At 38.5% G+C, this 1,153,433-nt stretch overlaps 17 protein-coding genes and 1 long non-coding RNA gene across 63 annotated transcripts; 9 read left to right on the top strand and 9 right to left on the bottom strand.

Annotated features, from left to right (window-relative positions):
- The first annotated feature begins 42,219 nt into the window (after positions 1-42,219).
- LOC147874797 (uncharacterized) lies at positions 42,220-58,370 on the top strand. 5 transcript variants are annotated; one of them, XM_087343384.1, is made up of 8 exons: positions 42,220-42,589; positions 43,334-45,530; positions 46,210-46,349; positions 48,426-48,610; positions 50,017-50,419; positions 51,535-51,808; positions 53,198-53,474; positions 55,159-58,370. In XM_087343384.1, exons 3-8 carry the CDS (start codon positions 46,326-46,328, stop codon positions 57,317-57,319), a joined length of 3,324 nt encoding a protein of 1,107 aa, XP_087199510.1. In that variant the 5' UTR covers positions 42,220-42,589; positions 43,334-45,530; positions 46,210-46,325; the 3' UTR covers positions 57,320-58,370. The 5 variants fall into 5 exon arrangements, with proteins under 5 accessions (XP_087199510.1, XP_087199509.1, XP_087199512.1 ...); XM_087343383.1 differs by having other exon boundaries at positions 46,162-46,349; XM_087343386.1 differs by lacking the exon at positions 43,334-45,530.
- Positions 58,371-59,101: 731 nt separating this feature from the next.
- Positions 59,102-393,774, top strand: LOC110841260 (band 4.1-like protein 4). 10 transcript variants are annotated; one of them, XM_022086634.2, is made up of 23 exons: positions 59,102-59,378; positions 59,890-60,069; positions 62,604-62,814; positions 111,121-111,305; positions 260,891-260,995; positions 267,382-267,424; positions 270,455-270,533; positions 294,341-294,438; positions 328,638-328,758; positions 335,194-335,281; positions 357,949-358,037; positions 359,398-359,461; positions 370,033-370,187; positions 372,882-373,000; positions 373,212-373,296; positions 374,507-374,752; positions 375,045-375,221; positions 375,947-376,138; positions 378,177-378,389; positions 379,049-379,333; positions 386,888-387,148; positions 389,785-390,262; positions 392,363-393,774. In XM_022086634.2, the coding sequence occupies exons 4-23, from the start codon at positions 111,222-111,224 to the stop codon at positions 392,570-392,572; spliced, it is 3,192 nt and encodes a 1,063-aa protein (XP_021942326.1). In that variant the 5' UTR covers positions 59,102-59,378; positions 59,890-60,069; positions 62,604-62,814; positions 111,121-111,221; the 3' UTR covers positions 392,573-393,774. The 10 variants fall into 10 exon arrangements, with proteins under 10 accessions (XP_021942326.1, XP_021942327.1, XP_087199517.1 ...); XM_022086635.2 differs by lacking the exon at positions 59,102-59,378 and adding an exon at positions 59,535-59,632; XM_087343391.1 differs by lacking the exon at positions 59,102-59,378 and adding an exon at positions 59,645-59,748.
- LOC110841261 (cilia- and flagella-associated protein 161-like) lies at positions 386,231-423,924 on the bottom strand. 8 transcript variants are annotated; one of them, XM_022086647.2, is made up of 8 exons: positions 423,691-423,919; positions 423,389-423,478; positions 422,872-423,101; positions 408,486-408,570; positions 398,723-398,917; positions 396,582-396,671; positions 396,328-396,459; positions 386,231-393,771 (listed from the first exon to the last, which is right to left on the bottom strand). In XM_022086647.2, exons 1-7 carry the CDS (start codon positions 423,763-423,765, stop codon positions 396,343-396,345), a joined length of 882 nt encoding a protein of 293 aa, XP_021942339.2. In that variant the 5' UTR covers positions 423,766-423,919; the 3' UTR covers positions 386,231-393,771; positions 396,328-396,342. The 8 variants fall into 8 exon arrangements, 7 of the variants coding, with proteins under 7 accessions (XP_021942339.2, XP_087199527.1, XP_021942341.1 ...); XM_087343401.1 differs by having other exon boundaries at positions 386,231-388,586; XM_022086649.2 differs by having other exon boundaries at positions 386,231-393,093; positions 423,691-423,918.
- A 60-nt stretch (positions 423,925-423,984) lies between these two features.
- sau (Golgi phosphoprotein 3 homolog sauron) lies at positions 423,985-431,979 on the top strand. The gene is made up of 4 exons (XM_022086651.2): positions 423,985-424,350; positions 424,503-424,749; positions 427,184-427,359; positions 429,432-431,979. Exons 1-4 carry the CDS (start codon positions 424,156-424,158, stop codon positions 429,678-429,680), a joined length of 867 nt encoding a protein of 288 aa, XP_021942343.1. The 5' UTR covers positions 423,985-424,155; the 3' UTR covers positions 429,681-431,979.
- A 2,335-nt stretch (positions 431,980-434,314) lies between these two features.
- On the top strand, positions 434,315-486,867 carry bgm (acyl-CoA synthetase bubblegum family member 1). Of its 5 annotated transcripts, none has more exons than XM_087343397.1 (16): positions 434,315-434,491; positions 474,103-474,407; positions 475,492-475,696; positions 476,027-476,161; positions 477,340-477,535; positions 477,689-477,790; positions 479,686-479,838; positions 479,935-480,003; positions 480,110-480,291; positions 481,059-481,224; positions 482,576-482,710; positions 483,103-483,252; positions 483,379-483,519; positions 483,913-484,038; positions 485,138-485,258; positions 485,903-486,867. In XM_087343397.1, exons 2-16 carry the CDS (start codon positions 474,143-474,145, stop codon positions 485,980-485,982), a joined length of 2,226 nt encoding a protein of 741 aa, XP_087199523.1. In that variant the 5' UTR covers positions 434,315-434,491; positions 474,103-474,142; the 3' UTR covers positions 485,983-486,867. The 5 variants fall into 5 exon arrangements, with proteins under 5 accessions (XP_087199523.1, XP_087199522.1, XP_087199525.1 ...); XM_087343396.1 differs by lacking the exon at positions 434,315-434,491 and adding an exon at positions 462,249-462,356; XM_087343399.1 differs by lacking the exon at positions 434,315-434,491 and adding an exon at positions 462,455-462,606.
- A 47,238-nt stretch (positions 486,868-534,105) lies between these two features.
- LOC110837274 (uncharacterized) lies at positions 534,106-544,687 on the bottom strand. Its single transcript, XM_087343381.1, is given in 14 exon segments — positions 534,106-534,392; positions 534,624-534,729; positions 534,846-534,953; positions 535,040-535,162; positions 535,414-535,550; positions 536,116-536,320; positions 537,175-537,747; positions 538,458-538,581; positions 538,583-538,668; positions 540,486-540,925; positions 541,952-542,088; positions 542,799-542,875; positions 542,994-543,094; positions 544,599-544,687. Coding segments are annotated over 12 exon segments (2,175 nt in total). The 5' UTR covers positions 543,073-543,094; positions 544,599-544,687; the 3' UTR covers positions 534,106-534,392; positions 534,624-534,643.
- Positions 544,688-545,681: 994 nt separating this feature from the next.
- On the bottom strand, positions 545,682-579,263 carry Nedd4 (E3 ubiquitin-protein ligase Nedd4). Of its 3 annotated transcripts, none has more exons than XM_022079199.2 (18): positions 578,957-579,263; positions 573,694-573,770; positions 572,899-572,980; positions 572,344-572,382; positions 570,003-570,163; positions 568,374-568,551; positions 567,366-567,499; positions 562,618-562,753; positions 559,210-559,260; positions 557,537-557,816; positions 557,361-557,419; positions 556,354-556,419; positions 554,399-554,628; positions 554,085-554,206; positions 552,997-553,237; positions 552,136-552,364; positions 550,937-551,106; positions 545,682-549,121 (listed from the first exon to the last, which is right to left on the bottom strand). In XM_022079199.2, exons 1-18 carry the CDS (start codon positions 579,095-579,097, stop codon positions 549,019-549,021), a joined length of 2,499 nt encoding a protein of 832 aa, XP_021934891.1. In that variant the 5' UTR covers positions 579,098-579,263; the 3' UTR covers positions 545,682-549,018. The 3 variants fall into 3 exon arrangements, with proteins under 3 accessions (XP_021934891.1, XP_021934892.1, XP_021934893.1); XM_022079200.2 differs by having other exon boundaries at positions 567,366-567,484; XM_022079201.2 differs by lacking the exon at positions 578,957-579,263 and adding an exon at positions 578,269-578,644.
- Positions 579,264-580,706: 1,443 nt separating this feature from the next.
- On the bottom strand, positions 580,707-593,102 carry Edc3 (Enhancer of mRNA-decapping protein 3). The gene is made up of 8 exons (XM_022079205.2): positions 592,767-593,102; positions 592,252-592,460; positions 591,410-591,558; positions 589,888-590,053; positions 587,147-587,300; positions 585,662-585,879; positions 583,063-584,453; positions 580,707-582,066 (listed from the first exon to the last, which is right to left on the bottom strand). The coding sequence occupies exons 1-7, from the start codon at positions 592,928-592,930 to the stop codon at positions 584,119-584,121; spliced, it is 1,395 nt and encodes a 464-aa protein (XP_021934897.2). The 5' UTR covers positions 592,931-593,102; the 3' UTR covers positions 580,707-582,066; positions 583,063-584,118.
- A 670-nt stretch (positions 593,103-593,772) lies between these two features.
- On the bottom strand, positions 593,773-610,801 carry LOC110837267 (odorant receptor 13a). 2 transcript variants are annotated; one of them, XM_022079183.2, is made up of 6 exons: positions 604,415-610,801; positions 602,295-602,412; positions 601,280-601,397; positions 599,036-599,146; positions 598,230-598,385; positions 593,773-596,879 (listed from the first exon to the last, which is right to left on the bottom strand). In XM_022079183.2, exons 1-6 carry the CDS (start codon positions 605,316-605,318, stop codon positions 596,814-596,816), a joined length of 1,473 nt encoding a protein of 490 aa, XP_021934875.2. In that variant the 5' UTR covers positions 605,319-610,801; the 3' UTR covers positions 593,773-596,813. The 2 variants fall into 2 exon arrangements, with proteins under 2 accessions (XP_021934875.2, XP_021934876.2); XM_022079184.2 differs by having other exon boundaries at positions 601,280-601,379.
- A 149-nt stretch (positions 610,802-610,950) lies between these two features.
- Positions 610,951-624,329, top strand: LOC110837270 (N6-Methyl-AMP deaminase). Of its 6 annotated transcripts, none has more exons than XM_022079192.2 (8): positions 610,951-611,203; positions 612,791-612,908; positions 613,551-613,699; positions 613,845-614,036; positions 615,236-615,473; positions 617,974-618,109; positions 620,011-620,111; positions 624,015-624,329. In XM_022079192.2, exons 1-8 carry the CDS (start codon positions 611,163-611,165, stop codon positions 624,207-624,209), a joined length of 1,170 nt encoding a protein of 389 aa, XP_021934884.2. In that variant the 5' UTR covers positions 610,951-611,162; the 3' UTR covers positions 624,210-624,329. The 6 variants fall into 6 exon arrangements, with proteins under 6 accessions (XP_021934884.2, XP_021934885.2, XP_087199506.1 ...); XM_022079195.2 differs by having other exon boundaries at positions 611,143-611,680; positions 622,357-624,226; XM_022079191.2 differs by having other exon boundaries at positions 611,160-611,680.
- Positions 621,261-632,315, bottom strand: LOC110837272 (GTP-binding protein Rit2). Of its 2 annotated transcripts, XR_002545636.2 has the most exons (6): positions 631,835-632,315; positions 631,656-631,712; positions 630,488-630,561; positions 627,361-627,552; positions 626,417-626,706; positions 621,261-623,043 (listed from the first exon to the last, which is right to left on the bottom strand). XR_002545636.2 is itself a non-coding variant. In XM_022079198.2 (5 exons), exons 1-5 carry the CDS (start codon positions 631,977-631,979, stop codon positions 626,470-626,472), a joined length of 705 nt encoding a protein of 234 aa, XP_021934890.1. In that variant the 5' UTR covers positions 631,980-632,315; the 3' UTR covers positions 624,309-626,469. The 2 variants fall into 2 exon arrangements, 1 of the variants encoding a protein (XP_021934890.1); XM_022079198.2 differs by lacking the exon at positions 621,261-623,043 and having other exon boundaries at positions 624,309-626,706.
- LOC110837268 (proline-rich protein PRCC) lies at positions 628,320-638,181 on the top strand. Of its 6 annotated transcripts, none has more exons than XM_087343379.1 (6): positions 628,320-628,458; positions 632,843-633,146; positions 634,201-634,251; positions 634,476-635,063; positions 635,932-636,144; positions 637,685-638,181. In XM_087343379.1, the coding sequence occupies exons 2-6, from the start codon at positions 632,856-632,858 to the stop codon at positions 637,769-637,771; spliced, it is 1,230 nt and encodes a 409-aa protein (XP_087199505.1). In that variant the 5' UTR covers positions 628,320-628,458; positions 632,843-632,855; the 3' UTR covers positions 637,772-638,181. The 6 variants fall into 6 exon arrangements, with proteins under 6 accessions (XP_087199505.1, XP_021934881.2, XP_021934880.2 ...); XM_022079189.2 differs by lacking the exon at positions 628,320-628,458 and adding an exon at positions 632,365-632,495; XM_022079188.2 differs by lacking the exon at positions 628,320-628,458 and adding an exon at positions 632,540-632,660.
- Positions 636,412-643,735, bottom strand: LOC110837271 (uncharacterized). 2 transcript variants are annotated; one of them, XM_022079197.2, is made up of 6 exons: positions 643,597-643,735; positions 641,334-641,451; positions 640,990-641,087; positions 639,169-639,323; positions 638,177-638,300; positions 636,412-638,094 (listed from the first exon to the last, which is right to left on the bottom strand). In XM_022079197.2, the coding sequence occupies exons 3-6, from the start codon at positions 641,077-641,079 to the stop codon at positions 637,768-637,770; spliced, it is 696 nt and encodes a 231-aa protein (XP_021934889.1). In that variant the 5' UTR covers positions 641,080-641,087; positions 641,334-641,451; positions 643,597-643,735; the 3' UTR covers positions 636,412-637,767. The 2 variants fall into 2 exon arrangements, with proteins under 2 accessions (XP_021934889.1, XP_021934888.1); XM_022079196.2 differs by lacking the exon at positions 643,597-643,735 and adding an exon at positions 643,392-643,547.
- A 25-nt stretch (positions 643,736-643,760) lies between these two features.
- LOC147874796 (uncharacterized) lies at positions 643,761-648,449 on the top strand. 2 transcript variants are annotated; one of them, XR_015533758.1, is made up of 3 exons: positions 643,761-643,903; positions 644,018-644,163; positions 646,872-648,449. It is a non-coding gene; the product is annotated as an uncharacterized LOC147874796 (long non-coding RNA). The 2 variants fall into 2 exon arrangements; XR_015533759.1 differs by having other exon boundaries at positions 643,766-643,903; positions 644,021-644,163.
- Positions 644,511-652,631, bottom strand: LOC110829602 (uncharacterized). Of its 2 annotated transcripts, none has more exons than XM_022063481.2 (7): positions 652,487-652,631; positions 652,180-652,405; positions 650,532-650,647; positions 650,224-650,337; positions 647,809-647,927; positions 646,694-647,270; positions 644,511-645,841 (listed from the first exon to the last, which is right to left on the bottom strand). In XM_022063481.2, exons 1-7 carry the CDS (start codon positions 652,629-652,631, stop codon positions 645,153-645,155), a joined length of 1,986 nt encoding a protein of 661 aa, XP_021919173.2. In that variant the 3' UTR covers positions 644,511-645,152. The 2 variants fall into 2 exon arrangements, with proteins under 2 accessions (XP_021919173.2, XP_021919174.2); XM_022063482.2 differs by having other exon boundaries at positions 652,225-652,405.
- A 2,178-nt stretch (positions 652,632-654,809) lies between these two features.
- Positions 654,810-660,719, bottom strand: endos (endosulfine alpha). The gene is made up of 4 exons (XM_022063485.2): positions 660,534-660,719; positions 660,275-660,384; positions 658,038-658,154; positions 654,810-655,707 (listed from the first exon to the last, which is right to left on the bottom strand). The coding sequence occupies exons 2-4, from the start codon at positions 660,359-660,361 to the stop codon at positions 655,525-655,527; spliced, it is 387 nt and encodes a 128-aa protein (XP_021919177.1). The 5' UTR covers positions 660,362-660,384; positions 660,534-660,719; the 3' UTR covers positions 654,810-655,524.
- An 890-nt stretch (positions 660,720-661,609) lies between these two features.
- Positions 661,610-976,329, top strand: ssp3 (SCAPER domain-containing protein short spindle 3). Of its 3 annotated transcripts, none has more exons than XM_087343366.1 (27): positions 661,610-661,963; positions 662,058-662,210; positions 663,272-663,375; positions 663,804-663,950; positions 665,232-666,509; positions 668,479-668,713; positions 669,272-669,896; positions 670,891-671,047; positions 672,156-672,315; positions 674,423-674,649; positions 675,493-675,705; positions 677,060-677,176; positions 678,070-678,179; positions 679,084-679,318; positions 679,926-680,155; positions 680,757-680,946; positions 681,347-681,459; positions 681,664-681,787; positions 694,955-695,036; positions 696,352-696,451; positions 732,067-732,201; positions 736,153-736,396; positions 744,266-744,415; positions 755,927-756,097; positions 880,344-880,418; positions 945,824-945,936; positions 976,203-976,329. In XM_087343366.1, exons 1-26 carry the CDS (start codon positions 661,855-661,857, stop codon positions 945,878-945,880), a joined length of 5,541 nt encoding a protein of 1,846 aa, XP_087199492.1. In that variant the 5' UTR covers positions 661,610-661,854; the 3' UTR covers positions 945,881-945,936; positions 976,203-976,329. The 3 variants fall into 3 exon arrangements, with proteins under 3 accessions (XP_087199492.1, XP_087199491.1, XP_087199493.1); XM_087343365.1 differs by having other exon boundaries at positions 976,122-976,284; XM_087343367.1 differs by lacking the exons at positions 880,344-880,418; positions 945,824-945,936; positions 976,203-976,329 and adding an exon at positions 759,369-762,204 and having other exon boundaries at positions 661,611-661,963.
- Positions 976,330-980,874: 4,545 nt separating this feature from the next.
- On the top strand, positions 980,875-1,153,012 carry tup (LIM1_Isl and LIM2_Isl domain-containing protein tup). Of its 3 annotated transcripts, none has more exons than XM_087343370.1 (8): positions 980,875-981,229; positions 1,073,599-1,073,788; positions 1,082,161-1,082,453; positions 1,107,897-1,108,189; positions 1,121,580-1,121,636; positions 1,124,743-1,124,940; positions 1,147,851-1,148,032; positions 1,149,284-1,153,012. In XM_087343370.1, the coding sequence occupies exons 1-7, from the start codon at positions 981,211-981,213 to the stop codon at positions 1,147,998-1,148,000; spliced, it is 1,200 nt and encodes a 399-aa protein (XP_087199496.1). In that variant the 5' UTR covers positions 980,875-981,210; the 3' UTR covers positions 1,148,001-1,148,032; positions 1,149,284-1,153,012. The 3 variants fall into 3 exon arrangements, with proteins under 3 accessions (XP_087199496.1, XP_087199495.1, XP_087199497.1); XM_087343369.1 differs by having other exon boundaries at positions 1,124,743-1,124,949; XM_087343371.1 differs by lacking the exon at positions 1,121,580-1,121,636 and having other exon boundaries at positions 1,124,743-1,124,949.
- Positions 1,153,013-1,153,433: the final 421 nt, after the last annotated feature.

The following is a 1,153,433-nucleotide window of genomic DNA, read 5'->3' as shown; positions in this document are numbered from 1 at the left end:
GAGGCGACATGAACAAAGCGGTGTTAGAGGGAGGTGTTTTCACTGCCTCCTTCCTGATTTATTCCTCATCCTAGTGGCATTTTATTTTATCAAAAATTATATAGCAGTTACATTATTCTCTGCAGCGATGATGATTTGAAGTATCAAAATTTATTAGTATTTATTATATAAATACAGGAGATTCCGGTTAATTGGGACACATCGGGAGTAGAACACTTTGGTCCAATTATGCAGCTGTCCCAATTAAGAGAAGTTCCACGTAAAGAGTCAGAAAAGATTTGTTCTTTAAGATTTGTCCAAAATAAACGTCTGCCCCGATTAACTGATGGCCTAATTAACCCTCGCGTCAAGACCAGATTTAAAATACAGTCAAACTTTCTTCCTACAGTGTTAGTAAGTTAATATCCTCATGATATTCCCCTTATGGACATAAACACTTAAGAATATGGTATGCCCTATCTCAGCAATGTTAATTCTGTAATATTAACGTAAATTTTTTCAAAGCAACCACAAACCTTAGTCATGTCATTGGCTCTCCCGAAACGTCAAGAGACTTGAATATATATTTAATTATGATACTTTATGGTCAGGTGTCGTGTATAGCGCAGTTCAGGGCGGAATAAAGTCACTTTTATTATGTAGAGGTCTCATGGTAACGTTAACTAGTCCCATCAATATTCATTATGCAGTCATCTATGATAACTACACACAACTTTGCTCAAGTTCAACAGCCACGTGGTCACCATGGTGAGTAATCATGGCTTCCCTTTGTCACATTTTATTAAGGGGAATGTTTAAAATTCAAAATTACCATATTCCATTACATGCATTATCCGTTACTAGGTTTGCCTGGCTCAGTGACCAGTGACGCGTGAAATTTAAACTCGTCAATGGCGAATCCTCGTTCTGAACTTACGTTACAAACTTATTCTCACTTTAGATACGCTAATTTCGTAAATTAGCTCTTCATTCTCATTGAAGCCCAAAGCTTAACCTAATATAAATGTTCTAGAAGAATAATGGATATGTATAATTAACTGCTAATATATAAATAGGATGGTGCAATCTATCCTGATAAATGTCTACAGTCGAAAGGACATGAATCAAGATGGATGTTGTGTTTTGAACACGACTGAGTTAAATATTCTGTCCAAGGGATTGTGTTTCTGATTATTAATTTGTGTGAGAACTCTCGTAATTAATACAACTCTGCGTGTTCAACATTACGTAAAGTAAAATCTTAGAGAATCTATTAATCATAATTATCTATATGGCAGTTCCAAGCGAGTTAATATCGCAGTAATAAGTATGGGCAATGTACATTTTATGGTATGTAAACTTATAGGTTGATACAGTGTTGTAAAATAACTGGAGATATGGAACAGAAAAACTGGTTTAGGTCTGAATATAAAACGAACTAGCCGGAAATCAGTCGACTAAGTTAATAACAATTTTATAAAGCTTCGTTCCTGTGGGTTTTGCGTTTAAAAATTTAAGTCTGATGTCGAATGGGACACGTGAACACTGCAATATTTTGTTGTTCTTACATCGTACAGAAAGACGACATAAAAACGTATAAAAACCTGATTTTGATCAGAACAGATTCATAAAAATTAAGGGACGCTGTGTTATTTCAGCTAATTGTAGCCTCTTTTATCCTTGGTGTTATAAATTTAAAATTAATAAAATAGGGTAGCTAATCTACAGGTTTTAGACCAGAAGTTCTCAACCCGGGGGATATATGTAGTATTTCCCCCGATGTCAGAAAATATATGTTTTGTTAATGACGTCAGTATCTGACAGTAACTATTACTGCAAGCAACTGTTAAACGTGCAAATACGAGTAGTTTACATGTTATTGGCAATATCTTGAAGAAATTATTGACTGCAAAAGAAATTTGAAGTAAAATGAGTGTGAAATATCAACTTAATAACTGGTTTTGATCAAGAAAATTATTGCATGTTATGTGAGCCTGTTTAAAAAAAAAGTTGGTAATATTTTTAATGAATTTCCTTAAAGTTTCGATAAATTATCCTCACTTATAATTTTCCGACCCGCGAGTGTATAAGCAAATGTGAAAATGGTGATGTTTCTGGAGAAAATTTTACGATCCCTGCTTTACGTCTTACAATAACAGTAATTTGAAGAGACGTAGAATGAAACTTAAAAATTATTCAGTTCTACGAACAATCACCCAAATATTTTAAGTGGCTTATTTATTTAGTGTTCTGTCTGACGACAGGTCCATATGAACAGGATCCTTCCATCCTTTTCTCGGACTGGGACCTGTTCATATACGTTCTTGGCAGATGATCCAGAAGTGGTTTGCCATTGCCTTCTTCTGTGTGTGAATGGAGTAATTGTTGGGATGCCACGGAGGAAAACTCCATGTTGCCTAGACCACGGCCTTGCCCAACACAAGTTATAAATTCGGGCACCGCCGGGAATCGAACCCGAGACCCCAGGATTACAAGGCCAGCGTTCTTGATGCCAGCGACGCTTGAAAATCGCTAAATACTTTACAGATTAAGTCTAAACAACATAAACTGGACATATTTTGTAATCTAAAATAATAACCTATAACCAGATTCATTCGCCGGACATAGTCCCTTCCTATATTAGACCTTTAACGCTCACGAAACGCGTAGCTGTAAACGGTGGCTTGTAAACTATTAACTGGGGACAAGCTAATGAGCTGTTTTGCCATGGCGCAAGGTCTCGGCCCGTTCAAACTACGGGCTGTAACTGCTGGTGGTAGATGATCCCATCAGGCAGCTTCTCCGTTATGAAAATAAACTTTGGTTGGATGTATGTCTGGGAGTTGAACCCAGAAGTATTGAAATCGTTTTGGCTGATAGCCTCTGCGACTTTGGTAGGGGTGGGGGGAGGTCTACGTCATCATCATCATCAAGTGCACTATAACCCATGAGGGTCATGGCTTCCGCTATAAATCTCCTTCATCTCATTCTATCCTGAGCTACCTTCTTTTAGCTGTTGATTCCATGTTTTTTGACATCATGGACCACTCCAGTTGCCTGCCTTAGTTTAGGCCTACTAACTTCCCGGGTTCATAAATTTGTGATTCTAGTACTTGTTTAGGTGGGTCTGATTCCTCCGACCTGGTCACATGTCCCGCCCACCGAATTCGTCCTACTTTAACATTCGAGACCAGATCCTGGTCTCCATGTAGTGTGTATAAGTCATTATCATACCTTCTTCTCCAATTATGTCATTCCTTGATGGCTCCAAAAATTTTTCTAGTAGTCAGTGTGCATCCGGAAGGTCCTGGGACCGGCCACCTCGACACAGGTTTTCCTTGGTTTTCCTCTGTCTTCAAGCAAATGCTGAGATGGTTCCCAATTTTCAAGTTGCCACTGCAAGCTTCTCACGCAGCCCCCCCGATTTAAATTCATCAAAATTTACCCCCCAACCTCCAGCCGAAGCCGCTAAATTATTCACTAAACTTCCAAATTAATAACTTCAGCATTTTCTAACATACAACTCAAAATTTCCATCGTTTCTGCCAATTATAGTCCTAACGTCTTCACCCTTATTTTATCATTACCTTAAGGACGAGTGGGCAATGCCTGGGGACCTTCTAACTATAAGATGCGTCTCTCACTTCTCCCCTCCCTGAAATCGAAGTGTCTCTCACTTCTCCCTCAACCAATTTCCTCTTTGCAAATTCTACTCTTCTGCTATCCTTCTTGTCTCCCTCTCTCTCTCTCTCTCTCTCTCTCTCTCTCTCTCGCTCTCCGGCTTCAACGGGATAAATTTAGTAGTTCAAAATGATAATATGACTGTGATAAAATCTAATAAAATGGTATGAGCTTCAGAAATGCGTAAACGTGCTTTTTTCAAAGGTACAGAATCAGATATTGCCAATCTAACTTTAATGTGGTAAATTTTTGGAAGAACTTCTGTTGCAGTTATCTTTAACACCGCTGTAGTGGTAAGCCTTGAGGTGGGAAACAGAGGTCAAAGTTAGTGGCAACTTCAGCTGATAATATCTCTGCTCAGTTGAGTTTCCCCCCTAATCTTGTCTAATGATACAAGAAGGTAAAATTCAGAAACATGAGGAAAGTATTACCCGAGCAAACTCATTGTAACTGCCTTTCATATCAGAGTAAATTTGTGCGACTTTGAAAACTCTGTACTTCTAGTATTAAAAGATTCAAAACGCGTTAAAACTTTGTACGTTTGTACGGAACTGCTTAGCTTTAGGGAATAAGTGTGTCCCCTATGCTCCTTACAGTGAGAGCTTACATCCCTGGCAACTAACACATTTCTAACGCAAATATTGAAATTATTTTTCATTAATAATATTTTCTTCCTTATAAAATATATTTCAGAATAATATTAATGTAACCCCATTACTTGTCTCATTAGAGGCATATTTCATTTATATAACGCCCAGTATGAACACAGCAGTAATTAAGATTCCATATTTTTTACGTCGCTGAGGATGATAAATCTATTTCTGGATTTTGGGCTCCCGGTAGATAACAGCGTTTCGGAGAAACATACTGGCTGGATTTGGTACGACATAGCATTTTACATTCCACTGTCATAATCTTAAAAATATATTCAAGTTACAACTACGTTTTGGACAATTTAAAATTAACACATTACATTAGAGACGTAGTTACTTTGGTGTGTTATTTACAAGGTGAGCTTAAAACAACTTTACGCTTGATTTTCGCTGTTGGTATCATATTTCTAAAAAAATAACTTAAGAGCATTCATAATACATTAGACTCCAGATTATACAGGATGCATTATCCGTTATCTGTTTGGTTTATAGGAAAATTAAAAATTGATTTGGAAAATCTGTCGTGAAAGAATTTTTTGAAAATAGACTAAAAAGTACAGCAATGATATTATTTAACGGATTAACATAAATTAAGTAATCCTAAAACTTGAAGTTTACAAGAATAGAATGTTATTACTATCCTTTGGAATCCTTTTTGAAAAAGTAGTTTGTGCGTATCGTATTAAATTTTTATGTAAAATCTTTTCTGTTGTTATCAAACCTTTAAAAATTTAAGTAGTTAATATCTGTAAATAAACGTACGTATCTGCTACATTTGGGTTTGTGTTTTTTTATAATTTTTGCGGACTATCTGGGTTTTCGAATATGCAGGTAATTATATTTCTCATCAAACCCGGATAATCGACAGACTATTGCGTTTTATACACTTCGTTTAAAGATGTCCTACTGTTAGATGTTAATGAGACTTGTAAAAGGTCTAATGTTAACTAGTTTTTAAACCAACTTCTTAATATAAACATTTATTACGTACTGTGTACTAGAACCATTTACTGTGTACTTCATGTATGAGTTGTCTTATTTTTATCTTTGTATTTAATTTTCTTGTGCTGAATCTGTAATTGGCCTTTGTAGGTGTTGAGTTAGCTCGCTAAGATCGGGAAATTAACTGAATTATTAATGGTAACAACAATCTTAATGCGTCAGACTGGACTGTACACGGTCTGTAACTATCATTTGTTTAAAATATTTTAATTAAATTGTAGCTTAATATTTGAATGACACAGATAGATTACTACTTTCTTCAGTAACGAAATATACGTAATATTTATGTCAACATTACTTCGTAAAACAGTAAGAATTGAAAATATTGCTGCAAAAAGAAATACCTCCAAAATATCCGAGTAATCTTTTGGTTATTGAAAATATTAAATTAGCAAAAATAATTGTCCTGTGTTATGTAGTAATATACGAATAAATTCGTGTCCCTATTAAAGTAATAAAAGTTATTAACAATAAGACAGGTGCGGTTTATTAAATGTTTAAAACCGATTCTGTCCCACTGGAGAGAAAAATACTTATCATATTTTTTACCTAAGTCTTAAAACTGTAAAGTGATAAGGTAAAATTTAAATTTAATAGACTGAATTCTGATATTTGATTTATAAGGTGTAGGCTTTAAAAATCGTGGGGTTATATTTTTAGGTAAAGTGTACGTATGGATCCACGGCTGTAGTGCAGATTCTAGATAGAACATACTGGCTTCTAGGCTTGGCACCATCATTGGGCACACACTGGGGTGTGGAAACGCATAAATTAACCTTCCTGGTAGAAGCACGCTGGTGTAACGTTAAAGTTGTTATCGAGTAAATTCACCGTACTGGAAATTTTAAGTCTTTTGTGACTTGTAGCCACTCGGCTCTACACTTTAAGACACGAATGTACAGAAAGTTTTTTAGCCTAATGGTTAGAGATTCTTAATTATCGGGAGGTCCTTGTAGATTCTTCTGTTTTGACAGAGATTTTTTACCTGGCTATTCTTATGATAAATGGTAAAAACTGTGTTTGCCACATAATTAACTGTTTTGTAGATAAATAGCGGAAATTTGTTGCGAAATTTAGAGTTTCAAGAAATTTTATTTTAAAAATTTTTTTGAAGTAATGTAAATCTGAACATTAGAAATTTACGAAAGTCTGAGAATATGGTTGGGTTATTTCAGGCTCGGTTTTATGTGGTCAGATTAGGTTAGTTGAGGTTAGGACTCGATAGGTGAGGTTATTGTAAGTTGAGTTAAGTTCGATTAAATTTACTTTCGGTAAGGAATGTTAGGTTAGGTTAGGTTAGGTTAGGTGAGGTTAGGTTATGTTATGTTAGGTTAGGTGAGACATTGTTAGGTAATTTTTAAGTACGTAGTGTTAGAGTACGTTCAATTTTTCGTGTGATATGTTCATTTAAGTGAGACAAAACGACTGAAGTAAATTTGATGTTTGCTATAGTTAGAAAATACTGGGTGAGGCTGACGATTATCTCAGCGGTATTTTATCAGACGTCCCTACATTCAATAGCCTCGACTAACTCAGGATAACTTCGGAGGACGTGGATTCCTATTCGAAAGTTGTTCTCTCTGAGTCCCTTCAGTTTGGCCCTAACTTTTGAATCATACTGTATATTGTTCAGGGGGGAGTGAGGGATAAAGGTTAAGAAAGTATGTATTTTCCATACCAAAAACATTGTTCACCAACGACAGTACTTTGTAGCTCGATAATTTATTTGGTTTACACAATATACGCTTTTGTTGGTGATGTTCTTTTGGGTTCTGCCGCCGTCTGGATTGATCAGCAGTTGTCAGCTTTTTGTTCTCCTGAAGATGGAGGTAATATTCTTCTCCGAAACATTGACATCTACAGACCGATCCAGACAACGCCAGAATCGAAAATAACATTATCAATCTCGTCACCGTTTGTTGTGCTACCAGAAAGGTATTGACGTACGCGAAACGCACAGTTTGGCTCCGGGAACATTAAGTAGACAGATTCACGTCGTACGCGTTTTATGTAGGATAATGAACCACTGGCCCCATGGATTTTTTTAACTGAGTGGGTGTTGTGGCTAAGAATGATCCTCGTACCTGCCAGGAATCAAACTCCAGTCGTCAAACCTGAAGGCATTAACCATTAATGATTGAATTTCTTCAGAGGCGAGGTTTTAATCTTGTATTCGGAGGTATCCATTTCGAATCTAGGCCGGGGTTGGTGGTTATTCTGATTGAAATGATCGTAACTTTCATCAGTATATCGAGTTAACACTTTCAAACATTTTGACTTTAACCTGTTTCCACATCTTTTGTTTACGATTTTCATAAACCGATGGACGCTATAAAATCTCGGTGGGTCACTGGAAGCAGCAGCTGATATTGTGTCGTAAAAGAAGCAACCAAGCGACTCGCTTCTTCTGACCAAAGGACTGCGGGTCAGTGCGAACCGGTGGTTAGGTTAGCTCAGCGGCAGAAAAGGGAATTTCACTTTACTGCAGAAACTGATTGTCAATTCGCGTCGCATCTCCAGGCCGGCGTGACGAACACGCAGAGCCCCGAAAGCCCTCATGCGTGAGGCTGGGGAGAAAACGCGATGGATAACGAGAGATGGGAGATTGGTAAGATGAAACTCAATAATCAGAGCCATGGAGAGACACGCAGCAAGATAATAAACGAGACCAAAATGAAGACTTCAGCAAAGTCGGAAACGATCTGTCCATCTTCCGGAGAAGTGAGCAGGACGTCTCCACTGAATTGCAAATCTCATTTCGCCTGTTACCAGCGCCACGATGTTTGTTTGTCTGCTCTCTCTCTCTCTCTCTCTCTCTCATCCGTCCACAGAACGGGCAGTTGGACCTGCATATTTTAACATGACATACCATTTGGCGTTCTCATTATTCGACCTGCTACTCATCCCAGTCTGGAAATATTTGTATTTCACTGTCCACCGTCTCTCGTTTGCTTAAAGAGACAAGCCATCCGCATTTTAGACCGGAATGACAATTCTAAAACCAGCTTAGAAAGGTTTAGAACACAAAGTGAAACCAAAGAAATAATACACTTTTATTCCAACTGATTTTCAGGTACAGTCAGTTCATTTAGATATTGTTCTTGTATTATTTTATATTTGACAGCAAGAATACCAATTTTTGGTTATAATTCCTTCAATAGTCTATAGCAATTTTTTTTTTCAAAATGTCTTCAACACACCGCTGTGAGCCTCATTTAAGTGATATTCGAAAAGAAAACATAAACTAAGAAAAAGTAATACAGAATGGTATAGAATATATTTGTAAAAATATTTGGTACGAGCTTATTTAACCATCTATAGCACAGCGTTTTATAATTGTTAAGTAACAGGCGAAATAATTGTTAAATAATTAGCCTAGACACTCAATAATTTGTATGTGATCCATAAAAGAAGGTTTTGGAACCCATGGTCTGTAGGAATTTTTTTTAAATCGGGGTCGAAATTATATGTAATGTACAGGTAGAAATATAAGACCTTAAGGTACAAAGGAACTAAGACACTTTCATAAAATATAATAAAAAACAGAAAAAAGGAAAATAATATGTAAATTGGAGCATTAGTGGCATAACAGAGAAATACAAAAATTACAATTGATGATCGAATTAAAAAAAAAATTAAAAAATTTTTTTCGTAAGGGTTATTTCATGATCGAGAAAAATATTTTAATTGAAAACTTAGACTAGAAGATATTACATCGGACACTCCCTGAAGACATGCAAGATGAAAGGTTTAATAAGGCTCCAAGCCATGAAGATGTATGGGGGCGACGGAGGTCTACCTCCACGCGTTTTAACGTCGTAATACCATTCATTATGGAGTGACAAAGTTGATCAAAAAAAGAGGTGATTAAAAAGTATTAGTGACCTCTTGGTTAGAAAAATAAGTTACAAAGAAGTTTTAAGTACCACGTCGTTAAGGAGAGAGGTGATGTTGAGTTTCAGTAAGTTCGTGGTTCGGAAAAGAACTTGTGAAAAAGTGTATCGACGATGTGGTTAGGAGAAAATGCGATTAGAATCTTTTAGGCGCCAGTTTATAAGGCGAAAACTGCTTTTTGTGACCCTCAACGTTTCCCGAAATATGTCCCATTGGATGACCTCACTTTTCACAGTCAGTCATAATGAAGATGGTAATGAAATCATTCATGAAGCATTTGTAATCGTTTCGTCACTCAGCGATAATTATTTGACCTATGAATTTGCAAATACAAAACAAGAATTTTGCCTGTTCTTTTGTATGGGTGCGAAACATGGTCTCGCACTCTGAGGGAGGAACACAGATTGCAGGTGTTTGAGGAGGATATTTGGGCCTAGGAGAGAAGACGATGGGGCGTAGAGAAAACTGCATTAAAAATCTGTACTCCTCCCCCAGTATTGTCAGGGTGATTAAGTCGAGAAGAATGAGATGGGCTGAACATCTAGCGCGCGTGGATGGGACAAGCGGTGTGCACCGGGTGTTGGTTGGGAAGCCTGAGGGGAAGAGACCTCTGGGGAGACCTAGACGTAGATGGGAGGATAATCTCAGGCGGGATCTATGGGAGATAGGAGTTGAAGGAGACTGGATTTTGTTGGCCCAGGACAGGGTCCGGTGGAGGGCTTTGGTTGGTTCGGTGATGAACCTTCGGGTTCCCTAAGCCATCTGGTTGGTTGGGTCCACTATTTGGGAAGCCTGAGGGGAAGAGGCCTCTGGGGAGACCTAGACGTAGATGGGAAGATAATCTCAGGCGGGATCTATGGGAGATAGGAGTTGAAGGAGACTGGATTTTGTTGGCCCAGGACAGGGTCTGGTGGAGGGCTTTGGTTAATTCGGTGATGAACCTTCGGGTTCCCTAAGACATCTAGTTAGTTAGTTAATTAGTTATGAATTTTCAAAACGTTCGTCAAAATACGATACCGTCCCAACTATGAAATGAAAATGTCAAATACATTTACAGCAATAAAATTTTATCAATTCCAAACACGTATACTAAACATTTGACTGTTTGATTTATAATACGAATTAATTTATAGAGTGAGCGGTGAAAAAGACTTCGGCCTATGTATAAAGTACTGTGTGGCCTTTCTTCATTCGTTTGACATCTAAAACGTGACCTTATTGACATCAGGTGAGGGTTAATTGAGGTGTGTGCCGTATTCACATACAGCGACCGGGAGTAACAGGGTCATAACGACTTGAGTGCCGGTGAAGTCCACGAATCGGTGGTCCGGAAAGGACACGTCATGGCTCCACATCGAACATACCACTCTCTATCTGGAGGAGGAAAGAGACGGAACTTCTATTTGAGTTCGTCACTGCCTCGTCGAGTTGTGTGTACCTTGCCTTGCACAAGGACGCCGTGGGAATAAAGAAAAAGCTCTTCTGAAAAACCCTTTAAGTGAGAAACTAGAATCATCTTTCAGTGAACGTGGACTGACTTCGACTTAACCAGCTCTCCACGTCCGAAAACACAGTGAACCAAAGGGATTAATATCCGAAGGGAGTCGCGGTGCATACGGCTGGAATACGCCAACGCGGCTCATGAAAACTGATCGATGGTTTGTATCTCTCCCCTGTCCCTACAATCTACGTGTACCAAAGAATATGTAGGTATACTTTAATTAAACTTAATTAAATTCTAATAACATCAAAAAAGTCTATGAAGCTAAGAGTATCTCCGATAATAAATAAATTTCCAGTTTACATATATTTACAAGAGCCTGGCACAAAAATTTTAATATTATCCTCCCATCTACGCCTATGTTTTTCAAGTTATTTCTTCCCCTTAGTAATATCTACTGAAAAGTTTATATGAATTTATTTCGCCATGCGTGGCACATGTTCTGCGTATGAAATCGTCCTTGATGGCATTTGCGTTATGTAGCTTCATAGAAATTTTAAAAACGTTTCAAAGGTCCTTAAGGACTCCTTCATCAAGGCGATTATGTTGGTGAGATTAAGCAGCTCTGACAGGTCGCCGCGATGTTTGTGTAATCAAATATCATTCTACATGTTTTGGAATTCCATAAAATAAGCTGAGAACGTAAACTACTTTGAAATAAATTCCATCAAGTTTAAATAAATATTTAAATAAATGATCGATTAAAACAAAATTAACCTGCTTCATAATAGTCGCATATGTATATTTTTTTACTACCTTCAACTATCATCTAGAACGCCAAAACCATTACATAGTCGCCCTGAAGATGGAAACAGCAATATTCTCCGAAATGTTATTTAATTCTCATCCCCAAAAACCGAAATTGTACTTAGAACTGCAGCAGCGTAAACCTGAGAAAAGTAATTCATTTCAGCCTTACCACTCTTCTTGTCAAAGAATGATGTGAAACATTTGTGATTGTGTGTTCTAAAACCCAATATTCACACACGATAACCCTCCTGCTTGTAATCCTGTAATTAAATGCCATTCCCTTAAACAAAGACATTGTTCAGTTGGAACGTAAGATTGCTTTCGATATAGAAGCTGAAACTAGATCACAGACTACAGCCACGAAAGACTCGATGTGAGATAAATCACGGTGCGAAAGTTGCAGCTTTATACAGCCATTACATCTTGCAACCACGAAATGGTGTACCACACGCAATATGTTACTAATTAAAATCATAAGTTTTCACTCCAAAACTGTAGAGTCGGGTTTATAGACGCCGAGTGTACTACAAGAACGGATTAAAGTCGTCCTATACCTTGAATTTCTGAGTATGTTAACGTCAACTCATCACAACGCACGTAATTGTCGTTCAAAGGCTAGTACAGTGATAAAAAATGGCCTTCATGTCAGTAACATGAACTCACGATTTTATAAAAAAAAAATACAGGGTGTTCTCGCTTATTTATATATGTGTGATATGTCCGAAATATGTTAAAAAATAAGTTCGCTCCTAAGCAAACCTTAGAAACTGAGGCTCGTACCGCGAAGTAAACACAACACTTCACCATTACGAAGATCAACTGGTTAACCTTTTTAAGTCAAAGCTCGTCTAAATATTACGTATTTATAAATTCAGCCCGTACCGCGAAGTAAACACAACTCTTCACCATTACAAAGATCAACTGGTTAACGCTGTTTAAGGAAATAATCGCTGTTTACATTGAGAATCATACGAAAAACATAAATACACTATTAAAATTGTTGATTGTGTGAAGTAGATGGTATACAGTTACTATTGGACTTAAAAAGATTAATTAATTTATATTTAGGAAGTATCTTAGCAGCCAACCAATTGAATGGAGGTTATCTAGTCTAATCAGCCGTGTTTACCGTACCCGAAGATTCATTACCGTCTACATAAAAGCTTGCCGCCAACAAGTCCATATCCTGAGTTGGATGAATCAAATCCACGCCCTTGAAACCATATTTCTCTGTGATCCATTTTAATATTATTCTCCCATTTACGTCTAGATATTCCGAATATCTTCCCTTTAGAATTTTATATCGAAAATACTATACGTATCAGCTGCCCCCATACGATCTACATGCCCCACCAATCTTATCTCACTTGATTTATCTTAATAATATTTGTTGAAAAATACAAATTATGGGTGTGGTTATCAGTTTTCTTCTGGCTCCGTCTTGGGTCCAAATATTCTTCCAGTTACCCCATTGTCAAACATCCTCAATCGGTGTTGTCTTTAGAATAAGAAACCAAGTTTCAGTCCCATACAAAACAGTAGGTAAAATTACTAAATTTGGTAAGAAAAGCATACCACTGTATCTTAATCCTGGAGTCTCGGGTTCGATTCCCGGCGGCGCCCGAATTTATAACTTGTGTTGGGCAAGGCCGTGGTCTAGGCAACACGGAGTTTTCCTCCGTGGCATCCCAACAATTACTCCATTCACACACAGAAGAAGGCAATGGCAAACCACTTCTGGATCATCTGCCAAGAACGTATATGAACAGGTCCCAGTCCGAGAAAAGGATGGAAGGATCCTGTTCATATGGACCTGTCGTCAGACAGAACACTAATAATAATAATAATAATGATAATAATAATAAATCCTTAATACGAACACGGGAGACTTTAAAGATACTGAGTTGGCAGCAACGTTAGAACCAGGTTAGGTTAGGTTAGGTTAGGTTAGCTACTGCCCTGAAGTTTAATGTGGTAACAAGTCTTTAAAATATCATAACATGTTTGTTAATCACTTCTGTAGAATTTAAATTGCAATCTGTTGTCCGCACGAAATCTATACGTGACAATAATTAAATTTTGGTTATTTGGTTGTTTCGTTAGTGATCATTTGTTGTTGAGGGATTTTGGGCCTTGTGAGTAAAATTTATTTTGTACTAATCCATTGCCTACTATTTACTTATACTTCTACATCGAAGCAGATATTATAACCTCAAAATTATTGTAAAGTCAATATAAGACCATATTTGGGGATGCACCAGTTTAAATCGCGTTATATTATTTTACTATGCAAAGATAAATATTTTTTTTTTGTTATAAATCATTATTTAATTAAATTTTATATTCTATATAGCTGTTAACCCTTGCATAGCCTACTATGTCCAAAGCAACAAATTCTATAATGCATGTATAATTTTCCGTTCGATCGTAATAATTGGACAAACGGATTACTGATGTTGGTAGTGTGAATCCTGCGAAGTGGACGCAGTCATACATAACAATTCTAATTTCTATTATAAAACACGGTTATTTCAAGAATAATGCGCACCTTCGCCATGTTAATGATTATCAACATGGCGAGAGTGCGAAACTTTTAATTTATTCCAAACATTTAGACATATAGAATTTGTACCAATTTATATAATACGCGCCGAAATATATTAGTAAATTGTTTAATTATTTCCTTAGACCTACACTTCTGTCTCCAACCCCCTCTGTATTTGAGGATAAATATATGTCATTCGTAATTAAGTCATTTTTCAAGGCTGTTAATGTAAGGATTGAGGTCTTATTTATTTATTTATTTTATTTAGTGTTCTGTCTGACGACAGGTCCATATGAACAGGATCCTTCCATCCTTTTCTCGGACTGGGACCTGTTCATATACGTTCTTGGCAGATGATCCAGAAGTGGTTTGCCATTGCCTTCTTCTGTGTGTGAATCGAGTAATTGTTGGGATGCCCCCCGGAGGAAAACTCCGTGATGCCTAGACCACGGCCTTGCCCAACACAAGTTATAAATTCGGGCACCGCCGGGAATCGAACCCGAGACCCCAGGATTACAAGGCCAGTGTTCTAACCGCTAGACCACCGTATAGATAGATAGATTTTTTTCCGATCATTTACAAATCAGCTACAGTTCATTTGTTGGTACGTAATCTCTACAGTTGATGCAGATAATTTAAATGATTAGTAATTTAGAATGTAGGCCCCTTAGTCGGTCAGTTGTTTAAGGGTCAAATGATCCACAGAGATTATACTTAATTGTCAGCAGATTAAACGAAAAATCAAGTTGAGAACTTAAAATTAATATTTGAATCTAATTTATCCCTGCTTCTAGAATTGTAATTATTATCCATTATTTATAGTAGTTTTGTTACTTAAATTTTACCTGAAGATTTCACCAGGATGGTTGTTGTATCATTTTCTCACAAACGCAAGAAGATTAATTATTTCCGACTGCGTAGTAAATCATGCGAATACTAATATACAGCACAGACTTCCCTACTTCCACTTTCTGACACACTCATTGTTACAAGAGCGCTAGTGTTGACGTCACAAGATAGATTGAGCTTCTATATGACTTTGGCGGTACGTGATTTAGATGTGTTCATGTTTATTGTTAATTAAAACAAAAGTACGAGCAGATGACTTCCCAATCCAATGTTTCGTCCTTTTTTGACTTTGGTTTAATAATTAACAATCGACTGCAATTTATAGAAAAATATAACACATTTGTTGTTGTTGTTTAAGTAATAGTTAAATATTAAAAATATTAAAATTTGATTTTGTCTGTTCTGTATGGGTTTGAAACTTTGTATTTTATTAATAATAAATATTAGGCTGAGGCATTTATAACAGGCTGTTGGGAGGTCAAATGTGAGAAGGTACAGATAGAAGGATAATATTAAAATTGATTTTAAGAAAACTAGGTTCAGAGGTTATGTACTGTACTTGTCTGGCTTAGGATAGTGAGTGGTTGTTAATGTAAACACGGTAATTAGTCTTTGACTCTGATATCAAATATTTGTATGAATGTAATTAGAAACTGCTCTAATCAGATACTTTCGTATCTAAGAACACAATTAGATCAGTGATACTGGATACATCCAATAAAACCCATACTTTGAAAGCAATAAAAAAACATCGCATCCTGTCTCATTTTCTTAAAATTCTCTATAATTTGCTGTTTTCCTTTCCAAACTCAGCAAATGTTAAACATTGTGTGAATTATTCGTGGGGAATATGGTAGCGATAAGATGTGCCTCAACTTGCCTCCCTTAACTTTTATCAGGGGCTGTACCTACTTATCAATGTGAGTGGAAAACGAACGCGTAGATAAGGCAGGGTTTTAGTTGGTATGAAGGAGGTTAAGCCATTTAGGGTTCTAAAACGTTCTGTAGCTCAGATTAAAAAAAGGTGACAAAAACTCAGCAATGAAATTAAAAACAAACTGAGTAACTCGCAGAGGAGAACGTAAAGAAGTTCGAGGGTTGTAACAATTTACGGTAATGCGTGATACTGAATAATCATCCCTTCATTAGCTACTCATATGTATGTCCATTATATATTTTTCACGTAGCTAAATACGATTCTTTACATCGTCTAAAACAGTGGTATTCAACCTTTTTTGTTCGCGTACCCCCAGATATAATTTCTTTTCAAATTTGTACCCTCAAAGTTGTTGGTGTATAATTCAAGTTATACACATTATATAATCTACATCTAAAATAATTTAAATAAATTACATTACTGATTATTCAGTGTTTATCATCAAATAATATTTTTTTTTAAATTTCACGTACCCCCTAAGATGTCTTCGCGTACCCCCAGATATAATTTCTCTTCAACTTTGTACCCCCAAAGTTGTTGATGTATAATTCAAATTATACGTAGTATATAATCTACATCTAAAATAAATTAAATAAATTACATTACTGATTATTCAGTGTTTATCATAAAATAATTATATTTTTTTAAATTTCACGTACCCCCTAAGATGTCTTCGCGTACCCCAGGTTGAATACCAGTGGTCTAAAACATTATTTATACATCTAACGTCACGGTCTTATTAAAATGACTTTTGAATTCAAATCTTGTCCCGTAGACCTGAGGATTTTAGTGGTTTTTTTCAGTCCCTCGGGTAAATTCCGATATAGTTCCTTAAATTAGGCCACGACCGCTTCCTTCCATATCGTTTCCAATTCCTTTTTCGATATCATCCTCTGACTAGACCCTACTTTGTCTGAGATACTAAAATGACGTCTCCGTTCAGTTCTTTAGACTTAAATATTTTACGTGTTTCAAATAGTATAACCATCTATTTAATCGTAATATAATAGCCGATATCCGCCACGCTTTACTGGGTGACAGAAAAATTTAAGTTCTGACGTTGGCGTCTTTGGTAGCAAGAAATACAGACGAAGCTGTGTTGGTAATGGACCTTCGTTTTCCAAAAAGAGCGGTGAATTTGTTCGTTCAAATATAATTTTTCTTGTTTCTGTGAAGTCTGACACATAAAGGTTTTCATTGGCGTATGTAATTAATTAATTAATTTTTTATATTGTTTTGTGTTCCTTTACGACTTAAGTACTGTAAAACCTTTAAATTGCTGGTGCCTTATGAAATATGAAACCTCACGTAAAAGCCAGTAAGAAGAGTTGGCCTTCTTAGAGCGAACAAAGCGGAAAATATCGCAAAGATGATTTGTCAATACGTTGAGAGAAATAGGGCTTCATCCAGCGAAGAAAGTGAATTAGTGTACTGTTAGAACAATGGCTAATTGTGATGTGTGAGCTTCTCACAGCAATAAAGATGTCTACGTTGGTGTTCTGGTTTGAAAAACCGTGTGGACTTGTAAGGAGATACCAATAATTTTGATAAATATTATCTGAATTTTCAGCCATGAAGATAGAAACAATATATCTCTCCGAAACTTTGGTGTCTACCTACAATTTCACATCTCCTCGTATTCGTTTCAATTCTTTGTCTTCATTTTCGCTGGCAGTATTTTAAACAATATTTCCCTGAAATCCGTACGACATTGGTGACATTTGGTACTGTCGAAACGTCTTTTTGGGTTGCGCCTTACTTGATGGTATTTCGTAATATACATCCAGACCTCGCGATGGTGACAGTTTTGTGGGTTTCTGCAACGTGTAGTTTGGTAGGCGTTTACAAACGTTTCAGATGTAGTTGCTGCTTCCATCATCAGGGTGATGAGAAACTCTGAAACGTCGGTGAACGTCTACTTATTCTCCGCTGTTAGGACCTAAAACCTCATCCAGATGTCACTACCGTAAAAAAAGTTGCCTTGACTGTTGTATTATTTGGTCTCTTACAACATTTGTCTGCCGAAATGTATCTTCATAATAATGTTTATTTTGTTTTGATACATTGTAAATTTATTTCCATAATTATTTTTGTGCTCCTGAGATATGGTGTCCTAGAACTTTAATAAAAGTTTCATGATGATATTTTTTGAAAATGTAATTATGTGACGTAAACATTTTGAGCTGTTAATCCTACACTTATTTTTAGATCTAATATTGTTGGTACACGACATAATTCCATGTTTATTTGGAGTTATGTTTATCATAACTTTTAATTACTTAATTTAATTCAGCTAGTAAGCGTCTTAGTAATTTTTTCTGCAGTTGTCAGCTGGATTTAGTTTGTAAACAATGACATGCATTAGTCAATTGTGAGATATAGTTTATGATTTACTTAACTATTAAAAAAAGTATGTATTTTATCAGTAAGTTTGGTCTCCAAAATAATTATAACAACGGACTGAAATGAATTTTTTTTACAATATACGTCATATCTAAAAACATGTGTCGAGACCTAGAACGTTGTTATTCGTACAATTATGTTGACAAACTGTTTCATTCAAGAACTTTTTACATTTATGTTTTTATATTTTTTATATACGAAATAAATGCAAATTTAAGACCCTAAGAGACAGACTGACTTTCTTTAGATTTGCAACCTGAATTACATTGTTTTGCCTTCCTTAGTAGAAAGAAAATCGTGATATTAGTTCTCTGAGGCTTTTGTATTCATATCAAAGAATGAAAACAAATTTTAAGACCTTATCTTAGGAATACAAGTCCTCTATTTCAGTTTGTAACTCATGATTTTCAAATTGACTCTCAAATGTCCGTATTTTTACTTTATTTTCAAATGTTTTTTTATATAGGTCTATTACATCTGACACGAAATAAAAATTGGACTATCTCTTATATTATTACCAATTGTCATGCATTCATGAAGTATTTGTTTCGAGTATCGGTCATTAAATTTATTACGTTGATCCAAATTCGAATTAAAATTTATTCAAATTGTGTGATCTAAAAGAACTATTTTCAAGAACTACTTTTCGTATGGAATGTGATGTCTAGCAAAGATGCTTTCGACTGTCTCTCCTTTAGCATTTTGACTCGGTGTTCCTTGGGAAGGTCTAAAATATATTCATTCTGCTTTATAAACGAACGTCTTTACCCTAAACGCTCAGTAATTTGAATTAAAAATTATACCTATGTCTTCTTTAAAAGCCTATTATATATCAACATGTTTCAAACACATAAAAGCAAGTGATCGAAGATGGTGAGATGGAATTTGCATGTAACATCTGCACCAACCATTTATTTTATCATTAGCCCAGATTTATCAATTAATTATCATTATTATTACATGATTAAATATAAATTTATAAATTATATTTGTAAAATAGTCCGACTGGACACTTAAAAATTTGCCTTTCAAGACCACTTTTTAAAAATCACGTAAAAATTCGACATAAAAATTATTCTTTGTCCTTCAAAGTTTGATGAAATTCTGTGAGGGAGTAATTGAATTTTTATAAGAGAACTTTTCTTTTTAAAAAGTTAAATAAAACCTACTCGAATACCAGCTACTTTGCATGATGTCCGGACGTAGTCTCATGCTAGCTTTTTCTCAACTTATTTTATACCTTTCATATAACCTAGGTTTGTTCTGACGAATGGAATAATGTCTGTATTGTCATAAAATTTGGTGAACAGGAATTTAAAATGACGGGGGGCGGGGGGGGGGGGGGGACAGAAATGAAAATCCGAACTTATAACTTCGTTAAGAAGCTTGTGAAGAAATTACGTAAGAGGAGACCGTTTGAATTAGATCACACCCTCCCCTCAACCTTGTATTTCTTTGATATAAAAAATAACATAGCTGAGAGGTACAGGAAATTATTCTCACATGGTTTCTTGGCACCTTTTTGACCAAAATAAATTGCTTACAATGCAAGATTTGTGCCCCCTTTCACACAGAATAGTACATTATTTAGTTATTCCAACACAGCGTTACGTAATCCAATTTTCAGTTCAATTATTACGTGACACAGTGTGAATCAGAAGACAGTTACGTATTATTCTAATTGGACAGTTTCGTAATACGGACATCCTAAATGGGTGCTGCAATCTGTTGGTAATCATGTGAACTGCTTCGTTCTGACGTTGAAGATTCAGAATAAACTTGGAATTATATTAGACTATTTTTAAATGTTATATGGTTCCGTGTACAGAAATTATTTCGTCGTGAGATAAGAGTACATATAAATATCTAAGAGTTGACTTCTTTCCGATAGAAGATTTTAACATTGCGTTATCGTTGTTGAATGAAGTTAGTTTAGATCGTAATGTAAGATAAAATTCCACATTTGACCTTGGTCTTTATCAGAAAAATAATATTGGAAACTCGTTTAGAAGCGGGTAATAAAATATCTTTAAAAATTTAAAACGTAAAAGTGCAATAATCTTCTAGAAACCCACAGAACGACAGTGACCTTGAAACTTACAAGTCAACTTAAGACCGAGGTCAATGCAATGTCTGCAGAGGTCTGTTATCGCGAAAGAAATATGCCAAATACGCTTGAAGGCTAGGAGACTTAGGATGACGAATGTGTGTTCATCGAGTGCAGAAAAAATGTTTAAGAAACAGGTTATATTGTGATAACGTTGTATCATTTTTGGGCAAGTATTCAATTACTGATTTTGACGTATAAATAATGTGAATAAAGTGTTAGGGATTATAAATATCTTGAATTGAATTAATTCAATTGAATTGAATTGAATTTTGACATATTTTTAATAACACTGTTTCTGTTCGTCATTTGCTGTTGTTAAGGGATTTTTTACCTTGTGAGATATTTATGAACGCGTGTGATGTAACTTTCTAATGGAGATTAAACGCATTGATCCTAATGAGGGATTCTGGACCTTATGGATGATATTTTATTGTTGTTTATATGTATTTTATCCGACACAGTACATTTATTATAATATCGATGTAAGATCATGTGTGAGACTAACTACCTAACTAGATGGCTTGCCGAACCTGAAGGTTCATGACCGAATTAAGCCCTCCACCGAGCCCTGTCCTGGGCCAAAACATGTACCACTAACCAAATGCGTTCAGGGAAAACTTATTTATGTTAATATTATATTTTGATTTTCTTACTTAGTTCGTGTACCACTCAACTTTGGCTCGTGAACCACCAGTGTAACGCGTACCATAGGTTGAGAAACGCTTCCTTAATACACATAATGTGAAACCTTGTCCAATTGTCTGATTTCTTTCATCTGTTACTTAAAGGAATGGATATAGTTTTATAACACTTTCAAACTAAAGAGATTAATAGAAATTGGTAACTTAGCATAGTATTGGAGGACAGCAGAAAGTCTGGCACTATAAATTCGTGTATTGTTTCTTAAATTGTTTATTCCATTCGAAAAACAGATACCACATAGCGTCGGAAGACATGAAATTATACTTGCATGTAAGGACAATTTCTCAACTATATAGATTATCTAGGGTTATATAACAATAATTCTACATTAGGAATTGGGAAGGATGTTAAAAGAAACTATATCGATTTATTTTATCATGTTATCCCAGAATTAACCTGGAATGAGTGAGAAATAGTGAAAAGAAATTTCTCAATATCCGCGCATGAGCAGACATGCCAACCATAGCATAACAGAATTCAGTAACATAATTTAGTAATAAATCTGAAGTTAATAAATATTTTTAAGGAGGAATTAACGGCCTGCATCAAGATACTTTTCAAACATTAGCTAGGAGAAACTGAGAAAAATCACGGAAAACCTCATTAAGAATGACGCTTCATTAGGTTGATAACGTCTGGTCCAAGGCGTTACCACTGCAACAGCGCAGTCTAGCGGCTAATGAGTGAGGCGGGATATACCATATCTTTAAAAATATCCCACAGGAATTAAGTCTAATTACGTAAGCTCATTGGGCAAATAGTTACAGAGATTTAGCTCCGGGAATTTAATGTAGAAAAGCCACACTGAGGGAATTAACTCTGCCCACAGAAAATCACAATGGTTTTCTAAAGATAATCTGTCAAGGCTGATGTTGGAATTGTCTTCAACGGCAGGATTAGTCTCAGGTATTATTTATTTAGTGTTCTGTCTGACGACAGGTCCATACGAACAGGATCCTTCCATCCTTTTCTCGGACTGGGACCTGTTCATATACGTTCTTGGCAGATGATCCAGAAGTGGTTTGCCATTGCCTTCTTCTGTGTGTGAATGGAGTAATTGTTGGGATGCCACGGAGGAAAACTCCGTGATGCCTAGACCACGGCCTTGCCCAACACAAGTTATAAATTCGGGCACCGCCGGGAATCGAACCCGAGACCCCAGGATTACAAGGCCAGCGTTCTAACCGCTAGACCACCTCATATTATTATTATTTAGTGTTCTGTCTGACGACAGGTCCATACGAACAGGATCCTTCCATCCTTTTCTCGGACTGGGACCTGTTCATATACGTTCTTGGCAGATGATCCAGAAGTGGTTTGCCATTGCCTTCTTCTGTGTGTGAATGGAGTAATTGTTGGGATGCCACGGAGGAAAACTCCGTGTTGCCTAGCGAAGTAAATCAGCCCTGACTCTGCAATGCTTTGAACACTTAGCCGTTTAAACCGCAGTCAGCTACTTTCCCGACTGAACTATCTTGGTCTATATACTTTATAATAAAATAACGATTTAGTGAGACAAATCTGCAATATTTATGGTGTGTCATGTTGCCATCCATTTGCGTTGTAAAACTTAGGTAAAACTTGGCCAAACTGTTTACAAAATTCTTCTTAGAGAAGGTAATTTTTTTTAAGTTCTGTTCTGGTGTAATGTCCAAGTTTCCACGTGTCTCTTAGTTGGAAGTATGGTTAAGTATAAAAATAAAGCATTCGATGGATAACGATAATTAATGACTGGGGAAAAAAGGCTTGAGGGTGTGGAAACGAAGTAGAAGAATTACTTTTTCCTTTCTTGTTTCGTATTACAAATAACAAACTTACAGGATAAGAACTTTTAATAGGATATATATAGTAGTCCCCACAAAACGTTAGGTTTTCTTCACGGAGCTAAAGCTACTCCGGAGTTATTCTTTGTCCTCTCTTCCGGTCTTTTCTCCCACATTCCCTACCTCCTATTCCCACAAGTCGTACGATCTCAGTTGTTCACTTCTTTGAATGTCATATATATATATATATGCTTCACTTTAGAATGAAAAGCTACCTACCTGCTATAAAGACGTCCGTCCCCTCCTACAATCGTCTCCACATGCAACACGATTTTAACAGCGGGACGAAGATGTTGAACCCCGGAGCCATCGTTGTGTTTCTGAAGATGGGAGATAAATTTACCTCACCAAAGTTCAGAACAGTTCTTAAAATTTCACGATAGCGAATGATATATAACACGCCCACATCAGGAGACAGCAAGAACTCTTGAAATTATACCCATTAATTAATAACGTCGTACGTAAGTAAGTCTTTGAAATTTCTGCACTTGGAACAGAAATCTTAATAATAGCAACAAATTCGAGGAATCTTATCGATTGCAAAGCTCATCTTTATTATTCTGGACCCAGTTCGCACGACGCAGAATAATTTCGAATTAAATATAACGCTAAAGAAGTAGCCTTCTATCGATATATTTTCAAACGTAGACAAACATATACGTAAATGGGAGGATAATATTAAAATAGTTCTTAGGGTGTGGAGTGAATTGATCTGCTTCATAAAAGAGACAAATAGCTAGATTTTGTAAATATCGTAATGAATTTTCTGGTTCAATAAAATATATGAAATGTGATCAATAAAGTGACTATTAGTTTCATAACAAAGGTTCTGTTCCAAGGAGTTCGTCAGTTAAACCGGCTCTCCGATACGTGTGTGTGTCGTAATTAAACTACACTTATTATGCCACTCCATATGACAAAACATATACCTGGATAATAATTACTTTATAATTCGCTGTGACGAACAATTTATCTCGTACGTTAGAAATATCTCTTATTCTCTAATCTGCAAATATATTTTAGTGCAATTTATAGTGTAAAGTTTTTGGACGAAAGTGTATCGTTAAACAGATAAATGATTTTTGAACATTTTTCTTGGTGTGTCTTTAAAAATATACAATGTTTCGAAAGTTCTGATTCCATCATCAGGTAGAATTGTGAAACGTAATCTTTCGGGTCCATGTTATCAAAGAAATCTCATCGCTACGGACAGAACAGATTAGGGTTTAAAAATTCAGTTGATTACTGAATTATAGCGAGCTTCCAAAACGTACTTTTCTCCCAATAGACGAAGATAAACTTTTCAAAAAGAAATTTGTAAATGTCTTAATTACTGTCAGACAGTAACCTACCCAAGTAAGTAATCTACCTCACTTTCATCTGCCCATTTTTAATAAAGCAGACACAGTTATGGTTTGATATGGAAAGGCCGAAATTAGCAATAATCCAATCTCTAATGTAATAACTGTTTGTGTATATGTGAACAACTCTCAGTATGCAACTCACGAATAACTCACTACCAAATTATCTCGATTTACATGACCAGGGTCACAAAATGAACCATACTCTGTATTTCAATAAAAATAAATAATTAACGACAGTTGCACATAAAAACATGTCACGTCGTGCAGCCTGTAAAATTTGCACTGATTTCTATGCAGACTTTTCAACACAAAAACACAAACACATAAAGACAGAATACAGCCTCCCCTAATTTAACATAATATATTCTGTTTAAATTATTAACATATGTTATGAGTACAAAGTTTCCATCGCCAATTCTATGTTTTCACCTCTCAGCTTTAGCAGGACGCCATGAAAGCGTATAGGGGTCGTCGAGGTAAAACTTATTCCATAAAAATTGACACTAGATGGAGATGAATATCTATTTTCACGCTCCGGCCACTTTACGCTTGAGAAATAAGCCGTCATGTATTTACTGTATGGGACCTCTGTGGGTTTTAAAGCGCGCATGCGCACAACCGTTATGAAGAGAAAAATCCGTTTCACTTTACTGTCCGAGCAATCTCACGTCATTTTCAAAAATTTTAGGTGAATTTTTAACCTCTGTTGAGCTCATATTAAAATGTCCCTATTTCCGTCTATACTCATGTAAATACTTGAAAACGGCTGAACGGATATTCACGAAATTTGATATTGGACAATTGAACTATAATAAAATATGTAGAGATATTTCAGTTTTGGTTAAGGTCGGATCATTAAGACCTACGTGCTTTCCTACGCGCATGGTAATCGCCAGGGATAAATGCATTAGTCCAAGTCTTTACTGAGTCTGAGCAGCCTTGCATATAGTCTGTTTCTCCTAAACGACATGAGTCCTACACTCGTGTTATTTTACTCCTAGGTTTTGGTTTAGGTTATGTAAAACACTAAAACTCTAAGCGACTTAAATAGGCCAACCTAGTAATAACAAAATCACATGAATCATGCAATATTACTTAAATACTATGTGGGTACTTACTTAAACAACATGAGTCCAAAAGTAACTTCATCTAATAGCTGTATATGCAAAAGGTGTTAGTGAACTCTTAACAGTATAAATAATTAGATACTTGCCAATTTGTTGGTGAAAGATAAATTAGGCGTAAAAAAATGTATTTGCTAGAATTTAATTTAAGTTTTTTGGACTCATGTAGTTATTATTTGCAAGCTTTAAAAGTGCTTATGTAACCTGATTTGCATATTAGCACGATAAAAATTAAGAAACGTACCAGCACTTAAAATTGTTAAATGTACTCATAGAATAATAATTATTACACTGGTGTCCTGTTATTGCGTCTACCTTTTAAATTTGTGAATGCGAATTGTTGATGCTAGTTCATAAATAGCATAAAAGAGGGAATATGCTGATGCTTCCAGTATGACGTGCTTCAATATCAATCCATCGATTCTGGACTTATGAGATAACACAGCGTAAAATCTCTTTCGTTTAATTAGATTATCTCTGAAATCGTAAAATTTCAGGGAAAAATTTTATTAGGCTTAAAATGTGCTTTTCAATTTGACACAGGGTTTGTTCGCTCTGGTAATTATTTAGCGATTTACGATTCACACGTGTACATAAACGCATACAGGTATTAATGTAATAAATGTATTTTAATGGCGGTAAGATATTAGTTGTGCGTGGTCTTCCGAGCTGTGGCGCTGTCTTCGGGACGAAACGCGTGTCAACTCCGAACTCTCCATTGATTTGTCCTGTTTTTCTGTCTCTTTCTAACCAAAACTGGAATTTATCGACAAATTTAAAAATTTGTTAATTTATACAGGGTGTTTAATTTAAAACGTAACATTGTTTGCATGTTTGGGTTACAACTATATGACAAGAAGACGAAGAAGAAGAAGAAGAAGAAGAAGAAGACGGTTGTTAAATTCTTTCGAGTCCACACGGCGTTACTACACAGAACAAAAACATTTACGTAATTGGCTTTATTGTTTAACTGTAATTGTGACATTTTTGTCTGATTGATTTTTTAAAGACTCATTTTGTTTGCAACACAGAACGAAAAATAAATTAATAATAACACCATTTATAAGCAAATTAAATAGAATTGATTTTAAAAGACCCCAATCAGATAAACTTATAGTAGTATCACTAGTGACAACGCCTAAAAGATGATATTAAAATTGACCTAACAGAATTATAACGTGTTGATAAAGATTATATTTAGTTGTCTGTCATTAGATTTAAATTTTGTATTGATGGTAGTGGACATTACGGGTTTATTACGACAGGGGATGTTTTTTATTTTTCATGACTGTATTTTGCAGTAATTGCTTCAAGAATTGAATTAAAGATCTTAATACGAGGCGTTTAATTCGTACTTTACTGCAATTCCGTGGTGCTGACTGACTTTTAGATGTGAATTCTGACCTCCGTGTTATATTGTATCAAGTCTAATACCGGACTAATGATCATTACTTGTTTCAAATAGCGGTGTCTGGATTTTATTGTGTGTAGACACAAGTAGGGTTCCAACACAAACGCATCGTGATTGTGTATTTTGTTCGTTGAGGGGGAAAGGGGGAGGTGCAACTGGTTTCCATGTGGCGGGTGCTGGGCTAATGAAGATAGATTCCAATTATGTGGATCTGAAGCTTACTGTAGGAAATGACGACGAAGGATCCCGCATACTAATGAGTGGCGCTAGTATAGTCAGATTGCATAGTGACGTCATTCTAGAAACACGAAATAAACGTGTCTGTCCGCTTTATTGCTAAAAGAGTAAAGTTTTCACCACATTAAACAGCGACTCAAAAAAGTCTCTTCACACCTTTCTCCATTTCACTGCACTTCGATCTGTATTCAAATGCCCGGAAAGCGTTGTCACACATTTGAGACGTGATTCCTTCCACAAAATGGAGGATGCGGGTATTTTTTAAAAAATCTTGAAGACAAGTGACTCGTGTGCGGTACACCTGGTCATTTGTGTACTCCCAAAGGAAGAAATCCATGGGCATTAAATCCGGCGATCTTGTAGGCCATTCAACGGGGCCTACCTCTTCCAATCCATGTTGCAAGAAACTTTCTGAGTTGCTGATTCATGTGGTCAAAACTGTACACTCCTATCTCTGCTTATTTTGTTAATAAAAATGTTTAAAATTTTTGCACTCTTTCTAGAACACCCTGTATATCTGAGGAAAAAGTTATATATGACGTAAAAGGCGTCTGGAAACACAATTTTAGACTGGATTAAGACTTTCCATTCTTTCTTGAAACATGCAGTAGTACATTGAGAATACCAACTTCAGGAATCGATGACGTGGAGATAAAAGATCTACTTTGTTGTCAAAATGATGTCATAACAAGTAACATTTCTATTGTGCCGAGTGTAATGTTGGGATGCTTCTTAGCAGACAGAAAATGACCGCTGGTTGATGGATGTCTGGCAGAGAAGGGCAGACCGCAGTTAGTCACGTCAACACACGAGTAAGTCAGGGGGGGACCCCCCCCCCCCCCATTCAAAGCCATCTCATTCACAAGAATCTACCTCACTGGAGCCACCGCCTTCTAAAACCCACCACTTGCTATTAGCATGACAAAAGGGAGATCGTTTATCACATTTACTAATGGAGATGGTTTGGGGGACGGTGGAAAAGCACATTACAAGTTCTCTTCTACTTGTATGCAAGTGTAGAATGTTGCATCTGTCCCCTGCTCTTCTAATGCATTTACCTCACACCTTTACAGATTAGGTTAGGTTTCGACGTCTATTTGTTGTGCCTTCATCGGTATGAGGACATGAAGATGGAAAGGTGGCTAATGGTGCTTATTTAATCTTGGAGCTGCTGTTTTTTTCTTTTTGTAATTAAGGAACAATTTTACCGGTAGTCATTAAACCCAAACGAAAAAGTTAGAAAGACTTAACTCAGCGAGGCTCATAATTCATACTCGAGCAGACGCATATATGGAAAAAAATCAAATCTAAAACTTCTTGACGATGGTGAAGAGTCAATTGAATAAAATTTTTCTTGGATATTATCCATCGTCTAGTAAATATAAAACGTAAAACGACGTTTCGGAGATGGGACTCTATCTCCGTCTTCAGGTTCCTACTCAGTTGGGCCCACTAGATAGAGCTAATCCCTATCTCCGAAACGTCGTTTTACGTTTTATATTTACTAGACGATGGATAATATCCAAGAAAAATTTTATTCAGTGGACAAAAATATTTGGAAAACAAAGGACGAACGTTCGTAAGTATGAGCGGGATAATTTACGAACATTCTGGTAAAGTGATATTCAGAACTTCATATTTCGAAGTATCTGTTAAGAATTTTAAAGCCGACGTTCAGCTCAAAAACGGTACGCGATGAAACTGTGGGTTTGTGTGTTTGTTCGCTTACAGCTAGCGAACGGATATACCGATTTGTGCCAAACTTGGCATACTTATTTTTTTTTAGACAATTAAAGGGTTGCAAGAGGTTCAGAACTCAGTAAAAAAGTATCCTGGGTTAGATTCCCGCTGAGCGCATTATCTGTAGTTCGGAAATAAAACACAATAGAATAATGGCGCATAGACCAAAGTTATTTTATTTTTTCCGAGAGGATGTTACGAAAACAACAGCAACACTACCGAAAACTGTCCTGGGTTCGAGTCCTGACGAGGAAGTTTTATATAGCTCAGTAGGAGAACGGCTTCAAGGCAAAAATTTTTTCGTTTTTGACAGATGATCACAGGAAATGATGTTGTAAACCTGAAAAGTATCCTGGGTTCGAGTCTCGGTAAAGATGTTGGGTTTAGGGATAATAATTTTTCTATGCTGTTTGTCGGATTATATTGTATATGGAGTGATCAGATTTACGATAAACTTTCGGGATGTAAAAGGTTGATAAGAAATGTAAGAGTCTGTCGAATTTCTCTGCAGTAACACTGCGGGAATTCTTCTAGAACGGGTAAAAGGCGTCGAAATTTGTTATATTTTGAATACATTTTGTAGCCTGTGTTCAAGTTGAAACCATTCCTGATTAATTCTGTTCTAGCAGGAAAGGCCTTTGCTAAGATACGTTGCTGATTTCTCGTCAGATAACAGCACGAATAAATAAGAATTGGTAGCCTTTTCCATGAAATAGGATTTAATTTTTTTTTTAAATTTTCGGATTATGCTCACAATTTATAACACTAAGGGATATCAATGAACCTATTTAGATTTTCGTAAAATTAAATATCTGTAAAAGCCTTTATTCCCAATTGTAGGTGAATTTTTAAATTGTTTCAACATTGATGTTGATGTCCGAAGATGGTTGTCTTCTGGGTTGTAGCGCCATGTAGAAGATTACTAACGTTTCAGAGGTCTTCCCTGCCTCCATCTTCAGGAAGACAACTCATCGCCCAGACAACAACGCGCTGCAACCCAGAAGACATATCTTTGGATTCACCGCGAATACCTCAAGCCCTGTTGTTTGAATGAAAGTTTAGATGTTATTATTTTATGCTCTGATATTTATGAGAATCCAAAGCGCAAAGTTTATCCGGGTAAGTAAGAATATCGACATTTTTTCTTATTGGCAGAACTGTCAATAATCCAAGAAGGGAGAAAACACGCGAATTTCGTATAGATTTGTATTTGGCAGAATTTTTTTTAAAGAAACAAATATAAAGTAACAAAATGAACTTGGATCAATCGCCATTTGTACAACCGCAATGTGTGTACCACTTGTTAGTTTTAAATGATTATCGTCACAACATTGGCAAAACAATAACACGTCACAATGCAACAAATTCTTCAAAAACTTACACTCTTTTCCAAACAGATAACCGGATTTTCATTCTTCTCAAATTAGTTGGTATTCTGTAGTCACTCCTACATTCCCGTTTGTATCCTCAACACGAGTCAATATATTGAACTGTTCCTTAACCCTGCATAATAAGTATGAAAAATGTGTAGCATTTCAGGTTGCTTGAAAATTTCTTCAGAAATGGTAAGGTTTAGAGTGGGCTATGACACGTAAACACACGCACAACTAAAATACCTGACGTCGGAATGTAAGTTACTGCTTTGATGAACTCTAAATTTGTCATAAAAACCTTTAATTCAGTTTACCCAATGCCAATTCAAAATTGATTGAAATGTTCTTCGGTTTTTCGCTGCTGGAGTCAAACTTTATGTTTCGGGAATAAATCACGTCGAATATTGAGAATTACGTAACGTTTCGGCAAATATTTTAGTTGCCATCATCAGGCTAATGCAATGTTAATATCATCCGCCTCTCTGATAAACACGTTTCGCAGCGATAATCCTATTTTATTCTGGAGGTACCAGCTTCAAACCTCAGTCTGTCTGATTGTTATTTTCTCTAGGACTTTTCAGAGTGTCTCGGTCTCATCAGTGAATTCCGGGGTAGTTCCTTAAATTGGCCAAGAACGCTTCATCCCAAATTGAAACTTTTCACTGTCTCCTGGTGAGATCTGATTCCAGAAACTCACGATTACGAAAAGGGAGCGAAAACCAACATGGCTACATTCCGTATCTCTGACCCTTTCACTAACGACCATCAGCACTACACAAATGAATTTGGTTAATTGGATTACCTTCAAGGGAAGATGAGTTAAGTGATTAACTACTTCCTTATCTAGTACGTAAACTGTTTGGTTTGCCAGTTAGTTACCTAGTTAATTAGTTAACTGTTTACCTATTGACACAATCAGTTTATAGTTTAATTAATTACTTACTCGGTTATTTAACCTTTTAGGTCACAGTGGTAATTGTACGTACCACCTGCTTCGACAATCAATAACTCTTCATTTTGTATTTATGTGTTTCGTACGATTCTCACTGTAAAAAGCGATTATTTCTTTTAAACAACGTTAACCAGTCGATCTTCGTAATGGTGAATAGTTGTGTTTTCTTCGCGGTACGGACTGAATTCTTAAATACGTAATATTTAGACGAACTTTGACTTCAAAAGGTTATATATTAAATCTTGTCCGATATTCTATATCGAAATTTCGATAAAGAATATCATTTAATATTTTAAATATTTTAAATGTTAATTATTGTAATATTTTAATATTTAATAAGAATTTATTGTGATTAGACGGACAAGATTTAATATATACTTATTATATCACAATATGACGCAACTTTACCATCTTCAAAAGGTTAACCAGTTGATGTTTTTAACGGTGTAGTGTTGTGTTTACTTCGCGGTACGGACTGAATTCTTAAATATTATTCAGACAAGCTTTGCCTCAAAGTGTTAATCATTCAGTCGATTAGTGAATTATTCAGTTTAGTTAGTTACACAGTGACTCTGTGGTTTTCCACACACAGCTGTTCTGGTTGATATTTATTTCGCTTTTCCCAGAGTCCACTCCTTGGAATGCAAGTTGGCCTGCCCGCTGTTGTGCAGTTATAATGAGACACTTGAGATCCCGTCTGCTTGGCGGACGCTGTGTTCGGCCTCCCGCACCAAATGGCTCAGTCTGTAGTGGATGGATTCAAGCAAAAGATTGTACTGGCGCTTACAAATTGTCTGTGTTTGAGATTCAGACTAACGACATACATCCCCCATGGTTATTTGAGAGGATAAGACTGACAGGCAGACTCCTTAAAGCAAGAAACCACTAAAAGAAGGAAAACATCCACAATAAATCCAAGTACTTCTTGTGGTGACTTATATAACAACACTTTATCAAATGCATATGTTTTTTCAGTACTTGGAACAACAAAATTCATGGAACCTATCACGAGAGTAATTATAATGCAAATCATGGCAGATTGTACCGAGAAAAACGTTCGAAAACCGAGGGACGGCTGTACGAGGTGCGATCGGAAAGTTTCAAGACTGCGCCTATAAAAACCCGTACACTTATCTCAGGTATTAAATTCATCCAGCACCCTCGAAGTAGTTCCCCTGGAAGTGAACACAACGATCCCAGCGCCGCTGCCAAGCCTGGAAGCATCCCTGGAAATCTTTCTTTGTCAGCCTGTCAAGCACCATCTGCGATTCTGCCTGAATCTCTTCTATCGTCTCAAATCTCCTTCCCTTTAGCTGAATTTTCATCTTTGGGAAGAGGAAGAAGTCACACGGAGCTTAGAAAGGAAGTTGGGGTCGGTTCTTGCAAGATCTTTGAGCTCCTGACAAACGAGAAGTCGATTCTGCTTCTGGTCCTCAGACAGGATGCGTCGCATGTGGAGTTCTTCCTTTAGAATCAGCTGACAGGTCCCATAGCCTATCCCAACAATGTCGCACAAGTCGTTGATGGTACGACGTCGATCTTCGTGAATGGCCTGCCGAATCTTCGTAACATTTTCGGGCGTTGTGCTCGAAGATGGTCGTCCAGAACGCTCGTCATCATCGACAGAGGTTCGGCCATTTTTAAAACGTGAATGCCACACAAAAGTTTGTGCACGACCCATTGCGGACTCCCCAAATGCTTGCTTTAGCATTTCATAGGTTTCCGTAGCCGTTTTGGCGAGTCTTTGGCAAGAGATTCAGGCAGAATCGCAGATGGTGCTTGACAGGCTGACAAAGAAAGATTTCCAGGGATGCTTCCAGGCTTGACAGCGGCGCTGGGATCGTTGTGTTCACTCCCAGGGGAACTACTTCGAGGGTGATGGATGAATTTAATACCTGAGATAAGTGTACGGGTTTTTATACGCGCAGTCTAGAAACTTTCCGATCGCACCTCGTACTAATAAATAATTAGTACATGACGTAAAGTAAATATTTTAATCAGTGTTGCGCAATTGTAAAGAGTTGCCCTCGTCTCTTCTGGACGTATAAATTAAAAGATATCAGCTTTTGTGTAAAACTCATATAAGTTCAAAGGATTAATAACATAATGGCCTCAGCTATACGTGATTCTGTCGGCCAACACTTGGGTTTGATTACAACTACGTACGTTGTAAAACCACGTAGATCTTAACGTGTACCGTGTTCCAGCCATAACACCTGTGACTAATATAAAAAAACTTTTTGTGGCTTTTGTTAGAGGAACTAAATTTATGATTAAATTAAAATGAAATATGCAGAAAGTTGTTTCGTTCTAGAGCAATTTGAAGTTTACGAGAGCTATTATTGTTTTTTTTTTGTTTTTATTGCTGTCGATAGAAATCCTTCGAGTTCGTATCTCTTAAGCCTTTTGCGTGATATTTATTTGAATAAATTTCGTTTTATAAGCAACGGAACTGAGGCATTGTAAATCGTGCTGACTATTGATTATAAACAAATATAACTGAATCATTAAAGTGACTGGCTACGGGTTGGACTGCAGGGAGTTTGATTCTTGGCTAGGGAAGGAATTTTGAATTTTGATCTCTCCTGCAAATTGGCTCTGTGCTCATGTACCAACTAATGGAATGGACACTGGGATAAAGCAAATATCCAGACAGTTTAATAATTTCAAGTCTACCATACGTCATCATGGCATTGTACGACTTATATTTAAGTTTTGTGTTAATAAGTTGTCCTAAGAGAGAAGACGATGGGGCGTGGAGAAAACTGCATAATGACGCGCTTAAAAATCTTTACTCCTCCCCCAATATTGTCAGGGTGATTAAGTCGAGAAGAATGAGATGGGCTGGGCATGTAGCACGCATGGATGGGACAAGAGGTGTGCACCGGGTATTGGTTGGGAAGTCTGAGGGGAAGAAACCTCTGGGGAGACCTAGACGTAGATGGGAGGATAATCTCAGGCGGGATCTATGGGAGATAGGAGTTGACGGAGACTGGATTTTGTTGGCCCAGGACAGGGCTTTAGTTAATTCGGTGATGAACCTTCGGGTTCCGTAAGCCATCTAGTTGGTTGGGTCCACTAATTGGGAAGCCTGAGGGGAAGAGACCGCTGGGGAGACCTAGACGTAGGTGGGAGGATAATGTCAGGCGGGATCTGTGGTAGATAGGAGTTGAAGGAGACTGGAGTTTGTTGGTCCGATGGAGGGCTTTGGTTAATTCGGTGATGAACCTTCGGGTTCGGTAAGCCATCTAGTTGGGTGGGTCCACTATTTGGGAAGCCTGAGGGGAAGAGACCGCTGGGGAGACCTAGACGTAGGTGGGAGGATAATGTCAGGCGGGATCTGTGGGAGATAGGAGTTGAAGGAGACTGGAGTTTGTTGGTCCGATGGAGGGCTTTGGTTAATTCGTTGATGAACCTTCGGGTTCCGTAAGCCATCTGGTTGGTTGGGTTCACTATTTGGGAAGCCTGAGGGGAAGAGACCTCTGGGGAGACCTAGACGTAGATGGGAGGATAATCTCAGGCAGGATCTATGGGAGATAGGAGTTGAAGGAGACTGGATTTTGTTGGTCCGGTGGAGGGCTTTGGTTAGTTCGGTGATGAACCTTCGGGTTCAGTAAGCCATCTAGTTAGTTAGTTAATAAGTTATATGATTCGATGTGTAACAAAGAGAAAGGCACTGCTCTTAACGTAAATCAAACCCTAGTCATCCAGCCATTAGTCAATCACTTGCCGAGTTATCTTCTTTCATAAAAAAATACATAAATTCGGGGATTCGTGACAGGACTCCATAAGTTTGCCATAGACGCAGTAGCTAATACAGTATCGACATTTTTAGCCACTCGTCGTAACAGTGGGGGAAGTCATCTTCCTAGAAAACGATCACGATGGATGATGCCCTCCTCATTTCTACCCGCGTATCTGGGGCTCTTTAAATTTGCAATTCAAATTCTATTCCCTCACTCATACCTTGCCTACCTTACAAGTGTAACAGCAGCCCGTAACTCGGGTCTGTTCCTTGCATAATATGAAGTTAGTTACACGAGCCAGATACCAGGGGGCAGCATAAGGCTGGCCTGTATAACAAATTAGCTTGCAAATAAGGGGACCTGCCGGTGGTACGTACGGGGGGTGGGGGGTGGGGGGTGGAGAGAAGAAGCTTACGTAAACAAACAAATGGTAGAGTGATGTGGAAAATCTCCTGTTGAAAGCTAAGGCGAAAAGTGTTAATGATACTGAAAGTGCGTCATAGGGTTATTATTTTTTATTATTATTATTCAGTGTTCTGTCTGACGACAGGTCCATATGAACAGGATCCTTCCATCCTTTTCTCTTCTCGGACTGGGACCTGTTCATATACGATCTTGGCAGATGATCCAGAAGTGGTTTGCCATTGCCTTCTTCTGTGTGTGAATGGAGTAATTGTTGGGATGCCACGGAGGAAAACTCCGTGTTGCCTAGACCACGGCCTTGCCCAACACAAGTTATAAATTCGGGCACCGCCGGGAATCGAAACCGAGACCCCAGGATTACAAGGCCAGCGTTCTAACCGCTAGACCACCTCATCTTATTATTATTTAGTGTTCTGTCTGACGACAGGTCCATATGAACAGGATCCTTCCATCGTTTTCTCTTCTCGGACTGGGACCTGTTCATATACGTTCTTGGCAGATGATCCAGAAGTGGTTTGCCATTGCCTTCTTCTGTGTGTGAATGGAGTAATTGTTGGGATGCCACGGAGGAAAACTCCGTGTTGCCTAGACCACGGCCTTGCCCAACACAAGTTATAAATTCGGCATAGGGTATATTATAAAAATATAATTTGTCGCTTTTTGTAGTTTATAAAAGAAGAACAGAAACTAACTAACTAACTCTACGAAACAGAATCCTCCGTAAGAATATCAGCTATTCAAAAAGTCCCTAGCATTTCAGAGAACCCAGAGGTTTATTACTGCAAACACAAAGAGTCCAATCAACGCCCTTCCATACATTTCCATGAAATTCATCTCAACATTACAATCCCATCTACGCCTAGATCTTCCGAATAAAATTTTACCCTCAGTCTCCCCAACAAATATTTTCTCATCTTCATGTATGCTACATGCCCCGCCCATCCCGTATTCTTAATTGTATAATCCTAATAATAGTTATCGAACAGTACAGATTTTTAAGCTGCTCGTTTCGCAGTTTTATCCAGTCCCTCTCGCTTCATCCTCTCCCCCCCCCCCTTATATCGAAATATTACCCTTATCAGACACCCTAAGTCTCCTCCCTTAAGCCTAACGTAAGAGATTAAGTTTCTCACTGATACAAAACGGCTGATAAAATTATAGTTCTGTATACTTTAATTTTGTTATACGGGATACCTTAGTATAGTGACTGACTATGGATAAGACAACCGTGGTTCGATCCGCGACGGGGGCAGAGGCTTTTTCCTCTAGCCTCTGCGTCCAGACCGGTTCTGGGGCCCACCTAGTCTCATTTCCAGTGGGTACCGGGGGTCCTTTCCCCTGGGTTAAAGTAAAGCTGTCCCACTATGCGCCATATAGGCGCTTGGGGGGAGAGAAGTATAGCTCCTACTCATTCTTAACCTCGACACTAGATGGGGTGAGTGGTCAGCTCCACGCCCCGGCCGGCTTTACCCCCGGGAAAGGACCCCGGTACCCATTGTAGAGGAGGCTGGGTGGACCCCAGAACCGATCTGGACGCAGAGGCTAGAGGAAAAAAAAATCCTCTGCCCCCGTCGGGGATCGAACCCCGGTCGTCCAGCCCGTAACCTTTAGTATTAATTTATATTCGTTTCTTCTCCGTTCCTTCGTCTTCTTGTAGGTTATGTTGATTCTTATATCAATAGACGTAATGATTCTCAGACGATGTACTTCACGTACAGACACAAAGTTTCTGCTTGGAAGTTACAACGCGACGAGAACTGAATATGTCGTTGACATCCAGAATCAGAAAGGTCCAGAACCACATTTTGGAAACCGGATGTTGCGTGTAGCGAGTCAAGAGTCGCGAAATTCCAGATTCGAATCTCGGGACTGCAAATCGGATATTCTCCCAAGGTTTCTTCGTATATTTATATAATATTTTTTTCCGGTTTCATCAGTAAAATTAACCTATGGTTTACAGCGTATTTCAAGTAAAGTTACCTTAAGTCTGTTACGGTACCTTCAACATGAACACGAGAAATGATTCAGAGAAGATAAAAACATTTTCCGTTTGTTAAAGTAAACACGTTCATTCTACGAAAAAACTAAAGTCGTTCTCAACCATTACAGAAAACATCTGATAAAACGCCATAAATTACATAAGAAACAAACAAACCTCCACTAAATTTCAAGATTCTTTGATATTTTTTCCATCTACTCGCTGTTTTTTTTTTTTTTTTTTGTTTTCTCCCTCAAAGTTAGAGTCTACTCTGTTCCTACAACCACCCCCAAAGCCCCCCACAGTCCAATCCCTAGTATCGACAAGGAATCCATATTTTTTTTTAAAATGTGCACGATGTATGCGTTTGCATTTTAGAGGCCACGCCGTCAGATAAAGCTGACAGGAACAAAAACGGATCGCTGATAGAGCTAATGAGCAATGCAGACGCTGCACGGGACAAACCACATCCTCGTAGTTCGCGGGGTTAGGTTCTTCAGCGATGAACGAAGTTAAGGTTTTATGGGGGAAAAACCTGGGTTTTTGCGGAACAAAAGACACGCGTAAACGTAATGTTTAATAAACACGAAAGCATCAGGTTTTGCTTTTACTGGAATTACGTGCTTTGCCTTCGTATACGTGGTCTTCCTTATACATTTCCTTGTATGGCGTCATGACAGCTTGCTTGTCGCGTTTTAATAGATGTTTAAACTCAAAGAAATTATCGTCTAAGTAAGTGATCCGCCATCTGGAAACCTTTCTTAGAGCACCACGAAAGATGACGATCTGCTATATTCTTAAACTAGTGGGGGGGAAAACTCAATGATATACAAGATTAATTATTTGCCAACTTCATTTCGTTAACTGTGTTTATTTTCCGTCCCTTTCAACTCAGAACTACAATAAAATATGTCGCCTGCAATGTTTCGTCACTTGTTAAAGTTTGCCTAATGGTTACAGCACTTTGCCTTCTAGCGTCGATACTGAATACTTTTTATTCCTCTGTGAGTGCAACCAAAGACAACCATCGAACTGAGCATTATTCAATTTATATTTTTAAAGAATTTGTCCATACTAAGTGTCTTAATTTAACCTTTTAAGGCCCAGTGGTAATTATATGTACCACCTGCTTCAAGAATCAATAATTTATTTTGTATTTATGTGTTTCGTATGATTCTCAACGTAAACAGCGATTATTTCCTTAACCCTTTGAAGCCGAAGATCGTCTAAATATTATTTATGAATTCAGTCCGTACCGCGAAGAAAACACTACACCTCACCATTACGAAAATCAGCTGGTTAACCCTTTGAAGCCTAAGCTCGTCTGAATATTATTTACGAATCCAGACCGTACCGCGAAGAAAACACTTCACTTAACCATTAGAAGTCGAATCAGGCGGTACCACGTAAGATTTAACAAAAGAACATCCCGGTCAAAGCCTTAAACAGCGTTAACCAGTTGATCTTCGTAATGGTGAAGAGTTGTGTTTTCTTCGCGGTACGGACTGAATTCTTAAATATTACTTAGAGCTTCGATTTCAAAGTGTTAATGCCATAATTTTATTTACAGGAAAATTTAATTTAAATTAATTTAAATAATACATATTAATATTCAGTGTCGAACTAATTGGGATAATGATCAATTATGATAGGTGAGGACTTGGAAGGAGACGCCCATGGTGTACAGCACTGGTATTAGCTTAAATAAATTAAAAATGTATTGACCTAGATTCGAACTGTGTATCTTCAGAGAATATTCTGATCGGTGACCTGGAATCAACTCGCTCGCATTTCTAAGCAGAGCATTGTTCCTATAAATAAGAAAAAACCTTTTATTGTTACCTGTTGTTAATTTCCAGATTTTAACGTGAACATGTACGTGACTGTAACAATTATGGCTTGTCCATAGCAGGAGCCAACTGGGTTTGTTTTGCCACAGCTGGAATTGAGCGGTGGACCAAGGTAACAGCTGTTCCTATTAAACTGCCAATTATGTCATCTAATTGTTACACGTTACAGTTATTTTGAAACAAGGCTGGAAAGAACCTGGGTGGAGTATAGGAAATTTTTAAATGCTGTATTTTTGCTATTTTATATAATTCTTTGTTTTCAATTCACATTTATTTAGAATACATCTCACAGTACAAAGGCAGGGTTTTGTGCGTCGTGTAGACTAGTCCGTACATGCCATCGTTTCGGATAATCATACTGCCTCCATCTTCAGGGCTGATGATGACGCCAAAACCCAAAACATCATCATCATTGGCTCCACTCTGAAAACCTCTTATCTCTAACAGGTTTTGATATTTTGTCATCAAATATTCGCCAAATTCAGACGTTGCAAACAAAAGTTGCTGAAGAAATTTCAATATCTCACGACGCCTCGTAATCTGATACTGACCGACGTTTCAGAGGAGCGTTCACTCATAAAGAATTGTTACGCGGTATAGTGTGGGATAAATTCACCGATGTTTCGGAGGTGCCTGTTGCCTCCATTATCAGGGTGACCAGTAAACTTCTACCAGACTACACGACACGAAAACTCATAAGACGGCCATCTTGATTCGTTGTTAAAGTTTTTATTTTTATTGTTAATTTAGGGCATATATTATTCCAGCTGCTTGTTTAAATTATCTGCTTTAGGTAACTAAAATTTAAACTACGTATTCACCGGCTGGCACGTATTTCCAGTGATCGAAACTGACTGGCACTTTGCGAGAATTCTGTCGACATTGCGTCGAGAGTAATTCGATAAAATGTTATTTCGTGTTTGCTTTTAGGGGAAAAATTAGGTTTCTTAAATTCTTGTTAATAAATTGATATTACTTCGGGCAGCAGAGTTTGAACAAATCATGTATCAGCTCATTTTCTGTTGTGAAATAAAATTGTGTTATTATTCGGCTGAGTAAGGTCTGTCTGTGTGTCTGTCTAAGCCATTTGCTACACGATCAGAGTTCGATTCCCAGCAGGGGCCCACGTGGCTTCCGACATAGTTCGTACTGAAAGCTCTTTTCCCTTGGATAAAATCATCCGCCAGTACTGGCATCAATAAACATGGCACACTAATCTAACCTTAAGATCCATAAAACGCAGGAACTTTCAAAACAGGGGAGAAAGCTCTGATCCATTTTGTTTGGCGAATAATGTAATTCGTTCCAGTCTTAAAATCAATTATGTAAAAATGATCTCGTCATACATTTGAACCACAGTACATCACTACACGTAATTACATAATATCACGTGAGATGGCAGCAGCTAATGAACAGAGTGTGCTGCCATCTGCCAAGTAGACACTGAACAGAAAAGACACAAAATGGCATAGTAAGGTGTTGCTGACTAAAAAAATTATCGTAATATTACATAATGTAGCATAAAACATAAGGAAAGAAAAGAGAAGTAGTTGTAAAATACACTGCAGCTGTTACATTGACCAACGACTTTACCACTATTAATGTCTGTAGTTATTTACTTTGCCGAACGCGTTTCGGCTCTATGGAGCCATCGTAATTGGCAGCTTATTTACGTATTTGGTTAAAACATATGTGCTAAAAAGAAACATTATAATCATTGCATCTTAAAATGCCATTAACATAAATATTCAGATGAACGCTCGGACGCCCATAATCGAATTCAAATTATTGCCATTCCAGATTTTTACGTCATAGTTTTCTTTTGATTTTTTTAAGGGGGCACTCGCCACATGAAGTGTTAATCGTTATTGTACTTGGGTTTCGAGGAAAGAAACTTTTTTATCCATAACGCCCAGAGGGGACAATGAATGCCAAAGTAGAATTCCCTCAGAATTTTTAGACACCACATGGCATCAATGTTAATTACATCCAACTACAGTGCATTGTCCATCCTTTGTCTATTCCTGCATATCATCTCTCTTTCTACATATTCTTGATTTAATCTAGTGTATTTATTATTATAATTACATTAGATTTGTTGTTGATTTTATAACATTCATGTACCATGGTAGTTCCAAATCTTACAAACTAAAAACTTGTTGATTCATTGCACAGTGTTGCCATACAAGGTGGTTACCGCGCTCAGTCTCTTACAATCAACAACTACAAATAACAGTTTTAATAAGGAGCTGCTGCCACCTTGCCACGAAACTGAACACTTCAAACAACAGTATTAATAAGGAGCTGCTGCCACCTAGCCACGAAACTGAACACTTCATAAGGCTTTACCTATTTTGCGTACCTTAATCAGGTGGATGAATGGACTTTGCCCGTTTAGTTTCATCGTGAACAAAATATCTTCCTGCATTCGAGCCGTGAATGATTTTTAGGCCTTATTGACTCTTCCATTACTAATTTTAGAAAGTAATTTACTGCCTGCATAAGTTAGTGTTAACTTCTAAATTTGTTGTGAATATTTCTTCTAAAATATCTACAAATATGTTTACCTCTTTTATCATTTATTGCGATTATTCCATTGTGCTTGAAGGGGCTGCTTTCTGGTTCGTCGTACCACGTGCCTACCAGACTCCGTACTCATCGCCATGAAGACCTGAACTCTCACCAAGTACTAGTGGTTTGTTCTTTATTGTTTTGGGGTAATTCCTTTGATAACAGCCTTGTTTGGCTTTGTCTTGCTTTAAAAAAAACTGAAGTAAACAAGTCCATTTGCCCTTCAAAAAATGTACGTCCACGTAATCTCAGATGCGAAGATTTTAAATGCTATTCCATACACCATCCTTAATGTTCTGAAGCCTACTGGGTTTAATTCTGCATGAAAATTCTTTGTCCGTCTTATCAGGTCACCTTTGAAGCTGTACCTGAGGTGAAAGCATTTCTCTCTAAGACTTTTGTTGGAAACTTTTCTTTGTTCCAGTAAATATTTAGTGAATAACATTTGAGATCAACACATTCCGCAAGCTGTTATTAATTATATGATCCTGTAGAGACATTACAAAATGTAAATTTGTGCCTGTTCTTAATTAAGCGCTATTCAATGAAGCTATATAGGGGAGTGGAGGTATAGTTCCATACAGCATTAACATCAGCAGTAGATAAAGACAAGCAGTCAGCTTCATCCCCACTTAATGGTACCTGCACCTTGTCGTGGTGGTGGGGCTTGAGTACCTCAGTGACCCCAAGAGCTACTGGTAGGGCCTCCCTAGCCAGATTGGTCGAGGGGGAGAGGTCAGACTAAGACAGGTACCCTGGTCCTCCAGGTTGGGGGTTGGTCGCAAGGCTAACAACCTTGCACCGTAAAAAGGAAGATGTTTCGAAACCTCGATCAAAGCCTCGGACGGACAGACCTAACAGAGGACCGAACGGAAGAGGAGGATTGAGGAGGCCATGGACCGAACACGAACCGGAGAGCCATAGAAGAAGAAGAAATCAGCTTCATGCTTCAGCCACATTATCCACAAGGAAATAAAGTGGGAAGGGCAGTGTAAGTATTATCGCCTTGTTCTTACATTTGTCATTTGTTATCTCTACTAGTTAATCGAGCACTGCAAGGTACAAGGAAGTGAGGATATACAGTGATGACCTTGGTAATAAGAGGTGAGAGGTCAACTTCAAGCCCTGGCTCTTTTAATGGTGAGGAAAGAGTCCCAGTACCCATTTAACAGGAGATTGTGCAAGCCCCAGAGATGGAAATTAACTTAAATACAGTAGGATTTGAGGTTCTCATGGCAATGAGTCTGAAGATCGCTGTCTTCTGGGTTGTAGTGTCATTTAGTCTGGTAGAAGTTTCGTAAGTCCTTGTTGAATCCATCATCAGGGTGATGAGTGCACATGAAACATTCCTGTACATAACTGATAAACCGCTATTCCTTATTTTAAGTTCACAGATTCATCAGTCAAGTAGATTGTGTCAGTAGAGATTCATTTGTCTTCTGTCAGCTTAGGTTACGAACATAATTTTGAGGTTTAGCAAATTTATTTCTGTAATATATACACCTTTCTGACAAGCTATGAGGCTAACAAATCATCAGTGAAAATCATATTTTTATTTTGGATTGTATCTTCCACATCTGATTAAAGGCCTTGTCAAACTGCAGAGTATTTCAACATCACCACTCACGCTCGTTTCCTTCACTAAAAAGAGTAAACAACTCTAAAATTATACCTTAAACTTCTTTGAGATGTTAAATAATGACACAAGTTACGTTCACTTTCATTTAACTTATAGGTTGTCATATTTCATGCTTCTTCACCCTTCGACGCAGAGTGTACTCACAACGAGAAGCCTCCTTTATCAGCTGTACCCGTCACTTCAAATCATCGCTGCTGTATCTGTTAGATTCTTGTTGCACTATTTTGGCCACGTGACCTTGAAACATTGTACTTGCCATTTCCTATGTTTATTCGTACATATGACCTTGTTTCCTTTGTTTCTTTTAAAACAACATTGTATCAACTAGTACACAACACGGCATATCCTAGCCTTTCGCCCAGAATTTGAAAAAATCTAAGTTTCATGGGAACCTACTAAAAAAACATTAGAATTTGTGATACTGAGAGTGGAATACGCAGTAAAGAGGATGAAAATTGTCTTGTAGTTGATAAACAATCAGATGTTAAAGAAAGTGAAACATATCGCGAATTACACATTAGTCCAGTTCGTGAGCAGTCTGATATTGAAACAATGTGAACCCTTTGCTTCATTTTATGTGAAATCCTAGTAATAATTTGAATTATACTTTTATATACATGGTATTATGATTTATTCCAAAGTATATTGTCATCTAATTGTCTTACAGATCCAAGGAATGTAAGAAATATATATATGTAATTTTCTAACCTCACAAATGTAGTCACAAAGCATCCCAAGAAAGGCTGTCTGCTCCAAGGAATTGGTTAATATAATCACATAAATTAACAAAACCAGAAAACATTTGTAACATTTAATGTAGGCCTGATGAATGAATGTAACTGTAGTCTTTGATTGGAATCTGTACCAATATTAACACTAGTATGTCTCAAGTCCATTATCACATAATGTCTGATTAAAACTGCATTAATTTTAACACTTAAATGTGACTATTCAATTGAACCAGACATAATAATGTACTACATACCTCCTGTGTGGTTCCATGTATGATTTCATTTCACCCAATGGGTTATACTAGACTATATTCAGTCATATCAGTTTGTTACAATGCTAACTTTGGTTATATTTGCATTGGTTAAGTTATACCAATGAAATGATAAGCAATTTAGATAAAATACTATGTTGCATATCAAAAGTTGAGACTATCAGCATATTGCTTGCATTAGTTCTTTTATGAGCGAATAACATAAACTTTACTTGCATTTTTAAGGTTTACTTGGATTAACAAAGGCACTAAAAACTAATACTGCTGCTATTCAAAAATATACTTCTCTCAAGGGCAAGTTCAAACTGGAAACAGTTCAATCTTAGCAACAAATTAAAGAATATGGCATGACTGTGATACACTGAAGTAAATAAATTCCTAACCTATAAAGTTTAGGTTACTTGTTAATGTAAAAGCTCCTATTTATTGCAATATAAACTTTGGTCATGTGCAATTAATTACGTTTTTCCACAGACAAATAAAAAGAAATTTGATTACAGTAGCCCATATTCATGTTTCACAAGAAGTAGGCCTCTAATACAATTTCTTTTGCCTCAAGCAAAATATACATAAAACACCACATCATTTAATTTAAATTATTTTTAAAACATAATTACAAATGACAACAACGTATAAATAAATGTTAACGCCCTTATAAACATGAACTGTAAACTGACTAGTCAAATTGTCTTTGCTTTATTTGTCTTACCACATGTCTTTAATGTGTCGTGGAAAGTTATATATTTTCGAATTTTTATAAAAACACTTGTTTATATTCTTTTATCTCAATTAATAGTGTTATTTATTTACATACATTTATAGTTCAGGCCTAATGAGCACTACCGTGAGGATTAGTATAATCCCTTTTAGACGTAATATTGATAGAACCAACACGTGGGAAGACAAGATGTTTGACCAACTTGCAATACACATAGCACTTTGGCAAAATTTATTGTTATGATAAAATGAGGTTTCATTCACAACCCCCCAATCCAACCTCCTCAGAGGGCACTTTTCCTCCCACAGCGTAACAAAACACCCTAACCTGAGTTCACAATATTTTAAGAATCCGCCAACAGGTGTCTCTCAAAGCATTAGAGGTTGTGAGCACAATGCATTGTGGGAGTAGCAGGAAAATCTGCGTTGGTGCAAAACAAAAGCTATCGTAATAGCTTTGTAATTTGTATGAAAGCAGATAAAAATAAGAGTTTTATGATCAGATGTGTTTTGTTCAGGAATATCAAGGGAAAATATTGTCTAAACAAATGATTGTCATGATACTTTTCAGTGGTAAGAAAATATTGTTTATGATGGTACAAGTTTATTAAAGGACTGGTATGAAATCAGCCATATATTGTATACAGGTCAACTTAAGCTGTAGTTAGTCATCCTGTACTACTTAGTTACTAATTTAGGTACTGCACAATATGTATTATTATACCACTATTTTTTAATAATTATGCCCCAGTTCTCACACATATTTTTACCTGTAATGATCTAAAGCATCATCCTTTCTCTGGTACCTTGAACAGTACTGATTATTGCATATTTTGATGTTGCCACAGTTGTGCAAATTAGACAACAGTTTAAGTAGGAATGAGGCAAATTGTATATTTGGTCACAGAAATGTAAAAGAATAAATACCAAAGACAGTGAAAGGTAATGTTTGAAGTATGCTGAATCACTGCAGTTCAGAAATGAGCATTTAAATAAATATTGGGTTCAGTGCTTAATATTATGTAGCATCATATTTTGTACTGTATTTACAAGAATTTTAGTATTATAGTATGTATCATTTACAAGCCATAAGCTTAATTAATAAATAAGAATGTTTTCTAGCATGAGACATTTAAGCACATACTTTTATGAATTTTTTAATTATGCTGTAACAATGTGATATTTTGGGTTTTTGTGTTCTTAGGTGGTGCAGACTACAAATGTTAAAGTGTTTGTTTCCATGTTAATACAGTGTTTTAGGTGTAAATTTTATTACTGGATTAGTGAAATGTATTAGAAAGAATGCCTATTACCAAAACGCTTGATGCAGTGGGTTCAGTTCGTGACGTACTGTGAGAAACTGTGGAAATGGCAGATTCACAAGACACTGAGGTAAGTGTATTTTTTAAAGTTTTGACTAATGAAATCGACTTGGTTAAGGTGATATGTTACAAATGTTTAAAATTATGAAATACGATGGTTTTCATCTTTTGGAGCTGTAAAAGTGTAAGAAACTGCCAAAAGGCATGATGATTTTGGATATATGAGGTGTGTAAGGGATGATAGTCCATTATTTCAAAATTTCTCCTTGAAAAACACACTGCAGTATTTTTGTAAGTGATTAAGTATAGGTTAAGTCCACAAATGCAGTAATTAGGAAGGAATGGATTTATTATTGCAGCTGTTAAATGGAAAACTTCTGATGCACAATGTAAATAATCTTTATTTTTGATTCCGGTAATGTTCATATTGCACAATAATACGATAATTTCGTCTCAATGGTTGTATATTCTTGGTAGGTGATTTTCAGCATTTCGCTGCAGTAACAAGATACATCATCTCTTTCAGTGAAAAAATTATCGCCATCCCAGACTCTAATGTAAATGTTTGGGAAGTAGTGGTTAATGCTAGTAACATTTTAATTGTTTCCTTAATTTATAAGTTATTAAGAAATTGTGGTAAGGTTATGTAATATCGAATTGGATAATATGATAATTATTAATGGAATATTGGAAGAGGTTTAGAAAGAAGTAATCATGGCATGTTTTAAGGTATTCTTGCTTTGGTAAGAGGGATATGAACTAGGAACTAGCAGTTGTATTGTATTTATTGCCATAACGAACCTGAATAAAATAGTAAAAATACATAAATATAACCGTGCCATCCACGTACGTGCTGTTTGTTGTTCTATCTGCTCTCAACAGTAAAATCTTTTTAACACATTTGACGTAATTCAGTCAGAATCTACCCACAGAAATAAAATAAAATTGTTATTTTAAATTTTTACAAGTAAGAGCAGTTGATGAACATACACAGTTGTGACAAGTGATTTTTTCTTGCTCGGTGTACGCTATACACTTCTTCGCAAGGCCACAAATTCCAAGATTGAAAGAATGTTCTTTTCCAGTGTACTGAAGTATTGTAACTTTACTTATTTATTTATATATTGTTTATTTAATGACACTTTTTCAACAACTCAAGATGGGAGGATGATAGCGTGTAATGAATCGGAAAGAATGTGGAAGGAAATGATCGTGGCTACTAACCCGGCATTTGCCTGGAGGGACTGAGGGAAACCCCAGTCAGGATAGTCGGTCTGTGTACGACACACGTCATTGTTTTAATCTTAAACTGAGAGAGAACTTGTTTGCTCTGTTTTGCGTCAGAGGTGCTTTTTGTGTATGTGATGTAATTCCTTGTTTTTTTTTGTAAGCAGACCTTAGATGCCTATTTTTTCCCTCCAAAGGATTTTAACAAGCAATTAAAATATGTAGATTCTAAGTCTAATTCAGTTTTATAGTGCCTTAAGTGCTTCTTGGAAGTTAATGCTGATTTTCACTTAATGGGGCTATAAGACTTATTTTACAGTAAATGTAACTACGTCTTGTTACGTGTTTATAAAGCCACCAAACAACGCAGAGGTCTTTCTCAGTTTACAAACTTATTATGGATAAGAAGAGGGTTTTTTTTATCTGAAACTGTTTTGAAGTAAGTCTTGTAATTTTTCGTCCAACTGGGCACGAAAAATTAAATTAATAACTTATTAATTGTGATCGATTAAACCTTTTTTCTATGCTGTTTTTTCTCAAGCATTACTTGTTGTATCATAACTCCTATTTTTGAAGAATATTTACCTATTTCAAGATTGTATATGCCCATTTTTAATTTCTTAACACGTTGGCTCCCAGGCGAATTTTGATGGACATAAATTTTGTACCCTCACTCTAGTGACGTTATAGTGGCGCTCACAGACTTCATACGTCTTTCCTGTCCGAGCTGTGGCGTTGGAAATGTCGTTTCACCCCATGAAGACTGAGCCCTCCAGTAAATTATACATAGTCCTGTGTCCCATCAGTGGCTCTTGTGGTACTGAAATCAATTCTCAGGTTACCCTCATGGGAGCCAACATGTTAAAATGAAAGTGTTGTTTGACGTCAAGTAAGTTTACAAAAGGTGTATGTCTGTCAGATGGCAGTAAGTCTGGTGGAAGCTGTATACGCGCAAAGTCTGACCAAAGACGTGCATCCTGATGATCAGAACTCTCTTAAAGATCAGCTTCTGTTGCAAGCCTTGCCTCCGTACGTTCCGCCAGCTGCGCCCAGCGAACATTACGGCCCCGAGCAGCTCTTCTCCTGTAAAGACTGTGACGACAAGTAAGTGAAGTATTTTGCATATTTAAATCTTGCATTAATTTCATAATTGTCGCTTCAGTGGCAGTACAAGATTTTATTATTATGGCATCGACTTTCATTGCCGTGGCGATTTCAGTTTTATTTGAATCTGATGAATGAACGTCACTTGAACGTATAATTTGTTCATCAGTGTCTCGTAATTTGCGTACATCCCTACAAAATCTTCCGTTATCACTGTAATATATTAGTAATCGCTCATTGAATTAGCCACTTGATGTATATGATGTTCTGTTTGTTGTAGAAAATAAAATATTGGTTCATTTTGAAAATTAATAGTTTAAAAATACCAGTGTTTAAATTCTTCCGTTACAGAGACCCGGAATTTAATTTTATGTTACAGCTCATAGGATGAACACGTCCTCAATGTTTTGGAACAAATCCAGACATTTCTGTGTCCCTGTCATGTCTGTGGGTTAGTTTTTTGTTCAGATTTTAAATTCTGATTGGTATTAACTTTAACACTACCATAATAATTTAACAAAAAAATTTTTGACTTAATTCTGTATCCTTTATAACGCTTCAAACATTTCAGGAATGTAAATTTATTGGGAATTTAAAGTCCATAGCTCGCTGCCGTTCTCGGTGTATATAAAGATCCCAGAGGCTGTTAATGTGATGATGTGAAAATATGATCTGAATCATTCACGGAGACTAACATTAATAAAATCATTGACCACTTTTTTTCTGTTGTTCTCCCTTCCACATTTATTCCTAATAAGGAACAGCTGTTCTGTGTTACTATGGAGACCATAGGTAAATAATAATTATTTTACACAAATTATTTCTGATTGTTTCGAAGGTAGTTTTTAGTCAAGACATTACGGTCTGCTGCGGAAGATTTAAAGTGTAAAAAAGTAAAGCCGTCCCGCTACACGCCGGTAGGTCACTTGCGGGGAGAGGAGGTATAGCTCCTACTCATTCTTGACCTTGACACTAGACGGGGGTGAGTGGTCAGCATCACGCCCCGGCCGCGCTTTACCCCCGGGAAAGTACCCCGGTACCCATTGGATAAGAGGCTGGGTGGACCCCAGATCCGGTCTGGACGCAGAGGCTAGAGGAAAACTCATGTGTCCGCATCGGGGATCGGACCCCAGACATCAATCCCGTTGATTTAAAGTATGTAATCCGGTATCTCAGCTGATGAGATACCAATGAGTTAAGAAATCCTGATCTGAGATTTGAGGTTGTCATGGCAGCGAGTATAAAAATGGCTGTCTTGTGAGTTGTTGTGTCATGTAGTCTTGTAAATTCTTACCAACGTTTGAAACGTGCCTCCAGAACAGTTTTTGTGACCCCTGTCATGTGCACTAATGTCTGTATTCTTCTTAATCCTACAATTTCAATTTCTTATTTTGATGCTTTAACAGATTCCTTCTGGAGTCCAGCTTATTGCGTCACATACAACGCCGTAGCGTTACAATCTCATACGGTTGCTGTAAATGTGCACGCACTGTGTCGTTCTACAATCGCTGTGCTTTCTTGGCTCACTTGCGTGGACACTCCATCGAGTCAAATGATGACGCCACAACTGAAAATATTGGTATCTCACAAGAGAAGATGAATCGTGGGCTCCATGAAGATGATAATAGTGAGAAGAATGATGACGTAGAAATGGAACCAGATGCTGTATCGCTGTCACCACTCCCAAAAGATAAGATGCATCTTGGTCCATTCATCCCGATGCCGTTGGACGACTGTGGACGTCTCATTCGCGAAGGAGGCGATCAGAAACCGAAGCCACCGGAGTCGGTCAAAACCGAAAACAATAAGGTCAGAAATTCAAAAGGACTTCGCAAAAAAAATTATTTCTTGGCGACAGAAACGTACAGTAAGACTCTGTTGTTGTAGAACTTAACAGAATTTTGTAGTCGTCGTACCATCAAAACAATTTTTACGGCTAATACAACACCTGTAAGCGAGATTAACATAGTTGACTCTTTACCGAGTATTAATAAGATGACCAAATCAAGGGAAATGAGGTAGGTGAGGAATGTGGCGCACATGGACGAGATGAAAAATGCAAAGTTTTAGTTAAAAAACCATAATGGAAAAGGGAAGACCTCAGCATAGATGGAAGGAGAATACGTATATAGTAGAAATTGAGTGTTTCAGAGGTGGTCGCTGCCTTCGTCATCAGGGTGATCACTGATGATGGAAGCAGCCATCTACTACAACTTATTCATCAAATTAATTAATCATTCGCTATATGAACCTGTTATTTTTCAGATCTTATCAGCAAAATAATGCATTCTATGCTCTAGAAAATGTGGTACTTGGAATTTAGACAGGCTTTTGTGCGTAATAAACAGGAATGGAGGACTCGGAATGAAGGAAATTTTTGTATATGTTTATTTTGAGACTTTAGGGAAAAATGTATAAAAGTCGAATTTGTGGATCAACCCTTTGATGAATTTGCACATAGATTTATGTGTAAATGAGAGTGGACTAATGTAAATTCTGTAATTGTGCTTTCAGTAACTACGTCTATAATTCAGTTTACTTCAATTTAGGAAACCCATCATCTGCTGTTATCAGTGAGTCATGAGGAAAGTCTTTTGTAGATTATGTGCTCCTCGGAACATCCAGTTTCAAAACAAATCAGAAAGAGAGGGTCGTTAATACTTGCTGTAGCGTTTGAAGTGTGAACAAGGAACATTGATGTTGTTACTGAAAATTTTAAAGTAATTCTCACCAATTTGTGAAGCGCTAAAAAATGTATTATTTGCCAGGTTCAGTTTTCTGATTTTGTGTATTGAAATTTAAAAAAAAATATGAACATAACGTCACGTAGTCTGGCATCAAACCTTTCAGAGGTTTACACTTTAACGAACATAATTTCACGTCCACCAAACGGTTTTTCCGTAATCGAATTATTTTCGTTGCAGGTGGCTTCACACGAAAATGAATCAAAAGAAGTAACTTCCAGAGATGATAATCAATCATCAGAAAGCAAAGATAATGAACACCAAAGCCAGTTAGTCAATGATAAAGCTCCTCCTGTCATTTCCACATCGGGTCATTCAGGTTTAGCCACGTCCGGTGGTGAAAAGAGTTTATCGTCAAAACAAAAAGACGATAATCAGGGATGTGACGATGAACTGCAGAAGGTGCCTGATGAATCAAGATCTGATAACTCAACTCCTGACAGCGAACTATCAGGCAAGTTCACTCACTCCCCCAGTATTGTCAGGGTGATTAAGTCGAGAAGAATGAGATTGGCAGGGCATGTAGCGCGCATGGATGGGACAAGGTGTGCACCGGGTACTGGTTGGGAAACCTGAAGGGAAGGGACCGCTGGGGAGACCTAGACGTAGATGGGAGGATAATCTCAGGCGGGATCTATGGGAGATAGGAGTTGAAGGAGACTGGATTTTGTTGGCCCAGGACAGGGTCCGGTGGAGGGCTTTGGTTAATTCGGTGATGAACCTTATTGTTCCGTAAGCCATCTGGTTGGTTGGGTCCACTATTTGGGAAGCCTGAGGGGAAGAGACCTCTGGGGAGACCTAGACGTAGATGGGAGGATAATCTCAGGCGGGATCTATGGGAGATAGGAGTTGAAGGAGACTGGATTTTGTTGGCCCAGGACAGGGTCCGGTGGAGGGCTTTGGTTAATTCGGTGATGAACCTTCGAGTTCGGTAAGCCATCTAGTTAGTTAGTTAGTTAGGTCTATTCACTTATACTAACTAGCCGAATGCTGACGTTGTTAATGCGGGGAAATTTGACGTACGCTTACATTTTATATCAGTCTGTCTTTATTGCTTGAAATCTTGCCGTAGCGCTGATAATTAGTGTATCATTCAGTATCATAGAGAAATTGTTGTTATTATCTTATCATCTCTAAACTTAATATCGTCACCAAGACTCCAACCCAGGACAATTTTAATCTTTACGCTTAAAATTGTTTTTTGAGCCATTATTTCATGCTTAATTTCCAAGCTATAGAAACCATTTTTCTTGGAAATCAAACTGAGGGCAATTTTTTTGGGAATGTGGCCTTTGTTTATATAATCTCTTCGAAACAAAAAAATTTTGGTCTTTGTGCCGTTATTCTATCATAATTAGTTTCCAAGCTACAGGAATTATCCTCACTGTGACTTGAACTCAAGACACTTTTTTCCATATTTTTGACTTCCCATATTCTCTTCTTGGTCTCGAGGAATAAGCATGCCAAGTTTTCAGTTTTATATTCAAGATAAAGCAAACAAATAATTTTGTAATAGGCACATAAATGTACTATCTGCTTAAAAAACCTTATCTGCAAAGCTATATAATTATATTTTGAATAACAAGAGCAAGAATAGGTCAATTAAGATGCTGTGTAGGTCAATATTTCTTTCTGATGTTGGCAGCATATGGCTTACCAAGTTTGGCGTTGAAGGATTAGGTTCAGTAACTTCTAAATTGAAATAGAAGCAGCTTAAATTAATACACACATTAATTCTTACCAACACAAACTTTGTTTATAAATAAAAAATGTATTCTTTAGAGAACTGTGTATTTTTTTATTATTACTTTTACTGAAACATGTTTTATTTTGTATTTGTTAGGTTCCTTGGAATGTAATGAGTGTGGAAAAGTACCACAAACTAAATATATGAAGGATCATTTCCTGTGTTCAAATTTGCCATATGATCTGCAACTCAAGTGCGATAAGTGTAACCTCATCTTGCCATCTTCGTGTAGCTTCTCGGCTCATAAGCGCATTCATAGTCAGACGAAGCCGTATATCTGCCCGGAGTGCAGTCGAGAGTTTGAGCTCTGGGCTTCCTTGTCTGTGCACATGATCTACAGCTGCTTCCATATGTCCAAGTCAGTCCGCTACAGGTAAAGTACTCATATATGAGTATATACAAGTTTCTCCTCTGTTACAGAACTCTTGTGTTTTTTAATGCATTCTTAGCTGGTATCTCCTTCTTCTTCGTCTCCTTCTCCTCCGTCTCCTTCTTTTCCCCTTCTCCTCCTCCTCCTCCTTCTATGGCTCACCCTTCCGTATTCGGTCCACGGCCTCCTCAATTCTCCTCTTCCATTCGGTCCTCTGTTAGGTCCGTCCGTCCGAGGCTTCGATCGAGGTTTCGAAACATCTGCTTGATGACGAGGGATTTTTTATTTTTATTTCCATATCAGATTGGCTATTGTAGCCACGCAGTTTCCTGTGTAATGGATACGAAGCTGACCAATTGCGTCTTACCGGCGCCAAAGTCTAGAATGCGTAGCGCTTTATTTATCTGCATATCCAATATACAGGGTGGGTGGGATTTAAGTAGGCATTGAGAAATGGTTATAACCTCTATATTTCCAATGTATAGTGATTAATTAATGCCTACTTACTTCCCACCCACCCTGTAGATTACCGTGCAATTTGAGATTCTCATGGCACTGAATATGTCAATGGTAGTCATCTGGGTACTGACAGTCCCTCAAGATGGAGGCAGTATGTTCCTCCAAAACACTGTTACCAACCTGTAAGTCCATACGGTGCCACAATCCAGAATACTACCATCGTAGTTCACCGTGGTGGTGCTTAGACACAAACATGTATACTTACGCTATGTTCGTGAAATCGTTCATAACAGCAGCGCTGTATCCATCTGTCCACATGATTTTCCTCCGAGGCTACTAAGTGGATTTCATGGCTTATTGTATGTAAAGATAAAATATAGTTCTCTTTAATGTTCTTTGCATTTAATATTTAATGAAATACAAAAAAATTTGTGGTTTACTCAGTAATGTTGATTAGTTTGATCAGCGGTAGAATTTTATCATTAACATAATTACTAATTGTATTAATTACCAAATTATGGCATTTAATGGTGGTGAGACTGAGATCAAATATATTGACTGTCACCCTCTGCGTTATGTTGGCATGTAATCGTGTATCAAAGGAACATGGCACATCTATCTTTAGGATTGATTTATCATTACTAAACTTTAATCCTGAAGATGAAGATGACGCACTTTTTTTCCAAAACTTTGGTAATCACTTGCAAGACTACGTGCCATCATCACGCAGAATACCACGACTGACATCTTCACTGTCGTGACAACCTTGTATATCATGAAAATAAAATATAAGTAACTGTATCGTGGATGGTTAAATATATTGTTAAGAAATTGACAAGATAAAAATAATACAGTGGTGTGTTATTACATTATGACAGGATTTTTCTAAAAAGTCGCTACAGTCCTAATCGCATGTAATTACCTATCTACGTAGCAGACGTCACGGTATTCGGTGGCTCTAAGTCCAATAGTCTTTTCAAAGACGCAGTCATACAAAACATTTTCAGTATATGCAACATCAGTGTCCGAGACCGTCAGAAATGAAAATTTTTCACGACTCCGGTTATCGGTTCTTTACTGACGCCGATTACTCCTGCTGATTACAGAACTCAAGAGACGCCAAATACAGCAGTGTTCGCTATGTAGTTAGCTAATTTTATGTAATTAAAACTGGAGTATAATTTTAGAAAATCTCCGTATTATAACATATTTTGAACAAATGTTGCAGATGCGTGCAGTGCAAGTGCCTTTTTCCTACAGCGGTTAGCCTGGAGGTGCACCTCCTTACGCAGCACGTAAGACCTGTGTATAAGTGCAACGCGTGTCCCATTGCCTGCTTCAGTGTCGAGACATTAGAGGACCATAAAGTTAGCACGCACGGACTAGAGACAGTTGCAACGCATTCGTACCAGCTGTGCAGACTTTGCCCCGACCAGATCATACCGAAGTCTCGGCTCCTACCTCACGTAAACAAACACTCTAAAGACCGTTCCGTTCGAATCTACGTTCATCAGTGTAGTAAATGCAGTTTCTTTGCACAGAAGAAAACTGACTTTGCAGTGCATTGGGCGACTTGTTCACGGAGTCAGAAAGCGAAGGTTGGAATAGTTCCCCCAGCGTTGAATCCTGAAACGGTTCTGGCCGCGCACAAGGTTTTAATCCCTCCGGAATGTAAACAGGGCAACAACGTTGTTAAAGTAATTTATACCGTTTCTCAAAACAAGATGCAGTTAGCGGTTCTTCCGAAATCATCCGTGAAAACTGTGAAGAGAATAATGCTCCCCCAATCAAAGTTTAGGAAACTTTTACCCAAAACTGATGGAACACCCCAAGATAAGACGAAGTCTGTGACTGCGTTAAACAAAAGTACGCCCGTAGGAAGCGAAGGAACGCGGAAAGACGTGAGTGACCAAGGGCAAGGTAAATATGTGTACATGAGCGAAAGGAAGTGTGAAGCCAACGCGGAAGAGGCAGAAGCCGCACTCTGCGCCATGGCCTCAGATTCCAGAGTCGTCGAAAACGTCCCAGCGAGCTCGGATGACACGGACGGTACCAGACCGGATAACGCTTCGTTCACCGTTAATTCTATGAATATCTTGCGTCTGTGTTCGAGTTGCAGGAAGGAACTGATCGTCTCCTCGCCGGGTGCTGCCAGGTTTCCAGCGTATTGTGAAAATTGTGCTAAAGAACATGCACTTTTGAAAAAAGATGGAAAACTTCTACTTCTTCCGACGAGTAAGATAGTTAATTCTGAAAATAATATCAATGGGACACTTGAATCGACTACAAAAATTGAAGATGGAAAAAAAATTGTTTCCGCTAACAAGAATTCAGATTTGAAGAGAACTTTCAACAGTATCGCGCTGAATGGTCCGACGAATGTTAAAAAGTTAAAGACGTCACCTGGTGTTTCTTTGGAAAATAACAAATATCGCTGCCATCTGTGTAAGATGCTGATATCTATGGACTGGTTTAAGGTACAGGAACATTTCGCGTCTAATCATCCAAATTTCAAACTTTTGGTTCTGTCACCCAAGGTCAGTAAATTAAAGATGAACTCTACAAGTGTAAGGGTGCCATTTGTAATTAAAGATCATCGTATCTACCCCAAAATCATGTGCGTGAAGAAAGGCGTAACAGAGACAAATACAGCGAAAAACGAAGTAAATGAAGTTTACGTTCGTGATCTTCTTAACGAAGACTGTGAACGTAATGAAAATTTTCGTAAGAAGGAATTTGACGGTACGGATAATGAAAAAGGCAGCAGTCAAGAAAATGGAGGATTTAGTGAAAGCGCATATTTCTTGAAGAAGGAACGTGATATACCTATAGATTATGATTTGGTTCCTTCAAAAATTAAAAGAAAGAAGAAATCTTCGCAGAAAGCGTCAGATAAGGCAGGGGCTGTTACTCCCTTCAGTAGCGGTCAAATTGTTCCGGCTAATCAGCAGGTCTTTGCATCCGGCCACAAATACGAATGTTCCAAATGTCGGTACGCGGATTCTTGCGTCGAGTCTTTTCGTGAACATATCAAATCGCACCACGCTGACAAAAATGCATTTCAGTGCATGGAATGCGGCATGTGCTTCGTTGTAAGGCCGTCGTTTGAAAAACATCTGTTTATCAGTCACCGTATAAAGGATGCCGAAGCTTATTTACAGAACAACGATTGTCGTGATACTTCGGCAAAAGATGAAGAAATGGATGATATATCTGAGCATAACGTAAGTTCACATCCGCTAGAAGATTCTCCTCCTCCTGACCTTGTTGAAAACCAGTGCCGTGTCTGTCGAAAAATTTTTGAGTCTTCGGTTCAGCTCAGCAAGCACTTCCGCACACACGGAATGGCGTTCTTACTCACTAAAAAATGCAGAAATAATGTACCATGAAGCAAGAGAGAGTGAGAGTGTTTGTGAGAAGGCGCGCACGTATACACGTCTGTGCATGCGCGTGTCTGGCTTTAACGAGAGAAATGACTCCAAGATTTTATTCCGATCTCTTTGCATTGTCTTGTACATAATGTATATTGTATCATGTATATTCAATTTGAATTTAGCGAAGTTGTTATAAATAAAAGAAAAATCCCATTTTCATAAATGCGGCATTTGATAGCTGTTGTCTGTTTAAAGAAATTTGCGTGATTATGAAATTGGTAATGTGCGCTGCATTTTCAGATAGTTTGCTATGTGAGAATTTTAATTTCTATGAAGTGTTGAGGTTTTTGTAGTTTATGTGTGTGAGATATGGCGAGATTGTTATATAACAACAAGGGAACACTTTTTTGGCTTGAATATATGAAGTTCAAACTCAGACCAATTTTGAGATATAATACATGTATTGTTGTTGTTCCTAATCCATACCAAATTATATATTACCCATAAATCAGCTGAATAAATAAAAATTTCATCAACATAATGCATGGGAGACTGGTAATTCGTTTCCCTTCCCCCGGGTAATGCTGACCTCTCACCCCATCTAGTGCCAAGGTCAAGAACAAGTGGGATGAGTATTGTTGTAAATGGTGAGCTGAGTCGTGGCTTGTTCGAGTGACTGTATCAGATCAGCAAAGGGCTGACGTTTGGTTGGATTTGTATACCAGGAAATTGATTTGTGTATTCTATATTATACTTGGTTGTTGTACATTAAACTCGCTTTCAACTTAATGTTTAGCCCACCTCTGGAAAGGCATTGATTTAGTCAAACCACTCGACCAATTCCCTGGCTCTGTTCTTTTGTTTTACGATTGTAATTCGTGTTCATTTGTATCTGTTCTCTTTCATTGATGCTCCTTATTGTTGCTATATACTTTATATACTATATACTTCACTGTTTTACTTTGAGCCAGACAAAGAATTATGTTTGCAATTGTAACTCCTGGCCACACTGAAGGTTTATTGTGGCCCTGTTTGTTAATACATATCTATTGTGTCTTGTTGGAAATGTGTTGTTATTTCTGTGAGAGTGGAAGAAAAAGAAAATTTCCCATTTCTTTCACTTGTCTCGTGTTGGCGTCTTATTGTCACAGTAGGTACAAATTTATTAAAGAGAACATGTTTTATAAGTGTAAAATGTAATGAATAATATTGAATTCATATGACAACTTGAATGTTTTCAGTTTCAACCAACCAGATGGCCATGAGATGAATTTTAATGTGCAGAATCGCAGTACTGGATGGTCTGTTGGTGTGATAATATGAGAATAGTGCAGAACCAGGTACTGTAGCTCAGGCTTTTGTTCAAGTCCCACAAAAGTAAACTCAAAAGACACCATTTGAACTGGACTTCCAATGCATGCTACTTTGACTTAAGTTTAAATGTTATGTTCTTAGACTGGGTTGTCAATTACTCAAAAATCAGAGTTAAGCAGAGGACCCCAAGCAGCTACATTATGATGTGTGAAATATTTCACACACAGTAAAAATGGTACAGGAATAAAAAAGTAAAGTGGAATTAAATTTGTAGAGTCGAGAATAAGTGTTAATGTCCAATAAATCCTTTAGGGAGTTGATATAAGCAAAGAGATGTAGAGGTGGGGAATATTTCTTGCATCTATTATGGATCTGGTATAAAACACTTTGTGGGGGTTGAGTGTTTCCTTTCTTTTTTTCCCCACAAAAAAAATCGTGATTGATTTCGTTCGTGTATCTGTTATGCCTCGATTCAGAATTTTTAAAAAAAACAGTACCAAATTACACGGTAATGATAACAGCTATGATGATTCTTCACTTTCGTTCACTGCTGATGCAGAAACGCGCCAAGCAAACGTTTGTAATTTTAGGTTAGTGTTTGGTTTCGCTGTGTGACCATGTGTGCGGAGTACAGGGATTACGGGTGTTATTGCAATAATCACCCAAACACCCGATAAAATAATTTGGCGTTTTACAATTCAAACAATTTTACGAAATTTCTATCATAGTAAACAATAATGTGAATATAATCCGGAACCAAGTAAGACTGCATTACATTTTTAGTTAAAGAAGTACCACCCACAAATAATGTCTATTGCAGTGTTCAGAGTCTAAAAATATTTTGCTTTTATAATAATATAATATTATAATAGATTTTAATTTGATCTGTAATGTACAGTTGTACACTAGAAATCATCCATTTTGAGGTTAGGTTTGGTTAAGTTTTAACTCAGCTAAATGTATGAGGTCCAGACGTTATAACCTTATGTTGTGCTAGACGCAACTTGAATTATCGTAAGTGAAATGTTATAGATGTATTTGTTATATATAGAAATGTAGATTGTGTTTAGCGTAAAAGAATATATGTAAATTGCATCATAAGCGTTGGGAGTAATGAAAGTTGAAATTTGGTAATTATTTCGATAGGTTATTAACAGTTAGTGACATGTTTGAATTTCATCCAACTCTGATGTTACAAATAATGTGTAACATAGGCTTCTTATTATGGTTTTTCTGTGCATGTACTTTAATCCAATTTGCCTGTTTTTCAGTGAATATTTTTAATATTCATGAAGCTATTCCAAGTTTTGAAGCAGTGACTGTGGATCCTGTAATTGTGTTACATGGAATAGTAATTTCAACTGAGAAGGATATCTGCTTCCTCTCATCATGACAGATATACAAGAACGGCATCCAGGCCAAGAGCTACTATCTGTTGCAGCAGATAAAAGGTGCAGAATTAATTCTTCCATAGAACTTGAGAAACAGGGCAGTTGTATGTATATCATGCTGTTCAACCCCATTATGCAACCACATGGCCATTTGCAGTCACTCATGTTATTCTACTACAAACAGTGTTCATAACTTTAACATTTTCCAGCCATTAGTTGTGTTACAAACTTGTCTGAAAAAGGGGGAAAACAGTTTTTGGTGCTTCAGTAAGGTTGTGAAATTTAATGACTTCAGTAAACTGTCTGAAGAGCCAAAAGATGATGCTGTTTATAAAATCTGAGGTTATGGTTGTGTTAGTTACAAATGTCTGAGTGTTTCTAATCCCCGAATTTTCTATAGTGTGGCTTTAGATTAGTTCTAATTTGTCATGATTTTGTGGGCCGCGTTCATGTGACATCCAGGATCTGGGAGTGGTGTGGACAAAATTGTATTAAATCTGAAAATACTAATTTTATTCAAAATTGTTTTTTCTTGAATCCTCCAACAATTTATGTGTTTCCATTGTCTGTCACAAAAATATGAGTCTTGAGTACATTAAGAATAATAAGAATCTCATTTCATATATATAACAGTGGTGTCTGTTTCTAAAAATTATATATTTAATATGCTGTTTTATGGCACTAACTAAAGAACCATTGGATCCAGGCTTGTGAAATTTAGTATGGAGATAAATTATGAATATACCTAAAAAATGTCTGTAAAACTCTTTTTAATATATTAATAATTACAAACATGGCGATGGCATGGAACTTTGAAGTTATATCTTGTGCATTTAATGTCGTCAAAATCTGTGTTAGTGTAAATTATTCGCGGAACGGATTTCTAAATTGTGTAAATGTTAAGTTGTGCTTCTTGCTAGTTTCGTCACATAAGCCGAAACATATTTGAAGTTCCTCGTAGGACTGGAAATAGGTTTTTGTAATGTGAATTGAAATTAACTGGTATAGGATTGGTCCATTGGGGGTCAATACTCTGAATGTTATGCTTCCAAATTGTGTATTATCGACAAAGACGACGTAAATATTTCCAGTGAAGGAAACTTTATCTTAATGTGCATAAAATTTGTTGTAGTGGTATCTTTCCAAGGAATTGGGAGTCACATATAAAAAATTTTCAGACGGCGGAAAAAGAAGACATTGAAAGGCGTGGGGAATGGAACAAGTCACGTATGAGGCAAGTTCGTGCCTTAGAAAGTGAGGATTATGATTTGACATCATCTGGAAGTTGTAACTACTATCAAAAATTAATGATGGTTTGCTCCAAGCTCAAAAGTAAATTACCCTTAATTTATGACAAAGAAATTGGTTAAGTTCTTTAAAATGCTACAGATGTCACTGTTAGTTACATCATATTTAAGGTTAGAAAACGGTAAATTTTTGGTTAGGAAATTTTTTAAATGTTATTGAATCAGACGAATGAGAATGGAAGCTTTAAAGTCCTGAAATTCTGTATTTTTATCATTAAAAGTCTTTCGGATGTTATTAATGAAATAACATGCTGATTATATGCCTTTCAGTTTGCTGCTAGTATGTGAAGCACTATTATTGGCTAGTATAAAATCTCACACACAGATGTAGTACAAACAAATTTTTATCTCAGTTTTGACAGCATAAATTATGAATGGAAATAATTACATTTTTTAGGGAAAGTATGCTGATTGCTTTTATCAGTATCTTCCTGTTTTCATGGGCCGTTTTAATCACGAAACATGCCATTTGTAGTGGAAATGTATTTGAAATTTGTGCTGTAACCATGTATGCAGTATTGCAGTTATCCTACGTTGTTTTATACAGGATACGATAAAGCCAATATAAATTTAATATCTCTGCATAACCACTGTGCTATAAAGGCTAGATTAGTTTTAGTATCCAAGAACAGTTCAGTATAATTATTGTAATAAATACATTTTTTATAAGTTTAATTCTTTAAATCTTAGAATCATGTTCACTATTGTTTGGCATTTCGTTTTATAAGGAACTATATCTATTGGCGAATTTAAGAAATTTTTGAATGAATTGTGACGTTCGTTATAGCGAATGTTCGTAAACCGAGGAGTTTTCGATGTTTCTATCCGGGTTATAGAATACCCAAGGAGGGAAATGGGTTAGAATATGTTCGCGGGCCCATTACTTAAAATCTTCTCAACAGATGACGTGGCAATTCACTTATCTTTACAATAGTTTGTGACCTCGCCAATATATGGCGTGGCAGTTCACTTATCTTTAAATTAGTTCATACATCTGCTAATACAGGACCGAAGCTCACATAGATTCGAGTTGTCGATGTTTCTATCCGGGTTATAGAATACCCAAGGAGGTAAACGTGTCAGAAAATGTTCGCGTGCCCATTATTTAATAACTTCCCAACAGATGTCGTGGCGAGTCACATTAGTTCATGCCCTCGCCAATTTCCAGTAACGTATGATAGTCAGCAATGAAGTATTTATTTGTGTTTCATTACCCCATCAATTATTAATTATAGACCTTCATCATATCTGTATTCTATATCACTTACGTGTCGTACATATTTGTAGGATGAGTCGGTTCGGAAAATACAAGCTCCCGAAAGAAGCTGCATTGACCAATCGCCGAACGCTAAAAGCATTTACACAACAGCACAGCTGTTATCGGACGTCGTATCAAGTACTGGTTATTGTTGTGTGTGCGGATGTGGTTCGATACATTGTTGAACGAAGTATTTTAATGGTACAGGAACGTCATTTTCAGCATCTCGTAAATAAAAAGGTAAGTTACTTTTATTATTATTGTGAACAGACGTTTGTCTTATTGTAGTGCTTGGCTGTGAGTTGTGCAGTTTCTGCCGAGCTGGAAAGTGAGAGTTGGGTGTGTAACCGTGCCAGTTCATGTGTACTCTCACTTTTGGGTTCCAAAATAGAGACGAATACAATTTTTAAACTCTTTTTCGTGATGTTTAGTCCTAGTTATTATTTGTTAGTGCACGATAAACACGAAAGTTAACATTTCATTAGTTGTTTTGGAAATGAAGTAGACAGACGAAATTATATGAGCTGCTTGTTATTAATTAATTTTGTGAATTAAGTAGAGATAAGTCATGAAGAGACACTGGCATGTGTTCGATTGAAGCCGATCTGATTAAAATACAGTTGCCAAGAAAAAATTATATTGATTTCCAAGGAAAAGTCTGCCTTAGAGGGATACATTTCACTTCACGAAAAGCTTACTTTCCAAAGTTGGAGGTTGATTTTTCAACTTCGTAAGAAATGTGATTTTGAACGAATCTTACCGTATAAATTTCCCTCTAAAATGGCTCCATTGTATATGAAAAAGTAATATAATGAAAGATCATTAAGACGTTTCATAAAGCCGCCAGAGTTTTACTGAGATTCAACAGCTTACAGACAACTGAACGTGTTGGAACTTAATTCAATGAACAGCGTATGAACTATAAATTTTAGATTTAATAGCTTCCTCAATTTGGGATGAAACGTTAAAATTCTCTTAAGCTGCAAAGTTTCCTTCCCGTCGGTACATCCAATCTATAAAATATATTATATCAGTAAATGTAAACATTTATTCTTCAAAATCGTATATTTTCCGCGGATTTCCCTAAGGAATTAACCGGTAAATGGTACTCACTGTTTGTTTACGTTCCAATGAAGCGTAGGTTGGTACCACTGGGATTTTACGTCTAGGAAATGCGAGAGTACACGGGATTTCTGCGCAGAAGACCAACATCGAGACACTGCAGAAGGCAAGCTTGGAATATTTAACTTGTAGCTTGTAACTGTAACCCATAAAACATTGTGCAGCGTAATCCCAATTCAATTAACAAAATTCGTGACAAAGAAACACATGATAGTGAAATTTAGTTAGTCTAAACTCAGTACTGATGTCGTACAGAAACCCTAAGCTACTGATCTTCTGTCTAATTATATTATATTTTGTAGAATAAGGAGGGATATTTTATTAATAAAATTCTCTATTACCGTAACCATAAAACTCATATCTTCTCAGTTAATTTAATCTTGGTACTTGGATAAAAGCAATCGAATAATGCTTGTAATTTAATAAATTCATTTTTTATTACTTAATATATTAATTGCTCATTTAACAACACTGTCAGTAGCTAATATTATAGAGCGTCAACTGTTAGGATTAATTTTTGAATAACGGATTAAAAATGATGAGGTTGTTAAACCTCCCGGAATTAAATGGAGTAAACGAGGAAATATATTAAAATTTTGAGCTAGAATTTTCATTGTCAGGGCTGAGAGATACGAATTCGAGGCCTCCAGAGCATAAAGCAGGGTGCAAACCCCCTCGATTAATTTTCTCATTATTTTAAGTAACTGAACACACGTGCCTCAACTTGATGTTGGTTAGCCTTTAACCCGAAACTAAATCCTTTAATTATTTCACGTTGTTTAATTACTAAAGCTTTAAACACGTGGTGCAAATTCATATATATATAACACTGATTCCATGCAAGGAAGATTAGAGCTCTAAATATGAAAAGGGTTACTTTAACGTACCTGAAGCCCGGAGCAAATAATTATTCAGACGCCTTTACCTCGCCTGATATTCCAGTAGTTATTTCATGGAAACACCCTTCAATCAACATCAGAAGCCAAACGTGTGTATGTTATATCGATTTTCCCTAAGGGCACACCATTTTAAAATAATTTTATAATTTAAATAAATTTCATATTTATATAAAATAAATATTGCCAAGCCTGTTGCAAAACTTAAGTAGACATTTTATTAATATGACGAAAGAAAGTTTTAAGCTTCACATTTATTACATTATAAATACTGACTTATTTTTAAAATAATCCTTTTGTATATTAAACAATTTCTCGGATTTATTAGGCTAAATTCGCTAATAGTGATGTAGTTGGTTTGCGAATTATAAAGTTCAGCCAAAAAATACGTATACACTCATTTAATGACTGACATAAAGACATTTTTATTAAAGTCAATCATTACATACGGCTTAAGGATTGAATATAATAAAGATATTTGGATGAACAGAAAAGCGTTTGTTTATATTAACAGATGTTACAAATGAAGATGTAGTGTACCAAAACTAAGAGGGTTTATTTTAATAACTGAATGTTTCTCGTTAGTTTTGAAGCGATAACTTTTCCGGCGTTGAAAAAAAAATCTTGCCTGAGAAATTGTAATAAAATTTTGTAATATCAACACCACAGTAATCTTATCGCTACTTCTCAGAATTTCGTGGGTGGGTGGGGTTCAATTCTTGTCCCAAAAGGAGATCAGTAATTTTGAGTTATGAATACATGTTTGTGGGCTAAACTCGGTGGTGGTGCAAACGAGGATATCGCATGATTTTTCCTGACGATTAAAGAAAGTCACAGAAAATTCTTCTGGATAGCTTAACTCTAGGTAATCACTACGAAACCTTTTACAAATTCTGTCCGGCCTATAATTATTTTTGATATTACGTAAACATTATTAGGAAATACCATCAGAAAGCTTATATGTATTTCGGCTCCTATAATTTGTCGTCAGGTAATTATTTTAACCATCGTAAGGAATTTCAAGGTCAGTACTTTGTAATTGTAAATTACATTACATAGTTCTTTTGTGTAATACGGCTTACTATTCGAATGGCGAAAATGTATTTACTCAAGTCGCTATATTCCTATAGCGAAACACAAGCCTTGACATTTTAGACCTGAGTTTGAAATGGCCTCTAGATAAAATATTCGAGCTGAGTCCTCTGAAATCTGGTAGGAATAAATTAGCTTTAATTCATGGCTACAGTAGTATTTTATAAATGCGACACTTATTAGCGTTAATAACTTAAACAAATCATGAAAAAAACTTTCTGATGCTTTTTTTTTTTTTTTTTATTAAGAAGGATTAGTTAGGCCTTGTAGAGAATCCCAGATTTCGCTTGTCATGTTTCAATAATTCATTGCGTAGCGACGTGACATTAAAATATTTTGCTCGGTTGCGTTGATGATGTGATTTTAAATTTCTCTGAGTGTATAAAAGGCCTACAGTTGCTTATTTTTTAAATAACTTTCGCTGCGCGATGCTACATAATCGTTAAATTAAACAAAAATTAAATAAATTAATATAAATAACTAGTAAACGTAACTTATTCATTTGGAACAGGGTCTCTTCACAGAAGCTGATAACCACTCAGCTAGTCAAGAAATACCTCGCCTGTTATAAAATACGAAAGTTCATTACCGTGTTTACAAGAACCAGCGATTTTGTCACTATTTTGAGCAACATCAATCCAATCAACATTACCATACACATTTTTAAAGATTCATTTTAATATTATTCCCCCATCTGCTTCTGTATCTTCCGAGTGATCTCTTCCTTTCAGAATTCCCAACCAGAAATTTATACGGATTTATAATCTCTTTCATACGTGCTAAATGCCTCGCCTATCTTATTTATATAAAATTTTACAACCCTTAGTTCAACAGTACCAACATTCTCATCTCACAAGTTCATGGGGCCGACATGTTGGTACAAACAGCGGCATGGTTCGGTGATCACCGCCTCATTATTTGTACCGACTTTTACTAAAACTAATTATTTTCTTGTTAACCCTAAAATTAATAAGATTAGAAGCTTTGGCTCCTCAAATGTGTGTTTAATAAACATTAATCATGCCGATTTATATATATTTTAATTATCCGAAAATTAACCTAATGTCAATTTAACAGTTTATCAGTCTCCATAAACTTTTAAATCTTATGAAACGTATTGCAATGTATCTTCCGTGTTACGAACGGTTTATTTCCGTTTGAATCCGTTAACATTCAACACTTTTACAAAGCCTTCTGGAGCGTTCTGCGAAATTACTTTTAAAAGTGACTGAAAATATCAAAGAAAATAATGCATTTTAACGATGGACGTGTTCATCTGCCTGAGATCCAAACAGGCAAAAACATAATTCAGTAATACAAGACACAGTCGACATTTTAGGAAATATATTTCTTCTTAATTCTTACGTATTTCGAAACCGTCCTTAAGGAGAATGTTAAGGTCCACTGTTCGCATTTGTTGAACTCTCAAGGACGTAACGTGACGTAATTTTAATTATTGAATAAGCCTTGAATAAATTAATTTCACTTCCTCAATTTCTTTGTCGTAGGTTTTTCGCGATTTTCTGTTAGCATTTATGTTTGTTCGTCAGAGTCCATTAATTAGCAGAGCCATATACTTCCATGGTCAATTTCATTGTGTCAACTCAACTCATTAGCTACATTCACTTCACCCGTAGTTTTCTTACATCGTTTTCTGACCTGTACTGTGTCTCGTGTCGCGTCTGAATCTTTGCCACAAACAATTTTTACTAATTATGTGAATAAGAGACTTGTATTCGTATGGTTCCGAAGGACAATAATGTATAATAAATTTGTTTTCGTCAACGAGGAATAAAGTAACAAGGATGTTTACCCATTTTGAGTAGCAACTGCCAAGAAAAATTGTCTCAGCTTTCGTCCAGTTGAGCCACTGATTATAAAATGTCTGCTCTCAAGACCAACTCATGTCATGTCCCTGCAGACGGTTTAGTATAGATGTTTCCCTAACTCCCTTTTATCTATTTTATTTTATTTATTTATTTAGTGTTCTGTCTGACGACAGGTCCATATGAACAGGATCATTCCATCCTTTTCTCTTCTCGGACTGGGACCTGTTCATATACGTTCTTGGCAGATGATCCAGAAGTGGTTTGCCATTGCCTTCTTCTGTGTGTGAATGGAGTAATTGTTGGGATGCCACGGAGGAAAACTCCGTGTTGCCTAGACCACGGCCTTGCCCAACACAAGTTATAAATTCGGGCACCGCCGAGGTACAGAACCAGCCTCCGAAACGTCGTGGGTTTTTTTAAAGAATAGACGATGGAAAAAGTCCTGACAATGAATAATTTTAAGTATCATCTACCGACGTCAAAACCGTTTAGAATTGAACTTGAATTTCGTGTACGCCTTTACAGCACTTTTTATCCAAAATCTTCCCATCTGAGTCTTCGTCCCCCCCCCCCCCCAAGTGCCCGCTTTCATTAAGTTCCTTCGATCGTCGCGTTAAGAGAATTATTCCTGTGATTGCTACGTATCTCCCTCATTTCATTCTATTCCCATTTCATTATCCTGGAAATATCAGGGCGTCTCTTCACGCAATATCCTCAAACCCATTGTTCGTTTCTCCAATTTAGATCCAAATATTCTCCTTAGTGATTTGTTTCCTCGCATACTGAAATTTTATTCTACGTTTCCAGCGAGAGAACTTACGCATTTGCTCGGGACATTATTTCAAGACTGTGAATAGTTGAAAATAAACAATGTTTCCAAGCGGAGAGAAGCTTCTATAAAATATCTGGGCGAGTACTTAATTGAGAAAATAGGTTAAGAATCTATAAAGACCTACTTTTAAATCCATTATGGGTTTGTATCTTTTGTGTTTGGATTTTCAGATAAGATACAAAATTAAAAAAAAAATTATAGTAGTAATAACTTTTTATAAAATTTATTATACCGTTAATTTTATCATGACTTATATTGTTGTTGTTCGCTAATATTTGAAATTTGGCTAAAAGGTATAATGATTTTATCATATATTCTGTCGTGAGTATATAATATATTTACCAGTACTGTACGTACCATCTCTGATTTTTTTTAGAGTGTGTGAGCAAGTTTAACATAAAGCTGTAACTATTTCATAGCGTTTCCATGGTACCTGTATTGTGCGTACGTCCTTAACGTGGATTTTCAGGGTTCTAATTACGTAAGTCTGTAGACGGGTAGTTTACCAAACGGGAATTAAGTGAAACGCTGTTATGAAACACAATAAGAGTCAAAACGCCTGCATTAGAACTATTTCCAGGTTCGTCACTGCAAAACACACACACAGTGGCAATACTTAATAATTTGGTCATGAACGCAGTCAGTAAAGTGACTGGACTGGACGGCCGGGGTTCGATTCCTCGCCGCTTCATGAATGTTTTTTAACTGGGAGAGCGAGACATAAATGTTTATCTTCGACTACCAAGGTCCCCAGGCTTTACCCGCTCGTCCTTTTGGTAGAGATAAGTTTAGTAAGGGTAAGGCATTTTGAAGTGTGAAAGGTTGGATAAAAAGTTTAATTGGGGAGAATTTGAGCAGGGTCTTACTGAGTTAGTTCATAATTTTGAATTTTGATATTAGCATTGGGAGGGTGAAATTTAGTTAAAAAAGTATTGATATTGGGGGGGGGGGATACTTTAGGGCGGAATTTTGATTTCAACATTCGTCTAAGTAATATAAGGATTCAGTCCGTACCGCGAAGTAAACACAACTCTTCACCATTAAAAAGATCAACTGTTTAACCTTTTGAAGTCAAAGCTCGTCTAAATATTACGTATTTAAGAATTGAGACCGTACCGCGAAGAAAACACAACACTTCAGCATTAAAATGATCAACTGTTTAACCTTTTGAAGTCAAAGCTCGTCTAAATATTACGTATTTAAGAATTGAGACCGTACCGCGAAGAAAACACAACACTTCAGCATTAAAAAGATCAACTGGTTAACCCTTTGAAGTCGAAGCTCGTCTAAATATTACGTATTTAATAATTCAGTCCGTACCGCGAAGTAAACACAACTCTTCACCATTAAAAAGATCAACTGTTTAACCTTTTGAAGTCAAAGCTCGTCTAAATATTACGTATTTAAGAATTCAGTTCGTACCGCGAAGTAAACACAACATTTCACCATTACGACGATCTACGCATTTACCAAGTATCGTCCAATGATTTAGGATTGGTTTACTACACAGTACAATGTCGATTTTAAAACCGTTCATTTTGTACGATTATTAAAGAGGACAGCCTCAAAAGATTAAAAGTCACATGGTTTGCTTCGAGGTCAGAATCGGATGTTGAAACGTCTGAACGTATCATTCAGTTTTTACGAAACGTACCGTGAACATTCAGATCTTTGAAAACGGAAGGCGCCTGCTGAGTTTCAATTAGACTAACCGCGATACACAATGCGTAGAGAAAGATGCCTATAGAGACGGGCGATTCCTGTCCGTCAGAGCTTGAAGGAGGACAATATAATCCTCGCAACAGCGACTAGCAGGTATTTCATCATGGTATTATCTGCAAATTAATTAGACGAAACATACCATTTCTGAACAATGTGTGAAATGTCAGATGTTACATCGAAACGTCATACATCAAGAATTAATCCGAATAGAGAATTTAATAAGTGTTAACACCGACAAGAGGAGATTAATACTACAATCACACTCCTAACCATGCTATTTTCTAGTCTAGCGGATCTAATTTTCGATAGGGAAGACAATTTTTCATTTATTATTCTCAAGGACGAATTCAATAACACTGAAATTTGCAGTCGAGTAATTATCAACTTCGCTTCGAATTGTGGATGTTCCGGGTTTAAATCTCGCCCGTGAGCTCGGCTATCATTACTAAGATTCTTCGTGATTTTCCTCAGTATCTTCACCCAAATGTCGGAATAGTAGATTGCCTTAAAATAGGCCAAGGCACCTTCCTTCCATAACCTTTCCTATTATTTGAAGCTAGAGCGTCGATCAACGTCGTTAAATAAAACGAAAATAGAAATAATTTTATTGACAGGCGTTGTTTACTTCCAAAAATTGTATATAGATTTATTTATGATTTCTATTGGCGTCTCGTTTCATAAAAGTTTGAACGATTACAATAATAATCCTGCCTTGACTGTGAACAGGTAGGCCTACGATAATTTACGCGGGCGTGTATTCAATCAGAATGGAGACGTTTGGCTATTTTACTTTGGAAAGTCCTGTATTTTTATGACAACCAAAATCGGAAAGAAGATGTCGTATTTATTTATATCAGTGTAGTGATAATTGGCCGCACGCGACCCACATCCGGCCCGAGACGACCTGTAACCAGGCGACAATTTTTTTTTTTAAATTTGTTACGAGTTACTACAAACTCATTTGTTTTATTTGTTTTGAAAGATTTGAAAAAAAAGTAATGACTCTTATTTAATCTGCTATTTTACGTACAAGTGCCATACATCATATTAACTTCAAAATCCTGCCGTAAAATATTTCTCAGGTAAAAATTATGCCAGAAGCGAATTTAAAATAATATATAAATGGATAATATTTTTTTTTACATTTAAATAAATATGTATTTGAGCATTTACTGTGGCAATGTATTGTTTATGAATGACTACTGTTAAAGTAATGAAAAATAGCTATCAGTTTTCGAAAACATTTCTTGGTTTTAGGGGAAGCTGTTCTTAAACCGGAGCGTTAGTTTAGGCCTCGGGGGGGGGGGGGGGTGACCATGGGACAGGCATTAGGGTGGAGGTTCAGAACGAAATAAAGGAACTTAATTTTGATTCGTCCAACACAGTATCCACTGTACATAAACATCAAACCGATACTTGTATGACATTTCTCAACAACACTTCAATTTACATAAAATTTATTAAGAGAATGACATATATATAAAACATTAAGATCTATAAATTTTATTTTAAGCATTTTGTAAGTGAATACTTAAAGAAATACAAGAAAAATTAAACCATTACTATACGAGGTGCGATCGGAAAGTTTCAAGACTGTGTCAATAGAGGGCGAACAGGATGTAGTACGAGCTTCTGCCGCTAGGGGGTGCGGCCTACATTCATAGTGAATCAGTGTGCCAGCCGGAATCATCGAATTAGCATTTGTTTCTTAGTTACGGGCGTTTTGGTAGTGCATTACACCGACCCTCCTGCGATTTCGGAATGGCGGATTTTCATGAACAAATCAAATTTTGCCAAAGAAGTTAAGGTTTATATGTGCCTCTCTTTGATTTTATCTTTGAAACTGAATAACCGATACTAATAGGTTAACGTAGCGGTAACGCCGTATACTTGTATTTGACAGGTAACCGGTTCGAATCCCGGCCGAACTACTACCATTCCCCTTTAGGGTTTCTATGGCTTTCGTCAGTAGTTTCAGAGAAACGTCCGTGTTTCTCCTTCAGAAAGCCTTTGCCGATTTCTAAAGCCGTAGGGATACACATTTTTATGTTCAACCTTCCCGTAACGTTCTGTGGTATATAACATCGTTATTTGAGCTAGCGTCGTTAAATAATCTAAGAATGCGTTCTGCTGTACAGGACAACGAAAGGGCTTGGCGTAGTTATAAGAGACGTTTCTTGAAATTTTCCCAACTCAGAAATTCGTGGTGATAAGGGAGGCAACGACGGAAAGTTTTTACTCAGGATTTTTTTAGACGATGGTTTAGAGAAGAATTCCCAACGTTTCTACACGTAATTGAATCCACACACTGTCAGTTAATATCTCAGCTCGTCATTTAGGGAGATGTGTTTGAAACATTGTCGTTTCAAATTTTACGTTACGTAACCTGAATGTCACACGTTAATATTCGCGCTGTCGCCATATTGTTATTTTTAGTTTTCTGAAAGAAATATGTTAATAAATGTATATTATTGGTATTTATTTACAAACGTCAGGATCTTACTATGAATTTCGTTATTAACGTTTCCAACTTAAAAGTTCGCGCAGCCACCATGTTTATATTTTTTTTTGACAGTTAGTTAAAATTTCCCACATGAGGACGTCAAATGTTATAATGATCACGCTCAATTATGTGAAACTCAATTAGCTGAGGTTGTTATTTCATTAAGGTACAGTTTTCTTAGCTCCATAGAAGTTTCCTAATGAGAATTATTTTTCGAAAACGTAGGTTCGGTGTTGAGTATTTGATGTTATCGTTTCAAAGACTACTCCATTTTGTCGTCCCTCGCCCTTCTGAAGACGGAGATTACTAAAATGGATGGCATATGTCTTAACAGTTCTCAAAAAACTAATCGCAGAGCTTAAAATCTCTCTTAACTGTGGTACACGTTTGTACAGGGTGTTTCAGTTAACGCGAAACCGTATAGTATCGAAAATGTGTCTGACTTCTGTGAAACGATATGCCATTATACTCAAAAAATACAACTTTAAAGGCCATAACGGGGATTATGGCTTCCTACTCATCACCAAATATTATTATCTTTATCAAATTAAGGAGAAGACATGTATCACGCATGGAAGAGACGAGGAATGCACAAAGTGTTGACCGGAAAACCTGAAGGAAAATGATTACTCTGAAGATATCGGGCCACAGAAGAGATGATACTATTAAAATGGGGAATAGGGTTAGAGGATTAAACTAAATTAATCTGATTCAGATTAAGAATCAATGGCGGATTATTGTTAATAAGTCAATGTAATTTCGGGTTTCGTAAAAAAGTTTGAACATTTTTGACTAGGTGAACGACTGTTGGCTTTTCAAGAAGGAATCTGTCCCATGTATTTGGTTACGCAAGGCTTTCACAAATGTGTTTTTATTTTCATTTATTTCATAAGCAGAAGTAATATAATAAAAGTAATAATTAATCTGTTGACTCATGCGCGTAAGTATTCAGCGCATCCATGTTCACAGATGGCCCATTTTCGAAATCCTAAAAATACTCTCTGTGCTGGAAAACACATTTGCTGAAATACAGTATCGTATTTTGAATTAATAAAATCTATTAGTATTGATTTAAGGTAATAAAAATTGATACTATTGAGATTTGTACTTTTAGTCTTATCGGTGGAAGAATCCCAACTTTAAAATTTTTTTGGTCACTTGTAAATATTAATATTTTTGTTTATTACGATGGCCACATTGTCCAGAAAGGCCACACCGGAGTACGTGTCGTACAGCGGTTTGTTTACCAATGCAAATTGTTCGGTATTAATGTAGAATGGAACGGAATTGTGTACAAATGTTTATTTTCCCCCTTTGTTGTCCGCAGGACGTATTTCTGTTAATTATTACATTTTTTATAGCATGTGTAGTGATTTGTTTCGTTTCAGGCAAAAAAAAAACATTTGATTCACAAGTTTTTAGTGTCTTTTTCTGTCGTTTGGTGGCGTAAGTCCCCAATTATAACATGGCGCTTGAGGGAAATTGGCACTCGCTTAACGATACGTATTTCGTTTTACGACTTATATCCAGGAGCGTGGAAGGGGGGGGGAACTGCATCTGATCCAGTGGTGCCAACCCCCACTCACTCAATCATCTTCATGTCCCATTGTCGGGCGTCGGCCGAAGTTCGATTCAGAGGCCTTGAGACTTACGTGTAGCAGCGCGCTGTTAGCTACCGGCCGGCAGTGTGCCGTAACTGGGCGAGTGGACGCGTTCAGTCTAGTGGAGACAGGCGAGCTGTTCATTTGCAGACGAGAGTGGCTCCGTGTGCATGCTTTTGCAGAGTCAATGTCCGACGCGCGCGCAAACCGGTCAGACCTCGAACAGTAGAGTCTGCTACAAAACTACGTAGCTGAATGCGATTACAATTGTTTCGTGATATAGGACATTAACCATAACAGCCTGTTTTTACGTATCAGGACCTCCATTGTTGTTGTTTTTTGAAAAGTTTAGTTGTGTGTAACAGAAGACTGAAACAACCTTCTTTTAAATTGTTAACTTTGCGTGTGAATGTGTGTGTACTGCATCGTGATGTTCAGAACTCAGATGTGGTGTTGAGAACAGGTGAAATAACTGGAAAGAAGACCACATAACCAAGTAAGTTGTTCGAATACAAAGTATTGAATTTTTACAGTGGTTCCGATAGGTTAACTGTGTGCTTTGGCTTCTATGCAGTCCCGTCCAACGCGTGACTTGGCCTAACGGTCAAGAGGTCATTTCCTAACCCTACCTGCTGCTAATGACTTGATAACAGAACGCTATGAAAATAATAAAAGTCGATTAATATTTCCTCGTGCTATGTCAGTCATTGTTAGGTTTTGTATGCATTGAAGTAATTGCAAAGGCTTTCAGCGTAGGGTTTTCCGTCACGCCCACTAACTTAACCTTCTAAGGTCCATTGTTAATTATATGTACCATTTGATTTAATACTAAATAAATCTGCATTTTGCTAAAAGTGTATTCGTGGATTCCGTATCGTGAAACAGAAGGTAACTAACTTTTTCCCTTGCAAGTTTTAACCCATTAAAGTCGTTTAATAAATTGTTAAACCGATCTCATTCGTGGTCTTTCTGAATTCTTCTTCCTTCGAAGTCCGTAGTTAAAAACTCTGCTTGGAAATCTGTAGCCTGGCATGCGGTGAACGTGACTTGTGCACTTCTTATAATCCGTAACGTCATTGGTTGTTTTGTTCTAACCTCAAATTCCTTGTGCACTTGCATTTATGCCTGTGTGTTGAAGTAACTTCTTTTCAGTTCACGTATAAATGTCGTGTGCGCTGCTTCGACCCCCTGTTTAACCCTGGATTTAAGGATCCAACCTTAGCTTAGGAACTCGATATTTTAATGTTGTTTAGGTGACTGTCGGCTTCAGATGGATAACAGAAACAAAGGTATCGAAATTATATATAAAGCTGGACTGCAAAAATGTTTCGTGACATCAATACAACAATGCAAACGAGTTGTTTTGTGTGTGGGGGGGATTTATTTGTTTTAACATCTTACAGAATAGCTTTACAGCAGATGTCTCGCGCATTATTGGACTATGCAAGCTTGTACCGTTATTTTTGTTTCGCAATTCGTGATTGACGGGTTGCGTTTTGAAAGGGGTATTCTGCATTTTATGTGTCTTAATAATTATCCCCGTTCTACACACAACGTCTTGAATTAATATTTCTATTGGAAGAACTACTTCTTACGTGGCGGTTTTAAAGTTAATAAATACTTCATTGTGGCCTAATAAAATCCAAATATGTGCTGTTTTTAAGCAATGAAGCCGTTTTATACAACATACATGACTGTCTTATGACGTTTACGTACGGTGATACGTTTTTAAGCTAATTTATACCTTAGACTGTTTATTTATGTTTTCATTCGAAATATGAAGTCTAGCTCAACTCTGAGAGTTAAAGAGAGAGAGAGAGAGATGGAGGGAGAGAGTCTTGGGGGGGTAGCAATAGGTATTACTGTTTTAACAGGGAGGGGATATACATTTTTATTTGCGGTTACGAAGATCCGTCCTTCGGCTATAGATCGATTTAGTAAAGGTAAGGCATTTGGAAGTGGAAAACGTGAGATAAAAAGTGGAGTAGGAGAGAAATTTAATATTTGCCTTGAAAGGGTGGCGTTTAATAAACGTTTTTATGTTTATATGGGGGCTACTTTAGGGTGGAATTTTAATATTAGCACTGGGGGGGGGGTTGCATGAGATGCATGCAGTGCAACGTGGAATTCAGCATTTGCTATAGGACCGAGGAAAACAAAGGAAAACCTAGATTTTGATGGCCGGTGAAAGGACCTTCCGATTGGGTACTGACTTCCATCCAGCAATCCTGCATTTAAATACGCGAACTCGTCATCCCAAGCTCTTAAAGTAATTATTTAAGAATGTAGTCCGTACCGCGAAGTAAACACATCTCTTCACCGTTACAAAGATCGACTGGTTAACGCTGTTTAAGGAAATAATCGCTGTTTACAGTGAGAATCATACGAAATCCATAAATACGAAATACAAAGTTATTGATTGTTAAAGCAGGTGGAACATTTAGATACGTCTGTGCTGGTTAAATCTGGACTTGGCCCAATACGATTTTCGGATATTTGTCGATCCAGAACGATCCCTAGAAAGTGAATATCCATACAAAAATATATTTATACGAACTTCACACTGCGTATGCAAATTGACTAAAACTTTTCATCTCAACTGATCGACTTGGTACATTCTCAAAGTAAGAATTCGACAGTGTGCTTTCTCCCATAAGCGTGTTTGCCTTTCAGTTTTCTCGGAAGTGTTCTGAGTAAGACCACGCCTCACATTTGCTAGGGGGAGGATCTGAGTGTTACGAGATTGTATTTCACCCTCAGTGTGTTATCAAACTCTGTGATGGGCGAATGATCTTCTATCCTCGCGGAAGTGGGAGGTTGAGAGGTTTATTAAAATTCTGTGGAGTACGTGGCAAGTTACGAAACAGTGTTTTTTTTTTATATATTCACAGAATTTAACTGCGGAAAAAATATGTAATTGAGGGGCCAGAAACATGTTTTGGTAGATCGTGGCTCAGCGAATGCGTAATTGATTTTCCACCCCCCCCCCCCCCGTTATTCAGCACCACGTGAAATGGAGGTCCTTTAAAATATACTGACCCCTATGAATAGGTAATAATTAATTTCTCGTACCTACAGTTTTATTTTAAATTTTGAGGGGATTTTTTGTGTGGTTTTTTGAAGCGTTTTAAGTTACAGACTCCACACACACACACAAGATCCTCTTCAGCCTGAACACATTCTTACGTTTATGAAACGTAAGTCACAATTTTGCGGTCAGGTATAATAATCCTATTTTAAGCGCGATATTCGATTCCAAAACGTGGTCTGCAAACCTTTAATTACCCCGGGCCACATTCCCGATTCACTGATCGCCCTGATGATGGGAGCAGCAGTGACCTCCGAAACGTTGGTAAATGATGTAACTGGCGCGGGTCACATGCGGCTCGCAGACCGTAGGTTGCTCTACACTATTCTAACGGAACAACATATTGAGGCGATCTCTAGAGATAATGGGAGTTTCGTGTTTTTTACCAAATGGTTTTATTTTTGAGGTTGAACGAATCGAGGAGGATGAAGTGGGCGGGGCATATAGCACGCACGGCAGAGTTATACGTGTATAAAATATTTGTGGTAAAATCTTGAAGGGAGTAGACCGTTTTGGAGACGTACGCGTCCGTAGGGTGGTGATTCTTTTGCATTGGGATAGGTCCCAGTGACGAGCTCTTGATGACCGCGGTAATGAAACACGTTCTGTGTTTTGAGGAGGATTTGTTGGCCGTTGGCTCTCAAGGACTCTGTGGTATGAAGTTAGTTGTTACACGATTCCCCAACAAATTGTGCTTTTCACATGAATGCAGGCCCCTTGTTTACAAACTCTTTGTTCTGTTAAAATGTAAACACCAACCTCGAGGCCGCTCCACCTGCTGGTAAACACTGGTCCACCGGGTGGACAAACAGTGCTGCTTCCGAATGGTACCTGGCACCAAGTGATTTAGTGTCTCGAGGCGTAGAATGCGTGGAGCCTAAACTCCACGCCCATTTCCAAATTCATATAATATCCGACTCCTTCGGTTACGATTTCGTATGTAGGTCGTGTGAAATCATTCTTCAGGACTGAGATGTTTCGTGGTTTTACTCAGTCCTAGGTAAACGGCTACGTAGATTACTTGCTTAACTTTTATAACCATGGTTGTTCCTCAGGGTTTTGGCGCCGTCTTGACTTGTAGGTTGATATCGTCGTTTCGGAGAAGAATACTGTTTCCATCATCAGGACTGAAGTGGAGGGATTTGTGTAGGGTTAGAGGAAGGACCCACTCAAATATCCCTTTCTTCTAACCCTACACAAATCCTTCGAACATGGTCCTGAAGATGGAGACAGTATGTTTCTCCGAAACATACGGTCATCTACTGACGAGTCTACACGGCAACAAAATGTCCTCGCCGCTGTCAAAATCTCACATCTCCCACCTCACCTTTTATATACGGCGTGTCGAGTAAGAAGAACGCTGGTTTACCGACTCTCGCGTCCGGTTTTGACCGAGTGAGAATCTTCCACACGTCATGTGTAGATTAAGATAACCTTCATGAATGGGGGTGAAATGCCGACCAGTTTATCCATAAATAATAATTCAGACCGGCCTTCAGGCATACCTCGGAGATATTGCGGGTTCGGTTCCAGACCACCGCAATAAAGCGAGTCACACGAATTATTTTGGTTTCCCAGTGCATATAAAAGTTATTTTTATACTATACTGTAGTCTATTAAGTGTGCAATAGAATTATGTCTAAAAAACGATGCGAGAATTACCAAAATGTGACGCAGAGACACGAAGTGAGCGCGTGCTGTTGGGAAAATGGCGCCGATAGACTTTCTCGACGCAGGGTTGCCACAAAACTTCGATTTTTTTTAAAAAAAAACGCAATATTTGCGAAGCGAAATAAAACGAGGTATACCTGTAATTAAAAATTCTGTTTTCCACCAGTTTGTTCTGTTTAAAACATTCTAATTGCTTTAAAATAAATACGTATCAACGGAAATGTAAGTTAGGGATTTGCTGGTTTGATCTGCCGTACAATAATTATGCCCAATTCAACTATTTGTTTATGTAATGGTATTGTCACTAGGTTGGACTCTCTCTCTCTCTCTCTCTCTCTCTCTCTGTATATATATAGAGTCGAATGGTGTATTTTTTTATGAATGTACAGTACCTAGTAAGTTGTGAAGGGATGTGGAAGGAAATGGTCATTGGCTAATTTCAGTTGCCATATTTTTTTCGATTATATGACGCTATCGATTGTGAGGCTTACTCTTGATTTAGTAATAGGTTTACAGGAAAAAAAATATATTAAAATTTGGGATAGTCAATATTAAAACATAAAACTTCTCTGTATTAATGATTTAGGAATATTCTCTGTTGTTGTCCCATAGACATACAGTATAATTTTTCGACATCGACTGTTAGACGCCTTCAGATATAAGACGCACCCCGATTTAAGAAATTTTAAAAATATTAAAAGAAATTGCGTCTTAAAATCCAGGAAATACCGTGTTATTATCCCGGAATTTTCCTGGACGAACTAATTAAAACGAAGAAACATCTTTTAAGACAGGCAGAGCGGGGTTTGAACCCGTCACCTCTGAGGAATGCTAACCACGTTTCCCCGTAGTTAATTTTATGTTTTTCACTTTTTTAATTATCGCAATGTGTTCTGGGTAGAATAAAGTGGTAAATTCTGTAGTTTGAAGTTTAATTACTGACAAGGAAAGACAACGCAGACGGACGAAGGCAAACATGCATGCTTTGCGCGGGAGTCGAACCCACGATTCGAGCGATCAAGATCTGTGCGTGGTCACTGTGCTCAGTAGCAGCACGTCGTGATGTTTGATTGTCTTTAAATAACACAGGAAAGTGTTCCTACAACTTCGATATTAGTCATGGATTAAATAAGGAACAAAATCGTGAGGACACGATAACTGGATAGGAGGAACTTCTAGTCTTTGACAGAAATAAAGCACGCCAGTATTCTCGTTTGCTGCCATCTGTTTCTTTTTCTTTTTCTTTCAATGTTTTGTTTTCACGTACCTTAGATCAAGTTTCCCCCACCTCTTAATATTCGGATTGCTATTTTAACTTTATCGTATGCACGTGTCATATCTGAAACGTCTTGCATGTTTAATTACAGGAACTTGAAATACAAATGGAGTGGACATGTTAACAAAACGGCACACGTCTGTTTCTGCCTCATTAAAGATTCTTCGTACATGCACAGAAATTAATTTGTGAGATTTGAGGTTTTCACGGCGGTGATTTTGAAGATGGATGTCTTCTGGGTTGTTGCACCGTGCATTTTGGTTTACAATTTACCGACGTACCAGACATGATTGTTGCTTCCATCATTAGAACATCATCGCCCTGATGATGGTGGCAGCAAAGACCTCTGAAACGTCGGTAAACTTGTACCAGACTACACGGCGCTACAACCCAAAAGACAGTCAGGTAGCCATTGGACCGGAGGACGTGGACCCCGGAGGCTATCATGACTTGAAATCGAACGGGTTTTGCTGTGTTCCGGTGTATGGGCTTGGACGACGAAAGTGTTAACCCGGCTGACAAGGTTAACGGACCTCTCCGCATATGATAACGACGTCCTCCCCCAGTATTGTCAGGGTGATTAAGTCGAGAAGAATGAGATGGGCTGGGCATGTAGCGCGCATGGATGGGACAAGAGGTGTGGAAGCCTGAGGGGAAGAGACCTCTGGGGAGACCTAGACGTAGATGGGAGGATAATCTCAGGCGGGATCTATGGGAGATAGGAGTTGAAGGAGACTGGATTTTGTTGGCCCAGGACAGGGTCCGGTGGAGGGCTTTGGTTAATTCGGTGATGGACCTTCGGGTTCCGTAAGCCATCTAGTTGATTGGGTCCACTATTTGGGAAGCCTGAGGGGAAGAGACCGCTGGGGAGACCTAGACGTAGATGGGAGGATAATGTCAGGCGGGATCTATGGGAGATAGGAGTCGAAGGAGACTGGATTTTGGTGGCCCAGGACAGGGTCCGGTGGAGGGCTTTTGTTAATTCGGTGATGGACCTTCGGGTTCCGTAAGCCATCTGGTTGGTTGGGTCCACTATTTGGGAAGCCTGAGGAAAAGAGACCGCTGGGGAGACCTAGACGTAGATGGGAGGATAATGTCAGGCGGGATCTATGGGAGATAGGAGTCGAAGGAGACTGGATTTTGGTGGCCCAGGACAGGGTCCGGTGGAGGGCTTTTGTTAATTCGGTGATGGACCTTCGGGTTCCGTAAGCCATCTGGTTGGTTGGGTCCACTATTTGGGAAGCCTGAGGGGAAGACGCCTCTGGGGAGACCTAGACGTAGATGGGAGGATAATCTCAGGCGGGATCTATGGGAGATAGGAGTTGAAGGAGACTGGATTTTGTTGGCCCAGGACAGGGTCCGGTGGAGGGCTTTGGTTAATTCGGTGATGAACCTTTGGGTTCCCTAAGCCATCTAGTTGGTTGGGTCCACTATTTGGGAAGCCTGAGGGGAAGAGACCGCTGGGGAGACCTAGACGTAGATGGGAAGATAATCTCAGGCGGGATCTATGGGAGATAGGAGTTGAAAGAGACTGGATTTTGTTGGCCCAGGACAGGGTCCGGTGGAGGGCTTTGGTTAATTCGGTGATGAACCTTCGGGTTCTGTAAGCCATCTACAGGGTGGGTGGGAAGTAAGTAGACATTTCCAATGCAAAGCGATTATTTAATGCCTACTTACTTCCCACCCACCCTGTAGTTATAATGCGATATGATGATAATGACAAGAAAGAGCCCTCCTTGGGACTTCGTAGTTCCTCAGCTTGTTGAGAAATTCCACGCCTTTTATGGAATATGAAGGTTCTTTTCCGTCCTCGAAAGAACTGCTTAGTAGAATGCATTTCATACTTTCAAATCATATTTAATAAAAGTATCATAAAACATCACGGCTTAGGTCACTCTTTCTGCATCATCTGCAGGTATAAGATTCTACCGTCCATCACTTCTCGGATCTACCTGCCTTTCTTTTTCTTCTTTTGATTTGTAGTGTAAAAAAAATTTAAAAGGTTTTGAGTTTAGATTCGTCGCTATGAAATGCTCCTGCCAACTGGTTCTACGGGTGTTCGTGGTGTTAACATTTTTTTGTATTATGTTCATACGATGTTTATCTACTTTTTAAAAGTTCTCTTGTCTTCACATTTGTCTTCAGTTTGAAATCTTTGCGTCTAGTTTTCCAATTTATAATTTTTTATTCTCGCTGATTATGTACGAATTTTTTATTTATTCACTAATATATTTAAAAACGAACTTTAATGTTTCAGAGTACAATGTCCAATTATGTGACTGAGGAAAAATGAGTTGAAAATAATGTGGGTAGAAGCGACAGTGTCATAAAGTAGGATCATGTACTTACATTTTCCTTTAGGGACTGAATATAATCACGAAATCCTGACGTAGGACTTCAGGAGTCTGAAGCAGAAGTGTTAACTACGTGATAGGTTAGGTTAGGTTAGGTCTAAGTGAGTCTTTTGATTAATAATATGACAAGAACACAGGCATTTTAGTAAAATTTGAGATTCTCGCGGTTGTGATACCAAGATGGTTGTGTTCTGAGTTGTAGCCCCGTGTAGTTTGGTAGACGTCGGTAGATTTCTACCAGACTACACAGTGCTACAGCCCGGAAGACTGGAATCAAGGTTTATCTGGTAGTTTTGTTGCACGATCTGGTAAAAGTAATCCAATACCGCTGATTGGGCAAACAACTACAGGTGTTTTTCTCAAGTACGCTAGTTTAATGTCGAGAACAGTTTGTTTAGCTGTTAACTGACTGATGAGAGAACAGTGAACGTGCTGATAGTAGCCCCATGCATGCACGTAGAAACTTGCTCAGCGTATCTTAATCGATTAGCACTCCTGAGACTGGAGAGAGAGAGATTCCTAATGGTGAACGGCAAATTCTTTAATCTGTTAAAGCAGGAATTACCGGAGACCTGTCATTATATTTGGCCTTCAAAACTGACACCAGAACTGATGTATTTTTAACGATAATTTATTGGAATGTATATGGCTAATTGCAAACAGTGTTAATACACATCAACTTTTCACGTATTTTATTTGTTAATTTTATTGTTTACTAGAAATTAAACGCTCAGTTAGGCGGTAAATTTTCAGGCTCGCTCACAACTACACGTTGCAGAATTTTGCCAATTAGCTTTGCCCAGTGTCTGGCCATCCGTTTGTCCGCACGCAAATTCTATAAAATTTTTGAAAGGATTTCCATTACGTTTTAAACTGGTGATTTTTTTTTACCAAAATTTGTTCATCTCGTACAAAAAGAGGCACGTTAAATTACGATATACATGCAATTTTTCACGAGGAAGTGATTGGGCGTGTAGTCTCCAGGTACCCTGGTTACCATAGTTACCTGAAAATTCACAAACCACCCGTACAGCTCTGACGTCACTAGCTCCAATCTCGTAGGTCAGATTGTGGCGAATCCGCACAGATATTTTTACTCTGCTCACAATTCGTGGATCGTTCAGAAAACAGAAAATTTACTAAATGTACGTGGGCCACAGAGGGGACATCGGAGAACGGCTTGCGGGCCGTGGGTTAAGAACCCCTGCGTTAAACAGAGACACCAACATTTACGTACAAATAAAATTAACGTTAATAGTTGAGTAGCGGAATGCAAGTGGGTCTCGTGAATTTAACCGATCAAATATTCTGTCCGACGTCACCCTCCACGTTGGGCTGTGGAGTCAGTACTAAAACCCCTGACTCCGCCATAAAAGCTCAATATGTATTATTAAGGGTAAACCTACTAAAATGATAAATTGTACCATAAGAAATTTCATCATCACCACGTAAATCATCAACCTACTTTTTAGACTTATATCCTATATTTAAATATACGTCTAATGGTTATTGCAGAAATTGGTTGATTTGTAGAGAGTTTGTATTTTTGTAGCCAAAGTTACAAAGCATTATTCCCACACAAAGTGGATCTCCCCTAAGCGTTAGGCCGCCGGCGGCTCACACGGTATAGAAATTGTTCTTAAGATTTTATATCGAGGTCGGAGTCGGTACATTTTTACCGACTCCAACTCCGTCTCCGTCTCCACAGCCCTGTTGGCAACAGTGGATACAGAACACAAGTTATTCCGATTTGCACTCTTTCTATGAACACATTCTCTCATCTCACGGATTGTTACAATTTCCTCTGACTTTAAAAACGCATTTTACATCCTAAACGTGATTAGAATGTCCGTGTCTTATTCTGGACGTGCTTGGTTCAGTCCCTCTGTCCCGGTTTTATTATTATTATTATTATTATTAGTGTTCTGTCTGACGACAGGTCCATATGAACAGGATCCTTCCATCCTTTTCTCGGACTGGGACCTGTTCATATACGTTCTTGGCAGATGATCCAGAAGTGGTTTGCCATTGCCTTCTTCTGTGTGTGAATGGAGTAATTGTTGGGATGCCACGGAGGAAAACTCCGTGTTGCCTAGACCACGGCCTTGCCCAACACAAGTTATAAATTCGAACCCGAGACCCCAGGATTACAAGGCCAGCGTTCTAACTGCTAGACCACCGTGGCGGTAATTTGTCCCGGTTAAGAATATTTTGTGGTGTTCCTAATTTTTCGAAGGCGCATATGACAAGTTCTAAAACGCGGTACTCTGTGGGCGAATCTGTGAGTTCTACGCCCGTTACAAGTAGAAGGCAAGGATATAATTGTTCGTGGAGAGAAACAGATGAGGATGCATATAAGGCCCGTTGTAACTCGCTACCTTGTTTCCTACGTTGGTAAAGTTTTTGGTTTGCGCGGTTTGGTCCCGACTTCTGTAGTATTTGGGAGCTTAACTGACACTCCTGGCTTTGTCGGTTAATATGATTTATTATCCGTTTTTCTCAGTCACTACAAGCAAATGATGTGATAGACCTTTTCGTTAAAATAGTGTACGGAATTCTTATTTTACAAACCTTGCCATCTGTTATGGGCCTGTGGGACGTCCCGTATTTGTTACGCTCAGAGTATATTTCCTGACTTGTAAAGTTTACTGTATGGTCGACAGCGGCAGACATGGCTGACCTCTGCCATATGGTTGACCTCAAATGAAACGTGCTATAGTTTCGTTACGGATTCAGAATACGAACCAAGTACTGGCTGGTGGGAATTATATTTTGCGTCTCCAAGAACGTTTCCAGCCAGTGGCGGTTTATGTGCGTGAAACGGAGAATGTTTCATTCATACTTTCACCAGACTGCGCGACAGTCCAGAAGACAGCCATCTTAATAACAATTAAGTCTCATTTTAAAATGTTTCTCAAGTAATGAATCGGATGTCCTCGTATTGACTAAAATATAATTACTGAGTCTTATGTGAACCTGTTTGCAATAGTAGATGATGTTAGTACCATTGCTACGAGGTATAATTTAATTTCTTATCGGTTGTAACACTGTGGCCCGCGAGTCGATAATCAATAGTGAACGCGACTGTTAAGAACCTCTCATCTAAACTTATCAATTGGCTTCGAATTTGTGATAGTGATTAATTTATTATATTGATGTTATGTAGGACATTGTATGGTTCTGATTTGTATTTTATGCTCTCGACGTTTCGGGAGTTGGTCCCAATCCCGTCTACAGGTGGATGATGGTTGTCTTTATAATAGAATTCTTTTTTCGAGATCTGTGCTTCACGATTTGGGTAGAATCGTAACACTGCGAAGTCCCATTCTGATTTCCGAAGTCTGTATTTCCCCTGGGGTACACCTACACGGATAGAATTGTGATTTTCTGGAAGAAGCAGCTGGTCTTTGCTGTATTTTAGAACTGCACTTTAAAAATAACAGGTGCAGCGAACCGGGATAGGTGAGCTGTTGGACCGCAGTTCGATTCCTGGGTAGGACAGATTTGTCTCTATTTTTTTATTACGTGGCACATCCAATATCCTATTCAGTTGGTACCGCACAAAGTGTTATCATTTAAAACGGAGTGGGACTTCTATTTAATGCTGAGGTATGCCTCCATGTTTATCTCCATGACCCCCATACGCCGATGTGGTATGTCTCTGTAGCAGCTTAGCAACATCGATCGTACCCTCCTGATTAATTTTATTATCTATTATAATAATTCTGTTTTACATCCTTTGACCTCTATACAGGGTGATTCAAAGCTCTAGTACAATTCTTTGGGGGTTGTTGAGGATGAAGTAGAAAACGTAAATACACCTTTCTCAGATTGGCCACCGTTTCCGTTTTTAAGTATGTGATGCTTTTAGCAGATTCTCTGTAGCACGTTTAAGTCGTCACTTCACAGTACTTTATTTCTAGTAATTTTCTGTCCGTGTTAGTGGGGACTTGGTAGACTTGTTACCGGCGCTGCTGTCCGAGTCTGACAATTGCTTTTAAAGAATCTGTAGTTCCACAAATTCTCACCTCGGAGCCCCCCCCCCCTCCATCAATTGATCAAAGTAACGCAAAGCGACGTCAACGTATAAACGTCGTGACGCCGAAACGATGTCGAATCTGAAGCAATTTTATTAAAATTTTATCCGAAACGGTGACAGATATGCACAAGAAGGTTATTTAAATTTTATCCTTCAAGTTCTGTACCATATAACCTTAAAAACATCGTATTAGAGCTTTGAATCACCCTGTATAAAGTATGTTCAGTAATTGATACATTTCCATTTAGTAGTTTTAAGCAGGCTACAGAATATTTATTTTATAATTCTCCCAGTCCAGTTTTCTCCTAACAGAACAAATCGACCAAAAGCAGGTTTAATGTCTGAGGCAAAATTACATTTAAGATTTACCTTACCGCCTTTGCCAATAATATTACCAATTAAAGCAGACAATTATTTTAAGTTATAGTACCAGTAGTGGTCGCAGTCAGGATGTGGAGCTCCCAGCAGACTTCGCATGACGTCAAATATCGCAGTCCTGTTAAAATTAGTGTGGTAAAGTAATTCGATTGGAATTGTAACGGAATTGGACCCCCCAAATTGTGAGCCCTGGGGGGTTGCAGAAACTGACCACGCCACTGTTAAAGCAGCGAGCATAACTCATAACTGCCACGAGACCAAAGTTATTGCTCATTGTTCAAGCTATGAAGCAACAATTAATCAAAAACACTTCTCATATTCTGTTGGGGCTCGTTGGGTACTCGGTATATACGTATATGTATCACTGAAACTTACGTGAATCGTGTGCTAAAACAATTGGCTATAAATCAGAATGGAAACGGAACAAAAGGTAGGTAGGTATAATGTTTCATGAGCAGTGTAACACAGGGATCATTAAAATCTAACAAAACGCATTACGTAATTTATTAATTGGATTATAATAACTTTATCAAAAATCGATCATCACGTTTTATCTGTAAACAATACAGAAAGTTATGGGTCACGTTTAAATGCCCAAACGCTTCGCCTTCCAAATCCCTGTTCCTGCAATCATGAAACTTAGTTTACTATTACTTATATTGTCGGTGTTGATCTTCAGGGTTGTAAGCAGATTTGTGGACGTTTATGCGTTTAAACTAACATTACGTAAGAACATAATGCCTCTAACGTACATACCACACGACGTTAACACCTAGTAGACAGAGATCAAGACTGATCTTCCTGATGATGGAGGCAGAAAATACATGTGAAACGTTGGGAATGTTTACCAACGACCCCGAAGACAGCAATTTTCATATTTGTCGCCGTGAGAACCACAGATCTCATTATACGTTTTATTTAAAATATTTTGGAATGTATTTAATGATTCTTGGTTTTGGTTACCTAGTTATCGGTTTTTTCAAAAAAATTCTGTACATTAGTTATTAGAAATGAGGGTTAATATCAGTGTAGAATGCAGCATAGCACGGAACGCAGTTGGAAAATGTATGTACGTGATCATGTGTTGAGAGATTTTAAGTAAACATTAGAAAGGAAAACAAGATTTGATAATTTATAATCCTTACTGAAATACAGACTTTTAATTCGTGGTCGTAATATGAAATAGGAAACGAATAATTTCTATATGTACCATAAATAATTTCTGCATGAACGTAGCACCAGGTATTTACGTTCTTCACAGAAAAAAAAAAACTTAACCGATTTGAAAGCCCATCTGTTGTATTTTCGCTATTATCATCAGTAACATACAGTGCAATAATATATTATAAAACTGTAATCATCTGTATTGTTTCGAGCCGGGAATATCTCCGTGGAACTGCTGTAGCTAACAGGCCCATTGTCCACACCCTCGTGAGTAAATCCCGGTGGAGTAAGGACAATAACAGCTCTAGAACTGAAAGTCCGGTGGGTCGCTTAACCCCTTGTAAAAATCCTCAGAGGATTGTGTACCGCCTGCCCATGTTCTCCGACCCAGAATGTGGAAGGGTCAGGCGTGGGGAAGTCTAGGGTGAAGCCATGAATTGTGTACCTCCGGGATGAATGCTACCGTTGAGCAAACCTGGAGGACCCAGCTGAGGTTTGCAAAGTCACAGAAAGGTAAATTCTGGTTTGCTAAACCTCGTTTTGGTAATCCCCAAGGGAAATTTCTCTCGCATTGCAATCCCCGAAGATGATTTTGGAAACTGGGGACAATGCCGGGGTGTCCTAGAGCCAACCCTCCAAGAGGGTGGGGACTTCGAAATTTTCCCGTAATAATTGACGAGCACAAAGAAACTAGGTCGTTCCAAATTGGGACTTAAGTTGATTTGTTAGGATAATGTTCTACGTTTCATAAGTGCCTTTTTTTTTACGTATCATGTAGTGTAGCATATTCTATGTATTGTGGGGTTTTAAAATATGATTTAGTTTTTACACAATAACCTCGCACACCTACGAACTCTTGTCATGTGGAAGATTCGCTCGGATGAGTTTATTCTACAATTTTCTATTTCCAGACTCATACTAAAGCGCTGATTTGTAACAGTGAATGTTGTGTTTGGTGAATAGGATTTTGCACAAATATACATGACTGCATAAAATCGATTCTTTGCGGTATTCTAAACTACGTGTGGTAACTTTTATTTAATTTAAAGCTACGGTTGCATCTCTGTGCAAGGCTGGCACATGGTGAACCGTCAATAATGTTATATATATGCCATCCCCCGCCAGAATTAAAAGAAAAATTTGATTTATATTTCAAAAAAATGTTTTAACATTATTTTGGTGGAACAAATCGCTTATAAAGATAACATTGTCTCTGTACGTTTCTATGGATACAAAACTAGACGTATTTTTATAATTTAAGCACTGAATGTGAGTAGCCATCTGTTACTTCAACCCTTAAAATGGGGGTAGAGTAGTGAGAAACAATATATTAACGGGGTGAGATAAATTGTCGGATTTGAAGGTTCCCAGGCATTATCCGCTCGTCATTATGGTAAACGTTGTTTGAAGAGAATGTATAGTGATGAGAAGTGTAGCAGACGAGAGAATTTTAACTTGGTCTTTAATATTTATTTTAATCTTGGGAGTGCAGAATTTGGTGAAATTTCGAAGTTCTGATGTTAATTTTAGGAACGAGCTAATATGGGCGAAATTTTTATTTTTTTTTATTTTGGATAGGCCGCATTTGAGGCATACAGTTTTCAAAACGCGTGCCTCACATACAAATTTAAGAATTCGGTTCTTACCTCAAAGAAAACGTCAAACCTAATTATAATACGCAATTGCTAGATGGTGTTGTTCAAAGATCAAATCGCTGCTTACACTGACAATTGTATGAAACTTCATTGTCAGTGAATGTCCTAGAATGTGGTACATATTTGTACAACAGAACTTTATAGAAGGGGTTATCAACACGTTGCCCGCGGGACTCGCGCGGTCCGTTGATTTTGTTGTTGCAAAAAAAGCGTTTATTTTTTATTAATACATGACGTCATCGACATAAAACATTCAATGTGAAATGAATAATTAATTATTTATTTATATTATTTTATTTATTTAGTGTTCTGTCTGACGACAGGTCTATATGAACAGGATCCTTCCATCCTTTTCTCGGACTGGGACCTGTTCATATACGTTCTTGGCAGATGATCCAGAAGTGGTTTGCCATTGCCTTCTTCTGTGTGTGAATGGAGTAATTGTTGGGATGCCACGGAGGAAAACTCGGTGTTGCCTAGACCACGGCCTTGCCCAACACAAGTTACAAATTCGGGCACCGCCGGGAATCGAAGCCGAGACCCCAGGATTACAAGGCCAGCGTCCTAACCGCTAGACCACCGTGGCTGAATAATTAATATAACCGAATAAAATTTGTTAAAGAATATTATTGGGAAATATATGAACCTGCTTGCAGTAATAACGTCTAAGTTAGAGGCATCTTTTATTAAGTTGGCATGTTGTCCTTTAGAAATTGTGAAAGCGGATGAGACCATTATATTTTTTTTTATTTTATGGAACTTTTCTCCTGTGCCGAAGGCAGAACGTAGATTCTATTAATTTAGCTTTCGGGTGAGCGCCTCGTCTAATGTTTGGTTTCAACCAACGCAAACATTACAGTAGCCATTTTCAAGCCGAGTTTGATGAGGTCGGGCCATTTCTGAAGGTCGAAAGACGAGGTACGTTGAACTCCGGCAGCGAAAATCTACGAACAGATTGTAGACTGAAGGCAAAGATAAATTCTGAAAGTAATATTTGACGTAAGAGATGGAGAGAGAGAGAGGAGACAATTGAATGACGAAGAACTTCATAATGCTCATTTACTCTTGTTCAAATGGAATATGATAATTCCTGAAGAATGCCACGGGATGGACGTGTAGCACGCATGACTGAGATGATGAATGCGCTAAATGTCCTCATTTTGAAACACCTTGTAGTTATCAGTCTTTTTCCGACTGCCTCTGAGGAACAAAAGCGCTCCTACTTCGTTAAGGTAGGAATCCGTAAGGAGGGATCGACCTTTCATCTTCGCCGGGGAGCGTCTTGTGACCTCTTTGATGGACCGCCTTCCCTGTCAGCAGACCTACGGCCCACCCGATACTGGAACGTTCACCGTCAAAGACTGTTCTGTCATGGAATCTTTTCTGGTAGCAGTTGGTCAGAACGAGACAAATATATCGCGTACTTCTCTTTGCTTAATCAGCCAGATAGCCACGGTGGTCTTGCGGTTAGAACGCTGGCCTTGTAATCCTGGGGGTCTCGGGTTCGATTCCCGGCGGTACCCGAATTTATAACTTGTGTTGGGCAAGGCCGTGGTCTAGGCAACACGGAGTTTTCCTCCGTGGCATCCCAACAATTACTCCATTCACACACAGAAGAAGGCAATGGCAAACCACTTCTGGATCATCTGCCAAGAACGTATATGAACAGGTCCCAGTCCGAGAAAAGGATGGAAGGATCCTGTTCATATGGACCTGTCGTCAGACAGAACACTAAATAATAATAAGATGAGGTGGTCTAGCGGTTAGAACGCTGGCCTTGTAATCCTGGGGGTCTCGGGTTCGATTCCCGGCGGTGCCCGAATTTATAACTTGTGTTGGGCAAGGCCGTGGTCTAGGCAACACGGAGTTTTCCTCCGTGGCATCCCAACAATTACTCCATTCACACACAGAAGAAGGCAATGGCAAACCACTTCTGGATCATCTGCCAAGAACGTATATGAACAGGTCCCAGTCCGAGAAAAGGATGGAAGGATCCTGTTCATATGGACCTGTCGTCAGACAGAACACTAAATAATAATAAATCAGCCAGACAATCATTTATTAATATGTCTACATGGAGGACTGACTATTTTAACCAAAAAACCCGAAGATTTTGTTGGTTCGCTGCTGTGAAGCTCTGTCGTTGTTATAAAAATCAACTGAAAACCCAGTTATATCACGAAAATTCAGTGTTCCAGTACGTAACTAAATTAGTGATATAACCTTCCTTACTGTAACTTTACAAGAGTAAGTTCTGGCGACCTGTTTAATCCTACCTTTTATGTCCTCGTTCGCAAGATATCTCCGAGCTTGATTTTTCAGAACGTATTAGTGGCCAGTCAGACGATGTACGAGAAGTGACGTATCTCAGGCTCGGAGATATCTTGCGACATGAAAATTCACATATATTATTTAAATCTTGCCCGTCTAATCACTATAAATTCTTTTTAAATATTAAAATAATTAACATTTAAAATATTTAAAATATTAAATGATGTTCTTTATCGAAATATTCGATTTACATTAGACCATCATTTTTCATGTTTCACGACGTGTTTCAGTTCCTAAAAGAACCATCCTCAGGTGTATATAATTATATAAAGATTCAAATCAATAATAACTTAAATACAATTTCTTAAATACAATTTCTATATATTATTTTAGCGTACATTTTTATCAGATGTTTACCATCTCATGAAAATTCACATCCTTGTAATTCTTACGTGGAATATGTAGCGTTTTAATCCACGTAGTTTATTCTTTTATGAGAGTTTATGTGGTCAGGAACTTATTTTACTTTTTAACTAAGTTGTCAGGGACATGACCACCAGTATCAAGAGTGGTTAAGGACGTCGTAGGTGTGTTACCTTCCGCTAGGAAGATCTCAGCTCCGCTAGGTTTCAGCCGAACCGACTCCTGGTTAGGCATGGGATGAGCTTATGACCTCTTGTGCTGCTCGTAGACTTGCTAGAATTATACAGGGTGTTACAGTACCCCCACTGTTTCTGATAATGCCGTCGGTGAGGATATAGCAGTATACCTGTTTAGGAAGTGACGTTTGTAAGTTACTGTCCGCGCCCCAAGACGTGTATTTCAGCAGTCGAAGTGCAAAGTTGTTGGGTTTTTTTTCACAAGTGTAACGAAACCTAAATGGGATTGCATATAAATTGTAATACATTTGATTTAAATCGTCACCTAAAATTTAACGTTCTGTTAATATGATGCATTTTTATGTAGGAGATACATTTATTAATTATTTTCGACCATTATAAACTTATATAAAAAAGATTTAGAAGGTAATGGGACAGATTGGAAACTCAGCTAAAATATTTTTTTTAATTCACCACAAAAATCGATGTCACCAGTAGCGAAAAATGTGACTGATGTAAAATGTATGAAACTTTCCCCGTTCTTAATTTGGATTTTATTACGTTTTGAATGGTGGTAATATTGTGACATGTTCGACGTAGCTGCTGAATTGATATAACATGTCCAAAAAAAACAAACAAGAAAGCGACGTTATGCGAAGTTTATTTTAGAGGGTTTAAAAATACGCGAAATTTATTGAATATTCATAATTCAGTTTTGTATACGAGTTCTATGAACCAGGGAAAATTTTACGCATGCGTGGGTAGATTCAGACGAGGGGTTGCGAGTGTTTTGAATTCACGTATTGGAGTACCATGGACTGTAACTTGGAGGTGGCTGAGAAACGTATCGATCAGAGTACACGGGACAACCAAAGAATCATCTGTGTTGAAATTGCATCTGAAATAGGCCGAGACATCAGTTAGAGAAAAAAACAGTACGAGAATGGTTGATAGTTCAACCGTAAATATTTAATCGTGACGGATTTTGGAATTGTAATCTACCAAATGCATTGCAAATCAGATCAATTACCTAGAAATATAAGATTTAGTTCGTTTGTCATCGATTTTATTCTGTACTTAATATTTAAAAAAAAATAGGTTTATCCTCATAATTTGCAATAACTTCAATTTAGAAATAAAATTATAGAAATTAATATCCTTGCCGGTACCTGGTAATGAATGTGGTAATTTAAATATAAAAAAGCTGTAGTAGACTTTATTATGAAAATTGCATGATCACCGAAGCATCAAGTTCTCTGAGCGTAACGTCAATCTATCGTCGTATTTTAAATATTCTACTACTTAAATGAAAAGAGTAAGAAATTTTGAGCCTCGTGTAAAGTGATCCACCTCTTACGCAATTTTCCTTACGCATTTTAACTTCAATGTAGAGCCAATGTTACTCGGCATTTAATAACAGCGATATTTGGGTCGGGGGCCCATTTCTAAGTAAGCAGATTACAAATTAACTCGTCTGTTTCAGCTTGTTATATCATATGTTACTTCTCTGTTACATTATTTTCACGACGATGTATCAACTGCCGATGTTACGTAGCTCCGGGAAGCCGTGTTCCAATCTCGGTCCGCAGACAATCATTACCGTTCGTGATTTTCCTCAGGCCTTACAAGCAAATAATGGTATTGTATCTGAAGTTAAGCTATGACTGCTTTCTCCAGAGCACATTCAATCTGTTATTCATTAATAATATCATTTTTCGACTTTATGTATAAGTCTGAGTTACTCAGATACTAAAACGTAGATAAACAAATTCAGTAGTCGGGACGAATCTGTGTGTTCACGTCCGTTAGAATTAAAGTAAACGTTCTTTGATACAGTGTACGATTATGCAGTGAATTGTCGTCTGTAGTGAGTTCGCAGATTTGCAAATAATACGTTTTGATAACACTTTATAACAATCTTTCCTCTCGTTAAATTAATTTAATTTGTAGGATTTGATGTTTTCATGGCGGTGAGTACGTAGATGGGCTGTGTTTTTGGGTTGTATAGCCGTGAATTCTGGTAGAATTTTGTCGACGTTTCGGTGGAAAAGAAGCAGTTTCTCCGAAACGTTTAGCATCAACCATCATCATCATTAGTACCGTCGTGAAAACATCAAATCTCACTGGTAGAATAATAATCTCCAGTGTCGAGATTATCTGGAATTTATTTTTGTTTTGACAGAGTTTTCTGTAATTCTAATCGAGATACGCGAGACGTCGTGGCGTATTAAATTTTTTTTCTTCCTGAGGGCGACATGTCGGGTGTTAACGAACGGGATTGAACCCCGGAACATGACAAGACAGTTCTCACGTCATTTCCTGTGATGATGCACTCGGTAGCAGTCGACATGTAAACAGGTTCTGTGCGTCCCCGCGATATTTTATCAGAAGTGGTTCTTACAGGTTTCGTAGCGGTCTCTCCGGAAGCAACCAGCGTGTAACGGTGAAGCAGCCAGCCGTTCGTTTGACACAGTCTTCTTCGCATGTGGTTGGTTACCAATGTTCCCATGTTAGGTACCACGCGGCCCGCGAGCGCTGTTCCTGTACACAAATGTTTCTTTACTCACAGCACAACGCAACTTGCCAAACACACATATGACGTCACACCACAAAATTTCACCTTACGAAAATGGAATATGAAACTATACATTTCCCTTAACGTGTGTCTACATATAAATTCCTGCCCTATAAAAATGCAGGTGTATGAAAATAAAACGTAACACGTGCGAATTCTAATTACGAACGATAAAATATTGTATTTTCGTAACGTAACCTATGAATACGCAATTTCTTATAAAATTATATGTTATATACTCCACGTATTTTCTGTGATGAACGCTAATAACCATGATCGAATATCGTTTAAACCCAACTACAGGTGACTGTCGTTATACGCGGGTGATACGTCCCGGAAAAAAACACTGAATATATCGAAAACGTTTAAAACAGGAAATATAACATGTCAGAGGATTTTCTGAGATGAATTAATTTTTTTTGGTTCCTGGTTTAAAAATGGTGGGGCGAATCAGTGGACCTGCGCGGATTCTTATACCGTGGCCGTGAATAGGATACTATTGCTTGTGATGATACTAAAATAAAACCGCGGATAACGAAAGTGTTCGTAATGAGCATTACTAAGTATCTCTAAGAAGCTGAATGAGTGGGGACGATTCCACGAAACGTTGTTTTGCAGGGAACATTTATCTTTTTTCGTAATTTAACGAGTTTGCGATGTATCAGTAAAGTGATTTGAGCCGGAGTACTGGAATTCTATTCCAGGCGGGGTCAAATCTTCTTATCATTGTTTTTGTGTTTACACGGTTTCTTGCATAGTTTTCTGTTCAGTACGTTCTAAAGATCTTTTTTTTTCGAACTGAATAGGTCAGATCATGAAGTTGAGTCACATAAGTTTAGTCCCAAAGATAATGCGTGGAGATGTCTCTCCATGTCCCAATACGTCTTAATTGCATGTTACATACGCAGGGACCGTAATGTCCTTATGATTCCTAGGGTAACAATCAACGCTCTAAATGTATGAAATTTTTAGAGCGTCGTTAAATAAGCACAGACATAACTAACTAGTTCATTACAGGACCAAGTGTTTATCTCCGTTGAAGTTGATTATTAAACTGGACGAAATTTATTTTTATTACGTAGTCACTAATAAAATTCGGGAGAAATTTTACTCTTGCGTGTCCAAACATTTATTTTTAATTATACTTCGTTCGCGTAAACACGTTTTCTCTTTACAAGGGGGATGAACCCGTTTACATTGCTTAAAATAATACCCCCGAGTTATGTATAAATGATCTTCTTTTAAATATACTGTCCAATAATACGTACTTTTTCGGTAGGTGCTGAACCCTGGCGGTAATTAAACTAAACAAATTCCGATGGGAATATTTGTTGATAAGATTGCCATAATAAACAACGCTTCATTAATTCAGCAAAGTTTATATTAGGAAGATCCCTGATTGTGATATGAGGCTACGAAGGTTCCCAGACATTGCCCACTCGTCCTTCTGGTATAGATAGGTTTAGTAAAGGTAAGGAATTCGGAAGTGGGATAAAAATTGGAGTAGAGGAGAAGCTGAACACGATCTAACTGCGTTCGTGCACAATTTTGAATTTTGATATTAGCCTTGGTTCGTTGCTAATTCAGTTATAAAAATCATTGCTACAGAAATCATATTTCAGTTGTTAGTTTGATGTTTCTGCGGTGTGGTCGTTTTTGCTTGAAGCCGAAGGTCGTGTAAACATTTAAGAATTCAGTCCGTACCGCGAAGAAAACACTACACTTCACCATTACAAAGATCAACTCGTTAACGCTGTTTAAGGAAATAATCGCTGTTTAAACTTAGAATCATAGTATATCTGATTAATATTAAAGATTCAGACCGTACCGCGAAGAAAACAACGCACTTCACCATTAAAAAGATCAACTGGTTAACCTTTTGAAGTCAAAGCTCGTCTAAATATTACGTATTTAAGAATTCAGTCCGTACCGCGAAGAAAACACGACACTTCACCATTACAAAGATCAACTGTTTAACGTTGTTTAAAAGAAATAATCGCTGTTTAAACTTAGAATCATAGTATATCTGATTAATATTAAAGATTCAGACCGTACCGCGAAGAAAACAACGCACTTCACCATTAAAAAGATCAACTGGTTAACCTTTTGAAGTCAAAGCTCGTCTAAATATTACGTATTTAAGAATTCAGTTCGTACCGCGAAGAAAACACGACACTTCACCATTACAAAGATCAACTCGTTAACGCTGTTTAAGGATATAATCGCTGTTTATTGTCTGAATCAGACGAAACACATAAATACAAAATGAGTTATTGATTGTAGAAGCAGGTGGTACGTATAATTACCATTGGACTTTAAAGTGTTAACTGAAGCTCATATTTGTGGAAGTTAAGCGATTAAAATTAAGTTTTACTAAAGTTGTTAATGAAAGAAACAAGCTTTCGCTCTGTTGTACGAAGTGCGAACCGAGGACTCATCATGGAGCTGGTCGTGTCCGTCCGTCCAGTCGATTAAACTCCAGAACCACTGGACAGATTTTGATTAAATTTGATGTGGATGTTGTGCTATTCCGCACGACCTCAGAATAGTACTCTTGAATATTCTACGAGCGTTGACAATGAAATTACGGATGAGGAAAATCACGACGTGGACACTGAGGTGCTGCCATCTGGTAGCCAAAGTGGATCTTTCGAAGACGGTGTTTAATACCTTTAAATATACATTGCATGAGAATATTATGACCATATGGTGTTCTGGTAACCACATTCAATTTGTCCTAAGGCCTTTCGCAGTCTTTGCCAGTACCACCAGATTGCAGCTTTATTTTTATTATTATTAGTGTTCTGTCTGACGTCAGGTCCATATGAACAGGATCCTTCCATCCTTTTCTCGGACTGGGACCTGTTCATATACGTTCTTGGCAGATGATCCAGAAGTGGTTTGCCATTGCCTTCTTCTGTGTGTGAATGGAGTAATTGTTGGGATGCCACGGAGGAAAACTCCGTGTTGCCTAGACCACGGCCTTGCCCAACACAATTTATAAATTCGGGCACCGCCGGGAATCGAACCCGAGACCCCAGGATTACAAGGCCAGCGTTCTAACCAATAGACCACCGTGGCGGGATTGCAGCTTACAGTACCTTAATTTTCAATCGTGCATATTCATCTCGCGGTTTGACGCTGTATACGCTAACTTATGTAGTTGAGAAGGCGTCGTTGAATAAATTAAAACCAGGATTATATTTGCTAGCCCCCCAGAAGTGAAATGAACACAAGACGAGTTGATTTTACGAACAGATAAATTGTAATATTACCCGTTCACATTTAGATGTTACGTGTTTCCTATCTTTTGCGTTCAGTTTTTAACGTGTCATTAATATTGGATTTGGGCCGCGTGTTTGATTAGATCGTGACATGCAATGTTCGTATTTATTGCAGTTGAGAGCACTGAAAACATGTATGATCCCCAAATCCACTTTTCCTTTAAGTAGTCCGGTCACTGTGCGTTCCAAAAGAGGTTTATCCTGCTCTAGTTCATTTTTACTGACTAGGAGATGTGAAGATGACACAGGCTTTGCTAACCGCGGATCAATCTCTACCCCACTGGCAGAAGAATTGTGTCCATCCTAACACGTTTGTTTCTGTGTTATATTATAGAATATTATGTAGACTGTAACACATACTGGTAACGTAGTTCAAAACTTTCTAAATGCAAGGTTTCTTTGAAAATAAGGTCTCGTCCAGACCTGTCGTATTTCTTTATATTTGCCTCCGTGAGAAACTGAAATCACACCCAGCAAGAATTTAACTTTTGAAGATTTTAATAGGTCACGAGATTCAAAATGTTACTCGTTTAGTTGACACACGACGATATATTAACCCCAGACTTTGTATATTGTACGAGATATTATTTAATTAATTATTAGTGTTCTGTCTGACGACAGGTCCATATGAACAGGATCCTTCCATCCTTTTCTCGGACTGGGACCTGTTCATATACGTTCTTGGCAGATGATCCAGAAGTGGTTTGCCATTGCCTTCTTCTGTGTGTGAATGGAGTAATTGTTGGGATGCCACGGAGGAAAACTCCGTGTTGCCTAGACCACGGCCTTGCCCAACACAAGTTATAAATTCGGGCACCGCCGGCAATCGAACCCGAGACCCCAGGATTACAAGGCCAGCGTTCTAACCGCTAGATATATGTCATATGAATTAAGATGGGTTTTGAAGGAAGTGGTCGTGACGTGTTATTAAAGCAGGCCTGGTGTACCGTGTTTCGAAGCACGAAGTTTATTTAGCATTATCAAAAGTTCTTTACACTGGAACCAATTTTAAGATAGTACAAACTAATTAATATATTACCAATTTATTTCTGTAATAGAACTGTCTATTATCATTGATTGGATATATTTCTGTGGTATTCTTTAAATTTATATTTTACGATTATAAAATGTCAGCTGAAGTTTATGAGGGGGTGGCTTTGTTTTATATCTTAATCTCTCTGAGCTTCATCAGTTATCCTCGTTTCCACCTTATAATAAGAGTGAAGAATTTCGTCCGTGCTACGTACTACGTTGTTTGAATGTGTTCGTTACCGATATTTAAAGTAGCCGACTTAAAAGTAGTAGAATTTGTTAAACAAAATATTTATCTATATATCGTCATTACTAAGAACTTTTAGATATTTGTGAGCTCAACCAAACATGCATAAAAGGAAATCAAACATGTTTCAAAATTAAATTTATCAAATATATTATTTTATTTTCTATTTATAATTTTATTAATATTCATTTAGTCTTTATATTATTTATTTTACAGGATGACACAAAAAACAACAACAAAACGTTCACCCACACAAAAAATCATGTTAAGCACGACGTACATACAGAACAACTTCGAATACGATATTAAAAATTACAATAAAATCTGGAAGAAAATATCATTTGAAATCTGATAAACATCTGACTAAAAGTTGCATTTAAGAAATTATATTTAAGTTTATATAATTTTATATACCTGAAGATGGTTCTTTTGGAACTGAAACATGTCGTGTAAAAAAGTGATGTTCTAATGTAAATCGAACATTTCGATAGAGAACATCATTTTAAATATTTAAATGTTAATTTTAGTAATATTTTAATATTTGATAGGAATTTTATTGTGATTTGCCTAATAAAAATTACTATTTACGCGTATTAATTTGTTTGCTGTTAGAGTGTGCGTTTCGACATTTGAGGCGTCTTCAGTACTTATGAATGTGTGAATTGTGTTAATTAGCTTGAAATAAGTTGTTAGGAATAGCTCTTTTTAAAACGAGAGACAAATATTCTTGTGTTGTACTCTAATGAAACAACAGTTCATGATCATTTTATTATTTTACAGTGACATGTGGTTAAGATTTCTCTGTTTCTTATTATTTTCAAATCTACTAGCCAATTATTTATTTTAATCCGTCTGATCACAATATTTAAAATTTCTTATAATTAAGATAATAAAATATAAAATATCATTGATGTTCCATATCGATTGATCGATTTACATTTTGGAACATTTTACACAACATGTTTCAGTTTTTATAAAACCATCATCAGGTGTAAAATATATCTAAGAGCTTAAAACTCAATTATGATTTCTGTAGTTTTTTGGTGATGTTTCATTACATTTGAGACATTTATGCTATGCGGAAAAAGTTAAAATCAACTTCTGACGGTAGCGACTCTGGTAGCAAACTGTAAACGCTGCGACTGTCATGGAGCCTATGGTGGTGTCTGGCGGAATTTGGGGGGAGTCTGGATTCAGGTTGCCGGTTTTGTGATTGTAGCATTTGGCAGTAATTTGGCTTCACTAGCCATGATGATTTTTTTTAAAATTCATAAACAGATGTAAATTTTGTACTTTGAATGAGATTTGCAAAGGTGATAATGCAATGAACTCTATTGCTGATCCACACATAAAGTTTTATTCCTGTAATCTCTGACGCGTAATGCTACAGTGACGTACCATCACACGTATTTCCAGATCTGTCATTAGTTTAATTTAAATTCATTCTTCCAAGTTTTCGAACATCCAAGTCTAATTCATATTCTCTTCACAGAGTGCGTAATATTTAGAATTCAATAGAAGCAGTGGAAGTTTTCCGCGTAAACTGAAATTGATTTTACAAACCATTGGCTTTCTATAGTCACAGATGAGTCGCATTGTGAGTCAAGACGCTTGTCTGATTTTAATTTAAAATGTTTTTATAAATATTTAATCTCTGTCCTACCCCTAAACACGTTACGAATTCCGTATTCATATTTAACGGGGCATAAACGTAAGTCATTATCACAACAGCAGTAAGCACAAACATTATAGTTACAGTTACGTTAATTTTTAAAGTTAACAAGTAACCTCTTATTAGACTAGATTTATGTTTTATAATGGAGTCGAATATTTTCGAGCTTTGAACTGCGTAAGAATGAGCGTTATTATCCAACATTTTGAAGACTGTCTTAACCTCGATTAGCAGGTAAAGAATTCTCACAAAGCTAATTGCTCGAGAAAGTTGCATTCACTTGCAGAAAAGAAAACTTCATAAAGTGGTAACTTTTTATCATCTGCTTAATAATCATTACCTCTGTATTTTGCCTACGTAGAGTATTTATGTGTTTCGTATGATTCTCTGAATAAACAACTATTATTTCCCTAAACATCGCTAGTTTCAGCTTCTGTTTACATTATCCGCAAAGTGTATACAGTCCACGACTGTAATCTTGAGACTTGCGGGGTTAGGAAGTGGCGTCTGCCTTTAAAGCTTCGGACTTCCTGCATTCCTTGCAAGTCTCACGATTACAGTCGTGAACTGTGTAAGGACTTTATATGATTCTCAGAATAAATAGTGATTATTTCCGTAAGCAGCATTAACCAGTTGGTGTTACAATGGAAAAGTTTTGTATTTACTTCGAAGAAGAAACTGAATTTTTACTATTATTTGGATAAACAAAAACTGTGAACTATACGCGAGGAATATTATTTTCTACCTCTGTGTACTGTTAGAATGAATTTATGTCATAAACCCTCATAATTATTTATTTATTTAGTGTTCTGTCTGACGACAGGTCCATATGAACAGGATCCTTCCATCCTTTTCTCGGACTGGGACCTGTTCATATACGTTCTTGGCAGATGATCCAGAAGTGGTTTGCCATTGCCTTCTTCTGTGTGTGAATGGAGTAATTGTTGGGATGCCATGGAGGAAAACTCCGTGTTGCCTAGACCACGGCCTTGCCCGACACAAGTTATAAATTCGGGCACCGCCGGGAATCGAACCCGAGACCCCAGGATTACAAGGCCAGCGTTCTAACCGCTAGACCACCGTGGCGGTACCCTCATAATAATGACCATTAATGCACTTTCACATAATTTATTCTCTTCAGCTCAAAACAAGGAACATGTAATGACTTTAAAATGGGATCGAGACCCAATCATTAATTCTATTTCTGGGGACTTGTAATGACTGTTATTATGAAGTCCATCGATTCATTATTAAACCTTTAATGTGTCTTTAACCTCGCTACGCACACAACGTGTAATAATTACCTTTGAGTGTGTTTTAATGCGTTCATTGCACTAACCCTGCGAAATATAAATTAATTTTGGAAAGAAATGTCTCTTGTAGAACATTTTTTGAAGTAGGTTCAGTTTACGAAGACGATTGTTAAATATTTTCAGTTTCGGAAATGTTTTATAAAAATATAGACACTCGATTCAGTAGGTTAAAAATGTGAACCACTGCAGAATGCAAAGAAATAATCAGGGTCTGAAGTTATAAATTAGTATCGCTGTTGTTTTGGGTGTTTTGAATGTTGTAGAATGGAAGATTTCCCCTAAGTTTAATCTCATAGTATGTATGTAAATTATGTGTTCAAACACACATTTGTAAATAAACAGAGAAGAATGTTTTACTGAAACGCATATGTACCGTACAGCCTGAATTGTGGCCAGATCGTAAATAGTTCTAATTCATTATAGAGACAACATCGGTCTCACTAAATGTGTTTGGACATGTGATTCACGTTTTTAAGTTAGTGCACAGAGAATTTTAAACGTGCTAATGACTTACTCTTTATATTGACAGATTATAATTTTAAAAGTGAATCGCTTTGAGGTTAGTTATTCTACGAGGGTCGCTCATTAAGTAATGCCCCACATTTTTTTCCTCAGAACATATTTATTCAAGATGGCTCAAATTTAGTGACAATATAAATCAATGTTTCCTTTACACATACTATTTTTCCACATAGTCCCCATCAACTTGTACGGTTTTACGCCAGCGTGGAACAAGTGCATGCATGCCTTGCCGGTACCAGCTCTTGTCCTGTGCACGTAGCCATGTCCTCACTGCTTGAATCACGCTCTCGTCATCTTCAAATCTTGTTCCGCGGATAGCATCTTTAAGTGGCCCAAAGAGATGGAAGTCGGAGGGTGCCAGATCTGGACTGCAGGGTGGATGGGGTAGCACCGTCCAACCCAATTTGGTGATTTCTTCCCGGGTTCTCAGACTTGTGTGAGGGCGTGCATTGTCGTGCAGGAGCAAAATTTCTGCTGGATGCTTGTGAGGCCGAACTCGTCGAAAACGCTTCTTGAGGGTTTTCAGGGTCCTGATGTACGCGTCTGAATTGATGGTCGCACCTCTTGGCATCACATCCACAAGAATGACCCCATCACTGTCCCAAAAGACAGTCATCATGACTTTTCCGGCGGAGGGAGTTGTCTTGAATTTCTTCTTTCTCGGTGATTTAGGATGATGCCACTCCATTGACTGCCTTTTTGTCTCTGGCTCAAAGTGGTGTATCCAGGTTTCGTCACCTGTAATGATCCGGGACAGAAAGACCTCTCCCTCAGCATCAAAACGCTCCAACAATTCAGAAGAAATCGTTTTCCTTTGAATCCTGTGGTCTGCTGTGAGACTTCGTGGAACCCATCTTGCGCACACCTTCGAATATGCGAGAGCCTGGATAATTGCAATCACACTTCCATTGCTGACTGAAAGCTGTTGGGCCAATTGTCGAGTTGTGATGCGCCGATCCTCACGAATAATGGCATCCGCGCGGTTCAACATGTCTGGAGTGGTGGCTGTGGCAGGACGCCCAGAGCGCGGCAGATCACGGAGCTCGGTTTCTTCACTTCCTGAAGCTTTAACTCTCTTAGCCCAGCGACCAACGGTGCTCCTATCGACTGCACAGCTTCCATACACAGCACACAAACGTTTATGAATGTTCACCACCGTTTCTTTTTCAGCAACAAGGAATTCAATTACAGCTCGTTGCTTGTAACGAGAGTCGTTCACAGACGCCATTTTAACAGTTCACTACAGCTCCGCTATCGGTTGGAATCATTTGAAACTCCGTACACGAACGCGGGAAACATCAAATCTCAAGCATGTAAAAGTACACTTTTCTATCTTCATTATTGGCTGAGAAAAAAAATATGGGGCATTACTTAATGAGCGACCCTCGTAATTCCATGACAGTAATATATTACTTGGCACACATACGAATTACATTACGGCAAATATATGTTTATATTACTAGGGGTGACCAATATCAATTTGTATAATGATAACGCTGTACGCTTGGTTAAACTTGTTTCGAATCCTGGTCACTAACAGCATTCTTGATTGAAGATTTTCATGGTTTCTCTCAGTCTTTTCAAGCGAATTCCAGGATATGTTTTTTTTAAATATGCCACACCCGCGTTATTAAAAATCCGTAGCACGCAATTCGCGAATATCTACTCATCTAATTTAAGCTTATAACGAGTCATAGTAGAAGAATTAGGAGTAGTAGTAGTTTATAATTAACCTATTGAAGCTGAAACTCATCTAAATAGTATTTAAGAATTCAGTCCGTACCGCGAAGTAAACACAACTCTTCACCATTACGAAGATCGACTGGTTAACGCTGTTTAAGGAAATAATCGCTGTTTATATCGAGAATTTATATGTAACCCTTAAATAAAATAATTCGGAGTTATTGAATGTTTAAACAGGTGGTACATGTAATTACCACTGGGCGAAAGGAGTTCATGTGTGTATATTTCAGATCCAAGAAAGTTTAACGTTAATAAAACTTAAAGGAGCTTTAACACTTGTAGGCATAAATGTAGCAAATGCATGTTATTTGGCAATGGAGGAGTTCAGTTTTGAATCTAACTCATTCTCGTCTTGTGTATATAAACATAAACTTAAAAATACGTAAAACTCTAGATCTTTGGACTGATTTCATTTTATATCGACTGAGGGACAGTATCGATAATGATGATGAATCTGAGTGAGATACAGCGAGGAAAGAGTGATAAAGTATTCAGTTTAAAAAATGTTACTGAATTTTTTTTTGGAACATGAATAATTTATATTCGTAAGAGCGAAAACCTGCCGAACAGAAAATTTTCTGTTAACTTCTGACAGTGAAATAATTATCATCACCCATCGGTGTACGGTGTTTCTCTGTTTCATTCTTCCGTGTTACTCAGTGTTTTTTTTTAATTAGTACGTTGTATTTAATATTTTTATAATTTATTGCAATATTTAACTATGTAGGATTTGAGGTTATCACGGCGGGGTGTATGAAGATGGCTGTCTTATGTCTTGTTTCGCCGTGTAGGCTGATAGAAGTTTCCCGACGTTTCGGAGGTAATTGCTGCCTCCATCATCAGGGCGATGAAAGGTCAGTAAACTTCTATCAGACCACACGGCGTAATAATCCAGAAGACAGCCATCTTCAATATTAACTTGATTTATATATGTATTATATCATATTAATAACACCTATAATTATTGGTTTTAAATTAATTTTTTTGGTTAGTTAATTGTGGATTAGCTAACGACTTTCAGTGAAGGTTTTCCTTTTGTGTGACGAGGAGTTGTGTTACCGTATGGACAATGCGGGAGTAAGATTTAATAGCTCGTTCGATGATTGATGTCTCATTTATTTCTAGAAGCAAATTAATATGAAGACATTTTAAGACAGCTACTTTTTTTAAAAAAAACATACAAATGATTGTTATTAAAAAATTGTTAAAATAACAAAAGAATGGGCTGTTCTTATGAATATGTTGGAAAAATGGCGAATACATTATTTTTTTAAATGGACAAACTTTATTCCAGTGACTTTAAAAATTATTCTTCTGTACATAAAGTATGAGGTTAAAAACTCAGCTTTAAATAAGGAATTTATTTCCGATCCAGCTCTTGGAAACTAATGGTAGTCGTGAATTATTTACGACGTACGTTAAAATTTAATACCTCTGCGTTGTCTACAGATTATATACATGGTTTTCTTAAGATTTTCAGTCATTAACGACTTGATTTTAGTAACTGAAATATTTCGTTTTTTTTAGTAATAACTGAATGTTTCCATATTATTTAGATGACATCGGTCTCAAATGTTTAGCTGTATTTGACGGAAGATTTCCTTTTGTCAAGACACGGTTTAGTTAAAATTTCCTCTTATGTACCGCGGTCCACAATATTTCTTTAATTTTAATAAGACTTTACAGATTTGAAATTGGTACCCATTTTTGGGGGCAATAATTTGATACACACACAGATCTTAGTTTGACAACACGTTTTTCGTTATTTTAGAATTCTAAGGATCTTGAATCATTGCATTTCAGACCTTAATAGTTTTCTGTTGTGTTTTTTTATTTCATTGTCAAAAACTGTCTGACTTGATTTCTGAGTTTGGCCCTACAATTCTGTTTTTGCTGCCCTAAAATACGATTTTAATAATGCAAACACAGTCTCATTAGGGGCACAGCTGCTGTAATGCACTTCACGATAATACATAAGGCTCCTTAAACAATGTGACTGGGTTTACAAAGCTGTCTGATAGAGTACAAGCCTTTTACTCAGCAAACCACTTCAGAATTTGTAATTAAACATCCCACACACGTGGAATTTTTTTAACATCGGCTGCTAGGGGTGTTGATCTTGTACAATACATGGTTGACGGCCGACAGGGGGGGGGGCCATTTGTTGATATCTGTTATTCGTATCTCGTAGGAATCACAATGCGTAGCCTGGGAGTTAGAAACAATGGAACGGAGACATTGTTTCTGTACTGATAACGTCTGTAACTATCCTCCCCCCCCCCCCGGGCCTTTCTGCTCTCAGTTCACGCTAATGATAATGGGCTGACATCTGGATAATGATGGTGCAGACACAGGATTATGGGGGATCAATGATTGATCTGATTTTGTAACTCGTTTCAGGCAAGGGGCGAAACACCCTTTCGTCAAATAATCAGAATCCATCTATCCAGGCTTTTTTGAAATGTGTTCATTGGAGACAGGTGTTATGCCGTGGGGTGATTTCGTGTGATTTATGATCTCTTCTAGTACAGTACAATATTAGGTTTGTGAATGTATTTACAATCCGCATTTGTTGTACAATCATCAGTGCTGTATTTTCATTGTGAGTTGCATTGGAATTTGAAATGAAAAGTTAACATTCGGACCCGCTGATAATTCTATGTGCAACTTTGTTTAGTTACGTAAATGTACGTAACCTTATTTTGCTTTTAATATAAAAGATTCTATAAGTATATCTTCATTGTTTGCTGTTTCTTTCGTTCGGGTATGTGCTGAAATGGTCTGTACCGAAACGTTCATATACCGTATTTCCTGAATTTGAAGTTTTTTTTTTATTATTTCTGAAGTCGGGATGGGTCTTACGTTTTATGGAGTCTAGGAATCGATGTCGAAATTTTTTTTTGTGTTACTAAAACTCATGAAAAATTGTCATGTGCATAACACTAGTCAGACCTCTACCCATCAATTTTCATCCGATACACAGGGGAACACCTATGTGTCTCAACAGGTGGTCCAGGTACCACTGCCAGCCTACGGCTTAATTTATGTCGGTCCACAAATCTGTAATTTATTACCACAACTAAGAGTTTTTGTTTTTCAGCTAACAGGTTCTTTGAATCTGTTGTTGTTTTGTTTTTTAAATCTTAGCTGTTACGATATTTTGTGTTGTACTACTGGTGGATTTGGAGAGTTTAAATGTGTGCTTAGCTGAGGCCTGAGGGCAAATGAGTCTTGCAGAAACACTACTTCCTCAGAATTCAAATGACTTGACAAGTTAAATTATTTCATATTCCCTCGTGCATGCTCTGCCAACAGTATAATAAAATATAATTATGCCACCGAGATTATTGTGATAATGGAAAAATGTGAATTAATTGCCAAGACCGGTAGAAAAAGTCGATAAAACTAGTTGGACGATCGACTGTGGTACCGAGAACAAAGTCGTGAGATTACGACGAGTAGAAAATATCTGTGGAACTCAGGAAGGCGCAGAGAAGTTACCGGATATGCTGGAGGCAAAAATGTTGGACTGGCGTACGATGTGAAGTGTGTGATATTTGTAATTCTTCGTTTCTCATAATTTCTGTTGATTTCCCTTATCTCGTCTTCATTTCCCTTATCTGTTTCCTCCCTTTGTCTCCTTTGTCTCCTTTGTTCCTTTATCCCGAATTCCCTACCCTTTAAATTTTGAACATCAATGATAAATATCACTCGTGCTACGTACTACGTCATTTTAAAGTTTTCGCACTCCATTTTAGAATACATTCTAAAACCTGCCTAATGATGGAAGCATTTGTCCTTTCGTAGAACTCCTAGGCCTGTGTGATACTTGAGCGCAACAGTGCATGCATCAGAAAAGGAAAAATTTAATTATTTTTTTAAAATATTAATAATACAAATAGAAACATCAGCGTTTGACACGGCACTTAAAAATAATTAATTCATCCTGCACTTTGCATCAAGTCGTACACGCACTGAGCTCGAGTAGCGGAGGAATTCTCATCGTGTCACGAAGACTTTTTTTTGTCAATGGTTTCAGCAGATGCGTGTCCTTTGGAACTTTCTTTGACAACTTTCTTTGTTCCACTTATCTTTCGTTAAGTATTGGTTCAGATTTGTAATCACCGCAGGGCTATTTTCAATTACAGTGTCACGCTTATCAGTCGTATAGACATGAATTAATTGTAATTATGCCACTGGTTTATCTGTGTACGCTCATACAAGAACAAAACTTTGAAAGTACAAAATGCGATCCTGAAATGACTGTAAGCGAATCTCATTTTCGGTTTTACTCATACGGACAGATGTTTCAAAATACAGGAATTAACATAAAGGCACACAAAATTTTGTAAAATATTCTGAACTTGTAATGAGGAGTGTTTCATTCAACCACATGAGATGAAATTTTACTCGCAGATGAGAAACTGTTCCTGTGTTTGGGTGAGTTGATCCTATTCTGGAAATGTAGGCCGGAATCTTTTGGACAAGAAGGAGTAATTTGGCTGAACAAGTTTAAAGTCTTTCCTTACTAGTTCCTTAGGCCATGATTTTGATGTCATACGAAATGTAAGCTGCTGATGGCAAGAAAATATTTCGTTTTATCAACTACGTGATAGTCATTGAAAATGATCAGTTAGACACAAGTTTCTTCTGATTTGTAGGTTAGGTTATTAAATGACACAGCAGAGGGATTTGTCTGCTCGGAGCGGCTTAAAGCCGTACGACCCTTGTCATGTATTCTATGGTTACGTAATTGAATTCCCTGTAGGCTCACCGACTATCCTGAGTGAAATTTTTAAGAATTTCTCGTTGACTATCACCAGCTTCTGTTCTGCATGACAGTAAAAGAAAAGATACTTAAATTATTTACGTTATCATCGTCCAGAAATCTTATATAAAAGTCTTATATCACTTCCGTTGGTACATAGGTAATGTTAATTCTTCAGTGCCTGAACACACACCTCGTACACCTCTGATTCCACGTAATCTGTTGCGAATCTTAGCTCTCGTTGAGAGTTTATAAACTGAAGTTTGTTAGTTGGTACTTCAAGAAATAGGCGTCATATCGAAAAATTATAATAATATTGACACATTTTTATTGGAACAATTTTCTGAAAGAATTGATAGAATGTAAAGTAGGAATTATATTGGATCTACGTAAACAAACATTCAGTTGAAGATTTCCGTCTTCTGGGTTGTTGCGCTTTGTAGTCTGGTCGATGTTAACCAACGTTTCAGAGGTCATACTGCCTCCATCATCAGGGCGATGAGTATGAAGATTTCTGTCTTCTGGGTTGTTGCGCTGTGTAGTCTGGTCGATGTTAACTAACGTTTCAGAGGTCATACTGCCTCCGTCATCAGAGTATGAAGATTTCTGTCTTCTGGGTTGTTGCGCTTTGTAGTCTGGTCGATGTTAACCAACGTTTCAGAGGTCATACTGCCTCCATCATCAGAGCGATGAGTATGAAGATTTCTGTCTTCTGGGTTGTTGCGCTGTGTAGTCTGGTCGATGTTGACCAACGTTTCAGAGGTCATACTGCCTCCGTCATCAGGGCGATGAGTATGAAGATTTCTGTCTTCTGGGTTGTTGCGCTGTGTTGTCTGGTCGATGTTTACCAACGTTTCAGAGGTCATACTGCCTCCGTCATCAGAGTATGAAGATTTCTGTCTTCTGGGTTGTTGCGCTGTGTAGTCTGGTCGATGTTAACCAACGTTTCAGAGGTCATACTGCCTCGCGCATTCCTTGGTGGAGGAACTGTGAGTGAATACAATCCAGTCTATACTTATCATCCGATTCAATATCCTTACAGAACCTCGCAACCGAGTGCCTGGAAACCGTGGTTCGTATTCTGCATGCCCAGTGTTAAAATCTTCGCCTGGAGACAAGTTATACTTTCTGAGGTACTTTTTTTTTGGGGGGGGGGGGTTACTCTGCCCGTACTGAAAACAGCGGAAAAATTGTCCTCTACCGTTTCCTTTCAGATTCTTTACCATTCATTTTTATCCTGTCATTCGACGTTGTTTAATCTGGAATTATTTATTAAACACTTTTTATTTTCTCTCTAGGGACATCAGTTCGCCGTGAATAATTAGAAGACAAATACAATTGACGCGTTGGTCTGAGCCGCGCTGATTGCTGGAAGTGTGACGTCATCAGCTGATCCAGTATGCGCTGCTTCTGCAAGAGAATTCGCACCCATCACGTGAAGGTGGTACTACTGGACGAGCAGGAACTCATACAGGAGATACAGGTGAGCAGTCGGATTTAACCTTTCAAAGTCCAATGGTAACTATATGTACCACCTTCTTTATCAATCAGTAGCTCTTCATTTTGTATTTACGTGTTTCGTATGATTCTCACTGTAAACAGCGATTATTTCCTTAAACAGCGTTAACCAGTTGATATTTTTAATGGTGAGGTCTTGTGTTTTCTTCGCGGTACGGACTGAATTCTTAAATACGTAATATTTAGACGAGCTTCGACTTCAAAGGGTTAAACAGTTGATATTTGTAATGGTGAAGAGTTGTGTTTTCTTCGCGGTACGGACTGATTTCTTAAATACGTAATATTTAGACGAGCTTTGACTTCAAAAGGTTAACCAGTTGATCTTTGTAATGGTGAAGAGTTGTGTTTTCTTCGCGGTACGGACTGAATTCTTAAATACGTAATATTTAGACGAGCTTTGACTTCAAAAGGTTAACCAGTTGATCTTTGTAATGGTGAAGAGTTGTGTTTTCTTCGCGGTACGGACTGAATTCTTAAATATTATTTTTACGAGCTTCGGATGTAGTGTCTCCATACCAGCATTTCAGATAAACATGGAGTTTCCATCTTTACTTCAGCCCTGATGAGGGATAGAATATGTTTATCCGAAACGTCGATATCTATCTACGTACAAGCCTACACGACGATAATACCGAGAAGACCAACATCGACGCATTTAGAACCGCGAGGAATTCAGTTTCGTAAGATTGTCAGCTGATGAGTCTGAAATTTTAATAGATATGAACTGTTTAAAACTGTGTATGGCAGTTAAATATCTCCGCAGAATGATAGCTGGTATTTTGTGATCTCACTTTCGTTTCAAGTGACCAATGGAAGTTCACACATTTACACTGCAGTTGTGTCGACTACAGTAAGACTCTACCGTAGTAAAATTTATATAAAAAGAATTCCTAAATACGTCGTGAATGTATGCAAATTATTTTATACTATCAAAACTATAGAAGTGCCACAGACAACCTGAAAATGATAATTCCCAAGGCTGTTAATGTACTTTATTTTTATTTTTTAATTGCTTCCAGCACTAAAACTGGGTACAGTCAATTTAAACACGATCTGTTATTTTGAGGAGTTTCGGTTTGTTGAGATGTAACTGAGATCTCGGTTATTTTCTTCTCGAAACAATTTTTGTTCATTTTTATTCTAGATTTATTTAACTGATAATCGTTTCGTCTTTCTTAACCAAATTCTTGCATTAGGCTTGATACTCTCGTTTTGGGGATTATGTTATTCGGCGAGCAGTATTAATCATTTGAATTGATTTCCCGTCCATATTGTCTCTCGGAGTGTTCACCCTCTGCAGAAAACAATTGAAATTTGAGTCCGTTGATAGAAAATCACTTTCATTCGTCTAATTGTAGAGATGTTTTGTATTAGATACGCCTGTTTCAGTACATCCATTTGGCACCCTTTCATTACAGTGAGTCATTTTTTGTTGTTCTGTGAATAACAGACGACACTCTAAATCGTTTACTGCATCTACACTGAGAATTGAGAGCTAAGGGTATTTTTAGTTTTCTTCATGTAGGTCGTTACATGTTCGCCAACGTCTTTAAGCGTAACAGTGATTTTGATGTACAAAGGAACACTGGAAGAATAGATCGTGATATTTACAGTCCCTTCGAAACGTCGGTAACCAAAAGCAAGAATATTGCAATCGGCGTCTGCGTTTGAGAACTTCCAAGTCTCGGATAGATAAAATTGGTACAAGTTTTTCTTTGGACGTTTCGGCTTTGACCTGCTGTACCATCCTTGCATCAAACTTCTTTATTCTCATCTCGTAAAAGTGTTAGTTCAGAGTTTTAGTCTCAAATTAGTATTAAAATTGTAGTGCCATAATATTGGGCAATGTTTGTTACACACCTCGAGGACGCTGTGGACAAAACTGACGGAATAATAATTATTATTATTGTTGTTGTTATGACAGAGTGAGAGAGAATATCTGTGAAACTGCGGCCTATAACGGACCTGCCCCATTTCCCATCCCTCAGAGTCCACTTTTCATATAAAATCATTTTTTTCGTAGCAGTGTGTACCGAAGTAAATTTTGCAATGAAATGATACTAAGTACTTGAGAAAGGACACTCATTGCGTGAAGTTCGTTTGAAGAGTGCAGAAAGTTATTTTAATTTTTATTAATGACGTTTTCGACGACCATAAGAGGAACACATAATAGTGAGGTTTTCCCTTCCGTGTAACACAGTTCTTATATCGCCGAGGTTGTTACGTCAGTTTAAGTTAAATGTACTTCGTTCGTGAAATACCTTTTAATTGGCTTCGACAGGGGAAGAAATTTCGTGGAGCTGAGGTAAAGTCTGACCCATTCTGTATTAGATGGTGGTGAGTTGGAAGCTTGACGTTTCTCTGTCGCTTTACCCGGGGGGAGGACTCCCCACCCCTCAGACACCCATTACGTGGTAGGTTGAGGGGATCCCATAACTGGTCCGTGCGTGGTAGCAAATTAAGTACCCGTATATTACGCGAATTTACATCGGAGTGTTGCAAAAGAGAAGTGGACGCTGTTTGAAAAAGTGAAAAATACATGTACAGGCCATTTAATTACTGTGATGTGATACAGCGTTCAATAAAATGATGAATTGTTAGTAAACGGATAGTAGATAAGCGTTTTTTGAAAAGGGGGGTTGTATCCTGTTGAAAATATGTTCCAAACATTTGTCTGGATAGATAGACAAAAAAACAGGATAGCCAACTGAGTTCAGAATCGCGTACCAACCGAATAAAAATATATATAAAAAGTTTGATTTTTGGGTTTGTACGCTGTGAAATTCTGGTAGAAGTTTATGGACGTACTTGTTGTCTCCGTTATGAGGGCGATTATCGTCCTGATGACGGAGGCAAAAAACACATCCGAAAAGTCAGTCATGTTCTACCAGACTGCAGCAATCTTTATACTCGACACCGTATGGACCAGAAATGTGACGAAAATAACTTTCCTCTACATTAATCTGTTTCTTGTCAGTATCATCGATTTATTTCTACGATTGAACATGTAGATCTCGTATGAAGTGAGCAGAATTACAAGAAAGAACAAACTACAGAGTAATTGTGGGTTACGACTTAATCGTGTTGTGCTGAGTATCGACAGTGCCCTTGCTTGTTAGGCAACCCGGGTTAGTGTCTGGGTAGGACCTTGACTGCTCTGACTGCGGTCATCCACCACCTGCTGAAACAATCAGCCATTCAATAGAGCGACTCTTTGTTCGATTTTCAAAATTACCCAAAGGCCATTTGCGAGACCTATGTGTATATGAGAGGATAATATTAAAGTGGATCGTAAGGAAGATGGGGTTAAGGTGTGGACTAGACTCAGTAGCGGGCTCTTGTACATCAGATAAGCTTTCGTTTTCCGTAAGAGGTGGGAATTTTTTTGAATATCTAAAGGACTCTGAGCTTCTTAATGTGGACTCTGGTTCATGGAATTAATCAACGTAAACTCCTGGATCACAACTGTCAACTTTTATAAAGGAATTTATCTGGTTGATTGGTTAGATTGTTCGTAGGTTTAGCTTACACTCTGTTCAGACACGTAGACTTTCACGTGCGTTGTTCATCCTAACTGCTACGCACTTTATGACAGTAATTAAATTTCAATTACCCATTTATTTGGTACGAACATTAAATGATACGTGTCCATAATCTGAAACATATTACTTTTGTTTTATGTAAACATTTGATTAAACACTTAAGTAGGTGTTTGCGTGTTTAAATAAATAATAATTATCGTACAAATAATTCCGTTTATATATTTATGATTATATTCTATTTCTAACGTATGTGGAGAGAAAAAATTGGGTGATTTTTCTGGGAGTTGGGAACAATTTTTTTTTTTATATTTGAAATTAACTGGAATTTCATTTTCGATTTACGGATTTCCACCTTACGAATAATGTTTCATTGAACGAATTTATTTTCGAAAATCGATGAATTTGTACATTTTATAACATTATAACAATATTAAGCCACTGTGGTCTAGCGGTTAGAACGCTGGCCTTGTAATCCTGGGGTCTCGGGTTCGATTCCCGGCGGTGCCTGAATTTATAACTTGTGTTGGGCAAGGCCGTGGTCTAGGCAACACGGAGTTTTCCTCCGTGGCATCCCAACAATTACTCCATTCACACACAGAAGAAGGCAGTGGCAAACCACTTCTGGATCATCTGCCAAGAACGTATATGAACAGGTCCCAGTCCGAGAAAAGGATGGAAGGATCCTGTTCATATGGACCTGTCGGCAGACAGAACACTAAATAAATAAATAATAATAATAATAACAATATTACGGAGACTTAGGGAACCCGTAGGACTGCTGGTACTTGGGTACGGCAGCTGGTAATTCGCCCGAAGGTCGAACCCCGTCTGGAGCACGTTATACCACTTGGATGGAATGACTTGAAGGTGCATGACGTTTTCTAAGCGGATAGTAAGTCACTTGGACATTCAGAGATGCTCCGTGTGACGACCTTTTATTTTGATGTCTCTAGTTGTAGGCGCATTCTTATGTTTCTTTATTTCACGCCCATTAGAAAACATGACGACGACGTCAGGGGCGGGGGGGAGGAAGGTGAGGATTCTGGGATGCCCGCACGTCCAGCGTCATGGAAACCGTGTTGCCGTCATAAACAATGGTGTGTCTTCCTCGGCAGTTGAATGAGCCTTACTAACATTTGAGGGGCACAAACTCTGACTGGTTGGCTTACTGCTTTTCTCTCTCTCTGTTTAACCCCCATTTATTACCCCTCTTTTCTATTTTTATTCTTTTAATTTTTGTCTTTATTGGTGTTTAACAAAAACTTCGTAATTTATAAACTTTTAATCAGATATTAATGCGATAACATTAATGAAGATGAGATCGTCTGAGCATGTAGCACGTGTAAGAGACATGAGAAATCCACAATAAACTTTGATTAGTACAACTGAAACAAAGATTCCACTTGCAAAACCAAGGCGTAGTTTGTAGGCGAATATTAAAATTATGTAGATCTTTGTATAAATTATTGGTGGGACTTTGTGAATGTGGTTAAGATTCCGTACAAGATGGGGAATTTTGTGGCTTACTGAGGATTGTGAAGGGACGTGGTCCATGGAGTTTCTTGCGTTACGACTTAATCTCTGCTTTGCTTGGTAATCTCGGTAGGATGAATTGCGAAACACCAGATGGCCAAAATCACATTCCAAGAAGATATAATTTGAAATCGTGGAGAAACAGCGAGCTCGATTAAGGGGTCACTTTTGAGACGGTGAGACCTTCGAAATCCGGACTCATCGCTTTTCATAGGTTACATTTTTGTTTCAAGTGAAACTGTTTTAATTTCAACAGCTGTGGGAGATTCTGAAAGTATATAATAATATTTGGTCGTGTGAAACTTAACAAGTTTTATGAGTCTGGATCACGCCACTAGTTCGATCAGCCTTAACACGTTGGCTCCCAAGCGATATTAATCCCGTGACCCATGGCAGAAACGGATTCCAAACTCTGGTGACTCTTACAAACTTCATAGTCTTTCCTGTCTCAGCTGTGGTGTTAGAAAAACATTGTTTTACTCTATGAAAATTGAGAATCCGGTAAACGATAAGAGTTCTTTGACCCACGTGTGGCTCTCGTAGTAGTGAAACGTCATTAGACCCAGTGGTGACGCTGATGAAAGCCAGCGTGTCAGTTTCAAGTGAAATGTTTCACCGCTCTCTTTCCGATCCCTGGCCGGATGCAGTCGACAAGTGGAATAATTCGGAATGTCATATTATTCTTATTCTTCCTACGTTTAGAAGGACCAGGTCCTCCTATCTGTTCCGCCTTCATGAGAATTGGTTCTTGTACTGGGTATCATTGTTTCCCGTGTTCATCCTGTATACAAAAAATAAATGTTTCTTCAAAAAAACTACTTTTGTCTGTTCTTAAAATGTGTTCGCATTTATATTTATTTTTTTTCCCCTTATTTAGACTGTAGTTATTTTAATGGTTCCGTGTCTCTGTATTTCTATTCAAATATTGTTGGTAACTCCATGTTTTAACCGTACGTATTTAATTTTAGTCGATTGGATCTATCGTCTGCCCTGTTTATTCTAAGATTTTCACAGTTTTAATAAGATATGAGCACTGCTTTAACTTTATAATAAATCATCGTTTCATAAATTGTATGATTTTAATAGACAGACTAATGAATTAATGTTTTCGCCACTGATGATGACCTCTTGAGGTCGAAACGCGTTCGGCACAAAGCGTTATTTAACGTGTAAACAGTTTTGTTTGTATGCATGATTTTATATATAAAATATTAGTTGTCTATATTTTGATGGTTTTTTTTGGTCCCGTGAAATGTATATATTTTTATTTTGACAGTACGATATTATACATAGATTATTTTTAGTTACTTTATCATTAATTACCATTTTAGATTTAGCATGATTCTACCCTTGAAATTACTTTACTTTCATCTGGCTGATGTTATTTTCAACTTAAATTCAACTTTACGACTCTGATCGACGCACCAGGACTGACATCGGCGCTCAGCGTCGGCGTAATCTGCAACACACACGTGATCACGTGGAAATGAGATTCTTGTATCGTACAAGGCAATCTCCTGTCTGATCCCGCTGAGAATGAAACCCAATAAACAAGTTACATTGGTTTAGGTTTTGCTTTCACCCTCAAATATATCATTTTGCTATTAAGGGGCTGATTACATGTAGCAGAACCCTTCCCGAGAAGCTTGTAGTCGCTAATCAAGCCAAATTACCCTGATTTAAATAGAACAAAAGGTTCATTACCGTGTTCCCTAGATACCGCCAAGGGATTTTATAATTTATTTTAATATTATTCATTCGTATACTCGCAGGTATTCAATTTGTCTCTCTCCTTCATATTTCTGAGCAAAACTTTGCATGCATTTATCGTCTCTCCTATGCGTGTTGCATACCCGTACACCTGATACGCCTTGATTTGATCATTATATTGACATTTAAAGATGTCTGTCTTCTGGGCTGAGGCGTCGTGTGGTCTGTTAGAATTCTACTGACGTTTCGTAGGTGTTTGATGCTTCCGTCATCAGGGAAATGATTGTCTTCATGTTGTAGGCAGCAGTAACATGTTAGGGTTTAGTGTAGATCATCCCGAGGGAAGTTCTGTGTCATCAGTTTACTGTTCCCCGAGGAAGGAATTATCATCGGATGTTTGTTGGGAACTCTTTAATAAGGCACGTATCGTTAATCCTGTCTTTTAAGAAGGTATTCAACAAACTGAAATCCTAGCCTAACGCTGAATTCCAGAAGACGTGATTGTTATTTACTTAATTCCTTATTAAACGACACTGCAAGTGGCTCAGATTAGATACCATCGAATAATGGTGTGACTGATTAATAATACGAGGTGCGATCGGAAAGTTTTAAGACTGTGTCAATTGCGGGCGAACCGGATGTAGTACGAGCTTCTGCCGCTAGGGGGTGCGGCCTACATACTTAGTGAATCAGTGTGCCAGCCGGCATCATCGAATTAGCATTTGTTTCTTAGTTACGGGCGTTTTGGTAGTGCATTACACCGACCCTCCTGCGATTTCGGAATGGCGTGTGCATCAAATTTTGCCAAAGACTCGCCAAAACGGCTACGGAAACCTATGAAATGCTAAAGCAAGCATTTGGGGAGTCCGCAAACTTTTGTGTGGCATTCACGTTTTAAAAATGGCCGAACCTCTGTCGATGATGACGAGCGTTCTAGACGACCATCTTCGAGCACAACGGCCGAAAATGTTACGAAGATTCGGCAGGCCATTCACGAAGATCGACGTCGTACCATCAACGACTTGTGCGACATTGTTGGGATAGGCTATGGGACCTGTCAGCTGATTCTAAAGGAAGAACTCCACATGCGACGCATCCTGTCTGAGGACCAGAAGCAGAATCGACTTGACTTCTCGTTTGTCAGGAGCTCAAAGATCTTGCAAGAACCGACCCCAACTTCCTTTCTAAGCTCCGTGTGACTTCTTCCTCTTCCCAAAGATGAAAATTCAGCTAAAGGGAAGAAGATTTGAGACGATAGAAGAGATTCAGGCAGAATCGCAGATGGTGCTTGACAGGCTGACAAAGAAAGATTTCCAGGGATGCTTCCAGGCTTGGCAGCGGCGCTGGGATCGTTGTGTTCACTCCCAGGGTAACTACTTCGAGGGTGATGGATGAATTTAATACCTGAGATAAGTGTACGGGTTTTTATAGGCGCAGTCTAGAAACTTTCCGATCGCACCTCGTATATTGGGTATAAAGTGGTTGGAAGTGGTCGGAGCCTATTTCAGGGACCAGCTGTTCCAGGTTTTCGTGATATTACTTGCAACCTCTGGGCGAATGTCGGAATAACCTTAAGTTAGCCAACCACTGCTTCCTTGCATGTAATTTCCTGTTCATTATTCGATTACCCTCTCGTCCGATGCTGTATATTCTGATCTACTGAGAGCGTCGTTAAACAAACAGTTTTTCACTGGATATTATAATATTCCTGTGATGTTACGTGAACGTATAAACCATAATGCGGAACTGATCACAAAGTTCGTAATCGTAGATGAAGAGAAAACTGGTTTATAACTGTTGATCAGTCCGCCATGTGATGGCATCGGGTCGATTCTAATAGTAATCTTGTCGAATAAACCAGTCCTGTTATTATAATAAAGACGCCGACGAACGTGATTGACCCACATATGACGCCCGTGGACCCTTCTGCCTTCTTGCTGCAGGCAATGACATAAAAATGCAAATAAATAACACAATTATTATACATCCTGTTTGTAAGGACCAAGAACTTAGTTTGGTCCATAACGAGCGGAACTTCAGACAGTTTCTTTGTATTTTGTAACGCATTCCATGTGAGTTCAGTTCAACTGACAAACTTTCTCTCATAAGTTGATATAATTGCGTCATATTGTGAATTAAAATTTAATTAATCGTGTTTTTTCCCGTCTAATCACAATTGTATATAAATAAAATTATACGTAAGATATTAAAATATCATTTACATATTTGGTACAACTTTTTACTACATGTTTCGGTTACATTGAACCATCTTCAGGTGTAAAGTTAAAAGTTAAAAATTATAATCTTATAAACTAAAACATCATCAGAAGTTACACAACAACAGTAATTAAGTTTTAGTTTATAAGATTATAATTTTTAACTTTTAACTTTACACCTGAAGATGGTTCAATGTAACCGAAACATGTATTAAAAAGTTGTACCAAATATGTAAATGATATTTTAATATCTTATGTATAATTTTATTTATATACAATTGTGATTATACGGGGAAAAAAAACACGAATAATTAAACTTTCTCTCGAAAAAAAACCCACCGAAGTGGTAATAATTTATTTAATTACCACAGTCATCTCTGAATTTTTCACATTTAACTTAATATTTTCTACAATAGCGCAAAAACGTGTTAAGTGAACTAATATTTATGATAACCTCCTCAAGCTTCGTATCGTAAAAGTTTATAAAATTCACGTTGTGTTATCAGTAGACTACATTATCAAGGAGAAAGAGGGGGATGCAGTGTTGTCAAATGTAACATCGTTGACGTTGGTTTTCTGTGAACGTGAATAATTATTCTGTTATTTGAGAATGATTCTGGTTAGACTGTTAAATCTCTCTTAATGTTATCATCAGTATTGTAAATTAATTCTCGAACTTTTCCGTGCAAATCCATCACGGAATACGTGTGGACCTGGCAACAACGCATTCCGTCTACTGATTTACGGTTTCTGAAAGAACTGAGCACCTTTTGATTGGTCGGTCGCTCAGAAAGCATAACTCGACTCGGGTTTCCAAAATATTACAATCGATGATGGAATGCGTGATGGGAGATTTGAGTGACTGGACCATCGACCTGTCAGTACATAAGCAGATGCTGACTGATGTCCACTCCGCGCTGTTCATAAATCTCCTTTAACCGTGACGTCACCAGAACTTTGGTGTGTCCGGCCATGCATTTGAAGTAACTGTGTTTGTTCCCACGTGGGCAGTTTATATTTTTAAGTCAACAGTGGGAGTTGCATAAAGATCAACCAACTTAGTAATTAATTAACTAGCCCGAAGTTTCATTGCCGTTAGACCACAAACCCACTACGTGGTAAACAGCATCGTCGAATTTTTTGTTTTGTGAACAGGTTCGAACTAGCTCTGAAAAGGGCTCTTCTTACCACGTGACTAAATTCTAATTTTAATATAATCAAGGAATCCTCATGATCAGCTGATACACTAACAAACCTCGACAGGAGACTGAGTTACCAAGTTAAAGTAACCCTTTGAAGAATAATGGTAACTATATGTACCACATTCTTTATCAATCAACAGCTCTTCATTTTGTATTTACGTGTTTCGTATGATTCTCACTGTAAACAGCGATTATTTCTTTAAACAGCGTTAACCAGTTGATATTTTTAATGGTGAGGTCTTGTGTTTTCTTCGCGGTACGGACTGAATTCTTAAATACGTAATATTTAGACGAGGTTTGACTTCAAAAGGTTAACCAGTTGATCTTTTTAATGGTGAAGAGTTGTGTTTACTTCGCGGTACGGACTGAATTCTTAAATACGTAATATTTAGACGAGCTTCGACTTCAAAAGGTTAACCAGTTGATCTTTTTAATGGTGAAGAGTTGTGTTTACTTCGCGGTACGGACTGAATTTTTAAATACGTAATATTTAGACGAGGTTTGACTTCAAAAGGTTAACCAGTTGATCTTTTTAATCGGGAAGGGTTGTGTTTTCTTCGCGGTACGGACTGAATTATTAAATAAGGAATATTTAGACGAGCTTCGACTTCAAAGGGTTAACCAGTTGATCTTTTTAAAGGTGAAGATTTGTGTTTACTTCGCGGTACGGACTGAATTCTTAAATACGTAATATTTAGACGAGGTTTGACTTCAAAAGGTTAACCAGTTGATCTTTTTAAAGGTGAAGATTTGTGTTTACTTCGCGGTACGGACTGAATTCTTAAATACGTAATATTTAGACGAGCTTCGACTTCAAAAGGTTAACCAGTTGATCTTTTTAAAGGTGAAGATTTGTGTTTACTTCGCGGTACGGACTGAATTTTTAAATACGTAATATTTAGACGAGGTTTGACTTCAAAAGGTTAACCAGTTGATCTTTTTAATCGTGAAGGGTTGTGTTTTCTTCGCGGTACGGACTGAATTATTAAATAAGGAATATTTAGACGAGCTTCGACTTCAAAGGGTTAACCAGTTGATCTTTTTAAAGGTGAAGAGTTGTGTTTACTTCGCGGTACGGACTGAATTATTAAATACGTAATATTTAGACGAGCTTTGACTTTAAAAGGTTAAACAGTTGATCTTTTTAATGGTGAAGAGTTGTGTTTACTTCGCGGTACGGACTGGATTCTTCAATATTATTTAGACGAGCTTTCTTCTCAGAATTCGAAGTGTCTGTCACTTCTCCCCCCACCAATTTCCTCTTTGCAAATTCTACTCTTCTTATCTTCTCTCTCTCTCTCTCTTATTTCCAAATTCCAAGTTGTCACTGCATACTGCTCCCGATTTAAATTAATCGAGAATTATCCCACCCTTACTGTGGAGATCACGACACCTTAATTTAGTATTACAATCCAGTCTACGCCCTTTGGATGTTCAACCGAAAATTCGTGTGTACATCTGTTCTCCTACATTCATGCTACATGTACTGCCTACCGCATCCTCAAACGATGAATACAAATTGTGAATCTCCTCTTATCGAATCTCTTTTCTATTTCTGTGTTACATCACACATCTTAGGCTCCAGTTTTCTCCATTATGCTTAGTTCTTAAAATACATCTCTCGTATGTCCTTTCTCTACAGTGAAGGGCATAATTTCAGACGGATAGGACCGTAAAATGTTTAGGCCTTGTATTATGATCCTCGGGACTGTACGTATTAAACAGGAAGGTACTGTATCAGAGTCTGTAGGTCGTAGATTCCACATTATTCTGTGTGAGGTCACTCAGAGACCTGCGTGCGTTAGAATGTAACAATATTTAGCGGTAAAGAAATTTTTATAGATCACTTATCATGGCCGTGATCCGTTTTAAGCCTCGGAAAGATAAGAGTTTAAGTAGCAAATGGTAAGTGTATTTGTAATCTTCCATGACACGAATTTCATATGTCAGATTATAATAATGGCTCGCGAGTTGTCTGAATCGGCCGTGATGTCGGAGGAACTTACCCTTAAGATTGAATCTACGAGAAATCTGGTTTTTGTTTTGTATAAACGACGAGAATCGCCCTCGAAAACTAATGCTCTCATTCTAGACGTTCAAATTTTTATCTCCGTATTCCTGTATTGTCAGTTTGTTGGCGTTGTTTCAACTGCTGGATTTATAGGTCTCTGTTGTGTGTGAAATAAGATGGAAAAGTTAACTCTTTGGTCCAGAGATAAGACAGTGAGATACTTGACCGGTTATATTGTGTCTTCAGCGGACAAAATCAGACTGCAGATATAATACACCTATCTTATAATTTTTACACGATTGTTTCAACAAGCCCCGTTCATAGTTCCCTTCAGTTCGACGCTATACAGTGAGCATTGGTGTTCAACCTGGGGTACGCGAAGACATCTTAGGGGGTACGTGAAATTTAAAAAAAAAATATAATATTTTATGATAATAACTGAATAATCAGTAATGTAATTTATTTAATTTATTTTATATGTAGACTATATACTACGTATTTATTTATTTATTTAGTGTTCTGTCTGACGACAGGTCCATATGAACAGGATCCTTCCATCCTTTTCTCGGACTGGGACCTGTTCATATACGTTCTTGGCAGATGATCCAGAAGTGGTTTGCCATTGCCTTCTACTGTGTGTGAATGGAGTAATTGTTGGGATGCTACGGAGAAACCGGGGAATCCCCCGGAGGAAAACTCCGTGTTGCCTAGACCACGGCCTTGCCCAACACAAGTTATAAATTCGGGCACCGCCGAGAATCGAACCCGAGACCCCAGGATTACAAGGCCAGCGTTCTAACCGCTAGACCACCGTGGCTTGGTTATACTACGTATAACTTGAATTATACACCAACAACTTTGGGGGTACAAAGTTGAAGAGAAATTATACCTGGGGGTACGCGAACAAAAAAGTTTGTATACCACTGCAGTAGAGGCTATAACGTAGCATTTTAGGAGTCGTTAAATAAGCATAATAACACGTCTGTGTGCAGCACAGTAGCTTTGTAGTTGATTGCCGCTGTTAAATATTGAATTTTATTTGCAGTAAGTGGGCATATGGCTCTGTAAAAATAACAGGGGTGGGGAAAAGAACGACGTGTTGAAGTGTGGACTGTGGGCCTTTCCACCTGACAGTGACTCGCATTGAGGATGTAAATGATGAATCTAATGTTGTGAAGAACACGCCCGCGTACGTAAGTAGAAGGTGGAGGGGACTGGTGATATTGTGATGCATGGTGTCGCCCGGTGATCTGTGTCCCTGGTCACGTCTCAACATCCGAGCCAAGCCCCGGAGTCGCCGTGTCTCAATGTATGCATGAGCTCAAGGCTTTATACCAGGAATTCTGCAGACTGTTTTCCTGCCGGACAATCGTCATTTGAGAGAAAATTTGAAAAAGCTATCCCTGAACTCATTCTGTCAAGTCGAGTAAGAATGAGTTACCAGGTGACGGTCGACACTCGTTGGCACTTGTGAAAAAGACATCCTCGCACTACGAATGTCGAAAGAAGACTGAAGGATTGGCGCGCGAGGAGATTACAACATCACGTGCTCTGAGTGAGCTCTTGTATAGTTAAAGTAATTTTAGTGTTGTGTTATTAATCCACTCGAAATTTATTAAATGCAGTCATCAATAAATATTTTATGATGACTTTGTAGTAGATATGTATATATAGCCTACTCTATTTTACAATAATACATTTTACAAACGCATTTTTTTACATTTTGTAAAATTGTTTGTTTTTTATATAGACGATGCATACACATATCTTTTGTTAAAAAGTTTATAACATTAATACGAAAAACTTCGTGATTAATAAGTATAAATTTTTCCCTTGTAGTTTGTTAAATAAGACGGACATTAATGCTCCTAGCGGTGAATGAAATAGTGGCCATCATGATCGGCTGACTTCGTGTGTTAATTTATTAATTAATTACCTTTGCGTTTTTTAAACATGCAAACGGACGGAGATGCTCACAATTCAAGTTGTAAGGTAATTTTTCAAACCTTTTTTTGCTAAATAATAATAGGTAATGTAGATGTCTTGATATTTGTTCATGACGTGACTTAGTTTTTAGGGTTGGAGTCTTATCAGAATTTGAAAGCAGAATGTCTTTGCATTTACCTAGGTCTCGTCTGGTAGACAGTAAAAAAGAACAATCAGCATTTGCATGTAAGACATCGGTTGTTTCGTACGTTGGCTGGCAGACAGAATCAGATATGTGGGTGGGTTCTTTGGCAATGATCCTGAAAAATAAGACATGCGTGATTCTGTATGACCCCCATGTGCATCGCACTTAAATCCTTTTTACGTGCACAGAAGTAAGGTACTCGCATGATCGAATACCTCCGCTCCAGACGAGAAGAAATATTTACTTCGTTGTCTAGTTAGGTGGCCTTTGTTTACTGCACAAGACTGCGTGACTTCTACACTTTTTCTTATTTCCCTTTAATTTAATTTTAATTTTTTGAGAATACGTGATGTAGAATTTTCACTCTTATTTCTTGAATTTGAGGTTAAAAATTCATGAGATATCTAATCATGTCCGCTTGTGTATATTATGTAAATCTTTAAGAAATTTTCGAGAGGACGAATTCTGTAGCTAAATTTTTGGTACACGTTGACTTAAATCCACGAAAAGTAGTTTATGTAAATGTAGATGTAAATTTACAGTTATACCTAATCATCACGCCATTGATGACTTGCAAATAGAATGGAGTTTAAACTTCGTGTAAGCATTAACGTAAAGATGAATGTTTCGCTCCATTTGTTCTGTCCATGGATAAAGTACTTTTGATAGCCACTGTACATGTGTTTCTGTTAATTCGGTGGTTCCTGGGTAAAGTCTGAGAATCAACTTTTTTAGGTGTGAATGAAAAAAACCTTTCATAGTTTGAACAAGTGAAAAATTCTTTCGTTTATAATTTCTGTTAGTATATTTAAATGTGTTGCAACTTATGAATACAGTTAGAGGTATGTATGTGGGTTAAATTTACATAAATAAACCAAGAAATTGATACAAAGTTGGTTTTATTTGAAAAATGCGTCAGTACGGTGAGAAAAACTTAAGATTTTACCACTCACTTCTAGACCAATGAGATTTTTGCTAGAATATTACCGATTATGCTTGCGGGTTTAACGTGCAAGTTGGCAACACGATTTTTGATAAATGCCACTTTTCCTCGAAACCCCTCAGTTTACTCTATTTTCATCAGTATTACACATAACATGGTACATGAGTATTCACAGAAGATTTTGAAAGTTGCCATAGCAACTGAGAATCTTTCCGGATTTGTTTTGTCCATTAGCGCCTTCATCTCAGGAACACGATCTCGGGGTAAGTCCTACTGGGAAGCTTACAGCCTGAAAACCTTCGTAGGAGGTTTTCTGGGAGTCAGTGTGGGATTTATGGCAACACACTCAACAGTGAAGACGTTCAGTTCTCGTGGGAATTGCTAATCTCGCTGTAGAGGAAGTTTCCACATAGGTGACATAGCTACAGGACGATTCAAGGTCACGCGGCCAACACACCGCGTGATGGAGTGGAGTTTTGTCACACTTTTGTGTTTTCTTTAAGAGAATGTGGAATGAAATCAGGGCTGTAGTCGAGCCAGATAGGTCCAGGAAGGCGTGTCGGAACGTTTGTGTCTGTAGGTCGACGATCTTAAAACTTTTGTAAAGACAGTTGCCAGACAGAGGCATATAGACCGATAAAATGAAGTAGTTAGCACCGCCCCACCCAAGACCTACCTCCAGCCTCACCCCCTACAGCCCCGAACATATCACCCCTCAATAAACGTTGAAAAAATTTGTTTTATATAAAAATTGAAATTGTTGGTTTGTTCGTATGATCGTCTATAGCTCGAGAACGGTAAAACCTTTTTGCACGAAACTTGGCATACTTATTTCTTGAGATCAGTAAGAGATTTTATAAAAATCGAAACCACAAAATTTTTTCCTGAGGTTCCGCGTTCATTAGCTCGAAAATGGAGCACGATAAAATAAAATTGCCTGGGAAAGGATTTGTTTCAGTGATGAAATTTAAGGAACAATGAGGTTTATCGTCTTAATTTTGTCCATTTAGACGAATACTAGCTTTCCCAATTGTTGTAGTGGTTTTCCTCAGTCCTTCTGGGCAAGAGACGGGGTAGTTCTTTAAATTTGTCTACGAAGCTTTCTGTTATTGTATTATTAATTAATTATCGTGTTATTTAAGCTACAGATAACGTAGCGAAGTAAACAAATGGTAAAATACAGTGAGTTTTCTGGACAGCGCATCCGTGAAGTGAATCCATCTTGACAGGAGATTCGTCTGACTCTATCGCTTGAATCCGAACTCGCAAGAATTTGAAATAAATTAAAAATATATTAAAATATATCACATCTCTTGAACCTGATATTCTGTTATCTTCCGTAGGGCTTTCTCGCCTCGCTGTAAAGCCGTCCGCTAGCAATGTATGATTAACCTTTTCCGTCTTACAAACGTTACATCTCGTTAAAGAAACACTTCTCCTCTTAACATGGTAGGTGTTTGATAACATCAGTGAAGATAAATTCTCTTTGTCTCGGTACTGTTCAAGGTCTGTTGCATCTTTTCAGCGATGTAAATTATGAATTAGATTGGAATTAAAAATTGACTGTGCATCCAGAGTTAACAATATATTGTAACACGGGACATTTATAATAAATAGAATCAGATGTTACAAATTTAACCTATGGAATCTTTCTTTTACAAAACTCGCTTTGAAGTCTCCCATTTTTAAATGTCTTGGAAGAAATATGTAAAAGAAGAAATGGGTTTCATATTAGACCCTTCTACGTAAGGAGTTCGAGGCATTGTACAAAAGATACTTCGCAAATAAGAGAGAAATGTTGTCTATTCTGATACCATTTACATTTTCTTTGGTTGCATTTTCTCATGTTATGAAAACACGAAAAGGAAAATTCTGTTGTTATTTATCTCCAACTGAGAAATAATATCTGAACTATAAGAATAATTTATATGATTCTGTGCATTTATGTTGTTGTTCTACGAGATAAAATACAGGGATATCGAATTTAGACTACATTATGGCTTTAAGAGTCAGAATTATGTTAATATAAAACCTAATATATTAGAAAGCCGATTATCCGTTGTAATTGCGGTTGGCAAGGGCCTGATAATCGAAATCCACGGTTTATGAAATATTTTATCATCATCCATATAAGGAAAATAGGATATTAACACATTTGTTCATAGAAGTATTCGTATCCATATTGCAGGTTTAAATCTCTTGGATATCGACTATCCTGACTGAAATTATCGCAGATTTCCTCAGTCCCTCCACGAAAATAACGTGACAGGACCTTAAATTACGTCACAGCCACATCGTCTCGTATCCTTTCCAATTAAGTATTGACCGATGAACTAGTCTCCGGGCATTCAGCAATTTTACTCTAGACGCAGTTTTGACGGCCATGTTGGAAAGTGTGGAGATGAGCCTAAAATTTTGAAGACTTTACGGCCATTGAATGAAATTAAGTTTTTTACGACCACTAGCCGAGGAACCATGGTGTTATTTTCTGTCGTTTGAGAAAATGTCTCGCCTATCTGAAATATAAGCAGCGACTGTCTCCGAAACGTCGGCAGCTGCTCGGAATTCCACGATTATACGAGCGATCGGCCTAAAAATGTTCATTTCTTATCGGAGAGAAGACTTCGTATGTTATCTGAACTTATTTTCCTGTATTGATACCTGTGAGGCGAACAAAACACATCATAATTGTTATCGACTGAAATTTCTGACCACGGAAGCTGGAAATCCAAATATAAAATACGTCTTTTACCATTGATTTGTAACACTTGTTGCCTGTAACATCCTATAAGTCGGTAGTTTAATTATCCGAGTCGTAAGATATAATTAGCTTGATCATGTATACAACACAGATGTGGGCGTGGAGTTGATTAAAATCAGTGGTTAACGTTGGTGATGTTGAAACTGACCAGTCATCAACATATGTAATTTTAGTTTGAACAATGAATGGAAGTGAGAGGAATTTTTTTTAATTTGTGGAATAGCTTAATTAACTTTATTAACATTACAAATGGCCGGCGTGTTTGAAGTGTTAAGGTCACTTTACTTACGAAGAACGGCTACTCAACATGTGAGGTACGTGTTTGTGTGAAACAGTGTTGTTATAATGCGAGCAATGTTTACGTACAACTGCAGTTAACCAGTAACCTCATTTAACTTTATCCGCGGTTATGGAAGTGTCAAGCTGATGACGTCATCGCCTATATTGTGGTGTGAATAACATGCCTCAAGTTTCAGTGTACTCCAAAGAGTACTCATTTCCAATCGTGTTTACAGTGGTTTATATAACAACGGGACAGAGGATTACCTAGGAAGTCCTCAGTTAGTATAGTGTATATATGTGTGGCCGATATTTGAACCTGAGACCTCCCAGATGAACATTGCTAGTTTTAAGCTCTGTGTGACGTTCTGAATCATTTCACTCAAAGGCCTCGCTATTAATCCCAGTTATTTTCTGTTGCACTACGATTATGATTCATCATTCCGCGTCTTGTGACGGCTGGCGTTCGTCGACTGTTCTGAAAACTCAGTTCAGTAGAAACCCGGCCGTAGCGTGCCAGTCGCTAGCATTTAAACACGTGATTTCCGCTATAATTTTAGGATAAGGCGTCACTTCGTTTCATCGTCGAAGTTAGTGAGGACTTTGAGCAAAGTTATATATTGTTTTCTCTCTATTTACATTGTCTTTATTTTATATATGCACCGAAATACGTAAAAAGTAACATTAATTATGTATCTTAGGTTAGGTTGTACGTACGTACGTGTGCTGTGGAGTTCAAAATGTGGCTTCTGCTGAGTTCTCAACATACGTTTCTTTGTTTGTTAATCTGTTCTCTTCATACTGTGTGTTGTACCGAAACACCGAGAGAGAAATTTACGTATATCGTAATTAATCAGAGACCTCTTCATAAATCTCTACTCGGCCGAGTGTCAACGTTCAGCGCATTATCGCCTGTGGACAAACTGGGACAATCCATACTATTATTTCCTGCTTTTCTATATTAGGACAATAGGCCACAGACGATTGTGTAACGTTACAATATAACGGGCGTAGTATTGTAATGTTTAACATCATAACAAATTCTTTTCTCTCAACTCTTTAGGACTAATGCGTGACGCTAACTTAGGCAGACTTGGCCCGTATACTTAAGTCGAAATCTTGTTTCATGTTATATACTTTCCATCCGGTAACTAATTACGAGTTGTCATAAGACAGGTCCACAAAAGACTTACCGTAAGAAGCTTACGTAAAACGTGGCTTATAGTATTTAAAGGTCTCCAGGTTAATTTGAGTTCCTGGGTGTTCTTAGACTTTTAAGACGTGGGTGAACAAATATGTCTACTCTGTTATGGCTTGGGGAATGTTTCTGTACGTAACAGAAATGTTGCAGACAAAAACAATAATCATTTTTTTTACAATTATAAGCAGACTTAAGTGTATGAGACAGTAATGACGATGTCGTTCTACGGGATTTGTGACGTCGTGCGAACACGTAGGCAGTTCTATTCCTACCCTGAAGATGGAGACTGTTTTTCCCCCCGAAACGTTTGTATCTACTTACATCGCCATCTTAAACCACCTTGAAAACCTCGGATATCACATAGTACACGTGTGTACCACGAAATCATAACACAGTTTCTGTCAAACATTTAATTCTTGTCGGTGTATGTACTCACGTTTTGATTACAATAATCCCTTTATATACTATATACGTGTCTGATGAGAATTATCCGAGACAAAATATGTCTCTCAGTCTGACAGTGACGAGAGCAGAGTTTGTAACACAAGGCTTGTTAAACTTTCACTACGCCCTCCCCTCACCCCGAATCAACGAGTTGATGAGAGGTATTATAAGGCCAGTTGATGGTTTATTATTACGATGCCACTCGGTCGAAATTACATTGACCTCTGGCGTGTTATTTGGATATGAGGTAGGACATTAAAAGTCGAATGTACGTTTTGATGTTCAACTGTATATGGCGCAGTAGAAAGCCCCCCCCCCCTCCCCGCCTACAGACCGTCCTCATGTCACCCGCTTGTAAGGAAGTTACGAGACACACCCAGTCCACGATTTTAAAGAGGTCTGTGTCAGTAGTTAATTTATCATAACGAAATGACGATGTGTATTGTAGCCTGTGAGTTGTTTACGTGCACTTTTATTAACACTTTAAAGTCCAATGGTAATTATACGTACCACCTGCTTCGAAAATCAATAATTCTTCATTTCGTATTTATGAGTCGCGTAATATTCTCACTGTAAACAGCGATTATTTCCTTAAACAGCGTTAACCAGTTGATCTTTGCAATGGTGAAGAGTTGTGTTTACTTCGCGGTACGGACTGGATTCTTAAATATTATTCAGACGAACAATAATTCTCATTATAAACCGCGATTATTTCTTTAATCAGCGTTAACCAGTTGATGTTTTTAATGGTGAAGAGTTGAGTTTACTTCGCGGTACGGACTGGATTCTTAATTATTATTCAGACGAACAATAATTCTCATTATAAACCGCGATTATTTCTTTAATCAGCGTTAACCAGTTGATGTTTTTAATGGTGAAGAGTTGTGTTTTCTTCGCGGTACGGACTGGATTCTTAAATATTATTCAGACGAACAATAATTCTCATTATAAACCGCGATTATTTGTTTAATCAGCGTTAACCAGTTGATGTTTTTAATGGTGAAGAGTTGTGTTTACTTCGCGGTACGGACTGGATTCTTAATTATTATTCAGACGAACAATAATTCTCATTATAAACCGCGATTATTTCTTTAATCAGCGTTAACCAGTTGATGTTTTTAATGGTGAAGAGTTGTGTTTACTTCGCGGTACGGACTGGATTCTTAATTATTATTCAGACGAACAATAATTCTCATTATAAACCGCGATTATTTCTTTAATCAGCGTTAACCAGTTGATGTTTTTAATGGTGAAGAGTTGTGTTTTCTTCGCGGTACGGACTGGATTCTTAAATATTATTCAGACGAACAATAATTCTCATTATAAACCGCGATTATTTCTTTAATCAGCGTTAACCAGTTGATGTTTTTAATGGTGAAGAGTTGTGTTTTCTTCGCGGTACGGACTGGATTCTTAATTATTATTCAGACGAACAATAATTCTCATTATAAACCGCGATTATTTCTTTAATCAGCGTTAACCAGTTGATGTTTTTAATGGTGAAGAGTTGTGTTTACTTCGCGGTACGGACTGGATTCTTAATTATTATTCAAACGAACAATAATTCTCATTATAAACCGCGATTATTTCTTTAATCAGCGTTAACCAGTTGATGTTTTTAATGGTGAAGAGTTGTGTTTTCTTCGCGGTACGGACTGGATTCTTAAATATTATTCAGACGAACAATAATTCTCATTATAAACCGCGATTATTTGTTTAATTAGCGTTAACCAGTTGATGTTTTTAATGGTGAAGAGTTGTGTTTACTTCGCGGTACGGACTGGATTCTTAAATATTATTCAGACGAACAATAATTCTCATTATAAACCGCGATTATTTCTTTAATCAGCGTTAACCAGTTGATGTTTTTAATGGTGAAGAGTTGAGTTTACTTCGCGGTACGGACTGGATTCTTAATTATTATTCAGACGAACAATAATTCTCATTATAAACCGCGATTATTTCTTTAATCAGCGTTAACCAGTTGATATTTTTAATGGTGAAGAGTTGTGTTTTCTTCGCGGTACGGACTGGATTCTTAAATATTATTCAGACGAACAATAATTCTCATTATAAACCGCGATTATTTGTTTAATCAGCGTTAACCAGTTGATGTTTTTAATGGTGAAGAGTTGTGTTTACTTCGCGGTACGGACTGGATTCTTAATTATTATTCAGACGAACAATAATTCTCATTATAAACCGCGATTATTTCTTTAATCAGCGTTAACCAGTTGATGTTTTTAATGGTGAAGAGTTGTGTTTACTTCGCGGTACGGACTGGATTCTTAATTATTATTCAGACGAACAATAATTCTCATTATAAACCGCGATTATTTCTTTAATCAGCGTTAACCAGTTGATGTTTTTAATGGTGAAGAGTTGTGTTTACTTCGCGGTACGGACTGGATTCTTAAATATTATTCAGACGAACAATAATTCTCATTATAAACCGCGATTATTTCTTTAATCAGCGTTAACCAGTTGATGTTTTTAATGGTGAAGAGTTGTGTTTACTTCGCGGTACGGACTGGATTCTTAATTATTATTCAGACGAACAATAATTCTCATTATAAACCGCGATTATTTCTTTAATCAGCGTTAACCAGTTGATGTTTTTAATGGTGAAGAGTTGTGTTTACTTCGCGGTACGGACTGGATTCTTAAATATTATTCAGACGAACAATAATTCTCATTATAAACCGCGATTATTTCTTTAATCAGCGTTAACCAGTTGATGTTTTTAATGGTGAAGAGTTGTGTTTTCTTCGCGGTACGGACTGGATTCTTAAATATTATTCAGACGAACAATAATTCTCATTATAAACCGCGATTATTTCTTTAATCAGCGTTAACCAGTTGATGTTTTTAATGGTGAAGAGTTGTGTTTTCTTCGCGGTACGGACTGGATTCTTAAATATTATTCAGACGAACAATAATTCTCATTATAAACCGCGATTATTTCTTTAATCAGCGTTAACCAGTTGATGTTTTTAATGGTGAAGAGTTGTGTTTACTTCGCGGTACGGACTGGATTCTTAATTATTATTCAAACGAACAATAATTCTCATTATAAACCGCGATTATTTCTTTAATCAGCGTTAACCAGTTGATGTTTTTAATGGTGAAGAGTTGTGTTTTCTTCGCGGTACGGACTGGATTCTTAAATATTATCCAGACGAACAATAATTCTCATTATAAACCGCGATTATTTCTTTAATCAGCGTTAACCAGTTGATGTTTTTAATGGTGAAGAGTTGTGTTTTCTTCGCGGTACGGACTGGATTCTTAAATATTATTCAGACGAACAATAATTCTCATTATAAACCGCGATTATTTCTTTAATCAGCGTTAACCAGTTGATGTTTTTAATGGTGAAGAGTTGTGTTTTCTTCGCGGTACGGACTGGATTCTTAAATATTATTCAGACGAACAATAATTCTCATTATAAACCGCGATTATTTCTTTAATCAGCGTTAACCAGTTGATGTTTTTAATGGTGAAGAGTTGTGTTTACTTCGCGGTACGGACTGGATTCTTAATTATTATTCAAACGAACAATAATTCTCATTATAAACCGCGATTATTTCTTTAATCAGCGTTAACCAGTTGATGTTTTTAATGGTGAAGAGTTGTGTTTTCTTCGCGGTACGGACTGGATTCTTAAATATTATTCAGACGAACAATAATTCTCATTATAAACCGCGATTATTTCTTTAATCAGCGTTAACCAGTTGATGTTTTTAATGGTGAAGAGTTGTGTTTTCTTCGCGGTACGGACTGGATTCTTAAATATTATTCAGACGAACAATAATTCTCATTATAAACCGCGATTATTTCTTTAATCAGCGTTAACCAGTTGATGTTTTTAATGGTGAAGAGTTGTGTTTACTTCGCGGTACGGACTGGATTCTTAATTATTATTCAGACGAACAATAATTCTCATTATAAACCGCGATTATTTCTTTAATCAGCGTTAACCAGTTGATGTTTTTAATGGTGAAGAGTTGTGTTTTCTTCGCGGTACGGACTGGATTCTTAAATATTATTCAGACGAACAATAATTCTCATTATAAACCGCGATTATTTCTTTAATCAGCGTTAACCAGTTGATGTTTTTAATGGTGAAGAGTTGTGTTTTCTTCGCGGTACGGACTGGATTCTTAAATATTATTCAGACGAACAATAATTCTCATTATAAACCGCGATTATTTCTTTAATCAGCGTTAACCAGTTGATGTTTTTAATGGTGAAGAGTTGTGTTTTCTTCGCGGTACGGACTGGATTCTTAAATATTATTCAGACGAACAATAATTCTCATTATAAACCGCGATTATTTCTTTAATCAGCGTTAACCAGTTGATGTTTTTAATGGTGAAGAGTTGTGTTTACTTCGCGGTACGGACTGGATTCTTAATTATTATTCAAACGAACAATAATTCTCATTATAAACCGCGATTATTTCTTTAATCAGCGTTAACCAGTTGATGTTTTTAATGGTGAAGAGTTGAGTTTACTTCGCGGTACGGACTGGATTCTTAAATATTATTCAGACGAACAATAATTCTCATTATAAACCGCGATTATTTCTTTAATCAGCGTTAACCAGTTGATGTTTTTAATGGTGAAGAGTTGTGTTTTCTTCGCGGTACGGACTGGATTCTTAAATATTATTCAGACGAACAATAATTCTCATTATAAACCGCGATTATTTCTTTAATCAGCGTTAACCAGTTGATGTTTTTAATGGTGAAGAGTTGTGTTTACTTCGCGGTACGGACTGGATTCTTAATTATTATTCAAACGAACAATAATTCTCATTATAAACCGCGATTATTTCTTTAATCAGCGTTAACCAGTTGATGTTTTTAATGGTGAAGAGTTGTGTTTTCTTCGCGGTACGGACTGGATTCTTAAATATTATTCAGACGAACAATAATTCTCATTATAAACCGCGATTATTTCTTTAATCAGCGTTAACCAGTTGATGTTTTTAATGGTGAAGAGTTGTGTTTTCTTCGCGGTACGGACTGGATTCTTAAATATTATTCAGACGAACAATAATTCTCATTATAAACCGCGATTATTTCTTTAATCAGCGTTAACCAGTTGATGTTTTTAATGGTGAAGAGTTGTGTTTTCTTCGCGGTACGGACTGGATTCTTAAATATTATTCAGACGAACAATAATTCTCATTATAAACCGCGATTATTTCTTTAATCAGCGTTAACCAGTTGATGTTTTTAATGGTGAAGAGTTGTGTTTACTTCGCGGTACGGACTGGATTCTTAATTATTATTCAAACGAACAATAATTCTCATTATAAACCGCGATTATTTCTTTAATCAGCGTTAACCAGTTGATGTTTTTAATGGTGAAGTGTTGTGTTTTCTTCGCGGTACGGACTGGATTCTTAAATATTATTCAGACGAACAATAATTCTCATTATAAACCGCGATTATTTCTTTAATCAGCGTTAACCAGTTGATGTTTTTAATGGTGAAGAGTTGTGTTTTCTTCGCGGTACGGACTGGATTCTTAAATATTATTCAGACGAACAATAATTCTCATTATAAACCGCGATTATTTCTTTAATCAGCGTTAACCAGTTGATGTTTTTAATGGTGAAGAGTTGTGTTTTCTTCGCGGTACGGACTGGATTCTTAAATATTATTCAGACGAACAATAATTCTCATTATAAACCGCGATTATTTCTTTAATCAGCGTTAACCAGTTGATGTTTTTAATGGTGAAGAGTTGTGTTTTCTTCGCGGTACGGACTGGATTCTTAAATATTATTCAGACGAACAATAATTCTCATTATAAACCGCGATTATTTCTTTAATCAGCGTTAACCAGTTGATGTTTTTAATGGTGAAGAGTTGTGTTTTCTTCGCGGTACGGACTGGATTCTTAAATATTATTCAGACGAACAATAATTCTCATTATAAACCGCGATTATTTCTTTAATCAGCGTTAACCAGTTGATGTTTTTAATGGTGAAGAGTTGTGTTTTCTTCGCGGTACGGACTGGATTCTTAAATATTATTCAGACGAACAATAATTCTCATTATAAACCGCGATTATTTCTTTAATCAGCGTTAACCAGTTGATCTTTTTAAAGGTGAAGAGTTGTGTTTTCTTCGCGGTACGGACTGGATTCTTAAATATTATTCAGACGAACAATAATTCTCATTATAAACCGCGATTATTTCTTTAATCAGCGTTAACCAGTTGATCTTTTTAAAGGTGAAGAGTTGTGTTTACTTCGCGGTACGGACTGAATTCTTAAATACGTAATATTTAGACGAGATTCTGGTTTAAATAGCTGGAAAAATCCTTCTTTGGGCTTCAAAGCTTTAAAATTCTACTCGCGTCTACACTACGAATTTTATTGTACGCTAATTATGTGTTAAATTTTTTGACAACGTGTTTCGGTCACTGGTACGGCCATCATCAGGAGGCTAACAATTATGATTAAAGTTAAACTGCATGACAGTATTTTAAGTGTTAAAAGAATACAACAGTGGATAGAATCGCGCAATTCTATACGTACAGGGACACTGTTAAATGCGGTTTGCGTGACTGTTGATAAAACGTCAAACTTTAAGTGATATCCTACGTTAATAATTGATAGTAAGTTCCAGTGTTCTGGTTTTGGATAATTTGTATTGAATATTGGATATTTTGAATTTTAAAGCTATAAAGTCAAGGTTTATATTAATTCTGGGAGGTGTGTGCAATACCAATCGAACGGGTGGAGGGGGTTGTTGTAGTGTTCTAGCGCGTGTTTGGTACTTAACAGTTTCGAGTGTTATTTATAAAAAGTTGATTTTGAAAAGGTCATGATAACAGGTTGTCCAGTTCGTCTGTATTAAGTGAGATTTCGCGTACTTGCCGTGGTATGCATGAAGATGGCTGTCTTCAGGGTTGTTGCGCCGTGTAGTCTGGTAGAAGTTTACCGACGTTTCGGATGTACTTGCTGCCTCCATCATCAGGGCGATTAATGAATGTTTTATTGACGGATGTGTGTGGAAATGCTAGGCTAATAATAATTAATTGTTTGTTGCAGGTAACGACAATGGATTTATCTTACCAAAGAAACTTAACGTTGTAAGTACTTGGCTTGTCCAGTAAATATATGTATTTCGTAAAATCTTAAACGTAAGTTTATAAAAATAGCTTGCACGTTTAACCTCCGAAACAACGTAATGGATTTCGTTCAAACTTGGGTACAAGGTTGCTTAGCAGCCGGCCGGTTGGCACTCCTGAAGATCCATGTCCACCATCTTCTGTCCTGGTGAAGGTTTGCGTGAGTTTCTTTGGTCACTCCGGGTAATTGCTAGCCACGATCTCTTCATGTCGTGTCCTTCACAGTCCCCTACAGTTCACTAATCTTCCTGACGTCTTCAATTCCCTGTCCCCAGGAAATGTTTGTGTTTCTTACTTTTCAGTTATTTCCTGTTTTTTCCGGGATTTTGCTCCTGTAATTCTTATCTATGAATCTGTTTTTTTTCCAGTTCTGTCTGTGCCATTCCGTCTTGAATTAATTTCATCCGTCTACTTCTTGGTCTTTGTCTCCGCCTCCTTCTTTGTAGTATCCACTTTAACCTCTGTGCCATCTGTTGTCAGCCATTCCTTGGATGTGTCACGTACCATACCGATTGTTCTGTTTTTATTCAGCCAACTGTACTTTTGTAAGACATTAAAAATATATTAAAATTGGCCGTCAATCACAATATAAGATAATTAAAAGATTAAAATATCATTTTACGTTCCGTATCGAGTACTCGATTTACATGTGGAACATTTACGACATGTTTCGGCTATATATAGCCGTCATCAGGTGTTATGTTATATTATATGAAGGACGAGAACATGATAAGAAAAATGAAAACTAAAAATCAGTAAAAATCAGTAATTCAGTTAAAAAGTTTATAACATAACACCTGATGACGGCTATATATAGCCGAAACATGTCGTAAATGTTCCACATGTAAATCGAGTACTCGATACGGAACGTAAAATGATATTTTAATCTTTTAATTATCTTATATTGTGATTGACGGCCAATTTTAATATATTTTTAATACTATTTAAATAAATCACAATATGACGCACCTACAATATCTTATTTTGTAAGACAGTTTCTCTCCAGTTACATGATTCGGGACTTCGCCTTTCGTTGATATCCCTTCCGATTTCCTCCGCGATCAGTTTCTGCAGCTTGTAATAATATTTTATTCTTTAAAATGTCATACTTATGAGCCAAATACAGAATTTGGTATTAATATTTTGGAAAAAAGAAAATCTTTAGATCTTTTTGAAACTCTCTTACCACATAAATATTCCGTTGATGGTAGAAATTTCGTGTCTTCCCAGATTCGTGCTGTCTCGAATTTGTGAAACGTCCTGTTATAGTTCGCTTTAGCTCTGTACTTGGGTATAGCACGCTGTCACGGGATCGAATCCCGATCGAGTCAATTTATGTATTTCATCCAACAGCCATGTTGATATTCTACTTTATACGAATAATTATTGTTTTACAAAAATTGTGTTTTTTCTGTAAACACATTTTATTCTGATTAAATTGTAAAAAGAGGTTGTGGATTCTTGCACCGAATGAATTGAAAATTAAACGATTAATTGGATAAATAAATCGTGTCTCACCATTGCGTGATTTCTATGTCATAACATATATAATAAAACCTCCCTTAATTTACGTACCTTTGTATTTTAAAAGAATATAAACTACTTATTAACATGAATATGGCTGTCTTGTGGGTTGCCGCACCGTGTAGTCTAGTACTTAATCAATGTTTCGGAGGCCCTTGCTACTTCCATCATCAGGGCGATGAGTCCTACTAAGTAGACTTATGTTTTCATATATAATAGTAATATTGGTAGCACTCTAGAACTCTTGTATTGTGATGTTACTTTAAGGAGTCGGAATGAATGTTTACTCCAATTATAAAGACATCTGAATCTCAGAGTAGTTCGTATTAAAATATGTAAGGTGTAATTTCTCAAAACAATAAATTTTTCCACGCCCTCTCAACAGTCATTTTGATATTCTTTCTAAAGTTCTAAGATAATAAAATCCCATTATAACAGACAACCTTCACACAGTATGTCTGCCGAAAATGTCATACCCAAAATAACAGTGTTAATTTTTTATTAATGAACCTTGGAAGTTTAAATTAATTATTATTTTAATTAACAAAAGTCTTTTCGACAAGTCACATATACGTAATGGTATATAGAATTAAATAGCTTCTTTCTCACATTTGTCTGCAGGTAATGAAGAAGCTGATTTATTTAGAAATGACGTGACCTTTTATAATATTGATTTTAATTTAACCCATAACACGTTTTTTTTAAATTAATTTTACGTGTTGAATTAAAATTATTATAAAACTAGGCACCAAATGATCAGACTAATTAGATCCTAATCAAGATTATTTGCGGCAACATTCTTGGCAAGTATAGTTGATCGGCGTATATCCTGTTTGTTAAGGCTCTGTCCATTAATGATATTTCCATTGCGAAGAAATGACCACATCAACTTGGCTTCTACGTCGTACGAGGTGAGATCGGAAAGTTTCTAGACTGCGCCTATAAAAACCCGTACACTTATCTCAGGTATTAAATTCATCCATCACCCTCGAAGTAGTTCCCCTGGGAGTGAACACAACGATCCCAGCGCCGCTGCCAAGCCTGGAAGCATCCCTGGAAATCTTTCTTTGTCAGCCTGTCAAGCACCATCTGCGATTCTGCCTGAATCTCTTCTATCGTCGCAAATCTCCTTCCCTTTAGCTGAATTTTCATCTTTGGGAAGAGGAAGAAGACACACGGAGCTTAGAAAGGAAGTTGGGGTCGGTTCTTGCAAGATCTTTGAGCTCCTTACAAACGAGAAGTCGATTCTGCTTCTGGTCCTCAGACAGGATGCGTCGCATGTGGAGTTCTTCCTTTAGAATCAGCTGACAGGTCCCATAGCCTATCCCAACAATGTCGCACAAGTCGTTGATGGTACGACGTCGATCTTCGTGAATGGCCTGCCGAATCTTCGTAACATTTTCGGGCGTTGTGCTCGAAGATGGTCGTCCAGAACGCTCGTCATCATCGACAGAGGTTCGGCCATTTTTAAAACGTGAATGCCACACAAAAGTTTGCGGACTCCCCAAATGCTTGCTTTAGCATTTCATAGGTTTCCGTAGCCGTTTTGGCGAGTCTTTGGCAAAATTTGATGCACACACCATTCCGAAATCGCAGGAGGGTCGGTGTAATGCACTACCAAAACGCCCGTAACTAAGAAACAAATGCTAATTCGATGATGCCGGCTGGCACACTGATTCACTATGAATGTAGGCCGCACCCCCTAGCGGCAGAAGCTCGTACTACATCCGATTCGCCCTCTATTGACACAGTCTTGAAACTTTCCGATCGCACCTCGTATGTCGAAGGATTCTCTGTGGGGCTGAAGCGAGGAAAATATCAGAGACATATCTAATTTATGCTGATTCCTACTTAAAATTACCTAACTTGGAATTTGTCATACGTTGGAGATATGTCTTCTGGATTCTGTGTTCGCGTAGAAGTTTACCAACTGTTCAGAGGGCAATAGCCTCTTTGGAGGCAGCACGCACCTCTGAAACTTCGGTCTGTATCAGATTACGTGGCAGACATCTTCATATTCGCCGCTGTGAGAACATGAAATTTCAATCAAATCGTAATTGTCGTCGTGTATCAGGTTAAATTATGTGGCCTCCTCCGTTTACAAAAGTGAAAGACTTGATCAATCTCTTTGTAGGCTACGTCTTTGTGACGAATTGTTAAGTCCCATTGTACGGGATGACTCGATAGAAGGCGTGTACATTTTAATGACGAATTTTATACAAAACACTGAAGTTTATGTAAACTCCTTATTTCGTATTTATGGATTTCGTATGATTCTCTCTGTAAACAGTGATAATTTCCTTAAACAGCGTTAACCAGTCGATCTTTGTAATGGTGAAGAGTTGTGTTTTCTTCGCGGTACGGACTGAATTCTTAAATATTTAGACGAACTATGATCCTCGATGTAAACAGCGATTATTTTCTTAAACAGCGTTAACCAGTTGGTCTTTGTAATTGTGAAGAGTTGTGTTTTCTTCGCGGTACGGACTGAAATCTTTAATATTATTCAGCCGAACTATGATTCTCACTGTAAACAGCGATTATTTCCTTAAACAGCGTTAACCAGTTGGTCTTTGTAATGGTGAAGAGTTGTGTTTTCTTCGCGGTACGGACTGAATTCTTAAATACGTAATATTTAGACGAGCTTCGGTTTCAAATGGCTAAGATAATCTTCCTTAATCTTTCTTTTAAAACACTGAACCGTACTTTATTAACATAAAAATAAACTCTGATCTTGAAAGCATTAAGAGCTGTACAGGGAAAGTTCTGAGCTAAAGGTAAAGATGTAGATGCTCTTTCACTAAGAACCATATCACAAAGGCGCATGTAAGTCCTGGAGATGAAGCTTTAGAAATTCGAGATAGCTGAGCGACTGTTAGCTTGTCAAGAAGGACTGCGGTCCATGTATATAATTTATAATAATGTCAGTCTGGAATCCAATGTGACTGTGAGGGTATAGATCTGCCAGTAAAATGGGAAGGGTTAAAGCGGCCTAAGCCTGACGCTGAGGAGTTCACGTCTCTGAAAGCTTCGTCGCGTGAGACAGGGACAATTTTATCTGCTACTGATAACAGAAGTAAAAACTGAAATGTATTCTCAGGTGAGATTTGAAGTACTTATGGCGGTCAATACCTTGATTTTAGTGTTCTGGGTTGTAACGCCATGTGGACTTGATAAAAACTAGTCCTGAAGAAGGAGGCCGTATGCTACTGCGAAACGTTTTTGCCTAATCCAGGAGACCGTCTGTTCATGATTTTAGGAACGTTCTTTCTTATTTAAATACCTAATTAAGAATCGTGCTTTTTTTATACACATTTACATTTTTGCGATGGTATTTAGATAAGTAGAGGCCTATAGCTTATCGAAAAATGCTTCAAATAAACGTTATATGTAATGATTGAGATGTATATTTAATGACTTGTATAAATTCTTATTTTTGTATGAATCTCTTTTGATAGAATCAGTTTACGTCTGTACTTTGAATAGTCAAATTTCCCGAAACAAACTTTTAATTAGTCCATCAACTTTTAATGTAGACAACTTCAATGTGAAGTTTAATCAAAATCAGTTGAGACACTTCAGACACGAAACATCAGACAGAGTTCAGGACGCATTCATACGTATAATACTTTGTACGTTTATTGTCGAGAATAAAATACAAACTGTATTTTGCGTTCTGTGTTCGATGTTCATGAAATAGGTGCGTATAAGGCGGGCCGACTTGTCATGCGAATCCACGTGATTAAACTCGAGAACCGATGGACAGATTTGGATTAAATTTGGTAAGTTGCGTTATGTCATTGGTGACTACTCTAAAATTGTAGTTTTTCTATTTCCTACAATCGTTAATACCAACATGGCGGACGAACAAACTCGTGAGGTGTGGTCGACACTAACGCCACATGCAGTGGTGCGTTTTAATAATGTAAGGTTATAGATTTTAGGAAAACAGAGAAGTTTGAAAAGGTAATACTTTGTATAATGTAAAACAAAAATATGGCGGAAATGAAAATTCATCCCTTGTGTACGAGTTCAGTTTTGCTACAACAGTGCTAATACACCTTGAAATATAAATATTGATTACCACTACTTAGTGAAGTTGTTAAGGCCACGTGATTTGTAACTTGGAAACTAAAGTTGTCTAAGCAAGGTAATTGACGTGATATGCTAATGGCTTGTAATTAAAGAACGAGTCGCATGTGTGTATTTGAAGTCTTGTTTAGAAATGTCGGCGTGTGACAGTGATAAAAATAGAAATAACTTTTGTTTGATTGCTGGTACCGACTGAACGTTTTCTTATTTAGAACAATATCTTCAATAAGATGGTATAAAATCTGATAAAAATATACGCTGGCATAATGCATGAAAATTGTATTTGAAATTATTTATCGTTTTGAAGCTTTATATAATTATATACACCTGAGGATGGTTCTTTTAGGAACTGAAACATGTCGTGAAACATGAAAAAATGGTGGTCTAATGTAAATCGAATATTTCGATAAAGAACATCATTTAATATTTTAAATATTTTAAATGTTAATTATTGTAATATTTTAATATTTAATAAGAATTTATTGTGATTAGACGGACAAGATTTAATATATACTTGAAGTTTTTTTATTCCGTCTACAAGGGCCCTCCACTGGTGCCTATCCTGAGATAAATAATTCCCATCAAAACCATTATCTACCTAATCTAATTATTTGAAACGTATTTTTTAATATTACCGTTCCATTTACGTCAAAACAATAAAAAGTATATAACTTTGAATGGAAGTTAGAATAATAATTGTGAAGTGTGTGTTTGTATTGAAATATTTCTAATTTCTTATAAAAATAAACTCGCTTATAAATTTACAAAATATTCAATAATGTTTTTATGTGAGCGATTTGTTTCATAAAATGCCGTATTGAAATATCTTCAATAACAAACATGTCGCTGGTCGAAGGTGCATGGCAAATAGTATTCATTTAAGACTTTCTTGTTAATTTACGATCACAGATACTGACAAATTGACGTTGGCTCCTTAGTAAAGTGCCAATGGTACAAAATTGCTCGTGAAAATTTAGTTCAAACGAATTTAATTTTCACACTTGGGATGATTCTGTTAATCGAGTCATGCGAAGTGAAATTCATCTGAAAGTCATCTTCTTCAACTTTTATTGTGACTTGTACTCTCTCTTCAACTCATTAGCTCGTGAAAGGTGAAAAAGCAATCATGAGAAGTGTGACTACTGTTATTGATTGCCTCGCAACAAACAAGGCCCACGGATGCCCCCCAACGGCACACGCCAGGGGCATTTGAAATGAATTCGAACATTCCAAGCGGCAGTTAGAATCCTGACACGTTACACTGCTTTATGCATGGCTTCGTATTAAGGCTTTGACCGGGATGTTCTTTTGTTAAATCTTATGTGGTACCGCCTGATTCGACTTCTAATGGTTAAGTGAAGTGTTTTCTTCGCGGTACGGTCTGGATTCGTAAATATTATGAAGACGAGCTTCGGCTTCAAAAGGTTAACCAGCTGATTTTCGTAATGGTGAGGTGTAGTGTTTTCTTCGCGGTACGGTCTGGATTCGTAAATATTATGAAGACGAGCTTCGGCTTCAAAAGGTTAACCAGCTGATTTTCGTAATGGTGAGGTGTAGTGTTTTCTTCGCGGTACGGTCTGGATTCGTAAATATTATGAAGACGAGCGTAGGCTTCAAAGGGTTAACCAGCTGATTTTCGTAATGGTGAGGTGTAGTGTTTTCTTCGCGGTACGGTCTGGATTCGTAAATATTATGAAGACGATCTTCGGCTCCAAAGGGTTAAATATGTCTACAGTGTAGTTGTAGTTTTGATCTTTTTCTGTCCAGTTCCGTCGTTACTAAATTCATATTTTTGACCTCTCCTCAAGAATAATTCCGTATTACCTTGCATAAAGTTTATAAGTGTTGCCTTTTATATTAAATCCTGGTTTTGTGTGGACCAGTCCCCATACACACCACGCAAATAAACACCTCAAGAACGATGGTTACCGTCTCGTAGCGAATTTCAGCCCTGAATATGGAGACAGTATGTTCCTCCAAAACGTTGGCGTGTACAGACGTGGCTACACCGCGCCTAAAATCAGAAATAATTGAGTTCCCTCATAACGGGGTTTCTCATCCATTACGCTGTGCGGAGTAAGACGGAAAGATGATGCCATCTCGACACAGGTTTTCCTTGGTTTTCCTCTGTCTTCAAGCAAATGCTGAGATGGTTCCCAAGTTCCAAGTGGCCACTGCAAGCTTCTCATGCAGCCCTCCCGATTTAAATTAATCAAAAATTACCACCCCTTAACGCCGTCAAAATTTACCCCCCCCCCCCCTCAGTAGGAACTTCTAAATTATGTATTAAGCTTCCAAATTAATAGCCTCAGCTTTCGCTAATACAAAATTTCAAAATTCCGTCTTCTCTACCAATTATCGCACTAACGTCTTCACTCTTACTTTATCCTTAACAGAAGGACGAGCGGGCATTGCCTGGGGACCTTCTAGCTATAAGATGCGCTTTCTCCCCCCCCCCCCTGAAATCGAAGTGTCTCTCACCTCCCCCCCATCAATTTCCTCCTTCTCTCTCTCTCAGAAAGATTATACAAAAACTGGAAATGAATGTAATGGAGATCTCCTTCGTTGTACCGTTCACCAAATATTATTATTAATGAAATCATGATTTATCAGATGGACGGGGCGTGTAGCTTACATGGGGGAGACAAGATATGCACTTAAAATTTTGATTGGAAACCCCGAAGGGAAGATACCACCCGAAATAGGTAGCCGTAAGTTGGGGGATAATATTAAAGTGGTCTGGATTTTTGGGATTGTTTTGGAAGGTAATTGGATTCACGTGGATTAGGATCATTGACGGTAATAGGATTTTGCGAACTATTTGATTCCGTAAAAGGAGGGATCCTTCTTGTCTAGTCCAGCGAGAGTCGAGTCCACTGCATGGAGTTGGTTACCTTGTTACTGGTAGTGTGTCTTATTGTTTTATTTCCAAGATGACAGATGAAGTCTCGCTGTCGTGGTCCACCCAAACACATGCTCGCGTGCGGTTGTTCCAGGACGTTGACATTGGTCGTCTGCATGTCTGACCCGTATCCTGTACTCCAAGCTTCGCCGTCAGTACCGTTGAGGTGCTTTGAGGGCGAATCAACTTTAAAATAGTTGATGGTGGCGTTGACTGCGTAGCTGAGGCCGTATTGGATGTTCCCCAGATTTTGAACATGGCTGTCTTCCGGGATGTAGCGCAATGCAGTCTGGTAAAAGCTCACCATGTTTCAGAGGCCCTTACTGCCTCCATCATCAGGGCTACAAGTCTGTTGATGGAGGAAGTTAGTGAAATGAAACAAACATGTAAAAGAGTTGTGTTTAAAAAAATTATTTACCGTTTCTACCACCAAAAAGGAAGTTTTGCAACCTCGTTGATTCAACTGTTTGTACTAACATCCCATCAAGTTTTACCTTCCACTAGAATTTCTGTTTTTTTTATTTTTTTATTTGTAGTGTTCTGTCTGACGACAGGTCCATATGAACAGGATCCTTCCATCCTTTTCTCGGACTGGGACCTGTTCATATACGTTCTTGGCAGATGATCCAGAAGTGGTTTGCCATTGCCTTCTTCTGTGTGTGAATGGAGTAATTGTTGGGATGCCACGGAGAAACCGGGGAAGCCCCCGGAGGAAAACTCCGTGTTGCCTAGACCACGGCCTCGCCCAACACAAGTTATAAATTCGGGCACCGTCGGGAATCGAACCCGACGGTGCCCGAATTTATAACTGTTACGAAATTGCTGTTACTTACTTCATTTGTTTTTTGAGAGCTTCGGTTTGTACATTTTCAATACTTTTTTCCCCCTTCCTTCGGCTTTTATGTTAAAGAAACTTCCCTCCTTTTATCGTACTAGCTTTTCTCATTCGGTCGAAGCAGTCCGCCATTTCTGAATATTTTTCGTACGACAAAGTTTGCATTTCCGTGCAGCTTACATCGTTTCCGGTGATAACAAAGATCACTTTATTAACAGAAGATTGTAACGAAGTTCACGACTCTCTCAACTTCATCGTAAAAGTCGTCACACCTGACTTGATATCTTGTCTTGTGTTACGGTCCTCCAGTAAAACAGATTGTGTTGTCTTTTCAAGCAAGAGTGGGTTACATACCACCATCACTACAATTCATTCATCGTTATGGCCTTGTCAGGGTTTATTAGTTAATTAAGTACAAACCAACTCTGCAATAACAATAATAATGTAATAATATGTGGTACCAGTGGTGGTGATTGGCGGTGCACTCAAAATGGAAAGTGTAGCTAGCCTTCTTGCTTTCTGAACTTCTCTAAGAATATAACTTCTCACTTCACACTAACAAAATAGTCTTCGACAGCGCTCAGTTGCGTCTACACAGTTTTTCCATCTGGATTTCAACGTACTCTTCTCCTCTACGACTCCAGAAGATCATTCAAAATGCATTTCTCGCCCTGTCTTTTCACCTGCACATTTTAACTTTACACACCCGCCCGTGTTATATTAAACGTTTCTCAACTTGTGGTCCGAGGTTTAATATATGTCTGCCCGAGAATACAGCTTCCTTGTAGATCGAATAATTAACATTACATTGTATCAGTTTTAATCATAAAATAATTATATATTAAATCTTGTCCGTCTAATCACAATAAATTCTTATTAAATATTAAAATATTACAATAATTAACATTTAAAATATAAAATGATGTTCTTTATCGAAATATTCGATTTACATTAGACCACCATGATAAAGAACATCATTTGATATTTTAAATATTTTAAATGTTAATTATTGTAATATTTTAATATTTAATAAGAATTTATTGTGATTAGACGGACAAGATTTAATATATATTTATTATATCACAATATGACGCAACTTTACCATCTCATAAAATAATATTAAATTGTAATATCACGTTGTACTTATGTTTTGGTGCACTTACAGAATTATATGATTGTGTCTAGCGTTTCCATGATGTAATAGTTTTAATTAAAATGTCTGAGGCGATTGAATTTCAAAGTTGTACGTTAAGACTGTTTAGAAGTAAACACATTTTTTTAAATTACACCGTACGCTTGTAACTTACTAATAAAACCAATTTTGTCATTGTCGTATTTACGTGAGTGACATTCTGGATCTCTAGGGGTGGGCAATATTGATCGGAGATATTCCTTTGGTCAACAACCTAGCGAGGCTTTTTAATAAAGAAATTAAATATGCAAAATTAAAAAATTAAATAATTGCTATTATTACATTATTATCCTTTATTGATGTATTTAGTAATTAAGCGTACGTCAAAGTTTTATTTTCTTTATGAAGATTTCATGTTTCATACATTAAGTGACATTGCTTGAAAATAGTTAAGTGTTATTATATTATAAATTTTAGTTGTCTGTTCTAATTCCAGTGTGTTACGAGGGTTCAAAAGTTGATTACGGCTAAACTAAAATACTTGTGTAGTGTTGAGCGCAGTTCACACTGCATACTTAAGTAATATGCTACTCAGACTTTGTGTCTGTTTATGTAAATATTTAAATTCGCGTATAGTATCTTGAATTGCGTGTTGATGACTGCCCTCTGACCCCTACGATGTTAGAGTACTTGCTTCGTACATTCTCTTAGCACGGTTTTGCATTTGAGAGACATTTCTTTTCATACAGGCTTATAGCGCCATGTGTTATACAGAATGTCTTGTCGGGATTCTTCCAATTTAAACGGATCATCGCATCGAAATCTTCACGCTACGTTATAACGTGATTTTCATACAACATGGCTTCCTTCTATTATAGGAGCATAATATGACATGTATTTCTACACCTCCCCAATTAAGCTAACAACCCTTGTGTCGCCTTATCTGTGTGTTATAGCTACCAGAGAATCAAGGAATTTTGACAACTGAAGAGCGATTTTTTTATAAGCTCGTTTCTTCTCATATTTTATTATTAGCGTAAACATTCATTTTCCAGCTTTGGACGTTTCCACATTACAGTAAATTTCGTGTCATTTGTTTTACAAAATCAGGGATTTTCCACATTATTCTGAGTCTAAAAAGTGTCGCAAATACGAAAAATTGTCTTAAAATTTACTGATTTTTGACTTAGTCAATTCCGGGGAAACAATTTTTCAGAAATGAACATTCAGTTATGAATTAAAAAGATAGATCAGACGGACTGCTTTAAAATTCTCTTGTAATGGAAACATATACGAGGTGCGATCGGAAAGTGTCCAGACTGCGCCTATAAAAAAAAAAAACCGTACACTTATCTCAGGTACTAAATTCATCCATCACCCTCGAAGTAGTTCCCCTGGGAGTGAACACAACGATCCCAGCGCCGCTGCCAAGCCTGGAAGCATTCTTGGAAGTCTTTAAACTTTCCGATCGCACCTCGTACAGCCTGAACCAATTTAATACGTTGTGATAAACATATAAATTTTTATTATATTAATGGCCCAGGTGTTATTAATACTACAACGTTTTCAGCTTAGCCTAATTTGAAATTTGAGGGTAATAAAATAAAATTTGACAACTTGGAAATGCAGGTTATATATGTCAGACACGAGACTGGGCGAATGTAATAATTGTGAGTTATTTCAGGCAAATGATATTGTCATGTTTGTGTTCAGACCTGTGACTACCTCCACAAGGAAACCTGACAGATTTACCTCTTTCATTCGTCCTACTTTAAGACGAAAGTGGAACGAACTTCCGAAACGTCGTGGTTTTAATGACACCTAGACGATGTAAAAGTCTGAAGAATAATTGAACACAATTTCTCACACAGTCCTTAGAAACCTGTAAAATTCACTTTCAATGAGAGTTTTCATTAATGGCGGTAACACATCTTATAAAATTTAAAACTGGCTAATTTACAACAAATAGCAGGGTTCAACATTGCTTGCATTTAAATAAATACAAAGTGAAATTACTTTTGTAGTGCTGACTGATTCGTACGCTAGTACCTTGTATCAACTGCAGTATTTAGATAGTAAAATACGGTAATAATTGGTGCATTTATAAAGATCTATGCCGTATCCACGTGCAGTTATCTGGAGAGACTGAGGAAGACCTCGGGTGGCGGTGATAACATCGATATTCGAACCGGTGTCTGTGAATACAATTACCAATCAACTACCCCAAGGTGTAGAGATATTCCATGTCTTTTATGGAACCAGCAAGTTCATTACCGTGTTAACACAAGCTCTTCACTGAAACCATTCTTTATCCAGTCCAACTCCTCCCACCCCAACTCTATACGTATTTTAATCTGATTTTAACCATCCACGTTTTGACTTCTGGTTTTCTGACTAATATTTGTATACGTTTCATATCTGTCCCGTGCGTGCTACATGGCGAGACCATCCGATTCTCCTCAATTTGTTGATCATAATACTATTTGAAATCATCGTATTCAACCCTTTGAAGCTGAAGCATGTCTTAATTGTATTTAAACATCCAGTCCTTACCGCAAAGAAAACACCGCATTTTACCATTACAAAAGTAAGTTAGCAATCGATTTTTTCCCCTTGTTAAAGAGCAGAGTTTATCGTTAAAGAATTTCAAGCCACGTTCGTTTCATACAGTCGACGATGGCCGAGAAATGAATCGATATCTCTGCCAGGAATCGAACCGCTGTCGTCTGTCCCAGATCACCAAACCTGATGGTGAAATTCAGCATCTGTGAAATATGGAACTTACTTAATTCACATCCAGGAGACACAGATTTTTGCAGACGAACTTCAAGCTCAAATTCTTCAGTTTCGATGTTTTGAGATACCTGTCGAGTCCTTCATTGTGAAATGGATTTGGGGTGTGCAATAGAAACTGAATTTTGCTGTATATACGTCAGTTGATTTATAACCAAGGCGTTCAGGGACGAATGTATGAGACTTTAGTTCGTCTCTACAGACACACTTGTATGGTATCGTAAATCAATGAGGCTGTACCATCTTATACTTTTTCCTTGTTCCTCTCTTGTCTTTAAGGCTTCCTATTGGTCTGACTTGTGTTATATTATACCCGGGGTTCGTTTCTTTAAAGGAGGACCAGCCGAAGTAACGCGTAACTAATTTAGTTATATTTCTCTCTTTTATATTCTGCGCTGTTATGGCGTCATTTGAAGTCCCTTCTTTTGTGACTCGACTTACAAGGTTCTACAAGCAGTTTATAACCTACGAGCACTTCAATAGGTGTCAGGAATTTAAAAGTACGTACGAGAGTTTGTTACTGTATTTTAAATCCGAAGTGCAGTACATTTGGCGCTATACACGTGTATATTCGGCCATTTTATTACTTTCTTTGGTCCTTGGGGGTCTATGTAAATCCGGAGACTGTCAGTCGCGACTTGACATTTGTGTTACAGTGGTCTTCTGGGTTGTTACGTCGTGTTAATCTTGTATGTGTGAATAGAGTTTTGGAGTAAGACCACGCCACCCTCAACACGAAGGCTATATTTTATTCTGAAAGGTTAGGGTACCACAGTCGAATGTACAAGATTGTACAATTCTGAACACCACAGTGGACATTGTTTCCTCTCTGGAGACATAAAATCTAAGAAATATTCGTGGTTTTTCTCAGTAATCGAGCAGATAATGTGATACGAGGTGCGATCGGAAAGTTTTAAGACTGCGCGTATAAATACCCGTACACTTATCTCAGGTATTAAATTCATCCATCACCCTCGAAGTAGTTCCCCTGGGAGTGAACACAACGATCCCAGCGCCGCTGCCAAGCCTGGAAGCATCCCTGGAAATCTTTCGTATTATCTTCAATTTGGTCACGACACATTTTCGACTCTTATCTTCGACGTTGAAGTTCACGATATTTCACCCCTAGACCTTCTGTAATCTCTAAAGGAACAGATAAAGTTATCCGTAAGCTAAATTAAGCGTCACTGCATGAAGACGTACGCTGGTTGTTCTGAATATATTGGCCGTGGGTTAAGTGAGCCCGTCTACCTCTGCTAGATGCTAGTAACGTCTCCAGAGGACTTTCTGTTGTTCATCGCCTCACACGGGAAGATTTACAAATGAGGCATGAACGGTCAGTTGCCTAAACCAGAAAGCAGACTGAACAGTGGGCGCAAAATAACTCCGAGCTTGGGCGACAGTTGGGGAGACCGCGAAAGGATAGAACATACGGAGAGATAACCCAGCGCTTTCTTGTACCAGAGGATTTGAAGTAATTGCATTTTGGCTGTGTAAGTGAGCATGAATTTCTTGTATTTTATAGTTACTTTGGTTAATAAAATGCAGTTTTGTGTAAAAGTCACTGGATCAAAATTCCACCGAGTATATTGAAATTAAAAGGGGGGAATTTTTTTTTAGTAACAATATACACGAATACCTCGTTTTATTTCGCTTCGCAGATATTGCGTTTTTTTTTTAAAAAAAATCGAAGTTTTGTGGCAACCCTGCGTCGAGCAAGTCTATCGGCGCCATTTTTCCAAAATCACGCGCTCACTTCGCGTCTCTGCGTCACATTTTGGTAATTCTCGCGATGTTTTTTTAGACTTAATGCTATTGCACACTTAATAGACTACAGTATAGCGTAAACATAACTTTTATATGCACTGGGAAACCAAACAAATTCATGTGACTCGTTTTATTGCGGTGGTCTGGAACCGAACCCGCAATATCTCCGAGGTATTCCTGTACATGCTGAAAGTCTTTACTGTATTGCTCCCCCATACCCTATAAAGTTTTCCTTCCTCTCTTACTGTGATGTAGCCGAAGCTCGTAGCTGTTTTGCGGCCACTGTATGTTGTATCGTGTCGTTTTGTTAAAACGCGTCAGGTGCGAAAGATCATTTGTGGAATGCAGTAAAGTCGGAAGCTTTAACTTCTGCGAGACCTTGGTTTGACGCTGATAAAATCCCCTTTCTTTTCGCAGTTGGAGATTATCGCGAACATAAAAGTGCCGGCAGTTGCGCAGAATGATTGAATAGAGGAGATACTTTTATCTATCCGCGTGTTTTATTTTTTTTTAAAAAAAAATATTAGCTGGGTTTAGATTAAATTTGGTATTTGAAGGCGTGCTCTAAAGTTTGTCGTTCGAATTTAATTTTTGTTGCTACTGGAATTTTACGTGCGGCTGATATTGGAAGCTTTTCAACTTTAAGTTTTGCAGAACTATGTCAGAATTTGATAGGAACTTTTTGATGTGTGTTTTCGTGACAACAGAATTCTGTCCGAAACTGTCGAAGATGAAGATTAATTTGTTACTGAAAACTGTAAAGACGTATTTGGTAAATATCTGTTTTGTGTTTGATTTTCTCGAATTTGTTTGTTTGAAATTTCTTATACGTTGTTTATTATTGATTTTCAAACACACAAAAATCATAACATAAAAATACTAAACTTGAATTTAAACGTCGAGTCGTCTCATATCTCGGGCTGTTAGTCACGTGCTATTAATACTTACCGCGGAGGCTAACTTCACCGCTGGTACCATATTCACTCGCGTATCATCTGGGGGGTTGGACAAAGGGCCCGTTAGCCCACAGAGACGTCTTCTAACACCATGATGGCATTGGCTCATTCTTCACCGCCATTAGTTGGTCACTGGAGCCCCGTTACAGAAAACAGGCGCATCGAGTGAGGTTAGAGTTCTTGTATGAGAGGAGAGTCTAGCGTTGACCTCTTATTCAGCTGTTTTCTGTAGGAAGTACGGAAATCACAATTATTGAGTTAATAAATATGAACATTAAATAAATTGTAACACGGACTACAAAATTTTCGAAAGGTAAATGCTGACGTCATTAATTACGCGGTGGACTGAAGTCGGTTCGGATGATTTTATGTCCTGTAAAGGCTCCCCCCCCCCCACCACCCCCTGGAAAATAAACGTTTTATATCACGACCACGAGATTTTAGGGTATAAATAAATGATCACAAAATTATTTATTCAGTTGTTTTAAAACGTTTCAAAACGTTTCAAAACTACTGATGATTAAGATGTGATTCTTGATAGAACGTTGTTTTATTTTGAGACACGAAACACCTCGTAAGTCCCTGAAAACACAGTGGACCTCCTCATAAAACTATTTGATATTGAACAGAATAAAATGAGGATACAAGAAATGTGTAATTTACGTTGGTTATAAAACCTCTTGGTCAGTGTACATTTTGAAGGTAAAGAAATATAATAATATTAAAATGAGCATTTGGGAAACGGATTGTGAAAACTGGTGATGTATCGAACTGGTTTAGAATCACAGAGTCTGTTGTCTGTGTTATACGTTTCAACAATACAGGGTGATTATAAGTGTTCTTCATACTTTTAAAAATGTATTTAAAAAATTAAACTATGCATAACAATGAACTTTTATAGAGCACAAACTATGCTTTCAACGTTTTGATTTTTTATTTACCTGATTTAATTATGGGCCCCCATTGGTGGTTCTGCACACTTTAAAACCATAATCAGTCTTGTTCCAATCGCTGGACAATCTCCTTAATCATTTCCAGGAAGACAAATTTAACGGAGTTGGGATTCGGAGAGTGTTTGTCCTCCTCGGCCATCAAATTTTAAATTCGATTACATATGCTGTCGGGTATGTTAAGGAGGCTGAGGGGAAAAAGTCTACTAGGCAGACCTGAGCACAGATGGAATATAAAATGAATTTGAAGATGTGTACTGATTTTATCTTAATCGAGGTATTATGTTGACCATTGACGGGCTGTTGTGAGCTCGGCAATGAACCTCGTTGTTCCGTGAGTGGTGGGAAATTTCTTGAGCAGCTGAGCGACCGTAATATTATCAAGAATGACTCTGTTCCATGGAGCTGGTAAGTTCAGACATGTCCGTCATTGGGCTCTGCCTTTCGACTGTTTAATGTGGCAAACAGCTTCACAGTGTTTTCTCAAAAATGCTCCATACTGTTTGTCCTTCCACCTGAACCTCGTAGTCGTGTAGTTTAATACTTTTAGCATTAAATAACGTGCGAATAAATTGAATATTTTCGTCCGCAATCCTTTTAGGTTGTCCTGTACTCTCACCCAGCAAGAAAGCTCAGTGACATTTCTTTCGTAAGTCCTTTCACTAAAATCGAGACCATTTAGGATCCATAACTACGTCGTTTGAACAGGTGCCTCTTACGAGGTATGTTTCCGTGAAGTGTGAATTCCTTATGGGCTCATGGACCCCAATTAGTTACGCCTTCCGGTGGCCCCTGCTTGTCATGCTACAATGCGAATTCATCCACTGTGTCGATTTGACGCTCCTTGCACAAATAAACTTCTATTACGAGGCGAGATTTGAGGTTCTCATGGCTATGGAAATGTCGACGTTGTTCTGGCTTGTGACTCCGTGTGGATTTGTCGATAGTTACCAACATTCCCACAATATATATTTCTCTAGAAGCCACGGTGGTCTAGCGGTTAGAACGCTGGCCTTGTAATCCTGGGGGTCTCGGGTTCGATTCCCGGCGGTGCCCGAATTTATAACTTGTGTTGGGCAAGGCCATGGTCTAGGCAACGCGGAGTTTTCCTCCGTGGCATCCCAACAATTACTCCATTCACACACAGAAGAAGGCAATGGCAAACCACTTCTGGATCATCTGCCAAGAACGTATATGAACAGGTCCCAGTCCGAGAAAAGGATGGACGGATCCTGTTCATATGGACCTGTCGTCAGACAGAACACTAAATAATAATAAGATGAGGTGGTCTAGCGGTTAGAACGCTGGCCTTGTAATCCTGGGGTCTCGGGTTCGATTCCCGGCGGTGCCCGAATTTATAACTTGTGTTGGGCAAGGCCGTGGTCTAGGCAACACGGAGTTTTCCTCCGTGGCATCCCAACAATTACTCCATTCACACACAGAAGAAGGCAATGGCAAACCACTTCTGGATCATCTGCCAAGAACGTATATGAACAGGTCCCAGTCCGAGAAAAGGATGGAAGGATCCTGTTCATATGGACCTGTCGTCACACAGAACACTAAAAAAAAGAAATATATATATATATATATATATATATATATATATATATGTATATATTTCTCTAATTTCCTCGTGAATGTGTTTTATTGCATCGTATTTGAACTTCGTCATATTTGTAAAAAATTCGTATGTAGCTTGAATATGGTTTTTTTTTCTGAACTTCATCCATTGCCCAGTATTTTGAAAATTAAGCCATTAATTAATGTCTTATTTTTATCTCTTGCAGACAGTACTTGACTTTAATCTCTTATAAGGTTCCAGCTGGTTGACTTAAGTTGTCCAGGGATTAGAAATATCCACTTGTATCGGACCAGACAGAATTTATATTTTCACCTGAAGACGGGAGCGGAGACAGCTTCCGAAACGTACTTGCTCTATCTTCAATGCTCTGTACGATGGCTCAAGCTGGTCCAGGAAGACAGTGAACCGTTGAGAGTTTTATTACAAATACCAGCCCCGGGAGACGAGACATTAATATATACTTATTTAGTAGCCAGCCATCCGGGTAGCAGTTGAAATCCGTTCAGAAATATTCATGCTGACAGACGGCCTCGAATTTCCTCGTGAGGAGAGACACGCGTTAATTCCAGTCAAAAGTTGAGAGAAAAGGCCCAAGGCGATGTTGGGTTCATCTTACAAACCAAATAAGCTCGAAGCCCACTTTAACTTACTTTGTGACAAGTTCTGAAGTCCGTGTGACGCGCGGTCTGACCCCCCGCGGATGTGGGATGGTCCCTTCAGGTCATCGGACTGACTGACAAAGCTTCATAAAACTGTTTTCTGTTCCACGTTCCTCCGAGGAGTTGTACCGTACTCACTCTGTCTTTAATGACTATCATTATTTGTAACAGGTAGAAAAAGTAGGTCCGGCCGACTTCCAATTAAAACTGACACGGATCTCCGCCGCCAACATAAACCTGCTTTCTCCAGCCGTCTTTAGTTTTTCGGGACATCTAATTTATATTAATCATTTAAAGCCAAGTGGTAACTTTATGTAGCACTAACTTTTCATTTTGTATTTATATGTTTCGTATAATTCTCACTGTAAACAGCGATTATTTCCTTAAACAGCGTTAACCAATCGATCTTTGTAATGGTGAAGAGTTGTGTTTTCTTCGCGGTACGGACTGAATTCTTAAAAATTAATCAGACGAACTATGATTCTCACTGTAAACAGCGATTATTTCCTTAAACAGCGTTAACCAATCGATCTTTGTAATGGTGAAGAGTTGTGTTTTCTTCGCGGTACGGACTGAATTCTTAAAAATTAATCAGACGAACTATGATTCTCACTGTAAACAGCGATTATTTCCTTAAACAGCGTTAACCAATCGATCTTTGTAATGGTGAAGAGTTGTGTTTTCTTCGCGGTACGGACTGAATTCTTAAAAATTAATCAGACGAACTATGATTCTCACTGTAAACAGCGATTATTTCCTTAAACAGCGTTAACCAATCGATCTTTGTAATGGTGAAGAGTTGTGTTTTCTTCGCGGTACGGACTGAATTCTTAAAAATTAATCAGACGAACTATGATTCTCACTGTAAACAGCGATTATTTCCTTAAACAGCGTTAACCAATCGATCTTTGTAATGGTGAAGAGTTGTGTTTTCTTCGCGGTACGGACTGAATTCTTAAATACGTAATATTTAGACGAGCTTCGACTTCAAAAGGTTAACCAGTCGGTCTTCGTAATGGTGAAGAGTTGTGTTTTCTTCGCGGTACGGACTGAATTCTTAAATACGTAATATTTAGACGAGCTTTGACTTCAAAAGGTTAACCAGTTGATCTTTGTAATGGTGAAGAGTTGTGTTTACTTCGCGGTACGGACTGAATTCTTAAATATAATTTGGCTTCGAAAGGTGAAAGTACATTTATTCCTAATTACCATAAAGTAGATTGCATTATGGGACTATTTGCTGCCATGCATTTCAAAATCTTTTATCTTTTCGTCTGCTGTCAAAAGATGCAAAGATTAAAATATATAAGTGTAGTTTTATATATTTTTCCAGGCCTGAAATTTTGGTGTCTTACTTTAAGTTAGGAGGCTGGAGAAAATCTACTTTAGAATTTACACAAAAAATATTATTAGGGTGATCACGTCAAGGCTTATGAGATGGACGGATCATGTAGCACGCATGGTGAGAATATAAATGCGTAGAAAATTTTGGTTGCAAGGCCTTAGGGCAAGACAGCACACGGAGTACCTTGGCGTTGATGGTATTATAATATTAAAGTAGATATCAGGGAAACAGGCATGGAGAATGTGGATTGGATTTATCTGGCTGAGGATAGGGGCTTTAGGCGGGCTGTTGTGAGTACGGTGGCAAATTTATTCTCAAGAATTGTGGAAATAGTCACCAGAAATTAGTTCCCTATCATGGTTTGAGTTCGCTCTCTGCTTTATATTAATGCCTTATATGCTCCAAACACTATTATTTCAGCTACGTGTAATGGATACTAGAAATTGCAAGTGTAAGCATTATTTTTGTGCGCAAAATTTTTGTAATTGTAAGTCACCAATTATGTGTAATAACGGGGCAATTTTGTTGAGCGGAATGATTCAGCAGATACAAGCAATTTCCAGTGTTTAAACAGGATGAAGCAATTAACCGAACTGCCCAAGAGCTTTTTGTAATAGCTTTCGTCTGTTGGACTTCCAATATGAACGCTATCGATTAGAAGGCGCGTACGAAATATTCTATCAGTATCGATGTATCTTTTAAAATCGCTGTAGTCGAGATGAATTAATATGGGTTTCTTTTTCAGATTGGTTTATAAATATGGTGTAAAATTTTCACATTAAATTCAATGTTTCAAAGTTTTTACCACTGCCTGGGGCGTGGACCTTTCTACGCTCATTGACGATGGTCGTGGGTTTGAATCCCATGCATGTTTGTCTACGTCTTTCTGTGTTGTTCTGTCCTGTGTAGGTAGAGACCTTGCGACCGGCTGATCACTCGTCCAAGGAGTTCTGTCAAATGTCCAAATAGCTTATGAAAGGCCTTTCAAGGACTGTAGAGTCTCGCAGTAAGTAATATGAATGTTTTTAAATTACGTAAAATTCCTTTTATACTGGATTCTCAAACAGTAGACGATGTACGAGGTGCGATCGGAAGGTTTACAGACTGCGCGTATAAAAACCCGTACACTTATCTCAGGTATTAAATTCATCCATCACCCTCGAAGTAGTTCCCCTGGGAGTGAACACAACGATCCCAGCGCCGCTGCCAAGCCTGGAAGCATCCCTGGAAATCTTTCTTTGTCAGCCTGTCAAGCACCATCTGCGATTCTGCCTGAATCTCTTCTATCGTCTCAAATCTCCTTCCCTTTAGCTGAATTTTCATCTTTGGGAAGAGGAAGAGTCACACGGAGCTTAGAAAGGAAGTTGGGGTCGGTTCTTGCAAGGTCTTTGAGCTCCTGACGAACGAGAAGTCGATTCTGCTTCTGGTCCTCAGACAGGATGCGTCGCATGTGGAGTTCTTCCTTTAGAATCAGCTGACAGGTCCCATAGCATATCCCAACAATGTCGCACAAGTCGTTGATGGTACGACGTCGATCTTCGTAACATTTTCGGGCGTTGTGCTCGAAGATGGTCGTCCAGAACGCTCGTCATCATCGACAGAGGTTCGGCCATTTTTAAAACGTGAATGCCACACAAAAGTTTGTGCACGACCCATTGCGGACTCCCCAAATGCTTGCTTTAGCATTTCATAGGTTTCCGTAGCCGTTTTGGCGAGTCTTTGGCAAGAGATTCAGGCAGAATCGCAGATGGTGCTTGACAGGCTGACAAAGAAAGATTTCCAGGGATGCTTCCAGGCTTGGCAGCGGCGCTGGGATCGTTGTGTTCACTCCCAGGGGAACTACTTCGAGGGTGATGGATGAATTTAATACCTGAGATAAGTGTACGGGTTTTTATACGCGCAGTCTTGAAACTTTCCGATCGCACCTCTTATGTATGGCCTATCTAGGATTAAACTGAAGGTGTCTTAATGTAATCAAAACAGGATCGAGCCAGGACGCTTTGAGATTTGTTGAGTGTTGCATGCAAACAGGAGGAAGCTCTTCACTACGGCCAGTGTTAAAATCTTGTTAATCTCTCGGTTGTAGGTGTGACTCATGTCGTTGTACATCCGCTGAACAGATCCGGTGTTGTAATCGGATAAACGCGAAGTAGTATGTGATACAGGGTGTCGCACGAAATGACACCCGTTTGGAAGTTTAAATAAAAAGCTTTAATATTCATATGATGTTGCACAATTTATGAGATTTATTCTTTATGGGTTACGTGTTCGTTATGACGGACGTTCTTTCGTGAAATTTTACCACAAATTTGATCACTCAAAGCCCCGAGTTGCATTACAGAGGCTGGTTTTTTTTTTGGAAAATGTTCTTCATTTAGAAAAACCCCAAAGTAAGAAGTCGCAGGGGTTTATGTCGAGGTGTTGGGTGGCCACATCTGTCCCAGCCATGGCATAACGAGCAGGGTGTCCAAGACAGCGTCTGCTGGGTGTGGTTTAGCCCCATCTTGCATGAACCACTGTGCACTGAACGGCAAAGCTGGGTGACGCACGAAAAAGGTACTGTATTTATTTTAACGGTACGTGTTTCGGAAATTTTACGAAAGAACGGTGGTCATACTGACCATGCAATGCACAAACGATAAATCTACACGACTTGTTCTTTGCGTTCATGGTTACGTTTGTACCATTGTATGAATGTTGAAAAGCTTTTATTTAAACTTTTGATCTAATAACATTTCGTGCACCATTCTTTATAATAGATAGACTATATACTGATTGTCTGGAACCGTGGACACTGACTCCAAATTACATACTTCAAGGTCAAATCGAAACCGTTCAACGTTTCAATGCGGACAGCAGAACTCAGGCGATTGAAGACAGCTCAGAACACGCAGCGCAGTGACGTTAGCACCTCTGTACTGGCAACTTTGAGCCTTGGGCGAGGGGTTGGAAGAAGTCTTTCCGTGGTCTTGTATCATGCAATTTGGTAACGGTTACTTCAATACAAATTTTTGACTTGGCTGCTGCATACCTCGACTGAGGTTTTCCGTTTTTGTTCCGAGTCTCTCGTGGCAAAAGCTTGATAACCTGTACAGAGTACAAGTTGTCTGTTTTCATAATCGTCTTTCCATTATCTTACGCTCTGTACAGCACAACAGTTTTGAGTAAGAATGTACCTATGTAGTAATATTTTGTTGTGATTAAAACTAGTTAATCCCGGAAACAGGACGACAGTTGTCCCAAATTTAGTGTGAAGACGTAACTGATCACTGAGGCTACGTTTTAAATTCAATTCTTGCATTCGTCATGTGCATAACTTCGTTTTATTTGTCCGCGACTGTACACTTAAGCCTGACTGACAGTTACTACACTTCATTTCGTTGGGCTGTAAATCTCTATGACATGGACCTGAAGATTTTCTCCCCTCTTTCAAATGGGTTATTTTTTTTTTTTAATATTAGTTCAGTTGTACTCAACGTGCTGACCGTTCTTAGTCAAGATTCCTTTTAAGAGAATTACCGACTTCACTCTACAGTATTTCTTGAATTGAATTTAAGATGATAATTCAGCGGGTCAACAAAATACTCTGCTCATATGTAAACGAAGTGATCATTGCCGTATTCACAAAAGCCCAATATGGTAGATATTAAACCACTTTAAAATAATCTGCGCGATTTGTCTATAACACCGTTGATTCATGGGAGAAAATTGTGTCTGTAACGCGGTCGGATGTTGAATATAACGCGATCTAAATAAATCAAGCAAAGAAATACGGAGAAATAAACAATAAACTCAGGCAAGAGTAAATTCTTTTCATTACCAGCTACGGTTCGCCACGGTGGTCTAGCGGTTAGAACGCTGGCCTTGTAATACTGGGGTCTCGGGTTCGAATTTATAACTTGTGTTGGGCAAGGCCGTGGTCTAGGCAACACGGAGTTTTCCTCCGTGGCATCCCAACAATTACTCCATTCACACACAGAAGAAGGCAATGGCAAACCACTTCTGGATCATCTGCCAAGAACGTATATGAACAGGTCCCAGTCCGAGAAAAGGATGGAAGGATCCTGTTCATATGGACCTGTCGTCAGACAGAACACTAAATAATAAAAAAATAAACCAGCTACGCTGTCACAGAACCGTCAAAATTTTGATGTGATTAGACACTGTAACTTGTTGTGGTGTATATTAATAGAACATAGAATGAATTCTGGTGTGGCTTTCAGTGGAAAAGAATGCGTACGATGATATGACATCATCAAAAAACTATCTTCCCCTAACCCTTTAATTTTAATTAATCTAACAGTTCCTATAACGCGAATTTTCCATAACGCGGTTTTTTCTATAACTCTAGAAATTATCCGCCTGTGTTTAATAATAACTCCTTACTCAGTCCTTAACATAATAGTAGCAAATATTCAGGTTCTGTCAAGTCGAATACAGATGGAGTGTCATAGTAAATTATACCCGAGCCAAATAGGGTAAATCCCATGCCATCCGCCATTCGTCTCATCCACACGCCCCAGAGATCCGTTGTAGTATTGTGACGTACGAGCCACTTGTTGGGACAGAGTTCAGCTGAAGGTGAACCAACCTCGCAAATATGATAGTTAATATAATTTTATTATGTAATATAATGTTATGTTGCTTTTAGTTATTTTATGACATCGATATTTGGAATGACGTATACGAGAACCGGATATTATAATGGAAGATATGTTTCATAATTCTCGACTTTTTCCTCTAGCCTTAAATAAGGAGATAAACAGAATAATGTTCGTAATAAATAAGAAAGCGGACACCTAGCGTTAGCGTACTATAAATCTTGAAGTAATGTGTTTTATATTTGCGCCGTCTTTGCATAAATAACATAAAATGAACGCACATGTTCAGTCTCTCAAACCAGAGACTACAACAGATCCTTAATTTTTAGCTAAAGTTGAAGATTGTCGTCTGTGTTCTGGGTTGTTGCGCTATGTAGTCTGGTAGTTTACCGACGTTTCAGAGTTCCATGCCGCCTCCATCGTCAGGGCATGATGGCTGTCATGATGGAAGCACCTCTGAAACGTCGGTAAACTTCTACCAGACTATCTGAAATCTCACTACAGTAAAATTTCGTCAAGTTTAATTTTTAACACTACACAGTTCTAGGCTTTGAAGGTTCCTAGGCAATGCCCGTTCGTCCTTAGTTCGTTTAGTAATATTCGTATAATTTTTATCGCAGAGAAGACACGTCTCCTTTGGCAAAGATCTATTGTTTAACGTCGTTTAAGGAGATAATATTTCTTTACACTAAGGGGGGGATAGGAATTTCTCATTGATAAAACAGATGGTATCACTGGGTTTTAAAGGGTTAAAGATTCAGTGTCTGATAATTAATTAACCAAAGAGGCTGCAGTGTCTTGTTCGTGAAAGAATAATATGGGCTTGATTCTCAGTAAGGGAATGAAGGTTGTAAAATTCCGGAGATAAATCTCATGTCATGATGTCTTAAAGAAATTTAAAGGAGGCGAGTAGTAACAAGGACGGAAGGAAAACCCAGACAGAGCATTTGCCACTCCTTCCAATATTGGGCTCTGTATTACACCGTTCACTTCGCCCCTGAAGTTCGTAACTCGTGTATCATTATCCGACTTGTATATTTTCACAAACAAGCTCTCGGCCTACGAAATGCTCTGATATATTTTCCCGGAAATAATTGTACTAACAGTGTCGTAATCCACGAACTTCGTGACTTGTGAACTATGGCCCAAACGTAACATTCAATCTGGAATAAGTGTGACAAACAATTCGTGAAAAATTTCAACAGATAAAATTCTAGGAATATTTCGTAATTTTTAGTTGAGAATCTTATCTTCCCGAATTTAGACTGAGGTTAATTGACATTAGGATACTTCTTCTTGTGGGTCTTCGCCGCCTCCTTTCGGAGGTTTTCCTAGTCTTTGAAGCGTGCATTTGTGAGTAGTGAGTGACCAGCTCTCTGCCTCTGCACAATTTCTACTCAATCCTGATTTGACTGCCAGAGCCATCTAGTAGTGAATCAAGAGAGACTTGTGTGAGAAATGGCCGCTGTATTTTGCTTACGAAACATTTCGTTCATGCTCTTAAATCTACGACATCGGACGGCCGGATTTATTTCTCCTGCGAAGAAAGTTGTGCTACGGATTTTTAAAACCCTTAAAAATCCATCGACCTCGGCCGGGTTTGAACTCGCGAATGTTGGGTCCAGTGGCGAGTATCCTAACCACTAGTCCACCGAAGGCGATAATATTTGGTCGAACGCACGTAAATTATAAAGAGGACTGGGAAATGTATATGGTGAGATGGTTCATCATTTGCAGTCTTTATCGGATGTTGATATACAGTGAGGATATTTGGCGGCTGTGCCGACGGCATGACATTTCCGCTATGTTTGTTGACTGCGTTGGTTGCCGCTTTTCATAGTTCTAGCGGCACAGCCGCTAAATAATGTTCTTGTAATTATTCATGGGGACTTTAGTGGCAGTAAAAGTGATCTTAAATATCATATTTCGGCATTGATGTGTAACTACAGTATGATTTAAAAACAGGTTGTCGGTGTTAGTTACAGGTATTACAGGATTATTTGTGGTGAACAAAATGCAAAGAGCTCTGTTGTCTCAGATTATGGCGATAATCCCTTGCCACTTACAATTGATAAAATAGCTCATTTCCATGTACCACTAACGGTGATTAGTGTGTTTCATACATTAATTGAGGTTAACTCTCTGAATTTTTTCACAATCACAGGAGAGTGCCTTCTAGGTCCCTGTTTCCTGTGGGATCTGGTCAACGTTGTCTTTTCCCTCCCCTCCTGTAGTTATCTGGTTGACTAATCTCTTGTCCCCTATAAAACCAACCTGTGTTTCAGTACTAATCGGTTCTACACACAAAATGAAGGCGGCAAGTTACTTCGAAACGTCGCTAACCACCTGCTTGAAGGAGTGGAGGATTTTATGGCGACGTGATTTCAGGCAGTTGCCTTCTGGGTTGTATATCGTTTCGGAGGAACATGCTGTCTCCATCTTCAAGGGTGGTGAAGAGGGAAATGAAGTTAATGATTACGTAGGACGATGGGAGATGGAGCCGATTCTGTCTGTGCCACTGACCATGTCGGAGCAGAAATCGAACTCTGTGCTGCCATCTGTCAATGGTCGTACAAAGGACGTGTTATGACGCTGGAAATTCGTCCGGACTCTTGATCCTCAGCGATGACTACCCATCATCCTTTGCGGTGACTTATGACGTCATAATCTGTGCTGCCCAGCGTACAAAAGGCCATACGAATTATTTGTGCTCTATTTGATATCGCATCGATCAGATGTGGGGTACAGAACACGTTAGGAATTAAGGACGTATTTATTGTAATCAGGGGCTAAGAAATCTTGACTCTTTCCTCCAGTCGCACGAAGGTTTAAGTCTCCAGATGCTTTATAAAGAATAGCTTTGGTCCACAGTGATGATGCGAGTTCCAACTGTGGGTTAGCAGCTCTCTGCATTTTTCGCTTGTCGAAAACAGTCGAAGTAAACAAAGCGATGGATTTTTCACGTGGTAATTAATAACGCTACAGAAGAATTCTATTTCTCTGTAATATTAACAAAAAAAAATCACACATACTTTCCGACATTTATTCGATATCTTTACAGAAAATTAAAGAGAATTCAAAGAATATTAAGGAGAGAATAAAAGGTTTTTAAGTCGTCGGCCCAGATTTTAAGTCGTCACGGACGATCAGATGCGTTTGTTGAGCCAAGATAATATTTTACACTAGGTTTTCCCGTGTAGCTACTCGTAAATTGCAGCCATATTGGAACTAAGACTTTGTTGGGGATCTTTAGTTCCAACTAATACAATACAAGGCACGTGATTCATTTCAACCCTGACGAGTTAGTGGTGCTTCGTTAAGCAATTTCCTGCTACAGAATTATCGTCTTTGTATATCATTTCCTCAGTAGTTAGTGATGTTTTAATATCGCGGCACGTGATAGGTATGTCTATCGTTTCAGTATGTGACGGTAACTTTAATTTCCCGCTGTTAATATTACTGAAACGTCAGTTCAAACACGTCACACCACACTTCATTATGAATGTCTTTCCTATTTTAATACACAATATTAGCATCCTTATGTAACACGTACTGCTATTTTTTAATCCTAAGTTGATCTCGACGTATTTTGAAATGACATTAACAAAACAAGTAAGTCCCAACAGAAGTTGAGAACAGATATCTTGCTATTATATGGTGCAAAATTTGTCATCATCCCGTTTTCCATAAAAAAATACATAAAGATTAAAATATATATAACTATAATTTTATCTGTTGGTTTATCTGGTTGTGAAACTTTGTATCTTATGCTAAAAGTAGAATACAGATTGAGAGTGTTTCAGAACACTGTTTTGAGATGGATGTTTAGTCTTCAGGAAAGAAATAACAGAATAATAAATAGTATTACTTACCACTAATTAGTTCAATAATTTATACTCTTAATTAGTTATTATTTATGTCATTCAAATATGGAGGATGGTATTTATGGTAATTGCAGCATGAATGGTCAGAGAACGTGTGAAGGAGAGAGAACACTCGACAGACCCAGATTTAGATGAGTGGATAATATTAAAATTGTTCTTAAATATATCTTCTTTATTACGCCGTCTCCTTTGCAGGAGGTTGGTGACATATTATGAACAGGATCCTTCCATCTTTTCTAGGACTGGGACCTGTTCATATACGTTCTTGGGAGATGATCCAGAAGTGGTTTGCCATTGCCTTCTTCTGTGTGTGAATGGAGTAATTGTTGGGATGCCACGGAGAAACCGGGGAAGCCCCCGGAGGAAAACTCTGTGTTGGCTAGACCACGGCCTTGCCCAACACAAGTTATAAATTCGGGCACCGCCGGGAATCGAACCCGAGACCCCAGGATCACAAGGCCAGCGTTCTAACCGCTAGACCACCTCATCTTATTATTATTCAGTGTTCTGTCTGACGACAGGTCCATATGAACAGGATCCTTCCATCCTTTTCTCGGACTGGGACCTGTTCATATACGTTCTTGGCAGAAGATCCAGAAGTGGTTTGCCATTGCCTTCTTCTGTGTGTGAATGGAGTAATTGTTGGGATGCCACGGAGAAACCGGGGAATCCCCCGGAGGAAAACCCCGTGTTGCCTAGACCACGGCCTTGCCCAACACAAGTTATAAATTCGGGCACCGCCGGGAATCGAACCCGAGACCCCAGGATTACAAGGCTAGCGTCTTGAATACATGGCTACATTAAATTACTTTGGACTCTTGTAAGGATTTTAATGAATGTTTAGGTTCAGAAAAATGGCAGAGAATTTCGTGATCCGCTGACACTGTCAGAATCTTTACAAGGACTCCGTTTCGTGTTTGTATTTGTTTAATGTCTCGTCGGCAATTATATTGGGCAGATGAAAATGGAAATTGTTACAGCTTTGTACAGAGTTGTATACACCAGAATCAACTTCATCAGTGTGCGTAATCATAATGGAATTTGATATTGTCTTACGGTTGAAAGAACGTCAAATTGACCAATAGGGTAACAATGTTTGTTCAAATTGGAGTATACATGAACTAGAAACGATGAAATCTGATTTCTGGGAAGAAAGTGAACATTTATACCTCTCCTGCACATGGTTGGCTCGATCATTGGAGAAGAAAATTGCTCTCATAGCAATTACAGATAGCCAACCGGTCTTTTGGGCTCGTTCCTGTGCCAGCCGCTGTCACTTCCAGCCATGTTTAGGTCCGCTGGCCAGCTTTGGCGGAAATCAAGAACAGAGACAATTACGACAGATGGCACTGCCTCCGTTTCTACGCGGATATAATGGAGGTAGCTCATTCAATTAATGGGAAAGGCTTTGTCGTTCCTTCTACGACTTGTCATGGTGTAAAATTGTAACAATTTACGTCTCTTGAAGTACAGCAATGTCACATATTATATATAGTGTCTGCTCCATTCATTAAACTGAAATCATTGAATTATAAATAAGGCATTCTTAATATTCAAAATTGGAATTATTTTTTCTGTCTGGTGATTCAGCCGAACTGAATATATCTTTTTTTTATTCGTACTTATGTATGTTATAAACAACTTATGGGAGTTTTATTTAAATCTGCTATCTTTTAAAATGTAAATTTTGCACATCTATTTTTAAATAGCTAATGAACATTATAGTTGCTGTAATTGTCAGAGATGTAAATTATTTTGTGTTCAGTTTCTTAAATTGTAACAATATTTTAATATTTTAAAAATAAAACTGTATTATATTGTGTCCCAATTCTCGTACAATGACTTTTTTTTAAAAAAAGACAACTGAGTTTGATGTAATATTGGGGTTATATTTGACCGATGTCGACCAAAATTAATTCTATCTGACACCTTAGTGTAGTCCTCCCAAACAGTACTAAATTTCACCGAGATCCATCTCGTAGTTTCGGCGATGAAACAATGAATTGCCGGACACACGTATCTTGTTAGCATTTCTTGTATGCATTTTGTTTAATCCTTTAAAGCCCAGTGGTAATTATATATACCACCTGCTTCAACAATCAACAATTCTTTTTTATGTATTTATATGTTTCGTATGATTCTTACTGTAAACAGCGATTATTTCCTTAAACAGCGTTAACCAGTTGATCTTCGTAATGGTGAAGTGCTGTGTTTTCTTTGCGGTACGGACTGAATTCTTAAATACGTAATATTTAGACGAGCTTTGACTTAAAAGGGTTAACCATTTGATCTTTGTAATGGTGAAGAGTTGTGTTTTCTTCGCGGTACGGACTGATTTATTAAATAATATTTAGACGAGCTTCGGTTTCAAAGATTGTACGTAAATCAGCTTGGTTTTAAAGGAAAGTTAAAATAGTTTTACATGTTATGGAACTTTGCATTGGAGATATTTTATTGTGGAAAGTGTTATATTTTCCTGCTAAAAGTAGAATAGTAGGTATACGTATTTTTACGACGAAACATTTACTGGGTTTCGAATTTTTAATACATTTTCATTTCACAGTGTGATATTTTATCATTTAATTTGTTGATTAAAACCTGTGGCTTATGTGTTCTGGTTTCTTAGGAATTAGAAACAGTCGACTCTGTGAGAAGATGTAATGCTGTTGGCTGTGATGTGCGCCTGTGTAATAATTAACTCCTTTTGTTTCGTGATAATACTTGAACAAGAAAGTCCTCATTAAATATCAGATTTCACTCTGGCAGATGCCGAGTGCCGTGCGTGGAATATACGTCACTGTCTGCACGACAATACCAGATGCTCATCACCCGTGGTATCTAAGCCTGTCACACAAAAAAATAGAAAGGAAGAATTCGCCACAATAGGGCACGCCACGCCCGTATTTTTCATAAGTTTCTCCCCCTACCTGATTTCTACGTACTCCATCCGACTCTCCTTACTTGTGTGATAATAATACTAGTGAAAAATAGAAGGCCCTTTGACAGAGATTGGTTTTATTAAAGGAGGGCTAGAGGCTCAGTACGGAATAGTTCATTAACTCCCCGCCGCGTTCCGTGATGCGCCACATTCGTAATAAATGGGGTAAAGGTGATATGTTCAGTCTACTCAGAAAGTGTATTAAGTCGAGTGCTTGTCCTGAAGGCACAATGGTAAGTAGACTAAAGATCAGGGCATACTGAGCAACATTGTGACATGAGAGAAAATAAGCTGATTGGTGTAGCAGTAACCCTGTGAACTTCTATTACACAGATGATCGGTTATAATTTCTACTGGAATATAGGCCACATATTATATACACTATACAGGGTGATTCAGAGCTTAAGTACATTACGTAAGGCGGTTGTTGGAGAGATAATTTGCAGAAAATAATTAAATTCTCTGAAGTTATTGGGTAACGACTTATTTTACGTCGTTTTCTGTTATTTTAATCGATTTGCTGGACATGTGCTCTGAGATTTCATGGACGTTGAAGCCGATTTAACAGAATTGAGAATTAGTAGCGTTAATAGTGAAAAATGCTACAAAGGGCAAAATTTGATATCTTCATTTATCTGAATGCTATAAAGATAATCGGTTGGCATGCTGATTCGAAACTAATTGTATTCGTTTTTATTATAATAGATAATTACAATAATAAAATGGAATCGACTTAAACTTAAAAATGTAAATCTGAAACGTGGCAGATCTGATAAAAAAAATTACGTTTTATGCTCTAAATAATCTTCATAGGGACGTCTGTAAGTAATTCACTAGATCTTCAGGTCACCATGAATAACCTCCACAGTTAAAATAACTTCAGTATTCACGTGTACCTATTATGTTCCTTTGGATCGTATATTTTTACATAAACATTGACTTTGTATCTTATATGCGTCATGTTTGTGTTTGATTAAATATATATTTATTTTGTACAGTCTATACACAAACGTTTGATGTTTATTGGTGTTGTAAAAATTATATAATATTAAAACATGTCGTTTTAATAAAAGCGCTAAAAAAATATAATGTAAAATCGTATTTACGATTAAGAGCGCTAATATAATATTTTACACAATAAAATGTTTTAATATTATATAATTTTTACAACACCAATAAACATCAAACGTTTGTGTATAGACTGTACAAAATAAATATATATAAACATTGACGTTTCGACCAAATCGTTGCATGGTTCCCATTCATAATTATGATGAATAAGTTCTGTGGTTTTTGCACCGTGTAGTCTAGTATAAGTTTACCGACGTTTCAGAGGCGCTTTGCTGCTTCCGATCGTAGTACATGCCCATCCCAGGTCATCTTGATTTTATTACGTACTAGTCCCAATTTTTTGGTGAGGGGCTGTACCTTTGTGATCTGTGTATTGCATGTGTGTTCTGTAATGAGGGCCATCTTGTAACACCTGTTGACTGTGACATCTGATACGCCGGAGGGATTCTGTGAAATTTTCTTCTCGCTGTCTGTTAATGCTAATGTAATTAACAGCGCGTTACCAACTGCAGTGAATATTAGCTTCTGATGAAATTGTTATTATTATTATTTAGTGTTCTGTCTGACGACAGGTCCATATGAACAGGATCCTTCCATCCTTTTCTCGGACTGGGACCTGTTCATATACGTTCTTGGCAGATGATCCAGAAGTGGTTTGCCATTGCCTTCTTCTGTGTGTGAATGGAGTAATTGTTGGGATGCCACGGAGGAAAACTCCGTGTTGCCTAGACCACGGCCTTGCCCAACACAAGTTATAAATTCGAACCCGAGACCCCAGGATTACAAGGCCAGCGTTCTAACCGCTAGACCACCTCATCTTATTATTATTTAGTGTTCTGTCTGACGACAGGTCCATATGAACAGGATCCTTCCATCCTTTTCTCGGACTGGGACCTGTTTATATACGTTCATGGCAGATGATCCAGAAGTGGTTTGCCATTGCCTTCTTCTGTGTGTGAATGGAGTAATTGTTGGGATGCCACGGAGGAAAACTCCGTGTTGCCTAGACCACGGCCTTGCCCAACACAAGTTATAAATTCGGGCACCGCCGGGAATCGAACCCGAGACCCCAGGATTACAAGGCCAGCGTTCTAACCGCTAGACCACCGTGGCACGGTTCTGATGAAGTACAGTAGAATAATTACGAATAGTCGCTGTCTTGTGAACGAGTGGACGGAAGTGGTCTTGGTTTGTTTTAGGGTACACTTTCTTCTTTGGAACATGAAGAAAACTACGAGATGTCTTAGTGACATCAGGATTTGAAACAGGTGCTTTCCGAATATACAGTGTAATAGAGCGAAGCCAGCCTCCTTGGTTATTTTTATTGACTCTTGAGTAAATTGTATGATATATTGAGCTATGAAGTTAATTGAGTTGTGAATTGTGGATAATGCAAAAGGCTGTGTCCATTTGAAGTGTCGGTAACTGATGAATTATTAGTCCTACCAACTGTATATCAAAAGAATTGAATTCTATGAAATGAGTTTTTCTACAAAACTTAATTTCACTGTGAAATACAGATTTACAAGTCTGGCTAGATTTATTCTAAGTAAATAAATTACTCTGGACTCAAATTTTATTATTACGTTTACACATATAATAAAGTATTTTCTGTTGATTATAGAATATGCGTAACTATCCAAACTTATTTTAATTTTTTAACGTGAAGTGCGTGATTTAGTTAAAGACCGGTCCAATTGGATATGTAATTAATAAATTTTCGCAAGCCAAAGCCTATTAGGTGAAAAGATAGATCCAATATCAGGAGCTGAATATCAAATCGTAACCAGTTCACATAAATTTAATAAAAATGACAATCTAAGAACCCGGTTTTAAACTTTTTATAGCCTGGTTATAACGGTGTTTCGACTGCTTTGACATTCAGCCTGCAGATTTCTCTCTCCGTTTTGTCTGATTGCGATAATATATGATAACAGTTACTTTTGAACGCCAATAGCTTAGTATCGTCATGACGTATATTGTACATTACGTTTTCTTGTGTATAGAAACGTATCATTTGGAAGTAGCTGGCTAGTTGCTAGCCTTCGTCTGTAATACTTGGCCCTTAAATATTCAGTCACACTGCCAAGGTTATTTGTGACCTTTAAAATGTTTAAAAATGCTAGGGTATTCCCTTTTCCTGGAGAAGTAGAGTTGACGCAAAATAACTCCAAGCTTGTGTGGTAGTTTACAAATTCGCAGGGAGAAGGGAAGATGGCGAAGCGATATCATATACAGAGAGATAATCCAGTCCTTTCTTGTACTATCGGATGTTAAATAATTACGTTTAGGCTGTAGAAGTAGGAGTTTTAAGGAGTGCGTATACTTTGCTAGTGTTTAAAAGTTCCTTTGGTTCACAAAATACACTTTTGTGCAAACGTCAATGTATAAAAATGTCACCGATTTGTTCGAAATTTGATCAGACTGCCGTCTTTAACACCCTTAAACCTTTCCATCTTCCCTACCGCTCTTACTGTGACGTAGCGTAAGCTCGGAGTTATTTTGCGTCAATTGTAATTAGAAATTCTGTGGTTATGTTCCGGGCTGTGATTACATGTGATCTTGTAGGTGGGTAGCGACGTTTCAGAGGAACATGCTGTCTGTATCTTTGGGGCTCAAGTGATTCTTGTCTCCTTTGTTCATGGTAAAGTTTTGAATTTGAATTATTTTCTTTTGAGTCACTGATTTGACGTTGCTCAGGTATGCCGGAACGAATGGTATCTTGTGGTTGATACGTCGACAGCGGAAGGATACATTAACCTAACCTATGAGACAGTCGAAATAATATTCAAGGTTCGTCTCAGATTACTCTAATCATATTAAAAAAAACACATACAGCTTCTGATAGAAACAGACGACCTACAATAATTACTACAAATAATTTTGGCTTGTAATTATAAATAAAACGTCTGCGATAGGAGCTTAATGGATCGCGGGAAATTTATGTTTTATGCTGGTCACACCTTCTTGTGGATTAACATATGAATATTTTTTTAAAAATCATTCTTATGTCATGAGACGTGCGTCCTTTGAGAATTGAACCGAAATCGATTTAGAATTCAAAATGAAAAAAAAAAAATGTAAGTACGCTGTATCCATGAGACTGTCTTTAGCCAGTTTTGGTAACCAGCTATGTAACGAGGGGCAGGGATCTGAAAGGCATGTGGAATATGTCAGGACTACCCTTCAGCAAATATTAATTTATAGAATAAAGAAAATGTTGTATTGAATGAATAGAGTGCTCAGGAATTTTATCAGGGGGGGGTTCCAGGAAGAGGGTAGAAACGTGGAGAAGGGTAAATAAAAAATGAAGACCGACTAGAATGTGATCATGGTAAGGAAGGGACTGGGAAGTATATTAGGATGATGTAGAAGACACAGAAATGATAACAAATCACAGAAGGATCTGGGGATGAGGGAGGTGATACGAAATAGCATTGCCTGACAAAATGAGATCTTCAGAACAGGGGGAGAATATGACATTGGGTCTGTCCTTGCTACCAAGGAGTCTTTCAGTGTAGACAGAAAATCTGCCTATTGATTAGGGCATTTCACATAGCCTACAGTTTTACTTAATAGTACTGTATCCCATATACATTTATTTTTCAAAATTCGCGAGTACAAGTCAGTATTATAGATCACTGATATTTCGGTTTAAGGCCATCGACACTCTGTGGTCACTTGTTTGAATTACGCATGGGGAACGCGTGTTTATCGGCGTCTTTGTGTGGAATTCTGTGTCAGTAAAAGTTTTCTAGGCAACACGGAGTTTTCCTCCGGGGGCTTCCTCGGTTTCTCCGTGGCATCCCAACAATTACTCCATTCACACACAGAAGAAGGCAATGGCAAACCACTTCTGGGTCATCTGCCAAGAACGTATATGAACAGGTCCCAGTCCGAGAAAAGGATGGAAGGATCCTGTCCATATGGACCTGTCGTCAGACAGAACACTAAATAATAATAAGATGAGGTGGTCTAGCGGTTAGAACGCTGGCCTTGTAATCCTGGGGTCTCGGGTTCGATTCTCGGCGGTGCCCGAATTTATAACTTGTCTTGGGCAAGGCCGTGGTCTAGGCAACACGGAGTTTTCCTCCGTGGCATCCCAACAATTACTCCATTCACACACAGAAGAAGGCAATGGCAAACCACTTCTGGATCATCTGCCAAGAACGTATATGAACAGGTCCCAGTCCGAGAAAAGGATGGAAGGATCCTGTTCGTATGGACCTGTCGTCAGACAGAACACTAAATAAAAATAATAATAAAAAAAGTTTAGGACAGATCAGCCCAAATTGGGCTGCAGAATTTGAAAGATCACGTCGAAAGGATGCCAAAATAGCACTCAAATACCAACCAGTGGAAAACGAAATACAGGTTGTCCAAAGAAAAGATGGAAAGACGACTTCTTAGAAGACTCACAGGCTTCAAAAGCCGAATTAATTACATGTTCAAGGGGATGAAATATATATATTTCTTGCTGTTATTAATCGTCCTTGTGATAGGGAGAATAATGTAGAAGCAGGCATGACAGGTTATCGGCCTTCGGATAGTAAAAGTTTCGTCAGCTCGTACCGTGTTGTGAGGGCTTTGTTTGCGTCGGTCACGTGACCAGCCTGCTGCGACTGCGCGTGGAGCCGTCCGACTGGCGCGCGCTCCCACGATCGTCACGCCATCTTGATTTTTCTCATTCACAAACCGTCACATCAGGCATTATGAACCTGCGCGTGGAAACAAATGTGGGAAAAATAACTCTGCATACGATGTTCCTAACTGTAAGCAGTGATGCGTTTCGTCTGTATAGTAAGTCAGGAAGAAACGTGATCCTACCCTTTCATTACGTCATGGTACAAAGGGAGTTTTGTCAAGGTTTGGATGCAAGCGTGAAGTTATTTGAAATGTGACCTCAAAATGATGATTTGCCCCTCAGACGACGTAGATATCAAAACTTTGGTACTGTTTTAACCCAGACTTGTTCTTATCACAATCGCTGATTCTGATTTGAGTTTAAGATTTTCTGAACGAATACAGTTGCGTAATTTTCAATTTGATATGATATAGCTTTAAAAAAAATGCTTTTTACTGTGCTCAATTTCTCTTTGCGTCTGACTTTTAATACCGTCCTTTCGTACAATATCTGATCACTTTAGAAAAGGCAAATATTTATAGTTCTCGGAGTGACGGTATTAAAAGTCAGACGCAGATAATTAGTATATATTTTATATTTTAGTATCCGTACTGAATAAGTTTATGAATATTAAAAATAATAATTAATAGCTCTTGTATTTCAAAATGAAGCGTAATTGATTTTTTATGTTTAAATGTCTTCTGAGCCCATGTTAGGCAAACAGTCACAGGTTTCTCACCGCACAAGCCCGGGTTCGCTCCTAAGGTAGCCCCATGTGGGATCTGTGGTAAACAAATTCTCCTTCTCTTTTCCCAATAGTCTAGTTCACTCATGTCATCATCTTCGGGGTAGACAATGGGGTCCTGTTATAGGTTATACTTTTACAGGGACAGTCACACCCCACAATAGTAAAAAGTATCATATTTAATTCGTAGAGTTAAACATTAATCTTTGTAAAATGCTGTCGAGTGTGGGGAGGGTTTGCTGAACTGTTGAAATAATTCATTCATGCAACGTTTGACCCAGTGAGCTTAAGCACGATTTGACCCTGTTTGGAAGACTTTGCCGTCGAACAGATTCGCACATGTGCTGAAGACATACGTTTCGCGGTAGGCCGCCAGGTGTCTGCAGTTGGCCGGAATCGTCGTCGAAACGAACAACGTTGTTTGTAGCTTCGTCCTCAGTTACAGAGAGCTACAGGGACCGTCCTCATAGGAGTTCTGACCCCCAACTGTTCTTTGTATCAAGGAATAACATTATCCATACCATGTTTGTTGAAAATCAGTTAAACCGTTCTTGTACCCACAATTTAAACTTTTTATATAAATTATGTAGCGTCTCACTTTCTTAAATTATTTATTTAATAGTTATTTTTGTCCGAATTTATAATTAATCTCCATCAGTAACAGTGGTTGTAATAGATCATCACGTGTTAATTACCAGAAACTAATTTGTTGAATAGTTATAAGAATGCAGTATCAGATACAGGGCGTACATCGGTTATAAATCTCCCTTCCTTTCGGGAACCAGACTTACATCGGCTGTATTATTAGTCCTGTTTGAAAGTTCTGTTAGATATACAGTGTGTTCATATTAAAATTATATAATTTCACTGTGATATTGCGCAGGAACCGAAAGGTGTATGAATGAAAACTAAACGAATTTAATTAAGTTATATGGTAAAGTTTATTATTTGTGGTACTTGAGTTTCCAAATGTTTCCACCTGGAGCGCTACATTCGCAGTTTTTAATATTTCGTATCGGGTAGAAAGAGGTAAATGCGTGCTGTGATTCGTCTGACATTACTCCCGCTGATTTATTATTTTCGGTGTGAATCAAGGGTGATCTGTACGTCCCACCACTAGCTCATAATTGTATAAATTACATGTTCACCCTCTGTATATGCATTTTGATTACAGTAATGTGTTTAATTTCCTAAAAATTTGTAAGAATTTAGATTCGAGATTCACATGGCTGTGGTAAAGATATCCACATTGGTCTCGACTTGTAATTAGACACCAATGTTTCGGTGGAACATACAGCTTCCATCTTCAGGGGCAATGTTTTAAGGTTGGGGATTTGTTAAATGTTTAAAATGTAGAGTTTATTTCTTTTTGGATATCAAAGTACCCAGCCTGTTTTTATTAGAATTAAACGTATATTGTATGTGGGCTTACATGTACATTATATACATGCAGGAACTTTGGAATTTTCCACATTTCCAGTCAATGTCACGGCCCATTGCCTAACTATATTTTTAACTCTACCTGGGTTCCTGAATAACAACCTAGGACTTCGTACGGTCTTCGTGGGAGGCGTCCAACCCTGGCAACTTAAGTTCTCGCCTGCAGTGGCTTTACGACTCTGTTCGTCCAGATTTGGTTTTATATCTTCAGGGAGACCCTGCTGTTTAATTGTTCAAAGTTTCAACATAACATATTAGTTTCTGTACACAGCTGTGCCTGACATGTACGGAGGTCAGTGGGAGATTAATACCACGTATTTTTATATTCTGAAGAATCTTCAAGGAAAAAGACAGTTATGTTGTGTGGTGGACAAAATTTGACTGCCAGTTTAAGTCCTAGTGTCCACGTACGTAACAAATCAGGTATAATTAAACCCTAGAGATCTTCACTGCTAAAATTCGGTTAAACGATTTTAAAGTAGCGGAATCCTTAATAAACACAGCTAATGAAGAAATCTTGTACCTTCTATGGAACGTAAGGTTCATTATTATGCTCATAATATTCTACCACTGGTTCCTATCTCCCCCCAAGCGCCTACATGGAGTTTTATTTGTAGTGTTCTGTCTGACGACAGGTCCATATATTATGAACAGGATCCTTCCAACCTCTTCAGGTTGTCAGGGACCTGCTCATATATATATATATATACATTCTTGGCAGAGATGATCAGAAGTGGTTTGCCATTGCCTTCTTCTGTGTGTGAGTGGAGTAATTGTTGGGATGCCACGGAGAAACCGGGGAAGCCCCCGGAGGAAAACTCCGTGATGCCTAGACCACGGCCTTGCCCAACACAAGTTATAAATTTGAGCACCACCGGGAATTGAACCCGGGACCCCAGGCTTACAAGGCTAGTGTTCTGACCGCTAGCTACATGGAGTACAGCTCGATATATTTTAACTTTTATTTTCTCGATTAACAATGAAGCTTTTATTTTTAACACGAAAACATTAACAAATACAAAATGCACTTATGTAACGTAGCGAAAATACAGCTGTGAAGCTATCTTAACATCTGTTTTGCATTAACCTCTTGCTGAGTTTTGTAATAGCTTTTTAAATGTACAATTATAGGCTCTGTACATTTGCTTTGCCAGTTGATACCGTGTCCTGGACATATCATGAATTAACCTTCTGTTATTATAGAACCAATGTTTTTTGTATGTGTTATAAATAAATAGTGCCCTTCAAATCGTCCGCTAATATATGGACGACGGAAGAGGGTGATAGGAGAATTAACAATATTTGATTGTAAATTTTCGGTCACAAAAGGAAACGAGAACAAACAATTTTGATTCTTTTGTAACTTTGATAAAATATATGTTTAAGATAAACATAGACTTTAAGAACCGAAACATGTCGTAAGAAAAAGATATTCTAACTTTAAATCGAATGTTTCGATAAGGAACATCACGTGATATTTTAATTATCTTAATTTTAAATTTTAGATTGTGAATAGACGGACAAGAATAATTAATTAAATATATATCTTCACAATATGACGCGACTATACCAACTTATAAACTTATTTACTATGAAGCTTTGCGACATCTGTGTTTTTATTAAACCGCATTTATGATTGGCATTGTCCATTGTCTGAAGTATATTAAACACATACGACGTTTCGGTAATAGGCTCTACACTCGTCTAAATGCGATTTTTTGTTCGCTGGATTGATAGATCTTAAACTTTATGCGTCCCGTCCCAAAAAGTATCTACGTAGATAACGCAGTGAACCCGCGGGATTCGAACCAGCGTTCCGTGTGTCTCCCTATCAAAGACTTCGCTGACATCAGACCGGAGCAGACAAGCTTACGATAATTTTTTCCAAATTTGAGAATAGTCACAATCGAACAAATAATCCTCTGGGGTATTGCTTTGTGTAGTCTGGTAGGAATTTGCCGACGTTTCAGAGGTGTTTAATGCTTCGTTCATAGGGTTGTGTGAAGTAGACTGTAAAAATATGGGATTTGTCATTACGGAATTAAAGATGTTAGAGTCTGTGGCAACTTTTGAAAAATGCTGACCGTTTAGTCACGTCATGTCACGGCATATCCTGCCGTCTAGCGGATGTGCCTTGAGGTTGTCTGTATAGTTACCATGGTGATGTGGCCGACAATCCTTATGACCCATCACTCACTTGTTATGACCCGTGGGACGCGGTTTAGAAAGAGAGGTTATGTTGCGAGGAAAAAGTCAGGAGGACAAATTGCCATAGGAAAACAGACAGAAGTGCCCATTGTCTCTGACTTAGCGCGGTATCACGAAACGTTGTGAATAATCTGACTATGCAAATTTTAATTGTTAGTGTTTTTTCGAAAGTTTTCTTCAGAAGTCATCTGATACATTTAAAGGAGTTTGTCAGTGGCATAACTCTTGACATAAAAATGATATTTGTTGCTGACAAAATGGAACTTGGAAGGCTCTATTTGTGTTTGTGTGTGCAAGAACTTTAATTGTTGTTACATCGCAAAAGAGCCACGGTGGTCTAGCGGTTAGAACGCTGGCCTTGTAATCCTGGAGGGTCTCGGGTTCGATTCCCGGCGGTGCCCGAATTTATAACTTGTGTTGGGCAAGGCCGTGGTCTAGGCAACACGGAGTTTTCCTCCGGGGGCTTCCCCGGTTTCTCCGTGGCATTCCAACAATTACTCCATTCACACACAGAAGAAGGCAATGGCAAACCACTTCTGGATCATCTGCCAAGAACGTATATGAACAGGTCCCAGTCCGAGAGAAGGATGGAAGGATCCTGTTCATATGAACCTGTCGTCAGACAGAACACTAAATAAATAAATAATAGGTTAGGTTAGGTTAGAACGCTGGCCTTGTAATCCTGGGGTCTCGGGTTCGATTCCCGGCGGTGCCCGAATTTATAACTTGTGTTGGGCAAGGCCGTGGTCTAGGCAACACGGAGTTTTCCTCCGTGGCATCCCAACAATTACTCCATTCACACACAGAAAAAGGCAATGGCAAACCACTTCTGGATCATCTGCCAAGAACGTATATGAACAGGTCCCAGTCCGAGAAAAGGATGGAAGGATCCTGTTCATATGGACCTGTCGTCAGACAGAACACTAAATAATAATAATAATACATCGCAAAAGACCGGAAATTGATGTTGCTAAAAATCGCGCGCTGCTAAAGTATTCTGCACTCTTAGGTACTGAAGAAAATTATGCAAATGGGGGCAGTACATCAGCTGCAGACCTCAAAAAAATGATTAGATAGAGAGAAATATTATACGTCCTTAAGGAATTTGATACAGACATGGAGGCTAGTCATAGAAATTAATAGAACTATGTTGAAGCAGAATGTACAGTAAAGTCTCCAAAGCTACGCAATTGTATGTGACGTATGTCTTATTCATAGTGACGTAATGCAAGGGATGCTTTATAATAGCTGCTTTTTAAAAAAAAAATTACAGTACGCTATTAAGGATGTCCAAGAATTAAGTGGGGTCTATCTGTTTCTGGTCTATGCTGCTAATAATTTGATAGGCGTAAACATTAATATCATAAAATAATAAATAAATAAGTTGGTTTGGAAGTAAGCGCGGAGAAAATTGTGTGTATGTTCATGTCTCGTTATCAGACCACAGGATAAAGTGATTACATGAATAGAACTGATAAATCTTTCGAAAATGTAGCGAAGTTAAAAGTTTGTGTTAAAGACGGTAACAAATCAGAATTTCAACAACGAAAAAATTAAGAGCATAATTCGGTTGGTACTTGTTACCATGTAGTACGTAATCTGGTGGCTTCCTGTCTGATATCGGAGATTAAAAAATATATTTACAGAACTGTAATGTTGCTCTATTGTTTTGTATCGGTGTTAAACGTTGACTCGTGGCTCAAGTGTTCAAGAATGAGATGCTGAGTCAAATATTTTGACCCATGACGAATTGTAAAGGATTCAGAAGGAAACTGTAAAATGTGTAGAGTCGTAATCTGTAAGATATTTTTAGGATACAAAATCTAAGAGGATTCATGTAGAAATTTGGTCGAAAAACGTGAAGGGAAGATACTGCTACTGAATTCAATACGTAGGTGGTAGGATAACATTAATATGAATCTTTAGAAGGTAATTTGGGAGGATGTGGATTTGATTCATCTGGTCCAAACGTACATTTAGGTTCAAAGAAATACTTCAAATTTAGACCGAACCCTAATGTTATTTCAGATAAAAAGAAAGATTTTACCTGGCGGTGTGGGACTCCTGTGAACTCACTAGTGGACGTTCATGTTTATAGACTACCTAAGCTACTACAAGCTTCCAAATAAGTGGGTTATTTAAAAATTCAAATCTTACCGCAAATGAAACAAAACTTTACGTTGTTTAGAATATTAATTGTTTGGCGGTGTCTTTGAAAATTGTCGCTGTTTGCTCTCCCGACAAAAATTTTACGTATATCATCTACCACGGATCACAAATTGGTTATGAAAGTTTTGTGGAAATCCACCGAGTAGATTGGATAGCGAAACGTTGAGGCTGGCTGGTAAACAAAATGTCCCCATTAGACGTTCATTACGCAAAATGTAAATAAATAAATTAGTAGTACTGGCAGGGGCCATCTGACAAAATGAGGCCAAAATGTTCAGTTTAAAGGAACAAGCATAGCTGAACGAGGCGGAATTTTCACTTGTGCCTCGTGTGACAATTTAATTATAAATTCAGAACCCCCCCCGCTTGACACTGGCGGTAAATTGAATCACCAGTCCACTAAATTTTTTCGTTGCATTAAATAACATGATTTTTCGTAAATGTTTACATTCGTTCATTTTATGTAAAATGAAGTCTTACTGAGTATGGGCCTTGTTTTTGAAAATTGTACATGTCGCCCACGTGTTGACAGTTAATTGTAGATACAATTCAGCGCGCGAGATGAAACACAAACAGAACTGTTTTGTGCTTGTAAACGGAAGGGTGTTTTTGACTTGTAAAAACTGTCGCGAAACTGTTTTCAGTAATTCCACCGTCTCAAGTTTGTTGACGGATTTAAAATTACGTTTCGAGAAATTTACCCTAACGATCAAAAACGTCCTGTATAATCTTTCACTTATTCAGTAGTCGGGGCGAATCTGCGCATTCGACGTCCGTTGAAAGTAAAAGTCAGGGCTTGAGAGGGGTAACAGAGAATACTTTGTTGTTTGCTTTCTCAGTTTCTCTGTCCGTAATATCTTTATTTATACGAAGATGGTCGTCTTCTGGATTGTAATGTCGAGTAGTCTGGTAGAAGCTTAGCAGCGATAACTCATCGTCCTGATGATGACGGCAGTAAGTGCCTACGAAACGCTTTTCAAACTTCTACCAGACAACAGTATAACCCAAAACACAGCCATATTCACACTCGCCGCCTTGAGAACCTGAGATTCTGTTTATATGGTACGCGTTTTACTTCCATAATAAATTGTTTAATTGTTTAATTTTAACCGTCTAATCACAATAAAATATTTTATTAAATATTAAAATATTATTATTACAATTAACATTTAATATTTAAAATATTTAAAATATGTTAAAATATATTAAAATGATGCTCTTTCTATCGAAATATTCGATTTACAATTCCATAATAAAGCTGCTGAAGTAGATGAAACGCACATTTTCCCCCCGGGTACTATACATCTGGTTTATAAGTACTCAAGAACACGAAGGACAGGGAGTTGGAATCTACCACGACCCATTAAAGGTACAGATCTCGTACCTTTTCCGGTCGATGATCAAATATGAGATGCCTGTAAGTTGTAGCCACCATATTGAATCTGCAGAAATATATTTCAAAATTGCGATTTTAAACAGATTACGAGAAAGACAGGCCCAGGTTTGTACGTCGTCCTCCAACGTAGCGTTTATCAACCTCTGGTACGCGTACCACTGGTAATAATAAGATAATATTAACATAAATAAGTTTACCCTGAACTCATTTGGTAAGTTTTCCGACGAATTCTGACAGGGGATAAGTCTGTTGCGTCGTATTTCAAAGCACGATACGCAAAATACAGGCAATTTAATCTATGAACGATGCAATGTTGAAATCGCATGAAAATATTAAATAAATTTGAACGTGACTGATACGCGTAATAATCAAGATAAATTGTTGAATTGTATGAACATGTGATTATGTTTCTGCCTTTAAACATGTGCATTTATCTTCTGTCATAATGACAGAACCGTTAATCTGCATTACGTGAAGCCCTAGGAACACACCGAAATACTGAAGTTCACTTTTTCCTTTATAGAGCTCCTTTGATCTTGAGAAATTTACCCTTTGAAGCCAGCAAAAGAAATGTGAGATTTTATGATAGAAAATTATGAGAGACACTTATTTTTGAAGGGAAAAAGAGTGTGTATCTTGTTGTTAGAAGGTTCCCAGGCAATGCACGTTCGTTCTTCCGATAAGTAAAGAATAAGAATGAAAAAGGTTTGGGTGATAAGTGGTGATAGTTTGATAAGAGAGATGTTAGAATTGTGATTTTCTTATCACTGTATTTTGAAATGATAATTTGTAAAGTTAGGTAATTTAGAGGCCTTTGCAGTCATAGATAATATTGATGAATTTAAAAATTCAGTCCGTACCGCAAAGAAAACACCACAATTCACCATTAAAAAGATCAACTGGTTAACCTTTTGAAGTCAAAGCTCGTCTAAATATTACGTATTTAAGAATTCAGTCCGTACCGCGAAGAAAACACAACACGTGACCATTAAAAAGATCAACTGGTTAACCCTTTGAAGTCGAAGCTCGTCTAAATATTACGTATTTAAGAATTCAGTCCGTACCGCGAAGAAAACACAACTCTTCGCCATTACAAAGATCAGCTGGTTAACCCTTTGAAGTCAAAGCTCGTCTAAATATTACGTATTTAATAATTCAGTCCGTACCGCGAAGAAAACACAACTCTCCACCATTAAAAAGATCAACTGTTTAACCTTTTGAAGTCAAAGCTCGTCTAAATATTACGTATTTAAGAATTTAGTCCGTACCGCGAAGAAAACACAACTCTTCACCATTAAAAAGATCAACTGGTTAACCTTTTGAAGTCAAAGCTCGTCTAAATATTACGTATTTAAGAATTCAGTCCGTACCGCGAAGAAAACACAACCCTTCACCATTAAAAAGATCAACTGTTTAACCTTTTGAAGTCAAAGCTCGTCTAAATATTACGTATTTAAGAATTCAGTCCGTACCGCGAAGTAAACACAACTCTTCACCATTAAAAAAATCAACTGTTTAACCTTTTGAAGTCAAAGCTCGTCTAAATATTACGTATTTAAGAATTCAGTCCGTACCGCGAAGTAAACACAACTCTTCACCATTAAAAAGATCAACTGTTTCACCTTTTGAAGTCAAAGCTCGTCTAAATATTACGTATTTAAGAATTCAGTCCGTACCGCGAAGTAAACACAACTCTTCACCATTAAAAAGATCGACTGGTTAACCTTTTGAAGTCAAAGCTCGTCTAAATATTACGTATTTAAGAATTCAGTCCGTACCGCGAAGTAAACACAACTCTTCACCATTAAAAAGATCGACTGGTTAAACTGTTTGAGCGGTTGCGCATGTAGAATGACATCTCGAAATCTTTCTGCACTTGTGTCTGAAAACGTTCTGCGGTTCTCAAGGCTTTACTCGCGAGAGGCGAATTGAAAGGCACATTTTAAAGCAGATATTGGGCATTTATGTTCTTAGTGGAAGGGGCGACTTCTCTCTGGAATTTAATTTTCCGTTACGAGACCAACATTGATACTTGTATAACCCGTTGTTTGTTACGGGCTGTTGTAGTTTACATATGTCGTCCTTTCTCGCATTCCATAACTATTTATCATTCTTTTCCCTTCACTGAAATTCCATTCTATGGATTCGTTGTAACCTTTGGCCTGTTGGTCTTTGCGTTTTTGTGCTTTAGGATGGTAACCAGAGTGACGGATAGGAGATAAGGAAGCATGTACTATCCATATTAAAAACATTAATTCGCATTGGCAATGATTTTTAGCTCGCTCTTATAGTAATTTGGGGAGTTGCAGAGACCGGATAATCTAAAAAGAACTTAAAATAAATTGTTTTATTATAATATATGTAAGAAAAATAGGAATTTATAATTAATTGTACATGTAGGTATTCACATTGAAAAAATATGTGGAAGGAATACAATTCTTCTTTAAAGTAATTTTAACAGGAGGTCCGGAAAATTCTGTTTTAAATTTTCTGTTGGCCTATTTCGTAAGTAGTTTAGAAAAATTTGCTTACGTATGAGAGACAATCTCAGACGACGGATAATTGGGCGTGGATAATCTGCACTGTACCATATTTGTTTTCCTTCTTCCAGAAAACTAGTTACATTTGCGAAACGCACAGTTTAGACCCGGCTACGGTAACGTTATTTTTATATAAGTCTGTGCTCTCTCTCTCTCCCTCCCCCCTCCAGATGCCCGTACACCACAATATTTTAAGAGCACAGCATTCGTTACTTTTCAGTTTTAATTCGAACATAATTTACGAGTCGGTTCTATTTCTACGGACATGGTTCATCGTTAAATATTCTAAAAGCGAATCCACGAAATTTCGGGAGCCGATTTCGCTCCCATCTTCAGGTGAAAATATATACTCTGTAGCGTCTTGTATTAGGGGCTAATTATGCTCTTAGAGTCCATCTTGTTTTGAAGTCATCAGATACAGTACAAATATTATTTAGTGTCTTTGTAATATCTTTTCCTGACATTATATGTTTTCGGAATCTTATCATTTAGTTGACTTAAGTTGTCGAGGGTTTATAATTAGCCTTTCTATGGGACCCAACAGAATAGACATGTTTACCTGAAGATGGGAGCAGATCCAGCTTCCGAAACGTGGTGTATTCACTTTTAGAATACTGAACGATGGACCAAGTTCAGAGAAATATCGATACGAAATGCAACGCACAATCGTTAAAACTTTTTAAGAGTCGTAACTTTCCCTTTGTAAAGTTTGTGAGTTGCGATGTTATGGAAGTAACTTAATCATAAAAGTTGTTCACTTCTCTTCAGTGCAGCAGTGAATTTGGGGGGCGTTCTCGTTATGAATTTCTGGGGGGGGGAGGGGGGGTTTAAAATATTGATCTCACAAAGCAACTTTAATAAAAACCCTAAGGTAAAGCATTTCTGTAATTGGAGAACATTCTGAGGCAGGTCAATTCAGTTCATATACTCACGATTTGTTTTTTTCAAAATGTATTTAAATGTTGAACTTTTCCTATATTTCACTCTTCGAATTTTACGCTTTCCCCTGTCTGTCTGTCTGTCTGTTTGTTTGTCTACGTCTAGACGAACAGTGGAGCTTTTGACTTAGACCCGAACAAGATCAGACAATAAGAAACTTTACGAATAGTAGAAACGATTTTACAAATCTTCTGCCTAAGTTGAAGACAGAGATGAATGACATTGTATGCTAAGATCATGGGGTCTGGAATTCTAATGGCGATGCAATGTCTTATGGGTAATAAGTTCATGTAGGAACATTTCGGATGAACATATTTATTCCATCTTCAGGATGGTTTCAGAATTCTTAGACTTTAGTTGGCATTAAAATGTTTAATGAGGAAATCATGCGATGGACCTCGCATGTAGCACGCAATAGGAAGAATAAACAGTCTTGCACAGTATTGCTACAGAAGATAATATTAAAATGTATCTTAAATATGTTGTAAAGAGACTAGAAGGCGGATGGAGGCGCAGATGGCAGGATTATATTAAATTGGATATTAAATAAATTAATAAGAGGGTGATGATTGGATTAATCTTGCTTAGTAGAGTCATTGGCTGGCTCTTATTTACACAGCAATGAACCCACGGGTTCCGTGAATAATGACGAGTGTCTTGAGTAGCTAAGCGACTGTTAGCTTGTGTAATAATGATTCTTTTTCCCCCTTGTAGTTGAGGATGGTGGGCAATTTCAGACACCATAAAAATTAATATCTTGATCGGGTGAGTAACTCTCGAATGAGAAAGGCTTCGTTATGTTATCCGATAGTTTACATTCACTTCGAAAAAATGTCGATGACAATTATGTCTTAAAACAAGTTATAAGCTATTAAAGAACGTAATGACTGTGCTTTATAACTTCATCTAATATGTAATGACAAACTAGATGCACTCTGATTAGTGAAGTTTTAGAGCAGGAAAAGATAATTGCCTATCTGTTCTCGCTTGCTGGCTAAACGGTGTTAATGACCTGTAGGAGGCAGGCTGTCTGGTCTACAGTGTCACCACGCATGCGTGGGATGTACACACACAGTAATAAATGAAGTTCGCTTTAGAAAACACGGCTCGTTGGAATGTCTTATGCTACAAGCAATGATAAACTGTCTTGAGGAGTTCGCACAAACAATACCGCCCCGTGGACAGGATAACCAATCGTTTATCACGACACAATTCGAAATATTAACGCGGTGAACATTTGCTGTTAGGAGATTTTGGGCCTTGCGGTGTAATTTTTATGAATGTGTTTTTGCAATTTTAGCCTCGGTAATGAATGCTCTTGGGTGATATTGGACATCGTGGGATATCACGAATTTGTCCGTCTGCTACTTTAGATTTTCTTATCATTCTAATAAACTGAGATGATAATGTTGCGTCATATTGTGATGATTATAATTGTTTAATTTTAACCGTCTAATCACAATAAAATATTTTATTAAATATTAAAATATTATTATTACAATTAACATTTAATATTTAAAATATTTAATGGACATCTGACGAAGGATTGCATTTAGAATATTACATTTAAATTTATATTGATTATACACCTGAAGATGGTTCATTGAAAACCGAAACTTGTCGTGAAAAAGATGATACTCTAATTGTAAATCGAACATTTCGATAGAAAGAGCATCATTTTAATATATTTTAATATATTTTAAATATTTTAAATATTAAATGTTAATTGTAATAATAATATTTTAATATTTTAATATTTAATAAAATATTTTATTGTGATTAGACGGTTAAAATTAAATAATTCTAATAAACTGTTCGACGTTTGCAAGGAACACCTCGTAGATACATTAATTAACCATTCTCATGCAAATTTTTTTAAAAAAATATTCTTTTTATTTTCTGCTCTAGTCCTAAACTGCAGTAATATTAAACCCCCAGCAATAGCATCACGATGCGATGGCATTATTATTATCGAGACATAAAGTCTGTTGGAGATTCGAAATCTGTGAAACATTTGTGCCTTTAAAAGTATAACATTTACAAAACAGTGTCCATTTTTTTGTGTCAGTGATTGTTTAATTTTACGTGCTGAATTTACAAAAGATCTTGCTGTTATGTTGGTAAATTCTGTTTCAATTTTCGTGTTGATTTTCAAATGTTCTCGTGCTCTGAAGAACATTAGGGCCTATTCGTTTTATTACGTGAGTTTTCTCTTGAAAGTCTGATTGTTTCAGTCAGATTTTTTAAGTAGCTCGGAGCTGGAGTTCTTCTCTTACATTGATAAAATGGAAAATATTGAAGGAAATTTGGCCAGTTCGTATCATTTTCGCTCTCTGTCACTTGTTTAATTTTTAATTTTTAACATTTCATCCCAGACGTCTAGAAGCTTTGTTTCTTACTAATGTTTTACATGGGAAAATAAATTTCCTTTCTAATATAATGGTCACTGTACTCGGAGCCTTTTACCACTGTCAGTTTATTAAATATTTCTATCTGGTCTGAAAATCTGAAGGGAAAAGACCACTCTGAAGACCTAGGAGTAGATGGAAATGGATAAGAAGGTTGTGGACTGGAGTCACGTGCTCAGGATTGTGATTGGTTATGGGCTGTTGTGAATATGGTAATGAACCTTTTGGCTTTCGTAGAAGGTTCTGAGTGTCTGGATTAGCTGAGCGACTGTTAGCTTGTCAATTGTGAAACATTCTCTATGAAGTTGTTCAAGATAGTCTTGATGAAGAGTTTGGCCCACTATATTGAACAAGTTCTGCATTGCGTTATTTACGATTTTTTTTGGAGTTTGTGTGATCACCCTGTATCACAATATTTCCGGGGAAAATAAGAAGATCGGATGAAACTGTAGTGTCTGGATTCTGATGTAGCGGGAAGATTTAAGGATTCGAATTGTCGCTTCTTCAGAGAATAAATTCTTTGTCCTGGTCACTGATGTTTGTAGATTGTTATACGAGGTGCGATCGGAACGTTTCAAGACTGTGTCAATAGCGGGCGAACCGGATGTAGTACGAGCTTCTGCCGCTAGGGAATGCGGCCTACATTCATAGTGAATCAGTGTGCCAGCCGGCATCATCGAATTAGCATTTTATTTCTTAGTTACGGGCGTTTTGGTATTGCATTACACCGACTCTCCCGCGATTTCGGAATGGCGTGTGCATCAAATTTTGCCAAAGACTCGCCAAAACGGCTACGGAAACCTATGAAATGCTAAAGCAAGCATTTGGGGAGTCCGCAAACTTTTGTGTGGCATTCACGTTTTAAAAATGGCCGAACCTCTGTCGATGATTACGAGCGTTCTGGACGACCATCTTCGAGCACAACGCCCGAAAATGTTACGAAGATCGACGTCGTACCATCAACGACTTGTGCGACATTGTTGGGATAGGCTATGGGACCTGTCAGCTGATTCTAAAGGAAGAACTCCACATGCGACGCATCCTGTCTGAGGACCAGAAGCAGAATCGACTTCTCGTTTGTCAGGAGCTCAAAGATCTTGCAAGAACCGACCCCAACTTCCTTTCTAAGCTCCGTGTGACTTCTTCCTCTTCCCAAAGATGAAAATTCAGCTAAAGGGAAGGAGATTTGAGACGATAGAAGAGATTCAGGCAGAATCGCAGATGGTGCTTGACAGGCTGACAAAGAAAGATTTCCAGGGATGCTTCCAGGCTTGGCAGCGGCGCTGGGATCGTTGTGTTCACTCCCAGGGGAACTACTTCGAGGGTGATGGATGAATTTAATATCTGAGATAAGTGTACGGGTTTTTATACGCGCAGTTTTGAAACTTTCCGATCGCACCTCGTAAACGCCTATTTGTAGATTTATTTACTTCTTTTAATCTCTCTGTTCTTCTACCGATCTTCATCTCTTTTCCTTGTGTTACAAGTGGTTTCGTGCTGTTGCAAGTATCTTTTAGTCAGAAGTTTTGAAATATGGCCAACAGCTTCTTCAGAAAGTTAATTAATAGGCTTGTCATTACAATTTATAGAGCTATCATCACATAATTCTAGCAGTGAGAATATTTTATTTTATAGTATCAGATTTGTCATGCAGATAAATGTTTTCAGGTCAAATTAAACTCAGATGGATGAGATAAATATATTGCGAAATAAGTGTGACGAAGGTAATAAATGCAAAACTATATTTTATTTGTAGAACTAGTAGCTGGTCGATTACTGAACCCTTTGATAAGTAGCCTTAGTGATGGTTATTGTTAAGAAACGTGACTAAGTATTGTGTATCTCTGCCAGTTGTCAGTAGCAGTGGGTCACGATAATGGTTAATCATTCTGGTTCATAAATCTGTTCGTTACCTCTCGAGTCCTGAGTCATTTCTTGTCATAAATCTGCCAACAGGTGTCTGTCTGAGGTCATTTTACCTATGATATATGTTTTCAATTAGTTGTGAAAAGGAACTGCTTCAAGCCAACGCATTATAAATCTGTGGAATTTTCTTCCTGGATATATCGGAGTATCTAGATAGTATTCCGCGTTACTTACGCCACGATTTTCATTTTCTAACAGTGAAATACTGCTTCAATTATTTCTATTCTGTGGCACGTACAATATATTTCACTGCCGAGTGTAGCTGCTAGTGTTCTAAAGTAACGAGCGATATGTATCGATCCCTCGAGTGTCGACGTGTATGCAATATGGCGTCCGTGCGAACAAGACACTATCAGAAGGGTACACGAAGAATGTTGGACGAAAACCAGAGATGATAGATACTGTTGATTGAAATGACTCGTCTTCCCGTGTGATTTCTGTCCGAAATTACAGGGTGGATTCTTATTTAATGTTATCCAGAGCGTCTGTTCTGTGAATTCTTGGCCAAATTTAAGTTTAATCCATGTTTGTCTAACATAGTCCTTATCAAGACCAAATTAAAATATGTTTTCACATGATTTATTACAAAGTAATTATACGAAAAAACAATGAATTATGTAAACCGAGCATCTTTTTAATATGTAATAATTTACAAAAAATATTTTTATTTGTGGTGCGTTTTTAACTGAATAAAAAAATACAGCCCTGTGTAATTGTCTTCTGCTGTACGTTAAAGATTTTTGCTCTCATTTCTGACACTAGAGTTCAGCACATGGTGAATAAAGGAATAACGCACAGCGTCCTGTTAACTTTTAAATGACATTTTGATGAAAATATTCTATAATATAGGAAATGTGACAGAATTTTTATGTCCTGATTATATTCAGGATGCGAACGGGATTTAATAGTGCCTATTACCAGGTTACCTGCCACGGTGGTCTAGTGGTCAGAACACTAGCCTTGTAAGCCTGGGGTCCCGGGTTCAATTCCCGGTGGTGCTCAAATTTATAACTTGTGTTGGGCAAGGCCGTGGTCTAGGCATCACGGAGTTTTCCTCCGGGGTCTTCCCCGGTTTCTCCGTGGCATTCCAACAATTACTCCTCTCACACACAGAAGAAGGCAATGGCAAACCACTTCTGATCATCTCTGCCAAGAATGTATATATGTATGAGCAGGTCCCTGACAACCTGAAGAGGTTGGAAGGATCCTGTTCATAACATATGGACCTGTCATCAGACAGAACACTACAAATAAAAAAAAATTACTAGGTTAGAAATACTTACAAAATATTTGCCGAAAACCTGAAGGTCTTTGCATATATATGATAATATTAAAATGGGAAATAAGAATAGCTGGTGAGAATGTGGACTGGATCTCAGTATAGTGACTATAGGAACTATTGAACACAAAATATATAGACACACGTATTTACCCTTTCAAGTTGCTTTTACAGTCTATAAGTAACAATTTCGCATCCGATAGTACAAGGGTTGACTGTGATTTCTCTCGGGATGTGCGTTCGCTTCGCTGTCCTCCTCTCCACCTCACCCCTTCTCCCAGTCTCCCTTCACCCCCTCCTCAGTGTGTATTTGTAATGACCAGCGCCTCTTGTAACATGGTCTTCTCGCGTTTGCCGCGGTGTCGTGTGACATGGCCGTTTTTCCAGGAGCGATATTTTTTCACGATAATCCAACACGTTCTTGGGCTCCACAAACGAGGCAGCTTGGAGGTATTTGTCGTGCAGTCAGAATGCGTTTTCGGAAAGTCGGTTCTTAATGCACGTCTGTTTTTGTGGCCGGACTTCTTACTTGGAAGACCAAATATCAATAAACCGATGACTATTTGGCTCGGAGGGGAATATCTGAGAACTAAAACTCTGTCAAACTCCAGGAAATCGTGATCAAGTGCCGAGCAACTTTCTTGTCACGTGAATTATTTTAAGGGGTGCACCAAACACGCTTTTTAAAATGGACCATCCTACACGGCTAAACACCACAGACGACATACGCCTTCTACAATTAAATTAACCTGACAACTGTTATTGTAGACAACTAACTAACTGACTAGATGGCTTACGGAACCCGAAGGTTCATCACCGAACTAACCAAAGCCCTCCACCGGACCCTGTCCTGGGCCAACAAAATCCAGTTGCCTTCAACTCCTATCTCCCATAGATCCCGCCTGAGATTATCCTCCCATCTACGTCTAGGTCTCCCCAGCGGTCTCTTCCCTTCAGGTTTCCCAACCAGTACCCGGTGCACACCTCTTGTCCCATCCATGCGCGCTACATGCCCAGCCCATCTCATTCTTCTCGACTTAATCACCCTCACAATACTGGGGGAGCAGTACAGATTTTTAAGCTCGTCATTGTGCAGTTTTCTCCATGCCCCATCGTCTTCCCTCTTAGGCCCAAATATCCTCCTCAACACCCGATTCTCAAACACCTGCAATCTGTGTTCCTCCCTCTGAGTAAGAGACCATGTTTCGCACCCATACAAAACAACAGGCAAGATTTTTGTTTTGTGTACTTTAATTTTCAGGTTCTTAGAAATCAGACGGGAATACAAAATATTTTGAACTGAGAAGTAGCAAGCATTTCCGGAATTTAATCTCCTCCTAACTTCCTCTTGAATATCATTTTGATTTGTTATTGTTGTTCCCAAATACTTGAACTCCATTCTAGATACCCAATTCCAAAATTCATCTAATTTCTTTAATTAATTTCGGTGCATAATTGATCACCAACTGCGTCAGATACTTCAGTCGCAGGCGCTGTGTTGCCAGGAGCTACATACATGCAGGGAGGAAGCAGTTTCTGATGTCTGTACGAACAAGCAGGTTGCATAGGAGCGTGGCGGTTAGATCAGGTCGACCTCAGGGGTCCTGACTTAAGAAGTCATGGTCGTGACTCAGTGCACGCGTAAAGAATAGTCTGTTACAATACAACTAGCCAATTGATTGATAGTATGGAATCTGGGAGTTTTCTCCTGGCATATTTTACGATATCAACGCCATTTTAATGCGGTTGGATTCATTCCTAACTTAGAATTATTGTTTACCTTTAATGAGTATAATTACCCTCAGTGTGGGGTATGATTAATGACTCACATTCTTTCTTAAGCACTGCAATGGTACCATGGTACTCACATTCATAGCCAGTTAAATCCAATCCACGTCTTTATGGTCAATTTGTCTTACGGATTTTAATATACGAGGTGCGATCGGAAGGTTTCCAGACTGCGCGTATAAAAACCCGTACACTTATCTCAGGTATTAAATTCATCCATCACCCTCGAAGTAGTTCCCCTGGGAGTGAACACAACGATCCCAGCGCCGCTGCCAAGCCTGGAAGCATCCCTGGAAATCTTTCTTTGTCAGCCTGTTGGGATAGGCTATGGGACCTGTCAGCTGATTCTAAAGGAAGAACTCCACATGCGACGCCAAGGCTCCTGTCTGAGGACCAGAAGCAGAATCGACTTCTCGCTTGTCAGGAGCTCAAAGATCTTGCAAGAACCGACCCCAACTTCCTTTCTAAGCTCCGTGTGACTTCTTCCTCTTCCCAAAGATGAAAATTCAGCTAAAGGGAAGGAGATTTGAGACGATGGAAGAGATTCAGACAGAATCGCAGTTGGTGCTTGACAGGCTGACAAAGAAAGATTTCCAGGGATGCTTCCAGGCTTGGCAGCGGCGCTGGGATCGTTGTGTTCACTCCCAGGGGAACTACTTCGAGGGTGATGGATGAATTTAATACCTGAGATAAGTGTACAGGTTTTTTTATACGCGCAGTCTGGAAACTTTCCGATCGCACCTCGTAACCTGCCATCTAAGCTTAGGTCTAAGTGTGATATATTTATATATAATTTTTGTGCGTATCTCTCGTTTCTCTTACCTCTACTCTGCCCATCATATGCATATCGGTCAGTCGTCTTTATAGTAATAGATCATATCTCATTCATTAGACTGTGATATGTTCTGTGCTGATCTTCTGGGCAATAACGCCGTGAGGTATGTAGGTAGATACCAACGTATTGGAGAAACATTGTGCTTCAATATTCATCCCTGAAGATGGAGGAATTATATTTATCCGAAACGTTGGCGTCTTTATCGCTGACGTAACTCGAAATCTCATTTTGATGTTTTCTTTATTTTCAGGTGAGTTTGATCAAGTCTTGATTACTGGATGAGTTTACGCCAAAGGTCAGAGGGTAAGCTTTAACACAGTATTTTCAGGTGTTGCTAAACATTCATTCTACCAAATGGGGCAGAAATCAAGACAGACCGGGATATTTTGTTGTTTGATTCGGGAATTTAATATCAGCTGCAACTGTCAGCTTCGGATTCCTGGTTTAAGAACATCTTGTAATAAATTTAGCGTAAGAAGGGTGTAAGCCGCGGTGGTCTAACGTACGAGGGTCGCTCATTAAGTAATGCCCCACATTTTTTTCCTCAGAACATATTTATTCAAGATGGCTCAAATTTAGTGACAATATAAATCAATGTTTCCTTTACACATACTATTTTTCCACATAGTCCCCATCAACTTGTACGGTTTTACGCCAGCGTGGAACAAGTGCATGCATGCCTTGCCGGTACCAGCTCTTGTCCTGTGCACGTAGCCATGTCCTCACTGCTTGAATCACGCTCTCGTCATCTTCAAATCTTGTTCCGCGGATAGCATCTTTAAGTGGCCCAAAGAGATGGAAGTCGGAGGGTGCCAGATCTGGACTGTAGGGTGGATGGGGTAGCACCGTCCAACCCAATTTGGTGATTTCTTCCCGGGTTCTCAGACTTGTGTGAGGGCGTGCATTGTCGTGCAGGAGCAAAATTTCTGCTGGATACTTGTGAGGCCGAACTCGTCGAAAACGCTTCTTGAGGGTTTTCAGGGTCCTGATGTACGCGTCTGAATTGATGGTCGCACCTCTTGGCATCACATCCACAAGAATGACCCCATCACTGTCCCAAAAGACAGTCATCATGACTTTTCCGGCGGAGGGAGTTGTCTTGAATTTCTTCTTTCTCGGTGATTGAGGATGATGCCACTCCATTGACTGCCTTTTTGTCTCTGGCTCAAAGTGGTGTATCCAGGTTTCGTCACCTGTAATGATCCGGGACAGAAAGACCTCTCCCTCAGCATCAAAACGCTCCAACAATTCAGAAGAAATCGTTTTCCTTTGAATCCTGTGGTCTGCTGTGAGACTTCGTGGAACCCATCTTGCGCACACCTTCGAATATGCGAGAGCCTGGATAATTGCAATCACACTTCCATTGCTGACTGAAAGCCTTTGGGCCAATTGTCGAGTTGTGATGCGCCGATCCTCACGAATAATGGCATCCGCGCGGTTCAACATGTCTGGAATGGTGGCTGTGGCAGGACGCCCAGAGCGCGGCAGATCACGGAGCTCGGTTTCTTCACTTCCTGAAGCTTTAACTCTCTTAGCCCAGCGACCAACGGTGCTTCTATCGACTGCACAGCTTCCATACACAGCACACAAACGTTTATGAATGTTTACCACCGTTTCTTTTTCAGCAACAAGGAATTCAATTACAGCTCGTTGCTTGTAACGAGAGTCGTTCACAGACGCCATTTTAACAGTTCACTACAGCTCCGCTATCGGTTGGAATCATTTGAAACTCCGTACACGAACGCGGGAAACATCAAATCTCAAGCATGTAAAAGTACACTTTTCTATCTTCATTATTGGCTGAGAAAAAAAATGTGGGGCATTACTTAATGAGCGACCCTCGTATATTGAATTTGGAAGGGATTTTCAAAAAATTTGATGTTTTTTAGTTGTCTACCCCTTTAAACACTCATTCAGATGGGGCATTTGTCATGACCTCTTTCCATAATAGAATTGTCCTCATGTAATGTTATTAACTGAATTTTCATTTAGGAATTCTGGTTAGTATGACAATGTTAGACCATCACTTATTCTGTTGCAATGATTATGATATGTATTAATTGAATTATTGGTACTGTATTTTTAATATAGTAAACTTGGTTATTTTATTACCCGAGAAGAGTTGGGCTGATTTTTAAAACTGCTGAATTGTCGTCTGTTGTGTTTTTAATGAAAACTAACCTCAAAATAGTCCACGTGTGGTCACGTGATAACATCAAGTCACTTAGGAAGGCGATGGCTGGAGCTGACTTCTGTTCTGTCTCGAGATTTTCATAACTAGATGGCTTACAGAACCCGAATGTTCGTCACCGAACTAACCAAAGCCCTCCACCGGACCCTGTCCTGGGCCAACAAAATCCAGTCTCCTTCAACTCCTATCTCTCATAGATCCCGCCTGAGATTATCCTCCCATCTACGTCTAGGTCTCCCCAGAGGTCTCTTCCCCTCAGGCTTCCAAAATAGTGGACCCAACCAACCAGATGGCTTACTGAACCCGAAGGTTCATCACCGAATTAACCAAAGCCCTCCACCGGACCCTGTCCTGGGCCAACAAAATCCAGTCTCCTTCAACTCCTATCTCTCATAGATCCCGCCTGAGATTATCCTCCCATCTACGTCTAGGTCTCCCCAGCGGTCTCTTCCCCTCAGGATTCCCAAATAGTGAACCCAACCAACTAGATGGCTTACCGAACCCGAAGGTTCATCACCGAACTAACCAAAGCCCTCCACCGGACCCTGTCCTGGGCCAACAAAATCCAGTCTCCTTCAACTCCTATCTCCCATAGATCCCGCCTGAGATTATCCTCCCATCTACGTCTAGGTCTCCCCAGCGGTCTCTTCCCCTCAGGCTTCCCAAATAGTGGACCCAACCAACCAGATGGCCTACGGAACCCGAAGGTTCATCACCGAATTAACCAAAGCCCTGTCCTGGGCCAACAAAATCCAATCCCCTTAAACTCCTATCTCCCATAGATCCCGCCTGAGATTATCCTCCCATCTACGTCTAGGTCTCCCCAGCGGTCTCTTCCCCTCAGGCTTCCCAAATAGTGGACCCAACCAACCAGATGGCCTACGGAACCCGAAGGTTCATCACCGAATTAACCAAAGCCCTGTCCTGGGCCAACAAAATCCAATCCCCTTAAACTCCTATCTCCCATAGATCGCGCCTGAGATTATCCTCCCATCTACGTCTAGGTCTCCCCAGGGGCTCTTCCCCTCAGGCTTCCCGACCAGTACCCGGTGCACGCCTCTTGTCCCATCCACGCGCGCTACATGCCCAGCCCATCTCATTCTTCTCGACTTAATCACCCTGACAATACTGGGGGAGGAGTACAGATTTTTCGAGTTTTTCATAATTTACCTAAAACATTTTTATGAAGCCGTAGAACATTACTTCAAAGATATCACCGGCTTTATTTTCCGTGCATTGAAATTCACCATCGCCCTGAATTATTATCCGACGGTACATAACAGCTTCGTGAATACCGTTCATCTGATAAGGTCATTTCCTGTTACATTTCACCAATTTTGTTTTTTATTCACACAAAATCCCGCTGTTAGATCGTGTCGATGGCCACATCCATTAATCTCGCACTTGAATGATGTATTTCTTTACATTCAGTTTTTTTTTAAACAGAATCTTTTCATTTATATTGACGTCTGAAGTTGTCAGTATCGCTTCAAAAATTGCCACTATTTTAAGTGACTCTTAGTTAAGTCACTGGCTGACTCGGTGACTCCACTAACTGTCTCATTGTGCTGTTTGTTATCGTTAAAATACGTACTCATCCAACCTGTTAAGATGCCAAAGTCTCTGGATAATTGACACGAGGGCGACTCGATCGTAGTGCGTCATTCGCCTTGGTGGGTCATACACGTTGATCGTAAGAATTTTGTTAGTCAAGGAAAGAAATGATTTGCACTGACCCAATGAGCGACCTTGGGGGCTCTAGAGAATTCAAACACAAGAAAAACTTGTCCAAAGTCGTGATAATGTTCTTGCAGATACGGGGTATACCCACCTCTAAATTCCAGAGTTATTCTCTGTTATTGGTTGCAATAATAACCGGAATACAAATCTCTGAAACGTATAAACAACCTCTAATCGAAAAGCTTGAAACGCGTAATAAAAGCAAAGCAAGGCAAAACCCGGGCAATTATAGTCGGACCCTCAGGGGCAACGTGAACTGCCTGCAGGGTTAATTAATTCCAAAAAAGCAGAGTGAGGTTAAAAAGGAGAGTGGAGACAGACGCTTGTCTGGAGGTTCGAGCATTCTGTGGTTCCCAGGATAAGACGGAGACCCGACACTGGAAAATGCACACCACTTGTTTTACATGGCTGTGAAATGTGGTCTCTTACGTCTGGAAATTTAAACAGAGTATAAATGAGATGGTAAAGTTGCGTCATATTGTGATATAATAAATATGTATTAAATCTTGTCCGTCTAATCACAATAAATTCTTATTAAATATTAAAATATTACGGTAATCAACATTTAAAATATTTAAAATATCAAATGATGTTCTTTATCGAAAGTGAAAAATAATGGTCTAATCTAAATCGAATATTTCGATAAAGAACATCATTTGATATTTTAAATATTTTAAATGTTGATTATTGTAATATTTTAATATTTAATAAGAATTTATTGTGATTAGACGGACAAGATTTAATATATATAGAGTATAAATGTTTCAGAACGAAGTCGTGAAGAAAATATTTAAACAAAAGAACGACGGAAGTGGGCTTCTCAGGATTTTACTTTACGAACTTAGTCGATGTTGGTTTCCCGGTTAGGAACGTTCTGCGTAGAGCGGAAGGTAGAAATTTTTACCGGAGCCAAGACCTCGAATCTAACAAGAACGTTACACACGTAAATCAAGAAATAGAGCAAAATCAATGAGACCACCCACGCTGTGATTGGCTTGAGATCTCCTTCAAATGGGATTAACGTCCAGGAAGCTGGATATATTAAAACATTTTTGAACGTAAACTGTAGTAAAGCTCACGTTTTCTATTTAGAACGGTCTGAAACAAAGATACGCTTGTGAGATTTCATATTTTAACGGTGGCGTGTATTAAGATGGCTATCATCAGAAGTTTACCGACGTTTCGGAGGTGTTTGCTACCGCCATCATCGCCCTGGCAAGGACCTCTGAAACGTCGGTAAACTTCTACCAGTCTACACGGCGCAACAACCCAGAAGACATCCATCTTCAAAGAGATGCTTTCTGGACATTAATTTCAAAGTTCGCTGCAGAATACGCGTTTAGGAGGTCTGAGAAATTCACAATAAATTATTATGATGTAAATGTATTTGACGAAAACATAAATACTATAAAAAATTAAGAAATTTAATTACAGAAGTTTATGAAGAATTTGGTCTGAGAATTAACGCTGAAATCCTGTGTAAATGATCAGGTTCAAATCTCACCAGAATGCATTAAGAATCGAAATATAATCACTGCTAATAAATTGTCTGGAAAGGTGACAGGTTTTGGGAACTACGGGAAGAAATTGATATGATGACGGCTGTCCCCGAGTCATCCATTTATTCGTCCTCATATGGCATTCCAATCTGATAAAGCGTTGTTAAAACATCAATGATCCGTGAGTCTTCATGATCCTTGCAGCAAACATGAGATTATTTCCTTAAACAGCGTTAACCAATTGATCTTTGTAACGGTGAGGAGTTGTGTTTTCTTCGCGGTACGGACTGAATTCTTAAATACGTAATATTTAGACGAGTTTTGACTTTAAAAGGTTAACCAGTTCATCTTTGTAATGGTGAAGAGTTGTGTTTACTTCGCGGTACGGACTGAATTCTTAAATACGTAATATTTAGACGAACTATGATCCTCGATGTTAACAGCGATTATTTCCTTAAACAGCGTTAACCAATTGATCTTTGTAACGGTGAGGAGTTGTGTTTTCTTCGCGGTACGGACTGAATTCTTAAATACGTAATATTTAGACGAGTTTTGACTTTAAAAGGTTAACCAGTTCATCTTTGTAATGGTGAAGAGTTGTGTTTACTTCGCGGTACGGACTGAATTCTTAAATACGTAATATTTAGACGAACTATGATCCTCGATGTTAACAGCGATTATTTCCTTAAACTGCGTTAACCAGTTGATCTTCGTAATGGTGAAGAGTTGTGTTTTCTTCGCGGTACGGACCGAATTCTTAAATACGTAACATTCAGACGAACTATGATCCTCGATGTTAACAGCGATTATTTCCTTAAACAGCGTTAACCAGTTGATCTTCGTAATGGTGAAGTGATGTGTTTTCTTCGCGGTACGGACCGAATGTTTAAATGTTATTTAGACAAGTTTCGACTTCAAAGGTTTAAACATTACTATGTTATTCACAAATCGACAAAATATGGTCTTAGAATTTGATAAAACGTGATTAAGGAAATAAATAAATTTTGCTGTTTTACACGATTTTAATTCTCTATTTGGTGTAGTTCGCATTTATGTTTTGCATCAATTATGAACTTAATATCGCCCATTTTTGCAGTTATGGTATCCGTCGAGATAATTCAGAATAATTACGCATTTGCTTCGGTAATCTCAGACCCCAGCCAGTCGTCCGTAAGTCCCCCCTGCCAGAATGCGAACAGACGTTTTCTTATGGCTGTGTAATCACGTCAAGCCGCTAGCGGAATGTGGCCTACTACAGCGCAATTGCTGAGGCCTTAGTGGTTAGGGAAACATGTTTCATTTTTCATTCGAGAGGAATGCTAACAACTTCTTTGGTGCTGGGAATAATGGTTTTCATTATACAGAGATACGCATGCTAGTTATATTTCAGGAGGCCGAGAGACAAGGCGAACCTCCAAACGAGGTACCTCCACACGCCTCCAGGTATGCTGTCCGCCACCCCTCTGCCCCACACTTAGACCATACAGAATAACTGCAGTTTAGAATTCATAAGCCAGAGATTACACGGCAGCGTATAGACCACAATTGATTTTTCCGATAATTTTAAACCGTACTTCTTTTAAGCATGCCTGTTTGAATGATACGACTTACGTATAAGGAGTGCATCTTGACTCAAATAAAACCCATCATATTGTTTGGGTAGACATCTCTATAGACCTTCATGTACACCCCAATTGCTTACGTCACATAACTTCAGTTCAACAATGTTGTCCTATGATATCGACTTCACATGCCTGCAACCTCTATATTTGATTTGATTTGATTTATTTAGTGTTCTGTCTGACGACAGGTCCATATGAACAGGATCCTTCCATCCTTTTCTCTTCTCGGACTGGGACCTGTTCATATACGTTCTTGGCAGATGATCCAGAAGTGGTTTGCCATTGCCTTCTTCTGTGTGTGAATGGAGTAATTGTTGGGATGCCACGGAGGAAAACTCCGTGTTGCCTAGACCACGGCCTTGCCCAACACAAGTTATAAATTCGGGCACCGCCGGGAATCGAACCCGAGACCCCAGGATTACAAGGCCAGCGTTCTAAACGCAACCTTAAATTTAATTCAACAGTGCAGAAACATGAAGTGGGCCTAAATAGATTTACGATTCGCTGTATTTATATATTATCTTCCTTAATGAATCCTTATCAGCATCGCGGTTTGTGAATCGTAAAATTATTGGTTGATTTGTGATTGTAAATTCTCAAGCTAAGCGTCTCAGTAATGCGGTTATCACTTCAGAAGATTGCGGATTAAAATCTCAGCCCGCGAAGAGGTTATTATGACTGAGATTTTTCGTGATTTTTCTCGGAAACCCTTTCCCCTCTCCCCAAGAAAAATGTTACGAGATTGGGCGTGTCTTGGATTATTCGACGGGTCACGACCGCTTCCTTTCCAGTTCAGTGTTCAACCGACTTAACGTACTTGGTACGGAGGTCTTAGGAGGCAAACTTAATTTATATTGCCTTAAGCCAAGGGTGTTCTGGCGGTATGCTAACAAGAGGATCACACTGGCGAGCTGTATTTTTTTCTTGTTTATGTTTTGGAATCTGGGAGTAGTGACAATCGAGATATATCGACGTATGTGTGTATTGAGATGGGCGGGACATGTAGCGCGCATGGATGGGACAAGAGGTGTGCACCGGGTATTGGTTGGGAAGCCTGAAGGGAAGAGACCGGTGGGGAGACCTAGACGTAGATGGGAGGATAATCTCAGGCGGGATCTATGGGAGATAGGAGTTGAAGGAGACTGGATTTTGTTGGCCCAGGACAGGGTCCGGTGGAGGGCTTTGGTTAATTCGGTGATGAACCTTTGGGTTCGGTAAGCCATCTAGTTAGTTAGTTATGTGTGTATCGATAAAATCGGATAAAAATAATACACCATTAACGCCAAAACTTTCATGTGTTTCCGCGGACATCTCTAATATTACTCCGTATTTATATCAGGCAGCTATAAAAAAAATGAAACTTCTTATGTTCAATAATTTTTTTTAAAAGTCATGATAATTTAAAGGGATTTTTGTGGTGTTTTCTCATTAACTCAAGAACTGCTGGAAAGATTTTCTGGTGATAGCGGACGATAAAGTGGTAAAAACTGTCTGAACCGCTGATGATGGGAGTGGATTATGTATGATACGCGGATCAGTGGCAAACCGCGATAGAATTTAATCCGACCTCCTGAGATATTCAGATGAGATCAATTCTTAGCCAACTTTTTTTCATTCTGTATAGGACACGTGTGCTTAAAAAGAATATTACTTAAAAATTACATTTTATTGTATTGTAAGTCATGTCTTTATCTTGTTAGTACACGTTTTTACTGTTTTTATTAAGCAGACTTGAACTTTGTATAAGGACGCCTGGCATAGCCCTTTCCGGATTTGGTCTACTTCGTCTTTAACACTTTTGAGATAACCAAAATGTATTTATTATATTTTGTTTGAAATTCTTAATAATGTATTATGCCTTTTGGCAAGTATTTCAAGTGTGTACAGTAAGTGAGAGCAATTACAGAATTAAAGAATTCTCTGGCTATCCCTTGGAATCTTCAAAATATCCCGAACCGGTTTGCGAAATAACTTTACTTCAAGAATCAGTAACTCTTCATTTTGTATTTATATGTTTCGTATGATTCTCCGTGTAAACAGCGATTATATCCTTAAACAGCGTTAACCAGTTGATCTTTTTAATGGTGAAGAGTTGTGTTTTCTTCGCGGTACGGACTGAATTCTTAAATACGTAATATTTAGACGAGTTTTGACTTCAAAAGGTTAAACAGTTGATCTTCGTAATGGTGAAGAGTTGTGTTTTCTTCGCGGTACGGACTGAATTCTTAAATACGTAATATTTAGACGAGTTTTGACTTCAAAATGTTAAACAGTTGATCTTCGTAATGGTGAAGAGTTGTGTTTACTTCGCGGTACGGACTGAATTCTTAAATAATAAAAATAATAATATTTTTACAAACATTACATCAAATTTGTTGTATTTTTTGTGATTTGACTTCAGACTGTTGAAATAAGCGTCCCGAATATAGCCCACCCTCTGTGACCAACCCCCATTCTTCCGGATTACTGATAAAAGCACTGACATTGCTTCTGTGATCACATAAGACGACTTTTTGTAGTCTGTGATGAGATAAGGGCCGACAAGGAATTGACAGGTCTCGAATATTTTATCTTTTGTAAAACATTCACGTTTTAGGCAAAAGAATTCCATTCAAGTCCCCCCCCCCCCCCCACCTTCCAACAAGAAGTTGGATTGTATCAGAAAAGCTCTGAACTTCTGTAGAGTGGAGATGGTGATTGATTTTATTTCTGAAGACGAAGAAAGTTTGCATTCGTGGACACTCGAACAAGTGTGTACACTGTTCACCTTTTCGATGTAAGGTCATTCCGTAAAGTCAACAATACGAGATACACAGCCATAGCATGCAGTCGCTAAAGTGACTGGCTGCATGACCGACGCTCAGTTCCTATGTCAAATACCGCGATGTACATTCTTCATTATCTTTGCTGTGTTAGATATGGACGGTGTTTTGCAAGTTCGCTGTGCGGCCATGATGCCGTGAAACGTATTGTTTCGTTCCCATTAAGAATTTTCTCTAAGCCGAATCTGGCCCCCATAAAATTTCCCTGCTCAGTGCATATTTTTATTTATTTAGTGTTCTGTCTGACGACAGGTCCATATGAACAGGATCCTTCCATCCTTTCTCGGACTGGGACCTGTTCATATACGTTCTTGGCAGATGATCCAGAAGTGGTTTGCCATTGCCTTCTTCTGTGTGTGAATGGAGTAATTGTTGGGATGCCACGGAGGAAAACTCCGTGTTGCCTAGACCACGGCCTTGCCCAACACAAGTTATAAATTCGGGCACCGCCGGGAATCGAACCCGAGACCCCAGGATTACAAGGCCAGCGTTCTAACCGCTAGACCACCTCATCTTATTATTATTTAGTGTTCTGTCTGACGACAGGTCCATATGAACAGGATCCTTCCATCCTTTTCTCGGACTGGGGCCTGTTCATATACGTTCTTGGCAGATGATCCAGAAGTGGTTTGCCATTGCCTTCTTCTGTGTGTGAATGGAGTAATTGTTGGGATGCCACGGAGGAAAACTCCGTGTTGCCTAGATCACGGCCTTGCCCAACACAAGTTATAAATTCGGGCACCGCCGGGAATCGAACCCGAGACCCCAGGATTACAAGGCCAGCGTTCTAACCGCTAGACCACCTCATCTTATTATTATTTAGTGTTCTGTCTGACGACAGGTCCATATGAACAGGATCCTTCCATCCTTTTCTCGGTCTGGGGCCTGTTCATATACGTTTTTGGCAGATGATCCAGAAGTGGTTTGCCATTGCCTTCTTCTGTGTGTGAATGGAGTAATTGTTGGGATGCCACGGAGGAAAACTCCGTGTTGCCTAGACCACGGCCTTGCCCAACACAAGTTATAAATTCGGGCACCGCCGGGAATCGAACCCGAGACCCCAGGATTACAAGGCCAGCGTATATAAAGGAATTTTTTTTTCGACGAGATAAAACAGAGAATAAATCTAGCCCTACGTTAAAAACTCTAAAATATAGGTAGGTACACGGTGATACAAAATGTACTTACGAAGTTTTATAATTATCATTTATCATTTGTTTTCGATCGATTCTGTGCAGTACCGAGCATCGGATATTTATCATCGAAGAGTGAATTTTATCATCTGTCAGCCCAGATAAGGCGGAAGATCGTTTCAGGTAAAGTTTGGCATCAGAGATCATTTTTGGATAATTACACTCAAAATGGCAGGCCTTGAACAACAACGACTGAAACCTATTTTGAAAACGTTCGACGTTAAACACACTGAACACGTAGAAGTATAGTGGACTGAGATGATAATTTGAAGAATATTTGAATGAGAATTTTATGTCTCGTTGTTTAGGTGACATAAAGTATTAAATTTGGTAGGTACGTTTTGGACTACCAGTATATTGTCTGTCTTCCGTAAGTCGTTCTGATTGTCTTCGAAATTTTTCACGATGGGGGTTCCCGTATCACCATTAATCCCGTACGACGGACGCCCTATGCACCAAGGAAGTAAAAGCAAGGATAGCCATGGCCAAGGCAGCTTTCGTCAAGAAGAGGATACTTCTCACTAGCAAGTTGGGCTTGGAGATGAGGAAGGAACTAGTGAAGTGTCGCGCTGTATGGAGCAGAGACTTGGACACTCAGGAAGAAGGAACAGAAATACCTGGAGAGTTTTGAAATGTGGTGTTGGAGAAGAATAGAGAAGATCAGGTGGACGGATCGAGTGACCAACGAAGAAGTATTGAGGAGAGTCAACGAGCAAAGAAACATTCTGCAGGCGATTACACGAAGGAAAGCTAACTGGCTGGGACATATTATGAGAAGGAATGGGTTACTGAGTGATATCATCGAAGGCCAGGTTGAAGGAAAGCGAGGACTGGGAAGAAGATTGATACAGCTAACCGACGACCTTAAACAAGGAAAGAAGATGACGTTCCAGGAATTAAAGCGAGAAGCCGAGAATAGGGACAACTGGAGAGCTCTTTTTGGGCAGAGCAATGGACCTGTCGTAAGACAGAACACTTAATAATAATAACTATTAAATTCGTCTAACGCGGATTCACCGTACGCGCCAATTTCGAGGAACGTATCTCCCGCTTTCCCTGTCTTAATCTTTCCAGACTCGCGATTTTAGAAACCTGGGGGGTTGGGGGCACATTCCTTTGTCTCGAGTCCTTTCCGAAACAGACCGGCCGCTCCCATAATTTTTATTTCGACCTCAAATCGCGGTTGTGGAAAAGATGAGTAGGTACACGACGAACACTACAGGGCCGCTTTGCCCCAGGCAGGGGCTCCTTCTAATTTACTGCCTGACCAGCAGGAGTTCCGTTGCAGCTCAGGAACGTAGCATAAGGCTCGCTCGACTTGACGTGCATCGATTTATATCGATAAGTCGCAGTAAAAGTTTATTGGTGTAATATGTATTGGTATAACTGGAATCAGGTATAACAACAGACTTGTTAACCCTTTAGAACCAACAATCATAAGTCTTGCTGAGAAATACCAGTCGTTTTCAGTGGCGGCTCGTACCTTTCTTGTTATGGGGTATCTCTAAAACGAATATAAATAAAATTGCTAAAAATTCAATCCGTACCGCAAAGAAAACAATACCATAGGACAAAATATAACTGGTTAATGATGTTTAAGGAAACCGTTTCCATGGGGGTAAGGCTGACAACTCACCTCAGAGTGTTGAGGTCAATAATTCATGGAGATCTCCCTCCAGTTACCTAAAATAAACTTAATTTGTTTCCATAAGTTGAATTAAGTTGTACTGAATTTTGGTAAGAGTTTGCCAAGAACAGTCGAGTTTACAGAAAATTATAGGTAAACCAATACTTAGGCACACATGTGAACTCTGGACGCCAAGATGGCGTTTCATATGAAATTTTTCAGACCTTATGTGAGTGCCTGAGGAAGAGACCTTATACATAATGAGTTAATTGGCTGGTGCCGGGGTAAAAATGCTCAAGCTCTGAAATTTTGAGGCTTATATATATATATATATATATATATATATATATATATATAATATTGAATGATTTTATGAAGAAAAGTAAACTGGAAAAAATCACGGGTTTCGTAAAATCAAAATAATTTCTGTTTATGTTTATCCAGAATTATATCAAAATTTGCATTCGATATGATGACGTTTGATGCCTAGATGTATACAATTTTTTTTTTATTATTCATCATTCCATTGGTATTTTATTTTAACATTTAATATTTTATTTTTATATTCTACTTTAACGCTCAAATTTATAAGAAATAAATATCATTACAATACGTTTGGGATTTTATATTTACTTTGGATTTACAGGACCGCGTTTCCGCGTCTCCATTAATTCCATACAGTATTAAGTTCGTTCAACGCGGATTACCGAACGTATCATCCGCGTTGGACAAGCGAGGATTTACGTCAGAGTCTTCGTACAACATCCCAAGCTTTCGCGGTTGTTTGTTTTTGTTGTTACGAGACCTGCCTTCGGCTGGGTAATGGATTCTCAAAATCAGGATTCAGATTTAGTTTGACTGTAGTGTGAGATCTCCCAGTCTTAATGTGGAGCTGACACTTTCTAAACATTTGCTGGGGTGTGTATCTGATACTCTGCGGTTTTAGAGCTAGAAAATCCTCGTGTCTATACCCTTGATGCAGTCGCCTTGCGTATCACACCTCTCTTCTGTCGGTGGAATTTTACTCCGTGGGATGCAACTTTGACTGACTTTTAAAATTCCAAGTCTTTGCTGCCAGAGGCACACGATGGCCTCCATTTTTCACTTACATTCCGTCAAGAGTGACGTTTGTAGCGTCCAATCACCGACATTCTTCTCTGTTTTCAATTTCCCAGAAGAATTCGGGCGAAACTGTTGACTTGCGTTATTAAATGCGATGAACCGAGGGCAGAGATTGCATGTTAAAATATTACACAAGTTTACCTGGAGTCTTCGGTCATACGTACGATGGTTTCTCGACGTACATTAAATGCAGAGGCTTTGCCCCTTACAATTCCAGGTTTATTCAATTGTTCCGTGCCATTGCTAACCACAAGAACTGATTTGGTACAAAAGCGGTTTGCTTAAAGCTGAATTGAATTTAACATTCAGAAAAATGACGTTGTATATCTTTCACAAATAAGACTAACTGTGCCCATTTTAATTTATATGTCAGTGTTGCTTTAATTTTGCTTAAAAGATATTGGTATTGTATTAAATAGTAAATTATATTCTTATTATCAGAATCATCGTGTACGTTCTAAGACACTGAATAAATTAGGGCTTATTCTGTATATTACATATTATTTATCGTTTTTTAGATTGTATTTTTATAATATAACTAAGTCGAAGCTGCAGTATCCCTCCAACATTCACTGCCTAATAAAATGGATAATATTCAAAGGAACTTTGCTAATATGTGTCATTATTATGTCTTTCACTTTTATAATTTGACTTAATATAGTTTAATTTTAATTTATTTTAAATTTTAGTACACTTCATTCCATACAGATGCCAGTGTTTTGTTTCTTATTGATGTTTTAAAAATTAAATATAATTTGTCGTACCATCATGGACGCTGTTAGTATTATTATCGCTGTAATAAAGATGTGAGAATTGTCTACTTTCGGTATGAATAGTCCATTAAGATGCAGGCCTTCGTTAGAACCGTCATCGCTACAAATTTCAAGAATTGTCGATAATTTAGCAAGAAAAATGTCTCGTTTGATAATATTTATTTTAAAGAATTTTAAGTTGTCCACGAAATATATCTTAATGTGCAGTACTTTCTGAACCAAGTCTTAAGGTCTAGAATTGTAATGTATAGACAAATAAACGTACTTTTTCACTCTTTGTTTCTGAAGGAATTGGCCACGTAGAAATATAACGGGTTTAAGCAACACCGAAGTTCGACGGTCGTGTTTAGCCGTCGTATAAATGCAGGTGGCAGCTATATGAAAACAATGTTATATATTCATAAAAATGTGTTTTACGTTTTTTTTCATACATGTCTCAAATTATTACATCTTAAATCTATTACAGATGGTAAATTTATAACTCCTAGGTTGTCAATCATACGATACCTGCCTCAGTCTATTGCTTTATTCACATTACAGTTTTAAGATCGCGTAAACTTGCGTTATGTATGAGTCTCTTTTCCACAGTTTAATTACTCTTACGTAATATTTATTTTTATTAACTTTCCCTTGTCTTCTATTTCATTTTGTTACTCTTTGTACGCTAATTGAAACTCTTCACCCACCACGAAAACTTACTCTCAGAAAGTCATTACGAATTCATGAAAACTCAGACACTATCCAGCATCCCCTTCCTTGCGTCTCTGGTCCCCCCCCCCCCCCCGCCATTTAAAATTGATCGTTGCTTAGAAACTCGCAACCAAGATCAGTAAAACGGGAATGCAAATCACCAGAAGTTTCTTAACTTGTCAGGATAACTGTGATGATGCTACAATGAAAGGTCCAGATGTTACATCAAATGACTGGTTTCCGATGTACTTAGTACGCGTTAAACACGGGCTCACCGTATCCGCGGTCGTTACTCTTCCCAACAGATTGTGGTGTTTGTCATTTGAGTAAGTAAACCATCCTCAACTGCACATTTTGTTTTGGAAGCGTCTGGAACCGAAGTCAGAGCTTTTTAAGGGGCAGTAAGTGGATGAAATTGTTGTAACTCGAAAGTGACGTTCACTTGGTCAGGTACGCCCGTCAGATTTAATAAAGATTTAGATTTTAATAAATGAGATATGGAGATGTCGATCGGATTTTTTCTATCTCGGTGTGGGATTTTGTGAATACGGCAGTGAACACTTTGAGTCGATAAAATATGTCGAACGTCTTGACTAGCCCGACTATTATTTTCTCTATGAAGTGACAAATTTTATTTGGCGAATTCCAGGGTTTTAACTCAGGTCACATAGAGCCCGATAATGATTAATTTTCATCAGTGAAATTCAATGAAATTGCTGGATCTGCACAGACACACAATAGAATAATTTTTTTCTGAACCAAGAACATTCCATTCTGATCAGAGTGCCAGGCCTATTTAACCCCCCCCCCCCCCCCCCCCGAATTGTAACGGGTACCAGGGGACTCTACCGAGATTAAAGCGACCAGAGAGTGTCATTTCACTGCCTCAATGGCGTGTTGCTTACGCACAGGGGAAACTTTAGTAGTCGTGGCCTTCCTTCGGGAGTCGTCTTCTGGGTTGTGAACGTGGGTATTATGAAAATGGAAGCAGCATGTACCTCCGAAATTGTTGGTACTTACACGCAGTGTTATAACCCAGAAAACCGCCATCGACATGTCCTCCGATGTCAGAGCTTCAAATTTCACATTTCAAATTTCTGTATTTTAGACAGAACCTCCTGTAAAGTGTCATATCCATAAGACGCTGTGGAATCATTTGCCTCAGGTGTCACAATCAAATAAATACGCGTAGAAACGTCGATCATTACCCCGAGCCTGATTCAAGTTGAAGACCCCAGTGTTTGGCCAATCTTTGGCCCACGTCGGAACTAACAAATATCGATTACGTACGTATAATAATCACTTCCGGTACTGAAGAGTAGTGACAATTGTAATTTTATAAGGGGCAGTTTTGTTTTTACATTAAACATCAAGATCTATGGGTGTTTATTTAGTACTGCAACTCTTAAGACGTGTGTTCACTCTGTAACAGGGACGATAGTGTTTTTAAGTGTTATAAGAGATGAAAAAAACCTTCTTCCTTGATTTCTCCCGGGAAATCATTTGTTTATCTGAAGTCGAAGTCTTTGTTTTAAAACTTAACACTCATTTCTCTGTGTGTATAGCTCGTTCAGGTATAAATATCTATTTTCGATCGCAAACACATACATTTTATTATAAGAGTCGTCGAGAAAATAACTGGGTTCTGCACGATTACGCTTTCACCTTAATACGACTAAAAAAATTTCTTTATAAAATATCGGCACGAAAGCGAGGATTAATGTTATATGTACGTAAGATAAACACTCAATTACGAGACTGTATAGTCTTATAATAATCGTAATATTTCAGAAAACTTTTGTGTAATGTTTGTAGAGAGTCTTGGCAGCGACGCTGGACTAATTTCTACAAGACGCGATACGATATCTTGTCCCAACACACGAGCTTTATAGACGCACATGCCCCGATATTCATCGTACAATTTAAGGGGTACAAATGTTATTTGTACTTGAAATTTATATAGTCCTTGTTTCTGGCAGCTAATATTTTCCTTTGATTTCTATCTGAAATGTTTCTTAAGTTTTCTTGCCATGTCTTATCCATATTATTTTTCTATCCTTTGTTTCTTTTTATTCTGTTAACTGCAGCGCGTATCGTTAGTTTTCTGTCTTTATCAGCTTTCGTCTCTCTCTCAGCTTCATGATTGATGTTCTGTATCCCTACATGGGGGCGTTTGTTTTTGTTCTCTTTTCATTTTTGAAGATGGATAAAATAAGAGAAATTGTTTGCCTCCGGGCAAAGTTCAGTTTATCTTCAATGTAGTGAGGGCGTGGTTCACTAACCCGTTATGGAATTTGGACCCCAAGACTCGTAAATTCATCCGCTCCCCCATATTTTAAACCAGAGTTTCTCATTTCATGTATCTTCCTTCCTGTCTCGTGTATTTGAACACGCTGTTCGGTCTTTCAGCAAAGCAGTCCACTGCTTCATCCCATACGCTGTACAAATCACTTGTCGGATGCATCGATTTGGACAGATTGACTGTACTATTATGTACGTTACAGCGGATGGATACATTGGCATTGTAAAGGAGACCGAGAACCGAAACACGCCTGTCTCTCGTATGTTCATACAGCGGAAAGTTATCGAAATACGTGCAAACATGTCGAAAGTACGTGATCGGAGTGACGTCAATCGATTTGTTATACTTCACAATTACGTTTGTTGTAAATCGAGGTTATTTTATATGAAATTCATTTCAGTGGTGCTGAAGTTGGATGCGTCATTATATTGGACACTCAGCTGTTAAACTTTGCCGTTTGTACATCGTATTTTTTTTTTAAAAAAAAGCAATGTTTCGGAAGCAATCTCTGCTTCTTTCATCAGGTAAAGGCTTGAAACGTAATATTTTAGTTCCAGTAGGGACAATACAGTCGGAAGCTGATAGTCATTTTTATATATTCCACTGCGTAGTCTTGTAGGAGTTGACAGACGTTTCAGAGTTGAGTGCTGCTTCCATTATCAGGACGATATCTTCCAATAGAGTACGTTTTGTATTTTTACCTTATGAAGGAAACAGTGACAGATTCCGAAACGCTGTGTCGTCTCAACCAAACATCGGGACGATGGAAGTGTTCAGAAAGTCTACCAGTTTAATAATACAACTTCAGAGTAAAAGAGAGAATTAAACTGTATGCACAACTCCTATCAAAAAACGAAAATTACCCTAAATGAAGTTCTCTCTCGAAAATATACGTATTCTAATTAATGTCTGCTATTCAATAATCGAATTAATTATTCAGCCCGCGAACATCGAAAGCTGTATAGATCTCCTCTCGCACAACCAATTATTTCCATTATATTTATTACTATGAAGATCTTGTCTTTCCGCCATTTTACATCGGTAAAAGGACAGGAATACGATAGACCTCATTTAAAATTAAATTCATTTCGCTTTCTAGAAGTTTTAATCGTTTCTCGGGACAGTATAAGGATGCAATTGACGGTAGACTTGTGTTTTTCTCTTGAAAAAGATATAAATTCTGAGTTATAGATCAGCATGAGAGATCCCTCCTATGTCTAATTCATATAAAACATAAATATAATAAGAAAGAGAGAAATAATTGTTCCAGGAAGCAATAGAACCAATCACCAGGGATGATTCATCTAGTGTCTTTACTGAATGTGATCACCAATCCATGGCGCCTACGTTGAGGAATGATTGTGTGAACACGGCGATGAATTTCTGATCTCATAAAAGCAAGGAATTCGCACACCAACGCAATAGATAAGTTTGAGGTGGTTGAGACACTTGTTTGTCAAACTGTGGGTGGAATGGATTGGGCCAGCGCAGGATCGTATCAAATGGAAGTTTTGCTTTAGCAGTGTTGATATATCGAGTTTAATTACCAGACCGAGAGAGAGTTAGTCTCTCAGACAATTAAAAAAAACTTCTACGTAGGCCTAAATCTAAATAAAATGAATCCGTACCTTCCTGTGTTTTGAATCGGGTTTCAACTTCTGCTCACGAAATATTTGTCTCTTGTGTACGAGATCGATTTTATGTTAATTTCTTCACTATTATTTAATTTCCGTTGCGTTGTTTCGTATTTCTTATTAATTAAAAATAAAAATTTATTTAAAACGTGTTTTTATTTCTAAGGCTTCAGTGTAGATATATTATTATTTACACTTTTTAAGCAGACAATTTTTAATCCAACTTTTGAAATAACATTTTTTTAACGCAATATGAGAATCAACAATTTTAAAACAGTAACAATACTATGTATATGTATAATACAAGAGACGACCACGTTTTACATATGTTAAAAACCATCTATCTACTTTTTAATCAGTTGTTGGTTAGTAGCTTGATTGGTTGGTTAATATTTCTTTGCTGTTAAGTGATACTGGGTCCTGTGAGATGATATTTGCCATAGTAATGCTCTTAAGGACTTTGGGCAAATGGGATAACATTTATGACTTCGCGAATATTATTTTAGATTTCCCCCGTGATTATTGACGGGTAAATTGCTAGTTTAATATAATAAGAGATCGGCGTATGTAGAAATACTCAGCTGTGGGTGGGAATTTGTAACAGGTAATAGATATATTTTTTTAAAAAAATTATAGAGAAATTGGTTCTGTCCGTGAAATGACTGCCCTCGACTTCTCAGTATTTCGCTGGTCCCCGCGGAGGACTTGCTAACTAGCCGGTGTACCAGCTGATTAGTTAGTGAACGCAGGGTCACGCCTGACACAACAGAGTCCCGGTTTGTTGACACCTCACCGCACAAATTCATCGACATCGCTAGGAAAATACACCAAAATAAAAACTTTGTCACGAGCCAATGCGCTGCGTCCACTTTTGTAGCTCAGAACATTTGCCGCCCGCAACTAAGACTGGAGGTTAAAAAGTCTTAAGCTTAGTTGCCAAATTTAACTAACATAATCGTTTCACCTTCATATTATTTAATAGTATGATTGTTTAACATGGAATAATTAACACAGTCAAAGTGTTTAACGTTGACGTTTTGATTATTCAGCCTGCAATTAGCACGATACTAGATGCGAGGTAACTTAGAAGGAGCAAGGAGGCTGTTTAAAATCTCAGGGACATCTACAGGGTGGGTGTGAAGTAAGTAGGCATTGAGAAATGGTCATAACCTCTATATTTCCAATGCAAAGATAATGAAAATAATTTTTACGTGTATTTTTTTAAATGGGAATGCCTACTTACTTTCCACCCACCCTGTACACCAAAACTGCAAGTTTTCTCGTGTTTTACACCAATTTCTCAGACAGTATAAGTAGTATTAAGTGTTAGCTCAATGACTTAACGTGATTAGATTGTATTCTGTAGAATGTAGTACGAATCACAACCAAAGCTTTGGCTGTCATGAATAATCTTCGTGGTTTTCGTCGGTAAAAAGTGAGATATCTGATTGAAATGTGGTAAGTCTTGACGATTTCCTCGCCAGTTATGTTTGGTCATGACCGTGTAAAATGCATTTTATCATATTTTTTAAACCTGTCAATGTCTTGTTATTATTATTATTATTATTATTATTATTTAGTGTTCTGTCTGACGACAGGTCCATATGAACAGGATCCTTCCATCCTTTTCTCGGACTGGGACCTGTTCATATACGTTCTTGGCAGATGATCCAGAAGTGGTTTGCCATTGCCTTCTTCTGTGTGTGAATGGGATGCCACGGAGAAACCGGGGAAGCCCCCGGAGGAAAACTCCGTGTTGCCTAGACCACGGCCTTGCCCAACACAAGTTATAAATTCGGGCACCGCCGGGAATCGAACCCGAGACCCCAGGATTACAAGGCCAGCGTTCTAACCGCTAGACCACCGTGGCTATAATGTCTTGTTACACGTTCGTTTTGAATTGTAGGATCTGTGAAGCCCGCGGTCCTTGAAGACAGTGTCTTGATGACGGGATCAGCAAATGACGAGCTACAGCTGAGCTGTCTTCACTCGCCTGGTTGATTTCTGCTGTTCGTATTCCAAAATTGTGCAATTTGCTGTGGACTTGAAGCACGCAGTTTGACTACGCCTTCTTTAGGATGTTCTACAGAGTCCTCTTCCAGGACCAGAATTAATTTCCAGAGAACGCGGGCTGTAGTATACCCCGCAGAGAGACCTGACGAGGCGGTTCTGGGACCTGAAGCCATTGAGGTCCCTCCCAGGCGTGACCACAGAACTCACGAATGTTTTCGAAACTGGATCGTGCAAATGGAGCGTGTTTTTAAAAATGCAAGAGGGTGGCTGAACGGAGTAAGCTGTCTTTATGACGGTTGAAAATGGCACTTCCACGTGGATCCCAAGTGTATCTTAAGTGCCATATTATGGCTAGAAAAGGAGAGTAGAACCTGGTTTTAAGCGCATCAGTGACATATGTAACGCGTTATATAAAAAAATTAAATCTATCACTTTGTGGTTTCGTAATTAATACATCAATCTTTATACAACTACCAAAAGTAATTATAATGACGACTAATAATGAGGGGATTTTTTTAAAAAATTAGAAGTAGATCCCTTGAAAGGCCGGGAAGACAAGGTTATAACAGTAAAAGTGTCATGGCTAAACAAGTTATGCTTATATGAAATGGATTAAGATGGTTAGAATCGTGCTAGGTTTTTGGTAGTAGAGGTGTTTAAATTTTGGGGTCCTTATACCCTACGGGACACAAGTTGTAAGTTGGTTTGAACTCTGGTCTGTCCTACTATGCATTTTTTGTTTTGTTTGAAAGCACAACAGATCGGAGAACACTCCTAGTTGATATTGGCCGTTCGATTGACTTCAGTTCCCATGCAGACGATACTGAATATTGCTGTTACTGTTTTAAGTTGGCACACGTGTATTACCTCAGTGGTTTAGTGGTCAGTGAACCAGCCTAGTGTTCTAAAGGTTCCGAATTCGACCTCAATAGTCGATAATAGTTTTCGATTTAGAAAGAATTCACACACCGCCAATTATACGAATCTACTGATCGTTTGTGGTCTCTGTATTCTAATTAGTACAAAAGAAGTTATGTAAATTAGAATTTTGTCTGACATAACAATAAAATAATAATGCCATATAAGCTTATCTTTGTATTTGTTGCTTATTTAACGACGCTCTAAAAATCTTAGAATATATAGCGTCGATTGATAGAATGTTTTATGAATAATGAGTTTGAAAAGACACGAAAGGAATCGGCTGTGGCCTAATTAAAGGTACTGATTTGGAATTTGTGTGGAGAAACTGAGAATAAGCACGAAAAAACACGGTAAATCTCGTCTTCTGACATAAATATGAATCCATTACCTCTCAAATACCGCGACGTGTGAACCGTCTCTGTACTAAATGAATTTTCACAGCGTGTTTTTAAAGATATTGACATGATTGGAAATTTGTAATCCGCATTGGAAGTAATACAAAGTTTTCCATATGCGTTCTTTGTGAATGCTCCTTCAGAGATAAGAGAGTAACTCTTTATACATATATTACTTCAACTTTACCATAAATATTGTAATAGATCACATGATATGTACATTTGTTTACAGCATTCAGATTTATTCATTAACTCTTACCTGTTTCATTCGTATTCACGTAGGAAACAAGATAAATGCAATCTAATGCAAATTATTTTCACTGTTATAACTAAGATGTATGAATATACGTTCAAATATTTGTCGGGAAGTGATAGATTTAGAAGTCCTTTGCTTTGTGTTACGAACAGCTCAATTAATCAAACGAGTAGCCTGTTCAATTGCTTATATTGAAATGAATCTTAATATGTTATTTAAAAAAGTATTATTTTATCTTGTGGAAATGTTTTTGAACGTCTCGGTGGGTGGGGGGCACTAATTGGGGCACGAATACAATGTTTAAAAATTTTCCCATCTCTTCTCTCGTTGTCTTGAGTACGGACGGACAGACAGACACAGACTTGGTCAGAACTATGTTGCATTTGTTTAGTGTACATCTTGCAAAGAATGATAAACCTATTGAGAAGAAAATTAAAATTTCTGTAGGACTACGTACTAATTCTGTTTCAACTTGTGTCTTGTGTGGGTGGAGTACATGATCGTGGTCAAACAGAAGTCTGTAAGTTTTTCTCCAACATGTCAACATTCTCAAATCAAAATTGAGTCTGGTTTCCCGCTATTTCCTTGTAATTAAGATGACGTCGGTGGTCCAGATAGTGCAAGATGATGAAGAAATTAGGCAAGAGACTTATGCCGCTTATGTTCTGGTGCGGAACGACAGTCCACAGAGTCTTTATCACTGAACTGAGCGCGACAGCTGTTACAGGCGTGTCCAGGGCTGTCCTTGGAGCTTTCATACTCATCAGTTTCTCCTTTGAGTACGATATTTTACGAAGACTCTCAAATGAACGAAGTTAATTATTCATGCGGGCAAGTTATAAAACATTTCATGTTCGTTCTCTACGCGAGAGTTGAGAAAATGACTGTGACGAAGGCAGACTTTTTGGCAAATGATTCTTTTGGCGCGTGAGTGGGACAACGTCTGTCTTTAGTACGAAGATATTTTTCGTACGTGTTTGTTGAATTTCTGGTGCAACGCTGTTCGTCGTATTGTTATTCATTTGTTTGTTGTTATTGGCCATCTCGACACAGGTTTTCCTCTGTCTTCAAGCAAATGCTGAGATGGTTCCCAAGTTCCAAGTTGCCACTGCAAGCTTCTCATGCAACCCTCCCGATTTAAATTAATCAAAATTTACCCCCTCCCCTCAGTAGGAACTTCTAAATTATGTACTAAACTTCCAAATTAATAGTCTCAGCTTTCGCTACTACAAAATTTCAAAATTCCGTCTTTTCTGCCAATTATCGCACTAACGTCTTCACTCTTACTTTATCCTTAACAGAAGGACGAGTGGGCATTGCCTGGGGACCCTCCAACTATAAGATGTTCTTTCTCCCCCCCCTGAAATCGAAGTATATCTCACCTCCCCCCCTCCCCCCATCAATTTCCTCTTTGCAAATTCTACTCTTCTGCTATCCTTATCTCTCTCTCTTCGGCTCTTAGCGGCTAGATGGCAGCACGGTCTCGTGTTGCCTTCAGGGTCGCTGCTTAAATAAGACGGTAAATTGCTGATGTTGGTTTTCTGGGTTGTAAGGCCTTGAACATGAAGGCAGTATGTTCCTACGAAACGTTGGTAACCACTAACATGTTCATACGTCATAAAACCCACTTAAACCCCGAAGATGGAGGCAGTTTTTCCCTCCGAAACAAGGCTGTACAACCCGGAAGACCAACATCAACATGTTAACTGCCTTCAGAACCTTGTATCTCGTTTAATTACAATGTATTTACGACTTTTTGGATTTAGTCCTGTAATCTTTTCTTTGTCAAATCGTTTCTAGGAAAGTAACTTTTTTCTGACGCGAGATTTTGAAAATATGAATATAAAAAGTTGAGTTTGGAGTTTGAATTAGAGGGGGGGGGGGGGGAACGGGACATATACCTCACACTGACCTTAAAAAGTTAGTGTGTCATCCAATTTTATACCTTCAGAAGCTGAACTGATTTAATGAAAGTAAATTTTGGTATGAGATTACTGTGATAAGAATAGCTTATATCTCCTTGTGGTGTTTCAGTTATTACGAATTAATATATGGGAGGATAATACTAAAATGGTAGCAGTTAAATGGTATGAGGTGACTGTGGATTTGATTTGTCTGGCTTGTGATGGTTTCATTCAACTTTTTGTAACACTGTGTTATTATCGGGTTGTATTAAAAACGGCAGTTTCTTAGCCCACAGAGCATCAGTCAATTTCTGAAGAAAGATTCTGTACCATTATTTCGGTTCTTCCAGGTGTTAAGATAATTTGGGAGATGTAAGTTGGAAATGGCAATTTTATGTTCGTTTCTATTCTTACAAAAGGTGTTTGGCTTCTCTCTGAAGGGCTTCTGCCTAATTAATTGTTTTCCCTGAATTTTAAAGCAAAAAAGCAGTTCGCAGTCACACGCGTTGTGTAAGTGAAATATTACCCTTGGCTAGCCAGCTGCTTCTGCGTTCGTAGAATTCATACCTAACCGAAATTATTCATAGACCCTGGTCGTTGTTTTCAGAATCAAATTTTTTTTATAAACTAAAATCCTTTCATACATTTTTACAGTCTTCGAACCGGTTAATTTCAGCTTTAAAGCCCTCGTTACTCTTCCTTAATTGTTAAAATTTTATTATCTCAAATTCCTTGAAAATTGTTAAAATAATTTTACAACCTCGTTGGTTTCATCGAAATTTGCAGTAATTAATCGGTCCAGCTTTGATCAAATTATGCAAGTTTTTTTTTTCGCTACAGTTTGAGCTCAGTGAGGTATAGTCGTGGTGTCTCTTGTTTATTTTAACTACGTTCTGTCGACTGTGTGGTTCATAAAGCTTTGAATTATAATCAGGGTCAATTAGGTGAGCAGTGATTCAAGGTCACTTTCAGGAATTCTGTGTCACCCAAAATCAAAAAAACGAGAAGCCACATCATTTGTACCACGTTATTTATTTTATTTTGAATATTTAAATTATCAAAGCTGTTACCAGATGTATCTGTAGCTCACATGCACAGACGAAATACACATACTTTTGCCTTAAAACATAAAAGAAACATAGCAGATTGGGGGCCTACTCGTGTATTGGAGGATAATATTAAAATATATATTTCACAAATTGGTTATGATTAGGTGGACAGAATATATGTGTTTTAGGATGCCATTCTTTGGTGGCTTTTATGTCATTGAGTTTGCTGTTTGTTTGTTTGTGATGTCCTCCTTTCCACAGCTTGAAGTTAGTAATTTGCATGGGATCGTGAAGCTGTTTTGTACACCCCTGGTTTGAAAGAAAAGATTTCTGTGCAAAACATTATCCAGGCGGACCACGTGCGTCCCATTAGCACCAGTACACTCAAAGCAACAAGTACCAGACTTCAGATTACCTTCTCTACTTATGTTGCGAGTCATTCGTTGGTCTCTTTCATAAGCGTTGGGTGAACTCTTGAGGGGTCTACGCGGGACCCCGAGTCTGACCCTCGGGTCTAAACCCGAACGAACCCGAGGGCTGGGCCTGGTAGCATATAAAATGTTCTGGATAAAATGACAGCCATTAGACACGACATACACAACATTTCGAGCTTTCTCGGAAAATTCTTTATTCGCAAAGAAAATTTTGAAATTCATTGTATTGTAATACTCTGACTTTGTTAGGTAGAGTGAATAAAGTCGACCGAAATCAAAAATCGTATCAATGAAAAGCTGGTCTTGAATGTACGAACTGAAATATGAAGACGTCAGACCAGATATTTAATTTGAATTTATTTTTTATTATAAAAAAAATCGTCCTTGTTTGTGACTCCATAGATGCCAAGTTGTTATGCCCTGTGACAGCCTATCATTGGCTAATCACCACGCCTATGCCCCGTCTTTCACTTTTGTGTGTGTCAATTGTGTTTCTGCTATGTGTCCGCTGATAAAGTTGAACGTAACTGTCACTTCCCTGCTACCGGCTGGAACTGGATGACTCACCGCCAAACACTACAATGTTTTTTCCCGACACGAATAAAGTATCGGTTATTAAAAACTATAAAATAAGCAGTACCTACCGGGGGCCTGAAAATGACAGTTGCGTTGAACTTTATAAGCGAACGCATTGTATTTCTGGATAAAAAATTTTCTTTTAAATTCAACGAGCAATTGCCAATTGCTTAATTAGGTGGCATTAAGGATCTGCGTCTCGTTAATGCATGACGCCTGATTTTGGGGGTATAATCAGTGGGTTGTGAATCGAGCGGACAAAAGCTACATGATGGAGTGGTAGCTGATAGTTGCACAACAGTTTATATGGCTCGTACTTCATGTTAGCGATTCACTCGATATAATTTAATACGGACACTGCACAAAACAGTTGTATCTTATTTGTATTAATTGAAGTCCTTCCTGTAATTTGTAGCCTATTTATAACGTCTTTATCTCGTTTTAATCCTTCGCGAAGGGCCTCAAAATTGTTTTAGACTCTTAGGTTACATTCAATTAAATTAAAGTGAATGAAACTCACATCTTCGTGTATTATCATCAAAGACGTGTTTTGTCTTTAGAGTACTTGCTTAAATGTTCATAAAAGCCCTCCAGTACCTTGGCACTCACAGAGACTTAAGTAATACGAAACACGTAAATTAAACTTTCGGTAGGTTATTTATGTAGGAACAAATGTTCCTTCTCGAAGTTTCATTACATTATTCCAAAATTCTTATGGGATTTACATAAAGGTTTATTAAACCACTTACAAGTGGACCTTAAAATGATTTTAAATGAATAGAGTTTACACACGATAATTAATATTTATGTTATAGAACACTAACTAACTAACTAGATGGCTTACCGAACCCGAGGGTTCATCACCGAATTAACCAAAGCCCTCCACCGGACCCTGTCCTGGGCCAACAAAATCCAGTCTCCTTCAACTCCTATCTCCCATAGATCCCGCCTGACATTATCCTCCCATCTACGTCTACGTCTCCCCAGAGGTCTCTTCCCCTCAGGCTTCCCAAATAGTGGACCCAACCAACCAGATGGCTTACGGAACCCGAAGGTTCATCACCGAATTAACCAAAGCCCTCCACCGGACCCTGTCCTGGGCCAACAAAATCCAGTCTCCTTCGACTCCTATCTCCCATAGATCCTGCCTGAGATTATCCTCCCATCTACGTCTAGGTCTCCCCAGAGGTCTCTTCCCCTCAGGCTTCCCAAATAGTGGACCCAACCAACCAGATGGCTTACGGAACCCGAAGGTTCATCACCGAATTAACCAAAGCCCTCCACCGGACCCTGTCCTGGGCCAACAAAATCCAGTCTCCTTCGACTCCTATCTCCCATAGATCCCGCCTGATATTATCCTCCCATCTACGTCTAGGTCTCCCCAGAGGTCTCTTCCCCTCAGGCTTCCCAAATAGTGGACCCAACCAACCAGATGGCTTACGGAACCCGAAGGTTCATCACCGAACTAACCAAAGCCCTCCACCGGACCCTGTCCTGGGCCAACAAAATCCAGTCTCCTTCAACTCCTATCTCCCATAGATCCCGCCTGAGATTATCCTCCCATCTACGTCTAGGTCTCCCCAGAGGTCTCTTCCCTTCAGGCTTCCCAAATAGTGGACCCAACCAACTAGATGGCTTAGGGAACCCGAATTTTCATCACCGAATTCACCAAAGCCCTCCACCGGAGCCTGTCCTGGGCCAACAAAATCCAGTCTCCTTCAACTCCTATCTCCCACACATTATCCTCCCATCTACGTCTAGGTCTCCCCAGCAGTCTCTTTCCCTCAGGCTTCCCAAATAGTGGACCCAACCAACCAGATGGCTTACGGAACCCGAAGGTTCATCACCGAATTAACCAAAGCCCTCCACCGGACCCTGTCCTGGGCCAACAAAATCCAGTCTCCTTCAACTCCTATCTCCCATAGATCCCGCCTGAGATTATCCTCCCATCTACGTCTAGGTCTCCCCAGAGGTCTCTTCCCTTCAGGCTTCCCAAATAGTGGACCCAACCAACTAGATGGCTTAGGGAACCCGAATTTTCATCACCGAATTCACCAAAGCCCTCCACCGGAGCCTGTCCTGGGCCAACAAAATCCAGTCTCCTTCAACTCCTATCTCCCATAGATCCCGCCTGAGATTATCCTCCCATCTACGTCTAGGTCTCCCCAGCAGTCTCTTTCCCTCAGGCTTCCCAAATAGTGGACCCAACCAACCAGATGGCTTACTGAACTCGAAGGTTCATCACCGAATTAACCAAAGCCCTCCACCGGACCCTGTCCTGGGCCAACAAAATCCAGTCTCCTTCAACTCCTATCTCCTATAGATCCCGCCTGAGATTAAAATAATACACATTACTACACCAGAGTCTGGTGTTAGGTCTCTGTACCAAATTTGTTCGATATCGACCAGGCAATTTTTGGAACTAATATTGGACAACTAAATTAATAGATGACGTCACAACACCTTTCCAGAAGCACGTGTAAGGAACAAATAAATATAACACGAAAGTAAGTGGGGGATTGTAAGGTCAAAAATTGTGGTTGTGAAGACTGAAGCAGGCCTTCAGGTTAACCTTGAAAAAAAAAACTAATTTAATGAAATATGTGTATCAGAATTGCTAGGTACGTGGAACACGTTGAAGTAGCAACCTTTTATTATTTACATCGTGTTATGGTTTGCATGTTTTCATTGGAAATGTATGAAGAACTTGCTATCGAACGAGGTTTCCGTGAGTACTTGGGAAATCCCCCGGGCGTGTCGATATAATGAGCATTATCATTACTCCCTGTACGAGGCTTTGGAGAAATCACCAGTATAAAAGTTTTACATTCGTTCTCATTGATGATAGTGTATGTAGAATGAAGGATGGACTCAGCTTCCGGAGGGCTCTTGTCTCATGTTTTCAGTAGGATGCACGTTTTTCACTCTACTGGAATGTTTAGAAACGTGCACCGACTCCAATTCAGAAATCTCGCTAGTGATCGATACTCTTACAAACTTTGAAACTATTTTAATGTTTTCTCGTAAGAGGGGTCCCCTCTGTACCTTGAACAAGTTGAGGAAAACCACGTTTTTTATAGTGACAAGATCACAAGCTACCGAGACTCGACATGTAACTTTGGCTTTCGTGGGGTGAGCCATATCAGATTTTTTAAAAATATTTAAAGTTTCGACTAGCATTTTAGTTGACATCTTCAGTGTGTGTGTGATTTTTTTAGGTATTATATAGGGTAGAGTGTTTAAGGATGGTTCAGATATACTTGATGTGTGGGCAATGATGGAGGGTATCACCCTGATGATAGAGGCAGCAAGTACCTCTGTAACGTCAGTAAATTTATGCCATAATATCCGATGCTACAACCCACAAGACAGCCTTGTTCAGTTTAAATTAACTTCGAACTTTTATGAAAATTAGGCTTGGAGGAATGATTTTTGTTGGTGAGCATACCCGTTCTGCGGGCCACGTTTTGCTAGACGGTTTCAGGTGTACGTCTGTTAGAGTGACGTGAGATGAATGCAATTTTGTGATACACACTTTCAAAGTAAGTACCTCACATTTGTTTTGAGAGTTATGACAACGTAAACACATAATGGGATAAGATTCTGAATGAATCTCATACCAACATAATCTCGCACGTTTCTCAAAGCTGCTAACTTCGAGTGAAAGCTATTTTATGCGATGTTAATATGTGAATTTATAATTAGATGTCAAATATCTACCTGTAGGTACGTTCAAAATAATCCTGACTGATGTATAAGATACGTAATGATCTTTAGGGCAAATTAGACACGTTTATCCTTTAACAAATTATATTAAGATACTCAAGATATGTTCATAAGGTAGTATATTTGCGTCATATTGTGAATTAGGTTAATATTTTAATATTTTCCGTCAAATCACAATTTTAATAAGATAATAAAATATATAAAATATTTAAAATATCATTTCACCTTCCGCATCGAATGATCGATTTACAAATTGGAACGTCTCTTACGAGATGTTTCGGTTATATTTAACTCGACCCGACACAGTAATACTTCTAGATGTCTTCCGCCAGACACGTCATGTCTCTATCAACTCATCACTCATCATTTCATATATTAATATTTCTGTGAGGTCCACTTTAATATTATGACATCTATAATTGTGGTTTACCAGCAAAAACTTTAAGTGATATATAAATTAAATTTAAGCCAGTTTTGAACATGACGAATATGTGGCAGATTGATTTCAGTTGTTTCAAATTGTTACTTGCGTGCTGACAGCTGGACTGAGGTGTAAAAAGACTGACATTTAGGTTAGACACGAAGCCGCAGTACGCGATTTCACTTCGTTATGAAATTGAACTAGAAACCTAACCTAACCTCACATCTCATGACTTTACAGACGCAGATAATAAGTCGGTTAAGCAATTTAATCTAATGCCCCAGACGTGAACTATCATATTGACATGGTTTTATTATATCAAATGAAGTTGAGCGTTTTGGTTGTTATCGTACATTGTGTAATCACAGATTGGATCATGCAACTGTACAGAAACGTCTTTAAGGAATTTGATTTAGAAATATTCACCGTCTTTGTAAATTATCGTGTCTTGGCAGATGATCCAGAAGTGGTTTGCCATTGCCTTCTTCTGTGTGTGAATGGAGTAATTGTTGGGATGCCACGGAGGAAAACTCCGTGTTGCCTAGACCACGGCCTTGCCCAACACAAGTTATAAATTCGGGCACCGCCGGGAATCGAACCCGAGACCCCCAGGATTACAAGGCCAGCGTTCTAACCGCTAGACCACCTCATCTTATTATTATTTAGTGTTCTGTCTGACGACAGGTCCATATGAACAGGATCCTTCCATCCTTTCTCGGACTGGGACCTGTTCATATACGTTCTTGGCAGATGATCCAGAAGTGGTTTGCCATTGCCTTCTTCTGTGTGTGAATGGAGTAATTGTTGGGATGCCACGGAGGAAAACTCCGTGTTGCCTAGACCACGGCCTTGCCCAACACAAGTTATAAATTCGGGCACCGCCGGGAATCGAACCCGAGACCCCAGGATTACAAGGCCAGCGTTCTAACCGCTAGTACCACTCATTTAGGCCACTGTTACCTTGAGATTTCTCGTGGTAATGAAGATGTTGATATTGATTGGTTGGAATCGATCAAAAAACATTTTCCCTTGTCTTAATTACTCCAAACCCTAATGTGTATCATCTGGCGTCTTTAGAAACAACATTCGAATTTAATCTGCGTTGTCTTAGACCGTGTATGGATGTAGAGGTAATGTTACAGACAAGAGAACTTTATAATCCAAGTAATCTCCAAACCGCGTGGTTTTTTGTTATGTTTCTACTAATGCAATGAATCAGTATTATACGAATTAGGCCCGAAAATCTAATCAGAACTTTAGAGGGTGGTTTGTTGTCTGTCTCCTTATCCTTTAATATAAACCAAACTTTCAAATACACAGAGAATATTCCAGTTACAAAGATATTCGTCATCCAAGGAGAGAGGATCATTTGTTTCTGGGCTATTTATAAACCATATTATAATTGCACAAGTTTATTGTAACATGAGTTGAGAGGATTTATATCGTTAAACTTTGACTTTCTGGGTAGAGCCGCGTCGATGTTCAGCATTATATAACGTTTCGACAAAGATTTTAGTTGCCATCTTCAGGTCGAGTGTTAGTGGTTGGCGTTTTTTGGAAGCCTCATATAGAGGGAAAGCGAGCGAGTTGGATCTTTGGTGCTGATTAGTTGATAGTGGGTTGATAGCGAATGGGAGATCAACCAACCACACTTTCAACCTGTAGATCCTCTCATTTTAATATTTAATTAAGAGCTTTTTCTGATGCGTCTTCTGTAACGCTTATCAAAATTCACTCGCCATCCTTAATATTCATTCATGTATTAAATTTATCCATGTAATTAGCTTTGTTTACAGAATATTAGATATCAAGACATGTTTGTTTGCGTACGCTAATGTATAAGCAAAACAGGTATGCAATTGTTTAAAGTCAACTGAACATCAGTCTCAATACTAAATACAAAAATGGAATTAGTCCTGTCCACCCCCTCGTAATAATAGACTCTCCCGTCCTCCCCCCCCCCTCCCGCGACAGTCGAATTGAGTTCAGTCCGGTGCATGCAGGTGCGAACTTGGAGCATTCACGTGCAGAGCGTGTACATTCTAGAACATTCCTTCGCATCGAAATCGTTTGTTGCTGTTCGTGAAACATTTAGCAGTCCAGACGAGGTAAGTTTCGATTAAGTCATCATTTCGCTGTCTGGTAACAACATAAGTGCTCACTGAGCGACAAAACAGCTTAAGTTAAGTCCGTACTGATTTCAAGGCTTGTTACGTAAAGAATAATTTATTGTCGTGTTTTTGCTCGAAGGGGTTCGTATGTAGTGAGGCTGAGTTTTACATGGGACACTCTGTATTTGGTGTTGAAAAACACCATAAGTTACGTATAACGTAAGAAAAGTTAACTAAAAGCTAACATGAGGATATGAAATGGAGATGTAAGGCAGGTGACGTCACAAACCTTAAACAATTGACACATTCCACTACAGAATGTGACAGAACATGGTTCTTGGATATTTAAGTTGTGTTTTGAATGAAACATTCTTTATACAGTCGTAAGCACTGGACGTAAATCTTTTTAACCTGGCACCATAGATATTTTCATTAATTAGTTGATTACTTGGGTAGGTAGTTACTGAACCTAGTTATTTTGTTGGTTAGTCGGCTCGTTAAGCTCTCAGATGACACGAGAAAGAACTCTATTATTTTCACGTTTTATGGAGTTGAAACTTTCCTTTTCTGGTTAATTGCACTCTGTAGTCTTGTGGTTGTATACAACAGTGGTATTCAACCTGGGGTACGCGTACCCTCGGGGGTACACGAAGACATCTTAAGGGGTACGTGAAATTTAAAAAAAAATTATTTTATGATAAACACTGAATAATCAGTAATGTAATTTATTTAATTTATTTTAGATGTAGATTATATACTATGTATAACTTGAATTATACACCAACAACTTTGGGGGTACGAAGTTGAACAGAAATTATATCTGGGGGTACGCGAAGACATCTTAGGGGGTACTTGAAATTTAAAAAAAAATATTATTTTATGATAAACACTGAATAATCAGTAATGTAATTTATTTAATTTATTTTAGATGTAGATTATATACTATGTATAACTTGAATTATACACCAACAACTTTGGGGGTACAAAGTTGAAGAGAAATTATATCTGGGGGTACGCGAAGACATCTTAGGGGGTACGTGAAATTTAAAAAATATATATTATTTTATGATAAACACTGAATAATTAGTAATGTAATTTATTTAATTTATTTTAGACGTAGATTATATATTATGTATAACTTGAATTATATACCAACAACTTTGGGGGTACGAAGTTGAACAGAAATTATATCTGGGGGTACGCGAACAAAAAAAGGTTGAATACCTCTGGTATACAAACATTTCAGATGAGCTTACTGTCTCCAGACAGAATTGTCCCGTTCTTTAACCACCGTTCATTGTCAACAGCTTTCACCCTGGAAAGAAAGACCTGTCTTCTCGTCGTCTCCTTCCATTCAGTGTTTGTCAGTCTTATATAATTCGCATTTATTATTATCTCCGCTAAGACAGTTGTATGACAGCGTTTCATCAATTTGAAATTTTTATTATTTGTATTACTTTGATTTAGAAGTGCTTTTAAACTTCTTTGCATACCTTCAGTCTTTACAAACTTAATGATTATGGACCATCTGTTGGTTACGTAAACTGGTTTCAGCAGATTTCCATTTGTTTATTACGCTGAGATCTGCCATCGCCTTTTAGAAACATTTCCAATTATTTTTCAGGTATCGGAGCCGTTTTTATTGAATGTTGTTTTAATGAATTTTATATAATGTTATTAAAATGATATAATTATTATCATTTTGTTGATGACATCAAAATGTTCCTCGACATAGAGACCCTTAAAGGTTTTTTATTAAATTCAGTTACATGTTACTTTGTGTTTCGTTCATTGTTTTATCATTTTAATCTGATTGGCGTATTATATATATATATATATATATATATATATAATATTGTTATTGTCCATGACACAATTCAAATCAAGCTAGACCTTGTCGCTGAGTCTTATTACATACCTTCTGTAAAAATACATTTGAAATTTATAAATCTTCTTCAAGATGTATGATCTATCTCCGGAATGGAATTCGTCTGTTAAAAATCCACCAGATACGTGATTTAAATACTTTTGAAATTATTTAAATAAGATGCTAGTTACGCCAGCTGTTATCGGCATAACATTCTCCTTCGAATTTAACGTATTATTATTATTCAATTCATTAAATTAATTTAAATTAATTGAATTATTATATTATATCATATTACTCTAATAAATAAAATTGAATTATTATTGTATTACTGTAATAAATAGAATTTAACGTATTATTATTATTATTCAATTCATTAAATTAATTTAAATTAATTGAATTATTATATTATATCATATTACTCTAATAAATAGAATTGAATTATTATTATATTACTGTAATAAATAGAATTTAACGTATTATTATTATTCAATTCATTAAATTAATTTAAATTAATTGAATTGAATTATTATATTATATCATATTACTCTAATAAATAGAATTGAATTATTATTGTATTACTGTAATAAATAGAATTTAACGTATTATTATTATTCAATTCATTAAATTAATTTAAATTAATTGAATTGAATTATTATATTATAACATATTACTCTAATTAATAGAATTGAATTATTATTATATTACTGTAATAAATAGAATTTAACGTATTATTGTTTATTATTATGTTTATTGTTATTATTATTATTTATCACCCGTGGCGTCGTTCCAATCAGTCACCATTGAATTGGAAATGTAATTTAACCACGGACAGATAATTGACTGCAGCTCAGATGTGTCGTGACGTGTCCACTAGAGCATCGCTAGCTAATTTTAGAGCAATTTTCGTCTCCAGTTCTGATTTTGAAATGATGTATCAGTGGTATGGAATGCAAGGGATGGGTTTGGGGGGTGAGATTAGGGATGTTTAGACAGACGTTCAGTGCCATTTCCGAACGCACGTCTTTTGCAAATCTTGCTTAATTTTGTGTAAATATAATCTTGCCACTGATCCGACATTTGAATTGTGCTCGTTACAATTTTACTAACTTTTTCTTCGTAACAAAACTTTCATGACTGCGTCCAAATTTGAGATTTGTCATCACTTAATAAAATTTAAGCTTTGTATTTTTCTTGACTGGACGTAGTAATCCCACGTGACCTGGGTCAGGGTATTTGTTTTTGTTGGAAGATGTAGGTGGAAGTAATGAGTTTCCTTCTCAGTCACCAAGAGGGACGGACTGCAATGTAAATTGTGTTTTCGCTTTGTCTGACATGAAATGATAAACCATACCATAAACAATACAGCAAACTTAGAGCAGTAATTAGACGGAACAAATCCAATAAACCACATTACCAACAGCTTGAACGTCTCATCCCCAAGAGATGAGTACGTTAAACTGACTTCCACACAATATAGTAACCTTAGGGCTACTTAATTAATTGCTCACTTCACGGACCAAGTAATTTCCTCTCATCTAATCAACAGATTCCCCCACCATCCGTAGAATACGAATCTTTATTACTGTGATCACAGAGTTCGCTAATATCCTGAGTCAGACTAATGCAGTACACACCCCAATTCATAAACATCCTTTTTAATATTATCATCTCATCTCCTAGGTTTTCCCACTAGAATCTTTCCTCCAAGTTTTTAAAATTCTTAGTTGTTAGATTATATCACGTTGTCGTCTGTTATCAAAACCGGAAATCCTTAAGGGACCATAAAATTTGTCATGGACATCGTAAGTACTTGTTTCACGACGATACCTCAGATAGCAGTACCAGCTAACTGGGACACCCAAATCTAATATAGTGACTCACGGGGTAGTCATTGAACTATTACAGGTCCTGCCGGCTCGAATTATTCGTTGTTTTACTCAGTCACACAGCACAAACTGGTGGTCGTACCTTTAAATAGCTATGTTAGTTTCATAATAGTAATGAAATAGGCAAGGCGTTCATAATTAAGGCAACAAATATTATTATTATTAAACGTGTCTTACGTGTGGGATAATTCAAGATGGACCATGTTTGTTCTACCCTCTGGCCAAGAAATGTCTTGTGGCACTGTTTTTGAAAAATAATAGCCCGTTGTATTTTATCTTTAAAAATACTTCTTCAGAGATTATATGCAAAGAAAATAAATAAGCTTATCGTTACTGGTAACCAATCAACAAATAATTTCACGTGCCTAGATACGAGTTTACACACGAGTACAACCTTTTCTTGGCTAAATATCCTCTGTCACTTGCTATTTCTGTCGTAAATGAGGAGTGAGTTGTATTAATACGTACGTTTCAGTACAGTTTATCAGCCTCGAGGACATCTGTCACCTGCCAGTTGTGCAATAATTATAAAACGATATTAAAGTGCCCATTACGAATTAAGTTCATAAGCGATTGTACTGAGGCGAGGTAGATCTTCATATTACCGCGAGTTACAGTTCGATTATTTCCTCATGACCACAGAACTGCTGTTAAGGGGAAGGAAGAAATGTTGGTGCGGGTAAAGATCACGTGTTAGTAGAAATATTGCTATGTATCTATGCAAAATCTAGGGAATTTGTTAGTGTGTGAGGTTTAGTTAACGGTGTAAAATTTCCATTACTTTCAGTACCTTACGCATTCAGTAAGTCTCCCTGTTTTGGGATCAGCCCAACGCAGTGTTTATACATGGTAGAAGCAACCACTAGTTTCAAGCAAGTTTGTTAGTTAATATTTCAACAGCAATCTTTTGACTGATGCCTATGTATATTTTTTGTTTGCAATTTATATATTGTATATTGTATATGCCTATAATACTCGACGGAATACATAAAATTTAGATTGTACCTTCCGAGGAAGAGGGACCATTCTTATGGCTGACGTTCCGTCCAGGGTAAAGCATACATCACATATATTTCCTGTTCTCCGTTGTTTGACAAAAATCGATTGTCTTTTGTCAGGCACAGAAACGCAGGCAGTTGGGGCACTGTGTAATAATTGGCCTCGTGCTTCGTATTCGAGAACTGAAGTGATTTCCATCGTTATTCAGGTAAATGGTGGCCGAGTGTACTTAGAATAAGTCTTAAGGAACCTCCTTCCTAATTTTACATTGTCAGTAATCGTATTATTCAACTGTCTTGATCGGTAAGAATGTCTGAAGGCAAACGCAGTTTTTATTGACTTCAGTCCTTCTTACATACAACCTGAGAATACTGTATGCACTTGACAAAGCGTTCTCAAATAAGCACGATACAAAGTCTGCAGCTTTAAGACCAAGTTTTTGTAGGTTTTTAAATCAGTTGTTTATTGCTTTCAGGTACGTACAGAAAATGGGTTAGCAGTGGACTGCGTGTTCGAAGATAAGGTGTGAGTGAAGTTTACGTCTTATTATTATTATTATTATTATTATTATTATTATTATTTAGTGTTCTGTCTGACGACAGGTCCATATGAACAGGATCCTTCCATCCTTTTCTCGGACTGGGACCTGTTCATATACGTTCTTGGCAGATGATCCAGAAGTGGTTTGCCATTGCCTTCTAATGTGTGTGAATGGAGTAATTGTAGGGATGCCACGGAGGAAAACTCCGTGTTGCCTAGACCACGGCCTTGCCCAACACAAGTTATAAATTCGAACCCGAGACCCCAGGATTACAAGGCCAGCGTTCTAACCGCTAGACCACCTCATCTTATTATTATTTAGTGTTCTGTCTGACGACAGGTCCATATGAACAGGATCCTTCCATCCTTTTCTCGGACTGGGACCTGTTCATATACGTTCTTGGCAGATGATCCAGAAGTGGTTTGCCATTGCCTTCTAATGTGTGTGAATGGAGTAATTGTTGGGATGCCACGGAGGAAAACTCCGTGTTGCCTAGACCACGGCCTTGCCCAACACAAGTTATAAATTCGAACCCGAGACCCCAGGATTACAAGGCCAGCGTTCTAACCGCTAGACCACGTCTTAATTTCTTTTTATTATTAGTATTAGTATTAGTAGTGGGATTTGTGTGGAGAGACTGAGGAAAACAACTTTTAGGATGTGAGAAGTCACCGGATAAAAATGTACGTGATTTGCTTTTGAACTGTAGAGTAGTTAACACATTCGGAATTTTTGTATTGTGGGAATTTATTTTTTGAAGTTTGTTATCAGAATTGTCAGCTGGACCAGTTTGTTTGCAGACATAAGTTGTTTTTACATCGGGTTTCATTCGGCGTGTTATCTTAGTATTGAAAAGGTTCTGGGTACGATCCCAACCCACGCATATAATCTTTTAATTAAAAATCTGTGAGGATAACAACACCCAATCGCTTGACGATCAGTGTACAGTCAACCTCCGAAACGTCGTGTATATTAAATTTACCTGAGACAGTGGACATATATAATGAAATATTGGTAGGCCTGTATTCTGTATTGTGTCGTCTGAAAATTTACCTTCTTCTTTGCATTGCATCAGATTCAATCACGTCAACGTATTTAAAAGAAACACATCACAGGACTGAATTGAAAAAAAAAACAACGTAGAATAGGCCCAAAGTGTTCACCAGTTTGGAAATAATTTACAGCAAGCTGCCGGCTTTTAATCAAGCACTCCCCGATCCTTACAGTCACCAAGTCACAATACATCACCACTCGCCTCAGGCAAAGTCACGATATTTGTTTTCTACCTACAACACTTTACAGTACAGTGTTCCATCAAACCATTCTCTTTGATTTTTTCACTGTTCTGTACGCTCTCTGGTTTGTTTAATTTAGACTTTCGTTTGGATAGAACTGCTCTAAAATGAGACTCCTTTTACATTTTGTATTGATACCCAGAGTTCTGTAAATAGACTGGCTGGTTTGATCGTCATGTTTGTCAGCAGCTTTCCGTATCCCCACGAACACAATTATTGTGTCAGTCTAAAAGTATCTTATCCTTTACTGCGTGCAAAGTCACCCACTGGCAGCGTATCCATGAATCATTGTATGTACTTCGACATTACTTGAGACCGTCGCTAATCGAGGAAGGTGTTTATGGGCCTTCAAATGCGGAATATTTCTTAGTGACCTTCGACTTCTGACGGTACTAGTCTTTTCCGCAGAAATAACACAGATAATTTCTGTACTATGACAGTGTTAACACTTGAAATTGAAAATATATTTTAATCCTTTGATTACGGGTCTCACGTATGTAGCATTTAAGAATTCAGTCCGTACCGCGAAGTAAACACAACACTTCACCATTACGAAGATCGACTGGTTAACGCTGTTTAAGTCAAAGCTCGTCTAAATATTACGTATTTAAGAATTGAGTCCGTACCGCGAAGTAAACACAACTCTTCACCATTACGAAGATCAACTGGTTAACGCTGTTTAAGGAAATAATCGTTGTTTAGAGCTACTGAATGTTAAAGCAGGTGGTACGTGTTGTTACCATTGGGCTAATTTAGGGTTTAGATTATCGTTATTGGTTAATTGAAACGCAATATTCCTGATCAGGTTTCATTTTACCTTTATACTCTAAAGTCGATTATGGTAAATTTTATGATTTCACGGCGGTAACATGGGCCTTGTTCGTGGGTGATGAAAATATATCGTTATTACCGACTTTAATCGGGTCGAATTTCGCACTGCGTGACCCCACTGCAGGTTGACTTTTGGAAGGCGGTGAAACTACGCGACCATGGAAGATGGATACTTCAGACATCAGGCAGGACACCTTGTATGGGTGATTAGCCCCACGTATGGCACCCACCTATCGATCAATATTTTTAATCGAACTCTCAAGACCCACGTTTCGATGTGACCAAAATCTTTATTAATAACTATGACAGTTCCTAGAAAAACACTGGATTAATCCGGTAGCTTAATCCTTCAAGGCCCAATGATATGTACCAGTTGTCTTAACAATCAATAAAGATTTATTTTTTATTAATGGATTTCGCGTGAATCTCACAGTAAAAGGGATCATTTGTTAATCAACGTTAACCAGTTGATTTTTGTAATGGTGAAGTGCTGTGTTTACTTCGCGGTACGGTCTGAATTCTTAAATATAATTTATACCTCTCATTCAGGCCTCGCAATGTTAACATAAGCATTCCCCCCCCGTAAATTAGCCGCCGTCATAAGTTTTTGTATCATATTCCGTCCTTCCAAGGTTAATATCAGACTTTAAAATTGTGCACGAACGCACTAAGACCGTTCCCAACTTCAATCTTTGTTTGTGGTCTAATCTTTGTGTTTTCTCTGTCTGTCTCTCCTTCGGCATCTAAGCTTTTAATAGAAGTTAATTTGGGCAGGGTTGTAAGCTGGATAAATATGTATTCCACGAATGTTGCAACATTTTAAATATGAACTGTTTCCTGTCGAGTCGACAAAATACAAGCTACGGAAACAATTTTGTTTTAACTGATTGGATAATATTCTTCCCGCTAACGACGACAAAAGATATTTAAAGACTCGAAGTTATTATGAAATATCGCGAATTTTTTATGGAATTTAACGAACCTTTTAATTAATTTCTTTATACATGGTAATAAACATGTTTGTTGAGTTGTTAATATATTTGGACAGACTCGAAATATTCACAAAATTCCTGTTCCCAGGAGCCACAAATACTTTCTTGGACATCTTCACCTATAATATCCTTCCCAAGAACAATAACAGAATTGTCTGGAAAGAGCGGTATAATATAGAACCACATCTGTGTTAAACCACTCACTGCATTCTGTCATAAACTTGGTGACCCCTGAGTACTTTTAATGTTAAAACTTCCATACCAATATTCTCGTAACTTATGGTCTTCGTCGTTAAATACGCCACTCACTGGATTCGTATGATTTATCACCTTGTCTTTTGAAATTGTAATTAATTGGCCCTCCCAAGTTATGAGTTGTAAAGGCCACTGCTCACTTCTTTGCGCTTAACCTCAACAAAGGAGAACACACGGCCCTCAACAAAGACAGTTCTCAAGTCATGATGAGTTTGGTGAACTTCCACTAATAACCGATTTTAATCCGGCCAAACAATGAGTTCGCAGTTCCAAGACTCGGATTATATACATTTAAATATCATTTGTTTTTTTGCGTAACTTAATATTTATTCAACCGTTATTTAAATATCCTCTTCTCAAAAAGTTTATCTCTGATTATATACATTACGTCAGAGTATAACTTGATAAAAATACAGTGTGTCTCAAAACGTTGTATCCGCATTATAATACAGAATTTTTTCTCGCTGTTCGTCAGCTGTATGGAGAGGAATCCACACATAACCATCGTGATGTCGGGGCCTATTTGAGTATCCTTCACGATCGCCAGATTTAATCCATCCTGACTTTTCTTGTGGACGTGGTGTACAGCACAGAGCCAGCTGTCTTGATGCATACTTAATTAAGATCTCATTTAGTAATATCGTCTTGCATTGCTTAATTAAAATAATGCTTACCATTCGCTTTCATCTAGGTGTGAGACCTAGAATGAAGGGAGAATTACCTCCATGTCTTTTTCTGCGTTCATGGCATGTGAATTGGACAGAGACGTAACTCCACCTTTCGATTCATTGCACACACAATTTTGAAGCCGGTCTTTATATAATTCGACCCCTGAATCGCTGTCTTTGTAAGTCAAACTGATTTCGTCGTAACACGATACTTCACCGGATGGACAATGCTAGAGAATGCACCCCGGTAGTTAATTACTGCCTTCGTACAAAGACTGGATCCCGTGTCTGTGTATCAAAGCAAATTCTAGGGGCTTCTCCCCACAGTCTCTTCATCTTTCAGCTGTTAAAGATCAAACAGAATTTGAAAATCTTTGGTCTGAAAATGAGTAATTGTTTTCTTCAAAGCCGTTAGCTGCTTTTCCAGCGCTGATAATACTTTAAATTGGAACGATTAATTACATAGCAACGCTTGTAATTACCCCCCCCCCCACCCCACACACTTAATTACGTGGAATTATATCTTATTTTAAAATTGTTCCCAGCTAGTCTCCTTTGTCCACGCCGGAAATCTGTACGTTGTTAAATGGTCGTGATAATTGAAAATTATTTTTGAAGTGTTAGATTTTGGGTGTAAGGTTGTGTTATTTTAACCTTCGCGCAAAATATGTTTTTGTATGATGGTAAAGTTTCGTCATATTGTGATATAGTAAGTATATATTAAATCTTGTCCGTCTAATCACAATAAATTCTTATTAAATATTAAAATATTACAATAATTAACATTTAAAATATTTAAAATATTAAATGATGTTCTTATCGAAATATTCGTGAAACATGAAAAATGATGGTCTAATGTAAACCGAATATTTCGATAAAGAACATCATTTAATATTTTAAATGTTAATTATTGTAATATTTTAATATTTAATAAGAATTTATTGTGATTAGACGGACAAGATTTAATATATGTTTTTGTGTGTTTTTACTCAGACACTTTGATCCATATTGACAATCATAACTTGATAGATTCACACAATGCAAAACTAATTTCTCACTGAGATAGAGAGTTTATGAGGAACTCTACACAGATGGGATCTTTCTCGCATTTAAAATAATATAGGATAAAACTTTACGTATAATAAGTTGTACTGTGATTATATTATTACCATTAGTATTAACCAGAATGTTTCTATAGTAAAACTTGATTGTCGGTTTGGACCGATAGAAGTCATGTGGAAAAATCAAAACAAATGAAAGTGCATAATTCGAAAATGACAATAATATTTGGACCCAACAGGGAAGAGTTAAATGAGAGGATGGACAGAATTGCATGGTGTGGATCTTAAAAATTTATACTTTTCGTCATATATTATAATTATGATCAATTGAAGGTAAATGAGATGGGTGGATCATGTAGTACGCGTGAGAGAGCTGAAGTTGAGCATAAGTGTATTCATATTTTTAACCCGGATTAAGGAGGCGGCAGGTTTTTTAAATATGTAATTGAAATTCTTGTCCCATAACTAGATTCTATTATCACTTATATAATTTGACAAAATATTAACGTTTCCGTCGGTAAGTTCAGTGTATGAACACACGAGAGTTTTAAGTCTGTGTCATTCGATGTCAGATGTTCCTCCAAGAACTCAGAAGCTTTTGCAGATTGGAAAAGAGCGTGGCCAACGACGTTTCGAAACGTACTGAAGTGTAAGGTTTCATTTTTCGCGGCGGCGAGTATGAAGGTCACCTCCACCGATGTCCTGATGATGAAGTCAGCGAGGACCTCTTAAACGTCCTTAAACTTTTGCCAGAGTACGCGGCGAAACAATCCAGAAGACAGACATCTTCAGGATATCAAATCTAAAACTTCTTGACGATGGTGAAGAGTCAATTGAATAAAGTTTTTGGATATTATCCATCGTCTAGTAAATATAAAACGTAAAGACGACGTTTCGGAGATGGGACTCTATCTCCGAAACGTCGTTTTTACGTTTTATATTTACTAGACGATGGATAATATCCAAGAAAATTTTTATTCAATTGAATCTTCAGGATAGGTTAGGTTTTCGTATATCGTGGACCTCAGGAGAGATTGCCTGCGTTCTCTTGGTGAGGACGGCACATTTACTAGAAGATTCGGTAGACGTTTTGTCGAATGTTCCTGATAAAGAAAGCAGATATTCAGAAATCAAATACCATGCTTACAAAAAATATATTTAGTCTCCGAAAAAGAGCTAGAGAATTTTTTTGTATTGTGGCAGAAGACAGTGTGACTGAATTAAGTAGTCAGAGACTGAACCAGGAAGGTTTACCTGCTGTTCGAAATTATGTTTTGCCCACTACAAGCCTATTTTTCGTATTCAGGACCATGGAAATCGAAGCGTCAAGAGTTTTTCTTTGATTTACGTCTTGTTAGACATGAGATAACTTTTTAAATACATGGAAATAAAGATAAATGTTACTAAACAGAGGTTTTTCTATAGTTGAAACCAGTGGTATTCAACCTGGGGTACGCGTAGCCCCGGTACGTGAAATTTAAAAAGAATTTTTTTTATGATAAGCACTGAATAATCAGTAATGTAATTTATTTAATTTATATTAGATGTAGATTATATACTATATATCACTTGAATTATACACCAACAACTTTGGGGGTACAAAGTTGAAGAGAAATTATATCTGGGGGGTACGCGAAGACATCTTAGGGGGTACGTGAAATTTAAAAAAAATATATTATTTTATGATAAACACTGAATAATCAGTAATGTAATTTATTTAATTTATTTTAGATGAAGATTATATACTATGTATAACTTGAATTATACACCAACAACTTTGGGGGTACAAAGTTCAAGAGAAATTATATCTGGGGGTACGCGAAGACATCTTAGGGGGTACGTGAAATTTAAAAAAAATATATTATTTTATGATAAACACTGAATAATCAGTAATGTAATTTATTTAATTTATTTTAGATGTAGATTATATACTATGTATAACTTGAATTATACACCAACAACTTTGGGGGTACAAAGTTCAAGAGAAATTATATCTGGGGGTACGCGAACAAAAAAGGTTAAATACCACTAGTTTAAACGAATTTTCTGTTCGAGTAAATAGGATACAGTACTGTGCATTTAAAATTGGTCATTCTAACGTTTCTGTGGGCGGTGCCTTTAGGTTTACGAAGTTTATGGTGGTAAAATTATTTACAGAAATAGAACGAATCGTTTATATTATATTTATTAGTTTATATAATCATTATTTTTAGTTATACTCTGTGTGTCGAAGGAGTAGGTCTATGAAAAGTGTTGTTTGTGTAGTTCTTACAGAACTTTCTGATTAATTTCTGTATGTTGCGTGTGTTACGAAGTGTGAATCTAGCAAAAAGCATTGCTACAACAAAAACATGGCTGTCGTACGAAACCCCCTTTCTAACAAGCTTGTTACTACACGGTTGCTCGACAGTTGTCAAATGAGCTACACTGGTTCGCTCTAATTGGCGTGTTACTGAACAGCAAAAAAAAACCATTTCTGTGTAATATCTTGTGCATTTCAATTTATAGTTCACCATGCCATGTGATATTCTGTCATGTAATACGAGCAGATAAACAGCTGAGAGGATATTTATTAATAATTTAATGATATTAGTGAGAAATGGACACGTGGAGCGACGCTAGCACTGACAATAGTGCATTAGTGTTTTATGTGTTAAAATACTCGAGATATAGGGTAAGGTGGGGCAGTTTCGGTCATTTTTATTGGGTTCTTAGGTTCAAAAAAATGTTAAAAAAATGCTTTTATTGTATTAAAAGTAGGGATGTGGTATAGAAATTTTTCAAAAAAAAATATATATATATTCGAGAAAAGCATTTAAATATGGAAAAATAATTTGATGGAAAATTTTTACAGCGAGTTGGACAATCCGGACCACTTTGAGTTACAATTACGATTAAACACATTTTCCACACGCAAAGGTTTTTTTTCCCCTTGTTGAAAGCGCCAACACATGATACCAACTTTTGCGTCCTTGCAGAAAATCCAGTCAGCTACCTTGTTTGATTTCTCGGAATCGTAATTTAGTAAACTAAATTTGTAAATGTTTTTCACTTTCCTGGGAACACTTAAGAAACTTCTTGATTGACAAGAGTTTCTTTCTAGCCTTTGGTGTTGGCTCAGCGGAAGTTTCGTAAGTTGTCTTTGTTGTGTTTTCTTAAAATTAAATTATTTGTTTATTCCGTTAAATCACAATGTATTTAAAATAAGATAATTAAAATAATTAAAATATCATTCTTTGTTCCATATCGAATAATCGATTTACAGTTGGAACAGTTACAACATGTTTCGGTTTTATTAAACCATCATCAGGTGTAAAATTATATTAAATTTAAAACTCAATTACAATTTTTTAAAAATTTTTCGTAGTGTAGTTTTGGAGGTCGTGTCCAGATATTTTCATATAATGGATCAACTTTATTGTTTGAAGTGATGCTTTTGATGTTTACATCGGTCAGAGATGAAATAGTAGACAACACAGTTGTGTCTGGAGGTGAATCAGAAGTATTACCGTATCCGATCAAGGTTTAATACTGATGACGGTTTAATAAAACCGGAACATGTTGTAACTGTTCCAACTGTAAATCGATTATTCGATATGGAACAAAGAATGATATTTTAATTATTTTAATTATCTTATTATTTTAAATACATTGTGATTTGACGGAATAACCAAATAATTTAATTTTTATTCAATAAATCACAATATGACGCAACTACACTATTTTATTTTGTGTTTTCTTGTATTCTGAGCCGAATTCTTTTCACGATTATGCCAATGTCCCACTCATCATTTGTGTTTGAGAGGACATCTCGGTAACGTCATTATTTCTCGTCGGATTTGACATGATTTCATCCGAACTCTTGTGCTGCAAACTCAGTTGTCTTTTTGTCAAAATTAATTCCGCGTTCGTTTTGAACACTGAGGTTCCTCAATAGCCTTTGGTGCCTGGTGGAACAACGATTTATTCTTTTTAGTGGAGTTACTGTCCTGGTCAGTTCCACTCAGTTGACACTTGGTACTCGGAGAATACCTTCTGTGTGGAACTACTTTTTTAAGGGCTAACTTTATTGCTAGCTTTAGTCAAGTTTCTTTAGACTCAGATTTGTGTTTCTTTTCGTAAATGCGGAACCAATCAAATCCAACAATTCCTTTCTGGCCGTCAAATGGATTTTTGAGTGAATTTGCTACCGTCAACACGCGAAATAATTAGTGATCCATATCGCGGACTCAAAGGTTCATTTATAATACTTCCTCGGCATCTGAAACCAAGTTAATTTAAAATGAAAAAGAAACATGTAGGTATTGCCTTTAGAATTTTTATTAGCTGTTATAATTGCATATTTATCGAGCTTCAGGAGAGAAAAAAAATCTTTTGAGTATTTGAAATAAGATTTTCTCAAGAAAGATTGTATTACTCTGGAAAATTGTGGCATTTTGTCAAAAGTAATTTAAGTCAAATACAGGTTGGTAATATTCTGTTGTTAAGTGAAATGAACAAAATGATGTGTAATATTTTTTTTATCGGAATTTAACTTCCGGTCGAAATTATACCTTAAGAATTGTTTTAAATTTAGTTCATAAAAGTGCTATTGAAATAAATGAGCGCGCCACTATCCACCCGCATAGGCTACATGATTTTCACTGACCATTCCCAACTACAGTTGGATTTTAAAATCCTTCTCATTTTTCGTCAGCCGATGTTATTGAAATTTATTTTATAAAGCTCAGTAACTTGTTACATGAGAACTTACCTTAACGAGAAAAGTCTTTATGACACAAAAGAGGTAGTCAGTAAGGTTATCTGTAATTTTCCTTATGTTTTAAAATTGAAACTGTATACTCATTGATTATAAAACTCGTTTATTATTTCGTGGAAGATAAAGACTTTAGCCGTATTATCTGCACGATGCTGATAATATGGCCAACCAAATCTTTCGTCTAAAAACACGTAAATTACATTTTACATTCATTATCCACATGAAACTACTGAAATATTCTCTCCCGCGCTCGTCAGCGAAAATTTGAAAGCTTCTGACTCCGAAAGCAGCATTCGTCATTTGATCTCTTTAATGGTGAAGTTTTGTGTTTTCTTCGCGGTACGGACTGAATTATTAAATACAAATTGGATGAGCTCCGGAGCCTTGCGAAAGGAGCAGAGACTAATGTAAGTTGAGAAATATCTTGATAAAGGTTTACAAGATTGGAACACGGCTCAGCTCATGTAGCTGTCACGTTCTAGAAGGCAGTGACGTTTCATTCAGCTCAAACTGACTCTTGTTATGGAAGATACACGCACAATGTGTCAAGATATCGATTATGCCAGCCTGAGAGTCGTATTAAATAAAGTTTAACCGCGGCGAGACGTGGACGTCTAGAAGCAAATATATAGACCTATTAGCATTCAGACTATTTTATTCTATAATTTAGACCACATAGACCATATAACATTCAGTATTAAGAAATGAAACAGATGATTTCTGCAAGTTTTTGGCAAAACGAACATTTATCGAAATTACTAATCTCTGAGCATTGTTTGAGAATATTATGTGTACCTCATGTGGTAAAGAGTGTTCCCGGCTTTTATGCAACTAGAAAGTTCATTGCCGTGTTTAAAATAGCCCGCCACTAGTCCCTACAGTGATCTACATGGATCCAACCCATAGACTACGGCCCTATTTCCGTAAGATTCATTTTAATATTGCCGTACAAAATAATATCTGGAAGACTGGACACTGTTCCTCCAGAAACGAATTTTTTTTTGTGCAGTGTTGTTCGTTTGAACTTCGACCGTCGTATAAACTTTAGAATCATCAAATCATTGCGGATCATCAGAATATAAAAAGGGGGAAAGTGGACGTAGAATTACGTGCGTGTTTGAATTTTTTTTAATATTTTTTAACATTCGCCACGGATCATCTTTGAAAGCCGAGTTCGAGCCTCTAAATCTAAAGGATAATAATTACCTACACATGCTTTCAGCTCAAAATACTCTTCTGACTGCCAGGGAATATGACTACCCACTTTTCCACTATCAAGATCCCTTCGGTTTCGTGTGATAATGTGTCACAATTATATACAGGGTGTTTCTAAAAACACGACACCGCTCTAGGGGCGTGTTCTGTGCACAGAAACAACGACAAGTGTTTTTATAAACATGGGTCCTTGGACGCTTCGCCTTTAGGTCATGTTCTATTTGAATTATGAAGGCAAAGGATAAGAAAAATACAGTGTCAATGGGAATCTGGTCTGCCATCTTCTGATACTGTATGATAATCAGTGTAGTATGTCGAAAAATATTTATTTTATTGAGTGCATAATACCAAAGCGACGGAAGGAAAAATGTAACTTATTTTTCTTAAAGTTTCATTTGAAGGATCAGAGAGGGAGTTATTTAAAATATAATAGTTACCATACATAATGGAATACCAAAATATTAATTTATTTAATTCCACATGCCTTTAAATTTACAATGAATTTATATTGGATAAGATAGGTTAGGTTACATTACGTTATGCTAGGTTAGGTTAGTGTAAATGTATATATGTAGTGGAAACGTGGGGACTCGAGGAGGAGGTGTAAGGGTTGACGTATTTCAGAGTAGGTTTTGTAAGAAAGTGTTATTCGAATTCATTTTAGCCCTAGAAACAAATGCACTCTCCGCCCGTGTGTGGGCTTCGCCTTCGGAACGGTTTATAAACCTTCCTGAGATCCAGCAGATGAAATCAGACAGCAATAATTCTGACGGCCACTGTAGTGGTTTCAGTCTCGTTATCATCATGGTTCATGTTTCTCCTCAGTCATTCCAGTTGAATTCCAGGGTTGAGTCTCGAATGTAGGCGCAACTGTGTACGAGGTGCGATCGGAAAGTTTCGAGACTGCGCGTATAAAAACCCGTACACTTATCTCAGGTATTAAATTCATCCATCACCCTCGAAGTAGTTCCCCTGGGAGTGAACACAACGATCCCAGCGCCGCTGCCAAGCCTGGAAGCATCCCTGGAAATCTTTCTTTGTCAGCCTGTAAAGCACCATCTGAGATTCTGCCTGAATCTCTTCTACATTTTACGAGTTCAAAGTAGGTAGTTGTTTCGGTGGAGAATGGTTCTGGAACTGATTAATAGAACCGGATAGTTGCTTAGTGGCTACAATTGTGGGTGCACTTGGATTCGCAGATTTGGCTGTTATTTATTGCAGTTATTCAAGGAATCTGACGACTTAAAGTCTTTTAGTAAGAAGCAATTTGTCATCTCAAGGTCATTCGCTGTTTCTTACACCCACGCGTGTACATGAGGTTCTTTTTAACCTACAGAGTATCCAGACTTATGAGAGGACTACAGATCTTGTGGGTTGCTTTATCCAACAGCGCTACCCTGATGAAGGCAAATTTATGAGCGGGCGAATAAAAAAATTTAGTGCTCTTGACTGGGCAATATATTTGCTCCGTGCGAGCAGAACAATAAATAAATAATCTCTCAACTGGATCTATTAAGAAATACATATATATCGAATATAGTTTAATCTCGTTTAAGACAATAAATAACTTCTGAAATTGTTAAATAACCGCTTAAGAAAACAAATTTGTATTCGACGCACGTTAGAATATGACACAGGTGTGTCTCATGTTTGGGATCGTCTACGAAATCCATAAAGCTGCTATGTCGTACGCTGCCCACGTTCTTGCTACGTCGAACCAGATTACAAAAATTATGTAATTTCGAGGACAGCCAGAACACAAGGTAGACGATGAAGTTATAAGACAAAGGTCACATGATTCTGGTAATACCAGACCATTACCGGTACATGTGTTTCATGTATGACGATCGGCCAATGGATTATATATTATTTTTTATTTAGTGTTCTGTCTGACGACAGGTCCATATGAACAGGATCCTTCCATCCTTTTCTCGGACTGGGACCTGTTCATATACGTTCTTGGCAGATGATCCAGAAGTGGTTTGCCATTGCCTTCTTCTGTGTGTGAATGGAGTAATTGTTGGGATGCCACGGAGGAAAACTCCGTGTTGCCTAGACCACGGCCTTGCCCAACACAAGTTATAAATTCGAACCCGAGACCCCCAGGATTACAAGGCCAGCGTTCTAACCGCTAGACCACCTCATCTTATTATTATTTAGTGTTCTGTCTGACGACAGGTCCATATGAACAGGATCCTTCCATCCTTTTCTCGGACTGGGACCTGTTCATATACGTTCTTGGCAGATGATCCAGAAGTGGTTTGCCATTGCCTTCTTCTGTGTGTGAATGGAGTAATTGTTGGGATGCCACGGAGGAAAACTCCGTATTGCCTTGACCACGGCCTTGTCCAACACAAGTTATAAATTCGGGCACCGCCGGGAATCGAATCGAACCCGAGACCCCAGGATTACAAGGCCAGCGTTCTAACCGCTAGACCACCGTGGCGTGGTGTGGATTATATATATATATATATATATATAAATAAAAAAGGTTTCCTGAATTTAATTACTAACTGAATGCGATAAGATCAGTGCATATTCTGACTTCAAAAATTAACAGCGTGTGTTATTTCGATTTGAAATCTATCTTCGACTGAAGTAACCAGATAATTCAACGAAGCAAATATATTTCGTTCGTCTACTTGCCAGTAACCAGTAGTCGACCAGGTATTATCGAAGCCAGGTCGAGATTTTGTCGCTCTAGTGAACTACCTAATCGATCAGCCGTCCAGACCAACTATTCGCTAGTACGGCTCTACACTATAGTATTGGTGGCTTTCCGCTATGCGTTCGTTGCTGAGAATTCTAGTCTTAGCGGCACAGCTGCTAAATATTTTCCCTTTACTTTCAATATGAGGCTACGTTTTTATAAGACAATATGAATTGTCAGGGTTAGGCGATGTTTGAGAAAGTTTCTTATCCTTATTGGGGGACTCGGTATAAATGTCACGTGGTGCAGGACACAACTTTTCGTATCCTGTCGTCCTACTTCGGGAGATCCATGATACACAGTGTATTACTTCCTGAATCAGAAACGTATACACAGACCTACAAATACTAATGATTCCGCGTCGTACAGTACAAGAAAGTTGTTAATGCCATGATTGCTTGCCTGTCTGTCTGTTAAGAGTGTACCGCGTTTCAACTTTCAGTTGTTTGTTCATAAATCCGCCGTTAAACCGGTCGGATGCGTACACGAAAACTCAGCGACTGTTCTACTTTTTATATTTTTAAAAGTTAAAACGGATATCTTGTAGTTCTAAGGAATATAAGTAATGTTTCGAGATACGTAGTCGCTTTTGAAATGCCCTAATGATCAAACCCAGTCCATCGCTTCCGTAACTAAGAATTATATGACGCAAATGGCGTTATTACAGTGGAGGTAAAATAAAAACTACCTTCACACATTTGGTTCTCACTATAGGCGCTCGATATGGCTGCATGTTCATTATCTGAGCTGAAAACATTGACCGCGTAGCCGTAATCACCGATCTGCAGTTCAACTGTCACATATAATTCTCCATCACAGTCAGAATTAAAAATACATTCGTTCACTCTCTTCGTTTACAATTGAACGAAAAACTTAATTTTATTCCATCTAAAGGCAAGGAAATGTATTTCGTGTTTACTTAAACGAATTGTGAGTGAGAACAATTAATTAGTGTTCACAAATCGAAATTCATTGTGTAACTTCACACAGCGCCACAAGATAAAAGTTACCGCCCCTTTTCGGCTGTACGAGACCTCGTCCAACGCGCAATGTTTACGAGTTTGTAATACTTAAACCGTTATGATTCGGTAGCAGCAGCCTCGTTTGTGCCAACGTGCTATAGCACGTGAGTGTGACTTTAGCATGAAGGCATTAGACGATCTGTCTTATAAATCCGCCTTGAAACCCTGCTTTTAGAAGTGACTGAACTGACGTAAGGAAGGAGATTTGGTTTAATTTGTTGCTGTAATCTTGAAGGTTCATTTGTCTTACTCATCGGTCAACAGATGGCGTTATGAAATTCGCCATTTTAAGCCTGATACACAGTTGTGCGTTGCAAGTATGCTGTCGGTATCTGTGCTTTATTATATCTTAATTTTAAGAGTAGACAATTGTTTTGCAGTGACTTCACTATGCTGACCTCTTTGAGTTACTAGCTCTGATCGTATTTACAGAAATAAAGAGGAGGTAACTTCATTTTTATTTCTGTTTTATACTTGAGAGATACCCGGTTCGAATCTTATCGAGGTGACAATTATTTTCCTCAGTAGCTTCTTACGAATGTCGAATAGTACATTGAAATAGGCCACTGCCTCATCGCAAGCAGCAAACACCTCTGAAACGTCGGTAAACGTATGATAGAACACACCCCACAGCAATTCAGAAGTCAGCCATGTTTGGGTAATATGAACTGACGTTATTTTAAATGTCGACCACGTCAGATAAAAATTTATGTTTACGTGTCGAAATATATGGTGATTTTTTTAAGGCTGTTCGTTCCAGATTTACTGTATTCAGAGGCTACAATCAAGGAATTTAATTATTTGTTAGTGTCGATGTAAGTTTTCGTTGTTATTACAGAAGAATTAACGCGGAAAGCTTTCATGAATTGGCTTTAATATTACATTCGTTATGAAAACTTACATTTCAATTTTTCTTATCCAGTAAATAAACTGTGTCTGACGTCCTAATGATTTGGGTTATATATGACGGGTTAAGCTGATGGCAATAGCCTAAAATGACAAAACAGCCATCTTACGTCAAAAGATAGAAATAATTCTACATCTAATTACTCAGACATGTGATTTAATCAACTCTGTGCAGTTATTAACACTTTGAAGCCCGAAGCTCGTCTAAATATTACGTATTCAGTCCGTACCGCGAAGTAAACACAACTCTTCACCATTACGAAGATCAACTGGTTAACGCTGTTTAAGGAAATAATCGCTGTTAACATCGAGTATCATAGTTCGTCTAAATATGACGTATTTAAGAATTCAGTCCGTACCGCGAAGTAAACACAACTCTTCACCATTACAAAGATCAACTGGTTAACGCTGTTTAAGGAAATAATCGCTGTTAACATCGAGGATCATAAGAGAGAGAGAGAAGAGAGAAAGTGGGGGGGAGTAGCGATAGGCACTACTGTTATAAATGGGGGAGGGGGTATAAAGTTGGTTGTGGGCTACGAAGGTTCCCAGGCAGCGCCCGCTCGTCCTTCTGGTATGAATAAGTTTAGTGAGGACAAGGGATTTAGGAGACAGGTTCGTCTAAATAACATTTAAGAATTCAGTCCGTACCGCGAAGTAAACACAACTCTTCACCATTACAAAGATCAACTGGTTAACGTTGTTTAAGGAAATAATCGCTGTTTATAGTAAGAATCATAAAAGAATATTACGTACAAAATGAAGAGTTATTTATTACAGAAGCAGGTGGGACATATAATTATCATTGTATTTTAAAATGTTAATATATCTGTATCTCAGAAAATGTAAAATACCCTACTCGTAACTTTATTTCAATTGGTAACATACAGTAAAAACAGTTTTTGATTTTATGGATCTAATTCCAAAATTAACATGGCCGCTGCATTTGTTTGATCTGGAAGCTTCACTTTTCAGGTTATGTTTCTTCATCAACAAAATCGGAAACATAAATTAATTTTGATAAAATTTGTGAGACTGGGGGTTCACTTCGCAAATCCTAATTACGACAGTCATTTGTCAGGGATGTCAATTAGCCTTAGAGCAAAATTACTGCCCCTTTAAAACAAAATGAATACCCAGCACCTAGCAGTACGATGATTTATTTTTAACAATTTATGTTCAAGCTGGTTTAAACTTATGGCCTCCTGAGTGCTTCCAGTATTTCATTTCCGGCCAATATTCAACGTGGAACGTTGCTTCCTTGATTCCGTTGTGGTCAGTTCCCTCAGCGATGTTCCCCTCTGGATACTCGCAATTTAATATGTTCAACGTCGGTCCCTATGAAATATACCAGCATCTTAAAGTTTAACTGTGTCCATGTCGTTTAAAGACAGTGAAGTTTTTGGCGAAAATATTTGCGATGTTATAGAAACACGCCGACAAGATTACTAGGCATCGAAGTTAATCTGCAGATCAGAGATCTCGCACGAAATTCTGTAGTCTTTGTTCAACCACTGTCAAGTATTTGTTATTCTGACTGAACACATTTTATAGACATTCCATAAATAAAAGTACTATGAAGTATTAATTAAAACGGAATGTCCACGAGGTGTTTAAAGGCGTGAAATCGAATATGGAGTGGAATGTGCCCGAATTTTACGTACCTAGATTTACGTATAGTGCATTAACGACACAGCCGTACGGATAATAAGCCTTGTAAATGCTTATAGATAAAAAGTTGTAATTTAGGCTTAATTAAATGATAAATGTACATGGAATTATTGATTTGGGATGAAATGACTCAGGGTGGGGTCCATTGGAGAGGTTTTGATTATGAAAGCTTTGAACCTCGGAGTTTTATAGCAAATGGTTGGATAGTTATATTTTTGGTTAATTTTTATTTTACTGGGACGCGTCCAAATTTACTTGGAGTCAGAGGCGACTAAGTTAAATACGCAAAGTAGGAACGTCATTGTGTTTCGTCTCCAAAATCATTTCCCTGAATTGGATGAAATTTAATATCTTCTGTGTTTCCGTAATAATTGTTGAGCAAATTTAATTGTAGTCCTTGCAGGAACTCTAATTATTAATATAAAGTTTAAATCAGGTATTCAATATTACGGCCTTTTCGACATTCGTGATCGCTACATCGATTGCTCTGTTTTTTTTTTCTGAGTCTTAGCGGCACAGTCACCAAATATCCTGATTGCATATACAGTCTTTCAAGTTATGTAATTTTTTCCTAATATAATGCATGTTTCTATCGATACGAGAATAAGTATGCGCGTGTGGTTTTGCGTATAGTGTAATATGTGAACGTAGATTTTTCGACATATTTATATCTGTAGCAAATGAACGACATTTAGCCTTTATAAACATATAAAACCTCAAAAGAATTTATTTGGAAAATTTGTTTATGGTCCTTTAATGGCTTGTGACAGTAAATTTTAATTACTATCGTGTCGAAAGCCACCATATTAACAGTAGTAAAGATGCTCTTAAAAGCGATAAGAGCCCCAGAATTATAACTGAAGGGATTTAATTAAAGTGGCCGGATTCCGGGCAGACGATGGAACTCAGGACTGCCCGGAAACGGATGATTACTACATATGTTTGTACTCTTCGCACATCATTATATTTTAAATGTTATTAATTAAAACCAAGGACTTATAAATATTAAGTTTTTGTGCAATAAAGATATTTAATAAACTAAACCATTGCATACGTCACTACTGGCACTTAGTGAATCAGCGAATGGAATGTAGGTGTTCAAAATGACCACCGTTAGCTTCGTGGCGCAGTTGACAGGCGGCCACCGAAGTTGCTGTTGTGTGTACATATTTTTGGGACACCTGTATAGTCGGAAGAGATGTCTTGGTTGAGTTCCACGACCTTGCGCTTTGGAACGAACGTGTGAAGAGTTTAGGAACTGCCCATTCACAACGAATGAACCTGCTTCGATGTTGAGTTACTGCATTGGAATTTCCCGACACATGAATCGTACCTGATTTCACGGAATGTCATTTTTTTTTGTCCGGGTGGTGGATACTTGAAATAAATCAATAGTCCCAGTGAAATAGAATTAACTTTCCCGGGAGATACAAATCACATAGTGCGCTTGAAGGAAGTGTAAAACGAGCATGTTTCCGGTGTCTGGCTAAAGGATGGACAAGTGTTAACCTGTCTGTCGCCGACATTTTACATTCAGATGAGTCTCGCCACATTTAACAGATTCCGTCGCCATTTTCCAAGTTCTCACGACGACAAGTATGAAGATGGCTGTCTTCTGGATTGTAGCGAATTGAATGCAACGTAGAACGCTGGCCTTGTAATCCTGGGGTCTCGGGTTCGATTCCCGGCGGTGCCCGAATTTATAACTTGTGTTGGGCAAGGCCGTGGTCTAGGCTACACGGGGGTTTCCTCCGTGGCATCCCAACAATTACTCCATTCACACACAGAAGAAGGCAATGGCAAACCACTTCTGGATCATCTGCCAAGAACGTATATGAACAGGTCCCAGTCCGAGAAAAGGATGGAAGGATCCTGTTCATATGGACCTGTCGTCACACAGAACACTGAATAATAATAAGATGAGGTGGTCTAGCGGTTAGAACGCTGGCCTTGTAATCCTGGGGTCTCGGGTTCGAATTTATAACTTGTGTTGGGCAAGGCCGTGGTCTAGGCAACACGGAGTTTTCCTCCGGGGCATCCCAACAATTACTCCATTCACACACAGAAGAAGGCAATGGCAAACCACTTCTGGATCATCTGCCAAGAACGTATATGAACAGGTCCCAGTCCGAGAAAAGGATGGAAGATCCTGTTCATATGGACCTGTCGTCAGACAGAACACTAAATAAAATAAAAATAAAGAAGCTCACCGACGTTTCAGAGGTACTTACTGCTGCCTTTATCAGGGCGATGAGTCTTGATTGTTGGCACTTATGTGATCCTAGGTCGCTGACAGATAACAAAAATTAAGTGACAATGATATCATGATTGTTTTAACTCACCTTGAGTGCTAATGAACCTGTCGTAGAGCTTCGAGGTTTACGGCAAACATTCATATAAGCCTCCAGCTGTATTCGATATGCAGATTGTAACATGTGTTTGACCTAAGATCTCAAACCACGTCGCACCCCGCGACAGCTTTGAACAACTTTCTCAGGATTACGTAATCCGGGGAGAATATGTGTGTTCCATGTCCGTTTGAAATAATTGGTAGCGTGGTAAGAGGCCGGTAGGGGTAGCCGATAAGGAACCACGTAGTGTCTACAATACAGACATTATTCTTTGGAGCCAAACCCATTCCTAGCCCAAAGTTTATCTACAAATATGTTATCCGGACCCCACCCAAGCCGGACTTAACTTTCATTCCAGGCCGAATAAAGCCAGATATGTTTACAATCTGCCACGACTCTCTTATCATCAATACTTCTTTTAATACGTAAATGCCAGTGGCTAATCCTTGAACGAATTATTTAACGACGCTCTAAGAACAATTGAGGTTATTACAATTTATTTCAAAGGTTTCACGACAGACTGACAAATCTTTGTTCATATTCTCTGTAATTGTTTCAAAGGGATGCTACATGACTGCTGATTCATCAGGTAGAAAGACGTAGAAACGAACTTCAGTTCCCTTCCAGAATTTATTATCTCAAAATATCTACTCCGAAAAGTTTTTATTACGTTTTGTACTCTAAGAACGAATTTGTGTGGTATAATGATGGGGGAGTCGACCCAGTAAACACAGACTTCAGGGTCTCAGTTACGGCTCTGTGGTTAAGATACTTTGTTCTGTTAACCTTGTCAGAGGAAGGCACCAATTATGGCTCGCTCACATCCGAAGAACTCCTCTTACGCATTCTTTCTTTCGATAGCCTGACTTTCACGGGAACTGTTAAAGGCACATAAAGTTTATGTGTAAAACTGGCTGGCTACTACTGCCCACTTCTATGATTAACCTTTTAATGTCTCTTGGTAACTATATTTACCACCTGCTTCAGCAATCAATAATTCTTCAATCTGTATTCAAGTGTTTCGTATGATTTTCACTGTTAACAGTGAACACTGTAATTAACCTGCGAATTTATTGACTAACTGAGCAACTGATAGCTTCTCGAGAAGGATTATTCTCCATGCAGTTCGTTTATTTAATTCATACTCGACTGTTACCTGATAAAAGAACAGACAAAAGATTTCAACTGGCGAACTAAACTATACATTTGATAGAACTTTTATAATTGTGTTTCATGAACAGCATATGGAGTTATGTTTAATTAGATATATACGAATTTATGAAAGTCGAAGTCACCATCAATACGTGAAATATTCTCCTCAAATCAAATTAACTCACGTCATTAAATATTAAAATATTATTACAATTAACATTTAAATATTTAAAATATATTAAAATGATGCTCTCTATCGAAATGTTCGATTTACATTAGAGCATCGAACATTTCGATAGAGAGCATCATTTTAATATATTTTAAATATTTAAATGTTAATTGTAATAATATTTTAATATTTAATAATAATATTTTATTGTGATTAGACTGATAAAATTGAGCAAGTATATATTCAACACAATATGACGCAACATTATCATCTTACGTCATTAATAAATTAATTTAAGGACAGTGCTAAAGCCAGCCTAAGGAAACGTAAGACATGAATTAACTTATTTAAGTAAAAAATTCCATAAAATAACACTATAACATTTTCTTGCGTTCAGTTTTTTTTATCGATTTTGTTCTGATGTTCGTACACGATAAATGTGTTATTGTGATGTCAGATTCCCCCTACGGTATACCGGTAACACCGTGAACTGAATTAAACTACGTAAGAGCTTTCAAAAGACACCGGTTTATCCAATTACCCCAGCAATTATTTTACCGGGGATCACAGAATGAAAGCTGTTTATATAAACTTTTGTAACAGAGAACTGCAGGAACACATCGACGTTTTGAACTGATCCATCAGCGCGTTAAACCGAATTCGAAGTTGAGTGAGTCCCAATGAGTTTTGACGGAAGCTGCAATGTGATCGAGTGTACGCGGTTGGATGCCATCTAATCGGTGGTGCAACTAGGCCGTGCTGATTGGATGTTCTGATCTGCCGTTCTGCTACGCGTTTTCACAGGATAACATTTTACGCGTGTTTCAGGAGGGGTAGGCATGCACGTTCGCATATAAACGTCACAAATATGTATCATATTCGACATCCATGTCTGTCTGTTCTTCGCATGTAACGAGTGGGGAGTTGAACTAATATCTATCGATAGTTTTACAAAATTTGGTTAAAATCGGACAAGAATAGAGGAGAAATTTTACATGATTGCGTACATGTATTCCTGCTCGATAAAGCGACTGTGTGGGGAATCCCCAGCCAGACGCGCCCTCACAACCACATGGGGAATCCCCCGTAATGACGTAATCACTTATCCATCCTACTCAAACGTCTGGCCGTAACAGATTGGTACGTATAATTAACAAAACTACTTATAAGAGAGTATGAGCCAGAATAGCTCAGTCAGTATAGTGACTAGCTACGGGCTGGACGACCGGGGTTCGATCCCCGACGGGGGCAGAGGATTTTTCCTCTAGCCTCTGCGTCCAGACCGGCTCTGGGGCCCACCCAGCCTCCTCTACAATGGGTACCGGGGTCCTTTCCCGGGGGTAAAGCCGGCCGGGGCGTGATGCTGACCACACCCCCATCTAGTGCCGAGGTCAAGGAAGAGAGGAGCTATACCTCCACTCACCCCAAACGCCTACATGGCGTATAGTGGGACAAACTTTACTTTACTTTTTACTTATAAGAGAGTAAGAAAGTTTTCAATAATTTAATGTCTACAAGTAGTTAATAGAACCAACACATCTGAATTGTGACTGTATGGATAAATGTCCCAGCTTGCTTCCAGAAACAGAATGTGGTAAGGAAAGCATTATTTACATTTAAGACTGATTTGTAACAAACTGTGCAATGTTATTTATATGAAACTGAAATAGGTCAGTTATATCATCATAAGGAAAATGATAAACACCCTTATTAAGATCGCTGTTACCATTCGCTCTTCACAAGCTGTCATTTTTAACTGTGCGACAAAACTACAATTGCATTTTCGTCGTTACTTCAGTAATCTCAACGAAACCAACTGTTTCCTTTTTAACTATAGTTTCAAAGCTACAGAAAACATCTTCACTTTGACCCAAATTCAGGGAATTTTTTTCTGAGTTTCGACCTTTCAAAAATCTTTTCTTGGTTCGAAGTCTTAAGCTTGCCAATTATGCCAAAAAAAACAACTGATATAGACGTTCTCGAGCTATAAACGAACATACATACCCACAAACAATTCCATTTGTATGTAAGCCGAGTAAAATGATTGATTAATTAGCTTAACTCCGCTGATTATTGGGGGGCTATAAACACGCCAAGCGAATCAGACTGAAACTACACCCTCTCCTCTTACCCCCAGGTACAAAGCCTCGTGTGAATTATTTGGATTTACATCACGTGACGTTTTAAGGGACGCATTCCGCATCTGACATATGGATAACGTATTCTGTAAAAGAACTATCCATAAAATCATGTTACTGTAATTTATGCTCTAACATATCCGCTCGGAGACACTTCACTACTTATTTAACATAAGAAGCAATATTACTGCCAGGTGTTTGAACCTGGGTTTCTGCGTTGAAAATCCGGCATCCAACTGCAATGAACCACTGCTCCGGCCTTGTTATATAACCGTTTCACATGCTGGGTTTGTATCAAAGATTAATTATTTCAAAATGAGTGTTTCTATATGAATTACGTGTTCAACTGTTGAAGACTCAGTGCGTCTTTTGAATTTCCGAAAGATCATCGGGGCTCATGAGAATTCTGGGGTGTTGCTAGCAGAAATTACTTCTGAAATGTAAGCAAACTTTGTCATACTACGCGGTGAAACATCTCAGAATACATTATTTTCACACTCGCTGCAGTGAGAACAAGGAATCTTACTTTATTGGTGTAGTTGAGTTTCTTGGAATCTGTAAATGACGTTGTTCTAAATGTTCTTTATGATATACGAGGTGCGATCGGAAAGTTTCCAGACTGCGCGTATAAAAAAACCTGCACACTTATCTCAGGTATTAAATTCATCCATCACCCTCGAAGTAGTTCCCCTGGGAGTGAACACAACGATCCCAGCGCCGCTGCCAAGCCTGGAAGCATCCCTGGAAATCTTTCTTTGTCAGCCTGTCAAGCACCATCTGCGATTCTGCCTGAATCTCTTCTATCGTCTCAAATCTCCTTCCCTTTAGCTGAATTTTCATCTTTGGGAAGAGGAAGAAGTCACACGGAGCTTAGAAAGGAAGTTGGGGTCGGTTCTTGCAAGATCTTTGAGCTCCTGACAAACGAGAAGTCGATTCTGCTTCTGGTCCTCAGACAGGATGCGTCGCATGTGGAGTTCTTCCTTTAGAATCAGCTGACAGGTCCCATAGCCTATCCCAACAATGTCGCACAAGTCGTTGATGGTACGACGTCGATCTTCGTGAATGGCAACATTTTCGGGCGTTGTGCTCGAAGATGGTCGTCCAGAACGCTCGTCATCATCGACAGAGGTTCGGCCATTTTTAAAACGTGAATGCCACACAAAAGTTTGTGCACGACCCATTGCGGACTCCCCAAATGCTTGCTTTAGCATTTCATAGGTTTCCGTAGCCGTTTTGGCGAGTCTTTGGCAAAATTTGATGCACACGCCATTCCGAAATCGCAGGAGGGTCGGTGTAATGCACTACGAAAACGCCCGTAACTAAGAAAGAAATGCTAATTCGATGATGCCGGCTGGCACACTGATTCACTATGAATGTAGGCCGCACCCCCTAGCGGCAGAAGCTCGTACTACATCCGGTTCGCCCCCTCTATTGCGACAGTCTTGAAACTTTCCGATCGCACCTCGAATCTCAAAGTGAAAGGCACATCCGTTCTGTTCCACTCTTTCTACGTATTGTCTGTCTCACCTATGCATTATTCTTGATTCTCGAAGCGTTCTATTTACCGTGAAGATGAAATTCCCATGTATCTGAATAGCGTGTTTGCGTGCGGTGGACCAACCCGGTCTGTCTCTTGTAGGGAGGATTTCTGGGTGTAGTCGTAGTTGGAGGGACTATTCAGAGTCATAAAAACTGCGTGTTTTGCTCGTTCGAGTGTGGGAACGTGTCGGCGAACAGTAGCCGAGCCCCAAGCGAGGCCTAGAGACCTGCTCAAACGAGCTCTACTGCTCAATTTAATGCCCTTCTCCCCCCCCCCCCCGTCTCCCGTCCCAGTCCCCAATCATCTGTTGATTGTGTTCGATTGTATTGTAAACCTCGCGAACATTTCTGCCTCTGTCAGAATAAATGCCTTCTTCCTGACTACACGTTTGCATACCGACCATCCGAAATGTACTTACTGACTGAGTAATAAGTTCACTGCTTATGTAGATAACAACCTAACAGGTCACTTAGTGGGATGTTTACTGACGTTTTAGAGATACAGGGTGCCTCCTTCATCAGAAACTAAGGTAGCAAGAACTTCTGAAACGTCGGTAAGCTTAAAAGTTTGTGAAACGTAAATATTACTTTAAATTATATTCATTTGTATGTTTTGTGCGTGATGAATGATTTCTTTCGGATTCATTAAATGTTTTAAGTCTAGTTATGTGTAAGCGTGTTATTATATCTAGGTATGTGGAATTTCTTTGTTAATTCGAATATTACTTATTTTTATTTTGAATTTGAGGATTTTAAGTGGATTCAGAAGTGGTACATACTGCGAAACTGAGACCAATTGTCTTAAACCTTGGAATCCAAAGATCATACACTTCATACCTCAAAGAAAACACATCGCTTTGCCATTACAAAGATAAACTGCTTAGGAAATAATGACTGTTTATTCCAAGAGTTATATAAACACATTTTTTTGGTACACTGTGGGCAAAATGCAGGTTCATTTAACGTTAAAATAGGTGGTGTATTTACAGGTGTTCCAAGAAGACGTTCGTACATCAGAAAAATTGTTGGTCAGTCAGTCAAATGTGGCACGAAGCTGACGGTGGTCAATGTTGGCGTATGTGAAGGATTTGGTTTATACATTGCGAGTTTACACTGAAATTACACTGTTACAAATATTCATATGTTATAATTGAAATAAATTATGTTTTAATTACGTAACATGTTATAACACTGCACTGTATTAATTCTTAAATATAAAATGGGGCAAAGTTGAAGTAATTTTTGTGTTAACTACGGCGCCAAACTTGTTGCATGTTTCTTCTTTACATACGTACCTTTGTATTGACAGGGATTCCTGGCTTCACAGCGCACAGGACAACAAACCAAGAAGCAATTGAAACACTTAATTACCGTTTCGTGGTAACATGCGAGAGGCTGACGTGTGATTGCGGATAATTTCATCTCTCGCCTTTGTAGATCCGTGTCGAAAGAGGTTATTATTTTCTGGGAAAGACTAGATGTCATGACATGTCATGGAGAAACTGCATTCTAACGAAGATTTCCTATGCATCTTTGAGGCGTAGTTTTAAGAATTTTTGTTAAGCCGGCATTATTTGTTCATGAACTGAAAAAAGAAATACTATAATAAGCCTCTGCCCCGAAATAATTTTCAATTATTTGACAGGATTCCACAGCATGAAACGCTATGCCAGATTTGCGTGTCAATTCAGGTTCTCGAGGCTTTGAGTATTAAAATAGCTTTCTTCTATGTTTCTGCGCTGTATAATCTGGAAGATATTTACAGACGTTTCAGAGTCTCTCGTTGCCTTTATCATCCTGATGAAAGAGACGGCAACGCTTCCGGAAAGTCGGTAAACTACGAGACTACACGACACAAAATCCCTGTAGATTTGCTGTCGTGAGATCCCGAAATCTTAACAGGTGTTTCGTGGTTTTACCTAATTTTCTCGAGGCGTGTTCTGTGTGTCTTGTATGTAGTCGAGTAAGCGTCGTTACATAAACAACGAAACAGACATTTATCTGACCTGAATGGCTACTAACGTGATTTTTCATTTTACATTCCAGGATAACAGCCCGGGTCAGGAAATTCTGGACACTGTTTTCCGCCACCTGAACCTTCTGGAAACAGCGTACTTCGGGCTCCGGTACCTGGATTCTTCCAGCCAGACGGTAAGTTGCCTTCGAATTTCCAGGTGTGTCACATATACCCTTTGTCTTCTCAGGTAAGCGGGCAGCGACTCCAAAAATGCCCTTCGTCCTAGTCACTTGATTCCGCGAGAGATTTTAAAGGGCTCGTCTGATTCCGTCAGGACTCCATAAGCAATTACATTTAACATCGCATCCCAGCCCCAAAATAAACTATTTAAATTGTAATTATGGCCAAAAGAGCCGTAGAAAACAACGTTGAGTAGGCCTGCTTTGGAAATGTAAACAATTTAATTTCAGCCACACAAATTATAAACAACAGATTAAGTTTTTAAATTAGTTTATATGTACTAAAAATTATAAATGTGCAGAATTATGGAATGTTCCTCTTGAAGAAGATACCAAATTTTAGGTAGGAAATTATCTTAAGTAAATTAATCTACTTCTACCGCGTTTGAATATTAACCACTCTGGGCTAATGTGCTGTGAATCCTCTTGGACATTTTGTGAATCCGCCCATCTCAAGAAATTTATTTATACAAGTACCACAACACAAATAGACTCAGAGATACAGCCATGTCTTAAGTGGGACTAGAACTCAGGACACCCGTGTCCAGAGCCCAAAAACCGCCCCTGGTCTCACTATCAGAAATATTTTTCTTTCAACTGTATTAATTGTTTATTTTAACCGTCTAATCACAATAAAATATTTTATTAAATATTAAAATATTAAAATATTATTACTATAATTAACATTTAATATTTAAAATATATTAAAATATAGATAGAAAGAGCATCATTTTAATATATTTTAATATTTTAATATATTTTATATATTTTTTAAATATTAAATGTTAATTATAGTAATAATATTTTAATATTTAATAAAATATTTTATTGTGATTAGACGGTTAAAATAAACAATTATAATCATCACAATATGACGCAACAATATCATCTCATAACTGTATTAATGTTAAACCGATGCAAAAATTGTAAGTAGAGAATAGGAAAGTCATTTATATCAAATATTCTTTGTGTAATCTCTTTGGCACGAAGTCCACCAGCAGAGGATAAATCCTTGGTTAGAGTTTATCGCATTGCGGAAGATAATTTTTTATACATGTTTGTGTATCAATTGAGGATTATTTTACAATGTTCTTATTGTAATTAAATATATATAATTATAAAAAAAAATGTGTGCCTTTGAGTTCTCCCTCGTGTATCCATAAACACTTTTACGAGTCGAAGTTACAAACAGAAAATTATGTGAAGATGGCTGTCTTCTGGGTTGCTGTGGAAGTTTACCGACGTTTCGGAGGTCTTTACTGCCTCCATCATCAGGGCTACCACCACGGTCCTAAAAACCTCAAATTTTACAATCTCGATTCTGGGTTCTGAGACGTTAACTTTTAATATATTTTAAACTTGGTTATTTGAAGGTATTTTTTTATTTTGTTTTAATAAGAAGGAGCTGCTTTTATTGTGATATTCTGTAATGTCATTTTACCGAGGACTTGGGAAAAAATAATAAATTGTAGACATTTTAATGAAATATATTTTTGTTTTAAAATGTCTTGTCACTTCAGACATTACGAAAACCACGCATCACATGCATTCGGAGTTCAGTGCCGATGTGATAAACCGATTCGTGTCTATAGTCCCATCCGCCCTGCTGAAACATTAACCTGATAAACGGGCAACATGTGGAAACATGAATAATGTTCTTGCCCAGGAAAGGCGGTTTGTGGTTGGCAGAACGGAAGAGACGGAAAGTGGGGGGGGGGATAATTATTTTAAGTGGAGTCACTCCACCTGACCACAGTGGGGCAATGCTCAGGAAAAACAGGTGCACCCTGGTGCCACAGTTGTGACGGCTTACCCTTCTGTTTCATTGAAATTGGCTTTCAAAGTAACATGTGTGTCGACCGTTACAACTTAGAAGATTGTAATTGTTTTGAATTACACCTGTTTCAGAACCTTATATGTCCTTATTGTTCTCTTCTCATTTATTTACTTACTTATTTTATATTATTATTATTTATTTAGTGTTCTGTCTGACGACAGGTCCATATGAACAGGATCCTTCCATCCTTTTCTCGGACTGGGACCTGTTCATATACGTTTTTGGCAGATGATCCAGAAGTGGTTTGCCATTGCCTTCTTCTGTGTGTGAATGGAGTAATTGTTGGGATGCCACGGAGAAAAACTCCGTGTTGCCTAGACCACGGCCTTGCCCAACACAAGTTATAAATTCGGGCACCGCCGGGGATCGAACCCGAGACCCCAGGATTACAAGGCCAGCGTTCTAACCGCTAGACCACCGTTCGTTTATAATTTTTACTTGTTAAGTCTGCGCTGTTATCTATTGTTGTTAAAGTTTACGTTTCCAAAATTTTTATGTTTTTTGTGTGTGTCTCTCTCAGTTTAACTCGTGCGTTCTGTATAAAAATTATGAGAATGTTTTATAACTCTTATAAAAGCCACAGGGATAATTTAAATGTGGAAGGTTGGCGTGTTAAGCCTTTTTGAAAATGTCTTTATTGATTCAGTAATAAGTTCTGAATGAATATCGATTGTATCGATATTCATTCAGAAACAAAGTTTCCTGCAGTTTACTACAAAGAGCCAGTAGGGCGATCATATTTTATGAGTCGTATAATTCGGAAATTTGAATCACGGAATTAGCATATAAGAATGTAGCAGAGATTTGCAGTCAGATAGAACCAACGATAAACAAAGTTTACTACCTGGACAAATGGACGCTGTCCTCGGCGTGGATGTGAATTGTAACCGCCCACGAACGAAAGTGGGGCTTTTTCGAAGAATATGTTCGGACACTAAAAAGTTTTATTAAGTCTAAAGGTCGTAAAATCCAATTCATCTTTTTACCGCCTATATATAGAACTGAATCAGTTTTATTAACGTAATGTTTTGAAACCAGTTAATGTGTGGCGTGTTGTCTAGATCAGTGGTATTCAACCTTTTTTGTTCGCGTACCCCCAGATATAATTTCTCTTCAACTTTGTACCCCCAAAGTTGTTGGTGTATAATTCAAGTTATACGTAGTATATAATCTACATCTAAAATAAATTAAATAAATTACATTACTGATTATTCAGTGTTTATCATAAATATTTTTTTTTTAAATTTCACGTACCCCCTAAGATTCTTCGCGTACCCCCGGGGGTACGCATACCACTGGTTGAATACCACTGGTCTATATTGTTATAAACAGGCATTGACTCGTGTTACGTACGTTCAGTTGAAAAGTTACGTCTTGATTTCGTATCCTCACGGTACCTTTTAGTTAACTTTTCTCGTGTTTTACGTACCTAACTGTTTTTCAACATCCAATACAGAGTGTTCCATTTAAAACGCAGCCCTAATTACTACATATAAACCCCTTGATACACAAGTTCTGTTCAGACCTGCACATCTTTCGCGTTACTGGCGTGTTAACAGCCTATTGGTAGTCTATTACATGGGAGTGGACCTGCTTACAATATAATTTTTGTTCGTACTACGTTGTTGTTTTTGGGTTGAGTTTTAAATGTTACACGCTGTACTTTTTACAACTTTATTTAATTTTTATTATTGAATGATTAGCGTTCCTTTTGAAATTCGAACTCCGTTCAGATAATGTGTTAACGTAATGAGAAACACCTACACTCGTGTGGTGAATTTTAGGGTTCCGATTAATTATGCCATTTAGGTTTAAATAGTATTCGCTTGTTTTTTCAGACATCTGCAGATGTTAAGACATTGTTTATTAAAATTATTGTTCTTTCCACATCCCAGTCTCCAAGTTAATGTTATAGAATATGATAAATTAAATAATTAAATAACTAACTTCATGGCTGTTGCTGTTGTTTTTAAGCCGATAAACTGCTAATGTATGCAAAATTCCTAGGTCGTGTGAGTAATCTGGATTTATTATTATTTAGTGTTCTGTCTGACGACAGGTCCATATGAACAGGATCCTTCCATCCTTTTCTCGGACTGGGACCTGTTCATATACGTTCTTGGCAGATGATCCAGAAGTGGTTTGCCATTGCCTTCTTCTGTGTGTGAATGGAGTAATTGTTGGGATGCCACGGAGGAAAACTCCGTGTTGCCTAGACCACGGCCTTGCCCAACACAAGTTATAAATTCGGGCACCGCCGGGAGTCGAACCCGAGACCCCAGGATCACAAGGCCAGCGTTCTAACCGCTAGACCACCGTATATAAAATTGAAATTGTGGTTATGCCTCGAGAACAGATGCAATAATTTGCACCAAACTATGCACGCTTATTTGGTGAAACCAGGAAGAGATTTTAGGAAGGTGAAAACTCCGAAGAAATATCCTGTATTCGAGTCCAGCTGAGGATGGTTTCTGTAAGACGGAAATCAAGCAATATTGAATAATAGCACAAAGAAAAGAATTGCTGATTTCACCGAGTACATGACAGGAACAAAGATCATCGAACCGAAGGTGTCCTTTTTCTGAGTCCCGATTATGATGTTAGGTTTTGGGGATAACTTTTTTCTGTGATGTTTCACAATACGTGTCGAATGATAAGGCCTGTGTTCGGGGAATAAAGATTGTAAGGAATTATAAGATTTTGTCGAATTCTTTCCTGGCAGTAACACTGCTAGTGAAATTTGTGTTACAAATAATTTATGATTGATAAATGCAATACGATTTGCTTTCAAAAAATTATCGCCACTAAATTGATATCACGGTCACTGTGACATCCGAAATAGTAAAGAACACATTTGGAAAATACGTTTTCTCCATTGGGGCACAGCTTTCTACTCTTTTCCGTTAGGTAATGTACATTTCATTTTAAATCCACTCTTTCAGTCGTCCTACCAACATTGTCATGGTTCGTAGCGAGACATTTTCCTGGCCACGATGATAATTAATCTTGATCGGAGTTTGAATTTGCGCCGGGACAGCTTTTCGTGGGCAAGTCGTTTCACGAATGTTCAGCCACCGGAAGTTATAGAGGGGGAGTTTAAATCGCCCGGAACTAACTGCTTTCCGGTGTTCTTACGATCAAGATTTGTACTTGGACGAGGTATCGAGTACAACAGTACAACCAACATAACCATATAAAATAAATCCTGCTTATATTCATCTTATTTTCTTTGACTGTACGGGGCAAGTTCTTTGCATTAATTTGTGTTTAAATGGTGGAATTATACAAATGCAATGCGGCTGTACTTTCAAATCGCATTTTATCTACTTTATTTGATCGTCGAGCAGTTGACAGTATTTAGCGATGTTCTTTTATAGTAGGGATATCCAGTGTTAAAATTAATAGTTAGTTATCTATTAATCTCTCTCGATTCTCAGTATATCCTTGCGAAGACATGTACTGGAATAGTACATTAAAACTGGCCACGGCCACTTCCTTCTCAATTAGACGCGATAGAATATTGTAGTTAAATGCAATGCAAGTTTTTAGTGACTAAAACGTTCTAATAAACATTGAATCACGCGTGTATTAATATAAAACCACATATTTCATATCAGGAATCGTTGTTTAATATCATACATCATTCTCTGCGAGCTGGAAAACAATTGATTTTAGTGAAGGGATATTTATCTTCGTCACCTCATTTAGATTAGTCCTGGAGCTCAATGTATCCCTTATCCTTTGGGCATCGCGAGATCTTTTATTTATTTGTAGTGTTCTGTCTGACGACAGGTCCATATGAACAGGATCCTTCCATCCTTTTCTCGGACTGGGACCTGTTCATATACGTTCTTGGCAGATGATCCAGAAGTGGTTTGCCATTGCCTTCTTCTGTGTGTGAATGGAGTAATTGTTGGGATGCCACGGAGGAAAACTCCGTGTTGCCTAGACCACGGCCTTGCCCAACACAAGTTATAAATTCGGGCACCGCCGGGAATCGAACCCGAGACCCCCAGGATTACAAGGCCAGCGTTCTAACCGCTAGACCACCGTGGTAAGGTCGAGATCTTTATCTGGGATTAAACTAGCCGGAGCGTGAGGCTAATCACTAACCTCGATTTATTATGGGGGTTAATATTGCCACTATTCCTAAAAAGCATAGGTCTTCGTGCATTTGATGATGTTTGGCAGTGATCACAATGGTCGTAAGATCTTCCTGTCACTGTAAACAGACGGACCTTAGGTCTGTTCCGGCTTCACACTTTGACGCCGTCTTTTCCTGCGTCGTCTCGCATTCCGACGCCCCTGATGATAATTTAATACGATCCTCCATTCTTTGCAGATGTTGGATCGTAAGATGGCTTTGCCAGAAAAACATAGAAACATAAATCGTGTGTCCATTTGAAGAATGTAGTTCCAGTATCAGCTCACTTCATGTTTTGATTTAACGGCGACTTAATGCAACTGTGTTAAATGATTAATTTCTGTCTCTCTCTTGTTTCAGCACTGGCTAGATCCAACAAAAAAGATCACCAAACAGCTCAAAGGTACGTCCATTATTTTTATAATATTGCGAACGATCTGTGTTGCACCTTACTTGTGTAATAGGGGGACAAACATGCCCTCTGTCGGTATGAAAACGTAACTAATGAGTAAGTTATGGCCACGTGTACTTATTCCGTCCGGTACAGTTGTGTACCATTTAAAAAGCAACCCAACAATCACGCATTCACCGCCGCGAAAACCTCAAATCCTCACGAAAATGATGATAATTTCTGTACAACTTCGCATGGATGCATTCACAGATGTGCCCAGTTTTTAAAACGCAGTTTGCCAGCGATATTCGACGAAACATTTGAGCAGATAAATAAATTAATTTGAATTTATGCAAGAATTGTCGGACATAATCCGCATACAACAGATGTAATTATTATTTTGAACGTATGTTACTGCAGTGACTACAACAGTCTAGACCTGCATTCGGAGGTATCTGGTTCGAATCCGAGTCACATTACTCGCTGACTGTCTTCTGGATTGCTACTCCGCGTTGTCTGTTAGAAGTTTATCGACGTTTCGTATGTTTTTCCTGCCTGCCATTAGGCTTACCTGTTTAGTGGTTAAGAAAGAAAGGTTTGCTAGGAAGATTTTGGAACTGCGCGTACCAAGGAAATTGATTAGTCTTTACATTAATCCCGCGAATATGCATCATCTTCGTTTATATTACAAAGAAGTTGATGAAGCAATGAGAAGTATTATTATTTGATATATAAATTCAATTTCCTTGGCTAAATGATAAATTATATCAGCTGGAAACAGTACGCAATACTTTAGAACCCCGGAGACTTGATATTAGCGATTTCCAAAGTCTTATGCTGTATGTCTTAATTCCTTAATTGGTTTTCGTATTCTCTTATCCCTAAAACCATCCTCTAATTAATCCCTTCGCTGCTTAGTACGACTATAATTGCTCTGCTGTAAGTCCTCCGTCCGCTCAGCCTGAAGATTATGTTGCACGCAACGCTGCGACTATGTGACTGCTAGAGAGACGTACACAGCTAGAATTTCTAATCTCGAACGAGCGAAACAGATGAAGGCTGGCAAGCGGTGTACGTTTATTTATTTTTTTTTTTTTTGAAAGCAAATGTATTCTGAGTCGATTTTCGTGTTTTCTGAGAGAGAGAGGTTAGGATAGCTCTGTTCGCTGGCTTCAAAATAAGACACATTTTGAATATTAATAATGTAATATACGTAAGTTATGTTACTCAACAGATGTCTCGTCTCGTAACAACACTGCAGTGTTTGGGGTCCACATGTAAACAATCTGAAAGTGTTTGGTTTGTTTCTACTAATGGTTTTGTTGGCTTGAGTGTGTTACGTGCATTTTCATGCTGAATGTGTATGGCTTGCCGCGTAGAATTTTCTTCAGTGGAAACAATTAGACTCCACGAGTAAGTAAACAAGGTAAAGAGGCAAGCGATTGTGGACCTAATGAACAAAGTTACTAAGGGCTTTACGTGCAGTGGGGGATAGAGTGAATAGATATTTAATTCGAGGAATGTCTCTTGGGTAACAGCGACTTATACCTAGAAGGTTGATTGATTTAAATCTTTACTTATTTAAAGACGCTGCTTCACGTACAGAAGTTGTTTAGAAGATGGCTGGTAGGTAATATTTGGAAGGAAGGAACCATGACATATTTTAAAATTCTGTCTTGACATTCGCGTACAAGGACTGAGAAAAACGACGAGAAACCTCAGTTAGGAGATGGGTCAATATTCCTCACAGAGTTACTGCTACACCACGTAGGAGGATAGTGGGAGGTGGGAGAGGTTTGTTTTGAGTAGGTTTAGGAAGGGCTTTGGGCTGTAAACCGCAGGTTATTTAATGACGTTCTACTAACTGCAGCTGTTGTTCAACATCGAATTTTGGCCTAGATAGCAGGATGAAGATCGCTGTCTTGTGGGATTTTTCGCAGTGTAGTATGATAGAAATTTAATTTTACGAAAAGTTGTGTATTTACAAAGGTTGGTAATCGTGGGTTAATCACTTCACGCAGAACTGAAGTCAGTAGTAATACGGCCTACACTTTTTAAGTTTAAAAAAAAAACAGTGAAATGACGGACCTAAATTAGGAGTCTCGAGATTGGATATAGTGAAAAGGTTTTGTAGTCAACTTAAAATTTTATTGAATGAAGTGACCTAATGAACATTGCCAACAATTTCTATAAAATAGAACGTAAAATGTGATAAACAATATGTAAACATGAACATTGTATACAGACAGTAATTGAAAAAAAAATAATTAAAACAGCGCCATGAAGATTGCAGCTATAATGTTCTCGAAACTTTAGAAAGCTTTCCACATTTGACGCCGCTCACACAAAAGTTTTACACCGCAGAAAATCTCAAGTCTCCAGAAATCCTTAGAAAAAAAGAAATGGTCTGCATTCTTATGGATGCAGTACGACTTCATACCAATGAGTTCAGAGACATCTGACGACAGCTGCTGTAATTAAGTATGCTCTGCCCACGTTTCATGATACAGGGTGTTTAAAAGTATCGACATTGTGTTCAGTTAAAAGAGTAGCTTATATTATTTGAAACCGATGCTCGTCTGAATGACGTCTGAGAACTATTCTTCACTGTTACAAAAATAAATTTCTTCAACGCCGTTTAAGGAGGCAATCCAAGTTTACACAGAGAATCTTAAATACAAAATTCAGTGTTACTGATTAAAACAGATGGTACATAAATAGGTAGCTTCTGAAGTAGGACTCTGCTCTGTGCAGTTCGACTACGAATATATTGCCCCCCTGCCTCCAGCAGCCAACTTGGGGTTACAACCTTATCCCTTAGATGAGGCTTCATTTTTGACCTTGAATGAACGGAAGAGAATTACAAATGTTCCCCGAGCAGGTTTAAAGAGGCCTCGCCACGTTTTAGTTTACATATATCTGGTTGTAGTCACAGTTTTTCTGTTACGAGGTTTGAAATCGATAAACTGTCATCGTGTCCAAATCAATTTGAATCTGTACGCATTTTAAGATTTTTGAAAACTGTTATTCTTCATGTTACAGGAACCGATCCGTTCACGTTATATTTTGGGGTAAAATTCTACGCGGCCGACCCCTGCAAGCTACTGGAGGAGATTACCAGGTAAGCCACGATTTATTTTTATTGTGTCTGGACGTAGGATAACATGCTGTTAGCTTGTTACACTTTTCACAGTTCTTCTTGGAATGTATTTGGTTACGTTTTAAACAACTTTACCACGAAACAGGCTACTTTGAAGAATTAAATGTTATACTAAAGTTTTCGGAACGATCTCACACAAAAAAAAATTACGAATTAGATGGATTTTACATTTGAAGCATAAATAATTTATAATTATTTGCATGCGGATGTCTAAGATTTAATGCCGTGATTGGACCGGCGCTCAAGTTAAAGGCTTTAAAGATCTCTTCGAAATGGAGGAGGAGATTTGAGGTTCTGAAGGCGGCGAGCATGAATATGGCTGTCTTCTGAGTTGTGTCGTGTAGTCTGGTTTATGCCTCAATCATCCGGGCTTGGTGATGGAAGCATAAGTGCCTCTGAAACGTCGGTAAACTTTAAACAGACTATACACGGCGCAACATCTCAGAAGAACAACGCACTAGAGTTACGTAGAGGATGAAATGAACTTCAAGACGTTGTATGTCATTCGTAGTAATGAACGTGGTTAAGGAAGACACGTGTTGTTTGTTCTGAAGATGTTATTTTCAACTACTGTAAAGGTTGAACCGAGTTGATGGTTGGCACGCCTGTATCGTATTCGTGGGGGGAAATACCGACTTCTAGTCTGTCCTGACAGAGATTATTGATAGTTTTCCTTAGTCCCTCTGGCCGAAATACCAAGATAGTTTCTTAAATTTGACCACCATTGCATAATTCCATTTTAATTTAGTTAATTTATTATTTGTCTGGGTAACTGATAGTGTCTTTAAATGAATAAATCGGAAATAACGTTGCCATTATCGTGTTTTCTGATATACAAGGAGAAATGTTACGCTGAGTTGTCACGCCCTGACCTTGATCGGCGTTGGGAAATCCAAACACACTCGAGTTGTAGGATCTCTGTCTTCGAGGGATATTTTCGCCATGGACAAGATGTTTTATGTTGTAGATTATTTTCCACGAAAAATGCTACGAAGAATAGTTACAGTCTAGTTGGGTTTTTTTTTCTAGAAGCTTCGTATTTGAAAGTAAAATTTCCCAAATTTCATTTTCCGCTGCTTGTCTAACATTGCCCACTTTAACTCGGAACAGAAGTAGCCGTTACCATATTGCATGCTACAAGGTCACAGAGTAACGAACCCACTACCCCATCTTCATGGCGAAGCATTGTATTTCTCAAAAACGATGGTGTCTACATAAAATTTTCAGATGAAGACTGATTTTCGTGGTATAGTACGTAAAGATTGACATGATTTTTTACAGCATTAGCTCGTCACAAACTAGAAATTAAAATATTATTCAGAACACGTCAGCTGATTTTCACAACCCACCTTCCATGACCGTCAGTTTAACAAATAAATTTTCACTTCGTTAAGTGAAAATGTATTTTTATTTTGTAACTGCGAGTAATGATAGTTTTTAATTTTGGTCACTGACGCCAAGTACACTTCTATGTTGTTACCAACGTTTCAGAGTAAAATATCACCAAAATAAAGAGACTACCCTGAAGATGGAGGTGATATACTCCTACTGAAACGTTGGTAACCACGTAAGACATATACTTATTCTTATCGAGGCTTCTCTTCGTAACCATAAACGTGTTTCATGAAATGTATGATTTTTATTTCGTCGTAATATTATAATTAGCCACGGAAAACATTGCAATTAATTGATTTACGCAGGTTTTCAAAACATCACTCCCACACTTAATTCTAAAGTCGTTCGACAGGAATCACAAACTCAGTAAGCCATCTATATATCCACAGTTGTCTTTTGTCCTTGAGAAATTATGTCGTCTTTAAGACTGTGGTATATTTTTCATGTCAGGTGCATGTGGGTTAACGTAATTGGTTCAAGGACTTCGTTCTCTGTTTGCACTAGAAGACTTTTTTTTAATTTATGTGGATACGTACTGTTAAATTATCCACGTATGTTCCTTTTATGAATTCTAAGCACCTATTAATTTCTTTTTTTGGAACGTGCGGAATAACAAAGTAGTTTTAACATATAATTTGATAAGTGCAATTTAAAGAATTACAGGTACCTCATAAAATAAGTTTATTTTATAGACGCCAAGTCAAATTAAGTTAACCGATCCTAAGTCTGCAATATTTTAGGGATATTTTATTGTAAATACTTAATATCTGCGATCGATACCATTAAAGTAGCAAGTACGTTAACCAGAAGTGGGCATGACCTAGTTAACAGCATATTAATGTACTATCCCTGTATTTAACTGGAGAGACTGAGACAGAATAAGAATATTCTGTCATTGTAGTCTCCGGGCTCAGGAATTAAAACCCTGTACGTCCGGAATAGGAATAAGTGTTTTAAAAGTGACGTGTTGTGGTTACGTCTGAAGAAAATCAAGTTTGTTTTTCTCATGCCTTGTGTTTCTTTTTGTAAGCGTCTATGAATGTAAAATAAAATTTGCCTAATTCCGGTACATTTTAATATTATCATATGCAAATATCAGGAGTTCCGACAGTAAACCTACGTTGGTAAGAATTTTTAGCTTGTTTTAATTACAAGTAAATGCTTAAAAACGGATTTTTCGCAAAGTTATGGCGGTATATTTGTTAATATGACCTAAAAAAAAGATGGAGTAACAAGACACTTACGTAAATTTGTGTACATTACTGTATATGTTAAGTACAGATTTAACTGAGTGGCTAGAATTTTTTTACGCTGTTTGAGATACTTTGTTCTCAAGTGAGATGGGGTCCCTTTCGTAAGCTCTCTGTACAGAGTCCTCTTCCCCGTCTAGGTTTTAACCAAACGCAGGGCACGTCGAAGTATAGTGCGTTCACTAATAAATTTCATCAAAACTAAATAAGTAGGATTTGAGGATCTATTGGCGGTGAGTACGAAGTTTGCCGTCTTCTGGTTGTGGCGAGTACTGGTTATTGTGGTGTGTGGATATGGTTTGATACGTATATTGTTGAACAGCGTGTTTTTCGGTACGAATCATATATGAAATGTGGTTCTGTTAGAAAGTGAGAGAGAAATTGTTTGTTCGTAAATTTCTCATGATCGCGGTTCGTGGGACGCAGACATCCTGGAAGTTAGTAATGCCAGGTTTCTTAGGGGCCACTTCTGGCTAAGAAACGTGTCGTGTTCTTTCCGAAGAAAATGTAGATGAAATGAGGGCTGTGTTACAACACGACCACAGAAATCATTGATCGTTGAGACAAAATTATCAAAAATTGAAGGCGACTAATTAATTTCAAGCAATTCGCACGATACAGATTTTTTTTGGGTGCACAGGAACGTCATTTTCAGCATTTCTACAAAAAAAGTAAAATTGATTTCATTAGATGGTAAAGTTGCGTCATATTGTGATATAATAAATATATATTGTTTAAATCTTGTCCGTCTAATCACAATAAATTCTTATAAAATATTAAAATATTACAATAATTAACATTTAAAATATTAAATTATGTTCTTTATCGAAATATTCGATTTACATTAGACCATATATTTTTTTTTGATTTCATTGTTTTGTGGAACAATGCTTGACTTTTATCGGGAAAATTTTGTAGCTCTTGGCGATGAGTTATGCAGTTCCTGCAGGAAGCCTGGAAGTGACAGTTGCGTTCTGCAAATGGCTTATCATCTCATCTGATAAGCCTACGACGATGAAAATGTTTTAAGTAGTGCTATGTCGCGCGTGGCCTATTTGGCGATCCGGTGGCAGCAGCCCGCTCACACGTGATGACAGTGCACTCTACGAGTTTATTAAGAGCATGTAATGTGTATCAAGAACATGCTTTAAGCCATGTTAATTCGAAGTAACCCACCTTGGCGTCGCCACATTTGGTTACGTGAACATACGTAATGACCCCATTATATTAAGGCAGATTTCTTTTGAAAGGAAGTCCTCACTACCTTTCATTTCTCCCAGTGACTGATATTAATTTCTTTTTGTTAAGATTTTTTTTTCTCGAATGGCCTTTCCTTCCTAGATTCTGTTGGACCGAAGTTACCATAATCTTAGTGGTTTGTTCTTACTGCCTTGTGAACACTTTGATGTGATGTATAAAGCATAAATCAGTGCATATCATCAATATTGAAAATTCTTTGCTTTAGTATTCAGTCTGACGGATAGCGTTGTTACTCTACAAACGCGAAGTAGTATGTGATACAGGGTGTCGCACGAAATGACACCCGTTTGCAAGTTTAAATAAAAAGCTTTAATATTCATATGATGTTGCACAATTTATGAAGATTTATCCTTTATGGGTTACGTGTTCGTTATGACCGACGTTCTTTCGTGAAATTTTACCACAAATTTGATCACTCAAAGCCCCGAGTTGCATTACAGAGGCTGGCTTTTTTTGGAAAATGTTCTTCATTTAGAAAAACCCCAAAGTAAGAAGTCGCAGGGGTTTATGTCGAGGTGTTTGGTGGCCACATCTGTCCCAGCCATGGCATAACGAGCAGGGTGACGCACGAAAAGGGTACCGTATTTATTTTAACGGTACGTGTTTCGGAAATTTTACGAAAGAACGGTGGTCGTACTGACCATGCAATGCACAAACGATAAATCTACACGATTTGTTCTTTGCGTTCATGGTTACGTTTGTACCATTGTATGAATGTTGAAAAGCTTTTATTTGAAGTTTCAAACGGGTGTCGTTTCGTGCGACACCCTGTACATTGATGGATAAAATGCCTGTTCTGTTTGGCTCATACTGAATACGACATTTAAAAGACTCACTCGTCTCTGCGAGTTATTGAAAATAATTCTTTATTCCCGTTTGTGAAAGGAAAGTGGAGTAGGTGTATTTTTGGACGACGAAAATAATTAAATCGTGCAATGATGAAGATGTAAGAGACCCGCTGATAGTTATGGAACGGACTGTAGAGGGCGGATGGAATGGCTCGCTCACTGACTACGGTCGAGAACGAAGCAGGCGGGTTAAGATGGCCTCTGACCTTCCAGCTCAATCATCAGGTGGATGGGCTCTCAGAAAAGACCATTTTAGACGATCATGTGGCAAGGTCCATTGTAAGATGTGTGTAATTCTGTTTCTGAGAGGAGCTAACTAAGTATCACGCCTTGCAGACGTATGGGTCAGTGGAGGAAAGGCTCCAAGCACTGTTAACTTCAGTACTTTTAAGTGGCGACGCGACTGGTCCGGCCAGCGTGTGACGTAGCAAGCCCCATCTCGTTCGGAAGAGTACAGCGCCATTTTCAGGCCATCGTTTGAATTAGTGTGCAGTCACACACACGACATAAAATGTTTGCCAGTGGCTGGTTGAGGAATGAATTGTCGCGAAAAGAGCAACTGGAAACGAACCCAGCAACCACGTGACTGTCGGCCAATGCTGTTTTATCGTAGTGTTCGAAAATTATTGCACGTCTGGAGTTTTGCCTTTATTATCGAAATCTTTGTTGATAATTCGGGTCATTAGAAGTCCAGAGTAATTTTGTTTCTGTTGCTGTATTTTCTGTCAGGCATTAGTTTTACTACGTAATCCAATTTAAAGTCTGGTGTTTTCGTTTTAATAATATAATTTCAATATTGACTCGTTCTATAATTAATTAAGTTGAAACTTATTAATTGTCTCATGAAGATAGCTTCTTCGGGGATGTTGTGTCATGTAATCAACTGTATATTGACCAAACTTTTATGGTGGTGATGACTGCCTCCTTCTTCTTGGTGATCCCTGATGATGGAAGCAGCTAACAGCTGTGAACATCCGGTTAATTTTGATGGGACATCTCAGAAGATTGTCTTGTCCTCATTACTCTCTGTGATGAACTGATTATCTAGACAGTTTTCTCCTGGTTCCTCAAACATCAGACAGTCGCCTAAACTGAACCGCACGTGCGAAACGTCCGTAATGCCAACCAGGTGCAGTTGGACTGTTTGAATCTGTCTGGAGATGAGCGTAGATCTCGCAACAGCAAGCAGCCTCCCAGCCACCCGGGGGCCTGTTAGTCGACCGTGGTTTCTCCGCACGCAACAATTAACTTGGTTTCCAAGACTTTTTATCCTCGACCGTACATACAAAACAACGGAATGCCACGCCCACTGCGGGGGGAGCTGTGGATCGGAACTCCGATATCCGAATTACAACTCATGAATCAAAGGGAGGTCGTGTATTGTTAGTTAGAGCCGTAGCTCTACGGAATGAACAGCGATTGGATCCGATCGTCCTACGTCAGTACGGTGGTTACATTTGGTTTATTGCAGTTGGTTTTGACCTCTGAACACTGGTTCGACTAGCCGTACAAGCTTTCTCGACAAGCAGCTTAGGAAATGCAGTTTGGGTTACAAGTTTATTCCTTCAATGAGAAATTATTTTTCGTCGTATTTTCATTGTCGTGTAATGTGCACTCTTCGTCTGCTAAGCATGGTCCACTGAATTATCTTGTGTTCTGAGCGTCATAGTAAAATATAATATGGCTACCTTAGGTCTTAGTCTGTGATAATTAAATTAATCGCTATTTTCAGAGATTAGCAGTTTGATTGATTTGGTGTGAACGTGCGGGCTATGCGATATCGCGTGTCGTTTGTTTATAGTTGCGTAGGTTCGAATCCTGACTGAAATTAACGTCAATGATTTTTATGTAATTGTGAATCTGCGAAAAAAAATTATGTATAAAAGTTTTTCGTGAGGTAACTTTTTGTGAAATTTAAGACAACATGGTGGCACGCTAAATCTTAGTTTGTTCTGTGAGTAACTTGTGAACCATTGCAGTTGGATTATATCAATGGTTTTCAACTTGGGGTACGCGAAGACATCTTAGGGGGTACGTGAAATTTTTTAAAAAAATATTATTTTATGATAAACACTGAATAATCAGTAATGTAATTTATTTAATTTATTTTAGATGTAGATTATATACTACGTATAACTTGAATTATACACCAACAACTTTGGGGGTGCAAAGTTGAAGAGAAATTATATCTGGGGGTATTTATTTTATTATTTAGTGTTCTGTCTGACGACAGGTCCATATGAACAGGATCCTTCCATCCTTTTCTCGGACTGGGACCTGTTCATATACGTTCTTGGCAGATGATCCAGAAATAGTTTGCCATTGCCTTCTTCTGTGTGTGAATGGAGTAATTGTTGGGATGCCACGGAGGAAAACTCCATGTTGCCTAGACCACGGCCTTGCCCAACACAAGTTATAAATTCGGGCACCGCCGGGAATCGAAACCGAGACCCCAGGATTACAAGGCCAGCGCGAACAGAAAAGGTTGAATACCACCGGATTATATGACGTTTAATTGCGAAGGCAAATCGTACATGAAAATTTTCTTTGCAAAAGTATTCAAAATATCATACGACAGAAGTTTAAACATTCATTCTGTGGGGCAAGAATTATGAATGGCAACGAGGTAAATTAGTTGGTAGACAGTAAACGTAGAATCTTGGTTCTTCGGAATCGAAAATCAGTGCTCCGAGCCTTGTAATTGTGTCACGTGGTCAGATCGAGACCTTCGTCGTGGTACAACCGAGCGATGATGCTGGGCGGGAGGGAATCGGTAAGCCACGGAAGACGCTTTCGAGGGTGATAACGTCACTCAACAGCGATGAGGATTCTAGTGAACCGGTGATTTGAGCTTTCTTCATGCTCTTTGTCATGTTTCCTGCGATTAAAGAAAAACTTTTGAGTGATGAGGACAGCTGAAGAAGGGAGCGTGCAATTACGAAGGGACGCGACCGCCGAACTCCCTTCCCCTTTCTTACGTATTTTTTCTACAAGTAGTAATCTACGTTTAAAAAATCAGAACCATTAATTATTTTGACTTTTCTAAATCGAAAAGATTTAGTGAATGCATAGCTGCCGGCCGTGTACCCACCTACATTATGACCAACCCCAAATTATTTCAAATGCCCGTATACGCGCTGTACATTTGCTGTTTGTAGTGACAGAATGTAGACTAACCCCTCCTCCAAATCGGATTCTATTATACGCGTGAGAATGAATGTGAACAGTCCTTTGCAGAATGTACGGAATTCGATTACTCGCGGTATGTAAGGGTGAAATTATTCAGCTCAAGTGTCACCCCCTCGTCTTTGACACCCCTCTACGTCATACAAACTTCATTTAACCCCCGGTATCAGTCTCGCCTACTCTGTTACCATGGCAAACTGTCTCGTGTTTTAATATTTATGATATTGAACTCGATATTTTATTTAAATACTTATTTAATTAATTATTCTTGTCCGTCTATTCACAATTTAAAATTTAAAATTAAGATAATTAAAATATCATGTGATGTTCCTTATCGATACATTCGATTTACATTTAGAACATCTTTTTTTTAAGACATGTTTCGGTTCTTAAATGAACCATCTTCAGGTGTATAAAAAATAACTTTCCTATGATACTCTATTATATTACACAGTTAGTTCATAAATATCGTCAGAGTATATTTATGACTTTTATGTTTAATTACTTCAGCGTTACGGAATCACTATTAATCCCATACAATATTAAGTTCGTCGAACGCGGACTCACCAGACATGCCGATTTCGAGGACGAGGGTTTGCTGTGTACCTCGTCAGGGAACGTACATTTTTAAGTACAAAGTGCCTGTGTTATTTTCCTCTATACACTTTTCTTCGTCTAAATTCAATTCAATTAATTTATTTAAGTGTTTGCCAACAGCAAGAAGCCAATAACAGGCAAACACTGATATACATACGAGGCTCGTCCTTAAAGTAAGTTTCCCTGGGGCCGTTTACAGAAACAAAACACAATTTCATGGAAATATTTATTGCAACAGATACAGCAAGTGTCCAGCTATTTTTCAACATATTCGCCACCGGAATTGAGACATTGGTCATACCGTGGGACCAACTTTTGAATACCTGTGTCGTAGAAGTCTGCCGCCTGGGATTGGAACCACTGTGTGACAACCATCTCCGCCTCTCTGTCATTCTCAAAACGCTGACGCTGACCGGACAGGAATTTCTTGGGGTGTAGGAAAAGATGGAAATCACTGGGAGCGAGGTCCGGGCTGTAGGGTGAATGACTAAACACCTCCCAGCTGAACTCCTGCAGGAGACTTGCTGTCCGTCGAGCCGTGTGCGGCCTAGCGTTATCACTGACCGCACTTCACAGTCGGCGGGAGCCGGAATAAGAACCTCCATCTTCAACAGCTGCAACGATGCTACTGTGAGAACGAGGGAGGTGCCGTTAGTGCATGCGCCATGCTACGTCATTGCTCTATCACGTACGCACAGTCGCTTCGCTCAATATAAGGTTTGCTAGCTGTGGGACGAGTGGGAAACTTACTTTTGGAACGCGCCTCGTACAATAATAGTGAAATAATAATGGATAATAGTAAACAAACGGATTAACTAAACTTATACATGTACAGTATTAAATATAACTGCCAAGTACAGGCAAACCCAAAATAGAAACAATATTAACACAGAGCAAAATTGAAGAAATATAAATAAATGTGGCCCGTTTAATTCCTCTGGTTTATTTAACGTCGCTGTCAACAGTTTGCCGAGGCATTGACGAGTGGAGAATATAAAAATGAACATTAGGGAAATAGAATAGGAGAAAATTGATTGGATTGATCTGGCCCAGGATGGGGACCGGTGACGGAATTTTTGTGAACATGGTAATAATCTTCCGTGGTTCAAAAAAGGCAGAGACTTTTTTGGCTTGGATGAAGTAAGGCGTATCTAATTACCATCTAATCACGCCTCCTTCGTTTTATTTTATAAACCAGATTAATGTGCCAAAGCCCGGTTTATCTTTTCATCTCAAGGTTCAGCCTGTTCGGGAATCGAACTACGAACCTGGACTGGCACAAGGTGGTACTTTTATTCGACCAATTGCTGTAAAGTGTTAAAAGAGTTTTCCATAACGTATGAATTACCCGGAACACACTAATATCTGCATTCAAGTAATATAATTTATTATGTTTTTTAATTGTGTCGAAGTATTAAAATATATGTCACAAAGAAGTGTCCGTTTTAAACTTCATTTCGACTGGATATGAAAGCTATCCCTAATTTAGAGCAGTTTTCGCTTGAGAAGTGTTTCCTCAACAAGTTTAACCCTGCTTTCTCATTGTTTTCGTATTAACGTGTTGAATAGTTGTTTAATATAGTTGGGTAGGTCCTATTCCTTCATTAGAATGGCTAGAGGGCAGCTTGGCTTAATGCTCTGATGGGTCTCTAAAGGAATTCCAGCGTTTGAGTTTAGAAGCTATGAACATCATTAAGTAGAATACAGTAAGTAATTTTGTAACGTAAGGTAAAAAGAAAGGCCTTTGATACCTGGAATGTGCACAGGAATTAACCTTTGAAGCTGAAGCTCGTCTAAATAATATATAATTAGTCCGTACCGCGAAGTAAACACAACTCTTCACCATTACAAAGATCGACTGGTTAACCTTTTGAAGTCGAAGCTCGTCTAAATATTACGTATTTAAGAATTCAATCCGTACCGCGAAGTAAACACAACTCTTCACCATTACAAAGATCAACTGGTTAACGCTGTTTAAGGAAATAATCGGTGTTTATAGTGAGAATCATAGTTCGTCTGATTAATTTTTAAGAATTCAGTCCGTACCGCGAAGTAAACACAACTCTTCACCATTACGTAGATCAACTGGTTAACGCTGTTTAAGGATATAATCGCTGCTTACAGCGAGAATCATACGAAACATAAATACAAAATGAAGAATTACTGTTTGTTGAAGCAGGTGGTACATATAGTTACCGTTTAGCTTGGAAGCTTTAAAACTCTGAAGATGTTTAATAGTTCGTTTCTTGCATTATTATTTCTAACCCAATTTAAAGACTTTGAAATGCCTTTGGTCATCTTGCGAAGAATTTATTGTTCTAACAATAAATTCAACTGTAATTACAAGAACCTTGCTTCAGAAAGTGGACGAAGACTTCAAATTTCTGATGAAGTAAATACTGTACTTTCTTTGTAATTTTCAAGGTTTCTATTGTCCTTGTGTTCGATTACGTTGGCAACTTTCAGCCAGAATCGCCGACATCTTCCCAGTAAACACAAACACTAATGTTTTTATTTGTGTTAATAAATAAATAATCACACCCCCTTCAATTATTAAGCTAGTTTATAGTATGTGTCTTTAACTATCGTTTACTGTTCGAGGGAACAAGTTACGTGGATGATTAGAAATAATTTGGTTTAATTCGTGGCGCCAGAGACACGTAGTGTTGCAATTTGTATGACGCGATCTGTACCTTAAGTTTTATCATTTAACCGCATATGGGCCATATTGAGAAAGCAGGCCATGCACATTCCATCGTAATGTTTTATTATGTCTCTTGTGGGAGTGTTTTCTGCAGATTCGCGGCTTAAAAGGTCCCTTTAATGTCTGATACTCCAATGTTACGACAAATGGGGAATCTCACCCCCTACCCCCGCGGGGTAAAAGTATCCCTGTTCCCTGTAATGTTTATCTTAACCGCTGTATCCCTTTGTTTTATTGTGGGGCGATGCTTACGGGTCCATTTTGCGGGACACAGACTTCCCATTTATTCCAAATAGTAAAGTATCCCTAAATCAGGGCTGGGTAATTATTTGTACTCGGCGGGCCAGATGAGGCTATTTCTGACGTCAGATTCTTAAGACAGCGAGTATAAAATGACCGTGTTCTGGCTTGTAGTTCGGTAGAAGTTCACCGACGTTTCAGAGATACTTTCTGCTGTCGTCATTATCGCCGTGATGAGGCAGGCTGTAACACCTCGCGAGACAGATGTTCCATCTTGAGATGTAGCAGTTTTTAAATGCCTGTTCATTATCGATGCTGACTGAATATACAGAGTGGTCCAAAAATATTTAAACGCAACAGCAGGTTTGGTGGCAACTTGTCGGTCAGTTTCGCTGTCATCTGTGATGCGAAGATAACGGTGGTCATATTTAATATCTATCAAATGTAAATGGTTTAAGACTTGAGGTTCTCACAGCGGTGAGTATGAAGATTTCTGTCTTCTGGGTTATTGCGCTGTGTAGTCTGGTCGATGTTAACCAACGTTTCAGAGGTCATACTGCCTCCATCATCAGGGCGATGCGTATGAAGATTTCTGTCTTCTGGGTTGTTGCGCTGTGTAGTCTGGTCGATGTTTACCAACGTTTCAGAGGTCATACTGCCTCCATCATCAGGGCGATGAGTATGAAGATTTCTGTCTTCTGGGTTATTGCGCTGTGTAGTCTGGTCGATGTTAACCAACGTTTCAGAGGTCATACTGCCTCCATCATCAGGGCGATGCGTATGAAGATTTCTGTCTTCTGGGTTGTTGCGCTGTGTAGTCTGGTCGATGTTTACCAACGTTTCAGAGGTCATACTGCCTCCGTCATCAGGGCGATAATCGCCCTGATGACGGAGGCAGTATGACCTCTGAAACGTTGGTTAACATCGACCAGACTACACAGCGCAATAACCCAGAAGACAGAAATCTTCGTAAATGGTTTAGTTTCCTAAATTGTTTTTATTTCATTAATTGAATGTGTATGTATTTTTGGGACACACTATACGTACTAGATATACTAAAACAGGGCTTACTTGTTGTTAAGTATGTGCACCGTTGTACCCGGAATCGAAAACGTATTTTGTAGGTTATTTCTTTGCGATATTGGATACGTAATTCGCTTTGACGTTTATTAATTACTGATACAAATCACGTTTTTGAAACTAAGGCATCTCTTAATTGAATTAACTAGCGAATATTTTGCTTACAAAATGCAGACTCTTCCAAGGAAATTGATGATGGAACTTATTTGGAGGTTCAGTTTACAGGGAGAGTCTGTTTATTGCAAGACTTTTTATATTGTAATTAGTTTTAGTCTTTTTAATTATTTGACATATTGAAATGTATCGATGTTACAGATGTGAATTAAGCGTTTGATATGTAAGTGGGTTTTTTTTTCGATGGACTTTTATGATAAAATCAATATTTTTTTTAACTTCGCCTAAATATTTGTGTAGTCCGTATAGAACATAAAAGTATGTAAATCTGTTCCTGTATACGCCATGGAGGCGTTTAGGGGGACAGGCCTATGTTGTGGAAATGACTGATGCTATCGTATTATTAACCCTTTAAAGCCCAAAATACATGTTCCGTCTACTTTAACAGTAATTAACACTTGCAGTTTGTATATATGTGTTTAGTACGCTTCTAAATGTTGGCGTACATTTACTCAAACAGCATCAACCAGTTGATATTTGCAATGGTCATGTATCGCGTTTCCTTTGCGGTACGGACTGAATTTTTATATGTATTAATTAAGCGAAATTTGGCTTCAGAAATCGTCTCTCTCTGCGTTTCACTCTCATTTGATCCTTATCAGAAGGACGAGTGGACATTGCCTGGGGACCTTACACAGATATCGGAATATAGCTGCAGAGTCGATCCATTTTTCAGGCTACTTTGTCCCACGAGCCGTGTTTTGTTTAAGAGACGTAATATTGGAACCGTTTAATTTTTTCCGCATTTAGAATATTATTGAGCTCACGCAATATCTTCAAAGCGTTTTCATCATATTAAACGGTCACCATTAAGTTTAATTTAACTGATGTTTGTCAAACTGTAGTTCGCGATCCTCGGAAGTTGAGCTAAAGAATTTCATTTAGTAGGATTTGAGATTTTCACAGCGGTGAGTCTGAAGTTGGCTGTCTTCTGGGTTGTTGAGCCTTGTAGTTTGGTATAAATTTACCGACGTTTCAGAGGTCCTTGCTGTCTCCATTATCGGGGTCTTCGTGGCTTGTATAACGACGCTTTTACAACTGCAAAGGTTACATAAGTATGGTTTATGAATTAAGAATTTGAGAGGTTGTTTTGGTCTGTTTTATTGGTGTGGATCAGTAAGGCTTTTTGCCCGGAGGGACTGGTGATGCTGCGGGGAAGATGACCCGAGATGAGTAGACTATCTGGACCGACATGTGAAACTGGGACGCCCCAAATTACAAGCACCGTCTCAGTCGACTGAATTGTGGTTTGCTCCAGTTACAAGATTGAGTCTGAACTCTTATGGCTTCTACAATTGCATTAATGATGATTGAAGAGGAAATGTACAGTCGTCGAATCTCTACCGGTTAATTAATTTATTGATTAATGCGTCTCTAGACTGGGGACATACGATGAAGTATGTAAAATTGTTGAACGTCGCTTAAATTTAAGTAACATATTCCTAAACTACGGATGAAATGTTCATACCTCCATTCTATGACTCGATAATCTAGCGACGTTTCTAAAATCAGATTGCGTCGCTTGAGATGTAGACCAGATAAAATACGTATAAAATGTTAACTCCGTATTATTTTAGTATAATTTTTGAAGATAAAATTAACGCAAATACGAAAATGCAGATAAAATAACGTATATTTAAATTTTTCTTCGTCATTTTTTTTTTTGAATCCATGTTAATTTTGTTACGTGTTGTGACCTGGGTCGTGACGCTGTGTGGCCTTGTAGTAGGTTAATATACCGGAAGAACGTACCGCCTCAATTTTCTACATTCCTCCGAATCCGTGGTATTCAACTACAAGTCTCCTCGGTGTTACATTCCGAAAGACCACAAACTTCATATTCACCTCAATTAAAACTATAAATAAATTTTATATTATTCTATTAGGTTAGCTTCTCGAGGCTCTGAGCAAAATGTCTGTCTTCGTATGTTGCACTTTGTATGATGTTTTATAGGAGTTTTGCTGCCTCCGTCGTCAGGGTGTGATGGAGGCAGTAAGACTGATGAAATGTTGTTCATTATCTACCAGACTACACGGTGCAACATCCCATTTTATTCAAATTTATTCGTATTTTTTTTTTTTAGAAAATCCAAACAAAATTTATAGAAGTCGTTCTTTTGTTTTAACTTTTGAACTGCCCTTGTCTACATCGGTGAAAGTTGTTTGCTTGTTTCGCCTGTGCGATGTATTACCGACGGCTTTAACGGCCTTGTTCTCGTAATATCAATCTCCTACCTGCCCCCCCCCCCCCTTCCCTCGTTTCTTACTGTTTTCCTCACATTTTCGTAAGTATTCGAACCAAATATCACTTAAGTCGCTTGTAGTACGTCTTCTGTTAGCCAGTGAGGGTTGGGCACATTCAACATTTTAATGACCGTGAACACCTGAAATCTCAATATTGCTTTGGACTTCAAATTTGAAAACCCAGCAAACTTTATGAAGCATCTGTTTTCATTATTTTTTTAAAATTTTATTGTTATGATTGATAATTGTGTCGTTATCTGTTATATATATTAATAGGGCTGTAATTAATAGTATAATTCACAAACGTAAGAGAACTTGGATGTTTGCCTTTGTTTCTGTCCCCCGCTCCATAGCTGCTGGAGTTTTCTGCATTTGACTCCATCTTGTATTTCAACTTCACTATGGATGTTCTTTCTAGCGTATTCTAGTTATTAGTTATAAATTTTAATTGTTACAACAGATTGATTAAGAGAAAATGTGGTGTGACAGATAGGCCCTCTGCAGGATTTCCTTTGTTTTTTCCTTTCTTTCTTTTTTCCTTTCTTTCTTTTTTCTTTATTACTTTCTTCCTTTCCCCTTTCTTTCTTTCTTTTTTCTTTTCTTTTTTCTTTATTAGTTTCTTCCTTTTCCCCTTTCTTTCTTTCTTTTTTCCTTTCTTTTTTGTTTCTTTATTACTTTCTTCCTTTTTTCCTTTCTTTCTTTTTTCTTTATTACTTTCTTCCTTTTTCCTTTTTTCTTTCTTTTTTCCTTTCTTTCCTTCCTTCCTTCCTTCCTTCCACAAGGACATCATTCTGCAAGTTAAACTCCGAAACAATGAGGCTATAAGCACAGAGCCATCTGCAGAATGACAACGGTACTACAATTTCGGCGTTCAACTTAAAACTTTACATGCGTGTAACAATTTCTTGTGATATAAAAGAAAATGCATTACTGAAACGTGGCGAACAACGACAGGACAAGACCCTATTGCAGTGATAAAGGTGGATGACATCAAGGAAGAAGAATATTTGTAGATTTCTGGTTCTCAAGGCGGCGAGTACAAGATGGCTGTCTTCTGGGATGTTACGCAGCTGGTAGAGAAATACCGACGTTTTAGAGGTGACTACTGCCTCCGTCATAAGGGCGATAACCCCTGATGAAGGAAGGATAAATCGTCTCCGAAACGTCGTGTGCATCTGACATGCCGCACAGCGAAATATCACAGAACACAGACATCTTCCAAGAATAATATGGAGTGGGGTAGGTGATTTTAAAGAATGTGCGACGCTATCATTAATGGGAATAAGATGTATTAATACTTTAATGCTCTGGATAGGTACTTGAATCTATCAGAGTATTTTGTTAAGTGGAAACTTTAATAATTTAAATGTAGGTAATAGGGATTTGTTATGAATAAACTTTAGGTAGTAGGTAGACCAATTATACTACAATCTGTTTAGTATATATGCTATGTATTGTTGACAGCGTGTGTTAAAACTAGTTGGTTGACTTGTGGTTGATTAGTAGACATTTCACGCAATTGACACGTCAAATGGATTTTGTTATCCAAACTTTTAATGTTACGAGCAATAACGGTTTTGGAATTTGTAGGCGTGTGATATAAATTAAACTAGTTATGTGCATAAGAACTTTAGTAATAAATTACTAGCTGCCGAGGGGTATGCCAGCAACAGTAATATAACGCACCGGGTGCGGACCGAAAAGAGAACAGGTAGTAATATATCAAAAAGTAGTCCGGCATTCAACGGGAGTGTTGTGCAAAAATTATTAATCCCATTTTTTACTACGTATGATAACATCTTATACTTAATTAATTAATCAATCAATCAATCACAGCTGTATAAAACAACTGTTACACGATGGTTTGCGTGATTTGCATTTAATGTTTATTGTTCCAGTTCTTATGATTTTGCTGCTAATGGAGTTGAAAGAGAATGACAACTATCAATAACAGCACTGACTGTAGATAATGCGGATAAAATGCGAATAGTCTCAATTAGGACTGATTTTGTGCCCCCATCAACGTAATTATATATCCCCTTCATCAGCAGTGTACATTGCGGTGTTCAGAGCATTTTAACACCTGGAAGGCAAAATTGTTTTGTGCCCTGCTCTTATGAATTCTTTAACACACTTAATCGTTTAAACTCCCGAAGCTCATCCTAATAATATTTTAAAATTCAGTCCGTACCGCGAAGTAAACACAACTCTTCACCATTACAAAGATCGACTGGTTAACCTTTTGAAGTCGAAGCTCGTCTAAATATAACGTATTTAAGAATTCAGTCCGTACCGCGAAGTAAACACAACTCTTCACCATTACAAAGATCGACTGGTTAACCTTTTGAAGTCAAAGCTCGTCTAAATATTACGTATTTAAGAATTCAGTCCGTACCGCGAATAAAACACAACACTTCACCATTACAAAGATCAAGTGTTTAACCTTTTGAAGTCAAAGCTCGTCTAAATATTACGTATTTAAGAATTCAGTCCGTACCGCGAATAAAACACAACTCTTCACCATTACAAAGATCAAGTGTTTAACCTTTTGAAGTCAAAGCTCGTCTAAATATTACGTATTTAAGAATTCAGTCCGTACCGCGAAGAAAACACAACACTTCACCATTACAAAGATCAAGTGTTTAACCTTTTGAAGTCAAAGCTCGTCTAAATATTACGTATTTAAGAATTCAGTCCGTACCGCGAATAAAACACAACACTTCACCATTACAAAGATCAAGTGTTTAACCTTTTGAAGTCAAAGCTCGTCTAAATATTACGTATTTAAGAATTCAGTCCGTACCGCGAAGAAAACACAACTCTTCACCATTACAAAGATCAGCTGGTTAACGCTGTTTAAGAAAATAATCGCTGTTTACAGTGAGAATTATACGAAACATATAAATACAAAATGAAGAGTTGTTGATTCTTAAAACAGGTGAAACAGTTGTAATTTAAAGGGTTGAAATAATTATAATATATTTTGGAATTGAATGACATCGGGTACACGTAAGACTTGTAATTCGCCGTAATTGCATTGATATTTCTTGCGAGATTTAGATTCTATAAAATAGCACAAATTATTTCAGAGTCTAGAAAAGAAATTTAAATGAATCTCGGTCGGGATCTATGGGAGATAGGAGTTGAAGGAGACTGGATTTTGTTGGCCCAGGACAGGGTCCGGTGGAGGGCTTTGGTTAGTTCGGTGATGAACCTTTGTGTTCCGTAAGCCATCTGGTTGGTTGGGTCCACTATTTGGGAAGCCTGAAGGGAGGAGACCGCTGGGGAGACCTAGACGTAGATGGGAGGATAATCTCAGGCGGGATCTATGGGAGATAGGAGTTGAAGGAGACTGGATTTTGTTGGCCCAGGACAGGGTCCGGTGGAGGGCTTTGGTTAATTCGGTGATGAACCTTCGGGTTCCCTAAGCCATCTAGTTACTTAGTTATTGTCCAATGGGATGTTTCGCAGCGTGGTCACGTGAAAGTATCAGAGGTGCGTGCTGCCTCCATGATTAGCTACTCATCGCCCTGATGATAGAGGGAGCAATCATCTATGAAACGTCGGTAAACTTCAACGAGACCGCGTGACACAACATCCCATCCCAGAAGACGCATCTTAAAGGTAATTGGCTGTGACGGCGGGAGACTTATTGAACTGACTCAGGATTCAGTCCAGGGGCGCGCTTTGATATTACCCGCGCTAAATTAGAGAGTTAGTTAATACTGTAGTAGACATTGCAGTCTCTAAGCTAATTACCGTGATCCTAAATCCTGTTCATGGGTTTTGATTACCATTAATTAATTTGCTGATAGTCATTGTCGAATTTTGGAATTAATTTTGTTGGGAAAGGATTTAATATTTAATTAGCAAATGTTTCGTTGCAGGCTATTTCATATGTTATTATAATGTTGATATTAATCTGGTCATTTTGTCACATAAATAGCTCCCCATTAACATTGGCAGGAATTAATCTTCAGTTTATTTCAACATTATCTATACAAATCGCGTTTAAAAATGCATCATTAAAACATTCGTATATAAAGTGAATGAATGTGAAAACGGTTTCATGTCTGCAGTCTGAATGCTTGTCGTCTGTATAAATTAATGCCCGGAATTAGTCAAATATCTTTACGTGTACAAGTGTCATACATCATAAATGGCGTACAATGTATCTTACAGAATTTTATTTTTAAGTTTGGGTTTTTATTTTAAGTTAAATTATGGTCTGATAATTAAATAATAAAAACATTAACAGTTCTTTTTGAAGTGAAATATATCACTATTGAAATATCGAGCTGAAAATTAATTGCATTCATTTATATTTGTAAATGTATGCACTATTTACGTTATAGAATTTCGCGAATAGACGTTGATGTTAATTATAACGACGATAATATCGTGATTCCTGCATCCTCGTGTATATGAAAAAATCCTTGCACATGACAGAATAATTTCCAGCTGTGGTCTGTTGATATCGGCGACAGCTTTTGCAACGAGTAGGATACGTATAGTGGTGCTTGCACATGCGAAAATTTCCCATAATTTATTTTTATTGAGTTTAAACATGTGGATTTTCCACATATATATCGGCTAACACCTACCGTCCGGCGATGAGACAGTTTCTCTGGGGTTAACCTACTACAGATCGAACCATGGACTATACGTTACAGTTCTTAGTTTATTGTAAGACACTTTCAGCTATAAAGTTTGCTGATAGAATGAAATTTGAGTAGGTTTTGACTTCGGAAATGACAGTCTGGGCCTGTTTGAATTACTGATGAGGCGTTAGTTTGGACAAGCTGAGGAAAATCGTGGGAACTTTGAATAATAATACCCTGTAACCGGACATAATTTTGAACCGGGAATCTCCGAAATGTAAATGTGGAACATTGGCTGTAGAGTAGCTAGGAATCTTTAGAAGAAAAGCGATGTGTAAAGGTTTTCTTACTTGGTTTAAAATGAAACTTGTTACGGGGTAAAATTAGGTAAACGGGGAGAGAGATAGCACGAGGCTTAACGGTAATCCCAAGAAAGAGAAGGGAATTGAAAGATGCCACGGTTTCGTTTTAATTGGCATTACCTGTCAGGCTCAGCGGACGTTTGTCTGTCTGTCTGTCTGTCTGCTAATTGCAGACCTCTAAGAGGAAACTCGCCGCGCGCTACCCGTTTTCCATTGGTTCGTCTTTTGTTTCAACATTCATTTCTCACGGCCTTACTTCCATATCCTGTTTCATGGGATTTTACGTTGACGTTAGCATCTGACTGTTTTTTGTTGTTGTTTTTTTTGGTTACATATGTTTCATGTTTCTACGCGACCGTTCAGATTTTTTTGGAATTACTTGAGCCAAGTGCGTGTAATGAAATCCTTATTTTAAGTCGTTTGTGACTGTCTTAGCCCATCAACGAGTTTCATATCCGAAAATACGAAATTTTATTTCGGAGTGTGTGTGTGTGTGGGTTGTTGTTGGTTGTTGTTGTTGTTGTTGGTTGTTGTTGTTGTTTTTTTTTTTGTTTTTTTTTTTTACGTAGTACTTGGGAAGCATAGTCACGACGGACGCCCTATGCACCAAGGAAGTAAAAGCAAGGATAGCCATGGCCAAGGCAGCTTTCGTCAAGCTGAGGAAACTTCTCACTAGCAAGTTGGGCTTGGAGATGAAGAAGGAACAGAAATACCTGGAGAGTTTTGAAATGTGGTGTTGGAGAAGAATACAGAAGATCAGGTGGACGGATCGAGTGACCAACGAAGAAGTATTGAGGAGAGTCAACGAGCAAAGAAACATTCTGCAGGCGATTACACGAAGGAAAGCTAACTGGCTGGGACATATTATGAGAAGGATTGGATTAATGAGTGATATCACCGAAGGCCAGGTTGAAGGAAAGAGAGGACTAGGAAGAAGATTGATACAGCTAACCGACGACCTTAAACAAGGAAAGAAGATGACGTTCCAGGAATTAAAGCGAGAAGCCGAGAATAGGGACAACTGGAGAGCTCTTTTTGGGCAGAGCAATGGACCTGTCGTAAGACAGAACACTTAATAATAATAATAGTAGTACGCACAAATGAAAGTCATGTCAATAAATGTAGAAGGAAGGATGTTTTTTGTACGTGTCAAGGTCACGTTGATTTTAATTGGCAATTACTGTATTCAAGTACATTCGTTATTATATCGAAGTACGTTTTGCGTATTACTCGGTGTTTCGCTTCGCTGAGACTTCAGTGACATCTGTTGAGTGCACATCTAATCTGTCTGAACGAAAACAAAAGGCGAACGAAACACGTAGTCTTCACTCTGGGATGGTACAGATATTTTCGAGATGCTTTATTTGGGAATTATAATTTTTTTACGATTGGGAAAAAACGCTCAAGGATCTTGGCTATTGTGACAGAAACACGCATTTTATTGGTCTCTGACTTGTTATCTTCAGACCAAATATTACTCGTGACATTTTTTCCATTTTCCATAAATAGTTTCTTCTAATAGAACGTTCATATTTTCCAGGTCGCTGTCATTTCGCTGCATATAACGATTCTGCATTCCCAACAGTGTCACGTGCTGGCAAAGTTAGCCTATCGGAAAGTAGCTTAATGTTGTGACCTCCATGGCGTTATGTTTATACTGAATTTCATAGATATTGGTCAGTTGTGGATTTATGTTTGATGATTTAAGGTTCTCACAGCGGTGAATGTGAAGATGGCTGGCTTCTAGGATGTTGTACCGTGTAGTCTGTTTGAAGTCTGCCTACTTTTCAGAGGTACTTACCCTCTCCATAGTAATGCCCTGACGATGGAAACAGCAGTAACCCCTGAACCAGCGCAACATCCTAGAAGATAGCCATATTCAGGCTTTTAGTTCTTATGTACGACGTTTCGTGAGCTGGAACTGTCCCTGCAAATTCTGTTAGTACAGTGTGATCGATGTGATATATTTTTTTGACAAATAGAACATACGTAAGTTATGTCTCGTGTGGGTTTTCTATCACCCTGTACGATATATACTGGAATTCAAAGGGATCCGGGTTAAATCTCAGGCGAAGCCACTAATTTTAAAATAAACTAAATTTTCACATTCTTAGTATGTTGGCAACGAAGTCACCCAGTGACGTACGAATATCACAGCCAGCCAACTTTCTAACGCATTGCATGTTGAATATATATCGGATGATGGGTAGTGTCCAGCGTTTTATGTACACCCAGGGGTAACTTAATACTGCATTTATCGTAAGTATTGTAATGCTCTACTTTGTACTTGTAATGTGAGGGCGTGGGTACAGATGAACTGTACATATTTGCATTTCTAACGTTTCACGACGTGTGTTGTAGTCGAGGGAGAATTGGTAAGAAAATAATCCTGTTGTGTTCCTTTGAAGTATTCTTCGCTTTACGAATGTGGACACTTTAAGAAGAGAGTAATGGATTTCATACAGTTTTCTCGTCTCCTTTTCGCAAGTATATAAAGGAGTAACGATTCTAGATGTCTCACAGAAAGGATAAATTATTGACTAGCCCGCGGAAGTATAAAAACTTTTAATTGAATTCATTCTGCATCATCTCCTGCGATTCAGGACCGGTTCTGACATTATTCTCTCTCTTTTGAAACGTCACTTCCGGCGTCGAAGTAGATTGCCTGACGTTAAGTACATCCGACATATTTGTACTCTGTAAAAAGCCCAGAAATCTCTTGCAGCAGCCATGATGCTTATGTTGTGAACGCTACGTCATTACGTTAATCGGAAATCAAAACGCAACTGAGAAATCTTTCTTGACTCTTTGAAGCCGAAGCTTGTCTAAAAAATATTTAATAATCCGGTCCGTACCGCGAAGAAAACACCAAGCTTCACCATTACGAAAGATCAACTGGTTAACGCTGTTTAAAGAAATAATCGCTGTTTACACTGCAAATTGAATTAAACTTATAAACATAAAATGAAGAATTATTGATTATCGATGCAGGTTTTAAAGGGTTGATATCGCCTGTTGAAGTTGACACAGTTTTCAGGGAGTATTTTATCCAGTCCCTTTATTTGTGGGATTATTTTAAATATTTTATACTTAATACGTTGAGGAACGTACGAAAAACAAAAATTATCCTAAATGCAGAAGAAATGATTTGATCACAAATTACAAAGTGAAAGGGTCCACGGATATTTATATATGAACGTAGGGGCACTGTAAGCACATGGACATATCCGTGTTATATAGAGGCCATTTTGATGTTTGCGTGTGTTTGATTATGCTTCTTATCAAAAGAGATTCTAAAATGGACGTAGATCTCAAAAAAAAAACGTTTGCATTATACCTCACGACTGATGTACGAAGTTTTCAGTGACAATGGATGATCAGATTGACTTTTAACAAGTGATGCTACCATTAGGCAGCTTTTAGTGGATTTAATACTACGGGTATCGGAAACAAAATAATGATTAAAATAATTATTATATTTGTTTACCGTCAAATCACAATAAAATAGTAAGATAAGATAATTAAAATGATTAAAATATCATCTTATGTTCCATATCGAGCATTCGATTTTACATCGGAACAAATATAATAATTATTTTAATTAATATCACAATATGACGCAACTATACTATCTCAGAAATAATGATTAATACTTTAAATTTCAACGGGGTTTATGAATAAGTATTTGTGATTATTGAAGTCAGAAATAAATGTTGAGTCTTGGGAGGTCAGAAACTTGAAATTTCTGTCACCTCGTGACATGCAATAGCGATGCCCCTAAATTCATATCAGATATTTGTACTAAAAGTCAATTTCCTCTATTTCAGATATCAATTTTTTCTGCAAGTGAAACAAGATATTCTACAGGGACGACTTCCTGTGACCTTTGACCTTGCTGCTGAACTCGGTTCGTACGTAGTTCAATGTGAGTAGAATGTTTCATAATTCTTGTCGTGAGTCCAGTGTGTAACTTCGAAAGTGATCCGAGTCGAATGTTCACAAATATCCGACGTTTCAGCAGGCATTGCCATGGTTAACCATCAAAACCAACTCGCCGCTCACTGGCTTCCGTGTATAAGGCTACCATAAACGCCCAACCATTGAACATTCACCCTGAAGATGGCAAATGAAATGCATGCAGAAACGTTGGATAATTCTCTACATTCGACGTGGTTCAACACCTAAAGCCGGAGTTATGGAAATGTTTAGGAATTTAGTAAGCAATCTACATTCATAAAGTTTGTTATTACGAGTTTTTAAAGTTTAATTTTTTTTTTTAAATTCATCTTCACTCAGATTTTCTATTGGCGGTGTCACAGTAATTGCTTACTTCTGGAATTACCTCAGAAATAACACATTTTTGACTGAAAACGTACTGATTGATGCTGAACACAAATATTTTGATTTGGAGAATTGCGTGTAATTTTAAAAGTTTATACTATATTTCTCATATCTGAATCGATATTAATTTATTTTGATCGAATTTGATAAAGGTAGGAGTGATTATACTGACAGAATTTATTTACCAAAACTTCAGATATGCTTAGTTATGGCTTCACATGGGACAGAAGTATTATTCACCGCAGATATACGCATTAAATGGAGTCTCCTAATGTCATCTTTTGAACGAGATGTGTTTTCATTAAAACATAAAACAGATTTAGGATTTGATTTTGCCACGGCGTTGAATATGAAGATGGCTGTCTTCTGGGTTGTAGCGCACTTATGGTTGAGGCTGCAGGTGCCTCTGAAACGTCGGTAAATTTCTACTAGACTACACTGCGCTGTAATCCAACAGACATCTACAAAATCAGTTTTCGAGAGTTATTCTGTATTTTGAGGTAGAGGGAAGACATCGGGACATTCTCAAAACTGTTATGAATCGTCAGTATAGACTTTTAGACGGTCCCAGTTCTTTGTCGGGCTACGGAACATCCTCAATTAAGCTTCATCGCCTCCGGTGTATTGAACCAGTTCGTTATTTAACCGTCCAGCCACAACGTGCTTCAATTACGTTCCGTTTATGACGTAGAATCGACGACCATATCCGCGGTATTATGACGACGAAAAACGACTGTAAATCCTTGAGCGTGTGAAACTTGGTTTCAGATACGTAAGAAATGTGATCACATGCCTTCTCCTGGTACGTCGATAAGCTTTGAAATAAGCACCGCTTTGTTATAAAACTGAGACATGTTATTTGTTGGACATTTGCGGCAAAGATTGGTAACTAAGTAAGGCGTGAGAAAAGATAGATATCTGTCCTCTGGGTTGAAGCCCCTTCCATCAGGGCGATAACTCATCTCAAGCAAGGACCTCTGAAACGTCGATAAACTTCTACCAGATTACACGGAAGACAGCCATCTTCATAAGGCCGTAGTTTGTGTTTGTAGGTTGTTGTTCTTGTCTGTCATAAAACGTGGATATTTAATTTGATTCGGAAATGTGAGAAATCGTGATAACTCACCTTTAGATTATCCGGATGTTGAACAGCGTTGTTACCATTAAATGTTACGCGTGTTTTCCTTCGTAAGGGGTAAGAAAGTGTACATGATGATTATTTAATAAAAGTACGGAAGATGGAACCTGTGTGTGTATTACGAATTGTAATTATATAAAAAAAATATTACATTTTTTTTTTCTAATTATAACTTGCGAATGTGTCTGTGGTAAACCTATGACCATGTGGTCACTGTCTTAGATTTCCTTTTACCCATCTGCAGATATGCAATAAACCTGAAAATCTGTTTATTTCTAATTTCAAAAGTTTTTTATAGTAAAAAAAATTGTGATTTTACAATTGTTTGCTTGTCAGATTATAATTATATCTGTACAATGTGTACGATAAACAAACGTTTATAAGGATCCATATTATTTACGAAATTCTAATTCTCCCACTGGCCTATTTTGCACGTCAGTTTGTAGATTATTGAAAAATGCTGACGTTTTGAATATTTCCTCCCATGCGGCGAGAGTTGCTAGAATTTCAGTACGTAAGGAAAATGTTAGACACATTTTACGTCTGCGTTTGTGTATGTAATACTTGAATCTGTCAGGATGTATTAGATATATAACTCAGGACTCATGCGTCAAATTAGGGTTCCAGGTACTCTGTCGATTATCGATAATGTGTGAAAGGACTTGAACCGGGTGCAGGCAGGATTCTGTCAATCCATGGCCATTTTTTACACGGTATCCACGCAGGTTGTTCGTGAAGTAATGGATCTTGCATTTTAATTTACAATGCACAAAAAAGGGGTGTGAAAATTGATGTATTTTGTCCTCAAGACGCAGTAGTACCGAGTCTCCATCGAATGTAGCCACTACGTGCTTAGAGCACAAATATTTTCCAGTCTTGTTCCCTCTCGCGATATCGGATAAATGACGTTCTTTTAATATCATGTGGTGTCGTGTTGTGAAGTGTTGTAACCCAGGAAAACACCAAGGAACGCAGATATAATTTTGAATTTTAACTACGGTAGCCGTCACCAAATTGCTCGCTTCAAGGCCACGTGACGAGTTCACGCCGGCTCTAGGTTGCCAACTGCGAATTCTGAGCTGTCTTCACTCGCCCGGGTAACTTTTTGCGATTTTGTTGTGGCCTCGAAGCGTGTAGTTTGGTGACGGCCGCTATAACGTATTGAAAATGACCCGAAATGATGGATACCTTTTAACATTCTACGCGGTTTATCCCCGAAAACGTAAATTTTACATTTACATCGTAACATTATATTTTAATTATGTAAATATATCGGTAAGCTCCCCTATTATTTATGTGTGTGATTTATAAACACCCTGTATATGTGTGTTTATGGATGTATTTAATTAAAAGTAGAAAGGTAAACGTCTGAGCCTGTGGGCCTGAGGTTTGAATACCGCTTACGATAAAAGTACTTGCCGCTTGTCTGTGTGGTCTAACGCAGAGAGGGGGTCTATTGAAGACGGGCCAGATGACTGAATAATTTGCGCGTGGGTGATGCTCAGATTTCAGTGTCAATAAGAGAGGATGGGATGGCAGAGCGATGTCTGAAAACGCAGTCGTTCACGAGCGTCGTAACGGGAATATTGGTTTCCTGTTCGTACTGACGCTGATGCGTGGTGTCTTCGTATTTGTTGTCATTTATCCTCCACGCCCAACCCCCCACCGTCGTCACCGCCGCCAACACTCAGGAATAACAGCTTAATCATTAATACAGCCCGATAGTCACGTAGATGTTTCCGTCTCGCGTCTGACAAACGAAGATCGAATTGCGTAAACATATAATTTTACAAAAAATAGTGTAGTTGCGTCATATTGTTATTTATTAAATTAAAATTAAAACATCAAAAGCATCACTTCAAACAACAACAACAATAACAAACAATAAAGTTGATCCATTATATGAAAATATCTGGACACGACCTCCAAAACTACACTACGAAAAAAAATTGTAAAAAATTGTAATTGAGTTTTAAATTTAATATAATATTACACCTGATGATGGTTTAATAAAACCGAAACATGTTGTAACTGTTCCAATTGTAAATCGATTATTCGATATGGAACAAAGAATGATATTTTAATTATTTTAATTATCTTATTTTAAATACATTGTGATTTGACGGAATAACCAAATAATTTAATTTTAATATAATTTTACGTTTTCTCTTTGTAAAGGACTTGAATTTAATATGAAGCTGATCAATTTTACGTACTCCTCAGCATTTTTTTACGATGATAAAATTATTGAGGATTCGATGGACTGGACATATAGCATACATGGGAGAGAGAAAAATTTGCGTAAAAATTTTGGTTTTACAAGCCTGAAGAGACCATATGGAAGATCTGTGCGAAGCAGGAGGATAATATTAAAAAATATGTTAGGTAAATAGGGTTTGAGGGTGTGGTTTACATTCGTGGATCATGGGGCAATGGCGAACTGTTGTCAACATGGTAATTAACTTTGGGGCTTTAAATAAGGCAGTTCTTTGGTCCCCACCCCCGAATGTACCGTTACGTTCTCAAGGAGGAGTCTACGTGATGGAGTAGTTGTTAGTTGGGTATTAAAAGATTCAGAGTGTAAGAAAATAAGGTACTGAGGAAAAAAACATTGGTACGAAGACAGTAACAAGTGAACGGAGAACGTTATATATTGAAAAGCTTCAGAATCTGTAAATTCGACCTGATAATTTTATGATAATCACTTTTGGAATGATCAGATGTCGACGTAAAATCAGCAATTATTGACACGAACACAAAAGTTTAAGTTGGATAATCAGGGAAAGGGACAACTTTCTTGACCAAAGCATAGATGGAAGGATAAATTAAAACATAAATTAGCCGTGATCTTGTTAAATGGAGTTATCGAACTCAGGTTATTGTCCAGTGACGCACGGTTCTTGAACAGGGCGATGACGAAGGGAGTTTCTGAGTCATGTAACGACACCAGTAACCTGTTTCGGTTACGTTAATGACGTTTTCAGTGAGGTACGTCGTTGATCCTTGATCGTAGCAGCTGATATTCCGATGTATCTAATGCTTTTCCTCACGTTTTAGGTATGAATTGTGTGTAACGAGTTGAAATACTACGCACTGCCTCGTATTTTTTTAACTGTCTCACGAGACAGTCTCGTGAGACTGTTCCCTTTTCGTACGTTGACTCTGCCAAGTGGCACGATCGATTATGCCGAAGACTGAGCGTCGGTAAATGCAGGCTGTGCTGTTACCTGCCACGCGTATTGTTATACGACGCAGTGAATCTGATGTGCATTTGTTTCTGCGATTCTAGGTAATGCGTTAGAAAACTCGGGTGACGTGTTAATATCTTGATATTATTATTATTTAGTGTTCTGTCTGACGACAGGTCCATATGAACAGGATCCTTCCATCCTTTTCTCGGACTGGGACCTGTTCATATACGTTCTTGGCAGATGATCCAGAAGTGGTTTGCCATTGCCTTCTTCTGTGTGTGAATGGAGTAATTGTTGGGATGCCACGGAGGAAAACTCCGTGTTACCTAGACCACGGCCTTGCCCAACACAAGTTATAAATTCGGGCACCGCCGGGAATCGAACCCGAGACCCCAGGATTACAAGGCCAGCGTTCTAACCGCTAGACCACCTCATCTTATTATTATTTAGTGTTCTATCTGACGACAGGTCCATATGAACAGGATCCTTCCATCCTTTTCTCGGACTGGGACCTGTTCATATACGTTCTTGGCAGATGATCCAGAAGTGGTTTGCCATTGCCTTCTTCTGTGTGTGAATGGAGTAATTGTTGGGATGCCACGGAGGAAAACTCCGTGTTGCCTAGACCACGGCCTTGCCCAACACAAGTTATAAATTCGGGCACCGCCGGGAATCGAACCCGAGACCCCAGGATTACAAGGCCAGCGTTCTAACCGCTAGAGTAAGGATTAAAGAATTGTTAAGGATGTGAAAAGATTCGGCCGTGCACTAATTTGAGGCATTAAGATAAGTCAGTCGCAATTTTAGTAATAAGTGTACACACTCGCCGTGAATTGTAGTGGTTTTGGAGGTTTAAACTTTGCACGTTTTAATGGTGTTTGTACTAGTAATAGGCGTGTTTATAAATTTTGAAAAATAAGTTCCTTCAACAGATTCAAAATATTTTATCAAGTTTAATCGTTCTGTATTAGTTTTTTTTAAAAGACATATTTATTCGCCCTCTTGTGATTAAGACTTCAGCAACCTACATTTAATAACATTAGAATGTTGGGGGTTGTCCGTTGTCTAACGAGAGTGGATCGATTCCGAAACGTCTTGTGTGTCAGTAAAAGACTATCTCAGGCAGAGTGTAATATCCATGATAATACTGGCAGTTTGGAGTATTGTTACATCGGCGTTGTTAAAAATAGGAAGTCGGGAGATGCTCAAATAATATGTACTTTTACATGAAGATCGCATCTAATTTCATGAAAATCTGAAAATTACGCTTACACACTGGTTTCCGTGACGTAATCAGCGGACATGCGCACTAGTACTGATGTACCTCCAGCAACGACGAATTAATCTTCTTTAGAACTGAACACGAGTGTCTCTTGGGATGTAGAAATCGTGTGGTCTGGTACGTATTCACCGATGTTTTAGAGGATTTGTCTCGATCGATGAATAACTCTTCATTTTATATTTGTATTTCTTATGATTTTCAGTGTAAACAGCGATTATTTCCTTAAACAGCGTTAACCAGTTGATCTTCGTAATGGTGAAGAGTTGTGTTTACTTCGCGGTACGGACTTAACTCTTATATACTATTTAGACGAGCTTCGGTTTAAAAGGGCTAATACTTTTGTATTTGGATTTTGAAATTAATCTAATTTCTTTTCATAATTAATCTTAGAAATATCTTTTCAAGCACATACCTGAAACAATTTTTTTTTTAAGTTAAGTGTTCAAAATGGCAACTTCAATATTGGTACAACTTCCGCAGCGTGGGATGATTAGTGTGCCATTCTGTAATGTCTGTGATTCTGATTACGCCGTTAAATACGCCATAGATAAAATTTTCACTCCCTGTAGTTGAAAGAATCAGATCTCTGACCAGTGCTGCCAGCTTCAATTTGTGGTAATTTAAAAAAAAAAGTACTCTTCTAATTTACCTCGTGTACGTAAACATATCTGAGACATAAAAACTGTACAAAGGAACAATTGGACCAGAAATTAATTGCAAAAACATTTTTAATTTTTAAACTGTCTTCTTCATGGATTTTACCCCACTTTTTAAAATTCTCCCTCGTTATTTGTTGATTATTTCTGACTCTCCCGATCGGATTATACTTTAAAAATCTGATAAATTTATTCTAACCACAACCATTCTAAAATCCTTTGAAAATAACTTTTATGACGGACTTTTTAAAGACGTATACATTTTGGACTGTCCTCACCGTTCCAAGTCTTAACCGGTAGATTTCGATTGCTGTTTATATTTCCTTCTTCAAGTGTCAGCATTCCTGTTCTATTGACCTCTTAGGAGGAGCTGGTATCAAACCCTGTACCTGTAGGCTCAACAGAAGAAGGTTTCCCACTTTTTCTGTCGCCCGAAGAAAGTTTTAAAGCCAATTTCCGAAAAATTATGGTGAAACTATGACGATGTACAAAGTCCAAAAAGTTGTCGTGAAATTACACCTAAACATCGTAAGAAATCTTTAGATTTAGCAGAAAGTTAACATTGTATGGTTTTCTGTAAAGTATAGAGGAGGCCATATTGTTTTATAACAGTTAATTCGCGGGGGGTTTATGAACTTGGGACTTCTACGAACCGCGAAATGCGAAGAAATAAGCAGCTGAAGACAGGAATTGTCACGTTATGTCCATGAACTTGAATGTGCCTGATTTTTTATCTCTTCGGTAAACCCCGAAGCATAAACTTTTACGTAAATTATCCACGTACATTTGTGGAGCTTTACCGATCCATATCGTTAAACGGTACTAAGCTTATAAAAATCACCTAAAAAAAATTCACAGTGAGTCACAAAATTTTCACGGTCCTGTTAACTGTGATCATATTTTTGTAGCACTCTCCTTTAACGACACCGTAAGTTGTTGTAATGAAGATACTTTTTCGAACGCAGTTAAACCAACGTTACGTTTATGTTATGAGTCCCAATGCGACTTTTCTCGACAGTGTCAGTGAATGCGTTAACATAATCCCGGACACTGGTACATGTCCGCTAGCCGTGTTTATAGAAGTGCAGAATGAAATTTTATCTTAGGTACATAGCATTTATATCCATTATTCTCTACGTTCATTTGCGAAAGGTCTTAACGTTCCGTAGTGACTGTCTGTGGAGCAAAGATACGTAGGTATTCAGGAAAGTATTTACTGTAATGAAATGGATGTTTCTGCAAATACCAATAACTCCCTGGTGGTAGTATTAAGATATTATATACACAGTTACCACCAAAAGCAGCTTTTAGGCACGATTTGAATTCACACAAACGACCTGTATGAAGTTGCTGTTTGATGGTGTCTTCTCGTCTTTTCCGTGTCCAAAATTCGGCTTTGCAAGAGGATTTCCTATCAGAATCCTGTACGCGTTTGATGTCCACCGCATTGTAACTTTCTGGATTTTGCTGTGTTAATAGTAGGATATTAAAACCTTAAAAATTAAGGATGAAATCACAAGAACGAGATGAATCTAGGAGGGTTCTACAGAAGGCCAAGGTTCATAAAGGGCTTAAGAAGAAGAAGAAGAATAGTAGGTGACCGTTATCACTGAAGGAAGTAAACGAGATGATAATTTATGAACTGAATTGAATCGGTAATTTGCAAAAAACCAGATGAGACTCACCTTTGAGAGAACTAAACAAAAAGTACTCGCTATGAAACACGCTATTTATTTTCGCCAAGAATGAATTACAAATATACCATTTTCTGATACACTTACACAAAGTTCACTAACATCTTATTCAGCTACAGTTGTCAGGAAAATTATTTGTGGACTCGTGTTGTTTTGAAGGGATACTGCGTGACTCATGTGGTTATGCCGGTTTCTAATTGATGATATGGCCCATTTAAGTCCCCGCGGAATTCAGTTGTTTCCTTGTGGTCAAAACGTAAATCAGAACCTAGTGGTTAAACAACATGAGACAGGACTCGCTGAAACATCCAATAGATAAGGCTTGCCACTCGTAATAAAGGCGTGGACAGATGTGATTCTATGGGGAAACGATGTCCCTGGTGATTGCTACTATTTCTGTGCGCCGTGCCACCTGGTGGATTTATATCGTCGCCCTGTTACGTCGCGTGTCCCAGGACTTACGACTCCCAGTAACCACATTACTTCAAGCAGAATTCATTTCTGTACGGGCCAATGACTTACTACCTGCCGCTTCATTTCCTGTCAAATGCTCGCCTTATGCATCCTGTTATGAGGCAGCTTCGACCTCTGATCACGTCCTGGTTGTAAACTAACGGCATGTTCAAGATGAGTTCTTCACCTCTTCTGCAAAATCCAATTTCCAATCTTATCACATCTCATTTCCAGTTTACAAGGAATAGTAGCTAATATTCATCAATTGCATTTAGTTTCAGAAAATGAGATTTATATGATTACGTCCATTTCTACAACGTAAGCTAAATGCAGATCTTGGAAGTGACTTTTCTGATTGATTCTTAACGATGTTACGAACAGGTGAGCCTATGTGAAGGAAAGGAATCCGACGATGGATGTTTTCAAATTGTAGGAAGAGTGGTGGATTTGGATTCAAAATGGATGCCGAATGAGTCTACCAACACAGTGGATCGAACGGAAACTCGTGTGGTCGAGCTAAGCATGGCAATGACATGTGAGTTTTTCACGATGATGATGATGATGTTAATCATCTGGGTTTTGGCAGAAATTTTGGGCTTAAGCCCTCAAGATGGAGACTGTATGTTTCTCCGACATCGACATCTACCGAGGAGTGTACGAGGCGCCAAAACCCAGAAAATCTTCATCGTAGCGTGGAATCATTAACTTTCTGGGGAAAGAATAAGTGAATTACACTTTAACTTCCATTATTATTATTATTCAGTATTCTGTCTTACGACAGGTCCATTGCTCTGCCCAAAAAGAGCTCTCCAGTTGTCCCTATTCTCGGCTTCTCGCTTTAATTCCTGGAACGTCATCTTCTTTCCTTGTTTAAGGTCGTCGGTTAGCTGCATCAGTCTTCTTCCCAGTCCTCTCTTTCCTTCAACCTGGCCTTCGATGATATCACTCAGTAACCCATTCCTTCTCATAATATGTCCCAGCCAGTTAGCTTTCCTTCGTGCAATCGCCTGCAGAATGTTTCTTTGCTCGTTGACTCTCCTGAATACTTCTTCGTTGGTCACTCGATCCGTCCACCTGATCTTCTCTATTCTTCTCCAACACCACATTTCAAACCTCTCCAGGTATTTCTGTTCCTTCTTCCTGAGTGTCCAAAGTCTCTGCTCCATACGTAACACTTCACTAGTTCCTTCATCATCTCCAAGCCCAACTTGCTAGTGAGAAGTATCCTCTCTTCTTGACGAAAGCTGCCTTGGCCATGGCTATCCTTGCTTTTACTTCCTTGGTGCATAGGGCGTCCGTCGTGACTATGCTTCCCAAGTACTTGAAATGCTCCACATTCTCCAGCTGTTGGTTTCCAATCACAACGTTCAATGGTTCTGCTCTCGATGCTATCCTCATTACCTTTGATTTTTCAATGTTGACTTCCATTATCGTATATTAATATGGTTGGACCTCTGTATCCGTATGGAGTGTTCTTCGTGAGTATTTTCTCTTGATTTAATTCTCGTTCATATTACATTTCATCGTCGTAGTTCTGAACTCTTGTGATGGAAATAAGTGGTAAGTTGCTGAGACCTATTCCTGTGAATTCCAACACGGTCTTGAGGTCTCCGTCGTAGTTTTGGTCTTCCAAAATGTCGTCTTCCATTCGGTCGATAGCAGAATTCCATTTTTCAAAGACGGCCACTATACAGGATTCTTTTAAAATTATTGAATTATGTTGGTGTCATTCTATCTTTTAGACTATATCTGTAATATCAAATCTTTGTTATATTAAATGCTCAGGCAATAAGTTCAGAATCTAAAGTGGTAATGAAACATTGTTGAAGTGCTGCCAGACTGCACCGCGTTACAACCCAGAAGGCAGCCATCTTGTGATTTTGTTTTCTTATTAAACGTGAATTTTTATGAAATATTACAGCGTAATAAAAAGCCTTTTCACACACGAATGCCATTTTTTTTATGTAGGTCTGTTTTTATAAAATGCTATTTTTTCTTGTTTTCATTTTTAATTTGTGCAGTATGCAACTAATGAGTGTGTATTTTCAATAACGCTGTCGTAATGAATACAGTTTACTTCCTGTTGTAGATGTGAAATTATTTCGCCAAGTGGATTTTTTTTTATTCTCATATAAACCTATTTGTAAATTTTACTACAGAAGTGTAATTACTTTCTGTATCACCTTATAAGATCAATGTACACGTAAACTAACGCCCCTGTGCTTATAAATACTACACCATGAAATTGTATTTTATTGGCAGCTTGAAGGTAGAACTCCACGTGATAAATCCTGTCATCCCTTTTGATTAAAAGGCTGTGTGTTGTGGAGACCCGAGTCTGTACATGGTAGCTTCATTTATATTCGTGTCATAACATAAATTAATTATACTTACATATAACATTTATCTCAAGATATGTAAACACCTGTCAAATCTGCTAGTTGTGTTATTAATGTTCCCAATTCATGTATCCTACGAAGGAGACATCAATGCAAGTACAAGACAAATCTGTTTATAAGTAGACTTTTAATTTTACTTGGGAGAATGTGAAGAAAGTCTAAATGTGTCTGTGGTGATTCATAAGGAGCTTTTGGTGTAGCAGGTATGCATTCTCAGGAGAAAAAACCATAATGAAATGCAGATGTAACATGTAAAACTCGTCTGATTACATATTGGAACAGTTGAGTTATCAGATTGCAGAATAATGATCAGATTGGTTTGCGGTTATAGAGGGGGGGGGGGGGTAAGATCAACGTACTGTTAAACGGAAGATGCATCGTCTTACAGGTACGGATGTGAATCAAATCCAGACCTGATCTTCCCGCGACCCCTCCAGCGGTTCGAATCCAAACACGTTCTATAAAGTCTGTAAGCGTGGGCTGTTAACTGAACTTCAACAGCGATGGAAAACTTTTTTGGTCGTATTATGTGTGACGGGTACAGAAGTTGGAGTCCTGTCTGAGGAAAAACACGAAGTACATGAAATTCGGCGTAGATAGGAGAGTGTAAGAAAGACGATAAAATATAATCTGAAGAACAGGGCGATTAAGAATCTGAGGAAGAAATATGATGCCAGTATCGATTATATTTATCGATATTCCGCATCTGCCATTTTGTTGTATTCTGTCGGAAGTAACGTTGTTGTCGAAGAAAGAATATTAGAACGTGTTTCAGAAGTATCAAGTTCTGATTAAGTATTTTAAAGTAGAATTAAATTAATAATTTTTTAGTTTTTTTTTTTAAATAATAAGGAGATTAGAAAATTTGTGTAGGTATGTATAATTATCGTGGTAATTACAATTACTCTGAGGAACGAAATAAATTTATACATAGAAGAATGGATCGGAAGCTTTCAGACGAGGAAATGTAAATTAAATCTCGAAATGTTTAAACGATTGAAAAGTATCTGTTAGTCATCTACGAGGTGCGATCGGAAAGTTTACAGACTGCGCGTATAAAAACCCGTACACTTTTCTCAGGTATTAAATTCATCCATCACCCTCGAAGTAGTTCCCCTGGGAGTGAACACAACGATCCCAGCGCCGCAGCCAAGCCTGGAAGCATCCCTGGAAATCTTTCTTTGTCAGCCTGTCAAGCACCATCTGCGATTCTGCCTGAATCTCTTCTATCGTCTCAAATCTGCTTCCCTTTAGCTGAATTTTTATCTTTGGGAAGAGGAAGAAGTCACACGGAGCTTAGAAAGGAAGTTGGGGTCGGTTCTTGCAAGATCTTTGAGCTCCTGACAAACGAGAAGTCGATTCTGCTTCTGGTCCTCAGACAGGATGCGTCGCATGTGGAGTTCTTCCTTTAGAATCAGCTGACAGGTCCCATAGCCTATCCCAACAATGTCGCACAAGTCGTTGATGGTACGACGTCGATCGTCGTAACATTTTCGGGCGTTGTGCTCGAAGATGGTCGTCCAGAACGCTCGTCATCATCGACAGAGGTTCGGCCATTTTTAAAACGTGAATGCCACACAAAAGTTTGTGCACGACCCATTGCGGACTCCCCAAATGCTTGCTTTAGCATTTCATAGGTTTCCGTAGCCGTTTTGGCGAGACTTTGGCAAAATTTGATGCACACGCCATTCCGAAATCGCAGGAGGGTCGGTGTAATGCACTACCAAAACGCCCGTAACTAAGAAACAAATGCTAATTCGATGATGCCGGCTGGCACACTGATTCACTATGAATGTAGGCCGCACCCCCTAAAGGCAGAAGCTCGTACTACATCCGGTTCGCTCTCTATTGACACAGTCTTGAAACTTTCTGATCGCACCTCGTATAGTCGACAGGAATAGAATGAAGAGAAGAAGACTTAACTTAGTGAGACTGACTTAATAGTCTGATCGTATAAAACCATTAATTACTTGAGATAAAATGACAGGAAGCTACTACTCTCTGCAAGCTGTTGCTACGAAATATCGTAGAGGTCGCTAGCCACTCACTACCTTCCGTGTGATATTCTCACACACGAGGCAAGGATACGTGTTCTGGATGTAATACGTTTCTTCCTGTGACCGAGCGATGTGGTAATTAACAGTTTCCTACTCTTCAGCGACATTGACATTTTAACTCGTTGTCCAAAGTTCATTGCTCGCTCACCTGTAATAGCAGAGAACTTAAGACAGTTTATTCTTACCTATTGCCCACATTACAATATTTAAGTCTTTTTTTAAATGGATCAGACTATCAGTTAATCGTAACTGTTTACAACTTTTCAGTGAAGCTATTACGAAAGAAATTGTAGATTTATGAAATTAATAAAAGACGCATTCAAGTTTGCATAAACCATTTTTAAAATTTTTTTTTTTTTTGGATTTTGCTTAAATCGTAGTATACTCTGTTCATTTATTACATTTACTAATAAATAGTACAAAGAATTGCATACAAACATAAATTATTTTCACGGTTTTTTGCTAATATTTTGAGACCAGAAGAGAACATAGATGGGCCAAAATTCTGGGAAAAGTCTCCTGAGTTTGAGTCCCAGTGAAAATGCGTAGTTTAAGGATACTTTTTCTTGTAATATTCAACGATACGTAACAAATGATCAAGCCTGGTGTAAGCGTTCTTGGCATTTTCCTGCAATATTACTACAGGAATTCGGCTATTTCTAGTATTTAAGGATTCAGTCCGTACCGCGAAGAGAACACCACACATCACCATTACAAAGATCAGCTGGTTAACGCTGTTTAACGAAATAATCTTTGTTTATTTAAAAAAAATATCGAATCACAAAAAATGCAGGTGGAACATACAGATATTTGTCATTAGACTGTAAAGGGTTAATGAATGATATTGAAAATTATTTTGAGTGAATCGGTCGTGGCCTAATTTGAGTTACTTTTCCGATATTTACCTGGAGATACTGACGGAAAACACGAAATACATCAATAATTTAATAGTTGCTGCGATTAAACATGTGGTAACCAATGCAAATGTACCTTTAATTATAGGCCAAGTGTTACTATTTAATAAGATGGTAAAGTTGCGTCATATTGTGATATAATAAGTATATATTAAATCTTGTCCGTCTAATCACAATAATTCTTATTAAACATGAAAAATGATGGTCTAATGTAAATCGAATATTTCGATAAAGAACATCATTTAATATTTTAAATTATTTTAAATGTTAATTATTGTAATATTTTAATATTTAATAAGAATTATTGTGATTAGACGGACAAGATTTAATATATAGTTACTATTTAACTTTGTACCGTCGAATCAAATTAAATTCAATGAATTTTGGGCCCCCCAACTCCCTCGATGTTGTGTAGCGTCGAAAGCCTTGTTTGTTTATACTCTTGGCACACTGTTTTATCAAAGACACTTGAAGGCAAACCACGTTTCTGGTCACGTAAATGAGTTACAGACTATACGTGACCATAAATATGTATCACATATAAATACTCGCCCTTTCAGAGTTGAGGTTTACGAGAACACAACACATGAGTAAAACTACGTGTGTGTGATACTTTATCGCCTTTATACGACTATAACGTGTGAATATGTAATCTTTTATAAAAAAATGTGGGACAGCCTAAAGCTTGTGGTATCATACCAGTTTCAGAACACTGGTGTAAGCAGATTTCAGGTTCTCGCGGCAGTGAGTATGAAGGCGACTGTCTTTGGTTCTGTTGAACCGTCTTGTCTGGTAGACGTTTACCGACGTTTCAGAGGTTCTCGCTGATATTATTAACCATAAAATAAACAGTAATTTACAGTGTAATAATCGCTTAAGAACGTTTGCAAAATACAGGGCTCAGAAATAGGCCGATGCAGATAGATATAAACTTCCATCGAAACTTTGAAACCGAAGCTCGGCTTATTATTATTATTATTTATAAGATGGTAAAATGGTAAAGTTGCGTCATATTGTGATATAATAAGTATATATTAAATCTTGTCCGTCTAATCACAATAAATTCTTATTAAATATTACAATAATTAACATTTTAAAATATTTAAAATATTAAATGATGTTCTTTATCGAAATATTCGATTTTACATTAGACCATCATGAAACATGAAAAATGATGGTCTAATGTAAATCGAATATCTCGATAAAGAACATCATTTAATATTTTAAATATTTTAAATGTTAATTATTGTAATATTTTAATATTTAATAAGAATTTATTTTAATATATAATATATATTATTTAGAAATTAAATTCCTGCCTCTGCTACGTGTTATCAAAATCATACGGAACCAAACTGAGCCCGAAATGGAGAGTTATTGTTTGAGCAGTTGGTAACTTACTGGTGGTGGGATTAAGAAAAATGGTTTGAATCAAGAACCAAGACATTTTTTTTTTAATCTGTACGCTGCGCAGTCCAAGGAATTAGAGTGCTGTTTCATTCCTGGTTGTAAAATTCCTTCACCTGCATAATATTCGTAATAACAACCCTCTACTCTACGTAAGAACTATTGAGAAAATGGAGAGACAGCGTTTCTAAACGATAGGAGCACTTCGTCGTGGAGAGAAACAAAAGACAGAGCTTTCCGCGTTATCATGAGCCCAGAGAAGCTAATGCAAGCTATTGTCCATAAGCCATTAAAACTAGCAGTGAATGAGTGGATTTCTGTGGCGGTAATTACAAAATTGAGCAGTGTATTAGGAATGCGACACAGAATTAGTTCTGTTTTTTAATCTGCATAGTTTCGTTTCTAATTCGCGAACGAGAGAGAGTAATTTGAACATGAAGTGATTTAATTAATCCTTTAAATCCGGAGCTCGTCTAAATAATATTTTTAAAAGATCGGTTCTTACCGCAAAGTAAACACAACCCATAGCCATTAGAGAAATGAACTGGTAATAATTCCTTGTTTAATACGACAATTAATACGAAACAAATACGCGGTGTGGGTGTCAATTTTACCTTCTGTAGCTTGACCGTTACACAGTCGGCAAATCCGTTTCATCTCACCGGCTCATCTGAGTTAATTAAACAGGTTTATCTTGTGAGATAAATCCGTTTATTCTAAGTTATAATCTTGTGACCCAATGACTGTTTGCATCGCCCGAAGAATTATCTTACCAACTTCATTTAATTTCCACAAAGACTTATCTAATCGATATTCCATGCACCCTCATAAGAGACAGAAATCCAGCTGTAGGAGGTATTAATCGTAATACATAAATAATTCACATTAATTAGAGTATAAATTTTAAAGAAATGTCCACGAGATTTTAACGTCTATGTGCAATTTTTTCTGAAGACTGGAAACGTTACGACCTTAGCATCGATTTTTAACAGACGCACAATAGTTTATCTAATTTCTTTGATTCTGATCTTGATATTAATCGTGACTTGTCTTTTACAAGCCTACATCCATCTCGGTCCAGAATTTCCTTATTACCCCTTTCCGGACTGAAAATAGTTCCTGATGTATCAGGTTCTAACATTCTTCAATATATTCATATTTTAAAAAGACATCGAGACCTTTGTCTTCCTGGTGGGTAGTATTTTAAAATCTGTCGCGAGACTTTGTAGCCTTCAATTTTCCCCTCCAAGAAACCGATTTTGGGTTTTTATGAAATATCCACATTTCTTTAGTGGTCGAGAAAATGTATCTTGCTGTTATTCTTAAAAATTCCATCTCCGAAACTCATTGTTTATTTTCAGAGAAGTTGGTTTTCTGGGTTGTAAAGCCAAGTGAACTTAACAGATAAACGTTTCGTATGAATATATTGCTTCCATCTTCAGGACTGAAGTGGATTGTAACGTCATGTTGACTTGTGGGTAGGTACTAAAGTGTGTCGGAGTCATATATTACCTCGATCTTCAATTATGAAAATCAAAATCGACGCTCAAATGTCATATAGGCTTAGTCTATTTTTATCTCATTTTGTTTTCCACATTAAGAAGAGTCAAAAGAGATATTTTGATACCATTTTGTTATTTTACCTAAATATGGTCCTAGAGTGTCGTTTAAAGGCCTCGGTATTCGTAAATATGTCGAGATTTTGAAATTATGTATTTCTGTTCTTCATACGATGTCTTAGAACCCACTGAGAAGCAACTGCAAATCATTACTTTAATTAAATCAAATTAATAAACCAGTTAAGTGTGTAGTACGGATTGTCATACTCCTCAATGATGACATTCTTTTCGATTAACAAAACATTTGTCTGACTAGATAATGTAAATGTTCATTAAAGCATTGAAAATTTACTTAAAAATTCTAATCATTAAATGAAGTTACTGTGCTAGTCTTCATTTGAAAGGCCCATAGTGATACGAGGTCTCACTAATTGATGTTTTTTTGTCTAAGATTGTGTCAATTTTTAATGGGTTAAGAAATACGTCTGATTCCCATTACAAAGAGCTGTATGAAATTTTAAAAGTTAAATGAGATGGAAAAATTCTGGTCGTTACAGACTAATATCTGTTTCCTAGGCTAACGAATTTTTCCCCCTACTTAAAGTCAGTACTTACTAAGTACGAACGAGCATGTCTTGTTAGAGTCTTAGAATTAAGCAGGACAGAAGAAGTTCCCCAGTCCGAAATTATTTCGACGATGTTACTTGAAATGAGGATAGACACGAGATCTGCCCTGAGTTTGAGTCTTGGTGAAGACATTGGGTCTGGGAATAATAATGTTCTACTTTGGTATTTAACGTTAGGCATCGAACGAACAGTCCTCTGGTAAGTTTCCGGACGTTAGAGAATGACAAGGAACGAAAACATTTGTTGAATTCTTTAGCAGTAATCCTCAAAGCTTTCTGCCAGCACAATAATAAAATATGACCACCATTAAGGACGCAAATGTTCACAGCGGTTTAAAGACCCAGCTGATTTTCCACTCGTAGAATAATTTTATCTTAAGTTTTATTGTTTATTATTTTATTTATTGTTTGGTTCTGGCGTTACGAATATTTTACTGTGATTTTTATTACTTTAAAAGGGCACGTTACGACTTTATTAAGGTTTTGCTTCTTAAATGGTTTCTGCGAAATCGAGCGGAAAGCAGTAATCAAAAGTTTTCACATAATATTTAGTCCTTACGTTGACTTAAGATACAGTCCGACTGCTTCATCATGGCCGTTGGACTGCGCAGCGGAGAATGAATGTAAAAAAAATGAATTTTGAGTTGTAGCGGATGGAGAACCACAGATCATGTAACTGGCATCCGCCTATTATCTAATATCATAAAGGAATGTTACTGTTTCTGCAATGGAAGTTTGACGAGCAGATAACTCGTTCATTGTAGAGAAACATTCCACTTATTTTATTCAGTACAGATAGTATATAGAGAAGAGATGTTTTCACACCCGCTAGTACTCTCGCCTGGACTTCGCATTACAGTGGAACGGTAACAGTTCAGAATTTTCCGGAATGAACTACACCTTTTCGGTAATCTTAAGTATTTCCTTTATTGAATTATCCCACTGTTCGTATTTCGATGTCCTGTGGGCCTCGTATTGCCTACCACTGGAGTAATTAATCGTATACTTCTCACGCGAGAGATTGTGGGGGAGTGCATCTTATAGTTAGAAGGTTCTCAGGCAATGCCCGCTCGTCCTTCTGGTAAGGAAAGACGAATGGTGAGAGAGAGAGAGAGAAGAGAGAAAGTGGGGGGAGTAGCGAAAGGCACTACTGTTATAAATGGGGGAGGGGTATAAAGTTGGTTGTGGGCTACGAAGGTTCCCAGGCAGTGCCCGCTCGTCCTTCTGGTATGAATAAGTTTTACGAATGGTGAAGTTGTTAGGGCGATAATTAGTGACCCAGTCCGTACCGCAAAGAAAACACAACACCTTACCATTACAAACATCAACTGGTTAATGATACGTAAGGAAATAATTGATGTTCGTTCTGAGAAACACACGAGACTGTAAATACAAAATGCAGATATACTAATTGTTAAAAGGAGCTGGTATATATATTTACCAGTCGGCATTACAGGGTTAATTTATGGGGCCAGGCGATCGTTGCAGCTAAGTGTGCAGAACGACTTGAATTGGAGAGGAGATGGGATAGAACGGAGGCTGTATTCAAATCAGAGTGGATTCGGACAGGGTGCTTAAGAATTTAGGATACGCTTTTAAGAGGAGAGGCAAATTTAATAGAATTTTTCTCCCTTGTATTTTAGTTGCATGAAAAACACTATGTAGAATTTCAAACTTCTGTTTATTTAACGGTCTGGTACGGGCACTGTAAAACCGCTAGCAACATGTATTTTGCAGCAAAGTTTTGTGAAATTCGGTTATATTTTATTTACGAAGAGATTGATATATTTTGTACAAGATTCGATTCCCGGCGGTGCCAGAATTTATAACTTGTGTTGGGCAAGGCCGTGGTCTAGGCAACACGGAGTTTTCCTCCGTGGCATCCCAACAATTACTCCATTCACACACAGAAGAAGGCAATGGCAAACCACTTCTGGATCATCTGCCAAGAACGTATATGAACAGGTCCCAGTCCGAGAAAAGGATGGAAGGATCCTGTTCATATGGACCTGTCGTCAGACAGAACACTAAATAAATAAAATAATAGTACGATAATAGGGTTTTGTGAACACGGGATTCCGTACATGACTGGATGATTGTCATACTTTTAGGTGGCCGGTAGTTACTGGCAGACGTTTCAGAGGTGCTTAATGCCTCTGTTATCAGACAAGTGTCCTTTAGAAGCTAACAGTAGCTCAGCTGGCCAAGAAATTATCCGCCTGGTATCTTCCCTTCAGGCATTCCAAACAAAATTTCGTATGCATTTCTAATTTCACCCAAGTGTCTGCTGAACAAATTGCGGAGATTTTTATTAACCACTTTCCGTTTTCATGAGACTTCACGATGGCATATTCTTAAGCAAAGCTAAGAGCAATCATGCTTAAATATCTCCTTCTTTCAGATCATTCTGGTATAGTATTTAGTATCGCATTTATGAGTTGCTGGCGGTGTTTAATTTTAAGTAATTATTTTTCTGAGATGCTTCTGAGATAACTTAACCCCTTTAGAGTCTAATGGTAACTATATGTACCACCTGCTTCGACAACCATAACTCTTCATTAGGTATTTATTGCTTTGGAACGAATCGCATTGTAAACAGCGTTAATGGTGAAGTGCTGTGTTTTCTTCGCGGTACGGACTGAATTCTTAAATATTCAGACGAACTATGATTCTCATTGTAACGAGCGATTACTTCCTTAAACAGCGTTAAACATTTGATCCTCGTAATGGTGAAGACTTGTGTTTACTTCGCGGTACGGACTGAATTCTTAAATATTCGGACGAACTATGATTCTCATTGTAACGAGCGATTACTTCCTTAAACAGCGTTAACCAGTTGATCTTTGTAATGGTGAAGTGCTGTGTTTTCTTCGCGGTACGAACTGAATTCTTAAATATTCGGACGAACTATGATTCTCATTGTAACGAGCGATTACTTCCTTAAACAGCGTTAAACATTTGATCCTCGTAATGGTGAAGACTTGTGTTTACTTCGCGGTACGGACTGAATTCTTAAATATTCGGACGAACTATGATTCTCATTGTAACGAGCGATTACTTCCTTAAACAGCGTTAACCAGTTGATCTTTGTAATGGTGAAGTGCTGTGTTTTCTTCGCGGTACGAACTGAATTCTTAAATATTCGGACGAACTATGATTCTCATTGTAACGAGCGATTACTTCCTTAAACAGCGTTAAACATTTGATCCTCGTATTGGTGAAGAGTTGTGTTTTCTTCGCGGTACGAACTGAATTCTTAAATATTCGGACGAACTTAGGCTTCATAAGATAAGTAAGAAATTAATGACGTATTGAAGTTGCCAGGAATCGAATTCGCAGTCTCGGGAATCAACCTTGCCGACGCTGTAGTGAACCAACGAGGTGATAAACATTAGGCCTACTGGAGCCCAGATAAGAGATAACTCGAGGCCGAACGGAATTTTTACACACCCGGTTACATTCAAATTAAGAAAGACGAACGAAGTAATTCCAAGAAATCATGGCGTGCGTTTGATTCTTGTCCGATCTGTAAAGGAATGTGAACAGGAAACCTGATTGAATAGGGTCTCTAAAGGACGTTGCTCTCGTCCTAAAGGCCACAAGGTTCATTCAGACGTAGAAAACGAAATTGAGACCTCAATTGTAAGTCATGAACGACCTTATACTAGGCGTTCTTTGCACGAAATGCACCAAATGAACGCGAAATGAGGACATTTTGTCTGTTCTTCCGTCCTCGTTTTATATTCTGAATTACCGAATAGATTTCTTTCGTGTTAAATTTCGGATTCTCACGGCGGTGAGTCTGAAGATAGGTTGTCTTGTAGGTTCTTGAACCGTGTGGTCTGGTAGAAGTTTACCGACGTTTCAGAGGTGATTGCCTGCCTCCGTCATCGGGGCCATAAACTTTTACCTTACTATACAGCGTAGCAACCCACAAGACAGATTCGCCTGCAAGGATAATATGCATATCTGCTCATTACTCGTCTGTGCTGTTCATTCTGTAGGATTTTACATGGAAAGACTGAAAATGAAGTACATATCATCGAAACATACAGATTTCCTCCTTCCTCGTAGTTGAGTAACCTCCCGACATCCGGAAATCATAACAAAACACAGCTTATCAAAACACTGACAACACACATAAGTACTGTACTGACCAAGAGATATTCAGTGGGGAATCTCTCAGTACGTGCTGCTTGCGAACTCGAAGTGGATTTATCTCGAAATAGAGACATTTTTGGCCCATGTGAGTCAGTATTTTTTACGTCTATTCGGTCATAGAATATAACCACAAAATTATGAAAGGAAATATTGAATCGTCCTTTAGAAGCGCGTTTATCTGGTTCATAACAAGGCGCGTCGAGATTTCTGAAGCCTGGCTGAGCATCGATGATTAATTTGTCTGTGAATATAAACCCTTCCAATGCATTAGCGTTCTACCATCAACGTCCAATGTTGGATAAAACAAATGACGTCGATTTGAACCAGTACTTTGAAATATCGATAACTCGAATGATCCCAGATTTTTTGCCCGGACGAAACACCCCCCCCCCCGCCCCACCCGCGCATTAGTTGATACTATATTTAGAACACATCATGAATATTGTCGTCTTGTATTATACGCATTTTATTTTTGGAGAAGCTTTCCAGAAATCGCTTGTCTTTTCCAGTGTTACGCGTATCAGATTTAATTGAACGTATATGTCAGAGATATTTCAATGAAATGACTGCTTGGGTGTGTTCCATTGTTCGGGACAGTTTGTGGCTCCTGTATTAGGAGCGAGTGACCTCAGCCAGGCGAAGAGTAGTCAGTCACTAAATGCAATTAACTGCACCCCACGCCGAGATGAAGAAGTAACGTTAATAGCATCAAATGGTCATCACGTCTGGGTGTGCCAGTCCACATCTTATCAAGGACACCTCTTCATCATCATCCACCCTTCACTGAATGGATTACAATGCTCCATCAACCTGAGACTGTACGCCTTCTCGCCTCGTCTTATCTCACACTTATCCATTAACCTGACTATCCATCAATTTCATCGTCATCCCCTGATTGCTGAAGCCACTTTCACACTGTAGCGAGTTTGGCAGTCGCAAATTAAATTTATGAAACAAATAATATTTCTTCGTCTTAAAATAGCCATTACATCACTTTGTAACTCCAAATTTGAAAACCTCACAGAGGTGAATCAAAGAGTCGTCAAGGTTATTTAATCATGTGAAGCCAAGATTATCAAAGTAATATTAAGATTTCAGTCCGTACCGCGAAGAAAACGTTACATTTCAAAATTTACGTAGGTCAGTTTTTTAATCGCTGTTTAAGGAATTTTTTTTCTACTGCGATAATCACAAGAAATCCATAAATACAAAAACGAAGAGTTACTGATTTTTATGACAGGTGGTACATATTGGACTTTTAAAGAGTTAGTGTACACGCCGTTTTGGTAGATTGGCCTACATATTCGATTGATTGATTGCCATTTTATTGGCACAAATTATTTTATATTTTGGGTATCGTTTGCAGATTCCCGAATCGAACCACAGACTCCTACAATATAAAATTATATGTTAACCACTAGACTAAAGGATTCCGACCGCTTGGTATTATAATAGTCATCCTATTGAAACGACAACCGTAAATATCGTTCTGTACAATACAAGGATCACATTCATGTTGCAGTAGAACCAACTCCCGAAACGTCATCCATATTATTTATATCACATTTTGGTCAGAGGTCAGTGTGTCACCAGAGAGATCAGTGTTCATATATACGTAGCAGTTCATAAATTCGTGTAACCCTTCAAAACATTGTGGTTACATATTTTAATATTTTCCGTCAAATCACAATTTTTAATAAGATAATAAAATATAAAATATATTTAAAATATCATTTCACGTTCCGCATCGAATGATCGATTTACAAATTGGAACGTCTCTTACGACATGTTTCGGTTATATTTAACCGTCCTCAGGTATAAATTATATTGGTAAATTTAAAACTCGAATTACAATCATTTACAATGTTATGCAGTTTATTGAAATGTTCTTATCAGATTACTCTTATATATTAGAACGAAGGTATTGTTTTTTATATATGGCGTGGTTCATCTGATGTTCAATATTAGTCTGTAAGGCAATGATTTAAATAAAACATTAATAAATATGAAGTAATATAGAAAACAAAATGATGGAAGTAAATAAATAGTAGAATGTGTAAGTTAAATTAATGAAATAAAACATACCGGTGATGATATTTTAAATATTTTATATTTTATTATCTTATTAAAATTGTGATTTGACGGAAAATATTAAAATATTAACCTAATTCACAATATGACGCAAATATACTACCTTATTGTGGTTACAATTAGTTTCCTGGACTGAAGACGAGTACCACATACTTTAACGTTAAAAAACTCTGCAATTTATATGATCTGAATGTATTTATGGGTTTAGTAAAGTTCTTCTCACGAACAACTATTACTTCACGAAATAGTTTTAACCAATTTATCTTCTTAGTAAATACGCGTTGGTTTCTTTGCTGTAGGAACTGAATTTTGAAATATTATTTAGATGAGCTTTGGTTTCAGGGAGTTAATAGATTTTCGAAACAGCTCCTAAAATGAAATATTACATACGCTAATATTACTCAGTTGATAATTCTTGTGGTACCCCATAAATTACTTTAACGATGAACACATGTAGACAGGTTGTCTTGTAAGAGTTTGTTGAAGCTGTGATTATTACAACTGAAGTTAATTACTTCTGAGAAGCAGGTCGTTCGATACCACAGACTGATTTTAAGTAACAGCTTGCGCCGCCAAAATCCTATGTTGTTTTGCCGGAGACATGTAGGTTATGAGTTATTAATGGATCCAGCTGTCACAACGCGGAGCACAAGTTTGAAAAAAAAATGACCAGTTAAGCCCAGGTTCCAAGAATGAATGATGTCACGGAATTTGCCTGTTAATCTGTAGGTAACTTTAATAACAACGCCATTATTTTAATTCGTTTGTTTCTGGGCAGTGCCCGGTGGTTATCTGGGGGGACTTCCCCCCCCCCCCCCCCGGAGCAAAACTGCGCGAACTTATACGTGACCATTAAACCTCCTTCTGGTGCTGAAATTAAGAATTGGTGTAGTTAAGACATAAATTCCTCCATCGGACTTCATGTTATGGTTCTCGATTAAGACACTAACAGTTTAATCATTATACGTCTGTCTTCCGTGGTTTACTGATGCATGTTTTTGTAACACGTAGTACAATGCCGTTTTCTGGACAAGTGTTGGTTGGTGATGCATTTTGAAAATAATGATTTGCACTGCATTATACAAGGTGTCCTATCATTTTTAATTAAGTAATGATAATGATTTTAATTTTTAGGGTTTCCACAAACGTTTGCATTCTGAAGATCTTTAATTAAACAAGAATTGAAAGGTTAGCATTACCCATACCGAATTACACGCGTGCGTTCTTTGCAATTGCTGAATTATTAATAAAATATTACTTTAATTATCTTACTTAGACAACATTATAAATCATTAGGTCTTTATGTATCTTAAATCCATAATGACACGCTACAAGGGGCGTGTGTGTGTGGTACCATGTTGGGTTTGTACGCCCAGGGTCGTGGAATCGAATCCTGGTGATTTTTATATGCAGCCACCACGTTATTTTACATTAGATAAAGAATTATTATAACCAATTTTAGTATTGTCCGAAAATCTAAACCATTTATCACTCTGTGACTCTATTGGAAGTGACGTTAGTGTCTCCCCCCACCTCATAAGTTTGTTCCTCCGCCATGTTTCTCTTATCGATCGTATACAATTGTAGAGCTTAATTTTTGGTAGTCCTCAATAACATAACGTCCATACCAAATTTCATCCAAACCCGTTCAGTGGTTTTTCGAGTTGAATTATGCGGACGTTCGGGAGGACAGACAGACATACATACATGACCAGCTCTTAATTCGTGTATTTCATTCATATCAGAAAAATATAAACTAATACAGTTGTAATCAAAAGCTATTTTCTGCTATTCTGAACGGGATCTATGAAGGGTCCATGCGGGATCAGTACATTGAAGTGGTATTAATAGACTATTCAGTAAAATGTGTTTTAAAGAGTAGATAACGTTTTTTTTTATATTTTCCCGTTATTGTTGACGGGTAATTTACTATCACTAAAAACTAAATGCATCTAAGTAGTGCACATACGAGGTGCGATCAGAAAGTTTCAAGACTGTGTCAATAGCGGGCGAACCGGATGTAGTACGAGCTTCTGCCGCTAGGGGGTGCGGCCTACATTCATAGTGAATCAGTGTGCCAGCCGGCATCATCGAATTAGCATTTGTTTCTTAGTTAACGGGCGTTTTGGTAGTGCATTACACCGACCCTCCTGCGATTTCGGAATGGCGTGTGCATAAAATTTTGCCAAAGACTCGCCAAAACGGCTACGGAAACCTATGAAATGCTAAAGCTCCGTGTGACTTCTTCCTCTTCCCAAAGATGAAAATTCAGCTAAAGGGAAGGAGATTTGAGACGATAGAAGAGATTCAGGCAGAATCGCAGATGGTGCTTGACAGGCTGACAAAGAAAGATTTCCAGGGATGCTTCCAGGCTTGGCAGCGGCGCTGGGATCGTTGTGTTCACTCCCAGGGGAACTACTTCGAGGGTGATGGATGAATTTAATACCTGAGATAAGTGTACGGGTTTTTATACGCGCAGTCTTGAAACTTTCTGATCGCACCTCGTATTTAAATAAAACAGTAGGTCTATGAGATTCATAAGATCTATTATTCTGAAGATGTAACTACAACATGTGAATTGAATTTGTTATTTCGAAGACAAAAACTAACAAACTAGCTTTGAAATTAACATAAATATAGTGACTAGTAAAATTTGTGCGAAGATTTATTTTAGATAATTATTTGTGTTTCATTTCCTTAAGTGAAAACAGAATACGTAAACAAACCTACAAGGTACTATTAAGATGTCACGATGTCTAGTACTCGATCGTATTGCATGTTCATTACCTTATTCAATCTCTACCTTGTTGATAAACTGCTTTGTATCAGATGGAAGCTGTACATGTCTGCACATTTATTATAAAGCAAATTACAGCAATATTTCACATACATACACAGGGCTGTACATAGTCAAAGCTACCCAGGCCTGCTGTATAACAACATAGCAAAGTTATTTTATTTGAACTTAAAATTATTCACTATCTGGACTTTTTACACAGTCCTTGTTTAAAGAAAGAAACCACGACGTTTCGGAGACTGGCTCTGTTTCCGTCTTCGGGCGAGAAGTACCTAATCAGTTGGGTCCGATAGATAGAGCTAGTCTCAGCCAATTTTAAGTGTAATCCACCATCGTCAGAACCCTTTAGAGTTGAATTTTTTGTTCCGAAACGTCGTCGCTGATGAGAGAAAAATGTACTGAGAAAGATATTTTAATCTTGCCGCGATGAGAAGTAACTTTCGTGACATGCAGAACACACTTGGAAACGAGAAACGCGCACAAGATTTTGATTGAAAATTTGAAGATAGATAATATTAAAAAATGATATTAAAATGAATCTTTGTGAGATCGTATATGTGAAAGTGTGTACTGGACTGAGCTACTTCAAAATAGCCCGGTGATGAGCTTTTGAAAACAGTTTTTGAACTTTCTTGTTTCGTAAAATTCAACGAATTCTCGGCCAAAACTTTTAAAGACGTAGTTAGTTTGTTACAGATTGGTCTCGTGGTGATAATTCTGACGTAGCCTTAAATTTTATTGGTAAAGATAGAATTCAAAACGTACGTATCATAAGAACCACATTCAGGGTACACGAATTTTTGAGAATACTGGATGCACTCGGTGACAAGGCCCTGAAAGTACATCATTATACACGCAACTAAGGGCAGCCATTTCAAAACGCTGAGTTCGAAAATGTGTGTTATTAACACTGAACAGAGTAGTGAGACTACCAACAGGCAATTAGAAATTATTTTGGATTTTAATGTAAACGTCTTCGTCTACAGTATACCATACACGGAAGAAATATTGATAGCTCTTATCGTGTTTTTTTAAATGTATATTAAATGTAAAATGTTAATAGCTTATAATGAATACGCCCTGTGGATGATAGAATTTCTCCCAAGAATGTCAGGTTTCTTTTACGTTAAAGAATAATTTTGTAAAATGTTACATTACACGGTTTAGTAAATTAGTTACTTTAGTTTGGAAAATTATGTTGGTAGACGTTTTTATGACTGTTGTATGATGAAGTTGTAAGACTGCTCACGTACGAGAAGCTGTTAGTTGTTTATTTTATGTGCAGGTTGCAGTTTATTGTGGAATTGTACCTCTCAGCGATTACTACAGATTTACAAGTCGGCTACATTATGACGTGTTTTCCGCTGTACACTTGTTGCTTTGAAATTCAGCCAACTTGGCGAACTTAATTTTGTCACGAAACTAACATAATTTACTACAGCAGTTCCAGCAGGGACTTATTTTCTGTTTCTTAAGTTCTCCAGCATCAAGTTAAGGAAGAGATAAATAGTGTACCTACAGGAAAAATTTAAAATGTGAAACATTACGTCTTAAGTCGGTCAAGTTCTGTGTATGTATTTAATATTTGTCATATTGAGAAGAAATAATCACTCCGTTCTTCCTCAGAATTTTGTTTTAATTGAATATAAACCGAAATTAACTTGACGTTGTAAATATTGGTCTAAATATAATAAAATCTAATCCTGTCCCCGATAACCGCTTCAGTGCTTGGTAAAAACGGCTTAAATCAATATAGATTACGTTTAACTTAGATTTAAAAACTTCTTAACAAAAACAAGACAATTTTATACCAGAAAATGTGTGATCCCGAGAATATATTGTTGAAACGAATATAATATTAACTCTAATTAGCATAAATTAAAGGAAAAGCTGGAAGAAAGATTAAAACTTCGACGTAAAATAATCTCCTAGACCAGGGGTTGTCAACCTTTTTCGCTGGCGTACCACTTATTATAATTTAACACAGTAAATGTACCACTGACCAAATGAGTTCAGGAAAAACTTATTTATATTAATAATATCTTTTGATTTTCTTACTTATTTCGCGTACCACCAGTGGTACGCGTGCCATAGGTTGAGAAACGCTGTCTTAGACTATTTGTTAGTTTTTCTTGATATAATTTTGTTCCTTTGTATGATTTTGTCGGAGAAGAAACATCCCGGTCACTCGGCATAGTGATTAGACTCCGGGGTTCGATTCCCAACAGCGCAAGAGATATTTCTCTTAGTGGCCGCCTCCGGACCGAAAATGTTTCTTACCCAGTGTCCACTCTGATCACAAATGTTTTGCAGTCAGCGATACCTTCACGCCACTGCACAGTATACGTTGACGCAAAATATCTGCGAGCCAGTAAGATTGATGAGGTAATCAGGGGAGCTAGAAGCCTCATGCCCTATCGCTTGCCACGGCTGGCCGGCCAACAACTTCAGGTATTTGTAACGTTCAACATGCTCGGAGATATCTTGCGGTATGTGTATTAGTGTAGTTTGTGTAATATAAATTCCAGGCTGTTGATTTTGGTTACAAACTGATGTGTCTGTATATCGTGCCTGTTGTACGGTAATTTCTTTCGGATTGTGTAAAAAGGTGACCCCCTCTGACCACGTTCTGTGGTTCAGAACCAAAAGATTTAAAAAGAAATTGAGAGAAATTTTGGGGTCTTGTGTTCCATTATAAGCAGATGTTACTGTACGTATTTCTGAATTATGCGCGGTGTAGTACATAAGCTTTGTATCGTAATTGGAACTTAAGAACTGATTTAAAGACGACGGGGGCGGGGAAAACACGGACAAGAACATTCTATGATACACGCAGCCCGAAGTTGAGTTTAACCACAAATAATGGACCGACATGGTACAATGGACAGCTCACTGCTTTGTATCCGAGGGCTTGTAATTTCGTGGCTTTTCACGAGACAAGCAGAATACGAGGTGCGATCAGAAAGTTTCAAGACTGTGTCAATAGAGGGCGAACCGGATGTAGTACGAGCTTCTGCCGCTAGGGAGTGCGGCCTACATTCATAGTGAATCAGTGTGCCAGCCGGCATCATCGAATTAGCATTTGTTTCTTAGTTACGGGCGTTTTGGTAGTGCATTACACCGACCCTCTTGCGATTTCGGAATGGCGTGTGCATCAAATTTTGCCAAAGACTCGCCAAAACGGCTACGGAAACCTATGAAATGCTGAAGCAAGCATTTGGGGAGTCCGCAATGGGTCGTGCACAAACTTTTGTGTGGCATTCACGTTTTAAAAATGGCCGAACCTCTGTCGATGATGACGAGCGTTCTGGACGACCATCTTCGAGCACAACGCCCGAAAATGTTTTGAGACGATAGAAGAGATTCAGGCAGAATCGCAGATGGTGCTTGACAGGCTGACAAAGAAAGATTTCCAGTGATGCTTCCAGGCTTGGCAGCGGCGCTAGGATCGTTGTGTTCACTCCCAGGGGAACTACGTCGAGGGTGATGGATGAATTTAATACCTGAGATAAGTGTACGGGTTTTTATAGGCGCAGTCTGGAAACTTTCTGATCGCACCTCGTATTACCATAACCTTACACAGTATGAAGTGTAGGCAGAGATGATAGTAGGAGAGTAGAAGTAAAGAGAAAATTAGTTCAGAGAAATGAAACGTCATTTTGTTAGGTTCCCAGGTCTTGCCCACTCGTCCTTTTCTGTTAAGGATAGAATGACAGTGAAGATACGAGATTAGTTAGAAGTAGAACAAGCTTCTGACATAAATAAGTGGATTTTGATTTTGTTATAAAAATACGGTGAAATAATATTTTGGAAGGAAAACTTGGTTTTAATTATGTTCCTGCCATCAAGAAAATACACTGCATCTATACGTATTTCCGCGATATTTGCGAGGTGAAAACTATCACCACCCTTCCTCCTGTGATTCACGTTATGGTGAATGTACGTGATGTTCTGAAAACATTAAACTAGTAGTGGAATTTATTTTACTGTTGTGTATAATACATAACCTTATTACTGCTCTGTAAACATGACTTCATACACAGAGAATCACAATAGAACAATGTGTTAAAACGCCGCATCAGACAACACGTGTTGGTGGGAATAATTCAAAGCAATGTACGCGAAACGGTCGATACGTTAGACCGGCGTTTGTCAGCGGGAGCCTTCGCCATTCCAACGTGCAGCCGTACCCCCCGATACTTCAAAATACAGAAATACAGCAGCACCACCAAAAAATATATATTAATAAGCTTACGACTTAACGGTGACGCCAGAAACTTTATATAGTCCCGTGTCTCAACAAAAGGACATATTCAAATATAGATTACTTGCTGAAATATGTTTAAAACAATGAAAGTACTGTATGTAAGTTTGGTTCCGGTAACAGCCCTCTCCCAACCTACTGACCTGCCATGTTGCTTTGTTTACTTCGCGTCTCGGAATCAAGTGTTTTTTTGCAGACATCAGTGAGTTTATTACAGTGAATTGAATGTTGTTAAATAGTCTTTTGACCTTGCATGGTTAATTATGATATTAGTACTACAAATACATAATGGATTAGCGTATTAACGTCTATACTGGGAACAGAAGGTAATGCATATATTATTTCTGTAAAATGTCGACACGCTGAATATGTAAACAAATGTTATGTGTTTTCAATTGCTGTTAAATGACATCTTAAATTTCCCTTTGCATTATCATCATTGTCATTTTGAACTACATTATTTTTTAAATTGAAACAGTGTTGTTAAAAAATTTGGTGACAAAATTTACTAAATAAAGCGACTGTAACTTGTTTTTTTGTGTATGTATATTGCTTGTAAAGATAAAATAATCGAAATAATACATTAGCAAATGCTGTACAGAGACCACACCTTCTTGTTTGAATAAATCTTTTAGAATTGAATTCAGGCACCGTGGGCTGAATTTTCCTACGAACGAAGTGAGCCAATTCCAATTAGTTTTGTACTTAATTGTCCAGGGAATATTTACGTCGATTATGTAATTTGATTTGTAATTCTTAATTCAGTTTATGTTAATAAATTAATAATTAAATACCACACGAATAAAGTTCGGTGACTTGTAATAACTTAGATGGGCCTGTTCAGGTAAATATAGATTTAAAATGGCTGTCTTAAAGGTTGTTGCTTCGTGTAGTCTGGTAGGTCACCGACGTTCAGAGGTATATGATCTGAAGCTTTCACGGTGGCTAAGTATAATGAATTCTAGGGCTACCAGCCGTGTCAGTTGGTTTAATGGAGATAAAACACCAGCGTTTCGAGAACCATCTTCATCCTCAGGGTACGTAAATTGTAGATCTCGGACAGGATCTCCTACAAATTCAGTACTCAGAGGACGAGGTCGAAGATGGTTCTCGAAACGGTGTTTCAGAGGTACTTGCTGTCTCCATCATCATATCATCAAGGCGAATCGCCCTGATGATGGAGGCAATAAGCTTCTACAGTGTCCCAATCCTAGACACCATGACAACATAACCTATGGGATTTTTTTAGATTTGGCTTAAGGTTTGTGTCTTTAATGTGTATATTTATATATATTAATATTTTGTGGGATATTATAGTATACGAGGTGCGATCGGAAAGTTTCAAGACTGCGCCTATAAAAACCCGTAAACTTATCTCAAGTATTAAATTCATCCATCACCCTCGAAGTAGTTCCCCTGGGAGTGAAAACAACGATCCCAGCGCCGCTGCCAAGCCTGGAAGCATCCCTGGAAATCTTTCTTTGTCAGCCTGTCAAGCACCATCTGCGATTCTGCCTGAATCTCTTCTATCGTCTCAAATCTCCTTCCCTTTAGCTGAATTTTCATCTTTGGGAAGAGGAAGAAGTCACACGGAGCTTAGAAAGGAATTTGGGGTCGGTTCTTGCAAGATCTTTGAGCTCCTGACAAACGAGAAGTCGATTCTGCTTCTGGTCCTCAAGACAGGATGCGTCGCATGTCGAGTTCTTCCTTTAGAATCAGCTGACAGGTCCCATAGCCTATCCCAACAATGTCGCACAAGTCGTTGATGGTACGACGTCGATCTTCGTGAATGGCCTGCCGAATCTTCGTAACATTTTCGGGCGTTGTGCTCGAAGATGGTCGTCCAGAACGCTCGTCATCATCGACAGAGGTTCGGCCATTTTTAAAACGTGAATGCCACACAAAAGTTTGTGCACGACCCATTGCGGACTCCCCAAATGCTTGCTTTAGCATTTCATAGGTTTCCGTAGCCGTTTTGGCGAGTCTTTGGCAAAATTTGATGCACACGCCGCTCCGAAATCGCAGGAGGGTCGGTGTAATGCACTACCAAAACGCCCGTAACTAAGAAACAAATGCTAATTCGATGATGCCGGCTGGCACACTGATTCACTATGAATGTAGGCCGCACCCCCTAGCGGCAGAAGCTCGTACTACATCCGGTTCGCCCTCTATTGACACAGTCTTGAAACTTTCCGATCGCACCTCGTACGAGGTATTTTAATTATGGTCTTGGCTTTGCAAGGTCGTACGGTAATTAATGCCACTAGAAAGACTAACTGTCGGTCTAATTTGTTTCTCTGTGTTACAAAATGAAATGAAAGGAATAAATCTGATGACGTAATGTACCACAAGCCCGGACGGGCAAAATTATGTAATGTGGTTGCGTGTACAGATGAAGTTTTACGTGTGATCTTACGTAGTCATGGTTTAACAGCTGACCTAGTGTTAGATATGAATTATTTATAATTATTTCTTATACAGCCATTCAGTGTAGTTTCTGTTATACCGTTAATTGTACATTTTGCGTTTGTTCAAAAGTTCAATTGGACAAGTTAATTCGATATAACGCACGTCAAAAATGATTGTTTTTTTTAAAAATGACAGTTTAATCTCGTTAGCTTATGCAGCATCTAACAACACGATCATTAATTAATTCGACGGTTTATGGAGTTAAGCGGCTGAGGATTAATTAAACATGCTCTGCTGTTTCTTGGAGGAACTGAGTAAAGCCACGAAGATTATCTGTGTTGGTCTTCTGGTATTCTAACGCCGGAGGATAGGTTCCAGACTTTCCGAGAAATATTCTGCAACCTTCTTAAGGACTGAAGATGGAGGCAGTATGTTTATCCGAAACTCTGGTACCCACTTGATATTCCACACGTCGCTACAACCCAGAAGATCAACATCGACACGAAAATATCTGCCCTTCTCGAGAATCTAAACCCTGTGATCCCACCTAAATCTCTTCACGTGGTTACTGGTAATATTCCTGAGCCTAATTGTCCTAATTTTATTTGTGTACAACTAATGAGCTCGTTAGTCGGTTGTCTCGGTTATAAAACGAATGTATTTTTTTTTTTTTTTTTGTTTTCAGCGGAACTGGGCGACTATGACCCCCGACGACATTCTCCAGGGTACGTGTCCGAGTTTCGATTTATATCGAACCAAACAGTGGAACTCGAATCTCGTATCGCAGAACTTCACAAAGGCCTTGTGTAAGTACACTCGCACTAGTATAAGAACTACGAGTCTCGTGTAAGTAAGTAATATTTACGGATCCGGTCCGTACCGCGAAGAAAACACTTCACTTCACCATTACAAAAGATCAGCTGATTTATGCTGTTTAGGGAAATAATCGCTGTTTAATCTGGTACCAAACTGGCGACGTGTGCAAATTAATTTCATCGAAACGTAATCTGTGATCTGGTTCGTGCTGAGCTGGTCGCAGTCAGTATTAATTACCTGATCGGTCGATTAAGTAACTCCATGCAACACAGTCCTGAATGAGAACCTAATATTTGCGCAGATATTAAAGGTATTCCCGCCTTTTATGGAACCCGTTCATTACCGTGTTTAAAAGAGTCCGCCACTGGTCATGGCATGAAGAAAGATTAATCCAGCTGTAATTAGGTTATAAAGCTATGAGTCCAAAATTGGCTGTCTTTTGGGTCGTAGCAACGTGTAATCCAGTAGAAGTTTTCCAACGTTTCGGAGGTCCTTGTTGCCTCCATCATCAGGGCGATAAGTGCTCTAGGCAATGGGTTTATGCATTGTTAATTGGTTTGGTATCATGCCATATGTGTATATTATGCCATTAGACTTTCGTAAATCGATCGGGACAAATTTCTTTGGTCCTTTAAAACATGAAGATGCAATTATGCGATAAGGCAAGAAGGAAGGTGTGTTAAGCGGAATATTGATAAATATGTAAATAACAGTATCTAAATCTCATAATAATTGTGGTTTACTTTTAAACAGGTGAAATGTAAGCTTTAAAGGCGAGGCTGTTACATTGATCAAGTTCAAGAGCTTTAGGCGAGAAAGGTGGTTATTCAAACACGTCAGGCACTTACGCGGAACTGATGACAGATTTATCTTCCATACCAAGGATCCTTAATAACATCCTTAAACCTTTTCGTGGAGTCGCAGACAGGCAATGCACAATAATAAATCTACCCACACGTATCAGCTCGCTAGCAACTAAGTAAATTTTCGCCCAAACGGTATCACTTCAAGAAACTACTTTAAGTACGCGAGAGTTACTAAGTAAGATCCTGGGTAGTCACGTGCAGCGCTACTATCAGACCGAAAAACATCGTTTTTGTTTCTGATTTCCTGTAAACTTTGCTGGTAATACTTTAAAACACTGCAAGTTATAAAATAGTCAATGATAATGAATCAAATATATTAATAACGATATTAAGGACTAAGTGGATTTATTTATGTGAATTATGAGTTAGGAAGGATTTGGGAGAAAATAGTAAATGCCTTTTTTAAGGTTGAGTACTGGGTTGTAGCTATGATGATGGAAGTAGTTAAGGACCTCTGAAACATCGGTAAACTCCTACCAGACTACACGGCGCTACAATCCAGAAAATACACATCTTCGTTTAGTAAGAATGGGGAAAATCTCGCTGGTATGAATCTCTGACGTGATGACAAGGTTCGGAAAGGATCCGTCATCAAATTGCATGTTTCAAGGTCACGGCAAATTTGTGCACCGTTGCAATACTAGCGGTGGAGCCCAGGCGAATAAAGACAGCTCAGAACTCGCAGTGCAGCAAAGATAGCATTTCTGTGCTGTTGACGTAAATGAGCACGGTAAGGGGGATGAATTCATTGCGTGACCTTGAAGCATGAAATTTGGTGACGGCTGCTATAATATGTTCCTTCATGATTTGGAGAATATTTGAGCTTGGTTCAAAATAGGACACGTATAATAATTGATTTGTGACTTAAGCTTGTGGAAATGCATTTTTGTTATAAGATAAATATTTATCTAGAGATACATTGACACTTGTGGCCAGCATTTTAAACAAGACTTTGAACTGATTTGATATTTTAAGTGATTTAAAAAAAATTTAATATTTAATCTTTGTTTCTGATAAGTTGATTGAGAATAGAATTGAAAACACTTTTTCGTAAGTCTGTGCTATTATAATATTTAGTTCACATATGTTTTTATTTTACGTCAGGTTGGCTACACGAAATTGTACCAGGTGTTTCTCAGTTTTCGTCTTAAGCTGTACCAGCTAATGAAATCTGTTTATTACGAAACCTTCCAAGCTCCTTATAGATTGAATGAATGATAAATGTATTTTTTTTCCAAAGGTTTTGTAAACGCAAGGCCATCTGCGATCGAAATTGGCCTTTGAGAATTTTTGTAATGCCAGATTATGCCCTGGAGACTAAAAACTGAATGAGAGTACTGCACAAAACATAACAACCAGGAAATTATTATTCGTATAGTAATTTGCATATAAAGCGAGATGTGAGTTTAATATCTGAGTACCCGATAACGGGATTTATGCCAAAATTGCAACACGAGTGAGGGCGAAGATTTGCACTTTCAGGTTCGCGTTCAAAGTGTAGCATCGTTTGACCTCCAGGTTTTAAAATATTACTATTTCTTATTTCGCTTGAGTTGTACAGCGCAGACGCTGTACCAAGTCTTGAAGTTTTGGCGTGTGTATAGTTTGTGAAGGGCTGTTGAGTTAACCCGCCTCGCCGTCTCCGTTTGTGAGCTGTACCATCTTTCATCTCTGTTCTTCGTGACAACATTTTAGAAGGGCTAGGTAAACGCAGGGAAATATAATCCCTTAAAGGACACAGGGACTTTCATTTTTGTTTCTTTAAATTTTATTTACGTACGAGGTGCGATCGGAAAGTTTCTAGACTGCGCCTATAAAAACCCGTACACTTATCTCAGGTATTAAATTCATCCATCACCCTCGAAGTAGTTCCCCTGGGAGTGAACACAACGATCCCAGCGCCACAGCCAAGCCTGGAAGCATCCCTGGAAATATTTCTTTGTCAGCCTGTCAAGCACCATCTGGGGTCGGTTCTTGCAAGATCTTTGAGCTCCTGACAAACGAGAAGTCGATTCTGCTTCTGGTCCTCAGACAGGATGCGTCGCATGTGGAGTTCTTCCTTTAGAATCAGCTGACAGGTCCCATAGCCTATCCCAACAATGTCGCACAAGTCGTTGATGGTACGACGTCGATCTTCGTGAATGGCAACATTTTCGGGCGTTGTGCTCGAAGATGGTCGTCCAGAACGCTCGTCATCATCGACAGAGGTTCGGCCATTTTTAAAACGTGAATGCCACACAAAAGTTTGTGCACGACCCATTGCGGACTCCCCAAATGCTTGCTTTAGCATTTCATAGGTTTCCGTAGCCGTTTTGGCGAGTCTTTGGCAAAATTTGATGCACACGCCATTCCGAAATCGCAGGAGGGTCGGTGTAATGCACTACCAAAACGCCCGTAACTAAGAAACAAATGCTAATTCGATGATGCCGGCTGGCACACTGATTCACTATGAATGTAGGCTGCACCCCCTAGCGGCAGAATCTCGTACTACATCCGGTTCGCCCGCTATTGACACTGTCTGGAAACCTTCCGATCGCACCTCGTATTAATCCGGTCATTCGACGTTAGCATAAGTAGTTGATCCAGCGCCGTTAAAGGGTATACAAACCGAGAGAAATGTGTTTAATATGTTTGGGTAATTTGTAACTTTGAATGTGTGAAGTCGTTTTATTATGACGAGAGAAATCTTGTTTATAAATGATTGTTGATTTTGGCCAAGGATTTACCACGAAATGTTTACTGCTATTTAAAATTGAACGATGTGGAAGACATGCAGAATTATTTGTCCTGTGTCCAGCTGGTTTCTAACAAGATACGTTCTCGACTAATTGCCTTGATCGCTAACTTCCAGACCCATTTTCTTGGGACCGAAATGGAGACCTTCACTTATTTTAGGGTGTCTGTTCATTAGTACTATAGAATTATGTTTTTTTAAGACATTTGAGACGTCTCGTTGTATTAATTCAATTCAATTTAATTCATTTATTTAAGTGCTTGACAACAGCCAAGCACTAAACCAGAGTACAGGATAAAATATAATAAGTAATTAATTTATTTCAATAATAATAAAAGTAAAACAAACAAATGAAACAAAATATATAAATGTACCATAATAATAATAATTAGATTTATTTATTGAATCATATTTCACAAATAAATGGGCTAAATACAATACCTAAGTAATATATTTCAATTTAATAATTCTAAATAAAATAAATAATACTATATAATAATAATAATAGTTAAATTACTTTGTTATTTAATGTTTGTAAATATAATGTCATCATTACGAATATAATGGAAATAGACATCTCCGTATTATATATAATGTCGTTTAAATGTTAGTACGTGGTGAGGTTGTTGGCTATCTCATCTCCACGTTTTTAGACGACATTTAAATAGTCCGAAGTTAACGATGGCGAAGATAAAGTTAAGTTCCCGCAAAAGAACAGGTAAAATTATATATTTTAATCTTCACTTTTCTAGATTTGCAGACGGGAACACAAAAGATTCCAAACTGCACAAATTCACTTTTCTCCCAATTGATTATCAGTGTTCAATTAATAAAGTTTTATGAATAAAATTGTTTGTTTCGGGGAGTAGATTGCAGGAACTAAAGTCACAAACCCGAAAACATTCCCCGGGTTAGAGTGTCTTTGAAGATGTTGGATTTGGGGGAAATAATTATTTTGTCCATGGTATTCGCTGTTACGCCTATGATCAGATTTAGGACAATAAAAATTGGTAATAAGTGAAAAGCATTTGTCGAATTTCCCCTCAGAACACTGCGTCCAGTCTGCTAATAATTTAATAAAGTTATTTAATTAATATTGTAACGTAGTCGTCGATACGCCCTGGGTTGTTTGTTTAGAAACACAAGATTAATTCATTTCACGTTGTTACAATAACACCGATCTTTATTGCGTACATAAATGTTCAGTACTTTGGATGTTCCGTTTCTAAACGCCAATGAATGCTCCCACATCTCAGAATTTTGCAGAAACCCTAAACGATACCAGAACCTCAGAGCTCCTGGTCTTATTGAACAATTTCGTTTAATTTATAGGAGTCTTATGATTTTTGTTATAAACAGCGATTATTTCCTTAAACGTCGTTAATAAATTAATCTTTGTAATGATGAAGACTTGTGTTTACTTCGCGGTACGGACTAGATTCTTTTATATTATTTAGTCGAACTACAGCTTAAGAGGATTAATCTTTTCTGTCATGGTTGTAAGCTCATTCTTTTGTCCGTCTTCTCTTTGTAATTAATCGTTTCTTAGATTATTTAACTGTACTGTTTAAAATACAAAAATTACATTTTAACGAATAAGATGAGACAATGATAGTCTAATGAATGGTGAGTTTGATTTGGAATGAGGGGTTTGTAACCTCTTTCAAGATACTATGTTGGTATTTGTTTAGGGAGACTGAGGAAACACACGGACATATCCAAACGACGTAATTTACGAATACAAGCGTAGTGGTTCAACGCCACAAAACCTTCCTGGCTTCTCTTGTTGTATATTCAAGCGGTTAGGCTCTTTTGAATTGGGATTCATCAGGTCTCTCTGCCATTACACGGGAGATAAAACGAAAATATCAGCGATACACTCAACAGTATTCGAACCGTGATCCTTGTATTAGCCCCTAGAACAGTGCTCGCCTTTGACCGCATAGAAATTGCAGTCGGGTTTATTAAAACTCGTATGAGGCTTTAATAGATTTCAGAAACATGAAAATAACACCATGGCTCCTGCGCGAAGTCGTTATTTATCTTATGATTTTATAATAATAACAATATACAAAGCCCAGAAGCGTGAGTGGTGAAATGTGGTATTTTGTAAATCACGCACTTGAGATTGTATATGAAGGACTTGCTGTTTCCATGTAAAGATGTAAATGTAAAATGAATTGTAACCGAAACGTGACTGCTGATTCAGGGACTGCGTTCCACAATACTTGCATTTGGTAGTAGTATTTCTGCCGTTAGTTTATATAAATTCTCGTTTAATCAATAAACTCTGTGATGATTTTACGAAAGCTGTTTAAATTCTGATGAAATTACACCCCGATTGCAATTGTACTCGCGAATTTTTTTTTTTGGGTGCAGAACTTCGAATTGTGCCCGACTACGAACTTTTTATTTAATTTATACTTTCCTCCAGCTACACCGTCTAGACAGAATCATTTATAATGTAAAGTCTATGTTCTTGGCAGTACTTGTTAAATGTGGTTGCGATAATGCTGGCTGTTTGTCATCTCTGGCCCCCGTGACCCTGGAAGGCTATTCAGGGTGTAGTCTGTATTGTCACGAGGTCATGTAGTGATGGGCGGTTGATGAGTGGACCGTCAGAATTTCGCCTTTTTACAAAACCAAAAGGGACCTTCGCGATTCATTGCTCTAATAAAGTGGCGGTGAGTGGGGGTGGATGGCCTTGTGTCCTGTGAAACCTGAGATCTGTAATCCGGCCATAACTCAGGGTCAAGAGCCCTGAGTGGGAGCTGCCGTGGGCTGGAGATCTTTGCAGAGGTAATGGTCGTTGTTATGTGTTTCAGAGGCCAATTACCCGCGGTGGCAGAGCTCAGCTACTTAGACAAGGTGAAATGGCTTGAGATGTATGGCGTGGACCTCCACCCTGTTCTGGTAAGTAGTAACATAACCAGTGACGTATCAAGGAGAGACACTTTGATAAATCAGTTAAGATGTGCGTTGACATCATTTTTAATTTTCGACGCCAACATATTTTTGTTCTTTTCTGCAAAAGAATTGCACGTTATGTGGAAATTTAGGTTAAATTTTGAGTTTTGTGTTAAATTACAGCACACATTTGCATTTCGCGGGGGTGACGTCTTGAACCCCCCCCCCACCCCTTTGCGAATGGTAAAACCGCGATTTGCGAAATGTCTTAATCTTCGTCCTCGTCCTCAGGGTACTGAGATTTCTCCATTTAATCGACTGACACGGCTGGCAGCCCAATAAGAATTCATTATAGTTAGTCTGACCCGAAAGTCGAACCAGAGACCTCACGAAACTTGACGTACGTTATCAGGAAGAACGTGTTCGAGAATTCGCCATTTACAGTGGTTATTATGTGTACCGCATAATTGCTGAGTTCTTAAGTGCCATATAGATGAGATTCTTCGTCAGACATTTAATATAATTTACGTTCTCCTTAAGAAAAATGTTCATTATATAGTAAAAAGAATGCAAAACTATTTTTTTTAACTAGTATCTATTTTATTTATGAAATCAAGCCAGAAGATTCGATGCAGAATAATGATATTCTAATAATTTATAATTTATATTGGCTGCAAAAGGCATTAACTTATATTCAATTTAAAATGTTAAACTTTTAAGTTTCTTTACCGAATTTGTAAAAATGAAGTCACTGTATTTACCCTCCGGATCCCACAAGCACCTCTGAAACGTCGGTAATCTTCCACCAGACTACACGGCGAAACATCAGAGAAGAAAGTCATCTTCTTACTCGCCGCCGTGAGAACCTTAAGTTTCAGCTTCATGTATTAGATTTTTTAACTAATAAATGAATAAAATAAAGCCACTGTAAATTACGCGTTCTTGAAATTGCAGTTCATTTTAATTCCCTTTTCATTGTGTGTCTACTGCAAACTTCTTGATCGAAATAATCGTAGGGGGCAGATGTTTGAAACACTCGCCGAATCCAGGTGACGCCGAGACCCCTCGGCCTCATTTACTAAGATAATTAAAATTCATGACAGTCATAGCTTCGGCTCCTACCATTTCAAAGACTGTTATGTGTACGATCATAATTTCCCGCGCTTGCGTAATGACTTAACATGTGGGCCTTTCTCTATTAATTCTGCAGACAAAACTTGGCCTTAATTTAAACTAAAGTGATTTTACTTTGCGAAACGTAGAGTTTACTAACGTGTTTGAAGGCTTCAAGCAGTACTGAGACCGCTGTGCTAAATTGGCTTTCTTCGTAACTTCTATTTACAAGAACCCAAGTTTGAGATATTTAACGTAACTTCATATTTAATATGCTGTTGTAGAACACATAAACTCCATCTAGTAACCCCCAAGGAATAATAAAGCACGATTAATTGAAGTTTCCCCCCCCCCCCCATGGACCACATGCATCGTTCGGTCGGCCATGGGTGTTATCCTTATTACTCCACACATAAACATGACTTAGTTTGGATGTCGTCATTAGATGAAACAGCTGTTTTATTAACTCTGGATGTTGTCTAAAGCAAAGGGGTTGCAGGTGCAAACATGGAGGGGTGGGAATGAATGCCCTCGACAGTATAAATACTGGCATACCTTGGAGATATTGCGGGTTGTGTTCCAGACCACCGCAATAAAGCGAGTCACATGAATTATTTTGGTTTCCCAGTGCATATAAAAGTTATGTTTACGCTATACTGTAGTCTATTAGTGTGCAATAGAATTAAGTCTTAAAAACATCGCGAGAATTACCAAAATGTGACGCAGAGACGCGAAGTGAGCGCGTGATGTTGGAAAAATGACGCCGATAGACTTGCTCGACGCAGGGTTGCCACAAGCCTTCGATTTGTAAAATAAAACGCAATATCTATCTTCCTACTCGCTGCTTTGAAAACCTGAACACCCAACATTTTAATTGTATTTGGGTTTGAATCTCGGTCGGGATATTGAGTATCTCCTGATGTTCTGGCATTTGGAAGCACTGGGGAAATCCACAGTGTAACCAATCTCTGGGCCTGGATTTGAACCAGGGGGTCTCGTAAATACGCAGTAGGAATGCTAACCACACTACGACGATTTTTTGGTTTATCAGTTATAAATAGACCTACCTTAACCTAACTAATTTGAAGTATTTAGCAAAGTAAATTGATGTTAGTGACGTAAAAACAATGAAGTTTTTCCAAAAAAAATAAATAAATATGAAAAAAACTGGTAAAAACGAACGCCTTAGCAGAATTGAATGGAACTCAAAAAGTTGTGTAGAACATTACTAAATTTAAATCTAAAACTTCTTGACGATGGTGAAGAGTCAATTGAATAAAATTTTTCTTTGATATTATCCATCGTCTAGTAAATATAAATCGTAAAACGACGTTTCGGAGATGGGACTCTATCTCCGTCTTCAGGTTCCTACTCAGTTGGGCCCACTAGATAGAGCTAATCCCTATCTCCGGACCTTCCATCGTCTAGTAAATATAAAACGTAAAACGACGTTTCGGAGATGGGACTCTATCTCCGTCTTCAGGTTCCTACTCAGTTGGGCCCACTAGATAGAGCTAATCCCTATCTCCGGACCTTCCATCGTCTAGTAAATATAAAACGTAAAACGACGTTTCGGAGATGGGACTCTATCTCCGTCTTCAGGTTCTTACACAGTTGGGCCCACTAGATAGAGCTAATCCCTATCTCCGGACCTTCCATCGTCTAGTAAATATAAAACGTAAAACGACGTTTCGGAGATGGGACTCTATCTCCGTCTTCAGGTTCCTACTCAGTTGGGCCCACTAGATAGAGCGGTCCGGCCGGGAGATAGGGATTAGCTCTATCTAGTGGGCCCAACTGAGTAGGAACCTGAAGACGGAGATAGAGTCCCATCTCCGAAACGTCGTTTTACGTTTTATATTTACTAGACGATGGATAATATCCAAGAAAAATTTTATTCAATTACTAAATTTGTACACAAAAGGATTTGTTCAGTTCGGTTGATTCGTTACGTAGAAAAATATTTTTTCCTAGAATTTACCGTTGTCTTCAAAGAACAGATGCAAACAATTGTAAATTCAGAATGAAAATATTTTCTTTATAACGAATCGCTCGAACTGAATAAATCTTGTTATGCACAAATGCATTTGAGTTTCGTTCAAAATTCGTTAATCCTCTCATTTTTTGTCATTTTTTTATTTCTGTTATTTTGTATCACGTGATATGTTAATATGAAAACGTGTACAAGGATATATTTCCGGGGGAAAAATATTTCAGCACAGGAAGGTTTAATTTATAGATACGTTATAAATGCTGCGATCATTTCACTGGTCCGTATTTTGAGATCCGATGCGTCGGAGATCTAAGCTTATTTGCGGATTAAAACTTTGCGACAGCTTTCATTATTACTGTCTGCTGTTTGCATTTTGAATCGTCTCTTTATCTTTCGTTTGCAGCTTCGCGGACAAGTGGAGTAACATTCGATGTTTGACTTAGCGGACGATAAAAGATGTCACCATTGGTGAAACAACAGAGATTAAGATTTTTTTGTTCAGTATTATTATATTACTGCACGGATGTGGCCTAAATTTCGTCATAATTTTGACCTCTTAAAGCCCAATGGTAACTATATGTACCACATTCTTTATCAATCAATAGCTCTTCATTTTGTATTTATGGGTTTCGTATGATTCTCTTTGTAAACAGCGATTATTTCCTTAAACAGCGTTAAGAAATTGATCCTCGTAATGGTGAAGAGTTGTGTTTTCTTCGCGGTACGGACTGAATTCTTAAATACGTAATATTTAGACGAGCTTTGACTTCAAAAGGTTAACCAGTTGATCTTTTTAATGGTGAAGTGTGGTGTTTTCTTCGCGGTACGGACTGAATTCTTAAATACGTAATATTTAGACGAGCTTTGACTTCAAAGGGTTAACCAGCTGATCTTTGTAATGGTGAAGAGGTGTGTTTACTTCGCGGTACGGACTGAATTATTTAATATTATTTAGGCGAGATTCGGTTTAAAACCCATCTCGACACAGGTTTTCCTTGGTTTTCCTCTGTCTTCAAGCAAATGCTGAGATGGTTCCCAATTTTCAAGTTGCCACTGCTAGCTTCTCATGCAGCCCTCCCGATTTAAATTCATCAAAATTTACCACCCCTTAACGCCGTCAAAATTTACCCCCCTCCCCTCAGCAGGAACTTCTAAATTATGTATTAAACTTCCAAATTAATAGTCTCAGCTTTCGCTAATACAAAATTAAAAATTCCGTCTTTTATGCCAATCATCACACTAACGCCTTCACTCTTACTTTATCCTTAACAGAAGGACGAGCGGGCATTGCCTGGGGACCTTCTAACTATAAGATGCTCTTTCTCCCCCCCCCCACCAATTTCCTCTCTCTCTCTCTCTCTCTCTCTCTCTTTGACTTCAAAGGGTTAACCAGTTGATCTTTTTAATGGTGAAGAGTTGTGTTTACTTCGCGGTACGGACTGAATCCTTAAATATTCAGACGAACTGTGATTCTCATTGTAATGAGCGATCATTTCCTTAAACAGCGTTAAACATTTGATCCTCGTAATGGTGAAGAGTTGTGTTTACTTCGCGGTACGGACTGAATCCTTATATAAATATTTTTACGAGCTTCGGCTTCAACGGGTTAGTTATTGTTTCTGACGTTGGAATATTGTGGATTGTTTTTATAGTTGATCGCAGCTTTTACCCCCCACATAATTACAGCAACGACATTGTTCCGTGGACTGGTTTTTGCCATTTTGAAACTTTTCTGTGCCATTGTTTGAATTCTTCTGTTTCACAGGCAGGGATATTAAGGAATGAAACCAAAGATTAATGACGCCCTGGGTTTGAATTTTATTATTATATCCAAATATTTCAACTCTGCTTCTTGTACAGGGAGGTCCAAAAGCGAAAGAACCCATTCATGATACGTTATATTTGTAAGAAAGTAAATTTTACTGAAATCAGAAAACATTTATATTGAGTACTGGTAATGCACATCCCGTTCAACGATGCATTTAATATTTTCGTCGAGTGAACAGTTGTCATAGACGAGGTTCGCGAGACGACATATTGTCGATTTGTATGGGACAGAAGAATTTGAATATGTAACCCTAAACTCGTGGAGAGAGAACGAGGCACCAGGTGGCGTTAGACAATGAACGCTCGTTGGCACTTGTGAAAAGAAACATCTTTGTACGTCAGCTGTTTTTCAAAGACGTCTGACAGCGCAGGTTACCATGTGACATTCCCTGCGTGGGCTTTCGTATATTAACAGCGATATTGTGTGTTTATGAATCCAACATAATTTCACTGAATTACAACAACAACAAAAATATTTTTCTTGTATTCCATGATTTTTCGACCAGTCTATAAAATAAAAGCAAGTCTATCAGTCCATAGTACGTCTAATTGTAGGTTATTTAAACGAAGTTTTATGGGGAAATATGGCGAAAAACTTTGGCTTTCGGGTTGAGCTTCGTCGAATGTTGAGAATTATCCGTTTCGACAAGAATTTCAATTTCCATTTTCAGTGTAATTGTGTGTTTAAATCGTTTTAAACCTGAATCTTGCTTAACACAACCTTACATATAAAGTAGAAATTGTGAGTTTATGTGTTTGTTCGCTTATATCTCGAGAATCATTATTTCTCGAGATAAGGAAATGGAACTGAATGAAGAAAGACTTTCGAATTATTTTAACGTTATCGTGTTCTTTGTTAATTCGAATTAAGGATTTTCTCCGACCTTTTTACCGCCGTGAGAACCTCATATCTTAAGTTATGCTTATTTTATCGGAATATTATAGGCCCTGTTTGTATCTACTGACAAAGTCTTGTCATGCATAAACTTAATTCATTAACAGTTAATGACATAAATAACGATTTGCCTCTCTTCCATGTTAATTTTTTTAAATTAAATTTTCTTAATTTTTCCACGTTCAACTTTTGTGAGCTGTAGCTTTAAAAGATCTCGTACGTCTCATTAACATTACATGAAGTGAATATTCCGGTCACGTAAGTGAATTTCCAGAAAACTTTCCTCTTTGGAACGACTTGTATGCAGTCCCCGAATGTGTCTTGTTTCATTCGGTCATGAATTGTCTGTACCTACTTCCGGTTCCAAGGTACGTGCTCCAGAAGACCAGTCTGCGTAGCACGTACCTACGTTTTACGTATTGATCCAGCGAGGTACAGCCTCGTATTCTTATTCTGTCCATTAAACATTAACTCCTTCCCAATTTAGATGGCAGAGTTTAACCTCGCAGATGAATAAATTGTTTCGTTGTTGATAAAAACTGCTACGCCGATCATACAGGTTGCTGTAACATCGACATTTTTGCTTCGTGAAATATTACTTTTTCTCTGTTAAGAAAATATTAAAATCTGATATGGTTTTTAAAGTGTTTTTATAGAAAAATGTCACTGTTTCAAATGCGGATGTTTATTAGACGCAGTAAGATAGAACAGTGAAATTAATAGGACTTACAAATAGAATTTGTGGGGGTATATTTTAATAAGTTGTAGATATAAACAATATTAAAAATGACAGTCTCACTTTTATTTTCTACCTTGACGTGTATGATAGTTGTGTAAGTCGCGTTTTCTGACAAAGAAACCTAATGTCGGGGATTAGAAATATATCGAAATTTGGAATTATTCACTCCATATATATATATATATATATATATATATATATATATATATAATATCGAGTAGTACTGAGTTGTATATCTGATGCGCACTCAAAAAGCACCGAAGTAATTGAATTAATTTTTATTCTCATAAAATTAATCACAAAGAGTAATGCGTATTTGGACAAGCTATAAACTTAAGTTATTAAATATCGCACTATTCGAATAAGTGGACTGGTAGAAGAGACTGATTTCTTTCCCCTATTCATCCGTCTGAGTCTTACATTTATTTTTTGTGAAATGGTTTTTTTTTAAAGGTGTTGAAACATATTCTGGGCCTACTGTGGCAGGAAGAATACTTTTTAATGTAATTTCAATTTTGATTTAAATATACAGATAATTATAATTATAGAATCGATCGTTTCAGTTATATAAATGTACTGTCTGACGACGTTCGTGTACAATTCACGTGTTTTTAAGATCCACGCTCGATTATTTCGGGCCTTGAACTTTAACAGTCACTAATTAACTGTAACATTAGTTTCGCGAATACCACGAAGTATTATATCAGTTCTAATTATAAAGTAATTTTATATTAGTCATTATGCCGGCTGTTTCAAGAAACTTCTAGTGCAGAAATACCCTAGTCCTTACACCCACACTAACGATTTCAAAACCCCAAACATCGGCAAATTTCGCTTGTTAAGATCTTGAAAAGACCTGACATCATTTAAGTTTTACGTTTCTGTGGTCGTAAGATCTGAGGCCATAACCGATACGTGTTTACAGACGACTTCCTGAACTGTGAAGAAATCCACGTCTCTTGACATTAAAGTACTGACACATTCGCCCTTCGTTTCGTGTTAATGACACGCCGTCTATTGTGTGTTTTAAGAAATTGCAGCATCCACCTTCAGAAACGTACGACATCAGCGAACAAACTTTGTGACAGTTACACCGAGCTACCGTCGTTCGCTTTAATGATACAAGGCGCGCACATTAAACTCTGGGATTTATGTTCTTTTGTACATGTGTTGCAAGAGATTTGGTTCCTTCGCTACTCAGTTCCACAGATATCTGCATCTGCCGTTGGTACCGAGTGGTTAGCATTCTTACATCGTATCTGGCAGAGAGAGAGAGAGGAAATTGGTGGGGGAGAAGTGAGAGACACTTCGATTTCAGGGAGGGGGAAAGAAAGTGCATCTTATAGCTAGAAGGTCCCCAGGCAATGCCCGCCCGCACGTTAAGGATAAAGTAAGAGTGAAGACGTTAGTACGATAATTGGCAGAAAAGACGGAAATTTTGAAATTTTGTATTAGAGAAAGCTGAGGCTATTAATTTGGAAGTTTAGTACATAATTTAGAAGTTCCTACTGAAAGGAGGGGGGGTAAATTTTGACGGCGTTAAGGGGTGGTAATTTTTGATTAATTTAAATCGGGGGGGGGGGCTACATGAGAATCATGCAGTGGCAACTTGGAACTTGGGAACCATCTCAGCATTTGCTTGAAGACAGAGGAAAACCAAGGAAAACCTGTGTCGAGATGGCCGGTCGCAGGACCTTCCGGGTGCGCACTGACTACTAGCCAGCGGTCCGGCAGACAAAAGAGGGATTTGTACGACCCCTAGGTTTCCCTAACTTGTGCCATGGGCTTTATTGATAAAGTCAGGTACATCTGGTGCAATGATACAACACAATATGTTGAATGCAGGTCATCCGTGTTTCCGTGGTCTTCTTCAGCTGATGGTTTCATGGTCTGGTCCATGGCAGGAGTTCCGCTGGAGCGTCCTCCGATGAACGGCTGGCTAAAATGAGTAGAGTTCGTATCTAGGCTCGATATCAGTTGTATTTAAGAATTCAGTCCGTACCGCGAAGTAAACACAACTCTTCACCATTACGAGGATCAAATGTTTAACGCTGTTTAAGGAAGTAATCGCTCGTTACAATGTGAATCATAGTTCGTCTGAATATTTAAGAATTCAGTCCGTACCGCGAAGTAAACACAACTCTTCACCATTACGAGGATCAAATGTTTAACCTTTTGAAGTCAAAGCTCGTCCAAATATTACGTATGTAAGTATTCAGTCCGTACCGCGAAGTAAACACAACTCTTCACCATTAAGAGGATCAAATGTTTAACGCTGTTTAAGGATATAATCGATGTTTACACTGAGAATCATACGAAACACGTAAAAACAAAATGACAGAAACCCAGTCATTTCTTGTATATTAAAGGCTAAGAAATAATTACGTTTAGACTGTATAAATAACGCGTGAGGATTAAGACTTGTGCCTGTGTTTTGTAGTTCCTTTGGTGTAAAAATTAAAAGTTGGAAGCTGTTTTAGTTAAACTATGCAAGATCAGACGGGCTTTTAGCTATTCACTCTTATCGTGACGTACCTCAAGCTCGGATTTATTTTGCGTCCACTGAACCACGGCCACTTACATGACACCCTCAACATGAAGACAGTTATCTTCTAGGGTGTTGTGCCGTGTAATTTGGTAGAAATTTACCAACTTTTTAGAGGTTGTTACAGAGGTTTTCACACCTGTGAGGATGTGATGTTTTTTCGGGTTTAGATGTCGTGATGAAAGTGTTTCGGAGAAACATGCTGCCTCCGTCTTCAGGGCGCGTTTCTACCGACGAGTGTGTAAGGAACGAAAACGTAGATCATGATCAAGAATTTAATAAGTTTTCCTTTTAATCTTTTATTTTAAGACGATTGAATCATAAATGACGAGAAGTTCTGAAAGGGATGTGTAACGCGTCTCGGAGTGGTTACAGCTGTAGTTCTTACATGTCAGGGTGAAAGTTTGACGAACTCCGCTTTCAGAAACACACGCCATGCGCGTCTTCGATCAGTTATGGATAACTACAGACATTTTTAAGTCGCACTGGTGATTTAGTGATTAGTTTTCTAGCCTCGCATTCGGAAGGCCACAGGTTAAATACCGGCTGTCTGCATCATGACAACCGGTCACGTGAAGATGGGAATAGAGCCAACTCCCGAAACGTCGTGTATATAAAATATAACAAACTACTCTAGAAAGTAAAGTTAAGTTTGAGAAGAATAATCCAGACAAGGAAATAAAAGTTTCCTTAGGACCAAAGCAGACAGCAGATTATTTGGATTAACAACGAAAGAATTTAAACATCTGGCATTGTAGTTAGCTGAGAAAAATGAAAAACCTCGTCCTTTTGACAAAGAAAAAGGCGAGGGTATGGATTGATTTCGGGGATTCATGAAGAGGCAACCCGGATTTATCGCTAAGGAAACCGGAGTCAACTTCTGGTTCAACAAGGTTGCTGTAACCAAATTTTTTTAGATTGCTCGGTGATATTATAGACGACTATCAGTTAACTCCTGACCGCATTTACAATTGCGATGAAAGTGGTATTTCAACGGTCTCCAAATCAAAATTCAAAAATTATTTCCGGAAAGGGGAGGAAGCATGTTCATTTTCAAAATCGTTTACTAGATCTTGTACCTGACTGTACTCAAGCTTTCAAAAAGTACTTTAAAAAAAATCATAAAATAAAGACTTTATTGAATTTGGCCGTCCATGTACAATGTTTAAGGCTCTATACCGCTGTTGTTCGCTACGCGTTACAAAAAGGGATTCAGTTGACGTGGTTGGTTCAAAATGGATTCAACTTCATCTTCATAATCTTCGGAAAATGGGTGCTCAGATGAGTGTCTTCAGAGATGTTGTAAATTATTTTCTTTTCATGTCTGTAACTAAACGTCTGGTTGATCTGTCAAATAATATGGTAGCAAACTTTTCTTCAGGCACTTCCATGCTATACGTACGTTTGTAACTCCAAAAGCCATCCAGATAATCCAGTGGTACATTGTAAATTATTTTTCCGTAACCCATAAGTGGTAATTACATGCTTAAACAGTCAGTAACTCTCCATTTTTATTGGTTGGTGTGATTCAGTGTAAACAGCGATTATTTCCTTAATCTGCATTAACAAATTGATCTTCGTAATGGATACGTGTTGTGTTTTCTTTGCGGTACGGACTGAATTCTTTTATATTATTTATCGAGCTTCGAATTTAAGGGGTTAAAGTCTCTACTACCTGTTTCAAAAGTGTTGGATATTCTTCGTTGTTTCGAATTAAAATATCACGTATTTCACTCTGACTCTCAATGATGAATTAAGAAGGGCGTGGAAGGAAGCTGTGGTTTATTTTGAGGTAATCTGATGTTCATATTTTAATTTCGACTGATTTCTGTTTTAGTAAATAACTAATAAAATATTTTGAGATACTAAAGATATTGCTATTGTACGAGAATTGAAAAAAAACGTAATAATTATCGAAAGTTTTATTGGAATTTTCACTTTATTATTTATTTAGTAACGCTCGTTTTAAAACCTTAAGTTGTTTCTCAGTCCAGGGCCCGCGACTGTCAGCAAAGGATTTCAGCATTGCGAAATTATTGTGTTAACCGCGTGCTTTGTCGCGTGTGGAGAGTAGTCGTGCAGGTTAGTACAACGGCGATGAACCAGAGGTCACTGCCCTATATATATGCATGCATAATGGCGCGACAGTGACGTCACAGGGGTCAGGTTGCTTGAGTCTCTGACAGCGGTTCTTGAAAAGCTGCCGAAACCACGAGAGGTTTCGTGTCGCAATAGATTTCTAGTTCTTCCGCCCTGTCAACAACAGAGAGTAGAAGCTATGTCTCGACCGCGTGGGAGTAGGTTGTCCTATCCGTAAATATCTGGCGACAGGCATTAAACTCTGTTGCAACAAAACGTAGCCTCATTAAAAGACGTAATTGTATTATGCAATATCTCGAAAAATGCTATCAGAGAAATTGTTTTTATGGGTAAATTTAATAAAATAGAAACTAATTTTTACGAAGAACCTAGAGAAATTATGTATTTGAGAATAGTAAAAACTTATACGAGGCGCGTCCTCAAAGTAAGTTTCCCTGGGGCCGTTTACAGAAACAAAACACAATTTCATGGAAATATTTATTGCAACAGATACAGCAAGTGTCCAGCTATTTTTCAACATATTCGCCACCGGAATTGAGACATTTGTCATACCGTGGGACCAACTTTTGAATACCTGTGTCGTAGAAGTCTGCCGCCTGGGATTGGAACCACTGTGTGACAACCATCTCCGCCTCTCTGTCATTCTCAAAACGCTGACGCTGACCGGACAGGAATTTCTTGAGGTGTAGGAAAAGATGGAAATCACTGGGAGCGAGGTCCGGGCTGTAGGGTGAATGATTAAACACCTCCCAGCTGAACTCCTGCAGGAGACTTGCTGTCCGTCGAGCCGTGTGCGGCCTAGCGTTATCACTGACCGCACTTCACAGTCGGCGGGAGCTGGAATAAGAACCTCCATCTTCAACAGCTGCAACGATGCTACTGTGAGAACGCGGGAAGTACCGTTAGTGCATGCGCCATGCTACGTCATTGCTCTATCACGTACGCACAGTCGCTTCGCGCAATATAAGGTTTGCTAGCTGTGGGACGAGTGGGAAACTTACTTTGTGGACGCGCCTCGTACATAATTTCGCTTTTTGTATACCTAATATTTATCTAACATTATGAGGGTAAATACAGGCAACTCTCGGTTTAAGAACGAATTCCGTTCCAAGACGTTGTTCGTTATGTTTATCTTGCATTCCTGAGCTTTTACGATATTATATAATTATATTATATATTATTATAATAGTGAGAATCACCGATTTCTTTCCACGAGAAAACATTCTACTTGGCGTGGCATGTAAACCAAAGTTTTTTACTGGCTAGATTAGTTTTATTAACCAAGAACAGTTCAGTATAATTATCATATAATAATTTTATGATAATTATTGTAATAAATATATTTTTAAAAGTTTATTAATTTAAATCTTACAAGTATATTCACTGTACGTTTCGCATTTCGGTTTATAAGGAATTCTATCTATTGACGACTTTAAGAAATTTTGAATAAATTGTGACGTTCGTAAACCGAGAGTTGCCTGTAAATAAAGAATTATGAGATAAAACATTTCATGTAGCATGCCTTGGGGAAACAAAAAAATATATAGAAATTTGATCCGTAATCTCATCGGAAGAGACCAATTACGAGAGGAAGGGGGTGGATTTCATTGACAGAAATTTGTGAAAAGTGTGAAGTAACTTTCGTTGTATATATTTATTAAATCTTGTCCTGTCTAATCACAATAAATTCTTATTAAATATTAAAATATTACAATATTTAAAATATTAAATGATGAATATTTCGATAAAGAACATCATTTAATATTTTAAATATTTTAAATGTTAATTATTGTAATATTTTAATATTTAATAAGAATTTATTGTGATTAGACAGGACAAGATTTAATATATAATATATACTTATTATATCACAATATGACGCAACTTTACCATCTTATAACTTTCGTTGTTAAATATGAACTCTGTAATGAAATCGAAGATAATAAGATGGGATGAGACATGTAGGGTTGTTAATATCACGTGTGATTATGGGCAGACAGAAAATATTTGGGTATTTGTTCTCAGGATACAGTGGACGTCAAACGTTTTACATTTTAAAAATAACACACCGAAAATGACGTTCTGGATTTTTATCTTATAGTTTGGTAGGAATTATATAGATGTGCTTGGCTGCCTCCATAACCCCTTCCAGCCTCCGTCATTTGGATTTTAAGTCTCAAGATAACGAAGGCAGAGCAGTTTCTTGAGGCGTAAAATTAATTTGAGTGCCAGCTCGTTCTTCCAGAGTAATTTTATGTACGAGTAGTTTTCAACCCATACAAAATCTGTGTGTGGTTCCGTTTCGTGAATTTTACCATGGAAACGGAGCCGTGTAAACACGGACTTGTGGCGTCAGTGGGTTTTGAACGTTTTTGTAGGCTTCTCTCGTGTTTACCTAACCTGCCACGCGCATATCGAATTGTAATTTTTTTTTCTTCATAATTAACTGGACACATTAGGACCTGCAATTGAAGCTTTAATCAGCCGAAGGCTGAAGCAGTTACCGACGGTAACTGCACCTTTAAGAGCCACGAACGTTTATAGTAACGAATCGTATGCCATTTGCAGACGTCGAAATTCGTGTTTCCATTTACATTTCATCTCGCGTTTAGATTAAAGGTGGTGTTTAAAAATATTTTGGACACGTATTCCTATAATAGGCTTTGCTTTATGTACAAATACCTTTAATTTTATCAACCCTTCCCCCACCCTGTATATAAGATTTACCGTTCAAAAACTACCCCCCTTCTTCCCTGAGAACACAATAAAAATGTCTTATTTTGAAACCTGTCCTGCTATCGCTTCGAATATATTTCGTGCTGTGAGATTTTAGATTTTCAAGGCCGTGAATATTATGATATTATTCTGGGTTTTCGCGACGTGTAGATCCGTTTGTATGAACATACTGTCTCTATCTTCAGAGCTCAAGATTGAGACTGTGTTTCTACGAAACGTTGGCGTCTACTGACAAGTCTACACGGCGCCAAAATCCAGAAGAAGAGTCATTAATACGAAATTTAATATAAAAGAGTGACTCATATTAACAGAATATCACCAGAAGAGTAAGATTTGATGATTTTTGAGTTCATGAAATTTGTGGTAAATTCATAACTAGATCATAATTGTGGAGTAATATATCTAAGCATTTCAGTTCGCTAATGTATTTAATTGTTACCAAGCGACCGTCTATATGCAACGTATTGTTGTATCGCTGAGAAGAGGTCAGAGGTATACAGATTCAGCCGAACTTAAAAGAAAATATAATAAATAAATAAATATATATATATATATACACTCGAGGACGCTCTTCGTTCGCGGGTTTGAATTATATCAATTTTTATGTATAAAAATGTAATAAATCTGTCAATTTCATACTTATACATTAATTGTTGTATTCCGAAAGAAATTGTCTGCCATTATCGATTTGAGATAAAGAATAATCGACTGCAGTTGGTATGAACAGTGTAAAGTCAAATCGATAAATCAACTTGTGGGCAGCCAGTCTGTAGAATCACCTTCGAGCATCGTTGTAAACCAGTCCTGGCCCATAATGCATTGCATCCGCATTGCTTACTCCCTGTATTTTGTCTTCCGCGATTGTCAGTTTTTTCCGTCTGCTTGTAATAATAAATGCACTGGAGTTGACTGACGCATGTAATTAAATTTAAGGAATCAGCAATTACTTCAGAAGCCTGTTTTTTTATTTCTGTTTTGTTCAATATCTAGGAATTACTTCAAATATACTCACGCATATCAGAAGCTTACTTACATGTCTCCACGTCGTGTGGACTTGTGAGCAGTATGTAGAATAACTTTTGTTTCGGAGGAACATACTGCCTCCATCTTCAGGGCTGAATTGCACAATTCATTTAGCAGATAATTTTTTTTATAAAAATATCTTATTTTCGAACTGATTTTGTAAAACCCTCGAAATTTTATTTTTATATACGATGACTCGGCGAATAAATACTTTTTGACTTTTGTCTGACAAATTGTAACATATTAATGATGGGGATTATATATGGATTATGAAGTTTTGTGAACTGATTTTTTTCAGGCTAGTCGCAGTGACTTCTGAAAAATTAGTCGATTCAGCTGTCGATGGTGCTAATTTATGTATAATTTGTGAGTGATGATCTCAGATTTTTCTGGTATTCATTTCAATATGATCGTATGATCCTGTGTTAACGACGTTGTATCATCTGACCGAGATTGATTACCTCGGAATTTGACGGGAAGTCGATTATGAATGGTATATAGGTCAATATTTGTAAGGAGATGATTGAATATTTTGCAAGGTTTGTTCCGGAATTTTTGTGGTGAGACTCGGGAAAATCACGACTAATTCTCAGTGTCATTTGCGGGTGACAGGGTCGGGACTCGAACCGGGTAATTTATGAACATATTACCGTTAATCCAAAAGCCTCCGATACTCGTTTCGTTGCTGTGAAAATTGCTTTGCGGGTCTGCGGCCATCTTAAAGGGACAAAAATTTCTGACTTGCTACCAACACGTCAGTCGAGCAAATGTCTTAGAACATAACACTCGTGGCTTTGAGGGCACTTTGGTTTTTATGGCATAAAAATACAGCTCCCTAGAAAATCTTTTGAGGCCTACTCTTTATGTTCTTAAATTATTCATGCTGGCAGGCAGACAGGTATAAAGATGATCCCTCTTAGACTTGGGAGGAGCACAGGGAACACAAGAAATCTCTGCAAAGTTTACCAGTTCACAGTCGGTTACTTGCTCGATACTATTGGGTTGTTTCTCCGTGTAGCCTGGTAGAAGTTTACCGACGTTTCGGAGGTCGTTCCTGCCTCCATCATCAGGGCGCCCTGATGATGGAGTCAGCAAGGATAGGACTTCACACCCGTTACCACGCTGCTCTGCTATCTTTGCTACCCTGCTAGTTCTGAGCTGTCTTCACTCGATTGTCCGATTTTTGTAGTGACCTTGAAAAATGTAATTTGATGACGGCTGCTGTGGGAGAATTGTTTGTGTACAAATCGTTGTGTTACAGATTCTAAGAGTATAGTTGTTTTAGAAACTATATTTATTTTCACAGTTAAGTCAATTCATTCTTCACTCTTTTCTGCTTCGAAATCTGAAAATGTGAGTTTGGTATAACACACGCAGAGTAATGGCTGATTTGAGGACAAAATCCCTCAGAATTTAGTGTTTACGTATCCACCGATTAGTCATATCTGTATTAACAATCCGTTTTAATTCGTACTTTGAAATGCAGTACGTTCTCTTGTTTGATAAGCAAATTCGTCTCAACGCATTTCATTCCACGTACAGTATTAAATTATTTATATCTGGCTGAGCTGTCTTAAGTCTTTTATAACCAATACCCACACATCGTGTTTATTCTTACGAACTGAGTACTTTTATATCGCTATACGCGCGCGTTCTGTTCAAATATCTTCTCCTTCTGGTATTCTGTAAGCTTCTTTCTCTCCCATTCTTCGCGACAGCCATAATCTTTATTTATTCATATTTCCTTCAGAATTCTTCTCTTTTCCGTCCAGTCCGCTCCATATCCCATGAAACACATTGCAAATCTTATACATGTGGTTGTGCATCCGCGTCGATAACTTCCAATCGTTTACTGACGCGTCATCATTTCTTATACACGATTTTGGTGTTACGTAAATGCACTTAACGCGCTTTCAGACAGTCGACTGTTTTTTTTTATACATCGCGAGTTTTAAGACGTTATGATATCGATACGATTGTTCTGAATATTATCGATGTTAGAACTATGCATCTAACTGAAATGTGTCTTTACATGTGCTCACATGCGAACCAGCTGTTTCTACCGAGACCTGAAGCAATGTTCTTATTCCCTGGGGAAATTCGGGGCGAACTGCTTTGCACTACGACCGTCTGGTGCGCTGCACGTTCAAGACGAATGACGTGTCTATGGGTCCACGGCAACTAAGGGGCCATGAAAGGGGCGGGGGGGGGGTACAAAACCTGGGTACAGACGAAGACAAATATTGTTTGCGAAGTTTAATGTGTGACGAACGTTTCTTGATTTACTAATTGGTTAAAACCGTTCTTGAGAGTATTTGATAGTAGCTGACCGCTAAAGTTCAAAGCGCACTGCGTCTGTCTGATTCACACGCGTGCTTTATTGTTAAAAACAAAGAACATTTTAAAGCAACGTCGGGATGTTTCTATTAAGTAACTAGCGGTTAGAACGCTGGCCTTGTAATCCTGGGGTCTCGGGTTCGATTCCCGGCGGTGCCCGAATTTATAACTTGTGTTGGGCAAGGCCGTGGTCTAGGCAACACGGAGTTTTCCTCCGTGGCATCCCAACAATGACTCCATTCACACACAGAAGAAGGCAATGGCAAACCACTTCTGGATCATCTGCCAAGAACGTATATGGACAGGTCCCAGTCCGAGAAAAGGATGGAAGGATCCTGTTCATATGGACCTGTCGTCAGACAGAACACTAAATAAATAATAATATAAATATATTAATATATAATGCATTAATATCTTGTTAATTGTTTTGTGTTATTTTAGGCTTTAGTTAAATAATATAGTTCATTAAATATTTTAATTATTCAGTCTATTTATATATTTACGTAGGTTTGGACGTCGAGTCATCTAATTTGCAAATGTTAAATTTATAGAACAATTTCGGTCGCGTAAATGTTTATGAAATGTGATATCAGAAGATTATAACAATCAAACACTCTGCCTAATTAAATGTTTGACACACTAAGTGTTTCTTAAAGAGACTTTTGGTAAGGATATCGAGTACTTTTTAATATTATTCACAGACACTGTTCATAAACATTATTAGAGAACATTTTTCAGTCAACTTTGCAGGCAAACATCGTTTGCCTTTGTCTATGCAGGAATTATTGAGTTTCTGATTTAATATAATCTAATTTTACATATTTATTTCTATAATTACCATTCTCCTCACTGAAGGTCCAGGAATCTAATTCTACCGGGAACGGACGTGCGTTTTCAGTAAAACCTATGGCAATGGTCCCCCCATTTGTCTTGTCATTGGTACTGCCCCTTTTCCAACGTGATTAAAATGTTGTTACTGTTTATGAAGTCTGATTTCACAAATCGATTTGATTTTTGGCAGATTGACAGGCGAGTTTATGAGGTTCTGTTTTTATTCTGTAGATTTTTTTTCTAAGATCTGAAACAGCGTGACACATGTAATCATTCATGTAGCAAATTTCCGAGTGTCATAATCGATTATACACACTGACCAGCACATAAAATTTGAACGATTACTGAAGATCCCTGTAAAATATATTTTTACCTTAGAAGTTCAACTTGAGCTATAAAACCAGTTAAATAAAATGTGTAACACCACCCTTAAAACCTGTCAAGTTTGAAACAGTGGATCAGGATAAAAGAAAACCCTTTCTGGATTGGACAGCGCAATTTTTTTTTTTAACAAAAGTAACTTATAAATTTCACATTACTGTGACATTTTGAGCTCCTAGTATCGGGTGATGTATACAAAGAGTAACATTTCCAGGGTAGGTTTTGTCTCTAAATCCATCTGTACGCGTTAACCAGACATATTCTTCATGAAGAGATTTATATTACGAAAGTAAGAACTCTTTGAAGTTCTACCACGAAAAAATATCCAGCTTTAGAACTTTCGCCTCTCACATCTGTTCCAAGATACACCATGAAAATCTCCGTCTACAAACCTTTTGTTTTTCGTATTCCTTTAACAGGCATGGAATTTTAAATTTGAAACATAAATAGATTAACATTGAGAAAATTGTATTCGGTTCACCGTGAGAGTTTGAGATATATATTCGGCCTTATAATACGTGAAATTGTTCTATTAGACTTGTCTATCGTCTACAGGCTTACCAACTAAATATGGATACCAATTGACGGCATCACCAAAGCTTCGTATAGGTTAATTAGCTAGGTTACTCGCTAAATTTCGAATTCAAATTGACCCTTCCGATTGGACACTCAGTAAGTGACGAGCTATCCAACGGGAATGGCTCATTTGAATCTACAGGTTGTCGATGATGAGATGATTTGGAAGGGCATTCATAACCTACGTTCGGCACACGTCAGCGATAAAATCCCAGGGGTTAAATTCAATGTCATGGTCTCTTCCAGAATTAATGACCTCTGCCATCAGTAGGGAATTTCTGGTTTAAGAGACTTTTCACAAGGGAGGCTGTCCTCTGTCTCTCGTGAGATAACGGTGGCATTGCTACACACTGCTACTTTTAATTTGGCCAATTCATATTAATAACGACGGAATTTGCCTTGTAATTAATACTATACTAATCACACTCCACATTTGAAGCCATAATTATGCTAATGCAATTTTGATGTCATACCTTAAGACAGCCAGTTCGAGATTCGAACTGGGATTCTCCTGTCATAACCAGAAGGCTTATTATAGTACGAGGTGCGATCGGAAAGTTTCAAGACTGTGTCAATAGCTGGCGAACCGGATGTAGTACGAGCTTCTGCCGCTAGGGGGTGCGGCCTACATTCATAGTGAATCAGTGTGCCAGCAGGCATCATCGAATTAGCATTTGTTTCTTAGTTACGAGCGTTTTGGTAGTGCATTACACCGACCCTCCTGCGATTTCGGAATGGCGTGTGCATCAAATTTTGCCAAAGACTCGCCAAAACGGCTACGGAAACCTATGAAATGCTAAAGCAAGCATTTGGGGAGTCCGCAAACTTTTGTGTGGCATTCACGTTTTAAAAATGGCCGAACCTCTGTCGATGATGACGAGCGTTCTGGACGACCATCTTCGAGCACGACGCCCGAAAATGTTACGAAGATTCGGCAGGCCATTCACGAAGATCGACGTCGTACCATCAACGACTTGTGCGACATTGTTGGGATAGGCTATGGGACCTGTCAGCTGATTCTAAAGGAAGAACTCCACATGCGACGCATCCTGTCTGAGGACCAGAAGCAGAATCGACTTCTCGTTTGTCAGGAGCTCAAAGATCTTGCAAGAACCGACCCCAAATTCCTTTCTAAGCTCCGTGTGACTTCTTCCTCTTCCCAAAGATGAAAATTCAGCTAAAGGGAAGGAGATTTGAGACGATAGAAGGGATTTAGGCAGAATCGCAGATGGTGCTTGACAGGCTGACAAAGAAAGATTTCCAGGGATGCTTCCAGGCTTGGCAGCGGCGCTGGGATCGTTGTGTTCACTCCCAGGGGAACTACTTCGAGGGTGCTGGATGAATTTAATACCTGAGATAAGTGTACGGGTTTTTATAGGCGCAGTCTAGAAACTTTCCGATCGCACCTCGTATTTACAGAATCCGTCGTTACACTACATCAAAATTGCTTGAAATGAGTTTACATTCTGGTGTGGGGAGACTACAAACGCGTCCATGATTTAATTTGGAGAACCTCAAAAGGATGAGACGCAGATGGGAGGATAATATTAGAATGGATTTCGATCAAATAAACAAGCTTCTGTTAGAAGACTTTTATCCGTTGATATAAATCGAACGTCGTGACAGGGTAATTGTTATAAAATATGTCCCGCTGTCCGTTAGATTGATGCTTCGGATTTGGGAGAATCCGGGTTTAAATCTCGGTCCAGAAACTAGCTATCTTTACTGTTTTGTTTTTTTTAAATTTTTTCCAGACTAATTCCGAAACCATGAAAACGACGACAGCAGCTTCCTTCCATATCCTTTCCAATCGATTATTTATCGTTATAATGTCAATACCTTTCTGTCTTGGCTACTAGAAAGCGTCGTTAAATAAATGAAACACATTTCCCGCAAAGTAAACATAACACTTCTCCATTGGAAAGATCAACTGGTTAATGCGTTTGGAGGCGAAGATCATATAAATAATAATTTACGAATCCAGTCCGTACCGCAAAGAAAACACAACTCTTCACCATTACAAAGATCAACTGGTTAACGCTGTTTAAAGGAAATAATCGCTCGTTACAATGAGAATCATAGTTCGTCTGAATATTTAAGAATTCAGTCCGTACCGCGAAGTAAACACAACTCTTCACCATTACGAGGATCAAATGTTTAACGCTGTTTAAGGAAGTAATCGCTCGTTACAATGAGAATCATAGTTCGTCTGAATATTTAAGAATTCAGTCCGTACCGCGAAGTAAACACAACTCTTCACCATTACGAGGATCAAATGTTTAACGCTGTTTAAGGAAGTAATCGCTCGTTACAATGAGAATCATAGTTCGTCTGAATATTTAAGAATTCAGTCCGTACCGCGAAGTAAACACAACTCTTCACCATTAAAAAGGTCAACTGGTTAACCTTTTGAAGTCAAAGCTCGTCTAAATATTACGTATTTAAGAATTCAGTCCGTACCGCGAAGTAAACACAACTCTTCACCATTAAAAAGATCAACTGTTTAACCTTTTGAAGTCAAAGCTCAGAGAGAGAGAGAGAAGAGAGAAAGTGGGGGGGAGTAGCGATAGGCACTACTGTTATAAATGGGGGAGGGGTATAAAGTTGGTTGTGGGCTACGAAGGTTCCCAGGCAGTGCCCGCTCGTCCTTCTGGTATGAATAAGTTTAATGAGGACAAGGGATTTAGGAGACAGGATGGGGTAAGAAATAGGGTAGGGGGGGAGTTGATTCGGGTCTTTGCGTTAATTTTGAATTTTGAAATTGGCCTTGGTGGTGGCGTTAGGAATAATTTACGTTAAGTTTTGGGGGGGGGGTACTATAGAGCGGAATTTTGACATTACTCTGGGAGGGCTGCATGGGAGGCATGCAGAGCAACGTGGGATTTGGGTACCAACTCAGCATTTGCTCTAGTACCGAGGAAAACCACGGAAAACCTTGGTCGAGTTCAGTCAAAGCTCGTCTAAATATTACGTATTTAAGAATTCAGTCCGTACCGCGAAGTAAACACCACACTTTACCATTACAAGGATCAAATGGTTAACGCTGTTTAAGGAAATAATCGCTGTTTATTGTGAGAATCATAGTTCGTCTGATTAATATTAAAGAATTCAGTCCGTACCGCGAAGTAAACACAACTCTTCACCATTACGAAGATCAATTGGTTAACGCTGTTTAAGGAAATAATCGCTGTTTAAAGTGAGAATCATACGAAACACATAAATACAAAATGAAAAGTTATTTATTGTTGAAACAGATTGAACATGTAATTGTCATTTGAGTTTTAAATTGCTAGTTTCCATTTCGAATGCAGTTGTTGTATTAAAATTCAGTGTATAGGTATTTATTACACAAGAAATCTGAGTTACTGATTTAAAACGCTGAGTTTATTGGTCGGTATGAATTTGGTGGCTTTGTTTATGTATACGTAAATCGCTGCAGGTTTGTACACCACTTTCATCTTTTTACATACACACTACAGCGCTGAAACTTCTGCGCAGTCAAGGTCATGCTTTCTTTTAAAGCGACACGCCTCTGTGTGGGTTTAATGTTTTTTATGGGTTATTTTGTTTGTTTCAGGGTGAAGACAATGTTGAGTATTTCCTTGGACTGACTCCGAGTGGAATCATCGTATTACGAAACAAAAACAAAGTGGGGAATTATTACTGGTAAGCAAAGAAAGATGGCGTAACGAGGATATTGGTGAAATATTGCTATTTCCTTCTCACGTAATCCGAACCACAGGGAAGCCTCCCCTCCCCCTCCCCCCCTGTACCTCTTAGAGCAGTTTAGGGTTTCTCTGTGCTCTTGCATCTATTAATAATGTTCTCGAAGCATTTCTAGGTTATGTATGTATAATACCTCACACCTGAGTCCGCCTCGAGAAATTTATGCCATTATGAAGACATCGCAATATTCTGAGAGATAAATTCTAAGAAAAGAATTTGCATCTGCAGATTTTTATGTATCGTTATTCATAAACGCGATTCCAAGCGAGAATATGAATATGCATGACCGAAACGTCATGTTGGTAACACTTAAGAGTCTTTATCCGAATGGTTTTAAAAAATATTCTATTTACAATTATATGCAGTACGAGGTATTTCTGTATGTTATAAAATTTGAAGATGGCTGTTTTTTGGGTTGTATCGTCGTGTAGTCTGGTGGAAGTTTACCAACTTTTAATAGGTCCTTGCTGCCGCCATCATCAGGGCTCATATGAAAACCGTAAAAAATAGTTTAAGGTAACAAGGTCGAGAAAAAGGCTTCATTTCTTTTATAGTTTAGTAAAAATTATAATTCCAGGAAGAATGCAACAAAAATTAGTACCACAAGAAGAGTAGTTTACTGAAAAGCGAAACTCGTCATGATTTTTTGTTTAAAACTTTGTTTTATCTTTTGTTAAAATATATCTTTTACGTCATAGGAATTCATTTTATACCAAATAATTTTGATAACATTACGGAAACAGCTTTGTTTAAAACATAATTGATTTAAAAAGACACGCCTTTATTCAATATGTAAATTTTTAACTTGCCCATTATCTGTATTTCAATAAAATTACAGCGTTTCGGAAGCTGGATCTTCTTCCTTCTTCAGGTAAAAAAATGAAGGGATGGAATCCCTAGCTGATGGGCCCCCTGGCTGAACTATCCTTAGACCTGGACCATCTTCCGAAACTTTTTTTTATTGAAATATAGGCGATTGAAAAAGCTTTGAAGCTGAAGTTCATCTTCTTACGTAACATTTAAGAATTCAGTCCATACCTCCAAGAGAACGAAACACTTCGAGGTGTGACAAAAAAGTTCCCGGATTGGCCGCATATATTTCGCATCGTGGTAGAAAATCTGCAGATGTTAACAGAATATTGTGGTGGGTCTTCACGAGCATAAGGTACAAATTGTAACGTAAACATACAAATTAATTTTTATTTAAAAATGGTATGGACAGTGTTAAATATGTAGCTTTACCGTAGACTGAACCACGTTTTAATGAAGGTAAATTAAATTAATTTAAATTATTTTTCAGGCCGAGAATAACCAAAATATACTTCAAGGGCAGATATTTCATGCTCCGCGTTTGCGACAAGAATGTAAGTACGATCCAAAAACATTTACTTTTAGGGAATTAATAATTGAAGGGATAGAATTGTTTTTATTGATATATGATGATGCATGTATGAAGTGTCGATTATGTCATCCGTTTACTGTGGAGAATATACAAGACTCCCGATTATCCTGGGCGGAGTAACCGGTTTAAACTAAGTTTAAAAATTAATTTAGAAAATGTGTTGTAAAAATTTGAACGATTGTAAATAAAATAATAAACACAGTAGTTGACGTGTTAACTAAAAAATATTTTTTTGATAAAACCTGAAGTTTACGACAGGAAAACTTTATTACTCTCCGAGGGAATTATTTTTTTTTAAAAAAAATGGTTGGTATGTATCGTATTAAATTTTATATAAAATCCTTTCTGCTATTAGTGAATCTTTGAAAGTTTGGGTATTTAATCTCTGTAAATAAACGTACGTATCTGCTACATTTTTTTTTTAATTTTTGCGGATTATCCGTGGTTCCGATTATCCGATAAAATGTATGTCCAAACCAAACCAGATAATCGGAAGTCTTACTGTATAATACTTTTGTCATGAAACTAGTTATTTGTTGTATATTTATTATTTATTAATATATCTATTTCACGACTTCAGTAGCTCATAATATATCGTTAAAGATAGATCGATTCATCAGTAATGAATTGGACAGGGTATGGAAACAAATGACGCTGATATTCTAAGATTTTCCTGAAGGAACTAATAAATGTGTAATGAATGAATTATTTAACGACGCTCTGAGAACATCTGAGGTTATTTTGACCTTTGAGGAAAGGTACAAAGTTATCGAACGTCATATTTTTTAAAATGTTATCACAAACTATCGCTCGGAGTGGGGCAGGTACGAAAATCCCCGAGAAAACCAAGTAAGTTGGCGTTATTTTCGGAGCTCACCTGTGTCACTACCTGTATATTCTGTGACACTTTTGTATTGCATACGATTTTCTTATGTGTTATAAAAAAGATATTCCGCTAATATATGGACACCCTGTATAATTACGTCCTTACGTAATGCAACTTATGTTTGGCATTGATTGACTTTGTGAATAATAAACTTGCTTCTGCAGTAAACGAACAATCATAAAGTTAAAATAAATTTGAGAAGTGTTGTGAAACGTGGATTACATCTCTACGGTCTTGTTACGATTTATTTGGTTTCTGAACCCCGTTTCGAATTAGCAGGAGTTCGTCTTTTAACGCAGATTACATGTGTCTGAGAAAATGTATTTTTTTTTTTTTACATTTCTGGAAAACTATTTATGCCATATCAAAAATTATTATTGAATTGAATAATTATTTAGTTTTTACTGATAAACATATATGTAAGACGTTTCGGTGAAATAATAGTTTCCTTTGTTTCAAACATTACGTAACATTAATTTTATATCTGTATTTGACTTGAGTAATGCACTAGACGTAACTCTGTCAGACTTATTACGAACTGAAATACCCATGGCCAATTCCTGTCAGGGGTAGGACATCTCTCGAGGCGCGGGGTTTTACCTCCACGTCCCCATACGCCTAAGTGAGTGGTGGTTAGGGGGACAACAATTTTTATCTGAGAGGTTTCACCCTTTAAGGCCTATACTTTTCACTTCTAATGTACTTTGATATTTTATTATGCTATTTCAACTGTAAAAAGCGAAAATGATAATGAATTATGAAACGACTATAAAGCAGGAGGAATGGATCATATTTTGAGGCCTTTTGGTGAAGTATTGGAATTTATTAACCGAAGAAGAACCTTGTGTTACTCTGTCCCTGACCTGGATTCGAGGCATCCTACCGCTGAGCAAACTTACTCGGTCACAGTTGAAGAGACACGACCTTATCAGAATGGTATTTGGTCTTCTCAGATTCGCGGGATATTATAACATCGGCTAAGACATCTTGAAGAAAATTGGGGGGGGGGGGGGGGGGAATGTCGTGTGCTCGCTGGTTTCTTTTCATCTCATCCTCCATTTCGATAATCTATTTCTGTTCTCCTCGACCAATCGAAGTGATATATTTCCAATCCAAAACCAGTCACGTGGTCCTTATTGAATGAAGTACCTCGAGGCTTTATCCTAAATTACTTTGACATCTTTCAAATAAGAAAGAAAGAAAGAGTGAAAAAGTTAAGGAAAATAAAGGATAAAATATAGATTTAAAAGTAACAAGTTAGGAACTGTACGCGTGTGGTAAAAATTCTGCGTCTTTTGCCAGAATTTGTGCCTTTAATACTTTTCGACTGGCATCACTGACGTCAGACGCGTCTCGTGACTGAACAATTATGTTACCACAGGTAACCGTGGTAAATGTAGCTAAGTGCGATAGGTACGCTGTTATATAAAGTGAACATTAAAATTCTCCGATCCAGGGCTGTGTGATATAAATATTGGATTAATGTATAAATCATCGAGTTAAGAAATTAACGGAATCTGTTTCGTAACTATTTTTTTTTCGAATCGCAAGTTCCAGGTGTATGGTGGGCGTGGGATTATAGCTCCACGTATTTATATTAGCTTCGCGTTCCGGCAGCTTTATTCCCGGGGAAAGAATTCCTGTACCCATTGGATAGGAGACTGGGTTTACCACATATCTGGAGTCTGAAATCTGAACTTTATGGCAAGACAGAAATCCTGCCTTGCCGGGAATCGAACCCAGATCGCCCAGCATGTAGTCAGACTCTATATTGACAGAATAAGGGCTTGTATCTAGAAGCACAGGTAATTCTGATGACATCACCTAAGAAGGAACAAATGAGGCAGTTTTCTCTTGCACGAGTGATATCCTTTGGCGTGTTCCTACTCAATTCTGAGGAAGTGTAAGCCAAGGATCCTCTTACTCAGCCCCCGTGTGTATATGTTGCCGGCAATGTATAGAATGCCTGAAGTCAGTAGGTAAATTATGTAATAAATCGTAATGTTAATGTTGTTTGGTTGCGTAAATTAATATTAATCAAGAGTCGATTGGGTAAGCTGTCAAGATGGAGGTTGTGCGAGATAGTCGCGAAAACCGAATATAACAAAAGTCTTGAGAATTAAAAACGATTGTTCTATATTCTAACCTAACCTAACATAAAAGTTTTGAGAATCAAAAACAATTGTTTTATATTCTAACCTAACCTAACATAAAAGTTTTGAGAATTAAAAACAATTGTTCTGTATTCTAACCTAACCTAACAAAAGTTTTGAGAATCAAAAACAATTGTTTTATATTCTAACCTAACCTAACAAAAGTTTTGAGAATCAAAAACAATTGTTTTATATTCTAACCTAACCTAACAAAAGTTTTGAGATTTAAAAAGATTGTTCTTTTCTAACCTAACCTAACCTATCACAAAAGTTTTGAGAATCAAAAACAATCGTTTCATATACTAACCTAACCTAACAAAAGTTTTGAGATTTAAAAAGATTGTTCTTTTCTAACCTAACCTAACCTATCACAAAAGTTTTGAGAATTAAAAACAATTGTTCTATTATCTAACCTAACCTAACCTAACATAAAAGTTTTGACAATCAAAAACAATCGTTTTATATACTAACCTAACTTAAAAACTTGTTGTCTTTCTAAGTTTCGGTTAAAACATGTATTTTGTATGGTATTCTAGCTCTGTTACGTATAATACGAAGTAATTTTTCTGTTCATCTTATGTTGTTTTTCGATCCGCGTGCTTTGTGTGTTAGTAAAAGGCTCTTGATTAAATTTTATCGCCGATGTGTGACACAAGGAATAAATATGTCTCATTAACGTTTATTAAAACAGACGAAGAACGTGTATTTGGCTTCCTTTGGTATAAGAGTTGGCGCCATCCACGAGAATTGTTGAAGCTGCAGTTCTAATATTCACTCCTCGTATTCCATTGCAGTAATGAAGCTAGTTTTTCTCTCTTATTCTCCTTTAGAGTTTCTCCTTCCTTTAATCTATTCTTTCGAATTTAATTCAGAGTTAACGAAGCAGACAAACCGTAGTGAGAAGCCACCAGGACGTTTTAAGAACGGGGCGCAACTTAAGTGTCTCTTCTCGAGTCGATGATCCAAAGCATTTCCTTGGGCGTATCAAGTAGATTGTATAAAATGTTGAGGCCTCAAAGTTGGTGGCGCAGGAAACCTTAATGACTGGGGAGGTGAGCCATTTAGGAAGTAAGTTTAAGAAATAATGACACGAAGTTAAAGAAATTCGATTACTGCCTCAAAGAAAACACAACGCGTCTTATTTAATAAGATCATTTGTTCAACGTTGTTAACGAAAATAATCTCACTTTTTCTTAGAATTATACGAAACTTTTAAATCCACTGCTAACAAAACGGATTTTATTTTTAAAAAAATTATTTCCGGTTCGGTACGTTGATTCCACGTGTTTCCTGGATTTAAGACGCCATCTATTGTAAAATTGTAATTTAGCGATACGCACCCCGATTTTAGAAATTTTCAAATGTCAAAAATATGCGTCTTAAAATCTATAAATTACTGCATATTTCTTTATGTTATTGTAAATTAATTTACAGTCCATGCCAATGAGTTTTCTGCATCATTTTAATGCTTTAAAGTCTACTGATAGCCATGTGTAGCAGAGTTTACGTGCTTTAAATGAATTGTTCGCCAGTCAGCCATCTTTGTCTTCTCAATGTCTGGATTGCAAATGCGCGCTTTGAAAATAATATTAGATAAAATTCTTTAGGCAGATCAAATTAGATTCCACAGACCGATGGCTGGCGTTTAATTGACAAATCAGGAACTGAATGAAGTAATTAGGGAACCGAAATTAATTACCCACAAAATCGCGGATAACGAGAAACATATTTCACAATCGAGAACACGTAAGACGAATTGAATAAAGTATCTTCCGTCGTAAAGAAGCGGTGTTGAAACAAAATTAGGGATGGTCGAAACGTCGCTAAGGGTCATTTTAGCCCTGCACCTTTCTTCTACGGAAGGATCTACTTTACGCCTTATAAACATTGCCGCTTTGATGGCAGTGATATAAATCTCAAAATAGTTCCTTTGTAATTCGCGGATTAACCTTGCAATTACTTTGCGTTCGTACTTTTGTGTGTTTCAGTTATTCAGAACGTGTTATGACTGTTAGCCACTGTCAATTACTACGGGCATACCTCGCTTTATTGCGCTTCGCAGATATTGCGTTTTTTAAAAAAATCGAAGTTTTGTGGCAACCCTGCGTCGAGCAAGTCTATCGGCGCCATTTTTCCAAAAGCACGTGCTCACTTCGTGTCTCTGCGTCACATTTCGGTAATTCTCGCGATGTTTTTTTAGACATAATGCTATTGCACACTTAACCCTTTGAAACCGAAGATCGTCTGAATATTATTTATGAATTCAGTCCGTACCGCGAAGAAAACACTACACCTCACCATTACGAAAATCAGCTGGTTAACCCTTTGAAGCCGAAGCTCGTCTTCATAATATTTACGAATCCAGACCGTACCGCGAAGAAAACACTTCACTTAACCATTAGAAGTCGAATCAGGCGGTACCACATAAGATTTAACAAAAGAACATCCCGGTCAAAGCTTTAACAGACTACAGTTTAGCGTAAACATAACTTTTATATGCACTGGGAAACAAAAATAATTCATGTGACTCGCTTTATTGCGGTGGTCTGGAACCGATTTAGCAATATCTCCGAGGTAGCCTGTATTCAATTTACCCTTCATAACTTCCTTTTCATAATCGGTTCCAGATCGCCTGACTAAATTGTAGGATGAAGATATTGGTGAATAAATTTTTGCAGTCTGGTTTACGAATATCTTTGTCGTACGTCATAGTAGGCGGTACAGATTATCATCTTATTAAGGATGAAAGCCTTGTGTTGCCATGGAGACTTTTAATAGCTTGTCGCGTGGTAACATATCAGCCTTCTGCTTGCCAAGTTCCAGTATCCTGATAATGTTGAAAATGTGCGCACAGCATCTTTGTCATCAGATACAGACTTTTCATGGAATTCCTTTGTGAACGACATCAGGTAATTTATTATACATCAAAGTAGGAAGCTTCTTTTTATGTAACTGTACACTTTACACAGTGAGTACTGAAACTGATCCACGCTTACACAATGCCTTCCAGCATTAATCCGAACTGAGAGGTAAAGTACCCGAAGGGGATAAATAATGTTCTTCGAAGTTGGATTAACACTTCAAAATGGCTTCCGTAAGACTTTGAGGTAAATTGCCACTAATTCTTGAACCCGGCTAGAGTTCTGTCAGGGCAGGGGGACGGACGAACCTAGTAAGGATATGCGTTTCGAGTGAACATCCTGCTGCCTTGTTCATTAGGCGATTCTGGTGTTAATATCTATGATGATGACTTGTGTAGTCGCTCTAGATTAGTATACAAGTGGCCATCATTTATTTATTTAGTGTTCTGTCTGACGTCAGGTCCATATGAACAGGATCCTTCCATCCTTTTCTCGGACTGGGACCTGTTCATATACGTTCTTGACAGATGATCCAGAAGTGGTTAGCCATTGCCTTCTTCTGTGTGTGAATGGAGTAATTGTTGGGATGCCACGGAGGAAAACTCCGTGTTGCCTAGACCACGGCCTTGCCCAACACAAGTTATAAATTCGGGCACCGCCGGGAATCGAACCCGAGACCCCCCCAGGATTACAAGGCCAGCGTTCTAACCGCTAGACCACCGTGGCTATACTGTCGTGATACCATTTGTTATAAAACGTTTTACTTGTTTTTCTTCAGTCTCTCCAAGCGATGATAATGGTCCCACCTCAACCGACATTTTTTATAAGTTCTGCAGTTGCCTGTGTCAAATACACGAATCGTCTTTGTATTGAGACTTGGTTTCACATTAGCACTACAGATGTCATTACCGACAGGAAATCGTCACTTATGTGAAATGACAACGAGTTTAAAATTAAATATTTTAATAATATGAAAGTGATAGTAATGTTTGATTACGTGTGAAAGAATTATTCCTCGTCTGTTTAATATCTGTACCTCGTTGATAGCAAGTAGGCAATTTGGTAATTAAACAGAGCAGACTGTTTAATGAAACCCGGAGTCAACGCGGCTAATATCAAACCCCCGTCATCTTACGTTATCCAGAGCAGGTTCATGTCAGTTCACGTCTTTCTAACGTGTTCTGTAATATCAGTCTTAATATTATCTCTCGTCGTATTCTTAGTCTTACAAGGAAGATGTATCGTGGCGTGACGGTGGGACACTGAGTTCGAGATTAAAATAAGTTGGCATGAATCATGTCTTGAGACGTTTCTTGATGTTAGTAATGACGAGATCGACGTTTTCGTGGCAACGAGTGTGAAATCATCTGGCGTGTAGCGCCGTGTAGTCTGGTAGAGGTTTACCGACGTTTCGGAGGTCATTGCTGTCTCCATCATCAGGTGGATGAAGATTTCTGTCTGCTGGGTTGTTGCGCTGTGTAGTCTGGTCGATATTTACCAACGTTTCAGAGGTCATACTGCCTCCGTCATCAGAGTATGAAGATTTCTGTCTTCTGGGTTGTTGCGCTTTGTAGTCTGGTAGAGGTTTACCGACGTTTCAGAGGTCATTGCTGTCTCCATCATCAGGTGGATGAAATTGATTTCTACCAGACTACACGGGGCATCAACCCAGAAGACATAATCATGTCGAGCGAAAAAAGTGTTTCGTGGAATCAGTTCATCTGATGATGTCATTTATGAGTGTGTTTGGAGAGGAGTAAATTCCAGGTCAGTGGATACACAGGACCGTATAGTCGAGGGATCATTGTGGTTTATTTACTTCCATAGAACAGTCCCTGCAATTGGTTGATGCTGAATCACGTAGACAGGCTGTCCATGAACTGACTGACAGAGAGTGATCTGCTAATTGAAAAGGATGTCGAATGCAAAACATATTTGAACTGTTTGGCAGTAATCCTCTCTGCATTTATTTCAGTAGCCCTTCGGTTCGTATCCTTTAACTGGTTTTAATCTACCTGTTACCACGGGGGTCAGTCGTTAATTGATCGGAGAGGCGACAAGTTTTGCAAACCAATTAATTAATCGTTTGGAACAGACTTCATTTTGACAAAAGACCCCCCCGCTGTGTCATGGAATTAACCTGTCGAAAACTTCCTGTCCCTTAACATGAAATTAACTGGACCAGTACAATCGCGTCTTATTAATAGTGTGCTGTCGGTCGAGTACTATTTTTAAGCAGTACCGACTGTCTCAGCGTAATTAATGAGTTAATTAAAATGTGTAGTGGAACGAACGTGTTCTCTATACAGATATCACATTTATGAGTATGGAACTTTGCCTTGCCATGACGATGAAGACAATTCGTACCTGGTTTATCCCTCATGCAGTTAAAGGTGCTTCGGGGTTATAATACTGAGCAATAAGGACGTAAGGACCTATGGGATTGGTCGTGGGGGGTCCTGAAAGCAGTTCTGAGCCTAATAATCTCTAAGCCTCTACACGGAATTTAACTCCATTATTTCGGCGTTGTATCCATTCGTCTTCCTGAACAAGCGTCTAATTAATTACATTATTATGAAATAAATTATTAACAATATGGACGCACTGTGCCTGACTGCCTGCTTAGTGCAGTGTATTAAATATTAGTGGGTAACTGATGTGTTTTTTTTCAGGGGCGAAACGTTCATGTTAACCGTGTTAGCCCGGCTAACACTTCGATGTATTTTATCTGTTTCAGTGTATGGAGTACCACTGAACCACGTAAATAAGACACGATAATTTTTGGTTTAGTTTTTCAGCGTGTTAGCCGGGCTGACACGGTTAACTCGCAAGCCTTGCCCCTCGTTTTTTTTAAAAGCTTACGGAGTTTGCGAAAATCGAAGTGTGGTATTTTGTTCTAGGCAATAATAGTAGCCCTCAATTATATAATTGTAATTATAAATTAATTTTTTCTGTTTTAATATCTCTTAATATTAACTGTTAGACTAACATTGGGTACAGATCACTTTTCCCATAGATAAATCGGCCGAGGCGTGATGCTGACCACCTCTCCTCCATCTAGTGCCCACTCCACTGTGTTCGTGATTTCTGACGTCGTGTAAAAGACTTCAGACCCGTCATGTTGATTTAGTTCTAAGACATCGTTTCCTCTGAAACCAGGTTTTAAAATTTCCCCAGAGACTTCTTGTGATACAGAATACACACACGTGTGATGAATCTTTTAGACCATAATTTTGATCTGAAGTAATATTTCATAACAGCAATATTTTTGACTGTAATGCAGTTCACTCCTTAAACCTCCCTGCGTGTGTGTGAGTTTACGTGCGTGCGCTCTGATTTTTATGTTTCATGTAGAAGTTTACCGACGTTTCGGAACAAGTGCCTCTGAAACGTCGGTAAACTTATATCAGATTTCACGACGCAACAGACCACAAGACGTTTTCCTTTTAGTGCGCGCTTGTATTTCGATGTCCACATTTAACACACTCCATGCCTTCTAAATTGTTAATCTAATATTAATTTGTTGTTGGCTTCTTGATGTTGGCAAACATTTAAATAAATTAATTGAATTGTATTGAATTATTTGAAGCCTGAGCTCGTCTAAATAATATTTAAGAATTCAGTCCGTACCGCGAAGAAAACACAACTCTTCACCATTACGAAGATTAACTGGTTAACGCTGTTTAAGGGAATAATCGCTGTTTACAGTGAGAATTATACGAAACACATATAAATATAAAATGAGTAGTTAAGAAAAAAAAAATTCGTAAAATATTATACAATAATGCTGAAGGTTGCCTAGCGTACTAAATATCCATGCGCCGGCCCTACTAAGTACACCATTTTGTATGTAAGCTTTGTGTATAATGTTTATTTATGGTGATATTTTTTGACGGGAATGTACTATTCATTTTCATAGATTTTAATTTCAAATTGTAGTTTGGCTGGATTTATGGATTTGTGTTGGTATTCCGTAGAGAACGTAACGTTTTGGAAACTGGATCTGTTTCTATCCTCTGGTGGAGAAGTAGGCAGTAGTTTCATAGTTGCGCCAACAGAATGCGCTGATATCAATCAGTGGATCTATTGAGTGATTGAGGTTAGCTCTTTGAAACGTATGGACCAATCCAGCGATTGACATTAGGTCTTTTCATGCAACCAAATGAATACGTTACTCCACCTTTTCACGTGATGATCGGAAGTAATCCCAGTTTCCGAAACGTGTTCACTTCAGAAGCCCAATAGGTGCATCTAATTGTAATTGTCTGAAACAGTTATTGTGCCTGAAATGTAGGAGGCATTAGTTATATTTCAAAATTTTTAAACTTGCTTTACAGTGCGTCGTATCAAGATTTAGCTTCAGACGTACAGGTAATAATGGAAGGTGACATGCTCAGAGGAAATTACAGCAGATTTGTTCATAATAAAAACGATCTAGATATAATTAGAATGGTCCGTTTACAACAATCAGTGTTTTGAAACAACTGCCACTTCACCAGGCCGTTCCGAGTCTTTACCTGGCCGTGCCGAATCCGGCGTGGCGTTGTAGAGCGCAGCACTGAACACGAATGGTGACTACTGTGTGTGGTGTGTGACATCTGAGGTGTATTAATTGTTTTGTTTTGTCTTATAGAACGACGAGAACACATACGGCTTCGAGACGCCTTCCAAGTCCGCGTGCAAACATTTGTGGAAGTGCTGTGTGGAGCATCACGCATTCTTCCGATTAGTTCAAGTGTCACCGACTGCCCCAGACATCTTTGTCCTCGGTTCCAGGTTTAGGTACAGGTGTGTTCAGAAGTAACACGTGAATCAAACTTATTTCTTACTGGTGTAGTGACCATTATGTTAGTGTACTGTCTTACAAACAGCAAAGAACCCTGCACAGCCAACACGTTGAAAAATTCGTTTATACCAGGTTAGTGTTGTAGATCTATACACTGAATCAACTAAATTCGATTCTTGCCTACACACTGCCCTGACATGATTGCCTCAACCATTATCACAGATCTAAAGAGAATTATAAAGCCGAAGTGTATTACTTGAAAACTAAATAGTACAGCACAGTACACGATTTTAATTTAGGATTAACATATTACGTGGTTAAACATGTATGTGGCGTGTGTATGGTTAGCTTGAAGCTCTCTGTCGTCACACCCAACCAGTGAATCATCACGTCAGTGTTGGCTGTACACAACAAGGCCGAAATGATGTAATAATTCGTGGTAGTTTAAACACGTAGTCTGCCAGAATAACATGCCTTTGCTGTCTGTTATGATTATGTTTATTACAGTCACTTCAGGTGTAAACTGTAGGACACAAACATTAATCTGCATAATGAACTAGTTGAACTAACATGCTCAGAAGTTGGCAGCTCTGGAATAATGACACAAAGGAATAGGATGTTTATGTGTTCATTGTCGTGGTACATTGGCATTTTTTTCCGAAACAAATATACATATAAATCAATCGAAAAAGGAATAACTTATAACTTATGTCTGCGTTAAATATAAACTTCAAAGTTTCGCGTCTTTGCCAAGCTTGTAATTTGTTCTTTATCAAGATTTACGTATCTTTTAGTGTTTAATGTCTGGCTTCTTGCCAAATATAATATTCCTATTCCCTGTGCACTGTTAATGACAAATGAACGTAGTATGTGCGCAAATGTAAATTTTTATTGAAATGTACACAGATTACTCCTGTGCTACATATTATTTGAAATTTGCATCTGTAACGCCGTGTATGTTACACAGTTTTTACCTGGAAAAGTTTACATTTCACGGTAGGATTTTGAAGTCAGGTGTCATGTTCATCACTTGTACGTAAAGAAACATAAGAGATGAGAATCACAAATTTTTACAGACCATTCAGAATAAATAAAACAAAATAACAGTCTAATTGCAAGTTGTCTCGGACAAGATGTGGCCCGGAAGCCGCCATTTTTACCACAAAAGGTTTGGTTAGTTAGTGACATAACCTCGATCGAAACAAAAGAATATTTGAGATTTCACTACATTAAATATTATATTATTTAATTTAGTAAATATTAGTGATGATTTCAATTCAGCTTTGTTAGACTTTTCAATAAAATTATTTTTAAAGTACTACTTTTCATTTTCGTGTTATTTTAAGCCAATAATTTTCTCGTTAATGACAACAAACAATTAAGTAGCATAAGACTAGTGTATCGTTTAGTTGAATATCGTTCGTGCTATTAATTTAAAAATAATTTAATTGGTTTAAAAGTTGAAAGGTAGTTATTGATATAGGAAACTGTTGACAGATAACAAATTTGATTATTTACAGAAATATACTTGGGTTTATTGTCCAAGCGACTGGAACGTGAAGCTGACTACTCAACTTAATTTATTACTGAGGTTAACAACGTATGAAGCAACATTTACATTTAGTTCTCAACGGCGAATACCCAGAGAAACAAACAAAGCTTCTGCGTTGTTTACCAAAATTCGCATTATGTTATCATGTTAATCGAACTAAAAGTTTGCGTACAGACTAGAGTGTCTTTTGTTCTCGGTTTATCCGCCAGTTTCCCCGTCTTGTTCTCCCGTACCTACAAAGTAACGCTTTTGATATCAGTTTCCACTTAATTTAATGTTGGATACCGTTATTATATTCAACTAATTTAATTTTTAGTCCACATTGAACGGCTTGACTCTCCACTTTTGGGAGACAAATCGTATACGTGTGCATCAAAGCGAGTTAAATTTTGGTATGAGATAATCCGCACGCACACACAGAAATGTATTTTTTTTCTTCCGGCGTTCCTTTCATAAAGGGATAAGGGACAAGCTTGCTAGTTGGCTGTCAGTTCAAGTTCTAAACCAATTAAATTATTTTTATAATAATAGCGCGAACGATATTCAACTAAACGATACACCAGTCATATACTTAACTGTTGGTCATCATTGACGAGATAATTATTGCCTAAAAATGACATGAAAATGAAAAGTAGTACTTTAAAAAAAACATTTTTATTGATAATTCTTAACAAAGATGATTATAAAAAATAAAATCATTACTAATTATAATACAATTATTAAAAGTAATTTTAATTGACTTTCATTTGCGTGCAAACAACTGTATGTTGTTTTATTCTGCATATATTTTTGCATTGGTGCTGTCAGTCTGATTGCTTTCAGACAAAAATTGCGTACTTACAAAAAATGATCGGTTGTTGCGTCATTAATTAATGCATTTTGAGTAAATGTATGTGAAATTTCTTAGTGGTATTTTACCTATCGACCAAACTTTATCGCCTGTGTTCAGAGCGCAACTAGAGACCTCTGTTGAGTTACTATCACACTTCGCATTGCTAGCCTGGAAGGCCAATGCTCTACTCGTACTAGTAGAGCCGGTAATTCAGACTTCTCTGAACGCAAATTGTGCATACAATGCTCGCTCTAGAACAAATGAAAGTGAGCCCAATAAATACTTGTTATTTCTCTTTACGTGCCTTTTTAGTGGCCGAACGGAGAAGCAGGCGCAGAGAGATGCGCAGTTGCGAATGCGAAGTCCTCCGCAGTTTACGCGTACGCCAAGCCGGAGGTATCAACGACGAATAGTTGAAGGAGCGCAAGACGGTAAGCTCAGATCTCTAGAAAGAAGTTCTTGCCCACTGATAAATATAAAATGAAAACACTCATTTTAACTTACCCAATACAGTGACAATGATCTTAAAAATAGTGTTAACTATTACAAGCATAAGTCTGGTTGACATATTGTGACAACACATGAAAATTTAATTACTTCTGCATCAAATTATTATTCTTGCTGTTTATTTTTGCATTACAGCTCCCAAAGTTGAAGAAAACGTGAATAATGAAAACATTCCTCCTCAAGAAATCAAAGCAGTCTCAATACCCCAGCCAGCCCAGTCGTGAGTACAATTTCTTTTTATGTTTTAACGAAAATGAAAAGATATTTTAAATATGCTACAATTGTGAGACTTAAGATTCTCACACAGTCATGTACAAAGATGGCTGTTCGGCCATCGTTGTCATAGTTCGAACTTTGGGCAACAGAGTGCAGCACCTCACTGTTGGTCCCACAGCACGTGTTTTGTTAGCCGCCATTTTGTTTCTTACGATTCATAGGTTATTCGAAAATATAACTTTTGAGGTTATGCTGATTGACAATACTGAATTTCATCCAGTGGTTCTCGAGTGAAATTAGTTCGACGGACGCGACTAGCTCATAATGCGTTCTCCTCATGCACTTTATGCATGGAATGTTCAAAAAGTGAAATTGTTCTAATTTTTATGATTGTGATATGTGTCGCAAGAATATTTGGTGATTTTGCTATACGTTTTGAACCATGAAACTGGTTCTGCCATGAATTCTGTAAGTACTGGCAAGTCTTCAGTGCAGACAGGGCACAAAAAGCAAAGTATTTCGGGCTAAATCACGTAGAACTAATAAATCATTTCATTACGTTTCTGACCTTATTTGAGGTTTTGCCGCATCTATGACGTAGTTGTCGTAAAATTCGCTGGATTTTTAACAACAGTTTATATTCCGAGCTGGAATACACTGGGCTCAGGGCACGATCAAATTTAAGGTTTTTACATACACAGAAATGAAGGTGATGTTGGACTTCAGTGTTGTAATGTGGAATTGAGGTTAGATACCCATGTTTAGAGGAACATCATCAGGACTGAGCCCTGAGGTAGTGTATTCGTCTGAAACATTGGTATCGACCTACAAGTCTGCATGGCGTTACAACCCAGAGGATCAATATTAATATCTTTATCATTGTGAGAACCTCGGATGTCATATAGTGATGAATGTTCACATTCTATAAAAGTTGTGAATTTCTTTGACTTGCACAATGAATAACTTGTACCGTGGAGTTTTTCTTATGTTAACAACCTCCTGCTATGGCATTGTTCTGGACCTCTATCTGGACTTACAGGTTTATTTGCGCTCGAGTCCACACAGTGTCCTAACCCAGAAAAAAAAATTGCCATCTTTACACCACGAAAACCCCAATCTCACAATTCTGTCCATTTTTCAACCACTGACACTAAAACCCCTGCTAATCAGCACAACATATACTTAGTTTAATACCAGTCGATACACTGGCGCAGAGTCGGCAGCCTGTATCGATCGACATGCAGCATTCCAGCAGTCTTACCATCGCATCCTCGTGCTGACTCGCCGCGCAGCACCCGCAGTGCTCCTTGGACCCAGCCCCATGTGCGCGGCCTCTACACCAGTTCCAGCCCTCGTTCCGTTAGGTCTGCCGGGAACAACGGTCAGCTACTGAGTCGTCTCACGAGGAGGTCTTCGAGTGTTGAGAGCCAAAGTTCAAATGATTCCCGCTCATGTAAAAGGTTAGTATTTCCAGTCCAGAAGTAATTTGAGAGTATCCAGTGACGACGACCAATATAGGTTGGTACTACCAAATGTCGTCGAACGGTTAACACTTCTGCTTCATATTTGGCGAGAGGGGGGAGACCAGCTATCTCCTGGCTGCGGTATTTTGTGGTTTCCGTCAGTCCCTCCATGAAAATGCCAGGGTCGTACCTTAAATTAGGCCATGACCGCTTCCGTCCACATCCTTTCAGATTCATTATTCACTATCTGCAAATATCGACATCCACACCAATAACATTATTGTTCCAGACATCGCCATCATCGCAGCCGTAGAGGATCTGACAATGAAAGTGAGTTATCGAAGTGTTCGGGGAAGTCGCATGGCCACCGGCGGCACCGGCACCGTTCCCACGGGAACAAACGTGACTCAGGTTCTGAGCAAGATCAACACCATCGACATCGACATAAGGGATCCGGCAGACACAGGTAACGTTGCCAAACCACAGAAGAGGCATGTTTGTCGTCATCCAGCAAGATTGTACTGTAGCTGGTTTTTTGCCACGTAACAAATCGCTCTGTTTTTGTCATAATTCTATCTTGAGGTGCTGTTTGTTTTCCATTAATGCAATTTTCTTTTCTTGTTGATTTCAGTCGTAACCTCATGTGTTGTGAGGTTCTGTAAATAAATCCCCAGACCTTTCAATGACAAGAACAAGGGAACGCCTCCTAATTTCCCTAGCTCCTGATTGGTTGCTAAACTATTAACTAAAACCTCATATGCTTTGTTTAAAACATATTTCTCTGTTATGTGCGAAACATAAGTTTCAAAACTGTAGTCTTGCTGTGACAAATAGCATCAAATATAAATTTAAACTCATTTCTGACAAAAGGGACGTTGACATCGTAACAGGAGCGTAATGTAATAAAACGCTCAACACATGCCTTCCTTTGTAACAACAACTTCTTCTTCTTCTTCTTCTTCTTCTATGGCTCTCCGGTCCGTATTCGGTCCACGGCCTCCTCAATTCTCCTCTTCCATTCGGTCCTCTGTTAGGTCCGTCCGTCCGAGGCTTCGATCGAGGTTTGATCAGGTCTTTGTCCACATTTTTATCGGCAGGACACATTTATTCCATGATGTGCATCTACGAGTGGCCGAACAGGATGCTGTTGTCTCGTCATGACGTTATTATGTATGCAGTTGTTCCTTGCAGGCATGGCAGCCATTATGAGCTCGTAGATTCCGAAGCTCAGTGGAAGGAAGTGCAGCGAAGGCAAGCCGAGGGTGGGACAGGTATTCACCAGGCGACTGTGGTAACCAATAGACGCTCTGGTTATATGAACAGTGGCATGGAAACTGAATCAGAACTCTCGTACCACCATAAACGCAAACAGAAGAAGCACAGGTATGCTTCTGGTTTACCAAACGCGGTATTTTTAACGAATTCACATTTTAATATTTTATTTTGTTTACTTTTCTCCTTCTCAAAAATCACTTTTCCCTCGTAATCGGGTGGATGATGGGTTTACTTCTTTCTCATCTCCCATTTTTCCTTTATAGCGTCGGGGTCGATCGCTCGGTCCACCTCCTCCATTCCTTCCTATCCCTTGCTAAGATTTTCATCTGCGTTAAACTTTTCCCCTTTGCCTCTCCTATTTCTCTATCCAAGTAGCTCTTTCTAGGTCTTCCTCTTGTTCTGGTACCCTCAACTCTAGTTTCCAGAAACTGTTTCGTCTGACATTCGAACACGTCCAAACGATTTCAGTTGTTTTTCTTCCAATTTTGTTTTAAGTGGTTTAATTCCCACCTCGTCTCTAATTTTGGTGTTCCTTGTTGTATCCCTGCGCGTTTTCCCCGTTGATTTCCTGAGACATTTCATTTCCAACGCCATAACTTCAGATGAAAATTTATTTAAGTTTGGCCAGCTCTCGCTGCCACATAATAGTCTTGGTTCTATAACTAATTGGTAGAATTGTTTCTTGGTTTTCATATTCAATTCTTTCTTTCCAAATATTTTATTGTTTAATTGGTAATAAGCATTATTTGCCTTCTTTAGCCTATTTAGGATCTCATTATCAGCTTTTCCATGACCCCTACTTTCCTACTTGTTCCAATTTCTCATTTCCATGTCTCTTTCATCCTGTTCTAATACGTGTCTCCCTATTTTCATAACTTTACTTTTAGTACTGTTTATTTTTAATCCTCTCAGTTCCAATTCTTCTCTCCATTCAGTTATTGTATTTTGTAAGGTTCAATTCATGGTAGGGAATAATATTTCTCTTTGCCACCTTCGGACGGGCACTGGAGCCCGCCCGTCTCCTGTCCAAAGTGTTCCTTGGGGCTAAAGTGGCTGGTACTTGTGCAAACCATTCACCTCCATCTAATTTTGAGGTTAATAATGTGTACCTCTACTCTCCCACACATCTGCAAGACATGGTGCTTCGTTAAGTACTGGGGACAAGTTCTTCTTCTTCTTTGGCTCTCCGGTCCGTATTCGGTCCACGGCCTCCTCAATTCTCCTCTTCCATTTGGTCCTCTGTTAGGTCTGTCCGTCCGAGGCTTTGATCGAGGTTTCGAAACATCTTCCTTTTTACGGTGCAAGGTTGTTAGCCTTGTGACCAACCCCCAACCTGGAGGACCAGGGTACCTGTCTTAGTCTGACCTCCCCCCCTGGCCCTACCAGTAGCTATGCCTAATAATTGCCTCGACGTGGTGCCAAAGTGAGAAATCCCATTTCCTTTCAAGGAACCAAACGCTGGTTATAAGAGCCATAAAAATTTACTTCACTGATTGGCCTGTCGAGGTCCCCTGTCTAGTGGCATCGTTCAGTTCAGTTAAAGTACACTCAACTTCACATTCTAAATATACAGTGTGTCCACAAAGTCCCTTTGGGGATTTGAAAAATTGTGGCGCGCAAACAAATTGAGCTAGCCACATGCGGTTTGCGGCAGATTACAGTGAAACTCTGGAAGTTTCTTACTGACCTCGGTAGACGTCGATGTGGGCTCCCTTGGTAGCACGGAGAATGTCCAGACGATATTCGAGCTCTTGCCATGTTCTGTGGAGCATGTCCGCTGGAATAGTCGAGATCGCATTCCTGATAGGGGCCTTCAGGTCATCAAGTCCATTAACTGGTGTTCGGAACACGTTGCTCTTGACATAACCCCACAGGAAAAAATCCAGTGGTGTTATGTCTGGTGAACGTGGAGGCCAAGGCATTGTACAGTCTCTGCCAATCCATCTTCCTGGAAGAATTAATGACTTAATAGGTATTTGATCATTCACTGAACTTTCTGATCAAGCACTGTGTTAATAGTCATGAACGTCTAGTCAAACAGCACACATTAAAAATAAATACATAATTCGATGATGACGTTTTGGATATTATAGCAGCCCACGTCTTCGAATGTATTTGAATCCTGAATTTCATCTTACTTTCGTAGGTCAAGGTCTCGATCTCCGTCAGAGAACAAGCCGCGTTTACCGGATGAACTCAAGAAACACCTAGAGTTTGATCTGATTGACACAGAAGGGATGAGCGAGTCACAGCTCAGGGAGATTCCGTACAAGATAGTTGAAACGAACGCAAAGGCTATGCGCGTCAAGATGTCCCCAAACAACAAGCAAAACCACCGTTCTCCAAGGAGAACTAAAAGGTATAGCCACATGATGTTTACGACACTGAAAATAGTAATTAATTACTGATGGCAGCACTGAATAGGAACACCGGACACTGCATAAAAATAAAAAAAATTAATATTGTCTCGGATTTCTTCTGTAATTGCGCCTTTATCTGAAATGTCGCTTGTGTTATCATCATATAAAAGAAAACAGACAGCTTGGGTAATGTATGCTTAGATAGAAGGATAATATTAAAATGGATATTAGCGAAATGGGTTTGTGACGATGTGAACTGGAATCAGTTGCCTCAGGGTAGTGTCCAGTGGCAGGCTTTTGTGAACACGGTGATGAAATAGGTTTTATAAAAACAAAGAACTTTTCGAGTCTCTAAATAATAGTTAACTCTGAGGAAGACGTGAATGAAATGCTATTGATGTGTTCATACTATAATGATTATCGTATGAGAACAGCCGTGGGCTGCCACCTAGACCTAACTCTGAGGTTTAACGTTCGAGTTGAATCATGACATGCACTTATTTCATACACATCGTGCACAGAACGCAAAATAATAACTAAACTGATTAAACTAAGAAAAAGAAATGAACATGTATAAAGGATGTAAAGACGGCAAAATCAAGCTCGTAAGTCTGTACTCATTACGGAGGATGTTCATACACGATGATCTGTTCATTAGCTGCTCCACTCAGGAAGAGAGGTGCCCACTTCCCAGCAGCGGAGACAGCCCGCCTCCCCCATACTCACCGCCGCAGGTGCCCCCCGCAGGACCCGAGGTTCCTGGAACTCCCAAGTTGAGCTCCATGGCTAACCCAGGCGAGACTGACCATCAACCCCCAAACATTGGAAATGACAACATGATTGCTGACGTCAATAAGAATTCGGGCTCTAGCTCGGCCAGTCACAGCCCAGCCGGGTCCGTACGAAGTCGGAACAACAATAACAACAATAACCACGTGCCAAGGTATGAGGAAGAAGTCTGTCCGTCCGCCCCTCCACCGCCTGGTTTCTTTATTTGATAATTAGCAGAGTATGAATATATTAAGTGTCCTGAGATAACAAGATCTTATGTACCGTATTCATTGTAAACATTGCAGTCCGGTGTTTTGCCAACCAGATATTCGACTGATAAACTCGTGCAAGTTCCTCCATCAACATCAGTTTATTTTAAATGGACAAAATTAAGCCGCTAAATATTTTTATGATTTCATGATCAGTCGTCTCATTTGAAACCGCCACGGTGGTCTAGCGGTTAGAACGCTGGCCTTGTAATCCTGGGGTCTCGTGTTCGATTCCCGGCGGTGCCCGAATTTATAACTTATGTTGGGCAAGGCCGTGGTCTAGGCAACACGGAGTTTTCCTCCGTGGCATCCCAACAATTACTCCATTCACACATAGAAGAAGGCAATGGCAAACCACTTCTGGATCATCTGCCAAGAACGTATATGAACAGGTCCCAGTCCGAGAAAAGGATGGAAGGATCCTGTTCATAATATGTCGCCAACCTCCTGTAAAGGAGACAGCGTAATAAAGAAGTCTCAGGTCTGTGTCTTGTTACGTCGCTTTACATGAATCGTCATTTTTATGCTGTGGTCCCGTATAATAAGCAACTCCTTCACCATACGCTGTTTTCTGGATAAATTACACATGACAAAAATCCTAATACATCGCAAAGTAAATAATATTCTTTTTGATATTGTTCGTAAAATGTGCACGGAACAGTACGTTCGCACCTTATAGTAATAGCGACATAATTATAACTTTTGCGCCAAGAAATGCGGGACAAAACACTAATAATAGTTAAATTATTACAAAATATAATAAGTTTTAATACATGTTATCTCATGGTGTGATGCCCCCTCAAGAAATACGTAGTAGTGGGATTTCCAGGTGTTATCTGCGCTGAATCGTCGTCTTCCTTTTCGTAAAACCTCCGACGCGATAACGTGATTGTGCATTTTAAATTTACTTGCAGTTGGTATGTGTATTGAAAATGAAATGTTTTTTTATGTCGGACAGCCCACATGGAGGGGAAATGTCGTAGGAAGAGAAAGAAGAAGTTTTATCTGCGTTAATAACGCCAGAATAATTATTTCTGCCATTTTAAATGGTAAAAATAAATCAGGGCTTGGACGTCACTTAACGATAGTGTTAAGCGGCCCATCCACGTGCGAATCCGGCTCGGCTCGGGTTCCATCGAACCAAACTCGTTTTTTGGGTGGGGTGTCAGAAGCCGAGTCTGCTATACACGCGTCACGAAATATATCCGAGCCAGGCTCGCGAGTCAGACTCGTACGCGGATGTGCCGCTTTAAAGTGTCAGTGTTTTGTCTTATAGACGTGGCCACCCTTTTTACAGCGTGATGGCCGTACATGGCGTTATTTTACTTTTTAATGGTGCTTAACGTACACACTTACCAATATTTATAGTATATTCCATCATGAAATATTTCAGTAAGTTTGTTCGAGGGGAAGGAATTGCTTTTGTTCTTACATTGTTTTTCTCAGTCATCAAATATATGCTGTATTACTGAAATAAGGTTGTGTGGTGTTATACGATGCACGTCTGCAATAAATTATTGTATCATGCCAGATACATTTTTTCTTGTGTAAGGGATTTTACTGGTGAAGCTTTTTTTTAAAGCTTTAATTTGTCTTGTTCGTTTTATATTTCTTGTAAACTGTAATTAACACGTGTAGCTTTCGTTTCCTATTTAAAAATATTTATAATATATGCATATAGTGTCTTGTGCATGGAATTTATCATATAAAAGTGTACTTTGTTGAGTTATTGAGCGTAACGTGTTTATACCATGAATAATTTTAGCGTAAAATATTTGTTCAAGTTAAAAAAGAAAAAAACACGTATTGAAATAATAGACGGTCTTTTCAATAAAACTACTGTTTATGGCAGTGATAATGATTAAATGTTGTATATATGTATCTCAATCGTTGCGCTAAAAGTGCTCGCTCCCGGCATCCACGCACAACTGTTTGCAGACCTTTCAGTAGGCCTCGATATAAAAAAATATGGTGGGATTAAATCTGATGGTCTTGTCGTCGGAGTTCTGTTTGAGATAACCTGTCGCCAAGAAATTAGAGCGTCGCATCCAGTTCTGTATGACACGAGGGTCAACCACTTTGTTTCTTATGTGATGGGATTCAATTTCACAATTTTAACTGCGTCAGTGCATAAATATTGGTTTTATTGCTGAAAGTCTGGGACCGTCAGTGAGAAAAATATATATGTATATTAGAACATAATATTGAACTATAGTCTATAAGAATATATATATATATATATATATATAAACCAACTGTTACTAAAACAATAACTCTGAAAAAAACAGTGAAATACAACGTAACTCACGCCGACAAAATTTTAAACGAAGAAAGGCAAATCACGCATGTTTAATGTACGAGGTGCCCAAATTTTTTATATAAAATTCCAAGATTCATGTGTATTATGAAATTAAACTTCCTTTATTCTGAGACCAGCAAAATTTCAGATCAGAGATGAAACCCCCTAACTTGAGACCAAGAGTACGATAAAATGCTGCTTTGTCAGGGTTATCACACACCCTGTGTGGGCCGGTGGTAGACGAGCGTGGAGCAATGGCGGAACGATGATTATCGAAGGAAAACCGAAGAGCTCGTAAAAGGACGTGCTCCAGTGTCACTTCATACACCACGAACCTCACGTCGTCATCCAGTACCGAACCCGGATCTGTACGAGATGACTCCGGGATTTCTGTCGAGGCAGCGGACGTGAAGAACTTTTGAAAGGTGTTATGACTGTCAGTTGCTGCCTGCTGGGCCTGTGGTAGCTTCAGTTGGAGCTCCAGTAGGCGTCATTTTCAGCGTTTCTGTTGGACATCACATCAAGAAACGAGTCTCTGTTTGATATTACCTCCGCGTTCAGCACGGACTCTGAGGCATATTATTCACAAGTTTTGGAAGAAATTTCTAACTTCGCATCTTCTTATCCGTGGACTTTACATTTAATGTTTATCAGAAGAAACATTGGCGATGGACAGGAATAGTAATTTGATAAGGAAAGGAATTATCGTGGCCCATTTTAAGGTACTTTTTTGTTGATAGTGTAAGTGGTGCAGTACACTGTCAGATATCTTATGAACATAAAGTATGAGTTTTAACCATTATACTGTAGTTCGTAAAATAAATATTTATACAGTTTGACATTTTTTCGCTGTCAAGTGACCACGGTCAATGCAGGTTGACTAAGCGTCATAATTGAGTGGTTGGCTCTCCTGCTTCGGGAGTTCCTAGGTTCAAACCTTGGCCTGGAGACCAATTATCTTGACTGAGGTCTCATGGTTTTATCAGTCGCTCTAGGAAAATGCCGGGTAATACCTTCAATTAAGCCATGACTGCTTCCTTCCACATCCTTTACAATTTATTACTCAGTCATCCTCTAATCTAATGCTTTGTAATCTAGATACTGAAAGCATCGTTAAGTAAACAATAAATAAATAAACATCTGTTGGTGGTCGGCATTCAGGTTTAGTGTTCAGGAAGTTCTGTTTTTTCCATATTGAATTCTGCCACTAATATTGAAAATGAAAACAGTAAAAATAAAAGACTCTCGGGCTACAAGCCGCGTCGGGTGGCTGAATGGTGAATACACCATATCTTGTGCCAACGTTTCGAGAGCCATCTCTGCTCTCATCCTCGGGGCAGCTGCGTAACAAACTGGTCCTCTGTAGCGCGATCGCCGAGCCACCTGACGCAGCTTGTAACCCAAGAGTCTTTCATCAACTTCAGTTGAATGTTTTATTATTAATCTATTTTCTTGTCTTTTGCATTTCTATACCAAGATTGTTATTTACGCTGATTTTTTTTTTCTTAAAGGAACTCGGAGATAAGCCATTTTTAATGTATTTACTGTCAAGGGACAGTTTTTCTTTCAAATTTGTAATCAGGATACAGGTCGTCGTTTTATCTGTTGCCTTATCTATCCTTTATGTAAAATAATCAGTGCATACAAACATTTAATGTTTTTACGTCTCTGCAAGCTGGCAAACTATTGACTTAAACATAACATTTCTTAATCGGGGAGGGTGGGGTAACATTTGCACCATCATTCTATATATTTTATTTTAGTTAGAATTCAGAAGTTTTATGTTGAAACTGAAGTGGCCATTTGTGCATAATACTTGTTATAATGATTGAGCGATTGCACGAGTTTTATAGCGTGCTTTAAGAATGAGCTAATTTCTGTGGGCTTCAGAGGTGAACGCTCGTCTTAACTAGTTGTGTGCCGCCAGACTACCAAAATTGGAGGAATTTAAAAGAAATGGCACATTATCATTTGAATACCTTACCATTCTGGCGTAATTTTGGGTTGGATTTGTTTTTGCATTTCTTTAAAAGCTGGTGTAGAAGTGAACCAGAATTTTATTTTTAATTATATATTGGAGCCTTGAAACCTGAATCAGAATTTTTTCAAATTATTGACCGACTACACAAAGATTCTAAAAAGACCGAACCGTCCATAGGTGTCAATTTGCAACTCAAATTAATTTTTCGTGTGACTGAGGGATAATAACATGGTGTAGGAGAGTGAGAATAAATTCAAGAATTTACAAAATTCGATACGGTTTTCATTTAACGAGCGCAAAAATATTAAAACTAAGACAGTTGGCTTTTGTTGGGGAAACATTAGATACATGTAAGATGAATCTGGTAACCTTGTAGTAGATAATAGTTTCGGTGAAATGGAAGTCAACATTTTGTGTAGAAAGGTTAAAAAATAAATGTGAAGAAACTTTATTAACCAATTAAGAAACTACTTAGAACGTACTTCATTTAATGAATAAGAAATATATCAAATCAGTAATAAAGAATCTGTTGAAATGGTCAGCTCGTGGATCCATAATTAATTTCAGAGATTATATATTTTATATTTAAAATAACTCTGTAGAACTATTTTTTTATACCATTTATCATCAAGAGCATATTATAGTGAAACCTGCATATTCCAGAAGAGATTCTGGGTTAAAATTACAATTAAATTAAAATTGGTCCGTAGGAAAGTTCTTTAAAAGACAGAGTCAGCCATTGCTAATTCCTTCTGTTTTTTCTCAGATCATCATTCATAGTAATCCTGCAGTTTGACTGCGTATAACCTACGTACCTGATAAAACATCATTAAATGAACCAAAAAAATGCACATACTGTAAGGCAGGGAGAGCTAACTTTTCAGGGTGTGCGCCCTGCTTTTACGTTAAACCAGGAAAAGTGCGTCTGAATCCCATTTTATCTTGAAAAGGTGTAACTATCGACAAGTCCATTAAATTTAATTCTGAATGCAAGGTCTAGCACATGGGTCATATTTTCCCCCATCTTTAATGAAAGAGGAACAAAATTGGTACATGTGAGATTTCAGGTTCTCACGGAAACAAGTATGAAGATGACTGTCTTCTGTGATGTTGGTCAATATCTATCAGACTATGGCTCTCCGGTCCGTGTTCAGTCCATGGCCTCCTCAATTCTCCTCTTCCATTCGGTCCTCTGTTAGGTCCATTCTATCTGAGGCTTTGATCGAGGTTTCAAAACATCTTTCTTTTTACGGTGCAAGGTTGTTAGCCGGTTATCTCTATAAAACGGATGATAAATTGTACCCGAAAGAGGAGATTTGGCAATTCTAATTGAGGTTCCTCGTTCTGTGCTTAATACTACAAGTTTTCCGAGTCTGGAAATTAAAAATTACATTTATGGTCCTATGAATACTAAATAATTACTTTCAGCTCAAATTAAATTTGAAAATTTTAAAAAAAATTATAATACTTCTTACTTTTAGAAAGCTCTTACCTGATGTGATTATGTCCTAAGATGGTATTTATTGAAAAAAATGAATCAAGATATGCCGTTTTCAGGGTGGTTTCACCATGTAACGCATACCAACAACAGCCGGCGTAGCTCAGTCAGTATAGTGACTGGACGACCGTGTTTCGATCCCTGACGGGGGCAGAGGATTTTTCCTCTGCATCCGGACTGGTTCTGGGGGTCACCCAGCCTCCTATACAATGGGTACCGGGGTCTTTTTCCGAGGGTAAAGCGCGGCCGGGGCATGACGCTAACCACTCACCCCCATCTAGTGCCGAGGTCAAGAATGAGTAGGAGCTATACCTCCTCTCCCCCCAAGCGCCTGCATGGCGTATAGTAGGACAGCTCTATTTTTTACTTTGCTAACGCATACCAACACTGCTGAGAAATATGCTGTCTCACTTGAAGGTGGAGGCATCATGTTCCTGAAAAACACTAGTATATACCCACATAACTAAACGGCACAATAACGCTGACGACCGCAGACTCAGCACGTAAAAAATTTTACATTGAAATGAAGTCGTAATCTTTCCAGTGATTCATTCAGTTACAAATTTGTACTAAAGTAATAATATAAATTACATTGAATAATAATTATCATAGGAAGAATTACACTTACCGTCTGAAGAATGCAAAATGCTGTCATCGAAGTCAGCAATATGTGATCAATAATGTAAATATTGACATATTGATGGCTCATGAGGGTACACGATAGTAGATGTGCAGAAGCATCTGAAACTTGGCAACTCGTCGTTCGCGTCCATCACCTCAGCACATGTACAAAATGAAAATTTCAAATTCTTACTTAGTTTATTGATTATTGGATTTGATATTTCAGATGATATTTTTATCAGCGTTGTACACGTGTATACATATTGAATTAGAATATGTATTTATTTATTTCTGCGTGGCATATATTTACCGACGTGTTTAAGGAAGGAATTTCAGGAAGGAGTTCGTGTAGTCTGTACTTTAATTTTTTTAAATAAATTTCATACAGTAAAAATTTGAAATACAGTTATTAAATATATATTTGTATAACATTTACAAACTTCTCTCTTTTGATATTGCACTTTTATTGAAATTTGTAAATTTCTTCGTTCGCAAATGCAACGATTATTTAACCCTTATCAGAAAATGTTTTATATGTTAAGAAATTAACCATTTCTGTGCTGATCTTAATATAGAGAACAATGTCTTTCGTCTCTTTGTACATTTTTATGAAAAGCGCCTGCTTTTTGGTGTGAGCCACGTAGAATGCCGCGTATTACTCGGTCTTTAAGCAGATGTTGTGGTTGCCATCTTCAGAGTGAATGGGGAAAATTTTGGAACCATGTGTGGTACGCAGGAGGCGGTGAGTTAGATTTGATGGTGCTGATTGGTGGATTTCTGTCCAATGTAATGTGGCTCCATTCAACACAGCTTACACACGAACGCTGAAGTTACACGTTAAACACCCACCATGAAAATATAAAGACAAGGATAGTAGATATTTTTCACTGGTGATATAAAAAACCCAAGTGTGTTCATTGCAGAAATATCCACAGTTTTGGATTGAGACGGCTTTTTCACATAGAAAGGGTTAAAGAAAAAGTTGCATTTCGTAACGAGATATTTTGTGCAAGTTAGTTTTAAGAAGTATCGTTCTGAAATTTTATCCTCTGTTACAGGACCAGTCTGGAATATGCAAGCCTGCATTCCCAGGGAGGTACCCGGCCACCTTTGCCCGCATTACGCGCGCTGGGTTCTGCACTCTACGATAATCCAGGCACTCTACTTAACGGTCACCTTCGTCAGTCAATGCAGCAGCAACTACAGCAACACAGGCTCAATATCAACAATCTGAAGAGCACGCATCTCAGTAGCCACGAGCACTCGGACTCTGGCCTCAGTGCCGAGTCGCACGAATACAGCCCTTATAATAGTGAGAGGTCAGTCTTGGTTGTTGCTAAGCGTATTATGAATTCGTAAATTATTTTTCTTGTGTTTTATTAAATATTCATCGCACCGAAAAATACTTTAATAAAATTTATGGATCTATATTCTTTGTCATACACCAGTTTTTTAAGATGTGATTTGGGGTTCTCATGAGGATGGTTGTCTTCTGGAATGTGGCATCTTGTATTTTTATACGTATTGACTGACTGCAGTTACAGAGGGCTGTAGTTCAAACCGCTACTGCAGTGGTCCCCAACGCGGCGCCCGCCAAGGCTTTTTTTGGGTGCCCGCGTTGTCACGGAAAGAGGTTATACTGAATAATGAAGGCCGTTCCACCATGAACATTATAAAATCAAAGCGCAGATCTCGACTTACTGACGCCCATCTTGACGATTGTTTGCGAGCAGCAACATCATCCTACCCTCCCAGTTTTGAAAAACTGGCCGATGAAATGCAGCGCCGAACATCACACTAACTTCCCACTTGAGTAATAACAGTATCTGGTGTCGTGATCCAGAGGCTGTGTGTAACTTGTATTTGAGGGCAAATCCAGTGCTGGAAAGTATTTTACATGAAGACTGACACTTATATGTTAATCTTTCATCAGGAAGCGACAGAATTTTCCTGTCCTTGCATGCCATACTTTCCCAGGATAGCAGCCACTGCCGAAATATCTTTGCATTAATCCAATTATTGTGGCTAGCTTTATGTCTGTTACACGGTCTGGTTTTTCAGATTTCGCTACGACAAGTGAAAATAACTTTTATTTTCCTCCGTGAAGGTCAAGGCATGTTCCTGCATTGCTACTGTTTTGTAGTTCCTTCGGTTCACAAAAATACGTTAAGTACGTTAAATACATCGAAGCGTAAAAGTCAGTGTAACGAAATGCCACCAATTTTGTCGAAATTAAAATGGAGACATTTTTTTTTTTAATTTTTTCTGTACACGCTCAGATGGACGCTTTGCCGTCTTGCTGCCTCTTTGTCCTCTCCATCCTCTCTTCCCCTCTTACTTTACATAGCTCAAGCTTGGAGTTATTTTGCGTCCATGGTGTTCCACCATTTTTTATCCACAAGTTTCTTTGGTGACAGAAGAACATTTACTGGTGATTGTCAGTGAATCTGCGTTAAGTTTGCAGTCGGTCACTTGACTTTTAAACTCCATTCCAATTTTCCGAACAGTGTCAGCGGATTTCTAATGGAATGTGGAGCCCTCACAAGAATACTTCAAGCAGGAATGTGACAAAACCACTTAAAAAATTTGTCTCGTAAATGTCGATGCAGAGTCATTTTGTAGCTAGTCGATATATTTTAGTAGCCACCTACGAGACAACTTGTCATAACCCAGAAGATCATAGTCCTTGCTATTCACGTGTTTGAAGAAATTTGAATTATTCGCACTTGTAGTTCTTGCAGAACATTGTTCTCGGAGCTAAAAATTAAGTAAATAAATTATCTGCGTTAAAAGGCATATAAAGTCATAATCTTATTATATGGGGATTAACGACTATTTCAACCGGCACGGTGGTCTAGCGGTTAGAACACAGCTTGTAATCCTGGGGTCCCAGTTTCGATTTCCGGCGGTGCTCAGATTTACAACTTCTGTTGGGCAAGGCCGTGGTACAGGCATCACGGAGTTTTCCCTCGATTTCTCCCTACAATTACTCCATTTTCATCATCATTTCGCAAAAAGGGGGTCGCAGCAGGAGCGTTAAATGTCGCGGTCCCGATCGAACCCATGTACTGATGGGTTGTGAATCCTGCTAACAACCGATGCACACCTTGCTGAATGTTGTGTACTGGACACGAAAAAAGAAACTATTTCAAGTTATACATAATCTGAATTATCTAATATCAAATTAGTGAGAATTTACTGTGTTTACATGGTGTAATATACCGAGTTTAAAATACAATTACGAGTAATAATTGAACGTGTTGTAAAGATCTTCTAATTATACGTGGATAGAAGTACCGTGCAGTTTGTATTGATCACCTTTGGTGAATCTGAGTACGGTACACTCCCTATTATCCGGGTTGGTTAAGAAATATATTTTCTCAGGTAATCATAAAAATGAAAGAAAAACATGCAAATGTAACAGACGTGTAAGTTTGAGACATTCACTGCTAAAATTTTTAAAGTGATTCCAACGGATAGTTACACTTTTATCATAAACTTAAGGTTATAGCAGCAATGGGGTCAAAGTGGCCGGGTGGTCTGAGGCGCGGGCCTTGTGCCACTCGGACCATGAGTTCGAATCCCACTCAAGCCATGGATGTTGTGTTGTCCTGTGTGCCTTGCGACGGGCCGATCCCTCGTCCAAGGAGTCGTACCGAATGTCTAATAGATCAAGCCAGCGAAAAGTTGGGACCCGCAGTGCTCAGGCACTTGAAGAACAGGTCGTTCCCAGTATAACAGCAACTGATTTATGTTAATACATTAAATATGTAATTGTGTTTATTTATCTCTTTTCGATGTTCTAACGTTAACAAAAGGCTTTCTGAATTAATTTTTAATTTTAGTTTTAAACCACAAAGACCCCACTTAATTCTGCCCCTGGATAATCGGAAGTCTACCGTACTTTAAACTTATCCTCAAGTACTGTAGCGCTGTATTTGTGCACGTGTTACAGGTTGAGTGAAGGCCCGAGATATGCACAGACCACAAAACTGTCTTCTTTACAACCTCCACTGCCTTCCCTAGTGAGTACAACTGCCAGTAATTCCCATGTCGGGGTCACGGTTCAGCCTCGGTCGTACCCCTTCAGCTCGATGCGGGTCACTTCGACCCATATCACCCCAGATCCCGACACTGTACATAGACTATGGAACGACCAAAGGGCTAGGGGGAAATTGAGTGGCAGGTTGGTTGCTGGGGCTTCCAATGATGGTGGCGGCTTGGCTTGGATGTCTCCCGGGGCTCCGCCCTTGGGTACCTACCGCACTTTGCCTAATTCTACAACCCCTACTGATGCTAACATTAATAATAACTGGAGTGGGAGTATTAGAAGCACCCGCAGTGGGGATGGAGGTACTAGAAGAGGTCCACTTTACTTCAGGGGTCACCAACCCAACACTTCTGGCATTCTAAGGGACTCCAATAAATTCAATGTGAGTATTGAATTTGTGATATGGCTGTGAAGTCGCATGTGGTAATACTTCATGTACGTGTTATTGTAAAATTGTTATTATTTAATTAAAATCATATGGCTTGCTTGATTTTTTTGAGTTCATGAGGTATCGCCACCATTTTAATGCAGTATTTTTTATTATAAGTTCTATATTCTTTGTCCTTGTCACTTTGCTTGATGGAATTTTACACTTTTTTTTATTTTACGCCTTGGAATTGCTCTTATTTTAATCTTGATTCTTGCGTTATAGCTTTACAGTAGATACTCTTAGTGCATTATGCATCCTTCCTTCTTGCATTGCTTTCAAATGTAGAAATAGTTAATAATCCCCACTTTTAGTTACACGCTAACAGACTGTACAGACTAGAACTGACTCGGACCGGTATGACATTACTTCATATTCTTTCACCTGATGTACAATATCTTTGATGGAGGTACAAGAGAAAAAAACAGTATTCTACAACGTACAGATACACATTATAACCAATTCCAAAATTAACACACCAATTCTGAAATATGACAGAGATCTTATTATGTAGATCTCAGATCAAGACTCTGTGGACTGTAGGAAGGGGAGAAATCTTTAAAAAAAAATAAGGGGGCTTTTAATATAGGTATACTTTGGATTTAGAGTTACATGTGTGCAGAAGAGCCAAAGATATTCCATATCCTGTTCTGAAAATGGAAAGAAGCATGTAGCATAAGGATCGTTAGAATGTGGGTTGGATTCCTTAGCAAAATGGCTGAGGGCCTGTGTCTAAGCTTCAGAGCTAAGCTTGTTGGTTGTGTGGTGATGATGCAGCAGACGACGGGAGTGACGGACGCACGACCGAGACGAGGAGGCTGGGGGGACCTCCGGGGAGGGGGCGACGCAGGACTCGCGATGACCACGGAGCTGCAGAGGTCGCGCTCAACCAGCTTAGAGCTAATCCTCTCACCTCTCATACAAAGCACGTACCAGTGAGTATCTGACCCCCACTACCTGCTCGCCTGCTTGCTCGCCCACCTGCCTGCTTGCGTACGTCTTCCTCTGTTGTGCATCTCTCCCTTGCTGACTGGCATTCAGGAACATCGCTTTGAAGACGGCTGTCTCCTGGGATGTTGTGTCATGTAATTTAGTGGATATTGAATGACGTTTCGGAGGTATTTACTGCCTCCATCATCAGGGCAATGATGGTGGAGGCAGGTATCACCTCTTTTAATATCAGTCGGTATCTACCAGTCTACACTGCGCAACATCCCAGAAGACAGCCTTCTTTATACTTCTCACTGTGAGGACCTGAAATCTCAATATTTCACATTGTTCCTGGATTGCACACCTAATGTAGCAGCTATGTCGAGTCACTTCCCTATCTATCTACATCTGCTGTCGATAATTTTGAAATGCACTCGGTGGTGTACCCACATTAGGAAACATTGATCATTTTAAAAGTTGACAAGTGGTAATTATTTCCATTACATTCCACTACTGTCGCTATAACATTAGTAGTTATGTAATAGTTTTCTTCATCAAAATTTATTTAAGAGGAAAAAAATCCATCAGAAGAGATAAGCTAGGTTACTCTATCTTAACACTTTCCACACTGAAATCCCCAGAAAAAAAAGTTCTATGTTATAGTAACTTACAAAATTATTTTACAGGATGCAAATGGTTAGCTTGGCTATAAACAGATGGCAGGATAGGTTTCTTCACACAGATAATGCCACACACCACAGATGTGAAGGGAAGAAGGTTTAGTTTCAAAGCGGTATATTTCATTCAGTGTTAAATAATGTGACTCTTTTATTGTAAAGAATTAGACAGCATATACTCAGATATTTGACCTTGAAATAAAAAATTCCTTCTCAGACCATTAAATTAGAACATTATCTGTTAACTTGTAGCACTGGTGTTAACTTATTGTTTATGGAAATGATATTGCATGCAGCATGCACTAAATTATTGTTTAATCATGCTTTGTTGTTTATTTTAATCATATGTGTTGTTTAAAAGTGAGGTTATAAATTCATAATTTTTCAGCTAGTTTCCTCTGTTTAAACACTCTGTATGTTGATACCTGGTATGATACACTTATTGCAGACAAGCACGGTGATTGGTTCTTGCTGGACCAATGATACAGCCACTATTCGAGAAGATGATGAATCACAGGACCCGGTACAATTTAGCTCACCGATACGCAAGGCAGCCAGTAGCAGTGATGGGACTCGTCTCGCTACGAACGCGACGCATCGGACTAGCACAAGTAATGGCGTACAGGAAGTCACTCATGAAATGAGTACAGAATTATGAGCGGAGTCCAGCAGTTCAACAGACAACGTTAACTGTGAATTTATAAGCAATCCAACCAAAGTAACTAAAAATATTAAAGCAAGATGAAAACTTTTAATAATTTTAAATTCTCTGTGTGATCATGCAGAGAGAGTGCCATGTCGTCACATTCTTAAGTTTAGAATCACTTACATGAACGTCGTTTACCGGCAATAAATAAAAATGGCGTAGACGTTAAATCATACCCGTGATGAGTTAAGATTATGTACTTAAAATACAAGTCGTCACACATGAAATTTTGGTGCAGCGTGTTCGAAATGTTACTAATAATGCCTCATTTCTGTATATAGACTTGTCAGGTCGGTGTGCGTGCGTGCGTGGTGCGTAGTTTGTGTCCTGTAAATAGGCATGGCTGAGCTGTACATACTGGAGGTTAAAATGTTGCTGTCTTAACAACATTTTCTCCGTTATTTATGGCGTAGTGTGTTGGTAAGGTTTTCTTCATTCTGAGGTGGAGGCGGATAGGTATCGACGCGGAGATGCTGCAAAACACATTAAAACGTGTCATCACTTGTCAGCAAAATATCACTTAGATCAGCTGTTCAGATAGAGAAGTCGTACTCTACTTCGGAGGACACGCAATTTTTAAAATGTGTTCTTTGAAGTTGTTCTACTCTCCTTTTCGATGTTCGTTGCGCGCACGTGCGTGTCGTTCGCAGAACCAATCGACATCGGAGGACCTGGCTAATTTGCTAAGAGTCGGTTACAAGAACAGTCAACAGTACAGATATTGCGCTGTGCGGTGACAAATTTTTTCCTGTATCCCATTAAATCTGTGCATCATATTTAAAAATATTTATATCTAGCGTAAAAAGCCCATCGTACCTTATCCTTTACCCCCCCTTTCTTTCTATATGAGTTTTATGCTTCCGTCTTCCGGTGCCTAATATTTTCTTCCATTCTTCTCTATTTTCCCATCCTTCCGGAGGTAGTTTCCACTCTTATCATGGTTCTTGTAATTCTGTCGTTCCATCCTGATCTCAGTCTTCCTCTCTTCCTTCTCTCTTTTGGTTGCCATTTTATAGTCTTCTTTGGTAACCTTTCCTCCTCCATCCTTTGCACGTGTCCGTACCAAATCAGTTGTCTTTTCTCGATCCACCTTCATGATTTCTCTCATCCTCTCTCTCTTCTGGATATTCCAGCCGCTCTTCTTAGGAAAACTTTTAAATATAAATATATGAAACACACATTAAATATTAATATGGTACTGCGTAATTTTAACTCGGAACACTTTGTAAGTTAAAAAAATTAGCTTTGCTACGTCGATATTTTTCCCAAGGTTAGTTCCCCTTTAAATATTTCCTTTGCGAGTGCAAGCAAACGCAGAATCGTAAAACTGACTTTCGTGTAATGCGGATAAAAGTTTGATATTTGATGCCGAAAGTTATAGTAGATTCGGTGTTACTTGAAAAATCATCAAAATATAACTAATAATGTGATGTAATCAGTGATTACATGGATTAATTTCACACTCTTATAATTGACTATTTCCTGGATATAAATGTTCTGTAGCTCCAAAAATTGAACTCCTGGAAAACTGGATACAAATTTCCTGTTCTGCGTTGCGTTATTATTCTGGTTTCATGACACTGGTCGGTAATGCAGCTGCTCAGTCGGCACGCGCGTGCAGAGCATTTCGCAATCTGCGGTCGCTGCTGCCACTCGACAACCCAACTTTTCTCTCACTCCTGGGGATAACTCTTTAAGTTTTACGGTCATGGGAACGTGTGAAAATAATGACGTCGTATACTTCAAGGCAGACTTTCGTAAAAATTAATTGTCCATTTAATAAAGATTAAAATTATTCATTGGGTTTAAAAAAACAAAACATAACCATGGATTTTTAGGATTACCAAGATTTTAACCCGTATTAATTTGAAAATTACTTTTTAATGTTTACTCTGTATTAACTGTATTTACCGTGTTACGTACTTTAAGCCACTGCTTCCCAAACTTTTTCCTTCATTACCCGAAACCGCTTATCAGAAAGTCCTTTTCACCCAATGTAGGTAAAACGCTAACTGCACAGGAAACGACAAGCGAAGAGAGATCGGTAACAAATAGGACGCAAACAATGTTTTGTGCAATGTCTTTACAATCCACTGATATATAGACGTTTCTAGTTCAGGAAAGTATTCCTTGAAACGCTGTCATTTTTTCACTTGCAGAAATCATATTTTCTTTTCTTCCTTGAAGTTGCAGATTGAGTGCGTTCATGTGAGAGAAAATATCAACCAAATAACTAAGCTGAGCTAACCACTTCGTGTTGGAAATTACGGTAAATTTTAACGTGTATTCCGAAGTGTGTCGTTACCCAAAGAAAAACACCTTTTACCCCTTTTTGGGTAATTTACCCAGGTTTGGGAAGCAGTGCTTCAAGTGGTACATTTTTTATCAATGTGTACGCCACTGGTGATGACTCGGGTTGTCCAAAACGTTGCTTAAGTCAGTTCAATTCATTTCTTTATTTGAATGCGCTAACACGAGCCAGTTACAGCGTCGCCACACGAAGGTAATGTAAATACATTCTCCGATACACTTCGCTATATTCTGATGGTTTTTTCAAGTAACGCAGATAATAATTCGTATTAATGGAATCTATATTTTGTGAAATGTGTTCGTCGTTTTGTACGACGATCCGCTTTCTTCAAGTAAGTGGATGAAGTTTGAACTGAAGTTCTTGTATTACATTGGGTCAGTACGGAGGAGAATTAAATTTGCCCGTCGTCTCTTATTGTGGACCCTTTATACCAAATTTAACAGAATTCTATCAAGTAATTTTGTGCATAAAATATGTGGATCGATGGTGAAATATGAATTCCATATTAAGTACTCATTTTTGCACTTTGTGTAAAGAATTTATAGATATGGTAATTTATTATCTTCATGATATTTTGCTGTACTGGGCTGTAAATATTGCATGAGGAACGAATGGATGTGAAGTGTGATCCTTTTTTTAAAAAAATGTTACGTACTTGTGGGTTATCGGCACACATCGCTATAAAAATAGGTTAGGTTAGCTTAGGTTAGGTTAGGTTAGGTTAATGTGTGTGGGCAGCAATAAATAATTGAACGAACTAACAGATAACAACAACCCTAACCTAAACCTAACCTAAGCCAACCTAACCTATTTTTAAAGCGATGTGTCCCGATAACCCACAAGTACAAATGTTCATTGTGAATGGTGTGCAAAAATTCAACTATTGAATTCTGCATTATGTGTTCATCATATATTATGTATTGCGACGATGTTTTGCGTGTTTTCACCTTTTTATATTACGAAGGAAGAAAACATTTTTATAATGATAATTGTTGTTAATTGCACTTAAGGGCACTAATTGCTCCCCAAATGTTGTGAAACATTTAAATGTGAAAAAAATATATAACTGGGAAAAAGTGGGTTTATTTTTGATGTCCCATTGTTTTACCTCAGGTGACCCATTTGACTAGTGTTTAACGGGGGGGCTTCAGAACAAATTTACAGTGTACTTCTTCAAAATCCACTGCTTGCTATTTTCTTTCTTTTAATTTTGAGAGTCCTCCATTTTCTCAGCTAAAAGTTTCTTAAAAGATTTTGTAAATGGTTGTAGAGGCACAAAATTTATCTTTAATTTTACGACAGCAATTACATATTCCTGTGGTTTTATTATGTTGTGTCATTCACACTGTGAATCGAAGAAAAATTTCCCCAAAAATAAAATATGTGCAATAATTACCTTAAAATAAATAATTCAGGCCTGAACGGTGGCATTCAAGTCTTTGGGTTTTTGTGTCACGAGCATCCACACGTTTTCAGATGTCTCACGTCGGTGAACGTCTTTGTACGTATGTACGGCGACTTGACATTCCTGTTAAAGCAACGAAAAGTCAAAATTTCATATAATATTCTTCAGAAAAAATTTCCAAAAAATCATAATCATGTCCAAAAAAAGTGTAATATCATAATTTTGTTGTAATAAGGGTTACATACCATCCCAAAATATGTTTGGAACCAATGTTGGTGTTCAACAGCCATGTTTCTGTTGGACGGTGCATGGTTTATCACGAGTCTGCAATTGGGCTGGAACAGAGGAACAACACATCTTAAGAAAGCGACGTTTAACGTGTCGAGACGGTTCAGTATTATGTAGTAAATATGACCTTCAACACATACAATAAATGTTTTTTCTTTGTTTTGGCTACATGTTTCGGTGCGATCATACCGTATCAACTTCTTCGAACTGCGCGTTTAACTCGGCCTCGTACATATGCCACTTTGTAACATTCATTTTAATTCTAACCTTAATTCGGTTTCAACTATAAGTCAATTGAAAGTCTTAATTAATTACTACATAATATTAAAATAACACACTGAAATGCGTGTATAAATGTGACTCAGTAGCCAATTAATTTATAAAGGTCTATGTTCTTACATGTGGTAACAATAGTCAAGCAGCCACATCAATCATGAAATAATTTTTGTAAAAATTTGTTCAGATTCAAATTATTAATCACGTTACTTGACTAGTCATTAGTAAATTTAATAGACTGTTTTTAATTTTAAAAATTATGGAACTTTTGAAAAAATAATACGGCCTTGAGATATGGGGAGTAGCTACAAATATACTGAGTTAGTACTTGCAGACAACTGAAAAGAGGTGGTCCTAAAGCAGATTAAGCATAAAAATCTGTCATGAAAACCATAATAGAATGTTTTTTAAACTCTTCCCCGGGTTTATATTAATTTTATTTAAGAGCATGTTATTTGTAAAATGCTGTGCAGGCGTACTGCGGGAATGGGTAATGTCAAGAGGGCGGTGAGACGGTCGGGTGAATTTTACTACCCCATCAGTAGCCAGTTGTGGTTAACCTATCAAACGTGGTGGTTCCTCGCAGTTGCCTTCCGCCATGTTGCTGTGTCGTGTTACGTAAGTTCTTGATATAAGTCCATTGACTTAATCTGATGATTAGTTTTCTTAGCAGTATGTTTGTTTAAGTTGTATTTTAAGTAGTGTGCAGTGGTCTGTCAAACTTGTGTATACTTCCTTACCAGTTCTGTAATTTCATTTCCGGTATCCCATTAGCTATTAAGAGGAATCGAAGGCTGGTTTGATAGAATACTATACTGAATAATTAATTGTGTAGCTATTATATAATTACCTGATACTGCTATTTTTAATATTGAGTTTAATTCTTCATATTACGTATGTTTTAAAATAATCCAATTGTTGCAATCACAACCTTGTGCGAGGGACTCCGAGGCGTACAAATAGGTTAATGTTTGGTGTTTTCATTCAAAGTACTTTACTTTATATTATAAGAAACTATGCAGTTTTGCGCATATGTTATACCGGTTCTTTGGTCAGGGGTAAAATGACTTCGATTTACACAGATTGTTAAAAGAATGTTTTTGTTTGTTTTTTATTTTGAGCGTCACTTACTTGTTTTACGCTGAAATGGCTGGCGACAGACATGACAGAGACATTGAAAAGGGTGTATAAAGTCAAAAGGAGACCACAGGCCACATAAACTGAAAGACTTCGAACAACGTTATTTGACAGAACTGTTGTGACTTATTTTAAGAAGCAATCCTAGTATTTCCTTCTTTCGGAGTCGATATTCGAACGACACGACATTACGAAGACTGATAATTAGACCCAATGTTTAATTTGTTTTGCGTCAAACCGTTACCAAATGTAACTAGAAAATGTCGAAGTCTCTTGGTTACAGAAATCGTAAGTAGTGCAGTGTTCCGTTTAAGACGCAACCCTAACTACTGAATATGAACACCTCCACGCACAAAACGACGAAACCAATGACAATGTCGAATTCTTCCAGTCGTACCCCATTGTTGCAGCTAATGCACGGCCTTAATTTCAGGTGCGACCAATTCCTGTGCCCCTAATTTGTGTTACCAGTCGGTGCATTGTTGTCTTTTTCTGTATTTCCTTATCAGAATACGCACTTCACGAAAGCAGCAATTTGAGCAGTACCGTAGCAACCAGGCCGGTGTTGGGAGAGTCTATTAAGCAGGGGTGTACCTGCTTCTGATTTGATTTTTGTGTAGTAGTGTGTAATGTTTGTTGGGTTATATTTTAAACGGCACGCTCTGTATAATAGCCGAGTACCAACACAGAAAGGATTTGCGAGATGTTTAACACTGACAGGAACGGGGCTGCCTTCGGTTTCCGGTCGTTGCAAGGGGTCCCAGCAGAGGGCTCGCCAGCGGCAGTACGTGTTCCGATGCGAAGTGAGGCTCAGCTCCGGGTACCCCGACGGTCCCACTTGCGAGTCTAAACGTCGTACCTCAGACTGCACGTATAGCTCCTGGAACATTTAATTTTCCTCGTCACATGGTAACGTAGACGAAAAGTAAATTATCACCGTATGTACGAAAAAATAACTCGAGAATGGCGAAATGGATTGTTATGGAATTTGATGTTGGGAAGTTTTGAGAAAAATTGTCAAAACTTTTCAGTTTTCGGCTGAAATATTTTTTAAAAAAAAATAACAGATTCGCGCATTAATACCTTTGTGTCTGCGGTCTGGTTGGGTAATGACGTCATGTTACGTGGTGACGTCAGCGCCAAATCGCATGCTTCAAGGACACGGGACGGATTTCACACCCCCTCCCCCCTTAAGCGCGGCACCAAGTCACGAGTACAGCTGTACTGGCCTTGCTACGCAACGAGTTCTGACCTGTCTTCAGTCGCGTGGTCTCTTGTTATTCGTGTTGTACCGTGGTAGGACATGGACCTCGTGACGATTATTTAACAGATATTTCTACAATCACGTTTTAACTTATTTACAAAACTGTACTTCCATATTCGCTGCTGCACCACACTGTTTGGTGCACGTGCACTGGTCTAAGGACTAAGCCAAGTGTCCATTTACGATAAGGATTAAAAACTACAAAAATATTTTCACATACAAAGTTGTTAGCGGGTGTCGAAGCTGTCCCCCGTTATCCGCGGTATAACGAGGCCCTACCGCGGTTCAGAACTGTGTCCCGTGACGAGATTTGGTGTAGCGGTATCAGCGAGTTGGTATTTCAGAAGACATATTTCCTATTTGTCTTCTCTACCAGAAACAGACTCCTGTCCGTGTTACATGCTTAAAATTATAATACAGTGGGCAATCTTCAACGAAAGGCGAACTCATCAACGGCTTCCTTTTGATAGTCAGTGGCAATGAATGTCGAGAAACTGCTGTGTCATTCTAAAAACCTGTTTCGTAGATAAAGCCCTCAACGTGCTTGGTTACCTTAGCAGTTAGATCGTCTGCCTCTGTCTGCAAATATTCAATGTAGCGATCGTAAATGCCATTGAAAGAATGTAATCAATCGGACAAACAGTTTCGTAGTCACAATGACACGCCGAGTCTGGTGTAAGCCTTTCTAATTTTACATTTTGCCTCATTACTGAGAATTTGTTTGCCACTGCGGAACTCAATCTTATACCCCCGAAAGCAAGAAAACATTAAAATTATTCTGGCATAAAGCAGAGTTTATAATGCATCAAATTTTATGGACTTACGTACTTTCTATTCAAGGCATTTTTCTTAGGTAAGTTTAAAATATTTACTCAAATCCTCATATAATATGAGAATTAAAATGAATTGACGTGAATAAGAAATACGTGTGTAAAGAAGTGTTATTTTTTTTATGTAACCATGGGAACGAAAATTTTATTGTAACGACGGTGGACTTAGGGTTTCGAACCCAGTACCTTCCGAGAGGAGAAACGCAAATAGGGCTTCACATATGGTGCCTCCTGTTGTCCAAAGCGACGAATTTAATTAACACCCATGTATGTAAAATTTATTCATAATTCCTTCAGTCACTATCGATTTACTACACGTGAGTTCAGGTCCAATGTCAGATTGAATTCTACAGACATTTTAATCGTAATTTTTGAAAATAATTTTAAATCTACGCAGGTAGTTTGTCATGTGTTTATATAAGTGGACCTCAAAAGTATTGGGGTTAGCTTTTGAAGCCAATTAATTCGTATGTAGCGAGGGTTGAGGGTTAAACCCCCCACTGAGCAGTCCTGCACCTACTCTTTTGAAGGGGGGGTGTTACCCATATGAGGCGTTAACCCAAGATAGCACAAGTTATTTAATTCTAGATTTACGAGAATAGCGATTGGGCCTTTCACATTGGAAGATTTGAGGTTCTCACGGCGACGAGTATGAAGATGGCAACCTTCTGAGTTGTTGTGTCACAGTCTGGTAGAAGTTTACCGACGGTCCTGATGATGGAAGCAGGAAGTCCAGTTGAAACATCAGAAAATCGTGTTCGACTACACGACTCAACAACGCAGAAGACAAGAGATCTTGGTCTATCACGCATTTAGACTTTTCACTTTACGTCAGTGGCGTGGTGGTCATCGTGAATAAAGGTAGACTTAATGCGCGTGTTGATCGAGTAACTTTCGCTAACTATGTGGAACGTGGTAAAAGCCTGCGTGGTGGCGACCTTTAGTAATAGAGAAAGCCGGTATCTTCTTTAGGGGAGTGGATCACCTACTTGTAAGCAAAAATAAAGAATTATACAGCCCCAACACAGACTTTACACAACAAGGATAAATCTTGAAATAGTTATTGTAACTCGGTTTTAAAAAAAAAAAAATTTCGAATCTAAATTCTCAAAATACAAGACGTTTATGATATACGAACCCATAATTTTGCCACTTATTTTGTATGGATATGAAATATGGTCTCTTACACTGAGGAAAGAACACGAATTTCATGTCACTGGAAACTTGCCAGAAGGGAGTATGAACAAATTTGCATAATCGGAGATATATGGGTTTAACAATGCAAAATACTGAGATGTAAGTCATTCCATAAATGCGTAATGCTGATGTATACAGCGATACAATTACATATGGGCGTATGCACATTTGTCAACCAAACCATGTCTGAAAACAAAGTGATCGGGTGAATATTTTAACCTAAGCAAAATACATGATGTGATTAATTCATGGTGTTTTAAGTACGATCTTAGTGGTTTATACAGATCACTTATTATGAGACGAGAAACGTCCGATGGGTCGAAAACGTAGCACGCGTGGGGTAGACAGATTCTGCGTTAAAAATTTAGGTGAGGGAAACTTTTGGAAAATGTCACATGGAAGACAAAGAAGGTGATGGGAGGACAATGTCAAGATGGATCTTAAAGCAGGATTGCGAAAAATGGAGGTGGATGAATCTGGCTTAGAATTGGCCAGTGACGGGCTCGTGTTAAACCTTCTGCTCAGTCAATGACATAATCGAAATCCTTACTCAAACATACACTAAAGAGTTAAGTTATTAATTTGTAATACGTGCGTGTTAAAAGGTTTTAAAGTACAGAATTGAATTATTTCTAAGGTCTTCCGTGAGCAAAGTCAGTTTCTGGTCTGATCAAGGAAGTTAATTACGACGTTTCGGTGACATGAATGTGTCTCGGACGTCAGGTAAAACTTGTTCTGCTGGTCCTAATCGATACAGCTAGTCACGATAGACTAAATTTTACCTGAGGGCTGATACAGATTGCTGTCTCCGAAACGTCGTTTTTAAATTCAAATTAGGATAATGGTTAATGTCTAAGAAATGTTAAAAGTTCGTATTTTTCCTTGGTAATCAGAACACAAGGCATCAAACAGCAGCGTTTTGTAATTTATGTTTTCAAGGATGTAGACTGTTAGCTGCAATATATTTCTTCGTAAAGTGGTTTTAAATAGAAGGAAGAATTATTGCTTGCAAAAGTAGTTGTCCTATTTGAAAAGCGAGGCAACTGTCGGTCATTACGTACCCAGTGCACTCAAGACAACGTCGTTAATGATTAGGGCAAAATATAACATTGTTTGTCACTCATAATAGTGATTCAATTCCAATAATTCATAAAATTTAAAGAATATACAAACTGGTGACTAACTGACGAACTAAATGGGGTAGAACCCTTGTCTAAAAGCTACGATCAGCTAAGTCCTGCGTTCCCTCAACCTATGGTACGCGAACTAAGTAAGAAAATAAAAAGATAACATTAATATAAATAAGTTTTCCCTGAACGCATTTGGTCAGTGGTACATTTAATGTGTTAAATTAGAATTTTAGTGGTACGCCAGCGAAAAAGGTTGAGTACCCCTGTGCTAGTCAATAAATTCCCCGCCTTTTATATAACCCAAATGTTCATCGCCGTGTTCACAAGAGCCAGCCAGTGGTAACTATCCTCGTGAAGATGAATCCTCTAGTCACACTCAACTCTATTTCCTGATGACTAAGTCTTCCGACTGGCCTCGCCTTTCCAGGTCTCTGAAACTAAAATTTTGTACGCATTTCTTATCTCCTTCATGCTATGTCTGACCGTAATCTTCCACCAGGAATTGTTCATTTGTCCGAAAAATTCGTAGCTATCAATTCATGTTAAATATAAATGAACAGGATTATAGTTTTGTATGGGTATGAAAATCGGTCTTTTATGTGGAATGAAGATCACAGATTGAGGGTCTTTGAGGAATAGGGTGGTGACGATAATATTTTTTTCTAAGAGAGAACGTAAAGAGGCTGGGAAAACTGCATGATAAGGAACTCCATAATCTGTACTCGTCATCGCTTAACTAGGATGAATAAATAAATATGATATGCAGGGAATATGCCCCCAAAACAATTATAAATTTTCTCCAGTCAGGCCGGAGACATTTCAGTAACTTGTCTAGGAAGAGAACAGAAGTTAATGAAGATCTAATATCAGCATTTGAGAACTTTTACTTTAAATTGTTTACATCTGTGATACAAAACGATTTTCCTGTCTTCTAGGTTTGTTGCACCGTATTGTCTGGTGGAATTTTCCCGACGTTTCAGAGTTACTCACCGCTTTTATCAACAGGACGATAAGTTTTCCATCGCCCTGATGATTGAAGCAGAAAAGTACCTCTGAAACGTCGGCAAACCCACCACACAACACGGTGCAACAACCCAGAAGACAGCCATGTTCGAAGTCGCCGCTGAGAGAACCTGAAATTTCGCTATTGCAACAATTTTTGTTTTCATATGTACCAGATTTACGAGTACAGTGTTCAAATCACATTATTAAATGACTGTAGACGTACGTAATATATTATTTATATATTTGTCACCGATGTAAAATATTTTATTAAAATACCTTACGATTTATTTAAAGACGCGTCGAATGATAAAATGTTTAATGAATTGGAAAGGATGTGGAAGGAAGCGGTCGTGGACTAATTTAAGGTATTATCTTGGTATTTGTCTAAAGGGATGAAGGAAAATCTCTGTCAGAACCACTGCTACCCTACGCCTCAAAATATATGTAACCAATCCGACGAAAACCTCTCGGCCAGTTCTGGAGAGAAGTCCGACGTTTCGGAGGCCTTATCCACATCCATCATCAGAGCACTGACTTTACCCCTGGGGGGAAAAAAGCCCCCGGTACTGATAATATACGCGGTTTGATGGGCTTCAAAGCAAAGTTTCGACGTATCGGAAAACATAATATATTTTGTACCAGTCCTAAAAATTATTTGTTTTTACACAGAAAAATTTGATTCCTTCAATAATTTTCAGGACCAAAAGATTTCCACAGTTAACAAAACTTTGGAACCTTTACTGAAGTGAAATGTTTTATGACAATATTTGTTGGTAAATTAATGTTAATTCAGGAAGTCAGATACAGCCATTTTTGTTATGTTTTTAATGAAAACGTGCCTGCAGGCTTGATTTACGATTAGGCCATACGTCTTTGAGACATTCTGTAATACAAACACAAATGATACAGAATAACTCCACTGTGATTTGTATTCCTTAAGCAATAATACCTTTAAAAACAAGCAAAACGACTCGATTAAAGTTAAACGTGATTGCGATATATTGTCCGTGTGTTACTTAGTATGGACGTACATCTCGCTTACCAGATTCCACTGCCTGTCAGTCTGTGAAGAAACTGCGCGATTCGTTCTTCAACTTGTTTTCTAGATATGCTTCTATTTGCTGTAAGCTATAAAGCCATTTTTGCAGTCCTAGTCTAGAGCAAATTCCTTTCCGTCTTCAGACCAGCAAAGACATGCACATAACATTTTAACCTTGAATTATACGTTAATGCACTGTAATGACTGTCTGTTGCGAATCAGAAATCCTTTATTACAGTTCAAGTACAAATTCCACGTAGACGCCTTAACATCCGAGTAGGCAACCGAGCAGAGCGGGTCTTTGGGACCGTCGCCCAAGGGAGTTCCAAATTAACTTCGGCGTACAGTGAAAAGTTATTAATCTTTTATATTTTGTCTACGGGAATCAAATTATGAACAGAGTTATTCTATGTTTTTTTAATTCCAATATTTTTCGTGTCCGTTCCTACACTTCACACAGAACCTAGGGTACGTTAACCCTTCAAGGTTCAGTGGTAACTGTGTGTACCAACCCCACGTGTTGCCCGAATATTGTATTTATGGGTTCCGTGTCATTATCAGCGTAAAGAAACTATTATTTATATACCCACTGACATTTGTAATGGAGACGAGTTGTGGTATTCATCGCCCTGATGATGGAGGCAGTATGACCTCTGAAACGTTGGTTAACATCGACCAGACTACACGGCGCAATAACCCAGAAGACAGAAATCTTCATACTCATCGCCCTGATGACGGAGGCAGTATGACCTCTGAAACGTTGGTTAACATCTACCAGACGAAAGAGATCTTCTAAGATTTATATATTTTTAGATGAGCTTAGGCTTAAAAGATTTAAAAATCATATAGTCTTCCATACACATGGAATTGTCATATTAAATTGTTAAAGTATTACGAATTCACTGTCGATCTTGTGATATCGAATATCGAAAGTTTCGATTTCTTTTATTTTTTTTTAGTGATATTCGTTTATTATTATGGTCGCAGAAGATTTTCTCGGGGGAATGTTGGATGCAGTGTCCATCGCTTATAAAATATAAGGTAGAACGAGGAAAAAATAGTTTCCATGGTTACTGCAGTGTGAATCAGCGAATTAGAAGGTGGTACTCGCTAATTAATTCGCGTGTAGGAAAATGAATTTTCATATTTTATTCGAATAATTTTCATGTCGCGTGTTTATCGTGACAGCTTTTAAAAAATGTAGCCTGTAGATGGAAGTTGTGTAGGTGGACACGAGGCATTCTAAGTTTGGAAACTGTTCCACCATGTTTGTTCTGATCACAAGGGCGAAGCGTCTGTGCCATCGTTTTAGGATAGACGTCAGATCGCGGAGGGTGGATAGATTACTCTGTTTTTCCATTACTTTTAATGAAAGGACAGACTACACATTCAAAAAGTTACTGATTATGTTCGAGTGTTCGTTTATATTTCTAGGACGATCTGATATGCCAAATACATACAAGCAAAAGACTGTTTAAAATTGAAATCATTAACCGTGATATAAGGCCATTTGTAGACCGTGGTAAGTGGTTTTACCCTTGTACCAAGTTGATTTTAGAAGCAGCTGTCATTGGCGTAAAATCGAAAATTAAAAGTAATTTTAAGTGCTTACGACAGGCATTACAGACGGATATTTGTAGTACATTAGTGGATAGATTGACAGTTGAGATCTGATCATGGCAACAACACTGCCCTAGCCTAAGCTTAGTGAGATCGTATCTGCGCATGTCTAATTTGCATTCGCAAACCTTGCAAAGATGAATATATATGTATCGACAACCTGCCTTGCCATCTGTAATTTGTAGTTTCAGACATCAATTTTTTTTATATTTTCTGTAGCATTCAAATCATAAAGTGAATAAAATTAATCTGTAATGTGGAGATTAGACTCTCCTTCTACTTGCGTATTTTAAACAACGCAAAATATCTCAATGACGTTTCATACCGACGCTTCAGACATTTCAGGATCTGATCGGCGAATTAAAGATGTGATCTGTGGTATTCTGGGTTGGGATGTGTTATATTGTAAGTGATTACCGTCGTCTTGGAGGAACTTCGTCTTCATCTTCAGGGTCGATTCTAATTTTTGTTTTGATTGTCTGTAGTAAAATATATCGGTAAAACTTTATCGTACTCCATATTGGTTCAGTACCTTCCATAAAGTTAAAACTTCACTTCAAAAGTAATGCACCATTTTTTTTTAAAAAAAAATCAATTTTTATTTTACAAATTTGCTATTCACACAGTGAATAGGTACAGCCTTTAGGGACAAAATTCTACTTTTCCGTCCCTCTCAACTGTGACCCCCGTACTTCGGTTTGTCATACGAACAATGACAGTAACTAATTTATTAAAATTATTAATCTGTTTCTTGAATTCAAAAAGTGAATAGATATTATCGAAGCCTCGAGACTACGTAAGTTCGTTATGTAAATACAAAGTAAAATTAATATTATTTTTTTTCAATGTCAATACATCGAAATTGAGCTCTGACGGTGGGGACTCTGGTAGCAATAAATGCAAACAACGCTATAATGGCGCCTGTGGTAGGCGGAGTCTACGTTTGACGGGAGTCTGGCTTTAGTCGCCGTGAAGATTCAAAAATAAATTCTATAAATTTCTTACTTTCAGTCGATTTGCAAAAAAATCAGCACTGTAATAAATTGAATTGCTGTTTAAAATGAAAAGGTTCATTCCCGTCAGCTTTGACGGGTCATACGCTAGTCTGTTAAGAAACATTACCACTAAAAGTTGCGTGACCTCCATCCTCTGAGGATCATGGATCGATGCAGGAAATCTCCAGGGCACAAAATTCTACCACGTGTTCATGCCTTGATTTATTAAACGACACTGTGCCTACTGCTTACTTTATGTAGTATCTGGGAAGGTATCACGCCATGAACATGTATGGGGGGAAATGGAGGTATGCCAGAAGCTCCACGCATTCTGAACCTCGGCACTAGAAGGGGTCGAATGTTCAGCTTCACACCCCCACCTGTCTTACCCTTGAGGCAAGACATCCTGTAGCACCTGGATAGAAAACAGGGTGAGCCCTAAAACCTGTCTGCACGTTGGCTCGGCGATATCCTGGTAGGAATCTAACTCCGGTCCCGTATTAGTATGTTGTTAAGATAATTTGGGAGTCACTGAGTAAAACAACGAAAAACTTCAGTCAGGATGACCTGTAGAAGAGATCTTAGCCGAGTGCTACCTCGAACGCCAGTCAGGTCCCAATAAATTAATCCTATTGTGGTCGCAAAGTATATACGAGCTTGAGCTAAGTTACAGTAAGATTGGAGGGGAATACGGAAAGGAGAAGGGAATCAAGACGCGTTATGGGCTATGGATCCCCCAACTTCCGCTTAACTCCTCTGGCTGGCCGCCATCTTGTGTATTTGTAACGGTTAACGACGCTCGTAGATACCTTGCGGCAAGTACAGAGCGATCTAAAAGTCACGCATCCCATTTGCGACACACGTTCTGTTTGTAAAAAAAAAAAAAAAAAAAAAAAAAAAAAACAACAACAACAAAACAATAATGTCATGTTAATTGCCCAAAGCGTTCGCTCACTGTCTTATGTTTAATGCAGCGGAACGATTTCTGCCCTGCAAGCTTCCAGCGTCACGGAAATTGTTGATTTGTTATGCAACATTAAATCGAGAAATATATCCCTGAACTCATTCTTGTAAGTTATTAATCCGACCAAAATGTGTTGAATTTCAACCACAAATAAATATTTTAATATGGGGTTTCTTGACTTTTGATTAACATTTATACAGTTTGTAAATTCACGTGCATGTAGTAATTATAAAAGGGATTGCTGAAAATTTCTCTGGTGATCTTGAAGGTCACGAAGGTTCACCCTTACAATTACAGAAAAGATTGTGAGAAAAATACCGAAATTCGTAACCTTAATAGCCCATGTGAAATACACAACATGAACTTAAGACACTTGTACCATTGTTCCTTAATGGCATACTCACGTGTCCTGAGAGATTTACCACGGGACATAAGTTGAAATCCTGGCCGAACTTCAAAGGTTCTCCATCTCGCTTGAGACAATCCCCGCTGAAACAAAAATGAGGCCGTAATTGGTACAAATTCACACGGGCCAACGCATTTGTTCGTATCGCATCCAATTAGACGCAAACAAAGACAAATCTTTCCCACCGTGTTGGAGGGAATTGTTCACATCAGGAACCTGCTCATAGAAAGAATAGGTTAACATCCTCGAGTATGCAAAATCATAATGAAATAAGTATGTGTCTCGCAATGGTAACTGTAGGCAACGTTGCTGGACTGCGTAAGAATCACAAAATATTATAATAAAAGTTTTCAAATTGTGATTCATGGAACTGTATTGTTTTTTTTATTATTATTTGTAGTGTTCTGTCTGACGACAGGTCCATATGAACAGGATCCTTCCATCCTTTTCTCGGACTGGGACCTGTTCATATACGTTCTTGGCAGATGATCCAGAAGTGGTTTGCCATTGCCTTCTTCTGTGTGTGAATGGAGTAATTGTTGGGATTGCCTAGACCACGGCCTTGCCCAACACAAGTTATAAATTCGGGCACCGCCGGGAATCGAACCCGAGACCCCAGGATTACAAGGCCAGCGTTCTAACCGCTAGACCACCGTGGTGATCACATAACCAATCAGATGATGATGATGATGATGTGGATTTTGCTCCGTGTATAGTCGTTGGTAGATGCCAATGTTTCGGATAAACATTCTGTGTCCTTCTTCAGAGATGAAAAAAATAACTAACCGGAACAAAACTAAGTCGCTGAAGCAGTGGTCATAATTAATATGGCGTGGGGTTTCTTTGCCTGTAAAATCGAGTGGTTAACACTCGTGATTAGTTTTCGGAAGGCCCCGGGGTTCAAATCTCTGCCGGGAGAATCCTGACTGCGGTTTCTTTCGTGGTCTTTCTCAGTCCATCCAGGCAAATTCTCATTCGATGCTATTTAGTCTGATCGTCGTTAAATAAACTATATGTAAATAAATAATTTATTCGCACAGTTACTTTTAAAACAGACGGCGTAAAGTCCTCGGATGTACGAAACAAAAGACATCTGTCTGTACTGTGGTTTTCCTGCAGTCCATGTTCATAAAAATACTTCCTTTTTTTTACTTCTGGTTGAAATATTACGAACTACAGAACAGCACTAACACCTCCATTAAGATTATCTTGTACGCGAAAACATTTTATAGCAGTGGATATCTCGGTCAAAAATCTTTATAAACACCTGGGGATATCGCTGTAGAGGCTTTACCCTTCCTGCTTTTTATGACAGCAATTTCGTATCCTTACATTTTTATTATACTGTTAGCAGAGTCACCTACCAGCAGAATTATCGACTCAGTCTGGACGTTTTGAAGAGCAGAGGTTGAGAGAGTTGAGGTACGCCGTTAGAAAACCATTAATTCCTAGAACAGACATTCTGAGTTGTGTGTTCCGTTAGTGCGTATACTGTAATGCAATAATAATAATACTCACGTTGGCATAAAACCTGTATTCCTCGTCTATCTTCAGTCCTGCTTCCTTCTACACACACACACGATAACCGCAGATTATACAATGTCCCAAAAATATGTATACATATTTTTGGGACAGCCTGTATACGTAGCGTGAAATGACAAGTTGGTTTAACGGAAATGTAGAAGGGAGCTGTCGTGGTATAATTTTAACACTTTCAAGTCCAGTGGTAACAATATTTACCACTGGCCTAATGATTTGCAAAGTATTTTGTACTCGGGACATCCAGGAGCACAGCTAGAGTTCGAGGTCTTCCTCAGCCCTTCCAGGTCAATGGTATGAGAATACCTAAAACACGTAATAGTTTCTTTCCACTGCCTTAACTACATATTACAATGGCATGGTACGATGTCGTTAAACAAACAAGAAACAATGTCAGTTTATAATAACAATTTTGAGTTTTAAAGACTTGTAATAGGCAAATTCGATCTCCTGAGGTCACAGTTAGCAACCAAGAAATATTAGCAGAGAAATATTTATAGGTCTAATAGACCCTACGCGTAACTAACTACGTGGTAAAAGAACCCCTTCGTTCATCATCGCTAATAGCCCGTCATCGGGTCCAATCCTGAGCCAGTTCTGTCTTGGCCGAACGCTTATCTCCACGTAACTTGTAATACTTAAGTCAAATTATTCCATAAACTTAAGAAGCTGTGACTGTAATTTTTACGGAAGGAACACATTTCCTATACCTCAGTTACGACTGGAATTGCAATTCCGAGTTTCCATTTTATTTATTTAGTGTTCTGTCTGAGGACAGGTCCATATGAACAGGATCCTTCCATCCTTTTCTCGGACTGGGACCTGTTCATATACGTTCTTGACAGATGATCCAGAAGTGGTTAGCCATTGCCTTCTTCTGTGTGTGAATGGAGTAATTGTTGGGATGCCACGGAGGAAAACTCCGTGTTGCCTAGACCACGGCCTTGCCCAACACAAGTTATAAATTCGGGCACCGCCGGGAATCGAACCCGGGACCCCAGGATTACAAGGCCAGCGTTCTAACCGCTAGACCACCTCATCTTATTATTATTTAGTGTTCTGTCTGACGATAGGTCCATATGAACAGGATCCTTCCATCCTTTTCTCGGACTGGGACCTGTTCATATACATTCTTGGCAGATGATCCAGAAGTGGTTTGCCATTGCCTTCTTCTGTGTGTGAATGGAGTAATTGTTGGGATGCCACGGAGGAAAACTCCGTGTTGCCTAGACCACGGCCAACGTTCTAACCGCTAGACCACCGTGGCGGTGAGTTGCCATAACATCCGATAAATTCCTCGAGCTTCTTTGTTTCACCCATTAACTTCCGATTTTGAAAAGAATGTTCATGACTAAGGAGTACGAAATCCTTTGCACAAAATCACTTACCCAATAAGGGCATTAATTCGACGTGAATTTATAAAGATGTGAATTTTTCAGACGCAGTAAATGTTTGCTTCTGGGGGGGGGGGGGGGGAATTTTGATTCGTCTGTTGGTCTCTTTTTGAAGGTTTTAGATTGAAATTGTTCCAGATTCTTGTATTCGCGTAAGACAGTTCATTCTTGTTGGTCGTCGCGATTACGTAAACCCATCGAGTCAATGAACCAAAAGTGAGTTTTCAATTTTCAAAATTTGATAATCATGGACTACAACGGTTATTAATGTGTGGTAACCCATGAGAAAAACTTTTACTTTGACATTGAGGATAAAGGTTGTGAGGGGGGGAATATACAAATATTGTAAAAAAAATATAAAAGGATTTAACTCAACATAACAAAGCCTTTTCGAACTGACAAATTTCTAGCTACAGATTTACAGCCATTGGACTTCCAAGGTCAAATATTTTTTCCTGAGTAAAATTTTTTGCACAGTAAGGAGGAATATTTAACGTAGGCCTATATACTGTACGCCTTTCAAAAAATCCCCAGGAGGATATAAACATTACGTGTGTAACTTGAAAGACGCTGGTATAAAGTAAATTGTGGATCTTCTCTGGCGTTTTGTCCTTCACCACAGAAGGGGGGGAAAGTCCCCCGGTTTTTCTTTGCGGTCACCGGTCAAAGCACTGACTGCAGATAAACATCCTTCATCAGGAAAGCTAACAGTAAGAAAGTTCCCACAGGCTTCTCACGCAACCAATTTAAACGGCCCGTTGAAATTCAACGGAGAATTACTTCATTCTTATCTTCATATCTTCCTTTCCTTTATTCGTTCCACGTCTTTATCTCTTCCCCCTTCGTTTCTACCTTATTTCTTTAAATTTTGATCACTGGTCTGCAACCTGTGTGCCGCGATATTTTCGTATTAGAAATTTTACATTCGCGTGTTATAATTAAAAAAGCAGTGTCTTTTCCCCATAAAACACATAAACGTACGTTTCATCTTCGATGACTTTATGCAACATGCATAACAGGGCATGGAGAAACATATTTATGACCACGTGCAGTCTCGAACCCCCAAAATTCTGTGGTGTGCCGTCATGTATATGACAAATTAGCGTGTGCCGCGAGTTAATACTTTGAATTAAGAGGGACAAATATCCTAAGTCCTTTAACAGTTTCTGTCGCCTGTATTTGAAGTACGATACTTCTAAAAGCTATCAATCACTTGTAGAATATTTTTTTTTTATATTTTAACTTTAATATTGAAGTTTTATACAGACCTAAGCTGTGTTACGTTATTTAACGTTTTATCTCGAGGTCAGCAACTCTGTGTCTCCTCTGTGACGAAACAAACACGTAAATTATTGTTTCACTGAAATCTTTTATTGCTTATGATTATACTAGGAAAATTAAATTAAGTATGAGATGGGCGGGATATGTAACACGCATGGTGGGATGTGAAGTGTGTAGGCCTGCATCAATTTGATCACAGAACCCCACGTGTTATAAAAAGGAGCAAATTTTATCCGAAAATTTGAATTGCTTATTTGAAAATGCTGGTATAAATATTACGTATTTAAGAATTAAGTCCGTACCGCGAAGAAAACACAACTCTTCACCATTAAAAAGATCAACTGGTTAACCTTTTGAAGTCAAATCTCGTCTAAATATTACGTATTTAAGGATTCAGTCCGTACCGCGAAGTAAACACAACTCTTCACCTTTAAAAAGATCAACTGGTTAACGCTGTTTAAGGAAATAATCGCTGTTTACAGAAATAATCATACAAAATCCATAAATAAAAACTGGAATGGTTATTGATTGTTGAAACAGGTGGTACATATAATTACCACTGGGCTTGAATAAAATATTGGAGAAACATGGTGTGACACAGATTGGGTTAATTTTGTTCCGGGTATCGACCAACAACGTGACCTCGTGAACACAGCTGACATTTAATCACCGGTTAACGTTTCAAGGAATACACTATACCACGAGTTGTCAGCACACTAGGATCATCCTAGAAGCATTCCTATGGTTTGTTATTGTAGTTTCTTTATTCCGTGAACAGCAAACTGTTTGAACAATGAATGCTTGCATGCATTTATATTAACAGCTTGTTCGAAGTAGTTGCATAGTGCCGTAGCTCGTGAGAGACAAGCTAAACAAATAGGAAGAACACTTCTTTTGAAGACTAGTTTAAAAGGTGGTTAATGACTTGCTTTTTCCTGAATGGATTACACTGAAGAAATTCTAAAACCATGAATCGTCCGTCTTCTTATACGACGCACTCCTAACAGCGCACGGCTTGTAACAAATACGAGCCTCCAATCAGCGAGCAAGTTTGCGTTTCTGCGAATCAACGCGTGTATATTGAAAACGCGTAAAACGGAGTACCTGAGTAATGCACCATGAGAGACCTTAATTTTGTAGTACCTGAGTAAAAATGGTAAGGCGAGTCAATGAAACTGCGTGCGCATCTCAGTGGGCTTGCGCGGTTGCTTCTACCGTGGACGCGGATAGGATACTAATATTTTTCATAAAACTTAAAAAAAAAAAAAAAAAAACGCGAATACCGAAAGCGCATATAACGAGAATCACCTGTACTTTACATCACATTCAGTGTTATAAATATATTTGATACTAAGATTATTGAAATATAAAATCATGATATATGATTGCTAAGTACTAATTGGTTCTTAGAGTTTGAAAATATTTTCCATTTTGATTTATTTTTTATTTTGTAATAGTTACAGCATGTTCATGCCTACTTCGAAAGGGATTACATTAAATGGTCTTACGTATTTGTCAATGAGGTAAACTGTATCTCTAAATATATAAGAAAAGTAGGTTCAATTCATTTCAAGGCCGTCTAAAACCACCACGTTTTGAAATGCCATAAGAGATATCTGTTAAAGCTGCAGATTCGAAAGGAAGCGGTTTTCTGTTTTAGCTGAGAGTTTGGTAATGGTCACCCCTACTTTGAAACAAGCCAGTCACTTAACCAAAGACCATTGAAGTTCCTAAGTTCTCAAGAATCCAGGCGTCCTCTTACAGACAAAGATGACAAACAGTAGTGAACGTTGTATTTCTTTTTTTCTGTACAGATTACTTTTTCCTCGTCCAATAACACGACCTTTGTTTATCTTAAAATCGGTATATTTATGAAGAATGAAGTATTAATACATAAGTTGGTATGAGTTTTGTTTAAATTTGAGTTTCTCGACGCTGTGAATACTTCGATGTTGGTATTCAGCTCCTAAGGTAGATGCAGTATATTCCCCCGGAAACGTTGGCGTACACCCAGAAGCCCTCACGGCGATGCCACCCAGAAGACAAACTAACTAACCAACTAACTAGATGGCTTACGGAACTCGAAGGTTCATCACCGAACTAACCAAAGCCCTCCACCAGACCCTGTCCTGGGCCAACAAAATCCAGTCTCCTTCGACTCCTATCTCCCATAGATCCCGCCTGACATTATCCTCCCATCTACGTCTAGGTCTCCCCAGCGGTCTCTTTTCCTCAGGCTTCCCAAATAGTGGACCCAACCAACCAGATGGCTTACGGAACCCGAAGGTTCATCACCGAATTAACCAAAGCCCTCCACCGGACCCTGTCCTGGGCCAACAAAATCCAGTCTCCTTCGACTCCTATCTCCCATAGATCCCGCCTGAGATTATCCTCCCATCTACGTCTAGGTCTCCCCAGCGGTCTCTTTTCCTCAGGCTTCCCAAATAGTGGACCCAACCAACCAGATGGCTTACGGAACCCGAAGGTTCATCACCGAATTAACCAAAGCCCTCCACCGGACCCTGTCCTGGGCCAACAAAATCCAGTCTCCTTCGACTCCTATCTCCCATAGATCCCGCCTGACATTATCCTCCCATCTACGTCTAGGTCTCCCCAGCGGTCTCTTTTCCTCAGGCTTCCCAAATAGTGGACCCAACCAACCAGATGGCTTACGGAACCCGAAGGTTCATCACCGAATTAACCAAAGCCCTCCACCGGACCCTGTCCTGGGCCAACAAAATCCAGTCTCCTTCGACTCCTATCTCCCATAGATCCCGCCTGAGATTATCCTCCCATCTACGTCTAGGTCTCCCCAGCGGTCTCTTTTCCTCAGGCTTCCCAAATAGTGGACCCAACCAACCAGATGGCTTACGGAACCCGAAGGTTCATCACCGAACCAACCAAAGCCCTCCACCTTGGGCCAACAAAATCCAGTCTCCTTCAACTCCTATCTCCCATAGATCCCGCCTGAGATTATCCTCCCATCTACGTCTAGGTCTCCCCAGCGGTCTCTTTTCCTCAGGCTTCCCAAATAGTGAACCCAACCAACTAGATGGCTTACCGAACCCGAAGGTTCATCACCGAACTAACCAAAGCCCTCCACCGGACCCTGTCCTGGGCCAACAAAATCCAGTCTCCTTCTACTCCTATCTCCCATAGATCCCGCCTGAGATTATCCTCCCATCTACGTCTAGGTCTCCCCAGCGGTCTCTTTTCCTCAGGCTTCCCAAATAGTGGACCCAACCAACCAGATGGCTTACGGAACCCGAAGGTTCATCACCGAACCAACCAAAGCCCTCCACCTTGGGCCAACAAAATCCAGTCTCCTTCAACTCCTATCTCCCATAGATCCCGCCTGAGATTATCCTCCCATCTACGTCTAGGTCTCCCCAGCGGTCTCTTTTCCTCAGGCTTCCCAAATAGTGGACCCAACCAACCAGATGGCTTACGGAACCCGAAGGTTCATCACCGAACCAACCAAAGCCCTCCACCTTGGGCCAACAAAATCCAGTCTCCTTCAACTCCTATCTCCCATAGATCCCGCCTGAGATTATCCTCCCATCTACGTCTAGGTCTCCCCAGCGGTCTCTTTTCCTCAGGCTTCCCAAATAGTGGACCCAACCAACCAGATGGCTTACGGAACCCGAAGGTTCATCACCGAACCAACCAAAGCCCTCCACCTTGGGCCAACAAAATCCAGTCTCCTTCTACTCCTATCTCCCATAGATCCCGCCTGAGATTATCCTCCCATCTACGTCTAGGTCTCCCCAGCGGTCTCTTTTCCTCAGGCTTCCCAAATAGTGGACCCAACCAACCAGATGGCTTACGGAACCCGAAGGTTCATCACCGAACCAACCAAAGCCCTCCACCTTGGGCCAACAAAATCCAGTCTCCTTCTACTCCTATCTCCCATAGATCCCGCCTGAGATTATCCTCCCATCTACGTCTAGGTCTCCCCAGCGGTCTCTTTTCCTCAGGCTTCCCAAATAGTGGACCCAACCAACCAGATGGCTTACGGAACCCGAAGGTTCATCACCGAACCAACCAAAGCCCTCCACCTTGGGCCAACAAAATCCAGTCTCCTACTACTCCTATCTCCCATAGATCCCGCCTGAGATTATCCTCCCATCTACGTCTAGGTCTCCCCAGCGGTCTCTTTTCCTCAGGCTTCCCAAATAGTGGACCCAACCAACCAGATGGCTTACGGAACCCGAAGGTTCATCACCGAACCAACCAAAGCCCTCCACCTTGGGCCAACAAAATCCAGTCTCCTTCTACTCCTATCTCCCATAGATCCCGCCTGAGATTATCCTCCCATCTACGTCTAGGTCTCCCCAGCGGTCTCTTTTCCTCAGGCTTCCCAAATAGTGAACCCAACCAACTAGATGGCTTACCGAACCCGAAGGTTCATCACCGAACCAACCAAAGCCCTCCACCGGACCCTGTCCTGGGCCAACAAAATCCAGTCTCCTTCAACTCCTATCTCCCATAGATCCCGCCTGAGATTATCCTCCCATCTACGTCTAGGTCTCCCCAGCGGTCTCTTCCCCTCAGGATTCCCAACCAATACCCGGTGCACACCTCTTGTCCCATCCATGCGCGCTACATGCCCAGCCCATCTCATTCTTCTCGACTTAATCACCCAGAAGACCAAAGTGGACAAATGTTCTACTTTTAACAAAACTGAAAATCACATGACGAAGTTAATTCAACTGATTTCTCTTTAATAATAATCTTCCCGTGTACGTCGACGCAAATTAACCTCTGAAAGTTGGACAGCGTCGTTAAACAGAGATCAGATATTAAAATTATAATAACGAGCGTTGTTTTAGGTGAATACAGTTTCGTTATACGTTTCATCGCGGCGGTAATGTACGATGTGTTCAACAACCCAAGGCTAGCTCAACAGGTGTCCTGAGTCTTCCTTCGTCAGACATCTGTTGCTACCTTACAAGGCCGACATCTAACAAACCCACACAGGTTCTTCACCTGAACCTGCGAGTTACGTATTTCTATCCTAGGCGTCCGTCCGTCCATACTGCTATTTTATCATTAACACCTATCATTGTCATGTGACAAATCAACCCAGAATGCAGTTTACGTAAAAAAAAATTAAAAAAAATTAAAGATGCACTTTCGAATACACGAATTTCATATTTACAAAAGACTCATAATTATCGCGGTCGGTTGGAAGATAAACATTTTCCCGCATAATCAAAACCCCAGATAATCCTCAAGAATGAAATAAAAACACTCAAATTTAATAAATATGCAAAGTTTATTTAAGGAAATCTTTAAAAAATTACAAATAACATTCTATTGTCATAAACTTCACGTTTTAGCAACAATTTATTTATGTTGATGCGTTAAATAATGTCATTATTTTATTTATTATCCTTTATTTTTGAACGTTCTAACTTTCGAAACATTTTTTAAAATTAATTTTTAATTTTCGTTTAAACCAGATAGACCCCGAATAATCAGGAAATCTGTTGTATTTATCGTAAATAAAATAAGTGTTTTGTTTCGTGCGTCTTTTAAAGTTAAATTGTTTTACCAGAAATATCATTTAAAATTCGTAATGTGAAGACTAATTATTTTGTTGGACATTGTTATTAATAAATTAAATGCAGGCCACATTTTAAAATATTTTGCGCTGAAATGTTGGCATCTATTTACAAGTCCACACAGCGTTACAGTCCAGAAGACCATTAACATAAAATGCCAATTAATCAAAGCTAATTCAGCCTTTTTTTAAATTTATCAAAATTTAAATCTTCTGTAATAAATAAACTATACCATTTTTTCCCCGACACACCTTTTTCCTTTTCCGAATAAATTTCTTTCTTATTTTGTATTTTTATTTCTTTCTAGTTATCTATCTATGCTTTAATCTCTTTTCGTTTTTGATTCCTTATTTATCTGATTTCCCCTTTTATTTCTTATAATTTTCTATTTCCCTATCTTACTTCAACTACTATCTTGTTTCCCCTTATTCTTCGATCTGTATCTCTCTAATTACATTCAGTTCACAGTAACTATTACGTTCTGTAATTTGAACGAAACATCTGAACACTTGAACATCTCGTAATTAAATGCATAATTAAGTAAAACGAATGCTGTCTCGTTAATTCCGAGATTTTTCGCGCCATAGGCGACAAGCATTATTACACGTTCTTACAGAAAGTGAACGCATACATGGGAGGTCATGATCTTCTATGTGCCCACATATTTTATTTCTGAAACTACCCAACGAAATTATATTAAAAATTTCTTTTTGGGATGTAAATGTTGTCGAGCAAAGAGATTTTTGGTCCATGCTTATACATGACAAGGGCAAACAGAAATTGATTTTCCCTAAAACGGATGATCGTACAAAAAATTTTACATGGCACATATACTTCTCATTTAAGATCGAAAACTTTTACTAGAAATATCATTGACGTTAGTAAATTCAGGCAGGTACAGTAAAACCTCCTTAATTGTTGGTTTGTACAACGCGGATTCGATTATACACGTGAAAATAAATATGAAAAATCCTTTTGCAAAACGTACAAAATTCTATTATACAAGTTCTGTCAAAATCAAAATTATCAAAGATTTTTTAAAAAAAAAGAGACTTCATTTTAAAATAAATAAAACTTGTGAAGATCTATTTACAGAAGACATTTTTCTATACGATGTGCGTGTTTTATTCAGTCTGCTGTTAATTACCCCCGTCTACAATATTTATTTAAAAGTATATTTATAATTACGCATTTGGTAAAATAGTAGTTGACAGTGGATTACAAGTTTCCACAACTCATTAATGTCAACATGTCGACAGTTGAACTAATAGTAATTGTGATCCATTCAATTAATTACATAAATCCTGCCTTTGATTACCAGAGATCATTCTTGATTCCAGGCGAGGCTACAGCAACTTTTTTCATCAACTTCAAGGTCATAAATTTGCAACGCCAGTTTCTTGCGTAACAAATCAAGATTAAATAAACTTGGCTATGGTTCAAAAACGTATAGAATATCACGTACAATTAAAAAGTATTTTTCGTCAATTTTCTTTATTTTTCCCTCTGAATTTCTACTTAATCCTCACATTAGTACGGCATAATCAGAAAAAATGCTGTAAACAAGACTTACTTTGTTCCGTTGCCATGTTTTATACTCAGGCCAATTTTATTTCTTTATTTAATGACATCTCACGATTACAAAGGCCGATGTTTGCGAACAATGACTTATGAAGGACGTTAGATAATGCGTTCTTGGCTGTCTGAGCATTTGTCTGGAGGGTCACAAGAAACTTCAGTCAGAATAGCCGACGTACGAGTCGAACATCGAACTAGGAGCCGTCCGAGTAAGAAACACGACCGACCGTGACATATTTTTTTTAGCCCGAAAATAATTGTCTACGTCACTGTTCCCCTCAATAAAGAACTTTTAGTTAACAATACCAAAGCGGATTACACAATTTTCACTCAAATGTTCTTTGCAAATTCTGAATTCTGAATGCTAGAAGTTGAAATAAAAATCATATCGTATCGTATTTATTATAAGATTTGTTCATTTTTTTCTAAACCCACTTATCTTTTTATTAACACAACAAATGAATTGCAGTCTAATGTAAACAATGAAATCCGGCGATGTATAGAATGCCTAAAGTCAGTAGGCAAAGTATGAAATTTAGGCATTCTATGGAATGCCCATGCATTTTATAAAATGCCTAGAACTTTTACGCAATGTATATAACAAATATATAAACTTAGTATATAACAAAGTTTCTATTATACGATTTATACAGTTTTATTTTTTAATTTTTAGGTTAGGTTAGAATATAAAACTTTTTTTTAATTCTCAAAACTTTTGTTAGGTTAGGTTAGAATATAAAACTTTTTTTTAATTCTCAAAACTTTTGTTAGGTTAGGTTAGGTTAGAATATAAAACATTTTTTTTAATTCTCAAAACTTTTGTTAGGTTAGGTTAGGTTAGAATATAAAACTTTTTTTTAATTCTCAAAACTTTTGTTAGGTTAGGTTAGAATATAAAACATTTTTTTTAATTCTCACAACTTTTGTTAGGTTAGGTTAGGTTAGAATATAAAACTTTTTTTAATTCTCAAAACTTTTGTTAGGTTAGGTTAGAATATAAAACATTTTTTTTAATTCTCAGAACTTTTGTTAGGTTAGGTTAGGTTAGAATATAAAACATTTTTTTTAATTCTCACAACTTTTGTTAGGTTAGGTTAGGTTAGAATATAAAACTTTTTTTTAATTCTCAAAACTTTTGTTAGGTTAGGTTAGAATATAAAACATTTTTTTTAATTCTCAAAACTTTTGTTAGGTTAGGTTAGGTTAGAATATAAAACATTTTTTTTAATTCTCAGAACTTTTGTTAGGTTAGGTTAGGTTAGAATATAAAACATTTTTTTTAATTCTCAAAACTTTTGTTAGGTTAGGTTAGGTTAGAATATAAAACATTTTTTTTAATTCTCAAACGTTTGTTAGGTTAGGTTTTCGCGACTATCTCGCACAACCTCCATCTTGACAGCTTACCCAATCGACTTTGATTAATTTTAATTTACACAACCAAACAATATTAACATTACGAGCCAACGAAAAGTTGGGACCCGCAGGGCTCAGGCACTTAAAGAACCAAATAATTTATAATACAGAACATGATGTCAGGGCCCTCTGTTCGAAATTGTCCCTGATGAAAAAATTAAAAACTAGAATATAAATACCAAAAATAACGTTGTTTTTAGTGACATTAATAGAGGGAGTGTCATAGCGTGTTGTCTATAGCAGTGGTATTCGACCTTTTATGTTCGCGTACCCCCAGATATAATTTCTCTTCAACTTTGTACCCCCAAAGTTGTTGGTGAATAATTCCAGTTATACTTAGTATATAATCTACATCTAAAATAAATTAAATAAATTACATTACTGATTATTCAGTGTTTATCATAAAATAATATATTTTTTTTAAATTTCACGTACCCCCTAAGATGTCTTCGCGTACCCCCCAGATATAATTTCTCTTCAACTTTGTACCCCCAAAGTTGTTGGTGAATAATTCCAGTTATACTTAGTATATAATCTACATCTAAAATAAATTAAATAAATTACATTACTGATTATTCAGTGTTTATCAGAAAATAATTTTTTTTTTAAATTTCACGTACCCCCTAAGATGTCTTCGCGTACCCCCAGATATAATTTCTCTTCAACTTTGTACCCCCAAAGTTGTTGGTGTATAATTCAAGTTATACATAGTATATAATCTACATCTAAAATAAATTAAATAAATTACATTACTGATTATTCAGTGTTTATCATAAAATAATATATATTTTTTAATATAATTTCACGTACCCCCTAAGATGTCTTCGCGTACCCCAGGTTGAACACCACTGGTCTATAGTAAGCTTCATCTGTGTTCTGTTATTTGGCTCGTCTCGGAATAAAGGCTTTTAGTTTAGTTCAAGACATTGAAAGTCTTCATCAAAGCTATTTGGATCAACTAAGACCATTCAATATCCAAGATGCGTGCAGATACTTTGTACTTTGGTTTGTAACTTCTAGAAACAAAAGACATTCGGTGGGCGAGAACAAAATTTTGGGGATTGTGTTTGGACCCCAAGGAAAAGAAACCAACACTTTAAAATGAGGAATTTTATACCTTGGTTTATGAAAAGAAAAGAAAAAGACTCCCATCACCTACACATAATGTCACCTCCTCAAAGATTTGAAACACTTCGGTGACTCCCCGTTTTATGCACGAAAGATAACAAAATCAATATTTCTGTGAGATACATTAACGTTGCGCGGGCTACAAGTGATTCGAAAATAAAAAAAAAGTTCTTTTAATATTTATGTCACCAAAAATATCTTCCATTTTCGAGAAGCTGAGAACGTTTATGAAATATTAAAAATTCAATCCTGAATACGTTGGTCCGAACGAAGATTCTTGGGTTAAACGATAAATCCGAATACATTAACCCCACTTTTGTTGTCAGAATTTATCTCCATACTACTCTTTGCTATTCTGTTCGATGATAATGTCGTTATCTTTCAGCCTGTGACATCGCGAGCAGTTTGGATTAATTTAATACGTGCCCTACACGAAGTAGAAATCACTTTTTCGTGCTGATCAAACAATGTTAATAGCGCTTACCTGCGGATGACAAATGAGTTGCGCACGCAGGGTGTGAGATGCGAAGACCCACTCATCACAGAACCCTCGACGTAATGCTGTATGGAATCAACTTCTTTCTCTCCAACAAGGCCCGAAAGAGCTACTCCGAGTTCGCCTTCAGTTCCGCGACACTTCCGTGGCATATCTGGCGCCACAAGCTGGACAACATCTCCGAACTTCACATATTCACTTGGTACAGCTAGTGCCACCTATATTCAGAATACAGAACCACATAGGATGTGGCATAGCTATCGTGGTTCCACCTGTATTTCATTATGTGCAACTACTTTAAAGCTACTTGTGCCACAAGATTAACTTCTCACTGTTGCAGATGTCATTTATAACTTAACTATAAAATAGTGCCCTGTTCCGACACGTAGTTTTTCAGACGTTGGGCCATGATGGTACAATCACTTTCAGCATATATTTCACTATTTTCATTAATTTTAGAACACGTTGGACAGTAATAAAAGCATTTGCAGTTTTCATACTATACCTCTTTCAGAAGGTTGCAGAATAATTTTCGTGCCTTCTGTACAAGTAATTCTCCTCTATCTCTCATCTCCAAGAATGACTTTATCTTTTCCTGAAACATATAAATGAAAGGACTGTGATTTTGTGAAGCCGATATAGAAGCTAAAGACCTAGTATTATTTAAAAGGCTGTGGAAACAAATGAGAATTGCCTTGCGAATTACTGCCATAGCTGTTATTAACCTACAGTTCAGTAATAACAATAGATATCTGTAAATGTACACCTCTTGCTTGAAGTAATAAGTCCACTAATAAAACAATTTACCTCTTCCAAGATAAGTGCTTCATTCCAGAATCCGGTCCGTGTGTTTGGGCTGTACCTAAACCTACCTACGTCCATCTTATTATTACACCCAACAACTTACAAAGCACGAAAATACGTTCAACAGGATATTTTGATTCATTCAGAGTTTTGATAACTTAGAGCGCATTTAGAAACAAAATTAATGGTCAAATTTTTAAAAATGTCTTGATCATACAGACTACCAGATTTCAATTGTCGCTTGTTTATATCGTAACCTAGCAACGGTAGTCTCGAACCCCGCGCTCGTGGGTGTCTGGGATTGAGAGTTTGTAACATCAGCAGACGCCATATTGAGAACGTTGTGTAGAGAATGTGTTGTTGGTTTCTTTAAATGTCAGTGTTATATTAATGACGTTTGTTTCGTATGATAGCTGTCATATTTGCAGTACTTATTACGTTTGAATCCAAGTAAGGTCTATTATAATCATGAATCGTAGTGATGGACTAGTGCAAAGACGAAATGTGTCAAGAGAAAATGGAGAAGGAGTGGCTAAAGATACTCTTAATTCTGATGATAAGAAATCTACAGAGAGAGATGAAGAATTGGAAGATGGGGATTCCAAAGAAACTAGGCTGACACTTATGGAAGAAGTTCTACTGTTAGGATTGAAAGACAAAGAGGTGGGTTACTCTCCATACCTTTTAAAGTAATGTGACAGTTGCACAGTATTTTTTGTAGCAAAGAAATAATATTTTACATCCATATTCATAACATCAAAATGAATGGGCATAACTTATTCAATTTATTAAGTATGTAATTTTTTTCTTGTAAGGGCTATACATCATTTTGGAATGACTGCATATCTAGTGGGCTACGAGGATGTATCCTCATTGAGTTGGGAATTCGTGGCCGCATAGAATTGGAAAAAGCTGGCATGAGACGGAAGAGTCTACTAAATCGCAAGTTACTTGTTAAGAGTGACACACCAACAGGAGATGTTTTGCTTGATGAGGCCCTAAAGCATATGAAGGATACGGATCCACCAGAAACTGTACAAAGTTGGATTGAATATCTTAGTGGTAAAAGCATATCACTTTTCTTGGGTTCAGTAATATAATTTTATACAATATACTTCTGAGTTGTAACATTCTTAATCCTGTATTGGAGTGGGAAGTAAGTGGTTCAATTTATAAACAGTAATAATTATCACATGAACCATTTAAGTTGTACTCATCAAGTAACATATTTTACATTCTGCAATTTTCCACATGTTTCAGGTTACGTAGTGTAAGTATAGTGTATAAGAAAAGAATTGTTTCAAATAATCATATCATGTGTGTGTGTGTGTGTGCATGCACATGCCTAGCTTATCATGACAGCTCTTACTGAAGCACATGCACAGATATGTACATGCGCGCACACACTCAAGAATGTGGTTGTACCCATTTACCACATGTTTCTGAGTCATTCTTGAGCAGAAACAAGATGGTAGTCAAATTAGCTGGTATACAAATGCAGTCTATCTCAGTATTTCCAGTAGGCATTTTAAATTTTATAATTCACTTTTTGCATGAAGTGCATAGCGAGAATGCACTACGGGCTGGTCGTCTCCAGTCAATTGTAATTGAGAACCACCGTATGAATTTGGATGATATTTGATGTGGAGGTTGTGCCATTTTGTACAAACTCGGAATCATACTTTTGAATATCCTTCAATTGGTGATGATAAAATGGTGGATGAGGAGAGTCGTGAGGTGGTCCAGTCTGGTGGCCAAAGTGGAAACTATTGAACAGAGCGGATTTAATGCCTCTAAATACACGTTGCAAAGAACGTGTGAGGATATTAGGTGTATCCCAGTGTGGGATGCACTTTCCGAACTTATTTTGTTTCTCGGTATCCGTAGTAGGCAGCTGTCATTTTGTTGCAGAGGAAGATTACTAGTGAATATATCATAACTGACGAGGAGAAGTCATCAGATATCTGTTGAGAATATCAGTGAAAATGGGAGTGATGATGGGTAGATAGAAAATGTGGTGACATCTGTCTTAATCATTCATCCATTAGGCCTTTCTGAAATATATGCTTAAAAATGTTGGTACTTGTGGGTTATCGGGACACATCGCTTTAAAAATAGGTTAGGTTAGGTTAGGTTAATGTGTGTGGATAAATGACATATACTTGAAAGTTATTATATTTTATTTCAATAAATGACAAATTATTATATTTTATTTCAATAAATGACAAATTATTATATTTTATTTCAATAAATGACAAATTATTATATTTTATTTGGATATGCACGAGATGTTTATCGTTGTTACAACCTGTCGCCGGAGGCCAAAATTCGCTTATAGATTTTAAAATCGTTTTAAAAATATCGCCGTTATTATTTGTACGCCGCCACAATTTGTTTCATTACAGTATACTGATACACAGTTTTCTGTCCGATACAAGTGGAGATATTTGACTCTCCTGTTTCGTGTCCCGATAACCAACAAGTACCAAAATTTTTTTCCTTTGTTATAACCGCGGTATTGGCTGGTCAACCATTTCGTAAGGCCAAGTGGATAAAGTTGTAGCTTTGAATTGTGGGGTTCCGTGCTCTATCTTCCTGATTTTTTTTCTGTGTGGTAAACGTTTAAAAAACTATCACGAATTACGTATTTAAATTTGTTCTCTGTGTAATTTGTTTACGAACATATTTTTGTTTGCATTCTGATGCATGTGAAACAATTTGTGAAAATAATAATATTGTTTACACTTTGTGACTGAGTGGTATTTTGGTACATGTTTTTTTTTTTATTAATATCATTAAGAAATAATTATTTAAATGGGTTAATGCGCCATGTCAATAGTACTTGTATAAAACTGTATTAAATAAATTTTTTATATCAATGTTGTCAGTTATATGTATTACACATAAAACAAATTTAAATGCACACCTTGTGATAGTTTTTTTTAAATGTTTACTGGCACACAACAAAATTTGTTGTTGCATTACAAGTCCACAACCTCAATTGATGCCAAGCCAACTTTAACCATGGCTGCACCATAAGGAAATCCTATAAAGCATATATTTTAGAAAAGGGCAAAAACCATCTTTTTGACAGTGTAGCCGGTAGTCGAAAGAATTCGCTGTTAGCGTAGTCGTAGCCAGATCAGAACAATTGGAGCCCTTTTCATGCCTGCATGTGTGGTTTACTTATCTCAATTTCTTTATTTGCTTTATTCCGATTGGATTTTATCCAACAAGCACCAGCGTTATGGAAACAACTTTTTCTCATAAATCAGTTGCCATTTTACAGTATGAAAACGTACATTTTTTGAAAAATGACTGTACAGAGTTTTTTTTTTTCTGAAGTGAAATAGAGTTCTTTAAGTTTAACTGTAAGAGATTGTGCCGAAAACTCCCGTCATTTCAAAGAATGTCCGATAAGTTTGTAATATGATGATAATCTTTAAATTTAATCTGAGCCTCTTCCTTTTCTGAAATTAGTTAAATGTTGTTTCAGGTGAAACGTGGAACCCGTTGAAGTTGAGATACCAGCTGAAGAATGTACGTGAAAGATTAGCTAAGAACCTGGTAGAAAAGGGCGTGCTTACAACAGAAAAACAGAACTTCCTCTTATTTGACATGACGACACACCCTCTCACTGATAACGTTGCGAAATCACGCCTGGTGAAAAAGGTAACCAATACTCGAATACAAAAAATGGCAGGTGATAAGATACTCAAGTTCTAATAATATTTGTGGGTTGTCCGTACTGAAAAGAGAAAGATCGTCAGCCTATTTAGACCTGTAAATCGAGGCGTTCAAGGCAGGATATATTAATCACCCTCTCACCAGTAGCAGTAGCCCCTAGTTCAAACACGTCATACCGCTTTGCTACGACAAGCACATCTCAATTTATAATTCATAAATTTCTGCGTATCATTTCCATGGAAACCTAGCATGAAACTACGCCTTGCACTTACGCAAGCTTTGCCCTTAGTTGGCCTTTTGGTTGGTTAGTTTAGAATTCATTAAGCTGACGAACCTGTCGCTGTTAAACAGAAAATTAGTTACAAATATCACACGAGCTGACCAGTATAGTCCGAGACCGGTTAGTTTGTCCCTGGAAGGAAGCAGGGCGACGAAGGACAAGGTTGCAACCAATGTGACTACTATCAGCACAAAACACGTTTACCTGCTCATTCTTCGAAGGATGTAAGACCTCTTCAGTCTGAATCTTCATCGGAATAAATGGTTTTTGAACTTCAAGTGTTCGTTAGCGGTCACACTGTCGTACAGAGTGATCGAAAAGCTGCGGAAAACATATTAAAATATTTATAGATGGTTGCATTTCACTACAGTTTGATTGGATTGGGGCGGAGTTTCCCAAACTTTTATACCTTGCGCCCCCCTTAAAACATTTCATAAATTTCATGCCCCCCCCCCCTTCTAGAACAAGTGCAAGCAAACAGATTTGACATAAAATTTAGTTGTGAGTATGCAAGCAAAGGATGTTAAAAAAAATGTTTCTCCATATTCGTTAAAAAAGGTTTTCATAAAAACAACACGCCCCCACAGAAAATCACTCGTACCCCACACTTTGGGAACCTCAAAAATTAGGTATTCTAATTTTTATTGATTTTTAATCTGCCTCTGGGTTCCTCAGCTGTTCTTTTGTTTATGAGATTTGCAATTGCAACTCTGATTTTCAAAAGTGGTATTTTTCATGGCGTTAGATATCGTGAAGAGGATTAAAAATTTTGTACAAGTTTTTAATTGTTTATTGTTAATTAGAAGAATGCAAGTGTGATAATCTGTGAAGTTCAGAGTTACATTTGTCATTTCTGTTTTAACACACGGCTCATATGACTGAGGTGCAGTTTATGCGAGTATTGATTTCCCTTACAGTAATTTTAATCGATATTTGTGCAGTCGCCTCCTATGAATGAGGTAAGGGCGTGTACTTTTTTCCTTCATATAATTTTTTTATGATATTTATTGCATAATATAGGGAATTCTTGGTACTTGTGGGTTATCGGGACACATCACTTTAAAAATAGGTTAGGTTAGTTGTCATTTATTGAAATAAAATATAATAACTTTAAAGTATATGTCATTTATCCACACACATTAACCTAACCTAACCTAACCTATTTACCGAATTCTTAAACCAGTTCTTGGTAATTTGCATTTTCAAGAAATTTTCTGTTCCGTAATCTTCATAATCTGCATTTTCAGGATATTTCGTGTTATATTATCCAAACATTAATGATACAAGATTAGACCTTCGTGATTCCAGTTTTCACATTTATAATTCAGTCCGTATTTCTCCTTCCATGTGGAACGTTTGGGTTGAATGATGCCATCTTACAAAGGAATGGCTTTACGGTCAAATATGACCACAATTTCCCGTCTGAATTTGTTGGACACGACTCCTTCCTGTAGTAGGCGTGTGGTGGCCGATAATTTGAACATGTGTTCGTGCGTGCCACGTGCATAAATACTCTTCCATGCCTACTACTATTTTCAGCACAGATACGTGTAATCGAACTGTGCAAATGACTTTTGGTCCTTCCCAGATATTAGTAATACTGTCAGATACGCTGTGTCCGGAATAGCAATCAAATATAAATTAAATACGATAAGCCAGAATAACCAGATCTGTAGCATTTTTATCTGTTTTGATCTCACATTGATGTTGTTGCACTTTTATACTTTATGTTAATGGATCATAAATTCTAAGTATTTATAAAATGTTTTCCACGAAGGTTCAAGACGCGGTGTTGGGGAAGTGGGTGAACGATCCTCATCGTATGGATAAACGCTTGCTGTCCCTCATCTTCCTGGCACATGCCTCGGACGTACTAGAGAATGCGTTCGCTCCACTCAATGACGACGATTATGAACTCGCTATGAAACGTGTCCGAGAACTTCTTGACCTGGACTTTGAGGCTGAAAGTATGAAACCAAATACAAATGAAACCGTATGGGCCGTATTTGCTGCGTTCACCAAATAAGAAATGCGGTTCCATTCACGGAAAACATAACACAAATCATGATTTACGTCTTCTTGAGCTTCAATCCTAAAGCAACGTGAGGAGTAACCATTTTGCTTAAAAATGTATGAGTTCTGAATAAAAAAAGGTATGTATGTGTGTGAAAGACTTGGTTTTCCTTGGTTGGTGCTCAAGAAGTTTGTAACTGCGCCTTGTACGCTGATCTACGAGGCGTAGAACGTTGAGACATCTGAAGCAACAGTTGATATCTGTTACACAATGCCACCTCCAGTATGATTGAGAATATAAAGTTATATTATTATAAGCATTGTTCAGCATCTGCTGTGTGGTTTATGGTTAATATTTTATATATGAAAGCACTGAAGTGTAGTTTCGATAATAGTAATACAGGTTTAGTCAAAAAGTAGCTGCACGCTTTTGGAGGACTGTAACCCTGTTACCTGCAGCCAAAATTGCGCTGATATCAGCAGATGTCTGTAGAGCGTAACCTCAAGTTTCGTCTGTTTGTTGCGCTTGTGAATTGTGGAAAACAAAATGGAGACATGGTGGCGCGGAACGAGCGCGATGTGCATTCTGGTTCGAACAAACGAATCCTCTCATTGCGTAAGTGTGGTCGCAACTGAAATTCAACAGAATTTTTGTACGCGGTTCGGCAGAAATGCTCCGATCAAACATTCTGTGTACGAGTGGCATAACAGCTTTACTGATACAGGTCTGTGGATTGGGAGGGCAGGTCCAGTCGCTTGGCCACCTCATTCACCGGATCTCACACCAGCAGATTTTTCTTCCTACTGTGATACATTAAGGATCACGTTTACCACCCACACACCCAACGATCTTAGAGAATTACGGGAGAGGATTCATTTGTTTGAACTACAACACACATCGCGCTCTTTCTGCGCCAATATAAGTCTCCATTTTGTTTTCCACAATTCACAAGCGCAACAAACAGACGAAACTTGAGGTTACGCTCTGCTGATATCAGCGCAATTTTGGCTGCAGATAACTCGGTTACAGTTCTCAAAAAGTTTGCAGCTACTTTTGACTTACCCTGTATTTTATATAATTATGCTCCAAGTTCCTTAAAATAATGTATCAGCGTTACGTTTCGGTGGAGTAATGTGTTACAAAGGCAAAAAAAAAAAATATATCCTTGCGACTGTATACAAGTAGGAGCCATTCTGATGCATTTCACAGGATGCAATGCGAAAACTATTGTGTAATACTTGGGAATATAAAAATACCTTTCTTTCTAGTTCGCTTTATGACGTACATTATGGTTACCCGAAGCACGCCGGCCACGGTGCATTGCACCCAAGTGAAATTTAACAGCACTGTTTTTGTTTGGCGCACGTTTTATCCGAAGAATGGTAAATTTAAAGTGTGACTGAATGAAAATGCGAAAGATGTGTTCGATATGGGATCGTATGAAATTGGCGTGGCTTCGTGGTTTGTAGATAGCCCGCGTGGATGCCATAGGATTGTGTTACGTTCTGTAATTACATTGATTAAGAAATGTTATTGACTTTTATAATATGATAATTGGGATGTATACATGTATACACTGTACCAAGAATTCATTATTAATATTATTGAATCATTATTAAAGTAATTTGTATATAATCGCGTGTCTTGATATGATTCGAGGCTTCTGTTTACGTAGGTATGAGTTTCCTTGCGTCGTAATTTTAAATTTAATTTGTACCACTACTTGTAAAATATGTTCTGTGTCATACTAAATAATTCATAGTAAATTGGACATGAATGTATGGGCCTACGGCTAAAATGTAATGCACGAAAACTCTTGTTCAGCGACATCGAGAATATATTCCAGCTTCTGCCTGCTGACGTTTGATTATGATATTATGTGAATAGACAGAAACTGTTGGTGAGGAATTAATAGTGAATTGGCGTGTGAGCGTCGCGGCAGTCGTGAAAAGTGAAGCTGTCAGAGATGTATGGCTGAAACAGTTTCTTAGAATTTGTTGGTGTACGAGTTCTGTACACCGTCACTTTTCATGAGAACTGAAGAAGATTGTTTGGGCAATTATGGCAGCCGGAATGAAAGCTGAGAATTTTATATACAGGATAAGTCGACAAATGTAGTTGTTACCGAGACCTCTTTGATGTGCCGTGAGGTTTATCCTAATGATTAACCTTACTGTACATTGTGTTAGCTCTAATAGTAATAGTTCATGATTCGCAGTGTGTAAAACACGCAACTTTGTCGGGTTTGTGAAGTGTGCTGCTTACATTTCATCCCTAATTACAGAGGAAATAAAAAAAGAGTTTTTAGGAATTTTTTTTGCTTGTGTTATCCCAGCCTTTGCAAAGAGTGCGTTGGTGGAGTCCGTCTTCTTAAGTCCTTGACGTTTTAGCCATTTCTGTATGCATCGTGAATTCAAATGATCAGTGGGCCCTCAATATCATTATCCATCGTTAATTAGTCACTTAAATCTGTCACAGGTAGGGTAACGGTGAAAATGAAGGACTATATGTGATAATAATTCTTTCCAAGAATGTGATGTATTTGGGCATTAAACTAATTTTTCGTGTAAACACCAGTAAAATCTGATCTTAAGATGTTTGAAAATCCTCTTAGCAATTTATACTGTCAAAGTGGAATTCATATGATCTGTCTTAACTTCCTTATCAGAAGTCCAAATAAATAATTTCTCCATTTTCAGCTAAACTTTCAGTATGGTCCTCAAATATTTGGGATCCGCAGTGGCAGCGCGGTCTGAGGCGTGGGCCTTGTGCCTCTTGGTCGCTGGGACCGTGGGTTCGAATCCCACTCAAGCCATGGATGTTTGTCCGCGTCTTTCTCTCCTGTGTACAGGTAGAGGTCCTGCGACTGGCCGATCCCTCGTCCACGGAGTCCTACCGAATGTCTATAGATCGAGCCAACGAAAAGTTGGGACCCGCTCAGGCACTTGAAGAACGGGTCGTTCCCAGTATCCCTCAAATATTTAATTTTGCTGCATCATATTTTTATAAGCTATAGTTTTTTGCTGTGTTGTCGGTGGATTCTCATCCGATACCAGTTACTTATTTGCCAGCTTCAGAATCAGTAATTTTAAATTTTATTCCAAAAGTTTGGACTACTCTAGGCCTCCCCATTTCCACTTAACGTGGGTCTGAGTACGTTGGTAAAACAAAATCTGTAAGATAACGGCATCAGCGGTGAACCGGTTTGAGAACCTTCTGCTAAAAAAGTTACCGCCAGGCTGACATATCAGCGTGATAAGAAGTTCGATACATGATGCATGAGACATTTGATGAGATGACAGCAAACGCAGATAATGGTAGACAGTTGATGGAGAAACAACAGATTAGGAAGATGACAGATGTTGAAGGCCCACTGTATTTGCTAGATGGTATTGAGTAGACTAGCTCAGGGTGCACTGTTCAGAAAATTGGCTATGGAAGTCATTTTTATAAAAAAGTGTGAAGTCTGTGAGATTTCAAGTTCTGATGGTGGTAAGTATGAAGATGGCCATCTTCTGGGTTGTGCTGTGTAGTCTGGTAGAAGTTTACCAACGTTTCAGACGTCCTTGTAACCTCCATCATTAGGGCGATGATTAATGACAGGCCGCAAGATTGTAACCCGCCTTTTTCCTTCTTTATCCTTACGTAAGCATTCTTCATATTTTGTCTACTCTTTCCCTTTTATCTTAATGTATGTAACTTGGTCTGGTCGCATAGTCCTTGATCTTTCATTGTTAATTTTTCATACATTACAACCATCCAGTTATCATGTAATTATTATGTAATGTGTTGATACTATTATTTAGTTTCCTTGTGTTTTATACCTTATATTTATTCTCGTACTTCCTGTGGCAATAAATGAGGTTCCATTTAGGTGTGCATTTCAATAAGGAGAGCTGGTACCTATTTGTTATTACAGTTTCCCTTAAGTAAAAAGAAAGAAGGGTGAAAGTTTACCGATTTTTAACCTACTTTTTCATTTTCCCATGTGAGAACCTTGATTATGTGTATGTTTTCGCCCTTCCTAAGTTCAGTGTCATAATTTTTCATTCATACCCAGTCACGTTTGTAAATGCAGAAAGTGTTTTTTGTGGACAGAGGCTGGTAACATCAGGTTTTCTCATGGCCCACAAAGGGATATTTAGAACAGATGACGTTGGTGCTCTCAAAATTGTACCGTTCTGAGAGACATTTCACTAACATTAAATTTCCCTAACAACAAAAGTACATAACCAAAACCGAATGTTGGTATTACGAAATTGCAGTGTAATAAGGAAGAACATAGTCCCCGTTCAAAAAAGTAGACGTGTTCTGTTGAACGAAATTATAAGTGTTGTTTAGAACCATTCCGGAACAAACCCTGTCCCGGCAAAGCAATCTGTGTTTCAGAATTTAAAACATCTCTGTTTCAGATAGTGTGTTAAATGTACACTAGACGTTGCAAGTTTTCAACTATACTGACGACAATCTTTGCTATAATAAAAGGTTATCGTAGAAACATTGCAACTTCCGGAAATCCCACCCGTACAGAGTGTGGGGCAGAATTGTGACTGGTGTTGACGTTATCAGCTTCGAACTTCGTTAATGAAAATGTTATCAGAAGTAAAGTGTAGTGACTGTGATAATGATATCGGTGTTAATCAAGAATCTCCTCGCAAAGGTTCACAATGTTCTGGCGTTACGTGAGTAGGATTTGAGGTTTTCACGGCGGTGAGTCTGAAGATGGCTGTGTTGTGGGGTTACATGGCTTACCAGTTGCCACTGTGTTACTGCTGCTGCTGTCGTCCAGTTGGCCAGGAAGACTTGTCACACAGTTGATAAAGGTACGTAATTGGCATATAAATAATATTTTACACATTCATTAATGCTAGATACGTCATTTATAGTTTACATTGTAATGGCGGGATGAACGTTTTTACACGCGTTGATGTAATAATGATATATGTTTAACAAAAGTGCATTCACCTTTGTAAAAAATAACAAACCTTACGTCATCAGTTTATTTATATTACTTTTAATAAAAATAAAATTTCGAAATTATCTATGTTCTTGTGGGTTATAACGTGCTTGGAATTGTAGATAGATAGCACCGTTTTGGAGGAACATACTGTCTCCATCCTCAGTACCTAAGATGGAGACAGTATGTTTCAATGAAACGTTGGTGTCTACCAATACTTCCACACGGTGTCACAACCCAGAAGAACAACATTTACATCTTCAACACTCTGAAGTATGAATATCATTTGTGATTCCGTAGTTATAGACCTCAGAACATTTCCTTGAGATAATGTAGTACCAGATGCCAAAGGCATTGTTGTAGTTTCATAAGAAATTTAATAAAATTTGGAGTTTTAGAATGTTTGCTACGATCAGATAACAGTTGTTTTTGAGTCTGTAATGTAAAATTATACAATAATGGATATCATTATGAGTGGCCATGTGTATCACTAGAATGTATGGAGTTAATTTACTACATCAACTTATTTAACACAACAATTGGTCATTTGTAGTAAGAAATATTGAACGAAACATTTTCAACAGTGAGACCAATTCTAGCCATCAACCATTTCAGTACATAACAGGTCAGTGATTTTATATTTTGCGAAGTGGATTTTTTAACCAAATTTATGCCACAGATCCATGAACTGTGTAATGGAAACAAGATATTGTATATCAGAACAAGTAATTTAAGTGAGAAATGAAGATTTAAACCAGCTCAGCCAACTGGAGATAGTGACCCTAATGGAACCCTTTTATAAGCCCCAACTAGGTTCCAAAGTGAAATGAACTTTAGCCAGGGAGGTGACACGGCTAAAAGTTCTAGAAAATACAACGGAATGTGGAAATTCTGTGTCTGCGGATGAAGGTTATGTTGATATGGTATTTAAGCAATGAAATGGAAGATGGTAATGAAGAATAACTGGATCTGTAGAAAGTAAAATTTTACTTTAAGGAAATTGAAATTGTGACAGCAAATTAGTCAGGGTGTACAAAATTTTTGTAAAAGGTTTCAGGACTAAAAGTGAATGAACTGTGTAACAAAAATTATTGACCACAAAAAAGTAAAATTGGTAAAATGGCAAGTTTTAGGTAGAAATACACAGAATATGGGGAAGAAACAAGAAATGTAGACAAAATATCTTCATTCAAATTTTTTTTAATATTACTTGATAAGACACATTATAATGTTAATGATTTCTATGCTGGAATTTTAATTTCAAAATCCTTCTGCTAATAATTTTCAGTATTTAAAAAGGATCTTGACATATTACATTTGTTTAAATTCCCAAATATAATTTAGGAGTTGGTTTATCCAGTCGCACACCGTAAGGCAAACGTACCTAATTTAGAAGTTCTGACTGTCGAGACATCAATAAGTTCTTAAAAATTGCTATTACACAAGAAAAGGGACAGTGTCGCTTCTCATGTGACATAACAAAGCTACGTAAAGACAATATTATATGAAATTTGTAAAGGATTCAACATCTAAGAACCTCGTTAAGGAGTGACGCAGAAGTTAACCAACTAAGGTTGCCTGTGCGAACAGATGCAAACGTATTGCTGATGTTTTTCGGACGATTTTTATTCAAATTTGGGTGCACTGAAGCCCTGTGTTTTCCTGAAAGCACACCAAAGACTTCAAAGAAGACGTTTCCCCGACCGTGTCTTCTTCTAGTTTGGCAAACTTTTAATACAGACTAGATGTTTGTCGTAACAAAATACTGTTACTACTTCATTTATACGGAGTGTATGGAAAATGGCGCACAATAAAAACGGAAACGGACAAGAAACCTGAAAATAAAACGGTGAAAGGAAGAACTATTTCCAGAAGGAAGTACATTTATCTCGCTGTGGGAGAACCAAGGGTCATACGACATGCCGTACAACACAGGAAGTAACGAAGATTACAATTTTGCACGTATTAACGTGGCTTTCGTTATCGTCCAGCGGCAGGAAGACATTAAAAAGAAGGGAAAAGTACAATCAGTCTCCGTCGGTGGACTAGCGTGCTCGCCACTGGACTCAGTGCTCGCGGGTTCAATCCCCGGCCGAGGTCGATGGATATTTAAGGGTGATGGAAGTTAAGCCCTGCGGTCCCCATGTCGTAGATTTACGGAAGGTAAAAGAACCTTACGAGAATGATACGAGATGTTTCGTAAGCAAAATTCAGCGGCCATTTCTCACCCAAATAGTTTCTTGAATGACCGCTAGATGGCTCTGGCAGTCAAATTAGGATTGAGTAGAAATTGTGCAGTCAGTGGGCTGGTCACTCACTGCTTCACGCACGACCAAGACACCTCCGACAACGGGGTTGTAGTGCCGAGAAACAACTGTAAATGTTCCTTGGTGCTCATGGTAACCGGGCCTGCAGTCTGGGCAGTAATGTTTTTCGCCGGCTGGACGAGACGAACGTCCTGTGGTGGCACAGAATTAATGTCATCGGGCTTCGAACATCTCTGTATCATACTTTCCCCATTCGACTATTCCTTATTACCACGATGTCTCGGGAAGATTTCGTATGTAGAATTCTTTCTTTTGAATTTTCGTTTTGTTTTGACGTTTTCGAGGTAATGAAGTACCATTTTTTTACACACCCTGTGTGAGTTAACTGTATAGAGATTGTGGCCAGGCAAGGTTAGAACAGCGTATTAATGTTAACAGAGTTAATCAGGGCTAATAATGGGCGATATACATTGTTTTAAGCTGGTATTTTGCGAAACATTTAAAATACAAGGCATTAAGACGAGGCAAATTGTTACGAATGTGTGGTTGATAATATGAGAGAAAGCATTACTGGGCCAATTAAGTTATTTATTTTAGTTTCGTCCTCACCTTGTGCTGCCATCTTTTGACGAAGGCAAACGCCAAAGGAATTGCTAACGCAGATCGGGTTGTGTTCATTGTTTACATCTAAGTGAAATTCGTATGTGATGAAGGTTTTTGAGAGAATCAGTTATGTTTGCTGTATTTTCCTGTAAAAAGGGGGGGGGGCTATTTTGGGCATATGCTAACGAAAATTAAACTGGCTCATTAATATTTCGTCACATCAACCTCCTTCCTTCCTTGAAGAACTTGTCATGTTACGAAATGTTACGTGTGACTTCCGGGGTTTGGGCGGTTAGCTCGACCATTCTGTTTGAACTTTGGAATCCGGACGGCGACAGAAGGTCCTGTCATTAGCTGGTACATTGTTGGTGTCATAAGTCACCCGTATCACCAGGCTATCATCTGTTGAACTCCCACAAGTCAGAGATAATTCCTTAACGGTAATGTTCCTTGCACCTCACTGGTCATACAAGCTACGTGACGTAGAATTTCATGAGAAATTATGAAACTCGTTTTAATAACATTTTGTTCCATTGTTGTACTTTCGTAATCTACGTTTTAAAAGAAGATACTTGCAACAATTGACCACAACAGAGCTTTTCATAATAGAAAATTGTAAGTATATTTTGAAATACGAGTCGAAAACATCGGCATTTGTTAATTTAGGCATAAGTTAGTGATGTAAGTTCACGCAGAATTTCAATTACCTGAAGCCAAAAGGTTTTAAACACAATACCCTGTTAAGGATTAACTCCGTAGTGATAATTTCCCTTCAACGAACTCATACGTAGTTAGAAAAAGACATTTTAATAATGCCTCAGTACGCTTGTGCCACATTTAAAATTGACAGCAAATAGGTCCCAGATGATATTTAATCCTCAAGTACAAAATCGACGCCGAGCGTCGCGACGCCTAGTGACGCCATCAAGAGACGCCAAAAGTGGCATATAACTATGATATGACATTCGAAATAATACTAGATAAACGACGCCAAATTTAGCGACGCTTTCGAAGGACAAAATTTTACCACAGACGGCGCACCAACCTAACCTAACCCAAACCTAACCTAACCTAACCCAACCTAACCCAACCCAAACCTAACCTAACCTAACCTAACCTACATCACCAAAATCCCTCTTTCACTTTCTTCTCTCTTCTCTGCTGTCTTCCCTTGGCAAATTGTCGCGACGCCGAACATTACGATGCCCTCAAGAGACGCCAAATTTACTGCGGAAAGTCTCCTGATTGAACTGGAGTCATACCAGAATACCGACGCCGAGCGTCGCGACGCCTACCATTTCGACCCCACCTCAAGAACGCAGGAACGATTCTAAGACAATTAAATACTATCCAGAGCGATTTTAGAAAATCGACGCCCGGCGTCGCGACGCTTATACTTACGACGCCTGCAAATAACTTAAAATTGACAGCAAAAAGGTCCCAGATGATATTGAATTCTCAAGTACAAAATCGACGCCGAGCGTCGCGACGCCTAGTGACGCCATCAAGAGACGTCAAAAGTGGCATATAACTATGATATGACATTCGAAATAATACTAGATAAACGACGCCAAATTTAGCGACGCTTTCGAAGGACAAAATTTTACCAAAGACGGCGCACCAACCTAACCTAACCCAACCTAACCTAACCTAACCTAACCTATCCCAACCTAACTTAACCTAACCCAACCTAAACTAACCTAACCCAACCTAACCTAACATAACCTAACCTAACCTAACCTAACCTACATCACCAAAATCCCTCTTTCACTTTCTTCTTTCTCCTCTGCTGTCTTCCCTTGGCAAAGGGTCGCTACGCCGAATATAACGATGCCCTCAAGAGACGCCAAATTTACTGCGGAAAAGTATCGTGATTGAACTGGAATCATACCAGAATACCAACGCCGAGCGTCGCGACGCCTACTATTTCGACCCCACCTTAAGAACGCAGGAACGATTCTAAGACTTAAAATACTATCCAGAGCGATTTTAGAAAATCGACGCCCGGCGTCGCGACGTTTATACTTACGACGCCTGCAAATAACTTAATAGCAAAAGTGTCATAAGTAGCTCCCTGAACCTACTCAAGTCTGCAGTGGTAAAAAGTCATTGTTAAATTATCATATTAAAACATTCTGTAACAATAATTCAATTGCATTAAGTCAATTAGATTGGAATGAGAGAAAAAACGTACGAAATCGGTACTAATGATACTAACGTAGCATTTTCTCAGTCGTGTTATTGCGTTTTTAAACGAGGAATGATGTTTCCACAAATTATACGGATGCATCCAGGCCCGGAGAGTTGATTCTGATCGTGTAAGCCTATTACGTCAGAGGTCTGCACGGGACGAAATTTTAGAATTTAATCGGCCCCGACCGGAGGATCATTTCGCCCGACTTACTTTTATTATACCCTGAATAAAGCCCTATCTATTACATGTTTTGATTCATTACTTAATCTTTATTCAGGTGTCGAGGTTTTTATTTATTCATTTTGATCTATTTGGACGATGCTAGGACTCCTTGGATGAGTGATCAGCCCGAAGAACTGTAAAACATTGTCATTACCCGCACGTGCCACTTTTATTTGCCTTGACGTAATAATTTCATTTCGGATGGTACAAGACAGGACTTTGTTTACAAACCATTAAATATCATTACATGTAATAGTTCTACGAGGCTGGTCTACAAAGTAAGTTTCCCTGGGGCCGTTTACAGAAACAAAACACAATTTCATGGAAATATTTATTGCAACAGATACAGCAAGTGTCCAGCTATTTTTCTACATATTCGCCACCGGAATTGAGACATTGGTCATACCGTAGGACCAACTTTTGATACCTGTGTTGTAGAAGTCTGCCGCCTGGGATTGGAACCACTGTGTGACAACCATCTCCGCCTCTCTGTCATTCTCAAAACGCTGACGCTGACCGGACAGGAATTTCTTGAGGTGTAGGAAAAGATGGAAATCACTGGTAGCGAGGTTCGGGCTGTAGGGTGGATGATTAAACACCTCCCAGCTGAACTCCTGCAGGAGACTTGCTGTCCGTCGAGCCGTGTGCGGCCTAGCGTTATCACTGACCGCACTTCACAGTCGGCGGGAGCTGGAATAAGAATCTCCATCTTCAACAGCTGCAACGATGCTACTGTGAGAACGCGGGAAGCGCCGTTAGTGCATGCGCCATGCTACGTCATTGCTCTATCACGTACGCAGAGTCGCTTCGCGCAATATAAGGTTTTCTAGCTGTGGGACGAGTGGGAAACTTACTTTTGGGACGCGCCTCGTAGTTATATTTCGTACTGACGTAAAAATGTTTTCCTACTTCGAATGTTGTTATTAAAATTGACGGATTTTTTTTTAAAAAATAGAATAAATTGCGTAATAAATTAGTCCAGGATATTGTCTAACAAGGTAACTGGTATTAAAAACAAATTAAGTAACGATGTTGTAATCTGTGTGCCTGTGGTGGGTTGACCTTGTAGTAGTGATCAAGGAATTCCAGTCGGAGATATTCTTGTTTACGTGTTTGTTTCGTTGGATAATTGCTGGCGGTAAATGAGTTACATCAATGAACCAGCGTCAGTAAACTGGGCTCCTAAATCATCCGTTTTACACATCTTTAAAAAAAAAGTGCTACGTCACTTGTGAATTTATAAATTAGAAACATGAGCCAAACTCCAAGATATTGAAATCATTTAAGAATCGACTATTATCTTTGAAGATCTGTTGTTTTTACTCAGTGCTTTAACAAACAATAACTGTGATCTTTTGTAATGGACACGCGTTGTTTTCTTTGAGGTAGGGACTGCGTTTTTAAATATTCCGTTTCCAGCGTTTGTACTTTAAATTTAATCACCAGAAGGACGAACTTACATTGCCTGGGGACCGTCACAGTCTAAAAATTATTTATTTTTTCCCGTTAAATATAGTGTAGCGTTTCTCTCTCTCTCTCCCTCTCCCTCCCTCTTCCCCCCTTACTGCCTGGAAGGATTAAAGCAAACCAAATGTCCGAGTCCTGTTACCGCGTTGACATTACGTAATCCATAAACGTTACGTAATGCATCGGAAGAGTCTCAGGAATTAACTTAACGCGTCACGTGACCCTCATTGAGAACAGTGTTTTGGAATTTTATAAACTGACAGGATATGGGCTTAAAAATTACCGCTCTCTTCATATGAGAGTATTTATGGGTTTTGACAAGTAAATATAAGTAGAATCTTTGAGAATACGTTTATAAAATTATAATTTAGCCCCGAAATTTTATGAGTTTTGATATTCGTACGGAAATAAAGTTGTCGACGTACGTCTTATTTGTAGTTAACGCCGTGTGAACTTGTAAGCAACTGTCATCGTTTTCAGAGAATTATCTTAAGGGAGGATTTGATGAAGATGGATGCAGTATGTCCCAGTGAAACGTACACACAGTGTTACTGTTAAGATTGCCATTACCGATGGCTTTTATTTATCTGGATTTATAAATTGTATTAGTTTCTGTGAGATGATAATGTTGCGTCATATTGTGATGATTATAATTGTTTAATTTTAACCGTCTAATCACAATAAAATATTTTATTAAATATTAAAATGTTATTATTATAATTAACATTTAATATTTAAATTATTTAAAATATATTAAAATATATTAAAATGATTACGTAAGTCGAACATTTCGATAGAAAGAGCATCATTTTAATATATTTTAATATATTTTAAATATTAAATGTTAATTGTAATAATAATATTTTAATATTTAATAAAATATTTTATTGTGATTAGACGGTTAAAATTAAACAATTAGTTTCTGTATTAAAATAAGAAGGAAACTGTTCGTTGCGACCAGTTTAAATTTCCTCTGACCTTAGGATTGTGGGAACATTATTTAATGCATGTGCGATTCAAAAGACGATATGTTTTTGTGACCTGTACTGACATCGATAATGAATCATGTAACCCCCTAACACACTTGTGGTCGAAGGACAAAATTCAAGTAGCTCAGCGGAACTCGAAGTTCACGGAGATTGAGTTAGCTTAGGCAATGTCCTACGTGAGCGACATCGCGCGAACGTTTGTGGCGCGAGCCTTCAGTATGAAAATGGAGCTTGAGGTAGAGAACCGGTTGCTTACGTTTTTAGTAGCTGGAAGAGACGCACGACGATGTTGGATGAATGATATTTACCAAGACAGATGTGAAAGTGAATTGCCACAAAATGCAAATCTTCCTCATGTTTTATCAGGTGATGACGCGTATCATTTAAAGACTTATCTGATGAAACCATATTCAAAAAGAGCTTTATCAAGGGAAGAACACATGTATAATTACAGACTCTCCAGAGCACGGAGTGCCTTCGGTATAATTGCAGCCAATTACTCTGAACCGGATAAACCTGATTTAATCGTAAAGTGCATATGCTTGTTACATAATATTATTATTGAGAAGGAAAGTATTTACGATCCATCTATTACATCGTCGACACCACAAAATGCGAGCTTAATAAATATAAACAATCACTGTCAAATAATAGGTCAGCGCAACAGGCTTGTGACGTCAGAGATGCATTTAAAAACTATTTTAACAGTAGTGAAGATAAAATTATCCAACAGTTCAACGTTTCCTAATTATCTGTGCCACACACAATCCACTACTTCAACAAACATAAATGTAGAATTTGTACTGGTGTAGCAAGGAAGAGTTTGTAATTAACTTAAATTGCAATATTTAGTCACTAATTGTTTTTGCCATAATATCCTTGAAACCTCTCTGTTGTGATAAGTTTTGGTTTTTTTGGTCCCACAAAGCCTTCTCATGTTCAGCCTTAGTCATGTTCTTTTATTCTAAAGTATGATAATCATATTTTTAGAGAAGCATTCGTCATATTTATGGTAACACAGTTCCTGCTGTGTGACTAGGTTTATGTATTGAGACCGACAAAATCATTTACAAAGACATGCAATTCAGAAAACACCCCGAGGCGTTCTTATTCGTTACAGAAATAAATTTAAAGTTACCTTTCCGCGTAGAGGACATACACATTTAGGTCGACGCTTTAAACGTATGAAAATAAGTTGTCAGTGGAACCACGGTTCCGGAGAATTAGACGTAAATACGTCTATACGGAAAGGAAGTTTATATATTGGCTTTATTCTAATGGTTTATTTTTAATTAATTTAATATTGATCTTTGAACTACATAGCGACAGAGGAAAACCAAGCAGGTATTAGACGTAGCTAGTAACTCGACCGAGATTTAAACTGGTTCCTTCCAAATAATAAACCAGCCTGCTTGGATAGCCTTAAGTGTAAAACGCACAGCGCATGCGCGAAGAAATCTAATTATTTGAGTCATTTTTAGGTATACATTTTTAAGTACATTCCGCTGTCTCGTTAAGAATAGATAATTTATCATGACACAGTTATAGTAACACGATGATTAATTAAGCTTTGTGAAACATTTTTCAACGCCGTTACGCGTCGCGAAATTGTACTATAATTTTTTTTTTGTACAGAAACGTTCTTGAAAATTTTAGTTATTCAAGTGACCTATAAATACACGTACGCAGTGATTAATGGCGTGTTTGTATCGAAACACTGATAAGAAGTATGTGCTTTTCCAAATATAGCACGTGATAAAGATAATGACTTAGGTGTAAGGGGTACCAACCACACAGGATCTGTACACGTGTCATTAGAATTTCTGTGCGGATTATTTTTTGTATTTCGCTGTATTGCGTTTGTTGGTAGATTTTATGTGGTGTAATAAATACCTCGATACTGTTTCCTGATCTTGCCCTCTGTCAGGTCTACTATTATTATCTACTGCGCAACTGAAATTGACCTCGCATTGAACTCGCAATTAAATAACCAGAAAATTTAGCACACAATGAAACGGAAACGGTTGAGGGGACATAATCTTGCATTAATTAGAACAGAACATAAAATTACTGTCTTTGATTTGTAATTTTTTTTGAGGAGGTATGAATATGGCTGTCTTCTGGGTTGTTGCGCAGAGCTCCTTGATGCCTCTATCATCGTCCTGATGATGGAAGCAGCAAGTACTTCCGAAACGTCGGTAAAGTATACCTAATTAGATGGCTTAGGGAAACGGAAGGTTTATCACCGTATTAACGAAAGCCCTTCTTCACCGGTCCCTGTCCTGGGCCAGGAAAATCCAATCGTCTGATAAATGCATACAAAATTTTATTCTGAAATCTGAAGCCTGTTTGAAATTCAACGTGGCATTTCATTAGTATATTCACGACCTTATTTGCCCTGTGTTTGTATTTTATTCATTTCGTTTCTACGAACATTAATATCCATTTTTCTTAAATTTGACAAACAATAAAGAAACATAAGTATTACGTTATTTTGAAAAAAAATTCCTTAAAGTTAGCGTCCATTTCAAAAGTACGCAAGCAAACATATCTTCTAGGCAAATTACCTACGCTGGTCCAAATCAAGATCTTACGAAACGAAATACAAACCATATGTGATGTTTATAATTTTAATAATCAGCTCTAAAAATAATAGGAAAGAAAATATATTAGGTCGCTGAAACAGCGTCTCTCTCTCTCTCCCCAAAGCACAAACGTGAGTGTGTTCGGTCTTTATGCAGAATGTCCCAAAATGATGTAGCCACATTAACCCTTTCGCTCTGAATTGTTCCCGCTGTTCGTCAGCTGTATGGAGAGGAATCCCCCACTTAACCATCGTGATGTCGGGGCCTATTTTAAAAAAAATTCCCGACCGATGGACAGGACGCAGAGGCTCTGTGGAGTACCCTTCACGATCGCCAGATTTGGACGTGGTGTACAGTACGAAGCCAGCAACAGTTCCAAGAGCTCTCAGGCGTCCCAGCTGCAACTTTGGTGGCCGCTTGTCAGTTGTTCGCCGTCAACTGTGCCACGAAGCTAACGGTGTCTTTTTTTAAACATCACAGTAGATTCACTAGCAAATTTAGTAAATGCCAATGCTGACGTGTGTAATGGTTTAATTTATTAAAATGTATTTTTATTTCATTCACTGAATGTGTGTGTATACGTCTTTTTTTTTGGGACACCCTGTATAATAAAGATTTTATTCCTCTGTTTATATCCAGGTCAGCACGTAAGTCTAGAGTCACGTGCATTTTCCAGTATTTTGTCATATAACAGACTTCGCTTATGACCGCAGAGAAATGGAAGTCTATATATTAATCTAAAAATTGTTATATAAATTTCTAGGTCGCTTTTGTCGCTGTTGTCAGTGTATTTTTGAACGTGTTTAATTAGTGTATACACAAATATATCCACGCAGCGGGGTTAACCTTGGTGTGCTTGCAAAATTCAGTTCAAACCCGAAGTACCAGGAAGCCTGAATTTTTTTTTTTCAGACAGGTTTCTTTTTAACACATGTTTATTTCGTCATAACAAACAGGACTACCTCGTGTTCTTACTCGGTTCTTCCGAAAATGGTACGTATCAATTCGAAAATGATAGGACAGGTCTCCCATCAGGAAAAGGTGTTTGTAAACAGGTCCAAAATTTTGACTTAAGTGAAATTTTTTCTGTGATATTCGACTATGACTATAATCTTCTGGGTTTTAGCACCGTGTAGACTCGTCTGTCGGTGACATCGTTGGAATCTACCAGCCACACACTACGCCAAAACCCAGTAGGAATCTAATACAAAGATGGCTGCCATCTGATTTGTGGCGTCGTGTAGTCTGGTAGAAGTTTACAAACCTTTCAGATGTCCTTGCCGCCTCCATAATCAGGGCGATGAGACATGATGATGGAGGCAGCATGGACTCTGGAAACTCTTATTACTGTTGAGTCCAACAAGTGCTCAAGCTACTCCGGACCTTGGTGTACCAGTGTAAGGTCCCCGATTCGTAGCAGAGGGCTTTGACAAGACGCAGTGATCTGATCTGACAAAGATAGGTCAGGTTTGGCAAATCCACGCGCAATCATGCTCCAATGTGATTGTCTCTAACGCGTTCCTCCGTAACATGAGGATGTTCTGATCCCCAGATGGCGTACTTTCTGCGTGTTTACCGTCTCTGAAACGAGGAATATATCCTCGACAGGAATTCGCTGTCTTTGTCAAGTTTGTGAAGCATGGTCACAGCAAATTCCTTGCGGGCTTAGTCATGTGACGTAATTTCCCGCGCTACTTCCAACTTGTAAGCAAGCACAGATAGAACCTTCTCTCTACACTCGATGCACTACCGAATGCGGAATTTGCGACATACGTGCTACAGCTCTTGTAGACTTCAGATTCTCTTTTGTTTCCCTTCATTCGGATTTTTTTCCCGCATTTGCAGGGTCTAGGAGGTTTTATGATTGATATATTTTTTGGACATTGGTAGAACTCCTTACATGAGTGATCAGCCCTATCTGCAAGGCCTCTACCTATACAAAGACAGAAATACGCGGAGAAACATCCATGCCTTGAGTGGTACTCGAACCCAGGCGCAACGAGGTCCATGCCTCAGACCCCGTGCGTGGCCACTGCCCCTGATAGACTTTAGATTCTTTATTCACGAGTAAATATGTAATTGTAACTTATATATACCTTGTGCATCTTTTGTTTTAAACACGGTACAGTAATATTTAACGCAAAAGGACAAATAATCTATGTATGCATTCTGGTATGCGGAAAATAGCTGAGTGTCGTTCCAGTTCTTGGGTCCTGGCACCCTGTAGAATTTGGCCTCGTTTCCGACGTTTCAGAGGACATAGTACCCTGAGAATAGAAGTTTTCCGTCTGACGATGGAGGCAGTATGCCTCATAAAACACGAGAAACATAGGAAAATTTCAGACAGTTCTAGCACCGAAAAGTAGGATTGAAATCAGTAATAGTCTCCATAATTGATTAATATTTTCTCGATTTTAGGACACTATCGATTGTAAGATTGATAAAGTAACGAGTTTCAATACACAGTATCGATTCTTAGACGCCATTAAATGTAAAGACGCACCCTGATTTCAGAAATTTGTAAAATGAAAAAAATGTGTCTTAATATCGAGGTAATGCGGTGTTTAGCTTCAGGGTAACAGATTTATATTTGGAAAAAAAACTAACGAGTTACGTAATTCGAAAATAAGATATTTACAAACCTTTCCATTATATTTGGTGTGCCTGGCGTGTTGACGTAATCTCTGACAGTGCAGTCAGAGACGAAATTGGTGTCCCTGAATTATTATTTTGGCCATAAACATTGTAAACATGGTAATAAAACTGTTATCGGTAAAGGAGAGCAGCTTTTTGAAGGTTGAGTTTTCACCTTTCTTACTTGGAACTACGCACCAGAGATAAATTGTTCTGAGATCAGGTCACCCACAGATGACTCAGAGAAAGATTGTATTACTTTCACTAAGAGGCTTCACCAAGTAAGTAAGCTTGTCTGTAGGAGTTCTAAGCCAAGTACAGTCGGATCCAAGACTCAGTGCCACCGCAAATATGCGATACAAAGTTAAATTCGAAGAATAGTCGATATAGATTGAGACAGAAGCGGGATCCAGATTTTGAAACATTTTTATAATTTAGATGACGGGCGAAGTACAAAATAATAATTCCACGTATTATAATTCACCATCATAAATCTTCAGACTTGATTGGTTTTCATGTTTTGCATTCGAACCTTTGTACAGCTGAGTAGATTCACGAGAAGAATGTTTTTGTAGGCTTAAGAGACAATTTTAGGTCAAGAAACAATTACTTTTACAACGAGCAGCTTTTTATAAAATCATGAATAAGACTTTTCTGATTGTGTAGAAATTTCTGCTTGATGATTAATTTTAACAAAAATACGAAAATGAAGGTCTCGTTATTTTTAAATTTTAAGGGGAAGGTACAGTTATCTGTGATGCTTAACAAAGCACCAGGCCGTTAAGAAATGCGGGGGAGTGAATGTAATTTGTTTCTGACCTCTGTTGTCGTCTGTGATGCACCATAGAGTGAGTGAGTGCTTAAAATGCTTTATTTATTACTCGAAGAGTGCCTGGAGTGTACCGCAGAAACATTCCTTATCAATGTTAATTTCAGTAAAGCTTTAGGCTTAATCATTAAATGTATTTTATTTAATGTGCCAGTAAAATTTACCCCAATAAGCAGCGTCTTAAGAAAGACTCGAACCAAGGACAGTTTATCATTGTTTAGGTCTTTGTTTCTGTAATATCCTCTTCCAAGTAAAAAAAAATCTGACGCCGTTGTTGTATCTTGTTTAGTTTCGGAGTTAAAGGAACCGCCCTTGCTGTAAATCGAACTCAGGACACTTTTACCAGAGCTCTGACCTTCCAGTGTTCTCTCATTGGTCAAAATGATTAATCATGCCAGGTTTATGCTTCACGATCCACAAGCGAACGAGTAAAGAAACAAGTGAACCCTCAACTTCGAGTATTTACTAAGGGGAAATACGAAAGTTCGTTACAAATTCATCTTCTGGAACTCAGGACAGTTTTCGGGTTTGTGACCGTAGTTAATCAGATCCTTTCCCAGGGACAAACGAAATTTGATTTTGCGTCATTCTTCCCTGGTGCTTACTATCCGAACAAAAAAAAAAACATCTTTACCGGGAATCGAACTCGGGAAACATTTTTCTCTCACCCAGGGATAGACTCAACAGCGCCCGGGCAAGAGTAAAACCGGACGTTATTTTTAAATAAGGGCAAATGAAATTGTAAAAATTTCTTCATGCATCTTTTAAATACTTTTAAATTTATTTCCTTCTTATAGACAAAATATTTAATATTAATTTATTATTATTATTTTATTATATCTTTGAGTAATTCTCTTTGTATTATTTTTAACTAAAAAGAATGTGCAAATATAGAACGACAGTGGTCAGCTGTTATATGAACACCTGCGTGTACAACAATGTAATAAGAAGTATTAGAATTTCTAAACCACGCCTGCAACAATATTGACTGTGCATGCCGTAAGGCTCATTTTTCATTTCTTATGCATGCAGTATAATAGACTGAATAGACCTTATTGCACTCCATTCCTTTACTAACTGTTACGTCATAGTTTCCTTCGGCATTGTTGCATTAGCGTCAACAATCCGCTTTCGTCAGTGTGGCAAGAGCTGTAGGAGAAGTGTGTTGTTGACGAGATCCTTTTGTGCTTTTAAAAGTCTTTCATAAAGACCAAAGTACTTAACTTCTGTGAATTACTGAGAAATTCGTGATTTATCCTTGACTCTCTCCATTTTATTTTGCTGGTGTAAGAAAGATTGAGGTTAGTGCGTCCTATTTATTATTATTGCTTATAAAATTTACAGGTTTTCGTTTTCATTTGTGAAAGCTTGGAAGAGAATTAGGCTTGTGTTCTTTTTAACAAATTCAATTTATATTCCATTGACTTCTGTTTGCTTACGTCATCATTTATAATAAAATAATTCCGTTAAACAGTGTGGGATTCGAATTTCTAAAGAAACAAGACATGTTAGTAGCCGAAATTCTTGACGAAACTGTTAAAAACCCTTTAAAGCAATGTGGTAAGTATATGTACCACTTGTCTGCTTTAACAATCACTAACCTTACATTATATATTTGCGGGTTTCCTATGATTCTCAGGGCAAACAGCGATCATTTCCTTAAAATGCATTAACCGGTTGATTTTTTGTGATGGTGAAGTGTTTTCTGTGCGGTACGGACTGAATTTTTTCCCGATATTTAGACGAGCTCCGGCATCAAATGGTTAATAAATGTGGCCTCTGTTACGAAAGATAATTCTGTCACTTTAGATTTCTTGATCCACGAATTTGTTAGAGCTTTTGAGCGAGGTGCAAAGAATTCGTTTTATATTTTATTAATAATCTGTGCGCTATATAATCGTCTGAATAAACTGAAATGCTTGTATAATGGAGAATGTGTTTTTTTAATTTGGGAGCATGTGATTTGAGGTTGGGTATCCAACAATACCTCGCAGATCTGAATTGAGTATTCCGTTGCGAAACATTTCAGAAAACTAGAGCAGGGCGCTCCTTTCGGAGCTCCTAGGGGGGGGTGGTCAAGTTTGTAAAACGCAACCAACCTTGGTTAGTCCCAAAGGGGAGTTAGTTTAGTGTCTCATCCAAGTGTTTTAACCCCTGAGTAAGAAACTAAACTAACCCCCCCGAATGGGGGGTTTAAACACTTGACCAAAACACCGAAGGGGTTTGGTTGCGTTTTAAAATCTTGAGTAAGACACTAAACTAACCCCCGTGTATAAACAAATATAAGGTGATATTGTTGATGACGTCATTTTTTGACAACGATGGCTAATCCTTTCGGAGCGCTTCTTGTAATCTGATATTTTACTTCTTTACGTCGCTGATCAGAGGCCAACAGTTCTTGGTTAGTCAACTTTCTACGTCCAAACCCACCCTTGCAAGTCTTCTTTTTTTCTATTCTGTTTTTTGTTGAATAGTTCTGATGTTTTAGTTCTTTACGTCGCTGTTCAGTGGCCATCTGTTCTTGGTCAGTCAACTTTCTACGTCCAGCAACACCATTGCTAATCTTCGTCTGTTTTTTCTTTTTCTTTTTTTCTCTTCTGTTCTTGTTGTATACGTTTTTCTATGTTTATCAATGTAACTCTCCCTTCGTTTTTCTTTATTTATGAAATAGGTCTGATGGATTAGTTCTTTACGTCGCTTTTCAGAGGCCAACTGTTCTTGGTTAGTCAACTTTCTACGTCCAACAACACCCTAGCAAATCTTCGTCTGTTTTTCTACGTGTGTTCTTAATATGGTCTCGTTTAACAATGTGAGTCTTCTTTCGCTTATCCTTATTTGTTAAATAGATCTGATGTCTTAGTTCTTTACATCGATGTTCAGAAGCCACCTGTTTTTAGTCAGACAACTTTCTACGTCCAATCCCACCCTTTCAAGTCTTCGTTTGTTTTCTTCTGCTCTTCTGTTCTTGTTGAATAAGTTTTTCTGCGTTTATTAATGCAAATCTCCCTTCGCTTTTCTTTACTTGTTAAGTAGGTCTGATATTTTAATTCTTTACGTCGCTGTTCAGAGGCCCACTGTTCTTGGTCAGTCAACCTTCTACGTCCAATCCCACCCTTGCAAATCTTCGTCTGTTTTTCTACAAATGTCGTTAATATGGTCTCGTTTATCGATGTAATTCTTCTTTCGCTTTTCTTTATTTCTTAAATATGTCTGATGTTGTAGTTCTTTACGTCGCTGTTCAGAGGCCAATTGTTCTTGGTCACTCAACTTTCTACGTCCAACCCCACCCTTACAAATCTTCGTCTGCTTTTTTTCCCTTCTGTTCTTATTGAATACGTTTTTTCTACGTTTATCAATGTAAGACTTCCTTCGCTTCTCTTTATTTCTTAAATATGTCTGATGTTTAAGTTTTTACGTCGTAGTATATTACAGAGGACAACTTTTCTAGGTCAGTCAGACGTTTTAAAATCTTGAGTAAGACTCTAAACTAAGTCCCCCGAATGCGGGTCAAACACTTGAACAACCCACGTTTTGGGGAGGGTTGGTTGCGTTTTAAAATCTTGAGTAAGGCACTAAAGTAACCCCCTTCGGGGGGTTAGTTTAGTTTCTTTTTGGTTGAATATTATTATTAGTATCAGATTACCTTTTTGGTGTTGGCAACGTCTTCTTTCACTTTCCTTCATTTCTTAAATAGTTTTATGTCGCTGTTCGGAGGCGATGTGCTGCTTCTGGAGCAGTGATAATGCGACTGGCTTGATAGTTTTTGATTTCTTTGTTGTGAAGCGTTATTTGTTTACTCGGCATTGTTGTGTTCCACAACAATGCCGATTTTGTTTATAGTTGACATTGTTGATGACGTAATTTATTGACGACAACGACTAATCACAAATCGGAAAGTATTTTCGCTGGTTCCGTTCGCTTCGATGTAGTGTGCTTAGAAGCGGACGTCCACTTCCGGTATAAACAAGCGCTAAATTTAACAAATCCTTTAGGAATTAATGTGAAATAATTTTTTTAATAAATTTATATAAAAGGCTTATAACCTAATGAGTAAAGATTAAATTTAGAAAATTAATTAAGAAAACTAATATAAAGTCGAATGCCCTGTTACAATTCCTCTATGGAGGAAACATTGTTACGTCATAGTTTTCGTCGGCATTGTTGTATTGACTTCAAAAATAGGAAAGAACAGTTAATGAATAACTTGTAAAAGTAGTTCGTGGTAGACGAGATAATTTTGTGCTGTTAAAAACCTTTCAGAATAACCCAAGTGCTTATCTTATATAAGAATTATTAAAGAAATTTGTGATACTATCATCCAGTCCCTCCATTTTGATTAAATCGTCTATTGTCGGTGGACATTTAGGTCTCTTATTTTTGAGAAAACCACGGTGGTATAGCGGTTAGAACGCTGGCCTTGTAATCCTGGGGGTCTCGGGTTCGATTCCCGGCGGTGCCCGAATTTATAACTTGTGTTGGGCAAGGCCGTGGTCTAGGCAACACGGAGTTTTCCTCCGTGGCATCCCAACAATTACTCCATTCACACACAGAAGAAGGCAATGGCAAACCACTTCTGGATCATCTGCCAAGAACGTATATGAACAGGTCCCAGTCCGAGAAAAGGATGGAAGGATCCTGTTCATATGGACCTGTCGTCAGACAGAACACTAAATAATAAAACTTTTGAGAAAAGGGTGGCGTTCCTTTTTATTATTATCTTATCTAGACTTTATTACCCCAATGGTTGGCTCTCGTTGTCAAGCTGATGTAATTTATTTTGATCTCAGTGCTTGCGGACTTTTTGATGGTTATTTAAACTGGTTTCGTAGTGACTTAACCAACAGAGAATCTCGGGTTCGTGTTTCTGTATTTATTAACGACTTACTCAGTGTAATTAATATCTTTCGTGCCACACAAATTCCTACTGAGTTCATGAAACTCAATACAGTGGATTCCGGTTAATTGGGATACATCGGGACTAGAACGCTTTGGCCCTAATTACGCGAAGTTCAACGTAAAGAGTTAAAAATGTCTGTTCTTTTAAGATTTGTCCAAAATAAATGTCTTCCCCGATTAACAGACGGTCCAGTTAATCGGAATCTACTGTATTAGTAAAACTACAGTAATTTCGTGTAAGACTTGAGGTTCTCACAGCGGTGAGTATGAAGATTTCTGTCTTCTGGGTTGTTGCGCTGTGTAGTCTGGTCGATTTTAACCAACGTTTCAGAGGTCATACTGCCTCCATCATCAGGGCGATGAGTATGAAGATTTCTGTCTTCTGGGTTGTTGCGCTGTGTTGTCTGGTCGATGTTAACCAACGTTTCAGAGGCCATACTGCCTCCATCATCAGGGCGATGAGTATGAAGATTTCTGTCTTCTGGGTTGTTGCGCTGTGTAGTCTGGTAGATGTTAACCAACGTTTCAGAGGTCATACTGCCTCCATCATCAGGGCGATGAGTATGAAGATTTCTGTCTTCTGGGTTGTTGCGCTGTGTAGTCTGGTCGATGTTAACCAACGTTTCAGAGGCCATACTGCCTCCATCATCAGGGCGATGAGTATGAAGATTTCTGTCTTCTGGGTTGTTGCGCTGTGTAGTCTGGTCGATGTTAACCAACGTTTCAGAGGCCATACTGCCTCCATCATCAGGGCGATGAGTATGAAGATTTCTGTCTTCTGGGTTGTTGCGCTGTGTAGTCTGGTCGATTTTAACCAACGTTTCAGAGGTCATACTGCCTCCATCATCAGGGCGATGAGTATGAAGATTTCTGTCTTCTGGGTTGTTGCGCTGTGTTGTCTGGTCGATGTTAACCAACGTTTCAGAGGCCATACTGCCTCCATCATCAGGGCGATGAGTATGAAGATTTCTGTCTTCTGGGTTGTTGCGCTGTGTAGTCTGGTAGATGTTAACCAACGTTTCAGAGGTCATACTGCCTCCATCATCAGGGCGATGAGTATGAAGATTTCTGTCTTCTGGGTTGTTGCGCTGTGTAGTCTGGTCGATGTTAACCAACGTTTCAGAGGCCATACTGCCTCCATCATCAGGGCGATGAGTATGAAGATTTCTGTCTTCTGGGTTGTTGCGCTGTGTAGTCTGGTAGATGTTAACCAACGTTTCAGAGGTCATACTGCCTCCATCATCAGGGCGATGAGTATGAAGATTTCTGTCTTCTGGGTTGTTGCGCTGTGTAGTCTGGTAGATGTTAACCAACGTTTCAGAGGTCATACTGCCTCCATCATCTGGGCGATGAGTATGAAGATTTCTGTCTTCTGGGTTGTTGCGTTGTGTTGTCTGGTCGATGTTAACCAACGTTTCAGAGGCCATACTGCCTCCATCATCAGGGCGATGAGTATGAAGATTTCTGTCTTCTGGGTTGTTGCGCTGTGTAGTCTGGTAGATGTTAACCAACGTTTCAGAGGTCATACTGCCTCCATCATCAGGGCGATGAGTATGAAGATTTCTGTCTTCTGGGTTGTTGCGTTGTGTAGTCTGGTCGATGTTAACCAACGTTTCGGAGGTCATACTGCCTCCGTCATCAGGGCGATGAGTATGAAGATTTCTGTCTTCTGGGTTGTTGCGTTGTGTAGTCTGGTCGATGTTAACCAACGTTTCAGAGGTCATACTGCCTCCGTCATCAGGGCGATGAGTATGAAGATTTCTGTCTTCTGGGTTGTTGCGTTGTGTAGTCTGGTCGATGTTAACCAACGTTTCAGAGGTCATACTGCCACCGTCATCAGGGCGATGAGTATGAAGATTTCTGTCTTCTGGGTTGTTGCGCTGTGTAGTCTGGTCGATGTTAACCAACGTTTCAGAGGTCATACTGCCTCCATCATCAGGGCGATGAGTATGAAGATTTCTGTCTTCTGGGTTGTTGCGCTGTGTTGTCTGGTCGATGTTAACCAACGTTTCGGAGGTCATACTGCCTCCGTCATCAGGGCGATGAGTATGAAGATTTCTGTCTTCTGGGTTGTTGCGTTGTGTAGTCTGGTCGATGTTAACCAACGTTTCAGAGGTCATACTGCCTCCGTCATCAGGGCGATGAGTATGAAGATTTCTGTCTTCTGGGTTGTTGCGTTGTGTAGTCTGGTCGATGTTAACCAACGTTTCAGAGGTCATACTGCCACCGTCATCAGGGCGATGAGTATGAAGATTTCTGTCTTCTGGGTTGTTGCGCTGTGTAGTCTGGTCGATGTTAACCAACGTTTCAGAGGTCATACTGCCTCCATCATCAGGGCGATGAGTATGAAGATTTCTGTCTTCTGGGTTGTTGCGCTGTGTTGTCTGGTCGATGTTAACCAACGTTTCAGAGGCCATACTGCCTCCATCATCAGGGCGATGAGTATGAAGATTTCTGTCTTCTGGGTTGTTGCGTTGTGTAGTCTGGTAGATGTTAACCAACGTTTCAGAGGTCATACTGCCTCCATCATCAGGGCGATGAGTATGAAGATTTCTGTCTTCTGGGTTGTTGCGTTGTGTAGTCTGGTAGATGTTAACCAACGTTTCAGAGGTCATACTTCCTCCATCATCAGGGCGATGAGTATGAAGATTTCTGTCTTCTGGGTTGTTGCGTTGTGTAGTCTGGTCGATGTTAACCAACGTTTCGGAGGTCATACTGCCTCCGTCATCAGGGCGATGAGTATGAAGATTTCTGTCTTCTGGGTTGTTGCGTTGTGTAGTCTGGTCGATGTTAACCAACGTTTCAGAGGTCATACTGCCTCCGTCATCAGGGCGATGAGTATGAAGATTTCTGTCTTCTGGGTTGTTACGCTGTGTAGTCTGGTCGATGTTAACCAACGTTTCAGAGGCCATACTGCCTCCATCATCAGGGCGATGAGTATGAAGATTTCTGTCTTCTGGGTTGTTGCGCTGTGTAGTCTGGTAGATGTTAACCAACGTTTCAGAGGTCATACTGCCTCCATCATCAGGGCGATGAGTATGAAGATTTCTGTCTTCTGGGTTGTTGCGCTGTGTAGTCTGGTAGATGTTAACCAACGTTTCAGAGGTCATACTGCCTCCATCATCAGGGCGATGAGTATGAAGATTTCTGTCTTCTGGGTTGTTGCGCTGTGTAGTCTGGTAGATGTTAACCAACGTTTCAGAGAGATGACGGAGGCAGTATGACCTCTGAAACGTTGGTTAACATCGACCAGACTACACAGCGCAATAACCCAGAAGACAGAAATCTTCATACAGTAATTTCCTTCTCCAGAAAAAAACTAATACCTTGATCTTCGATTATAAAGTTTTCAATCTCCTTGTACCACGCGTCGACTTGGGAATATTTATCGACTCTAAACTCCGATTTGACGGACATGTCGACTGCATATTTTCACAGTGTATTGAGTCTTTGGAGAACACTTGATAGCGATCACTAACGACAACACAAAAATATGTGGGGTGGTCGAATCTCATCGTAAATTCTTCGAGCGCTCGCTTCAGACAGCTTTCCGTTCGTCGGTTCAACCGCAATGTGTTCTCCGCATCGAGGGTCAGTGCGAGGGCATTTCCGGGTCATCTTCTTAATGGTTAAACCGGCAGTGACCATGAGAACGACCTTGTACTATTTTTTCATATACTTCGTGATTTCGTGTCTCAAGGACGACGACTTTTAAAGATTTGGCCCCCTCTACATTTTTCCTCTCACCTTCTCTATTAAATTATATGTAAATGACGGTAAAGTCGGGTTGGCTTATTTTAAGTAAAAAAAATGTTGTATTGCTGTGGGTTGAAATGTTAACAGATTTATCTGGTACAAGCTGCTAAAACGCCGCGTTTTATTTCAAAGCCACGCGCTCTTAATTTTGTTTTGTTTTGTCTGTCGTCAGTCTTTCGACTGGTTTGATGTGGTCCTCCCATTTTCGCCCATCTTGCGCCAATCTCTTCACTTCCACATCCTCAAAAATCTACGTCACATCATCCAATCTTTGTCTCCCCCCTACAATTCTTCCCTTAATCTGTTCCTTCCATTACCAAATTAACCAATCCTGGGTGCCTCAGAATGTGCCCCACCATCGAATCTCTTCTTCTCGTAAGATTTTTCCATAGACGTCTTCCTTCAGCTGATTTCGTTACTTAATTTATGGGCGATATATAGCCTTGCCACGTATTCGATGTGCGACTGAAGAAAACTCCTTGCTCGACATTCAACCTTTTTTGCTAATGACCGAGCACGTTTTGAGACCAGGCATGATCCATGCACTCATTCATTTAATTACGTTAAGTCAAGCTATATAAAACAGGTTAATTTCTCGTCACTTGGCAGCTTTACTCTAGATGATGGCGTAATCCTGTGTTGCGACTTTGCGTAAAACGCCGTGCTCATTAATTTGTCATTTAAATTCTCTCGCATTTACTCAGTCTATAAAAGTAACAGCCAATAACCCGGTCCATGACCTCAGACGACTAGACGGTGACCCGGTTTTAATCCGAAGGGGCTTTTCTCGGAGAAGGGTTGTTTAGTTTTAGTAGCAACCGGTGAGTTGAAGTACGAATCGTATGTTGTAATTTATTACGCGTTATGAAGATGGCTGTCTTCTGGGATGTTTGGGCCGTGTACTCTGGTAGAAGTTTTCCCTGATGATGGAGGCAGCAAGGACCTCTGAAACGTCAGTACACTTCTACCAGACCACACGGCGCAAAAACCCAGAAGACAAGCCATCTTCAGACTCACCGCTGTGAAAACCTCAAATCATATTTCGCGCAATGTTTTCGATATACAGTAAAACCATTGAAGTTGGACACCCCTTTTGTCGAAAGTTGGACAGGTTCGTGCACTTAGCTTAAGTACTTTTCAGGGAAACGTTTACAGTTAAGTATTTTGTTGTTTTGAACTTCTGACTGAGGAATGTCTTCTGTCTGGAGGATTAGCTTATGGTTGAGGGTGGGAGGCATAGAACCCATCATTGGAATGCGGTGTTTAGTTATTCTTTTGTTCAACCCTTCACTGGACTACAGAATTGCAGATACAGTTTTAACTCGATGAGTACTGTGCTTGAATTTGAGTTCAAATTGTGTTAACAGAAATGGAATTTGTCTTTTTGCGATGGGGAAGCGAAAATTGGTGGAATTAACTTTAAAAAAAAAATTTTAGGCTGGGGGTGTAATGTGCAATGCATGGGAGTGGGTTTCAAAATGTTATTATTAATACTACTGTCATTAATTCTTAATTCAAGTAAGCCTACAATAGTTAGTGTATGTAAGTAAATAGATTATATTGTCATTAGACCACAATCTGAAAGGATAATTTTTCCCTCTATCCTGGACACCTCTGTAAGTTGGACACATTTTCGTGGAACCGCAAGTGTCCAACATAAAGAGGTTTTAGTGTAATTTGAATTTGATAATTATGTCTGCAGTTATTAGGTAAATGTAAGTATGTGGGAATGAGAGGGGCACATGTTGTATAAAACAAACTATTTAAAAAATTGGATGAAACTTCACAACGCTTCAGAGATTTAAAAAAAACCGCGTTGCTGAAGCCGAATTTCGTAAGACTCGCATTTTCAAATTCTGTTACCATGGTTTTCTTTATATGTAATAGCCTTGAATTAAAATGTTTGCCTTTGATTCCCACGCTATAAAATATTCGTGTCTCCATGCGTCGTATGCACCATTCTGAAGACAGCTCCTAAGCTAATTCAGGTTTGTGCCTTCATGTGAGACTTGTTCTGCTCTACACACACTACATACACAGCCTAGTTTTCACATATCTTTATTATCAACGTTTCAGTAATGATTAACAATTTATATATATATATATATATATATATATATATATATATATATGTTGTTTTCAATGTCGCAACACTTGAATTACCATATTTATATATTTACGTGCCTTGTCATGCTCTCAAGATATCAGTAAAACATTATGTGACCGTATTCAGATTGAAAAGAATATTATTTTAGCCATTGTCTTTTGTATGGATAAAAGATCAGCTGATCAATTTAAATAGCCAGGAACGGATCCTTAATGAACTTTAAATTTCCATTTGAAAATTAAAACGTTATAAATCTCCAGACATCGACTGAATTCCAGCGGTGCAGGTGGTAGGACACTGCACTCAAGAGATACATAAGCCTACAGTCTCGATTTGGAACCAGGCAGTACTACCACAACAGTGGAAAGAATGAGGTGATGTCCCTGTCTGTAAAACAGGTGACAGAACTGAGTAACTCTCTTTTGTCGACGTCATACAAAATTTTATAGAATATTCTTCTGGCATGGTTAACGCCATTTATGGATGAAACTATAAGTGACGATTAATGTGGATTCCGCTGTAATAGGTCAACTATTGATCAGATGTTTTGCATTCGACAAATATTAGAGAATAAGTAGGAGTATAATGAGTCAGTTCACCAACTGTTTGTGGACTTGGGAAGGCATATAACTCAATTAGAAGAGAAGTATTGTATGATATTTTGAATGAGTTTGGAATACTACAGAAAACTTCTTAGGTTAATTAGGACGTGTATGGACGGGGTATCTAGTAGAGTTCGTATAGGTAAACTTCTGTCGGATCCCATCCCAGTGCACAGTGGCCTCAAACAGGGGGATGCTTTATCCCCAATGCTTTTTAATTTTGTTCTAGAACTTTTCTTCAGGAAGGTCAGAGGGAATTAGGAAGGGCTCAAATTGAATGGTCTGCACCAGGTACTCACTGGTCTACGCTGACCAACATCAAGAAGATTTTCGTTACATTCGTCTATCAAAGAAGTTAGAAGTTTCTATTATATTATATAGAATACAGTTTCATGTTTGCTGGTTGTGATACAAGTCTTGGTCGACTCACAGACGCCCAACGTTCTGAGAAATGGCTGTATTTCAGAATGTTCTATTTCACTAATTCTGATACCATTAGGCAGCTTTTGGAATAGTTGATATCTGATGGGCCTGTTATTGACGAAAATGTTAAAATAACGCACGCGTAGCACAGTTGTTATTTTGTTAATGCAAGTTTCCAAAGATAAAACGTCACGCAACCTACATTATAATATTTCATTGTTGAATTTTAATTAAAATTCGACTGTAATAAACAACACGTAATCTCACCGTGACTAGACAAGTCACTTCACGTTATGTAACCTACTCGCTCCTGTCCGTCAGTTACCTTTCAACAATCGAAGTGCAAGGATGTCTTTTTCACAAATGCAACGTGTGTTCATTGTCTCTCCTGATTCACTACTAGATGGCTCTGGCAGTCAAATCAGGATTGAGTAGAAATTGTGCAGAGGCAGAGAGCTGGTCACTCACTACTCACAAATGCACGCTTCAAAGACTAGGAAAACCTCCGAAAGGAGGTGGCCAAGACCCACACTGGGTCCACCTTACTAGTTTGCACGTGAGCCATGTTATTCCTCATCGTAGGAAGTTAAAATGGGCATCGTTTCGTGGAAAACTGGTCAGTTGGTTTTTAAATTTGCAAAGGACGACTCATAGACTCGCACACGTTCTGACTCGAGCGTCGTATCCATAAAAGTCAAACGTTCTGCGCGTTATGAGTGTGCCGACCTCAAATCACGTGAATGTGTGATGTAGTCTGTCTGAAATAAATATAATCTCATTATATAATACTGGGTGGTGTGATGTCCGCCATCTTTATGTTTTGTATGTGCAGGCGTTTTTTTAGCTGATACTGGGGTCGAGGTTAGTTACCATGACTACTCACAAGGGCGCGTGTAGGACAGCTAATCCGTGTCTCTGTCAGAAAGCTTGTATCTTGACGCTTCATCAACTATACTAGTTTTAAGTCTGAGCACCACCGAGCTGATGTAATGTTAAGGCTTCTTGTATTTGGGTGCTACTTGGTGTGAATCTCAATCAGTTTATAGATCGTGTTTTCAAGACAAATAAGCAAAAATATTTTTGCTATTAAAACCTCGGCTTGTGCATGTTATTTGTTATTTGTGATGTAATTAATTAATTTCGAGGCCGTCGGGTGTTTTCTTGAGAAAATTACAGCCACTGGCAATGCGCCAGGGGATCTGCAGAACACGTAATATGTGCCCAGGGTTCCATCAGTGACTTTTTATTTATTTAGTGTTCTGTCTGACGACAGGTCCATATGAACAGGATCCTTCCATCCTTTTCTCTTCTCGGACTGGGACCTGTTCATATACGTTCTTGGCAGATGATCCAGAAGTGGTTTGCCATTGCCTTCTTCTGTGTGTGAATGGAGTAATTGTTGGGATGCCACGGAGGATAACTCCGTGTTGCCTAGACCACGGCCTTGCCCAACACAAGTTATAAATTCGGGCACCGCCTGGAATCGAACCCGAGACCCCAGGATTACAAGGCCAGCGTTCTACGTCCGGTTTAAATATTGGTGTTTGACTCTTAGGTTGTTTCATTGAAGTCCTTTGTCATTACAGCCAACCCCGAACCAGACACGAACCGTGTACCTCCCGAATGCGAGTAGGTATAGAGTTTCGTCATGATTGTTTCGAACTTGTCAAATGCTCACTAATATATACGATGATACCAACGTTTTGGACAAGCCTTCCTATCAAGAACACCGACATCGAGTTCTTCACCGGAATAAGAATATCGATTTCAAACACCCCTGACGGTTTATACTTCGAAGATGTCTTCTGGGTCTGAAGTTTACCGACGTTTCAGAGGCGGATTATGTCGTCATCAGGGCGGTAAGTCCTGGTTGAAGTAGCAAGCACATCTCTGAAACGTCGGTAAATGTTTGATAGTCTACAACAGCCCAATATTTATGCGTTCTGGTGAAGGATCGGTATCAATCGACTCTCGATCTCAGGCTTGTGCGTTTTAGTTTGCTTGGAATGATTTTTTGTTGTTGTTGCAACGAGATAAGTTGCGATAGGAGAGCCCCCGGGGGGGGGGGGGGGACTGAATCAGTTCCACAGTTCCGAATGGCATAGAACCGAGTAAACTTACGAGTCGCTGTGTTCTGATCACAAGTGCACACTTTACGTAAGTATGTGTAGTAATAAAAAAATACGAAAGACTTAGTCGGGTTTATTTTAACTCTGAAATATGGAGGTAGAAAATATTGAAGACATTTTAGGTTTGTGACGCCTCGTCTGCTCTGTTTTTTTACTGTAAATGCCAGCCTTTAAGAAGAAAATGACTGCTTCAGTCTACCAATAAGTTCACGCGACGTTGCAACCCTGAAGATCAACATCGACGTGAATAAATATGTATCTCAAAGTGTAACAAGAAAGTGAGTTTCTGTTTTAAACGCACACATTGCTTTGCGATTTTTAAACTCATATCGATTTTGCAGATCGATTGTTTCATATATCGAATTAAGTGATCGTTTGTAAATAATCGTTACATTTCCGTAGATTTTTGCGAAATACAAAACCTATTTCAGAATATATTGTACCTAAATCTTTGTGATGTTAGGTTTTGTGTAAGATCACTGCTGGGGTTTATAAAATTGGACTGAAAAAATTAGTGATTATCAAGGAAAGTGTATGGGTGGAGACGTGGATTACCAGTGTTTCCAAATGTGATTACCCTTTACAAAAGGAAATAGTGGTCGTTTCAGAATGAGATGGATAGATAAATTCTTGGATCAAAGTTGTTATCTAACTTCTCGGAAGAACGATTAGCACTCCGGTTTCGTATTGCGTAGGTCCCGGGTTCGAGTATCGGCTCGGAGACCGACTATCCTAAATGAGGTTTTTCGTGTGTTTCCTCAGTTCCTCCAGGTTTACTCCTGGCTAGTATCGAACATGAAGCCTTAATCGTTTCCTTTCACATATTCTTCGATTTATTGTTCATTCTCATCATTTCATTTGACGCTGTATGGTCTGAGCTACTGAAAGCCTCGTTAAATAGATGAGAGTTGATAGAACAGGCTAATCGAAAATCTAGCGAATTGAAGAATTAGTAGTAGTAGTTTAATGTCGGCATGAATGTGGTACCTAATCTTATTGTACTGTAAAGATCTTTTGAGTAATTTAATGAAAACAACGATTATTTACTTAAACAGCGTTAACCATTTGATATTTTTAACGGGGAAATGTTGGGTTTCCTTTGAGATACGAAATTATTGTTTTCGTTATTGTTATTAAATATTACTTAGGACGGTCTTAGGCTTAATTATTCTTTTTGGATTGTTAATGTTTGAAATTAATTTCGTGTAGCAGCGTTTCAGCGAAAAAAAGTGAAGAAATGGTGTCCCACAATGCTCCATGTAGGCGCTTGGGGGGGGGGGGGAGCGGACAACCATTTTGTACTCCTGTGACGTCATGCGTCAAATTTAAGGTGTGCCGCAGATGAAAAGAAATTGTGGAAAATTGATCTAGAGTAGGGGTTCTCAACCTTTTTCGCTGGCGTGCTACTAATTCTAATTTAACACATTAAATGTACAACTAACCAAATATGTTGAGGAAAAAACTTATTTATTTTAATATTATCTTTTGATTTTCTTACTTAGCTCGCGTACCTTAGGTTGGGAAACGCTGATGTAGAAGAAACTGTCGCGCACGTGAGATTTGGAAATCCTTTGTTACATAAGGCAGAGTCTTGTATTCAGGCGTCGAGCTATTAAAATATAAAATATAAAATTTTTGTACTTATGCATGGGGGTGGCAAAAATGCTTGGCGCGGGCCTGAGGACAGTAAGAGAGAAAATAAATGTTACAGCGAGTTCTACTGTGTTCAGTAATTACTTCGGTACTTACAACACGTATGTGTAGTTAAGTAATGTGTATGGTTAAACACAGTTTTAGAGATCTAAAAAAAACTGGAATTTAACCATGTAGCTCATCATCAACCATCATTTCCTAAAGGCCAGTCCTTGTCACTGCAGCCACCTCCTTCGGTCCTCTTCATGAAGCGCTTTCTGTCTCAGTGTTCGTGTCCTTAAGGTAGGACGTCCTTGGTCGTCCCCTCGTACCTTCAAAAATGTTTTGGAGGCAGGTGTCGTGTCTCAATATGTGCCCCAGTAGCTTTCCTATGGCCTTCAGTAATTTCCTTTTCTCCTTTATTTCTTTTAGTGTTTGATCATTAATGTTCTAGACCTCGGTTCTATTTTGTTGGTTTTCGGAAGCCCCGAGGTAATGATAAAAAGAGAAGTAGTAGTTAGCCTTCTCAAAAACTACATTTCTGCGGCTTCAAGTCTTGTTTTTATCTTATTTCCTAACTAACTAACTAACTAGATGGCTTAGGGAACCCGAATGTTCATCACCGAATTAACCAAAGCCCTCCACCAGACCCTGTCCTCAGCCAACAAAATCCAGTCTCCTTCAACTCCTATCTCCCATAGATCCCGCCTGAGATTATCCTCCCATCTACGTCTAGGTCTCCTCAGAGGTCTCTTCCCCTCAGGCTTCCCAAATAGTGGACCCAACCAACCAGATGGCTTACGGAACCCAAAGGTTCATCACCGAATTAACCAAAGCCCTCCACCGGACCCTGTCCTGGGCCAACAAAATACAGTCTCCTTCAACTCCTATCTCCCATAGATCCCGCTTGAGATTATCCTCCCATCTACGTCTAGGTCTCCCCAGAGGTCTCGTCCCCTCAGGCTTCCCAACCAATACCCGGTGCTCACCTCTTGTCCCATCCATGCGCGCTACATGCCCAGCCCATCTTATTCTTAATCACACTGACAATATTGGGGGAGGAGTACAGATTTTTTAGCTCGTCATTATGCAGTTTTCTCCATGCCCCATCGTGCCATTGTCGTGCCAAAGAGTCCGTCCTGGTCCGAGGCTTAGTTAATTTTTTCGTAACGATGCTTTTTTTACGGAGAAAGGTTGTTAGCCCCACGCCCAACCCCCAACCTGGAGGACCAGGTATCACTCTTAGTTTGACGCATCGCATTGGACCTGTCCGGCTTGGGTGACCCTACCATGAGCCGAAGCTCCGGCCGGCATAGCCCTAAGGGTCATTTGAGCACGGAGGCCTCTTCACCCGGAAAATTGCCTTCGACAAGGTGGTGATACCTTCCTTGTTAAATAGAATAAAGGAGTGTTGGATTGAAAATCCCATCATTAAAATCTTCAAGGAATTTTACGCGCAAACAGAAGGTTTAATGAATGCGTATGTAGGAACCATACTTTGTGTATATGCGCAGTGTTACGTAAGACCTGCGCAGTTCTGTTTGCGCAGAACAAGACGATCTGTGATTTGATGGTTCATATCTCTGTTAACAATTATCGTACATAGTTATGCACACAATATTTCTGCTTTATCATAATATAAAATGTGTATAGCTGCTTTCAGGACCGGACTTGACCTTGTGAGACTCCACTCTGTGTAAAGTTTAAGAGGTCCAAATTCGAAATTCTAAATTAAACTTTGTTATTCTGACTGAAGGATACGTTAAAAGAAAATAGACATTTAACTTATGTCATTGAAAGCATTATGCTACTATAGAATTGGTGTTTACATATGAAATGAAGTTTTTTTTTACAATATATTAATTTAAATGCATCTTTTATGGGCCCATGTTTTTGCTGAGACCAGTTTTCGAAACGCCATTTGAATTTCATTAAAATGTTGTTAAAATGAGCGTACTATTGCAAACAGGTTCACACATTACACAGAAGTTTTTACGAAACATATAATTAACGAGAAACTTGAAATTGTCCTGCTATTTCTACACAATTCCTTATTTCAGCCCTGATTATAGAGGCAGTATGGTCGTCTGAAACGTCCGACAAGACAACTTCCACAAGATGTGGGATCCCAGTGCCTAATCATTGTTAGTAGAATTTTTAGTTACGTGTAATCCGTGCACCTTGCACGGAAAGTTCAATTACTAATGAACTCTAACTTCAGCGCAATTTGTAGGCTTTGGAGACATCATCATAACAAGACAATCGAGTTGCTTTCAAGGATATTTTGTGATGAGAACAAAGTTCGTAACACCTTTACAGCAGACCCTGAAAATTTATATCGTATTCTCGGAGAGAAGCATTTGCCAAGAGTCTGATGTAATGTCTTACTATTAAAGTGCTTCCAGATATAAGATCGTAGCCTTGCGATATTTGCGACTTGTCAACTTTTTCGCTTGGTAGAAGCAAAATTATCCATTCTGTTGAAAAAAACAAATTAAACTTCAAGAAATCCCCGTTAAAACACCGACGCCTGTTACCTTTTCTTTGGACAGCGCAATACTGGACTCGTAATCACAAGCCATGGAACTGCTGTAGTGGCTGTTCCTTCCACCGTGCACCACCCCGCTAATTATGAAATAAAATTACTTTATATTGGATGAAATTTAAACATTTAAATAAGCTCTTTACACTAGTAATGTACTACAAATTGATTAAAGTTCATTCTTACGAAACACAGTCGTACTGCAACACTCGGTTTGTAAATTAAAATATATCTTTAGGGGGGTGAGATGGATGGAAGTAAAAGCTCGTAAGGACCCGTGCTTTACTCGTATATCTGGATTGTTTATAGGTACATCCTTGTGCTTCGCGAGCAGGACCAAAGGATTTAGATTAATGAACACACGTGTAAGACGTTGCCTTGACTTCCGTGGAGGTCACGAGATCTATTGCTCGTGGGGTGGACTTGCTTTTGAATTAATTTTTGTACTGCAGTACGATAATTACATTTTAAATGGTACACTGGTAATGACCGGTCTGTGCTCTTCGCAAACTTGTATCAGGACGACCATTTCTTCTTTTTTGCTGATAGTTTTATGCTCGTTGAAACTTTGATGGCAATTTTCCTATGCATTTGTTTTGTTCCTGTTGGGAAAAACCCAGAAATCTTGAAGAAAAAAAAAGTGTTATTGTATGAGGTGGTCTGTGCCTGGCTTTAGTAAACAACGGACAAACATTTATTCGCCCTTGTAGGTTTCCCGTGCGTTGACGTAATTATAACAAGTTAGATAAAAATAGTGTTTATGTAACCAATAAAAGATCTGTATTAATTTTTAACGCGCGGGCTATGGAAAATATTTTTAATTGTTAATTGGGATTTTTTTTACTCCTGATGTGTTTTATAAATCCTAATGGGATTAAAGTAAAGTTAGTGGTAACTGAATAAATAAATATAAGTATATATTAAATCTTGTCCGTCTAATCACAATAAATTCTTATTAAATATTAAAATATTACAATAATTAACATTTAAAATATTTAAAATATTAAATGATGTTCTTTATCGAAATATTCGATTTTACATTAGACCATCATTTTTTCATGTTTCAACGACATGTTTCAGTTCCTAAAAGAACCATCCTCAGGTGTATATAATTATATAAAGCTTCAAAACGAATAAATAATTTAAATACAATTTTCATACATTATGCCAGCGTAATTTTTTATCAGATTTTTACCAGATATCAAACGATGTTATTTTTCAGATTTTTATTATTCCATTTTTAATAACACACATAAATGTTAATTATTTTAATATTTAATAAGAATTTATTGTGATTAGACGGACAAGATTTAACATATACTTATTATATCACAATATGACGCAACTTTACCATCTTATGAATAAATAAATATTAGAGATGTTGACGGCATTGCATCTAGTGTTATCCTCAGTTCACTTATTGCAGTTTGATAAGAAGACGATGTCGAATGAGGATGACCCCTTTTTCGAATCTTAATTCCATCGGAACGACAATCGAAGGTTATGTGATGTTTCGACGTTATTAACCATGTCAGTGGAAACCGGTCTGCCATCTTTCGGGCGTATTCAACTCGGTTACTGCAGGTTTTGAATATGCGACGAGTTTTTGCCGATCCCGACATTTATGTTCGTGTGTCCACTCTCAAGACAAAAGAATGTGAAAGTTTTGCGTTTAGTTTTAATAATTGAGACGTACAAGCATAATTACATGCGTCTAAAGGAACATTTTGTTGGGTTTTGGTTGAGTTGGGATATAAGACAATTTATCTCAGATCAGCACTGAGTTACTACGTAAAAGTCCCTTTATGTTCAGTACCTGTACTCTAGAGGTCAATACGAGTTGGAAAATTACCCAAGTGTTTGTCAGGTTGTTTTATAAAGTGCGTATGTGCCACGCAAGTGTGTCATGCAGATACAAACAATCCAGATATACGAGTAAAGCACGGGTCCTTACGAGCTTTTACTTCCATTCATCTCACCCCCCTAAAGATATATTTTAATTTATAAAACCGAGTGTTGCAGTACGACTGTGTTTCGTAAGAATGTATTTTAAACAATTTGTAGTACATTACTAGTGTAGAGAGATTATTTAAATGTTTAAATTTCATCCAATATAAAGTAATTTTATTTTATAATTAGCGGGGTGGTGCACGGTGGAAGGAACAGCCACTACAGCAGTTCCATGGCTTGTGATTACGAGTGCAGTACTGCGCTGTCCAAAGAAAAGGTAACAGGCTTCGGTGTTTTAACGGGGATTTCTTGAAGTTTAATTTGTTTTTACAACAGAATGGATAATTTTGCTCCTACCAAGCGAAAAAGTTGACAAGTCGCAATACATCAGATGTATCAAATGGAAAGGAATATTTAAAAAAAAACATTGTGTAAGACTGTTGATTGGATTGGAATGGTTCAGAATAGGACAGAGGGTAGAATGATGGGCTGTTGTGAACAGGGAAATTAATCTTTAAGTTTTCACAAAAGGCGAGGAATTTCTTGGTTAGCTAAGCAACAGTTAGCTTCTCAGTAAGCTGTTCCATGGAATTTGAAAGTGTCATATGCGTGTTTTTCACGTGACGTAAGGCTGGGACAATTCAAGATTTTCGGAAGTATAGAGCTGAGATTACAAGAGATGTGGAATTATCTTTTGAGCGCTGGTCTGGGTGCAGTCAGATGTTTGGAATCGGTTGGCGTGTGAGTGACCTCTTTATCAGCGACTCCAAGCGATCGGGGCTGGAAACTTGGCCGTGGCTTACTCATAATTCTTATCGCAGTTGAGCTCGCACGATTGAGTCAGTGTGTTCCTTTTTTGTATTTTTTAAGATTTCAATTTGTCGGAAAAGAGAATGAAATTGTTATACGAGTCGGTTAGCTTGTTGAGGTCACGTGCATTTTGAACTACGAGTAGAACCTGTCAGTAACCGTGACGTCACGTATACGAGCCAACTTGTTTGCCCACATCTGTGATTTATTGTTTATCAGTTTTATTTGTCTTGCGTTCTTACTGGAAGATATCTGTAAGCTCCCTAACACCCGTTGGTGGCCAGCCAGCTTTCTGTAACAAAACTCAGACTCGCAGGTATTATGCGTCCATTGTACGTATTCTGTTGCAAAAGTGCTCCAGTTAATTTCGTGATAGTACAATTTCTCTTTCTTAGATGTTAGTTTTAAGCCCCAAAATAGGATTATATTCCATTACCTCTAATTTTGTGACAAGTTATTCGCACCATGACTTGCTGCAGAACTATGATTTTATAGATTTATAGGGGTTTTTTTTCGTGTGTGCTGGGTTTGTAATAACGCGTGATTGTATTCTGTGGCCAATTCTAAAACATTTCTGTCCAGTCCACGCCCTTAGACACAATTTTCGCAAGATCTGTTTCGATTACAGGCTGATATGCTCCAATACACGAAATATTCCAAATTTTATTTTATTTTATATTTTAGTTGGACTGTATTATCTTTAGTCAGAATATATTATATAATTTTGGGTTTTGGAGAGGGGGTTCAGGGCACCAGAAAAGTTTGAGAAACCCTACTGTAAGGTGTTTTAATAACTCTGTCGAACTTTCGCTGTAGCCACAGACACGGTAATTAAAGCTTGGTCTGATAACAACTGTTACCAGATTACTTATACAATTTAAGGAAGCAAACGATAATTAACAGAAATTTAAGAAACAATAGAAAAAACCCATAATTCGATGATTTATTAACGTCTATCGATTGCCATGGGGTATAAACCAATTTTAAGTTAATAATAAATAAATTTAAGTAGAATAATGGGCAATTGAAACAATTCAACGTTGTCATTTTTGTGGGGAGCGGAGCGTGACCCTGGTAGCATGTTTAAAAACTTTGTTTTACCTCAAGCTTCAAATGTTATGGCCGTTGTAACATAGAAGATTCGCATCGTCGCCATATTGAAACTGATAATATGACTAAACTTTCCAAATATAATTTATGCGTTCATAAACTAACTCGCCGGTATTTCACGAACCTCCTTCTAGTGTTAAACTGATTTTATTAGCCATCGAACGGAAAACGTTTATGTTTTTCGAAGACCTATTGTTACACAAGACTTCAGGAATGTACATTAAGTGACGCTTGTATCGCTATGACTCACAAATTCTGACGATAGTTATGATACTCGTAACAAGTTTTCTTATACAGAGTGAATTATTTTACATACAAATTTTAGTAGTGAGTTCTGCATTCAAAAACAGCTGTAAAAAAGTTCACGTAAACATGGGTCCACAAGTCCTTAGTTTCCAAGTTAAGACCCTTCTTACGTGCTGGAATTTAACGTACAACACCATTGGATATGCGCCAGATGGCACTAGTTACTGTACTAAGTACTGTCTGATATGTCACGGACCTTGGTGGCCATCTATCGCAAGGTTCTGCAGTTACATGCTGGCTGTGACTGGTGCCATCTGTTACATTTTTCTTGCACTCTCTGCTCAGATGGGGTGTTGCAGTTTGGAACTAAATTAATATTCTTACAGAATGGAAACGTGCTTCGATACTTTTGGTCGATGAGTTACGCAACCCATGTTAAAATACTTATTACTTATTGACTGCTGAAATTCAATACAGTTCGATTGGGTTAATAAACGTCGCTGCGAGTATAGAAGGGCTTACGCCCTCGGTTTTAAGAAACGATAGTTTGTTACGCTCCTTAATTACGTGGTCAGTATCACCTTACCATCTCTGACCGGAACTTAGGCCAAGTACCGCACGACTTAATTACCAGGATATTTGGGGTTGTTACTACTGTGAGTACGAAGATGTCTGTCTTCTGGGTTGTATCGCCCTGTAGTCTGGTAGAAGTTTTACTAACGTTTCGGAGGTCCTTGCTGCTTCCATCATCAGGGCGATGAGAGCCTTTATGATGGAGGCAGCAAAGACCTATGGAACGTTGGTAAACTTCTACCAGACTACGTCACCTGATTTCTTTTCTTTTCCTCTGGACGTGGTGTACAGTACGAAGCCAGCAACAGTTCCAAGAGCTCTCAGGCGTCCCAGCTGCAACTTTGGTGGCCGATTGTCAGTTGTTCGCCGTCAACTGTGCCACGAAGCTAACGGTGTCTTTTTTAAACATCACAGTAGATTCGCTAGCAAATTCAGTAAATGCCAATGCTGACGTGTGTAATGGTTTAATTTATTAAAATGCCTGTTTCATTCTTTCGATGTGTGTATGTCCTTTTTTTTTGAAGGGGGCACTGTTATATTACTATCCCGTGGATGGACTGAGGAAAACCACGATATATCTCCGGGTCGGTAATTGAGGCCAAGACTATTAGGAGACGAATCAGAAATGCTAAGTGTTACATCCGGCCATCTGTCTCTAACTAGGGAAATATGTTACGTAGTAAATTTCTAGATTCGTTCTTGGTAAATTGCGTTCGCCTGCCTTTGTGTTAATTTAATGCAGATTGAAAATGTTGGTGATATATTTTGTTTCGTCCGTGTACTGAACTCTTGAATTGTTCGATGTAAAAAGGTACAACTTTTTTGATAAAGCTGTTCATGGAAATGAGGTCAGTAAATTATTACGTTATACAAACCTTGGGAATCTCTTCTCTTTCGAGTTTACTGACACGTCCCTGAAAATAGTGCACAAATCTGCATGCAACGATGTTTATTATAAAGACTTTTTTCGTTAGCTTTCAGACAGTTTTTATTTCGAGTCATTGTTAATCATTTAAAGCCATGTACAACCCGCTTCAACAAACAGTAATTCTTCATTTTGTATTTATGTGTTTCGTATGATTTTCAGTGTAAACAGCGATTATTTCCTTAAACAGCGTTAACCAATTGATCTTCGTAATGGTGAAGAGTTGTGTTTACTTCGCGGTACGGACTGAATTCTTAAATACGTAATATTTAGACGAGCTTTGACTTCAAAAGGTTAAACAGTTGATGTTCGTAATGGTGAAGAGTTGTGTTTTCTTCGCGGTACGGACTGAATTCTTAAATACGTAATATTTAGACGAGCTTTGACTTCGAAAGGTTAACCAGTTGATCTTTGTAATGGTGAAGAGTTGTGTTTACTTCGCGGTACGGACCGAATTCTTAAATACGTAATATTTAGACGAGCTATGACTTCAAAGGGTTAACCAGTTGATCTTCGTAATGGTGAAGAGTTGTGTTTTCTTCGCGGTACGGACTGAATTCTTAAATATTATGTAGACGAGATTATATATATCTGTTTTTATACCACAGTAATTTTAATATTGTTTTTTAAATGTAATTTAGTGGGCGAGATAATGTACCTTTACGTAATAAGGCGATTTTAAGGTTATAGGCTTGCATTTACAAAATTGTTTTGTATACCACCATTTTTGAGGAGCATGTTATTTAAATATTCAGGTTAAAGTGACTAGAATTATTAAGTGGATTATCTCACGTTTAAAATTATTATTATTATTATTTAAAATTACAACTTAAGTATGAAGTAACTGTGATTTTGTCTCTGCTCTGAAAATTGGGTAGTCAAATGAATACTTTTTTGGAGTAAACTGATATAGGAACAAGTTGTGTGGGGTTCGGTATTGTGAAGTTAATGGAAATGTAACAGCTAAAAATTACTGTGTATTTTAAGCAACGAGAACATGCTACATATAAGAAGTTGGGTTAGACGCAAAGGATGGAAGACATTCGAGCTGATCTGCTCGTGTGTAACGAGGGCACTGTAATAACAGTAAAGTCTGCAGTAAGGAGGTCCACCGAACTCGCAGTGAAGTCACCGTTCAGGTGTGTTGTGAGAATAGCAGTCACGTGTTTTTCTGCGTCATGACAAAACACGTGACTCGTGAGTACGTCATCGTACCCCGAGTCCCTACTTTGTGGACAGTAGAGCTATGTAGATGGAGTCGACCTCAGACAAGAAGTCATCGGTGAACAAGTGAGGTCTCTTAGTGTTGCGTAAGAGAACGAGAATTCGAGTTGTGTATCGGTAAGCTCCTACGTTTCTAATTGTTGTTTGATGATAATCATACGAAACCACGGAAATATAAAATGAAGAGTTGTTGGTTGTTGAAGCGTGTTCCAACGCCTTTACGTGTGTTTAAATGGTGAAGAAAAACATTACTCGATGGCCCATAATTCGCAGTTAAATAGAGAGACTTAAGTCAGTCATTAACGTATTTGTCCACGCAGTGCAACCTTATTTTATACAGCGTCGTTAAATGGAGACAAATTCCGTGGTCGTAGAATCCGTAGGTTCAACACAGCTAATACGAAAGTCGCTGGATGTGATGTTGGACTAAGCTTACCACCATTGTCAAAGGTCACTTAATATTATTCTGTTTGATTTCCATCGTGTTTTTGGTCTTCCAAATAACTCTTTCCTTGTTTGCCCGATTTCGAACTATCAGTACATCGCAACATGATTTGTGCAAGTACAGTTGGTGGTATGTTGTCTGATGATATCCAAAATTGTTCTTTTTCAATTTTCCAGAGACGTGTTGTTACTGTCTTCGATGTTTGGAGATTCAATAATAATGTAGAACTTTCTAATTAGAATATTGCGTTGCTGGAAAAAGTTTATATGCATTTTATGTCGAACCTTAAAGAAATGTACCTTCTCATTGATTCGCAGGGTTAGATAAACAGCCATTTGGAAAGCCACTTAAGTCATAATGGTGACCGGAACGGGAGATGTGATAGCGTCGGGCGAGGACGTTACCGTGATGACTACGAAGTTTAGTAAACTGAACGGCGTAAACATAGCAGATGTTCGTAACAATGGAGTCGCAAATGCGAAGAACGTTAATTCAAACGGACCAGAGTTGACGACAACGAAACATTTGGAATCGGATTCTATCGGAAACAATGGACCAGGAGTTCACAACAAGTCCAGTGCCCAAACAATGACTTCCGTAGAAAACACGGATTTTCGTAATGGTAAGTACGTGCACTGAAGTAAACTTTACTGTTAAGAGGTCTGAAAATGGTACAGTCATTCTCGTTTTAGAGCTCGATAGGTGAAATAATAATATTTGAAGTTGCTGATAACATGTTCAGATAAAGACGACTTGTGTTCTACGATGGCGAGGCCTGTAGTCTAACTCCGTCATCAGGCCGATAAGGCAGTCGTCGTTTTTTCCACCGTGAGAACACGGCGTTACACATGAAAAGGAAAATGTCATCTCCAAAGAAATGTAGAGACGCTTGCGAATGGAATTGTTCCGGTGTAAATGCATAATTACGACAGGTTTTTGAGAATAATAAGCCGTCCATAAAATGTACCAACATTACGGAAATCACACACTTTTGGGTGGAAAATGATACCAACATTGTCTCTAACGAAGAAACTTTGATGAAAGTTGTGATGTCTGTTTTGAGATGGTTGTCTTGTGGGAAGCCGCCGGCCGACTTTTCAGTGGTACTTGGCTGCCGGGCTAAGATATAGGACAACTTCGATGAGGTCCGGAAATCTCGCACACTAACCGGAAGAATACGCGATGTTAGCGTACACAGTGGTACAGAGGACGCATAAGAAGTTCGAACTTGAGCTACGTCATAGTAATTTCTGCTGAATAAATGACGTTTTGATATTTGTTGAAGCAAAGAATGACAAACATTGGCAATGCAGGCACACGCTTTGTTCCTCAAGCGCTATTTCTGCAGGCTAAATGTTATGATTCCACATCCGATAATACAAAATGTTTAAGAGAAGTGAAATCTGATCTGTTTTTTTTAGGTAATGAAGAAATTTTTTTTCTAATAATAATTAATGCAATGGTTGACTAATTATAATTATAAAATATAGGTAATGGACGAACAAATAATTATATATTTTTCTTGTACTATTAAACCTTACTGCATAAATTGCGTCATGTTGGCAGACATTTAAAAAACATCTGATAATGACACAAATTTGTAGGAGTACGGCCTCAAAACTTTAAAGACATTGGTCAGTTTTTTTTTATATATATTCGAGTATACACGTAATTACAAGAAAACATCGTACGTTCTGTTCTTGTAGGACCCGACCAAGTGCTTCCAGCTACGGGATGGTCTACGTCGACTGCTAATGGCCGAGTTAAAATACGATTCGAGCAAAGTGGCATAGCTGCTAGGGAGCCCATCTCTGTGCCCGGACTTCTGCACAAGATAGCTGAGCAGTATCCCAATAATCCAGCTCTCGCTTCCAAGGGGGAAGATGGCCAATGGAAGATCATAACTTACAAGTATAAATCTTTTCAAATTCTGTACAGTGTTCTCATGATATCGTCGAGTGCAATGTAATTTTAAATCTTAATTGTCTGACGTAGTTTAATGCAGGGATTTGGAGTCGGTACTAAAATCTTTGACTCTGATTCTGACTCTTGACTCTTGACTCTTGACTCTTGACTCTTGACTCTTGACTCTGACTCCACCTAAAACTGCTTCCGACTCCACAGTCCCGGTTTAATGTAACAGGAAATCTCAAAAGTAACAAATGAAAACACGAAAATTTTACTAGTAATTGTGTGAATATTTTAAAATGTATTGAGTCGTTACGAAATTTTTCGATTTAGGGAGTACGAAGATTCTGTGAGGACGTGTGCCAAAGGGTTCCTCAAGTTAGGACTGAAGAGGTACCATTCTGTCTGCATCTTGGGCTTCAATTCGCCGGAATGGTTCTTTTCTGATTTGGGTGCGATTTACGCTGGGTAAGATACGTACAGTAAGAGAAAATAGGAGTTTATAAATTTTGTCTCTTGGATTTAATGGAATAAAGTTATTTCTCGCTTGATTACGAGTCTGCAGTTGTGTAGTGATGTATTCTGCGTGCGTCATTATCGTATCACTTAATTGGATTGGATTTAGATAATTAAGGATTTATAAGAAATGATTATGTTCTGTTGTGGCATTAGTCTGTAGAGAATGGAGAAAACCATGGAAACCTCAAGTCAAAATAGCCCGAAAGCTCGGCTGAAATTCGAAACGGGAAACCCCCCTGAATACAGGCGTATGTTGTAACTTGTGCGAAAAGTTTTTACGTCGCTGTTTTATTAATTCAGTAGTAATATCTGTTTACTTTAATCAAATAATTAAATTTTAAGCAAGAGTTTTCAGAAGACTGAATAAGGTAGTGCTGTGACATTTTCAAATACAGGATTTCTTTTACTTTTACGGATTATCTGCGGAAAAAAAAATATATATATATTCTCGAACCAACGCGGATAATCAGGAGTTTTGCTGTACGTGCATTTAAATCTCTTATCCTCGCGTGATTAAGCCACGGTGGTCTAGCGGTTAGAACGCTGGCCTTGTAATCCTCGGGGGGTCTCGGGTTCGATTCCCGGCGGTGCCCGAATTTATAACTTGTGTTGGGCAAGGCCGTGGTCTAGGCAACACGGAGTTTTCCTCCGGGGCATCCCAACAATTACTCCATTCACACACAGAAGAAGGCAATGGCAAACCACTTCTGGATCATCTGCCAAGAACGTATATGAACAGGTCCCAGTCCGAGAAAAGGATGGAAGGATCCTGTTCATATGGACCTGTCGTCAGACAGAACACTAAATAAATAAATAAATAAATCCTCGCGTGATAAATGTTATATAAATGAAAAATGCCTCGAGGAAAACCTCGTGTATTTTATTTTACGTTCATATTTTTAAGTGTGTCTTAAGTGTCATTGGACACCTCAGCATTTTACATTCAATATTACGCACTAACAACAAAAATTAATATTTTTTTTTACTCCAATTTCCCGACGTGCATCATTCGTACAATTTTAAGACTGCTGTCGTCAAGAAGGAAAGACAGAAAATTATTTTTTCTCCGAAGACTTTGCGTCGTTATCGATCCAGTTTTAATTTAGCTACTCGATGATCTATTTCAGTGGCTTCGCAGCAGGAATTTATTCAACAAACTCTGCAGAAGCTTGCCATTACTGCGCTGTGAAGAGTCGCGCCAATATTATCGTCGTTGAGGACAGGAAGCAGCTGGATAAAATCATGTCCATTAAAGACAGGCTGCCAGAACTTAAAGCTGTTGTCCAATACCACGGCAAACCTGAAGTTGAAGGCGTAATCAGCGTAAGAAACTTCTGTAGTACTTCACACTTCAAAATTGTTTGTGCACTTCATGTTTTATATTTTAATTTTATGATAAAATTGTCTGATACTTGTTCCTTTGGCTGTAATTGTTTGATAATCGCTGCTACAGTTTCTATATTTTTTTTTCTGTAGTGGGAAGAACTGATGGAAATGGGACGTCAGGTGCCAGACGTAGAACTTGACGACATATTGAAAACCATCGGTGTCAACGAATGCTGCTCGCTGCTATTTACTGTGAGTGTTCGCTTGCTGTAGCGTAGGTATTGGTGCTCCTAGCTGACCACAGGACTTGTAGTTCCTGAGGACAACCATGTCAGAGTTTGAACCCCTGTAGCTATACCACAGGATTTTATAAGGCTTGTATGATGTTCAGTCTAAATGACTGGCCAATCATTGCAACGTAGGGTAATGGTGCCACTACCACGTGTAAGGAGAGCGCCCTCCGGACGTCCTCAGGATACAGCTCTGACCGTGGACTTGCTGTTAATTACGATGCCACTGGCGTAACATGAATTCTCTTCACGTACTTTTACTCTTCGGATGTGAAGGATGAGAAATGGAGAATAGGTTTCACATGATTTCACCCAAAACCCCCTCAATCTTCTTCTTCTTCTATGGCTCTCCGGTCCGTATTCGGTCCATGGCCTCCTCAATTCTCCTCTTCCATTCGGTCCTCCGTTAGGTCCGTCTGTCCGAGGCTTCGATCGAGGTTTCGAAACGTCTTCCTTTTTACGGTGCGAGGTTGTTAGCCTTGCGACCAACCCCCAACCTGGAGGACCAGGGTACCTGTCTTAGTCTGACCTCTCCCCCTCGACCAATCTGGCTAGGGAGGCCCTACCAGTAGCTCTTGGGGTCACTGAGGTACTCGAGCCCCAACACCACGACAAGGTGTAGGTACCATTAAGTGGGGCCTGTAATCCTTTATGATAAAGAATTAGGATACCTAACTACATGTCACTGTGGGGGAAAAAGAGATTGGTTTCAAAATTTTTCTACATTTTCTTGCAAATTACGTTACAATTATTATGAAACAATCTGCCACACCTTTATACAGTCCGTCCATCAGATTATAATGTTCAGGTACAGTTGGTTGAAAAGTACACTAAACACAGTGACAATAATTATAATTCAGTGCGCTGCCACGCTGCGCTCCTTTGGCCAACTACAGGAACCTTCTATTCAAAATGGTACAAAATAATACTGCCAGTCCTCACAAAACCCGCAAATTCTTCTGTAAACAATGTTTTATATACTAAAAAGTAAAAACTTAAAGCTGTCCCACTATACGCCACGCAGGCGCTTGAGGGGAGAGGAGTACAGCTCTTATTAATTCTTAACCTTATCACTAGATAGAGTTGAGTGGTCAGTGTTCTGCCCCCGGGAAAGGGCCCCCACTGGATAGGACGCTGCGTGGGTCCCAGAGCCGATCCGGACGCAGAGGCTAGAGGAGAGATCGTCTGCCCCCGTCGTGGATCGACCCCGGTCTAGACCATAGTTAATCGCCGTACTGACAGAGCTCCTGACCAATCTTGTTATACTTTGAGTAATATATAAGCGAGACCCATAAAAAAATCTGATTTATACAACCACCACGAGAGGGGGAAATTAATGAACGATACCAATCCAAAGAGCGTAGCTGGATCTCAGAGCATTCGACATTATTCCAGGCAATTAGTGGACTGAGTATCCGCCCTGTACTGCCAGCAGTAAGACGGAACATGATGTTGGGCTCGAGGAACATCCTAGCAGTGTTTTGGTACACTCAAGTAACGGAACGCTGGCAACCGACAACGTTAATGACGTAACAGATGATTACGTGATGATCTGGTTTGCATTTATAAACGGTGCAAGACAAATGAGTTCTGGGTCGTATTATGGACACAGGAGGTCGCTACGTATTGCATAAATTGTAATATAGGTATATATATATATATATGAAAATACTGTCGTAGCATTTGACGACAAGCATCTGGGGGGTAGCACCTCGATCAAAGCCTCGGACAGACGGACCTAACAGAGGACCGAATGGAAGAGGAGAATTGAGGAGGCCATGGACCGAGTACGGAAGGGTGAGCCATAGAAGGAGGAGGAGAAAGTTTTATAAGAATTGTTGTTTATTTTGATTACAGTCTGGGACAGTCGGAAACCCTAAGGTTGCCATGTTAAGTCACGACAACTTTACATGGGATGCAGAATCCATTATAGATCACATGGGCATTAGCAGCAGTAATAAGCATGAAGCCATTGTCAGTTTCCTGCCTCTCAGCCACGTAGCCGCGCAGGTAACTACCATTTTGAACCCAGAATTCACGGTTTTTATCTGATGATTTAAAAAAATGTTTACAAAAAAAAAGTAAAATATTTTGTATCTTTTGCAGATTGTGGACATTTACATTGCTATAAAGGGCGTAGCAACCGTGTACTTTGCTGATAAAGATGCCCTTAAAGTAAGTGTTCATTTGGTAAAAGAATAAATGAAACATTAATCAAATTAAAATTCAAGCTGTTTTTTTTATTGTGTGGAATATTTTAATATATTTCTGTAAACCTCAGGGAAGCCTGGTGAAGACTCTGCAGGAGGTTCGTCCTACTCGAATACTCGCCGTGCCCCGAGTGTGGGAAAAGATCTATGAGAAGATGCAAGAAATCGGTGCGCAGTCGGGCGTAATCAAAAGAGCTGTAGCGACTTGGGCGAAGGGCCACGGACTCCAGCATTACGTCGACAAGATGAACGGGTGAGCTAATTCGTCAGCTTCGCGTGATTCGGATGGCTGTCTTCTGGGTTGTAGTGTGGTAGGAGTTTCAGAGGACCTTGCTGCCTCCATATTCGGGGCAGTTAAATTTTGTGCAGATCACAAGTTATGGTATTGGACTGGAACAGGTTTTTGGTTGTGCTTATGGTAATGATGACGTCTGACGATGAAATCAACAGATTCAGTTGTTGGTGCTGTAAAAACTAATTATTTTACTAGGAACTAGACGTTCAGAACCATTAACACAAAAGGTTGCTTTACGATATGGTACTGAGCCACTTCCATGCACGTCTATTCTCCTTATCTCTTTCCAAAAGATTATTTTTAATATTATCCTCAAATTTGGTCTTCAGTTATTTAAGTAGCTGTTTTCCTACCAGAATTGTTCCTCCCGTCCAGGCTACATGTCCAGCCCATCTCCACTGTTGACCTATACAGGGTGTGCAGTGTGTAAATGCATCACCGATTGCGCTGACAGAGAACTGCGTGATGCATAAATTATATGCAGACGTCACACCCATCACGGATCGTGTATCATTTGTTTATTCTGTTACTCCATCCCTCTTAGATAGTACGTTCCTCAGTTCTCTGTTATTTTAAACATTGTCAAAACAGGTCATACGTTACTGTAATGTGAAATGGCGAGTAAAATGTTTGTTTGTATGTTTGAATTCTCTGTTGAAATGCAAATGTTAAAAATAACATCACTTCTTTACTTAATTAAAAATATAAAAACTCTCATATTGCAGAATTGACAGCAATACATTTTCCTACATGCTTGCCAAGAAGCTGATATTCTCTCGAATCAAACAAGCCTTGGGTTTGGATCGCTGTGCCACTACTCTCTCGGGAGCCGCGCCAATTTCTGTTGACATCAAGAAATACTTCATGAGCATTGACATTCCTCTCATGGACGTAAGAGCATTGAAAGACTCGTTTTCAAAGAAGTACATACAGGGATACCTCGTTTTATTGCGCTTCACAGATATTGCGTTTTATTTTACAAATTGAAGGTTTGTGGTAACCCTGCGTCGAGCAAGTCTATCGGCGCCATTTTCCCAACAGCACGTGCTCACTTCGTGTCTCTGCGTCACATTTCGGTAATTCTCGTATTAAGACTTAGACTACAGTATAGCGTAAACATAACTTTTATATGCACTGGGAAACCAAAAACATTCGAGCGATTCGCTTTATTGCAGTGGTCTGGAACCGAACCCGCAATATCTCCGAGGTATGCCTGTACCAAAAGTGTAAAATTCTTGGATTCTTAATCGAGAAGATCTATAGGGATCTCAGAATGCTTTATGAAGACCTACAAAAAAAAATACATGATTGGGTTTGCGTACAAGTCTTGGGACTCGTTATACAAAACCTCTTAAAATAATATCTGATAAAATTGTTAACCCATGTAATCCTATCAGGCGATTTAAAAGATATGAAGGGATATGGCGTTTGAATGGAAAGTGATAACGAGCAATTAGCGAATGTAGACATTCGTAATTTTATTCACTAATCTCCTTTGGTGATGCGTCATCTTTGACACGTGATAGTAAGGTCCATTTGCATGCACAGTAAATTCCTGATAGTCGGTCTAATCAGGAGGAGAAGATCCGCTAACAATCGAGAGAAACACATATCAGAAATATCTCGGAACCTGACAAACTTTAATTTTTTACGCAACCGATGTTATTCTGGGAAACAATTTGTAATGATGACATGACAGTACGAACTTCACGACCTTTTTTTACCATAATCCTGTACTCTTTGCCACGAGTTCTGACGAGTTTGTCCTGGTATCATCATTTCGTGGATGGATAATTCTGTCATGATTCTCTGTTCGCAGTTTTTTCGAGTAGCTTAATTATTTTTTTTTTACTGTTGGTACAGTATTCTTAAGATTTTCAGCCATTTTACGTTCACCCAAGTGACACGCGATACAACATGATAGAATTTACTGTAAGATACTAATATTTGAGGTAGACCAAGGATACCACTTTGGGGTCACAGAAATCTTTCAAAACATCTGATTCCTCCACACCCAATGCAAAACAGAAACATTTTGAGTATAAATGTTACCATTCTTGCTGAAGATTAAATCGCTGAACGTATTAGTTGATACTAGTGATGAAAGGTCGTCGTGCCTTAACCACTGATGAATCACGATGACAAATTAGTTTTAAAGCTTTTCACGTTTTTAATACAACCTGCAAGCATGCATTTGCCAATTCTTTTTGGTGGTTAATGTTAAAAATACATTTTTTTTAAGGCGTTTGGAATGACGGAAACAACTGGAGGGCATCTGCTCAGCAAGGAGGAGGCATTCAGGTTTGAGGCCACGGGGCAGAAAAGGGAAGGCGTTTACTCGAAGGTTATAAATCCTGAAGAAGATGGCCAGGGAGAGGTAGGACATTGCGCTGCTATTAGTATTTAATTGCAATTAGTGAATTAGTATTGCACGCAGTCTGTATAAATTTAATTCCTTATAACAAACTCTTTTCTCTCTCTCTCTCTCTCTCTCTCTCTCTTTGTTTTTTATTTTCTCACCAAATCTTTTCACGCTTCTCGAACAAATTCACATAGCTTGTACTTTTTCGGACATCCACATTGTTTGTAGGTTGATACGGTGAATAAAGTGCGGAGAAGGCTTATTGAAATGTCAAGTAATAATGTAAGATTTGAGGTTTCACAGCGGTGAGTTTGAAGATTTCTGTCTCCTTTAGGTAAAAATGTTACCAAAAATATCTTATCGCTTCCTTCTTTTTTCAACAGTTTTTCTTAATTTGCTACTTTCAGATGTGTTTTAATGGACGGCATATTTTCATGGGCTACCTGGATGACCCAGAGAAGACTTCCGAAGCCCTGGATGAGGAAGGATGGCTTCACTCTGGAGACATTGGAAAAATTGATGAAAATGATTTTCTGTACATCACTGGGAGGATCAAGGTACTTCAACCATATTTGATATGTTTTATCGAGCGTTAATGGTCGGAAATTACGAAGTTCAAATTAAATAGTCATCGTTGCATTTCTAGAAGTCTCTTGACTTTTAAATGTCTTGTACTTTTGTAGGAGCTGATTATCACAGCTGGAGGCGAGAACGTTCCTCCTGTATTAATTGAAGAGGAAGTGAAGGCGCAGCTTCCGTGCATCAGCAATGCAATGCTTATTGGAGACAAGAGGAAATTCCTTTCCGTTCTTCTCACATTAAAGGTACTGGGCGCAGAGAATTTTGTACTGCGTTTACGTAACCCCCATTCAGTTCAAGCTTTCGTGGCGACGTAACTCAAATGAAATTTTTTCCTGTGATCAACCGCGTCAAGAAACTGACGTTTTGAGGGATCATCTCTGACCTCATCATCAGGGTTCTGATGTCGGATGATAGGGACATTGTCCCCGAAACGTCGGTTTCGTCGTTTAACCATTTGACGCGGCTTATCACCCGAGAAAATTTCATTTGAGTTACGTCGCCACGAAAGCCTCAAAGCATATATTTTTGGTAGAAGCATTGTGCTTAATCCCAATTTGTTCTATTTACTTCCTTCAGCAGTGATAAGCTTAGTCGTGGTACGTGGAAATAATTTAAGATTAATTCCTCTTGAACAGACTGAAATGAACTTGGAGACTGGCGAGCCATTGGAAGAATTAGCACCGGCCGCTAAGCAGTGGTGCAATGCGCTTGGCTGTGATGCAAATACAGTGAAAGATGTTTTGAATGGACCAAATGAACAGGTATGCCAAAAATGTTGTGCCTTATCTAGCAACATTTACGACGTATGAGTCGTAGAAATTTAAATACAGGTGAAAAGTGGAGTGAAACTTGAGAAAATCCAAAATTATCGTTCAATTTTCATTTCGAATTACGGTTTTCATTTTCTTCCAGTCTTTTGCGATTTTCCTCAGTCCCTTGAAGTAAATGCCAGGATAGTACCTTAAATTTGACCTTGACTTTTCTTTTCCTTGTCCTTTCCAATTATTCACTAATCGTTCCCATCATTTTATGCTTTATGGTGTGACGTACTGAAAATATCTTTAAATAAGCCATAAATAATAAATTTTCTCAGTTTGGAAGCTGTCTTTTTAACGTAGACAGCGAAAGTCACAAGATGCTAGATCTCGGCTGTACGGACGCGGATATTTTGAGCACATCGGGCGGCTCTCTAATGGTTACTCGTCGATATTTATGCACTATAACAAAATTCAAGTGCCTGAGACCACATGTTCATAAGTTACCACCATTAGACAAAAAGCTAAATATCGATTTCATACAAATGCTCTCTAAAACATTGCACAGAAAGAAATTACCACAAGTTGTTCTTCTATGGCTCTCTGGTCCGTATTCAGTCCATGGCCTCTTCCATTCGGTCCTCTGTTAGGTCCGTCCGAGGCTTTCATCGAGGTTTCAAAACGTCTTCCTTTTTACGGTGTAAGGTTGTTAGCCTTGTGACCAACCCCCCGACCTGGAGGACCAGGGTACCTGTCTTAGTCTGACCTCTCCCCCTCGACCAATCTGGCTAGGGAGGCCCTACCAGTAGCTCTTGGGGTCACTAGGTACTCACGCCCCACCACCACGACAAGGTGCGGGTACCATTAAGTGGGGACTCTCGCCTCGTAAGGTTGTGTATATGGAAGTTAAAAGATTCAATTAGCTTTAACACAAAATTTCAAGAAAGTTGGTCACGTGGTTAAAAAGATACGAGTGGAGGGACACACGCAGACAGAATTGTCATCACATAAGCCCCATTTTCTTATAAAGTAGGGAGAGTAGGATAATAGAAAACATAGCCGTTATAAAGTTACTGCGATTTTTCACGAACGATTTTAATTTCAGGTCTTGGCTGCTATACAGGAAGGAATTGATCGAGCAAATGCCAAGGCAATGTCTAATGCACAACGCATACAAAAATTTCAGATACTTCCTCATGACTTCTCAATCCCAACTGGTGAGATAGGTAAGTTATATATTTCAAGATCTGATATATTAATTCCTGCAAAATTCAGACGTAGATTCATTAATTTAGAGAATTTTATAGTTTGGAGTCCGTAACACCGGTCACGGGACTGTAAAAAAGATAGCAACAAAAAATATTCTGGAAATATTAATACAAAGAATTTGTGTGTTTGAATATTAACACTTCCTATTATAATATATATACAGGGTGAGTCAGAAGTATGTTTACAAATTTCGTGTGCGTGTTCTGTGATCAAAAATAGGGAAAAATGTTCCTATGAGCAATGGGGTCGCAAGTATATATTTATTTATTTCCTGAAAACCTGTTTCAATTGAGGAAGTGCAGTATTTTTATGTATATACAGAGGTTAGCAAGAGTCACGCATTAGTAAGTATACAAATTACCGATCTACTTTCCCCCTCCACTACTGTAGATATCCAGTATTTGATTAATTATGGTACATGACCTTGAAATTTAACACCTTCACTTTGTTTGTAATTTGTAACATACAGTAAAATGGTTACTTTAAAATGTATAGGTATTTTCTTTTATCCTTGTTTCATATCGGATTTTATGTGTACGCTGTCTTAAAACTGTGTGAATCCCGTTTAGTGTTTATTGATTTACTCCAATCTAATCAACAGGGCCGACAATGAAACTGAAGCGCAGTGTCGCGCAAAAGAAATATGCAGACGTCATTGAAAGGTTTTACCAACAAACGTAAGATAACGTAATGACAGAGCCTTCGCTGCGTGTGGTGCACAAATCATCGGGATGGCTAACAACCTTAAAAAAAAAAAAATTGACTTTGATACTTAAGTGTTTGTGCGTAACTTTTGGTGAATAATGCAATTGCGTCGCAAACCGAGTTCTTCCCGTGTAAACGTAGGTCTGCAGCGTGGGTGTATATATTTTATCTTAAAAGTAAATAAATAATTATAATGACATTGGTGCATATCATAGTACAAAAATGAAGATTTTATTACACGAAAAATCCAAGAATTTCTAAAGTATTTCCTGTGTTTAGTAAATTCCTGCTGTACCTCGATGTAAAAGCAAATTTGACTGAATTTTCTGCACGATTTTCTTAAAATTACAAACAATTGCTTTTACTCTTAACTCTGAAGATACAAAATTGATTTGATGAACATTATTTTTTGGAATTAAGCGATCTGAAATGGCTAAATATTTTTAAGGGACGATGGGTTTCCTAAGCAGTACGGAGATTACAACGTGACTAATCTCTCTTCTGCGTACTTGTGGCAAAATTAGCTTTAAAAATTATAGTCCGAGGTTTACACGCACGTGCAGTATAGAATTCAGATACTTAAGTGGCAACGTCTAAAAATAAACATTGTTCGTACCCACGCGATTGCCATTCAGGATGTGGAAGGAATGTAACTTACGCAATTGACTGATCATATTTATGTAAACCAATTGGGACTTTTTTGTATCAAGAGTTATATATTATTAATATATTCCTACTTTATATAAATTGTGTGTGTGTGTGTTATTGATCTAGTGACGAGCTGTGAACTCCGCTGAAAATGTCATTAATTGGAAACTCTTGTGACTGATAAATATAAACTTAGAATGTAATAAGTTTAAATTATGTAGTTTATTTATTGACTTACCTGCTGATACTTGCGATGTCACCGTTGTGTTGAACTGGTAAAAATAAGAAAACTTCTATAATTGGAAGAAATGTAAGATTTTATTGCAAATCCCTTAATTCCACTTCACTGAAATTGCATTCCGTTTTAACATTAATGCATATCTCAAAACTCTGATCACTGATCATGTTATGTTGTTGTTTATAAAAATAAGAGTACGTTTTTCTCTGCTAACATTTAATGTACAAGAATAGGGTATTAAAATGTCACCCTTGGTGTACTAGTGGTTAGCATGCTAACCACTGGACCCAAGGTTTGTGGATTGAAATGTGGTCGAGGTCAATGGATTTTTAAGGATGATGAAATCCGTACAACTCCCTGGCTAAACTAAACTCTTACTAAATCTGGCGGTCCCATATTGAAAACTTATGGCATGAGAAATAACCTTACGAGCATGAACGAGATGTTCTGTAAGCAAAATTCAGCGGCCATTTCTCACCAATGTCTCACCTGATTCTCTACTGGATGGCTGTAGCAGAATAAAATCAGGATTGAGTAGAAATTGTGCAGAGGCAGTGGGCTGGTCACTCACTACTCACAAATGTACACTTCAGACATGCCATCCCCCACAACCCGCAGCCACACGACACCTGCCAGACTGTGTATCAGTGATAGTTTCTGGTTGTTATAGGATGGGGAAAAATTCGAAAGGTATTTGAAATTTTGAAAAATCATGAAATGCTGGAAATTGTCCAAAAAGCGCACAAAACCGATTTTTTTTAATTTGTTCAAAAAAAATTTGAATTTGAAATTTTTCAAATATTTTGAGTTTTATGCTTTTTGAAATTTTCGAATAAAAATGTTTGAAGTCGAAATTTTTCAAAAAAGTGTAAGCTTTGTGCGCCTTTTGGATACTTTCCTATATTTTTTGATGTTTCGAAATTTTTGAAAAAAAAATTGAATTTTTTTAAAACGTCTTCCCACCCATGCTATATGCCGGACCCTCTCTCTCTCTCCCCGACCCGGTTTCTGCAGTTCTATGTCTGCCTTACCGTCTCTGACGGACCCGGTCTCTCCCTGACTCGGCTTCTGCACGACTCGGGCTATGTATGATGTGTCCTCTGACCGCCACACGACGCCACATATCATCCGCCGCCACCCGCCAGACCGTGTCTCGGTGATCGTTTCTGTTAGGTGTAGGGTCTCGGTCTCTGCCTCAACTTGGCTTTTCAGAGACGGCACGTCAGAGACTGTGTGGGAAACAGACCGTGTTCGTCAGAGACACAGTACATCAGATACAGTCCGAAAGCGACCGGTTTTGCAAAGCATCAGGTGTGGAGAAATTTGAAAGACATTTTGAAAAATTTGAAAATTTTCGAAATATCAAAAAATGCTGGAAATTGTCTGAAAAGCGCACAAATACAAAAACATTTAAAAAAAATTGAAATGTTTTTTTTAATGTGAAAGCCTCTCTCTGTGTCTGCCGGACTCAGCCTCTATCTCATCAGGTTGCTGCCTGCCTCGGTGTCTGCACCAACCGGCCTCTGCACGGCTCGATCTCTGTCGGTGAGGGCCTCTGCCTTACGTGTTGTCCACCGCACCTGGGCTCCTCAAACACGGCACGTCAGAGCCGTGTCATACAGAGACCGGGCAGTGCAGACCCCTAGACATTTTTAAATTTTTTTCAAAGGTCACCTCAAGAGATGCATGCCAGTCTCGGTGAACGCCACATCCTGTCTCTGCCGGACTCCGCTCTATCTCACCCAGTTACTGCCTGCCTCGGTGTCTGCATCAACCGGCCACTGCAGGACTCTGGTCTCTGCAGGTCCGTGATGCCTCACGTGATGTCTGCCGCACATGGGCTTCTCAGATACGGCACGTCAGCCCTGTCATACTGAGACCGGTCCGTGCAGAGCCCGAGTCAGGCACAGACCGCATTCGTCAGAGATGCAGTACATCAGAAACAGACCGGCAGAGACCGGTTCCGCAAGGCATCAGGAGCTGGAATTTTGAAATATTTCAAAATTTTCAGAAATCAAAAAAATTCCGGGAATTGTCCAAAAAGCGCACAAAACCAAAAAAAATTGAAAAATTTCACCTTCAATTTTTTTTCAAAAATTTTCAAAAATTCTGGGTTTTGTGGGCTTTTCAGACAATTTCCAGCATTTTTTGATTTTTCGAAAATTGTGAAAATTTTCAAATTTTTCAAAGGTCTCCTCAAGAGATGCATCCAGTCTCAGTGAATGCCACATCCAGTCTCTGCCGGACACCGCCTCTGTCTCACTCAGTTGCTGCCTGCCACGGTGTCTGCACCAACCGGCCTCTAGAGGACTCCGGTCTCTGCAGGTCCGTGATGCCTCACGTGATGTCTGCAGGCCCGAGTCAGGGACAGACCGCATTCGTCAGAGACACAGTACATCAGAAACAGTGCGAGAGAGACATGTTCTGAAAGGCAGGTAGTGGAATTTTGAAATTTCTTCAAAATTTTCAAAAAATCGAAAAATGCTGGAAATTGTCCAAAAAGCGCACAAAACCATAAAAATTTGAAAAATTTCACAATCAAATTTTTTCAAAATTTTTGGTTTTGTGTGCGTTTCAGAAAATTTCCAGCATTTTTTGATTTTTCGAAAATTTTCAAAATTTTCAAAAATTTTTAAAGGTCTCCTCAAGAGATGCATGCCAGTCTCGTTGAATGACACATCCTGTCTCTGCCGTACTCGGCCTCTATCTCACACAGTTGCTGCCTGATTCGGTGTCTGCAACCGGCCTCTACAGGACTCTGGTCTCTGCAGGTCCGTGTTTTTGGTTTTGTGCGCGTTTCAGACAATTTCCAGCGTTTTTTGATTTTTCGAAAATGTTGAAATTTTTTTCAAAACTCTCACCAAGAGATGCATGCCAACCTCGGCGAATGACTCACCCTGTCTCTGCCGGACTCGGCCTCGATCCTTTACGATTGCTGACTGCCTCGGTTTCTGCACAACCGGCCTATGCAGGGCTCCATGCGTGGCCGACCGTGACACTGCCCGTCGCGGTATCTGCCTTACGTGTTGCATATATAGAAGAGATCGTGTGAGGCACAGACCGCGTTCGTCAGAGACAGTACAACAGACACAGTCCGACGGCGATCTGTCCTGCATAGCATCAGATGGGATGACATTTGAAAGAAATTTTGAAATTTTTGAAAAATTTTACAAAACTCTCACCAAGAGATGCATGCCAACCTCGGCGAAGGCCTCACCATGTCTCTGCCGGACACGGCCTCGATCCTTTCCGATTACTGACTGTCTCGGTTTCTGCAAAACCGGCCTATGCAGGGCTCGATGTGTGGCCGACCGTGTCCCTGCCCGTCTTGGTATCTGCCTTACGTGTTGCATCCCGCACCTCGGCTTATAGAAGACGGCACGTAAGAGACCGTGTGAGGCACAGACCGCGTTCGTCAGACACACAGTACATCAGCGACAGTGCGACAGCGATCTGTCCTGCATGGCATCAGGTGGGATGAAATTTGAAAGAAATTTTGAAATTTTTCAAAATTTTCAAAAATCAAAAACCGCTGGAAATTGTCCAAAAAGCGCACAAAACAAAACAAAAATTAAAAAAATTCACTTTCAAAATTATTTCAAAAATTTCAGAATTTTTTGGTTTTGTGCGCTTTACAAACATTTTCCAGCATTTTTTGATTTTTCGAAAATTTTGAAAATTTTTTCAAAACTCTCACCAAGAGATACATGGCGAAGGCCTCATCCTGTCTCTGCCGGACACGGCCTCGATTCTTTCCGATTGCTAACTGCCTCGGTTTCTGGAAAACCAGTCTATGCAGGGCTCCTTGCCTGGCTTTGCTTGGCCTTGACCTCCACTTTCCTCGCCTTGCCTGGCCTTGGCTCGCCTTGCTTGGACTTGCCTGCCATGCCTGGGTTTGCATGGCCTTGCCTGCCATTGCCTTGCATTACCTGGCCTTGTCTGGCATTTCCTGGCATTTATTGGCCATGCATGGCCTTGCCCCGTCTTGCCTGGAATTGCCTGCCTTGCTTGGTCTTGCTTGCCCCGCGTTGCCTCGCCTTGCATCACTTTGTCTGGCCTTGTCTAGCCTGGCCTGGGTTTGCATATCCTTGCCTGCCTTAACAGGCATTGCCCCGCCTTGCTTGGACTTGCCTGACCTTGTATCTCCTTGACTTAAATTGCCTCGTCTTACCTTCTCCTTGCCTGGCCTTGCATGATCATGCATCGCCTTGCCACGCCTTATCTCGCCTTGCCTGGGCTTGCCTCGCCTTACATGGCCTTGCTTGTCCTTGCCTGCCTAACCTGAATTTGCCTGGCCTTGTCTCCCCATTCCACACATTTCCTTACCTTACCTCGTCTTGCATGGCATTGCCTGACTCTCCCTGGCTTTACATTGCCTTGCCTGGCTTGGCATTCACTTGCCGGCTCTTGCATGCCCGTGCATGGTTTGCCTGGCATTGCCTGGCCTTACCTGGCTTAGACTGGCATTTCCTAGCTTCGCATGGCCTTGCCTGGCCCGTCTGACATCGCCTGGCTATACCTAGCAGTGCCTCGTTTGCTCTGTTTTTGCCTTCCCTTGCCTTGCCTGGCCTAGCCTCGCCTGGTCTTGCCTCGCTTGCCTGTACTTGGCTCGCATAAACTCGCTTTGCCTGTCCTTGCCTTGCCTTGTCTGACTATGATTCGCCTTACTTCGTCTAACCTCGACTTACCTCGCCTTTCCTGGTCTTGCCTGCCCTTGCTTTGCCTTGCCATGCTCTGCCATGATTGGCCTTGAATGGCCTTTCCTCGCCTTGCATCGATTTTCCACGTCTTGACTGAACTTGTCTGGCTTTGCATGGCATTGCCTGGACTTGCCTCGCATGTCCCAATCCCTCAGAAGTAACATTTACCAAGTCGTGAGACGACCATGTCCCAAGTCTTGAGAAGTCACATGTCCCAAGTCTTGAGAAGTGCGTGTCCCAAGTCTTGCGAAGTCACTTGTCCCATGTCTTGAGAAGTCACCTGTCCCAAGTCTTGAGAAGTGTGTGTCCCAAGTCTTGAGAAGTCACTTGTCCCAAGTCTTGAGAAGTCACTTGTGACAAGCCTTGAAAAGTCACTTGTCCCAAGTCTTGAGAAGTCACTTGTAAGAAGTCTTGAGAAGTCGCATGTCCCAAGTCTTGAGAAGTCACTTGTCCCAACTCTTGAGAAGTCACTTGTCCCAAGTCTTGAGAAGTCATTTGTCCCAAGTCTTGAGATGTCATTTGTCCGAAGTCTTGAGAAGTCACTTCTGTCCAAGTATTGAGAAGTTTGTGTCCCAAGTCTTGAGAAGTCACATGTCCCAAGTCTTGAGAAGTAACTTATCTCAAGTCTTGAGAAGTCATTTGTCCCAAGCCTTGAGAAGTCACTTGTCCCAAGTCTAGAGAAGTGCGTGTCTCATGTCTTGAGAAGTCACTTGTCCCAAGTCTTGAGAAGTCATTTGTCCCAAGTGTTGAGAAATCACTTGTTCCAAGTCTTGAGAAGTCACTTGTCCCAAGTCATGAGAAGTCACTTGTCCCAAGTATTGAGAAGTCACGTGTCCCAAGTCTTGAGAAACCACTTGTCCCAAGTCTTGAGAAGTCACTTGTCCCAAGTCTTGGGAAGTGCGTGTCCCAAGTCTTCAGAAGTCCCATGTCATGAGAAATCACTTTTCCCAAGTCTTGAGAAGTCACATGTCCCAAGTCTTGAGAAGTGCGAGTCCCAAATCTTGAGAAATCACTTGTCCCAAGTCTTGAGAAGTCACTTGTCCCAAGTCTTGAGAAGTCACTTGTCCCAAGTCTTGAGAAGTCACTTGTCTGAAGTCTTGAGAAGTCACTTGTCCCAAGTCTTGAGAAGTCACTTGTCCCAAGACTTGAGAAGTCACTTGTCCCAAGTCTTGAGAAGTCACTTGTCCCAAGTCTTGAGAAGTCACTTGTAACAAGTCTTGAGAAGAGCGTGTCCCAAATTTTGAAGTCACTTGTCCCAAGTGAAGAGAAGTCACTTGTCCCAAGCCTTGAGAAGTCACTTTTCCCAAGTCTTGAGAAGTCACTTGTCCGAAGTCTTGAGAAGTCACTTGTCCGAAGTCTTGAGAAGTGCGTGTCCCAAGTTTTGAGAAGTCACTTGTCCCAAGTCTTGAGAATTCATTTATCGTATGTCTTGACAAGACACTTGTCCCAAGTCTTGAGAAGTCACTTGTCCCAAGTCTTGAGAAGTAACGTATCCCAAGTCTTGTTAAGAGTGTGTCCACGGTCTTGAGATGTCATTTGTCCCAAGTCTTGAGAAGTCACTTGTTTGAAGTCTTGAGAGGTGCGTGTCACAAGTTTTGAGAATTCGTTTGTCGCTAGTCTCGAGAAGTCACTTGTCCCAAGTCTGGAGAAATGCGTGTCCCAAGTCTTGAATAGTGCGTGTCCCAAGTCTTGAATAGTGCGTGTCCCAAGTCTTGAGAAGTGCGTGTCCCAAGTCTTGCTAAGTTTGTGTCCATGGTCTTGAGATGTCATTTGTCCCAAGTCTTGAGAAGTCACTTGTTTGAAGTCTTGAGAGGTGCCTGTCACAAGTTTTGAGAATTCGTTTGTCGCTAGTCTCGAGAAGTCACTTGTTCCAAGTCTTCAGAAGTCACTTGTAACACGTCTTGAGAAGTCGCATGTTCCAAGTCTTGAGAAGTCATTGTCCCAAGTCTTGAGAAGTGCGCGTCCCAAGTCTTGAGAAGTCACTTGTCCCAAGTCTTGAGAAGTCACGTATCCCAAGTCTTGAGAAGTCACTTGTCCCAAGTCTTGAGAATTCACTTGTCCCAAGTCTTGAGATGTGCATGTTCCAAGTCTTGAGAAGTCATTTGTCCAAAGTCTTGAGAAGTCACTTGTCCCAAGTCTTGGGAAGTGCGTGTCCCAAGTCTTAAGAAGTCACTTGTCCAAAGACTAAGTCTTGAGAAGTCAGTTGTCCGAAGTCTTGAGAAGTCACATATCCCAAGACTTGAGAAGTCACTTGTCCCAAGTCTTGAGATCTCACTTGTCCCAAGTATAAGTCTTGAGAAGTCACTTGTCCGAAGTCTTGAGAATTCACTTGTCCCAAGTCTTGAGAAGTCACTTGTCCCAAATTTTCAGAAGTCACTTGTCCCAAGTCTTGAGACGTCACTTCTCCCAAGTCATGAGAAGTCACTTGTCCCAAGTTTTGAGAAGTCTTGGGACAAGAATTCAGCTAAGACAGGTGAGGCACAGCCCTAAACAAGCAGACAAGACTTGGGACAATAACTTCTCAAGACTTGGGACAAGGACTTCTCAAGACTTGGGACAATAACTTCTCAAGACTTGGGACGAGTGACTTCTCAAGACTTGGGACGAATGACTTCTCAAGACTTGGGACAAGTGACTTCTCAAGACTTGGGACAAGAACTTCTCAAGACTTGGGAGTCTAGCCTGATAGGGATGGGACAGGTCAAATTTAGAAGGAAAAATTTTCAAATTTTTCGAAAAATCAAAAAACGCTGCAAACATTCAGAAATGCGCACAAAACCAAAAATTTTCGGAAAATTCGGAAAAAAATTAAAAGTTGAAAATTTTCAAAAATTCTTAGTTTTGTGCGCTTTTTGGACGATTTGCCACGTTTTTCGATTTTTCGAAATTTTTCGAAAAAATTGAAATTTCTCAAAGGGGTACCCCTTTGAGAATTTTCAAAATTTTTCGAAATTTTAAAAAAATTAAAAACGACTGCAAATGGCGTGAAACGCGAAGAAAACTAAGAATTTTCGAAAAAATTTGAATTCAGCTAAGACAGGTGAGGCACAGCCCTAAACAAGCAGACAAGACTTGGGGCAATAACTTCTCAAGACTTGGGACAAGGACTTCTCAAGACTTGGGACAAGAACTTCTCAAGACTTGGGACAAGTGACTTCTCAAAACTTGGGACAAGAACTTCTCAAGACTTGGGACGAGTGACTTCTCAAGACTTGGGACGAATGACTTCTCAAGACTTGGGACAAGTGACTTCTCAAGACTTGGGACAAGAACTTCTCAAGACTTGGGACAAGTGACTTCTCAAAACTTGGGACAAGAACTTCTCAAGACTTGGGACGAGTGACTTCTCAAGACTTGGGACGAGTGACTTCTCAAGACTTGGGACGAGTGACTTCTCAAGACTTGGGACAAGTGACTTCTGAAGACTTGGGACAAGAACTTCTCAAGACTTGCGACAAGGACTTCTCAAGACTTGGGACAAGTGACTTCTCAAGACTTGGGACGAGTGACTTCTCAAGACTTGGGACGAGTGACTTCTCAAGACTTGGGACAAGAACTTCTCAAGACTTGGGACAAGTGACTTCTCAAAACTTGGGACAAGAACTTCTCAAGACTTGGGACGAGTGACTTCTCAAGACTTGGGACGAGTGACTTCTCAAGACTTGGGACAAGAACTTCTCAAGACTTGGGACAAGTGACTTCTCAAAACTTGGGACAAGAACTTCTCAAGACTTGGGACGAGTGACTTCTCAAGACTTGGGACAAGTGACTTCTCAAGACTTGAGACAAGAACTTCTCAAGACTTGGGACAAGTGACTTCTCAAGACTTGGAACGAGTGAATTCTCAAGACTTGGGACGAATGACTTCTCAAGACTTCGGACAAGTGACTTCTCAAGACTTGGGACAAGAATTTCTCAAGACTTGGGACAAGAACTTCTCAAGACTTGGGACGAGTGACATCTCAAGACTTGGGACAAGAACTTGTCAAGACTTGGGACAAGAACTTCTCAAGACTTGGGACAAAAACTTCTCAAGAGTTGGGACAAGAACTTCTCAAGACTTGGGACAAGTGACTTCTCAAGACTTGGGACAAGAACTTCTCAAGACTTGGGACGAGTGACTTCTCAAGACTTGGGACAAGTGACTTCTCAAGACTTGGGACGAATGACTTCTCAAGACTTGGGACAAGTGACTTCTCAAGACTTGGGACAAGAACTTCTCAAGACTTGGGACAAGTGACGTCTCAAGACTTGGGACAAGTGACGTCTCAAGACTTGGGACAAGTGACGTCTCAAGACTTGGGACAAGTGACTTCTCAAGACTTGGGACAAGTGACTTCTCACGACATGGTACATGTGACTTCTCAAGACTTGGGACAAGTGACTTCTCAAGACTTGGGACAAGTGACTTCTCAAGACTTGGGACAAGTGACTTCTCAAGACTTGGGACAAGTGACTCCTCAAGACTTGGGACAAGTGAGTTCTCAAGACTTGGGGCAAGTGAGTTCTCAAAACTTGGGACAAGTGACTTCTCAAGACTTGGGACAAGTAACTTTTCAAGACTTGGGACAAGTGACTTCTCAAGACTTGGTACAAGTGACTTCTCAAGACTTGGGACAAGTGACTTCTCAAGACTTGGGACAAGTGATTTTCAAGACTTGGGACAAGAACTTCTCAAGACTTGGGACAAGAACATCTCAAGACTTGGGAGAAGAACTTTTCAAGACTTGGGACAAGTAACTTTTCAAGACTTGGGAGAAGTGACTTTTCAAGACTTGGGACAAGTGACTTCTCAAGACTTGGGACAAGAACTTCTCAACACTTGGGAGAATTAACATCTTAAGACTTGGGACAAGTGACTTCTCAAGACTTGGGACAAGTGACTTCTCACGACATGGTACATGTGACTTCTCAAGACTTGGGACAAGTGACTTCTCAAGACTTGGGACAAGTGACTTCTCAAGACTTGGGACAAGTGACTTCTCAAGACTTGGGACAAGTGACTCCTCAAGACTTGGGACAAGTGAGTTCTCAAGACTTGGGGCAAGTGAGTTCTCAAAACTTGGGACAAGTGACTTCTCAAGACTTGGGACAAGTAACTTTTCAAGACTTGGGACAAGTGACTTCTCAAGACTTGGGACAAGTTACTTCTCAAGACTTGGGACAAGTGACTTCTCAAGACTTGGGACAAGTGACTTTTCAAGACTTGGGACAAGAACTTCTCAAGACTTGGGACAAGAACTTCTCAAGACTTGGGACGAGTGACTTCTCAAGACTTGGGACAAGTAACTTTTCAAGACTTGGGAGAAGTGACTTTTCAAGACTTGGGACAAGTGACTTCTCAAGACTTGGGACAAGAACTTCTCAACACTTGGGAGAAGTAACATCTTAAGACTTGGGACAAGTGACTTCTCAAGACTTGGGACAAGTGACTTCTCAAGACTTGGGACGAATGACTTCTCAAGACTTGGGACAAGTGACTTCTCAAGACTTGGGACAAGTGACTTCTCAAGACTTGGGAGTCTAGCCTGATAGGGATGGGACAGGTCAAATTTAGAAGGAAAAATTTTCAAATTTTTCGAAAAATCAAAAAACGCTGCAAACCTTCTGAAATGCGCACAAAACCAAAAATTTTCGGAAAATTCGGAAAAAAATTAAAAGTTGAAAATTTTCAAAAATTCTTAGTTTTGTGCGCTTTTTGGACGATTTGCCACGTTTTTCGATTTTTCGAAATTTTTCGAAAAAATTGAAATTTCTCAAAGGGGTACCCCTTTGAGAATTTTCAAAATTTTTCGAAATTTTAAAAAAATTAAAAACGACTGCAAATGGCGTGAAACGCGAAGAAAACTAAGAATTTTCGAAACAATTTGAATTCAGCTAAGACAGGTGAGGCACACCCCCAACCAAGCAGACAAGACTTCGGACAATCACTTCTCAAGACTTGGGACAAGGACTTCTCAAGACTTGGGACAAGAACTTCTCAAGACTTGGGACGAGTGACTTCTCAAGACTTGGGACGAGTGACTTCTCAAGACTTGGGACAAGTGACTTCTCAAGACTTGGGACAAGAACTTCTCAAGACTTGGGACAAGGACTTCTCAAGACTTGGGACAAGTGACTTCTCAAGACTTGGGACGAGTGACATCTCAAGTCTTGGGACGAGTGACTTCTCAAGACTTGGGACAAGTGACTTCTCAAGACTTGGGACAAGAACTTCTCAAGACTTGGGACAAGAACTTCTCAAGACTTGGGACGATGACTTCTCAAGACTTGGGACAAGTCACTTCTCAAGACTTGGGACAAGAACTTCTCAAGACTTGGGACAAGGACTTCTCAAGACTTGGGACAAGAGACTTCTCAAGACTTGGGAGCCTAGCCTGATAGGGATGGGTCAGGTCAAATTTAGAAGGAAAAATTTTCAAATTTTTCGAAAAATCAAAAAACGCTGCAAACCTTCTGAAGTGCGCACAAAACCAAAAATTTTCGGAAAATTCGAAAAAAAATTAAAAGTTGAAAATTTTCAAAAATTCTTAGTTTTGTGCGCTTTTTGGACGATTTGCCACGTTTTTTGATGTTTCGAAATTTTTGAAAAAAAAATTGAATTTTTTTAAAACGTCTTCCCACCCATGCTATATGCCGGACCCTCTCTCTCTCTCCCCGACCCGGTTTCTGCAGTTCTATGTCTGCCTTACCGTCTCTGACGGACCCGGTCTCTCCCTGACTCGGCTTCTGCACGACTCGGGCTATGTATGATGTGTCCTCTGACCGCCACACGACGCCACATATCATCCGCCGCCACCCGCCAGACCGTGTCTCGGTGATCGTTTCTGTTAGGTGTAGGGTCTCGGTCTCTGCCTCAACTTGGCTTTTCAGAGACGGCACGTCAGAGACTGTGTGGGAAACAGACCGTGTTCGTCAGAGACACAGTACATCAGATACAGTCCGAAAGCGACCGGTTTTGCAAAGCATCAGGTGTGGAGAAATTTGAAAGACATTTTGAAAAATTTGAAAATTTTCGAAATATCAAAAAATGCTGGAAATTGTCTGAAAAGCGCACAAATACAAAAACATTTAAAAAAAATTGAAATGTTTTTTTTAATGTGAAAGCCTCTCTCTGTGTCTGCCGGACTCAGCCTCTATCTCATCAGGTTGCTGCCTGCCTCGGTGTCTGCACCAACCGGCCTCTGCACGGCTCGATCTCTGTCGGTGAGGGCCTCTGCCTTACGTGTTGTCCACCGCACCTGGGCTCCTCAAACACGGCACGTCAGAGCCGTGTCATACAGAGACCGGGCAGTGCAGACCCCTAGACATTTTTAAATTTTTTTCAAAGGTCACCTCAAGAGATGCATGCCAGTCTCGGTGAACGCCACATCCTGTCTCTGCCGGACTCCGCTCTATCTCACCCAGTTACTGCCTGCCTCGGTGTCTGCATCAACCGGCCACTGCAGGACTCTGGTCTCTGCAGGTCCGTGATGCCTCACGTGATGTCTGCCGCACATGGGCTTCTCAGATACGGCACGTCAGCCCTGTCATACTGAGACCGGTCCGTGCAGAGCCCGAGTCAGGCACAGACCGCATTCGTCAGAGATGCAGTACATCAGAAACAGACCGGCAGAGACCGGTTCCGCAAGGCATCAGGAGCTGGAATTTTGAAATATTTCAAAATTTTCAGAAATCAAAAAAATTCCGGGAATTGTCCAAAAAGCGCACAAAACCAAAAAAAATTGAAAAATTTCACCTTCAATTTTTTTTCAAAAATTTTCAAAAATTCTGGGTTTTGTGGGCTTTTCAGACAATTTCCAGCATTTTTTGATTTTTCGAAAATTGTGAAAATTTTCAAATTTTTCAAAGGTCTCCTCAAGAGATGCATCCAGTCTCAGTGAATGCCACATCCAGTCTCTGCCGGACACCGCCTCTGTCTCACTCAGTTGCTGCCTGCCACGGTGTCTGCACCAACCGGCCTCTAGAGGACTCCGGTCTCTGCAGGTCCGTGATGCCTCACGTGATGTCTGCAGGCCCGAGTCAGGGACAGACCGCATTCGTCAGAGACACAGTACATCAGAAACAGTGCGAGAGAGACATGTTCTGAAAGGCAGGTAGTGGAATTTTGAAATTTCTTCAAAATTTTCAAAAAATCGAAAAATGCTGGAAATTGTCCAAAAAGCGCACAAAACCATAAAAATTTGAAAAATTTCACAATCAAATTTTTTCAAAATTTTTGGTTTTGTGTGCGTTTCAGAAAATTTCCAGCATTTTTTGATTTTTCGAAAATTTTCAAAATTTTCAAAAATTTTTAAAGGTCTCCTCAAGAGATGCATGCCAGTCTCGTTGAATGACACATCCTGTCTCTGCCGTACTCGGCCTCTATCTCACACAGTTGCTGCCTGATTCGGTGTCTGCAACCGGCCTCTACAGGACTCTGGTCTCTGCAGGTCCGTGTTTTTGGTTTTGTGCGCGTTTCAGACAATTTCCAGCGTTTTTTGATTTTTCGAAAATGTTGAAATTTTTTTCAAAACTCTCACCAAGAGATGCATGCCAACCTCGGCGAATGACTCACCCTGTCTCTGCCGGACTCGGCCTCGATCCTTTACGATTGCTGACTGCCTCGGTTTCTGCACAACCGGCCTATGCAGGGCTCCATGCGTGGCCGACCGTGACACTGCCCGTCGCGGTATCTGCCTTACGTGTTGCATATATAGAAGAGATCGTGTGAGGCACAGACCGCGTTCGTCAGAGACAGTACAACAGACACAGTCCGACGGCGATCTGTCCTGCATAGCATCAGATGGGATGACATTTGAAAGAAATTTTGAAATTTTTGAAAAATTTTACAAAACTCTCACCAAGAGATGCATGCCAACCTCGGCGAAGGCCTCACCATGTCTCTGCCGGACACGGCCTCGATCCTTTCCGATTACTGACTGTCTCGGTTTCTGCAAAACCGGCCTATGCAGGGCTCGATGTGTGGCCGACCGTGTCCCTGCCCGTCTTGGTATCTGCCTTACGTGTTGCATCCCGCACCTCGGCTTATAGAAGACGGCACGTAAGAGACCGTGTGAGGCACAGACCGCGTTCGTCAGACACACAGTACATCAGCGACAGTGCGACAGCGATCTGTCCTGCATGGCATCAGGTGGGATGAAATTTGAAAGAAATTTTGAAATTTTTCAAAATTTTCAAAAATCAAAAACCGCTGGAAATTGTCCAAAAAGCGCACAAAACAAAACAAAAATTAAAAAAATTCACTTTCAAAATTATTTCAAAAATTTCAGAATTTTTTGGTTTTGTGCGCTTTACAAACATTTTCCAGCATTTTTTGATTTTTCGAAAATTTTGAAAATTTTTTCAAAACTCTCACCAAGAGATACATGGCGAAGGCCTCATCCTGTCTCTGCCGGACACGGCCTCGATTCTTTCCGATTGCTAACTGCCTCGGTTTCTGGAAAACCAGTCTATGCAGGGCTCCTTGCCTGGCTTTGCTTGGCCTTGACCTCCACTTTCCTCGCCTTGCCTGGCCTTGGCTCGCCTTGCTTGGACTTGCCTGCCATGCCTGGGTTTGCATGGCCTTGCCTGCCATTGCCTTGCATTACCTGGCCTTGTCTGGCATTTCCTGGCATTTATTGGCCATGCATGGCCTTGCCCCGTCTTGCCTGGAATTGCCTGCCTTGCTTGGTCTTGCTTGCCCCGCGTTGCCTCGCCTTGCATCACTTTGTCTGGCCTTGTCTAGCCTGGCCTGGGTTTGCATATCCTTGCCTGCCTTAACAGGCATTGCCCCGCCTTGCTTGGACTTGCCTGACCTTGTATCTCCTTGACTTAAATTGCCTCGTCTTACCTTCTCCTTGCCTGGCCTTGCATGATCATGCATCGCCTTGCCACGCCTTATCTCGCCTTGCCTGGGCTTGCCTCGCCTTACATGGCCTTGCTTGTCCTTGCCTGCCTAACCTGAATTTGCCTGGCCTTGTCTCCCCATTCCACACATTTCCTTACCTTACCTCGTCTTGCATGGCATTGCCTGACTCTCCCTGGCTTTACATTGCCTTGCCTGGCTTGGCATTCACTTGCCGGCTCTTGCATGCCCGTGCATGGTTTGCCTGGCATTGCCTGGCCTTACCTGGCTTAGACTGGCATTTCCTAGCTTCGCATGGCCTTGCCTGGCCCGTCTGACATCGCCTGGCTATACCTAGCAGTGCCTCGTTTGCTCTGTTTTTGCCTTCCCTTGCCTTGCCTGGCCTAGCCTCGCCTGGTCTTGCCTCGCTTGCCTGTACTTGGCTCGCATAAACTCGCTTTGCCTGTCCTTGCCTTGCCTTGTCTGACTATGATTCGCCTTACTTCGTCTAACCTCGACTTACCTCGCCTTTCCTGGTCTTGCCTGCCCTTGCTTTGCCTTGCCATGCTCTGCCATGATTGGCCTTGAATGGCCTTTCCTCGCCTTGCATCGATTTTCCACGTCTTGACTGAACTTGTCTGGCTTTGCATGGCATTGCCTGGACTTGCCTCGCATGTCCCAATCCCTCAGAAGTAACATTTACCAAGTCGTGAGACGACCATGTCCCAAGTCTTGAGAAGTCACATGTCCCAAGTCTTGAGAAGTGCGTGTCCCAAGTCTTGCGAAGTCACTTGTCCCATGTCTTGAGAAGTCACCTGTCCCAAGTCTTGAGAAGTGTGTGTCCCAAGTCTTGAGAAGTCACTTGTCCCAAGTCTTGAGAAGTCACTTGTGACAAGCCTTGAAAAGTCACTTGTCCCAAGTCTTGAGAAGTCACTTGTAAGAAGTCTTGAGAAGTCGCATGTCCCAAGTCTTGAGAAGTCACTTGTCCCAACTCTTGAGAAGTCACTTGTCCCAAGTCTTGAGAAGTCATTTGTCCCAAGTCTTGAGATGTCATTTGTCCGAAGTCTTGAGAAGTCACTTCTGTCCAAGTATTGAGAAGTTTGTGTCCCAAGTCTTGAGAAGTCACATGTCCCAAGTCTTGAGAAGTAACTTATCTCAAGTCTTGAGAAGTCATTTGTCCCAAGCCTTGAGAAGTCACTTGTCCCAAGTCTAGAGAAGTGCGTGTCTCATGTCTTGAGAAGTCACTTGTCCCAAGTCTTGAGAAGTCATTTGTCCCAAGTGTTGAGAAATCACTTGTTCCAAGTCTTGAGAAGTCACTTGTCCCAAGTCATGAGAAGTCACTTGTCCCAAGTATTGAGAAGTCACGTGTCCCAAGTCTTGAGAAACCACTTGTCCCAAGTCTTGAGAAGTCACTTGTCCCAAGTCTTGGGAAGTGCGTGTCCCAAGTCTTCAGAAGTCCCATGTCATGAGAAATCACTTTTCCCAAGTCTTGAGAAGTCACATGTCCCAAGTCTTGAGAAGTGCGAGTCCCAAATCTTGAGAAATCACTTGTCCCAAGTCTTGAGAAGTCACTTGTCCCAAGTCTTGAGAAGTCACTTGTCCCAAGTCTTGAGAAGTCACTTGTCTGAAGTCTTGAGAAGTCACTTGTCCCAAGTCTTGAGAAGTCACTTGTCCCAAGACTTGAGAAGTCACTTGTCCCAAGTCTTGAGAAGTCACTTGTCCCAAGTCTTGAGAAGTCACTTGTAACAAGTCTTGAGAAGAGCGTGTCCCAAATTTTGAAGTCACTTGTCCCAAGTGAAGAGAAGTCACTTGTCCCAAGCCTTGAGAAGTCACTTTTCCCAAGTCTTGAGAAGTCACTTGTCCGAAGTCTTGAGAAGTCACTTGTCCGAAGTCTTGAGAAGTGCGTGTCCCAAGTTTTGAGAAGTCACTTGTCCCAAGTCTTGAGAATTCATTTATCGTATGTCTTGACAAGACACTTGTCCCAAGTCTTGAGAAGTCACTTGTCCCAAGTCTTGAGAAGTAACGTATCCCAAGTCTTGTTAAGAGTGTGTCCACGGTCTTGAGATGTCATTTGTCCCAAGTCTTGAGAAGTCACTTGTTTGAAGTCTTGAGAGGTGCGTGTCACAAGTTTTGAGAATTCGTTTGTCGCTAGTCTCGAGAAGTCACTTGTCCCAAGTCTGGAGAAATGCGTGTCCCAAGTCTTGAATAGTGCGTGTCCCAAGTCTTGAATAGTGCGTGTCCCAAGTCTTGAGAAGTGCGTGTCCCAAGTCTTGCTAAGTTTGTGTCCATGGTCTTGAGATGTCATTTGTCCCAAGTCTTGAGAAGTCACTTGTTTGAAGTCTTGAGAGGTGCCTGTCACAAGTTTTGAGAATTCGTTTGTCGCTAGTCTCGAGAAGTCACTTGTTCCAAGTCTTCAGAAGTCACTTGTAACACGTCTTGAGAAGTCGCATGTTCCAAGTCTTGAGAAGTCATTGTCCCAAGTCTTGAGAAGTGCGCGTCCCAAGTCTTGAGAAGTCACTTGTCCCAAGTCTTGAGAAGTCACGTATCCCAAGTCTTGAGAAGTCACTTGTCCCAAGTCTTGAGAATTCACTTGTCCCAAGTCTTGAGATGTGCATGTTCCAAGTCTTGAGAAGTCATTTGTCCAAAGTCTTGAGAAGTCACTTGTCCCAAGTCTTGGGAAGTGCGTGTCCCAAGTCTTAAGAAGTCACTTGTCCAAAGACTAAGTCTTGAGAAGTCAGTTGTCCGAAGTCTTGAGAAGTCACATATCCCAAGACTTGAGAAGTCACTTGTCCCAAGTCTTGAGATCTCACTTGTCCCAAGTATAAGTCTTGAGAAGTCACTTGTCCGAAGTCTTGAGAATTCACTTGTCCCAAGTCTTGAGAAGTCACTTGTCCCAAATTTTCAGAAGTCACTTGTCCCAAGTCTTGAGACGTCACTTCTCCCAAGTCATGAGAAGTCACTTGTCCCAAGTTTTGAGAAGTCTTGGGACAAGAATTCAGCTAAGACAGGTGAGGCACAGCCCTAAACAAGCAGACAAGACTTGGGACAATAACTTCTCAAGACTTGGGACAAGGACTTCTCAAGACTTGGGACAATAACTTCTCAAGACTTGGGACGAGTGACTTCTCAAGACTTGGGACGAATGACTTCTCAAGACTTGGGACAAGTGACTTCTCAAGACTTGGGACAAGAACTTCTCAAGACTTGGGAGTCTAGCCTGATAGGGATGGGACAGGTCAAATTTAGAAGGAAAAATTTTCAAATTTTTCGAAAAATCAAAAAACGCTGCAAACATTCAGAAATGCGCACAAAACCAAAAATTTTCGGAAAATTCGGAAAAAAATTAAAAGTTGAAAATTTTCAAAAATTCTTAGTTTTGTGCGCTTTTTGGACGATTTGCCACGTTTTTCGATTTTTCGAAATTTTTCGAAAAAATTGAAATTTCTCAAAGGGGTACCCCTTTGAGAATTTTCAAAATTTTTCGAAATTTTAAAAAAATTAAAAACGACTGCAAATGGCGTGAAACGCGAAGAAAACTAAGAATTTTCGAAAAAATTTGAATTCAGCTAAGACAGGTGAGGCACAGCCCTAAACAAGCAGACAAGACTTGGGGCAATAACTTCTCAAGACTTGGGACAAGGACTTCTCAAGACTTGGGACAAGAACTTCTCAAGACTTGGGACAAGTGACTTCTCAAAACTTGGGACAAGAACTTCTCAAGACTTGGGACGAGTGACTTCTCAAGACTTGGGACGAATGACTTCTCAAGACTTGGGACAAGTGACTTCTCAAGACTTGGGACAAGAACTTCTCAAGACTTGGGACAAGTGACTTCTCAAAACTTGGGACAAGAACTTCTCAAGACTTGGGACGAGTGACTTCTCAAGACTTGGGACGAGTGACTTCTCAAGACTTGGGACGAGTGACTTCTCAAGACTTGGGACAAGTGACTTCTGAAGACTTGGGACAAGAACTTCTCAAGACTTGCGACAAGGACTTCTCAAGACTTGGGACAAGTGACTTCTCAAGACTTGGGACGAGTGACTTCTCAAGACTTGGGACGAGTGACTTCTCAAGACTTGGGACAAGAACTTCTCAAGACTTGGGACAAGTGACTTCTCAAAACTTGGGACAAGAACTTCTCAAGACTTGGGACGAGTGACTTCTCAAGACTTGGGACGAGTGACTTCTCAAGACTTGGGACAAGAACTTCTCAAGACTTGGGACAAGTGACTTCTCAAAACTTGGGACAAGAACTTCTCAAGACTTGGGACGAGTGACTTCTCAAGACTTGGGACAAGTGACTTCTCAAGACTTGAGACAAGAACTTCTCAAGACTTGGGACAAGTGACTTCTCAAGACTTGGAACGAGTGAATTCTCAAGACTTGGGACGAATGACTTCTCAAGACTTCGGACAAGTGACTTCTCAAGACTTGGGACAAGAATTTCTCAAGACTTGGGACAAGAACTTCTCAAGACTTGGGACGAGTGACATCTCAAGACTTGGGACAAGAACTTGTCAAGACTTGGGACAAGAACTTCTCAAGACTTGGGACAAAAACTTCTCAAGAGTTGGGACAAGAACTTCTCAAGACTTGGGACAAGTGACTTCTCAAGACTTGGGACAAGAACTTCTCAAGACTTGGGACGAGTGACTTCTCAAGACTTGGGACAAGTGACTTCTCAAGACTTGGGACGAATGACTTCTCAAGACTTGGGACAAGTGACTTCTCAAGACTTGGGACAAGAACTTCTCAAGACTTGGGACAAGTGACGTCTCAAGACTTGGGACAAGTGACGTCTCAAGACTTGGGACAAGTGACTTCTCAAGACTTGGGACAAGTGACTTCTCACGACATGGTACATGTGACTTCTCAAGACTTGGGACAAGTGACTTCTCAAGACTTGGGACAAGTGACTTCTCAAGACTTGGGACAAGTGACTTCTCAAGACTTGGGACAAGTGACTCCTCAAGACTTGGGACAAGTGAGTTCTCAAGACTTGGGGCAAGTGAGTTCTCAAAACTTGGGACAAGTGACTTCTCAAGACTTGGGACAAGTAACTTTTCAAGACTTGGGACAAGTGACTTCTCAAGACTTGGTACAAGTGACTTCTCAAGACTTGGGACAAGTGACTTCTCAAGACTTGGGACAAGTGATTTTCAAGACTTGGGACAAGAACTTCTCAAGACTTGGGACAAGAACATCTCAAGACTTGGGAGAAGAACTTTTCAAGACTTGGGACAAGTAACTTTTCAAGACTTGGGAGAAGTGACTTTTCAAGACTTGGGACAAGTGACTTCTCAAGACTTGGGACAAGAACTTCTCAACACTTGGGAGAATTAACATCTTAAGACTTGGGACAAGTGACTTCTCAAGACTTGGGACAAGTGACTTCTCACGACATGGTACATGTGACTTCTCAAGACTTGGGACAAGTGACTTCTCAAGACTTGGGACAAGTGACTTCTCAAGACTTGGGACAAGTGACTTCTCAAGACTTGGGACAAGTGACTCCTCAAGACTTGGGACAAGTGAGTTCTCAAGACTTGGGGCAAGTGAGTTCTCAAAACTTGGGACAAGTGACTTCTCAAGACTTGGGACAAGTAACTTTTCAAGACTTGGGACAAGTGACTTCTCAAGACTTGGGACAAGTTACTTCTCAAGACTTGGGACAAGTGACTTCTCAAGACTTGGGACAAGTGACTTTTCAAGACTTGGGACAAGAACTTCTCAAGACTTGGGACAAGAACTTCTCAAGACTTGGGACGAGTGACTTCTCAAGACTTGGGACAAGTAACTTTTCAAGACTTGGGAGAAGTGACTTTTCAAGACTTGGGACAAGTGACTTCTCAAGACTTGGGACAAGAACTTCTCAACACTTGGGAGAAGTAACATCTTAAGACTTGGGACAAGTGACTTCTCAAGACTTGGGACAAGTGACTTCTCAAGACTTGGGACGAATGACTTCTCAAGACTTGGGACAAGTGACTTCTCAAGACTTGGGACAAGTGACTTCTCAAGACTTGGGAGTCTAGCCTGATAGGGATGGGACAGGTCAAATTTAGAAGGAAAAATTTTCAAATTTTTCGAAAAATCAAAAAACGCTGCAAACCTTCTGAAATGCGCACAAAACCAAAAATTTTCGGAAAATTCGGAAAAAAATTAAAAGTTGAAAATTTTCAAAAATTCTTAGTTTTGTGCGCTTTTTGGACGATTTGCCACGTTTTTCGATTTTTCGAAATTTTTCGAAAAAATTGAAATTTCTCAAAGGGGTACCCCTTTGAGAATTTTCAAAATTTTTCGAAATTTTAAAAAAATTAAAAACGACTGCAAATGGCGTGAAACGCGAAGAAAACTAAGAATTTTCGAAACAATTTGAATTCAGCTAAGACAGGTGAGGCACACCCCCAACCAAGCAGACAAGACTTCGGACAATCACTTCTCAAGACTTGGGACAAGGACTTCTCAAGACTTGGGACAAGAACTTCTCAAGACTTGGGACGAGTGACTTCTCAAGACTTGGGACGAGTGACTTCTCAAGACTTGGGACAAGTGACTTCTCAAGACTTGGGACAAGAACTTCTCAAGACTTGGGACAAGGACTTCTCAAGACTTGGGACAAGTGACTTCTCAAGACTTGGGACGAGTGACATCTCAAGTCTTGGGACGAGTGACTTCTCAAGACTTGGGACAAGTGACTTCTCAAGACTTGGGACAAGAACTTCTCAAGACTTGGGACAAGAACTTCTCAAGACTTGGGACGATGACTTCTCAAGACTTGGGACAAGTCACTTCTCAAGACTTGGGACAAGAACTTCTCAAGACTTGGGACAAGGACTTCTCAAGACTTGGGACAAGAGACTTCTCAAGACTTGGGAGCCTAGCCTGATAGGGATGGGTCAGGTCAAATTTAGAAGGAAAAATTTTCAAATTTTTCGAAAAATCAAAAAACGCTGCAAACCTTCTGAAGTGCGCACAAAACCAAAAATTTTCGGAAAATTCGAAAAAAAATTAAAAGTTGAAAATTTTCAAAAATTCTTAGTTTTGTGCGCTTTTTGGACGATTTGCCACGTTTTTCGATTTTTCGAAATTTTTCGAAAAAATTGAAATTTCTCAAAGGGGTACCCCTTTGAGAATTTTCAAAAATTTTCGAAATTTTAAAAAAATTAAAAACGACTGCAAATGGCGTGAAACGCGAAGAAAACTAAGAATTTTCGAAAAAATTTGAATTCAGCTAAGACAGGTGAGGCACAGCCCTAAACAAGCAGACAAGACTTGGGACAATAACTTCTCAAGACTTGGGACAAGGAATTCTCAAGACTTGGGACAAGAACTTCTCAAGACTTGGAACGAGTGACTTCTCAAGACTTGGGACGAGTGACTTCTCAAGACTTGGGACAAGTGACTTCTCAAGACTTGGGACAAGAACTTCTCAAGACTTGGGACAAGTGACTTCTCAAGACTTGGGACGAGTGACATCTCAAGACTTGGGACGAGTGACTTCTCAAGACTTGGGACAAGTGACTTCTCAAGACTTGGGACAAGTGACTTCTCAAGACTTGGGACAAGAAATTCTCAAGACTTGGGACAAGAACTTCTCAAGACTTGGGACGATGACTTCTCAAGACTTGGGACAAGTCACTTCTCAAGACTTGGGACAAGAACTTCTCAAGACTTGGGACAAGGACTTCTCAAGACTTGGGACAAGAGACTTCTCAAGACTTGGGAGCCTAGCCTGATAGGGACGGGACAGGTCAAATTTAGAAGGAAAAATTTTCAAATTTTTCGAAAAATCAAAAAACGCTGCAAACCTTCTGAAATGCGCACAAAACCAAAAATTTTCGGAAAATTCGGAAAAAAATTAAAAGTTGAAAATTTTCAAAAATTCTTAGTTTTGTGCGCTTTTTGGACGATTTGCCACGTTTTTCGATTTTTCGAAATTTCTCGAAAAAATTGAAATTTCTCAAAGGGCCTTTGAGAATTTTCAAAATTTTTCGAAATTTTAAAAAAATTAAAAACGACTGCAAATGGCGTGAAACGCGAAGAAAACTAAGAATTTTCGAAAAAATTTGAATTCAGCTAAGACAGGTGAGGCACAGCCCTAAACAAGCAGACAAGACTTCGGACAATCACTTCTCAAGACTTGGGACGAGTGACTTCTCAAGACTTGGGACAAGAACTTCTCAAGACTTGGGACAAGAACTTCTCAAGACTTGGGACAAGGACTTCTCAAGACTTGGGACAAGTCACTTCTCAAGACTTGGGACAAGAACTTCTCAAGACTTGGGACGAGTGACTTCTCAAGACTTGGGACGAGTTACTTCTCAAGACTTGGGACGAATGACTTCTCAAGACTTGGGACAAGTGACTTCTCAAGACTTGGGACAAGTGACTTCACAAGACTTGGGACAAGAACTTCTCAAGACTTGGGACAAGAACTTCTCAAGACTTGGGACGATGACTTCTCAAGATTTGGGACAAGTCACTTCTCAAGACTTGGGACAAGAACTTCTCAAGACTTGGGACAAGGACTTCTCAAGACTTGGGACAAGAGACTTCTCAAGACTTGGGACAAGAACTTCTCAAGACTTGGGACAAGAACTTCTCAAGACTTGGGACAAGGACTTCTCAAGACTTGGGACAAGTCACTTCTCAAGACTTGGGACAAGAACTTCTCAAGACTTGGGACGAGTGACTTCTCAAGACTTGGGACGAGTGACTTCTCAAGACTTGGGACGAATGACTTCTCAAGACTTGGGACAAGTGACTTCTCAAGACTTGGGACAAGAACTTCTCAAGACTTGGGACAAGAACTTCTCAAGACTTGGGACGATGACTTCTCAAGACTTGGGACAAGTCACTTCTCAAGACTTGGGACAAGAACTTCTCAAGACTTGGGACAAGGACTTCTCAAGACTTGGGAAAAGAGACTTCTCAAGACTTGGGAGCCTAGCCTGATAGGGATGGGACAGGTCAAATTTAGAAGGAAAAATTTTCAAATTTTTCGAAAAATCAAAAAACGCTGCAAACCTTCTGAAATGCGCACAAAACCAAAAATTTTCGGAAAATTCGGAAAAAAATTAAAAGTTGAAAATTTTCAAAAATTCTTAGTTTTGTGCGCTTTTTGGACGATTTGCCACGTTTTTCGATTTTTCGAAATTTTTCGAAAAAATTGAAATTTCTCAAAGGGATACCCCTTTGAGAATTTTCAAAAATTTTCGAAATTTTAAAAAAAATTAAAAACGACTGCAAATGGCGTGAAACGCGAAGAAAACTAAGAATTTTCGAAAAAATTTGAATTCAGCTAAGACAGGTGAGGCACAGCCCTAAACAAGCAGACAAGACTTGGGACAATAACTTCTCAAGACTTGGGACAAGGAATTCTCAAGACTTGGGACAAGAACTTCTCAAGACTTGGAACGAGTGACTTCTCAAGACTTGGGACGAGTGACTTCTCAAGACTTGGGACAAGTGACTTCTCAAGACTTGGGACAAGAACTTCTCAAGACTTGGGACAAGTGACTTCTCAAGACTTGGGACGAGTGACATCTCAAGACTTGGGACGAGTGACTTCTCAAGACTTGGGACAAGTGACTTCTCAAGACTTGGGACAAGTGACTTCTCAAGACTTGGGACAAGAACTTCTCAAGACTTGGGACAAGAACTTCTCAAGACTTGGGACGATGACTTCTCAAGACTTGGGACAAGTCACTTCTCAAGACTTGGGACAAGAACTTCTCAAGACTTGGGACAAGGACTTCTCAAGACTTGGGACAAGAGACTTCTCAAGACTTGGGAGCCTAGCCTGATAGGGACGGGACAGGTCAAATTTAGAAGGAAAAATTTTCAAATTTTTCGAAAAATCAAAAAACGCTGCAAACCTTCTGAAATGCGCACAAAACCAAAAATTTTCGGAAAATTCGAAAAAAAATTAAAAGTTGAAAATTTTCAAAAATTCTTAGTTTTGTGCGCTTTTTGGACGATTTGCCACGTTTTTCGATTTTTCGAAATTTCTCGAAAAAATTGAAATTTCTCAAAGGGCCTTTGAGAATTTTCAAAATTTTTCGAAATTTTAAAAAAATTAAAAACGACTGCAAATGGCGTGAAACGCGAAGAAAACTAAGAATTTTCGAAAAAATTTGAATTCAGCTAAGACAGGTGAGGCACAGCCCTAAACAAGCAGACAAGACTTCGGACAATCACTTCTCAAGACTTGGGACGAGTGACTTCTCAAGACTTGGGACAAGAACTTCTCAAGACTTGGGACAAGAACTTCTCAAGACTTGGGACAAGGACTTCTCAAGACTTGGGACAAGTCACTTCTCAAGACTTAGGACAAGAACTTCTCAAGACTTGGGACGAGTGACTTCTCAAGACTTGGGACGAGTGACTTCTCAAGACTTGGGACGACTGACTTCTCAAGACTTGGGACAAGTGACTTCTCAAGACTTGGGACAAGTGACTTCTCAAGACTTGGGAGTCTAGCCTGATAGGGATGGGACAGGTCAGATTTAGAAGGAAAAATTTTCAAATTTTTCGAAAAATCAAAAAACGCTGCAAACCTTCTGAAATGCGCACAAAACCAAAAATTTTCGGAAAATTCGGAAAAAAATTAAAAGTTGAAAATTTTCAAAAATTCTTAGTTTTGTGCGCTTTTTGGACGATTTGCCACGTTTTTCGATTTTTCGAAATTTTTCGAAAAAATTGAAATTTCTCAAAGGGGTACCCCTTTGAGAATTTTCAAAATTTTTCGAAATTTTAAAAAAATTAAAAACGACTGCAAATGGCGTGAAACGCGAAGAAAACTAAGAATTTTCGAAACAATTTGAATTCAGCTAAGACAGGTGAGGCACACCCCCAACCAAGCAGACAAGACTTCGGACAATCACTTCTCAAGACTTGGGACAAGGACTTCTCAAGACTTGGGACAAGAACTTCTCAAGACTTGGGACGAGTGACTTCTCAAGACTTGGGACGAGTGACTTCTCAAGACTTGGGACAAGTGACTTCTCAAGACTTGGGACAAGAACTTCTCAAGACTTGGGACAAGGACTTCTCAAGACTTGGGACAAGTGACTTCTCAAGACTTGGGACGAGTGACATCTCAAGTCTTGGGACGAGTGACTTCTCAAGACTTGGGACAAGTGACTTCTCAAGACTTGGGACAAGAACTTCTCAAGACTTGGGACAAGAACTTCTCAAGACTTGGGACGATGACTTCTCAAGACTTGGGACAAGTCACTTCTCAAGACTTGGGACAAGAACTTCTCAAGACTTGGGACAAGGACTTCTCAAGACTTGGGACAAGAGACTTCTCAAGACTTGGGAGCCTAGCCTGATAGGGATGGGTCAGGTCAAATTTAGAAGGAAAAATTTTCAAATTTTTCGAAAAATCAAAAAACGCTGCAAACCTTCTGAAGTGCGCACAAAACCAAAAATTTTCGGAAAATTCGAAAAAAAATTAAAAGTTGAAAATTTTCAAAAATTCTTAGTTTTGTGCGCTTTTTGGACGATTTGCCACGTTTTTCGATTTTTCGAAATTTTTCGAAAAAATTGAAATTTCTCAAAGGGGTACCCCTTTGAGAATTTTCAAAAATTTTCGAAATTTTAAAAAAATTAAAAACGACTGCAAATGGCGTGAAACGCGAAGAAAACTAAGAATTTTCGAAAAAATTTGAATTCAGCTAAGACAGGTGAGGCACAGCCCTAAACAAGCAGACAAGACTTGGGACAATAACTTCTCAAGACTTGGGACAAGGAATTCTCAAGACTTGGGACAAGAACTTCTCAAGACTTGGAACGAGTGACTTCTCAAGACTTGGGACGAGTGACTTCTCAAGACTTGGGACAAGTGACTTCTCAAGACTTGGGACAAGAACTTCTCAAGACTTGGGACAAGTGACTTCTCAAGACTTGGGACGAGTGACATCTCAAGACTTGGGACGAGTGACTTCTCAAGACTTGGGACAAGTGACTTCTCAAGACTTGGGACAAGTGACTTCTCAAGACTTGGGACAAGAAATTCTCAAGACTTGGGACAAGAACTTCTCAAGACTTGGGACGATGACTTCTCAAGACTTGGGACAAGTCACTTCTCAAGACTTGGGACAAGAACTTCTCAAGACTTGGGACAAGGACTTCTCAAGACTTGGGACAAGAGACTTCTCAAGACTTGGGAGCCTAGCCTGATAGGGACGGGACAGGTCAAATTTAGAAGGAAAAATTTTCAAATTTTTCGAAAAATCAAAAAACGCTGCAAACCTTCTGAAATGCGCACAAAACCAAAAATTTTCGGAAAATTCGGAAAAAAATTAAAAGTTGAAAATTTTCAAAAATTCTTAGTTTTGTGCGCTTTTTGGACGATTTGCCACGTTTTTCGATTTTTCGAAATTTCTCGAAAAAATTGAAATTTCTCAAAGGGCCTTTGAGAATTTTCAAAATTTTTCGAAATTTTAAAAAAATTAAAAACGACTGCAAATGGCGTGAAACGCGAAGAAAACTAAGAATTTTCGAAAAAATTTGAATTCAGCTAAGACAGGTGAGGCACAGCCCTAAACAAGCAGACAAGACTTCGGACAATCACTTCTCAAGACTTGGGACGAGTGACTTCTCAAGACTTGGGACAAGAACTTCTCAAGACTTGGGACAAGAACTTCTCAAGACTTGGGACAAGGACTTCTCAAGACTTGGGACAAGTCACTTCTCAAGACTTAGGACAAGAACTTCTCAAGACTTGGGACGAGTGACTTCTCAAGACTTGGGACGAGTGACTTCTCAAGACTTGGGACGACTGACTTCTCAAGACTTGGGACAAGTGACTTCTCAAGACTTGGGACAAGTGACTTCTCAAGACTTGGGAGTCTAGCCTGATAGGGATGGGACAGGTCAGATTTAGAAGGAAAAATTTTCAAATTTTTCGAAAAATCAAAAAACGCTGCAAACCTTCTGAAATGCGCACAAAACCAAAAATTTTCGGAAAATTCGGAAAAAAATTAAAAGTTGAAAATTTTCAAAAATTCTTAGTTTTGTGCGCTTTTTGGACGATTTGCCACGTTTTTCGATTTTTCGAAATTTTTCGAAAAAATTGAAATTTCTCAAAGGGGTACCCCTTTGAGAATTTTCAAAATTTTTCGAAATTTTAAAAAAATTAAAAACGACTGCAAATGGCGTGAAACGCGAAGAAAACTAAGAATTTTCGAAACAATTTGAATTCAGCTAAGACAGGTGAGGCACACCCCCAACCAAGCAGACAAGACTTCGGACAATCACTTCTCAAGACTTGGGACAAGGACTTCTCAAGACTTGGGACAAGAACTTCTCAAGACTTGGGACGAGTGACTTCTCAAGACTTGGGACGAGTGACTTCTCAAGACTTGGGACAAGTGACTTCTCAAGACTTGGGACAAGAACTTCTCAAGACTTGGGACAAGGACTTCTCAAGACTTGGGACAAGTGACTTCTCAAGACTTGGGACGAGTGACATCTCAAGTCTTGGGACGAGTGACTTCTCAAGACTTGGGACAAGTGACTTCTCAAGACTTGGGACAAGAACTTCTCAAGACTTGGGACAAGAACTTCTCAAGACTTGGGACGATGACTTCTCAAGACTTGGGACAAGTCACTTCTCAAGACTTGGGACAAGAACTTCTCAAGACTTGGGACAAGGACTTCTCAAGACTTGGGACAAGAGACTTCTCAAGACTTGGGAGCCTAGCCTGATAGGGATGGGTCAGGTCAAATTTAGAAGGAAAAATTTTCAAATTTTTCGAAAAATCAAAAAACGCTGCAAACCTTCTGAAGTGCGCACAAAACCAAAAATTTTCGGAAAATTCGAAAAAAAATTAAAAGTTGAAAATTTTCAAAAATTCTTAGTTTTGTGCGCTTTTTGGACGATTTGCCACGTTTTTCGATTTTTCGAAATTTTTCGAAAAAATTGAAATTTCTCAAAGGGGTACCCCTTTGAGAATTTTCAAAAATTTTCGAAATTTTAAAAAAATTAAAAACGACTGCAAATGGCGTGAAACGCGAAGAAAACTAAGAATTTTCGAAAAAATTTGAATTCAGCTAAGACAGGTGAGGCACAGCCCTAAACAAGCAGACAAGACTTGGGACAATAACTTCTCAAGACTTGGGACAAGGAATTCTCAAGACTTGGGACAAGAACTTCTCAAGACTTGGAACGAGTGACTTCTCAAGACTTGGGACGAGTGACTTCTCAAGACTTGGGACAAGTGACTTCTCAAGACTTGGGACAAGAACTTCTCAAGACTTGGGACAAGTGACTTCTCAAGACTTGGGACGAGTGACATCTCAAGACTTGGGACGAGTGACTTCTCAAGACTTGGGACAAGTGACTTCTCAAGACTTGGGACAAGTGACTTCTCAAGACTTGGGACAAGAAATTCTCAAGACTTGGGACAAGAACTTCTCAAGACTTGGGACGATGACTTCTCAAGACTTGGGACAAGTCACTTCTCAAGACTTGGGACAAGAACTTCTCAAGACTTGGGACAAGGACTTCTCAAGACTTGGGACAAGAGACTTCTCAAGACTTGGGAGCCTAGCCTGATAGGGACGGGACAGGTCAAATTTAGAAGGAAAAATTTTCAAATTTTTCGAAAAATCAAAAAACGCTGCAAACCTTCTGAAATGCGCACAAAACCAAAAATTTTCGGAAAATTCGGAAAAAAATTAAAAGTTGAAAATTTTCAAAAATTCTTAGTTTTGTGCGCTTTTTGGACGATTTGCCACGTTTTTCGATTTTTCGAAATTTCTCTAAAAAATTGAAATTTCTCAAAGGGCCTTTGAGAATTTTCAAAATTTTTCGAAATTTTAAAAAAATTAAAAACGACTGCAAATGGCGTGAAACGCGAAGAAAACTAAGAATTTTCGAAAAAATTTGAATTCAGCTAAGACAGGTGAGGCACAGCCCTAAACAAGCAGACAAGACTTCGGACAATCACTTCTCAAGACTTGGGACGAGTGAATTCTCAAGACTTGGGACAAGAACTTCTCAAGACTTGGGACAAGAACTTCTCAAGACTTGGGACAAGGACTTCTCAAGACTTGGGACAAGTCACTTCTCAAGACTTGGGACAAGAACTTCTCAAGACTTGGGACGAGTGACTTCTCAAGACTTGGGACGAGTTACTTCTCAAGACTTGGTACGAATGACTTCTCAAGACTTGGGACAAGTGACTTCTCAAGACTTGGGACAAGTGACTTCACAAGACTTGGGACAAGAACTTCTCAAGACTTGGGACAAGAACTTCTCAAGACTTGGGACGATGACTTCTCAAGATTTGGGACATGTCACTTCTCAAGACTTGGGACAAGAACTTCTCAAGACTTGGGACAAGGACTTCTCAAGACTTGGGACAAGAGACTTCTCAAGACTTGGGACAAGAACTTCTCAAGACTTGGGACAAGAACTTCTCAAGACTTGGGACAAGGACTTCTCAAGACTTGGGACAAGTCACTTCTCAAGACTTGGGACAAGAACTTCTCAAGACTTGGGACGAGTGACTTCTCAAGACTTGGGACGAGTGACTTCTCAAGACTTGGGACGAATGACTTCTCAAGACTTGGGACAAGTGACTTCTCAAGACTTGGGACAAGAACTTCTCAAGACTTGGGACAAGAACTTCTCAAGACTTGGGACGATGACTTCTCAAGACTTGGGACAAGTCACTTCTCAAGACTTGGGACAAGAACTTCTCAAGACTTGGGACAAGGACTTCTCAAGACTTGGGACAAGAGACTTCTCAAGACTTGGGAGCCTAGCCTGATAGGGATGGGACAGGTCAAATTTAGAAGGAAAAATTTTCAAATTTTTCGAAAAATCAAAAAACGCTGCAAACCTTCTGAAATGCGCACAAAACCAAAAATTTTCGGAAAATTCGGAAAAAAATTAAAAGTTGAAAATTTTCAAAAATTCTTAGTTTTGTGCGCTTTTTGGACGATTTGCCACGTTTTTCGATTTTTCGAAATTTTTCGAAAAAATTGAAATTTCTCAAAGGGATACCCCTTTGAGAATTTTCAAAAATTTTCGAAATTTTAAAAAAAATTAAAAACGACTGCAAATGGCGTGAAACGCGAAGAAAACTAAGAATTTTCGAAAAAATTTGAATTCAGCTAAGACAGGTGAGGCACAGCCCTAAACAAGCAGACAAGACTTGGGACAATAACTTCTCAAGACTTGGGACAAGGAATTCTCAAGACTTGGGACAAGAACTTCTCAAGACTTGGAACGAGTGACTTCTCAAGACTTGGGACGAGTGACTTCTCAAGACTTGGGACAAGTGACTTCTCAAGACTTGGGACAAGAACTTCTCAAGACTTGGGACAAGTGACTTCTCAAGACTTGGGACGAGTGACATCTCAAGACTTGGGACGAGTGACTTCTCAAGACTTGGGACAAGTGACTTCTCAAGACTTGGGACAAGTGACTTCTCAAGACTTGGGACAAGAACTTCTCAAGACTTGGGACAAGAACTTCTCAAGACTTGGGACGATGACTTCTCAAGACTTGGGACAAGTCACTTCTCAAGACTTGGGACAAGAACTTCTCAAGACTTGGGACAAGGACTTCTCAAGACTTGGGACAAGAGACTTCTCAAGACTTGGGAGCCTAGCCTGATAGGGACGGGACAGGTCAAATTTAGAAGGAAAAATTTTCAAATTTTTCGAAAAATCAAAAAACGCTGCAAACCTTCTGAAATGCGCACAAAACCAAAAATTTTCGGAAAATTCGGAAAAAAATTAAAAGTTGAAAATTTTCAAAAATTCTTAGTTTTGTGCGCTTTTTGGACGATTTGCCACGTTTTTCGATTTTTCGAAATTTCTCGAAAAAATTGAAATTTCTCAAAGGGCCTTTGAGAATTTTCAAAATTTTTCGAAATTTTAAAAAAATTAAAAACGACTGCAAATGGCGTGAAACGCGAAGAAAACTAAGAATTTTCGAAAAAATTTGAATTCAGCTAAGACAGGTGAGGCACAGCCCTAAACAAGCAGACAAGACTTCGGACAATCACTTCTCAAGACTTGGGACGAGTGACTTTTCAAGACTTGGGACAAGAACTTCTCAAGACTTGGGACAAGAACTTCTCAAGACTTGGGACAAGGACTTCTCAAGACTTGGGACAAGTCACTTCTCAAGACTTAGGACAAGAACTTCTCAAGACTTGTGACGAGTGACTTCTCAAGACTTGGGACGAGTGACTTCTCAAGACTTGGGACGACTGACTTCTCAAGACTTGGGACAAGTGACTTCTCAAGACTTGGGACAAGTGACTTCTCAAGACTTGGGAGTCTAGCCTGATAGGGATGGGACAGGTCAGATTTAGAAGGAAAAATTTTCAAATTTTTCGAAAAATCAAAAAACGCTGCAAACCTTCTGAAATGCGCACAAAACCAAAAATTTTCGGAAAATTCGGAAAAAAATTAAAAGTTGAAAATTTTCAAAAATTCTTAGTTTTGTGCGCTTTTTGGACGATTTGCCACGTTTTTCGATTTTTCGAAATTTTTCGAAAAAATTGAAATTTCTCAAAGGGGTACCCCTTTGAGAATTTTCAAAAATTTTCGAAATTTTAAAAAAATTAAAAACGACTGCAAATGGCGTGAAACGCGAAGAAAACTAAGAATTTTCGAAACAATTTGAATTCAGCTAAGACAGGTGAGGCACACCCCCAACCAAGCAGACAAGACTTCGGACAATCACTTCTCAAGACTTGGGACAAGGACTTCTCAAGACTTGGGACAAGAACTTCTCAAGACTTGGGACGAGTGACTTCTCAAGACTTGGGACGAGTGACTTCTCAAGACTTGGGACAAGTGACTTCTCAAGACTTGGGACAAGAACTTCTCAAGACTTGGGACAAGGACTTCTCAAGACTTGGGACAAGTGACTTCTCAAGACTTGGGACGAGTGACATCTCAAGTCTTGGGACGAGTGACTTCTCAAGACTTGGGACAAGTGACTTCTCAAGACTTGGGACAAGAACTTCTCAAGACTTGGGACAAGAACTTCTCAAGACTTGGGACGATGACTTCTCAAGACTTGGGACAAGTCACTTCTCAAGACTTGGGACAAGAACTTCTCAAGACTTGGGACAAGGACTTCTCAAGACTTGGGACAAGAGACTTCTCAAGACTTGGGAGCCTAGCCTGATAGGGATGGGTCAGGTCAAATTTAGAAGGAAAAATTTTCAAATTTTTCGAAAAATCAAAAAACGCTGCAAACCTTCTGAAGTGCGCACAAAACCAAAAATTTTCGGAAAATTCGAAAAAAAATTAAAAGTTGAAAATTTTCAAAAATTCTTAGTTTTGTGCGCTTTTTGGACGATTTGCCACGTTTTTCGATTTTTCGAAATTTTTCGAAAAAATTGAAATTTCTCAAAGGGGTACCCCTTTGAGAATTTTCAAAAATTTTCGAAATTTTAAAAAAATTAAAAACGACTGCAAATGGCGTGAAACGCGAAGAAAACTAAGAATTTTCGAAAAAATTTGAATTCAGCTAAGACAGGTGAGGCACAGCCCTAAACAAGCAGACAAGACTTGGGACAATAACTTCTCAAGACTTGGGACAAGGAATTCTCAAGACTTGGGACAAGAACTTCTCAAGACTTGGAACGAGTGACTTCTCAAGACTTGGGACGAGTGACTTCTCAAGACTTGGGACAAGTGACTTCTCAAGACTTGGGACAAGAACTTCTCAAGACTTGGGACAAGTGACTTCTCAAGACTTGGGACGAGTGACATCTCAAGACTTGGGACGAGTGACTTCTCAAGACTTGGGACAAGTGACTTCTCAAGACTTGGGACAAGTGACTTCTCAAGACTTGGGACAAGAAATTCTCAAGACTTGGGACAAGAACTTCTCAAGACTTGGGACGATGACTTCTCAAGACTTGGGACAAGTCACTTCTCAAGACTTGGGACAAGAACTTCTCAAGACTTGGGACAAGGACTTCTCAAGACTTGGGACAAGAGACTTCTCAAGACTTGGGAGCCTAGCCTGATAGGGACGGGACAGGTCAAATTTAGAAGGAAAAATTTTCAAATTTTTCGAAAAATCAAAAAACGCTGCAAACCTTCTGAAATGCGCACAAAACCAAAAATTTTCGGAAAATTCGGAAAAAAATTAAAAGTTGAAAATTTTCAAAAATTCTTAGTTTTGTGCGCTTTTTGGACGATTTGCCACGTTTTTCGATTTTTCGAAATTTCTCGAAAAAATTGAAATTTCTCAAAGGGCCTTTGAGAATTTTCAAAATTTTTCGAAATTTTAAAAAAATTAAAAACGACTGCAAATGGCGTGAAACGCGAAGAAAACTAAGAATTTTCGAAAAAATTTGAATTCAGCTAAGACAGGTGAGGCACAGCCCTAAACAAGCAGACAAGACTTCGGACAATCACTTCTCAAGGCTTGGGACGAGTGACTTCTCAAGACTTGGGACAAGAACTTCTCAAGACTTGGGACAAGAACTTCTCAAGACTTGGGACAAGGACTTCTCAAGACTTGGGACAAGTCACTTCTCAAGACTTAGGACAAGAACTTCTCAAGACTTGGGACGAGTGACTTCTCAAGACTTGGGACGAGTGACTTCTCAAGACTTGGGACGACTGACTTCTCAAGACTTGGGACAAGTGACTTCTCAAGACTTGGGACAAGTGACTTCTCAAGACTTGGGAGTCTAGCCTGATAGGGATGGGACAGGTCAGATTTAGAAGGAAAAATTTTCAAATTTTTCGAAAAATCAAAAAACGCTGCAAACCTTCTGAAATGCGCACAAAACCAAAAATTTTCGGAAAATTCGGAAAAAAATTAAAAGTTGAAAATTTTCAAAAATTCTTAGTTTTGTGCGCTTTTTGGACGATTTGCCACGTTTTTCGATTTTTCGAAATTTTTCGAAAAAATTGAAATTTCTCAAAGGGGTACCCCTTTGAGAATTTTCAAAATTTTTCGAAATTTTAAAAAAATTAAAAACGACTGCAAATGGCGTGAAACGCGAAGAAAACTAAGAATTTTCGAAACAATTTGAATTCAGCTAAGACAGGTGAGGCACACCCCCAACCAAGCAGACAAGACTTCGGACAATCACTTCTCAAGACTTGGGACAAGGACTTCTCAAGACTTGGGACAAGAACTTCTCAAGACTTGGGACGAGTGACTTCTCAAGACTTGGGACGAGTGACTTCTCAAGACTTGGGACAAGTGACTTCTCAAGACTTGGGACAAGAACTTCTCAAGACTTGGGACAAGGACTTCTCAAGACTTGGGACAAGTGACTTCTCAAGACTTGGGACGAGTGACATCTCAAGTCTTGGGACGAGTGACTTCTCAAGACTTGGGACAAGTGACTTCTCAAGACTTGGGACAAGAACTTCTCAAGACTTGGGACAAGAACTTCTCAAGACTTGGGACGATGACTTCTCAAGACTTGGGACAAGTCACTTCTCAAGACTTGGGACAAGAACTTCTCAAGACTTGGGACAAGGACTTCTCAAGACTTGGGACAAGTGACTTCTCAAGACTTGGGACGAGTGACATCTCAAGTCTTGGGACGAGTGACTTCTCAAGACTTGGGACAAGTGACTTCTCAAGACTTGGGACAAGAACTTCTCAAGAATTGGGACAAGAACTTCTCAAGACTTGGGACGATGACTTCTCAAGACTTGGGACGAGTGACTTCTCAAGACTTGGGACGAGTGACTTCTCAAGACTTGGGACGAATGACTTCTCAAGACTTGGGACGAGTGACTTCTCAAGACTTGGGACGAATGACTTCTCAAGACTTGGGACAAGTGACTTCTCAAGACTTGGGACAAGTGACTTCTCAAGACTTGGGACAAGTGACTTCTCAAGACTTGGGAGTCTAGCCTGATAGGGATGGGACAGGTCAAATTTAGAAGGAAAAATTTTCAAATTTTTCGAAAAATCAAAAAACGCTGCAAGCCTTCTGAAATGCGCACAAAACCAAAAATTTTCGGAAAATTCGTAAAAAAATTAAAAGTTGAAAATTTTCAAAAATTCTTATTTTTGTGCGCTTTTTGGACGATTTGCCACGTTTTTCGATTTTTCGAAATTTTTCGACTTGGGACGAGTGACTTCTCAAGACTTGGGACAAGTGACTTCTCAAGACTTGGGACAAGAACTTCTCAAGACTTGGGACAAGGACTTCTCAAGACTTGGGACAAGGACTTCTCAAGACTTGGGACAAGTGACTTCTCAAGACTTGGGACGAGTGACATCTCAAGACTTGGGACGAGTGACTTCTCAAGACTTGGGACAAGTGACTTCTCAAGACTTGGGACAAGAACTTCTCAAGACTTGGGACAAGGACTTCTCAAGACTTGGGACAAGAACTTCTCAAGACTTGGGACGAGTGACTTCTCAAGACTTGGGACGAATGACTTCTCAAGACTTGGGACAAGTGACTTCTCAAGACTTGGGACAAGAACTTCTCAAGACTTGGGAGTCTAGCCTGATAGGGATGGGACAGGTCAAATTTAGAAGGAAAAATTTTCAAATTTTTCGAAAAATGAAAAAACGTTGCAAACCTTCTGAAATGCGCACAAAACCAAACATTTTCGGAAAATTCGGAAAAAAATTAAAAGTTGAAAATTTTCAAAAATTCTTAGTTTTGTGCGCTTTTTGGACGATTTGCCACGTTTTTCGATTTTTCGAAATTTTTCGGAAAAATTGAAATTTCTCAAAGGGGTACCCCTTTGAGAATTTTCAAAATTTTTCGAAATTTTAAAAAAATTAAAAACGACTGCAAATGGCGTGAAACGCGAAGAAAACTAAGAATTTTCGAAAAAATTTGAATTCAGCTAAGACAGGTGAGGCACAGCCCTAAACAAGCAGACAAGACTTCGGACAATCACTTCTCAAGACTTGGGACAAGGACTTCTCAAGACTTGGGACAAGAACTTCTCAAGACATGGGACGAGTGACTTCTCAAGACTTGGGACGAGTGACTTCTCAAGACTTGGGACAAGTGACTTCTCAAGACTTGGGACAAGAACTTCTCAAGACTTGGGACAAGGACTTCTCAAGACTTGGTACAAGTGACTTCTCAAGACTTGGGACGAGTGACATCTCAAGACTTGGGACGAGTGACTTCTCAAGACTTGGGACAAGTGACTTCTCAAGACTTGGGACAAGAACTTCTCAAGACTTGGGACAAGAACTTCTCAAGACTTGGGACGAGTGACTTCTCAAGACTTGGGACATGTCACTTCTCAAGACTTGGGACAAGAACTTCTCAAGACTTGGGACAAGGACTTCTCAAGACTTGGGACGAGTGACTTCTCAAGACTTGGGACGAGTGACTTCTCAAGACTTGGGACGAATGACTTCTCAAGACTTGGGACAAGGACTTCTCAAGACTTGGGACAAGGACTTTTCAAGACTTGGGACAAGTGACTTCTCAAGACTTGGGACGAGTGACATCTCAAGACTTGGGACGAGTGACTTCTCAAGACTTGGGACAAGTGACTTCTCAAGACTTGGGACAAGAACTTCTCAAGACTTGGGACAAGAACTTCTCAAGACTTGGGACGAGTGACTACTCAAGACTTGGGACAAGTCACTTCTCAAGACTTGGGACAAGAACTTTTCAAGGCTTGGGACAAGGACTTCTGAAGACTTGGGACAAGAGACTTCTCAAGACTTGGGAGTCTAGCCTGATAGGGATGGGACAGGTCAAATTTAGAAGGAAAAATTTTCAAATTTTTCGAAAAATCAAAAAACGCTGCAAACCTTCTGAAATGCAGACAAAACCAAAAATTTTCGGAAAATTCGGAAAAAAATTAAAAGTTGAAAATTTTCAAAAATTCTTAGTTTTGTGCGCTTTTTGGACGATTTGCCACGTTTTTCGATTTTTCGAAATTTTTCAAAAAAATTGAAATTTCTCAAAGGGGTACCCCTTTGAGAATTTTCAAAATTTTTCGAAATTTTAAAAAAATTAAAAACGACTGCAAATGGCGTGAAACGCGAAGAAAACGAAGAATTTTCGAAAAAATTTGAATTCAGCTAAGACAGGTGAGGCACAGCCCTAAACAAGCAGACAAGACTTCGGACAATCACTTCTCAAGACTTGGGACAAGGACTTCTCAAGACTTGGGACAAGAACTTCTCAAGACTTGGGACGAGTGACTTCTCAAGACTTGGGACGAGTGACTTCTCAAGACTTGGGACAAGTGACTTCTCAAGACTTGGGACAAGAACTTCTCAAGACTTGGGACAAGGACTTCTCAAGACTTGGGACAAGTGACTTCTCAAGGCTTGGGACGAGTGACATCTCAAGTCTTGGGACGAGTGACTTCTCAAGACTTGGGACAAGTGACTTCTCAAGACTTGGGACAAGAACTTCTCAAGACTTGGGACAAGAACTTCTCAAGACTTGGGACGATGACTTCTCAAGACTTGGGACAAGTCACTTCTCAAGACTTGGGACAAGAACTTCTCAAGACTTGGGACAAGGAATTCTCAAGACTTGGGACAAGAGACTTCTCAAGACTTGGGAGCCTAGCCTGATAGGGATGGGACAGGTCAAATTTAGAAGGAAAAATTTTCAAATTTTTCGAAAAATCAAAAAACGCTGCAAACCTTCTGAAATGCGCACAAAACCAAAAATTTTCGGAAAATTCGGAAAAAAATTAAAAGTTGAAAAATTTCAAAAATTCTTAGTTTTGTGCGCTTTTTGGACGATTTGCCACGTTTTTCGATTTTTCGAAATTTTTCGAAAAAATTGAAATTTCTCAAAGGGGTACCCCTTTGAGAATTTTCAAAATTTTTCGAAATTTTAAAAAAATTAAAAACGACTGCAAATGGCGTGAAACGCGAAGAAAACTAAGAATTTTCGAAAAAATTTGAATTCAGCTAAGACAGGTGAGGCACAGCCCTAAACAAGCAGACAAGACTTCGGACAATCACTTCTCAAGACTTGGGACGAGTGACTTCTCAAGACTTGGGACAAGAACTTCTCAAGACTTAGGACAAGAACTTCTCAAGACTTGGGACAAGGACTTCTCAAGACTTGGGACAAGTCACTTCTCAAGACTTAGGACAAGAACTTCTCAAGACTTGGGACGAGTGACTTCTCAAGACTTGGGACGAGTGACTTCTCAAGACTTGGGACGAATGACTTCTCAAGACTTGGGACAAGTGACTTCTCAAGACTTGGGACAAGTGACTTCTCAAGACTTGGGAGTCTAGCCTGATAGGGATGGGACAGGTCAAATTTAGAAGGAAAAATTTTCAAATTTTTCGAAAAATCAAAAAACGCTGCAAACCTTCTGAAATGCGCACAAAACCAAAAATTTTCGGAAAATTCGTAAAAAAATTAAAAGTTGAAAATTTTCAAAAATTCTTAGTTTTGTGCGCTTTTTGGACGATTTGCCACGTTTTTCGATTTTTCGAAATTTTTCGACTTGGGACGAGTGACTTCTCAAGACTTGGGACAAGTGACTTCTCAAGACTTGGGACAAGAACTTCTCAAGACTTGGGACAAGGACTTCTCAAGACTTGGGACAAGGACTTCTCAAGACTTGGGACAAGTGACTTCTCAAGACTTGGGACGAGTGACATCTCAAGTCTTGGGACGAGTGACTTCTCAAGACTTGGGACAAGTGACTTCTCAAGACTTGGGACAAGAACTTCTCAAGACTTGGGACAAGGACTTCTCAAGACTTGGGACAAGAACTTCTCAAGACTTGGGACGAGTGACTTCTCAAGACTTGGGACGAATGACTTCTCAAGACTTGGGACAAGTGACTTCTCAAGACTTGGGACAAGAACTTCTCAAGACTTGGGAGTCTAGCCTGATAGGGATGGGACAGGTCAAATTTAGAAGGAAAAATTTTCAAATTTTTCGAAAAATGAAAAAACGCTGCAAACCTTCTGAAATGCGCACAAAACCAAACATTTTCGGAAAATTCGGAAAAAAATTAAAAGTTGAAAATTTTCAAAAATTCTTAGTTTTGTGCGCTTTTTGGACGATTTGCCACGTTTTTCGATTTTTCGAAATTTTTCGGAAAAATTGAAATTTCTCAAAGGGGTACCCCTTTGAGAATTTTCAAAATTTTTCGAAATTTTAAAAAAATTAAAAACGACTGCAAATGGCGTGAAACGCGAAGAAAACGAAGAATTTTCGAAAAAATTTGAATTCAGCTAAGACAGGTGAGGCACAGCCCTAAACAAGCAGACAAGACTTCGGACAATCACTTCTCAAGACTTGGGACAAGGACTTCTCAAGACTTGGGACAAGAACTTCTCAAGACATGGGACGAGTGACTTCTCAAGACTTGGGACGAGTGACTTCTCAAGACTTGGGACAAGTGACTTCTCAAGACTTGGGACAAGAACTTCTCAAGACTTGGGACAAGGACTTCTCAAGACTTGGGACAAGTGACTTCTCAAGACTTGGGACGAGTGACATCTCAAGACTTGGGACGAGTGACTTCTCAAGACTTGGGACAAGTGACTTCTCAAGACTTGGGACAAGAACTTCTCAAGACTTGGGACAAGAACTTCTCAAGACTTGGGACGAGTGACTTCTCAAGACTTGGGACATGTCACTTCTCAAGACTTGGGACAAGAACTTCTCAAGACTTGGGACAAGGACTTCTCAAGACTTGGGACGAGTGACGTCTCAAGACTTGGGACGAGTGACTTCTCAAGACTTGGGACGAATGACTTCTCAAGACTTGGGACAAGTGACTTCTCAAGACTTGGGACAAGTGACTTCTCAAGACTTGGGAGTCTAGCCTGATAGGGATGGGTCAGGTCAAATTTAGAAGGAAAAATTTTCAAATTTTTCGAAAAATCAAAAAACGCTGCAAACCTTCTGAAATGCGCACAAAACCAAAAATTTTCGGAAAATTCGAAAAAAAATTAAAAGTTGAAAATTTTCAAAAATTCTTAGTTTTGTGAGCTTTTTGGACGATTTGCCACGTTTTTCGATTTTTAGAAATTTTTCAAAAAAATTGAAATTTCTCAAAGGGGTACCCCTTTGAGAATTTTCAAAAATTTTCGAAATTTTAAAAAAATTAAAAACGACTGCAAATGGCGTGAAACGCGAAGAAAACTAAGAATTTTCGAAAAAATTTGAATTCAGCTAAGACAGGTGAGTCACAGCCCTAAACAAGCAGACAAGACTTCGGACAATCACTTCTCAAGACTTGGGACGAGTGACTTCTCAAGACTTGGGACAAGAACTTCTCAAGACTTGGGACAAGAACTTCTCAAGACTTGGGACAAGGACTTCTCAAGACTTGGGACGAGTGACTTCTCAAGACTTGGGACGAGTGACTTCTCAAGACTTGGGACGAATGACTTCTCAAGACTTGGGACAAGTGACTTCTCAAGACTTGGGACAAGTGACTTCTCAAGACTTGGAAGTCTAGCCTGATATGGATGGGACAGGTCAAATTTAGAAGGAAAAATTTTCAAATTTTTCGAAAAATCAAAAAACGCTGCAAACCTTCTGAAATGCGCACAAAACCAAAAATTTTCGGAAAATTCGAAAAAAAATTAAAAGTTGAAAATTTTCAAAAATTCTTAGTTTTGTGAGCTTTTTGGACGATTTGCCACGTTTTTCGATTTTTAGAAATTTTTCAAAAAAATTGAAATTTCTCAAAGGGGTACCCCTTTGAGAATTTTCAAAAATTTTCGAAATTTTAAAAAAATTAAAAACGACTGCAAATGGCGTGAAACGCGAAGAAAACTAAGAATTTTCGAAAAAATTTGAATTCAGCTAAGACAGGTGAGTCACAGCCCTAAACAAGCAGACAAGACTTCGGACAATCACTTCTCAAGACTTGGGACGAGTGACTTCTCAAGACTTGGGACAAGAACTTCTCAAGACTTGGGACAAGAACTTCTCAAGACTTGGGACAAGGACTTCTCAAGACTTGGGACGAGTGACTTCTCAAGACTTGGGACGAGTGACTTCTCAAGACTTGGGACGAATGACTTCTCAAGACTTGGGACAAGTGACTTCTCAAGACTTGGGACAAGTGACTTCTCAAGACTTGGAAGTCTAGCCTGATATGGATGGGACAGGTCAAATTTAGAAGGAAATTTTTCAAATTTTTCGAAAAATCAAAAAACGCTGCAAACCTTCTGAAACGCGCACAAAACCAAACATTTTCGGAAAATTCGGAAAAAAATTAAAAGTTGAAAATTTTCAAAAATTCTTAGTTTTGTGCGCTTTTTGGACGATTTGCCACGTTTTTCGATTTTTCGAAATTTTTCGAAAAAATTGAAATTTCTCAAAGGGGTACCCCTTTGAGAATTTTCAAAATTTTTCGAAATTTTAAAAAAATTAAAAACCACTGCAAATGGCGTGAAACGCGAAGAAAACGAAGAATTTTCGAAAAAATTTGAATTCAGCTAAGACAGGTGAGGCACAGCCCTAAACAAGCAGACAAGACTTCGGACAATCACTTCTCAAGACTTGGGACAAGGACTTCTCAAGACTTGGGACAAGAACTTCTCAAGACTTGGGACGAGTGACTTCTCAAGACTTGGGACGAGTGACTTCTCAAGACTTGGGACGAGTGACTTCTCAAGACTTGGGACAAGTGACTTCTCAAGACTTGGGACAAGCACTTCTCAAGACTTGGGACAAGTGACTTCTCAAGACTTGGGACGAGTGACATCTCAAGTCTTGGGACGAGTGACTTCTCAAGACTTGGGACAAGTGACTTCTCAAGACTTGGGACAAGAACTTCTCAAGACTTGGGACAAGAACTTCTCAAGACTTGGGACGATGACTTCTCAAGACTTGGGACAAGTCACTTCTCAAGACGTGGGACAAGGACTTCTCAAGACTTGGGACGAGTGACATCTCAAGTCTTGGGACGAGTGACTTCTCAAGACTTGGGACAAGTGACTTCTCAAGACTTGGGACAAGAACTTCTCAAGACTTGGGACAAGAACTTCTCAAGACTTGGGACGATGACTTCTCAAGACTTGGGACAAGTCACTTCTCAAGACTTGGGACAAGAACTTCTCAAGACTTGGGACGATGACTTCTCAAGACTTGGGACAAGAGACTTCTCAAGACTTGGGAGCCTAGCCTGATAGGGATGGGACAGGTCAAATTTAGAAGGAAAAATTTTCAAATTTTTCGAAAAATCAAAAAACGCTGCAAACCTTCTGAAATGCGCACAAAACCAAAAATTTTCGGAAAATTCGGAAAAAAATTAAAAGTTGAAAATTTTCAAAAATTCTTAGTTTTGTGCGCTTTTTGGACGATTTTCCACGTTTTTGGATTTTTCGAAATTTTTCGAAAAAATTGAAATTTCTTAAAGGGGTACCCCTTTGAGAATTTTCAAAATTTTTCGAAATTTTAAAAAAATTAAAAACGACTGCAAATGGCGTGAAACGCGAAGAAAACGAAGAATTTTCGAAAAAATTTGAATTCAGCTAAGACAGGTGAGGCACAGCCCTAAACAAGCAGACAAGACTTCGGACAATCACTTCTCAAGACTTGGGACAAGGACTTCTCAAGACTTGGGACAAGAACTTCTCAAGACTTGGGACGAGTGACTTCTCAAGACTTGGGACGAGTGACTTCTCAAGACTTGGGACGAGTGACTTCTCAAGACTTGGGACAAGTGACTTCTCAAGACTTGGGACAAGAACTTCTCAAGACTTGGGACAAGTGACTTCTCAAGACTTGGGACGAGTGACATCTCAAGTCTTGGGACGAGTGACTTCTCAAGACTTGGGACAAGTGACTTCTCAAGACTTGGGACAAGAACTTCTCAAGACTTGGGACAAGAACTTCTCAAGACTTGGGACGATGACTTCTCAAGACTTGGGACAAGTCACTTCTCAAGACTTGGGACAAGAACTTCTCAAGACTTGGGACAAGGACTTCTCAAGACTTGGGACAAGAGACTTCTCAAGACTTGGGAGCCTAGCCTGATAGGGATGGGTCAGGTCAAATTTAGAAGGAAAATTTTCAAATTTTTCGAAAAATCAAAAAACGCTGCAAACCTTCTGAAATGCGCACAAAACCAAAAATTTTCGGAAAATTCGGAAAAAAATTAAAAGTTGAAAATTTTCAAAAATTCTTAGTTTTGTGCGCTTTTTGGACGATTTGCCACGTTTTTCGATATTTTTCGAAAAAATTGAAATTTCTCAGAGGGGTACCCCTTTGAGAATTTTCAAAATTTTTCGAAATTTTAAAAAAATTAAAAACGACTGCAAATGGCGTGAAACGCGAAGAAAACGAAGAATTTTCGAAAAAATTTGAATTCAGCTAAGACAGGTGAGGCACAGCCCTAAACAAGCAGACAAGACTTCGGACAATCACTTCTCAAGACTTGGGACGAGTGACTTCTCAAGACTTGGGACAAGAACTTCTCAAGACTTGGGACAAGGACTTCTCAAGACTTGGGACAAGTCACTTCTCAAGACTTGGGACAAGAACTTCTCAAGACTTGGGACGAGTGACTTCTCAAGACTTGGGACGAGTGACTTCTCAAGACTTGGGACGAATGACTTCTCAAGACTTGGGACAAGTGACTTCTCAAGACTTGGTACAAGTGACTTCTCAATACTTGGGAGTCTAGCTTGATAGGGATGGGACAGGTCAAATTTAGAAGGAAAAATTTTCAAATTTTTCGAAAAATCAAAAAACGCTGCAAACCTTCTGAAATGCGCACAAAACCAAACATTTTCGGAAAAAAATTAAAAGTTGAAAATTTTCAAAAATTCTTAGTTTTGTGCGCTTTTTGGACGATTTGCCACGTTTTTCGATTTTTCGAAATTTTTCGAAAAAATTGAAATTTCTCTTTGAGAATTTTCAAAATTTTTCGAAATTTTATAAAAATTAAAAACGACTGCAAATGGCGTGAAACGCGAAGAAAACTGAGAATTTTCGAAAAAATTTGAATTCAGCTAAGACAGGTGAGGCACAGCCCTAAACAAGCAGACAAGACTTGGGACAATAACTTCTCAAGACTTGGGACAAGGACTTCTCAAGACTTGGGACAAGAACTTTTCAAGACTTGGGACGAGTGACTTCTCAAGACTTGGGACAAGTGACTTCTCAAGACTTGGGACAAGAACTTCTCAAGACTTGGGACGAGTGACTTCTCAAGACTTGGGACGAGTGACTTCTCAAGACTTGGGACAAGTGACTTCTGAAGACTTGGGACAAGAACTTCTCAAGACTTGCGACAAGGACTTCTCAAGACTTGGGAAAAGTGACTTCTCAAGACTTGGGACGAGTGACTTCTCAAGACTTGGGACAAGAACTTCTCAAGACTTGCGACAAGAACTTCTCAAGACTTGGGACAAGTGACTTCTCAAGACTTGGGACGAGTGACTTCTCAAGACTTGGGACGAGTGACTTCTCAAGACTTGGGACAAGTGACTTCTCAAGACTTGGGACAAGAACTTCTCAAGACTTGGAACGAGTGACTTCTCAAGACTTGGGACAAGCACTTCTCAAGACTTGGGACAATAACTTCTCAAGACTTGGGACGAGTGACTTCTCAAGACTTGGGACGAATGACTTCTCTCAAGACTTGGGACAAGTGACTTCTCAAGACTTGGGACAAGAACTTCTCAAGACTTGGGACGAGTGACTTCTCAAGACTTGGGACGAGTGACTTCTCAAGACTTGGGACGAGTGACTTCTCAAGACTTGGGACGAGTGACTTCTCAAGACTTGGGACGAGTGACTTCTCAAGACTTGGGACAAGAACTTCTCAAGACTTGGGACAAGTGACTTCTCAAGACTTGGGACAAGAACTTCTCAAGACTTGGGACGAGTGACTTCTCAAGACTTGGGACAAGAACTTCTCAAGACTTGGGACAAGAACTTCTCAAGACTTCGGACGAGTGACTTCTCAAGACTTGGGACAAGAACTTCTCAAGATTTGGGACAAGTGACTTCTCAAGACTTGGGAGAAGAACTTCTCAAGACTTGGGACGAGTGACTTCTCAAGACTTGGGACGAGTGACTTCTCAAGACTTGGGACAAGAACTTCTCAAGACTTGGGACGAGTGACTTCTCAAGACTTGGGACGAATGACTTCTCTCAAGACTTGGGACAAGTGACTTCTCAAGACTTGGGACAAGAACTTCTCAAGACTTGGGACAAGTGACGTCTCAAGACTTGGGACAAGTGACGTCTCAAGACTTGGGACAAGTGACTTCTCAAGACTTGGGACAAGTGACTTCTCACGACATGGTACATGTGACTTCTCAAGACTTGGGACAAGTGACTTCTCAAGACTTGGGACAAGTGACTTCTCAAGACTTGGGACAAGAACTTCTCAAGACTTGGGACAAGAACTTTTCAAGACTTGGCACAAGTGACTTTTCAAGACTTGGGACAAGTGACTTCTCAAGACTTGGGACAAGAACTTCTCAAGACTTGGGAAAAGTAACTTCTCAAGACTTGGGACAAGTGACTTCTCAAGACTTGAAATTTTCAAAAATCTTCGAAATTTTAAAAAAATTAAAAATGGCTGCAAATGGCATGAAACGCAAAGAAACCAAAAATTTTCGGAAAATTCGAAAAATATTAAACGTTGAAAATTTTAAAAAATTCTTAGTTTTGTGCGCTTTTTAGACGATTTCCCACGTTTTTTTCAAGTGACTTCTCAAGACTTGGGACAAGTGACTTCTCAAGACTTGGGATAAGTGACGTCTGACGATGGCCGTCTTCTGGGCTGTTGCACCGCGTAGTCTGGTAGAAGTCGGTAAACTTCTACCAGACTACGCGGTGCCACAACACAGTATACAGCCATCTTCAGACTCGACACCATTAAAACCTCAAATCTAACTAAATATTTCTCAGTCAGTCTTCTCGTGCCATCTTGAAAATTCTAAATCTGTTTTGGTTCTGTAAAGAAAGAAACACAGTCAGTAAATCAGCAAATTCGTCTGAAATGCTGGTATCTACCTACAACCCAGAAGACCATAATTTCTATGACAACCTAAAATGTCATTTTACATGACGTTACCTCTCCAACACTAATAAATTTCTTCTTCTTCCTTTTCATTCTAAAGATACACTACATGCCTTTTTCTGAATTCATAAATTAAATTCCATACTTCTATTTCAATTTAACACATATTCATGCTTACTTATATTTTTGTTGAATTTAAAACATTACGTTCTTCACTTTGGCTCTTTAACCACTACCCTAATTATTGCAAGATATCTCACGCTGAAGATTTCTGCAAATAAAAAAACTTAACCCAAGTTACTTTGGCACAGTATTTGAATTCCAATTCATTATTTACCCGAGCTCATTTGAGTTGTAAAGAATGTACGTATATCAGGCTCTAGATGCTCGTACTTTCCTAAGCTATACGCATTTTTACACTAAACAGTGCAAATAGGAACTCTTCTATCCTTCTGCAGCACATGTCTAAGTTCCTGCACTAACTGCAGTGTTATCTGTGCGCTGTGATTGCGAGGATGTTAATTTTTATAAACGATGGAAAGTGACCCAAAATAACTTGATATAATAATCATAACAAATTTGTAACTAATATTCAGTACATTACAAATACATATGATTCATCGAAAAACAACAGTAATTTAATTTGTGGGTTAATTTATTAATGTGATCATATTTTCAGAAAAAAAATAATCATCGAAGGAGTTTGTGTTATGCAGGCTACACAATAAGAAATGAACACAACACAGAAAGAATATTTTTATTGTTTGGGAAAAATGTAAATATATTTTTAATCCTCAAAGAAATAAGAGTTTGTTCTTCGAAACTGTCCAGCCACCCCCAGTCTAACTTTGGATATCGGTATCACAAATATTGATTAACTTACATTAAACTCAGCCTTGTACTACCACTATATCATCTGAACCAACGAGACGGCCGAACGAACTTGTAAGGTGTGAACGCTTAATGCCATTTTAACATACAGCTATATGGTGCTGGGTCTGGAAGTTGTGTGTACCGTTCTTCTAATAGTCTAAAAGAAAAATGTCCTGCAGTTACAAATTTCAGACATTTTCTGATAAAATATTTATTTTAGAAATCTCATTATAATCTAACTTCACAACCCAGCACAGCCACTAAATAATCTCTCTGTTAACTCACATTAACATTTAAAAATGAACTACAAGCAGGAAGACAGAAACGATACTCCAAATTGAGTGACCCACTAAAAATGTTTATCCAGATTAAGAATAACAGAACTTACCAAAATGTCACTTTCATGTATCACTCCTTATGAGCGAAGATGTTAAGGTAGGCGTTAGGATCATCAGAATAATAACGTTCATCATCATCATCATCATCATCATCATCTGTAAACAATGCATGGCAAGCACAATCTAAAAAACATTAATTTTTACATTATTTCTTAATTACAATACCCATTAAAGTGCAAGTGTATTAAAAGCGTAGGATTTGAGGATCTCACAGCAGTGAGCACAAAGACGGCTGTCTTCTGGGTTGCAGCGCCATGCAGTCCAGTAGAAGTTTACAAGCGTTTCAAAGGTCCTTGCTGCCTCCACCACCAGGGCAATTGCTGAAACCCAGAAGACAGCCATCTTGTTGAATGTAATCAAGAACAGTTACCCCATTTATAGCGATCATTCCTATAATCTTCATTACCTGACAGTGGGGGGTAATAATTATCGTTAAAATCTGGTCGAAGACGATGGATACACAGGTCTGAAAGATCCACTTCAAGTAATGGGTTCTTTTCCACAGCAGCAGATCTGCAAACACTGGTGTCTGAAAAAAGTATAAATCCTTGTTACATTTAAGACTGTATCTGCCTGAAAACAAATGTCACTGTCTTCTAACACCATTAATCTGATATTATAAAGACAGAGTTCTACATTGGAACTGCCATTCTGGATGCATACATCCTCCTCATCTATGCTATATTCCATGTCCATTCCTACAACGAAAGGAACAAAGAATATTATTTCCACAGACAGAAATAAAGGGTACACCATTACAGTCAAAATGACCCAACTTACATCCCACTACCAATGTCAGCTTGACGCCGTTGGTTCGCAATTTAACGGAATCCAACGCTGCCTGAACGGTGGCAATAGTCACGAGATTACACCCGCTTAAGTCGAAAAGTTCCAATTCATCGCATGAGGTTATCACACTGAAAATACAATTCATGTTAATATTAGACTTTCTAAAAAAATCGGGGTGTGGCTGTGTCGGGGACACGGCCGTGGGTTTTACGTGAATACGTCTGCGTTAGCGGGTAATATTTTATTTGGGATATAGGAATAAAGTGAAAGTAACAAAATGGATACATGGCTTTTATTTAGCATAACAAATAAACAAACATTTTTACAAAGTTCACTTTTATGGCTTAAATCAACAGATCTAGACGAGATCTTTCGTTTGGCACCAAAATTAGTGCGCTAGCACATCGGAGTCGCGAGATATACTACCCGGAAATTTTCGCCCACGCCCAAAATGGCCGCGGGAATAAAACAATAAAAATTATTTCCTCCTCATACACAAAATTATTCGTACAAAGAACAAGTGTGTTAAACATACATCAGAGCAGCAACAGATGAATGTAAACGAGAATATCTACATTGTACCTAATACAATAAACTTTTTGTAGTAAATAATGGAATTTCTAAGTCCGCTGGTCAACTATGTAAATTACCAACAGACAAAAGCAAACTGATACTGATGAAATATTCATGTACCTGATACAAACATCATCTGTCAAAGTTGGACAGCCTCGACACACGAGCTTCCGGAGTTTTCCTTTGCGTGCCACAGCTTCCAATGCTGCTTCAGGCATATTTCCCATATAACTCATGGTCAGGTCAAATAAATTTGGCAATGCTGCCAAGCCTCTGAAGCCACTGTCTGTTACAGAACCTCCTTTCCTAGAACTACCACTGCAACCTGAAAACAGAACAGGCAAACATATCAATCCAACCCTTTACATTATATCTGGACAGATGGTAATAAAGCATGTGTAAGAAGGCAAATTTTCAAAAATTACCAAAAATGTTACAGTTTTACTACAAACATTAATTAATGTGGAACACATGAAAGCATTTCTACACAAACCCTATAAAATGACTTGTTACATTCCAAAAAAATATGGTATTAAATCCTACTACCAAAATAGTTTCTTCACAAATATTCCACTGTAAGAACTTGTTATAAATCACAGCAAAAAATTAACAAACATTCAGATATCATATCAGACAGTATATCATGTTCCCCAAACAAGAGCTCAAATTTGTAATGTCATAAATTAAAATTAAGGTGTCAAAAACACCCAATCCCTAAAGACAATGTTCAACAACCTGCCAGGAATTCTGAAAAAAAAAATATTTACAGGAATTTCAAAAAAAATCCATAGTGGCAACACCTACAGCCCCTGTATAAACCAGACAGAGAGCTTGAATATTTCTTGTTATCCATGTACAAAATTACAACCTGATGCAAACAAAATGTACGAGCCGGCGTAGCTCAGTCATTATAGCAACCGGGGTTCAATCCCGGACAGGGGCAGAGGATTTTCCTCTATCCTCTGCATCAAGACCGGCTCTGGGGCCCATCAAGCCTCCTAGTCAAAGGTTACCGGGGTCCTGTCCTGAAGGTAAAGCATGGCCGGGGCGTTATGCTGACCACTCACCCCCATCTAGTGCCGAGGTCAAGGAAGAGAGGAGCTACACCTCACTCCCCCCAAGCGCCTACATGGTGTATAGTGGGACAGCTTTACTTTTTACAAACAAAATGTAACACACCTGATATGTTGAGTTCTTCAATCTTGAGACAATTTCTTGTGATGGCATCCATGACCTGGTCATTAACAGCACAATTAAAATGAAGATTCAAGCTAATAAGGTCATGTAGCTGATCCAGTGCTCCGAAATCTGTATAAATTGCAGGGTAGTAATAATCTGCCAATGACAATGATCGTAGTTTTGGGACAGCACCCATGATACCTGACACATCACTGCTGGACAACTTAACACAAGAATTGAGGCTAAGGCTAGTAAGACTCTTGAGTTCACGAAGTCCACTCAAAAGACTCTCGGGTTGGATCGTCCTACAGTCATCCAGCACCAATGTCTTCAGTGGTGCGCGTGCCAGGCATCGAAGACATTTTCCTGTCAGACTGTTGTAGGTTAATGAAACAGATTCCAAGTGTGGAGAATCTTGAAACATTCTCTGAAGGTCTCTATCAAAAATGTTTGAACAATTATCCAAGTTGAGCACTCTCAGTTCATGACTAATGGTTGACAAAATTCTGAGACCACTTGAAGGTATCATCAAACGAGCAAGATTAAGACAGCGAAGGTTTTTACAGTAGGTAGCTGAAACAATAACTAAAACTGTAGTTTATTTATAATACAAACATAATAAGCTAACAAAATTAATTTTAAACAAAGCAGACTTATTAAACAATGTACCAACAAAAGCAATAGAATATTTCTTTCTTTCAGATCACAAATTGAAAATGCAGCGTATAGAAGATGCAGCTGTAACCTACCTTACCTTTTCATGACAAGCTACAGTCCACAGATCAGGAGAGAAGCCCTGTTAGGAATGCGATACTCGCGCATGCGCAAGATTTCGCGTTGAGTGACGACCCATCCTAAAAGCATGCGTTCCACAACCACTGAACGAACAACAGACGACAGGCTTTCATGTGTTCTGATGGGTACAGCTTTAAGATTACCTCACAGCGGCACAGCGATTTAATCTAGAATATTATCGCAACACCCGCAGAACACATTAGAGGTGCACTCACTACACGCTACTCTTAACTGCCTGATGTTTTCAGTCTGTGTGTAGTAGCGTAAAACTCTGACGTATCACACTTCCCACCAATAGCAGCCCTCTAGTCCAGCTAATAAGTAACATTCCCCCCCGCACCGCAACAGAAACGATTTCCCGCTGCAGGGCTTTTTTCCTGGTATGTGTCACAGTAGTACTCTGGCAGATATCAACTGTACTATACCATTCAGATTAAGTCAGTGAGAGTTAATTAGAAAAGCATCATCTTCCATATAAATTCACTCACCGATAATTCTACATTCTGAATCATCTAGGTAATCAGGCCATTTAGACAGATCAAGACTTTGGAGATTTCTATATCGTTTCAAAAATGCCTCAAGTATTGGCCTTTTGAAGTATGATTCAGAGAAAGGTAGTTTTAAAAGATAGAGATGTGAAATCCAAGTGTTTCTGGCATCCCCAAATTTCCCAGCATACGGCTCTCCAACGTTTACAAACTGCACAAAGAATTCAATAACAAGATTATTTAATACAAAACAAGCAAACAATACCATTTATTATGTATGAATGGGATTCAGAAAATGAGGGTCATAATCTCATGGGGTCTCACAAACAACTTCTTACGTTAACAAAAATTACTTAAAATACTAATTAAGTACAGTTATGGTCAGCAGTAGCAATGCTCACACATTTTTTGCCTGCTTCCCTCCCACCAATGGTAACGCACATGTTCTTGGACTCCCCACACTAGAAATGTCCTTATTGTGTAAGATTTGAGGTTTGCACAGCAGTGAGTGTGAAGATTTCTGTCTTCTGGGTCGTTCTGCTGTGTAGTCTGATTCATCGACCTGATGACGGAGGCAGTATGACCTTTGAAACGTTGGTTAACATCGACCAAACTACACAGCGCAACAACCCAGAAGACAGAAATCTTCATCGCCCTGATGACGGAGGCAGTATGACCTCTGAAACGTTGGTTAACATCGACCAGACTGCACAGCGCAACAACCCAGAAGACAGAAATCTTCATACTCATTGCCCTGATGACGGAGGCAGTATGACCTCTGAAACGTCGGTTAACATCGACCAGACTACACAGCGCAACAACCCAGAAGACAGAAATCTTCATACTCATCGCCCTGATGATGGAGGCAGTATGACCTCTGAAACGTTGGTAAACATCGACCAGACTACACAGCGCAACAACCCAGAAGACAGAAATCTTCATACTCATCGCCCTGATGACGGAGGCAGTATGACCTCTGAAACGTTGGTTAACATCGACCAGACTACACAGCGCAACAACCCAGAAGACAGAAATCTTCATACTCATCGCCCTGATGATGGAGGCAGTATGACCTCTGAAACGTTGGTAAACATCGACCAGACTACACAGCGCAACAACCCAGAAGACAGAAATCTTCATACTCTGATGACGGAGGCAGTATGACCTCTGAAACGTTGGTTAACATCGACCAGACTACACAGCGCAACAACCCAGAAGACAGAAATCTTCATACTCATCGCCCTGATGACGGAGGCAGTATGACCTCTGAAACGTCGGTAAACATCTACCAGACTACACAGCGCAACAATCCAGAAGACAGAAATCTTCTGTCCTTATTGTGTTGTACAAACAGAGACAACAGCATTGGCTCGTATACCATCATGGAAGCGAAAAAATTAGCAAATTACATAAACTATTCTAATACCAACAATGTTCCCAAAAAAGATATCAAAAGACAACACAGAATTCATTTCAAAATCATCAAATGACTGAGAGTCAACCAGTATTTTCTAAAAGGGATCTTCATCCCATCACTCCACCTACAGCCACAACCAGAGTACCTCAACATTTTTAAACCCCCAACCTCACGCAGATAATCAATACAAATCAATATGTGCAAGAGAGTGAAATGTAGCACAGTTACCAAAACTTCATACAAAAACACCGTTAACAATTACAGAAGTGTAAGGCCTGCACTTAAAAGCCCGGCACAAATGTGTTAAATAAATTCTCACCTTATCTAAGACAAACAACTTCAAATTTTATCTTTTGTTTCTATTAACAAAATAAAATTAAAAGACCTGTCCCCTTTCTAACGGAACAGATACAAATGATAGCAGCTGAGTTTAGGATGCTTCGGCGCATCTTTTGTTACGTGCCTTCGTGAGCCATTAAGCTTCACAGTTGGTACGTAAAACATTCGGCTGTTTCAAGTGCAAAGCAGACGGCACTTGTATCTCGGGCGGGATATACCACCGAGCAGTAGGAATTCTATTAATTAAACACACATGTGAGAAAATAACATACCTATCTCAATCCTAAATCTCTCTTTTGTGGTAAGATACGAGAATATATGCATGAGGCAATCATCATTGAGAATATGGATTTTACACTTTCCCTTCACTTCTCTCCTTTTTACTTTGCCATTCTTTGTTTCTCCTTCCTGCTGCTGTTCAACTGTACCACAGGCGGACGTCTGAGAAGGAAGGTCGCATCCGCCGACTGTTTCACTCTCCTTCTCGTCATCCAAAGTAGACTCACTCCCAGAAGGGGTCGTGGCTTTATTATGAGTCTGCGACTCCGGTGAATCTATCTCCTGACACGGGTCATGCTTCCTACCATGGGAATTTGACTTCCACAAGACTCTTCCATCTGGCAGTTCAACTGGTTGGTGCCAGCTGTAGGCCGGTGCCACATTTAAAGTCCGAAAATGAAGCCTCAGCTCTCCGCGTTTCAATTTCAACACCCTGGAAAACACCAAACACCAATTATTTACTTCTTATACAAAAATAAAATGAGTTACTCAACAGTATTAACTAACGACGGCTGTCTTCTGACTCATCGCCATGAAAACCTCAAATCCTACAGAGTATTAACTAAATACTGCCAACTTTTATACTGAGCATATGATTGTCACATAACAGCGAGTCCACTAACAAATACAGGCATGCACATGTGCACACACACAAACACCATAACTTCATGACTTCAAATGTTACAACAAAATTTCATAACAATGAAAACTGTGAACAAAATCTAGAAGATTGTCTCCTCACTGTGGCAACGACGATGTTCTTCAGGGTTTTGGCACCATGTCGACTGGTTCAGCCCTGAAGATGGACACAGACATTTCTCTGAATTGCTTACATCTACTGACCAGCCAGCACAGCACCAAAACCCAAAAGAACATAATTTTGGTACAGTTGGTTTATTCAGTATCTGCCAAAGGAAATAAAACCATCTTTGGAATAAAAGAAGGCAGTACCTTAAATGCAATAACTTTTAATGTGCTTATGGATATACTATGTTGACTCCCTTGTGGTCATATTTGAAAATGCTACTTCAGCATTCACATTACACACTGAAAACACATTCAAATTTGATATTTATTACAGATACACTGTACCCTTTAATATATACCACTGCAGGCCGTGCCCAAGTTAGAATAATGGTATTTAAATTAGATGAGGTAATTGATGTAATGTAGAATAAAACAGGTTTTGAATGCACGACAGTCATGCAACAAAACAAAAATCTGCAAACCAAACTTAATTTTTCCACAGACATTGATAAGAGACAAAGTTCATTCTGTGCCAGATTCTAAATCTTGAGACACACAGAACCAATTTCCCTCATAAGAAAAACAAATAAAAGATAAAATGAACAACTGAAATTAATATAAACAATTAGCAATTATTTACATATTTTCACTTTAATAATCTGAGCCAAATCTTACAGGCAAAAGATTCCTATTTTTAATGTGTTCTATTTACCTTAATGCATCTTCTGGATACTTAAATATCACAAAGCCATATTTCTTTCTTTCCTGGGTAACTAAATGTCTTGAAATATAAGCATCAACAACCTTCCCGTACTGACGGAAAAGACGACGTAGATCAGAGTAAGATGTCTAAAAATGAAACAAGACAAGCTTCATAAAAATCTGTCAGTCTCTTAGGTAACATAAAATGAAGTGAATCAAACACATATGGTAATACTTGTAAAATAAAATTAATGAATTTTATGTTTAACCAAATTATTCCAAAGGATCCATAAGGTATATGTAAAGCTTTAAGTAAAATCACCCTTAAAATTAATTAGTAAATGATATTTCTGATATAAGTGCTATACACAGTTTCATTAAGAACTAATGAAGGACTCAAAAGACATAACTAAAATTTCAAATAGGCACTCAAGAAAAGGGGTTCCTAAAGCCATTTCAAATTCATTAAACATATACCAGGTGCACTCTTAATAAGCTTCATCTGTATCTACCAACAGAGATATCCACTTTATAATGAACGTCTACATCCTTACATTCACCAATATTTCATGAAATAAAATTTTAATCAATACACCAATAAAACAGTTTAATATCAATTTGAAAACATACGTCTTCATATGTAATTTCACATTTACTGGCATCTCTTTCACGCTGCCTATGCTTTCTGTGTAGGTTTCCTGTTATTATCTTACCTCCAACTCAACCAAAACGGGAATGTGCCCTGCAACTATCCTGAATATTCAAAACATATTCTGATTACTTTTGATGTGTTCAAAACTTTAACAGTTTCTTTAAATATATTTATAGTATGACTTCCACACAAAAATGTTACTTACCCTATCACTTATATTTCCCACACATAATTTCCTTACTGGTGGGCCTTCGGTGCTTACTGAACTTTCGTCATCATGTTCTGGAAAACAGTATTTAAGTTTAGAGATCCCCTGTCTTTGTTATTTTGAACTTATTACACTTAAAGCTACATTACATTCAGGATTAATTAAGGGAGATAACAGAATTCAAAGACTTACCATCATCATCCAGCTTCCCTTTACTTATCATATATTCAACCAATTGGACCATGAAGTCACTGAATGCAACACTCACCATAATGTTTTAATATAAACTAAATCTGAAAGCAATGAAGAATATTTGTTTCAAAATTTATCAAAATATGTTCAGATTACTTTCCATATGATAGAAAGTTTACAATACTTTATGGCTTTCTTTCTCTGTAACTAACCTAAGCATGGAGCTGTTCTTTGTAAAATATTAAGGTGACACAATTACATAAGATGGATAAGGCATGCATCAGACATCGCAGAAATAAGAAATCAAAAAAAAATTGGGTCAGCAAATTTGAAGTGAAAAAACCACTTTGGAGACCTAGATATATTTGGGATAACAATACATATTTACTGTCTCAACAAAAGACCCTTTCTTAATCATCGCAAAACATCAGAAACAAGAACTGGAGTAATGTCCCATTTGTATGATACACATACATTTCATTTTACAACATACCAAATATAAGTATATATCTAAAAACTCAGTAAACACAGAAGTACAAAAACAAGTAACAAGTATATGGCATAATCTGAAATCCAACTATATGGTACTAAATCTGTGAAACTACTGAAATACGTTTCACAGTACTTTCTTTTGTCCACTCGAATTTCAACAAATGTATATAGATCAACGCCACTAACCAAAATCTCTAATAGTTCATCAATCTCTCTGCCGCATCAATTAGCACAACAGAAGTAAAATACAATTGCAAATATGACAGACTGAACGATTAAGAAATCTCCACGACTCCTGTAACAAAGTCGCTACAGCTGCCACAAGTAATACCAACATAATATCTGCAATCTCGGTATGAAGATAATGAAACTGATTGGCACAATCGACTGAAAACTATCCAGCAGTTGCAAACCATCAGATAATAAGAGTATTCAAAAGAACAACGAAATGTATTTATTCTCTCTCTCCCATACATTTTGCAGTAGAAACCTGAATAAAGCTTGTCCATAAACATTCACAGCTGGAGTTCAATGTATAACTTACGCTTACTATTAACCCACGTTTCACCAAACTGCAGTTGCACTTTCAAAGTGGGGCCTTCAGATCTCGTCACCTGGAAAATTACAACTGTAATGTTTGTCAAAACGTTGGTTAATACCATACATTGGACACAGTTTCACCCGAAGGAATAATTTTATATTCTTTATTCATTCTGAAGCACGTAACCGGGTGACTGCCTAATACTACTGGTGTTTCACAAATTACATACACAAATTAGGTGTTTCGCACAGCGTCCTAGGATTTTATGTCATTGTGATGAAGTTATTCAAGTATCTCTTCATAAAACAAAAAAATGTACTTATACACAGCAAGTTCTTCCCGACAAAGCTCCTAAAGCCACTTTAATGATTTCCCTCTTCTATACGGTGCTCGTTCGGTAGAATGTCCTTAAAATTACTTCAGTGGTGTTCTCATTCCCTATTTGTCTGTTCTTCAGTGGATGGCTGTTGAAATTGAAATTTTATCTTGGAAAATTTAGAATAAAAAATATCAGAGGTTCTTCACATTTTCTGACAATTAAGAGGTGCTGAAACTAGATATTTCATACTTACACCTAATTATGACCAGGCCTTTTCAGAAATAGGTATATGCACCATATTTGTAGATGCCGGACGATGTCTTTGCAAATACAGCCCTTCTGAGACCGCGTCATACTAAGACCGGTTCGTGCAGTCCCCGAGTTTGGCAGAGACCGGATGTGGCAGGAAACTGGTGGTGAGAATTTTTAAAGAATTAGAAATTTTGCAAAATTTCAAAACATCAAAAAATGTTGGAAATTGTCCAAAATGCGCACAAAACTTCAAAAGTTTCGGTTTTGTGCGCTTTTTAGACAGTTTCCAGCATTTAATTTTTCGAAAAATTTCAAAAATTTGAGATATTTTTAAAATTCTCTCCACCCAATCTTCACCAGAACACTTCTCTGCTACACACGGTGCCTACTTGACCCAGCCTCTGCAGACAGCCCTTCAGAGACGGTTTGTGCAATGACCAGACGTTGAAATTTCAAAATTTTTCATAATTTCAATGTAATGGTACACACATGCATGCCCTCATTTAGCAAATGCCATCTAGGCCAAAGTTACAGCATATGCACTGGAAGGTACTAGAGCAGGGTTTCTTACCCTTTTTCGCTGGCATACCACTAATTCTAATTTAAGACATTAAATGTACCACTGACCAAAGGGAAAACTTATTTATGTTAATATTATCTTTTGATTTTCTTACTTAGTCCACGTACCACTCAACATTGGCTCGTGTACCACAAGTGGTTCCCGTACCATAGGTTAAGAAACGCTGTACTATAGCATTCCAGGACACAGTCTGGATCTCTCTCCCACTGGAACTTCCACATCAAAAGGGGCACTGAAACGGGCATTCAAGTGCACCATTTCCCGCCAGTCACTCAAGAGAAACAAGCTGTTTGCAACTTTAACTAACAGCAGCGCTCAGAATTCTTCAGGAAAGGAATTTATCGCTTGGACACTTGTTGGGATGTTTGTATATGGGTGATTCTGAGTGAGCTCAGTATATATCATGCAATCGATCCTGGGCAAGTCTTTACTGAATCATCCTGCCATCTCGATAAAAAAAATTCAAATGGCTGCCCTACATACAGTACATAAGCAGTCACAGAATTAGACTTCTTGTCATGTTTATTTTAAATATTGAAGGAATGTTAACATCCCACAACCATTTAAAACATCTGGTACTGATTTTCAACACACATCCCTCTAGTTACAACCAGCAACAAAACAGAGTCAACGTCAAGCTGTTGCCAATCCTGTTTCATTTTTGGGTAGTCCTACCTTCATTCAAATCTTAACCTGCAGACAAGATATCCTGACAAGTTTCTGTGGTTTTAATCAGTCACTCCAGACAAATGCTGGGATAGCGTCTTAAAATAAAATTTAAAAATTAAAAAGATAAAATGTATTTCCAATAGCTATAATGGGAAGTAACTATTTTTTTATATATTCCCTCAAATCAAAGTGACTGATTGGTAAAAATTGCACATACTTTTAAACGGATAAACTTTCCAACCAATGTAGTTGCGCTAAAATAACTGTACTAAACAGTTTCCTCAGAATTTATCCATAAAATAACCGAGTGCTTCTCGCAATTCACAGACGACGCGATGTAGCGGTGCCATGTGGTGTACGAACCTGATGATATACATGATCAATAAATGACTTTTGTGGCATTTAACAACTGGAAATTAATTAAAAACAAACTGAAATATCTCGTTTTCACCTTCGTGGAATATAAATACTATGAACACCATTTTATGCACTAGTGTTACGGCTGTATGAAAGGAACAATGTTTTTGTCTAGTACAAATCAAAATCACAGAAGACAGATGCTCCTTGGCCATAAATTAAATACATAAAATTTAATTCAAAGCAAGAAAGTTCTCAGCCAGTATTCATATTATAATTGCAATATACGAGGGTCGCTCATTAAGTAATGCCCCACATTTTTTTTCTCAGCCAATAATGAAGATAGAAAAGTGTACTTTTACATGCTTGAGATTTGATGTTTCCCGCGTTCGTGTACGGAGTTTCAAATGATTCCAACCGATAGCGGAGCTGTAGTGAACTGTTAAAATGGCGTCTGTGAACGACTCTCGTTACAAGCAACGAGCTGTAATTGAATTCCTTGTTGCTGAAAAAGAAACGGTGGTGAACATTCATAAACGTTTGTGTGCTGTGTATGGAAGCTGTGCAGTCGATAGGAGCACCGTTGGTCGCTGGGCTAAGAGAGTTAAAGCTTCAGGAAGTGAAGAAACCGAGCTCCGTGATCTGCCGCGCTCTGGGCGTCCTGCCACAGCCACCACTCCAGACATGTTGAACCGCGCGGATGCCATTATTCGTGAGGATCGGCGCATCACAACTCGACAATTGGCCCAACAGCTTTCAGTCAGCAATGGAAGTGTGATTGCAATTATCCAGGCTCTCGCATATTCGAAGGTGTGCGCAAGATGGGTTCCACGAAGTCTCACAGCAGACCACAGGATTCAAAGGAAAACGATTTCTTCTGAATTGTTGGAGCGTTTTGATGCTGAGGGAGAGGTCTTTCTGTCCCGGATCATTACAGGTGACGAAACCTGGATACACCACTTTGAGCCAGAGACAAAAAGGCAGTCAATGGAGTGGCATCATCCTCAATCACCGAGAAAGAAGAAATTCAAGACAACTCCCTCCGCCGGAAAAGTCATGATGACTGTCTTTTGGGACAGTGATGGGGTCATTCTTGTTGATGTGATGCCAAGAGGTGCGACCATCAATTCAGACGCGTACATCAGGACCCTGAAAACCCTCAAGAAGCGTTTTCGACGAGTTCGGCCTCACAAGCATCCAGCAGAAATTTTGCTCCTGCACGACAATGCACGCCCTCACACAAGTCTGAGAACCCGGGAAGAAATCACCAAATTGGGTTGGACGGTGCTACCCCATCCACCCTACAGTCCAGATCTGGCACCCTCCGACTTCCATCTCTTTGGGCCACTTAAAGATGCTATCCGCGGAACAAGATTTGAAGATGACGAGAGCGTGATTCAAGCAGTGAGGACATGGCTACGTGCACAGGACAAGAGCTGGTACCGGCAAGGCATGCATGCACTTGTTCCACGCTGGCGTAAAACCGTACAAGTTGATGGGGACTATGTGGAAAAATAGTATGTGTAAAGGAAACATTGATTTATATTGTCACTAAATTTGAGCCATCTTGAATAAATATGTTCTGAGGAAAAAAATGTGGGGCATTACTTAATGAGCGACCCTCGTAACAGTTTTTCCTAGATTTTAAGACGCCATCAACCGTAGGACGCACCCTTGACTTAGTAAGAGGTCTTCAGGAAAAAGATACTACAGTGATTCTTTGGTGCCATAAAATGTAAGATGTACCCCAATTTCTGAAAATTTAAAATTAAAAAATCAAGTGTCTTAAAATCGAGAAATTTCGATATTTCAGAATTATAGTAATAATAATTCAAGAGTAGCGCATGAAGAATATAAACTTCATTTGATTTGTTATTACAATATAAATTACTGATTATATTACTAATATTTATATAAATAATGATCATCAGAGGTATTTGTTGTAATTATTCCCATTTAGCACTGATATAACTATTATGACTAACGACAAAAAGACTCCCACATACTGCATTCAAGACATCGTAAGATCTCGGAAGTATTAATAATAGTCTGTATAATTCCATTAGATATTAGATAATAGATATGTCAAAGATAAATAATAATTCCAATGCGATATCACTGTGTTGCGATTCATTAATTAAATACATGATACATCAGTATGTTTTGAAAAGTTATGTTGGTATAGTTTCTCATGTACATAGAATTTTCAATTACGGTAGTTACTCGTAATAATTTATACTTCACTCGAGACAAAGATCACTTTTAACTTTCTCTTACATTAGGTACAAATCAACACCACTGCCCCAACTGATGATTATGGTACATTATCAAAATTACTTGTATCAAAATGTACAAAGGGGGACAGAGCTACTTGTTTGTCTTAGCAAGTGACGCTTATTCAAAGGCTAGTTTTACGAATAGGAGCTACCTTACCCAGGACGTCATTTTCTACGGCACAGAAGCAAACCACTGCCAGTTCCTGCATATAACGAAGGTAAGACTGGATTTGTAACCATTCAGTGGATAATCACAGGTATGAAAAAACAAATATTTCCACATTATACATTATATACATAACCTAAAACACTCACATACAAAATCAAAATATTTACAATCAAAAAAGCACTAACCAAAGAAACTGTAACCAAATGAGAATTTTGTACAGTTCTTTATGTTTAATTTGGTGCGCCGAAGACAGAAGGCATAAAAAGTGCAGTACATTACTAATGTGAAATTTAAAAAAAAAAGGTCTCAGTATGTACAATATAATACAGCTGGCGAAAGTGTCCGAACGTCACGATACGGCGCACGACGGTTAGTCGACTCCGGCGAATCCTTGCGACCCTTCGATAGCTTTGATGAGCTTCTCACGTAGTTGCTGGTAACTTTCATAAGGAGGCAAGTCCAACCTATTGAAACTTGAACACAACGATAAAATTAGTATTCTGCAAGGTTGTCATATTTTATTTACATTTCAAAAAGTGGAATTAACAAGAGGCTTGTCTGTTTTGGGCTTCTGGGTAATAACGTCAAGTGAACTTGTAGGCAGATACCAGAATTTTGGAGAAACACACTGTCTCCATCTTCACGGCTCGAGATGTATCACTCTCTTAAATGCTGGTATTTACCTATGGGTCCACACAGCATTACAACACAGAAGATCAACACTGACATCTTCGCCACCATGAGAACCTCAAATCTTATAAAAACAGGACTTATTATCCCAGAAAAATATCTGTTCTTAAGTTAATTTTTGATATGTACAAATCATTTACCGTTGTCCTAAAGTTGAATTTTATAAGACGGTGCAAAACCATGACATCGTGAAAGATTTCTCACACAGTCAAAATGAAAAATAAAAGAAAAGAAAATAAAGACCCCCCCCCCAAAAAAGCAGGGATACAAAATGAAGTGGCTGTGGTCAGTTCTTTCAATTAAGAATCAGTCGCACCCCACTGGCGACACAAAACTATCATCAATTCTCAAATCAAATGTAAAGTACAGAATTATTCGATACGTGCCGACTACTCTTTAATTTTATTGCTTAAAGAGTATTAATTTTTTGTACAGTTACCAATATGACTGGCCAATACAAACGGAAGTGGATCTGGACGTTCACACACTCGTTCAGCAACCAGCAATGCAGGATAGGTGGGGAGGTAAAGTGGTGATTTGTTTACAGAGAACGTACACTGATCTGTTAATCTGTGATGGTCTTTACGTTTCCGCTGCGCTGTGAACTTGTTAAATCTTCCCAAAGACTGTTCAGGGGTAAACGAGTGAGTACGCTGACAACGGTGTGTGAGCGAGACAGATTTTTCAGATTTCTATGACATGTTATTAGCAAGCATGAAAAAGGTAGCTTTCTGCATGCCGCTCATAAAAAGTATAGATTTGGTAAATAAATTTTGAATATAAATAGTTCAGATACATTCAAAAGCCTAGCGTAACATTGGTAGAAGTGTTTAATAATACTATGTACATTAATGTTGTGTGTCATGATAATGAGAGGTGAATGCTTTCTGGATACTGGGAATGACCCGTTCTTCAAGTGCCTGAGCACTGCGAGTCCCAACTTTTCGTTAGCTTGATCTATTAGACATTCGGTAGGACTCCTTGGACGAGGGATCGGCCCGTCGCAAGGCCTCCACTTGTACGCAGGACAGCAAAACACAGAAAAATGCGTACAAACATCCATGGCTTGAGTGGGATTCGAACCCACGGACCCAGCGACCAAGTGGCACGAGGCCCGCACCTCAGACCGCACGGCCACTGCGGACCCCATAATTAGCAAACTTTCTTCATATGGCATGTACAGTTGAGACAGAGCTGCATTAGATTAACAAGTTGTAATAACAGTTAAAACATACCTCTTAGATCTGCCGTTATAAAAAGATTCAAGAACCTTGTACCCACGGAAAAAAAAAGTCAGTGATAGTACGCCGTCACAATCTCAATTAGGAATACTAATGTATTCCGTCAGCATACTGTACCGACACCACGTTTCTTACAGTGTTTACACTAATATATTCAAAGCACGAATTCAAACAGTTATTGAACTCACTTTTGTGTAAATCAACTGTAAACTGCCAATAACTCAAACATGCTATATACATATATAAAAGTTTAATTACACCACTGTTTAAACACGTTGCTCTAATGTTAACGCAATTCACAAAAAAAAATATACTGGACTTCAATAAATGCATTAAATTTGGCAAGATTTTACTTACCATGTATGGGCACGGGGATAATTTTCTGGCTGACCCCATTTCTCTATGGTAAACAGCTGCGGACCATTGCTGCCATACAGTTCTTTGAAACCGTTCATCGGAACACGAGAAGTTCCCGTCACAAACTGCAGCAGTCTAGCTCGCATCTCATTATTAAATGAAAGCACAACCTACAAACATACAAATATTGCTGAATACACACACCGTAGTCTTACTGCCCTACTTAACGAACCACGCCAACAAATTCTTTTAATACTTTGATGCAATCATTTCAAATTTAAATATTTACTGAATGCTGTAAAACAAAACAAAGAAAAGTGTCACGTGCAAACAACAATATTCTTTGCTTTATACTAGGTTTATTATTTTAATAAGGAGCTTCACAATACGTACTCATAATAACAAAAATTATTAGTTGATCGTTAACAAGAATGAGATTGGTGGGGCATGCACCATAATCAAGAACAAAAAAAAAATTAGTCACAAAACCAAAAAGGATGAGACCATTTCTAAGACCTAGTCATAAACAGCAGTATAATATTAAAATGGCTCTTAAGATAGAGGGTGAGAGGATATGGACCAGATTCATTTGGCTGAAATATGGGAAAAAAAGGCAAGGAATATCTTGTGAATATCTTTTGTAAACACAGTAATAAACATTTTGATTCCCTAGCAGGCATGGAATTTCTAGACTAGCTGATTATTTATTAGCATCTCAAGGACACTACTCCATAGAGTTTCTTAGTAAAAACACGTAACCTGACTACAGGCATACCTCGGAGATATTGCGGTTTCGGTTCCAGACCACCGCAATAAAGAGAGTCACGCAAATTTTTGGTTTCCCAGTGCATATAAAAATTATGTTTACGCTATACTGTAGTCTGTTAAGTGTGAAATATCATTATGTCTAAAAAACAATGCGAGAATTGCCAAAATGTGACGCAGAGATACGAAGTGAGCACGTGCTGTTGGGAAAATGACGCCGATAGACTTGCTCGACGCAGGGTTGCCACAAGCCTTCGATTTGTAAAATAAAATGCAATATAACGAGGTATCCCTGTGCCTGATAGCAATTATTTCCAAATCTCTGGTTGCAACTATCTGCTTCTTACTGACATGATGTACCAAACATTCGGTACCTTTTCAATCCACTCAAACTACTGCATAAACACTATATAAGTGTAAGGCTTACTACTTACCCTCCAAAACCATTGTACAATAATATGATTGGGGTGGTAGTCCCCTTTGTACAGCGTATTCTGCTTCCAGTCTTTGACATCAATGTTCTGTATGCCACACATTAACAATTCAAGCTCATGTTCATCAAAGATTTTGACCAGATTAAGGGGCACCAGACCATTAAAACCATCAAGAAATGAATTCATCTGATCTTGTACTCGTGACACAAATCGCCACTGGATAACCAGGCTAGAAAATAAATCAAGAGATGTTAAACGTGACCTAAAATGGTGACAGCTGCTTCCCTCCCAGCGGTGAAAATTTCATGGACACATAAAATAAAAAGTAGCCAGGGGTCAATAAATACTCGCTCATTTCACCAGATATTTTCTCTGTAAGAGAAATCACGCTTATTCAAGCAGTGGGCTGAGCAATTAAACTTGTAAAATCAGTCAAAATTTCTATGTCCTCTAAATGTAAAACTATTTTAGATATTGACGAAAGACTCTCGGCAACAAGCGGCGTCATGTGGCTGAATGTTGAATGAACCATTTCTTCCGCCAACGTTTCGAGAGCCATCTCTGCTCTCATCCTCGGGGCAGCTGCAAAACGAAACTGGTCTGAGGATGACAGCAGAGATGGCTCTCAAAACGTTGGCGGAATAAATGGTTCATTAACCATTCGGCCACCTGAAGCGGCTTGTTGCCCGAGTGTCTTTCGTCAACTTCGGACGCCGCGAAAGCTTCACTTTATATTTTGGCTGTCTTATCTTAACATAAACTCTTTATAATAAATTACAAAATATGAAGTAGTAGTTACATGAGCAAACACGGAGAAGGATATATCAAAACTAAGTACCAAACAACCTCACCTATACTAACCTTATGTATTCATCTTTATTTTCATTTGTGAGAGGAATGTTTGCACCGTCTGGTTTCAGTTCCCGCTGAGAAAAGTGACCAAAACTCTCTTCATCCACACAGAAAGTAAGTTCAAGTTCTGAAGGATCATTCTCTTTGATCCAAAGTAATGAATTGTAATATTCTGAATCCACACTTTCCATATCTTTCAGGTCAATTGCCTTGCCTAACATCATCTTGTAAAAGGGACGGATGAAAAACGCTGCAAAGCAATCAAATAACACAACTTTCTTCTAACACACACTCATGTTACTGCAAGTCATTACAAATTCTGCACAATTCCACTTGTGAACTGCTGGATGGATTTTGATGAAATTTGGAAACGACATTATGCCATTCGGGACTTCCCCAAAATCACACTACTAAATTTTCTGAAATCAGTAATACCAACATAGCAGATGAACAAACTTGTGAGGTGGTGTTACCACTAGCACCACTTATTTTAGGGCCATAAAATGATGTATGGCTACAGATTTTCAGAAAATACAAAATTCTCGTATAGCAATTCTTTGAATAACGTAAAACAACACAGCTATTGCATGAAAGAAATAAAAAACGTTTTCACTACTGGGAATCCGTAACTCCATACACACAAGACAAGTATGTCGCAATAGAGTTAATGAACGTTGCGACATAGCAGTTTTAATTTACAGTACTTGAAGAAGACATTAAGGCTACATCATTTATTTGTACACTTGGAAACTAAATTTGTCAAACAAAATTGACATAAATTTTTTTATCAATAATTCGGAATTTGCGAAGAATGCGTAAGTGTATTCCGTTATGTACCGCACGCTTCCAATCTCAGAACTTGAGCTGACAGAAGAGGAGAAGCGACAAGTTTTAAAAAATAACATAAACCATGAATGACACAATGAGACAAAACAAGATAAATGAAAATTCTTACAGATAATCAAATTTCTCGACATAAAACAGAATATGCAATCTATACATGCTTAAATATGATACTACTTAATGTAAACTACAACAGATATTGTAAAATCACAACCATAATAAAGGATTTGAAATGAGTGCACTGCACTGCTTACCATCTAGTAGTTTACCATGATAAACAGCCATCCCCGCAATACGTCCAATGAACTTGAAGTAATTGAGATGTTCTTCATTACACAACCCAGAGAAAGGGTTAATCTGAAGCGTGTAGTTATCCCTGACAAACAAAATCATTGTTTGTGTAGAGATGTTCTTACAGATTGAAATGCAAATTATTTTTCTTTACATTTGATGCCGAACGTCATCATACCACGTTTACTGTTGAAATTGTCTTGCAAAGTGGCAGTGATGATACTGACTCAATGAACTAAAAACTGAATTATCTCTGGGGACAAAAGAAATGACTTACATTGCGGAATATTCGAATAAACCATAGTATGGATTGAACATCTCTTTGGAGAGCAGAAAAAACCATTCACGAGCCAGTCCACCATAGTCCAAGCCCACTTCACCTTCAAACTCAACCCATAACTTGGTTTTGAACAGCTCCATTCGGTTCACACTACTGATTATCCGATACGAGTCTTCCAAAATATTCTGTCTTCGTACCTTGATCTCAAATTTATTTGGTACGTTGTTCTGTAAACAGAAACACAATGGCACATAAATTTGTCCACATTAAATGTAATATGATTTAAAGATTGATCTTTCGCTTAGAAAAACAGACGCAGGTTATTTCAGAAAAGCGCGAAGGAGAACAAGAGGAACTAAGAGACATGTAGTAAAGAATAAAATAAAATAATGAGGAGGTTCTTCAGATGATCAAATGAAGATGAGAGGGGTAGAAAATGCAGTGTGTGTGGGGAAAACAAATATATACAAAATCAGGGTTGAAAAATTTTGAGATAAGATCACTCCATACAGATGGAAGGACAGAATGATAAATTACCTTAAAGAAACATTTGAAAGTGTAAAAGGGAAAAAGCAGTTTATTAGTCTCCAATCAAGTGCTTTAGTTAACACAGCAAGAAACCTTTTAACCAGCTAAGTTACTATAAACTGCCCAAGGAACACCCTGTACAACAGTAAGTTACTTATGAATGATCGCTGTTATATAACTTGGGGCTTCCGGTTGTACAACTTACCTCAACACAGAGTTCATGGCTCACATTCAACAACGCTCATGACCACACTCCAACACCAGTTAACTCCCAATCATGTGCAAGACAGTACGATTTGAGGTTCTCGTGGTGGTGAGTCTAAGATGGCTGTCTTCTAGGTTGTTGTGCCGCATAGCCTGGTAGAAATTTACCGACGTTTCGAAGGTCATTCCTGCCTCCATCATCAGGGTGATGAGTTACCCTGATGATGGAGGCAGCAAAGACCTCTGAAATGTCGGTAAACTTCTAACAGACTATGCAGCACAACAATCACCCCGATGACGGAGGCAGCAAGGACCTCTGAAACGTCGGTATACTTCTAACAGACAACGCGGTGCAACAACCCAACGACCCAGAAGACAGCCATCTTCCGTGCATGACAGTAGGATAAACCGGAGGAAGTAAAAGCTACTATGCATGCACAAACTGATCAGTTGCATGCAACCCCCTTGCAGAATTACAGTGAACGTAACGCATGGCAGGCGGGTGACGTAGTATATGGCAGTATGGTTGAAGAGCTCTGTAAAAGTTGTCTATACTTTGAAAGTTACAGGTTGCGAGACGACAGATTCACTACAACCACAGAATTCATAAACTTGAATATTGTGTAAACCAGACATACTAGAATGTTAAGAACATAACATATTCTATTACTTACAGTCTAAAACTTCGTTCACAAACATTTTCTATCTGCTGAATATTCACATACATTCAAAACATTGGCATCCTATTTAATTCTGACTCTTCAACATACCTAAATATAATAATAATTATTACAGTGTTCAAAATTAAACAACTTCTGTACAGGAATACTGTGTCCGTCATCACCAATAAGTCAACTGTTTTGACTTCCACTCAGCAACATTTCATGGCTATCACGGTAACTGATAACATCAAACTGACATCCAAAATATCTGCGAGAATACGCCAGACGGTTAAAGACGTATTTAGACCCTCACGCCGAAGTTGTCCAATACAGACGAGCGTTCATTTCAATACATTATTCCGTTTCCACTACTCCAGAATAACCAAATCTCTAACAAATCTTAAAAAATAAAATCCAAAGCACCATGCAAACTACTTATACATATAAAATAGCGTGCATTTTGATGAAACCTCGGTACCAAGGGATCCATATTTTACTATTACAGTAGACTCATAAGTAAATACACACATCCAGTCCCAGTGTACTATAAATACTCACTGGTTTCCTTAACTGAGATTTCAGATACTCATATTTCCTCTTGTAGTCACGAGAATATGGCACTGCCTGAAAACACACGGTTTCAGATTATTTATAAACGTATAATCATGATGCGTGCTGATGTGGTTGCCTGAGTCGGAGGCAAAATTTTGCTCTGAAATGTCAGTAACGACACACAACACTGCATGGCGTCACAACCCGGAAGATCACATTCAACATCTTCACTCCCAAAAAGAACCTCATATCCACAATAACGTGTATCACTTTTAAAAATTTAGTGTCCAGTTTCCAATCTGTCAGCCAGCAAGGATTCCGTTAGAAGTGCCGCCGACTAATCTACCTACCAGCCAGAAATTTTACATAGTATTAGTATTTGCTGTCTGTACTATATGATGTCATTTCCAATCAACGTAGTGGGTGGCGGTGCCCGATAAATTTTCCGTAGCCATCTTTCTCACCGAAGTCTCCTCATTGATTAACTGCTAGATGACTTTGGCAGTCAAATCAGGTTCAAGTAGGAATTGTGCAGTCAGTCAGTGGGCTGGTCACTCACTACTCATGAATGCACCACTCAAGACCCAAAAACCTCAGCAATATCAAGGCCATAGTCATGAAGCATAATCCTCCAATGAAAAAATGGTGCCTCCTACCGGCCTTACTCAGGTAAAAGAACTGAGCGGTGGTAGCCATCAGCAAGGATGTGTCTAACGCCCTCATCAACATCGTACGCTTCCACGCGTCATACTATAGAAATATCATTAAATACATATTTTGATTTTCTTTCGAAGTTAACTACGATTTACAAGTCAGTGCGCTCACTAACCTTGTATCATACAGTTCGTTGCTGTAATAAGATACAGTTTAAACCTGTGTATTACTTACTATGAGACGGCTCACAATTAGGGCTGTGGAGTCAGTACACAAAACCTCCGACTCTGGCTCCTCAGTTTTTAAATCTCCGACTAAAGTTTGCTCTGAATTACATGACTAAATGAAATAACACTTACTGGACCAGCAATCTGAGGATTTGACAATCTTGGATCCTCCCACTGAGTGGTTCTAGTATCTGAAATAGTAAAAGTCAGAAGTCAAAAACACAACATATGACATTAATACTAAACACAATAACAAAATTTTTGAAGAAATATTTATGAGACAACACATACAAACAAATATTACTTACTATGATCAATAAAAAATATTCTTCCATCCGTGTGAACCCGTTCTTCCCAACCTTCTGGTAGAGTCCCTAATTCGTCTTCAGGCCGTCGGTTAGGCGGATGGTTTTGGTTTGGCATAGGACTGGCACGTCCTGTGCGAGGATCTACCCAAGTCGTGGCTCTTTCGTTGTGGTCAATGAAGAAAACACGGCCATTAGGTGCCACTTGCATGGTCCATCCTTGAGGTAGTCCCTCGGAATTTACGCCCAACGTATTTGGTACTCGGACCTCAGGCATGGACGGCTGAAACCATCAGTCACGATGCAGTACAGTCACAGTAAAGTGATATCCAGATGTTAAAATTCTGTTGAAGAGGAAATTCACTTCCATACGAAGTGCTTTGTAATTACGTGTGTGCCATTGTTTTTAATTTTTGTATCGAATAGTTTTGTACATAAATAACGATATACAATTTGACTATATCATCTTGTATGAATTCAACCTAAGAACGTAGAGCTGAAAATCACACACTAGGGAGGTTACCACTTCTCCCTCATACTTTGGAGATAAAAATATTTGATTATTTGCCCGAGATTTGTTTTACATTTTATCAGTCAACCGAAGTAAAGGTTCTGATGGAACCTTAAATTAGGGCACATTCTTCACACTACGCAGGTGAGCGAATGTTATTAAATAAACTAACAAATAAATAATGAGACAGTAAAACAAGTTTTACTACTTTAATAGTCCTCTTGGTACCACGCTACTAGCAATACATAAGCTTTCACTTTCTGTCGCTCGTCATTATGCTGTGAATCAACAACTGAATAACCAAGTACAGTTACAGCATAAAAAATTTAACAAAACAGAAATATAAAAAACAGAATTAATGAATATAATCAAAATAACAATAAACAAAAAGTAATAATAAAAACTGCATAACTATGCTAAACAAAAAATAAATAGATACACAAAGGCAAATAAATAATTACTTCAAAATGATGAAGTGTAACCAAATGTCTACTAAAAATAACAATATCTTTACAAATAGTATTTATGGCTCCTGCACATCTACAAGAGAGACAAGTTTTAAGCGAGGCATCAACAACAAACAAAATAAAATATCTGAAATTTCAACAGAATCACAAATGCCAACAGTTCCAAGTACACAAGGACAAAATTTAAAATCAGTGTAAACATTAAAAAGCAAAACGTGCATCTACATAGTACCTCTTGGTACATAATGTATGAAAATCTATCTGGTCCAAATCATTGGCATAAATGTATTGGATTTGAGAAAAGAAATGACAGTAAAGACAACTACAAGCTTCCACTGAATGTATTCAAAATCCCTAGCATCAGTAGAAGTTAAAGTGCTCCATCCAATGGCAGAATAACCAAGTTCAGAATTAAAATAAAATAAAACATCAGAAAACCATCAACAGACGAAAATAATTTCCCTTAGTTTGCAATACCCGTAACATTTGTTAATATTACTGCATACGTTATCATACCATTACATCATGTGAATGCATGCATTATAATTATTTGCTATAAACAGTCAAAGTTTATGGATTTACTGTGCTCAAGCAAAACACACGACGCTCTATCTCGGACCCACCTTCTTACTACAACTAAATGATTATTCTATGTTTACGCTCAAAGGTCAAAATTCTTATCCACTCAGTAGACTTACAGTTTCTGCTTCATGCTGGAGCTGGGAAGGACTGTCTGTGGTGTCACTAGCCTAAAATCAAGGAACAAACAAATTAAAAAAATCACTAACAGAGCAATAATATCTTACTGTGTTATGAAGGTGTTTGGTACATATTTAAACAGTGAACACTTTAATGCTTGTCAGTGTTAGCCTTCTGGGTTGTAACACTATATGAACTTGTAGGTGAATAACAAAGTTTTAGAGGATTTGTCTGGAACACTGATATCTACCTATCACAAGGTGTTATGACCCACAAAACCAATACTGACATTTTTACCGCAGTGAGAACCTCAAATCTTATTTTAATGCTCGTCTGCTGAAAACAAAAGGTACACAACACGCGTTCATACAGGAGAGCTTTAAAAAGTTCTGGGAAAGACGTAAATACAGCAACATTGTTTCGATACACCGCGGCCTGGTGCTGCACATCAAGAAACATGCCCCCAACACTAGCAGTTGTGTGATACGTTTCACAGGAGATTGTAGTGTGTGGAAAGTTACAAAGTCAGAAAAGAAATGCCTTGAGCAGCACCAAATCGTGCCAGTGATTTCAAATATCAACAACAGAAGCAATGCTGACAGCACAGGGTAAAAACTTGAGGTTACAATCCAAGATGTTTGAGTGGCATCACAGATGTAATGACACATTGAATCGGAAGATAAATGCTACAGGAGACGACCCACGGCACTGCAGAAGGAAGACATTGTGAGATAGACACAGGTGGTCGTTAGCTCCTACCACACAGCAGAGTTAGTAAGAACTGCTGTCAGTAGCTGCCACAAAGATGTGAAGATACATCACGTCTGCCAACATACTGTGCAAAGAGGGCTAATGCAAAAACAGTACAACAGCCACCTAAGTATTAATATGGGCGTATCAAGGTTGTGGATAACAATCTGGATTTCAATGATGATGGTCTGGGTTTGTAACATCATGCAGACTTGTTGGCAGATACCAGTATTTTTAAAAAACAAACTGCCTTCATCTTTAACCTCAAAGTGCTGGTATGTACCTATGAGACTACAAGGTATCACAACCAACAACAACAACACCGTCATCCTCAATGCCATACAAACCTGAAATCTTGCATATCTGGACCTTCTCCAATAGCCCGCCACTGCAGATGAAAGCTGGTATTCCCTGTATGATCCCAAAAGTAAACAATACTTTACGTGAAGTCACTACTGTCACCAAGAACCAGAAAGTTCCAGCAAGACTGCTCAAAAGGGAATGTGATGTTGGTAAACGTTTGTGAATGGTAAGACATCATTCATTGTGAATTTATTCCTGAGGGTGCTATGGTCAACAAAGAGAGGTTTCAAAGCGTGCTGTATATTGGACCCAAATCACCTGAAATGTCTTCAAATATGGGACGCCAAAAACTGGGTACCCTGCATGGAATCCTTGCCTACTCACCATTACAGTCATCATCCTGTATCATTCAACGTTAAATAATATAAAAATCAATCAACCAATAATCATTAAAAATAAATGGCATCATGCATCGTTATCAGTCAGTTACAAGAACGCATTCCATGTAAACTGGTACGACTCAATAGTTAGTAAATGCAAGCAGTTTTAATCATCGCACTTACCAGAATAAGACTGCACGTTTAAATTGTAAAGAGGTCAGTTCTACAACAGTTCTAATGAGGAACTGATAATATTTATAATAAGCCTACATTACGCATAATTTTACTTAAAAATAAAATAAATGCATATGAACATCCGACACACTATTACACATACAGGTAAGAGCTACCTCTCCATTCTCGCCCCCAATAAATCCATCTTCCTCACCAATTTCATTGCTGCTGTTTTCCTGACCACAAATGTGTTGCATGCACAAAACAAAAAACATGCCATATCAAAAAACTGGCAACATTCAGAATACAGAGGATAAAAAAGATATAGCATACATAATAACTACTAGAATGAAGGTCAAATAATGACAAACACAACAAAGCCACAACATTGTTAGCCCTTTGCGGTTCCTTTTAAATACCACTACGGCTCTCTGCTGGTCTATTTAAACGCCACTAAGCTGTATACTTTCAACTAGTATTATGAACTGTTTTGATTTTCTTTTTAACTTGCATAAGACGGAAGACACTTTGCTAAATATGGTGAAAATATGTTCTGAGTGGATCACAGTTCCTCTTGTATGAATACTGACTGCGTGAAATATTTTTCACGGACTGTACCACTGTCGCTAGCGAGATGTGTAATAAGTGGTGCCTTTCTGCTTCCCGTCGTTTGGTAGAGAATAAAGCAAGGCCAAGTCGGTAGATATGACTTTGGCGACGTCTAAATATCTCTTATTGCGTGCAGATATACGATGTATAAGCATCGGATTTCATATTCTCAGAGCCATGCTTCCTTTCACGCTAATTGTGTCCGAAAGATCAAGACCAAGTTCGACACCAGGGAAGTGAACACAACACGAAGTGTAAACGATGAAGTCACTACACATAAAGAATGCTTGATAAGAAGACAAAAGAATATGCACATGTCAGTGGTAGATTGCTCTATGCGCCAAAAATAATTATAAAAATATAATTTCCTACTGGGAAGATAAAATATTTGTTTTAAGACTTTATTAGATATAAAATACTTCTATTCTAAGTAAATATGACAGCTACACACACGATGATATTACGTCTCTGTATGATGTATGGCAAAACACTTGGTGTGGAGTCCTGGGTTCCTTGGACACGTGTCAAAATAAAACGACTTTTCTTTCCTGCCTCCTTTCACTGTTACAAGGTTCACAAAGTCTTACCGGGAAAACTAGGATAGAACTAGTACAAAGAAGAAGGCTTAAATGATATGCTGACACAGTTTGCCAGAACCAGTTTGACTCCAGATCTCGTAAAAAAATCGTAAAATACGTGGCGGACTCAGACCGACATCGGACCGGAACTCAGATATTTAAATGTCGGACGGAGTCCGACAGAGACCGCAAAGAGTTAAGTATCCAGGGACAAAAACCTAACACCAGGCTTAAGAATTTGTTGTATGTATTACGATTCACATGCTCATTTCACAACAAGACATGAAGCTAAAAAACTATTTTATACCAAGATCACAGAAGTATACTTCATGCCCTCTGCTGGATTTCCAGCTCTTTCATTCTACATAATGGAAGAAAATAGAGAAAAATATTTCACGTCCTATTACTGTGTACGCACAACACTAAAATTACTGGTATTACATTCTAAATGCTACTGTCAGCTCTTAAAATCGAGGTGTTTTTCCCAAACTGATTTTTACATCGTAGGCTTACATCATGCAACTGAATAATGGAGAAGCAAAGCCATGTCATAAATATGCATTTCTAGTCTTCTTATGTTTCCAATGTGCATAAAGGCTTCACATTTTCTCACCTGATTAACTGCTGGATCATTTTCTCTTCTATTAGCTTCAATGTCGTCTACACTAATGTGAAACCGCCTCTGAAATTCCGTAACTGCAGATTCCAGACTACGCTCACGAACTTGATCATTACAAGTTCCAGCATTGCTGAAATAAAAAAGCATATTTAAATCAAACTATTCATTGCTTAATTTGGAGTTGTTCAAACACATTACATTATTCTTTTCTGAATCTGTAGCCAAAAAAAAACAAAATCATATTATTTTTGTTCAGTTTCGTTACCTACGAATATAAGTAATGTAGGCAAGGCTAGCACGCAGTCAGGAATACAAGGCTCGAGCAAGCACATAAGTCGAGGACCGCTTCTACAGCCGGACCAGTGCCCTGAGGATGAGAACAGCATAGTTCTCAAAATGTTGGTGCTTTCTTCACCAACTCAACAGACACGGCTGACAACCCGAAAGTCATCGTATTGAAATCGCTGTGATGGCTTTAAATCTTGCTACCTGGCACCTTATGCATACTTAACTTGCCAGAATGAGTTTAGGGACGCATATCCCAAATCTCCTGTGCCAAACAAATCAACGTAGGAACCCGTCACCAGGCTGCATCCAACACGAGGAAAAAAGAGTGAATGCACGCATCGCTAAAAATAGTGGACATTGCTTTTTGTTTTATAATTTCAATGTTATTTATTACTGACAAATAAAACATGTGTCAGCAAGGGCTGCATGTCTTTTCAATAACCCTGAACTGCAGAACTCTTTCATCAAGTCTAACATTAGGCTGGGACATGATTCTCCAAATGTTGAACTGGGTTCAGCAAGCACTTTCATGTGGACAGTGGACTTCTGGGACTTGTCGGAGGTACCAACATCTTGGAGGAACATACTATCTTTGCCATGGAAACTTCACAAACTTCACAAGAACTTTCATGCTTCTGTTCTACGCACATCAAACTACCACCAGGCTGATTTTTACCAGATTGCTGTATACTGATGGACTAAGTCTGACACTGGACCAGAATGTGATTTTTGTTAATGCCTGACTGAGTTTAACAGATAACTGAAGCTACAAACACGGAGTTGAACTGGAACACAAGAATATTCTTCAGACTGATTCTCAATGAAACCAATGTATTCAAGCGGATTAAATCCTTGATTCTAAGACAACGTTATCTGGATGACTGGACAGGAGACTTAGGTCTTTAAGAATTACACAGAAACAAAGCAGAAAGCCTCCAATGGAAAAGTCCTGTCTCAAGGACCAAAAAAGTGTGAATGTCAAAATCAGGGGCCAAAACCACTGTTTTGAAATCTTAACTCCCTGAAACAGAGTACTTAAATTTCTGATGTCCTTTACTCCCACTGTATCTAACTCGTACACTGCTAATTTTCTTGCTACTGTTTTAAAATAACCTGACCTACAGAGACTGCTGATATTCCAAGTTCCAAATACGATGCCCATTTTTTGTTACTTAGGTCATTCCAAAAGTATTCATCCAAGTCCGAGGCCCCGTGCAACATTTTGTAACACGGTACTTTTTATACCAATATCATGTTAGATACTGTCCATTACCAGAGACATTTGATATACATAACATTCTGGGAGTTTGATCATCTTATTCTTCTTTCATCATCTTTATTTAATACATGTCAATGATGTGAATTGGCTCTACTCCCAAAACATTTTGTATATCTACTATACCTCAAATAATTGACAATATAAAATATGATACAGGCATAATAAATCAGCAAGTCACTAACCTTTAGAGAATAATGCTAGTTGTGTATGGCGAAGAGGTCTTAGCCCCCCGCTCAACCCCTAAGCTGGAGGATCACCCCTTGTTGGCTGTCTGCTGCTTACTCAATATATTTGCAGCTACCCTCCATACCTTGAGGCAGTTTCCTCCATCCACAACCTGAGGATGCACCATGAAGTGGTGACAAGGGACTCACTTTCAGTTTCAAAGGCAACTCAACTACAAATCTGTCCCTCCAAAACAAAGAACCAAGTAGGATAGTACTTTAAATTAGGCCAGGACTGCTTCCTTCCATATCATTCACTATCATCCTCTCACTATATAGTCAAAGCTAGTGAAAAAGCATCATCAAATGTTGGGATTGCTTGACATCCTTAAATATTAAGGTAATAAACAAACCTCCACATGTAGTGAGAAATACTCCATATGCATTTATGTTCCCTTGATTACTAATTTATTCACATTATGCCAAATTGCTTGATAAAAATGTCCATAAATCATACTTCAAAATACAATTTCTGTTTCTAACTCATTAACTCAACTATCATATTTTTTGTTCTTACTTCTCACTAGCAAGTTGGGCTTGGAGATGAATAAGAAACTAGTGAAGTGTTACGTATGGAGCAGAGACTTGGACACTCAGGAAGAAGGAACAGAAATACCTGGAGAGTTTCGAAATGTGGTGTTGGAGGAGAATAGAGAAGATCAGGTGGACGGATCGAGTGACCAACGAAGAAGTATTGAGGAGAGTCAACGAGCAAAGAAGCATTCTGCAGGCGATTACACGAAGGAAAGCTAACTGGCTGGGACATATTATGAGAAGGAATGGGTTATTGAGTGATATCATCGAAGGCCAGGTTGAAGGAAAGAGAGGACTGGGAAGAAGACTGATACAGCTAACCGACGACCTTAAACAAGGAAAGAAGATGACGTTCCAGGAATTAAAGCGAGAAGCTGAGAATAGGGACAACTGGAGAGCTCTGTTTGGGCAGAGCAATGGACCTGTCGTAAGACAGAATACTGAATAATAATAAACTTAACAGTCTCGTTATTCATTAAAAAAATTAACCTGCTGTTTCTTTTCACAGAAGTGAAAAGACCAAAAATTATGAGTTGGGGGGGTGTGTGTGTTTTTTTTTCTTCTTCTTCTTCTTCTTTCTCCCCTGGAAGTCCTAATTTGTCTTAGTTTAAGTTCTGTGATAAAGGCATGCTATGTCACATATCTATGACATTTTCCATTGTCCCATCTTTTTGTTAAAAACATGTTTTGGTAGTTAGTTCTGCTTTTACCACCAGAAAAAAGCATGGAAACTACTCTACTGGGCCCTTAAATAGGGCTAGTGCAGGGTTTGGTATGAGCTCTAGTATATTGACCTAACAGAATAGGATTTTTCATCTTATCCTGTCACTTGATGAAGGAAATAAGACCTCTTCTGAAAAACATTGCTCAAAGAAATTGGGGAATGGATAAAGTCCAAAAGATTAGTCATAAAACATTTTTTTGCAACTTAAAAAAGATGACTGTCTTGTGGGTCGTAGCACTGTGTAATCTGGTATAATTTTACACATGGCGCTACAACCTAGAAGACAGACATCATTGGACTCATCACCACAAAACCTCAAACCCCTCTTGTAATTTATAATTTCCCAATACAGTGAAACCTCTATCCATCATTCCCGGAACTATCGTTTTCCCGGATGCATCGTCCGTTTTGTTCGGTCCCGAATACAACCCATATAAAATAATGTTACATTTTCCCGCTTCTATCGTTCCTCGAACTATCGTTTTATCGCATCGATCGTTCAAAAATCTTAGTCCCGGCCCACAATTTTCCCGCAATGATCGTTTCTGAGAATTTAAAATGCTGGGTCTAGAGATAAATTAATACCGAAAGACGCACAATGTTTTTGGAACACACAGTAGCGGTAACCTGTTATGTCACCCAACCAGCACAGATTCTTTTGGAATGGTCAGCGGTGCAGGGGTGATAGTTGGAGTGAATGGCGGTGCCCATTGTTAGAAATTTTACGATTTTAATTTGGGTGCACTCATATTTCGTTCCAGCGATGCCAGATGGCATGTGCAGTGTGAATTTCTTCACAAATGCTTTTATTATAAGTACAAAGGAAAGGCGGGGACACTTTTCATTCTTCTGGTTCATCCTGTTTCCAGCGGTTCAGGGTCTTCTACAGCTACGTTTCGTTGAGTTCGGCAGTAATATTATTTCCATTCTTCCTGTTATTGTTCGCGAGGGCTGGGGGGGAGTGGTGAGGAAGAGGAAGACGACGAATGCGAGCCCGAAGCTGTGCCGAGTTTTGCCGAAGCACACGCTGCATTGGCAAAAGTGAAGTCGTTCTTTTATGCGCATAATATTAGTGAACGTGACGAGGAAAACATTTTGAACGTGGAAAGGGCTCTGTTTGGCCTAAAACGTAAAGTTTCGACAAACCAGTTGTCCATTAAAGACTTTTTTGGTAAAAAGATGTAACTTTGAAAGAGAAACATTGTTTTTTTAAATTTTTAATGCTTTCCCGCATCTATCGTTTTCCCGCATTCATCGTTTTTATTTCCCACCCCCGCCGAAAACGATGCATCGAGGTTTCACTGTAGTACAAACTTCTGGGCCAGTGCCCTGAAAAATTTATATGGAAGTTCCAATATACGTTGTTCATTATGCATTATATAAGGTCATATAGAAGGCCATTCTGTTTTATTCAACTACTATACTGGTAACTGATTAAAACTAAAATACTTATATTTACAGCAGATTCTGGTTAATTGGGCCATCGGTTAATCGAGGCAGCCGTTTATTTAGGACTAATCTTAAAGAACAAACCTTTATCTCTTTGCGTGGAATTTCGCATAATTGGTGCAGCTGCTTAATTGGGCCAAAGTGTTCTAGTCCAGATGTGTTCCAATTAACAGGAATCCACTGTATATCCTGTACGGTAACTTAAAAGGTAATTAATGACAAAGAACAAAAAAAACATTCTTACTTGAAGGTAGGCCTTTCCCACTGAGTAGAACGAGCTATGTGATTCACGAAGTAGGTACGGCCATTGGCATCTTGTCGCTCTTCCCACCCATGCGGCAGAGGTGTCAGCTGCTCCTGATTCTGCACAAACACCGGCTAGACAACAACCAAATCGTCTACTCATACAAGCAAACACTAAGTGTTATTAACTCCACCAATGCCGTAATTGTCAGAGGTAATGGAGTGGTGGCTAAACATAAGAAAAATGCTAGAATATCAGGATTTAATTATGTCGCAAACAAATTCACATCTTGTTGACGTACAACTATGTCTTTTGGGCAAACCTAACAGGTTCAAGAACAAACAACAACAAACCGAAAGCAAAATGGAACACATTTTTAAATATCAATCTAATTATAATTTTACGAAGATCTACAAATCAAACAGCAACGTAATACAGACTGCAGCTCAAATCCTGAGCTTGCAAAATTACTGAAGAACATTCCAGGCAATTAGTTGTTCTCTTTTAAGTAATCTTATTTTAAAATCAAACGTCATGCTCACGTTGTTGACATTTCTGCTTTGTATTCAGCCCTCCAGGCAAATGTCAGGGTAGCACATCAAAACAGACAACAACCATTTTCTTCCATTTTCCCAATTAATTATTCATCTATTATTAAATGCTATATAATCTAAGCTACTAAAAGCATCAGTGAATAAGCCAAGCATAAATAAATATTTCCTTCAGTGCCAATAAACCCTTTCATAATTCTGTAGCAGTATTACTGAGAAATCTCAGTGCAATGACAGACAATATTAACTAAATATTTTATTACTATTGAAATAAGCAGTGTACAGTGGCATGCCATTTATATTAAGTTCAACAAAAATGTCAATTGATGTCTACTATAAAAATGATGTTCATAGTTGAATCTGGAGAGACAGACACAAACTTCTTGCTAACAGAGCACTGAAGGAAAGGAACCATAGGGCTCCTGAAGAACCCAAAAACTGACAACTCATCTCACACCTGGGCAGCAGACTCCACATTTGGTGGGGATGACTCATTCTCAACAATCTCCCAGTCAGGATCTGTTTCCGGTTGTGTGCTCGACACCTCCTCGGCAAGCCTCATCACCTCCTCCTGCGATGGCTCTCGTACAAAAGCGTGGTATATCTCCAGATGACCTTTCACTCGAGACCTGGCACTGTGACATAAAACAGACCTTCAACTACAGACGGTGTGACCCAAAATCATATCTTTGAAGATTCTTGAGCTCATTATCCTTGCTCCCTCAAACCATGGTTGAAACAGAAAACAAGAGTCCTCTGTACACTTAAGAAGTAAAATAGTAAAAAAAACAACTGTTACAGAAACAATAAAGAAAGTAGGAAAACTCAACCAATTAGTTCAATTCTAAGGGGTTTTGACAACAGTAGTTTACATTTAAAATTATTCACTGTCAGGTCTTTCATATCTGGATGACAGTAGTGGATTTTTACTGTGTTTTTATGACGTTCGGGTTTTAATGTCCTTTGACGACTTGGATGCCAACATTTTTTAGCAGGGATTTTACGTAAATTTTTTTGCGGTTTCATAACTGGTCACTTACAGAGCTGTATGAGTGGTCTTGTAATTTTTATTTAATCATTTAAGTATAATAATCTACTGGCAGAACCTGTACTTGGATGGATATGTTGAAATAATTGCACAATTTATATTGTCCAGTGACAGAGGCTAGCTCTCTCTAAGGGACCCAACAGAGTAGGTACCTCTCACCTGAAGATGGAGACAGAACCAGCCTCCGAAACGTTGTGGTTTTAAAGAGCAGACGATGGAAAAAGTCCTGACAATGAATAATTTTAAGTGTCAACCAATTAGTGACTTTGGAAATAGGAAATGCCTAAGGAGAAAATGTGAATAATTAAATTAAGAGTAACTGCACATGTGGAGCAGAAACATGGACAAAGGCAGACACTAGCAGACTAACAGAACATTCTGCTGTATGGCATTACTGAGAACTTTACACATCAGCTGTTAAGTCACATGCCACAGCATTCTTGGAGACATCTGAGCCCACTTAAATATCTCTATCTGAAACAAGGTTTAAGCCAATATAAAGAAACAAGAAACTGACTTTTGTGTAACTTGTTGCCACCCTACGTCTGTAATGATAATTGGTATTAACAAAACAGAAAATTCTATTCAAGTCATGAATTGTAATCCGCAGAAACTCTGCTACAACTATCAAATGAGCTACCATAATACAATCACTTATAACATCGAAAATCCTGGTTAAAGTACCTTCAAGAAAAAACTTCATTTCTTTCTTGTAACCTCAGTATCCTATAGCACAGCGTTTCTCAACCTATGGTACGCGTACCACTGGTGGTATGCGAGCCAACGTTGAGTGGTACGCGAACTAAGCAAGAAAATCAAAAGATAATATTAACATAAATAAGTTTTCCCTGAACGCATTTGGTTAGTGGTACATTTAACGTGTTAGATTAGAATTAGTGATACGCCAGCAAAAAAGGGTGAGAAACCCTGCTATAGTAATTGTATAAAACAGTTCAATATCTCTGTACAACTCAAACTGAATTGTCATCATGCAAAAAGGAATCCTATTATAAAGCACTTAATATAGACATCGCTAACCTGCGTGGGCGTAGAATATACTGCTTGGATGGTACACTCCTTCCTTCTTGCTCCTTGGGTAGATTTAGCAGTGTTAACTCCACCATTCCCAAGAAATCGTCACGAGTCAGCCGGTTCTCATCGAAAACTTGCAGTACGAGTTTATGTTCCGCTGGTTTCACCTGTACAATGCATTTCTAATGGAAGAAGTTTGACAATTTCTTACATGTTATGAATAGGATTTGAAACCAGAATTTTAAACAAGAATGGAAACGTGTGTGCTAAACTAGAGATGACAACTCTGGGAGGCGAACTAAATTAGACTGCCGATAGTATAACTGAAAAGCCGCAAACAAAATTATGACAGTCTCAATTCATAATTTACTGGTGACCAACATATATAACCTGTTGTATAAAGTGAAACTTTTACGGCAAGTGAAGTTTATGAAAGACTCTCGGGCTACAAGCTGTGTCAGGTGACTGAATGGTGAATACACCATACCTTCTGCCAACGTTTCAAGAGCCATCTCTGCTCTCATCCTCAAGGTAGCTGCCCTAAGGATGAGAGCAGAGTTAGCAAACGATATGGTGTATTCACCATTCAGCCGCCTGACGCGGCTTGTAGCCCGAGAGTCTTTCATCGATCACATATAACCTGTGTTAGAACTGAGGTTTTAATGGCAGTGACAATGCTGCTGATATTATTTCAGGTTCTGGAGCCGTATGGACTGGCTGGTAGATGTCAATGTTTCAGAGAAGTGTACTGTCTTCATCTTCAGCCAACACAGTACCAGAACCCTAAAGAATATCATCAACATCTGCTCGACTGGGACATGTCGCCACATAGTGTCATATGTGGTTACTAACATTTCAGAGGAACTACCCTAAAAATGAAATAAATAACTAACTAACTAGATGGCTTGCCGAACCCGAAGGTTCATCACCGAATTAACCGTAGCCCTCCACCGGACCGTCCTGGGCCAACAAAATCCAGTCTCCTTCAACTCCTATCTCCCATAGATCCCACCTGACATTATCCTCCCATCTACGTCTAGGTCTCCCCAGAGGTCTCTTCCCCTCAGGCTTCCCAAATAGTGGACCCAACCAACCAGATGGCTTACCGAACCCGAAGGTTCATCACCGAATTAACCAAAGCCCTCCACCGGACCCTGTCCTGGGCCAACAAAATCCAGTCTCCTTCAACTCCTATCTCCCATAGATCCCACCTGAGATTATCCTCCCATCTACGTCTAGGTCTCCCCAGAAGTCTCTTCCCCTCAGGCTTCCCAGATAGTGGACCCAACCAACCAGATGGCTTAGGGAACCCAAAGGTTCACCACCGAATTAACCAAAGCCCTCCACCGGACCCTGTCCTGGGCCAACAAAATCCAGTCTCCTTCAACTCCTATCTCCCATAGATCCCGCCTGAGATTATCCTCCCATCTACGTCTAGGTCTCCCCAGCTGTCTCTTCACCTCAGGCTTCCCAACCAATACCCGGTGCACACCTCTTGTCCCATCCATGCACGCTACATGCCCCGTCCATCTCATTCTACTCGACTTCATCACCCTGACAATATTGGGGGAGGAGTACAGATTTTTAAACTAAAAATGAAATAAGCCTCTCCAAAACGGTGGTAACCACCTATAAGAGCACAGGGCATCATAACCCAGATGACAATCCAAATTTTTAATGGTATGAAAATCCCAAATCTTGTGTACAACCTGTCGTTACAAATTATTTTCACTCGCAATTCTGTACATTTCATCAGTCTTCATGTTCATTTATTGCTGAAATGAATCTATTATTTCAGATGGAAATAAATTTTCCCGTGCATATGGAAACCCTCCTCTGCCATTCTTCAGCCACTGAATTAGCTATCAAATAATGTACTTAAAACCTTGACATACTTTGAATGAAATTAGTTATAAATTTCAATTCAGGCTTTAACAGTGATCAATATTAATCACACAAATTATTTTTCCATACATTTTATTAAACACTAAAAAATATTTCATATGAAAGTCACAGATCTTACATACTTTGAAAATTTTATGTCAAGTACAGATCTTCTGCAGAATAAGATGCTTTTCAAGACAATTATAAAGTATTATATGAGCTTCATCGTGTGTTATACTTAACCAGGATTAATGCACGTCAAAATTTGTCAACATCGAATCAATAATTCTGGATATGATACATGAGGATGGACACAATCTCCCCAAATCGTTTATTTTATTCACCTAATGCACAGAAAGATCAAACCAAGCCTTGAATCTGAACGAAGATTTTTCATAAACAACTGATTGAAACTAATTAATTACTAGCACTACAAAGTGAAACATACTCAGAAAGAACTTACACGCAATATAAACTCTTCATTCCACTGTGGATTCAGTGTCTGTAAGAGAAAGACCATCGTTTAGTTTTATCAGTTAATCCAAAACATAAGAATTTATTTGAATACCTGACACCCAAAATAACAGGGCACAGGACGTTCATATGATTTAAAATATTTGCATTTTCACAAGTTGTTTTAACAGGAACTTACTCATATAACAGGATTTGATGTTCAAATACAAAGATTCTCATAAATGAAATACAAGTAGGCCCCGATTTACGCCGGGGTTACGTCCCACCTCCTCATGGTCGTTACCTAAAGCGGCGTAAATCGAGGAAGAATTCTAATGTATTGTACTGGTGGACGAGGAGAAAGCAACTGATGCTGGCACTAGCTCTGCCTAGGTACCCACTTCCTATGCTGCGTTTATGCTTGCGTTTTCAACATTTCTTTTTATATATTTTTTTTCATTATTATTTTAAAAGGGCGTTAATGTGAAACAGCGTAAAATGAAGCGTCGTAAAGTGGGGCCTACATGTATTAAATAAAATATTTGAAATGCGATTCTTGTAGTACCTTTTTCTTCGTTTTTGTGAGAAATGAATCAACAGTTTCATCTCCATTAATTGTGTTGAGGTCAATTCTTACATAAGGATCACTGAAACAAGGAAATAAAAATTAGGCTAGCCTCTGCATCCAGACCGGCTCTGGGGCCCACCCAGCCTCCTCTACGATGGGTACTGGTGTCCTTTCCCGGGGGTAAAGCGCGGCTGGGGCGTGATGCTGACCACTCACCCCCATCTAGTGCCGAGGTCAAGAAAAAGTAGGAGCTATACCTCAGCTCACCCCAAGCGCCTGCATGGCACGCAGCGGGACAAACTTTACTTTTACAAAATGGAAGTGAGTGTCCAACTTCCCTCCAAAATTACATAGTAAGGTGTTTCATAATGTAAACTTTTTTGCTAAGATTTTTTAGGGTTATTAAGTCAAGGATGATGATATAAGCAAGACATACAGCATGCATGAAAAAAATGAAAAATACATATACAAAGTTTTTGTCACAGAAACTCAATGGAGGAGAATACGTGCTACTAAAACAACAATAATGAACTTGATCTTGAATAAATACAGCATGGATTCAATGCAATCTTTGGTGAACATAATGTTGAACTTTCAAGGACAACAGAGCTTGACTAACAGAGGGGAAAAAAGCACAAATCATATTACTAATAACGAGATTAATATGGGTACATTACATTGAAAAAAAAGTTCAGTACAATAACAATACTAAATAGATCTTACATCTGTGAGATAAGACATGAGGAAATCCTAAAATTTAATGACAAACATAACCATTAAATCGGGTTTTACCTGGCTCCAAAAATGTCTTTCTTTGCTAGCTGATGACCTGCTATAACTCTCAGTCTCAATGCACTTGTTTCATCCATCTGCAAAATAACAACAGCTTCAGCAATTTACATCATTCATCATTAATAAACAAATTTCCCTGTGTAACTAAAATAAATAATATTGTAAGATTTGAGGTTTTCACAGCAGTGAGTATGAAGATTTCTGTCTTCTGGGTTGTTGCGCCGTGTAGTCTGGTCGATGTTAACCAACGTTTCAGAGGTCATACTGCCTCCATCATCAGGGCGATTCTTAGTATGAAGATTTCTGTCTTCTGGGTTGTTGCGCTGTGTAGTCTGGTTGTTGTTAACCGACGTTTCAGAGGTCATACTGCCTCCGTCATCAGACTATGAAGATTTCTGTCTTCTGGGTTGTTGCGTTGTGTAGTCTGGTCGATGTTAACCAACGTTTCAGAGGTCATACTGCCTCCGTCGTCAGGGCGATGAAGATTTCTGTCTTCTGGGTTGTTGCGCTGTGTAGTCTGGTCGATGTTAACCAACGTTTCAGAGGTCATACTGCCTCCGTCGTCAGGGCGATGAAGATTTCTGTCTTCTGGGTTGTTGCGCTGTGTAGTCTGGTCGATGTTAACCAACGTTTCAGAGGTCATACTGCCTCCGTCATCAGGGCAATGAGTATGAAGATTTCTGTCTTCTGGGTTGTTGCGCTGTGTAGTCTGGTCGATGTTAACCAACGTTTCAGAGGTCATACTGCCTCCATCATCAGAGTATGAAGATTTCTGTCTTCTGAGTTGTTGCGCTGTGTAGTCTGGTCGATGTTAACCAACGTTTCAGAGGTCATACTGCCTCCGTCATCAGGCCCTGATCTTCATAAATAATATTCATGCCCTTCCTTTAGAGCTACTTAGTACCTGACATGCAACTGGTATCATGTCTCACCTACTTACCTCATCAGACTTTTCCCCTTTCATATGCAAAGACAAACCAAGTTATTGCTAATATAAAACCAATGATTACCAAAAAAGAAACTAACTTCACAATAAGAAATCTTCCTGGAGCAGTTGATACTTCTGCAGTTAGTTAAAAAAATTTTTTATAAAACTTGAAGGCCTGTAACATGTAAAAATAAAAAACACTGAATTCCATCCAAGGCCACCGAAAACCAGTCGACAACCTTGTAACCTGTTTCCAACAAGCATATGAGTAGTTCTTATAAAAAAAGTAGAATAACATGGCGATATTTCTAGGGGCCCAGGAGCAGCTGATAAGTTTGAACCCCATTACATGGATTATACCTCACACCCTCACCCCACTCAGTCGCAAACCTAATCACACCAGAAGAGCTCCAACATCCATTATCAATCATTTACGTTAAAAAATCTTTCACATAACACTGAAGTCACGTGATGACAGTTTACATCTATTTATTTATTTAGTTTTTTGTATTTTATATTTAGATTAAGATTATAAGTTCAAACAGATTAATAATATTTACAGTTAAATTTTGGTTGTCAGAAGGATCAGTGCCTGTGCACAGCATCCCCAGTATCTATGCCACTGATGTGGTCTCTTCTCCTGCGGCTTTCCAACCAAATGCTTATAAGCATTCTCCACGCTCAAGCATACCACTTGTTCCATTCATGACAAAACTCAAAGATCCAAAACACAGGAGCATATATTTTTAAAATTCCAATCTCAACATACTAATAAGAGGTTACACAATCCTGAAAATGTCTATAACAGATCTTTCAAACAGGTAATAAGCCTGTTGTTTAAGGCTGATTACGTATAAAGTAGATATATAAATATATGCATTCCAATCACAAGAAAAAAAAGTAATAACCCACTTAAGACACAAACAATTCGTTAAAGGGGGATATTCACTGATGTTTTGTATGAATATTTCCTTAATGTCAAGAGCTTTCACTTTTTTATGCTAACTGCTTAAGAAAATAAGCTACCTTCACTACAAAGATCTCAATGCTTCTGCTTCGCTTCACATCATGTCACAAATAAGTTACTGTTAGGTAAATGTATAATCTTGCATATTCTGTAGTTACTAAATTATTAAAATTTATATTCTGTCCTATTTCTTGCGATGGGTCATAAAGTCGATGTTTTTCTTACAAGCTCTTCATAAATATCTTAAACTACATGTTGACTTCAAATGTTTTGGATAAAAGAGTGAATTTTTAAATATTATTTTGACAAGCTTCGGCATCAGAGGGTTAAGAATGCGTATGATTTACTTCTGCCCCACCAACCCATAATGTTGTAGTGCTTAAACACATACACGTCTACCTTTACACTAACACTGTTCTTTATGCAAGAGTATGAAAAATGTAGAAACAAAACACCATGCATTTTTGCTATATCACAATCTGGCAGTCTCTTATCAATGCAGATAAAGGAGCAACAATACTTATCAGAGAGGACAATAGGCCCCTTATCCATTATGGCCATGGTAACCCAGAACTGTGAAATGTTGCTAACAAACATAAATCCCTTTCAAGGGTAAATATCATCTAAATCAGGGTGGTCCAAATTTTTTCCTCACTCAGGCCAGAAGTTTTCCTGTTAGACCCCAAGGGTTAAGAAACCCCTACTGTCACTGTTTTTGCATTGTCATTATCTTTAATAATACTTATTCAGAAATGACAAATTACCATTGCATATGATGAAATATAAATTTTTATTTAAATGAGCACAAACTACTATAGAGTTGTATATTATTTTAAATTTGCTCCTGCAACAGATCACAATTTTTTACCTGGAAAACTTACACAAATTATTTGAACTCTGCTACTTTAACAGCTTGTACCTGATACAATAACAATTTATACCAGTAGAAAGTACATCTTATGCTTTAAAAGTCAATGGCTTTAGTGAGAGCACTGAGCAGAATGTTCTTTTAAAAGTGATGGAAAATTAACTTTACAAAAATGGGTTTGTATTCACCAGTAACAAATTAACAAATACTTTCGCGGGCTGGATCCGGTCCGCGGGCCGCCAGTTGGACCACACTGATCTAAATAATATTTAACAATTTGGTTTCTACTTCCAAGAAAACACACTGCAACACTGATAGAAAGCTCAGGATTTTAATGATTTTTATAAAAAGCTTTGCTGTTTGTTCTGAAAACCAAATGTGAACTATAGAGACACTACATGGGCTACACACCGAATTAGAGAAATTTAAAATAAGTGGTACACAGTAGGATTTGAGGTTTTCACAGCGGTGAGTCTGAAGATGCTGCCTCCATCATCAGGGCTAGTCATCTCCCTGATGATGGAGACAAGGACCTCTAAAAGTCAGCAAACTTCTACCAGACTACACAGCATAACAACCCAGAAGACAGCCATCTTCAAGTAGTATACATTTACTACTACCCTATAAGGGGTTAACCCTTGAAGTTGTTGGATTCAGAATAACAAGAATGTGAGTGCCCTGGTAAACGAGGGATTGAGCAAAACATTCTCAAGTCCCAAACCAACATTTCATTCTTGCCATGTGTTTGCAAGCTCAAGGCTAACGAGCAGTTGATGGTGAGGTAATCTGAACACTGGACTACTGCATAAGGTACGAGGCAGTCATAGTTTTTCATTAGAAGACCCTAATATAAACTGTCTATGGACCCAATGGGCTTAAAGAGGAAACAATACAGGCTGGGAACAAGGTTGTTAACTGACCAATGTATATTAAGATGGCACTTACATATTATGGGCCTCTTGGAAAGTGCCAAATGCAGCAAATATAGACAAGAGGAATCCTCATATCATACAATATGCAATGCTGACTAATGACTAGACATGGATCAGAGATCTTTTATTCTGTATGGCTACAGCCAATAGATAATAGGATGAACTTATTCAGACTGCTACTATTTCTAGCAGTGTAATAAGAGCTATGAAGGGTTTTAACACATCAGGGATGCATAATGGGACCATCAATAGTCTAAATACCTGCGGCAGCTGAAGTCCCTGAAAAGTCAACACCAGTAAAAATGAATATGTATATACAATTCTATTTCAACAGACCATCTTGTAGATATTAAACATGCACTTTACCTGTTTCATCATGTTATTGAAAAGCTGATTAGCATAAAATCGATATGACAAAAGCAGAGAGGGAAATTGCATTTCATAGAGAAAGGATGTGCTAAGATTTTACCATACAATTTTGAGTAAAAAACATTTGGTGAAATATAATCTTACACACCCAACCACTTGTAATGTATGTCCACATCTTTGATCAAGTACCAGAAATCAATCACTTGTACCCAAACACAACCTACATCACTTCAATAACACACAATCAGTCATTCCCAACTGTATTCTGCCGAAACTCAAATTTTCTCAAACGGTGGATTTCAATAATATTAACATTTTGAGCAACATCATGCATTCAATCATTTATAAAATGGTAAATGTAGAAGATGGGAAATGCATATTTTCTATAAAAAAAAGTAAAAACATTTTTGTTGTCCTTCGATGATTCAGTATTCTACCCAAATTCTCGAACAACTAATTATTTATTTTCTGCGAATCATATTATGGCCACTTGTCAAAGCAACACACTTACATCTTCAACTCCAACTGATCGCATATAACCGTATACATTTCTTGGAACCGAAAACTCACTCCGATTATTCTCAAACGGCATTTGTATTATTCTGAAATCACCAAATTTCCATTCCGATTTACAAGCGGAAAGGAATTAAGCTACTCCTTGAAAGGAACTATCCACAAATCGAAACCGACCACCATTACACCGTAATAAGTCAATCGAATATCTCAAAACCTTCAAATCACAAAGAAACTCTGTCGCTTCTTAGACTTGGCACATAAATTAATTTTAAAAATCAATATATTCTACAGACACGACTCTTTACGCCATGCTCTGTTTTCTAATCATTCTCCCAATGCCAGTGTATCTGTCGTCATAACTGACTTGTCAAACTGTTTATCACATGACGTCATAACCTTCTGAACGCTCCCAAATACTGCAATCCAAGGACTTGGACGCCTCATTTCTCCAAACCCGCCTTGCACAAAATCAATGTCGATTTGTTTAGAATAAAGTGCTCCCAGAATGCATGACCTTAATGTTACTTATAATTACTGCATAATTTGGTTCAACAGGGTTGCTGGGTTTATAAAACTTGGCCGCAAATTATTATAAAACGATTACATTAACAAGCACCATGCTTAAATGTTGACTGTAAAACTACATCAAAACGTTGAGCATACATAGAATTATTTTAATTTACCATTTCTAGAGGACCATAAAGCGACCTTCTATGAGTATGGGGAAATGAAATCAGACTAGACCGTCTTCTGCTGGTCCAAGAATGCCGTCTCCTTGGGGGTGGCTCTGGGGCACCTGTAGGTACTTGTAGCGTACTAGACATCTTCCGATTTCACTTATCGCTGTTGTGCCATACTGGTTTCAACTGCCTAACAACAGCTTTCACAACATATCTCACACACCACCTCACTATGCTATGCGAAAACGCTCATCACTGCCAGTGTTCGCTGCAATGCCCCGTAACTTACCATGTGACTAACTCAAGGCCACGTTCCACTCAATTCCCGATAATTTGTTAGGAGAAAAATGCTTATCATGAGGAAGCACGGTCCTACTAGACTGGCTTCTGAAATGTGAATAATTGGGACTTACGCATAATTCAAAGCAATTCTGCACTACAGTTTGGATCAAAAACAAAAAGTGCCTGATGTTGCTAGCATGTTAAAGGCTGAACCTGCATAATATTGAAGTGGAGAGACGACCGCACCTAATTTCTTCCAACGTTACTCGTAATAAATATTACTTGAATTTTAGGTGTTGTTACGTACGTTGTCTCGATTGTATGGGGTATGACAACATACATATTCTTTCAGAGATAATAATGAGTTAAAATGTTAGCAGCAAAACACAGTTCTTGCCCCTCAAATATCGTTAATAGCTTCGTTTTTGTAAGCAGATACTAAATTAATGCCTTCCAAACCATTCACCACTCCCAAGTGTGTGCTTTGGTTGCATTCAATTTGCAAGTTCGTTAAGATTACAGGTCATTAACCTAGTGCCATTTGCACGAGTTGCCAACCACACTTGGAAATAACTAAAGCTCCAAATGGTAATGCAAATTTTAAGCTCTCGTGGTGAATAAATACACCAAAATGATTCATTTCCTCCCTAGAGAGTTTAAGATTCATAGCTTTAAAAGCAAATAAATGGTAGTAATTTTTATACTGGTGCAATAAATACACTTCCTTAATAGTTTGCAAAGTCCACATTCTGATTCAAAGAAACAAGTGAAACAAAATATCGGTAGTGACCATCTACAGATATTTGTATTAATATTATACTTTCTTAATGTCTGCATACACAGAGTATGCTGACTTAAAGTCATGGTCAGAAATGTAGCTTCAACACAACCACCGGACCACAGAGAAGTCATCAAATAACAGATGCAAAAAGATACGATAGGCTGCGTTCCTTAAATTTGCATGCAGCCCAGACCTTGTATGATCTGAAGCTTTCACAGCAACCAAGTATAATGAATTCTTCTTGAGCTACTAGCTGTCAGGTGGTTGAAAGGTGAAAACATTAACATTTTGAAGACCATCTTCATCATCCTCAAGGTGCTGAAGTGGTTTCAGTTCCCTGAGGATGATCACCTGACATGGCTGGTAGCCCAAGAATTCATTATGCCCAAATCTTGCTGTGACTGTAATTATTTGTATCAACTCTCAAAACTGTTCTAGATAAAATATTTTTTATTTGATTTTGACTATTCCCCACTGTCACAAAAGTGTGGAACAGAATGTGCAGACATTACTGTAATGTTTCTCTTAATTCTGGTAGTACACATTCAAAACATAATTAGAAATTATTGTGAAGTTCAACAAAATGTATATGAATTAAGTTTCCAATGAAATTTAAGTAGATTTGTCTGATGCATTTCCATTTCAAAATTACCTCAACCCAGTTCTTTTATTTTAGTTAGAACAAAAACATTTATCCACACTTTTTATTTGCAATACATAAAAAGAAAATTACAGAATTTGTGAACACTGAGTAAAAGAGTTTAAACAGAAAAACTATTTGATATTTCTTATATCCTATCACTGTTATTTTGTCAATTACCCTTGTGGCTTTCAAAATACTCCAGAACCAAAATTCTGTGCTCCTCAAATACTAAAATACAAAAATAATTACTCTAAAAAATAGTACGTGCTATGACATTTATTGGCTTCATGGCAACCTGTGGCCCAGGAATGGGCTCTGGCTTAGAGCCAAAGAATGTATAAATGTGGCCCTCATCAAACCATTTGTGAGAATGAAATTGAATGTAAACATCTTATACAAAGAATGTTTAACCTTTCTGATCACCTATCGAGGAGGGGATTCTAATATGGACCCATTTACATTTTTAGTGGTAATACAGGATCCCCATATAGTTTAATCTAATATGATAAAGGCTATATCATTGTCTAGGAAATTTAATTATTTTATGGATGGTACCATGGAAATTTTAACATAAACAATTTTTCAGAAATGTTCAATTTTCTACCAAAGCAAAAGAAGATCTCTTTAAAAAAAAAGTTCAGGTAATATGGAATTCCATCAACAGACATAAATAATTGGCTAAAAGATTGCTAAAAATAATAACACACCTACATTTATAATAAAAAATTAGATATTTAATTGTAAGAATTAAAGTAAAATACATAAAAAAGTTTGTACTAATGAGGAAACTTTTTGCCTAGAAAATGTATCTGCCAAACTACTGAATCTACCATATAAGATCTGAGGTATTCATGGTGGTGACGATGACAACGATGATGTTCTGGGTTTTGGTGTTGGTGTGGACTGGTCAGTAGACACCAGTGTTTGCTCTTTACTCCATTTCATAATGTCTCCAAAACACTGGCATCTACCAATAAGTCCACATGGCACTAAAATCCAGAAGAACATCTACAGTAACCACTAACGTATTCTGTTGTATCACAACCCACACATCCCAGTGAAACCACATTTTACACATCACACACTAGATCCACCGTTCCAATTGTCAGTCTTTAGGAAATTTTCCTGCACAAAATATGCATTTTATATATTTTCAAAAGACAGTTCTCCCAGAGGCAATTGGGCTTTTGAGGTCTCTGACGCGACAAACGTGACTGAACTGTCTAAAGCACCATTATGTTCCCCTCTTTGTTCTGGAGCTACTTTTGGTTTCCTCTACAAGTTATTTGCCTTTTAGTGGTTCACACGCGTTCTCTGCTCCTTCTCTAGAGCCTACGACAAATATCTTTGGGGGGCTGCGATGAGGACTGCTGAAGAAGCATTATGTCCTCGGTTTGAAGTTTCCTTCTGTTGAAGAACAAGATGTCTTCAGTAGTCAGACATGATTCACTATACAAGCAATATACCAGTAAAATAAACATCTTATCTGTCTTCGGTCATGTTTATAGAAATTACATCAGTTCCTGTAGCATAAAAATTATTATTTTGTTTGGCCTTGACTTCTGTGACAATTAAGATGCATTTGTGAAAATATCTCCGTTCAGAGGATGTACTCCTGTGGCATGAAAGCCATTTGCCGCAGTCTGTGCTGTTTTCAGCAGTTTCAATTAATCTTGAACAAAAACTTCAGCTAAACAGGATAGGACCAGTTGCTGGCAGAAAGCCACAATCAAATTTGCAATACAATAATGAACCTTCAACTTCCATAATGATAGGGAACTTATTGACTATCTGAGCAATTATTAGTTTCTCAACAAGAACAATGCTTAGTGTGTGTATAACAGTTACTGTACGTACAAATTTACCTTTTTATCTTTTCCTTTCTGTAAAATGCCTTCACTTTTTATAAATTGCGCAGTTTCAAAACATAATAATTTCATATCTGGACAGAAACTGTCCAACTGCATCAGTCTGAATCTCTACAATCTACAAGGCAAAACTGAATGTAAATTGCAAAGGATGATGACTATTATTACTGGAAACTGCAGATGTAATATGCTTTTTGTCAAGGGTTACTTATAAAGGAAATTAAGTAGTCAGGAGTAACTACAGTCTTAAGCTTAATGTTGAGTATGTGTACCGATATTTACCAAGACCCTGAAGCATTACCAATAAGACTTTAAACTGAAATTCCTGAGATTATAAGTCACCACCACATATCAATGCAGATCTACCTTCATTGTATAACATGAAAACAAATATCTATGAAACACCACAAAAATGTTGACAGTGGAACCAAGGTTCCAGGAAATCTGACGTAAATACGTCTCTGTAATGTGATGAAATGAAATGTAATAATTCTTATATAAGATAAGTTCCTGTGACATTCTACAACGTTTTTACCAGCACAAAATTATCTAGTCTACGACGCACTTCTTCTACAAGCGATTCACAGCTCAGCTCTTTCCGCAATAACGAAAGCGGATTGTTGACGGCAGTAACGTAACACAACAATGCCGAGTAAACAGATGACGTAACAATTAGTTTCTTAGGTAACATAACAACGCACGCAGGAGTTCATATAAAAGCTCACCATTGTTGTCGTTCCATATTTACATATTGTTGATATGGATCTTACACATCTTCGTTACGCCTTTTTGCCGAATGACCCTTCCGCATAGACGTATTTACGTCAAAAAGACATGCATTGGATCACAACCAAACAAAATTACCATATAGACACTACATGTAAGAAAAATCTTACTTTCCAGATATTTATGATATAAACACTTTGATACTTGCAACATGACCATAACTTGTTGCTGTATCAATGAAGTACAACAGTAAAATACTTAAAATTCTTACAAAACATTTCATCTTAATGCCCAAAATATGCCACCTCATTCTCCACCTCCTCTGACTTTCAATTACATCACTGCTTTCCCTTTGCTTTGAAAGTGCTATTATATGGGAGAACAGACCAGTATTACACAAGGTGGTTAAAAATGTAACCACCAAATCTAAACTTAATTATCTCTGCGAGTGATTAAAATTCAAAGAAACTTTGCTAACACACTGTAGTACTTGAGCCATTTGTTTATTATCAGTTTTCATTTGATTTTATTCAGTACCAAGCAGCGGATATTCATCAATGAAGAGTACATTCGATCATCAGAAAGGGAATCAGCATTAGACCACAGATACACACAATTTTCTAACCTCAACAAGAAAACTGATAAGACAGGATCAATTTTGGACAATTACTCTCAAAGTGGCAAGCCTTCAACAGTAAGAACTGAAACCAATATTCAAAACGTTCAAGGTCAAATACACTGAACATGTCATAACATAAATGAATTGAAATGCTGATATGAGTTGTACTTGAATCAGATTTTTATGCCTCATCATTTAAGTGAAACAAAGCGTCAAATTTTGTAGGTACAGTTTCAAACATCTGGACTATGTGTCGTTGGGATGAAGAGGAATAACAAATTTGGGCCCAAACGGAGAGCTGTACTCAATTCCAACCTCTCTGAACACCTGCAGTGGAAATGCCAAGTTACAAAGGTATATCTTGCCATTTTCAAGACTGTGAGCAAGGGGTAGGAGAGGGACAAGAGAAAATTTGGTATCAACTCCTGGTGTACCAGCTGGAGGCGGATCCAATGCCAGCACAGGAGCACGGTTCTCGTTAGCCCACTCTGCTGCTGCCCTGTATCGAGCCTGGTGTAACTGATTTCCCTGTTCACCTGCTAATGCCAGCACAATCAAGTCGACTGCAACTGTTGGCAACTCTGTAATGTCATACAGCAAGAAAGTTTTACGCAGATAATAATATTAATGAACATGTTATTTACTTCCAAAGTCCAGAATATGAATATGTATATACAAATCAAAGGATGATACATAACACTTCGAAAGCTCTGTTAATAAACCTAACAGACAACGTGAGTTATCTCATGGTTTATATATTGAATGAAACTGTTCCGCTAAATATGTAGAATGCATAAAATAAAATTTCCAGAAATTTCATAGCAATAAATAAAGTAAAATTTAAGACTGTAGACTTTCAAATATTCAAAGTTAAGAGAGAAGAGTACCAGCATGAATAATTCAAAACAGTGGGTAATCAAAAAAATCTTCCTTAATCTTAATGTTTCTGAGAAGCTAACCACAGCAATTAATTTCCAAGCTTCAATGTAATGGTAAACTTTGCCTTGTAATAAAGTAAGTAAAGTAAAGCTGTCCCTCTATACGCCATGTAGGCACTTGGGGAAAGAGGAGGTATAGCTCCTACTCACTCTTGACCTCGGCACTAGAGTGGTCAGCATCACAGCCCGGCCACTTTTTATCCCCAGGGAAGGACCCTGTCACTCATTGGATAGGAGGCTGGGTGAGCCCCAGGATCGATCTGGACGCAGAGGGTAGTGGAAACATCCTCTGCCCCCATCAGGGATTGAACCCCAGTCCGTGGCCAGTCACTACACTGACTGAGCTATGCTGGCCCCCCTTGTAATAAATCTATTCAATTTTCTAAAAGTACATAAACTCACAACAAATAGGTATATCTGAATATGTGAAGTGTATTTAAATCACTGTGTTTGTAACTGTTAAATTAAAAACAGTTATTTCATACACGTTTCTAGAAAATACTTGTAGGTGGCTTGTATCATCCCTGATCACTTTTACAGAATTAACTGGGATAAATGATCTAGTCATGTAATTCACAGATAGTTAACCCTTTCAATGCAAAGATTTTCCTTATACAGGAATGGCAATGTACTGAGTTCCCTTCGTTCTTTATGATAAGTAGATGCATGTCATTGAACAAAATCTGTCATACCACCATGCTTTTGATGAAATAATGCATTCAGACAGCCCTGTGCTGACAAGCATACGTCACAGAACAAAACATGTTGTCAACAGCAACTATCGTAACAAAGTATGACATGACTTATTAAACATAGATTCAAAAGTTTGTGACAATTTTTTGTCATCGTACCTTGTACAGTAGTAATAAGTTTATTGTTGGTGTGCCTAAACAGTGCCAGTTCATGGGAAAGCTGTGTTGTTAAATGTGTTGGATCCAACAGAAATACAACCGTCTTGACTCCGTGGCTAGCTAACTGACGAGCGCAGTTAACTGCGATGGCCCCCTGGCGATGTGAGCCACAAAGGGAAACAACAGTAGGCCACTGATGGACATTGTGTGGATTTAGCCTATAATAAAATTTCACTTTATAAATTCTGAACATAATCATTCAAATTCCACCAAAAACTAAGACTAACATTTGTTGCAACATATGAGATAGTTGCAAATTTTTGAAACCTAGATTAAGTAAAGGAAGGGACGTGGCAGAACTTTTATTCTTAAATGCATGACATCAGTCATACTAATGTAATGGCAGAGTGGTTAGAACTCCTGCTTTTTATGTGTGAAGTCCCAGGTTCAACTTTTGACCCAGAGATTTGCTATCCTGACTGAGGATGTTCATGCTTTTACTCACCCCTCCAGACAAATGCCAGTATAGTACCTTCAAATAGACCATTACTACTTCCTTCAATATCATTTCAAATTCACCATTCATTAATCATCCCATCATTTGACACTGTATACAGCCTGCACTAGTGACAGTTTTGTTAAATAAAGCACAAATAAATAAATATATAACATCAATCAGGAAATATCCCTTAATAGTCAAACTGAAAATAATTTTATTTAATAAGATTATTAAAATAAACTGTAATTTAATGTCACATCTGTATTATTAAAAGCAACATTCATTCAACACTGATTCATTTAATAACGGTGTCAACTGCTTAGGTCACGCAACAGTAAATGAAAAATAACAGAATAATGATGGTCATTTGTAAAGAATGCAGAAGTCATAACAGATTTATGATCTGAAGATTTCATGGCGACAGTATAATGAATTCTTCTTGGGTTACCAGCCATGTAAGGTGGTTTATTGAATAAAATCAATAAACCACCTTAAACAGCTGGTAGGTTGAGTAGAATTCATTATGGGAACAGATTATATTTAAGATACTATTCCAGCATTTACCTGAAGAACCCAGAGAAACCATGAAAATCTTGATGAAAGACTCTCGGGTTACAAGCCGCGTCAGGTGGTTGAGTGGTGAATAAGCCATATCTTCTGCCAACATTTCGAGAACAATCTCTGCTCTCATCCTCAGGGCTGCTGCATAACAAATCTGATCCTTTGTAGCGCGTTCGCCAATGGGAACTCCCATGAGGATGAGCAGAGTTTGCTCTTGAAACGTTGGCAGAAGATATGGTTTATTCACCAATCAGCCACCTGATGCGGCGAGAGTCTAACATCAACTTCAGTCGCCACGAAAGCTTTACTTTATATAAGAAAATTTTATCAGGATAATGAGTATCCTTGTCAAAAGTCAAGTCTACTGTACTGTAACTACATCGTACATATGAAAATGTATTTTATTACATAAATTATCTGCTTACCTATGTCCACCACCAAGCAACTGCAAAGCCATTTCTGTAGCAGCTCTTCCCATAAGCTCAGCTTGGCGTTCTTCAGTTAAACCCAGTCGCTCAGCAACTAAGAGCAACTGGTGGCGTGTATCTGGCGTTACGCTTGGAATTACTAAGCCATCATCTAATAAACAACATAGTACCAGTATAAGAAAACTAATAAAACCTATTGCAAACAAAAGTGAATGCTACTGAAACAGCTGTTAAAATTATTGACATTAAAATATATGACTGCTAGAAATAATTTCAAATCTCCCAGAAATCATAAAATAATTAAAGTCATACTCTGAAGAAAAGGATGGAGGTGACAGCGAATTCCCTTAAACAAAAGTTTATGACATACCAAAAGAAACAAAACAAAGCAGATTGTTTAGCAGCGTCTATGTAAATGCTAAAGCAGTTAATAAAGAGTACTACATGGAATTTCAATGGACCTGAACATTTTAATTTCCTATTTAACACCAGTACTTACTACTAAATACAAATACTGCAATAATTTCCCATGTCTGATGACTGTTTTTGTTAGTTGATTATTTTTAAATATTCCTCTACCTTCTTCCCCCAACTTTGAAGATTAGGATCAGGATGGAAACTGCAGTTTTCCAGAAGTAACAAGTCCAGAACAGAACATTCATAAGATTCACCTTTGCAACACTCATGACCAGTGCAAGTTTCTAAAAAAAAACTGCTCACAGCCAATTATGCACATGCCGAGGTCGATGGATTTTTAAGACTGATAAAAATCTGTAGCACAAATTTGTTCAGAGGGGAAGTAAAGAAGGCGGTCCCATGTCGTAGATTTACGGCATGTAAAAGAACCTTACGAGCATGAACGAGATGTTCCGTAAGCAAAATTCAGCAGCCATTTCTCACCCAAATCTCTCCTGATTCACTACTAGATGGATCTGGCTCACAAATGCAGGATTGAGTAGAAATTGTGCAGAGGCAGTGGGCTTGTCACTCACTACTCATAAATGCACGCTTAAAAAGACAAAGAAACCTCCCACATGGGAGAACGCCAAGGCTCGGCTCGGGCTGTTGCGCCATAGTCAGTCAGATATACAGTCTTAACAGCAAACGTATGAACTTTGTTTCACTGCAGAATTCATAATATGTCAGACATTCATTTGTATAAACACAGACTAATGCTTCTGATACAATATGCACTAGATTAAAATAAGCCACTAACATCCACCCCGCCCCCTCCTTCAACGATCTCTTATGCGATGTCACCCATCGGCAGAGTTTTATCGAATGTGATGAACCATCTTGGTTAATTTTGTGACACTGTGTAAATGTCACAGATTATGACTATTACTGTAACATACACACTGATGATTATGAACGGTGAGATAAGAAAGGGACAGAATAATGCTCTCATGGCCTATTTTATGGTACGTCACTTCTGACTGGGGGAACTTGGGGAACAACAAAAACAGAGCCTTAGTCTGAACTGCTGACGCTGATATTCACACTTGAGGACTTCCTGAACATGAAGCAAGAGTACTAATTACATTGTGATGATAAGCATTATGAAATGGACACTGATTATTACAGCTAGAGGACACTTCTATCCTCTCCGCAAAAACCGGCTACATGGATCGGTTAATCAGGGAAGCCATCGAGATCGAACTTCATCCTGATAACTTTAACAGGGAAGATGGACTTCACCTGAGCCGGTCCTGGAAGCCTCTTATCCACACACTCCGAGGACTCCGAGAACGAGCAAGAGTGCGCCGCCAGAACCAACCAGACCACTGACTCGGCCCTTTTCAGGGCCCTGATCCATACAACTAAACTCACCTTTCTCTCTCTACTTTCTCTCCCTCTCCCACTCTCGCCCACGTGCTACCATTGGTCCACTCCCATACCTGCTCCCACTGGCTCGGGGCAGGCTAAACCTTTCACTTCCCTGCCTATAAATCCAACTCCTCACACCCTATTGGCATATTCATCGCCCTGATGACGGAGGCAGTATGACCTCTGAAACGTTGGTTAACATCGACCAGACTACACAGCGCAACAACCCAGAAGACAGAACTCTTCATACTCATCGCCCTGATGACGAAGGCAGTATGACCTCTGAAACTTTGGCAAACATCGACCAGACTACACAGCGCAACAACCCAGAAGACAGAAATCTTCATACTCATCGCCCTAATGACGGAGGCAGTATGACCTCTGAAAAGTTGGTTAACATCGACCAGACTACACAGCGCAACAACCCAGAAGACAGAAATCTTCATACTCTGATGACGGAGGCAGTATGACCTCTGAAACGTTGGTTAACATCGACCAGACTACACAGCGCAACAACCCAGAAGACAGAACTCTTCATACTCATCGCCCTGATGACGGAGGCAGTATGACCTCTGAAACTTTGGCAAACATCGACCAGACTACACAGCGCAACAACCCAGAAGACAGAAATCTTGATTATTAGTTAGTTGAAGTTGACCTTCTTCCCAGACGTTGCACCATGATATCTGGTACAAACTGACTGACGTTTCAGAGGTGCTTACTACTCCATCATCAGTCAATTCCTACCAGACTACATGGCACAACACCCCAGAAGACAGTGATCTTCATAGCTGTCACTGTTAGAACCTGAACTCTCACCAATTAGTTCAGAACAAGACTAAAGTGACGGTATGTAAAAACTGAAAGAAAATTGTTACAAGGAACACGGGCAAATTCAAATAAATCCTTACCAGTGACATATTCCTTCAAACCAGGTGTAGGCACTACCACTTGCCTATACATGGCAGGAGTACTTTCTATCACATTCTGATCATGGCGATATTTTTGTGAGCGCCTGCTTGTGTCAGCATGACGAACAATGTCTGGTCTTTGCGCATTTATCTCATCATAGACAGCCTGTGAACAGTTTTATACGGCTAAATATATATATTTGTTTAAATCTTGTCAGTCTAATCACAATAAAATTCCTATTAAATATTAAAATATTACTATAATTAACATTTAAATATTTAAAATATATTATATGATGTTCTCTATCGAAATGTTCGATTTACATTAGAACATCACTTTTTTACACGACATGTTTCAGTTCTAAAAGAACCATCTTCAGGTGTATAAAATTATATAAACTTAAATATAATTTCTTAAATGCAACTTTTAGTCAGATGTTTATCAGATTTCAAATGATGTTTTCTTCTAGATTTATTGTATTTTTAATATCGTATTCGAAGTTGTTCCGTATGTACGTCGTGCTTAACATGATTTTGTGTGGGTGAATGTTTTGTTGTTGTTTTTGTATCATCCAGAAATGAAGTTGTGGAGGAGTTACGTCTATCTGGAAGTATTGCCGTGTTTGTTGGCTAAATATATGCTTTCATTCTTGCGACTTAATTACGATTCAAGCACACCATAGCAATTGAAATTACTTCCTACAAAACTACCAAAATATTCTCAGTATAAACTCTGCATTTTCATGGTTTCAAAGAAAAAAACTGATACTGCTGTGTCACCTGAAATTAATGCACAGTTTAAATCAATATAAAGGTAAAAAGTGAAGACCATGTGAAAATTGCAATACTGTAAACGCAAATGTCATACGTATTAATACACGTTTTAATATATTGAGACTCCTGATTATTTGGGTTGGTTGGGAAATACAGTTTCCCAAATAACTGAAACCCTGCAAATCTGCAAAACTTAAAGAAAAATATGCAAATGTAACAAATATGTAAGTTGATTTACAGACAAACACTACTTAAATTTTTAAATATTTACTAATAACAAAAAGGATTTTATATAAAATTTAAAAAAGTGTATACAAAGTATTTTTTTAAAAAAGGATTCCAATGGACAGTAATAATTGTCTACTGTCATAAACTTCAGGTTTCAGCAACAATTTATTTGTGTTAACGATAGTTGTGGGTTATCGGGACACATCGCTTTAAAAATAGGTTAGGTTAGGTTAGGTTAGTTGTCATTTATTGAAATAAAATATAATAACTTTCAAGTATATGTCATTTATCCACACACATTAACCTAACCTAGCCTAACCTAACCTACTTTTTAAGCGAAGTGTCCCGATAACCCACAAGTACCATGTAAACACTTTAAATAGTATGTCACTGTTATATTAATTCCCTTCTTTTAAATATTCTAACGTTTACAACAAATTTTCTAAATTTGTTTTTAGTTTACTTACAAACCAGACAGAACCTGGTTAATCCACCCCAAGACAATTGGAAGTCTACTGACCTGTTTATTAAACAGGGCCAAATTCTTCTCAAAATCAAAATCTTGATCTATGATATTGTCTATCGGTGTCCCAAAACATGCTTCGTCTTTCTCCGACCACCTCTGGCGAAATCTGTCCTTCTTGCTTGGTGTGCGGTTTACATCACATGCTACAAACAAACAACTTAAAAAAATGTCATAAAATGAAAAGAGTACTGGTATTAAAGAACTTAGCAAACACATTACTGTACTAACAAAAATTATAACTTTCATTTATTTGTTTCAAGTCTGATAGCAATAGCCTTTGAGTGAAGTTATGTTACTCTTCATAAAATATTAGTGAGATGATCAAATGAAGGAGGGTGGGATGGGCAGGACATGTAGCATGCATGGAGAGATTATAAATGTGTGCAAAACTTTGGTTGGAAAGCCTGAAGGGTGAAGACCAGTTAGAAGGCCTAAGCACAAATGGGAGAATAACATTAAAATGGATCTTAGGGGAATTTGAATGAAGGGTGAGAATTGGAGTCATCTGGCTCAGGATAAGTACTGGCGACAGGAGCTCAAGAACATGGTAATGAATCTTCAGTTTCCATAAGAGGCAGGAAATTTATTGACTAGATGAGTACACTATTAGCTTTTCATGGAGTTAGTTAGAATGAGGTATTTATGTTACAAAAAACCATATAAAGTAGAGGTTATGGTAAACAATCTGAAACACAGATCTTCTGTTAAATAATTTCTTAGTAACAGATCAATGCACATACCACAATGTTTTATTTAATGTATGATTTCTGAGGGATATTTTGTTGCACCGTACAAAGGTCTCCGAATATATCAACATACATTATAATGATACAGACCATTGGGTGTATGTACGCCACAGTCTTCTGCAGATTTACGTGGAGAATCTCTCATTTGAGTCCCTTTAATGGAAGCCAAACTTTCACTAACAGAACGGCCAGCACGCTTAGGAACTGGCTTTTTTACGGCTACTGTACTGGAAGATGGTCCAGTTACCAACGCATCTGAAGCTGCTTCAATTATGGAAAGATTATTTATATCTGAACCTCTGAAACAGATAAGAAATCCAATGAGTTCGCATAGAGAGTTTCTACAGGCTTTGAAATAATACATGCACTTACAAAGTACAGGAAATAAATTTGGTAGCTGAGTTATTGCACAGTCTTTATGCTAAGGGTGATCACTGTTTGGCTGTTGCAAGTCAGCTGCAGTGATAAACTGGCTTTAGACCCCTGTGCAATATTCACAAACCATAATTTTTAGTCCCTGGAGTCAAAATAGTGGGGCAAGTCAGTGAAATTGTGTGCTAAACTTAATGGCTCTGCACAGGAGCTTTTAGTATTCTTACGCCTACCTAAGTTTAACTTCTGGAAGATGGTAAGGTATTCCATTTTTAAATGCCTTTTTTAATGTTATGGTCTGTTCCTCTCGATCTACACTAGAAATCTGTCCCTGATACGAGCCCAAATCATTTCGACACGTAACAGAGACTGTATAACCAACGTACTGTTCCACCATATCCTTCGAGTAATTTAATAATTCAGGTTTTCGATACACTTTGCAATGACGAAACTAGATTCTAGGTTCAAACTAATGAGCCGATCCCAAACACTACCCTTTCACCACAGAAAGTCTTCGTCTTGTGCTAAGCGCAGATGTCAACACGCGTACGTCATTATTGTTGCTGATAGATTGGTAACCTGCGTTGCAAGGGAAATTATAATATCGAAATCCAAAACAGCCACACTGAAGCTATGTGCTGCCACCTTCAAACTGGGGACGACACGTTTTCGGCGACGTTAGCTCAATCGAAAATAACAGCTTTATAACTCCTCTCAAATTTTGCTCACAACACACCAATGTTGAGCCTCTGATATTGCAGATCTCAGTAAAAGTAAAGTAAAGCTGTCCCACTACACGCCATGTAGGCGTTTGGGGGGAGTGGAGGTACAGCTCTCTTTCTTGACCTCGGCACTAGATGGGGGTGAGGTGGTCAGCATCACGCCCCAGCCGTGCTTTACCCCTGGGAAAGGACACCAGTACCCATTGGACAGGAGGCTGGGTGGGATCCAGAGGCGGTCTGGACGCAGAGGCTAGAGGAAAAATCCTCTGTCCCCGTCGGGGATCGAACCCCAGTCGTCAAGCCCGCAGCTAGTCACTGTACTGACTGAGCTATCCCGGCTCATATCGCAGATCTCAGTACTCTTATAAAAGTGAATACTTCAACGCACCTGAACTAGTGTAATCAGTACCTTATAAAAATAAAAGATTCAACAGCAAAATGTGCTTAGTGTACACAAGTTACATCCACAGATAATTATAATTGTTGACAGCGGATGATACAGAAAAGTTGAATCAAGTATGTTTGTTCACAGACAATTGTATTTCAACTTGTATTTACTGTTTACCACTTTCAGTTGAACCTAGATAAGAATTGTTTTATATTCATTTTGCACAAATTCAGTGTTTATTGCTTACCTTGATGGATGTTCTCACCAATATTAATATCAAGTAAAAGCTCATATCTATACCAGAGTGCAGTTATTATAATAACATTCAAAGTAATGACTGTAATGTAGGAAGCTTCTTCGTTGAGAACATTTACCTGCCAAACAGATAAGCCACTTAAAGTAAAAATAGCTTAGGACTTATTTATTTAGTGTTCTGTCTGATGACAGGTCCATATGAACAGGATCCTTCCATCCTTTTCTCGGACTGGGACCTGTTCATATACGTTCTTGGCAGATGATCCAGAAGTGGTTTGCCATTGCCTTCTTCTGTGTGTGAATGGAGTAATTGTTGGGATGCCACGGAGGAAAACTCCGTGTTGCCTAGACCACGGCCTTGCCCAACACAAGTTATAAATTCGGGCACCGCTGGGAATATCTTGTCACTTTGCATTTTGTCGCCTCTTCTAACTTCATCATCCATACTTTACCCACATTCCAGCTAGATGTGTATCACAATAGCATATGCTAAAATCCTGAAGTCCAGCCAGTACCATGATAGTACAGCGGGTTTAAATCTGCTATTCCTATTTAAAGCAGGTTGTGCGTATGTCTTTATTATATAAAACATTCTTAAACTGATGTGACATGACATGCTATAAAAATACTAACTGGAGAATGCAGACATAATGTTTGTAACAAAATATGCAATAAAGTTTGCTATGATAAATATGGGACAATGGGTATTACAGATCTATATTTTCTCAGAAAAAAATCACCAAAAAAGGCAGCTAATAAACAATTATCAAAGTACTAAAAGCAAAATACATGCATTCATTCATCTGAAACCTCAAAGATTGTCCCTACAGATTAATTATAATCTAAAAGAAGACAAGTTTCCCTACTTGATATCCTTGTTAAAACACACTTTACAATGTAGACTTTCCTCAAAAAGTACATGGTTATCTTCTGCTTTGTGACACCCTGTGGATACCAGTGGTTTGGAAAAACACACAGTAAAGGTGGAGGCAGTACGTTCCTCTGACATGCTCATACCCACCTATAAGTTCACAGGGCATCACAAACTAGATCACCATGAACATATTCACTGCCATTAAGACCTCAGTTCTCATTCCTTGAAAAGTTAAAGTACCTCAACTGCGCAAGAAATTGTCTTTATGCAACTTAAATTTTCATATGCATAGATTTTCAATGTGACCCCATTCCTTGTGGTTCTTCTCCTATAAGGCTCTCCGGTCCATATTCAGTCCATGGCCTCCTCAATTCTCCTCTTCCATTCAGTCCTATCCTCCGCTGCCTTCTTCCAATTTCTAATCCTCAGGAGCAGTGTGGCATCCGTTTGAACTGCATTCTCCCATCTGTTCCTGGGTCTTCCAACTGGTCTTCTTCTTCCAATACTTCCTTTGAATGCCATCTTTGGAATTTGGATGTCGTCCATCTGAATCAGGTGACCTGCCCATTGTAGTCTCTTGATATTTATAAAACATTCCTTGTGGTTTTCTGACAAAAATCATGCATGCAGTTCTCATATTTCTGATATATACTACATGTCCTGCCCATCTTATCCTCTTTAATTTAATTACCTTTGGAATATTATGTGAAGCTCCTCATTATGTAACTTTCTCCAGCCACCTGTTACTTTTTCTTTCTTATGTTCAAATGTTCTCCTAACTACGTTTTCAAAGGGGAAGCTAGGTGTTACATTTGTTAACATTCTGGAGGTAGGTTACAATAAAAATAAATTCCACAATTGTAAGGGAAGAACATAAAAAATACAATGTTATATAATGCAGTAATTTAATGCTGAACCCTCAAGGCACAGCAGGGCTTCCACATAGTGACAGAGTAGTTGAAAGTGATGGGCTGGCACGTTGCCTTCCTCTCTCATGCGGATTGGGTCAAAGTTTGTGTACAACAAAATATGATCTAACACATTTGATTGTGTTACAGCTATGAATATGAAAGTCTGGTTAAAAAAACCTAAAAAGGTGCTTAAAAATAATAAGCTTATGTGGTAAAATGTGTCCATTCTCTTCAATTACATCAATGTCAGCAATGACAGCGACTCCTCCATTTCCGCCTCAGAAGCAAATTACAACGCAGACATTGGTGTTGAGGTAAAAACCAAATGCAGTTGCTTTTGTTATGGAAAAGTGTCGATTTTTAGTTTTGCACTGTGTTATAAAAGTGTCAGAATTTCAAACACAATAACATAAACACATTTTGTCAATACGCTTACTTTCCACTCACAAGAATTTTTCTCTTTTTCTCATAGCTGAGCTGAGTAGCAGTCTTGATATTTCTCCTCACCACCTAGCCTGATAGTATAAAGAACATCACCCTGATATGGCAGCAAGGACCTCTGAAACGTCGGTAAACTTCTACCAGACTACATGGAGTAAAATGCAGAAGAGGGCCATCTTCAGTCTCGCTGACATGAAAACCTCAAATCTTACTCATTCACGAACCTTAGGCCATTGTTACACCACATGATCTGAGGTCACTGTCATTCAACAAATAACAACAAAATGCCCTCTACCATGTTTCTACTGCTGATTGTAGCAGACTGAAAAGTACAATTTTAGACTACACTCCAATAGCATAATGTCGATGCCAAATTTAATCAAAATCCATTCAGTGGCTCTTCAGTTTAATCAGATGAACAGACAGACAGACATGGCCAGCCCATTAGGTGTTCTTTGCAAAAGCCAGAACATGATGAACGCGTAATAAGAAATTAGAACAAGAAAAATAGCAATTATAATATGTTTCTGGTTACATATTATGATGGTACTCTACCAGAAACCAAAAAGAAATTCTCCTCTCCAAAATGTCTCCAGTCTGAAACTCATTTGTCTCCGCAAGACTTGTAGCAGAAGAACTATTACTAAATAACTTGTAAATAACTGTGTCATTACTTTGCGTTCCAAGTATCAGTCAGTATCTTTATTATGCACTGCCTTTAGCATAGCAAAGTACTGGTACGACGACTGTATCACCTGCAAATAAAATGAAGAATTGCATTAGTGGAAATGGAAATTAATCCCTGTTTAACCTAACAAAAGAGTTAAAAATGCATTGTTAAACATGGCCATACATATATTCTTTATTGAAAGTGGAGATATCAAATAATTCAACTCCAAACAAAATTAAACAATTAAGAGAATTTGAATGATTTCAGATGCAGTTCATAAATTCATACATTTATTTGCCTCTTGATAAACAGCATGTTTTTTCCTACTACCAATATATGTAAATAGTCGGCCATCCATCGTACCCTGCTTCTCCCAAATAGCCCATTGTAGAAAAAAACGGCAAATACAAAATATGTTTCTTGCGCAGAGACAGCCCTTGGAAAATTATCTATATTTAATTCCAAAAATTGTCACAGGGATGTCCTTAAGTTTACGGTGACAAATAGTTTCTAAATGGCACGTCACTGACTTGCAGAGAAAACCCTGAAGAGAAATTTATTTTGCCTATATCACATATTGAGTATGGAATGGAAATCAACATTGAAAAATCAAAGGTAATGAGGATAGCACCGAGAGCAGAACCATTGAACGTTGTGATTGGAAACCAACAGATGGAGAATGTGGAGCATTTCAAGTACTTGGGAAGCATAGTCACGACAGACGCTCTGTGCACCAAGGAAGTAAAAGCAAGGATAGCCATGGCCAAGGCAGCTTTCGTCAAGAAGAGGATACTTCTCACTAGCAAGTTGGGCTTGGAGATGAAGAAGGAACAGAAATACCTGGAGAGTTTTGAAATGTGGTGTTGGAGAAGAATAGGGAAGATCAGGTGGACGGATCGAGTGACCAACGAAGAAGTATTGAGGAGAGTCAACGAGCAAAGAAACATTCTGCAGGCGATTACACGAAGGAAAGCTAACTGGCTGGGACATATTATGAGAAGGAATGGATTAATGAGTGATATCATCGAAGGCCAGGTTGAAGGAAAGAGAGGACTAGGAAGAAGATTGATACAGCTAACCGACGACCTTAAACAAGGAAAGAAGATGACGTTCCAGGAATTAAAGCGAGAAGCTGAGAATAGGGACAACTGGAGAGCTCTTTTTGGGCAGAGCAATGGACCTGTCGTAAGACAGAACACTTAATAATAATAATATCACATATTATGAACAGTAAAGATGACTGTCTTCACTCATTATTAATCTCAGTATTGGTTGCAGGCGTGTGGTCAGCTTCACAGTTTGTCCACTTTACTTCCCAGCACCAATTGGACTGGAGGATGAGTAGGTCCCAAAATTGGTGGCAAAGAAAATTTTGTTCCCACCAGCCCACAATCCATTACTGACAAGCTATTCCAGCTATTTCCATTTTACTTACTTTTGTAAAATTTTCAAGAGTCAAGGTTGAGAAACCTCCAGCTGTGAGCTTCACTTGTCTCTTGGCTCTTTCCATTAATATATGCAGGTGTTTCCTGAATTTGATATTTGTAGTGTACCACTCACAGTGATACGCAGCATTTAAAGTCTCAGAACTCTGTAATATAAATGTGATGTAAAGCAGAGGGCAGTAATATATAATACAAATTAAGAAACACATTTTCATTTAACTCAGACACACCAAACAAACAAAAGCAAAATGGGTTAACATATTACAAAACTAAACTCTGTACAAGGACAACCAATCTAAAAATTCTGATACGGGACATAAAAAATTTCTGTTATAAAAAAAGAAAATGCCTGTATCCCAAGAATTAAAATTTGTGATGACATCTGTATCATTCATGGATGCAATGGAGAGACCAGTTTTATTACATATATTTTGAAAACTCTAAAGAAGAAAGAAATTTTAAGAATCATACTGGACAACAGAATAGGCCAAACAGCCTAATACAAGATGAAGATTAAGAAAAACAGTATTTAATATCATGATACTGATAATCCAATATTCTTTGCCGAGGTCACAATCAGTTTTCAGTATCTAAATATGGGTTTCCAAAATATATAGAAATAATGCATGTAAAAATTTAAGGGACTGATAATGAATATTCTCAGAATATGCTCAAAACAAGACTGGAGAAAAATGTGACAGTGCCCAAAATCCAGTTATGTATGACATTTCTGTATTCATCATGAAAATTATTGGTGGCTGCAACTGAGAACCAGACTCACACAAAATATTCTTACCGCTTCCAACAGTTCCCCTCCAAACCAATAAAACATTCCTTGCTCGAGGAGAGCTGATACAAACGAGCCGCATAACGTCACAAACTTAGTACCCTCGGCATGAATCGGAATCTGAAATGTACAGCGTAATTTCACAAAGTCAAAGGTACCTACACACTTTTGGAATCCTGTGACTGTGTTAGCCAAAGTCAAGATGCACGTGGAACAGTGAAAATAGATATATTCAAACCCAAAGTTTCCCTTGTATAAGTTGTCAATACCAAACTTTGCCACCTCTAGCATTCCCACAGCGAAAACAAAAATGGAAGCTTACATCTGTTCAGATACGGCACAGTGTGTGAATTTTTTAAACTCCAGTTCCCAGACTGATGGTTGGGGTGAGGTGCTCCAATTTTGTAACCAGACCTCACAGCAATGAACTTTCATGTTGCAGAGGGTTTAACAATAGACTGATTACTGCTGGGATGCCTGCCGCATCACTGGTGGTAGCCATACTGATGTGTTATAATTGGATTACTTCCACTAAAGCTTAAGATTTCTATAAATATTGGTAAACAACATGCAACCGAGTCCCGACCGCAGACGGTCGGGACGCTTTTATTAGATCAAAACCAATCGGTCGCTCACGCGGCCGTTTGCCTTGGTGACTCTAAATAAATATATGCTTGTCTCAAAGATTAAGCCATGCATGTCTCAGTGCAAGCCAAATTAAGGTGAAACCGCGAATGGCTCATTAAATCAGTTATGGTTCCTTAGATGGTGGACAGTTACTTGGATAACTGTGGTAATTCTAGAGCTAATACATGCAACCGAGTCCCGACCGGAGACGGTCGGGACGCTTTTATTAGATCAAAACTTCTTGTATGTGAGTGAGAGGTTACAATTCTAGGAAATTGATTCTACTTATCATTCAAAATTAATTTTACCTCAAGAAGTGAACCACTTGAATTCTTTTGTCAATAAAACAAAATTTTAAAATACAAACAGAATGTTCCTGTAACTCATACTACAGACCTAACTGCAATCCAGAAATGAAACATGCCAAGTGTTTTCAGAATGGTGTGGCCAATACTTCACCCACAACTGTTACAAACTGCTCACACAGCAAATAGTTTGGCCATATCCATACCTCTCTCACAATGTCATTAACTTTGTTCTATATCACAACAGTAACATTTTACAAACCTTAAAATTTGACTTCTCTGTATATCTAAATACATAGAATTAAATAATGTCTGTTTTCAAGTATCTGCTGAATCAGCCTGTCTGATTCTAACATTGATGGAAGTAATAGTAATGGCAAATAGAATTAATGTTTCCCCCCTGCCTAAGAACAGCCTGAAGGTATTGTAGATGCGTCATATTGTGATTTATATAGTATTAAAAATATATTAAAATTAACCGTCAATCACAATATAATATTATTAAAAGATTAAAATATCATTTTACGTTCGAGTACTCGATATTAGTGACCTGTGATACCACAACGAATGAAGAAACAATATAAAGGACAAGAACATCATAAGAAAAATGAAGACTAAAATCAATAAAAAATCAGTAATTTAGTGAAAAGTTTTAATACATAACACCTGATCATGGCTATATATAGCAGAAACATGTCGTGTAAGTTCCACATGTAAATCGAGTACTCGATAGGGAACGTAAAATGATATTTTCATCTTTTAATAATATTATATTTGTGATTGACGGTTAATTTTAATATATTTTTAATACTAACAGCCTGAAGGTATATGGAGGTAATGTAGGTCAAGCTTCTGACTTGGCATTAGCTGCGAGTGGTCAGCTTCACATTTCGACCACTACACCACCAGGGAAAGGGCTTCCATTAACCAATGGATAAACCCTACAAACAATACAAGAAAACTTCCTGCCATACCAGGAATTAAAATCTGTCATTCTGCCCATAGCCAGTTACTTCACTGATCGGGCTATCTCAACTCATGAACAATGGCATCTGCTTCTGTAAAACTTCAGTAATCAGATTTTCTGTGTACAGTTGGTGCTGTAATGTTCATGACAACTTTCATACTCAAAAAATCCCTGATGGACTACCTGGTTCTGAACCGAAGCCCGTGCCATAAAAAGACGATGTCTAACCGCCATAGCTATGGTACACCCTTCAACAGTCTGTCTATAATAAATAAACATGTAAACCAATTATAAATATAAAATAGTGAAGAAAGATTGCTACCCTGGTATATTTGGAATCAACCATTAACTCACCACTGACATTTGAAAGCCTAACACACAGTAGGCAATCACGCTACCAAGAAGCTGCATCAGCATGACTGGTTTTAAAAAAGCTTCCAACTTCTTCACAAAGCTGTAACATATTAATAGACTACATTACAGTGTAATCTGCATCAGTGGTGGCCGATACCAGGCATGTCACAAACAGCATTCGAATTCCAAAAATATACATATTATAATCTCTCAAAATGAAAAAAATAAAATAAAAATGAGAATATTGCAAAAAACAAATTAAGAAATGGTTGTTTACCTGCAATTCTAAACTCTTAACACCTGATTTTTTTTTAATATCTGGCTTGTAGAAACTAATCAACCAAGAAATTAACAAATGTAAGACTTGAGGTTCTCACAGCGGTGAGTATGAAGATATCCGTCTTCTGGGTTATTGCGCTGTGTAGTCTGGTCGATGTTAACCAACGTTTCAGAGGTCATATTGCCCTGATGACGGAGGCAGTATGACCTCTGAAACGTTGGTTAACATCGACCAGACTACACAGCGCAATAACCCAGAAGACGGATATCTTCAAATTAACAAATGACTAAAACCAATCAATTCCTAAGTACAGGATCTTCTTTGAAACGTTTTTTGTTACTCAGCAAGAGATTATCTGCTTTAAAAGGACCTACAGAATCGTTACTTTTAAAAATAAAAAATAAAATGTCTGCATGTAAAGTTCAAATAATGTTATGATTCATTATATTGAGACATCAAATGATTCATAAGTTGGTAAGACATAGTAACAGTCCTGAATATTTATGAATTAGATATGTGTTACTCGCATAAATTTTGTTTAGGTTGCACTTGTCAGAAAACATATTTCTGTAACAATTTAATAAAAGATAGAATGTGGCCATGTATCTAACTTGTGGCCTGGACTTTTATTTGGGCGATCTGCATTATCTCATTATTATGTTACAATTCTGTCGTGATATCAGCAAAAATCCATCGTAATTAACAGACACGCTATAGTTCTTGGTCCAGCCTCACCTCAAAATGACTTGGTGATGCTGAATGCAATTCTTCAGGATGTGTTGCATCGGTCTGTCTAACTTCTGTTCCATTGACGCAGACTGCATTTCTCTTCCATCATTTCTACTTCCTTTACCTGCAGAATTATTACAATTTACAAAGTTAATATGGAAGAAAAACATTCTAGAGTACAGAACTGATACCTTTTGAGATCACATAATGGAAACAGGTTGCAGATACGATCTACTGCTTAGCATGTGGATGGACACTCAACAAAGACATTAAGTTTAAGGTTTACATGCGTCATGTTTGTGTTCTTGATTAAAATATATAATAAAATTCAGGTCAATACACAAAACTTCATTTGGATGTTAAAATTTAAAATTTAAATGTTAAAATTTTAAATTTTAACATATAAATTTTAAATTTTAACATCCAAATAATGTTTTGTGTATTGACCTGAATTTTATTATATATTTTAATTAAAGACATTAAGATTTAAAAGAGGGTTTCTCAGTTCTGTAATCTCATACATCACATTTAACTGTCTTTCATAATATACAAAGCTCCTACTTGATGCTACAACATGGCTGGCAATATCTATTATCATACACTGAGCCATCGCTGAGTAATTGTACTTACCTAATTTTGCTTCCCATTAAAAGTCTGATTACTGTTCAGGTGATGTATACACATGGTTCAGTTCTAGTCAAGATGGCTTACAAGACTATGGGGAAATTAGCTATTGTATTCAAGTAAAGACTTTCAAAACAATATCTGTATTAAGTATTTACCGTGGAGTATATGCCACTCAAAATATTTAGGTTTTGCAGTAACATAATGTAATGACAGGCTTCGTGCCACATAAAAAGTACTTTATGACCAAAGATAAACTGTATTCAATTAGAAGGCCTCACTGACAAGCAAAAACCAAACTTGCTGTTGTGTATTATCTTTTGAGACACCCGTAAAAACAGTTGGTGAACACGAATTAAATAATGTTATGTCGTACTGCAACATTTTAGTGATACTTCTGGGCCTGACAATTATGGGTTATATTTCTGTCCCTTTATGCAATGAAACAATAAAAGTAATAGTTTCATAGGGTGGAGTGCATCATACCACAGAAGCATACCAGAAGAAGATAGAACCAAAGGCAAACAAGAATTGTAATGAGGAATACGGCAGATTCAAGTTAACTGGGCCATCGGTTAATCGGGGCAGCAGTTTATTTGGGACAAATCTTAAAGAACAAACCTTTTTAACTCTCTACGTGGAACTTCACATTTTCGGTGCAAAGTGTTCTAGTCCCGATGTGTCCCAATTAAGTGGAATCCACTATATTTGCACTGAAGTTAAGTATGGGAATGTCACTTCAACAAGTTTGTGAGGAATTTGCTGTAATGTGTAGCCTACTATAGTAAATCAATAGATTAGAAAAGGCAATTTGGCCAAATATAGGTGGGGGGGGGGGGGGGGCAGCACTATCTGAGAAAGAACAGAGCCTGGTCTTAGGATTTCCAAAATGTCCTGAATGGGTATTTCTATAGCATAAGTGAAATATATGGAATCTGGGTAAGAAGTTCCCTTCAGAGATGTGTAAAAATGTTAAAATGTGTCAGGATAAATTCTCTGAAGACATAAAGAAATGCAAGGCTGCTGTGACTAGGAAGGTAATAAAAAATTACTTTAATGGTATGTCCAATTTCATAACTGGGTTACTTTTTACGCAAGCTGCTTACACTTAATAAACATTTTAAAAATTAATCTGACTGATCCATTACACTCCTGGACTGGAACAAAGTGTTTTCTCATCCAAAAGTGTGGGTGAACCATTTGACTCTGTACTGCGGGGTAAAGCAGATCGCAATTTAACACTTTCTTAAATTGTTTTCAAATGCACTGTTGTCTTCTTTCACTGCATAGTATGTAAAAGAAATATTATAAATGTCAAGATAATTTTATCATCCTTTTTGGTGAAATTACTTATCAGAAATATGAAAAAAGTGGTTCACTTTCCCCTTTGTATGATATATCCACAAAACGTTTACTATTAATTTTGTAAACATTCCCTTGTCTTGTGTTTATCATCTCACTGTTATTGAGTTACTCTAAAATGTATATTACTAATTAATTACCATCGTAATTTTCTTTCAAATGGAATGCCGCTGTCCAGAACTTGTTGCCATCACTAACGGTGTGTTCAGACACCCGCACGTCTTGATCAAGTTGATTCCCATCCACTTCCAGCGCTTCTCCAGCATCTTCACGCAAGTGGATCAGAACATGTTGCAGTGCTTTGAAATGTCCAGAAGTATGAATAAATACAGAAACAAACAACATATCCCAAGTCGGTAATGAAATAAAGACAGCAAGACCACAAAATGCCTGATAGATATATGTAAGAATGAAATACAGAAAGTTGTTTTCTACATCAAATGGATAGTATGCAACAAATGGTAATTTCAGAATAGACATTTTACTGCTGTTAGACTTCACATCATCACCATACTGACGAGTATGCAACTCTTCAGCATATTCCAACAACATTTCTTTAATGGGAGATAAAATCCAAAGTGTAGCTGTACAGAGTGCCAAACTGGTTCTTATGATAGTATACAGCTTCGCTCTTGCTGCATATCTATTCAGGATTATTGTCTGCTGCGGTGTTGGCCGTCGCCCACTTGTGAAAAATTTGTTTTGTAGTTGATCAATAAGTTCAGAGGCATCATCACTTCTAAGAAGTAAGTAACAGTTCTTAAATGCAACAAGGCTACTGAATACAATAGATAAAAGTAATTTTGTTATGTGTTCTATGCTATTTATGTGAATATAGACATCACAAATTTGTGTTATGTTAAACAGAATCAGTGCTATGATAGCTAAAAATGCAAATGCTTTATGATATCTCCAGTGAGGTACATCCCATTTCCAGAGCCCCAATATACGAAGAGTTCGGAGGTTGAATTCGAGCAATTCCTTGGCTTCACGATGTTCCTCTACACCGAGAATTTTTTTCATTCTTGGTGACATTAGCTTCATATTTAAATCTAAATGTATTAGTTCTATGTTTTAAAGTGTTCCTTTTATTACAAAGACCTATCAGACCAAACCAATCTTGCACATTAAAAATAATTCAACTATATGTGCACAAACACTCAGATTTTTAGACACTGATGTCAAATGTCCAGTAAGGAAAGCAAATACCACAACTTTCTCTTGCAGAAGCTGCAATATTCTAATTTAACCTTCATTGACTGTGTGTCACATCTTATAAGTAGTCTAGCTCACCACATGTCACTAGCATCCTACTAAATTTTTAACCTCAGGGTTAAATTCTGGCTAGAAACCCCAATAGTATAGGGTTTAAATCTTCTATTCTCATTCGATAAAGGTTAAAAAAAAGTCATGACCTTAACCTGCAATGATCTTGTAGAACACAAGTACATAATCAGGTGATTTAAATAATTTATAATTAAATTCAGTGTAAAATTTTACAACTTAATATCCCATATGTCACTTTCACACACCTTAATCAAGTACGATGTCCCACAGACGTTCAAGGAATTAAAAGACCAAGGTACCTTGCAATTTAAATTTCTTTCAGTGAGATCTCCCATCTACTGAACTACATAATTAATTCAGTGGGTCTATAATTACTTTCCATGCTTCAAAAATTGGCTTCCTGAATTTGATATAAATTTGTTATATTTAATTATTTGTGTTCATTTGTAGAAAATTAACTGTAAAGGTTAACCTGATCTTATTTTCAGCAGGTCCTGGAAAGAGTTGCCATTTCTTCTTAAGGAATAAAAAATTATATGAGAATATTTCTATTGCAATGGTACGTTAGAAATGACTCAGCAACAAGCAGTCATGATCCATATACTGCCATTTTTATGCAAGAACTGAAGAAAACTTTAATGAACACCACTGGATGTAGTCTTCTTGTTCTCTCATTTAAGAAAACTTTTTCAGTAGCTCAGATTGCATCAAATGAGAGGATGATAGTGAATAATGACATTTGCCTGGAAGAACTGTGGAACACCACGAAATACCTCCGGCCACGGGCTGAGATTTGATCCTAGGACCTCCCGAACATAAAGCAGGAGTGCTAACCACTTGACCATGGTGTTTAGTGTTAGGTGGTCTTGCCTCACTGGATGTGTTCTATAATTTTATATCAAAAGACAGCTAGAAGCTTGTTGCCATTTTGCAGGGCATGATGTATTGTGAATAAAGAGAAAGGAATTTTTCAGATTTGAATCGTTATTAATCACTTAATACAACATAAATTATCTCATATCCTCAACTTCTGATCAAAACATATTTAAATTTTGTCAATACTTTATGAAATAATTTTAAAATTGATTTAAATTAAATTTTGTTCAAATACTTCAAAATGGCTCATTTTATGAAAAAACGAACAAATTTTATTCAGTAACAAGGCCTTCACAAAACTGCCAACTAACTACATGGTTTACAGAATCCGAAGGTTCATCACTGAACTAACCAAAGCCCTCCACCAGACCCTGTCCTGGGCCAACAAAATCCAGTCTCCTTCAACTCCTATCTCCCGTAGATCCCACCTGAGATTATCCTCCCATCTACGTCTAGGTCTCCCCAGAGGTCTCTTCCCCTCAGGCTTCCCAATCAATACAATTGCCCCATCCATGCATGCCACATGTCCCGCCCATTTCATTCTTCTTGACTTAATCAGCCTGAAAATACTAGGGAAGGAGTACAAACTTTTAAGTGCCAACATGAATATTAAATTTATTAAATAGGGGATTTGTAATTCTGTAATGTGTGATTGTCAACTATTAATGCTAATTCCTTTCAGTTATGGGAATATGCTGTACTAAAAGCTATCATTATATGTTCTTTTACATGTCAAATAATTGCTGGAGACCTGTAATGTAACAGATGTTTTTTCTCATTCACTGGTGGTCATTACATTTCAAAATAAGGGTAGATAATGGAACTGTAATATATATTAATCAGCAGAATGTCTGAGATTTGATGTTCTATATGACAATGAAGGAGAGTATAAATGTAAATGCATTAAAATTTACATTACAATAAATCTTACTTTTTTTCATGTTTATTTAACTGTACAGGTATGTTCTTATTTTGAAACAAAAACATTGCATTAGTACTACCATCCAACAGCGACACATACAACCAGACAGAAGTTCCTGTACTGAACTACTATTATGTAATGTACATTGTCAGCCTTACTTTGCATTCTTTTCTGTTTTATTCCTTTTTAACTTCTTTGGTAGTCTATTAATAGACCAGAGTAGCTGATAAATGTCCTGTGGGTAGTATTCAGTAAATTGTTCATAATATTCTATTTGTAACTGTTTTATATTTCCTGGCAAAATGAAAACTTGACTGCAGACATCATCATCACCACCACTGCTGTTGTTTGTAACTGCTAAGTCATAAACAGAAAATGTTCAAGTCTAACGGACATAAATTCCCAGCATTCCAAAGCATTCAGAGAGAGAGAGAGAGTATTTTTATATACAGAAATATAATTTATAACCAATCATCCTGTTGCAATTATTGCTAAACTCTCTAACTTCAGACTGTCAACACGCAAACAATAACATACTTCATATTCTTCTTAACATTAATTATTTATTAATCTCAATAATACAAATATTAATATATGTTTTGACCATTAGCAGCAATCCTCCGTACCCTCATCCCAATTTATAATAATAAAAGTAACATATCACACAACCATGACAAGAGTGTTAAAATAACACCACCAATATGACTGTGTGGTAAATACAGTAAAGTAGTTAAAAGGTTAAATACATATAAATTATATGTAAAATGCTACACATATATGCAGTGTTTAAAATAAATGCTTTCTGGATTTTAATACTTCCTCATAAGATATTAAAGAAAAATTACGGATATGCTACGCATGCAGAAATAACGGTATTCAAATATAAATAAACAAGCTTCTCATTCAACTTCAGTGAAATTAGTAATAAATCACTGCGATTGGGAAAATTAATGCAATTCTGTTATGTCTTCTAATTGTGCATCAGATTCTTTTGTGATGAAAAACTCAATATGATATTTGAGTAGATTATTCACAAACCAAACCAAATAAATCAGTCTCCATGGCAGTCGTGGCAAATCTTTTTATAACCTGGTGCCAAAATTTCACAGAGATTTACTTACCAATATGAAGTAGTGGCCAGCAATCTTGATGCCCTAGTAGTCTAGCAGTATGCCAAGAGACTTCATGAGATATTTTCTGTTGGTACTTTTACGCTTCTCTCAAATTTCTTAAACATGGTTGTTTTGAGGGCAGAACAAGAGACACTCATTTCATCTGCAAGACTGCTTCTTAGGTCTCACATGGTGTATTTCTACATGAGAATAATTGTATGGAAAAATTCTAATCTTTCCAGTGCTTTAATACAAGTTAATGAGGTTTATCATACATTTAAAATGAGATTTTCTGTACTTGCATAACTTTCTTTGTGTACATAATCCTCCAGTATTTCAATCTCTTTCCTCAGCTCAGTAAATCTGCTTTTCCAAACTGAATGTTCTTGAAATTCAGCCATTTGCACCTCCAAATCATCCAATTCCATCCAAGAAAACAATTGCAGCTCCAGTTCTTTGTATTCATCTGTACTGTGGTTTGCGATAAATAGCACTGTTTGGACTAGATTTGGAATTGAATAAATCTGCTGTTAAATTGTACAACTGAAATATAAATGAAGATTTTCGTCTTCTGGGTTGTTGTGCTGTGTAGTCTGGTCGATGTTAACCAACGTTTCAGAGGTCATACTGCCTCCGTCATCAGGGCGATGAATGAAATATAAATATTTTTTTTAAGCTGTTGCAGTGTTCCATTTCCTTTAGCATTACCAATGTTAAATGAGTTTGTACTTTCCAAGTGACATTTCATTAATGGGAAATATTCAACTGTGTGCAAATTTAGATTGCACTGGAAAATCCTAAGCTTTCTTTCATATGCATGTAAAATATTTAACATGCTTTTCACTGTTTTTCAACAACAATGAAGCTCTATATTGAGTTCAATGAAATGGGTATTGAAATCATCAAAGAACATCAACATTGTCAACCATCTCTGGTCATATAGTTGGGGACAACAATATTGTTTCTTGACTTCCACAAATCCTATTTTAGGCAAACATTCTACAATGTGGTGTGGTACATGACCGTGATTAAGCCGCCTAACATTATTAGGATTTACTAATTTGAAATTTTGCAAGTTAACTTCATCCAGAAGAATTTTGAACTGTCTATTGTTGACTGCACAAAGAAACTGGCAAATGTGTCACTATGTGAAGTGTGCAATAATGTGAGCCATGTTTCCCAGTAGTAAAACCTCTCTAAGTTGGGCACTTGGGGTTCCACAAAAATGTGTCCAACTTACAGAGGTGTCCAAGATAGAGAGAAAAATCAGATTGTGGTCTAATGACAATATAATCTATTTACTTACATACACTAACTACTGTAGACTTACTTGAATTAAGAATTAATGGCAACAATAATAATAATAACATTTTGAAGTCCACTCCCATTCATTGTACATTACACCCCAGCCTCAATAACATTTTCTAAAGTTTATTCCACCAATTTTCGCTCCCCATCACAAAACGGAAAATTCCATTTTGTTAATACAGTCTGAACTCAAATGCAAGCACAGTACTGATGGAGTTTAAACTGTCTTCTGCAGTACTGTAGTCCAGTTAAGGGTTCAGCCAGAGAATAGTTAAACACTTGCAATGCATTCCAATGATGGGTTCAATGTCCATAAGATAATCCTCCAGAGAGAAGGCATTCATCAGTCAGAAACTCAAAATAACAAAATATGTAACTGAAAAAGTTTCCCTGAAAATCATCAAAGTTAAGTACATGAACCTGTCCAACTTACAACAAAAGGTGTTCAAGTTCCAGGATAAAGGGGTGTCCAAGATATAAGGTATTGTGGACATGTAAAATTATAGGACATTCACTGGTTCCAATTAAAAGAGTCTAATATAAAGGGGTGTACAACTTTATTACAGGCAAGAGGCAGATACATTTGGCAAATGAGCATTACCTGGCTGACTCACCAATGTAGTGACCCACTGCACCACTAATTCAAGATCATATCAAGAAGCAAGGTGCATTACCTCACAGATTTTTCACTTTACCTTGCAACAAAAAAACTGTTGCAATTCTGCATTAGCATATTTTGTGATTAGATAAGATCAAATATCTATAAGTGGATCAGCAGTAAATCTATGAGGGCAGCTATTTTAATGTGTTTATATGAGTAATCTTTATAATTTCAGCAAAGCCACTGTAAGGCAACATCTTCCCAACACCACATTCAAAAAGAATAAAAATGTATTTGAAAGGTGCCAGACCTCTCAGGTTCAAGCAGCAAGTCAAAAACCCTACATGTATCAGATCTTTTTATTCAAGAACACATAATAGCCTTGCAGTAGATATTAATGTATTTATCTTTTTTAATACATACGTTTTCACAAAGTCAGGCCTAAAACACAAACATGGCGCTCACAACAGATCACAGAAATATACATAACCTCACTAAACGCATCTTCACTCTTGCCATCGTGAGAACCTGAAATCTCACTTGTTTGGACTGCACGCCTGGTTACGGAGGTGTAGTTTCATGGACAATACATAACAGAGCGCACGTTACCAACTTTAAAACAGAATTTGTAACTCGTGTTCATGTGACTATCGCAATAGACAATGAGATCACTATCGCGACTTCAATTTCACGGATTCAAACAGAGTTTGATTTTTGGTGATATTCACGTCATAGAGTCGTGACCTTGCCTGTGCAAATATGTCGCATTGTCATGTTAATCTATGGTCATGACATTATGGCAGTACAAGTCAACGCACGAACGGTGAAACGAATGGTTGTGTTTCATTTATTCAGGGTTTGTTTCATGTGGGATTAATGGGAGACTCTCCGTGTTTCGTCATCATTAATTTTAGAAGCTTATCAAAAATATCCTTGCTTATTAGACAAAGTTCACCTGGACTTCAAAGACAGGGTGGTTAGAAGTGCAGCTGACGAGGCCCTTTCGAAAATTACAAGCATCGTCGATGTTAAAACCCTCCGAAAGAAAATCAGAAAGATTAGGGGAACCCACAATATTGCCACTGCCGTGAACACCACCTCGCTAAAGGACATGTTTTCTACGACATAATTATATATGTAAACGCTCGCTAAAAAAACCAGTAATGACCGTAAATGTCGGACTTTAAGTACATAAAAACGATCAAAAGTTTGCAGCTTGTGGTTGACCTTTGTGCAGTGAAACTGTTATGCAATGCTGGAAGTCAATGACAGTGTATTTTGTAAGAAGCTACCAAAAGTGGTCAGTGTAATTTACGACACCGTAATTATTTTACGCTGATAATAAATTATGCTTTTTTTGGGGGGGGGGGGACGATCAGTCTGTTCAACAATATTTTTATGCTTACGCGTTCAGTTTTTACTCTTTTTTCCCCATTCATTTCCCTAGGTGACCGCCAAATTTGTCTAGTGGCCAATCGGACTGTGGTTTTGGTACATAAATTATGTGATTTTGGATGAATAAAAGACAAAAATTGTACTCACAGTTTCATGCCTTTGAATGTTTAAATAATATCTTATAAGCAAATTACCATTGTTTCTCAACCAATGATTCAAAGACTCCTGACAGTCTGCCTGTGTCCCACAAGTTTAATAGATTCCATTTCTTTGTTTTCTTGTGTTGTATTACTGCAAGTTTAAGTGTCTTTTTATTACATTTTTGAATTTCCACACTCGAGTAAAACCATGAAAAAACAATAGGCATCTATTTTAGTTAATATGCATTCTGTTTAATCCATACATATGAGATCATTTTGGGGCAGTGGGATCCACAACATTTGAAAGGTTGAGGAATAGGTGCCAATACACAGGTTTGACAGGAGAGGCTTGGGGGGTCTATTTCAATTAATCTGATAAAAAACATTAAAGGCTTAAAATATAACATAGTCCTTAAAGAAAAATTAATTCAGAGACCAATTTCATGAGAAAAAAATTGTACCTCAATATACCCTTAGACAAGTTACATTTGAAAAAAACCAAAAGAACAAAGCACGCAAAGATGTTTAATTTCTTTTTTAGATGTGTTCATAATTAAACATTCAAAAAATGCACCCACTGGCTTTGCCATGTCTGTCAGTCCACAAATAACACCTCGAGAACCGTTAAATTTTAATTGTATTTTACATTTGACAGTTTTACTAAAATTTTACAAATTATAGCATTTTGATTCCAGTTTGACACAAATAATTGTCACTTTGAATGTGTTTCTTACATTTAAGTGATGAGGGGAAATCTATAACAAGCAATACAAACATGCTAGGCACGTGGAGCTGATGGTGGTTAACGATGGATCCAAGAGGAAGCTGTTGACGTTGGTCTTCTGGGTTGTAATGTCATGTGCATTTTTATGTAGGTACTATTTCAGAGGAACATACTGCCCCAATCTTCAGGGCAGTGTTTTTCTCCAAAACATTGGTATCAACCTGCACAGCAATCTAGCAGACCAACTTGGGCCACAAATTACCCATAAGTTAAGTTAATCAATGAAGCTGTACCATCACTCGATACATCATTATGGTATAATGCTTAATTTAGAAGTTCTCAACATTTTTTGGTGTCACTTTTTTTGTAACATATCCATTTTTAGGGGCATTACTTGTAACAGTTATTTTTTTCTTCAATGGAAATTATTTTCAACAAAGGACAGTACACTCAAAACAATTTGAGTAAGAACTGAGTTACACAGAACCTTGTATACAGAGACATATATATTTTCTGTTCGTGGCAGATTGTCAACGAATGGAGGGATTATGAATTCTTCAAAGGATGGGTTGTGGTACTTTCATAGATATTTTAACACAACTGCTGACAGTAACTGCTACTACCAATATTACTAATTTCTCAAAGTTTGAAATATAAGTTTATTGTTATGCTTTAACTAATTACTAAAATATACTCAAATTTGGATAATAATGAGATATTAAGAATTGATTTTAATTTTACATTATTATTCATCTATTCAAAGCCTTAATAGCAAAAAAAAAACATGTAACACACTGGTTCAGAACCACTGGATTAATTAAGCACAGGGAAAATTTCCTTTTTGGAACATTATATATAACACAGTTTCCAAGGTTTTGCTTTACAGTTGCTTCTTTTGATGTTCATTACAGGAATTACATGCTCATCTTAATGGATCACTTAGTACTAAGACTCTGAGAGAACTTATTGAATTACAGAAACCACTATCAGACAATAGTGATGCAACTTGGAACATATGGGAAGCCATCATAGAGCATGGGCAGAAACGCACACTGGAAGAGTAAGATTATTGTCTCAAAGCACTTGATTAAAGAATTAAACGCACTGCACTGCATATTTTTGTTTTCATTTGTGGCTAATTCATTAAAGTAATCTCATGGTATTTAAATCTCGTTGCCTTAAATATTTTATTTATATTTGTTCAGATGTTTTCAAATATTTGGTATTGCACATTCACTGACAACAACACCTGCTACTGTCTACAAGGCAACACAAGATGTCATCAAGGAATTTGTAGACGATGGTGTTCGTTATCTTGAACTTCGGAGTACGCCTCGCAATGTGCCACAAATCATGTCCAAGGCTCAGTACATTCAAGCAATGGTGGATGCAATTCAGTAAGGCAGTATTTTTTTATATTCTTAAATATTCATATTTATGAAACTTTACTTTGAATTTATTTGACCTTGAAAAATACCCATACAACTTCACTCTGATGGAAAAGAACTGGATACATGAAAGTCAGAATAGTATTTCTTTACGTAATACACAAGAAAGGAAATTAATTTTGAAAACTTTCTGTGCTGGTGTTCACAAAGAAGATTGCCATTAGAGAAATTCACCTTCAAAATTTGAGTACCAGACTTTTATTTAGCAGTAATGCTTTAAACGTATATTTGAGAACAGATCAGTATGAAAATCACTGAAGTGTAATGAGTCTTGTAAATAAAAAGGCACAATTTAAATTAGCATTATTAATTTTATTATAGTATGAATTGTAGTTGTAATATTTATTGTATTATTATGACTTATTTCACATCCCGTTGTCATCTGACTAACGTATGGAGCCTTGGAATATAATAAATATTGATGTATGTATGTATTTATTCCTGATTTTGTTTTTGTTTTGCGCTGAGCAACCTTTGGACACTTCTGCAGAGATATTTGTGTTTATCATTAACTTTAGAGTGCAGAAGGAAATTTGGGGTGGTGGCCCTGGACAGTTATAACATGATATTCATAAAAAATCTAAAATAAATGCATCCCAGAGCTACCTGGGGGAGGGGGAGAATAAGAAATCATGGAGTTATACAACTGTTCATTTCTGTAACTTAGTAAACACTTCAATGAAACTGGCTTGTGCGGTAGTCCTATGAGATCCGTAAAATAACAAAACACACTTTTCATGTTGGTACTGTTAGTCTGAAAATAGTAGAATTTTATTCTGAATTTGCAGTTTATTTAGGATTTAGTTTGAGAGGTGTGCGAAGGCTGAAGAACCAGTTAATAAAATTATATCACATTACATATATCCACAAATCAACATTTCTTCTTCTTTTCTTCAAAGTTTGGACCCAAGTCCCATTTTAAGGCTGAATTGTTTGGTTGCTCCATCGTTTCCATAGATGACCAAAATCTAACCAAAGCTTTAATTTCTAAATTTGTTTTGTAAGAAAAATAAATTTTCTCATGTTGTTCCCAGACATTTCAGGGTATACTGAATTCATATGCTCAGCTTTTAAATACAGGCATGTACTGACCTCCTGTGTAGTTTAATGTTTTTAATCATAATGACATGATTTAATTTCCTCCACAGAGGTATGACGGATGATCAGATTCTTGTAAAATTGATGGTATCAATCGACCGCCGACAAGGGAAAGAATCTGCGAGTGAAACAGTCGATGCTGCTGTAGTTGCATATCACCAAAATCCTAAAATTATTGTGGGGCTAGACCTGAGTGGAGACCCAACGAAAGGACTGGTGTCAGATTATCTGCCTGTCTTGGCTCGTGGTAGGAATGCAGGACTCAAGATTTCCATCCACTGTGCAGAGGTTTGTATCTCACCTCATAGGAAATCATACAATAAAGATAATGAGAACAATGCTTATGAACATGTTTAATTTTAAGTGTAATCCTTCATTGTCAGAACCCTTTTGAATTGAATGTTTAATTTTAGTTTAGTTTAGTGTACTGTATTGTCAGGGTGATTAAGTCGAGAAGAATGAGATGGGCCGGGCATGTAGCGCGCATGGATGGGACAAGAGGCGTGTACCGGATATTGGTTGGGACAGCTGAGGGGAAGAGACCACTGGGGAGACCTAGACGTAGATGGGAGGATAATCTCAGGCGGGATCTATGGGAGATAGGAGTTGAAGGAGAATGGATTTTGTTGGCCCAGGACAGGGTACGGGGGAGGGCTTTGGTTAGTTCGGTGATGAACCTTCGGGTTCCGTAAGCCATCTGGTTGGTTGGGTCCACTATTTGGGAAGCCTGAGGAGAAGAGATCTCTGGGGAGACCTAGACGTAGATGGGAGGATAATGTCAGGCGGGATCTATGGGAGATAGGAGTTGAAGGAGACTGGATTTTGTTGGCCCAGGACAGGGTCCGGTGGAGGGCTTTGGTTAATTCGGTGATGAACCTTCGTGTTCGGTAAGCCATCTAGTTGGTTGGGTCCACTATTTGGGAAGACTGAGGGGAAGAGACCTCTGGGGAGACCTAGACGTAGATGGGAGGATAATCTCAGGCGGGATCTATGGGAGATAGGAGTTGAAGGAGACTGGATTTTGTTGGCCCAGGACAGGGTCCGGTGGAGGGCTTTGGTTAATTCGGTGATGAACCTTTGGGTTCGGTAAACCATCTAGTTAGTTAGTTAGTTAGTGTACTGTATGAGAGAGATAAATAAGTCCCTGTGACGTATGTGGTCTGGGAAGTCGCTTGCTGCACTACTAGCAGACCGAAAAACGTGCTTGTTCTAATTTGGTGTAAACTTTGCAGGTAACACTTTAAAACACTGGAAGTTATAAAATAGTCAGTAACAATAAAACAAATAAATGAATAATGATACTACAGACAATTGAATGCAACAAAGGGTTTTGAAAAATATCTTTGTACTAAAGACCAATGATCTCCACTCAGGAATAAGGGGGTTACGCATGTGCGTAACATCACTTGTCTACTGGGCTGCCTACATCACAGGGACTCTCTTAACTCTCATGAACAGCAGTTTTAAGTTTTCTGGGGAGATGAGTATGTATTACGGAGTTATTCAGCTTTGCAATAACTTTCCATGTCTCTATAATGCTGTTCAGGTTTTATGAAAATTAAAGGTTAAAATAACAAAATAATAAGATATTGGAACCATAACTTATCAGTATGAGTCCTAAAAGAATTCAATACATCATTGAGATTACCTATCACTGTGTAATGACCAGCTCCAGATTACATGCATTAATTAAGATTACTGCTATTCCTCTAAAGAGTGACCATCTTGGACTGTGTGTTTTATCTGAAGATGGATACAATTATTTTAATTTTATAACCTAAATCACCGTGGGTACTAACAATACTTCTTTTTCATTAAACTTCAGAATAATATTCAAAGAACAGGATTTGAAGTTCTCGTGGTCATGGGCATAAAGATGGCTGCCTTCTGGGTTGAGTAATTATTCATCACCCTGGTGATAGAGGCAGCAAGGACCTCTGAAATGTTGGTAAAATTCTACCAATCTACATGGCACTACAACACAGAAGACAGTCAACTTTGTACTCACCGCTGTTAGAAACTCAAATCCTCTCATCATCTCATAAATTCAAAGAGTTCATGAAAATTTGATAACAAGAAATACAACAGCACTTGTTACTGCGATGATTTATACACAAAGAATCAGAATTCAACAACTGCTTTATTAAAATTTGCATTTGTATTAATAACGTATAGTATCCATTTCTTATCATAACTGCATATACAGCAGAGCAACTGTTCATCAGATGGTTTGTTCTTAGTGAAAACACAGCTGTAAAATTATTGAAGTCATAAAACCTGCAATCATATTTTACCATGTAACAAAACTCCAGTTTTATCCCCAGTAATAGCTCTGATTTGTAATAAAAGTCACTGCAATACACTGCCACTTACCTGTTTATCGATAATTTGAGTAATGAATTGTACATGAGCTTATTATGTTTTCATTATTTGTAAAATATGTTTAAAATTATAAAACCATGTGTTACATACACAAATATGGTGAATAAAGCATTCAGTCCTCCTACCCTTCCTACTGAATATTTTTAGCACCTTTTTTCATATCTGCTACATTTAAAATTGCTAAAATGATTATCATACCACTAATCTTGAGTAGTTCTGGTACAAAATATATGTAGGCTGAAGGAAAGATAATTTTGTATTATCAAGGATTTTATATTTGCCTTTACCTTCCCGTTTATAGTCCAGACAGTTTAAACATACTTGTAATGGTAAACTGATTTGCTTACAGTTTCAGGCATTGACTATTGAATGCTCTGTAATAAATACAGTTTTAACTTGATCCCAGGTACCAAATTCAGATGAAGTGGAAGAGATTTTGAATTTTCACCCTGATCGTTTAGGTCATTGTACATGCATTCATCCACTGCATGGAGGATCTCAGGAATTATGGATTAAACTGTTACATTCCCACATTCCTGTTGGTAAGTACAAGATAAATTATTTGTATAAGATAACTGCTATGTAAGCATCAAATTTTATGAATGCTACTGAATTGTGTTTAAGCAGGTTTTACACACTGGATAAAATGAATGCATAATAGGGACAATGTTTCATGTAAAAACTACTTTAAGGATTCTAATGGAATTTTATATTTGTGTCTCACAAGTCTTGTAAATAAAAAGGCACAATTTAATGTAGCATTAAAAAGATACTTAATTACGCACTCCTTTCACTCTGTCAATGAATTTACGTTGTTTACAAATAAGTGATAAATTTTCTTCTGTGTGTAATGGGTAGATTTATTTGTAACTTATCATTTCTTTAGGTGAACCCTTTGTTTTGTATTATGTGAAATTTATATAATAGTTTGAATTGTAATTTATAATATGTATTGAATTACTATGACTTTTTCTACATCCTATTGTCATCTGACTTGTCTTATGGATCCATGGAATGTAAATAAATTATTATTATTACACAAGTTTCATCTTGGCCCATTTCAGTCTACTTTACACAAAGCTCAAAGAAAACTTTGTTTTTCTCAATAGAGGCTTGTCATAAAGAATAATTATAACATAAAACAAAGCTCACTGAGATGTTACAGATTTTATTTAAAACAGTCTTTGATATGAAGATGGAAGTGTTCTTGGTCGTTACTCCGTGCAGTCTGGTAGAAGTTTCACAGGTCCCTGAAACTTCTACCAGACTACACAGCGCAACAACCCAGAAGACAGCCATCTTCAGACTCACCACCTTGAAAACCTCAAATCCTACACAATTTTTGACATGATGCATCTTCGCCTTCCCATGATATTTCCACTTCAAGTGGATTGTCTGATAACCAAGCCTTTCAGTCTTTCTGCCATCCCTACAACTTGCCCTATTTGCCTGTAGCTTGTAGTTACTTTGTCTTATGAGGCTAGGATTTACAGATGCTGTCAAATATCACTCTTATTTCCATCACATCTTTGCTGTATTATTCTTCTACGGCACAACAGTCTGAAGTCGAGTCTTGTCCTCCTCCCATTTGGGAGGTTTCTATGTCTATGTATTATAATCATGTTCATCTGAGATCAAATTCATGAGACCTGCCACAAAATGTACACATAATTCCACTATGGATAAACGAAGACGAAATCAGCATTCATTGTTTATTTATTTATGTCAAATGGCAGGTACATAGAATTTCATCTTTGACCCATAACACATCTTGCTTCCCAGTAGCAATCATAAAGGCATTCATTGTAGGTTCTTGTGAAAATAATGGGATTTTGCAACTGTCAGCTTTTCAAGAAGGCCTCTGTTTCGTGGAATTAGTCATAATTTTTGGTCATTTGAATTAATAAAGTTTTACTGCACTGACAGAACTTCACATTTGTATGTTTTATGATTCTGCTGAAAACAGGTATGTTCAAACTATGTCAATAAGCGCAATGCATCCAGTGTATTATTCTATGACCGAAGACTCCTCTTAACGCTTCATTCGAAACATTTAGGCTACTTGATGTTTGAGGACAAATAATAAATGCAGTTAATCTTCCTCTCAAACACCAAAAAAATAAGCAATTCTGAACTGCAATTGAAAATTTCCATGTTGGACTTGAATACATGATGAAATACTAAGAAACATTTGTTAGAGTACAAGTTACAAATTCGACTAAATAAATTGTGTGTCGTTTCACTTTACATTCAGTCATTTGCTAGGTTAGAAACATTTTGATCCATATACCTATCAATTTTTTCCTTTAATAAGAGTTAATGTGGTAACTTTGCAGAAATTCAATGGACTCATTTGCCATTCATGAAAGAAAATGCTCCCATTGCCAAGGAAATGTGGGATTGTACGAATTATGACACCTAACTTATGCCTCTTCTTTTCTAGAACTATGTTTAACATCTAACGTGAAGTGCGGAACAGTAGAAAATTACAAGAAACACCATTTTATTCACCTCTTCACTGCCAAACATCCTATTGTTTTAGCAGTAAGTATAAAGCAAAAGGACCAATTGCTCTGTATATGTCAGTCAGAAAAATAAACACCTGAATATTGCTCTCTTCTGGGTTGTTGCGCCGTGTAGTCTGGTCGATGTTTACCAACGTTTCAGAGGTCATGCTGCCTCCGTTACCAGGGCGCCCCGATGACAGAGGCAGCATGACCTCTGAAACGTTGGTAAACATCGACCAGACTACACGGCGCAACAACCCAGAAGACAGAAATTTTCATACTCACAGCTGTAAAAACCTCAACTCTTACAAGGTAACACACCCCTTCATATTTTTATCTCAAAGTAAAAGATGTGTTCAAGATCCATCACATCCAAGTGTCATATTGTTGTTTGCTTTGTTTTTTTAAGGTATTAACAATACTTTATACTGGTATTTATACTTCATTCCACCTTACCATGGAGGACAGCAAGCGTTTTATAAAAGGAACCATAACAGAGTAGCCTCTCAATGGACACTTCCTAGTGAAGAGAGTTTGGAACAATTGCCTTGGTTATTAGTTTTAAAAACAGAAATGGCACAGTGCGTCTAAACTTCCTAGTATATTTTTCTGCATTAATCTTGGTTGGTTGGTATTTAATTCTCCTAGACAAGTCTTGAATCTATTTCTGAAGTGGGTGTAACACATAGGGTGGATTAAATTACCCCTCTTGATATTCATTATCATAAAGAAAGGAAGGGATCTTACGCCCTATGAGCGGGGAGGGTCAAAGTAGCCAGACCCATGTTAAAGCCTAGTCAGACTACTTTGCATGCTCATTTTTTTGAACAGTGCCCTGACACACTTTGATAAGAAATAATGCCACTATTACAGTTTCATTAATATTAAGTGTTCTTGTATGAAATGTCTCTTATTCAAGAGCTGGATGATGACTTAATGTCTGTGCATGGGGAAGAATGTGATTTCATATACACATTTTTTGCGGATGTTACTACTGTAGACAATGATCTGCAGCAAAGGTTTTAAGGTTCAGTTTTGTTATCAAGATTACAGTTCCTGTAGTAATGTAAACAAGGGGTAGAGAAATGACCCTGTAAAGCAAAGACAGTAGGATGCTGGATATTGTGTGAAATTCATAAAATGAAATAGAAAACAGTGTGGGGTGAACAAAACGTAGCTTTACAACTTCCAAGGCAATAAAACTTTAATGTTATAACTTTAAATAAATTACAAATAATAATAATAATATAGCCAGACAATGTTTTGACGCTAACGGCAGTTCAGTACGGCTGCCAGCAGCGACACGACAGACATCCCATCGATACACTTCTCCCATACACAAGCAACATGCCAGGTATAATGTGTGTTATGACTTCAGTAATCTTGTCTGTTAGGTAAAGGTGGCTTGAACATTTTGTCTTAACAAATCCCCACAAAATACTCATTAGTGTAAGGTCAGGCGATGAAGGAGGCTATGCAGTTGGCTTGCCTGACAAATCATTTAGAAATTATTGTACAATGACATGAAAATGTGGATGTGTACTGTCCTGCTAGGACTTCTAGAGACACAGATCTTCATCTGCTCTATTTCCTCACTCACAGCCGACCAACCATTTTCCTTTGTGCGGAACTAACACAACATACTGTCTCAACAAAATTACTATACCAAGCATAAATCTTTGTTGAAATGCATATAAAATGTTTTATGAACTTCAGTGGCAACAAAAAAGTTCTGCTTGCTTATCATCAGTAAAACTCCCACTTCATTTTGTATTACTGAAGAGTTATGACTAATAGAAAGCGAACATTAACATTTTCATCGTCTAATAAATACTCTTTTACATGTGATAGAAATTCTGTTCCGATCACCCTGTACATTTACAGCAGGCCATAATCTGAGAAACTTTAGTCTGAAGATGGCCGTCTTCTGGCTTGTTGCACCGCGTAGTCTGGCAGAAGTTTACCAACGTTTCAGAGATTGTTGCTGCCTCCATCATCAGGGCTTCTCACTTCTACCAGACTACATGGCGCAACAACCCAGGTGACAGCCGTTTTCGGACTCACCGCCGTGAAAACGTCAAATCAAACTTTAGTCTCATTAAAATATTCAGTGCTGCTTTTTTTTTCTGGCTCTGGCATGTAATGTTCCGCCCATATCTCACCTTTTCTATTTCCCTCTGTTTTATGGATTCACTTGGAGCAGACAGCTCCACACAAACAAAATCATGTGACATTATAGAATAAAATTAACTGAAGGTTAAGAAGCAGTATTTCTTTTACAGAATCAATCCAGTTTCTTGACTGCCAGACCTCACAGCCTCTAAAGAACTCCAATATTTCATCTCCTTTTTCTTCTAGTCACAAAGTTAGGCCAATGGACGACTTCTTTCAACCTCAAGATTTTAACTGACTAGTAGTCTCTTGGTTAATTGTCCAGGTCTTCCATTTTCCAACAGGTTTGTAGTCGAGAAGTTGTTCTGGGTGTCTGATTTTTTTTTCCAGTCTAACATTAAACAGTTTTGTTTAAACTGCAAAATTATCTATTTTTTATTAGGCCCATATCACGTTCTTCTAAAATATAATAAAACTTTATTCTGTTATGCATCTCATGAATTTCATCTCTGCAGTTCTCATATACCTTTGTTTAAATGTCCACATTTCACAGCCACATAAGTGATATGATGGCTAAAATATTATATAATTTCAGTTGAGATTATCTTAAACTAAATGTGATTTAAAATTATTCATTGTCTGGACTTTTTCCATCATCCTTGTTTAAAAGAAGCAACCATGACGTTTCGGAACCTTGATGGATGGAGACTAGCTCTATCTGATGGACCCAACTGAGTAGGTACCTCTCGCCAGATGGAAGCAGGGCCAGTTTCCAAAACATCGCAGTTTCTTCTTTAAATCCTGCTGCTTTTGATTTTAGTGGACAGACCAGACCATTTAGTAGGCATATGATGCTCCTATAAATAATTTTGAGTCAGGCAGCAGTATGTTAATATTTATTTTCAATTCCAATTGAATATATCTGGGTGAGATTTCAGGTTCTCATGGTAATAAGTAACAGGATGGTCATCTTCTGAGGTCATCTACCAGACTACAACAGCATAACATCCCAGAAGACACATCTTCTCAATACATATGGTTGAAATAAATAAAAGTTTTGACTTGTTTTTGTTTTTATTTGTTACAGTATGTAATAATTCAATTGATATATTTTCTTCTTCCAGCATATTGAATAAAATGTCCCTTTTTCCCCTTTTCTGTCAAAGGTATTTTCATTATTTATAAATTCATAAATGCAAAATCTGTCTCTAAAATTAAATTCCTGCCTTGGTCCATGCAAGAACAACCTTTTATAAAATCATGTTGGTATTCAAATAAAAAATTTTCACTATACAGTTTTAATTTAATTTCTTATTTTTCTGAAGACCTTGTAATTCAAGTATTTAATAACTCAGTTCACCTGCGGTGTTTTTATTTTGTCTGTCCTTAAATATTGGGACAGCAGTACTTATTTTCAATTGCTGTGGTATTTTAACTGTTTTGTGTTATTAAAAATTTTCAGTAATCTATGTGAAATAATTCCACAGTCCACAAATCTGCATTCCCGGAATTAGGCTACACTGAGGTTATACTGTATTTGAAAATTTTTCCATTATACTTTTTAAATGCACTGAACTGATTTCTTTGATCAAGAAGAAAATGAATGTAAATTGAAAGTGTGGGAACAGTCAGACATGTGAACTCAACTGGCAAAAGCTTTCTAAATGTTTTAGTGAGTAATAATGAGAAACGAACATTATCATAAAACTGTTTAGGCAACCATTTCTCGATGACTAATGCGTTTACAGGTCGCAGAGTTGAACAGTGTATAAGTTTTGTAATACAATTGATCACATGATGACCCATAATTTTTTTTTTGTTTTTCCAGACAGACGACAAGGGAGTTTTTGCTACTTCCCTCTCTGAAGAATACGTGCTTGCGGCAAATAGCTATGACTTGTCCAAAGAACAGCTGTGGAAAATGACTATGTCTAGTATAGATTATACATTTGCTTCCGAAGAGGAAAAGAATCGCTTGAAACGAATGTTTATGCAGATCAAAGAATTGTCTGATGTTCAATAAACCTTGCACACACATGACATTGTGTGAGATTTCTTCATGTATTTTCATCACACATCATTGATGGAGTAATTTAACTGAGGAAAATAATTAAAAAAGTAGTCGCATGCTTTTCTTCATTTATGCTATTCTATAATTTTTTTTACATATATATATTTTTATATATATTATATATTAACATTTTGGCACCACAATTAATGAAAATTCAGTAAATAATACTTTTAAAATGATGTAAACCTCATATGAAATATTCCTGTTTGATTACATTACTGGTATATTCCATCTTTCATTTGTGACTAATGTACAAAATTCTGACTTACAAAACAGCACCACTTAAAAATTAAAATTAAAAAAAATATATTAAATTATTTCTATAAATACTGTTATACTATATAAGGACACTGAATTCCTACCACTGATCACAACGGGTATTAAAACAAATGTGTATAACAGACAATTTCATAAAATGTTTGGTAAAATATTTGCAAATGCGGTGCACTCCCATATATTTTACCCATGGGTCAGCATGTTTGTTTTGGACCCTCCTGTCATATTACATACTATTTTGTATAAATAAAAGCTTCACAATTACAGACAGCCTGTCCCCAACTTGTTACCAGAATGTGGTATAGGCCTCCACAGAACAGGAATGCTGCTTCAGATGGATAAAATCACTTTTAATTCATCTTCTTCTTTATTACGCCATCTCCTTTACAGGAGGTTCGTGACATATTATGAACAGGATCCTTCCATCCTTTTCTCGGACTGGGACCTGTTCATATACGTTCTTGGCAGATGATCCAGAAGTGGTTTGCCATTGCCTTCTTCTGTGTGTATGGAGTGCCACGGAGAAACCGGGGAAGCCAAAGAGGAAAACTCCGTGTTGCCTAGACCACGGCCTTGCCCAACACAAGTTATAAATTCAGGCACCGCCGGGAATCGAACCCAGGATTACAAGGCCAGCATTCTAACCACTAGACCACCATAGCGGTACTTCTTTTTAATTCATACATCACATAAAATAACTGCAATTAAATACAGGGCTTCTTTAATTCATTAAGCCATTTCAGTTGTGCATAAATTAAAATCCAGTTCTCAAGAATTTTTCATTAAAAGATTAAATAAACATGAGAAATCCATTCTTCAAGGAATATGTTCAATCAGTAAAATTCTGAAATATGGCAGGTTTCTGATTAGGATTTGAGTTTATATGGTGGTGAGTATGAAGATGGTTAGCTTCTGGGTTGAAGCACCATGTACTTGGGTTTACCAGTGTTTTAAGAGGTCCTCCACGATGGAAGCAGCAAGGATCTCTGAAATGTTGGTAAACTTCTATCAGACTACATGGTGCTACAACCCAGAATACAGCCATCTAGGTTCTTCATGTCCCCACTTAATGGTACCTGCACCTTGTTGTGGTGGTGGGGCTTGAGTACCTCAGTGACCCCAAGAGCTACTGGTAGGGCCTCCCTAGCCAGATTGGTCAAGGGGGAGAGGTCAGACTAAGACAGGTACCCTGGTCCTGCAGGTTGGGGGTTGGTCGCAAGGCTAACAACCTTGCACTGTAAAAAGGAAGACGTTTCAAAACCTCGATCAAAGCCTCGAACAGACGGACCTAACACAGGACCGAATGGAAGAGGAGAATTGAGGAGGCCACGGACCGAATATGGACCGGAGAGCCATAGATGGAGAAGGTTCCTGATGTTCACAGATGAGGGTCTGCTTTGGCACCTTTATCACCCATGTGACTAATGTGTTGGGACACTCCATAAACAAAATGTTCACTGCTAATCCTCACACAACCGGAAGTGGTAATTGGGAAGAAGCCGTACAGAAATAAACCTGTGCATTCTCTGATACCATATTCCAGAATTTCAGAGTTTGAATGTGACATGTTGTAATGTAATGGGAGGAATATTGATGCGTTCATTGTAAAATATCAATTTCTCATGTTACTTCATGTTTTAATATCTAATTAATGGGATACGAATGCATTAATTTCATGTTATGTGCAATATAAATAATTTACAAAGATGTAAGATACAAATAGCAGCATCTCTATTCTGTACTCAAATAGTTTCAGTAACACTTCTGTATCAAGTAAAATGGAGTCAAACTACACACACAACCCACGTAGATTATCTTACTACACATTAGCTAGATACTGTTTTATCATTATTTAACATATGTAGAAATTTTTAAAAACAAACCTTGGTTGTTTCCTGGCCCCAGCATTTTGATGTATAGATAGATCATAGACATTTCAGGGTGAGTAATTACGCCGGCGTTTAAAGACGATGGTGAATATGGAACGCAACCTGCGCCACCGACTATGTTTATGAAGTTTGTTGTTGGTGTGGTGATGTTCGTGTTCCTTTAGACGGATCTCACGTACAAGAGTGTGAAAGGCGTCATCCACATACTGTCTTACTGCCGCGGACGTCTCGTAGAATGGGCAGCCGAACTGCGATGCCAGTGCTTGTCCCTCTTCTGGAGACACCTGGTCAGATTATCTTCTGTATTTATTAATAACCAATATTCCTGCCTTTCTTTGCAATCGCTTTCATTTTCGTAAGAAAGTAAAGATTAAAAAAAGATACTTTTTAACTTTTGTGTGTGTCAGAATCCATATGGGAATGAATTACAGGATTCAGAAAAGGGCAAAGTTCATTTTTGTCACTTATGGCATAAAAATTCAGAAAGACAGGAAGAAAATGCAGTTATTATAATCTGAAGATAAATGTAACAGTTTTGTATTTCAAATGCAATTTAGACATATTTGTTTTAGTGTGAGTTTGTCTGCAGGCAAAATTTTAAGGTTCTGAAGTCATGTCACTCCATTTCTAGGAACTTGTTATTGAACTTTATGTAAATGTTGGACATTCCATCTATCTTCCACCTGTTATTAAACAGTGCGAAGAAGCAGTTGTAACATACTCTAAAGTTACAAAAATTTACAGCCAGGATTTGAGTCAAACCCCTACTCAACAAATACACAATCGTCTTTATTTATTTTACGTGCATGTTAGCGAAATGTTTTTGCATGCTATTCTTCGGTGAATATATCTACTCAAAATTACTGTACTTATTTTCATTTTGCAACTTCAACAACTAGCTATCATCAAAAGATACAGAAAAGTTTTCTAATATATACCTTTCTTTGATGCTGAAGATCAAATTTGTTTCCGACAAGGACTAAAGGTATGTCTTCAGAAGCCCGGACCCGCGTGATTAATTTTCGATACTCCACGGCTTCTTGAAAGCTATGCCTGTCAGTAACAGAATAGCAAATCATGAAGCCTTCTCCACATCGCATGTACTGGTCTCTCATGGCAGTAAATTCCACCTGGAACCATCAGAAATGGCACGTACACAACAGTTCACACTAACATTTTAAAATTTGTTTCTTACGTTAACAAAATTGGTTAAAATATAGTTGTTCTCACTGAAGCACCAGCACAATGACAGCTCATGAGGTCATAAAGTTGCCATGTTTTTCCAAAATAAACTAAACATTCTTTTCCTCTAGCCTCTGCGTCCAGACCGGCTTTGGGGCCCACCCAGCCTCCTGTCCAATGGTTACCGGGGTGCATTCCCCGGGGGTAAAACGCCGCCAGGGCGTGACGCTGACCACTCACCCCCATCTAGTGCCGAGGTCAAGAAAAAGTAGGAGCTATACCTCCATTCCCCCCAAACGACCTACATGGTGTGTACCGGGACAGCTTTACTTTACTTTTACTAAACATTCTAACAAAACCTTCACACATTATAGTAAAAGATTTGAGGGGAAAGAGGGAGAGAAAGAAAGTTTTACATATATTCAAAAGAAGCATGTCAATTTCGAAGGGTCCTGACGATGATATGTTACACTCAGGATTACTAAATTCTTGGACTTTATCCATTGTCTGGTCTTACTATAAAAATTTGTGATTAGTCGTTGTCTTCAACCAATTTGTCTTTAAAAAATGACGTCATCAACAATGCCAACAGATATTTGTTTACTCGGCATTGTTGTGGAACAACAATGCCGTGTAAACAAATATATGTTGGCATTGTTGAAGTTGACACAACAATGCCGAGTAAACAAATAACGCTTCACAACAAAAGAAATCAAAGAATATCAAGTCAGTCGCATTATCACTGCTCCAGAAACAGCACGTCGCATTCTTAAGAATTGACTAACAGTTGTCCTAAAACATCAGGAAAAAGAAAGAAGACGTTATCAAGTATTTGAAGTACCAACTCCAACAAGGTAAAGTGATACTCATTCGATATATTATGATTATGATCGATTTTGAGACGAAGATTTGAAAGGGTGGGGTTGGACGTAGATAGTTGACCGACCAAGAACTTTTGGCCTCTGAACAGCGATGTAAAGAACTAAAACATCAGAACTATTTAACAAATAAAGAAAAGCTAAGGAAGACATACATTGATAAACGTAGAAAAACTTATTCACCAAGAGTAGAAGAGAAAAAACGAAGATATGTATGGATTGGGTTAGACGTAGAAAGTTGACTGACCAAGATCAGTTAGCCTCTGAAAAGCGAGGTAAAAAACTAAAACATCAGAACTATTTAACAAATGAAGGAAAGCGAAGTAAGACTTACATTGAAACATTTTAAAACGCATCCAACCCCCCGAAGGGGGAGTTAGTCAAGTGTTTTAACCCGCCCATTGGGGGGTGAGAGTTAGTTTAGTTTCTTACTCAAGGGTTAAAAGACTTGAATGAGACATAAAGTAACCCTTCCGATGGGGGGTTAGTTTAGTGTCTTACTCAAGACTTTAAAACGCAACCAACCCCCCCGGAGGTGGGGTTCGTCAAGTATTTTAACCACCATTCGGGGTGTTGTTTAGTTTCTTACTCAAGGGTTAAAACACTTGAATGAGACACTAAACAAACCCTTCCGAAGGGGGTTAGTTTAGTGTCTTACTCAAGATTTTAAAACGCAACCAACCCCCCCCCCCCCCAAAGTGGGGGGGTTTGGTCAAGTGTTTAAACCCCCCCATTCGGGGGGTTAGTTTAGTTTCTTACTCAGGGGTTAAAACACTTGAATGAGACACTAAACTAACCCCCCGAAGGGGAGTTAGTTTAGCGTGTTACTTAAGATTTCAAAACGCAACCAACCCCCCAGAAGGAGGGGTTGGTCAATTGTTTTAACCCTCAATTCGGGGCGGTTAGATTAGTTTCTTACACAAGGTTGGTGGCGTTTTACAAACTTGACCAACCCTCCCTAGGAGCTCCGAGAGGAGCGCCCTGCTCTAGTAATCAAAAGAACGTGATGTTTTGAAAACTGGATCTGTGTCTGTCTTCAGGCAAAAAGGGAAGGGGCACCTACTCAGCTAGGTCCATTAGAAAGAGAACACATCCAGTTCCCAAAACATTGCATTCTTCTGAATATCAGATGATGGACAAAGTCCAAGAATTTAGTAATCCTGAGAAGTATTTGTGTTTGATATTAAAACATATATTGTTAGTTACTTTAATATTTGCACCTTGTCGTGGTGGTGGGGCTTGAGTACCTCCCTAGCCAGACTGATTGAGGGGGAGAGGTCAGACTAAGACAGGTACCCTGGTCCTACTGGTTGGGGGTTGGTCGCAAGGCTAACAACCTTGTACCGTAAAAAGGAAGATGTTTCGAAACCTCGATCAAAGCCTCGGACGGACGGACCTAACAGAGGACCGAATGGAAGAGGAGAATTGAAGAGGCCATGGACCGGAGAGCCATAGAAGAAGAAGATTGTTAGTTACTTTAATCACAGTTGGAACTAGTATTTAAATTCCCAGCAATGACAGCAGTGGCAAAAAAAAAAAAAAAAAATTACACTATTGCCAATTTATATTACATTGCACAAATGTTATTTTTATCTTCAATTAACAAAAGTTAGTACAATATCAATACCTGAGCATTTGCAAATATTAATATTTGTAATTTTAATTTTTGAAACTGAGACACGTGGCCCATGAATTCCTCAACACTGTCAATAAAAAGAGCAACAATATGCTTGCCTAAAAATCTGGAAATAACTATTAAAATGAGAAGTAAAGTAGAAATTCTCAAGACAAAGGACACAACTAAGCTCACAAAGACTGAAGCGGACACGGTGCACTTATTGATGTGTTCAACAGAATCCAAGCGTTTCATAACTGTATACCAACTGACATGAACAAAGGCAGGTGATGCAGAGAGAGAGAGAAATGTATCAGCTCATAAGGGCAGGTAACAGTAGATGCCAGCCACCATTATTCGTGTCAGCTGGTATAGTACATTCAGCCTTACTTGTCCAGCTGTGTCCAAAATATCCAACTGGGATGCTTCACCATCGATGACTGCTTGTTGCTGGTATGCATCCTCTACAATGAAGTGAAATAAAACAGTCTAATAATTTTATTGAAATACAGAGTTTCTTCTTTGGAGATATGCAATGGTACCTTTATTTCCATCTGACACAAAAACATATCATTTTTTATAAATTCTCCAAGCTGTATGTTGTATTGATTTTTATTTACTTTTCTAAAAACATTACATTTTTTTCTTTTTCTTAAAAGATTTTTCTTTTGTACAATTACTCCCCTCATAACTAAGTATAAGCACCTTCTTTATTGAAGAAACTGACTATTGAAACACATGTATAACCAGCAAAGTTAATTCTAATTTGATATTAAACAACATGTTTACCTTAATGAATGAAAACTTCAAGAATTGTGCTTTAGCTGATGTTCCAATATCCCATTTGTTGAACACAAGTTGTGTCTGTTACATTTCTCAAAATTATAGTTTTTTTTCAAATTCATTATTACATATATGATTTGAAGCTTTCACGGCGACATAACTCAATAAAATCTTCTCGGGCGATCAACATTATTTTCATCACAAGAGCAGATTAAATTCACAGAACACTTACAACCATTCAGTTCAGGATGTTTCAACTTACCACCTCCCATCTACAAATGTAACGATTAAAATACACAGAACTATAATTTTACCTGTTGTTTTGAAATTCTGTCTTTAACCATAAAGGTAGAATATAGACAAAGAATCTTTGAGAGCAGGGTGGGAATATTTGGCCTTAACAGAGAATAAATAAAGAGGAGGCTAAAGACAATAGTACAATGAAGATTTTTTCAATTTGTACTGTTCAACAAAAATCAAATTACACATGCACAGGAAAGATGAAAAATACATACAAAATTTTAGCTAGAAAACCTTATGAGAAGGTACACCTAACCTTAGATATGTGGATAATATTAAAACAGACTTTAAAGAAATAGTGTTTGAGTAAGTGAACTAGATTTAGTGAACGGAGATAGAGTCTAGAAGCAGTCTCTTATAACATGACAATGAACCTTTGAGTACCATTAAAGGCAGGGTTATTCAATACAGAGAGACATACATACACAGTACAAAAACAGTTGTCATGAATTTTATAACTTGTTCTCTGACTTACCTATTGTTGGATCGTGGTAGTCTAAAAATCTGTGTTTCACGAACTGCAGCGTCAAAGCTGAAAACAAAATATTAATTAATTGGTGTTTATGTGAACACGTAACTACAGAACTGCTTTCCAATTCAAAATAATGAATGACAACACGTCCAAAATAATTCATTAAATGATTAAGTATTCACCTGACTTTCCAACACCACCATCTCCAAGTACGACAATTTTATATACCCGTAAACCACCACGGGTTTGACTAGGTACTGGCATATGCATTCCCTGAGACCCGCCCCGTCCGTCTCGGTCCGTTCCGCCGCAGTCGAACGCTCCCATTTTGGTGGGTCTTCGGCCAAGAGTTACAGATACACCACCGGACCCAGACGGGCCCGCTTGTACAGTCGCCAGCGCTGCTGTGCTCGCGGAATTTGTCGTCTAACTGTTCCCGACAATTATTCAACCACTTTCACCACACTCATTAAAACAATACTGGTAGGCATTTTCAACAACATACGTTAATTTATTTCTGTACATCAAAAGTGTAACTTTGTATTTACCCTAGACCATTCAGAAATGGCCTAGGGTTTGTATCGGTAAAAACGGAACCCCTCCCAGTTTCAACAGATAAAAAATACACCCCACTATCACCTACCCACACCCAACCGCAACCAGTAATTTGGCCACAGTTTTGACACATGAACAAATAAATATCCAGCTACGTGCGCTACCTAGTGAACAATATCGTAATCGGAACTGTCAGAGAAACAGCTGACCGAGACTGTTGTGTACCAACGTTAGTTTCCAAATAATTTAAGTTTGCCCTCATGGCACTGTACGAAATCATAATCATCTGTAAGTATAAAATGTTAAAAATACAATTAAATTGCTGAATACAATTAAATTTAAAATGTTCTCCAACTGAAGAACATATATTTACGATTTTGAATGGATATTTAGGTTGGTCACAATGATCACTTGTGGACAGAAGAATAGTGTTTCCCGTGAGATATAGATTCGGTAATGCGTTGTTTGTGATGGTAGTATACTCTCATAACCTATTATTCTATAGCTGTATGTTTACGTGTTATGTTTCAGTAACAGTCAGTATTGATCGAATATTTACCTTTATCCACACCATGTAGACGGTTTAGTCAAGTTGCCGTTTCATCGACTTTGAGTTTTGTATTATAAACTTTCAGATTCTGTGCTGTAATGTCTTCTTTGGTGGATTATGGAAGCAGTGACGAAAGTGAAAATGATGAGAACAGTAAACCCGTTCTTGAATCTGGACTACCTGTTTTGAAGGAAATCGAGAAGAATCAGTACAACCGACCAGTAGGCGAGGATGAAAAGTACTCAAAATTATTTTTATCCCTTCCACCACCAAGTACAACCAGGACTGGTTTCATTTCGAACACAGATGATGATGGATTTATTGTAAACAGTCGCAAACATTTGCAAAAGAAACAACCTGTGAAGATTACAATACCTTCCTTGTCAGAGGTAAATGTAATATTCATTAATGTTTATGTTTTTAGTTCTCATTTATGTAAACATTAAGTGTCTTGTGTTTTTTGTAGTATGACATGAATATTGTATATATTTATATAATTATATGCCTTGCTTCCTAAGTAATCAATCCATGGAATGTGTATAATCTTTTAATTTAGCAGTCTTAGTTGTGATTTAAGGAACCTTCATACAATTGTACTGAAAGCAGAAGAGTAGCCTCTTTAACTCAAATAAAGACTGCTGTACATATTGAAAAGTTCAAATCCCATAACTAACCCAGCAAATTGCTTTGATGAAGCAAATGCACTCTAATATTAGCATTTGACCAAGCAAACTTTGGTATATGAGGTGAGAAAATGAACCATTAATATCTGGCTCATTAGATCAGATACCAGAAGCACAGTACATTCACATTTCCCCAACTTTATTAGGTCATGTGGACTAAACCACAAATAGTTCAAGGCATTCCTCAAATCTAAAGTGAATATGATGACATTATGTACTACACTGAAGTTTGCTGGCTTAGCAAAGAAAGGTTCTGCAACATTTTCCTTACTGAGAAAGGACAACCAATATAACCTAACTAGAAGAGAGACAAAATAAAGAAAATGAAAACATTCGTTACAAAGATGGCTGTCTTCTGGATTGTAATGCCACACCAATGTTTCATAGGGAGATGAATGCTTTGATGATGGTGGCAGCAAGGCCCTCTGAAACGTTGGTAGACTTCTACCAGACTATAGGGGGCTACAACCAAGAAGACAGCTATCTTTGTACTCACTGATGTGAGAACCTAAAGTCCTGCTTAAAACATTAATTGCATATACCACAGATGTGGTTATTGCTACTTGTAATAATTTCCCTATGTTGTGATATACCATGCATGCAGTGTTCTAATTCTGTCCTCTCTAGAGCTGCCCTCTACCAGTTTTGCTCATTGTTTGACAAGATGTATTTTTTAAGTCTGGCACAAATATCTATGGCTGATGCTACAGCAGTCCTACTCTAGTAAATTAGAACTTCATTGTGCCCTTCTTTTTTCCAGTTTAAAGATGAAGAACTAGAACCTGCAAAGAAGAAACTCAAGCCCTCATTGGTAAGTCTTATTTACTTGGTCCAGTGACATACCTTCTTCTCCTTCAGTTTGGCCATAACCTTTTGAATCACCCTGTATAATATAAAGACTACTTGCTATGTTCTTCATTCCTTTCTCCCATTACTTCAAGTATGTGATCCCCAAATATTCTCTTCAGCACTTAATTCAAACTACTGTCTGTATATTATGTTATTAATATCAATGTATATAACATTCTATTACAGAAAGGTTCTGGTCTGTTTTCGATACTTCCTGCTCCAAAAAATGTATCTGTAAAGGAAATAAAACGTTCATTGGTACCTCATGTTTTGACAAAAAGATCAATAAGCATTACTCCTGCCTCTTCTGTATTCAAATCTGAAGCTGGTGACTCAGTTAAAAATGCATCAACATCTTTAACAAGTTATGCAGATTCTGAAGAAGAATCTGATGGAGAGGGCGATTTTTTCTCCTTGAAAATGGACCACGAAGCAATAAATAATGCTAACACAACAAAACAAGTGATTCCTGTTGTGGCAGACAGTTTTCTTGATACAAATGAAAGTGTTTCTGCTAGTAAGGAGGATACACTGAAGTTGAACGATGATGAACCACTGAAGTCGAACGATGATGAACCACTGAAGTCGAACTATGATGAACCACTTGCATTCAATTCTGAGTTCAGTCCATCACCGTGGGCAAGTGGCCCATCTCAGGATGGACATGAAGTATATGGGCACTGGCAGAATATGGAACCTGCAAAACAAACTGCATCTGGCAGTAATGATAACATCTCAGTGCAGCAGGAAGATCTGCAATTGAATGATGAGGCGGTAAGTTGCATTACCATAGAAATGTTCAATTTAAAATATTAAATGCCACTATTATAATTCTTCCATCTTAAGTGCCTTCTAAACACATCTACAGCCTCCTTAACTAAGTAAATGGTTAACCTTAGGAATTATTTTTAGGGACGTTTGTGAGATACGGTTCATCAGATATTATGTTCTATTATATTTTAATTTTCTTCAAAGGAACCCTAAAAATGACCCATTGCATTATTGCATCTTGGTCATAGCACATTTGCACCATCGATTTATGAGGATTTACAGTACTATGTAATTACATAAAGATATAAAATAATTTTCCGTTGTTAGTAAACAATATATTTGATCTAACTGAAGCAGTCATTCATTTTTAAATTGCAAATGCCTTGTGTTAGAATAAAATTACTTTCAAATTTTACAAAACTTAGGTACAATAGAATACTGTCTTCATTGGTCCAAAAGTCCAGGATTTCTCGGCACATTGTGGTACTTTTAATCATGAATGACTTCAAAATGAATTATAAGAATCATCAATTTTATCTCCCATAATTTGTGGGTAAAACTCCAGACTCAGCACTAGATAGAGGTGAGTGGTCAGCTTCGTGCAGTGACTATTTTACGTCCACGGAAAAGTCCTTGATACCCTCTGGATAAGGGACTGGATGGGCTCCAGGGACCAACTGGATACAGTAGCAAAGGGAAAAGGTTTTTACCAGCAGCAAAAACAAAAGGCCACTATTAAGATTACTCTCTATTTTGAGTGTTATGCAGACTGCATTCTCACTTCTGGATGAATTTCAAGCATAAGCTAGAATTCGAACATATGCAAATCATTTTAAATTTACTTCATTTTAATGGGATTTAATTTCTCCAGTTGCAGCGTCTTTGTGGCCGACGCGCAAAGAGACAACAGCAAGACATGCAACTGATTGAGGTTAGCGGGGATGCAATAATGCCAGACCCCAAGGAGTGGCTTACAAAACAACTGACACAGGAACAAGAGACTAAAAGTCATAGTCACAGGAAGAACGAAGGTCCTACAACACAGCAAAGACGAAAACACCAAATTACTTACCTTGCTTTCCAGGTATGGATAAAAATTGAGCTTAGAATATAGTGGCTTGGCGGGAAGTTGAATATTGTTTTGGTTGAGTAAAGTCTGGCTTTTCTACCATCTGGCAAGGATAACATTTTTCATTCAATCATACTCAAAGTTTCTGCAGCTGAATAACACATTTCACGTTTAATTCATTAGCAGAAATAGAAGAATTAAATATTTTAGCATTATTACTAATTATTACAAAATAATGATGGAACCAATCATTGGCATGAATTATCAGAACAGTTGTAGAACTTGTTTCTGTAATCATTTAATGTTATAAATATTTACATGATAACATTGATTATAATATTGTTAATAGAGAAACTGTAGAAGCAGGAAGCATGAAAGACAAATTATATCTTCTGTGTTTTAGTTGTAAACAGTATCGTCAACTAAAAGGAAAATTGCACTAAACAAAAAATGAAAAATAAAAGCAGGCGACAAAGAGGTGTGAACAGCAACTGGATCCTCTTTTATAACCTTAGTGTAAAATCATTTAAATTATTGAATAAAAATTTACTTGGGTATTATCCATCGTCTAGTAAATATAAAACGTTAAACGACGTTTCGGAGATGAGGCTCTATCTCCGTCTTCAGGTTCCTACACAGTTGGGCCCACTAGATAGAGCTACTCCGGAGATAGGGATTAGCTCTATCTAGTGGGCCCAACTGTGTAGGAACCTGAAGACGGAGATAGAGTCCCATCTCCGTAACGTCGTTTTACGTTTTATATCTACTAGACGATGGATAATATCCAAGTAAATTTTAATTCAATTGACTCTTCACCATCGTCAAGAAGTTTTAGATTTGATACATTTAAATTATGTTAGGCCAACTGAATAAAAACAGGAATTAAGGTTGAAGCAAAAATATAACCACATATGCTTTAATTTTAAAAAAATTAACTAGTCCATCTAAAACAGAACAGATGTCTTCCCTCAGTTGCAGACTACATAAGGCCTGTATTAGTTTCAGTTTCAAAAATAAGGGCAGGAAAATGTATGTTACAAGGGGATGGCTGCCTTCTGGGATGTTGCACCGTGCAGTCTGGAAGACATTTACCAATGTCTCAGAGGAGGTTGGTGTTTCCATCATGACTTACCCATTACCCTGATGATGGAAATAGCAAGCACCTCAAAATTTTTGAAAAACTTCCAACAGGTTACACACCACAACATCCCAGATGGTTATCTTCATACTCACTGCCATGGGAACCTAAAATTCATCTTATACATTTATCTAAATTTTCATCTGCATAATACAGGACATAAAATAACTTCTACTGAAGATACACTCTGTATTTGGAATCATATTTATATTTGTTGCACTTTTTAGTTTTTACCATGTTTGTTGGACACCACTTTTATAAAATTTTGTGATAACTTATAACATTGTAATTATTTTTTCAATATAATTTGATGTAAAAAGATTGACTTAAACCGTGCTTTCAATCCATACAGATACAAACAGTAGAAGTGTTTGCTGCACAAATAGCATTTTAATTTATCTGTGGTCTTTGTTCCAGGCAAAGGAGAATGAGCTGGAACTCAAGAACCAGTGGTCCCAAAATCGCATGTCTCGCAAACAGACGCAATCCAAATATGGTTTCTAGGAACTCGTGTATTTTGTATTTCCCGGTCCACCTTTTGGGCGTCTGAAGTTCCAAGGCGCTTGGTGTTGAGGCACGGACATTAGACTAGCAGTCAGTTCTTTTTGTTTCACAAGCTGAGTCTTAACTTGTTGGTCAGCATGTACATGTTTCTGTTTAAGCTGAGCCAATAATTCCTGTGCCTGTGCCAAATTTGGTGGAAGTCCATCGTACTTCTCAAGTTTTTGTCGTAGCATGGCACATTTGTTTTTCATCTGTGCAATGGCTTCCACTCTCTCCTGGATCACTCTGTGATGTACTGGAACACTCAGTGTCTGTAGTTCTGCCTGTGATGAAGTATCATACAAAGTGTTAGACAAAAGTAAATTGTATACCGGATTGACACAGCATTAAACAGAAAAGGAGTACCTTAAGTTTTTCTAACGTGTTCTTGTATTCTTCTATCTGATGTTGAAGAAACTGGGTTTCAACAACCTTCTGATTCACTTCTTCTTTGAAATCTTCCCTCTGTTTCCTTGCAGACTGAATATCTCTACAAAATAAAAAAGAATGTTTTACTACAGACTAATGAGAATATCACACGATTCCCTTTCCTGATTACACTATCAAATACTGTAAATTTAATAACTGTAACGTAAACTGACATGTTCATTTCAAAGAAGGCTACACTTGGATTGGGGGACTTTATTGTGATAATCAGTCCAACATTGGACAATAGTTACCAGATACTCATTGGACACCATGAGAATTGTACCAGCAGTGCTGCGATATTAAATTCTGGGGAAGGAATTTTAAGAGGATGAAAGCTTGGCAGTCATAAGCTTCAAACAGCAAGCCTGCAGCAGCAATTATACTGAAAAGCACATTTAAAGTTTCAAGGCCACTGAAGGACTTCACAACCCCCATCCCCTCTAAGTCAACAGTAGTGTTGCTAGGTTTTTTACGCCGTAAGTTCTGAACCGTCTTCATTCTTAAGCAAGTGGTAACATAATCCTGCATAATGTTACAGCGGTCTGAAGTAAGCGGTCCCACAAAACAATTCAATTTGCCTTCAGTCTGCCGTTTGTGTTCCAACATTGTACGATTCTGCTGTGACCTTAAAGCATGCTATTTAGTTGCAGGCATGGCTCACTACTGTAAATTAGGTATTATTAAAACAAGGCCTTTCCTGAACTTGTTAAATATTTTAAATTAAAATTAAAGAAGGGCGTGCAAATTATCCAAGGTCCGAATTACATGAGTCGGTTCATCTGATACATATCAGATTCAGAGGCATGACAGTAGGAATATGTATTATTGACCAAATTTCAGGTTTGGAAGACTGCTATATTTTCACTTCAGACTGTCAATGTAACTTCAAAAGAAAATTAAAAATCAACTTCTTAATTCCGTATACCAACCTTCTTAAATCCGCAACTCTTTGTTTCTCTGTCGACAGCTGCCGCAATTTATTTTGGAATTGCAATTTTCTTCTTGTAAGAGAAGACTCTTCCAGCACCATCCTTGTGTTCTGAAGGACTATGTTAGTTGGGGTTGGATCATTAATGTTCAAAGCCTACAACACACAGACCTCAACAAATATACAATGTAACAAGTTAATGTAATGCAATATACTGTAACACCCCTTCATATAATGAAATAAAGGGAAATTTTTTTAACGCTATTTAAAATTTATCTAATTCTTAATTAATTTTATAGTAACTGTCCAGCTCTGTGGAAGTGCAGTTACCTACAAGTGCACTCCTTTCATATACGAGTGTGCAATGGTGATGAAGGGAGGTGGGTGAAGTGGGTAATGGCCCAGGGCCTTGCCCCTGCAGGGGCTTCGGTGCCTCATACCTGTACTTGTATGTACTGGCAACAATAATGAAGGAATTCAGAATGTTTTCAATAAAAGCCTGTGGAGAGTGAATGACATTTTTTTTTTTTACAAAATATTGATGGTAGAGTGATTGTGTACTGTTCAGTCATATCAATCTCTTCCTAAATTTAAATACATGGAGTTTTCACTGTGTGTGTACAATACTTCTTACACAGTCTCTCGTTATTAACAAGATGTAAGAGGCAGATGCAGGATGCAAAGTCTCTCTTTCAACCTCAGCTTCACAAAGATCACCTTGTCCTAGAAAATAAGTTGCTAGTGACAGGCCTGTTGGCATTTGGTGTAAAGGAAATCCCACTACCAACATGTATATCAAGTTAGAATTAACATTTGGTTTTGTTTAATGTGTGAAGTGATATCTCCCCTAGTATTGTCAGGGTGATTAAGTCGAGAAAAATGAGATGGGCGGGGCACGTAGAGCGCATGGATGGGACAAGAGGTGTGCACCTGGTATTGGTTGGGAAGCCTGAGGTGAAGAGACCGCTGGGGAGACCTAGACGTAGATGGGAGGATAATGTCAGGCGGGATGTATGAGAGATAAGAGTCGAAGGAGACTGGATTTTGTTGGCCCAGGACAGGGTCCGGTGGAGGGCTTTGGTTAATTCGGTGATGAACCTTCGGGTTCGGTAAGCCATCTGGTTGGTTGGGTCCACTATTTGGGAAGCCTGAGGGGAAGAGACCTCTGGGGAGACCTAGACGTAGATGGGAGGATAATGTCAGGCGGGATCTATGGGAGATAGGAGTCGAAGGAGACTGGATTTTGTTGGCCCAGGACAGGGTCCGGTGGAGGGCTTTGGTGAACTCGGTGATGAACCTTCAGGTTTGGTATGCCATCTAGTTAGTTAGTTAGTGAAATGGTATATAGGACTTTTCTTCTGTAGTAGTCTACTCAGGGTACAATGCTACTTTCAAGATCATTTAGGCAGGGGTCAACATTCTGATATCTTCCAGCATAGTTTGGGCCATGTGGAAGAGAAAATTCCAGCGATGATGTATTATGTATAGTGCTGTTTCTCTAGACTTCATCATCCAGAAGTTAGGATTAGCCTCTTTTGTTCGACCTACCAGAACAGGATTTTCACCTGAAGACGGAGCACAGTCAGCTCCTCAACTGTGGTGGTTTTGTTTTAGAATACTGAATGATGGACAAAGCCCAGAAAAACAGCAATATTCAACAATGGTACTTTTTCAACATTGCATATTTCACAATAGGCATGATTGCATGAGTGAAGCTTAGGACATCCACTACAGAGCATCCTACAAGGAACAACCACGAAAACAAGTACACCACAGACATCTCTAACCTGATTCTCTCCCTCTCTGATGAAGTTATTCTTACCTGCAAACAATCTGCTGTTTCGCATAGTACATGTTTAGCATTTCCAGAAAGGTCATCCGGCGTAATGAGTTTTTCCAAAATCCTTTGCATATGGAGAACTGCAAATTAAATAATTTACATACTCTACTAAATGATAATGAATAGCATATAGTATGATTATGCTCAGAACTTAAGTCTTTATAATTTGAGAGTTATCTTTAATAGAACATTCACTAGTCTGCTGATAAAAATAAGACTTGGTAATTTGAGGTTATTTTACCTATAGGTCGGCATGTAGTATTTATGGGAAGCAGAGAATAAATTATATAAACATTTTGAACAGTTAACATTCTAAAGTACTCTACCTGAAGATATATATTCTTCTCGCACTTGTGTCAGAACATTAATAACATGGTCAATGTCATTGTCACCATTGTTATTTTGTTTTTTGTGAATGGTCTGTAGTCCATACTCGGGAGTAAACTAAAAAAAATTACAAACAGAAGACATATAAGATGATTTATCTTTAAATTAATTATGTAGATAAAGTTTATACACCAGACTTTTATAACCTTCTACTACAGCATGGCCAACAGATTTAAAACCCCAGAAAATATATCAAGATTCCCCTTCCATCCCTGCTCTTGAGAAAAATATTTTCTCTCTCTGCTAACCCACACTTTCTGTCTTTTGCTGACTGTCACTTCTCAGTTGCATTTTTTCAAAATTTACACAAAAAGTGACTTGTATGGAAGACAGTATATTATGGAAAAGAAACAATACTGCAAAACTGAGAACATGTCAATTTTGCAATAAACAGGAGGGAAAGATTCTTCAACCTGCAAAAACAAACAGCACTCTATCACCTTTTGTTGGTCTCTTCGTAAACCACACTCAGCTACTGATCACAGCGACACCAAGAGGTCTTGTAAGTGATTACCAACATTTTAGAGGAACATATCACCTCCACCTTTAAGATAAGTCCCCTTTCTCAGCACATCAGGCTAACAGTAAGATTATAGGGGCTTAATTCAAAATGTGAGTACATTCTGGCTATGGCACATAAATTTCAACAGGCCTTTTGCAGTAATTTCCTTACAAAATAAGGGAAGTAGGCAAGGTCATATTCTACTAGCCTTCAGGCAGTAATTAAACAACAATGCTGATTTTGTATAAGAAAGTAGTGATAATGGTCTATAACGAAACAATATTTCAGGGCATGCAATGAGAAGCTGAAGGAAAATTAATAAAAGCACAACCTTGGTAGCCAGCTTGAAGAATTACTGGAAGAAATATTGGTTCCATCACACTTCCAATTTGTGGACTATCTACGCAAATTCAAGCCTGATACTGGCTACTCTCAGATTTTCCATTTCTTCCTCAGACCCTACAGGTTAATAATATGATTACAAAAGGGAGAAAACCATACATTACTGATACATATATACTTCAATCAGTCCATGCACTGTTTTTTCCTTACTGGTACCAAAGTGTGCTGAGGGTGGGGTCAATTCTAAAATGTCTCCCCTCCTTCCCTACTGATTAACTGACAGAATCATCCAGTCTGTCAATTACCCTCTTTGTTTACGTGTCATTGCCCTTTAAAGACCTGATAACCAAGTCCCATGCTAAGCTCAGTTTGAAGCCTTCTTTAATTAATATATGGAGGAAGATTCATTGAACAGAATGAACTGTTCAAGTGTAAGGATGTAATTCTTGTAATAGTTTGCAGAAAATACCAATTTGGTTTCTTCTTGAACCATTTACTTAATGGAACTAGGAAGTACATAAACTACATTGGTGATTTTTATAAATGACAAGTTGATAAGGAAGTAAATGGAAAAGACAGATGTCTATTTCGTTGTCACCCTATTCTTCCCACCTATTATTACTGGCTATAAATATTTGGCAACACAAATGTGTATGTGTAACTTGGAAATTGTCTGCTATTGATATTTTCACAACAGTGACGATAAATTAAAAGGTGTACAACATTTAATAAATGACAATAAAACGCAGTAATTGTGAAAGTTGGGATGTCATATTCGAACATTATTACTTGTATGCGTTATGTTCAATTTCTCTGCCATATACCGTATAATATTAACCAGCAAACCCATTATATATCAATTGCAGTTCAATGACAGAAAGAGCATTTCTCTTTATTTATAGACATTCCATAACAGACGTCAGTTCAGACCGTATAATTTCCACGACATATGGCAGGATAGAAAGAACTTCGCAATCGTCGAACTACATCGTCACAGCCATTGATAACCTCAAATCCCGCATGTCTGTAATCGTGGTTTGTGCATATACTACAAAATATAATGACAAAATACGCAGTTCTACCAATACAGACCCACACGACAACATATTACAAAATATTAGTTACTTCTTATATAAAGACAAGAATACAATACCTGTGAAAATCCCGCCATTTCAGTACTAATGCTCTTACCACAGAATAAATTCAACAACGTCTACGAAATAACTGCAGGAATAGTAGACACCTACGGTTCCACAGATAGTTAGGGGTTACTTTGGAATTCACCTATACGAATAACTGCAAATACCAAAGACTGTACGTCACAGTTAAAAAAATATATATATATAAATCATCCTTACCTCTTTGAATAAAGCAAAGACTTAATTCTTTTTAAATAACAAAATGTTGTATTATCAATTTACTGTTAAAACGCGTAATTTTCGCCACATACGAACTACAACTTTGTCAGTTTGCATCGCTTTATTGTGACGGTACGAGCAGAGTAGAGTAGAGTTTATTTATATGCCATAGATCCTTCTTAGGACTAAACCAAAGGATGTAGAACATATCATTCATACAATATATTTAAACTTCAGAAATTTCGACACAAGTACAAGAACGTATTTCACACATCAATATACATAAACTTCAGATTCTGCAATACAAGTATGAAAAATAATTTTACAAATTACTATACACCAACCTCAGAATTTTAAATAGAAATACAAAACTTACTTTACGTATAGATTATAGATATACATAAAGCTTAATAATTTTCAGCAGAGATGAAATCATCATGGTGTCGTAGGAATGAGATTAATATTCGGAAATGAATTAGGAATTGCCTTAGCCAAGAACTTCGTTGCATCTTCGGTTTTTGGGGTTATGGTATCACTGCCGTTCATTCTTTCTACAATCGTTAAAAAGTATGTATTAAAATAGTTTGCCATAAGTTTATGATCATTTACTCTATTATTATTTATCATTATTGGTGGGCTTTAAATGCCTCTAGATTGTTTGCCAGTTACTTTTTTCTTTTTTTTTTACTTTAGTTTCAGACTCTACTATCAATTTATTGTAATGCACGCGTTTAGCTTCTTTGATGACTTGAGTTAAAATTTTGCAATATTTTCTATAGTGATGCTTCAGTAGTTGGTTATTGCTGGTCTTGCTATTTAGGTAAAGAACTCGCTTATATTTGCATGATGTCTTGATGTTATGCATAACTTTTGTTGCAAAATTACATAACTAATGGTCCAATAACACATCTACATCAGGTTAAAATCAAATTTTATTGATGTTCTCAAAAAATAAAATTCATGCATACAAATTGTTGAGATCTACAGCTTTTATTGGAGCAATTGTCTAACATGGTGAATATTTAACAATGTAAGGAAAAATAATGTATGACTCTACACTGTAATAACAAATAATGTGATCAGCTTTGAAACAGTTGGTTCGTATCTGCAAAAAACAAACAAGATGAATGACATATGCAAAATGATAATACAAAATTTAAATGGAACTCACTGGAGTTAATCTTGTCATTCTGGTTTTAATATGTACTTTAGAAATTTTAATACATTTTACACTATACATAGCATGTCCCTATTTAAAGTAAATTTGTTTCTTTAATTAATACATAAGTTGGTCATTAATTTTGCATATAGTATATCATGAGATCCAGGAAGAAGGAAAATTCTGTTACATTATACTTAATAAAATCAAATTCTGCATAAATCATTTTCTAGTAGTTTGCATTAACAGAAGCTCCGTCTACTCAGCTAAGTATTATGCAGCAGAGCATACAATATAGTATTCTGAATAAACAAGTTCCTTTATACAAAATCACAGCCTTTTAAAATTGTCATAATATTCTCCTCTCTTCCTTGAAAGGTAAATACAAATTAATAGATTAATTGTCAGTATTCATAGAATTGGCAGAATGTGACACATCCTCCATTGATACTGCACCATCAAAACTAGGATCCCTCTGGATGCTTTCAGGCACGCATTCCCCAGAACCACTGCTATTATCCTCAGCTACAGCTACACCTTTCTCCAAACCATCCCAACCAGAGACACTAGGTAACGTGAATAATTCAGCATCCCTTATGGTATCTTGATCAGTCATAATTTCTACATCCATGTTCATATCACTTGTGACATCAAAATTCTCATCAACAGATATAAGGTCAACATTGTCATTCTCAAAGTCATCACAATCACAATCATCATCATAATCATCATCTGCAAATGGATCTGAGATTGATTCATCTGAATGATCATCACAGCCAACAGTCCTAAAATTATTAAGGGTTGCTCCAAGTTGCAGCCGAGTAGCTTCTATTTCAAACCTTGATATTAATGAGGGAGGAAGATTCAATTGCTCTTGAACTAAATTGATCATGGCTGTCTTATTGAACTCCATTACCACATCCCACTGCGAAATGTGTTCCACATCTTCCACTACAATATTCACTGAAGATCCAGCCTCATCAGAATCTTTCTTTTCATTTTCATTCCTGTTCTCAGGTATCTTCTTCTCTTTCTGGACAATTAACTTCTGGCCTTTAAGTTTTGCTATAAGTTCCATGGATTTACCTAAAACAAACATAAAATAATCCCATTTATTATCCATGAAAGTAAATTATCTAACCTCCTCTCTAAAATCCAAATATTCTCAGTACCCTTTTTTCAAACACCCTCGATTCAAGTCGTTATCTTCGGGTGAAAGACTTTCACACCCATATAAAACAAGTAAAGTCATAATTTTGTATATTTTAATCTTAAAAGTTTAAAAAAAAAATTCTTAAATGAATTGCAGAAATTATTCGTGTTTTTTCCGTCTAATCACAATTGCATATAAATAAAATTTATACATAAGATATTAAAATATCATTTACATATTTGGTACATCTTTTTACTACATGTTTCGATTATATTGAACCATCTTCAGGTGTAAAGTTAAAAGTTAAAAATTATAATCTTATAAACTAAAACTTAATTACTGTTGTTGTGTAACTTCTGGTTCAATGTAACCGAAACATGTAGTAAAAAGATGTACCAAATATGTAAATGATATTTTAATATCTTATGTATAAATTTTATTTATATACAATTGTGATTAGACGGAAAAAACACGAATAATTAAATTTTAATTCACAATATGACGCAATTATATCAACTTTGAATTGCAGAAAGTACTGTCACAATGAAATCTGCTCTTAACTACTGTATTAATATAATTTTGATTTACTATGGGTGCTCTCAAATATTTTTAAATATATATATATTAGCTTTATTTCTATTAAAATTCTGACCTGCATTCTGATGAAACATAAATATATACTTAATTTTCCATTCATTTTATTTATATTATTGACAATAACAAATGTCCATATAAAAAAAATTGCATGAGAAAATATCTTTCACACCACAGAAATCATTACTTACGTATGTCTGTTGTGAAAAAGATGTGATCTATTATCTTCCGCACACAAAGCTGTTGGAGGCCTGCACGTAACTTTCCAAACATAAGTATCATAACATCCTGGGGTCTAAAGGCTGACAATTGAAGTGAATCAAATGAAAAGTGTGTTTCTTCATGAATAAACTTTTCTATTTCATCCAGTACTACTTGTGGGAAGCACTGGGACACAGCTGTATTGTCTACGACGGGTGAGATAGCACATGAAAACACTTTATCCAACAATTGAACATGAAATGGATACAGATTCCTGCTAAACTCAAAATTGTGGAATAGACAAACAGATCTATGTCGCAGATAGGGTGACGAATCCTGTAGCAGAGGTGCTAACATAGCTGAGACTGCACTGACAGCTCTCTCTTCAGCAAACTGACGATTGACAAGATCACTACAACGAAATGAATTTGCAGCAGCAATTTTGGCACGTGGAGCAGGACTAGCACCACGATGTAATAGCTCTGTTGCTACTGTGGGTGAACCAGCAAACATGGATCGCCATAAGGCAGTTTCATTAGCGCAGTTTTTATATTGCAGTGATGAAATCTAAAAATAAAAAATAAAAATAAAAAACAAATTCAATCAGTATTATTCCTGAATACTAATTTTGTTTCTCTAGTACTGGTACTTCAACTTCAAGGAGCAGAATAATTATTTAAAAGTTAATAGTAGCTAAGCTAGTCAAGAAACACCAAGGTTCATTATGGTGTTCGAAACATCCTGTTAATGGTCTCTATTTGAACCACACAAATCAAATCTATACCCTCCCACCCTGCATCTTTAAGGAAAGAGGGCAGAACCTTTTTAATCCATTTCAACATCTTCCCATATGCCTAGGTCTTCCAAATGACCTCTTCCCTTCAGGCTTTCTACCAAAAACTGTGTATACATTTTTAATATCCACCAAGCATGGTATATTCCCCACCCATATCACTTTTCATTAATCATTTTATGCTATATCTGAGCTTCTGACAGCAGAATTAAATAAACCATAACGAGATATCCTTGAATCATATTTAGCGGCACAAGTTCTTGTATAATGTCACTTTAGAGATGACAGTCAGGTTGCATGACAAAAACTAACATCTGGTTTCTTCTTCCAAATGTTGTAGAGGACGTCCATTGCCAGATCAGCAGGTGAAGACATAATAAGATCCATTAACGGTGTTGTTCGATGAAGATTAGCCTGATTTAGGTCTCCACCTGCAATAAATATAATAAGATGCACTTAAAATGTAAAATTATGTAATGCTGTTAGGAAAATTTATCACACCATGCCATACAGCATTATACTGACCCACTAAAGGTAATCTGGCTACTGTTACCTTATGACAGGTCTTTTATCAGTTATTTCTCTTTCTTAAGTGCAAAACCACATGCTTTTATTCTCTGTGTATAACTTCCGTCTTGTGGGCTATCTGATGATCTTCTGTTAATGTTTGAGAGCAATATCTCTCAGAACATGAATCCTTACGCAATCTGTTAAGTATATAAAAATATGCAAAGTGTAGACTGTAAAAAGCTATCCTGCTATATGCCAAGTAGGTGCTCAGGGAGAGAGGCCATGTAGCTCCTACTCATTCTCAACCTGAGTGGTCAGCGTCACACCTTGGCAGCGCTTAATGTAGACTGTACGACAAAATATCTGTACTTATCAGAATATACAGCATAGAAATGAATGTAATAAATGCTGTATATAAATGTCAGCTGATCTACCAACAATAATCTGAGGCTGAAGTTGATTGGGTATGGTGTGGTAAAGTGAGCGCACAGGACCTAAACAACGCAGATGCATAAACACGGAATTCTCTCTAATACATACACCATGCTCACACAAGAAGTGACAGTAATAACTGTGACCCAAACACTATAATGGCTACAATTTTAAAGTCAAAAACCCAATTTATTGAGGAAATGGAATTTGTACAATATTCTTATGAATGTCACAGAGTTTGTCACTGTCAACCTTTAACCCTCCAGGACTCGCGTTGTGAGCGCAGCGCCGCATTATCAGTAAAAGTCTGATAACTCTTTCTAGGAATTTTTTTCTATCCTGTCGCTCGATCTATGTTAAGAGGAAACCCCCTTCAATGGAAATTTCAAAGGAAAAATTTCTAGCTATGACTATAGACCCACTTTGTTCAGTTTACTTGTAGAATTCTGATAGTGCGGCGGACCGCTCACACGCGAGTGTTTGTATTCCAAAGTGAAATGTTTTACGTTTGGGTTAATTTCTTCTTTATTGTTCATGTTTACCAATAATGGCTTCTAAAACAAGATCATCTGATCCAAATGATTGGTTGAAGTGGTTATTAGAACAAGAAGAACGTGAAAGAGAACAAGTGAGTGCAGGAGAAATTACAGATTGTGAATTCGATGATAGACAGGATTCTGATGAGGAACCACGAGAGGAGAATCACGGTAGTCAATCCGAAAATTCGTCTGAATGTTTAGATGAAAATTCCAATGCAGGAATAAGTGATCTTTATCTTGGCATAGATAAAATGACTAAATTTCGAAACGTTCCCCTTCGAAGAAGTAAAAAGGCGCCAATGAAAAACTTTATCTCTCACCTTCCTGGGGTCAAAGGATACGCAAAAAACTGCAAAACTGAGATCGAGTGCTGGCAGCTATTTTTCCAAATAATTTACTGGGTGATATCACAAAATTCACAAATAAAAAACTGGAAAAAATTAGAGAAAATTATTCCAGGCAAAGAGACTGTTTAGAATCTTCAATCGATGAAATCAAAGCTTCAATTGGACTTTTATACAATGTTTTAACATTTTATTAGTCTCTTAATCGTAATTCCATAAATAAATTAAAAGTCAGTAATAGTCTGATTAAGTATTTGCTCAATTGATGGGTTGCGGCGCGGCGCTCACACGCGAGTCGGAACGTTCCAAGGGTGGACGCGAGCGCTGGAGGGTTAAAACATATGTGGCCATTATTTGCTGCCCCAAGAGATGTAACTTTATTAATATTATAATAACAACAATGAAGAAGAAGAAGAAGAAGAAGAAGGAAGCTGATTTTGGAAAGGAGTCTGCCCATTCTACATTATAACTGGTGTCCATGAGAAAGGTTAAACCTCAAGAACTGGCATCACGTGATATAAAAAATCGGTCTGAGGCATCATGCTTCGGACCGATGATACGGAATGCGCGCTGGTTCGAGTCTCGGGGGGGAGAAGAAATTTTCTCATGAGCTTTCGACCGGTGTATGGGACCGGTGCTAAACCCAGCATCGTGAGGAAATTGGGGAGCTACGATGGGTAGCGTAATCCGGTCATGAAAACTAGCAATGGCTGGGGGTTCGTCGTGCTGACCACACGTCACCCTATATCTGGTTTGATGATCGTTTACCTCTGCTTAGGCATGTGAACGTGAAGCCAGCTTTAGTCGGCTTTGGCTCACAGAGGGCTGTTACACCACGGATATTTATTATTATTATTAGTATTATCATGCCTTGCAAACTGGAATGTGATATCTGCCCATACCTGCTTCACACAGCTTCATAACCAGCTCAATGTTTGGATCAGGATGTGCCAAGACAAAATGGTACACAGTGGAACAGGACATACTGGTAATTATATTTGGATTGCCACCACATGCTGAAATCAGAGTTCACAATTTATCCAATGGAAAATGAAGTATAAAATTGCTTTACTGCCTACGCACAATATCATTTAAGTGTATGGTAGCATGGATACAATAATCCACATATTCTAGATCTCAACGTCATCTTGATACTTGACGGGGATAAGTCATTAGCCTCACACATAAAACTAAGTATATTATGACATACCTAGCAAGACATCTAAAAGCTCTATGAGTTGTTCCTTTAACTGAACAAGAGTTAATTCTGTTTCATCGTGTAGACCAATTGTAAATAGTGGGTCAACAAAAATTCCATAACCTTTTCTGAAACATAAAAGGTCAAATTCACTCAAAACAAAGCTATTCATAGTAATACACACACTTTCCACATTCCTATAAAAATGCATAATTCAGCAGCATATTGGACTGCGCTAGAATGATTAAAAACTAGGGGTCTCGAGGTGATGGAGCCTTGCCCAACAGCACAGACACTGAAGAAGAAAACTTCCTTAATATGTAAATGAAGGAAGATCTAAATCTGGCATGGGGAACCCCCTATCACTAGCTGGATCTGACCCATGTGAACTTTTACAATTTCTCTCGTAACATTATTTAATTCACGACTGCCACAAACTTTATGCTAGAATATCATGGTGTTCGATGTTTTAACACTACTAAATCAATATTTTTAGTTACTCATTACACTAGCCTTCATGTCAGACTTAATCTTTTAAAATATGCAATTACATTAGTTACAGCAGATTTGATTTAATAAATCCATCTTGGGATAGGTGTAATTTTAATTTAAAATCCAATGAAAATCTAATTTTTTTTTAAATAAAGGACATGTGGCATGTTATATACATGGCATACACAAATGATGCGAGTGGTTTAAAATATTTCAGATAACCAGACAGCATACATAACAAAACTTACACCATCGGAGGCAGAACTTAAAAGCTTTGTAGCATGCAAGAAGAGTGATATAACTCCAACAATGGCTGTTGACGGTCGTCAAATGGCGACTCAACTGATGAAAATGTTTTGTGAGCTTCGGTTTCGTTACGTTAACTTGGTGACCAACATTCAACAGGATTTTTAAGGAAGTCCACAGTATAAATTCAATTAAAACATTCTTGGACTGAGTCATTATTTTACCGCCATATCAAGAATTGTCCTCCTAGTGGTGATCACTGGAGTTATGCCACTTCTCCTATATGCTACATCAAATATTTCAAAGTTCTCCTTCCAGTCCATGTATATTTCATTTTTGTATGCTGTTTAGTTTTTGTTAAAATAAATATTTGAAACTGCTCTGCTCATTTGTATTCACCCTGTATATATATTAATAACGAAACCAGATGGCATGGGAAAAGACATCGTGAACAGTAGAATACCTATACTGGATCAATGTATATTTATATATTACTCTCAATGTGAAGTTTTGAAAACAAATTCATCTTCGTAGTATCAACAACTCTTGCCTGCGAAGCTAAAAAATATGGGTCCTTGTTTCAAGGTTTATTCCAACCTGCTCTGCCAACTCTATAGGTTATATATAAAATGGCCCAATGACTGAATGATGAATTTTTTAGGGTGTGGAACTTGGCACTCATAATTCTTCTATTCATTTATTTTGTGCCATGACTATCTAAATGGAATCCTTTCATGCCAAAAGAATTATATTCTATTATTCCAACTACTATTGAACAAGTGGCTTACGTGTAGTGATCGTACTGTACATCTTACTCCTTCCACATCCTGCTTACTAGAATCTACGGGAGGCAAATATCTGTCTATACATTCATCAATCTACTTATTTAATACACTTTAAATAAAATATGTTTATTACTAACATAACATCAATTTCATTTCTGTAGAGAATATCGGCATGTTCATACAAAGACAAGACATATTCCATAGGACTAACGCTTGATCCTCGCCGTTCGGCTTCTGGCATTCGAAGGTTAGGATTAGCTCCTCTTTCAACCAATAATTTAGCCAATCGAAGATGACGTGGAAATTTCCTTAACTCAGGATGACTTGATAACACCAACGCTAATGGAGTTCTTTGAAAGGGACCTGGGAAGGAAAATGAAATTACTAATTGCTCATAAACAAGTTAACAAAATTTATACATCTTGCTACTATACACAACAATACCTTCGTCTAAATAAGATGGCGACACATTTTCTTCAATCAGTTTTTCGGCTGCTTTGAAGTCCCCCTTTTCAATTGCATATGTGAGAGGCGTATCATGAATGCCTAGCTGTTCATAGTTTGGATTTCTACGGTAATTAGCTGCCATTCTTACTTCTTTCGTGTAGCTTTATATGGCATAGTTCTTCACACGTTCCAAAAAGTACATTTATAACTTACAATTACTAATAAATACCTTAGAAATCAGAGGTATATCACTAAAACAATAGTTGCGTTGAAATACGTCCGTTCAAATAAATGAATGCTGCCGGCCTAGACCCTGATTGCCGCACACCTTGCCCAATCACCGGCGGAACCACGAGGGATAAGCCTCCGTTATGACGCAAGCCACGTGGGACCAAACACTGGCATGTTCGCTTCGTATGACGTCTTTCAGTGGCATTTGTATTATTCGTGCTGCCATCTAAACTATTTAACATTTCACTCGATCGACGTGGAACAAAGCACACCGCTGGAACTTAGTATACTCTGCGGAGTAAATCTCTTCACTCGTATTGGGGAACACAAATAACTGGGACACATCAGTTAGGGGCTTCATATTGATGTTGGTCTTCAGAGCAGTCCACAATGTGGACTTGCAGGTTGATATAAACGTTTCAGAGAAGTATAGTCTCCGTGTTCAAGTCTGAAATCTCATATTCTTATATGTATTTGGAGCCTATTATTATACTGTACGCAAACATAGATGGCACATGATCTTTCTTCTAATTTGTAAACCTTTGATAATAAATAATGAGACAAATACACGCACAAAAGTATCATATTTAAATGCACACAAGGCGTCAAGGTGTGGATTGGATTGAACTTGCTCAGGATGTGGGTTCAGTAGTGGGCTTTTGTGAATACTCTGATGAACCTTTGGATTAATTAAAAAGCAAGGAATTTCTTCACCAACTGAATGTGCATTACTCCACAAAAGGATCTGTATCACAGACTTATAATAGAACACGTTGCATGAATATTTACCACGTATGATCACAGTCTACAATTTTAAGATCATGTACAGGTAGCCCTCGATTTGCGCCGATTCAGAATAACGCCGATTTTGAAACCAGAAAGTGGAAAAATATATTTTACTATTATTTATAACGTTTTACAATGTATCTCGTGCTGATTCGTATACTAAGTCGTAATTCTTATATCGCTGATTTTGAATACAAATTATAAATGCAATCATCTCTGCAATTACGTATTTCGTAAAATCGAATTTGCTTCAATGAGATCGATGAATCGATAGAAGCTGTTTGTAAAATGCAAACTTTTGCATATGCGAGTTTTCTCTTATGCAATTTCATTTCTGGCGCTTTAAACTTTCAAAGGACTAATTTCATTTCTGCGGAGGTACCGGGGTTATTTTTACTAAGCGATTTTCTATAGGTTGGCGTCTTACATGAATGCAACTATCGCATAACAGCAGAGATTACTGTACACATCGATCACACGAAAGAATCTCAGTCAATCGCGGGGACCAACGAATTGCCGATTGTAAGTGTATAAAATATATTTTTTTTAAATTCCCTTTAATTTATTTACGTCATTTCAGAGCTTTAAATGTAATGCCATTATATTACTCGTCAATGTTTTGGTGCTAGAAACGCATGTCATTGACTTCCTATTGATTTACATTATAAAAGAGTTTCAATTTACGCCGGTTCGTCCAGGAACGCATCCCCGGCGTAAATCGAGGGCTACCTGTATTTATTTTTATCATTGTAATAATGTCTTGCCAGGATAAGTCTTTAGCAGAATGCTAAAATTGTGTATTAAGAAACAATGGAGTGTCAACACCTCATTCATTACACACATTTTAATTCACAGCTCGAAAAAACAGTGCGTATTGAACAATGACTGGGACTGAACATAACCGCTAACTGGTTAATGGTTTCTCAAAGTCCTACTAGGCAAAAGTTAGGATAGTGCCTCAAATTCAGCCATGACTGCTTCCTTCCACATCCTTTCCAATTCATTATTCATAACTTAAAAAACTAAGTGGAGCAGGGGATGTGACTGAGCATAAAATCTGGGAGAGTTTTCTCATTTGAAACAGAGAATAATTTTATATTTCGGGCAAATGCAGTAGTACTCCATTTCGTGTCACAATAATAATACCGAACAATTTCAGGACAGCATTCGTGAGTATTCTTTATTTTCAAATGATGTCTGAAGGAAAACCAAACTGGGGGTGGGGGTTAATCTGTAATTTTCTTTCCATTTTAATTCCAACCACAAATTTTAAAAGTCAGATTTAATTAAAATCTTCAAAAAATTTCCACCGAAAAGTGACATTCTTTTAATTGTTTTCCCCATATTACAACAGAAGATATTTCCGACTGATACAAAATGAGTTTGATTCCTCTTCACAGATACAGAATGACAAAAGTATTAATTTCATATATCAAACTTAATTTACGACACAAAAACAACTTATAGACCTCTTAAATATTCATTACATTATACAAACAAGGTTATGACAGAAGATATTTAACGTACCAATGTAACATGAATAACACATTTCGTTGATAACTTACGTTTTCCTCTTTTTTTTTTTGCTTGCTTTGCATTTCCTCACAGATGTGCTCTTCGGCAAATTTACAATTTCACGCCTTAAAATTCAATTCACCAAACCAATTTGAAATTACAGGAACAGTGTACAGGGAAAAGAAGAAAATGACACCGGTCCTCGGAGACTGGACACATGGGCAAGGCATGCAATTTAGAAGCTTCAATATGTATCGTATGAATATATGTTTGTAACGTGGATCTTCTATCGCCTAGATCTGTCCACGGATATTCTACCTGTTCTTCTGTTTCCCCACCTTCAAACACAGCACTGTCAAACAGTGGTTCAAAGTTCCAAAACTTAAAAAATCATTACACAGTACACCAAACATTTAAATTATAATTTTCAAAAAAAGCTATAATGCGTATGCTGCCAGATATTCACAGTTCCCTCAACCATTGTGGCAGTGGAAAGTTCACATCTACGTGGTAGAGCTGGAAGTAAACTTTGTGGGCTGAATAATGGATGTCTTGCGGACGGGCACACTCTCTGGCGTCGGGATTGCGTCGCCTGTCGCATATGCCAGGACCGCCGGAGCTTGGCGGGCCTTTGCAGCGGACTTTTGCTTAGCCATTTGGTAATCGCCAGAATCAAAATACTTTTGCTGTCATCACAGATAAAAGTAACCACATATAAGAAATAGGAAATTAATATTTGCTCATTAAGTATTTTATATATGAAAAACTAAGTTAAATTACTTTTTCAAGTCTTTTTTTGCAGGATTCCTCCTAGCAAATGGCTGCTCCCATCACAGATTTCCTCATAAAACTACTTTAAACTAAACTCCTACTGGAGGTAATATTCAAGAAATTAAATTCCATATTTTCAGCATGGTGTACCTGAAACTAATTACGTGGAAAAGAAAATTTCACAATCTAAAATTGCCAAACAATAATACAGGGATTGAGGGTGACCAAGAATGGAAAATGGAAAGTTAAACAGGTAATCAATTGATACTCATTACCTTAATTGTTTACATACTTTTATGTACTGTCACATAACATTTGTTTTTAGTACGGGCAACTCTCGGTTTACAAACGTTCGATTTACGAACATTTCCTATAACGAACGTCACAATTCATTCAAAATTTCTTAAAGTCGTCAATAGATAGATTTCCTTATAAAACGAAATGCCAAACGTATAGTGAACATAACCGTAAGATTTAAATAAATAAACTTTTAAAAATGTATTTATTACAATAATTACCGGAAAATTATTATATGATAATTAGTACATGGTTTTAATGCTTTAAAATGGCTGCTAATGTATACGATACGTATCGTAAAAGCTCAGGAATGCAAGATACACATAACGAACAAAAACGTATAACAAACAACGTTTTTGAACGGAAATCGTTCGTAAACCGAGAGTTGCCTGTATTAAACTTACATGACAGGGGACAAACAAAAGTGTATTTGGAAAGAACATTGCAAGGTTTGACAGGATATCAAAACAAATTACAAAATATCAACACAGGGTCAAAAGATACTTTAGTACAACCTTTAAAAATATTGGAAAGATTCTGTTTCACATACTTGAAAACAGCCCAGCTAGATTTAATAACATGAATAAATATGTCAGTTCATACATATAAATGTGTATGATACATCCAGGAAATTTATTTAATATTGATATGAATTCATCATATTGATATATCATGTAATGTTTTGGTAGCATAAAATTACTCTTATTTATTTGAAAATACTAAAGAACTGGAACTCTGACTATTGCATAAAATAAATAAATAAATTATTAACCATCATAGTTATGTCACACAAAGAAAATCATACACGATGTTTAAGAATGAAATCTATGATTTATAAAATTTAAAATATTTTAATTATTATAAATATATATCACTGTAATTTAAGAATAGCAATTTTAATAAAAGTAAAAGAAAAATGTAAAGTTGAAGACTGAATTTAATTGGGTACTTGAATAATTTAAAACCTTTTGCATGTTAGTGGTAAGTATTTTCTGCCAAATGCTTTTAAATTCAGAAATTTTCATGTCACAATATCCATTTATGAATTTCATTTGGTTCTCAGAATGAACAATATTTTTTTAAGATTAAAATACTTAAATTTGCAAGGGTAATGTGTGTTTTCTTGTAGGTAATACTGGCATTTTGAAGTAAAACTAAGATAAGTTTCATAATATCATAATATCTCTAAAATGTTAATAAAATTCTACCAGACTATACGATGGTACGACCCAGAAGACAGCCATGTTCAAGGTCCAACTGATATAAAAATCTTCTGATACTGATACAAAATTCATGTGGAATAACATTTCTAAGTATAAGGGGGTAAGGATGGACTTGAAGATCTGAAGACATTTTAGACCAAAACCTCCATTTAATGTTCCCACAGGAGATAATAGTCAGACATTAACTGAAAAGACCTTTAATTAAGAAAATTTGGTACTTGTGGGTTATCGGGACACATCGCTTTAAAAATAGGTTAGATTAGGTTAATGTATGTGGATAAATGACATATACTTGAAAGTTATTATATTTTATTTCAATAAATGACAAATTATTATATTTTATTTTGATATGCATGCATGTTAATTGTTGTTACAACCTGTCTCCGGAGACCAAAGTTCGCTTATAGATTTTAGATTTTTTAACATGGTACCGAACAGCAATAAATAACTGAACGAACCAACAGATAACAACAACCGAGTATACGGGTATATTGATATGCATGCGCAGTTTTCCATCCAATCCAAGTCCAGATATTCGACTCTCCCGTTTTGTGTCCCGATAACCAACAGGTACCGAAAATTTAACAGTGAAATAATGGGATTTAGAATCACAGAATTGGAACAGTAATGGAAGAAAAACCTTAAACAAAGAAACATTAAACAGGGATTCCATTGCACCAGAATTTAAAAAAGTAAAATTATAACAAAAACGTAATATTCCTTACCCTATTAGCAAGCCTCTTCTGCAAAAAGACTGAGTGGCCACTCATAGGTCTTCCTGCCATAGGAAATTTGGCTTTTAGCTTAGCTTCTTCCAATTTTTCTATATCTGTTGTTGAAACCTGAAATAATAGTAATATAAGTACAACCACAGGCAAACTACTTGGTGCATGAGCAACCATTATGGGCAGGTTATACAGTCATGGTGAAATTCTTGGCCACGCCTTGCTGAAAACATGTACCTTAGGTTTCAGCTCTGAATAGCAGTTCAAGCTGTGCATAGTCCACAGTAAAATACATTTTCAATTACCAGTAGAATTGCTGTCTATTTCATAGAAATGTGACCACCCACATGCCAAGTTGCTTGCCGATTACACAGGGCTGTGGAGTCGGAGTCAGAAGCAATTTTAGGTGGAGTCGGTAAAAATGTACTGACTCTGACCTCGATATAAAATCTTAAGAACAATTTCTATACCGTGTGAGCCACTGGCAGCCTCACGCTTAGGCAGATTCAACGATGTGGGAATAATGCTCTGTAACTTTGGATCCGGTACCTTAAGAATACAAACTGTCTACAAATCAACTGATTTCTGGAATAACAATTAGACGTATATTTAAATATGGGTTATAAGTCTAAAAAGTAGGCTGATTATTCACATGGTGGTGATGAATTATGGTGCCATTTACCATTTTAGTAGGTTTACCTTTATTAATACATATTGGAACTAATGTCTGAAGACAGACTTCCTAAGGCTGCGTTCCGCTACAAACCTATTGGGAAAAGAGATCGAGGTCAGCCAAAAAGAAGATGGGAAGATCAATTTGAAGCTGGAACAGGCATTAGTGCCTAATCCCTGATGATGATGATGATGAATACATATTGAGCTTTTATGGAGTTGGAGTCGGAGATTTTAGTACCGACTCCACAGCCCTGCAATTACAATACCATTGCAGTTAAGAAAGATTTTTCCATATCACATTTAAATTCCATGAAATCTTCAAGATCTGCCAGTGCAGGACGTGTTTGATTTGTGTTGGTTCCAGAGAAACATAATTATGAATATCAAACTGAAACAGATGTCACAGATACAAAAATTGTGACAATTTTATAAGACACTGACATTAATATTACAAGAAAAACAGTTTCTGTTCTGTCCTGTGTATTTCTTTAAATATGTTAGGGATTGTGCTATTCACCAATTTTTATACAATATTCTCTGTGCCGAATTGATCTAGAAGAAACAACTTCAGTCACCCCAGGCACTCAGATCACTGCTGGGTCCTGACCTTTGTTAAGGCCCTTCAAACAGCCCTGACCACACTCTGCTAAAGGCTGCTCTGAAGTTCTTTTGATAGTCTCTGTTTGGTGATATGTGGAGAGTTTCCCAATCATTCTCGGTCAAGATGACAATATAATAAAATAGAAATAAAATTAAAAGTAATGTTCAAAATTAAAAACAACCAGACTAATTTACCACCATCACAAGAAACATAATGTAACTCATGCAACAACGCCAAATAAAAAATAATCATGTGGTATGAAACACAACTAGTAAACTTGGATGAGGATGAGTGTGATTCAGACTGCATGACTTGACAGTACAACACAGCTTAATCCACAGACATATTCTCTCATTGTTATGCATGCATGAAAGCACAATTTTCACTTTTAGTAGATTGGTAGTACCACCATTTTCCTACATTATAATGGTGGTCTGTGTACAAAGCAAAGAAATGCTGTAAATGCATAAAACATACAGCAGTCGCATAGCAAAACATTATGACAGATCTTATTGAATGGAGAAGATATATAATCTTTTATAATACTCCAAATCAGTGATCTGATGGTGTAATACTAGCCAGACTGGAGCATTCACAACTGCTTTATCTGTCTTTCTGTGAAAAATCAACTCTTCATCTATCTCCAAAACTGGAGCACATCCCACAAATAAATTCCATAACATACTTTTGTGAGAACATAGTTTCAAAATGTCCATCCAATATGTAGATGGCCTTCACTAGGTCATCATATTTTATTCCATTTTTCGTCTGTAAGAAGCAATCTACTAAAATCATTGTGGTACATGTAAAACACACTATAAAAACAATACACATCATTAAATGGTTAACTTACATTACAAGTTCAAATAAGAGTATACCGTATTGAAAATGTTGCTAAGGAGTGAGCATAATTTTACCGTTCTGTTAATTTAATTATGCCAAATATTATGTATACACTCACATCTTCTGGCGCATTTTCTTGATCTTTCTCACTTCCAGCTGTCAAAGTTTCGTCACCGGTTGCTAAACTTTCCTCTTGTTCAGACATTGCTTTCCGATCAGTTTACACTCCTGGGAGAAAAATAAGACTGTCAGAAATGGAAATCAATGAATAACTATTAATATTAACTTTCTAATTTCGTAATAAAGCCTTGGCGCATTGGCCAGTTTGTCAGTAACAATGCAGTTGCAAATTTTAATGTCAACTAATTACAATTTACCTTTAAGATATCCTTAAAATCAAAGTGATGTTGATAATATCAACAATACTTGCAGGGAAGTGGCGAGAACAATATTTCCATTCACCTTCTAATCAAAACAAATATGATATGACTCATTCAAATAAATATAGCAAACTTAAGGACACTAAACTGTTCACATTCTTTGGACCTTCAGACTATGGTTATGCGATCTTATAAGCGTTCGGTTGTCCATGCCAGTTACCTCTGGTAGATATCACAGATATAAAAGTTATTTCAAAGTAAATGCCAAAGATTGAAGACATAAGTTACAAACTTGCAATAATCTTAAGGTTTTATTACTTGGTTACTGATATCCTTTGCAAAGATGATACTTATGTTTGCAAGACCTTTAGTTGTCTGTTCATTAGTTTCAACTACCTTTATCGGTGGTTTATGGACAGAAAGCTTGCTTTAAGAATGCTTGTAAAAATGCTTATAAATATTCCCTTTAAATCAAGTCCTTAACTGCTGTATACCAATTCTCAGTTTTTATTCCATAGATGGGTTGTAAATTCGAGAAAAGATATACCACTTGTTTATGTTGTTTGTTTCATCCAACTGTAATTATTGGCAACTGGTTTTATGTTATTGCTATTAGTTAAGCTTCATGGTTAGGCAGTCAGTTTATCGTAGATTTTATTTGATAATGTTCCTTTCTAGAACTATCTCCAAAAATATTATCAATGCAGGTGCTTAAACCATTTTGAATTCTTATAAGGTTAAACCTTCGTTTACAAAAGACTGATACAAATTTTTGCATACGCAAACTGGGCAAATTGAAATACCACAACAGCACACTGGAAGAAAGTTTGTAAATGAATGAAATGCCGATGTCGCATGACTTTCATTTCAGTGTATGCAAATTCGTAAGAAACCTACGTTTGCTTTTAATTCATTAAAAAAAATCAAATTGCTCTGTCGTACTGCGCACATAAGCTGTTTTCTCATTTTAAACTGCTTTTCCAAGAAGACTAAATTTGTCGCCATTTCTACCATAGATACGGTTCTATTCCCACTGGCATTGCGAAATAATCTTTTCTGGTAAGAAAGTCGTTATATCCTCTGTCTTGTGTACATTATCTCGAATTGAATGTTAGTTTGGGGGATGTCAAAAGCAGAACATGTTTTAATGTTGTTAGCATAAAGTAACCATAGTTAGCAGTGTTAGTATCTACATAAAAGTAGTATGGCTGGTATAACATACTACAGGAATGTGCTTTTGATAGACGAGGTCATGTATTAATGTATGTCTGATTCGTACATAATTCGTGGACTTGATTTGTAGGTGTGATCGTCGTTAATGACAATAGGAATGGAAGATTTTAGACTCATCGTTCAAGAAGAAGGAAGAGCGGCCAGGAATTTGGTTGCTTTTAATGTACCTGTTGACCACACACTGTCAGATTCAGGTGAGCGGTTAAAAAGAGGCACATAAATGGTCATGCCCATACCAGTTCTTAACCTTTACAGCTATTGGGCTTAATATTATAAATACTTATGTAGGTAAAGTGCTGACTCGAAAGCCACCAACGTCACCAAGACTTCAAAGTGAAGGAAGAAAGGAAGATGTAATACGACTTTGTAAACGTTCATGTGAATCTCCTAAACCTGGATCCAGGGTGCGATCAGCTTCTACAGGTAGAGATAAAAAGTCAGGTGAGTTGTTTATGTACAGATTACAATAAAAACACCTTTATTAATTTGTGTACAATTGTTAATTTTCACTTATGTGTCCAGGTTTTCTTAGTTAGTGTTATCCCACATCAAAGAAACACAGAAAAGACATTTCCAACCCAACCCCCTCACAAATTAATGACTTTCTTGTAGCTCCAATGGAGGTAAGTATTTATGCCAAATTTTACCACTGTATGATCACTAAATATTTGAGAGAAGATATCTAAAGCTGTTAAAAGACACATATTTTGGGCACAGAAAAAGTTGCATAACTTCTACCATAATTGAGACACAGAACTCATTTCAAGTTCATAAAATTTCCTTTTCGTTGACCTATTACACCAGTATATTCAGCACAGTCACGTTCTCAGTGTGTTCAAATTTAACCTTTGATCCTATATCACCTAAAATGCTGTATTTAAATATCTTTGTGAAAGTATATTGTATGCATGATTATTATTTATAACACATGTAAATAACAAGTTGGAGCTACATTGGGATTTGGTTTTGTGAAGCATTTTACTGTGAAAAGTCATATTTGTTTGAAATTCTTTACATTCACATAAATTAACTATGTGTATATGTTGAGAAAAATGACATTTATATAGTAAGATACCTTCCTGTAAGAGAGCTACTTGTATAGAAGGTAATAAAAAATTGTCGGTACAATCTGGTTAACACTTGAAGGTGATGTGACATCAGGCCAAAACACATTTTCTGTATGAAGATTTCTGTCTTCTGGGTTGTTGCGCCGTGTAGTCTGGTAGATGTGTACCGAAGTTTCGGAGGTCATACTGCCTCCGTCATCAGGGCGATGAATGAATTCAGTAGATTTGCTGATAAAGTAAGAAGGTGGCAAAGGAAATGTGAGATTACATGTTTAAATGAGAATGTTAAATTGTTATTTCTAATAACTTTTAGAAAAATATTTTTACATTTATGTTTTTGTTTTGATATTTTATGTCATTATTTGCAGTTGTGTTGAAATTTGTATATTTTTTGTGTTTTTTACCTAATGAAAGTTTTGTTGTGTTTTATTTTAGAACTGCAGGCAAGATACTGGGCCTTTCTGTTTGGCAACTTGCAGAGAGCTGTGGATGAAATCTATCAGACGTGTGAAACAGATGAAAGCGTTTCGGAGTGCAAGGTTAGTTGTGTGGGATGAATGGAATGGATGCATGATAATTTCTTTGTGCTCACATGCAACTATAAGAGTTAAAAAGCAGTGGACAAATATACTTTTGGGGTTCCATTAAAGGTTTGTTTTGTTTACACATGACCCTTTATGCAAATTTAGGGCTGTAAAATGTCTGTATAGTGAAGTTTTGTGAAGTGACAAATTATTTTTATATTAATGAAGTTTTGTTGTAATGAAAGGCAATAGAGAGTAATGACATTAGATTTATTGCTTTTAGAAAAGTCAATGCATTTTTATCTAACAGGTGGCATATTTGTAATGGTATTTGTGAGCCTGTAAACAATTGTAGGATTTGAGGTTTTTATGGAGGTGCGTACAGAGATCGCTGTCTTCTGGGTTGTAGCACAATGGTGTTTTGTTATTTATTGTTTTTATAGGAGGTGATCCTGGTACTTGAAAATTACACCCGTGACTTCCACAGCCTTATCGAGTGGTTCAAGATAAAATGGGAATATGAGAACACTCCTCCACCGCAGCGACCGACGTCACTGGCATGGGAAATTAGGAAATCCTCACCAGGGAAGGTAATAAGTGTTGTATAGAGCAAGGAACATTAGCTAAAAATTGCTATAAATATTTTTGCATGTGGTAGTTACTGAGGAATACCGAGCTGGGTAATCCTAGCATGGGGATTCCATATCTAGTGGCACAGCCAATTTGGATTCTCCAGGGCAGTGGTCCCCAACGCGGCACCTGCCAAGGTTTTTTTTGGGTGCCTGCGTTGATACGGAAAGAGGTTATACTGAATAATGAAGGCCGTTCAACCATGAACATTATAAAATCAAAGCGCGGATCTCGCTTTACTGACGCCCATGTTGACGATTGTTTGCGAGCAGCAACATCATCCTACACTCCCAGATTTGAAAAACTGGCCGATGAAATGCAGCGCCAAACATCACACTAACTTCCCACTCGAGTAATAATAATTGTACTTATAAAACTACGTATTTTTGAGTGTGTGGTTTCTTGTATCGTTAAACGTCGTGTTGTTTTGTGTGTTGTTTGGTGTCCATATCTTATTTGTCCAGCGAAAAGAAAATTTTGCTTTGTTAATTGGTTGGTGCCCGCCATGATCTCATAAACTCTCAAATGTGCCCATAGGCACAAAAATGTTGGGGACCACTGCTCCAAGGTCTCCCCTGTTACATCATCATCACCCAGATAGTCACCGTACATTGCATGCACTTAAAGGTCATTGAATCCTGATAACTGATATTATTGACGCTGTTTAGAAAGCAAAGAGATGAAGGTGAGATTTCAGTTTCTCTCTGCAATGAATATGAAGGTGGCTGACTGTTTTCTGGGATGCTGTTTCACGTAGCATGATTTAAATTGAATGATATCTGAGAAATTCTTACTGCCTTTGTCATCAGGTTGATTGAATGTTGTGTTCGTCTACAGATAGTGGTTTTTTTTCCCAAAATGCTCCGGGTTTTTCTTACCAAACTGTTTTATGTTGTCCTTCACATCCGGTAATGTTATGGGAGGAGATGCAGTGAGTTGTTGAGTGAGGTGGAGATGGTTCATTCATACTGTACTAATATCGTGATTGTCATACTAGTGTCGGTGAGCGATTCATGATATATGTCAGCATGAAAGTATAATAAATTTGGATAGTCCTTTTTTTATTTTTATCCACGATTCCTCTTTCCACCATTTTTATAGATAATCAAGATTGTACTGTATGTCTACAAAACTATGTGTGTTTAATAATTTAAACTGTTATTATGAACAGGTGAAACACCAAAAATCAGGGAGCGACTGTGTAGGATTTGACCATTTCATAAATTTATGATGTATTTTAGGTCCGCCCTGTAGGTACCATGGAGACTACAGCTGCTGGCTCCAATGCTGTTATAAATGTGAATAGAGAAGATACACCAAATTTAACTGCACAGAATCTGGAGATGAGGAAGGAAGGCGTCACAGTAGATACAGGAACAAATCTACAAAATCCGGTGTCACAGCGCATTTCGTTACAGCCCGTCTGTCTTTCGGATAGTGCTGACGCAGTAATAAGTGAGATTGATGTTATAAACGGTACTCTCAATAGTAATTTGATGGCCGCAGATAATCCAGTGCCTCTTAGTGTTTCAGATGAGATTAATATACATGATCAGGCTATTTTTAACTTTCAACCAAACAATATAACAGACAATGTGGATAGTTATGTGCAGAATGTAAATAATGATGTAAATAATAGAATGGAAATTGCGTCTAATTTGGACGTGAGTGGAAAGCAGCAGAAATGTGATACCTTATCTGCTGCTGGTCATGTGATTTTAGTCTCGGCTGATGAAGGGTGTAAAGGAATATGTGATGTGAGGGAACAGAGTCCTGAGATTGACGCAGAGGATGATCTGAATGGTGGAGAAATGAGTGCCAAGATTCAAGTGGGAATTAATATGATTTGTGAAACTGATACAACTACACACAAAGAAATAAATGAAAAGATAGCCAACGAAGATAATATCTTTGAGAAGTCAAGAGTTCCATTTTATGGTACCCTTAAAGATAATTCTGATATAAATGAGTACAGTAGAAGTGACAGTTGTGAGGTGGAGAGTGGAAACATTTCTGATACTAATTTAACTGTGGTTCCTATGACGGTCCATCAAGCCTCTCAGACAGATCTAGAAGAATGTATTGAGGATTCTGATGGTTTGAGATTCCTTTCAATCCCACGGAAAGCGGCGGTTACGACGCCTACACTTGTTAGCAAACCTGCACCAGTAATCAATGCTATAAGTAAAACAAGTGTTAGTGGCAGGTCGCCAGTAGCTTCACCGCGAGTTGGAGTTCGCGCAGCGTCTCTTGCGTCCAGCATGAGGCCACAGCCTTCTGTGAGACCAGCTTATGCAGCTGTTTCAAATCTTGGTAATCCAGCTATCGCTCGAAGTCAGGCACCGTTACATACCAGCCTGACATCTACCAGACTCTACAGCAGTCCTAGGTTTGTTCGGAGCCGGACTTCCACGGATGTAAGGCCTGCTGGGAGAGGAACTGCATTAAGAAAGTTACCAGCAGAGCCAGCAGCGGTGGCAGTCCTCAAGTCACAAAGAGGAGCGTTAATGTCGAGACAGGTAAGGAACTAACTAATTAACTAACTAACTAACTAACTAGGTGGCTTACCAAACCCGAAGGTTCATCATCAAATTAACCAAAGCCCTGTCCTGGGCCAACAAAATCCAGTCTCCTTCAACTCCTATCTCCCATAGATCCCGACCGAGATTATCCTCCCATCTACGTCTAGGTCTTCCCAGAGGTCTCTTCCCCTCAGGCTTCCAAAATAGTGGACCCAACCAACCAGATGGCTTACGGAACCCGAAGGTTCATCACCGAACTAACCAAAGCCCTCTACCAGACCCTGTCCTGGGCCAACAAAATCCAGTCTCCTTCGACTCTTATCTCCCATAGATCCCGCCTGACATTATCCTCCTATCTACGTCTAGGTCTCCCCAGCGGTCTCTTCCCCTCAGGCTTCCCAACCAATACCCGGTGCACACCTCTTGCCCCATCCATGCGTGCTACATGTCCCGCCAATCTCATTCTTCTCGACTTAATCACCCTGACACAGGTAAGGAACTGTAATTGTAACTGAAGAGTAAGCACAGAAGTAGCTTTACAATATTCAGTGCATATATCTAGTAAATCAGAATCGTTTACACATATGTAGGTTGCCATTACTTATTGATTACACACACGTGTTATGGTGAAGAAAATTTGTAATTTTGGTTTTCCATAACATCCGTTGAATTTTTGTCACATTAATATTCATCAATTGACTGTAGTTCATTATCAGTGTATTTGTAATGCTGTTTATTTTCAGAAATTGTTATTTGACTTTTTGTTTTAGCTTCAGTCATGGGCACTGACTTTTCAAAAATTAGGGTGTGCTCTTATTTGCATTATAAATTCTTTCTAAAAGAGTTTTATTTCACATTTTATTTTTCTTCTTCTATTTTCGGTTTGACAATGTTTATACATTTTCCGGTACCCTTTTACGGGTCCCAACTTTTCGTTGGCTTGATCTATAGACATTCGGTAGGACTCCTTGGACGAGGGATCGGCCTGTCGCAGTGCAGGACAGCACAACACAGAAATACGCCGACAAACATCCATGGCTTGAGTGGGATTCGAACCCATGGTCCCAGCAACCAAAGCGGCACAAGGCTCACGCCTTAGACCGCGCGGCCACTGAGGACCCCACATTTTATTTTTAATAATTTAAATTCTATTGGAATAATCTTTTTTTTAACAAACTGGATCTTATTTGAGAATCTTTTAAGGAGTAAATGACGTTAGCTGTAATGAATCAGAAAGGTGTGTACTTAAATGAAAATTTGTTCTAGGTATTTTGAGTATGTAACAGATGTGTTAGCAACCTGTAAACCTACTTAAAAATACAAGAACGTCAATTTAGAACTACTAGATAATGAAGTACAAGTCCACAGATTTCTCTTTAATGTATGTGGTACACTATTACATACAAATCATAAAACATCCCCTTGATAAGCAGTGGCTGATCAGTAGTATTTTCTGTTAACTACAGTCATGTTTGTGTGTATATAAATGGATAGTTGAGAAGCCAATGAGTATAAGTCTTCTCCATCTATGGCTCTCCGGTCCATATTCGGTCCGTGGCCTACTTAATTCTCCTCTTCCATTCGGTCCTCTGTTAGGTCCGTCTGTCCGAGGCTTCGATCGAGGTTTCGAAACATCTTCCTTTTTATGGCGCAAGGTTGTTAGCCTTGCGACCAACCCCCAACCTGGAGGACCAGGGTACCTGTCTTAGTCTGACCTCCCCCCCTGGCCCTACCAGTAGTTATGCTACCGCCAGAATAGCTCTTGGGGTCACTGAGGTACTCAAGCCCCACCACCACGACAAGGTGCAGGTACCATTAAGTGTGTACTTACCATAGATATTAATTTTATATGATGATATTAATTAAACACTTTCTTGTGATAGGTTTAATGACTTATCACTCATTGACTTCTGAACCATCCATATATCAAAATGTGTATTGGTTAATGGATGTGTTCTCTGTGTAGTCTCATCATAGAAGTCAACAAAATGTAATCATGGCAGCTTCAGTATCACCCAAAGTAGAAAGCATTCCGGAGAGCAGACAATGTTTGGATAAAAGAAGTGGTTCCAACTCATCTTTGAATAGTTCTGCGTCATCTGGTGCTCGAAGCTGGGCGAACATGGTTAAGGGCACAGAAGTTTCACGCACAACAGTTTCGGTTGAGGTACTGCCGAGGACAGGAGCTGGCAATGAAGATGGTATGTATCTTGCTGATGTGTTTAATGACCTCAGTTAACAGGTTTTTGACATTCCTGATATATGCTATCTCCGTCTTCAATGGTCAGGAAGTCCGTTTCTGACTACTTTAAAGATGTACTAAGATAAATGTTTTATGTTATGTATGTCTTCATTTGAAATGTTATTTTCAAGATTATGACCATGGAAAATAGATCTTACATAAATAAGGTGTGAGGTTGTGGATTGGGTTTGGCTGTTTCACGGAGTTGTGAACTTGTTAATGAACATTCTGGTTCCATAAAATTGGGGAATTTGTTAACTAGCTGAGTCACTGTGAGGTTTTCAAGGACTCGACTGCATGAAGTTAGATGTATTTTGAGTAATTCACATTTTAATTATGATCATCTTATAGGCATTTAATCATGTTATGAATAAGTAGTAATAAGTTTTGTCTGAACTTCTAAATAAATCGTTAAGGCTGTTTGTCCATGGATAAATTATGTGGAAAATCATACTGTATTTCTTTTTTGTCAAAATGCTTTTTAAATCAGTTATAATTAATGAATTTTCTATTACAGATGATACACAGGGCTGGGAGACAGTGAAGAGCAGGTCACGTTCTCGTATGTCACCGGCTAGCAAAGTGGAAGGATTAGGGTCATCTCTGTCGCGCAGTGCCGGCAACATCAAGTGTCGTCCCATGGAAAGGAAAGGCAGCATTGGCATGGCTTCACGTGGATATGGTGCAAAATCCAGATTTCAGCAGCCAAGTGCTGCAACTTCGCTTCCGGCTTTGGCTCTGATAGAGGTAGAAGTACGACCACCTACGACTAAAGATGGGAAGAAAATTGCCGAACTGAAGAGAAGTGTTCCTTCATTGACACTGGCATGCCGGAACAGTACCAATATTACCAAAATGAAAAAAGATGTCAAAGATATCAAAGAAGATAATAACAATAAGCTACTAAAATCTATCAAAACCACATCAGTTTCAAGTAGAAAGGTAAATGGGTATGGAAAAAATGAGAAACAAGGGAAATCAGAAGAAGTTTCTAGTGACAAAGTCGTTTCAAAAGTTGCATCAGATTCCGAGGATAACCGAGAAAAAAGAAAAATTGTAGGAACTTTGGAAAAGAAAGAGGATGTCGAGTCTGAAATTGTTAAGCATGATGCTGAAGGGACGCAAGAGGAAAAAATTGTCAGGTAATGACATATGTTAAAATCTTATTTTTAATATTAGATGAATGGAGTAACAGGACAGAGAGGTGGATACAGAGCAGTTCCGCTAACTTCCTTTACTCACGGCACCACAGAATTTTGTCTCGCAAAGGGGGTAACAATTTAAACATGGCTACAAATTTGTATCTGCATATAATTCCTCGTCTTGTAAGTATGCAGGTACGTGACAACAAAACATAAAGCTATTGTCGATGAACTCGTGTGATTGTACTTCTTCTTCTTATGGCTCTCCGGTCCGTATTCGGTCCATGGCCTCCTCAATTCCCCTCTTCCATTCAGTCCTCTGTTAGGTCCGTCTGGCCTTCCCTGTACTGCACTGTCAGCTGTCTTGCGCATGCGCCTTACTGGCCAGCGCAGCGACTCGCGCGAAAATATCAAAATATTTGATCTCGGACTTTGGCCGCTTCCCTCTCCTGACCACTTCGCTGTAACCTAGGAGAGCGCCATACAAACAGCCAGTTTGATATTTCCGCTTCACCCACGCAGCTCGCACCGCTCGCATTTAATCGCTCACGTAGGACAGCGGGTAAAGGCTTAACCTTGAAAACAACTTGTGTTTAAAATGTGTTTATAAATGTTAAGTAATGATTTGGAAGGAGGCACTTGCGTGTTTGAATGTGAAATTTCATTGTTCGTGTTGAGAGTATGAGGAAAACCATGGAAAACCTTATTCAAAATGGCTAAGATTTGAACAACGTACGTCCTGAGTGTAAATTTTGAGCATTATTACTACTACAACCTGCTTGATGCTTTTACTTAATTTTGAGGTTTTCCGTGTTCCTTTTTTTCCAAATTCAAAAACATATTTGTGATTTTTGGAGTTGGCAGTGGTAAGGTACAGCATTGTAAACTTAAATGTCTTGAATATGATCATTTGAATGGATTTTTATCTCTAATTTTAATAGCAATAAGACATTGCTTTTTTTTAAACATTACTTTGTCTTTTTTTTATAAACAGTTGCTCTGGTACTATAATTTTGGATGTTCAACTTGAAGATATTTTGGAAGAGAAGAGTTTATTTAATGAAGAGGAGCTAAGAAAAAGTAAGGAACTGTGTGCTGAGGAAGCAATGTTGAGGAAAGAAATTCATGAACTAGAAACGACAGAAATTGAGGTAAGTACCGTAATTTTTATTGTGTTGTTTTGTGTGCAGTATAGGTTTTTTGACAGCCAAAATTTGTTGTAATCCCGGTATGGAAAAATAAATCTTGTGTTCTTTGAATGTAAACAAATGCAATATTAACTGAAGACAGGTGAATGGTACATGTCAAGTGACATTTGGGTTTAGATCCGTATGATGTCATCTCCATGACTTTACACCAAAGCAATCATCTTTTAGTAGGATTTGAGGTTTTCGTGGCGGTGAGTCTGAAGAGGGCTGTCTTCTGAGTAGTTGTGCCACGTAGTCTGGTAGAAGTTTACCGAAGTTTCAGAAGTGTGCGTTTTGTGAGTAGTGAGTGACAAGCCCACTGCCTCTGCATAATTTCTACTCAATCATGATTTGACTGCTAGAGCCATCTAGTAGTGAATCAAGAGAGACACGGGTGAGAAATGGCCACTGAATTTTGCTTACGAAACATCTCGTTCATGCCCGTAAGGTTCTCTTACATGCCGTAAGTCTACGACATGGGACCGCCGGCTTTACTTCCGCTCTGATGGAAGTTTGTGCTACAGATTTTAATCACTCTTAAAAATCCATCGACCTCGGCTGGGTTTGAACCCGCGAACCTTGAGTCCAGTGGTAAGCACGCTAACAACTAGTCCACCGAGGGCGACACAAGGCAGACTTAACCCTCTAAATGCATGTTGCAAAGAACAAATGAAGGTATTATGCGTATTCCAGTACTGAACACACTGCAGAAGCATGTTAATAAGCATTTGTTCTTTAATAATGATTCTTGTGTCATTTGATGCACGGATAAATTTTATTAGTATTTTAAACATTTTTATAACCTCATACCATACCAAATTCTGTATCCCCAATTGAAACAGTGTATGTTACCGTCATAAAATTTAAAAATTCTGCTTTATGCATCTCTTAATATTTTTCCCCTCCCCCAGTTTCAATGACAAAAGCTGATGATTCTAAGATGAAATCTACTAGAATATGAAGTTCCTGTACACTGCACTGGAAAATTAATGAGACCATAATTGATTGTGGAGTTTTGTTTGAATTATTGTTTCGATAGAGGTACATTTACTGGTGTGGTTTTCTTTAACAGGTGGATACAGAGACAGATGAGACAGAAACAGACGGAGAAGCAACAATTGGACCTGAAGAGGATGATGAAGAAAGGCAGAATGATATGGCAGAAATTCAGAAGAGCCTGATTCCTGAAGATAGTATGACGCTGGAAGCCAGATATGAAACTCAGTTAGAGGGTACATAGACTGCATTTATAGACTGGATACAGGAATTTTTGATTGTGCGAAGTATATGGAATTACGGACATTAATGCTATTGTAGCGCCTTTTGTTTCTTTGTGTAGCTAGAGCGAAAGGAGCAAAAATTACACCGTGTTTTAAAAGTAGCTTTACAACTTCGCAGGAGAATATAAATTTATTGAAAGGACGTGCGCAATATTTTTAAATGCACAAATTTAGCCAAACACATCAAGTTTCATGCACATAAACTGTAGTGCCGAAAACCGCAATGATAAAGTGTACGGCCCCTTCTTTTTCATGGAGAAGACCATTACTGGCATTGTGTATCTGGACATGCTCCAACAGTTCCTCATTCCTCAACTTGACGAAGATGACCAGGAAGGATGCATTCACTTCCAGCAAGACGGTGCACCCCCTCATTACATCGGAGAAGTGCGCGAGTACCTCAACAACCGTTTCCCAGGTCGGTGGATCGGTCGGGCCGCACCAATAGCACGGCCACCTCGTTCCCCGGATCTAATGCCTTTAGATTTTTTCTTGTGCGGATTTGTTAAAGATCGAGTGTATGTGCCACCTTTACCTGCAAATGTGGCCGAACTCCGAACTTGAATTACCGCCGCAGTTGCCGAAGTGACACCGAAGATGCTACACCACACGTGGCAAGATATTGACTACAGATGGGATGTCTGCCGCATAACAAATTGAACCATAAAAATCCGAAGGACATAAAACTTGAAGTGTTTGACTACATTTCTATGTTCTGAAATTATATGTTTCTCCTATCAGTTCACCAATATCTCGCCCTCAAGTTGTAAAGCTACTTTTGAAACATGCTGTATTATTATGGGTAAACTTGATATAGAGATTGTAATGTATGTGCACATATCAAGAGTTTCTGATTCTGCAATTGATTTCTTTACAACCTGTCTGTATGTTTCTCAATGCCTCCTGTGTGCTAGGTGATTGGCATTAATTTGTTACTATTTTATATTTATGTCTGACATACGAGGGGTCTGAAAGAAAAGTGAGCAATCTCCAATTTCCCACAATCTGATAAAAGTGCCAAAAAATCTATTAAGGATACATACAATTTCATTTCCTGTATTCAGCATGACATTTACTGCCATTGTCAGGGGATGTATATTTAAATCTTGGAATGTTGATGCATTGGTGGTTAGCAGGATTCACGACCCGTCAGTACATGAGTTTGATCGGGACCGCGATATTTAACGCTCCTGCTGAGACCCCCATTTTTGCGAGATGATGATGAAAGCGGAGTAATTTTTGGGATGCCATGGAGAAACCGGGGAAACCCCGGAGGAAAACTCCATGATGCCTAGACCACGGCCTTGCCCAACACAAGTTGTAAATCTGAGCACCGCTGGGAATCGAACCCGGTACCCCAGTATTACAAGCCCAGCGTTCTAACCGCTAGACCACCATGGCGGTTATTCAGACTCATTAAGAGGACCCTAACTCAGTATCACCAAAAAGTTGAGATTGCTGCCTAATTATTTTCATTTGGGGTCAGATGGGGCTATTTCAAAGTGATCACCGGTCAGAGAGCCTTTCAGTTGCCAGAAGGTTAATTCGTAAGATAATTAAATATGAAAAGTTGAAAATTGTTGCTTTCTGTGTTAATACAGGTGTCGTGAAGGGTCCGCTGTGTTTTAGAGTCGGACAAAGTGTACAGAAAAGATAGATGCAGAAATAAGTGAATTATAAAATTTAAATAAGAAGTAACTGAGAAGTGTATATGAATTTAATTTGAATCTTCAAGTTTTTAATCTCCAGATAAAAATGGAACTTACCATGTGGCTGCTGTAATTTAATGGTTACATTGGTTGAAAAGAAATTTTGAATTGTGTAAATGTTTTAGTATTTTGTGAGAATTTACAGAGCAATTTAAATTTCTTATTGAAGGTGGTTGTCTTCTGGGTTGTAGCACTGTGTAGTCTGGTAGATTTTAACTGACATTTCAGAGGTACTTGCTGCATCTGAAACATTGGTTAACATCTACCAGACTACACAGCGCTACAACCCAGAAGACGACCATTCTTATACTCACTGTGAGAACCTCAAATCCTGCTGAATTTCTTTTTAGGTATGTCATGGGCTGAACGCGTGGATGCGTTGGAACAACTGGAGGAAATGGAGGCACGCCATCCCGGTCGTGCTCTGGAGCTTCATCAGAAACTGTCGTCGCCATCACGTCGTCGGACTCTGCCAGAGACTTTACGCTGCTTTCAAACCAAACAGGAGCAGGCCAAAGAAAAGAGGGAGCGACTGATGTACGAGAAGTCACAGAAACTAAGAGATCTTCTTAACAAGGTGATCATTGCCATTTCTGCTTGTATTGACGATACGCCTGGTCAGAGAATTTACCTGATTTTATTCCTAGGTCTATGTTCCTCAGTACGTCTAGAAGTTACAGTAGTGTCACTCCAACCCTCATAAGTTCATTTATCTGTGTTGTTGGTATTACTGATTATAGTATATTAAAAAGTGTGAGTGTAGGTTAGTGTCCTATGTCGTAATGTCCATGCCAAATGTCGTCAGACTCTGTCCCATGGTTCTTGAGTCAAAAATGTGTATTTAGAGAGATGGACACACGTGGTCAGCTGTTTGTGCATTAATTTCATGCGGGGAAAGAATCGCGAAAACAGCGAACTTTGCCGATAAAGAAAAGGGACAAAAACTTTCTGTTTAACTAATGAAACGTTTGTGTTCTGAGTAGGATTTGATGTTTTCATGGACGTGCGGAATTATAAATAGAATTTAAGTTATATTGTGTTTGAGATGATTTTTTATAATTTTTATTGTGCCTTTATTCTTGCTTCTCTTTTGTCGTACATTGCAGCATGAGAGACAAACTTTTGTTGGTGCCTGCGTTACGATGAAATGACTGCGAAGTTATTATTACTACAGTCATAGATTTTATGTTATTTTTCAGGGAAATTTGACCCACAAATCTGGTATAACGCTTTGTGTGATTTATTTTTTAATCATTTTATTAGCTTCTTAGTTACATTAATGTATAATGATGAAAGTAACTGGGCTGATATTAACAAGTGCTGGGAACTATCTTCAGTGAGAGTAGTGATGTAAATTTTAATATTCGTTGTTGTGCGCGTAATTTACATGTTTCATATTTGTTGTGAATGTGGGTTGCAGGTGGAAGAAGTGAAAGCTGCCAAGACGCAGCTTATCGAAGATAAACGCGTTCGACTCGAAATGAAACTGAAGCGGGCCGAAGTTAACCGCAAGTTGCATCTGAAGGGTATAATCAGAAAAGCCCATGATGAAGAAGAGAAACTGAAGGAAATTGCGTTTATCAATGAGTTGGAGGCACAGAATAAAAGACATGATTTCATGGCTCTTTGTCAGGTCAGTAGGAGATTTATCTGTTTTGTTAGAAATAAACACAGTAAGATAAGAAATGCCTTTTGAGATTTACAGAATGTTACAGCAAGTTTATCGAGAGGGAACGGTGAGCGGAAAATGTATTATTTTTTGTGTATTAACAGCCTGAAGAAGAAAGGGAAGATATTACGCAGATGACGACTTTGAGAAGAGATCTGAATGTGAAAAAAATTAAGTTTCTTAAACGATAAGAAATGACGACTACTGTCGATTGATTGTCTGGAAATTAGCAGAACTATATGATGATAAATATACTGTGATTTATTTTGTCCAAAGTCTGGAACGTGAAGAAAGTGTACGTAAAAGTGATGCCACAGAATCTCATCAGTGAGAAATGTAAAGAAAGGAAACTTTCAGCGAATAAAAATCAAACAAGCCAACTGTTTACTTGACACACAAACAGATGTTTTAATCCTCACAGGACCGTAAATTATTGTTGATGCTTCTTTATATTTGATTCAGAATATAAATCCTCATCATAGTCATTATAACGTTACTGTTAAAAGGACCCTGTTCAACACCACTGAGTTAAGTACCATATTTAAACCATAGATATGAACAGTTGAAAACATAAGAAAACCATTCCTTCCTAAACACCAGTTTTAAGATCATTGATATAAGCTGTCAGAAACATTATAGTAATAAAACTCTTCTTCAGGAGTATTAATAAATTGCGGAATTTGAATGTATCGTCCATGATGCAAAATTGGAGGAGTCTGACCTTACGGAAAAAATTATCTTTTGATATGACCTGGAAACAAGACACAGAAATCTCCAGTTGAAAAGTCCCGAGTCACCGAGACTGAAGAAAAGCGTAACTGCGAAAGTAAACGGTCAAAACAATTCTGATTTGCTTTTTTGATACTAGAAGAATTACTTGTTACAAATTTGTTTCTCGAAAACATCTATCAACCAGCAAGTTTTGGAATGATTATGGCAGTGCGTTACTATAAAAAAAAGTGAATGTTGTGTCATGACAATATGCCTTTCCATAAAGAAATTTTGGTAAAGTGATATTCTGACTAAGAAACAGATACTGGAGTTGTCATTTTGGCACTGTGTGACATTTCACTGTTCCCCAGAATTAAAAATCTCTTGGAAAGGATTTGATTTTGAATCACTTCTTCTATGGCTCTCCGGTCCGTATTCGGTCCATGGCCTCCTCAATTCACCTCTTCTGTTCGGTCCTCTGTTAGGTCCGTCCGTCCGAGGCTTTGATCGAGGTTTCGAAACATCTTCCTTTTTACGGTGCAAGGTTGTTTGCCTTTTCAATCTGCTTTTTCATAAATGCTATAAACCAAATTCTTTGTTTTTGCAGGAACAAGAAGAACGACTTCAAGGAATTCAGGAGGAAAGGCAGCGGAAACAGGAAGAGAAAGCAGCCAAGGGAGCTGCCGTAGAGGAAAGGCGAAGGGTACTGGAAGCTGAGAGACAAGTAGGTTTGCTTTAAACAAATGAAATATTTGTATAGGATATTGAGAGTTGGGTCCCCATTATAAGTAAAGCCAAGCCATCCCGCTACACGCCATGTAGGTCGTTTGACCTCGGCACTAGATGGGGTGAGTGGTCAGCATCACGTCCCGGCCGCGTTTCACCCCCGGTACCCTTCGGACAGGAGGCCGGGTGGGCCCCAGAGTCAGTCTGGACGCAGAGGCTAAAGTAAGAAACCCCTGCCCCAGTCGGGGATCGAACCCCGGTCGTCCGGCCCGTAGCTAGTCACTATACCGACTCAGCTATCTCGGCTCCTGGGTCCCCATCGTAGATAAAGCTATAACGCGTGTTTGGAGAGTCATGGAGTCACCTGCAGCCTGAGTTTAAGAACACATGGAACTTTACCTGTACCTTTATAACATGACATTGAGGCACAGTGATAGCTTTAGATTTACTGAGGAAAATTATTCCTAGAATTAAAGTAAATTTTATGTTCTCACAGCGGAGAGTATGAAGACACTATCTTCTGAGCTGTTGCGCCAAATAGTTTCATAGAAATTGCCTCCATCACCATTACCCTGATGATAGAGGTAGCAAGCACCTCTGAAACGTGCATCAAATTCCATGATATGGGATTTCATAATTTATCTGAATTTTGCAAATTCTATTTGGTATTACAATATGTAGAATGTATTTTACCACAGGTGAAAGAATTGTCATTTTGCGACTAGCAACATTTTAATTCTTCATTTATTTTAGTAACTAAATATTTATTGATACCACTATATTAATTTTCCTTGACTTCATTTCTGTTTTGTTAAAAATTCACAGTGCATTTATGATAATATTTTTAGTGAAACAATGAATGATGCAGTTACATTGCAATTTTTTTTTCAGGAAAGACTGGAAAAGATGCAGGAAATGAGGAGGAAGAGAGAGGAACGGGTTGGTAGGAAGCAACAAGAAAGAGAAAAGGAAAGGCAGGAATTAGCTAGAGAGAAAGCAAGGTATGAATTATTGATTTAAGAGGGCGTTTCAAAAAGTAACAGCAAATTGACAATATTTCACGAAATGAATACCCCGGGCATTTCAAACTCCCGCGCAGGGAAGATACATTCTTAGAGAAGGTTTTGACACCGCCCAATAGACAGCGTGGCGTGCTTAATTGGAAGGGATGCATATATAAAATTGCGGCACCCTTAGCTGTTTGCGCTGTAGAGGAGCAGCGAGCAATCATCAGATCTTTGTGGTCGGAGGGTGCGAAACCTCAAGAAATTCTTAGAAGAATGCTGCAACAGTATGGAGATGCCTGCATTGGTGAGAGAAGAGTGTACGAGTGGGTAGACGCGTTTAAAAATGGGCAAACATCAATCCGTGATGACGCACGCCCTGACACGGCTGCTGCGACTCTTGACACCGTTCGGAGATTGAGATTTCAGATCTTACAGCATCCCCCATGCAGCTCTGACCTTGCTCCCTCTGATTATCATGTGTTTGGACCCCTGAAGGACGCTTTGAGAGGACGACGATTTGGGAATGATGACGAGGTCAAAGAAGCGGTGCATTTCTGGCTGAAGGCACAACCAAAAACATTTTTTTCTGATGGAATAAAGAAGTTGGTGCAACGGTGTGAGGGTGATTATGTAGAAAAATGACATATCATTTGTATCTCTAATTAAATTATATATCTCAAAATATTTAATTTGCTGTTACTTTTTGAAATGCCCTCGTGTATTCGTAAGAGGTTTTGTAAATTGCTCCTTTGAAAACTGCGTTACTGGAATAGTGCTGGGTTCTTAAATTAGGGCATGTCTGTTTCTGGAGTTCATTCTGCTTCTGTCGACAAAAATCTGAAAGTTGAATCTATAACATACAGCTGATTGGACTTAAGTTGTATTATATTTCCTGTAGGGATCGTGAAGAGCGTTTATCCGCGCTGCATGCAGCTCAGTTGGCGACTCAAGAAGAACTTCAGAAGAAAATTCAGCAGAAACAGGAGGAATCTGCCCGTCGACACGAAGAGAATATTGAACATATTCGGCAGAGGGCTCTGGAATCTAGCATTTTGCGTTGCTCCACAGATGATGTAGCGCCTCGACTTGCTCCTTATGACACCCAGAAGCTGTGTGAAGTGTGTAATGTGCTGGTAAGAAACATAATAGTTTATGTATGATTTGAGGTTTTCACAGCGGTGAGTATGAAGATTTCTGTCTTCTGGGTTGTTGCGCTGTGTAGTCTCGTCGATGTTTACCAACGTTTCAGAGGTCACGCTGCCTCCGTCATCAGGGCATTCAAGCTACAAGGTGCAACAACCCAGGAGACAGCAATCATCAAGGAATCATTACCTGCGTTAATAATGAGCAGTAGCTTTTTAATTGCTTTATCATTATTGATAAAATGAAAACTTTGCACAGTTCATTTTTGATGATTTTAACCCGCCAGCCCACAGTTTTTTTTCTCTTCTGCACCAGAATGTTTTTTTGTTGTTGTAAAACTGTAAAAATTATTTAAGCCCCTCTTCCACAGGAACAAAAAAGCTTGATTTGTTCATTTCTGCACAATTTAAAGCTCATTCATACTTTATTTTTTGTTAAGAACTGAGATTCAGACACGTTTATCATGACCTGTCATTAGAAGAGCGATACAAAGCCTGCTATTCGCTGTCCGTAGCAAACGGCTGTCTCAGCGATTGATTTGTGGGCGTGACGTGTAATGGGCAAGGCATTTGGACTGTATGAGACATTGGTTTTCAGATTGGTTCAGAAGTATACCTTTTAAGTCACTTGCGAGGTCGGAAGCACCAGGAAGCCGTGCAGCATCAGCACGGAGTGGATCCATCAAGAGAGGATCTTACGTCTTATAACATCCGGCACATCGTTGATGCTCCTGCTGATAAGATTGACCCTAAGATAGCCTTTGATAAAGAACGTCAGAAGGCACTGAAGAAGCGTTGTAAAAAAATAAGACTTCGAATGGCAGCTAGGTAAGTATTTTATGCATCAGAGATGAGATCATCTGAATCAGCAGGCTAATGTAAAATGGCGCCATTGATTAGGAAGATTGGTGATAGTAATGCGGATGGTTCAGATGGTTTACGGGAAACATCATCCCAGTCTGTGCTGTTAGGGTGATGTCAGATTACTTGCAGGGCAATTCTGACCACTGACAGTCGACAGCAAAGCGGCGTGAGACAGGTTCGCAGGGTTGATTGCCCTTATTATTCTCTGGAGTAATCCCCTGCTGGGGATACCTCATCCAGGAATTCTCCACCCTTCTACCTTTGTGATTTACCAGGAATTTCCAGCTGGGAATTTGCCATTGCGGTGCTTGTGTGCAAAAATGCGTGTAGGTTTTCATAAAAGGTGCCTGATATTGTGTGATTTTGTAAAAAAAAAAAAAAATAGGTTATGTTGACAAATTTTAAACTCCCCAGTTACAGATTTCATGAAAATTTATTCAGCAGTTCTTGGGTTACGTGTATGTTGATGGAGAGATAGATGGAGTGATTTTAATGGGAATTTTTGCAGGGTTGCAAATGTAGCAAAAAATGATCACACTCTTTTTTTATTTCTTGTGCTTTTCAGAGGTCAGGAATATGAGTCGAAGAAGGGTCCGTCTATAAAAATAGAATCCCCTAACAAGTCTCGTATTCAGAAATGCTTGAGAGATATAGAGAAACTGCACTCGAGTCAAGGGAAGGGACAGTGGCCAAATCCCGCAATAACTTCCCTGGAAAGAGCTCTTGGTGACGTCAGTCGAATTCTGGATAAACAGGTGAGAATTTTGTTGTGTCGTAAACAGCGCTAAATAATTGCATCAAGTTTTTGTTTCACTTATGTGCGGACAATTTGATGACGCTTTTAAAGAAATTTTTTTGTTACGATATATTTGTGGCGATAAGAATTGGAGTGGAAAGTTGGAAGAAATATATGCATACAAAAGTTTAGAAGTTACGGTACCACTTCCTAGATCTAAAAGTAGATGGGGAAATATGTTAGGATCCAGCGTAGGATGGAATCCGTCGGCAGGCACCTCAGAAGAGAACCTTCGGGTTGCCGATCGGATAATCGTCTCGTGATGCACTGTGCTTATCGATGCTAGCCTATGTTTTTGAATTTGGGACAGATGTAGATTATAAATTTTGTACTGGATTATTTTTTTGTTTTGTTTCCAGAATTCATTGGATCAAATGGCATTCCAAGCCTCTAATGGTTTTTCAATTTTATCCAACATCCTTAACTTGGGACTGGATGTTCCTGTCAATATGGCACCGTATCTTCCTTTAAAGTAAGTTCATCGCAGTGTTTAATTTATTTAGCAATATAATCATCATAGCTTTGTTATATTTGTAATTGTGGATTAAGATGCCATGTGGCTGTGTAGGTGGATACCACCATTTCAGGAGAAGATGTCACATCGAGCATCGCAATCCAGAATTCACATTCTTGCCGTCACGAAAACCTCATATGCGCACGTTGTGTTCTCTTGCAGATGTTTTGTTACGATGTGCACCACTTACAACCTAGCCTGTCAGAATCACGCAGCGAACTCCAAGTACGTTCTCTTCAGTAATAAAGTTGGCACGGTACTGGACTTGCTGCTTTATAGGCTGACGGTGAGTTACATTTTCTTTTCTTCTCTTTCTGTAGTCAAGACGTATTCTGTGGGTTCAGCACTGGAACTGGTACGAAAGTGTACCTGACGGCATACACGTGCGTCTCAGATGCTCGTCTTTTTGGTTTTTGTTTATCTCGTCGCCCCGGATGTTCATTTATTCCAGATACGGGTCTCTCGTCGTAAAGCTAATCGCATTTACGTGTGCTGCGCTACATGGATTTAGAAAATATGTTTACTGTTTTGTTAAATATTTACCACGCTGCGGAAAAAAAAGAAGAAAAGAAATTCACCTAAAAGTTTTGAAATGAAGTCTGTATTTTATGGAATGTGCCATTTTCTTTTTTGTATGGCAAACTTTTTGACAAATGATAACGCAGATCTGTTTATTAGTAACTTTCATTTGAAGTGGAGACGGTGTTGAATTAATTAACTCCGTGGAGTGGGTTCCGCCTACAGAGGCTAATATTTATAGTTTCTCGGCTGATCAAGAAATTTCCCATCTTTACGGGACCCCAGAGGCTCATTGGTCAGTCGCCATAGTCCGTATCCTGAGCCAATTGAATCCAATCCATGCACTTTAACCTCATTTTTTAAGACCATTTTAATATTGTCCTCCCGTCAATGCTTAGTTCTTCCAAGTTGTCTCTACCCTTCAAGTTACGTGACCAGAACTCTGTATGTGTCATCTTTCCCACGTGTGTCAGACGATGCGCCACGTAACATTTTTTTAAAGTAATATTCTGCGATCCAGTTAATTGCTCCATGAACCAGAACTCGCCATTACAGAGCAAAGTATTACATTTTGGTTCTACGGCTATAGTTTTGAGACTTTGGGCCAAAATTATCTGTTGCACGCATAATGCAGGGGCTTGTTAAAGAAAGATGTCTGCCGTACAGAAAGAAATGCTATTGGAGGTCATTCTGGAGGATACGTAAATCCCTTCCTTCGATTCACGGCACGGACCTATTTTACAGTGGATAAATTGTTAATCGTGTGAACCGGGATATCTCAGTAACGAGATTGCGTAGGTGCTTTGTGTCCAGCATTTGAGTTGCGGCAAATTTCCCGTCCAAACCAAGAACCACGCAGCGTCCTGTTCAGTTGGTATTAGAAGTTCTTTCATAAGAATTAAGGTAGCCAGACTGTGACAACATTACGGTCTGGAAAGCGTACTACTCTGTCGTCAAGGCACATGCCTTAATGCCACGTTGCTTTTAAAAGTCGTTTCATCATTTGTCCAATCTCCAAGTTACAGAATCGCGTTTCTTCTGGTTGTCCGAAACTGCTTCAGCCTGTTCACAGCTTCTGTTTGTATGTAGTTAGTGGGCTGTGCATAGCTCAGGTGGATAGTCACTTGGTTTCTGACTGTGAAGGCCTGGGTTTGCTCCCACGGCGGTCCACGCGGGATTTGTAGCCAGAGTGGCACTGAGATAGCTTTTCCCGTGAATCCCGGTCAGTTTTATTCCACCGCTAAAAATGGGCTTAACAAAACATTATGACACATGAATTTGGGTTTTATCTATGAGTCACAAGTAACATTTCTTTATCTGAAGGCTTATCTCTTTAGATTCTCTTATTGTAGGTGTTTTCTGTAAGTTATTTAAGATGAGTATTAATATTCTGTTCCATCATGGGACACCATGGAAAAATGCAAATGAATATCCGTATCTACAGCAGAATTTTGCCGCAGTTCCCATTTCTTGAACAACGCGAGTCTGTAAGCGCCTTAGGGCAGCGTAAGAGATTGGCAGATAAGCCATTTCTTCTGCCTTCGATATGTTTCCCCTTTCACCGTAAATGATATAACCGCTGAAAGTGACACAGGAATTTCTCGTTGTCGGATGCATGCGGACGTTCGTTTAGATGAGCCATCCGAGCAGAGAAACTTTTTATTTCCTACAAATTCTTCTTCTGTGGCTCTCCGGTCCGTATTCGGTCCATGGCCTCCTCAATTCACCTCTTCCATTCTGTCCTCTGTTAGGTCATGTCCGAGGCTTTGATCGAGGTTTCGAAACGTCTTCCTTTTTACGGTGCAAGGCTGTTAGCCTTGCGACCAACCCCCGACCTGCAGGACCAGGGTACCTGTCTTAGTCTGACCTCTCCCCATCGACCAATCTGACTAGGGAGGCCCTACCAGTAGCTCTTGGGGTCAAGCCCCACCACCACGACAAGGTGCGGGTACCATTAAGTGGGGACTTCCTACAAATGGCGCTCAATATCTGACTTTATATATATGTATGTCACAGTGACGTTTGCGAAAGGATGTATTTTTGTATGGAAAATAGTAACATTTGAGTTTATTATGCAAATAAGTGGATGTGGCTTCTCTGTGTCGTATATTTTTCTCTGATTCGTGCAGAAATGATGTGTCAGAGTTGATGGCACTGCTTTTTCGTCTGAAACAGCTGACCCATGAATTTCTACTTCTCCATCCCAGTGTTTATTTGGTTTAAGGGGGGAAAAAAAGATTCCTGCTTACGATATGAGAAGATTTTTTCGTTTTTCGTGTAGAACAGATTTCCCTTGTCTGTCTCCACTCAGCCCCGATAAATGTAAGGTAAAAGCTTTGTAGAAGAGACATCCCATCCCATCCCATCCTCTGTCTCTGTCTTGTCGTCGTCCTCCTGCTGGCTAATGCATCTGCGGTGAAAGCCCTCTCTCCCTTCCTGCATCCAAGCCAATATCCTCTCATAAATATCCCAAATGATATTTCCTGCTCGGACGGGATGGGCGTTACCCGGACCTATTGCCTCTGCCAGAGCTGGAAGATGTGGCAGGTGACGCCACCCGGGGTGTGGGGAGGAGGTCGTGACGCGACTGCGCGGATCGAGTCGGTACAGGATACCCTGCAAATTGTTATGCACGTACATGGCTGTCGTCCGGGTTGCATGCTCCCTCCGTCATCAGGGCTACAGGATAAATACTGATATTTCAGAGGAGTTGATGAAGGAAACAGTTTATCTGAGACGTCTGTCAGAGTCTGCCAGGAATACGTGGTGCTACATAATTACTGGAAATTTCATACATTACCGTGAACGTGAAACTGTAAAAAGTGAAATGGAACGTTGTACGTCATTTATTGGCACGCTGACCAGATATGTAGATCGAACTCACGAGTTTATGTAGCCATTAAAGACATCAGAAATCTTAACAAAAAATTAGTTAGGTTAAACACGAGAGATTTGAGGTCGTCACAGTGGCGATTTCTGGGGTATTGCCCCGTGTAGTCTGTTAGAGACATTGTGGCGCAGCACCCCAGAAGACAGTTATCTTTGTTAAAGCACATGATACCGACACTCGTTCTGTTACTTCCTAACCTCGCGTGTTTACACTTCGTTGCATCGATTCGATGTTGTGTTGTTTTTCTCACGTTCCGTTGTTTCGAGACGCACAGTGGTGATTGGAGGGAACACCGCATCGCGGCGCCACCATAGGTGCATAGCGCTTCACAGCCTTCATTTGCCTCAACTTTAAATTGAACATCAGCAGAAATTTCCGGATCTCGTAGTGGACATTGTTCAGTAATAAGCGTGTTATGGAATGTTATACGCGGGTCCTCGTTATTATTTAGGGCTGTTGTGGATTAACGTTGGGAGGGAGGAGGGTTTGTTAGGGGCTTTTAGCATCTCAAGACCATGTCTGGCGTGTGGAGTTTCTTACAAAAATTTCAGGTTCTTTTTTTTAATATTTTTGTTTCGCTAACTGCACTCGTGATACGACATAGCGTAGTCTAATTTGTGTATGTTTTGTTAAATATTCGCCGCGTCGAAATATGTTTCAAATAAAAGTTGTAGTTTTTATAAGATATGCAATTTTTCTTTTATAAGTTACATTGATCCATTTTTTTGAGAAATTTAAGGAATTAGACCTGAGTTGGGGGGTCAAATTACCCCAGATACGAGCCAAAAAATACATTTTTCTGGCTACAGCTGTCGGTATTATTCTGGGTTGTGACACTGTGCGACTTCGTAGATAGATACCAACGTTTCGGAGAAACAATTTGTTTCCATCTTCAGGACATATTCACAGCCGCGAAGACCTCAAATTCCCCTACAAAATGTTGTGTAGAGTTTAACCGAAATAAATTCATTGCCGTAGTTTCGGAGATGAGGCATGTTAATTTACAAACCCGACCTCACCTTTATACATTTTGTGGAATTTACTCATAAAAACCACGCTCTTGAACGTTTTAGTAGGAACAGAATCGCACGTTGTTCATAATGTAGGCTGCCACTGGAGGAATTTATCCGTGGAAAATCCAAGAATCCGGTTCCATGGGACGCAGTTTGTGAAATCACTTACGTCGCCATATGTTCGCTTGTGTTATTATTTTGTCCACGATACATAGTACAAGTAGACTGACTTCCGTGGTCCTTCTTTCGAACTCAGTTTGCGAAATTCGATCGTTCGTCCAGTGTGTCCACTCGTTCGTACTATGATTCGGCTGCGATCACCAAAATTACGGACACATTTGGCGATTTTAATGGAACTTGTACGAATATAATTTCATTTGAGCCCCCCATACATTGGGACCCTTATGAAGCCTTCTGTCTCCAACTGTACCAACCTAACGGCTTTACAAACCCGTGAAATGTGTTTATTACATTTTAATTTTTATGTAGTGGCAGATCAGTGAGAACTTCGGAAGTTTTTCGGAAAATATAAATTAACTGAGTGATGTCTGCGATTCATACTTTGGTGTTGGTGGTACCTGATGAATAATTTTGTCTTGCGGATACAATTTTTTTAATTTTTGCAGAGATGTAGGCTAAACAATAGTATAAATATTATAAGATGTGATCCATATGAGCCCTAACTAACTAGATGGCTTACAGAACCGGAAGGTTCATCACCGAATTACCCAAAGCCCTCCACCGGACCCTGTCCTGGGCCAACAAACTCCAGTCTCCTTCAACTCCTATCTCCCATAGATCCCGCCTGACATTATCCTCCCATCTACGTCTAGGTCTTCCCAGAGGTCTCTTCCCCTCAGGCTTCCCAAATAGTGGACCCAACCAACTAGATGGCTTACCGAACCCGAAGGTTCATCACCGAACTAACCAAAGCCCTCCACCGGACCCTGTCCTGGGCCAACAAAATCCAGTCTCCTTCAACTCCTATCTCCCATAGATCCCGCCTGACATTATCCTCCCATCTACGTCTAGGTCTCCCCAGAGGTCTCTTCCCCTCAGGCTTCCCAAATAGTGGACCCAACCAACTAGATGGCTTACCGAACCCGAAGGTTCATCACCGAACTAACCAAAGCCCTCCACCGGACCCTGTCCTGGGCCAACAAAATCCAGTCTCCTTCAACTCCTATCTCCCATAGATCCCGCCTGACATTATCCTCCCATCTACGTCTAGGTCTCCCCAGAGGTCTCTTCCCCTCAGGCTTCCCAAATAGTGGACCCAACCAACTAGATGGCTTACCGAACCCGAAGGTTCATCACCGAACTAACCAAAGCCCTCCACCGGACCCTGTCCTGGGCCAACAAAATCCAGTCTCCTTCAACTCCTATCTCCCATAGATCCCGCCTGAGATTATCCTCCCATCTACGTCTAGGTCTCCCCAGCGGTCTCTTCCCCTCAGGCTTCCCAGATAGTGGACCCAACCAACCAGATGGCTTACGGAACACAAAGGTTCATCACCGAATTAACCAAAGCCCTCCACCGGACCCTGTCCTGGACCAACAAAATCCAGTCTCCTTCAACTCCTATCTCCCATAGATCCCGCCTGAGATTATCCTCCCATCTACGTCTAGGTCTCCCCAGCGGTCTCTTCCCCTCAGGCTTCCCAGATAGTGGACCCAACCAACTAGATGGCTTACCGAACCCGAAGGTTCATCACCGAACTAACCAAAGCCCTCCACCGGACCCTGTCCTGGGCCAACAAAATGCAGTCTCCTTCAACTCCTATCTCCCATGGATCCCGCCTGAGATTATCCTCCCATCTACGTCTAGGTCTCCCCACCGGTCTCTTCCCTTCAGGTTTCCCAACCAATACCCGGTGCACACCTCTTGTCCCATCCATGCGCGCTACATGTCCCGCCCATCTCATTCTTCTCGACTTAATCACCCTCACAATACTGGGGGAGCAGTACAGATTTTTAAGCTCGTCATTATGCAGTTTTCTCCACGCCTCATCGTCTTCTCTCCTAGGCCCAAATATCCTCCTCAACACCTGCAATCTGTGTTCCTCCCTCTGAGTGAGAGACCATGTTTCGCACCCATACAAAACGACGAGCAGAATTATCGTTTTGCATATTTCAATCTTCAGGTTCTTAGAAATCGGAAGTTGTTAACATTAACGAGACAAAATTCGTGGTTCGTGTCACTTTCAGCGTGAATGGCGCTGGAGGAACCCGATTTCTGTCGTCGCTTGTGGATGGGCTTATTTGTTCTCGTTCCGCTTTTTGTATGCATGTTCATTCAACTGCTTCCGTCAGCTTAGCTGCAACAGTCATTTGTCTTCTCCCCGAATCCATTATTCGCTTTATCCCTGCACAGAAATTGCGATCGAAAGATAAAATGTACATCGATCAAACAATAAAAGAAAAGGAATTGAATTTTTTCGTTTGGAACTAAAGTACGTCAGACGTTTTCTTTTATTAATGCAATCAAATCACTCCTTTTTCGGATTTCAATAACGGTCAATAACATCGGGTTATTCAGTCAGTCGGACGATTCTTTCTTATTATGTTTGTTATATATTCACGTCTTTCCGGGGGCCGAAAGATGGATGAATGGAAAAATACGTGAAGGCCTACAGCTCAGTGTATAAACAGAAAGAACGTGGTTATATTGCATTTATTTCTTACACGTAAGAACATAAATGTCGATATTGCTTTCCTTATAATCGATTACTTCCCTTATAATCAATTGCTTTCCTTATAATCGATTGCTTTCCTTATAATCCATTGCTTCCCTTATAATCGATTACTTCCCTTATAATCAATTGCTTTCCTTATAATCGATTGCTTTCCTTATAATCGATTACTTCCCTTATAATCGATTGCTTTCCTTATAATCGATTACTTCCCTTATAATCGATTGCTTTCCTTATAATCGATTACTTCCCTTATAATCAATTGCTTTCCTTATAATCGATTGCTTCCCTTATAATCGATTACTTCCCTTATAATCGATTGCTTTCCTTATAATCGATTGCTTCCCTTATAATCGATTACTTCCCTTATAATCGATTGCTTCCCTTATAATCGATTGCTTTCCTTATAATCGATTGCTTCCCTTATAATCGATTGCTTCCCTTATAATCGATTGCTTCCCTTATAATCAATTGCTTTCCTTATAATCGATTGCTTGTGAGGTTTTAACTACAACAGTCAGACTTTCACAGCTAAACTTTCTACTTCAATTTTGAGCGAGACGCAAGATATTTTCAGTACCATTTGCATATTAATATTACATCCGAGCGGATTAGCATAGCGGTCACGCTGAACATGTATAATCCGGAGGGACTCGGTTTGAGTCTCGGTCAGGCTACTGACGTCTCCGACTGAAAATGTTATGGGTTTCCTGAGTTTTTTCAGGCAGATTTCGGGATAATGCCTTCAGTTAGGTCAGATTCGCCTCCTTACAAATCCTTATCCTACCCATTATTCATGATCATCGTCAACGTGGTGATGCTGTTAAGGAATTCTGAGCCTTGCGGGATGATGATTATTGTTATGTGGTCTCTCGTCCGTTGTCTGCCACTGTGTGTGTGCACTTCTGTGTAGGACTGTACGTTTCCACACTTGTATTTAATATATTCAGTCGTGTTGACGGAGTCGTTTAAAAACTGGATCAACCTTCATCGGACAAACTTTTACGACCTGCCAAGTGGTGATATCCGGAAACAAACATAAAATTCAAGAAGTGTATTTTAAGGTTAATACAGAGTGTCCATAAATTAGCGGACGATTTTAAGTGCGTGTCATGATTTATTTATAACACACACGAAAAACTTATGTACCTCAGAACAGTGACAGAAAATTCAAGTTTTTTTTTGTTTACTTGTGATCACGGAAGTTTGATCACGCGCTAATTTATGGACACTAGAAACGAAAGAATATCCTCCCCTTCTCCCTCAAAAGATCACGAAATGGAACAAAATAAGGAATAAAAAAATTGTATTTAGAAATTTTTATACAACTTTGAAGCCTATGTTTCATAAGAAATTACTATAGGAAACAATACACGAAATTGTTGCAAGGTAATGATAATTTCTTCACTGTTGTGACGCTGAAAAGACAGGACTTGGGAACAGAAGTAATCGAAATATTATATCAGTATTTGTAACTAAAAGTTGCAGAATTCGCCTGATTACCTCACCCACTCTGTCCGTTTGCCCAGATGTAACATTTCGAGAACGGGTGAACGTTTTAATAAAATTGTATGTAGGGGGCTTTTGCTGAAATCTGCCGACAAATTCCAGTTTGGTTATAAACAGACAGCAGAAACGGATACCTTGGATCAAAAACTTCATGCCTTTTTTTTACGCCCTGAAGTGACCGGGTCTGTCCCAAGGGACTTCGCCTCCCCCCCCCCCCCTTCTGACTAGGCTACTTTCAGGTACCCTCACGCCTAATCCACGCTTAACCACCAGAGGCTTTACTGTCCGCGCTATTTCACACGATGTTTAATTCCTTGGGGTCTGTCGCTCCAGGGGTTTTGCCTCACGGGACACCTCCCCCCTGACCTGGGTACCTGGCTTGACACCCTTCTGCCTCCACCATCCTGGTTGAAACATTATTTCAAGAATGAAGAATCTTATTGTTCCGCAACATTGACCTTGAATTAAATTAATGTATCCTGGGGTCTCGGGTTCGAATTTATAACTTGTGTTGAGCAAGGCCGTGGTTCCTCTGGGGGCTTCCCCGGTTTCTCCGTGGCATCCCATTCACACACAGAAGAAGGCAATGGCAAACCACTTCTGGATCATCTGCCAAGAACGTATATGAACAGGTCCCAGTCCGAGAAAAGGATGGAAGGATCCTGTTCATATGGACCTGTCGTCAGACAGAACACTAAATAATAATAAGATGAGGTGGTCTAGCGGTTAGAACGCTGGCCTTGTAATCCTGGGGTCTCGGGTTAGAATTTATAACTTGTGTTGGGCAAGGCCGTGGTCTAGGCAACACGGACATTTCCTCCGTGGCATCCCAACAATTCCTCCATTCACACAGAGAAGAAGGCAATGGCAAACCACTTCTGGATCATCTGCCAAGAACGTATATGAACAGGTCCCAGTCCGAGAAGAGAAAAGGATGGAAGGATCCTGTTCATATGGACCTGTCGTCAGACAGAACACTAAATAAATAAATAAATAAAATAATGACGTTGTTGTGGCGTGAAGAACATTTTTGGAATGTTAGTCACTCCAAAGAGTACATATTTAGAATTATATATAATGCAAAATAAGAGTAATCTCAAAATGAATTTATTGATAGAAGCACCTTGAAAATTGAAAGCAGCAGAAGTGGAATCGGCATATATTTCTTGTTTTGGAACAAGGGAAATTGCCCGAGATTAAATTGATCTCAGGTTGTGACGTTGCATCTGTAAAAAAAGAGCATCCGAAATGTAGGGAGAAATTCAATTTTACTGCGGCCGGAGCAGGAGATGGGGGACAGATCAATAACATTTGACGGGATCAAATTGGATTTCTTGCCGGATGGGGGGGTTGGGAGTGGGGGGTCTTTGCTTGATCGCACACGCACTACAGTTTCAGCCACTGAAATCTTCTTCGCTGTATTTCGCGAACGTAACAAAAGGAAACATTAATAGCCATAAAAATTAGCAACTCCTCTGATGGGGAGGTGTGACGTATATACTAAATATTCAGTTATTCAATTTGTGTGAAGGTCATATGACCTAGATCAACGTAGTTCACATCTTCACACACTGCAACTATTAGTCCAAAATCCGTTTTAATATTATTCTTCCATCCACACTTAGATCTCTCAAGCCTCTTCCCATACGATTTTCGGATAAAAATTGTGTGATTATTTCGTATTTCAGCCTACGTCATTCTATTTGACTGTGGCAAAGAGTAGAAATTATTAAGCTTGTAATTATCTGATTTTCTTCATTCGTCTGTAAGGGATTCTGCCCCAGTTTTAAATATCCTTTTCATAGATTCATTTTTAAACAGTCTGTATATTTTATCAGGAGTCAGTGACAAAGTTTTAACACAAATACGAAACGGGATATAAAATGATGATTTTGTATATTGTGATGTTTTAATAACTGGATTTTAAGGTAGGATATTGGGAATTAAATTATTGTAAAACGTGTAGTAGTAAGCTTAAATACTTTCAGAAACTAATCTGCTCTTAATTTCGTCCTGAATATCAATTTGATTTGTTCTGCTGTTACGTACTGGTGTGGATGTTTCTTTACAACAGATAAAAATCTTGTTGTTTGAAGAGAAAATGTGGTCTACACTTTCTAGATATATACAGCGTTTTCTTTCTGTGTCTTTAAATGTTAAAGTTACACTGTGAAGAGGTTAATAATATGTAATCTTCAGACAATATTAAGATAAATTATGCAGGATGTGACGGGCTTTGTAGAGGCGAAAAATGCATTTAGAACTGTTGAAAAATCTGAATGGAAGAGGCTAGGTGATAGCATAATATTAAAATCGATTTTTAAGAAATGAGATGTGAGGTTAAGGGCTGCATTCATCTGCCTCGGGACAGGGACCAGTGGCTGGCTCTTATGAAGACGATAATGAGCCCTATTATTATTATTATTATTATTTAGTGTTCTGTCTGAGGACAGGTCCATATGAACAGGATCCTTCCATCCTTTTCTCGGACTGGGACCTGTTCATATACGTTCTTGGCAGATGATCCAGAAGTGGTTTGCCATTGCCTTCTTCTGTGTGTGAATGGAGTAATTGTTGGGATGCCACGGAGGAAAACTCCGTGTTGCCTAGACCACGGCCTTGCCCAACACAAGTTATAAATTCGGGCACCGCCGGGAATCGAACCCGAGACCCCCAGAATTACAAGGCCAGCGTTCTAACCGCTAGACCACCGATAAATAGAAGAATTTCATGACTGTTCACTTATCAAGTTCGACTCTGCTCTGGGGCGATAGTTATCGCTGTGAATGTTAACTACATCGAAAAATGTCTCTAATAAAAAAAATGGTGTATCTGAAGATCTGTTTTTTATGCCATTGAGGGTTTAATTTTGTAGCCTATGAAGGGAAGGGGGTGGATTGTAAGTTCCCAGGGGTTAAATAAAATAATCCCGGTTGGGACTGGGTGTGGGAGATATTACCTGGGGTGGCCCCAGGGGTGCAGTCCTCGGAAGTGGAATGGCCCGTGGGTTGCGAAGCCCCTCGGGGGTAAATTCAGGTGCCCATAATCTCTGGATGTTTTGATCTGAGATGGCGGAGGCAAGTTCATGGAATAACAATAACATTTATAAACCTATTCATTCTATCTTCCAACGTTGCATGTCTTCAAGAGTTGATTCAATGTCTGAAAATAGCGGAATAATCAAACGGAACCCAGTGTCAACTGCGAAATTGTAAGGATAGAATAATTTAAATTTTGGATTTGAATCGCTGGCTAGAAACGTCTATTGACTAACTGTGTTAATTTTTCGGAGTCGTCTCCAGATACAGTTGTTAATTTGCAATGAGCCCTGAAGGTGGACCAGCTGTCTTGTGTCCGCACGATATTTCGAGTAGTATGCACGGACGTCATTTTATTTTATAGCCATGGACCCTATAACTCATGATGTTTTCTGTGAGTGTGAAATATTCCTTACGCTACGTGTTTATGGGTTTTAAAGAAAATCTTAAGAAGCCATGTCGTCCACACTTTCACATCTTCTTTTATATGTCGTCGTCATTCTGATGACCATGCCAGATTATGTGCAGTCTTTAAAGAGTCCTATAAATCTATAGCATCCCTGGTACGTCGCCAATTCAGTCGTCAAACCTTCAAACCTCGCGTTCTCGTGGAATGTTTTGTTTTCTGTGGAGAGGTTGTCTCATGGAGGGAAAATACTTTTACCACCGCGGAATAGGTTCACACATTATAGTCGTAGTAGGATAGCAGGACATAGATACTTGCACACCGAGTCCATCCAGAGGCTATAACCCGCAGGAGGTCCAGGTAATGGAGGGAAAAGACGGCTGTAAGGTGAAGATTCCTGTCGCTTTGATTTATGTGGCAGTCTGGTTGAAGTTTACCGACGTTTCAGAGGTGCTCTCTGCCTCCATCATCAGGACAGCAACCATCTTTGGAACGTCCTGATGTTAGAGGCAGTGAACACGCTTTGATGTCGGTAATCTTCTGGTGGATTACACGGCGCGACAACTTGGAAGACAGCAATGTTCATCCTCGCAGCCACGAGAACCAGAAATCTAAAATGACGGAATTAACATTTTTATGGGTTTATGTTTTTTGTTTGGAAGTCTGTTAGTGTTTCCATTAAATTGTTCTACACCAGCCTTACTCTTTTAATTTGAGTGCAATGTGAGGCTGACCACTAAGACCTCGTGCCGTGGACATTTTACCCCGGTGGGGGGGGGGGGATCCCGCAATGTGGATCTGTGTAAAAAAAAAGTAGGCCTGTTTGTATGCACCACTCCAAGAATTTGTACTGAAAATGTGTATTCGAGACCTCACCACATGATAGCAGTGAGTGGTTTGGCCATAGAGGTGACTTAATCCTTAACTTGCAGAGCTGAGTCACCAGTATAGGATTGCTAGCTTTGCTACACTGCGAGTTCTGAACTGTCCTCACTCTCCTGGGCTCCGATGTTTATGTTGCTTGATTTTACAGTGGTTTCATGCAGTTTGGTGATAGAAATTACAATATTTTGAAATCCTTTAATGTGTTTATTGGTCGCTTGGTCGCTGGGACCTTGGGTTCGAATCCCACTCAAGCCATGGATGTCTGTCCTGTGTACAGGTAGAGGCCTTGCGACGGGCCGATCCCTCGTCTAAGGAGTCCTACCGAATGTCTAATAGATCAAGCCAACGAAAAGTTGGGACCCGCAGTGCTCAGGCACTTGAAGAACGGGTCTTTCCCAGTATCCCAGTTATTGTGTTTGTAAATAAATGTAAAACAGCTTACATAACGGGCTGTGGACAGATTGCATGGATTTGCATTTCAACTAAGAATTTCTTTTCAGGTTCTAATACCAGACCGTAATCGTATGATGTCCAGTTCAAACACAGGAGGTCATATTTCGCTACCTGTCGATATAGTAGCAGGTACGTACGAGTAAAGTACAGATTTGAAAATAACTCAATGGGTTCTTATTCTGCTAGATATATTGCAGATATAATATTAACAACGAAGATATTGAACATGAAATTCAAAATTTTTATAAAGTTTACTGTAGTTTTTGATAATAATTCTTTCAGAATTAACATACATTATCAAATGCTTGTTGTAAAAATCGTGTGAAATGTATGTTTTATTATGAATACTTTTTTTGGTAATTTTAAAAATACAGGCAGTTTATTTTGTAATTTAAACCACTTATGAAGATATGGCCAATGCTACGAAGCCAGAATCTGTATGCAAGAACTTACTTGTTCCTGATGTGTACTCGTAATCATTTATGAAACCAGTCTCAACAGAACAGCTCGGTCAGAATTCACGAATGTCTCAACCTGCTTGTTGAGAATTGTCCCTGTAAAGTTTTTAGGAAGTTGAAGTCTCGTGTGCCCCTTCGGGAAGTTATTTTGCTTGTAATTTTGCAAGTTAAGATGTGTTCATTTCGTGTATTTAACGCTTCACTCAAGTTTAAACTTCATGAATAAAAATAGTTCCTCAGGATGTATTAGTATTGTAGCAGAGTCATATACAGACATACCTCGGAGATATTGCTAATTCGGTTCCAGACCACCGCAATAAAGCGAGTCACGAATTTTTTGGTTTCCCAGTGCATATAAAAGTTATGTTTACGCTAAACTGTAGTCTATTAAGTGTGCAATGGCATTATGTCTAAAAAAACAATGCGAGAATTGCCAAAATGTGACGCAGAGATACGAAGTGAGCACGTGATTTTGGAAAAATGGCGCCGATAGACTTGCTCGACGCAGGGTTACCACAAACCTTCGATTTTTTTAAAAAACGCAATATCTGCGAAGCGAAATAAAACGAGGTATGCCTGTACTAAGGAAGGACATGGATTGGAAAGTTTGAGAACAAAGTGATGAAAATTTTACGTAATAATGAACTTTACAATCTGTACTCTTTGCCGAGTATTATTATTGTGATCAAAGTTTTAGTCTTAAAAATTAAAGTATCGGGTTGTGTGATAACACGGTTTTGCGTTAAGTAACATGAATCATAATGTAAGAGCCTGTTCGTTGTTACTTAAGTAATGGTCAACGAAGCAGTAAGTAAGTTACTTAATAAATGCCTGGAATGGAAAGTGGGGGAAGGAATAACCATGGGCGTTTCTGCACGTGGCTAATTCTGCATCCTGATAGTGGAGGCAGTAAGTCCCTCTGAAATGTCATGCACAGTGATACATCACAAAAAACAGCCATTTTTGTATTGTGTGTTGTTGAACAGGAGCCCTAATGAGGCTGTTGGCGCTGGTGCTGAACCATTCTTCAGAGGGCGATGACAACCCCAAGGAAGAACTCAGCGTCCGAATGCAGGACGTCATCAGGTAGGCGCCTCTGTTACTTTCTCTAGGTCTAGTCTCCCGGCAGGAGTGGAATTGCTGTATTTCGTATGTTTTGATTCGTAGGACAATTGCTAAGGAACAGAATTTTATAATTCCACGTGTCTCCTTTCTACTTACGTACTCACTTACGTAGACGACCCGTTCTTCAAGTTCCTGAGCATTGCGGGTCCCAATTTATCGTTCGCTTGATCTATACACATTTTGGTAGGACTCCTTAGACGAGGGATCGGCCCGTCGCAAGGCCTCTACCTGTACACAGGACAGAAGAACGCGGACAGACATCCATGGGATTCGAACCCACGGTCTCAGTGACCAAACGGCACAAGGCCCACGCCTCAGACCGCGTGGCCACTGTCACGGCTTTTAATTATATGTCGTCGCAAATTCAATAAATTATATATCAAATCTAAAACTTCTTGACGATGGTGAAGAGTCAATTGAATAAAAATTTTCTTGGATATTATCCATCGTCTAGTAAATATGAAACGTAAAACGACGTTTCGGAGATGGGACTCTATCCCCGTCTTCAGGTTCCTACTCAGTTGGGCTCACTTATTCTGGGACTTTCACTTTTTACTTTGTCCGGAGATAGGGATTAGCTCTATCTAGTTGGCCCAACTGAGTAGGAACCTGAAGACGGAGATAGAGTCCCATCTCCGAAACGTCGTTTTACGTTTTATATTTACTAGACGATGGAAGGTCCGGAGATAGGGATTAGCTCTATCTAGTGGGCCCAACTGTGCAGGAACCTGAAGACGGAGATAGAGTCCCATCTCCGAAACGTCGTTTTACGTTTTATATTTATTAGACGATGGAAGGTCCGGAGATAGGGATTAGCTCTATCTAGTGGGCCCAACTGTGTAAGAACCTGAAGACGGAGATAGAGTCCCATCTCCGAAACGTCGTTTTTTACGTTTTATATTTACTAGACGATGGAAGGTCCGGAGATAGGGATTAGCTCTATCTAGTGGGCCCAACTGTGCAGGAACCTGAAGACGGAGATAGAGTCCCATCTCCGAAACGTCGTTTTACGTTTTATATTTACTAGACGATGGAAGGTCCGGAGATAGGGATTAGCTCTATCTAGTGGGCCCAACTGTGCAGGAACCTGAAGACGGAGATAGAGTCCCATCTCCGAAACGTCGTTTTACGTTTTATATTTACTAGACGATGGAAGGTCCGGAGATAGGGATTAGCTCTATCTAGTGGGCCCAACTGTGCAGGTACCTGAAGACGGAGATAGAGTCCCATCTCCGAAACGTCGTTTTACGTTTTATATTTACTAGACGATGGAAGGTCCGGAGATAGGGATTAGCTCTATCTAGTGGGCCCAACTGAGTAGGAACCTGAAGACGGAGATAGAGTCCCATCTCCGAAACGTCGTTTTACGTTTTATATTTACTAGACGATGGATAATATCCAAGAAAATTTTTATTCAATTGTCAATAAATTGTGGTTGTCAACGTAAAGTATATTTTAGTTAAAATATAAATACATATTCTGTTGACAAATAACCTCACTCATCTGTAAGGACCGTAAAATGTTCCTTAAATATGAACTAACAGCGTTGTGTTGTGTTGTGTTCCATATTGGTTACATCTGTTAGGCTGCTGTTGACAGACTCCAATCTTTAAAGAAACAAAACCTTCAAAATGTATTTCCTAAGTGGCATTTTTCTGTGTTTGCGTGAATACGTAACAGTGAAAATACTCTTAAGTTACGTAATTTAGCATTATTTAATTAGTGTCGTGTGTCTTAAAGATAAGGGTTAGAATATTTTTTTGTGTTACGAACCAAGAAACGTCTTTTCTTATATAAGAACGAAGATGCAGAAATGTTTGGAAATCCATTCACTGGGTTCACAGAAATTTATTTTCAATCAACGTGAGAACGTAGTTACTGTCTGAAGGCGGGAATGGCTTTGTGAATTATGTGCTACAAGGTCTAAGTTTATATTCCGATGTTCTGTACATGTGGGGACTGTGGAATAATTTTACCTGCTGCTGACATGGGTGCGAAACTTGGTCTTTCGATTTTAATGAGTGGTTAGAAAGACGTTTAAACTCGGGGAAGATGGATTGGCAAGGACTGCTGAAAATTGTATCATAAGAATCTTGATAGTTTTAAGATGGCTGTCTTCTAGTTTATAGCTCCGTGTTGTCTGGTAGAAGTTTTAGAGGTCCTTGCTGCCTCCATCATCAGGGCAGCAAGGTACTCTGAAATGTTTGTTAACGTCTACCAGACAGTCATCTTAACGTTCGTCATGGTTAGTAATACATGGAGATTTGTCTTTGTGACATCACTTGGGGAATCTGATGTAGCTGGAAGGATAATATTAATATGGATCATAGCGAAGTAGAACGCTGAGTGTATTCAAGTGCCTTCTGTAAAAACAATAGCGAAACCATGGGTTCTAGAAAAGCATCAAACTGGTTGATCATCTGAGCGAGTCTCGGGTTATCAAGAATTGGCCACGACGTAATTATAAAGTCAGTCAAGCCGTCGTTTAGTGCCACGTAGTGTTCAAATTCGTAACTGATGTCCAGGTTCTTTCGTATTGTATTTTTTTATGAATGTTTTCAAGATGAATTAAAATGCACATTTGCAATATCTTTGTGATCAGTTAAGAATATCATTCATCACGGTTGTACGCCATGTATTTCCCCCATAAATATATTATTTTTATTTCGAAATTTTTTGTTTAAAATGTTCCGAGATGTGGTTAATATCTGAGGGTCTTTTACTAATTTTGTAGTCGGGAACCGAACCAGGTTCCTCTGATTAAGAGACAGTCATTGATCCCAAATTTTCATTTTCGGCAATTATTTATCCACGGTTTATACGCGTTGTGCCTCAGGACGTGTTAGATACTGTCCTATTTTTTTTCCCATATCCTTAAGTCTGGAAATGAACCCGGATATCCTGTTACGGGGCAGAAAATGTTCGTATTCATTCACGTGTTTTCCCATAACTACCGACCACTTGTACCTTACCTTTAGAGAGAACGGAAGGCATATTACTCGATAATAATACGCGTTCGTATGAGTGTGTATGTTGTTGGTCATGTAAACTTCAATCCTAGTAAAATATAACTCTAAAGGTTTTTGAACGATCGAGTAGACGTCTTGTTCAGGTCGACAAACAAAGAAGCTGATATGGAAAGCAGGTTGGTGCAAGCTACCGAGACACGCTAAGTAATCTGTCTTGAACATTTTTAAGACACTGCTTGTGTTTGCGTAAACACAACATACCTTGTAGACGTAGAATGGTGGTAGTAATTGTAGTAGTATATTTGTCAACAGAGATGTTCGTATACGTTTACCAAGCTCCTAGGAAGAAGCAAGGAGGTGCTTTGTGAGAAACCTCATCTGCTTTATCGTGAGGCCATCTGCCGAAGCTTAACGCGACCATGCCTAAGCGCTGTCGGTTGTTGATCCTTTCAGCAAAAGTCTTAAAACGTTTACAGAGCTCTCCAGAAGCAGGCAGACCGCCAAGTCTCCAATTCGTCTTTAAGATTGTGTTCCCCCCCTCCCTTCCTCCCCCGTCTCGTTTTCCACGGATGACAAGACGTACTGGTTTACGTCACTCCGATATAAATATAATATTTGCACAGAACTTTATAAATATAATGCGTGCTACTGAAAGAATTGTCTCATATTTATATACTTTTTCTCACGGAACGTCATTTATTACAGATACAGCAGGATAACTGGTGTGATCGTTCCATTGTTTATTTAACGACGTCTTATAAACTACGTTGGTTATGCAGCGTCGAACGGTGAGATGACTAAACGAAAAGGATGTGAAAGGAACCGGTTATTTGTCGTCTATTTAAAGTAGAGATACTGTCTGGAGGGACTGGGGAAAAACAAGAAAAGTATCACGTTAGCCGATCTCTTGACTAAAAAGCGAAACCTAGGCCCCACGAATATAGAACAGAAGTCAATTTTAAAAGCCACTGACAATCGGGGTCACCAAATTCTTGGACTTTGTCCATCGTATGTGTTTTGTATTAATAAAATGAATACTACGTTTCGAGAGTTGGATCTGCTTCCGTCCTCGGGTTAAAAAGAGTGGAGGTGCACGTACTCTGTACCGATAGAAAAAAGCTAACCTCAATCCAGTCATTGAAGTTAGTAGTTGCCCCTCCCTGTTTTTAACCTGAGGATGGAAGCAGATACAGCTTCCGAAACGTAGTGTTCCTTTTAAAAAACACAGACGATGGGCATGGTCAGAGAATTTAGTGACCCCGATAGAGCAGATACTTCATATGTTTATGTTCCAAAGCCTGTAAGTTCTGGAATTTACGCACTAGAAGAAAGTATTTCACATCACTATTTATTGTCATTACTCGCTGTTGGTGTTCATAGGTAGTTGTGGTAACGTAAAGTTTAATAGGTTAGGTCTGACGTGAAAGTATCCCAACTCATGTCTTTAGTGCGCCGGTTTCTCTGCGCATACTTGGTCACGTGACTCAGTCATCCACCAATCATATGCCAAACCGGTGTTGGGATTCAGTTTGCTTTGTGGTTTAATTTTTGTAACGAAGCACGAGAACATATTTCTTTAGACCATTCAGGGATGAGATGACTACCCAGACATTAAACACCGAAGTTTTCAGTAGCAAAGGATTTGGATCAAATATACGTGTGAAAGAACTATATATTGTTACCGTTTTAATTATAATTTGGTTTTGTAGGCAGTCGTTGACATTGTGATATTTTCCACCTTTTCGAAATTTTACATATTTGATGCATTCAGAATAATCTCAAAAATTTATTTATAATTTGTAATAAAGACAAATGTAGTCAGTTTTATTGTCTGAAAATGTTACGTATCTCCGTTTTTATATCCATTACGTGTTTATGAACACAGTCTTTCAGATATTTGATTCAGTAAATTAAATTAAAATGTGTTTCACGTATTTCTTACTTAACTTTTCTCTCAACTGTGTATTAAATTTCGGAAGTCGTTTGCTGTGATAACTTAAGGCGTTTCGGAATTATTTTGCTCATTTTGTGTTTTAATTACGAATCCCATGACCAAAACTTTTTTTTTTAATGAAAAATCCACCTTTAAGTTCAGCTTATGTACTGAAACGAGTGGAAGAACGGAGAAAGACGTTAAATCCTGTTCAAATACCAGGGTAATCCTTTTCGTGTAGCGACGAAGTTTTAATAGGAAAGACTGTCGGGATCAGAACGTTAATTGAAAATTAGGCTGAGTAAGCATCTCATCTCTGCTGATGTCGGGTACAGACTTCGGATGCTTGCCTCATGTACTCTTTATATATTAAAACCGGGAAATCTTGGATCCATCTCGTAAAGTAAACTTGTAGAAAAACACATTTAACGTCTTAAGGGAAGGGCTTGTGTACACTAGCACTAATACACAGAGCGGTTAAAATATTTGGGCTGCAACTAGTTCTAAGCAGAATGTAATAGTTATGGAGAATTATTTAAAACGCTCGACCCCTAGCTCAAACTATACCACATTTTGGGTTAATCTTTATCGGCTTTGGTTTGTCATAAAATATGCAATATTTCATATTAAACCATTGAGCAGAGTCCTTGTTGAGAAGCTGATAGTCTTTGCGTTTTATGAAACCAAAAAGTTCATAACCGTATTCATAAAAGCCTACCACCGACGTGTGTTTTGAGTCAGATGAATTCAGTCCACACCTTATTTACTTAAGATCTGTTTTAATATTATCCTCCTATGTTACAGTAGTGGGAGACATATATATATATAAATATGATACTATTAAATTGGATCTTAATGTGTGATGCTGTGGATAGTTAGTTCTAGTCTTATGGGGGACTTGTCACTTCCAAGTGAAGTGCTTTTGGCTGTTTCGTGATATTGTGGTCTGTGTTCTTGAAATTTGCGTGGTTATTTAATGGCTGTATCTGATTAAATTGATACTTTTTCCATATTAATGAAAAGGGTACATGGTTCATATATTAGTTTACGTAAATATCCCTACTCAGTTGCATAGGTAATAGACTATAGCGTTGATTGACAGTGATAAGTCAGGTAGACCACAGGTTCTCAACCTTTTTCGCTGGCATACCACTAATTATAAAATTAACATATTAAATGTACCATTAACCAAATTATTTAAGGAAAAACTTCTGATTTTCTTATTTGGTTCGCATACCACCTGTGGTAGGCGTACAATAGGTTGAGAAACGTTGAAGGAAGTGGTAGTGACCGATTTTAATTGACTTTACGAGCGGGTAAAAGGCTCAGGATATACGATCTCCGGTCTCCATTCCGAAATTGAAACCTGGGACCTCCCAAATACTAACTAATGTAACATTATAACTTAATACTGATGTATGAATAGGATGGTTTGTTATTACAGCGATTTATGGTAAAGTTTTTAATAGTATCGTTGCCACAATTTCGTAGAATAATTATTTGCAGCGATGTACAGTAAAGACGACGAGATTTTCCAGCTGAGACAATAAAAAAAGAAATACGTCTAGCGAGAACCCTCATGTGAACACAATTTTAAAATTTCTTATTAGAAGAAGTCTTGTAACTTCTCAGTTCAAATACCTGTCCCACACGCTTGTAGCTCTCGTATGTTTGAACTAGGATTTCAATCCAATTTTTTCCGTGTTTCAACTCCCTTCGCTGTTATAAAACAGAATAAGATACAAATTACCTTGGAGATGGTATTCTGAATATTTGCAGAATAAATGTGGAAGATCGGTGGCTGTGGTTACTACAGAATCGTACCATGCAGAAAGGAAATGTGGTTCTTCGGTATGCCATCTTTATGCTGATGATTCTTGGCATATTTTGCTTAAGTAAAATATAGTCTTAACTAAAATAGGGGTTTTCCGTCTTCTATGGTGTGGAAATAAAGTTGTGATGGAACAGATACTTAAAACCTGAAGGGAAAATAGGATAAATTAATATACACGGGACCTCCAATTGAGAAAAACTTACTCATTTATCAAGGACTTTTTAATTCCATAGGTGAGGCCTTTATAGCGTTTAAAGGTAATATGATTTATTAATTGTAAATTGGAAGTGGGTTACGGAAAGAAGCCAAAAGTAACGTGTTTAAGGTAATATCAAGGCATTTTATGGAGATATTGAGGATTGAGTGCCACGGTGGTCTAGCGGTTAGAACGCTGGCCTTGTAATCCTGGGGGTCTCGGGTTCGATTCCCGGCGGTGCCCGAATTTATAACTTGTGTTGGGCAAGGCCGTGGTCTAGGCAACACGGAGTTTTCCTCCGTGGCATCCCAACAATTACTCCATTCACACACAGAAGAAGGCAATGGCAAACCACTTCTGGATCATCTGCCAAGAACGTATATGAACAGGTCCCAGTCCGAGAAAAGGATGGAAGGATCCTGTTCATATGGACCTGTCGTCAGACAGAACACTAAATAATAATAAGATGAGGTGGTATAGCGGTTAGAACGCTGGCCTTGTAATCCTGGGGTCTCGGGTTCGATTCCCGGCGGTGCCCGAATTTATAACTTGTGTTGGGCAAGGCCGTGGTCTAGGCAACACGGAGTTTTCCTCCGTGGCATCCCAACAATTACTCCATTCACACACAGAAGAAGGCAATGGCAAACCACTTCTGGATCATCTGCCAAGAACGTATATGAACAGGTCCCAGTCCGAGAAAAGGATGGAAGGATCCTGTTCATATGGACCTGTCCTCAGACAGAACACTAAATAAAAATAAACCTCCTTGTTATTCCGCTTTGCCAATTTTCCTCCTTGTTCTCTTATGTTTATCCTTCGCCTTTGTGGCAGGTTCTGTATTCTTATGACAGAAATAAAAATTAAAAATTTCTGACGTGGTCTTTAAAATTGCATGACCAAGAATTCTTACGCCCGGATGCTGTGCTGTGGCGAGGTGTAATATCCTTGCACTCACAGTCGTGTGCCCAGGGTATTAAAGGTATAAAATACGCTGTAGGAAATTGTGTAAGAAGGTCTGCTGTGGATTGTCCGACTTTTAAGTGTAAACTGTAGAAGTTTATAGCTGTTACTTGTTTTGATAATAGTGCATTCTTTTCTTAGATTATCATTGATCTGCTTGCTCAGCGAAACAGCTTCTGTATTGCTGTAGTGTAGTGTTTTTTAACCTTTCAGGTACATTATCTCATCCATTTTGATTAAGCAGAATATAGACTTCACTAAAATGTAGATGTAGATGTAAGATGATATAGTTGCGTCATGTTGTGAAATTTAATTAATTATTGGGTTTTTGTCCGTAAAATCAGAATTCATATTTAAAATTTACAATTAAGATAATTAAAATATAATTTTATGTTCCTCATCGAACAATCGATTTACAATTGGAACATCTTTTTACAACATGTTTCGGTTTCTATATAAACCATCTTCAGGTGTAAAAGTTAAAATTATAAACTTAAAACTTTAAATTTTTTTTTTGAATCTAATGTTTGCGTTGCATTTTAATAATTTCCGTAAATTGTAATTAAGTTTTAAGTTTATAATTTTAACTGTTACACCTGAAGATGGTTTATATAGAAAACGAAACATGTTGTAAAAAGATGTTCCAATTGTAAATCGATTGTTCGATGAGGAACATAAAATTATATTTTAATTATCTTAATTGTAAATTTTAAATATGAATTGTTGATTAGACGGACAAAAACCGAATAATAGAAGATGTGGTTTGGTCGTAATTTTTTATTCCAGGATGGAAATAAAAAAAAATTTGAGAAAACTTAAAACTTGCAGCAATACGAAATCGGAAAAAAATATAATAAAATTGAAGAATCTACTCGAGTCGCGGACTTCCATATGTCGACGGACACTCGATTGAGAAACTCCTTTGTGGTGGGTTTTCATAGTCGGCCCTGTGCGATCCAAGAGATTTTAAGAAGTTCGTGTCCTTTTTGGTATTACACAACGACCATTACTTTTAAAATGCTTACAAGCTGTTGAACGCAAATAGCGAATAATTATCTTAAACGTGTTTAATTATGTAAAAAATAAACCCGATATAAGTCCTGGCTAAGTTTCAAATAAATCTGTTTACGCTGCAGGCATTTCGAGGGTTTCAGGTTTTAAAATTTGCCCTAAAATTACTCGGAGGCACACTGATATAACCAATAAATAATAGCGAAAGAATGAATTAGGTTAACGCCAGTATAAGAGTTTTATTAATTTGTTTCGTCGTGGAATTTTCTGAACGTACGTAAGAGATACTTGTTTCGAAACGGTGTCCCGCGTTAACTTGTGGTTTCACTGTACCCAGATCGCCTGCACGAGTCGGTTTCTCAGGAAACACGAAAAATTTAAACCACTTTGATAAATAAAATATTTTCGTTGGGTTGCATATACTTTGGTGAATTGTAAAAGCAAATATCGGATTTCGAGGAAAATAAAATTCATATTTATATAAATTGGCCAGTGCGTGTGGCGTTATTTTGAGTTTTGATCTTAGAATTAGATAGATGATTAACCCCTTTATCTTGCCATGTTTCATAGTGTAGTTGCGTCATATTGTGATTTATTAAATTAAAATTAAATTATTTGGTTATTCCGTCAAATCACAATGTATTTAAAATAAGATAATTAAAATAATTAAAATATCATTCTGTGTTCCATATCGATTAATCGATAATAAACCTTGATCGGATACCGTAATACTTCTGGATCAACTCCAAACACAACTGTGTTGTCTACTATTTCATCTCTGGTATGTTTATTTTACTTTCTTTATAATATTATTTATTTTATTTATTTAATTGTTTTCTATATTCATCCATATTCATTAATGTTTCTTTGACTCATTTACTTTCACAGACCGATGTAAACATCAAAAGCATCACTTCAAACAATAAAAGTTGATCCATTATATGAAAATATCTGGACACGACCTCCAAAAAACTACACTACGACAAAATTGTAAATAATTGTAATTGAGTTTTAAATTTAATATAATTTTACGCCTGATGATGGTTTAATAAAACCGAAACATGTTGTAACTGTTTCAATTGTAAATCGATTATTCGATATGGAACACAGAAAGATATTTTAATTATTTTAATTATCTTATTTTAAATACATTGTGATTTGACGGAATAACCAAATAATTTAATTTTAACTTACCGTGTTTGTGAAATGTCAGCTCAGAAACTATTGTCGTATTTCATTGAACTGGCATAAGAAAGTGAATCTGTATTAATGTTTCGGATTAACATTACGAATTAAATTATTCTCTTCTGGATTGTGACGCCATGAGAACTTGTAGGTATGAACCAGCATTTCGGAGGAATATATTTTGTTTCTATTTTAAAAATGACAGTACTTGTGTTCTAACTAGCAACTCCGTGCGTGACCTTACAGGTAGACACCAACATTTCGACGTATTCATCTCCGTGAGAGCCTCAGATGTAATTACAAGAACTTTTGTGGTTTTGAACCCGGATACTGTCGCTGAGAAACCGGTTAGACGTCGGGTATAGAATATCCCTTTTGGTTGTTCGGTTATGAAGTGTTTTAGCAGCTTAACTGTATTTCTTGACATTGCCCATGAAATTTTGAGACTGGATCGTACCTTTACGTGGTTTTTGATTCAGACTGCGAGCAGTAATCGAAGATTATATCATTCTTTTTTGATTTTTGTGGTAGGTTAAATGTTTGCTGTTCTGTTCGAACAATTAAATCAGCCAGAAAGTCACGCAAACCAGTTTCCAGCTTTCGCGTTCGGCAGTATGAATTTCTGCAGAAGTGAGTCCTCCATGTTCGTTTCCATCTCTGCGATGTAGCAGTGAACAGAGACGCGGACCAACCAACTGACGTCTCTCTCTCTCTATCTCTCTCCCCTCCCCCCCGTACAAGCGCAAACTGTAGAAGAAGGCAAAAGTAATTTCACCCAAGAAAGTTTTGATTTTAAAATGAGAGACAGGAGTTGTAATTCTATTTTCATGAAGGGAAGTACTCTTTCAATGTGGACGATTTAAAATAAAAATTTCCCCATTGAAAAGAATTTATAAGAAGGGGGGGGGGGAGTTTGGAAACTCCTCTTGGCAGTAATTTGTACAGAACGGGCGAGCTCAAAGGCTTGTATCTTTTCTGAGAGATGGATGGGTCTTTCACAGTCAGACTAATGCTTCTGCAGAAGATATTTCATTTAAGGAAAGAAACTGCAATGGATGTAAAGAAGTAGACTATGTAATCGTTTTTTGACGTCTTTGTGTTCATTAAATTATTTCTGAATTCCAAGTTGTGTTTCGGTAAGATATTCGTGATGTGGAGACCGAATGTAGATGATGTTTCGGTGTAAAACACAAACGTGTTGAGTTGATCTTCTCTTGTCAAGTGACGTTTTTAAGTTTCGTGGTATAAATATTATTACATTGTTCGGTTAGTTGTATATTTTAAAATGGATTAGTTTCATTGTTGTGACTGAACATTCAACTATGTAGGCTACTTATATATTATTATTTATTTAGTGTTCTGTCTGACGACAGGTCCATATGAACAGGATCCTTCCATCCTTTTCTCGGACTGGGACCTGTTCATATACGTTCTTGGCAGATGATCCAGAAGTGGTTTGCCATTGCCTTCTTCTGTGTGTGAATGGAGTAATTGTTGGGATGCCACGGAGAAACCAGGGAAGCCCCCGGAGGAAAACTCCTTGTTGCCTAGACCACGGCCTTGCCCAACACAAGTTATAAATTCGGGCACCGCCGGGAATCGAACCCGAGACCCCAGGATTACAAGGCCAGCGTTCTAACCGCTAGACCACCTCATCTTATTATTATTTAGTGTTCTGTCTGACGACATGTCCATATGAACAGGATCCTTCCATCCTTTTCTCGGACTGGGACCTGTTCATATACGTTCTTGGCAGATGATCCAGAAGTGGTTTGCCATTGCCTTCTTCTGTGTGTGAATGGAGTAATTGTTGGGATGCCACGGAGGAAAACTTTGTGTTGCCTAGACCACGGCCTTGCCCAACACAAGTTATAAATTCGGGCGCCGCCGGGAATCGAACCCGAGACCCCCAGCGTTCTAACCGCTAGACCACCGTGGCTTCTACTTATATATAAGCATTTAAGAGTGTTTTAATTATGCATGATGATCATTTTGCAATGGTTTGGTTACTGTCGCTGTAAATGTCGGTCTATAGATGTGAAACTTGATTTATTTCTTGAAGTGAATAATACGGATTGTGGGTGAATTTGGCTGTCTTTTGGGATGTTACGCTAAAGTTTCCCGACACTTAATTCTTCTTCTCCTGCATGTAGCCTACTTTCTGCACACGGTTTGTGCCCTCTGGTTACGTAATGTCACTCAGATATGCTTCCATATCAATTTTCATAAGAGGCGAGACATCTGTTACGTAAGAATCTGGCATTTTTGTAACAGTAGATGTTGACATCTATAGGAAATTCATCCCTAAAGGACGGGGTTGTCTGCCACACCCCAAAAGTAAGACACGATGTCCGTGTGTCCACACCCAGACTTTTTGATATAACAGGCAAGACATTTCAGTAATAACCCTCCCTTTCAATTTGACATTATGAAACTTTGAACGTCGATAGTCTACGGGATTTTATTTTCTCTGGAAAGAGTGTGATTTAAGGATGTCGTGTCAACATTGACGGAGTTATAGCATGTCAGACAGGTGTTCCGCACAGCAGAATTATAGCATTAGTTGCCAGGATACCATCTAAACAGTGGAATAATTCCTGTGTTGTAGCGTGTCCGATCAATGACCCACATCAGTAGTTTGACATGTAATTTATTGTATTATACTGAACTGCAAATGGGCAATTGGTCTATGAACATTACGCGTTTGTGTAACGAGCGAAGTAACACGATACGGTAAATGTTCTCATGTCCTTGTTGCATTAACTTTGTGTCGTCTGTGTATCTTTCAGTACGGAATATTTTTATGTAAGCTTCAACATTAACGTTCATCTGCCCCGTTTTATTTTATCGAATTTATAGCCATAATGATAACGTATTTGACTCGTATTTGAAAGGTGCCCGGTTCATATCCTGCTTGAAGCATGTTGTATACGTTGAAGTTGGTGTGTGTGTTGGGGGGTATATTTTATAGGCGTCTTCATGTTTTATTTGCAGTAGTTTCTTTGATAATTTAAAAATTTGATATTTTAAGTAAAGATGTACGTCTGCACGCCATGGAGGCCTGTGTGGAAGGGGCGTGTAGCTCGTAATCGTTCTTGACCTCGGCACTAGATGGATCTGAGTGGTCAGCGTCACGCCTCGGCCGTGTTTTACCCCTGGAATGGACCACTGGTATCGATCTGATTGGAGGCTCTGAAGGCCCCAGAGCCGGCTTCGACGCAGACGATTAAAGAAAAGCCTTTGCCCCTTTCTAGGGCTCTAACCCCGCTCCACTCTGAGTCAGACTGACTGAACTGCCCAGGCTTCGATATTTTAAGGGAAGATTAGGAATTATGACTCATTTTATTGAATCATTTTGCTTGTTCCTGTTTTTATTGTATTTGAGATCTTCTGTTTTTTTTTTATTTGCAGCGATGTTTGAGTGTTTTTACTCAGCTCACGCTCGCAGTGTTGAGTAACACTTGTTTTTATGACGTGACAGACCAGTAGTTAGTGCATTTTCTATCGCCTTTTTGCGCGCTGGTCATAGTCATTTCCGCGGTAATTTGCTAATGGACACGCGGTTGAACCCCGCTCACCCCACCCCTACGTCCCGTCGTTCATGCGATGATGAATTCGATTAGGTCTGTAGGGAGGCAACTGCGAAAACTGACATGTCGGCCGGAGGTGACTGCTGTATTATCAACGTGGACTTACAAGATAATGTACAGTCACAAAGATTGTAGAGTGGTTAGGACTCCTGATTCGTATTCGTCGTGAGTTTCGTGATCCGCGACTTAAGAAGTATTCTTAAGTTTTTATTTTTGTTGTTTTAACAACAGTAGAAACGCACTTTGTTGTAGTATAGAGCCTGCATGGCCTATTTTTTAAACGAATTCTTTGCTACTTCGTGTACATAATTGATTTTTACATTTATTTATTGCGGGCACAAGTATTGAAATATAATAATTCTACCGATACCGTAATGCATTTCGTCAAATTATTTTCTTTGTGTTTCGTTAAACATTCCTCATGTTGAATGTTTCTTGAAATGAATATTAAACATTTGAAATAGGATCTGTATACGAGGTGCGATCGGAAAGTTTCAAGACTGCGCGTATAAAAACCCGTACACTTATCTCAGGTATTAAATTCATCCATCACCCTCGAAGTAGTTCCCCTGGGAGTGAACACAACGATCCTAGCGCCGCTGCCAAGCCTGGAAGCATCCCTGGAAATCTTTCTTTGTCAGCCTGTCAAGCACCATCTGCGATTCTGCCTGAATCTCTTCTGTCGTCTCAAATCTCCTTCCCTTTAGCTGAATTTTCATCTTTGGGAAGAGGAAGAAGTCACACGGCGAATACGTACTTTATGGAAAAAGAACACAGAACGGGATGGTTGTACCGTCTGTACTAGCCTGTCTGTTTCATTGATGATGTTTCTTCATGTTAGCGTTCATCTGCATTAGTGGAAACGATGCATGGGAAGGTAAATGTAAACTCATCCCTGTGCTTAATTAAGTTATACTCCATTACATATGCCTGTGCTTAATTAAGCACCACGAAAGATATAATTAATTTGTAAATTTTAATTTATAATTACGGGCTCTTGTGTACGCGTTAATGATCCTTAGGGTTGAATAAATTATGAGGAATTTCTTGAGTAGTTGAGCAACTGTTAGCATCTCAGGAAGGATTCGGTTACGTGGAGTTAATTAATCAATTATTAATCCATATAATCAGTGCTATGATTAGTGTGAGAAATTAAATAATTTAAAATCAAATAATCTCGTGAATATGGCAAAATACATAAAATACAACGCAATATAATAACGATAAAATAAATATTAAGAATGCCGTACTGTACATTGCTGCTTGCTATCGAATACAGTGACGTTACCAGAACATCATCCCATTCAGTGCGAAAAGTCTTAAGTAAACCGAACTAACTAGATGGTTTACCGAACCCGAAGGTTCATCACCGAACCAACCAAAGCCCTCCACCTTGGGCCAACAAAATCCAGTCTCCTTCAACTCCTATCTCCCATAGATCCCGCCTGAGATTATCCTCCCATCTACGTCTAGGTCTCCCCAGTGGTCTCTTCCCCTCAGGCTTCCCAAATAGTGGACCCAACCAACCAGATGGCTTACGGAACCCGAAGGTTCATCACCGAATTAACCAAAGCCCTCCACCGGACCCTGTCCTGGGCCAACAAAATCCAGTCTCCTTCAACTCCTATCTCCCATAGATCCCGCCTGACATTATCCTCCCATCTACGTCTAGGTCTCCCCAGCGGTCTCTTCCCCTCAGGCTTCCCGACCAGTACCCGGTGCACACCTCTTGTCCCATCCATGCGCGCTACATGCCCAGCCCATCTCATTCTTCTCGACTTAATCACCCTGACAATATTGGGGGAAGAGTACAGATTTTTAAGCTCGTCATTGTGCAGTTTTCTCCACGCCCCATCGTCTTCCCTCTTAGGCCCAAATATCCTCCTCAACACCCGATTCTCAAACACCTGCAATCTGTGTTCCTCCCTCTGAGTGAGAGACCATGTTTCGCACCCATACAAAACAACAGGCAAAATTATCGTTTTGTATACTTTAATCTTCAGGTTCTTAGAAATCAGACGGGAAGCCAAAATACTTTGAACTCAGAAGTAGCAAGCATTTCCAGAATTTAATCTCCTCCTAACTTCCTCATGATATTTTGATTTGTTATTGTTGTTCCCAAATATTTGAAATCTGTCTGTAACACTTTCAGTGGATTTATTAGCCACCCTAAGATAATTCTGCCCGCCCGTCTGCCTGCCAGATACTAACATGTACTTAGTTTTTTTTTCTGAATTTACTCCTCCTAAATACGCCTATGTATTGTTCATAGTGGTTTAAACTTGTATAGGCCTTAAGATCAGATTTTGTTTTATTAATATGTGTTTCTAAGCGACTTGACGGTTATCACACAGAATCATTGGCATGGCCGTTCGATGTTTGTAGGACGAGGAAGCTTCTGGTAAACTCAATTGTCCCTATGAAACCGGCTTACTGAGGCCCAAAACACGGTCGCTATTGAATTACCTGCGTCGTCACAGCAGCCGAAGAGACGGCTGTGGCGATGCGCGGCGTCCATTACGAAGGCGTGGTCATCCGGCGTCTTCCTTTTGTTATGTTGTGTATGCTGTAGGGTGGAGGGTGGGGGGAAGGGGGTTTAGTTCGGCGAAAATGAATAGCTAACGAATTTTGCTACAGTAGCTGATCAAACCTTCACTCTGCTGTTGTCTGTGCCTTGTGTATTGCATTAGTGAATGGCATATGGCGTACATAACGATCTCGTCGTTTGTCACTCCTAGGGGCCGTGAATTGGTGTAGACGTTAAAATAGATGCCCCCTTTTGAAGACGAAATCATCTTAGGCAGAAACGTCAAATTCGATCAAACTTAATTCTTTCCCTTTGATGTTTCTGGGAGTTAAAATGAAATTGGGCGAGGGTGTGTTCAGTTTTGCTTTTTCGCCGCTAGAGTGAGTACTCAGAGAACGGACTCTGTAGTCTGTGTTGTCATTCTAGGATTCTAGGGTTCACGGAGAAAGAGAACGTTGAATAATATGTTTAATTGCTGTTCGTATGGGGTTCATCAGCAGAAACTGCCTCGTAGCTTAAATTGCCATAATATCGGGTTGTGTTTTGCGAATAAAACGTTTGAACGATAATAATAATAATCTTCTTCTCTTCTTCTATGGCTCTCCGGTCCGTATTCGGTCCATGGCCTCTTGCATTCGGTCCTCTGTTAGGTCCGTCTGTCCGAGGTTTCGAAACGTCTTCCTTTTTACGGTGCAAGGTTGTTAGCCTTGCGACCAACCCCCAACCTGGAGGACCAGGGTACCTGTCTTAGTCTGACCTCTCCCCCTTGACCAATCTGGCTAGGGAGGCCCTACCAGTAGCTCTTGGGGTCACTGAGGTACTCGAGCCCCACCACCACAAGGTGCAGGTACCATTAAGTGGGGAATAATAATAATAATAATAATACCATTCCAAATAACAAACCAGATATTATAATCCGAAACAAAAATGGAACTTGTCTCTTAATTGATATAGCAAATACCAACTGACAGGAATGTGATTAAGAAGGACGCGAAGATCTTGAAATACAAGGACCTTCTCATTGAAATACAGAGAATGTGGAACGTAAAAGTAATCCCAATAATTATAGGAGCAACTGGAACTGTCTCCAAGTCACTCAGAAAACATTTGGCCAACTTTCCGGGCGAACACGACGTCAGGGAACTTCAGAAGACCGCCATTTTGGGATATTCATACGTAATTCGAAAGATTCTGTCGTAAAATATGTAGTCATCCCTCACAATGAAACTATATAATACATGTAACACGTATTAAAAACAAAATGTATTTCGGAAATAGCTGCTGCACTACGTACCTCAGGGGCAAGGTTTGTCTCGGGTACATGGAAGTAAATACCCTATAAAGTGGTGAATAGATGGAATAATAATAATAATAATAATAATACAGCGAATGTGGAAAGTGAAAGTAATCCCAATAATTATAGGAGCAATTGGAACGGTCTCCAAGTCACTCAAAAATATTTGGGGCTAACATCCCAGGCGAACACGACGTCAGGGAACTTCAGAAAACCGCCATTTTAGGATCTTCATACATCATTCGAAGACCACACATGTCCATTTCGTTTTGTTTAGATCGTGTAACGAATCAGAGTGTCGATCGATTTGTGACGTGGTAGTTCGTTTAGGCCCTACCGACCCCCCCCCCCTTGTCACGGTGTTCACCCCTTGTTGGCCATCCTCAACTACTTATTCAACATATCGTGAATCGGCCCTGTCAAGAAGCTGGTACAGGGTGTGTAAAAAAATCCTCTGCTCCATTATTGAATCATCATCACGTTTTGCATTCCGTTCTCAAAACCGAGGCCCTGGCGACCGAGTCATGGTGGGTGTCAACACGCGGTTTCACGTGCACTGGTGTGCGCACCTATTGCTGCTTTTATCATCAGGGTGATGATTCATTGTCTTGACTCATCGCCTTGTTGATGGTGGCAGTAAGGACCTCTGAAACGTCGGTAATTCTCTGCTGGAGTACTTTCTGTGAAATTATTGACAACCTAATCGATCATTTTGCTTCTCAGGCATTGGAAGAATCTAATTGTGTGAAATTTGACACGCCCAAGTTTAAGGGCACTTTTTTTCTGAACATTTATACGAAAAATGGTCAAGTTTATGGTGGTACCTTCTATTGTACATTACTTAAAAAAACAGCTGCTATTTTCGGCTCAGAAGACTATATATAAATTAAAATCTTACGAAATACTGCAATTGTTTAATAGCATGACTATCACGTTTTTAAACAAATTTGTTAACTAGATTATTTCGTATCGGCCACCCCCAGGTACAAAGGCTTCGGTCGAACGAAACTTCTCAGGCGTCAGAAGAATGAAATTCTGTATACACTGAGTCGTCTTATGCTAAGAACGCTATTTAGGGAGACAGCGTAGTTAGCATTAGCTTCTTCTGATTCGTGTTTAAAAAAGGAGTGTATCTTTCTTCTTGTAACAGATTTTTCTTATTTTTTTGGTAGTTTTTGAAAATAAAAATGACGGAATCGCATACACGTGGTAATTCGGCGTCGTAATTAAGTGTTATTTAAGAATGAAAAATTACGTAAATCGAAATACAATTATCTGTACACGCAGTGTAACGCGAGATGACATAGACACTTCAGTTTAAATTCACTGAGAATTATTCTTCTCTTGGAATGGTCACGTTTAGAGAAGATTTATTTGAAACAGCTCTCGGAGTGTGGCCAATTTTTGAAGTGCCTACCGCTCCAGGTGAGGGTTCAGTCCCCAAGGTCATGTGCGGTTTTCATCTGTCATAATAGTATTTCAATTAGCTACTGACTTCTGGGTTAAATTTTTCATCATTACCAGTTTATAAGGTCATTTGTCCGACAGCGCTGTCTAAGGGCAAAAGACACGTTTGGAAGTAATAACTGTCAAGAATAAATACAGAAACTGGATCGGAAAGAATAAAAATCCTAATTGTCTATACACAGCATCACCCGAGAGGATACATTCATCGCTTATCAGTTCTGAGAAAGGAAATTATTAAATTTTTGGAATATGTAGAAAATAAACAAGGACACGCGTACACAACACAAACCCAGCATTGCTACAAAAAGCTAAGACCGTAAGAAATCCTTTCAAAGTGGAACAAAGCAGGCAAAAAATATAGTTCTAATATAAAACGAAAATGGGAAGAGAACGTTATGCATGGACAATTTCCACGTGGCTTAAATGGAAAAATTGTGGACGAGGAACAGTCTTATCGATGGCTGGATTTCGGAGAAATACAGCAAGCGTAATTGTAATATAGAGTGAACAAACCAACAACTATTAACACTATAATGGACAGAATTGCCATACGCGTTTCGACCTCAAGAGATCATCATCAGTGGCATTAATTTCCCTGATGCCACTGATGATGACCTCTTGAGGTCGAAACGCGTATGGCAATTTATTTATGACGACAGGTCCATATGAACAGGATCCTTCCATCCTTTTCTCGGACTGGGACCTGTTCATATACGTTCTTGGCAGATGATCCAGAAGTGGTTTGCCATTGCCTTCTTCTGTGTGTGAATGGAGTAATTGTTGGGATGCCACGGAGGAAAACTCCGTGTTGCCTAGACCACGGCCTTGCCCAACACAAGTTATAAATTCGGGCACCACCGGGAATCGAACCCGAGACCCCAGGATTACAAGGCCAGCGTTCTAACCGCTAGACCACCTCATCTTATTATTATTTAGTGTTCTGTCTGACGACAGGTCCATATGAACAGGATCCTTCCATCCTTTTCTCGGACTGGGACCTGTTCATATACGTTCTTGGCAGATGATCCAGAAGTGGTTTGCCATTGCCTTCTTCTGTGTGTGAATGGAGTAATTGTTGGGATGCCACGGAGGAAAACTCCGTGTTGCCTAGACCACGGCCTTGCCCAACACAAGTTATAAATTCGGGCACCACCGGGAATCGAACCCGGGACCCCCAGTATTACAAGGCCAGCGTTCTAACCGCTAGACCACCGTGGCAATAGTGTCCATTATAGTGTTAATAGTTGTTGGTTTGTTTACTCTATATTCTAATACACTACACGGTATGCAAAGTTTTAATCATAATTGTGTCAGCTGAGGATCAGACAGGAAACGCAGACTACTTTAGGAAAAAAAAAATTGAAAGTAGATGTCGAATTTGTAAAGAATTTGAAGAAACTGTCGACCGCCTAACATCACGATTTGCCATTCTAGCAAAGAATGAATACGTAGTAAGACAGATAAAGTCTGTACACTTCTACACTACTCAAAAAATCAGACTTCAAAAAACCATAAAACTCGTAATCACTCGTACCGAAGCCAGTGAACTTGAAGGTGCAACAGCACTGTGGAATCGAGGGGTACGAGCAGATACTGAGGTTCTGGCAAATAGGCTTGACACCTTAATAAAAATAAGAAAGATAAAGTTTCTCAACTGATAGGTGTGGAAATACCATCAGACAGGATTGCAATACAAATTAAAATTCAAAAATTTATCTATAGAAATCATTGGAGCCATGAAAATTGTAACTGAAGGACTTAAAATGATCTGCAAACAATACCAGGAAAGCGTTCAATGGGATGTGTTGTTTTTGTTGTGTCCTTTTTTATTGTTTTGTTCTGTCTCTGTGTTGATGTATCTCATTGTATGTTGTGTCTTATGGTTTTTGTTGTGTCCTTTGTTTATTGTTTTGTTGTGTCTCATTGTGTTGATGTATCCCATTGTTTGTGTGTCATATTGTTTTTGTTGTGTCCTTTTGTTTATTGTTTTGTTCTGTCTCTGTGTTGATGTATCTCATTGTTTATTGTGTCTTATTGTTTTTGTTGTGTCCTTTGTTTATTGTTTTGTTGTGTCTCATTGTGTTGATGTATCCCATTGTTTGGGTGTCATATTGTTTTTGTTGTGTCCTTTTGTTTATTGTTTTGTTCTGTCTCTGTGTTGATGTATCTCATTGTTTATTGTGTCTTATTGTTTTTGTTGTGTCCTTTTGTTTATTGTTTTGTTCTGTCTCATTGTGTTGATGTATCTCTTTGTTCTGTTCTGTCTCATTGTTTTGTATGTTATTGTAGGACACTGCCACCGGGTATAAACCCATTTGCAGTCAATAATAAATAATAATAATTATAAGGAGAGTCCTACAATTAGAAACTTGAAGTCTGAGTGGCGGAGATGTTTACCATTTGTTAAAGAAGAAGAAATAGTAATGAATTGATTTGGCGCAAATAACAAATAAATGAGAGTGTTAATTTACGTCTGTACCTCAAGTACGGCAGCCGGAAGATGTAGAGACTGTTGGATTAAGGCGACACGATGCGGCCGTATTTATCCCGGATAAAAGCGCTAAGTATATCCGTGAGTACGACGAAACGTCGGAACGAGATTCATGTGGACTCATTTGGCCCTTTCTGTGTGGGACCTGCCCTTCAAGATGGCCGCATGTGTTTTGGTTTTCTCTCTTCCTTTCTTTAGATGATAATGTTGCGTCATTATTGTGTTGAATATATACTTGCTTAATTTTATCAGTCAAATCACAATAAAATATTATTATTAAATGTTAAAATATTAAAATAATTAACATTTAAATATTTAAAAATATATTAAAATAATGCTCTCTATCGAATATTTCGATTCACATTAGAGCATCATCTTTTACACTACATGTTTCGGTTCTAAATGAACCATCTTCAGGTGTATGATCCATATAAACTTCCTTTCTTTGTTTCGCTGTTTTCCTACGTTCTTTTGTACCTCTGATAGTTCTTAGGTGTCCCTTCATAGGGAATCAGTGGCAGTTTCCGATTTGCAGTACAGTATATTTTAAGCTGTAAATCATTTAATCTTTTATTCATAAGCGAATGAAACAGATATTTTGTTTCTCTCATAACCCCCCCCCCCTCCCCCAAGTTCAAACGTCTGTGGATGACAACTGAACAGACCGGATGGAGTACCTACTACATCCAGTTCACAATTTTCACGGGCATGTCATAATTATAACATGTTTGATAATAGAGTTGTGTGTGTGTGTGTGTGTTTTGCGTGATCCTCTTCAAACAGGCAGAGTTATCTGGCTGTATGGGTTGTGTCAACACGCGGGTCACTAGCTTGGCTTCATGTAGGCTAACACATCTGTCACTCTCTGTAAACTGCCTTCTGGTCCGCGGGCAATCCTGAAAAAAAAAGCTCGTCTGTAAGGTATTTTTGTAATCGAGGTTATCGAGCTTTTAAAATCGTAATTCAAAATTGGAAATTTAAAGCAGACAGTTCAGTTGTATTTCTTACGTTCCACACTTTTATTCTGTTACAGTTGATGGTTGAATAAACGGACTGTGTTTACATTTTTAACCAAAGTTTAATGAAAATTAAATTATTTGGTTATTCCGTCAAATCACAATGTATTTAAAATAAGATAATTAAAATAATTAAAATATCATTCTTTGTTCCATATCGAATAATCGATTTACAGTTGGAATTATTCGATATGGAACACAGAATGATATTTTAATTATTTTAATTATCTTATTTTAAATACATTGTGATATGACGGAATAACCAAATAATTTAATTTTAATTTAATAAATTACAATATGACGCAACTACACTATTTTACAAAGTTTAATGGTGAATTTATTTATTTTTTACGATGTCGCGAGGTGTCAGTATCCGTAAGACCATAATCGACTTCGTTTCGGTTTATATTTGCACGTATTGAGGCAAATTAATTCGTTTTGGTTCATATGTACGTGCTTACAGGCTAATTTATTTACGTCGATTGATATGAGTATTTGTTTCAGTTTATGTTTTTGTTGCTGTGATTACATTATGATTAATTTCGTTCTCTGTGTAAGATTCTGTTTCCGTCGACAAATGTTTAACATTGCAAGTGTTTTTACCACAATACCATTTCTTCTTTTCGATTGATATCTGTACACATTTAGGCGAAATTCGTGAGAAAAATCTTGTATTTCGTCACGTTCTTGTCAATAACGCATTATGTGCCTGAGTAACATCTACAGTTGATACAGGGTTACACAGTTACGAATGCATTAAGCCCTCGATGTCCGCCTTTAATTGGTGTATCCTGCGTTAAAGTGAACATTTATTTAAATATACGCATATTTTACACACATCTAATGTATAGAATTAAATGTAACGAAAATATTTTAATTATTTTATCTAAGAAGTTGAGGGCTTTGATTCTTCCCTTGACAAACTGAACTTTCTCTGCTACAACTGTGCTTACTATTTTGCGCGGTTTTCAGTTTCGCTTTCCATATTTGCCACGTGTTTTCCAGCTTTAATATCAGCAAAAAAAATTTCAATTTCGTATCCAAAGTCGTGACTTCTCTTGGCCTGTTAGCTTTCTTAATTGACTGCACAGACGTGGTCATTGATTTTGTAATAGTAAATAAATAAATAAGAAAACAAATCATCAGTGTGCTGTTGACTTGTTCAACAACGGGAGTGCTTAGTTAAAACCAAAGCACGCGGTGTGACTACACGCCCTGTGAATTCCAGCTAACGAGGGCTTACTGTAAATACGAGGTGCGATCGGAAAGTTTCAAGACTGCGCGTATAAAAACCCGTACACTTATCTCAGGTATTAAATTCATCCATCACCCTCGAAGTAGTTCCCCTGGGAGTGAACACAACGATCCCAGCGCCGCTGCCAAGCCTGGAATCATCCCTGGAAATCTTTCTTTGTCAGCCTGTCAAGCACCATCTGCGATTCTGGATGAATTTAATACCTGAGATAAGTGTACGGGTTTTTATAGGCGCAGTCTTGAAACTTTCCGATCGCACCTCGTAAGTTCACCTAAATATCTGTCGAAGTTGATACTGAGTAGTGGCTTCAATTAGGGTCAAATTAGACAAAGTGTGATTCTACTTGCCATGTTACTTATGAGAACAACTTGCAGTTCTGGTCCCTGAAATGATCCCAAGAACGAAATATTGAAGAAATAATATTTTATCATGCCATTGCATTGTTTTGCCTTCATTGTTCTAAACAACAGTGTTTCTGACTACAGTCCAAATATTTTGTGGTGCCCGATGTTATTGGTTGCGCAGGAGATGTAGAACGTAAGAGATGGTTGTCAGTTTGAGATCGTGGCGGAACTGTAAACATTTAAGTACAGACTGGCTGGTTTCTCAGCAGACCTACCTCAACCATCACTCATCGCCCTGATGATGGAGGCAGCAAGGACCTCTGAAACGTCTGTTAACTTCTACCAGACTACACAGAGCTAGAACCCAGAAGACATCCGGCTTTAAATCACAAACGAATCAAATATTTCGGCAGATTGTAAAATTAAATCTGTGCGTGGCAGATGTAACTAGGCATTTTATGGGATTTTTTAGACGAAAATCCGGGACCCCGATGACAATATGCGGTGCGTGAGGGCGTACAGATGCGTTGAATCCCATGGTAGCACGAATGAGGGTTGTGGCCGAAGGAAGAGAGAGAGACATACACACGTCATCTGTATCCATAACCTTCAGTTCCCACATGATCTGCCCGCTAGTGGCCGTCTAGGGGATTCCCCTGCGTCTCTTTCTTTCTCATCGGCACGTCTTCTGGGACTTCAACATTAACGAGCCTGATTGAATTAAGTCCAATCCCTCTGCACAAACATCAGCTGACAACCGAATAATGCTACGGTGGCTGAATTCCCCTTGTCAAGCTCTTCAGTATGTTTTATTTAAGAGGATTGGATCGCGCGCGGCTTGGTTTGTGTGTGTTGGGGGGGAGGGGGAGGGGGTCCATTCTGCTCCTCTCGCACTTAGCGTACAGATGATGATGATGTAACGCGGGCCGACACGGGTCTTTTCTGCTGAAAGCCAAATGCCAGTCGTGATCGTCTCGTTCTATATTGTGGCACAGTTGTATTTATTTCTTTATCTGCATGTGAGCTACGCTGAAATACCGTATTACAGGTTCCACAAAGATGTGAGGGTAGTTTTCTGTTTACGTAAACCGCAGACCCAATTTTGGGTTAACTGTTATGTAAAAGTGTAAGGCATTAAGGCACTTAGGACAGAACACGATCACCGTTGTGACAGTTGTAATAAGAAGGCGCGTATGGATCACCTGTAGAAATACTGATTATGAACTTTGATATTTGTTGCACGTTTCAGATTCGTGCCTTCAGTAAAATCAAAGCATAATTTGAGGTTAAATAAATTTTTTAAGTTTGTTGTATTTACGGGCAGTCTTTGATGACAATCGGCTCGGTTGTAATGGAGGGTGTGATATTCTTAAAAAAATATCTGATAAAAATACATTAAAATATCTGAGACTCATTGGAGTTAAGTTTAATATTTTTTAGCCCCCATCGGAAATTGGTGCTTTGTTTGACATTTGAACATTGTAATGTTTATAACATGTCTGGGGCTGTTGTATATCTTGGAACAACAGAAACTTTGAAAAGGAGGGAAAGATTGGTACTTCTGTTCCAAGTCTACCACCATTTTATGTACTTCCTAAAGTAAATTTTATAAACTTCTATTTGTCAGTCACGCGGATTTCCTATATCATCCCGAAAGGAATCAGTTATTCTAATGAAAGAGCTGAGGAAATACTTTGGTACTTGTGGGTTAAAAATAGGTTAGGTTAGGTTAGTTGTCATTTATTTAAATAAAATATAATAACTTTCAAGTATATGTCATTTATCCACACACATTAACCTAACCTAGCCTAACCTAGCCTAACCTAACCTAACCAAACAACCTAACCCAACCCAACCCAACCGAACCTAACCCAACCTAACCTAACCTAACCTAACCCAACCTAACCAAACCTAACCTAACCCAACCCAACCGAACCTAACCAAACCTAACCTAAACTAACCAAACCTAACCTAACCTAATCTCATCTAACCTAACCTCACCTCACCTAACCCAAACTAACCTAACCCAACCCAACCTAACCTAACCCAACCTAACCTAACCTAACCTAACCCAACCCAACCTAACCTAACCCAACCTAACCCAACCTAACCTAACCTAACCCAACCTAACCTAACCCAACCTAACCTAACCCAACCTAACCCAACCCAACCCAACCGAACCTAACCTAACCTGTTTTTAAAGCGACGTTTCCCGATAACCCACAAGTACCAATACTTGAAAAAGAGTTAAAGAGGAAATATGGGATGGATGATATTATTAAAATAGATCTCATGTAACAGTCTTATGAACATGTGAATGTGATCCAGATTGCTCAAGGACGTGATTAAAGTGAAGTCTAAGCTGAGTTGCCTCCAGGTTCTGGTTAGGCTATGTGATTTGAAACTCTTTAAATGACGGCGGTAACTTATATATATACCACCTGCTTTAAAATGCACTAACTCTGCGATTTCAGCGCTGAGCATATTTTACCGTTTCATATGATTCTTACTTTAAACAGTTATTTCAGTAGGCATATAGAACGTACTTAAATTGGGTGTACAATGTGTATACGCTCTTCTGTTCTTCAGTTTGCTGGAGAACGTGTAGTTCCTTTTGAATAGCTTAATTTTTAATTTCGTCTAGGCTGATTGAATTTGTCCCTAAACATTTTTTCCCAGGACTCTAATTTATTTTCCCAACTTTTCCCTTATCCTTAACCCAAGTTTATCTTATGTATGATTGTATATTAATTCCTTCAGACAATGTTTTAAATATGTGTACTACTTTATACTATAACATTTACTGATTCTGCATTTCGCTCACAGAGTGCACTTATTGGTTTAATAGTAAAAGTAAACATATCCCACTACACGCCATGTAGGCGTTTGGGCGGAGAGGAGGTATAGCTCCTCTCTTCCTTGACCTCGGCACTAGATGGGGGTGAGTGGTCAGCATCACGCCCCGGCCGGCTTTACCCCCGGAAAAGGACCCCGGTACCCATTGGATAGGAGACTGGGTGGACCCCAGAGCCGGTCTGGACGCAGAGGCTAGAAGAAAGATCTTCTACCCCCGTCGGGGATCGAACCCCGGTCGTCCAGTCCGTAGCCAGTCACTATAATGACTGAGTTACTGCGGCTCCTTGTTTGTGATGTACCCCCCCACCCCAAAAAAAGTAATACAGCGATAATTTCCGTAAACATCATCAACCAACTGATCTTTGTATGGCGACCCGACCCGTAATGTTTTATCTTAGGTAAATTTCGTGCTTCTAGGGTTAACATATTTTTGTGGGACTTGTTTGAACCATCATGCTTTGATCATCCGTAGATATCTATATCTTGTATATGTCAGAATAATTTTGAGATCGTGTATCCAGATACATTTTTAGTGGTGTCGAATGCCATGCCGGTGATCTTTTCGCTGCGACCTTCGGTTATTGTTATACGAAGACCCCCTCCCCCCCCACCACCTCTCTGGTTTATATTTTGAGGGGGTGCGTACAAGGGTCATGGGTGCACGTGGAGATGGGGGCGGGAGGCTCAGCAGGGGCGACAGTTGGTTTAAGGGGGTGTGGGGTTTAGGCTACTGTAGTAGAGCACTTACACGACAAGAGGGTGCCAGTGACACTAGATAAGGGATGGATGCTGCAAGTCTCGATCTGCAGAGCCATGTGTCGTCACAAAAATATGACGCAGAAGAACGTAGTTTCAGAATTTCAAGCATTGGTCTGGTTTAAATGGGGGAAAAAAAAGTTTATATACACGATCCATTGTGAAATATCTTGTATCTACTCTGAAACAGAATACGTGTGTTTATTTTTACGATAATCATCGCCCTCACTCTTCGTATTCAGTGTGATTCGGGTTCAACTCTGGGTCCAAAGACCTGTCACCTTGACTGAGGATTCTCTTGCTTGAGTTTACAACCTCTTCAGTAGAGTCTGGCACTGTAGGCCACTTAAAATAAGCTACGACTCTCCTTTCAAATCCTTTACAGTAATCCTGCCATTGTAGAAAGGTTATTGTAGCGGTGATCTTCCATGTCCGCCTCTTTCCAGAAGCTCATTGGATCTATATAACCTCGGCAGTTCAAATAACGTCGATAAATAACCTAGGATTCATTCAATTAATCGACGCTTTATACATTGTGCGGTTGGAATTAGTTTGAAATCTTAGGCTTACGTCCTTTGTACCATTTGGTAACATGCTAGTCTTTTGCTGACGGAAGTTGTTGGCCACACCAACCCCTTGTCGGCTGTCCGCGACTGCTTATTCAATGTATTCTCAGGTATCTGGGGGGTCGCCTACATCATCCGTGATCACATTCTGTCCTGTATAGCCTGTACGATGTAATTTCTATCCTTGTAAGCTCTTCCAACTAGACCTAACTTCTCATTCTTACGACGTATCTCTCTAGGACGAGAAACTTCTAAGTAAACCGTGATCTATGTTTCGTACTGGACTTTACAGTTCATTATGTAACCATCTAATCCTAAGTATCATTTTAAATTAATTGTATATCGTTAAATTTGCAGTTTAGAAGCCGGTGAGTTTAAGTCAGGAAAATTTATTTTTATTTTGTGGAGTGTGACCTGTTTCTTTATTTTACCAAAACTATTTTATGTCAACAAAAAACAATTTATTAAACAAATTTTTCACGACTCTTACTCTAACTTCCTTACCTTTGATGTCAATTTCATGTTTCTAAATTGATAAAAACCTTTAGTTTCTTTGTGGTGACTTTAATGAATTACTCTCATTGGCTTGTGAAGTTTTTGTTAAATAACCGACAGATTTGTATGTCGTCTTGTCATATTCTCTTAGGTTTGTGTGCTCACGTAACTGACATACAAAGTTACAAGTGTTACTTTGTCATGTTCAAACACTATTTATTGATGGCCAAGTTAGAATTCCCGGTTGCTGAAATCGCTTGCAGTGTAGGGCATGAATTACATCTGTTTACACTACTGATTTGTGGCTTTCCTTGTGATCTTATTTGGACGACATATGGACCGTGCAGTGCGGAGCCAATGTAAGGGATACGACCATTTTGTGACTGCCTACAATGACATACTGTGTTTATTCTGTTTGTCACCAGAACTCAGGACAAAATCATAATATAAATACATCTTTCGAAAATGTGGCGAGGTTCAAATATTTGGGCGTGACATTTAAAACGACTCCGGTCAGAAAAATTGCTGACTGTTCGATGTACTAGGACGCTCCGATGATGGAGGTAGCAGGGACCTCTGAAACCCAGAAGACAGCTATTTTTACTGTGAAAGGGTATCGTCGCGGGGATAGGCCGGCGACACATCGCAGATTGCACATCCCTTGGTTGTGTCGTACGGAGTGGGACACTGGAGAGGGCCCTAATGATGGTAATTCTGCCGACCACAATATCGATAATGTGCGGGATGATGGATACCACTTCGTGAGTAAGGGGAAACTTATCCTATTCTATTAGAACCCTGTCTCTGAGCTACAGCTTTTATTGGCTTGTCGTTCATTCGTATAATCTCATGTAAAGAAGTTAAGGGATGTCTACCGCGGTCTGCAAGTTATGTTTGCAGAAATTTTCCTTTGTTCGTCTATATACATACACTAGTTCCGCTGATGTATTCGGATTCATGTGGATAGTTGCAGTTAAGGGGAGATATAATGAAAAGGATGTATTAATTTTATGGTTGAAGAAGTCTTGCATGTGAAGAGATCATAATATTCATTGAAGGTTTTTATGTTTATCCGGTTTATTGCTGGAAACTTGAACATTACGGGACAACAGGAAGGTGTGGTTATGTGTCATGTGAGACGTAATTAAAATAAATAATGTTTATCGTACGTGTTCTTAAGGCCGTGAACCAGTTCGGCGCTTTTCGTAAGAATCGGTAGGAGAACGTCTCCCTAAGACCGTGGTTTCGGTGCCTCTGTAACGAAGAAATTTGGCAGTCACGTGAATTTGTAGCTGATTAATTGATCTGGGATTCTGTAACCCCGTATTTTTGTTAGAAACAGCAGACAGGCTTTTTTTCTACAGTGGTTTTGTTGATATAGAAATTATTTCGTAAGTTATTTACCGACACTTTCTCAACTACTGTGGATTTATAGCATCGGATCACGTAGTTTCATAAGTAATTTAACGACGTTCCAGGTACAGTAACTTCGGATGAGATGGGAACATTCGGCCTTAAGTTATGTAATGACACTGTTTCAACTTTAGCGATTAGGCACATGTAGCATGGCGCAGTTGGGAGGTTATTGTCTTAGGAAAATATGGATTGTGGTATGGATTCATTGTCGGGCTGATGTGAACGCGGTAATGAACCTTCAGGTTCCATAAAAGCCAATAATTTAGTTATTAGCTGAGCGTATTATTAACTTTTCAAGAACTGCGATTGAAGATGGTGGGTATTAAAATGAAGACCAAGGAGGCGCACGGAAGAGGGTTTTTTCCTCTAGCCTCTGCATTCAGACTGGTTCTGGGTCCCACCCAGCTCCTATACAATGGGTACCGGGATCCTTTCCCGGGGTTAAAGCGCGGCTGACCACTCACCCCATCTACTGCCGAGGTCAAGAATGAATAGGATCTATACCACCTCTCCCCCTAAGCGCATACATGGCGTGTAATGGGACTGATTTACTTTTTGCCTTTTAGAGGCATTCACTCGGCTGACTTAAAGACAGGAAGACACAGACGGTCTTATAATTTTCGTCTAATAGCGCGTCTGTGTCTTGGAAATGATCGATTGAGGTATTTGACCAACGCAGACTTTGCTGAAGTGAGCTGAAGTTCCCTCGGAGTTGATCGACAGAATCCCGCAACCCCTTCTGCATTCAGCGGACTGCCAGGTCACGTCTGCCGCCAAACTCCATGAGTAAACATCACGTAAATTGCATTACGAATGAGTTTGCGGTAGCTAGTTTTTTCTTTTTTTATTATTTATACATAGAACTTTCAATTCGGCTCCCGCTTTAATGTAAAGATTGTATGAATAACATTCCCGGCAGATCCACTTGGAATATATATTGCTCCAGATCTGGATGCGGATGGCTCCCGTCAGAGGACGTGACGTCACGCGCATACTGATTGAATGGATCCTTTTGTGAACAGAGTTTGTGGACCACCAGGAACACTTATTGGATGATAAATTAATGAAACCGTTTTCAGTTGTTCTTTTCAATTTATTACAAGCGAAGAATATCTTATGGGCCCGTCTGTCAGCCCTATACGTTGTTGTTAACCCTTTGAAGCCGAAGATCGTCTGAATATTATTTATGAATTCAGTCCGTACCGCGAAGAAAACACTACACCTCACCATTACGAAAATCAGCTGGTTAACCCTTTGAAGCCGAAGCTCGTCTTCATAATATTTACGAATCCAGACCGTACCGCGAAGAAAACACTTCACTTAACCATTAGAAGTCGAATCAGGCGGTACCACATAAGATTTAACAAAAGAACATCCCGGTCAAAGCCTTAACAGTGATCTTGGGTCACGTTGTTGCATTTGTTATGCCCTTGGTTGTCCTGTTGACGTCATCACCGGTGATGTGGCCTCCAGAGAGGAAGCCTGCGTGTTTTTGGCCTAGTTTTACGTTTCAAAACTTTTCCAAAATATTTCTGAATGCATGTGACCGTAAGAGGGAGAAAGTCTGAGCCGGTAACAGCGCTATTAAAGACATAAATATATACATTCGACGTTTCGGGAGTTAATATACCGAAATATTTAATTCCTTGATGTTGTTGTTGTGTTGCTGGTGACAGAATCGAAACCGTGGCCTGTTTGTTATCGAAGTTACTGCGTCAACCAATGAACCGCGTTCATATTGTCTGCTTTGTTAGCATCGATGCTTACTTATTACAGACATGAATTGGTTGTTAACAAAAATTTTCACTCTGCACGTTACACAGAGTAGTTGTAAATACATTTCTATTTGCATCTCGTTATATAAAAGGAAGTAGGTACTTTTAAAACTTGTGTCTTCGAGAGATCTATGTTTTATCGCTGAGTAACTTTTACAAAAATGTTGATAGGCTTTATAGTTAATTAATAAAATTTTTTCGGGCAATCACGTACGTTAACTGGTACCGTTCTGATGTGACTGGAGGACCTGGTGGACCTGGAGGTTCCAGTCACATCAGAACCCTGATGATGGGGACAGAGTTGGTTCCCGAAACGTCGGTTTACTACTGTAACCAGTTAACGCGAGGACCGAAGAATTTTGAACAAGACGGATGAAATTTCGGGTAGTTTTAAAAGTATCCAGAAATCTGTCTGGAGAGACTGAGGAAAACGGTGGAATCCCTTCAGGTGAATTCTGTTTGTCGATCAAAATTCGACCTCGATCATTCGCAAAAAGAAGTCAGACGTGTTACCATTACTCTCGCCCGCCGTCCTCATGCAAAGTTGATGAAGCAGTCCTATAGTCAGCTGTTCCGAAAAGAGCACATGTGGTTTAATTTGAATACCGTCCTGACATTTGCCTGGCAGGAATCGATTTAAATTCGCGGACGATACGGTGTACCGCTGAGTAGACTAATGTCAGATCATTGAAAATGTGTGTTAGTTTGCGTCTGCGTGGCGTAAAATGTGGTCCTCTTTTCAGCTCTCATACTAGCTCATACGGTTCAACTTATGATTCCATTGCCCGTGTTCAACAAAGCATCCATTGTCATGGTTTTGATAGATGCGAGATATTTCAGTAATCTGTTCTATAATCACCACAAAGCCGTGAATGTATCTGGAACATTTAAATCAGGAAAATTGTGTTTTGCAGTTATCCGATCCATTGATCAGTTCGAAATTTTTTTTTTCTCATTCCGTCTGCATTCATAGTTGACAACCACATTATAGTGCAAATTCTGGTCTCAATTTCCATTTTGCAGTTGACAGCGTTAAAGTGATGATTTAATAGCATGATAGTAGGTCCATGAGTTTTGCGATCTGATTTGTGTGTGTCCCTACAAGCAGTGGCGAACTTGGCTAATGTATTCTGAACACCACTGTGCCATCATCGTATGCAGTGGGGACTTTCGTAACCCATTCCACGACCGCACTGCATCGGATCGGCATATCCCTACCGTTATTATGAATATCATTTCGGAGACTTCATTAAAATTCATAGGTACGCCCACTTCGCTATGCAGAGTCTACCCTATAACACAGTGGAGCCTTCTCTGTTCCATATGCAGCGTAAATTGAGGGGGCAAATGGACCAGTGAGTGAGGGTATCTCCCCCCGTCGACGATGCTGAGGAGGGTGGGAGATGAACGTAGAAGGGCTGGCATTGCTGTCTTCATGTAAAGTGGATTAAACTATCGCAACTTGCGTCTTCAATGTCTTCCGCGGGTCTTGGATACACGTTTGTTTAGGGTCTGTTAACGAAATGAGCTTTCATCCAGATAATTCTATGAGATGGTAAAGTTGCGTCATATTGTGATGTAATAAATATATATTATTTAAATCTTGTCCGTCTAATCACAATAAAGTCTTATTAAATATTAAAATATTACAATAATTAACATTTAAAATATTAAATGATGTTCTTTATCGAAATATTCGATTTACATTAGAACATCATTTTTTCACGACATGTTTCAGTTCCTAAAAGAACTATCTTCAGGTGTATATAATTATATAAAGATTCAAATCAATAATAACTTAAATACAATTTCTTAAATACAATTTCTATATATTATTGATATCTGATAAAAATGTACGCTAACATAATATATAGAAATTATATTTAAGTTATTATTGATTTGAATCTTTATATAATTATATACACCTGAATATAGTTCATTTCACGTTCCGCATTTCGATGCGGAACGTGAAATGATATTTTAAATATTTTATATTTTATTATCTTATTAAAATTGTGATTTGACGGAAAATATTAAAATATTAATCGATAATAGTATTTTCTGTTATCCGGTACGTATTTTTATCTGCCCCTGTGTTTTAGGAATGCAGTTTTTTTGTATTACTTATCGAATATTTTATGGCGTCTTCAGCAGTAGACAGTCACTTCAGTCTGAAGGCAGTAATTATGAGAATAAAAGTAAACCTAAATACGTGTTACTCTGTAAACTTACGCGGTGCAGAAATTGCTTATACTTACCGGACACTTTTGCTAATTGGAAAGTAAATATTCTAACGATTGTAACTAAGCAGATTCTCGAACCGTCAGAGTGTGTACGTGGTGGTGACAGTGGCTATTGAAAATCGTCAAAACGTGTGTGATGGAAGTTTAAGAACGTAGCGGTCATCGTGAAGTCAGAGTTGCTAGAGGGTACTTGTCCGTCAGACAGAGGGTCCCAGTGCGCCGTCTCCTGGACTCGGGTTTTGTATTGGTGAAGGAGAATGTCCCTCTGCCAATGAGACGCTGTCCCTGTGACAAGGTTTATTGACATTCGGTGATGCTTTTCAATTTGTTCAGTTTAATTAAAATTATGATTCCGTAACCTAAGTTGGAAACTCGTAATCGAAATGAATTGAAAGTTAAAGGGAACGGCTGTGTCGTAGCTTAGGTTAGTCTCTGGTTTTTCGCTGCTGAGGTCAGTAGTGGAGCACGTGACACCGGAACACGTGACTATCCAGTTCCATGTGTCTTAAGATATCAGATCTCCGGCTTTCGGGAACTTGGGTAATGATTTAGGTGTCTGTACGGTTTGAAAAACTGGACTTTTACAAAGAGCCAAAGCCAGGAATTTTGAGTTGCAGCAACTTAAACCATGATCTGTCGATGAATTAGCCTAAGCATGCCGGAATATTTTAGTCACGAAACTTAATTGGAGGGATCACATGGTATAGGCGTACTAAGGGTTAGAATGATGGATAATATTAAAATGGATCTTAAGATGTGGAGGGGAATGATCAAATTCGGGTGTAATAGCATGATATTGTGTGTTTTGATATTGTACCTTTGAATGAATCTCTGTGGAACAGAATTATATGGACACAAAACAGTGTCAAACTATTAATTAACAAAATTATATAAGTATATATTAAATCTTGTCCGTCTAATCACAATAATTTTTATTAAATATTAAAATATTACAATAATTAACATTTAAAATATTAAATGATGGTCTAATGTAAATCGAATATTTCGATAAAGAACATCATTAAATATTCTAAATGTTAATTATTGTAATATTTTAATATTTAATAAGAATTATTGTGATTAGACGGACAAGATTTAATATATACTTATTATATCACAATATGACGCAACTTTACCAGCTTATAAAATTATATAAATACAAAAGTTTCAAACTGTCATTGAACAAAATTGTGTGAACACAGAACAGAGCCAATTTGTTAATTAAACAAAATTATATGAATAGGGAAAACTGGAGAGCTCTTTTTGGGCAAAGCAATGGACCTGTCGTCAGACAGAACACTGAATAATAATATGAATTTATTATAGGTAATTGTATATGAGTTGCCAGGCTGTGTTGTTGGGAGCAGATGAAGGCAGTTGCCACCTTTCTGTTTCAGCTACACGGTGAGCGTGGGTGTAGTGGACAAACTGGCCGTGTATTGTGGCAGTGTAAGGGACCCGATCGACGGGGACCCATCGGCCGCTCAGTTCCTGCTCAGTGGCCTGGAGCTGCTCACCACGCTGGCTGCCAGGTAAAAGCTCTACGCGTCTCTGTCAGATATAAACTCTGAGAATGCTTGTTACTTCTCAGTTCAAAATATTTTGGCTTCCCGTCTGATTTCTAAGAACCTGAAGATTAAAGTATACAAAACGATAATTTTGCCTGTTGTTTTGTATGGGTGCGAAACATGGACTCTCACTCAGAGGGAGGAACACAGATTTAAGGTGTTGAGGAAGATGTTTGGGCCTAGGAGAGAAGACGATGGGGCATGGAGAAAACTGCATAATTACGAGCTTAAAAATCTGTACTCCTCCCCCAAATTGTCAGGGTGATTAAGTCGAGAAGAATGAGATGGGCTGGGCATGTAGCGCGCATGGATGGGACAAGAGGTGTGCACCGGGTATTGGTTGAAAAGCCTGAGGGAAAGAGACCTCTGGGGAGACCTAGACGTAGATGGGAGGATAATCTCAGGCGGAATCTATGGGAGATAGGAGTTGAAGGAGACTGGATTTTGTTGGCCCAGGACAGGGTCCTGTGGAGGGCTTTGGTTAATTCGGTGATGAACCTTCGGGTTCCGTAAGCCATCTGGTTGGTTGGGTCCACTATTTGGGAAGCCTGAGGGGAAGAGACCGCTGGGGAGACCTAGACGTAGATGGGAGGATAATCTCAGGCGGGATCTATGGGAGATAGGAGTCGAAGGAGACTGGATTTTGTTGGCCCAGGACAGGGTCCGGTGGAGGGCTTTGGTTAATTCGGTGATGAACCTTCGGGTTCGGTAAGCCATCTGATTGGTTGGGTCAACTATTTGGGAAGCCTGAGGGGAAGAGACCTCTGGGAAGACCTAGACGTAGATGGGAGGATAATGTCAGGCGGGATCTATGGGAGATAGGAGTTGAAGGAGACTGGATTTTGTTGGCCCAGGACAGGGTCCGGTGGAGGGCTTTGGTTAATTCGGTGATGAACCTTCGGGTTCGGTAAGCCATCTGATTGGTTGGGTCAACTATTTGGGAAGCCTGAGGGGAAGAGACCTCTGGGAAGACCTAGACGTAGATGGGAGGATAATGTCAGGCGGGATCTATGGGAGATAGGAGTTGAAGGAGACTGGATTTTGTTGGCCCAGGACAGGGTCCGGTGGAGGGCTTTGGTTAATTCGGTGATGAACCTTCGGGTTCTGTAAGCCATCTAGTTAGTTAGTACATTGTCATCTAAACAACGGGCCGTAATACAAATTTGGTGTAGGATCCGACTCGCGAGTGTGATTTCAGTGGGATGTGTATTTAATGAAATATCTTTATCCACGATTATTGTGTAATCTCTGATAAATGCTACATTTATGACTTGTAAAACGTGGTACCTGTGTCGTAGGTCAGCCTCGTAATAACAGATTTGTACGTGTCACAGTTGATGAACGTAAGACCATTGATAGATACAGCGACTAAAAATGGGTATATCGTATTTTTCCTCTGTTATGAATTAATGAAAACGTACGCGATACCTCATTGAAGTGACAAGATTGGCGTTGTTCCCAAGTAACGGTTGCATCGTCATATCTGTGTATGTGAACGGATCTTCATGAAATTTGGTTCTGCAGGATATTACTAAAAAAATCCCCATTCGGATAATCACCACATGTGAGGATCTTTGATGGCAGGCTGGAGACACGCTGTCCACACTGTGGTACTCGAAGCCAGGCCAATGTGACATCATTAACGTCATTCCCTGATGTCGAAAGTCATCAGATTCTTTCGACGGGGCACTAATTGTTACACCGTGCGCACAATTCCTAACTTGTTTTATCTGAATCAGTGTTAAGGTCGAATCTGATGGTCGTCTTCTGAGATATTCTGTGCAGGGGGTTAAGTCGGCTGTAACGTGACGCTGAGGACTCTGCGTCCTTGGTTTATCTTTTTTGTGGGTTTTTGGGGGCGAGCCTTGAGGTGAGAAGGAGGCTTGTACCTAGCTACTTGTTATTCAAAATGCATTCTCTCTGGGGCGCGACTGATAAGGTAGGACGGTCGTGCCTTTGCCCGCCTTGGGGAGACGAGCACAAATTGCAATTGACATAAATGAATGCTGGTAGCTACGGAACCTGTTAATTCATTACGCGCAATTAGAAGCGTCTTGTTTCTGTTAATTAGCGTCATTCTGTACTGCATTTTCCTGGGCGCTTGTTACTGTAGTCGATCGAATTCGGTCCCCGCCATTTCTGCTGCGTAGTCTTAATGTTACTCCGTTACTATGGACTGTTGTTTCGTATGAAGTTGAAAACTACTATTCCAATGTTTACGCTATTAAAAGAATTATATTTATCGTATCTCCTGAAATACGACACTGTTTTTATTTACTATTAATTAAACAATTAATTAATTACCCACGTTTGTCTGTTTGCACATCTAATTTAGTCTGTGTTACAGTTTTAAATAAATAAATTTGTTGATTTATTGTTACGTACGAAGGTTTTCAGTCACAGTTGTTCTCAATACATTGTATTTAGACTTTTTTTTTTGAGACATCAGAAGCATCTTTTTTGATCAAACTCTACCTGGAAAACATTGAACACAACGAACTTCAGCAGTTAAATATTTGATAAATTCTATATCAAATGCTGTTGATAGATTTTTTTTAGAGATTTATAAGAACTACAAGAAATCTGTCGTGATATTCGGCCGGTCACTGGGCCGAAATTCGAACCCCGTGCCTCTAAAATACGGTGGTCTAAAGAACAGGTTATTGTTTCCACAAATAACTTTACTGTAGGCATCCTTAAAAGTGATTGCAAATTTGATCTCATCTCATGTGCTGGTTGCAGGATACGTCGTTTCGACCATCTCCCAGTGGAGCCATAGACTTTATAACCGTACGCTTCAGAGGTTTTGGTTAATAAATTAAGAAAGTAGGTCAGACTAATTCAATAACATTCATTTTCATGAGATGGTAAAGTTGCGTCATATTGTGATATAATAAATATATATTATTTAAATCTTGTCCGTCTAATCACAATAAATTCTTATTAAATATTAAAATATTACAATAATTAACATTTAAAATATTAAATGATGTTTTTTATCGAAATATTCGATAGTCTAATGTAAATCGAATATTTCGATAAAGAACATAATTTAATATTTTAAATATTTTAAATGTTAATTATTGTAATATTTTAATATTTAATAAGAATTTATTGTGATTAGACGGACAAGATTTAAATAATATATATTCATTTTCATGAAACTCCAAAATATATCCATGTAGCTAGCTAATAGTGCTTCGAGGTATAAGATCGTAGCCTTGCGATATTTGCGACTTGTCAACTTTTTCGCTTGGTAGAAGCAAAACTATCCATTCTGTTGAAAAAACAAATTAAACTTCAAGAAATCCCCGTTAAAACACCGAAGCCTGTTACCTTTTCTTTGGACAGCGCAGTACTGCACTCGTAATCACAAGCCATGGAACTGCTGTAGTGGCTGTTCCTTCCACCGTGCACCACCCCGCTAATTATAAAATAAAATTACTTTATATTGGATGGAATTTAAACATTTAAATAAGCTCTTTACACTAGTAATTTACTACAAATTGTTTAAAATACATTCTTACGAAACACAGTCGTACTGCAACACTCGGTTTTATAAATTAAAATATATCTTTAGGGGGGTGAGATGAATGGAAGTAAAAGCTCGTAAGGACCCGTGCTTTACTCGTATATCTGGATTGTTTGTAGTTGAATGACGTAGAGTCAGTCCATCTTGAGAAGCTGATAAATACTACCGTTAGTTAGCCAATATTTCCCGCTGTTTTTTTATGGAATACGAAAGTTTATTACCGTTAGAACCCACCACCCAGACTGACGAGCCCTGTCCAGACCTTCAGACCCCAAATGTAACTCGGTGGGTCAGTTCAGCGCGACTAGGCTCCTCGCTGAATGAACTGGGTTCGCTTCCCAGCAAGGCCAGTCTCCTGTTCAGTGGTCACTTTTCCCTTGCAGGTGCATTGGCCGCGTGCGACGCCGAGTGAACAGTGACGACCCCACTCAGCTGGTGGGGACGCTGCAAGTGACGGAGCTGGTAGGCGCCGTGTCCATGCTATACGGTATGCTGTTACACCAGGGCGCACCTCCCAGGGGCTCTGCCTCTCCGCCCCCTGATCTCCCACCACATACCATCGCCGTCACCATAGCAACAATACGCCTTCTTAGCCGAGTGGCGGAACTCGACCTGCAGATGTTTCAAGTACGTTTAACCCCTAGTATTCCTCTTATGGGCTTAAATTTCGTGTGTTTGCGGAAGAAACTGAACTTGGACACTATATACTTTATATATTCGATATTGTTTCGACCTCAGAACGAAGTATCGATGATACAGACAGGGACTTTTATCGGAGCTCATTAATAGGATTCCGAAAAACGAAATCTGTCTTTTAAATTCAAAAGCCTTTGTGTACAGGTGTGAAGCTGTTGCTTGTCTATGCAGATGTTCTTTGTTATATTTTAAATAACGCGCTGATTAATTTTTTAGGAATAAGTAACTAGCACCGCCACGGTGGTTCTAGCGGTTAGAACGCTGGCCTTGTAATCCTGGGGGTCTCGGGTTCGATTCCCGGCGGTGCCCGAATTTATAACTTGTGTTGGGCAAGACCGTGGTCTAGGCAACACGGAGTTTTCCTCCGTGGCATCCCAACAATTACTCCATTCACACACAGAAGAAGGCAATGGCAAACCATTTCTGGATCGTCTGCCAAGAACGTATATGAACAGGTCCCAGTCCGAGAAAAGGATGGAAGGATCCTGTTCATATGGACCTGTCGTCAGACAGAACACTAAATACGAGGTGCGATCGGAAAGTTTCAAGACTGTGTCAATAGAGGGCGAACCGGATGTAGTACGAGCTTCTGCCGCTAGGGGGTGCGGCCTACATTCATAGTGAATCAGTGTGCCAGCCGGCATCATCGAATTAGCATTGGTTTCTTAGTTACGGGCGTTTTGGTAGTGCATTACACCGACCCTCCTGCGATTTCGGAATGGCGTGTGCATCAAATTTTGCCAAAGACTCGCCAAAACGGCTACGGAAACCTATGAAATGCTAAAGCAAGCATTTGGGGAGTCCGCAAACTTTTGTGTGGCATTCACGTTTTAAAAATGGCTGAACCTCTGTCGATGATGACGAGCGTTCTGGACGACCATCTTCGAGCACAACGCCCGAAAATGTTACGAAGATCGACGTCGTACCATCAACGACTTGTGCGACATTGTTGGGATAGGCTATGGGACCTGTCAGCTGATTCTAAAGGAAGAACTCCACATGCGACGCATCCTGTCTGAGGACCAGAAGCAGAATCGACTTCTCGTTTGTCAGGAGCTCAAAGATCTTGCAAGAACCGACCCCAACTTCCTTTCTAAGCCCCGTGTGACTTCTTCCTCTTCCCAAAGATGAAAATTCAGCTAAAGGGAAGGAGATTTGAGACGATAGAAGAGATTCAGGCAGAATCGCAGATGGTGCTTGACAGGCTGACAAAGAAAGATTTCCAGGGATGCTTCCAGGCTTGGCAGCGGCGCTGGGATCGTTGTGTTCACTCCCAAGGGAACTACTTCGAGGGTGATGGATGAATTTAATACCTGAGATAAGTGTACGGGTTTTTATACGCGCAGTCTAGAAACTTTCCGATCGCACCTCGTATGTTCCTGTACATGAGAACATAATACAATATTCGCGTATGCTTACACACATACGTACAAGTGCTTACATATAGTATGTGCAAGCATACAAACAAACAAACAAACATACGCAGGCAGTCGTGGATTCACGTAGCTCGTTTTTTCAGTACAACTTCGTGTAATTATAAAGGTTTTGAGTAACCGCGTTATTGATTTGTGATGTGGTTGATTTAATGCAAAATTGACCTAAAGGGAAATGTTGGGATATACCAGTGATAGATATTTGAGTGGATCTTGTCTAAACATTTGCGAGGTGGGGAGGGGGGGGGAGTGGAATGGGGCCCTGGTGGACCGCGTAAGCCACGCCAATGTTTGTCTCGGTCTCCAGCAGTGTTTGGACGGATTTAATTGAATGATTTCACCATCTAAATTAGCCTTTGTACTTGTTGGCCCTGTAGGACGTTTCAATTTGTATGGCCACCCCACATCAGGGTTCATCTGTGTAAATAAGTCCTGTCCCATTCCACAGCTGCCTCCGTGCATTCACAGCATTGATTACAAATCGGGGTTTTTTGCTCAAAATAATGGTCACTGAAGCTTTTGGTAAATCTATTGCAATGTGATTTTGTTTCTCTGATATACGAGGGTTGTGTGGGACAGGTCTGTTTCGTCCTATGTACGAGATATATCGCTTGAAACCAATGTATTTATGTAGTATCTGATGCCCATTGGATGGGAAGTTCTTGGTCTGTAGAGTAGGTTAGGACGCGGTGGCATGAGAAATTTTTTGACGTAAATACGTCTATATTTTAGGGTCAGTGTCATTCGGCAAAAATGTGTTACGAAAAAGGGAAACGAAAAAGTGTAACTTCATTGTTACGTTACCTAGGAAACGTCGTCTGTTTACTCGGCATTGTTGTTACCTATAAAACATTACATTACATTACATTCATCTACCACAGACCCATCTTAAGCGTAACTAATTCAAGTTAAATAAGCAATGTCTTAATCAAACTTATCTCAATTGTAAAGCATGTATGAAGGAAATATTTAGAATAAAGCCAATATATAAACTTCCTTTCCGTATAGACGTATTTACGTCAAATTCTCCGGAACCGTGGTTCCACTGACAACTTTTTGTCACTGCTGGGAATCGAACCCGGTTATAGTTCATACTCCGGCACAAAACTGACTGAGGTACCTCGTCTCCTTCTGATCCGCTATCCTGGGTTAGTTTAATGTTTGTTAAAACCCGTATTGCTCAAAAGACGAAGTAGTTTTCTGTGGATGTGAAATTTGACTTCTCCTTCTGAGGACAGAAAATAGTTTGAAGGTGACAGTGGCTGTCTTCTGGGATGTTGGTAGAAGTTTGCCGACGTTTCAGAGATGCTTGCTGTCTCCGCCATTGCCCTGTTGATAGAGGCAACGAGGTCCTCTGAAACGTTGGTAAACTTCTACCAACATCCCAGAAGACAAACGTCTTCGTACTCACCTTCGTGAGAACCTCAGATATCACCTGGTTTTGACGAAGTTGAGTGGGCTCAAGAGTTGACTTCTCGACGCTTTGAGAATATTTGCCAGAGTATACGATGTCAAAATTAATTTTCGATGCTTTTATTTTATATAATTTCGTGTAGGCTGCCTCTTAAACCATTTTTAGTCGTTGCATAAAAAGGTTTTTAGTCACAGATTTTCTCGACCAGCGATTAAAAATAACCCTTCACTCCAACCTCAGTTCTAATGCCATCTTATTCTCAGGAAGCAGTTTGTAAGTGTCTAGTGGGGTGACCTTGAAATCTCTTTCCTTGATCTGAGGCATTGCCTCTCATTCTTTGGTTGTCTTAAGTCTTTATTAAGACGCATTACCACAAAGTCACGTGAGTGTCATGTGTGGGATTCACTGAATTTTGCGACCGAATACTCAGCTCACGACTATCGTAACTAAGTTTTAGTGGTTTTCCTCAGTTTCTGCCTAGTACCCTTCTTAGCCACGATCACTTCATCTAGTATTTTCAGATCTTCGTGTTATTCAATGCTGTGTGATCTGAGCTACTGACATTGTCATTAAATAAACCATAAATAAATACCACATACCTCGGAGATATTGCAGGTTGTATAAAGTTTAAATGCGTCATGTTTGTGTTTTATAATTAAAATATATAATATAATTCAGGTCTATACACAAACTTTATTTACAGATGTTAAAATTTAAAATTTGTGCTATTCATCGTTACGCAGTATTGTAACATCGTAGTAACGATGAATAGCGCAAATTTTAAATTTTAACATCTGTAAATAAAGTTTGTGTATAGACCTGAATTATATTATATATTTTAATTGCAGATTGTGTTCCAGACCACCGCAATAAAGCGAGTCACACGAATTTTTTTGGTTTCCCAGTGCATATAAAAGTTATGTTTACGCTAAACTGTAGTCTATTAAGTGTGCAATAGCATTATGTCTAAAGAAAACATCGCGAGAATTACCAAAATGTGACGCAGAGACACGAAGCGAGCACGTGCTGTTGGAAAAATGACGCCGATAGACTTGCTCGACGCAGGGTTGCCACAAACCTTCGATTTGTAAAATAAAACGCAATGTAACGAGGTATGCCTGTATACTAACGCGATTAGAAGCCGCGTTTGTGGTGTTTGAAAGGTGTAGTGCAGTGCAATCTTAGACCGGACAGCTACCGTTATCAGCTTCACATTTCTGTTAATAAATTACTTATTTAGCATTAAAATTGAACTTTGAAATTCAAATATGTGATTTGAGGTTCTGAAGGAATTGATCTGGTTAGTAACGCGATCTTGTAATAAGACATAGACGTTTCGGAGGAACCTGCTGCCTCCTCCTTCCGAAATGTTAGTATTTACTTTCAAGTACCCGCTTAAGAACAACATTTGTTGCTTGGACAGGTGGCGGGCTGTTTCTGTTTTGTAATTACGTGGTCAGGGATATTTTTTACGTACATTAATTTGACTTTGCGTTATCCGCGTTCACCTGCATCCAGTATGACGGATTGTATTTCCGGGCTCAGAAACTCTACGTCTTTTACGCGTGGGTTTAGAAGTCTTCTGGGCTGAGTTAGCCTTATGACCGTTGCGTGGCTGTACTATCGTCATTCATTAATCGCAGACCGATGGAATGAATAGATTTCACGCTGACTTACAGGGCTAAGCGTGTATTATCAGATTGTGTTCGCGTACCTAATTTAACTTTTTTTCTTACTTAGAGTCGACGTCTACTTTTAGGTGCCACAGTCTTAGATTTACGTCGATGCTGTTAATATTTTAATATTTTCCGTCAAATCACAATTTTAATAAGATAATAAAATATAAAATATTTAAAATATTTTACGTTCCGCATCGAATGATCGATTTACAAATTGGAATTGATATTTTAAATATTTTATATTTTATTATCTTATTAAAATTGTGATTTGACGGAAAATATTAAAATATTAACCTAATTCACAATATGACGCAAATATACTACCTTACGTCGATGCTGTTATGAAATGCGTTGTAAATCCGATCCACCAGTCATTCAGCCAAACGAGTTTCAAAGGAAATCAGAATTACTTAATATTTGCTTTTGCAGTATACGACGTGTTGCTTTGTTTGGGTGTGGAACCTGGTCGTTTCAGTGTGAGAAGATGGTGGATAAATTGCATAATGAGGACATCCATAATTTTTATTCTTCTCTAGATATTATTAGGCTCTGGTCATTGGGGATGAGAAGGGCAGAGCATGTAGAGCGCACGGGGGAGATAAGGATTACGTACAAAATTTTAATTAGGAAATCCATCGAAGGTACCACTCGGAAAACAGTAAAATATAAAATTGGTCTTGGGAAATAGAGTCCAATTGTGTGGATTGAATTTATCTGGTCAACTTGTAGGCCTACTTTACTTAATAATTTACTTTGAAATGTTGTAACATACCATTTTACAACATTTTTCCTAAACAATTTGAATGTGAAAATTTGTATACAATTTTTTTTTTTCGGAATTTTATCAGCGTATACATTTTCAAGATCCTTTGTTCAATGGCATTACTGTTATCGCATGTTACAAAGATCATATTGGTGTTCCGTCGGAACCCTAAAAATACCTGATTTTTGGTTTTTGTTGTTTACGGACTGTGTTCGAGAGGTAAGCCTAGAAATTTCAGTGGCGATGTAAAAATCCCTCTATCCTGCATCCACATTTTATTTGCGAACTGCAGTTCTGCGTTTATGTTACGAACAGTGCCCGAAATATTTGCGCTACGCGACCACTAAAAGCTGAATTGACTAATTGTTTTGCATATTAAGACTCGCTGTAATTATATTTAAGAAAGACTTATAAATGTCTCTAGGCAAAGCACACATTTTCGAAAACTAAGGACCAAGTTACCCTTTCTTACAAGGTTTAACATATCAGCCAAATAACCCAGTGTGTAAGGTGACAGATTTGTATTCGGGAGATTCTCGGTTCGAATGTAGGCCGGTTCGGTTCAAGTTTTTACCAGATTTTTTTTTTTTTTTTTTTTTTTTTTAGATTTTCGTCAATTCATCTAGACAAACTACTGGACAGTAACTTAAAATAGACAATTATTACTTCTACCTAATCTTTTCAATTAATCTCACTGAATGTAAAATAACTCTGTTGCACGTATTAGTAAAACCAAAATCCGGTAGTTTGGAGCTCGTCAGATAACACAGGTTGTTACGAAACATCATGACAAAAAGTTTGCAGTGGTAATGAAGCCTCGTTTGTATGATTTTGGCTTGAAGTATTGGAGTTGTTACAAAGTCGGGACGAGGGTGATTGATTGACTCTGGCCACATCCAGAGATGAGCTAACATTATGAAACCACTATGAGTAGTTAATCACACGATTCTCTCATATGTACATGAGCCAACGAGTTTGATCATAACACATCCATGAACAAACCCTCCTCGGGCTCTGTAGCACTCCCGCGAGAGTGGAACTGGTAATGAATCTATCCACTTCGGTGGTGCGCCGGCAAACATCGATGTGTTTGTTCAGAAGATTCGTTGATTCCATTTAACATGCGTGTGTAACCCCGCACAAACGAGGCACCGAGAGCTTGATGCGATGGGGTGTAATCCATTTTTAAAAACATTGGACATTAATATTTTCGTATTTTAACGGAAAAAGTTGGATTGGAATCCCTTCCCCCTTGTTTACATGTTACATGATTTATAAATTTTCGTTCATATTGAACGGGGTCCTGTTTACAGCTTTTAGCTACACGACATAGCCAACTCGGTTAAATCAGTACGTCGAGTGCAGACTATACCAAGAAAAAAAGCAGTTTTTGAACTTTCATATTATGATTTTATTAAAAATTTATTTATTCGCTTAATAAAGAGACGAGATTTAAAACGAGGCTTCATTTGTCTCCGTATAAGGTCAGAGATTGGCTTTTGTGAACACGTTCACAAGCCTTGGTTTTCGTATAATACAAAGAATTTCATGACCAGCTAAGTGACCATCAGTTTCTCAATAACGACGCTGTTCCACGTGGTTTCTAGTTAGTTACTTTTCAAAACGTATATCGACTAAATTTGGTGCTCGAAATTGTCGCAGATTTACGTGACCTCACAGAGTACCAAAGAACTTTGCGACTGCGCGTTTGTGATCTCTCAGTCGTCATAGTTACTGAACATTAGAGACTACGCATTGTAGACTGTAATGAGGTTTGTTGCTTAGTTGATCAGTTCAGATACTACGTTACATACTCGTAAACTTAAAAAAAAATGTTTCTAGACTTATTAAGATTGTTAAAAAAATTCCTGGCCGTCATTTCTGTGGCCACATCGGGCCTGTACCATGGCTTAGTGAAGTCCTTTCGAAACTTCACAACTCTTAACTCTGTTTACACGTCCAAGTCTTCCTATTGGTTACTTCTCTTCAGATTTTTCTAATATTTCCTTGCATTTATGGCAACCTCATTACCATTAATTACAGTAGAAGTCGTATCATTCTGTGATGCACAACCTTCTTTCAAAGAATTAAATTTCTAAACCTCGCTTTGTGTACGGACTACGCGGTGTGGACGTGGGAGCATTAGGATATTTGTCTTTAGAAAGACAGACAGACGCCTTTAAAAGTCAAGGAAATATATTTATTTGAATTTAGACCTAAGTTTATCGCTGTAGGTCGATTATTTAGTGCTATAAAGTGAGTTCAATGTATTCGTAACAAGTTTTACGCCGTTAGGAAATGCCCTGAGCAATGCTCTGTCCTGGTCGAAGTCCACAAATCTGTCTGCAGATGGCTGCTGGAGTTGTCCGATGTGTTTGACAACAATTCTTAAGGCATCGTTGAGCATTCACTGGGAGTAATTTGAGTAACTGGAATATTTAAATGAAAATAGCGTATTAATACGTAGGATTGACCTTTGATAACCTTTTGTGGTGATGTGTTTCGTTGCAGAGTGTGCTTGGAGCTGAGGGAATTTCACTTCAGTTCCGTCATATCGCCAGTTATTTGTTGTGGTATTGTTCCCACGACAAGGAGAAGGAATTGCTTCATGAAGTTGTACGCGTGGTTGGCTTCTTCACTGTACGCAACTATGAAAATCAGGTAGGCACTTCCTCCTGTTAGCTACAGAGTGTTTATGGAAATTAATTTGGCCAGAGAGATGACGTGACGGGAGGCTTGAGAAAATTCCATAATGAATATCTCCATAATTTGAACTCTTTACCAAATCAAGATATTGAAGAGAAATGCAGAATTTCTATTGTGCAACCTGAATGGAATAGTCATCTCAGAAGACGTACACGTAAATGAGAGGATAATAATATTAAAATGGATCTTAGGTAAATTGGGATTTAGGGTGTGAATTGGATTTATGTGAGTCAGGGTAGGAACCATTGTGCGTCTGTTATGAACACGATAATGAACCTTCATGTTCCGTAAACGAGAGAAATTAGCTTCTGAAGAAGGGCTCAGCTACTTGGAATTAGTTGTTCGTAATGGGGCCCAATATTCTTACTTGTGGTGGAATGAAGTTCTCAAAGACATTTCTTCATATTTTATTATTACTATGGGATTTGACGTCTGGTTCATTGTTTTGACACCGACTTTAAATTAAACTTTAATACGGGGTAGACATTCAGCAGTTTGTAACTCGAAAAGAATGTTTTTTCTGGTTTGATTTTAAAAATTTTCATTGCTTTTATGAGTAGTGCTCACCCTTAACATTTGTCCAGACTTAAAGTTGCGTCAACTTTAAAAGAAGTAACCAGGTGTAAGGTGTTAATTAATTTCGTAAGATTTTTTCTATCCTTTGTACTCGTCCAATGACAAAAGTCCCGTATGTAACTCCGATAAATTCATCCATGGTTTGATGTATAAATCTGAATGTCTCCGCGTACAACTTTTTGTTCAAAAATGAAGTCACGATAATTTTCTTTCCTTCAGAATCACTGATCTACGCAACCACCATGCATTGCAGTAATATTAAATAATCTAACATTATATATCCTCTTGGTTTTATAAGTTATGTATAAGAGCACGACGTTTCGGGAACTTGATGTTTCCGCCATCAGGTTTGCCTTGAGACCGGGAAATGTGACGAAGACGAACTAATCATAATCGCTGACGTAAATTCACAGCTGGATTTTACATTTTTCTTTCTGTAACTGTCCCTTCTGATTGAATTTCTCACTCTCAGGCATAAATAATGATAGAAATATCCAAATATCCATCTTCTCTGATGATGGAGGCAGTATGGGTCTCTGAAACGTCGGTATACTTCTAACAGACTGCTTCACTACAACCCAGAGGACAGCAAAGAACTTAGTACTTAGTATTTCATTATGCCGCTAAGTAACTAACGACCCACGTGGAACAGAAACCTTCTTCAGGAACTGATAGTACGATCTGGTACCTTAGTCAAGAATTCTTCCGAAGTCGAAGGTGTGCATTACCATGTTCGTAACAGAATGCAACATCCTGGACATTTAAGGAGTTGTTGGTCGCTTGTCAAACCCTCACGCCAGATGACCATCTCTTGTCGGTTGTCCGATAATGTTTATTTTAATCACAGTCGAATTCTGTGGACGCGACTTACCACGGTGACAAAGGACACACGTCATATTATGTCACAGATGGAACGTATTGTGATTTTGAGTCAGAATTTTTTTGTTGAGATCTTAATAAGAATTTCTCGATGAATTTATCTCATCTCAGCGATGCTTGACGTGATCCTTCGTTTTGTAACACCGCGGAGTGTTGTAGTTCGGCTATCGGAATAAAATTGAGTTTCTCGAAGCCCGAGGTGTCCGTGGCGCCATCTTGGAGTCTCATTGGCTACCCGTGCTATCTTAATGACGGCATATCGCCGGAAATTCCTTCTGGTTGTCGAGAGAAGAAAGGATTTTGTCACCGGGACGACTTTCTCGTTCTGGTCTGGCCATTAAGATAACTCACGGCGCCGGTCCTAGAGACACAGAGACCCGGTTTGATATTATTTATGTCTCTCTTTGTTACATGGCTTTCTTTTATGAGCCCGTTTATATCTTTCTTCGTCAGTAATGGTACAGCAGCAGGGAAGCTTAAATTACTCCGCATACTTCAACAAAAATGACGTCGGCTTCTTTTAGTAATATGTGTTATTCGAGGTGCTTAAATAATTATATTGGAGGCTGGCAGTAAATAACATTTAGCTCTCGTCTTTTAATGTAGGAAGTTTAATACTCTTACGTCATTTTGCTGTAATTGAAGAATGGATCAATTTCTGAAGCAGAGGGTCCTCCTACTTCATTGATATATTAGTTTGTAAGGCTCCAGGCTGTGTAGCCGAGGTTACGATCCCCTAAAAAGGGATTTTTTTATATTTTTATACACGTCTGAACAAGCTTTGCTACCCTGCCACCTCCATCTTCAGTGTCTGATAGAATTTGAATCAAAATATTCAGCAGGATACTCGTCCTAATTCTTACTTTGCTACTGCTGATATTAATACTGACAAATTTATTACCATTAGTACGTCTAGTAGCCCGTCGAAGTATGTCAGTGGATTAAAATCTGGTCCAGTACCCACCAGCGTTCTGTTAGTTATCAGCTAATGTATGGAACCTTTCTTATTAGGAACCCTAACGTCGTAGAATTGAACTAAAATTGTTGCCATGGTAATAAAACTATATAATACATGTAACACGTATTAAAAACAAAATGTATTTCGGAAATACCTGCTGCCCTATGTACCTCAGGGGCAAAGTTTGTCTCGGGTACATGGAAAAATGTAAAATGGTGAATAGATGGAATAATAATAATAATAATAATAATAATAATAAAAGTAATCCCAATAATTATAGGAGCAATTGGAAATGTCTCCAAGTCACTCAGAAAATATTTGGGGCCAACTTTCCGGGCGAACACGACGTCAGGGAACTTCAGAAGACCGCCATTTTGGGATATTCATACGTAATTCGAAAGGCGATGTCGTAAAATATGTAGTCATCTCTAACAATAGAATTATATAATACATGTAACACGTATTAAGAACAAAATGTATTTCGGAAATACCTGCTGCACTATGTATCTCAGGGGCAAGGTTTGTCCAGGGTACATAGAAGTAAATACAATGTACGAAAGTGGTGATAGATGGAATAATAATAGTGTATTTGTTGTGTATTCGAGATTCATTGTCATTAATGTCGAGACCACAACAGCGAAAACACTTGAGCATGCAGCTTATGAAAGCTGTCAACCAAATATTTGATTTAAGCGGCACCCAGGAGGGACTATTTTACGCATCATTTACGAATTTGTGGCTGTCGTGAGAAATTATTATTATTATTAAGTGTTCTGTCTTACGACAGGTCCATTGCTCTGCCCAAAAAGAGCTCTCCAGTTGTCCCTATTCTCGGCTTCTCGCTTTAATTCCTGGAACGTCATCTTCTTTCCTTGTTTAAGGTCGTCGGTTAGCTGTATCAACCTTCTTCCTAGTCCTCTCTTTCCTTCAACCTGGCCTTCGATGATATCACTCAGTAACCCATTCCTTCTCATAATATGTCCCAGCCAGTTAGCTTTCCTTCGTGTAATCGCCTGCAGAATGTTTCTTTGCTCGTTGACTCTCCTCAATACTTCTTCGTTGGTCACTCGATCCGTCCACCTGATCTTCTCTATTCTTCTCCAACACCACATTTCAAAACTCTCCAGGTATTTCTGTTCCTCGTGAGAAATAGAACGTCATTTTAAGATACAAGTGACAGTTTCAGCGAAAGTAGATTAAATTCGCGTAATCGTGCGGTTAGAGAAGTTGGATCAATTATCTGTGGGAATTGACGTGGTTGGGTTTTGTTTTATGAGGAAGATTTTTGAGAAGTTTTGACGGGAACTATAGTGAGGGCCCACTAATATCTGCCAGTCGCCATTTTTCTACGGAGGTTGGCAGTGTCCATGACCGGGGGTAATTGTTCGAACAGAAACAGTGACCTTGGATTGCATTGGTGCGAGAATGGCCTAAGCCGATATACTACTTTTGGATCCTGTTCGTGTAACAATGGCCTTGGTGTGGCTTGAAGTTCGCCTTTGGAATTGCTGTGTACTCCAAAGAGTACACATTTCCAGTCTTATTATTATTGCGTTTATGCCGATATGATTTCTATGTAAACGTAGAAGTGTACAGACATTGCAGGGTTTTTAGTGTTCTGTCTGAGGACAGGTCCAGATGAACAGGATCCTTCCATCCTTTTCTCGGACTGGGACCTGTTCATATACGTTCTTGGCAGATGATCCAGAAGTGGTTTGCCATTGCCTTCTTCTGTGTGTGAATGGAGTAATTGTTGGGATGCCACGGAGGAAAACTCCGTGTTGCCTAGACCACGGCCTTGCCCAACACAAGTTATAAATTCAGGCACCTAGTTTAACGAATATTGTAGACGATATTATTAAAATGTATGGTAGAGATCTGAATTATGGGTTGTGAACTTGGTTCAACTGGATTTATTTACATTGGCGACCTTTTGTGAACAGTGTGATTACCTGTTTGTTGCAGACTTTTCAGTTTTAATCTGAGATTTCGTGTTGCTAAGTACAGAGTTTTGGGATAATGAAATTATTCAAAAACATAATTCAGACCATTTCTGGCCACAGTATTCAGCGTATGGATCAATAATTCGACCCTGTGAAACGAATGTAGTTACATTTCTTTTTTTCGGTTCTACATTCATATTAATAAGATTTCTTGTTATACCAACTAATTAATAACTTTGTACCATGTATCGTTTGCTTGTCTAATTACGTCTTAACACGCGTTGTAACATTTTTCAATTGTCAGACCAAATTTTTTTTTTTTGGTTTTTTAATTATTTTGAGGTTATTAACTGCAGAACTGAAGGTTTTGCTAACGACTCCTTCGTCTTTGTCATAATGGATATGACGTCTACCGGCAAGTTGATTGATCGTAGACTTATTTCTTCTTATGAGGGCACCACCACGTAAATGAATGCAGGTCAGATTGTGATGATGTAGGGTACGGGGAGACTGGATGTAATCGACTGTGTATACTGGTGGTAGTTTGTGTCCTGTAGCCATCAAATAGCCGGTAACATTTCCGGCAACCTTTAATTAATCTTGTTGTCAGTGTCTTGGTTCGTTTGCCTGCCGCGTGTAGCGTGCAGGTGCACTGCGCGTAGAGACAGGTTCTAACAGGTGTAAGTTCCTTACGTGTAATTTCATACCAACGAAGACAAAGTCTCAAGTGTGTCGCAGTTGATAGAATGAATTTCCTAAACATATATGTTCCTGTTCGTAGTTTATATTTCCTTTGACATTTCATTGTGCCCGCATTTGTTTTTAAATATTGTGTGCGTGGTATAACGTGAGATTTGAAGTTCTCACGGTGACAAGTCTGAAGATTGCTGTTTTCTGGGTTATTAATCCGTGTAGTCTGGTAGAGGTTTACCGACTTTTCAGACGCGTTTGTTTATCGACCTGATGATGGAGGCAGCAAACACATCTGAAACGTTGGTAACGTTCTACACGTCACTATAAATCAGAAGACAAGCCATCTTGGTATCACAGGTTCTTACTGGGTTGAAACCAAATTTATTCTGTTATAGCCAACAAGATTAGACAAATGGACTACTGTTTTATATTAATATAAAGAAATAATTGTTTAGGTGATTCTTATTATATCGAAATAACTCATTCCAAGACGCAGCGGTTAGAACGCTGGCCTTGTAATCCTGGGGGTCTCGGGTTCGATTCCCGGCGGTGCCCGAATTTATAACTTGTGTTGGGCAAGACCGTGGTCTAGGCAACACGGAGTTTTCCTCCGTGGCATCCCAACAATTACTCCATTCACACACAGAAGAAGGCAATGGCAAACCACTTCTGGATCATCTGCCAAGAACGTGTATGAACAGGTCCCAGTTCGAGAAAAGGATGGAAGGATCCTGTTCATATGGACCTGTCGTCAGACAGAACACTAAATAATAATAAGATGAGGTGGTCTAGCGGTTAGAACGCTGGCCTTTTAATCCTGGGGGTCTCGGGTTCGATTCCCAGCGGTGCCCGAATTTATAACTTGTGTTGGGCAAGGCCGCGGTCTAGGCAACACGGAGTTTTCCTCCGTGGCATCCCAACAATTACTCCATTCACACACAGAAGAAGGCAATGGCAAACCACTTCTGGATCATCTGCCAAGAACGTATATGAACAGGTCCCAGTCCGAGAAAAGGATGGAAGGATCCTGTTCATATGGACCTGTCGTCAGACAGAACACTAAATAATAATAAGATGAGGTGGTCTAGCGGTTAGAACGCTGGCCTTGTAATCCTGGGGCCTCGGGTTCGACTCCCGGCGGTGCCCGAATTTATAACTTGTGTTGGGCAAGGCCGTGGTCTAGGCAACACGGAGTTTTCCTCTTTGGCTTCCCCGGTTTCTCCGTGGCACTCCATACACACAGAAGAAGGCAATGGCAAACCACTTCTGGATCATCTCCCAAGAACGTATATGAACAGGTCCCAGTCGTCAGACAGAACACTAAATAATAATAATAACTCATTCTGTGGAGTAGAGTCATTCTTGATAGGCTAGTGAAGAAATCTACTGTCTCTGGTTGAACTGCGTTGTTTATTACCGTGTTAACAGGAGTCAGCAAATTGCCCTAAACCTAATATCGTCCCCTATTTTATAAATATTCCTTCGGTATCAGTTTTAATATTATCCTCGAATTTTTTCTACGTTCCTAAAATTATTTCTTGCGTTCAGTTGTTGTCACTGAAACTAATAGTGGTAAAATGTGTATCTGGAGTACCTAGACCATGCATATTCTTGATTCTGTTTGCTATTTTACATTTATTTGTCATTTGCCTGAATGTTTATTTAGGAGCATTTAATATGCGTATGCAATGTTGATCGCCGATCACAGTGGGCAAACCTAGTGTGCATGTAACACGGCGTAGGTCATGAACCATTATCGATTTGTTTAAATAAAAATTGAAAACATAAACGAAATTTGTATTTAGTGTCGTAGAGGATGAGCTGGTTTTGAGAAAAGTGATTATTTAAAGTTAATTTTATGCAAAGTACGCGATATATGACGCATATGCGGACCAATATAAGATCTGAGGTTCTCGCGGCAGTGGATATGTAGATTTGGGTGTTCTGTTTAGTAACACCGTGAAACCTCGGCCCTGAAGATGGAGGTAGTATGTTGGTCCGAAACGTTCGTACATGCCCACAAGTCCATTTGAAGTTAAGGTTTAGAAGACCGTCATCGACAGATATGGACCAAAACGAAATTCACGTGCAAGTTCATATTATGGATCCCCAATACGAAATTTCACATTCTGCAGAGAACGCATAAATATATTGGATATGAAAATTATAGCTTTCGTGTGTAGAAAATCCGTCATGAAAATGTGAAGGTCTGACCCAGAGTTCGTACAGTATTTAAATTTCTTCGTGGAACTTGTTCGTCTTATAAATTATGAATGCGGGGTCACCTGTTAATATAAAGGTGCTTCTGGTGGCCTCTGCAGGCAGCAAATGAATATAAAATGTATTCAGCTCAGCAGGAATCGTGGCTTCATATATGCATCGGTGGTGATAATTTGTTCCACTCGCTTGTGGAGTAGGCTGATTGATTAGCCGTTGCTAAATAAACACGTAATCTTGTATGTACGCACGAACGGAAAAATCTAGTACATATGTATTGCTGTTTCGTTATGTAACATAAATATATTATTAATCACTGTAATGATTACGTAATTATCCGTATTTTTAACCTACTCTAATTGATAAGGAAAGATTGGTTAATGGCGTCGAAGTGAGTATGTCTGTAGGTGACGCCTTATTTGTATGTATTAGACGGTCACGGTCGAGTGGTTAGCACTCCAGCTTCATATTCGGGAGGTGTCGGCTTCAGATCTGGGCCTGGAGACCTGATATGTTGACTGACGATTTTCGTGGTTTTCCTTAGTCCCTCCAGACTAATATCGAATAGCACCTTAAGAAGTGACTGCCATTTCGATTTAATGACGATAACTAATGATTCATTTGAGATAGGTGAAGATAATCTTAGAATCTGACATCATTGTAAGCTGACAAATAAAACAGCCTTTGGAGTTTAGTGTCTGAAATGATGTCGGTGTTTGTTGTAACGCTTCGTGAACCAACATTTCTGGGGGAACATACGACCATGAAAATGGAGGCAGTGTGTTCCTTCTAGCCTTATAGTTTAGATTAAATCATTTGAGCGAAATCAGGAGTGATGTCTTTTTGTGAGGTAAACGCTGGATAAGTATCTCTTTTATGTAATTAAAATTATTTCCAGTTAAGACTGGTTTCTTCTCATTTCGTTTTTTCTCACTCATAATTAAGTTACCTCTGTAGTTGAGATTCATCATCGTCAGAATGACACAAAGCTTTGAAATAATGAGCAGGTGCATATTACTTGAACTGAGATAGCTCCGGGTGCTGAAGGTCTCGACGACCTGGGTTTGAGTCTCTGGATGTATTTAGGTCGTCTTTAACACGGCGCCACAGACACCGTGAAGAATGCGAGACTTGTACTCGTAATCCGGGTCATAGGTCATACAAGGAGGTTAAACCTGGTTGAAACAGGTTACGTGTAATAAGTATCGTGCAAAGAGTTTCCTTTTGGTCATCAGACAAGAAGAAAGCTTTGTTCTTCCGATGAGAGTGTCATCGGTAGGAAAAGCAGATGAAGATACTCGATACATCAGCTCGACGCTCAGTGCAGGCTTCAGAATTAAGTGACGATAAATTAGATATCTCTACAGGATGAGCCTATCGTATTTTAGGATTTCGTGAGTTAAAGTTTCCGAAAAAGGACAAGCGAGGCTTCGGATTTTGTGCCCTTTATTTTTATAAAAATCAGGATGTCATTCAACAGCACGTACCCCCATGGCAGAGTTCGTAACGAAACGGAATTTGTGCGAAATCTTTCGGCTCAGTTTCGTGTTAACAACTTCACAAATATCGTTTCATGCCCCTCTGTGCGAGACAGCATTTTTATTAATGGTGAAACTACAGTTTCTATTTTTATTCAACTGGTTTCCACTGCGTGTGATTCGCCTCAGAAGTGGGAGTACAAACTGTTGACACAGAACCCAGTGTGGCATATTATTTAATATCCCCTCTAGCATAAATTTTAATTTAGAATGTTACAGTGCGACTTATACTAATTATTATACCCAAAATAATCACGCCAGTCGTGCTCTAGGCCCTACCGTAAGAAATTGTGCCTTAAAATTTAATTTGAGCCCCTTAGTTTCGAATTTCCAAATTTCATCTTGTCTCAGTTTCTTTTCAATCATCCAGCGATTTAATTTCAGGGGTCTTAACGAGATAATTTACCTCCGAGCTACATGGCTAGCCCATCTTGTCTCATCGCTTACACTGTCGTAATGCTATCAAATAACATGTATGATTGACGAAGTTACAGTTCCCGCTCGTAATTTATCCTTTTGTGGAATTAAAATGTTTATTACAGTGCTCACAAGAGCTCTCCACCTGTCCTTACCCGGCCCCTTATGAATCCAATCGACATTCACATCTTTTTTTCTTAAGATTCATTTTAATATTATCCTCTCATCTTTGCCTATGTGTTCCAAGCTTTCCCTTCGGGTTTTCTGACCAATTGATGCACGCGTTTTTCATCTACGTATGCATGCTACTTACCTATCCCATCTCTTTCTACTCTGTTTGATCATATTAATAATATTTTGGAAAGAGTACAAGAGCGAAACTCAATATTATAAAATGTTATCCATTATCCTACCGCTGCATCCGTCTTACATCGAATCAGATGTTATCATCATCTTCCTGTTCGCAAATACCACGAACCTGTCTTCTCGTTTTACCTTGATAGACCGAGTTTCACACCCGTAAAAAAACAAAACAAAATATTTCTATCGCGTCATATACTTTAAATTATGCGCTGTAAATGATGGGAGTTAACGGAGGACAAAGTTTTTCTGAACTGCGTGGTAGAAAAGATTCCTCGAATGTAATCTCGTCTTAATTCCTCCCGATGACTTTTCGCCTTGGTTTTTATATAATTGGCACTTTGCCGAATCTTGTATGGATGTATTAACTACGTTTATACGATTATCGTGTGTCGTAATCTGGTTACGACGAATTAAAAGTAACCACATCCTAATCGACTGGATTTTATTCTTTATTTGGCTGGCGATTTCAGTGGCGTATCTCGTTATTTCGATGCAAAGAAAACCGCTTTATGTGACGTAAACGTAATATGAAATTACGTCTATATTACGTTGGCTTTTCCATCAGCATTCTGGTAATGAGTGTTCCGATCACAAAGTGGCCTTTGTGCGCTGAACACGTGACAGTCCAGGTGTCTTAAAAGAGGTTGTGTTAATAGCATGTGTTCCCGAAACAAAGGAAGGTGCCTATACTGGAAACGTAAGTTATAGTAAATGAGGTGTATGCAGTTCGCCTCATTATATTTACTAAAATAGCCTTCAGATGTTGAAAACCGCTGTATCAGTGACGTAATATACTTCCTGTTAATGTTTCCTACCTGTAGGTGAGTTTAAAGGATCTGAGGTTCTCATGAAGCAAGTGTGAAGATGGATGTCTTCTGGGTTGTAGGGCCTTGTAGTCAGTTAGACGTTTACCAACGTTTCAGAGGTCATTACTGCTTCCATCATCAGGGAGATTAGCAATCCTAAAGTAATAGGAGTATGGAGAAAGTTCCATACTGAGAAATCTAATTATTTTGACGTTTCGAGAACAATCTCTGCTCTCATCTTCAGGGAAATTGCGTAACAAATATGATCCTTTGTAGCGCTCTCGCCGATGGGGAAGTTAGGCGCAAATGGTAATACGATATTAGCTTAAAATGGATCGTAAATAGAATGTGAAGGAGTGGACTGGAATAAAGTGGCTAAGGATTGGTCCCGTTGTAGGGTCGATTGTAAAGGGTTCTGACCACGGTGTGTTACGGTATGGATTACTGAGTTCTTGGAGGTTGTGCATACGAGGTGCGATCGGAAAGTTTCAAGACTGTGTCAATAGCGGGCGAACCGGATGTAGTACGAGCTTCTGCCGCTAGGGGGTGCGGCCTACATTCATAGTGAATCAGTGTGCCAGCCGGCATCATCGAATTAGCATTTGTTTCTTAGTTACGGGCGTTTTGGTAGTGCATTACACCGACCCTCCTGCGATTTCGGAATGGCGTGTGCATCAAATTTTGCCAAAGACTCGCCAAAACGGCTACGGAAACCTATGAAATGCTAAAGCAAGCATTTGGGGAGTCCGCAATGGGTCGTGCACAAACTTTTGTGTGGCATTCACGTTTTAAAAATGGCCGAACCTCTGTCGATGATGACGAGCGTTCTGGACGACCATCTTCGAGCACAACGCCCGAAAATGTTACGAAGATTCGGCAGGCCATTCACGAAGATCGACGTCGTACCATCAACGACTTGTGCGACATTGTTGGGATAGGCTATGGGACCTCTACAAATAAAAACGTTTTGATTTTATCAGCGCGTGAATTTCGCTCTGTTGTGCCATCCGTCGTGCTGGAAAATAAGATGAGAAGGGTGTGTGGCCGAACTGACTGGGATATTCTCGTGTTTTCAGATGATGATCCAGTCCGGGTACATGCCCACGGTCCTCCAACAACTCTGCAACTTACCCTTCCCGTATTTCAGCAACCCTTCGCTTTCCTGTTTGTTGTTCCCCACACTTCTCGCCTGCTGCAGCGGCAACCAACAGAACAGAGCCATTCTTGAGCAGGAAGTCAGCTACCAGGTAAGTTAGACAACTTAGGATTGTGTAAAAATAACCTCAGCTGACGTTGTACTCCCCCATTTGACTTTACGTGCCATGACAGAAAATATAAATGGATGTCGTTTTCCCGAAGACTTCTCAGTACTCTCGTCTTTTTGCTGTAAATGTTTTCAAGCGATTCAAAAACAGGTCCTTTTAAACGAAATTTCTGGTTTTGGAAAATTTAAAAGGTCACACGGTGTCAAATTAAGTATCTGCTGTGGTTGTTCCGAGTCTGTTTTTGTTGTACAAATGTTTGCCAAAAACACTTCATGGTAAGGCGTATTGTCACGATGGAACATCGAGTGGCCTTCTCAAGATTTAATTTCTCAGATGAATGTCCTGCCGTTAAAATTCCAGAACACGAAAGTATAATGCTTTGTTTTTAGGGGACAAATCATAATGAATAATTATTTTATTAGAAAATTTATTGGGAAACCAACAACCGGAAAAGAACCATTTGAAATAAATTCATTGCAATTATAGAATTAGGGCTACTTTCAGCTGATAAGCAGGTGATGTTTAATTTCGGTAATGTTTTCACAGTTCAAATGCGTTATTGAAGTCGTTGAACTATAAAAAGGACTTAATTTCTTCGTTTTTTTTGATACTCGTGACTGTCGTATGTTTTACTGAGCCACGGAACGAGAAATTTTCTGACATTAAAACTATCACACGTTCAGAATTGTCACTCAGCGGTAAACCTCGAAGTGAATAAGCCGATATTTATATATATAGGCGAGAGATCGATTTATATCGATTTCGGGTCGTACTGACCTATATTAGTGTCCAGTGACAGTCTTTTATGAGCACGGCGATGAACCTTAAGCGACTGAACGACTATAAGCTATTGAAATAAGACTCTGTTGTAGGAACAGTTGCTTAGAATTTACGGTAAAGGGGTTAAATTTGTTGTGTGTTATATGTATGCAATTTTGCGCTTAGTATGCGGAGAAGGAGACTGCATTGTAAGCTCTCTGTATACAAGAACAAACCTAATAAACTATAGGTGATGTGCCCCATCGCTTTGTATTAGCTTCTGTTGGGAAGAAAGGCGTGTTAGTGGTGACCTCGGCAGTGTAACCCCTTTCTCCGGACAACTTGGCTAACCCGCCTTAAAAGCTTGGTAATGCTGAACTACTTTACCTGGCGGTCGTAATTAGATCAGGGGCCCCGAGTTGTATCCGCAGTGTTAGCACTTAACCAGGCTGAGCCATCCGCCTGCTTGTATAAGGCGGACGGAAGGCCAGGAAGACCGTATAGAAGCCACCCTCTTGTTGCAATACAGTAACTTATTTAGGTGACCTGATTCTCTCTTCAAAAAAACCCAAGTTCCAGTGCAGATAGCTCCTGAGTGCTGTGGTAGAAATTTTCTTTTCTGGTTGACTGACTTTGCTTTACAAAGTGTTTTGCCCAAACACTTCCTCGAGTATCGTGCGGTGAGATTGTAGTGTCTTACGTCTTACGTCACATTTGGAAGCAGTCAGTTATGACGAGTCAAGACTTTTGACATGCTGTGGGTTGTTCGAATAAAAACTAAATTCATTTCAGCATATGATCACGTTTTGCTGACCTACATTTTACAGGTGTTCTGTGTGGGTATCGTGTGTGGTCATTCCACTGTCTGTATTTGCTCGTCAGAATTGTTCTCTGTCACTTTGGAGACCTCATAGTATGTTACTAACTAGACGTATCAGGACGCAAGTATTGTTTGCTATGAATTTGAACTGGTTATCAGGAGTAATTAATTCAGAATGATATCCGATGTCCTAAACGGTGTCTCGAAGATCATCTCCTTTAAATGCACCTCATTGCTTCTATTCTGCAAACCGTTCGGATGATATTGTCGTGATATAGACATGACGTAGGCCTATCCGTGCCTTCAACGTGACATGAGTGTGGTCATTCAGATACAAGCAATTCGGCAGAATTAAGCGTTTCAAAAAATGACCTTGAAAAATGTAAGGGCCGATATTCGGCAAACCGTCGAGCCAAGACTGTCGTAACCTTATCATGACGTAGGCCTATCCGTGAACTCAACATGTCAAGATTATTGTCCTCCAGGCACATACAATACGGCATATATAGGCGTTTGAATAATTGACTCTAGAATGTACTTGAAAAATTTAAAGGCCTATAACCGGCAAACACTTGGTCTGATATAGTCGAGAAACTGACACGACCTTTAGCTATAACAGTCTTAATCGTGACATGAGTATGGTCATTCAGACAAATGTACTTCGACAGAAAAAAGATTTCGAAAAAAATGACCTTGAAATTAGTTTAAAAAATTTAAAGGCAGTCGGGCTGCCCTTGACATGAAATTGGCCTGTCCCTGACCTAAGCGTGACATGAGCATGATCAATAAGGCATATACAAGAGTAAATTGTATTTTAATTTTAAAGCAACGTTGTTATTTTGACGTTATATGCAACTGGGTTGACTGATCTGTGGAATATTCAGAGGCATCTTTACAGCTGCAAAGCTGACATAGGCATATTACACGCGTGTTAACGTGTCCCAAAAATATGTACACGCAACCATTTAATACGTCAGCATTGTGTATATATGTTTTTGGGGCATCCTGTGGTGTAATCACACCTGTAATATGAAATGTTTCAGTAAGGGTTGCCACTTTGGTAATTAGACTACTATGGTGTTGATGCAGTTGATTAATTGTTTTAAATTTCTGAAGATCCTGTCCCGATGTTGGGGGGCAGAACGTAAGAGACATCTTTAGTTGTATGCAGGCACCTGCTGTCCTCCAGTTCCAGAGTCGATGTGTTGTAATCATTGTCTTTCCTGTTCCTTCTGAAAATGTCGAAATTCCTATTTTGACTGCAGTGTTTCTGTTTATGTATGCTATTGTTAGTACTCTCATCACGTGAAGAAATTCCTCACCTTCAGATGAATCCAGTGCACGCTTTGTCTCCTTGTTTCCTTCTTATGCATTTTAATGTTGTTCTCCCATCTACACCTAGGTCTTCCGAGTTGTCTCTTCCTTCAGACTTCCTAACCAAAATTTTGTACGCATTTCTCATCTCCCCTGTGTTTGCTACATTCCACGTCCGTATTATCATCATTACACGTTTGTTCGTTTGCCCTGTCTTTACTGCTGATATCTGTAATCGATGGTTGTTCCGTTTTAACGTTTGGCCCAGAAACTGAAACGATGGGAACTTCTTGTGTTTTGAGTCTTTGCTGATGAAATTTTGAAGATGATGATGTAGAGTGTTTTGTATTCTGTCCACAGTTGCTGGAGGAATTCCAGGGCTCCGAGGTTGGCAAGAAGAACCACTTGGTGCTGTTTTTAAGTGGTGGCAGTACTGTCTGAATTTCTGTAGTGTGTATCTCTGTACATTGAAAGCGACGTTGTGTGTGTGTACGTTGTCTTATAGCTATACCGCAGAACTCGGGGTGTAAAAGCTTCCATGCGCAGTCAAGCGGTCGAAGGACATACTACAACAGCAGCTTTCTCCTTCTACAACTCCCCTTCCAGTCCGTGCAATGCGCAGAATAGTGTCCTACCTAAATCAGACTAGCTATACGTAATTTGAATATGGTTACATCTAGACAAAGAACACCAGAGTTTCCACCGATGGTTCTGCTGGAAACCTTATTACGATGAGTAGAGAATTTCGCGATGTGTTTTTGCTATTGTGGTCTTTGGCGTGTGCTGGATACTGAAGGAGCTGATGGTACCCATTATACTGTGGGGTCTAGATCTGAACTAATTATGTAATTGTACTTACTAATTTGTGATCTAGCATGAAACAGGAACATTGCATCCAAAATGTCAATATTACTGTGCATTGCTAATGCCTGAGAAGTAGCAGATTCATATGTGAGTTCTGGTCGATGTAATGATGTAATTTCGCAGAACTAACGGAAATTGGCTTATATATATTAAAGTAAGCATAACGTCACATCGAAGAAGAGTTGTGTGATTTTTCTTATGTTCTAGTCTATACACCTCCGAAAATTTGCTAGTCTCAAGATATGTATTTGTTTTCGAGAAATTTTATTTAGATGTATTCCCAAAATATACGTAGGTCCCTATATGAACAGAGACATTATCGGTAGAAACGTATTTCTTCTCGAGGTCTATTTGAGCTCGTGTATATTTTGTGCCTTGTGCCTTCAAGAAATTGTATCTTCCATATTTAACAGTAATTATTTACGATGTGTATATTATGATTTTTTACATAGCTGAAAATATAAATTCTTCCACACTCCAATTTGTTTTAGTGTGGATGGTTGTCGTAATAAATAGTAACTGTAGGTGTCAGCACTCGTCTTGTTTACGAAATCTCATTCCATTAGCGTGTCTTCACCATTCCAAAATATTGTCTGTGATCACAACCCCGATAAGAATAATTTGCATCTAGAATTCTTCGGAGCTTTGCGCACTTTTTAATTTTAAATTTGTAGTTGGTGGCATTCTTAACATCGCTAGAGAGAGAGAGAACTTTTACTCAGATTATTTAACGCGTTATATCAGTAAGAAATAAAAATCAGTGTTTTATCTTTTTCGTAATAATAGTTTAGAGATTGATATTTTGATGTTGAGGTTTGTGATTGTAGGGGGCTTCTTGGAAATGTCTGTATAACGCTTAAATCGAAAAATTTTGTTGTTGAACTTCGTGTTGTCCTGGGGTTGCGTTCTTGGGCGATAATTTTCTGTAGTAAACTTTTGATTGCAGTATTTTTTGTATAATGTAGTCCTGAATAACTTTGTAGTTGTGTGCCATTAATCACTGTATTGAAAGTTTTTAGACATGTTTATTTAACTACAGTATTGGTACTCATAAAATAATGCTTCAGAATAACTCTTATCGGGCATTAAATTAGAGACTGGCTGTTTATTGAGGCTACATATTTGTAGGACGCAGAGGGAATAATGTAATTAACAGAGAATTTCTCTGATTTTTTTGCCGGTAATCTAAGTTTTATATAATTTTACTTTATTATATTTTTGTGGTTGAAAAAATAATAATGTTACGTCACAGTTTTTATTTCTGTAACGTTCCTAGTATTTTGAAAGATAATGAATTTTCTAATCGCGTCTGTGGTGTAATATAGCGTACGTATTGTTTTATGATGGTCGTAGTGTCCAGTCTTCTCGAGTTGTTGGTGACACGGTTTGAATTCCTTCAAGAGGTCTTGGAAACTTGTTCTCAGAATTAAGCTAGTTTGGATATTTCCAGCTTACGTGGTTTGTGTTTTTTTCTGGGAAATCATGAATGGTCTTGAAACTGAAGTCATGTGTCATTCATGTTCGTCATTGATTTAAATGTAACAGTCGGAGAGATATCTCGTAAACTAGATGCGAAATCATTTCGTTTAAGTTGGCAATATGAACAATAAATTACGTGGAGGTAATAGATTTTTTTATTTTTAACGCCAGAGTGCAATTATTCTCGAATTTATGTTTACCATTTTAATCACAAAAGTAATAATATAATATTAAAAAGTTCAGTTCCAGTCTGAATGAAAACAACGCTTCCCAGTTGCAAGAAACAATCAGTTGATGCTGTCAGAGGATAGTATGAAATCCACAAATGCATTTTGTGTTGCTTTGAATTGTCAAAATATTTGTCTTCGTTTCTATATTTTAATAAATTTTTGCTGTTGAGATATATTTGCGTTCGTGTGACGTTTGAAAAGCTAATTCCGTATTTCACCGAATACAATGCTGTTTTTTTTTTTCTATATTCTAGCCCGAACAATTTACTGTGCTCACTGAAGCCTGTTGGGCGTTATACCCAGACGATACGAACCAAGGCTTCGAGGTATCCCTGTACACACACACATGGGTTTAGAGTACAGAGCGTATCAGTTCATTTCTTTCGTGAACTCCAATAATTACGTTAACTACATATTTGTAGCCTCAAATGTAAGAATGCCTTCAACAAAACGAATTGCCCTCTTAAAAGTATGCTGCTTTATTTGTGTAATTATGATTAATTGTACGTTGTGATCTTAATTTATGTATTAATTTGTGTGCAATATTGTAATGAAATTTTTATTTATATAATATGCATTACCAACTGTCACACATTAAACAATAAAATAATTATTTAGTAATATTTACCTGACAATAATATAACCTGCCGAGCCGCGGTAGCTGCGGGCTGGACGACCGGGGTTCGGTCCCTGACGGTGGCAAATGATTTTTCCTATAGCCTCTGCGTCCAGACCGGTTCAGGGTCCTACCTGGCCTCCTATCCAATGGGTGCCGTGGTCCTTTCCCTGGAGTAAAGCGCTGACCTCTCACCCCCATCTAGTGCCGAGGTCAGGAAAGAGTACGAGCTATACTGCTCTCCCCCCAAGCGACATACATGGCGTGTAGGGGGGTGGCTTTATCGTATAGGGTGTTACGACATCTAAAGTACCGTTCTTCGGCTCTCGATGTATCGGTTAGGAATGGAGAGATGTAAAATTCCTGGAACTTTTTAATGTCCGTGTGATGGGAAAAATATATAAATAAATAAATAAATATGGATTTTCAGCAATAGAAAAATTGTTACTGCTTGCTACAAGAACTGAAGGACGTAGCACGTTATAAATTTACAATGTTATTACAATATTTCTTAACTTAAGTAAAAAAAAATGTGGACAGCCGAAAAGGGGTGGTTACCCGGCTTGGGAATTGGGCGTGGGACTCCGTAAAAAAACAGCATGTGAGGTTCTCACAGCAGTGAGTCCGAAGATGGCTGTCTTTTGAATTTTAGCACCGTGTAGTCTGGTAGAAGTTTAGCAACGTTTCAGAGGTCCTTGTTGCCTCCATCATCAGGGAGATGTTACGAAATTTTTGGAGGGTGTGGATTGGATTCATCTGGCTAGGGTAGGGGCCATTGGTGGGCTCCTATGAACACGATAATAGACTTTTGGGTTCCATAGACGTGGAAAATTTCTTGACCAGATAAGCGAACTGTTTTTCTTCTAAAGATGAACTCTCCCAATCTAGTTAGATACGCTAACCATGTGTATATTTTATAGTTGCGGCCATAGAATCGTATAGCAATACAAATACCTTAATTTTCAGACGTAGAACCTTCCAAGAACTCACTTGACTAGACGTAAGTTTATTTCCTCTCGAAATTTCGCCCCCCCCCCCGCCCCCAGAAATAAAACCTGGGGGTTTTCTCCCTCGCAGTTCTGGTTGGCGGATGTGCCGTGACTCCCTTTGAACAGGCACTGCATTGGCGAAGAAGCCCCCCGGGGCTGCTGAGATTCGTCACGCAGACGCGAAAGTCATTCTTTGCCTTACGTACAGCACGCCAATACAAACGTTTCGTGTCTGATGTGCATGAAAGGAACGTATAATCTCCTTCCAACTTCTTTAACTAGATTAGATTAGATTAGAACTGCATTTCGAGTCGCACCAATAAGCCGTAGTGTGAATTTCAATTTGTCAACAGACGGGTTCGTAAGCTTTCTTAAAAACGCGTCCTAAAAATTGTGGTTACAGACAGACATACGAATGAATTTAGGAACGACGTTTCAGAGGTTATCGCCCTGATGATGGAAGCAGCAAGTACCTCCGAAACGTCGGTAAACTTCTACCAGACACCATCTCGCAACAAACAAGAAGACGGACGTTTTCAAACTCACCGCCATGAAAATGTCAATTCCTACATTTATTTAAAGCGTTTGTCAAGATGGTATACATTCAAGGGGGAAACATTAGGTGACTGTAATGTTGGTACCCTTGAGAGCAGAGTGAGTACCGGAAGCGGATGTCAACATACGAGTTCCGGAATTCTCTCACAATATATTGAACAACTTCTGGTTTGTCACGCGTCCGTGAGTGGTGTGTGATTGTTCGCCTGAATAAGTTAATCTGGGTTGCTAGTTATCAACCGACCTTTGTCTAAGTAACTTTAGACTTATTCCGTAGCAGGTAAATTCGGTAAGATCCATATAAATGTCGTCCCATTTGAAACTAGATGTTTCGGTCCATGAATTTTCTCAGCCGAAATCATTTTTTTTTTCCAGTTTAATATATTTAAATGCTATGGATTTAATTTTCACATGTAAATAAAGTATTTTATAACTTTTATTATAATATTTACAACACGAGCGAATACACGAATTATCCTTTTCTGACGAAACAGGTTAACACTGCATAGGCTAAAATTATTTGTCAGTTCAGAAAGGTTTATAATAAAATGACGTGGGTTCTAATGGGACGTGTATTCTGTAGGACTTACCCACGTATTCTAAGATGAGACGCTTTCATGTCGTGTTTGTTTTTAATTTCATGTAAATAAGAGACTGACATAAAAGAAGTTCTCGCTTAATGTAGACTGACGTTGAACGTTAATTTGGTCGTAGAGCGAAGCAAGTCCCTAACGACCACATGATGCCCGATCTACCGAACAATGTCCTCATTTCCGTTCGTCGTCCCGTAACATGGCCGATGCATCTGACCGGTGCATCAGACGTTAAAGTAGCAGTTAGCGATTCAGGTGAACATTACGGCGTAATGGCACACCTGCTACACTCTCTAGTTAGGTTAGGTTCGCCGAGACTAAAATAACTACCAAACTGCAGTCGTGGATTGATGCGATGTGCGAGGGGATGGACCGGAGATGCTGTCTATGGCGCCGTTGGGAATTATAATAATAAAATCTTCTACTTCCCACCTGAACCACGTCTCGTCTTAACGCCAATCGTCTGTTTAGAACAGAAACATGAGACGCATGCAGTTTCGTGTACCCTGGGGACGACGCTAAAGTCACCCACACTACCCGATGTCGTAATCATGAAGTTTATTCAAATTACTGACTGTATATAGAGCTTAATTGAGTCGTAAAACTGGTGTTATAAATAACACTTCAGCACCGCATTGTCTAAGGACTATCCAAAGATTTATGGTTTAACCGTGGATTGCGAAAGTTCCAATGTTTATTATTTATTTAGTGTTCTGTCTGACGTCAGGTCCATATGAACAGGATCCTTCCATCCTTTTCTCGGACTGGGACCTGTTCATATACGTTCTTGGCAGATGATCCAGAAGTGGTTTGCCATTGCCTTCTTCTGTGTGTGAATGGGATGCCACGGAGAAACCGGGGAAGCCCCCGGAGGAAAACTCCGTGTTGCCTAGACCACGGCCTTGCCCAACACAAGTTATAAATTCGGGCACCGCCGGGAATCGAACCCGAGACCCCCAGCGTTCTAACCGCTAGACCACCGTGGCTATATAATGTTTATTATTTCGCTGTAATATTATTTATCTTGCACTCTTCACAGATTATCAAATTACGTGTGGAAAATAGGTGAGACATGTAGCACACTTTGGGATATAAGAAATGCGTGCAGAGTTTTGGTTTGCAAGCTTGAAGGGCAGTGATAACTCGGGAGACGTAGGTATAGGTGATATGATAATATTAAAGTGGGTTTTAAGGAAATATCTTTACATGGTTTTGGGTTTAGATTTGTTCTTCTGAATATGGTAATGAACCTTTGCTCTTCCATGAAAGGCTAAGAATTATTTGAGTGTGTGGACGACTATAATTTCCTCAAGAATGACTCTGTCACATGTATTTAGCTATTTGAATTGTAAATTCCAACTTCTATAACAACAAACTACTGCAAAGATCATGAATTATGTTTTATTTTGACAAAAGTAAGGTACTTGGGAAACTAAACTTTATACCAGTGAGTTTGAGGAAATTATTATGTGAGAACATTCATAGTTTTCTTCAAATATGACGATGAAATCAAGCATTATGATACGGGCGATGCATGTAGCGCGCAAGGAGGTGATAAATGCACACGAAATTTTTGTTGGAAAGCCTGAATGGAGAGGCCACTCGGATGACTGAAGCGTAGATGGTAAGATAACATTAATATTTATCTTAAGGAAATAGGGTTTGGGGCGTGGATTGGATTTATCTGGCTGTGTATAGGGACCGGAGGATGAGTTGGGTGGAGTTCGTAGACAACTTTTGACTTTGGTTACCAAGATCAGCTGTTAAGGGTGCTTCGAGAAACGTTTGCTGTCTGTTTTAGGAACTTAAATTATATTTGTGGGTGTTAATTTCAATCAAGTTTTACTCGTGTGAATTACTAATGCCCTTTAAGTTGTAAGTCGGTCTGTTTTATACAGAATATCAAGACGGGAAGAAGAATTTTCTTACTGTGGGTCCATGATTGTACGTTGCAGCCTCCTTTTCGACATTACAATGAACTTTAACCCAGAAAAAAAATATGTATATGAATGATACAAGTTATTGTGAAGCTGAATAATGGGTTTCTGAGGAAAATACGGGCTTGAAAATAGTTAATACTGCGAGATATGAGTTGTTTGCTTTGATACAAGCATTACGAGAGGCATTTTCGACTTGTGGTCAAAGTGTAGTCTAACAGCAAATGGTCGCATGCTGTCGTTATCACCAGTCAAGGTGACACTTGGTGATGGCGAAATGGAAGTGAATCCAGTTAACTCGCAGTAATTATAAAACAAACGGAAGTAACTTCCAGTGTACCGGTGTGTATAAAACATGTCTGTAAATGCATTTTGTGTAATTTTCTAAGCCGTTCCACATTACACGTGTTTTTCTCCAATTAGCACATGTTACACGGTTTTCCGACATTCCAATGAAGTTCAGTTAGTGTGTTTTGAAATTTTGGGATCTGCTCATAATAATAGATGTCTCTGCGTGCATTTTCATGTTTACGCGGTTAACCCTGTCAGGTCGTAACCGGTTCGTAATCCATTGAACTGTTGAACCCCGTCTCATTACTGCAAAGCTGTCAACATCGAACCAAACATTTCCTCGCCAATCGTATTTCCACGTATACGCGGTTTTTTAAATTTATATAATCTTCCAAACAGCTGATTACCTGACATAAAACTGAGTCCAGACAGGTAATGTTAATTTAATGTAAATAATCCAGTGATCGAATTATTGAAGAATATTGTCATGTTATTAAAACGATTCAGAAACAATTGTCCAGTGTTCAAACGGCAGTTTCTCTGCTTGTATCAGATGATTAAAGAAGCCGTGAGCTTTCAAGACAAGGTCTCGGATTGTTCAAGGTCAGAACTGATTACGAAGGAGTCCTTGAACCACTTGGTAGACTCCGGCCTGTCACAAGGTTTCTCTACGTGTTTGAACGCAAATTTCAGATAATCGAATGTGAATTCATTATTCGAACGGGATTCGAACCCGATGTCCCGATGTATCTGTCTTCTACGAAATAATCCACCTTCCTCCAGCTGCAGATTCTAGGCGCTGTGTCGTCATCGCTTGACAGAGCCTTTCCCCTCTCCCCTCCACCCCGGTCACACGATCGAATTACGCTTCTCTTTTTTTTTACTCCCTGCTACAAAACTGCCACCTTGTGACTAACACCTGCAACCTCTGTCATTAATTTCATAGGTTAGGTTGAACGTGCTATAGGCAAGTTATGATTTAACCCAGACTTACATTTATTTACTGAGAAAATGTATCTGCATTGCTTTTGTTTTTACAAAATATGTGTGTATTTGTTACCAGCCTTTAAACGACACTGTATTAACTGCGTTGGTTAGCATATACAACGTCGGATGAAATGTAACATTTGTTATAAAGTGACGTTGTCCGATCTTTATCCTGAAAATACATCTCGATATCCAGTTTTTAACGGTGTATCTTCTAAATTCATGTTGTTGTTTGAAAGGGGCAGTTAAAGCACCTCGCTCAGTTGTTTTATTGTGTCGCTGAATGTGCTGTAGTGACAGGTCTGTCTGTTTATATTTATTCCACGAAAAAGAATATTACGGCGCGTTCTGAGTTCAGCTTGTCTAATATTCTACCTATGTTTTCCGCAATATCTCATAAATAAGAACAAGGAGTCCACTGCTTCATGCAACATGCGTAAGATATGGGTATCTGCATATCTGCTTTCTCATTCACGCAATTTTGAGGTTAGGAATAGCCGAAGCTTTATACACCATTCCATGCGCCTTCATGGCGTAGTGCCAAGACGCAGAAGCATTGTGTCTTACACATAATTACGTGCAGAAAGTAAGGACAATAATGAACTCCTGGTTTTTGGCACATGTTGAGATGTTGATATGTTAAGAGGAGCTTTTGATACGTGTAGCTTTACAGTATATTTTTCGTTACACAGTGTTTTAGTCTCATAGACCAGTGGTATTCAACCTGGGGTACGCGAAGACATCTTAGGGGGTACGTGAAATTTAAAAAAATATATATATTATTTTATGATAAACACTGAATCATCAGTAATATAATTTATTTAATTTATTTTAGATGTAGATTATATACTATGTATAACTTGAATTATACAAATTATACTTTGGGGGGACAAAGTTGAAGAGAAATTATATCTGGGGGTACGCGAAGACATCTTAGGGGGTACGTGAAATTTAAAAAAGAAATATTATTTTACGATAAACACTGAATAATCAGTAATGTAAATAAATTTAATTTATTTTAGATGTAGATTATATACTATGTATAACTTGAATTATACAAATTATACTTTGGGGGGACAAAGTTGAAGAGAAATTATATCTGGGGGTACGCGAAGACATCTTAGGGGGTACGTGAAATTTAAAAAAGAAATATTATTTTACGATAAACACTGAATAATCAGTAATGTAAATAAATTTAATTTATTTTAGATGTAGATTATATACTATGTATAACTTGAATTATACACCAACAACTTTGGGGGTACAAAGTTGAAGAGAAATTATATCTGGGGGTACGAGAACATAAAAGGTCGAATACCACTGTCATAGACTATAGCCTATTACGTTCCTTATCATAGATGAAATACGAATGCACTAAATAGAGTTTCTTTTATTATATATAATGAAGTGCGTAAAATTAACATCAGATGTCATGCCCGCTCGATCATTTGTTTCACTTCCGAAACTACTTAATGGATTTCGATTAAATATGATATTATTGGTTTACATTATGGGTTGCCGTGTAAACATTTTGTAGGCTACTATAATACTGTGTCACTCTGGTGAAAAATAGTTATCTTATGTCGGAAAATGGATTTTGTTAACCCCCTCCCCCCTTAAATAGAGTGGCATATAGAAATATTTACCATGCACCAACTATAAATTTTGCCCACAGTATATAATTATTCTTACAACATTAAATCGAGGTAATTCCCTTGAACATCACTAATTTGCTGATATACTAATAATAGAGATGAACTCAGCTTTAAGAGTTGAACTGAATTTCAGGGTTTAAAGGGTTAATTACGTCAATATGGCACAGTGATTATTGTATCTGTGGATCTTAATGATGAGTGTTAAGTCAAAAAACTAAGACACGTCTTACTGGATGCTGGCGAATCGGAAATACAAATTAAATGTCATATTGAAGCATCACTCAAGCGTAAAATAACATATTAATCACTGAAAATGATTGGGTATTAGCCTGTGTTAACCTGATTGTAATAGTATACTTAGTGTAATAGCATTTTCAATAAAAACCTCAGTCAGGGTAGAACTAGTTGGAATAACATTTAAGTATTCAGTCCGTACCGCGAAGTAAACACAACTCTTCACCATTACAAAGATCGACTGGTTAACCTTTTGAAGTCAAAGCTCGTCTAAATATTACGTATTTAAGAATTCAGTCCGTACCGCGAAGAAAACACAACACTTTACCATTACAAAGATCGACTGGTTAACCTTTTGAAGTCAAAGCTCGTCTAAATATTACGTATTTAAGAATTCAGTCCGTACCGCGAAGAAAACACAACACTTTACCATTACAAAGATCGACTGGTTAACCTTTTGAAGTCAAAGCTCGTCTAAATATTACGTATTTAAGAATTCAGTCCGTACCGCGAAGAAAACACAACACTTTACCATTACAAAGATCGACTGGTTAACCTTTTGAAGTCAAAGCTCGTCTAAATATTACGTATTTAAGAATTGAGTCCGTACCGCGAAGAAAACACAACTCTTCACCATTACAGAGATCAACTGGTTAACCCTTTGAAGTCAAAGCTCGTCTAAATATTACGTATTTAAGAATTCAGTCCGTACCGCGAAGAAAACACAACACTTTACCATTACAAAGATCGACTGGTTAACCTTTTGAAGTCAAAGCTCGTCTAAATATTACGTATTTAAGAATTCAGTCCGTACCGCGAAGAAAACACAACACTTTACCATTACAAAGATCGACTGGTTAACCTTTTGAAGTCAAAGCTCGTCTAAATATTACGTATTTAAGAATTGAGTCCGTACCGCGAAGAAAACACAACTCTTCACCATTACAGAGATCAACTGGTTAACCCTTTGAAGTCAAAGCTCGTCTAAATATTACGTATTTAAGAATTGAGTCCGTACCGCGAAGAAAACACAACACTTTACCATTACAAAGATCGACTGTTTAACGCTGTTTAAGGAAATAATCGCTGTTTACAGTGAGAATGATACAAAATCCATAAATACAAAATGAAGAGTTACTGATTGTTGAATTAGGTTGTACACAGATTTTACTAGGCTTTAACTTGTTAAATAATAATTTTCTCCTTCTGATGTTATTTCCTTCAAACACACCCTTAGATTTATTGCCAGACAGTGGACATAAGCTGTAACTCATAGCACGTGATAATTTTATGAGCAAAACAATAATAATATTAATGTTTATACATGATTCGGATGACACTATTTCATATATAAAATTAAAAAAATATATAATACTTGTATCGTACCATGCTTGTCCTAAAATAATACTAATTGCTTCTCCCCTTAATAAAAATTATAATTATTTAACATAACAGTATATAATTATAATAAGTATGATTATTCTCAAGTTATTTAAAATAAAATTCTGTTTAGAACAGAGTGATGTAGAAATATTAACTTGCAGATAGATTCAAAAGGCATTATCCATGGTGTATAAAGCCCGAATATGACGAAAGGCCTCAGTTATTATAGCCAGTAGCATTTTTGAGATTCGAACCGTGTACCTCCTGTAAGTCTAGAGCGTTACTACTACACCGATCTGCCAGGAACTGTTATTTATTTATTTGTGGTTTGTTTAACAGCTGTTAACCGTTCTTATCCTAACCGTAGTCAATATCAGCTGATCTTCGTGAACTCTCGGGTCTCTCTCTGTGTGCTTGCTCGTTGGAAGGTGAAGTCTTCGGAGTGTAGCATGAGGACTGTAGAGAGAACTAATTTCGTGTCATAGCCCGTTAACAAGAGTCTGATACCAGTGAAGGCCTCCTCTCCCCCTGTTCATTAACACGGCATCATGGTAATTAATTCTCAGTCTGACGCCGTAAGCCGTTCCCATGCATACAAGACTCAGTAGCTGTATCATAACGCTGATGCTGTTACCCGGGCAACGGCCTCGGGTGCACATGATCTGGGCGAAGGATTATTTTTCTAGTTACTGTACTGTGGTCACGTGTTAACTGAGAGTGCAGTAAACGTTGTTTGTTAATTGATATCCCGGTCCTGAGTCGGTTTCATTTGTTTGGGGTTTGTGGTGACATCTCTGGAAAATTGTCGACTGTGGTCTTTTGCGTTTTGATGGAAACTTCGTGGACGGGTGTCAGTACATTTGCTTCGTACTGCGGAAGTCTAATGTTCAAATTTATGAGGTTCTGAGGTTTTCCTTAGTATCTCCAAGCAAGTTCTGGGATAGTACATTGACTTAAGCCATGATTGCCTTCTTCCATATAGGGTCTACATTCCAATTTATTATTCATTAATCCTTCTATTATTTGATGTTGTAATCTCTTGTCTGGGTTACTGTTAGCGTCATTAAGTAAAGTAGAATGCAAAAATTATAACTTACTTACTTTATACTTTGAAGACCCCGTTCTTCAAGTTCCTGAGCACTTCGGGTCCCAACTTTACGTCGTCTTTGATCTATAGACATTTTGGTAGGACTCCTTGTGTGAGGGATCGGCCCGTCAAAAGGCCTCTGCCTGTACACAGGACAGCACAACACAGAAAAACGCGGACAAACATCCGTGGCTTGAGAGGGATTCGAACCCACGGTCCCAGCGACCAAGGCCCACGCCTCAGACCGCGCGGCCACAAAATTACAACAAAAAAGGAAAAAAAAAACTACATATTAAAATCTTGAATACTAATTGATAAAATTATAAGTAATTTCAAACTAAGTTATAATTGTAAAGAAATACAATCGAATAAGTTTAAATACCAATTAATTAAAAAGTTATATGAGTCACCCTCGAAGAAATGGATTTATCTGGAATTTATGCATGAAACAGTTGGAAACAAATTTAAACAAATGTGACGTAAATATAATACGCATACGTCGAAACGTGTAGCCTGTCTTCAACATTCACAATAAAGTATTTTGTTTGTGCAAAATAATATCATTAATACTGAGTTACAGTTAGTAGCTTGTTGTTACAATGAATAAATTAAGAAACTTCAGGCTAATTTTACTCTTGTAGGGAAGGAGTACGTACAAACTTTGGTGGGGGAAAGTTTATAGCTTCTTATTGGTTTGTTTAACGACGGTCTGAGGCAGACCGCAAATACCCTCTACAAGGAGTACAGGAGTACCAATCTCCCGGTTGAGAAAGCAGAAATATAAGTCCGTAATCAATAGATCCATTCTCTAGGTGTTACACTCGTACAGACGGACGGACAAAGCGTTTTTAATAGGCGCTCAGTAAAATTCTTCAACCTGGATAAAAATTGAAAAAAATTTGTAAAATTTTCCGGTATCGAATTTGATGAAATTTGGTTTATCCTTTCTCGAGTGTTTAAAACTGGTATGAAAATTATAACTATAACCAATCACTTGGAGACGGAAATAATAACCTAAAAATTATCGCCATTGTGTGCACCTGGACCCCCCCCTCCCATAAAAATTCAATGTGACATCTGGTCATAAGTCATTTAGAACTTCCTGATATTGGAAAAATTCAATTCGTAGAGCAGATACCACCACATTGAAATAAACAGCGAATATTCAATAAATGATTTCGCCGGCAACCATAAATGCCTCTGAGGGTTTCAAGGTACCCGTAGGCTTTTCCTCAGTCTAATTTTTAATAATTATAATCTGAAAGAACGTTTAAAAGACTTGGAACGTCTATTGCTGCTATGAAGATTCCAGTTTTAACAATTTTGTGGTTAGATTTTAAAACATAAAGATCTTAAAATTAACGAAATTCTAATAAATTTTATAGCTAAATATTGCAATTTAAAATTGAATCTTAAGAATTAAAATTGGAGTCATTGTATCCTGATGAGAATATAAATGGGGAATATGGTGGTAATAGAAAAAGCATGGAAAATATAGTATTAAAAATATATTAAAATTAGCCGTCAATCACAAATATAATATTATTAAAAGATTGAAATATCATTTAACGTTCCCTATCGAGTACTCGATTTACATGTGGAACTTACACGACTAGTCATAAAAAACAGTAAAAATCAGTAATTCAGTGATAAGTTTAAATACATAACACCTGATGATGGCTATATATAGCCGAAACTAGTCGTGTAAGTTCCACATGTAAATCGAGTACTCGATAGGGAACGTTAAATGATATTTTAATCTTTTAATAATATTATATTTGTGATTGACGGCTAATTTTTAATATATTTTTAATACTATATAAATCACAATATGACGCATCTACAATATCTTATGGAAAATATAATTGCCCTCGGCTGATTAGAATTGTTTAATTTTACAATTCGCTTAACTTGATAAAAGCGAGAGATTCTTGTAAATGACAAACAAGACTTATTGTTTTTCACCATTAAATATTTTGTTGAAGTCTGGGCCAGCGTTTGTGACCTCAGGACGGACACATATTAAAGTCGTGTTTGGATGTCGCCCAAGGAGCGAGTACGTTGTTAAACAAGACAAGCGGAGGAAGTTCGTCTTGATGGCGAAGAATGGGGTAGGGACGAGATTTAAATGGTCTTCTCAGTTCCCTTGGTGGCGGAGATTAACAGGAGCACTTAGCGAAGTAGGGGAGACTTACAATGCGCGCCTCCCACACACTCCTCGCGAGCCGACACATGAAAAATGAAGGCTTTTTGCTCCCCGGCGCAGAGAAGTGGAGTGAAGCTGCCCTACTGGGGGGGATAATGATGTAGGGAGCATTCAGCTGGCACAAGGGATGTGGCGAATTTCACCGGGAATATGTAATTCACTAACCCATAAGCTTCCTTCACTGTGACTCTTACAGAAAAAAATCCACAGTTGCTATACTGAATAGTGTGTGTATTTTTTTTCAATAGGAATGTACCGACAGAAAAGCCCTTCATAATGTATAATATTATAATGTAACATGTGTTTGCGAGAAAATTATTTTTAAAGAGAGACTACAAGGGATTATTATTAGTATATATTTATCTGTGCATTGTGTTTAGCTGCTTCCTATCAAAACTGGGATCTTGCGTTCTGCATATTTTCCCATCTATTTTTAATAGTGTCATGCTACGAAAAATTGCTTACCCTCTGTTTAAATTGTTCTTACTGATTTTACATCTAAGTTTCTACGGGTCATTATTATGTAGACCAGTGGTATTCAACCTTTTTTGTTCGCGTACCCCCAGATATAATTTCTCTTCAACTTTGTACCCCCAAAGTTGTTGGTGTATGATTCAAGTTATACATAGTATATAATCTACATCTAAAATAAATTAAATAAATTACATTACTGATTATTCAGTGTTTATCATAAAATAATATTTTTTTTTAAATTTCACGTATCCCCTAAGATGTCTTCGCGTACCCCCAGATATAATTTCTCTTCAACTTTGTACCCCCAAAGTTGTTGGTGTATAATTCAAGTTATACATAGTATATAATCTACATCTAAAATAAATTAAATAAATTACATTACTGATTATTCAGTGTTTATCATAATTTTTTTTAAAATTTCACGTACCCCCTGAGATGTCTTCGCGTACCCCCGAGGGTACGCGTACCCCAGGTTTAATACCACTGATGTAAAGGACTTCAACGTGGAAATAATACTTTGAGCAGGAAGATCTTACTTAAATCAATAAAATCTTCACGGGCAATCAGCCGGGTCATTTGTTTACACGAAGCGATCAACCAATTGATTGCCAGTGAAGATTTTGTTGAGATTAGTTTTGCTGCGAAAGCGTCAAATATTATATTAATTAAATCAATATTTAAACTGTGTCGCAAATCTTAATTAGCGGATTGGCTGATAATATTATTAATAATATTACAAAACTATTACTTGTCTTTTGGAAAAGCAAGCTGCTGTTGATGTCGTACGTTCTCTGGTTGCTACGAATCTAATCGACGTCTTTAAATAAATACATTCTGTGGTAAAATTGAACCAAGAAGGGCATTGGAATTTTTATGTTTAAATCATTCAGAGGTAAAAAAACATTTGTTCAGTTGGCAGCAATGAAACAAAGGGTACCTAACCAAAACTTGGTAACATTTATCTCTGTGGCATGTCACGATATTCTTCTTAGCATTATCTTCCATTATCGGTCACGTTTTACCTCAAAGAATCGTGCTGCAATATAAAAGCAGTAGAATTTGCCGAAAGGTTAATATGTAAGAATAACACGTAATAGAGAATGCCTCAGCGCAATAGCGGCATACGTTGCACGTATGAACAGTTTTCTCGTTTATGTGACTTAAAATCATTTTCATTAAAATCAACTTATCATGCCAAATATTGAGGTTTAGTATGATCTCAATAAAATCTGCAATTTTTTAATTTTAACACTTTTTAGATGTAGGTTAATGTTATCTATTTAACAAGCTGTAATGATTTATGGACTGTACAGTGATGTTCATTGGCTTCGTCAGAAACACGACTGAGGTCTGTATACTCCGTGATTTTTGTTAGGATAGTTCAGATTTAGCACGGAAATGTATAATTGGCCTGGACCAGTCGTAAAAAATCTTATTCTGCAGGCAACAGACAATTGTTTGCATTTAAGGGGAGTGCAAGTCTAAAAGACTGCCTTTTGTGAATCAAGGAAGACGATTTGATAACAGGCGATGGTCAACATTTTAGGTTAAATGGGTCAACGTTGCCCCCCCCCCCGGGGGGGGGACGATCTATTCGCTTCTCTAATAACTTAATGAGGAAACTAACTTTATTCAAAACTGGAACTTTCAAGTCAGATTCGCGTTTTCTCGTCAGTTACTTACTTAAACTTTATTTGGCGTATTTGTAATTTATATAACGATGTCAATAGCTCAGGTTCTATAAATAAATAAATAAATAAATAATATAAATAATGAACTGTGAACGATGTGAAAGGAACCAGTCTCTTCTCGATTTAAGATACTGTCCCTGGCATTTGTCTAGAAGTGTAGTCATGTTAGCCGGTCTCCGGGCTGAGATTTGAACCAGGGACCTCCAGAATACGAAACGAAGGCCCGGTTTTTCGTCGGGTCCGTGTCTGAAACGTGACTTAGTCTGATGTGACTCTCAGGCTCGCTTTGGATATCGTCTACATAAGGTATGCATAGGAATGGACCGTTTGCGATATTGTTGGCTAAGAGCGTATCTTTGCTGTGGAGTGGTTCATGTTTTGCAAGGAGGGACCGCGAAGTGCCTGGCTTACGGATTCATCAATGTCCAGATTTGCAGGAAAAAAAAAAGGACGACGATAAGGAAGATGGAGGAGGAATGCGTTAAAACCAGTCGGAAGTTTCATTCTTTGCGTAATGGTGTCGCGTGTTTTTCTTGTCATGTGGGCCTGTCCACGCTCTATCAGTGCAGTCAGGCATCAGGCTAGGCCTGGTCTTACCTTAAACTAGCCACTGTTTTCCTATCGTAACTCTTTCGCTATTATTTGTTAGCTGTGCTCCAGAAAGATATTAAAGAAATGAAGATAAATGTCATCAGTCAATGACACGCAAGCCAGCTTTCATATGTTTCGGATCGAATGGACACACATTTTATGGACTGAAGGGTTTCGTGATCTATTATTTCTTAAAGTAGTCGTGTCGGATGTCAAAAGTAAGTTTGGTTAAAAACGTAGATATTTCAAATGCTAATGGATCACAAGAAGACTGGACTAGTTGACCGTGGATGAAAGAAATGGGAGATGTTACACTAAGCAACATCCAGCCTAGTGTCCGTATCGAACAGCTCCAGAACGGCAGAATGAAATTTTGTGAAAATTTTATATTGAGGTGTTTTATTGAAATATTTCAGTAAATTGCTATTTGGGTTAAAATCGGACAATAATAAGACCTACGGTACGAAATAACTATATGGGGAATCCCCAGTCTACATAGCTTCCAACAAAACCTATCCTTGAAGAAATAATCTAATCCGAACAAAACTTAACTCTACGGAAAGAAATGGAAATTGATTGAGCTATTTTGAACTGAACTGAATTAAACTAAACTTAACTATATGGAACTAAATGCAATTAATCGGAACTTATCTGAATTATACCGATATGAACTTAATTAAGCTTAAGTCTGAAAGTATGTGACGACGGTGCGTTGCTGAAGAAAATTGATTTCTGGACGTGACTTACTGAACACGCAAGCGTATCTAGGCGTGACGTGCTTTGACGTCCTGAAAAGGGATAACCATAAGTGTCGAAACGAGACCAAGATTTACAAAGCGTGACCAATCGTGACAAAGCGTCATTAGGCGTGACGTAATGCAACGGCGTAACGCGATGTTGCCATAAGTGTCGAAACGAGGCGAAGATCTTAAAAACGTTAAATAACCTAACAAACTAATCTAACCTAACCAAACATAATATAAATAAGACTATCATAACCTAACACAAGCGAACATTTCTAACCTAACCCAACATGTCGAAACTTAATCTAACGTTTTGAAAAGTAGCCAAAATTAACCGAGACTTACGTAACATGACGTAAGCGGGCCGAAACGTTACTTAGTGACCACACGTGCACAAAATTGACCTGAGTTCACGACGTGACTTGGGATCACCAAATATTTCGAGAAATGACAGAGATTGACTAAGCGTGACCAAACGTGACAAAGCGTGACTAGGCGTGACCTGCAACAAAGTGTTGATGAGAGGTCACCATAATAGTTAAAAAACGACAAAAATTTGAAAATTTTGTCAAAGCGTGACCAAACGTGACTAAGCGTGACCTGCGTTCACGTCGTGACAAGTGATCACTAAATATTTCGAAAAATGACAGAGATTGACTAAGCGTGACCAAACGTGACAAAGCGTGACTAGGCATGACCTGCAATAAAGTCTTGATGAGAGGTCACCATAATAGTTAAAATACGACAAAAATTTGAACATTTTGTCTAAGCGTGACCATGCGTGCTCAAGCGTGACAAAGCGTGACTGGGCGTGACTTACAGTAACGACGTGACGAGATGTGGCCAGAAGTGTCGAAACGTCACAAGAATTTTCAAAACGGTACCTAACCTAACAAATGCGCTAAACAAAGTTAACCTAACCTAACCTAACCTAATCTATAGTGTAGTCGACGCAGTCGTCTTTGGCCGGTGGAATTTTCAAGGGGAAGGTTAGGAGCGAGTCTCTTTTGCGATGGTATAATGCTGACTGCACGGAGGAGCTTATCGGACTGAACGCTCAAACAAAAGAAATACACTGACCGTGCCACCTCAGGTACACAGAGTAGGCCCGTCCGCCAGCTCCACCGGCCAAAAACTACTGCGCCGAGTATAAAGTAGGCGTAGATGGGGAATTTGTTAACGTTGGTATTAGTGGCATGTTTTGGAGTTGTGAATGTAATCTAATTCATCCTTAAACATAACTGTGTCAGACAGCAGATTTTGTAATAAATGTAATAAATCTGGGATTCCATGATTTCGCCTTAACGTAAATTACCCTATATCATGAATTATATCTTCAGGCACCCAGGATTCCCGGCCCCCGATGGTCTGAATTTCAGTATCTGCTTCAATGGGCCTGTCACATTTGTGTGTGTGGGTTATAGTCAGTTATTTTCGTTGTGTTAATTCTGATCGATAATATATAATTATTTTTATCTGATTTCTGTACTTTGTTGCCGACCTAATTTTTTAATAGTCAGTGACTATCCTGATTTGTTTTCCTTCCGGTCATACAAAAGCTACATTGAAAATTACTTCAGACGTATTCAAATTAAAATCTGAAGAAGTAGTTTTCGAGCTTAAAAATATGAAGGAAAATTTTTGGTTACAGTTTGGACTACCAGCATTTGATTTCTCACGGGGAGAGACTTTCTTTTTACCCAGCTCTTATCTAATGTGCGTAGGACCAATGGGGACACTTCTATCGAGGATAAATCAACCAGAGAGTTAAGCTGACCACATACTCCTACATTTTTATTGAGGCTTGGAACGAACGTTAATAAATTGATACTGAGTCAGTAGAAACAATGTATTCGCCTTTAACAATTTTTAATACAGAGACTTCTTTATCTAATCTCTTTTCCGCGGTGACTTCGCATTTGTCCACCAGGACCTCGTCCAAACAAATTTATTTTCCTTCTATTAAATCAGTGTTGGCCTATGTCTATTACTTATTTATTCAAGCATTTTTTTATTTATTTAGTGTTCTGTCTGACGACAGGTCCATATGAACAGGATCCTTCCATCCTTTTCTCGGACTGGGACCTGTTCATATACGTTCTTGGCAGATGATCCAGAAGTGGTTTGCCATTGCCTTCTTCTGTGTGTGAATGGAGTAATTGTTGGGATGCCACGGAGGAAAATTCCGTGTTGCTTAGACCACGGCCTTGCCCAACACAAGTTATAAATTCGGGCACCGCCGGGAATCTAACCCGAGACCCCAGGATTACAAGGCCAGCGTTCTAACCGCTAGACCACCTCATCTTATTATTATTTAGTGTTCTGTCTGACGACAGGTCCATATGAACAGGATCCTTCCATCCTTTTCTCGGACTGGGACCTGTTCATATACGTTCTTGGCAGATGATCCAGAAGTGGTTTGCCATTGCCTTCTTCTGTGTGTGAATGGAGTAATTGTTGGGATGCCACGGAGGAAAACTCCGTGTTGCCTAGACCACGGCCTTGCCCAACACAAGTTATAAATCGAACCCGAGACCCCCCAGGATTACAAGGCCAGCGTTCTAACCGCTAGACCACCGTGGCCAAGCATTTTTATGTTGGATATTTTCACAGAAATGTTATCTCGCTAAACTACCTCGCCATCAGATGACATTAACGAAATACTTCAATATCGTGGTAAAAGTAATCAGAAGTAACGTAATGAAGACTTTAGCACTGTCATCGTGCGTTCTAATTGACGTTTACACGACAAAAATACAACGCCGTTTTTAGTAGGCAACTTAACAAACAGTAAATGAAGATTTACGAAGATGGCTGTCTCTTAAGTTGTTGTCAGGACTTGAAGATGGAGTCAGAAAACACCTCTGAAACGTTGTTAAACTTCTATAATACTATACGACGTAACATTTCAGAAGTCATTGATGATTGTGTATAGGGCGGGATTTGAACCGTAGACTGTGAGATGCAGATTAAGGGAAATGTTGGTATGGTCCGGACCGAGACGGATGCACGAAGGATGTTCTCGTAGAAACTGACCTCCTGTCTTCCTCCTCAACAAATCGATAACTCATTGGTGTAAAAGGGTATTAGAGAGAGTTTGTAGGGCAAAGACTCTCGGGCACTGCAATACGTGTAATGGGTACTGACTGTGTCTGTTCTGAGGCCGCCGAACGCCCCGCCCTCCCTACCTGTTGTCCCTGCAGCTGCTGGTTCCAGCCGATAATAGCTTACTAATAATAACTCCATGGAACGAGTCCTTCTTGAGACTCTAAAAGTCTTTCACTGCGACAAATTTCCCGTCTCTTTGGTGTCAGTGAATTAATTACGATGACCAGCAAGCAGTCTCTTATCTTATTTTATTAAGATCCATTTTAATATTATCATATATATGGATATGCCTTTTAAGTGGTACTTTACAGCCCAAATTTTGTACATATGTCTCGTCTCCCCCATGCGTGTTCCATGCCCTATCCATCTTATTCTCTCTGATTTGATCATATTAATAATTTGTGGTAAAAAGTTATGAAGTTACTCGTTATGATATTTTTTTTGCACAAACCTTTATCCATCTTGTGTCCAAATATTTTCCTAAACACCCTTTTCTCAAATATCCTCAACCTGTTTTATTTCCTTAACGTAGGAGAACATTTTTTACATCCATACAAAACAGTAGGTAAAAAGTATTTGCAGTTTTAGAAGGTTCGAAAACTCTACTCAGAAGCACAGGGAAGCGAATCCCAGATCCTTGTTTCGCCATTTTCTTTGAAGATTGTCAGACGAAAAAATGTCAGTCTGGAGATAAAGATTTTGTCCGTGTTCAAATTGGAGATTTTTCGTGATTGTTTCTAGTTCGATGACGCTTCCACTGAGAAGCAATTACGTGCGAAGACATGTTGAATGATTTATGTCAGGGCAAAGAAGGAAGTTTGAGGCTACTAGTAAAATAAATGTCAGAGAAAAGGTATCTGAGGATGAGAACGTATTGATGTGACTCAGTGTCGCGTACATTGGTAAGATTTTATATTATCGATTTTCAAAATTTTATTTGGTTATGTCACAGATCACTAATATAACCTTACATTACAAATAGCCTTGCTGCCAATATGATCTATTGTCAAAGTGATAAATGCTTGTAGCCTTCTATGACACTGCGTCCCGTAATCTCGCAGAAGTTTACCGACGTTTCAGAAAGACTGCACGGCCCAAGATCTCAGAAGGCCGTCATCTTCATTGTAGTGAGAACCTATAATCTTGAATATGTGTACTTACTGTTGCTGGCTGGAGAAAATATATATACAGTCCAGTTACTTTATGTGGTCCGATAAATTGCTACTGCGCTAGGGTGGAGTCCAGTCACAGAATTTAGTAACTAACAGTGTGTTCCCTGCTTTGCTCATAGCTGTACACGGAACAGTCCTAAACCGAGAGATTTTAACGTCTTGAGACATTCATCTGTTCTCAATATACCGTTTTTTATTATTATTTAGTGTTCTGTCTGACGACAGGTCCATATGAACAGGATCCTTCCATCCTTTTCTCGGACTGGGACCTGTTCATATACGTTCTTGGCAGATGATCCAGAAGTGGTTTGCCATTGCCTTCTTCTGTGTGTGAATGGAGTAATTGTTGGGATGCCACGGAGGAAAACTCCGTGTTGCCTAGACCACGGCCTTGCCCAACACAAGTTATAAATTCAGTCACCGCCGGGAATCGAACCCGAGACCCCAGGATTACAAGGCCAGCGTTCTAAAAGCTAGACCACCGTGGCGGTCGAAATATACCGTTTATAGGAAGTAAAATGTTGCGCAGGCCAGTGGTCACAAGAAAGTAGTCAAACTGTAGGTCCACCTAGCAAACGATGAAATGTCTCACTACATAGATTATGAACTTTATTGAGAAACTAATAGTGGCTTACGTGGTTAAATTTCCCGCAGTTTATGGAACTCCCGTCCTTTGTAAGAGACATTTTAATAGACCGGCTGTTCTGTCTACACCCAGATCTTCCTAGTGGGCTTTCTCTCCCTGTTTCAAGACCATTATTTTTTTTACGAATCGCAAGAAATAGAAAAGCAAATGTTCAAGATCTGCAACTCTGGAGGTCCTCGTTGGACGGTCTCTGACGCTCCATCAGGTCTGAAGGTGTTTCGATTCCCTTTCGCATGGAAACAAGCCGGAGCTCGGGGTTAGAGTGTGCACACAGTTGTTACAAAAGAGTCGACTTCACGCAGGAGCGGAGATCGATACAGGCGATCCGGTTACCGGTCTGTCGTCTGACAGTCAGTGTCGCACTGGCCACCTCACTCTAATTACAGTCTCCCACATGTCTGCAAAGAGCGATGCTTAGTTAAGCAACGAGGACAACTTTACCTTTTATTTTATCTTTGGATCGATTATGGTATAGTCATTTCTGTGTCTAAGTGCGTTCCTGTCGGGACATGTAACGCTAGACGGGGGTGAGTAGTCAACTTCGCGGCTTCAGAGGGACTTACCATGGAGAAACATACTACCGTCTCGATTTTTGGGTCCCAGAGACTCTCTGGAGGTGTAGATGAAGGCGGCCATCTATATACTCGCCACTGTGAGAATCTTAAATCTAATACAGGCCTACCAACCGTTGTTTAAAAGATGTTATGGAAAATATAAAATTAAAATAAAGCGTACAAAAGCCGAATTATAACGCCAATGAATTTGAAAAAAAATCAGGGATTGTAAGATTTTATATTCGCACGGCGACCATGAAGGAGGATGTCTCTTCAGATATTGCACAATGTACCGACGTTTTAGAGGAGCCTACTGCCTCCATCATCAGGGCGATGACTGCCATATTCTTTAAGAGGTGGTCAACTGTGATTTTGTAGGAATATCTGGCTACTATTTTCAATCTCTTTCGAAAATTTCCACTGTTTATGAATGGTTATTACAATTATTTCGAAGCAGAATACGTATTAAATTTTCGGATAAGAAGTTAATAAATCTAATGGTTAGTGTCTCATTAACCTACATGTTCTTAAGCTCAGACCATGACTTGTAGGGAATGTGGAAAGTTCAAGGCATTCTTTACGTCGGCATTAAAAGGTGATGTGCTGTGTCGTAACCTCAGTCGTATTTTTGGCTGTCCTGAGACTTTTAATATAGATTTCATCAGTCTGTCCAGGTTAATGTGAGAATAGTAACCACATTTTAAGTTACTGTGGCTACTTTATATCAAATATATTTACCATTTATAGTAATCTTTAAGCTAATTGGGCACATCTTTACTATAGATAATAAAATGTAGATAAATAACTCAGGATTCGATACATGGATGTTGTGATTAGCTACACGATGAGGCCGCTCTATTTCCAATAAAGAATATTTTGGTACTGATTAGATCGGTGCCTGAATAGGTCCAGAGCTGGTACGATGTCCCTCTCGGAAATCAGATGGTCTACCTGTTGTACTTTTTGCCTGACGGACTGAGCTATTTCACCATCATTAAGGCTACTTATTTAACCTACGTGTAGTCTAGGTAGCTGAATTAGCATTGTGCCTGACTACGGGACTGTAGGCGCGGGGTTTGATTCTTGGCAGATGAAAAGGTTTTTCTATCTAGCCTCTGGCTCCATTTGGCTCGCCCAGAACTCTATCCATTGGTTACAGGAAGTCCTTTTCTCGGGGGGGTAAATTTCAGCTGAAACTTGAAAACTTCAATTTTGACAAGCGGTCTCCAGGAATGAGATTTGAACCTGGACCATCCCAAATCCGATCCAGGGGCGATCGCGTCTTGATGTGGCGTTAGATACAAAGTGAAAGAAATCTCAGCTTGTTTGTTAAATTAAGTATGTGGACAAGGGTTTTTTTTGTTTGAATTTATATTGATTCGTGTGCAATAGTCTTGCATAGCAGCCGAATGGACCTACGAACCTCCGTACCAACACAAGACAATGAAGATTACAAACGAGAGGCGAACTTTGGAAAGGTAGAGCTTCCGGGCTGAATGGTGAGGGCGTCAGAGATAAGTCTGTAGAATGTAGATTCAGAATCAGTGCGACTCTGACATGCAGTAACCGCTTCAGTCCGCAGAATTCGATATCGCCAGAGGAAAGCAAGAATCGAAGAGACGAGCAGAAGAATAGTGTGTCAGTATATAAAAGCCCCGAACCCAATGGGTGGAGGAGTACAATAAAGTAGCCCAGAACCTCAAGAGGAGAATTTTTGAAGCGAGTCGCAGGTTTACAAGAAATCCAAAAAGTCGTCAAGATCAGTTTCTTCTGTTTGATCATACTCAGCGAAATGTTCAAAGGACTTCTAGCCGTGGTCCAAACTGAAAAGTTAAGCAAAAATTTTGCTATCAGCTTCGCTGTCTCTCCGTCTGTCCGCATGTAACAATCTGAGGACAGCTCAATGGATTTTTATGACTTTTTCTTAGAAGTTACACTCGTATTTGTCACACGTCACCGGTCGCCTTCAAACCAGACAACTCACGTCTAGACCTAAATACGTTTTAGCCCGCGTATGAGACTGAGTGGGGAATCCCCAGAAAATTTTGGTTTTGTCGAAAAAGTCTGGAATAGGTTAGGTTAGGTTGGATTAGGTTAGGTTAGGTTAGGTTGGATTAGGTTAGGTTAGGTTAGGTTGGAATAGGTTAGGTTAGGTTGGGTTAGGTTAGGTTAGGTTGGGTTAGGTTAGGTTAGGTTGGGTTAGGTTAGGTTAGGTTAGGTTGGATTAGGTTAGGTTAGGTTGGGTCCTGTGGGCGTAGGTTAGTTTAGATTACCTTAGGCTGAATAAGGTTAAATTAGGCCAAGATATATAGGAGAGGTTAGGTAGGTTAAGGATAGGTTCTTATGTAGTAGTTAAGTGAGACAAATGATTGGAGATAATTTGCTATGATTACAAAATATTGGTTAGGAAAAATATATTTTAGAGGGAGGTCAGATTTGTTACTTATAAATTGCGCGTTGCAAAGGGCACATGAGAAAACTCATTCGTTATTATGATTACCTTGGTTTCCGTTGTTATGTTGGAAGTCCCCAGGCACCCAGAGGACTCACCAATCGGAAAGGTCAAAAGTCAAATTCTAACGAGCATACAAAAATCGTTACTTTACGCGTATATTTTATAATTTTTTGATATACGGAGTAATTTTACTCATTATCATCGAATGCTCATTGAAGTGATTTGAAACCAAATATTTTAAAACAATGCAGTCACTAGTATTTCAATTGGCTTTGATAGCAGTCATATGCAGGGTGTTCCAGGACCGATACTATGATCTTTCCTCCTGGGACACCCTGTATATTCGCGTTATCTTTGATTTATTGATGTTCTATCAGATCTGAACGAGTTTTCGTGATCTACCTGTTTCTCCAATCTAACGCTTCCTCCTTCTCTTTGTACTTCAAAGTGGTCTCTGAAAATAATTTTGCCCATTCTTTCGATGTTGTACAAGCTGTTAAGAATAATCAATATTGTCATTGATTCATCTATTCTGGTAGAGCAGTTTTTATCGAAGCGACCGTAAATTGTAACTCAAAAAATTTCCCGATCCGGAGTGTTTCCCTGTTTTGGTAAAGCAACGATGTAGGCTTAACTAATGAAATATACGCCTGCATTAACCAAAGCAGAAGAATTCTTTGTCAATAGGACTTCGTGTTCAAGAAAACAGATGCTATAGAGATTATTCCTAATGTTGTTACATCAAGAAGATTTCTGTCTTCTGGGTTGTTACGCTGTATAGTATGACCTCTGAAACGTCGGTGGACATCGACCAGACTACACAGCGCAACAACCCAGAAGACAGAAATCTTCATACTCATCGCCCTGATGATGGAGGCAGTATGACCTCTGAAACGTTGGTAAACATCGACCAGACTACACAACGCAACAACCCAGAAGACAGAAATCTTCATACTCTGATGACGGAGGCAGTATGACCTCTGAAACGTTGGTTAACATCGACCAGACTACACAGCGCAACAACCCAGAAGACAGAAATCTTCATACTCTGATGACGGAGGCAATATGACCTCTGAAACGTTGGTAAACATCGACCAGACTACACAACGCAACAACCCAGAAGACAGAAATCTTCATACTCTGATGACGGAGGCAGTATGACCTCTGAAACGTTGGTAAACATCGACCAGACTACACAACGCAACAACCCAGAAGACAGAAATCTTCATACTCTGATGACGGAGGCAGTATGACCTCTGAAACGTTGGTTAACATCGACCAGACTACACAGCGCAACAACCCAGAAGACAGAAATCTTCATACTCTGATGACGGAGGCAATATGACCTCTGAAACGTTGGTTAACATCTACCAGACTACACGGCGCAACAACCCAGAAGACAGAAATCTTCATACTCATCGCCCTGATGACGGAGGCAGTATGACCTCTGAAACGTTGGTAAACATCGACCAGACTACACAGCGCAACAACCCAGAAGACAGAAATCTTCATACTCTGATGACGGAGGCAATATGACCTCTGAAACGTTGGTTAACATCTACCAGACTACACGGCGCAACAACCCAGAAGACAGAAATCTTCATACTCATCGCCCTGATGACGGAGGCAGTATGACCTCTGAAACGTTGGTAAACATCGACCAGACTACACAGCGCAACAACCCAGAAGACAGAAATCTTCATACTCATCGCCCTGATGATGGAGGCAGTATGACCTCTGAAACGTTGGTAAACATCGACCAGACTACACAACGCAACAACCCAGAAGACAGAAATCTTCATACTCTGATGACGGAGGCAGTATGACCTCTGAAACGTTGGTTGACATCGACCAGACTACACAGCGCAACAACCCAGAAGACAGAAATCTTCATACTCTGATGACGGAGGCAATATGACCTCTGAAACGTTGGTAAACATCGACCAGACTACACAACGCAACAACCCAGAAGACAGAAATCTTCATACTCTGATGACGGAGGCAGTATGACCTCTGAAACGTTGGTAAACATCGACCAGACTACACAACGCAACAACCCAGAAGACAGAAATCTTCATACTCTGATGACGGAGGCAGTATGACCTCTGAAACGTTGGTTAACATCGACCAGACTACACAGCGCAACAACCCAGAAGACAGAAATCTTCATACTCTGATGACGGAGGCAATATGACCTCTGAAACGTTGGTTAACATCTACCAGACTACACGGCGCAACAACCCAGAAGACAGAAATCTTCATACTCATCGCCCTGATGACGGAGGCAGTATGACCTCTGAAACGTTGGTAAACATCGACCAGACTACACAGCGCAACAACCCAGAAGACAGAAATCTTCATACTCTGATGACGGAGGCAATATGACCTCTGAAACGTTGGTTAACATCTACCAGACTACACGGCGCAACAACCCAGAAGACAGAAATCTTCATACTCATCGCCCTGATGACGGAGGCAGTATGACCTCTGAAACGTTGGTAAACATCGACCAGACTACACAGCGCAACAACCCAGAAGACAGAAATCTTAAAAAGTAATTCGTTATATCTTATTTCCTGTCAAAAATAATAAATTGTATTGAATGACTACACAATATTTTACTCCATCTTATAAAAGACTGGTTTTATCCTAAGATACTGCAAACGATTTAATGTTGACACCTGATAAGAGCATTATTTTAGTCAGCTGTTTGACCAACTCCATGGAACAGAGCTCTTTTTTAAGAAGCTGGCAGTAGGCTCAGCTAGTCAGAAAATTCTGTGTCTTTTATGGAACCATACAGTGTTAACAAGATCCTGCCAGCGGTCTCTGTCTTGAGCCAGATTAATGCAATCCACACTCTGTAAAAAAAAATTCCCTAAATTACATTTTAATGTTACTTTTATTTTATTTAGTGTTCTGTCTGACGACAGGTCCATATGAACAGGATCCTTCCATCCTTTTCTCGGACTGGGACCTGTTCATATACGTTCTTGGCAGATGATCCAGAAGTGGTTTGCCATTGCCTTCTTCTGTGTGTGAATGGAGTAATTGTTGGGATGCCGCGGAGGAAAACTCCGTGTTGCCTAGACCACGGCGTAACTTTATAGGTAATGATGTCAGATACGAAAGATGTCTTTACGTTAGTCTAGCTGTGATTCGGAAAAGATGACTTTTATATTTAAACTTGAATCGTCTTTTCTTGTATCCTCTAGTCTCCGACGGTATTTCATAAACCGGAAAATATTTAAATCGGATGGAAGAAGGTAAGGACGAATGCTCTAGGCAAGAAACAAAGTGAAGAGGATAAAAGAAAGCTGATAAAACAGACGTAAGAAAGAGACAACACGCAGACTTCAGTGAGGGGACATTTCACATTGAGTTTAGCTCTTGCGTGGGTTTGGAACGAAATCTGACTGAAGACGTGTGAAATTCAAAAGGGAACGGGGAAGCATTGACAAGGCGAGGGAAGCAGAATTGTGAATGCAAAGTGCAGCGTGATGGGTCGCCTCTAATGCGAGAGGGGAAGGCTACTAGTCCCTCCTCCCCCCGAACTAATTTTAACCCAGTGCTAATTTGTCATTACGTAAAATGCATGCTGATGTAGGAAGACTGACGTCAGAATCAAATCATCGCCCTCGCCACTTCGGAAGAAAAACGCTTCCTTCAACTGTAGAATGTAAAGAAGGAAATTTGAAAAAAAAATATAAAAAAATGAAGGTTCGAAATGTCCTGCTTCTATTCACCCCACCCCCCCCCCTCCCCAAACCCCGGGCCTTTGATTTGGTTTTCTGTGGCGACTCATCCAGTCCGATCGGGCTGTCTCTGCATTCACAGTCGCCTTTAGCTCTCGTCTAATGGGGAGATACAACAGAGGTTTGTATGCGAGGGCACGACCCTTTATTTAGAAGGACGGGTGTGAGGAGCAGAAAGGGATGACAAGTGAGAAAATATGGAAAATGTGACAGAAACGACGGCGGTCCATTTTCCACTGAAATTTCGTCTCATTTTCTCCACAGCTCGGAGCCCAAGTGGTGAGAGCATATATCACGTGCATTCAGCCCTGAATCCCTGTATTGTGCCTTAGTCCTCAGAATTAATGATTAACCTGTCCATGGATTGTCAGATTTAGACAGCGGGAACAAGCACATGCGCGGAAACGTCTTTTATATTCCATCCCTAATATTGTTTCCAGCAATGTCCATGTCTCGAAACGAATTTTAAGTGAACATGTTTTAATGAAATGTTCTCGGGTAATCAGCCGCGTAAGCTGGTTATCGTAGTAAACCGACGTTTCGGGAACAAACTCTGTCCCCATCTTCAGGGTTTTGATGTGACTGGAACCTCGAAAGTCGACTTTCGAGGATCCAGTTACCAGCTAACGCGGCCGATTGCCCGAGAAGATTTTATTTGTTTTACTCGCCGCGAAAGTCTTAAATCCTATATAACCACGTTTTAAGTGTGAAACCCAAGGAAGCAGATGATAGTACCGTTAAGCATTTTTTGACGTAAATACGTCTATGAGGAAGGGTCATTCGGCAAAAAAGTGGAACGAAAAAGTGGAACCTGGTTACCTAGGAAACGTCGTGTTTACTCGGCATTGTTGTTATCTATAAAACATTTCATTACATTACATTCAGCCACGGTGGTCTAGCGCTGGCCTTGTAATCCTGGGGTCTCGGGTTCGATTCCCGGCGGTGCCCGAATTTATAACTTGTGTTGGGCAAGGCCGTGGTCTAGGCAACACGGAGTTTTCCTCCGTGGCATCCCAACAATTACTCCATTCACACACAGAAGAAGGCAATGGCAAACCACTTCTGGATCATCTGCCAAGAACGTATATGAACAGGTCCCAGTCCGAGAAAAGGATGGAAGGATCCTGTTCATATGGACCTGTCGCCAGACAGAACACTAAATAAATAAATAAATAACCTTACATTACATTACCTTACCTTACCTTACCTTACATTACATTACTTTACATTACATTCAGCTACCACAGACCCAACTTAAGCGTAACTAATTCAAGTTAAATAAGCAATGTCTTAATCAAAGTTTACTCAATTGTAAAGTATTTATAAAGGAAATATTTAGAATAAAGCCAATATATAAACTTCCTTTCCGTAAAGACGTATTTACGTCAAATTCTCCGGAACCGTAGCCGGGATAGCTCAGTCAGTATAGTGACTAGCTACGGGCTGGACGACCGGGGTTCGATCCCCGATGGGGGCAGGATTTTTCCTCTAGCCTCTGCGTCCAGACCGGCTCTGGGGCCCACCCAGCCTCCTCTACAATGGGTACCGGGGTCCTTTCCCGGGGGTAAAGCCGGCCGGGGCGTGATGCTGACCACTCACCCCCATCTAGTGCCGAGGTCAAGGAAGAGAGGAGCTATACCTCCTCTCACCCCAAAACGCCTACATGGCGTATAGTGGGACAAACTTTACTTTAACTCTCCGGAACCGTGGTTCCACTGACAACGTTTTTATTGATTTTATTTAGTATTGGACGATGGGTAATATCCAGAAAACAGTTTATTTCATCTAATTTACCGATAAAATTAATATAAAATCATTGGTAAGTCCAGCGAGCCGTAAGTTGTATGTAATTTAGTCCTAGTAATTACTATTGGAGGTTTTCAGGTCATTACAGTGCACCGAGTTTGAATTCTATGCACAAGGATAGAACAAAGCGGGAAAACAAAATTAAAAAATTGTATGAGACTTGATCGAACTTCTATTTCCGTTTCTGTGTGTGTAAGTATTCTTCTGCTCATTTAGAAACTGTACAATCAAGAATTGCGGTATATTCTGTAAATGAATCGTGGCTTTTATTCACAAGGACAGGTCAAATGCATTCAGAATATTGTCACTATGAGGGGTAGACGAGATTACGCGATAAAGATGAATTACATGACTAGAAACATAGGAATTTAATGCTTTTTATCAGCTTGCTCGGTTACATCCAGAGGGATTTTAGTATGGTACTGGCACATTGATTAAAATAAGTAAGATTAAATATTTAAAATACGTAGCACGCATCGGGGAACAACAAATGTTTTTCAGTGTTAGATTTAAAATTTAAAATTCAATTGTAAAACAACACTTTTAGATCTAATGGTAGATGCAAGGGATACGTTACAACAGTTCTTAGATAAATAGCTTTTGAACGCGTGACGGGTTTTGAATTGGTTCAGGAAACTGAGAGCCACCTCTTTAGTACGTCAGTTCCAGAATACATTACTAGCTTATAATACGCTAACCTTGAAGTAAGTAGACGAAAGTCAGTGGGCGACACAAATTCCCACAGAAACGGTACACCTGAACGACAGGAAGCAGGTACCAGCACACCGTTTCCTCTCCGCGTACAATTGCTTAACTCTAACGATCGCCTTAGCCAAATAGAGGTTACTCCTCGAAGTTCCTGTTTTTGGCTGCCGTTTCGAATTGTTTTCAACATATCCGCCCGAAGGCTTGGCTGTCTTTTGTTTTAACGCTTCGTACTCAGGTGTCACGTGACCATGGCGATGGTCGTCCCCCCCCCCCCCCCCCCGGTGCGTAAACTGTGACCTGTGCTTCGATTGCAATGAAATAGTTGGTGAGTTAATCAGATTTATTAAGAAACGAATGAAATGGCTGGGATCAAACCTGCAACCTTCAAAGTCCTGATACAACGATGTAATAATTTAAAATATAAATTTAAGAGAAGGACGCTAGAGTGACGTATCTCTTTATCATTTTCCAGCAAGACTTTTTTTTTTTACCTAAAACTAACCTGAAACAAAGACGTTTTAGAGACAGATACTGCCTTTGTCATCAGGGTGATGAACAAGCACCCCTGAAACGTTGGCAAACTTTTATAACGACGCAAGTTCTCAGGAAATATTTATTTTTATACTCGCCACTGTGAGAATCCGAAATCTCATCATTTATTGAAAGTTGTGGCGCTTGGATTCTGTTCTACTAGGTTATGGGGGCGTAATATTAACATTGTTATCGATCTACATGTGTTATGTTTACGGAAGACTTGGGGTGGTAACACTGTTTTTTAAGTGCCAGCGCTGTAGTTTGTTCTAATGTCTTCATTTCATTTATTGAATGTATATTCATATTTTTGAGACATCTTGTATTTACGCGAATTTCCACTACGTCATGACTTTGACTCAAACCATTTTAATCACATCGACTCCTGAATGAATATATGAATGTCTACTACGCGCCTCTGTGCTCTCCGTCTTCAAGTATATTTCCTGTGTACGTGATATAAAACCAAATAAAAGAAATTAATCTTGTCTAAGTTTGCAGCCTTGTAATGCTTACTGAACGCACACAAAACAGCAGACTGTCGGTGAGCGGTTTCGTGCTTCATTTGTCGTGTTTACGTCACGAAAAGGCAAACGTCGCTCAGTTACAGGGTAAGAGTGCAATATAACAGGAAAGCAGTTTGAATAAGAAGGGGTTATTTAACATATCTGATGATAATACAGATCACTAGAGGGTGTTTTGTAGCTTTATATGAGTTGTAACATCAACAGTCAGAGTGCGACATCACTGTGTTAACGTATCGGAATACCAGTGAATGTGTAACGTGTTTCGGTCGTCCATTAAAACAATTGATATCGGCAGTCAGTTTACTTGCGTTCAGCTATTCCGGACAAAAAATCTCGTCATTTGTGTTCAGCAAAGTCCTATAAACATTGATGGTGATGTGTGTTATAATGTGCAAAATTGTTTTGTGAGTGATTCTTTAACTTTATTTATTTTGTGTGTGAGGGCAACAGATTTCATATCCATATCGTTTCAACTCTCGTTCTTCCAGAGCCATTCGAATGGCTATGACCTTGGGATTGATGGTGAGTACAGGATATTGTTTTATTACTTTCTTCAAAGTGTATGCCTGATTTCATTGCAATAATGTGTGTGTCCATTTCACCCTGTTCCTGCACATACCCTGACCCATAACATAACGGTGTATCCTGTCGTAAAACTAGGTTTTGCGCTGGTTGTAGACGCTCTGTGTGTGTGTTAGCTTGGGATTGGCTAAAATCTGACGCACCACCACCACCGTAGCCTCGCACAGAGGTGCCTCGATACATTCTGTTATCCCAAGGTAGTATGCGCCATAGAAATTACTGTAACGCGTAAGAGTTGGAATAATTACTCAATACTTGGGCAAAATATTTTCTAGCTTTAATGACACGTAATCCACTTCTTAAAATTGTAATTTTCTCAGCTTGAATTTTAGTGATAATTTTGATCTTTTTAAACAAATGTTTTCATATAAATGCTGGAATTGTCGACGCTTTAGACCTGTAACACGTCAGCTGTGTCTTTTACGCCACCTGTCGTTATGTTATTTTTAATTTTCTTATATATTGCTTCAAACCGATATGTTTTATTGTGCACATTGTGATCATATTAGCAATCACTTTCCAGGTAATTAAAATTAAAAAACAAATTCTTGTATAGTCAGATTAAAAATGTTTTTAAAAGAGATGTGACACGTTACGTTATAAACATTTATTACTACGCCTATATCCGTTTTGTTGATGATATTTTTATATATTAAATCGTCCATGAAGATTATCTAGAGTCAAGTGAGGCTTGTATAAATCTTTCTCCGAATTCTGAACATTAACTTTATATCATCATAGACATAATATACCGGTTTCTGTGAAATCTAAATGGACAACTGACCATTGGATATCATCGTAATTTCATCTCTGAAACTCAGCAGAGGAAAAACATTTGTATCACCCGAAAGAGATCTAGTTTATTACGCACATCAAATAAAGAATATCTGCTTTGATATATATATATATATATATATATATATATATATATATATACTGTTAATTACAAATTATTCTAGTTTGAATATCACGTTTTATTTCTTGCAAATATTTTGGGAATGTTATATTAAATTCAGGATTTTAAGTTTTATGTTAGTGGAATTTACTCGAGGGCCACATCGGAAAGTCCTCGCGGACCGCGATGCTGTGAATAATGATCTAGATCTTTGGAAAACATGTAACTTTATTAGGATACTTTTTAAGGGGGATGGAAAGTAGGCCTAACAAAATGGCAATAGCTCCTAATGATTTGGTTTGATGACTGATAACTGATGGATTAATTTTGTGTTACTTGGCAATAGTGAAGTGTAATCCTTCCGAATTTTAAAATGCAGTACATTATGCTGTTTATACACAAGTCAGAAATTAAGGTTACGTACGGTGCAGGATAATTTAATTTGTAACTTGCAATGGGAGACATGCGGTCAGGACTACACAGTTCTGCTAAAATGTATCCATTTGCTGGATGTTAAAATATGCATAGGACATTCGTTCTACTCACACATCCGACGACAGTTTTTTTTTTTTTGTAAATTACCAAACTCTTATTAATTTAAATTAGATAAATATTCGACATTTAAAAAAATATAGCCGCAAAATTTTATGTTGAAAGCTTTTGTTGTTAGTGTTTTTATTAATTGATAGGCTTATATATACAGGGTGTTTCTAAATTATATGCCACAAATGGCAGTGGAATTTCATGACGTCAGTACGAGTCAAAGAGTTGCAATGAACATAGGTTCGAAAATGTTCCTGTAGGAAGTTACAGAGAATATTATTTATGGAACATAATTTATAAACATTCTGTATATTTTACTACACACAGATAAGAAAATATGTAATTTTGTATTCAGAATTGTCCCGTCATTTATTTCTGTGTAACGTTTTCAGTTGATAAAGCGTTGTTAAGTAAATCAATTAATAATTACGACCAGCTATTTTAGACGCAACTAGCCTGCTTGTATATCAACATACAATTTCGCAGATAATGGTTTTTAAACGAATTGTTAAGTAAAAATTGTTGTTTTAAGATATCGGATCTTACTTTCTTTAAAAGTATTTAATAGCCAAAAAACTGTAAGTTTGATTTATATGTGTAACCCTTTGAAGACGAAGCTCGTATAAATAGTATTTAAGACTTCAGTACGTACCTCAAAGAAAACACAACACTTGACCGTTACATATATCAACTGGCTAAAGCTTTTCAAAGGAATTATACGCATTTTAGAGTGAAGAACATTAGAAACCGAGACGTAGTGATTCTTATGCATCAGAAAATGTCGCGCAGACAGAGATATGGCCCACAAGCCGCCTGATTTCATACCCGAAACTTGTCAACACTTACTACTTCGCACCGTTATTTCTCTTATTATTTTTTTTGCACGATAATACGTCCAGTCAGTTGCGATGAAACATTTATTTGAATAAAAGTAGAAATATCTGTGTGGAAACTTCAGGTTTTGGTGATAATCCGCGTCGAATCTTGGGGGTTTTCGCTTTCGTCTTTCGCTGATTATATTTGACTCATCAGCTACTTGTTTACACATGTCCCCAGGACGAAATCCCGCTGCAGACTACCCTGACTTAGGTTTTCCGTGCTTTTCCTCAGTTGTAAGACAGTTGCCATGCATGGTATAATTCAAAAGGGGCACGACCCTTACTCCAGTCATTGGAGGCTCTCAGCAAAAAATGAGTTGCAGAGGTCATCGACTAAAGCGATCCCAACTCTTCAGACATCCATTCAACCAGTGTTCTTTTCGTAAAGGACAAATCGCCCGATGGGATCATCCTCCCACCATTAGCAACATCGCCGTACGTGAATATGTCAAGGCCTCCAGCAAAGACAATCCCATTGGTTTAAACGTCTTCAACTTATAATTTACAAGGCACCGATTACCATTCAAAGCTGCTTTGATCTAGGAATGGACGTTGTCCTGTACCTACGCAGGATTCTGACCCTAACGAGGCTTTAAGGTTGCTTGGATCCCCGGAGAGGGCAGAGGATTTTTCCTCTAGCCTCTGCGTCCAGACCGGCTCTGGGGCCCACCCAGCCTCCTCTACAATGGGTACCGGGGTCCTTTCCCGGGGGTAAAACGTGGACCACTCACCCCCGTCTAGTGCCGAGGTTAAGAACGGATAGGAGCGATACGACCTCTCCCCCCAAGCGCTTACATGGAGTATAGTGGGACAGCTTTTTGCTTTGGTTGCTTGGTTATACTGAAGTTAATTACTGTAATTGCCGTAAAATCTTAAGCAAAGAGATCACTTGGGAAACATAAAAGTAGATGGGAGGATAATATTAGAATGGATTGTGAGTGTGAGGCAATTGATTGGATTTATCTGGCTTCGGATAAGTTGCTGTGGCGTGCATTTGCCACAACCTTCGTCTGTTATAATTGGCTGGGAGCATCTCAAGACAGTTTTAATTCTTCGTCTTCTTAATAATGCTATGGATTAGGGTCATGTGGTCTGTTGCGATCCAATTCAGAATTGCTTGTGGATTATGCCAGGACACCTTCGACGATGAGCTCGTCACGAGGTCCCTGCCTATACAGGGCAACACAGACAGACGCGGACAAACATCCATCCCTTGAGTGGGATTCGAACCAATGGTCACAGTGTCCAAGCAAACAAGGCCCTCGCGTGGAACAGAATAGTCTATAGTTGATGCACTATTTAAATGTAATACTTCTGCGTGGGTTGAAGCATGTTTAAATTAATTAGCAAGAGTCAATATGTCTGCAGAGACTGGCGTGGTCTTCGAGTTTCTTGTAAGACTTGAGGTTCTCACAGCGGTGAGTATGAAGATTTCCGTCTTCTGGGTTGTTGCGCTGTGTAGTCTGGTCGATGTTAACCAACGTTTCAGAGGTCATACTGCCTCCATCATCAGGGCGATGAGTATGAAGATTTCCGTCTTCTGGGTTGTTGCGCTGTGTAGTCTGGTCGATGTCAACCAACGTTTCAGAGGTCATACTGCCTCCGTCATCAGAGTATGAAGATTTCTGTCTTCTGGGTTGTTGCGTCGTGTAGTCTGGTCGATGTTAACCAACGTTTCAGAGGTCATACTGCCTCCATCATCAGGGCAATGAGTATGAAGATTTCTGTCTTCTGGGTTGTTGCGCTGTGTAGTCTGGTCGATGTTTACCAACGTTTCAGAGGTCATACTGCCTCCATCATCAGGGCGATTCTTAGTATGAAGATTTCTGTCTTCTGGGTTGTTGCGCTGTGTAGTCTGGTCGATGTTAACCAACGTGATGAATATTAATAGAGGGATTCTCTGCACGGAAGTTTTTAGACATTAACTCTTTATCGGAGTCAGAGATAAAATTTTGTTTCCATAGCATCTTATCAAGCCACGGTGGTCTAGCGGTTAGAACGCTGGCCTTGTAATCCTGGGGGTCTCGGGTTCGATTCCCGGCGGTGCCCGAATTTATAACTTGTGTTGGGCAAGGCCGTGGTCTAGGCAACACGGAGTTTTCCTCCGTGGCATCCCAACAATTACTCCGTTCACACACAGAAGAAGGCAATGGCAAACCACTTCTGGATCATCTGCCAAGAACGTGTATGAACAGGTTCCAGTCCGAGAAAAGTATGGAAGGATCCTGTTCATATGGACCTGTCGTCAGACAGAACACTAAATAAATAAATGATGGCCACGGTGGTCTAGCGGTTAGAACGCTGGCCTTGTGATCCTGGGGTCTCGGGTTCGATTCCCGGCGGTGCCCGAATTTATAACTTGTGTTGGGCAAGGCCGTGGTCTAGGCAACACGGAGTTTTCCTCCGTGGCATCCCAACAATTACTCCATTCACACACAGAAGAAGGCAATGGCAAACCACTTCTGGATCATCTGCCAAGAACGTATATGAACAGGTCCCAGTCCGAGAAAAGGATGGAAGGTTCCTGTTCATATGGACCTGTCGTCTGGAAAAAAAATCACATCTACTACCAATACGTGTTGGTGGATCGTATTTAAATAATGTGCAGAATTTAATAAGATAATAAATTAAAAATATAAACCACGGAAGCACGCCTTTAGCCGTTTGCGAATTTAACAAATGGTTTGCGTTGAACCTGTACGAATAAATCCCTGACCAGTAACTCCTACGTGTGTTAAAATCTTTGAATTTGAGATTCATCGCTGCTAAGATCTCGTGATCCAGTCAGCCACCTACCCACTTGTTTGCATCCCGCTGTGCGTTTTGTTAGCATCCATGCGTGCTACAGAAAACATTGTACGTTTCATCGGCGGGATGAATCCTATGATTACACAACTGCCTCATGGTTTATAGATGTTCACTTCTCTTTTGTGTCAACTAAGACTTTCCTCTGCGAGAGGGTACAGTGAAGGGGGAGGGACAGAATCAGTGGTAGATGGATTAAATCTGTATATTCATGAACTGGGAAAATAACCAACCATGTACACAGAATCGTTGCCTGTGTCAGAGGTGACCAAATACGTAGCTTTAGCCGCATGTGGCCCTATCTATGCATATGAAGTGTTATTTAATACACAGAAATTTTACGGAAATTAATATTTGTCATGTGACTTTTTTCAGAACTTCTTAAGTTCTATCTCGAAGGGTCTAACTTAAGCAGTTGATATGAAGAGGGATTTATTTATAGGTATGGCACACTAAGTTAAATTGTTCGGAACTTATTCATTTAGGATCCATTATAGTATTGTTTCGTCAATGCTTAGGTCTCTGGAATATGCCAATACCATTCTGTGAGATTTTACAATTAAAATTTTGTAGGTATTTCGTGTTTCCCCCCATATTTGTTACGCGAATTCAGTTTCTCTTAGTTAATCACCCTAACACTACTGATAGCAGTTACTTAAAAATATGATTCGTACTTTAAGTTTACAATAATTTTTATTTTAATTTTCCCAATTAAAAATAAATGTATGAAAATCGATTGGAAAATTTGTTTTGGACGAATATGCTTTTGAATATGGCTACCTTCAGGGATCTTGCACTGTGAAATTTACGGATAAACCATCTGCCTTCATAATCGGAGTTGTCATATCGAGCAACATAGTGGAATGTGCCAAAGGAAAGGTATCTTCATACAAGTAGCCTTGAGAACCTTAAATATAACTACTTATGTGCTACGAGTCGTTGAATGGGGGTTCTATCTCGATAAATAAATGTTTGTTTTCTTACGTTGTTATAGAAAATAAAATAAACAGAATATTGATTTGCAAAAAATGTATTCCATGCAAACCTATGATTACGCAGGTCCCATTAGATAAGCAGCTTAAAATTATAAATCCTAAACTTTTAAGGCGATCATCTACAATGACCTTGCGAACACTTTTACGCGATGCATAATTAATGTACGTAATGTATTTCATAAAATCACAAAGAATCCGTTATTCACAGGATTTTAAACTTCAGTAGTTAATTTTGTGTTAGTATTACTAATTGTTAGTGCTAATAGAATCTTATTTGGTTATCAGCTGTGTTGGTTGGTTAAAAATCACCGACGTTTCAGGCACCGACGTTTCCGAACATACAGCTGGGAATGCATTTATTGAATTTATTGCTATATTCGCCTTCTAGTCACGTAACAGCCATCATCAGGGTCTCTTTACGTAAATATATTTGCCACATGTTTTTGTTTTTGTCTTTAATACGGAGTGGACACAACCTGAGTCGATTAAGATACGTATTTATTTTACAAAAATTAGACGTAACGTAGAAACGCTATTGGGGAATTTCGGTACCATGCGGAAGAAGTGAAGTGATGGCCACTAGAAGGTACGACTGACGTCGAGAAGAGGAATTGAATTCGCGCAAGGAGGATTTTACGTGAGTTCCTACGAGTACCTCGTTGAACAGTGGTCAAAGATTTTGTGGTTCGGAACTCTTGGGCTGAGTCGCCATTTTGCTTTGACGTCAACAGTTGCGCTCCTAGTGGTCATCCTTGGAGTTAGGTCACTTCTTTCCCGTGCTACGAGAAATGTTTCAAGTTCTCTTTTTAGTAGTTTAATTTTTATAGAATAAATGTTTGAAACGTTAAAATTGTTTATGTTCTTCAAACTTGACGTAGCAGAGGAAGGCAAATAGCCATTTTACACTGGGCTCCTCTTTCAGTCTGGACACCCCTGATGCATGAAGTGGGCCTAATGTATTGGTTTAGCTATTCGTGTTTTATTTCGTATGTCTGATGTAATAGCAGTTGGGAACCTGATTTGAAATCAGGCGAAAAGGAGCGAATGGGAAAATGTTCTCTGTGGGGGAAAGAGTGGGCTAAGCCACAAAATCTATAATAATATATATTATTTAAATCTTGTCCGTCTAATCACAATAAATTCTTATTGAATATTACAATATTACAATAATTAACATTTAAAATATTTAAAATATTAAATGATGTTCTTTATCGAAATATTCGATTTACATTAGACTAGGGGTGACCAACCCGCGGCCCGCGGGCCGCATGTGGCCCGCCTTGAACATTCATTTTTCCGGCCCGCGAGATTCATCACACTTTTACAAAATATATTTATTTTATAATGGCCAAAGTAGTGAAAACCAATGTATTAAAAAAATACATTATTTGTGCATCCATATATTCATATGTGGCCCGCGGAGTTATGATGCATTTCCAAAGTGGCCCGAAAGATCATTTGGGTTGGCCACCCCTGCATTAGACCATCATGTAATATTTTAATATTTAATAAGAATTTATTGTGATTAGACGGACAAGATTTAAATAATATATATTTATTATATCACAATATGACGCAACTTTACCATCTCATCTATAATAATGATAATATTAAAAAGGTTTACTGCCTGCCGCACTATTTTCTTATACAGAGACATGTGTGAGGTTTGTTTTTATTTAAATCTGTGTTTTTCTTTTCCTCAGAATATTACGGAAAGTAATTAGAGCGTCCTCAGTTGCACTCAGGTGTTCATACGTCACAGTTTACAAGGCAAAATTATTTCAGTTTTGTCTTGCTTTCTTCTCGGGAGATGCGAGTTTCCCCCCTCCGTACTGAAGTCTGTCGGACAGACTTCAATCAGGTCTCGGGCAGATAAGCCCCCCCCCCCCCGTGTTGTAACACGCTCCCCCCCAGACTCGCGAATTATACACGAAACATTATCGAACTCTGGTACTAGAATCCCACTGTTTGGTTATTAAACAACACTGGCAATGCGCGGCTGGTAATGGGGTTGCCTTCTGCCCCTGATCAATCCTCCCACACGTGTGTGTTTTTGTTTGTCATTTGTGTATTTCTCCTTTGGTTAAATGCTCAGTTTTTAAATTTAAATATAGGAGTACAGGCTTTATCAAGATATATGAACAAGAAGCCACGGTGGTCTAGCGGTTAGAACGCTGGCCTTGTAATCCTGGGGTCTCGGGTTCGAATTTATAACTTGTGTTGGGCAAGGCCGTGGTCTAGGCAACACGGAGTTTTCCTCCGTGGCATCCCAACAATTACTCCATTCACACACAGAAGAAGGCAATGGCAAACCACTTCTGGATCATCTGCCAAGAACGTATATGAACAGGTCCCAGTCCGAGAAAAGGATGGAAGGAACCTGTTCATATGGACCTGTCGCCAGACAGAACACTAAATAATAATAAGATGAGGTGGTCTAGCGGTTAGACCGCTGGCCTTGTAATCCTGGGGTCTCGGGTTCGATTCCCGGCGGTGCCCGAATTTATAACTTGTGTTGGGCAAGGCCGTGGTCTAGGCAACACGGAGTTTTCCTCCGTGGCATCCCAACAATTACTCCATTCACACACAGAAGAAGGCAATGGCAAACCACTTCTGGATCATCTGCCAAGAACGTATATGAACAGGTCCCAGTCCGAGAAGAGAAAAGGATGGAAGGATCCTGTTCATATGGACCTGTCGTCAGACAGAACACTACAAATAATAAATAATAATGAACAAGAAAACATGGTTTAGTCTTATCGCATAGGGTTGAAGTGTGTAATAGGGGGATTGTACGTGATGGATTGTAGAAAGCCATTGAAGTTTCTGCGCTGTTGTCAGGTGCGGTATCAGCTTTTTACTAAAGGGACTGAGGAAAATAACGAGAATTGTTAAGGTGTCCAGCCTGCAGATTAAAAATCGAAAGCTAATCCTCCTCAGAACGGAACAAAAAAAAATGTAGTTCTATTTTTGGTTGTTATCTAATATTTTAGTACGGAATTGTTGGTCTGTCCGAAGTACAAATTTCGTTCTTGGTAGTTTGAAATAGGATACAGATGCCTCTTCACCATCTGTGACAGTTCTTTCGCATTCATTCTAATTTATGGTTCGATGCTAACCTCTGCTGTTGGTACGGTTTTGTTAAATGCCTCGCGAGAAACGTTTACTTACAAGTGATACAATGTAGGTTTCGTAGTATGTGTGACTTTGCATCCATCTTTGTGATACGTAATTCTTCTCTCTCAGAAAATTTCACTTCTGCGTTGATGTTCCCGATTCTGTATAACTGTAATGTTAAGGTCGGTCGTTCTTTTTCTTAGAAAGTAAACTGAATGCAGAAAGAAACATAGGAAATTGATTTTTGAAGAAAATCCTTCTTATGAAGTAGCACAGCGCGTATTATTAATTCATAGTCATCATGAACTATGCAGGAGTAGACTTAATTTGCCTGTTTCTGAAGACGCTGTATACAATTCCGATATTTTTGGTAGTGTATGTATACTTACAGTGAAATCATTTGCAGAATTATATTATTTTCTGAGTTCTGTATTTCACTACTCTTTCAGACACTTAATAATTTACATAAAAACGGTCCAGGCAGCCTCACTTGGGCTGTTATAATCTCTGTCATCTTAATGTCGACGTCTGCCGTACGTCATACTGATACTAGTTGTTGCGTTGTGGTCATATTTCTGTTTTTGATAAGATTAGTTTATTGAACGTTCATCATAAAAACCCCATGTTTAAATCATGGAATACTTGTACATTTTACGTCATGTTTGAATAATTTTTGTTTAAACCATTTGAAATTACGCTTCACTTTCGGGTACAACACCCCTTTCTCCTTTATTTTACTCAGGAACTCCTGTTCTAGCCCTCTTCGTTCTGTTCTTTCGCCATTACAGACATCCCTCACAAATTATTTCAATTTATTTCTAAATAAATTATTATTATTTTTATTATTTGTTGTATTTTTACGTATTTGTTCACCAGTATTACCTACCCAGTCGTAAACGCGTATTAATATTCGTTTCTGCTGATTTAAATCTGTGTCTTTTCTCTATGGTCTTGTACCTAAGAGTTATGTGGCGTAATCTGTGAAAATAGTAACATGGCGTTCTGCGCAAGTTTCTGTTTCTTGGGGCAATACTGAATTAGGAAACATGTCAATGGGTGGATTGCGTGATTCACATTAGAAAAATCCCATAATTCCAGATAGTGAAAATACAGTAAAATAGCTCATATTTGAACTATATTTTGCTCTGCTCCTTTGTCTAATATGATTGGTAAGGAACTGGTTTGTTGATTAAATGGGGAAAAACTCCGAAGCCGGTTGTGGGCTTACAAAGGCAATCGCCTCTTTTCAGTGTTCCTGGGGCGGGGTACGTCGGTGGAACTGTCCCTGCGGGACTTTTCAAGGGACCATGAAAGGGATGTCTTGTGAATGGAAGTCCCATGATTACAGGACAAAGCTAGGTCGTGTTCTGTTTTACAAAAGGTTCGGAGATACTTACTACCGAGATTAAACCCTTACTAGGAAATAGACAAAGGTTAACCGTGCGGGAGATGACGATTGGAAGTCACCCGGAACGACGTTTCGATGTTTGTTTCAGGAAAAACCTTGTGTGGGCGTGCCCTCGTCACAGCCAGAGACTCTCAAACCAGTTCGCTGCTACGCACTCGCGGGGTCATATGGCGTCTTTAAATAAATGAGAGCGTCTCACAGAGACCTGTATTAACAAATTCGGAAAATGTTTTCCGTACTGCGTTGTTTGGAATGTGCATTTGGACGTATTAAATTCACCTTGTTCAATAATTCGCAGTTTGGCCATCAGATCGCAGAACCTCAGTGTCTACCTCTCGAATTTTTGTTGTCACTGTTTGTAGGATATTTAGGAGTGCGATTTTGAGGTCGTGAGGTCAAATTTCGCCCGAATCCGTCAAGTGGTTCTCGAGTTCAATCGACTGGACAGACGGACAGAAAAGACATCTCATAATGCGTTTAATAATTTAGAGGCCTTAAATTGTTTTCAAAACTAAAAATAAAGATGATTAAATAATAGTAAAATGAGGTCTAAGTTGACTTTAGACATGCTATTGTAAATATATTTGAAGTTGAACTGATTATGACTGTACAAATTTAAATTCTCAGCTAAGATCATATATCAGAAGTATTTAATCGTTTATTTTTCGACATTCCTGTTGTCTCAGCCACTGTATTTTGTAACTAAAGCGTGGGCCTATTTTGTAAAGCGAAATTTTAAACGTAACTTGGATACATATATTCCATCTTTCTCGTAATTAGCATTGGCCGACTGCCTCATTTCATCGGCTTTGTCATGGTTTGTAAATGTTTATTTTCCTCTGGTTATAAGAACAGGACGACACATTAACAGCGTTGTGGAATGAGACAGGTGGGGGGGGGGGGAAATGAAGTCAGTACTGGAACGTTATTTACGTGGGACATCCTTGTTTTTACAAAGAAAACGTTTCAGCCTTCGTGCAGATTTAGGAAGTAAAGTCCCGGTGTCTTTTCATTTACAATTGAAAGCGTTAGGAGTGCCATATTGAACAAAAAACAACTCGACAGGTCGGTTTAACACTAATCACTTCCGGGGCGAAGCAAGCTGTGTCGAGGGACAAATTTTCCCATTTCAGATTCTTTATTGCATGTTATGTGATGCCTGTGATATCGCAAACGTTGTGGAAACAATGTACGAATGGATTTTTATGTTTCCATCATGCTATAAGTATTAGTAATATGACCATCAATGACCATCAAAAATATAAACTATTGTAAGCTGACTGTTTCGACCCCGAAGGTGACATAATCGAGTAATCGTTTTTACAGTCAGCTGGAGTTTATTATTTATTGTGGGATTCTGTAGCTTGTATTCGGTGGATTTTTGCTGCTTGTAGAATTTTTGTTGTTTTTATACTAAACAAATAAAGAATGGAAGAGTTAAAGTTATGTAGGATTTGAGGTTTAGAAGGCTGTGAGTACGAATATGGCTGTCTTCTGGGTTGTAGCGTCTTGAAGTCTGGTAGAAGTACCAACGTTAAAGAAGACCTTGCTGCCTCCATCATCAGGGCGCTACAACCCAGAAGACAGCCATCTTCAGTTAATATTTTATACAAATTTACGTGTCTTTAAACTAGTAAATCATGATGGGATAAAGTTTCTGTCAATTTCTTTACATTTCTGTCAGTATTTTGACAGTCAGTCAGTCAAGGCATGAGGCACCCAGGTCCTGAAATCTAAAGTACTTCAGATTTTGGGCAGTGTCAGGATAATTACGGTGGATTTATTGTTTTTGGGTTATTTTGGCCTCGAGGTCATGGAGTGCTTGAACGCTTATCGTGGGTTTATATCCCACTGGAGACATTTTTATAAGTCGTGTTACTATGCTATGTATTATCTTGTGCAGAGGAATTATACGGGGCCGATCTTCAATGTCTGAAAATTGTGTAATATGGGAAGTAATTTTGAAACTGAACCACTCAGAAGAAATCGTGTTATGGAAATTAATTAGTAAGGTCTGAATTTTTAAGGGGAAATAGCGGGAAGGGATAGACCAGGAAGGGATAACAAATGGAAAAATATGTTCTAATGTACTTATCTCAAACCCTGTAATGTGCTCTCGCATGCCTCCGCTGACATTTTGGTTTGTGCTGGAGGATTCATTTTGTAAGCCTGTTGTAACCATCCACTCCTCGCTGCTACACACTTATTTCATGCAGTTCACTCAAAGTTTTTTTATTATTCATCTGTTTGGCTGTGTTCCGTTTCATCTCGTCAATCACTCACACTTCTAATACTGTGCCATGTCTACCCTACCTGTTATCCCCTCCCCTGACTACACCCTCAAGTCCCGGGACACCCCCCTCCCTCTCGCCACAACCCCTCAGTTTAATCTCGCTAATGCATGGTCTCCTCTATATAAATCCACCGTTATTAAAACGGAGAATATCCATTTTATTAGGTCGAGGTTGGTTACATTGGGATCACAGCGCCTCGGGGTTGTCGGCCTGCAGAAAGATCGCCGACCTACGTCGTGAAACACAACCAATTCACTTCTCACCCCTGAGGATCCCTTCTATTTACGAGTTCTCATTAATTTTGTTTATTAACTGTTATCTTATCGAAATACCAGTTATTCTGTTTCATCTTTTACTGATTAGATCCTCTGGCCTGTTCAGATTTAAAAATAATTTATTATTATTATTCAGTGTTCTGTCTGACGACAGGTCCATATGAACAGGATCCTTCCATCCTTTTCTCGGACTGGGACCTGTTCATATACGTTCTTGGCAGATGATCCAGAAGTGGTTTGCCATTGCCTTCTTCTGTGTGTGAATGGAGTAATTGTTGGGATGCCACGGAGGAAAACTCCGTGTTGCCTAGACCACGGCCTTGCCCAACACAAGTTATAAATTCGGGCACCGCCGGGAATCGAACCTGAGACCCCAGGATTACAAGGCCAGCGTTCTAACCGCTAGACCAACTCATCTTATTATTATTTAGTGTTCTGTCTGACGACAGGTCCATATGAACAGGATCCTTCCATCCTTTTCTCGGACTGGGACCTGTTCATATACGTTCTTGGCAGATGATCCAGAAGTGGTTTGCCATTGCCTTCTTCTGTGTGTGAATGGAGTAATTGTTGGGATGCCACGGAGGAAAACTCCGTGTTGCCTAGACCACGGCCTTGCCCAACACAAGTTATAAATTCGGGCACCACCGGGAATCGAACCCGAGACCCCAGGATTACAAGGCCAGCGTTCTAACCGCTAGACCACCATGGCGGTTAAAAATAATTATGAAACATTAAAATCCTCTACACCCCTAGGACTGAGAAAAACAATACAATGAAAAGACATTCTTAACCTCGGCACCAGGTGAGGGGGTAAGTGGTTAGCGTCACGACCCGTCCGCGTTTTACCCCCGGGGAAAGGACCCCCAGAGCTGGTCTGGGACGCAGAGGTTAGCCGTGATCCATTGGCGGATCACATTAGAGTCGCGGTCTGAGGTCTAAGATCTTTGACGCTCGAATGTTGAGGTCATGGCTTCTGATACTGAATGAAGCATGATGCGAGTCCACGTTTGTCTATCGTGTCGGACGCATTTCACGTTCAGGGAATCATATCAAATGTCCAAACGCACTGGTAATTTCGTAAGTATTTCTGAATTTGGAACATACCATACGGGATTTACTTTATAGACTGAATAACAAGGAAATTTAGTAGGAATGATGTGCTAATGAACTGTAAAAACAGCAGAATAGCTAATTTTTGAATCTTCGTTGTGATATTATGGTGGAATGACATTGAAGTTATTCATAACGAGAAATTTTGGAGAAAAATTATGATGCTAAGTTTCGTCTTGACGTTTGCGTCTATACAGCGATGTTATAATAGCAGGATTTTACAAATTAATAGGCCTATTTATACACTTCTGTCTTCCCGTCAGCTGCTTAAGAACGTAAAGTTTGAAGTAGGCCACAATTTTATATGTTGTTTTGGTATGGGTGCGAAACTTGGTCTCTCAAGTTAGAGAAATAACCCAGATTGAGGGTGTTTGAGAACAGGATTTTGAGCAGAATAGTTGGTCCCAAGAGGGGCGAAGTGACAGGAGGCCTGAGAAAATTTTATAATAAGAATGTTAATTTCTTTAATTTTTAACAAAAATTATAATGATCAAATTATGATATGGAGAGGTCCTGTAGCGCGCATTGGGAAGGCGAGAAAATTGTGCCAATTTTGGTTGGAAAACGTGAAGGCAGGTGATTATCCGGAAGAGCTAGGCGTAGATGTGAAGATAATATTAAAATTGATCTTAAGAAAATAAAGTATGTGGATTGGATTAATGTGCCTCAGGATAGCGAGATGTATCGGTCTGTTGTGAACACTATAATGAAATTTGACGTTCCACAAGATTCGAATTTCTTGACTACCTCAGAGAACTGTTTTTCAATAAGGACTGTCTGTCCTGTAAAAATGTAATCTCTTCATTTTAATTACGTCTTGAAATATGCACTAAGACATGAAGATGTGTGCACGAATAACGGGTATTCTGAACACTTTAGGAAGTGGAAAGTCACGCTTTGCAGAGGATTTAGATGAATAACAGTGTTCTATCAGAACATCCTTTGTTCTCTTTTATTTGTTATCGGGCAGAAATGCATGAGTTGTCTAGTACCATCGGTTGCGCTGACAACGTCCACATTACTAATGAGTCATGATGAGTGATGATTCAGCAGAACTTTTCCGGATTTGCTTTTCTGTCAACATCTCTTTGCACCTTATCAATGGTTTGTGGCGTTTAGACCTCTTGTTATACGCACACCACAATGTTCAGGAACTCGTAGCATTTCAAAACTGATTGTACCAATACTGTGTTTCGACAGGTTCCCAAACTTCGTCAATGATATTAACTCATCTGCGTAATATGCGATTTGAGGATTTACATCAGTAAAAGAATATATTGTGGACTTGTAGGTTATCATTTGACGTCGTAATTTTTCACAAGGCCACATTTACGTAAGTGATATTTAAAAACGCGGTTTTCACTTCGAAGAAAATAAGTTAGATCCCCGCAAAAGAAGTATTCTAACGATCTTCGGGGAAATTAAGTGTTGTTAATTATTCTGTGAACCAAATTATATCCCTGAACAAACTTGGCGAAGCCAATACTTACCACTAATCTAGAGAGTGTACCATTTGAAACGCACCCAAACACAAATTCGATGTGAGAACTAAACCACAAAGCAGGTCCACCCCCGTCTAATAGACTCTGCGAACCTCCCCTCAGATACTGGAGTCAGGGTCACCCTAGTTGCTAGGCCGCCGCTCACGCAAATGAAGACGTGATGTGTACAAGTCGTACCTGGGATGTACGCTGGGATCATGGATTCGAATCCCGTTTAGGACTTGAGTTAATCAGACTACCGATGGGGAGACCTAGACGTAGATGGGAGGATAATCTCAGGCGGGATCTATGGGAGGTAGGAGTTGAAGGCGACTGGATTTTGTTGGCCCAGGACAGGGTCCGGTGGAGGGCTTTGGTTAATTCGGTGATGAACCTTCGAGTTCCGTAAGCCATCTGGTTGGTTGGGTCTACTATTTGGGAAGCCTGAGGGGAAGAGACCTCTGGGGAGACCTAGACGTAGATGGGAGGATAATCTCGGTCGGGATCTATGGGAGATAGGAGTTGAAGGAGACTGGATTTTGTTGGCCCAAGGTGGAGGGCTTTGGTTGGTTCGGTGATGAACCTTCGGGTTCCGTAAGCCATCTGGTTGGTTGGGTCCACTATTTGGGAAGCCTGAGGGGAAGAGACCTCTGGGGAGACCTAGACGTAGATGGGAGGATAATGTCAGGCGGGATCTATGGGAGATAGGAGTTGAAGGAGACTGGACTTTGTTGGCCCAGGACAGGGTCCGGTGGAGGGCTTTGGTTAATTCGGTGATGAACCTTCGAGTTCCATAAGCCATCTAGTTAGTTAGTTAGTTAATCAGACTTATCGGTGTATTCGTCCTTGTTTCGGACTCTCTCGCATGGGAACTCTGATTAGTAATTCATGAACCTTAGCGAACATGGAAATTTAAAAATGATAGGATATGTAAAGAAATTAGTCTATGGGCCTATATGCATAGCCTGTAACTGTTATTACCGTCGTCCTGAAATAAAACGCTGAAGGCGGCTAGCCACTGATTTAATCGATGTCTCGTATAAATGGCTGTCTCCTGGGTACGTCCTGCATAAACTAAAATACTTTAACTGCGAAATAAGCCAAGTGAAGCCCCTAACTTAGTACCAGGTGTACACATATCGTAGTGTACTGCGTTTTAAGGGTGTAGCGCGGAATTTATGTCACAGTGATAGATCGGTATGAAGGAGTAGTGTAATGATGATTAACGACGGCAAACGGAACAACAAGGAGATAAATCTAACTCCACGTTTCCTGGAATTGAAGCCTGGTCTCCTCGGTGAGCATCCAGCAGCCGGCATCTAGCAGGCCCATCACAGTACTTTCATGCTGAAATGAAACTTAAATTCTACAGCAGAGCATGTAGTTGGATTCAAGCGTTTCGGAGAAAAAATATTTCTCCGTCTTCAGAGTTGTTATTGTTGTGTACTCAGAACTCCACGCAACGTTGCGACTGAAAAGAAGAACATAAGGCACTCATCGCCCTGATGATGGAGGCGGCAAGGACCTCTGAAACGTCTGTAAACTTCTACGAGACTACACGGCCCATCAACCCAGAAGACAGCCATCTTTAGACTCATCGCCATGGAAACCTCTTAAAAACAGAACAACAGTTGGCTTCAACATCTTGTACTTAAATCTCTGTGAAAAACAGTTCGTGGACGTCTGAAGAAAATATCGAGAGACATGCTATACTTAGGGATTAAATTAACGTAGAGTCTTGTAAATTTATTTTTCTTATTTAAGTTTAAAAAAAAACACGCAGTGTTTCAGAAACTGGGTCTCGTTTTGTCATGAAGGGAGTAACCTAAGCAGATGGTCTATTGGAAACACTTAATGTCAATTTCGGGACCAACAAAATTAATTTTCTATGGTCCCAATACGATGGAAGGAGAACCAGTTCTGAAAGGGTATGTGGATTTTGAAGCAAGACGAAGGAAATTTCCGAAGAATATGCATCAGTTTAATGAAAGACCTTTGTCGAAAAGATTTAGACGAAACTTACGTGTACAGTGTTTAGGAACAGGACAGAGCGATTCTGCACAGAAGTTATCAAATTCTGGATTGAAGTCCGCCATCGGAGGGGAGAGGGAGGTTGTTCTGAGTCCTGTCTGTTGCGAGTGGGACCACTGAAGGTGTACACAGTGGAAGAGATGATTTACAAACAGAAATAAACTCGCACAGGAATATCGATGTTGATACAAGACATGTCCATTTCCTTAAGAGCATCTTTCTATCAGGAATCCACTTGTACTCTTGATAGGTCAGAAATGGGGTTCACTCTGCTTCGTTGTGTTTACAAAAGAAAAAAAAACTGGTCACTCATGCAAAACAGTTGAGCACTTGTTCACAAAACACGTGGTTCTTCGTAGGTATATATATATTTTTTTTAAAGAAATAAAAACAAATGTTTATATATTGCCCGTTTTATTCCATTTTCGCGTTGGTGTAGTTTTCTAACTGTGACCCGAAATACAGGCCTTTAAAATAATATTCCTTTTGTGCGCTGATATTACTCTAAATAATACGTAAGCTTACAGACGATTGTATTAATAGTTCTTATCATATGATGATATAGTTGCGTCATATTGTGAAATTTAATTAAATTATTCGGTTTTTGTCCGTCTAATCACAATTCATATTTAAAATTTACAATTAAGATAATTAAAATATCATTTTATGTTCCTCATCGAATAATCGATTTACAATTGGAACATCTTTTTACAATATGTTTCGGTTTCTATATAAACCATCTTCAGGTGTAAAAGTTAAAATTATAAACTTAAAACTTAATTACAATTTCTGATATGCAACTTTTTGGTGATGTTTACTTCCAGATTCATTTTTATATTGGAGTGAATGTTTTTTGATGTTCAACATCGGCCAAAGATGAGAGTGTAGATACATCTTAATGTGTTTGGAAGTACTAACGTATCCGAACAGATGTGGCTCATATTATTTCTCACCCATGAAGACGTCATTACACGTGATAGCCGTCTGTACGGATGAAACTCGAAAGCAGTTGAACGGATTTTTGTTCAATTTAGTATGAACGTTGTGCTGTTGGATGTTAACTCCGGACGTGTCGGATGTTGAAAAGTGAGGTGGTACGAAGATTTACCTCATGGTGTAGATTTTTTTAAAAAAAAAAATAGAATTAATTGCTTTCAGTTTACGCGTGAGAATCTCGGATGGAGTTTCTTTCCAGCGGTCAGCTGTGTGCTAGATTCCAAGATGGTGATTCCTCGTTGCGATGTTGGTGGCGTGCTTGTACCCAATTCACGTGCTCAAGGTCTCGCGGGAAATCTCGCTAAGTGCGAGACGTGTCAGGAATATGCCTCCACTCGTTCCCAAGACGGGTTTTTAGGTTTGGCTGCAGTCTGCCAGATTTCAGCTGGCACAATTGCCGGTTTAGAGGTTCTGAATTCGTTCTTGCAATACCATATATTTTGTTCACCCAATAGGATTCTCGTTTCGGCTTTTAGGTTCTTTCTTAAATAGGGCGCAGAAGACTTTGAAATCGACAAGTTTAATTTACTGCGTATCATATACCACGTTGCCGAGACCTCATCTACGGAAGTGAAGTTCTGCGGTGGAAGGAAATGACGTCATCAGTTCGGGTTGCCGCAGTTCTGATACGTAAGTCGTCGTGTGGAAAACACGAGAAAATTTACTGGTAAGATTTTCCGAACTCTCAGGGATTATTTTTGGTTCGAAGGTATCTTGACGTTTCTCGTTAACAAAGGAAATGTGTTTTGTGAGATTTGAGGTCCTCAAGGCGACGATTAAGCAGAGTAATTTCTTCTGGAATGTTGCGCCGTGTAGTCTGGTAGAAGTTTACCGACGTTTCAGAGGTCCTTGCCGCCTCCATCATCAGGGAAACTTATCGTCCGGATGATAAGGCAGCAAGCATACCGGAAGATATTTATCTTTATTTTATTTTGTTCTTTAGTTTCAATTTAAGCATTTGTTTCTCGCTTTGCTTATTCAAAATTAATTAAAACAGGTGTTTTAACACTAAACCTGTTTCTTTTCATCTTAGTTTTTGAAAACGCCGTTACGAAGATTAAAAAAATATTTAACAGGAATCAGAATTGGACGAGACACGTAATTTTAGCTGCTGTATTGTTAAAATTGGGTAGGTGTGGTTTATTTCGTGTTTTGTGAGGTTTTTTATATCTTAAATTTTATTTAATTGTCTGTTAGTTTAGTTACGCAAAATTAAATGGCGTTCAGTTCGTCTCTGCTGAAGTGGCAGTGAATCGATTCGGAGCCAAATTAAGACAAAACAAATTGATCAAAAATAAGTCCGACAATGTATTAATTTCTTGTCTAAAGTAATAAATAGACTTACTGTAACTAACGGGAGATGTGAGGAAAATATTAAAACAGATTTTAAAGCATTAGGGTGTGGGGGATTGAATTCTTGTGACGTGACGAAGGAAGAAATCTATTCATCCGAAACGTTGGTATGTACCAGCAGCTTTTTAACAGCGTCACAACCTAGGAGACCAGCATTGACAATAATTTGAAAAGTTTTAAAATAATGAGAATTTTTCATTGTGTCCTGACGAAGGAAGAAGTATATTTATTCGAAACGTTGGTATGCACCAACAGTTTTTAACGGCGTCTCAACCTAGGAGACCAGCATCGACAATAATTTGAAAAGTTTTAAAATAATGAGAATTTTTCATTGTGTCCTGACGAAGGAAGAAGTGTATTTATCCGAAACGTTGGTATGCACCAACAGTTTTTAACAGCATCACAACCTAGGAGACCAGCATCGACAATAATTTGAAAAGTTTTAAAATAATGAGAATTTTTCATTGTGTCCTGACGAAGGAAGAAGTATATTTATTCGAAACGTTGGTATGCACCAACAGTTTTTAACGGCGTCTCAACCTAGGAGACCAGCATCGACAATAATTTGAAAAGTTTTAAAATAATGAGAATTTTTCATTGTGTCCTGACGAAGGAAGAAGTATATTTATTCGAAACGTTGGTATGCACCAACAGTTTTTAACGACGTCTCAACCTAGGAGACCAGCATCGACAATAATTTGAAAAGTTTTAAAATAATGAGAATTTTTCATTGTGTCCTGACGAAGGAAGAAGTATATTTATTCGAAACGTTGGTATGCACCAACAGTTTTTAACGGCGTCTCAACCTAGGAGACCAGCATCGACAATAACTTGAAAAGTTTTAAAATAATGAGAATTTTTCATTGTGTCCTGACGAAGGAAGAAGTATATTTATTCGAAACGTTGGTATGCACCAACAGTTTTTAACGGCGTCTCAACCTAGGAGACCAGCATTGACAATAATTTGAAAAAGTTTTAAACTAATGAGAATTTTTCATTGTGTCCTGACGAAGGAAGAAGTATATTTATTCGAAACGTTGGTATGCACCAACAGTTTTTAACAGCATCACAACCTAGGAGACCAGTATCGACAATAATTTGAAAAGTTTTAAAATAATTAGAATTTTTCATATTTGAAATCAGGCGAAACTATAACCGAGGGGTCACGTTTGGCGTCTCTGTTACGACTTATTATCAAAGAATTCCGTGTCGTATATTTAGGGAGAGCGTCGTTTTGATGTCGCTCAAGAAAGGTAACGTGTCAGCATTACTCCTAAGAGCAGCTGCAGCCAGTGGTAATCGAATCATTGCAGTCAGTTCACGCTTCGAGACACGACAAGTGTTTGCGCGTAGCATCATGAATATTAAAGCCCGGCCCGGAACAAGTGAAGGCGAGAGCATATTGCGCGATGTTTTCATGACGGTACGGACCCAGAATAAGGGGTTGATACGTTAAATATGTCGCCCTTGGCATACTGGAATTAGCACACTCAATGAGCTGGAAACTAACGAAAGACCAACTCTGGATAATAAAATGTTTTCTAGTTGGAACACATGTTCCGTGTGGCATAATTGGAGATTCCCTGCAGGCACATTGAATTTAATTATACAAGAAAATGGACGGTTCAGCTCCACTGTAAGCCTGATGTAACTATTATGTACCACTTTTATTAAGGAAGTCTGTTGACTGTGTCTTTTGTTGGTCATGGATTTCAATGGATTCAGTAAGGTGATTTTTTTTTTTTTGTAATTTTGTGCACAATTTATTGAACTGTCTGTAACTGAAAATAAATCATGTAGGACTTCGCAAGCTATCAGCCAAAAACGTAACGTATTAAATAATTAACTTATTAATTAAAAAATAATGATGATAATGAATAATTTGTTGAGTCTGTAAAAGTAAAATTGGGGGAAAAGTGAAATGACGCAAACTTTGTGGTTGCCAAAACGAGATGAGTCAAGATAATGAAGTCAATACGTTATAATTCAACAAATTACTTTATTTTACAGTGAATAATGAATTGGAAAGGATATGGAAGAAAGCGATCGTGGCCTAATTTAAGGCATAATCCCGGAATTTGCCTGGAGGGGCTGAGAAAAACCACGAAAAACCTTATCAGTCTGGATCATATGATAGAAAGGTTTTTAATAAAATGTGGAATGCGAAACCGAAAATGATTCATACAATTAGGTGAACGCGAATGTGATGTGGGCACAAGTGTGTAATACGAGGTGCGATCGGAAAGTTTCAAGACTGCGCCTATAAAAACCCGTTCACTTATCTCAGGTATTAAATTCATCCATCACCCTCGAAGTAGTTCCCCTGGGAGTGAACACAACGATCCCAGCGCCGCTGCCAAGCCTGGAAGCATCCCTGGAAATCTTTCTTTGTCAGCCTGTCAAGCACCATCTGCGATTCTGCCTGAATCTCTTCTATCGTCTCAAATCTCCTTCCCTTTAGCTGAATTTTCATCTTTGGGAAGAGGAAGAAGTCACACGGAGCTTAGAAAGGAAGTTGGGGTCGGTTCTTGCAAGATCTTTGAGCTCCTGACAAACGAGAAGTCGATTCTGCTTCTGGTCCTCAGACAGGATGCGTCGCATGTGGAGTTCTTCCTTTAGAATCAGCTGACAGGTCCCATAGCCTATCCCAACAATGTCGCACAAGTCGTTGATGGTACGACGTCGATCTTCGTAACATTTTCGGGCGTTGTGCTCGAAGATGGTCGTCCAGAACGCTCGTCATCATCGACAGAGGTTCGGCCATTTTTAAAACGTGAATGCCACACAAAACTTTGCGGACTCCCCAAATGCTTGCTTTAGCATTTCATAGGTTTCCGTAGCCGTTTTGGCGAGTCTTTGGCAAAATTTGATGCACACGCCATTCCGAAATCGCAGGAGGGTCGGTGTAATGCACTACCAAAACGCCCGTAACTAAGAAGCAAATGCTAATTCGATGATGCCGGCTGGCACACTGATTCACTATGAACGTAGGCCGCACCCCCCTAGCGGCAGAAGCTCGTACTACATCCGGTTCGCCCTCTATTGACACAGTCTTGAAACTTTCCGATCGCACCTCGTATATAACGTCAAATGATAGAAAGATGGCGGATAATAAATTGGAAACCTTCTGGAAGAAACTGATCCTTACTATCATCTTCCAACTCGATCCATGTATCTCATATATAAATGTTTTACTTGTGTAGTGTATATTACTGTCTGAGCCTCGTTCTTTCAAGTAGCTTGTTTCCATTAGATTCAATTCCTATTCGGAGCTAATCGAGGCTTGATCGGTTAGCTTGCAATGGGTTTAGTATTCAATAGGACCAAAAGGGGTCGCTGTAACTACACGGGCAGCAGATGGCCTTACCAGTCACGAACGGTCGGTATGGGATTTGTGGGATTATGCGTGCATTAACAGTAATCATCGAGTCCCATTGTCAACCTGTATGGGACTCGCTCGTATCCATACTCGTAGCTTGAAAGCCTACTTTGAACCCCAACTTCCGTCTGGCAAATGGCGAATGGTGAATGTAATTGAAGTCCGGTCAGTGACTTTTTGTTATCCTATTTACCTTTTGTAATGAAAGAATCCCAGCGTCTCGGCGGAGTGGTTATCACTCCAGCATCCTATTTGAGGGGTCCAGGTTTAAAATCTCTACCAGAAGACCAGCTATTTAGACTTTAATACATTTTGTCATTAAATAAATTAATTAGGCTTATAAGGATACGAACGTTAGAGGTTCGTGACCTGATTTAAGGTACTACCCGGCAGTTGCATGGAGGTACTGAGGAATACCAAGAGAAGCCTCAGTCATAATGACCGGTCTCCGGGCTGAGATTTGAATCTGCACGGAAGATTCTTAACCACTAAGCCACTACGTTAGTTGATTTTAGGTGTAACAACGTTGCGTTAAGTTCTTGTAGTGTATTATCTTCTGCGTGTCTTAATGACGTAGTACCTTTTTATGAGGAAGTTAGGAGGAGACTAAATTCTGGAAATGCTTGCTACTTCTCAGTTCAAAATATTTTGGCTTCCCGTCTGATTTCTAAGAACCTGAAAATTAAAGTATACAAAACAATAATCTTGCCTGTTGTTTTGTATGGGTGCGAAACATGGTCTCTCACTCAGAGGGAGGAACACAGATTGCAGGTGTTTGAGAATCGGGTGTTGAGGAGGATATTTGGGCCTAAGAGGGAAGACGATGGGGCGTGGAGAAAACTGCACAATGACGAGCTTAAAAATCTGTACTCCTCCCCCAATATTGTCAGGCTGATTAAGTCGAGAAGAATGAGATGGGCTGGGCATGTAGCGCGCATGGATGGGGCAAGAGGTGTGCACCGGGAAGCCTGAGGGGAAGAGACCTCAGGGGAGACCTAGACATAGATGGGAGGATACTCTCAGGCGGGATCTATGGGAGATAGGAGTTGAAGGAGACTGGATTTTGTTGGCCCAGGACAGGGTCCGGTGGACGGCTTTGGTGAATTCGGTGATGAACCTTCGGGTTTGGTAAGCCATCTGGTTGGTTAGTTTTATTTCTGAATGTCCACATTAACGTTGCCTGCAATTTAATTCTTATCCAGAAAACCCGCTGGCGTGTCTGTTTTGAATGTGTTAAGAACGGCTTTTCTAAGGAAACCATGATTGTCCACTTGCCCTACCAAAGAAACATGTTAGGCAACCTGCATGTGTGACAAAAGACGAGCGTCTAACGCACACAAATGTTTAGGACAGTATTGCTGTAGTTCAGTCCGCCGCCAGCTCTGCTTTTAGCCCACGGAGAGCTTCGCCATGTCTTCGCATCCCCGTTAACACGAAACTCGACTCGTCACGAGGGGAGAGAAAATTAAGACAAGTGAACAGCTCACGTCGTGCTAGAACTCTCTCGAACAATGCAGAATACTAACGGTATGGTGTCGATTGAGTTACATATCCCTGTTTGTTGAGGACGGGATCCATAAATTAATTGAAAATTAAATGTGTTTCCAGCTGGAGTTGATGACCCGCGCTTCGCTCTTCTGTCATTAGGGTGAGTGGCTGGTGCCCCGCGGTTGAACCGTGTTGATTGTTGCAACGCACTCTGCTAATTGAGTGTCCGTCCGTCTGTCTAACAATTGCATTCTTTAAATGTGTTTGTTTTATTCAAAAACGTCGAATATGAAACGAAATAAATTATATGCAAAGTTGCATATACCAGTACTAAACACTGACCTGACGTTGGACTTAATAATGGAAAAAAATATATTTAAATTCTGTTGCAATTAATTGTATATATATATATATATATATATATATATATATATATAAATAATCTTGCCCCGAAAACAATTTCTTTCCCGTGGTTTAGAATCTGCTGGACCTATTTGGCTTGTGGGAATATATTTCGTCCTGAAAGTGATTATCGTCTGGGATTCCAGAAGAAAGACAATCAAGTTCATACTCGCTGACGTAAGAGCCTGAAGTGTCTCATATTTCGTAATTTTTAAGTTCCAGAAGAGAAATCTGGCCCGTATTTTCGACACATATTTGGACAAAATGAGGTAATAGAATGGAAAAAGTCATTGCAGAGGGTTAAGTATCATGCGATACCGACACGTTTGAAACAGTTTCGTCTTGGTTTAGAAACAATACAGTGGTTTGTAGCACAAGCCCGTTCGTGGTCCATTGTAAATGTTTGAGGTTTGTAGTAGTCGCTGAGCTATTGATGAAGATGAGCTACTGTATGTGTGCCCACGGCGTCTCCAGGGACCCCGCTGTGGGGGGCGGGTGCTTTGATACCGAAAGGCGGTAATTACGGGACCACGAGTAAATATTGCCCGGGCGGTTTGCTCCCCCGCTGTTTGACCGCTGCCATGATGATGCTGTTGACTCGGCAATGTGCAGTGTTGAAACTTCACCAGGTAGCAGAAAGTCTCTTTGTACAGAAATAATATCGCACGGGAAAAAATTCCTAGGGTAATGGCTGAAGGGGTGTGTATTTTGTTATCAGAGTGTGTCATTTCTTTATTTTATGTAACTTGTGAATTGTTTAGTTGAAGAATGCAATGAAAAGAGAATTTTGCACTGCAGGTACATAATTCATAAAATACTTTGCTGTTCCATGAAGTAACTATATGAGGATAGCTAAAATGTAAAATAATAAGCTGTCCACAAGGTATTTTATATAACTGAGGTTAATTGATGTTAGGTTAGTTTTACGCTAGATTAATACGATCAAGTTTGAGTAATTATATCTTTCAGTCCATGCAGATAATAATAACTGACCTAACCTAACCTAACCTAACGTAACGTAACCTAACCTAACCTAACGTAACCTAACCTAACCTAACCTAACCTAACCTAACCTAACGTAACCTAACCTAACCTAACCTAACGTAACCTAACCTAACGTAACCTAACCTAACCTAACCTAACGTAACTGGACGCCGTTTAATGTTTTGTAAAATTACAGCTGTTCATAATAAATTTCCAGACGGACATAAGCCTACATTTCAGATTTAAAGTTTTCTAGACTCTAGATGGGATGCAAATCTTCACTGTAGAACATCTTTACCCCAGATAGATATGCAACAGATACGTTCATCTGAAAAGTTAGTAGCAACTTTACCTTGAGGTCAAAGGCGTTGCTTTTTTCGGAGAAGGTGGTAACTTGTGTAAGACTACACCGCGCTACAGGTCGCAAGTAGTTTTCTGTCTCTACAGGACGAACTCTGCAAAATAGTACAATGAAACCTTGCATACAGTGCAGTGTATTGATATATAAAATCATGTATGCAAACCAGGGCTGTGGTGTCGATACTAAAACCTCTGTCACCGACTCCTTCATAAAAGCTGAATACGTATTAATAATGTAAACCTATTAAAATGATAAAAGGATACCATAAGAGATTTCATCACCACCACGTGAATCATCAGGATACTTTTTAGAATTATAACCTATATTTAAATATACGTCTAATGGTTATTGCAGAAATCGGTTGATTTGTATAAAGTTTGTATTCTTAATGTACCGGAGCCAAAGTTACAGAACATTACTCCCACACCATGTGACTCAAAGCGTCGTTGAATCTCTGTAAGCGTGAGGTCGCCGGCGACTCAGACGGTAGTGAAATTGTTCTTAAGATTTTATATCGAGGTCGGAGTCGGTACAACTCCACAGCCCTGATACAAACAAAACTGTTTACACATCAATGATGATGGTCGCATTGGGCCCAGAAATGTTATGGACAGTGAAGGGAGTGTTTGAAAGATGACGAAAAGGAAAAACCTAGAACGTAATGGTGTCTTCTTAGACAAGAATTTCGCCCTGGGATTAGTAATGTTGAAACCTGTTAGGAAAAATGGAACATTTCATTGGACAGCTTGTAATGCTTACTTTCTGCACTGCGAGCTCATTTTGAGGGTAGACGGTGGAGACTGGTAATTCTGTTTGTCCTTGCTGTGGTTTTACCGTCTAGACGTCTGCTAGAATTGTTGTCGTTCTAGACTAGAAGGGCGATCTTTGTCGGGGACTGTCTCGCCAGTCTTGATTCAGAATCGTCTGTCGTTGAGTTAGTCTAATAGCCTATCAATCATGGAGTCAGTTACTCATTACGTCTTCTAAACTACAAATAATAAGAAACGGGAAATTAATGAACGATTATGAAAGTAGATCTAGAAAGAAAGAAAAAAGATTAATCTCATTTTTTCTTTTGAACTTTAACGTAAGATGAGTTATTCAAGGAGAGATGGTATTTTTTATATTATTTTCCTTGTGTAACTAAGACATGCCGGAAATGAGTTGAAGATGGCCGAAAAAGGGAAATATATTTATCCGAAATGGGACTCAGGTCTGCAAAAAATGAAATTTGTAAACCGTTCCCTTTTAAAATACATTCAACGCTAATTGATATTTAAAATTCATGTCAATGTCTTCTGCAAGGGGTGACGTCAAGATGGAATGAGACGAAACGACGTAATACTAGGTTTTCGTCTTTACTGCGTCTAAATAAAACAGTAGGGCGCCGATTAGCGCCGGGGCCCAGGTCTCAGATTTATCAAGATATGTAATCGTGTTTTTCTTAACTTCGGTTCACTTCGTGGCGAATAAAGACGACGCTCGTTATATTGGCTTTTACAAATTCGTGAGTGTATAAAAGAAATGAAAAAAAACTATCGGCAATCAGAAGAATCAAACAAAATTTACGAAATTTATGATAACATTACTTTTAATAAAGAATGTTTAATATTTTATATAAATACGTATGTTTCTGTGTATAAACGTGTATAAGTTCCTATTTTTCTTACGTGGGTGAGGATAATTCTAATAAAATATAATTTACATTAATAATATTTTGAATAATATAAGCCCCTGCTTCCCCCAATTGCCGCGGATAATCAGCTCTCTACTCTAAATGAAATACTCCTTTGTGTTTTGCTTTAAAGAATACGTCTCTTTGGCATTTATCGATTCAAACTGAGGACGTTAATTAGTAGGATTTGAGGCTCTCACGGAGGTGAATACGAAGATGGCCGTCTTCCGGGTTGTAGCGCCATGTAGTCTTGTAGATGTTTACCGACGTTTCAGACTTGCTGCCTCAATCTTCTCGAAGATTGCTGTTACGCAATCAGAATTTAGAATTTAGTAAATACCGCTTCAGTGTACATCAGCAGTATCAAAGTCTGGATACTGCACGTTCTGCTTTGACGCCGTAATCTGTATAATTGATAAATTAAATAGATTATGTTTATAAGTTAATATATTGATTTAACATTTATAATACGAGTTTATAATTGAAGGATATTTCATGTTATTTCAACGAATTTAATATAACTTTACCTTTCGGAGTTAAGCAGCGGCGAATGGTGAGAAATATCGAACGTTTCGGCAAACATTACAGTTGCTATCTTCATGGGGAATGTGTAGTTGTTTGGCCATATATAGTATTGGCGGTAGATGACACTTTTAACAATTACGAAGAACTTCGCATTCGCCTAGAAGATGGCAACAGTAATGTTTGTCGAAACGTCGGATAATTATCAGCATTCGACGCTGCTTAAACCCGAAAGGTGAAGTTACAGATTAAACTCCGCCCTCGAAAAACAAGGTATAAGAATTGTTTCAAGGTGTTTATTTCGGCAATTCAGAAGCGTAGAAGCAGGTTTACTAACCCAGGAATGAAAGTAATATGGGTCAATTTATTCCGATCCTACGGGGAATCCCCTCTGTTATAGAGCGTCTGTCAAATCCCTATCTTGAATTGTTAATCGTTTCTTAACTGTTCAAGAATTTACGTTTCGCCGATGTCATACGATTTAACACCATAGTCTTTTGGAATATAGAACCATGTGGTCCCATGGTTGTTGACTGACGTCTCAGAGGAGCTGGTGGAGAAGACAATAAGCTCCTGTGAAACGTCGATTAATGTCCAAGTTACAAAATGTTACGTACCAGAAGATAGTCGTGGTCAGTTTTGTCTCCCTGAGAACCTCAGAATTCACGCTGTTTTAACATTCTCGGTACAAAATTCATCTATTGGAAGGAAGAATTTTTGAAGTTGTTCGTTAAGTTTCACATCTTATTTTTGGGAGGTTTGTTTTAATAATATCCTTTCATAAGATGGTAAAGTTTTTGCGTCATATTGTGATATAATAAGTATATATTTAAATCTTGTCCGTCTAATCACAATAAATTCTTATTAAATATTAAAATATTACAATAATTAACATTTAAACATCGTTTAATATCTGGTGAAAATCTGATAAAAATGTACGCTGGCATAATGTATGGAAATTGTATTTGAATTATTTATTCGTTTTGAAGCTTTATATAATTATATATACCTGAGGATGGTTCTTTTAGGAACTGAAACATGTCGTGAAACATGAAAAAATGATGTTCTAATGTAAATGGAATATTTCGATAAAGAACATCATTTAATATTTTAAATATTTTAAATGTTAATTATTGTAATATTTTAATATTTAATAAGAATTTATTGTGATTAGACGGACAAGATTTAATATATAATATCCTTCCGTTGTTTCTTGGTCTTGTGATATCTACCCCTTTCCCAGATTTCCACCCTCCAGCCTGTTACGTGATTATTTGACGGTAAATATGAATTACAGTTATTAAATTCGTGTCAATTCTTTCATATAAGTTTAATTATTTGCTGATGCTAATTACTGCGCTGTAACTTCGATTCAGGCGGGTAACACCCACGTCTTGTGGCAACTCGCGTCTTCTCACGCGGGGATTTGTTCCGGGGAACAAGCGATTCCCCAAGTGCCGGGACAACTCCGCTAATCTCCCGCCAGTCGGCGTGAATTCATTGCGCGGCTTTACGCGGCCGCTCCGCGGCGTCTGAGGGGGCCGACGGCGTGGTCCTAGGGAGGGAGGGGATTTAAGCAAGACGGAGGAGCGTCGCGTGAGTTTTAGCCTTCGTACCACACTTCGAGTCTGATCACTCCGTGGAACTCGTGCACCTGTACATACTGAATTGTCTTTTTCTATTCTGTACGGAACTCTAAGATTAAGCAAGGGGTGGAAAACAGTCATTTTATCGAGAGTATTACGTGTTTTGAACAATATAGCTTCATGACAGCGTCCAAAATATTTTCAAAGCGAATATTAAAAATATTACCCCTTTTATTTATAATGCATAGTATTATTAATGGGTTGTTATATATTATTTAGTGTTCTGTCTGACGACAGGTCCATATGAACAGGATCCTTCCATCCTTTTCTCGGACTGGGACCTGTTCATATACGATCTTGGCAGATGATCCAGAAGTGGTTTGCCATTGCCTTCTTCTGTGTGTGAATGGAGTAATTGTTGGGATGCCACGGAGGAAAACTCCGTGTTGCCTAGACCACGGCCTTGCCCAACACAAGTTATAAATTCGGGCACCGCCGGCAATCGAACCCGAGACCCCAGGATTACAAGGCCAGCGTTCTAACCGCTAGACCACCGTGGCTACATTAATGGGTTAGACAAATATAGTTTAAAATGAGCTTGGAAACGTTCAACGGGGAAACAAGAAATACAGACACAATTTTTCTGATGAGAACAGCTTTATATCTCAGGCTGAATGACAGATAAGAATATTAGATGATATTACTAAAAAGGACGTTAGATAAATCATTGGAGATAATCGGGGAGACGAGAGAAATGCGTGCAGAATTTATATATTTAAATCTTAAGGGAAAAGACTACTTGGAAGACCTAAACATAGATTGAGGATGATATTAAAATGGCTGTTACAACAATTCGAGAGGGAGCGTGTGGACTGGATTCATTTGGCTCGGGACAGACTTAACCCAAGAGTCAATAAACGCTTTATGCAACTTAAGTGTAATCATAATTAGATTCATCTGAAATTTGTCAGTAGAGACAGCAACCGATGACAAACTTGACTAAGTCCATGGCGCATGGCAAATCTTAAGAAGGCAGATTTGGCTTAGGCAGTCAAAGAATTGTCCGCAGTCTTTTATGGAACGTAAAGGTTCATTACTGTGTTCACAAAAGCCCGCCATTCGTGCCTGTCCTGAGTCATATGAATTCGGTTCACGCCATCCTGCTCTGTCTTTCAAAGATTCGCTCTTAACTTTGTACTCCAGTCTACGCCTAGGTCTCCCCGTGCGTGCTGCATTCCCCGCTCATCTCATTTTCCTTGTTTTTATTATCTGAATAATATTTTGGCGAAGAGTAGAAATTGGGCGTCTCCTCACTGTGAAATTTTCTGTGACCCCGTATCACGTCTTTTTCACTAACAGGTCCCAGCAACACCCTCGGGGACTAGTTCAGTACCAAATTTAGTCGAAATTAGTAATTTTCGGATGTGAACCGGATACACAAGGTAACCGAGTCCGGGGATTGTCATTAACTCTTTCTAGAGTACGCAGTATAACAGGAATTTTTCACCTGAAGACTGGTTAAGTGCCAGATTCCGAAAGTTTGTCGTATAGTTTACAGAGAAACGACAGTGCTGAATGGACATCGTATTCGTGCGTAAACGCATGTAACTTACGTTTGAACGCGTATTGTTTAGGGGTGCGTGGTGTTAAAAAGATTCAGCAACATTTGGCCGTGGAGATTGGGGCCGGGAGTGGGGAAGGACCCGAGTAATCAGACCCATGTTTCGGCCGCGATTAAATCTGCATTTAATCACCTTTTGCTTGATGGGGCGCTAGTAACTTCGCATATGGCACGGTGACTGGCAAGGGGTCTGCTAGATCCACTGGGGATAATGAAACATGAGGGGCGGTGTCTCACTAAGCTCCAGCAAAACATTTAATTCCATTGAGATTTGTGTTTGTGTTGCTACATATCATGATCGTTGGTAACACAAATCGGAATTAATATTATCTAATTTTAAAAGAGTAGTTGATGCACTGTCAGGCATCAGTTGTTAGAAAAAAAAGCTTTGGAATAATTGTTACGTTTTGTAATCGACAAATTCGCTGAATGATTTTCTTTGGTGACTGGTTGGTTGTCTTCTGTACTGAGAGTTTAATTTTTTTTTTAGACTTGAGATTGGTGTCGAATATTGGAGCCGAAGTCGAGACTATTTTGAATAACTCAAAGTGGTTACCAGACAACCACAGGATTCTCAGAGGTCCCGTATTCATTTCTGGACCGTCGCCACTAACCTTAAAAAAATAATAAATGTAATTTATTTCGATATATTACGAACAAATCATGCAATTCAGAAGACGGTGGTTTATTATAAAGCATAAAAGGTCGAAATTATAAAAAAAAAACATACTTCATGTAATACAACATAGAACTTTTAATTGCACGTTAGTTGGTGTATTATCCAAATTGAGTTACTTAGCTTAATGTCCACTGGCCTAAATTGAGGTTTCTGTTATTGGTATTAACACTCACGCAACGTTGAAGTTGACAGGCACGGACAACGCAACCATGGCTCACCGTTGACCAACAACGGGAACCTCAACTTAGGCCAGTGGACATTAAACTAAGTAACTCAATTTAGATAATACACCAACTCTTGTGCAATCAACGACCAGTGTGATATTACGTAAAGTTTTATTTATTATTATTTAGTGTTCTGTCTGACGACAGGTCCATATGAACAGGATCCTTCCATCCTTTTCTCGGACTGGGACCTGTTCATATACGTTCTTGGCAGATGATCCAGAAGTGGTTTGCCATTGCCTTCTTCTGTGTGTGAATGGAGTAACTGTTGGGATGCCACGGAGGAAAACTCCGTGTTGCCTAGACCACGGCCTTGCCCAACACAAGTTATAAATCTGAGCACCACCGGGAACTGAACCCGGGATCCCAGGATTACAAGGCCAGCGTTCTAACCGCTAGACCACCGTAAAGTATGGTTTTATAAATTGCAAACTTTTATGATTTATAATGAACCATCGTCTTATGAATTGTATGGTTTAATATTAATTAAATTGTTTGCCACTGACGATGACCTCTTGAGGTCAAAACGCGTTTGGCACTTTTTAAAGTGTAAACAGTTTTGTTCGTATGCATGATTTTATATATTTTACCGTAATTTCTCCATGTTATAATAATTCCATGAAACAAACGTGTCAGTCTACCCGGAATGGCATTTCGGGACGCGAAGTTCTTGGAACAACAAGGTCATGCATATTGAAGACCGGGCACAGGAAGTTGTCAGGAAGACGGAACGAGTAGCGACTTCTCTGTCAGCGGAAACAAACTTGGTTCAATTCCTTCCTTTTTATACACAGCTTGCCTCTTCTTGTGGCATCCCCAGTCAATGAGAAATGGTCCACTGGGGAGGCTGAAGTTCTTTCTGGGGGGAACTGGAGGAAGATGATCATAAACGTCACATTGTTACGTCACTTCCCTTTTGGTATATCAACTTTGGCTTCTCTTCTTTTCTCCCTGAGACGACTTTGCGCAGTGCAAAGTCATTCTCGTGCTTTTAAAGTGAATAGACTATTCTAAAGCACGGTTTTAGTTTTCATTAACCTATAACCTAACTGACTATTCCTACCCTCTGGATTGTTGCGCCATGTAGCCTGGTAGATGTTTATAGACGTTTCGGAGGTCATCACCGTGTTCACAAAAGCCTGTAATTAAAATTTCTATTTTAGCTCGTGTCAGATTTGAGGTTCTCATAGCAGGGTTGTTATTTTTGGTCATGTGGACTTGTAGGTAGATAGTAACGTTTCGCAGGAACGTACTGCCTCCACCTCCAGCGATGAAGATGACAGTATATTCCTCTGAAAAGTGTTTGTATATCTACGAGTCCACTCGACGCCATTACCCCGAAGATCAACGTTGACGTATTTTAATTTAAGTAGCATCTTCGTATTCTTAATCTCTTAATTTATTAATTCATGTCTGGGGTAGGTCACCTTAAGTGGGCACTTCCCCCCCATGGGTTTCCAACTAATATTCTAAATATAAAGTCTGGAAACATAGGCTAATATACGTAATAAATGGTTTATTGATATTACATTAAAATACGTGATATGTTCAATGACATTATGTTTCCAGACTATATCTTTTTTTCTCGATTCTGCGTGGTACATGTCCCGCCTATATCACCATCCATGTTTTGATCACCGTGACAATATGAGATGAATGAATCTCACAGATTGATAAATAAAGGTTACTGGACATAAAAATACAGGTAAATTTATTGTATTATACGTTTTGATATTTGGTATTTCAGTTAGTTGACGGAAATATGCAAGATTATGGCCTCTCTATAGGAATACGTGAGCAATTTTATAAAAAAAATTAGTATATGTAAATGTTATTTAGGGCCACATAAGGATTAATTTTGCAAAGATATGGTTTATGGTTTTGTTGTGGCTGAGTGCACGAAAGATTGTAAGAAAATGGGAGTACAAACAAATTACGTTTTTAGAACGTTGTATACTTTACACACCAGAAACGAAATTGTAATGCAGGACGGCGCTGTATAAACACGTGTTTTATATGAATTGGTCAGACGTGTATCGTAACATTGAAATTAAATTGAAGTCAATCGTTATGTTTAAAACTACTTGATACAAGGACACGGGTTGAGTCTTGGCCACTAAATATCGAAGTCCGTGGAAGATTTTAATTCTTTGGAAGCCGAAAGCCACTTAGGAAATTAAAGAATTCTCCACCTTTTATGGAACCATAAAGTTCATTGCTGTATTTAAAAGAGCCCGGTACTTTGTCATGTTCTGAGCCAGTTGAATCCTTCCACATAGCTATATTTGATATGTTTTAATACCAACTTTCTAAATTCCCATTGGCCATAACTCGTCAGTTATAAAAACAAAATGTTAAACATCATCTCTCCCATTCGTGTCATATGACTTGTCTATTTAATTTACATTTTTCTGTCATCTTAATAATATTTAATGAAGATTAAAAGTTGTGAGGTTTCAAATTATGTAATTTTGTACAACATCCTTATACTTCCACTTTTATAGAGACAAACATTTCTCTCTGTACCCTGATCTAAAACAACCTAATTCTACGTTGTTCGTAATAAGAAAAAATCCCAAAATTTTACACCTACACAAAACAACGGGTAAAATTAGAGTTTTGTATGTTTTAATTTATATGTTTTTAGACAGGATACGAGAAGTATTCCCCGTTTTGGACTGAATTCCGGCTATATTGTTGTCCTGGGTCGTCATGCAATTGAGTATTTTCGAGCTAAATTTGTCACGTGGTAGGTACAGCAGGTGCTGATTAATGTAGCCCTTACTATTCGTTTACAGAGCTGATGGTAACTCGAAGATCATAAAGTATGTGAAGTGAATTACTTGCATATTCTGTCGTAAGTCATGTTAGTATTTTTATTTAAAAAGTATATTTTTTGGTTCGCCATTTTTGAAACTGGATCTCTGTAATAATTCAATTCAAGTTCATTAGATGGTAAAGTTGCGTCATATTGTGATATAATAAATATATATATTAAATCTTGTCCGTCTAATCACAATAAATTCTTATTAAATATTAAAATATTACAATAATTAACATTTTAAAATATTTCAAATATTAAATGATTTTCTTCATCGAAATATTCGATTTTACATTAGACCATCATTTTTTTCATGTTTCACGACATGTTTCAGTTCCTAAAAGAACCATCCTCAGGTGTATATAATTATATAAAGCTTCAAAACGAATAAATAATTTCAAATATAATTTTCATACATTATGCCAGCGTACATTTTTTATCAGATTTTTACCAGATATTAAACGATGTTATTTTTTCAGATTTTTATTCCATTTTTTAATAACACACTCGATGTTGTTCTGTATAAGTTTTGATAGGAAAGTAATAATAATTTAAGAAGGAGATAATTATCTTATCGGTACATTTCGCTTCTTCTGACCAATTTTATTAGCCACAAAACATTTTCAGGAACACTTTAAATTGTGGATTATTTTAGGGTTTCGCGGAGGTTTATTGTTAATGCTCTATGTGATTCTCATGGTATGTACAGTCGTGTGTAACATTATTTCAGTAACCGGAAGTAATGGACAATATTTTCTTTAGAACTGCAGAAATATTTTGTAGTTGGTTATCACAGGAATATAATTATTTCGTAAAAGTCAAATGTTAACAGAAGCCTTAGGAAATGCGGTTGAATATAGTAAATCTTGCTTTCAGGATCTGCTGAAAGCAGAACAGTAATTAGTAATCGAAATGACGTCATGAGGCAAGGTACATGTGAAACAAAGGAAGGAAGGTTCAATATTTGTCAACAGAGAATCTCGCCGAGGGTGTATTCACAGGCGACCGAGGAATGTCTGTAAACAAAACGCATAGATCCAGTAGCGAGGATTTCTTTTAGTAGGTAAACATTTCGACTGGGCTCCTTCTGTCAGTAAGCAACACTCGATGAAGACAGCATTCAAGAACAGCACGACGTGGATGGAGCTGGATGCTGTCTCGCGTTCTGACCGCTTTATCTCCTATAAGACAGCTGTATCGATTCTTTTGATATGAAGCTGGATGGGTACCAGAGAAGGGAGAGTCCTTTGTCCCTCAGGACAGTCTGATGTTCGTCTCACATCCCGTAGCCGGTGTTTTCCCTGTGATTATCATTTCCTGGTAGGGTCGTGATGAAATCATACTTAAATTACGTTGGTTAGATTCGTAAATCACGTAACTATTCTATCTCTGTAAGATTTGAGGTTTTCACAGCGGTGAGTATGAAGATTTCTGTCTTCTGGGTTGTTGCGCTGTGTAGTCTGGTCGATGTTAACCAACGTTTCGGAGGTCATACTGCCTCCGTCATCAGAGTATGAAGATTTCTGTCTTCTGGGTTGTTGCGCTGTGTAGTCTGGTCGATGTTAACCAACGTTTCAGAGGTCATACTGCCTCCGTCATCAGAGTATGAAGATTACTGTCTTCTGGGTTGTTGCGCTGTGTAGTCTGATCGATGTTTACCAACGTTTCAGAGGTCATACTGCCTCCGTCATCAGGGCGATGAGTATGAAGATTACTGTCTTCTGGGTTGTTGCGCTGTGTAGTCTGGTCGATGTTAACCAACGTTTCAGAGGTCATACTGCCTCCGTCATCAGGGCGATGAGTATGAAGATTACTGTCTTCTGGGTTGTTGCGCTGTGTAGTCTGGTCGATGTTAACCAACGTTTCAGAGGTCATACTGCCTCCATCATCAGGGCGATGAGTATGAAGATTTCTGTCTTCTGGGTTGTTGCGCTGTGTAGTCTGGTCGATGTTAACCAACGTTTCAGAGGTCATACTGCCTCCGTCATCAGGGCGATGAGTATGAAGATTTCTGTCTTCTGGGTTGTTGCGCTGTGTAGTCTGATCGATGTTTACCAACGTTTCAGAGGTCATACTGCCTCCGTCATCAGGGCGATGAGTATGAAGATTACTGTCTTCTGGGTTGTTGCGCTGTGTAGTCTGGTCGATGTTAACCAACGTTTCAGAGGTCATACTGCCTCCATCATCAGGGCGGTGAGTATGAAGATTTCTGTCTTCTGGGTTGTTGCGCTGTGTAGTCTGGTTCATGTTAACCAACGTTTCAGAGGTCATACTGCCTCCGTCATCAGGGCGATGAGTATGAAGATTTCTGTCTTCTGGGTTGTTGCGCTGTGTAGTCTGGTCGATGTTAACCAACGTTTCGGAGGTCATACTTCCTCTATCATCAGGGCGATGAAGATTTCTGCCTTCTGGGTTGTTGCGCCGTGTAGTCTGGCCGATGTTAACCGACGTTTCAGAGGTCATACTGCCTCCGTCATCGCCTAATCTTGTAACGATTTATTTTAGACATTTCGAGAGGAAATGTTCAACATGTAAACTCTTGTGTAAACGAGGCCCTAAAAGGGACACTGAGGTCAAGTTGATCTTTCTGACACATAACGCATCCTATCGCTTGTCATCATAGAATTTTTGTAGAGAAATAATTGGTCAGAATCGGAGTCACTCGGGTTTAGAATCAGATAAAGGCCGTGTGCGTGTGTGAGCATTACAAGCCATCGCTTAAGGTATGCAGCGCATTCTTCAGCACATGTCACCTGTCCTCGACAATCAGCGAAGTGACGTTTTGTCGGTTTTCCACAGCAAGAGGTAGGGGGAAACTAGTTTCTGTCTTGCGTTGTCATTTGAGTTGAAATGTGGACTCTGCACGTTGCACCAGAGACAAAGTGACAATTTGTGTCGCCCCGAAATTTGAAGATGAAGTTGAAGGCTGATCCTCGTACGAGCAAAGCCATCGAAGGAAGTAATCTTTCGTAACATTAAGCGGAGGTTCAAGTCAGTGGCTGTTTGTTGAATTTTTATTTTCCTTTACAAAACAAGAGGTGTCTTCTTGTGGGCAATTAGTAAGACATTACAGTCGATGAGGAATAATATTAAAAAAAAAGTTAAAAATATCTGTTTTCCACAGGAGTACACCTTTGTTCTCCTGTTCGCTTTCGCTGTTGGAGATGTCAGTTAGGACGAGCCAACAGCTCGGGACGTGATGAACCGTGGACAAATGACAGGAGCTAGCCTTTCCTCTTGAGTGAAGAGCCAGGGCTTAGGAAGGGTCTCTCTCTCTCAGCCTTGTTTTACTTTCATTACTCGTCACACCCCCGTCCCGTGTTAGTTTTCAGGCAGTCACAGTCCACGTAGATATATGAAACATTTGTGCAGTGAACTAAACAGTGGTGTAATGGAAACCCGTAGAGGGCTGTCCAAACATCATCCAACATTTCATGGCCGTTCGTTTAGGTTACAGCATTTTACGGTAAATTAATAGACTGTTCGCTATCATCAAGCGATAGTAGGGGTGGGGGGTGGAGATATTGTTGGGTGTTATCCAGTCTTAGGTAAAAGAAATGAACAGTGTGCCAGCGTTTTGGAGGAACATACTGCCTCCATCATCAGAGCTGAAGTTAATAGTTTTGGGAAGTGGGCAGTTTATATCAGCTAGGAGGAGTATAATTGTAGTGTTCTAATCCGAAACGTTGACACGCAAACAGAAGGCTATTGGAGCCACAACCAAGAAATTTTCATCTGTGTAGCTGCTTAGAAAAAACCCCTGAATGTTACAAGTAATGTAATTTGCTTTTAGCAATGTATTCCTTATATCTTGGGTACAGGGATGAGTTTTTCTTTGTTCATACGAGTCAGCCTGACAATTCGTGCACATCTGTGGGATTAGTTTTGGTAGATTAATGTTAAATTTATTTGTCAAAATTATCTTCCGTTTTGAAATAGTTGAACTGAGACAAGAAAGTTGAAAGGATAAATATTTTGCATTGAAATTGTTATACTCCCAACTTGTTCACGTCTGAGCAAATAAATCTAGTTTAAAGCATGGAAAGGGATAAGAATTTAATTTACAGAAGACCCATAAGTCCCAGCACTTAGAAAAAAAAACTTAACCTTTACCGCCTGTCACAAAGGAGAGAGCACTATAAAATCGCTCTAGTACTAGAAACATCCCTTTTCATAACGTATCCTGACGTCACACCCTGGCAGCCAAGCTGTTAGCTGGAGTTAGCGGACTCATCATTAACAGCGGTTATCTTGTTAACCAAGTTTTATATATCTGTCTGTTTTGGAATGGGAGCCCAGAACAAATGTACCGCAACTTCAACAAAACTGTCCCCTTAGACTTTGCGGTGTTTTTTTGTTGTCTGCTCCTGTCTGATTTATCCTGGCAGCTTGCTGCTCTGAAGTTGTGTGCGTCCTTCAACATCTCTTGGTACTTCTGAAGAGCCAGGGCGCCAATGATGCCGCCGGGTGAGATGAAATGTTTCCAGGGCGACGAGAAATAGCTCTCATTCCTTCCAACTCTAGCGGCTTACTTTACAGACTGGGTTACATTAAGAGTAGAATATAAACAAAATATTGTGAAGATGGCTGTCTTCTGGGTTGTAGCACCGTGTAGTCCGATGGAAGTTTAGAAACGTTTCGGAGGTACTTGCTGATTCCATCATCAGGGCTACTTATACCAGACTACATTGTGCTACGACTCAGAAGACAGACATCTTCGTACTCAGCGCCGTGAGAACCTCGAAACCGGCTTGAAATATTGTGAGTGCTTCCGATACAGAAGTCTATATTTGGAGAAAGTTTCAGATATTTCGCAATTAAAATGTCAGAAGAACGAAATGCATTTAGTATTCAGAGTAATATATTTTGAGATGGTATGATTTATCACAAACCTGAGGGGAGGAGACCGCTGGGGAGACCTAGACGTAGATGGAGGATAATGTCAGGCGGGATGTATGAGAGATAGGAGTTGAAGGAGACTGGATTTTGTTGGCCCAGGACAGGGTCCGGTGGAGGGCTTTGGTTAGTTCGGTGATGAACCTTCGGGTTCCCTAAGCCATCTGGTTGGTTGGGTCCACTATTTGGGAAGCCTGAGGGAAAGAGAGCGCTGGGGAGACCTAGACGTAGATGGGAGGATAATCTCAGGCGGGATCTATGGGAGATAGGAGTTGAAGGAGACTGGATTTTGTTGGCCCAGGACAGGGTCCGGTGGAGGGCTTTGGTTAATTCGGTGATGAACCTTCAGGTTCAGTAAGCCATCTGGTTGGTTGGGTCCACTATTTGGGAAGCCTGAGGGGAAGAGACCTCTGGGAAGACCTAGACGTAGATGGGAGGATAATCTCAGGCGGGATCTATGGGAGATAGGAGTTGAAGGAGACTGGATTTTGTTGGCCCAGGACAGGGTCCGGTGGAGGGCTTTGGTTAGTTCGGTGATGAACCTTCGGGTTCCGTAAGCCATCTGGTTGGTTGGGTCCACTAATTGGGAAGCCTGAGGGGAAGAGACCTCTGGGGAGACCTAGACGTAGATGGGAGGATAATCTCAGGCGGGATCTATGGGAGATAGGAGTTGAAGGAGACTGGATTTTGTTGGCCCAGGACAGGGTCCGGTGGAGGGCTTTGGTTAATTCGGTGATGAACCTTCGAGTTCCCTAAGCCATCTTGTTAGTTAGTTAGTTGGTTCTTAAAAAATAATGAAAATTTGTATAGTACAGGAATAACCATCTAATTGAGTTTCCATCTTAGAATATAAATTAGCCTAATAGCTGTAGTAATGATAATGTGTTACACCGATTTATATTTATAGTGTGTCATATTAGGCCAATGAGCCGGGATAGCTCAGTCAGTATAGTGACTAGCTACTGGGCGATCGGGGTTCAATCCCCGACGGGGGCAGAGGATTTTTCCTCTAGCCTCTGCGTCCAGACCGGCTCTGGGGCCCACCCAGCCTCCTCTACAATGGGTACCGGGGTCCTTTCCCGGGGGTAAAGCCGGCCGGGGCGTGATGCTGACCACTCACCCCCATCTAGTGCCGAGGTCAAGGAAGAGAGGAGCTATACCTCCTCTCACCCCAAACGCCTACATGGCGTATAGTGGGACAAAATTTACTTTACTTTTACAGATTCCAGTAATTAAACCTCAGTGCCAACTCCTGAGATTCTATGCCTCAACCACGCGCTGGAGTGACCAGCTACAGACAGAAAAACGCGTGTGGTGTGACTGATTAGTTAGACGATGCTCTGAAAAGTCTGATTTTCTGGCTAGATTTACAATCTGTGGTACCTTGGTTCGGAACACAGTGTTCTGACGTGACGGTAGTGTAAGCATCGGGCAAGTCGCCCTCTCTCCATGGACTTAGCTGTAGCAACTTGAATTACCCCTCATACTACTACCATAGCTGCTCACCCTTCTGGTTCGCGTATTTTCCCACCCTCCTACGTAGCGAAGCATCCACCCTCTCTCACCCCTATGGGCCGCGTTCCCAAGGCAGATGAAAATAATACGAGACTAAAAGCATATCTGTGTAACATGTAAGTGAATTTGTGTATCAAACAGTCGCCGTGCTGGAGAGGGTTCGGCAGAATAAGAGCAGCGAACGAGTTGGTCCTATGGGGAGTTTGGCACCCCACAATGCAACGGCTCTGTTCTGGAATAAAATTGGCACTTCTCTGAGCGGAGCTATCGATTATCGACTCCGGATTGTGTTCGATGTTGGATTGCCGTGAAAATGTAGATCGGAGCCAATTAATCCGTATCATCCAGGAATCCCGTTTGGTTTGGTCTATTACTACGCAACCGAATCGTTAGTTGTGAGGGATTTAAAACATTATGTTTCGTAGTAACTGAGCCCGAAGCCGAAATGACCGACTGGCCGAATCACACTGTAATTCGCCCACTGACAAGACACACACAGACTTCGTAATTAGTTCTGACACCGGCCGACTGACCAACGAAATGACTGAAAAATAAATTAAGTAGCCGAAATAACCACAAGATCTAGAAATAAATACGGAGTTACTTTAGTTTTAAAAGCAGCGAATTCTAATAATATTTCACAGAATTATTTTATGAAATCAAATCTAAAACTTCTTGACGATGGTGAAGAGTCAATTGAATAAAAAATTTACTTGGATATTATCCATCGTCTAGTAATAAAACGTAAAACGACGTTTCGGAGATGGGGCTCTATCTCCGTCTTCAGGTTATGTAATGTTTTTTACTGTGGCAAAATTGACCACTGTCCAAGAACTACATCTCTGTGCCATATATAGCCGATTTAAGTACATACGTTATTTAGTAGATTAGTCGAAGTTTTTGGGGTTTCTATTGAGTTTTCACGAGTATCCAAGATGCACCGCGGTCCGTGATTCATAACAGTGGACGACGGCGATAGCCATTTCTTCACTTCCGGTCACTCTACTTCCTTCCTGCAGGAATTATTGTCTTCGAGATCGTAAACATGACAAAAGGCACTTTGTACAATGTCCACTGGACGGTCATTTGTGGCTGATGGCTGGATGTATCCTTTATGTCCTCAAATCATGCCAATTGAATGTCCCCTTGCTGCGGATGCATCCACCCCTCTCTCCCCGAAACTTCTATTCTTGCTGGATGCGTAGTACATCATATTTTAGTAGCGTAATGCACTATTAAAGGGAGTTCGCCTCATCACATTCTTAAGACCTTCTCTCCGCCTGTGTGTAACTAACGTACACTGACAATAGTCTAACGGTGTGGTAGCAGAGCTCAGGTTAGGTTAGGTTAGGTTAGCACAAGGTTAGGTTAGGTTAGGTTAGCACAAGGTTAGGTTAGGTTAGGTTAGGTTAGCACAAGGTTAGGTTAGGTTAGGTTAGGTTAGCACAAGGTTAGGTTAGGTTAGGTTAGCACAAGGTTAGGTTAGGTTAGGTTAGCACAAGGTTAGGTTAGGTTAGGTTAGGTTAGGTTCAACACTGAACGCACTAAACTTGCCACTGGACACGATTCTGGAACATAAACATCCATACCCCATTACAGAATTGTGAACGTTCTGAGCTGCATTGACTTTGTCAGACTTGATTATGCGAATAAGTAGCTACGTAACTTTCCTTTTGGTGTCTATGGCTAATTTTAACAAATCATTCGAAACTATGTTAGTTTGTACTAATTTAAACATCGTAAAATAACATCAGAATTAATTCGAATAAAAAAAATGTATGTCTCTTGGGTAATTTTTATGGGTATTTATATAAATAAGAAGAATTATTTACCGTCACGTGTTTGTATCCGCTTGGTACGTAGTGACTCCATCGAATCAGTAATTCTACGCCATAATTCGGCGTCGCAGACAGAAGCCGGTTTACAGAATACTGGATTAATGTGGGTTTATTTTGTAGACTGTTCTTATGCTAGCCGCAATGAATGGCCAAGGATGGCTTACTGGGTATTACGAGCTACGATTTATGTGTGTGTGGGATGGATATATTGAAACTGAAGCCTTCAACAGAAAAAAAAAACATGTCTGCCTGAAACGGAGTTAAGTGCATGTCTCGCTATTTTATCAACACGTACATATTAAGGGGGGAAAGTGAAACTAGAATTTACGCCTGTCAACACTCGTGACTGTCACTCCTGCCAACCTCACACAGCTGTTAGTATTATATAATATTATCATACCCACATAATCAGGTTTTCCTAGCATTATCTCACATTTTGCCATATTTTTCACATTGTTATCGTCATGATATTGTCATTACACAATTTATTTAGTGTTCTGTCTGACGACAGGTCCATATGAACAGAATCCTTCCATCCTTTTCTCGGACTGGGACCTGTTCATATACGTTCTTGTCAGATGATCCAGAAGTGGTTTGCCATTGCCTTCTTCTGTGTGTGAAGGGCGAAATTGTTGGGATGCCACGGAGGAAAACTCCGTGTTGCCTAGACCACGGCCTTGCCCAACACAAGTTATAGATTCGGGCACCGCCGGCAATCGAACCCGAGACCCCAGGATTACAAGGCCAGCGTTCTAACCGCTAGACCACCTCATCTTATTATTATTTAGTGTTCTGTCTGAGGAGAGGTCCATATGAACAGGATCCTCTCATCCTTTTCTCGGACTGGGACCTGTTCATATACGTTCTTGGCAGATGATCCAGAAGTGGTTTGCCATTGCCTTCTTCTATGTGTGAATGGAGTAATTGTTGGGATGCCACGGAGGAAAACTCCGTGTTGCCTAGACCACGGCCTTGCCCAACACAAGTTATAAATTCGGGCACCGCCGGGAATCGAACTCGCAGAATTGCCATTGTCTGGCAGAATTAGGTTAAACTGTTATAAATTTCGTTTCAGAAGCTATTGTAGAGGGAATGGAAATGGTATAATTTTCTGTGATTGGAATAACACACTCGTTTTTTTTACCAGAGACAAATAAACAGGGGCAATATTGGAAAACTTTTGTTGTATAATTGGCAGCACTGTCGAGGCTGGGACGAACTGTTGTTCAAGGTCAGGCTGTGAAATGCTGCGAGTGTGGTTCATTTTTAGTCTTTGCCGAGTGAGCATGACGTGAAGATTACTGATCCGCTAGAGGTTTGCACCACTGACAAGCAACATGCCAACTGCGAGTCGCCTGTTTTAATTAATGAAATGTACAGAGATCCATTGACATGGTATGGAGAGAAGTGTTTGCCGCAATGAAATACATGTGAGAGGGTTAAAATGTTTGAAAGCAGTCGAAGTAGTGTTTTTGGTGCTCACGTGCAACGCTGCCAACCCTCGTCTAAGTAAAGAAAGAAACATGTAAACAGCCCAAGCAGTGATTCTTAGAAACTGTGCTGTTACTAATTGAAAAAACTGCAGAGGACTGGACAGTAATGTTCGTGAAAAACCTTTTCATCAGCAACCATATTTGCGCCACACTCGTTCGGAAGAAATGGACTGCAGATGAATCTAACCTAACCTTGGGCTCAGACCACGGCAGTGTTGCCAATCGTACAACGAAAACACGCCAATATTATCTTTACGTTTTAATTCTAGAATTCTATTGTGGGATTTCTATGTATATTTCTATCTGTCACACATTACAAAGTTTTTAGTTATTAATGTCTAGCGGTTAGAACGCTGGCCTTGTAATCCTGGGGTCTCGGGTTCGATTCCCGGCGGTGCCCGAATTTATAACTTGTGTTGGGCAAGGCCGTGGTCTAGGCAACACGGAGTTTTCCTCCGTGGCATCCCAACAATTACTCCATTCACACACAGAAGAAGGCAATGGCAAACCACTTCTGGATCATCTGCCAAGAACGTATATGAACAGGTCCCAGTCCGAGAAAAGGATGGAAGGATCCTGTTCATATGGACCTGTCGTCAGACATAACACTAAATAATAATAAGATGAGGTGGTCTAGCGGTTAGAACGCTGGCCTTGTAATCCTGGGGTCTCGGGTTCGAATTTATAACTTGTGTTGGGCGAGGCCGTGGTCTAGGCAACACGGAGTTTTCCTCCGTGGCATCCCAACAATTACTCCATTCACACACAGAAGAAGGCAATGGCAAACCACTTCTGGATCATCTGCCAAGAACGTATATGAACAGGTCCCAGTCCGAGAAAAGGATGGAAGGATCCTGTTCATATGGACCTGTCGTCAGACAGAACAATAAGTAATAATAATAAACTTCATCGCTGTTTAAAAAATCAGAACTTTGAGGCTCTCCTAAACCAGTTGTATCCAGTCAACTTCATACAGTATTTCTAAGGGATTCACTTTAATAGGTTTCTCACATCTACATCTAGATCTTCCAAGTAGTCTCTTTCTTCGCGGTTTTACTTTGAATGACAATTTTTCATTTTCCTATAGCATTTAAGAAAGAGAAACCTGATACTATCTTATATCAAGTTGAACTTTATGCTGAATGTCCTGTCCATATAAATTTGATTGATTAAATCACCTGATCAGTGTTATGCAGATGGTACAATATTTATTAATTTCCTCATTTTGTAACTTTTTCTGTCCGTCTGTTCCAGTTTTTAGCTATAACAATTCTTAGTACAACTAATGTTTTGTTTAAATCATAAGAATAAATTCGTTCAGTGAAGTTGTTAATTATTTTTCGTGTTCGAAATGAGAAGATATAAATTATTGTTTCCTATGCTACATATCTTCTTATTCATCTGTACTGTTCAATGCAGTAAATTCGTATATCTGTGAACACGCTAGACAGTGGATTGTCTAGTTCCGCCGTGAACTGAAGCAGTCAATTCATCTTGAAGCTCGTCTGTCTCTTTATGGGTTTCTCGTTCTTGTGGCAGACTCCACCAAAAGAAGCAATTTCCCAGTCCATTGGGAAGCATTTGCAATTCTATTCAGTCTCCATCAAAATCAGTCTCTTTCTTGTCTCATTCATCTCAACTCCAGACTATAGACCATCGACAAACCGCACGTTTCTTGTCCAGCAAAACACAGAAATTCGTGTTTGTGGTAGTCGATAAAGGAGCAGGATGCATGATCGTCCTTCGGGGCATGGCTACTTCCTGGAGGTTGTTCAGAATATAGCCTACCTCAAATTTCACGAACGGAATAATTCAATTCATTTATTATATTATCAAATAAGGCCAATAACAGCCAAGCACTGACAACAGTACAGGATAAAATATAATAATAATAAAAATTAAACATTACAAATACAAAGCAAACAAACAAATGAACTTAAAATATAAATGTAAGCAACTAGTCTCACAAGAAGAACTTACCTCTGTGGACTTCGTTAGGGAAGTTTACAGTTTCAGTGTTGGCAACATTAACCGGCGTCTCCCAGCTAGGGGGTTGATGGAGGTATGACGTTTCTGAAGACTCCTTTTTCTAACGCCATCATTTTACGGTCCATCGTCTCTGAACCTTTAGGAACCGCACTTTTTCATTTCATCGCCTGTTTCCTTCGGTAAATCAACGAACCGACTCGAAAAAAGGTGTTGTGCTACCTAGTTACCCGAATACATGTTGATTCTGTTACGATAACACGACAGTTGACGGTGTAATGATTCCCACTAACAAATATTTCTAGTCAGCAGGTAAGCTTAAACAAATGTGACGGAGTTTAAAAAGAAATGTTTTAGGTAAAATTGATGTAGCATACAGGAAAATCAAACAGAATTTCGGAGAAATGAAAAGTGGATGTGTTAACGTCAGAAGTGCGGATGGAAAACCACTGTTAAGCACAGAAGAAAAATCAGATGGATGGAAAAATACATTGAAGGCATGTATCAGGGGGAAACATTGTCCGACAGTGAAACAGTAAATAGGGGATCCATTACTACGATCTTAAATTTGACAGAAGATAGACGAGTTATTTACAGTATTTATAAGTATCAGGTGGCTATAATAAAAGTGGAGAATCAAGAAAGACGCTTTTATTAAAAAGTGAGTAAGACAAGGTTGCAGCCTATCGCCCCTGCTGTTTAATTTGTATGTTGAGGAAGGAACGAAGAAAGTGAAAGGAAAGTTTAGGATAGGAATGTTAAGGTTCGCTGATGATATTGCCCTTTTGGATAAAAGGAAGGAAGATATAGAGAAATTATTGAATGGTGTGAATAGATTACTCAGTGAGCGATTCGGCTTAAGGATAAACAAAGCAAGACAAAAGTTATGAGAATAATGACCAATTAAATATCAAAATTTGGGAAAGACACAGTAGAAGTGGAGGAATTCTGTTATTTAGGAAGCAGAATCTCAAAAGATGGACGAATGACGGAAGACATTAAAAGCAGATTAGCGCAAGCGAGAAGAGAAGTCTACTAGTGTGAAACATTGACCTGGAATTAAGAAAGATTTTTCTGAAGTTATATGTTTGGAGCTCAGCGCTATACGGAAGATAAATATGGTCACTGATAAAGCCAGAAGTAAGAAGGGTAGAAGCATTTGAAATGTGGTGCTATAGAAAGATGTTGAAAATTAAGTGGACTGATTAAGTATGAAATGAGGAGGTCTTAGACAGGATAGACGAAGGAAAAATCTTACGAGAAGAAGGGATATGATGGTGGGACACATTCTGGGGCACCCAGGATTGGTTAATTTGGTAATGGAAGGAACAGCTGAAGGGGGAGACAAAGATTGGAATGTGACGCAGATTTTTGAGGATGTGGAAATGAAGAGATTGGCGCAAGATAGGCGAAATTGGAGGACCTCTTCAAACCAGTCGAAAGACTGACGACAAACGAAGAAAAACAAGGTAATGGCTTCTTTCGTTATCGCCATCAAACGGAAGCTAAATATAGATTTCTTGCCACCGCCATCTTTTGTTGTATTTTTTTCAACAGTGTAACTTCAAGTGATTAAGTGTCTTCTTACAGTATTTCAAGTAAGATTATCAGAAGCTTCAAGTTACTTCAGAATTTGTCACAACTCCCACGTACGTGTTCCTGATAACAGGATGTAAGTGGCTCAGGCCGGTGGAGGGCTTTTGTGAACTCGGTAATAAACATCCGGGTTCCAAGACTGGTGGATGTAGAGGCTTATGAACCGGTCTGTACTTTTTGAGGTTAGCGGCTGAATGGGAACTTTAGTAAACTGTGAACTTTCAGGATATTTTACAATAGTGTTTCTTGGACTGTTTGAACAATTGCCAAGTAATTAATTAGGTCGTACAGAGCTGAAAGTCTTTGTCCTTTGGTCGCCAGAACTCAAAGCCGATGACCAATGAGGCAAATATATTTTGCCACACTTGTTTAACTGTCCTTTGCGGAAGTCGATGTTAGTCTTTTCTCAATAACGCCATTTTAACTGGTAAAGCCACCGTCTTAAGCTCCGAATATGGGAACATTATTTTTTTTCTTCTAAAACGTACATGGCGTCACTACCCAAAATTCCAACACCGTGAAAACCTCAAATCGCATAACCGTGTGAAAAATGCAAAGTAATTCCCATTGATAACATCCAGAAGTTATTTAACTCTTTAAAGGACGATGGTGACTTCAAAGTCTCTCAGGGCCTTCCACCTCTTTTGACGTTTAGTAGCTATGTTTTGCACACGGAGGTTGAGGATTTCGTCTGTCTCTCAGAACAATCACATTACTTATCAAAACAACGTCAATTGTTTGTTTGTTTAAATCTTGTCAGTCTAATCACAATAAAATTCCTATTAAATATTAAAATATTACTATAATTAACATTTAAATATTTAAAATATATTAAATGATGTTCTCTATCGAAATGTTCGATTTACATTAGAACATCACTTTTTACACGACATGTTTCAGTTCCAAAAGAACCATCTTCAGGTGTATAAAATTATATAAACTTAAATATAATTTCTTAAATGCAACTTTTAGTCAGATGTTTATCAGATTTAAAATGATGTTTTCTTCCAGATTTATTGTATTTTTAATATCATATTCGAAGTTGTTCTGTATGTACGTCGCGCTTAACATGATTTTGTGTGAGTGAAAGTTGCATTTAAGAAATTATATTTAAGTTTATATAATTTTATACACCTGAAGATAGTTATTTTAGAACTGAAACATGTCGTGTAAAAAAGTGATGGTCTAATGTAAATCGAACATTTCGATAGAGAACATCATTTAGTATATTTTAAATATTTAAATGTTAATTATTGTAATATTTTAATATTTAATAGGAATTTTATTGTGATTAGACTGACAAGATTTAAACAAATATATATTTATCACAATATGACGCAACTTTATCATCTCGTCAATTATTTAATCTTTGTGATAGAGATGTTTTATGATTTGACTTAATTATTTCTTCTCAAGTTTTAAAAATTTACTGTCCAAGGCGTTGGTACCTGGAGGACAAAAAGATCATATCTAAGGTTACGGGACCGTCTTTATCGCGTGTACCTATCTCGAGTCCGGTGGGTGGGTGACCTCACAGATCTTCTGCCAGCATTTGTCTCGTGTCAATCAGTCAGACGGGCCGGCGTCAGACTGCAGTGAGAAGGGTAGGTTAGCTCGTGCTACAAGTATCGCAACATGTCACCATGAAATATGGCCTCCATTTGCCTGGTGGTGCCACAGCCAGGGATCAGCTACTTTGCAAGGACAGCTGACCCTTACCAACCCGAAGTGCAGGGTCTGATGTTGTTTTGAAACTATATCTTCCTCTTCCTTCCTACACTCAATGCCAGACATCTTGTTTTTTTCTACCAACCCACTTAAAGCCATTTCATAAACTCCGCCTAGACTAAATTAGGTCTGGTACAATTGTGGGAACAAGACAGGATACGTCAGTCGGAATAGTATCTTTTCTGCGAGTTGGACGATCCGGGTTCGATTCCCATGTAGAGTAACAACGTCCAGACCGGCTCTGGGTCTAACCTGCTGTCGTGTGGATACCGGAGTTCCTGCATCTGGATGAAACGGCCGGGGCTTGAAGCTGTACGTTCACTCCCTCATGCGTCTACGCTTAATTAAGCATCAGGGACAAGTTTAACTTTGTTTAAGTTTATAATTGTGGGGCTCAGACGTTGTAGAAAATAATTTGTGGATATTTCGTGGTGTTTCTTTTGAACTGTACCTTGTAGTTTGTTTTTGTTATAACCAAGAGCATGAAGCCAAGTTCTCCCATGGAACAACCACCTCCGAAATTCAGAGGTTGAATATCGTGTTTACAAGAGCCCACCTGAATCCTCTCATCTAAGTCTCGGTCTCCTATCAGGCTTTACTATCAAAATTTTGAAAACATTTCTCGTGTCTCCCATGCGTGATACATGTCCCACCCATTTTCACCCCTCTTTGATTGATTAAACTAATAAATGAACTGTGTCCACCGATGAAATTTAACGCAGTTGCCACTTCCAGGCTCTCGGCAGGAACTCTATGACTCGCCGCCAAGCGCTAATAGCAGCTGTCGCTAAGATCGTTCACACAGCGATGCAACTGTGTGTGACATCGTGTTAGGTGTTGGTTATTTTTATGTGTGAATATGGTTTGATACATCGTTGAACGTGTTTGTTTTCTGTATGAAACGTATGAGAAATGTGGTTCAGCTAGAGAGTATAAGAAAATAGTTTGTCAGTCTTGGGATCACAGTGTTTTTCTTTTACGTTAGACTGAATTTTAAATATTATTTACATTAGCTTCGTGTTAAGAGGGTTTAATAATTGAGTCATTATATTGATTACAATTACTCTATGCCAGTTTTGACTAATATTGTTCGAATTAGAATTTAATTAGCCTTGAAATAATATTGAATAAAAATCTCCTTGGATATTATCCATCGTCTAGTAAATATAAATCGTAAAAACGACGTTTCGGAGATGTTTTAATAAAAATTTTCTTGGATATTATCCATCGTCTAGTAAATATAAAACGTAAAAACGACGTTTCGGAGATGTTTTAATAAAAATTTCCTTGGATATTATCCATCGTCTAGTAAATATAAAACGTAAAAACGACGTTTCGGAGATGTTTTAATAAAAAAATTTCCTTGGATATTATCCATCGTCTAGTAAATATAAAACGTAAAAACGACGTTTCGGAGATGTTTTAATAAAAAAAAATTCCTTGGATATTATCCATCGTCTAGTAAATATAAAACGTAAAAACGACGTTTCGGAGATGTTTTAATAAAAAAAATTCCTTGGATATTATCCGTTTTTACGTTTTATATTTACTAGACGATGGATAATATCCAAGGAAATTTTTTATTCAATTGACTCTTCACCATCGTCAAGAACTTTTAGATTTGATATTGAAATAATATGATACTCAAATAATAACTACTCTTCTACGCGATATCTCCTTTATTTGTCATTCAGCTGGCTAAAAAATGTCTTTCTTACAAAAATTTGTCAACGCATCTGAATTTTAATTCAAATCGAACAATCATTATGGGCAGTGTACACGAATAAACGCGTGTGATTTTGCACGTAGAAATAACTATGTGGGGAATTTCCTTGTGGGGGATCCACTTTTGGGAATTATTGTGTACGCTGCGTCAATTACTGATCGTGGATCCATGTATTTAAGGTCCGAGCCTCGTCGTATTGTGACTACGTGTATTCGCGTGTTTCGGTGACATACGGCGTGGAAGCTTTGTGTGGCCTGCCTTCCATTGATGAGACCGGAAGATAATGGGAGATAGAGCGATGCTTCTCGTCCTCATCACATGTCACACCAGTCAGCCTGTCATCTGTACCACTGACACCGTGTTGCCAGATGGGCTGATAATTCCGGGGGAGGGAGTGTTTATGTTGGACCTCGTTGTCGAGTGCTACTATACATCATCTCGTTCTAAGATATCTGACCATATGTTGCTTGCGTACGTTGATCAGTGAATCATATGCAGGTAATAATCAGACTTCTGTGCTTTGTTTGGAACAGGGAGCATGGTCTAGTTATTTTTTTTATAACTAAAAAAAAAAAATTCCCCTTACCTGAATACGAGGGCGGGCTGTTGAATGCGAAAAGAATTAGTTAACCAGCAGTTTGCTGAATGTTGCTATTTAATTATGCAAATATTTCATAGAATGTTAGGATTTTCAGTAAATTATCACATTAGAAGTTGGTGGAATTATCATAAAAAATATTTCGTATTATTTTCGTATTTATTGTTTATTTAACGATAGCTCAAACTTTGGAGCGTCGAATTATAGGATGATTTTTTTTTATTTAGTGTTCTGTCTGACGACAGGTCCATATGAACAGGATCCTTCCATCCTTTTCTCTGACTGGGACCTGTTCATATACGTTCTTGGCAGATGATCCAGAAGTGGTTTGCCATTGCCTTCTTCTGTGTGTGAATGGAGTAATTGTTGGGATGCCACGGAGAAACCGGGGAAGCCCCCGGAGGAAAACTCCATGTTGCCTAGACCACGGCCTTGCCCAACACAAGTTATAAATGCGGGCACCGCCGGGAATCGAACCCGAGACCCCAGGATTACAAGGCCAGCGTTCTAACCGCTAGACCACTGTGGCGATTAGGATGATTTATGAATAATAACTGGGAAGAAGGTGAAAAAGAGTGATCGTGGCCTACTTTAAAGTACTATGATGAACTTGGATGGAGGGACTGAAAGAAACCACGGAATAGCACTGGTCTCCTGGCCGAGATTTGAAACCAATACTCCGCTAATACGAAGATATAAACTGAAATGGGAAGAACGTCTATTGAAATGTATAACACAGTATTTTAAAGATGGCGTATCGTTATAGACCTAAAAGGGAGGAGAGATGCTGAAGACAGAACGGTGATGGTCAGACCAACTTTTAGTATCTCCACGCATCTCGGAGGCATAGTTCTCGTCGGTATAGAAGAAAGTATTTTTTTCCATTCAGCTAGCAATCGATGTGATTGTTAGTGCTTTTGTAAGTAAAGATCTCTCGTAACTAAAGAGAACTCAAAATTTATATAGTTCTAGACGCTTCAGAGAAAGTTTAATCTCCTAATCCCTCCAGGCTCCCTCCGATGTCTATTTAATATAATTGTTGCTTTAAACGCAATCGGGACTAGCCAACTAACTAACTAACTGACCAATTAATTCAGGGTTCATAAAAATTTCTGAAATGTCGGCACAATACAGTTTCGTTTAATATCTCTATAATACAAGTTACATGACAGTGTAAACTTCTATGTATATTCTATACATAAAGAGTGTTTATGTTTTTTATAGGGAAAATAATTTTTTTATGTTTTTAATTTAATTTCTTGTGATATGCACTTCTATTCTTAGAAAAATGTAGACCTACTTAAAGAACGAACAATATAAATGACGCTACTGGCATTAAAAACTGTTATTCTGAATAAAGATTAGTAAATATGGAAATACAAAGATTTCGAGGAAACCTCAGTGTAATAAATGAACGTTTTATGAACTGGTTGAACAAAGTCAGAGAAGAACTTTCTACAGAAACACTTTTAATCCCGTCGTGTTGGAATACATTTGTAAAAGATAAATAGAGATATTTCGATTTTATAGAATATCAAATTAGTAACTAGCGTGCTTTAGAAAGGGAGTACAAATGTGCAATTCGTTTTCTGAAAATAATAAATCTGGATTAATTTCTCGGTAACTTTTTCTGACATTATTCTCATAGGATTCATTTGCCGGAAACCAAAACGCAGGCAAGCCTCAAATATTTCCCATGCGTGCTACATACCCCGGTCATTTCATCCTCCTCGATTTGATTAAACTAATCATGTTTGGTGATATTTCATGTTCTCACGAGTATGAAGATGGCTGTTTTTTATGTAGCACCGTGTAGTACTTGCTGCCTCCAGCATCAGCACACATCGTCCTGATGATGGAGGCGGCAAGGGCCTCCGAAATGTCAGTAAACTTCTACCAGACTACGCTTCGCAACAACCCAGAAGACAGCCATCTTTGTAATGTCTGATGATGATAAATTTTAATAAAGATGTGTAAAAAATCCAGAAGAATCATTGAACATATCGATTAATTTACCAGCAAAATGGGCAGTGTGTAGTTTTGTGACTGAAACACATGGACTGGGCCTTTATGACTGGTACTGAATGTTGACTCGCGACATTATCAATTGTTTGATGGTTAAAATCTCGCCCCCTTACTTACCAACCCCGCTTACGAGAAGGTAGACCACCCTGTCACCTGATTATCTGCAACACTTCCAGATGGATTTTAAGTGGTGTCTATTGACAGCCATGTCAAATAGACTTAACCAAGATAATCCATACGTCTCCTATGTGACATTGTATATAGTCTCACCCCCCCACCCCCGGCCCCACCACCGGGCCGATGTTCTTTCTACTTCAGTAAATATCAGTAGACCGGTTCTAAGTGAGTTTATATGTTTGTCATCACATGACTTAAGTATCCCAGAGTTATAAGTGGTAATAAAAAATTCAGAAGCCCAAGTAAGAAGTAACTCGCTCCGTGGGGTAGAGACCTTATTCAGAAGCTGATAATAAGCTCGCCTAGTCACGAAGCAATCGGCCTTTTTTAAAACCCGATGGTTTATTACCGTGGTTAAAGGAATCCAGAATCGTGCCCTATTCTGAGACAGGTGAATCTAATCCACACATCTAAACCTGTTTCTTTTCAGATCAATTTTAATATTACCCGCCTAGGTCTTCAGAGTAATCCGTTTCCTTCAGGTTTCCCAATCAGAATGTTGTACGCATTTCTGGTCTCTCCCATGCGCTCTGCACGTCCTGACAATCTCATACTTTTTTGGTTGATCGTCCCAGTAATGTCTGTTGAACAGTATAAATTATGAGTTCACGATCATGTAACGTTTTCACTCTCATCCTACTTCATCCGTCCTAGGTCCAGATATTCTCGTCGTCTTGTTCTCAAAAACCTTCAAATTGTCTTCTTTCGTTAACGTAAAAGACCAGGTTTTACTCGCATACAAAACAAAATGTAAAATTATGTTACGTGAAGCTTTAGCAACGGATGTCATTAGTCATGACTAGCCTTGAAAATGGAGACAGAGATGGCTCTCGAAACGTCGGTAGATTTTAACCAAGTGACGCGGCTTGCCCGAGAAGATTTTATTAATGGAAAATTTTCGTTTTGTATATTTTAATCTTTAAGTTGTTAGCGTGTGTTTATGCGGTTAGGTAGAAATAAAAGAATGTGACCTTAACGAGTAAAATACAGATGTTACGATATTTCTGTAAACCACCGAGACCAAAGAATGTCTGCATGAAGTTGAGAAGATGATTAATTTCCATCTGAGGCCGAGATTAAAGTCATGGAACTTTATCCCCAGGTGTCTTAAGAGTGTGGGAGGTCGTCATATGAAAATATTTATCCACTTTTACCACACTGATACGTTATTGTAGGAGGAAATAATTTCTTTAGTGGTCTCAATTACTGTGTTTGAATCCGTCTAGTGTACGATCATAAGAGGGTTTTTTTCGCAATAAAAAAATGTTACATTTTTTTTCATGAATGTATGGAGATGATATTAAGCCACACACAGAACAAAGCATGTAGAACGCAACTACGCTTCGAGCCTTAAAGTTCTTTAAAATAATTTTTATTTTTCCGCAGTACGTTTAGGAGAAACATGAAATTTCGTGTAGGAGAAAAAATGACCCGTCCAAAATATAAAATAGATTCTTTTAAAAGATCTAAATTTTTCAACGAAAGGCACAACATTTATATTATCTTTATGTAAAAGTAATTGTTAATAAAGCGAGATATCTGACCTTAAACTTGTTACTTCATTAAAGATAATACATATACAAATGTAACGGTATTGTTACTGTGTGTAAATTAGACAGACGTTTACGTTTTATTATCGACCTTTCTTGCCTGGAAGCTTATCACAGTCTTGATTATCCGATTCGTGTTGTTGAATGTCACAGGAAGGAAGTATTACCCTAAACACAATAACGTTTGTCTTTACAACGTCGTCTACAGTAATTTGTTTCAATAATGTTCGTCCAAATTATACCCAGTCCTTCCTGTTCTGTTATAGCCGAAATCAATTCATAATTCATTAATCATCATATCATTCTACGCAAAATAAATTCTGTTACTGTCTATATTCTATCTCGCAGTCTTTCATTGTTTACGTGCTGAATGCGATGTATGTAGATGGGAAAACGGGATATGACTTCGAATTTTGCGGTAAAAGTGCATAGTAAGACGTCTGCCTGTTGTTTGAGGGACAGATCCAAATATAATGATAACGAAGTGAGATTCGAAGCAATGCGCTTTAGGCTGAATCATCCTTTCATTCTCAAAAGACTTCAGTGGAAATTAACGTGTTCCCTTGGTAACATACATTCCTCAAAAAATTTCTCTCGATTTTATATATATATATATATATATATATATATATATAGGTTGGACCCCACAGGACCCAGGGACTCAGTTTGATCTGGATGTACCGTGGCGCCGCTCCTGCGTTGAGCGGATATGACTAGAATTAATCACACGGGACGATAGCAGCGATGAGTTTCCGTCTCCGGAAACGGAAATAATTTCCTCGCAAGCGGCAGACCACCAGTCGAAGCACACAAATCGATAGTAGTCTCCTCTCACACCTTCGTAATAAAGGTTATCAACTTCGGCGAACTCTTAACTAATGACTGAACGATATGTTCTTTTTTTTTGGGTTATTTAAAGATGCTTCACCACATTCTGTAATAGAAGTGTTTTTTTTTAAAAAAAAAATTACAGGTAGCGTTTCGAGAAATTAATTAAGGATAATTACGCTTCATCGCGAAAGTCCACGCACAAAGGTTCGATTTCCAACATCGATAATTGTCACGATATTGGTTTTTGGGTTTGTGTGCAGGACAAAATAAAAACTTAAAAGTAATTAAACATTAATGAATTTCTTGAATGTTATCAAAATTGTATACGCCGATGTAAAGTTCACTACTGCTATTAAGATTTTCGTACGTTGTGCACACGGCAGAAAACTAAACTTTTCATTGTTTCCGGGGTGAGATCGAGGATTAATTGTACGTCGACCGGAACAGTCCTGTCAGTAAAATGGATCCAGATCGGTTCTGACCCCTTCCCTTCAGTTTCTCATTATTGGGTACCTGTGGCCCCCTCCCCCCAGTAAAAATGCGACGAAATTACGTAGTTATTCAGTCATATCAATGATGAGAATGAGTGGAGCTTTATCTCCGGTGCCATTACATTGATGTGCCTCAAAGGCGTGGTGTTTAGTCAGGGGAACAGTTTTTAACGTCACTGTATAATTGAATTAAGTAACAGGTCCATATGAACAGGATCCTTCCATCCTTTTCTCGGACTGGGACCTGTTCATATACGTTCTTGGCAGATGATCCAGAAGTGGTTTGCCATTGCCTTCTTCTGTGTGTGAATGGAGTAATTGTTGGGATGCCACGGAGGAAAACTCCGTGTTGCCTAGACCACGACCTTGCCCAACACAAGTTATAAATTCGGGCTCCGCCGGGAATCGAACCCGAGACCCCAGGATTACAAGCCCAGCGTTCTAACCGCTAGACCACCTCATCTTATTATAATTTAGTGTTCTGTCTGACGACAGGTCCATATGAACAGGATCCTTCCATCCTTTTCTCGGACTGGGACCTGTTCATATACGTTCTTGGCAGATGATCCAGAAGTGGTTTGCCATTGTTTTCTTCTGTGTGTGAATGGAGTAATTGTTGGGATGCCACGGAGGAAAACTCCGTGTTGCCTAGACCACGGCCTTGCCCAACACAAGTTATAAATTCGGGCACCGCCGGGAATCGAACCCGAGACCCCAGTATAAAATACAAATTCGTATTCGAAGCCCGTGGCCTCTGTTTGTACTAGCCGCCGCTGAACAAAAAAACGGAGTCCTTAGCTTGTGGGGATTCCTGTCCGGGAAGGGAGGGGAGGTGTAGCAGTATATTAAGTTGATTGCAAGCATTGATCTGCAGACTGCTATAAACACAGCCCAGTGTATAAACTCATGAATGCAGGCATCGGTGACAATGGCGGGCCTCGTGCCACGAGGATGGATGAGGTCTCACGATGAAATCAAGAATACACCCGGCAGCTTCAATTTGTTGACGCGGGGCTCTCGTCATTTGTCAGTGCCAATGGGTCACGTGTCTGTCGAGAGAGAAGGATGTGTGGTACTGAATGGGGAAAAGGATACCTCGTAATCCGTGGCCGACATGATCTCGCACCATCGGCGCTACCAAAGGACAATCCAATTTAATTCGAAACATGTTGACTCCCTGCTCGTAACACTTCAGAGCGCTGCCCACTTGTGTTGCATAGCGAAATGATAGAATGACTTGGACTATTCCGTATTTTATATAGGCCTTCGTGAAATGCCTAATTAGGTCTGTTTTGGATGTGATGTTTTTTGTATAACACACTCAGCTCAACACAGACTTTTTCTACTAGTCGTTCAGCTACTAAACATATTCGTATGTTTTATGAAATATAAAGGTTTTTTACCGTGTTAACAAGACCTCGCCACCAACCAACACCTGTCAGATATTTTGTTTGAGAAAGAGAGATAGGTACTGATAATTAATTAGTCAGGTTTCGCTAAAATAAATAACATAAAAATAATAAATAAAACAGGTTGAAGATGGCTATCTTCTGGGTTATAGCGCCTTGTAGTCTGGTATAGGTTTACCAACGTTTCGGAGGTCCTTGCTGCCTCCATCATCAGGACGATTAGGGAATAATCGCTCTGATGACTAATAAATATGACTAAGGCAATCGTGGAAATGGAATTTAAAATATGTGTTTCATTTGGCAAGAATTTAAGTTTGATTTTTAAGTTGTAGGTCTAAAATCAGTCTCGCCACAGAACTTTTAGGCTACATCTCTCCCAAAGGGAATTGAATCGAAATCCGTGAAGTGTTTCGGAAATAAGCGATCACAGATCGTATCTTGGTTAGACGAATTTGCAGCCGTGGTGATGGAATGCGCTCATTTCAGCTTCAAATAATCGGATTGTACTCAAATCCAGTGCTCGTATGAACCTGCTCACTCACTAGGCCCGTGGTTATTTGCTTGTGCGAGATTTGAGGCGCAAAGTAATCCAAGTGAGGGCAGGGATGTTGAAAAAGTAATTTCGATATTCAGCTCTCAGTTTGCCAGTGAATTTCCTTTGTTTGTTTTTGTTTTAGACTTTCTTTGTTATATTTGTTATTGTTCTGCAGTACAGATAGTGAGATCAATTTACTTTTCAGCTCCGTGTTGTCCGTAATTTTTAGTGTAGAGATTGTGGATGCTGACGTTCGTCTTGTGATTACAAGCGTCGTGCTCGCTTGAAGGCAGATACCAACGTTTCGGAGGAGCTTAAAGCCTCCATCTTTAATTCTGAAGATTCAGATCCATCTACAAGTTCACACGATTTTACGACCCAGACGAAGTTCTCTGTCAACTTCGTCCTGAGTATGTCAAATCTCATACCTGTTATTCTTCCTAGAATGTAGGTTTATGAATCGCCCTGATGATGGAGGCAGCAAATACCTCTGAAACATCGGTAAACTTCTACCGTCTACACGGCGCTATAACCCAGAAGCCAGCCATCTTACAGAGATTTTAATATTTAACGAGTCTTTAGGAAAGAGTAATTCTTACAAGAGTGACTAGGTTTTCTCGGCGGACTAATATTGATTCTAGTGTCGTGTAAAGTCACCTTATTATGAGTTTCAGTACCGACGTTTCGGCTATCATTATTACAGTAACGTGATGCTTCAGGAATTAAAAGGACAGTGAACGAATAGGTCACCCTTTGAGAAACATGATATCAGACTACAAATATTCCTTTAAATTCGATAGCACAGGGAAAATCTGAGCTATAGGCTATTAATCTATTACACAAAGGAGATTACAAGGGTCATATGAGGTCTCATAATACATTCGGTTATACCAAAAGAAACAGAATTCTATTCCTGCAGTCAAGCTTTTTGTAGTACCACGCACATGTATTATATTATTCTCTGTGTATGTTTTTAATATTATATATGCAGACCTAGAATTCAGGTCCCCAGTCTCTGAAAGGTATCGGCGGTGAACAAATGGGCTGAACCCCCCCCCCCCCCCCCCGCAGTCATAAATGACGTTAAGCCTGTCACAAAGTCAATATGCTACGTGGAATATGTTTCACGTCCCTGAGGAGGACGTTCTGAAAGAACAAAGACTCAACTACGACGACTGGCTAGCACAGTTGCTCATGTTTAACCACGTCATACACCGACAAACAGCAGAACAGTTCCACCAACACAATAAAAGTTTCTATTCTGGAGGCACTCCGTTCGAATCTCGGTTTTACTAATGGTTAGACCGACGATTTCTTTAATTTTCTTCAGTCTGGTCTCAAGGCCTGCCACCAGTCAGAGGGGTTTGCTTTACCCCCGTGAAATGACCCCGGTAACCATTGGGTGAGCCCCAGAACCGATCTGGACGCAGAGGCTAGAGGAAAAGTCCTTTGCCTCCTCGGGGATCGAACCCCGGTCGTCCAGGCCATAGCCAGACTGAGGTACACCGGTTCATAATGTGACGTGTACACTTTATAATGTACAACCTGCAGAGTATTAGGAAACATTATAGTCAGTTAATGGCTTCGCAAGTATGGTCACAGTTTACAGAACAGTGAACTCTGTTTACTTCGTATTTAACAGAAGGGGGTTTGAGCTCATGTGCCCGGACTTCGGCTCTGGACTTCCCCACATCTGTGACAGACAAATGGCCATGTGACGTCCACCCTCGTCCCATGTGGGAATTGTAAGACTACTTTATTCGAGATTATTTTTGCTCATGCTGAGAAGCGGATCGGGGGAATAGCAAAGGGTGAATTGGCGAAGGATAATGACTCAAGAGGTTCCACCACATGCCATTATCGTGTGGTGTAGCGCGGACTTGATTCGGTAGCCTTCCTCGTACCGCGACACATCAACTTCTAAAGTCATAAAGAAATACGGAGATAAAGATCAGGAGAAAAATTAGAATAATTATACATCAATTATGTAAGACTTGAGGTTCTCACAGCGATGAGTATGAAGATTTCTGTCTTCTGGGTTGTTGCGCTGTGTAGTCTGGTTGATGTTAACCAACGTTTCAGAGGTCATACTGCCTCCATCATCAGGGCGATGAGTATGAAGATTTCTGTCTTCTGGGTTGTTGCGCTGTGTAGTCTGGTCGATGTTAAAAAACGTTTCGGAGGTCATACTGCCTCCGTGATCAGAGTATGAAGATTTCTGTCTTCTGAGTTGTTGCGCTGTGTAGTCTGGTCGATGTTTACCGACGTTTCAGAGGTCATACTGCCTCCATCATCAGGGCGATGAGTATGAAGATTTGTCTTCTGGGTTGTTGCGCAGTGTAGTCTGGTCGATGTTTACCAACGCATCAGAGGTCATACTGCCTCCATCATCAGGGCGGTGAGTATGAAGATTTCTGTCTTCTGGGTTGTTGCGCTGTGTAGTCTGGTCGATGTTAACTGACGTTTCAGAGGTCATACTGCCTCCATCATCAGGGCCATCATCACCCTGATGATGGAGGCAGTATGACCTCTGAAACGTTGGTAAACATCGACCAGACTACACAGCGCAACAACTCAGAAGACAGAAATCTTCATACTCTGATCACGGAGGCAGTATGACCTCCGAAACGTTTTTTAACATCGACCAGACTACACAGCGCAACAACCCAGAAGACAGAAATCTTTATACATCAATTGTTAAGTGTGATAAATGTAAACGTCTTTAAACACCTAAAGATAAATTTAGTACTGGAAGACATTCGTTAATGAGTACATAAATTTAACTAATAATCGGAGGTCTTATATCTGTGACAATCTCTCATCTTCCGAGTTACGTAATGGATTTTAATTAAACGTCAGTCTTGCAAAAATTGTCTAAGTTTGTGTAGGTTTTTTCTACTTATTTTATTTATCGTTTTTCAATGAACAAATTTGTTTTAAAAGTATCATAATTTATTTAGATTACACTGTGCCTTGTTCTTTTCTCCACTGAGAAGTTGCTTACTTATCGCCCTGATGATGGCAACAACAAATTCGCTGTCGTGAGAATCTGAAATCTCGCGAACTGTATATGGTAATATTAAAAAATGAACTTTTGAGTCACATTCCAAAAATAAAAGATGAGTCTGAGGCTGTTTAATTAAATTTATTTTAAATGTAGTCTTTTCAGTTGTGCAAATAAAAAAGCGAAAATGCCAAGCTTTTATGTTTCATTTGTAATGGATTTAGATTAGCTTAGCCAGTGAACTCAAGATATGAAGCTGTATGCTTTCAGAGTTAGCTTCAGAAACGTGTTCTAATCAACATCCGAAGTAAAATGACCAAGAATATATTTAAAATGTTCCAGAAACTTCTCATTGAAGGATGTTGAGCTTACATTTTAATATTGACTGTCAATTTTCAAATTAAAACGCATAACCTTAAAAGTAAAAAGTGCCTCATTCATGAAATTCCAACGCATATTCGAAGCATTTACGTCCAGAATGTAGTCTAGGCCTTTAGGTTTAGATGAACTTTCAGAGTGATTTACTGTATTTATCGAGATAATATCGTGAATCACCATGTAATGAATTTCTGTCGCAGTCGAAACACCTCACCCCCGTCTTCAAACGGGTGTGTTCGGTGGAAGCACTGAAATGTGGCGGGGTTGGGGGGGGGGGGGTGTTGCTAATGCACGTGCTAGGGCCTCTTCGAGAACAGGCAATTTCCTCGCTGCAAAGTGGCAAATCGAACAATGAACATTTCAGGTTCACAGAGAAGCTTTTAAACTTGAAATGGCAACAAGTATACCGCTTCTCGATGCTCATTTGTTCAGTCCCTTTCTCGTCAACTCTTATCTCGTGTTTCGTGGTCAGCTGTTCGAACGAGGTTAGAAGAAATCGTCTTAGATTCCTGGCATCATCCCAAGTGTCTGTGAGTTATGGAGAACTACGCCAAGCGATAGGCAGGAACAGATTTTTTTCGTAGTTTCTCACAGATATGCAATTTTTTTGTGTATATTTTGGTTAAAATTTCTTTTGTACGCCTATTAGAAAATAATTTTTTTTATCTCTGATATCGGGGTCACAAGTGGCCGCGTGGTCTGAGGCGTGGGCCTTGTGACGTTTGGTCACTGGGTTCGAATCCCATGGATGTCTGTCCGCGTTTTTCTGTCCTGTGTACAGGTAGAGGCCTTGCGACGGGCTGATCCCTCGTCTAAGGAGTCCTACCGAATGTGTATAGATCGAGACAACGTAAAGTTGGGACCCGCAGTGCTCAGGAACTTGAAGAACGGGTCGTTCCCAGTATCCCAGTATCCTAGATATCAAACGTACTCTTTCGTGTAAGCACAAAGGCGTACATGAGACGTCAACGCAGTTTTAACTATGAACAAAAATGGAAGTTGATGATTATACTCACTCTTCAGATAAACGCGGGAATGAAAATGATGGAACAAGGAACTGTGCAGACAGCATTGTCGTTCTGGACGTATGGGAATGAGAAGATTCCTAGTTTCCTTAAAGGAATCCTCTTAACCTACATGAACATAATATGATTTTAATTAATCTATCTTCTTGTATTTATAAGTCAGACATATTAATGATAGTCCCGGACTCTAAATTCTCAGCCTGCCTTCTCATTTAATGTCCTTATAATTCATGCTGTTGTCAGCCTCTTGGTGTATCCGTTTTGTTTATATGTTCTCTTCGTATTTTACAAATTACGTGTAGTAATCTCTCAGCTCTGTTGTCGAGCTGATTATTTTTAAACGATTCACTACAGATTTATTTCGTTATTTCTCACGTATTTCATTCTACATTTCTTCTAATCCTTTGTACGGAGTTAAGAATGTTGAAGTTATAATTTTCAAAAATCCACTTTCTGTTTTTTTTAATATTTGATTCTTATACTGGATAGATCAGAAAAGCGTTCTAAGTGAAATCTGGCGTCAACATTGAACAGGACAAGCACACTGTTTGAAACCTCTTCAATAAATTTTGCATTACAGAATCAGTTTTGGACGATTACTGTCAAAGAATCAGATCCTTAACAGCGAAGACTGAAAATAATATTCACATTTAACAGATCGTAATATAAATGGATTGAGATGTTGATCTTGATAGCATTTGAATGAGATTTTCAAACCTCGTCGTTCAGGTAAAATAAAAAGTTAAACGTGGTAAGTAAATTTTGGGCCACCCTGTATATTTAAATAAAAAGTTGCGAAACGTAAAAATTGTTGATCGTGATTCTGTTCTAAGTTTCTAAACTGTCCTGCTGACAATATTTTACTGGTTTTGTCTAAACCTGTGTAAATAATTTCCCCCCTTCCCAACTTTAAATATAATCGACTAGAATAAGATTTTAAACTTTCCGAGTTATGAAATAGTGTCGTGAGGTCGGACTGCACCAAGAATTTCTGACTCATCCCTTATATGTTATTCTCTCGTATTATAATAGAAAATTTTACGATGAATGTGGTGACGTTTGGAAGCGGTTGTCGGTATACATGACGACGATTAGAACTCAAGCTATTTCTTGCTACTCGTTGCTATATTACGCACGCACTCACGTACACACACACACACACTCTCTCTCTCTCTCTGTCTTGCATATTTACGCGAAATTGTTGTATTGCAAAGTACAGTAAAACCTCTTTAAGTTGGACACTTGGGGTTCCACGAAAATGTGTCCAACTTACAGAGGTGTCCAAGATAGAGGGAAAGAGAAAAATCAGATTGTGGTCTAATGACAATATAATCTATTTACTTACATACTTGAATTAAGAATTAATAACAGTAGTATTAATAATAATCTTTTAAAGCCCACTCCCATGCATTGCACATTACACCCCAGCCTCAATAACATTTTCTAAAGTTAATTCCACCAACACAGTCTGAACTCAAATTCAAGCACAGTACTGACGGAGTTAAAACTGTGTTTTCTTCAATACTGTAGTCCAGTTAAGGGTTCAGCAAAAGAATAGTTAAACACTTTCAATGCATTCCAATGATGGCTTCAATGTCCATAAGATAATCCTCCAGAGAGGAGGCATTCATCAGTCAGAAATTCAAAATAACAAAATATGTAACTGAAAAAGTTTCCCTGAAAAGCATCGAAGTTAAGTGCATGAACCTGTCCAACTTACAACAAAAGGGGTGTCCAAGATATAGGGTATTGTGGACATGTAAAATTATAGGATATTCGCCGGTTCCAATTAGAAGTGTCCAATATAAAGGGGTGTCCAGGATATAGGGGTGACCAACTTGAGGGGTTTTACTGTACAATAAATTCCTCTAGCTCTTATATTTTTCAGAATAATGGAGAAGTGTTAAATATTCCCAGAATGCAGAGGGGGGATCAGTACGAAATAAGATATGTGTATGTGGACTGGATTGAAGTAAAAAAAAAAGTGTTCCAGATCAACTTCCCGTCTTTCCCCCTTCCTGGAGACTTGTCGTCGCATTGCATTTCTCTTTTGTTCGAGATCGATGTCTCCATTGTCGAGTGTCGCCCAATTTCTGTTCTCATTAAGTATTGCACTCATTGGGATGCTGTAGGGTCTAATTGCAGCAAGTACTATATAGAAACCAGAGAACAAAGCGAGCTCAGTCTTTCAGTTCAGTTTTTCAACAGGAGTAGGCAGGGACTTCATTGGTACTGACGTAAAGGCCAATCCATTCCCTGTAATCGTTGCATGTGACGGTGGAGGACTTGGCAATTTTGTTGATGTAAGGATTCAGCCGACTGATGAAGAGTTGTTGGAACTAATGGTTATATAATTTTTTCTAAACTCTTGTTAACTTTCCGTATAAAACGGCTGACTGGAATTTAATCTCTTTTAATTATTTATTTTGTTAATTAAAATTAGGATTTTATGTTAACTTTAGAATTTCTCGATACGTGAAGACTTTAGATACAGTAATGAACTGACTTAGGAAGTATCGTATCCCGAATGAGTGTTATATGTCACATCATATCATCATTCGTTGTCCTATTATGTCGTCTATGGAAAACAAAAGTAAACGAGATTTTTTTCAAATTATTTTGCAAAACTGTAGGTGAACAACTTTGACGATTCAGAATTTTTAATGTACAACTTAGGCCTTCGAAGACAGCCACGTCGAATGTTAAATATTAACATATGCATATAATTTGCGGTCCTGTACTGAAGGTCAGGGAATTAGTCGCATAGAAGAGAACAGTTTCTGGCCGGGACAAGTGATTTGACGAAGGAATGAAAGCCTGTACTTGTCACTCATTTCTTAGTTCATAAATTAATTCGAATATGAATATCAGGTTTACACGGCGTGAGTCCGGAAGATGGATGTCTTCTGGGTTGTAGCGCCGTGTAGTCTGGTAGAAGTTTACCGACGTTTCAGAGGTTCCCATCGCCCTGAAAATGGAGGCAGCAGGGACCTCTGAAACGTTGGTAAACTTCTACCAGATTACATGGCGTAGAAGCCGAGAAGACATCCATATTATAATCCAAATATATCTGAAATTTACAAGCGAGTGGGTTACTGAACTAGAAATTATAACGATAATGATAATAGTAACCTATCTTTTTTTTTTGTTTCAGTCTGTAGGCCTACTTTATAAACCACATATTTGTTGCTTTGGATACATATTTTTTACACTCTCAGTAGTTTGAAATTCTCAGTAATTATGCTACTTGACAATTTGTTCTATTTTACAATTATGCTACCATGTGCAGCTTTTAGAAGTGCTTGTGACATGGCTAACGAAAATGTTGAAATACGTTATAATAACTAATATTTTTTTCAATCTTGCTCTGAATTCAAAAGGGACTTGAAAGGAATACGAGAAAAAGGATGGAAGGTGATAAAGTTAAGGAAGGAATAGAGGAAAACGAAGAAAGAATATGTAGGAAGAAATAAGTCATTCACTTCTGAATTTCAAGAGTCATTCTCTACTAGTCTGTTAATATGCTCTACCACTCGTTCACGAATCACCCCTACCTCACATTTTTCTACGTTTGTTTGTGTTTAATCCGTTCATAAGCTTATTATCCTATTTATGGATTCAGCCGTCCATCTGTCCATTCAAAGTGCACTCATCCGTCCGTTCACCTGACACTGCATCCACTCAATAAATAATCCATCTAACCATCAGTTCATCAATCCGTCAAACAATCTGCTGTATATTCATTCATTCAACTTCTAACCCATCACAGAAAACACCATCCAATCCATAAATTAATATATGCATACATTCGTTCAATCACCTATTCGTCAGTCAGCCCATTCGACCACATGTCCGTCCCATTCATTCTAAGCATCAAGCCTATCACCTGCGAAGTTATAGTATATTCGAGTCACAATGTTATTCTCCATGTCGGTCTTGTTTCATCCGATAGAGAGCGGTGATGTTGCTGCTGTTCTGTACCCAGCATCCTTTGTGGTCCACCCTAACCCATCCCATACTCCACCGCTCCGCGAAACTAAACCAAAGCAAAGCAGCTTCGTCCACGTTGAATAATTAACGTTAATGGACGCCACCCTGCTCCTACTGCCACCCGCATTGCTCCTGACATATTCCTGTTCTATCCGTTGTTATGCCGTGACCAGACTCGGGTCGTTGTCTCTGGCACATTGTGAAAGAAAACTTCAGTTTGTTCTGGGCTATTGACTCTTTTAAGACTCGCTTTATTGATATTTTTGATTGTCTTTGGCTGTAGTTCAGTCCATAAAATGACTTGATACAGTCTACAGGCTGCGGATTGAATTTCTGGCAAGGAGACTTTTAACTTATCTGAATAATTGCTTCAAGAACAGCTCTCGAACTTAAAAAATATTATTATTATTATTATTTATTTGACTGCAAATGGGTTTTTACCCGGTGGCAGTGGTCCTACAATAAGACACAACAAAACAATAAGACAGAACAAAACAATAAGACACAAAAACATAAGACAACAAAAACAATAAGAAACAACAGAACAATGAGACACAACAAAAACAATAAGAAACAACAGAACAATGACACACAACAAAAACAATAAGACACAACAAAACAATGAGACGCAAAAAAACAATGAGACAGAACAAAACAATAAGACACAAAAAACATAAGACACAACAAAAACAATAAGACACAACAGAACAATGAGACAGAACAAAACAATAAGACACAACAAAATAGACCAAGAGAGATCCATCTCTGCCACTGACATTGGTTTTAATTGTGATTATTTATTTTGTGTTTAAGACACACATACAGAAAGTTTCAAAGCGGTTCGCCCTTTAGACAGACGTAGAACGTATGAAAGTATATAAAACGTACAGAAGCGATATATGGGAGTTGAAAAATGCACACATAATTGTAATCAGATAACCCAAAGGGAATAAACCACTTCAGAAATCAAAGAGAATAATATTAAAAAGGGAGAAGTAGAATATGATGTTGCGGGCTCCTTAAAATGGACGGAGAATTTATTGGCCAGCGTAACAACGACTAGCTTCTGAAGGAGTATTCTGCTGTACGGAATTAGGTAATTTTTACTAAGCTTTCAAATAACAGCTGACTGTTCCATAGATCTGTTTTCGTATAGTGATGATGACTGACGAAGTTGGCACGTGGAATTATATTGTTGAACGTAAAGCTTACGAGTGGTATTAAATCCTAAAAGGTTCTTCGGAAGCCAAAATTTCACGACCCTAACAGCAAATGCGTTTCAATATTTGATTTCAGACTTTTACGACGCTTCGGTTCTGATGATGAACCTATTTCTGGCTGTACATGGCGACATCAGCGGAAAGGAAGCTGTGATTGTTTCGTGTAGCATTTCTCTCGTGTGTTAGAAGCCGTGTGTAGGAATTGCCCATTTAGGGTTGGCCCTGTGGGTGAAACAGCAGACGGGGAACATTCCTCCGTTGTATTCCTGAACCCGCTTCGTGTAATCCCTGGGTTGGAATGTTTCCCTTTTGTTAATGTTTATAGACCCTCATAAATGTGTAGTATCTCGCAAATCGCTGCTTCGAGGCTCCGTTGTCTACTAGAAGTTCTTTATTCTTGTATGGCTATGCTAATGGCTTAACATCGTGTTCCTGTAGAACAATTCAAGACCTTCTTTTGGAATGTGAGATTCGTGCTAAAAAGAATGGAAAGTTTGAAGGACTGACGTTAGTGAAGACGTCGATGTTGGTCGCCGTGTGCAGGTACAGGTAGACAGGCCTACCAACATTTTGGAGGAACATATTGCCTCTATCTTCAGGGCTGAAGATGGAGACAGTACGAGGCCGTCTGTCGCTACGTCTCTGAAGACCACAATCATCAAGTCTGTAAAGGAGCACACACATTTTTGAAATGCGTTTTTGTAATTTTGCATTCGACTGTTGCATTTGATATTTTAAAGCAGTGGTATTCAATCTTTTTTGTTCGCGTACCCCCAGATATAATTTCTCTTGAACTTTGTACCCCCAAAGCTGTTGGTGTATAATTCAAGTTATATATAGTATGTAATCTACATATAAAATAAATTAAATAAATTACATTACTGATTATTCAGTGTTTATAATAAAATAATATATATTTTTTTAAATTCACGTACCCCTTAAGATGTCTACGCGTACCACTGATTTATAGCGCTTATGGATCAATATAAATATGATATTTATTTGTTTTTAATTTGAAGATATCCGTCTTCTGGGTTATTGCGCTGTGTAGTCTGGTCGATGTTAACCAACGTTTCAGAGGTCATAATGCCTCCGTCATCAGGGCGACACCTTATATTAACTCAGACTATAAAACGTCGATATAAATATGTTGTTGATATATTTGGTTTATTTACTTTATAGCGTTGAATGTTAGAATAGTTGCTGTTTTGTAGAGGATAAAAAGACAGTCGTGGTCTAATTTAAGATACCATCTCAGCATTTGTCTCGAGGGAATGAGAAAATTACGAAACATTTCGGTTAACATAATCGGTCTCCGATTTATGATTTAATTCCGATATCTCTACATAAGTAACATGAATGTATTTTGTAGTTATGGATATTCAGAATTAAATATTAAATAGTTATTCATAGAACGTTTGTTATAGGTTTAAATAATTGTACAGTGAGATTTTCTCTCTTTTAGATATGAACATCCATGATTTTTTAATCGTCAGGAATGAAACGTTAATCTAACATTTTCCTTCCTAAATCGCTATTTAACAATTTCCAGGACTTCGTCAACTTTCTTTTGAGACACTGTTTGGTGATAAAGACGTATTTTGTGTAATATTTTGTTACACCGTGTTATAAAATTCTCAAATAATGATCAGACGACTGCCAGCATCATCAGGTAGACTTATTCGAACGAGAAGAGACGTGTGGCTAAGTATGCTTATAGGATGGGAATTACAAGCGAATTTTTGGAGATACCGTAGTCATGAAATGGCCTAATACATTAATACCAGATGAGACGTCGTCAGTCAGTATAGTACCTGGCTACGGGCTAGAATACTGGGGTTCGATCCCCGACGGGGGCAGAGGATTTTTCATCTAGACCGGCTCTGGGGTCCACTCAGTCTCCTATCCAGTGGGTACCGGGGTTCTTTCCCGAGGGTAAAGCTCGCCCGGAGCTTGAAGCTGACAACTCACCCCCATCTAGTGCCGAGGTCAAGAATGAGTAGGAGCTATACCTCCTCTCCCCCCAAGCGCCTACATGGCGTATAGTGGGAAAGCTTTTTATTTTTATGGTAATACAAGTGGAAGTTTCGCGAACTCCCTGATATTAACACATGATCACAATTAGTTTTAATATTTAAATTATAATTTTCAAGGCGATATGTCACTGATGAGGCGTGCGCAAGGCGGTCGTTTTATCCAAGGTTAGGTGTTTTATCTTCATCAGGAAGTGGATTTGGTGCAGTCAATAAATATCTAGTGACGCATGTCGCAAACAAATAACTACCATCCGAGCCAATGATGAGACGCGTCTCCCCATTGACAGAGAAATTTTATATCGCTCTCACACGGTCCGTTTGCTGCCCCAAAGAATTACCTCTTTAGCTGTTTTGGAGTCTTCAGGATATCCGATGTAGCTGTGGCACTGGAGCTGGCAGGAAATCTGCGGTAATTTAATAGCAAGGGAGGGGGGCAACAATAAATAAAAGGAGACACATCACACGGGGTTTTTGTTGTCACTGCCCCGTGAATTTTCAGCAACAAAATCCAGTATTATGCCAAGAAGTCTCCACTGAGTGAGAAAATTAATTTTTGCAGAAACCGGACTTGTGGGCAATTCTGAAACAATCGATGGTTTTGAGAGTTTGTATTTCGTTGTTAAAATCAGCTGTAGATATTGTCTACCAAAAAGACACACATACACTGCCTTATCATTGATTGTTTTATGTAAAATTTGTGTGGCTATGTTTTGTTTCCATGTCTGCGTTCTTATTGGGCAAAGATTTATGTATATCTAGACGCATATTTATTGCAATGTATGGTTTCGTATCGCATTAGGGAGTTATTATTATTATTTAGTGTTCTGTCTGACGACAGGTCCATATGAACAGGATCCTTCCATCCTTTTCTCGGACTGGGACCTGTTCATATACGTTCTTGGCAGATGATCCAGAAGTGGTTTGCCATTGCCTTCTTCTGTGTGTGAATGGAGTAATTGTTGGGATGCCACGGAGGAAAACTCCGTGTTGCCTAGACCACGGCCTTGCCCAACACAAGTTATAAATTCGGGCACCGCCGGTAATCGAACCCGAGACCCCAGGATTACAAGGCCAGCGTTCTAACCGCTAGACCACCGTGGCCATCATTTATTTATTTAGTGTTCTGTCTGACGACAGGTCCATATGAACAGGATCCTTCCATCCTTTTCTCGGACTGGGACCTGTTCATATACGTTCTTGGCAGATGATCCAGAAGTGGTTTGCCATTGCCTTCTTCTGTGTGTGAATGGAGTAATTGTTGGGATGCCACGGAGGAAAACTCCGTGTTGCCTAGACCACGGCCTTGCCCAACACAAGTTATAAATTCGAACCCGAGACCCCAGGATTACAAGGCCAGCGTTCTAACCGCTAGACCACCTCATCTTATTATTATTTAGTGTTCTGTCTGACGACAGGTCCATATGAACAGGATCCTTCCATCCTTTTCTCGGACTGGGACCTGTTCATATACGTTCTTGGCAGATAATTTGATGAAGGGGGGGGGGGGGGGGGGTGTCAGCTGTTTCATAGAGGCCGAGGATGAATTCTTGTTCGAAAACGAATCCACAAATTGGTGTATTAGTGACTGACTGTCAAATCGACGAGTGGACAGGATTCGATTCCATACGGAGGTAGGAGATTTTATTACCGTCATATTCAGCTGGTACCGGACCGTGATTGCGCTGGGGTGAAGCGGTCGGAGCGTGAGTCATCTCAATTTAGTGTCAATGCATTGACCTTAATCTCCACTTCCCCATACGTCTCCATTTTGATGATTTTAGCATACGGATTCTTCCTTGTATCTATTAAAGCCGATGGCCCGGATCGACTATTCTATCCGAGACTTTCATGGATAGAAATCTAGGTTATTAATGATGTACAATTTGCTGTCAGAACGCTGTCGGCTGGACGGCTTGTGTTCGCTTGGGGCATGGACACTCCCCTATCGCCGGTTTTTCACCTCACTTTACTAGTTTACCTATGCATCTAGAACCTAGAATAATAATTATTGTGTATTTTCTTGTGTTAAACGCAAGGACAACTAAATATATAAATGAAGAAGATATTATGGGATGTTGCATGGTGTTGTGAGGTAGATACGTTTCAGAGGAGCTTGCTGCCTCCATCCTTGGGGCGATGAGTCGGTCAGTATCTATGTTCATGCTCTACGAGAACCTAAATTTTGAACTAAAGGATTAGTGTCGTAAAAAGATTTGTATTTGGAGGAATCCGGTTCGTATCTTGGTAGGCACAAAATTAAGATTTTCCATATTTTATCTAAGTCTTCTGAGACTAATTGCATGAATAGGCCACTACTGAAAATGTATGTATTTAGAAAGTATATAATCGCCTTTTAAATACAATTCGCCGCTGTAATGCTTACGCCTGACATGCGGTTTAAGAATTAATCTTATATTTCTTTTTCTCGTGACGCGGACAAACATCTATGAATTGAAGATTTCTGTCTTCTGGGTTGTTGCGCTGTGTAGTCTGGTCGATGTTAACCAACGTTTCAGAGGTCATACTGCCTCCGTCATCAGGGCGATGAGTATGAAGATTTCTGTCTTCTGGGTTGTTCCGCTGTGTAGTCTGGTCGATGTTAACCAACGTTTCAGAGGTCATACTGCCTCCGTCATCAGGGCGATGAATTGAATGGGATTCGAACCCAGGCCCGAGACTGCGCGGCCACTGTAACAGTGTAAGAAAAAGACAACCAGTGAAATAGTCAAATTTGAATCGGTTTAGATGAACGATTTAAAAATTAAATACGAAGTAAGGCACACGGAGTTCTATCGTGAAATAATTTACTTACATTAAATCACTGTAAGGAGCAATTATTTTATTTTTTGGATTATATGATAATATTGACTGTGTAAACACAAAAGGGCCATGTTATAGAACAGTGGTATTCAACCTTTTTTGTTCGCGTACCCCCAGATATAATTTCTCTTCAACTTTGTACCCCCAAAGTTGTTGCTGTATAATTCAAGTTATACATAGTATATAATCTACATATAAAATAAATTAAATAAATTACATTACTCATTATTCAGTGTTTAACATAAAATAATATATTTTTTTTAAATTTCACGTATCCCCTAAGATGTCTTTGTGTACCCCCAGATATAATTTCTCTTCAACTTTGTACCCCCAAAGTTGTTGGTGTATAATTCAAGTTATACATAGTTTATAATCTACATCTAAAATAAATTAAATAAATTACATTACTCATTATTCAGTGTTTAACATAAAATAATATATTTTTTTTAAATTTCACGTATCCCCTAAGATGTCTTTGTGTACCCCCAGATATAATTTCTCTTCAACTTTGTACCCCCAAAGTTGTTGGTATATAATTCAAGTTATACATAGTATATAATCTACATATAAAATAAATTAAATAAATTATATTACTGATTATTCAGTGTTTATCATAAAATAATATATATTTTCTTTAAATTTCACGTACCCCCGGGGGTACGGTACCCCAGGTTGAATACCACTGTCATAGAATACGTGATTAGACGCCCGCTTCTTACTTCAGAGGTAGGAGTTTACTGCGTGATCGGTCCATGTGGGATTTGTGGGACAATCTTTCCTCCAGGTCCCTCTGTTTTCCCATCAGCGCCATTTCACAGAACTTTCATATTTATTCTTGTATAAACTGTGGGATTCACGGTTTTACCCCATCGAAACTATTTTCGCTGTGTTTACATAACACGTTTACTGTGAGGTTTTGAAGCAAACTGAAGCTAGAAACGAGGACGAGTAAGTAACAACTTGGCCGTGACGCATCGAGACGACTCTGCCCTGCAGGCAGGCGTCGGCAGGTGATAAATCTGAATTTATGTTCGGTGCCGCGAAATCAATCACTCAGCAACAGTCGTTTGACGCAACGTGCGAGTGAATCATTCATTAGGACTGTAATCGTCGGACTGGGAGAAACATGACTTGCAGGATCAACCTGGTCCTTTCACCTGGAAACAATGGCGCCCTCCCTACAGGGGGAAGACAGAATATACATAAGGGGTTGGCCGCGGAGGAAATGAGGGTTAAAAATTACTGTTTGTTTGATTGAAAGCAAACGTGCTACATGGGTTGAAATGTTCGGCTTTGGTAAATTAACAGATATTACAGTGGTGTTTATTAATAACTAACACAGAGATTTTTGTTTGTAGAAAATAAATTCTTAATCTGTCAGGAAGAGTGAAAATATTAGTCATTGATAGTTTGTGCACATAAGACAGAACAAGAAGATTTCCGTCTTCTGGGTTGTTGCGCTGTGTAGTCTGGTCGATATTAACCGACGTTTCAGAGGTCATACTGCCTCCGTCATCAGAGTATGAAGATTTCTGTCTTCTGGGTTGTTGCGCTGTGTAGTCTGGTCGATATTAACCAACGTTTCAGAGGTCATACTGCCTCCGTCATCAGAGTATGAAGATTTCTGTCTTCTGGGTTGTTGCGCTGTGTAGTCTGGTCGATGTTTACCAACGTTTCAGAGGTCATACTGCCTCCATCATCAGAGTATGAAGATTTCTGTCTTCTGGGTTGTTGCGCTGTGTAGTCTGGTAGATGTTTACCAACGTTTCAGAGGTCATACTGCCTCCGTCATCAGGGCGATGAGTATGAAGATTTCTGTCTTCTGGGTTGTTGCGCTGTGTAGTCTGGTCGATGTTTACCAACGTTTCAGAGGTCATACTGCCTCCATCATCAGAGTATGAAGATTTCTGTCTTCTGGGTTGTTGCGCTGTGTAGTCTGGTAGATGTTTACCAACGTTTCAGAGGTCATACTGCCTCCGTCATCAGGGCGATGAGTATGAAGATTTCTGTCTTCTGGGTTGTTGCGCTGTGTAGTCTGGTCGATATTAACCGACGTTTCAGAGGTCATACTGCCTCCGTCATCAGAGTATGAAGATTTCTGTCTTCTGGGTTGTTGCGCTGTGTAGTCTGGTAGATGTTTACCAACGTTTCAGAGGTCATACTGCCTCCGTCATCAGGGCGATGAGTATGAAGATTTCTGTCTTCTGGGTTGTTCCGCTGTGTAGTCTGGTCGATGTTAACCGACGTTTCAGAGGTCATACTGCCTCCGTCATCAGAGTATGAAGATTTCTGTCTTCTGGGTTGTTGCGCTGTGTAGTCTGGTAGATGTTTACCAACGTTTCAGAGGTCATACTGCCTCCGTCATCAGGGCGATGAGTATGAAGATTTCTGTCTTCTGGGTTGTTGCGCTGTGTAGTCTGGTCGATGTTTACCAACGTTTCAGAGGTCATACTGCCTCCGTCATCAGGGCGATGAGTATGAAGATTTCTGTCTTCTGGGTTGTTGCGCTGTGTAGTCTGGTCGATGTTAACCAACGTGTCAGAGGTCATACTGCCTCCGTCATCAGGGCGATGAGTATGAAGATTTCTGTCTTCTGGGTTGTTGCGCTGTGTAGTCTGCTAGATGTTTACCAACGTTTCAGAGGTCATACTGCCTCCATCATCAGTGTGATGAGTATGAAGATTTCTGTCTTCTGGGTTGTTGCGCTGTGTAGTCTGGTCGATGTTTACCAACGTTTCGGAGGTCATACTGCCTCCGTCATCAGTGTGATGAGTATGAAGATTTCTGTCTTCTGAGTTGTTGCGCTGTGTAGTCTGCTAGATGTTTACCAACGTTTCAGAGGTCATACTGCCTCCGTCATCAGGGCGATGAAGATTTCTGTCTTCTGGGTTGTTGCGCTGTGTAGTCTGGTCGATGTTAACCAACGTTTCAGAGGCCATACTGCCTCCGTCATCAGGGCGATGAGTATGAAGATTTCTGTCTTCTGGGTTGTTGCGCTGTGTAGTCTGGTCGATGTTAACCAACGTGTCAGAGGTCATACTGCCTCCGTCATCAGGGCGATGAGTATGAAGATTTCTGTCTTCTGGGTTGTTGCGCTGTGTAGTCTGGTCGATGTTTACCAACGTTTCAGAGGTCATACTGCCTCCATCATCAGTGTGATGAGTATGAAGATTTCTGTCTTCTGAGTTGTTGCGCTGTGTAGTCTGCTAGATGTTTACCAACGTTTCAGAGGTCATACTGCCTCCGTCATCAGGGCGATGAAGATTTCTGTCTTCTGGGTTGTTGCGCTGTGTAGTCTGGTCGATGTTAACCAACGTTTCAGAGGCCATACTGCCTCCGTCATCAGGGCGATGAGTATGAAGATTTCTGTCTTCTGGGTTGTTGCGCTGTGTAGTCTGGTCGATGTTAACCAACGTGTCAGAGGTCATACTGCCTCCGTCATCAGGGCGATGAGTATGAAGATTTCTGTCTTCTGGGTTGTTGCGCTGTGTAGTCTGGTCGATGTTAACCAACGTTTCAGAGGTCATACTGCCTCCGTCATCAGGGCGATGAGTGTGAAGATTTCTGTCTTCTGGGTTGTTGCGCTGTGTAGTCTGGTCGATGTTTACTAACGTTTCAGAGGTCATACTGCCTCCGTCATCAGGGCAACAACCCAGAAGACGGAAATCTTCATACTCACCGCTGTGAGAACCTCACGTCTTACAAGACAGAACAAGTTTGACGTTGGCTTGCGGACGTTTCGACAGCTGAACTTAACGTAAGCACGTTTTGGTGCAGTCCTAAGTGTTCTCTGTGATGATGGTGGCAGCAAGAACCTCTGACACGTCGGCGAACTTCTGTCAGGCTATACGACGAAACAACCAGGAAGACAGCCATCTTGAGATCGATTTCTTGATCATTGATGTAGAGAACATGGGAAAAAGAAAAGACGAGATCGATGCAGACCGTTAGCGAAAGAACTAAATCACAAAATGAAGTCACAAACAATTTGTGTCTTTCTATCATCAGAAGGATAATGATTCTAACGCATCTACGATTGTGTCCGACTTTGGGCTTGGTCAGTTATTGCAGTAGTGGTGGATAAGGCAGCTATGCTCTGTACCGATAGTTTCGTGAGAGAATTTTTTGGAAATGCCCGTCAGTACAGCAGCATTCTGCAAGTGTCTCACAGACACTGTAGAATTAAATTACAAACACACGCAGATATGTGAGTATTGAAATAAGTTAAATAATTATATATTAAATCTTGTCCGTCTAATCACAATAATTCTTATTAAATATTAAAATATTACAATAATTAACATTTTAATATTTAAAATATACTTTAATATATACTTATTATATCACAATATGACGCAACTTTGCCATCTTAAGTTAAATAATACTAGCGGGTACTAAAAGGTAAACGTGCCCCTACGCCTTACCGGTCATACCAAAAATCCGTATGGGGGTGTCAATACAAAGGTTTCTTTGTTTCTGAATGTTTTTGCTACATAGAGATGTGTGTTCTTGCTGCAGATGAATTTATGAATGATCCTTCTGTGATGACCAAGAGATGTCTCTGCATAGAATCGAACCGTAGCCATTTATAAAGATGGATGACCTATCTCGGGTCACAGGTCAGCGACGGTAACAACAACAACAATAACAACATTTTAGTAATATAAGTGAATGTGAGGAGAAATGTAACACATAAAATATGTTGATACAAAGAAGATTTTCGCTGTTTTCGAACTGAAGTTGAGTTTATGTATTCGTGCTTGTTGAGAGACGCGAGCAGTTGGGACAGCACTCTACGTTATTACCAAGAGAGGAGATTGAGAACATGACGTCACAGTTTGCTGAGCGATTATCATGGTGACTGCGTCCAAGCCCCTCCTGCAACAATAACAGCACCCACGAATCGCTGTTACATGGGACCCCCCTTCTTAACCCAGCTTGACAGGAATCGTTAGTGAACCATGCACTGTCTGCGATTGCAATTGCAAGTGCAATTTATGTCTTTCCAAACACATAAATATGTGTTAGCATTATGCTCTCGATTGCAACGTCTAGGATTAACGACGTTATTTTCCTATGAATATTCAACGCTGATAACGATAGCAATAGAATTTGTTATTATAATAACTTAATAATAATAAAAGAATGGTGTCTTCTGGGTTGCTGCACCGTATAATGTCGTAAAAGTTTGCCGACGTTTCGGTAGTCGGTAAAATTTTTACCGCACTACACGTTGTAACAGCCCAGAGGCAGCCATCTTCTGGTTTTATTATAGACTTGGAGAATATTTAATTTATAACGTGGATTTGTCGTGTCATGTTAACTGCTTGGCTTTCTTCGGTCACGTTTAAATGTTCTGTAACACGCCTATCACTACGAACGACGTTACTGATTTTTCGTTTAGAACCTTCTTGATACCAGTTTTCACATTATCATCATAGCCACGTCCACGTGTCCCAAATGACCTCTTCACCTTGATTTTTGTGCTAAATATATATATATATATAATTTAAAAAAAGATGTGTTACGAAAAAATCAACCAAGCCTCGGATCAGGACGGACTCTTTGGCACAACCACGGCAATTGAAAAAAGGACATGAGATTTGTAGACGTAGATGGGAGGATAATTTCAGGCGGGATCTATGGGAGATAGGAGTTGAAGGAGACTGGATTTTGTTGGCCCAGGACAGGGACCGGTGGAGGGCTTTGGTTAATTCGGTGATGAACCTTCGGGTTTGGTAAGCCATCTAGTTGGTTGGGTCCACTATTTGGGAAGCCTGAGGGGAAGAGACCTCTGGGAAGACCTAGACGTAGATGGGAGGATAATCTCTGGCGGGATCTATGAGAGATAGGAGTTGAAGGAGACTGGGTTTTGTTGGCCCAGGACAGGGTCCGGTGGAGGGCTTTGGTTAATTCGGTGATGAACCTTCGGGTTCCGTAAGCCATCTGGTTGGTTGGGTCCACTATTTGGGAAGCCTGAGGGGAAAGAGACCTCTGGGGAGACCTAGACGTAGATGGGAGGATAATCTCAGGCGGGATCTATGGGAGATAGGAGTTGAAGGAGACTGGATTTTGTTGGCCCAGGACAGGGTCCGGTGGAGGGCTTTGGTTAATTCGGTGATGAACCTTCGGGTTCCGTAAGCCATCTGGTTGGTTGGGTCCACTATTTGGGAAGCCTGAGGGGAAAGAGACCTCTGGGGAGACCTAGACGTAGATGGGAGGATAATCTTAGGCTGGATCTATGGGAGATAGGAGTTGAAGGAGACTGGATTTTGTTGGCCCAGGACAGGGTCCGGTGGAGGGCTTTGGTTAATTCGGTGATGAACCTTCGGGTTCCGTAAGCCATCTGGTTGGTTGGGTCCACTATTTGGGAAGCCTGAGGGGAAAGAGACCTCTGGGGAGACCTAGACGTAGATGGGAGGATAATCTCAGGCGGGATCTATGGGAGATAGGAGTTGAAGGAGACTGGATTTTGTTGGCCCAGGACAGGGTCCGGTGGAGGGCTTTGGTTAATTCGGTGATGAACCTTCGGGTTCCCTAAGCCATCTAGTTGATTGGGTCCACTATTTGGGAAGCCTGAGGGGAAGAGACCTCTGGGGAGACCTAGACGTAGATGGGAGGATAATCTCAGGCGGGATCTATGGGAGATAGGAGTTGACGGAGAATGGATTTTGTTGGCCCAGGACAGGGTCCGGTGGAGGGCTTTGGTTGGTTCGGTGATGAACCTTCGGGTTCGGTAAGCCATCTAGTTAGTTAGTTAGTTATATAATTTTCGCCATGCGTGGTACAGACGCCGTTCGCCTTATCTTTGTGATGTCGAAGGTACAACATGAGAAGTATATTATGACGTAATTCTTTGTCATGTCACTTAATATCTTTCGGATTCTGAGGAAGGAGGAAAATTGTTGACAGACTGATTAAGTTAGTGTCCACTGTTGAAACCAACCTCCGAACACCATAAAGTGAGTTTCTTACATGAAATTCCTGGTAGGCCGAATGAACCATCACGCTGTGAAAGCAATTGTTCCCGATGCATTTACGAGTCGCTGAACGTGTGTGACATGCTTCTTGCTTCTAATCTTAAATTCAAATGAGAGTTGTCACAAGCGAAGAGTGACGAGTAGTTTTCGCTCATATTACACTGCAGAAGCAGGCAATTTCAATCTCCACACGATTGCTTTTTGCTGTATTTAAGTTACGCAACTGTTTTCGAGACTGATGGTTTCGGCAAAGAGATAATTAATTTGTGTGGCGATAGCATTAGACTTTATGTTTCATCCGTTCCGTTTATAAAATAATACGCGTTTGATTTTAATCAGTAAATCTGAAATAAGTAACTTAGACGCTCGTTAGAATCCGTCGAAAAATTGAGTTTGAGTAGATGGTTTAGTCGGTAAATCTCATGGGACGAGACTAGTTTGGTTCTTCGCCAACCATTTTATGATCAGTCACCCAATTAGAATGGATATTACTACAAAGAAAATTATATGTAAGACTTGAGGTTCTCACAGCGGTGAGTATATTCATCTCCCTGATGACGGAGGCAGTATGACCTCCGAAACGTTGGTTAACATCGACCAGACTACACAGCGCAACAACCCAGAAGACGGAAATCTTCATACTCTGATGACGGAGGCAGTATGACCTCTGAAACGTTGGTAAACATCGACCAGACTACACGACGCAACAACCCAGAAGACAGAAATCTTCATACTAATCGCCCTGATGACGGAGGCAGTATGACCTCTGAAACGTTGGTTAACATCGGCCAGACTACACGGCGCAACAACCCAGAAGGCAGAAATCTTCATCGCCCTGATGATAGAGGAAGTATGACCTCCGAAACGTTGGTTAACATCGACCAGACTACACAGCGCAACAACCCAGAAGACGGAAATCTTCATACTCATCGCCCTGATGATGGAGGCAGTATGACCTCTGAAACGTTGGTAAACATCGACCAGACTACACGACGCAACAACCCAGAAGACAGAAATCTTCATACTCATCGCCCTGATGACGGAGGCAGTATGACCTCTGAAACGTTGGTTAACATCGACCAGACTACACAGCGCAACAACCCAGAAGACAGAAATCTTCATACTCATCGCCCTGATGATGGAGGCAGTATGACCTCTGAAACGTTGGTAATCATCGGCCATACTACACAGCGCAACAACCCAGAAGGCAGAAATCTTCATACTCTGATGACGGAGGCAGTATGACCTCTGAAACGTTGGTAAACATCGACCAGACTACACGACGCAACAACCCAGAAGACAGAAATCTTCATACTAATCGCCCTGATGACGGAGGCAGTATGACCTCTGAAACGTTGGTTAACATCGGCCAGACTACACGGCGCAACAACCCAGAAGGCAGAAATCTTCATCGCCCTGATGATAGAGGAAGTATGACCTCCGAAACGTTGGTTAACATCGACCAGAATACACAGCGCAACAACCCAGAAGACGGAAATCTTCATACTCATCGCCCTGATGATGGAGGCAGTATGACCTCTGAAACGTTGGTAAACATCGACCAGACTACACGACGCAACAACCCAGAAGACAGAAATCTTCATACTAATCGCCCTGATGACGGAGGCAGTATGACCTCTGAAACGTTGGTTAACATCGACCAGACTACACAGCGCAACAACCCAGAAGATGGAAATCTTCATACTCATCGCTCTGATGATGGAGGCAGTATGACCTCCGAAACGTTGGTTAACATCGACCAGACTACACAGCGCAACAACCCAGAAGACGGAAATCTTCATACTCTGATGACGGAGGCAGTATGACCTCTGAAACGTTGGTAAACATCGACCAGACTACACGACGCAACAACCCAGAAGACAGAAATCTTCATACTAATCGCCCTGATGACGGAGGCAGTATGACCTCTGAAACGTTGGTTAACATCGGCCAGACTACACGGCGCAACAACCCAGAAGGCAGAAATCTTCATCGCCCTGATGATAGAGGAAGTATGACCTCCGAAACGTTGGTTAACATCGACCAGACTACACAGCGCAACAACCCAGAAGACGGAAATCTTCATACTCATCGCCCTGATGATGGAGGCAGTATGACCTCTGAAACGTTGGTAAACATCGACCAGACTACACGACGCAACAACCCAGAAGACAGAAATCTTCATACTAATCGCCCTGATGACGGAGGCAGTATGACCTCTGAAACGTTGGTTAACATCGACCAGACTACACAGCGCAACAACCCAGAAGACAGAAATCTTCAAAATTATATGTGTACTTAGGAATAGCTGACCAATGTTAATTCTTATCTTTCGAAAATATTTTATGAAATTGTGAACTGAATTAAATAGGAAGATAGAAGGACTCGGTGGAGGGCATATGTGATTGCGCCGTTGCAATTCTACAAGAAATTGATCTTCTGAACACATATTCGAGGACCGGGTGGTGATAGTAAGTTGTAGGAACTTAATTCGTTTTTTGTAATAAAATCTTCTCGAGCGACAAGCCACGTCAAGACGGATCCGTAGTCAAACGTTTCAGAGGCATCCTTTGTTTCCATCATCAGGGAATGATCCAACGTTTCAGAGACGCTATCTGTCTCTGGAAAGTTGGACTACAGCCCCGTCTAGACGCTGCTTGTCGCCAGAGAAGATTTTATTATATTCAGTCATCGGGAAAGCTTCGAGTCATATACTCGTTTTCGGTTTACCGATGTAATTTGAAATTCTTGCTGTGAAGTGATATAATGAAGTGCTTATGTACACGGAACTGTGGTTTAAGGAGATCACTAAAGTCATACCGGAAACCTGGAAATTTTTTTGTGACAAACAATTTACAACTGTTTTTCTTATTTTATAAGAGACATTTGGCGTATGACGTCATCGTGTTCGTATGTCTCTCTCTCGCTCTGTATATTTGCTGTCCCTTAACAAAATTTTAACCAATCAATGAATTTTCATGAAACTTTGTATGCACATAAACAACTGAAGGTGCTCCAAATTTCGCCATTTGTAATTTCCTGTCATCAATATTATCAAAATGGCGACTGTGCAACCGTATTTTATGAAACGTAAATTATACCAGTTCACGCAAGATTATGATATACGGCACGGATAAAAATCCTCTGTAAAATGTGTTTTTTTGTTTGGGGGGGGGGGGTCATGTTTTTTGAAATCTGTAAAACTTGGCAGATGGATCGTATGGTCGTGTGGCTGTTTATGAATTACGAGGTGAAAACTACTAGGCATATGAATTTCTTCATGGAAATTGATCATATGATTTCCATAAATTCTGTTTTGAACAATTTCTTATGTATTAAATTATTACAGACATGGCTCTTAGGTAGGCTAATTATCAGCAGTCTAATGTAGTTGAATTTAGAATGTTAGTGTAATGTGTGTACAAAGTTGTAAGTTAAAACACCGTAGCATATCACAGACCATCTCTCATTTTAGGTCATGGAAAAAATTTCAATGTGGATTTCGACGCTGAATGCAGATGATGAGACATGTCCATGTTGGGGGAGGGGACGTGGGTTTGCGTGTTTACGCGAGTCATAAAATGAAATATTGTGGGAGGGGGGGGGGGAGGGTGTTGGGGATCCTGGGAGCAATCGATTGTACACGTGACTTGTTGCGCGCATGACGCAATGGCTAACTTCTAATTATTATTTGTGTATGATTGGGGTTGGATTCCAGATGGAGAGATAATGGCTGGAACTGTCGGATTGAATTATGGCCGCATCCACTGTCGTGCTCCGACAAGAAGCCTCCATTTCACTCTTATTTGAACTGCGATAATTGAAAATTTTGGTTACATTCGATGAACCAACTCATTAGGCACCAAAAATCAATTTATTTATTATTTATTTAGTGTTCTGTCTGACGACAGGTCCATATGAACAGGATCCTTCGATCCTTTTCTCGGACTGGTACCTGTTCATATACGTTCTTGGCAGATGATCCAGAAGTGGTTTGCCATTGCCTTCTTCTGTGTGTGAATGGAGTAATTGTTGGGATGCCACGGAGGACAACTCCGTGTTGCCTAGACCACGGCCTTGCCCAACACAAGTTATAAATTCGGGCACCGCCGCTAATCGAACCCGAGACCCCAGGATTACAAGGCCAGCGTTCTAACCGCTAGACCACCGTGGCTATAATGAAAAATCAATACTGCATATTTTAAATGAAATATTTTCGGATTATTTTAACGCCAATAACCACCAGACAAGGTCTGTAAAATGGCGAGGAACTAATTGATTATATCACCATGAAAATTTAAACGTTTTAATTGTAATATGATGGCTGTCTTCTGGGTTGTAGCGTTATGAAGTTTGAGAGATGTTAGCTGCCTACATCATAAGGGCTCAGTACTCACCGCCCTGATGATGGAGGTAGCCGTGAGAACCTCAAATTATACTTTTCATGTTACGTTAATACCAGCATGATACTTATATTTAACTTGTTTTCACACTCCCGTAATATGTGAAGTTATAATGTTTAAAGTCGGTATTTGTTATAAAACGGAATACACAGCAGACCTAAGGGAATTTAAGGGGAGTGGTAAAAAGATTTTTATCTTGTGAACGTGTCTGATTATCTATTAATGAATAAAAGACTAACATTGAATTAGATAGTTGCTGTAACATATATGAAATATAAGGAATGTAGGAGGAATGGAAATCCATTATCATGTTTGACGGTTTATGATTACATTATCTTTATCCCTGTCTCCATCCGGCCTTCTTACTGCGTTACTTTCTTACTCATTTCAATCTAAAACATTTATTTAAAACACCAGCAGTCTTCCATTTTACATTATTTCAACTTTTTCGTAAACCATACTTCTAAAAGGTTCCTACTGCTAACAGCACTTATACAATATCCTGACATCTTGTGTTTGCCTGTAAAATTTTAAATTTGAAACAATTAAACATGCATCAAAGGGGAAAAAACGCAACATCGAACTGTGTTTCATAAATAATTATGGCTTTGTGGGAAATCATGACAATTAAAATATTGTGATTTTCCACGTCGATTTCTTTAAATTTTAATTTGTTTATCTCTATGATGTATCCGTTCTTTCTACCACAGATCCCGTTTCGCAGCATCGAACCGTACCCAGAGCTGTGGAATTTAAGGCAGGGGCTTCAACTCAACGGATATAAGGTATGATAAAAATTTAAGATTGAACGTACTGCTACTGAATAGGTTATTTGTGAAATAAACCACATGAGTCCAGATTTTAAAAGAATTGAGCTGTTATACTATGACAATTATCAGGGCGATGAAAATATCGACTTATAGGTAGATACAAATATTTTTGAGGAAAGTGTTGTCTGGGGACAGGGCTTACGAATTTGTCATTTTAATACAAAATTTCTGAGTGGACTCGTCATCATACTGATATTAGATAATTTATTTACGGAACCCTTCCAAGTCCCATATGAAATACACGGTTCGGAGATAACTCAGCAATTATCTTCATAATACAAAACACCAAATAGTGTAACGTTGATTATGGAGCCCACATTAGAATATCTGGTTGATGTCTGTATGGTCTGTCGAAAGCAAAGTTGATTTATGTTGTAAGATTTGAGGTTTTCACAGCGGTGAGTCTGAGGATTTGCGTCTTCTGGGTTGTTGCGCTGTGTAGTCTGTTGATGTTAACCGACGTTTCAGAGGTCATACTGCCTCCATCATCAGGGCGATGAAGAATTCTGTCTTCTGGGTTGTTGCGCTGTGTAGTATGGTAGATGTTTACCAACGTTTCAGAGGTCATACTGCCTCCATCATCAGGGCGATGAAGATTTCTGTCTTCTGGGTTGTTGCGCTGTGTAGTATGGTAGATGTTTACCAACGTTTCAGAGGTCATACTGCCTCCATCATCAGGGCGATGGTTTCAGAGGTCATACTGCCTCCGTCATCAGGGAGATTCATCGCCCTGATGATGGAGGCAGTATGACCTCTGAAACGTTGGTTAACATCGACCAGACTACACGGCGCAACAACCCAGAAGGCAGAAATATTTGATTTAAGTTCTTAAATACAAAAATAAAATAAGTTGAGAGCACGCAGTCGTAATTATGATAGTTAAATTATTATCGATACTGTCTTGTTTTGTCCCTAACAGTGTGACTGTGTCCAATGGAAACAAAATTGCGTATAAAACACGTAAAAACGCAGGGAGTTGACTCCAGCATCGCATGTACCACCCCTACGCATGTCAAAACCATAACATATATTGAATCAGCATTTCAGCAATGACGTATAAATCTGTTATCCGGCGTGGCAGCCTTCACATTGAAATCCAGTGTGAAATCCAAAAAGTAAATAATATCGGACGTGCGGGATTTTCCGTCCCTCATAATACGTAACACAGTGTGTGTTGTTTTTACCCTTCTTTCTGATGTAAAGATAACAGTGGAATCTGGCACACGCATCTGTAAACAGCCTGTGGGGAGAGAACGGTAGCTCGTAAAAATATCCATAATTAATCAATCTCATTCAGGATATTTTGTCGTTCTTTTAATCCAGTTTAAGCCAGATGCAAGGTGTTATCTTCATAGAAGCTTATGAATATGTTAAGCGGGTTTTGTTGTACGTGATACGTGGGATTTTATACTGTCATGTGCAACAGACAGCTAGAAAATTATACATAAACATGCATTTGGATGATACTGCTTTGCTTTGCAGTAGTCATGTATGTCACTCTAGCATTTATACGCCAGCGAAATTATGAGACGTATTGATAATTAGAAGAGTAGAAATGCTCTCTCTGGTATTTTATATACCTCGGTGATAATTTAGTGCAGATAAAATCTGTTATTGCTAAACTATTCGTACTGTGGACACTGCAAATTTTATTTCACAATCAAATAGACCATTTTCCTTACAGAATCTATGATATATAAAATAACAGAGAAACAGAGATAAATACGTCACGTGGATCTTTATAATTTTTTTTTCTAATTTCCTTAAATATTTATTACGTCGAAATAGTTTTCAAGTAACATTTATTGGTTTTAATAAAACGAAGTTTTTATTAAATAAGATGTCTTTTATATTATACATTAATTTATTAAAAATTGATCTTTTTTAACAAAATAGAATGTGCTCTACGTAATGAACCGATGTGGATAAAAACACAAATTTCCCTAAGAATATTTGCTACAGATCCACATTTTATTGATATTTTATAAAATTAAACTTGCGACTCCATAATGTGTTTATGTAATGCATTCTGAACCTAAAGATTTCAGTCGTTGAGTAGACATGTTATCTGTGGAAATATATAAAAAAACTTATTTGCATAAATTTTCCACAGTACACTGACATGTTTGAGTGTATATATATCATTCTGTGCGCCATATTTCGCTCGACGCCATATTCTGAACTATAGCCAATCAGTTACATCTCCAGATGTGGTAGTTTCCCTCGTGCTGCTCGTTTTTGTATGTACGCGGTTTTCATTTTTAGAAACACCCGCTACTTAGAACTGTCGTTGCCTCGTATTTGAGGCAAGTTTTAGGTCTCATGTTTGTCGCGGTTAGAACAGCAAAGTGCACAGCGCGAATTCTTGAAAATCTATTAGTCGCTTAGCGTGTTAAACAGTTCTCCGTCTGTTATGAATTCCTATCTTAATTATTGTTTCAGAACGTTCTGGATAATAAATGTGTCATACCTGTGCTAAGTTTATTATAGGATCCATTTAAACACATTTTAATTTCATTGATATAATTTCATCTACATATCGAGTTAGCCCTTAAAAGAGAATGTTGAATAAAATTTTGTATGTTGTAAGATCTTTCAGCTCCTGACAAACGAGAAGTAAAGTCGATTCTGCTTCTGGTCCTCAGACAGGATGCGTCGCATGTGGAGTTCTTCCTTTAGAATCAGCTGACAGGTCCCATAGCCTATCCCAACAATGTCGCACAAGTCGTTGATGGTACGACGTCGATCTTCGTAACATTTTCGGGCGTCGTGCTCGAAGATGGTCGTCCAGAACGCTCGTCATCATCGACAGAGGTTCGGCCATTTTTAAAACGTGAATGCCACACAAAAGTTTGCGGACTCCCCAAATGCTTGCTTTAGCATTTCATAGGTTTCCGTAGCCGTTTTGGCGAGTCTTTGGCAAAATTTGATGCACACGCCATTCCGAAATCGCAGGAGGGTCGGTGTAATGCACTACCAAAACGCCCGTAACTAAGAAACAAATGCTAATTCGATGATGCCGGCTGGCACACTGATTCACTATGAATGTAGACCGCACCCCCTAACGGCAGAAGCTCGTACTACATCCGGTTCGCCCTCTATTGACACAGTCTTGAAACTTTCCGACCGCACCTCGTATACTACTTAAATAATTTCTGCCGGAATTTGATCAGTGCCTCGCGATTTATATATGCTCAAATTTTCAGTAATAATTTTAACCTCAGGTACTAGTGGCTCTGTATACGTAACATCGTTTTTCTCGTGTACCTGTAGTAGCCAGCAGATCACAATTCTCGTCTTATACCAAGTGAGTCCTAGTTTGATGTTCTTTTATCCTCCTTGAATTGATAATCTTAGTAATATTTGGTTAAATGTCTATTGTGCCTGAAAAAATTCAGTGGGAACTTGGTTTTCCCAAAGGGTCTCTACATTTTCCGACAATAATTCAATTTCCTCAGCGTTTAGTTTAACGTACATTCCACGTATGGATCTGTCTGACAGTGTCACGGGTTGCGTCATATTGAGGTCATCCCCAGAGCGACCCCGCCCTAGATACGAAGCTTTACAGGACCCAGGGTTGGAGCAAGGTCCTGGTAATTAGAGACGGTTAATGTGCTTTTAGCATGGAATACAGCGCCAAAATAACAGTGTGTTTTGTTTTTCGCCTTGCACCCCGCTCCTCTCCGATCCACACCCACCCGAATGCATGACGGAACCTCATGGTGTTCGCGTATTGCTGTGTAGAAGAGGAGGGACCCTTCATTTTCCCTCAAATGATTATTGTACACGTGAGCGAATGGACATGCATCAGATTCTGCTAATAGTTTCCAAGTAGAGTTAGTGCCAGATTTAGGCGATAGGGTTTTTTTCTTGGAAATGGTCACGTAATGCGAAAGCACTTAAATCTAAGTATTTTCGCCCGTAAACTAATTTTCACAAGATGGTAAAGTTGCGTCATATTGTGATATAATAAGTATATATTTAAATCTTGTCCTGTCTAATCACAATAAATTCTTATTAAATATTAAAATATTACAATAATTAACATTTTAAAATATTTAAAATATTAAATGATGTTCTTTATCGAAATATTCGATTTTACATTAGACCATCATTTTTCATGTTTCACGACGTGTTTCGGTTCCTAAGTTTCACAAATAAGAACTTCGTGTCTGAGCGGGTATTTATTAATGGAATAATTTTTAACTTTTATTTTGTATAAAAATTGGTTTCTCGTAGTAAGAACACAATGGATGTCGAAGTTGGATTTTTTTTCTCCTATGATTGTGCGTTTTACATTGTCTTAATTTTGGGGGATAGGCGGGGGGGACAATGGGGTTTCTGTCGTCTTTAATCAATTTGTGATCGTTGTCTTACTTTAATTACCGTCGTTTGTTTAACAAACCTGCGTGCATTCTTTTTATTAACTTTAAGTCATTATGACTGCTTGTGTCATGTGGGAAAAGTTATTTCCCCGTGAGGAAAATTAGCGCTAAATGTTTTTATACTGACACAAAGGATTTTAGATGCGTAGATAGTGTCCAGTTTGTAAGTAACTGACGGCTTTAGAATGTCGGTTATATTTCTCGTGGATGGGCTTGTGGGTCGGAGTACAAATACGAGTTATTTGTCGGAGATAACTGTTGTTATCCGCAGATCTTGTACCTGGTATTCTAATATTGTTGCTGTCCAGGTATAGGACTGCTTAAATTCAATTCAATTCAGTTTTTACCCTCCGATCTTTCGCATTATGGCGGAAAAACATTATCTGACTTTCGAAATATTGTGATTGAAAAATGTTTAAAAGATAGACAAAGTCGAAAAGAACAATTTAACAAAATATATTAAGAGTGTTCGAGAATAGGGTGTTGAAAAAAAATATTTGAACCAAAGGGGAGGAAGTGGGGTGAGTCTGGAGACTGTTGCATTATGAGAAAAGCCTGTAGAGAAGAGACAGATTGAAAGGTCTAGACGTAGATGGGATGATAACATTAAGATTGATAATTTTAAAGAATATTTACGATGGTGTATTTGAATAGTTTTGGTTAATATTTTGGACATTATCCACCGTTGAAACAACAGGCGATTGGTAATGTCGAAAATGTTAACCAAAACCATTAAGATTGATCTTAAGAGTGACAAGGAGTGAACTATATTCAGCGGATCCAGGATAAGGGCCAATAGTGGGATTTTGTGAAGACGGTAATGCACATTAGATTTTATAAAATGAGAAGAATTTCTTCACTGGTTGAGCGAGTATCAGTTTCTCAGCAAGGACTCCGCCTTATAGGCTAGTTACGTACTTATATTTGGTTTTCAAAATTGTCTGATTCCAAATGTGAGCACACGTTGACCCTTCTGAGCATAAAAATTACATACGCACGACACAGAAAGAAATGGGCTTAAAATATTTTTGTGGGTTCAGACATTTTAAGGCTAATTTATTTTCTGATATGGCTCGAGTTACAGATTATATTCGGTCTTGTCATAATTTATTTCAAATAGTTTCATAGTGTTTTTTTTATATATTATTTATTATACCATCTACACAACGAATTTATTTCTTGACACTAATTTTATCCTATTTTGAATTTAATTTTGTGATAACGTTTCAAAAACAATGTATTGTTATTTAGTAAAAACTTATTGTGAAACTAATGTATTGTACGAACCTCAAAGTACTAAAATAATTAAAAATATAATTTTAGTTTAAAATTTAATTTAATGTTATTATAAAATCTATTAGGTTATATTACAGCTACTTTACATCAATGTGTGCATTGGTTTTTTAAGTTGGTACATGTGTTTCTTACAGAACATACGGGCCCTAATTACGTTATAAGATTACAGATAATGAGATGGTAAAGTTGCGTCATATTGTGATATAATAAATATATATTGTTTAAATCTTGTCCGTCTAATCACAATAAATTCTTATTAAATATTAAAATATTACAATAATTAACATTTAAATATTTAAAATATTAAATGATGTTCTTTATCGATATATTCGATTTTACATTAGACCATCATTTTTCATGTTTCACGACATGTTTCAGTTCCTAAAAGAACTATCTTCAGGTGTATATAATTATATAAAGATTCAAATCAATAATAACTTAAATACAATTTCTTAAATACAATTTAGTCTTTATATTATTTACATTACAGGCTGATACAAAAACAAAAAAACGTTCACACACATATTGAGCATGATGTACATATACAGAACAACATCGAATATGTTATTAAAATGGAATAAAAATCTGGATAAGAACATCGTTTGATATCTGATAAACATCTGATAAAAATGTACGCTAAAATAATATATAGAAATTGCATTTAAGAAATTGTATTTAAGTTATCATTGATTTGAATCTTTATATAATTATATACACCTGAAACGTCGTGAAAAATGATTGTCTAATGTAAATCGAATATTTCGATAAAGAACATCATTTAATATTTTAAATATTTAAATGTTAATTATTGTAATATTTTAATATTTAATAAGAATTTATTGTGATTAGACGGACAAGATTTGAACAATATATATTTATTACAGATAATGTTTACATACACGAAAACCTTTAAAATGAGATACAGTTATGTGTACTTGGACGTTGGCTTTTGGATGATGTGTAAGAAACAATCTTTTATACCAGGTATATTACACTGTTCTTTTATCATGATGTTTTCTATTGCATACGCGCATAAGTTGCTTCGTTCTTTCGCTGTTCCAAAGGATAATGTGCTAACTCTGCCATCTGCTGTACTGTGTTGTATTGCGTGCAGTTTAGTCTATTTCTGTTCTGCATGTGTCGTATCTATAATGATGATATCCTGTGCATTAATTTGGTGTACCTAATATGCACAAGATTAGTATAGTTTGATTACGTATACAGCATGTCCCAAAAAAAAGATGTATAAAAGATGTAACTGTATGTACAGCCTGATTTAACTACAGTAACTCTGAATTTTATCCGCGGATTATATTTATGGATTTTGTATGATTTTCGGAATAAACAGCGATTATTTTCTATGACACGCGTTGTGTCTTATTTGAGGAAGAAATTATTTACCATTTACTAAATTTGAATTAAGTACTGTATTATCAGTAAACCCCGCCACGGTGGTGTAGCGGTTAGGACGCTGGCCTTGTAATCCTGGGGTCTCGGGTTCGATTCCCGGCGGTGCCCGAATTTATAACTTGTGTTGGGCAAGGCCGTGGTCTAGGCAACACGGAGTTTTCCTCCGTGGCATCCCAACAATTACTCCATTCACACACAGAAGAAGGCAATGGCAAACCACTTGTGGATCATCTGCCAAGAACGTATATGAACAGGTTCCAGTCCGAGAAAAGGATGGAAGGATCCTGTTCATATGGACCTGTCGTCAGACAGAACACTAAATAAAAATAATAATAATTATCGGTAACGTAGTTTATACAGTCTCCCGAAATTTTATGTATCTGGTGTCCATTATATCGTGAGACTGAGTACAGTGGAGCGGTCGCCGTCCTTGCCACACAGGGACTGATGATATTGCCCGTTCTCGCGACGCACAAATTTACGAGAGAGAGAGAAAAGAATGATCCTGTATGTAACCAGAGGCGATGAATACGACATTCCTGAAAGTTTATGACTACATTGGCTCTTTGAAGCAGTTCTTTTTAAATGAGACCATTTAATTTGTTTAATAGACTTAAGTTAACTACTGCGCCAATGTGAAGATTTTAACCCTTACAGAAAGTGTCCTTTACAGATCAAGACAACAAGCGGTCACCCGCAGAGTTAATTTTTCGGAATTGTCGTGGGAAAATAAAAAAATAGCCGAACATCTGGGGAACAGTCCTTGACAAAATAATACACTCTGTTCATTCAGTTGGACAAGATATTTACTGCTTTTTATAGATACCAAGGTCTATTATCTTGTTCCAAACACCCTACTATCTATCGCTAAACTGAGGGAGATGAATTCAATCCCAACTTTCCCAACCTATTTTATTAATATCCGTTTTAATATTATACTCTGGGTCTTCCGAGTTGGTTCCTCCCTTCAGCACGTAATATAAAAGTGTTGTCCATGTGTCGCGTATCCCATGCGTACTACATGCCTTGCTTATTTATGTTAGTGAGAAGGGAAATTTTAACGAAATAACATGTCTTTCGTTTACGGTTCAAAGTCTCTTTTCAACTGACTATTCGGTGATAATTTTTCGAAATTGAAGAACATTTCCCGCACGTGACTTCGCTCTCGAGTAACAGAGTTAAAAATCGACGTGCATTTGTAGTGTCAGACCTCTTTTTTTTCGTTCGATTACCGAGGTTTCAGCTTTGAACCCGAAACGGTATTCAGTTTTCCATTACCGTGACTGTACTTCATCAACCCTGCTGTGTGCGTGATGATGAGTTAGTTGCATGATCGAAAGTCAAACCATCAGGCAGAGGGGTTGGGGTGGGAGGATATGACGAGTTAATCTTTATGTAATCGGCGTTACAGTTGTCTTCTTAAACATAATTATGTCTCCCCTGATATTTCAGCACGAAATGCAGTGTGAGGGTAACGTTACTCCCTGCCATCACACCGAGCTACCCGACACTAGATTGAGCCCATTAAATAGTTACAGTTGGATATTACAGAGGGCCAGTGCGATCACATACTTTTAAGAATATTGTATTGAATAAGCATCTGATTTTAAAGCGAATGACTGACTGTAATTTGTTTAGAAGTAACTTTAGACTAAAGGAAATATTATAAGCTTACTAAAGGCTGAATTCTAGCGGATTTTTTCCCCTCTGCGCAGCCGCAGTGAGACCAAGACTGAACCCCATAACGCACCTACACATTTGGTATCAGATTCTCGAGGGTAAATCGGCCGAATCTTGAGGCTTATTCCTCGCTCCATTCAGAACGTGGAGCATTGCCCTCTGTCCTGTGCCAATTAACAATGACAGAGTTTCCTTAAGTATACGAGGTGCGATCGAAAGGTTTACAGACTGCGCGTATAAAAACCCGTACACTTATCTCAGGTATTAAATTCATCCATCACCCTCGAAGTAGTTCCCCTGGGAGTGAACACAACGATCCCACCGCCGCTGCCAAGCCTGGAAGCATCCCTGGAAATCTCTCTTTGTCAGCCTGTCAAGCACCATCTGCGATTCTGCCTGAATCTCTTCTATCGTCTCAAATCTCCTTCCCTTTAGCTGAATTTTCATCTTTGGGAAGAGGAAGAAGTCACACGGCGAATAAGGAGGGTGCGGGATGACGGCCATGGTGTTTGAGGCCAAAAACTGCCGAACTTTGAGGACGGTGTGCGCTGGCGCGTTGTCATGATGCGTCGCATGTGGAGTTCTTCCTTTAGAATCAGCTGACAGGTTCCATAGCCTATCCCAACAATGTCGCACAAGTCGTTGATGGTACGACGTCGATCTTCGTGAATGGCCTGCCGAATCTTCGTAACATTTTCGGGCGTTGTGCTCGAAGATGGTCGTCCAGAACGCTCGTCATCATCGACAGAGGTTCGGCCATTTTTAAAACGTGAATGCCACACAAAAGTTTGTGCACGACCCATTGCGGACTCCCCAAATGCTTGCTTTAGCATTTCATAGGTTTCCGTAGCCGTTTTGGCGAGTCTTTGGCAAAATTTGGTGCACACGCCATTCCGAAATCGCAGGAGGGTCGGTGTAATGCACTACCAAAACGCCCGTAACTAAGAAACAAATGCTAATTCGATGATGCCGGCTGGCACACTGATTCACTATGAATGTAGGCCGCACCCCCTAACGGCAGAAGGTCGTGCTATATCCGGTTCGCCCTCTATTGACACAGTCTTTAAACTTTCCGATCGCACCTCGTGTTTGCATTTAAAGTTGTAAACATGGGGGAAATGATAACAGTTTTAAGAAAGTCCTCACAGTTCATTTCTAATTATTGTTAACCTCAGTGTTTGCAATAAGATAGATAAATTACTGACTGCCTACGTGAACAGTGGACTTTATTTGCAATAAATTTACATTAAAATAATATACATGTAGATTGTGCAAAACTGTCACGAACGTGTCTCGAAAGTTTGTTTAATTTATTCTGAAATCGGTTACAACTTCTCTTTATTTTATATCGCTCAGTTTAACAGCAGTTCTTAATTTTCGTGATGAGTCGTCTTGTTAGGGAGACGCGACGTATTTCTCTGAAGGTAATAACACAGCTTAAATAACTTGAGGATTACTTTAATTAAGCATGTAATATGTAAAGTGAAGCAGTAACAGTGAGTTGATATAAACATATAATGTACGCAGAATGGAAAGAAACTAAAATCTTCTAACACATATTTATACGTAGACCAGGGGTCGGCAACTATCTCCTATCTAAGTGATACCTAAGACTCTTAAGTATTGTGTGCGGTTAAGTTTTATTATCATCGTCGTCATCATATGTGACTCTAAAGACCTTGACGTGCCTTGGCCTCCTCTCGTATGGGAGATTACTTCATCTAATTTATGCATCATCAGAAGACCATGAACGAGTAATTTAAGTGTTACCCACGGTTAATATAACAGAACAACAAGTTACATTACAAAATTACTGTCTCGGGTTCGATTCCCGGCGGTGCCCGAATTTATAACTTGTGTTGGGCAAGGCCGCGGTCTAGGCAACACGGAGATTTCCTCCGTGGCATCCCAACAATTACTCCATTCACACACAGAAGAAGGCAATGGCAAACCACTTCTGGATCATCTGCCAAGAACGTATATGAACAGGTCCCAGTCCGAGAAAAGGATGGAAGGATCCTGTTCATATGGACCTGTCGTCAGACAGAACACTAAATAAATAAATGATGGCCACGGTGGTCTAGCGGTCAGAACGCTGGCCTTATAATCCTTGGGTCTCGGGTTCGATTCCCGGCGGTGCACGAATTTATAACTTGTGTTGGGCAAGGCCGTGGTCTAGGCATCACGGAGTTTTCCTCCGGGGGCTTCCCCGGTTTCTCCGTGGCATCCCAACTATTACTCCATTCACACACAGAAGAAGGCAATGGCAAACCACTTCTGGATCATCTGCGAAGAACGTATATGAACAGGTCCCAGTCCGAGAAAAGGATGGAAGGATCCTGTTCATATGGACCTGTCGTCAGACAGAACACTAAATAAATAAATGATGGCCACGGTGGTCTAGCGGTCAGAACGCTGGCCTTATAATCCTGGGGTCTCGGGTTCGATTCCCGGCGGTGCACGAATTTATAACTTGTGTTGGGCAAGGCCGTGGTCTAGGCATCACGGAGTTTTCCTCCGGGGGCTTCCCCGGTTTCTCCGTGGCATCCCAACTATTACTCCATTCACACACAGAAGAAGGCAATGGCAAACCACTTCTGGATCATCTGCGAAGAACGTATATGAACAGGTCCCAGTCCGAGAAAAGGATGGAAGGATCCTGTTCATATGGACCTGTCGTCAGACAGAACACTAAATAAATAAATAAAATACAGCTCTGACAGATCATGTCAGGGATCATTTATGTAGGATTTTTAGCTACAAACTTCCTGGAAAAGAAATTTTTTAGTGGGGAAAAATTGTTACTTTTCTAGTTTTTGAAAGTTCTGAGGTCATCTGGCGGGCCGCATGTGACCGCGGACCGTAGTTTGTGTAACCCAAGTCTTAGACTCAGCTACCATGGCTCGCAGATCTATAGTACCACTTGGGACACGTAGGATTTTAGCAGAAGATGCTATTTAAAGGGAAATTAGGTAAATAGGGTATAAAAGTGTGGATTTGTCTTGTACGGTAGGATATTCAAACTCTGTGATAAGGAGTATAAGTTTTATATAAGCAAGGAATTTTATGAAATATTGGCTGTGTACTGGCCAATAAGACCCCGTTTTAATATTTTCCTGCCTCAAACTCATCTCATTTAATTATAATCATAGTATTACCTCAATTTAAGTTGCTTTCCTGAAAATGCCAGTTAAATCAAGACTTAATTCTCAGTCAGAGGATAAAACTCCCAGAACCAATAATATTTGCATTTATTCGTATAAAATGTTACCTTTATGTAGCGTTTTATGAATAGAGATACATTGTATCCGTCAATCTTCAGCATTTCCATGCTCTTGTCTGCCATGTTGCTTGTTTATTTATTGCCTGAAGTTGGATGTAGAGCAAGGTCAGTGAATAAGTACTGAAACTGCGTATTGTTCATAAGTTTTTTAACAAAAGGAAAGAATAAATGACGATGATGTTAAGAAAGAAACGTACTTTAAATCAGTTTAATCCACGACATCAGATTGACAGAAGATCAGAAGATAGATAGTGTAGCTGCGTCATATTGTGATATTAATTAAAATAATTATTATATTTGTTTACCGTCAAATCACAATAAAATAGTAAGTTAAGGTAATTAAAATGATTAAAATATTATAAAATATCAAAAACACCACCTCAACAATAATGTTATATTAAGTTTATAGTTTAAATGCGTCATGTTTGTGTTTTATAATTAAAATATATAATATAATTCAGGTCTATACACAAACTTTACTTACAGATGTTAAAATTTAAAATTTGCGCTATTCATCGTTACTACGATGTTACAATACTGCGCCTTCATGAATGAAAGTGTATAGACCTGAATTATATTATATATTTTAATGTTATATTAATAAAATCTAGACACAACTTTCATAAAATATACTGAGAAAGATGATAAAATTATAAAATTGTAAAAAAACTATAAATAATTGTAATTTGAGTTTAAAAGTTTATAATTTACACCTGATGACGGTTTTTATAAACCGAAACATGTTGTGAATGTTCCGATGTAAATCGAATGCTCGATATGGAACATAAGATGATATTTTAATCATTTTAATTATCTTAACTTACTATTTTATTGTGATTTGACTGTAAACAAATATAATAATTATTTTATTAGAAGATCAGAAATATTTTGAACTCAAAGAAAGGAGCGTACCAAATTCTGTGCCCCGTGTATTTCAGCACGTCGCTCGCTGCCCGACTTTGTGCATGCGAAATTCTGTGTTGCTCGTTCCCTGCGCAGACTAATGGCGAGATATTAAAGTTTAATGAAAGTGGGTTGTTGGCACATCGGCTGTTTAAACTCCTGGCCGCGAGAATTACCTATCCTCTCGCCTCAACACCTGCTGTAGTAGCTTATTTATTTATAGCTTATTTAACGACGCTTTTTCAGTAACTTAGACTGCTTAGTGTCGAACGAGAGGATGGCAGTGAATTGGAAAGGATGTGAAGGAAAGCGTCCTGGTCTATTTAATGTACTATCCCGGCATTTGCCTCGAGGGACTGAGGGAAACCACGGAAATCTGAGGATAGCCCGGGCAGAGATTTGAACGCGGGACCTCCCGAATACAAAGCAGATGTCTGCATTAGTGTCCGCCCAGTAGTGGAAGGAACATTGTAATGAGTGACACCGAAGTGAGTTACACTATTTCAAGTAGTGTGCGGTCTCAGGTTTCGGATAGGGAGGACGATCTCCAGATGTAGAGGATGGCTGCGAGTATATTCAACAGTCGCGGACGGCCGACAAGCGGTGTTCCTCTAACTTGGAGTTGGTAGGGTGGTTAAGAACTCTTCGCCTTTTAAATCCTGCATTTTACGAAATGTTACACAGACAATCTGAATAATCTGTTTCTGAGAAGCAGATTCTGTCGACCCCAGTAAATAATTATATGTAGATATTTTAGATACGCCACGGTGGTCTAGCGGTTAGAACGCTGGCCTTGTAATCCTGGGGTCTCGGGTTCGATTCCCGGCGGTGCCCGAATTTATAACTTGTGTTGGGCAAGGCCGTGGTCTAGGCAACACGGAGTTTTCCTCCGGGGGCTTCCCCGGTTTCTCCGTGGCATCCCAACAATTACTCCATTCACACACAGAAGAAGGCAATGGCAAACCACTTCTGGATCATCTGCCAAGAACGTATATGAACAGGTCCCAGTCCGAGAAAAGGATGGAAGGATCCTGTTCATATGGACCTGTCGTCAGACAGAACACTAAATAATAATAAGATGAGGTGGTCTAGCGGTTAGAACGCTGGCCTTGTAATCCTGGGGTCTCGGGTTCGATTATCGGCGGTGCCCGAATTTATAACTTGTGTTGGGCAAGGCCGTGGTCTAGGCAACACGGAGTTTTCCTCCGTGGCATCCCAACAATTACTCCATTCACACACAGAAGAAGGCAATGGCAAACCACTTCTGGATCATCTGCCAAGAACGTATATGAACAGGTCCCAGTCCGAGAAAAGGATGGAAGGATCCTGTTCATATGAACCTGTCCTCAGACAGAACACTAAATAAATATAAATAGATATTTTAGTTAAATCCGTCAATAGGTCTGTTATGTTATAGAGAATATTTTTATAAATATAAGATTTGTTGTGTCGCTTACGTCATATTTTAGCAGTAAATTAACAGCAGATATAATTTATGAATATCTCTGTTTTGGCGTTATGATCTGTATTCCCGTTTCACTATTGTACGTACGACTTAGACGTAGCCAAAAATTCTGAATGCATTTCTTTATGAATCGTCGTTTACGGTTGTATTCAAAATATTCGACTACATTAGTATTTCTAAAGAAACATGCATAATCTGCTTTTAAGAGTGTATGTAATTGTATTAAGGCAATTGTTACTTGTATTTGCTGCTGGAAGAAAATATGAAATTTTGCTTAGAGTCTCACATATTTTAGGCCTAAATAGGAATCAGTTGACTTCTGGGATATAATTTCACAGAAACATCGACTTTTTATTAACACATCCCTGGCGACTGATCATTTTTGTATCCTTTGTACACAACTTACGTTCTTTATGAACTCTCAGTACTAATTCTGGAATAATATTGCGTTATAAGAGGGTTTAGGATCGTTTCGGATAGTTGAAAAATTTGTTTAATCGTATAATTTGATAAACATGTAAATAAATTACGGATTTCATAACAGGATGCTTTCATTACGAGTCGGAAACCATGGCGGGCCGGAAATCGTTCTTAAATATTACCCGGTTATGTCATGTTTTATGTGATCTCAGCGATGTGGGGAGTTTTCTTGGGATACGATGGATTTATCGTAAATCACGCAGGCACCAGATCGTGTCTGGGATATTTTAGTAAAAATGCAGGCATTTGAATAATAAAACACGTTGTTTAGGAATAGGCCTAATCACTTACTTGCATTTACATCACAGGTGATGAGTTTTAGGTAAGTAATGCACAGTGTTTCTCCAGTGTTTTTGTACGTCTCAGAAAGGGAAAAATGACTGAATACAATAAGATTTAAGGTTCTCGTGGAAGATATTACGAAAATGGTTATCCTCTGGGTTGTTGCGTCATGTAGTCTGATAGGAATTTATCGACGTTTTGAAGGTGTGTCATGGCTCCATAATCAAGGCGATGAGCGAACAGTTATGTTTCTACTAGATGAACAATTTTTGTTGAAAAATCTGAAGGGAAGAGATGTGGAGACTATTGACAGATTTCCGCGTACCCGGTAATAAACTTTTACTTCCATAAAAGGCATTGTCATTGGTACTGTGTAAATACCCGAAGAGATACACGTACTAATTTTCTGTAATATATCTCTTTTTCCTTTTAAATAACTCAAAACTGAATACATAATAATTGAAATACAAAACGAAAAATTCGTATATTGTATTTCAAGGTTTCTGCAGTCCTTATTTAAAAATGCAGCCTTTAAAACCGCCATGAGATAAAGATTTTGTGTCCCTGGGAGTCGATCTAGAACAGCTTTAGAGACCTTAAAAATTTTACAGCAGTGAAATTATTCATTGTGGTCTTGTGGGTTGTGACTTAATTTTATCTTGTAGTCAGAGTATCCTCAATATGGAGGTGACCTGCTTCTCCAAAATTGTCCACGATCCGGTTCGTAACCAACATACATAGAATCGTTTTAAGTTTGTAATATCGAGACCGCCAAGCAACATATGCATGTATTGCCCCTTTTAATACGCGTCCATCACAATCAAGTCCGTCTTCCGCTCGTCCCCACAACCCCCTTCTGCCCCCCCCCCCCCCCCCCCCCGACGCCGGAAACCGTAAAATCCGCGCCCAAATTACAATATCCTGCCTTGTGTGCGGTGGGTTGCGTGCCGAGCGGCTGGCAGGAGGAAGGAAGCGAACAGTTTGCGTGATGGTTCTGTGTACTCAATTGTCATGGCAACATAAACGTACCTACTCCTTCACATGGCCGCGTGGGCTTATGGGAAACCATACGCACTCTAATGGGTTCTCTGGGGCCGGTGACCGAGATTAAATACATCGACATTTCTGTTACATTATCCACTATTTTACCGCGTCTTTTCAAGTTTTCGTCGTGGCAAAGTTTTGATTCTTTTGGCCTGTATAATATTTGTCTCGTTAAAGGAGGAAAATAGATTGAGGGAGTTTAAGGATATCTTCGCGGAGGATATCCGGGCAAGTAATACGAGGCTGGAGGAAACTGCATAAGAAGCAGCTTTATAATATTTATTTCCATTAATTAAGATGTAGAGCCACGGTGGTCTAGCCGTTAGAACGCTGGCCTTGTAATCCTGGGGTCTCGGGTTCGATTCCCGGCGGTGCCCGAATTTATAACTTGTGTTGGGCAAGGCCGTGGTCTAGGCAACACGGAGTTTTCCTCCGTGGCATCCCAACAATTACTCCATTCACACACAGAAGAAGGCAATGGCAAACCACTTCTGGATCATCTGCCAAGAACGTATGTGAACAGGTCCCAGTCCGAGAAAAGGATGGAAGGATCCTGTTCATATGGACCTGTCGTCAGACAGAACACTAAATAAATAAATGATGGCCACGGTGGTCTAGCGGTTAGAACGCTGACCTTGTAATCCTGGGGTCTCGGGTTCGATTCCCGGCGGTGCCCGAATTTATAACTTGTGTTGGGCAAGGCCGTGGTCTAGGCAACACGGAGTTTTCCTCCGTGGCATCCCAACAATTACTCCATTCACACACAGAAGAAGGCAATGGCAAACCACTTCTGGATCATCTGCCAAGAACGTATATGAACAGGTCCCAGTCCGAGAAAAGGATGGAAGGATCTTGTTCATAAGGACGCAAAGAAGTAGTGAGAAATTTTATCCGACGGTTTCGAGATGTAAACTGACCGCTAAGATCTCGTGATTTCTCAGCCACCGACTGTTTGGTGGTTATCTGAAGAGAGATGTTATTCATGACGATTTAAAACGCGCCTTTGAAGAGTGCATCTGTCTTCAAGAGGAAAATTACTATATTCTGTTTTCAAAAAGTTAAACAGTATTGCATGCAATTATCAAACTCAATTTCAGAGATTTCTGTCATATGTTGATGTATCAATTTGTATTATTTACTCAATGAAACAGAATTTATTAACAAATAAAGGTCTAATTTAAGTAAATAGATGAATTAAAGGTAAACGTGGAAGGCTGAAACAATATAAGAACAGGTTTAATTTGACGCTCGGTTTTAATGACATGAGAATAATTTACTACGTAGTTCCATCGGACACTGTCCGCAGTCTCAACCAGAAGAACGTTTAATAGACCTTCATAAGGATAAGGGCACGAGAGGGTTTTCTGTCGCAGCGGTAAAACCACCGCACGCGAGCTCGCTTAATACTGAAACAGTGCGTTCCACCAACGCGGCAGAAATCCCGCTGTTGCCCAAACCGCTCTTGGTCGCAGGGTCTGAAACTCTCCGGATTTTTCCAGTTCCTGGTGACAAAGAGGGAGATCACTAAGAAGAATAATGAGAAATGGTAAGATTACTTAACGTGGTCCATAAAGTAGGTGCTGTTCCCTTGTACTTAGAGAAAGCCTTCCCTAGAACAATGTTTAAGGAGCAATTTCGGAAGGAAACATCTGTAAATTGTGCCGATGAAGCTGATAAATCTGATACAGTTAAAATTCGTTATGAACATGGAAGACAGAAATTTTTTTGACGTAAATACGTCTATATTTTAGGGTCAGTGTCATTCGGCAAAAATGTGTTACGAAAAGTGTTAAGAAAAGTGTTACGAAAAAGTGTTACGAAAAGTGTTAAGAAAAGTGTTACGAAAAAGTGTTACGAAAAGTGTTAAGAAAAGTGTTACGAAAAAGTTTTACGAAAAAGTGTTACGAAAAAGGGAAACGAAAAAGTGTAACTTCATTGTTATGTTACCTAGGAAACGTCATCTGTTTATCAACAAATAAACACCAATGGTTACCTTACCTTACATTAAATTACATTACTTTACATTACATTCAGCTACCACAGACCCATCTTAAGCGTAACTAATTCAAGTTGAATAAGCAATGTCTTAATCAAACTTGCATATATAAAGGAAATATTTAGAATAAAGCCAATATATAAACTTCCTTTCCGTATAGACGTATTTACGTCAAATTCTCCGGAACCGTGGTTCCACTGACAACTTTTTTGTACAATATAAAATAGGTACTACATTTCGAGAGTTCAGAATATGTTCTGTAGATTAGTGATTTTCGGTATGCGTGTCTTGGGATATAGGCGAGAGCATTATGACTTCAGTTTGCTGATAGAGACTTAGTTTAAAAAATGTCGTGGCCTACTTAAGATACTTAACAGTGTTGATCGTAACTCTGAAGCCTTGAACAAAGGTTCACATTTATTTTTCATTCTGCTCGACACTGAATATGCATGTCTTCTGGGTTGTTGAGCCGTGTGGTCTGGTAGACGTTTACATACGTTTTAAAGCTGCTTGCTGCCTCCATCTTCAGGGTGATTATTGCCCTGATGATGTAGGTAGTGAATACGCCATTCCAGAACACAGTCATCTTCGAATTAAATATATTTTTATATTTTTTCGAACGGTAAACACTCAACTTCGTTTTGAGCTCCCATAAATTCGTTCTGCTTCGTAAACAACGATCAGTTTCAGCTGAGCTATTTCAAGACGTTCTCCACATGACATTGAAAGTCCCGTCTGATAGATGTTAGGCAATATGTTGGACATCTGACACATGTTAGTTTTCTGCGCTCCTCCTCCCCGTACTCCTCGCCTCCCTTGGGAGATCAAACTGACCTATATCGAGTGGGATGTTCTAAACGAGGGGACAGAAAGAAAATATTGACTTCCTGCAAAGTGACCACCCAGCCCACCTCTCCCCATACACGCTTACTTTGCGTGAACAGCTTGTCGTCTTGTCCGCTTGAGGTCTCATACTTGAATCTCTCGTGTTTTATGACTTAGACCTCCTGTATGGCAGACATCGGTGATTGAACATCGAGTGACATGTTTTTATACACCATCAGGTAATAAGTAACTGAAGATAGCTTTTGCTTCGTATGCGAAAGGCCCTAAATTGAAATTCGTTGTTAATTCGGCTAGTCATCGTATCATTTTACACTATATAGTCCGAATTATTGAAGGCGTCATTAAATAAATACCATAGAAACTCTGTTTTAAAATGTGAAATATGAACGAGGTTATAATTCTTCCAGGAGAACAATAAATTCTAGAAATGCTTGTTATTATTAAGTAATTAGTATCTCGTCTACTTGATAGAGTTCTAAATTTTAAGATACAGACTTACAGTGTGTTTTTCAAAGATGAAAAGTCTTCTAGAATATTACGTCTTGTGATCTCGTAGAAGGTGACCGACGTTTCATAGGTACGTACTGCCTCCAAACATCACTGTGATGGTTGGAGACAGAAAACATATCTGAAACGTCGGTGAACTGCTACTACACTACACGGTGTAATATCCCGTAAGGCTGTCATCTGAACGCATCTCCGCCTACCGTGAGAACCTCAAAGTTTACTTGGTAGTCTGTATTTTTGTGCTGTTTTATTAATCTCCGAAACGTATTTTCTTATTCCGAAGAAATAATATCAATTACGAGTTTTATAAATTGAAATATTTACAAAAAATATGTCTACTATGGACTAAGATAAGCTAAGTGGGTATAAAAGTTAGACGTAGTAACTATTCACATAGTTAAATCAAGGAGGTTACGATAGACTTAACATGTGAATCAGATGGTGATACAAGGAATGGATATAGAATTTTTTCGAACGGAAATCTCTTGGAAAGTTATCACTTGGAAGACCAAGAAATGTACTGATAATAATATTAAAATGGATCTTAAATGGAACTGGACCTGAGTCACGTCCAGCGGTGGAGACTGGGTTTTAGGGGTTAGGTTTCTGCTGTCAGAGATTTAACTTAATTAGAATGCAATTCTTGTAAAATGTTTCCCACTTGCTTTGCGAGATAAAATATTTCTCGTTTTTTATGGAATAGAGAGGTCTATTACTTTTTCATCACCAGCCACAGAACCGTATCCAGACTTACATTAATACCGCCTATGACCGTCCACCTTATCCGTCTATTCTTCTGTCTTCAGGTCTAAACATGAAACAACTGATGAACGGATAAACCGATTTTGATGAAATTTTATACTTGAGGGTTTTAAGAAAATTTTAGAGCCATGTAAATGTCGTCGTATTTTTTTGGAAACATAAAAGAAATGTGAATTTAAATTGGGCCCTGGTCGGCTTAATGCCAGGAAGTAAATTCTGTTCTTCTGGTTAGGAAAGCCTTATGGAGTTGAGGACTAAAGATGGAGACAGCATGTTCCTCATCTGTTTATAAGTACAAACGACGTTACAGTCCAAAAGACTAACATCAACACCTTCACCGCTGTGATAACCTTAAATCCTGTTACTTTATCTGTTATTTTGTATGGAGGAGTTCGAAATTTGTTTCATTTCTAAAAAGGCGCGTGGTTAGAATGGTAAACTCAGAGAAATTTTAAGTGAGCGGGACGGCGTAGTTGGGAAGATAATATTAAAATGAATCTTGGTGGACTAGAATGTTACGATGTGGATTGTACTTACACGATTCAAAATAGGACAGTCGACAGGGTCACGTGTTCTTTCGGTTTTGTGTAAAAGCCAAACATTTTTCTTTTATTACTGAGCTACTGTCAGTTTGTCAACGAGGACTCTTTTTTTGCGTGGAATTAATTCGGAGAACCTAACCCATGGTGACTAAATGTTACCTGAGTATGAGATTGCAAAATGGAATTTCAGTGTGTTCTTTGCGACCCCATAAAAATTCCCATGTTTCTTGTGTTAATATGTCCTTCGTGTAGATTATGGATATTTTCAACAATATTTATAAATTCTCTAAAAAAAAGTTGTCAGTGGAACCACGGTTCCGGAGAATTAGACGTAAATAAGTCTATACGGAAAGGAAGTTTATATATTGGCTTTATTCTAAATAAGTATATATTAAATTTTGTCCATCTAATCACAATAATTATTATTAAATATTAAAATATTACAATAATTAACATTTAAAATATTTAAAATATTAAATGATGTTCTTTATCGAAATATTCTAAATATTTCCTTTATACATGCTTTATATTTGAGATAAGTTTGATTAAGACTTTGGTTATTTATCTTGAATTAGTTACGCTTCAGATGGGTCTGTGGTAGATGAATGTAATGTAAAGTAATGTTTTATAGGTAACAACAATGCCGAGTAAATAGATGTTCCTTAGGTAACCATTGTTGTTTATTTGTTGATAAACCATTGTTATTAAGACCAGGGTGGTCTAGCGGTTAGAACGCTGGCCTTGTAATCCTGGGGTCTCGGGTTCGATTCCCGGCGGTGCCAGAATTTATAACTTGTGTTGGGCAAGGCCGTGGTCTAGGCAACACGGAGTTTTCCTCCGTGGCATCCCAGCAATTACTCCATTCACACACAGAAGAAGGCAATGGCAAACCACTTCTGGATCATCTGCCAAGAACGTATATGAACAGGTCCCAGTCCGAGAAAAGGATGGAAGGATCCTGTTCATATGGACCTGTCGTCAGACAGAACACTAAATAATAATAAAACCATTGTTACACATTTTCGTTTCACTTTTTGTCGTATGACACTGACCCTAAAATATAGACGTATTTACGTCAAAAAATTAAGCCTGCTTTAAGATAAATAATAGGGTGTAGGCCCAATCACTGTTACTCTGTGAGTCATATGAAACCAATAAATAAGGGTAAAGAGGTGGTTTACTGATTTTTGAATCACCTGGTACTAGTTACAACTGGCTAAGTGTCGGTAGAGTGTATAACACCGTAATGTTATTAACAGTAGATTCGTTTATACGCTGTTCCTCGCTGTACAGCAAAGCCTACTATAGTTGAAAAATGTTTATTGTCCCATTGTTGATTTATTGCAACTGAAATCTCATTGTTGCGAGGTTAGTCACACTAAAGATAGAAGGTTGGCTGTCTTCTGGGTTGTTACTCCGTAAATGTAACAGATTACACGGCAGAATAATCCAGAAAATCATCCATATTCACGTCACTGCTGAAATCTCAGATCTTACAAGCACAGAGAATTCTTTACGTTCATCTTTTTGCAATTTCTGCGAGGAATTCATGGACTCAAAATATTTTTCTGTTTCATATATGGATGGGTTTGCTTGTCAGTGGAATTGAATTCCTCAGATATGTCTAGAAACCATGTATGAGATTGCAAAAGAATTCAACCCTTTTCTTATCAGCCTGCTACCTGTGGAATGTGGTTCTTGAGGAAAGCTCCGCTCACATACGAGGTGGTTCATTTGGTATACGGTGTGTGCCTTCTCGAGACCGACAGACTGGCGCCAGGAGAACAGTTGGGAGGGGGGGACAGACTGCTGGTTAGGAAGGCGGTGAACATGGCCGCGGAGCGCACGGTTATTGGTAGCTCTGCGACAAGGAACCTGGCGAGAAGGAGGAGCTGAATTTTATTCTTTTTTAATCTTGTTTGACGACTCTTATGGTCAGCAATGATGCTGAATTATTCTGTCGAAGTGGATGGATTTGTGTGGTACAACCATTCTCATGCTGAGGCCTTGGGATGCTGGAAACACTGTGATATCGTACTCTAATAATGACTTTATAGTCATGTATTTTTTAATTGCTTGTGTGCAGAACCATTTGGTACACTATAAAGCAATTACTTATTTTTATTTAGTGTTCTGTCTGACGACGGGTCCATATGAACAGGATCCTTCCATCCTTTTCTCGAACTGGGACCTGTTCATATACGTTCTTGGCAGATGATCCAGAAGTGGTTTGCCATTGCCTTCTTCTGTGTGTGAATGGATGCCACGGAGAAACCGGGGAAGCCCCCGGAGGAAAACTCCGTGTTGCCTAGACCACGGCCTTGCCCAACACAAGTTATAAATTCGGGCACCGCCGGGAATCGAACCCGAGACCCCAGGATTACAAGGCCAGCGTTCTAACCGCTAGACCACCTCAGCTTATTATTATTTAGTGTTCTGTCTGAGGACAGGTCCATATGAACAGGATCCTTCCATCCTTTTCTCGGACTGGGACCTGTTCATATACGTTCTTGGCAGATGATCCAGAAGTGGTTTGCCATTGCCTTCTTCTGTGTGTGAATGGAGTAATTGTTGGGATGCCACGGAGGAAAACTCCGTGTTGCCTAGACCACGGCCTTGCCCAACACAAGTTATAAATTCGGGCACCGCCGGGAATCGAACCCGAGACAAAATTCTAGCAGGTTACCTCATATCCGGAAAGTGCTGAAATAGATCTACAGATGTCACCCTGCGGTTTCGACGTCTCGCTTTCTTCTGTTTAAAAAGGTAGTCACACAATGTCAAAGAAGTTTCACCTTTATTAATTGAATTTGTTTACAATTAATTATTTGCAATTATCAATTTATTCGACGCTGTATAATTTGAGGTGCTGAAAAGACGTCGTTAAATAAATGATAAATAAATACGAAGATGTTTGCATGTATGTCATTATAGAATAATACCTTATTAAGGTAAACTTAAAGTTGTCATTGGTGCTTAATTAAGTATGGGGAAGTGAAGGGATAGCTCCACGTATTCTGGAGTTGAGTAGTTAGGTTTATGGATGCACTTATACGCTCCTTCTGTCGCCTGTACACGCAATAGCAAAAGTTTCTTTACAAGATCACTTACTCATCCATTCTGCCCTACTTTACTTTGCTATTATTCTAGCGGCTAGCTTCATATGGGCTCTGGGATTCATCCACAAGCTAGCCACTCGGAAGGTTTTAAATCTAAACGGTTAATATATGTTATGATATGCACGAGATAATTGATTAGCCTCATGTATTATATCCAATTTTAAACCTTTTTATTCTTATTTAAATTTAACACAAACTGATAATTTGTATCAATTCAATGTTAACTCTAACTGGTATATAAATAAATTATCCTGAAGATGGTATTTCAGTACGTGATGGACCACTTGAAAGAGAAGTAGATGGAGAAACAATGCAAAATCGAACTTAGAGAACTTGTTGGCTGAATTCGTTTGGCTCAGGGCAATGTCCAATGGTGGAATCTTGTGAAGACGGTAATGGACCTTCGAGGTCCACAAATGAAGGATAATTTGTAGGCTGGCTGAGCAACTGTTAGCTTCTGAAAACAAACTATGCTCCGTGAAGTTTCTTACGTAAGGTTGCACAGGCAACAGACAGGGGTAGGGGGTTACAATTAGGCTTAATTGTCTTTCAGCAAGGATTGTCTGGAATTTGCCCTAAGAATGTCAGGGATTCTCTAAACTCATTTTAGAGGTAACTCATAATTGTAAGCAGATCAGTTCAAATTCGGCGAAATAGTTTATTTAAATACCATCCGAGAATTAGATGAAACAAGGTAGCGTCAGATTATGACCGGACGGGATCCGATGTTACCAAGGGAACTGTGAAGGGAGGTAGACTGTGTTGTTATTTATTTGAAAACAAGAGAAAGTTCAAAATTGTTTTAGACTCCATCCATACATAGAAACCAGACTTCTTTATCAGTCTGGAGTTGATAATTTCTCCCTGAAGCCTCTTGACAGGTTTTGTTGAGTGTGGCTGGTGTCTTTATCTGCTGAGGAATGCAGGCACGCTTAGAAAGAAAGGACTGAGGTCAGCGAGGTCTGTTGATAAGTGGCGCCACTTGGTCCGTGATCGGGTTTGACAATAAAAATAACTGGACCCTTCGAGCTAAAAACACGCACGACCACATCACAGTATCACGTATAATTCCACGATTCCTCAGTGACCTCTAGAAAGAGTTACGAACTTGAAATACCTGAGGACTGCATAAGATTCCATGCTTTTGCAACTGGACCTCCCACTAAGAAGTACGGAATACGACAAGCAGCCATGTCTGTGTGAGATACTTGAATTAATTCTGTCCAGTCTCTTCAGCATCATGTGAGTCCCTACACAACGTCAGTAATTGATACAGTATCGTTAGATGGTACACACAAACTCTGCTTTTATATTCATCTAAAGATTTCTTTACCTGTGAAGATAGATATGTCTTTAAATAATAACTTGACTATATTTTGGAATCTTGATTTAAAGGACAGACAGAAATTACGTGTCTGAAAATATTGTAAGCTTTCTCACAAGAATATTTATGTCTAAGAAGGCTGGAGATAGACGTAGATCGGAGGACAATGTCAGACGGGATCTATGGGAGATAGGAGTTTAAGGAGACTGGATTTTGTTGGCCTATGACAGGGTCCGGTGGAGGGCTTTGGTTAATTCGGTGATGAACCTTCGGGTTCGGTAAGCCATCTGGTTGGTTGGGTCCACTATTTGGGAAGCCTGAGGGGAAGAGACCACTGGGGAGACCTAGACGTAGATGGGAGGATAATGTCTGGCGGGATCTATGGGAGATAGGAGTTGAAGGAGACTGGATTTTGTTGGCCTATGACAGGGTCCGGTGGAGGGCTTTGGTTAATTCGGTGATGAACCTTCGGGTTCCGTAAGCCATCTAGTTAGTTAGTTAAGAAAGCTGGAGAACGATGCAGTATATTAACTGACAAATAAATTCGTGATTTTTACTTGTAACTCAGAATTTTTACGATAGTGACCTCAAAGAGTTTTTGAATAGTTCTGCAAGATGCTTCAGCTCTCAGAAAGCACAGCCTCTGGCTCGTTTTGGTTCATAAACAACCGTAAATATTTATATTTAGGCCTTATTTAAGCCTAAATATTTGGGCAGTGAATTTATTACCTGACTGACATTATCAAGACGGGAAAAATGTACACTAAAATTTCCACGTACACTTTTCAGATTTACGTATTTCAGGGTCCCGTTAGTAGCGTCGCGCGACTTTATTCAGTCACAGCTTTGTCTCGGAAGTTATGGTGCTTGTAGGGTAATATCATGACCGATTTTATCTTGAAGAATTAGCTGTAATCGTTTTGTTTCTGGATAAAACCACGATAAATCTGTAGTTTTCAATCTCTTGATACCGGGAGCTGCATTCACTCATACATATCGACGCTTGAGAGTTTTATGGTAATCTCTTTGAAACACTACAAGTTTATTATTATTCAGTAATGCTCTGTAACAGATTTGTTATTTATAACATCTATTGCTATTCACGTACATAATTAACCTAGGCTGTAACTAGCTGTTCATCAAACAGGATGATACAACTGTCTTAATTGAGAAACATCACAGCAAACTGCATGAGTCTGTAACCAACCAATCAAAAACCTAACTAATGGCGGAATACTTGCTAGGTTACACCATTCCTGCGTACGAAACGCATAGCTGGAAATGTTAAACTGTTACTTACGATGTACATACGCTAACGGGATTTTTGTAAAACCTGACGACGCTAACGACATGTCACGTTCCCAAGCGGTCACCCGTCAGAGTACGAACTATACGCCATGTTCAATGGTCCTTGCTGTCTCCAACATTATCAACCTGATGATGGAGCCAGCAAGGACCTCTGAAACGTTGGTAAACTTCTACCAGACTTCGCGGCGCTGTAAACCCAGAAGACATCTAAGTTGGCTTGGAGTTAGAAGCTTCGTATATCCGGTATTATTTTATTTAGTGTTCTGTCTGACGACAGGTCCATATGAACAGGATCCTTCCATCCTTTTCTCGGACTGGGACCTGTTCATATACGTTCTTGGCAGATGATCCAGAAGTGGTTTGCCATTGCCTTCTTCTGTGTGTGAATGGAGTAATTGTTGGGATGCCACGGAGGACAACTCCGTGTTGCCTAGACCACGGCCTTGCCCAACACAAGTTATAAATTCGGGCACCGCCGGGAATCGAACCCGGGACCCCAGGATTACAAGGCCAGACTTTAAGTTAACAATCACTTTGTTTCTCAAAAATACGCCCATGTAATACGACACGTTACATCTCAATTATGTCGGACACTGACCGTCTTGTGATGCATATTCTATGAACACGAGTTTCCATAGTTACAATTTACGTAATAATTGTAATTCTAATTGTTTTAGTGTCTTGTATATCTTACCAATATCAGTGGTAAAAATAAGAATCGATCTCAAAAATAGGTCTGTTAAGTTTTTGAATGTGGTGTTCTAATTTTGTTTTGCCTAACAAATGACCACTGAGCCGTCGTCAGAGATCGAGGTATCGGTCAGTTGTTGTTGACTTCGAGTAAGGAGGAGGCGTGTACGTGGCTGCAACCCTCATCACTCTTCCTCCCTTTTGTCACGTTACTCAGAAGTCAAATGTGACAACTCAACTTGACCGCAATCCCAACTTAAGGAACGGACCATTTTTCTAGTTCAAAGCTAATAAAGTGTCAGTCTTGAAGCAAACTGTTACAGCCGAGCAGGTGTTCGTCCGTCCCCTATCCAACACCAGCCCTCAGGTACTTCTTTTCTGAAGTGTTCTTTACTAGGAAGTGAGCCCCCCTTTTGATCGGAATAGATTTTTAAAGCGTGTAGGCCTATTTTATTCTGGTTGTCACTCTATAGATTATGATCGCCGACAGTCAGGGAGAAGATTTCTCATCCCTTATATGAGTTCTTTTGTTAGAAATGTTTCCTGCCCTAATGTGTAACGTAACATCCCCTAATCTTGATGAAGAACTGTGTTAGAAGCCGCCCTGTCTCGGACAACAGTCCATCCATTTGGATTTGCAAATCATTCAGTTCGTGTCGCCTTTCAGATGACTGGAAATTCTTAAAGTACCTCTATGGAAGACCTGGTAATGATATTTTAATTTGTCAATACTTTTATTTTTACATGGTTTATTAATTAGTTGAAATTCAGCATCATATTGCAGATTATTTTTAAAATATATAATAAAATTCAGGTCAATACACAAAGTTTTGTGTATTGACCTGAATTTTATTATATATTTTAATCAAAAACACAAACATGACGCATGTAAACCTTAAAGATTATTTTTAGTTACGATGATTATGAATTCTATCATGAGGAGAAATTGTTAGATTTGGGAGGAGACTATTATCAAATTTCTGCCGAAGAACTGATGACGTCATCAGTAGAGGTAATGGGCTATATTTATTTTCAAACCCCAAAACTCCCTGGGTTCTGCCCCCCAGTATTTCCGCTGTAGGAACAAAGATATGTCGCGGTAGTCACTTCAAGAGCCGATTCCAGAATTTTCTTCTTTATTAAATATACCTGAACTTTGAATGTAATTAAATTAAAGAAGGTTTATGGGTAGGTAATAGCACGCATGAGAGTAAATAGAATTGCATACAAAATATTCGTCGTGAAACGTGAAGGGAAGGTAAGGTTTAAGTTGATAATATTAAAAATAATCTTTCGGAAGTAGAGCATAAGGGTATTAACTGGACCTATTATCTCCTACATCAGAATTACCGGTGAATAATGCAGTGAACCGTCGGGTAATGAAAGGGACAGGAACATTCTTGGTTAGTTTCCAAAAATTACCCCTTCGAAATGATTCACAAAACTGACATTGCCCAACTTAATTGCTGTTAAATTAAACCAAGTTTTAATTAATTTATTTGTGAGATTGAAATCGATTTAATAGGGGTTAATCTGAATCTCTTACACTGATTTGTATATGGTGCATTCAAATATTTTGTTAGCCTTTCTACGGGTTCTTGGTGAATTAAAATCTTGCGCGTGTTACGAGGCCGAGATTAGTCCCTGAACCACCGTGGCTACATTTTAACTGTCCCACGCAGAACCAAGCTGCAGGTGGATATTTCCATATCAACCTCTTCGGTAGAGTCTATCATGAACAGACCTACAGCTTACTTGTCATGTTGCCAAGACGAAGTGGCTGTTTTAACAACAGTAAAATTATAAATAATATAATTATATTTTGACTGTTATGCTGGAGCTAACTACCATATTTATATTGTCATTTATTATGAAATATTGGAAGTTCCGTCATGTTTTAATGTGCTGACAATCGAAGTTGCTGTTATGTAAAATACTTATTTTTTGTTTTGTTATTTTGTGGTAAAGTATGACATAAGAAGATAGTGTAGTTGCGTCATATTGTGATTTATTAAATTAAAATTAAAATAACTGTTCCAATTGTAAATCGATTATGGAACACAGAATGATATTTTAATTACTTTAATTATCTTATTTTAAATACATTGTGATTTGACGGAATAACCAAATATTTTAATTTTAATGACATAAGAAATGTTGCAGCTAAGTCTTGAAGGTTTCCCAAAGAAACCCAAAAGTGCATATGTAAGTCCAGATCTGGATATTTTGCTGCAAAACATTATATCGATACTGGTATATTGTATCGATAATGTTGCGAGAAAAATTTTCAACGTGTTTCTTCCTGTTTCGAAACAGGATTTACGTGTTTCATTTTTACCTTCTGCATAGAAAATACGATATCGTCAGTGCCACTGTGGGGAAATTCAACAAGTTTTTTTTTTCATTTTAAAACTTTGCATACCGTGTAGTGTATTAGAATGTTGCCACTGATGATGACCTCTTGAGGTCGAAACGCGTATGGCACTAGTGTCTGTTTTGCAGTGTTAATAGTTTGTTTGTTTGATTATTTTATAAGTTCTTTAATTTCTATCAATCTTTGTACCTTTATCCTGTTTTGCTTACAGATTACCATATTAACCGGAAATCAAACCTCGAGCCTTTCTGGGTTGTTGTCTTCTGTTTGTCTAGTATCCGCTTCTAAAACAAACAAATTTGGTTTTTGTGTGATTCTTCTATTGTGCTTAGTTTCCAAATTACATGAACAACCATTACCGGACCTCTAACTCATGACAATATTTCGAAATTTTGATCTTTCTAAGACCTCCCCATGGTGTCGAGTAAATGCATGCCAATTTCGGTGCAGATCGGTATATCCTTTCTCGAGTTATAAGCGAAAACACCACTGAAACTTCAGTTTTATGTATAATAGGAACAGTTGTAATTGCAGCACGAAAATATTCGAAAGAAAAATTGCCAAGTGATCCGATACCTTAGTACGTGAGGAGTAGGCGAATGGAAAACAACACAGCTTTAAAACTAAACTTTGTTATTAGTGAAGTGTTGTCACGTGTTATTTGAACAGGTAAAAGGCGCGGGGTGTAGAACTGATTCCCCTGATGGTAGTCGTGGATACGCAATATAGTTTAGCAACTGTATCCGCGTTGTTAATAAATAAAGTAGCCGAACTTTGTCGATAAAATATTTCTAAAACAATGTTACCCAGATCTCGACGTACTTCAAAGCATAAGGATTTCTCGAAAAATAAACTTACGATCTCTGTAAGACGCATAGAATGTCTTTACCAATTCACAGTTGTTTATTAACTTATCATGGAGCACCAGAGCCATGGATTTAGTTAATTTTAACTTTTCAAGTAAATTACTCTAATATTTTCGTTCGGTTTTTCATTTTACCGAATATGAAATTTCGCGCTGTCAACTTTCCCCGTGAATCAGGGAACTGTTTGCAATAATATAACCCTTAGCCTCTCCGATAATAATAGCCTTAATGTTCTGTAGATACTACGAAATGGAGCAGAGTCCATCTTGAGAAGCTGATAACAGCTGATCTAGTCGAAAACTTCCCGTCTATTTACGGGACCAGAATTTAGTTAAAGTGTGCAAGTTATCGGTCACTGGTCCCTGACATGAATAAACTTGTGTTTAGTGAACCTAACCAACACTCCTGTATTGCTCCCATAACATCCGTTTAATATTATATTTCTATCAACAGGTCTTCTGAGTGGTCTCTTTCCTTCAGGGTATTCGACAAAAAATTTTGTAAGCATTTCTCATCTCTCTCTTGCGATCTGCATAGTTTGCCTAACTCATAATTGAATCTGTATCGCAGTTTTGTAAAAGTGAATAATCTCTCAGTTTCTAGATGTTTCGCAGTTAATGGATCTTTGTTTCACCTGTATCCAGCATTAAAGTCTCCAAGTCCACTTTGCCATTTTCAGATTTAAGTCGTAAGAAATACATCTCTTTCTGTGTAGCACAGATTCTTTGAACATTACAGATATAATTTTTTGATATGAAAACTTCTGGAAAACCTTTTCTTTTTATTTCAATTTCTTTCCCTCGTCTCGTTCTTCGTGTTTCTTCTTAGTTTCCTTGTATTTTTCTTCTCATCCTACCTTTCTTCCTTATTTATCTTCTTTGTCATCCTCAATCTCCTTTTCCTATCCATTATTATTCTTTCCTTCCATCTTTGTCTACTCGTTCCGTGTCCTGACTTACGGATTCGTTCTTAAAGCCTGAAAGGGTTAACGTTCTCACATAAATGACTAGCTTGACAGTCACTGACCACGCCCAAATGCGTTACACATTCGCCACTTGCATCCAGAGTATCTTCATTTGTTGCCATGAAACAACAGCAACCTGGAGGCCTATGTGTTTTGCATTATCAAAGACTGACTACAGCTTGTCGGTCTAAGTCATTTTCTGTGTACCGGAAGCCACGAACCACTGGAAGACTCTCATGATCGACTAATTCTAATGTCACGCATCGTACACACGTGCACTACTGCATCGTGACCCTATTTCCTTAAAGACATCGCTACTTCCTGCGTCTGTTACAGGTGTAAGCTGTTCTTCGACGTTACGAATTTATCTACTTCCATAGGTTTCTGATGTCATACATATCAGTCCTCAGTCTTCAAACATTGCTTCATAAGCAACGTGTAAATAGGTTTAATGTGTTTCTTTTTATATTTACATGTACATATTATATGATAGTTAGTACATGGAGGTTCGTTCTCCAGGGGCAAAGAGAACGTGGCTTGGAGCTGACCACTCACCTCCTAGAGCTGAGGTTACGGATCAGTGAGCTTTAACATTTCAGTACTCCTTTCCTGATCATGACGTCACTGCTAAGCACAAGAGCATCATTAGTGATTTTCATTTTATGAATTATCTGTATCGTTAAGTTAATCTTTTTAGATCCAAGCAGTCATGAATTTGTATAGATTTAAGTTTTTTTTAAAGTAAGATGATAAAGTTGCGTCATATTGTGATATAATAAGTATATATTAAATCTTGTCCGTCTAATCACAATAATTCTTATTAAATATTAAAATATTACAATAATTAACATTTAAAATATTTTAAAATATTTCGATAAAGAACATTATTTAATATTTTAAATATTTTAAATGTTAATTATTGTAATATTTTAATATTTAATAAGAATTATTGTGATTAGACGGACAAGATTTAATATATACTTTTTTTAAGTAATAAAACGTGTTTTGAAAATTGAACTGCACTGAATTAGGGTACGTTTATTATTTGATTCATGATACTCCTTGCTTTGGCCTGGCCCAACTTTATTTTCTCTAAAATATATGACAGAAAACATTGCAAGTCATAGGCCGTGGGGCACACCAACATGTATTGGCTTATACTAGGGGTATGCAGTGACAAAGTGTGGAAAGTTAGAAGATATTACAATTTTAATTAGATGTACTTGGTCAGGATATCATCCAGCAGAGGGATTTTGTAAACATTGTGATGAGCCTTCTTCTTAATAAAAACTTTGAAATTTGTGACCAGTAGAATGACTACGAATTGCTGTAGAAATTCTCGTGCCATGAAGTTAGTTGTCACTAAATGCGTTTTACAGACTTGGTTTAGAGATTATGTCCATCAGCTGTGATCTTGAACAACTCAGTCGTTCTACTTTTTCGATTCTCGAATTAAGTGTTTTCTTTTCTGCTTAAATCACCTTGTCACTTAGAGCATAGAAGTGATCAGATGTTACGTGACACTGCTAAAGACAATGCACTTCTTCCGCACCAATAGACTGTTGAGTGTGGTGTATCTCGGTCAGAGGAGATAGACTTGAGTTACGTGTTCCTTTCCGTGGTAAATGCTGCATATAATTTCGCCGTTATGCTGTGCTTTGCCCCAGATAAAATCTGCTGTCGCAGATTGCCATTACTAGAGACTGAGTCTGTGTCGTTTCAGGTTTGCGGATTAAATCTTGTAACAACGAAATTACTGTGAAAAGCAAGATAATTCTATGGTACAAATGCAGAAGACAAATTTTAAATTGTATTTGCTTTAACAATAATCAACTCTTCATTTTGATTTTAGAGTATTTTATATTATTTTTCGCCACGGTGGTCTAGAGGTTAGAACGCTGGCCTTGTAATCCTGGGGTCTCGGGTTCGATTCCCGGCGGTACCCGAATTTATAACTTGTGTTGGGCAAGGCCGTGGTCTAGGCAACACGGAGTTTTCCTCCGTGGCATCCCAACAATTACTCCATTCACACACAGAAGAAGGCAATGGCAAACCACTTCTGGATCATCTGCCAAGAACGTATATGAACAGGTCCCAGTCCGAGAAAAGGATGGAAGGATCCTGTTCATATGGACCTGTCGTCAGACAGAACACTAAATAAATAAATATTATTTTTAGAGTGGACGACGTTTATCGAGTTTTCTGCACGATGTTCATGATCGAATATAGGGATGATCATGTATATCTGTCCGTCCGCACAATTCAATTCGAAAACCGCTGGGCGGATTTGGATGAAATTTGGTATGGACATCATGCTATTGGGGATTATAATAAATTCGTACTTCACAATTTATTACAGTCATTAGTACCAACATGGCGGATGAATTTATTTGTGAGATGAGATCGACACTAGCGCAACTTTCAGTGGCGGGATGCAGTGATGTATGGCAAAAGATTTTAGGAAAAAAACAATAAACTTTGTACAGTAATTCTTTGCATGATTCAAAATAACAACATGGCGATACTATGTAATCTTTTACAAATAATTCACAGTTTGCAAAGAAAACTTCTGGATAATACGGTACAATTAACAATCTGATATTTGTAATGTTAATACGTTGTGTTTTCTTTGAAGTAAGAACTGACTATTTAAGTCTGCTTATTTATAATCTTTGGCCTGAAACGACACATATTTGATGTGAATATGCGCATAGACCTATTTTTCAAATTTTTTTTTTTTGTTCTTTTGAGGTTAGATTTTAAGTTTTATGTTAGATTTGTTTTATATCCGAACAGCGATTCTCAGTCCACGCCCTACCAGTTAGTGTTGCCTACACTTAAAACGAGTACCATGATTGTTACAACTGTTGTGATAAGGTACAACACTAACGACAAATTTTGAAACAATTCATTGAGTCACTACTGTGGTTACGTACATTTTAAATTTTTATCATGGTCGTGTATTAGTTTTTTTCGCCCTTCAGTGTAAAACTCGACCCTCCACAAACCATGGAACAAATCAAAATACCAGACTCCACCCCACGTAAGTCGAAAACATAATCAAATTCAAACACAGAATTCCAGCTTTCGACCTGGGATAGTTATTTAAGCGGCATTATGTTGACATGAAGCTTTATAAACACGATTCATTAGGGATTATTTTGTGGAACGTAAAATTCCAGCCGAATTCTAAATCATTTGTCGGATTACATTTGCTTTCTGAACACAAATAAAGACCATCAGATAGTGATTATACCAAATTACTGGTCGTAACACACTGACCATCATCCAATATGCTACAGGTCACCGCTTATTGGCTGATCTCTGGTATCCTTCCGCGTCGGTAGTTACAAATTTCAATCACATCATGGCGCTGCACGCCTGTCTGGGTTGCATATACTGATGCAAACATTGCGTGTACCACGCGTCGTGCTGATACGCCTCGTTTAAACAACGTTTTTGTTCTTTAATCTTAAAATCTGACAATTTTTCTGCCAGGCGTAAGTAATCGATATAAATGCCATAAAATACGAACAGCGGTCCGTGGTTTGTATTAATAATACATGTCTTTACTAATATTTACTTTCTCATGAAAGTTACAAACAAATAAAATCAGGAGTTACTATTACACGTTATTTTGTGTTAACCGCGAATTGTTTTACGAGGTGCGATCGGAAAGTTTAAAGACTGTGTCAATAGAGGGCGAACCGGATGTAGCACGAGCTTCTGCCGCTAGGGGGTGCGGCCTACATTCATAGTGAATCAGTGTGCCAGCCGGCATCATCGAATTAGCATTTGTTTCTTAGTTACGGGCGTTTTGGTAGTGCATTACACCGACCCTCCTGCGATTTCGGAATGGCGTGTGCATAAAATTTTGCCAAAGACTCGCCAAAACGGCTACGGAAACCTATGATGCTAAAGCAAGCATCTGCACAAACTTTTATGTGGCATTTACGTTTTAAAAATGGCCGAACCTCTGTCGATGATGACGAGCGTTCTGGACGACCATCTTCGAGCACAACGCCCGAAAATGTTACGAAGATTCGGCAGGCCATTCACGAAGATCGACGTCGTACCATCAACGACTTGTGCGACATTGTTGGGATAGGCTATGGGACCTGTCAGCTGATTCTAAAGGAAGAACTCCACATGCGACGCATTCTGTCTGAGGACCAGAAGCAGAATCGACTTCTCGTTTGTCAGGAGCTCAAAGATCTTGCAAGAACCGACCCCAACTTCCTTTCTAAGCTCCGTGTGACTTCTTCCTCTTCCCAAAGATGAAAATTCAGCTGAAGGGAAGGAGATTTGAGACGATAGAAGAGATTCAGGCAGAATCGCAGATGGTGCTTGACAGGCTGACAAAGAAAGATTTCCAGGGATGCTTCCAGGCTTGGCAGCGGCGCTGGGATCGTTGTGTTCACTCCCAGGGGAACTACTTCGAGGGTGATGGATGAATTTAATACCTGAGATAAGTGTACGGGTTTTTATACGCGCAGTCTGTAAACCTTTCGATCGCACCTCGTATATGAGGCAATGCAATTGGGCCCAGTACAGATTATTTTAATGCGTGTTCTAACGCCCTGAGATCAGCGACCACAATTTAAGACACCGTGTCGTGTTTACTTACTTATTTTTTATATTTTGGTATAAATACGCTCAAAAGTTATTTGGATCTGTCAGCTTATATTCTTTCTTGAGAATTTCTGGTAGGCGTTCAGCTCGAGAAATAATTAACCTGTCGGCCAGTGTGTTTGTTAGTTACGTCTGTCGAAAACTCTCCATGTTCGAATCTCGGCCAGGAAATCTAATGTTTTAAGGGATTTTTTTATTATTTTACTCAGTTGCTTTAAGGAAATTCTTGTATAGAATATTCAATGTAGCCGCTGATATCAAAATTGAAAAAAAGGAAATATATTTCAGTATGAAGACTGGAATACAATTGACTATCGAAATGCCCTAAATATTAAATTTTCTTCAGGTAGGTAAAGTCCAGTGTTCAATATATTGGAGGGACCTGGGAGTTATACAGGGTACCCCAAAAATATATACACACACATTTTAATATTCAGTATTATGATGTGTGTACATCGTTTTGAGACACATCTGTAAATAAGGTTTTAGCGCCGTGTAGTCTGCTGGAAGTTTACTGGTGTTTTAGAGGTCCTTGCTGCCTTCATCATCAGGGCTATGATGATGGAGCCAACAAGGATCTCTGAAACGTTGATGAACACTGTGATGAAATCTTAAAACCTTGTATACCGTGTAGTGTAGTGTCCTTTATAGTGTAAACAGTTTTGTTTGTATGCATATTTTATACTGTGATAAAATGTCGGGTACCGTACGAGGTGGGAGATTTCTTTACTAGCTTCAAAATGACTTTGTTCCCTGGGGTTAAGTCAAGTTACATTACCCAGTCACAGTGAATGTGGTGTAATGTGGAATGGATTTGTTATATCATGAAGTTTTATCATGGAAGGAAAATTTGTGACTCAAACAGCTGATACTTTGTTCACGACGACACCGGCGTCCGAAGAGCGAGGCGGGTTGTGAACGTGTAGGCGCAGTTAGTGTCGCGTGCAGGTGCGATGTATGTCCTGCACGCGTGAATATCTGTGGCTTCCACACAGCGTTAAAGCCAGAAGAACGAAACATCATACGTGATACTACGTCACGCTAACAATATGCTACTATTGTCGGTTTTATTTACAGAACTGATGCAACATTTAAGACTTTATAGCACGTGAGAATCAAACATGTACTTTAGCTACACTTTCAGGAGAAATTGTACCTTTAAAATGTTTATACGCTCAATAATTCCAGTTTATTATACCCTTAACAAAAGCCTATAATATCCTTAACTAATATATTGTAGCATAGTCCTACTTTGGATGCCAGTAATCCTCAGTTACTCAAGAAATTAACCGCGTTTAATGGAATTCGAAGGTTCATTGCAATATCCTGCCAGTGATACCTATTCTGATATAGATGAATCCAGTCCACGCCCATTAATTTAAAATCTGTTTTATATTATGCTCCTACGTATACCGAGGTCTCTAGACTCTTCTTTCGTCCAAAATTTTGTACGCAATTCTCAGTTGCCTTATATTATAGGCATCTGTAAATAGTAAGTTAGACGTGGGGCTAATTTATATTAGCCTTGTGTTGATGAGTGGAAGGTACTATGTTTGTGGTAATTAATGTTAAATAGCTCTACCGTGTGTAAAACAATGCAGCTAGTGAACATTTACAAGATATGTAGTGATATACTTCAAACCACTGAATAATTTACATTACGTATTTTGGCAAAACCTAACCGAATCTAATCCAACTCAACCCACCCCACCCAAATGTTTCCTAACCTTACCTAACCTAACTTAACCTAATCTACTCTAACCTAACAAAACTAAACCGACCCCAGCCAAACGTTTCCTAACCTAACCTAACCAAACCTAACCTAACCTAACCTAACATAACCAAACCTAACCAAACCTAACCTAACCTAACCAAAGCTAACCTAACCTAACCAAACCTAACCTAACCTAATCTTACCTAACCTAACCTAACCTAACCAAACCTAACCTAACCTAATCTTACCTAACCTAACCTAACCAAACCTAACCTAACCTAACCTAACCAAACCTAACATATCCTAACATAACCTAACCTAACCTAACCTAACCTAACCTAACCAAACCTAACCTAACCTAATCTTACCTAACCTAACCTAACCAAACCTAACCTAACCTAATCTTACCTAACCTAACCTAACCTAACCAAACCTAACCTAACCTTACCTAACCTAACCTAACCTAACCTAACCTAATCTAATCTAACATAATCCCTACTAATTGTTGCTTTTATTTAAAAAACATGATTTTGTTACGCAGATAGGCATACTAGCTTTGTTTGAACTGAGTAATAAATACCTTCAGAGGAACAACTTAGTAAGTTCCTCTAATCTCCATTTTCTCCTGTAATATGAAATTATTTCGTATCTCTGGTTTTATTTTGTTCTCTCTCTTGTAGCCTTGCTAGCTTATTACATGCAGTGTTTTGTGATACACAAATCGATTTGAACATCTTTACTTCCTTGGTTGGCAACCATTTTGAACATGATCCACGGTGAAATTGCATTATTAAAAAAACAGATAATAAGCTAGCTTAAATGATGGAGAACAGTGTTACGTAACATTATAATATTTACTGTATTTATACAGCCTGATCGAAAAGTAATTCAACCCATATTAAAATATTTATTTATGGCTGGAATTCAATACGCTTTGACACAACATCGCTGAGAGTATAGAATTGCTTACGCAGGCCACGTCATGTTGTAACCTGCTCGTGTGAATCCGTCAGTTGTATTTGAACAGTCGAATTGCGAGGATGTCTTTTTCACAAGTGCCAACGAGTGTTCACTGTCGAACATCACCTGGCATCTCGTTCTTAATTAAATTGCCATAAAGAGTTTAAAGATACATTTCCCGATTATCCAGTGGTAAACAAATCGACAATATCTCGTCTGATGAACTGTTTCTGTAGCACAAAAACTCTTCATCGCGTGCAAAAAAACACTAAAATGACAGTAAATGTATTCATCGCTGAACGCGGCAGATGTTTGCGACACTTAATATAACATTGCTTTTTGTTTCCTGATTTTAATATAATTTATTTCTAGACAAAAAAAATGAGTCAGGAATGAGTTTGCGTAACTTTTAGATCACCCTATATTATTAAAGTGAATCGATGGAGGAGTTGAGATTTGTAGGCATGTACAATTATACAGTCGAGCAGAAAACTTCAGAAATATTTTGCCTAAAATAGGACATTTTTATCAACGTATCTTCTCAGAGATGTACGTAATTCGTGATGGCTTGGGATGCATACGAATGGTTCAGGATAGAATATCTTGTGTTCACGGTAGTAAAAGAGGCTAATGTTTTCCGTGATCGGTTGAACGACCGTCAGCTTTTCGGTAAGGACTCTGGTACATGGAATTTCAATTGTAGCATGCAGTCACGTCTGAGCTGTGATAATAGAACGAAAGACAAAATTTGAAGATAAAAATTGATCGGTCAAAGTTTCTGATCGAGCTAAATAATTTTGTATTTTAATGATAGTTTTGTTTTATTGTAACGTGGCACCGAAACGCTGTAATCGAATGGCGATGTATCACATATTCACTGGACCTACTCGTATTCTAACTAGTAGAAGGTTCTAATCTGTCGGAAGTCAGTCAAATACTAATGTTTTAATACTTTTATTTCGAGTGAAAACGCTTTGCAGCGGAGTCTAAATGCGAAAGTGATAGAGTGGTTATGGCATGTTGACAACCTGGATGAACAGTCTTACGTACGGTAGGCAGTAACAATACTTGTCTCTCGCGAGAGAAATGAGATTGCTATCGCAGAGTCGATAGTACTGACAGACTGGCGTGGCATTCTGTCGAGTCATCCAGGGCTCTGATAATCGTCTTCGTAATGCTGCTTCGGAGATCTGTATCGAGAAGAGTAGCTACCCACGAAAAGAAGCCACTTCTTGTAGAGTTTCTGTACAGGACTGTGGGAATATTTATAACCACAGGCGACTAATTTCTGTTTAACTTCCGATCAGGTGATAGAAATTAGTTCTAAACGCTTTCCTAATGAAGATATCTTGAAGTAATTGTAGTTAAGAGGGGGAAACAGCTAAAAGCTATTCGTTTTCACCGAACAGAATGTTTTAAATGAATGTAAAAAGTATTTCTTGTGAAGCTAATTGTACATTAAGGTAATTAATATTTATTTATTGTTTGTTACAGCCTGAAATAATGTGTTAATTTTTTTTCCAGTTTTCCTCACAACGAGTGTAATTTCTGTTTAAGTTTATCCGTGTTTCCTTCCATATTTCACACTCTCTGTTCCTATGAAATTTGTTCTTCATATATTCTTGTCTACCTGAGTTTGTTTTAATATTAGGGCAACAAGTTAAAGAAGACGAACTTATAAATAAAATTAATTAAATTGTCTTTAATAATTATATCAATATAGAGTTGTAGCATCGGTTTAGTGAAAAACTCCTATCCACTCGCAGAAGGGGTTTCTGTAATGGTACAAACGTTTTTACCATTACACTACAACAGAACGTGTCTGCTTTGTGGCCGAACGTGTAATCCATAAAATAGCACGAGCTTCAAAATCGTTATGACGTAAGAAATTTTAATGAATTGAATTTACATGCTTAAGAAATGTCAGCTTAAGAAAGGTTGAAGAATATTTTCTCGTTTGGTGCTTGTCTTGTTCTGTCGTCAATGTAAATCGACCCTTAGAAATGACCACAGCGATTTGTATGGGCTGACATTTCTGGTTAAAGTGGTAATCTGTAGAACAGGCAGATATTAAGACGTCTTTGAGGACAAAATACTGTAATATTGAAAATAATGAAGGGACGAATATTTGGACATAAACATTTGTAATGTTATGTAAATGTTTAACCCTTTAAATCCCAGTGGTAATTTTGAATTTTACCCACCGAGTGTATTTGTGGTTTCTGGATGATTCTTAGAGTAAACAGTCAGTTTATCCCTGAATAACGTCGACGAATTTATCTGTATGATTAATACGCATTGTGTTTTCTGCGAGATAGGAACTTAATTTTTTAAATATTATTCAGATGGTCTTTCGGTTTTGGATTTTTATATATAGTGGGATTGATTTTTCTGCTGTGAAGATTTCTCTGGTACGATGAAGTAAACGACTCTCGTACATATGTCGTTTCAATAACATATCATTCCACGTTTCTACTGCTAGTTTATGTTGATGGCAGCGATTTTGGAGTAACGATGGAGATTTAATTGGGTAATTGACCAAAGTCGGAAGTTATGTTGTTCTTTAGTGCATCCGTTGCTGTCCACAGTCATCAGAATTTTAAAATTAAAACTGTAAGATATTAAGGAATAAATACAAATTTTAGGGCATAAAAATTATGTTTCTTTGTGTGATACAAAGATGAATTTATTTTAATGAAAAGAACGGAGAAATTCGATATTTGTTTTGAATTCTGAAGGTTATGTCCGATCGCCGCTTTGGTATGGTGGAGTTCAACATGTAGGCGCTGGTACCAGATTATTATTTAGTGAAAGAATTCATTTAGGCTTTCCCAGTAACACTTCAACGCCATCTGGAAAGTTGTACGAAGGATTTGACATAATGTAGTACTTCATTGGCTTCGTGACCAATAAGTTGATATAATTGCGTCATATTGTGAATTAAAATTTAATTATTCGTGTTTTTTTCCGTCTAATCACAATTGTATATAAATAAAATTTATACATAAGATACTAAAATATCATTTAAATATTTGGTACAACTTTTTACTACATGTTTCGGTTACATTGAACCATCTTCAGGTGTAAAGTTAAAAGTTAAAAATTATAATCTTATAGACTAAAACTTAATTACTGTTGTTGTGTAACTTCTAATGATGTTTACTTCCAAATTCATTGGAGTGAGGGTATATTTTGAAGTGATAGTGGTTTAACATTGGCCTGTAACGTAAATAATTTAAAATATTTTGTACCAAATATGTAAATGATATGTTAATATCTTATGTATAATTTTATTTATATACAATTGTGATTAGACGGAAAAAAACACGAATAATTAAATTCGTGACCAATGTTGCTTTAACCGCCACTCAGATCTGAGAATGGTATGTATTTAATGTGGCAAACTGTACTTCGAATCTCCTGGAGATAGAAGTGGGCGTGGTTTCTCGCCAGCCGGCCTTGCTATTACAAAGGGACTCAAGACGAAATACGTCACAGACGCTTTTACCAAAAGTAGCTATAAAAGACAAGTAGAAAAAGATGAGAGGCCCAATTTCTCGGGCTCCTGTCTATTTTATTATTATTGTTATTATAAATGTTGCAACACCATTTTTATTGCTGTTATCAGGACGACAGATGGCAGCTAAGTTAGCCGTCTCCTGTGGTAGCACTGTTGCATGACGTCTTAATTTGCAGCGCTGAAACCAAAGTGCTTTCTCATCGGACCTTTTAATTCAATGACTACAGTAGTTGGTCCATGCTGACATCGCAGAAACATACATCACAGTTATTACAGACCAAAAAGAATGCAAGTTGCCCCCAAGTCACGTCTTCCACAAAGCAATGGTCTTTGTCACAAGTACCATATTTATATATACGAATTAAATTGCCTGTGGTCTACCTGATTTATTCAGGTATTTTACGACTTGATATTAACAGCTGAGGTTATGTAACTGTCCCATAATTTACATGGAGGAACTGAGGAAGACAGCGAAATAATTACCCCAGTATAAGTTTACCTACATCGTGGGTTATGTTAATAATAAGGTCCGGAGATCGAGGTGGCCAAACGTTTTGCTTAACAATATGATCACCAAAGGACTTTATAGTAAAGTAGTTGTGTATTGTTCTTTGATTTTCATTAGTAACATCTGAAATTATTTGTTAAATATCACTAATGAAGCCTGCAGTGTGGTGAATAATAGTCATACTGTTATTCAGGAAATTTACATGAGTGGTATATTTTCTACTGTCTTCCTGTAGCCTTGTTATTCATTTATGTAATCTTTTTCAAGGGTTTTCCCCACCAAAAATTATGTGTAAACTTTTTATTTCCAACCGGCGAAAGATTGTTCCGTAAAGTATCTATATAAATCACCAAGTTAATCACAAGGCTGTAGCTTACTTTAAATTTTACATTTAGATTACTTCATTACGCTTATAATTAATCATTTTACTGAGCACTTTGTTTCAGATGATAATCTATGTTTCTCCTCACTTTGTAAGACTAAGTCTTGTACCGAAACTTCCTGCCGAGTAGTGAGCCCTCCAAACTTCCTGTTCGTGAGGTCCTGGTTTCAGATCTCGACTCGAATATCTGTTTTCCTGAATCTCTCTTACATACGTTTTCCAATTCATTGTTTATTAAATATCGTATCATCCGATTCTGTATGATGTGAACTACTCGCAAGGCTATTAAATAAATCATAAAAATATAAACCATATTTAACAAAATAATTATGTAGGTTTATTTAATTATTTTAACAACAGTAGTGAGTATGCATGTTACTTTGTATTTCGTCTACTTGTTTATCCTTTTAACGGTCACTAATGTAACCTAAAACGTAAATCAAGAGGACCGCATGAGTCAATTTAAATCCTTTTACGACAAATAGCAAAACTTTTTGTCGATTTATATTTTATAAATAATTACTTTTTTTAAATTGACATCGAAATAGTACTGGTATTAAGTACATTTGCGAAGCAATTTAAAAGTTCGCTAGGTTCGAAAATCACCAAATAGTTCATCACTAACAACTCAGCTGACTAATGTTTTTTCTAAAAAAACAACAACATTGAAAACACAGAATAGCTCTCTCCTCTCTCTTGTAATATGCATGATTTTCTCGTTTGCTTTTTTTTGTTTCACTGCAAAAAAATGCTGTTGTGGCTGCATGTCAAATGGAAATCTAATACAGGGTGTTCGTTGTTGTTTATAAAATAGTAAATAACCAGGAGTTTTGTGTATTATGAAATGAGTATTTTAAAATTACATTTGAGGTACTTATGTGTTTCCAAAAAGAAAAATACAACAAAAGTCTACGAAAAATTTCTTATAATTTACGTCTAAAATACTGTATAAGATCTGCACACCCTGTAGGAAATAATTCCGTCAGTGTCAATATTTTTACTTGTTTTCAGTAGTTTGGCTTACTTTAATATAATATTGCAAATTGAAATGAAAATTATCTCTAAGTAAAATTAGTCTTAACAGGAACACATTCTTAATGCGCAGATGAATCTGAAGGAAGTGGTATTGTGGGGTTGTAGATTGGATTTGGTTGGCTCAGAACAGAGACAGTTTTACTACTGTACCAATTCAATTCTAAAAGTTTGTGACAAAGGTGCGTTGTTGAAATAAATAGTTTTCTGGATATTATCCATCGTCCAATAAATAAAATCAATAAAATCCACGACGTTTCGGAGATATGGATTATCTCTATCGATTGGGCCAAACTGAGTAGGTCTATGTGAAGACGGAGATAGAGTCCCATCTCCGAAACGACGTGAGTTTTATTGATTTTATTTATTGGACGATGGATAATATCTAGAAAACTGTTTGCTTCTACTGTGACAGTTGTTTTATTTTGACAATATTTGTGTGCGCACGACATAGGAATTATGCAGTGATGAAAAAGTCACTTGACTCACGTGTGCCGTTTGTCGAAGGATAAATCACATTAAAATCAGAACACAGGGAAAACAGTGCTGGAAATGTCCACAGTTTTCACTCATGCGAACCAATGAAAAGTTTCTACAGCGACTTTTAAAATTAACAGCTCAGTGATTTGTTTTAATTCTTCAGATGTTTGCGAATTGTTTTTGTTCACGTTGTCCCTTCACAAGACCCCAAGGAAAGAAATCCGATGGCCATAGACCTAGGGACTGAGCGGGGTACAACCTTCGAGAAATGATGCGGCCAGCACAGAACTCGCTCTTCGTCGTTGTTGAATTTTGCTGTATGCGTCGTGGCCCCATCTTGCTGAAACCGACAATGAAGGAAATTAAATTTGCGACCAGTTTCTGATAACGTCCAGCTGTTTCCGTTTCGCTGAAGAAAATTATACCAATTATCCTCCGTCTTTTATGGAGTTTGACGGTCTTTCGTAGAACGTTTGCTGATTTACATTCTACTGTTTTCGATATTGACGCAACTATGCGTCATCACTACAGAAAACTTTATCAAAATTGTCTCTGTCCTCTCGAATGGCGTTAAACATCTGCAGTCCTTTTTTTTATATTAGAAGTTTCCTTGAGTTCGTGTATGTACACAACCTAGACGAAGTTTTAAAATCTTCGAAACTTTACGTACATTTCTGTAGGATAATCCACTTAGAAGAGAAAGTTTTTCCCAGTGACTTTTGTCGAGAGCGTGACAAAGTTTGACGGATATCGTTCAAACTATCGTCTTTTAACGCCGAAGGTGGATCGGAACGGTTTCTGTCCTGTAAGCTTCCAGCGTCACGGAAATTGTTCACCAGACGAGTTATTGACGATATGTTATGCAAAAGAAAATCGAGAAAAATATACCTGAGCTAATTCTTGTAAGATATTGTAGGTGCGTCATATTGTGATTTATTTAATTAGTATTAAAATTATTAAAATTGTCCGTCAATCACAATATAAGATAATTAAAAGATTAAAATATCATTTTACGTTCCTTATCGAGTACTCGATTTACATTAATAGTATTGAAACCTTTACTTCACAGTCCAATATACACAACATTGGCATCACTACGAAATACAATCATATTAGTGAAATGTGACACAACATCGGATGAAGATACAATATGAAGGACGAGAACATGATAAGAAAAATGAAAACTAAAAATCATCATTAAATATCAGTAAAAATCAGTAATTCAGTTAAAAAGTTTATAATATAACACCTGATGACGGCTATATATAGCCGAAACATGTCGTAAATGTTTCACATGTAAATCGAGTACTCAATAAGGAACGTAAAATGATATTTTAATCTTTTAATTAGCTTATATTGTGATTGACGGCCAATTTTAATATTTTTAATACTAATTCTTGTAAGTTAAGTAAGAACGAGATGCTCTTGGCTTATTTAGCCAGATAAATTCGGTCACAATCCCCGGCCCAATTTCTTAAAGATCCATTTTGATATTACCTTATCTACACCTAGTTCTTTTAAATGGTCTCTCGCCTGTGGAATTTCCACCTAGAACTTTACAAACATTTTTCATTTCTCCCATGCGTGCTATTTGCCAACGCTGTAGCTGAAATTAAGAGGCATAATTAGCGAATAGTCATTCAGCTTTTAAAGAGATTCCCTGGTTTTTATAAAAGAACTCCAAGTTTCATTACCGTATTTACAAAAGTCTGCCTCAGCACCGTTATAATGTCAACAAATCACTGTAAGACGGGATTACGTAAATCTAACTGCCGAAACGTCGTTTATATAATAAATATACGACAAACGCCGAAAGACATGCAATATAATTGCGTTGGAAAGGAAACAGGGAACACGACTGTTGTCTGGACACACGTAGTCAGACGCGTGAACACGTCTGCTTAATCCTACAGGATTACATTTCTCCACTGCAGGCGCCGAGCAGTTAACTTGGGTAATTGGCTATTTTGCTACTGCACGAAACCTGCTACTGGTGGATGAAATAACACAGTAGCCTTCGAGACGTGGCTCTGTTATTACTGTGCCCGCTCTAATGCGTTCAGCCAAGTTGCTATGACGTGTTAGCACAGTCATTACAGTCCCCTGTCCGGGTCTTCCAAACCACGCCCTCGCAATGCACACACCATGATACCCGCAGAAGCTAATTCGGATTTAAGGTCTTAAGTCTGCCGCATACCTAAGCTGTTTAAAACCAATATGGCGTTGATATGACATTGGAGTAACCTCAGGTTGACTATTTCTGTCTTCTGGGTTGTTGCGCCGTGTAGGTGGATTTCCACCAACGTTTCAGAGGTCATACTGCCTCCATCATCAGGGCGATGAATAAGTTTATTCATCGCCCTGATGACGGAGGCAGTATGACGTCTGAAACGTTGGTTAACATCGACCAGACTATACAGCGCAACAACCCAGAAGACAGAAAACTTCATACTCATCGCCCTGATGATGGAGGCAGTATGACCTCTGAAACGTTGGTTAACATCGACCAGACTACACAGCGCAACAACCCAGAAGACAGAAATCTTCATACTCTGATGACGGAGGCAGTATGACCTCTGAAACGTTGGTTAACATCGACCAGACTACACAGCGCAACAACCCAGGAGACAGAAACCTTCATACTCAACGCCCTGATGACGGAGGCAGTATGACCTCCGAAACGTTGTTAAACATCGACCAGACTACACAGCGCAACAACCCAGAGGACAGAAATCTTCATACTCATCGCCCTGATGATGGAGGCAGTATGACCTCTGAAACGTTGGTAAACATCGACCAGTCTACACAGCGCAACAACCCAGAAGACAGAAATCTTCATACTCATCGCCCTGATGATGGAGGCAGTATGACCTCTGAAACGTTGGTAAACATCGACCAGTCTACACAGCCCAACAACCCAGAAGACAGAAATCTTCATACTCATCGCCCTGATGATGGAGGCAGTATGACCTCTGAAACGTTGGTAAACATCGACCAGTCTACACAGCGCAACAACCCAGAAGACAGAAATCTTCATACTCATCGCCCTGATGATGGAGGCAGTATGACCTCTGAAACGTTGGTAAACATCGACCAGTCTACACAGCGCAACAACCCAGAAGACAGAAATCTTCATACTTATCGCCCTGATGATGGAGGCAGTATGACCTCTGAAACGTTGGTAAACATCGACCAGTCTACACAGCGCAACAACCCAGAAGACAGAAATCTTCGTACTCATCGCCCTGATGATGGAGGCAGTATGACCTCCGAAACGTTGTTAAACATCGACCAGACTACACAGCGCAACAACCCAGAGGACAGAAATCTTCATACTCATCGCCCTGATGATGGAGGCAGTATGACCTCTGAAACGTTGGTAAACATCGACCAGTCTACACAGCGCAACAACCCAGAAGACAGAAATCTTCATACTCATCGCCCTGATGATGGAGGCAGTATGACCTCTGAAACGTTGATAAACATCGACCAGTCTACACAGCCCAACAACCCAGAAGACAGAAATCTTCATACTCATCGCCCTGATGATGGAGGCAGTATGACCTCTGAAACGTTGGTAAACATCGACCAGTCTACACAGCGCAACAACCCAGAAGACAGAAATCTTCATACTCATCGCCCTGATGATGGAGGCAGTATGACCTCTGAAACGTTGGTAAACATCGACCAGTCTACACAGCGCAACAACCCAGAAGACAGAAATCTTCGTACTCATCGCCCTGATGATGGAGGCAGTATGACCTCTGAAACGTTGGTAAACATCGACCAGTCTACACAGCGCAACAACCCAGAAGACAGAAATCTTCATACTCATCGCCCTGATGATGGAGGCAGTATGGCCTCTGAAACGTTGGTAAACATCGACCAGTCTACACAGCGCAACAACCCAGAAGACAGAAATCTTCATACTCATCGCCCTGATGATGGAGGCAGTATGACCTCTGAAACGTTGGTAAACATCGACCAGTCTACACAGCGCAACAACCCAGAAGACAGAAATCTTCATACTCATCGCCCTGATGATGGAGGCAGTATGACCTCTGAAACGTTGGTAAACATCGACCAGTCTACACAGCGCAACAACCCAGAAGACAGAAATCTTCATAATCATCGCCCTGATGACGGAGGCAGTATGACCTCCGAAACGTTGTTAAACATCGACCAGACTACACAGCGCAACAACCCAGAAGACAGACATCTTCATACTCTGATGATGGAGGCAGTATGACCTCTGAAATGTTGGTTAACATCGACCAGACTACACAGCGCAACAACCCAGAAGACAGAAATCTTCATACTCTGATGACGGAGGCAGTATGACCTCTGAAATGTTGGTTAACATCGACCAGACTACACAGCGCAACAACCCAGAAGACAGAAATCTTCATACTCTGATGACGGAGGCAGTATGACCTCCGAAACGTTGTTAAACATCGACCAGACTACACAGCGCAACAACCCAGAAGACAGACATCTTCATACTCTGATGATGGAGGCAGTATGACCTCTGAAATGTTGGTTAACATCGACCAGACTACACAGCGCAACAACCCAGAAGACAGAAATCTTCATACTCTGATGACGGAGGCAGTATGACCTCCGAAACGTTGTTAAACATCGAGCAGACTACACAGCGCAACAACCCAGAAGACAGACATCTTCATACTCTGATGATGGAGGCAGTATGACCTCTGAAATGTTGGTTAACATCGACCAGACTACACAGCGCAACAACCCAGAAGACAGAAATCTTCATACTCTGATGATGGAGGCAGTATGACCTCTGAAATGTTGGTTAACATCGACCAGACTACACAGCGCAACAACCCAGAAGACAGAAATCTTCATACTCACCGCTGTGAAAACCTCAAATCTTACATAACTGAAAATTATTATAACAGCACAATTTCTACATTCTACACAAAATTATTAAACATCGAGAATTGATCTAATTTAGATTTATCGCGTGACACCCCAAGTTTCAAAATCGCGAAAGAATTTGTGACAGCTCACCTTAAATGATTACAGAATTTATTCTAAATCTTGCTTAATATCTTTCCTATGTAGTGTCATTTATTACTTGTAAGATTAAATTTGTAGTTACGACTTGTAATAAAGATGGGTATTTCATTGGCTTACCAGTGAAGAGACGGGCGCGTCCAAGTGTAAAATGCATACTGACGTAATGAAAGTAATAGTTTCAATGAATATAAGAAAATTTTGCATACTTCTTCGTCTAGAGAATTACAATTTCCTTTTGAACTAAGAACTACCCCTTCAGAACTCGCCTTAAGCAATCTCTACGCCGAGATATTGTCTCACGTTTGCTGGCAGCTGGTCAGGAAATAGTTGTGTAGGGACAAAGTCATTGTCCTGACAAAGACTGTTTAATCTTTCTCAAGGTCGTTGGCCGTACTAACAAACACTGATCCAGGGTTTGTATTCAACGTACTCACCAGGTCGCTACAAATTATGAGTAGCAGTGCTCGCTATTATAGTAATAAGACTTCGGGTTTTACAAAATTTCGGAAATTTCCTAATTATCCGAGCCTACTGTTGGTTTTTGAAGTAGGACTCTACTCAGTGGAGTGAGTTAGTAGAATTTTAAAATTTTAATTACCTGTTATTTCTTATTAAACTGGCCATGTTATTAAAATAAAGAGATCTCGGTATACAGAAACGATGAATACAGGATTAAAGCGACAAATAAGTAGGCTTAACCACCTGAGCTATCTCACATTCTGAATAATTCCGAGTTGAATTAAATTCGTTTTAAACATTCCTCTAATCGAATTGACCGATGATTTTGAAAATTGAAAATATCCTTATGGAACAGACTACCAACATCATAACTGACATGTAATTTAAACTTTTCTTGGAGGGATTTTCTAGAAACATCAGGCCAGCTTTAAACCCAGGTAGAAATGGTAGCTTCTAATTATACTACTTTTATAGTACACTTAAGTTTACGTGGGAAAAACCTAATCTTCATTACTAATTACTCTCACGTTGAGAGACTGGTAGTTCAGACGCTGTGTGGTGGATATATGTTGTCTGTCTGTCTGAGTGGAGAATTGATTCGACCTTCAAGGCATGAAGTCATAGTGAATAATGTCCTAAAATCACTGCCTCTTACGAAAAGTGTTTCCATTCTTGGGACATCTGCATGATAATTGATACTGTGGGTGTGTAATCAATTACCCGATTAACATAAATTACATATGAACTATAAAACACTAATATTCAAGAAAGAAACAATACACTAAAAAGCTAGAACACTAATGGAGTCAACAGATGTTTTTGTACCGCTTATTAGAACGGCTGTGCGACTGCGCAGATGGATATTTCTGTTTCAAGGTCAAGACAATTCTCCGCTCAGACAGAGTATAATCTCGGGTGTTTTGTCTGTGTAGGTTAGGGTCGGCCGAACATTGTTGCCAAGGGAGAGTTGGTACCGTTCTTTTGCGGTATGTAAATGAATTCTTTCCTTTGTACCAAGGTCCACGAAACGCAAATATCTGAAAGTTTACCGACGTTTTAAAGATAACGGAGAAAGATCAATGGATTCAAACAAAGGCCTGGGTCAGGGAAGAATTTTACCTGATGAATTACTGTTTCTCCAGTAGGATGACTGTAGATGCAGAACATTCAGTTTGGACAACAAATATTCGGAGCTTAGAAAGTAGCATGATCCACACAAAGGAAGTAATACAATTGAAGAAAGGCTGTGTGGTTCTAAATCCTTAAAAAAATCTTGTGAAATTGTTTCGAATCACTGAAAAGATCAGTGTTAGCCGTATTGTTATTCTGTGGACCAACATATTCATGTGAAATATTACACTGTTTGTATTTCCTTGGTGTGTCATACGGGTATTAAGGAGTGTTGTAACTCCTTAAATGGTTAAAACACGGCCTCTGCTTGTTCAGAGACGCTGTCTTCTGGGCTGTAGCACCGTGTAGGCTGTTAAAAGTTTACCAAGATTTCAGAGGTCCTTGCTGCCTCCATCTTCAGGCACTGAAACGTACGTTAACTTCCACCAGACTACACGGCACTACAACCCAGAAAACAAGTCATCTTCGGACTCACCGCCGTGAAAACTCCAAATCCTACTTCTTATCCGTTTGTATTGGATGTTAAGATTCAATGTTGAATTTGCAGTTTGATTGCTGGGATAGTTTCAATAGTATTTCTTAATTTTCACTTTAAAGCGGCTCTGGTTTTTAATTACCCGACATAAAGACTATCGAAGTATGAAACTAATCAATGCGTTTGTTGAATGTGCTTAAATTACGTGTACGAGGTGCGATCGGAAAGTTTCTAGACTGCGCCTATAAAAACCCGTACACTTATCTCAGGTATTAAATTCATCCATCACCCTCGAAGTAGTTCCCCTGGGAGTGAACACAACGATCCCAGCGCCGCTGCCAAGCCTGGAAGCATCCCTGGAAATCTTTCTTTGTCAGCCTGTCAAGCACCATCTGCGATTCTGCCTGAATCTCTTCTATCGTCTCAAATCTCCTTCCCTTTAGCTGAATTTTCATCTTTGGGAAGAGGAAGAAGTCACACGGAGCTTAGAAAGGAAGTTGGGGTCGGTTCTTGCAAGATCTTTGAGCTCCTGATAAACGAGAAGTCGATTCTGCTTCTGGTCCTCAGACAGGATGCGTCGCATGTGGAGTTCTTCCTTTAGAATCAGCTGACAGGTCCCATAGCCTATCCCAACAATGTCGCACAAGTCGTTGATGGTACGACGTCGATCGTCGTAACATTTTCGGGCGTTGTGCTCGAAGATGGTCGTCCAGAACGCTCGTCATCATCGACAGAGGTTCGGCCATTTTTAAAACGTGAATGCCACACAAAAGTTTGTGCACGACCCATTGCGGACTCCCCAAATGCTTGCTTTAATATTTCATAGGTTTCCGTAGCCGTTTTGGCGAGTCTTTGGCAAAATTTGATGCACACGCCATTCCGAAATCGCAGGAGGGTCGGTGTAATGCACTACCAAAACGCCCGTAACTAAGAAACAAATGCTAATTCGATGATGCCGGCTGGCACACTGATTCACTATGAATGTAGGCCGCACCCCCTATCGGCAGAAGCTCGTACTACATCCGGTTCGCCCTCTATTAACACAGTCTTGAAACTTTCCGATCGCACCTCGTATTACAAGGTGAAAAAGGTACCCCTACGGTTGCCTCTCCTAAAGTGTCTCTCCACGATCGCGTATATGGACGTGGAGGTGTACAGAAACCTATGTCTGTTGTATAAAATACAAGTGAACCGCAGAGTCATTATGAATTTGGTTGTGAAGCGAAATTTGTCTGCCCGGAACTTAATTCCGGCTTATAGGTACAACTGTATTGTAATACAAATTAATATCGAATATAAAGACGTTTGGGATTATGAATAAGATATATCCTGAAATGGTGGAAACAGGGTTTACATCTCGTCTCGTATCCACACAGACGTAGTTATATGTATCATTGGCCACAAGTTTTGTACATTGTGTCAATTAAGAAAAGGAATACTAACTTTTTTTAAAGATAGTGTAATTGCGTCATATTGTGAATATTATAACAATTATTTATTTTAATCCGTCTGATCACAATATTTAAAATTTCTTATAATTAAGATAATAAAATATCATTCATGTTCCATATCGATTGATCGATTTACATTTTCGGAACATTTACACAATATGTTTCGGTTTTTATAAAACCATCATCAGGTGTAAAATATATCTAAGAACTTAAAACTCAATTATGATTTCTGTAGTTTTTTTGGTGATGTTTCATTACGTTTGTTTTTCCATTTTTGGGCGACCCACACCTATTCGAAGACACTAGTACTTCTGGATATATCGGGACACTCACTCCTACATCTTTGGCCGATATGTAATCTAATAACATTTAAGAAAAACAACACCTACTACACATTTTACGACATCGCCTTTCGAATTACGTATGAAGATCCCAAAATGGCGGTCTTCTGAAGTTCCCTGATGCCTTGTTCGCCCGGAAAGTTGGCCAAATATTTTTTGAGTGACTTGGAGACAGTTCCAGTTTCTCCTATAATTATTGGGATTATTTTTATTATTATTTTTACTGTTGGCCCCGCTTGCAAAATTTGTACATCTGCTAGATGCGAATTCTCTAGGCAATGATTTTGACATCTTTAGTAACCATTTGCTTACTCTTAAGCATATTCTAAAGTAGATGGTAATGCTTCATCTATAAATAATCATGTTCTTTTGGTTTGTTTTATTTATTAACCTGTCTGTTTGCTAGGAACTTTATTATTATCATATGTTTATTGTATTTAATTAATTTTCTTTGTGCTGTATCTGTAATCGGCCATCTGGCTGTTGATGCAGGACTATAATAATAAGGAATTGAATTGAATTGAATTGAATTATTGCTGTAGGGTGACATTACGTCTGCGTGGAACTACGCCACTAGCATCAGCAATAGTTGAACGATGGTGACATGAGAGAACCCTGTCTCTGTACCACCATAACTCCCGCATGGTCTGACCTGGGCGCGAATATGGTCATCTGTAATGAGAAGTCGATGACTAACCGGTTGAGATATGACACAGTAGTCAGCTCCTTTGTAAAAGGTGAAGTCAAGTATGGAAACTTCGTTTCATGAGTTTGTGGCTCCATTCCAATCAATATACCGACGCCTGAAAATGTTCTGAACGACGTTCGTGCCACTAAGACAGCGTGAAATTTACCTAAGCGACGTCTGAGGTAAAACAAATCTTGCGGTGCTGATTGTGCTTCGTGTTTTGACTACACTCGGGTCTTTTATCTGCTTCGTGGGTCTGTTATTCCAGCAGCAGTAGCTTCTGGGAGCCGTCTAGTGTTGTGTTAGGGTGCGCTGCACTTCTCCCCCTCCCCCCCAGCCCGTCTTTGGCGTTTGCGGCGTCTTTATTTGAAGAACTCCCTCTCACAACTGAAGTGGCCGTCTTCAAACATTGCGAAGCTGGGGCTTCTCCCTCTTCAGGGGGTAAATTTCTGGATGGGTGGGTGGCCGTTGTTGACCAAGGATACGACAGCGTATGACGGCATCTGAAGGGTGGAAAACCGCCCTTTATTTAAACTTTGCCCATTTCTTCTACTTCTTCTTCTGTTGCTGTTTCTTGTTCCAGGACTCACAGTCCCTTTCGCAAGGAATACGCGATTCAGGTCAACTGGATGAACCATATTTTACGGACTTTTCGTTGGCTTGATCTATTATACATTCGGTATGACTCCTTAGATGAGGGATCTGCCCTTCGCAAGGCCTCTACCTGTACACAGGACAACATGCATGGCTTGAGTGGGATTCGAACCAGTGACCAAGCGGTACTTGGTCCACGCCTCAGACCACGCGGCTACTGTGACGGCTATATATAAGATAGGCCGGAAGTGAATCACGAATGGGAGACCTGGTAAACACAATATTATTGTCTGGAAACCTGAAGGGAAGATTCGGTAGGAAGATAATATTAAAATGGTTAATAAATCAATAGGGTGTGAGGGAGTTGTCTTGTTTCATGTTGCTTAGAATCGAGTTCAATATGGAGTTTGTTAACTGCGGTAAGAAGCTTTGATAATTTATTGAGCAGTCGAGATGCTATCATCTTCTCAAGAAGGACTCCCCTTCATCTATCTTTGCAGTGTAATGGTCTAGTGAGAGTTATGACGTAGATCTGCCAGTGCAGATGAGTGTTCATTTGGAACAGTTTCTTCGTCCTTAACAGGTCTGTGTCTTCGTTCATGTAACAGTGGACAAGCGGGAAAGAATTTTGGTGTTTGTACGGATCGGCGAATGAGCAATTATTTTATCTCGGGACTATACCGACTTTCTACGATGGTTATAGGACGATGTGATAAGTTGGTAAGAATACAGAATAAATTAAATGTTAATGTTTAGTTGCTATTACAGTATTTATCTGGGGGAAATCCACGATTGACATTGTACAGGGTTTCTGTGCGTTTTTGGGCTCGGATGGATGGATTAGTAAGACGTATAGTAACTGAAGGAAAAGTCAAAAAGTGTAATGAATACTTAGAAACGCAGAAAATGTGGGCTTGTCTATGGGTGTTTATAGCTGCTAGAATTTTGCTGGAGCAAAGAGTTTTTTAATTATGAACGACTTAATTTTGATATTTGCACTGTGAAGGACTTAAGAGTTGTTCTAAAGTATCAGTATTTTAATGGGAGATCCTTGGGCCTCCGAGAGGTTTGTTACGGACTGAATTTTGATGAACACAATACAGTTTAAAAATTACATCGCTGATTTAGTTTGGATTCATGCACTGAGCGTTTGTTTGAGTTTTCTCGTTGATCTTGGTGTGAATTTACTATGAAGTTAAATCAACAGTCCAGCTGTTACGTCTGTAGAATGAAAATTATTTATCCATGTTGTTTTGTTATAGTCTAATTCATGCTAAAAAATACTTGATTTTAAAGTTGAATATGACGTCTAGAGGCCTATTTAGGTCATGCCTACTAACACATATATTGTATTACGTCCTTTTTTTAGCCTAATAAGTCGCTTTATATAAACATAATTAAGCCTGATTTTGGATTTATGCAAAGTAACGGTAGAGGTTATGTTAGACTAATACGGACCAAAAGTAAATTTGACTGGTAAAGTTAATTCAGAACGTAAAAATCAAATTTAATCAAAATCTATCCAGCTCTTTTGGACATGCAGCCTACGGATGCAGGTGTAGGAATCCATGTTGGGAGTTACGATCTAAAAACACTTCCGCGAACACCTTGGAGGGCGTGAGTTTGTCGATTCCTGCCCTGTACTACGTGAAATTAATTGTTCACTGCCTTTTTTTAAAGTCGCTGTTCCGTGGCCTGTTTGATGTGTGAAGATAAACTTTTACATTACGTAATACGTTGTCACAGCTAATTTTTATATTTTAATGTGTATAAGGTAGTATATTTGCGTCATATTGTGAATTAGGTTAATATTTTAATATTTTCCGTCAAATCACAATTTTAATAAGATAATAAAATATATAAAATATTTAAATATCATTTCACGTTTCGCATCGAATGATCGATTTACAAATTGGAACGTTTCTTCTGCAAGACACGTCATGTCTCTATCAACTCATCACCGACTAATATTGAACATCAGATGAACCACGCCATATATAAAAAACAATACCTTCGTTCTAATATATAAGAGTAATCTGATAAGAACATTTCAATAAACTGCATAACATTGTAAATGATTGTAATTCGAGTTTTAAATTTTACCAATCTAATTTATACCTGAGGACGGTTAAATATAACCGAAACATGTCGTAAGAGACGTTCCCATTTGTAAATCGATCATTCGATGCGGAACGTGAAATGATATTTTAAATATTTCATATATTTTATTATCTTATTAAAATTGTGATTTGACGGAAAATATTAAAATATTTTAATGTGTGTTTTGAGACTCAGGTTTTACCTACAAAGTGTTTTTTGGTTTATTGAATGCGATATTAATTTTTAATTCTGCATACGTTTTTATGTAATGTCATAAAATATTTACTCAGATGTGGGTGGTAAATACAGGATGAAGGAAGGAATGAGAAAAGGTAAGGATAAAGTAGATGTTGAAAGATGGTGAGAAATAAGGGGATAGGAAGGAAATAGAAGAATGCGGGAAAGTGGATAAAGATATGAGAAGGAGAATTAGGACGAGGAATTACGAGGCGAAAGAAATCTTTCCCTGTCGATTATAAATTAAATTTTTACACTGGTATAAGCGTAATTTAGAGAATCAAAAATGAGACACAATTTTAGTTGCATTCTTTTGTTCTCAGCTTATTCGCACTTCCATTAGTCACCGAACTTCGCTAGACTACTCTGAATATTCCTCTGCACGCTAGAACATTCTCTCCTCACCCTTCCTCAAGCAGGAAGCCTTGCAGTAAATCCACTTTAAATCAATTGTAATTCAAGCGATTATACATCGTGTGCGTCTACTTTGATATGGTTCTGGGTTTTAAATTATAAAAAAAGAAAAAGAATTGTAGTCAGCGGAAAATTAAGAGGGAAATATATATATATAAAAAAAAGATGCAGACAAGTGAGAGGGCTGGCAGCTTGAAAGTGTCGCTGTTTGGGGGTGGATGATTTTGTGCCGAACAATAGTCAAGTCGCGTGCCGTGTTCAGCCAAGCGGTGACTCCGGTTGCCGGATCCCTCCCGTGCGCGTGGCTTTTCCCGCGACCTTCCGGTCCACTGTGCCCCACAGGCAACAGACGTTAATAAGGCGATTGTCCGAAGTCACTGGGCTAGGGAATATTATGTATGATCCCGCTGTTGAACATTCGGTTCACGTAAAGCGACGGCCTCGATGCTTGGGACTCGAAGCGCCTACCTGGTCGACGTCCTGCCTGTTTCTGCGGTCGTCCGTTCTCTTAACACGCGGTCGAACCAGTTGAATTGAACATGATCAGGCAGAGGAGATCCCAAGCCACAAAGGACTATTATACTAGACAAATAATAGGTCAATGTCATTTAGCGTACGTCTAGACCATGCTTTGTACCATATCCTTATAAAATATAACATTTCCTGGTGACGTTGTCGTTGTGTTAGATGGGAAAGAATAAAACATTGAACGGAATCACTGAGAACAAAATAAAATAAAACGCTGTCCATGAAATAAGGGAAGAACAAATTATTATTCATCGCCCTGATGACGGAGGCAGTATGACCTCCGAAACGTTGGTAAACATCGACCAGACTACACAGCGCAACAACCCAGAAGACAGAAATCTTCATACTAAGAATCGCCCTGATGACGGAGGCAGTATGACCCCTGAAACGTTGGTAAACATCGACCAGACTACACAGCGCAACTACCCAGAAGACAGAAATCTTCATCGCCCTGATGACGGAGGCAGTATGACCTCTGAAACGTTGGTTAACATCGACCAGACTACACAGCGCAACAACCCAGAAGACAGAAATCTTCATACTCATCGCCCTGATGACGGAGGCAGTATGACCTCTGAAACGTTGGTAAACATCGATCAGACTACACAGCGCAACAACCCAGAAGACAGAAATCTTCATACTCATCGCCCTGATGACGGAGGCAGTATGACCTCTGAAACGTTGGTTAACATCTACCAGACTACACAGCGCAACAACCCAGAAGACAGAAATCTTCATACTCTGATGACGGAGGCAGTATGACCTCTGAAACGTTGGTTAACATCGACCAGACTACACAGCGCAACAACCCAGAAGACAGAAATCTTCATACTCATCGCCCTGATGACGGAGGCAGTATGACCTCTGAAACGTTGGTTAACATCTACCAGACTACACAGCGCAACAACCCAGAAGACAGAAATCTTCATACTCTGATGACGGAGGCAGTATGACCTCTGAAACGTTGGTTAACATCGACCAGACTACACAGCGCAACAACCCAGAAGACAGAAATCTTCATACTCTGATGACGGAGGCAGTATGACCTCTGAAACGTTGGTTAACATCGACCAGACTACACAGCGCAACAACCCAGAAGACAGAAATCTTCATACTCATCGCCCTGATGACGGAGGCAGTATGACCTCTGAAACGTTGGTTAACATCGACCAGACTACACAGCGCAACAACCCAGAAGACAGAAATCTTCATACTCTGATGACGGAGGCAGTATGACCTCTGAAACGTTGGTTAACATCGACCAGACTACACAGCGCAACAACCCAGAAGACAGAAATCTTCATACTCATCGCCCTGATGACGGAGGCAGTATGACCTCTGAAACGTTGGTTAACATCGACCAGACTACACAGCGCAACAACCCAGAAGACAGAAATCTTCATACTCTGATGACGGAGGCAGTATGACCTCTGAAACGTTGGTTAACATCGACCAGACTACACAGCGCAACAACCCAGAAGACAGAAATCTTCATACTCTGATGACGGAGGCAGTATGACCTCTGAAACGTTGGTTAACATCGACCAGACTACACAGCGCAACAACCCAGAAGACAGAAATCTTCATACTCATCGCCCTGATGACGGAGGCAGTATGACCTCTGAAACGTTGGTTAACATCGACCAGACTACACAGCGCAACAACCCAGAAGACAGAAATCTTCATACTCTGATGACGGAGGCAGTATGACCTCTGAAACGTTGGTTAACATCGACCAGACTACACAGCGCAACAACCCAGAAGACAGAAATCTTCATACTCATCGCCCTGATGACGGAGGCAGTATGACCTCTGAAACGTTGGTTAACATCGACCAGACTACACAGCGCAACAACCCAGAAGACAGAAATCTTCATACTCTGATGACGGAGGCAGTATGACCTCTGAAACGTTGGTTAACATCGACCAGACTACACAGCGCAACAACCCAGAAGACAGAAATCTTCATACTCATCGCCCTGATGACGGAGGCAGTATGACCTCTGAAACGTTGGTTAACATCGACCAGACTACACAGCGCAACAACCCAGAAGACAGAAATCTTCATACTCTGATGACGGAGGCAGTATGACCTCTGAAACGTTGGTTAACATCGACCAGACTACACAGCGCAACAACCCAGAAGACAGAAATCTTCATACTCATCGCCCTGATGACGGAGGCAGTATGACCTCTGAAACGTTGGTTAACATCGACCAGACTACACAGCGCAACAACCCAGAAGACAGAAATCTTCATACTCTGATGACGGAGGCAGTATGACCTCTGAAACGTTGGTTAACATCGACCAGACTACACAGCGCAACAACCCAGAAGACAGAAATCTTCATACTCATCGCCCTGATGACGGAGGCAGTATGACCTCTGAAACGTTGGTTAACATCGACCAGACTACACAGCGCAACAACCCAGAAGACAGAAATCTTCATACTCTGATGACGGAGGCAGTATGACCTCTGAAACGTTGGTTAACATCGACCAGACTACACAGCGCAACAACCCAGAAGACAGAAATCTTCATACTCATCGCCCTGATGACGGAGGCAGTATGACCTCTGAAACGTTGGTTAACATCGACCAGACTACACAGCGCAACAACCCAGAAGACAGAAATCTTCATACTCTGATGACGGAGGCAGTATGACCTCTGAAACGTTGGTTAACATCGACCAGACTACACAGCGCAACAACCCAGAAGACAGAAATCTTCATACTCATCGCCCTGATGACGGAGGCAGTATGACCTCTGAAACGTTGGTTAACATCGACCAGACTACACAGCGCAACAACCCAGAAGACAGAAATCTTCATACTCTGATGACGGAGGCAGTATGACCTCTGAAACGTTGGTTAACATCGACCAGACTACACAGCGCAACAACCCAGAAGACAGAAATCTTCATACTCATCGCCCTGATGACGGAGGCAGTATGACCTCTGAAACGTTGGTTAACATCGACCAGACTACACAGCGCAACAACCCAGAAGACAGAAATCTTCATACTCTGATGACGGAGGCAGTATGACCTCTGAAACGTTGGTTAACATCGACCAGACTACACAGCGCAACAACCCAGAAGACAGAAATCTTCATACTCATCGCCCTGATGACGGAGGCAGTATGACCTCTGAAACGTTGGTTAACATCGACCAGACTACACAGCGCAACAACCCAGAAGACAGAAATCTTCATACTCTGATGACGGAGGCAGTATGACCTCTGAAACGTTGGTTAACATCGACCAGACTACACAGCGCAACAACCCAGAAGACAGAAATCTTCATACTCATCGCCCTGATGACGGAGGCAGTATGACCTCTGAAACGTTGGTTAACATCGACCAGACTACACAGCGCAACAACCCAGAAGACAGAAATCTTCATACTCTGATGACGGAGGCAGTATGACCTCTGAAACGTTGGTTAACATCGACCAGACTACACAGCGCAACAACCCAGAAGACAGAAATCTTCATACTCTGATGACGGAGGCAGTATGACCTCTGAAACGTTGGTTAACATCGACCAGACTACACAGCGCAACAACCCAGAAGACAGAAATCTTCATACTCATCGCCCTGATGACGGAGGCAGTATGACCTCTGAAACGTTGGTAAACATCTACCATATTACACGGCGGAAATCTTCACTCACCGCTGTGAAAACCTCAAATCATACATATTATTTTTCACTAGAAAACATTTTAAAGTCTTCACATTCGTTTTCTTAGTTGTAAAATTTAGGAAGAACATACTGCCTACATCTTCAGGCCCAAATACCGACAATATGTTCCTCCGAAACTTTTGTATCTATCTGAAAGTCCAGCCGGCGTTTGGAGCCCAGGTCTGCATCGAAATCATAGTTCAAAGAAAAATGATCAGTAAAGCAATGCTTGCATTCTTAATCGAATAATCTTACGGTAATTCGGTTAATAAAGTTGAGTTATGCGTGACATATCACAAACAAGGCAGAGGGAAACACGAAGTGCGTAATAATTTTGATAAAAATAATATTAAAATAAATCTTATAGAAATTAAATATATATTATATATATATTATAACTATCAATTTCCCAAGGAGGATCATGTAGATGAGATTTAAGGTTCTGACGGCGACGATTATGAAGATGGCTGTCTTCTGGTTTGTAGGCAACGTGGACCTCTGTAACGTTGGTAAGCTTGTACCAGACTACAGGGCCCTAAACCTAGGAGACATCGGCCATCTTCGTACTTACCGCCATGATAACCTCAGATCCTACCATTTGTTTTTATATCTGTGGCTTTGAGTTACGATTTAGATTTCCATCTGAGATGGAAAGAGTTTCAAGTCTGGACCAAACTATACGCCTGCTGTGATGTCTTTGGAACAAACGTAAAAACACGGAGACGGTAGCCTTACGTCGTACAAGGTGTTAAAGTATTGCCCTCCGGACGTGTTTCGACAATAAAGCCATCCTCAGGGTAACATGAAACAGAATAGGAAATATTGAAGTTATTAGGTTTAAATGTGTCAGATTTCTTCTGTCTGGGCAAAGAATATTTTTCCGTTGGACTTAAGGGCCAAGAAACAGTTCCTGGCACTAATATTGAAAAACTAATAGGCAATTTTTGATTTCTTTAATAATACTTATTCAGAAATAACATTTTGCCATATTACATGCTCAGACATAAATATTACTTGACACAATATTTTCCTGGAAATCTTACATTTTACGGTACGGTTTTTAAAATCAATAACATGTGTGGTACTTGTAGATAAAGCAGAAGATGAGATAAGAAACATAAGATGTTTTAAAATCTTTTGATTTAAAGAAAATAAATGAGTTTGTAGTAACTCGTAACAAATTAACAAATCATTTCGCTGGCCTAGTCACGTTTAAGTCAAGTTATCTTCAGAATACAATCTGTGTATGTCCCATTTTAATATTATTCTTTCATCTACACATAAAACTTCGAAGTCATCACATAAACGCTGATCATATTTGGGTTGACAATGTTGCCCCTTGTAATTATGCACCACGATCTCACCCTAGTTCTGCTGGAAGGATACGGAAGGCGATATATCGCTATTGTTTCGACAATAATCGATGTCCTGTCGCCGAGAAGGCTAGGCCACTGGGAGTAGAAAGGCGGTGGAAGGTAACTCGACACTGTGGGAAGGCATCGGGCAGGAGGCTAAAGCAAGTGTGTGCGAAATATCCCCAGAGAGAATTTGTAACAGTTTAAGTGCTGGAAACGGAACCACTGAAATGTAATAATTCTGAGTGTCTTGGGTTATCGGGCGACTCAAATATGAATCCACTATTCATATTCTTGTTGAACCCCTGTGTTCCGCCACAGAAATTCAATACGCAGAGGAAATCCCCTGGTAGTTCGTCGTATCCGCCATCAGCTGTGGTGAAACATATGTACCGTTAAGCATTATAATGAAGTCCGATACAACGCCATGGCAATTTGTTTCCGACTTGAATACAGACAACTCCCTCGAATATTAAGTTGTACAGGCGATGCACACAGACAATTCTGCGTTAACAAAACGTGCTCAGGTGTTTTGTTTAACGACGCTGTGAGTAGCTCAGAATGTATAACGATTGGAAGAGATTTGGAAAGAAACGGTGGTGTCCTGCTCTATATACTATCCCGGAATTCGTCGAGATTGATTTAGAAAAAATCACGAAATCCTCGGTCAGGATCGCCGGTTACCGTGGTCTGACCTGTGACCACTCGAATACGATGAGGAGTGCGCTGACCTCTCGGCAGAGACGTCAGTTACCTTTTGCCAAGCGGCTAACTGTAATGCGATCGGCTGTTTCTCACACACAAGAAACTCGATAACAGCACTTTGTTTATGACGAACGTCAAGGACGGCGGCCATGTTTAACGAATGATAATACACATGTGCCACTAGCGGGAGAATGATTAACTAAATTTTAATACGAGGCGCGTCCTCAAAGTAAGTTTCCCACTCGTCCCACAGCTAGCAAACCTTATATTGCGCGAAGCGACTGTGCGTACGTGATAGAGCAATGACGTAGCATGGCGCATGCACTAACGGCACTTCCCGCGTTCTCACAGTAGCATCGTTGCAGCTGTTGAAGATGGAGGTTCTTATTCCAGCTCCCGCCGACTGTGAAGTGCGGTCAGTGATAACGCTAGGCCGCACACGGCTCGACGGACAGCAAGTCTCCTGCAGGAGTTCAGCTGGGAGGTGTTTAATCATTCACCCTACAGCCCGGACCTCGCTCCCAGTGATTTCCATCTTTTCCTACACCTCAAGAAATTCCTGTCCGGTCAGCGTCAGCGTTTTGAGAATGACAGAGAGGCGGAGATGGTTGTCACACAGTGGTTCCAATCCCAGGCGGCAGACTTCTACGACACAGGTATTCAAAAGTTGATCCCACGGTATGACAAATGTCTTAATTCCGGTGGCGAATATGTTGAAAAATAGCTGGATACTTGCTGTATCTGTTGCAATAAATATTTCCATGAAATTGTGTTTTGTTTCTGTAAACGGCCCCAGGGAAACTTACTTTGAGGACGCGCCTCGTAGAAGCGAAACGAATGTATCTGTGCGCTGTGTAAATAGATTTTTTTTTAAAAATATAGGGCATTACTTTTGGAGTGACCCTCGGTTCATCTCTGACACCATGTATTGAGGGTATAGAAGATCAAAGTAGCTCCTGAAGAGAATATTTTAACCTAAGATATGGAACAGGGAGATTTTGGAAATAATTACGTGATGAGTAGTTTTAGAACTAATACTGTTTATGAAATATTATTATGGTGATAAGATTAAGGGGCATGTAACTCAAATGTGGTGAATGTAAAATGCCTTTAGATATTAACACTTCGTAGTAAAAACTGTAAGAAAGATATTAATTTGTATACCTCTTTGTAGTTGAAATAAAATGTTAAAATTAAACGTATAATGATAAGATGTGAGTGTTGATTGAATTCAGCTGGCTTGGGTTTCCATACAGGAAGGGAAATTTATTTTGATTTCCCTAATATAATTTTATAGGTATATGCATTTATCAGCTTTGTCATGTTATATACATGTCCCTCCATATGAATAAAATATTTTATTTAATGATTCAGAGTGATGCAATTAATGTATTATTGCAGATGGTGGTTGCGTGCAAGTGTTTCGGAGAGACATACTACCTCCTTCATCAGGACTAAATACCAAAAATCTACATTTACATCGTTGTGAAGGCCTCAAGTCCTACAAGATATCGGTATGTAGCTTCTCCTGATTTTGTTTCACAATATTTTAAGTGTTATTCACCATGTTGAGAAGTTTTGACGGCAAGACCGATAACAGGTAGAAAATAATGTATTTGGGATTCCTGTTATATTCTATGACAGATTACTTCTCACTTTTCATTGTTCTCTCGAGTTGTGGGGTTTTGTTAGTGTTTTGTCTAAGCAGGCATCCATTTTAACAGCCTTACTGAACTTTAGAAAGATTTCTCGCGCCCGGTACGTGTCCTTTATGGAAGAAATATTTCTGTTTCTCAAGCGGCCGCTTTTATAAATAAACTTTGTATGTTTCTTTACGGTGAAACAGGCAAGGTGAACATTACGTAACGGAAGTATGAAAATTACTCTCTTCTGGAACGTTGCGCCGTATAATCTGGTAGAAGTTTACCGAAGGTTTAGGTGGTTACTGCCTCCATCCTCAGGGCGATAAGTGACTCATCGCCCTGATGATGGAGTCAGCAATCACCTCTGAAACACATGTAAACTTTTAACAGACTACGTGGCGCAAGATATCACAAGACGGTCAGCTTTTTACTCACCGTCTTGAGAACGTGATATCTCATTGTCGGTTTGACACAAATCGGAGAAAATTATATGTGATGGACGTTTCTATGTGTGAGGTTTTTTTTTCCGGATCTGAATACAAAGTCTTATATCGGTTTTTGCGCTAAAATAGTAGACGCATTTCTGTATCATATTAGGTTGTGCCCCGGGTTCGATTCCCGGCGGTGCCCGAATTTATAACTTGTGTTGGGCAAGGCCGTGGTCTAGGCAACACGGAATTTTCCTCCGGGGGCTTCCCCGGTTTCTCCGTGGCATCCCAACAATTACTCCATTCGCACACAGAAGAAGGCAATGGCAAACCACTTCTGGATCATCTGCCAAGAACGTATATGAACAGGTCCCAGTCCGAGAAAAGGATGGAAGGATCCTGTTCATATGGACCTGTCGTCAGACAGAAAACTACAAATAATAAAAAAAATTAGGTTGTGATTGGTTATTTTCCACTCATTATTTAGAATGATTCCGTCAGTGCGATAGGCAGGCATGTAGCACGCACAAAGAAAAAATACTGTGCATAAAATTATAATTAAAATACCTCAGTGGAAGAAACCAATTGGAAGACCTAAGCATAGATATGCGGATATTATTAAATTATGTGCTTGAAAAAAGAAATTGGGAAGATGTAATATGAATTGAGCTGGCTCAGAATAGGGTCCACTTTCGGGCTTTGTGGAGGTTATTGACTATTTTCAGTGAACGAAAAAGAAATATCTTGTTGATGTTGATCTGTCTTCACCAACTGAATAACTATGAACTGATGAAGGTAATTTTGTACAGTACTGTACCGTGTGATCAGGTGATAGGTTCTTTGTGATTTTGTTAGTTATTTAATCTCACAGAATTACATATATTAACGTTCTAATAAATCTATTTTGTGAAATTTCTTTAATAGGTATAATAATTTAACGCTGTTAATCGGTAAAGGACGGTGGTCTAGCGGTTAGAACGCTGGCCTTGTAATCCTGGGGTCTCGGGTTCGATTCCCGGCGGTGCCCGAATTTATAACTTGTGTTGGGCAAGGCCGTGGTCTAGGCAACACGGAGTTTTCCTCCGTGGCATCCCAACAATTACTCCATTCACACACAGAAGAAGGCAATGGCAAACCACTTCTGGATCATCTGCCAAGAACGTATATGAACAGGTCCCAGTCCGATTAAAGGATGGAAGGATCCTGTTCATATGGACCTGTCGTCAGACAGAACACTAAATAAATAAAAATCGGTAAAGAACGCCTTCTTCTCGTCTGTTCTTTGTTCAGTCCTTTGTGCCGTACACAAAATTTTGTGTAGATCACAGCGACATTCCCACGACTGCTGGGCAACATCGAAAGCTGAGGTATCTTATTCCCCAAGTATCGGAATAATGAGGTTAAGTGGCATGTAGCCTTTCATTGGGTCATCATCCTGTGAATTATTAAGGCAGGCACTCCCGCTGCAAACAATTGATGGACCCTCTACTCGTAACGCGGAGCGGGTGCCTACGTCATACAGTTCAGTGACCAATGGAGAGGTATCGGTTACCAGAACTATAAGTTTTGGCCCTAAGTAGCTCCTCAATTATGTACCATATTTTACATATCAGTTACTCTAAACTTAAACATATCTCCCCTTCATGAGACTGCGTGCACAATAGACTAGACGGTGCATATGATATGAACAAAACGTGTTGAAACAATGTTCATTGTACTGTCAGGTGAAGTACAGAGCTGCCAATCAGTTACTGAAATTTTAACATGAATGACTTTCAGTTGAATAAGATTTCTTGCTTTTGTTTCTCGCTATGACAAAATGAAATTTGGCATTAAACACTTATAAAAGGCTTCGACGTCGTATGAGAACGTATTTGATTCTTAGTTGTATGTGTACCAATATTGTTCGACGCATGTTTTTTTGATATTTGTGTACTGAGGAATGTCTCTGGGTAGGTTATACTTATTTAGAAACTGCTGGCGTGAGAATGGTTGCTTGACAAAAATAAATGTAGGGGACTGGTGCAGGGTATAGAATTTCTGAAAGTAACTACCTAACTGACTATGGAGCAGCGGTCTTCTTGGCAAGCTAACTCAACGTATTTTATGGAAACGTTAAGTTCATAAGTGCCAGCCACCGTTCCTTGCCCTGAGTCGGATAAATCAAATTTAAACCCTCAGATTTATTCTCTAAGATTCATTTTAATATTATTCTTTCAGTTCTTCAGACTTTCAAGTCACAATTTTGTAAGAATTTCTCATTTTTTCCATGTGCGCTACATGTCCCACTTATCTTAAACCTCCTCGAATTGATCATCCAAATATTTAGTGAGTAGTACAAATTATTATACTATTCATTCTTCAGTTTTGGTGATTCTTCTGCGATGTATTACCTCTTGGGTCAAAATATTATCCTATAAAGTATCCTCAATCTGTGTTCTTGACTTAATTCGTTCTGAAAAGGCACAGGACCTTAGTCTGGGCCCTTCCGCGTCGCATATTGAGGCAATGAACGAATAGGTCGGAATATCCTGGCAATCAAGTCGGCGTACAAGTCTGAATTCACTTCAGAAACACGAGTGTGGTCTGAATTAATTATACCCGCAGGTATCGTTCGTGTTCTGTAATTCATTTTCGCACGCAGAGATCTGATTTTCATTTGTCCATAGTTTCTTAAAAATAATTCCAATGCCTTAGTCCGCGTAGTATAATCTTAGTTGAGAAGTTTGTTGTCGCATAATTGGTCAGGTGGTTTCCTACATTTTATTGAATTCAATGGTTCATTACCATGTTTACAAGAGCCCGTCACTGGACCTTATTGTGAGTCAGTTGTATCTACTCTACATCCTACAGCACTAAACCCCACATTTTTGAAGCTTAATTTTAATATTATCCTCCAGCCTTTACTTTCATCTCGAAAGTGATTTCTATTCTATAGATTACAGATTAAAATATTGTATGCAGTTCTGATAAAATGTCAACAGTGATATTACCCTATAAAAGTATCATTTGATTTTATCACGGCGTTGAGTATGAAGATTTCTGTCTTCTGGGTTGTTGCGCTGTGTAGTCTGGTCGATGTTTACCAACGTTTCAGAGGTCATACTGCCTCCATCATCAGGGCGATGAGTATGAAGATTTCTGTCTTCTGGGTTGTTGCGCTGTGTAGTCTGGTCGATGTTAACCAACGTTTCAGAGGTCATACTGCCTCCATCATCAGGGCGATGAGTATGAAGATTTCCGTCTTCTGGGTTGTTGCGCTGTGTAGTCTGGTCGATGTTTACCAAAGTTTCGGAGGTCATACTGCCTCCGTCATCAGGGCGATGAGTATGAAGATTTCCGTCTTCTGGGTTGTTGCGCTGTGTAGTCTGGTCGATGTTAACCAACGTTTCAGAGGTCATACTGCCTCCATCATCAGGGCGATGAGTATGAAGATTTCTGTCTTCTGGGTTGTTGCGCTGTGTAGTCTGGTCGATGTTAACCAACGTTTCAGAGGTCATACTGCCTCCATCATCAGGGCGATGAGTATGAAGATTTCCGTCTTCTGGGTTGTTGCGCTGTGTAGTCTGGTCGATGTTAACCAACGTTTCAGAGGTCATACTGCCTCCATCATCAGGGCGATGAGTATGAAGATTTCTGTCTTCTGGGTTGTTGCGCTGTGTAGTCTGGTCGATGTTAACCAACGTTTCAGAGGTCATACTGCCTCCATCATCAGGGCGATGAGTATGAAGATTTCCGTCTTCTGGGTTGTTGCGCTGTGTAGTCTGGTCGATGTTTACCAACGTTTCAGAGGTCATACTGCCTTTATCATCAGGGCGATGAGTATGAAGATTTCCGTCTTCTGGGTTGTTGCGCTGTGTAGTCTGGTCGATGTTAACCAACGTTTCAGAGGTCATACTGCCTCCGTCATCAGGGCGATGAGTATGAAGATTTCTGTCTTCTGGGTTGTTGCGCTGTGTAGTCTGGTCGATGTTAACCAACGTTTCAGAGGTCATACTGCCTCCATCATCAGGGCGATGAGTATGAAGATTTCTGTCTTCTGGGTTGTTGCGCTGTGTAGTCTGGTCGATGTTAACCAACGTTTCAGAGGTCATACTGCCTCCATCATCAGGGCGATGAGTATGAAGATTTCTGTCTTCTGGGTTGTTGCGCTGTGTAGTCTGGTCGATGTTAACCAACGTTTCAGAGGTCATACTGCCTCCGTCATCAGGGCGATGAGTATGAAGATTTCTGTCTTCTGGGTTGTTGCGCTGTGTAGTCTGGTCGATGTTAACCAACGTTTCAGAGGTCATACTGCCTCCATCATCAGGGCGATGAGTATGAAGATTTCCGTCTTCTGGGTTGTTGCGCTGTGTAGTCTGGTCGATGTTTACCAACGTTTCAGAGGTCATACTGCCTCCATCATCAGGGCGATGAGTATGAAGATTTCCGTCTTCTGGGTTGTTGCGCTGTGTAGTCTGGTCGATGTTAACCAACGTTTCAGAGGTCATACTGCCTCCGTCATCAGGGCGATGAGTATGAAGATTTCTGTCTTCTGGGTTGTTGCGCTGTGTAGTCTGGTCGATGTTAACCAACGTTTCAGAGGTCATACTGCCTCCATCATCAGGGCGATGAGTATGAAGATTTCTGTCTTCTGGGTTGTTGCGCTGTGTAGTCTGGTCGATGTTAACCAACGTTTCAGAGGTCATACTGCCTCCATCATCAGGGCGATGAGTATGAAGATTTCCGTCTTCTGGGTTGTTGCGCTGTGTAGTCTGGTCGATGTTTACCAACGTTTCAGAGGTCATACTGCCTCCATCATCAGGGCGATGAGTATGAAGATTTCCGTCTTCTGGGTTGTTGCGCTGTGTAGTCTGGTCGATGTTAACCAACGTTTCAGAGGTCATACTGCCTCCGTCATCAGGGCGATGAGTATGAAGATTTCTGTCTTCTGGGTTGTTGCGCTGTGTAGTCTGGTCGATGTTAACCAACGTTTCAGAGGTCATACTGCCTCCATCATCAGGGCGATGAGTATGAAGATTTCTGTCTTCTGGGTTGTTGCGCTGTGTAGTCTGGTCGATGTTAACCAACGTTTCAGAGGTCATACTGCCTCCATCATCAGGGCGATGAGTATGAAGATTTCTGTCTTCTGGGTTGTTGCGCTGTGTAGTCTGGTCGATGTTAACCAACGTTTCAGAGGTCATACTGCCTCCGTCATCAGGGCGATGAGTATGAAGATTTCCGTCTTCTGGGTTGTTGCGCTGTGTAGTCTGGTCGATGTTTACCAACGTTTCAGAGGTCATACTGCCTCCATCATCAGGGCGATGAGTATGAAGATTTCCGTCTTCTGGGTTGTTGCGCTGTGTAGTCTGGTCGATGTTAACCAACGTTTCAGAGGTCATACTGCCTCCGTCATCAGGGCGATGAGTATGAAGATTTCTGTCTTCTGGGTTGTTGCGCTGTGTAGTCTGGTCGATGTTAACCAACGTTTCAGAGGTCATACTGCCTCCATCATCAGGGCGATGAGTATGAAGATTTCTGTCTTCTGGGTTGTTGCGCTGTGTAGTCTGGTCGATGTTAACCAACGTTTCAGAGGTCATACTGCCTCCATCATCAGGGCGATGAGTATGAAGATTTCTGTCTTCTGGGTTGTTGCGCTGTGTAGTCTGGTCGATGTTAACCAACGTTTCAGAGGTCATACTGCCTCCATCATCAGGGCGATGAGTATGAAGATTTCTGTCTTCTGGGTTGTTGCGCTGTGTAGTCTGGTCGATGTTAACCAACGTTTCAGAGGTCATACTGCCTCCATCATCAGGGCGATGAGTATGAAGATTTCTGTCTTCTGGGTTGTTGCGCTGTGTAGTCTGGTCGATGTTAACCAACGTTTCAGAGGTCATACTGCCTCCGTCATCAGAGTATGAAGATTTCTGTCTTCTGGGTTGTTGCGCTGTGTAGTCTGGTCGATGTTAACCAACGTTTCAGAGGTCATACTGCCTCCATCATCAGGGCGATGAGTATGAAGATTTCTGTCTTCTGGGTTGTTGCGCTGTGTAGTCTGGTCGATGTTAACCAACGTTTCAGAGGTCATACTGCCTCCATCATCAGGGCGATGAGTATGAAGATTTCTGTCTTCTGGGTTGTTGCGCTGTGTAGTCTGGTCGATGTTAACCAACGTTTCAGAGGTCATACTGCCTCCGTCATCAGGGCGATGAAGATTTCTGTCTTCTGGGTTGTTGCGCTGTGTAGTCTGGTCGATGTTAACCAACGTTTCAGAGGTCATACTGCCTCCGTCATCAGAGTATGAAGATTTCTGTCTTCTGGGTTGTTGCGCTGTGTAGTCTGGTCGATGTTAACCAACGTTTCAGAGGTCATACTGCCTCCGTCATCAGAGTATGAAGATTTCTGTCTTCTGGGTTGTTGCGCTGTGTAGTCTGGTCGATGTTAACCAACGTTTCAGAGGTCATACTGCCTCCGTCATCAGAGTATGAAGATTTCTGTCTTCTGGGTTGTTGCGCTGTGTAGTCTGGTCGATGTTAACCAACGTTTCAGAGGTCATACTGCCTCCGTCATCAGAGTATGAAGATTTCTGTCTTCTGGGTTGTTGCGCTGTGTAGTCTGGTCGATGTTAACCAACGTTTCAGAGGTCATACTGCCTCCATCATCAGGGCGATGAGTATGAAGATTTCCGTCTTCTGGGTTGTTGCGCTGTGTAGTCTGGTCGATGTTTACCAACGTTTCAGAGGTCATACTGCCTCCATCATCAGGGCGATGAGTATGATGATTTCCGTCTTCTGGGTTGTTGCGCTGTGTAGTCTGGTCGATGTTAACCAACGTTTCAGAGGTCATACTGCCTCCGTCATCAGGGCGATGAGTATGAAGATTTCTGTCTTCTGGGTTGTTGCGCTGTGTAGTCTGGTCGATGTTAACCAACGTTTCAGAGGTCATACTGCCTCCATCATCAGGGCGATGAGTATGAAGATTTCTGTCTTCTGGGTTGTTGCGCTGTGTAGTCTGGTCGATGTTAACCAACGTTTCAGAGGTCATACTGCCTCCATCATCAGGGCGATGAGTATGAAGATTTCTGTCTTCTGGGTTGTTGCGCTGTGTAGTCTGGTCGATGTTAACCAACGTTTCAGAGGTCATACTGCCTCCGTCATCAGGGCGATGAGTATGAAGATTTCCGTCTTCTGGGTTGTTGCGCTGTGTAGTCTGGTCGATGTTTACCAACGTTTCAGAGGTCATACTGCCTCCATCATCAGGGCGATGAGTATGAAGATTTCCGTCTTCTGGGTTGTTGCGCTGTGTAGTCTGGTCGATGTTAACCAACGTTTCAGAGGTCATACTGCCTCCGTCATCAGGGCGATGAGTATGAAGATTTCTGTCTTCTGGGTTGTTGCGCTGTGTAGTCTGGTCGATGTTAACCAACGTTTCAGAGGTCATACTGCCTCCATCATCAGGGCGATGAGTATGAAGATTTCTGTCTTCTGGGTTGTTGCGCTGTGTAGTCTGGTCGATGTTAACCAACGTTTCAGAGGTCATACTGCCTCCATCATCAGGGCGATGAGTATGAAGATTTCTGTCTTCTGGGTTGTTGCGCTGTGTAGTCTGGTCGATGTTAACCAACGTTTCAGAGGTCATACTGCCTCCATCATCAGGGCGATGAGTATGAAGATTTCTGTCTTCTGGGTTGTTGCGCTGTGTAGTCTGGTCGATGTTAACCAACGTTTCAGAGGTCATACTGCCTCCATCATCAGGGCGATGAGTATGAAGATTTCTGTCTTCTGGGTTGTTGCGCTGTGTAGTCTGGTCGATGTTAACCAACGTTTCAGAGGTCATACTGCCTCCGTCATCAGAGTATGAAGATTTCTGTCTTCTGGGTTGTTGCGCTGTGTAGTCTGGTCGATGTTAACCAACGTTTCAGAGGTCATACTGCCTCCATCATCAGGGCGATGAGTATGAAGATTTCTGTCTTCTGGGTTGTTGCGCTGTGTAGTCTGGTCGATGTTAACCAACGTTTCAGAGGTCATACTGCCTCCATCATCAGGGCGATGAGTATGAAGATTTCTGTCTTCTGGGTTGTTGCGCTGTGTAGTCTGGTCGATGTTAACCAACGTTTCAGAGGTCATACTGCCTCCGTCATCAGGGCGATGAAGATTTCTGTCTTCTGGGTTGTTGCGCTGTGTAGTCTGGTCGATGTTAACCAACGTTTCAGAGGTCATACTGCCTCCGTCATCAGAGTATGAAGATTTCTGTCTTCTGGGTTGTTGCGCTGTGTAGTCTGGTCGATGTTAACCAACGTTTCAGAGGTCATACTGCCTCCGTCATCAGAGTATGAAGATTTCTGTCTTCTGGGTTGTTGCGCTGTGTAGTCTGGTCGATGTTAACCAACGTTTCAGAGGTCATACTGCCTCCGTCATCAGAGTATGAAGATTTCTGTCTTCTGGGTTGTTGCGCTGTGTAGTCTGGTCGATGTTAACCAACGTTTCAGAGGTCATACTGCCTCCGTCATCAGAGTATGAAGATTTCTGTCTTCTGGGTTGTTGCGCTGTGTAGTCTGATCGATGTTAACCAACGTTTCAGAGGTCATACTGCCTCCATCATCAGGGCGATGAGTATGAAGATTTCTGTCTTCTGGGTTGTTGCGCTGTGTAGTCTGGTCGATGTTAACCAACGTTTCAGAGGTCATACTGCCTCCATCATCAGGGCGATGAGTATGAAGATTTCTGTCTTCTGGGTTGTTGCGCTGTGTAGTCTGATCGATGTTAACCAACGTTTCAGAGGTCATACTGCCTCCGTCATCAGAGTATGAAGATTTCTGTCTTCTGGGTTGTTGCGCTGTGTAGTCTGGTCGATGTTAACCAACGTTTCAGAGGTCATACTGCCTCCGTCATCAGAGTATGAAGATTTCTGTCTTCTGGGTTGTTGCGCTGTGTAGTCTGGTCGATGTTAACCAACGTTTCAGAGGTCATACTGCCTCCGTCATCAGAGTATGAAGATTTCTGTCTTCTGGGTTGTTGCGCTGTGTAGTCTGATCGATGTTTACCAACGTTTCAGAGGTCATACTGCCTCCATCATCAGGGCGATGAGTATGAAGATTTCTGTCTTCTGGGTTGTTGCGCTGTGTAGTCTGGTCGATGTTAACCAACGTTTCAGAGGTCATACTGCCTCCATCATCAGGGCGATGAGTATGAAGATTTCTGTCTTCTGGGTTGTTGCGCTGTGTAGTCTGGTCGATGTTAACCAACGTTTCAGAGGTCATACTGCCTCCATCATCAGGGCGTTGAGTCTGAAGATGACTGTCTTCTGGGTTGTTGCGCTGTGTAGTCTGGTCGATGTTAACCAACGTTTCAGAGGTCATACTGCCTCCGTCATCAGAGTATGAAGATTTCTGTCTTCTGGGTTGTTGCGCTGTGTAGTCTGGTCGATGTTAACCAACGTTTCAGAGGTCATACTGCCTCCGTCATCAGAGTATGAAGATTTCTGTCTTCTGGGTTGTTGCGCTGTGTAGTCTGGTCGATGTTTACCAACGTTTCAGAGGTCATACTGCCTCCGTCATCAGGGCGATGAAGATTTCTGTCTTCTGGGTTGTTGCGCTGTGTAGTCTGGTCGATGTTAACCAACGTTTCAGAGGTCATACTGCCTCCGTCATCAGAGTATGAAGATTTCTGTCTTCTGGGTTGTTGCGCTGTGTAGTCTGGTCGATGTTAACCAACGTTTCAGAGGTCATACTGCCTCCGTCATCAGAGTATGAAGATTTCTGTCTTCTGGGTTGTTGCGCTGTGTAGTCTGGTCGATGTTAACCAACGTTTCAGAGGTCATACTGCCTCCATCATCAGGGCGATGAGTATGAAGATTTCTGTCTTCTGGGTTGTTGCGCTGTGTAGTCTGATCGATGTTAACCAACGTTTCAGAGGTCATACTGCCTCCGTCATCAGAGTATGAAGATTTCTGTCTTCTGGGTTGTTGCGCTGTGTAGTCTGGTCGATGTTAACCAACGTTTCAGAGGTCATACTGCCTCCGTCATCAGAGTATGAAGATTTCTGTCTTCTGGGTTGTTGCGCTGTGTAGTCTGGTCGATGTTAACCAACGTTTCAGAGGTCATACTGCCTCCATCATCAGGGCGATGAGTATGAAGATTTCTGTCTTCTGGGTTGTTGCGCTGTGTAGTCTGGTCGATGTTAACCAACGTTTCAGAGGTCATACTGCCTCCATCATCAGGGCGATGAGTATGAAGATTTCTGTCTTCTGGGTTGTTGCGCTGTGTAGTCTGGTCGATGTTAACCAACGTTTCAGAGGTCATACTGCCTCCGTCATCAGAGTATGAAGATTTCTGTCTTCTGGGTTGTTGCGCTGTGTAGTCTGGTCGATGTTAACCAACGTTTCAGAGGTCATACTGCCTCCATCATCAGGGCGATGAGTATGAAGATTTCTGTCTTCTGGGTTGTTGCGCTGTGTAGTCTGATCGATGTTAACCAACGTTTCAGAGGTCATACTGCCTCCGTCATCAGAGTATGAAGATTTCTGTCTTCTGGGTTGTTGCGCTGTGTAGTCTGATCGATGTTAACCAACGTTTCAGAGGTCATACTGCCTCCGTCATCAGAGTATGAAGATTTCTGTCTTCTGGGTTGTTGCGCTGTGTAGTCTGATCGATGTTAACCAACGTTTCAGAGGTCATACTGCCTCCGTCATCAGAGTATGAAGATTTCTGTCTTCTGGGTTGTTGCGCTGTGTAGTCTGATCGATGTTAACCAACGTTTCAGAGGTCATACTGCCTCCGTCATCAGAGTATGAAGATTTCTGTCTTCTGGGTTGTTGCGCTGTGTAGTCTGATCGATGTTAACCAACGTTTCAGAGGTCATACTGCCTCCGTCATCAGAGTATGAAGATTTCTGTCTTCTGGGTTGTTGCGCTGTGTAGTCTGGTCGATGTTAACCAACGTTTCAGAGGTCATACTGCCTCCGTCATCAGAGTATGAAGATTTCTGTCTTCTGGGTTGTTGCGCTGTGTAGTCTGGTCGATGTTAACCAACGTTTCAGAGGTCATACTGCCTCCATCATCAGGGCGATGAGTATGAAGATTTCTGTCTTCTGGGTTGTTGCGCTGTGTAGTCTGATCGATGTTAACCAACGTTTCAGAGGTCATACTGCCTCCGTCATCAGAGTATGAAGATTTCTGTCTTCTGGGTTGTTGCGCTGTGTAGTCTGGTCGATGTTAACCAACGTTTCAGAGGTCATACTGCCTCCGTCATCAGAGTATGAAGATTTCTGTCTTCTGGGTTGTTGCGCTGTGTAGTCTGATCGATGTTAACCAACGTTTCAGAGGTCATACTGCCTCCGTCATCAGAGTATGAAGATTTCTGTCTTCTGGGTTGTTGCGCTGTGTAGTCTGGTCGATGTTAACCAACGTTTCAGAGGTCATACTGCCTCCGTCATCAGAGTATGAAGATTTCTGTCTTCTGGGTTGTTGCGCTGTGTAGTCTGGTCGATGTTAACCAACGTTTCAGAGGTCATACTGCCTCCGTCATCAGAGTATGAAGATTTCTGTCTTCTGGGTTGTTGCGCTGTGTAGTCTGGTCGATGTTAACCAACGTTTCAGAGGTCATACTGCCTCCATCATCAGGGCGATGAGTATGAAGATTTCTGTCTTCTGGGTTGTTGCGCTGTGTAGTCTGATCGATGTTAACCAACGTTTCAGAGGTCATACTGCCTCCGTCATCAGAGTATGAAGATTTCTGTCTTCTGGGTTGTTGCGCTGTGTAGTCTGGTCGATGTTAACCAACGTTTCAGAGGTCATACTGCCTCCGTCATCAGAGTATGAAGATTTCTGTCTTCTGGGTTGTTGCGCTGTGTAGTCTGGTCGATGTTAACCAACGTTTCAGAGGTCATACTGCCTCCGTCATCAGAGTATGAAGATTTCTGTCTTCTGGGTTGTTGCGCTGTGTAGTCTGATCGATGTTAACCAACGTTTCAGAGGTCATACTGCCTCCGTCATCAGAGTATGAAGATTTCTGTCTTCTGGGTTGTTGCGCTGTGTAGTCTGGTCGATGTTAACCAACGTTTCAGAGGTCATACTGCCTCCGTCATCAGAGTATGAAGATTTCTGTCTTCTGGGTTGTTGCGCTGTGTAGTCTGGTCGATGTTAACCAACGTTTCAGAGGTCATACTGCCTCCGTCATCAGAGTATGAAGATTTCTGTCTTCTGGGTTGTTGCGCTGTGTAGTCTGGTCGATGTTAACCAACGTTTCAGAGGTCATACTGCCTCCGTCATCAGGGCGATGAAGATTTCTGTCTTCTGGGTTGTTGCGCTGTGTAGTCTGGTCGATGTTAACCAACGTTTCAGAGGTCATACTGCCTCCGTCATCAGGGCGATTCTTAGTATGAAGATTTCTGTCTTCTGGGTTGTTGCGCTGTGTAGTCTGGTCGATGTTAACCAACGTTTCAGAGGTCATACTGCCTCCATCATCAGGGCGATGAGTATGAAGATTTCTGTCTTCTGGGTTGTTGCGCTGTGTAGTCTGGTCGATGTTAACCAACGTTTCAGAGGTCATACTGCCTCCATCATCAGGGCGATGAGTATGAAGATTTCTGTCTTCTGGGTTGTTGCGCTGTGTAGTCTGGTCGATGTTAACCAACGTTTCAGAGGTCATACTGCCTCCATCATCAGGGCGATGAGTATGAAGATTTCTGTCTTCTGGGTTGTTGCGCTGTGTAGTCTGGTCGATGTTAACCAACGTTTCAGAGGTCATACTGCCTCCATCATCAGGGCGATGAGTATGAAGATTTCTGTCTTCTGGGTTGTTGCGCTGTGTAGTCTGGTCGATGTTAACCAACGTTTCAGAGGTCATACTGCCTCCATCATCAGGGCGATGAGTCTGAAGATTTCTGTCTTCTGGGTTGTTGCGCTGTGTAGTCTGGTCGATGTTAACCAACGTTTCAGAGGTCATACTGCCTCCATCATCAGGGCGATGAGTATGAAGATTTCTGTCTTCTGGGTTGTTGCGCTGTGTAGTCTGGTCGATGTTTACCAACGTTTCAGAGGTCATACTGCCTCCATCATCAGGGCGATGAGTCTGAAGATTTCTGTCTTCTGGGTTGTTGCGCTGTGTAGTCTGGTCGATGTTAACCAACGTTTCAGAGGTCATACTGCCTCCATCATCAGGGCGATGAGTATGAAGATTTCTGTCTTCTGGGTTGTTGCGCTGTGTAGTCTGGTCGATGTTTACCAACGTTTCGGAGGTCATACTGCCTCCGTCGTCAGGGCGATAAAGATTACTGTCTTCTGGGTTCTTGAGCCGTGTAGTCTGGTAGAAGTTTACAGACGTTTCGGATGCTCTTGCTGCCTCCATCATCAGGGCCCTGATGATGGATAAAATCTACTCGCCTTCAAACATTATGAAAAGAACCAGTAACAGATATTTAATGGCTAGTGATTTCGGATTGTAGTCATTTGCTATCTTTACAGTTCCAATTCACTAGAAATGACTCTCGTTAGATCAGTCATCTATAATTTCCGGTTATTGACCTGATTAACGTGTGATGTACCCCAGGACCTGACCAAGCTCAGTATGTTCTTTTTTTTTCAGGATAATTATTAGCATTCAATAAATGCACTACTTATGGTCTGAAAGCAATAGCTTGTTATTCTTTAAAGTAAATCATCTTTCACGTAATAAAAGGACAGAATTATTGCTGTCTTTGAAACATGATATTTGAAAGCAGGTAAGAGTTTTTAAATGTATACTAGAAAGATATTCCTTGTTGTTTCCTTCATCACACAGACTAATCACAACGTAAATCGTTGATTACGAACTGAGATGGGGGAACACTTAAAAATCTGTGTGTCAGCTTTAAAATGTTCGTAACTCCACGGACCAGATTTTTTTTTTGAAGACAATAGCTACTCAGTTCACGAGATCCCTCCACTGGCCGGATGATTTTAGTCCATACCTCCCACCCTACATATTAAATATTCATTTTAATATCATCCTCCTGTCTGAATCAATCTTAAAACAAGGACTTGTTTAGGTATTCGGTGTTAATTCTTTCACGCTGATTCAGTTTGATACGAGATAAAAATTGACAGTGGACCCACGGTTCCCTACTTAACGGTGAATAAATTTTAACTGTAGAAGTATATTTGTACTGAAATAAAATTTTATTTACACATTAATGTATAACTTTATATCTTATCTATACGTGACGTCATCCACCGACAGCTTATCTACGTGTTGTGTCACGTACTCAACACACTCACTCTAGAACCGTTCTTTGTTATCAAATAAGTGGCCAAAACTCCGAAACCGTAAGAGTTACCTCAAATATGTTTGCAAATTTGAAAAACTCGTGTTTATTTACGTATTTAACTCGCTAAATGTCCCGATCTAACTCTTACGCTTTAGACGTGGCGAGCGATTGAAATTAAGGAACGAGGATATAGTTATTACATGTTTTGGGTAATTATTTCAACGGTGGTCTAGCGGTTAGAACGCTGGCCTTGTAATCCTGGGGTCTCGGGTTCGATTCCCGGCGGTGCCCGAATTTATAACTTGTGTTGGGCAAGGCCGTGGTCTAGGCAACACGGAGTTTTCCTCCGTGGCATCCCAACAATTACTCCATTCACACACAGAAGAAGGCAATGGCAAACCACTTCTGGATCATCTGCCAAGAACGTATATGAACAGGTCCCAGTCCGAGAAAAGGATGGAAGGAGCCTGTTCATATGGACCTGTCGTCAGACAGAACACTAAATAATAATAAGATGAGGTGGTCTAGCGGTTAGAACGCTGGCCTTGTAATCCTGGGGTCTCGGGTTAGATTCCCGGCGGTGCCCGAATTTATAACTTGTGTTGGGCAAGGTCGTGGTCTAGGCAACACGGAGTTTTCCTCCGGGGGATTCCCCGGTTTCTCCGTGGCATTCCAACAATTACTCCATTCACACACAGAAGAAGGCAATGGCAAACCACTTCTGGATCATCTGCCAAGAACGTATATGAACAGGTCCCAGTCCGAGAAAAGGATGCAAGGATCCTGTTCATATGGACCTGTCCTCAGACAGAACACTAAATAAAAAAAATAAAAAAATAATAATAATAATAATAATCTTGCATAGGTCTCGAGTTATTGGCGTTTGAAGTTACCTTACTTCTTACAGTTTCCGTCGAGTGTAACCGTGATTTTATAAACGTTATTCAACGTTAAAATTAAAATCAACGTACATGAGGAAGGTGAATTTGGTGCGTGAGACGGGGTCGGAACCAGCGGTAACATTTTTCAACCGATTAACCTACGGGCACTGTGACAGGCCACGGCAATCCTCATAACTCCATCGTGGAGTTTCACCTGTGGTACTTGCAGATCTGTGCAACATATGGAGACGAATAAGAGCAGATGACAGCTTCTGTATCCTCTCGCCTCGCTGCCTCTTCACAATTGGAGACACACACCATCCAGGCGCCTAATTGAGCTCAGAGTTTTTAATCAGCACCACTACTGAGGTCCCCTCTGACCTCCATTCTCAGTTTGGATTGCCTCATTGATTATCTGTTCTTTTCAACTACCCCCCCGGTGTGATGAGGCTTACATCTCTCAACAATGATTCCCCCCTTCCCCGCGCTCCGGTCGATAGCAACTCAGATTTTATCGAGGGAGTTTTTCTACGCGTTGTCCTTTCGCTCCATCGCATTTCCAAAGACGTGTTACAGGCTTAAATAGGCTTATGCCTAGTGGTTCCTGTCTCCTCGCCACCATGTGCAATTCAGATTCATAGAGCACTGAATTTGGAAGGGCAGTTAACAGGTTTCATGTTCGAATCTCCGATGGTTAACTGAGATTTCTATATTTCTTCTCGGTTCTTGTAGACTGATTCCTTTATAGTAACTTTAAAGGTTTTAAGACTGATTCTTAGGTTATGTTGTCGGTGTGCATGAATTGCAACAGAAATTCATTGATACCACGGTGGTCTAGCGGTTAGAACGCTGGCCTTGTAATCCTGGGGTCTCGGGTTCGATTCCCGGCGGTGCCCGAATTTATAACTTGTGTTGGGCAAGGCCGTGGTCTAGGCAACACGGAGTTTTCCTCCGTGGCATCCCAACAATTACTCCATTCACACACAGAAGAAGGCAATGGCAAACCACTTCTGGATCATCTGCCAAGAACGTATATGAACAGGTCCCAGTCCGAGAAAAGGATGGAAGGATCCTGTTCATATGGACCTGTCGTCAGACAGAACACTAAATAATAATAAGATGAGGTGGTCTAGCGGTTAGAACGCTGGCCTTGTAATCCTGGGGTCTCGGGTTCGATTCCCGGCGGTGCCCGAATTTATAACTTGTGTTGGGCAAGGCCGTGGTCTAGGCAACACGGAGTTTTCCTCCGTGGCATCCCAACAGTTACTCCATTCACACACAGAAGAAGGCAATGGCAAACCACTTCTGGATCATCTGCCAAGAACGTATATGAACAGGTCGCAGTCCGAGAAAAGGATGGAAGGATCCTGTTCAAATGGACCTGTCGTCAGACAGAACACTAAATAATAATAAGATGAGGTGGTCTAGCGGTTAGAACGCTGGCCTTTTAATCCTGGGGTCTCGGGTTCGATTCCCGGCGGTGCCCGTATTTATAACTTGTGTTGGGCAAGGCCGTGGTCTAGGCAACACGGGGTTTTCCTCCGTGGCATCCCAACAATTACTCCATTCACACACAGAAGAAGGCAATGGCAAACCACTTCTGGATCTTCTGCCAAGAACGTATATGAACAGGTACCAGTCCGAGAAAAGGATGGAAGGATCCTGTTCATATGGACCTGTCGTCAGACAGAACACTAAATAAATAAATAAATAAAATATTATAATTATAATTTAATTTATTACAGAGAAAAACATAAAAACACACTTATATTACTCCTTGTAGGCCGTTGTTGACTTGAACCGTTAGTTCTTATCGATCTAAAGAAGACGGAATGATAAATTGATCTTTAAATTACTTAAGTACTCTGTTTGAACTGCAAATGTTACACATCGTTGAAGTAAGGAATTCGAAGTGCATGTATCGGCCTACACAATTTTGTAATTTACCTGGAGAGGCTGAGAAATACTCGACCGTCTCCTTCTAAATCCTTACTTATTCATCATTATTCATAATTTTTCTGTCGTTTTCGATTATAATTAACTTTTTCAGTTGAAAGTCGTCGATAAACAACAATCTAAGCATCGTTTTCCTCAGGTTGTCGCGGTTGGAGTTCGGCGTAAGACTTCGACTTTCGGGGGAATGAGCCTCATCGAACATTCGACTCCGATGAACCCCGGAAGTCGACGTAATACAACGCCAAGCTCCTATCAGGCAGTCGATACGATAAAAGGTAGAGTTACTCCTCTGATTGAATTATTTCTATTAAGCCGAATGTAGCCTTAATAATATTTAAGAATTCAGTTCGTACCTCAAAGAAAACACAACCTATGACCGTTACAATTATCAATTAGTTAACGCCGTTTAAGAAAATAATGTAAATCGAATATTTCGATAAAGAACATCATTTAATATTTTAAATATTTTAAATGTTAATTATTGTAATATTTTAATATTTAATAAGATTTTATTGTGATTAGACGGACAAGATTTAAATAATATATATATTTATTATATCACAATATGACGCAACTTTACCGTCTCATGAAATAATCACTGTTTACTCTGAGGATAATATGAAAATATAAATGCGCTTTGTGGGGAAAAACACAGCATTATTTATTGTAAAAATCAGGTGGTGTACATAGTTACCATAAGGTTTTATATGTTGAAGCAACGCGTTTTGAAGTAATTATCGTATATACGGATTCTTGGAACCCAAGGAACTCTGACGATGAACGAATCTCATAGTCGTGATGTGTTTCGGAGACGAGGTCCTTCTTGTACGATTAAGTTGGCTTCCCAGCTGTGGGCGTGCCGTGTTTTTTTTTTTTATATATCTGGTAGTAAATAAGTTACAGCATTGCGTCTGTTGTTTAGAGACGTGAATTATTGAGACTTGTCTCGCAGTTGTGAGTTGTCAATATGGATGTACCGAGTGAATTGTTAATTGCGAGCCTCACGCTGTGTGTACATAGAATAATTGACATCGTCCACTGTTGTACAGCCAGCTTCATGTTTCAGGTTTATTTTTTAAAGGAAATCTAAAAGCTGTTTAATATTCAAATGTGCATTCTGTTGCACCAAACAGAGCTTTTTTATGTTTCGTGAATCTTCCATTTTTAAATTTATTATAACGTAAACAAGGAGTGGAGTTGTTCAATTAGAAATGTTTGTCATTCATTTTTGAAAATATTCTGTTATGCTGTACGTATTAACTGCATCAGGAAGTAGGTCTGTGGGCCTTTTATATATAAAAAAAATTGTAACGATTTATAGAAAATGCTTGCAATTTTGATTGTGTGTTCTCCCATGTAGCTATGATATAGATTTGGATGATGCATTTATAATTACGATTTATATTTCATTGTACTGATGTTCAGTCCGTGTTTTACCGAGCTAACAGCGATTAGCGACATTCACAAAACTTTTATAAAAGAATGGAAGTGTAACATTTTTACAAGATTTTGGACTCTGCGTATAGAATTTTTATGGTATTAGCTGAATGCAGTGAAAATGTGATGTATTTTTGGATCAGATTCTATTTTATTTCTGTTTGAATCTCATTAAATATTCTGTGGTAGAGTACACGTTCAGTTTGTTATGATGTTTGTCTCACATCAGTTTTGTGTGACAAGATCAGTTAATTGGCTAATTGGTTAATGCATGAGTCCTTCTGCGCAGGAAAAACCGATGAAATAGTTTTAACTTTTTTAAATCTTTAATTTTAAAATGAGAAATGAATTGTATAGATGTGTTTAAGCACGTTATTTGAAGAATTATGTGAACATGTAAATTTTACATCTGACGCGTGCTGTATGTCAACTGATGACTACAATATTTTATTCTTTTTGAAGATAAAATCCTTTGACCACGCCCGTAACTAAGAAACAAATGCTAATTCGATGATGCCGGCTGGCACACTGATTCACTATGAATGTAGGCCGCACCTCCTAGCTGCAGAAGCTCGTACTACATCCGATTCGCCCGCTATTGACACAGTCTGGAAACTTTCCGATCGCACCTCGTATAGGATGGGAATTACAAGCCTGTCTGTATTCTATACAGTCGTACCGTTCTCTTCTGAGTTGAAATTCGAGATTCTTAACTGTGTGCAACATCCAGAATAACGCATAAAAGCTCCTGTATTAAACGGAAACCTGTCTGAAGCGAAATTTTTCCGTTGTAAGCGTGTTTTTTTTGTAAAGACTTCAATGTAAAAATGCTACTTTACTTAAAACTGTCTTCTGTAAGACGAACTCTTGCCTGGGTTTTGTACAGTAAGTGTTGGTTCTCACTGTACCTCCGATGTCTGAGACGACTTTCCGGACCACCCCATTTGGTAGCCGCCGGGGCTGGTCGTGTTGTTGAACGTGTGACAAGGTCCAGGAGCCCTCGAGTGTCTGTGAGACGCCTCACTTCTTGTAAATCCTCCCCTCTCCACAAATATTCGGCTCGGTTCACTTTTACGACATGAATGTCTTTGAATTCTGTGCAGAACAAGTCCGTAGGACAGACGGTTTAGTTTAGGAGGGAGAGGTCTAAACGAAAATGTGAAATCAGTTCGTATTTCGTGTTGCTGTTAAATTAATAGCAAGAATAATTATAACAACGATGATGATGATAATAACAACTTTGAAAGTATAGCAGAGTACAATATTACATTAAAATGATAATATTTAATGTTTTCGGTCCCTGTACAAAAATTAAAATACTTGAAGATTTCTCTCTTCTGGGTTGTCGCCCTGATCACGGAGGCAGTATGACCTCCGAAACGTTGGTAAACATCTACTATACTACACGGCGCAACAACCGAGAAGACAGAAATCTTCATACTCTGATGACGGAGGCAGTATGACCTCTGAAACGTTGGTTAACATCGACCAGACTACACAGCGCAACAACCCAGAAGACAGAAATCTTCATACTCATCGCCCTGATGACGGAGGCAGTATGACCTCTGAAACGTTGGTTAACATCGACCAGACTACACAGCGCAACAACCCAGAAGACAGAAATCTTCATACTCATCGCCCTGATGATGGAGGCAGTATGACCTCTGAAACGTTGGTTAACATCGACCAGACTACACAGCGCAACAACCCAGAAGACAGAAATCTTCATACTCATCGCCCTGATGACGGAGGCAGTATGACCTCTGAAACGTTGGTTAACATCGACCAGACTACACAGCGCAACAACCCAGAAGACAGAAATCTTCGTTAAAATACTTGTTTACAAAGTTATAATCTGTTTCCACCGTTGTCTTGTATGAACGTGAAACTTTATATGTGAAATCTCGCAAATATAAGAATAGAACAGAGATTGAGGATAACTGAGAACAGTTGGATGACAAGAGTTTTTGAACCTTAGGTTGTGCACGTTGTCAGATATTATTTCGGTAATAAAATCTACGGAGATAAGATATGTGGCAAGTACTGGAGAGATAGAAAAAAGCTTACAAAATTTTTATCGGTAAACCTGAAGGAGAGAAATCAAGAGACAAAATATGTACATGTTAAATTAATATTAAAATAGATTATAAATAAGCGCTGTTTTAGAATGTGAATTGTATAAATACACATCTTGCTCAGAACAGGTGCCTTTGTGGGCTGTTGTAAAAAAAGACCTACGTGAGATGTTTTAGGTGGACTGACAGACGGACATTACACGAACTGACAAATGGGGTTTCTTTTTCTCATGGTCACTGCGTCAAGTGTGCCTCTGGACCTCGCCTTGACTCCTGTCTAATGGATGCTGGGGGCTGTTCTACATCTGTCCGTCTGTCCATCCGGTGTCGAGGTTAGGAAAGCCTGCAGATTTACCTTCAATTCCCGTGTGATTTGGTAATTTTATCCCCGCGAAATAAAATAATAAACCGTGTTTTTATAACGGGAATTGATTACGTAAGATAAATCATGTGAACAAATTATTCCTTTAATCACCTTAACGTGGCATGTATAGGAAAATTGCTTCTTTGTTGATATAAATTAAATCTTGTCCGTCTAATCACAATAAATTCTTATTAAATATTAAAATATTACAATAATTAACATTTTAAAATATTTAAAATATTAAATGATGTTCTTTATCGAAATATTCGATTTACATTAGACCATTATTTTTTCATGTTTCACGACATGTTTCAGTTCCTAAAAGAACCATCCTCAGGTGTATTTTTTTATTTAGTTTTCTGTTTGAGGACAGGTCCATATGAACAGGATCCTTCCATCCTTTTCTCGGACTGGGACCTGTTCATATACGTTCTTGGCAGATGATCCAGAAGTGGTTTGCCATTGCCTTCTTCTGTGTGTGAATGGAGTAATTGTTGGGATGCCACGGAGGAAAACTCCGTGTTGCCTAGACCACTGCCTTGCCCAACACAAGTTATAAATTCGGGCTCCGCCGGGAATCGAACCCGAGACCCCAGGATTACAAGGCCAGCGTTCTAACCGCTAGACCACCGTGTATATAATTATATATATTGTCTTATGTGACGTGCGTAATGCGTGCTGGGTAATCCACTCGCTATCTACCGTCGTTTATCCAGCTCGCAACATTTAACGTAATTTCTGGTAGGGCATGTTTTCTGGTATTCCTCAGATACAATTTACATTAAAACGTATACGAGGTCAGAAATTGCGTGTCTCACGTATGAGTCCGTATTATTTATTTGCTAATATCGAACTACTTTAAATGCATTTTAGATTGTTCCAGATTCATGTGTGTTAATGGGAATGGATATAATGTGTATGTGTGCTTTTTCACGGTCTGAATATCAAACTACAGGTTTGTGCAGGTGGGTGGCGTGTTTCACTTGTTATCATAGGCTAATTTTATTTCTTCAACGAAAGAGTAAGCCTAATATCACCATTCTGTCTGTATGCTTCTTTATTCAACTGATAGATTTTCACGAAATTTTGTGTGGTCAGTCCATTTGACGAAAGGACAAAATATTTTAATATTTTCCGTCAAATCACAATTTTAATAAGATAATAAAATATTTAAAATATTTAAAATATCATTTCACGTTCCGCATCGAATGATCGATTTACAAATTGGAACGTCTCTTACGACATGTTTCGGTTATATTTAACCGTCCTCAGGTATAAATTAGATTGGTAAATTTAAAACTCGAATTACAATCATTTACAATGTTATGCAGTTTATTGAAGATGTTGCTTTACAGACTAATATTGAACATCAGATGAACCACGCCATATAAAAAAAATACCTTCGTTCTAATATATAAGATTAATCTGATAAGAAAATCTTCAATAAACTGCATAACATTGTAAAATATTGTAATTCGAGTTTTAAATTTACCAATCTAATTTATACCTGAGGACGGTTAAATATAACCGAAACATGTCGTAAGAGACGTTCCAATTTGTAAATCGATCATTCGATGCGGAACGTGAAATGATATTTTAAATATTTTATATTTTATTATCTTATTAAAAATTGTGATTTGACGGAAAATATTAAAATATTAACCTAATTCACAATATGACGCAAATATACTACCTTATGAAAAGACAAAACTGGGAATAGTAGTAAATCTTAAACAAATTAATTTACCTTCAAGATAGAAATGTTAAGTTTTTATTAATATAGATTATAAAGGTTCATATAAATTATGTTTGTATGTCAATAACTACAGAGGTTAGGACGATGCGAAACTTTGAGGTTATAAGACCTATTGTTCGGACACTCTCGGTGAATTACGACCTAATTAAATGAACAGAAAGTTAAGGGAAATTTGTAAATCATAATATTTTTTTATTAATTCCAGAGACCCTCGTTTTGTAGCCCTATATATGTCTGTAGTGATTAGAACCTAAGGATTTTCGAATTTAATCCTGTTACCCAAAACGCTGATAGCTAATGGCTTTCAAGGATTTATAATCCGTTGATTATTTAAAATATAACGACAGATTTTGCGGTCCGTTAATCCAAGAAACGATAAAAAATAGATATTTGGGTTAGTAATTTCTGTTTTATTATTATTCATATAAAACCCTCTTACTTCATAGGTACTTTAACTTAATATTTTTTATAATTTATTAATACCTGCGTAATTACGTATTTTAAATTATGCAATTTGTAAAAAATGTATTTAAGATTTTTCATAAAGAAGACCGCTATTTTATTCAATTATAAATATAATACAGAATGTTTTACATCGTTTAGTCATTATTGACATAACATGAGATTTAAAAAAGAACGGTGAGCTTTATATAGATAATTCAATTAATTTATAAAATTATTTAGAACAGAATTTTTTTTTTTTCAAAATTAGTGTTTGTGCCGAACGAAGGATGTCTGGTCACAGTGTAAGTGATGGGAATGAGATTATGGATTTATTTTTCTCGACTGATTAAATGTTTAAACAGCGTTTCGGAAAATTTCCAATCGACATGTCTGTTTATGTCAGAGTGATATTAGTATATTTAGGTAGCGACTGCTATTGTGAGACTTATAATTGCCGTATTTGGATGCTAATAGTGTCTTTAGCGGAGTGTTTTGATTTTGGACCTCCCTGTAATTTGTCCCCCCCCCCCCCTTGAATCAGCACAGAAAACTCACCAGCCCATAAAAGCACAACGCTCTTTAGAAACCAAAATGTTGCCTAATATCTTTCAGGTTATGTTTACCGTAATCTTCCATCCAGGCGCCCAATTCAAACCTTTGTGTGGATGGTCTATTTGGTTTTTGCCCTGCACGCTGAATTCATTCGTACGTTATCGAAACTGTTGAGACATGCAGACTTGCAACAGTATCGCCCACGGCAGGGATGTCCACACCTCAAAGTAGGCCCGTAATATTCACGACGTTAAATTAATCAACCCAGTAGCTAAATACCAGATTTATTTAACTGCGTCTTCTGGGTGACAGCCGCGCCGAATACTTATGTTAACCAACGTTTCGACAAATATTGAAGTTGCCATTTTCAAGGTGAAAGTCGAAATTATACATTGAACATCCGCGAAAAACTACGGACGAGAATTAAATTGTTAATTTGCCTTCTCAGTGACTCTGTAGTGCTGGAATAAGAATGGTAAACCTAAAGTCATTAAAAAAGTTGTCAGGGGAACCACGGTTCCGGAGAATTAGACGTAAATACGTCTATACGGAAAGGAAGTTTATATATTGGCTTTATTCTAAATATTTCCTTTATACATGCTTTACAATTGAGTAAAGTTTTATTAAGACATTGCTTAATCAACTTGAATTAGTTACGCTTAAGATGGGTCTGTGGTAGCTGAATGTAATGTAATGTAATGTTTTATAGGTAACAACAATGCCGAGTAAACAATTGACGTTTCCAAGGTAACATAACAATGCAGTTACACTTTTTCGTAATACAATTTTGCCGAATGACACTGACCCTAAAATATAGACGTATTTACGTCAAAAATTGAGATATGTTTACTTTTCTAGACTAATCACTGCAGATTCACAGGTTTGATGGTTAATTACTAATTTTGTTTCAGTAAGGAATAACCAGTACAGATGATTAAATAAATAAACGAAGCAGTTAATCGTTAAATTCACAAAACCAGAATTTAAAAAGTATCAACTACGTTTCGATTAATTTGTGTGTTGTAAGGAATAAATTACACAATAATAAAAATCTATACTTATTTGCACTCTCATGTGATAAACACTCTATCAAATTTACGATAAAAGTATTTGACGTTTTGTTCTCCCAAGTTCTTTATTGTATCTGTCTGATACAAATGCACTTAAACAGAGACAGGTCACAAGCCATGTCGTACCTCGGCAAATTTTCTTAAACGTTCAATGATAAGTTGTACACCCCTAACCCGTGTCCTCCTTTATCCGTGAGTAAGGTGCTTTAGCGCTAATCCTCGTGTCTTCTCTTCTACCCTGGTCTCCATTATCTCGTGCTCTGCCCTTAACAGTGTCCTCGCATTGTTCAGCTCCTGTTTCCCAGTGTCAGGAGCTGAGTCCTGTGGTCTTTTCCCCCGTGTTTGAACTTCATGCCTGTCCGGTGACACTTCACGGACGCGTGACCTTCAATACGACTGTCAGCACGAGACATTTCCCTGCAGCTCTACACGTGGAGGCTACGCTACCTTCTGGAACAGTACACAGAACGGTTCTACAGCGATTAAGTGATAAAGTTATTCATTTTATCCTCTGGTAGTTTATCGCAAATTTTTTTAGGTGTTTCTCGTTTCGTTTACTATGAATTTTTTTGACGTAAATACGTCTATATTTTAGGGTCAGAGTCATTTGGCAAAACGTGAAACGAAAAATTGTAACTGTATTGTTATGTTACCTTGGAAACGTCAATTGTTTACTCGGCATTGTTGTTACCTATTATTATTATTATTTAGTGTTCTGTCTGACGACAGGTCCATATGAACAGGATCCTTCCATCCTTTTCTCGGACTGGGACCTGTTCATATACGTTCTTGGCAGATGATCCAGAAGTGGTTTGCCATTGCCTTCTTCTGTGTGTGAATGGAGTAATTGTTGGGATGTCACGGAGGAAAACTCCGCGTTGCCTAGACCACGGCCTTGCCCAACACAAGTTATAAATTTGGGCACCGCCGGGAATCGAACCCGAGACCCCAGGATTACAAGGCCAGCGTTCTAACCGCTAGACCACCGTGTTGTTACTTAGGAAACTTCAATTGTTTACTCGGCATTGTTGTTACCTAGGAAACATTACATTACATTCAGCTACCACAGACCCATCTTAAGCGTAACTAATTCTAGTTAAATAAGCAATGTCTTAATCAAACTTTATCTCAATTGTAAAACATGTATAAAGGAAATATTTAGAATAAAGCCAATATACAAATTTCCTTTCCGTATAGACGTATTTACGTCAAATTCTTCCACTGACAACTTTTTATCCGTATTCCGCCCGGGACGGACATACGCGACACCCTGATGATGGTGGCAGGAAGAATTTCTGAAAGTCGGTACACTTTTTACCATTCTGTTTTTAATCCTTTGTGTTACGGAGTGTAGCCTTGTAGAGTTAATTAGTTTTAGAAAATAATTACGGTAGTTCTGATACGGTTATGTGCTTTGTATGTGTTTTATCAGAACGGTAATATGGTCAGATTAAGGAAGTTACTTGGAAGACGACCTTCAGACACGGAATATGGTATGCTGGTTAATAAGCAGTCGAGACAGTTCGAAAAAGGTTACCTTCCATGTTACGTAACACACAATGAACAAAATACAAAATGTTATATTACGAAACTGTTAAAATGTTTACGAATTACAAATTGGGGTCTGGAGGTCGAGCCATGATAATGTTTTCAGTCCATCTGACGGGAGGGAAATTAATTTTGATGTTCCAGTGCAGCAAATCCTACTTGAGAAGCTAATAGTCGTTAACCTAGTCAAGAAAGTCTCCATCATTTCTTCTTGAAACGTAGTTTGATACTTATTTAACTACTGTAGATATCTGAAGGTTCCTGATAATGACGCGTGAAATTCTTATTTTGTCGTTTAAATTTTTGAATTATAACGTTTCGGAACCTAGGTTCTGCTTCCATCTTCAGGCATAGAAAGATGATAAAAAGCCTGGTATAGATCCACTGTTATAATTTTATAATTTAGACCAGTGGTATTCAACCTGGGGTACGCGAAGACATCTTAGGGGGTACGTGAAATTTAATGAAAATACATATTATTTTATGATAAACGCTAAATAATCAGTAATGTAATTTGTTTAATTTATTTTAGATGTAGATTATATATTATGTATAACTTGAATCATACACCAACAACTTTGTGGGTACAAAGTTGAAGAGAAATTATATCTGGGGGTACGTGAACAAAAAAGGTTGAATACCACTGATTTAGACTATGGACGAAGTCCAGAGTAACAGATTTACGTGAAAGTTGCTCTCTTATCGCTGAGACGAGACAGAGGATGCAAACGTACAAAAATACGTGACCATCACATGATCCATCTTATGAGGGCTTCACTGGAACTTTAACCCTCTGGTCACGTGATTTATACGTGCTTAACTACGTGCTACTGCTTACATAGACTATACGAGGTGCGATCGAAAGGTTTCAAGACTGCGCGTATAAAAACCCGTACACTTATCTCAGGTATTAAATTCATCCATCACCCTCGAAGTAGTTCCCCTGGGAGTGAACACAACGATCCCAGCGCCGCTGCCAAGCCTGGAAGCATCCCTGGAAATCTTTCTTTGTCAGCCTGTCAAGCACCATCTGCGATTCTGCCTGAATCTCTTCTATCGTCTCAAATCTCCTTCCCTTTAGCTGAATTTTCATCTTTGGGAAGAGGAAGAAGTCACACGGCGAATAAGGAGGGTGCGGGATGACGGCCATGGTGTTTGAGGCCAAAAACTGCCGAACTTTGAGGGCGGTGTGCGCTGGCGCGTTGTCATGATGCGTCGCATGTGGAGTTCTTCCTTTAGAATCAGCTGACAGGTCCCATAGCCTATCCCAACAATGTCGCACAAGTCGTTGATGGTACGACGTCGATCTTCGTGAATGGCCTGCCGAATCTTCGTAACATTTTCGAGCGTTGTGCTCGAAGATGGTCGTCCAGAACGCTCGTCATCATCGACAGAGGTTGGACCATTTTTAAAACGTGAATGCCACACAAAAGTTTGTGCACGACCCATTGCGGACTCCCCAAATGCTTGCTTTAGCATTTCATAGGTTTCCGTAGCCGTTTTGGCAAAATTTGATGCACACGCCATTCCGAAATCGCAGGAGGGTCGATGTAATGCACTACCAAAACGCCCGTAACTAAGAAACAAATGGTAATTCGATGATGCCGGCTGGCACACTGATTCACTATGAATGTAGGCCGCACCCCCTAGCGGCAGACGCTCGTGCTACATCCGGTTCGCCCTCTATTGACACAGTCTTGAAACTTTCCGATCGCACCTCGTAGTTACAATGTTAAATAAATTATTTGTTTAAGATATTATTTTGCACTGGCCGCCACTGATAAAACACTATTACGTCATTATAAACCTTGTGGCCTTGCAGCCCATATGGGTACTATAAGGAGAGCGTTGTGAGCCGTTAAACAGGGCATTGCCACTGCTTTGCTCTGTCGTTAGAAGGAATGGTCAACGCGGTCAGTGGCGGGTCTTGATACAAGGGGCCGGATTTGAATTAATCCTGTGTTAGCAAACTGCGTGACTGTTAACGCAGGACAATAATCTTTCTTCCGTTAATTCTGATATGATTGTCACTGGAGTAGGACTGTAATGTAAGTGTTTGAGAGAACATTTTAAGTCGTCAGAGGAGAATTAACGGAACTTGTGATTTGCAGTCAAATGAAGGAGGTTAAGATTAACTTGACTTTTAAATTTTAATCAGGGCGATAAAAATACAAATGTTACCGGCAATGTATAGAATACATAAAGTCAATTAGAAAAATAAGGAATAAATTGTAATGTTAATATTGTTTGGTTGTGTACATTAATATCAACAGTACAACAAGGATTCTCGTGCTTCATACTATTGAATAATGATTAAGGATGGTTAAATAAGCATGCCTATGGATAATATGGACTAAGAATATTGTACACATGACAGATATAATATAATTGTATCAATTGTTCGTCAGAAAATGTCCGGAAAAGTGATGCACCGTAGTTGAGAGGAAAATGGAAAATGTATTCTGGATTTTAATTGGCCGTGATATGTCCTGAACTTCCTGACTGAAACTTTAGCATCAGTGCTGTACGAAACGTCGGTTGCTTACTATGGCAGGTGTATAGTCTTTATACAGTCCCCATGCTGTCTGCAACGTGATTGGACAGGTTAGCACATCAAAATCATTGTACTTATCGCCAGGGGTTGGGTAAAGAGACCCATTTGAAGCCACGCTGCTAATACGTCGAGAATTTATTTATTTATTTATTTATTTATTTACCGTCTGTCGTAACTCTTCTAAGCTGTGCAGTTGATACAGCGTCGTTACCCACAGAAATGAGTTGTTACAACGGCAGTGATATGTATGAATTTTTGAATGAAGATGTCTGTCTTCTGGGTTGTTGAGCCTTGTATTCTGGTAGAAGATTACCGACGTTTCAGAGGTCCTTGCTGCCTCCATCATCAGGGCGATTATCTAGTCTGGTAGAAGATTACCGACGTTTCAGAGGTCTTTGCTACCTCCATCATCAGGGCGATTATCTAGTCTGGTAGAAGATTACCGACGTTTCAGTGATCCTTGCTGCCTCCATCATCAGGGCGATTATCTAGTCTGGTAGAAGATTACCGACGTTTCAGAGGTCCTTGCTGCCTCCATCATCAGGGCGATTATCTAGTCTGGTAGAAGTTTACCGACGTTTCAGAGGTCTTTGCTACCTCCATCATCAGGGCGATTATCTAGTCTGGTAGAAGTTTACCGACGTTTCAGGGGTCTTTGCTACCTCTATCATCAGGGCTATGATCCTCCTCCCTCATCGCCCTGATGATGGAGGCAGCAAGGAGAAACTGAAATCCTACAAATTTGTGAATGAATTTTTTCGACCAACAGAAACTCTCTCTTTCTTGTGACTGGTTGTGGGCAAAGTCGTGGGAGCAGCCATGACCTGAAGTGCCATTGTACTCAGTCCAGGTAAACCCCGCAGACGCCTCGAAGTCCGAACACAACCTCAGACCCAATATATCACCTCGGCGACTGAAAGCGATTAAGAAGAATGTGAAATGCAGACTCAAAGGAACGGAAGTTGTATGTCATTGGCTCTCACCGGCGCCAAGACCTGACGAAGGCGCTTCGTTGAGGTAAGCAGCCTCTACCAGACACGGACCTATATTTCTGTGACTGGCTCCCTCTTCAGGGGAAAAGTGATGTATGTACCTTCAAATATTTGTTTTGTTTTCCCCCAGCAAACACATGCTATTTTAGCTAAACACTAACTACACTAACTTTTGTTTTGTGGATAATTCGATGCAGTCGTCATCACTTATCGTCGGCTGTACATTAATTTACCATCTCTTACATGCTATATCCTACCGACAAAATCGTTTTCAGGTTTTTTTATGATTAATGAGCGTGGATTTCCTTACGTCTATAAAATTAATTTTATTTTTATAATACAAATTTTTACAGAGTTGTATGTTGTAATTCATGAGACTACTCTAATGCAGGCTGTTAACTTAGTCCCTTATGTTTGAAGTCCTTAGATAACAAATACATTATGATAAACTATTAAACGTGCGATTAGATAAACGTCTGATAACGGAGGCGTATTTAAAGAGGCGTTTGCAAGTACGCTAATCCTTTACGTCAGAAATCCAGGAACTGTACTGAAAGATAATTTTTCATATAAAGTCACTTATAGAAGGAAGACTTTTAAATGAGAAGGACAGTTTTGTAAAAAAATAAAATGATAACTAAAAGGCGTACGTAATTATAATTTCAATGCCATTTCGTTCTGAAATTTTGTTAATTATCCTTCATAAGGTAGTATATTTGCGTCATATTGTGAATTAGGTTAATATTTAAATATTTTCCGTCAAATCACAATTTTTTAATAAGATAATAAAATATATAAAATATTTAAAATATCATTTCACGTTCCGCATCGAATGATCGATTTACAAATTGGAACGTCTCTTACGACATGTTTCGGTTATATTTAACCGTCCTCAGGTATAAATTAGATTGGACGGTTAGATATAACCGAAACATGTCGTAAGAGACGTTCCAATTTGTAAATCGATCATTCGATGCGGAACGTGAAATGATATTTTAAATATTTTATATTTTATTATCTTATTAAAAATTGTGATTTGACGGAAAATATAAAAATATTAAATAAAATATTAATTCTCCTTCAATAATCAAGTTCTTGTCTGTTCCCTTCCGTCTTCTTAATCGTCTTGTGAATCATGGGTGGAGTGTTAGCCGTGATAGTCTTGCTAACACTGAAAAATTAAATATGGTTCTTCTTAAGTGGTCATGTGACCGTGTTTTAATTTTCTCTAACTGAATACCGTTTCTCTGTTTCATATATTACTAACATCTTCGTCATCCATATGGCATCGTGGAAAGTGACGTCATTTTATAAAACAACTTAGCATATTCAGGCGTAGACCTACTTAGAGTTTTAAAGTATATTTATCATACCTGTAGGACTTAACGTGTTACCAGGCCTCTGTGTATGTAGCAATCAGCTTCATGAGACCTCGGTTGTTGATGTGAAATTTGTTTTAATATAGTAAAATTTAAAATTATTATTATTATTATTCCTTCGAAGGCAATGATTTACATTTTGTGAATAAAACTTTCATATCGAAGGGCCCATTAACTTTTCATAGAACACAAAGAGACGATTTTATTTCAACTTCTGAACGTTAATTATAACTTTGGTGGAAACTGAAGAGTGTTGAAATATTTTTTTATTTAATTAATTGTAATGTTGTTGTTAACTTTTTTGTTCCCTTGTAGTTATTGACTGATATTAATTCAACGTTAGGTTTGTCCTAACTTGTTAAATAAGGATGTGACATGTTTTGATTCTTCTTACCAGCGGTACAGTTGGAGATTTTCTAAGTTGGGTCGATAGTAAAGGTGATTATTAGTTAATCTGTTGTCAAAAAACACAAAACAGATGAATATATTTCAGAATTCAACAACACAGAATGTCTTACGGGACGGAAAATCCCATGAGAGCGTACACAGAAAGAAATCTCAGGTCAATACAATGTCAGAACAGAGGAAAACATTGCAAGAGAGGTGAGTTCAGAACATCGAAGGCTAACATTCGCATCCAGACAGGAAACTGAATCTGTAGTTTTTGTACGTGGGTTTAGTCGGCCACGAAAATGAGTCTTCCGCCAGAAAACGATTTAATATTGAGTACACTTATCGTTAGGACATAAATTATAAAATTATCCTGTAGGAGTGGATTGAACTAGAGAGGCTATTAATGTTGAATTTGGAAAACAACGTTTGATATGCGTCACGACAGTTACGTGTTTCAAACCTGTAAGAGATGGGTTCAGTTACTTGCCGGTAGAGCTAAAAGTTTAAAGTGAATTTAATGGATACGACATTCTCATGAACAGACTTATCTGGCATATATCACTTTTATAACATAACCTAGAACTGAGAACTCTTCTGCTGTTCTAAAATAGATTTGTAGATATTTTATTAAAAAGACTTGAATTTTGGAAGAAGATTCTCTCAATTGTCAGATTGATTCTTATTGATTGACCTGTAGAAAGGTGACACATCCTAATTTGGACTGTAATTTTGAAACGAAGGTTCTTGCAATAAATATGTCTGTACCAGAGAGTCAGACTCGCGTAAGTCCAGTTATGGCATTTTTTAAAGTTAATACATTGAATTACAATTTAAGTTGAGCCCAGATAATTTTTATCAATATGACGTTAATGTATATTACAGTTTATTGAATCTTCTTATTCTGATGGAAAATGGCCGACTTAAAATCTCTCCTAAAATATAGTGAATGAAAATATTTCATAATTTATGTTAATATCATGTGGACATATTTTTTATGAATAGGTCTACGTAATAATTTAGGTGTTAAATTATTTTTGAGATGATAAAGTTGCGTCATATTGTGATAAATATATATTTGTTTAAATATTGTCAGTCTAATCACAATAAAATTCCTATTAAATATTAAAATATTACCATAATTAACATTTAAATATTTAAAGTATATAAAATATATATTATAAACCTGAAGATAGTTCATTTGGAACTCAAACATATCGTGTGAAAAGTGATGTTCTAATGTAAATCGAACATTTCGATAGAGAACATTATATAATATATTTTTAAATATTTAAATGATAATTATGGTAATATTTTAATATTTAATAGGAATTTTATTGTGATTAGACTGACAAGATTTAAACAAATAAATTATTTTATAGCTATAAGAAGGACGAGTTCGCAGGTTTTAAAATATGAATGCAATGAAATGACTGTACTATACTAAAATTTATGAAGACGGAGGCAGGAAGGACCTCCGAAACGTCTACCAGATTACACGACGAAACAACCCAGACGACAGCGACGTTGGGGAATTTCTTGACTATCTCAGCATGGTATTTGGACAGATTTAGATCAATTTTAGTATAATATTAACTTTTTCAATTATACTCCCAATTCTGTTCTGGTTTTGTGCGAATTTTGTTCTATCGGCACGGATATGTAATCCCATTTTGCGTTAACACGACTAAAATTCTGGACTGCCGAAGTGTTGAAACGGACCCCCAAGTGGCCGGTGGGGGGAGGATTGTCTGTCTGAGTAGGCCTGTCGGAATGACACATTTCCTGTCAGCATGGACAGTCCCACTATTCCACTGTCTGTCTGTCCGTCTGTCGCTTAAGAATGAGATACCTCAGGTCTGTCGCTCGACCGGGGGGTTATAGACTGCATGAACTAGACCCGAGCTATAAAATTTGTATTTGTAAGTTATGAATTCATAAGTTGATATAATTGCGTCATATTGTGAATTAAAATTTAATTATTCGTGTGTTTTTTCCCCCGTCTAATCACAATTGTATATAAATAACTTTTAACTTTACACCTGAAGATGGTTCAATGTAACCGAAACATGTAGTAAAAAAAATGTACCAAATATGTAAATGATATTTTAATATCTTATGTATAATTTTTATTTATATACAATTGTGATTAGACGGGGGAAAAAAACACGAATAATTAAAGTTATGAATTGTTTCGGGATTTAAAAATTCGTATTTATTTTAAACGATGAAAATATTGAGATAGGGGTCTGTAGTATAAATACAAAAAAAATATTAATCTCTCTGCTACAAAGTATCCGCTGTCAGACTCGCTCTGTGAACGCGAAACAGCTCGCAGGAATCCCAGGGGTGTCAGGGGAACGAGGACAGGTACAGGAACTATTTTCACAGACAGAAAATAGTCCCTGTGATAACGTTAAAGCGAATTTAATTTCAAGTGAATTGTAAAATTGCCAAATCCCCCCCCCCCCCCCCTGAAATTAATCACGAAACTCTCGTTTTGGAAATTTTATTACGAACAATCGGAGACGAACTACTTTCTGATTGGCTGGCTGGAACGCGTGCATTTGACTCTTGGATCGATTAAACGTACGTCCCGAGCAGCCATTTTCTTTTCATCTTCAGATGATAACGTCGGGGGGTGGGGTCAGGAGGTGACCAATAGCGATGTCTACGAGGCGGTGCTTGTGGCGGGGAGGGGGGACGCCGCGTCACCGCGCATGCGCCGATCTGCCCTCAGACGTCCGAACGCAGGAGAGTCGACGTCCAGCAGTAGTGATCGGGTGTGCGAGCTGTTGTGACTGTGTGTTGGTGCTGGCACGTGGCTGTTCGGGGTGACCTCTTGTTTCGTTGTTCGGTCGGCGTGGTGGAGCGATCGGGTGGAGGCGGCGGGGGCGGCTGGTGTTGGGGACGGCCGGAGACGTGTGGGGGTGGTGTCGGCGGCGGGGGCGGTGGTGGAGGTTGTCGCCTGGCGAGCAGTCCGAGCCCCGCGACAAACCTGGCGACGGACCATCATCACCACCGCGTGGTGCCTTCCCTCGTGGTGAACATCGGGCCCCAGAGGGGTATCAAGATTTCGCCCATCAAGGCAGATGACATGTCGGAGCTGCCCCAGAGTGAGTACGGGAGAGTCTGGGGGGTCCATCGGCGTCGCCGTGTGACGTTAGATAAGAATTGAAATCAAATTTTTATCCTTTAACCCTTTGAAGCCGAAGCTCGTATTCGTAATATTTACGAATCCAGACCGTACCGCGAAGAAAACACTTCACCTCACCATTACGAAAATCAGCTGGTTAACCCTTTGAAGCCGAAGATCGTCTGAATATTATTTACGAATCCAGACCGTACCGCGAAGAAAACACTTCACTTAACCATTAGAAGTCGAATCAGGCGGTACCACATAAGATTTAACAAAAGAACATCCCGGTCGAAGCCTTAAAAATGTCTGGTCTTATGTAGGATTGCTTTGTCGTGGTTGATTTATTGGAAATTTAATGGTTTTAAAAGTCAGAAAAGTGATATCGTTAGTAGCTGGTAATTAAATTGGACTTAAAATCGTGTTAAATGGAAAATTAAGCCGTGAGTTTCATTCTGTTACTTTGGTCCTGTAACCTGGAATTCGTAGAAAAATTATTTATAAGTCTCATCGAATTTATTTAAAACGTTAATCTTTTGCGCTAGAAACTCTCGATTCCTTTCATCAGCGAACTGAAATATTATAGAACCTTCCACAATTCCCCAGAACCTTATTAACTTACGACACTCGATGGCCTGTTAATTTGTGAAATTTAAAATCGGTAACGATATCTTTCAAATATGCACAGTTTCGATCTTTATTTCTAACTATCGATTTAGTATTTAGGATTACTTGAAGAATTACAGTCTGTTGTATTGTAATCCCGCACATTTATAGGCCTAATTACATAATCTTAATGAGTAGTGAATTTCTGTAGTTATATTAAAATATTCATATTATTATATTCCTGTATTCTTACGTAGTAAAATTTACTTAATAAGCCAGTCGACGTAATTTGTGTTGAGTGAAACTCTTTCAGTTTTCTACACTAAAAGTGTCCTATCTCTTATCCAGTGATCTGTCACACAGTTAATAATTGTTAGGCCTATAAATTTTGATATTGGGTTTAAATCCATACACGGAGGTTTCTGAAACAGCCCCATTTTACGTTCATTGCACATCGAAATGCGTAGGGAATTTTATGTCTACGTAATTTATTCGTACCGTAACACATTTAAATCAATCATTGCCCAGAGATTAGATTAATTATGATAAAGATGAATTAGCTAATTAAATCTAATTTCAGAGCGTTTTGGTGGCGAAATGTTGGTAAATGGCTTGTGGCTGTTAAATTCTTTAGGTTACTCTTTCCTTGTCGATTTGTGGTCGGTGTGATTTGGTAGTCGATCGGTAAAGAGAACCCTTGTTTCATTTGCTCGATGTCAGTCAATTTAGACCGCCTACCCGTTCGGCGTTCGCTCTTGGTCAGTGTTTCCTGGAAAAGAATCAGAGAAATTTAGGCCTGCGAGCTTCATTAATAAAGCAGATTGACCGCCCCTCACTCCGGACACCAATTTGTTAGGCTAAATAGAGATTTTACTCTCTGTGACCCTTCGTCTGACGTGCGGGATAAATCGGTTCTGTTCTCTCCATTGGACACAAAATTTCTAAATGAAGTGTACGGAAGGTATCGGGTAGAATGTAGGACGTTTGAACCTATAGTCTTTGGTAATTGGTTCAATTCGTGAATGGTAGCCTAGATTTAGGGCTAAGATGGTAGAGACTCAGATACGAAAACATTTAAAACCATGCGTAGAGACTTTCGTGTGAGAGATATAGGCGAAGTTCGTGTAATTAAGTTTTAAAAAAAAGGCTTTTACCTCAAAGAAAACAAAAAATTCCTCAATTACAGACATCAGTTAGTCAATGCAGTGAAGGGAAACAGTTTGCTGTCTGCTCTGATAATTACACGAAACGCCTAAAATATATTCTGTATTCAAAATTGCACAGTTTTTGAATAGATTTACTGTTGGATCTTAAAATGTGGAAGTTATCTTAGAAAAATAGACTGTGGATTGGACTAAACTGCCTCGCGGTAGTGCACGATTAAAGATTTCGTATCTTTTTGTGACAATGTTTTCGGATTTCGTAATAAGAATTTCTGAACTAGGCTCCTGTGTGTAATCTGCTTTAAATTTACTTGAGATGGTAAAGTTGCGTCATATTGTGATATAATAAATATATATTATTTAAATCTTGTCCGTCTAATCACAATAAAGTCTTATTAAATATTAAAATATTACAATAATTAACGTTTAAAATATTTGAAATATTAAATGATGTTCTTTATCGAAATAATGTAAATCGAATTAGACGGACAAGATTTAAATAATATATATTTAAATTTACTTGTTAAATCATTTTAAAAACAGTTCTAATAGGCTCTTTGCTCAAATATCTGTAAGAGAATTTTGTCAGTATAGGCTGTAAATGTTACCGGCAGGGTTGTTTTGTAAACTGAAATAAAGCGTACAAATTCCGTGTTTATAATAGGCCTACAACATGCCTAGACCTACAGACTACACTAAACACAGAACACAGGCTACGCACATAGGCATGTTACTCTGGGGGGTTTATTCAGAATTTTCTGTAGACGTAAGAGTTGTTAAGCGTCCAATTAAAATGTTGATAGTGTAACGTACTGAGGTCTCTGATTCATGAGATGATAATGTTGCGTCATATTGTGATGATTATAATTGTTTAATTTTAACCGTCTAATCACAATAAAATATTTTATTAAATATTAAAATATTATTATTACAATTAACATTTAAAATATTTAAAATATATTAAAATATATTATAATGATGCTATTTCTATCGAAATGTTCGATTTACAATTAGAGCATCATCTTTTTCACGACATGTTTCGGTTTTCAATGAACCATCTTCAGGTGTCGCGGAAATATCAGTGACTTGTGCGGTCGAACTTAAGACAAGAAGAAGTTTAATTATGTTTATTCGTCATCAAACGGAGGAAACATTTTTCATTTCTAAATTTCCGATCTGCTTGTTTTTCAAAGTTAGTCTTTTGAGGTTAACTAAACACGATTTTACGAATCGTCACGTGTTTAAAAATCTAATATCTTTAGGTGAATGTTAATTCGTACGTGATACGAGACTGTAATTGAAAATACAGTTTAGCGACAAATACGATTTCACTTTGAGACGCTAGAGGAAAATTCAGTCTTAGGCATGTTCCAAATGTTTGGACGACAACAATAATTGAAATCTACGTTCTTGGATCTGTTCAAATTTATGTAATTACGGGATTATATTCTAACATTAAAAGCATTGTGAACAGTAGGCGTAAAACATCGAAGCTTTAAGCGTGAACGTTGGTTTAAACGTGAAATACAACTGCTGAAATATTTTTGTTTTTCAATTTTGTTGTCTAGTATCTTAGTTCAAACTTTAGACCATATAAAATTGAAACTATAAATCATTTTTCAATTTGTTATCACTTAAGATATGCATCTTTATTACCTGCATTCTGAGTACGTGTCAGTGATGTGATGTTTCATAAATTGAAACGTGTCTACAATTATCTGTTGACGTGCCTAAATACTTCATTACTGTGATTACAAACATTAGTTAAGTCCTACGTTATATTATTAGTTAAAAATATAAACCTTAAAATCATGTCAGTTATTTAATTAAGGATTTTTTCTGTTGTTCTCTCCTATAATTCGTATTTATTTATTTATTGTCTGTAACCAGTTTATAGGTTGATTTCGTCACCAGTGTTTGTCACTGCGTTAAATACCTAAAATTTAGTATTTAAAAATTGAAGTACGTTCTAATTATTAATTTTACGTATTGAACTATTAAATGTATTGTTAGTAATGAGTTTTAGATACTGAACTATTTAACGTAGTTGTACGAACACGTGACAGTGATTGTTAAGCACACAGTAATAGAAACGTAGGCCTATACACGCTTAAGTGATAAGGGTACGTAGAATTTGAAGTTCTGCTGTCTGTAAAGATGTCTTTGTTATCGGTTCTGACGCCGTGTAGACTCGAAGGTAGATAGCCCTGAAGATCGAGACAGTAGCTTATGTTATTTTGAAACGTTGATATATACCCACGAGTCTACAAGTCTACACGGCGTAATAAATCCAAAACAATAGCATCAATGAAGGGATATAATTTTGTTTTATTATATACATTTTTAATCATAACAGGTCTTATGTGGTACAAACAGCGTTAGTAATCGTAGGAATAGTTTCTGTTAGGCTTGTATTAATAAAAGAAAATTGTATCTACTGATCTCACATGCTTCAGTTCATAAATTGAGAATAGTTTTTCGCATGATGGAAATTTACTGAACATGACCTAATTGTATATTAAGTATATATTAAATCTTGTCCGTCTAATCACAATAAATTCTTATTAAATATTAAAATATTACAATAATTAACATTTTAAAATATTTAAAATATTAAATGATGTTCTTTATCGAAATATTCGATTTACATTAGACCATCATTTTTTCATGTTTCACGACATGTTTCAGTTCCTAAAAGAACCATTCTCGGGTGTATATAATTATATAAAGCTTCAAAACGAATAAATAATTTCAAATATAATTTTCATACATTATGCCAGCGTACATTTTTTATCAGATTTTTACCAGATATTAAACGATGTTCTTTTTCAGATTTTTATTCCATTTTTTAATAACACACTCGATGTTGTTCTGTATATATATACATCATGCTCAATGTGACCTAATTGGTTAAAACGCGTTATAGAAATTTAAGAGTGAATGGTAACAGATGGAAATGTGAATTGTAATTCGAATCTTAGATTGTATAAAATTCTAATTAAGATGGCACTACAGCGTTATGATGTTTTGCGGAATAAAAGATTATAGGCCTAAAAGTGTTCTTCGCTGTATGTAAATTTTAATTATTATTGAGCTATCAATCGATAGGCCTGATAGTCGTGTTCTTCCGCAAATGATGGAAGGCTGTGAGGTCACTAGGCGGGTTTCCGAAGTTCCGCAAACTGTTTAAACCCTCAAATTTGTGTTCCTCCTAAATCCCCGATAATTATGTGACTGTCGAACATTTAAATTCATTATTGCTAACATTGAAACCGTCTACTGGAAATGAACTTTTTGTTAGTCTGTGCAGACTTGTTTACATACTAACGAATTTGCAGATTTTATGATTTTATATAGGCTTACTAGGCCTAAAATATATATTGTCTGACCGCCTATCGAACTAACCGAGCTATCTGTTAAAGAATCAGCAAGTACATAGGATTGTTATATTTGTTTTGTAAGTAGCCAGATTTATCCTTTCAATTTGTATGTGAGAATTTGAGCCAGTGGGAAAGTAATTTATTATGTGAAGCAATTTTTCAGTTTTGAATTTTAAATACGATCCCATAAATGCAAAATGATCTCTGCCTTATATTTTATTTATTCGTGTTAAATATACGCGATAACAGAGTTTATAATTAATTAGGTGAGCATAAGTTGTATTTATGCCCAGTTTATGTATCCTATGTCACAAATTTATGATAAGAGCCAATTTAACAACGTCTTTCTTATTGGCTTAACTTGGAATAGATTACAGACTTCAAGCCGTACAATGAGTTAGTTGACGTGGTTAATAATAGTTTGGATACGTATGAATACAATACTGAGACCGATTACAGACCGGGTCACGTGTCTTCGATTCCTGGTGTTTGTATATGAAGGCAGAGTCCGTAAGACCAAATGGTCTAAATAGGACTTAGAAACCCGTCCATTTCTTGTTACAGTGTAGGCAATTACATTGAAAGTTTTATAGAATTTCCCTGTTGGATTCCCAAAGTTAATTGTCGTTTGGATGTTCGATGTTGGTTCTTCAAAACGTTAGTGTAATCTGTTACCAGAAGGTTTCACTACGTAACTACCCAAAGTTTTGGACACTTCTCACATTCAACTGTATCTGCCCCACACAGTGATATTATATTTCAGAATTTAACTGAGGCCGAGATTCAGCCTGTATCACCCTCGCGTTTATGCTCAGATCTCTAAAGGAATATTTTCCTTAACGTTTTCTGACTTAAAAAAACTTTGTACGCATTTCTCGATGTACAACACGTCACGCCGAGCTCGTCACGTTCGGCATAATTGCCTTAATTCAAGACGTGTAGAGCCTTAAACCCATAATCGACACTTTAACAACAGTAATTAACATATTAGACCACATATCTTAAATACGATAATACACCACGGAAATATTTGCGGTTAATGACTGTTAGACCTGTTAGAAGAAGGTTAATTTACAAACTGTTAATTTCTAAGTTTTTTCTCTCACAACTAAAGTTTTGGAAACACAAAACTGTTGGTAAGGATTTATAAAACGTCTAGAAATAGAGAGGGCTATGGGCCTAGTGGGAACTTAGCACCATCAGAGCCTGTAATGCAAAGTAAGGCTACGTTACCATTTACAATCGTAAACAGAATATTCCCTGAAGATGGCTGTCTTCTGGGTTGTAACGCCGTGTTGTCTGGTAGAAGTTTACTATCGTTTCAGAGGTCCTTGGTGCCGTTGGTAAACTTCTACCAGACTACACGGCGTTATAAGCCAGAAGGAGGCCTATCCGTTCTCACCGCCTTGAGAACCTCAGATCATAATAAAATATGCCAAATATATGGCATCCTAATTAATTTTAGTATTTCTGTGTGATTTGTCATCCAAATTCGTTTCAATCTTGTAGGTTACTCTTGTCTGTATGCATTTTTATTAGAGTTTTATTTTGAAGTTACGCTAAACAGTCTGAATATCGTGCCTATCTGTGTCCGAATCTTACGAAACCTTTGTTAGACAGACTTGTGGTTCTTTGATACTATTTGTCGATATTACGTAAGCGCGACTTGGATTTGCATTGAGTGTCTTAGATTCTGAAAATCGGAAATTATGCCAGTCACAGATTGAGGGAAATTGGCCAGAGTCATGGATATTTCATCCTAACGCGTAGATTAAATTGAATTTATTTACGTAAATGGGAGAGAAAATACAAATTTGTGTTTAAGAATCGCGTTGTATGGCAACTTCAAATTTGATAACTGTGAAATGGTATCAGACGCTATCTTCCCGTCTACACAAATAATAAAATTAATGTTGTAGGACATTAGCGAAAAGCAATTATATAAAATGATTAATGTGTAATTAATATTAATTAAAGTGGATATAAAATTGTGTAACATTACAGGATGTGAGTAAATAAATTTATGGAAACTCAGTAAAATATATGCATAGCTCGTGTATATGCATCGCGTTGTGGTGTGAGATAATATAACTAGTTATCGAATTGAAGATAAGTAACACGGAAATAAAGGAATAATTAAAAGGTATAAGTGTGTTAAAACGTTTAGTTCTGGAAACAAAAACATAGAAAATTTAAACGTATTAGTAATTTTTTTAGACGTAGGGCTGTAAGAGTTTAAAGACTTGTATTTGAAATAGGTTTTAAATTTTAAGAAAATGCACAAAACTGAGACATGTGGATGGAAATTTTAATCGAAATTGTGAAATTTACAGTGGATCATTGATGGATTTATTCCCCCAAGCGTCATTTTGAAATTAGTGTAATTTATTTCAGAGTACGTAAGATAAGTTATTAAGTTGAAACGTGTTCACCTTGATATTACCATATTAAATATAAAGTGTGTGTAGAACAGTACACAATATTACTGCTATAAATATGCAAATAACGTCTAACTAGCTACCTTATTTTCACAACAAGACAAGATCAACTTGAAGAATATTATAAATAATTCTTTCATGCCTTAAATTTAGATAACTTGCATAAGTTATCAGAAGTAAGAATTACAGATTTTAATGCCAAAATAAAGAAATAAAGAAGGCTTGAAGAAACATCTCTACGTTACATTATTTGAAGCTTAAGGTCATGAACTTTCTGAATAGACCACGGCCTGCCGTCTCCACCTACCTTGTCAAAGTTTTACCAAAGTGTGAATTAAAATTATGCATTTGGTAACTTAGAATGTTCATAAGGTAGTATATTTGCGTCATATTGTGAATTAGGTTAATATTTTAATATTCTCCGTCAAATCACAATTTTTAATAAGATGGTAAAATATAAAATATTTAAAATATCATTTCACGTTCCGCATCGAATGATCGATTTACAAATTGGAACGTCTCTTACGACATGTTTCGGTTATATTTAACCGTCCTCAGGTATAAATTAGATTGGTAAATTTAAAACTCGAATTACAATCATTTACAATGTTATGCAGTTTATTGAAATGTTCTTATCAGATTACTCTTATATATTAGAACGAAGGTATTGTTTTTTATGTGGTGTGGTTCATCTGATGTTCAATATTAGTCTGTAAAGCAATGATTTAAATAAATAAAACATTAATAAATATGGAGTAATATAGAAAACAAAATGTTGGGAGTAAATAAATAGTAGAATTTATAAGTTAAATTTATTTTATTATCTTATTAGAATGTTATATAAAACTATTCATAAAAGTGTCATTGAAACAGACAAATCTGTAACATTTAAATGACGGTTACCTTAATGTTTGTAGGCCTAATTCAGTGTTTCAGGCATTCTGGTTGGTTTTAACAAAATTATGTAGCCGCAGGGCGACATACTGTGTTGTGTCATTAATTTTAACGGGATTTTTTTTACCTTTATATTTCGAGGTCACATTTTCTCGGTGATAAACTTTAAAACAAGATAGGCCTTCGACATAGCTTATCAGGAAAAACATTTGAAGGACTTACGTACGTAAATAAGAATGAACAAAGAACCTTGAGTTCTGAATGGAATATATGATATTCTGTCCCTTTATATGACGAGACTGGACACACATATTTTTAATTTCGTTGTTTACGTGTTTGCAGAATTTATTCGTTTTGGGGTTAGTTTTTGTAAGATGAAACTGTACTTCATTTATTTTGAGATCTACTAGTGATGAGACAATTGTAAGATAATTGCCACATCATTTAGAAATTCTTTGAAATTCACGATAAATTGTAAAATAATCGGTAGTTGGGACTATATTTTATCTTTTGTGCGTCATAATTATAAATCATGTTTCGTGGGCCTATATTATTTTTAATACGTTTCTTATCCTTACCTGCGTTTAACGGGAACAAGGTCACTTGAATCTTTTTATAGGAGCGGACAAAAGATTCTGGAAGACAAGACTGAAACTTGTTATATCTTTTTTGCATTTCCCAGATAGCACGTAGTTGCACGCGTAGGAAAGTTAAAGAGTTGTAAGAATTATCAGGTCTGGCGATTACTGATAATTAAGTCATATTTTGTGGAAACCAAAAATTGCAGTAGGCTACTTAATGAGGTTTTCTCTACGTTTATGACTTAGTCTCCTAGGTAGTTGGTAACTTTTCGGAGTAAAATAACTCCTGATTCTACAATATCACATTTCAGAAGACTAGAATCCAGAAGAATTTTCTACTTTTCACAGGAGCGATTCATCTTTAAGTTAGCTTAATTTTAAGAACGTTAACGAACTATAGCCTACTTAAAAGTACATTTCTTGAACATAACTTCCTCCGTATGTTAATAGAGGAGATACATGTTCGTGGTGGGCAATGTGTGATTATACGAATAAAAGATGCTAATTGAAATAATTAGGTTACAATTGTCGTCTTGCATCTTCTGTACCATGTGGCTCAAGAGGAATTCTCGCGGGCAAACCAATGCCCTTTCGAAAGCTTACTTAGCACCCACAGACCTACCGTTGGTCAGCCCAGGTCTACATAGACCTCTCAGGATACCTTGAAAATTAGTGTCAAAGTTAATAGGACAGGTGCAAGTGTCTTTATACGCAGAAGATAATTTTGAGCTCATTAAGAAATAGTAATGTTGACGTCAGTAAGTTTGCTTTGTGTATCACAGCACGGCCCTCCCCAAATAAACTCGAATATGAATTGAAACTTTAGGAAAATTGGCATATGATTATACGAGGTGCGATCGGAAATTTTCCAGACTGTGTCAATAGAGGGCGAGCTTCTGCCTTTAGGGGGTGCGGCCTACATTCATAGTAAATCAGTGTGCCAGCCGGCATCATCGAATTAGCATTTGTTTCTTAGTTAAGGGCGTTTTGGAAGTGCATTACACCGACCCTCCTGCGATTTCGGAATGGCGTGTGCATCAAATTTTGCCAAAGACTCGCCAAAACGGCTACGGAAACCTATGAAATGCTAAAGCAAGCATTTGGGGAGTCCGCAATGGGTCGTGCACAAACTTTTGTGTGGCATTCACGTTTTAAAAATGGCCGAACCTCTGTCGATGATGACGAGCGTTCTGGACGACCATCTTCGAGCACAACGCCCGAAAATGTTACGAAGATTCGGCAGGCCATTCACGAAGATCGACGTCGTACCATCAACGACTTGTGCGACATTGTTGGGATAGGCTATGGGACCTGTCAGCTGATTCTAAAGGAAGAACTCGACATGCGACGCATCCTGTCTGAGGACCAGAAGCAGAATCGACTTCTCGTTTGTCAGGAGCTCAAAGATCTTGCAAGAACCGACCCCAACTTCCTTTCTAAGCTCCGTGTGACTTCTTCCTCCTCCCAAAAATGAAAATTCAGCTAAAGGGAAGGAGATTTGAGACGATAGAAGAGATTCAGGCAGAATCGCAGATGGTGCTTGACAGGCTGACAAAGAAAGATTTCCAGGGATGCTTCCAGGCTTGGCAGCGGCGCTGGGATCGTTGTGTTCACTCCCAGGGGAACTACTTCGAGGGTGATGGATGAATTTAATACCTGAGATAAGTGTACGGGTTTTTATAGGCGAAGTCTTGAAACCTTTCGATCGCTCCTCGTATACTAGGTAAATATTAATGGCTTGCATTTCCAATTTAAATAAGTTAAACGATGTTACTTTAACGACATTGGCTCAATTTTTCTTCAGACATTTGAAGGGAATCTGGAGGAAATTTAACGAACTGTGATAAATTAGATAAATGTTTATGAAAATTATGACCGACAAAAGTGAATACCGGAAGAGAGGACGTGTACTTTCTCAAAAGCGAGTAAAGACATTTATCTGGAGTAAGTACGCCATCTGTATGTTTTCTTACTATTTACTTCTAATATAATGGCCAATGTCCGTCACGCTTGATTAAGAAGCCTTTCGTGCGAGACGAAATAAATTTGAATGCGGTCTTACCAGTGGCGACACTCGTAGGAGTAAATGCAAACTAGTCAACAATGGAATCTGGCATTCGTGAAACAGGGGCAGAGAGTACAAGAAAGACGTTTGACTGTCGCGCGATGAGGAAAATTTGAAATTTAGTTTCGACGGTGGCGACACTCGTAGCAGTAAGTGCAACTGAAGCTACGTGGTGGGGTTTGAGAGGAATCTGATTTCAGTCGCCGGGGAGATACTCGCGTCTAACTTAATTTAATAAGATCATTTATATATTTTGTGCTTTCAGCTCGATTTGGAAAGGTAATATTGCAATACACCGTGTCACTGTTCGACACAAAAAAGGATTTTTGTTGTCCTGTAACTCGTAATGAAGCGAATATCAGACTTCATCTGTTTGCTCAAAATCTGCTGTATGATTCGTTCACGAGTTTATTTGTGAAGCGAAGACGCTACATGAGGAACTAACTAACTAACTAACTGACTAACAAACTAAATGACTGACTGACTAACTAACTAACTAAGCAACAAACTAACTGATTAACTAACTGACTAACTAACTGACTACCTAACTAACTAACTGACTAACTGACTGACTGACTGACTGACTGACTAACTAACTAACAAACTACCTAACTGACTAACTAACTAACAGACTAACTAACTAACGGACTAACTAACTGGATGGCTTTAATATTCAGGAAGGTTATGGACGGATTACAACTGACATGGTTCGGGATCAAGAGCTATTTTCTTTGGTAATGAACCTCAGGGTCCCGTTAAAGTCTTCCCTTCCTCGCAGAAGGAAAAATAAAATCCTACAGGAATGACCGATGCATCGCCCTGTGACCAGAGTGGATGCATCGTATACGGGAATAAAATAAATAATAATATATTTTCCATGTGATCAAGAGCGAATAACAGTGATAATTGTAGGTTGGTAGATAAACAGATAGATGAGAGCGTAATTTGAAGGTATTTTGTTAGTTAATGCGCGAGTAACTTTAGTCCAGATAGGAGATCCGCTTATTTAGACAAGTAAACTGATGAATTTAGCGTTAGTGTTTTTTTGTGGAAATATAACGTTTAAAGCGTTAAATATTAGGCCGAACTCACGGTGATGTTGTGGGTTTGAATCTCGTCTGTTGCCTTGTGATATCAGAGATTAAACCCCTTCATATATAAGAGATGCTGTGTGCTAAAAGATACATTATCTCAGAATTAATACATGTTAGAGGCGAAGTTGTATAATTCTTGAAATCAAAAGTGATATTTTGAAGTCTGTAATCTTTCTAGTCATAACGCTGTCATTTACAGAAATATTTTACAAATGTTAATATAGTCGACAGGTTCATATCTCATTATTATTTATTATGACACATAACATTAAATATTCTATTTGTATTCTGTTCGAACACCCACTACTTATGTTTGCCGGAAAAGAGATGCATTTATGAACACGAAGCTTATTTTAAGTGACTGCTGATAAGTTGGCTTTAGGCCCTTGGCAACTTATTTTCATGTACAACTGTCAAAATTGACACTGAGTTTTACAAAGTATATTGATGGACATTCTAGTAAAGGCTAAGATGGAATTTCCGTGGTGATTCCGTAATGGTCATTGTCATTTAGACAATTTTATCTGTGTTTAAATCTTGGGTGTGCTGGTCTACCTGAATGTACTTAAAAGTTCTCGTTTGTTAAACGTAAAAGTCAAGTTAACTAAGCACCTTACTGTGATGACGTATGAGGAAGTACAAATATGCATCCACGTATTCTCAACGTTTACACCATGTAGAGGGCAACATTGAACCTCACACCACGGCCGTTTTAGACCAGGGGACCCCCCACCTCGGGATAGCCATTGAATAGGTGTTTCAGTGGGCCCCAGTGGCCGCCAACACGCGGGGACGAAGAACCATATTAATGTGTTGCCTAGAATCGAAACACGGTCTTCCAACACTCAGCCAATAAGAGAATGAATAAGGTATTCAGGCTCATTTCTTTTGCGCGAACATTTGTTTCCAATTGGAAATATCTATAAAGTAATTCGTTTGTTATTTTTTCTGTCTTAATCAAACTTATCTCAAATATAAAGCATGTATAAAGGAAATATTTAGAATAAAGCCAATATATAAACTTCGTTTCCGTATAGACGTATTTACGTCAAATTCTCCGGAACCGTGGTTCCACTGACAATTTTTTTTTAATCCGTTTACGGTAAAATACGAATATAATTGTAATTTCGAGTTTGTCCAAGAAATTGGTTGTCAACGTGAAGAAGAGATGAAACCTTAAAGTTGGCACTTGCTTTGTAGGGTTCCGAAAGTTTGTAAGTTTTCACACTACTGGCAGATAATACTCTCAACATTCTGCCATACAAATTTACCGAATTAAGTTCACAGTTATTCGCCTATTCCTGCAACCAGCGTAATATTTTTCGCGTGGTCGCCATATTTTTTTTATTATTACTGTTCATAAAATTATTTCTCAATAGAAGTGTTAAAATTTTTAAAGTTTTTTTTTTAAAAAAAATTAGAATTCTAGAACCCTATATTGAACGGTGATGTACTAATTGACATCTTGGAAGTTTAGACGACCTATAGACTAAAGTTATTATCGATAACACGGATTTTTAAGGCGATAAGATGTGGAAAGACATTTACACAGAGTCTTACGAGAATCTCTTAATTTAATGTCGATATTATCGATGGTTGTTGTTGTTGTTGTTGAATCGGGAAAGAAACGCGAACATTTGTGATATATAAAAAACATTCATAACAACAATTCAATAAAAGTCAGTTTAAGAATTGTGAAGTAGGGATCAACTTTGGAACAAGCTCCAGCGATCTATCGAAATTTTGAGACAGGTTAACTCAATAAGAATCTTAGACTTTATGGGGGTATCCCAAATAATTAGGCCTATAGGTTAAACATGAGACAAGGAAGACTTTTAAGCATATTGAAAAATTATTTTAAAACGCAAATTGTCCTTCTGTTTCGTTCAATACATGCCCCCCACACCGTATCGAATAATCAATACAACTTCGAGATTTGTAGTAACAATCTTTCGGCAACTATTTTTATACGGTTACCCGTTGTTTAAGGTTATTTTGAATTTTATTTTTAAGAAGTTGTCTACAGACAAGACCAAAACCATGTCATTCAAAGGACAAGATCCCATCAGATCCAAGATAGTAATAAATAACATAATAATACAACAGGTTAACATATTTAACTATCTGGGATATACAGTAAGAAACTGAAAAAATCTCCCAGCAAAATTATCTAAATACTTACAAGGTACAGGCATCTTTAATCAAATATTTAAACCCTCTAAAACCTCAACACAAACTAGATTGAAAATATATAAAACCTTGACCATACCTACACTTATTTACGGGTACGAAACCTGGATAATGAAGCAATGCGACAAATCAAGAATTACAGCAGCAGAGATGAGGTTTTTTTTTAAGAAAAACTCCCAAATACACATGGAGAGATCATAAAAGAAATGACGTCATCCACAAAGAACTACAAACAGAGCGAATATTGGGAAAAAATCCACAGATACAGAAGGAACTGGATACAACATGTACGAAGAATGGAGAAGGACAGATTGACACATCAAATTTTGAAACATAAACGAATAGGAAAAAGAAACAAAGACGTCCTTTAAAAAGATTACTGGATGACTGAGGCCGGAACGGGTCACAAGACCCAAAATCATTGACAGCTATGATGATGACTTTAAGAACCTCTGTCAGACGAGTTAGCCCCGACGGCACAGTATCTGACTGTGGACTGATAAACCGGGTTTGAGCTCCAGTAAGGGCAGATTAATTTTCTTCCAGCCTCTGATTTCAGATCGGCTTTTCGATCCCCATTTCCTCGGGATGACGCTGATCACTCGCCCCATCTAGTGCTGAGATCAAGAATGAATAAGTTTTATACCTCATCTCCCCCCAAGCGCCTCCATGGCGTGTATGGATTATATTGCACTGACTCCAAAGAAAAACTAATTTCTACGTTCCCCGATAAATTTGTCGACGCGAAATAGCAGAAATTGAAAGCCTATCGATAGTTTGAAGTCAGGTGGGCGCCGCCTTCTTTATTTTGATCGCACTGTGTTAAGAAATTCTTAAATTGTAATAAGAAAGTGCGGTTATGATTTTAGTAATGAGTCATCTAAAATGTTATTTCGGAGGCGAATTAAATAGTTAATTAGGGTTACGTCTTACTACACGTGTGAGTCGATCATAGGTTGAGACATCCGACATGTTTTGGGCAAAATGTCGTTGTGCGTTCAGTTAATACGAGGTGCGATCGGAAAGTTTCTAGACTGCGCCTATAAAAACCCCGTACACTTATCTCAGGTATTAAATTCATCCATCACCCTCGAAGTAGTTCCCCTGGGAGTGAACACAACGATCCCAGCGCCGCTGCCAAGCCTGGAAGCATCCCTGGAAATCTTTCTTTGTCAGCCTGTCAAGCACCATCTGCGATTCTGCCTGAATCTCTTCTATCGTCTCAAATCTCCTTCCCTTTAGCTGAATTTTCATCTTTGGGAAGAGGAAGAAGTCACACGGAGCTTAGAAAGGAAGTTGGGGTCGGTTCTTGCAAGATCTTTGAGCTCCTGACAAACGAGAAGTCGATTCTGCTTCTGGTCCTCAGACAGGATGCGTCGTCCTTTAGAATCAGCTGACAGGTCCCATAGCCTATCCCAACAATGTCGCACAAGTCGTTGATGGTACGACGTCGATCTTCTGGAAACTTTCCGATCGCACCTCGTATGCCCCCGCAACTGATTTTGTAACGCGTTGCGTGATGAACAGTATTTATTTATTTAGTTACATTCGCTTTTACAAAATACGCCATGTTCTGATAACAGAACAGACAGTTCTTCATTCCTTATCTGTGCGGACGGTATGAATATTACGCGGTCTGTGTGAACAGTGGGCTGAATATTTGTGATTCTTATGTTGTCATGTTGTCTTTCAACAGATTTCAGTTGGCACGTGTCATAGCAATTCGACTAGACGCTGTCTTCCACATAACAAAACCCAGTTCTGGTTATAAAATAAAACACATTTATATATACACTTCGCTTTGCGTGTGAAGTATGATTTATTTTTTTATAATTTTTACGCGTTCTTATTTAAAGTATATAATATTATCGAATCTTAGAACCTTGATGTGTTGAATATTTATCTAAAATATATAAAATCGTCCGTACAAACAAATCTGTTTACACTTGAGGTCGACACGCGTTTTGCACAAAGTCTTTTTCAGAGCGTAAACAGTTTTGTTTATAAGCACGATTTTATATATTTTAGATAAATATTATCGAATTCTACGAGATCATTCGACGGATTTAGATTAAATTTCGTATCGATAATTAACTCTAGTGGTTGTCTATCCGACATTATTTTGGTCCTTACCGGTTCAACAAGTTAATTTGTATTCGAAATTTTTGAAATTTCTTGAATACGGTTTGTTGTGGTCTATAAGAAATTATTTTAATGTAAAATAGATCCCATTAACACGGCCACGGTGGTCTAGCGGTTAGAACGCTGGCATTGTAATCCTGGGGTCTCGGGTTCGATTCCCGGCGGTGCCCGAATTTATAACTTGTGTTGGGCAAGGCCGTGGTCTAGGCAACACGGAGTTTTTCTCCGTGGCATCCCAACAATTACTCCATTCACACACAGAAGAAGGCAATGGCAAACCACTTCTGGATCATCTGCCAAGAACGTATATGAACAGGTCCCAGTCCGAGAAAAGGATGGAAAGATCCTCTTCATATGGATCTGTCGTCAGACAGAACACTAAATAATAAGATCCCATTAAAAAGTATATTCTCCCTTATTTGAAATTTGTATATAAGTAGCCTGATTTTTTCGAATAAAATATTTACCGTACCCCTGTATTATATAAGAGGCGTAATTTATTAACTTTACCAACAGTGATTTCAATGCACCTCTTACACTCGTCATTGTTACCGATAATTTCTACTCAAACTCACTTTCTGATCTCAGTACGGCCTGGAAGTTTGCCTTAGACTTATTCCTTTATTAGAGATGCCGTTTTGTGTGTATCTCCACACGCAAATGTATTCCATCTCGTGGTACGAGGGCGCAAATAGCCGTATGCATGTGTGTTCGTGGTAAGGATACAAAGTCCTGCGTAGGCTTCAAGTCTGAGTCGCTTGTCCTTTTCTATAATGTACTCGTATTATTCGAAGTAAACCGTCTGTTGAATCAAGGATTTCTGTCTTCTGGGTTGTTGCCCTGAGTAGTCTGGTAGATTTTTACCAACGTTACCAACGTTTCAGAAAAATCACCCTGATGACGGAGGCATTATGACCTCTGAAACGTTGGTAAACATCGACCAGACTACACAGCGCAACAACCCAGAAGACAGAAATCTTCATACTCATCGCTCTGATGATGGAGGCAGTATGACCTCAGAAACGTTGGTAAACATCGACCAGACTACACAGCGCAACAACCCAGAAGACAGAAATCTTCATACTCATCGCCCTGATGACGGAGGCAGTATGACCTCTGAAACGTTGGTTAACATCGACCAGACTACACAGCGCAACAACCCAGAAGACAGAAATCTTCATCGCCCTGATGACGGAGGCAGTATGACCTCTGAAACGTTGGTAAACATCTAGCAGACTACACAGCGCAACAACTCAGAAGACAGAAATCTTCATACTCTGATGACGGAGGCAGTATGACCTCTGAAACGTCGGTAAACATCGACCAGACTACACAGCGCAACAACCCAGAAGACAGAAATCTTCATCGCCCTGATGACGGAGGCAGTATGACCTCTGAAACGTTGGTAAACATCTACCAGACTACACAGCGCAACAACTCAGAAGACAGAAATCTTCATACTCTGATGACGGAGGCAGTATGACCTCTGAAACGTCGGTAAACATCGACCAGACTACACAGCGCAACAACCCAGAAGACAGAAATCTTCATACTCATCGCTGTGAAAACCTCAAATCATACATAACTGAAAATTATTTAACGACGTTGTTTTAACTGGTGAGTTCAATCAAGACGGGAAAAATGTAATTAATGCTTAATATGTTAATATTTTGAAGGAGCTGTTGTATATTTGAATTCATTAACTGAGGAAAAGTAGCCGATTTCTGTGTTGGCTACTCTGGTTCATTAATCCGGGTAGACGACGTTGGCTTCCAGTTCCGTTCGTATGCACCAATGAGCGTCGAAGTGTTTGCTGTTGCGCGATGCGACGACATCCCCCTTGCACTCTGTTTCGTCATCAACAGCGTCTGCGTCGTTCAGAAAATGGACGCCGTTTGAGAGCGTCGAATTATTGGGCCTGAAACCCAAAAGTATGTTTCGTAGTTAGCGCCGAAAAGTTTCCAAATTAATTTGAAGTCGCGTCGTATTTACAAGTAAACCTTATTGATAGAAATTGATCCTGATGTCGTCTTTTAGACAAACCGATTAATATCCTGTCTTAGTGCCACCTTTCTCCACTTATCATAGCTCACTGTTATAATTTAATGATGTCCTGTTTATCCAGGCCTTATATTTTCTTTTCGTATCATTCTCTGTGTAATATTTTCTACCAACTACCTCCGATTTCAACCGTCAAGATCATATTTCAAAACTTTGATATCTACAATACGAACCACACGGAGTTACAACCCAGAATAACATCACCATCTCACGTTCATTTATCAACTTCGGCTGTTTAGCGTTGAAGATGACCGTCTTCTGGGTTGTTGCGTCGTTGGAAGAAGTTTACCGACGTTTCGGAAATCAATGCTGCTTCCATCGGGGCTTGATGGTGAAAGTAGTAAGGACTTCTGAAACGTCGGTAAACTTATATCAAACTACACGGTGCTGCATCTGTGAATTTAATTAAATTACAGATTACTACATAAACCAGATCTAAAACTTCTTGACGATGGTGAAGAGTCAATTGAATAAAAATTTTCTTGGATATTATCCATCGTCTAGTAAATATAAAACGTAAAACGACGTTTCGGAGATGGGACTCTCCGGAGATAGGGATTAGCTCTATCTAGTGGGCCCAACTGTGTAGGAACCTGAAGACGGAGATAGAGTCCCATCTCCGAAACGTCGTTTTACGTTTTATATTTATTAGACGATGGATAATATCCAAGAAAATTTTTATTCAAGATCCGGAGATAGGGATTAGCTCTATCTAGTGGGCCCAACTGTGTAGGAACCTGAAGACGGAGATAAAGTCCCATCTCCGAAACGTCGTTTTACGTTTTATATTTATTAGACGATGGATAATATCCAAGAAAATTTTTATTCAAGGTCCGGAGATAGGGATTAGCTCTATCTAGTGGGCCCAACTGTGTAGGAACCTGAAGACGGAGATAGAGCCCCATCTCCGAAACGTCGTTTTACGTTTTATATTTATTAGACGATGGATAATATCCAAGAAAATTTTTATTCAAGGTCCGGAGATAGGGATTAGCTCTATCTAGTGGGCCCAACTGAGTAGGAACCTGAAGACGGAGACAGAGTCCCATCTCCGAAACGTCGTTTTACGTTTTATATATATTAGACGATGGATAATATCCAAGAAAATTTTTATTCAATTGACTACATAAACCGTCAAGTGAAACTGCACTTTAAATGTTTGAAGCATCAGTTGACTTATTTTATTCTAAATTAAATCTATATTTTGCGTTATCTTACAGATATTTTTGGATCCGTGTTAATTTTTCTTATATTTTAAAAATATTTCCTTGAAGACGATTGAATGCAGTTCAGAGCCGGTCTTGACGCAGAGGCTAGAAGGAAAATCCTCTGCCCCCGTCGGGGATCGAACCTCTGTCGCCCAGTCCGTAACCACTCAGTATACTGACTGAGCTATCCCGGAGGAAATACTGTGATTGAACGCCAGATTTTCATCAAAACATTCCTCATCCTATTACCGTTGATGTACAACTTTTCTGTACTTCTATAGTGTTTTTTCTTGTACTGAACAAGAACTAACTTAAAAGTATCAGACCAGTACATACAGAGTTCCGATTCTAACGTTTTGAAAACTGATCTGCCTCCATAACGAAATCTGCTCTAATAACGGAGGCAAAAACAGTCTCCGAAACGTGAAGTCCATACACGGCTTACCGCCGAAGAAGATATTTACGCGTTTTAAAAAATGTTGCATCGATTCCTGTAAATGCGTGTTAGGGACATACGAAACACGCAGATTAATACGGATAAACTAAGATGATTTTAGAACAGTAATGTGTAATTAATTTTTAATCGACAGTGTGCAGTTTGAAAAACAATTGTCGAGAAGACTTTCGGACAAGAATTTTAGCGATAGTTTTGCCTAATTTCCCCATTCGTGCTACATTCTCCACTAATCCTACAATTATAAAATCTGAAATAATGAAAATAGTATAATTTTGGTATAGCCTTCTGTCTTTACACAAAACAGGCAATACACATAGCCCTTTGCTTTGATAGCTTTATTTATATTTTAAGAATCGTATAAAGAGACATTACAACACGACGTTTAACTTTATGTTCAGTTCTGTGAGTTTCAATGAAATGTGGGTTAGCCCACTGTTGCTCCCACGTATTCATATTTATTCGTGTACTGAGTTTTCATGTCGATGTTCTGTTATCGTTTTGAAATTATTCACTTGTAAGAAGTGTTCTGAGGCCGAGTAGTCAATGCACACAGCAAGCATTGTCCGTCTCCCGAGAATGTCCGGCCACGAAATTCATCTTCGAAGTGGACACTTAAAACCTGAGTTACTAAATTCAGTGAAAGTAAACTTTTCCCCCTCGCAAGTCTTCAGTTAAATGTTTACCTACAATCTTGGCTATTATACTATGATCAAGATTGTATGTTCATTTCACGACGCTTACATTAACTGAGACTGTGATAGGATGATTAACGAATCCTGGCATTTGTCTGGAGAGACTAAGGAAAACCATGATAAACGAGTCGTTATAGCCGATTTCTGGGCAAGGATTTGAACCCAGAATTTTCAAAACACTAAACATGAACGTTAAACAACTTCTACGTCGTCTAAAAAAATTTGTCAATGAGTAATAATTATTTTTCAAAAGACCAAGTTAGCAGTAACATGTTCTTTTGGAGTTAAAACTGGGGTATTGTGTATATATTTCATCTTGACAGCAAAGATTTAAGTGTATTTTTCGTACAGTTGTACAGGATCGTTTATATTCTTAATCCTGTCATTGTGAGTAGTTTACCAGCTCGGTCATTGTAAACTGAAATGTCAGATTTAAACTTGAGGTCCGTGGTAAAGTGGGTATAATTCCGTGTATTTATAATAACCACCCCAAAAAAAAGTACACGACATTATAACCCAGAAGAACACAATGTCATTTTTGCCCTTGTGAAATTATCAAACTTGTTAATTTAATATGTAATCTGCCCCACATAAAAATATTTAATATAATATGTAACATCTGAATGATTTTCGTGAGAGACCTGTCTTCATGGTATTAAATATGTTCCGTGATATCAACATTATGATCAAGACTGGTTGTCCAATGGGGTAAAATATTTGTGTTACAGTATGTAGTATCCATTAAATTGAATAATCTTTATTACATTTTGTTTTCTACACGTGTTGTTTTCCGTACAGCGGATGAATGTTAGTCAGGTGTTTACGAGATTGTTATGACTAGATAATTTTATTTCTTTAATAATTAATTGGAATAACACGGCTTGAGGTCCTTAGAGGGAAAGTCTGAATTTATAGACTTACAAATGGAGTAAACATAATTCCATAACGAGTAGCTTCGTAATTTGTACTTATAAGGTAATGGTTCTAGATATGTTAATGACAGTGGTTGATTTATTATACCAATTTTCTGTTCATGTTACTCGTCTGAAATGTAGGCTTAAACTAATTTGATATAACTTACACGACGTTTCGGGAGATAGCCCTGCTCAAATACCTGGACGGTTTATCACTGACACAGAAAATTGAAGACGAAGGTAAGATTGTCACTGATGTTTAATTAAGCGTCACAAAATGCACGTTTGTTGGGAAATTATGCAGAAAATGTGTTATTTAGCTTTGTTTCAAAGGATAGAAGTCCAGTAACCTTTGGGTAGGAGGTCGGGTGTACCCCAGAAAAATATTGCCTTGAAAGTAATCGAACCCCAGCCTTTGAGCGCATCTCTTACAGTATGTAAGGAAAGATTGAAAGTAACAATCGAATACAGGGCGACTACCCTGTAAGCTAATCGTCTTGATTGTCTATTGATTAGCGTACTATCCTGATAGGCTGTAGAACTTGGCCCTGGTTTCGGTACCAACAGATGCCTCGAATTTTGGAGGTAAACATCTAGCCAACCCTTGCAGCTAGTGAGTTTCAGTCACGTGAAGATAGCAGCAGGACTAACTCTGGAAACGTCGTGTAAGCGTATGATATTTATCAAATTAACGCTCCACAGTTGAAAATGTCTGCTTTGATAACGCTTTTCATAATATTAGTACAGAGTTTAAATAAAGAATAATTATCAGGCGACACATTCATGATGGGATCCTAATTCGTATTTAGGAGGTCTCTGGTTAAGGTCACGGTTCGGTAGTCTTGACACGTGTTTTGAGGATTTTCGTCATTCCCTTGGGATAATAGGTCTACCTCAAAGTGAGCCATGATCGCATTTTCTCACATCCTTTCTAGTTCATTATTCATTATCCTGTTATATACTCTGATTAATTGACAGCGGTTAGAACGCTGGCCTTGTAATCCTGGGGTCTCGGGTTCGATTCCCGGCGGTGCTCGAATTTATAACTTGTGTTGGGCAAGGCCGTGGTCTAGGTAACACGGAGTTTTCCTCCGTGGCATCCCAACAATTACTCCATTCACACACAGAAGAAGGCAATGGCAAACCACTTCTGGATCATCTGCCAAGAACGTATATGAACAGGTCCCAGTCCGAGAAAAGGATGGAAGGATCCTGTTCATATGGACCTGTCGTCAGACAGAACACTAAATAAATAAATAAATAATAAAATATTCTGATTAATTGACAGCGTCGTTAATGAAATAAATAATAAATAACATCGGGATTACTGGACTGCGTAGCAAAAATCGAGATGTTGTATTTCGTCGTCATTTTGGTGATTCGAATGCAAAGCGGTCGAATGTGGCACTATGTCGATGGGTCTCTCCCCCCAACCTGGAGACGTCTGGTCCTGTCGTACAGGCGACTCTGTGTCAACAAGACGTGCGTGGACGTCGAGGGACGAGGATTCTGCTCTCTCCTTCTCCGTTTATTTGGGGAACTGTGGTAGACGCGGCCTTACTCTCTGTCCACAAATTCAACCGAAATTGTGTTTGATCAGTTCCTTTGCTTTTCTTGCTCTCTCCTTTCGCGACCTGCTTCGCTGCTCACGAAATTTTTCTCTCAACAGATATTTCACCTTTTTGATGTTGCCTTGTGGTCGGTCCCTTCGTGCCAACAGGCAACGGTCAAACTGTGGAACGCGACCTCGGTGTCATTCCGGAAGATTTAAAATCTCGGGTTGTCAACAAGCGATGACGAGAGAGAGATTAGAAACTGTCGGCCCATAGATCTAATATCGGAGGAATAAATTTTGTGTTATTAAACGTTTTAAGACGAAAAATCTTTAAAAATTTGCATTTTAGCAGGATTTAACCTTTAAATTTTTATAAAAAAAATCTTGAAAATACCTTACGGTGCCTTCATGCTTTCAGTTGTCTTGGTTTCTGTAGCTGTGACTTATATATTAGTTACTCTAATATATTTGTACTAGATTTTTATTTTTATTGACTGTATCTAAACCGACTAAGCAATTCCTTCCAACATAAATAGCTATTTTACACACAACATTTCATCATAAGATGGCTTTCTGTTGAGTTATAGTGTCGTGTAGTCTGGTAGAAGTCTACCCACGTTTCGAAGGTCCTTGCTTCCTCTATCATCAGGGCGATCGCCCTTATTGGTCGTAATTTAACATACTAAACGTAAATTCAGAGATAAATATACTAAAGAAGGAAAGAATTGTTATAAAGAGCCTCTCTGTTCTCGCTGCCATAGGAGAATCACTTAACATAATTAGGCTTGATTTATATGGACACCATTAGGCCTATTTATAGGCTATAAATTTGACATAGGACAATGTGCGTACAAGCGAATGGTATAGGCCTACTTTATTATAAAATATTGTGAGATATTAGAACAGCGTTACATTCTGAAGTTCATAAAACGAGGCATAACGAGGCGTAGAGGCGTCGTTTGGAAACAACGTTCGCAAAATTTTACGAAACGACATTCATTCTTAGGCACCCTACAATAGGGTGAAACTGCAATACGTTTATAAAATTATTTTCGTAGACGAAATTAATTTGTCCTCATGTTTTTACCCACGCCTTATTATCCTGTGTTTCCTTTCAAATCCCTTCCAATTCAGTGTTTAGAAGTCCTTCATTCTCCACTGTTATAATCTGATGAACTGACAGCTTCGTTAAGTAAACCTCAAATAATTTATTTAAACGTTGGGTTTCTTGTACAGAAATTTATCTTTAACTGCCTTCGAAGTACTGAAACTGGTGCAGGAAGCTTATAATTGTAATACGCCTATATATTTCAGATAAATCTGTTACCACCATTAAATAAAAATGTACACTAAAATAATATATAGAAATTGTATTTCAGAAATTGAATTTAAGTTATTATTGATTTGAATCTTTATATAATTATATACACCTGAAACGTCGTGAAAAATGATGGTCTAATGTAAATCGAATATTTCGATAAATAACATCATTTAATATTTTAAATATTTTAAATGTTAATTATTGTAATATTTAATAAGACTTTATTGTGATTAGACGGACAAGATTTAAATATATATTTATTATATCACAATATGACGCAACTTTACCATCTGAAAAATTTGTTAATACTCATTTGTTGGACAATTCTTTTACAAATCGAGTTTATTTACTGATAGTTATTTGTCAGAAATACAGCTCATCGTTACAAATTGGATGCCTGTGTGAGAAAGATCCTATCCGAAATCCGTCCACTCATTTCACTGACTGAGCTGTTTCTAGTTTGATGAAAAAAAAGATTTTTCCATTTGTAGATCTCAATCCAGTTTATTGACTACTCAAAAACGTACGTTTTCATTTAAACAAACAGATTAACTTGGCGGAGAATTTTAGATTAAATAAAAGATACGTTTGAAATCTCCTTAATTGTAATTCAGCACTTCATTTGATTTGGTTTCCCCTTTTCTCATGAGATTCATTTTAATTGGGAGTATGCAATTTCTGTATCTTCTAGTGTCTTTTGCCGAGGGTCTAGTCAGGTAAAAGGCTTATCTAAATACAAAGTGAACGGGCGGATGGTAATAATATCTGATGAAGTATGCACGTCAAAAACAAACAAGATTTCTGTTGAATTTTGTTCCCAACTTCGTTCTGGTATTTTCAAACTTTTTCTCATTTTTATCCGGTTCCTTTAATTATTAATTGCAGCTTGTAGCAACCTCTGTACACGTTCCCCCCCCCCCCATCTAAAACCAATGTTTCTTTACAGAAGTGTTATTAAAAATCTACCGAAAGCTAGGTTATGAAAAATTTAACATTCTTTAAAATTCCAATTTTCTCTAAGATGCATAACTGATTTATGCGTAAGATACTAATGCTATTTTCGAAATTTGTTTCAAGACGCTTGCTCAACTGCGTCACATAGCTTTTCTATCCCAGCACTATTCTGAAGGAGCTGAGGAAAATCACGATACATCAGATAGCCTGTCTTCGAATCGAGAATTGAAGACAGAACCTACTCGACCGCGAAGCTGGATATTTTTAGTTTTAATATAAATAAGAAATAGATTATCAAAAATTACATGAGTGCAGATGTTAATACTCAAAGGTAACTTTATGCTGAATACAACAATATATTTGGAAACATAATTCATTTCAGTTAAATTAAGTAGTTAAGTTACATGTAGAAGGAAAAATGCAAATAAATATAAACATAAATGTCACTAAATGAGGGAATTATGAAGGATGTGATAGGGTGATATATAAATAAATTTATATTGAATATAATTAATATCGAATATATAGGTAATACCACAGTTATTAAAAATATGTAGAAGGGGAACAATTTTTATTTTACGTACATCAAAATTCAATTCAATTCATTTATTAAAGTGCTTGACAACAGCAATAACAGCCAAGCACTAACAATACAAACATTACAATACAAAAGCAAACAAACAATGAACTGAAAACATAACTGTACAATATTGAGTTATTGCAAAATAATTAATAAGTAAAAAACTAAATGTTATAGATAAGTAAAATAATAATTAAACTAAAAGCAATTTAATTTTGGGCAAACAACATACAAATTAGAATGTTATACTAAATAAACAATAAAAAACAATGATTATTGTTTAAAAATCTGACTGACCTCAGTAAGCAAAACACGATGTCGATGCTCCTACAGACTGCATTGGCACCAGAAACATCTGGCAGAGGGACTGACCTTGAAATTACGTTGTATGGTCTCTGATAGACCTAGTGGGTATACGGAGACTAGCTGTATCAGAAACAGATGAGCAACTAATTTTGCCTTTAAAAACATTAACGAGGAAAAGAGCATCCAAAAGCCTCCTCCTTAAACGTAACGATAAGAAATTTAATCTAACTAAAATTTCATCATAATTATAGGCACAAACGCCATTAAAGAATCTAGCGTAACATAGGGCTACAAATTTCCTTTGAATAATAATAACGATGACAGTGGGTTGAGGTGACCATGGAATTGAACGCATGCTGATATGCAAGAAAATCCCATTTGACTGGTACATCTTCTAGTAAAGCTCGGTAGCTTATTTTATGGAGCAGACTTTTAGCCCAGTCAAGGACACATCGTGTCTCATTCCCCTCCAACCCCGTAAGCGAGGCTTTATATGGACTTCCCCACTGAACGAAGCGTCTGTAGTCTGTTCTTGACTCTGAATGGTCCGTAGGTTGAGGAGGGGAAGTCCGCATGAGCATAGAGGGGAGAAATTGAATGACCTTGACAGGACAAATTAGTTATTCCATGCAAGTCATTGAATGATGTATAATATGACCGAAGGTTTCTTTACCTTGGTTATCGAACGAAAAAAAGTTTTCAAGAAATAATGTTAATTAAATGATACATGACATCTTATGCTACTATTTTCTTAAATTGAAATACATTTCAATGGCATCGGTTCAAACGTAATTAAATATTTAAATTCAACTTAAAAGGTAGTATATTTGCGTCATATTGTGAATTAGGTTAATATTTTAATATTTTCCGTCAAATCACAATTTTAATAAGATAATAAAATATAAAATATTTAAAATATCATTTCACGTTCCGCATCGAATTATCGATTTACAAATTGGAACGTCTCTTACGACATGTTTCGGTTATATTTAACCGTCCTCAGGTATAAATTAGATTGGTGAAATTTAAAACTAGAATTTTAATTTTACTTATACATTTTACTATTTATTTACTTTCATCATTTTGTTTTCTATATTACTCCATATTTATTAATGTTTTATTTATTTAAATCATTGCTTTACAGACTAATATTGAACATCAGATGAACCACGCCATATAAAAAACAATACCTTCGTTCTAATATATAAGAGTAATCTGATAAGAACATTTCAATAAACTGCATAACATTGTAAAAGATTGTAATTCGAGTTTTAAATTTACCAATCTAATTTATACCTGAGGACGGTTAAATATAACCGAAACATGTCGTAAGAGACGTTCCAATTTGTAAATCGATCATTCGATGCGGAACGTGAAATGATATTTTAAATATTTTATATTTTATTATCTTATTAAAATTGTGATTTGACGGAAAATATTAAAATATTCAACTTAAAAGTTAGTTTTTTTAAAAATGAATTTAGACATGCTAAATGTGAATAAATATTTTTCTTTGTCACGACGATACAAAAACAAACGAACAACATGGGATTAACACTTTCTGATTCACGCTTTGAGACACTAAGGTAACTCTTGGTTTTCAAGTTTTTCCCCCTTCTGAATTTCATCAGATTATCTTCATGATGTCTTAAAATAGTTACAGCCTGTTTTTATATTTCCATTCTCATTTACAATTTATATCATCCAATTCTATTCATGAATTCAAGATACATATACATATGTAACAAACCATCGAAATACAAAAGTTTCTTGTTATTGTTAAAGTCTTTTGCTCGAAGCATGTGATATGGGCCTATTATATCACCTTTCATAAGAAACGCATTCATTGAAGTGCAGTTTACGCAAATAGCCACCAGATTTCACTCTCCGTCATGGAGTATTGTGGTTTTAAACACAAAAGTATGCATCTGTGAAATATGAGGTTTTAACGGAGCTAAGTGTTTTGATTGTGGTTGTCTGGATTGTGACAACATATATTGTAGATGATTACCGACGTTATAAGGAGCCCAGAATATTAGTCTGATTGAGAACACATCTGAATTATCTGAAGCTTTCACAGCTATTAAATACAGGGTGATTCAAAAGTATGTTTACAAACTTTGTGTACGTGTTACTGGATCAAAAGATAAGAAAAATTATTCCTATGAAAGTGTGGTCGCAAATGCTTATTTTTCAAAATAATATCCAAAAATAAGTTTCAATGTATGCCTTTATTACCACGTTTGAAGACAGGGATGTTTATTTATAACAGATGCTCAGAGGTTGTTCCTCCATTCTCCACACATGCACGAGCACGACGTACACAAGACTGACGAATTCGTTCGTACACACCAGGGTTTCCTCGAATCATCTGGTGTTGCATAAACGATGGACTTCAAGTGACCCCACAGATAAAAGTTCAATGGAGTCAGGTCCGGTGACCTCGGTGGCCATGATAATAGGCCACCACGCCCAATCCATCGCTGAGGGTACTCTTCATTGAGGTGATATCTGACACGATGGGAGAAGTGTCCTGGGACTCCGTCGTGCATAAACCACATTTGTCTTCTTGTATTCAGTGGTACATCTTCAAGGAGACGTGGCAAGTGTCTTCTTAAGAATCACCGATATGAAGGTCCTCTGAGACGCGATGGATGCATGTATGGACCAATAAGCATGTCGCCAACAATTCCTGTCCAAGCGTTAATTGAAAATCTTTACTGGAAGCTGGATTCACTTTGATATAAAGTAAATTCATTGAAACTTATTTTTGGCTATTATTTAGAAAATTGAACATTTGCGAATCCATGTTTATAGGAACATTTTTTCTTATTTTTGATCCTGGAACACTCACACAAAGTTTGTAAACATACTTCTGACACACCCTGTATAATAAATTCTTCTCGGCCTACCAGCTGTGTAAGGTGGCTTAATGAAGAAGATGTCGACGTTACGAGAAGCGTCTTCATGTAGTCGACTACAGTTCCTTGAGGATGAGGAAGAAGATGGTTCTCGAAACTTTGGTTTAACTTCATTAAGCCACCTTCCAAGAATGATAAGAGAAATGAAAGAAAATTTGTATTTTGTGGCGTGTAAATTATTTAAACATATGAAGTGTTCTACTTTAATAAATGCCTTTTCTTAATAATCCGCTGTTGATTTACGACGTACTGCGTCGGTTTATGCCTAGGCAGATGGCACGTCACTACACCAGAGGACTTATTTGATGTATCTGTCGGATTCTTTCGTTACGTTCGTGTAATGTATGGTTCGTTATTATGTATCAGTGATTATATTCCCGTTAGAAGGAGGACTAAATTATATTCTGCAGGACAGTGTTGTGTTAGGTACTTATACTTGTAATTTGCAATTTATTTTCTTCGGAGTTCTGTATATTTCATCGCCAATTCTCATTGGATCTCTTTGGCAGCATAATCACGTTTCTTCTGTTCGTGTATTCAGTGACAGTGATAGTTGCCTTCACCAAATCACATTCTTCAAGGTCACAGCAAAGTCTTGCAACACTAACAGCCGATCTCGGGCGAGAGAAGACATTTCAGAACTCGCAGCGTAGCAAAGCTAACAACGCTGTACTGTTGAAGCATGTAATTTGATGGCGGATAATGCAGTTTTATTTTCTTTGGGGTATTCAACATTTGGCTGATTCTGTTATGATTTTCACTAGAATTGGCTGTTGGTGCCTGCACCAGTCGTGTGTAGCTTGTGATGGTTTTGCAGGGGCTGATGACGGGGTACGAACCAAGGAAACACATAACGTGCATTGATGCCAAATGTAGCGTTGTGGAACGCTGATTTCTAGTGAATGCGATTTGTATTATTAAATGTATTTGCACACACGGAGTCAGGTACAAGTGATTGCAGTGTATTCGTTAGCTTGGCTGTGCAAATATGAATACAATAATTCTCTACCAGAAAGTATGATTACAGGTGCGAACTTGTAAGAATGCAGTTCGGCTGCTGTTGCATTTATCACTTGTTTTTTTGAACGTGTATGCTACTGCTCATTTTTTTTGTTATTAGTGTACCTTATTTACACTGATGGTCGCAGTCATATTGCGTGAAAAATACAGGAGTGTAACTTTACGAACGTGTAGGCCAGTTCTGTATCCATTATTACTTTTAGGTTTACGTAATCATGTATCGTAATCATTGAAACAGTGAAGTATTTTGGTTTTATAACACTGGAGCACAATTCCTGCCACAGAAATGGTAATAAGAATTAATAAATCTCTTATATATTTATTTTGTACAGTCTATACACAAACGTTTGACATTTATTGGTGTTGTAAAAAATTATATAATATTAAAACATTTTGTTGTGTAAAATATTATATACGATTTTACATTATATTTTTTTAGCGCTTTTATTAAAACGACATGTTTCGACGGGTAATACGGTCGTCTTCAGGTTTTTATCAATTTAAAATATTTTAAAAACTATTAGATATTTGATGCAATATATTATAATGATCCGTAGTTCATAATAGACGACACAGAGACACAATAGAAAAATATCACATACAACGAACACATAAACAAAACACTGCATTAAATGATAACAACATCCACCTTAACAATCCCATCTTCAACGTCATACAGTTCCTTGACCCTACCCCATGAAACAACTTTCACTTATATATAAATAACCCTCAAACAACATACATACACCAGACAGAGATTACCTTCACCAGCCGTCAGACGCACGTTACTCTACACAACATCTCTTGGTATGTTCCTCGTTTACTATTTTAATATATATTTATACGATTATTTATTTATTTCCTATGTCAATTCATACTCATTCCAAGAAAATAATTAAACATTAATTCCACAGATAAATATAACGTCTGACTACAATAAGCAACTTACCACGAAAATAGAAAGCTACAAACAGAACTACGGATCATTATAATATATTGCATTAAATATCTAATAGTTTTTAAAATATTTTAAATTGATAAAAACCTGAAGACGACGGTATTACCCGTCGAAACATGTCGTTTTAATAAAAAGCTCTAAAAATATAATGTAAAATCGTATTTACGATTAAGAGCGGTAATATAATATTTTACACAACAAAATGTTTTAATATTATATAATTTTTTACAACACCAATAAACTTCAAAAGTTTGTGTATAGACTGTACAAAAAATAAATATATTTAATCAAACACAAACATGACGCATATAAGATACAAAATAAATCTCTGTTCATTTTGTCTCCAGTTATGATAGCTGTTAACAGGAGTACAGAAACATGGTGGAGTATGCACCTTATAATTACACGGTCCGGTAACTTGAACCGCCTGACTGAACAGGCTACTAGCAGATAAATTCTTTAGTGTTCAGTGTTACTTTGTGACAGCCGTTATCGGCTAACTGAAGGTGGTTCAAAGGCCTGGACCTACATATGGCTTCTGTTTCTCTTTTCTTAGAGGACTGAGGTGGGATCAGATTGAAAGGCTGGGGGGGGGGGGGGTCATTTGGTTTTAGCTTCAGTTGAGGGGCTTGTTGCAGGACTACGATGTCAGTGCTAATTGATTTGAGCTTCCAAGAGTCTTTCACTTAGGCAGGCAGTAGGAATAACTGTTCATTAACACCATGACGGGAGAGGCGTAGCACAAACAGAGGACCTACTGCTACTGCTCGCCTGCCTAAGTCATACAACACACAAATGACTGAGAAAGTGTCATCTTCTGAGTCCAGATTAACACACTTATAAACGCCAAAGATTTGGTGTAAAACTTGCATTTTGCGCCCAAGAGTGCCGACCGGAAGTCAAGGTATCTTGAGGTGCGTACGGTCTTGGACCATTCGGAAACTTGTACCGGTGATTGGTTCATTAGACATGTACTTCCTTTGTTACGTGACAGGAGACAGCCTACAGTCCTAATAAATGAAACTTCATCACTCTTTCAAAATTGAACTAGCGAGATTTTTTCAACTTATATATTTTTTTTTTTTGAAGTCTTAAGGTGAAATATGTATTGTATTTTGAGCTGTAGCAGACTGGTCAGTCTAAAGCATGGTAATGGTTGAGTCGAAACAGGGCGTCTAAACCGCTTAAGTACAGTACAAATAAAAATGTTGTATCATCCTTAAGTTGTGTACTGTTATCGAACTCTTATGATTATTTGATATGACTTATTTTCTCAGATAAGACTTCTCGGGTTATCAGCCGCATCAAAATATCAGAAGAAAATTCGACGTTTCGGGAACAATTCGTCCCCCTCATCATCAGGGACCTGCATATTTATTCATATCAGTTACGCCGTCATGTGAAACTGAAATATCACTTCTGTAAATTATTTTTGTTTTTAGTTGCTGTATCAAGATCGTCTCAGAACCTGGTTGGGTTGTTTACGAACAGTTTTCGATTTCCGAAACGTCGTTTACCGTACGTTACTACATCTTCCGGGCGTTATTTAAACTGTGGTAAAGCGTGTTACTCTATTACGTCTCTTTCTGAGTTTATAAATTCGTGAATCTTTACCTCGATCTTTAGCTCTTAAGTATTTTAGAAGTTTCGGCAGCCAAAGTTTCCCGCTGGACACCCCTTATTTCATAGAACTACTCGTTTAATGTCGACGTCCGCTATTTCTGGTTTTTTAAATTTAAATCTGAACTAACTAAAGCGGACAATCATCGTTATTTTGATGTCTGTTCATTTTAATTGACATCGATTCCTGTTATTATAATAAGCAACATATCATCAAAGTCTTTTATGTAACAAGTTCATAATCATTATTTCGACTGGTTTCAAATGCGATGCTCTTAACACCGGCTGTGTGCTGTGTACATTTTATAGAAATATTATTTTGCTATCTGATCTGGATCTGTTTAAATGTTATCTTTCAATATTTCTGTCTTCCAAAGTTTTTTCAAAATGTTATGCCATTAAAATATATTTGAGTTTAAAACACGTAGGACGTATTGAAAGTTTCGTAGTTTCGTAAAAAAAAAAAAAAAAAGCCAGCTTATCTTCGCGTATTTAGCCATAACTGTCATAAGTTTACGGTGCTGTCTTCAAGGTCACACAGCTGACCTAGGTCAATAAATCCCGCAAAATGGCGCCCAAAACACTGCCATTTTAGCTGACCAACGTTCATTGCGAAAGGTAGACTTAATTAAATGTAGTCTAATGATATAAATTCTCTATCAATTATGTATGTATCACTGTTCTTCTTAATAAGGGTCAGCTGGATAAACTTTTACACTTTGCTAGTAAGTCTTTAAGTGGTCTCAGTTTCTCAAAGGCACAATTGACGTAACAAATTTAAATGAGGGGGAAATATTTTAAATATCCCCTCATTTGTTCTGAGCGCTGTTCTTAAATATTAGTTACGGAGATTTTGATGTGAGAAGTTTCACTTCAAAGTCACAAGAATAGAAAAACGCTGGTGGAATTAGATTTTTTTACAACATTACACAAGAAAAATAATAAGAAATTCAATTGGATAAAAATTTCCTTGGATATTATCCATCGTCTAGTAAATATAAAACGTAAAAACGACGTTTCGGAGATGGGACTCTATCTCCGTCTTCAGGTTCCTGCACAGTTGGGCCCACTAGATAGAGCTAATCCCTATCTCCGGACCTTCCATCGTCTAGTAAATATGAAACGTAAAAACGACGTTTCGGAGATGGGACTCTATTTCCGTCTTCAGGTTCCTACACAGTTGGGCCCACTAGATAGAGCTAATCCCTATCTCCGGACCAACTGTGTAGGAACCTGAAGACGGAGATAGAGTCCCATCTCCGAAACGTCGTTTTTACGTTTTATATTTACTAGACGATGGATAATATCGAAGGAAATTTTTTATTCAATTGACTCTTCACCATCGTCAAGAAGTTTTAGATTTGATATAATAGGAAATTGTTACTTATTTTATCCTCTGTTTGGGTTAACTTGGGGGAGGTGTCACTGTTTAAATTATTTATTAAATAAATGGATCAGTTACTTGCGTAAGAAAACATAATGTTATCAGACTCCCAGGATAAACTAAACACATCGATACATTTATTAAGTAAAGAAGGTTGTAGTCTTCTTGGTTGTAGGGCCGTGTAGTCTGGTAGAAGTCTGACGACGTTTCAGAGGTCCTTGCTGCCAGCTTCTGTTAACATTTTCCCCTCAACCCTACTTTTACTTCTGTATAAAAATACTTAAATGGAACTTTGTTACTGCATGTAACTTAAACTTTGTCTCTTACCTTACTTCTCGGTTTAACGTCGTGTTTATCAAAGACTCTCGGGTGGCTGAATGGTGAATAAACCATATCTTCTGCCAACGTTTCGAGAGCAATCTCTGCTTCCATCCTCATGGGAGTTCCCATAGGCGAGCGCGCTACAGAGGATCAGATTTGTTACGCAGCAGCCCTGAGGATGACAGCAGAGATGGCTCTCGAAACGTTGGCAGAATATATAAACAAGAAATACGAAATCACTTGTAATGCTTTTATTAAATATTTCCAAGAAACGAAACCTGTTTAATGTTGTTACAAATATTTTATTCCGTACGAATTAAAATTTAAGTTTAAAATACCGCCCTGGGCAGACACTATGACTGTACGCCTTGATATATGCTATAAAGGTATATTAAATATTTTCCCAGCCCTCTGTATTGTACGATATATTTTGCATTTTTGTCAAAAGAAGTCCTTGGGTCTTTTCCAGGCTCGTTCCCTAATATTCGGAATTGTAGGCCTGTAACCTCGACTTGAGACAACCCTTACTGTATATCTCATGGCTCGTTGAGTTTTCCTTTTGGTGGGGGGTTTTGCCGAAAGTCCATTAAAGTCTCGAACCCAAAATTCGATTCCAGCCTGTGAACAATTAGATATTTTCACGTGAGACTGTAGTGAAAGCATGTGGCGTCCAGTCAGCGTGGTTTTAGATTAAATCTTATGAAATTTTGAATAAAGAATCGACGTCCTTGAACAGTTGAATCTAACAGTTTAATTATAATACATAAGTTGTTTGTGTATTTTTTTTAATTTAAATAATTTGTAAAATTTATTTTCTTTATTTATAAAATGAATAAGTGATGCGTTTTTGCACACAGACGAAATTTGATTAAATTATTGGTTGGTTTGACATCGAAATTTCTGTCCCTCAAGACATCTTACCCTCAAGGTGTCCGCTGCTCGCCTCCCCCATTCAACTCACCAAAAAGCCTGCAGACTAGCTAACCCTGCAAACAACGTGGCCGATCGGCTGCAAGTTGTGTTAACACATTCGTGTAGAAATGAGCTTGCGTGACGAACCTTATCCCACAATTAGACGCTCTGCGAACCAATTATTTTACTGGTATATTTTAGTATAAAAAACTTTATGCTGATGAATTAATTAAATTAATTAATTTTAAAGCAAGTAAAATTATAAAACCATCACTGTAATTAATTTGCTACGTTCTGTATAAAAATGCTTATGTTTTCTTTTTTACAGTAGAATATCTGCTAGGTTTTTAAAAATACCAGTTAATTTTTTTTAACTAAGCCATTGAGGAAAGCTTTTCTTCAGAGACTAATAATTACTCAGGTAGTCTAGAAATTACTTGCGTGTTACGGGTCCCTAAGGCTTATTAACGTGTCTACAAAAACCCGGCACTGGTACATACCCCCAAGACACATGAACCCAGTCTACACCCCAAAATTATTTCTATGTTCATCTTAATCACCCATCTACGTCTTGGTTTTCAAAATTAAATTTGTAAGTTGTTAATGTCTAGTGATGGCCGTTCGTGCTATCTTTTTAATATTTAATAATTTCGCTTTTGCTCTGAGTGTTTAAGCCAATATGATTAGTATTATTCTCAGAATAATTAGCAATTATTTACTTAAATCAACCATCTGATCCGTGTAATGAAGACAGGCGTTGATTTATGTTTTCGGTTGGAATTTAATTTTTTAAAAATAAAATTTAGACAAGATTCGGTCTTTAAAGTGTTTCCAGATTCCTTCTGAAATTAAATTATCTTTTGAGTAATAGTTTTACTGTGGTTTTTGCCAAGTTCTTATAAATCTTTCTCTACGGTAATGCTTGGTGGTAATATTTCACTTCTGACCTGGAGAGTGACTGTAACCCACCAAATTTGGTAACAGAAGCCATAGATTTTCTGCTGGTCCATTGCTGTAGTCTCGGGGAATGTCAGAGGTTATAGTATTCAATCGTTCTTTCAAGAATTTATTTTGTTTCGTCCTGTGAGCTCTCTTCATAACTGCAGTGTTTGATCCATTGGACGATCTCAACCAATGAAATTTGTTCTCAGATGTCGGTAGCTCGCGAGCGCCATCGTATCCGAGACGGGTTAAAACCGGCAGTGACGTCATCCATCAGTTCCTCATGTTTGTTCCTAAGTGATCTATGTCCATTTCAGAAACATTTCTTCAATCCTCAAAACGTTGTGCAATTTCTCTATAATATGAAATCCTGTAACGTTACCTGCTGTTTTGTACGAGGTCTCCCACGTTAAATGCCTTTAACAGTGTCCTGAGGAGGATATTTAAATGACGGAGCTTCGTAATTTGTATTATGTTCGGTTCGATTCCCGGCGGTGCAAGAATTTATAACTTGTGTTGGGCAAGGCCGTGGTCTAGGCAACACGGAGTTTTCCTCCGTGGCATCCCAACAATTACTCCATTCACACACAGAAGAAGGCAATGGCAAACCACTTCTGGATCATCTGCCAAGAACGTATATGAACAGGTCCCAGTCCGAGAAAAGGATGGAAGGATCCTGTTCATATGGACCTGTCGCCAGACAGAACACTAAATAAATAAATGATGGCCACGGTGGTCTAGCTGACCTTGTAATCCTGGGGTCTCGGGTTCGATTCTCGGCGGTGCCCGAATTTATAACTTGTGTTGGGCAAGGCCGTGGTCTAGGCAACACGGAGTTTTCCTCCGTGGCATCCCAACAATTACTCCATTCACACACAGAAGAAGGCAATGGCAAACCACTTCTGGATCATCTGCCAAGAACGTATATGAACAGGTCCCAGTCCGAGAAAAGGATGGAAGGATCCTGTTCATATGGACCTGACGTCAGACAGAACACTAAATAAATTATTATTATGTACCATATACTATTGGGACGATCAAATCAAGGACGCTGAGATTGGCACGGTATTTAGCACGCATTGGAAAGTGAAAAATTCGTATAAGGTAAGGTTTCGTTGGGATACTCGAGGGGAATAGACAACTCGGAAGTCTTAGACGTGGAATGGAGGATAATATTAAAATGTATATTAAGTAAATACGGTGGAGGATTTGGATTGGTTTCAGCTGGCTCAGGATAAGGATCAATAGCGAGCTGCTGTAAACGTGGTAATGGATGACTCAGATTTTATTGGATATCTGAACCAGATTGTTAAGTAGGACTCTAATCTATGGACATGTTAGTTAGTTATAATTTGGACAGGATTGAAAATTCAATTGCCTGGAATGTAACCGAACCAACGCAGTTAACACAGATGTAACGAATGTAAGATATAGATGTGAAGGACTGTGGAAAATTTAACGGATGATTAAAATACAATCAGGAGTAATACAATTGCGAGTGGTGAAAAACATAGATTTTTCGGGTGTGAAGGTCCCCAGGCAGTGCCCGCTCGCCGTTCTGGAAAAGGTGGGTTTAGTAAAACATAAAGTGTTGAGAAGTTAGCGTGGTGAGAGGTGGACTGCTTAATTTCATGAGATTGGAAGAATGTTTAGCGTAGCCTTGTTGCATTCTGTAGGAATTTTTTAATGCTAATATTAACCTGTATTGGTGGAATTCTGACGCCCGAATTTCACCAAAATAATAATTCAATTCGTACCTCAAAATAGGACGCATCTCCAACACAAAGGTCACTTGGTTTGTGTCTTTCAGGAACTCCATTATTTCTGAGTATTAAACGAAACCCACAAACAGACTTTGTCGGCAAGATACAGCGTGTGGCAAATATAGTTACCATTTGCCTTAAAACGTTAATAGGCGTATTCGTAATCAAGGTTAACTTCGGTTAAAGACACATTACATGTCAGAACAATTTTCAAGCACAGAATGAAATTGTTAAGAATGATTAAGAAATGTAAGAATACCGAAAATTGTGAAATCAATTCTTCCTCTGCGAATTGAATAAATAAGTTACAGGCGTACATATTGTATGCCCAATTGAAGACTACGTCTACCATATGCTTAGGCGCTATTGTACGAGGTGCGATCGGAAAGTTTCTAGACTGTGTCAATAGAGGGCGAACCGGATGTAGTACGAGCTTCTGCCGCTAGGGGGTGCGGCCTACATTCATAGTGAATCAGTGTGCCAGCCGGCATAATCGAATTAGCATTTCTTTCTTAGTTACGGGCGTTTTGGTAGTGCATTACACCGACCCTCCTGCGATTTCGGAATGGCGTGTGCATCAAAATTTGCCAAAGACTCGCCAAAACGGCTACGGAAACCTATGAAATGCTAAAGCAAGCATTTGGGGAGTACGCAATGGGTCGTGCACGAACTTTTGTGTGGCATTCACGTTGTGTTTACTCCCAGGGGAACTACTTCGAGGGTGATGGATGAATTTAATACCTGAGATAAGTGTACGGGTTTTTATAGGCGCAGTCTAGAAACTTTCCGATCGCACCTCGTATGTTTATACTCTCAATAACAGTGACAGTTGGCTTCCTGAACTTAGCGCAAGATAAGAATTCAAGCGATGTTGTAATGTCTGTTGTAATGAAAATTTTAAATTTTTCAAATGGAAACATTTTTATAGCAGTAAAAACATAATTAAAATAATGACAAACAAGCAGATAAATGACGGTACACCTCAGAGGATCAACACTGGCATGTTAACATACATGACAGCCTCAGATCTAAAATAGATCATACATGACGGAAATGTAACTTATTTTAAAGGCCCGTAGTACACGTATTTAATACTATATATATTCGGTTTAACTCGCGTTGTAACACTTTGAGAACAACAGTCGGTGTTATTGTCCAGATTAACTATTAATTTCGGGGCTTGTTTCCTACATAAGTCTACCGTAAACCATGTTCAATTAGGACGGAATAATTGATAGCTCTTTAACAGTTTTTAGACTGCAGCGTTCTTCCGTGAGGCTTTGCTTGTCGCCCACCGGATCGAAAATAACCATCCGGATACCTTATTTGCAGATGAAGATCTAGGCTGTGTTAAAACATGACCGCCATATCTCATTTGACCTTGTGAACTCTTGGAGAGGAATTTGAATGGTCAGAGCCGGGGATTGTTAAATCTCTGTACCAAGGTTGCCATGAAGCCTAGTTTGGTCTTTAGTATTTTCGAAAATAATTATGTTTCGTCTCTGATTTATAGGCACGTTAGAACAGACATTTATTGGTGGCAAGATGAGTTTAATGAATTAAAAATAAATCTTTATTAATGTGTTGGACTGACTCCTAGTTCAATGTCATATGCACTTTTGAAAATTATTTGGTTAAAATAAATATGAAATTTCGTTTTGAGAAGGTAAATACAGTGTCTAGCTTATTATTCAGGAAGTAAGCTAATTGTGGACAGCGCGGGTGGAAAATTGTTGAATTTCAAATAAACTGTGGTAGATAAACCATTTTCGTGTCGCCATGAAACCTCGTATGAAATGAATGGAAGTGTTTGGTTGTTCTAAGAAGGCAGTGAGGAACTGAATTGAAAGCAAAAATGCCAAGAATAATTTAAAGGAACGTGTGAAGATGGGTTTTTGTGTTCATCTAATGGTATACTCACAACGCAGTATGTATTAGAAGTGTATAAGATTCTTCTCTATTTTTCTTATTGATTAATGGCGTGATTGGTCAGAACTAACTACTGCAAAATAATTGTAGATTCTGTATTTTAAAGTAATTTTCATCTTCTGGTGAGTAATTATAAAAATTTTATTCAAAATTTTGGGTTGTTGGGGACTGCAGAAAGTGAGTAGTGTATATAATTCAGAACCTGGCTAGGTGGAATAAAGTCTACGTCCGACAAGACCCAGAACGTGGGGCACATCTCATGCCGGAGTCGATGCCTTCCGGGGAAAGTCGAGGCTGTACGTGGCGGGTGTAAAAGCTCCAGTCGCCGGTCGGCAGTGAACGCAGGCCTCGGCGACTAGCCAGAACTTTACTAAACCAAGAAAGTTCTGTCTGTTTTTTTTAATGCACTGAAAAATTTGTCAGAATTAACTTATCAAATCTTTTATACAGACCACATTCATAGTGATCTTTGAATATTTGAATTCTCTTCAATTATTATGGACCAACCTACACATTAGTTATTAAATAATCCGTAGATCAGCATACACAGTAAAATCTGTGTTATTTCTTTGTCGGAAGTCCGTGTATAATGCCCTGGTCCATTATGAACCTACGTCTGTCTTAACCTTTTGAAGACGAAGCTCATTTGAATAATATTTAAAAAAATCAGTCCATACCTCAAAGAAAACACGTCCGAATTATAAAGTTAAGTTCGTTAACGCTGTTTAAGGACATAACTGCTGTTCATTCTGAGATTCTTAAAGGAACCAACACCCATCCTTTGTGGGTGTTGGTTCAGTTTGATATGCTGTTTAAATAATATAAAATTTGGGAGAAATTTAGTGTAATTCTAGTCGTACATTGATGTACATATTTAGCATATCATTTAAGTGTTAATTCATATAATTTAATTAAAATACCATCGTGTATAAGCATAACTATGGACTTATATATTTCCCTACATTGTAAATAGAATTATTAAAATATATTACGCTACATTAATTATTTATCTGTTATCTAACAGAATTTTAAAACGTAAAATTTAAACCAAAACTTAAGATGCACCAGGACTTGTCTGACGAAACCTTTTAGCGTTTATAACGAAAATCGCGGGTTTATCTGTTACCCGTCGCTTCGAAACAGCGAAAGTTAGTAACTGTGACGATTTAAAGAAATTTTGTTAAGTACGTATATTGTAACATCTTGCTACCATGTTCCCCAGCATTAAAAAACGGAACTCAAAATTTAAATTAAGTTTTTCCTATTAGCCCTGATAAGTCATCTTTTATCCAAACTTTTGATTTTGGTTTTGGTATAGAATATTGGCCAGGAAATTAGATTTTAAGACTAGGATCGTATATAATGTAAGCCTTTTCTTCTAATTACATCTCAAATAGAATAAAATTTCTTCTTACTTTGTACAAGGGCTTTTGATTTTCTGAATTACAGTTTATGTCTTGAGCGTAACGTGTTATGCATTTGTCTTATAAAATCAAACTTAACTTTTAGTTGCATTAAAATACCAATAACTGTTCAGTATGCTAATATGTTAACTATAATTTCTGTACAATTACCAATAAACAAATATCTTCGAGTAAAGTCACTTTTGTAAAGAAAAACTTACAGTCGCTGCTGTTTGTCAAAAATTCTCTCCTTTTAATAATTCCGAAATTCTATTACCGTGTTCGCAAGAATTCGCTACTGGTCTCTATCCAAATCATTATACCTATAAAGTCAATTTTGTGTTACTTTACTATCTAAGTTTAAGTCTGCCAAGTAGTTTCTTTCCTTCAGAGTTTCTAACGAAAATTTTGTTAGCATTTATCATCTCCGTGTTAGGTTTCCCACCGAAATCTTCCGTCACCCTAATGTTATTTTTCGAAAGAGAGCAGATCATAAAATGAACAAATTCTGTGTCTGGCTTCCCCCCTGCTACAAGTGCACGGCCACAGGGCAATTTCCGTCCAACAGATCTGAACAGCAAAGACGCAGGAAGGAAAATGCTATTCGTGTAGGATAACTGACCGACCAGTCCACGAACTTTGCGAATTGAATCCGAGGTTTTCTGTGGAGAGCAGATCTCCTGCCCTAGAAGACAACGGTTAAGTGCTCCGTCACGCTCAGCGTGTGGGAGTAACGATTTATGGGGCACTACGCAAGCATCTGAGGAGATTCCTCTGTATGCCGCAAAGCCCCCCATTCCTCAAGAACGAGAAATATCTACCCTCCGTGACGTCACAGAAGTGCATTAACCCTTTAGAGCGCATTAGATTCTCCTGTTCCAGCAACTCTGCGTTTTCAATTTATGGGTTTCGGAAGATTCTTGGAGTGAACAGCGATTATATCCTCAAACGGCATTTCGACCTACGTTTACAGTCGAATGCGGGAAAGGTCCTGGCTTCGAATCTCGACGTAGAGACTTTAGAATTTCCGACCAAAAAATACCGGAATAGCATATTTTATAAGATCAAGCCGTTTACGTATTTATCTGTATTTTATTTAACGATGCTTTTTCATAAGATGGTAAAGTTGCGTCATATTTTGATATAATGAAAAATGATGGTCTAATGTAAATCGAATATTTCGATAAAGAACATCATTTAATATTTTAAAATATTTTAAATGTTAATTATTGTAATATTTTAATATTTAATAAGAATTTATTGTGATTAGACGGACAAAATTTAATAATATATATATATATATAATATATATATAGATGCTTTTTCAGTAACTCAGACTACATAACGTCGAATAAGATGATGATAGGATGTGGAAAAAGGTACTATACCAGAACTTGCCTGGAGGGACTGAGGAAAATCACCAAATATATCGGTCAGGTTTCCTTCCATATCCTTTAAAATTTATCATTTATTATAATTCTACCATTCGACGCTAAATTGCCTTGTCTGGAGTACAGATATTGTTGAGTACAGTGAGGTTTGAGGTTATCTCAGGGCGGTGAGTTCAAGGTTGTAGCGCCGTTTAGTTGGTAGTAGAAATTTACACAACGTTTCAGAGGTCCTTGGTGTCTCCATCATCAGGTCGACCTGATGATGGAGGCAGTGAGCATCTGCGAAACGTTGGTCATTTTCTACCAGACCATAAGTTGTAACATCTCTGTAGACAGCCATTTACATATCATAATAAATAAATAAGTGCTTTTATTGAAGCTTTAATTTGTTTTATTTGAAGTAAGGACTGAATGTTTAAATATTACGCAGGCTAAGTTTGGCTTCAAAGTTTTAATAGTAACACCAGTCATAATGAGAAATCAGTTTTACTCTCTGTTTTAGAATGTAATCTTTTTGTCATTCTGCGAGCATTATTGAATCTAAGATCTCATTTGTTTCAGACACTGAACGCTCAACTGTCTGCATCAGAATCTCTTATTATTAATTACTTCATTAAGACATTTATTCGTTCAAATGTCGTACCTCTAACGTGCATGCGTGTCTGCATATGTAAATATAATAAAGAGGAAGGAAACCGACTTTAATATTTTTATAAAATATTTATTATTATTAAGGAATCTTGTTAACACTAATTAATACGTACTTATTTCTAATTACTTGGCACTGGGAATGCAATCATTTTATCTGCTTTAAAAAACACGCAACGAAAACATTAAATACCGCTGTAATCTTATTGTGTTATATGCCTGTAAGATATGAATCTTGATTTTTTTTCTCTGAGAAAAAACTGAATATTTAAAAGCAGTGACTGGGAAAAGAACAAAGCTTCATAAGCATTGTAGTCAGAACATAAAATCACACATTGGTAAAGTGGTTAACCCACGAAGGGTTAATAAGGAGAAATATAACTACATTTTTCTTGGAAATTTTAAATGAAAACAACTTTCTAGACCTAAGAGTAGATAGAAGGAGATGTAATGATGGATTTTAAGTAGGGAAAACATGTATTTAAGAGAATTGAATGTGAACGTGATGGAGTATAACTGGAGACTTTTCTAGACACGTAAATGAGTGTTGAGTCCCATTAAACAGGGCTCATATTGATAATTTGGAGTTAATGAAAGTTCTGTCATATAGTTACGCATTTATCAATGTTAGTGGTTATTAAGTGTATGAATATCGCGTATTTGATGCAAAAATTCTGGAAGCATTTAAATATTTTAGACCTAAAGTAAGTGATGCAGTTTGCAGGATTTGTGAAACGTTTAAGAATATTTGTAGTCACTACAAATAGGCGTATATCGTGAGTTACAGGAAACAAATCTCCTTGAGGGATAATTAACAATTTCTGAACCATTGTGTTACATATATACTTGTTTTTCCCAAGAGACATGCGCCTGAACTATTCGGTCCCACGGCACAGAACAGGCCTGTTTCTTGACAGCCAGACGAAGACAGAGCAGGTAAAGAGATTTATTTTTATGGAAGGTAAAGGTTTGTCGCCATTATCACAAAATCTCGCGGTCTTCGAAGACACCTTAGGCAGGACTTCGATGTCGTTGGTAATATTGTCTCCAATACGGATACCAGCTGTACATTCATTTCACTCGTTCCTAAGGTAAAAATTAATAAACAGAAAATCAAATTGCCATTGTAAGACTTGAGGTTCTCACAGCGGTGAGTATGAAGATTTCTGTCTTCTGGGTTGTTGCGCTGTGTAGTCTGGTCGATGTTAACCAACGTTTCAGAGGTCATACTGCCTCCATCATCAGGGCGATGAGTATGAAGATTTCTGTCTTCTGGGTTGTTGCGCTGTGTAGTCTGGTCGATGTTAACCAACGTTTCAGAGGTCATACTGCCTCCATCATCAGGGCGATGAGTATGAAGATTTCCGTCTTCTGGGTTGTTGCGCTGTGTAGTCTGGTCGATGTTTACCAACGTTTCAGAGGTCATACTGCCTCCATCATCAGGGCGATGAGTATGAAGATTTCCGTCTTCTGGGTTGTTGCGCTGTGTAGTCTGGTCGATGTTAACCAACGTTTCAGAGGTCATACTGCCTCCGTCATCAGGGCGATGAGTATGAAGATTTCTGTCTTCTGGGTTGTTGCGCTGTGTAGTCTGGTCGATGTTAACCAACGTTTCAGAGGTCATACTGCCTCCATCATCAGGGCGATGAGTATGAAGATTTCCGTCTTCTGGGTTGTTGCGCTGTGTAGTCTGGTCGATGTTAACCAACGTTTCAGAGGTCATACTGCCTCCATCATCAGGGCGATGAGTATGAAGATTTCCGTCTTCTGGGTTGTTGCGCTGTGTAGTCTGGTCGATGTTTACCAACGTTTCAGAGGCCATACTGCCTCCATCATCAGGGCGATGAGTATGAAGATTTCTGTCTTCTGGGTTGTTGCGCTGTGTAGTCTGGTCGATGTTAACCAACGTTTCAGAGGTCATACTGCCTCCATCATCAGGGCGATGAGTATGAAGATTTCTGTCTTCTGGGTTGTTGCGCTGTGTAGTCTGGTCGATGTTAACCAACGTTTCAGAGGTCATACTGCCTCCATCATCAGGGCGATGAGTATGAAGATTTCTGTCTTCTGGGTTGTTGCGCTGTGTAGTCTGGTCGATGTTAACCAACGTTTCAGAGGTCATACTGCCTCCATCATCAGGGCGATGAGTATGAAGATTTCTGTCTTCTGGGTTGTTGCGCTGTGTAGTCTGGTCGATGTTAACCAACGTTTCAGAGGTCATACTGCCTCCATCATCAGGGCGATGAGTATGAAGATTTCCGTCTTCTGGGTTGTTGCGCTGTGTAGTCTGGTCGATGTTTACCAACGTTTCAGAGGTCATACTGCCTCCATCATCAGGGCGATGAGTATGAAGATTTCCGTCTTCTGGGTTGTTGCGCTGTGTAGTCTGGTCGATGTTAACCAACGTTTCAGAGGTCATACTGCCTCCGTCATCAGGGCGATGAGTATGAAGATTTCTGTCTTCTGGGTTGTTGCGCTGTGTAGTCTGGTCGATGTTAACCAACGTTTCAGAGGTCATACTGCCTCCATCATCAGGGCGATGAGTATGAAGATTTCTGTCTTCTGGGTTGTTGCGCTGTGTAGTCTGGTCGATGTTAACCAACGTTTCAGAGGTCATACTGCCTCCATCATCAGGGCGATGAGTATGAAGATTTCCGTCTTCTGGGTTGTTGCGCTGTGTAGTCTGGTCGATGTTTACCAACGTTTCAGAGGTCATACTGCCTCCATCATCAGGGCGATGAGTATGAAGATTTCCGTCTTCTGGGTTGTTGCGCTGTGTAGTCTGGTCGATGTTAACCAACGTTTCAGAGGTCATACTGCCTCCGTCATCAGGGCGATGAGTATGAAGATTTCTGTCTTCTGGGTTGTTGCGCTGTGTAGTCTGGTCGATGTTAACCAACGTTTCAGAGGTCATACTGCCTCCATCATCAGGGCGATGAGTATGAAGATTTCCGTCTTCTGGGTTGTTGCGCTGTGTAGTCTGGTCGATGTTAACCAACGTTTCAGAGGTCATACTGCCTCCATCATCAGGGCGATGAGTATGAAGATTTCCGTCTTCTGGGTTGTTGCGCTGTGTAGTCTGGTCGATGTTTACCAACGTTTCAGAGGCCATACTGCCTCCATCATCAGGGCGATGAGTATGAAGATTTCTGTCTTCTGGGTTGTTGCGCTGTGTAGTCTGGTCGATGTTAACCAACGTTTCAGAGGTCATACTGCCTCCATCATCAGGGCGATGAGTATGAAGATTTCTGTCTTCTGGGTTGTTGCGCTGTGTAGTCTGGTCGATGTTAACCAACGTTTCAGAGGTCATACTGCCTCCATCATCAGGGCGATGAGTATGAAGATTTCCGTCTTCTGGGTTGTTGCGCTGTGTAGTCTGGTCGATGTTAACCAACGTTTCAGAGGTCATACTGCCTCCATCATCAGGGCGATGAGTATGAAGATTTCCGTCTTCTGGGTTGTTGCGCTGTGTAGTCTGGTCGATGTTTACCAACGTTTCAGAGGTCATACTGCCTCCATCATCAGGGCGATGAGTATGAAGATTTCCGTCTTCTGGGTTGTTGCGCCGTGTAGTCTGGTCGATGTTAACCAACGTTTCAGAGGTCATACTGCCTCCATCATCAGGGCGATGAGTATGAAGATTTCCGTCTTCTGGGTTGTTGCGCTGTGTAGTCTGGTCGATGTTTACCAACGTTTCAGAGGTCATACTGCCTCCATCATCAGGGCGATGAGTATGAAGATTTCCGTCTTCTGGGTTGTTGCGCCGTGTAGTCTGGTCGATGTTAACCAACGTTTCAGAGGTCATACTGCCTCCATCATCAGGGCGATGAGTATGAAGATTTCCGTCTTCTGGGTTGTTGCGCCGTGTAGTCTGGTCGATGTTAACCAACGTTTCAGAGGTCATACTGCCTCCATCATCAGGGCGATGAGTATGAAGATTTCCGTCTTCTGGGTTGTTGCGCTGTGTAGTCTGGTCGATGTTTACCAACGTTTCAGAGGTCATACTGCCTCCGTCATCAGAGTATGAAGATTTCCGTCTTCTGGGTTGTTGCGCTGTGTAGTCTGGTCGATGTTAACCAACGTTTCAGAGGTCATACTGCCTCCGTCATCAGAGTATGAAGATTTCTGTCTTCTGGGTTGTTGCGCTGTGTAGTCTGATCGATGTTTACCAACGTTTCAGAGGTCATACTGCCTCCATCATCAGGGCGATGAGTATGAAGATTTCCGTCTTCTGGGTTGTTGCGCCGTGTAGTCTGGTCGATGTTAACCAACGTTTCAGAGGTCATACTGCCTCCATCATCAGGGCGATGAGTATGAAGATTTCCGTCTTCTGGGTTGTTGCGCTGTGTAGTCTGGTCGATGTTTACCAACGTTTCAGAGGTCATACTGCCTCCATCATCAGGGCGATGAGTATGAAGATTTCCGTCTTCTGGGTTGTTGCGCCGTGTAGTCTGGTCGATGTTAACCAACGTTTCAGAGGTCATACTGCCTCCATCATCAGGGCGATGAGTATGAAGATTTCCGTCTTCTGGGTTGTTGCGCCGTGTAGTCTGGTCGATGTTAACCAACGTTTCAGAGGTCATACTGCCTCCATCATCAGGGCGATGAGTATGAAGATTTCCGTCTTCTGGGTTGTTGCGCCGTGTAGTCTGGTCGATGTTAACCAACGTTTCAGAGGTCATACTGCCTCCATCATCAGGGCGATGAGTATGAAGATTTCCGTCTTCTGGGTTGTTGCGCTGTGTAGTCTGGTCGATGTTAACCAACGTTTCAGAGGTCATACTGCCTCCATCATCAGGGCGATGAGTCTGAAGATTTCTGTCTTCTGGGTTGTTGCGCCGTGTAGTCTGGTCGATGTTAACCAACGTTTCAGAGGTCATACTGCCTCCATCATCAGGGCGATGAGTATGAAGATTTCCGTCTTCTGGGTTGTTGCGCCGTGTAGTCTGGTCGATGTTAACCAACGTTTCAGAGGTCATACTGCCTCCATCATCAGGGCGATGAGTATGAAGATTTCCGTCTTCTGGGTTGTTGCGCTGTGTAGTCTGGTCGATGTTAACCAACGTTTCAGAGGTCATACTGCCTCCATCATCAGGGCGATGAGTATGAAGATTTCTGTCTTCTGGGTTGTTGCGCTGTGTAGTCTGGTCGATGTTAACCAACGTTTCAGAGGTCATACTGCCTCCATCATCAGGGCGATGAGTATGAAGATTTCTGCCTTCTGGGTTGTTCCGCTGTGTAGTCTGGTCGATGTTAACCAACGTTTCAGAGGTCATACTGCCTCCATCATCAGGGCGATGAGTATGAAGATTTCTGGGTTATTGCGCTGTGTAGTCTGGTCGATGTTAACCAACGTTTCAGAGGTCATACTGCCTCTATCATCAGGGCGATGAGTATGAAGATTTCCGTCTTCTGGGTTGTTGTGCTGTGTAGTCTGGTCGATGTTTACCAACGTTTCAGAGGTCATACTGCCTCCGTCATCAGGGCGATGAGTATGAAGATTTCTGTCTTCTGGGTTGTTGCGCTGTGTAGTCTGGTCGATGTTAACCAACGTTTCAGAGGTCATACTGCCTCTATCATCAGGGCGATGAGTATGAAGATTTCCGTCTTCTGGGTTGTTGTGCTGTGTAGTCTGGTCGATGTTTACCAACGTTTCAGAGGTCATACTGCCTCCGTCATCAGGGCGATGAGTATGAAGATTTCTGTCTTCTGGGTTGTTGCGCTGTGTAGTCTGGTAGATGTTAACCAACGTTTCAGAGGTCATACTGCCTCCGTCATCGCCCTGATGACGGAGGCAGTTGGTTAATACCGACCAGACTACACAGCGCAACAACCCAGAAGACAGAAATCTTCAAAATTGCCATTAATTTCAATTAAAACATTTCTGACTGGTTCGCGACTTCCAGAAAAATCGCCCAATTTTAGGTCTTTCACGTGAGTTGTTTTTAATCTTCTTGGTTTTAAGGCCAAAACTTCTCATGCCCCGTCTTTGCCAAAGTGATACAAGTCCATGTCATCTCAACCTAGCCCCCAGCAAGAATAAATCGCGGTGACTTGTCTCGTTTCTCTGTCTAATCATGCCCTCACCTCCCACAAAGCACCCACTGACATACGTCTCTGCGAGGACTTCCGAATCCAACTCGAAGACATCCTTCCTGAAGATGACAGGAGCATTGTTTGTCGAAACGTTTGAGAAACCGACAGTCTACGCATGTCGTTAACAGAGAAGCTCCTCGTTATGTAATTGTCTCTGGTTTCGTGTTCCTTCCGCCTTCATTCGAGTCTTGCAAGGAAAGTGGAGAACGAAATCGCGGCAAGCCCTGGTTGCAGTTTCCGGCTGCAGGTAGCTGCTTTATCTGCGGACCGGATCAGTGGTTAGGCGTCTAGCTGGAGCCGCTGTTGTAATAGCGACTCATTAGCAGGGGGAGGGGTGAAGGACAGCTAATTGTCGCGCCGCCTCGGATGACACGGTCCGTGTCGCCAGTCAACCCTCTCGGAGGGGTGTGAAGGGGGTCAGGACCCTTTTGCTGACGCCACGTCTCAACCTCCTACCCCAAAAGCAGGACCAGTTGTGCAGCCATCGACTTCAATTTAAAATTTACTATTTTCGTGTTTGATTTACCGTGTACAGTAGCCTCGTCGGTAGTGAAAACAGTGGTTATCGTCGGCCGTGTCGTGCTCTCGACGTCGGTATATGTCCGCGTTTTATTTTATTTGGATCTGTTTAAGCAGAGGAATCTTGAATGGCTCAAAACTCTGTTCAATGAGTCCTACAGAACTCAAAGAAATTATTAATAATTTTGATAAATCGAAACAAGCCAATCGATGATATCAGACGAAGAATATCTTAAATGTACGAGGTGCGATCGGAAAGTTTCAAGACTGTGTCAATAGAGGGAGAACCGGATGTAGTACGAGCTTCTACCGCTAGGGGGTGCGGCCTACATTCATAATGAATAAGTGTGCCAGCCGGCATCATCGAATTAGCATTTGTTTCTTAGTTACGGGCGTTTTGGAAGTGCATTACACCGACCCTCCTGCGATTTCGGAATGGCGTGGGCATCAAATTTTGCCAAAGACTCGCCAAAACGGCTACGGAAACCTATGAAATGCTAAAGCAAGCATTTGGGGAGTCCGCAAACTTTTGTGTGGCATTCACGTTTTAAAAATGGCTGAACCTCTGTCGATGATGACGAGCGTTCTGGACGACCATCTTCGAGCACAACGCCCGAAAATGTTACGAAGATCGACGTCGTACCATCAACGACTTGTGCGACATTGTTGGGATAGGCTATGGGACCTGTCAGCTGATTCTAAAGGAAGAATTCCACGTGCGATGCATCATGACAACGCGCCAGCGCACACCGCCCTCAAAGTTCGGCAGTTTTTGGCCTCAAACACCATGACCGTCATCCCGCACCCTCCTTATTCGCCGTGTGACTTCTTCCTCTTCCCAAAGATGAAAATTCAGCTAAAGGGAAGGAGATTTGAGACGATAGAAGAGATTCAGGCAGAATCGCAGATGGTGCTTGACAGGCTGACAAAGAAAGATTTCCAGGGATGCTTCCAGGCTTGGCAGCGGCGCTGGGATCGTTGTGTTCACTCCCAGGGGAACTACTTCGAGGGTGATGGATGAATTTAATACCTGAGATAAGTGTACGGGTTTTTATACGCGCAGTCTTGCAACTTTCCGATCGCACCTCGTAAATGTGACAAAATAGACACATTCTTAAATAATCAAATACATGAATGAGAGTCCTTCTTAAGACGTTGACATTAGCTGAAGTAGTCAAACTCCTCTCCCGAATATTTATGGAAACAGAAGATTCATTTTAATATTATCCTATCATCTATTATGCGGTCCTCAGCTTTGTTACTCTGTAAGGAATGAAAATCAGACAGAGATTTGTCGTTAGAAGAAAATACACGAACTCGTGTGAGTAGAATGCGAAAATGCGTTGTGCTAATGACCCGGGAGCATCTGATGTGTGCGGAAATCCCCGAGAAAATCAGGTTAGTGAATTTTTTTTTTCCTGGGTCCGACTGTGTCACGTCCATAAGACAAGCGCAACTATGAATAACATTTTCTTTGCGTAAAAGATTCGACTGATAAAGCCCGGAACGTTCTATCATACGACTGATTGCTGTCGTTTGGACGGGGATCGAACCCGGATGTCTCTCGAGGGCTAGATTCAGACCCGTACCAAACCTCTACCACGCATTGTGCAGTATTTAAACGGTGCGAGTCTCTGCCTTCACGTTCCAGCTGTATTTATCCCAAATGCGAATTCTGATCCTGCAGTTCGTTGACGTTGTGGCTTGGAACGGAATTGTTTAATGTCGTAAGGTGGCATCTTTCATGATTTTTCACGTTTTCTTGTTAACTTAAAATCCCCGAATTTTTCCCCCAGACAGTCATTAAGGTGAACGGACATGTAGTCTAGTGTACGGGTACCCAACCTTTCCCAAACCTAAGGCCACATTCACTTTCGTACATCGACTCGCGGGCCAGATATAAATGAGGATAGTTATTCAAACGTTATGACAATTAATTAAGCATGTTACTAACTTAAATCACTGTTTCACAGAGGATCAGTAAGTTTTTTTGAACAAAATCAATCATTAGTGAAATATTTACATTGCTTCTGTTTCATTAATAGTTGAATATCAAGTTTTATTTTCGCGAATTATATGTTATTTTTTTAAGCGTTCGTGAATCAGACGTTTTTAACTAAGACGAACAGTTTTTCACAGCCAAAAGTTGCTTCCAGACACCGACGACATCTAGAAATCGTGTTTTCGTAGAAGACTGTTTTTCACAACATCGAGTGGCACAATGCGGACCACGTTTTGAGAACCCCTGATCTAGAGGCAGACGCCAATACGGGAACATAATCTGCTCGGTTCCACGTGTACAGTTCCTTACACATTAGAATTGTACGAGGCTCGTCCTTAAAGTAAGTTTCCCTGGGGCCGTTTACAGAAACAAAACACAATTTCATGGAAATATTTATTGCAACAGATACAGCAAGTGTCCAGCTATTTTTCAACATATTCGCCACCGGAATTGAGACATTTGTCATACCGTGGGACCAACTTTTAATACCTGTGTCGTAGAAGTCTGCCGCCTGGGATTGGAACCACTGTGTGACAACCATCTCCGCCTCTCTGTCATTCTCAAAACGCTGACGCTGACCGGACAGGAATTTCTTGAGGTGTAGGAAAAGATGGAAATCACTGGGAGCGAGCTCCGGGCTGTAGGGTGAATGATTAAACACCTCCCAGCTGAACTCCTGCAGGAGACTTGCTGTCCGTCGAGCCGTGTGCGGCCTAGCGTTACCACTGACCGCACTTCACAGTCGGCGGGAGCTGGAATAAGAACCTCCATCTTCAACAGCTGCAACGATGCTACTGTGAGAACGCGGGAAGTACCGTTAGTGCATGCGCCATGCTACGTCATTGCTCTATCACGTACGCACAGTCGCTTCGCTCAATATAAGGTTTGCTAGCTGTGGGACGAGTGGGAAACTTACTTTTGGGACGCGCCTCGTACGTCTCCATAGGGTCAGACTAGCTCAACTACGAGTTCAAGTTATTTTGATTTATTTCTAATTCATTCACTGACGTTCTCGGTGCATCAAACTGTGGTCAGTAGCGTCGAATTATGAAATAATTAATGAGCCGGAAAGGTTTTGTAACACCGCGGTTACATTGGACGAGCCCTCTGACTTTTTTTCGATTTTCGTCAAATTAATTACGACAGTCCCTGTGAATTATGGATTAAGATCATTCAATTCAGTTCGTATTTCAAACAAGTAGTCTTTGAGACCTTAAGACAAATACTATCGTAATCTCGTAGTTTATTTTGATATATTCGAAAGAAATTTTGGGATTCTTTCAAGCGATCCGAAAATAAAAGAAATTCCTGTATTCGTCATTTGTTTCTGTGACCATAAACCCAGAGATTTTTACCTTCTTAGTGAAGTAATAATTTAATAGAATTATTTTCTAGAAGGCATAAAAATCTCTGTAATCCATGAATATTACATTCCAATGTTCACGTAAAACCAATTGCTTTCAGTGTGAAAATCCTCTTTGTACGTAAATCTTACGTAATAATGCGCTCTGTAGTGTATGAATTCGCATTCAATAAATATTTCTGTCTTCATGGTTGTAGCCCTATGTAATATGGTAGAAGTTTACTAATGTTTTGGAGGTCCTTGCTGCCTCCATCATCAGGGCGATAACAACATAAATAAACTTCTACCAGACTACTCGGCGCTACAGACCAGACGACAGCCATATTTGTATTCAATGCCGTGATCATCCAATGACTCGAGGCCATGACTACTTGTGAATTTGATAGACTTTTATGAAAATTCTCATTTTTTTATTTGGCATTGAATTTATGTTTTTATCTTCCTTTGTTTTATTATATCGTTTTATTTTTGTGAACAAGTTTCACGCGTACGTACGCGTCGAAGAACATACGAAATTTTTGTGTTTGTATTAAGTTTAACGATGGTGTTAGTGGTGGTAATTTTAATAATGGCAGTGTTTGCGTTGGAATGATATATTACTTGGGAGAATTTAAAATTCATGCATTATGTTTACAAGTGCTAGAAGGAAGTCATAAAATTGAATGTTTGAAAACAAAAAAAGATAACATAGCTTTGAAGAGGTTCTTTATTACTGTGTCCTGGACAACGCTTTTGATAATACGCGATTTTATTATCGTACATAAACATAGAGGGTCTGGTACATTCAGAATAATTTTTCTGTCTGTCCCAGTGTTTGGCAAGTTGTATGTACTCGTATGTGGAGTCCTGATTAAGCTGTAATGACAGAAATATAAGCACAGTTTACTAACCGGAAATAATGCCTTCTCAGAATTGAAGTTTATAAAATATGAAGTTTTCAAAACGTTACATAACAGGGAAAACTGGTTATGACTATGTTAGCTCTGCTTGTCTACAGCTTGTCCAAGAAGAGCTTTAAGATTTATTTCACGAAAGAAAATAGTTCCTAAATTATATTAAAAAGCCTGAGGTTCATATCCTTTATTGTCAGGGTGATTAAGTCGAGAAGAATGAGATGGGCTGGGCATGTAGCGAGCATGGATGGGACAATTGTATTGATGGGAAGCCTGAGGGGAAGAGACACCTGGGGAGACCTAGACGTAGATGGGAGGATAATCTCAGGCGGGATCTATCGGAGATAGGAGTCGAAGGAGACTGGATTTTGTTGGCCCAGGACAGGGTCCGGTGGAGGGCTTTGGTTAGTTCGGTGATGAACCTTAGGGTTCCGTAAGCCATCTGGTTGGTTGGGTCCACTATTTGGGAAGCCTGAGGGGAAGAGACCCCTGGGGAGACCTAGACGTAGATGGGAGGATAATCTCAGGCGGGATCTATGGGAGATAGGAGTTGAAGGAGACTGGATTTTGTTGGCCCAGGACAGGGTCCGGTGTAGGGCTTACTGATGACTTATCAGCTACCAACTGCAATGAGTAATTTTCTTTGTGTTTAATTAAACATTCAAATAAAAGTGACAATCACGAGTTATTTAATTTCATAAACTTTTATTTTTGTTATAGGCTAGCACGTGCCTTAACATTCAATTTACCCACAGAGCGTATTTTGTGAATTTCGTATGATTTTCAGATTAAACCGCGTTTATTCTCTTAAACAGCGGTTACAATATTACTCTTTGCAGCGGAGAGTTTTTATATTTATTTTGAGGTATGAAATGAATATTTAAATATTATTTACATTAACTTCGTGCTTCGAACTGAAGTCATATTTGTATTTATTTCTATGATTTATTTAAGGACGTTATTAGCAACTCAAACTGTATATCGCGGGATATTCAGAAGATTAATAAAGAATTAATTGAATATGCTATGAAATCAAGCGGAATTTGCCTGGAGTGACTGAGGAATCCCACAAGTAATCTCAGTCTTCGAACTGGGACCTCTCGGAAAAAATTGCTAACCACTTGGCCGCGACATTTAGTAAATTATATTTTATTATTTAGTGTTCTCTCTGACGACAGGTCCATATGAACAGGATCCTTCCATCCTTTTCTCTTCTCGGACTGGGACCTGTTCATATACGTTCTTGGCAGATGATCCAGAAGTGGTTTGCCATTGCCTTCTTCTGTGTGTGAATGGAGTAATTGTTGGGATGCCACGGAAAAACCGGGGAAGCCCCCGGAGGAAAACTCCGTGTTGCCTAGACCACGGCCTTGCCCAACACAAGTTATAAATTCGGGCACCGCCGGGAATCGAACCCGAGACCCCCCAGGATTACAAGGCCAGCGTTCTAACCTAATTAACACTGAGATCGCCCTACATCTTTAGGTTACCGTCAAAATAGGCTCAGATGTTCCGGAGGGAAAACAAAAACACGTGAACGAACACGAGTCCCCGATTATGTGATTATTTTCTGAACTTCGCACATAAAATGCATACCAAATATACTTAGTCCGACTGTAGTGCCCCATTCAACCCTTCCACATTCCACATCGGACAAAAACATAGTCTAGTCTGCAGTTTAATGGTAGCAAACCAGTTGTTAGGCTACAAATGCATTTATGTGAGGCGCTGTGCTCGAAGTTTTAATATAAGCTGGCTGGCAGTTTCATGTCACACTAATATAAATTGTAAAAAAAAAAATTTTGAAAGTAAAAGTTGTCAGTGAAACCACGCACGATCTGTGGATAGGAATGAAATACGAATCACATATAACTAATTAAAATCTTGCGGATGTTTGTCACGTGTTCACATAACTGCGTTAGGGAGCAGTTTCGTAGCAGGACAGGCCTTGTTCAGATCTATGTAATAACTGAACAAGACTGATTTGGTTAAACATCTAATAAAATGTCTAAACATTAAGTGAATAGCTTAACATTCATTCGCTGTCTGTCTTGGCCTATTTTGTGACGTCATATGAACATGCCGGGTGATTACCGACGTTTCAGAGGAGTGTATCGCCTCCCATCCCATGACGTCACTAATATTAGAACATGAATTAGAAGGAACGACATGGATTAGGCCTTGTGGATGATTTAAGTTCTGAATTAATTACTTACGTAATTGTGAATCTTTGGTAGGACTCCTTGGATGACTGACCAGCCCGTCACAAGGCCTCTGCCTATACGGAACAGATATCGATGCCTTGAGTGGGATTCGAATATCAATTGTTTTGTTTTTTTATTTATTAAGTGTTCTGTCTTACGACAGGTCCATTGCTCTGCCCAAAAAGAGCTCTCCAGTTGTCCCTATTCTCGGCTTCTCGCTTTAATTCCTGGAACGTCATCTTCTTTCCTTGTTTAAGGTCGTCGGTTAGCTGTATCAATCTTCTTCCTAGTCCTCTCTTTCCTTCAACCTGGCCTTCGGTGATATCACTCATTAATCCATTCCTTCTCATAATATGTCCCAGCCAGTTAGCTTTCCTTCGTGTAATCGCCTGCAGAATGCTTCTTTGCTCGTTGACTCTCCTCAATACTTCTTCGTTGGTCACTCGATCCGTCCACCTGATCTTCTCTATTCTTCTCCAACACCACATTTCAAAACTCTCCAGGTATTTCCCATCAATTGTTATTGAACAAAATATGTCAGTAAGAGCTATGCTAACACAGGCACACATACATAAATGTATGAAACTACGCGTAACTATACATTTTATACCACGCTTATCGAAACTTTTAAGAATGTTAACTTAAAATGTAAAGAAATCAAAGATTCACCGATACATAGGTACGTCCAATTTCGTATGAAAGTAGCATGAGGCTAAAATAATATAAAATAATTATTTTATAAAGTCATGGAAATTTTCGTCACTGCTAGTTAGTACTAGTTGATATGGCAACATTGTATTTCTGCCAAACCGGACCACAAGCTAGATTCTTAGGTAGGATTTGAGGTTTTCACGGCGATGAGTCATAAGATGGCTGTCTTCTGGGTTGTAGTGCCGTGTAGTCTTATAGAACTTCACCGACGTTTCGGTGATGCGTACTGATTATGTTATCAGAGGGATTATAGCCTACAGGGCGCATTATCCATATTTTTATTTTACTAACTAACTAACTAACTATCTAACTAACTCCCTCCTTGGTATTAGAACCCGCAAGTCCAACATCGACAACACCAAAGCCCGCAATCGGCCACGATCCTGAGCCAACTCCATCCATTTACCATCCTCACAGTCCACCTCCCTAAGATCCATCTTGATACCATCATCCCATCTCCTTCTTGATCTTCTCAGTGGTCGTTTTCTAGGAGGATTCCCCACTAAAATTCTGTCTGCACCCATTTCCTCCCCCTCAATGCGTGCTACATGTCAAATCCATCGGAGCCTCCGATGTTTCTACTGTCCTCACTTTGCTAGGTGACCCGTGAAATGCGATATTTTAAATTCTCCGCGTATTCCGTCCTTCTTAGGACCAAATATCTCCCTTAGCACCTATTACAATTATACTACATTGAATAAATAAGTGGGGTACGGTGGTCTTGTAACTTTAGAAGTAGTTATTCAAAAGTTAGCTTGGACCTGTGAGTTCTTGGTATTATTTATTTTTTTCAATACAAAATTTCCCCAAGTTACGTCGTTTTTCCTGGATAGCAGCAAGTCTATTCAGAACCCGCCCACCCAGTCGCTGATCTGTTGCCAAAGAGTGAAAGGTTTGAGATCCATCGTCCTAAAGAACTACAAACACTTTTTATTTTCGTCTCCCTCGTACTAAACACAAGGCAATGAACACTAAATTAACCATCGTTGGGTCTTTACGGCTCCTCTTACAAACCCGTGGATCACACCGACATAACACGGTATTAGTACAACGGGCGTCACATAGGAATTCCACGCATGCCTCTCTCTCTCTTTTTTTTTTTAAATCTCGGCTATTGAAATCGGCATCCAGAAAATCTCAAAATGTCGATTTGTTCTTTTAACGCATCGTTGGTTTAATTTGAAGTCTCAGACTTGGGTTGTCGGTAACAGTTACAGACACCAATTCTGTAAATTTATTATTGACGATATGGAATTTACAGCAATGAAAATGCTCGTGTGGTGGGCTACTTAAGACCGCAGATCTTTAATATGAAGGTGCCTGGTTTTAGCGTCGGCCCGACTGCTGTGAGATTCGCCTAAGATCCATCTTAATGTTATCTGTTTTAAGGAAGTTTCCTCAGAAACACTCTGAAGTCCTAAGACTTTTTATTTCATGTCTCCTACGTGATATCTAGATGCCCAGCCCATCATAAACGTCTTTACTTTCATTATCGTAACAACACGACATGTTCTGTATAAATTTCAAAAATTATTTTTGTGTGATTACAAAAATACTTTATTTCGTTCAGCCCCAGATTTTCATATTCTGGTTTTTTAAAGGGCCAGGAAGATAATTTAATTGAAAACTAAATTTTCAGTATATTCTGTAACCCACAAAATTTCACGACAATTTTTTTATTATTACTACCAGGTACTAAACAATAAAAATATTTTTTTTTAAATTATTTATTTACTCAAATTTCCAGTAACTGTAAGCCTATTTGTTAGACCATGTCTTTGTAGATTTTGGTTTGTGTGGCATGTCTTGAAGTACGTCATAAACTTAGGCTAACTTAACTTATTCATGGCTTTCAGTTCTAGTGCACTGATTGCCTCGCATTTTATCCCATGGAACATCCCAACATAACATTTGGACAAACTGCACTCTACGCGAGAGTTAAATAAGTCCCTGTGACGTATGCTGCCTGGCAAGTCACGTGCTGCACTACTAGCAGATCGAAAAACATCGTCGTTATTCTGATTTGACGTAAAATTGAGTGGTGAATACTTTGTGACACTGTTAGTTATTAAATAGTCAAAATAAACAAATGAAAAATGTAGCTACGAACAGAGAAGCAGAGGAAAGGAATAAAGACACTTAAAAATATATTTGTAGCGGTTAGAACGCAGGCCTTGTAATCCTGGGGTCTCGGGTTCGATTCCCGGCGGTGCCCGAATTTATAACTTGTGTTGGGCAAGGCCGTGGTCTAGGCAACACGGAGTTTTCCTCCGTGGCATCCCAACAATTACTCCATTCACACACAGAAGAAGGCAATGGCAAACCACTTCTGGATCATCTGCCAAGAACGTATATGAACAGGTCCCAGTCCGAGAAAAGGATGGAAGGATCCTGTTCATATGGACCTGTCGTCAGACAGAACACTAAATAATAATAAGATGAGGTGGTCTAGCGGTTAGAACGCAGGCCTTGTAATCCTGGGGTCTCGGGTTCGATTCCCGGCGGTGCCCGAATTTATAACTTGTGTTGGGCAAGCCCGTGGTCTAGGCAACACGGAGTTTTCCTCCGTGGCATCCCAACAATTACTCCATTCACACACAGAAGAAGGCAATGGCAAACCACTTCTGGATCATCTGCCAAGAACGTATATGAACAGGTCCCAGTCCGAGAAAAGGATGGGAGGATCCTCTTCATATGGACCTGTCCTCAGACAGAACACTAATAATATAAAAAAAATGTAAAGACTAATGTTAACCATTTAGGAATAGGGGACCCGCACATGCGCAGATCAGCTGCCTACCAGGTCGTCTTCATCTTGCGTACAGTAGGTAGTTACAAAATATATTTTTCAGTAGTGGTTTTCCAGAGTGGGAATTCGGTGGGTTGGGGAGAGTTAACAAGCTTTTTACCTTAAAAAATAACGCCCATAAATGTTACACAGGCCCTCGGGCGGTCTCTTATCAACACGGAAATGAAACGTTGGTTTCCATAAAATACGGCGAGTGTCTTGACTACCTTAGCTTCACAGGAAAGTTCATAAATACTGTCTCTTACTTTAAAGAAATTGCGAGTGTTTATAACGAACTGCTTAGGATAATATTTGGACATACATAAAAATTAAAAATGAGTTTCAGGCTTATATTAAAGCGCTTTATGCAAGTTATGTGGTGCGATTAAGAGGCATGATAGGTCGTACATGTGGTTAGGAAGGGATAGACAAAAATTGTCAGTGGAACCATGGTTCCGGAGAATTTGACGTAAATACGTCTTTACGGAAAGGAAGTTTATACATTGGCTTTATTCTAAATATTTCCTTTATACATGCTTTACAATTGAGATAAGTTTGATTAAGACATTGCTTATTTAACTTGAATTATTAAGGCTTCAGATGGGTCTGTGGTAGGTGAATGTAATGTAAGGTAATCTAATGTACTGTGGTTTCCAAGGCAACCATCGTTGTTTATTTGTTGATGAACAGATGACGTTTCCCAGGTAACATAACAATGAAGTTACACTTTTTCGTAACACATTTCTGCCGAATGACACTGACCCTAAAATATAGACGTATTTACGTCAAAAAACTTGAATTTTTGGGCGGAAACATCTTGGAAAATTTTCATTTAACTATGAGGATTTGAGGATTACATTCACATGCGTTGTAGGAATGTAGTTTTTGAGGATGGAGCTGGTACAGGATTGACTCCAGTGGCGGACCCTGGTGTTAGGAGTGTTTAACTTTATGGTTCTGCCTGTTACGACAGTATTAGAGTAAAAGTCTAAAGTCCCCATAATGAATATTTCTTCAATCCCTTGTCTTTATGCGTTATCCGAGTCAGATGTGTAAGGTTAAGGAACGAGCAGACCTATATAGTACTTAAGATCCAGTAGGCTATCTACGTTTTCATCTGGAGAGGCTGAGAAAGAACATGTCAATATACCCGATAATCAGGTCGAAATCTGAAAACGGTGTATCGTCCAGCGCTACCAACATTACAGGCAACTAAATTACCTTAATATTAATTTAAAATAATAGTATTAAAATATATTAAAATTGTCCGTCAATCACAATAAAATAATATAAGATAATTAAATGGTTAAAATATTATCTTTTGTTCCGTATCGAGTACTCGATTTACTCGATGGAACATATGTAAATCGAGTACTCGATACGGAACAAAAGATAATATTTTAACCATTTAATTATCTTATATTATTTTATTGTGATTGACGGACAATTTTAATATATTTTAATACTATTATTTTAAATTGACGGACTATTATTTTAAATAAATAAAATCACAATATGACGCACCTACAATATCTTAATATTAATATAAAATGTTGGGCGAGGCGTGTATTAAACATGGAGGAGTTATCTTGGAATGCGTTCAAACGTGTGAGACCACTGACATAACGTTGGCGTAGATGGGAAGATAATATTAAAATTGTTCTCAAGGATAGCCTATAGGTTGGGAGGTTGTGGGCAGAATTCATGTGGTTTTATGATGGAGACTGTTAGAGGATTCTTGTATCTCAGGGCCCCATGAAAGGCGTGAAATTTCTTGACAGGCTGAATGACTATAGCCTGTTGGCTTTTCAAAAACGCCTCTGATGTAAGGAATTAGTTACGGATGATAACTTTATTTATTTCAGGTTATATCCGCGGCCTTTTTTTTTTGTATGTCAGTCTTATGTCAACTTTGCTGGACACCCCTCCAGGGAGGGCCTGCGGTTTGAAGAGAGGGACTCCTCACACAGCCCTAAATTGAAATCGCTTTTATGAGGGACTGTGGGCGGCCGGTGGATTGAACCTACTGTTTAGGAAACAGCGCATGTCCATTAATTAGCATCAGCAGTAGGAGAGTATGCAGCTGACGAGAGACGCCATGACACAGGCACAGAAACCTGTTTTTTGTTTGGACGAGGTGTTCGCTCGCTCTTGGCTGTTCGAATGACCGACCTCAAGTTTTGTGCTGTGTATCGACCCGATCGTAAGGTTGAAGGAATCCTTCCAGTGTCTCTCCACTGTAATATATTCCGCATTTCGTAGAAAGTAGCGACCGTTCCTGAACGTAGGCGTGTATTTATTCTCTGCAGAAACTGCACAAACACTCATAAAAAATGGTCGTATTCTATCGTTCCTTATAGCTGTTTTCTTAGAAACATTCGCAGGGATTTCGATTAAATTTCGAGCCAGTATCTACACTGAACGGATTTGAGGTTTTCACGGGCGATGAGTCTGAAGATGGCTAGCGAACCTAATTTTGTCCGTACACAGATTGAAGCCGAAATAGAATTTTATCACTTTCTTCAAGAAACTTTCCCATCTTATAATAAAATGTTACTAAGCGTTTAATATATGATTAGTTGTTTACATAACTAAAATAAGTTATTGCCCATACAAAAATGAACGCATGCTTGGGAGGTCATGTCAATCTCTCTGCATCAGAAACAGATTCAGACGAGATGAATACACCGGGTAAGGACTTCGACAAATCCTGTGCTTTCCCGTAAATAGCCATCATTTAACATTGTCTTTGTATTTGTTACACTAAATGAAGCCATGATCATGGCGAAAATACGTCGGTCAACAAAGGATCTCAGTAAAAATACGTATTTACGTGGGTCTATTAGAATATTTTTACAGAAAAAAATGTTTCTGAATTTCCCCATTCCTGTTTTACATGTATATTTAGGAAGAAAGGAAAGTCTTTGACGAGAAGGGAAAATTGATTTGAATAGTATATTTAATGACGCTGTATTCCACAGTCAAAAATTAAACAGGTTTTTTAACGCTTTCATAGATGGTTGAAGATAAATGTGCTCTCTGAAGGCTGTAATGAATTCTTGATTACGCTAAAGTAAGACATTTCTTAAGCAGTTTAATGCTATTGGCTGTACTTTTCGAGTACACGTATCGCCATCTGAAATTAATGTTTTGGTAACAGCGCTACATTCTTCCGCTCACGCTGCGGCTTGCTACGTTACAGGGATCGGTAAATCCTTGTGGGATTTTAGTCGTAACCCTGACAATCAAGTCAGTAACATTCTTTAATGTGTAGTAATTTGAACTTTGGTGACGAGGTTATTATGAAATGTCCGGACTGTGTCTGTGACGGATGTTAGAAGTCTAATGTCGAGTTGAACAACACTGCTACCTGGATCGAAGACATAAAATCGAATTCAGAAACACGTAAGTTTATTGATCGTTTTGAATTTTGAGTAAGGTTTTTTTTAATGCAATTTCTAGTAGATTAATATCGATCCAAGTTCTGTCCGCGAGTATTAACGAAGTTCATACTTTAATTGTACAGCTAAGACTGGATCAAGAAATCTCTGTAATCAAGATCTCGCCGTGTCATGTTAACACGTGGTTGAATTAAGCCACATAACCGAAGACCTTGACTTGTGTAAAGGCCAGAGCAACTTTTTCTTGGAATAAAAACAAACAGACTTACCAGAGGAGAAATGTTACCTTCGGTAGTGACAGGGCATTGACAAACACCCGCGACATTTGCTTTCATAAGGTTTTAAAGGTAACGCACAACAGTGACGATAATAATTTTAATTTTTTTATTCTCAATGTGATCTATCTGAAGATAAATGACCAATTACAGATAATATTATTAATAATACAAAACACGTGTACCAAGGAACTGTAAAATATAATAAATATAAAGTATCGAGTAATTAAAACAAAAGATGTGTAGTTTTAATATGCAAAGTCCTAGATTAGTCTCGAATCTCTGTATCAACTGAAACAGGCATTTTAGAACTATGGAAAAATACTTGTACTACTGATAAGATAACCTGCCGTATAGCCAACATATTTAAACGACACTGTCTCATGTACAAGAGACTTTGGCTTTTGCGTGTAAAAAATTCGAAACATTTTATAAACAAGAGTTATATACATTTATTAATATTAATTTTATTGGAACTACATACCTTTTAGTAGCGGAAAGTTGACACCACTGACTGACTCACTAACCAACTTACTGTCGAGCGAACTAAATTAAGCAGAGCAGTTTTTAAACCAGTTTACTGTTTTTTTTTTGTTTAATTGTATATTTTATTACATTTTATGAACATTACATGTTGCATGGCTCCTTTACGACAAGAATTTGGAAACCAAAAGGCTAAATTATTTATGGATTTTAAAATACGTTATTTTCTATATTACATTTTGAATAAAAGCCAGCATTATCAGTCGAAGTATTTTTCCATTGGGTGGGAAGTAAGTAGGCATTCCCATTTAAAAAGGTAAAGTAAAGTTTGTCCCACTATACGCCATGTAGGCGCTTGAGGTGAGAGGAGGTATAGCTCCTCTCTTCCTTGACCTCGGCACTAGATGGGGGTGAGTGTTCAGCATCACGCCCCGGCCGGCTTTACCCCCGGGAAAGGACCCCGGTACCCATTGTAGAGGAGGCTGGGTGGGCCCCAGAGCCGGTCTGGACGCAGAGGCATTGCGACCGTTGGTTGGCTGGCTTTTATGATAATGATAACTTCTGGGTCCCAGAAACAGCATAAGAATTAATGAATAGATGAGCGACTGTTAGCGTTTGATGAATTTAATGAACAGTTGGAATATTCATACATTGAGTCTGATGAGAGGTTCTTAGGACGGGAAATTTTGCTGATATTTTCAGCGTATTTGTGGGGTCTGTGCAATTATCTCTGAGAAGGCCGGGCTTCAAGCCGAGAACAATCCACGGTTTTCTCACTCTATCTGCAAAACACAATTTCACCAATTCTTATTATAATTTCGGTCTTTATTTGGAACTTTAGCTCTAAGAAGCCATTTCACTTATTTCGGGTCGCTGTCTGTAAGCCTGATTCTACACAAATTAACCCTCTGAGGGCGAAGCTCGCGTTCTTTTCTTTTTTTTCTTTTTTTTTTTAAAAAAGCAGTCATTACCGCAAAGAAAACTCTACACTTCACCGTTTCAAAGACCAATTTCTTAATGCTGTTTCAGGAAGTGATTGATGTTTACACTGAAAATTATACAAAACCCATAAACACAAAATGCAGCAAAACGTATTTTTAAAGCGATTGGTACATATAGTTACCATTTTACTTCAAAGTGTTGGAAAGTTTTGCCTGTGGCTTGCGTAAAGCCTAACAGTCCTGGCGCGTTTACCAAAATTCCACCTATTCGAATTACACCATTGGCATAAGAGTCTTTTGCATGGGACTGGCGCCTGGTACACGATTCCCGGCGGTGCCCGAATTTATAACTTGTGTTGGGCAAGGCCGTGGTCCAGGTATCACGGAGTTTTCCTCCGGGGGCTTCCCCGGTTTCTCCGTGGCATCCCAACAATTACTCCATTCACACACAGAAGAAGGCAATGGCAAACCACTTCTGGATCATCTGCCAAGAACGTATATGAACAGGTCCCAGTCCGAGAAAAGGATGGAAGGATCCTGTTCATATGGACCTGTCGTCAGACAGAACACTACAAATAAAAAAAAAGTTATGCAGTTTGGAGTATCGATACAATTTAATGTAAGTCGTATCTACAGAATTTAATCCAAATCGGTTCAGCGGTTCTCGAGATATTAGATCGACATTCGGACAGAGACAACATTTCTATTTGTAGGTCTATTTTGACTTTTAAATTTAATATTTGCGCCTATCCTTAAGGTATTTCTTTGTGTTAGCCTGTAGTCTAAAATTGATATCTGGGTTACGTAAATCCAAATTTGTATCCGTTAATGATGGCTTGCGTTCAGCGTCCATATTTCATCTTCGTAAATGGACTTTGCCGACACTTTGTTCCTCTCACATCAATGTCTTCCAAAGCCCCAGGAGATTCTTGTAGACCTAACAACATCACCTCTTCCTCAAAATTCCTGAAATTAGATCTGGTTTATAAAATAAAATTATAAGTCAGGTTGCTTATGAGATAATGTCGTTTAATAAGTACACTTGTCAACATCGTACCTCATTTGTCAACGTACATACGTCGTATATATCCCATCAGATGTTAAAACTTGTAACTGATGTAATGTTAATGCACTTAATTCATATCGTGTTTTTATCTCTTAATTTTGACAGGTTACATAAGAGAAAATTGTAACTTATTCATGTTAACAATTATCAGATTTATTTATTTATAATAAAATACAATATGATCCGTTAGACGATCTTGTGACTTGATGGCTTTTTGTTTTAGTAAAAATTGGCTTGGGCTATATTAAGGTCTATTTTTCAGTAGCTTGTATGATACAATACTTTGATCTGAAATGTTTGTACGCCTTTGTGATTTGTATTTTAAAAAATATCCCTTATTACGACAAACGCCCCTATCGAGCCGCGTTGGTGACTCTCACTCAAACGAATTATATAATTTAAGCGTATTTCCATTATTTTTCCGGACCCAGAAATTTAAATATAAAATTTTGTGTGTGATGTTCATATTGAAACATAAGTTTTGTTATCTGTGGAAGTCCTTGGGTCTATTTTACATTTATTTAAACGATTCTGCGTTATGTTATCATCGCGTTTTTAAGACTGAGTTGTCAGTTTGTCACGTTGAAGCGCTAACCTAAATTATAAAAAATATTTTCCACCCACCGTCTTCTTTAACTGAAGATAATGTTTGCTTTTATTGTCGTATAGCTCTTGTTTGAAGCCTGAGGAAAATAATGAATGTGTAGTCTTACTTGACAGTTCAGAAATGTGGAATGGTTTTTGTTACTGAGGAGCTAATCGCCTTCTCACGGCAGTAGACTGGAGCCAGTGTTGAGAGGATCTGTGTTGTAGGGGTATGTCCTCTTGAAGCCCCAGGGCTGATTCTGCCAGTCGAACAAGCCTTGGCTGATAAGCGTGGAGCCAGCCAGTCGCCTTACTCTGCCTGTCCACTGGTGTGTGGTGTGTGGTGTGCTTGTTCTACTGGTAACGCTTCTGGGACTGTAATAGCCGCTACAGGCTGTTCAACATTTTCGACTTCGTTATAATCTGAAAATTACGGACTCCTATAATAGTTCCCACACTGCAAAAATAATATTCATCTTATATCTTATATGCGTCATGTTTGTGTTGATTAAATATATTTATTTTGTACAGTCTATACACAAACGTTTGAAGTTTATTAATTCATACTCATTCCAAGAAAATAATTAAACATTAATTCCACAGATAAATATAACGTCTGACTACAATAAGCAACTTACCATGAAAATGGAAAGCTACAAACAGAACTACGGATCATTATAATATATTGCATCAAATATCTAATAGTTTTTAAAATATTTTAAATTGATAAAAACCTGAAGACGACGGTATTACCCGTCGAAACATGTCGTTTTAATAAAAAGCGCTAAAAAAATATAATGTAAAATCGTATTTACGATTAAGAGCGCTAATATAATATTTTACACAACAAAATGTTTTAATATTATATAATTTTTACAACACTAATAAACTTCAAACGTTTGTGTATAGACTGTAAAAAATAAATATATATAATATTCATCGCCTTCCTAAGACACTTCCACACTGTGTGGACCATCTACCAGTCAAGACTGTGTCATCTGTTTCACGGGATTTTTTTTCCGACGTGACATCTTTCCTAACCTGTTATTTCCATCTCGATCTTGGTCGGTCTGTGTGGCGTTTTACATTCAGTTTTTAAACAGGATATTGTGAGAAATCCAATTGAAATTCAACAGGGAATGGTTTCTTACATTTCTTCAACCAATATCCACTTTCTTCCCTTGGTTTTTTAGTTTTCTCTATTTATCTCCTTAGAAGACCGCCACGGTGGTCTAGCGGTTAGAACGCTGACCTTGTAATCCTGGGGTCTCGGGTTCGATTCCCGGTGGTGCCCGAATTTATAACTTGTGTTGGGCAAGGCCGTGGTCTAGGCAACACGGAGTTTTCCTCCGGGGGCTTCCCCGGTTTCTCCGTGGCATCCCAACAATTACTCCATTCACACACAGAAGAAGGCAATGGCAAACCACTTCTGGATCATCTGCCAAGAACGTATATGAACAGGTCCCAGTCCGAGAAAAGGATGGAAGGATCCTGTTCATATGGACCTGTCGTCAGACAGAACACTAATAATAATAATAATCTCCTTAGAAATATTTCTAAAAACCGCTCAACGGTAGCAACATTTGTAAAATAAACCAGTCTGTCATCTAGCAACATTACTGAGAACTTGGTATGTCATGCGTAACAATTTCACAGGCGTAAACAGTATTCTGTTATGAGTCTTTTATCATTTTACTTCGTTTTACATCTAGTGAAGCACCCTAGAAAAAATTCTAGAGCGAGGGTATTCAACATTGTGACGGATAATTATAGGACGAATAATATTTATAGCTCGGGCGACATAATGCCTAGCAAAGAATAGCTATCAAAATTATTAGAATACAAATATGAACAGATTTATACCATGTGTTATCACATCAAGACATTTTACAAAGAATTATTTTGGCGCACCCTGTATCACAGATATTGACTGCCTAAGGCATAGATTATAAGTCACTTTCTTACGAAATACCACTATTATTTAGCCAGGAATGCTTCATTATGCTATCTGATTACAATCTCAACATTTTGAACTTCTCTACGCTAGACAGATATTTATTTCGTAAATCAGAAATAACCACTTCATTTTCAGGCATCACAGGCTGTTAATAAATTATTACTTCTATAATTATCGCGGGCAGCAGAGTGCCCGCGAGCTTGTGGTTGTAGATCCCTGAGGTGGAGAGTTGTCTCCACAATACAACTGTATTTTGAGAGTACCCACCACATCCAAATCTGGACTGGAATACATTGTATTTTGACTTGGTATAATTCGTAATTTTTCTTATATCTCCAGGCGTTAGTATTATCACATGAAGTCTCGACAAATTTATTCGAAATTATTACATATTTATCATTCAAAATCTTCTTCCTATCATCGTTGTTAAATGACGTAAGACGTCATGAGCTGTATAAACAAATTAATTGACAATGTTACTATGTTCTTTATCACTAATTTCAAGTTATAATATTAATTGACTTTTTCTGGAAGTAGAGTCTGTCAATCTGACGCGAGGTGTCACTGATGTTTGCAGTACGAGATTACCTTCAGGTTGCAAATTATGGCAATGAAATCGACGAAGTTCCTGATTGGGTAGATTGGTGTTAAAATAGGTTCTACTCTATGGGATATGGTCTTCGCTACGCAGATTATACACACCCTACAAGAGGAAATCCTGTTATTAAACCCAAGACTTGTGGGCTTTACAATAAAATCCTACCATTGAACGAACCCTGATTTCATGATCACAAATGCTAATTCGATGATGCCGGCTGGCACACTGATTCACTATGAATGTAGGCCGCACTCCCCTAGCGGCAGAAGCTCGTACTACATCCGGTTCGCCATCTATTGACACAGTCTGGAAACTTTCCGACCGCACCTCGTAAAATAGTCCCATATATATGTCTGTGTCTGAAATATGATAATTTTTCGATGGGGTTTCCGAAGAAAATTTTGTGTTCACTTTGTGTATCCACATACTCTAAACGTTTGTTACTTACTTCAAATCGTGAAGTCTTCGGCGTGTAATTTCTAGTTTAATTTATCTCTCCTAGGACCAAGTGTTCTCATCAGTCCATTCTTAAAGACTTTTTGTTTCAATCTGAATTATACACTAGCAGGAAAACCGTGGGATCAATATGGAGTGTAATATTTAAAGTAAGGACATTTTATCTGTTTATTTATTTCTATTATCTATTAAAGTAATCATATTTCGGCCTGGAAAATGGAGCAAATGGTGTTGGTGGTACAAGAATTCTGTTCCTGAGAAATGTCGCCTCGCAGAGTATAATGTATCGTAAACGTTAATCTAATATATACGACTTTCAGCGCGATGTCGCAAAATCCACATTAGTAGCATCGATATTTAAAATTTTTTAGGCCAATATTTTTACTGAACTTGAAATGTCGCGCTGGTTACAATTTTACATTAATCGTGGTTTTGGTTTTAATAACGTGGGAATGTTATTGATAAGACGCTATGCTAAAAGATGCAGGCTTGGAGGGTGTTTTGTTCATGTCCTTTGTAACATCCTAGGTTTACTTTCATGTTTGTTAAACATTTGAAACCGCTCTGATAATTTGTGTTACCACACAAATGTAAATGAAGGTTTTTGGAATCAATACATTATATAAGTGTTAAAATGTTTGGGGGTTGTACAACTGAATGAGATTGACAGCAATGTCACCCCCTTCCACGCGACTGTCAGTACGAAGTAACATGTAAAGCTCTGGACCACTGAAACACATCGGTTCTGTTCATAAAATCCACTACATAACTTAGTTTGGACTCAGAAATATTTTATCCTCTGGTGTTCGTAGTTTCCATAACAGATTCTTATTCTTTATGCCTAGCCTAGCTCTGGCCAATGAGGACATAGTTTTGTTAAAAGAAACGTAGCTTACCAGTCTGTGTGCATACAAACACCGGCCGGGAATCTATTCCTGGCACGAAAAAATCTTCTTAAGTATGATTTGAGGCTTCCACGGCCGTGTAGTCTGGTAGAAATTTACCGAAGTTACAGAGGTCTTTGCTGATTCCATCTTCAGGGAAATCTCATCGCTACAACCCAGAAGACAGCCATCTAGGGATATTTTTGTACGACATCTCCTCCATAACGGTCATTTGACCGACCCAGTCTCCCATCCAGTGAGAACCGAGGTTATTACTCTCTAACTCTGATAATGACGGTATAGTCTGTCTCCGAAACGTCGGTTATAAACTTCTGGACCCTGACACCCTGTGGTCCTGTAGTTGTTCACTGGCTGTTTGCATCCATATTAAAAATTGAACCTTAAACGTCGTACAGTCTTGTTCAGGATTAAACCCTGAAGATGGAAGAGATATGTGCCTCCGAAATGTTAACGACTACTATAAGACACGTAGCATCACGTCGCATTCTTCAAAAAAAGAAAAACTTGCTCTATATTGAAAAGTGATTTTATTGCAAATAGGAGGTCATTTGCGTTGTAATTGGCCACCGTTAAAGCTGAGAACTGTCTCCAACGTCGTACGAATTTTTAATAATATTTCTAACTATTTAAAGCACAGAACATTAAAATAAATAAGATGATAATGTTGCGTCATATTGTGATGATTATAATTGTTTAATTTTAACCGTCTAATCACAATAAAATATTTTATTAAATATTAAAATATTAACATTTAATATTTAAAATATTTAAAATATATTAAAATATATTAAAATTATAATGATGTAAATCGAACATTTCGATAGAAAGAGCATTATTTTAATATATTTTAAATATTTTAAATATTGAATGTTAATTGTAGTAATAATATTTTAATATTTTAATATTTAATAAAATATTTTATTGTGATTAGACGGTTAAAATTAAACAATTAAAATAAATAGCAAATATAACTGTCATCTTCTTTTAAATGAAGGCATATCTCACAGATTTTCAAAAGCTTGGATGTACTTTTGCGTGTCCAAGTTTTATAAGCTTTGATGAACACACATAATTAAATTAGTAAGTAGACTTAAAACCTTAAGTTAGAGACGTATACCGAACGTGCGTGGTGGTAGAACCCCTGTATGGAGTATTATGATGCTGTGATTAGTTTAATAAAGTCGGTAATTGATTAGCGGATTGACTGAAGCTTCAGGAATAGAATTTACCAATCCCCACCGCTCAGCCGTCTTCCTAGGATAAAAGCGGATTACGTAAAACGCAGTCAAAAAATGTAGTTCTCATTTCGACAGATTCATTGCCTTAAGTGCCATCTGTGTACGCTTATCAGCTTCAAAGACACCGTGGTCAGTTGTTCTGTGATTCGTTATCATTGGTTAATTGCTCTCGACTGTGCATGTCTGCGTTTATAATGATAATGGATGTGATATGATATCGTATCGATGTGTATATGTTACCGGCAATGTATAGAATGTCTAAAGTCAGTAGGAAAAGTATATAATAAATCGTAATGTTAATATTGTTTGGTTGTGTAAATTAAAATTAATCAAAGTCGATTGGGTAAGCTGTCAAGATGGAGGTTGTGCGAGATAGTCGCGAAAACCTAACCTAACAAAAGTTTTGAGAATTAAAAAAATGGTTTTATATTCTAACCTAACCTAACAAAATTTTCGAGAATTAAAAAAAAATTATATTCTAACCTAACCTAACAAAAGTTTTGAGAATTAAAAAAAATTGTTTTATATTCTAACCTAACCTAACAAAAGTTTCGATAATAAAAAAAATTGTTTTATATTCTAACCTAACCTAACAAAAGTTTCGATAATTAAAAAAATTGTTTTGTGTTCTAACCTAACCTAACAAAAGTTTTGATAATTAAAAAAATTGTTTTATATTCTAACCTAACCTAACAAAAGTTTTGAGGATTAAAATAATTGTTTTATATTAAGTTTTTGCAAATATAAAATATAAAATAAAACTGTATAAATCGTATTATAGAAACTTCTGTTATATACTTTGCCTAAAGAATCTGAGGCATTTTATAAAATGCCTGAATTTCATAATTCTTTTCTTTCTTATGTTATTTTCTGTTTTCATCTCTGACTTCCTCCTTCGTATTTCAATCTGTGCGAATAATTTCAGTACATATATCGATTTTAAACCATAATTTTATTATCTACTTAATCTCGAACAGATGCAGAGAGGTTATTATTGTTAAATTTGTACTCAGTATGACGTATGCATTCTGAAGCTGTAAATGTTTAACCAGGAGCTGAACGTTATATTAACCGTGTTAGCCCGGCTAATAAGGTTAACACAAACGCTACAATTTTAGCAACTAAAATTGATGGATAAATGTTCACGTTACAAATTCGTATTTGAAAGAATTTCTATATGAAAATGAGGTACAATGAACTCATCTATACGAACCAGTGTAGCCGCTAATTTTTCAGATAATATTAATGTTTTTATATTATAATATGATTTGTTCATGGGAAATGAAATATTAATAGAATAAAGACAGTTTGATGTGATGAGAGGAGTAATCGAACGATAGTTTGATAGATCGATGAACATGTTATTCGATTAATCGCTGTAGGTTTATTTACACGTGTCAGTATGGAGAACGTTTTTATATTCACATGACACATTTCTGTACTGGCAATCAGTAGTTGACTTTGGCTCCCGTTAATTAGAATTGATGTGTCGTGACTGTCGACAAGATAAATGTGCGAGGTCACATACTGCATTCTGGAATTGAATAACTGGAACAGGCGACAGGTCTTTGCATTACTTATCGTAACTTTCGTTTGCCTTGTTTTAAATGTAATCAGGAATGATGATAGACGAAACAAAGCAGGTGCAGTGGAACTGCAGAAAGTGTCATTGTGTCCTCTTAAATAGTATTTAAATTTATATGGGCAAAATTCAGAAATATTGATTCTTAAAGCAGGCGGTGCGATTTAATAATATCAGAGTGATTTTTATGGCTGTAAGTTGTTTAAAAATAGGAGTAAAGTTAAACTGACAACAGCCTAACCACAGGCGTGTTTCGTGATTAATTTTTTCAAAAATTAATATTTTTATGATCATTAAACCAAGTTCGTCACGTGGAGAAAATTCGGGCCCTGTGAGGGAGGGGATACGAATGGAGGAGAGATGATACGAAATATTACATAACGATGAGCTTATGTAGGCTACTCCATCTAAGGTTAAAAAATCTACATACGCACAAAAGAATATATTTAGACAATATGTTTTTAATGAAAAATGTACGTTCATATGTGCTGTTTTAGGAGTAATATCATATATATAGAAATCGGCCAAATATCGATCTCAAATCTTTAAAATGAATATGTGAACTGGGCCCTTAATAACTGGAGTAACATGTGACCCAGTTCAAAGAACATTAGCAATGCGTAGCAAAGAAACAACTTTTAAGAATTGTATTTGTATGTTTAGTAATTACATTATTTTATTGTATAATCGATATATTCAGAATACGTAAAGAAAAGAAAATCTTTACTTACATCATGAATTCTTGTAAAAAAAAAAAAAAAAAAAAGTTAAAGAAACTTGGTGTCTTAAACTGAAAACACGGTTCCTGCCGGCAACTCTAGAAAGCAAGTTCAAAAGGCCATCGAGAAGCCGTGGATTCATGTGACCAAATTGACAAACTAGTACCAAATTCGATAGTGGGCTGTATTCCTTACTTTGCCTTATTTATCATGGGTACTTTATAACCTCACTTTACCTACTTATTAATAATTCCTACTTCAAAAAACCACGATGACATTCTCATAAGGACTTGTGTTCTTCGCCGGTAACAAACCTTGTTAATCGTCTTCATTATTACAGAGGTTCGTCGTTTACTTTGGTCACGAGATCCATTTTAATAATATCCTAAGTAGGACTTTAGATTATCACTGCGGAGTACGAAGATGGCTGTCTTCTGGGTTGTATAACGCTGTAGTCTGGTAGAAGTTTAGTAACTTTTCAGAGGTCCTTGCTGCCTTCATTATCAGGGCGATGAGCCATCGTCCTGTTGAAGGTAACAACTTTAATAATAATCCGGAGATAGGGATTAGCTCTATCTAGTGGGCCCAACTGTGTAGGAACCTGAAGACGGAGATAGAGTCCCATCTCCGAAACGTCGTTTTACGTTTTATATTTACTAGACGATGGATAATATCCAAGGAAATTTTTATTCAATTGACTCTTAACCATCGTCAAGAAGTTTTAGGTTTGATATACAAACTATATATTCATAAAAGAATATATTTTTCTTCGAATTATGACGTATTTTCTTACATGTATTGTTTATCGTTCCACGGTATTTGTGTCTTCTACTGCTTCGGTAGGCCTATAATATTTCATAACTTTGTGATACATTCACGTATCCTGAGACTGTAACATACGTATTGTGTTTGTTGTGATAAGATTAAAGGGTCGACATTCCGATATAGTTTTAGTAGGTCATTGACGTGTGCTGTATGATATGGATACAGGCCAAACTGAACGCACAGTTAGTCGAATCCAGACAGAGCAACTCCAACGACGTGTTCTGTAACACACAGAACATCGAAGGTCCTGAAGGCGTACGTCCGCGGTTTGGATCCAAATCCGCTTTTAATCTGCTCTTCAAAGAAATATCCAGCACATCTTGTAGTTGTGAAATGGTGCTTCAGAATTAAGAGATAGGAGTTGAAGGAGACTGGATTTTGTTGGCCCAGGACAGGGTCCGGTGGAGGGCTTTGGTTAATTCGGTGATGAACCTTCGGGTTCCGTAAGCCATCTGCTTGGTTGGGTCCACTATTTGGGAAGCCTGAGGGGAAGACACCGCTGGGGAGACCTAGACGTAGATGGGAGGATAATCTCAGGCGAGATCTATGGGAGATAGGAGTTGAAGGAGACTGGATTTTGTTGGCCCAGGACAGGGTCCGGTGGAGGGCTTTGGTTAATTCGGTGATGAACCTTCGGGCTCTGTAAGCCATCTAGTTGGTTGGGTCCACTATTTGGGAATCCTGAGGGGAAGAGACCTCTGGGGAGACCTAGACGTAGATGGGAGGCTAATCTCAGGCGGGATCTATGGGAGATAGGAGTTGAAGGAGACTGGATTTTGTTGGCCTATGACAGGGTCCGGTGGAGGGCTTTGGTTAATTCGGTGATGAACCTTCGGGCTCTGTAAGCCATCTAGTTGGTTGGGTCCACTATTTGGGAATCCTGAGGGGAAGAGACCTCTGGGGAGACCTAGACGTAGATGGGAGGCTAATCTCAGGCGGGATCTATGGGAGATAGGAGTTGAAGGAGACTGGATTTTGTTGGCCTATGACAGGGTCCGGTGGAGGGCTTTGGTTAATTCGGTGATGAACCTTCGGGTTCCGTAAGCCATCTGCTTGGTTGGGTCCACTATTTGGGACGCCTGAGGGAAAGATACCTCTGGGGAGACCTAGACGTAGATGGGAGGCTAATCTCAGGCGGGATCTATGGGAGATAGGAGTTGAAGGAGACTGGATTTTGTTGGCCCAGGACAGGGTCCGGTGGAGGGCTTTGGTTAATTCGGTGATGAACCTTCGGGTTCCGTAAGCCATCTGCTTGGTTGGGTCCAATATTTGGGAAGCCTGAGGGGAAGAGACCTCTGGGGAGACCTAGACGTAGATGGGAGGATAATGTCAGGCGGGATCTATGGGAGATAGGAGTTGAAGGAGACTGGATTTCGTTGGCCCAGGACAGGATTCCGGTGGAAGGCTTTGGTTAATTCGGTGACGAACCTTCGGTTTCGGTAAGCCATCTAGTTAGTTAGTTAGTTGGTTCTTAAAAAATAATGAAAATTTGTATAGTACAGGAATAACCATCTAACTGAGTTTCCATCATAGAATATAAATTAGCCTAATAGCTATAGTATTTTGACTACTGCAGGCATCTGCAGTTAATATTTTGTACTATTAGGTCTTCGACTTATTTATATATTATAAATATTTTGTAACATCGTAACTCTGTTTACTAAAGTGTATGATAGTAATTCCACGACAGGGAAAGTTGAACACACCTGTGATAAAAACTCATAAATGGACCTTGTTCTTAGCCAGAACATAACCTTGTAACCAAAAACCATTTATTTCATATTTATTTAAGCTTCAAGTAAGACTACCTCCATCATCAGGGCGATGAGTCATCGGTCTGATGATGGAGGCAGCAAGGACCTGTGAAACGTTGGTAAACTTCTACCGAACTACACGGTGCTGCAACCCAGAAGACAGACATCTTTGTGGAAGATGTTTTCAAAGTTAAATTTCCACACGTCGACGACGAGGCGTCGCAAAATTTAATTAATAGCATAATTTATCAGCTTTTATATGTCATTCGTCCCTACATTGGGGTGACGTCAGATTTTACAATTTTAATTTGTGGAAGACACAGAGTTGAAGTCCTGTTAGTGACAGTGGACTAACCGAAACTTTATTAAGACTTACAAAGGAACAAGCCCAAAATTAAATATTGTAGCTCTAATTCCTCTTTGAAAGATTCTGATATTATTATTATTTGTAGTGTTCTGTCTGACGACAGGTCCATATGAACAGGATCCTTCCATCCTTTCTCGGACTGGGACCTGTTCATATACGTTCTTGGCAGATGATCCAGAAGTGGTTTGCCATTGCCTTCTTCTGTGTGTGAATGGAGTAATTGTTGGGATGCCACGGAGGAAAACTCCGTGTTGTCTAGACCACGGGCTTGCCCAACACAAGTTATAAATTCGGGCACCGCCGGGAATCGAACCCGAGACCCCAGGATTACAAGGCCAGCGTTCTATACACGAATTTAAATAAAACTTATAACCAAAAACATGTTACGTATAAAAATTGACGGTGTTAATGAGATTGTTTCTTGTATTGTCGCAGATATTCCGACTATGTGGGTTAGCCCACTTTTGCTTTTAATTTCAAGTCTTCAGTTATTTAGGGTCTGTAAATGCGGATTAGTTAGCATCTCATTTCTGCTATTGTTTGCCAAGTAACCGCATGCCAGCAGACATCCCGCTGAAATAGTTTGTTTTCAGAAAGTTCGAGTTGGATCGTAAGTTCAGTAAGTTTCTTTGTTGAGATAACAGCTAAGACTTATCTTTATCTGACTGGTGGATCCCACAAAATCGATACCTTCATACATGAATGTGTCCAAAACGTTGAGGAATTAGACTTCTTAATTCAATGTTTGTGAAATTAATGTACAAAGAAAATATTATATTTAATAGCCAGTGTTTTTCGGTGAGTCCAATGTACTCTAAAGTGGAACTGAATAACGAGTGGAGATTACTACATTTTTGGCTTTTGTGATAAGAATAGAATAGAATTTATTTACATTCCATGGGCCCAGTTTAATCAATCTTCCATTCTTATATCCTACGTTCCTAAGATATTGTCACATTACGTGAACTGTAATGATTCTCTTACCGGTAAATTATTTGTTAATGATAAATTACCAGACTTTTCAAATTACTGACTGATATGTAGTTTTATATTCTACGCTCTAGTAAATTGAATGTAAGGTGTGTAAACCTTGATTTAGTGCTTGAGAAATATTAAATTTAAAATGTAAGCTATGCTTAAAACATGCCGAATATGCATGATTCGAAGTATTTAAAATCTTATTTCTTTCGACGTATTGATATTATTTGAAGAAATTAACCCATTAATCTTGTTATGGTGGACACGGTAATTTGAATTTGCCTTGAGGCCGAACTATAATTCGGAGAAATGAAAACAGATTTGTTATGAAAATGGTGGTTTATCGTGTACTATTAAATTTATGTATGATAAAATGTATATTCACCTCACTCACCCCTGTCGTGTTTTCACATCCACTGGACGTCTGTCTCATTTACCCTTGGTACAGAGAAGAGAGAGAGGTGCTGGTGTGCTTATAACCCATGCATATCACCACAGATCCTCATGTGACAGGAAAAATAAACACACTTGTACAACGCAAACACAAACAGATCCTGTTTGTTATGTATAACCAACCCCCGTGCTATATTCTGGTCTATAAATCTTCAACGACGAGTCTAGTAAAGGGGTTGTGGGAATTAATCCAAACAAACAAACTGACTGACTAACTAACTAACTTTTCGGTAGGTATAAATAAGGTCCATCATATGCTTCAAAAACACTAATGTAATAGGTTTACAAAATAAATGAACTTTCTCTCACCCCCAGCAAACTAATTTAAAAGTTTTCTGAAATTGTTCCCACACGCTTCCGACTCCAGTGTGCTTTGTATAACAGGCCTTGTCTAGTCGCTCCGAACTTAGGGAGATCGATTGTCCTGGGTGGTTGAGTCCAGTGATTGATATGACGATTACAGGAGAGGAATCTTACAAGGTCTGGAGACACTGAGTAATACTCAAAGAGTCTTAGGATGTCCGGTCTGCGGTTTGAGACCTCACAGCCCCGAAATACGAAACAGAAATTTTGACTTTTGACAATCGATGTTCGTCGGTCGACTCTTAGGTTACATTTATTAATAAGCCTGTTGTCTCAGCTGCAAAGATAATGAGACTGGTTTGATCATAAATATGTAAGTACTTGGGAGAGAATGAATGGTTCTAGTAGTGGCCTGGGTCGCCATGGAAATTCCTAATTATGACAACTGTTGACCAGATCAAATTTAGAGCAGAATAACCTACACCCCGAATACAAATGTAAAGAAACGACTCTTTATGTTTATATATACAGTAAAACCCCTCAAGATGGACACCCCTATATCCTGGACACCCCTTTATATTGGACACTTTTAATTGGAACCTGCGAATATCCTATAATTTTACATGTCCACAATACCTTATATCTTGGACACCCCTTTATCCTGGAACTTGAACACCTCTTTTGTTGTAAGTTGGACAGGTTCATGTACTTAACTTCGATGCTTTTCAGGGAAACTTTTTCAGTTACATATTTTGTTATTTTGAATTTCTGACTGATGAATGCCTCCTCTCTGGAGGATTATCTTATGGACATTGAACCCATCATTGGAATGCATTGCAAGTGTTTAACTATTCTCTGGCTGAACCCTTAACTGGACTACAGTATTGAAGAAGACACAGTTTTAACTCCATCAGTACTGAGCTTGCATTTGAGTTCAGACTGTGTTGGTGGAATTAACTTTAGAAAATGTTTATCAAATCTAAAACTTCTTGACGATGGTGAAGAGTCAATTGAATAAAAATTTTCTTGGTCCGGAGATAGGGATTAGCTCTATCTAGTGGGCCCAACTGTGTAGGAACCTGAAGACGGAGATAGCGTCCCATCTCCGAAACGTCGTTTTACGTTTTATATTTACTAGACGATGGATAATATCCAAGAAACTTTTTATTCAATTTAGAAAATGTTATTGAGGCTGGGGTGTAATGTGCAATGCATGGGAGTGGGTTTCAAAAGATTATTATTAATACTATTGTCATTAATTCTTAATTCAAGTAAGCCTACAGCAGTTAGTGTATGTAAGTAAATAGATTATATTGTCATTAGACCACAATCTGATATTTCTCTTTCCCTCTATCTTGGACACTTCTGTAAGTTGGACACATTTTCGTGGAACCCCAAGTGTCCAACTTAAAGAGGTTTTACTGTAGTTCCTAGGTAGAGGTTATTTTGTTGATTATAATGACTTTTCTTGATGATAAGTAGTTGTGTGTATATTCAGTTTAATTCTTTATTATTAGTGTGTTACACACAGAAGGCAAATTTCAGATACAGCGTAACAGAAGAACACAATAATAAATATAAAGACATAATAACAAAGAGATTATAAAGAATTCACGAGTGTAGAATGCATTTATACACAAAGACTACTTGCTACTGAATTCGTCAGTATCTTTTGTAATAAAAGTTAAAATAAATTAAAGGCTGTTCAGTTTAGTGGGCAGGATACCATTTTGATATGAACTATGACCCCATTTTCTTTTCAACTCAGTCCCCGTGAATCAAACCTTGTTGAATGTTGATAGTGTGTTAGCCAGCCAAGAAATTCCCTACCTTTTATGGAATCAGAAATTCCAATTCTGTTTTTACAACAGTTGGCTACTAATTTCCCATCCCTCGCATTCTGTTTCCTTAAGATCCGTTTTAATATTATCGTATCACTTACGTTTAAGTCTTTCGTGATCTGAGTAAAAGTCTTTGTCGTCTGAATATCAGTAATTAAATTATAGAACGAATTAATTAATTAATTAATTGTCCATGTTGGTCTTGTTTGATTTATTTATACTTTGTGATTTATATTGAAATTAATCGTGGTTATTTGTATCACAGCAAAGTTGGCTGCTATTTCGTAGTTGGTATTTAACCTGAAGCGAAGTTGTGATAAGTTTCGTAACTTTAACTTCTGTAGCAGCGCGTGGAATAAGAGCGATCAATTTGTAAGCCTTCTTCCTGGCTTACGAAGAAGTTACAAGGTCGTTTCCTCAGTAACTTCAACCTGTAAACGTGTCCTGCTTTCTTCCTGTATTCATCTCTGTCATGACAACGTCAGTCCATTATGCCAACATCGTTGTACAAAAGAAACTGAGATACTAATTTCTAAGACTTTTTCTTTGAATTCGTCAGGTCTACGACAAAAGTGACTATCGAATGTGTCAACAAATGAGTGGGTTGTAACTCTTCGAGGTCCTTGCTGCCTCCATCATCGCCCTGATGGTGGAGTAAGCAAGGATCTCTGAAACGTCGGTAAACTTCTACCAGAATACGCGGCGCTACAACCTAGAACAGTGGTATTTAACCTGGGGTACGCGAAGACATCTTAGGGGGTACGTGAAATTTAAAAAAAATATATATTTATTTTATGATAAACACTGAATAATCAGTAATGTAATTTATTTAATTTATTTTAGATGTAGATTATATACGATTTATAACTTGAATTATACACCAACAACTTTGGCGGTACAGAGTTTAAGAAAAATTATATCTGGGGGTACGCGAAGACATCTTAGGGGGTACGTGAAATTTAAAATATATATATATATTATTTTATGATAAACACTGAATAATCAGTAATGTAATTTATTTAATTTATATTAGATGTAGATTATATACGATTTATAACTTGAATTATACACCAACAACTTTGGGGGTACAGAGTTTAAGAAAAATTATATCTGGGGGTACGCGAAGACATCTTAGGGGGTACGTGAAATTTAAAAAAAATATATATTTATTTTATGATAAACACTGAATAATCAGTAATGTAATTTATTTAATTTATTTTAGATGTAGATTATATACGATTTATAACTTGAATTATACACCAACAACTTTGGCGGTACAGAGTTTAAGAAAAATTATATCTGGGGGTACGCGAAGACATCTTAGGGGGTACGTGAAATTTAAAATATATATATATATTATTTTATGATAAACACTGAATAATCAGTAATGTAATTTATTTAATTTATATTAGATGTAGATTATATACGATTTATAACTTGAATTATACACCAACAACTTTGGGGGTACAGAGTTTAAGAAAAATTATATCTGGGGGTACGCGAAGACATCTTAGGGGGTACGTGAAATTTAAAAAATATATATTTATTTTATGATAAACACTGAATAATCAGTAATGTAATTTATTTAATTTATTTTAGATGTAGATTATATACGATTTATAACTTGAATTATACACCAACAACTTTGGGGGTACAGAGTTTAAGAAAAATTATATCTGGGGGTACGCGAAGACATCTTAGGGGGTACGTGAAATTTAAAATATATATATATATTATTTTATGATAAACACTGAATAATCAGTAATGTAATTTATTTAATTTATTTTAGATGTAGATTATATACGATTTATAACTTGAATTATACACCAACAACTTTGGGGGTACAGAGTTTAAGAAAAATTATATCTGGGGGTACGCGAAGACATCTTAGGGGGTACGTGAAATTTAAAATATATATATATATTATTTTATGATAAACACTGAATAATCAGTAATGTAATTTATTTAATTTATTTTAGATGTAGATTATATACGATTTATAACTTGAATTATACACCAACAACTTTGGGGGTACAGAGTTTAAGAAAAATTATATCTGGGGGTACGCGAAGACATCTTAGGGGGTACGTGAAATTTAAAAAATATATATTTATTTTATGATAAACACTGAATAATCAGTAATGTAATTTATTTAATTTATTTTAGATGTAGATTATATACGATTTATAACTTGAATTATACACCAACAACTTTGGGGGTACAGAGTTTAAGAAAAATTATATCTGGGGGTACGCGAAGACATCTTAGGGGGTACGTGAAATTTAAAAAATATATATTTATTTTATGATAAACACTGAATAATCAGTAATGTAATTTATTTAATTTATTTTAGATGTAGATTATATACGATTTATAACTTGAATTATACACCAACAACTTTGGGGGTACAGAGTTTAAGAAAAATTATATCTGGGGGTACGCGAAGACATCTTAGGGGGTACGTGAAATTTAAAATATATATATATATTATTTTATGATAAACACTGAATAATCAGTAATGTAATTTATTTAATTTATTTTAGATGTAGATTATATACGATTTATAACTTGAATTATACACCAACAACTTTGGGGGTACAAAGTTGAAGAGAAATTATATCTGGGGGCACGCGAAGACATCTTAGGGGGTACGTGAAATTTAAAATATATATATATATTATTTTATGATAAACACTGAATAATCAGTAATGTAATTTATTTAATTTATATTAGATGTAGATTATATACTATGTATAACTTGAATTATACACCAACAACTTTGGGGGTACAAAGTTGAAGAGAAATTATATCTGGGGGCACGCGAACAAAAAAGGTTAAATACCACTGACCTAGCAGACAAGTCATCTTCGGTAAACGATTAACCCATTCTGTGAATCTTACTTTTGTTTGTTTCATTGTGTTGTCATTAAATTCAAGTGAGAACTCGTCATCTATCGGTTGTAGGTTAGGTTACATCAGCGGTTTAATTTTGTTTCCGTTCAGGCTGTGCGTACTTTTGACGTTAACCTCAGAATAAAATTATCGTATCTTGGTTTTAATCTGAGCGGAGAGAATGATTTTTTTTTTTTAAAAATAAATTGGCAGCATCTCTTATCTTATTTACACATCCTTAGCTGCATGCATTGTGCTGTTCAGAATGTTTCTTCATAAAATGTTGCGTGTAGAGGAATTTTTCGATATGTAAAATTCTTTACAGCTTTTGTTCATCTAATTTATACAATTACGACGTTTCGAAAGCTGGATTATACATTCGTTATGAGGTGAAAAGTAACTAAGAGACAGAAATTTTATATGTTGGCTGCCCTGGTTGCGCTAACCTCAGACTTGCGTCGTTCTTTGATAACAACTCTGAACTGTTTTTGTGGATAGATTTCGTTTACGTCTTGACATCGTTCGATCGTTAAAGTGCGTTTAGGTACTTTCGATGGTTCCGAAACTTGTCTAGATTAAAGCAGAAATGGTAGAATAGTAGATAGGTGATACGCTTAAATCCTAAGGACGTTTTGTGATAACGTTTAGGCATTTGTTTTAAAATCTTGGATACTTGTACATCCCTGTGCTTTATGTAATATAAATTAAAGAATACGTCATTGAAACGAGTCAGAGAAACGGATAAGAAGAGATTTCAGTCGATGTTTGTGGTTTACTAGAGGATTTCTGGTTTCAAATGTGCCCTTGGATTTCGTAATGCTTTGTCATCAGGACAATCCGATCCACCCGCGTCACGATGTCGGAATTTCGATTCTTCGACATTTAATCCTGTGGCCCTAACCAGGGCCGATTTGAGGCAATGAAGGGCCCTGAGAAAAATTCGATCTTGGCCACTCCTTTAATTACTTTTTTTATAAAAGAAAGGCCTAATAGCATGATAGTAATAAATGTTTATTTTATTAAAAAAAACTAAACTTATAAAAGACGATTGAAAATATATCTCGGTACCATTTCTTGATTAAAAAAATATATTTTTGAAATGTAAATAATATGATTTTATGTATTCAAAGCAGATGTGAAATGTCAGAATACAAAATTAAGGAGAATTTTTACGTAAACGATGGGTGTTACAAATATTTCTCTCATAACTCTATTGTCAAACATTCTAAATCTGTATTCTTTCCTCTGGGTTATGAACCATTTTTGCATAACCCTGTAGGTCTAAAACGACAGGTAAGATTATACGCTAATTTTGTAGCCTGGTTTAATGTTCGTGCTAGTAGGCCTTTGAAAGGGTTACAAAGTTCAAATATTTGGGAACAACAATAACAAATCAAAACGATACTTGTGAGGAAGTTAGGAGGAGACTAAATTCCGGAAATGATTGCTACTTCTCAGTCCAAAATATTTTGTCTTCCCGTCTGATTTCTAAGAACCTGAAAATTAATGTATACAAAACAATAATTTTCCTGTTGTTTTGTACGGGTGCGAAACATGGTCTCTCACTCAGAGGGAGGAACACGGATTGCAGGTGTTTGAGGAGGATATTTGGGCCTAGGAGAGAAGACGATGGGGCGTGGAGAAAACTGCACAATGACGAGCTTAAAAATCTGTACTGCTCCCCCAGTATTGTGAGGGTGATTAAGTCGAGAAGAGTGAGATGGGCGGGACATGTAGCGCGCATGGATGGGACAAGAGGTGTGCACCGGGTATTGGTTGGGAAGCCTGAGGGGAAGATACCTCTGGGGAGACCTAGACGTAGATGGGAGGATAATGTCAGGCGGGATCTATGGGAGATAGGAGTTGAAGGCGACTGGATTTTGTGGGCCCAGGACAGGGTCCGGTGGAGGGCTTTGGTTAATTCGGTGATGAACCTTCGGGTTCGGTAAGCCATCTAGTTAGTTAGTTAGCTAGTAGGCCTGAATATCAGAGCCCAAGAATTGAGTGGTAGCTTCGTAGAAATCCAATCTCAAGTCTTTTATTCGTGAATATCGTTTTAAACAGGCAGTTTCTACTTTGCTACATTTTCGTATGGTTTTATTATGCAAGCCTTTTAGAATTTCTTTCTGAATTCTGGTGAACTGACGTAAAGACTTCATGTATTAGGCCGTAGTTTTATCTGTAACTAATTAAAAGGCCCATTTGTTGGAATGTAGGCCTGTTTGAAGATGATATTTGTTTCCGTGCAGTAATATTTGATGTCGTACGATTTTATGTAGAATAGAAAAATACCGATAAAGAATTTATATCTAGAATAATTACCAAATTTTATATTTTTACCTTACGGATGGATACGTATCGTTTGTAAACCTTGCAATGATGATAACATGGCCAATTTAATTAAGCAGTAAGTTCTAATTTTGATTTATATTACCTCTGTAAATAATAATAACTGCGATCAATAAATACATTAGCACCGACGCAATGCCGGACGAATTCCACCCACGTCACAACATAAATACACGTGCCTACTGTAAAATGTGAACATAACCTCAGAATGTCTTTCAAAAACGTAAATAACAATTTAACTTCAACGTACGAAGTCTGACGCTGTCTGGACACGTGCGCGTGGAGGAAGGAACTTTACGGGACTGCTCAGTATCATTTGTGTTTGCATTAAGCCCGTGTTTTATCATCGAAAGCTCGACCTTTCGCTGTGTAATGTACTTTTTTAAAAAAAAAACTGTGTAAATTTAAGAAATATTTTAAAATTATTAGTTAGAAATTTATGATATGATTCTGTGTGTCGGGATTTTGAATGAGACAAAATTAAACTATGAATAGAAACGGAAAGCGATTCATGTTATAGTAAATTAATTAATCAGTAATATTTAGTTTTAAGAAATGGATGTTCTGGAAGAGAACTGTGCCTAACCTTTAATATTATCCAAATCTTTGGAGCAGAGACGTTGTTTGTTCAGAAAGAGATTATTTTATTTATTATTATTTATTTGACTGCAAATGGGTTTTTACCCGGTGGCAGTGGTCCTACAATAAGACACAAAAAAACATAAGACAACAAAAACAATAAGAAACAACAGAACAATGAGACACAACAAAACAGTAAGACAAAAAGACATAAGACACAACAAAAACAATAAGACACAACAAAACAATAAGACACAAAAAACATAAGGCACAAAGAACAATAAGACACAACAATAGATAATCAAAATATCTCTCATCTTTTATGGAAACCGAAGATCCATTACCATTTAATAAATTTATTTCGGGCTGAAAGCCTCGTCTGATGGTCGACAGGCGAAAGAAACTCACGTATTTTCATACCATGGACTGAAAATCCATCCACTACCCTGAGGATGAGGACAGAGATGGTTCTTTATACGCTGGTTTCTTCTCTTATTAACCACCAGACACGGGCGGTAGCCAGAGATAAATTTACTATTTCGAGACGTCGTGAAATTCCAGATCTCCGGTTCCTTGCCTTGTTTGTGAGACAAATCCACTTCTGTTTATCCAGAGATTTGATTGGATTCCGTACACTCCAGTTGTAACCATTTGGAGTTTACTTTCGTGTTTTAAGAAAAGACAATTGTGCTACGTGTGTTCCTGCTTTCATGTTTTGGTCCATTTGACTAATTTTAGAGGCTACTGATTTACTTTTCTGGACCAATAATAGGCTAATCAACATGGTGGATGCTTGAAATTTGATCTGGCTTGTAGATTTCTATAGGCCCTATGAATACAAATCGAAGGGACGGAAGTTGACGAACTTTAAGAAGAATCTGTCAACCGATTTGCTATATGAGGCAAATATTCTGGACCGTCTGTAAACGCAGGTTAAGAGAGAAAGATTTGATGGATAAAAAATTATTTTGTCAGAAGGAAATTAGACAAAATGAGGTTTCATTATCGTGAATTTCATTATTTACTAAATATTATTTTATATTTATTTATTTATTTAGTGTTCTGTATGACGACAGGTCCATATGAACAGGATCCTTCCATCCTTTTCGCGGACTGGGACCTGTTCATATACGTTCTTGGCAGATGATCCAGAAGTGGTTTGCCATTGCCTTCTTCTGTGTGTGAATGGAGTAATTGTTGGGATGCCACGGAGGAAACCTCCGTGTTGCCTAGACCACGGCCTTGCCCAACACAAGTTATAAATTCGGGCACCGCCGGGAATCGAACCCGAGACCCCCAGGATTACAAGGCCAGTGTTCTAACCGCTAGACCACCGATTAGTTAAATGGGGCATGTAGGATGCATTTTGTTTGGAAACCGGGTAGAATGATACAGGACAGATCCAAATTCCAAAAAGGACGTCTTGAATGACCTCTGTCTGATTGCTGACTGATTTTTCAGGAGCGTTCCCAGATCGAAATCCTAACACGCCTTCGAAATGAGAAGGTCTGGGGGGGGGGACCCCCCCCCCTCGTAAAACATACGCACAGCAGCTCACATACTGGGATATGTGGTCACAGGAGACGATGGTGGGTAGATCCGTTGGGGTGGGCGGTATTCTGAACGCGTTCCACCAATGGGCGCGCTCTGTTAACCCTTCGTGTCTCCACCCAAACAGCATCATTTATGCAGTCATCCTGAACACGTCTCCTAGTCCCACACGCATTGGCCTCTCAAGCGACGTCCTCTGAGCTAAAAAAGACATGTCCTTTTTCCCGGAAGCCTTGTCCGAAGTCTACGCTCGTAACCGGGATGTCCCAGGTTCAAATATACCCGACTCGCGTAAGGCTAGGTTTTCGTGATTTTCCTCAGTCCCTCCGGGAATCTATCTGTTATTCTTCCTAATTAATTAATCATTAAACTTTGTGTTAAATAATAAATTAAATTAAATTATTTCGGTTCAGTGCATGGGGGATATGAGAAATGCTAACAAAATTTTTGATTGGAAAGCCTGATGAGATGAAGCTACTCGGATGACTGACACGTACATGGGAGTTATTTATTTATTAAGTGTTCTGTCTGACGACAGGTCCATATGAACAGGATCCTTCCATCCTTTTCTCGGACTGGGACCTGTTCATATACGTTCTTGGCAGATGATCCAGAAGTGGTTTGCCATTGCCTTCTTCTGTGTGTGAATGGAGTAATTGTTGGGATGCCACGGAGGAAAACCCCGTGTTGCCTAGACCACGGCCTTGCCCAACACAAGTTATAAATATTAAAATGTGTCAGTGAAAGTGTGGATTGGATTTATCTGTCCCACAACAGCGGTCTCTGGCAGGCTTTTGTGAACACGGCAAAGAATCTTCTGGTTTGGGGAAAATTCGGATAATTTCTTCACGAGCTGAGGTTAATCTTAGCTTATCAAGGACTCTGTTCCACGGAGTTAGTTAATTAGTGCTGTGGTTAATGAATTCTTGGAACGTGCTTTGTTGATATATATAATTTGGTATGAGGGCCTAATTGAACATTTCATTCTGTAAAAATTAACAGTCCCTGCTGTCCACGTGTGAGCCATTCGTTTCAGAAAACCATTTTGCTCTGAGACTACTCTGAAATAAGAATAAACCTATATTCTAATATGTAGTTGTCTATTAATCTGAGGTAAAATATTACGAGTAAGACTTAAAAATCACTAATAGGAGTCTACACTGAATTTACATAAACTATTAAAACTGAAAATTATATCTAACCTAGGCTTTGAATTTCTAATTTATCCACGTGCGTTGCAATCCATACGCTTTCATCATGAATTCACTAGATTGGCGACTGTAAGATTCCCAAAAATAAACTGCTCCATAGTTTTATTTAGGGAAGTCTATATAGTTATAATGAAAGCAATAAAGTAATTTTATATTAAATCTTGTCCGTCTAATCACAATAAATTCTTATTAAATATTAAAATATTATATTACAATAATTAACATTTAAAATATTTAAAATATTAAATGATGTTCTTTATCGAAATATTCGATTTACATTAGACCATCATTTTTCATGTTTCACGACATGTTTCAGTTCCTAAAAGAACCATCCTCAGGTGTATATAATTATATAAAGCTTCAAAACGAATAAATAATTCAAATACAATTTTTATAGGAACTGAAACATGTCGTGAAACATGAAAAATGATGGTCTAATGTAAATCGAATATTTCGATAAAGAACATCATTTAATATTTTAAATGTTAACTATTGTAATATAATATTTTAATATTTAATAAGAATTTATTGTGATTAGACGGACAAGATTTAAATAATATATACTTATTATATCACAATATGACGCAACTTTACCATCTTATAAAAGTAATTTAAATTAATTAAATAACGGGTTCTCGCCGTTTTTCGCTTTCGTACCACCAATTATAACTTAACACTTTAAATATACCACTAACCAAATGCGTTGAGGGATAACTTATTTATATTAATATTATCTTTTTTTATTTTCTAACTCAGTTCGCGTACCATAGGTTGATTAACGGACAACTAAACCATTAAATACGTCAGCATTGACATTTAGGGAAGCTATTACGGTGTCATCTGTTGAGTGTAGATCACACTAATTTCTCCACGTAAACACAACACGCGGATATAAACATAACAGGCTTAATATTTTATATTATATAATGTGTGTACATATTTTTTGGGATACTCTGTATATATCTGTTCGTAACTTGTATTAATTGGACCATAATTTAATTCCACCGAAACAGATTAGTAATCCTTTTGAGTGCGTTGCTCGTAAGTATAATAAATAAAGCAGATATTCGCAGAGAGAATAATTACGTCCATCGCCATGCGCTCTGTGTTCGGTCTGTAGTCGGATTAATGACGTAGTTATTAGGGATTTGATAAAATCCTGGTATTAATTAAATGTAATTTTCTGGTAATATATAGGATATCATATGTCCGTAATAAAGTAGTTAGAGACACTTATTACAAAGTTTGTCTAATAGACCTAGATATTCAACTAGCTCAAGGCCTATAATCTATTCCTGCAGTGTTCAATGTAGCTAATCACTATGTTGTGTGTACTCCTGTATTCCTGTCTCTTTGAAATACGATACGATATTATATTTGGTTTTACGATAAACTTTTGAACAATAGCGTGTCATATACTCATTTATATTTTCGATTCTTCTTGTGGGGATCGATTTATTCTGCGTTAAATTGTCTAGGGAAACCTCAAAACAGGGGACAGATGTTTCGAAATGTTTCAGGTCTTCTCGTTAGTTAATTAGGCTATATATATTTTTTTTTATATTCGACTTTCGACTAAATACCCCTATTGATTAACTTAAATTAATTATTTAAAAATATTTCGAAAGAACGTAGTTGAAATGACATTTTCCTTCCGAAGTAGACTAGCTAATTTTTTAATATACACAGGATAATTCCTCAAAAATACAAAAAAAACAAAACAATTTACATCCAAATAAAAATCATATTTTCGCTTCTAAATTCACGGAATCTTAGACTGTAAACAACATGGATGGGAAGATGGCTGTATTCTGGGTTGTTGCGTCGTGTAGTCTGGTAGAAGTTTACCAACGTTTCAGAGGTCCTTGCTGCCTCCATCATCATGGTGATAGTCGGTACACTTTTACCAGACAACAACCCAGAAGACAACCATCTTCAAACTCACCGCCGTGGAAATCTCAAATCCTACTTAATATTGATGTGCCCCTGAAACTTAGATAGTACACTAAACACAGGCTAATGTATGTACCCATGTCAAAATTGTCACATCGCGACAAAATATATAGTAGTTTATATTCGTATAGAATTGTTTAAACCGCAAACATTAACAATTAGGGGTAACAAAAATTAAATAAAACATTAAATTAGTCATGTATCTATTATCCCAGTTAACCAAACACAGTGGAACCTAGATATAACGCGGATTTGGATGTACCGCGGCTGTAATCATGTCCCTCGATACGATTACATGTTTTAAATATTTCACATACAACGCGAGTACTGAAGCTGCCCTCCGAAACCCGCGTTATATCGAGGTTCCACTGTATTAACTGCAGTAGAGGTCTGTACCAGCGACCCAGAGTTCTGAAATTTACTAATTTCAATATTTGTATATATATTTTTTAGTAATATTAATTTGAAATTTGAATAATTTGAATTTGAATTCAATTTGGACGGGATAATTGTTTTGTTTTGTCATCCGAAATAATAATGGGCTCTTACGATACTCACAAACACACACAGATACTAATACCAGTTCGTGTCACATAAAATTTTGAAGGAATGTTAAATTAATTTTTTTTAATAATATATTCCGATTAGGATGTATAGAATGTTGGTTAGCGGGTTTACTGAGGCAGCCCCTTGTTTTCCAGAGAAGCGGCGGCTGAGTCTCTGTGTGGGCTGTGGGGCCCAAATTCACGACCAGTACATCTTGAGAGTGGCCCCGGACCTGGAGTGGCACGCCGCCTGCCTCAAGTGTGCGGAGTGTCACCAATTCCTGGACGAGACCTGCACGTGCTTCGTGAGAGACGGAAAGACGTATTGCAAGAGAGACTACGTAAGGTGAGTGAACTTACGCAGTCCGAATTAAGTCCTAGAGCAAAGCTTGAAAGAGATTGCGTACGCGTTATGCGTAAAAACCTTACACCGACGCAGTCACTAACGTCTATCGCATTGGGTCTTACGACTTTGTTTTCAAAATTATGTTCTGTCATAGACGTAATGCTATTTATGTCTTCACAGTTCTTAAAATTACGTCTTCCAAAAATGAGGTAAGCCTTTGTTTACGTGTATCAGTTTCTTAGACTCAGAATGTTGACTAAAATTTTTTAAATCTTTTCATTACCAGCTGACACACTATTTAAGTTAAAATTAAATTATTTAAAATAAGATAATTAAAATAATTAAAATATCATTCTGTGTTCCATATCGAATAATCGATTTACAATTGGAACAGTTACAACATTTTTCGGTTTTATTAAACCATCATCAGGTGTAAAATTATATTAAATTTAAAACTCAATTACAATTTTTATTTAAGTGTGTACAATTCATGGACAGATCGGCAGTTAATAAAAAAAATATATTTTATAGAAATGTTACTAAAACATTAATTTTACTGCTCACAAAATACGAGGATTATATTGACGATATATGTCATAATAATTTCAATTAATTGTTTGCCTTCATAAAAAGTGTGATGTACCCCTGTAGTTTTTTTTTTAAATTCCTGCCTACAGCTGAACACTTTAGACTGGATGAACATTTCTACAGCTCAGTGGGTCACAGCTCTTAAAATTGTACATTTTATCTGATACTCGTAAATCAGACGTGAAACAGTGGTTTACAGTTCCTACATGAAATGTGCATTTACATTTTCGGTTGTTCATATTAATATAGTTTCTGCGAGAATTACGTTACGATATAAGAAAAATTAATAGCCGTTGTCAGGAGGACGAGACGTCACAGTCCAGGACACAATAATTTACATATTTGCCCTCATGACTTCAAATGTCATAAGGTCGTTTCTGATCCAACGCGTTACAAGAAGCCTTGTCAGGTCCTGTGATTTAAAATTGGCAACAAAATTACAGTCCCTTAAGATTAATTTAATCACAATAGAGCTCCACTAAAATCTGATATCGTTACGGTGTGCAGTGTGAGAAATCTTTAACAGAAGTTGCTCGGTGTACATTTTGTATCCCGCGTTATAAAATCCAGGCCACTCACTGACCTTATTGGTGAAGCTTCAAGTCCTTATAGTCTCGTATTATATCACCGCCACGGTGGTCTAGCGGTTAGAACGCTGGCCTTGTAAACCTGGGGTCTCGGGTTCGATTCCCGGCGGTGCCCGAATTTATAACTTGTGTTGGGCAAGGCCGTGGTCTAGGCAAAACGGAGTTTTTCTCCGTGGCATCCCAACAATTACTCCATTCACACACAGAAGAAGGCAATGGCAAACCACTTCTGGATCATCTGCCAAGAACGTATATGAACAGGTCCCAGTCCGAGAAAAGGATGGAAGGATCCTGTTCATATGGACGTGTCCTCAGACAGAACACTAAATAAATAAATGATGGCCACGGTGGTCTAGCGGTTAGAACGCTGGCCTTGTAATCCTAGGGTCTCGGGTTCGATTCCTCCGTGGCATCCCAACAATTACTCCATTCACACACAGAAGAAGGCAATGGCAAACCACTTCTGGATCATCTGCCAAGAACGTATATGAACAGGTCCCAGTCCGAGAAAAGGATGGAAGGATCCTGTTCATATGGACGTGTCCTCAGACAGAACACTAAATAAATAAATGATGGCCACGGTGGTCTAGCGGTTAGAACGCTGGCCTTGTAATCCTAGGGTCTCGGGTTCGATTCCCGGCGGTGCCCGAACTTATAACTTGTGTTGGGCAAGGCCGTGGTCTAGGCAACACGGAGTTTTCCTCCGTGGCATCCCAACAATTACTCCATTCACACACAGAAGAAGGTAATGGCAAACCACTTCTGGATCATCTGCCAAGAACGTATATGAAAAGGTCCCAGTTCGAGAAAAGGATGGAAGGATCCTGTTCATATGGACCTGTCGTCAGACAGAACACTAAATAAATAATAAAATATATTATATCATCACCCGGCAAGTGATTTACAGAGAGATCGGGCCAATTTTGTGCTCTGAGGTAATACACGAATTTATCCAGGCTTAACCACACAGAGAACTTGAACAACCTGGTCATACCTCATCTGACGAAGAGGTTACTCGTCTGTTACCTAACTGGAGATTCAGTAACGAACGTATTCCCAGTTCACCAACGAAATCCATCTTAATCCAACTGAATATAATATTAAAAAGCTTGCATACCGTTCAGTGTTATCTAAATAAAATCACGCACACAAACGAAACTGTTTTTACATTTTGAAAAAGACAGTACCAAACGCGTTTCGACTTCAAGATGTCAACTGAATATACCCCAGCCCATTTTAATATTATTTTCTCATAAAATCTTAACGTCTCTCAAGTAAACTTACGTCTTCAGGTACTCACACTGAAGGCAATCATGTGGTCGCTGTCATGGGTTCCTATGTCGCGTAGGTTACCGGTAGATCACTGATCACTGACAACTTCCTACCAAACGTCACTTTCCAGGGGTGGATTTTCTGTAATGTAGTTTCCCTGTGAACTAGAGCACTCAAGGGTTTATAAATTTCTTGCAGAATTTAATACCTGAGATAAGTGTACGGGTTTTTATAGGCGCAGTCTTGAAACTTTCCGATCGCACCTCGTATGTCTACTCTGACCTCTGGCTATCTTGTAGTCCTACAATTCTTGCGCCGGCCGGGGTTCGATCCCCGATGGGGACAGAGGATTTTTCCTGTAGCCTCTGCATTCAGACTGGCTCTGGGGCCCACCTAACTTCCTATCCAATGGGTACCGGGTTCCTTTCCCGGGGGTAAAGCTGACCACTCACCCCCATCTGCATAGACGTGTAGAGGGACGGCTTTAATTTAATTTATTTTATAATTCTTACGCATTCTTTTGAAACAACGGTGTAATATTTGGAACATTTTGTCGGTGCCACAATATGCTGGCTTGTGCATTGTTTTGTTAGCCTGAACCGGAGCCGCTGGTAACAGAGGGTGGGATTTGCAGACTTTAGTCGATTCACACAGCAGTCAGCTATTTTTATTTCGTGTTACGGATGACAGAAAAGTTGGGCCCTTTCCTTTATATGGGTTGTGTTTATTTGAAGATCCTTTCGATGTGTTTGTTTAGGTATCCACTCTCTTCACTTTGCTTTGGTCGGTCAAATATTCGCGTACCCTCACGAGGGGTTGTGGCGGTTTCCAACATAACACGAGCCTTAACTTCACTTTGGAGCTACCGTCAAAAACAAAATTCACGTGGTATATCCCGACAAAAACCAATGGTTACGATGTGCGATCGGAAAGTTTCAAGACTGCGCGTATAAAAACCCGTACACTTATCTCAGGTATTAAATTCATCCATCACCCTCGAAGTAGTTCCCCTGGGAGTGAACACAACCATCCCAGCGCCTCTGCCAAGCCTGGAAGCATCCCTGGAAATCTTTCTTTGTCAGCCTGTCAAGCACCATCTGCGATTCTGCCTGAATCTCTTCTATCGTCTCAAATATCCTTCCCTTTAGCTGAATTTTCATCTTTGGGAAGAGGAAGAAGTCACACGGAGCTTAGAAAGGAAGTTGGGGTCGGTTCTTGCAAGATCTTTGAGCTCCTGACAAACGAGAAGTCGATTCTGCTTCTGGTCCTCAGACAGGATGCTCGGTAGCCTTGCCGCGAGTTAAGTAGAGTTCAAGGTCACAGCTCATACCCCCCAACAAACAAGCTATATTATCCTTTATTGGTTGATTATAGGGCCTTGCGCGTGAACCGCCATGGATTATACATTTCTTACCATAAAAATACCAAAAATTAAACAATATCTTATAAATAATATAATTAAGAGATTCGTGTCTCACATGCATTTTGGTATCGACGTGATGGTTAAATTTAACAACTCATTTCTATCGCAGACTTTGCGATGCTTTTCCAAAATTCTGTTCTAGAGTAAGAAAAGTTAAGCTGTTGACTCTTGGGAGTCGGGGATTGTATAGCTCCTACCCATTCGTGACCTCTGCTTTACAGCTGGGCCTGTAGATAACAAAAGACTGTTGTGTAGCGTAACGGTACGATGCTTTTCCGTGTGGCTAAACAAACATTCTTAATTAAAGGTGTAGTTGGGCGTGTAGGTTAACCTCAACTGATTTTTGACCTCTACAGAGGAAAGTGTGTTTCAGCCGCTATTTCCCCAAACAATATCGCAGTCACTGAGGAAACGGGAGTGGCTGAGTAGTTTTTAGCAGTGTCGAGTGTCTGTTTCATTACCACAGAGATAATCATTTGTTTGGCGTATTGACAAGTTAGTTATTTGGTTTGTTAGTAGATTGGTTAGTTGGGTAATGGTTATGTAGTGTACTCAGCATCAGGTGCGTAGTCCTAAAATATAAGGGCAATTGTGGGCCGGGGTCGTTATGTAGGGTAATGGTAGATTTGCCTTTTTAAATTTAGATTTAAGCGATGAACAACAGCTCGCGAACAATCAAATGACAAATTATTTTGGATTTCGCAAGGGAAGTTCGTTACTAGAGCGACCATTCAATATTTTGGCAAACTTTTGTAAATAATTTGTCATATTTTCTATAAGATGTTAATTTTGCGGGGGGAGGATTAGATTTTATGCCCGGTTTTGTCTTTAGAAAGTTCTGTGTCAGTTCCCCGTTCGGGCACTCAAAAACTGCTGATGTCGTTAGAGACATAGCCCCCCCCCCCTCCTTAGGTTCTGTTAGAATATACAAATCATTCAATCTCAAATGTTTGTAAAAATAAGGAATTCCGAAACTAAATCCTAATGAATCTGTTCTGCCAAACACCATCGATGTTTGCTCCTTCGTCCTATTCACAAGTGTCTCCGTTATTGTCCTAATCACGCCAGCGCGTGTTTGAACGAGTAATGTCCGCCTACTGTGACACCAGATAGGCTACCGTCAATTTGAATGTTTGTACAATGTGATAGGACCGGCATGTTTTTCCAACAGTTTAGCTGCTACTTCTTAGGCGATCGAGTTATGTCACTCATTACCACTTTATACAGCCAATGACAATATTTGACTCCATAATCATTGGCAGTAAATGTAGTAATCTCATGTCTGTCGATTCTGCATGTTAAATTTTTATTTTGATGGTGAATTTATACATAAATAAGCTTGTAATTTGTAGAAAATATGGCCTTCCGCAGAATATAGAGTTTTCAGGCCGGCTATAAGGATGCGTTTTTGTGCTCAATGAATGTGGACGTCTTCACGAGCCCGAACAGTCCCGAATCCGTTCGCTGGAGATGTTTGCTACAATGACGATAAAGTAGCTGTCTGTATAAACCGACATCCCCGCCGTGCCCTTGCAACGAGTGGTATTCGAACTCTATCTCATTGTATCACGTCATGATAGTGTAATTATTATAGCAATAGTTCTTATGTATTAACGATAGCTCAGAAATTGTGATAAGTGACATCATGTTGAGCTGTGTTTTGTCATCATATTGGGCCACATCTCCGGGGAGGGGGGGGGGGTCGTTCAGTTGATACTGCTATGATATTGAGACACGTCATCAAATATTTACCCAAGTTATTTTTTAAACATTTACGAATTCATCGCCCTGATGACGGAGGCAGTATGACCTCTGAAACGTTTGTGGAAATCTACCAGACTACACAACGCAGTAACCCAGAAGACTGCAATCTTGAGACTCACCGCTGTAAAAATCCCAAATCCTACATAAGTAAGCAATTGTTTGTCGAAACATTGAATTTCAAAAAAAATTAAAATATGAAATTACACATTTTGACATGCGTTACGAAACTCAGATTTTTCTTTAAAAATGTCATAAATACACAAGTATGTCCACTGAATAATATGGAACCTGATTTGGAATAACTGTATAAACAGAATTATTATAGTCCTTTTATGGAACTCCACACCGCTTTAAATTGGAAAAAAAAAACATTGATATCAATGCTTAAAATCATCCGAAGTGCAAATTTATATAGGAACAAAGCATTTTTTGTATTTTAACATCTTGTATGATACCACTGCGAGTACAGACGTGTCCTTTGTGGAAAAACACAACTAACAAAGAATTAAACTCACCCGAGCGAGCGATACTTGACCTCCGCATTTAATCGGCTTCGTTTCATGACAGTGTTGACATAATTTGTTACCTGAATGTACTGGTAGTCCACATTAGGAGCTTAATCCGTACATAAGGACTTTCTTCCAAATACTGCCGTCACCTGAAGATGGGTGTCTTCTGGACTGTAGCGCCGTGTAGTCTGGTAGAAGTTTACCAGCGTTTCAGGGATACGCGTACCCCCGGGGGTACGCGAAGACATCTTAGGGGGTACGTGAAATTTAAAAAAAATATTATTTTATGATAAACACTGAATAATCAGTAATGTAATTTATTTAATTTATTTTAGATGTAGATTATATACTATGTATAACTTGAATTATACACCAACAACTTTGGGGGTACAAAGTTGAAGAGAAATTATATCTGGGGGTACGCGAAGACATCTTACGGGGTACGTGAAATTTAAAAAAAAAATATATTTTATGATAAACACTGAATAATCAGTAATGGAATTTATTTAATTTATTTTAGATGTAGATTATATACTGCGTATAACTTGAATTATACACCAACAACTTTGGGGGTACAAAGTTGAAGAGAAATTATATCTGGGGGTACGCGAAGACATCTTAGGGGGTACGTGAAATTTAAAAAATATATATATTATTTTATGATAAAAACTGAATAATCAGGGTCAGATTTAGGGTTAGCCACAGGAGAACCAGACGTAAGGACATTCGATTTGGGAGATTATATACTATGTATAACTTGAATTATACACCAACAACTTTGGGGGTACAAAGTTGAAGAGAAATTATATCTGGGGGTACGCGAAGACATCTTAGGGGGTACGTGAAATTTAAAAAAAATATATTATTTTATGATAAACACTGAATAATCAGTAATGGAATTTATTTAATTTATTTTAGATGTAGATTATATACTGCGTATAACTTGAATTATACACCAACAACTTTGGGGGTACAAAGTTGAAGAGAAATTATATCTGGGGGTACGCGAAGACATCTTAGGGGGTACGTGAAATTTAAAAAATATATATATTATTTTATGATAAAAACTGAATAATCAGGGTCAGATTTAGGGTTAGCCACAGGAGAACCAGACGTAAGGACATTCGATTTGGGAGATTATATACTATGTATAACTTGAATTATACACCAACAACTTTGGGGGTACAAAGTTGAAGAGAAATTACATCTGGGGGTACGCGAACAAAAAAGGTTGAATACCACTGATCTTCAGACTCCCCGCCATGTAAACCTCAAATTCCGTCTCTTGGCTTGAGGACGTAAAATGTTTTTGCTGTTATAAACGTCATAATTCAGTGGACCCCTATAAACCGCTCAGGTCCGTGGCATACGGGATGCTGCGAGTATGTCATCGTGTGTGGCGCTAGGTGGTGGAATTCGATCTCACCACAAGGGATGTGAACCCACGACCCTTTAGGCTGGCTGCCTTGTTTTCCCTGGGGGTTGGGAACTGGATCAGCGGAACAGCTGTCACTAGGACCAAGTGATACGACACACGTTGCTCTGTCTGGCAGAGACCGCATGCAGCCGGCTTCCGCATTCACAGAGAACACACACAGTTCTCGTTTTTGGGTTTTACTTTGAGCTCAAGAAACGTAACTTGTATCCATGTTTTCTGTGCAGAATATATATTTATAATAAAATAAAAGTTAACACATTTGGGGTAGTTAGATGGACCAAGCTAATCGGTACAGTTTTTATACGTCTGACCGCCAGCCAGGAACACATTTCTTTGTTTTCCTCCGTTCCTCCACAAAAATATCAAGACAATAACTTACCTTAAAATAGGCCGTTTCATTCAAATCTTCTCTAAATAACTATTTATAAATATATTACAATTAATAGCTTCGTACAGTACTCAGTTAAAAACAATGCTGTCAAAGAGTTTTTGATTTTTTTCGACATTGGAATGATTTGTGGAACTCGGGAAAAAATTAATTAACCCAGCGAAAATATCCGCCTCTGAGCCGAGATTCGAACCAAAGATCTCGCGAATACGAACCGAGAGTGAAGCTATCGCCTTAGAACATTGATATCGGAGGCAGGTAAGTCTGAAACGTCGTTAAACGTCGCATTCCAGAAGACAGCTCGTCATAACCTTAAATCTGAGGAAACAGACTTTTTGATAACTAAATATTTGGTAAGACAATAGTCGAAGCACGTTTCTCATGAGATGGTTCTCGTGCGCAGGCTATTCGGGACGAAGTGCGACAAATGTGGCCTCAGCTTCAGCAGAAACGACTTCGTAATGCGGGCGAAGACGAAAATCTACCACATCGAGTGTTTCCGGTGCAGCGCCTGCGAGCGGCAGCTGATTCCGGGCGACGAATTTGCCCTGAGGGAAGACGGCCTCTTCTGCAAGGAAGACCACGAAGTCCTGGAGAAGGCGACCAACAGCGAGAACAACAACAACACGACCAACGTTAACAACAACAACAATAATAATAACAACAACAACAACAACAATGAGGGATCCAACTCAGGTAGAGTAAACTTTCTTGTTCTTATTTTCCGGCCGACAAATCGGCCCATTCGTCCGTTAAAGTGGCCAGCGAGCATTTTCGCTATTTTTGCATGAAAACTCCGGATTTCAGCATCAGGTCTTGTATTCTGGTAGGTGTTGGCTGACGTTTCAGGGGATTTTTCTGATTCCACGAGTGTGAACAGGGCAATGGATGACCAATTAGCTACCAGTCCAAGCTGTGCTACATATCAGAGGACAGCCATCATCACGTGATTTGAATTTGTTTATTCGACCGTTCATTAACCACATTTCTTTATCGTTTGTTTTCCATTACACATACGATACGTATTCATCAATAAATTGCCTGCATTGTCATAGAATAGTATATTTATTTGATTTACTATTTTAATGTGCCGACCACGTGTGTCACAGGATAACATTTTTTGGACAGTAATGGTTCCGTGAACATTTCCGGACCTGCAACACTCACATTCGGATATATTCGATTTTTGTCATGGTCCCTCGATAATTTTTAAAGGAGTGCGAACCGGACAGATAACGTCGGACGAGACCTCCACTCCCGGGTCGCACTCTGAGGCTCCCGTGTGTGAACGGGCCTTAGGAATTTTCCTTGTACTTTGGGTCGTTTCAAAGAATCCCTCTCTATAATTATTATGTAAGTGTTATGGTCATGAGCTGTTAGCTCGCTGGATGTCAACCTCCAACCCCCGATTTCAAAAGTTGCCCTTCTCGACTGTCCACATTACTGTTTGGTCAGCTTTCTTGCAGAAGCCGTCGTTTTTCGCAGGCAGTATCCTGTAGCCAGAACCCGAGAAAACTCTTTTCCAATTCATTATTCATCATTATCATTCTCTCATTCGAAGCAGTGACGTACGCAAGAATTAATAAAGAAATAAATTAAATAATTGTTTAATTTTAACCGTCTAATCTAATTTTAATATATTTTAAACATTTTAAATATTAAATGTTAATTGTAGTAATAATATTTTAATATTTAATAAAATATTTTATTGTGATTAGACGGTTAAAATTAAACAATTATAATCATTAAAAAATTAAACAATTATAATCATCACAATATGACGCAACGTTATCATCTCATAAATTAAATAAATCAATAATCTACCTATTTTAAAGTATCACGTAAATTTCTTTCCAGCATTGACAGATAATACTACCATTTACATGTATAAACTTCTTCGTGAATGAAATGGAAACTTACAGCTGTTCCTTCTTGTTCATTGGTCGCTTTATATTTGATTACTACAAATTGTATTTGCCCCATTTTGTATCTGATAAATCACTGGTAAGCCGAGTGTTTGGTGAAGTTTGTTATGTGATGCGAGTCTCATAAATATATACAATGTTTGTTCTACTCATTCACGCTGATACTTTAATTTTTCAGACGTTTCAAAATGAGAAATATCCCGTCCTAAAATAAAAGAATTCTTCTCGAATCACATCTGTTACGTCTATAATATTTTTGGAAGTCATCAGGTGGCCGGTATCAGCCGTGTGTTAGCTTTCGTCCGCGATGTTCAGTGCGACATATGGCCGCTGTACATTCTCTGACATAAGCGGCCATGTCCCACAATGTTCGGTGGTGACCACGGAAATATGTCTCGATATCCTTCTCCGCAACTTGTACTAATCTTGGTTTTATTTTGTGACTGGTTTAAAAAATTTTGAAAGCGTTGTTTCTGTCCCATATTTTGAGTAAACACTTGTGTTGTATTTATTTATTTATTTCTTGAATTAATACAGACCACGGCTAAACAAACTCACGCATAATATATTATCACTTAAAAATTTTAAGTGAACTGGATTTAATTTATTACGTGTCTGTATCATGACAAATATAATCCTAAGAGTGTTAAATTATTTTTAAACCGTTCCAGATATCTTGATGGAAATATTAGTATATTTAAATATCATCTGAAATAGTTTCTGTGTGTATTTGGACGTGTGATTGAGGTTGGACATTTTATATAAACGCTGTAAATAATCCGCTTTATTACCAACTGCGGTATAGAATACAGAATTTGAAAATAATCATTTTGTGTCTCTAAAATCAGTGACACTGAACTTAAGATATTTCTGTAGTTAAGCGAGTTTTATATTATTTCCGTTTAAAAGCCTGATATCGCTTCACGGTGTATAAAATCTGACACATGACACTTTTTCAAAAACATTCTACATCTGCGCAGATGTTTAGATTTGCAGAACTTATTCTGTTATCAATTTGGATTTTTCTGCCCATTAGAATTAGAATTTTTTGTTAGAACTCTTTTATACAAGTCTGATCTATTTACAAGTTTTGCGTCATTACAGAACAAATAACCATTATAAACATAGGCGTACATATAAGTTAATTTTTCCAATAGAGATTCGAACCTGTGACTCCAGCGTTCATAAACATTAAATAACGTCATCAAGGGATAGTTGCTTCGCCTTCAAACTCTGCCTTGTTCATGATCACAATTAACTAATGCTTGATACGTTACGAATTTGGTAAGGTTTTTTAAAATTCAGGTAGATATGTCATGACAAAACTTGTACGTACAGAAGGCATGTTGTCTGTGGTGGTCCTCAGTATACAAGACACCCCAAGACCAATCACGGTCCAGGCAGCTCGGCCAGGGTCTATCAGCCAGTCAGTAGGCTTGTTCCACTTTGGAATAAAGCAAAGGTTCTCATTATGCGTATTAATTAAGTTATTAATTTTACATCAGGTTTTACGTTTTCATATGTAGAAGCTATGTAGAATGTAATATTAATTATACTAAAGCAACAACAAAAATGATTTTTTATTTAAATGCAAATATTATATTAACCTAATACCTTATTTTAATTTAGTAGAGTAATAATTACCTACAATTTAGTGTAAGAAAGTCGAGTGAGACCCACTACAGACTTAGTTAAATGCGTTTTTTTACAACCAGTCAAGTTTTTAATTAATTATGGACGAGGCTTTTATGTAAAACCTAAAATTGTTTAAAGCCTAATGGAGATTTATTCAACTACTACCTGCTTTAAGAACCAATAATTCTGCGTAATGCTCACAAAAATTTAACATTTTTTTACAGATATTAATTCTAAAAAAAAGAGCATTAACAGACTAATTTTCGGAACATCGTTGTAGAAGCATTGTGTTATGAACGTGAGAATTTTTTAATATTACTCAGACAAACTTCCGACTTGAGATGATTAATGTAGCGAGGTACTGGACCCCATCGTATTTTAGGCCTGTGAGCTTAAAATTCGTAGATTTAAATTATTTATAACACTTCATGTAACATGTACTGTTGTACAAATATTACTAACCATATCAAAACAAACAGCACTTAAGTAAGATTTTCCAAATTAGTTTCTTAAAATGTGGTGATTATTATTACGTCTAAGTTTATTTAAGTTACTTACGTCAATTGTTTTTTTAACGTTATTTTAGAAAGTTTGGATGTCCTCGTGTGTACATCGAATTTGTCGTGACTGATTCATGCGATTGTAATCCCACACATTTCATTAGAGGAGCTTAATCTGGAACCTCCCCCCCCCCCCCTCAAAAAGTATCCCCCAAGTTGCCAGGGCAAAGTGAATCAAATTTATTTCGTGTTTATCGAAAGCTTTAAGTCAAGCAGTTTCATGCTCTGCAACGTAGATGTCATCACTACTCTTCCCAGCATTCCCCACTATTGTAAATACGTCAGATTAGATAGTGATTGGACCCAAGCCGCTATCTACAAAACAAATATTCATAAACAACTCTGATTTCCTATTTATATTTTGATACCTTCATCATTCCATCTACATAAACATTCTGAATGCCGGTCTTTAAGAACAGAGAATGGATCTGTTAAGTTGCAAACAGAGTTATGTGTCAATGGAATCATTGTACCGTCTCTAAAATCTTTTTTTAAAAAAAAAAACGAGTAGTAACCAATTTACAAACAGTTACTTTCAGCCACTAATAGTTTCATTTTTTAATTTATTTAAGAAAAATTTTCGAGTGCAGTTATACAAATTTAAGTTTACGTATTTTTTTTTTCGTTTTTCCCATATCTGTGAAAGTTTAAACGTGTATAGCAATCAGAGGTTCGGGGTTCGATCCTTATCGCTACAAAAATATAACCGATGTCATATAGGCGTTCATGACGTCACAAAATGTCAGGTTGTCAGGTAATAATGGATCTTGTTCTGAAATAGTTGTGTTTCAAAGTGGCAAATATGTACAATTCTTGTCTTCCTTCATTCTTAGCCATAATTTGCACGAATTACGAATGGATTTTCAAGTACAGAGGTTATGTAACACTGAAAATTCTCCTGTTTAATCTCGAAACCACTGAAGGGATTTCTCGGGCGAACATCAACCAGGAAGGTGAAATATTTTCCGCTATAATGAATATTTACCTAAGGAGCTCCAGACGAAAATTTTTATCCTGTATAATTGTCTTTTACGAATGGGTGTGCATCTTCAAGGTTACTGAGATTCACAAAATCAACAAAGAACTCACGTGCAAAATGTTACAAATCAGCCCAAGCATTGCTACAGAGAGAGAGAGACGTTCTTTCCTTAAAAACCTACGTTTTGGGTTAAAATTAAATTATTTGGTTATTCCGTCAAATCACAATGTATTTAAAATAAGATAATTAAAATATAATTCTGTGTTCCATATCGAATAATCGATTTACAATTGGAACAGTTACAACATGTTTCGGTTTTATTAAGCCATCATCAGGTGTAAAATTATATTAAATTTAAAACTCAATTACAATTTCTTACAATTTTTCGTAGTGTAGTTTTGGAGGTCGTGTCCAGATATTTTCATATAATAGATCAACTTTATTGTTTGAAGTGATGCTTTTGATGTTTACATCGGTCAGAGATGAAATAGTGGACAACACAGTTGTGTCTGGAGGTGATCCAGAAGTATTACCGTATCCGATCAAGGTTTATTACTAACTATTCTACGTTTTGGGTTCAAATCTGAAGATCTTGGACGATAGTGCGTTATAAAGTGTACGTATGTTTTGGATTTTATCAATTGTTTAAGCTAAGAAAATTATAAAACTAATATTAGGCTACAACATTTCGAAAACTGATTTCTACATTCGTCTTGAGGTAGAAGACTTAATTTTATAATTCAGTAGATGAGAAAAGGCGAAAAGAACAATTTTATACGTCCTACATTCTAATCTCTGCGATACCTAAAACTCTCTTTCTCTGTAACATTTATAAATGAATTTAGGCCTATTTGACGTCACAATAGTTACCGTGTATCACGTACCTGAGAAAGTAATGCGTTATACGAGGTGCGATCGGAAAGTTTCAAGACTGCGCCTATAAAAACCCGTACACTTATCTCAGGTATTAAATTCATCCATCACCCTCGAAGTAGTTCCCCTGGGAGTGAACACAACGATCCCAGCGCCACTGCCAAGCCTGGAAGCATCCCTGGAAATCTTTCTTTGTCAGCCTGTCAAGCACCATCTGCGATTCTGCCTGAATCTCTTCTATCGTCTCAAATCTCCTTCCCTTTAGCTGAATTTTTATCTTTGGGAAGAGGAAGAAGTCACACGGAGCTTAGAAAGGAAGTTGGGCTCGGTTCTTGCAAGATCTTTGAGCTCCTGACAAACGAGAAGTCGATTCTGCTTCTGGTCCTCAGACAGGATGCGTCGCATGTGGAGTTCTTCCTTTAGAATCAGCTGACAGGTCCCATAGCCTATCCCAACAATGTCGCACAAGTCGTTGATGGTACGACGTCGATCTTCGTAACATTTTCGGGCGTTGTGCTCGAAGATGGTCGTCCAGAACGCTCGTCATCATCGACAGAGGTTCGGCCATTTTTAAAACGTGAATGCCACACAAAAGTTTGTGCACGACCCATTGCGGACTCCCCAAATGCTTGTTTTAGCATTTCATAGGTTTCCGTAGCCGTTTTGGCGAGTCTTTGGCAAAATTTGATGCACACGCCATTCCGAAATCGCAGGAGGGTCGGTGTAATGCACTACCAAAACGCCCGTAACTAAGAAACAAATCCTAATTCGATGATGCCGGCTGGCACACCGATTCACTATGAATGTAGGCCGCACCCCCTAGCGGCAGACGCTCGTACTACATCCGGTTCGCCCTCTATTGACACAGTCTTGAAACTTTCCGATCGCATTTCGTAAGTCATGCCCTTCTCTCGGATAACTGAAATATAACTCGCGAAATGAGAGAGATACATCGTAACTCGCAATAGAACTGTGTTCTTTTGCATGACTAAAATAGTCATGCAAAATTGCAACAGAAACGCGTTCTTATATAATTGGATTATACTCTTACAAAATGTCACTGCTCTAAGTGTTGTTAAAACTCTTTACGGATCGGAATAAAGTTGTGTCGTGGGGCGAGGTGAAGGTATGACGCAGTTAGGGAAAATAAAATTGTAGTCTGTTCTTTTGTTAAACTTTCTTGTGTGGTTCATTGAACGGTTTTGTAACCAAGCGAACGAAATTTTAATGAAGTGAGTTTTTGCTATAAAATAACCATTACCTAATTTTTTTGTAATTACATTTTCTAATTCCTCTTCAACACAATTATCAGATTACAGAAAACTCTTCAAGGAATTATACAATAAAATTGATATTTATTCTTATAGGCCTATTTATATTGCCTGTTATTTTTAAGGCGTATCTTGATTTGCTATTCGAATTAGGAGAAACATCTGACAAACAGAACAATATTCATGTCGCTAAGTTTTATTTATAAGACGTCACAGAAATAAGTTCTAAGTATGATCGACTCTCTGATTAAGCACCGTGCCCTTAAGACGTATAGCAAAAATACAGATCGATGCATTTTTACCCTGGAACTGGTTTGAGATAATCGCATATCTGCCTAAATAAAGGTAAATATTAATTTATTCTATAAGTGATTCCAGTTTCCTCTGATAGTGTATTATATTTCTTGCAGGCGGTTGCGAGATGGAATCTTAGCAGAACGAAGTTACTCTTATTATATACAGACACTATCTTGTTTTGTATTGCGTAGAGACTTACTATAAAAGTATAATAATTCTTCAACATCTGTTATCGTACATCATTTCTAGGACTCTGTAGACTCTTTAGTGAGCTCTCACATCAGATGTTCGTACTTTCACTATGTTAAAAAGTTCGATGTTAAAGTAGTCCCCAATGCCACGACATTCATGACAATTTATATAAATAACTGCCCACCGGTTTCGAGTTGAATCATGAGGACAGACAGATCAGACACCGTCAGTCCTGTAACTAACTAACTAGATGGTTTACCGAACCCGAAGTTTCATCACCAAACTAACCAAAGCCCTCCACCGGACCCTGTCCTGGGCCAACAAAATCCAGTCTCCTTCAACTCCTATCTCCCATAGATCCCGCCTGAGATTATCCTCCCATCTACGTCTAGGTCTCTTCCCCTCAGGCTTCCCAAATAGTGGACCCAACCAACCAGATGGCTTACGGAACCCGAAGGTTCATCACCGAATTAACCAAAGCCCTCCACCGGACCCTGTCCTGGGCCAACAAAATCCAGTCTCCTTCAACTCCTATCTCCCATAGATCCCGCCTGAGATTATCCTCCCATCTACGTCTAGGTCTCCCCAGCGGTCTCTTCCCCTCAGGCTTCCCAAATAGTGGACCCAACCAACCAGATGGCTTAGGGAACCCGAAGGTTCATCACCGAACTAACCAAAGCCCTCCACCGAACCCTGTCCTGGGCCAACAAAATCCAGTTTCCTTCAACTCCTATCTCCCATAGATCCCGCCTGACATTATCCTCCCATCTACGTCTAGGTCTCCCCAGCGGTCTCTTCCCCTCAGGCTTCCCAACCAATACCCGGTGCACACCTCTTGTCCCATCCATGCGCGCTACATGCCCAGCCCATCTCATTCTTCTCGACTTAATCACCCTCACAATACTGGGGGAGGAGTACAGATTTTTAAGCTCGTCATTATGCAGTTTTCTCCATGCCCCATCGCCTTCCCTCTTAGGCCCAAATATCCTCCTCAACACCTGCAATCTGTGTTCCTCCCTCAGAGTGAGAGACCATGTTTCGCACCCATACAAAACAACAGGCAAGATTAATTTTCAGGTTCTTAGAAATCAGACGGGAAGACAAAATATTTAGACGGTCGGTCCTGTAAGTGTTCATAAAGTGTACGCATAAAAAGGATGTTATCTGTGCTTTAGTCTTCCTCAGATCAGTTTTCTGACTACAGCTCTCGATTCACGTGAGAAAAATCGATATATCGATTTCCAAGAGAATGAGAATCACGGTACTAGTCTAAAGTGTGAGGTTAGGTTCAAACTGGAAATATCTTCTCCTTTTACTGACCGATTTTAAGGCAACAGTTTTATCTACGGAGAATTCATTTATTATTTTGTTTGTTCGAAATTTCATTGGCTTTCTGAGTTTCTATAGGAAATGTATTCATTGTTTGTGTTAGGCGTAGTCTGATATATGGCTGAAATCATCTTTGGTTTTATGTTTTTTCACAGAATCACTTTCTGTTTGTCATAATCTCATCTGTAACTAATCATTCGTGGATTTTCCTCTGATATAATCTCACGTACATGTAAATCCATCAGTGAGCTTCTGTTCGTGAGTTTTTTTAATCCCGTGACAAATTCACATGTTGATTTCCGATTATAAATACTTTTCTGGAGTTATTTTATAGGTTATGTCATTTATACGAAATTCATCTGATGATTCTGTTCGTCACAGTACCACACAGAGGGAAATGTAGGGGTGCTCTCTGCATCTGTTGGCTCCATGCTGTTTATGATAGCAGTCAGAGAAAAAAGCTGTAATTGAGCTGAGTGGAGAAACGAGCGTGTTGGGCGGACCCACACGTGCGTCTACGCGTTCGGTCACTTTGCTTTTAACGAGATTAAAGTGAGGGTGTGTTGCAACCCTCCATCCCTCCTGCTGCTACTCCAACCTCCCTCCTGCACACCCGCAGGCAGTGACAACTAATCGATACCCTGCTCCAGGGTGGGATCGGCTTTCGAGCGTTCTATAAGTCCTCCATAACGCAAGCATACAACATTAGCGAAGTGTCTGTCGTCCAATTGGCTCTAGCCCGTTCATGCTTTCGTCGTTTTAAACATTTCCGCATTCTATCGTGAAGAAAATCGAGAGTAATTTGGGTTTTAATGAAGTTTGTGACGGTATAATTGGAGCCCTGAACCAGAGGCATGTACCACAGGCCTAAAATTGGGGTACGACACCCATTGTAATACAATTATTTCCTCTTGAGTACATTTTGTTTTAAAAAAAGTGTGTTATATGTACTTCCCACTACAATATTACAGGAAACTTCAAGTTGGGATTATGTATACCATGTCAGTAACGTATTGTGTTGGATATGAATTAAATTTAAAGTAGATATTGGTAAAAAATATTGTAAACATGCTAATGAAATGTATTGAAAAGATTCTGATTATATAACATGTTTAATCGTAAGTTAACGTCTAAAAAAGTCTAATTTTTTAACAAAAATTATGTATATCTTATTAAAATCTTGTTCAAATGTCCTCGGGGTTTAAAATAACTATCGTCACATAATAAGTAAAATGTAATTTTATTTAAAAAAATCTGTCTATAAAACGAAAACCAGACATTTTAAGACGAGATTAGATCGAAACTACCGAAATGTCGTTAAAGCTTATTACTCAAGATTAATATTTATTTAATAACTGTTGTCGCAAATGTTTAGGGGGAAATCAGGGCAATATTTCGATCAGATGTTAATGAGATTCTGTGTCATGGACCTAATCTCGCAGTGACGTAGGCAATAACTCGAACGCTAGTCCCTTCACTGACACAGCCACTTAGCTCATTAAAAAAACCTACTTAGAAACAGCTAATCAACTTGTGTTATGTATTTTATAGTAAATGCTTAAGTAATTGTAATGACGCCTCTGTTCTTAAGTATGGTTCCGCCGAGCAGATGTTTTGCGTACTTTGAGTTACCATTCTGAAGCAAGGTGTCACCTCGACACCGTTCCTCCTCAGAGACCGTAATGAGAGCCTCTGGTAGTCATCAGACATGAGTCAGGGCGGCCACCAGAATATTCGTAGAAGACCGGGAATCGAAGCAGGTTCATCGTCCCGTAAACTGGTCACCGTACGTGTTATATATCTCGCAACTGAAGCCAGAAGTCTGGCGTTCCAGAAATACCACAAGGTATTGCCTGCCATATTCTTGTCCGTATCCTCATTTCTTAGAGTCGTCGTATTTTGGTTACGTTTTGTATTAATGCGCAGAGGCGCGCCGCGTTCTTTGTGTTGGGTTTCAAAGACCTGGTCGAAAATGTTTACTCGCGGTAAAGTGGTAACGAAATGTTTTTCGTACGACCCAGGAATGAAAGGACGCCGACATCTGTTGACGTCACAGTCTCACCCTCACCATCTTTCACCCGTAGATGTCGAGGTTTTTATTTATTTGATTGATCTATTTGGATAATGGTAGGACTCCTTGGATGAGTGATCAGCCCGACGCAAGGCCTCTACCTATACACAACGACGCGATCAAACATCCATGCCTTGAGTGGGACTCGAACCCCTTCTACGAGGTGCGATCGGAAAGTTTCAAGACTGTGTCAATAGAGGGCGAACCGGATGTAGTACGAGCTTCTGGCGCTAGGGGGTGCGGCCTACATTCATAGTGAATCAGTGTGCCAGCCGACATCATCGAATTAGGATTTGTTTCTTAGTTACGGGCGTTTTGGTAGTGCATTACACCGACCCTCCTGCGATTTCGGAATGGCGTGTGCATCAAATTTTGCCAAAGACTCGCCAAAACGGCTACGGAAACCTATGAAATGCTAAAGCAAGCATTTGGGGAGTCCGCAATGGGTCGTGCACAAACTTTTGTGTGGCATTCACGTTTTAAAAATGGCCGAACCTCTGTCGATGATGACGAGCGTTCTGGACGACCATCTTCGAGCACAACGCCCGAAAATGTTACGAAGATCGACGTCGTACCATCAACGACTTGTGCGACATTGTTGGGATAGGCTATGGGACCTGTCAGCTGATTCTAAAGGAAGAACTCCACATGCGACGCATCCTGTCTGAGGACCAGAAGCAGAATCGACTTCTCGTTTGTCAGGAGCTCAAAGATCTTGCAAGAACCGACCCCAACTTCCTTTCTAAGCTCCGTGTGACTTCTTCCTCTTCCCAAAGATGAAAATTCAGCTAAAGGGAAGGAGATTTGAGACGATAGAAGAGATTCAGGCAGAATCGCAGATGGTGCTTGACAGGCTGACAAAGAAAGATTTCCAGGGATGCTTCCAGGCTTGGCAGCGGCGCTGGGATCGTTGTGTTCACTCCCAGGGGAACTACTTCGAGGGTGATGGATGAATTTAATACCTGAGATAAGTGTACGGGTTTTTATACGCGCAGTCTGGAAACCTTTCGATCGCACCTCGTAAGTCTAAATTAAGGATGTTTGTGAACGAGCAGTCGACTAAACATTGCTTTGTGAATGGAAGATGTTATTAGCACTTTAGACTGGAGAAAACTATGTTTTGAGAAGTGGGCGTGACATTTAACTTGTCGCTCGTAAAAGAGATCACATACTGATTAAAAAAATATTATTGGTAGGAAAACCTCAAGGGAGATCTAGGATTAGATGGAAGGATATTATTACAAGATTTGAAAGTTTTACTGACATTTCAAAGGTGTTCTGAACGGTGAATAAAAGGTGGTTATGTCGTTGGGAAACATGGTTCAGACGAACAGATGAGCTACTCAATAATCCCCCTTTCCTATGGAGTTAGTACGTTAATCTTGATGCTGCTGTTGAAGCAAGTTCTTTGTGGTTATAAAGTTACTGTCTCTTGCATTCACGGATCTGAAGTTTTCGGTACACATAGAATTCCACGTTTTTCGTGCTCCGTACTACAGGGTCTCTGCCTTAAATTAATAATCACCGTTGTACGCTTGGTCTTTAGCGTTCATGTAGTCAACACGGGCGTTACGTAACACGGCTGTTAGGATGTGTATCCGGGGTCACTAAATTATGCATAAATGTCCAAGAGCAAAGCTCCATCGTAAGCCGTACCCACAGGCCTGCAACATATTTATTGTTCATCCCCTCATTACAGATTCACAAAGGACTGTGTCCTGTTTAGAGCATTTCTGTATCCACAGACTTACTCATTCTGTCTCTGAAAGGTAAAAACTCGGTCCTCCAGGGAATTATACGGGAATGGGCTACTGTTGGCGTGTCCTGAATGCATAATCAGCTAGAACTGACAATAGAGCATCTTCAGCCATGTTAGATCCAATTTAAATGGAAGTTTACACTACCAGTTCTGCGTCATTATCCGAAACTGCTAGTAGGTAAATCGGATTTATTCTAGACTGTTTTGAAGTAGTTCAGGACAGATTCCAGTTGTAGTCTTTTATGAAAAGGACGAAGGATATTTATTTATAAATAAATAAATATCAACTGTAGTACAGATGACATTTAAAGTTTTCACAACGCGATTTTCAATATGACTGTTTTCTAGGATATCTGGTAGAAGTTTACCGACGTTTTTAGAGGTCCTTGCTGTCTCCATCATCAGAGTAATGACCCTGATCCTCGTCGGTAAACATCTACCAGGCTACAGGACGCAACGTCGTAGAACAAAGCAATCTTCAACTGCTGTGCACTCTCGGAAAGGTTTCGTGGATGCACATGAGAATTTCAACATTTTTGTATAATTTATCGATCAGTCACTCTTGATCGTAAAACACGTGGTAATATCTTGGCGTCATGAGTTCAAGTCTCACCCGGGACATGTTCTTTTTATTTACGTTCCTGTAGAATACGTCAGTGACAGCTCAGTCGATGATGTGACTGACTGTTCGACCGACAGATAGTGTTTTTTGTCTCTAATGTTGCATCCAAAGAGCTGAAAGGTTAGGTCAGATGGGGAAACAGAAAATGATTACACAGTTTTGATGAGAAACCTCTTAGAATAGCGGGAAAGAGATGAGATGATAATATTAAAATGAATGTTAAAGGAAAATATATTAGGAAGTTGACTGTAGGTGTTAAAAAACTTAGGATTTTTAAAGTGGCTGACTTTTGGGTTAGTTGTGATGTAGGATCATTTTGTTCGATGTGTTTGTTTTAAGAAACCGAACTCCATTATTTTTGAACATTTTTATGACTTAAGAAAATACTAGGTCGACATTTGTTAATCAAATATGTTTTGTAAAGCATTATTTAAGGACATAAGTAAGACGGACGTAAATATATGACTTTGCTCCTTTATTTATGATGTTTGGCTAACTCACGCGGAGAAGTACTTTGTTCGGAACGTGTAGCCAGCCTATCTGAATTTTAAAAGCCAAATACGTTTAGTCGCCGACCTCTGGTTCACGCAGACTACGCTAATGTAATCAGGGTCCACTATTCGGTCTTCGTGGGTGTGCTGAAGGAATTAGCGTGTGGTCGGACTGCAGAGAAGGGACCTAGTGCGCTTCAGCGACCGTCCTGCGCGCGCACATACATTTGCGAACACACATAAATATACTGCTAGAGATTTACTATTTTAGCCGAGTTATGATTCCTATTGTGGAGGTCTGTCTGTCTATCGAGACATCTGCTTGCTGGTTTTTTGTGAAAATAACTTTATTATCATCAACCTAAGGCGATTGAATCGTATGTGAAATTAAAATACACTAATTATTTCTACAATTTTTTTCAGAGTCATTACCCTTCTGCACGAACTTCAGTGAATTCAGGCAGAATTATAGTTCCTTTCTTTTTACATCGCTTTAATGTTAAATTTAGTTACAAGTTTTCAATACAGTTTGACCTTAATTACTTCTGTCTATTTGTATGCTTTAGAAAATCATCATTAGCTTCTCTCTAGCAACAAACACTTCGTATTATCACGATATCATAGAACAAGTTAGGAAATTCAGACGTAGCGTAACAATTTTTCGCGTTCTCCAGACTTTGACCGTAGAACTTTAACGAAAATAACAACTGTATAACCAAAGTTGTCTTGAGATTTCAAACTTAGTGACATCGGTACGCAGAAGTGCATATCGTCTTAAGGTAAATTGCCCGCATGTTGCCCGATTTTAACCCGAAATTGAAATGTTTACACAAATTTAGCAGTGTTCCCCCAATACAAAAAATTTAAGTAAAATCTGTCGGGCCGTTCTCAAGATGTTTCTTGTAAAAGCGGACAGACAGAAATTTTAATTTGTACTCTGAAGAGACGCGAATGAACGTACAACTAGAACTGATAAATATTTTTGGAACATACAAGACTGAATGCAAAGTAAAAACTACGCGTTGTGGGATTTGAGTTTTTTAAGGTGATGAGTCTAAAGATGGCTGTCTTCTGGGGTATGGTCTGGTAGAAGTTTATCGATGTCTCAGAGGTCCTTGCTGGCCCAACAACCTAGAAGACAGCCATATTCAAAACTACACGTTATAGAATCCGGTATTAGATATAGGTGAGTTGTTAGTTTAACATTTTAGTCTATGGATGTCAGAGATACGAGGTGCGATCGGAAGGTTTCCAGACTGCGCGTATAAAAATCCGTACACTTATCTCAGGTATTAAATTCATCCATCACCCTCGAAGTAGTTCCCCTGGGAGTGAACACAACGATCCGAGCGCCGCTGCCAAGCCTGGAAGCATCCCTGGAAATCTTTCTTTGTTAGCCTGTTGGGATAGGCTATGGGACCTGTCAGCTGATTCTAAAGGAAGAACTCCACATGCGACGCATCCTGTCTGAGGACCAGAAGCAGAATCGACTTCTCGCTTGTCAGGAGCTCAAAGATCTTGCAAGAACCGACCCCAACTTCCTTTCTAAGCTCCGTGTGACTTCTTCCTCTTCCCAAAGATGAAAATTCAGCTAAAGGGAAGGAGATTTGAGACGATAGAAGAGATTCAAGCAGAATCGCAGATGGTGCTTGACAGGCTGACAAAGAAAGATTTCCAGGGATGCTTCCAGGCTTGGCAGCGGCGCTGGGATCGTTGTGTTCACTCCCAGGAAAACTACTTCGAGGGTAATGGATGAATTTAATACCTGAGATAAGTGTACGGGTTTTTATAGGCGCAGTCCTGAAACTTTCCGATCGCACCTCGTAATGTGACATTTATTCGAAATCTGGGAAGGTGTGTCGGTAAAGTAGTCGTGAGATTAGGCAGTGTGGTGAGCTGACGCCGCGGTAAATACGGGATAGGGATCGATTCCACACTCTGCCCTCTAGCGGGACGGGAACTGACACATGGCGTGCCACGCAGATTTGCTGGGGGGTTTCGTCTAGTGTCACGCCCTCAGAACCGTGTGGAAAACCGCTCTCAGATTTTCACCGTCCGGTTTAAATACAAAAACCAAAAAAAAAAAAGCTGCTTTTAAGAATACGCAACATTCCTTGAAGTATTTCAAATCCGTTTTTATAACTAATGAGATAGGGCAAATCTTATTTTTCTCGTTCCCTATTCTGCGATTTTGAAACTAAATTTGCAGAAATTTGCCTGTCTGTTCGTGTGTAAGAACTCGAGAGCAGACGAGCGAATTTTAATGATGCGATAAAATAGTTTGGCTGAAATTCGTCGACGTATTCAAGCTTTGGTTAGAATCAGCCACTTTACATGAAGAGTTGGTTACGATTTTGACCGCGAAGTGACTGGCAAATCCCAGCATCCGATGTCCCCTGCCAGACGCAACCAACTCATGTGCGTTGGAGAATCCCTCATTCTACGTCTCGGGGCTCCATTCGCAATTTTCAAAGGCCAATCCCGAGAAAGCACCATTTACGACATTCTGTAGTCTGAATTTCATATATTAAGAATCGCACTGATGACGGAGGCAGTATGACCTCTGAAACGTTGGTTAACATCGACCAGACTACACAGCGCAACAACCCAGAAGACAGAAATCTTCATACTCATCGCCCTGATGACGGAGGCAGTATGACCTCCGAAACGTTGGTTAACATCGACCAGACTACACAGCGCAACAACCCAGAAGACAGAAATCTTCATACTCTGATGACGGAGGCAGTATGACCTCTGAAACGTTGGTTAACATCGACCAGACTACACAGCGCAACAACCCAGAAGACAGAAATCTTCATACTCTGATGACGGAGGCAGTATGACCTCCGAAACGTTGGTTAACATCGACCAGACTACACAGCGCAACAACCCAGAAGACAGAAATCTTCATACTCTGATGACGGAGGCAGTATGACCTCTGAAACGTTGGTTAACATCGACCAGACTACACAGCGCAACAACCCAGAAGACAGAAATCTTCATACTCTGATGACGGAGGCAGTATGACCTCTGAAACGTTGGTTAACATCGACCAGACTACACGGCGCAACAACCCAGAAGACAGAAATCTTCATACTCTGATGACGGAGGCAGTATGACCTCCGAAACGTTGGTTAACATCGACCAGACTACACAGCGCAACAACCCAGAAGACAGAAATCTTCATACTCTGATGACGGAGGCAGTATGACCTCTGAAACGTTGGTTAACATCGACCAGACTACACAGCGCAACAACCCAGAAGACAGAAATCTTCATACTCTGATGACGGAGGCAGTATGACCTCTGAAACGTTGGTTAACATCGACCAGACTACACGGCGCAACAACCCAGAAGACAGAAATCTTCATACTCTGATGACGGAGGCAGTATGACCTCCGAAACGTTGGTTAACATCGACCAGACTACACAGCGCAACAACCCAGAAGACAGATATCTTCATACTCTGATGACGGAGGCAGTATGACCTCTGAAACGTTGGTTAACATCGACCAGACTACACGGCGCAACAACCCAGAAGACAGAAATCTTCATACTCTGATGATGGAGGCAGTATGACCTCTGAAACGTTGGTTAACATCGACCAGACTACACAGCGCAACAACCCAGAAGACAGAAATCTTCATACTCTGATGATGGAGGCAGTATGACTTCTGAAACGTTGGTTAACATCGACCAGACTACACAGCGCAACAACCCAGAAGACAGAAATCTTCATACTCTGATGATGGAGGCAGTATGACCTCTGAAACGTTGGTTAACATCGACCAGACTACACAGCGCAACAACCCAGAAGACAGAAATCTTCATACTCATCGCTGTGAAAACCTCAAATCATACATAAATCGGAAAGTTTCCAGACTGCGCGTATAAAAACCCGTACACTTATCTCAGGTATTAAATTCATCCATCATCCTGAAAATGAAAATGGTAGTACTATTTTTTTTTAAATTATATAATACTAAATTTAATTAAAATCGGGTATTCCCGTTCTTTAATTTATTCGTTTTTAAGATGGAAGATAATTTCGCCATACGTCGTGTTAGGTACGGATGAACTCAACGCACAATTCCGAAGACTCGCGCGTTTTGGATATTAATTTAATTTCCGCTGACATTTATTATAAGTCGCTGAAAACTTTGCAAATAGCTTATGTTTATCTCTCAATAAATAACTTCTGGCAGAATTTTGCAGTGTTTAAAAACACTCATAACTCAAACACATGGAGAGAACAATGGTTGGTACTACTGCTATTAACTCGTGGTTTTATTTGTGGTTTGTGATGTTTCATTCCCTTAACTGAAATATTAAAAAAAAATCCTTTAAACTCGAGGAAGTTAACATACACACAAATATTCCGCTTCACGTCGTACTCGAGTTGAAGTTTAAGGAAGACGTAGCCAATTAACACTCTTGTAATTAGAAGTTTACAAATTACCTGATTAGCAGCTAGTCGTGCCTCAGTTCAGACCGTTTAACGTCAACAAGCCGATGAGATGCGGGCGGAGAGAGGGGGGTGGGTAACGAGGCATGAATTCGACGTAGCACATTCAGGACAAAATAATTTTGCTGCTATAATGAGCTGCTCTGTACAGAGTTTGATGTTCAACTTATTTACTTCTCTCTGTGAGTAAATGATATATATATATATATATCTGTTAATGATGCATGTTTACTCACGTTGCTTAGCTACAGCTTCGTTACAAAGTAACATAGCTTACAAAAATTCGAATTACTTAACACATCTCTTTCTTTAAGGTTGATAATTACTCGGCATATCGGATAATTCCCTTATTCATGTAACCCAAAATGACCAAAAAAAATTTATCACACGCTCACAAAATCCAGTAAATTTACCCTGTCGTGAGATAGTTTGAATCCGAGTCCACGCGTTCGTCATCTGTTTTAGTAAGATATATTTTAATTATCCTCTCCTCTCTTTCCCGTCTCCCCTTATTACTCGAGGATTTCCGACCCAAAATTTTGTGTGAATTTATCTTTTCATACTTTAACATGTGCTTTATATTTTATTCTTAATTTAGGCCCCAAGTCCTGTACTGGAGACTTCGTGAATTGAATTTATATCTCACATAGTCTCTTAATCAAATTTCATTAAATTCTTATGCCATTTATTTAATCGTCAACACATTTCTGTCTATAGTTTACTACTCTCTGTGTAATTATATATTTAATTAAGCCTGTTATATTTATTTGTTATCTTAATTTTTTAAACCATGGCAGAACTAAATGTATACTACATGCGTAGTGACAATAAGAGATTGATATGATGGCCGTGTTGAGAGTAGATTTAATTAAAAAAATATTATTCATCAATTGTCTTATCCTGTCATACTTAATACAATGTGGAAACCAACATAATCCGGATTATAATTTGACTTGACGTTTTATATGTACGAGGCTTTGTCTTCTGTCCAATGACTGGAACATGAACTGAATCTTTGTCAGAACAAGGTCCTGAGGAAAAAAATTCTAACGTAAGAAATAGTTGCAAAATTTTACTGCAGAGAATCAGACAATAAGTTGAATAGTATTAGTGTGTTTAAATAAAGTAATATGTAGAATATAACAGATCAAAATATATGTGAAAATGTGTACAAATTTAGATCGAAAATTCTCATATATAAACATATTCGTAAATAAACATATGTGTGGGAAACAATATTAAAATTGATCTTCGAAGAATGTAGTGTTAATTTTTGTCCAAATTTAGCTGACTTAAGATAAGTGTCCGGTGAAACTTTTATATAAGTTTACGCGGTAATGAACATTCTGGTTTCTTAATAACACAGAATTTCACTACCAGATCAGTAACTATCAGCTTTTGAAGGAGGAATTTATGGAACTTGCATGGAGTTATTTGGTAAACTCATTATTTAGCTGTGTGTAGATCAAACAGTTACGTCACAAAAATAAATTTTACCTGAAAACTACCCCAACTTGCAAAATATCACGTTACCGATAAACAGAGAACAAATTACGTGTTGTTTTTAAATAATTAGATGCAATAGTAAGTTAATCGGTAGATAGTACAAAGGGTCTGCTACATCAAAACGACCCACATTTGTAGGTATGCAGATACGAGGTGCGATCGGAAAGTTTCAAGACTGCGCCTATAAAAACCCGTACACTTATCTCAGTTATTAAATTCATCCATCACCCTCGAAGTAGTTCCCCTGGGAGTGAACACAACGATCCCAGCGCCGCTGCCAAGCCTGGAAGCATCCCTGGAAATCTTTCTTTGTCAGCCTGTCAAGCACCATCTGCGATTCTGCCTGAATCTCTTCTATCGTCTCAAATCTCCTTCCCTTTAGCTGAATTTTCATCTTTGGGAAGAGGAAGAAGTCACACGGCGAATAAGGAGGGTGCGGGATGACGGCCATGGTGTTTGAGGCCAAAAACTGCCGAAATTTGAGGGCGGTGTGCGCTGGCGCGTTGTCATGATGCGTCGCATGTGGAGTTCTTCCTTTAGAATCAGCTGACAGGTCCCATAGCCTATCCCAACAATGTCGCACAAGTCGTTGATGGTACGACGTCGATCTTCGTGAATGGCCTGCCGAATCTTCGTAACATTTTCGGGCGTTGTGCTCGAAGATGGTCGTCCAGAACGCTCGTCATCATCGACAGAGGTTCGGCCATTTTTAAAACGTGAATGCCACACAAAAGTTTGTGCACGACCCATTGCGGACTCCCCAAATGCTTGCTTTAGCATTTCATAGGTTTCCGTAGCCGTTTTGGCGAGTCTTTGGCAAAATTTGATGCACACGCCATTCCGAAATCGCAGGAGGGTCGGTGTAATGCACTACCAAAACGCCCGTAACTAAGAAACAAATGCTAATTCGATGATGCCGGCTGGCACACTGATTCACTATGAATGTAGGCCGCACCCCCTAGCGGCAGAAGCTCGTACTACATCCGGTTCGCCCTCTATTGACACAGTCTTGAAACTTTCTGATCGCACCTCGTATAAGCTAATTACCGTATTTTGTATAGGAACTTGGTCAGTAAGTTTAATCATAGGTTCTACATAAATGTAATGAATAAATGCCTAGATATAAGATAAAATATAAAAATAATAAAGTCTCTTTCGCATGGTTTATGTCTGTGTACTCAATTTGAAATTAGTGCAATATTTAATATTTAATTCTGACAGCAGTTCCATGGCAATTTGTAGGCAGCTACTCCGCTTCTCGACTCTCTTTTGTTTGCAGAAGACTTTTCCTTTGTGAACTTCGCTGCTGTAGATACACACAGACGTTTTCCTTTGCAAGCACATTAAAATTAAATAGGATAAAGTTGAAACTATTTGTGTAAAAAAAAAAAAAAATTCAATATCTACTCAAGTCGTAAAGCCTGTCTCTAGCTCATTAAAATTTCGTTTCTCAGTTCCTATTTCAGTAGTAAAAATGTCAGGTCTTCGAGTTTTAATTTTTCGTTTTGATATTTTAACATGAAAATTTTTACCAGGGAAAGGATTGTTCTGCTCTATGAAGGAAGTCAGGGTAATTTTCCTCAAATTAATTTCAGCGTAGCAGAAACAATATTTACTGCGTGAGGTTAATTATTTATTTTAACAATTCAAGTTATAAAAAAATTACAACAGAATTGTAACTCATAGTCTAGAAGCAACCGATGATTCACCTTTTAGAATATCCTTTGTATTGTCCTTATTTTACCTCTAAGTCCTTTGTATCAGTAACGATATCATGTAGATTCGTATTCGTACAATTAAAATAGCATCATTAAGTGATCTAAAAATCAGTACAACTTTCAGGATGTCTAATTACGAAATCCTACGATGTCTTCAGTTGCCTCCGAGTGGACCAAGGCTTTTATTTACACTGGACAATGCAGCACGGACATGCATATAATTCCGTTCTGAATTCCGACCCCTCAAATTCAATTTTGATCTGTTCAAGACGACACCCGTCCGACTTTGTTTGGCAGCAAAGTACTTAGCATGCCTTCAAATATAAATGAATCTGCTGACGCTCTGAAATGCACAGTTGAAAGACTTTTATGTTTTATTCTACTCTGGGACTCTAGACCAGTGGTATTCAACCTGGGGTACGCGAAGACATCTTAGGGGATACGTGAAATTTAAAAAATATATTATTTTATGATAAACACTGAATAATCAGTAATGTAATTTATTTAATTTATTTTAGATGTAGATTATATGCTCTGTATAACTTGAATTATACACCAACAACTTTGGGGGTACAAAGTTGAAGAGAAATTATATCTGGGGGTACGCGAAGACATCTTAGGGGGTACGTGAAATTTTAAAAAATATATTATTTTATGATAAACACTGAATAATCAGTAATGTAATTTATTTAATTTATTTTAGATGTAGATTATATACTATGTATAACTTGAATTATACACCAACAACTTTGGGGGTACAAAGTTGAAGAGAAATTATATCTGGGGGTACGCGAAGACATCTTAGGGGGTACGTGAAATTTTAAAAAATATATTATTTTATGATAAACACTGAATAATCAGTAATGTAATTTATTCAATTTATTTAAGATGTAGATTATATACTATGTATAACTTGAATTATACACCAACAACTTTGGGGGTACAAAGTTGAAGAGAAATTATATCTGGGGGTACGCGAACAAAAAAGGTTGAATACCACTGCTCTAGACTAGTGGTTCGAGTACCAATTTTGGCCCGCAAATTATACTTAATGGACCCGCTTTGGAATTGCACGTGTTAAGCTTTTATATTTATTTTTTTTACTTAAACACTGGAGTAAAAACAAGACAAATTAAATTGTAATCCTATTTTAGATTTAAATTTTATTTGGTGTATATATGATTTAATCATAATGGATAAGAGAATTTTTGGGATAGGGTTTAGAAAGTTTGAGAAGTTGATACAGACTGTATCAATTGCTATCAGCAATAAAATGTGCTTTGGTCATTTCGGTGATGAACCTTCGAGTTCCGTAAGCCATGTAGTTAGTTGATTAATGAGGCAACATAAGAATGTAGCCTAGTCGCATTTAAGTACTGACGTCATGAGATGAATAAATCCCTTCACTCATTATTGACCTCGGCAATATATTGAGATGAGTGATTAGCTTTACGTTCCGTCCGTTTTAACCCTCCCCCGGGGGGGCAGGGATAGGACGTTGGACGCTGTACTATGAGATGAAATAATAACAGATAATTCTTTAATAAAATGTACTTGTTTTCTCACTGGTAAGCTGTTCGACTTGAGACCTAAATATTGTATTTATTTTTAACAAGTTTCTAGGTTTTGAACCGCTATACGAGTTGTGTGATCGTCACGAATTATTGATTTATAGACCCAGTGTGACCTATTTTTATGTAGAATTCAACCCGTTTATGTATGAATTGACTGAGAAAACTACGGAAAGTCTTAGTATTTGTGTTTGAGAGTTGTACGAGACATTAGTGCTTAACTTACCACGACTGTTGGCCGACTTACATTAGCCATCGTGTCGCTTGGCATCTTTATATCACAAGGCTTGCCGTATACTGCGCCCTGTCTAAAGAACAATGGACCCTGAGGTCTCAATTATGCTGGGGTTCAGCAGCAGATGTCTCCACAAAAGGTACGTGGACCATGACACGGGAGTACACGACGCGACAGCCACTGGGCATTCAGGATGTCCGGCAAACCGAGACGGCATTCAGTCAAACAACTGCCATGATTTCGGTCCTCCTTACTGAAGTATTTCATGCTCTAGAACCGATGTGTTTGCCCAACTTTGTCATTGTGTACAGCTGTAAAACTCGACTTCTTATACAAAAATATTTTCTAAATACATTTATCCGCTTAGGTTTTAACCCCAGATCGCGTCTGAACGAGACTTAAGAATGAAAATACCAGAGATTTATTTCAATTACAAATTATCTGAATTTGTTTACCGCGCTGATTGTAAAGTATACCTCAACTTTTAAATGTTAAATTGAATAAAAACTTTGTTTAACTCGGTAGTTTCATGAGATGATAAAGTTGCGTCATATTGTGATATAAATATATATTTGTTTAAATCTTATCAGTCTAATCACAATAAAATTCCTATTAAATATATTAAAATATTACTATAATTAATATTTAAATATTTAAAATATATTAAATGATGTTCTCTATCGAAATGTTCGATTTACATTAGAACATCACTTTTTTACACGACATGTTTCAGTTCTAAAAGAACCATCTTCAGGTGTATAAAATTATATAAACTTATAAACTAAAGCATTTAAGAAATTATATTTAAGTTTATATTATTTTATACACCTGAAGATGGTTCTTTTAGAACTGAAACATGTCGTGTAAAAAGTGTTGATCTAATGTAAATCGAACATTTCGATAGAGAACATCATATAATATATTTTAAATATTTAAATGTTAATTATAGTAATATTTTAATATTTAATAGGAATTTTATTGTGATTAGACTGATAACATTTAAACAAATATATTAAACAAATCGGTAGTTTTATGTAATTTATTTAATATATATATATAAATATAGTAAAATGTAATCGATATATTAAACGAGTCTGGGAATGATTAATCGAGATTTGTTAATAATTTTGCCTAAATTAATATGAGTGAATATATCACAGATTTTTTGAAAGGTGTTTGGAGGAAGATGGGAACGGCATTTGACGGAAGGGTAATTACAAAATCTGATTTCTGTCATGAAATGTCAAGACATTTGTGTATCTTTGTAATTAAACTTTTAATCTGAAAATATATATCTAATAGGATTAAACTCAGTGTCCTCCAGCCTTCGAATGCGCAGGGCTAAACATTTTTAATTTCGAATTGAATTACCATTCCTAAAATATTCCTTGGATTGTCTCTGTTTTAATTTTAACGTGTTTAACAAATAATGGTCATTTGTCTTTAGGGGACCATTTTGGTCGGATAATCGGAACTTTGATGTGTTTCTATAGTGACCGAGGGAAAAGTCAAGTTTAGAAGAAATAAAACGTTTGTCGAAGCACAAAGAGTGATTACGTCAAGATTTGCAAGATTTGTTTGTCGTGAGATAAAAAAAATTTAAACCGAAATTCTTAACTCTGTGGTTTAATGGTTTGTTTATTCTCGTGCCCTAATATATTTGGGATGTCGTAAAGTCTAGACGTCTGGCTTTAGGAAACATTATACAAATGCAGCAGATCAGAATTTTAAGACTGGATATACAGCACTTGAAGTGGAATGCCACATGGAAGGAGATCAACATCGGGAGACGGATGATGACGTCAGACCTTGTTGAAATTTTAAGTACGAAGTGGACAGATTAAAGATGAGACAGTAATTGAAGAGCGTATAATAAATCTTGAAGGTTTTCTGTGTCGATTCCAATTAACCTGAAACAAAAAAAAGGTCTAAATGTGTTCGATTGCTAATTTTACGTTATTAAATCACGTTGTCGTTAACAGGTCTGCCTCACATTCCTGTCCACGTGTCAGGATTTGGTTCGCGTCTGAAATAGATCATTTACGTGTTTTCACTTTAAGTAATTTCAACTCCCTGAAAGTAATTTTTATTTCTTAACGTTTACAAATTTTTTGGAAAGATTACTTATTCATTATTACGTGTTCTGTACCTGATAAGGCTTATATATTTTTCGTAGTGATTTTGTTTTATATCCGAGATGTTACGGGTTCAGATATTTACCCTGATACCGGCTATATAAACTGAGATATTTCGTATTTTTCTCAGTTTCTTTATACTACAATGCTACGTTGTCTTAAATTAGGTCATCCTACTACTCGACGCTGAAGTCTACAGACAGTGTCATCAAATACATCGTAGACCAATAAGACTGATAAACTAATGGTTAAATTAAAATTAATGATACGCCAGCCTATCTCCTTTTGAAAAGCGAGATATATTCCTTTTTATAATCTTTGACTTAGAATAAATCGGTATTAGTCAGAGGGCTCCGTGCTTATAAGCGAGAGATATGGTGCATATCGTTGAAAGGGTTAATTATTTCGATGTCGTGTGTTTAACATTCACTGATGATTGCTTTAAAATGTCTTTGTCCTTTTGTAGAATGAGCATGTACATCCTCGTTTTGTTTGTTATCGGCAGATTCCTCCGAGTCGGGTTCTAATAAAGGCCGGGATGTTAGTCGAGGCGGCGGGTCCACGAAGGTATCGTCAGACGGGAAGCCGACGCGGGTCCGGACTGTCCTCAACGAGAAGCAACTCCACACTCTACGCACGTGCTACAACGCGAATCCCCGGCCCGACGCCCTCATGAAGGAACAGCTGGTGGAGATGACGGGTTTGAGCCCGCGAGTCATCAGGGTCTGGTTCCAGAACAAGCGGTGTAAGGACAAGAAGAAGGCGATTCTCATGAAACAGCAGCTTCAGCAGGAGAAGGTTTGTCTCAACGAGGCGTTACAACCTTTAATTGAGACCAAATACCGAGAGGATATTTGGCGGCCTTCCTGCTACGCGCGGTAGCAACTTCGTATTCCCTGAAGCACAGGGGCCAAATATTCACACGGAATTCACTTGCTTGTAATAAACCGGGATTACGTAGTCGGTAAATGATTGACTACGGGCTTAAAGATCGAGTTCTGATTTTAGGTAAAGATTTTCATACAGGCTCTGGCTCTGATTCCCGTCTAATTCGTATCGCGGGGGAGGTAGAAGCTGACGATCACATGCCATCTAGTGCCGAAGATAAGAAGCTATGTCTTTGCTTTCGTATTCGTGGAACGTTTACAGTACTACTGACGTGAAGTTAGGTTAGGTTATTTATGAATAGAAATACGTGTTCGAGGAAGCTTTCACAATTTATTTCAAGGCAGTTATATCCCAAAATTATAGTGGAAATTTAATTGATAATTTGATTATATAACAACGCTACTTCAATATCAAACTTTATATAATTTCTAGTGTATTATGAGCAAGGTTATGAACGATATATAGTGATGATTTTGGAGTAGATGGACTTGATTTATATAAGTGTAACTTTTCCTGCGTTGTCATTATAGAACTGAAGAAAATTACGATACCGAGTTAGAATAGCTGTTAACAAGACTAAGACTTTAACCACGAACTTAATATTTCAAAAGAATTATCCGCTGCACGGAGTAGATATGTGGATTGATAAGAAATGTATACACAATTTGTGTTGGAAATCTGAATGGAAGGGACCACTCGTGGTTTGTAGGATAATATTAAAATGGATCTTATGATGGAGGATGACGATTGGATTCATGTGTTCAGAATAGGGACCGGTGGTGGCCTTTTGTGATCACTAAAACTCGCCATTATCTGTGGGACTGTTAGATTTGAAGGAAAGATTACTTCGTGGAGGTCGATGGTAATTGGATGTGTCTGAAATGAGGCCTCTTGAGGTCTGGCGGGAAGGAGACAGCCACTTGGATGCCATTCACACTTTGCTGTCGCATACACGCTACTCGAGTGAGCGTGTCGTCGCAAAAGGCAAACAACGTACGGGCAAAACACAATTGTCATGTGAATGGGGCTTCGTGGAACACGCGGTTCTCGGCGAAACTTGAATTCTTAAACATCTCTGGACTGTTCGAGGTCCACGGGACGCACAGTTTAAGAAGTTTGCGTCTACGAACTACACATCTGATATTTATTTACGATTTACTTAACGAAACTTTTCGGTGACTGAGAAGATGGTAGTGAATTGGAAAGGATGTGGTCATAGCCTAAGGCACGGTATTTGCCTTGAGGGACTGAGTAAAACCACGAAACACCTCAGTGAGTACAGCCGGCCTTCGGGCCGAGATATTTGAACCCTGAACCTCCAAAATATGAAGCAGGAATTGCTAACCACCGAATTTATATAATTTATATAATTTATAATATTTTAAGTCTATGAAGAACAAAGTTTGTCCATTGTAAAATATTAAAAATTCAAACAAAACACACGGCTTATTCTTCACAGGGATTAATTGAATGCTGATCATTGAATTAATTGAATCTTAATTAAATCTAAGGACCTAAATACACTGTGGATACAATTTAAATTTACTGACTGTCTAAAGTGGTGGTACATATAGTTACCACTATGATTTGAATGGTTAAAAGTAAATTGTTATTACGTATTTACATCGTGACACGTGATTAAGGAACTTGATATTGTTAAGATATGTTATCTGCTTGTTTAAGCTGTCTGTATTTCTCGTTCATTGGCCGAGTTACATTATAAAGGCCTTGTGATAACAGTGAATTCCATTTGATTGATGATTGAACCTTTACATCGACGAAGAGACAGAATTAGCGTGAGACAAGGAGGGCACTGACGCATTGAAGTTGTGTGCTGTGGGTGTGTCTTTGGTTGGTTCGCCTGGGCGCTACGCAACCATACGTGCATCCAAGCGCAGACTCTGCTTGTGGTCTGCGAGGCGCAGGACAGTTTGAAGAGTCGCGTACCTTGCTTACGGGGAATTCACAAAGTAAATCCGGATACTCAAATTTATCTCCGACAGTTAAAATTTGTGGGCGTGACATGAATCCACCGCGACTTTAAAATGAGCATCAACGTAAAATACAACGTATGAGATAAAAATTTCAACTACCAAAATAACCGGTAATCAAAAATAATTCTTGTTCTTGGCTTTTACGGAGGGAGTTCAATTTAAAACTTCGACAGACAGGTGCACAGGTAGAAAATTCCTACGTAAGTCTTAGAAAAATGCCCAACCAATGTATATTAACCCTGAAGATGACAACTAAAATGTTTGTCGAAACGCTGCATAAGTTTAACGGTAGAGGCGGCTAATCCCCGAAAGTGGAATTTATATATTAAATTAACAGCGTACGAAACTATTATTCTGCTTATATGGTAAACTTTTATTATAACTGACTCTGAAAACGAAGATACAACACGATGTTACCTGGTTTTATCACGACACGATCCATAGTCCATCAAATATAACCTCACTTTCCACTCATTCTGTCAAATTATTCTATTAAAATTAAATTATTTGATTATTCCGTCAAATCACAATGTATTTAAAATAAGATAATTAAAATAATTAAAATTAATATTTTAATTATTTTTATTATCTTATTTTAAATACATTGTGATTTGACGGAATAACCAAATAATTTAATTTTAATTTAATAAATCACAATATGACGCAACTACACTATCTTACAAATTATTCTTTTAAACAGATTCTCCTGGTTAAATGGCAGATGAAAATGATATGGTTATAGACAAGCTAATACCAGAAATTATATTGCTAGACATTTACGAATAATTTATTGCGTAAGCCCACGTCTTCGTAGTGAAACATGAGAACGTAAAACTGTAATAATGCGTATTTAACTGATTTAAATAGGCGTACTATGAATTTTATCTGAGATTTCACGTTCTGACGATAGTAAATATGCTGATGTTGGTCTTCGTAGGTTGTATGTCGTGTGGACTTTTACGAAGATATTTCAGGCCTGAGGATGGAGATAGATTATACTTCCGAAACGTTGGTATCTACCCAGAAGTTCACATGGCATTATGACCTATAATACCAAGATATTAGTTTCACCACGTAATTAAATCTGCAAGTATAAATTTTGACAGAATTCGCTTAAACGTAAGTAGACGTCTTTGTCGACATGTGCGTTGTTAGATTCATGACGGAATAATATTTGTGACGTAATGATTTGATACATAAAGGTTTAATTTAAATATAGAACGAAACGTGTAGACAATAAGTCTTCGTATTGCATTCTCAACATACTACCACACCATTATTATAATTATTGATTTTTATAAAATTTCCATTACAGCTGAAGTATCTAACCATATTTCTCACGTTTATTCATTAATCGTTTCTACACCAAAGAATTTACTTCGGTATTTAAAATAATTTTATTAATATTTTATCCACTGGCCACTACAGTCTCCTGACTTCATCCGTACTTAAATGATTTGGGGACTGGGCAAAGAATGTGTCTAAGCAGTTAAGCGTAATGATCCTCACAGATAATTCCGGTGATTATCAGGTGAAAGTAGGTACTTAATGACGAATTTTAACGCTTTCGAATACATGTGACCAATGACAAGTAATTTAAAACACGCCGAGTTAACATTTTATGTCAATATAAGTTTGTATTTAATATTTCTTATGTTTTAAAGTTGCAAACTGGAACGGGTATTTATAATATTGGGGCGAAGCAAGCCCTTATCGTCCTGTGGCCAAATAAACGCGAGGATCTGGCTTTCAGGCACAAAACTATTGAGCTGTCAGTCGCAGTCTAACATTTTGGCGTCCTCCTCACTTAGCGTACAGTCGGTGAGACAAATCATTGAACACCCGGCCATCTGGCATGTCCTTACTAGTTCTGGGTCATGTGACCAACAGAAATCGAGTTGCAGATAGAAATATTTTAAGACAAGTTCGCAACTTAAGTTGGAAAAATATTCCTGTCCTATCATAATGTAACAAATCGAGAACTGCTGAACGGATTTTTATAAAACTTGGCACTGGGGTGTTTTATTAAAATTTGTCTGCACGTGTCATATCTTATAACAACTCAGAAGACAGAAATCTTCATACTCGCCGCTGTGAAAACCTCAAATCATACAAAATAAATTCTGCTCGAGAGATGAACTACACATGAATTTCCATCCGAAGAAGCGGATAGAACCGGATGCAGTCTCACCCTCAAAATACAACGTAAATAATTTTTATATTCAGGTAAGGACATACGAAACATCGCTCGTTTGGCCGTAATAAAATGTAGTTATTATAACTGTACCAACATTATCATCTATCTCCATAATGAAATGGATCGAATTGTAATGACATTTTGAAGTAATTATGCCTTAAGAATTCATGGAATGCATTCGGAGAAAATGAGAGAATTTACAGAAATAATATCGAATGCCACAGTGCGACCTCATAGCTGGAATACCTTGTTACAGCGATAACCACTTCGCTGTATTGTTTGTTGTTCTTCGAGAACAGATATCGATTAACACAATTACAGTTTGCATAGAAACTTGTGTGGAGTAATTCTCAGAATCGACACGTCACTAAACATTCCACTGTGGGCGAGAATTCCTCTGAATTTGTAGCGACATTGAGTGAATATTTTAAGACACAAATGCAGACGTCGTATTCTGAGACGGCAAAACAAAGGAAGACATGAGTGTGAAATGACCGCTGAATTTTACTTACGAAACATCTACTTTTCATATAATTGAAGTTAAAATAAAGTAATTTTCGAAATGTTTTGATATATGTTAGAAATATATTCTGTTACTATCAAGTACAGTTTTTATAAAATAGATGTGTTTGAAAATAAAGTTGTCAGAATAGAAAAATTGACCAAAGAAAGATTAATTAAACAATTTTAGATTTTTCATTTGAAATTAATCTCGTGATTTTTACTTATCACACGGTATTGTTACAATAGAAAATTTAAAGAAGATTTGATTGGCTGGGCATGCGCCTAGTATGGGGAAGATAAATACTTATAGGTCTTAGTGGGTAGTCAGAGACATATCTTAAGGAGACGATGGTAAGTGTATAAAGTTTAGAACCGCACGAATTTCGGATTTTTGGTAAATTATTACCGGAGAGTATAATAGCCTTTTGGTACCTTCACCAAATTGCATAATTCAAGGCTAAGGAAAGACTTACCCACTTAATGAACTGATCTAGGCCACCAGTACAGCGTTTGCTACGGTGTGAATTCTGAGCGGTCTTCATTTGGCTGCGCTCAGCTGCCAGTGTTGTAAGGTTGTACGCTTTTGTTGTGACCTTGAAGAGTATAATTTTATGATTGCTACGTCAGTACACTGTGGAATAGTTTTTCCTCTTACTGTATTCGATGCGTTGTCAAACTTTTTATCCACTCCACAGACGATGTTTATGAATTATAGAAAAAAAATATTTTTATTGAACCGTCCACAAAAAACATCTCAAGAATCATCCAGTCTACAATAACTCAGCTGATTGAAGAAACAATTTTGGGATTTTGTTCTTTATTTGCGTGACAAAACCTTAAAATGTCGTCAACATTTTAAAAACGCATAGCATAGCTGGATGATTTCATGTAGATTGTAAATAACACCGCAATGTTTATTATATGAAAAGTTTTCAAATATATATTTATTATTCAAGTCTATATACACAAACTTTTAAATTATTGATGTTAAAATTTAAAATTTATATTCTGCGCTATTCATCGTTATCTCGATGTTACAATGTTGCGCTTTAATACTACTACATGTTTCAATGTCATAGCATCATCTTCAGGTTTATCTTTAAATTTTAAATTTTAACATCAATAATTTAAAAGTTTGTGTATATAGACTTGAATAATAAATATATATTTGAAATTTTAAACACAAACATGACGCATCAAAACTATAAAATGAAAAATTTTATTCGGAAACTCGTCTTAATAAATGTATACCTTATGTGTAAATGGATAATGTTTATTTGACTTTATTAATAACATGTAACACTTCATCTAGATAAATTTTGTACGTTGACATGAAGTTGGTTATTTACATTCTCCAAAATATTTCGCCCCAAGAAAATAATGTATTGTGTTCGTGTGGAATGTTTAAAAAAACATCGTAGTTTACTACACATCAGAATGTTTCAACTTAAAAGAGACTTATAGTTGACTGGGTGATGTTTTTGAGCCGGATAGTAGCATCGCAGTGTCTGGTTCTTGTCCATCAGTCTTGTCTTGCGGGCAGTATGACAAGGATCAAAGGCGAATGTCTCCAGCGTGACGCTGAATAATTGTACTAGCGTGTTCTGTATTTATAACACGCATTACTGAACGTTTCGCTTGCATTTGACTGTTGATTTTGAGAACACACGAACTTGGCACTAACCGTGAGTGAAAATTGCATAATAAAAACAGATTTTTCACCTCGAGATTTGTTGTAAGGTACCAGTTAAGAAAAAATTTCACATCTGTGAAAATAAATATAATTAAAAATATGTTTTTTTTATAAAGATCTCAAATAGGATAAAATAAAATAAAATATATTGGTTTGCAATCTGTAAGATGAAAACGTCCAATTGGACCTCATGATTGGAGTGGAATATTCGACCCATTGGGCTGTTGGTTAGTTAAATTCACAGAAACAGTGGATAACAAACAAACTAAAGTTTTAGTACATATATTTTATTAGTTAACAATCTTATATTATACATTGTAATAGATTTTTTCATAATACATAACAAAAACATAAAAAAGTTTTATTTATAATATATTAATTATTTTAAAACAAAGGAAAATTTAAAGCGAAACTACGTTTGAAAAAGCAACTGGAGTACGTGATTGAGACGTGGGGGCCTTCATATGGCAAATGGATAAATATTTACCGACCTTAGCTGTGGGATTTGTTTACCGGCGAGTCATGTTATGCACTGGTAACATATTTAACTCTTTAAAAACAGTTGAGACAACTTAGAATATCAAAGTGCAGTCTGTGTTGATGTGGGCTTAACGTCTTAAATACGAAAAACATGCCACACCACGTGTTGCTATACGTATTTTGATCGTCTCTTGTCTTTTAGGCAGTGCATTGTCTGTACCGCCTTCTTTATGGCGTCTTCTTAGTATTCTGTCTTCGAATACGTATCTTGAATTTTCTTACAATTCCGGTAACTTCGCCCTCTCTCGTGTTCCCTGTCATTTTGGTTCCAGCTGTAGTGGTCTGTAATCAGTGGGGTTAATATGCTGAACCCATTTCTAAGACGTAAACCCCTGGGGTCAGACTTATACAGTCGCTTCTCTGCACCATGATGGACGTAAATTACTCATTTTAGGGCCCACCAGCCCTTTAACCAACTTCTATCAAACGCCCTTTCTTCAGTTCTACATCGTCTACAGCAGTGGTATTCAAACCTTTTTGTTCGCGTACCCCCAGATATAATTTCTCTTCAAATTTGTACCCCCCAAAGTTGTTGGTGTATAATTCAAGTTATACATAGTATATAATCTACATCTAAAATAAATTAAATAAATTACATTACTGATTATTCAGTGTTTATCAAAAAATAAATATATATTTTTTAAATTTCACGTACCCCCTAAGATGTCTTCGCGTACCCCCAGATATAATTTCTCTTCAAATTTGTACCCCCCAAAGTTGTTGGTGTATAATTCAAGTTATACATAGTATATAATCTACATCTAAAATAAATTAAATAAATTACATTACTGATTATTCAGTGTTTATCATAAAATAATATATATATTTTAAATTTCACGTACCCCCTAAGATGTCTTCGCGTACCCCCAGATAGAATTTCTCTTCAACTTTGTACCCCCAAAGTTGTTGGTGTATAATTCAAGTTATACATAGCATATAATCTACATATAAAATAAATTAAATAAATTACATTACTGATTATTTAGCGTTTATCATAAAATAATATTTATTTTTTTTAAATTTCACGTACCCCCTAAGATGTCTTCGCGTACCCCAGGTTGAATACCACTGGTCTACATCATGAACCAGACCATTCACGCCTTGTAGTTCCGAGACTCTTAGTTATTTTATGAGATTTAAGTTTCTCACGACGGGGAATGTAAAGTTGACTGTGTTCTGGGTTGTTGTTTCGTGTCGTCTGTTAAAGGTTGACCGACGTATGAGGGCCAGTGTTATCGCTCCGATGAAAGAGACAGCAAGGACCTCTAAAACATCAGTAAACTACTAAGAGTCTACCCAGTGCAACAACCCAGAAGACAGACTGTTTTTATTTGTCATTATGACAGCACGTGGTTTCTTCTGAGTGGTTTCATGTAAATTTTTAATGTCTTATATGAAACGGAGAACCGGGTTTTTTGTATGATTCAGCGTAAACAGAGATTATTTACTTTAAATATTATTAACCAGTTGATCTTCGTAATGAACACGTGTTGTAGTGTCTGAGGTAAGAATTGGCCATGTTCATATACATAATTTAATCGCGTGCAATCGTATAATCCACAATTCATAATGAAGTCACACTCTGCTTGAAAAATTATTTGTTTTCTGTTGAACTTCTCGATATTCAATTCAATTCAATTAATTTATTAAAGTGCTTGACAACAGCCTAAACGCCAATAACAGCCAAGCACTAACAAAATACAAACCTTACAATACAAACACAAACAAACAAAAAACAATATATAAATATACAAAATTATACAAAATTAATTTATTATAAAATAATTAATAAGAAAAAAACACTAATAAAATAATAATTAATTTCAATAATAATAAAAGTAAAACATTACAAATACAAGAACAAACAAACAAATGAAACTGAATATATAAATATACAAAATTATACAAAATTAATTTATTACAAAATAATTAATAAGTAAAAAAACACTAATAAAACACTAATAAAATAATAATAATTAATTTCAATAATAATAAAAGTAAAACATTACACATACAAGAACAAACAAACAAATGAAACTAAATATATAAATATACAAAATTAATTTATTACAAAATAATTAATAAGTAAAAAACACTAATAAAACTCTAATAAAATAATAATAATTAATTTCAATAATAATAAAAGTAAAACATTACTAATACAAGAACAAACAAACAAATGAAACTGAATATATAAATATACAAAATTATACAAAATTAATTTATTACAAAATAATTAATAAGTAAAAAACACTAATAAAATAATAATAATTCATTTCAATAATATATAAATGTACTATATTAATAATAATAATAATAATGATAATGCAATTCATTTATTGAATAATGTTTCATAAGTAAATGAGCTAAATACGATACCTAATAATACACTTATAAGCTTATTCCGCATTAAATCTCAGGATTCTTAGTAAGGTTAGTTAGTTAGTTAAGGTTATTGTTAGTTGATGAACGAATTTAAAGATAATCTGACCTCGAAAGGGTTAAGTTAGTTTAATGTTGGATTCGACTGGATTATTTACCGTTTCGTTTTGACTGTAATAGACACTGTTCGAAAGGCAGCATCGGCCGGTTAGAATTGCATTATGGGAAAAGAACATCCAAAGTAAACATGGCGACGGAAGGAAGAAGGAAGGCCGACCGCTGCTGTCGCGTATTGTATGACAGAGTCAACAGCAAAGGCGGACACTCGTACCAACCCTCGTCTTAACCACAGATGCCCGACAAAATATTGATCATCCCATGGGTTAGTTATTGTCTTTCTCTAAGTTCGTGTTTTCGTCGTTTTGTTCGGGGATTGTTATGTTAAGCGTAGCCTTAAATGCATTCTCGCTCGCCTAGCTGAATATATCGGATGACAGACAACGGAGATACTCGGTTTTCCTTTCCATTCCATAAATCGACCGAGGACAATTTCTGAAACGCAATCACGTATGATAGAATTCTTTTTAATCAAATTACTCTGCAAGCTTAGCCCAACCCGTGGAATATCAAATTAATTATTTTTCGTAATTTTACGCTGTTACGTCTTATTATAACACGCGGAAATAGGTTATAAAATATATAATTAAAGTAAATAATAATATTTTATGACCGATTACAGAAATACCAGCTATCCTTGAATAGGAAATTGTGAATTAATGTTACGATAAAATATCTTCTTTTTTTTTTTTGTACGAGTTAATTCATATGTTCACGTTTACTGTTGATGAGAAATGCGTACAAAATTTTGGTTGGAAAAACCTGAAGGAAAAAGACTATTTACAAGATCTAGGCGTAGATGGGAGGATAATATTAATATTTACTTTAGGGAAATAGGATTTTAGGCTGAGGATTGGGTGCGGGGAAGCTGTGACCGGTAATGAAATTTTGGGGGTTTTTTTAAGGCGGGGGGTGACTACCGAATTTCGACAGCGTATCTGAGTTCGAGTGCAGGGAAGATAGAATTATGGGACAGAGAGATAGATGAGGTACGGAAATAATTAAAATGAATGAAAAAAACTAAGGAAAAGTTTCATTAGTGTTGTATGCCATGAAATATTATTGCATTCTCTCTTCTAAATTATAAGTATTTCCGATAATTAATATATTTGTTGTCTTTATATGGATATTGTTTTACATTTCAAAAAAATTCTGTGTATTTATGATTCGTATAAAAGTCTAATTCAGATACTTAAGACCTGCTGATTTGAGAATCTTACAAATCTGATCCTATCTTGCAAAATTTCTTGACGAGGTTTAAAATTGTGTCCTTGTACATTTTACTTCGACGCCAAACTTTACTTAGAATGCTCTTCTGACTTATTGTGGGCTCTCAAATAATCGAATTATCGATTATGAATATCGTTGTTCGGTACTGCATGAAATATCGAACGAAAATTATGGACTAATGGTTTTGAGTGACCACAAAGTTTCATCAAATTTAAATAATTCGTTGTGGAGAAAGTTGAACGTGAACTTGGTAGGTATATTTTGAGACACTCCATAAGAAGCAACGAATAAAATCTTGTAAGAAGGATATCTGAGCTGCACTCAATCAAATTTCGCCTCAGCCTAAGATTTGTTTTAAATGTAAACCTAACCTGATGGATTAAAACACACGAAAGTCTCTGGTCTGGTTTTTTTTTACTAATATTTGTCACGTAAGTTTTAATTTTTATTTCCTGAAGACAAGGTGAGACGTAAGTCCGAAAAGATTTGTGGCTTCACTTACGAGAGACTTGGTTAGTTTTATCAAGTTATACGAAGTCACAACTTGTGTTTAGGAGGAGTGTCGTCTCTTATGGTCGAGGAAGGAGATTTCTTTGTTGCTGTTTCTGTCCGGCTGTGGACCCAAGTCCCCTCCAGCATCACTTCTGAAAGTTTTTGTGAGGGCAACAGTGCTGATAACCACTGCCCCACCCTCCTTCAAGGGACAGAAAACTTCTTCGTATGATGACGATTATTATCGGCTGAATCGTGTGTTGCACTGCAGAATAAGAGTTGTAAAATGCAGAAAATATTTTGTTATTCATTTAATTTAATATCTCAAAAACTCTGGAAAAATTGATAACATTAAATTACTTGTACGGAAGAAGGTGTTTCTACACGCTGAACAAAGTTGTTCCCAGTGAGAACATGAATACACTGATCTGTTACCTTACGGTGGTCCTTGGTTCTCGACTGTGCTGTAAACTTGGCCATTGCTCTCAGAAAACATCAGTTATTAATATGCATATTTTACAAAATATGAGTATAATAAATGAAATTTAAGTAAATAACCCAGTCACATTAAAAACTACAAAACACTGAGCAAAATTCCTTCGCCGTGGAAACGTGTGTTACAGTTATGAAAGATAAATGTTTTCAGTCATGTGTATAGCACTACCGAAATTGGAGATCGTAGCTGTACCTCCCCTCCACTCGTATTTCCTTCCCCTCTTGCGCCGGCCAAGGGCCATCATAACGCAACTGTTTAGTGTGTCAGCTCAGCTTACCGTAGAGGGTGGAGGAGAGATTCCCCCAAGCTGCGAAAACAAACACGGTGCTTTGACCTCTGAATTTTACCATTTAAAATTACCCTAAAAGAAATACGATATTTTTTTTTGCTAAATAAAACTCAAAGAATCGTGAAGCATAGGCGATATAATAATTCTGTTCGGTTTTCGAACAAATTATATCAGCTCAGTTAGAAATATAATTTATTATACCTGTCGTGACACAGGACGACACTAGTATTAAGTTATCCACAATATTTTCTTTATTCCAGGAAGGGTTGGATATTTAAATACATTATTTTATCGACTAAAACTGTGGGTAACGTTGTTAATTCCAAACTTAATACATTGACCACTGTTTATAGCTGTTATGTGTGTTATAAAAAGACTTTGTTCGTATTTTTAAATGACCGCGGACCTCCGGGTAGACTTTGATGTAAGAAGACTTAAAAAAATTTTCATTGTTATCCTTGTATTACACATGGGATCCTTTCAGCCATCTGAACAAAGATTGCTGAATTCTTCGGAGGGCGCTCATGAATGTTTACACTGTACGAGGGGTAAGGGGGGAGAGGAGAAGATAGGGGAGAGGTAGCATGTACAGTTTAACATCTGTGGCTGACGTCACACCAGTCAACAAGGCAGATTTCAGAGTGCACCACGGCACTCCTTTGTCAGACGGGGTATACAGCAGTTCTTAAAAGAGATACATAAACAAGGAATGTGATATTGATGGAGTGGGCTGATAAATGGAAGAGATGGAAGGAGCTGAGGTAAAGATGATAAAGAAATAATTTCTCATTGAATGTCAACGGTTTTAAAACTACTGTTATGAAAAATAATTTTTTAATCAATGAATACTATACTGTGTTTATATTGATTTTATATTGTTTTGTTTGCTGAAATTAACCTAGACTTTTAATTATGAATTTTTTATACCTGACAAGTAACCAAGTCGTCAATACACCATACTTCTGTAGTGTCCATATTATAAATTATGTTTAATATAAACGATTTTGAAATTAATATTATTTCTTCCTTCATATGTTTATTTACGATTAAACTGAAAATATGGAGAGAAAAAAAATCCTTTGGTTTTTGTTACTGGTAACTGTCAGGATTAAAAGCAAAACTTGAATGCCGATCGTTAGGCCATTGGAGTAAAAAATAATTCCCGAAACGTCGTGTATAACAAATATGGATCATGCACAGTCATACATAATTATGGTGAATTGAATTAACAATTGCTAGAACGCTTTAGAAAATCTTTACGTAACGTATGAGATATATTTTAAAATTTGTATTTGCCACCAAAACCCACCAGACGAGGGGGGATTAGGGGATTAATACAGAAGATCTCGTTTTCTGGATCTTGCAGGATGGCGGACCTTACGACCGTCTCATTGTGTTCTCGGGTGCAGTATATTACGAAAATGTAAGTCTGATATTAATTTTGTTAGTTTTTGCTAAAGTCCTCATCAAAATTTACAGAATATTGCACTGTAGTCGCTCCGTATTGAGAGAAGTGAATAGAAGATTCTTATTGTCCGCGTCTGTGTACTTGGCGCCTGCGCACTGGAGTACTGTGTTGGTTATTCTTGTTATGGCTTGTTTTATGGAATGAGGAGACAAGTATTAACCGATCAGAAAACATTTGCCGCGGCGGTGTTCGCTCCGTTGTTGAACTACACATTGCTCATACTGTGTGTACGAAGGACAAACGTTTTGGACAGTAACAGTGATTAGCGCATGCTCAATGTGTGCTCTGACCTCCTTCCCTCCGGCCCCAGTTTCTATTATAAGCCAAGTTAAATGACGCGGACAGTAACATGACTTCTTTCGAGTGTTATGAGTCCTGTAATTTATAAAAAGAAATATTCTTTTGGAAAGATAAACGAAATCAATGGTTAGGATGTTCTTGAGCAGATAATGATCATTTAGATGGGCAAGAAATTAGTTTTTTTTTCTGTTAAAGAGCCAGAAAATTCATCACCGTTTCCACAAAAGTCAGAAATCGCATCGTGAGCCATTTCAGTCCACTCCACACTCTCACGTACTATATACTCACGTCATTGAAATTAATTTTTTTTTATAGATTTTTCGACCAAAATTATGTATGCATTTCTTATTTCCCTCATGTATATTTATGCTATAATTCTGATCCGGTTCGTCCTGCTTGATTAATCAAAGGTTGATAATTATCAATGTCTTGATTATCCAATTTAGTATTTAAGAATCTTGAATATTAAGTGTAAATTATAAAATATATTTCTAGCAGTGAGATGATAATGTTGCGTTATATTGTGTTGAAATATATACTTGTTCAATTTTATCAGTCTAAACACAATAAATTAAATTAAATATTAAAATATTATTACAATTAACATTTAAATATTTAAAATATATTAAAATGATGCTCTTTATCGAAATTAATTGTAATAATATTTTAATATTTAATTTAATTTATTGTGTTTAGACTGATAAAATTGAACAAGTATATATTTCTAGCAGTCTTGCAGTCACAACGAAGATTTCTCGTGAACATGTAACTAGTGATTTTATGCGTTCCCGATTAAATTTATATGAATTTTTCAGACCAATAAAAGTATTTCGTATATCACGTATCAGATCAATTATGTCTGCTTATTCTACGAGTGTGTAATTCAGCTAATTGAGTGATTATGAATTAGTTAGTCATGATTCATTTCCATTAAGTTACGGACGCTTTAACATATTTTGTTACAGTTGTTTGTTACGTGTGTGTTGAAAGTAGGCCAACACAATTTCTGGAAAACAGATTTTTTACGAAACTTACAAACCACTTGTGTGTTTAATCCATTTTTAAAATCCTGATTTCTTCTCATATAATTGTTACGTTATTTTCGCGTTACGAAGGAGAAAGGCATAGTCTCTGTGCGAGATTTTCTCCAGGCACTCATAGAAGATTGTTCTGTTTATTTATCGATTTCTAACTATTTTCATTCTGAAGCTTTGTGTTGAAATGCATCCTTTAGTATCAAAAATTCATTGTAAATCTTAAATTTAGTTTGCGGAATGCTACATTTAGTTAACTTAAAGTGTCAGGATATATTATTACAGGTAAAAAAAAATATACTTACATAGAAGAAATATAATTTTGGAACGGTGTTTCTGTTCTAGCACTGGGAACGAAGGACACCGATGTATGAACTTTAGAGTTGTACAGCATCCAGAATACTTTCTCGTTGGATAAAACAAAGCTTTATTTGATAACATGGAAGATGTTTAAGAGCGATGAATTTAATTTCAGAATTTAATAGTGATACCGGACGTGGGGGGGGGGGATTAAGGTCAGTCGCCCCTTACATATATTTTTTACCCCTGACTACTCTACATTAAATACATATGACTGATAATGTAAATTATAGGCGGACTTAATTATGAATGTGTAGGTTAAAAATTCCGAAAGACTTTTATACCTGATTCTTTTTAGTTACTGTTTAAAGGTAAAGTTGTTGACTATAATTATTTTGGTTATTTAAATGTGAATTTAGGATGTAATAATATTGAAGATGTGTGTGGTATTAGATGATATTACTTTAATAAACTTATATTTGTCTGCTTTCTTTATATTTTACGTGACATTACAATTGCATGCACTTAAGCCTCTCGTTATCCGATCTTCGAATATGTGAAATAAAGTCCCAAAAAAGGACATGGTCCCAAGAATTATCATAGATCTTATAAAAATACGCACGGATATTATACCTGTGTGTGTATGTATACAGGTAGCCCTCGATTTACGCCGGGGATGCGTTCCTGGACGAACCAGCGTAAATTGAAACTCTTTTATAATGTAAATCAATAGGAAGTCAATGACATGCGTTTCCAGCAACAAAACATTGACGAGTAATATAATGGCATTACATTTAAAGCTCTGAAATGACGTAAATAAAATAAAGGGAATTTAAAAAAAATATATTTTATACAATTACAATCGGCAATTCGTTGGTCCCCGCGATTGACTGAGATTCTTTCGTGTGATTGATGTGTACAGTCATCTCTGTTGTTATGAGATAGTTGCATTCATATAAGACGCCGACCTATAGAAAATCGTGTAGTAAAAATAACCCCGGTACCTCCGCAGAGATTAAATTAGCCCTTTAAAAGTTTAAAGCGACAGGAATGAAATTGCATAAGAGAAAACTCGCATATGCAAAAGTTTACATTTCACAAACAGCTTCTATCGATTCATCGATCTCATTGAAGCAAATTCGAGTTTACGAAACACACGTAATTGCAGAGATGATTGCATTTATAATTTGTATTCAAAATCAGCGATGTAAGAATTACGACTTAGTATAAGAATCAGTACGAGATACATTGTAAAACGTTATAAATAATATTAAAATATATTTTTCCACTTTTTGACTTTCTGGTTTCAAAATCGGCGTTATTCTGAATCGGCGCAAATCGAGGGCTACCTGTACATATAATCGATGTCTGAAACATCGAAAGTGAAGCCATCAGGCTGTGAGATGCGTGTCACGTGACTGTTGCAGGACGGGAGGAAATTAGGATACGGGAGCATGCAGGGAATTCCCATGGTGGCGTCGAGTCCAGTGCGTCACGAGAGCCCACAGGGCTTAAACCCAGTCGAAGTGCTGTCGTACCAAGCTCCCTGGAAAGCCCTCACCGATTTCGCATTGCACACAGACCTGGACCGCCTTGATCCGTCAGCCCCTCCATTTCAGCATCTGGTAAGTCAGGTAAGTGGAGGGCGCAGACCGCAGTCCTGAAACACTTTGTGGCGCTCAAATAAACTTATTTTGGAGAGTTCTGTCTTCTGGGTTGATGAATCGCCCTGATGACGGAGGCAGTATGACCTCCGAAACGTTGGTAAACATCGACCATACCACACGGCGTAACAACCCAGAAGACAGAAATCTTCATACTCTGATGACGGAGGCAGTATGACCTCTGAAACGTCGGTTAACATAGACCAGACTACACAGCGCAACAACCCAGAAGACAGAAATCTTCATACTCTGATGACGGAGGCAGTATGACCTCTGAAACGTCGGTTAACATCGACCAGACTACACAGCGCAACAACCCAGAAGACAGAAATCTTCAGACTCATCGCCCTGATGATGGAGGTAGTATGACCTCTGAAACGTTGGTTAACATCGACCAGACTACACAGCGCAACAACCCAGAAGACAGAAATCTTCATACTCACCGCTGTGAAAACCACAAATCTTACAAATAACAAATTATTTTGGATTTCGCAAAGGAATTTCGTTACTAGAGACGTTTCGGGAGTTTTCTCTACTATCATCTTCAGGGTCTGCTTGTCATTATACTGACGATTGTCATACATTATTTTTAATATTTGTGGTGACGAATGGACTCGAACTTGGGGCCTTCCGAACGTATACTAGCCTCGTATTCAAAGGGCCCTGAGTTCGATTCAGATGGGTGGTGACGTCATATCGGCGGGTTATACATTGTTGTTGCACAGATAGAAAGTATTGCCTCTCTGCGTGCTGACGTCATGCTCTGTGGTGACATCATGAAGGACGATGACGTCATTACGGAGGTTTGGCACACGGACAGACTTTACCACGACGCGTTCTTGCTTAGGCGAAAGTTTAAGAACGTCTAGGAAAAAGGCAGCTGAAGACGGGGCTACAGCCTATTTCAGGGGCATTCTTCATGTCATTCAGTGGACAGTGTCCATTATAATACTGGCCATTACGACGAACATTTTTTGAAATCGATAAAAACTGGAAGAGTTCATTTTATATCTTCCAATTTTCATTTAAAATGTAATTAAGTAAATTTTCAAAGTGGCTGTTATGTTGCACAGAAGTTAAATTGTCTTTTCCATATGCTCTTAGACCTCTGAGAGAACGTGAATATATAATTTGAGGACCAATTTTGCTTGCATGGTGTCTGGAATTGAACGTATTAACGTACGTAATCCATTTCTCATGAACTTTGAATTTTAAATCCATTATTATATTTTAATACTTATTTTACAAGTCATTTAATCCGTCTTATATCTTCAGTCATTAGTTCAATTATTATTATTATTATTGATATTATTTTAATTCTATAATATTAACATTTATAATACTGGTAAGTAATATTTTAATTCTAACTAATTTTTTAACAATACCGAATGAACGTTGATTTTAAAAATCTTTTAAAGAATAAAGATCGATATATCGATACTGCAATATTTTGTTTTCAGTTACGTAAATTCGTGTTGAGAGGCGATTACTGCAAAGTAAGGGACATAGAATTGACCCAGGATAGTAACAGGGACTTACCTCTATATCAGTGGCGTTGAACTTTCTTGATCTGATCACAGAGACTTATTTAGTCTGAAGGCAGTCAACTCCTGGCTATTATTTGAGTCATATTTAATTAAAAAATGTTCGTCTATTCTCAACTGACTCAGAAAATTAACAGTACAAAATTATGATAATATTAATATAATGTCTCACACGTTTCAGAAATGTGTCTGAAGGCCTGCATATTTGTTTATATTCCGCGATGCATACAGCGTTATGTTTAAACATTTGGTTAAAATTGTGATTTATATTATGTTTTCCCTTAAATATATATACCCCCAGTTTGTGCCCCATTGCATAATTTTGGAGGGTATTTCCTGTCCGAAAAAAATATTAAAATTGTTGATTTACCACCTATAGTTTATTTATATCCAGATAGTCGGTTAGAAGTCTCTTTCTGGCATAAAAAGAACATTTGCCAGAATTAAAACCCAAGACAATCTTTTCGGGGTGTTCGCTTTGCCACAAAAATCAGTTTCGTTCTTGAAGATTTCTGTCTTCTGGGTTGTTGCGCTGTGTAGACTGGTCGATGTTTACCAACGTTTCAGAGGTCATACTGCCTCCGTCATCAGGGCGATGAGTATGAAGATTTCTGTCTTCTGGGTTGTTGCGCTGTGCAGTCTGGTCGATGTTAACCGACGTTTCGGAGGTCATACTGCCTCCGTCATCAGAGTATGAAGATTTCTGTCTTCTGGGTTGTTGCGCTGTGTAGTCTGGTCGATGTTAACCGACGTTTCAGAGGTCATACTGCCTCCATCATCAGGGCGATGAGTATGAAGATTTCTGTCTTCTGGGTTGTTGCGCTGTGCAGTCTGGTCGATGTTAACCGACATTTCGGAGGTCATACTGCCTCCGTCATCAGAGTATGAAGATTTCTGTCTTCTGGGTTGTTGCGCTGTGTAGTCTGGTTGATGTTTACCAACGTTTCGGAGGTCATACTGCCTCCATCATCAGGGCGATGAGTATGAAGATTTCTGTCTTCTGGGTTGTTGCGCTGTGTAGACTGGTCGATGTTTACCAACGTTTCAGAGGTCATACTGCCTCCGTCATCAGGGCGATGAGTATGAAGATTACTGTCTTCTGGGTTGTTGCGCTGTGTAGTCTGGTCGATGTTAACCGACATTTCGGAGGTCATACTGCCTCCGTCATCAGAGTATGAAGATTTCTGTCTTCTGGGTTGTTGCGCTGTGCAGTCTGGTCGATGTTAACCGACGTTTCGGAGGTCATACTGCCTCCGTCATCAGAGTATGAAGATTTCTGTCTTCTGGGTTGTTGCGCTGTGCAGTCTGGTCGATGTTAACCGACGTTTCGGAGGTCATACTGCCTCCGTCATCAGAGTATGAAGATTTCTGTCTTCTGGGTTGTTGCGCTGTGCAGTCTGGTCGATGTTAACCGACGTTTCGGAGGTCATACTGCCTCCGTCATCAGAGTATGAAGATTTCTGTCTTCTGGGTTGTTGCGCTGTGTAGTCTGGTCGATGTTAACCGACGTTTCAGAGGTCATACTGCCTCCATCATCAGGGCGATGAGTATGAAGATTTCTGTCTTCTGGGTTGTTGCGCTGTGCAGTCTGGTCGATGTTAACCGACATTTCGGAGGTCATACTGCCTCCGTCATCAGAGTATGAAGATTTCTGTCTTCTGGGTTGTTGCGCTGTGTAGTCTGGTTGATGTTTACCAACGTTTCGGAGGTCATACTGCCTCCATCATCAGGGCGATGAGTATGAAGATTTCTGTCTTCTGGGTTGTTGCGCTGTGTAGACTGGTCGATGTTTACCAACGTTTCAGAGGTCATACTGCCTCCGTCATCAGGGCGATGAGTATGAAGATTACTGTCTTCTGGGTTGTTGCGCTGTGTAGTCTGGTCGATGTTAACCAACGTTTCAGAGGTCATACTGCCTCCGTCATCAGGGCGATGAGTATGAAGATTTCTGTCTTCTGGGTTGTTGCGCTGTGCAGTCTGGTCGATGTTAACCGACGTTTCGGAGGTCATACTGCCTCCGTCATCAGAGTATGAAGATTTCTGTCTTCTGGGTTGTTGCGCTGTGTAGTCTGGTCGATGTTAACCGACGTTTCAGAGGTCATACTGCCTCCATCATCAGGGCGATGAGTATGAAGATTTCTGTCTTCTGGGTTGTTGCGCTGTGCAGTCTGGTCGATGTTAACCGACATTTCGGAGGTCATACTGCCTCCGTCATCAGAGTATGAAGATTTCTGTCTTCTGGGTTGTTGCGCTGTGTAGTCTGGTTGATGTTTACCAACGTTTCGGAGGTCATACTGCCTCCATCATCAGGGCGATGAGTATGAAGATTTCTGTCTTCTGGGTTGTTGCGCTGTGTAGTCTGGTCGATGTTAACCGACGTTTCAGAGGTCATACTGCCTCCATCATCAGGGCGTTGAGTATGAAGATTTCTGTCTTCTGGGTTGTTGCGCTGTGTAGTCTGGCCGATGTTAACCGACGTTTCAGAGGTCATACTGCCTCCATCATCAGGGAGTTGAGTATGAAGATTTCTGTCTTCTGGGTTGTTGCGCTGTGTAGTCTGGTCGATGTTAACCAACGTTTCAGAGGTCATACTGCCTCCGTCATCAGGGCGATGAGTATGAAGATTTCTGTCTTCTGGGTTGTTGCGCTGTGTAGTCTGGTCGATGTTAACCAACGTTTCAGAGGTCATACTGCCTCCGTCATCAGGGCGATGAGCATGAAGATTTCTGTCTTCTGGGTTGTTGCGCTGTGTAGTCTGGTCGATGTTAACCAACGTTTCAGAGGTCATACTGCCTCCGTCATCAGGGCGATGAGTATGAAGATTTCTGTCTTCTGGGTTGTTGCGCTGTGTAGTCTGGTCGATGTTAACCAACGTTTCAGAGGTCATACTGCCTCCATCATCAGGGCGTTGAGTATGAAGATTTCTGTCTTCTGGGTTGTTGCGCTGTGTAGTCTGGTCGATGTTAACCAACGTTTCAGAGGTCATACTGCCTCCATCATCAGGGCGATGAGTATGAAAATTTCTGTCTTCTGGGTCGTTGCGCTGTGCAGTCTGGTCGATGTTAACCAACGTTTCGGAGGTCATACTGCCTCCATCATCAGGGCGATGAGTATGAAGATTTCTGTCTTCTGGGTTGTTGCGCTGTGTAGTCTGGTCGATGTTAACCGACGTTTCAGAGGTCATACTGCCTCCATCATCAGGGCGTTGAGTATGAAGATTTCTGTCTTCTGGGTTGTTGCGCTGTGTAGTCTGGCCGATGTTAACCGACGTTTCAGAGGTCATACTGCCTCCATCATCAGGGCGTTGAGTATGAAGATTTCTGTCTTCTGGGTTGTTGCGCTGTGTAGTCTGGTCGATGTTAACCAACGTTTCAGAGGTCATACTGCCTCCGTCATCAGGGCGATGAGTATGAAGATTTCTGTCTTCTGGGTTGTTGCGCTGTGTAGTCTGGTCGATGTTAACCAACGTTTCAGAGGTCATACTGCCTCCGTCATCAGGGCGATGAGCATGAAGATTTCTGTCTTCTGGGTTGTTGCGCTGTGCAGTCTGGTCGATGTTAACCAACGTTTCAGAGGTCATACTGCCTCCGTCATCAGGGCGATGAGTATGAAGATTTCTGTCTTCTGGGTTGTTGCGCTGTGTAGTCTGGTCGATGTTAACCAACGTTTCAGAAGTCATACTGCCTCCGTCATCAGGGCGATGAGTATGAAGATTTCTGTCTTCTGGGTTGTTGCGCTGTGTAGTCTGGTCGATGTTAACCAACGTTTCAGAAGTCATACTGCCTCCGTCATCAGGGCGATGAGCATGAAGATTTCTGTCTTCTGGGTTGTTGCGCTGTGCAGTCTGGTCGATGTTAACCAACGTTTCAGAAGTCATACTGCCTCCGTCATCAGGGCGATGAGTATGAAGATTTCTGTCTTCTGGGTTGTTGCGCTGTGTAGTTTGGTCGATGTTAACCAACGTTTCAGAGGTCATACTGCCTCCGTCATCAGGGCGATGAGTATGAAGATTTCTGTCTTCTGGGTTGTTGCGCTGTGTAGTCTGGTCGATGTTAACCAACGTTTCAGAAGTCATACTGCCTCCGTCATCAGGGCGATGAGCATGAAGATTTCTGTCTTCTGGGTTGTTGCGCTGTGCAGTCTGGTCGATGTTAACCAACGTTTCAGAAGTCATACTGCCTCCGTCATCAGGGCGATGAGCATGAAGATTTCTGTCTTCTGGGTTGTTGCGCTGTGTAGTCTGGTCGATGTTAACCAACGTTTCAGAGGTCATACTGCCTCCGTCATCAGGGCGATGAGTATGAAGATTTCTGTCTTCTGGGTCGTTGCGCTGTGCAGTCTGGTCGATGTTAACCAACGTTTCGGAGGTCATACTGCCTCCATCATCAGGGCGATGAGTATGAAGATTTCTGTCTTCTGGGTTGTTGCGCTGTGTAGTCTGGTCGATGTTAACCAACGTTTCAGAAGTCATACTGCCTCCGTCATCAGGGCGATGAGTATGAAGATTTCTGTCTTCTGGGTTGTTGCGCTGTGTAGTCTGGTCGATGTTAACCAACGTTTCAGAGGTCATACTGCCTCCGTCATCAGGGCGATGAGTATGAAGATTTCTGTCTTCTGGGTCGTTGCGCTGTGCAGTCTGGTCGATGTTAACCAACGTTTCGGAGGTCATACTGCCTCCATCATCAGGGCGATGAGTATGAAGATTTCTGTCTTCTGGGTTGTTGCGCTGTGTAGTCTGGTTGATGTTTACTAACGTTTCAGATTCATCGCCCTGATGACGAGATACAGAGATCGATTTTACCAGGACTAGAAACCAGGACACATATTTTTTCTGTGTCATGAACTCGAACTAAGGCCATTTTTTTAAGGTCGTGACCTTTCTTCGTGTAATTTTTCTACAGAAATAAACTACTCTGTTCTTGGCACGGTTTTCCTATCGTCTGTAATTTCTAACCTACAGAAATTATCGTCACTTTTTGTTTAGTTTTGACATTTTTAAAGTCTCTTTCTGCTTTGAAGGCATTAGCATGCAAATTTAGTGTCAAATTAGTTTATCTGTTCTTGATCTATAAGCAAACACGTAAACACACACAAACTTGCCCACGATATCAGTTTTATATTTTAGAAGATTAATGTAAAAAAAATTTCTGATGTAAAAAGTTTTCTACGTAATTGTGATTTACAGACGTTATGCAGCTGCTAATTAAATACTGCACATTCCACATGTAAACGATACAAGTTCATGTGTGATTTTCTCTTTTCTTTCCAAATATAATACAAATTATATTTTTATTTTCATTCGAAGGCTCTGCTATAACTCAGACAAAAGTTTAGAAACACACAAGTAAACATCGTATGTTGATTGGTTAAAATTCTGACCAATCATTGTCATCCTGAAATGCTGTAGAGGTGACGTAACGTGTTTTTCCATCTGTTTTACCGACATCTCCATATTTTAAAGCTGCATTGACTTTCTCATGGCATTGAACCCTGTAGAATTCCTTGGCTGTGCCCAGTTTTGGTATTAGAGTTTCTTTCTTAACTCGCCTTGAAAGCAAAGTTTTCATGTCCAGAAAATTGCGTATTCGCGAACCATCCAGTAAGACCAATTATATATGACCTCTACCATGACAACGTACGGAAGTAATTACATGTAATCTAATGTTTGCGTAAGTAAGTTTGTTGCCTTGTTAATACTAGGCCGAAAAACGAAAGGAATTACTTGCTATTTTGAGGTTATGTTTGATAATTTTAACGTATATAATCAATTAACAGATTTACATTAAATCTGGTATGAAAATAATACCAAAAGCCATATAAAATTCACAGTTTTTTTAATTTTCTGCTGTCAGTAATACCAACATAACAGCCTTGCAAAATACGGAGATGGGACAATATTAGCGCCACTCAGAGTAGACTACTCGCTGTGCAAAAGCTAAGGTGGTTAGTCACCGAGTATTTCGGGTTTCCTTGTCAATATTATTCAACAGCTGCTTTACGTATTTTGGGAAGGCGGTGGATGAGCCCGTTAACAGCCACAGTACCATATAAGCATGGTCTCGCCCCACTGCAACAATAATTGTTAGGTTAGGTTGTGCATTGTAGATGAACAAAATTGAAGCCGCCTTAAACCTTTACAAATTACTTAGCTTTCGGTTTGATTACGTACTAATGAGCTACTGGAATTAGGATTTTAAAATCTGATGTTTAGATAGATTATTAAACAGACACCTAATTCAAAATGTGATATAAAATATTTTAATATCAAAAATTACAAAACAAACCTACGAAACTTTTAAGTTTTATCTAAAAACAAACTAAATTGAGAATTGAATTAATGGAAATTATACATTTAAATGGATCGTTAATTTTAAAACGACACATTTCTTGTTCAAATTACTTATAGTTACATAATATTAATTAGGCATTATAGTTTCTTTACAGAAACTCTTGTTAATTGGATAAAGTATAAATACTTCGGTTTAGTAGTTCTAAATAATAACTTAAGTGAAGAAAACAAAATATAATTGTGAATTTGTTTGTTATTAAAGTCAAGAGCGAGACACAGAACACACAGACAAGTTCCCGTCATTTTACGGTTCAACAAATTTATAAACACACCAGCTCATATCTAGAGTACATTTCATATCACTAATGCATGTTGGGAGCCATCTTGGTCTGACATAATAAAATATTTACCTATTTCACACGTAGACCTGCGTTTGACTGCTGATTTTCAATTATGGAAAACGTGAATGATAAGTACACGAGGATATGAGATGATAAACTTAAAGGCTATATGAAAATAATTATCGTAACATTTTCCTAGAGACGATGATCCACAAGAAACCTCAATTGAGACAAAATAGTCTGACTAAGATTTGAACCAAAAACCTTTCGGATTTCAATTTTATAGATTTGTTGTTACCATTACACAAATATGATAGGTGTTTGGATTGGTTTTAAGGGTTCGAAAATTTATAGAAATTACTGTGAGATATTACAAAGAAAAATATTTTCAATTGGGATGGAGAGTAGCATAGTTCATTATTTAACTAACCTTAATGTTTAAGAGATTAAATAAATAATGCACAATTTCATTATCGGCAGAAAATCGTGAATATTAAATTAAGTATCTAAGGATCACATCGTGAGGTGAACAGATAACTTTTACACATTGTGTAACATGGCTACGCATAATGTCATAACTTTGAGATGGGCTGGGCATGTGGCATGCATGGATGGGACAATTGTATTGGTTGGGAAGCCGGAGGGGAAGAGACCGCTGGGGAGACCTAGACGTAGATGGGAGGATAATGTCAGGAGGGATCTATGGGAGATAGGAGTTGAAGGAGACTGGATTTTGTTGGCCCAGGACAGGGTCCGGTTGAGGGCTTTGGTTGGTTCGGTGATGAACCTTCGGGTTCCGTAAGCCATCTGGTTGGTTGGGTCCACTAATTGGGAAGCCTGAGGGAAAGAGACCGCTGGGGAGACCTAGACGTAGATGGGAGGATAATATCAAGCGGGATCTATGGGAGATAGGAGTTGAAGGAGACTGGATTTTGTTGGCCCAGGACAGGGTCCGGTGGAGGGCTTTGGTTAGTTCGGTGATGAACCTTCGGGTTCCCTAAGCCATCTAGTTAGTTAGTTAGTTAGTTAGTTATAATATCATAACTAAGGTTTACAATTTTTAGTGTCAATAATCTCGAACTAAATAAAACCATCGAGGTATTTCTCATATGATTTCAAAGTAAATGGGGCATTTTCTAAGACGGAGTCTGTACTTGAAATTTCCGTGTGAAGCGCCTCACTGTTTAGGAAGCAGAAAACAGAGGTATGTTAATCATTTCGTAAACCTTCCTTCCAGTAGTTTTTATAAAGATGGCGTTCTCGTATTTATTTCTCTTAACGCCAGCCACCGATGAGCGACTTTGGAGCGGAAGTCGCCTCTGGCAACTCGTTATTTACCACCATGGTTTTGTTCCCAACACTTCCGACAGATGTCAGTCATCTCGCGCCCAACATGACGTATGATGGCAGGCAATGCAAACGAAAACAAGCAACACATTTGGCCAGGGGATAAAGTTTACTGCTTTTTAAAACCAGCTGCTCTTGAATGCGATGAGATGATTTTTTATTTCCCCCCCCCTCCCCTTTTTTTGGTTTATGGGTGTTGCATCCCAGTTGCAGACAAAAATTTTTTGAGTAGAAGCATTTGAAAACAAAGTCCTAAGGAGAGAATGTGTGGTACATGCTAGTGACACGTATATAAACAGTTTATGCACATGTCTGTCCTAAGCATTAACCCATAATGCAGGGGGCTGAAAGAATCGCTCTACGCATGCGTGGGATCACGATAGCGTCGTCTTTGTTTCCTATGAAAACTTAACCAAATCAGTAGTTCATTTGACTCAATATGTCTGCGTTTACTTTCATCGTACACGTATAAAATATTCATAATAATAATTTTTTGGGGCTAGTGAATTCAAAGCTCCGAAATGTATTCGATCTCGGAAGAAAATCATTTAAGGAAATGATGTCTAAGACCTGAAAGTATCTACGTACCGTACCATGAAGGAGATAAGGATAATTGTTTGGTTACTAAACAACGCTGTATCAGTTTTGTAGATATTCGGGAATTATATGAGAAATACACACGTAGGATTGTTCCCTAGTAATGAAATAAGTGTTTTAATAGCCCAGGAATAAGATTTACGAGCACAGATTTTGAATTAAAATTTTCCTCCCAGGAATTATTACAAAGATTTAACTCGGAACAATGTTGATATATCTTTAAAAACTTTTGTTTATTAATAATTGTGGTCATCTTCTACCAATTCGTTGATACTGAATATATAATACAGAATCATTCTTTTCTCGCATTTTCTCTGTCCTGTTTGTTATTGTTACTAATAGATAATATAACGTACAATGTAGAAAAATGCCTATCAAATCACTGTTCAGCTGATGGATTAAGAATTTGGTATTTAAAATTCCGTTTGCCACATACCTGTAAAAATACCCTAACAAAAATATGTGATGTCACGTTATTTATTTTTCATAACTCCACGTCCCAATTTTATGATAAATACAAATAATTTAACTCAGAAACTTTCATATGTCAGTTAAAATAAAATGTTATAAATAAAATTGCTTATAAAGTTACTAACAGAATACCTTCACTGTTATTATGGGTGAAATCTATAAATGCTTACAATTTTTATCAATGTTTCTAACCTAAAACCTTTTCATATGCCGGATTATTCGATACGTATCGATAGTTGAATATAAGACGAAAAAAAAATGTCTCTAAACTCTTATCATTTAGTATAATTATGTTCAGATATGCGTCAGATTTTGCCTATTAATTCTGTATAAATATAAATAGAAGTTGGATCCATTCCTCCTCGTCAGATCATTCGAAACAAATTTGTTAAACTCTAAAATTGATTAAAAAGCGGCGATCTGAGCAAATAAGTAATTTAAAATTCAAGCAGTAGTGTTATTTATAAAATTTATTTTTAGAGCCTGTAAAAACAAAAATATTACGTAATAATATATTGTTTATAAAATAATTCAATGATGATGCATAAAGAAAATTATATTAAAATTATTTTTTCTTGAAAATTGATGCAAATTCGAAACAATTTCTTTATAAAATACATTTAAAATTTTTACATTTGGCGTCAGTATATGTAAATTGTTGCAGAAGCAGCATTTGAGTAAGTCATATAAGTTAGGAATATTAATCTCTTCACCCACTACTTAATTCTTTTAAATAATGACCTTGAACATATTTCGCCATATAAAATATATTTTTATTGGAAACCGTAAATAATATCCTCCCCTAGAACAACAATATTATTATTATTATTATTATAACTAATGTTTTACCATCTTTAGTTTATCTGTCTTCAACAATTATCTACCTCAATTAGTTTAAATGCACAGAAAAACCACGTTCACCTGATCTTCAGAACAGAAAATGTTCTCGTAGTTTGATCTTGTTTGTTCCTGTAATATTATTGTCAAAACAAATAAATATTGGTCTTAACCATGTTCCACCGGTATAATTAATAAATCCAAAGAGACTATAACCAGAGACAATTAAGCAGTTTGTGACCTGTAAAATTCTCATCGAAACAACATTTCTCCATTCCACGAACATGAGTAGTTTCCGAGCTACAACAAAAAAACACTCATATGAGTACTCACGACAATTTTTCTATGTTCTGGCCTTTATTTATATAATTTCCTCGCCGAAGCAAACAATTTTAGTTTTGGAGTCGTTCTTCCGTCGTGCTTAGTTTCGAGAGATCTTGAATCGAAATGTCTGCCGGGAAACCGGCTATTTTGAAGTTGTTCGTTATGTATCGTCCCTGAAAGGCAAATATCAGCAGCAAACCTTAAATTAAGCCACGATCACTTCCTTCCATATCCCTTACAATTAATTAAACATATAACAAGACTTTATATTATCCGAAAAATTAATCGAATATCCAGTCTTAAAATAAATACACGTACATGGGTTAATCCCTCTGACACGTTTCGATTCAAATTTAATTCTGAGACAGACAAAATAAACAGGACGTCATGGAGATGGAATCGAATCTGCGATACGAAACCATGAGTGACCACTCTGATCGTCTGGCATCAGTCGTTTTATCATTCTATTTTTATGAATGTTTGATTTGTTGGACTGTTAGTGGTGTGACGGTCTGGTCGTAATTCACTGTCTTTGATGGTATACCAGAGGTAGGCCAAGCGCGATAAGGCGTCGTACTTATCATGTAATGAATGCCATCACCACTCCAAGTCCGGTCAGCTGACTGACTACACGATAATCTCAGACCAGTCCAGTTCTGACACCCTCCCCCCCGTCGCGACGTGACTTGCATCCATGTCGTGGTTTAGTGATTTTTTTTTTAGAGTAGCCTAACTTCTGTTCGTCCTTATTTATTTTATTTATAAATAATGGACCTGCATGAGCAGTGGATGATAAGCTTATAGATCAGCCTTTTTTTTCCACCGAATTTAAAGAATATAAATTCCGTGAGGATTTATGTTTTTTTTTTTTTGAAACGGATCCTGTTACATGTTTGTAATCTTAGGCTGGGCGTATTGACATTTTTCAAGGACGAATTGTACTCCTCAGAATACCAAATTACTATTTTTTTTTTCTTATATTATAATATAAGGCCACGGTGGTCTAGCGGTTAGAACGCTGGCCTTGTAATCCTGGGGGTCTCGGGTTCGATTCCCGGCGGTGCCCGAATTTATAACTTGTGTTGGGCAAGGCCGTGGTCTAGGCAACACGGAGTTTTCCTCCGTGGCATCCCAACAATTACTCCATTCACACACAGAAGAAGGCAATGGCAAACCACTTCTGGATCATCTGCCAAGAACGTATATGAACAGGTCCCAGTCCGAGAAAAGGATGGAAGGATCCTGTTCATATGGACCTGTCGTCAGACAGAACACTAAATAATAATAATAATAATAATAATTATAATATAACCCCCACCCCCCGTATTACTATTGTCACACCCGTCTCTTGAAATAGTGTAATTCATCAGATACAGGGTGAATCCTAAATTAGTAAAGTAATCAGTGTTCAAATCGAGCCTAAAATATACCTGTACCATATCCATATAAGCGTACAAATTTTTGGTTTTGAAACCAAGAAGGAAAAAGTCTTGTTGGAAGACTTAGGCGTAGATGGACGTATTAGGCGTGCATTTAAATTGATTTTAAAATAAATCAGGCCGGATATTATTGGCTGACTTCATTTTGCTCAGGATAGGTAACAGTAACAGGCTGTTGTGAACACGGTGATGAACATTGTGGTCCATAAAACGCGGGGAATATTTTTATTTCGTTTGAAGATAAAAACTTAGTTTTTGGTTATTTTCTAACAGTCTTTCAAATGCATGTATCTCATATTCCAGATAAATATAGCAAAATGTTAAAATTCATTTATCCATCTTTTTTTTTTACACATGGTGCGTATAATTACAGAATAATTTGAATCTCAGTGTGTCCGTCCCAATATTTCGTTTCCGAAACTAATCAATTGATTTCGACGAAATTTGGTATTTGAGGTCTAGACTACTCGTTCTATTCATAATAATCCTTCAGTACCGCATCCTACGAAAAATTAATACGTTGTATAGATAAATAAATATCTTCTGTTTTAAAGATTTATCGATATGGAACGATACATCCCATAACTCGATAGTGTAATTCGGTATGTATAATCGATTTTAAGCTACTAAGACGTAAGTAAGATACGTCTTGAGAAGCAGATGACGCTTCCAACGCAGCCTGGTGGCGATTTGATCCAACTGAGACTCAACATCTGTCTGCAGAATTCGATAACCCCCACGTATGACTTCAGTTTTTAACTTTACTTTTAAAACTAGCCATTGGCTAAATTCGTAATAAGTTTCTTGCTTACATTGTAGGTTTAGATTCGTAATGTTTAACTTTTCAGATCTAATATCAAAAGGTTTTGCGTGTAAGTTATACCAACTTTATTTCTACTGTAAAAAAATTTTGTAAAAATTTCTGTAACGTTCTCTAAAAAAATTAATTAATCTGGCCCATCAATATCTTGTATTCGGAAGGTTCAAATATCGTCCCAGACACCGATTATCCTGACCAAGGATTTTCGTGATTTTCTCTTCCGGGATAGTAACGTAAATTAGAAAAAGACCGCTTCCTTCCATATCCCTTCCAATTTATTATTAGTTAATCATATATAGAGGGTGTTCCATAATTCCAGGGCTATTTTACCAAACGACAATTTTTCGTGACTCTATAATGTGGTTTACCGATATCGTCATTAAATAAGTCACAGATAAACAAAACAAAATGTAAGTTATGAATATTGTAAGTGGGCGTGCATAATCCAGGATTGTTTTATCCTCGGTGGACTGTGGCCAAAAGGAAATTGAGTTAATATTTTTCTTTTCTGTTGGCTGTCAGACTCTGACGGACAGACGCGCTGAGCGGTTATTTCATCTTCAGGGTTCTGGGATGGGGATTAGTCTGCTGTCACACATCGCTTCTAAGTCAACACCAGGATGAACTGACGGACTGACAGGGCCACCGTGGAGACCCTATGGGAGACCTTTCCGACACTCTCTGTCCACGAGCAAAGCCCTCTTCACACCCAGGCGTTCGCCAGTTGCGTGCGAACGAAACTTTAATTACACTAAGTCACTTTAATCAACTAAACTAATGTTTATTTTCCACCAGGATGACCAAAACAATTTAATTAAATGCTTTCTCATTTTATTCATAAACAAATTGGGAACCCTTAAACAAATTTGTTATAGTATAAAATAGATTTTGTTTCATTTTTATCACAAAAGTGTTTTCTTTAATCCAGGTTATAAAATACACGCAGACCAGCAATTTTAATGATGCTTAGCCACAAATCATAGGCATAAAGAATGTACCATTTGAAACAAAACAACAAAAATCACGTACTATGGGTACGGTGGTCTAGCGGTCAGACCTTGTAATCCTGGGGTCTCGGGTTCGATTCCCGGTGGTGCCCGAATTTATAACTTGTGTTGGGCAAGGCCGTGGTCTAGGCAACACGGAGTTTTCCTCCGTGGCATCCCAACAATTACTCCATTCACACACAGAAGAAGGCAATGGCAAACCACTTCTGGATCATCTGCCAAGAACGTATATGAACAGGTCCCAGTCCGAGAAAAGGATGGAAGGATCCTGTTCATATGGACCTGTCGTCAGACAGAACACTAAATAAAAAATGAAATAACTATGGGATAAAAATTAAATCTAAAGAAGGACCCCCCCGTATAATAGACTCTCCCAACCTCCCCCCCCCCCGTGACAGTCAAGGTCATCGTAGTGATTAGGCCACTTCTCATGCAAATACTTTTCTGTCGTTTATGAAACATTTAGCGACGCGTATTTTGATAAGAAAGTACGAAATAAGATAAAAGTACATCGACTGATAGAATTTCGCGACGTAGGAAGTGTTTGTCTCCGACAAGTTCTCGCCGAGCGACAAACAGCTTGAGTTTTGGTCGTGCCGATTTCAAGTAGTTCAACAGCTGCAACGATGGAATTCGGCTTTGAGAATTCGGTATTTTGCGTGATAGGGTTTATATAGAAGTTATGGTTGCGTTTTAAATGGCTGCTTGACTCTATCCTCATTCAAATAAGTCAAGTTCGCAGCTTCAAAGTCATTTTATTGTTACGTCCAAGAGATGATAATGTTGCGTCATATTGTGATGATTATAATTGTTTAATTTTAACCGTCTAATCACAATAAAATATTTTATTAAATATTAAAATATTATTACTACAATTAACATTTAATATTTAAAATATTTAAAATATATTTTAATATATTTTAATATATTTTAATATATTTTAATATATTTTAAATATTTTAAATATTAAATGTTAATATTTTAATATTTAATAAAATATTTTATTGTGATTAGACGGTTAAAATTAAACAATGTTACGTTCAAGTTTAATTTTGTTTTATTAACGACCGATTTTCAAAAGGTATATTTAAAAATTTTTAAGCCCCATTCCATATGGGGTGTAATCTACTTAAATTTTCCAACCGATCGAACACAGGGTAGGGTGTAAAATTCACGCCATTGAAATTAAACCTTTTCTCCCAGATCCAATAACGTCCGTGATCATGTTTAATGTATAATTTTATGTGTAATTATACATTTAATTTCTTCATAGCAAGAGTACCTTGCTGAAAAAGACTTACTGTAGCTATTTATTACGCAAACTACTAATTAATCCTGTCTGTTATATTATACATGAATTGTAAAGCATTGTTTATTATAATTACAAATATGGCCGCTGCGCGAAATTTTAATATTTGATCTATATCTTAGAAAATGTTATTTACATGAGTAATGTTATTCCTAAAAATAAATAATAGCCATAATAGTAATTACTACAGCAACAATACCCACTATTTTCGTTAGTTAACAATAAAATTTATGCACATGGAAGGTACATCCAATCAAAAACAAACCTGGGGGAAAATTGTTCATAACATTTCTGAGTTAAGAAATCAATAAGCATTGTCTTTCAATATGCAATTAGCGTGATTGATAAGTCTGATACCATCGTTTCTTTGTCTGTTTACAGGAAAAATAACATAAATTTCACTGCTACGTAAGAACATTTTATTAATTATCAGAATTACTATAATTTACATTTCAGATCATGCCCTCCGTCTATTTATTTATTTATTTATTTGTAGTGTTCTGTCTGACGACAGGTCCATATGAACAGCATCCTTCCATCCTTTTCTCGGACTGGGACCTGTTCATATATGTTCTTGGCAGATGATCCAGAAGTGGTTTGCCATTGCCTTCTTCTGTGTGTGAATGGAGTAATTGTTGGGATGCCACGGAGAAACCGGGGAAGCCCCCGGAGGAAAACTCCGTGTTGCCTAGACCACGGCCTTGCCCAACACAAGTTATAAATTCGGGCACCGCCGGGAATCGAACCCGAGATATATTGTCGATAGTGATCAGTGGACTTGACGTCTGCCGTGTTCTTCACATTTCCTGGGCACACGCCATTATCGAAGTCTTTCCCGTTTTCGTTATTCTGTTTCGAAGAAACAGATAACTTTCGCTTCTAATGAATCCTTTTAATTAAATCTGTGGCCATATTCTGGGTTGTTGCGCCGTGTTGCCCGGTAGAAATTTACCCAGAATGCACGGCGCTACAAACCAGAAGACGGCCATCTTAGTGATCACAGCTGTCATAACCTCAAATCCTACCTCAGCTGATTACTTCTTAGGGTATTTGATAGCTGTATTATGCTGTAATATTTCGAAATAAAAATAAACTCAACTTTATGGGCTCTGGGAGAAACTGTTGGTATAACTAAGCCGCTAAGAATGTCAAATACTTAGTAGAAATACCCATTTCAATATTGTTTATTACCACATACTTCAGAATACAAAATATTTAATTTTAATTAGAATTACGTCCAGACGGGAGTAGACCGAATTCTGTAAACATCTTAAGAATCGAATAAACATAATATACTGGACAGTGTATGTAATGTAATGTAGGCTCTGATATTAAAATATTGACATCTCCACCTATTTTACTGTAAAAGAATTGTAACGTGATCTCTTTGTTTTATCTTCCTCGTACGTCATTTTTTTTAACCGTTTTACCGAAATCATTTCAATCGGATTTTCGAAGAGACTTTACCTAAGCTGATGAGAGTAGAATATTCAACAACGGAGTTGCTTCTGGTAAGATCATATGAGAGGGGACATTGTGGGATTTGTTTCCGAGAAGACAAAAGAGAGATTTATAGAGTTTTATATTCTACAAAAGTGAAATATATGTTTCTTTTTTCGATTCTGGTTTTCAGGGCCTAGAATACGAACTTCGACATCTCATGTTAATCTTGCACTTAATCTTATGTTTGCAACCGTTGTCTTGTTTAAGTATTTTCTTTAAGAAGCAGCAGGCCTGCCAAACGATGATTTTAAGGCAACATTTTTCTCTTATAATTCATTAAAATTTCGTTTAACACGTTCGAATTATAAATTCATGGTTGATGGTACAAAATGAGACGAAGAAACTGGACTAGTGGATAGATGTCGACGTTTCGAAAGGAAAATTACTGCTTGGTTAAATTCCCGATGATATAGCAATACGTACTTACAAATCTACGCTGCATTACAAACCACAAGACCGACATTAAATTTCCTGATGTTTTTTCGCTGAGTTTTCTGGGGCTTAGCTTTCGACTATAGGGAGACCAGCATCCCTGTCCCAATTTTTCCCTTTGGTACCTTTCCCTAATTTAAAAGTACTGTTAGCAGCATTTTATAAAGTAGAACATTTCGCGATCATACTTAGTACTGACTTAATACACCGTGGCAACAAAATACAAATTAAAATGTCTATGAACTTCTATTCAGGTGACGTATTCGTAAACTAATTGCTCCACAATGGCGACCCAAATTTGAAATCTTTGATCATAGGTGCACGACTTATGACGAGATCCTTATACCCCAGCTGCAGCACTGAGATGGTAGACATCCTCTCCCCACAGGACGATGCTCCTCTGCGCAGTGGGTTGGACCTATCCGGTGGCCGCCAGGGTCACCGGACCTCACATCCGTTGATTTTTAATTTCTGGGGGCTACGTGAAGAATGTAGTTTGTACTTCTCCCCTGCCATAGTACTTAAGAGTCTACATTCAGGCGAGACGTGTGCTGTATCGCCCCTGGAAGTCACGTCGACTACCTGTGAACAAAAAACATGAATGTCTAGCCACTTTATTTTTTATTTTAGTGTTCTGTCTGACGACAGGTCCATATGAACAGGATCCTTCCATCCTTTTCTCGGACTGGGACCTGTTCATATACGTTCTTGGCAGATGATCCAGAAGTGGTTTGCCATTGCCTTCTTCTGTGTGTGAATGGAGTAATTGTTGGGATGCCACGGAGGAAAACTCCGTGTTGCCTAGACCACGGCCTTGCCAAACACAAGTTATAAATTCGGGCACCGCCGGGAATCGAAAATTGTGGAAAAAATCATTTTTTCAAAATGTGACCCCGATTAAAAACCATAAGTCCCCTAAATTTCACTTTAATTGATACATCTATATGCCTAGGAAGCATTCTGTCACTCGATGATATACAGTAAGCATCGTTATATAAGTCAAACAAACAAACAAACAAACAGTGGCACTATTTTCTTAAATAGCAGACACTTGTGTTCCATTCCATTTAGCCAACCACAACGTACGTAGTTAGATGAAAGTTCCTGAACATAAAACAGACTTTTGCGTAGGCATGAGAGCGGGGGGGGGGGGGTAGAAGATGCTTAAGGAGAAGGGGGAGGACCGAAATCACTTTATCTCATTCTTGTAAGAATTCTCTGTTCTGCAGAAACATGCTTGCGTGTCGAGGTGGAATCAGGACCTAACATTTCGCATGGAGACCGCTTGTTTGCGTGGTCCACTAAATTATAACCAGGGAGTTAGGGACATTCCAAGCGGTCTATGTCACTGTCAGCGATCATACAGGGGGGAATCTGCATCACTGCTTGCTCTGGAATCCTGTTTTATTATCCATAAAGTCGGAACTGAGAGAAAGCCATGGAATGGAAATTTGGCCCAATGGATTTTGTGTGTTCCAGAAATTCAATAAGCTTAGTATCTAGGACTGAGGCAGAATTTATATTTTCGAAATTACTAAGATAAACCACGCACTAAATAGTGGAAATTTCAACGAAATGCGTCATGAAATTTGCCAGCCTCGCCACAGAATGTGTTTGGTAACGATGTATAATAGTAATACACTAGAGATTATTATTGGCATTCAACACCGTGGGTCAGCTTACCGTCTTGGGATTTCTCCTTATACTTTCATAACAAAACATTCTTTGGGATTCTCATTTTATTCGTCTTTAAAACGTTTCCATAATCGTAATTGTAGATTTCCATTCTTAGAATTTATATTTAAGGCTTCTCTGTCTTTAAATTTTTTGTTGTTATTGAAAAAATTTGTTGACGAATCTGAATGTTCAGAGACGTGAAGGATACATTTATAATACTCAGCGCAGTGACAGAGGTGGACGACCGGTGTTCGTATTTCAACAGTGGCCCCACCGAGTCTAGGCCGGCGCAGGTGATAACTCATTCTCATCTATCCCTAGCTGTTCCCCGGGGGAAAATCCGGTCGGAGCGTGAGGTTTATAATTCGTCTCTAGCCTATCTGGCGCTGAGGCCACTTTACCTATGACTTTTACAGGCAATATTATTAGTGACGGGGATTTTATGTACAGAGGAATGAAAGAAAGAAAGCATTTTTAATTTGATTTATCACTGATGGGAGTTTTATATTCTGGTAAAGAGCTCGCGTCTTGAGCTGTGTAAGACGTCATGTATATAGAAAATAAAATACAAGAAGTAGATTCCATACCCAGTTAAAGTTGAAAAGTGGTGAAATTTTAAAACAGAAATTTTTGGTCTGTTTTCAATTTTTTTAACTACTCATTCTCTTCACTTTCTTATGTCAATTTGATGTCCTCTATTCCCTTTGTTTTAATCCCAAACGTAAAAATAAAAACTTTTTTTTTCTCCTAATTTCTTCCTTCGGAAGACGAAATGGTTTATAACTTTTCGATAAAAGGTTCTATATTTTAGTAAAAAAACAACATGTACGGTACTTTTGCTGTGTTACACTTGGGGGGGAGGGGGGTAGAAGTGAGCAGTAATTATGCAAATTGAACTCTCCGACTTTGAGTGGTCTGAAGTTTTCCTTCAGTCTAGCTTCCCCCTTCCTCATCACTCATCATTAAGGAGAAAACGGAATGAATACGTTCTTCGCTCATTTCTCAAGTGCAAAACAAACATGAAGGGTTTCCATCGGGATATTAGCAGCGTACTACGCCCCCCCCCCCGCCCCCCTGCACGTGTTTCGGCGCTGTAAAATTTGATTTAAGCTCTTAGAAAAACAAACAACGTAACTGGGTATCACATCTACGGTATGGAATCAATGACGTCTCTGTTTGTAAGTCTATGACGTGTTTTCGCAACACGCGTGCGTAAAGATGGGTTATATAGAGCACCTTCTTGTGTTGGTCTTCGTCGATTTGGTTACAGGGTTAATAAGATGGTAAAGTTGAGTCATATTGTGATATAATAAGTATATATTAAATCTTGTCCGTCTAATCACAATAAATTCTTATTAAATATTAAAATATTACAATAATTAACATTTAAAATATTAAATGATGTTCTTTATCGAAATATTCGATTTTACATTAGACCATCATTTTTCATGTTTCAGTTCCTAAAAGAACCATCCTCAGGGGTATATAATTATATAAAGCTTCAAAACGAATAAATAATTCAAATACAATTTTCATACATTATGCCAGCGTACATTTTTATCAGATTTTTTACCAGGTAGACAGAACAACATCGAGTGTGTTATTAAAAATGGAATAAAAACCTGAAAAAGAACATCGTTTAATATCTGGTAAAAATCTGATAAAAATGTACGCTGGCATAATGTATGAAAATTGTATTTGAATTATTTATTCGTTTTGAAGCTTTATATAATTATATACCCCTGAGGATGGTTCTTTTAGGAACTGAAACATGTCGTGAAACATGAAAAATGATGGTCTAATGTAAAATCGAATATTTTGATAAAGAACATCATTTAATATTTTAAATGTTAATTATTGTAATATTTTAATATTTAATAAGAATTTATTGTGATTAGACGGACAAGATTTAATATATACAGTGTTAAATAAAAATAAGAACAGATTCCATATATTAATAGATCTGTCTTTGTACGTAGGGGTTAAAATTGAGTTGCTAGCCTCTGTCGAATTATTGGACCGATATTGACGTTAAACAGGTTAGGTAATGTCTGTTGTGGTCTTTCGTGTTCTGACGCGAAGTTACCAGCGTTTCAAAGGAACGTATTCATTCTGTATTCGGGATAAGAGCGTGTTACTTTCGTCTAAAATGTTGGTAGCCCCAAGATCGTACGATGGCACAACACAGAAGGCATTTTTATCTTCCTTAGAATTTCTTATCTCAAACGTCTTAGCTTTTGAATCTGTATATCCAATAAAATTATTTTTAAAAACACTAAGACGACGTTAGTGAAATACAGATATCAACAGAATAAATTCACAACTACTTTTATTTACCTAAATTTTGAATCTCTTATTCGTTTGGGCTAATCAAAAATGGATTTTTGAATTCAAAACGATAAAACAGCCCATCTCACTAAGAAAGACCTTTGTCCTCTTGTTATGTTGATCAAATCAAAAAGTATGATATATCGAAATTTGTTTGTTCGTTGGGTCAAATGCGCTTTGTAGCACCAGGACGAAGTACCTAAGCATAGTATCGAGGTCACAAACCAAATAAGTGTAAAAGCAACCTGAATGGATCAGTCAGTGAGCCGAAACATAGATGGGAATATAATATTAAAATGTATCTCAAAGAAATTGTTATATCCAGTATTACTTTGTAAGTGGGATTAATCTAGTTCAGGACATAAGTCGTTAATGAGCATTTAGATTAAATAAATTAGTGTGAATTATTTCCCAGCTGAGCAACTACAAGCATCTTTAAACGCCATACCTAATGGAATTATCAGAACCAAGACGAGTAACAGAATGAAGATCGATCTATCGATCAAACCATCGATCGATCGATATTATCTTGCTGCTGTTGTTACTGTATAGGAAATTCGTAGCGACGAACCTGAGTAGCCACTCGTGATGTTCTGTTGTTTTCAGATGCACGGGTATGACTTGCACGGGGCGCCGCCCCCCTCACACGACCTCGGTCCCCCGCCAAGCGACATGGCGCACCCAGACTCGACGGATTCATACGTCACCTACCTGGAGAGTGATGATAGTTTGCATCACGACACGTCCAGCCCATAACGCGGGCTCCAACGTCTACTGTCGCTGTCCAGGTACCTTAAAGACCTCAGAAATCCCTCTATATCTTGCTCGAGCTGTTAGCGTATCTATGTATTCCTGTCCAACTGTGCAGTTACTATCCACAGGATGTTCGTAGTGAAAATCTTACCCAGAAACAAGATCCTTAAGCTGTCTGGCGCAAATCAAAAATGTCCTAAAAGAGATAACATTATGGTCTTACATAAACTCACCTTCCCTTTGTTTCAATTTCCAAATTTTACAGCCAAGTTAAAGAGATGATAAAGTTGCGTCATTTTGTGATAAATATATATTTGTTTAAATTTGTCAGTCTAATCACAAAAGTTCCTATTAAATATTAAATAAAATAAAATAAAATAAAAAATCTAGAAGAAAACATCATTTGAAATCCGAAAAACATCTGACTAAAAGTTGCATTTAATAAATTATATTTAAGTTTATATAATTTTATACACCTGAAGATGGTTCTTATAGAACTGAAACATGTCGTGTAAAAAAGTGTTGATCTAATGTAAATCGAACATTTCGATAGAGAACATCATTTAATATATTTTAAATATTTAAATGTTAATTATAGTAATATTTTAATATTTAATAGGAACTTTTTGTGATTAGACTGACAAATTTAAACAAATAGCCAAGTTAAACTAATGGAAAAAAAAACAGAAGGAAATATAATTTCATTTATGACTGATTGTCTTTAAGCTAAATGTGGGATGGGATATCCCTTTATAGTTAATTTGAAATTGTACATAATTCAGTATTGTTTATCCTGTACTATCTTCATTGTTCTATATATAAAAATAAATTCACTAAGTTTCAATGACTGGATCTACTACCATCTTCAGGTGGGGTCCTTAAGAAAGAAAGAGGCAGGCTCTGTTTTAATAAAGAAAATTATGGAGATAGTCCAGAAGGAAAACAATATTAAATGCAATTCTAGATTCACGTTTTATTTACTTGTAGCAGTAATTTTTAGAGTCAGTCTTCTTATAAGAACTTGTTCTTAAAATCCCATTATTTTACGTTTTACTGAATATTTCTTGTTCTAAACTGTTTTGTACTTTTACGTAAAGTAAATAATTCCCTCTGTAAATCGTCTTTGCCTGATATAAGTAGACCTAGAGTAGTGTATTAAATATTATATCGTAATTTAGTTCAGACGTATTTGAGTTCATCTGATTCCATTAAATAATAATATAATCTGTATAAATATAAACGAAATATTAAAGAGCAGAATATGCAAGTATTATTCTTGGTTACAGGTTCTGCCCTGTGCTTCCTATAGGAGAAAGCACTTTACTCCAGCCGACAGCATCAGCGAGTTATGTCACAGCAGGAATGTGTATAAAGCAAGAGAAACTGTAAAATAAATATTAAAACTATATAAATCACTGTGTGAACTTGAGGCAGCCTCCTTCTGCACTCCTCTGATACGCTGTAGACAGAACATGGATGACTCTTGTCTGAACACTGAAATTGTGAGTCTCCATTTACAGATATTGAACGGGTTTCGTATTTTAATTGTCATTTGTTAAAAAATAATTATATGAGTAATTAAATATGTAAATAAACCAAAGGTAACAGCATATGAGATTTTACCAACGCGTCTGTTATTCGCGAATAATTTTCTTAAAATAATCTGTAACAAGAAAATTACTTCGTGGAAAAAATGTAACATCACGAAACTTTACTCGCTAAATAATTGCCTGGTAATAAAATAGTTCTCACCATAAAATTGGCCACCAAGAACAACTGCAATTTATTTATTTATTTAATGTCATATTAATAGTTAGATTTCAAGGTCATTTTTGTGAATTAAATCTTTATAGTGTGGCATTTCAAATTATCCTCGCTGCAGAAATGTATGTTTAAGTTCTGATAACGGAATAAATAAATTTTTACTTATGATTTTAATAGAAGGATATTTCATTACGTCTCCTTTTGAAAATTGCCAAGAATAAGAGTCTTAACCTCTTCAGTGTTACAGTTGAGATTTAAAAATCCTTAAACACGTATCTTATGTAACATCTCTTACCATCAATTATCACTTTAAGCTAACAATATTCAACTTTGTAAGTCGTCAAGATTTCTTTTTTAATTAGCAAAGAAATTGTGAAATTTGGAATAAAATATACACAACGGAGCACATATATTTTTAATAATATGGGATATGTAAATGAAAATTAAATTCTGTCGTATTTTTGGAGTGCAGTGGGGGTCTTACAGGAACACGCTGCCTCAGTGTGAAAGCGTTGGTTTGTACAGTACTTTCACCAAACCCCTTCGTGTGTGTAGTGTGTGTACGGTGAGCGAACGTGTGAAATTGCATCTTAAATCATTCATCGACTGTCATACGGTCTTCTCCACAGTAGAAAAATATCGACTGGGACACAGAAATCTCATTTATACGCAGTTATCACAATGTTAATGTACTGTAGCCTATCTAGAGTAAACATTTTTTGGGGGTGGCAAACGGGGGAATAATTTTTGTCTTATCAAATTTCATATTTCGTTAAAATGAAAAAAACATAAAATTCATTGTTAAAAAATATGATATTTATGATTCATTTGGGGCTGATTATTCGACTTTAAGCCTGAATTTTACGAACCTTGAACTGACAAGCTAAAGTAAATTTAAAATTTGTTCACGCATTTGTGAATGTTACTCGCTGATGTCTTTAAAAAAAAATAGTATATTTGGCCTAAATTTTTAAAATTAACTTAAATTATCAATATATTTGTCTCTTTATAAAACTGTTTGTCATTCATTATTAAATGTTATTGTGATAATTTTTCCAAGGGGCTCTACTCTGTTGAGCCTAACATCTTATGTGTGAAGAAACTACATTATTTGAGTTTAAAATTGTAAAGATTTCTCGGTGTTTTCCTTATATATTGCGTAATTCAACTATAATTTGCAAAAGTTACAAAACTCCTTTGTCTGTCTTATTCCATTGACTTACGTGATGTTGAATTGTCAGTCGTCACCAATAACTACAAAAGAAAAAATTTAAGTAAATTAATTTAATTTTGAATTCTACACGAAATACATTACGTACTTAATTTTCGAAAGTGACTGTTTATTTGGTCGTTCAGCCACCAAACACATAATTTAATTTATTTTTTTTATATCTGAAACAAGTGATCTGTTTTACATTTCTATTTCAGATATAATTAACTTTTTCAACAAAAAAATATACGTCATTTTTATAATAAGACAAAACGTGAGATCAGAAGTACCTCGAACCACGTACCGTTGTAAGGAAAGCACCCCGAAAAATCTTCTTTCGTAAAGTATTTTTTTATCTTTTACGTGAATAAGATACTGTTTAGAATTATCTCTCCCTGTTTTAAGGTGAATGTTTTCTCCATCAAAATTTTTATATTATTTTATATTTTACGCAAGAATTGAAATTGTGAATGTCGACTCTGAAATTTGTGTTCAACGGTTGTTTAGTTGAAGTTAACAGAGCAAAATGTAGGACCTAACCCACCAGTACACAAGCTTGAGTGAAAATAGGATTATAAGTGCAGGTGTGTGGAACCTCACGTGGATTGTAAATTGTTAGTGTTGTTTTAATAAAACGTAACCAGGGCTTCGTTGCATTTGTCTAGAAACTCTCTTCCTAACCTATAAATTAGTATTTCTATTTAATTTTCAAGAACATTAAACAGCAAAATATAAGAAATATCCTTTAAAATAACGTAACTTTAAATGCTAAGCCTGTTAATGAAAACAGAAACGTATTTCATAACTTTATCAGTCCCAAATACGTTCGCGACGTATTTGACTACAGTCAAAAATTTTAAGAAGAAAGTATAAATTGATTTATAAATTATTTGATGACACTGTTCGAACTATAGATGCTGTACAGAATTAAATAACGTTGGAAGAAGATCAGGTATTTTAAGTAGACCAAATTTCGATTTTGAAGGAGATGGTAGTGGCCTTTCTCGAAATATTATTTCTGAATTTGTGTGGAGAAACTCGGAAAAATCACCAAAATGAAATAGAACATCTTGTAGTGCTTTCAAAAATATATAATCATGGCTTGTTCCCTGGTTATTTTATAACGATGTATCAAATATTGGGTTTTATTTCGTGTATAGGCTCATTGAGTTATGGCAAGATAATTGTGAATTACGAATCTGGGAGGTTGTGATAGAATTTAAATAATCATCACTGAGTATATTTATATTTTATATTATTTCAATTTCTTGAACTCATAAGTAATAATTAATTTGGTTAGGATTGAAAACATTTTGATTATCAAAGGGAGCGAGTAGAATCACGGAAGAGAGCTCAGGATAACGTTATTTTCTTAATTTTAAAGGGAATTTATAGAAGTTATTTAATAATTTTATAATTTCTTCCATATAAATGTCTAGATAGTACAATATAATGGGCCATGATCGCTTCTTCCAAAATCATTTTCATTTATTTTTCACGAAGCATTCTTCCATTCAACTTTACGTAATCTTGGCAGTTGAATGAACCTTTTTATATGAACGCCAAACCATTAAATAAGGCAGTGGTATAATGTTAGAAAATAAAATGTTAAATTTTTATCTCGTGACAATTGGTCTCTCGACTCTGCAACTCCATCTTGTGAGGACAGTCATTTGATTCGGTATTCTTTCTTTGGACACTGAACCAACTACTGACAGTGTCATTAAATATTCCACAAAAGAATTTTTTTAAAAAAAAAAATAAATAAATACAGTTCTGAATTTTTCTGAAGACGGTTTTCGTATTTTTGCGGAAGGTTACGGAGAATATTATTAAAATGGTTTTAAATACGTTCTGGATTATAATGAAATGCAGCTCTGGTTAATTGTCTCTGTCTCGCTCAAAGAGACAGATGGTAACTCTGTCCCATGTTGGGGCCATGTTCTAGCTCTCTCTCTCTCTATATATATATATATATATAATGTATATACAAGCCATTTATTGGGATATTAAATTAAACCTAGGCCTATACTTAAATTGAGATATACCAAAGACTAACTTTAATTCACTGTTTTTTTTTTCATTTTATTAATTTAATTTGACAATTATTCACATCTCCTATCAAGTTCAGACAACTCTGTGAAGACAGAGTCTTGTGTCATCGTCAGAGCGAAGTGAAAGTCTGAAAATATTGTCAGCTGTATGTTAATATTTCTACGTACTCGAACATGTTTATTTTTAGGGACATTAAATAATTGTGCAATGTAGCCTCGCGACCAGGATAGATAACATAAAAATTAGGTTATAGTTTGAAGGTTCGATAAACATCGTAGTTTGGTATTTTTCTCTTTTGTAAATTTCTCTTGACTCATACAAAACTTTGCTGAATATAATCTCTCTTTATCTCTCTCCATGTTAAAATTAATATTAAGCCTTTCAATGCTGGTTTTTATTTAAATATT

Source organism: Zootermopsis nevadensis, unplaced genomic scaffold (genome assembly GCF_977971745.1).
Source record: "Zootermopsis nevadensis isolate Lab colony 2312 unplaced genomic scaffold, Znev_1.0 Znev_ptg000005l, whole genome shotgun sequence".
Classification (NCBI taxonomy): Eukaryota; Metazoa; Arthropoda; class Insecta; order Blattodea; family Termopsidae; genus Zootermopsis; species Zootermopsis nevadensis.
This window is presented reverse-complemented; position numbering and strand designations above follow the sequence as displayed.

What these genes read in the sequence shown, in the direction of transcription:
- Nedd4 (XM_022079199.2), bottom strand. Translation starts at nt 579,097, where the DNA reads ATGTCTAGTACGCTACAAGTACCTACAGGTGCCCCAGAGCCACCCCCA. An exon ending in TATATTCTACGCCCACGCAG is followed by an intron (nt 568,552 to 570,002) that starts GTTAGCGATGTC and finishes TTTATGTCACAG; the next exon opens with TGCCAGGTCTCGAGTGAAAG. An exon ending in ATGTGGAGTCTGCTGCCCAG is followed by an intron (nt 567,500 to 568,373) that starts GTGTGAGATGAG and finishes GTTGTTGTCTAG; the next exon opens with CCGGTGTTTGTGCAGAATCA.
- tup (XM_087343369.1), top strand. An exon ending in GTGCAGTATATTACGAAAAT is followed by an intron (nt 1,121,637 to 1,124,742) that starts GTAAGTCTGATA and finishes TGACTGTTGCAG; the next exon opens with GACGGGAGGAAATTAGGATA. An exon ending in TTCAGCATCTGGTAAGTCAG is followed by an intron (nt 1,124,950 to 1,147,850) that starts GTAAGTGGAGGG and finishes TGTTGTTTTCAG; the next exon opens with ATGCACGGGTATGACTTGCA.
- Edc3 (XM_022079205.2), bottom strand. Translation starts at nt 592,930, where the DNA reads ATGGTGGAACAGTACGTTGGTTATACAGTCTCTGTTACGTGTCGAAAT. An exon ending in TGGCCCTGTTTAATAAACAG is followed by an intron (nt 590,054 to 591,409) that starts GTCAGTAGACTT and finishes AACTGTTCACAG; the next exon opens with GCTGTCTATGATGAGATAAA. An exon ending in TTGCTTGGTGGTGGACATAG is followed by an intron (nt 585,880 to 587,146) that starts GTAAGCAGATAA and finishes ATTTTATTATAG; the next exon opens with GCTAAATCCACACAATGTCC.
- LOC110837267 (XM_022079183.2), bottom strand. Translation starts at nt 605,318, where the DNA reads ATGAAGCTAATGTCACCAAGAATGAAAAAAATTCTCGGTGTAGAGGAA. An exon ending in TAGGCTTTCAAATGTCAGTG is followed by an intron (nt 599,147 to 601,279) that starts GTGAGTTAATGG and finishes TGTACATTTCAG; the next exon opens with ATTCCGATTCATGCCGAGGG. An exon ending in GAGGGGAACTGTTGGAAGCG is followed by an intron (nt 598,386 to 599,035) that starts GTAAGAATATTT and finishes TTTATATTACAG; the next exon opens with AGTTCTGAGACTTTAAATGC.
- LOC110837270 (XM_022079191.2), top strand. Translation starts at nt 611,628, where the DNA reads ATGCAATGCTGGAAGTCAATGACAGTGTATTTTGTAAGAAGCTACCAA. An exon ending in CAGAAACGCACACTGGAAGA is followed by an intron (nt 613,700 to 613,844) that starts GTAAGATTATTG and finishes ATATTTGTTCAG; the next exon opens with ATGTTTTCAAATATTTGGTA. An exon ending in GCAATGGTGGATGCAATTCA is followed by an intron (nt 614,037 to 615,235) that starts GTAAGGCAGTAT and finishes TTTCCTCCACAG; the next exon opens with AGGTATGACGGATGATCAGA.
- LOC110841261 (XM_022086647.2), bottom strand. Translation starts at nt 423,765, where the DNA reads ATGGACGTAGGTAGGTTTAGGTACAGCCCAAACACACGGACCGGATTC. An exon ending in AAGCACTTATCTTGGAAGAG is followed by an intron (nt 423,479 to 423,690) that starts GTAAATTGTTTT and finishes TATATGTTTCAG; the next exon opens with GAAAAGATAAAGTCATTCTT. An exon ending in ATCTCGCAAATCCTTTCTGT is followed by an intron (nt 396,672 to 398,722) that starts GTTGGTACTCGG and finishes CCTCTGTTCCAG; the next exon opens with CCCAATTGCAGACTCGTGAT.
- LOC110829602 (XM_022063481.2), bottom strand. Translation starts at nt 652,631, where the DNA reads ATGGCAGCTAATTACCGTAGAAATCCAAACTATGAACAGCTAGGCATT. An exon ending in AGAAATGAAATTGATGTTAT is followed by an intron (nt 650,648 to 652,179) that starts GTTAGTAATAAA and finishes TTTATGTTTCAG; the next exon opens with AAAAGGTTATGGAATTTTTG. An exon ending in TATGAAGCTGTGTGAAGCAG is followed by an intron (nt 647,928 to 650,223) that starts GTATGGGCAGAT and finishes TATTTATTGCAG; the next exon opens with GTGGAGACCTAAATCAGGCT.
- LOC110837272 (XM_022079198.2), bottom strand. Translation starts at nt 631,979, where the DNA reads ATGGGAGCGTTCGACTGCGGCGGAACGGACCGAGACGGACGGGGCGGG. An exon ending in TGGTGGTGTTGGAAAGTCAG is followed by an intron (nt 631,713 to 631,834) that starts GTGAATACTTAA and finishes TTTTGTTTTCAG; the next exon opens with CTTTGACGCTGCAGTTCGTG. An exon ending in ATCTTCAGCATCAAAGAAAG is followed by an intron (nt 626,707 to 627,360) that starts GTATATATTAGA and finishes TAATCTGACCAG; the next exon opens with GTGTCTCCAGAAGAGGGACA.
- LOC147874797 (XM_087343386.1), top strand. Translation starts at nt 46,326, where the DNA reads ATGGCAGATTCACAAGACACTGAG. An exon ending in TGTAAAGACTGTGACGACAA is followed by an intron (nt 48,611 to 50,016) that starts GTAAGTGAAGTA and finishes ATGCTTTAACAG; the next exon opens with ATTCCTTCTGGAGTCCAGCT. An exon ending in TCCAAGTCAGTCCGCTACAG is followed by an intron (nt 53,475 to 55,158) that starts GTAAAGTACTCA and finishes CAAATGTTGCAG; the next exon opens with ATGCGTGCAGTGCAAGTGCC.
- sau (XM_022086651.2), top strand. Translation starts at nt 424,156, where the DNA reads ATGAATCGTAGTGATGGACTAGTGCAAAGACGAAATGTGTCAAGAGAA. An exon ending in TAGGATTGAAAGACAAAGAG is followed by an intron (nt 424,351 to 424,502) that starts GTGGGTTACTCT and finishes TTTTCTTGTAAG; the next exon opens with GGCTATACATCATTTTGGAA. An exon ending in AATCACGCCTGGTGAAAAAG is followed by an intron (nt 427,360 to 429,431) that starts GTAACCAATACT and finishes TTTTCCACGAAG; the next exon opens with GTTCAAGACGCGGTGTTGGG.
- LOC110837271 (XM_022079196.2), bottom strand. An exon ending in AGAAGAATATATATCTTCAG is followed by an intron (nt 641,088 to 641,333) that starts GTAGAGTACTTT and finishes TTTAATTTGCAG; the next exon opens with TTCTCCATATGCAAAGGATT. An exon ending in AAACAGCAGATTGTTTGCAG is followed by an intron (nt 639,324 to 640,989) that starts GTAAGAATAACT and finishes TGTGTGTTGTAG; the next exon opens with GCTTTGAACATTAATGATCC.
- bgm (XM_087343397.1), top strand. Translation starts at nt 474,143, where the DNA reads ATGGTGACCGGAACGGGAGATGTGATAGCGTCGGGCGAGGACGTTACC. An exon ending in TCAGCCACGTAGCCGCGCAG is followed by an intron (nt 479,839 to 479,934) that starts GTAACTACCATT and finishes TATCTTTTGCAG; the next exon opens with ATTGTGGACATTTACATTGC. An exon ending in CTGATAAAGATGCCCTTAAA is followed by an intron (nt 480,004 to 480,109) that starts GTAAGTGTTCAT and finishes TGTAAACCTCAG; the next exon opens with GGAAGCCTGGTGAAGACTCT.
- LOC110837268 (XM_087343379.1), top strand. Translation starts at nt 632,856, where the DNA reads ATGTCTTCTTTGGTGGATTATGGAAGCAGTGACGAAAGTGAAAATGAT. An exon ending in TGCAATTGAATGATGAGGCG is followed by an intron (nt 635,064 to 635,931) that starts GTAAGTTGCATT and finishes TAATTTCTCCAG; the next exon opens with TTGCAGCGTCTTTGTGGCCG. An exon ending in TTACTTACCTTGCTTTCCAG is followed by an intron (nt 636,145 to 637,684) that starts GTATGGATAAAA and finishes TCTTTGTTCCAG; the next exon opens with GCAAAGGAGAATGAGCTGGA.
- LOC110841260 (XM_087343387.1), top strand. Translation starts at nt 228,701, where the DNA reads ATGCAGGTGCGAACTTGGAGCATTCACGTGCAGAGCGTGTACATTCTA. An exon ending in GGTTCCAGGTTTAGGTACAG is followed by an intron (nt 370,188 to 372,881) that starts GTGTGTTCAGAA and finishes GTGCCTTTTTAG; the next exon opens with TGGCCGAACGGAGAAGCAGG. An exon ending in GGGACTCCAATAAATTCAAT is followed by an intron (nt 390,263 to 392,362) that starts GTGAGTATTGAA and finishes CACTTATTGCAG; the next exon opens with ACAAGCACGGTGATTGGTTC.
- ssp3 (XM_087343366.1), top strand. Translation starts at nt 661,855, where the DNA reads ATGACAATAGGAATGGAAGATTTTAGACTCATCGTTCAAGAAGAAGGA. An exon ending in TTAGCTAGAGAGAAAGCAAG is followed by an intron (nt 678,180 to 679,083) that starts GTATGAATTATT and finishes TATTTCCTGTAG; the next exon opens with GGATCGTGAAGAGCGTTTAT. An exon ending in TGCTGCTTTATAGGCTGACG is followed by an intron (nt 681,788 to 694,954) that starts GTGAGTTACATT and finishes ATTTCTTTTCAG; the next exon opens with GTTCTAATACCAGACCGTAA.
- endos (XM_022063485.2), bottom strand. Translation starts at nt 660,361, where the DNA reads ATGTCTGAACAAGAGGAAAGTTTAGCAACCGGTGACGAAACTTTGACA. An exon ending in AAGAAAATGCGCCAGAAGAT is followed by an intron (nt 658,155 to 660,274) that starts GTGAGTGTATAC and finishes CTATTATTTCAG; the next exon opens with GTTTCAACAACAGATATAGA. An exon ending in AGAAGAGGCTTGCTAATAGG is followed by an intron (nt 655,708 to 658,037) that starts GTAAGGAATATT and finishes CTGTGATGACAG; the next exon opens with CAAAAGTATTTTGATTCTGG.